The sequence below is a fragment of the Onychomys torridus genome, chromosome 12 (genome assembly GCF_903995425.1).
Source record: "Onychomys torridus chromosome 12, mOncTor1.1, whole genome shotgun sequence".
NCBI classification, from domain to species: Eukaryota; Metazoa; Chordata; class Mammalia; order Rodentia; family Cricetidae; genus Onychomys; species Onychomys torridus.
In genome coordinates this window covers 21,295,621-22,449,053 of record NC_050454.1, presented here as the reverse complement: position 1 = coordinate 22,449,053, position 1,153,433 = coordinate 21,295,621, and the positions used below count along the sequence as shown (strand labels likewise).

General features: G+C 38.8%; 2 protein-coding genes across 3 annotated transcripts; one reads left to right on the top strand and one right to left on the bottom strand.

Moving 5' to 3' along the window:
* Nucleotides 1–331,586: 331,586 nt before the first annotated feature.
* On the top strand, nt 331,587–428,009 carry Gap43 (growth associated protein 43). Its single transcript, XM_036203670.1, has 3 exons — nt 331,587–331,760; nt 380,729–381,296; nt 427,331–428,009. Exons 1-3 carry the CDS (start codon nt 331,731–331,733, stop codon nt 427,414–427,416), a joined length of 684 nt encoding a protein of 227 aa, XP_036059563.1. The 5' UTR covers nt 331,587–331,730; the 3' UTR covers nt 427,417–428,009.
* Nucleotides 428,010–514,416: 86,407 nt separating this feature from the next.
* LOC118593783 (limbic system associated membrane protein) lies at nt 514,417–1,135,797 on the bottom strand. 2 transcript variants are annotated; one of them, XM_036203315.1, is made up of 9 exons: nt 1,135,141–1,135,797; nt 800,400–800,632; nt 732,319–732,444; nt 557,925–558,059; nt 546,138–546,258; nt 545,498–545,646; nt 538,967–539,002; nt 520,454–520,486; nt 514,417–514,514 (listed from the first exon to the last, which is right to left on the bottom strand). In XM_036203315.1, the coding sequence occupies exons 1-9, from the start codon at nt 1,135,293–1,135,295 to the stop codon at nt 514,417–514,419; spliced, it is 1,086 nt and encodes a 361-aa protein (XP_036059208.1). In that variant the 5' UTR covers nt 1,135,296–1,135,797. The 2 variants fall into 2 exon arrangements, with proteins under 2 accessions (XP_036059208.1, XP_036059209.1); XM_036203316.1 differs by lacking the exons at nt 520,454–520,486; nt 538,967–539,002 and having other exon boundaries at nt 1,135,141–1,135,796.
* Between the last annotated feature and the right edge of the window lie 17,636 nt (nt 1,135,798–1,153,433).

Below are 1,153,433 nucleotides of genomic sequence, written 5' to 3'. Positions count from 1 at the left end.
CAAATAAAATGGAGCCATTCTTTATAATTATTTTTTAATTTTGTTCCAGTATAGGCACAAGGGAATAAAGGCACTGAGCAGCAGAGAAGAAATGATACAGTGCTTGTGACAAGTTAGGCCTGGGGGAGTCCTTAGGAGGCCCACAATGTAAGATATCAACCTTAATCAACAGAGACAATTGCACACACAGTTTGGTTATGTGTTCTATTCCTTTTTAACTTAAACAAAGCATCATGTACATTGGACATGCATGGGTGGGAGTGATGCTGGTGGTAGAGTGGGCTGAAGAGGACAATGATAGATGATGTTTTCTGTATTGCTTTTTATGCCATAAACAGTCTAATGGGCCAGTGGTAGGTCTGCTTGCTTACAGCTATGCTTTTTCTAGTGGGCTGATATAGCATATATGCTCTATTGTTTTGGTAAACAAGAAACAAAATAAACAGGAATACAGTGCTTTCATTTTGTAGTATCTAAAGAAATAGTAATGAGTGCTATAACATAATATTGCCTTTGGGCATGGAGTGCTGCTGAATTTTACCATATTTCAGATGTGTAGAAAGGATGGAAATAATATTGCACTGTGAGAGAAAGATTCTTCTGCAGGTGGTAAACATATGCTTTAATGTTCTCCTGCATTCCTCAACCTCTATATTAATGTTTCCAGTTTCTATTGTGATGTCGGTGTTGAACTATAAAACATCTCACCCTGTGACTGTGATTTAGAGAAGCTGTCTTTGCTGACTAGTTCCCCTCTTTTTAATGTTTTATCATTTTAGTGTTTGGTTCTCTCTTTCTGCCAGAACAAACATTTTCCCCAGGATCTACTGAAGATAAAGATTATATCATAAATCAAATCATAAAGTAGTTACAATTTCAAGTTCATTTTCATTTAAATGTACAAGTTAAACAACCAATTTGAATACCAAGTCATCCCTTTCACAAGTGAGGTGGGCATGAAGGAATTTGAAAGTTGACATAGTAAAGATCTGATTCCATTGATTGGCAATGCTTACCAGAGAGGAGGAAATAGTTTTAATCAATGGCTTGATAGAAGTCTACTCAATAGATGTGGATGGGGAGGGGGTGTCTTGCAAAGAACGCTCAGATCTCATTGCATTTATTTTGCCCAAGGAAAACCTTGTTTCCCAGACAGACTTTGGTAAGAAAAGCAGCAGTAAGCACAAGGCAGGAAGGTGTCCATTCTGTGCTGGCTTCAGGTAATTCTTTTCTCTGGACTCATTTTCTCCAAATCTAACCTTACTGTTGCCTGGAAAGTATTCTCTTATTTTTATTTCTGAGAGATGCAAACTAACTCTTTCGTTCATCTGATGGCTATTCTTGGTTGTCAACTTGACTACACATGGAATTAACTAAAATCCCAAAATGGAGGGCATATCAGTGAGGGATTTTCTTTTTTCTTTTCTTTTCTTTTTTCTTTCTTTTTTTTTTCTTTTTTTTTTTTTTTTGCTTAATTTGAAGTGGGAAGATCCACTTCTAATTGGGATCTTGAGTTGAGAAAACATACCTTTAATTGGGCCACATTCTGCTGTCTATATAAGGACATAGAAGAAGGAAGCTTTTGCTTTTACCTGCTTGCATTCATTCACTGGCATTAGGATCTACTTCTTTTGGATTCCATCTTGTCTACTGAAGACCAGCTGAGATATTCAGCTTGGCAGACTGAGCAAATAATGGATTCTTGAACTTTCTGCTCACAGCCAGCCATTGTTGGATTAGTTAGACCACAGTCTGTAAGTCATTCTAATAAATCCCATTTGTGTATGAGACAGAGACAGAGAGAGAAAGGTGGGGGAGGGAAGGAGGGAGGGAGGGAAGGAGGGAGGGAGAGAGAAAGAGAGAGAGAGAGAAAGAGAGAGAGAGAGAGAGAGAGAGAGAGAGAGAGAGAGAAAGATTCATTCTATAAGCTCTGTTACTCTGGAGAACCCTGACTAATACAGTTCACAAGTATGATAAAGGGAGGATTGTTGAGTTGAAGTGATATACACACATGTTTACAATGAGGAATTTCATATTAACCAAGCCTGGTGTAAAGTTCTGACTTTTCTACTTTTAAACTATAAAACGTAAGGCCAAATGATTAATCTTTTGTACCTATAGGATATATGGGGTTGAAGAGATGAATCAGCAGTTAAGAGCGTCTACTACTCTTGGAAGAATTCAGTTCACAGCACCCATGTCAGGGAACTCACAATCACTTGTAACTCCATCTCCAAGGGATCTCTTCTGGCCTCTGTGGGCACTCCCACACATTTGGCATTCACCCAAAATGAACATAAATAAAAGTAATTTTAAAATCATGAAAAGATAGAAAGATATAATAGCAGAGCCTTTCTTATGGCCTTATTGAGAGGCTTAAATGAGATAAGAATGCAATGTGATGGATACGGAGAAATTTATTCAGTAAATGTCAACAAACTTTAAAATGTTAATTGAAATAATTTTGTATGAAATCCATATAATTATTTCTTTCAGAAAGACCCCTGGTTGTCTGGCTTGCTTCTAATTGATTTGTTCTAATGAGAGTTTGAAAAGACATGAGGGTATGGAGGTGAAGAGATGAACATTGCTAAACAACACAGATGCTAATGTAACCAGCAGCCTCTAAAGAGACCTGGATATCCCTCCTTTGGAAAATACTACATTCAAAAAGGCCCATTTTGCTCTGCTCTGGGAAGATGAATGTGCTGTTTTTCGGCAGACCTGGCTGGGTGCTTTGTGTTCCAAGGTTAGCTCAGCCCCTCTTTCCCTGTCTCTGCAGGCCTGTCATTGTTTGATTCATAACTCAATATTAAGCACAGATGAGGGAGGAGTGGATGGGGGGTTTCTTTCATGTGACACAAAGTAACTGGGATCAGGGCTTTTCTAAAGAAGCATTAATTACCCTTGTCAGTCTAACCCTGTACAAATTTTATTTCAACTAAGGATCATGCTATTTCACTGGCATTTGGTGACTGTGCAATGAAGGGTTTGTCATTTATCCATGGGGAGAATGCATTCAGAGTCTTTTATGATTTATGTTTTTTCTTCTCTCTGTTGAAACTGGCATGGTATCTACTAATAATAGGTCTACAATTCTGGAACGTGACACAAGAGGAAGGCTATTAGTCACAAGACAACAATGCTTGTGTGTAAGTGCCTGTGTTTTCAGACTTCCAAATTCATTGCCTCTCTTACCTTGGTTTTTCTTCCCACTCTCTACTTACCGATAGTGGAAATCAATGGGATATAAAAATTAGAAGGAGCCAAGAGGTTGCATACTGTTTTGCAAGGAACACTTGTGTGTGACTAAAACTTGTTGGATGCTCTGAGTATTGTCTCTTCCATGAGGATATTCTACCGCTATGTGTCCCTCAAAAGGTCAACTTGTAGAAAGCATGGTAGTAATAGAAATAATCCCCATGTAAAAGTATCTGGTAGAATGCTCTCATCATTCTGTTGACAAAGCTCCATTTTCTTGGTTTAAGATTTGTAGAGTTGCCATTCCTTATCCTGGTACAGCTGTGTGGTACATTTCCTTTCTGGTCTTTTTTTATGATGTCTTAGTGGTTCTCTCATTAAAAATTTTGAAACATTTTCTCTTTATATATGCACAGATAATATTATTTACCTTCAAAAAGAACAGTTTAAAACTATAGATTATGAAACAAAACAAAACAAGAGGAGAAAGTTAATTATATACACTGGTATCACCTTTAGGCTCTAACACATCTGTCTCCAGAAATGAATTCACACTGTGTGCTCCTCTAGACCACTTGCTATTGCTATACCTTTCTTAAGATTTTCTTGGCCTTTTATTATCAGGGTATGTCTCCAAAGTGCAATCAATTGGCTGCTTCAAAATTAACTTGCCATCTAATTGCCACAAGAGATGGCGGGTGACTGTCTCCTTCTTCATATTTCCTCCATCTACCAAAATCAGTTCTCCACACTGGACTGCCACTGCCACTTTGGGGCATCCCAACAAAGCATCATTTATTTTAAACAGAGAATAGCCCTTAAAGTGTAAATGCCATTGGGAGTAAATATAGAACTTTACTCATTATCTTCTTGAATTCTTTTCAGCTTGAACTCCAGGTAAAGGAAAGTTGATGAGGATAATAATGGTTGACACACAGCATTCATTCAGTACTTTGAGGGAAATGTTTCTTCTGCTATATCCAGTGTTTCATGGTATCGATTTCATAGTTCCTGTCTCTGGTCCCCTTTGATATTGTGCCTTTACCTCTTGTATAGCTGTCTGGTATCCATGCTGTACTTAATGATGAGAGTTATCCTAAGACTGAAGATGTTCTCTGTTGGAAACCTTCTGATTAGTCTTTCAGAATATTTGTTTATAATGTCATGTTTTACTACCATGTTATAGGAGTGACACTCTTTAAAAGTTTATTTTAACCCATTTGACAATAACTTTCTTATTCATCTGTTTAAATATGGTACCTCATCTTCTCCTGTGAGTAATGCTGACAGCCTTGTAGCATTACATCATAGTTCCTCTAGACCCCATGTTTCCATCCATTCATTGAAACCATACTGGGCAAGTAGACTAGGCCCAGCTATAATTTTTAATCATAAGTAGGCAAATTTTCATAAAGCTTCACATACTATGGTATTACACATGTGTTTTGTGTAGATTCTGGATTTCTGCACATATTATATCCTAGTAAGTACCTGAGTTTTTGTATTTGAGTGTTTTCTTAAATTTTTAAATTAACTATGTTCTATCCCTTCCTGCTCTTGCCTCTCTCCATTTCCACCTTTTGTTCTTCCATTTCTTGTTGAATGAGTACTTACTAAGTTCCTACTATGTATCCAGCACATTTCTAATCATCATGCAATGTACATATCATTAAAAAATTTTCCATCCAAAGTTTATGTTATATAGACTTAGAAAGTATAGAAAACTATATTATTGCTTGAAGACCATCACTGTTTGTTTTTGTAAGAAAATATGCAGACCATAACCTAGAATTTCAAATATTTAGAAAATTTAAATAGGAAAGCCATCATTAGATTTGATCAGGAAAAATTGCAAACTTTTTGGCCTTATTAGAGATCAGTTGAGTTTTAGTCTAATTTTATAAAACACTAATGACCACGAAGATGGTTATAATTATATGCATTTTGTGACTATTCTATGCTAGTCCATTAAGGGGGAGCTTTAATGTGGGTAGCATCATCAAACTCTGTCTGGAAACCAGAGTTAATGTCCTTTTCTAGACAAAAGTAAAACATATGCGAGAAATCCGGACAAAATGGGTCTTTCTCCTGGTTGGCCTGGGGAGTCTGGAGAGAACCTCTAAAGTTGGTACTTGATGTGATGTTCTTCAAAGCTAGAGAGGCATCAAATTTCCTCAATTACAAGCTACATGAAACTCACACATAGATAAAGAAGGGTGTGTTCAAACAGTAATACTCTTAGTGATAGGGAATTCACTTTGGATAAGTGCTACCAAAATAAAGGATCATGAAAATGTGTTGAGTGAAAGAAGCTAGCTACAAAACACTGTGTACTGTATGGTCCTACATGCTTCAAATAGGCAGAATAGGCAAAGTTTGAAAAATAAAATTGGTTAGTGCTTGTGTAGAGCTGAATATAGTGTGTGTGTGTGTGTGTGTGTGTGTGTGTGTGTGTGTGTGTGTTTGTATGTGTTTGTGTATGTGTGTGTCGACTCATATATGATATGGGAATGAAAAAGGCCCTGAGATTATGATATGATATATGTCACAGCAGAATGTCTGGTACAAGGCAGCTACTTTATCATTTTAGAGTGTTACTATTATGTTTATCTAGTACATTATAGAATCACTCAATATAACTGTTAGGACTTTTGTTTGGAATAGGGAATAACTGATGTAACCATAAGTGGCTTTACCTTAGGCTCTGTTGAGTCTAAAAAACAAACCCCATTCTTGTCTTGGTCATTTTCTTTTATACTTGCAAAACATACATTTTTATAAAACAAGACTTTGACATGACAGGACCTTTTTAAATATACTGTTTAAAGAAAAAGTTGACAACTACAGATATGAAGTTAAAAATTAACAGCTATGTGGATTAAAAGCAACTAAATTTGGTTATTTTAAGAGAAAGAATGGTCAGTATAAAAACCAGAAGCAAGACTTTACTTGGGTAATGTAATCGGTAAGAATATGTTTGTGTGCTGGTGACATGACTTAGGAGGTAAAAGCCTGTCTCACAAGTGTGAGAACCTGAGTTTGATCCCCAGAACCTATAGTGGAAACCAACTCCTGAAACTGATCTCCACACATGTGCAGTGGCATATATGCACCTATATTCACACACACATGTAAACATATAGGATAATAATGAATATAATATTAAAATGTATATACATATATTTGTGTAGATGGAGAGAATTTGGGGCTTAAAGATTTAGAGTAAAAGATAGAGAATGAGAAGTTAACAATAATGGGGAAAAGGAAAGTCAGATGTACCCCAATATTCTGAATCTCAAAAATGTATCACATTTATAGAAATGACTTATTAATTTAAACTGAAAACCACACACATTTGAAATAAGCATAGTTTTTAAAACCTTGATGTTTTTCAAAGGGGAAGAAATATCTCTACTTAGAATTTATTTTTTACTATTATTACTCTATTTAGTATATTTGTGTGTGTGTGTGTGTGTGTGTGTGTGTGTGTGTGTGTGTGTGTGTGTTTATATGTGTGTGTAGGTCTGTAACATGAATCTTAAAAGGTTTTATTAATGAAAACAAATTGGGGCCAGGTATTGGGGTGAACACTGAAAGATCAGAGAAACAGAACAAGCCACAGCCACTTCACCTTGCCAGTTCCTCAGCTGATTTCATTTCTTCAAACTGGAAGCCTCTGTGTCCTCATCCGAATGGATCTCAGCTGAACTGCTGCTCAAAAGCCTAAAAGCTTAACAGACTCTAGTTCCTAGTTTTCATGCCTTATATACCTTTCTGCCTCCAGCCATCACTTCCTGGAATTAAAGGTACGAGTTACCATGCCTGGGTGTGGCCTTGAACTCACAGAGATCTGATGGACCTCTGCCTCTCAAATGATTGGATTAAAGGTATATGTGCCACCATTTTCTGGCCTCTATGTCTGTCTAGTGGCTGTTCTGTTCTCTGACCCCCAGATAAGTTTATTGGGGTGCATAATATAAGCCAAATTTCCTCTTTTTTTGTTAAATAAAAAATTATAACTAATGAGAAAAAGTATATACAATAAGTATATACAATATATACAGTCAAGAATTACATTAACAATGTCTAGTCCATTAACATTTGACAAAGTCAGACAAAAAATTTCATTACTTATCCTGTTTAAAACAAGTAGTTCCTTTTTAAAAGTGAATTTGATAATGTATCTTTTATTTTATCATATCCATATTCTCTCTTTTTTTCTTTTCTGAGTAGATTTGAAAAAATATACCTTTTATCCTATCATTTCTATATCTTCCCTTATTTCTTTTCAGAGTAGATTTAATAATCTACCCTTTTATTCTATTATCAATATCTGTTTTTCAGAGTAGATTCAATAACCTACCTCTTATCTATATCCTTATTTTTTCTTTTTCTCTTTTTTAAAAACAAGAACCCTGAGTCTAATCTCCTTTGTTTAGGTTTTTTTCTGACCATTAACAATTAACAACCATCATAAACAATGACAATATCCATAACTCATTAAAGGACCAAAACCCACCCAATCTCACCTCTTGGGAATGTGAGCATCATTTTCTTAAAATTACTTCCTGCTTTCCAGGGGTAAAGACATCTTTAGGGGATCTTGAAAAGAAAATTTTGGGGTTAATTGTCAAGTCCTGGGAGAGTTAGCTGTATCATTTGTCCAGTTTCTGCATAATGGGAAAGTGCAGGGCTGTCTCAAGTCCTTGCTGGAGTAGTCTGTAAATCTAGATCATCTCAGCTAGCCATCTGGAAATTGTCCTGATCAGTTGTAGTCCAAAGCTGATCTTTGGGTGGTTTTAGTCAGCTTAATGGCTTTATCATACTTCATATGGAATCGTTATGTGGGATCCCATCCCACGTTTGGAAGACTTCAAAGTCTCTGTTAGTTGTGGTCATAGTTCACTACGGAATTATTTTTTGTGTGCCTCCTCTGTGGCTTGGAGAAATCTTAATTGTATCTGTGGCAGAATCATGTCCATAGCCAGTCCCACGTTTGCAATACAACAGATTTCATTCTTCTTCACCAAGATATTCTTTGATTTCAAATCTCTGTGAGCAATAGCTGGCTTTCTTTGTTTACCAACAATCTCCATGTGAAGATGGGCAAGACAGCTTGCCATAGACAGACACTGTAACAGTGTGTCTATTCCAGTAATCAAAACAGGATCCATACTCACGGTAATCCCACACCAGTCGAGGCTGAGTCCATGTGCCATTGTCTTTGCCATCTGCTGCTATAAATCCTAGGATGTTTTCATGGCATAACATCACAGTCTGATAAGTCTACGCCTTTTGGAACCGTAAATGTTCTTCCCTACAAGAGAATATCTTCACAGCAACTTCTTCTCCCTGCCACTTGCCTCGCCAAACTTCTTCAAACTGACTTTTGTCAATGCTTTCTTGTTACACGATGGTCCTGGCAATTGTTCTCTGAACAAGCAGTAGTAAACCATCCCTGGTAACAGAGTCACTGCTGCTGTCAACACGATGAGATGCAGCTGGCAACTCAGAGCAGCAGCCACCACCTCCATGGTCCCCCCTTGCCACAGCTTCTCCTCAACAAGCCTGCTAGGCTTGCCTCAAACTCAGGATCCCCCTGTTTCTGCCTCCTTCAGCAAATCCTACCAGCATGTGCCATCACAACAGGCGTTCAGCTCAGCTCAGCCCTGAGCTAGGGACTGCAAGGCCACAGGCAAGTGACCTTTTCGTAATTTGTAACCCGACAAGTTGGGTGCCAGATGGAACATGCATCTTAAAAGGTCTTATTAATAAAAACAAACCCCGTCGTCAAGTATTGGGGTGAATGCTGAAAGATCAGAGAAGCAGAACAAGCCTCAGCTAACCTCACCTCGCCAACTTCTCAGCCGATCCTGCTTCCTCAAACTGGATGACTCTGGGTCCTCAACTGAATGAGTCTCAGCTGAACTGCTGCTCAAAAGCCTAAAAGCTTAAAAAGCCTTTAGTTCCTGGTCCTCACACCTTCTGCTTTCTGCCATCACTTCCTGGGATTAAAGGCATGTGTCACCATGCCTGGCTATTTCCAGTGTGGCCTTGAACTCACAGAGATCTGGATGGATCTCTGCCTCTCAAGTGATTGGATTAAAGGTGTGTGTGCCACCCTTTTTTTGGCCTCTATGTCTATTTAGTGGCTGTTCTGTTCTCTGACTCCCAGATAAGTTTATTGGGGTGCATAATATATCAACCACATAGGTCAGATAACAATTTGTGGGAGGTGGGACTCTTCTTCCAATGTGTAGGTTCCAGGGATAGAATTCAGGTTGTCAGGGCTGATAGTACATGACCCTACCCACTGACCCAGTCTTTTTCCCAATTAATTTTATGATGAACTGCAGATAATAGGGAGTATGTTAAGAGGTCTGATCTCTCAGGCTCTGGTACAGTAGTTCAACAGTTAAAAGCACTGGAAGCTCTTCCAGAAGACCTGGGTTAGATCCCCAGGCACCCTCATGGCACTGTAACTCCAGTAATAGGGGACTTGATGTCATCTTTAACTTTGAGGGTACTGCATGCATGGTGTGCAAACATACATGTAGCCAAAACTCCACACACAGAAAATGTAAAATAGCAAAATGATTTTTTAAAATTTGTAAAAGAGGATTGATCTCTATTTGCTGGATTAGGAGTAATCCAGATTTCTTTTTAAGTGAAGATAGAGCCTGGAGAGGCAGAAGAAGTCCAATGCAGGAAGCAGAAAGATGTGCTACACACAGACACCTGAGGTGGTCATTGCTGTGGACAGCAGCTCTCCTAAACTTACTTATAGAGTGGGCAGTCCCCAAACTATCTGTTTGCACAGTTGCCACCAGATGGATCATCCAACCACTTCTACTTTCCATTACCCAACATGTCTAATAAATATTCAGCATTTAGCACATGCAAACTACACTTGTTGTACCTCCCTAACAGCCACTAATGAGGACATTAGCTTTCAATTAACTATATAAAGCTTTGGTTTTGGGCTAGGACATTCATTCAGCACAGGCATCAATTTGTAGATCATTAGAGGACATTAGTTGGTTGCTAGACGACCACATGTCCTAGCAGATTTTAGGCTGAGCTCCAGTGATAAGCAAGGACCAGACATTTCAGTGCCTAAATTGTCTTAGCATCTCTTCCACCTGAACTATTGCTACAACCATCCAGGGTTCTGGAAGAAGAGAATTGACGGGAGCAGTTGCTAAATTTAAATGATGCAATGTTAGATGAAAGTAAGAAAATGGAGAGTGCCTACCTGAAATGCGGAGGAAGAAATGCTAGGACAGGCTGATCATTACAGACTGTCACAGGCTGGTGACAGTCTCAGCCAAATTTGCCAGGATGATGTCCACAAAAGGCAGATGTATTTGCTTATTGAACATTTACAGCTTTGTTTTTTTATGTTTTTAACATGTACTAAAGTTGTGTGAGAATTTTACAATTGTTTTAATAAATTTTCTTGAAGAAATATGATTTACAAAGATTTTCCATACATTTATTTTGCTTCATTGTGCAGACATCTGCTGTGGATATCGCTCTGTGTAAATAAAGTTCTGATCGGCCAGTGGCCAAGGAAGTATAGGCGGGACAAGAGAGAAGAGAATTCTGGGAAGTAGAAGGTTGGAGGGAGAAACACCGCCAGCCGCCGCCATGAGAAGCAACATGTAAAGACACTGGTAAGCCACACGCCATGTGGCAAAGTATAGATTAACAGAAATGGGTTAATTTAAGATAGAAAAGGTAGATAACAAGCAGCCTGCCACGGCCATACAGTTTATAAGCAATATAAGTTTCTGTGTGCTTTCTTGGTTGGGTCTGAGCGACTGTGGGACTGGCGGGTAAGAGAGATTTGTTCTGACTCTGGGACAGGTAGGAAAACTCTAGCTACAGACATCGCCATAAATGTGTCCGCTTTATTGTAATGAAAGCAACATGAGATGTAAGATTGTAATATCATTATTACTTTACAAAGACATTTTTTTTTTTACCTTGGTGACTTGGCTAAATATTCATGTAAGCAAATCTTATTAAATAAATCTTTCAGGTCAGGAAAAACAGTGATAAGACATAGTTGACAGCTCCGGAATGGACAAATTTTCAGGTTTGTGTTTTTTTGTGACATTTGACAGTGCAGTACTAATCATGATTGGTCTCTGAGATTTCTACATGGCCTGTATTATACCCATTCCATGAAGCAAGGCATAAATCAGTCTCTCCTTTTTCTATTGTTTTGAGTTGAGTAACAGTCTTTCAAAACTCACCTGTTGAATTTTAACATCTGGTCCCTGGAGAATGTGGCCATATTAAGAAACAAACAAAAAGAAAAAAAAAGAAAAAAAGAAAGAAGTGATGTCTGACAGAATATTACTGCAACTGCTGGCATCATAATTACAAGGGCATGGCGTAGTCCATGTCATAAGAACATATTTGTGGTTTATTCTGCAGAATGAATATGCTTATATTTTTCAGAAGCATGTCAATGTATACTCACTGCTGATGTGTTTACCATTCTAGAGGCAGGAGGGCCTGGTGTAATGGAGCTGATAAATTAGGTGGACTATTCTCATGCAATAACCAACTTTATTCAGAGCTTCAGACAATTTATCCTCTGGGGATTAGGAAGATCACCTGAGTAAAGTATCCATGGGTGTTTGTAAAAAAAAAAAAAAAAAAAAAAAAAAAAGAAACAAAGTTGATGATATCATGAGCTAATAGGACTCCATGAAATAGCATGGTAGGCTTTCATCCAATATTACTGCTGTCTTTATGAGAATGAAGATTCTGGACAACAATATGCAATGATTTGAATGCCACTTGAGGAAGAGAGAGATGAAGGTAATGTTTCTATGAACCAAAGCATGGCAAAGGTTGATAACAATTGTCAGAACTAGGCAAGAGGCATTGAGAGATTGTCTTCATAGATCTCAGGAGGCAAGAACCCTGGCACCACTACAGGCTTGTGTTTCTAGCCTCCAGATCTGTCAGATAAGAGATTCTGCAGTTGAAGTTACCTAGTGTGGTAGGATGTAATGGTAACACTCGTAACAGGAAAGTGAGCAAATTCACATCTTTTTCTGAGGCAGATAAATTTCCCAGGTGCCATGCACAGACTGCTTCTGACCATGCAACACTTTCAAAATATTGAGTTAGAATCAATAGGCTCAGATGTTCCTATGAATTCATTTGTGTCACCATCAATAATACTGTCCTTATGGCTGATCTATATCAAATTCATTCCAGCAAGTGATTCTCGATGATATCAAAGGAGGCACCTCCTCTATTCATTTTCAAAAGCATATGTCAGCACTTCTGAAAATCTACACTGATCTCTTTCCAATAGCTCCTACTTCAAGGGGAGGGCCCGATAAAAGCCTACCTAGTGAGGTTTGTCATTGACCTGGACATTGACCTGTATTTTTCAGGTATAATTCAAAGCATCTTCAGTCCATTAGAGAAAGGCGAAAGGCTCATTGGCAATTAAAAGTTCCAAGACACTGAGAATCCCCAGTGGTCCTATGTAGGTGAGTGATGAACAGTCACTGGACTGGGAAAGGACAGTGTGTCAGAAAGATGTTCACATTCGAATCAAGGCCCTGGTGATCTCAGTTGTTGTTGCTGTATTTCCAGAAGGACCTGGCCCCTTTGCAGTGGTTTCCTGGACCCGATTCATGGGATTCATGGAAACCTTTGCTGGATATATAAATAAATAGAAATGGGTCTCAAGAGGTAGGCTCTGGGTTTCTCCTATACTACAGTTGATCCTATAAGAGCCTTGGATTAGATGTTATTACTGGCCACAGTTCCCACACTTTTTATCAATTCACAAAATGAGATCCCTGATGATGTCTACAAACTAACTCTTTCCTTACTGTGGGCTTGACTTTATGTGGTATCACATTGTACTTCATTCCTCAAAATACATTATAACACACCAGGATTAGTGGTCCATTTGATAAGATACTACTGACTAATGGGTTTAGTCAGTTGTGATAAAAAATATTTTGTTTGCACATCGATTCAAAATTTCGTGGACAGATAAACTACAGTAGACATTGAGGAGCACTGCTTTATTGTTTGCTGCATTTCAGATTTATTTAATCTCCCTTGAAAGTACTCTGGAACCTCTTCAGTTTATGTCAACAATTAACCACTAATCATTACCATCTGTGTATTTGTAGACCAGATTATACCTATATTATGTCTGTCTGTCTGTCTATCTGTCTTTCTCTGTCTCCCTCCCTCCTACACTTTTATCTCTCTCCCTCCTTTTCTCCCCACCCAAGGTCAGGCGTTTTTTTTTGGTTTTTCTTCTTCTACAGAAAGGGTGTGATTATTCAAGATGCATCTTGTTGTTTCCTCTTCTGATGTAGACAGCTGGAATCCTTTTAATTCCCTTCCTTGTCATGAATAATAGTGCCCTGTCATTTGAAGGCCAGAGAGTGACTATCCTAGATTTATAGATTTATGGGAAGAGAAAGGTCAGGTTGTTTTTGCCTTTGAACACAACAGAGATGGCACTAATGATTTATCATCAATAGATGTCTTTAGCCTTGTTTACCTGGTGGTCAGGATTAGTTGCTATGTCTGTCTAGCTAATACATTCTCTTTTAGGACCTGTAGAGTTTGAATCAGGATTTAGCCTGAGGCTGCGGGTGGGGAAGATTACGGCCTGGATTAAAGCCACAACAGGTGATGCTAGAAATCATGACCTTGGTGTTATCTCCCTTGCTACTGATCTATTGCAGAGCAAGATGACAATGTTTAGTGATGATGTATTGTATTCTTGGAAGGGGCAAAGAGAGAAGCTATTAAGTGCTTTCATATAAATGCTGGTAGCAATGAAATTATGTATGTGTTAATGAATTCGATTAGCACAATGGTTTTCAACCTGTGTGTCACAACCCCTTTGGGGGGTCAAATGACCCTTTCACAGGGGTTGCATATCAGATATTTACATTATGATTATAACAGCAGCAAAATTATAGTTATGAAGTAGCAATTAAAATAATTTTATGGTTGGGGGGGTCATCATAACATGAGGAACTGTAGTAAAGGGTAACAGCATTAGGAACGTTGAGAAGCACTGGATTAACAGATCCGATTGTGTACATACTTCAAAGCATTGTGCTGTACATGACTGATGCCTGCAGTGTTATCCATCAGTTGAAAAGAGAAAATAGAAACATGGAGAGACAGAACACTGTGATTCTCTGAGTCAGACACACCTGTATCGGAACCCCATGTGTAATTCTGACAAGCTGTGTGGACCTGGAAGACTGATTCCAACTCTTGGTAACTACATTTCCTCTGATTTAGACAGAGGTGAGTAATCATCCCTTCCTCCCACATTTTCTTTTGTGCATCGTGGGAGACAACATATGTTTGATAAGATAATACATTAGAGAGTGCCTGCAACAATGCCTGGCACCATGCAAGTGTTCAACTGCTGGTCTCTTTTCTTCTTTACATGCAAATCAGGAAATGTTCCCTCTGACTCACACAGCTCTGCTTGCAAAACACTGCCCCCTTTAAATCCGAAGCACATGGACAAATACAAATCCAATTTGAACAAATCTGCATGTTCTTTTAAAAATCAGAAAAAATAACCTTCTCCTTTATGGAAAGTTAAATGGCTCAGCCTGGAGGACCCATTGTTTTTCAGCCATTGTCTGATTGTTACAGTGTGATCTGAAAGAGAGGTGAGTGTTTTGCTGAAATACAAATATGGATGCTCTGAATACATGAATAATGCATAGCCAGTTCCTACCTGTCTGCCAGAAAGACGTGTCCTTTTTGAGATGGGGATTCGGGAAATAATCAGAAGATATAGGCACTGATAATGAGCGAACTCAGTTCAATTGTGTGTGTGCCCCTGTATCTGGGTACCATGTATGTTCGATTTAGTTGATCTTTTACATTTTCTTTGTTAACAAAATAGATCATCTCATAGGTAGTAAGGCATCCATGATGGTGTTTGTATATCTTGTTTATATCTCCCTTCTGGATTTAGGAAGAAAGTCTTCAAGGACTTTGTGGGTTTCAGTCACTCCTCTCACCTTGCATAGTGCTAGCCACACAGGAGGTCAATCCTGGTTGATTAGGATTGAATGAGTCAGAGCACACAAGTCTGACCAAGAAGAAAAGAGCAGGATGACTCACTAAGGAGTTCTGAGGGACTGGAATTGAATGGACAAGTAGGAGGATGAGAAAAGAGACTTCCCATGTGGGTGACAACCGCTCTGGGGGTGAGTGACCCAGACCCATGAGAATCCAACAAGCTATGCCTGAGACCAGAGCCAAAAAAGATGGCATTTTATATTGCCCTATGAAGCTGACAGCTATCTAATTGTACTGTGTAGCTCATAGCAGCCTACTTCCAATCTTTATGAAGATGCCAATTTACCAATGGAATCCTCTGAAAAATCTTATTTAAAAGCCATTACAACCAACCCTAACCAATATTCACCACATTAGCTGTTCTTTCCAGCACCTACCATCATTCAGTAAACAGTAAGTCACTTATACTTCCTTTGTGGTGCCGACTGAAGATTCCAGAACTTCTTCTCACTGTTTTAACTCCAATCCTAGACCATTGTCTGGGACTCAGCAGCTGCCAAGGAACATTTGTGGAGAGCCAGGTGATGGAGGAAATGGATGGATGTGGGGGTCTACTGCATCCCCCCTGTTGTGCTATGCGATGGTGTGGATGTAAAGGCAATTAAGCCCACTCCCTGCCTTCAGAGTGATTGTTACAGCAGACAGAGAAAGCAAGGGCCTCTAGAGACTGTGGTTGTTCTACTGCTGAGAGTCTTGTAGGGTAACAGGAAAGAGAGACTTTTAACAATGACTGGGAGAGGGCACAAGGACTCAGTTTTCCTTGGATGAGTGAGGTTTCAGCTTCTATATAGGTAGAATTAACTAGATGTTAAAGAAAGAAGGGTCTCCACCTAGTCACAGAAGCCTTAGACATGCAGAGCTTTACCTGAGGCATTAAACATAGTGATCAATTAATTACAGATATCAAGCCAATGGTATATATATTCCTATCATGCAAGTCTCACAGGCAATAAGCAATAAGACACTGGCCATCAGAGCTGTGATAGTGTTATCATCTAAGGCCATACCGCTCTGACCACACCCAATCTCATTTGATCTTAGAAACTAAGCAGGATCAGGCCTGGTTAGTACTTGAGGGGGAGAGCTGTGCTAGTGTGATAGCTTCCAAAGCTGGATATTTAAGATTTTTAGATGAATCCCCAGATTGGAAATTAAGGCAAAGTTTACATGGCAATAAAAACAACGAAATAATAATAAAAGGGAAGAAAAAAAGAAAAGAGACAAGAACAACAAAGAAACTGACCTGGAATTGCAGTTCCCTTCCTGAAAAAGACATTAGAAATTTTTACACATGCTTCTATGGAGATTACCTACTTATGTTAGATGAAGAACACAGATACTATGTAAAGACAGTCAAGATATCAGCTATGCAGGAAAAAAAGGTATTTACTAGCACCTATAATGTACTGAGTGGTTGACTGGCTGCTGAGATCCCATTTTTAAGCTTTCAGAAATCTTATGAGCTATTCAATAAATATCTACTATTTTAAAATAAATTATAAAAGACTGTCATAGACTAAATGTTTCGATTTCTCTAGTTTCATATGTTGATGCCTAATCTCCAGGGAAAAGTGTTGGAGATGGGCCTTTGGGAAGTAAACACATCATGAAGGTAGAGCCAACAAGAACTCGTTGGGGACCTTACTATGATTCCTCCATGTGCAGCACAGCTAGAAGGCACTATACTATGTATGACCTTGAAAGAGGGTTTCATTTGATATCAGCTCTTCTAGTGCCTTGATCATGGGCTTCCTGGCATTCATAGCTGTGAGAAATAAATTTCTGCTGCTCACAAACTACCCTGTCCTTCATATTTTTGTTTCAAGACTGAACAGACCAGGACATCTTTGAACAAATTAGATTAAGTAAAGGTGCTTTTGCTTTTGAGAAAAATCTACATTTTTTTTTTAATTGAACAGTGGGAATACTATGCATATTATTATTGTTTACCCTTCTTAAAACTTCTTAGTGCTATTGAGTTGGTAGCTTAGACATCAGCCATGGCAGTACTGTTTGCAGTATGAAGCCAATACAAATACTTAGAATTGTCTTCCAGTTGTCCTTGCTATGAGGTATGGGCACATGTCCTAGGGATGTGCCACTTAGAAACCTGCTCTGGCAGGGTGGGTAGAACATGGAAGAAGGACACAGAAAGCAAAGGGCAGTGGGGTTTCTGTCTCTGTGGTAGCTTCTGTGTCCCCTGTGCTGTGGAGCTGCTCTGCGCAAGTGCAAAGGAGCTGATGGACAAATCTGGCTCTTGTTCCCACCAATCACTCTCAGCCTGAATCCAGCCTGCAAGCTTTTGCAGACCCTACGGCCTTCATTTTACCATCAATCTAGCTTTGGCTTGAACTACTTAGACAGGTTCTGAGGTCTGAAACAATGGGAGCGGGCTTAATTCAGCAGCCATTTTCTATTTTAGCATGCAAAACTGATTTTAGACTTGGTCATGGTGTAAATACATAATTATATGGCACTCATAATAACTATTATTGATTTATTTGTGTATTCATGATGTTCAAAAGTGACCAATGACCCATTACTACTAATATTTAATACTTATTCTTTCCTATTTTATTGTACTGTATATTTTATACATTATATATTTCATAATATATACCTCATATTTTACGAGCATTTTTATTTTAGTTCTCACTGTTTATACTGCAGTGCATTACCTAGATTAGTAGTCTTGGTTACATATATTTAACAAATATTTCTGCATTTGTTTTTCTAAAAAATAACTGAATTAACTTCTTAACTGAGACATAAATTGCATGAAGACTTTCTTTGAATCAGTTTCTTTGAAAACTATGATAAGATGGTTTCTAATGGAGGATATGATGTTCTAGAATGAATATGGTCTTTATACTTTATTATTCATCAAGTTAATCAAGGATTCTTAAATATCTGTCAGTTTCAGGACAGGACTTGCATGTAAGTGCTGGACATATGGAAGTGAGTAGTTTGGATCATTCTTTATTGTAGACATTTGAAGGAGTCTGGCTTTTACATTGTTTGAAGTGGGAGCCCCTGCATTTAATTGGAATCATCTTACAAAGGGGATAATGCTTTTCCTAGGAGCCACAGGTTGCCAAATGAAAAGCCAGGTACCAGGTGTGGTACCCCCATCAAGTCATTGGTCAGGATATTCCAGAGATACTCCAAGCTATTCCCACTGTTCTTCATTAATCACCAGAATTCAATGGTTAGACCCTATTGCTGAAGACATCACATTGGTCATTGGACATGGAAAAATCAAGTTAGTGTTGTATAGTAGGACAGGACCAAAGGGTCAAGGAAATTGGCTCATACCAGTTGCCAAGGCATGTACATAACGTACTCCTAATGAGCCAACCTGGAGTCTGCCTGAGGGCCTAGCAACAAGAGCTGTCAGAGTTCCTAGTCACTGTCAGAAGTCCTGGTCACTGTCAGAGTTCCTGATTGTACCCAGCCAACAAGGAACAACCACACAGACTGGGTGCTGGGAGGAGGTTATATAAGGCCTTCCCTGTTATTAAATAAATGAGTTTGTTATTTGCCTTCAACAAACTCCTGGTGTCTGTGCTGTTGATGCCACACCTTCTCACCCCATCCCACAAGGGGGCCATTAGAATCCAAGCAACAGTACTGACCAGTAAGCTTCCTCCATGCTGGCTAGCTTTTATAGTACAGGAACATGTTACGTAGCTGCTGGAAGGAAAGTTATCATTAGTCTTACCTGTGAACTACACTACTATACACTGTGAACAGTATGACAAGATGTACTAGAATGCACTAGGGGTGCAAATGTTATGGGGGTAACCAATCATTTTTTGATTGGATTTAAAAACCACTTTGCAGGAGGAAATACATGCCCTGTACTATAAATCTAGCCAAGGATTCATGGTTGGGGAGCTCACAGGTCCCAGAGGTAAATATACTCCTCCTAGTCTGATAAATGGACATAGTGTCAAACTGCCCTCTAAATTCATATCTCTGTGCCCATAGATCTGTGCAACTGTTCTCAGTCCTCATGAGAAGTTGTGGTGGTTAATGCTGAAAATCACAGCTGATCAAAGGGCAGAGAATACGTGTCAGTGGAGTGGTCAGCCACAAATAAGACATTGGGACAAATATACCTCTCCTCAAGTCTCAGGGAGCATCATGGAAGAGGGTATGGCAAGGCTGTAAAAGGCAGAGGTCAGAGAGGACTGCAGAGAAACAGTCTCTTTTAGACATGACAGGACTGCAACAGTCACGAATTTACAGCAACTATGGTTACCTGCACAAGATCGAGAGAACCAACATTTTAGTACATAGGGGCAGAGAGTCTCATGAGGCTCCACTATTAACTGAAGAAGTATTGAAAGTTGGTGGCTTCTGGAATAGGGAGAGTCAGTTTTCTTTAAAAGCTGTGGTCCTATTCAGACAATCATATTCCAGGGCATGGTCGCACATCCACATGTAAAACCAGAAGCAAAATTTGAGCTTTGTGGATGTGGTGGTTTGAATGACAATGGCCCCTGTAAGCTCATAGGGAATGGCATCATTAGGAGGTGTGACATTTTTAGAGGAAGTGCGTCACTGGGGGCGGGCTTTGAGGTTTCAAATGCTCAAGCCAGGCCCAGTGTCTCTCTCTCTTCCTGCTGTGATTATACAGCTGATCTAGATGTAGAACTTTAAAAAAAAAACATATTTATTCATTAAAATTTTTTTCATTTTACATACCAACCCCAGTTCCCCCTCTTTCCTCTTCTCCTGCCTCCTCACCTCCCTCCCACTCTACCCCCATCCTCAGAGTGGGTAAGGCTTCCCATGGTAGTCAACAAAGTCTGGCATATCAAGTTGAAGGAGAGCCTAGCCCCTCCCCATTTGTATCAAGGCTGAGCAAGGGATCCCACCACAGGGAATGGGCTCCAAAAAGCCAGTTCATGTACCTGGGATAAGTCCTGGTCCTGCTGCCAGGGACCCCACAAACAGATCAAGCCATACAACTGTAACTTTTGGCTCCTTCTCCAGCACCATGTAAGCTGTAAGCTAGTCCCAATTAAATGTTTTCCTTTTTAAGAATTGCAGTGGTAATGGTATTTCTTCACAGCAATAGAAACTTTAAGATAGTGGGTTGTAAAACAAAACAAAACAAAACAAAACAAAACAAAACAAAACAAAACAGGAATACATGAAGGTCGGAGGAAGGTAGAGAGGATCTGAGAGGAGTTAAGGAGGGGGAAAACATGATACAAATACATTCTATGAAATTGTCAAATAATTAATAAAACATTATATTAAGATTTGTTACTTGACAAATGTTTAAAAATATAAAACTTTTAAAAGATATTACTCTAACTTTTAATGTTCATAATATTGTCTTGGAACCAAGAGCATAGACATCTGGATCATTTTAGATATGGACATTCTCAAGCATCACCTCAGATCTATTAAATCCAAATATACCTTTGATAAGCTCCCAACATGCCTGGTATTTATTATATAGTTAAAGAGATAGCAATCCACTCATTCAAAGGAGGTAAATAAAGAGATAAATTGAAAACAGTTAAAAGGCCTTTAGCATATTCCTTTGCTCAATGCTGTGTGCACTACAGAAATATTAATGGATATGGAGAGAAGCAAAGGAGGATATGGGTTATAAGATAAAGGGTAACCCAAGAATGGCATCATGAGTCTTGGTCAAGGTGGAAAGATGGAATTTTCATTAACTAAATTAGGTAAGAAAAGAAGTGGAACATTGTATTAGGCTTTCAAAGCTTCCAATGCAACTTTGGGAGGAGAGTTCATTGTTTCAGACGTTTTAGTTGGTCATGATTATGACATCCTGGGCTAGGGTAGAGCAGCTCCTGTCACTGTATTCAAGAAGGGAGAGAATGCTTGCACTGACAGGCTTTTTCTCCTTTTAGCCTACTTGGTCCCTTGGGCTATCAGATGACACTGCTCACATTCAATGAAGGTCTCACTGTGAATCCTCTCTGCAAGCACCCTCACAGTAATACTCAGAGCAGAGATAGACTAATCCTCTAAGCACTTTTCAGTCCAATCAAGTTTACCACTAGCATTAACTGTTGTGGTGAGTTGATTGAGAAATTTGCTTCATAGGCTCATGTATTTGAACACCCGAATCCAAAATTAGTGGTGCTGTTTGGGAAGACGATGGAACCTTAGTGGAGCCTTGCTGGTTGAAGCACATCACTGGGGTAGACTTAGAGGGTTTATAGTCTCGCCTTAACCCCTGTTACTACTCTCTGTTCCTTTGTATACACAAAAATACAGTCAATTCCTGTTTCTGGTGTCATGATTTTGATCGTTGCCATCCCTTCCTCATTATGATGGACTCTATCCCTTGAAACCCTAAGCTAAAAGAAACCCTTTCTTCCTAAATTTTCTTTTGGTGTTTTATCACAGCAATGTAAAAGTAACTGATGCAACCATCATAGGTTTAGGTGGTCAAATGATGATTTAGACTCATGTGGTTAAGAAATGTTAACCTGGAAGGTGGTATTAGATATTTACATTTAAATTGGTGACTTTTGGGTAAGTTATATTGTACTTCATAATAGTTCATCCAATCAATTGAAAGCCCCAATCAGAAGACTTTATCCCCTGGCCTGGTGACACATGCCTTTAATACCAGCACTTGGAAGGCAGAGGCAGGTAGATCTCTGTGAATCTGAGGCCAGCCTGTTATTTGTAGTGAGTTCCAGGACATCTAGGGCTATGTAGAGAGACCCTGTCTTAAAAGAAAGAAGTAAAACAAACAAGCAAGCAAACAAACACTTTCTGGAAAAGAAGGGATTCTGTAGCATTATCCCTGTGGCTCGTGTTGCCCTCTTTGCTCTCCTGGGTCTCTGAGCTGTCAGTCATACTGCATTGGCTTTCTTGCTCAAGCTGCTGGCCCACACTATAGATTTGAACTTGTCAGCTTCCAATATGTGTAAGCCAACTCTTTATTCTTATTTGTTCTGTCATTTTGTAAAACTTGGACTAACTTAAGATGTGAAATCACTATTTAGGTCAGAGTTTTGGAATAGATCTAGTATGAAGATGCAAAATTGAGAAATAGCATATTACTCAAACTTAAAGTCATCAGATCACACAAAATCACTAAGAATGTGAAGTAGTGAAGCTCAAAGATCTAGCCTCTGGGGTCCTTCTATAGTAAGAGTTCTGAGTGAAAAACAACAAAAACAAAAGCAAAAACTGAAAAGAGCAAAAGCTTGTAGAAAGGACCATACAAGAAGGAGAAAAACTGTAACATGGCAATGGTGGTAGCCTAGAAGCCAGGATAAGTGCTGCTACAAAGAAATAATAATAAATGTATCTAATGCTGTTAGTAATTCAGGTCAGATGGAAGTGGAGAGTTGGATCTAACATGGTGGTGCTCTCAGATGACCTTGACACGTGTAATGGCCATAGAGATGGGGGTTTGAAAACCTGACTAGAATTAATTAGGGGAGAATGTGAGGCAAATAATTAAATAATTAAAACAGTTAAATCTGTGGGTATGTGAGTATTAATTTTTAAAAAGTAGATCACTTTATAGTACTTTTATGTGTACAAGAAAGATCAAACAATTACATTTCCGTGCTCCTCTCACTCCCTGCAGGTTCCCCTATTATTAACTTCTTGAATTAGGGTAGCTCATTTTTTTTTTACAATTGGTGAGTGAATATTGATACACTGTTATGGCTCATTTATTACAATTGGTGAGTGAACATTGATACACTATTATTAACTAAACATTAGGGTTCATTTTTAATTTTATACACTTCTGTGGGGTTTGACAAATCTATGATGTCATACATTCCTTGTTACAGTTAAAATTTGGAATCATAGATCATTGATTACTAACTATGTAACCTTAAGCAAATAATGTAGCTTGAGTTTCTAAATTGTTATGGTTAAATAAGATAACATAGATGAAAATCCTGGGATAAATACTGGCAAGTATTAAATGTTAATTCTACACCAGTTTCTCTTGAATAGAAGCCATGAGATGTGGCTAAATAAACTGAAAATTTTGTTAACTTAAATGTTACTTGGTTAATGTACTGAAAAAAAAGTTAAGACACATGCCTTTTTACTACCATAATCATTAGTATTAGGTCCAGAAGACTCTGTTGGCTCAGGGTGATAAAAAATGCCAAATCATTAATTGATCTCTATGTTGGTTCTACAAGAAAAATGGCTACATTGTCACAGACAACACATCTCAGCGATCCTGGCCCTTCATCTCTCAGCCTAAACAGGTCTCCGACCCAGATTTCAGGCTTCCCTGTAGCCAGAAGTTTTTCTGTGTCCCATCTTGTCCACAGCCACTCAGACCCAAGTAAACATACTGAGGCTTATATTTAGTTAAGGCTTACCATCAACTAGCTCTTACACTTAAACTCAGCCCATTTCTGTTAGTCTATATGTTGCCACGTGTTCTGTGGCTTTACCTGTGTACCATTACATGCTGCTCCCTGAATGGCGGACTGGCATCTCCTGACTCAGCCTTCCTGCCTTCCCACAATTCTCCTTGTTTGCTTATCCCACCTATACTTCCTGCCTGGCTACTGGCCAATCAGCATTTTATTTATCAATCAATCAGAGCAACATATTCGCAGCGTACAGAGTGATATCCACAGCAATTCCCAGTTCAACCTCATCCTCAGGAGAGAAATTACAACTGCTGCAAGGATCTTGAAGGGCAAATATTCCTAGTAAAAGCCATCTCAACGTAGTTTCTGGAAGAAAAAGTTTAAGATTTCATGAGAGGTTAACTAGATAATGTTAAAGATCCATTCAACTTGGTGCTTGTACAAAATTTTTAAAACTTGGTAAAATAACAAGATTCTGGCCAAAGGACTATATTGATGAGGAAGAAACATAATTGACTGTTAAAGTCAATATATTTGAAAACTTGACACTTTGACTGATGTGATGTAGCAGAAGAAAGGCAAATCTTGCTGCAGCCTCTCATAAAAGGAAGTTTGTGATTTGCTTGGCTTGGTTCTAGCAGTTGTAACAATCATTTGTTTCATAGATTCAAAACCTACTGTAAGAGAGGCATGGTGGCTATGTCTGTTGTCAGACCAAAAGTAAGTATTCAAAGTCCAGTTTGGTGAAGGATTGAGTCTATTGGACTTGGACTGGCTTACAGGAGCATGGGTTAGGGCTTTTTCACAGCAGCATCTTACACCACAATAGCTGTATTGAAATGGGAGAAAAGCAGGAACCCAGGGAACAGCCGATGCTTTCTTGCTTCTAGTGGTTTTAAAACTTAGGATGCCAGAAACTCACAATCACACAAAACTTCCACTGAGTCAGTGGCTCTAGGTTGTTGCTTTACAGATTTGAAGAGTAAATATCATGGATCAAGGGGAAAGTGAATTTTCGTAAATAATTTATTATTAATTCATCAGTAGGAGCTTTTGATTCATAGATGGGAAATGAAGGGCAAGCGTACTTTCTTGTGGGATATCACCAAGGGTCTCTATCTGGGGGTTAATAAGATGTTTTTAGGCTGAGGAATGGGGAAGGAATCAGATGTCTATGTGCCTCTTGTGCCATAATTTGTAGCTTATAGGAAGTGCTCACATACTCTGTGTAAAAGGAAAATGATAACAAGAAATCAGATCAGGTACCACAGGCCCCTCTGCCATTTCTGACCTCTAGCTGGGACAGAACTAAGGTCATCAACAGATTCTGGTCAAGGATATGAACCAGAGCATGTCACTTTAAAGCTCTCTGTCCCTAATATTGCCTGACCAATTCTTCTGTTCTCATCTGCATCCCCACAATGTCCCCACCCATCATGGATGACAACCTCATGGAAACTCCATCACAACTCCCAGTTTCAGTTACCCCTTTGCTTGCTCATATACACTAATATCTTAGAAGATTATTTGCTGTTGTTGGGGTACAAAAAAGGCTAGAATCCTTGGTGAGGGTCCTTCTACTATGGCATGTCAACAGTTCTGTTACAATTATTGTTGACCTTGCTAGCTCTGTATCATTCTGCTTATTCATGGTTGTGGCTGCAGAGCCAAGGTTATCTCTGCTCTGAGATGGTAATAGATGTATATGTTATGTCTAAAGAAAAAGCCATACTACAGCAACTGAAGTTTGAGTACTCTGGTGTAGAGGTGGGAGGATTACAGGAATTTGCAGACTAGCCTAATCTATTTAAATCAAACTCTGACTCAATATCATAGATAGGTGATAGATAGATAGACAGGCAGATAGAAAGATGGATAGATAGATAAATGGGGAAAAAAGAAAGAAAACAATTGTACTAGTTACTTTTCTCTTGCTGTGATAAAATATCTTGACCAACACAATTTAAGGAAGAAAGAATTTATTTGACTTAGAGTTTCAGAGGGAGTGGGGTACATGGTAGCAGGAGTGGGAAGCTGGGAATCACATCCTCATCAACAGACAGGAGGTAGAGAGGGAACTGGAAATGGACAAGGCTGTGAACACTTAAAGCCCATTCTCAGTGATGGAGCTTCCTCCACTGTTGTGGAATATTAATTTAAGATGTGTTACATTTGTTTATGCTGTGGAATATTTGTTTAATGATGCAAAGATGTGTTACATTTGTTTGATTAAATAAAGTTAACCCAGGGTCAGGAGGCTGAGTCAGCAACTAGCTGACAGGAAGTGGTAGGGAGTAACTATGTGTAGCTAGGTTTCTTAAGTAGGGGCTCAACAGAAGGATGCCCTGATTTTCAGGGAGACACAGCTTGGAGCAAAGGTTAGCTACTTGCTATTCAGCCTCTCTGAGCAAGCATAATTTCACTTCAACCTTTGAATCCTGAGTTCTATAGAGGGATAGAGATCTAGATAACAATCCCTTTAGTGCCTTGATAGAGCCAGTGCCTGAGGTAACAGAATTCCCACCTGGCTGGGTCCAGTGTGGCAGAACAGCTACTGGTAGGTTGCAGAGCTGCAGTTGCTGATTAGGATGGCAGTTGCTGAATTTCTTGAAAAACAACACTCCATCAAATCAATGCTACCTCCCCAAACAGTGCCACTAACTGGGGACCAAATACTCAAATATCTGAGCCTATGGGGAACATTCATTCAAACCACCACATCAACAAAAACAACAGCAACAAAAATAAATATCATTTTCAGGAATTTTAGTTTGTGGAATGATGTAGCTAATGACTAGACTGGGTTTAGCTGGGTTGGTTCTACTCATTAAGAATCTAGAAATGGGCATAGGTGAAAATGAAAAGTCACTTTGGATTTAAAGCTGATGTCTGATTGTGGTAGTGAGGTCTAAATTTGACAAATCCTGGCAGGGAGCATTATCAACTAAGAGTGACTATGCCAGCAAACATGGGATTAAGAGCTCATAATGGGATATTATCTAACCTTCAGATGGAATATTTCAGGTCAACATAGGCTCAGTAGCAGCAAGACTGGGGAGATTCAGACACAAGGAAGAAGGATAGAGTGGACACGGGGGTCATGGATATAGGGATTTCAGACTGAAAACTAGGGGATTTAGGGAAAGATCATCCACATCAAAGGCAAAAGAAGTCAGAAAAATCAAGTCCTTTGTAATATCAAAGGCAAGGTAGGATGTCCTGACTGCATTAGGCTTAATTTTCACTGATGACCCAGATTTACAGCAGTTGATGCTTAATGGTCCTTCCCTCCTATTATGACCTGCAATTGCCAGAAGAAGCCACACTTGTGTGAAAAATTCTATAAGGTTGATCAATTGACTATGGAGATCTTGAATGTTACAGGTAAGAAGCCAAAATTGTCTTGGGCTAAACTTGGCCCTCAAAACAGCCATTTATTGCCTATCTCTGTGTGATCCGACATCCTTGGGTCTGTTAGGCAAATCCTTTTGGAATGAGCAAATAGCAGTCTAGCTTCTACCAGCCCTTAAACTAAGAATGTATCCAGATAGCATCTGAGGCCCGTGACAAATTTATGTGCTTTGCTGTAATCTGCTTGTTGACATTTCTACCAATGTTTTTGAAAAAATGCTTTGATGTATAACCTTTATTTTGTTACTATAAAAACATCATAAAACTGTTGCCACATTGGAGTATAATATTAAGGTAACCTGAATCTCTGTCCTTGGCTGTGGTCACTCATATGTGGCTCTAGAATGAACTCTCACTCTCTTATCCCTTTTGAGGTGAGAGCTGGTTTTTTTTTTTTTATCAATATGAACCTAGTTAATATTGCTTATTACATAGACTGACTTATACAAAACTTAAATGTATTTAAATTTTTTATATCACTATTTTAAGTGGATAACATTTCACTATAAAAAGATAACTATAACTATTTTTAGGTGATGAAGGGTAAATCTCACCATATAGCCCAATTTGGCTTCTAATTCATAGTCTTCTTTCTTTTTGGACTCCTGAATTCTGGGGCTACAGGTATATGCTATACAACCATCTTCTGACAGAACTTTAATAGAGACAAGACAATGTTATTAAGCTGTGTATTGAAGCATGCACTTTTGGGAGACTCTGGTATTGGTATCCACCACCCCTTTATTAAATATGAGATGACCTTGGTTTCAGATCACTAATAAACACTAGTAACAAGTGGAAAATGGAAAAGGCAAGGTAATTTCTTTCATTGCCATTTAATGTTATTTACTGTCTGGTTTAGGTAAAGTATGAAAATTTCTCATATTCCACTCAAGATCATCTCATGTTCCTCACAAAATTCATCTTACACATCACATTTTGAGAGATGCTACTCTATAACAAAACCTGGGACCATGATTTCTATATTTTTTAAATCACTGTATTATTGGATGTATACGGGTGTTTTGGCTGCATGTGTGTCTGTATACCATGTGTGTGCAGTATCTGGAGATCAGAAGAGGGTGGCAGATCCCTCAGAATGGAAGTTACAGATGAGATTGTGGGATCTCCAAGGACAGAAGTTACAGAAGTTGTGAGGTACTGTGTAGCTGCTGGGGACTGAATCCTAGTCCTCTGCAAGGGTATCAAGTGCTCTTAATAGCTGAGCTATCTCTCCACACACACCCATAATTTTTCTAGATATTTTTGTGTAAACCATTGATGTATGAATGAATTATAGTTACTCTGTATTAAATTTAAAATTAAAAAACACATGAAATGTCAAGTTCATTCCCCTTCAAATGATTATTGTGACAGTTCTCTTAAAATGTTTACCCATGAAATAATAGTGGGAAAAGGTATTTACCTAACTTAATGAGAAAATTAGACAAAAATTTAAACATTTTAAAAACTTACAAATGTTTGCCCTTGGACCTATTTGTTGTTGACATTTTTTAATTGGTCCACATAAGTTTTGGACATCATTGTTTAGACTTTTAATTTTCAAAATCTGTGGATTATCTGCTTATTTTTATGTTTCCTTTGAGCATTGAGATCATCTAACCAGGGACTTCAGAAGAACACTCACTTATCTATGAGACTCCCTCCTGGGGAATGAGGAGACTCATGTGTGGTAGTGACATCAGGGTTTGATGGGCACCTCTAGTGGGATTTCAGGTTCCTAGGTCTTGAAACAAGGAATGAGAGACACTTAGGTAGTGGAAAGAAAAGTGAGAGAATTTATTAAGAAAGAACAAATTTCTAATAGAGGGAGCAGGGTAAACCAGGGAAACATGTTTAGAATCTCAAAGGGCCATGCTGTAAAAGGTTGGGGGCTTTTATGCTGCAGACTTTGGACTCTTTTGCATAGCAAGGGCTTTTCTGTCCATGCTTTTTCTGTTACATATAAATTTACATGAATTTATATTTCAATCATTAATTGTCTCAAGCATCTTAAATTTCCATCCAATGGGGTATATTTTTGCTATTGTGAGTCATAGGTCACTTTTAGACACTCTGGTTGCCACTGTCCTGTGTATTAATGGCTCCAGCCAGTTCTCATGGATCTTGATCTAGGAATTTCCAACCTTCCTCTTTGTCAACAGGTTCTTTTAGATGCTAATTTTACTGTCATCTTTAAAACTCTTCTGGACCCCACTCCCCACACTACTACCTTCCTCTGTAACTTCATTGTCTTCAGGGAATTCTTCAAGGGGATTGTTACATACCTGCACTAGTACTGAATTCAGGGCATTTTGCAGGATAGGCAAGCACTCTATTGACTGAGGATGTTCCCAGCCTGACATCCATTGCTTTAAATGACTCTGATGCCTTAGACTTTAGTCTTGGGTCACATGGCATCCTAGAGACAGAGATCCTGTGAGCAGAAATAATTTTTTTTTAAATAAAAAGCCACTTAGATTCTTCAAATTATAATCTCATGATTACTAAAGCTACAATACATGTTTAATTTAGGAATTAAAATAGAAATCCAAAGACAGAAAGTGAGGTAATGCCAACTGTGTACTGGCATTGGCATTGGCATGCTTTCATGTGTGTTGGCATGGAGGGAGTTGTAATACACCCATCTTGTTCTTTAGTCTGGGGGTGCCGCTGTTGCTGCCTCATCCATTCCTGGCTTTCTTTCCTTTCCTTTCTTTCTTTTTTCTATGAGAGTAACTAAAATTCCATCAGTTGATCAAATAACAATTTTTAAACTGTGTTTTTCCTTTTTTCATGGACTTTCATGATTATTTCTGGTTATTATTATTTGCTATTTTCTATTTATTTTTGGTTTGATATTTTTATTCTCTTTCTAAATTCAGGGGGCAGAATCTTTCTAAGATAAGTCATTAAAGCTGTATTCATTTTCTTTTCTCTAAGTGTAGAACTAACTTGTCCCTGTACTATAAATATTTTTATTTTCTCTATGTTATGGTGGGTTTTTAAAAATATTTTATAAATCTTCTCTAGGTGGGGGCTAGACCAGTTAATGTTTCATTTGTTATCATACTTGATAATATCAGAATTGCCATTTGAGACTTTTTAAAAAAAGAAATATATTAGCAGAATTCATAGGCTATATATTTCACTCTTTTAAGCACACAATTCAATATTTCTTTTAGTGATTTCATAGTGTTTAACAACCACCACAATAGCCAATTTATGTTATTTTCATTAGCACTAGAGAAATTCGATTATCCTTAGCAATCATTCCCTAAGACCCTTGTGTACTCCCAGGATCCTATGGCCACTAATCTACATTTTTTCTCTATAGCTTTGTGTGTTTTTAATATGGTATATAAGTGGAATCAAATATCATAATATTGTGAGCAACTTCTTTTACATACCATAATATTTCCAATGTTCATCTATGTGACAGTATATTTAAAATATTTTATTTCTTTATTATTGAACAATATTTCTAAGAACACACTATGTATTCTCCATCCATCCATCAGTTAATGGACATCTGGATTATTTCTATTTCATTTTAGATATTACAGATGATGTTCTAAGAATATTTTCATACAAGTTTTTAGATGGACAAATATTTTATTCTTGAGTGCATGTGTAGGAGTGGAATAACTCCTGGGTGATAACTTCCATGTTCCACTTTTTGAGAACTGCAAAATTGCTTCCCAGGACAATTGTACCATTTTATAAGTCCAATGGGCACCATGTGTCTTTTGCATGCATTGTGTACTTTTGTATTGAGATCCCCTATTTATCAAGCTGAGGCAGGATGACAAGGCAGGGAAATTGTGGGGACATGGGAAGGGAAAGGAGTCCTTCATCCCGGAGTCTGATTAAGGCTTGGGTCAATCAAAGCAAAATCCTCAATACAGTGAACAATATTTTATGTGAAGGCTGCTAACATAGAAATTATAGTCCTCTCATATATAGATATTATTTATTAAGATAACAATGAACCAGACTTAGGGCCTGAATATATATGACATTGGGTCTCATTCCTTTCTCAGATATCCCCTGAGAATCTCACACAAAACTCTTGACTTTTCAGTGAAGACATCTTGCCTTCCTTATCTCTGTGTGTGAAGGTTTTACCTTATCAATAGTAATCATGACAGACATCCTCAGGAACCTCATTCAGGTTTCTTCCCAACCCTTTAAAGATAGCAACTTCAATCACTACCAACATTATGTAAGTGACAACTGTAAACACTCACAAAGTCTACAAAAACAACAAACTGGAACTTTCCATTGAGTTCATGTTCACCCTTGGATGAGAAACCTATACTTACATACCTACTCTGCTTCATAAACTGGTCTAATTTTGAAATTGTTTTCTGTGGTAAAGCCGATTGCCAGTTTGACTTCAGTCAAGGTCCCTAAATGTCAGAGGTCTGCTCAGGACACTGAAGATGACACTGTGGAGCTGTGTCCTGTCTTCTGTCTCTGCCCTCTAAATACTGACAAAGTCACTGTCAGCATCGCATTTCAAAATCTTATTTTAATGTGTGTGTGTGTGTGTGTGTGTGTGTGTGTGTGTGTGTGTGTGAGAGAGAGAGAGAGAGAGACAGAGAGACAGAGACAGAGACAGAGACAGAGAGACAGAGACAGAGAGACAGAGAGACAGAGACAGAGAGAGAGACAGAGAGAGAGACACAGAGAGACACAGAGAGAGACAGAGAGACAGAGAGAGAGTGAGCTCTTTTAAACTCTTTGTTTACTAAATCTTAATTCTGGGTCCACTCAGCTATTTCTTATTGCCTTTTTTTGTCCCCCTAATAAGGATCCAAACTTTGTTACTTTAAAAGTTTCATTTATTCTTAGCACTGAAATATGAACTTATTTATGTCATGCATTCTAGCAACTCTGGGATCTGAGCTTATTTTCCTGAGCATTTTTTTTTTTTTTAAGTTTCATACTAGGATTTCAAGTGCCTGTGCCTTGGTGTTTGATAGCTGATGTTTCTGCTTTTCACTTTATCTTTGTTGTCTCAAGTGTGACTGACCAGGAATCATGTGCATAGCTTGGTGTTCGGCTGACAGTCTATGAGGGGTTTAGGGAGTATATGCAAAGTTAGCTGCTGTGGGATGTTCTGTATGTTAAATGTGTTGCTCTGATTGGTTAAAATAAATAAAGTGCTGATTGGCCAGTAGCCAGGCAGGAAGGATAGGGTAGGTGGGACAAGGAGGAGGAGAAAGGGAGGAAGTGGAAGGCTGGAGAGAGACGCTGCCAGCCACTGCTATAACAAGGAAAATGTGAGGTACAGGTAAGCCACGAGCCACGTGGCAAAGTATAGACTAATAGAAATGGATTAATTAAAGATAGAAGAACTAGATAACAAAAAGCCTGCCACGGCCATACAGTTTGTAAGCAATATATATTTCTGTGTGTTTACTTGGTTGGGTGTGAGTGTCTATGGGCCTGGCAGGTGAGAGAGATTTGTCCTGACTCTGGGCCAGGTAGGAAAACTCTAACTACCGTTAGCTAGCTCTCCCTTTAATCCATTGGGCACCCTGTCCGTCCTCTTTTCTACTTGTCCAGAGATCAGTGAAATGCTTGCCTCGCCCTTCTACAAGCCTCACGTTCACAGTCTCTTTGTTTTGTCCCTGGCTGAGCCACTGCTTGCCTAAAATGGAAACGCAGCCTCTGGTTTGGAGAGCCGCAGTGTGTGTGCGGTTGTATTTTTCTTCCTTTTCAGTGTTTTCTGCTTACAGGCAGTGGCTCACACGTTTTTGCCTTCTGGCCTAAATGGAACCAATTTCCTCTCTCAAAAGGTGATCATTTCTCTAGCCAGCTCCAAAATGATGACACTGATGTACTTTCTGAAAGAGCTTGGAGGAATGGTTTTACATGAATAAATAGATGGGAATTCTTCATAACAACTCTCTCTAAATCAGATTTCTTGCCAGTGGTAAATTTTCTTTGCCTTCAAACAATGGTATTAGAGATGATTTTGTTAAATTTCATAGGTTTTTTTTTTTGGTAAGAAATTTCAAGATCCAATTAAGGTAGCCAGAATTTGTCTGTTCATACCCTTGTGCTCCGTTATCCTATAGAGCAATGCCCATCCTTACAGTTAGCATCTCTCTCTGGAGCCCTGCTCCAGCTCAGCCATCACACAGCAGCTTCAGATCAAAGAAGAACCGAAAGTGCAAGAGGGAAGAGAACACCTCTCTCTGTCTCTCTCCAAGTAGCCCTCAGCTTATTGAGCAAATTTGAACTTGTATTTCATTGACTGGACATTAATCACATGCTCACAGGTAGATGCTAGGATGGGAGATGCTTTGTCTGGTGTAGGTTGTATCTGGTCTCTCTGACTGAAGAAAAAGTTGATGCTTACATAGTGAAGAGCAATGGATGCATGGATGCAATCTGCTTCTCAGCCTAGACTTAACTCTCACAGCTCCTTCTGGAAACACCTCCTCTGATTTCCCTCAACTTTGAAAAATAACTGTCTTTATTTTTGTAGAATCCATTTGCTGTTTAATCACATTCTTCTTTTCTTGCTGTCTTTTTTTTTTTTTTAAACCTAGTTATTTAATAAGCTGTTAGAGTACAAGAGTGATTTCGGTTCCTCAGTGTATGTATCTAAGGTGGCATCTGACCTACCAGGTGTACATGTCACCATGAACACTTCAGTCAGTCGTTTCTCTAGATTATCCAGAATGAGTGAAGAGGCAAAATAGCAGCTCTCAGGGATACAGAGGCAAATCTCAGCTCTTTCTGTGCCATGGTTTTCCTAGAACTGACCTGCTTTCTACTCCTTAAAATCGCCTCCCAGTTCATACATCCATGCATGCCTTTGGTAACTGTCTCCAGGAATATTTTTTTCATGTGAAATTTCCTTTCAAGCATGATTTTGTGGGGTTCCTGGCCAACAAATAACTTTCACAGGACTATCGACAATTCTCTGTAAAGCATCTCCAGCAGATGTATACACCATCAACTAATTTCTGGAGAAAAAAACACTACCAGGACAGACCAACAAATCTTGATTCCATAGTATCTTTTTCTTTTTTAATTAACTCCCCAAATCTCATTGAAAGTCAGGATGAAATCTGAGAATCCTAAAAACTTTAGACAGAACTTCTTGGACTCTCCAACCCAGCAAGAGTTAACATTTCTCCTCAGGATGTATTTTGAAAATGAAAATGAAAATTAAGGAGTGGGTCTTTGTCCAGTACTTGAAGGCCTGTTCCAGCCTGAAAGGAAGAGAATCCCAACATGTATTTTTTAGAGGTCTTGGCTATTTCTTAGAAGTTCTATGAAGACTTTAACTTAATTTCCCTGGAGATTTTAGTTCATGACTTTATTTCACCATGACCTTGACAGGTTCATATTTTAACACGGAAACTCCTTTTTTTCCTAGTAATCCTTTAAAAAAATGAAGACAAACCAGGATAAAACATTAAAGACCCCCTTAGAATCAGGAAGAAAGACTGTATGTATTTAACACACAAATTTCTGTATACATACACACACAGAGACACACATACACACACATGCACTCACAGAGAGAGACACATACACACAGACACACACACAAACACACACAGACACAAAGAGACACACACAAATACATACATGCACATACAGACACACACACACACAAATACACACTTGCACACACACAGACACACACAGAGATACACACAGAGACACACATACATGTACACACAGAGACACATACAGAACACTTCACTACTTAATCTATAATATATATATTCGAAATATCAGACAATAGTTTTTGATGATTTGGACTCTGGGATGAAAGAATACAAAACAAATTTGAAATAAACACATTCTTAAAACTTTCAGGTTTTAGTTCCCTCATTTACAAAAGCGAAAGAGTTGGACTAGCATATCCAAGAAGGTTGTTTCCACTCCATAGTTTTATGGTTCTTCAGAACCAGCTGATTTGAATGGACACAGTAGGCAGACATCATACCAGGTAGTATGCAATTCTTGACACCCTCAGTGAAATTTTCTTGTCTTAGCTAACATACTCATATCAAATGCTGATTACACTATACTTCCTACTCCTCCCTGCCCCTCACAAATCCAGGTTGTTGCAAATTACCTTCCTAAGGTTTAGACTATGGTTTGGCTGAATTCTTAGTGACTCATTGGAATGCTGTATCATTACCTCATTTCGTTCATTGCTCTTTAATCAGGTGCTTCTATGGGATGGCAGTCTCTAGAATGTAAAAAGCAAATTGTTAGTCAGAGCAGGAAGTGGGAAAAATAGGTGCAATGTGCTTAGCTCTGCCAACAATAGAGAAAAATATTATAGTCAGGGTTCTGGGAAGCACTGAGCACTACCACGACCAGGGGAGAATTACCACCTCTTCTTCATGACTACATCATCACTTGCTTTCATTCTCAATACACACACACACACACACACACACACACACACACACACACACATATACTGCAATAACCATGTCAATACTCTCTCCCTCGGGTCTTTAAGACATTCTTGCTTTCTGATCATTGCCTTCTGCTTGCATTGATCTCACTCTTCTCTTCCTACTCTCTCAAAAGAATATCGAGATTTTCTTTTTTAATTAAAAAAAAAAAAAGACAAGAAACCTTAACTGGCTTTACTTCTACTTGTGCCTGCCCCTCTCACAGATTACAAATTGTTGGAAGTGGTGCAGCCTGACGAAGAAAGCCTGTAGACTTGTCTGCAGCAATTTCCTCCAGCTGAAACACTCCCTCTGGGAAGGAGGAGAGAGGCTCCGGAGTCTTGTAAAGTAAATAAATGTTGAAAGTCTGGAAAAGCTTCAGCAAGACGCACGAGGCCCTTTACCAATACCACCTAGGTTAGAGAAGCTTAAACAGTTGCTAAGGAGAGCCTCTTTCCAAATGGCCAGTCTGCCTGTGGGAGAATTCCCAATGTGTGGAGCTGTTTGCATGTCCTGCAGCAAGCTCCACGGATGCTGCTTTGGTGATCTGTTACCCAGGCAGGGGTGGACTTTTGGGTGATGCAGCTGTCTTTGAGTCATCTGTGCTCCTAGAGGTATTTTCCCATCCATACTCCTGTAAGTGACCCCCAAAGAAACCCATTGGTTCACATAACATACTCCATTTTCATTTATAAACATATTTCTGCCAACTCTTCCTAGTGTGTACTGAGCACCATACTAAAAGTTTCTTAAGCACCTAGCAGATACTGAGCACCATACTAAAAGTTTCTGAAGCACCCAGTGGGTACTGAGCACCATACTAAAAGTTTCTTAAGCCCCTAGCGGGTACTGAGCACCATGGCTGCTGAAGAAAAACAGGAAGGCTCTCCTAAAGGTTCATTTTTTAGTAATCACTGGGCTTAAACTGACTGACAAGCAATATATAACACCAGAGGTGAACTGTATTATTCAGGGTTCTCCCAAGAAACAGAGACAATGGAATAGATAGAGGATATTTTTATAAGATTTAGAAGTCCCAGAATATACTATCAGCAATCTCGAGACTCAGGAGAGCCAGCACCATCACTCAGGCCCAGAAACTGGGTGACCCAGCATCAAGCACAGGAGAAGGATGGATAATGCAGCTAAGGGGAAAGAACCTTGTAGCTGGAGTTTTCTCTAGTCCTGCCCAGCACCACGGACCCTGCAACCACTTATAAAATAACCATTCAGAAACTTATATTAATTAAACTGCTGGGCCATTAGCTCAGGCCTACCACTGACTAGCTCTTACACTTAACTCAGCCCATTTCTGTTAATCTATGTTGCCATGTATTCCGTGGCTTTACCTGTTGCCTTTACAAGTTGCTCCCCGGACGGCAGGCTGGCATCTCCCCTAGGCTTCCACCTCCCAGCCTCTTTTCTCTGTTTGTCCTGCCTATCCTATACTTCCTGCCTGGCTACTGGTCAATCAGAGTTGTTTTTTTTTTTTTTTTAAATCAATCAATCATAACAACGTATATTCACAACATACAGGACATCCCACAGCAGAACCCTCTCTCCTCCACCTTTGTTTCAGTTTCTCAGGTCCTTGTGTATACAAAGATGCCTGCCAACATTGCTGAAGATGATGTTCCTTACTCAGAATCTAATTCAAAGGCTCAACTCTTCTAGAAATGCCTTCACAGTCACACCCAAGAAGAAAGCTTTATTTTCTGTCTGGGCATCTCCTAGCTCAATCAGAGTCCAGGAGAGATGACATGTTGTCTAGTTCTACATCAGCTTGGCACAACCTATAGTCATCTGAGAGGAAAGAACCTCAATTAAGGAAATACTCCCTCTCTTTTTTCTTTTTAAGACAGGCTTTCTCTGTGTAGCCCTGGCTGTCCTGGAACTCACTCTGTAGACCAAGCTGGAATTGAACTCAGGGATCCACCTGCTGCTGCCTGCTGCCAGAGTGCTGGGATTAGAGGTGCACACCACCACTGCCCAGCCTAACATTTTCTTAACTAGTGATTAACATGGAAGAGCATAGTCCATTGTGGGTCATGCCACCCCCAGACTGGTGGTCCTGGGTTCTATAAGAAAGCAGGCTGCACAAGCCATGAGGAGCAAGCCAATAAGCAGCCCCCATCCATGGCCTCTGAATCAGCTCCTGCCTCCAGGTTCCTGCCCTGTTTGATTTTCTGTCTTGTCTTCCTTTGATGATGAGCAGTGACATGGAAGTATAAGCCAAATAAGATCTTTGCTCCTCAGCTTTCTTTGGGTCATGGTGTTTCACCACAGCAAGTAGAACCTTAGCTAAGACAGATAAGGATGATATGACCAAAATAGTCAAGGAAAAAGTTACTAAATGAGAGCACTATACTTAACACAGTATCTTTCCAAATGAAAAGGAAATAAAGACATCCTCAGACAATGAAAATTTGAGGGGGTTCAGGCTATACCCCCACTGTAAGATTGCTAGAAGGAGTTATTCAAGATGAAACAAATGGACACTGTTTAAAGATAAATTATAAAATTTACTGGTAAGGTTAATACATATAGCTGTCTCTTGGTGTATATGGGGGTTTTCTAGCACCCCTGAAAAACAAAATCCAAGAATGTTTGTGAATCCATCATACAAAAATGACATATACTTTGCATCTAACCTATGCATATCCTTCTATATAATTTAAATCATCTCTAGATTTCATATACTGTCTATTATAATGTGAATATTATATAAATAGTTGTTGTACACTATTATTTAGATAATAATGACAAAAAGAGTTTTCCTTGGTGTTTACATAGTATTTTGGAACATGTCCTATCTGTTATTGGTTGAACCTACAAATATCAAGCATCGATATAAAGAGCTAGCTATACTCAGAGGCAGAATTCTCTAAGACCTAAATCAATGATGATATGTAGATCATTTTAAACTATATCATAAAGGCCAAATGCACCAGACATAATTAAAATAATAATCAAAGGAGAAGAGCAATTTTTGCACATATATTAGCTAAATTAAAGTTAAAGATGGCAAAACACACAAATCTGGCATTACACAATACAAAGGGGGTCAATTCATTAAGATGATAGACTAGTTGGAAATACTTACACACTCAGCTCTAGCTAATTAATTAAATTAGAAATAAACTCCAATAAAATCCAGAAATAAACTATAACTACAGAGCCTGAATTTAATACCTCCTCTCAACAGTGGAAAGACCATCCATACAAAAATTCAAGAGCTAAATAATGAACTTGAAGCATACTTTAAGCCAAATGGACCCTACGGATATAATGTAGAACATTCCATCCAACTGCAACAGAAAATAATATCTTGTCAAGCACCTACAGAGCACTCTTTAGGATAGATAACATGTTAGTTCACAAAATAATCATTAAATTCAATAAGATTCAAATGATATTAAGTATCTTTCTCTGATCACAAAGATGTGAAACTAAAAGGTAGTGGCAGGGAACACATTGGAAGTTTTATAAATGTGGAAATTAAACAGCACACACTCCCAAACCACCAGTGAGTCAAATTAAAACTCAACGGGGAAGTAAAAAATATCATTAGACAAATGAAAATGAAAATGCAACATAGCAATACAGGACACAGCACAAAGTATCCTAGAAGGGATAATTGGGTACATTAAGAGACAAGAATGGCTTCAAATAAACACTCTAGCTGTACAACCCAGAAACTAGGAAGGCAAACAAACTACAGCTGGAGGTGGAGAACAGAGAAAATAATAATGATTAAAGAGAAACAAATGAAGCAGAAAATAGGAACTAGAAAAAATGTGCAAAACAGATTTGACATTTTTCAAAAGAAGGAAACTGAGAAACTTAGATGGATGAAAAATACAGATGTTTGAAATAAAATTATAAACTAAAGGGAAAGTATCACAATTGACAACGTGTATAAAAAAGGTACTATTGTCAACAAATACACTCCAGGAAGTATCATCTATAAGAAATGGATACATTCCTAGAAATGGACAACTCACCAAGCAGAAATCTTAAACAGAAAATATGAATACAGACCCAAATATTAGTAAGTAATTAGATGGAATAAGCAACAATAGTTAATAATAATAATAATAATAATAATAATAATAATAATAATATAATGATAGTATATCTGAAAAGAAAGTCTAGGTTCACAATGTTTCACTGGTGAGTTCTGCCAACCATTTAAAAACCTAATTCTTATCCATATCAAACCCTTCCAAAAACTTGAAGAAAAGAAACTATTTCACAGTGCTTTCACTAAAAGGCAAAGGAAGACATTAAAACCAAAGTTACAGACCAGTATTCTTAGTAAATATGGAATGCATGCAGAATGTTCTTAGTGTTCAGCATGACAGGCTGATGGTAGATCGTAAGCAGACACCATCTACCTCAGAGATGAAAGAATAGTTCCACATATGCCAGTCAATAAACATGGTGCAGCTCTTTAACGCAATGGAAAAGCCATATGATCATAAAAGCAAGAAAACCAATCAACAAAATTCAACATCCTCTCATAACAAAAACTCTGATGGAGACTGCACCTCCACACACTAAAGGCTGAAAGGCTGTATATGGTGAGCCCACAGCTAGTAATCACACTCTTGTGAAAAGCAGAAAGCTTTCCCTCTACAGTCAGGAACCACTGATTCTAGTCAATATGGTTCTGATAATCACAGCCAGAGCAATTGGGAAAAGAGCAACTAAAAAAAGGATCAAATAGGAAAAGTGGGATGGGGACTTAGCGTGCTAGAGGAGAATTTGACTAGAAAATGCCTGGCCCTGAATTTTATCCCCAACACTGAAAACAAAATAAATGGACAAAAAGTACTAAGTAAAATTGTCTCTCTTTAGAACAATGTGGTATGGGATATAAATAACCTTGAAACCCCACCTCAAACACTGTAAGAATGAATAAATTCAGTAAATGTGTAGACTAAAATAATCAACATTTACAATCAGGCACATGTCTATGTACTAACAATAACTACCTTACAATGGAATAAAGAAAATAACCCCATTAATAGTAGTGTGAAAAAAGATAAAATGTTTTGTGAAAAACTGAATCAAATTAATTTTGAATGAAATTTATTTATTGAAAAGTATAACATTGATGAAAGAAAGTAAATAATACACAAATCAATGGGAAGGTGTTTTATGTTCAGGAATTAGATGAATATTGTTAAAATATCCAGTGTACCCAAAATAAACTGTAAATTCCACATAATTTCTAAGGAAATTCCAGGGGCATTTTGCACGGTATAGAAAAAAAAATCCCAGTATTCATTAAAATTCTTGGTAGCCATAGAAATCTTGAGGAAAATAACACAACTAGAGCCTCGTTAACCTAAAACCACATTACAAAGCTATAATGATTAAAACATCATGGTATGAGTACAGATGACCAATGGAGCAGAATTGAGATGACACAAATAAACCCACCATTTTATGATCAACTAATATTTGACACAAGCTCCAGGAATACACAGTATAGAGCAGATAATCTCTCCAGCAAGTGGTGCTGGGAAAACTGGGATATCCACATGCAAAACAATGAAATTGGATCCCTGTGCTACACATTCATAAAAATTAAACCAGTTTAAAGGCTTAAAGCTGTAGTGGGTAGCCATTCCAGCTTTGACCTGGAAGTTCTAACCCCCATTGAGGCTTCGGTAATGGTCACACCTACAAGCCAGGCTGAGAAAGGATGCTGAAGACCAGAGATTTGGATGTGCAGGCTCTCTTGGTTCCTGGACCCTGGACACTGGACTTAGACCGAGCAGAGTTCTCCAGAGAACACCTGAACACCTCCGGACTGCGCCATACCTTTCCCAGACCCTGTTACTTATCCCTTCACTTGTAAGTTACCCCACAAAATAAACCTCCCTTTTAACTACGTGGAGTGGCCTTAATAATCTCACCAATATATAAAGCAAAAGTCCCGATACCATACAACTCCTAGAAGAAAACCAGAAGGAAGCTTCTGAACTTTGATTTTGGCAGTGGTAGTTTTAATTTTGGATTTTACAAAATAAAATTTACTACAACAGAAGCTCAGACAACAAATGCAAAAATAAGCCATCAAGGCCCTTGCTCTGGTTAGAGTTACTATTGCTGTGATGAAACACTATGACCAAAATCAACTTGGGGAGGCAACAGTTTATTTGGCTATCACTTCTACATCAAAGTCCATTATGGAAGGAGGTCGGGACAGGAACTCAAACAGGGCAGGAACCTGGAGGCAGGAGCTGATACAGAGGCCACGGCAGAGTGCTGCTTACTGGCTTTCTCTTCATGGCTTGCTCAGCCTGCTTTCTCATAGAACCCAAGGCCAGGGATGGGACCACCCAAAGTGGGCTGGGTTCTCCTCCATTAATCACTAATTAAGAAGATACCCTACAGGCTTGCCTGCACCCTGATCTTATGAAGGCGTTTTCTTCATTGAGTTTCCCCTCCCTAAGATGACTTTAGCTTGTGTCATATTGACATAAAACTATCCAGCACAGCCCTGAAAACAAAAAGTTTCTGCACTAAAACACACACACACACACACACACACACACACACACACACACACACAGACAGAGAGAGAGAGAGAGAGAGAGAGAGAGAGACAGACAGACAGACTGACAGAGACAGAGAGAGAGACAGAGACACAGAGACAGAGAGACAGACACAGAGACAGAGAGAGAAATGCAAAAGAATAATCAGTGGAGTAGGTGAAAATAATTGCGTGCTGCACATCTGATAAGGGACGAGTATTTGTGATGGATAATTCTGAATGTTAACCTGACTAGATTAAAGGCACACCTAAAGGGTTTAGTGAAATAGACAGTGAGTTTGATGATTGTGATGATGTGGCTAGACACAATTAGATCACAAGGGCTATGACCTCCTCCGTGGATTCGTCTTTAAAGATATAATATGATGGCATTTTTGAGAACTGATGGGAGATAGGACTTCATCAGGAGAAGGAGGCCACCAGTGGTGTGTCCTTGGAGCTGTAATTCAGTCCCCTGCTGTGTTCCCTTTCTCTTTGCTTCCTCTCTGACCTGAGCCATAGAATCTGCCACCATGATACCCTGTCTACCTACATAGGGCCAAGCAACCGTGGATCTGGAAGTCTCTGGATCCATGAGCCAAAATAAATATTTCCTCACTTTAAGTTGTTCTTTCTGGTATTTTGTTCATGGTGACATAAAGTAATGTATCAAACCCTCGTGCTGCACACTTGAAATGCATAACATTTTATTTGCCCATTGTACCTTATTAAAACTGGAAAAGAAAGGCGTGGGGTGGGGGAGGGCACAAGAGGGACTACGGCATTATCAAGAACAGTCCTGAGAACTCAAAGAACTCCGGTTACTCTGATGATGTTCTTTTCTACTTTCCAATTACTTGTGAATTGTTCCCTTGCCCATTGAACTTTTTAAAGTAAGCTGATGAAAATTTTGGTTTCAAGTGAGTTCTATGATGAGCTTGATTAGCCTCAAAACACAAAGAGAAAGGTGAATGGATGTGATGGTAACCTGTGTGTGAGCAGGGAGAGAATTAAGCCAGGAGGAAGATTTAAATAAAAAGCAATGTGTGGGAGTCTTGCTACACGATTTTTGGTGTATGAAACTCAGGGAGACATGTAAGTCAAGGTTCTGTTATCAGTGGAAACTGGAATTATACCTGGAGCCTAGAAAGATGTGGTACCCTCACATACCAGGCTGTAATTTGGCTAACTAGTGAAAGAATGAAAGAAATTGAATTTGTATAATTCACTGTTCCAAATGATACCAGTTAAAGCTAAATGCAGTCTTAGGTGGATACCGTATATAATGTAGCTAGCTCACACATTCTTCACTCTAAAGATCAGATTTCTGTATAACATGACTATCATGTCAGTATTCTACAGTATTAGTACCTCAGATACACTGTGTGTTAATCTTCTGAATCCTAATATTGTGTTGTTTGTGGCATCCTACTGCTGAACCAAATTTAGCTTGTGTTGAAGACAGCATTCTGATTTAGTCAACAAGGCTTGAGAAATCCATAAAACCTATATTCTATAGCATCTGAGCCAATCTCTGTGTTATCAAAACCTTGAAGAATATAAACAAACAAACAAATGAATAAATAAGTAAGTAAAAGAGGTAGAGATGTTTGAATTAAAAAAAGAATTTGTATTTAAATTGTTTTTAGGTAAAATATCATATTGGGGAATATATATTTTTTTAAATGAACACAAAGAGAAGGGAAAACGAATCTATTGAGGAGGTGTATAAAGAATGAAACAGCGTTAATCACTCTTTGTCTATTATCTCCCCATATTCTTCCCTAGTGCGGCTAGCTATTTAAGCTTCCCATTTTATTGCATTACCTCAGTTTCCTTTTCTGTTTTCTTTTCTCTCTCATCACCCCCCCCCCCGACTTGTTCTTCTCTTTCATTGTTTTGTTTTGCGATACAGGATTTAAATATTTTAGTGTAATGAATAAAAGGAATGGATATATATATATATATATATGGCTTAGAATATCTTGGAAATATGTCAAATAAATTGTACTGTTCATTTCAGTTTAATTCTTTTCTGCAATAATTATGTATGTAGTGCCTACATTCAGAGTCTTATATTAAGAACTAGGGACAAAAAGAGGAATATAACATTTTGTATTTAAAAAAATTGTATTCCAGCACATTTAATTCCGAAGTTTATTGACTGCTTTCTTTTGCTGGAGAGAATTGGAATATTTTCATTTGTATGCTTTTCATCTAATGTTTTCTGAAGCTTCTGGAACAGCATTTGAGGATTAAATAATGACGGTCTAGCTAGGATAATGGCCACTTTTCTCTTGCTTGGAACAGGAAGTCTTCCTCAGAGGAACTCTTGATATGCCTAGCACAACCTTGGCATTTCAAATTATAGCATGATGGCATAATTAAACTCTATCCTCCTGCAATCAAGAACAGAAAGATAAGATTATGTCAGCCAAGTCTTCCCTTCTTGTCCTTATTGTAACTATCCTTCTCCTCAACATTCCACATTAAGGGACCAAGTACGGAAGCTCAGGGTAGATTTTCTGTGTTTGTTACTCTCCACTGTGCTAGGGTGAGGTGGTCATGGTGGAAGTGGTCCACAGATGTGGTCATGATGTTGATAGTGGTCATCAGAAATTTCTAGCTCAAACATTATTTCCTCAGCCTCTTTCTTCTTTACCCTTCTCTCTTTTTAAGCACTGTTGACTGTCTTTTGCAAGAGAGGCACCATGCTATAGTAGTGTTCCCCCTGGGAACAAATATCTCAAGGGCTTCCAGAGCATCTGAAAGCATACCACTGAAAAAAATTATGTAAGTTAGCATATTATCTGTTCATTTCCACATATCAGTTTTAAGTTCATTTTAAGTCAGTGTCAAATATAAACTTTGTTTAAGGAGTCCAAGACTGGCAGAAAATACTGACAGTCTCATCCTCTCAACACTTTTGAGCTTTTGTAATGTATCCTCATATTTCCTTTCTTATTACATTTATTTATTATTAGTAATTTAATTTCTCTCTCTCTGTGTATGTGTGTGTGTGTGTATGTGTGTGTGTGTGTGTGTGTGTGTGTGTGTGTGTATGTGTGTGTGTGTGTGTATGTGTGTGTGTGTTGCACCATATGTGTGGAGGCCTGAGGACAACTTGTTGGATAGAACTTAGTTGTTTAGGCCTCAAAGCAAGCACCACTACCTGATGAGCCATTTTATTGTCTCCAGTTAGCTCTGTATGTCTAACATAGCCAAAAGCTGCTACAGTTTCTTCCCTCCACATTTATTGTTTTCATTAGCTATTGATCTAGCACTTTGGAAGTCAAGTCTGCATCTCTGTCTCTCTCTCTGTCTCTCTGTCTCTCTGTCTCTCTCTCTCTCATTTGTATTCTTTTTGAGAATTTCATATATTAATATTGTATTTATGTCATTTCTATCCCTCCCTCCCCCCTTTTCACTCCTGCTGTGCTCCCCCATCCCTCTTAACTCTGTGGTCTCTTTTCTAATCATCATTGCTATGTTGAAGTGATTAAAGTCACTCCATTTTGTCCTGACTCCATTTTGTGTTTGCATAGACACTTCTCAGCCCTCTACCCCTCCAACAGCAACACATTTGGGATTTCTACAACCCTGACCATGGTCAAGATGTTTTAAACAAAATAATTAATGTTTATACAAACAAATTAAAACAACTGAAGGAGTAAGTCAGAATTAACTGTCATATCATGTCTAAAATAACTCCTATGTTCTGTCAAAACAAATGATGAAAGGTTACTCCAACCTTTGTTTAACACTGATGTAATTGTGTGGTTTTCCTGGTGTATATCTTTAAAAATATTGTACCCCTGAGCTTCAGCACCAAGAGACTATGAGGTATGAGCCTACTGAAGGTTGCTGACCAAAATCAAAGGACTCATACTCTTAACTGGCTTAATCAGTGTTGTTGACTGTGTCTTTATCTAGTGGAATTTTTATAGCATATATAAGCTTATATGCCTTAGTCAGAGTTACTATTACTGTGATCAAATGTACCAAAAACAATTTGGGGAGGGAAGGGTTTATTTGGCTTATGTTTCCATATCACTGTTCATCATTGAAGGAAGTCAGGGCAGCAACCCTAGCAGGGAGGGAACATGGAGGCAGGAGCTGATTGAGAAGTGCTGTTTAATGGGTTTCTCAGCCTGCTTTCTTACAGCACCCAGGAGCACCAGCATAGGGGTGTCAGCACTCACAGTGGACTGAACTTTTCCCCATCAATAATTAAGAAAATGCCCTACAGACTTGCCTACAGGCAGATCTTGTGGAGGCAATTTCTTGATGGAGACAGACTCCTCTCTAATGACTCTAGTTTGTGTGAAGTTGACATAAAACCTAGCCAGAACAATATGTATGTATATAAACACATGCACCATCTACTGAGTCTATTTAGCATTTCTCATATGTAGATTATTTTAGGGCTGACCACTTGAAATTGGATAATGTATCATGGGGGGCTCTTCTCTAGAAAAAACTGATTCTTTTGCTCTCAGAGGTGAATGACAGCTTGCAGCTCTTCTTCTAGGGGTGAGGCCTTGTGAGATGCCCATCCCCCCAAGTCCACATTTCTACTCTCTTTCACTTCAATCTTCCTAGTTATGTGTTGGGTCAAGATGTAAATCTGTAACAGTGGAGCCTGAGGAAAGGTCTGCTGGGAAATGTGTTAGACACAAGTCTCTCAGCCTACATTAGCATTTTAGTCATTGTTATTTCAAACAGATATCTACTAGTATATCGCTGTGCCCCTGTGGAGTACCTTAAGTAACCTGCTCAGTGGTTCTGGAGTTGCACTCGAAGTGGCACAGAATGAGCTCCCAATGATGACCCCTGACTAGTGCAGGAACAGGAGCCAGGAGACAAATTACCTCCTTTGCCTTGACTGACAGATCCAAAGGTCAAACTACCTGGTATTTTAGCTACCCAAATGAAATAGTTACAGATGCTCACGGTGGCAAACAACATAGTATTGTATTGACTTTCCTTCCCTTCTATTTCACTTATCTTATTCTTGTTTGGAAGGAGCCTGGTGGAAGATCCATCTCAACTCCCCTCCCCTATCTCTTTCCCTAAACCCACCCCTTCAAAGCCCGCCAAACACAGCTCCTCCCTCAGAGAGGCTCAAGACCACTCCCACAGGATACATAAGTGGCATCCTAGAGAACAGACACGTGATTTTCCAGTCTCTCATTCTCATCTCCTATTACCTGGGAATGTTTTATCCATTAAACTGGGGCCTTTTTCTAATTCTGTCTGACTTGGTCTGATTTGGATTGCTGTGTCGGTAAAGAAGCTTACCAAGGTGGAAAAAAACTTATCAATTCTCTCTCTCCCATTCCCATATTAACTACTCCTTTGAAGGCTGTGTTTTTGGGCAAACACCATCTACTACAGATGTTTGTGGAGAAATGATTGTCTCAGTTTCATTTGCATTTCTCTTGCTGTGATAAATTACCCAAACATAAAGAAACTTGGGGGTAAACACATTTATTTTAGTTTGCAATGCCAGGTTGCAGTCCATCAAAACAGGATAGTGTGTGTGTGTGTGTGTGTGTGTGTGTGTGTGTGTGTGTGAGAGAGAGAGAGAGAGAGAGAGAGAGAGAGAGAGAGAGAGAGAGAGAGAGAGAGATTCTTATACTTAACTTTCTTCTTTTTTTGTTTTCTAAAGAGAAAGAGAAAAAAGGGGTGTGGTGTTGGGTATATGGGTATGTGGGGAAGATCTTGGAGGAGTTGTGGGAGGGAAAAACATGATCATAATGTATTATATGAAAAATTTTATTTTCAATAATATATAGTGAATATACACACATATGCGCATTCACACGCGCACGCGCGCGTGTGCACACATACACACATACAAAATCTCAAACAAATAAAAAACCAGGTATGGCAAGGTAGCAGGAACTTGAAGCAGCTCATCACATCACATCCACAGTTGGGAGCAGAAGGCTGTGAATGCACGCAGGCTCAGTGTTCAGGTAGCTTCACTATCCTTATCCAATCCAGGTCCCTAAAAAGGGGAATGCGGCTCTCTACTTTGAGGTCCTGAGTCTTCCCTGGTTCATTTAGGCCATCAACACTCCCCCACAGACACACCCACGGACCAACCTGATCAAGACAACTCCTCATTTCACTTTCTAGGTGACTCAAGGTTGTGTCAAGTGAACAATTAAAACCAAGCATACCACATACAAGGCAAAAGTCTGCTCCCTTTGGTTTCTTTCAGATACTGAATTGGAGACATGGCAGCTGGAGCTGTAAAAAGAGAGGCCAGAGAATTACAGTCAAGGAATCCACCAGAAATCAGGAGAGAGGGGTCTGGAATGACAAACCTGCCCTATTAACCAATGCTACAACTGTCTTCTTCTGGATTTCTAGTTCTGTGATGTCAGAGTGCTATCAATTTGCTGCTCTCCAGGAGTTTCTGATTGCAGTGAACGAATCCAGAACCACCTTGTGTTCTGCCTTAGCTTTTTGCCTCCCTGGTGTGGATGGGAAACGACTTTCTCTCATATCCTAACCTTTGCACAAAACTGTTTCTGCTGCTTGCAATTGCTTTCTGTTTCCTTCCTCTGCTTGCTCTTCTTATGTATTTTATTCTCATTCTTCCCTCAAGACTTAACTTAAATTCCACATTTGGTTTGGATAGGCTGCTCCTCTTTGCTAGCTTAAAACCTTCCTCTGAGTGCTTAAAACATTATCACCATCTGCTATTTGTCTTTCCATCTCCTCAGTAGACGTTAACACTACTGAAGATAGGAATTCTTTTAGTCCCTGATTGATTTTTTTTTTCTTGAGACAGTGTTTCTCTGTGCAGGTTTGGTGTCTGTCCTGGATCTCGCTCTGTAGACCAGGCTGGCCTCGAACTCACAGAGATCCATCCACCTGGCTCTGCCTCCTGAATGCTGAGATTAAAGGCATGCACCACCGCTGCCTGGCTCCCCTGATTGATTTTATATTCACTCAAAAATTGGGTGTAATTATTATGGGTGTGGGTGCTGCTATGATAATGATAAGATGAGCAGATCACAGATTGGATGCAAGGTCAAGGTCAGTTGACCTACCACTCCTACTTCAAAGAAAACAAAAAGAGACTACATATGGACCGTAAAGAGACTTTACTGTGTGAAAATAATGAAGACACTGTAGAAAATGAATAAGATTGAGTTATTTTTGATTTTTCCAAGCAAAGGAATAAATTTGTCTTTCAATTTTTTTTTTCATACCAGGTACTGGCAAAGAAGCCTTAAGAGTCACATTTCCTTGACACTTACTGAACTTTTAAAGTGTCCTTTGTTGCCTAGTTGAACAGATACATGGATAGATACTGTTAATCATCTTGGACCCATGGGATGGCTCAGCAGGTGAAGGTGCCTGCGCCAAGCCTGTCCACCTCTTGATACTCTTCTCTGACGTTGGTCACGGCACCAGAACAGTAACACATACTCTACAGCAGGGATCCTCAACCTTCCTAATGCTGTGACCCTTTAATACAGCTCCTCATATTGTGGTGACTAACAACCAAACAATTATTTTTGTTGCTACTTCACAATGTAATTTTGCTACTGTTATGAATTGTAATGTAAATGTCTGTGTTTTCCAGTGGTCTTAGATGACTATTGCTGAAATCATTAAGGTCACTCCACATAGTTAAAAGGGAGGTTTATTTTGTGAGGTAACTTACAAGTGAAGGGATAGGTAACAGGGTCTGGGAAAGGTGTGGCTCAGTCCGGCGGTGTTCTCTGGAGAACTCTGCTAGGTCTAGCTCCAGCGTCCAGGGTCCAGGAACCAAGAGAGCTAGCCCAACTGGATCTCAGGTCTTCAGGGTCCTCTCTCGGCCCTGTCTTGTAGGCGTGACCATTACTGAAGCCTCAATGGGGTTGGAACTTCCAGATCAAAGCTGGAATGGCTCCCCACTACAGATGACCCCTGTGAAAAGGTTGTTTGACCTCAAAGGGGGTCTCAATGAACATGTTGAGAAACATTGCTTTACATTCTTCTCTATGATGCTGTGGCTAGGGTCATCCAGCCAATACTGATGTTTCTCCTGCCTGCTCCGTGAGCTCTGCTAACAGAACACTAAAGGGGGGGATTAGAAGGGAAGAGAAAGGACAGGGCTATGCTCTTCCCATTGGTTGTCTCTTCCTGGTCCTGCCACACCAGTAATAGAATGGCTCTTTGTTACAGCAACAGCTGGTTCTAATAGCAGCTTATTTTGTTTCCTATTTCTTTCATAATACTATCAACTCCTCTTCCTCATAGATCTCCACATCTACTGTGTCTTCACCCATCTGGGACCTTCCTCTAAGTCCCTAAGACACTGGTACCAGCCAGGCTCCATGCCTTCCTCTGACTTCTGTGTTTGGGTTTTAAAATTCATAACTGTACTCATTCTGCAATTGGCATCTCTTTGTTATTTCAATTGTCTCTTATTTCCAAACTTTCATTCCATTTTCTTGTTCAAATTAGTATGTGTGAAGCATAAAAGGTCTTTGAACTGGAGCAGTGTAAATGTGAAACTTGCGGCTATTCTCAGTTTCTGGTTGCTAGGTTAAACGATCATTCTATCATTACATGGGCACCAGTTTGGGTGTGTTCTTACTGAAAGAGGAGGCAGCCATTTAGCTCTTACACATCCAAAGTCATCCACAACCTCCACAGACAGAAGAAAATTAGACAATATGGCAAGTGGGTGGATACTGGTAGAACATGGACCAGAAGATTTTTAATGATCTGGTATTAGAAGTGATTCTGGGAGATGGAGAGATGGGTCAGAGGTTAAGAGTTTATACTGTTCTTCCAGAGGATCCATGTTCAGTTCCTAGCACCACATTGGGAACTTACAACCAACTGTAACCCCAGCTCCAGGGTGATCAAATGTCTCTGGCCTCCACAGGCACACTGCCTACCCTTCCACACACATACATAAAAATGATTAAATAATTCTTTAAAAGAAGCAGTTCCAGAACATAAGAGGAACCCACACTCACTTCAGTCCCCAAAAGGAATATTGAAGAGGTAAATGAGGTTAGGGTTTGAGAGAAGTTTCATTTGCAACCAAGCTTGCTAAAGATTATCCCTGTCCTTGATCTGTCTGTCCAGAGAAAAAGATTTCTGGTCTCAGATATACAGAAGCAAAGCTATATGGCACCCCCATATACGGTTTGTTTCTTATAGTTTGGGAAAGGAGAGGTAGTAGAGTTAGAAAGTAAGATTAAAATGAGATGAAGAACTCCCCAGGTAGAACTGACTTATCAAGTGTCTTTCTGACCTCCATACTAGTTCATCCCCCCCCCCCTCTCTCATCACTATCTACTGTTATGAAGAGACACTGTGATCAAGGGAACTCTTCTAAGAGAAAGCATTTAACTGAAGACTTGTTTACAGTTTCAGAAGGTTAGTCCATTATTATTATGGCTGGGAGCATGTCAGAATACTGATCAGTCCACTGGAACAGTAGCTGATAGCTACATCCTGATCCATAGGCAGAGAGAGAGAGAGAGAGAGAGAGAGAGAGAGAGAGAGAGAGAGAGAGAGAGAGAACAGTCCTAGGTTTGCCATGGGGTTTTGAAACTTCACAGCCCACACCCAGTGACACACTTTCTCCAACAAGGCCATACCTCCTAGTTCTTCTAATCCTTCTCAAATAATGCCACTCCCTGGTGACTAAACCTTCAAATATATGAGCCTATGGGAACCATTCTTATTCAAACAACCTTTCTCCCTCTCCCTCCTTTCCCCCTCCCCTACAAAAAAACCTGAAATCTTTTTTCACTATTTATAACAAAATAAATTGCAAATGAAACCCAAATCTCAAAAGAAAATACAAAGCCAAAGGTATTAGAATAAGGGCTTATTTCTAAAATATTATTAGAGCTTAGATGAATTAAATAATATAAATAAAACCTAGTGGCTCTGTTGGAAAGAAGAATGTTTGACTACATGCAAATTAAAACTCCTGAGTGAGACGATACATCAAATACTTTAAAAACAAAACCACAAATGGAAACACATATTGGCAACATTTGGGGAAGAGAGCTGATTTCCTTTGTAAGATGTTGTATCAAATCAGGAGGGAAAGGACCAATGACCTGTAGAAAAGGGAACTGAACATAAGCAACATCCGACATACAACTACAAACAGCTGAGGTATGAAATAATTCTTAACTGACTTCTATCCAATAAATTGCTAATTAAAATGTTACTGAGTTATCCTCTCATATTGTTATAGAGTTAGATATAACTCCATGAAGAGAGTGGAGAAAAGAAGATGGCGTATGAAGATACTAAATGGTACATTTAAAACATACAAACAAACAATAAACAGAAAAACAGGTGCGACATGAGTGTGCCTTTGTAGAGAAGTCTCATCTAGGTAAAAATGGGTAGGCCCTTTACCATAATTATCCATTGGTTGATGCACTCTAGACTCAAGAGCTGGGACAAACCTTAGAAACTGCAGGCTGTCAGTTCAACCCATCCTTTATAGCTGGCAAGTTCTCTCTCAAAGGGTTCAGAAGGGTAAGCTAATATAATACCTTTGTAAGCAATGACAATCCATACATGTGCACATGCTGTAGATATATGTATGCTGTGAATGTGTTGCTCTGATTGGTTAATAAATGAAGTGATGATTGGCCAGTAGTCAGGCAGGAAGTATAAGCAGGACAAAGGGAGAGGAGAATTCTGGGAACAGGAAGGCTGAGTGAGGAGATGCTGCCTGCCGCCGCCACCATGAGATGCAAGATGTAAAGTACCGGTAAGCCACAAGACATGTGGCAACTTATAGATGAATAGAAATGGGTTAATTTAAGATATAGGAACTAGATAGCAAGAAGCCTGAGCCATTAGGCCAAACAATTTAAATAATATAAGCATCTGTGTGTTTATTTGGGTCTGAGTGGCTGTGTGCCCTGCGGGACTGGAGATAACTCCAGCTACATGCACACATGTGCAGAAACATTCAGACAAAAACACAAACCATGGGTGACTGTACTGTTTTGAGTAGTAGGATTTGTGAGTGGACATTTCTATTTTTGCATATGTGTATATGAAGTGTACACACACATGTATGGTGAGATCACATGGGTGTGAAGATGTGCAAGTGTGTGTAAGCCAGAGGTTGACACTGGGTGTCCTTAATAACCATGTACTTGATATACTGAGGTAGGGTCTCTTGCTGAACCAGGAATTTTGATTTGGCTAGTCTTGATAGCCAGCTTAATCCTGAGATGCTCTGTTTCCACTTCCTGGATGCTGGGATACAGATTACAGTCAGGATGACAGGCTGGTTGGCTCTTTTGTGGGTGCTAGAATTTGAATTCTACTCGTCATACTTTCTCCACTGGGTTGTCTCTCTAACCTCCAATACTACTTTTTTACAATATGCTACTGTACAGTAGAAATACTTTAGCAGGTGCATGCATTACTATCTAACTACCATTAAAAGTAGTTGATGAATTCAGTAGTAATTTTCAGGTGGTACTAAGCCTTCTCCTTTCAGAGGTCATGTCTGTCATGTTCAGAGTTACTTAACCTTTCACCTATTCAGAGATCTTATCTGCTTTTGCTGCCTAGGTTTCCTTCTTCTGCCATATCCTAACCATCATAATTATCCTGTGTTATTTTATCGACAATAATTACTGAAATTAGGAATTTTGACCTATTTGTTTACAAATTTACCTCTTGTCTTTTCTCACTATGAAATCCAACTCCAAGTGAGCAAGACTTAGTACCTTGCTATCATTGTATTCCTACCAATAGAGTTTCTGGTGCATAGTAAATGCTCAGTAAATATTTGTTGGGTGATCGAATGAATTGTAAATAACATTAAAAAGGACTAGAGCTACATATTGACCCATTTTGCTTAGAACACAAATTGAGTTTCTCCAGCTTAGATACTTGGCTTCTGTAGTAGTATTTGCTCTGTCCATGACCTTGGGCTATAAGGCCCAAAGGATGCAGTGCTTCCTGACGATGTATGTGACCTCTTAAAAGGAGAGGGAGAAGGGTCACATGGCCCTTCTCCCTGCTTCCTGCCTGCAAGGTTGATTCGCTCCTGGTCAGATCAGAGAACAATGTCAGCTGTCTACTCTGTTCCATATTGGTGAGTGTTTTTCCTCAATTTATGTCTTAACAAGTCCCTATTACCCATTAAATAGACGCATGCAGAATGATCATAATAGGCTTCATTCTCTTTTCTTTGTTCAATACAATGCATAGTTAGTGACTACTTTATAGAAGACCTATCATGTAAATGATAGTAAAATAATGTTTATGCTGTCCTCATGGAGATTACAATTAATTGGAAGGAACAGAAACATGGGTCTTGACTAGCCAGCCCACTATTGGCTGAGGAGTCACTCAATCAGGAGAGGTCAAGTTAGTGCAAGGGAAGTAGTGATGTTGTTTTGATAGCTGGTGGGGTGCAGGGAGTTCCTGCTCCCCCATACTGAAAGACAGGCTCTTGGGAACCACCTTCACCTCCTAACTACTGGGATATACCCACACACAGAGAGGAATCTTGCATGTTATCTGTCTTCTGCTGGGTTTTCTCTGCCATATGGTTTCTATGGCTCCCCTGAAGCTCTAATGCATGGAGGGACTGCTGCCATAAAAGCCAGCTGGCTCGTGGGCCCCATTTTCTCACCTCCTTTCTGCCAACCCTGTTTCAGAGAGCTGGGCCTGGTTCCCACTTTATTCAGCCTTATCTCAGAGTGCATTCCCCTGAACACAATCATCCTTAGAATGGGAGAAGAAGGGATGCAATCAGGATGGAGCATTTCTCTAATAATCTTTGGATCTTAGGCCTGGAAACTTTTACTAACAGTGACTCATCTCTTTGAGTTAATGCATTACCCTCTATTGGTATTCTAATGTCTCTGATGATAAAGAGGGCACATTAAAATATTAATGTAATAAAGAAGGAGAAAGCAAAAATTTAAAATCTCAGTGTGAAAATGTGAATCCAGTACTAGAGTGCTGCTTTTGGGTTATAGATGATCAGGAATGAAGGGGCTGCTATGTGTGTATGTGTGTGTCCAGTCTTATTTTTGCAGGATAGAGACAGTGGTCCCCCAGAAAGTGAAGTGGTTTGACTGTAGTCATGATCAAGTTTCCTGAAGCCCACCTACCTTTGGAAGTGAAGGAAGAGCCTATCAAGTGTTAAGTGGACATCCTCAGGGAGGCTGTCAGCATGCTGGGTCACCAAGCACTTAGGTTAGACTCAGGAAGACCATGTTTCTGATTCCTCTTTTCACTCTGGTAGGGATTAAAGATCCTTGGTTCTGGTTAGAGCAATATGGACTTGTTTCTTGTTTTACTATTGGGCATGAAACAATGTATCTTTGAGTAGCAGTTTATGCATTCCTAAGAGACAGATGGCAAAAGTATCTGCTTCATAGAATTATAAAGATTAATTTAAAGTAGTAAAGCACAAAGCAAAATCCTTGGCTCATGTTGGGAACTTGATAAACACTGGCTATATAAAGTGGAGTTATTAAAGAAAATTTTTTCCTACCAAATGCTGTTGTAAATGGCTCTTCTGATGCCTGAAATACTGGACCAGCCAGCATCCTCTCAGCCCTACTTTCCTCTTCATTTAAGTTTTCAATCTTCAAAATGAACTTGACAATTCCTTTAACCTACCTTCTTCCCAAGCACAAGTTACTTGAAAATATAAGACAATTAATCTTAGATAAGACACTGAGTCCTGGGGTATCTTCAAGTCCTAATACTTTTGGAGAGTATGAAAGAGGTAGAGAGGATGCATGCAGGTGAAACGTTAGGGCTTTGTGATCCTCCACATGATTGCTGACCTGTTTCTTTTGACATGGCCTGGGTTTCCATTGGCTGGAATACAGCAGGAGTTAGAACCTGAGCCTTTGAAGACCACAGTGTTTCTTTGCGTGTTTAACCTGAGATTTGGAGAACTTACAGGGTGGTGCTAACATGCTGTCTAGCTCTTCTATTCTTAAAGGCTAAAGAGATTTGCCAAGTTTTCCTTCCTGTTTTGCTCCTGCAGCAGATACAGGCTGGAAACTTATGTCAAAAAGCTGAGGAAGTCATAGGACCTAGTGATAGAGATACTACTATTGCTTAGCTAAATGTACATAATTTGCCCATCAAACAATCTTCTAAATAATTATGTTTATGTCCATAGATTAGTGGTTCTATCAACTTTGTACAGAGAAGCTTCCATTGGTTGTGGGCAGTGATTAATGCAGAGACTCATAGCTGGTCAAAATGTTGAGAATCAGTTAATTTGAGCACTTAGCCTGAAGTGGGACGTCTGTAGCACCTCATCCAATGCTCACGGGACATCATGAAAAGGGGACAAAAGGAGTGAGATCCAGAGGAAGCTGTATGGAACTCTGCCTTCTGGGGACAGCATGAAAATGTCACTCATGAGGTCACAGCAGCTGATTACCTGCAGAAGACCTGCACAAGGCTGGACCCACAAAAGATCCCATCAGGGACTGGGAAAAGGCTCTGGAGTCCCCAGTCCTTCCTGAGGAGTTACTGGCTACTAATGGTTGGCAGGGGAACAGGAGACATTTTATTTAGTGGAGTGGCTACTAGTACATTTCCTATACTATAAATACCCCATCACCCGTCATTATGTAAGTATCTCTATTTAAAAATCATTGAATCACTACAATAAGCAAAAGACATGAAAGGAGAAGGGGAGTTGCTGGGAAGAGAAGAGGGGCTAGTGTCAACTATTATTGTGTCAAATAGATCCTAATTAAATTCTTTAAATAAAAAACAAATCTATGTCCTCAGAGAAAAAAGCAGTTGTTGGCAGCCAGGTTAAGGCAAAATGCCATGATAAACTATCCATATGATGTTTTTTTCCTAGCCCTTTAGTCCACTCCTAACAGCATAAAACTTTCTGAAGATCCATGGAATCATCTGGAAAGTCTAGAATGCAAATTTCTTAGCTCTGCCCATAAAGAGTAAAATATGGTAGATTCAGAGTAGAGCCTTAACATAAGAATTTCTAATGAGCTCCAATGTGTAATTTTGCATTAGAGTAATTTGTACCAGATGGAACTATATATACTGAGCTACTGGCACATACATCAAGGTGTCAGTTACAAAGTTAACAAAACCCATCTCTCTTTTGTATTTTTAATTCTGTTTTGGTGCAAACATCTCATTTTCCCTCAGTTGAGATATGATTTCAGTGCTTAAAAAGATGAATAGGACAGATCCAGAGAATTTACAAAGTAGCTTCTATTGTTACAAGATCATGAGTGAGGGCCAGAGAATGGCTCAGTGGGTAAAATGCTTGCTGCCAAACCCAGTGATTTGTGTTCTGTCCCTGGGACTCACATGGTGGAAGGAGAAAACTTAGTCCTGCAAGTTGTTCTGTGAACTACTACACATGGGCTATGGCGCGCGTGTACACACACACACACAAATAAATGAATAAAAACAAACAAAATACACTTCACGACATTCTCAAAGAATAAATCAAAACACTGAAGCTGTAATAAAAAATTTAAAATATGATAAGCGAAAAAGGTCCAAATGCTATTAACTTTCAGAAACAATAAGAAAGTAGAAATAAAAGGCACACACATATTCAAATAACTGTAAAAGCGAACACAGAAACCAAAGACCTTGGTATAATATTGAATATGGCTATGTAGACTAGAAGCAATAGTGAAGGGAAGGGTAATATTTTTGTTTATCTTTTGAAATATTCTGACTCTTTTTTTTTTTTTTTTTTTTTTGCCAGAGCTGAGGATCGAATCCAGGACCTTGCGCTTGCTAGGCAAACGCTCTACCACTGAGCTAAATCCCCAACCCCCTGACTCTTAAACTATATTAATATTTTAATATTCTGAAAATAACATAAATTTGACAAGTGTAAATTAGAATTGAGTACAAGTGGAAATGTTTGAGTTGAGCTTTAGGTTCAAGGTAATAAATGAACATTAAGAATACAATTGAGAAAAACACTGGGAACTGTATGCCATCGTTGGGGGGCTATTTTCTAAAGACAAATCCTTGGTTGGGAGTGACATCATTGGAGGCCATTTCTGTGTTTTACAAAAGTGAACAAAGAAGCAAATATGTGGGTATTTTATAGAACGGAGTTTTCATTGTAGGAGAGGCAAATGTGAGAAGGGGAAGGAGAAGTACTCTATTATATTGGATTTTAATGGAAGGAACCAGTATGAACTCCTGACTTCATCAGAACATACATTTACTTGTTGGTTATAATGAAAGGCATGAAAGAGATTGTTATACCCAGTAGCAAGGAATGCCCTTGTCATCCTTACCCTGATTTCTGACTACCAACTCCCATTTGAAGGAATGAAGACTTGATGAAAAACTGGTGTAGTTGGAGAACTCTCCAGGTGCCACCAAGCCCTGTTAGTCCAACAAGCCACTTGTAAAATAAACACACAGACATTTATATTATTTAAACTGCTTGGCCATTAGCTCAGGCCTACCATTGTCTAGCTCTTACTCTTATATTTAGCCCATTTCTATTAATCTATCCTTTGCCATGTGGCTTGTGGCTTACCAGTACCTTATCTTTTTTTTGTCATGGCGGCAGCTGGCAGTGTTTTCCTGCCCCAGCCTTCCACTTCCCAGAATTCTCTTCTCTCTTGTCCCACCTATACTTTGTGCCTGGCCATTGGCCAAACAGCATTTTATTTACACAGAGCAATATACACAGCAAACTGGTTTGTGATAATGAAGAGCACCAAAAAGCAAAAATGTGCTCTAATATTTATTAAAAAATTATATTTAAAAACAAAGAAAAACCACACATCCAGAAGCTAAGTTGAAGGAGGGATTTCTACTGGCTAAATTTGGGACAGCTGGGGTGTCAACATAAACAGCTATGAGAATCAACTACAAGCCATTTATTGTTCAAAATGCAAGCTCACAATGATACCAACACTACTGGAAATGAACAGGGAGAAGAAAGATAAGTTCATCTCTACAGAGAATCATAAAAGCAGAAATAATGGGAAATTATAATTTTCTAGGTCTGTGGATCAAAATTACAATAATTGATTCAAGCAAGTTATCAAAGCATGCTAAAATTATTGAATAAAATATTGGTCTTTGGCTAGGGAAGAGCTCATGGTACAGTGCTTACTGAGATGCATGAGGCCCAGATTCAATATCAGCACTGCACAAAACAAGTCTTTAGAATTATCCACTTTAAAAAATATTTATTGTTTTAGAGAAAGGATATACCACATTTGCAATAGAGATATCAGGCATCATTACTTAAACCACATGATTAAATTTACAATTGTCACATTTGACAAATGAATAACACATGCCTTCTGCCGATATACGAGGAAGGACATAATGTCTTGCTGAAAATGTTTAATTATATTTTAGTTACAATGAAGTAATGAAATAAATTCTAACTGACAAGTAGTTTGAAAAAAAAAGTGTTCTTTAAAAAATAAAAATAAAGCCTAAGACACCATTTAAAAAGGTACTCAAGGGACAAGGCATGTAAATATGCAGAATTCTTGACTGGTCCTAGATTCTTAAAACGTCATCAGAAGACATTGTTTGGACAACTTGGACAATTAATCAAGGAAAATATGTCATAGAAGAATATATATTACAGCTACCATTTTCTGAAAATGATAACTCTGTGACTTAATATAAGAGAATGACCCTTTTCTCATGAAATCTATACCATAATGTTTAGGGATGAAGAATTTTGATTTTTGTCATTTAATAGTTCAACGTAAAGACAGAAGAAAAAGGAAAATGTATCTGACAAAATAAAACTACTGAATCTAAGTAAATAGTAGCATGTGTTTGTGTTACTACTGTTGCAACATTTTGGGTGTTTGAAATTTTTCAAAATAAGAAATATGGGCTTCAGGGTATTGTTGGTTACAATCTGTATTATTACTAGACTACTGAGTTAGACAGGTGCCTGTTAATAGCTATATTGCTCAATTACTTTCTGTCCCTACGGTTGGCTGTACCCCTTCCCCCACACCTCACCAGGCTGTGCTTGCACAGGTTCTGTAGGAGAGGATTTCGGTGAGTGTTCTCTGTCTTACCATTGCCACGGGATGTTCCCCACTTGAAGCACATCTCCAGAGAGCTAACAGCCAACAGAGTATTATTGCTATCCTGGGATAAGATCATCTTATTTATTTATTTTTTTATGATAGTAATTTGTTACACCAGTTTGTCACGTGTCTGCTGCTTCCTTGTTAATCCAATAATCTATATGAGAAAAGCAATTTGACTTACCTCCTTCCCATCTGCCGCCCATCATCCAATCTATATCTTAACTATCAGTGATTTATTAGTGGCATCTGTGCATCTCTGGCCCATTGGCAGCGCCCTCCCCCCTTTTCAGGCTCCTACTTGGGTACACTCCCTGAGTGTTTTAGAAAGCAAACTCGACATGGTGATGGAAAGCCACAGAAGGAACGACAAACTGAATGCAGTTCCAGTGGTGGCTCATGTCAAACAATGAAAATGTATGCATATGCAGGTGCTAAGAAGGTCCATATCAGACCTAGTCTTAAGATATGTTTAAAATGGGGTATTTTTCATCACAAACTTGATTTCCTTGGCAGGTTGGAATTAGTTATTGGCTCCAGTGTCTCAGTTCAGTGGTGCACTTCTCTCCCGAAACTCCTGGATGCCCATTCACGTGAACAGAAGGCAGCGCATGAGCCCTGGACCACGGTTTCTTTCCTGCAGAGACCAAAGAGTAGGCATCTAAGGGGAAGATGTGCCGGAGCTGATTGAAGAAGGGACCCTGTCTTAAAAAGTGTGAGCCTTATTCTCTGCCCATCAGAGTATTGTCTATGGTTGCTGAGCTTCCCTTTTCTCAAGTCACCCTGGCCTATTCAGAAAAAAAAAAAAAATGGCTCTAGGATGACACTCCCAGAGGAGGACTCTAACGGTTTAGGCCAGGGAGAAAATAATGTGTATAACAGTCCCTGGCTGTCTTCCGTGAACTAAACCCGACTTTCACTTAGATTTCACCTGTAGAAACTTGCTGCACATGACCAACACACAAAACTGGTAATGAATGAAGCATGAATGTGGGTAGACATGCAGGACCCACCCCTTAAAGAGTCTATGGACAGCTTCTGGCAAATAGGAGTCTATATTGGATAGTGGTTAAATCACTGACTAAATTTCAGCTTTGACTGGACAATTTCCCATTTCTCTGCACTATACCAAATTTATCTGTTTTCTTCATGTCTCAGCTGTTTCATTAACATAGGACTGCTGTTGCCCCTCATGGCAATAATAACCATTCAACTGTTCATTGTTTTCATTTTCCATTTCTCATTCCATGTGCTCTGAGTTTTAGTTCCATATTTATATGCTCATTTCCATAAGCAACATTCTTTTTTTTTTTAATGTCCTAGGAGTCCTAAGATCTTCTCTTGCTTTGAGTTGGCCTTTATATGGCTTGTTTGGCTGTTTCAAAACTTAATATCCCATAGTAATTCCCCTGTCATCATGCCAGATAGTGACTCTCCAATCCCCACTGAGTAAGTGACACATGAATGATGGTAAGATGAGCTGATGATACACTCAAGAGTGGCTTCTAGAGCTTCTGGGTCTTAATGGATAGAAAGCGAAGATAAACAATCATTCTAGTTCTGCCATTCACTCTCCATCACTTTCATTCCAAGAACCACCGTAGGCTGTCATCTTGTCAGTACTTTAGAAATGTGCTGTGGGAGGCAATAGTTCTGAACTCATGCAGTCCAGTTTTGAAGTGGCTACAGGTTGTGATTTTTGCACAGCAGTTAGTGTAAGTAGTTCGTACTCATGAACTTAATGCCAATTGTCTAAGGGTGGGAATTATCCGGCTCCTTTCCTTCTCCCCTTGTGGTTTCGGCATAGTGCGTTGTATTCAGAAGGTGCTCAATAAAAGCTCGAGAAATTTTGTGATTACTGTTTTACATTTTTTTGCTATGATTTCTTTTCCTTGAGTCATTTTCTTCCAGAACTCTGCATTATGAAACCCTTTCTTCTGTCCAAGAGTTGCATTTCTTCATAAAGAAATCATCTCCCTCCATCTTTGCTTAATTAACAGCCTCTTCCAACACTTTTCCCCTTCTGACAGTTTCCCACTATTGTCTGTTTGCAGCTTTTCACAATTGAGAAACTGAGTAGACATGCTAATGAGTGCCTGGTGTGTGGGAAGAGCACCTCGGATTTCTCCTGGACTGGCCAGGCAGCCTGTTCCTACTTAATCTTTCTAAAATAAGCTTTATTTGGCAGCCAGGGGCTGGGTTATTTGCAGTTTCACTCTGTGGAGGAAGTTCTTGCTTGCACTAGTTATCTGTGTTTCTATTTAGGCACAAACAAACACCCTCATGCTCCAAAATGCCTCCTGTCTACACCACACATTAAATGCCAGAGGCAACCTTGCTCATGAACTTGTCCAAATGACTGGGAACCAGATTACATTACAAGCTTTTTCTATTAATCAGCTAACATAGTAAGATCACTTGCTTTTTTCTGGTCTGTCTCCATTTCTTTCTAGATGGTTCTCAGTTGTCTTCTAAGTATCAAGAGACGTTGTGTCATGGAATAGATTGTGGTCCTTGTGATTGTCTTTAGAATTATGGCTGAGATGGAATATTTCCATTTGGGAATATCGAGCACTTTGCCATTGTTTATCTAGTCTTCCAAGAAGCTTTGAGAAAATGATATTGACAGCCAAGGAAGGTTACAGGGGTGTCTGAATTTCCCTGTGTCTAGGATGACAGTCTGCAGCACTGATCTGAGATTCTCATTCTGAGTCATGTATTTCAACAGAGTAGGAGGAATTCAAGCTAGTTAATCCGCCTTCGATATGTTTTGCAGCTGTTAGGACTTCGTGACCTTTACACAAAGACACAGAGAATCTCACTGATCAGAGAGCAAGCTGGAGGGGACAGGTTGGAGGCCTGGAGAGATAGCAGGCTTTGAACAAGATGCAAGGTGGTTGCCAGATGTCTTGTTGATGTGGCCAGTGTCTCAGTGAGCAAGAAATCCTTTAGTTTCCCAGTCTATCTTAGGAATATTCTTTTTCCATGGAACTTCGGAGGTGGATGTCTGATAGGAGAGATGGGATGAACTCCTTGTCTGTGTGTAATTTTTGAAACCTAACTACCTTGTTCATTAAAAATGATGAGAACTTGTAGAGCAAGCTGGAACTGTGGGGTTCCTGTGAACTTAGCATGTGAGAACATAAAGATCACATCTATGTTACTCTTCCCTGGAGAAGGAAGGAATGATGGAAAGACCACATTGCACATGTTCATATACTGCCTTTTGGCCAGGGTAGTCTCATTCCAAAGGAAGAGAGAAAGCTTTGTGTACAAGAATACTTGCCATCTTAAGTAGTTTCATCCATATATATAAGAATGGTGCTAATTCCCCACTGAATCTAATTACTGTTATGAGATATATTCAACATGAAGAAGGCACCAATTTCATTTATATGTTCTAGGAGCTGTGGACTTCCTCATTGTCTCAGAATACTGCATCCCATTTCTTTCCTGAATTCTATCCCACAGCTCAGTTATACCCCTCCCTGCTATACTGAATAACTATTCAGGCTAAATCCTGGTGAGTGATGGGCAGGTGCTCATCATTTGCCTCAGCTACAGGAGTTCTTTTTTTTTTTTTTTCTTTATTATTATGTGTTTTAAATTTTATACATCAGCCATGGGTTCCCCGTCCTCCCCCCTCCCCCTCCCACTCCCACCTTCCCCCTAGCCCCTCCCCTCCATTCCCATGTCCTCCAGGATCAAGGCACCCCTGGGGATTCATTTAAACCTGGTGGATTCAGTACAGGCAGGTCCTGTCACCTCCTTCCAGACTGAGCAAAGTGTCCCTGTATAAGCCCAAGGTTTCAAACAGCCAGCTCATGCACTAAGGACAGACCCTGGTCCCACAGACTGGGTGCCTCCCAAACAGATCAAGCTATTCAGTTGTCTCGCTTATCCAGAGGGCCTGATCCAGCTGGGGGCTCCACAGCCTTTGGTTCATAATTCATGTGCTTCCATTCATTTGGCTATTTGTCCCTGTGCTTTTTGCAATCTTGGATTCAACAATTCACGCTCTTGCAGACCCTCCTCTTTCTCAACAGTTGGACACCTGGAGCTCCACCTAGGTCCTGGCTGAGGATCTCTGCATCCTCTTCCATCAGTTATTGGATGAGAGTTCCAAGACGACTGTTAGGGTGTTTAGCCATCTGATCACCGGACTAGGTCAGATCAGGCTTTCTCTCAACCATTGCCAGCAGTCTACAGAGGATATATCATTGTGGATTTCTGGGGACCTCTCGAGCACTCTGCCTATTCCTGTTCTCATGTGGTCTTCATTTATCATGGTCTGTTATTCCTCATTCTCCCTTTCTGTTCTTGATCCAGCTGGGATCTCAGGAGATCCCCTAAGCTTTCTTTTCCTCAAATCTTGCCCTTCATTACTCCCACTGTTGTCCAGGTTGTTCATTGTAGATCTCATCCATTTCTCTATGTTCGTATCAGCTTTGTTTTACTAGCCAGAACCTGGAAACAACCTAGATGCCCTTCAACTGAAGAATGGATTAAGAAAATATGGTACATATACACAATGGAGTACTACTCAACAGAGAAAAACAATGACAGCATGAGGTTTGCAGGAAAATGGATGGATCTAGAAAAAAAATCATCCTGAGTAAGGTAACCCAGACTCAGAAGGACAAACACGTTATGTACTCACTCATAGGAGGATACTAGATGTAAAACAAAGATGATAGACTGCTACACAACTCCAGGGAGGCTACCTAGAAAACGGGACCCTAGGAAAGACCCAAGGATCACCCAATGATAGAGGAGTTCTTTGTTGAGTAAGCCAACAGGAAAAGTGACTCAGAGCTGGAGAAGTCGAAACTGTATGCTGATTTAATCAGAATAATTAGTCAAGCCTGGTAATCAGCAGGTGACCCAATAATTTGGACTTAGAAAACAAACAAGATATCAAATAGAGTAGGCTGATGTTTCTAAGAGGAACACATCCCTCTATACTGAAGGAGACCATCCTTGCTAGAAATAGCAGGCTATTTTGATTTCTTTGTATTACATGTTGATTTTACTCACAGACTATGAAACTAGATACAGATGGTTGACTCAATAAGTAGCCCTGTATGTCTATGATGCAGGCTAATTTGTAGAAAATATGGAGGGAGAAAACTTGAGAATACATATCAGACCAGCTAAGAGTTGATATTTACACATCGACCAATGAAAGGACCAATGAAAGCGTGAATGTTCTGGCTCTGGTACTGCCAACAATAATGCCAGGGTAGAAATACCAACAAATGCCTCCTCTCTTTTGATATCCCCTTAGCTTTGGCCCAGATTCTCTATGATCTGTTATCTAAACAAGTATTCAGCCATGTGTGGTTTCTCCTTGACAGCATCCTTTGGGGTCTTTTTAGAAATGCATCTTTCTACTCTGAATGTACTGAATAAGACACTCAGAGTGCAAATTCTCTAAAAGTGGCTCAGCAGGTCCTTCAGATGACTTTGATGTGTGCCAATCAAGGTCTACAACTCTGATACCATGGCTGTGTTTTGCAGACCAGCAGCAAGGAATCCTTCACAATCCAGAATCTCCAGGCCTTTCCCCACAGCCTGCATTTCCACCAGATTCCAGGGATTTGTAGTCCCTCTAAAGTTTCAGTGGCACTAGACTATGTCCTCCTTCATAGACCAGCTTGGTTTATATCCCACCTACCTGCCAGAACTTCAGCTCTTATTAAAGTCCCCTTAGTACTACTACCAGTAGCTTCAAATCATGACCATCAATGGCTGTTTCCTCACCAGCCCTCACATCTTGTTCCATGCTTTACCACATTTCACACAGGTACTCATTCTTCCCTTTGGATATAACATTTTTGTGAAAACACTGAATATTGCTTCTCTGGCTCTTTCATAGATGCTTTCCCCTCTTTGAACATTATTAAATGTTAGTAACAGTCCTCAACACTGCCCAGGATTCTGTCCTCACCTCATAGTTCTCAATTTGTATATTCTTCCTTGGTCCGTTTAGCTCGTACATTGCTGACCTCTAAATTTATGTCATTCTCTGCTAACTAATTATGAGACATTTAGAAATATCTGGCAAGCACTGTAAACTAAACATTCAAGAAATTCAACTTAGCATCATTCCACCCTCAACTTCCTCTTACTTTTATGGTTTTTTCATTGAGTTAGTGTATACCCAATCTTGACAGTTGCAATTTACCCCTATTCATTTTTTAAATGTTTTTATTTTTAAAAGTAGCTTACAAAGTAACAAGGTTTCCACATGGCATTTCACAATACTCCATTTTTTTGGATTTCCCTTGCCACCTCATCTCTCTGTCTCCTTTTTTTAGTTGTTACCTTTGTCTCAGTATTCACTTTTCTATTTAGTTCTATTGTGGGGAAGACAGTAGAACTTGAAGACACTTTTTACACGCCCCCCCCCCGATTCATGGTCTCTGTAGTTTCCTGGGTTTCACCCATATTTACTACCACACAGGTATACATATTTAACAGTATAATTGTAGAGAGAATATAGAATTTTTGGCTTTCTGAGCCAGGATTATTTTGCTTCATAGATCCATCCAGTTTTTTGCAAATTTCAATTTTCTTTGTGGTTGAATAAAATTCCATTGTATGTATGTCATACATTATCCATCCATCTGATGGACATCTAGGTTGATTCCATGTTCTAGCAATAGTAAAATAAGCAGTGATACACAGATGTACAAGGATCGCTGTGGTAGGATGTAGAGTATTTTGAGTATAGTTGGGTCATACTGTAATTCTATTTCTAGTGTTTGAGACTACTCCACACTCATTTCCATAGTGACTGCACCAGTTTTGCTCCCATTAGGAGTAAATAAGGATTATTTCCCCACATCCTCACCAACATTTGCTTTCTTGATGGTGGCCATTCTGAATGGAATAGGATGAAATCTGAAAATAGTTTTAATTTGCATTTCTTTAATGACTACAGATGTTTGACACTTTAAAAATATGTATTGGCCGTTTATATTTCCTTTGGGAAATGTCTGTTTAGTTCATTTATTAGCTAATTTATTGATTACCAAGTGGAATGGTATGAATGAGATTGTCCCCATAGGCTCATATACTTACATGTTTAGTCCAGAGCTCATGTGCTGTTTGGGAAGAATTAGTAGATGTGGCCATGTTGAAGGAGGTGTGTCACTAGGGGTGGGCTTTGAGGTTTCTAAAGCCTGCACCAGACCCAGTGCCCAGTGTAAGCTCTCAGTTCCATGCCTGCTCTAGTGTGTGTGCCGCCATGTTTCCTTCTATGTTGATAACAGAATAATCCTCTGAAATTGTGAACAAGCCCCCAGTTAAATGCTATCTTTTATCAGAATTGACTTGTTGATGGTGTCTTCTTAGGCAATAGAACAATAACTAAGATACCAGTTATATTTTGTGGGTTTTTTTTCTTTTTTCTTTTTTGCAAATCTTTGTATTTCTGGACATTAACTGCTTATCTGAAGTATAGCTGGCAAAGATTTTTCTCCTGTTTTGTACACAGTCTATTCACTATGTTGATAGATTCTTTTCCTGTGAAGAAGATTTTTTTAGTTTCATGTAATTCCATTTGTCAGTTCTTGGGGCTATTTCCTGTGCAGTTGGAGTTTTTTTTTAGAAATGTCATGCCTATATTTACAATCTGAAGTGTTTCCCCTATGCTTTTTTTTTTTAAAGCAATTTCAACATTTTTAATTTATTTTTTAAGGTGCATTTTTATTTAGTGTATGTGGTGTGTGTGTGTGTGTGTGTGTGTGTGTGTGTGTGTGTGTGTGTATGTGTGCATACACCTGCCATGTAAGTGCAGTCAGATCCCCTGGAGCTGGAGTTACAGGCAATTGTGAGTTGCCTGATACGGATGCTGAGAACTGATGCAGGTTCTCTAGAAGAGTAGTATGTGCTTTTAATCACTGAGCAACCCATTTCTAAATTTACATCTATGTTCCAGACTCAATTTGAATTGATTTTTGTGCAGGGGGTGAACATATGAATATAATTTTATTATTCTGAAGGTAAATATCCAGTTTTCCAGCACCATTTATTAAAAAGGCTGCCCCCCGCCCCCAGTGTATGGTTTTGACACTTGCATTAAGAATTAGTGCACTCAGAGATGTGGGTTTATCTCTCTGCCTTCGATCATTTTCTGATGCTGCCTATGTCTACTTTTGTGCCTGCTCCATTCAGTCTTTATCATCATCTCTCTAGCATAGTATGAGGTGAGGTAATGTGACACTTTCTATGTGTTCTTCCTGCTTGAAATTTCTTTGGCTGTCTGTGGCTTTGGGGTAAGGAGGTTGGCATATGTACATTAAGGTTTTGTGATTTAAAAAAATCAGTTCTGCAAAGAATGTCATTGGAATTTTGATGAGGATTGCATCGAATCTGTAGATTGGTTTTGGGAGCTTAGCCATTTTCACAATGTTAATTCAGCCAATCCAGGAGCATTGACAGTTTTTCCATTAGGTAGCTCCCTCTTCAATTTATTTCTTCAGTATCTTAAAGTTTTCTTTCACCTTTTTGGTTGGATTTTTTCCCTAGATACCTTAGTTTTGGGGGTTATCAAGAAGGGAGTATTTCTCCTGATTTCCTTCTCTGCAAAATCGTTTTTTGGTTCCTACAAAACATACTGGTTTTAATATGCTGATTTTGTATTCTGCTACTTTATTGAAAGTGTTTATCAGATCTAGATGGCTTTTAGTGGAATCCATGGGGTCTTTGAAGTACATAATCATGTCATCTGCAAATTGAAATAGTTTAATGTCTTCCAATTATCATCCCTTTTATATCTCTCTCTTGTTTTATTGTTCTAGCTAAGACTGCAAGCACTATATTGAATAACAGCAAACAGGGTGAATGCCCTTGTTCAGTCTCAGATTTTAATATAAATAGCTTGTTTTTCTTCATTTAGCATAATATTGGCTATATGTGTTTCATCTATAGCCTTTATTATGTTGAAGTTTGTTCTACCTATTTCCAGATTCTTCGGGGCTGTTACCATGAAGGTGCATTAAACTTTGTCCAATGTCTTGTTTTTTTTTTTTTTGTTCTTTTTTTTTGTCAATTTCTGTCATTAAGTCTATTAATATGTGTCTTAGTTAGGGTTTTGACTGCTTCAAGGAACACCATGACCAAAAAGCAAGTTTGGGAGGAAAGGGTTTATTTGGCTTACACTTTAATACCACTGTTTAACATTGTAGGAAGTCAGGACGTGAACTCAAACAGGGCAGGAACCTGGAGACAGGAGCTGATGCAGAGGCTGTGGAGGGGTGCTGATTACTGGTTTGCTTCTTATAGAACCCAGGACCACCAGCCGAGGGATGGCACCACCCACCATGGGCTGGGCCCTCTTCTATTGATCATTAATTCAGAACGTGTCTTACAGTTAGATCTCATGGAGGCATTTCCTCAACTGAAGCTCCTTCCTCTCTGATGACTCTAGCCTGTGTCAAGTTGATCCACAAAACTGGTCAGTACAATATGTATTATATTTATTGATTTGTGAATGTTGAACTAACTTTGAATTCTTGGGATGAAACCAACTTGAGCATAATGTATGATCTTCTTAATGAGATATTGAATTTGTTTTGTGTTTTGCATCTATATTCATTAGGAAGGTTGATCTGTAGGTTTTTGTTGTTATTGTTGTCTTTATCCAGCTTTGGTATGGGGTTAGTCTGGTTTTGGGGAATGAGCATGGCAGTGTTCCTTCCTTTTCTATTTTATGGAGCAGTTTGAGCTCTAGTATCAGACCTTTCTTAACAATATGGTAGAATTTGACCATAACTCTATCCAGCCCTGGGTTTTTCTTTGTGTGAAGACTTTTGATTAAATTCAGTGTCATGTTTGTTATGGGTCTGTTTAGGTTTTTTATTTCTCTGGCATTAATCTCAGTAGGTCATGCATGCATGGAAATTTATCCATTTCTTCAGGGTTTTCCAACTTGTTAGAATATACATTTTCAAAGTATTCCTTGATGAGCCTCTGGACTTTGCTGGAATCTGTTCTAACAACTCCCTTTTTGCCTCCAATTTTCTGTATTGTTCTTTAAGTTCTATTTTGTTAGCTTCTGCTTTGAACTTTATTATTTCTTACTACCTGATACATTTGGATTTTGCTTTTCCTTGGTGTTCTTTTTAAAACTTATTTACTAATTATCATGATGATGATGATGATGATGGTGATGATGATGATGATGTGTGTGTGTGTGTGTGTGTGTGTGTGTTTGTATGTGTGTGTATGTGTGTGTGTGTGTGTGTGTGTGTGTGTGTGTGTGTGTGTGTATGATAATGGGTGTCTGGGCACATAGGCCACAGTGCATATGTGGGGTCAGAAGACATCTCTGTAGAATCCATTCTCTTCTTCCCACTTCATGTAGGATTTGGAGATTGGACTCAGGTTGCCAGGCTTGCCTGACAAGTACCTTCACTTGCTGAACTCCCTTTGGACCACTGTTGGTTTCCTAAAGCTTTGAGTCACACCAGTAAGTTATTTATTTCCGGTATCTCCGATTTTTCTAATGTGAACACTCACAGCTATAAACTTTGCCTTTGTTACTTTGGGTTTCGGCAGGCTATCCTATGCTTTCATTTTCACTTGATTCTAGGATGCTTTTAAACTTCCCTATCCTGGTTTCTTCAATGACTCTTTTCATCTAGAAGCTTTTTGTTCATTCAAGCATTTGCATATTTTCTGAGGTTAGCTTTGCTATTAGTTTTATTAATTTCAATTTTATTCCACTGTGGTGTGACCTGGTGCTGGGAATTATTTTTAATTAAAAAAAATTATTAAGGCTTGTTTTGTGACCTATAAGGTGGGCAAAGTCAGAGAAGCTTCTGTATACTTCTGAGAAGAATATATATTTCCTATCTGTTGGGGGAAATATCCAGACATCTGTGAAGTCCAATTGATGTATAATGTAGTTTAACTGGTTTCTTTGCTGCTTCTTTAATTGGAAGACTTATATAGATAGAAGAGTTTGATACTGAAGTCGCTCATCTAGTATAGTGTCTGAACTTATGTGGTATTTATGCCTGCTGGTGTTTGTTTCATGAAATTAGGGGCCTCATATTTGGTGCATAGACATTTTATATTAAGTATGTCCTCTTGATGAATTGTTCCTTTTATCAATAACTAGTAACCCTCTCTATCTTTCCTAGCTAGTTTTGTGTTAAAGTCTATTTTATAAGAAATGACAATTTCTATGCCAGCTTGTTTTAGATTCTTCTTGCTTGATAGTTTGATTTGCAACCTTTGATTTCTGGATATCTTCCCTAGATATGTGAGTTTTCTGGAAACAATAGATAGTAGTTGAATCTTGTTTTCTTTTCTTTCTTTCTTTCTTTTTTCCCAAGACAAGGTTTCTCTGTGTAGTTTTGGTGCCTGTCCTGGATTTCACTCTATAGACCAGGCTGGCCTTGAACTCACAGAGATCTGCCTGGCTCTGCCTCTTGTTTTTCAACCAAGTACATTTGTTTGTGTCTTTTAATTGGTGAGTTAAGATCATTTGCATTCAAGATTATGATGAAAAAGGATTTACTCTTATTTATTATTTGATTGTTTATTGTTGGTTAATTGGTATTTTTAAAATCTCCTGATAGTGTTGGATGTTTGCTGATTTTCTGTGTATACATGATTGTTTTTTTCTGTTTTCCCTGTTCTGTATCTGTCATTTTTTACATGTTCTCCTGTGTGAAACCATCTCTTTTCTTCTGTGTATACTGTTTTCATGAGAATTTCCTACTCTGCTGGCTGAACTATCATGAATTGACTTAACTGTGTTTATCTTGAAATACCCTCATTTCTCCATCTCTTTTAATAGACCATTTAGATGCATATAGCAATTTTGGTTGACAATCATTCACTTGCAAAGCTTGGAATATACCATTCCTTTCTTTGTTGGTTTTTAGGGTCCAACACAAGGGATTGAATATTAGTTTGATGTTTTTGGCTCTGTATGTTAGTAGTAATTTTTCTCTTAAGTTTTTAGTATTGTTTCCTTTGCTTTGTATTTGTGGCCCCTCTGAAAGGGTTGTTTGATCCCCCAAAGGGGTTGCAACACACAGGTTGAGAAATACTGAGCTAGAGCCACATGGGAAGAGGGAGTCAATTGAGAAAAATCTCCATCAGATTGATCTATAGGAAAGTCTGTCTGGTATTTCCTTGATGAATAATTGATGTTGGAGGTTCCAGCTCACTGTGGGCAGGGCCACATCTAGCTATGTGGCCCTGGGTGGTTTAAGTAAGCAGGCCAAGCAAGCCAACAACCAACTTTCCTCTGTGGCTTCTGTGTCAGTTCCTGATTCTAGGTTTCCTGTGTTGATCTCCTATCCTTATTCCCTTCCATGATGGATTATAAACCATAAATTGAAACAATTCTTTTTCTTCCCAACTTGCTTTTTTGGTCATGGTGTTTTCTCACAACAATTGAAACCTAAGGCACTTCCATTCCTGACATTTGTTCTTCTGCTTGGTCTTCTTTGCTGTGCTTTCAACTGTGTAATTTATTTAGTTGATTGAATGATTCCTTTGTTTCTGGAATTTCTATTTCTTTTTCAGTTCCTCTACTTCCTTGATGAAATTTTCTTCCATGATTTAAGATCTTTTCTCAAAGATACCAATTCTATCCTCTACTTTGGTTAACAAAAAAGAAAAGGGGAAGTGCTGTGGATATTCCACTGTATAAATAAAATGCCGATTGGCCAGTAGCCAGGCAGGAAGTAAAGGTGGGACAAGCAGAGAAGAGGACTGTGGGAGGTAAAAGGCTGAGGAAGGGACACCGCCAGCCGCCGCCATGAAAAGCAACATGTAAAGACACTGGTAAGCCACAAGCCATGTGGCAAAATATAGACTAACAGAAATGGGTTAATTTAAGATAGAAGAAGTAGATAACAAGAAGCCTGCCACAGCCATACAGTTTCTAAATAATGTAAGTTTCTGTGTGTTTACTTGGTTGGTTCTGAGTGTCTATGGGCCTGGCGGGTGGCAGAGATTTGTCCTGACTGTGGGCCAGGCAGGAAAACTCTAACTACAAACTGCTTTAGGTTTCTATGCTATGACGAAACACCATGACCAAAAGCAACCTGGGGAACAAAGGGTTGATTTCAGCTTACCATTTGACAGCATAGTTTATCACTGAGGGAAGTCAGGGCAGGAAATTACATAGGGCAGGAACCTGAAGGCAGGAGCTGACACCAAGGCCATGGAGGATCACTACTTAATGGCTTGCTCCTCATGGCTTGTTCTACCTGCTTTCCTGTGCCATCCAAGGATGGCACTGCCCACATTGGGTGGGTGGGGGCCTTTTACACTAATAATTAATCAATAAAATGTCTTATATAATTGTCCACAGGCTAGTCTTGTGGAGAAACTTTCTCAGTGAAGATCTCTTCCACCCAGATATATCTAGGATTGTGTTACACTTCTTGTTTATGAGTTGAATTGACTTTGTAAGTTTCCTTTCTATATCTGAGTTAAATACCATGTCCATATTGAGTTTGACTCTGTGCTCATACCTAAATGGGACATCTATATCACACCTCTCCCCAACAAGGCTCAGAGGACTTCTTTGAAGAGACGGCAGAAAGATTGTAAGAACTACAGATGATGAATGACTATAAGGAAAGAGTGTTCTCTGGACATGACAGGGCAGTTGCACATAGGGAGTCACAGCTGGTGTGACAGCATGCACAAGATCTGCACAAGCTCAAGCCAGACATAGTTCCAGAGTAGATGCAGGTTGGTGGATTCCACCACTACCCAAGGAGCTCTTAGTAACTGGCAGCCACTGGAAGAGGGAGAATAGGTTTTCTTTAAGAGTGTGACCCTTGGTAGGTCTACCACCACCAAGAGTATTTGGGAATCACAAACTAGACCTGATGAGTTAAAAAAAGAGAGAGAATACATGAAATTGGGTAGATCTGGGAGGAGTTGGGATGAATCTGATCAAAATTGGTTGTGGGAAATTTTCAAAACATTAATAAAAGTATGATTTCAAAAGAGTTAGACTCTGAAATCTTTTCCTGGATGTTCTGCTATCTCATTATCTTTATTGTCTTGTGTGAAGAGGCTACCAGCTTAGGAGGTTGTCATAGTGTAGTGTTGTCTAATTGTCTCTGTTTTGTGTGTGTTTTTGCTGTGTTTTGTACATCTGTTGGGACGTATGTATGTTTTCATTTGTAGCTTTACCCTTTTCCCACTCTTTGTTTTATTTTAAGGATGTCTTTCTGGTAAGTCGACTTCATTTGGATTTATGTTCAGGGAAGATTGATGTAGTAACAACTATGGTGGTTTGACAGGGGAAGATAAAGTGCTCTTGTCTTGTGTTCCCTATCAGGTTTGGAGATAGCAGTTCTTGGATCCTTGTTGGAGAAAACATAGTATAGTTACATAGTGAAATGAAGAGTGGACATGGAGTGCAGTAAGAAGGGACAGAGTGACAGTGTGGAGGGAAATATATGATTAGAGGTATAAGAAGAAGATAAAAATATTGTATATTAGGTTCAAAGGAGGGAAAAGGCCAGACACTGGAAAATTTCCAACAAGATACTAGTTGTAACATATCAGTTAAGCAATTAGGATATAAGTGTACAGTGCTGGAGAGGATTGCTCAGTGGTTAACTACACTCATTGATCTTGCAGATGACCCAGGTTTTTGTTTCCAATACCCACATAATGTCCCAGGACCATTCATAACTCCATTTCCAAAGGATTTGATGCCATATTTTGACCTATGAGGGCACCAGGCACAAAAGATTCTTACATATGAAGTAAATGAACTATATCTACAATAAATAAAAATACAAGTATACATACTAACAAAAAATAAAAATATGAAAATTTAAAGTGGTTCAAATTTTGAAACAAGATATTTTGTATATGAAGAGAGGAAAGTAAAACCAGTTCCAGGAGTAAGTTCCCTCCTTTGGAGATGGCCTTAAACCCAGTAAGAAAGGCGCTGGTTGTTCTTATGGCATTCAAGCCACTGTTCATCAGTGGGCATATTTTGCCAGGCCAGTAATTACTGTAGCTTGCAGAGTTCACAACTGAGTGATTACAGTTGATTACTTTCCTCTCACAGCAGCCTGAATAGCAAGCACATTCTGGTTCCATGAAAGCTAGCCAGTAGGGAGGAAGCTTCCAGGTCAGTACTAGATTGATTTCTCTATGTCCTGTGACTCAGATTTAAGTCTTACTATGTAGGAAGTACTCAAATCTGATATTATAAACCTCAACATGAACACATGGCTAGAAGAGTCCACTGACTCTAAGGAAGAGTCTGCTAGCATTATTTTGCCTAATGAACATAATAACAAAATGTCTCTACTTATTTTTATACCCATAGATTAATGTGACTATCAACCTTCGTCAGAGAACGTTCTTCTTGCAGTGTGTGCTGGTTAATTTTATGTCAACTTGACACAAGCTAGAGTTATCTGAAAGGAGGGGACCTCAATTGAGAAAATGCTGCCATAAGATCCAGTTGTAGGGCATTTTCTTTTTTTGGTTTTTTTTTTTTGGGCAGGGGGAGGGGACAGGATTTCTCTGTGTAGCTTTGGAGCCTGGAACTCACTCTATATCCCAGGCTGGCTTCAAACTCACAGAGATCTGCCTGCCTCTGCCTCCTGAGTGCTGGGCGTACTCCACCACTGCCTGGCTAGGGTTTTTTCTTTATTAGTGATTGATGGTGGAAGATCTGGCTCATTGTGGGTGGGGCCATCCCAGGGATGGTGGTCCTGGGTTGTAGAAGAAAGCAGGCTGAGCAAGCCATGGGGAACAAGCCAGTAAGCAGCACCCTTCCATGGCCTCTGCATCAGGTCCTGTCTCCAGGTTCCTGCCCTGTTTGAGTTCCTGTCCTGACTTCATACAATGTTAAACAGTGGTATTGAAGTGTAAGCCAAATAAACCTCCTACTGTGTCTCCTTCAGTTGTTTGGCCATGGTGTTTCATCACAGCAATAGTAACCCTAAGACACAGTGGTCAGAAATTGAGAGAGACTCAGATCTGGTCAAGTGCAGAGAAGAAGTGATTGTGAATTGCTTATCCATGAATGGGACATCTTGATTACAGTCCCTTTCCCCAAGTATCAAGGAGTATTGTGGAGAAGAGAGAGGAAAGACTGTAGGAGCCAGAGGTTTCAGAGCACTGCTGAGAAACACTGTTTTCTGGATATGGCAGGACCAGTGTACACATGGGCTCAGCGGCTGTTGTTGCCTGTATATGACATTCGCAAGATCAAGCTGGTCAAAATTCCATCTTTAATGGGTTAGAGCTTGCAAAGCCCCACTCCCACTTAGGAAGCTGTTAGAAGATGGTGGTTGATGTGGGCAGGTGAGTCAGTTTTCTTCAGGGATGTGGCCCCTAGTAGATTACCCATGATCAAGTGAATGGCCCTACACTCACGCACATATTGGCAACACTAAATAGTCTCAGTGGGTTCAAAATGTTTATGAAGTAGGGAAGGAGATGTGTGTATAGTGGGAGGGTGTTGGAAAGAATTGGAGGCATGGGGGTGGATATTTAAAAACATGTACACATGCATACCCATGTATTTTTCAAAGATATTGAATTTGATATTTTCAAAGAGTAAAGATTAAAATATGCAAAAGAAAGTAAAAATAAAAATTAAACACTAAAAACTATGTAAATACAAATAAATAGTAAACTAAAATTGATATATTCAATAAACTAAAACTGGTATCACATTCTCAGCCAATGCTTCCTCCTGACCGAGAACCAAGACCATGTGTAGATCAGTTCTGTTCTTGGAACACTGCATCTAGTTCTGTAGTAAACTTCCTGCGACCCACATAGTATTCTTTCTTTATTCCCAATGGTGAATGTTAGTTGCCATCTAGTATTTACTTTCCTGCTTCAAAAGATGTCAACGTGTGTATTCTAGGACTTAGGATAAACCCTGCATTTCACAATTTACCTTACAACCAGGGCTATCTGGGCATTGTGCCACAATTTCTTCTCAGATAAAACAATCAGTCTTGGAGGGGAGCTCCTTAAGACTCAAGATAATCTTTTTGAGACTGTGTCTCATGGTATCATTTTGGCTGTTCTGGAACTCAGTATGTAGACCAGGCTAGCTCCGAACTTACAGATATCCATCCACCTCTGTCTCTCAAATGCTGAGATTAAAGGCATGCACCACCAAGCCTGGCATAAGACTCGATACTAAAAGAGGGTTCAGAAAGTAAACAGTCCAAAAGCTTCAGGGAGTCCACAAAACTGACCAGATGTGCTAGACACCTCCCTCTTCAAGCTTATATAAAAACAAGAACTACAGGGATATTTTCAGACAGGCTGAACTGCCTGGAAGAGGCAGAAACCAGCAAAGCTGCCTAGGAGAGGCAGAGACCAGCTGGGCTGCCTGGAAGAGGCTCAGACCAACTGAGCTAGCTGCCTGGAAAAGACACGGGTTGAGCTGCCTGTGGGCTGTGCAGTGTGCTCCAGATTGCCAGCTTTTGTGAGCTCGTCACCTGTGCTAGCTCTTGGTGTTGTAGCATCTTCAAGCCATTTCTGTTCCTGTGAATCACCCTGCATCCATATTCCTGTAAGGAACCCCAATAAAATCCACTGGTTCACCAACTTGGATTTTTGTGGTATCCTAACTTTAGTTCGTGGTCAGTTCTCTTTCTAGGGTGAATAGACATCTGTTCATGTCTCCTCAGGAACAGTGTCAGATCAACACTGGGGAAATGTAGGTGCAAGCCTTGAAGGAAGGTTCTCTAAAATCCCGAGCATACCCCATTCTTTCCCTTCCTTTATCCTTCTGCCTGTATCATAAGGGCATGGACCTGACTTTAGCATGATGTAATTCAGGAGCTGGAAGTCCACACCAGGGTAGCACAGTGAAGAGGTAGCAGGAGTTGTATCCCTCTGAGAGGAAAGCCAGTATTTAACTGACTCCTGTGTTGTGTGAAAGAAGTAAAACTTCCTTCTCACAATTATTTCAGGTCTTCTGTTCTCACAGTTGCACTTAATCTAAGATATGAAACCCATGTCTAATTATCGCTAAGACTTACTGATTTTACCTCAAAATATGTTTGGCTAAAAGAGAAATTTGAAAAAAAAAAAAGTCTAGCTTTACACATCTTAATTGGCTTTTAATTGAAATTTTAAAATTGGGCAGCAGTCTGGGCCAAAAATGGTTTCAGATGCTCCACCCTGCCACATGGACAGATTATATTTATAGCCAGAGAAGAGGAAATGACATATGGAAAGTGGAAGTGAGGTACTGAGATAGTTTGATTGGTTAAAGTTGAACGTTAGCCTTATTTGAACCTGATTTGAACAGTTGGCTGCCTGTGGTTGGCTGAAGGTTGGCTAATTTGATTGGCGGAGTTTCAGGTAATTGGTATAAGAATACCTCACAGTCTGCTAACACACAAAGTTAGCTTATAGTTCATTATGTACGGAGAAATATTTAGGACAAATTTGTCTAAGGAGGTAACTCTACACCAAATGAAACTCATTTAACAGTCCCAAATATGTCTCCTCTCCTCCACACGTTATCATCTAGCTCTCATTTAGAACCTTTGAAAGCATGAAAGTATTTCCTAGCTGCTGTTCAAGTCTCTAGTTGTATATCCTGTGAGTTCATCCTCTACTAGATGAATAGTCTAATTAAAAACAAACAAAAAGCCTTTCATCTCGCCACTCCTTTGCTTATAAATTCTTTCCCAAAGCACAGCTTTCTAGTTCATTTCCTATGGATTCCTTGTGCTCATTACACTGCCTGGACTGGTGAAGCATCTTCTAATTTCCAGATTAATTTTCACAGATTGAGATTGCTAACTTTGTTTTGGAATGTGTTATATTGCTTCTGTTCAGGGGGCACACAACTGAAAGTTTTAATCTATTAGTCCAATTTTAAAAGATCATTTCGGTTGTATAATACATGCACCAGAAATTAAGACTGTGTAGCACAAGTTTAGGTATGCTAATTTGGTATTTAGAATTTTATACTTGTACTAGTCTGTATACAATTTGTATGTACACTTAAAAGCCTATTTTGAAAAGTAAAAAAAAAAAATTAAGTAGTTTAGTTTTATTTTTACTCATTGATAGATCTCTTCCCATAAGAGTACTGGGCTTGGGAGACCAGCTGTCTAGTCTAATTTCATTTTTGTATGTTCCCAACTGAAGCAAGATTGATCTTTATCTCCTTTTACTATATTACTATCTCTATAACAATATATTGTTTGTTATGTGTCTGTCCTTCTAGTCCATAAGAATCTCTATAAACTTTCTATATATCTAATGCATCTTTTAAAATTACTGTCACCTACAGTTTGAATACTATTAATATAGCCACCGATTCAATCCATATTTGTTGGATGTCTGTTGTATACTAGCCTTGTTCTAGATCCTGAAGACTGAGCAGTGATTTTATCAAAGTTCCTGCCTTGATGTAGCTTATATATCAGGGAGGAAAACAGAAGATGGACAAGCAGAAAGTATAAATAAAGTGTTAAGTATGATAAGTTCAATGAATGACAGTATTTTATTGCTGTCTTGAGGGAGTATCTTGCTGTGTAATTTTTAACACCCTAGAACTCACTATATAGCCGTGGTTGGCTTCTAACTCAGGACAATCCTCCTAACTAAGCCTTCTGGGTTCTGGGGTTACAGGAGTGAGTCATCACACCCAGCAAAGAAGGAAAATGTTGAATTGATAGAATTTGAAACAGACCTAAGTTTAACAGTAGTCTTACACATGTTAACACATTTTGATATATTAAACAACAGTGTGGTATTGGTGAAATTATTAAGGCCACTCCACGTAGTTAAAAGGGAGGTTTATTTAGTGGCGTAACTTACAAATGAAGGGATAGGTAGGTTGCAGGGTCTGAGAAAGGTATGGTGCAATCCAGCAGTGTTCTCTGGAGAACTCTGCTTGGTCTACCTCTAGCATCCAGGGTTCTGGAACCAGAGAGGCCTCTCCTTTCGATCCTGGGTCTTCAGCATCCTCTCTCAGCCCCAAAGCCTCAATGGGAGTTGGAACTTCCAGGCCAACGCTGGAATGGCCACCCACTACAGTGTGGATCTGTGTATGTACCTAAACATACACACATAAATTGACTGTACACACACACACACACACACACACACACACACACACACACACACACTCTTATCTACTCTCTTCTCAGGAGCTAGGAATCCTTACCAGTACAATCAACTTCTTGAAGGGATAGGTAGGTTTGTGAAGCAGCTTTCCTTCTTTGTCCTGTTGCTTTACTCTTCTATTAGCACACGGCTATTGTATTCTGCAATTGCCTACACAAATCACCATTTGTTTGGCACTTTCTGTATTCTGTTGCCTAAGAAATCCCTCTTATGTGCCTCCTGTACCTGCTCCTCTCATTTTTGTGCTCAACTTAACCCTGCATGCAAATCTTCTTCCTATAAAATACTGCCAGCCTCCTTATCTGGTTCAGCTCTGACCTCTGAACATCTGTCCTGTGTTTTGGCTATGCATGAAGAAGAGCATTCTTTTGATTGTAATTCCTTTTGTCTCTAAACTTCCTTCAAAAATTCCATGAGTGATTTGGAATTTTCTTCCAGGACACCATTTCTCTCCCAAGCTTCCAGTGAAAACAAGTCACTTTTCACCCCCTTCTCTTTCAGGGCTAGTGAAAGAGGTCCTTTTATCTTTGCTTCCCTGTGGTCTCTTCCAGTCTACTCTCCTATGGTACCATCTTCACTAAGGTGTTTCAGTTGGATTATGTTATTTTCTTTCCTTCCTTATTATAAAATCTACTCTAGAAAACAGTAAAACTTCCTTTCTACCCATAAATCTGAGAAGTGATTCTAATTATCTTTTTCTTTGTTTGTTGGAGGAAGGTTAATTATATTGCTTGTGATTTAGTCCTTTGCAAGATTTTGCTATCCATGTGATCGAGATTTTTATAATAAATACCTTGGTCCTTTAATTTCTTCAACTCTTGTTTTCTTATGAAATGGCTGTATGCTTAGACTCTTGATACCCAGCTTCCAATTCTGATTCTATCCTTCTTTGGATTTCATTCTCATAAATTGTTCTTTGTCTCTATTAATTCCAGGTCTTCAACTTTTCTCCTAACTATAAACTCTAGCCTCATTCATATGTCTCCTCTCTTTCATCTTTATATTGGATGGTTGACGGTCTCAGTAATGTAGTATGTACCATTATAAAATCTCTGTGTTTTTGCCTCTGTACTGTACCTAATTATCTTTACTCTATTTTCTAACCAACCAACCAACCAACCAACCAACCAACCAACCAACCAACCAACCAACCAACCTTCAACAGACTTCGTCACCTTGAATATGTATTGTACCACCCCCTAATTCCATTTCTTAGTAGAAGGTATGATTTTCTTCTCTGTCAAATCCTAGTCCTAGACTCTTGACTCAGAATATTGTCACAGTGTCACAGGGAAAGCAATGACTTCTTCCTCAGCCCCACAACAACTTGTTTAAGCTCCCTGTACCTTAGCTTTTACATTAACTTCCTACCTAGCCCCATAGCCATGTGTCTAAGCTCTCTGTACCTTGGACTTTCACTGTCCATGGGAAAGAAAAACATTTCCCACAGTGTTGATATGAGAGCAAAGTAAAATACAAGCACATCTTGTCCAGTGATAAAGCAGACAGTAAATAAGTATTTTCCTAGTGTTGTGTTAAGAACACTCACCCAACTTCACACTTCCATGTGGGCTGTCCAGCTCCTGCAGCCTTGTGTATGTATGTGCTTATACATGCTCCTGTAAGCTGTAGTCAAGCTTCCCTCCACTGTTACGTAACAAATCTCAATACCTTTCTTACTTTGGGCCTCACATGTGTCTAGATTGCATCTGATACCTTCAATGTCCTTGTTCGTTGCAAAGTTTCAACTCTCGATTTTTGTGAAAAAGTTTCTCTCCCTCTTCTTATCGCTCTTGTGTTCTTCTTTTTTGGGGGGAGTAGGTGGGTTCTGTTTCCTCTTTAGATCATTCCTTGCTGTTTTTTTTATTTCTACACATTTTGGCTTTTGAATTTTCTGTTCCTCCTCAGGGCCACTGCTCTCACCTCTCAAATGATTGCTTTCACTCAACTGCTCCCAATACCTAGTCCTAGGTTTCCAGCACTCATTTTAATCTGCATGCCTGTGTTGATCAAATTGTTGTCCCTATGAAAAATTACCAATAAGAAATTGACTTGGGGGGGCTGGAGAGATGGCTCATCATTTAAGAGGTTAAGATCTCATACTATTCTTGCAAAGGACCCAAGTTTGACTTACAGTACCCGTATCAGGAGACTCACAATCGCTTGTAACTCCAACTTCCGGGAACCTAGCCACTTCATCTGTACTCACGTGCAGAGTCACTCACGTGCAGAGTCACATTTGCACATGAATTGAAAGTAAAAATAATTTTTTTTTTTTTTTTGGTTAAGAAATCAACTTAATGAAGGAAATTTATTTTTGGCTCAAGACTTCAGAGACCTTTTATTATACTATGAAAACTTTTTTCTTTTTTTATTATTAAGAAATTTTCTATTCATTTTACATACCAATCACAGATCCCCCTCTCTTCCCTCCTCCTGCCCGCCCCCAGCCTTCCCCCCAACCCATCTGCCATTCTTTAACAATAATTTTTTATGTATCCTTTCTGTGCCTTAGATACACATTGTGAGGGCTGGAGAGTTGACTCAGCACTTAAGGCTTGTTGCTCTATCAGAAGACTCAAGTTCATGACTCCAGTTCCAGGAGACCTAGTGACCTCTTCTGCATCCATGAGCATATACAGCTCTCCCCAATACACACCATTAAAAAAAATCCTATAAGAAGAAATATATTCCTAGATAGCTTCTCATCCCCCACCTACTTCCCAATTTACAATAGTTACACATAGAGATTTCCCAACTCAAGAGCTCCTGTTGCTTCACATTGCCACGCAGCATCATGGGTTAATAGGGTCCTGATCTACGTATCACTATTTTATTTATTACTGCTTTCCTCCTAATGACCTGCATTTCAACCAGGCTGGAGTCCTTCCCAAAACATGCTTCACACCTTTCTGCTTCCTTTGAGGCATTGTGGTGTCCCTTTAGACAGCAATGGCTTCTGGTGTTGCCTCCCTGTCTTGAAGTCCCACTGTACTTCAAGCCTTCTTTATGTTTTTTTATCAGTACCTATCCCAACTCCCAATATTAAGAAACTTCTATTCAAATAAGAAGTTTGATTTAGCAAAGAAGAAACAAATTATCACTTGTTCAACTTTTTTTCTATAAATATAGTTGAGTACAATATAGACCCTTTAATAGGGAAGTCATGAAAACAGTCTATATTAACAAAAAGCTAAGTAGCTGACCAAGAGTGGAGAACAGTCACAGTAAAACATGAAGAGGACATATTTGGGATTTATTTTCCACAGGAATTGTCATGGCAACAAAATTTTAAAAATAATAAAACCGTAGCTTGAGTTGGTAAGCTGTAGGGGTTGAGTTTAGCATTATAGTCATTTCCTGGACCTTCTAATTTCCTTTCCTGATACTGTGATAAGGTATTCTAAAAAAAGCAACTTTATTCTGGCTTACAGTTTAAGGCACAGGAAAGTTAGGGGAGCAAGAGCTTCAAACAGTTGGTCCAAGTCAAGAAACAGAGACCAATGAGTGCATGCTGGTGATCAGTTCCCCTGTTTGATATAGTCCAGGATTCCAGCCAGGGAATGGTGCCACCCACAGTGGGTAAGTCTCTTCACCTCAATTAACCATAATCAAGAAGACAATGCTCTACAGGTTCTCCAAAGGTTTTCTCCTAAAATAGTGCTAGAGTCTGTTAACATGTAACACTAACCATCATACTGGATAAGCTACAAAAGTACAAACCTTTGAGGTCCCTGATAGAAATATACATACACTAAATAACCACATTTCATTTGTTTGACCTTTGATGAATTCAGTAGTGTGTGTGTGTGTGTGTGTGTGTGTGTGTGTGTGTGTGTGTGTGTGTGATATCTGTGCCTGTGTCATTCTTATTTTCAATGTTCCCTTTAGAAGGTCTCCCCACCCCCTTACTCCTAAGTAGCATGTGCCTGTCATATTAGTAACACTTTTTTAAACTTCATCTTCATAGTGTTTCCAGGATTGACCTGCATTGTTGCATGATGATAGCACATACATAAATATTGGCTAAATGAATTAAAATGTCAAAAAGTATTTTTTTTTCTGACATATAAAACTTCGCTGATTGGTAGCCTTTAGATTTTAAACATGTTTTTGCTCATTTTGGACATATGATTTTAAAGCATTCTATTCTTGTCTGTATATCGTCTTTGACAGATGCACCGATCTACTATTTTTCTTACCCTTTTCCTGCCTATTTTATAAGATAATATGGCTTAAAATTTCCCCAGAAGTGAAAATGGATTGTAACCCAGACTTTTGTTGCTTTTTCTTTCCTTTTAATTCATGGTCATTCTTGTTCCAAACTGGTCCTCGTTGACCTACTCAGAATCATTACTGGGAACCAGAAGATGGCATGTAATTGAATTGGTATCGCTGCTGTCACCATCAATTTGTGCAGGAAAAAAGGCTGAGGAAACACAAAGGCAGAACCTGTAATTGAATTTGGTTACTCCAAAGGTAAAACACAGTAGCAATTTTCAGAGAGCATGGCAGGTCAGTTGGTGAATGGGGTGGAGATGAGTGAGATAGATTGTCCATAAGTTGGGAAGGGGATTATGAAAGCTGAACAGATGGACTTTGGATAACAGAGTGCTCAGAAGTCACTAACACTGTAACTTTCTCAAGGTCAACTCTTCTCTCTAGATATTCAAGTACAGTGAACAGTGAATTAAGAAACAAGTAGGAGATAGTAGTGGGTTCTAGTTCTAATTTCTCCAGTAAATATGAACTAATAAGAAAATTATTTAATTCCTCTTGACCATATTTATCTTACTCTTAAGATTGGGACAGTAATGAAATACTTTTTTTTTCTCTCAAGCCTCTAAGAGGACAAAATGATGTATCTTTGTTTTTATATAGTGTGTCACTGTATGAGATATTCAGAAGTTAATCCTATTATTATTCTATGATCAAAGCCTCATCCCAGCAATGACTAATTATTTTGGTTAGCTTCTTTATTCATTGCAGAAAGCATACTACAGAGAGTTGTCTATCTCACATTATATTTATTTAGCTTTCAACCTCCTATAAATATGCATTATCATAGCCGGGAATTTACCAATCCAAAGCCAGGAATATGAAAGTGACATCTGATAAGGGTCCTTACATTTTAGCATTTATCTAGCCATAGAGAAGGATGATGTTTGCTTGGATAATGTTATATCAATCTTATTTATTTGTTCTGTTTTCAGTACTCTGATTTTTGTGGCACTGTTCATTTAAATACTAATTCTAAGGAGATCACATGACAAGAGTATACCTCATAGATAAGATCCACATTCTTCCCTTTGTACCCAGAGTTTTTCTTCTGCACCATTTTTGTTTCTCCACATCTTGTTTCGTTTCATGATATTCTGAAGTCCTTTTAATGCTTTAATCCTGGTCTGAGTCATTTAACAGGAACACTGAATTGGTTAAAACATATTCCTTTCAAATAGTCTCACAAGCTGTTGGAAGGTTATCAGTGCTCACAGACTTCAGCTCATTTTATTTTGGGTCATCTCTTTCTTACTCTCAGAGGTATTAGGAACTGTAAACTAAAAATTTGAGGTTCCAATGAGAGTCTGAAATCTGTTGTCTTTCAAGGGCGATGTTTTCCTAGTTACTTCCCTGTTGCTGTGATGAGACACCATGACCAAGGCAGCTTATAAAAGAAAGCATTGAGTTGGGGGCTGGCTTACAGTTTCAGAGGGTGAATTTTTGACTGTCATTGTGGGGAGCACACCAGCAGGCCGGCAGTCATGGTGCTGGAGAAGTAGCTGAGAGTTTACATTTGATCTATAGGCATGAGGCAGAAAAAGAGAGATTCAGGATGGGGTGGGCTTTTGAAACCTCAATGTCCACTCCTAGAGACACACCTCCTCCAACAAGAACTCATCTTCTAATCCTTCAAAAACAGTTCCACCAACTGGGAACCAAACATTCAAATATATGAGCCTATGGGACTATCCTCATTCAACCCAACACAAGGTCACCTGTAACACAGCACTTAAGCCTCAGATTTATACCTCTGTCTGACAATAATTATCAGTAGCATTCCATTTAAGCAAAACATTAAAGTTGTTTTAATTTGGATAACAAAAAAACAGGACCACCATAATAAAGGCAATGTTTCCAAAGTACCTTCTAGCTCTCCAAACTGCTGTGAGAGCAAGAAGTGACTTTGGAGTCATTTGAACCTCTCCCGTTACACTGAGGAACAGCTGAAGTAGTTCTGATCAGCCAAAAACTTTAGTGTTGCCAGAACTGGCTCTGTAAACTGAATGAACCAAATTATGCCTCTAACTTTCGAGCATTTAGTTCTAAAATTATAATGTTAACCTGGAATCTAGTCTCTCTTTCTTTAGTTGATGTTAATTTTCTAATTACAGACTTATACATAAGCTTTAAAAATTGAAATACTTGAATTCTATCATGTAAAGGTAAACTGCCCTCATAAGTGTAAAATAATGATAAAGGCAATATTCAACATACTTACCATATATTTAGGACTTCATTAAGTACTTTTCTGTGTGTATATGTACACCGAGGATCTGTGATAGTTTGAGTGTAATTGGTCCTCATACTCTTATAGGGAATGGAACTGTTAGAAGTGTGGCTTTACTGGAGTAGGTATGGCCTTGTTGGAGCAAGCATGCCACTGTGGGGGTGGGCCTTGAGGTTTCCTATGGTCAGGATACTGCCCAGTATCTTAGTCAACTTCCTATTGCTTGCAAGCCGAGATGTAGCCAGCACAGGTCTGCCTGCATACCACCATGCTCCCTGGCATAATGATAATGGACTGAACCTTGGACACTGTAAGCGAGCCACCCCAATTAAATGTTTTTACTTTATAAGAGTTGCCATAGTCATGGTGTCTCTTCACAGCTATAAAAACCATAACTAAGACAGAATCTAAAGAGAGTTGCCTTACAGAAGAGTTTCCACAATCTTTCTAAAAGTAACAGGAGTCATTCTGGGTGGTCCAGAGGCAGATGACCCTTTACACTGATTTTTCTGGGAATCGTTCTGTTTAGTAGTACATGAATTGAAATAATGTGAGGGTGGATGTTGTTGTTGTTCTCATTTAACAGGAACACTGAATTGGTTAAAACATATTCCTTTCAAATAGTCTCACAAGCTGTTGGAAGGTTATCAGTGCTCACAGACTTCAGCTCATTTTATTTTGCCCCCCCCCCTAACTCCCAAATAAATCACATATGGAGGCTTATTCTTAATTATAAATGTCCGGCCTTAGCTTAGCTTGTTTCTAGCCAGCTTTCCTTAACTTTAAATTATTCCATCTGTCTTGGGCCTTGGGCCTTTTAGCTTTCTCTATTTCTTTATACCTTTATTTCTTACTCCATTGCTGATTGTGTAGTTGGGTTGCTGGCCCCTGATGTTCTTGTTCCCTGTCTATTTTTTCTTCTCCCAGATTTCTCCTTCTATTTCTTCTCTCTGCCTGTCAGCCCCATCTATCCTTTCTCCTGCCTTGCTATGGCCGTTTTAGACAGGCACAACAGCACAGCTTCCCAAGTTAAACAAAGGCAACATAAACACAAGTAACACACCTTGAAATACTGTTCCCCAACAGGCAGCTTTGCTTCCCCTTTTTGTTGCTCTCTGTCTTTTCGTCAGAACCTGTCAGTTGATTCTACAATATTTTCTATTTTGACCAATTCAGCATGTTAGGAATTACCTGGTAGTTGTACTGTGACTCTTGGACTGGAACACTAATGGTCCTTTTTAGCTTGGATGGCTGTATTTAATTGCAGTGATATGTTTGGACAGATCAATGGTGACAGGAAGCAGATGCCCTGAAAGCCCTCACTTCTCAGGTTGAGCTAGCTTGGTGGTCAAAGTCACCATTATGCGTAGACCTCGGTTTGGAAACCTAAAGCATGGGTCTACAATGGGACTTTGGGATTTCTGCTACAAGGAAACCAATGCATTCAAACTGATTAAAAAGTTTACATAATTAGCTTTTCCCACTCATTAATGTGATAGAATGGAAACAAAGTAGGGGGAATGGACATCATAGTACTACCATATTTGTTTTAGTTCCTACAGGGAGTCTTCTGAAGTCCTTGGAAGCATTTGAAAGAATGTAAAGGGCTACTCAAAAGTTAGGCATATTTGAGTTTATTATACCTTCTTTGTAGTATTTACATAGATATTGTGGATATTCAGGTATTTTATCCTGCCTAAGTCAAATGAGATCCATAGTTTATGCCATTTGGTCCTATTGGGCCAGTATAATTCCAGTGTACCTTATAGTATTAAAACCTCCTGGAGAGAAGCTCTTTAACACAAGGTGTTCCCAAAATAATCAGATACACATCTGATCTAATGTAAAAAAAACAAAACAAAAAATGTCTCTCCAGCTTAATAATCAAGTGATACCCTTTAATTCTTTATCAAACAACAATTCAGATGTAAATTATCTCTAAATTGTTTCTCACCTTAAAGGCAGGCTTCTTGATAATTTTCCATTACTTCTCTCTCATCATCTGATTTTCTCATTTCTAATGTTGATACATTCCCATAGGGTGCCTGGCCTCTGTTACCTCTGCTATATTTTAGGCTCATCTGTGTTCCAATCTTCACCTTCAGGGCCCATTGCCAATTCTCTTCTGCTATTATCTTTTGAACTCCTCAGAGTTGGGTTATTAATCCTAACAATAAAAAAAATACTTTTCAGACATAGCACATTTCTGGGAACATCACAAAAATCAAAATAACGAGGCTGATGACATTTTTTCTGATTATTCATTTCTTCCTGAGTTGGATTTTATATCCTGTTTAATGAAGGCAGCAATAGCAACATCAGTGGAAGGTGGAGGTGTTTGTAAGAAAAAAAAAATCACAGTGCATAGGATTATCCCAGCTCTCCTAGCCATTCTGCTAATCAAGTCAGTGATGCAAGCTTCAGGTTTTCCCAGAAGACCCCTCTCTCCATAATGACAGTGAATACATTTGATGCTTCTTACCATGCCCTAGATCCCTGACCCCTTATCCCTTTAAACAGTCACTGCTGCTAAAAAGAACCCCAATGACCTAGTGGCATTTAGCTTTCGCTGAGTACCACCCCCACCCCCACTTGCTTGCCATTGAATTGCAAATCTGGGCATGCCTCAGTGAAAGCACTTCAATTTCTCTTCTGCATCTTCTCTCCCCTCCCCCTCAGGGACAGCAAAAGCCCCAAGGACATACAGTCAGCCTCAGCAAGGCCGTGCCTCTGATCAGATTAACTCCATATTTAATGAGACATGTGGTGAACAACCAGCTGCACTCCATCCCGTTGCACTCAAGGAAGGACCAATGGGTCTGGAAGGCCCTTATTTGGAAGAGTTGGGACCATGTCTGGTACTTCGGAACCTGTTTCTCTGGCCTGAAGGAGTCTTTGCAGATATCAGTGAATTAGGCTTAAAACCTAAGAAAAAACCTGAGCATTCTTACCTACAGGAGATGACAGAGTTAGGGATTTATAAATTTTTGGATTAAGCATTCAGCACTAACAAAACATTTCTTTTGATGTAAGGTTATATTCTTTCTGTGTCTTAGGGCTTCTGGCTTCCTTTCCTAGTATGTAAAGTGTGAAGACAAGAAAAGACAATACTTAAAAAAATTGGTTTATTTGATTTCATGTGTGTGAGCGCTTGTCTATATGTATGTATGTGTATTATGTGCACACCTGGTGCCTGCAGAGGCCAGAGGAGGGCGTCTGATCTGGAACTGTGGGTTACAGAAGGTTGTGCCCACAGATGGTTGCTAGGATGTGGACCCAGTCTTCTGTAAGAACAGCAGGTGCCCTTAACCTCTGAACTATCTCTCTAGCACCAAGACAAGCTAATTGTGAAAGATGCTCTCTGTTCAGACTCCCTTGGGAGTCTCAGGACCTGGAAGCCTTCAGTGGAACAAGATACTGAGAGTTGGGAGGAGACCACTACAGGTCGGTTATGTTTATTGACTTCTTCATGCATTTGGCAAACTTTCAGAGTGCTCACTAGATGTCGGCACTCTGGTGAGTAAGGACAGTGGCTGACTGCAAAGAGTTCATCCACATGGGAAGGAAGATAATGGCTCATCATAATTCACTGTGGTCACAACATAATCAAGATCCATCCACACAGAGTATTATGGGTTTACAGAGTAGAGACTAGCAGATCTATTTCAGGAAAAAGATGGCCATGATGTGTGTACAGGCTAAGAAGAACAAAAAGCTCTGCTTTATCTTTCTGAATCTTCCTTGCTAATCACTTTGGCTTTTGTTTACTCTGCATCTTAACCAAGGATCTGAACTAGGGTAATTTTTTTTATAACTATAAGGTAGATAATTCATAGAAATTACTTGAAATACTTAGTGCTTGGTTTTTTGTTTGGTTTGTTTTGTTTTTGTTGTTCGAGATGGGGCTTCTCTGTGTAACACCCCTGGCTGTCCTGGAACTCACAGTCACCTGTGACTGCCTACTGAGTGCTGGGATTACAGGTGTGTGCCACCACTGCCAGACTTTATTTTACCGTTTAAGAACAGTAGAGTCCTAGATAAGAATCTGTTGAATCTACCTTGAGATATTTCTCAATCCAAATATGTCATCAAAAGTATAGTTGGACTCAGCCAAACCAATGTATCTAGTTATATATCTTAATGAAGAAAAGAAAACCAGAACTCTTTTAAAGTATTAATACCACACATTCTTTTGAAGATGAGCCAAAAACCAGGGTAGCCTTCATCTCTGCTGATGGTAGGAGAGCTCTATATTCATCCCCAGGTATAGCCCTAGGCCTCTACATTATCTCAGATAGTGTGATTGTATAATAGAAAAAGAATATTTCATTAGCCAAGATACCTGAGAATTGGTTTCAGCTCTGACGTTAACTAACAAAGTTAGTTAGTTAAACTATTTAAACTGAGAATATTTTCTATTAGATGATGTAGTTGGATGACATATTCCCTAAGTTTTCTTTTGGCTCAGAGAGTCTTTGTTCCTCAGTAAGTCACCCCAAGGGTGTAGAGTGGTTGGCAAGAGAGTTTAAACGTATCAAAATAAGTATGAGAGTATGTTCTGGGGTGGCTTCTCTGGGCAGCCTCCTCTGGCAGAGGATTTATCAAGCAGACTATTTATAAGGGAATGTTCCAGACATTGGAACATAAGCACAGGAAGGAGATGAAGCAGGAATGATCAGAAGGCAATTGAATCTATGATTGCATCAATGGAAAATAGATCTTTCCAAGCTGCACTGAGTTGGGAGAGGGGACAGTGTCCTGGTGCCTTTCTGCCCCACCATCACTGCATACACACAGGCTGTGATGAGTGGTTTTCTTTAGCTGTGGTGATACTCACAGGAGGCTGACAATAAGGACTTTCTACCAATAGAACACACTGGTAGTTGAAAGAGTAAGTTTTTCAGTCCTGAGGTGGGTTATGAGTGTCCACTCTGGGGGGGGGGTGTCTATGAACTTCCACATACTGTGAGTACTAGACAAATGTGTGTGAGAATACCTAATACCTTTCCACGCTCAGTAAATGCTAATCTATCCATTCTTCCATCCATCCATCCACCCATCTGCACCCCCACCCATCCATCCATTTATTACTCTTTTTTTCTTTTCAAAGTTCATAGAACTGAGTTGTCATCTCTCTTACAAGAAATAAAAAGTCCTTCTTTAAAGTACGTTGAATTTATTAAGAACCTCCCATTCTGAAGCTGTTGCAAAGCTCTGATTATTTACCAACAACAATAGTGAACAGCAGTTGAATATTGCTGTGCAGTTTATGGTGTGTTTAAATATTTACTCATCACAACTAACTTGTACTTTACAATCTACATGCCAGGATATGTGGAACCAGGAAGCCAGTTACTTGCCTGAAGACACAGAGGCAGCAGGATGAAATGAACATCAGACTTTGAATTCAGTCCTGTTGATTACTAGTCCAGGTCCTGTTGTATCAAGCCAGCAGGATCTCAGGGGCAATTGACGCAGGCATCCAGTAGCTGGCTTTGTTAGAACAGTACTGACTGGGTGGGACTGGGAACCCCTGGGTATTCTCATAGTGTTTCAGACCTCAGCAGCTCACATAAGCCTCTGTACTATCAATTGACCTATGGGACTTTTAATTTTATGCATAGAGGTTTTTTGTTTTTTGTTTTTTTTTTTTCCCCAGATACTTTTGGGGGATTTATTGGAACAGGAGAAAAAAATTCCCAGGAAAAGAATGCAATGTGTCAGTGTGCTATAGGTCACTGCTTCTTAAACATTAATTTGCACTTTTATCTTTTAGAGGTCTATTTAAGACAAGGAATGATTCAGCAGGCCTGGGGTGGGTGCTGAGAACTGCCATTTTCAATAAGTGGCCAAATGATGTTGATCCTGTGTTCTCATGAACGGGTCCCCACTGCTCCCATGGGAGAAACCCTTGATCTTTCACAAAGGAAGTACATGATTAGTCCCAGCTCTGCAGGCTAGTTGGAACCAAGAATCTGAAAGAAATTAGTTGGAAGAAACAGGTCACTGTAGTGGCAGTTTCTCTCCTCTTCTTCCTTTTCCCAACTTTCATCCTATGTAACTGAGGAAGCCATAGTGACAAGCCGGGGAGGGAGGGAGTGGGATAAAATAAAAAGAAAGCTTGTTAGGCAATGTTTTTGTGTGTGGTCAGAACAAACCTTGCTGTGGGTTTAGGAGGCACTGGTTTGGAACCTGTTCCTACTTTTCACAGGGTCATCCATTTTGTAAACGAGCAGAAGTCAGATGGATGAAACCTGCAGATGTCAGAGGGAAAGATGCTGCAGACTGTCTGTCACCCAGAGGAAAGGGAACCCTTGGGGTTAGAAGCCCTGAGGAAAGCCCTGTGGTCCCATTAACCAGATCGGGCTGATGGACAGTGGCTGAGTATTTACACAGCAGAGTGACCCTCCCCTTCATCCCTAGGGTACTACTTTCCTCCTTGATGGTGTTTGTACTGTAGCATGTGGCTTCATTTCCTGGCTTCTCCAGTTAGTGGAGAGAGTGGCTGGAAACATGATTTTTGAAGTGTTTTCCCTGCTAAAACATTCCAATTGCTTTCTTCTATAAGAGATGAAATATTTTCTGAGTTTTTACCGTACGGTTTCTCTCTGAGCAGGAGAAGGAGGGGGCAAGGAATCTGCTTCAGTCAGGAATATTCTTGAGAGGGACAGGAGGTGGGGGAGGGGTTCTTTTTCCTACATAGCATGTTCTTTGAAAGCAATGCAAAGAAATATGAAAACCCAGCTCTGCTCACTAGATAGCCACCAATGAGGTGATGTGAATGGAATACCTTAAATAGGGAAGACCAAAGCCGAGTGAGGTATTCTGTTCAGGGAATGTGTTGTCTGTGTTGTCTCTATTCCTGCTTCCAGGTGGTAGAGTTGAGGTGGGCGGAGTGGATGCTGGCAGCCATTGTCTGTGTGTGTGTGTGTGTGTGTGTGTGTGTGTGTGTGTGTGTGAGTGAGAGAGAGAGAGAGAGAGAGAGAGAGAGAGAGAGAGAGAGAGAGGGTGGGGGAGAAGAGCAGTGGTTGTGCCTTTTTGAGACCATGTGCCTCTGGAGACTTGGGGGGAGAACTGAGTTCAGGCTCTGGCGCCAGCTTTCCAGAGGGAAATCAGAAGCATGGTAATTAGACATCTCCCCCATCAGGCAAATGGAGAAGGAGTTTACTTTACCTACATGCCAGCCTGCAGCGATGAAAACCAGGAGGGAACAGCAGGATCCACCTGCCAGCCCAGCCCACAACTCCCCTGTGAGAAGCGGCCATCTGACTGTGCCACAAATGCTGTTGACTTGAGCATCCGGGTTCTTTTTCATGAAATTTCCCCCCACTTGTTTGAATGATTTATTACACAGAATCACATTCAAGCCTTCTGAGAAAATGGCACAGCATGAGGCGGGGAACTAGAAAGAAATAGGGATGTGTGATTTCACTTACAGGAAATCTCCATGGAGCTAGAAATAACTAAAATTTAGAATAGCCTGTTTTGCAAGAGCATGCATAGTTTTTTTTTTTTTTCTGATTTGCATATGTTTTTCTATTGAGTTCTGCAGCAGGCCTTAAGCCAGGCACTGCAATGGCTGTTTCATATATGTTAGGACCTCAAGACCAAGAGTGAAAGAATCTGGCCATCCCAGGGTCACATAATTTGTAAGCTGCAGATTTAGAACTCAATTAAAGGTGCTTCCACTGATCTTCAAAATTGATCGATTGCTATCTTTCTTATTGCACTGTACCTTCTTTGGGGCCTGTTTTACTATTACCTGTAGACTATAGACTTCAGTCCCATTTGCAGTTTAGGGCCATACCCTTGGCTATTATATTCTTTCTGACTTAACTAAAGACCAGAACTTCCCTATTTCATTCTGACAGAGCATAAAAGGGACAGAAGTCACCATGCCTGACTTTCTACCTACTGTGATTTTAGGTAGCCATGGGTATATTTGCTTTGCACTGGTGCTCTGAGGACAATCCCAGGAACCATATTCTGAACGCAGCAAGTGGGAGGCACTAGAAGAAAATAGATAATTAGCATGATAATTAGACACACTGCAATAATATTCTGGCCTTACTAGGGATTACTTAATCTGTTGAGATTTCATTTTACCCATTCTACAATAGGGATACTAATATCTCTCAGTTACTGTGACAGTTAAGGAATCCTTATGAAGTAAGTCCATAGTGTGTCTAGTTCTATAATGTTGAATGAATGTTCTTTATTTACAGTAGGACCTTTGAAAGAAAGTTTGACTTTGAATGACTTGCAAAATTCAAAGTAATTTTAGTACAAGTCAACTAAAATTCCAGTGCTGGGATTGTATAGGGCTAGGAAATCCCACAAAACTGTAAGCCTTTTCAAGGTCAAAGCTATGTTTCTAGTATTCACAGTTATAAGATTTTTTTGGGGACAGTGTTCTCTAGATGCTACTTGCCCATGATAAGATGGAAGGGGAGTGTATGTGTATATAGAGAAGATGAGAAGATGAAGATGTGCTCTTTCTTTGACCAACCCAAGGCCCTTGGGGGTCCTTCTTTAGAGCTTTGCCTTTGGAACCCAATTCTCTTCTTTCCCTAGACTTTTCCTGAGTGACACTGTCTCCGGTCACTGTCTTTTCAACTCTCACTTTTGTGGTTTGAATGAAGAATGTCACCCATAGTCTTGGTCTTTTGAACACTTGGTCTCCAGTTAGTGGTGCTTTTTGGAGAGGTTTAGATGCTGCAACTTTACTAGAGGAAGTACATCACTGGGAATGGGCTTTGAGATGAAAAATCTTGCACTACTTTTCTTCACTTTCTTTGTTTCATGTTTGCAGTCAAGGATGTGAATTCTCACCTTACTGTTCCTGTCACCATGCCTGCCAGTAGTTGCTATGCCTCATCCCTCTGAGACTGTAAGCCAAAACAAACTCCTTCTTATCAAAGTTGCCATGGTGATGGTACTTTATCATAGCATAGACAAGTAACTAATAAACTTAAGATCATGGTATTGGTTATAATGAACTGGTTTACTGGAGATGTGAGAAACTACCCATACAATAAGAGAAAAAATATTTTAAATGATTATCTATGAAGATTAAATTCTAACCTTTTTTTTTTTTTTTTTTTACAAACTGCTCTGAAATTCTCAGTCCATCCCCTTCTATTGATTATCCATTGAGTCCACCTTCTTGCTAGTTTCATCCTATGTTTCTTATTATACTAACCCCAAATTCAGAGGATTCTCCATGGTCATTAACTGATGTACCATTGGCCTGGAAGGCTTTATTATTAGTTTCACTGAAACTCTCTTTTTCAAACTCTTTCTAAAGAACTCTCTCATCTTTTATAAACTGTACTTTGAGAATCCCATTTCTTAATTGGAGAAAACAAAGAGGCTCTATGGTTAGACTATGATAAGAATTGAGACCATAAGACCCCTGAAGATCTCCTTCCTTTCACGGTATTAGTATGATGGTTTTTCTAATGGTCAGATCCACCTAGATACATTGGTGCAGAGGGGAGTTATGGCAAAGTGCTATGTGAAGGCTGTTGAGAGCCTATTTCACACAGAAATAGGTTTCCAGATATGCAATTGAAGGTGCCTTGTGGTTACTGTTTATTATTATTGGGATCTAAGGTCCTAAATTAAAAATAGTGTGAACCAGATGAATCTATAATCATATACTAACTTTGTTACCAGATCTAGGATCTTAGGACATATTTCAATTTCCTCGTATTTTAAAATGCAAATATGTTACACAATGTATATGATTGTGATGTACAACAAAATTCATGGCTATGAAGTATTTCTTACAGCCTTGTATATATTGGATTGCAATATGTGGCGCTGCTAATCAATTTAGCATTTGGAGGCTATTTCTCCATGAATTTCTTACTAAAATGTTTAGATGCTTCCCTCCTAAGAGGATAATGCCCTGGATTTATCAGCTTAACCAGTTTTTGGCATGGAAAAGTTAGGGTCCAAGGACTTGGAAAGAGAAGAAAGGACATTAAGGGGAGGAGGACTTGAGAAAGAGATAGAAGGAGCAGGTAAGTCCAGTCTAGGTAGAGACTTGCAGATAGGTAGGCAGAAGGTAGCAAAATCGCTGGGGAAGCCTGATGATCTGTGACCCCACTGAAAGGGGTGATAAAACCCAGAGACTGCAGTGGAAATAGAAGTCAGTTGCTAAGACTGGATCAGCTATGCCTGTGATCTTAGTGCCAAGGACTGTTACAGTTCAGGTCTCAGAGCTCCCAGCTATGGAGTGAACCTTCATCCCTGCAGCACTTCATGAAGGCATCTAAATACCTCTGTTTGTCTCATGCCTCTAGCCACAGCAGAAGGGGCTTAGGTTAGAGAGAGGTTGGTCATTTTATAAATAAGGTTGTTGAGACACACATCAAAGCAAAGGACTAAGTATGATCTTCTAGTTCATTAGCCTGTTGTTCATTTGTGGGAGATTGATTTTGGTAGGTTTAATATTGAGCCAGCTTCAAATCCCTTTTATGTTTCATTCTGATTGAGCCAAACTATTATGTGTTTTATCTATTTAGCATCTGGGACTGTAAGATTATCTCAGGAAACCTTTGCATCCCAAGTCAAGATTGAAGAAAGTGAAATGTTTGGAGTTTTGTTTGCTCTTGTGTAGTGGGTAGCCATTCCAACCTTGGCCTGGGAGTTCCAACACCCATTGAGGCTTCAGTAATGGTCACGCCTATAAGGTGGGGCTGAGGGCAGATGCTGAAGACCCAGGATCGAGAGGAGAGGCCTCTCTTGGTTCCAGGACCCTGGACACTGGAGGTAGACCGAGCAGAGTTCTCCAGAGAACACCGCCGGACTGTGCCATACCTTTCCCAGATCCTGCAACCTATCCCTTCATTTGTAAGCTACCCCACAAAATAAACCTCCCTTTTAACCACATGGAGTGGCCTTAATAATTTCACCCATACTCTTGTGATGGTTAATCATGATAGTAAAAAATGGCAGGCTATAGAGTCACCTAGGAGACATACCTGTGGGCACATACATGAGGGTGTTTCCACAGAGATGTAACTGAGGAGACATTACCTTAAATAATGGAGTCATCATCCTGGTCCAGGGCTTTGGACTAAGGAAAAAAAAGAAAGCCTCAGAACTCATCTCTTGCTGCTTCCCAACTGTGGACACAGTGTGAACACTTCCTTCATCCTGATCCTTACCCTGTTATGTCTTCCCCAGCATAATGCATTGTATTCTCAATCTATTAGCCAATATGAATCCTCCTTCTTTCCTGAGTTGCTCCCCCCCACCCCTCAGCTTTTTTTTTTCTTTCCATAATGAGGTAGAAGAAAGCTATCCTACTGGAAATGTTGATCCTCTGCTGCTACATGATTGTGTTTTAGTAACCAAACCTGGATTGCTTGTTGCTGGAAGCCCTTTGTTCCCAATCCATTCATCTACTAAAGATATGAAGATTCCAACTAAAGACCATTAAAACTTCTCAGAGATTACCTTAAGTAAAGATACTTATGGTTTAATGGTAGCGTGTGTGGGATTCATCCTAGAGACTGACTACAGAAATTCCTTCTGTCCCTCATCCCTCCCATAAGTCAAAGTAAACATATCAGGATTCTTTGCAGTTTTAGGTCCCAGTGAACAATTCATGGGTGAATTTACTATGCTGGAACTCTAGTTCCTTCTTGAATTGGACCTGCAAACAAATTAATCCACCCATGAAACTAAACAGGAAGTTGTAACACCTGCTGTGTTGCCTCGTTTTTGATGCTCCAAATATTATGAGCTAAAAAAAAAAAAATTAAAAACCCAAAACTGCTGTGGGATAATGCTTTTGTACATTGGTTTAATGAAATGCTGAATGGCCAGTAGCCAGGCAGGAAGTATAGGCAGGATAAGCAGACACGGAGAATTCTGGGAAGAGGAAGGCTGAGTCAGGAGATGCCAGTCCACCATCCAGGGAACAGCATGTACTGGCACACAGGTAAAGCCACAGAGCATGTGGAAACATATAGATTAACGGATATGGGCTGAGTTTAAGTGTAAAAGCTAGTCAGTGTTAGGCCTGAGCTAGTGGCCAAGCGGTTTTAATTAATATAAGCCTGTGTGTGTTTACTTGGGTCTGAGCAGCTGTGGACCATGGGGCCATGGGAGCTGGATAGGACCAGGAAAACTTTCAGCTACACAAAATAATAACTCAGTTTCAGAAGAAACACCAAGAACACTCTGAAGGATGCAAGGGTCGCCTGGAAACCCTGAACACAGCAGGAGCAATGTCCAGATGCATTACAGCTGTGTGGAGTTTTCTTGTTGCTGCTCTTATTATTCTTATTTGGATTACAACATTGATTTAATTCTATTTTTAATGATGTGCAGGGAATGGCTTAAAAACAGTGTCTATCACATGTAATTAAGGGGAAAAGGCAATTGTAAAAAGGTATCTGATCAAGGAGCTCAGAGACATAACCTTGTCTGCTGGACAAGCAAGTAGAAGCCACAAAGGCATAATTGGAAATATTAGGATTTTGCTAACAGTTTATGCTTTCATTTAGTGAGCAATTAGAGGTATTTTTATATTTAATTCTTGCCACTCTATTACGAAGTGTGTTTGGAGGTTTCATTATTTATATTAAAAATATGTGTAAACATAGAGCGTTATTCTAAATATTACAAGTGAGAAAGCTCATATTTGAGCTCAAAGCCTATTCTTTTCTTAAAAATTGGCTCATAAGAAAATACGGGCAGTGGTGGCACACACCTTTAATCCCAGCACTCGGGAGGCAGAGCCTAGCGGATCTTTGTGAGTTTGAGGCCAGCCTGGTCTACAGAGTGAGATCCAGGAAAGGCACAAAGCTACACAGAGAAGCCCTGTCTCAAAAAAACCAAACCAAACCAAACCAAAACAAAACAAAACAAAACCAAAAAACCAAAAACCAAACCCCAAAAAAACCCCAAAAAACAAAAAAACAAACAAACAAAAAACCCAAAAACAAAAAAAGAAAATACGTATTTAACCTTAAAGAAGGAAGTAAAATAAGACCAAAATGACGTAAAATATAAAGTACCAATTTGGTTTCAAGGGCACAAAGACTGTACTCCTTTGTTCTTTGGGCTGTTATTTCATTCATTCATTTATTTATTGAGAATTTCATATATGAGTATGTATATTTACATGAGTATACTGTATTTACATCATTTCTCTCCTTCCTCTTCTCCCTCCAAGTCCTTCCATGTCCCCCAGTTCTCTCAAATTCATGACTTCTTATGCTTTAATTATTATTGTTAACACACACACACACACACACACACACACACACACACACACACTTACAGATACAGTCTGCCAATTCCCTTTAGTGTTGCTCTTACATACATGTGTTAAGGGAGGACTGACCACTTGAGACTGGAGATTCTATCAGGGGTTCTTATCCCAGCAGAAGATGGATTCTCTCTGTCTCAGTAGCCATGATCTGCCTTCAGCTTTTCATCAAGGGGTGGGGTTGTGTAAGATATGTCCTCATCCACCTTGGCATGTCAATTGGAATTGTCCTTGTTCAAGTCTTGTTTGGGAAACCTTATGGTGTGGCTTTCCTGTCATATATGGAAGATACTATCTCGCATCGCATGTCCTGGTTCTCTGGCTCTTAACTTTTCCCCACCCTCTCTTCCATGAAGTTCCCTCAGCTTTAGGTGCACAGGTTAAGTTGTACATTTAGCCATTAGGGCAGGACACCCCACGGTCAATTGTTCGCTGCATTTTAACCAGTCATGGATTTCTGAAATGTTCTTCCTTTTCTGTAGAGACATCTCTTGTTTCTTGTAATTGTACTGTCTCCTTCCTTTTTTTGCTTACTTTTTATTCCATGCACAGATCAATGTTGTTTTGTTATTAACTATGCATTCTAATTACCCATTCAGCATCCATTCTAATTATTCATTCAACATCCATCTTCTTGCCAGGAATTACAAGAGATGCAACAACTCAGAAGGCCAAGTACTGTTCTTGAGGAGCTTATAGCCTGTTTGGGGAAATAACTGTGATAAAAAGCACAGCGGAAAAGGTGCCAAAAGGGAAGTAGGCATCTTGGCTTCTCCATTTCTCATTTCCACAGATAATCAATAATCCTACTTTGTATTTTGCTTCTACCTGTCTTCCAAGGAAACCAAATGCCCTGCATATATTACCTTGTAAACACTCTCCAAAGCAGAAAAGCCTCATATTTGAATTATAAAAACCCATCAGCTTGTAGCATGTGCAGCCAGTCCCACATGCTCTCTCATGCCTTCATTGGCACACGGCATTGAAATTCAGATTGATCATCTAAAGTAAATGACACCAGCACTGGAGTCACACACCTTATTTTTATTTAGATCTTTCTGAGCACGCACCCCAACTTTTCATTTACAGACTATGTATTGATAATCCAGTCACTGGGCCAGCAATGGGAAAGAAAAAAAATGAAGCAATATTTATCCCACTTGGTCAGCAGGAAAAAAATCATAAAGGCAAATTTTGGGACTCTTGGAATGTTGAGTTATATGAAGACTGACTGTGCAGGCATGGTGCCGATTGCCTGACCCTCAGATTTTATTTACCTATTTGTTTGGGCCTCTTATGTTCTCATTTGATATCTTTCCACCTTAGAAAGGTCGTACTTCCTTCTGTGTAGCACTTTATCGCTCAAATTTCCTTATAGTTAGAGGATTTGGGACTCAGATGTGACTTGGACATGGTAGTGAGACTGTAATGAGCTGGAATTCAGCCACAGATTGTTTTCTGAAGCTCATGTCGTTAACAGCTCTGAAAGAGCTTTAAGGAAGCCACATGGAGATTGAGGCTGGATGTCTGAGGAGACTGGACAATCATCAATAAAGAAGACAGGAGTGGAGGAGCACCAAGGTTTAAGATGAAGCTGTGCCTTGTGTGTGATGTGACGGAAGTCTAACTCAGGTGATCAGAAACCAGATCTGGGGGCAGCATAGACAATCCAGCAGTCTTGGTCTAAGGACACCCGGAGACTTCTTTAGGGGATCTGATTTGCTTTCCCCACCGTTTAGCTCCAGGGTTCTCTCTCTCTCTGCCCTCCAATGAGACCAACTCTTCCCATGACATTAATCTCTTGACTACTAACTATCTCACAGTTTTATCATTGGTAAGGGAAAGCACAAAGTTCTTCATAAATCTCAGTTAAAAATATCCCAGATAGAATCTTATGGTTGGTTTTGCTCATATTTTGTTCTTTGATTTTTTTGTTATAGTCCTGGGGATCAAATGAATGACCTCAGCAAGCCTTCTGCCATAGAGCTACATCTCCAGCCTTATGTTCTATGTATTTTATTCATCTTGGTGCAAGAATGTTTTGATTGGAATATCACCCCAATGTCCCAAATAATGGTAGGGAGAGAATTGTTTCCTTTCCTGTGAAAAAGGATAGATGTAAGTTGAACCATCAATAATTACAAACCAGAAACTGGATTGTGTTATGGGATATCTTTCTGTATGCTGTGAATATATGTTGTTCTGATTGGTTGATAAATAAAGATGATTGGCTAGTAGCCAGACAGGAAGTATAGGTGGGCAAACAGATGAGGAGAATTCTGGGAAGAAGAAGAGCAGACTCAGGAGTTGCCAGCCAGACACAGAGGAAGCAAGATGACAAGGCAGAGCTGAAAAAAGGTACCAAGCCACATGACTAAACATAAATAAGAATTATGGGTTAATTTAAGTGTAAGAGTTAGTAATAAGTCAGAGCTAATGGCTAAGCAGTTATAATTAATATAAGCTTCTGAGGAATTATTTTATAAGTGGGCCACAGGACTGCAAGGGCCTGGTGGGACCAGAGAAAACTTTCCAGCTACAGGATTGATCATCAGAACAACAGATATGAGAAACATACCATGCATGAAAAGTGTACCTTCAAGTAGGGTGTTTTATTTTATTTTTTTATTATATGACTTCCTGCTGAGCCAAAAGCTAAGGCAAACCAACCCACCCAACATCTATGAAATTATAGAACCAAGAATTCTTCAACCGTATGTTCTTCCTGTTGCTTCTTGTCATCCAAATACACTATTCTTCCTGTAGTTATTTCTTTTTGTTTGTTTATCTGTTTGCCATTGGTTTTAATTTAAGTTATTTTCATGTAATACATTTTGGTCATGCTTTCCCCTCTCCAATGTCTCCCTGATACCACCTACCTCCTTACCTTCCCAACTTTACGTTCTCTCTCAAAAGGAAAAAAACCATAAAAATAGAAACAAAATAAAAACAACACGAACAAGAACCACCCCTTCACACAAACCACACAAATGAAAACCAAATCAAACAAACAAAAGACCAGTAGGACAAAAAACAAAGCAAAGCAGAATGAAATAAATAGTGTTAAAAAAAAAATACCATTGAGTTTATTTTGTGTTGTCCCAACTATTCCTGGGCACGAGGCCTGCCCTGGAATGTGGTTGATATAACCAGTGATATTCCACTGGAGAAAACTAATTTTCCCTTTGGCAAAAGGTATCAACTTCCCACTCTCAGTGCTGGGATCCTGTCTGGTTGGGACTTGTGCAGGTCTTTTGTGTGCTACCACAGTCTTTTGAGTTCATGTGTGCATCAGTCCTATTGTGTTTGGAACATACTGTTTACTTGCTGTCATCCATCACCTCTGACTTTTACAATCTTTCTGTCTCTTCTTCTGCAAAGATCCATGAGCCTTGAGAGGAAGTGTTTGATGAATAAATCCTACGTAGGACTGAGTACTCCAAAGTCTCTCATTCTCTACATGTTGTCCAGTAGATTCCTATGTTAATTACTGTCTGCTGCAAGAAGCAACTTTTCTGATGTTGGTGAAGCAAGACACTAATCTATGGGAATAGCAATAAGTCACTGGAGTAATTTTATTGATGTGTTCTTTTAGTGGGATAATAGTATTATATTTTTCTCTAGGTCAATTAATGACCTATCTAGTCTTAGGCTCCAGATCACTTTAGCAATGTCAGGTATGGATTACATCTCATAGAGGACTAGATAGAATGGGGGAGGGGAGGGGAAGGTAGAGTAGGGAATACAAGGAAGAATAACTAACATTAGCACCTTTTGAAAAGTTCATATGGAAACTTATTCCTGTAGAAACTTACACACACACACACACACACACACACACACACACACACACCAGTGAATGTGTGGTAGCTTAAATAGAGTTGCTTCATAAAGGGGAGAGAATTAACCCACTAATGTCATAGGCTACTAAATTAAAACACAATTACTAGTAATTGGTTAAATAATTTAGAATTGTTAGGTCAGTGGGGTCCCATACACCCCATCCAAACATTGCTGGCTATGATTAACACCATTGATTTCCTTGTATAACTTGATGGGAAGACCCTATCGCTGAAGCTATCATATACTTGAGTCATAGAACATGGAGAAATCTATCTGATACTAAACTGGAAGCTTCATTGCTGTTGGCTAACATTCCTCGTGCTGGAAGATTCTATGCATACTCCTGAAGGAGAAAGGTAATTTTCTATTTTACTCAGCTATGAACAATGGTACTTATAATAATGATTTGTCTAGCAAGATATAATCAATAGCACAATAATGGCATGAAGTAACTGATCTTTTTTTTTTTATTGGATTTAATGTGTACTCCATGAGATAGAAGCCATACCCAAGACTGTCAATGTGATCAAGAACCCGAGGCTAGAGGAATCATGAGCCCTAGGAGAAAACCTACCACTATTCTGATAAATGAACATAGTGATAAAATGACTCCTCATGACATTGTTATATCAACAAATCAGTGTATCCCTCATCTCTCATCGGAGCAGCTTCTTTTTGCTATAGGTAGCAATTAGCACAGAAACGTACAACCAGTCAATGTGCAGAGAAGAAGAGACTTTAGAATGCTTGCTTGTAAATGAGAGTTTATATTACACCCCTCCCTTCAATGCTCAGAGGTCTATACAGAAGAGGGAACAGAAATAATATAAAAGAAGGATGTAAGATGGATGATGTGGTGGTTTGAATGTATTTGACCCCCTATAAGCTCATAGGGAGTGGCACTTTTGGGAGAAATGGCCTTGTTGAGAAGGCTGGATGACATATGCCTTTAATCCAGACCTTGATGCTGGAGGGCACATCTTTAATTTAGGCCACACCTTCTGTTGGAAGCGTGTCACTCTGGGGGTGGCCACTGAGATCTTTTTCTCAAACTTCATTCAGTGTGACAGTCAGTCAACTTACTGTTACCTCTGTGTCAAGATGTCAGACTCAGCTCCAGCACCACATCTGCCTGCACACCACCATACTCCCCATCCTGATAAGGGACTAAACCTCTAAAACTGCAAGCAAGTCACCTTAATTAAATGTTTTTATTTATAAGAGTTGCCATGGTCATGGGCATGTCTCTTCACAGTAATAAAAATCCCTAACTAAGACAGAGGATTGTTAGGAAACAGTGTAGACACTATAGGGCAGAGGCACATATGAATTCACAGAGACATGACAGCATACACAAAATCCACACAAGCTCAAGCTATTCCAAGTCCCTATATGATGGAGGGTAGGGTAGGTAGACATGAAGTCCTACACCTAGCTGAAGGCCTATTGGCTTTTTTTGGAGCCAGTAGAAGGAAAGTCTGTTTTATTCAGTGGAATGATGCTTGGTATATTGACTACACTCCAGGGCAGAACCAATGCCTAGGGATAGTCAACTAACACAAACTGGACATTATGCTTTTTTAATAAATTAATTTATTTATCCATTTATTTTTATAGAGCTAATTTGGAGATGAGTGGGTAGTGGGGTCTGGAAGGATCTGGCAGGGGTTGGTGGAGGGGATGAATAGGCTTAAAATACATTGTATGAACTCTCAAAGAATAAACAAAACCAGTTTTTTAAATGTATAGATCAGCATATCAGCTCCTCCCAAGAACATCTAGATATGACATGTTTTTAATGCTCCTTTTCTGCTCTTTCAAGTTAGTAAATCTGAGGCAGGTTTGTAGACAATACCTCCAGTTGACTCTGTGACCCAGAGCCACAGCTTTAGGACATTTGCATAGCCAAGTAGTTGCAGCTGAAAGGTAAGGAGATCCTCCCTGGGGAATTAGAGCCCCCTACTCTAAAGAATCAGGGATTGGATGACTGATGGTAATCTGTTATCACTTGCTGCACTGAGGGGATTCCCAGAATTTATTAACTCTACAGATTTTTAAATATATGATAATATTAGCAAACCAGAATGCATTGATTATCGCCATATTTTTATATTGCTTGTGTAAAAAGTAAACCATTGGCCAATACAGATGTCACTAAGTTAAAATCAGAGTAGGCAGGGAGGCAGGCACATGTTTCTTTATAGGGGTTTGGGGAGAATAGATTTTTTGGATTTTCACATTTTCCAGAGCCCACTTTAAAGCTAGAGCACTTAAAGCTAGTAACAGTATGTCTCAGTGACTCTTCTGTAGTTACAGCTCCTCCAATCATAGCCAAAGAAAGCTCTTCAATGTAACAGGAATCTTAAAGGTCTTATTAATAAAATCAAACCTGAGGTCAGGTATTGGGGTAAATGCTGGAAGGTCAGAGAAGCAGAACAAACCACAGCTATCTCACCTCACCAGTTCCTCAGCTGGTCTTGTTTCCTCAGATTGGATGCCTCTGAGTCCTCATCCAGAATGGCTCTCAGCTGAACTGCTGCTCCAAAGTTTAAAAGCTTATCCAGCCATATGCTTAACTAATTAAATGCTTAACTCACTTAGTTCCTGGTCCTCAGGCTTTATATACCTTTCTCTTTCTGCCCCCACTCCCTGGGATTAAAGGTTGGGTTTCTGGGATTAAAGGCATGGGTCACCATGCTTAGCTGTTTCTAAAGTGGCCTTGAATTCAGAGATCTGGCTAGCTCTGCCTCCCAAGTGCTGGGATTAAAGGTGTGCACCACCACCCCAACTTCTGTTATGGCTTACTCTTCCCATTTTCTAGCCACCATTTTTGGCTTTGTTCTAGTGGCTGTCTGTTCTCTGACCCCAGATATGTTTATTTCGGGGAACACACAATATTTCAGGGAACACAATACCCACCACATTTCCCCTGTTTTTGTCTAAAATTAAAAAAGGTTGTAACTAATACAAGAAAAACTATCCAATAAATATATGCAATATATACAGTCAAGAATTACATTAACAATGTCTAGTCATTAACATTTGACAAATTCAGATTAAAAACTCCATTATATATATTAACAATATCCAGTCCAGTAACATTTGATAAACTCAGACAAAAAAAAATTTCATTACTTATGCTATTCAAAACAAATAGTTCCTTTTTTAAAAAGTAGATTGCATAATCTCCCTTTTTATCTTATCATATCCATATTCTCTCTTTTCATAATAGATTCAAAAATCTATGTTTTGTCATCTTTCTCTTTCTCTTTTTAGAGTAGATTCAATGATCTACCCATTTATCCTATTATTTCTTTATCTTTCTTCTCAGAGTAGATTCAGTGATCTACCTCATATCTATATTCTCCTTTTTCTTTCTTTTTTTTTTTTTAAACCTCAGCTCTATTTTTGGGTTAATTGTCAAGTCCTGTATCATTTGTCCAGCCGCTGCATAATGAGAAAGTGCAGGGCTTGTTTCAAGTCCTTGTTCAAGTAGTCTGTCAGGCTGGATCATCTCAGCCAGTCATCTCAAAATTGTCCTGAGCAGTTTGTAGTCCAAAGTCAATCTTTCTGCGGTACTAATGGCTTTACCATAGTCCACATGAATTCATCTTTGTTGGGTCCTGTCATCCTTTTGAAGATTTCAAAGTTGCTGTTAGGCATGATCATGGTTCCCTGAAGACTTTCTTTTCTTTTTTGTGTTTTGGAGCAATCACAGTCTGATAAATGTCTGTCTCTGGGAACCATGAATATTTTTCCCTAGAAGAGAAAATCTTCACAGCAATTTCTCCCCACCATTTGTCTTGCCAAATATTTCCAAACTGACCTTTGCCGATGCTTTCTTGTAACATGATGGTCCTGGCAATTCTTCTCTGAACAACCATCAGTAAACACTTCATCCAAGGTAGCAGCATTACCACAGTCACCAGCATGATGAGAAGAAGCCAGCAACTGGGAGCAGCAGTCACCGTCTCCATAGTTTCACCACTGTTTGTGGCTCAGTCCAGGTCGAAGCTTCTCTTTAGCAAGCTTCCTAGGCCGCCGGCCTCAACTCGGGATCCTTCTGCCTCTGCCTTCTTCAGTAGATCCTACGGGCATGGGCCACCAGAGCCAGCCGAGTGTAGCTTGGGCCTGAGCTAGGGCTCACAAGGCCACACGCAAGAGGCTTTTTCATGAATTCGTACCACGAACATTGGGCGCCAGAAGTAGCATGAATCTTAAAGGTACTTGTTAATAAAATCAAACCTGAGGCCAGTTACTGGGGTGATTGCTGGAAGATCAGAGACACAGAACAAGCCACAGCTATCTCACCTTGCTAGTTAGTTCCTCAGGTGATCCTTTTTCCTCAGGCTGGAAGCTTCTGAGTCCTCCTCCATATGAATCTCAGCTGAACTGTGTTGCTCCAAAGCCTGAACGCTTATCTAGCCAAATGCTTAACTAACTAAATGCTTAACTCACTTAGTTCCTAGTCCTCACGCCTTATATACCTTCTCTTTCTGCCCTGACTCCCTGGGATTAAAGGTTGGGTTTCTGGGATTAAAGGCATGGGTCACCATGCTTAGCTGTTTCTAAAGTGGCCTTGAACTCAGAGATGCCGCTAGCTCTGCCTCCCAAGTGCTGGGATTAAAGGCGTGCACCACCACCCCAACTTCTGTTATGGCTTACTCTCCCATCTTCTAGCCACCATTTTTGGCTTTGTTCTAGTGGCTGCCTGTTCTCTGACCCCAGATATGTTTATTTCGGGGAATACACAATATTTCAGGGAACACAATACTCACCACACTTCAATTGTTAGGACCATAGATCCTGAACTTAGTAGATTTTTCAAAGTCTCCTTTTTATATTTAAGGAACCATATTCCCAGAACCTTAGACTTAGGATACAGACATTTTGGACAGCACTGGCTCTGCCTACAACAGCATAAATGGAAGGCTGGAATGCAGGACCTTCAGTATGAAAAGTGGAAAAGTCTTGGGTAAAACCAGGAAAAGGTCGTCCCTTAATTGGAGAGCAGGGTACAGAGAAGATTGACACTACTGAGATGGAGGTCACATCATGTGGCGTTGAGAGACCCTGAGGCCAGTCTGCATGTCTGTGCAGAAGTGATGAGGAGGCAGATCTGCATTCCTTAGTGGACTAGTCCATGATTTTGTGTGACCTGGCTCAAATTTTCTCATTTCCTTGCTATGGCAAGGCCTCTCAGTTGTAGACCTTTTTCTCATGGTGAGGATAACCACACTAATTTATTGCTAATCACTAACCATGGGTAATTTATTGTTACTTATAAAATGCCACATTAACTACCACTCTCATTGAGTTATCAAGTTCTGATAGTAGCAAAAACAAATCACGACATTAATTGTCTGAATCTGGCTCTCTGTGTGTGATCAGCATGCAACCAGGGCCTTGCTGCGTCCTAAAGAGAAATGGTGAGACACAGTCACAGGAAGGCAGGCTGTAGTACAAGCTCTTGCAGGGAAGCAATGTTCCATGAGTATTTTACTGTATGTAGTATATATTAAGAGCACATTTCTCCCGTGTAAATATCTAGCTGTCTCTTAGTTCTAGTGTCTATTTAGATGAGATTCTCCCAAACTGAATTCCCTTTACTATAAAAAGCTGGAAATGGAAGCATAACCTATTAATTATGCAGCTGAAGTTTTGGGATGCAATGTCCAATCAGTTTTTATCCCTCTGTTTATAGTGACCAGATGGAATTTAAGTTGAGTAAGGTTTTGGCTTTTATGAGGTGATAAGTAACAGACTCTGTTAGGGCCCAACTGTTCCTCTGTCAGGAAGATAGCACTACTATTTGGGCAAAGATAGATACTGAGAATTCAAATCCAAATTCCTTCTTACTTTTGTTCCTTAGAGGCATTTTAATTTTTCCTACCTTATTTTCTTATCTTTAAAACTATATATTAATACCTAATATTTATTATGAAGATTACCTAACAACATATATTAAGTTCTAAGTATCTGACACCCCCAGGGTCATGCACAGATGGATAGCAGTTATTAATATCATTAGTTAATGATGTTAGATATTTCCAATAAAGGACTTGTCAAAATGCTTTAGCAATACTGTAACTATTTACACTCTTTCCAAAGCTGTCTATCGAACAAGTTCTCTGTATTGTGTCAAGTTAAGGCTGAGAATGCTGGCAATAAAAATGAGCAACCCCCATCCTCCAGGAATTCATGGGCTCCCTGTAGAGATGTGCTCTCTTGAGCTGGAAACCAAGCTGGTGATATTTGGGGGAGCAGAGGATATGTGCACTCGGGAAGCAGTGTGAGTTGAACTAAGGCACAGATGTGCAATGAGTCTGATGTGAGCTGGGAGCTGTTCTCATTTGGTGTTGTGGTGGCACTGTCTCCTAGGAATTGATCAGAGCAGAGAATGGCGACACCAGTGGGAGCCAGCAAGACCTTCCGTGTTAGTATAAAGAAGGTAGAACTTATCTGTGAATGGTGAGGGTCCACTGAGATTTTTAAGTAAGAGTCATCTGATGCCATTGATTCATTTTAAATATTAGCCTACTCACAATATGAATAACAGTTTGAAGGAAGTCATGCTAAAATTGGGCAAATGACTACTAGTCATCGTATGTATAAAAAAAGGAAACTGACTGAGTTATCTTGTGAGAATTTAGTTGAGGAACTACCTACAGAGTGAATGTGCACAGAGATAAAGGACTCATGAATTCTACTAAGGCAATTGGGAAGCAATTTTGGTCTTGGAGGATTAAGAAATAATGACAAGAGGGGCTATATGAAGAGAGGACCCTGATAGGAGCTACAGTTTTTCTTAGTATCAGAACTAAACTCTGAGGATTTAATTCTTGAACTGCTTCTGGTAGAAACTAAGGAATAAGAGAAACAAGAGGGAAAAGAACAATGCATATGTACCACCACTTCATGTCTGGTGGGAGAACCCTGCTTTGTGATGTGCTAGGAGTGAGCAGGAGTCAGAAGCATGGTACCAGCCCTCAGATACCTGTCACTCACACTATCTGATTTTCATCTTGGTCATCGATGAAGAGTGGGAAGGACATGCTTCAGGAGGTAGAGATAAGAAAGTGTAGTATTTGTGACATAGTATGCAAATCTAAGGTAAGAGTCCTAGGGACATTATAACATGTTGAATCTGATTGTGTGGGAAATGAATTCAGAACTGAGGTCACATATGGAGACTAGTGTTAGTTCCTCTGGAGTCTAGGTTGATTTTCTATCCTAACGTCAGACTCTGAACCAATTCCTAGACACTATTTGCTATATTTTTTCAGATGAAGAAAAAGTATGATCCTAATTATTAATTTGTATGATGATAAAGATAATAGAGAAATTAAGAAATATCCTTGTACTTTAAACTAGGTATAGCACCCAGATGATGACATAGTAGGTACAAATTACTATGGCTACTGTATTTTTTTAAAAAGTCAATATGCATGACATTGAATCTCTGTGACAGTGTAGGTTCTGTTGGCCAGCGACTTCACGGTTACCCAGTGCTATTTGAAACCTACGAGCTATTGAATGAAAAGCAGTCTTCTGAAAATGATTTAAAAATCTAGGTCTTCTCATTGCCGTTTGGTGTGTTCTTCAACATTTCTCTTGACATCTGGGCTATAGAGAAGCTCTTCATGTGATGATAACATCTGTCAGGTCAGGGTAGTCCAGGGAAGTGCCTGTCTTAGCATATGACTCCATTGTGATCAACTCGGGTTACTTCCAGTGGCAGCAGGAAATGCTGGTAACCTTGGCAACACTGGTAGCCCTTCCCACCTCCTTTTAATTGAAACAGCTGTTGCTAGGATACAGTCTAACATACAAAAAATAGGGGAAAAAAGATTGAGAGAAAGAGAATGAGGGTTGAGAGAATGAACAAAGAAATCAGAAGTCTTGAAAGAATAAGGAAGGGATGTGAAGTGGAAACAGCAAGTGGTCAGAGAAGGGCAGACTTACTGGTACAAGGCTGCTGCTGTGTTGTAAAAGTTAGTAAGCATGGCGGTGGGAGTAGAAGCAGAATGTTAATTTCTAGCTTACTAAAAATTAATAATTCATACTTCATTTTGATTTTGAGTTTTCTCAAGTAAGCTACTTATCTTTAATGTATCTTCACACTGCCTTGGAAAGGAAATGTTCATTAGCTTTCTTTCCCTTATTTTTAATCAACTCTCAACCCCCATCACTGCTCTTCCTTCTCTTGCCTCATTTTTTCCCACTATAGCCAGAAAAATAGCATATGTACAGAGACTATCACTATATTAAAATTCTGCGACTGTTCCTCTGTCAAAAGGGCATGGGAAGAGTTTCCCTGGTGTCTAGGAGAAGTCATGACCCTGTCATCCACACTTCTGCCCTCACACTCTTTTTCCCTCATCCATGCATATGCCTGGATATTGGGTAAAGATGAATCGTTTAAGCAGCAGACATTCTCTGAGTTCAGGGGAAAGGTTATGATTGTTTTGGACAATGGTAGCTTTTGTTTGGCAGGAGAGTCATACCATGCAAGACTAACAAATCATAAGAACTGGCAGTTCTGTGGACGCATACTCTCTCATCAGGGGTGTGGATGGGAATAAATCTGAGCATGTTCCCTATTTCCAGAAAACAAATGTGTTCCCCAAGACAGAGTTCTAAAGCAATGTGTGGTTTTGAGAATGTTGAACAACTTGCAACCGTTTATGAGATTTTGTGTGTTTGTTTGCCATGGTTTCTCTAGCACCTAGAACATTGAAAGCATGGTGGGTACTCAGTGTTGATGGATGAATGGGGGTGGGAGAAAAATAAAACAGCCTACTCTGCCTTTCTGGACAATAGTTACCTCACTATTTCTAACCTTAGTGTTAACAGGTGCCTAGATCATAGCCTTAAAGGCTTGTTTCATTATCAGAGCATTCTCTTCTCACTACAGTGATGGATTCAAGGATAAGTATGACAGAGTCAAAGTGGTAAAACTAATTTCAGGCAAGAAATGTCTCATTTTTCTTACTTTCTTCCAATTGAATGTGAATGAGTAATTTTTTTGTTTGTTTTTTCTTTTTGTAGCCATTTATGAGCATGGCAGCCTAAGGATGAATTAATTCTAATGAAGTAGATCAGAGAAAGGAGAACTCTTACTTTCTTTCCCAATGACTATGCCCAAGACCCTTCAAAGTCACAAAATTTGGGACAAATACATTTAAGGACAAGAGGGACCTTCATTACCCGTACTTCGTACTGTACTGGAGCCACAGGTGCACAGATATTTGGAGATGCCCCTTTCCCAGTGCAGAATATGAGATATCATTTTTCTACCTGAAAATTGCTTCTGTATTTCTGCTTACCAAGTTTCTGAAGAACTAACTAACTAGCTAACTAGGTAACTAACTAACTAACTAACTAACCAACCAATCAACCCTCATCTATGTTTGCTTCTTCTAGTAGATTCCATCTGTAAAGACTTGGCCTGAATGCTAGAGATTTGACTGAGGGAGAGCCTTCTTTCTAGTCCACCATTATTTCTCACCCACATATCTGCTTCTAAACTCTTTAGATATTTTGTCCAATGTTTGTTTGTAAGAAAATCTCTTCTACTGGGCTGGGGAGATGAGCTATTGGGCAAAGTGCTTGAAATATAAGCATGAGGGCAAGGGTTCAGATCCCAAGCATCCATGTAAATGCTTGGTGGATGTGATGGTCTTCAGATCCCAGACAACAGGGGGCAGAAGCAGCAGGTCTCTGGAGCAAAATGGATAGATAGAGCATCTGAATCACTGAGTTCTAGTTCAAATGAGAGACCCAGCCCTTTTTTGGCTTCAGTAACATTGGTGTTTCCCAATTTTCTTTAGAATTTCAACTTCGTTCCTTTTGTGGGATTATCAAACCTAAAACAAAGTTTTCACATAACCCCACCTGTCTGTTTACAGGATTAGAACAATCTCATCATTTAGATTCTGACTCATTTATTACTTCTTCTAAAAGGCTTCCTTTAGCCTCCTTAGTTTGGGTCAGCTTTGAGCATTCCAGAGACCCTTTGCCATATTACCCTGGTTTTTTTTTTTTTGTTGTTGTTGTTTGTTTGTTTGTTTTTCAGTGTATATCATTGACTGAAATCTTATTTATCTATGATGTATCTACTCCCCATTCCAACTATATTACTTAACATATTCAGTCTTTTAGTGTATATGAAGGAAGTAACTAGTGCTTAGGTATGTGCCTGATAGAAATTAGAGGCATAAAAATATTAAGCTATGTCTCTTTAGATGATTATACAAAGCAAACAGTATAGCCAAAGCCATAGAATGTTAGCAATAAATGATCTCTCCTGTATTAATTCTATTTTTTGCTGTGATAAAACACCATGACCAAAACAGACATATAGAAAAAAAAAAGTTTATTTTGGCTTTATGGTTCTACAGAGAGAGTCCACAATGATAGGTATCTTAGTCAGGATTTCTATTGCTGTGAAGAGATATAATGACCATGGCAACTCCCATAAGGAAAACACTTCATTGAGGTGGCTCCTTATAGTTTCAGAGGTTCAGTCCATTATCATCATGGCAGGGAGCAAAGCAGTGTGCAGACAGACATGATGCTAGCTACATCTTGATCAGAAGGCAACAAGAAGTGGACTGTGACACTGGGTAGTATAGGGAACCCCAAAGCCCACCCCCACAGTGGCATACTACCTCCAACAAGGCCACAACTCCTAATAGTGCCACTGCCCATGAGATTATGGGGGCCAGTTACACAGCAGAGAAAGCAGAGTAGCAGATGACCAGAACAGGAAGCTGAGAGATCACATTTCCATCCATATCTGGGAAACAGAGAGCCAACTGGAAATGAGAAAAGATTGTGAACCCTCAAAGCTTGCCCCAGTGACATCCTCCTTCAAGCAAGGCTAAAAATTCTATAATCTCCTCAGAGAGCACCTCCAACTGGGGACTAAGTATTCAAATACGTGAGCTTTGTGTGTGTGTGGGGGGGAGCAATTCTCATTTAACTATCATATGTCTCAGTTCCTAGGTCCTGGTTGAACCCTATCTAAGACTCTTACACATTTGTATGACTCCAGTAAGTTTGGCTGTGGATAGCTTCTTGTGTTTATTCTTGATTTTCACTTGCAAAAGAGATACTGTTTTCTTCAATTTTTGTGTTTGTGTATCTAAATGTAGTGTCAAGTAAACCCATAGACTGGGGGAACTAACCACTGTGCTGTCAGTCAGAAAAGAGAAAAGTAAGCTGTACTGAATATGGCTTGGTGGTTAGTCTAGAGTAATGTTAGGCACCTGTGACTACAGCAAGGCCAGTGCCTCCAGAGAAGTGGATGAGAGAGGAGGATGAGAGAGCAGGACTGAGGGGGAGATTAAATGGGTAAACACAGAGGAAAGCAGGCAAAGGCAGCTGTTTCAAGAACATTTTCTATTGAAGGAAGAAAAAAATGATACAGCTTTTGGAAGAAGGTTAGGATTCAACCAGTCCTCTTGATGCATTGGGTTGGAGGTGTCTCAACCAGTTTTGAATGTGAAATGGAATGACTTAGCCTGAGCCTTCTAATGACTGTTCTCCTAATGACTTGAAGGGCTTGAGTGTGCAAAAGCAGCTAGGGACTGTCTGCAACAACATTCTAGTCCTAAGATCTGAATCTCAATAGTGTGGTCCAGTAAGTCATGACATTTTGGTCAGTTTCTGCCAAACCCTTGCAAAATTTGGTTCTAAAGAATTCAGCTCTCAGTTGAGTTGTCTCTCTAAAGCTGTTGATGCAGCACAAGCTTTAGTGACTAGTAAAAGGAGGAAGCTTCCCTGGGTGATTTCAAAACAACAAACAAACAAGGCAAAATTAAATTTATTCTAATCTTGCTACAAGTAGAAAAACAAAACAGAAAAGAAGGATGACCAAAACCAAGATACCCCTGCTGAAGCAGTCCATCTATTTCCCCTTTTCATTTACCATTACTTTAGAAGAAAAAGAATTGACCTTTCTTTTTATTAGGGAGATGGACGCTTTAGGCACTTTAAAAAACTGATGAAATTGGTCTCAGGCTAGGACTAAATATAATACTTGTAAAAGGATATAGACTAAGTTTTAATAGTTCTGAAGGCTAAAAGAATAAAACATTTTATTGATTGTCAGCAAGCTTTTCCCTCTACAGTAGAAATGAGAATTAACTTGGAGGTAGATTATCATTGTTTTTGGAATTGTTTAACTTGTTTTGCTGCTGCTAGTGGTGTTTAGGAGAATGTGAACATTTTATTTGTCTGGGGAAGATCTGACTGGAGCCATGCCTCAGACTGAAGTGGTTAAGTATTCTGTAGAGCATGCTTTAGTGAACTCTATGGATGATTTCCTTTGGAGAAATGCTTTCTGTTGCTTTTCTAAATCCAACTTTAGACTTCTCCGTGCCTACACATTATTAGATTTTCTCAGAGAATTGCAAGCACTTTCCCTTCAATAGTTGCTTGGGAGAACAGGAGGACTAGAGAGAGGTATTTATGATCTGAAACTGGAAAATATAGATTGTGTTTTTCACCTAAGGCATGACCTTTTCTATAGGAGCTTCATCTATGATTTTGTCTAAGACTAAACTCCAGACAAGAAACATATTGTTAGATTGGTGATACTTTCTATTGGGGGAAATGGAGTTGGATTTTATCCTTAAAATTAAAAGAATAATCCCCGACCCTCTGCCAAAAAGAATGGACATACATTTTTTTTTTCAGCCATCATAAGGAAAAAGCAAATCTAAAATTGGAGTGAGGATTGAGAAAGGGGGCTGTGGAATTACATGAGAAACCAGTTTTTTCCTATTTCTAAGGAATCCCTTGACCATAAACTGGCGAGATTTAAATTCGAGGGAGACAGTTAGCTGGCCCAGACATACAAACTTAACCAAATGTTGGGTAGAGACACACTGTGCCGGGTATAGGTGTTAGGCTCCAGCATCAATCGTATATGTAACAATTTCTGGCCTCTCTAGGATCTTCTAGGCTTTCCACCAGGTCTTGTTAAAACTTACAACCTGGTCTCAGCTCTACTTCAGGGAAAAGCATGATAGGGAAGCAGTAGAAGGAAGTTATCTTTTGCTTTAAAAAAAGGTACTGAGTAGCTACTGTTTGTGGAATTCTCCTAAGAAACAACTGGCAAAGTCCATTGCCATCACCTTATATGCACATTACTTCTTTGATTATTCATTCATTCATCCATCCATTCACTCATTCACCCTATTAAATAATTTCATTTCTTAGAGCCCATGCTCCATGAGCTAAGTACTGTAGAAACTAAGTAGAATAGGGTGAGAGAGTTTGAGTAAACAGCCTTTAAAACATGATCTTAAAGCAGAGATCTAGAGGAAATGAGAAAGCCAGCCATAGTGAGGGAGGAACAATTGCTGTGACCCTGAAATAAGGCCATTGTCACTTATGTCTTGGTTTGTGATTATACAAAATACCACATTTGCTTTAAAGATAAAGAAATACATTTTTCCTAATTTTGAGCCTGAAAGTCTTAAGTAGAAGAACTGGCAGCATCAGTGTCTGGGGAAACCTCTCTTTTCCCAGGATGGCACCATATTGGTGAGTCCTCCAGAGAAGATAGATATCACATCCAAACATGGAAACCAAAGTGCTTGACTGTGTCTCCTGGGTCCTTTCATGAATTCATTAACATCATTTATAAGGATTTTACTGTAACTGTTTAGTCAGCTTCTAAAGGCCTTACCTCTTTATGCCTTTACAATGGGGTTCTAAGTTCTAACCTATGAATTTTGGAATGTCATATACACTAAGCCATAGTCCTTTGTTTGAGGAATATCAAAGAGCTGAAAATGAGTGGCACAGAGAAATGGCTCATCAGTTAAGAGTACTGACTGCTCAGTTCCATTCTCAGCATCTTCAGGGCAGGTCCCAACCATATGTAACTCCCAAGGGACCTGCACCCTCTTCTGCCCACCTTGGGCACTGTACACATATGGTATATACACTTACATACATGCAGACAAAAACACTCATACACATAAAAACAAGACATTAAGGAAAAAAATTAAAGAATTGAAAAGAACAAAAACCAAGAGAAGTACAGCCTTGTAAGACAGGTCAGGCTTCTGGCAGATGTTCCCTGATCAAGATAGGAGGGCTATTTTACCAAGTGACATAACCTAACTTAGGCAGTGGAAAGTGGACTGGAGGGAATACGGGAGAGCCAGGATGCCATTGCATACATTTTGTAACAACCTAGATGAGGTCTGGCTTTATGCCATTCTTTCATTTTCAGCCCGCATTCATTCTATTTCTCTTCACCTCCAAACCGGTACACTCGTTAGTGTTAATGTTCTTCTTATCTGCTTCCATCAGCAACAGCAGCCTCCTTCCACATACTAGATGCTCAATATAGTGTTATTAAAAGGAATATGAATAAATCTGGCTATGGGGAAAGGTAGTGTGGTCTCCAGGTGGTTGTTAACTTAGAGCAGATGGTCTTTGGCAGTCTACCTTCAATCACTAACACAGGCATGTCCTTTGCAGTGGAGAAATCTGCACATAAGACCAGACAGGAAAAAAAAAGCTTTCTAGTGATAAGAATATGCAGTCTAGGAAACATCTGACCTACAAAATGCTGATTTAGAGTAAACTCCTTTTACTTCAACATGGAACAAACATCCATTGACAGTAATGAGGTATATGTTTGTATGTGTGTGCCTGTGTGTATGTATGTTATGACATCTCTCTTCTTCACTTTCTTAGTGCTAGTATGTTCTTTATTTTATGTAACTGTGATAGCAATAGATGACAGTTGCTATTAGTCAATATACTTAGAGAAATAAATTGGAGTCACACCATATTGATCACTGAAATGATTTTGGCCTCACTGTCCTTCTAGTCTATTGCTACGCAAATAGGAACTACCTCTTTCATAGAATACCAGAGAAAAAGGAGCTAAACATCACAGTGTGGTGACCTGGGCCCATTGACTGGTGGCCCTAAGATTCTGAATGGGTGCTCAACACCAACAGGAAAGAGGCCATGGTTATGATGTCTCCTGAAGTCCCCATATTGTTTGGATTTGTGTGATAGGAATGAAGAATAGATTTTGAAGTAATAAATGCAATGCAAATGATTATTTCACTTTGCATAAGTGTGTGCAATAAAGACTCAGTCTTGAGAAACTGTTCCCTGGACAGATTGTGAGCTCCCTGCAGAAAATCTCTCAGCTCTGCTACAGGGGTTGGAATAGTAACTACAGCTTGCTGAGTACTTACATGCTGGGCTAGACACTTAACCTCAGATTAACAAAAATGTGACCATCTTCAGAAGAAACAGGTTTTCATGGACACTAGGAATCTTTTACAAAGGTTCATCTAATTGAGAAAGTGGGATTTCAAATCATCCTGGTCTGGCTCCTTATTCTTTGCTCCCTGATCATACTGTCTCAGAGTTCAACCAAGTCAGAGGCAGGACTTGTAAGATTAAAAATGATTCCATAAGAAGACCTGGAGAGAAAATTAGTCTAGCCACCTCTCTTGAAGGATTCAAGAATCCTTAGGTAGGGCCTAGACAGTGAATGTGTCAACTATATTGGAGCTGACCTTCATGTGTCATTTGCAATGATATTTATACTTAAGTTAACTTCATAGTCCCGTGACTTCCTCATGACTCTTTTACCATCCTTTGTGGCTTCCTAGTTAGAGGAAACTCTTGAGTGGGGAATTGCTTATTCTTACTCTACTGTTTGCTAGTTTCTTATTTGGGTCACCCAGGTAAACACATGTCTATCAATCCTTGATGTCCTCTGAGAGCTGGGTTAAAGGTGAAAGGAGCAGTACCCATGTGTGGTGTTTCTCAAAGCCTGAGGTTTCACCCCCTCACATCAGCATGATATAAAGAACTGCTTAGCCAAAAATTTACCTCTTGGGTCCCTCCCCAGATCCACTGGACTAGAATATTTTAAGATGAACTCAAAATTTGAACATTCAATAATCTTTCTAGAAAATTATGATCAGTTATGTTGTCTTTAATACTGGGCTCTTGAGATGGAGGGAATCTCGACTCACAATGTTACTAGTTTGTCCTGATGTACTGCAAACAGAAAGCAGGATTTAAAAAAAACCTGAGTACTAAGGGGCAGTGTGGTGACTTCCTTTTTATTAAGGATTATTTTTACTTTTGCTCAAGCTTGCCGGTGATGTTTTTATTTAGTCAGCTTTGCTTTCAATCTGGGACCTTTGTTTTAGCAAATAGACAAGTCTTTCAATTTGATAGCTGTGAAGCTCATACCCCTCTTCCTCCCCATCTCCCTGGGCCAACTAACGTCTTTTTGGTCCCTCCCTCCACTCCATAGTATCAAATAAATGTCCTCTTTCCAATCTAGGCTGTAGCCAAAGCTTCATTTTGAACATGTATTATATATTTGGGATTCCAGAGCTTCTTCTCCATCTGCCCTTCCTCTAACAGTATTTATATAGAATAGGCTGAAAGAAATCAGGAAACAGAGGACTGTTCCAACCCGGGAGAGGGGGGCTGCTGGTTAACACTGGCAGCTCATTAGCTCATGTGGAGATGAAACTGACAATAATCCACTTCCTCCACAGAGGCAAGCACATGGCTTCCTTCACCCCAAGGCTGACCTCGGAGTCCAGGTGCAGGCCTACAGCACCTCATCATTCTGTCGTGACTGCATCTGTCATAGCCTCCACTGTAAACCTTATAATGTCAACTTTTTCTCCACACCTGGGGCTCGTCCCTGAGCAACGATCTCAGAAAAACAGTCCTGGAGTTCCTTTTATCTGTTACAAGATTATCCTTATATGTCAAGTGTCCCTTTCTTTTCCCAGGAGGCAATGAGTTTAATGTCCACAGAGCCCAATGACATAAAGAGTTTACGGGTCTGGTCCGAATTGAATGTCCTGGCTCATCCTGCTGTGGCACCTTAGCCAATGATCTTATAGGTCACCCTTCAGTTTTTCAGATATGAGTGACAAATAGCAACCCAATGCACACTCCCTCTCAGCACACATGAACACTTATTTTGTGGGCATTTTTAAAGGACAGTAATAATATTGGGGTTGTCATTTCTGAACTAATCCTTTGGTTTGCCTGGGAACAATACTGAGATTGTTTAGTATTCCACATAAAGGTTTTTGATTTCCAGAGCTTAGATGGTACACCTGGTCTTTTCATCCTCTGTAGCTCAGAGAGCACTCATGCTGTTTCTAAAAATGCCAGAGAAGCAAAATCTTCCCCAGCATTACAGCAATAAGGAAGTTTTTTGATAAATAAAGTTATTCTTGTGCTACAATATATTCTGATCATGGTTTTCCCTCCCTCCTCTGGTGAAAACAGAAAATGAATAATTAAAATATAGATTCATATCTATACTTTAATCCATGATGTCCTAAATTAATCTAAGATTATCTGTCTCTCTTCTCCCTCTCTCTCTCCTTTCTTTCCTTTTATTCATTTCATTTGTTCATTCATTTATGCTAACATTTATATTCAGCAGTGCCTATTTTGCATTAGGCACCAAGCAAAGTGCTTGGCTCTGCACTAAGCAGGGCCGAATTGATCCCCATCACATAACACTTGAGTTCCTTGAATGCTATTTTTGCTTATCTCAGGAGTGAATATTCACACATCATTCCCTGAGTTGAGGCTCTCAGGCACACACAGGTGCCACAAAACTGAGTCATTGGGAAATGATGCTTGACAGGTTCCAGGTGGAGATTCTTGATGTCGTATTTAAACTTTACTTTACATCTCCCAGAACTGATCCGTTTCCCTAGGATTTTTTTTAAGTTTCCAACTCCCTTGGAACCCAACTCACAGCAAAATTACTTTTTTTCCTAATTTCGTACCACTGTTCAGTCAAATTGAGGAGAATATATGTTGTTTGGAGCTCAGCATCTCTTAATTTACTATTCTGAGAAGTTGCCATTGTTTGTTAGAAAACTATTGGCCCAGTTGTGATACACACACTTTCACATGACAGCAATACCTTGCAAAGCAATGATATTCTTTAAAGAAAAATGGGTTGAGGAGCCTTTTTATGGCAACAATTGAAATAGACTATTTTATATATGGTCTAACTATAATCATTTGATGTTTTTATAATATAGTCATTGATTTGTTGGTTCATTCATTGATTGTATATTTACTGAACTATGCATCAAGTACACAAGTTAACAAGGTAGATTCTGTCTGCTTGTAGTCTAGTTAGAAAGGGAAAAGGAGCTTCATACATTGGGATAAGTATCCATATATGGCCAACTGGAAATATTTTTAGAAACTAAGCATATAATTATGTGTCATTAAAGGGATATTTTTTGATGGCACAAAGAAACATTAAAGATATACAGCATGAAGAAATATGAAACAAAATATACTCCCTAACAACAGCCATAAAGCCACTGGAAATATATATGTCACAACATGAATAGTAATTACTACTAAGTGATGGAATTATAAATTAGATTCAATTTTCCTTGTTTTGGAAAGGTTTCTTCTCTCATTCAGTAATGGCCAATAGGAATAGAATGCAAAGTGGGTGCTAGATAAACTTTTTCTACGAGTTACATTTTGTAAAGTAAAAAGGAGAAATTAATTGCTATTTTATTTGACTCCATATATCCAATGCATTGTCTTAGCATACGTTTTTATTTCATCCAGTTGCCATGACAAAACACAAGGGCATCGTGAAGGAACAAAGGGTTTATTTCATTTTACACTTCCAGGCTACAGTCCACCATTGAGGGAAGTCAGGGCCGGAATTCAACAGGAGCTCACTCACAGACAAGGAAGTGAAGCAGAAGCCATGGAAGAATGCTGCTCTCCGGCTCTTTCACTGGGCTCCTGTTTAGATAACTTTTAACCTAGGAATATCACCCGCCTACATTTAGTTGATAATGTGATGCTCCACAAACATGCCTACAGGCCAATTTGATTAAAGCAATTCCTCAATGGAGGCTTTCCTCTTAGATATCTCTAGGCTGTATCAACTTAACAAAGCTAACTAGGGCAGCATATAAACAACATAACTTTTGTTAATGAGATATTTACATTATATTTCAATACTAGGCCTTTAAATTAAGGTGCACATTTTTAAGTAAGTATATATTTAATTCAGAGAAGCTGCATTTTGTGTGTGTGTGTGTGTGTGTGTGTGTGTGTGTGTGTGTGTGTGTTATGACATATGTGGGTATACATGCCTGTGAACACAGGAAGAGGCCAAAGGAAGATGTTGAATTCTCTGCTTTAGCATGTTCTGCCCCAGTCTCTTAAGACTCAGTGAACTTGAAGCTTGCTGTTTTGCTCAGCTGGCTGGGGTCTTCTGTCTCTGCGTGCCAAGACTGGAGTTATTGGCATATATGTCCTTGTCTTATTTTTTAGGAGGGTCCTGGGTATTTAAAGTCATGTCCTCACACTTGTCCAGCAAGTTCTCTTATTCACTGAGCCATCTTCTCCTCCATGTTTGTTTTTTTTCTGCTCCAACCTTGGTGATGCTGGAGAAATGAACCCAGTGCTGGTATGCTAGCCAAGCACTCTGTGTACCAGCCCACAAGGTACATTTTAGGGGCTCAGTAACTTCAAATGCCCAATGACTTTTCTACCACATTGCAATAGAGATTTTGTATATTCTGTGATGAGGTTTCATTCTTACTCTTGTGAGAAAAACACACAGAAATTAAAAGCCAAGAAATCTGTTGGGGATGCAAAGGGCGAACAAAATGACAGGTGCATCATGTATGTAGTAGGAAGAGAGGTAATATTTGTTTGGACAGCTGTTTAGAGATTAGCTAAAGTGGAGCTTGAAAGATGAATATGCTTTGATGAGAAGATACAAGATAAAAAGAGTGGCAAGTCTAAGAGATGTTTTTTTCCAGCCTATGGAGAACAGATCAAGGTACTTGGGGGCAGTGGTGGAGTAGAGCTAGTTTGGGGAACATGTGATAGTTATATATGTCCAGAAAGTTGGGAGAGTGATTACAGGAGTAATGTTTCATAAGCTCATGTGTGACAGATATCTAAGGACTCCGTTAGCTACAACGGAATTTGGACTTTATAGAAAGCCACTGTAGAACATGAAAATTATATGGTCACACACACACACACACACACACAAGACTATACAAGATAAAAGTGGGAGCAAGGAAACCCCGATGCTAAGGTCACAGAAAAAAATGTTTGTAAGACATTTTGGAGGTGGGTAGCATGTTAGTGTTGAGAAGACATTTTTCTTAGAAGGAAATAATGAGGCTAATCCTCAAGTTTTAGAAAGTCAGCATTGAAATGGGAGTTTGGAGCTGGCCATAGTGCCTAGGAGGAAAGTGAAATGTCATTCACTAAAATAGAAGGCCATGGAAGCAATGGAAACTTAGGGAAAGCTAATGAATTTGAATTTATAGTCAGTGAAGCTGGGGTGCTCATTTGGCATCTAGGTGGATGTAATCAAGAAAAAGTTTATGCAAAGAGTCAGAAATCTGATTTCCAGTCTACTTTCATTCCCTCACATGCCATCTACAATATCCAGTTATCTTTTCCCTTTTCTTCTTTAAATTCTCCTTTAGCCATTCACTTTTAAGTTTCTATTCATTATTACTAATAGTAATAATAAGTAGAATCTATTGAAAGCTTATAGTATGACAAGTTTTATTTAACTACTTTGTATGAATCTTCATATTCATTCCTTGTAACCCTCATGGGAAGGTATACCAGATGTGGAAATTTGGGTTCAGAGTACTAAATAATTAGGCCAAGACCTTTTCTCTATTATATGTGGAGCTCAAACACCCTCAACTCAACCCAAGTGATCCAACTTCCTGGTGACTCTCAACTTGATTTCATGCATTGGATAATTCTGTATCAATATGTTTTCTCTGAAATCCAGATTTATATGTCATGGTGCTTATTGGGTATTGCTACCTTTGGAGGTTAGATACCTTTATCATCAAAACCTCCATTTGATCCGATAACTCCTCAGACATCTTGTTTGACATTCATATCCCTCTTACATTCTACATTTGAGGGTATTGAACTTCCTACAGCTAAGCAAAAACCCATGCTTAATGGATTTGTTGAGAGCCAGCTTGATCCAAGCCTCCCTCAGAGATCCTGATGAAAGAACAAAGGGAACCTAGTTTTATATCCTTGTTCAGAGGCAATCTTGACAAAATCTGGTCTGGAGCTTGGGCCAGGACCTCAAAAGAGCTAAAGTTTGAGTCCCAGTGAACTTGGCTTTCCCCCATGAAAAGACTGGAGTTATCAGCCCCAAGGCTGATAAGCACTCAGTTTCTGTTACACACTCGTGATTCCCATGTTCCCATTGTGCAATATTGCTTGATCAGCTTCCTGCTGATTTTGTCCTGTTGTATGATGATGTTTTGCTAACTCTGTCCCATTTTTCTCTCTGGTAAATAATATATAAGATTTGTAGTAAACTTGCTTGGCATAAGACATAGCTTGCGCAAGACCTTCTTCTTTAGGAGTCTGACATTGAAGAACAGCCTTCTGGTCTGGGCCAGATCTCATGGTATCTCACATAGTTCAGTCTTTGAGAACAACACACATATACACAATTGCAAGGACTGTTCACTGTTTGAAAGCTTTTCCCTCCACCAAAGTACCACACAACACACAACAGAGATGCACCTCTATTCCACAAGCTGCCTGTATCCTATGGCTGAACACTGCAATGATTCAGGCCTCCTACCTCTGGCTTCAGAGCTTCTCTCATAGGTTGGCTGGATTAATCATCTGTCAGAAGTACATTTCCCTTCAGCTTTTCCCTTTTCCTATCCTGTTCCCTTACACTCTGACAAGTATTTTCTTATATCCATGACTCAGATTAAAATCCTTTCCATAAATATATATTCAAATCTTTACCTCACAGTCTGTTTTGTTGAGAAGGCTGTTCTAAGAGCATTAACACCAGAGTAGTTCTAGGAAGCAGCTCTGGCAGGTGATTTGGAGTCATTCCTTAGCTGCCTGGCAGTTACAGGTGCTAGATGAGATTTTTATGGCCAGTGGGTGTACTGCTGCATGGCACAAATTGCATCTCTCATCAGTAGCACAGGGATTGTACTAACCGTTGAGAGATTGTAGAAAAGGAGGAGGTGGTATAAAGATCATGGGTTCAGATGGCTTTGGCTGTGTGCTGTTATAACCTTCGAGAAAAATAATGAGAGAGTGGGAATAATTAACCTAACATTTAGGACAAGCTGTGAGACCCAAAGAGCTTGTGGGTAGAGAGGCTCAGGACTAATCCTAGAACACATTTTTAAGTGTAGCAGAGTTTCATAGGTGATGGATATGCAAACCCCAATAAATCTGCTTCACTGAGATCTGGCTTTAACTGGGAAAGCATGAGGTTCTAGTGCTTGGAGTACTTCATCTAAGTTGATGCATTTGGAAACAAACATGTTTTTTGAGGCAGTATCACATACTAGGCCAGGTTATCTTGAAACTTATTATGTAGCCCAAGCTTGCCTTTCCAATGTGCAGTGATTATAGGCATTATGCTATACTATTGAAAATCTTGAACCCTTGATTTCCTCTGAGTCAGAGAAGGACCCTATTCATTCCTGCTAAAGCTATCATTTCCCTTTGGATTACAATATTCTAATATAACACGGACCCTCTCTTCTTTTATTTTCTCCAACCCCTTCTGATTTCCACTTTCCTCCTGACCAAATTAATGGCTCAAAAAGTTCACAGAAATACTCACACTGGAAGAGACGTACCGTGTAAAGAAGAATACTTTCCTCCTAGCCACATTTCACTCAAGGATCCACAGGTATTCATTTACTGGCTGGTACAGAATGTACTGATGGGAGGGAAGGGCATACATGAGGAAGTACGTGTTGGCTGTCCTCTGTAGGCCAGGAGAGCAGCAATATACTCTTACAGAACAGAGAATCCTGGTAGAAACAAAGAAGAAGCCAAAACAACAAGTACCCAGTGGTAGTTTTTTACTATTGAAGGCAAAGTGGTCACAATTATAAGTGGTCTGCTGGTTTGAATGAGAAACGTCCCCTATAGGCTTTTGAACAGGAATACTTGGTTGTGAACTGGTTGTACTTTTGGGGATGGATACAGAACCTTTTGGACGTAGAACCTTGCTGGAGGAAGTGAGCTACTGGGGTCAGACTTTGAGATTTTATAACCTGGTCTCATTTACTGTTCTGTTTGCTTCCTGTAGTTAGACCTTGACTTCCTGTATGCAGACCTCTGCTTCCTGTATGCAGACCTCTGCTTCCTGTATGCAGATCTCTGCTTCCTGATATAGACCTCTGCTTATTGTACACAGACATTTATCCTGTAAGCAGATCTCTGTTTCCTTACTATGGCTGGCCTCCCCATTCCTGCTGCCATGCTGTTTTTGATATGATGGACTGTAAACTAAATAAACACTTGTCTCTTCTAAGTTGCTTTTGGCCATGGTATGTTACCACAGCAACAGGAAAGTAACTAATACTGTGACTAATCTGAGTAATAGCCAGAAAGGTCTGACTCACGCTGGTCCGTGGAGATGAATTAAGAGAGAATCTAAAGGGAACCATCAAAGATATTCTTGATCAGTCTGTTCAAATCAGTTAAAGATAAGATAATCATAATTTTAAGAGCATTTATCTTGAGGTAAAAAAATCCCTTATCCAGTTTCAAGAAGTGGAGTCAGTTGTTAATTTTAGATTTCACAGTTTATTAGCTAAGTTAGGTACCCAAGTAAAAGAAACATATAACCTCGTGTTAAATGTTTGTTAAGTACAGGCACTTGGTTCTTCCCCAAGTAATCTCTAACTAGTGATTATACCATGGGTAAGAGAATACATAATCATTTTGACTACTGTTCAAAAAGTCTAAATTGACAATGATTCCTAGGGACATGCAGTGGGCATCTATGAGAGTCAATTAGTAATTGGAACCACTCCCTTTTACCGGGGGCTCACCAAGTTCATGGAGTCAGTAGGTGACCCTTTACTAGTCATCAGATATAAAATCAGAGTGAGTCTATTTATGTACTTGGTAGACTCTTATATTTGCTCATTAGTCACTGAACCATCAAATCCCTCTTCTGACTGAATGATGAGACTGCCCTCAATCCCTTAGAGAAACCTGATGGATCCACTGGGGTGTTCACTGAATCATTCACTTCTATCGCCAACATAGTTTCTAGAACAAGTGGTAGTACTCTGCTCAAAACAGTGAAGCAATGAACCTATTTACAACTGCTGTGCTACTCCAACAACTGTTAGAGCTGATTAACAGCCCCAGATGCATTAAGCTGGAAACTCAGATCTTCCCCCATCATTTTCAAGCAGATATATCTGTATCAGTGAATACACTCTGAGACATACTGTAGCATGTTCTTGCCTTGAACTGTTTTAACTTTCCTGCTCTTTGTCACAATATAGTCCCCAAAGAGCGTAGATGCTTGTTTAGATTATTTTTCTTCCTTTTTGCATATGGGGGAAGTGAAACCAGGGCCTTATAGAAGATAGGCAGTACTCTGTCACTGAGGTACCCCCCTAACCTCCATCTCTTTCTTGTTTTTCTTTCTGAAGAAGATGACTGTGATGGTTAATCAAACTGGATAAGGAAGAAATTTGAAGTACTTTGGGAGCCTTGGTAAAATATTCATACTTCAATGAATGGAAGATAAATGTCATGATCATTCAGGGCTGTGGCTGTAGTTCTAAAGAATATAATTATTTTGAGCATGTCTGGACATTCTTTCTGAACAAAAGAAGAGATTATTGCATTTTACATTTACCACTTTTAGGGCCTCCGTGGTTTCTGAGAACAGCATATTTCATGCTTGGCACAGGCTACAACCCATGCCCCAAGCAACAGAGAAGATGACTAACTTTAATTAAAACTCAGAATAAGAAAAGTTTCTGCAGTATGTCTGGGGCATATGGTCTTGAAGAATGAATGTATGTATGATGTGAAAAGATGTCTGCAGGTTTTGGAAAACCCCAATAGGCAAATTACAATGTGAACTCTTAAGATTCTCAAGCAAGGCAGTATCATCTATAGGAGAGAGCTAGAGTCCAACATAATTATTGGTAAGTATTCTGGCTGTGTTACTGGGAATTGACAGAGAAAAATATCACGATCAATTGACCATGCATCAAAAAATTGCCCATGTGAGCTGAGCCATCTGATACATCAAGTTATAAGGTTGGGTTGAACCAAAAGCAATTCATTGTGAAATGGAAGGGCTATATGTGGGCTTGTGGATGGGCAGAGCAAGAAGGCACACATGGGTGACAGTTGTTGCAGGCCTCCATGATAGTTGTTATGTTACATGGCTCCTCTCTCAGCTCATTCTTAGGACCACATAAGGAACCTTCTTATTAGATGACAAAAGGGATGGAGGACAAGACTGGTTCATACATGAGTTGTCTCTGTACATGGCTATAAGCTGAGAAAGCACTGCTATGGTTCTCTAGTCCCATATACTCCAAATGAATAGTGTCAGGAGATCACAGCTGTTTCTCCTTTTTGCAAAATAACGAGAATTGTTGGAGGTAAGAAAAAAAAAAAAGGAAATACAGGAAGTTTCCTACTGTTCAGATGATGTTTAAATGTCATTGTAGTTCATGATAATGCCCACTGGAGATTGTTCATCAAGGAAGGGACACTAAATAGCTAAGTACAAAATGACTCAACCAGCTGATGTCACCCAGCTTCTGTCATCGGTCACCACAGTGTCGGCATAATGGATACATTACATTAAAACCCAAAGATGACTCAATGGCATTGGTCCTCACTAACAAGCTATTGATGCCACCTACATTCAGATGGGTCCAGTTGTCCCCCAACCTCCCAGGACTTGTCACTATCCCACGCATAAGTCCCCTCTAGAAATTGCCTTATAGACACACAGACTTTTCCATCTGACAATAACACACATAATTACTGAGTCTTGGATACAATTTCATCCTTCAAGGACACCAAACATTATCCTGGAAATGGTAGTGATTCACCTTGGCTGGGAAAAACACCTATTCTGGTACCAATTTCCGTTTCCTTGCTGCTGGGTCTCATCCATCACCACAATCAGAAGGTCTCACAGAACATCTACTGATACCATACACTCAAAACAATTCAATATATGCACAAACGTTTGTTTCTGACAGTGCTTAGTATCTATATGACTTCATAGAGATAGCCCCAGGAATCACTCTAAAGGAAGATTAGAAACCAAGATGGAAATGTTGGAACATAAATACAGAAGCACAGTAGGAAAAAGGGAGGAATTGCAAAGACAGAGAGAAAGATGGGCCAGAGATGAGAAACTATTCCTTTAAGCAGGAGGGGATGTCAAGCTGCTCTGGCATCTCAGGTAGCAATATGTTTCACTGTGGAGTCCTCTTCTTACTATGCCTCTTTCATCACATCAAACATCTTTTTGAAAGAGTATGTGGCCTTTTGACTTTATATATATTTAACTCTGTTGAATATTGGGACACTTAGGTTCCTTTCCTTCTCTTGAGAATGTTGAGTTGGAAAACATGATAAATGGAGAGTTAACTATTGGAAGGGGTCTGAGACTACACAGTCACCCAGCAGGTTGAGCCTAGGCAGGGAGAGCAGGGGCCATGACAGATTTAAATTCACTAAGATAAATAAACAATGACTGTTATATGTAAGACCAAAGTGAAGCAAGTGGTTTGGAAAGAAGACTGAAGAGGAAAGGCAGTTCGGTGGTCCAGTGTGAGATACATTTGTACAGTAGATGAGAAAGTCAGCAGCGAGAGAGAGGCTCCCTGAAGCTGCTCTCTCCCAGCCCCAGATGATGTCTTAGTTGTTAGAGTATATAGTCCTCTTCTCTGCGTAAACTGAATGAGATGTTTAGCAAACAGAAGAACATGTGAAACAGAAGCTTGCCAGGTAAAACTCATGTTTTCTATTTTAAAAATATTTTAATTTTTTGAGGTATAATATCATTGCATCATTTCCCCCTTCCCTTTTATCCCTCTAAAACCCTCCCCTGTACACAACCTTGCTCTCTTTTAAATTTATGGCCCTTTGATCTTTAATTGTTAATATGTGTATGCAAATAAAACCTGTATTTATATACATATGTGTTGTAGAATATTATTTTAAAGTGTGTTGGTTTTGTTTATGTTGCATTTGTTTGACTCTGTGAAGCTGTGGTACTGTGCCTGTCTAAAACACCTGATGGACTAATAAAGAACTGAATGGCCAATAACAAGACAAGAGAAATGATAGGCAGGGATAACAGGCAGAGAGAACATATAGAAGGAGAAATCTGGGAGGAGAAAAAAAGAAATAGCCATAGAAGGAGGAGGACTCCAGGGGCCAGCCATGCAGCTACACAGCAAGCCATAGAGTAAGAGTAAGATTTATAGAAGTAAGAGAACAGGAAACACCCAGAGGCAAAAGGTAGATGGGTAATTTTAAATTAAGAAAATTTTAAGTTAAGAAAAGCTGGCTAGAAACAAGCCAAGCTAAGGCTAAGCATTCATAATTAAGAATAAGCCTCCATGAGTGATTTATTTGGGAGCTGGGTGGTGGGCCCCCAAAACAGTAAAAAACAACAACACATATGTAAAATGTAAGACAAAATAAACTTTTCTTCCTTTAAAGCTTTTTAAACTCAAGCAGTCTGTCACAGCAATGGAAAGCCAATATCTGAGAATTCTCAGCCTGTTCTTAATATCCTTCCCTATTAATCTCAGAACTCCAGAAATATAAATATAACCTGGCCAGTCTGTTTACTGTATAATGTTACTTGTATGTGTCTGTTTCCAGGGTTTGCTCCTAACATAGTGATCTTCTGCCCAGGCCTTCTTTAGATACCTTCACTGGGATGAGGAGAGTCAAATGTTCCCCAAGATGTGAACCTGTACTACGTTTTATCATTTCTATTATTAAAGTGATTCCCATGAACTGATCATTTGGATATTGCCAATTTATCAATTTTTTTTCATTCAATGCTTACTATATATCTTATAAGTTCTCTTATTTTCATAAGTATGGCCAAGTTTCTTTTGAACTCTATCATACTTATCTAAAACAAGTAGAAATGGGCCATAAGAGTTAGGGTTGACTCTAACAGGTGATTGACAACTTATTCCTCTTTGGGATCTTACAATAGAATATTTCCAACTCAGTACTGTGTCAATCAGGTTTTAGCCTACTACACCGAATTAATACATTTAGTTAGGTGGTTTTAGAATATTGGCTTGTAGGGGCTTGCTTCACAAATCTGAGATTAGTAGGGCAGGGTATGTATCAAGAGCAAGCTTAGAATACTCAGATATAGGTCTTCCATCACTGTGACAAACTGCTTGAAGTTAAAAAGCTTTAAAGAAATAAAAAGTTTATTTTGTCTTACAATTTCAGAGGTCCCAGTCCATGGTCAGTAAGCCCTATTGCTTTGGGCCTGTGATAAGGTACCATATTATGGCAGGAGTATATGGAGGAGCAGAGCTACTCACCTCATGGTGGCCAGAAAGCAGAGATACAGAGGGGATAGAGTCTCAACATCTACTCAAGGCACATTCCAATGACCTAAATCCCTCTTACTATGTCTTACCTCTAAAGCATCTATCACTATCAAGTAGTTCCATGGCTGATGTCAAGGTTTTAGTACATGAGACACTGGGGACCCATTTTACCATAGCAAGACAGAAGCTATTGTTTATTGGTAGAATGTCTATATCAGAGAAGCTTTATCTCAGTGCTTTTGGTCTGGCTTATGATCTTTTATCTACCCTGAGTGTATAAGAAAATATCCATTATATTTCTGCAGTCAACTTATCATATGTTTCAATCATATAAGCAAGGTTCTATTAGTGTTAAGATGGATAATGAGGGACTACGGCCCAGACAATTTGATACATCAAAAGATCAATAAAAGCACCATGGAAGAGGGCTACTATACAAATCCAGAATGGAGTTATGAAAAGCAATAGCAATTAATTTTATTTCTCTAAGTTTCAGTTTTCTCTGAGAGAAGTAGACAAATTGAATTTGGCTAATTTTATAATTTGATGGATGTTTATTTGTTCTTATGCCAGTCACACATTATACTAGCCACTTGCATTCATTTCATCAGTAAATACTATGATTTTGTCTTCACTTGAGTCCTGCTATTGCTTAGTTTTCCCTACTGTTGCACATACATATGTTGTCCCATGAATGTCTTTAATAGTCCTTAACTGACTGCTCTGTCTCCTTCAGTTTCCAGTACAGGCTAATCTCCACATTTTAGCTATTGCCATATTTCTACAACTCAAGAGAGATCATACTCCTCATCCGATTAAGAGTTTTCTTATTAGTGTCAGTAAAATCTAAGTTCTTTTTTTTATGAATTGTGCATTTGTCCGTGACCAGAGCTGTGTCCATCACCCCTGGCATTCTCCTTTGCTCTCTTTTGGTATCAGAGGCTTCCTCACATTTGCTCTGTTACCAAAGCCTACTCCTGTACAGGGCTTTTGCATAAGTTATTCTGTGTGTCTAATATAAAAAGAAATTACCGATGAGATGACTCATCATGGAAAGATGCTTGCTTCCAAGACTGATTCTGGGATCTACACTGTGGGAGGAGAGAGTGGAATTCGTCAAGTCTTTTTCTGACCATGCTGCACATGCTACAGCTTACCCACCCTCTTCTCTCTCTCTCTCTCTCTCTCTCTCTCTCTCTCTCTCTCTCTCTCTCTCTCTCCCTCTCTCTCTCACACACACACACAAAAATAAGTACATGAATATAGTTTTTGAGAAAAAAACAAATTTACTCCATTTCCCCATTGCTTTCATGCCTCAGTTCAGTTATCACCTTCTCACTGGAATCTTTTTGCTATCTGTCAATCAGCACCTTTTGCTATTTATTTATCATTATGCCATTTCTCCTTTCCTGCTCTCTTCTCCTTTGCCCCATCACTTCCTTACACAAAAAGCACTTACTTAATATTGTGTCCCCCCATTTGACAAGAGAGCTGTTTGCTGTAGTGCTTAAAACACAACCTAAGATGCAATTGGAATTAAAAGATATTTGTTGAATGGATGAAAGGTAAATAGTATCTACTTCTGTGAAACTAAAAAACAAGCAAACAAAAACAAAAACAACAAAAAGCAGATTCCATATCCCTCCTTTGAGTGTTATACAATGCTTTTGTGTTGAGGGAAAAAATATCCTTTTCTATATCAAATTTGGCAAGGAATTCTGTCTGCTTTTTTCTTTCTTGAATGGAATTGTGCTGTCATTTCTCCCATGGCCATTCATTGAACGGGTGTTTCTATGGTTACCATGTTATTCTAGTCAGAATCCTGTTGAGGAGAAACCTGAATTTGGTATCTCAGGAAGTCAAGATTCCCTTGACATCCTATAAAGATACCAATGAATTTCCACAAATCAGCTTCCTGCTTTATTCAGTAAATTAGTTGGGGAGATGGATTGGAAGACATCTTTGGGGTTCAACTCCAGAGTTTAAAAAAAAATGCATCACAGGAAATAAATAAAATGAGTTACCAATATGTTTGTTTGGCAGTGATGGTCCCAGTGAAATCAATCCAATCTTTCTTTGCCTGCCACCAAGGGGGCCCTGACATTCTAAGTGTCACCATGCCCTCATTGTTACAACTAATCATTCTGTAGATTCTGTATGCTGCCTGTTCTTCCTGTTTTATTCTGGGAGCAGAAATACAATTTCAGATGAATATACTTCTCCAGTCTAATTTGTGAGTTCACCCGAGGAAGCAAATGAACTCTACCTAATGATTGCTATTCAATGGGGACATCAGGAACTGGCTGAGCTACAGCCCAAAGCAGCTAGCCACATAACTTAGAAACATGCCTTTCTCCATATGCACAATTTCTACATGCCTAGAGAATCACTAAGAAGACAAAATTTTATTCTCACCCATTTTCTTTTTGTGTCCCTTCTGTGATCCTGTCTGATATTTATTCCATTTGTCTCTAATCAGGCTTCTATTACTCATAATCTGCCCAGTGCAAACCATATGCAGGTGCGTCTTTATTGAATTATAAAAATGTAGAAGTACTCCTGTAACTATGCAGGTATCTCTATGTAATCTTTAGAATAAGGAATATTGCTGAATTCAAATTAATTTGCATATGTATGATGCAAATAAGAGGAATCTTTTATGCACAATGCCACCTCTATAAGGCACTCAAAGTCAGGGTCAACATAATCTGCAAAATGCTATTTTGCTTTTGTTGTAGTCTTTTCAAAATATGTCATGGAGAATTATATTTTAGGTCTTACAGCAATATATACATTCCCTGTGCCTTATACTCTGTTTTCTAGCTTCCTTCTGCAGGCAATCACTGTTGGCCCAAATGATTTTCAGTACATATCAACCTTGAGATAATAAAGCTTTCATTCACTTACATGCCCCCCCCCAGATATATGCATATGTTATATGTCATATACTCTGCTAGGAATGATAACTGGTTTCCCTCTCTTCATTCCTCCCAATGTCCCCTCCCACCTCTCTTCTCCTCATATCTATCTGTCCTTCGTTTCTCTTCAGAAAAGTGCAGGCCTCCCAGGTTATCACCCAAACTCGGCATGCACCTCAGTGCAGTAAGATTAGGCACAAACCATCATATCAAGGCTGGATGAGACAACTAAGTAGGAAGAAAGGGGTCCTGAGAGAAAACAAAGGGAGTCAGAGACACCCCCACTCATACTGTTAGGAGTCCTGCAAGAACCTCAAACTAAACAACCACAGCATGTATGCAGAGGACCAAGTGCAGATCTGTGCAGGCTTGGAGATTGCCCCCTCAGTCTCTGTGAGCCCCTATGAGCTCTGCTTAGTTGATTCTGTGGGCTGTGTTCTCCTGGTATCCTCAACCCCTCTGGCTCCTACAATTCTTTCTCCCCATCTTTCACATGGCCCCTGGAGCTCCAACTAATCTTTGTTTGTGGGTCTCTGCATCTGCTCTCATCAGTTGCCAAAGGAAGCCTCTCTGTTGACGACTGGGCAAGGCACTGATCATAATAACGAAGTATCACTAGGAATCATTGGTTTTACTCTAGGTGCCCATGCCTCACACTACCTGGATGTCCAGGAACTGGAAGATGGATAGCCCATTGGTGTCAAATCATAAGAGCAACAAACATAATTCAATACCCTAAAGTAACAGAAACAATGGTGTAACAATCATATCATCAGACTAGATGTTGTTAATTCCCTGAAACAAGTAATAGCATAGACACAAAGTCATTGCTGATCTCTCTGGATAACTCTATTCCCCATTTACTTGGTGACTAGCCTCATTGACTCCTCATCATTAAAGTTTTTCCTATGCTACCTTTCCAAATTTAAAATAACCTAAAGCATGATTCCAACCGTGCTTACAATCTCCTCTTTTGCAGAAGTATTTTATAACCAAATTGCTCTGTCTGGCTGGCATAGTTCATTAGCTTCCTGACTAAGATCTATACCTTGTTCTGGGTCTGTCTCTGCACTAAGTACCTGCTACTTCAGAAATAATACATAAAAATTGGTGGTGACTGCTTGAGTGTTCATGGTCTACCCACTGGATTCTAAAACATGCCTTTCATTTTTGTCTCCTAGAGAAAATGGCAAATATTTATCAGAGTAATTGAAAAAGTTAGTGTGGCAGTTTCTAACCAACTTTTTTCTAAAGGTTGAATAAGAGTGGATAGAATCAATGGTTAGATGATGGAATTTCCTGGTTCTGGAGAGACAGGAAAATACAACATCTTATGGAGGCTAAAGGACATTGCAGTGCAGTTGTTCAGATCCTTATTCAATCAAATATGGATGAAAGGAAATTTTCATCTAATAATAATTCACCTAATAAAATGGACTGAGTCATACACAGTTGGCTCTGAGGCAGATCTTTTTCTGAATGTGACTAGGGAGAAACATTTGTGATTTCTGTCAGCCAAAAATGGCATCAGACTTCCAATTCCTATGAGGAGCTCAACTAATTTATTTCTCTGATACTGAAACGAAAATGCTAAAGTACTACAGGGCTCATGGCTGAGTCCCCTGTGGCTTGGCACTCTGACAATAGGAACTGCAACAAGATCTCACAAGATAGTCTGAGGAAGGCTCAACATACACTTTGATCATCATATGCATTGGCTTTGATGTTATTTTTAATTCACTATGAGTTCTTCACTATTGATTAGAGTACTATATAAGGCTATAACTATGGATTCTGAGATAATAACATATACACACTTTAGCTGGTTTGGGAAAGATTTATTTTAATTTGTGAGTGTGTATGTATGTGTGTGTTTGTGCCATGTGTGTGGGTATCCATGGGGCCAGAAGAGGCTGTCAAATTCTCTGGAGCTGGAGTGACTGGTGGTTGTGAGCTGTGCACCATGGAGCTAAGAATGGAACTTGGTCCTCTGGAAGAGCAGTAGTGACCTCTGGAAGTGACCTCTCTAGACCCCATATTCAAAGCTTGATTAGGTCTCAGAGACTTACATCTAAGGCTTGTTTATTGGAAGATTACAGAATCCTGGGATGAATCTTACTGGAAATAAGAAAGGACATTGGGGACACGTCCTCGAAGACAATATCACAAACCCAGAAGTCCTCCTTTTCTCTCTTTTTGTTTACACTAGAATTCTTCCTTCTTCTATTTTTTTCCCTTTTTCTGGGTACCTGAGTACTTACAATCTAAACTCCATTATGCTTATATTTATTCAGTCTCATAATTTAAACAACTAGATCCTTTACCTCAGGTATTTGTTGCAGCAACAGTAAGTTGACTGCTACAATAGACACGTACTCAGAAAGCTAAATGTTCAAACTTATAGAAATAAAATTTAAGTTATAAAATACATTAGACACACACTCATTTGTTTCTAAATGAATGTTTGACATCAAACATTCAAACATCATTTAACTTTCAACTTTTTCTCAAATTCATTTTATTCAGCCTCATTCCAGTAAGCATTGTTTACACTGGAATTCTTCCTTGTATTTTTTTTTATTATTATATTTGTGTTTTAATTTTATACATCAGCCATAGGCTCCCCTGTCCTCCCCTCTCCCACCCCCCCCCCCACATTCTCCCCATCTCCTCCCCTCCATTCCCATCTCCTCCAGGGATGACTCCCCTGGGGATTCATTTAAACCTGGTGGATCAGTACAGGCAGGTCCAGTCCCCTCCTTCCAGGCTGAGCAAAGTGTCCCTGTGTAAGCCCAAGGTTCCAAACAGCCAGCTCATGCACTAAGGACAGGTCCCGGTCCCACAGCCTGGATGCCTCCCAAGCAGTTCAAGCTATTCAGTTGTCTCACTTATCCAGAGGGCCAGATACATATGGGGGCTCCACAGCCTTTGGTTCATAATTCATGTGCTTCCATTCGTTTGGCTATTTGTCCCTGTGCTTTTTCCAATCTTGGTCTCAACAATTCACGATCTTACAGTCCCTCCTCTTTCTTGACAATTGGACACCTGGACCTCCACCTGGGGCCTGGCTGAGGATCTCTGCATCCACTTCCATCAGTTATTGGATGAGAGTTCCAGCACGACTGTTAGGGTGTTTGGCCATCTGATCACCAGACTAGATCAGATCAGGCTTTCTCTCGACCATTGCCAGCAGTCTACAGAGGATGTGTCATTGTGGATTTCTGGGGACATCTCCAGTACTCTGCCTATTCCTGTTCTCATGTGGTCTTCATTTATCATGGTCTGTTATTCCTCGTTCTCCCTTTCTGTTCTTGATCCAGCTGGGATCTCCTGCTCCTGTAAGCTTTCTTTCCCTCAAACCTTGCCCTTCATTACTCCCACTGTTGTCTAGGTTGTTCATGTAGATCTCATCCATTTCTCTGTCATTGTGTGATCCCTGTGTCTTCCCTAGGGTCCTGTTTTCTAGGTAGCCTCCCTGGAGTTGTGTAGCAGTCTAGTCATCTTTGTTTTACATCTAGTATCCTCCTATGAGTGAGTACATACCATGTTTGTCTTTCTGAGTCTGGGTTACCTCACTCAGGATGATTTTTTTTCTAGATCCATCCATTTGCCTGCAAACCTCATGATGTCATTGTTTTTCTCTGTTGAGTAGTACTCCATTGTGTATATGTACCACATTTTCTTTATCCATTCTTCAGTTGAAGGGCATCTAGGTTGTTTCCAGGTTCTGGCTGTTACAAACAATGCTGATATGAACACAGCTGAGCAAATGCCCTTGTGGTAAGATTGAGCATTCCTTGAGTATATGCCCATGAGTGCTATAGCTGGGACTTGGGGGATATGGATTCCCAGTTTTCTAAGGAAGTGCCATATTGATTTCCAAAGTGGCTGTACAAGCTTGCATTCCCACCAGCAGTGAAAGAGAGTTCCCCTTGCTCCACATTCTCTCCAGCATAAGCCGTCTTCTGTGTTTTTGATCTTAGCCACACTGACAGATGTAAGGTGGTATCTCAGAGTCGTTTTGATTTGCATTTCCTGGATAATTAGGGATGTTGAACAATTCCTTAAATGTCTTTCTGCTATTTGAACTTCCTCTGTTGAGAATTCTCTGTTTAGTACTATAGCCCATTTCTTAAGTGATCTTGAGTGCCAATGCATTCAAGACTACTTCCTACTTTCTCTTCTATCAGGTTCATAGTAATTAGATTTATGTTGAGATCTTTGATCCACATGGACTTAAGTTTTGTTCATGGTGACAGATATGGATCTATTTGCAGCCTTCTATACATTGACATCCAGTTATGCCAGCACCATTTGTTGAAGATGCTTTCTTTTTTCCATTGTATATTTTTGGCTTCTTTGTCAAAAATTGTTTGTTCATAGGTGTGCGGGTTAATGTCAGGGTCTTCAATTCAATTCCATTGGTCCACATGTCAGTTTTTATGCCAGTACCAAGCTGTTTTTATTACAGTAGCTCTATAGTAGAGCTTGAGGTCGGGGATTGTGATGCCTCCAGAGATTGTTTTATTGTACATGATTATTTTTGCTATCCTGGATTTTTTATTTTTCCATATGAAGTTGAGTATTATTCCTTCCAGCTCTGTGAAGAATTGTGTTGGTAATTTGATGGGGATTGCGTTGAATCTGTAGATTGCTTTTGGTATGATCGCCATTTTTACTATGTTAATCCTGCCTATCCATGAGCATGGGAGATCTTTCCATTTTCTGACATCTTCTTCAATTTGTTTTTTCAGGGACTTAAGTTCTTGTCATATAGGTCCTTCACATGCTTAGTTAGAGTAACCCCAAGGTACTTTATATCATTTATGGTTATTGTAAAGTGTGATGAATCTCTTATTTGCTTCTCAGCCTGTTTGTCTATTGTGTATAGGAGGGCTACTGATTTTTTTGAGTTGATCTTGTATCCTGCTATGTTGTTGAAGGTTTTTCTTAGTTGTATCAGTTCCTTGGTTGAATCTTTGGGGTCACTCATGTATACTATCATGTCATCTGCAAATAGGGAAAGCTTGACTTCTTCCTTTCCAATTTGGATCCCCTTAATCTCCTTATGTTGTCTTATAGCTCTGGCTGGAACTTCAAGTACTATATTGAATAAGTATGGGGAGAGGGGACAGCCTTGCCTTGTTCCTCATTTTAGTGGTATTGTTTTGAGTTTCTCTCCATTTAATTTGATGTTGGCTGTTGGCTTGCTGTAGATTGCATTTATTATGTTTAGGTATGTTCCCTGTATTCCTGATTGCTCCAAGACTTTATCATGAAGGGGTGTTAGATTTTGTCAAATGCCTTTTCTACATCTAATGAGATGATCATGTGTTTTTTTTCTTTGAGTTTGTTTATATGGTGTATTACATTGACAGACTTTCGTATGTTGAACCACTCTTGTATCCCTGGGATGAAGCCTACTTGATCATGGTGGATAATTTTTTTGATGTATTCTTGGAGCCTGTTTGGCAGCATTTTATTGAGTATTTTTGCATCAATGTTCATGAGGGAGATTGGTCTGTAGTTCTCTTTCTTTGTTGCATCATTGTTTGGTTTAGGAATCAGGGTAATTGTAGCCTCATAGAAGGAGTTTGGTAATATTCCTTCTGCTTCTATTGTGTGGAACAATTTAAAGAGTATTGGTATTAAGTCTTCTTTGAAGATCTGATAGAATTGTGTACTGAAACCATCTGGACCTGGGCTTTTTTTGGTTGGGAGACATTTAATGACTGATTCTATTTCCTTAGGGGTTATTGGACTATTTAAATGGTTTATCTGGTCTTGATTTAACTTAGGTATGTGGTACTTATTCAGAAAATTATCCATTTCTTTTAGATTTTCCAGTTTTGTGGGGTAGAGGTTTTTGAAGTTTGACCTGATGATTCTCTGGACTTCCTCATTGTCTGCTGTTATGTCCCCCTTTTCATTTCTGATTTTGTTAATTTGGATGCTCTCTCTCTGTCTTTTGGTTAGTTTGGATAAGGGCTTGTCTATCTTGTTGATCTTATCAAAGAACCAACTCTTCGTTTCATTAGTCCTTTGTATTGTTCTCTTTATTTCTATTTTATTGATTTCTGCTCTCAATTTGATAATTTCCTAGCGTCTCTTCCTCCTGGGAAACTTTGCTTCTTCCTGTTCAAGGGCTTTCAGGTGTGCTGTCAAGCCACTAGTGTGAGATTTCTCCAGCTTCTTTATATGGGCATTTAGTCCTATGAATTTCCCTCTTAGCACTGGTTTCATAGTGTTTTATAAGTTTGGGTATGTGGTGTATTCATTTTCATTGATCTCTAGGAAGTCTTTAATTTCTTTCTTTATTTCTTCCTTAACCCATTGGTGATTCAGTTGAGCATTATTCAGTTTCCATGAGACTGTAGGATCTCTGTAGTTTTTTCTGTTGTTGAAATCTAACTTTAAACCATGGTGGTCCGACAGAACACAGTGGGTTATTCCAATTGTTTTGTATCTGTTGAGATTTGCTTTGTGGCCAAGTATGTGGTCGATTTTAGAGAAGGTTCCATGGGGTGCTGAGAAGAAGGTATTTTTTTTTTTTTTTTTTTGGTTCGGGTGGAATGTTCTGTAGATATCGATTAAGTTCATTTGAGCCATAACATCAGTTAAGACCATTATGTCTCTGTTAAGTTTCAATTTGGCCGATCTGTCCAGAGGTGAAAGTGGGGTGTTGAAGTCTCCCATTATTAATGTGTGGGGTTTTATATGTGATTTAGGCTTTAGTAATGTTTCTTTTACATATGTGGGTGCCCTTGTGTTTGGGGCATAAATGTTCAGAATTGAGACTTCATCTTGGTGGATCTTTCCTGTGATGAGTATATAATGTCCTTAATCATCTCTTTTGATTGATTTTAGTTTGAAGTCTATTTTGCTGGATATTAGGATGGCTACACCAGCTCGCTTCTTAAGACCATTTGATTGGAAAGTCTTTTCCCAGCCTTTTATTCTTAGGAGGTGTCTGTCTTTGAATTTGAGGTGTGTTTCTTTTATGCAGCAGAAATATGGATCTTGTTTTCATATCCATTCTGTTAGTCTGTGTTTTTTTATAGGTGAATTTAGTCCATTAATATTAAGGGATATTAATGACCAGTGATTGTTCGGTCCTGTTATTATTTTTATTTTTTGGTGGTTGTGTGTGTGTACTTCTCTTCTTTGGGGTTTACTGCTGTGGTGTTATCTATTGCCTGTGTTTTCATGGGTGTATCTGCCTTCCTTAGGTTGGAATTTTCCGTGTAGTGCTTTCTGTAGGGCTGGGTTTGTGGATAAGTATTGTTTAAATCTGGTTTTGTCTTGGAAGGTCTTGTTCACTCCATCTATGATGATTGAAAGTTTTGCTGGGTATATTAGTCTAGGCTGGCATCCATGGTCTCTTAGTGTCTGCATTATATCTGTCCAGGTCCTTCTTGCTTTCAAAGTCTCCATTGAGAAATCGGGTGTTATTCTGATGAGTTTGCCTTTATAAGTCACTTGGCCTTTTTCCTTTGCTGCCCTTAATATTCTTTCTTTATTCTGTACATTTAGTTGTTTAATTATTATGTTTTGAGGGGACTTTTTTGGGGGGTCTAGTCTGTTTGGTGTTCTATAGGCTTCTTGTATCTTCATAGGCATTTCCTTCTTTAAGTTGGGAACGTTTTCTTCTATGATCTTGTTAAATATATTTTCTGTGCCTTTGAGTTGGTATTCTTCTCCTTCCTCTATCCCTATTATTTGTAGGTTTGGTCTTTTCATGGTGTCCCAAATTTCTTGGACATTTTGGGTCATGACTTTGTTGGTTTTAGTGTTTTCTTTGACTGATGAATCTATTTCTTCTAACATATCTTCAACACCAGAGATCCTCTCTTCCATCTCTTGCATTCTGTTGGTTATACTTGCATCTGAAGTTCTTGTTCATTTCCTCAGATTTTCTATTTCCAGCATTCCTTCTGCTAGTGTCTTCTTCATTTTTTCTATTTCCCTCTTCAGGTCTTGGACTGTTTCCCTTGCTTTTTCATGATTTTCTTTCAGGGACTTATTGTTTTCTTCTGCTTTAATTGCCCTTTCCTCTAGTTTTTTATAGCGTTCTTCCCATATTTTGTTTGTCTGTTCCTCCACTTTCTTTTTGCTTTCTTCTATATAAGGCTGTAGCCTCTTCATGATGTTACTTATAAGGTTGTTTTCTTCTTCTTCCATTCCATGATGTTCAGGTCTAGCTGTTGGAGAAGGGCTAGGTTCTGGTGATGCTGTATTGCTCTTTATTTTGTTGTATGTACTTCTGCCTTGACGTCTGTCCATCTCCTCTTGGGTTCATTCTTGGTCTTATCAGTGTACTTGGTCCAGAAAGAGCTGACAGATTTAGGGAGCCTCTCTCTGGTCAAGATGGAAGCTCTGGGCCTGATGGGAGCTCTGGTCCAGATGAGAGTGCTGGCTGGATTGGAGCTAGGGGGCTGGACCCTGCATCTCAGGAAGTCCCTGGAGTCTCCTTATCTTGTCCAGATGGGAACTCTGCTTGTCCAGATGGGAGTTCTGGGACAGGATGGAAGCTCTGGTCCAGATGGGAGTTCCAGGGAGGATGGGAGCTGGGGGCTGGTCTCTGATTCTCCGGAAGTGGCTGGGGGCTCGGACAAATGGGTATGGGGGCAGGGTGTGGAGACTGCAGTGTCTGCCTGCAGTCTTGGAAAAGGGGAGCCTTCCTGCAGGGCCTGATGAATGGCTGGAAACTGGGGCCATGTTGGGCAGGTCCTCCTGGGATGGCTGGTGCCTAGGGGTGGGACCCAGATGTGGTTGCCTCTCTGACTACAGCTCCAGGCACTCACCTCTGGTCCAGATGGGAGTTCCAGGCAGGATGGAAGCTGGGGGCTGGTTTCTAAGTCTCAGGATGTGGCTGGGGTCTCTGGCAGATGGGTGTGGGGGCAGGGTGTGGAGGTTGTAGGGTTCACCAGAGGGTCTTGGAGAGGGGGAACCTTCTGGCAGGTCTTTCCCAGAGCGGCCCTTGTATTTTTTTCCTATTTTTGGATATTTGACTATACTTATCATCTAAACTCCATGTATGCTTACATCTGTACAGTATCCCCCATAATTTGACCAAACAGATGAACACATAAATACTATAAATAGATAAAATTTATTTTCCAAATTATATCAAATCACATTCAAATTTGAGGTTTTCTATATTGATTTAGGAATTTAAAAGTTAAAATCTTACTCTATTATTTCTAGTTTATAGATAGAATTTGTGTAAAGTGAATAGAACTTAGATCTACAGACATACAGCAATAATGCTATGGAACTTTGTGAATGTAGGTATAGTGAGGCAATATTTAGACTGCTTATAATACTAGGCTTTCTGTGCAACATTTGAAGTTGGTTCAAGAGCACACACCTGCTACCTGTGTGTTACTAAATGTTTACTTTCTACTATGATGTGAGCTGTTGTATGGTATGAGTACGAGCTACAGGTTACAGTACAAAAAGCAAATACCGCAAAGATCAGCCTTCAAAACAGGATGTGCTCCAAACTTGGGATTGTTTATGCTTTAACATCCTGCTACTGGATTACTATAGGCTGGTTGTGATCCCTGAATGCTTTGATATTCTCATTCAGTTTATGGGTAATTGAGGATTCACAGTGGAATACTGCAATCATTCCCAAATAAAAAACAAGTGTGATAACTTCTTAGGTTGAGAACAGCCATCAGGTAAACAAGAAGAGTTCAGTTAATAGCTTCCATATCAATAGAAACAGCCCAATGCAGAGATGCAATAGAAGAGGAGGTATGGCAATGGTTACATTTGGCAAAAATCAGTCCCAAACAATTTTCTCTGTTCAGCTAAACAGCTGTGCAGTCTGTGTTAGTGACATTTGGTTGAATTTACTTTGTTTGAACTTGACTCAAACTATTCCAATTTTTAAAAGTTTTGTGTGTGGAGGGGTGTTTTGCCTTCATGTATGTGCTCTGCACCGCTTTTATGCCTGGTGCCCACATAGGCTAGAAGAAGGCATTGGGTTTCCTGGAACTGGAGTTTCAGATGATGGTGAGCTACCAAATGGGTGCTGGAAGCTAAACCTGGGTCCCTTGGAAAAACAGCTAGTGCTCTTAACTGCTGAGCTATCTCTCTAGCTCCAACAGGGGCTTAAGAAAAGAACTTTACAAGTGAAGTTTGAGGAAGCACATAAAAGATAACTTCAATGAAGCTATCCAGTTTTTGTGTTTACTAATACCTATCTTCTAAAAACAAAACCAAACAAACAAACAAACAAAACCCTAGAACTCATTTTTACATTTCAGTAATTCTCACTACCTGCTAATTTAATACTTTTGTTTGGGAGCCTAGCCAAAGGCCAATATATATTAAATATGTCAAATTTGTATAGTGTTGTAAATTAGAAGTTTATTACTATCAGGGTTCTGTAATGTGGTTAATTTTTAAAATAGTACCTGTGGCTGATCCTATCCAATAATGGGATACTGGCCAACAATTCCTTTGTAACTCTACAATGTCCATGGCCTGGAGAACATTCCAGGATTCCCAGGACACATGAAATGTAATTTAATCTTATTGTTATCTCCTAGAAAGTTCTTGAGATTTTTCATTTATTAAACCAATGTTATTGAGCATGGGCCCCTGAGCATACCCCTGCTGAACAAAGTGTAGGGTTCCTTGCCTTCCTTGAACATCCACTCCAGCAGGAATTCGAAGGAAATTGGCTTTTACAAACTTCCCAGAACTGACTGGAACATGCAGTGGGCCCACTCAGGATTCTCACCCAAGTTCAATAATCTACAAAACAGCTAATCCAAATTCCAATTTAGAACCTATTTTCCTGGAGTGTAGGATTGTCTAGAGTTTTGGAAGCTTGTCTTATGATGAGGCCTCAATGTGGAGGACAAAGTACCATTTCCTCTTCTTGTTGCTCATGCAATTTCAGTTAAGTGGATCTTGCTGTGAGGTTGCTCATCCCACATAAGATAAAGAGCAACAGAACAGCAAAACCAGGAACAAAACAACCATTTTCTTTCTAGTTAGTTCTCAGTATAATACGAGGATTCTGCTAAGATTTTGTCTTTACCATCTATGATTTTAGAAACCACTGGTTTTGGCTCTTAGCATGGCCCAATTCTACTCAGACTGTGAGACTTGGAAAACTATAAAAAGATGTGAGTAGGAATCACAGTGACACAATGTCTTTGTTCAGTCTCTGCCCTAGAGCCGACCATTGGCTGAAGGCCTCTGGTAAATGAGACTTGGCAGGTGTTTCTATGTAAAAATGAAGTAGGGCTTCAGTCTAGATTCTTTTAACAATAACTCTAAATTCAATTTGCAGACCATCTTCATTATGCATATTGATAGAAGATATTTCTTTAAAATTTTGTTTTATTTTAATATTCAGCAGAACAGATTGTCAAAGGACTGAGATTTTAAAGTGATTTAAAATTGTCTCTTAGAAACACCTGAGAATTGTATAAACTTTAAGGCAAAAGTTTCCTTTTGTTCTGAATATCTTACATTTAATAATCTGATCTCTAGTAAATATGAAAACTGACATATTGAGAAAGACTAGAAACAGCTTGAGATGAAGTTGTGAGCAATTTTGCTCCATGGACGATGATGACAAGATAAAGTCCACCACTAACAGCTGATGAATCTACCTAATTGTCTACAAATAAGCAAGGGTGGGTCAACTGTGACCCAAGTAAATTCTAAAGAAGTGGGGGACTGTGTGACAACCCCATAAGTTAGAGTTACTTGGCAAGAAGATTTTTGACACACTGGGGCTATGGGGACACTGGAAAGAATTTGTAAAGGGTGGGAATGTCCAAGTTTTTATGTATAGTATAACCATTACTCTGATCCATAACTTGAAATATGCTTGCTGCAGACATTTAAATTATAGATGGATTAACAGTATTACCACTCCTCAGTCAAAAGTCTGCCTGCCCTCAAGGCCCAGAGCACCACTCAGCTGATGACCTCAACAGGCAAAGCTTTCTGTTGGATGGGGCTTTGCAGAGTTTTTTATTCAGTGTGTGTGTGTGTGTGTGTGTGTGTGTGTGTGTGTGTGTGTGTGTGTGTGTGTGTGTGTGTGTGTGTCTGTCTGTCTGACAGCTAGCTACCCCAAGTCTCTCTGTGGCTGCTCAGTCCTTTCTCTATTAGTGCCTTCTCTTTGGGGGTTTGGAAGATAGCTGTTTCCATGACTGTGCAAGAAATCAGCCTGTAATGACCTTCTGTAGAAGCAGGAACTGTGCTCCTGTGGCCAAGCAATTATACCACAGGCTAGACAGGGCAACTCATATTAGCTGTGGTGGGAAGTCCAGGAAGCAGCATGATAAATCTTTATGATGAGTCCTGATGGTTGGACAGAAGGGAAAGAGACCCCTAACCCTACCCCAATTTTCTTTTTCATTTGCCTCCTGATACTATCTTCTGAATAACATTAAAAGTAAGCAGACTATAAATATTGCACAAGCTCCCAATACTAAAAGCTGATAAAGTTTATTGTACTTATAAAATAAATAGAGGGGAATGCTTTCACTTTCCTCTTTACAGGTCTGTGGGGAGATCCTAGGTATAATTTATTGCTTCAATTTAAAAAATGTAGCCTCCCTCCATACATGCTCTTCTCTCTCTCTCTCTCTCTCTCTCTCTCTCTCTCTCTCTCTCTCTCTCTCTCTCCTCCAGTATCTTATGTCCCAAGCAAAAGTACATGTGAATATGCTCCCTTAGATATTGTCAAGACTTTGCTTCGGACTCTAATTTGGATTGTAATTCCTTGTTTCTCTAGCACTCCTTTAGTGAACATAGTAACCATTCTGTCACTGTATATAAACTTCCTCCTATTTTGTTCTGTTCTGCAGCGCTTGCCAGTGTAGCATTTCCATTATAAACATTTAAAATGGACATTGGGCTGCAACTGCATATGTAAAATTCCTTCTAGGAATGCATGTACAGACTTTGTCATTATTGAATGTTGAAGCTTCTTCTGAGTGCATGAGGTACAGGATCTGAATGTCAAATACTCCCCAAATGCAGAGATAGGATGAGGAGGCCAAGGTAACTGGGCCTACATATGATCGTTTTTATTATTTTATACTGCTTATAGGTTCTGGAAACTAAGTTTTATCGGAGATAAAAATGACATGGACTGTGGGCCTCATCTGGTGTGACAGCTCTTTCATTTACACTATCATGGTTCTACTCTTTTTGAGGTGCTGTATTTTGAAAGCAAGTTTGGACTTGAATTACCACCTTGTATTTTTGGAATCAATATGCTTGTAAACACTTCCTTTAGTTAATACACTCTGTATAATATAAGGCAGAGGCAATGGTAGTGTATTAGTTTAAGGATGAGATAAAACAGTAATATTGAGTTATTTCATCATTAGTGGCCAACTTAAAAACCATACCATCCAAGAATTCCACTTAAAGATTATAGAAGGTAAGCCTTGCCAGGAGACACATAAAGTGTAGATATGTCTTTAACAAGGCCTGCTATAAGAAGGTTATTTATACTCATACATAAGAGGGCATGCTACAAAAGGATGCATACTGTTTTAGACCATTAAGAAAGCACCTTTCTAATCATTGTTTACATAACAATAATAGATATTTATTAGGGCTTACTATGGTACAGGAGTTCAGATACATTAAAGTATTGTTTATCCCTTAAGTTTTATAATAAAACTGAAAAAACTATTTGTGTCAAGTTAGAGAAGAGAAATGTTATATTCAAGCAAGTAAAGTAATAGCCTCAAATGAGGGATTTAAAACCTGTGTCTTCTGTAGTTCGTGCTGATGCTTTAACCAAGTGTAGTTTTGAAAGATCTGAGTTAGTAGGTTTGAACGGTCAGATGATCTGAGTCACCATGCAGTCATGTCTATGATTTTTTAAAAAAGATACATGGAACCTCAAACTTTCATCTTTTGATTTTGCTACAGTAAAAGATACTTGCATAACACCTGGCCACATTTGATCTTTCACTCCAAAGGTACTACAGGGGCTAGGTATATGGCTTGGCGACCAAAGTCCTTTACATGGACATTCAACAATCTGGGTTCAGATATCTTGCACATACATGATAAGGTGGGTACAGCTTCACACATCTGTAGTGCCAGTTCCAGAGAAACAGAGACAAGAGGATCCCCAGAGCCCCCTGGTTGACCAGTCTAGCTGAATTGGTGAGCTCCAGGTTCGATTGGAGACCCTGTTTTTTAAAATAATAAGATGGAGAATGATAGAATAAGATACTTAATGTTAATCTCTGGCTTCCACACACAAGTGCATACATGCCCATGCACCTCCCACACGTGCACAAACACACATATGCATACACCACACTCATACAAATTAAAAAGGTATCTTACAAAAGAAGTGAGATAAATAGGAAGCATTTAGGCAAATAGGCTGGAGTCTCAGAACAAGAAGAATTGATGACATCACTCTCAGGTCAAGACCAGAGATCCGAAGATCTGGGAGTTCCTGGTGTAAGTCATCACTTTTGGAAACTCTCACAGACACACCCAAAGATGCTGTGTCTATCTTCTAGGCATTTTTTTAATCCACTTAAACTGATACCTAAAAGGAAACACCATTGTGTCCCTGCTTCATGTATTTTGGGCTGTTTTCTACTCTTTGTATACAGAACCATCTTTTTCTATTGTCTAATAGATTTTCTTAGCAGTAATAAATATCTTTATGTAAAAACTAGGTTAGTTCCCTTCTCATAGAAGTGTTTAACTAATTTCATTCACTTATGTCATCATGTTGGAACAGATGTAGTTCCAAAGTCAGGTTATGAAAATGGACTTTAAAGAACAGGTTTAGTTATACAGAGGAATTAATAAGATAGAACAGAGAATTCCTACACAGCCTGTACTTGTCTCTGATATTAACATTGCATGGCATTAGTATGATGCACATTGGTCAAATCAGCTAGCAGACATTGATAGATGGTTATTCACTGAGATCCACCTTTACTCTTCTGTCCTCATATTTTTACCAAATGTCTTTTGCTATCCTGTGATCTCCTCCATCTCAGCACCTCAGTCCTCATGGCTCCCTGGACTCCCATTGACTGTGACAATTTCTCATTTCTGATCACCTTGACAGGTCTGAAAACCGAACAAGTGTTCGACAGGATTCTCTGCTACTGGAATTTTGGGTTTTCTTGGTTAGACAGAGTTTATGAATCTTTAAGAGAAAATGCTAAGCCGAAGAATGCCATTTTGATCACATCATATCAAAGGTGTCTATAGAAAAGAGATCAATCATGGCTGATCCTCACCTTACCCTGAGGAGTGTTTTCGGGTTTGTCTGTCATCAGGTCCCTCCGTGCTTCCTGTCAGCCTGCTTCCTGTCATCAGGACTCATCACTAGATAGCAAGGATTAGTAATTCCCCTCCTTGGGGATAGAAGAGCAACATAAATAACTAGGAATTCTTCTGCAAATATCATCTTATTTGATGTCATTTATCATTTATTCAAATGTTGGCATTAGTATAGGATTACAGACATTTGCTTGATATTTTGTGTCATAGTTTCTAACTACCTTGATTTTGCCCTCAGATTGCTCTGCCTTTGGATGTTGACCTTTGACTTGGTTACCGAATCTTTTTTGAAACAACTTATTGATAGAATAATTATTTTATTTAATTATTTTTACTGGATTTTTTTTAAGTCACTGCCTTAATCTTTTAATACACTTTCTTGATATTGTAGGACAACCCAAGACTTATGTTGTATATTTTGTGCCTTGGGACAAGACAACATTTTCTCCAGATAGCCCTAAATGGTACTAAGGTCTATGTGAGTGCTGTTACTCATTGCTACCAGGATGCTGTTGTTTCTTGTTTCTGTCACTGACATAGCAAAGAAGTATATATATATATATATATATATATATATATATATATATATATATATATATATACTCGCAGGTATGCACATATCAATAAATGTTTCTCTACTGAGAAGATCTGTGTCTTTATTAAGCTGCACAGAGTTCACACCAATGTCTGTGGTTCTGATTTATTACTATGTGAATCAATCTTGCCTCCTCCTGTGCATCTGTAAATTCACACTCCAACAGTAAAACACCTGGTTCCTACCAACGGCCATCTGCTATATATACAATGTTTTCTGAATCGTTAATCCAGATGCCCATGAAAACAGGACTTCTGTGTAGTCCCTTTTGCCACATCAATTACCTTTTAATTCCTATAGAACTTAAAAAAATTTTTTAAACTATTTTCACTGATATGTAAAAATTCATATATTAATATAATAACACGATGTTTCAATACATGTATGTATTGTGTCATGTTTTGACCAGATTAAACTCAACTATCTCTGCAAACATTCACCTTTCCTTTATGGTAAAACCTTTCAAAACCCTTTCTTCTTGCTTTTTCAGATGTACTGTACAAGATCGCTATCTCTGATTCTGTACACTGCCCTCAGCCCTTTACACATTTGTCCTCAGGTCCTTACACACTTGTTTTGCAGATAAGTGTTCCTGTCATAGTCAGCCTTCCTTTATGGGAGACTACAATTTTTCTGAATAGTTTTAAACTTTTCAAAATAATAACTCTATTTTGTGAAGTTACATGGGTTTTTAGAAAAGACATAGTGTTTGTTATATAGGATAATTTAATTTCTGTAAACATCTTTGGTTTACTCAGTCAGTCTTTTCCCTTTTGCCAAAGTGTCTATTAATCAACAATGTTCCTCTTGCCTATTGTTTTTGCCTTTCCCACAATGATATGTGTAGAATTGTGAAGTATGCAACATTCTCAAACTGCCTGTTTTCAGTTAGCCATATGAGTTTAAGGTTCATGCAGATATTTTGGTATTGTGGTATATTGCTTGTTTTTATTGCTCCATAATATTCCATTGTATAACTGTATCATAGTTTTCTTTTTTGTTAATTCATCACTTGAAAGACACCTTGCTTACTCCTGTTCTTTGGAACTTAGGAATAAAGTTGATATATATACCTATATGAATATAAGTTTTCAAATCAGTTAGGTAAATACATAAGGTTGTAATTGCTGGATCTTATGGTAAGAGTAACTTTGTGAAAAACTACCAAAGAGGCTGGACCACTTATTTTCCCTTCAGCAATGACTCATATTTCTTGCTCTACATACTTGCTACCATCGTGTTGTGTTTGGGTTATATTCAAATATGTAAATAAGGGTTCCTCTTTATTGTTTAAATTTATAATTCTCAAGTGATACATGATGTTGAGCCTCTTTTCATATGCATATTTTCTATCTCTTGATCACTGAAGAAATATTTGTCAAGTCTTTTGTGAATTTCAGTTCTTTCCTTATTGTTATGTATTATAATTAGAATCTATATTTTGGATACAAAGCATATACCAGCTGTGTATTTTATGAGTATTTATCCAAATCTGTCACCTTTTAGATTAATTCTCTTAATAATGTGTTATTGATATATTGTGCATCCCAATAAACTTATCTGGGTGTCAGAGAACAGAACAGCCACTATATTAAACATAGGTTTAGGCAGTGGTAGCAAACTCCTTTAATCCTAGCATTCTGGAGGCAGATATCCATCTGGATGTCTATGAGTTCAAAGCCACACTGGAAACAGCCAGGCATGATGACACAAGCTTTTAATCCCAGGAAATGATGGCAGAAAGCAGAAGGGTATATAAGGCATGAGGATTAGGAACTAGAGCCTTTTTTAAGCTTTTAGCTTTTAGCAGAAGTTCAGTTGAGATCCATTCGAATAAGGACTCAGAAGCTTTCAGTCTGAGGAAACAAGATCAACTGAGGAATTGGCAAGGTGAGGTTGGATGTGACTTGTTCTGTTTCTCTGATCTTTTAGCGTTCACCTCAATAGCAGGCTCCGGGTTTGTTTTTATTAATAAGACCTTTGAAGATTTGTGCTACATAGGGCTGGGCGGTGGTGGTACACACCTTTAATCCCAGCACTCGGGAGGCAGAGGCAGGTGGATCTCTGTGAATTCGAGGCCAGCCTGGTCTACAGAGTGAGTTCAAGGAAAGGCACAAAGATATACAGAGAAACTGTCTCAAAACAACAACAACAACAACAACAACAAAACAAACAAACAAACAAACAAAGATTTGTGCTATAATAATGTCCTTTACAAAACAGATTTAAATTTTAATAAAATCCAGTTTAAAAAAATACTTTCCCTAGTTTCATTGTGTGTGCATGTGTGTATGTGCCTACATATCATGTGCCACATCATATTTGTGGAGGTCAGAGGACAACTTGTAGGAGTCAGTTTTCTTCTCTCATCTAAGTACTAGGCCCAGAACTCAGCTTGTTAGGCTCATAGCAAGTGCTTTTGCTCACTGAGGCATCTCATTAGTCTGTGTATTCATTAATGAATCTCGGCTTTGGTACATTATTTACAGTTCATTATTAAACTCAGTGTCTCCTAGAATTTTTCTCTATATTTTCCAGAAATTCTAGACTTGTGTACTTTGTATTGAATATATTGTACATGTTGAATTCCATACAAACTGAAGCATATGTGCATAGATAGCTACAAAATAGCTTGCAGACAATTTAATTTGGATTGCATTGGATGGATGTGTGAATAGAGAAGAATTTGTATCTTACCAATACTGTCTTTTATCTGTAAAGATTCAATCTCTTTCCTACCTGCAAATCTCCATTGGTTTCTTTCGTCAGAATTCTATAGTTTTCTACATGGAACTATGCATTTATTTCACTAGATTTATACTTTGAAAATTGCAACCTTTTCCTCTTTGTGTGTATAGTTGTGTGATGTATGTGTTTGTTGGCATGTATGTGGCCTCAATTGTGTGTGCATGCATATAATGGAAGAAGGTTGAAACTGGATATCTTCACCCTGTATATTAAGACAGGGTTTCTTACTTGAGCCCAGAAACAACCAGTTCAGCTAGGCTGACTAGCTGGGTTGTTCTGGGGATCCTCTGTCTCTACCTCTCCTGCTTGCTCTGGGATTATAGCCACTACCCCCTGGCATTTATGAGGGCAACAGGGATCTGAACCCTGATCCTCACACTTGTATAACAACTAGTTTACCTGATAAGCCAGCCATCCACTACCACATTGCATCTTTTATTTTTTTATTTATTTATTTATTTATTTATTTATTTATTTATTTATATTTATTTATTTATTGGTCTGTTTTAAGTGATATTGTGTTGTATTGTTAATTTTAAATTCCAATCGTGTGTTGATGGCTTATTTTCATTTTCATTTGTTTCAAAGTGTATTTTTCGTTTCATTTGAGATTTCTTCTTTCATTTAATTGTCATGTATATGTGTTGTCAAACCTACAAACATTTTGGAATTTTCCAACCTCCTTTCTGTAACTGATTTCTATGTTGATTCAGTTTGGGTTAGAGAAGAACATACTTTGTATGGTTGCTATTATTTTAACCATATCAGGGTGTGTCTTGAGGGCCAGAATGTGGTCTATCATGATGAATTTCCCATGAGATCTTAAGTACAATGTTTATTCTGTGGCTAGATAGAGACTTCCATAAATGTCAGTGAGATCAAGTTGACTGATGGTGTTGTTTGGGTGAACTCTCTCCTTACTGATTTTCTGCCAGCTTGACCTAACAATGACTGTAAAAAGGGTGTTGACACTCCAGCTGGAACAATGGATTTCTCTTCATCTCCTTGTTCTTTTAGGGTTTGCCTCTTGTATTTTGATGCTCAACTGTGTACCCTTCATGACTGTTATGTCTTTTGGGAGAGCTGACCTTTTCATGGTTGTCATGTCCGCAATAACTTTCCTTTTCCTGAAGCCCTTTTTGTCTAAAATTAATAGAGCTACTCTCACTTCCTTGTATTTTTCTGAGCAGTTTTATTTAAGACTTCTTTGTGGTGTCTTAATTGAGAGTAAGTTTGTTATTCAGAATATGCAGTTAAAAGCTAATTTTCATCGTTGCCGTCTGTTTTCACACACTCTATCCATTAATAAATTCAGACTGATACTTGCTGTGCTTGTACAGTCCATCCTTGGAGTTCCTATTGGTTTCTTTTGTTTTCTTTCTCTATTGTTTCCCTTCTCTGAGCGTAACTGGGTATTTTATATGATTTATTTTCTTTTTCCTCTGAACATAGAAACTGCACAAATCATATTTTAGTATTTGCATTTAAGTTTGAAATATACATTTACAAGATTCTAAATAGGCCTTTAAACACCACCCTAATGCTTCACAGGCACACTTTTCGCAGTGTGTTATCACTTCTTCCTTCTAACCTTTACAAAATTTATTCTCTATTCATTTCATGTGCTTTAGTCACTCAGTACATTGTTGTTACTGGTACTTTCAAGAGTCATCAATTAGATTTGCCAAGAACAAGGAAGAGCAAACTTCTATTATACCTTGATTTCATCTCCGGTTCTCTTCTTTTCTCTGGGTAGATCCAGGTTTCTGACCTATAGCATTCTTCTCTCCCCCAAAGAACTTCTCGAAACATTTTATTTAAATTGTTTGTGGCTAGGGATCAAACCCAGAGCACAAACCCAGAGCAGGTAAGTGCCCTATAAAGCCCTCGACACTCCTCACAATTTACACAGTGCTACTTTACCAGCTGTGAATTGTCTCCCTTTTTACTGACTGAAAATACCTTCATTTTCCATTCTTTATATACTTCCCTGGGATAACAAATTCCAGGTCTGTCATTCATTTGTTTCTAACACTTTTAATACATTCCATTCTCCTATTGCTTACATGGTCTCTGATGAGATGTCTTTGGCAATTTGTTTTTTACTATTTTTTAGAATTCACATATTTTTTTTTTCTGGTATACTAGCCTGTTCTTGCATGGTGTCTACTTTTTCATTAAAAATCTCAGTATACTAGTTAATCACACATGTTTTAAGTTGCCTGTCTGTTATTTCCAGTTCTGGGTGATATCTGAGTCTGGTTGTGATGCTTTCACTCTGGCTGTGTTTTAATTTGCCCTTCCTGTTTTGTGTATTTCTTGTTTGTTTTGTATTTGTTGCTCTTGATAGGGTTTCCCTGTGTATCCCTGGCTGTCCTGGAATTTGCACTGTAGAACAAACTGGCCTTGAACTCAGAGATCCCTGTGCTTCTGTCTCTGAGAGTGCTGGGATCAAAGGCGTGCGATATGTGACCACCCCCCCCCTCGCCCCCAGCTTGTGTGGTTTTGTCTTGTGTGTTTTTTAAATTATTATTCTCTCATATATTACATCCTGACCACAGTTTCCCCTCCCCATTCTCTTCCCAGTACCTCTCCCCTACTTCCCTTCATGCAGTAGACCACTCCTTTTCTGTTTACTTACTGAAGAGAACAGGTTTCCTAGGGATATCAAGCAAACATAGCATAACACATTACAATAAGACTAGGCACATATCCTTGTATCAAGGCTGAATGAGGCAACCAAGTAGGAGGAAAAGGGCCCACAAAATGAGCAAAAGAGTCAGAGACACCCCACTCCCACTGTTAGGAGTCCCACAAGCTATACAACCATAACATATATGCAAAGGACCTAGGTCAGACAGGCTCCATGATTGTTGGTTCAGTTTTTGTGAGGCCCTATGAGCCCTGGTTAGTTGATTCTGTGGGCTGTGTTCTTTTTTTTTTTTTTCTTTTAAATTGTAAGCCAGACAAAATATATTGAGAAATTTGGCTGTGATAAAGTTTGCCTTGAAACATCATTTTTTTTTGATATGTCTGTTTAAAAAAAAAATCTATTTTCAGTCTTCAGTCTTTTCTTTGTTTTAAGACTAGGAAAAACAACATTTCAGCTCTTTTCAGGGATTCATCTAATATACCAGTAAGGAGTCTGATGTTAACAAGTGTTTACTGAAACACAATTTTAAAGTAATATGCAATTATGTTCATGATTTTACAATGACAAATATTGTATAAGCACAAAGATTAAGAAGTAAAAAAGCCCATCAGCCACTGTTTTCTCTTCCAACTGTTGCTTTAGTCTTTAAAATATGATTCTAATATAGTTCTATAGCATTATATAAATGCTTCTTTGAATTCTTACTCTTTCAATTAGCAAATGTCTGTTACATGCTTATTAATTATCAGTGTTCCTCCAGATGCTTGGAGTATGGCAGTGGACAAAACAAAGGTACTGACTTGGCAGATCATGTAGATAAAGATAATAACCACAAGTAAATTAATAAATAATGTGTAGCAGAAAGTTACACTGCTAATGAAAAATTTAAGGCTAGGAAGGTCAAGAAAGACTTTATTCTTTATACTTTCATTCTTTTAAAATTTCTTTTCAATTATTCAGGTACTATATATCATTATATTCTGGTGGCTTAAATATTATTAAGCTTAGCTTAATACTATTGAAATATTTCCTAGATATTATTAAACTACTGTGGTCCTCTTACTGTTTGGTTTGTTTCCTAGTCAACAGCCTACCATGTGTCAGACACTTTTCTATATGCTAAGGACTGAGAGATGGTGCTATATGCCTCGAAGTATTGGTAGATGTCAATATTCAGATAATCTCAGATAGAAGTTACCCGATATTTGTCTGTTCTACAATACTCAGGTATTGATTTCAGTTGTTCTTTTATTATAGCCTCTATTTTTAATCCTATGTGAATTTCAGTTTCCTCTCTGAGATTACGTGTTCTTTCCTTCCCAAAGAAGAAACCAAAAAGAATTGTAATGTATCCGTAGAGTATACGAGCAGACATGTAACTAAATTATTTTTAATCTAGATGAATTGGAACAAATATTTACCCTGCTAAAGGACAAAACCACTCCATCCCAATAGTGCCCTTTGTTGTGGGAATCAATGTGATTTATTTTATGCAGTCTGCACTTACTGTTCCTCTTGTCTTACAGATTAGCTTTGTCAAGAGTTTTCTTGAGAATAGGACTCTTGGAAGAAACTTTAATCTCACATAGAAGACCAGTTTGAACAAGTGCTTTAAAAGGATTAGATTAATTTAGTCAGAACAGCATTTAACATTAAACAAGGAGGGAGGCAAACCTACCCCCATCTAAAATAAAATAATATAGCGTTGAGAAAAACACTAAATAAGCAAAATACATGCTCTATTACTTCTAAAATCCTACTGGATATGTTTTGAATAAGAACAATATACAACTTTTAAAATCATGAGAGCCAACAATGTTGCCAAATATTTTGGAAAATAACTGAACAGTTGATAATGGCACTCAACATTCTCTAGTCTAAAAGTGATAAAAGTCGGGGGATAGACAACAAACACAGAAGGCATTTCACCAAAGAAAGTTACACAAAATAAGTAATGGAACCAGAATTTGTATTATGATTAGCCACTATGGAAATGAAAATTTAAACCATGAGACATCACTACATACCTATCAGAATATAGATACATCAGAACAGATATATATATATATATATATATATATATATATATATATATATATATATATATATATATGTATTTGTGTGTGAGTGTAGTGAGAGAAAATGTGTATAAGGCTTGGAAATTATAGATTACTAACTAATTACCAGTAAAAATACAAAACAATACAGTCACTGAATTTTGAAGTTTCTTAAAAGTACTGTGTAATTACCATGTGACCCACAAATTGCACCCCCAGGCATTAATCCCAGAGAAATAAAACTGTTTATATAAAACCTTAATACTACTGATTATTGGAGCTTTTGTTGATAACAGCCCAAATTGTAAACAATCCAGATAGTGAATGATAAACAAACTGCAGTATCCATGCCACCAGATACCTCTCAACAATAGGAAGGAATGGAAATTTTTTGTACTTAACTCCATCATTGTCAATATCCTAGCACAATCATGGAATCAGCTCTCTTTTTCTCTAACCTTCTAAAATGTTAAGTAAACACAGTCTTATAATGTTGGTGTCTTATGTGTTCTAAATTCCCAGTTGAAATATGCTTATCTTGAGCAGACCCTAGAGTTTCAGGTGATACAGAGCGCTGAGCTCTTGGGATGTAGTCAAGCCATGCTTCAGCAAATCAGGAGGGGATTTCTCTCAGCAGCCCTTCTTTGTTTCTCAGGAGGAGCGATGATCTGCAATCACAACAGCTTCCACTCAGCTCCTTTTACTTCCTCACAGCTCTACAGCACCTGACTCCTTGAAGTTCTTTTTTTTTTTTTCTTTTGTCTTCTGTGATACACTAATATTTTGATTCCTCTGCTTCATTTATTTTTATCATCTGTTATTTAATGCTAAATATAAATGTAACTTACATATTTCATCTAAAGCCGGGGAGATGGCTTAGTTGATAAAGTGCTTGCTGGCTAAGCATGAAGACCCAAGATAGATCACCAGCACACAGGTAAAATGCTGGGCATATCAGTGAGGACCTATAACCCCAGTTCTAGGTCAGGGGAGGGGTAGAACTATCTCTGGGGATTGCTAGGCAACTAGTTAGGCAATCAATGAGTTCTAGATTCAGTGAGTAATAGAGGAAGATACCTGACATTGATCCCTGACTGTCACACATATTCACATGCATCGCAACATATACGTCATGCATTGTAAATATATAAATAAATGTTTTATAAGCCTTTTTCTTTTTTTTTCCCACCTGCATTAGCATATTGCTGAGCCTTAAAATAGCTTTTAGATGGTTCCTAATTTTGTTTTAGCTAGGCTAAATTTTTTTTTTTTTTGAGACAGTATTACGCTGTGTAATTTTGGTGCCTGTCCTAGATCTCGCTCTGTAGACCAGGCTGGCCTCGAACTCACAGAGATCCACCTGGCTCTGCCTCCTGAGTGCTGGGATTAAAAGTGTGTGCTACTGCTGCTAAGCTAAATTTGATGAGCAATGCTATCTTAATTTGTCTGAGGCCCTTCCAAACAGTTCTCCAAGTAGAGCACATCATCTTTTCTCATCTGGTTCCTGAGTATCATCCTTGTTTTGTATTCCCTATGTTTTATAAGGGCCCCACCAATACCAATAATATATACTCTATAGACTCAGTTTTGATAATAACCAAGAAAATTTCAAAATTTACCCAAGGAAGGTAGCACACTAGAAAGGGCCTCTCCTTAGGTAGCATCATCTCTAACCTCTATGCATTATGTTGGCTCACGTTTGGTCAATGTCACAACAGCTGACTGCATTTCAGGTCAGCTGGATGAGAGATTTTACACTCTGATCTGCGGTTGCTATACTTGGGTCATTTCCTGAAGAATCCACTTACATATTCTGATACAATCATATGAGACAACCTTTGACCAATAGAAAATAAGAAACTGAGACCTTAAGTAAAATTCACACTGATTTGACCCATCAAATGGGTGTTTCTGAAACCTCTTCTGCACGGAGTCTCCAGCAGGATTGGATCAACCCCCAGTTTTAATCACCACAATTCCCTCAGCAATGCTTCCTTGAACTGGCATTTCCCCTTTCTTCTTTCAGTAGTCTCATAATCCAGTTAAGATTTATTTTAAAAACATACTGCATGATTCTAAACCTTTTTTTCAGACTTCTGTTTTTAAAGGGAAGATAAAACTCAGAATCGACACCTGAAATGCCAGGGTAAGTTATTTGAATTTCGTTCCTGGGAAATGAAAAGTTGTTGAAAATTTAGTAGCTCTAATGTAGCAGGATCAATATATTTCAGAGATTAAGATAAACTGAATAGTGGTTTTTACTAATTCAGGGAGCATGAAGAGAATCCAGAGCATTGAATTAAAAACTGGGCACTGTACTAGGATATTGTGTCAGACTTCAGATGATCTGATATTTTGTGCATTTGGATGGTCAACAACATGATTGTATGACTTTATATCTGGGTATTAGAGGTTGAGTTGTGTTCCCACCCCCTCCCAGGTTCACATGTTGATGTCATGACCATTAGTATCTTGGAATGTGACCTTAATTTGGGAATGGAGTCATTGACTGTGTATTTATTTAAAATGATGCTCTATTAGTGTAGGGTTGGCCCCTAATTCGTATGATTGTTTTCCTGGAAAGAAAATGGATGTAGATGTACACAGGGTGATCACCATGTGAAGAGGAAAAGCAGAGCTTAGAGTAATGCTTAGAGTAATGTTAGTACCAATCTATTACAACCTTGACTTTCAGCTTCTAAACTCCTGACCCTTAAGACAGTAAATTTCTATATTTTAAGCCATCTGGTCCATGGTAGTCTGATACAACAGCCCAGGATACTAACATACTGAAATGGGTAACTAGAAATCCTTAATACAAGAATTTACTGAGGCAGAGAGGAATAGTGGAAACACACGGTGCTTCACGATTTGGGCATATTTGGCTCATTGAAAGAGATATATAAGGGACATGAGTGTAAATTGGGATTTTTGTGTGATGGGGTGAGAAACATGGTCCCCATTAATTGAGTTGGAAAGCAGGGCATTATGTGAAAAGGACAGAACTTGTCTTCTGCATGTGACTAATGAATCTGTACTTGAAAAGCATGCTCTCTCTAAAGCCTTAGGTGCAGAGAGGAACCAATTAGGCAAATTGAGTGAAATTCAGATAAGGAATTTATGAGAATGGAAGACTGGCTTTGAGAAAAGATGAAAGGAAAGAAATGTACTTAGCTAGACTAAGTGATGGATTAAGTGGAACTTGACGATAAGGGATACATGTTTTAAAGAGGCAGCATCAAAGAGGAAACAAAGTGATACAAAGAGAAAGATGCAAGCACTATACTAATTTGACTCTTATAAACAGGAAAATATACTAGTAATCCACCCTTGAGGAAGCATTTCTAACAAGATAACAAATACAGAAGTCACAAAATGAGTAAGTTAAATTCCAAATGTTTTAAAATTTGAAACAAATTTTAAGTGTGCATTAAAAGCAAAAAGAAATACAAATGAGAAAAAGTGTATCTATGACTGGAATACAGTTAACAAATAGCATTTATCAAGTAATCTTATTAGTAAAAACTTCAGGATATTTAATTTTAAGTTAGGAAATTTATAGGAAATGTTAATTCATTAAGGTAGACAAATAGTTGAAAAGATGCTTCAAGTAACTATTTCTCAAATCATGTAAATTCACATTGTATTTTCCTTGTTTTGAGACCTGAAATGTTGATCATCACGCAGTAAAACTGATACTCTTGTATTTTAGTGAGGGAATTAAAAATATATAGCTTCTTTTAATATAATTTTAAAATTATTTTCAAAAATTTAAATGTGCTTATGCTTTATTTCAGCCAAACAACTTGTAGAAAGTTATTCTATAAAACCTCTCAAGAGTTCATGGAGGAATGAGTAGCATGATGCTTCCTGAGTAGTTATTTGGGATGTGAAAAATTAGAAACAGCCTAAGTGTCTCTATTAATAAAGAAATATCTAAAAAAGTAATAGCAAATGATACATAATTATGAAGACAAGAATGAATACTGTAAAGTTGTTTTATATATAATTGGTATGATCTAAAAAAACACATGTGACTTTTTTTTTAAAGTGTAAAAAATTATCAACAAGGTATTGGTAATAAGCAAATAGATATAAAGATGGGCATTAAAAAATCTTCCTACTATTTACCACAGGTAGGTGAGGATGAGAATAATTTTTATTTCATTTTGAACATACACGAGTCATTTGAAATACATTCAGTGTGAATGAATTTCCTTTATGACCATAGCTTTTCAAAAAAGGATAAATAAATACTAATTAAGGGAGAGAAAATCAAAGATATTCCATGACTCTTGTTGAGAAAATAGGAGAACCATCTAAAAACATGTCCAGTGTGAGATGCCCAAGTGCCGATGTCCTTATAAGCTAGTATTTTATTCTTCAAGATCAGTAAACTCAAGAAGAAATTTTACCTCGATAAAGTCATTCCAATATATCTTTAGATATTATGGATTTAAGTTTAGAGTTTCATTGAAAAACTTATGATGCAAATAAATTTTATTTTCTCCAGCGTGCATGCTTGAGTTAGATGCTGAAAAGCAAGATGAAGGAGGAGAATCACTTGCAAGCTTACATTACAAAGTGATGAGTATATTTATACCAATAAAGCATTCCTTCCTAAATTCAATACTGATGATAGGTGAAATAATATCTTACTTTATTTTTTAAAAGACAAATCATGTATACAAAAGGTATTTTTAGGTAAGACTATTCCCTGAAAAAAAAAATCAATATATTTCAGACCTTCCATTTTATATCTTCAGGATAAAGCCATATTGTATGTGGATGAGCTGTTGTCTAAGTGTATCTAACACTTACCCTCTTCTCCTTGACTCCTGGTGACCTGCTCTTTTCTTCCTTGCTTCAGGCAGCAACAGGTCACCAAGATTTATGCTGTCATAGCAACCCACACTGTGGTCACAGCAGTTAGTTATGGATTAAGACAATCAGATTCTTAGATTCAGCCAGGCGGTGGTGGCGCGCCATCAATCCCAGCACTCAGGAGGCAGAGCCAGAAGGATCTCTGTGAGTTTGAGGCCAGCCTGGGCTACAGAGTGAGTTCCAGGAAAGGCACAAAGCTATACAGAGAAACCCTGTCTTGAAAAACAAACAAACAAAAAATCTTAGATTCAATCCTGCCAAAAAAGTGTGACATGGAGAGTGACGTCAAAGTGATTTATTAGAAAATGTGACCAAGGGAAAAAAATGTAGTTGAAAGCTGAGGAGGAAGGGAGGCAATTGATTCAGAGAAGGAGATCCATGTGAAAGTACCGTGGGAGGGAGCGTCCTATGAAGGGAACCGTGATGGGAGACCTCCCACCCACCCAGGGTTCAAAAGCTCTCTGGAAGTGCTTACCATAGAGTTGTACTTTATTGCAGCAACTGAATATCAAGTGATATCAGAAAAAAAAAAAAAGAAAAGAAAGAGCACACCAATAGGGCTAGAAGAAAGAGAGCTATGTGCTTTGAAGGCCCACCTCTCAGAGGAGTCCCACAGGATAACAAGAATTGTGACAAATTATGGATGTTGCCAAGCTAGAAAGCCCCTTAGGGTCCGGTCTCTGCACAGTACATATTCAAATTCCAAGTGCCGGAAGAAAAGCAGGTATTCAGGATCGATCACATGATTTGTGCTAAAGGATTAGGTACTGTGATTTTTTTTTATCAGAGAACGCAGGAAAATCTACTGATGTCCACATCCTCTAATGCCAACCTATGGCCAACCAACCTTGGGGAGTCCTCCCTAAAGCTTGCGTTGTCCTCCAGCTATATTCACTTTTTGCTGAACCCATACTTTGGGCTCATTCTGATAGGAGGGTTCTGAATGCTGTGCAGGCTACCATTTACCTGAGCAAGGCAGCTGAGGGACTGTTTCCACACCTGTCTGTTATTGTTTAAAGGACACCTGCCAGGAACAGATTTCCAGGCATTTTTAGACATCTGTAAGTGTATCCAAGCTGGTTCCAGCTGCCTGAGGGCAAGTCCTCCAACAAAGAGATGTAGGAGCTTATTGTGATGAATGACAGCTCACAGTGACAGTCAAGCCTAGAAGATGGACCTGGGCCTGAGGGGGTGCAGGTGAAGGGCTGACAGCATCTGTTATGTCACCCAACCTGGGATGGTGTATCCTCAACCAAAAATAGAGAATGGCCTTTCTTGAGATGAGTAAACAGACCTGGAGCCAGATTGCCCACCATGTGGAGAAGAGCTTAACGTGGTGGCTGAGGATGACATTTGCACACAGGGAAAAGTCAGCAGAAGATAGACCTCTAAAAGTCACACACAGGGAAGCGTCAGCCTGTTGACTATGATTCTGGTTCCCCTTGAAGCCATTGGCTCTGACCTCTCTCTTTTGTTTTCAGTCAATATGAATATTGCCTCCCTTCCCTGTGTATTTGCATCTGCTGGCTCAGTTTAGCTTTGTGATTTGTAACCACTCGACAAGGTCTTGACTCTGTAAAATAGGCTATTTTTATTATGTAAGGAACCTAATAGACCATGGGAACCCGATTCAAAGATGTTTGAAGGTCAATTTTATTTCCCTTTGAAGGTAGGAGTGGGGATTCATAAGCCTGGTCTGTCTATTTTCTAACCAAGATTTTGGAAAACTACAACCAGATCCATCATCCCTACATTTTCCACCAACCACCTCTTCCAGTCTATTTTTATAAGATCTTTTTTTTATCAACAGTTACATCTTAAAATTAATTAGTGATTAGGAAGTTCAAATTTCAGTGTTCATAAATATGCCTTTTAACTTCATGAATACAATGTATGTGGAAGTTTTTCTCTCTTTTATCTACACACCTTCACAATACCCTCAATTTTGTCTTTTGACCAACATAACCTGAAATATTTATAATCTTGACCTTTTCCAAAAGTGTTTGCCAATCCTAATCCTTGAAAACAGTAAGAGAATAAAACAGATTTCTGAGAGAAAAAACTGTCTTATCATTATTTCTAACAATCTTGTATAATATTGTGTGCAAATCATGTTAAAAAATTAAACATTCCATCTGGATAGAAATACATAGGTGGATGAACTGGAAAACATGATGCCACTCAGTAGGAGGGGTGAGTAATGGCGGTGAATGATAATCACTAAGTAGACCACTGCAATGAGTGTCTGAAATCTGTTAATGCTAGTATCTGCTTGCCTGGCAGAGAATAGTATACAATGAACCTCCTTTTTGTGATTAAGTTGAAAGGACCTATTTGTCTATTGAAAACATACATAAGTTATACAAATCTAAGATTCTGACATTTCAAAAGCCAATTAGCAAACATCTACATAGCATTTTTGAGAGGCTCATACCCCAGTAGGCATAGACTTTTACCATGATCATCAGGGGACATTTTGATCAGATAATGCAGGGATTGGGGTTATTTAAGCAAAAATTTTTAAAAAAATTAGAGAATTGTGATCTTGAACTCTGAAACCCTAGAAGACCTTGAGCCTATGTATGTCACTCTGTTGGGTGAGTATTCTGAGAACTGTGCATTAAAGTAAGGTGGAAAATAGTTACCTTTCAGGGGTAGAAAAGGGTCCTGAAAGATATGTAGAAGATACAATGGAGTTTTGTTTCATTTCACATTTTCATCACAGGACTAGACCTTGCTGTCTAAATACATTTGGAAAAGCAACGATATATTTTTACTAAGGTTAATGTTGGAGATAGTTTAACTGACAAGGAGTGTTACAAAACAAAGATCTGTCATATGAATTTCAGTGGTTAAATCATGTCTTCTCTTATGATACTACTTGAAACTAGTAACCATTCCTGAAGCATCACTGCTGGATTGTGTTTTCAAGGAGAATCTCTTGTCCATGTGCAGGAGAAGACAGAGGCCAAGTTAATGATGAAGATCCAAAACCACACAGTGATTTGCTTCCCTGTAGACTCCCCCAGGAGGTGCTCTTTTGGATCCACACTGAGAAAGAACCCTAGAGTTGGACTTCCTTTGGCTTAGAAACTTATTATTCACAAGCCTTAGCTGGAAGAATTTATTGAGTCTTAAATTGAAGTTTCTAATTTGAGGATTCTGTGGAGTTTGGTCAACGCATGTATATTAAGCACCACTAATGCTCCTGTCACTCTACCTGGACATGACTTCAGGTAAATGGGGGGAGAGAGCCTGCCCCTGTGATACCATCAATCGGCCTGATAACATTTACCTGTTTGACTTGCTTATCTGTAGCAGGTCATTACATCCAGCTCAGATTGTGTTCAGTCTCCAGAGCATGACTGTTATAATGTTCATTCCCACAAGGAATGATCCATCAAATAAAGACACCATGAAGTTGGGTTCAGCATGGTGAAGGAAGATACACTGAGAATACTAACAGCTAATGTTACTGAGCACTCATTATGGGGTTAGTTCTATGCTAAGTGGTTCACATGCATTATTCTGTGTGTTCATCCAACCCTAAGTGATAGTTCATGTATTTTTCTCATTTTTAATATGAGGAAATAGGAGTCTAGAGTGGCTAAGTCTCTTTTCCTAAATCACCTCAAAGTGGATGTCAAAACAGGGCTAATAACCCTTACTCAGGCTGAGTTTTTGACCAACGGGATATAGAAACCCCTATAAAAATCACTGATTATTGTCAGCACTAGTTGATTATCAGTAGGCACTAACTAGGCAAAGCACATAAAAGGAAAGGCCACAAACCAGAGATGCAGAACCACAGTAAGCATCGGAGAAGTACTATATTCACAATGAACAGTCTTTTTGAACAGAGGTGATCACCCACATGGAAGAATCATAAAAACCAAGATTAGGTTAATGGTGCATGCAGAAAGTCTTGAATGTTCTTAATGCAGCACATGCTGAAGTTTCATAGTTATTCACCTTGAGTCATGGTTTGTAGAATGGATTTGAGTTGTTTGAGTAGGCTGGCTTTGGGTGATAGAGTTTAGTGGAGATGTAGAATGCATGCATCAGCCAGCATTTTCTAGAGAAACAGAACCAACAGTAGATAGATTGGTTAGGCACATGGATAGAATATAGATAGGTAGGTAGATATCGATGGATAGATAGATAGATCATAGATACAAAGACAGACAGACAGATAGAGACTGATTACTGGCATATCTAACTATGGATGCTGAGAAGTGCCATGATTTGCTTTCTGCAAAGGAGAAACTTCAAATCAAATGAAAGAAATCCAGGTCCATTTCAAAGTTCTGAAGTCAGGGGAACCAATCCTAAGTCCTAGGGCCAAGAACAAGGAGTACTAATAACAGGAGAAGATGAATGTTGTAGTTAAAAGACTGAGAAAATCCACTTTCCTCCATCATCATATGGTATATATGGTATATTTAGAACTTCAACAGATTTAATGATGTTCACCTATCTTGATGAGTGTGGTCTTATTTGTTCAAACTAAGATTAAATTTACCAGCTACATGATAAGCTATAGTCCCTACTAAGTAACACACACACACACACACACACACACACACACACACACACACACAGCCATAGCAACGTAGCAAGAGGGAGAAGAGAAGAAGAGGAAGTAATCAACTAAATTTTGAGTACACAGAAATACTAAGATGCTGGTTACTGGTTATCAATGTAACTATGCTCTGTGGCCAATTTGAATATTTGAAATTTGATAGTAGAGTCTGGGTGAACATCATTGGGGATGGTGAGGTGACCAAATAAATGATTGAATAAATGATCAAAGAAGAGCAGAAGCCTAAAAGTTTAGCCTTTACAGAAACCCACAGTTAGATGGCAGAAGGAGGGAGAAGAGGCAGCCATAAAACAAAATAACCCTTTACTACAGTGTTAGAGCTAAAGAGAGCAGTGTTGTGGAGCCAAGAGAAGCCTGGGGATGAAGGGCCTGATGCTGGACAGTGCTGATAACATATGGAGGTCAGAGGAAGGATTTACTGAACTGAGGTTGCTGGTAAGAAAGAAATTGTTGACCATGAAAGGGCAGGGCGGAGCTCAGGGACCACTCACCCAGAATGTCTGGATAGTTAACATGGGTCCACACCTTAAGGATATGGCAACCAAAGGAGAGAACTTGATGTGTTTTAGTAACACACACTCCTTATTCATATTTCAAAACAATGGGGACATGAGATTCATCTGAGAGGATTTCACTTCCCAGCAATAATTTCGGGAACTTTCTCATCTTTTGTGGAAGGTAAACTGCTTGTAGAAATGTGTCTTTTTACTACCACAAACTGAAATGTACAACTCCTTCAGTTGCCTCTCCATCAGCATTAACTTTACATTTTCCTTAACATGTCATCCTTCTGTGCTGACGGGAAGATGAGAAGGAAACATGCTAATTGACGGAAATAAAAGTGGAATTTCTAAGGCTGCCTATCTACATCGTTTCTCTGCTGCCTTTTCATGGGTAACAGAGTGTCTAATGTTCAGGGACAAGATGATTCAGACCACAGGGTGCCTGCCAGCTCTCTAGAGGGCAGAAACCCACATTTGCATGCATATAAATGAGGCCAGAAATAGGTTGCGAGATAAAAAATGGAGCAGTGTGCTAGAGCTCTGCACTGTGTAAAGGGACCTGGACTCCCCTGATGAAGGGGAGATTTGGACACTGGATAGGTGGAGTACATAATGGCTTTAGAAAAGAGCTATTCAGTGGCATGATATATTTTCCCAGTGTGCTATGCCAAGGCAGTGCGTTGTATAATTGTGTAAAGTATGAGAGCCGGTAGTTCCTTTCCTCTCCCCTTCCAAAATGCTTAGGCTTGCAGAAGGAAAATTTGGCATCCGTTTCTATTCATTTCAAAGGATGAAAGAAAAGGCCAATGTAGAGATGTATTGATCTTTGGAAAGGTCAGGTGCAGATTCATAGGTTAAGGTGCTACTTCTGAACAGTTAAGATGCAATGTGAAGGGATGATCCTGGGGGGGAAAAACAAAACAAAACAAAACAAAAGAATATTCCATGCATGCAGTCAACAACAGTTTGTAACCCTTTTTTAATAAAAGTAACACAGTATTGTATATGTATCTATCCATGGATATATGCATCTGTATACATATATCTAAATATGTGTACATATATGTAGAACATTATCATTATTAACTTTAAAATAGAAGTTAATTCCAGAAAATAAATTCAGTAACTGTAAAAATTGGAAATATATTTGTTTCTCTATGTAGCCTTGGCTGTCCTGGAACGAGCTCTGTAGACCAGGCTGACCTCGAACTCACAAAGATCCGCCTGCCCCTGCCTCCTGAAGGCTGGGATTAAAAGGAGTGTGTTACCATCGCCCAGCCAGATGTCTCTTTTTATATGTGAAGGAATGGCCACATTTCAGAGGGTGGCCCCAGAGTCATAGTGACTCTGAATACCACTTTAGAAGTTGGCTACAACTGGTTCCTTCTGTTGGTTTCCTCTTTGATCTGTCACTCTTTGTACTTTGTCTATGCCTACATGGGAATAATACATAACTCCCATACTCCCTGCATAAGACTTACTATGTAGCCCATAACTCTGTAAGTACTTTCCTTGAACAATGCCTAGGGCTCTAGAAGAAGGATATTTTCTCCAGTACATCAACCTTGAATCACCTCCTCTGAAATGAACTAAATCCATTAGCATGGTGCATACTGTCTCAATACTAGCATCCTTGGTAAAAATGTGTGTCTCTTTTTTATGTGACTACACAGCACCTGGTTCTTCCTAAAATGGTTACATGCTGACCACAAACTTCTGAAGAATTAAATATCCATATGCCACATGTATGTAATTATATTTTTGCCATTTTAAAAAAATGAACATTACAATTTCCATGAGCATAAATAACCTGCTCTCTCTTAGATGACTCCCACAAGGTACAACAAACATGTTCTTTTTATCTTTGTGCAGGGCCAATCTAACACAGTACATCTCTCAAACAACTTCTGAAAAGACAATTGGATGCATATATAACAGTCTATTCAGCATATTCTGCATATTTATATATGTATCTATGTTTTATAGCTGAATTCTTCCTTGGCCACTGAGCTAGTACAATAGCCTTGCACTTTGTGTTATTGGCTAGTGAAGTTAACACATTGTTCTACAAATGCCATTCATACATGAGGCCTCTTTTTTGGTGTCCATATGCAATTTTTTTTTTTTTTTTAGCTGAGGACAGAACCCAAGGCCTTGCACTTGCTAGGCAAGTGCTCTACCACTGAGCTAAATCCCCAAACCCATATGCAAATTTTTATATGATGTCTTCTTGACCCTGGCCTTTCTTCTTGCCATTACTTTATCTTCTGGGCTACAGTTTGGGACTCTTCTAGACTGCAGAACCTCTGCCCTTCCTGAGCTGACACACTTAATCGTCACAGTGTCACACAATGAATTGTCACAGTGTCACACAATGAATTGTCATCACACAGACTGAAGCAGTCCTAGCCATCTTAAGATATCATCAAGAACTAATAGAGGACAACAAGCAATTTGAATTGTTAGAACATTAACCACAGGAAGCGTGCCACAGATTCTGTGAAATTCCAGAAGGTTGACCAATAGTTGTGTGTTGCCAAGAGCTGTAAGAAACACTGGGAAATCCTGGAATGACAGAAAAGTGGCAGCTTTCAAAGAAGGGTAAAGAGCACTTTGCTTCAAAGGGACTAAGTTATGGCGATGGACTCTTATTCTACTTTGTTTTGTGCTATCAAAGTGCTCCAAGCTCCATCAACGCTATCCCCTTCTATACAGAGTATGTGTCTAGAGTAGATACAAAGTATGGACTGCCAAGCAAAGACAGCCCAGCATTTGGTTTTCATACAAAAATGTTTTATTAGAACATAAAGCGTCTTAGGGTTTTTTTGGGGGGAGGGTGCTTTTCTGTTATAGCAATGGAGGTTGGAATTATGGCAACTTGGTTCATAAAGTGTATAGGATTTACCATCTGGCCTTTCATTCTAAAAGTTCACCAGTCCTTAGGGCACAAATAAGTGTTAAATGAATGTTTTACTAAAGAAACTATAGGCAAGCAGCTTAACTCAGTTTCAGGGTGCGACTAGAAATTCAAGATTCGCTGTACCTTACTTAAAATGTCTTAGTGTTATGGAGGATCTTAAGGCCAACTCCCAGCTAACCAGCATGCAGGCTGGACATTGACTTTCTGCTTCATGGAGAGGCTGAGCTGATGAGACTGAAAACCATAGACACTTAGCTGAGGGACTCATTTGTCCACTAGGAGAAATAAGAAAGCAGCTGACTTATTTATAAATAAGTATAATTGAGACACCAAGGGACGCCACAGACACTTCTGCTGAAGTCTACATGTTCATGGCCTGGTACTCTTCAGCTTTAATTCCTAAGAAAGCAGAAACCTCACTTTGTATCTAGAGTTGTAATCTTTCCTTAGGGTAGCCATGTGCTGGACAATACTGTGTCTTGATGCTGGGCAGTGACAAAGAATCACAGCTTCCACCAGCTAAGCAGTCACAAAGATAAGCAACTCCATAGCACAGTGCTGATAAACACAGTGTTTAAAGGTATTGTAAGGGTATGTTGACTTATGATATTGGGATGTTTACTCATCCTAAGATTAGGAGCATTACACATACACACACACACACACACACACACACACACACACACACACACACACGGTTTACACCTAAGATACTTTTCAATATATTAATTTGATTTTAGGAGAGAAAGAGAATTTCCTTTGAAAATAGTTATAAATTGACTCATTTTATTTATATGAGTTTTCCATGTTTTTAAATTATTCACTGTATATGATTCCATGTTAAATAATAACATTTCATACAGGTGTCTATTGTACATTGATTATATATTCACTCAACTCTCCTTGTTCACCATTCCTGCTCCTGTTAGTCCCTTTTCTTCCCTTATAACACTTTCATTTTAATGCCAATATACAAACACGATTTCATTTACCTATTTAAAAATCTAAGAACTATACTGAGAGAAAACATAATATTTGGCTTTCTGAGACTGGCATAATTAACTTAAAGTCATTATCTTTAGTTGTATCAGTTATCCTGTGAATGATATAACTTCATTGTCTACGACAATGAAAATATATATTCTTTATTGATTTCTTTGTGGCTGAACACCTAGGTTGTTTCTGTAACTTCACTGTTCATAGTGTCATATAAAAAGTGCCATGCTAGTATTTCTGTGACAGGTTGTCTTGGAGCCCTGTGGGTGAAGACCTAAGAGTGTCAGCAATGTGACAATCTATAAATTAATGAGCATTTCTTAGTGGGAAGGTAAATAATTCGCAAAGAAAGAAGTTTAAAAAGAAAGAAAACACAGCTCCTGAACCATTGAATAAAACCCATGATGTCTAAAATATGCAGTCCCTTTTAAAGGTCAGTCACTACCTTTATTTCCTAATTCTGTTCACTTTTATTATGTTCTTTACTGAGTTTTCACTTATCCAGGGTGTATCTTTGCATTTTAGATCTCACTTCAAAATAGACCAGTTTTCTTCCATATGCTAATTGAAGTAGAAAATTCTAACATAGTTAAGGAAGAGAAAAAGCAACAAAACAAAACAAAACAAAAAACCACCACCAACAAAAATCCCAAATAATGTTTTATGAAAAGATCCTCTAAGTCATATGCCACTGTCTTGGATGAGTACCTTTAAGATGTAGTATTTGCCTCGTGTATTAGTCAGGCTTCTCTGGAGTCACAGAACTTATGGAATGAATCTATATATAGCTCTATCTCTATCTATCTATCTGTCTATCTGTCTGTCTGTCTGTCTGTCTGTCTGTCTGTTTACACATGTATGTATGCATATATGTGTGTGTATGTATGTATGCATGTATGTATATGGGATTTATTGGAATGGTTTATAGGCCACCGTCCAGCTAATCCAACAATGGCTAGCTGTGAACAGAAAGTCCAGGAATCTAGTAGTTACTTAGTCCCACAAGGCTGGATATCTCAGCTGGTCTTCTGCATATGCTGAAATCCTGAAGAAGTAAGCACCAATACCAGTGAAGGAATAGATGTACTAGCAAGATGAGGGCAAGCAGGCAAAGGGCAAAATATTCTTTCTTTTATGTCCCTGTATAAACTTTCAGCAGAAGATATGGCCCAGATTAAACATGTGTCTTTTCCTTCCTTGAGATTTGGATTAAGGTCTATGTTTCCCCCACCTCAAGATCTGGATCAAAGGTGTGTATCTTCCTACCTCAAAGGTCCAGACTAGAAGTGGATTGACCTACTTTAAACCAAGTAGAAAATCTTTCACAGGTGTGTCCTCCATTTCCGGATCACAGTTCATTCTAGATACAGTCAAGTTGACAACCAAGAATAGCCAGCACACCTCACAAATAGCAATTCTGACATAGTTACTGTCATAACTCAGAAGATGGAACAAAACCAGTGATGCTAGTTGTCACTGAGTAAACACAGAATTTTACTAGACTTGGGCCTTAGGTTGTCTTCTGTGTTTAATCCAGCCAAGTTTCAAGTTGGTTTTTGTTATCAGAGTTGTAAATACGGTTGTTGCCTACACTGAGCGCACAGTGGAGTAGGTGGCTGCCTGTCTTTATCTGTGACTCTAAGTCCAATAGAAGTCAATGTACTGACTATTTTTGGATGAAAAAGTTTTTGGCTCTCTATATTAATATTTGCCTTCTAGGATGGAAAGATGGAAAGCAAATATCTTATGAAACACTAATGATTCTTCTGTTAGCAGACAGAGAGTCTCCAGAAGAATTTGTTTTGTCTGGGTTAGACAATAAAAATGTCTGAAAATTATACACTATTTGATTCAGGTGTAGTAACTGGCTATAATATTGAGAAAATTCTATGGGTAAATTGAGATAATATAAACATCACAAAATATTGATTCCATGAATAATTATTGTTCTCACTTATGTGCTAAGTTCTCAGAACGTGAAAGTGAGCAAGACTCTCAATGGAAGATTTCACCTAGTGAGAAGAGAATTAACAATTGAATAACATAATGGCCAAGTAAGATAAATGTCAAGAAGAGCAATTTGTTGTAATATTAATAATAAAGGAGTGCAGGGATGCCCCTTTGGGTGGGTTAGTTCCATAAGACCTTTCTGAGAAAATGAGATTAAGGAAGATCCAGTCCTGAGAAAGGTGGGCATGGACAAGCAGTCCTGGCTGAATGAAATGCATATATGTAGAAGTCCCGAGAGGTGTCAAGGCACTAAAAGAAACCCAAGGTCTTTTGAACCTTGTGATCAAAAGCAAGAGAAATAAAAGATGAAGGGGTATAGCTTGAGCCAGGTGGTAGAGAACCTTCTAGAGTACAAGGCCATGAGTTGTCAGGCATAAGGGTATGTGTTCTCTGGTTTATATCTTCAGAAGATAACTCCTGATTCTACTAGCATGTAATATGAATGAGTAGTCACATAGAAGCAAAAATGGCAAGAAGCTGCTGTGTGTCAAGTGAACACTGTTGGGGTTTTACAGTAGGTGGAAAAGATACAAAGTGTAGAAGCAAGCAATGCTCAGATTAGAAATAGGATTATGATGTATGTAGAAGGAAGCAGAAAGTGTCAAGTGTTTTTAATGTCTGAGTGATCCCCTACAGAAATAGTCGTGTGTGTGTGTGTGTGGTGTGTGTGAAGATGGGGTTTCTCATTATGCAATATTTTCCTCTATTGTTACTGTTTTTCTCTTGTTTTTAATAAATAGCTTTGTATTTTGTTAAAGATAGAAGCTCCCTGTTCTATTAATTTACTTTTTTATCTAAGGGAAGACAGTTTGACTTTGTGAGTATATTGATTTGGGGTTTTATTATGCTTGGAACTTCTTAACTTGTTTAATTACACCATGCCATTAAATAGAGATGCCACATTATGTTTGAATGAAGTGAATGTTTCATTCATAGTAGTTGGCATGCATCTGATCTGCCACTTCAGAAAACTACTCAGATATCTTATATCTATTACTATCTTTTCTATAAGTACATCATATGTTTTATTATTGTAATCTTCATTCCTGTGTTTCACATTCTCTGGTAAAACTACCTGGTCAGATACAACTTTATAATGGCACTTTCTACATCTTTGTCTACCCATTTGCAGAATAGATATATAGTAATACGATAAAAAGATTCATAAACTATGTCAGTACAGACTCTACCATATTTTCTTGTTCAGATGTTAGAAAAATTTTGCTCAAAGACTTTGCCATAATATTTGCATCAATTTGAAATTTTGTTTAAGGTATGTACTTGGAGGTATTAATAATAAAGGTTCTGAAGCATATGTTATTTGAGTAAGTATAAAATATTCAGAGTGCTTGTGCATATTATCTCTGATTCTCTGTCTTCGGGAAGATTTTTCTGCCTAACACAGTCCTCAATATAGTATAGGTTTTTTCCAGATGTTCATGAAATGAGTCAGTGGTTTTCTCTTGTTAGTTATTACACAGGGATATTTACTGGGCATTTCTTTGTGCTGACACTAATACTGTAAAAGGCTTTCTCATCTAAAAAAGGTTAGGCATAGAAACACAGTGTAGTATATCTACTTAATGGAATACTATTCTTTAATAAAAGAAATAATGTACAAAGAACTTCTAAAACTCAACAACAAAGCAAGCAATGTAGTTTAAAAATGGGCAAAGAACTAAAGCAGAAATTTTTCTAAAGAAAATACCTAGATAACTAATAAGTGCATGAAAAGATGGCTGACATCACTAACTATTGGAAAAAGCAAAATGAGATACAGTCTTATGTACATTAGGATGGGTATTATCAAATAACATGGAGTAATATTGGCAAAGACATAGAGAAAGTGTACATACATTTTTGGAAAAAAAATGTAAAATGTTGAAGCCATTGTGAAGACCAGTTTGATAGTTCTTTAAAAATTAAAAATAGAGTGATCTTAAAACTCATTCTTCTCTGCCCTGAAGTTTACATGAAGGCTGGAGGGGATAAGCACTTTGTTTCTCATCTTCATAGGGTAAGAAATAATTTTGTTTTCACTTCTCAGCTTTTTCCTACTCTGTTGAGACTTGGTAAAAAGAATAGAAACTTTCCCAACAGCTGAGCTTCAAATTTTAATGAGAAAAAGATGATAAACAGGCAAACACACACACACACACACACACACACACACACACACACACACACACACACATATGTCAGTGCTGCTCTCAACCTCTGTCAGGGAAGGGTGTTTTACTGTTGTTTGTTTTGTTTTTACAGTGGATAGCAGTCAGTGAAGAGATGAAACTGGTCAAAGTGTTGGGAATAACTCAGTGTTTAGTTCTCACCCATAAATCAGACATCTATATTAACTTCCTCGAGACTTGGGTAAGAGCACCAAAGGGTGAGTGGGAAAAATGTAAAAAACAGAGGACAGGGAGGATTGTTCTGAAATTCTGTCTTTTGGACATGGCATGGTCACAGTACTGATGAATTCATAGCAGTTATGGTTGCCTGCAAGACTGTACTGGATCAATGCCTGCACTGATGGAGAAAGGACCCAAAAGGCTTTGCTACAGATGAAGATATATTGGAAACTGATGGCCACTGTGGAGGAGAGACACTTATCTTGGGAATGTGGTCACTGGCAGTTACTCATGTTCATGCATGTAGTGCTAATTGGACTCAGTATGCTATAATGAAAAGAAAAAAAAAAGGATGTGAAGGCAGAAGAGGAATGTGTTGAGGGATCAAAGGAAGAGGATGGAAAGTGTTAGGTTGATTTGGTCAAGATACATTGTACATAGCTATGAAGCTGTCAAAGAATAAATAAAATATTAATTGAAAAAATACAGTGAATTAGCAAAGAAGAAGGAGGAGGAGGAAGAGGAGGAGAAGAAGAAGAAGAAGAAGAAGAAGAAGGAGGAGGAGGAGGAGGAGAGGAGGAGGAGGAGGAGAAGAAGAAGAAGAAGAAGAAGAAGAAGAAGAAGAAGAAGGAAGAAGAAGAAGAAGAAGAGAAATAAAAAGACACAATCTGGAGAGATAGTGAACCCTTTTTCTTTGCAAAAATATCTTTCCATTATTGGCCAGAGTGCCACAGCTATTGCTTGACATATTGAACATAAGGATCATAGTGATACAATGACATCAGCAGAACTAGGACCAAGTCCATTAAATTACACACTGGAGAGGGTAAGAGAGTGAGATTGAAAACCAGAAATCAAAGACCAGAAAAATTAAAGGCAAATCTTAGTAAATATGTTATCTCACAACTTGCTAGTTCATTAAAATACAATGTCTTTCCACCCAGATGATTTTAAAACATTAAGTACTTCCTCCTTCTTATTTCATATTATCACCATCTTCCATGTTTTCAGCTTACATTTTGAGGATATCACTCTTTATTAACGCATTTCCCCATGAGTCCTCTTCATTTAGAAATAGATTCCCCCTTCAGCTCTCTTTTTCCATAAGCATCTTTTCCAACTCCGCCTTTCAAAGCTAGATCCACATGAGGAATTATTTCATAGACCCTCCTTATAACTGACAGGCCATCACTTCTGTGTTACACCCTGACTTCTCTCTCCAAGGTTGTTTGTGTTGTCAACCTCAGAAAGAAGGATGTGATTACTCTGTGGAGCTCCATGGGGCAGAATGAAGATTAATAGTTGGAAATAAGAGGAAGAAAAATTGTATCAGTTTGTGGAGGCCCTTTCTAATAACTATAATGACATGGCAATCCCTGGAAGTGTCCAGGTAGGAGCTGCCCATTTGTCATTGCTACTAGCAAAAGGATGCTGGCACTACAGTGTCATAGCAGAGGACTTAGTCTTCTCAGGTCCCTCCCAGCTCTATGAGTCCATCATTCAGAGAGGATATTTTTCTCATTTTTTTTTCATTCCCAAAATCTGAGCAAAAGGACCAAAATCTAAAAATAAGAAAATAAAAATAAAACCTCTTTAATAACTTCTAAGTGATCCCCTTACCCAGCCCTTCATGCACTTTGCACTTTGCAATATTAGACATTAGTGCTTCTACAGTTCCCTGTGATGATGGATCCTAGAAATGTCTTTAAGTCTCATTTTTATTTTCTACTTTAAAAATACTTAAGACAAATTGGCATAAAAAATAAAGGACCACATTGGTGTTAAAAGAGACTAAAGAAAATCTTATATCACTATAATTTCTCATCCATTTTTTCTCATGTACCATCACATCAAGTTGAAATTCAATTTCTTATCTCTACAACCCTGTTGAAAATTTACATTGGTGTGTTAAAGGCTTTTCTAGATTTAGACGGAGTATATTCCTGCACCCCCCTCTCCTTTTTCAGCTTCTAGAAGTCATCTGTTTTTCTTTCCCTTTTGAAAATTTTCTGCTAGGCTCACTATCTTAACAGAAACTCTGTTCTAGACAGCTTTTTTTTTTTTTTTTAAATTCTGTGTGATTAAATTCTCAACCTGATTTTAACATGGAATAGCAAGAAGACTGAAAATTCTTCCCACACAGTATAAAATGCAGAGTAAGACTGAAACATTTTGAGATTGGCTACCTTTGAGAGAAGCATTTTTTCTGTGCTGACCTAAAGTAGATGTAAAGGTTTCAAAGGTGGAAATTATATGTGCTTGCAAAGATTTAATGCATGGTGTGAGGGAGCCTATATGACCTAGGTAATCCTATGAGCTGCAGGGTGGGAGTGTGCTTGCTCACACAGTGTCAAAATGACCTCAGTTTGTTCATTAGCCACAATAGGACTGCTCTGGATGTTAAACACTAACCTCATAAGGTTTTCATAGCTGATGTCACATCTAGATTGTTATTGCTAGGTCATCCTTTGTGGAATCATTCATGCCCTTTGCCAGCTTAGTCATTCCAGGACAAAGGACATCAGCCATGCAAAATACCAATACAGTAACAGGTACACTGAAGGCATTCAAGACAAATAAATCCTTCCCTTCTCTCCTCCACAACTAACTCACTATCTTTCTATTTTGCTTAAGCTCTTCAGCAATAAGCATGAGGTGAAATAGAAATGACACTCTTGCCATTTCCATTCTTTTGAGGTGGAAATATGAATTGAGCCTTTCTTGGTAGGTTTATGCCACACTATCTGTTCAAATGCAAGGGCCGTCAGAGGGGCTCATAACACAACAAAACACAACACACACAATGCCATATCAGCCCTTTATATGGTTTTATTAAGTCATTAAACCTTCAGCAAATCTGCTCAGGCTATTTGCATATTTTTTCAGCTGTTTTCTTTCCCAAGAGTCAAATGTACATTCCTCTATTCCCTTAATGTTTCTGTTAAATAAAAAGGCAGTGAGCATGCACACAGAACTTTCCATCATCACTATATATACATGGTCTTACCTACCTACTTCTAACAAAGATTTTCTTACATATTTTATACCTCTGGTATTCAGCATGTTAATTCATTTCCAAGGCTACTTATTTGACTAAAGTTAAAAAAAAACATGAGAAAAGAGTTGTGATTTCTATGTGTGTCTTAGACAAGGCAGGGAGGTTGAAAACTACTAAACTAGTTTTGAAAGGGGCTGGCACCAAACTGCATGCTAACGCCTCACAAGATCCAGCCACACATTATATCTCCAGTCCTTGATTACAAACCTACGGAAGCTTGTCTCCTACTTCCCCCTTTCCTAACAGCCAGATGACTTGAAAGTTAATGGAGTCAAGTGGGAAATGGCTAAATTGTCTCAAGGGATGAATAAGTGGTGCCCCTTTCTTTAATCTACTGGTATAATGTTGATCATTTTGAAATGATATAGATTTAAAAAAAACAAGTATAGTAAATATTCAAATCAGAAAACACCACAATGAACTGCTGTGAAATAATGCTTTTGTTTAATAAAACGCTGATAGGCCAGTAGCCAGACAGGAAGTATAGGTGGGATAACCAGACAAGGAGAATGCTGGGAACAGGAAGGCTGAGTCAGCAGTCGCCAGCCAGACATAGAGGAAGCAACATGTGAAGGCAGAACAGAGAAAAGGTACCGAGCCATGCTGCTTAACATAAATAAGAATTATGGGTTAGTTTAAGTGTAAGAGATAGTCAGTAACAAGCCTGAGTAAACGGCCAAGCAGTTTTAGCTCATAAAAGTTTCTGAGTGATTATTTTATAAGCGGCTGTGGGGTCTGTGGGTCTGGGCAGGACCAGAGAAAACTTCAGCTACAATGAACCAAAATAAGAAATGGAAAGTAGTTACTGTTTCAGGAGGGGAGAGGAATCGTGACTTCTCTGTCCAGCTGGCACTTGGACACACTGGCACCTTTCATTGTTTGATCTTGGTTACTACACGTACATGTACATTGAAGATCAGAAGGACAGGGACCAGACGGTCAAGGATGTGGAGCAGTGACAGAAACCCACATCTTCTACTCCAGCCCCATGATCTGGTGATTGCTTTTGAAAGTTAAGCACTGGGAGTCTAGAGCCCACAAGAACTTCTAGAAACTTCTTTATTTTGAAATTTCATTTTGCTTCTATCTATTTTTTCTTCTGATCTTTCTCCACGTTTATAACATCCTCATACAGTTATCGCCTCTTTTGTAGAGATGCCCTACCCAGGTAGCCTGCCACAAACTACCAATATGCAAAAGCTGCTAATGACCTCTTATTTCTAGAGTTAATTATAAATAAAACTCAGGTCTCAGAGACAAGACTTTTCACTAACTCATTCATTTACACTAATGTATATTGCATTATCAAAACTGGATTGAACCAGTTTCTGAGATTATTTTAAGTTTTTCTCCTTTCAAATATAATTAAAATATATTTACAACATTCTTCCTCTCCTCCTCCTTCCAACCCTTCTCACGTCTCTCCTCCTATTCCTTTTCAAATTCATGCTCTCTTTTCTTGAATTATTATTGATACATAATAAATACATAAATGTAACCTGCTGAGTCAGTCTGTTTAGTTGCTCTTATGTACACGGTTTCAAGGCTGACCACTTGCTATTGGATAACCATTTAGGGGACTTATCCTTGGGAAAGACTAAGAAGTTGTCAAGTGCCCATAGCTGTTCATCCAGGTGTGGGGCCCTGTGAGACTTCCCTCGCCCACATTAAATTGTCACTTGTAGTTTTTAACCCAACTGAAACACTGTTTAGAAGTCTGAGTGTCCTGCAGATATTGGAGTGAAGATTTTCACAGGGTTTTGACCTCCCCCCTACCCCTACTCCTCCTTCTATAACAAACCATCGATTGACCAAGCTTTGCTTCATCTAACTACCATTTTGAGCTCTTGTAAAATTCTGCATTTCATGCAGCTCAGTGATGTAGAGGGAAGGTACATCATGGAATGCATAAATCAAAATGTGCATCAGGTTTTCTTTTCTATAGGCTTACAATTTACTCACATGCCTCAGCTTTTAGAGATGGCAAGGACTCTACCAGCCACTGTTTAGTAGACAGTATTTATGCTCACTAAAAAAAAAAAAGCCCCAAATGAAAAAAAAAATAATCTATACAGTTTAACAGTTAAATAACCAGAACCATTATCTTTTTACTTCTATATCTTGCTCCACAAATGTCATATTATCCTTTCATTCATTAAATGTGTATTTTTTTTTATAGTGAGCATCACACACATATGCTGTGGAATGAGCTGGATTTAAGGTATCTTCAAAAAAAAAAACAAATTGTCTTGACAGTGCTCTGCATATATTTCAGCTTTAACTAATGCATAATAGATTGATGAAATCCGATTTTACTTTACTTTTAAGAAGTGAATTCCTGTATCTCTGCAGTATATGTCTAATGGGCTCTTTTCATGGTGAACCAGGCTCAGGGTTATATTTGGTGTGTGTTTCAATCTTGGTTTAGCAGTCACTTGTGCATAGAAAATGAGCATGGAAGCCAGGATGCACTATTCATACTCATTACTAGAATATATTAATGTATAGCAAGATATTCAAATAAATCCCTTTAAACTCATTGTTTAGCTGGAATCCCTAAAGGTCAGGCCAAAACAAAACAAGCATTTTACCAATTTATTCTGAAGTGAGATGATTCATCAAGGAGGCTTGGTGAATAGTTAGTTTTGTGACTGTTAACCAATCATATAAAGGGAGACACAGGGGTCCAGGGGAAGAAAGGGGGAAATTTGAGAAATGATTTCCTAAGAGATATTCATATAATGCAAATCCAGACTCCTTACCCTGCCCAATATGGAACATGGAACTTATACCACACTTTACAGGCACAGGCATGAGGACTTCACTGGGACCCATCAGAATTTGCATCATTTTCATGTAGTGTGAAAGAGTAACTTACATTTGATGTGTACTAGAGAACTAAGCAAGGGGCTCTGTCCATAGCTGCTTGTTCCTGCAATAAGAACAGGCCAATTGATGGCATCATCTGCATGTCTCCATATTGGTAGGTCCAACATACAAGGATATTTTTCATGGCCCTGAAGGGACTCCCTACAAGAACCTGCTCATGGCTGCCTTTTATGTTACTTGTGGGAATTGCCTTGTAAGCTAATCAAAGGAAAAAGGATGGACTTGGAAGGACATATTTGTGCTGTCAAGGTAACTTCAAGTGGGAGATCTTCAACAGCTAAGTGGAAGGTATGTGGGGGGTCAGTCCACAGTATGCCTCACAGATGGAATCAGTAGTACCACAGCTGGACAAAACCAAGGGCAGATGATGAGGAAGACAGTAAAGTAACATCTTTCTATATAATCACACAGGGACACAGACACACACACCCACACACACACACACACACACACACACACACACACACACACGTGTGCACACATGCATGCACACACATACACATGTGCACACATATACACACATGCATGCACATGCACACACACACAGCATAGACACAAATACACATATATATGTTTCCACCCCCAGAGGATCATCTACAGATAATACCATTTTATTTTATTTATTTATTTTGAGGCAGGCTTTCAGAAACCCAAGGCTGATTCTCCTGCCCCAGCCTCTTAAGTGCTCAAATTATCAGTGTTGCCACTATGCCTGGTTATATAATGACAATTTAGATCATTAGACATAAAGTATAGTGAGAAAGAAATGAATTTGATAAGGCACAGATGTCTTAGAAAACTTGTAATTTAATACAAGAAAATCAGGGCAATTAATTAGAAAAATGAATAAAACAATCGTTCTTCCACTTTCATCATAAATATTTGGTTTATTTTTTAAATTGAAAACATACTTTAAGTATTTAGTAATAGGAATATAATAAATATAATTTAATTGGGACATTCCTGCTAATCAAAAATCTTGGCCCAAATCAGAATTCTTAATGTCTGTTTATTTGCTAAACATTATAGAAATAGTATGCAGTAGATTTTTAACAGGAGTTCTATTGGCTGACAAACTCTGGTTTGTGGACAGGAAAACATTTACATGGGTATCTGTGTTGATATCCTCAGAAGAAGCCAAAAGAGAAGAGGATGTGAAAAATGTTTGGAAAAGGTCAGATGCAGCATGCTCCAGGTGTGCTCTTGTAGCATTTTTTACAATGTCTGTTCTGTAGTGGCACAAGAACACCGTCCCTTCTCAGAGACAATTGCCCTAAATGTTCTAAACATTTAAGTGATTCCTTTGCCTCTAAGAGTTTTGTGATTCAGCTGTTACTTAATTGGGATACTCAATTCAACTATGTTTGACTAGTCCTTATTCACTGGATGGGCCATTTTTAGACTCACCCTAAATTTGTGCCATGCATTTTAGCCTACTTATCGAGGGTTACCATAGTAGGATTTTTAAGACTGGATAATGATTCAAATCATTTTATTACTATAGTTGTATTAGTTACTTTTCTCATTGATTTGACAAAATACCTAGTGAAAGCAACTCAAGGAAAGGAGGATAAATTTTGGCTCACATTTTGAGGGCACAGTCCATACAAACATGGAGCATGAGGTCACATTGCATCTGCAGTCACGGAATAGAGAGTTAGACATGCTTTGTTCTCAGCTCTCTATCTCCTTATTCAGTGCCTTGACTTCAGCCTACAAGAAGTGCCACTCACATTAACAGTGAATCTTTTCTTCCCAGTTGAACCTTTCTGGAAACATTGTAGACATCTCCAGCAGTGTGTTTCCTCCATGATTCTAAGTCTCCACAGTTGATAACGAAAACTAACCATCACAAGAATCTTACTATCTAATTTCTTGAGTTCTTTATATATTCTGGATATCAGCCCTCTGTCAGATGTGGGGTTGGTGAAGATCTTTTTTCATTCTGTAGGCTGTCATTTTGTCTTTTTGACCATGTCCTTTGCCCTGCAAAAGCTTCTCTGTTTCAAGATGTCCCATTTATTAATTGTTTCTCTCAGTGTCTGTGCTACTGGTGTTATATTTAGGAAGTGATCTTTGGTGCCAATGCATTCAAGACTACTTCCTACTTTCTTTTCTATTAGGTTCAGAGTAACTGGATTTATGTTGAAGTCTTTGGTCCCCTTGGACTTAAGTTTGTGCACAGTGACAGATATGGCCCTATTTGCAGTCTTCTGCATGTTAATATCCAGTTATACCAGCACCATTTGTTGAAGATGCTTTTTTTTTTCCATTGTACAATTTTGGCTTCTTTGTCAAAAATTAAATGTTCATAGGTGTTTGGATTAATGTCAGGGTCTTCAGCTTGGGTCCATTGGTCCACATGTCGGTTTTTATGCCAATACCAAGCTGTTTTTATTACTGTAGCTCTATAGTAGAGCTTGAGGTCGGGGATTGTGATGCCTCCAGAGGATGTTTTATTGTATAGGATTCTTTTGCCTATCCTGGGTTTTTTGTTTTTCCATATGAAGTTGAGTATTGTTCTTTCCAGGTCTCTGAAGAATTGTGTTGGTGGGGCTGGAGAGATGGCTCAGAGGTTAAGAGCACTGACTGCTCTTCCAGAGGTCCTTAGTTCAATTCCCAGCAACCACATGGTACTGTGGATATCGCTCTGTATAAATAAAATGCTGTTTGACCAGTGGCCAGGCAGGAAGTATAGATGGGACAAGAGAGAAGAGAATTCTGGGAGGTGGAAGGCTGGGACAGAGAGACGCTGCCAGCCACCACCATGGCAAGGAAGATGAAAGGTACAGGTAAAGCCACGAACCAAGTGGTAAAGTATAGACTAATAGAAATGGATTAATTTAAGATAGAAGAAGCCGGGCAGTGGTGGCGGTGCAAGCCTTTAATCCCAGCACTTGGGAGGCAGAGCCAGGCGGATCTTTGAGAGTTCGAGGCCAGCCTGGGCTACTAAGTGAGTTCCAGGAAAAAGGCACAAAACTACACAGAGAAACTCTGTCTTGAAAAACAAAAAATAAAAAACAACAACAACAAAAGATGGAACTAGATAACAAGAAGCCTGCCACGGCCATACAGTTTATAAGTAATATAAGCATCCGAATGATTATTTTATACATGGCTTGTGGGACCGCAGGGCCTTAGTGGCACCTGGACAGAAGATCTCCAACTACAACATGGTGGCTCACAACCATCTGTAATGAAATCTGGCACCCTCTTCTGTAGTAATAATAAAAAAATAAATCTTAAAAATTAAAGGGGTTGGGGATTTAGCTCAGTGGTAGAGTGCTTGCTTAGCAAGCGCAAGGCCCTGTGTTCAATTCTCAGCTCAAAAAAAAAAAAAGAGAAAGAGAGAGAGATTGCCTATGCTGGGCTTTGGTGGCGCATGCAGAGGCAGGCAGATCTTTGTGAGTTTGAGACCAGCCTGGTCTCCAAAGCAAGTTCCAGGAAAGGGGCAAAGCTACACAGAGAAACCTTGTCTCGAAAAACCAAAAAAAAAAAACAAACAAAAAAAAAAATTGTGTTGGTATTTTGATGGGGATTGCATTGAATCTGTAGATTGCTTTTGGTAAGATTGACATTTTTACTATGTTAATCCTGCCTATCCATGAGTATGGGAGATCTTTCCATTTTCTTACGTCTTCAGTTTCTTTTTTCAGGGACTTAAAGTTCTTGTCATACAGGTCCTTTGCTTGCCTAGTTAGAGTTATCCCAAGGTATTTTATATCGTTTGTGGGTATTGTAAAAGGTGATATATCTCTGATTTCCTTCTCAGCCTGTTTGTCAAAACAGCTAATTCTAATTTGTTATTTGGATTTAGGTTTGAGTTACATGTATTTCAGTAAGAATAGTTCACTGTAGAATCGATAATTTATCAATTATTAAGTTAGACTTGAGAGTTTACCACCATCTGTGAAAGTGTTTTCCAAACATTTGATAATTTAAGTAGTGCCAGAGAAGACAAAGTATTGTCATGTATTCTCTGTGCACTGTCTGATGATATACAGACATACAAATGAGAAACTATCACCAGAACTGAGTCTCATGTTCATTTAAGGAGTTCTGCAAATTAAATATTCAGACATCATTATAAGTGAACAAATAGCTGAAAGAATCACTCAAGTGATGAAATGCTAGAAAATTTATGGGTCACTAAACACATGACTGTTGGCTTATCACTGATCACTGCCCTTATACAGGATTCTTGCACAGTGCAAGAAGAGGGCATTGCATTCAATGAGGTTAGGAAGGAGAAGCTAGGTGTAACTATATGAGACTTAGCTGAAAAATTCAAACTCTATTTGAAAAGACAGCCCCAAATGATAGTCCAAGAGGTATAGTGAAAACTGCGAAAGTATTCAAACAATCTAAATATTCTTTGCAGGGGGAAACTATTTAGTATTCCCCATAGATGATGAGGTTGAGTTCCATCTCTATGCTTTCAAACCTGCATCATAACTTTTTGATAATTAATCTTGGCTCTCTTAATTTAGATATCTTGGCAGCATGTCAGCATAGGGCAATCTAAGTGATGAAATGCACATTTGAATACATTAACTACGAATTTATGTGTTATTGAGAACATTCTATTCTGAAATACAAGACATTTTTCCTTTGGATATTGCACAGAAGCATCCGGAAAAATGTGCTTAATGTAAGAGGAGAAATCATTTGGCAGGGTGGGGTGAAGATGGTCAACAAAATCAGGCTTTCTAACCTTGTGGATTTTGGGTTAATAAGTTAGGGCTAAGATTTTGAAGCATGCTACTGGAAAGAACTGGTAAGAACCCCCAGAGATGGAAGGTAAGTACCTATTGCTGAAGACATCATGCACTTCAGACACAGAGGGCTCTTAGCTGAAACTGACAATGTCTCTTCCCTGAAGACTAGCCAAAGTGCCATACAGGCTTTCAAAAGAGGGAGGCAACTAGCAGTCCTACCAAGCTATGATACTCATGAACCCCATCAATGATCAGCATAGCACAATAACCCTAAAGGTGAATACCTTGGTGGTAATCAACATCTCTCTAATTGGGCTTAGGATTCACTCAACAAGAGGAAGACCATGCCTGGTACTGGAAACTTAGCTTTCTGCCCAGGGCTAGTTAAGTCATGGATATTGGAGAAGAACATTCAACCAACATTTACTGAAGAACCACAATCCCAAACTATGTTCTAAATACCCATCCTTATACCCACAGGTAAGTGTAGTCCTCATGCCTCATCAAGAAAGTTTCTCTTTGCAACAGACAAGGAACATCACAGAAAACTACAGCTAATAAAAATCTTGAGTTGTAAAGCCCAGTTTCAAGGGATACATCTAAAAAAACAACTCCTGTACCTAAGGCCCAGGGAACATTGCAGAGATGGGGTTGGAGAGACTGTAAGGATCAGGGAGTTTGCTGTAAGACTTTGTCTCCTAGTAATAACAGATGGTACACTCATAAAGTCTCACTGACAAGGCTGTCTAAACATGACCTGAATGAGGATAACAAAACCTTCATGCCAAAGTGGACAGGGAGAGCCCAGGAGGCTACAACTGGACAGAAAGAACTATAGAACTATGGGCCACTAATGAATGCTGAGAATAGGAGAAATAGTCTTACCCAGGGAAGAGTGTAACAACTGGTTATCAAATAGCAAATGGTCAGCCCTGAAAATATACAAGTAACATTATACAGGCTGATCAAGTTATATTTAGGAATATGTATGTGTATACACATACATCTATACATGCAGTAGCAATTAATGACTAAAGAGGCCATGAATTTGAAAGAGTGCAAGGAAGGGTACCTGGAAAGGTTTAGAGGGAGGAAAGAGAAGGGGAAAATGGTGTGACTATAGAATAATCTCAAAAATGAAAGAAATACTTAAGAAAATAAACAAAACAAAAATTAGAAGGCTTTTTAAAAAGGGATGGGTAACAAGGTATTGGTGGTGGTGTTACTGTGGTAGAGTGGATGGGACTGGTGCCTATAGTCAAGGATTTTAGTTCGTTATTCTGCTAATGAATTCAAATCAAACAGCACTTTCTTTCTTGTCTCCAACTGTTCCATCATTCATCACAAGAGGGGACAAGAGACAGGGTCTCCTGTACCCTAAGTTATCATATGTAGCTGACGATGGTCTTGGACTTCTGGTGACCTTGGACTTCCAATGGCATGGACTTCTGATCCTTCTGCTTATACTATCCAAGTGCTGGGATTACAGGCACTCATTATCAAGACCAATTTATGATATGTTGCGGATTGAACTGATTTGTACCTGCTAGGTACATGCTCTACCAATTGAGCTGAGGTCTTGCACTCAGTTTTACTCCCTCTTTGTACTTACTTATCTTTTTTTTTTTTTTTTAATTATCTCTATTGCTGGGCGGTGGTGGCTCATGCCTTTAGTCCCAGCACTTGGGAGACAGAGGCAGGTGGATCTCTGTGAGTTCAAGGCCAGCCTGGTCTACAGAGCAAGATCCAGGAAAGGCGCAAAGCTACACAGAGAAACCCTGTCTCAAAAAACAAAAAACAAAAACGAAAACAAAATCTCTATCTAGTATTATTTATGCATTATGAAATAGCATAATGTTGCTTTATGACATATTCTATTGTAATGGGAGTGAGTATTTTACTTTAGTGCAAAGGAATCTGGAGGTTCAACCTATAATTGGATTAAATAAATTGCAGTTACACAGTAGTCTGTCTACCAAGTATCTCCTCTGAGCTTTGCAAGCCAAAGCTCCAGTCACAGCCCTATCCCCTTCTCTATTCCCTCATTAAGAGACCCTTTTATAACCCAATTTAAATAGAATTTCTGCCTGGTGGTGGTGGTGCACAACTTTAATGCCAGCACTCGAGAGACAGAGCCAGGTAGATCTCTGTGGTTTCAAGGCCAACCTGGTCTACTACACAGAGAAACCCTGTCTCAAAAAAACAAAATAAAAAATTTGGGTGGGGCGTAGAGAAATGTCCCAGCAGTTAAGAACACTGGCTTCTCTTTCAGAGGTCCTGAGTTCAATATTCAGTACCTACATGGTGTTTCACAGCCATCTGTAACTATAGTCTCATGATATCAGATGACCTCTTCCAATGTGCAAATAAATGTACATGCAGACAAAACATGCATATAAATAAAATAAACAAATCTTACAAAACAGCATTTCCAACATTTCTGTACTTTGTATTAAGAGATTTGAGAAATTATGTTTCAAGCAAGGGAGATGGCACAATGAATAAAGTACTTTCTGTGCAAGCATGAGAACCTGAGTTCAAATCCCCAGCACCCACATAAAATCTGGGCAGGCATGGCTGCCTACTGACACTCTCAGCTCTCAGGAGGTAGAGATAGGAAGTTTCCTAGGCAAACTCTCCACATAGATTAGCTTAGCCCAGTGAGCTCTGGGCTCAGGAAGAGACCTTGCCTCCAGTAAATAAAGTGGACGGTGATGAATGAAGATCTGACAGAAACCACTGGCCTCCACCCAGACATGTGCACACATGTGAAAACAATCACACACATCCAATGTGTGTATTTGCCACATGCACATACACATGCACGTAAGGTGAAGAGAAAAATGACCTTTCAAAATATACATAACTGTCACATAGTATTTTAAATGTAAAAATAATGTTATCTAGTTCATCTCTGTAAATATCAAATGAGAAAAGAAATCTCTGACACTAATGGGGTGATCCCAGTGTCAGCCCATATAGTTCTCTTGTCATTGATAGACTTGTCACATAGTGTTAACTTGAACACATCTTAGTAATGACTAGAGAAGAATTCACCCACATTATACTGGAACAAGATTTTCAGGCATGTGGTATCAAATCAGACAGTCTGGTATTCGGGATTTTTATCAAGTAAAAGAAGCTGAAGACCAGATGTGAATAGCTATTACTTAATTGTTAAAATCAGGTTTACTCATTGTCATGGTGGCTTGCTTTGTGAGTAGACTCCCAAATTTATGAATCATTAATCACTAAGAATAGGGTTAAAATGTTTTTCTAATATTTCCATGTGCTTGTTTCCTCCAGTCTGGCAATAAAGGGAGGAACTGGGTAGATGAAAATACATACTGCTTGGTGGGGGGGAGTAATGACTGAGCTTGGGGCATTTTCCCTCATCCCCTTTCCATATCACACTTGAGGAGGGTGGATTAAAAAACAAAACAAAACAAACAAACAAACAAACAAAAAACAACTCCTCAAATCTTTCTTTCCTTTTCTTTCTTATGGCTTCCATTTTCTACCATCCCAGGCACCTGGCTGCCATTTCCTAAATGCCAGTGTGATTAACGAGTGCCAGAGATAGCAGATGGATAGGTAAGTTTCCCCTGCCTGACTCTTCTATTAGCCAGTAGGATTTCTTGTTATTTCCCATAATACTCCATTCAGCTGATCACTAAACAGTTAGATACATTTGGTATTTGTTCAATACAAAGATCTGCATCCGAGAATACCCAGGACTCAGCTGAAAACATCATTTGTGAATTTGTTTATTAATCTCACTTAAACCTCAACCAAAAAAATACTTCTGAGTCCCACATGTGACAGACTGCCTTCACAGCTCATCTGGGTTTTGTTCCCAGACCTACTGGACCCTCACCAGACAATGTGAAACTTTACAATAGGTCTTTCCTAACACTGATATGAAAATTGGCTTCATTATGCTGTAGACTGTGGTAAATTCCTACTGGGTTTATAAAGAAATCTGTGCTTCCATTTGAGCAGAGTCCTGAATTGTGGCGGGCATGCTCCCTGGAGCAGCTCCCATTATTCAGGGACTATTTTCCGGTCAGAAACCAGTGGTGTCTTGAGATTGTTCTTTTCTTCCCGTGGCAATGTGTCCTTTGGTCATTTTGCTTCTCTCTAGCGCCCAGCATGTGGCCACGGCAAAATGAGTAAAAATCAATTCTATTTTGGTGGTTGTGGGTAATAAAATAAGCTATTGTGATGATGGAGGGACATGGAAGTTCCCGGCTGTAATGAGGTTTATGGATTATCTTTGCCTTGGTGAGCAAGACTCACCTTTCAGCTGTGGGGAGCTGCTAAGATGTCTATGAGGGAAAAAATCTGGCTTTATAAATTTGTTTTGCTATCACCTTGACTGGTCATTTTTCTTTAATCATAAAAATAGTGGTAATAAAAGCCCAAGCGTGATATGTAGGTATGAAATAAGAACAAAACGTTCCCTTTCCTACTATTCTGCTCCCAAGGAGTAACCAAGGAGAAATATCCCTGGTTTGGGATATTTCTATTTTTATATTTCTAGTTAATAGTCTCTATTGATAGCAATAATTTTTTTATATCTCAATCAGTAACCAAAGAATTCAGCCCACAAATGCTACCCTGTTCCTCCTTTTAATGTTTTATATTAATTTTAGTATTTTAGCTCTTTCATTCTACTTTTACAATTTTAAACAGTATATTTTAAACAGATACCTTAAATACTTTTGAATATATGTTTGATATGTATATATATATATATATATATATGTGTGTGTGTGTGTGTGTGTGTGTGTGTGTGTGTGTGTGTGTGTATATGTAATAACCACTGGTAAACTGCCAGCTTATATCTATTGTAGGTTATTTTTGACTCTGTACCATGTAAAGTAAATAATGATTATTTATTACTTAGTTATACTTCATTTATGGAGTTTATCTTCAAAAAATCAAAGTGAAACAAATTTTAGAAGTATTTAATGTAATTCATGGTGAATGGACCTATGTAGAAGCTAATGTTCTTCTTGTATCATAAATAAAACCTTCTGATGAACATCTCTAGTGAAATGTTCAAAATCATGCTTTATTTTTATTTGCTTTGTAAATATGTATAAAAATACTCTTTAGTACCTTCATATATAGTATATATTAAAAGTTTTGGCATTTTGTGGATTTTATATTGTTGAAAGAATAATAGTTTCACTTAATCCCCAAATTATTTATAGCCTGTAACAGGGAGCCATTTTCTTCTTGAGAACATTGTTTCTCAGTGGCTTCTAACTACTTGCTCTGACGTTGCTTAACCCACTTTGTGGATTTATTTCTTTGTAGTTTTGTCTCCATTTTCTCCTTCTCCCTTAAGTAGTTTAATTCCACGGTTCTAGAAACCCCTACACTCTTCTTTCTTGGATTTTCTTTCAGTTTTTACTGCTTTCCCCAGAAATACTATATTTTTCCAGAAATAGTGGATCAAAGAGTAGGAGCATTTGCATGCCTGAAAACATAGTCCCTCCCTTCCCCCAACACCCCACTCCCCTATAATGCTGACATTTGGGCTAGGTATAGGATCATGTGTTTATATTGAGTGTATGTAGGGGTGCATACCTAGATACCCATGTGTACAAGCTTTATAGCTTTTTCTGTATTGTCTCTTGATGTCTTAAGTGTTGGACTAGAAGTTGATGACAGTTTGCTCATGACTTTTGTTAACAGTTCCCTCTTCTCTTTTGTTTGCAAAAGTTTGGAAAATACTTTTCCTCCATCTTTGAAATTTGAATTTTTTTATTCACTTTATTCCACATTGCCCCAGCACTGAATATGAAGACTTAGATCCATTTTAGTTCTAAATGATGACATGTTACATTGATTTAAATTTTATTCTTCTCTTTCACATTTCTTTTTTGCAAAATATGCACTTACTGTGCTGCATAATCTCCAGCGACTTCTTCACTTTGAACTTTGCTGTGGTATTTTATGCCACTTTATATATTCTTATAAAATCTTAAGAAAAAAGTTTCAATTCTACTGTAGCCCACTTCTTAGTCTATTATCTGTTGCAATGAGAAAATGCCCAAGGCTAGGTAACTTATACACAAACAAGGTTTATTTGCTTACAGGTCTTTATATCTAAGACCATGTATTGTCACCTGCTTGGCGTCTGTGAGGACCTTGTGGCATATGTATCATGTGATGAGAGTGCATATAAAGAGAACATGTTTGTGAGAAATGGAGGGGAGAGTTTATAACAGCTTACTCTTTTGTAACCAATTCAGTCAGTCCTGAGAGGTCTAACTTGTAAGACCTAACAGTCTCGAGAAACACATGAATCCACCTGCTGTGGTTTGGAAGAAAATGGCCCCCAAAGAGAGTGGCATTATTAGGAGGTGTGCCCTTGTTGGAGTAGGTGTGGTCTTATTGGAGGAAGTGTATCACTGTAGAGGCAGGCTTTGAGGTCTCATATGTGCTCAAGCCACTTCCAGTGAGTCTATTCACTTCTTGTTGCCTGCGGATCAAAGATGTAGAATTCTCAGCTCCTGCACCATGTCTGTCTATACACATCACCATGTCTCACCATGATGATAATGAACTAAAGCTCTGAAAATGTAAGCCACCCTCAATCAAATGCTTTCCTTTGTAAGAGTTGCCGTGGTCATGGTGTCTCTTAACAGCAATAGAAACACTAACATACCACTCAGAACAACTGCACATCTCTGAAGCAGCTTGCAATAAGCTCCAGCTCCTAAAAATTCCATCACACTGGAGACCAAGCATCCAGATGTCATCCTTTGCTGGACATACCATGCCTTAGACCTTTGCTTAATTTTTTTAAAAAGACAACTATACTTTAAATCTCCCAAAACTCTTTCTTATAGACTGATTGAAATAGCAATATATTTATCTTTTACAATTAGTAACTATACGGATCTCTCTGAATACATTAAATATTTTGAAATTTTGAATCACTCTCCTGCTCCTTCTATTTTGGTAGTTTGGTATAGCTGTTTTTTTTTTGTTTGTTTGTTTGTTTGTTTGTTTTTTCTCAAATTCTAAATCTCATCAACTCTAATATATCATTCTTCTGGATAGTAAGATTTTTAATAATTTTAGAATCAAAGTGTGCCAATGAATTAATAGTACTGCACACTATAATTGAAATACATTCTTCTCAAATGGCATGTAAAATAGTATGTTCTATGATAGATATCACTTTTGTTATAATCAGACAAATTAATTGGCAACCTATGGTTGGATATTTTATTCATGCATGTTTTGTTACCTACTCTTGGTTTCTATACAGATATTTAGGTTCCCTCCCCTGGGGATTTGAGCTGTTGATAGTGGGTTTTGATCAACAAGCTTCAGTTTGGGTTGTACAAGTAGAGAAAGCATAAGGGTAGATTAAGAAATGTTTACTCTAGAATGTGAGACAAAAAAAGCCTGGCCATTCATTTTTAAATGCAGCTTTTTAGTCTAACAATAAGTGATTCTCCTATACGCTGGGGCAGGGGTTAGAAATCAGACATTAATTATTATTATTATTCTCTAGGATGCTTGCCATCTGGACTTTTTCCTTACTCCCTGTGATGATTCATCTTGTCAATGAGACGGGATTTAGAAAAACTTAGGAATGTTTTGTATGATCACTTATAAGGGTATTTCCAGAAAGGTTTAAGCAGGAGTGGGAAAACCAACTTGAATGTGAGTAGCACCGTTCAGTGGGTCTGGGTCCCCAACTGATAAAAAGGAAAAGCATAGCCCCAAAATTAATCTCTCCCTCCTTCCTGACTGTGTATACAATGTGACCGGCTGCTTCACACTGCTGCCCTGGTCTTCCCCACCAGAAGCCAAATTTCTTCCTGCCTGCCTCCCTCCCTCCCTCCCTGCCTCCCTCTCTCCCTTCCTCTCTTCCTTCCGATATTTTGTCCCATCAACAAGAACAGTAAACACACTTCTCATTCTTGAGTCTACCCCAAATAATCGTTTTTGGATTTTTTTAATTCAACCAGATCTCCCACCACTGCAACAGCATTTTCCTGTACTATTTTGACTCATGTTGTCCACTTGGATTTACTGATCAGTATGATCAGAATGACCTGTGCTCCTTCTTCAGTTCGCTTAGATCAGTAGTTAGCAAACTTGCCTGTACACATTGCAATCATCACGAGAGCTTCAAACACTGACCTCTGTATCTCTCTTCCAGGATTTTTTTCCTGGGCTGGCTAAATCTAAACTGAGGCAAAGTTTGAAGGCTATCAGCCTAGAGCAGCCCTGAAATTGAAAACATCAAGAGGAAGCAGGATACAGTATTGATTGCAAGTCTGTAGCCAAATAGCCTGAGTTTATTTCCCAGGTTTTTCACTTAATATTCTGTGACTACAGGCAGTTGCATTTCTCTGTGCATCACATTTAAATTGTTGCTGCAACTCTGGTTTACCTGCAATTTGGGGAAACCACCAATTGGGCTGTAACTGTAATAATAATAATAGTCAATGAGAGGAGGCTATAGATTTAATAAATCAATATTAATACTTACACCATATATCAGCTACTAGCATGATCCTTATCTCTTAAAACCTTAGACTCTTACTCTTCAAAATTCTGAACCTTTTGTTTTCTCAGTCCATCCACAGCTTTCTTCATTTTCATAAATATCCTAGAATGTACAGTCCATATTCTTCGAAGCATCCTGGAGATTTTAATCCTGTTGTTTTTCTGAAAATACAGCCATCCATTAACTCATCCTTTTTTCCCCTCTATTCTTCAGACTGTTGAACATGGTTGAGAAAAGTGGTGTCATTAACCAGTGTTTCATACCTAGTACTATAGAGGAAGGCAGAATTACCCTAATGACACTATTTTTTCACATGCTTTTGGTGGATTATTACATGGCACACAGATTCACTCAAACCTCCTCTCTTTCTACAACCTACGTGTGTTGGGGCTCTTTTCCATCTTAGCAAGTGTCTTTGTCTTCCATTTCATAACAAAGACTCTAAACAATTGACGCTATCGGTTTGTGCTCTCAGCCTTTCTGTTCCTTCTAGACCCAAAGTGCAGGCATACCTTCTGCTCAAAAAGAATGTATTCTCTCCCTCTCTCTATTCCTCTTCACCTCTCTCTTTCCTCTGTGTTTTCACATTCCTTCACCTGGATGGTTTTTCACCTTAATTTAGAAGCATGTTTAAGCCTCACATGGAGAAATCATCCTCTCTGCTGTTAACTCTGGCCTTTCACCTCACAGCTGGACTACTTATTCAAGGAACAGGGTACACTCATCTCCTTCCTTACCTGAGTTTCTCTCTCTTTGTTTCACTGAAATTAAATAACTCTGTCAGGAGCCAATAAAGTTATATGATGACATAACTTCCAAATTTATTGATTTTTTCCAAGTTTTCTCTTATTGGGCTTGTGTATAGCAATGGAAACAATGTATATTTTCCCATCAAATGGTCTTCTCCTGTGTCTTCTGAAACATTATTCTCCTTTACTTCTTCCTCTTGAGTGTTCCATTTCAGAATTCCCTGTCGTTTATTTATTTGCCTTCTTTTTTATTTTTTTAATAATTTAATTTAATTGTACATATCAGCCATGGGTTCCCCTGTCCTCCCCCCTCCCGCCCCTGCCTTCCCCATTGACCATCCCCCATTCCCATCTCCTCCAGGGCAAAGACTCCCCTGGGGATTCAGCTCAACTTGGTAGATTCAGTCCAGGCAGGTCTAGTCCCCTCCTTCCAGGCTGAGCAAAGTGTCCCCGCATAAGCCCCAGGTTCCAAACAGCCAGCTCATGTACTAAGGACAGGTCTGGGTCCCACTGCCTGAGTGCCTCCCAAACAGTTCAAGCTACTCAACTGTGTCACTTATCCAAAGGGCCTGATCCAGTTGGGGGCTCCTCAGCTCACATAGTTAATGTGTTTCCATTAGTTTGGCTACTTGTCCCTGTGCTTTTCCCAATCTTGGTCTCAAGGATTCTTGCTCACACAATCCCTCCTCTTTCTCAACAATTGGACTCCTGGAGCTCCACCTGGGGCCTGGCCGAGGATCTCTGCATCCACTTCCATCAGTTATTAGATGAGAGTTCTAGCATGACAGTTAGGGTGTTTGGCCATTTGATTACCAGACTAGGTCAGATCAGGCTTTCTCTTGACCATTGCCAGTAGTCTACAGTGGATGTATCATTGTGGATTTCTGGGGACTTCTCTAGCACTCTGCCTATTCCTGTTCTCATGTGGTCATCATTTATCATGGTCTGTTATTCTTTGTTCTCCCTTTCTGTTCTTGATCCAGCTGGGATCTCCTGCTCCCCTAAGCTCTCTTTCCCTAGAACCTTGCCCTTCATTACTCCCACTGTCATCCAGGTTGTTCATGTAGATCTCATCCATTTCTCTGTCATTGGGTGATCCCTGTGTCTTTCCTAGGGTCCCGTTTTCTAGGTAGCCTCCCTGGAGTTGTGTAGCAGTCTAGTCATCTTCGTTTTACATCTAGTATCCTCATATAAGTGAGTACATACCATGTTTGTCTTTCTGAGTCTGGGTTACCTCACTCAGGATGATTTTTTCTAGATCCATCCATTTGCCTGCAAACCTCATGATGTCATTGTTTTTCTCTGTTGAGTAGTACTCTATTGTGTATATGCACCACATTTTCTTTATCCATTCTTCAGTTGAAGGGCATCTAGGTTGTTTCCAGATTCTGGCAATTACAAACAATGCTGATATGAACACAGCTGAGCAAATGCCCTTGTGGTATGATTGAGCATTCCTTGGGTATATGCCCAAGAGTGCTATAGCTGGGACTTGGGGGAGATGGATTCCCAATTTTCTAAGGAAGTGCCATATTGATTTCCAAAGTGGCTGTACAAACTTGCATTCCCACCAGCAGTGGAGGAGATTTCCCCTGCTCTACATCCTCTCCAGCATAAGCTGTCTTCTGTCACCATGCACAAAACTTAAGTCCAAGTGGATCCAAGACCTCAACATAAATCCAGTTACTCTGAACCTGATAGAAGAGAAAGTAGGAAGTAGTCTTGAATGCATTGGCATAGGAGATCACTTCCTAAATATAACACCAGTAGCACGGACACTGAGAGAAACAATCAATCAATGGGACCTGTTGAAACTGAGAAGCTTTTGTAGAGCAAAGGACATGGTCAACAAGACAAAGCAACAGCCTACAGAATGGGAAAAGGTCTTCACCAACCCCACATCTGACAGAGGGCTGATATCCAGAATATATAAAGAACTCCAGAAATTAGACATCAAAATGCCCAACAAGAAATTAAGAAATGGGCTATAGAACTAAACAGAGAATTCTCAACAGAGGAAGCTCAAATGGCTGAAAGACATTTAAGGAATTTCTCAACATCCCTAATTATCCGGGAAATGCAAATCAAAAGGACTCTGAGATACCACCTTACACCTGTCAGAATGGCTAAGATTTGCTTATTTGCTATTGGTGTGCCACAGCATATGGACTTTACTTTCTAACTGTGGATGTCTCCTCTAATGCATTCTTTACAGTAACTGCTGTGGATAAATCATGTCTACAGCCTCAAACTTGCCCTAACTCTTTATTTGTTTAGATACAACTGACTAACAGGACTTTTCTATCTGGAAGTTCTGAGCAATTTCTGAAATTGAGTTCTTTTTCCCTCACTTCTATATTGTCTTCCTTTAAGTATTATTGAATTGTCATAGTAATTAATAAACAGCTATTAAGTACCTTCTAAGACTAAGTTCCAGAATCACTCTTTACATCATTCCTGCTTTCACTTCACACACTAGAGAGGTTTCTGCATCCAGTTGGTTCTGTGGCCATTTTCATCTGTTCCCTGGCCCATCACTTATCTCCAGTACTGCTATGTAATCTCAGTTTGTAGATGCTACTGTCTTGAACTGATTTTCCTCACTTCTTCCAAACCTTCTTTCATTGGGGAATTTCCCCCTAGACTTATGTAAAAGGAAATGGATGCTGGATTGCTCTACAATTCATGGTGCACTTATTTTGCTATGTCATGTAAACCATTATGAGGAGCGATGTGGATGTGGCCTGATGTGAGGAAAGAGTGAGACCAGTTCTATTAGCTATTCTGAAGTTACAGCCCATCCTGCCCTGGAGAAAAAAAAATCAAGCTACATTTCCACACACTGATTGGACTGTGTAACTTCAATTTGAAGCCATGAAGCTTGCTGTTACCAAAGAACAATAAAAAGACATCCAAGTTTCAAAAGATCACAAATCCAAATGTATCACTTTCATTTCTAGTAAGAAGAATTATGGCTCTAAAGGTATATCCCAGGCCAGCATGACTGTCACCTGGAACTCATCAGGAGCACAGATTCTTGGGTCCTTCTCCAGATGTGTGGATTTGCTGAATCAGAGATCTGATGGTCAGATGCCGATGATGCATTGGATGACTCACTCTGGGCAGTTCTCATGCAGGTGATAGTTGGAGAACTGGCCTAGATTCATATCTCCCATATAGTGGTATCAGGGAATTGTTTGTCAAAAATAAGAATAAATACTGATACAAAATATAAAAGAGCTAGATAGCTATAAAAGACAATGTGAAAATTTCTTGGAAACTTGTTAAAATCAGAATTATTTCCAGATAGTCACTCTTCCTGCTAGAGCAATTTTTGGGTTGCCTGTATCTTGGGGCCTGAGTCCCTGGCTAGTCATTAAGAGTAGGCTTCCCTTTCCATCTACATTGAGTGCTTTTCATTCCACAGTCTTCCAAAGCAGCCATGGCTCCAAAATCAGTCCCTGGAGACTAACTAGAGAATTTGCAAGGAGGTTGGCTTGAGGATAGGAGCAGAAAATTATGAATATTCTAATTAAACACAGGCAACATTGATGACAATGTAAATACATGGGTCTGGCTATGACTTTTGCTATGGCCCATATGTGGCATATATGAAATATCACCAATGAGCACTTCCTTCCACATCACTCTTTGTGTGTGTGTGTGTGTGTGTGTGTGTGTGTGTGTTTGAGACAGTTTCTCTGTGTAGCTTTGTGCCTTTCCTGGATCTCGCTTTGTAGACCAGGATGGCCTCGAACTCACAAAGATCTGCCTGGCTCTGTCTCCCGAGTGCTGGGATTAAAGGCATGCGCCACCAACGCCCGGCTACACGTAGATTGTGTGTGTGTGTGTGTGTGTGTGTGTGTGTGTGTGTGTGTGTGTAGCTGAGGATCGAACCCAGGGCCTTGCTAGACAAGCACTCTACCACTAAGCTAAATCCCCAACCCCTCCACATCACTCTTGATTCTGTATGGGACTCTATGGCCAACAATGAGGTTTAGAAGAATAGAAAGAAGCCATCCTCACCCACTTGGAGTGGCATGGTAAGCTGCAATCTATGATTCAGGGTAGAAAATGGCTGGCACCATGATGTCTGTATTAGAATTCACAATGAGTGTGTTTCTTGTGATTAGTATACCATCAGAGTAGTGATGCTGATGTGATCTTTAGAAAGTTCCCTAGACAATTGACTCTAACTGGTTTCTTTAAGAGGACCATGAAACAAAACCTAGCCTCTTCATCTGGCTTTCTCATAATATTATGACCTCATTTCTAAAGGGATAGGCCTCAACACTGGGTGAAATAGTAAATATAGTTGGGGAGATGGGTTCTATTTTCAATTAAAAGTGCCTCTAACTGTTGCTCTTACCAAAAAAAAAAAAAAAAAAAAAAAAATCCCTTCTGCATCTGAGGGATATAATTGTGGGGAATTGAGGTTTGGAGGGAAACTTTTTCTAGTGCTGGTAAAGCAGATAAGCCTTGACTAGAGTGAGTCATTGCAACCTTAGAAGACACCAGGCTTAGGAGGCTGGGAAGTGCTGGGGGCAAATGATATGTGACAGAGCCCTTAGGTGTCCAGTTGCAGAGGTTGGGGTTGTAAGAATCTCCATACTTGCTAGCATCAGATTTCATTATTAATGACTACAATTTGCTGCACAAGTCTTTGCACAAGAAGGAAATGGAGCTATGGGTAGGTGATCTGCCTCCATGTCTGTGAAGTTATTGAGAATGCAGGTGCATATATCCCAATGCTGGAGAACCAATTCAGAGAATACCTTCCAGGGAAGCTTTAAGAAGAAGTGGTTACTGACAGCCACGTGGTACCATGTAGGCTGGGTTTCTCACTGAATTTTCCATCCTCAACTCTGCTAAAAATGGAACACTTTCCTTGACTCTGATGAATGTCAGCCAGGGTAGGGGAAAAAAGAAGGAAATGTAACTATATCCTGAAAAACAAAATTACGCGCCCACTTTACCATGGGAACTAGTGTGAAAGAAGATTATCACAATAGCAGAAAACTTCAAACACAAATTTATGGGGTTTCCAGAAGTCAACTGCTGTGATAGCTGCTGATGTCAGTGGAGCCCATGCCCCACAAGGATAGAATGTGCTTAGCCTATTATCACTGGTCTAGACAAGAACAGTCATAATGAGACAGTGGAAAGAAAGGTCCAGTGTCCCATAAGTCTTTCATGGACAACTTCAGAGGGAGTCTTTCAAGTTTAAATGTTTCTCAGCATTATACTGAGGCCTCTCAGCGGAAGGGACAGGGCTGGCACCAGGAAATGCATTTTGTTATCAGGTATTGGACTACCAGTGATCATTGTTTGAACATTGTTTATGGACAATATGTATCCTGGAGGTAAATTTCCCTAGATCAGAAATAGGTAATTCTTAGGACAGATTATCTTCTTTTGTCCCCCCACCTTTCTGGTGTGTGTGTGCATATATGTGTGAGTGTGGTATATAATATTAGTGATTTCACCCAAGGCTTTGTACATGCTGGACAATGCTCTACCACTGAGCTATATCCCCAGTTCTTTCACTTTTAATTTGACAAAAGATTTCCCTAAACTGTCCAGGCTGGCCTTTATCTCATGTTATAGAAAAGGCTAGCCTTGGACATGATATCCTCTAGGCTCTACCTCTCAAGTAGTTTGGGTCACAGACCTTATCCACCAGGCCTGGCTGGACTGGAATTGCTCAAAATGAAAATAGCTAGTGGTCAGTTATGAAAGTTATCAAGTTAGTAATAGCCAAAATCAAAAGCAAGTATGGAGTCCCTTTGTGAATTGGAAATAAGTATGACTTGTTTAAAATTATATGCCTACTCTAAAAGGAGTGTACCAACTGGAGGCCTTCTTTGTTTTCCTTCTTCACAGTCAATCCTTCGATGGCTACAGGGAATTCAAATAGAACACTATGATGTTCTATTTATTTTCAGAGTCTGTGCCTTGGTTATTGATAAGTCAATAAGACTATAAAATGAGAGCTGGTAAGATGGCTCAGCAGGTAAAGGCACTTGCCATGATGCTTGACAACCCAACTTTGATACTCAGAACCCACATGATGGAGAAAGTCATGTCATCTTCTGACCTCAACACATATGTCATGGCATACCCATTTCCCCACAAAATAAGTAAATAAAAATCCAATTAAAAAATAATACAAATAATTTTTTTGAAAAAGAAAATGAAGTGAAGTAAAAAAAAAACAATTGGAGAATGGAAATTTAAACTAAGAGTAACATTTTCTGAATGTTACTGAAATACAGACTATAGAATTCATTCAGGAGGAGAACACAGCGATTTGATGACCCCGACTGTTTGGATCTGGAACTTTTGTCACATTGTGTGAAGGATCAAAAGGGGAAGATGATAAGTTTCCAAGCATTGGCATACTCCTGAATGGGTGCATTCCTTTTGTGTTCCTCGCCATAGTGCTGAGTAGAAAAAGCAGTTCTGAGACCAGATGCTCTGATTCTCAACTCACAGTCTTCAGATCTGCCAAACAAAAACCTATGCAAGGTATATAAGGTTCCCTAAAATTGAAACCTTGAGAATGTCTGTGGTTTCAGCTTCCAACAAATCTGTAGTTTCCTAAATGTGCACAGACCATGGGGAGAACAAAGTACAAAGGTTTGCATAACAAAGTCTATAATCTGAATTAAAATTTCTGAAAAATCTATACAAATCCTGTCCTCCATCCCCAGACAGAACAGTTAATAGCATTCAGCCATTTGAATCCCTTGTACAAGAACCAGGCCATTCTCCTAGGTATCTACAATCTATAGTCTGAAGTGTCCATGAAGCATCCAATAAACATGGAATGAATAAATTACTGAATAAAAAAGTAGGAGCCCCAAACACAACAAATATGATTTCTTTACCAGGAGAATTTTGTAGAGCAAGGCTAGCGCTGATAATTAAATATAGAAAGTTTGCCCCCTTGTCTCCTCAACAGCCTGCCACAAATTCTACCTCAGATGAATAGTTTTTTCTTTGTTTTGCATCGAATATCTATAGCTATATATAAAGTGAACGCCTGGTGAGGGGGCGGAGGATGGTGTTCACTCTTATTTAGTGGAATGTGAATATGTCAGAATCACAGAAAATAGAAAGAAGGAGGTTTATGCAAAGCTGTCAGTTTCCATGCCTGCGTTTAAAATCTGAGATGGTGCCGAGATGGTTCAAACTTATTATTCACATCCATTTTATCATATCAAATATGATCATTAGCAAACAGTGTTTGAATGGTAGCTATTTCCTGACTGACAATAGCCATCCGGTGGTGCCCACTTCCCCATATGCTTGGGACTGATAGAATTCTGATAGTCTGAAAAACAGTGGGAGGAAGGAAGTAATTAAAACTGAAGGGGAAGCTGCAGCATGGGATAGACACCATCTTTATCTCACACCAGAATATCCCTATCCCTATTCTTTTGAAATGTATGGGTGGGGCAGTCACACTATTTTTAAGCCTATTTTATATTCTCAAGTTAGCAAACAGTCATCCCCACAGGATTTGTCAGGAAACCCTGAGGGTGGGCACTGGTGTTTAAAATAAGCTTAAACTGTAGATTAAGAAAACAGGAAGATGTTAGGTCTGAATACTACAAGTGTTGAGGAAACTGGGAAGGCAGGCAGTGCAAAACTGAGTTCTGTATCCCAACCTTGCAGTAAGTTACCTGCTTCCTACCATCCCAAGCAATACCTCCTTGTCAGCACCAAATCCCCTAACTTTGTCTGGTAGGAGGGCATAGAAAGTGGGAGGAGGCCTGACCTCAGAATTTCTGAGTGCTGCAGAATATTCTTGGGCAGCAGCATTGATTAGGAAAAGGGAGAAAAAGAAGGTGCTAGGCAGCAATTTGTGAGCCTTGAAATGTCAAAGCAAGATGCCTTTCAATTACATTGTGTGTGCGGTGTGGTGTGGTGTGGTGTGTGTGTGTGTGTGTGTGTGTGTGTGTGTGTGTATGTGTGTGTGTTGTAGTGTGTTGTGTGCTGCAGTCATCTTATTGCTTTCACACAGGGTCTCTCACTGACTTAGGAACTCCTGCTAGGTTGGCAGGCCAGGAACCACTGAAGATCTGCTGGTCTCCATCCCCCAATGCTGTGGTACACTCACTCATGCCCAGTGTTTACTATGAGTGCTGGGGATTCGAACTCAGGTCCACCTGCATGAACAGCAAACATTCCAACTCTGAGCCATCATATCAGCCCCTAAAGTTATAATTTTAATGTGAGGACCAGCCAGTTATAAGAAGTGATTTGTTCATTAAAATTCTTGTCCTGTTCTTTCATCAACGTTTGGTTAGCGTTACAGTTGCCTCTGTGTTTGGGGAGAGGGTAGGATAACTTACAACCAGTGTGATAGTGGGCAGAAGAGATGATACAGTCTTCAGGATTCAGTGGTGTTCTTTTCTTTGTGCACAGAAAGAGTAGACAGAGATCTAATGCTATAGAAGGAAGGTGCCCTAAGGCAATGTCTGGGTCCTTATAGAAACCAATCATATAGAGTCCTACTACTCCTCACAGCCATTTGGGTTTTATAGCTTTCTGTACAGCTACTGGGATTTTGGAGTTTACAGAAGAGATGTAGCTACTGCTTCCAACTCTTTCACAAATATGACTCAGATGATCCCATGTACCAAGTTCTTGAATGCTCTCTGTCATTCTTGAAGCATCTTCCTGACATTGCCCCTTTTTTTCGGGGCATGCAGCCAATCTATTCATTCAGAATGTCAAAAACACACTTGTGGTTAGAATAGTAATGACATTTAAATAGCTAAGGGATCAACAAAGGTTTTTTTTTTTTTTTTTTTCCTGAGAATAGGTAAAAGAATTGAAGGAGCACAATGAACAATGTGTTTGGTTATTATGACACCTTTTCCCCAATGATACATACCTGTAATTTTAATTAAATTTCCAAGGTCCAAGTTCATGCAGCCCTCATTTTTGTTCTTGAAAATACTTGGAATTAATTAGAATAATGTGGCAATTTAAATAGCTTTGAACTCTCGATCTAGAGCTGGGATGTTGGGATGAGGTATTAATACATAGACAAGTAATGCATCTCTGAACATCTAGAGTATAAACTGGGAATTGAACACTGGATAAGGGCTAGAGAACAAATAACTTAGCCATTCCTGGGAAGAATTTATTCATATTTTGTTGTTTATTTGATTTTCAGTAGTTTGGCTGTTTTTCTTTTGTTTGTCGGTCTGTTTGTTTTGGTGGTATTAGGAACTGAACTGAGGGCTTTATATAGGCTAAGCCAGCACCCAGCCCATGAGCTACACACCCAGCCTCTTTTTTCTTTTTCTTTTGAGATGAAGTCTTACTCAGGCTGGACTCTCACTCCTGTAGCCTTAGCAAACATTGACTTGTGATTGCCTTGTATCAGCCTTCCCGTGTCAGGATGACAGGGCTGCCTCATCAAGTCCCACTGCAGATGTGAATGTTTAGTGACACAGCCCTCTCATTTACCTGGTAATGAACTAGGACTCTGAACCCCAGTCTAAGGCAAGAGCCACCTCTACAAGACTAATGGTCTCCCGGATACGTTCTGGCTGTTGCTTGCTGTCAATCTACCTTTGCTCTTGTCTCTACCCAAGGATGAAAGAGAGACCCTCTCTTCAACAAAGATGATCTTCTGCCTTCCACATTTTCTCACACTTCTTCTGTCTGTGTGGTAACCCTGGTTATGCAGCAATCCATTTAAGGATAAGACTGCTTAGGCATGCTGGGTGAAAGAAATAGGTGAACTTGTGTATACAGCTGAGTGCTGAGCCCCAGGAACACAGTCAGCTATATGATGGCCAGTGGCTGGTAGAAAGAAAGGAATTCTGTCTATTCATCTCTGCCTGAGGTAACTGGTGAACTATTAGAGTCAGAGAAACACATTTTTGGAGCTTCTGCAACTTCTGATTTTCAGGGATATCCTCCTGATTTTTCTGAATGACACATAGGCCATGTTAGCCATCACAGGCAATTGCTAAATCATACCTTTGACTTGCTCCTCTCCCTTCCTTTGATAGCTGTTATTTAAACTTGACTTCCCATAAGGACACTTCCATTCCTCATGCACATACACTGGTCTCCTGTTTCTAGCAGATTTCCCATCAACTTCTCTCCATTCAGAGTGATGTTGTATACTAGTTCCACCAACAAGATTGAAGGGAGACCCCTTACTGACAGTTTAAGATAAAAATTTACCAAAAAAACCCAAAACCAAAACCAAAACCAAAAACCCATACTACTCACCTTAAATTACATCATTACTAGCAAGTATATTCTTTTCCCTGTAAATCTTTTGGCTTTTATTTATACTTACTTATTTATTAGCTTGTTTGTTTATTCATTAATGTTGACATTGAACTTAACTGTGTGTTGTACATGAGCTAATGGAATGCAAACACATTCTACCACCTTTTAGAAATATTGGGAAACATTTGAAAGATGCTGTCAATTATTTTTGTTAGTTTTTCTTGACGTCAACAGGGTACAATTCGAACAGAGATTCTTGTCACTGTTCTACCTAGGAATTAAAAAGACACCTGGAGTGGAGCCAAGTGGAAACAAGCAGAGACACAGCATCTGCAGCCATCACTTTGTTGTGTTGTCTGGTGCCACTAAGAGTCTAGTTTGTTTTTGAAAGCAGCAAAGCTGATAGAATACCACTCAGTCATGAAGGCTAGAGTAGATTTTGTGAATGAGAGGTAAACCTCATTGGGTCAACCTCACAGTGTGTCGGTTGTTACAACTCTATTTACCCAGATATAATAGTCCTTTCCCTTTGTTCAAAACCCTAGGAGACTCAGGAGTCCCTGAAACAGGACTGTGATGATGTAGAGGAGGAAGAGTTTGCATCCAGGTTGAGACTGCCAGGAACCAGCCTGAGACCTTTGCAAAGAGCCAAGACAGTGGTGAACACCCACCATCCATATTTTCAACAACTCAGCACCTCACAAGTGCAGTATTTTTCATGTATACTCCATACAGCCACAGGGATAAGCCTGGCTTCTTCTTTCTTCTTTATCCTAACTGTACCCCCAGCAGATTAGCACCCTAGCAGCATAATTTATAAGGAGCAAGGTCCTTTTAAAGACTGCCCCTGCAATCTGAAGATGCTCCTGCATGTGACCTCTGTGTTCTCTGAGAAACATCTTTAATTCTTTAGTTCTTACTCAAAGCCTTTGAACTATTCCTTCTCTAAACAGAGGTTAAACAGAGGTCAACCTTTCTACCTGCTTTATGCTAGCCCCTGCTCTTACTTAATTATACTGGGAGGGTTTAATCCTAGCTTAGCGTAGCTTTTATTTATTTGAAGGGGGATATCTGCTTTTTTTAAAAAAAACTCTTTCTCTTTCCTTACTCTTCTTTTTAAACTTTCTCCTTTATATTCACCCAATTACTAGTAAACTATGCCATTTAACTACCAAAAGGCAGTTTTCCACATATCCCTTGTATTCTGGAATATTTTGAGAACATAGAACTTGAGATCTTTTTGCTCTCTAGTCTTCCTTTCAAGAACACTGTTTGTAGTCAACAGCCTTGGAAAATAGAAGCAGTGCTTGCCTCTAGAGCAAAGGGTGAGTTTCTTCTTGTCCCTTAGAACAATGATGATGTCTTTCTCTGGGGCAAAGATTGGTCAAGTTTGCTTTCAGCTTACTACAGAAAGCTGAGGTTTCCTAAGTTCAGTGTTCCTTAGATGTGACAAAACCCAACGTGTCCACCCTACAGCATATCTCTATGCCTACCCACTTCATCCTAGAAATCTTAGAAGACACAGAGAGCTGTCATGGACATGAATCTTGTGCTACCTGCTGTTCTGTGGGTAATAACTGTCTCTCTGACAGACTCTTAAGTTTCTGCCAGCCTCTATAAAATAAGCCCTTGCATTTTTAACAACACATGACATATTTTTATCTCCTGTAAGTTATAATTAGTCATAAACTGATATCTATAAGTACACATGTTTATATTTATCATATATCTTTTTAAAACATGGTTGTAAACCAATATATCATTAGGACACACCATCACTATAAATTCCTTGCACAATAAAAAGCTGTTGAATGACTGAATGGGTTTAAAATTGTAAAAAGGATTATATACTATCTGCTATAAATGTTCAATAGTTTTATACTTGTAGTTGCTGCCAATATACTCAGTAGATGAGTTGACTTCAGGTGTCCAAACCAGCAACCTAAATCTCATCACTACCTCCCAGAGTTGAATGTACTGGTTTGACAAGAACAGACAAAAACATCTCATTCTTGCCTGCCCAAGGTTAGAGAGCAGGCCTTTCACTCTGTAGCCATCTTGGACACACTCTCATGTACAGCTCCATTAACAATGAATCTTAGATACCTTGTTGAACAGTATGTGTGTGTGTGTGTGTGCGTGCGCGTGCGCGCATGCGCGCGCGCACACACACACACACACACACACCACACACACACACACACACACACACACACACACACACACACACACACCTATTTTCAAGGAAGAACTAGGCCTTTAAACTTTAACCATACAATATTAAAAAATTAATTAAAAAATACTAAATGAAAGCTAGGTGTGGTGATGTATGCCTTAATCCCACATTCTGGAGGCAGTGGCATGATGATCTCTGTGAGTTTGTGGCCAGCCTGGTCTACATAGTGAATTCCAGACCAGCCAAAGCTGTGTAATGAGACCCTATCTCAAAAATTAAAAAAAAATTAAATGATGGAGTTCAATTAAAAATTAAAGAATCCCCGAGAGTGTGAGGCTATACAACATCAATATTAATATTCTCACCTGGTTTAGGAGTCTCATACACCTTCATTTTAATTCCTCCTGGCTTCTTAGTCCTGGTTTTTGCCATACTAATGGAGTAACCCTCTTTGTCTCTCTTCTGATACCATACTTTAGTTTCTCCTACTAGCCTTTTGTTGCTCTTGGCTTGGTTTAATTGCTCCTAGAATGCCATTCTGGGCATTTTATTTTTGTGCTGTGCTTTTCCTGGTGCTGACCTTACAAGGTTTATACCTATTTGACTCTAGTACAGTCTAGGCCAGCAGTTCTCAACTTTCCAAATGCTGTAACTCTTTAATACACTTCCTCACATGGTGACCACCAACCATAAAATTATCTTCATTGCTACCTCATAATTGTAATTTTGCTACTGTTATGGATTACAATGTAAATAGGTTTGGAGATAAAGGTTTGCCAAAGGAGTTGAGACCCACAGGCTGAGAAACACTGGTCTATGAAATGGCACCTGTGTTTCTAAATAGACTTTTCTATGGCTTTGATGTGAAACATGGTTGTGAAGTCCAGTTCTAAGATTTTCTACTACTCTACCAATTCTGAATTAAAATGCATTATGCAAATTTATAAATATAGTCTATTGGTAGTGTTTGTCCTATTAGTTTCTCTCCATGTTAACCTAAATTCTTCCCTATGGCTGCTTCTAGGAGAATAGAAGAAATCCAGCTAAGACCATATTAACACCATAATTTCAAAGCTAGAGCTAGAATCCAGGTATTTGGGGTCTCTATGGGTGGGTTTTAGATAAGCTAACCAGGTATGGACAAGTATAGTTATCCTTTAGTAAAACCTGCATCCATACTAGACTCATAGAGAAGAAAAGGGAGGGGAAGAGAGAATAGTACACATGGATGACAGGAAAAAGGCTGAGAGTTGCCATGGTAGCCTCACCCCCCTATGGAAACTAAGCTCTGCCTTGCCTGGCAGTGGAAGATGAACACCCTTTTCTGTGAGTCTCAGCAGAGGCAGTGGGTAGTTTTAGATTAATGATATACCTTGTTCCAGGGTCATAGCTGCAGCGTTGGGCCCCCTTTACTTATTCAGACAGTAGTACATCCCTGCTGAGTGTGACAAGCCATCCAGGGATGGTGATGCTTAAGCACAAGAAACCAACTGCTTTCTAAAAATAGGTAATCACAAATCAACCTCGTTCAACACATCCAACATTTTACCTGCAAACCAGAGCATTTGAATTATAGTCATTTTACAATAGCTGAATTTACATTTCAGTTGCTTTTAGGAGATAGCTATAAAACCAGAGAACGGAGCATTAGACAATGGTGTTGGTTGGCCTTCAGAGTGTCAGCTAGAGGGACCCTTCCATTTTTAAGTTGCTGGTTGAGTGCTGTGTGGACTGAGTGCATTCAGGGATCTCCACCTTCAAGTTACTGTAACTTGAGATCTGTGGTGGGGTGGTGGTGGTGGTGGTGGTATGTATGATTAAGTGGTTAACTGGTTTGGCTAATTAATTTGTAAAACACATATTGGAAGTCTATTATGCACTAGTTACTACACAAAATGATAAGGGTATGGGGATAAATAGTAAGAAAAAAAACCACCATTTCTGCAAGTTTCTGATAGAGGAGTCCTGAAGTGACAATTTCAAAACACGATGATAAATATTGTAGCCATCACTGAGGAAGTGTATACTTACCGAATATCTATACAGGCAAGCAGTGACTGAAGTAAAGAGAAAAGAGTTGATATATTAGCTCATTTTCGAAAGATCTAGTAAGAATTTGTCAGCTGTAAAATATTACAGAGTTTATCATGGAGCAGAAGTTATACAGGCTAGAAATATTAGGCAGTGTGTTACCAGTGATACAATTCAGAATATACATTAGAAGGAGGGTGTGTGTGTGTGTGTGTGTGTGTGTGTGTGTGTGTGTGTGTGTTTGTGTGTTAGAAACCTTTCAAATACTAAGAAGTGGCTGTGTTCAAGAAACTTTGGGAACGTTGGTATAATTGCAAAGAAGGTAACCAGTGAAGGTGTGACGTATGTTCTACTATACTCATAGATTGGTGCCTTGTCCAGTCGACATTAGAGAGGCTTCCTCTGGCAGCAGATGGAGGCAGTTGCAGAGACCCACAGCAGGACATTATGCAGGGAGAGTTTAAATTGGAGGCCTCTATTGGGTCCTTCTCTTCAGAGATGGGGAATCCTGCAGAAGAGGAGGAGGAGGAGGGTTGGAGCTGGAAGAGATGGAGTCAGAGGGGTTGGAGAACACCAGAAAAACATGGGCCACCAAAACAGCTAAGCAGAGCTCATAGGGGGTCATAGAGACTGAAGTGGCAAGCACGGGGTCTGCACCAGATCCTCTGAAAATATATTATGGCTGTGAGCTTGGTGTTTTTGTGGGACTCCTCACAGTGGGAGCAGGTGTATCTCTGAGTCTTGCCTGCTCGTAGGATCAGGTACTTGAGTGGAGTTGTCATTTACTAAAATAGAATTAGAAGTGAGTTCATTTGAATAAGATGAATTTCAAAAGCTTGTGGAACATCTGGGAAAGATGGGTAGCTGATAGTTACTTTTCCTTGCCTTCTTTTGTATGTATGTATGTAAGTTCAGGTACATGCAGCTACATTCATGTTGAGGGGGGTATATATGCATATGTACATGTACATATAGAGGTCAAAGGTCCACCTTAGGTGTTACACCTTAGGACCATTTCATCTTGTATTTTTTTGTGACAGAGTCTCTCATTGGGACCTGGGGCTAAAGAATGGGTTTGCTTGGCTGTCCAGGGTGCACAGAGATTCTTCTGTTTCTGCTCTGGGATTATAATTGTTCCACCTTGCCCAGCTTTTTACCGAGGTGCTAGGTCCTCTTGCTTATATAGAAGTTACTTTACTGAGGTCTCTCTCCTCAGTTACCTCTCTCCTTTTCTTTTTCCTTCTTTTGCTTCATTGTCCTCAGAGTTGAATCCAGGACCCTGTGCAGGCTAAGCAATTCTTATACCAGTCAGCTATATTGCAACCTACCTAGTGATAGTTCCATTCTTCAGTCAAACCTCGAAAAGGGACACAGACTAAAGACATAAATTTGGGACTTATGGCTAGAAATGGAGTAGTAGATCACAGCTTTCAGGCAATAAATTGGTACAACAGTCTATATTGGTGCTTCTTAAGCCTTAGCATATACACAGCTTGCCACGACTTGAATTTTAAATATTTCCCTGTAGAGTATGTGCTTGAACACTTGGCTACTACATGATAGCCCTGACTTGGGAGTTTATCAGATCTTTGGTGTCTGTGATCTGCCTGGATATACAACTCTGGCAACAGGCTTTGACCCTTACATCACATGACATTTGTATGAGCCTCTGGTGCCTGTCCAAGCTTTCTGCTTTCCGACGCAGCAAAATATGAACAAAATATGCAAAAATCTCTTTCCACCAAGTACTGTGCCTCTGCAACAGTCATCCTTTCTCCACTGTGAAATATAGACTATGGTCTAAAACTGTGACTGGAAACAAATCTCTCTCCTTTTAAGTGGCCTCTGTCATGTATTCTGTCTGAGCAACAAGAAAACTAACACACAAAGCACCTGGAAAACCTGTTAAAAATAAAGTTTGATTCACTAGATCTGCTGATATTCATCATTTTTAGCATGATTCCAAGCTATCTTGCCTAACAAGTCCCTATAAAACATCAATGGGCAATTGGTGTGGTGGTTTGTATGTTTGAAAACTTGGTCCCCAGTTGGTGGAACTGATTGGGAAGGATTAAGAGGTGTGGCCTTGCTAGAGGAGGTGTGTCACTGGGGGTGAGCTTTGAGATTTCAAAACACCACATCATTCCCAGTTCACTCTCTATCTCAGTGCCTTGTGCTTGTAGATCAATATGTTAAGCTCTCACCTACGGCTCCAACACCATGCCTGCCTGCCTGCCTGCCTGCCTGCCTGCCTGCCTCCCTGACACTGCGGTCCCTACTCTGGTACTGGAACTGTTACCCTCTGGAACAATGAGCCTCAAATGAAATGATTTAAAAACAAATAGACTTTTTTTGGTCATGCTGTTGTATCACAGCAATAGAAACATAACTAAGACACATAGGTAGATGAAAGACGCTCACAGAGTAGTAGTCAGAGAGGTCAAAAGGGCACAGTGGCTAAATGGGGAAGGGGAGGAAGAAATGTTATCTTGGCATCAAAGGAAGAAAGTTTCATAGAAGGAAATGTTCAGAAGGTCAGAGGATGCTTGCAAGAAGAGTAGGAACTGACTGGTAAATGTCATCTGAGATTGGCAATTTGAAGGCAATATTGAACTTTGGCATGACAGTTTGTGCCAAGAAGAGGACAGACACAAATTGTAGAGGGGAGATAAGTAAATGGCAGCTTAAGAGATAGAGATAGTTTGGACTACTTTTTGTAAACAAAACAAAGCAAAAATTGTCTGTCCTGGAAAAAAGACAGATCCAGTGATAAGAAAGACAAAAAGTTGACAAAGTGGCACCGATTTTTAAAGATAGAAAAAACATGAAATTTGTGGTAGGTAGAATAATTCCCAAAGGCACTTAGCAGGTATAATTAAATTGAGATTTGAGATGGAGATGTTGCTCTGTGCTACCTAGATGTGCAGCGTGGAAACAGAAGTCTTTAAAAGAAAGCAATTGGGACAGGGTCAGAGAAGAAGATGTGACAACAGAGACTGGAGTAAGTGATGCTTTTGCTCATTAGGGTGACAAGAGGGTTGAGAGTCAAAGTATGTAGGTGTACTCCAGTATCTGGAAAAGGCTAGGAGGGGATTTTTGTCTTAAAGCATCTTGAAGGAACACAGCACCACAGATACCATGGCTCCAATCCAGTGAGACCTCTGACATCCTGAAGAACTTTAAAATAATAAAGTTGTTGTTGCAGAATATTTGTTTATACTGTGTAAAGCTATGTCACTGTGATTGGTTTAATACAGAACTGAATGGCCAATAGCTAGGCAGGAGAGAATAGGCAGGACTTCCCGGGAGAGAGGGGAACTCGAGATGAATCTAGGTGCAAGAGAGATGCCAGAGAGACACTGAGGACTTACAGTACAGAGGAGAGATAATCAAGTCACGTGGCAGACGTAGATTAATAGAAACAGGTTAACTGAAGTTATAAGAGCTAGTTGGAAATAAGCCTAAGCTAAAAGCCAAGCTTCCATAAATAATAATAACTCTCCATGTCATTATTTCGGGTTTGGTGGTCCAAGAAAACCTGACAAGAATGTCCAACTACAAGTTGTATTGTTTTTAACAAATAAATGTTTGTTCATCTGCTGCAGCTATAGTAGAGAAAAACAAAACCATCTTTGAGTATGCCAAAAGACAGAATTGCAGGAAAGGAGGAAGTGGCACCTTCTCCTTACTCACAATAAGACTATGGCTCACACCTCTGTCAGTAAAATCTAAGAGAAAAGCATAACAATTGTATTTAACCAAAGTTGCATGGCACACTCAGGCTTTCCAAAGTGAAGACCCAAAGTTCCAGAGCAAACTATTTCAGTGGACACAGAAATGTGATTGAAAGGTAAAAGGTCATGAGCTGCTAACAATAAACTGTGGGAAAGCCAGCAAAGTTTGTAGAGACTCTTACTGAACCTGCAGGTCTAGGGCAGAACCCCTTTGGAAAAGGGCTTTAAGGACCCCCCCCCCACACACACACACACCTTCCCAGGAGAGGTCGGTTGTGACAGGATCATGCTTCAGCAAAAGAAGTCTTTGAGAGTGACTGTTAAGGTGCCATTTTGGGGGGATGTGTATTCTGCACTTGACAGAGCCAAATGTGGATAAAGATGTCTCTCAGTCAGGAAAAGGGGTAACACAGTTCTGGAGATACAAGGAGTTTTCTCCATGCCTTCCATTGGGTGAGGAGGCTATAGAGAAGATAACTGCACTAGACTCTCATGTCCACCTCTGTCTGTGACATGGGAGTCATGTACAGCTTACATGAAGAGAAAATGGAATAGCCTGTAGCAAAGCATTGGTTCTCTTGTTCATTTTAAATGCTTTCAAGAAGAATGCTTTGCTTTTATGGGAAGTGTGGTAGGGGCTTCTTTGTAACTAAAGACATCCCTAAACGATTTCCATATTAAACTGAGCTCTGCTGGATACTGATGGATTGGGGATCAGGGACCTTGACCTTGAGATTTCTTGGAAGGTTCCAAGGTCTCCTCTGAGCTATTCTTAAGCTGAAATAAAAATTGATAGAGAATCTGGTCGCTTAGCCCCCTTTTATCTTATTCCTCGTTACCTAAATTCTCTCCTTTCCTCATCAGGTGCACATTAATCAGGAGACCTTTTTTCTTGCAGCTCCCTAAGGCCCTGTCTCACCTATAAGAGAGAACCTGGCTCCAGGATGCAGGAGACTGTTCTGGTTTCCATGGAGACCCTGTTTGATGTCAATGGCGGCTCCAGGAGGGAGGGGAACCAGGGTGTTTGTTTTTAAAGGATGGAGAGTTGGGGGAAGGAGGAGGGATAGGAAAAGGGAGGAAAGGGGATGAGGAGGTTGATCCTGCCTGTGTTCCAGGATTCAACAGGAGAACAGAAAAGTTCAGCTGGATTATTCAATCTCCTTGCACTTACAGGAGTACAAAAACGTGGTGGGGGAGGTGGGGTGAGGATGGTGACTGAAGGCTGTTTATTTCGCCTGTGAGAAACACCCTGCAAAGGCCCATTTCTGATATCAGGATGTAGGGGACTGAATTACTTAGGCAGCTGGGAGTCCCTGTCCTTGTGGGTGGCTCCTTCCTAAGCGGCTTGAGAGTTCTCCCTTTTCCCCAAGTCAATCTTAAAGGCTCCCACTGATGAAGTCTCTCTTTCCTTCCCCACACCTTCCCCCACAGGGTAACTAAATACAAACCCTGGCAAAATGCTTTCCAAAGCTTTGGGGCTCCGGATTAACTGCTATTTATTTAGCCTAGCCGAGTCTCTAGTAAGAGAAAAGGGGCAGGTTGGGGGAGGAAGTCAAGCAGAATACATGCTAAAATTAAATTGCAGGAGGATTCAGATGACGTCAGCTTGGATAAAGGTCTGACCCAGTGAATGTTAAATGTGGCTGAGTGACTAAATCCTCTGAGAGAATCAGTGGCAGAGACCTCTATGAAAGGACCGTGCCTCTTGTTTAAAATATTAAGCATGTGGCTCAGCTGATCTCCGGCTGCAACTCCCAGGGCGCTGGTGGAATCTCAGCTTTCTGCTATAATCACTTGAACATTACTTACTGCCCTAGATAACTGTGGTCGGTCACGTGAGGCTTACACCAAAAAAGGAAGTCTGAAGAAAAGAAAGAAAGCAAGCCATCACAAGCTACCAGTGTGTCTGCCTGACTTAGGGATGAAAACCAAGTCAGTTAATAAACACTTTCTGAGGTGTTCTGCAGCCTGAATGTGGTAAAGGAGAGAGATTTTTTTTTCCTTCAAGGTACCCATACTCTGATGGGGACAGTGACAATTCATAAATGTCCAGAAGAGCTGGATAGCAGGCATTAATGATATAGGAACTCCAAGGAAGTTAATAATAATAATAATAATAATAATAATAATAATAATAATAATGAATAGCAATTTATGTAGGTGCCTTGGAGTTTCTTGAAAGACACAGAAGACAGAGAAAGGGCTAGAGAAGGCATAGAATATACTGTTATCACATTTCCTGCTTGATATAAAATGCCTATTGTATATTTTAAAATAGTTTTCCAGGAGACATTTTGAACTGATTTTCTTAACACTTTTTTCTCTTATTTTTCCAGTTGAATATATTGGCCACATGTTGGTTTTAGGGGTTTAAGTTGTAATTATCTTGAAAAAAGTCTAGAAGATAAAGTTATACAAAAGAATGATTTAAAGTAAGAATCCATGCTTGGTTCCCAGCACCCACACTGGATGGCTCATAACAGCCTACAACGTTAGCACAAAAATACACAAGAATATTTTGACATCCTTGGAAAATAAAGCGTGTGTTCAAGATGAGGAAGAACCACGGGAGTATAGAAGACTTTGTAGACTTCTGGGAACTTCAGCAACAACACTGAAATATAAAACCATCTGTGCTGGTGAGAACTTGTCTCTAGAGTAGTGCAGGAGTGAGGAGGTGAGTCCAGAGTGCAATGGAAAAATCTTTTCCAATGCCTGTCATGTGTGGTCTGAGCTGAATTCATGCCATGCAGTCATCAGCCTTCTAGATTTTGTTGCAGAATTAGGGAAAGTTTTGGAATAAGTTAAAGTATGTGGAAGGCAACAGCTAATTTTTGGCTTTAGTTTAGGTGGAAATATCTGAAGGAAAAGGAATTAGAGGAAGGCAATTATTTCTAGAAACATAAGAAAAGAAAGTCCCATATGTTCAGATTAGCCATGGCTTCTGTGTCACTAAAATGTTGGTTTGGTTTGGTTTTCAGCCCTGTTTGCTAAGGGGCATACCTAAAATAAAAACCTCTCCCAAGAGTTTTGGCAGTGTAGCTGAATAGTAACAATTCTAGATGAAAAACTCAAAAAAGCACAGAATACCTAGAGTCAACTCATTTTAATTGTTTTGATTTTTTCATTCTTAGTTACATGGCTGACTGCAGATTCTTTGGACTTCCAATTTGCTTTTTTCAGGCCATGCTGGGCAAGTTTCTAAATCATGGATCTGGTATCCTAATCTCAAGTAGACACCTCCACTCATTTGCCCCAATAAACTTGAATGTTCTTACATAGTTGTTTTGGTTTTTTTTTTTTTTTTTTTTTGTCCTAACAGTTAATATTCTGTGATGGTTTCTTGAAAAGTGTATAACTGTGAGTGACTAATTGACATCATTAGTAGAAGAAGCAGAGGAGACAAAACAACAAACAAACAAACAAAAACAAAAAACAAACAAACAAAAACCATAAAGGAGACAATGAGTTCCAAATAATAGAAAGATGGAGAATAAAACTAAAAAGGAAAGAAGAAGGGGAAGGGAAGAGTGAAATAGATCAGAGCACCTGCTTTCTAGACAGTGACCTGCCATTGATGACTTCTAGCTTTTAGACAGGATTTTTCAGAGTCAGAAGGGATCTGATGACCCTCCTGGAGTGGTACCTCCAGTCCATCTTCTCATTCATAGACAACAAAGCAAGAACTAAGAGCACACCAAAGTTGACTAGAGATGATGCCAGCCTTAGGGTCAGGCTTCTGACTGCTGCCCCAGTGGTAACTTCACTATATCAATTTCTCTTCAGGAATGGTTGACTGAATCCAGAGTTCCTTTGGACTTTAAATACCTTTCCATTTTCCACTTAGCAGTATGTTTACATTTGCTTTGTTTCTTTCTAGTTTATCAAGTGTTTTAGCTTACTTAATACTTGTACCAATTCTGAGAAAAGTAAATATCAACTCTAAAATGGCCCACGTGGGACACACCTAATTTTGATTTAGGATATGTTTTCCCCACAAGTGTGTACCAGTTTTCATGTGCAAGTACTGTGGTGAATGAAAAGTGAAAAATTATGTTGTTCTTACTCTTCCTTATTATACATCAAAGAACTCATTGTGTTTTTGAAAATTAAAACCTCATGCCAGCAAGATAGCTCAGGGGTAAAGATGCTTGTCTATGAACCTGATGACCTAAGTTCAATCCCTCATGCCCACATAGTGGAAGCAGAGAAGCAAGTTGTCATATGATTTCTACATGTAAACTGTGGCACAGGCATGGCATCCCCCAGACACACAAAATAAATACATACAATGAAGAATATTTTAAAGAAAATAGGAAGGAAATGGACAACCTGGCAGTAAAGACAAGCAAAAAAAAAAAAAAAAAAAAAAAAAAAAAAAAAAAAAAAAGGCAGTCGTAGTATGGAAACAAAAAATAATTGTAAGGTTAGTCGATCCATGATGGCTGAATTTTTACTGTTTTAGTCCCTTAGCACAGAATGACACTCTCTCCAGTTGCTTTTGTAAGGATTATCCTTGGTACTGCAAGAAAGTTCTCTTGGAAGCTGATGAATTGGGTTCCCAGAAGAAGACCTGAGTCTGATGTTGGGGAAAGGAGTAGCACCTCTTGGCTATGAACTCACATTCAGAGGCTCAACCACTCCAGGCAGGATAGTTTCAATCACTCTGCCATCCAGTCATTGCTGACACATCTTGGCAGCTGGCCTGCCCCTAATGGAATGTGTCCTGCAGCTGGGAATTAGGTCATCAGTAATTCACTAATAGCATTTTATGAGCTGGGCTCTGACACAAAAGAGTGATCTGGACTTACTAACAGGAGCTTTCCTTGATGTGAAGAGAAGAAAGAAGTTGATACCACTGTGAACAATCAGACTCCATTTCTGGGAAGCAATGAAAAAGGCTCAGAAACATGGGTATTTCTTCAGCCTCTCCCTGTTATTGGGATAGTTATGTGATCTTGGGCAAGTCAATGCTTGTTTCTGGACTTCAGTTCCTCCACGGTTTGATCAGACTTTAACCTTGTATGGAGGACTCAGGATTTGTTAGATCTTTTCATTGATGGTGTTCTAGAAAGGAAGAAGATGGTAGGCCCCTTTTCTGTCTCAAGCATACTCAGACAAGGAAAGCCCTGCTTTATATAGTCAGCTAACTTGTCTGGTATAAGTATTCTCAATATGGCTGATTTCTGGTGACCAGTGGTATAACAACTAATGATGAAAATTTCTGAAAAATGGCAATTTGGCTTGGATGAGCTTGTCTGAGCTACCTCATATGTGTAAGTGAATAAGGCTCTATATGTACATACAGTGCTACATTCCCCACATACTACTTGATCTCTCTCTGTGTGTGTGTGTGTGTGTGTGTGTGTGTGTGTGTGTGTGTGTTCTTTGATTCTACTCCACACACCACATCTTAAAGTCTCCTTAGGAGTACATGGAGAATTCTCCCTAAAAAGTGTCCATCCTAGGGGTTGGGGATTTAGCTCAGTGGTAGAGTGCTCGCCTAGCAAGCGCAAGGCCCTGGGTTTGATCCCCAGCTCAAAAAAAAAAAAAAAAAAAAAAGTGTCCATCCTTACATAGTTGTTCTTGACCGGAATTCCCATTTTTGCCGTCACCGTACTGACTACTCCCAGGATGTTTAAGAAGCAACTGGACTCCAGTTTTCTTCTGATCTGTAGGACTCCACAACTTTCCTGTTAGAAAACCCAATATATCTCTCATGGGTTATTCAGAGGATCCACTGTTAAACAGGGCCTACAAGTTAAAAACAAATCTTTACAGATATCTTTTTACGTTTTTACTGATGTGAGAGAAAAATCTCCAAGACCTGTAACTTCAGTGTATAAAAGTTGGAATGGTTAGTGCTGAAGTCAATACCTGGAGTGATGATGGAGAAAATAATGAACTAGATTTGGATCATCCTCTCAGGTAAACAAGGTAAAAAAAAAAGCATTTACTATATAGACTGAGCCCACACTCCAAGCTACTGTGAAACCCAAGAGCAGGTATGAGCTGTGATACAGTCTTCAACTTAAACTTGGGAAGATAAGCTTAACATGCACAGATTAATGAAAATCAGTCAAAACATTTTACAATTAAGTGTTTAATGATGTGACACAAATTATAAATGAAATAGTTCAGAGAAAGTAGTCATTTGAATCAAGGCTTGTCCAAGCTAATACAATGACAGCATTATGGCGTAGAAGATGCCCTTGATGTTAGGGCTGTGTTTCCATCATCAGGTAAGACACAGGACAAGTTCTTCCCTGGAGAATAGCACTTAGAACTGCACATGTGGAAATGAATAGGATAGTATAGGAAAAGAAAGCAGGAAAAGTGAAGAGAGAAATGCACCTGCTGTCCTGAAACCAGGTCATAGTGTTTGCAAATGGTAGAGGGAGAATGAGATGTCATACACAAATGGTCAGATCACAGATGACAATACAACCGTGACCTACAATTCCCACAGCCCACCATCCTAGGATCTAAAGCCATAGCCCTGGCAGCGATCACCCAAGAACATTCAGAACTTGGTTTAACAACTGCCTTCCTCTTTAAATTGCTCTTCTTGTGCCCATCCTCATTGCTCTCAACCCAGGACCAATGAAGAAAAGGCAGATAGACTCCCCAAACCAGTCGTAAATGATGCCATACCACTGATTATGATGCACCTATCTTCCCAAGAGCATGCCCTCCAGGCAGAACATACCTGAAACCTTCTCTTCCTTTTATGCTAGCTTTATATTTCCTTGGCCTACCTTTGAGTCCCTGCCAAACGTGAGTGATGGTTGGATCCCTTGCTTTTTAGCTTATTGTGAGTAAATTGCTGTTTGTTCTCATCAGAGTGGTCTTTATTTAATTCTGTAGTGGAAAGGGAGAAAACCTTTGTGGTTCTGTTTGTTTCTTGTTGCATGACTACACACACACACACACACACACACACACACACACACACGATGGTTTCTTTCATATTCCTTCCTTTCCTTATTCCTCCCACATTCTACACCCCAAAAGGACTTTTTGGCTTTTCTACCAATCTTTGTAGAAAGCACATACTGACAGATATCTGGTCCCCTAAATCCAGAGTTGGAAGTGCTGTTAACTGCTGAACATCTCTATAATCCCCTAACCTTTCTTTTTTCCCTTTTCTTAGCAAAAGGTCCTTTGCTGAGAAAAGTCTACAACAAAAGTCTCAAGTTTTAAAGTATTTGGCCTAACATTTACTAAGTAACAATTAATGATCTCATAGTATATTTAACATATCTAAAATGGATAATCACATGGTTTCTGACCAACACAGAGTAACTGCACTACTATCATGTTTGGTGATAGATATTTGTGATCAAAATTAAAAAACACAGCTCATTTAAATAGCCATTGCTACATGCTTTCACACAAATCAGGGATTCTATTGGATCTATTTAAAATTCTGAAAATAATTCATTTCCATCTGTTGGTAACACACCTTGGATGATGACATAATAATTTTGTTATCTCTTTACCGGTTCTTGGAGTCTTTTACATTGTGCTCAGAAAGCCTAAGGGAAATTCTTTTTTTGCCTTTACAGGCAGAAATGGATCATTTTAGGTATTTAGAGGAACTTGATACCCTACCTAATTTGTACTAATGGGTACAAAAGTTGGCAGACAGCTGGCAATGAGACTTTATGATTGAACAGCCTTTTCCCCATAGTCATCACATGAAATGATCAAAGAGATGGAGACAGAAAGAACAGGCAGGTTTGGTATGGCTGTGCTGAAATTCTACATGTTTTCTCATTCAGTCTCTTGGACCTGATTTGTAGACTTAGACATACATTTTCCTAGCTCGTTCTTAAGTGATGATGTTCTCTCTCTCTTTACATATCACTTTGAGCATTACCCTCATTGTACTTTACTTCCAGTAGCTTATGAATCTCCCAATCACTCTTGGAACGGTATAACATTGGAAGTCATCTCTTGGAGGTTACTCTGTTTTATAGCATCTATGATCTTGATAAATGCAACCCTAGGAGTCGGGCCTCTCCCACTAAGGAAAATTCTCTTCCTATTGAAGTTACTTCACTCAGTCATCAATTGCCATACATCTGTAAGATACATTTTGGGACACATTGATAAAGTCAGCTAAGTATTCTGTAACAAATAAATCAAATTGCACAATGTTTCCATGCAAAATATGTTTATTAACTATTCACCCAACAAGCCACTTATTACTATCCTTTCCTAGCATATGGCTTTTTCCACCTAGCAGTGAGGAACCCAGATTTCTTCTATGTTGTGGCTCTTCCATTCTCTAAGAAGTGATTCTCAGCCTTCCTAATGCTGTCTGTGATTCTTTAATGCAATTCCTCCTGTTGTGGTGACCCCCAAACATAAAATTATTTTTATTGTTACTTCATAACTAATTTTGTTCCTGGTATGAGTTATAATGTAAATATATGATATACAGGATATCTGATATGAGACCCCTTCAAAAGGTCATTCAAAGGGGTTGCAACCCACAGTTTGAGAACCACTGCTCTAAGTGGGTTTCAGAATATGGATGGTAGATAATATGGAATACTGTTTCTAAACTGAAAGTATCCTAAACCAAATGGTATGTTGCATACCTGTAATCCTAGCACTCAGAGGTCTAAGGAGAATAACTGGAAGTTCATGTGTTTGAGGCCAGCCTGGCTTCATGAGACCCTAAAAGCAATGACAACAACAATATAAACTTCCTTGTCCCTCATATCTCAAATGGCATGTTCACCTTCTGATTGAAGACTAATGCAAAAGAGTCTAAAATTTTAGATCATCTGTGAGCCAAGATCATAGGGAGAAAACCACAAAAAAAAAATCCTAGCCTAGAATTAGCAATCACTACTTCAAGTATGGGTAGATTCTGATCCTTTCTATTCATTAAAAATATTGGGATATAAATGGGGAAGAAGAGAATTGAAGCTGATCTGCGATTTCTCACTTTCTTTAGTTTGTTAGTTAAGAAGAGGACTGGTAATTCCTATTACAATGACCTTAACCTTATCTCTTGGGTGACCTCTTACTGGCTGTTCTCTGATACTATGACAAGGGCTTCAATCAGAAACTCTTTTGGATAAAACCATGTTTGTGAGACAGTTAAAGTGAGACAGCTCGGGGTTTGAGATCAGCTCCACCCCTTAAGCATGATCTAGCCTTAGTGCTTTTAGATTTTCTTAGGCAAGCTTAGGGCTCCACTTCAGTGAATGACAAAATAAGGGTCTAAGAAAATCATCTGTCTCTAGTTCTCCTAATTGTGGACCTGCAGGCCTATCACCTACTTTGAATACTCTGTTGCTGGTCACGGCTCCACTAGCAATGTAACAGAAAAGACATTGATAGGCAGATTCTCTTTCCCTAAGTTCCAAATGATTTCCAGAGCCTAATATGCCTTTGCTCATAAAAGAGAACATTTTGATATTTAAAAGACAATTGGATCAGATGATACAAAAGACAAATATTATGCTGTACTTAGACAAAAATAATTTCCCTTTGTTTCTCATTCCAATAGATTGGATGTAACTCATTTCCTGTATACAAGAAAGAACTTGAATTGTTTCTGTAATGATTTCTTATCCATTCTACACAAACCTTGAGTGTGTCTTATATTTAAGGTATCAGGAACATAAGAGCAAATGATTCAGATATAGTCTTTGTAGGATTTATTTTTTATTAAGTATGTGTGTGGTGGGTTGGGTGGGTGAGTATGTACACATGAGTGCAGACGTTGTCAGAGGGCCGAGGCATCAGATGCCCCTGGGAACTGGAGTTATATGTGGTTGTGAGCTACCTGGTCTGGGTCCTGGAACTTGACCTTGGGTTCTCTGCAAGAGCAGTAAGCTCTTTTATGTGAGTATATCTCACAGTAAGCCATGTCTCCCACCCTTGAATGCAGTCACAACCCTAATAAAATACAAAGACTGTCTTGGGGGTGTGTCTATAAGCTGGAGCTTTAGAGCAGGTCCATCTCTTGTATGTACTCATTACATATATCCTCCTTGCTTTGGATCCCTCCATTGGATAGACTTAGGATGACCCAGAGAACTGTTTCCCTGAGCAAACTGTTTTCCTTCAGTTTTAACTAACCAAGTTTTAACTTAGCAAGCTTCTGAAGTAGTAGACAATATCATTAAATGGAAGCTGTTATTACTGTTAGTATATGCTTTTAGGAAACGGTAGGGGACTGGTCCAGGTGACGATTTTTATTTGCCTTTGTCCTTGAAAAGCTAGCAGGCATCAGTAACTCTCATGTGCTTCTGTTGACCTCTTCAATTCATTTGTCTAAATTCTTACCCTAAGCAGCAGTCACCAGTTGCTTCTGGAGAGGGATGCAATCTGCAGACTGACTTGGGTAAGTGTCACAACAAAGCTCCATCATGACTGAGTTAGTTCATTAGTTTCCTGAGAACGAACATCCACGGCAGACGCAACGACAATGTAGTATGGGAGGAATGCCTGTGGCCTTCATGGAGCATAACAGACACTGTTCCTCACCAGTCCCTCTAAAGACTTCGTAGAACGCAGAAAAGAGAATAAAGGAGCAGAGACTGGAAAATGCTAAGTCTGGCAGATGAAGCTGACTATTTGACTCCTGTTTCGATGTGCTCCATCTTCCCCTGTGTTGTAGCTGCCACTCTCCCTAAACAAAGAGAGGCTTTTACATAAATGATTCATGAGGATTACAATCTCAACATGAAGATGCTATGCAGCTGTCACCAGGGACTGGGTCATTGATCAATCTAAGCCTTTGGTGAGGGTTCTACTGTGGTCAGAGCTGCATGAGGTACTGTAGAAGGAGGTAGGAAAAAATTATAATGCTGTCTTCATCCTCAAAGAAATTTATAACCTCCATGTGGGGACAAGACAAACACATGAAAGTTTGCAGAACTTCAGCTCAAAACTCTTTGCCACCGAGAAGGGCAGTTTAACATCTAGGCTGCCGGGAGGCATCGAGGGGCAGTGGAGGGGCACAGATTTGCAGGTCAGCAGACCTAGATTCACATCTCTCTGGGATTTTTAGTGAATTACAAGACCTTAAGTGGTTTCTTTCATCTCAGTTCCAGAGGTTTCACCCACTAAATGGGAGAAAATGCTTCCTCGTAGAACTGATTGATTGCACAATGACTTAAAATATAGCCACCGCTTGGATGTAGTAGACTCAAAAAATATGTCTGTGTGCTCTATGTTTACATATATGACTGTTCTATGAGAATATCAGAGGTAAGAGTTTTAAAACTGGGCATCTTGTCTTTTATTTGACTTCCAACTTCTTTGACCTTTGCTTGGTATGAAACTTCTTAGTCATCAGGCTTGAAACCTACACACTACCTTGAAACTCCTTTACTTATATATCTAATTTACTTCAAAACTCCATTCATCCCCTTATCTTTCTAATGACCTTTTCTACCCTGGAGTCACGAAAGAGCTATTGGAGTTATGTGTGCTCTCCAATAGTCTGCTGAGAGAATGATCATAACTTTAGTTTACTTGAGTTTTATGAAATAGGGTCTCATGGCCTAGACTGACTTCAAATTCTTCATTTTTCTTCTCCTATTGCCCCAGTACTGGAATTACAGGCATGTGCCAGAGTGCCCAGCAATTTCCATAAATTCTTAAATGGGCCTTTATTAACAAAGTTTTCAGACCCCAGTTATTTTTTTATTTACCTTTCTTCTACCATGGTGCAGCTGTGGGTTTAAAAAACTCATTTGCTACCCAAATACAATCACCTCCAATATAGTTTATCCTTTGTACAACTGCCATAGCTATTTGAAATGTAGATCCAATTAGTTTATATTTCCCAATCAACATTTTTCAACATTTCTCAATATACTGAAGGTGCTTAACTTGGTTTTCTGGACTGCCTTTGGGATTTCCGTATTCTGTTACTCTATCTCAAACTCTGTACTCCAGAAAATCACTTTCTGGCTGGTCTTTGAATAGACTGTAAGAATCCAGTTAGGTCTTTTCGAGAACAGAACATAAGGGAAAAGGAAGAATGCACCAGTAGTATAATGTGCAGACTTTCACAAGATTAATTACAAAGTTTTGTTCCAAGATATACTCCTCCTCATAATAACCTAAATTAGAGAGTAGATGCTGAGCATGAGCCTGGTGTAGATTTTTTAAAATGATAGAGAAGAAAATGTGTCTTTTGTCACCACTATCAGATAGCTAGCCAAAGGAGTTCTTCAGAATCCAAGCTTGCTGAGCAAAGCTCTGCAGCTATCGGCTGTTCCTTGCATTCATTAGCAGGTTTGGGAGTCTGTAGTGGGACATGTTTTTGGTGTCTACTCCATACTGGAGCTGTTCGTTCTCTCTCTCTCTCTCTCTCTCTCTCTCTCTCTCTCTCTCTCTCTCAATCCCTCACCTATTTCAGCTCACAGGAGTGGACTTTCCTGACCTTCAGTGATCTGAAGGTGGGAAAACAGGATCCATTCTGCAGTGATAAAGAACACAGATGATATAATGAAGAGGATCAGAATGGAGGGAGAATGGACAGAGCCTGATGTCTTTGCAGTTCTGTATCTCAGGTTATCTCAGGTCTTCCAGTGTTTTAGTTCCCTTTCTTGCTTACATACTTCTGTCTTTATAGGTCCACACTCTCCCTATGCTCACGTAAACTAAATTGTAGTGGTTTCTTATCCTGACAATTAGTGGGTATAGTGATATTTTATTTGTATTGAAATGTGATTTTATTTGTATGTCAATAAAGTTGCCTTGAGGTCAGAGCAAGCCAGAGCAGAAGCCGAGCAGTAGTGGGGCACGCCCTTAATCCCAGCCCTTGGGAGGCAGAGCTAGGCGGATCTCTGTGTGTTCAAGGACACAGCCAGCATAGCAGACACACGCCTTTAGTTTCAATACCAACCATAGAAGACCTGGAGGTCTGTACAAACAGGCAGTGACGAGGAGGTCATGTGGCTGGGTTACAACCAATGAGGGAGGAGAACAGAAAGTCTTTAAATAGACAGGACGCACAGAAGTAGGTCTCTTGCGGAGAGGAGGAACCGCAGAAGCAGTGAAGGGTAAGGTTTTCTGCTTTGGCTCTGACCTCGTGGTTTTTAACTCTGCAACTGGCTCTGTGTTTCTTATTTAACAAGCAGGATACATCTACAATTGGCGCCCAACGTGGCAAGAATTCATTAAAAAACCGCTTGCCTTGGCAGTGGGTCCGGCTTCCCGCCTGGGCGGGCCTGCCTCCCTAGCTCCGGCTTAGCCCTGGTCTAACCCAGGCCTAGCTCAGCTTAGGACTCAGGCGCTGCAGCTGGAGTTACTTGCTTAAAAAGCCAGTGCTACAAACAACTCAGGCCTGCGGGAGCTACCGCTAAATTGCAGGAGCTACACGCAACTGCAGATAGGCTGCTTTTGGCTGAAACGCCAGCGCACGTGGTCGGTCGGAGCTTAAGGAGGCCAGAGCCCAGGCTCGACTCCACTCAGACCGGAACATTGAAGCGGCTGGATTCAAGATTTTAGCCAGAACTTGGCTACGCTTTCTTGCTTTCTCTCTCTCTCTCTGGATTCCCACCTCGGACGCTAGGTAGCTGTTTGGAAATTCCCTCGGATTTCTACTGTTCTGCGCAGAATTGGTAAGTCATTTATATCAGATATTTTAAAGGAAACTATTTAAAAGAGATTTTTTTCCACATTAAAAAAAAATGGGTTTTATGTGTACATTGGAAGAAAATTGGGCTTTGTTTGAAATTTTAGGCAGTATGGTAATGGAACAACTATATGAGAAGATTAATGTTGATCGAATTATGTACATTATTATTCTTCTTATCCTTATTTTACAATTTAAAAAGACAGTCAATTTAAGTGCCAGGATAAAAATTTTAGAAAAACTTGTTAAACCTGTTAAAATGAATTATAGAGAAATTCAGATTCAGACAGAAGAAATTAACAGTGAAGTTGTTTCAGGATTGGATTATAAGGTTACAGAAAGAAAGCCTGTTTTCACACAATCACCCTTAATTTATCCGGTAACCATACAACAGCAGCCTGGTCAAATGACTACACAAAATATTTGGACTCCAGTTGAAATGTTAGACTTACGAAGGTTTAAGGAGGCAATAGTATCTTATGGCATGCATTCTCCATATGTAAAACAAATGTTAAACTCCTGGTCGACTTATAATAGAATTATACCACAGGACTGGCGGGAGCTGGCACAGGCGGTTCTAGAACCCGGACAGCAGCTCCAGTGGCAAATGTGGTTCAAACAGGAAGCTAAAACCATAGCAAAACAATGTAGTGATAGAGGTATACAAATCTTCCAGGATCAGCTTGTTGGAGAAGGCCAATATGCTGCAGTACAAACACAATGTTTATATGATATGCAAACTCTAATTCTATGTCGAATGGCAGCCATGAATGCATGGGACAGAGTTGAGGAACCAGGGAAGAAAACTGAGTCATTTACAAAGGTTATACAGGGCCCAAAAGAATCTTTCACAGATTTCTTACAAAGATTGACTTCAGCAGTAAAGAGAATGGTCCCAAATTCAGAAGCTAGCCAGATAATAATTGAATCTTTGGCTTTTGAGAATGCAAATGAAGCATGCAAGAGAATAATCAGGCCGTTAAAGGCGAGATCTGCACCCCTGGAAGATTGGATTAGAGACACGGTTAATGTTGAGGCTCATGATCATGATAATATGTGGGTAGGAGAAGCAATTTCAAGAGGTTTGAGGAATGTTAGATGTTTTGGATGTGGAAAGCAAGGACATTTGAAAAGGGACTGTAAACAGGGCACTTCTAGAAACAATGTTTCTTCAAGGAACAATGGCAACAGAATGCCCCTTCCTTCAGGAGTATGTAGAAGGTGTGGTAAGGGAAGACATTGGACCAATGAATGTAGATCAACAAGGGACAGACAAGGTAATACTTTGCCTCAGTCTTTGGGAAACTCCCAGAGGGGCCTCAGGCAGGCCCCTACAGTGAATCCAGTTCAGACTTTTCCTGCAATCGTAGAGGAGGCCCCTACTCAGAGCAGTTAAATGACCAAATGCCTATTGGAATAAACCAGGCTACTCAGAGTAATGGAACAACTGAGACAGAGAGAACAGAAAATTCAGGAGAGACCATAAAGAAAATTTTTTGGCAAACTTCTATAAATGAACAAAGACCACAATTAACAATAAAAATAAATGGTGTTTTGTTGTCTGGTCTGGTAGACACAGGTGCTGATGTTACCATAATTGCACCAGAATTTTGGCATCCATCTTGGCCTCTTCAGGAGGTAAATGTTCAACTGTTAGGAATTGGAACATTATCTCAAGTGAAACAGAGTGCAAGATGGCTCGAATGTATAGGCCCAGAAGGACAGAGAGGCAGATTAAAACCATATGTGGCTAACATAGCCATGAACCTGTGGGGTCGAGACCTGTTACAACAATGGAATACTCAGATTAACATCCCTCCAACCTCAGAAATAAATAATAAACTAGCACATGTTTCTGAGAGAAATATTAGAAGGTATTATTCTAATGAGTGGTCACCAGCCATCCATATTATACAAGAACAGGGCAGAAAAACTGATGATCTTCCAAAGGCACCAACAGCTCTACCTTTAAAATGGTTAACAGACAAGCCTGTATGGGTTCATCAATGGCCTTTAACAACAGAGAAACTCCAGGCTTTAGAAGAGCTGGTAGAAGAACAGTTAAATGCTCAGCATATTGAAGAATCTACTAGCCCATGGAATTCTCCTGTATTTGTTATTAAAAAGAAATCTGGTAAATGGAGAATGGTAACAGACCTTAGAGCGATTAACAAAGTAATTCAGCCAATGGGCTCTCTACAATCTGGAATTCCTTTGCCTACTCTGTTACCTAAAGGATGGCCTCTCATAGTTATTGATTTAAAAGACTGTTTCTTTTCAATACCCCTACAAGAAAAAGACAGAGAAAGATTTGCTTTCACGGTGCCTACTTACAATAATTCTCAACCGGTTAGAAGATTTCAATGGAGAGTCCTCCCACAGGGAATGTTGAATAGTCCAACCCTGTGCCAATATTTTGTACAACAGCCCTTAGAAGTGATACGTAAAAAATTTCCTAAATCTATAATTTATCATTATATGGATGATATTTTACTAGCTGACTCAAGTGCAGATACTTTAGAAAGAATGTTTGAAGAAGTAAAGAAAATATTGCCTGGCTGGGGATTACAAATTGCTCCTGAAAAGATACAAAGAGGAGATTCTATTAATTATTTAGGATATAAAATAGAGCTACAAAAAATTAGACCTCAAAAGGTACAAATTAGGAGAGATCGCCTACAGACTCTTAATGACTTTCAAAGATTATTTGGGGACATTTCTCATCTACGAACTATTGTTGGGGTAAAAAATGATGAACTGAATAATTTGTTCAAAACCTTAGAAGGTGACAAGGACTTAAATAGTCCAAGAGAATTATCACCTGAAGCTGAGAAAGAATTGGCCTTGGTAGAAAAAAAAGTACATGAAGGACATGTAGATCGTATTGATCCAAAGCTGGATTGCATTTTGGTTATTTTACCTTCTAGGCATTCTCCTACAGGAATATTAATGCAGAGAGAAGATATTATATTAGAATGGATATTTTTACCAAATAAACCAAATAAAAAATTAAAAACTTATGTGGAAAAAATCTCTGACTTAATTTTGAAAGGAAAATTGAGACTTCGTCAATTAGCAGGAATAGACCCAGCAGAAATTGTTGTACCTTTAACTAAAGAGGACATTGAAAAATTATGGGCAGAAAGTGAACCTTGGCAAAGAGCTTGCAGTAATTTTTTGGGAGAAATTAACAGCAAATATCCTAAAAGCAATAGAATTGATCTTATAAAGAGAGCTGATTGGATCTTGCCTCGAATTGTACGTGAAAAACCCATATCTGGAGTTCGGACATTTTATACAGATGCCAACAAGCAAGGAAAGGCAGGTTACAAATCAGAAAATTTAAGTAAAGTGGTTCAAAGTCCTTATAATTCAGTTCAAAAATCAGAATTGTATGCTATTCTGTTGGTATTAATGGATTTTTCAGAACCTCTCAATATAGTTACTGACTCTCAGTATGCTGAAAGAGTGGTATTACATATTGAGACTGCAGAATTTATCCCTGATGCTTCAGAATTAACTTCACTATTTATTCAATTACAAGATACAATCAGGGAAAGGAGTCATCCTTTATATATAACTCACATCCGATCCCATACTGGTCTGCCAGGCCCTCTAGCACAAGGTAATGATGAGATTGATAAATTATTGATAGGAAATGTGCTGGAGGCCTCAGAATTTCATAAGAAACATCATGTCAATAGTAAAGGTTTAAAAAAGGATTTTTCCATAACCTGGCAACAAGCCAAGGAAATTGTAAAGAAATGTCCTACTTGTTCCTTCTACAATCAGACACCATTACCAGCAGGATGTAACCCAAAGGGTACTCAGAAGAATGAAATCTGGCAGATGGATGTGTTTCACTTTGCAGAATTTGGAAAATTGAAATATGTACACCATACTATTGATACTTATTCAGGATTTCAATGGGCAACTGCTTTGAGTTCTGAAAAAGCTGATTCTGTAATCACTCATTTGCTAGAAGTTATGGCCATCATGGGTATACCTGCACAAATTAAAACTGACAATGCTCCAGCATATGTCTCTATTAAAATGAAACAGTTTTTTGCTTATTATAATATAAAGCATATTACAGGTATACCACATAATCCTACAGGCCAAGCAGTTATAGAAAGATCCAACAGAACTCTAAAGGACATGATAAATAAACAAAAAGGGGTAACAAAAACCCCCAGAAATAGACTGCACAATGCTCTATTAACTTTGAATTTTCTCAATGCTAATGAGAAAGGAACAACAGCTGCAGAGAGACATTGGTTAATAGAAAAAACAACAGAATTAAATCAGCCTATATACTTCAAGGATGTGCTGACCTCAGAATGGAAACCAGGGCATGTGTTACGTTGGGGACGAGGTTTTGCTTTTGTTTCTGCAGGAGAAGATAAGCTGTGGGTACCATCAAAACTGATAAAGGTTCGATTTGAACAAGAGAGACCTCTTAATTAGAAGAGGTGATAGTTCATCAACCAACATGACCATCCAGTTTAAACTCACTTATACCATTAATACATGCCTTTTCATTTAATCAGATGTAACTTGCCAAAAGGGGACCTCCCCAAAATTAGTCTTGGGGAAGGGTTTTTGTTTTTGTCTTTTAGGAGAATGAAGGCTAAGGAATCTGAAGAACACTGGACAAATGAGACAACTGGAAAAAAAGGACAAATCATCTGTCCCAGGAAAAAGAGTAAAATGGCCTATTGGTATATCATCTACAAAATTTCATAAATCTTTCTAAATGTTTGTTTCTGCTCTTCTCTAAAAAATTAATACTCTTAGTCTTCTTGTAGTCCCAGTTCAATTAAAGCTCCAAGCTGATTTTGGAGTTGGAGAATGGCTCTCTCCTCCTTTAAACTCAAGCATGTTGTTAAAAAGAAAATGAAAACTCCCTGTATCATACCAGAAGAAAGAGCCATCTTCTGACATGGGACAGGAGAAAAACCAAATTAATTAAGGGACTATTCTATTACTAATCTCAATTCTTTGACTCTATTCTGATTCTTTAAACTTTTCTTAAAGTATGAATTTTATATCAGAATTCACAAGATATATATATATATATATTTTAAACTTTGTTGAGATAATAATGGTCATATGAGTACTAATTAATTTAGAGAAAAGGCTTCGATTAGCTGCCTATACATGTCTTTGTGTTCGAGTCTCTTTTCAGTTTTCTGCAGGAAATCACGGCCAGGCCTAACATCAAATGAAATCTCCAGGAAGAAGATGGGGCCCCACAACGACAATTCCACGTGGAAAATAATATCACTAAGCTGACAAACATCATCTACAGATCAGCTTTGGACTACAAAGTGCTTAGAGCAATTCTGAGATGGCTAGCTGAGATGATCCAGTTTCAAAGACTGCTTGAACAAGGACTTGAGATAAACCCTGAACTTTGGCATTATGGATAACAAAGAATATAGTTATCTTTCCTAGAATTTGTCAATTAACCCAAAATTTTTCTTTTCAGAATAAAGATAACTTCGCCCATACCCAGCAGGAAGCAATTTTAAGAATTCGACGCCCACATTCCCAAAGGGGTGGTGTGGGGTGGGTGGTTTTTTGGTCTTTTTATGGGTATTGGGTCTGGGATAGTTTTCATTGTTTAGGAGGGTTGGTTACAAGGTGTTGTTAAGGGTTAGGTAAAGGGCTAGGCAAAAGGTGCTTGTTAAAAAAAAAAAAAAAAAAAAGACAATTACTAGTTTTAAATATTTTACATTCAATTGGATTGTTTTATATTGTATACAAATTATTATTATTGAGATTGAGATTGTTAGAATATACCATATACGTATTTCTAACCTTGTTCGAGATATTGTATTTATACCATTCATTTAACAATGTAATTGTAATTTGCTAATCCTTGAATGTTAGTATTACCAACTATTAGGATATACAGAAATGAAAATTAGTGGTTAGACATTACAATTGAACTTGTAGTCATATTAGGTGTGTTGTCAAGATCAAACAGATATATTTTAGATAGACAGGTCATCTTCAAACCCTTCAGAGATCTACAGAATATGGCATTTAAAATGTTTTAATAACTTAAGAATTTTTCTTTTTGCTATGACTATGAGACATGACGGCTCCTGGCAGTACCAATCTACTTCAGAGAAAATATGGGCATTGAAGAAACTGCATATGGAACTAACTTTCATTGTTGCAAAAGTCAGCCACTGGACAATGAAGTATCCTTGAATCAACTGCTGACAAACAGGACAGACAGGACATGAAACCAAGGACTACCAATTCTTGCCAAAACAAGTATGGTTGTGGCTTTAACAAAAGGCATCTTCTGAAGCCAGGACAATATGGCACTATCCCTGAAGTGAGTGACCTTTACAATCTGTAGAAGGTACCGTGCCCTTTTCTTCAAAGGCAGCTGAACAGGGAGTGGGCCAATGGCTTCTTATATGCAATGGAACAGCAGATGAAACAGTTATTCTTGAGGAATAACTAAGCTCACCTCTCTCAATAGTAGACTGGCGTTTAATAGAGAGATGTGGAGAAGAACAGGATGCCAAGATGAAGCCACATATACACAGCCAAGAAAAATGGACAGCTGAATTGAAAAGACATCAATAATTTCCAGAATTTAAAATCCTGAATCATGACATGACACTAATGGAATTCAGGTGTTTCTGGTACATGGACTGCTCTCACCAAATGTGAGGTCAAACTGTTGACCTTGTATACATCTTAGTTCACAAAAGAGTCTGTCAGATACGCTAAGCCTGTAGGCTGAAGATGATGCCCCAACACTGTGGAGAAACCTCAGGTGACTGTCCAGGCAGCTGGCTGTTTCTGTCAACTCACATTTTTTTTTTTTGGAAGCTGCTTGCATGCACTTCTTGTTTTTATTTTTTATTAGGTAGTATTATTTCCTTCTTGGGTCTCTGAGGGAGTTGAAGATCAGTTAGTTATAGTTATAATTATCTTTGTTAAAGATTTCAGAAAAACTCACTAAGAGCTGTAAGTGTATAAATTTGAAAGACGTTATAAGACAGTTCCGTTAGCTATATAAGTTAGGATAAAAAGTGAATCAGGTACATTCTGGACTTACCAAAATAGGATAGATAATGGAATTATTTTCTCTGAATTTGTCAATTACAAATGGACTAGACATTGTTTAGGTATTTATTGTTTGTATATATGGTATATATAGTTATTGTACTTTTGTATATAGTTTTTCTTATATTAGTTATAACTTTTTCCTTTTTTTCTTTTTATTAAAATAGAAAAGGGGAAATATAGTGATATTTTATTTGTATTGAAATGTGATTTTATTTGTATGTCAATAAAGTTGCCTTGAGGTCAGAGCAAGCCAGAGCAGAAGCCGAGCAGTAGTGGGGCACACCCTTAATCCCAGCCCTTGGGAGGCAGAGCTAGGCGGATCTCTGTGTGTTCAAGGACACAGCCAGCATAGCAGACACACGCCTTTAGTTTCAATACCAACCATAGAAGACCTGGAGGTCTGTACAAACAGGCAGTGACGAGGAGGTCATGTGGCTGGGTTACAACCAATGAGGGAGGAGAACAGAAAGTCTTTAAATAGACAGGACGCACAGAAGTAGGTCTCTTGCGGAGAGGAGGAACCGCAGAAGCAGTGAAGGGTAAGGTTTTCTGCTTTGGCTCTGACCTCGTGGTTTTTAACTCTGCAACTGGCTCTGTGTTTCTTATTTAACAAGCAGGATACATCTACAAGTGGGTCCTAATTAATGTGATAACTCAGTTCCAGATTGAGTCCATTACATCTTCCTTCCTTATCTACCAACTGAGCATCTATTATATGCCAAGCTCTTTTCTGCCAACCTCTATACTGGAGCTTATAAGGATAAGATTATAATGAGATATTCTCTGCTGGACAAAAACACACAGTAAGTAGTTATGTCAATAAATGGAAGGGAAGGAACTGAGTCATTCTAAAAAGGGCATGTTGCCTTAACTAACCTGAGCCAGTGTTTTATCAAGTAAGGAAAAGAAGGATCCTCAGGCAGCAGGGACAGGATGGATGCACAAAGGTTGGAAGCAGATAGAGCATGATGCATCCTGGGATAAGCCAGTAATCTTGCACAGTGCTTGTATGTTAGATATACCCATGCAGAAAGGTGTGAAAAGGATTTGAGGCCTGGATTACATATAGAGAATATCATTTGCTGCACCATTGTCTCTTCATGGGAGTAAAGGAACCATTGAAAATTCTGAGCAGTCACCTTAAGAGTTTACTCACATTAGTTTATAGAAAGAAACTTTGAGCTGCATATTCCAATTTTTTTCAACTAAAATCATGTAAAATAGCACTTGCTATTGAAAGCATTAGAATTCAGATGAAGTGATACCTGTCTTTCAGGAGTATCAGTTTTGATACATTCATAAAATCTGCTCTTCTGTAAAAATTGTTTAATTTATCTCTTTAACACTCTTTCTCTCTAGCTCCTTGTCTCTCCCCTCTCTTCATTCTTCTCTTTCTCTCTTTCCTTTTGTTCACTCCCAACCTCTCTTTTTGGTCATTTTTATCATTCTGCATTTTAATATCTTTCATGATTTATCTCCTAATATAAATCTTTTTCTAATTTACTTTATAGTAATTATCATAATTAAACCTTAATAGTAACTACAAGGAAACCAATTTCATTATACTTAAAATTGATATAAGGCTAGAAGGGATATAAAATATTTGTATGGCAAGTCAGGACCCAAGAGATCTCCAGAAAATAGAGTGATTATTGGACTATAAGAAAATACAGGTAACCATGATGAAATGCTTTCTCACTGAGATTCTACAAATTGGATACACTACAATAATAGAGAAGATGGTCTCAGCAGGGGAGCTTATAGCTATCAGTAAAGTCAATGGAAGTCATCAGCCTGCTGTGGCCTTCCCACATAGCAGCTATAGCCTTAAAAGCTATTGTAGAATATATGATAGCATGTAAGTATATGAAAGTGTAGGCTCTGGCTAAACAAAGCTATATATGGAGAGCCACAGGGATCTATAATTTTACAGAAAAATCTCCCAGACCCTTCAATGTGCATGTATTGATTGCATACTCACATTCAAGCCACTGTACAATGTAAGCTTATGGAAGTCGGGGACCATGACTTCCTTAGTGTACTTTACCACATAGGGACAGACTTCCTGATAGCAGTTGACTGATGAAATGGAATAATCCATAAATGCTGTGATGATTCAAAATCTTCTCAATGATAATTGAGGACAAGCTGTATTGTATTAAAATATTTGGTAATTTTAAATGCAAATTCAAGTTAATGAAAAGAATAATACTGATGTCATCCATCCTGACTTTAAGTCTAGAGCTGACTGTGCAAACCTGAGCCACCCATATCTCAGAATAAAGTGAGCCTGGCACAAAGAACTAGATAATTAAATGTTTAGGCCTCTTCAAAGTCCTGGGAAAGGGGAAGGGAGAAGATATTATATACTTATTCAAATTAGATTTCCTGATTAAAAATATTAACCATAGCATTTGTCAATCTTTAATATCTGTATCTCCAGACTATCTCTTCCTTTTCAGGTTGATGTTAAACACAGCTATCTTTCTGGGACTGTAATTATATGGAGTTCAAATCAGGTTATATTGGGCATGGTGTTTCACATCTTTGATTCCAGCACCAAAATCTGTTAGTTCAAGGCTAGCTTGGTCTGTAGAGCAGATTCCAGACAGCCAGGGTTATGTAGTGAAATCCTGTTTCAAAAAAAGTTAAGATTTTGTTTTAGTTACTTTTCTATCATTGTGATAAGATCCCATGACAAAGGCAACTTACAGAAGAAAGAGTTTAGTGGGGCTGATAATTTCAGAGGGTAAGTTCATGACCATTATGGCAGGGAGCATGGCAGCAGACAGGCATGGCACTGGCAAATATCTGAGAGCTTATAAGTTTTTGAAAGCCCAAAGCCAACCCCTACTAACACACCCCCTCTAATAAGGCCACACCTCTTAATTTTTCCAAACACTTCTACCTATTGGTAATCACGCATTCAAATATATGAGCCTATTGGGGCCATCTTTATAAAAGGCCAAGCTCTTTGAACTTTTTCAAGTTGCAGATATATCTAGTATATTCAGAAAATGGAAATAACAACAGTTTTCCAATGTAGGATTATTATGAAGATGAAGTAGAAAATAAATGTAGGGACCTACAGGGGAAGGAAAGCTTTCCTTTTACCCTCAGAGTTTGATAATAGAGTCTATAAATAGAAAGATCAATGGGGAAAGTTGAAGACTTTTATGGATGAGAAATACAAGTGAACATGAAATGTAAGTGGATATCTGTAAATCTACTGAGATCTAGAAGCATCTATCCCTTCTTTATGAAGGTGAAATGAGGGAGATGTGGGCAACTAGAGGCAAGAAACTTACATGGGGAGTGGCTGATAGTTCTAAATAGCCATGTTAAGAGCTTATTCACAATAGTTCATAGTTGCCAACTTCGGACGGCATAGCATAAACCTTTTCAAGTAGAATCATAAAAAGTAGCTCTTGTTATTGAAAGTCTTCAGATTCAGGTGATATTACGCCTATGTCTTTCCAGAGCAATCAATTTTGATACATGGAAACTGAAGACAAGGATTGGCCTGTGATGAAGCTTGCTGATACTGACCTCCACTCTCTTCCGTGATGAGATTCCTAGAGAAGGACCCTGTGACGATACACTCCTTCTGGAGTATCTGTCCTTAGGCAGGTAAGGGAAAACCAGAGACACCTTCTCTCCTTTGCATTTGCTTTTCTTGCTGAATTTGGAAGTGGTTTTTTTGGTCTTATTTTTGTTTTGTTGAGATGGGTTTTTCTATGTAGCTCAGACTGACTTTGGCCTTGTGAGCCTATGCTTTCTCACCCAGACATGTATCACCACACCTAGCTCACAAGAAGACGTTTATTTGAGGTGACATTCCTTGAATTCTTTCAGACATTTTTTAGTATAGTTCTGGGTGTATTTAATACAGAGTTTAACATGTAGTAGTTGTTCTGTGTTCTGTTTATGGCCTTTGGATCTGTCACTACCTGGTCTCTTTCCTGGCAGTATTTGCAATTATTCAAAAATTGCAGATTTCTAAAATAAAACATGCCTTTATAAGTCACATAATAACCCCCCAGGCCCCATTTCCCAGAAGAATGCATATAAACCTGAATTCTTATTCCAAGGGTTGATTGGTTCTGCTGCTGGGGGTTAGAACTAGGAAAGACCTCCTCCTATCATATCACACTGAGAACCACCACTGCGTTCTTCGGTGTGTATACTTATTGAGTATTATCAACCTCGCAGTGACCTAAGCCCTGAGGATGTAACGATGATATACGTCCTTCGGCAAGCACTCACAAGAGAGTGAAGCAGGTAGAGAAGTGTAAATGGATTAAGACGCAAAAGAGTAATGTGGCTAAAGCTGGTGGGTGCCGAGGGGGCTCTCAGATCACTTGGCTCCCTTCGAAATTCTGGGTTCTATGAAAAGACACTACAATCATGGTTTTTAAACAAAATAAACATTACCACATTTGTGTGTCTTGGTCAGCTAGGTCTCACTCACTCAGTACTTCTAACAACACCACATCTTTGGGTCAGAGCTGATTGACATTTATCTATGACTTCTTCACTTTCCACATACTTGTGGGCTTTAATTTGAGAGAGGAAATAGATAAAACAATGGACTCAGGACACAGATTCATTAGCCTTAAACCTGGTTGTACCACTGGCAAGTGATATGGCAGTCACTTATTCGTATTGATTTACTTATCTCTATCAAGACCTCGTATCTCCCAGAGATATTGAAGGGAAGATTATTCCCAAATGATATGATGCCTAGAATGACAAAACATTTTCACACTGAATATTAATTGCTTAGGTCTGTCCATTCTGTCAAATACAATTATACCATTTCCAAATATGCAAATTTATCAGGAAGCAAAGTAACAAAATAATATTGAAAAGAATTTCCTTTGTGTCTGGGTGATTAATACATTTCATTTTTCTGCAGAGAGAGCAAGAGTTTCCTCTCTTGGGTGTATATTCAACCTGTGTGCAGTTTCAGTATTCACATGAGAAAAGTTAGCATTTCTGGAAGTCAGGATCACTAACAATACTGATATTTAGGGGCTGTCATCTTGAGTCCTATGATGAATCACTGAATACACCATATTTATTCATTCATGCATCCATTTGAGAGTGGTACATTGAATTTTCATATGCCAGTTGAAGGCCAGGCACCAACAGTACGTGGTTGAATAAACACTATGTGTAGCATTTAGTGAATGAATGACTATATGAATCTATGAATATTTGTCTCTGCCTCATTGAGGCCCTCTCAGCATAAGAAGGGCAGCCAAACTATTGATAGATGACTCTGAAACCACCAGATAGATGTTTTAACAGAACAATGTTCTAGCTCTCATGGAAGGTGAGACCCTAGCCCTACCCAATACCTGTGCCAGGCCATGCTTCTACTGGCAATATTTAATGGGGCTATTAAAGAATTGCCAACTCAGTCCCCAAACCAATTATGAAAAGTACATTATATCCTGACTCATTTTAAGATTAAACATTTTTTAGTTATTTATAGCTATGTGGTTCAAAATTCAAGAGTCACAAAAGGGTATACATGAAAAGACACTATCTCAGCCTTGACACCCAGTAGTTCAGCTATTTAGCTCTTCCCTTGGTTGGAAAAGCCAATGTTATCAGCATCAACAGTTTAATATATATATATATTTTATAACATAGAAAACTAATGAGTTGTGATCACATTTTCCCACAATTTTGGTATTGCATTATGTAATAGTAATATATATGCTAATCAATATTATTTATGTATATATCAAGAATGTAGATATGTAAGCACACAAACTCTTCAATGTCCACTTTTTCCATAAGTGGTACTACACACACACACACACACACACACACACACTATATATATATATATATATATATATATATATATATAGAGAGAGAGAGAGAGAGAGAGAGAGAGAGAGAGAGAATAATTGGTACTGGGAAATACTTTCTGGAACTCATGTCCCATCATATGCATGCCACTTTCAGTCTCTTGCTACAATAAGATGATTTATTACAAATAGTCCTATACACGTTGTCAGTGACTGTGATTGCAAAGCTAAGAGCAGTGACAGACTATGAGGTGGCACCGCTTTCCAGTTCAGCTGTCAACATATGAGAGTGTTTGTTTCTCTATGCTTGCATTAGCTATTCACTAAGCAGATTGGCTTTGTTAATTTATTATGCCCCAATTGCTTTTAAATTGCTTAATTATGAGACATTTAATTCCATCTATGACCACAGATTCTTTTGAGAAGTTACCAGAATCACCGAGATGTTGTGATAAACTTTTATATCTGATAGAAGGCACAGTGGATGCAATATCACATATTTGATTTGAGAAGCTTCAGAAAGTCTTATAATTTATGTTTAAACAACCACGTTGGGTTTTGATTTAGGCTGACTTTGCATGTCTAGATTCATTTGAGAAATGTGTCATCTTTTTAAAATCAAATGTCCTCAGGAGCATGCCAGCTCACCTTCATTCACACCCTCTTTAATTGTGTGGAGGATGATCTTTTGTTTTTATCATTCAACTCTTACCTATTCCTTGTGTTATAAACTGTACATACTTAGTGTTTTACCATGACACCAAAGCTGTATGTGAGCAGCTGAATCTTCAGTTAACTGGTGAGACATCATCACAATTTAATCCATGAATCAATTGTTTTTTTCTTTCTGATGCTATCAATTGCCTCATATAGCTTGTTTTACACATTTTGTGCTAAAACATCCCATAGCTAGGCCTTCCTGCCATCTGTAGCGGTGCTGTTAAACATCTCCCCATCATCTACGTGTTCAAGACTACATCACAATGGCAGGTGGTAGATTAACATACACAAGACCTCAGATTCCAGTTCCAGGTACACCAAAAAAGAATCAAATAATCCCATGTTCAGTCCTAACAGATATTTCAGCAGCTTTATTCCCTGGAGATATGCCTCTTAGAGTCATCTTGCTCCCTATCCCAGTCATTATTTTTTGCTCCATCCTCTTCAGCTTTTCCTTCCCAGATTCTCTGCAGATTGCTCCTGCCTCTGCCTTCTGTCACCCCTGCCTCCTAAGTTGCTTGTCTTCCTCACTCTACGATTCACCTCCTCTTTCCGTAGAGGGCAGTGTCTAGTGTAGTGTGATGAAAACTTACATTTTTCTCCCACACTTAATGGAGGGATTGTGGTAAACAGTTAACTTAGTAAAGATGCTGGTTTAGCAAAGAAAACTAGTTGGTGAAGAATTCTACACCCAACATGTTTTACTAAAACCATGAATGCCAAGGATTCAATTATCCTGTCTATGTTTGAGAAGAGATCTTTTCTCTATGGTGTGTTTTCCTCTCTAGAAATTCTAACCACCTAGTGTTGTTTTCTCCTTCTCTTTGGAATTTCCATGATGAAAATGCCCCTTTTTAGATTCTTGTGCTGGAGAGCCACTTAACTTGAGACTCTAGTGTTTTGTCTGTGTGCTGGTCCTTTGAGGAACTTTCTCCTTCTCTTATTGATTTTCATTTTCGAATGAAATTTGGAAGTTTTGGGATTTGATGTAATGAAATGGACTTGGATTTATAATGGTTCATCATGATTATCAACTTTGTTAAATTGAGAATAGCCAGGAGGTGAGCAAGAGCTCAGGTCTGAGAGGAGGATGACCTTTCCTGAATATGGATGCTGCTATCCCACAGGCTGCAGACAAGCCTGAAGGGACAAAGAAGAAATTCTTAAGTATAATCATTATCTTTTGATGCTTCCTGCCCACCATGATTGGAGTGCTTGCTTTGTTCTATCATATTCTTCTGTCATGGCCCAGTAATAATTCTGAAACCATTAGCCAAAGTAAGTAATTGCTTACCTCTGGTATATTTGTCTGAATAATAAAAGCTCTAACACAAGACACAGTCACACAATTGTCAAAAAAAAAATCAATTCAGTTCTTAAATTTTAGCATGTAGAGGCATCATATCTTATAGTTATATATGGGGTTTCTTCATACCAAAGGTAGGTTAGTGTAAGTTTTAAATATATATGTGTGATTTGCATAGTGATCAAATTAGCTAAGTTAGTCTAAACTGAATCAGAGTTTAGCTCTATCTTTTTCTGTCCATTTAACTGTTTTGAGTGTGTTTCTACACCATGAAGTTGAGATGTTTATGATATTTAATCACGATAACTCAATGAGAAAATGTACATAAAGAACGTGTTACCATGTCAGACATATTGTAAGTACTCAACAAACAATGTGAAATATTATTGATGAGAAGGGGTTCTTGGGAGGAGACTGACAGTGCTCAGACTACTTTGCTCATCCAAATTTGATTACATGGAAAACTGCCATCGGTTTCTATAAATGTCCTCTGTTATTCTGTAAGTTATAAACATTCCACAAAAACAGGCCATTTGTTTGACTGTAGAATAGCATGTCTCAAATTCTTACATCCCAGAAAGCCCATTTCTTTCTGGCCACACTGATAAGGAGTTGAAGAAATTCTTCACCAACTTTTGTGATTTGGTCATGCTATTTAGATCCTTGCTTAACCTGTGAAGGAAGATGGATGACCAAGGAAAGCAAAGAAGATGAATCCAAGCAAGAAGAAAGCAGGGCTGGCAAAGACAGTAGAACAGACAGGGAGAGAACAAAGGCCAAGGGGAAGGAATGAAAGGCTGAGATCAGAAGGAGCCACTGGTGCTGCTTTAGTGCAAAGGTTCTGTCACTGAGATGAGTGGCTTCCACTGCAACAGTCTCAAGAGAGCAGCCTCCCAGGTCAGTATCATTAGAGATGAAATTGAGAAAACTGATAGAGACAGAGGCCAAAATCTGCCAGAGGAGTTTTGGCTGCCAAGGCCATTTCATGCTTCAGCTAAAACTAAGTTGTATAGGAGGCTACTGTCTACTCAGTGGTATGTAATGGTTCCTAGGAAAGCATCTTACTGAAAAGGAAATGTACTCATTTCAGGTCTGTACCACAATTGATGAGTGATAGAGTAAGATCTCCAACTAAACACACAAGCTTATCCTTCTGGGATGTTGAGGGCCATTGGTACCCTGACTCCATCCCATGCTGCTTTTGTCCTGTTCTCTCTAGAGCCAGAGATAAGAGGAATAAAAGACACATGTTAATGGAATGACTTCAGTATCCTGAAGTTGACATTAGCTTATCTGAAAACAAATCAAGTCCCTAAAGTCCTGAACTTCTGCTAAGGGTTACAAGGAAACGTGGTAAACCTAGAATGTTTATAACTGTTTCCTGGACCAGGTTTTTTCCCATTGTTCTGGGATAAAACTCCTAATGCCTCAATATTCCACTTCCCATATCTGTACAGTATTTCCTTCTTCTAGCAGGGTTGTTTAACAAGCTTGGCTCAAATATCCCATGAGAATCTAGCAGAAGCCACAGATTCTCTACCCATAATTTTATTCATGTTGCAATGTTACAGGCTAGTGAGAATTCACCACACATCTGCAGACATCCTCTGCTGAGTTAGATATATAGCCAACATATGAATCATTTGAGAAATGGAAAACTTAGATCCTCACACTTGTGTGGCAAGAGCTTTGCCCACTGAGCCAACTCCACAAAGGGGCAGATTCTTGCTGTGTTACTTCCATTCAAAATCAGGGCTTCTATCACTATTAAGGAACATATGCTAACAATGTGTAAGCTTCCATTCAAGCAAAGTATGCCAAGGTTTAGTAGGTTGTTCTAGAATCGGATGGCACCAGCATGGCCACATTCTCATCTAAAGGAAAAGGAAAGTCAATTCCTTGATTTCCTGGTTTCCATTTCCAACTTTCTAGTACTCCAGCAAATTATTTCTCTGTCTCTGTCTCTGTCTCTCTCTTTCTCTTTACACACACACACACACACACACACACACACACACACACACACACACTTTTGTGTGTAATTTCAGGGGGCTCACAGACACTTACCTCAAATTTAGCCCATGTACCTTGGGTTGAGATTGCCTGAACTAAAGACAGGCATGATAGCCTGAGCCTGTAATCCCTGCAGGAGAATGGAGGCCCACAAATAGAACAAATGGATAGATGCAGGAGAAGCAGAAATTCAAGGCTAGCCTGAATCACATGAGGCATGGTCTCAAAAAAAATAAAATAGAGGTTCCAGATTAAGATTATGATGTTCCTAACCTCTTCAATATTATTTTTCTAAGCAAAGCATTTTACCTATCAGTAGCATTCAGAGCAACAAAGCATTTTACCCATCAGTAGCATTCAAAGCATAGTGTGAGGGTGGATTTGGGGCAAAACAGGTGACTTTATTTCCTATAGTTTTCAGACCTGCAATGTAAGATCTTTCTTTTGTTCCATTTGTCTCTTATCTTAAGGGTGGAGTTGACAAAGTCTGACAGCTCTCAGGAAAAGTTCATAATGATGTCACCTTTTTTTCACATGAGAGATTATTATGTTCCAGAATATTTCTAAAAATCCAAGGTAAAGGATCCGGGGGGTCACTGAGTGCTGACTTCAGCTAGGAGTGGAATGACTTATTGTGGTTTCTATCCCTACTTAATTGAACCTCCATCTCTGTCTTGGGGAAAGTGAGATATTCTACCCTTCACATTTCATCTGAAATTCTATCTCTGCACATTCCTATTTAACCAGAAATTGGTTTCATGTTCATGGTCATCATCATTAGCAGTCCATCTACTATGTTCACCCAGCATCCAGTGGTCCCTTCCTGACCCATTTAGCAATTCACTCCAGAAATACTGTTTGGTGATAGATCACATTCACTGAGCATTGACTCTGTGTTGACCATGGAGCTAAGACTTTTCAAACCCCACCCTTTACAATCTAGTTTCAATTGCTTCTTTGCAGGCATCTGGAGGCAGAATTCTGTTTTGTGAGGGCATGAAACCATCAGGTCATGACTTTATGAGAGGCAATGTGTTTTATTGCCCAAAAGTCACTCTAATTGCCAATGAGATACTTAGTAAGGAAGTAGAGCAAAGGATGAAGGCTAGGCAGCACTTAGATGACAGAATCAGGAAGTATCAGGAGGTAACTTCTTTAATCTGAAATGGGGGGTATTGGAGGCATTACAGAAGGAGATGTGTCAAAAAATTAAACTTGTCTGTGTTCACACGGTGTCAGCCTTAGCAATATGTGTTTTCTCCTCATGTATCCATCTAAATGGGTGCATCTCCCTTGTGGAGAGGCAAGAGGCTCAGAAAGGTCAGTCATGTGGCTAATGTGTGCACAGTTGAGGTTCCAACTAGGCATGACTGTCATCAAAATTAGCTCCTTTCTCACTGCCTCACAATGAAGAAAAGAGGGGGAAAAGGCATATTCCCTGATGGAGCCAGACCTTTATGGAAGAAGAGTGGACAGAGCACAGCAACTGAGGCTGGTGGCCAGAACACAGCATCCAAGGCTGGTGGCCAGAGCACAGCATCCAAGGCTGGTGGTCAGAGCATAGCATCTGAGGCTGATGGCAGAACACAGCATCTGAGACTGATGGACAGAACATACTCTGTTATTCAGACTCCCTAGTTTAGATACCAAGTTGACAAGTGGCTGGTTAAAAGCCTGATGAGAAAATTAAGTGTTGAAAGGTTGAAAAAGCAAGGAGACAAACATTCAGGTTACCAGTTGAAAGACTCCTCTTTCTCTTGGCAGTTTCAGAGCTTACTCCTTTGTATTATATGTTGTACATCATTTGGAACAACTAATAATATTTATTTTTCAAAATGTACTTGAACTTTTTTTTTTTTTTTTTTAGCTCGAGAGTTTAATCACGTCTATCCAAGGAATGCAAGAACCTAAGTAAGCCAGTTTCAAAAAATGTTCTGCCCTTTGCAAATGAAGTCTTTCCAGGGAGGGATACTCTCCCTGTTGTAGATTAATCTTTTAAATCAGAGTGATGAGAAATCATTTTAATTAAGGAATACCCCCAAGTCTTCCCTAACAACTAATTGGCTTGCAAGAAGGAAAAGCTAAAATTGAATGAGGGAAAAAAAAAAGGTTCACACTATTTCTAAAATAGCTTGATATATTTGGAAGTGAGATTTCATGTGTGTGTTCTTGTGTAAATGTAGAATGCCAGAAATCCTGTGTGAGAGAATTTTAACTGTGTTGTGGTTTTCACAATCATCAAATATCAGAGGAAATGTGTGACATAGTTGTAGAAGTTCTGCATCCCATAATATACCACTATGACTGGTTGTGTGCTTCCTTCTGACGGGGTGTGTGGAAGTAAGGATTTCATATTTTAAAGGAAAAAATAAGAAACTACAGCTGCTGTGTTTGCTGATAGAGTAAGGAGGTGGATGGTAGAGTCTTGACTATTTTAGGTCTGTAAGTGTGTAGCTAACTATACTCGAGAAATAATCCCTTGGGATATGGCTGTTTGAGATCGGTGTATGTAGCCTTTTACCTCTTCTGTAGTCTGTGGTGTCGTCTGGAGGTTTGTCCACAAAACAACAGGTAGTGCCTAATGTTAAAAGCTGGAAAGCAGTTACTATGGAAACCATATGCAAATTTAGATCTGTGGTCCACTCTGTGCTGCATATAGGAAAAAAAAATGCTCTAATAGAAATGAAAGAATTGAAATAAGATTCGCATTCATGTCTCCTGAGACTTAAAATATCTGCCAATGTTGGATGATGGTGAATAAGTTATGATTTTTCAACCTCAGATTCCAGTCAAATTTATAAGGATGATGACATTAAGCACATTTCTGAGATGCTTGACATTTTCCTCAACCTCCTAAATTTCCCTTTGTCAGTACATGTCTAAGACAATCTATCTTTGAAGCAGGCAAATTTCTGTAAATGTATGCATAATGGAAATAGTTTAATAAATGCTTATTGTATTTAATTTATAAAATACAAAAATATTAATTTACTCAGGCAAAAGGCTCAGAATTACTCTTTTTGGCCCTGGGTTCTGGGTTGGTCATAACCTCTAACTATTGACCTGGTCTTCAGAGCACTGATTCCCACCCCTAGAGGTGGGGATGGAGTTCATAGTCCCACAGTGGGGAAGAATACATACCCCAAAGATAAGCCAAGTGCTGTTTTAGTAGCAGAGTGGAATCGAAAGGTGATAGCCAATTGCATCTCAGTAGCACACTTCGCCATGATGAGGAAGGATCAGGGTGGGTGTGGTGATATTCAGTGAAACAGTGAAAACAAACTATAACAAATAAAAAAGGTTGCAATAGGCAAACTTCCTCATTCAAGTTATTGAGAAATAGTGACTACTGGTCTTCCCATTTACAGTGCCCAGAATTAAATAAAAGAACTGTCTGGACGAAAGCCACACCTCAGATACATGGGCTCATTCTGCAGGAAAAGTCCAGGAATACAAAAACAGAAGCGAAGAAATTGCAGTGGCTTTGCTATTTCCAGCTTAAGGCACCCACTATTTCTCTAAACATATGTGGTATGTAAAAGAAAAAAAAAAAAAAAAAAGAAAGAAGAAGAAGAAGCAGGAAAAAAAAAACAACCCTCTCTATTTAGATAAATGCCTTTTTTCCCCTGTGACAGGACAAAATACAAGGCTCTTTGCTGTCTTGCCAGTGTTATATGGACAGGGACTATGATACAATTGAAATCATCAGTCACAGCAATAATGGCCGCAGTATCACTTTACATTTACCTAATATGTCTGTTTATAAAGCTTATGTTCTCTATGCAGTGGAGGTAGCATGGGAGAGGATGGAGGGGAAAAAAGTCTGAGTTGTACATGGATTGCTATGGAAACAGGAGCTGACCAATCAGTTGAGAGTATCAGAACATATGCTTCCTCTCCTCCACAGACATGATGAATTGATGTCCGGATGTAACAATCCTTTTGGCTCTGATGCCACTTGTAGTAATAGTTTCTCAGCATCCATTAGAAGATAAATGTCTGTTGTGTTTTGGAAAAAAAAAAATCAGACATGTGAGTTCTTACTCTTGACATTTCCAGCCTTCATGTGCAGGCACATACTGTCTTTCCTTCTTCTGAAACAGTTCCTATATTTTTCACACACTCTCTAAATAGGCCCAGTTCTGACCCTCTAATCCTCACGCAAAACAGCTCACATTTCCTCCCTCTGCCTCACTGTCCTGATCCACCTCAGTCCAACTATTGTGTAGCAATTTCTAGAATGTCAAGAAATAGACAATAAGAGCTAAGCCTCTGCCTGGTTTTAGAGCTTATTAAAACAAAATGGTTGAAAAAAATATGCTGGATTCAGAACAAAAAGCCCAGCCATCATAAAGTCATCTTCATATTCTCTATTGAATTTAGGCAATTAAAAGACCTGCTTGGGGAGAAAATAAAGAAATTTAGAGAACCTTTGAAGGCAGAGTCTGTTATAAACAGGAATACATTCTACTTCACAATCGTCTGCTGGTTGTGAGCTTAGCCCCGTTAATTTGGGAAAGTGTTTGAGTTTCTTTTAAGGTGTGAGCCTTGGATCTGCAGAAGATGTCAGGCACCTTTGGCCTTAAGTGAATTCCTTATGGAGCAAATTTTCTCTGCAAGAGCTTCTGTGAGGAAAAAGGGATATGGGCTCGGATGATAAAGACAAAGCCAGGCCTTCTAGCCTTTGCTACAATTATTGCATGAAAAGATTGAAAGGACCGTCCTTCCACTGGGCAGATTAAACAATATATAATGCCTGCTGACATTTAAACCCATCTCCAGATCACACAGTAAATTCACGAGGATGATTGAACACCTGCCTTAGAACACATAATGTACAACCGATTCACTGGATGACCAATACACTGATTTGATAATACATTGAAGCTCTTACTGTCTGGCCTCACTCAAACTGCAAACTGGTGCCCCTTCCCACCCACCTCCCGTTTTGAGGTAGAGTCTTGTATATCTGGGCTGACCTTGAATTTGCGATGTAGGTGAGAGTATGACCTTGAACTTCTGATTCTTCTGTCTCTATCTCCATAGAGCTGGATCATAGCCAAACCAGTACACCTTGCTTAATGTGGTGTTGACAATGAACTCAGGGCTTAGTATACCTAGAAAAATGCTCTAATAATTTAACTATGTCCTCAGCCTCAAATTGAGGTTTTCAAAGCCCCAATACTTATCTCCATGATCTTTTGGGAGTATTTCTTGGAGCTTGGGGTTTGCTAATGAACAAGAAAGACTTCTTGGGCTCATTGTATATGTATTTTCTGAGGGGAATAACAGTAGGAATCAATACATTAGGCAAACTATATTAGAAAGCAATTGTTCCTGTTGAGATGGTCAGTGTCTTCTAATTATAAAATACTGGGCTTTCTCGGGTTCTTTAGACCTTTTGGTTCAGTTGAACCTACTCCCTTTATTCTCTCATCTTGCAGCCCATAGACAAAGACATGCATTTGAAATGTCTTTAAATATTGACCTTGTACTGGGTATTTGGATCCAAAGGAGCTTGTGGCACAGCTCCTCATGACTTCTTTTCCCCTTCAGCTAGTGCTCTTTTATCTGTACCATAAACAATTGGGTTTGGCTTCTACAATTTCATCCACAGATGATTATCTCTACAATAATTCACTGCTTTAAAAAATATCTAATAAGCATTTACTCTCTTCTAAGAATGTCATGGAGGGTTGGGAATTCAAGAATACATAAGGGATGCATGATGATTACAACAGAGTGGAGAAAGCAAAGATATAGTCAAAGGGAAATGGACAAAAGTGAATACACTAATGATTTCCATGCATGAGTCAAATAAGAAAAGGAAACTAAGAACAGAGGAGACCTAGTGTTGAATGTGACAGTTGAGTAGACTCTCAGAAGAAATGCTTAGAAATCAAGCAGTGAAAAGAAAACAGTCCCATGAGTTTTCAAAAGATGTTCCAGGTGGAGAGGACAACTTGAGCTAAGATGGGAAAATATTGCTGACATTTTTAACTCAATGAAAATGAGCATAGTACACAGTGCTTTGAAACAAGTTCAGAGAGAAGCATAGTAGCAAGACAGTAGGGGGAATGGGTTGGAACTTATAATTAATTCTAGGTATACTTGGAAAGCATTGAATTATTTAAAGCAAGAGATTGATACAACCTGATTTATGTTTTGCTATTACTCTTGCTATTAAGAAGAAAGTAAAATTAACTAAGAGTCTGTTGGTGTACAATGGATGCTAGCAGTTCAGGCAGCTAATGGAAGTGGATGTTAATGGGAGTGGGTTGATGTGCTATGTAGTTATCTGTCAGTATCCACAGGAAAGTTGCTCTAGGAATCCCTGCAGATATCTAAATCTGTGAATGCTCAAGTCCTTCATAAAAATGTTTATAAACTTTTTACATATTTCATATCCTTTAAATAATTTTTATATTGTTTGTGATACTTGATACAACATACATAAATAGTATGCAAATAATTGCATTCTGGGAAAAGGGAACCTTGATTGAGGAATTATCTCCATCAGATTGACCTGTGGTCATCTCTGTCAGGCATTTTCTTGACTGATGATTGGTATGGAGGGCCTAGCCTTCTGTAGGCAGTGCCATCTATGGGGAGGTGGTCCTGGGTTGCATAAGAAAGTTGACCAGAGTGTGAACAGAGGAGCATGCTAGTAAGAAGCATTCCTTCATGGTCTCTGCCCCCAGATTCCTACTTGTCTTTCTCCCCTGTCCTCCTGGCTGTTGGACTGTTGGCTATAAGCTAAATAGATATTTTCCTCCACAAATTGCTTCTGGTCATGATGTTTATCACAGTAACAGAAAAGTAAACTAAACACTGATATGAACATTTCCTCCAATATATGAAGCATAGCATACATAAGTAGAATTGATGTTCCTCTCAGTTTATCTCACTTCCAATGCTATTATTTTAGGTTGAGTTAATGTTGACACTTGTCTACTGAGGGTAGCAGTGTAGATACTGTGTGTAGCACTTTCTTCTCTTGTGACCCTTCTCTCATCCTAATAGCCATAGGCATTCTACACCAGACTGTAGTGGGTAGCCATCCCAGCCTTGGCCTGGAAGTTCCAACCCCCATTGAGGCTTCAGTAATGGTCACGCCCACAAGGCGGGGCTGAGGGAAGAAGCTGGAGACTCAGGATCGAGAGGAGAGGTCTCTTAGTTCTGGGACCCTGTCATGGCCGCAGCTGGCAGTATCTCTCTCCTCAGCCTTCCTGTTCCTTGCCTTCTCCTCTTCCTTGTCCTGCCTACTCTAGCCTTCCTGCCTGGCTACTGGCCAAACAGCACTTTATTTATTTTAACCAATTGGAGCAACACATTTGACATACAGAACATCCCACAGCACTGGACATTGTTAAAATACCTGGATTTCATTCATCTACTCCACCTTAGATCAATCCATCTTATATGTTAAAATTCTGTATCTTTGGTCTAGTTACCAGACTCTTTACTCTCATCTTTTGTCATACAAATAGTCACCTTTGACTCAAAACATAAATTTGATCATCTCTACCTCCTGAAATATTTTCCCTAATACCTATAATTCAAATATACAAACACTACATTGGGATCCTACTTGATTTCTGGCCTTACTGTTTCATCATTCTCTACACATCAAGTTGCTTGTTTCATAATGAATCTCCTGACATTTTTAAAATAAGCTATTAGCGTATATTTTTAACATTTTCTTTGTACAATGTCTAGAATCTTCTTCCTCACTTGCCAAATTCTTATTTGCCTTTTGGGGCCTCATTGAAGGGTTTTCTTCTTCAGATAGCCTTCTTCACTTCTTCACATACTGGGACTTAATGGGTCTCTGTTACCATCACTCTCTGCTGCAGCAGTGACTGCATTTTATACTCATGTATCCATGTGTTGTTTATCTAATTAGATCTTCATCTGAGAGTGTGGCCATGGGACCAGAAGTATTAGAATCTTCTAATATTGTATTTAAAATGTGGATCCCTGCTTACTCCTGTAATGTCTGAATCAGAGTGTCTTTTAGTGAATCCTGAGAAGCTTGATTTTAGCTCACCTCAAGTAATTTTTGTAAGTACTAAACTTCAAGAATCATTGAAGCAAGGTATCAGCCCCTTGAGGCAAGATCCTATTGCACTTTTCTGTTATCTCCACCTATTAATACACAGACCATGCTCAACATACTTTTTTTTAATAGATAGTGATTTCAAACTAACATATATTATTTATCTAACATACCATTATTCACCCAACACATAATTAACTTTGATTAGTACTGTGTTATTAGCAAGTTTCTAACAGTTTGATATTTCACACATGCTGTGTGGAGAATTTAAGAACATGATACAGCATTTCAAAGGGAAAATTAGACTTTCATTCCTTCACACAATCTTTTAAAAAGAGAAAAAATAAAAATAAAAGCAAAGGAAAAGCATTTTCTGAATTAGCAAAGAGATGTATCAGCAATAAAGAACTTTTTAAATACTAGAAATACTTCAAAACACAACCCCAGAAAATTTTCTGGGGGTTAAACCTTCCCCAGAAACAGTGTCACATATAGTCAGGAGTGCTGTTGCATTCACATGGTGTCTCTCTTGTTTTATTCTGACTCAATGGGTGCTCATGTGGGCATGCTCTGTGTCTCTTTAATGCTACTTTTCCTTTATTCATCATTTCTTACTAAAAGTGATGACCTATATATTTTAAAAATAAAAGTGCTTCCTTTCTCTGGAATTGTCTTGGCTTGGCCTAATTCTGTAACCAGATTTTTGCTTTCATCTTTATGTCCAGCCCAGTTCCATGCCTCTGCTACCCCCCCTCACCCATTCTGCTAAAGGCCCCTGTCATCACTGTCCACCATGACTAATTAGCTGGATTCCTGAGTTGCTCAGAGAGCCTATGGAAGGTAGAGGCTGCAGGAAAAGTCCTAGTGACAGAAACTAGGGAATAGAAACCTCAGGAAAAAAAAAGACTATGGCCACATATGCTAACTATGCTTTAGAGCATTATGGCCCAGTGGTTAAGGAAGTCTAAAGCAACAGTAAAGGAGGGAGGAAAGGAGGGAGGGAGGGAGGGAGAAAGAGAGAGAGAGAGAGAGAGAGAGAGAGAGAGAGAGAGAGAGATCGAGAGATCTCACTAACTTGGAAATTCACTTTCCAGGCCATTGCATTAGAATCATTCAAATATCTACACAGGGTAAACTACACAATAGTCACTAAAAGTACAAATACATTTTGTCTTTCAGGACTAAAAATACCCAGGGGTCCATATTCTATTTGCACAAGAAAATAGGATAAAAATCTAAACTAAATCTTCAGGAAAATGGTCCTCCAACTCTCTAACATCCTTCCCTCTCCTGCCATAGTATATTGGATCTTTATGAGGCAAGTTCTTCCCGCTTTCTTCCAACCCACAAAGGTTAAAGTTAGGGAGACAAAGTATTCATGTCCTTGGACAATCCAAATAATCAAGTTTCAAGGCCAATCAAAGAATCTGTAGAGAGGCTCTTATTGAGAACACCACCTGTCCAGAACCTTTTCTTTAGCAGCACAACTTAGCTTCACTAATAGCACTAAATCATTTCAAGTGTGAAAATCATCAAGGAAGGAGGGAAGAGAATCTACTAGACTCTCATGTGTTAAATATTCTTACTTTACATGTTACTCATATATTATAATATAGATAATATATATTATTCTCCAATTTATGTAGAATAAAGTAAGACTCAAATATATGTTGGACACACAGGTATTTCTTGGCTGGAAGGACAAAACATAGTTATTAGTGATTACTGATAAAGTCTGATATAAGTTGACATAATTGCCTGATAGATAATTGATTGATTATAGTTGACTGCATTTTCTTAAACTAAATTCTCATGTGATCCCATTTTTCATTAGTTCTGGCTCCTATTTTTAAATGAAGGGATTGTTCTAATAGTTTCTTAGCCAAGGCTTGGTCACCTGATTCTATTCTAAAGCCATTCTGGGGAAAGATTTTTTAAATGGACAATCACTTGGGTAGATTACTATCAGCAATTAAAAACATCTGGACTACCAGATGGCCAGTTCTCCTTTTATTATAATCAATTTCATTAGATCAATGACCCAAGAATCTTCTTGCAAACACACTTAGGGATGAGATTTCCTTTGAACTATATGTTCATAATAGGCAGGATTCTGTAATCTAATGGAACCAATAGACTGTATATGTGTTATAAAAGGGGATTTATTGGGTTAACTTACATGATAGGGCTGGTTAGTTCAACAATGACTGTCTGCATGTTGGAGAGGCAGATAGCCCAGTAGCTGCTCAGTCTAGAAAGCATGCTGTAGCAGCCATTCATCTGGCATCAGAAACCTGGGAGCTCCCCTGAGCAGCACCAGTATTCAACCTACCTCAGAAGGATGAAGAGGCTGGAGTCAGATGCCAGTAGAGGGTGGCAGAAGCAGCAGTAGTTGCACTCAGTGCAAAAAGAAAAAGAAAAAGAAAAACAAAAAGAAAAAGCTACCTTTTTCTCAGAACTTTTCCTAGCTAGGCCACTCATTGGAAGGTACTGCCTACTTTGAGGGTGCATTATCCTTTTTCAGTTAATTCTCTCTGAAAATTTCTCATAGACACATCCAAGACATGTCTCTGGATGATTCCAAATACTGTCAAATTGATAATCAAAATTAACCACCACAATGTTATCCACAAATGTAAACATGACTCTTGTACTTCATTTGACAAATACTTACCGGGTCTCTCTCACTTTAGCAATGAATATACAAGAATAAACAAAAGGAAGAAATCCCAGATCTCATATGACTTACATTTGGTGAGGAAATAATACTCAAAATGATAATAAATAGTCCACAAAAGCTGGTTCAGTGGTTAAAGCACTGGCCACATGAGCAGAGGAGGCACAAGTCATAATGTAGAGCTCTGGGTTTGAGAGCTCTTGTCTGTATGAATAAAGAGGAAGAGAATGGATGATTCCTAATGTCAGTCTCAGGCCTACACACACACACACACACACACACACACACACACACACACACACACCCCACATACACATTAAACAAATGGAAAAATAAAAAGAAACAATAATGAGCAATAGTTTATATAATTAGAAACACCAGGAAATAGAAACTGACAACAGGATGATAGTTGTTGAAAGGGTGAGAGAAGGTCTAGGATGGTGAAACCCTGCACAGGAATAGAAAGCTTCCCGAAAGCTTCAGGTTGTTGAATGAGAACCTTAACATCAGGAGTTGACTACCTCCTAGAAGATTTGTTATTCAGGAAGCACTCCCTCCCCTTAAGGCTGCAAAACAAGATGAACAATTGTGACTGCTGTGGTTTTCCCACCAGAACTAGATGGCAAGAACTATGGTTGAAGAGTTATGCTATGGTCATAAGACATAAATAAATCCAGGTGAATCAGTCTGGAAGCTTCCTACCTGCTAGCTAGCCAAGGTGCTGTGCATACTACTGGGGAAGAGTTGTTATCAACAGTTTTACTCAGATGTGGATCCCTCACACAACACTCGTGCAATAGTGGTGTGTCACTTATGGAGGTAACCAACCACTTTCTGATTTGGATTTGAAACTCATTTCACAGGAAGGAATTCATATCTAGTACTGTCAGCCCAATCAAAACCCCATGGCTAGGTAAGTCATTGGTCCTTGTAGGGAAGTTGAAGTTGCTACTGTTGATTTGCTAAATGGACACAGTATACCATCTAAATAATTATATTTATAATCTTCTGTCTATAGATTCATGTTGCTGTCAGCTTTGGTCAGAAAAGTTTCTTTTAGCTGTTATTAGTAATTATTGCAGAAATTTATAACTGGTCACAGTGCTAAGATAAATGACTATTCAGCCATTAATAAGACATCTGTATTAGCACTTCCAAGGAATAAGGAACATCTCAAAGGAATTAGGGGAGACTCACAAGGGTCCATCCCTCCCTAAGGTTTTATAGACAATTATGATGGGGAGAGGAAGGGAAGGGATCACCATCAGTGATGTAGCCATTGGGAAGGTATTCATGCTCTTGTAAGTAATCTCTAACAGAACTTTCTGAGTCATTAAAAAAGAGTGAAGTGGAACTAGGTGAGAAGAAGAAGGGGATCTGCGGGGATAGGATAGGTAAGTGAGGTAATGGGGGTTGTATAGGATTAAAATTTATTATATTTGTGTATATGTATGTATGTATGTATTTATATGTTTATGGAAAATGTCAGAATGGAACTTATGTATATTGACATATATGTCAATAAAATTATTAAAAATAAAAAAAGGAGCAAGAAAGGTGGGCAGAGGAGATTAAAGATAAGGAGGAAAATACTATTGTTAGCTAGAAGGAAAATTATTCTTGTTCCATGCAGAGAAAACAAATAGCACAAAGGCATTCAAGTGAACTCTGCTACAAAGCTGGAGGAATAGTTGAGTGGAGCAATGTGGAAAATAGAAAGTCAGAGGAAGCCAGGGGTCTTGAAGATACTGTAAACCCCCTTTTATTATTTGGAATGAAAGGAGAAGCAATTGTAGGATTTTAAGCAGGGTGATAGGACTGGACTTCTATTTAGGTGTTGTGAAAGAAACATGTTGGGAAAATTGCTGAAGCAGGGAGGTCAGAGCAATCTGTTCAGGCTGCCACAACAAAATACCAATACTGCAAAGGCTTACAAATGACAGAAATCGGTTTCTCCAAGCTCTTGAGACAGGAAAAACTAAGATAAAGACACAAGTATATTGGTGTCTTGTGAGAACCCGCATCTAGATGCCAAGTCAGCCATCTTCCCTCTTACATGGTGGAGGACACAAAGCCCTCTCTGGAGGTCCTGGAGAGCTAATCCCATGTGGTCTGAGTTTAAGAGATGAAGATAAGTACCCCCAGGGAAGCAGGACCAAGTGAAGTGTCTGTGCTGCATGAAAAATCTCCCAAGACTCATTCTTGAATTAGTCTTGATACTGACACCATGCTTTGGTTTTTGTTTTAAGATATGCGGAACAACATTTTTGTAAGCTAATAGGAATGAATAATGGTTGATCCTCTAGTACTGGGGGAAACTGTTTGGGTAACATAAAATTGGGAGGTTGACCTTAAAACCACAGACTATGGAGAAAAAAAAAGAGAAAGGCAGAGATGATTGACATGGGCTTTTCACCATCTGGTGAAAAGAATGGGATACAGTGATACCTTAATGGAAGCTTGAAGAAACTCTATCCTCATTATTCCTGGGGTTTGTCAGTAAACTGGAAGGAAGGTCATAAAATGAGCCTGATGAAAGAGGACGGTGATAGAGGCTTTAGGAAGAGAAGGTAGAGGACATACACTATGTAGATGATGCTTGGCTTGGAGTTGTCTGATTTATGGCTCTGAAGAGGTGGTTTGATCAGACTATGTCCAGAGAATGCCCTAAGTGTGTTTCTGAAGGCAGGGCTCTGCAGAGATGGAGGTGATGGCAACAGCAGTCTGAGCAGGCACCACCTGAGACTTCAAAAGTGTCAAGGAACCCAGATGAATGACTTAGGGTCATCTGTGTGGACATTTACATAGTACAGCATTGCTATTGAAGTGATGTCCAAGATCCAGCAGTACTCTAAGAACCAAAATCTGTGAGAAACATGTTTTAGAAGTTAACTTGGATGGGAGAATTAATGCTATGATTCCATTTGGTGGTTTATTTAACTTGTAACTCTGTAGCTAAAATTTTCTCCAGTTCTGCCCAGACCTGTAACTGCTCAGACCCAAATAAACACACAGAGGCTTATATTAATTACAAACTGTGTGGCCCAATGGCTCAGGCTTCTTGCTAGCTAGATCTTACATCTACATCTTAAATTAACCCGTTTCTATAATCTATAACTTGCCACATGGCTCATGGCTGACTGGTGTCTTTACATCTTGCTTTTCATGGCAGTGGATGGCAGTATCTCCTGACTCAGTCTTCCTCTTCCCACAGTTCTCCTCTTTGCTTGTCCCACCTATACTATACTTACTGCCTGGCTCCCAGCCAATCAGCATTTTATTTATCAACCAAATCAGAGCAACACATTCACAGCACACAGAGTGATATCCACAGCATAAGTCTAAAACTGTTTTGAAACTTTTGAGGCACATTTGGATTTTACTTCTTTATTTTCTTTCTTTCTTTTTTTTTTTTTGTTATGGTTCCTGTTTCCTATATCCTGTTTACATGCCTCTCTTGAATTCTCTGTTTCTCCATATCTTGCTATTACTTTATTTTTCAAGACAGTGTTTCTCTGTGTAGCTTTGGATCCTATCCTGGAACTCATTCTTTAGCCCAGGCTGGCCTTGAACTCAGAGATCCATCTGCCTCTGCCTCCCAAATGCTGGGATTAGAGGTGTGTGTCATCACCACTCAGCTTATTTTTCTTTTCTGCTTTTTAACTGTCTTTCTCAATGCTCTAAAGTTCTCTTTGCACCCCCCACTCCATAACTGCCCTGTCAAATATCTCAAGATTCACTTCACTCTCATGAGAGAGTAAAGATCTTGTTACGGCCACAAGTAGAAAGATGGAAGGGGGTTGAAAAATGAAGAGAGAGAGGAAAACAAGCGAGCATATCTAATTTGTATTGTCTCCTAAAGTCAGTTTTACTAAACTATTCACCAAACATACTTTTGACAGAAGCATGGTGTATTTGCATTTTAGATGCTGTTTAAAGTTGCACACGTGAGTCTCAGTAGCCAAGCATTACCTGAATAGATACAAAATGCTCTGTGATGTGTGCAAATGGGTAGAGGAAATTTGATTACATATTCTGAAAATGTACTCAGAGCTTCTAAAATGGACGCCTTTCCTCAGAATAGCAACAATAATCATGATTACTGTGGCATCTACTGCAGTAACAACAAATGAAAAATCAATTCCTTTCATGACTGAATCAAGCTCTTAGACTTTTGCTATAACATAGATGTGCTTAATAATCAGTAAAACCTATTATTATCTACCTTACCAAGCAGAGCACTTGCCAATTAGCATTGAAAAATATTTAGGGTATAGACAGTGACCTTAATTGCAAAACATTATTTTATGAGAAGATAGAGGACATGATCAAGGGACATCCAATAAATATACATTTTAACACTGAGTCTGTGAGGAGTAGATCTTGATAATGGAAATCAAAGATATGTAAAAAAAAAAAGAGAATGTATTTTAAATTGTAATCTACTTTTTAGAGTGATTTTAACTAGGCATTTAAATTAAAGTTTTTCTAGGTCCTAAGACTTTAACTCAGTTAACCTGGTAGTCTTTAGTGCAATATTAAGACAAATTCAAGAGTAATCAGTGAATCTCTCAAGTGGCACTAGAAGGATTTCCTGTTATTTTCTTATAGAAAAACAAAACAAAACAAAACAAAACAAACAAACAACAAAACCTTTATTCTCTGATAATTTTCTGTATAATTTTCTGTTTGTTATATGCATAAATCATTATGGCAACGTCATTAGTTGGATTGTTAATGGCAGCCTTTCTGGGCTTCCTTCTTATATTTCTAGCTATATTCTCAACAGAGCTGACACTACATAGAATTAAATTTTATCAATACCTACTTGTCAGATCTGGATAACTGGATATCACTTGTCTTATTTCAGTAGTATATAATTCCCATCATGGTGCATACGTATTTGTACTCAAGGACTTCTTTCACCAAATATGCGAGAATAAACAAATAAGAATATTTTGTACTCTGGGTGTTGGTGGTGCATGCCTTTAATCCCAGCACTCGGGAGGCAGAGCCAGGTGGATCTCTGTGAGTTCAAGGCCAACCTGGGCTACCAAGTGAGTTCCAGGAAAGGCGCAAAGCTACACAGAGAAACCCTGTCTCAAAAAAACAAAAAACAAAAAACAAAAACAAAAACAAAAAAGAATATTTGGTGAAGGTCATATGCTAATGTGTAGTGATGGGGTCCAGGAACTGTAGACACTTTGCATTGTCTGAGTCCTTGCTGAGAACATGATATTTAGATTTCCTGTGTCTCACCCAGGGTCTGCTTGTAAATGCCCACCCTCACTTAAAGAATCTGCCCTAGGTTAGATGTACTGAATCAGAATCTGCATGTTCATAGGATCCCAGGTGGTTTGTATGCACTTTAGAACTTGAGAAACTTGGATCTATGTTATTTCTTTATAAATGTGGAGAAAGCAATACATAAAAACAATGCAATAGACATTACATCCATTGGTTTATTTAAATGTATTTATGAATACTTTCTCTCTATGCTTTCTGTCCTAGAAATTAGGGACACAACAAGGAATGATTATGACTCTATACATGTAAGGATTACAGTTGCACAAATATTTTTCTAGGGCCCAGAGCTGAATCAGTCAATACAGCGTTTCAAAAGGTGTGAAATGTATTTCTCCTAATATTTATATGCTAGTGCCGTAAGAGCTATGAGAGGTTTACAGATGTGCATAGAGTATATGCAGACAGTTTATGTATAATAGTGAGACTTATTTCCATCCCTTACAATTTGGTTAATGTCAACATGATCAGCTAAGTCAACATGATTTACATTCGTGAGCAATTTGGAAGGAATAGAAATATAATATTATGATATGAATTATGAATAGCATTGCAGTTATGAAAGGGACAGCCCACTCCCTAAAAGACCCACTGAGTTATCCTTCAGGATGAAAATTGTGATCTTTATTGAAATATATGGGGCATTCAAGGTGGACTTCAGGAAGGAAGCAATTCCAAATGGATTATTTAGAAAGGATGAAGGGAGATTTGACTGTTTAGGAGACATTGTGCTTCTTAACAAGGAAAAACATAACATCTGTGAGAAATTATGTGGGGGTATGTCTACTCAATTATCATTTCAAGAGCAACCCAAATGAATAGAAAAGCATTTAAAGCATAGGGGAATAAAATAGAACCAGACCCCACTTCCTAACACAGGCCATGAAAAGCTCTTGCCCACATCTCCAAGTATGGGAAGATCAAGCACAATGGGAAAGCAGAGATAAGATGTAGAGATCAGAGTATCTGGGATTTTATTCACAATACTTTGTAATATTGGTCACTGTAGCCCTCTTCCTTCCCTGGTGAGGAAACAAATTATTGCATCTAATTTTGTTCTGGAAAGTGTATGTAGGTCTCACACAGTGACCTCAACTTCTGTTTTTCCAAGATAGCCACCTTCAAATGTTTTCTCACATACTCTCCTTAAGCACAGCTTTTAAAGTTTGGAACGAGACAAGGGGAATATATATATATATATATTTGTGTCTTCTGTTAGCCTCCTTATCTACATTGTAATTGTCCATTTTGTTGTACTTGGTTCCTATTCTCCTTCACAGACTCTTCTGCTAGCTTTCAGCATCATCCCTTCCACTCTTATTTTATAATGTATGAGTATCTCATAAAAATCATATGTAGTGGGAATGGAGAGATGGCTCAGTGGTTAACAGCACTGGTTGCTCTTTCACAGGACCTGGGTTCAATTCCCCAGCACCCATATGGCAGCTCAAAACTGACTGTAACTCCAGTTCCAGGGGATCTGGCACCCTCACACAGACACACGTGCAGGTAAAACACCAATGCACATAAAATTAAAATAAATAAGTAAAATGATTTTTTAAAATCCTGTGTTTCAAAGGAAGATAATATATGCAATAGGATGAAGGGAAAGCTATCAATGTAGCACATGTTTCTAACTCTGCCTACTTGTTGCCACCTGTGCCTTGAAAGAATTAAGGTCTAAGCATAATTAGATCAACTTCATTCTTTCTCTAGTTCTCTTTTTATGGGGCGGGGAAGTGAAATGATATTTATAGAAGGTCCTCTATAAATGTAACATGAATGGCTGAATTATGATACTGTCTTCAACTACTAATTCATAAAACAAATTTAATCTGTCACTGTAACATGCATAGAGTGATGAAAATATTTTTAGTTGTACAAGTACATTGTAAAGTAAGGTGTATTAAGTACATGTGTACTAACAACTACTATGTATGATGTCAGTCAGAGTCTAGTACTGGAATTTATAGTCCGGTGTCTTGGGACAGCCACCTTGAAGCTACCTAGAAGCTCACTGATGATGCAGACCTACTGACTCAGGATCTGCCTGATTCAAATGTACACAAAAGGTTGAGGAGCACTCATCCTGGGGATTTCCCAGGAATTCCCTCAGCGAACACCATTCTTAGGCCCAGAGATCTGAAAGGGCCTTAATTCCTATAAGCAGGTGAGCCAGTAGTCAGTAAGATGACAGGGAGGCACAGAAAAAGAAGCCCAAGTCAGGTCACCAACGTGTTTCATTATTATGAGGTTTTTCTTCTTATTTATTCCTCTTTCATACACTGCATCCCAACCACAATTTCCCCTCCTTTCACTCCTTCCAGTTCCCTCTCCCCCAGATCCCACTTCCCATGAGAAAAAAGCAGGTCTCCCAGGAATATTAACCAAACACAGAATAACAAGATCCAATAAGACTAGACAGAAACCCTCATATCAAAGCTGGGTGAGGCAACCCAGTAGGAGAAAAAGGTGTCCCAAGAGCAGGCCACAGAGTCAGAGACACCTCCACGCCCACTACTAGGAGTCCCCCAAAAAAACCCAAGCTGAACAATCACAACATATATGCAGAGGACCTATAGCAGATCCATGCGGGCTCTGTGACTGCCATTTCATTTTATCAGTGGTTTGTTTTGGCTTATAATTTCCATTCCAAAACAGTCCACAGAAACTAGAATTTTCTTCTAAAAGGTAGACTGTAAAAATTCTAATCCCCACTCACCTTTCTGAACCCATCTTACCTGAGGATAGGCCACAAGGAAGTCCTCATTCCAAAGGGGTCCTGCCCTGTAACCCAGAAGGAAGGGGCCTTCACAGAGACCAAGAAGAATGCTGTTACAGGCTGGCCTTGCCTGTATCTATGCCAAGTATCTATGCCAAGTCTAGTAGCATAGGGTCATACTTACTTTGGCCATTGTCATGCAGTATATGTGTCGCTCTAACATTCAAGGGGAGGGATGGACAAGGTTTATAGAGCTTCCAAATAGTTGAATATCTGAAGGCTCAGAAGAAGGTAACAATAACTCATCAACATACTGGGAGGGTGATACACTCAAGTTCCCGGGGACAGACGATCCTGTGCTCACAAGCTTCCTGGCCCCGTCTTGTGTTTCTTTTCATCTGGTTGCCTGTTGTTAGCTAGAAAATACCTTTGATTCCATTTACAGTGGTACAAAAGAAAAATATTCCTTTGTAATAAACCAATACACGGAAGAACGGTGTTTCTCCAAGTTCTCTGAGCAGCTCTAGCCAAATAATCAGACTTGAGGGCGTAAAAGATAAAGAACAGGAAAGGGAGAAAAGACACATCCCACTGATACATTTACTTTCATTCCACGGTAAGCATCATTTTTCCATGATAAATGCAACTTTCATGAGAGCCTTGACTGTACAGACTAGAATAAGAATGACAGAGGGGTGGATAGAAGGTCTTGAGAGATATCTCACTAGGTAGCAACACATGGTGTTCAAGCATAAGGACCTGAGTTTCGTTCCTAGCACATGTCAAAAGCCAGACATGGTCACAAGCATGCCTTAACCCCAGTGCTGTCTGGGGTGAAGACAAGAGAATCACTTGGGCTTACTGCCCCCCACCCCCATCTAGTTCCAGGTACAATAAGAGACTCTGTCTCAAGGAAATAAGGCAGAGAGTGCACACATAGGTATGGACACTCTCATATACACATGAGCACACACCTCACAAACATATATCATACACACATACACATACATATATTCACATACAGAAAAAAAAGTAAGTAGAAAATTATTTGAATGGGCACTGACTGTAGACAAATTTCTAAACGGTCTTATTAAATAAAAAAACATGGAACCATATATAGGGGTGAAAGCCTTAGAGATCAGGGAAATAGTGATAGCTACCAATCTTACCTCTCCAGCTCTACAGCTACCAAAAGTGAATTACTTCCTGTCTAACCTGTGCCTTTATTGCCTTGCCTTTCTGCCCTCTCATTGCTCTTTGCCCAGCTACCTCACTTCCTTGTTATTGCCTGTCTGTACAGACCTCCAGGTCTCTATGGTTGGTACTGGTATTTAAGGCATGTGTCACCATGCTTGACTGTTCCCTAGTGTGTCCTTGAACAAACACATAGAGACCCTGCTTGCCACATGATTGGATTAAGGGCGTGCGCTACCACTGCCTGACTTCTATGTTTACTTAAAAATGGTTGGCCTTTTCCCCCTTCATCTCCAGGCATGCTTTATTTATTAACATACAAATAAAATATCACCACATTTCAGCACAAATAAAATATATATCACCACAACTGACCCCAATAGTATGGAAAACAATGATGTAGGTAAGGAGGTAAAGGGAAAATGTATAAGTTATTGGAAAATCTTTTTGAAGTTAGTTGGTCAGAAGTCCTGAAAGTCTAGACTTGCAAGGACTTCTAAAATGGGTCTGAGATCTCAACACCAGGTAGACAGTATTGCATCTTAATTAAATTCGAAGACTGCCAGCTGTATCTCCTACAGAGCTGCTTTTCAGGTTGCGGAAGCCTTGTGTGTAGGTTGTAGTGAGAGAATGGATGAAAGCAAATGTCTGATTGTTTCCTTAAACTCACTAAGGATAGATCAGTGGGGGATTCTGGGTAGGCTGTCAATACCTTCTGATTTCCACATTCATAACCATCCTCAGAGGTGCATGCTACACACTTGCGTACTCTCCTACAAGATTGCTTGTATGATCCTAGACATGGAATCATAGCTAAGCTTTTGAACACTTAACAGTTACAGGTGAACTGAACACATTGCACACACTGGTTTCTGGATGGGAAGAGGGGGCTTTTCTCACACAAAGGGGTTTCTCAGAAGTCCTTTTGTCCTTGACTTAAAATAAAAATAAAATAAAGAAACCACTTCCTGTCCAGGCAGTGGTGGTGCACACCTTAAATCCCAGGCAGAGGCAGGTGGGTCTCTGAGTTCGAGGACAGCCTGGTCTACAGAGCAAATTCTGGAGCAGTCAGGGGTACACAGAGAAACCCTGTCTCTAAACAAGCAAGCAAGCAAACAAACAAACAAAAAACACACCTGGACAAGTACTATACTCTTTAATATATGCATATGTGTATAGAATTTTTCAACCTACTTCCACACAAATATACTTAATTTTAAAATGGGTAGACTGATATTTATGCCGGGCCTAATTCATGTCAGTATTTATGACTTCATTACACTCATTAGCGGCTTCACCAATACCCTGTTTTTTTTTCACTCAGCTTCTTTCTGTGTTTTCTTGGATTGCTTCTCCCTTCTTGAAAGCTCTCTTGCTATTCTAATGTCTGGTATATATACTTGGTAAACAGAGAAGGACTGAAGGCTGAGGTCTATGTAGACAGAATATCTGGTGTAATGGGAGAAAGCTTAGAATTTATAATTAGAAGTCTATTTCAGGTTCCTTCAGAGGACTGCTGTAATTCCTGTCAGGGGTGTCTTGACTGCCTGGAAATTGGATGTCATTGAGGATTTTTTTTGCCCTCTCTTGTTTCCTTGGCAACAGGTTGGTGATGCAGCAGCTGAAATCCACTGTCTCCCTGGAGATGCTGGTGTGGGCAGGTGGCAAACCACTGGTAATGGCTGCTGTGAATACCAAACTCGACTGATTTTTTTTTTCATTTCAGCCCTCACAAGTACATTATAGGAAGGGACCTACATAACAGAAGAAGGGCTTTACACCATACTTATTGACAGAATCATCGGTGAGGGAAGTGTTCTTTGAGCTTTTTTGAAATAGCTTCCCTGTGCACATACCTCTAAACAGGAGTCCTAACATGCACACATTTCACGTAATTATATACAACAATTCTGTGCTAAAGTCCTATCCTGAAAAAAAGTGTTCTGGGTTAATACAAAGTCCGAGAGAAGGGGGAAAGGAGTCAGGGGTCAGCATCCTTTCCTCTGGACTTATGTCAGACATATGGTCATTTTGGGGCAGACATGTTTAACAATCCCTGCCCATGCTTCCAATGATTTTGTGAAACAATTCTTGCCTGCAATTTGCAAAGAAAGCATGCAGGGACCGCAAATACACCTCATCTGTCTGTGTGCTTGCTGTTACACTTAAGAAAGGGGGTAACCAGGAAAAAAAAAGGTGAGCTGGGAAGAAAGAACCAAAATGAAACTGAGGGTACAGATAGGCAGAGCCGCTGAATACAGATGGCATGACAGCTGAGAGACATATGGACCTTACACCAAAGGGTAGAGAGTTCAGACACTCAGGACTCTGTATAAACATGACAACCAGACAATATTCAAGTAATAAAACCAGAAGGAGGTTAGTGCAACAGGTGAGCAGGAGGGCCAGAATCATACAGATTCATTTCAAAGGCATATTTGAAAACAGAGCCATTTTTTAAAAAACATCATTGAATCCAACCATTTGTTGAATTGACATGGAGAATAAATCCATATAAAGGATGACTGTGAATGTATTTCACTTGAAGGATATTAAGAGGCAAAGACAACTAAGACAACATGCCAGCATGAGGGTTGCATTGTCTCTAGATTACAGATAGGCAAGGCTATGGAAAAGAAGACAGGGATGGGGAAATGAGGATGTCACTGCATAGAAGTGCTAGTTATATACTCTCCAAGCAAATAAATCCCTAGTTATAGGCATCTCAACCAAAGAAAATGCAGTCAACACATACTCTCGATCTATAATAATATCATGCCTCATTCTAAGAATCATGGTGAAAACTTATGAATTTTGCATTACCTACATTACCACTTGCAAGTCTTCTGAGTGTCAAGTTCCTTGTGAAGTCCAGAAAAGAAATGCTCAGGTAACTTGGTTTTCATCCTTTTGCTCCTGACAATCTGTTCAAGTACTGAAGAATAAATATCTTGGGGGAAAGACTTTTCTTTGTACAGCATTTTTAAAGAACACACATACACTGACCTCACCTTTTGATCCCCCCATTGACATGAGCAGCACAGCTCGAATAAATCAAAGCGGTTACTTTCCTTGGAGTTAAGGCCAGAATGCAAGATGCCAGAAGAGGAGGAATAAGAAAGGGAGGTGGATCCTCTCATGAATGCAGTAACTGGTTAATAGCACTGGCTTCACAGTGAGGTGGGAGGTGGACCACATTGGAAGAACACAGAAATAAAATAAAGGCAGAGATGCTGGGCTTAATCCAGCTTTTAGTTACCTTGCTCCTGCTCAGCTCTGAACATAGCATGCTAATCATTCAAGGGATGTCTCCCTAAAAGCTAATGATGTGTAACCTATCTCATCGCCCTCCTAGCCTGGTGATACAAAGAGTAGCTAAGGTATCATAACACCAGCTTTTGCAACATGGTCCCCATACATGTGTCAGAAACTTTCCAGTCTTTGTTTTAAACCTGCAGTCACTTTAGATTGTAGGGGTGCCAGAGCCTTGTGAAGAATCACCCTATGTGGAGCTCACTCCACAAAAGGTAATGACTGTCCATGACATACACTAAAGCTGCCCCCCTCCCCCCCCGCGTCCCCCATCACAAGTGTTCATTTCATGGGAATCTGTTCATTCCCCAACATGGTCAGAATTTCTCAAGAGTCACCTTGCAGCATAAGATTGAGATAACTACCCAACAGACAACAGTTGTGTGAGCATGCTTAATTCTGCATGCCGCTCACCCACACTCGTCTCAGTACACTGGAGGAAGGCTGATACGCTTGTTGTCCATCTCCCGAACATAGCCATGTTGCTTCAAATAATTTCTTGCGTTCCCAGCATCACTTTTCTATTTGATTTCTGGAGACAGTAGCTTGACCTAATTTAGGGGCATCCTTTCATAGACAGGCTCTGGCCTATGATTCTGATTACAATAGATATCTTCCCATGATGGTTAATCTTAGTTGCTAGCTTGACAGCAGATATGTGTCTAAGAGACTGGGAAATCTTATTTCTTGGTGGTGTCTTTGAAGACCTTTTTGTGGGGGAGAAGACCCACCTGAATATGGATGGCATCACCCCCTAGGCCGCCCTGGGGAAATGAGAAGAAAAGGAGAAAGCCAGTTGGAGAAGGCATTCTCTTCCTCTGCACTGATTGGTGGGCTGGCGGGATGTGAACTACTCTGTTCTGCCACACCCTCCCCACCATGGTGGCTAAAACCTGTGAAACTGACTCCACACAAATCCTTCACCTTGTAAATTGTTTCTCTCAGGACTTTGGCCACAATGATGAAAAGCTAACTAACCTATCACCTAAAAAGAACAATTGTCTTTTAAATCAAATGAGGGCTCTTTGCTTATTTTAAACTACCTTTTATAAATGTGGCCTGTTTCTGAATTTTTTTTTCCTGTACATCTGTCATTATCTCTTTCACTAATCCAGTGACCTATATGGAGTCTGTTGAAATGGAATCAAATGGGAATCACTCTAGACTCATCTTTGTGGTCAGGTGTGTTTTCACAAAAACCTGAGGCCAGCATCTTGAGATGGTCCTAAGCCTTAGCAGCAGCAGTGTGTGATGACAGAACTTGACATTCATGCCAGCAGAACAGGGCAGAGCCTGTAGGGTGATGAGTCAGGAATTCAAAACTTCTGTGAGACAGTAGAAATGAATTCTGGGCACTCAATCGCAAAGGAAGGACACAGCATAGGTGATGCTTGTGAGCTCAACAGGTCTTGGTGAGAAATCCAGGCAGAAGGCAGGCGTTCACAACCCAAGAGAGGGGCAATCTGAGATGGGGTGAGGAAGCCATCAGTCATTTGGGGTCATAGCAGAGTTGCTCTTCATGGGAAATTCTCAGAGATTTTGGTTAGAAGGAAATCCCTGGGCAAGCACCTCAGAGCAGGCAGGCTTAAGGAGGCCATTCACATGTTTGGAGAGAAAGAAAGAACAGCAGTGGAAGACAGATGAACTCAGTGCCTGTTTGTTGCGCTAAATGAGATACATCACCAAGATCAGACAGCATCCATCTAGAAATGTTTAAGACATTTTGAGGTTATGGCTCTGGGACTCATGTCTAAAACCACCTGTGTGGAAATCATCCTAGTGAGATTATTTTCCCCACTGTTCAAGATCATCTTTACCTCTGGAGGAAAACAATCCACACCCCCAAATAATCTTACAGATCCACCTGGCCTCTTGCAAACTTGTATGTTTCCAATCTCAAAGAAACTCTCTAGGAAGAGATGCTTGCAAATGTGAACTGCAGGGGGTCGATGTGAGCCATATCCAGGAAGCACCTGGGATGTGCACACTGACTTTAGGGTACCTTTCTGCACTACTGCCATAGGTAGCAGAACCCGAGGATACAGAGATGGTGGCAGGGGGATTTAAAGGCAAAAGCAAGGTCATGTGGAAGTGCTTGAGTACAGAGCTTGTCACACGCATAGCTAGATGCTTAGCTCTCTCCCAGGCTTATTAATTTAGATACAACTTGCACCTTCAGCTTCTCTTTTCTAAAGCTCAAGTTAACTTTACACTTGAAATGGGTGGGTGAACACATTCTGTGTGGAAAAGACTCACTCCATGGAGGAAGTGAAAACAAGTGAAAGGCAAGGTATCAATTCAAAGCCAGACCAGTAGTTGGAGAGATGGCTCAGTGGTTTAGAACACTGACTGTTTTTCCAAAGGACCTGGGTTTGACTCCCAGCACCCATGTATCAGCTTTCAGCTGTCTGTATCTCTAGTCCCAGGGGATCCAATATCCTCTTCTGGTCTCTATGGGCACCTGTCACACTTGGGGTGCATTGTCATATATGGAGGCAAAACATCCATACACATAAAAGTAAGTTACAGACAGACCCCCTAAACCTTCCATAAGTAAGGAGAGAGCAGGGTGAAAATGTTAAGGAGTGTTCAGTCTTGGACGTGGAGGAATACTTTAACACATGAAGCAACTTCGATATTTGTGTGTGCCAACTCTCTAATGCTTTTAGTGTGTCTTCCTCCCGTGGAAGACTACATTTGGCCTTGAACCCAATTAGTAATATTTGCTTGTTTTGCTGTTTTTACACTATGTCCAAGCTGACAAACCAACTCAGTTTAAGTTACCTAAAGACATCTTTATTTTTTTCCATTTTATACATTTGTTTATTTATAAGGAGGAGGAGATGTGCATGGCCATGACACACGTGTGGAGGTCATGGGACAACTCACAGGCATTGGTTCTCTCTTTCCAACGTGTGGGTCCCAGGGATTGAACCCTGGTTGGAAGGCTTCACCACAAGTACTTTCTGCCCACTGAATCATCTTGGTGGTCCCCAAAGTTACATCTAAACACAATGTTAAAGAAGTGCAATTTTTCATGAAGCAGGAGATATGCAGAGGATTAATTATTAAATGATACTTTTTCTAAGCCTCAATGAGCTGACATGATTTTCTGATTTATGAGAGAAGAGACTTAACTTTTAAGTCCTTTTGGTCAATAACACCAGAATCCTTAAATACTTCTACACTTACAGAATTGTTAAGGAGGGATGTGTGTGTTGTTCTTCTGAAAAACAAATTCTGCAAAGGGAGTTCTCATCTAAATGCTGATGTTTCTCAGTGAGAAGCCAGGGGTGAATTGTAATGGGATTCCAAGCCAGAGAAATATTGCCTCACAGGCTCCTCAGAGGCCAGGCCAGGATTGAGAGTATATTTATTCTCTCTGTACGGTTTGGACTATATCACACTCACATTGTTTATGTATTGGTGAGTGTTTATGTGAGGGTCTGCATTTGATATATGTGTGTGTGCCCTTGGGGTCTCTATCCAGATCACTTATCTGAGTTCTAGAATGTGGGAAGAACTACAGGCTGGAATCTTAAAAACAGAAATGTTCAAGGAGATAGGTAACTATAGAAAGCCAATGGTAACTCCAGCTATTAAGGAGTCTGAGGCAGCAGGATCACAAGGTTAAGACCTTCCTGGACTGTGAAATAAACTTATCTTGTGTGAGACCCTACATTCAAGTACTTTTAAAAACAAGCAACCACACATACTTACCCCTAGTCTGATCAACAGTTAAGGTCACTAGAAATCCTGCTATGTATGTACCTAAGAAATGAAAATGAAAACAAGGAACTTTGTTCATGAATGCTCACAGCAGCATTATTTGTAACATGCCAAAGTAGAAACAATCTAAGTGTTCAGTAGCTAGTGAACACATAAATAAAATGATCATATTCATGGAATGGAATGAAATTTTGTTATGAAAATTTATCGAGTTCTATACATTCAACAACATGGTTGAGTCATGAAAAATACTATTCTAAATACATTAAACAAAAGGCTACATATAATATGTTTCCACTTGCATAGAAGGCTCAGAATCGGCAGATCTATAAGATAGCAGGTACTAGGAAATATGATGAGGGAACAAACAGGAAATGACTTCACAGGAAGTGGCTTCAGAGGAATTCAGCAATTAAATTGTGACTATGCTTCTGCAACTTGGTTCATATATTGAGAAGAACAAACTGCATAATTTGGACCAGCTAATTGTAGAAATGTGAATTAAATCTTCATTTTTAAAGCATAAGTGGCTCAGAATTTGAGAAATGTACTTGAATTGATACAAACTGCTGTGATGCACTGAGTAGCAGTCTGGGCACTAAAAACAGACCTTCTGGATTCAACCATCAACCCTGCCTTTTAATAGCTATGACAGAGGACAAGTCACTTCACTCTTAATTTTCTAGTCTATAAATAGGGAAAATAATTGTATGCAATTACACTTATTTGTGTGTGCGTGCATGCATGTGTGTGTGTGTGTGTGTGTGTGTGTGTGTGTGTGTGTGTGGTGTGTACAGCATATGTGCAGAAGTCAGAGGACAATTTGTAGGAGCCAAACCTTTCTTCCACCATGAGGCTCTAGGGAATGGAACTCAAGCCATCAAGCTTGGTGGCAGGTGCCTTTACCAATGAGCTACTTCACAGGTCCAGTGAGATATTTTTTAAAAAAAATATTAAACAAATTTATAATACAAGAGCTCTGAACAGTGCTTGACACTTAGATGGCACCATAGGAAACATTTACTATTGGTCTAATTGTCATCTTTACTGAAATGTTACCTTGTTGGTGTCTTAGAACAAGGTCACACTCCAGCACTAGAAAGTGATAATTCTCTTAGAGTTGCTATTGCCACTGGCAGTCATCTTGGCAAACTGCTGACCTCTGGAAAGGTAATAGAATCCGGGGAAGTAGGGCATAACTCCTCATCAAGTCTAGCTCCTTCTGTCTGAGCCATGTGGCTGTTGGCACCAACATTCTGTCAATTATAGACTTAATTGAAAAGCATCCAGTTGATAGAGTTATATTAGCACTCACCTAGACAAAGACCTAGAAACCAAGAGGTGGTTGGCAATGCAGCTTACCAGGGATCTTCTAACAAGACTAGAAATGTGCCCTCGGTGACCTTTGAGCTATGGAAATAGGCACATCTAGAAGCAGTTGTATTTTTGTTATTCTCTTTTTTATTAATGAGCTTCCATGAAAATCCTACAAAATGACGCAGGCTGGACACTCTGTCATAGGAAATGAAGAGGAGAGTGCATGATATTTCCAATGGTATACTACACAGCTTGGCAGCCTCTGGCAGAGAGCCACAGCATCACAAGGCAAGACCAGCAAGAGGTAATAGGTCATTTGATAGATACCAGCAAACCCAAAACACTAATGACAAGGGGAAGAGGCCCAGCATAATAGAGGAACCTGGATGAACACCACTGCCCATCCAGTTGATAAAAGAATAAGGTTATAAGGTGAGGGAATGATATCTACCACCCAAGGAAGAGTGACTTAGGACCATCATGACTGGGGTCTTAGGTTATTGTGACCTAGAGCATGCTTTTAGACTTAATGAGGCTTAATGTTTACTTACTGTGCATCAAACTCCATCACAGCCAAAGTGTTAACTGAGTCTAAAGCATCTCAAATCATTTCTACATCATCATCCACATGAAGAAGCTTCCTGGATACTGTAGGGTCATATCTCCCCAGCAACATCCTGTGTTTCCTTTTATCTGTGTTTCCGTTTTCAGTCCCAAACAATGAGTTATGGGCTCCTTGAATACAAGGATGTGATGTTTTAAAATGTTGTCATCCCTTTTCTTTATTTTTCCCCCTCTTTCCTAGTTAATTTCTGGGTCCTTATTACTTCACCAAACTCTTTATACTTGTGCCAAACACTCAGGAAGTCTCTACTGAACGTGTAAACTATGAGTTGTGGATGATTTGTGTATGAAAATATTATTGATCAGTGTGATGGTTATTTGGACTGTCAACTTGATGAGGTTTAGAATCAGCATGGAAACAATACTCTGGGTATGCCTGTGAGGAATTATCTAGATGAGGTTGGTTGAGATGGGAATATCCACCTTATAAGTGAGGAATACCAATCCATGGGCTGTAGTCCCAGCCTAAATGGAAGGGGGGAGGTAAGGTGAGCATCAGCATTCATTGCTCTGTTTCCTGATTGTGCACATAATGTGACAAGTTGCCTTCTGCCCTTGAGGCCATATGCCTCTGGCATGAAGGACTGTATCCCTGGAATTATAAGCCAAGATAAAAACCCTCCTTCCTTCTGTCCTGAAGTTGCTTCTGTCAGGCATTTTGTACATAGCAACAAGGCAGGTATCTAAAACAGTCAGATCTAGTGAGACCATGGATTTAGTGTGAGATAAAAATCACATGCCTTCGCTCCTTTCCCACCCTCAGATCTACGGTGCTGTCTATTCCAAAGCTCCCATCTCTATCCAGTTCAGCCCTTCCCCTTGTCTCCTCAATTCTCTTACTGTAAGTCATTACTTTGTACCTCCATAGTTCCTTTGTCCTTCTAAGAATCCCTCAGTTACGTTTAGTTGTTAGTTTTGTTTTGTGTTCTTACAAAACATCCCTCCTCATCATTTCCTAACAAACCCAGCACCTTTGTGTGTGTGTGTGTGTGTGTACCTGAGTGTGAAGTTGACGTGTTTGTGCATATGCGTGTACAGGTGTACACATATGAGTTCACACTTGTGGGGGTGTACATACACCAGTGTGAGCATGCTTGTGAAGATCGGAGACACAAGATTGGTGTCTTCCTCAATTTCTATACATCTTACTTTTGAGATAGGGTCTGTCACTGAACCTGTAGCTCATTGATTTACAGAGAGTGGCTAGGAAGGCCCATGGGATTCCCTGTCCCAAACTCCCTAGTGCTGGGGCTAGAGGTGTGTGCCTTTGTGCCCACTCTTTGACACAAGTGCTAGGAACCAAACATAGGTCCTCTTGCTGGCATAACAAGCCCTTCTCTGACTGAGCACGTCCTAGCCCCACCGAGAACCCGTTACCTCTTGCGCTCTTGTGTCTCAGTTCCACTGACTGATTCTTCTTTCATTTAACATCTCAATATAGATGGTTCTAAATCAGACACGTTGATGTCTTCTCCTCTCTTTCTGTTTCTTCTCTCATGGGAAAACTGGGGGTGTAAGCTAGAGAGAACAAAAAGCTTAGCTGGGGCATTTAAGTTAGAAGCTGAACTGGAAAAGGATGATGATGCTCTGATAACAATCTATGATCCAGGGGCTTGGTGAGTGGCAGACACAGAGTAAAGGTTCTTAAGGAACCTTTAATCGGGTTTTAATGCTGAAAAGTAATTGGCAGCATGTCTAAAATGAGTGAGTGCAGGAAGATTGTGTGTCTGGGAGGGCAAGATGTAGCAGACCCAGGGGACAAAGTATTCCCATTAGTTATTTTTCTCTCTAGGGCTACAAAATACAGGAGAAAAGCAAATTAAGAAAGCAGAGAAGGATTTGTTCTGGCTTATAGTCTTACAATACAGCGAGTCACCAGTCACATTGGGGAAGGCATGCCATTAGGAGAGTGAGGTCACAGGTCACATGGTGTCCATGTTCAGGGGACAGAGAGGCAGATGCTGATGCTTTGCTTTCTTTCTCTTTTTATTTAGTTCAGGGCCCTAGCCCACCAGCATGGTGGCACCCACACCCAGGTGTCTGTCTTCCTCAGTTAAGTCTTTCTGGAAATGGCCCTCATGGTCTGATCCAGAGGTATGTTTCCATGGTGATTTTAAATTCCATCACATTTACAATGTCTGTAATCCCAGCCCCCAAATAAACACAAACAGCTAGATGAAACAGCAAAGTCTGGGTTCAGTGAGACAGCTGCTGCAGAAACTAAGGTTGAAAGCAATTGAGAAGGACATTTGATGTTGTCCTCTGGCCTCTACACACACGTGTACTGGCACATACAGGCATGCGCGCGCACACACACACACACACACACACACACACACACACACACACACACAGAGAAAGAGAAAGAGGCACACACATATTTGTCTGGGTCCCTGTGCTGAACATCAACTGGACAGAAGCTAAAGTTATTTTAGAAGAGGTAGTCTCAGCTGAAGCTGAGAAAATGTCCTGCCTTGTGGTCAAGCCTTGAGCGCCACTTTCTTGATCGATGATTGATGTGGGAGGACCAGCTCACTGTGAGTGGTGCCACCACCCTTGGGATGGTGGTCCTGGGTTCTATAAGAAAGTAAGGCTGAGCAAGGAGGAAGCCAGTAAGCAGCACTCCTCCAGGGCTTCTGCATCAGCTCCTTCCTGCAGGTTCCTGCCCTGTTTGAGTTCCTGCGTTGACAGCCTTTGATGATGAACAGTGATATGGAAGTGTAAGCCAAATAAACCCTTTCCTCTCCAACTTGCTTTTAGTCATGTTGTTTCAGCATAGGAATTGAAACCCTAAGAGAGTCCCAGATATGTCATTTATCATGTGTGTAATAGAAAGAACTTAAACCAGGCGGTGGTGGCACATGCCTGTAATCCCAGCACTCGAGAGGCAGAGGCAGGTAGATCTCTGTGAGTTCGAGGCCAGCCTGGTCTACAGAGCTAGTCCAGAACAGACTCCAAAGCTACAGAGAGAAACCCTGTCTCAGAAAAAAAATTACTAAAGCTCCTTGAGCTGACATTTTTTTGTCTAATCTATAAAATGAAAACTAATATCTCACTGGCAATAATAATATTTAAGTCAAATATTGGGCAATAAATTGATTTATGGCAAAAAAAATGAAAGGGTGTAAGCCACAAAACACAATGGCTATCTGGAAGAATTTAGGTTTAGCTTTTCAAAAGGCTAGATGACTACATCTAACATTCTATAATAACTACTTGCCAATAACCTGGAAGAAACTGAGGATGAAAAATCCACCAAGTCATCCAAAGAAATCTAAGAGCTGTATAGTTACATTGTTCTGCTTTATAGTGTCTCAAATGTTGTATAGTTTCCTTAACAGGAGATGGAGAAACCATAAAACATTCATCAACTTATCCAAGTCACAGAGACCAATAGTATGCCTTGCTGAGAACCATATTTCCTAACTTATAACCATCTCTGGAGTCCTCCACTGTATTACAGAGCTTCTCTTATTGTTAAAACGAGGCGTCTTCCTAGCCAAAACACCTCACTATCCTCAAGTTCCTACTTATTTTGTTGTTGTTATTTTTGCTTTGTTCAAACTTTAATAATTTCATTTAATGGAACCAGAATATTTGATCCCCAACTCATCTTTTCTGCCCCAGATGTTTTGCTCAAAGTATACTTTGTTTGACCCTGCATTGGAAACTACCATTTCTTTCTTCTAAAAATAAACAAAAATCAAGGTGAAATAACAGAAAACTTCTCAGGCTTCAGCCCCACTGTGGCCTGAAGGGTGATGGAAGGTGGTAGCTGGACGCTGGCAGAGGGTGCTCTTCAGAGCTTCCTTGTCCTGCATGAATGGAGACCTCAGTGTGTGATTTCACCCACAAGACTGGAAATTTATTTCCTCCACTTTTTATACTACTCCTCTAACCTGGACAACAGGCAGAAAACACATTTTCATCTTCTCTTCCTGACCGTCTTTATTCCAACAGCAACTGTTCCCACAACCTACCCCTCAATTAAGCAGACCATCACAAGACAGTAGCCGCACTGACCCAGGCCAGTCAAGGAAAGAATATAGAGAGATTTTCCTGGACCCACAGTGGCAAGAAGATATGTCAGAGATTTATAAGAGACCTTGGGTTCTATTCCTGACCAGGTCTCATTAAGCCCTCTCTCCTGTGATTACTGAAGTTAGCTCTTGATGTGTTTGACAGCATGAGTCAAGACATAGACTAACCTCTAACTGTTATGTTCACATCCTGGGGCTAGAATTGCCCTTGATTCATTTTCGTATCTCTTATATCTATCTTAGTGTCCTGCAGATAGGAGAACACATGGTCCTGTTGTGTGTTTAATTTATTAGGATATAACTCATAGCATACCTACAAAATACAGTTGTGCTGTTCTAATAAGTTTTGAAGGAAAAGAGGGCTTCCCAAGACATCCAGCAGCTAGACTGTCAAAACCAGTGTTATTCTTTCAGGCAAGAATGTGTATTGAGATCCCCTCCCCAGTCTCATTTTTTGCTTGCTTGTTGGTGTTTTGTTGATTTTTTTTCTTTTTTTTTTGAGGAGCACTCTTGCTGCACATGTCATACTGATCTCAAATTCACTACAGAAACATACTATTTAAAATGTCAACTTCCCAGTATATAATCACCTGAGGGAAGTCTCAAGGTTGGTGAGTGAATATCTCAGTGGACTATTAGCTGATGTAGGAAAACTTGTCACATTCCTTAAACAGAATGTCCTGAACTACAGAGGAGAGGAGAAAGGTGGATGAAAGGGAGAAAGTAGTTGTGTGGTGTTGGTACATTCATCTCTCTCAGCTCTTGATTATGGATATAATACTTTAAGATGCTACCTTGACTTCTCAGCCATAATAGACGGGAATTATAAACTCAAGTATACCTTTCTTCCTATGGGGAGTAGATGAAGTCCTGAGTGAATGGGTATTGCTGACATAAGCATGGCCATATATAAGACCCCCAGTGTTTCAGACCCATGGAATGACAAAGCTTTCCTTGAGCCAGGTTTAGGGGAATGGATATTGACAGTATATGCAATAACTATCAACCATAGCTTTCTCCTCCAGAATGACTGCAGCCTAAGATCCCTCCCTAAGCAGGGAGTGTATTAGCTAACCTGTTTCCTTCTTTAGCTGTGTATAAAAAACAAGCTGGAGTTCCTGGCTGCTGGTGCATCTCCAGCTCAGTGCAAGGCCTATCTGGTTCCAGTTTTGCCTTCCTTACACCTATCATTTCTTCATTCCCCAATGCTCCAGTCAAGTCAAGTCAAAGCTGTGCAGAACATTGCACCTTCCCTAAACTGCTTTTGGTCTGGATTTTTTGGGGGGGTGGGGGTTGGAAACAAGATTTCTCTGTATAACAGCCCTGGCTGTCCTGGAACTCATTCTGTAGACCAGGCTGGCCTTAAACTCACAGAAATCTGCCTGCTTCTGCCTCGCGAGTGCTGGGATTAAAGGTGTGTGCCACCACCGGCCGGCTCTGGTCTGGATGTTGTTTCATAGCAATAGACATGAAGCTAGGATAGTAACCTAGGCTAGCCTTGAACTCATAATCCTCCTGCCTTGCCTCCTGAGTGTTGGAATCATGCTTGTTGATATGCTTAGAAAGGAATTTTCTTTCTTTTCCTAAAAATTCTGATGCCAATAAAACTACAAATGTTCTTGAAACTAATAAGTACTTAATAATAATAATTGTTTTATTTACCATAAACTTTTTATGGTTCCATGTTATGCTAGTTATATCATGTGACTTTTATTATTTGCTAATTTTTAAACTCCTTTGAAAGAAGAACCAATATGAGCTTCATTTTATAGCTAAAGAAAACAGAAGTTAAAAAAGTTCATACTGACCAAAGTCTGTGGAATCTAGCCTTCACTTGTTAGACTGTAGCAAGAATTTTCCATTTCTTGTCACAGGGATAAGAAAAGCCAGCATCTATATACTCTCCAGAATGGAGAGGATGCTTGAATCAAACCAAAAGTATTATTAACAGGTAAGTGTTTGCAGCACTTGGAGAAACAGGTGAAGCAGGAGTCCAGGACAATATGCTGTGCTCTTCAGAATTCTACTGTAAACCATCCTCAAAAGAGGAGTTTATATTAACTAGGCTATCTATGGGTATTTTTCTTCTACTGCCTCTCTCCAAAGACTTAGGGTGCTACTTTGTGTTTGACTTGTCTGTCTTCAAAGCATTTTCTTTGCTGTAGAAGAAAGCAAAGAGGTCCTTAACAGTTTCCAATAAAAAATGTTTTCACATAATGATGAAGCAATATTGAAATTTGTAATGATATGTGGGGTGGAAAGAAAAGCATTGATGGTGAATGCATTTTCTTTTAGAATTTTTGAAGTGTGTGTCTAGTATGTGTAACACCTAAGATCTTTGATTTTTTAAAAAATATTTTCAAGTAGCCCTCTTAACACCAGTGTAATTTAGATATTTAGATAGCAATAGAAACCCCCAGGCTTCCTTCCCATGGGAGATGAATGGATTTAGACAACCACAGATGGTTAAAAGGGACAATTGTCACTTCAAGTAGGCAGCTAGAATTTTATCTTGAGTGTTCTTCCAAGAGGAAATAAAAACAAGAAAAATGCTTAGGGTTAAGACTCCATAGGAGAATAAGAATATATGGCCCCAAATTTTCTATGGATTTAGTTTGAAAAGTAGATGAAGAAACTTCTCCATCTTCCCATCTCCTGCTGAACCATCAATATATTCTGGAAACCTCACATATCAATGGTTCCCCATAGTGGCACTATTTGGAAATCTAGAAGTTCCAGGTTATCATGCTTTGCCCATGGTCTGATAAACCTCTGACATTCACATGCTTCATACTCTTGAATCGATGGCTAATCATTGCTCACAGAGACCTGGAGACATCCCTTCTCTGAACTGGAAAAGAACCCTGCTTTGGAATATTGTGAAGGTAATAGGTCTACCTGCCCTTGTTCCCAACTTGTTGTTTAACACACACACACACACACACACACACACACACACACACACACACTGCAGATCAAATGATAGTTTGTTTTTAGGAGAAAGAGGTTTATTTTAGCTCAAAATTATAGGTTATAGTCCATCATTTTGGGGACGTCAAGGCAAAAACTTCAAACAATAGCTATACACATCATATCTACAATCAAGAGCAGAGAGAAAGTAGTACATAGCTTCTTACTTGATTGATTGATTGTACTCAGATCAATTCCTCCACTCTCATGCAGTTCAGAAGCCCCTTTCACCTAGGGAATGATGCCACCCACAGTGGGATGGGTCTTTCCACATCAATTAGATTAATTAAGTCAATACTCCATATAAAAAGCTGCCGACCAACCCAATGTACAAAATTCATCATTGAGCAAGTTATAGTTCTTAACTTCTCCATCACTAAAATAAACACATATTGATTACCCCTATGATAAAGGCTAGGGAAAGAAAAGCATATAAAATAAGTTGAACAATACATTTTGAACATGGTCTCCACATGTTCTTTAGAATTATCAAACATCTAGAATAATCAAACATCTATGGTTTGCCAACTGGTTTCCTGTGTTGTGTAACCTAACAGGGCTTGTGATATAAATGTAAAGAATCTGTTTCTCAAAGTACCCACAGATTCTTACCTCACTTTTCTAGGGTGCTTATCAAAAATTACCAAGTCTCAGGATGTATTCTATAATACAACAGAACTGTAACCCCCGAGTTACAGCACATTTGTATCCTGCTTTTAATAAGCTCCCTCGGTGATTTTTATGCACAATGAAATTTAAGATCTATTTCTCTGGACTTTAAGACCTCCAAGATAAGAATGAAAATATGTTTGTCACCATAGCCCTGCCCGTTTTAAGTATAATAACTGGCCATATGATACTGGTTGAGTAAACAAAGGCATAAAGAGAAATGATTCTGCTTTGATCCTGTTTGTAGCATATCTTCATAATCAAGGGCCTTGGTGGCCTGTGTGCGGAATGAGTAAAGAAAGCTTTAAGCTATGCCTCCTGATGGGAAAGGAGCTTTTCTGTATCAAAAATGCCCCTTTCAAAATGATCCAGAAGGACTTTTAAGAAAAGCCCCTTGGGAGCTAATTAAGAAGCCAGAGGCAGACAGTTGGCTGAATTAGATCATTGGTAAACCACTGAACTCAAAGACAGAAATTGCAGACCTGGAATCGCCCTGAAAACCCCAAGGCAGAGCGTGTATAGGCTGATAGCAGAAGTCAGATTAGAGATCATAGTCAGTAAACAAGCAGGTAGTGGGGCTCAGGCACTCATGTGTCTAGTCTATGGGAAGCATTAAGCTTCTAGAGGCAAATAGGAATATGAGACACTTCTGAGTCTTTTGAACCATGGTTAGAGGGGTTGGGGGATATGGGAGTAGTAGGGGGACGCCAATGGAGCAGAAATGCCTGAGCAGTAAAGTGTAAAACTCAACCCAGTTGGTGACCTGGTTTTAAAAAGATGATTTTTTTTTTTTTAAACACAGTTTGTGGGTTTCATCCATTGAAACAAACACCTGAGGCTTCTTCAGGGCAAGATGGAAATAATCCTCCCTGAAGAGGTAATTGTCATAAATTGCTTCTTATGATGAACATATAATTACGTTTTTGTTCTAATGCACTTTGTTTAAGTCATGTTGTAGCGTAGCCCCTGGTGAATGGTGTTCCATGCTGTTTTCCTACAATCTTTCTGCGTTTTAGTACTGTACAAAAAATTCTTTTCCAGCTTAGGTAGAGCTTTTAGACTAACCAACTGAGCAAGAAAAACGTGGGAGATGCTCCCAAGGGTTAGTCGTGTGGCTGTTGAAAGTTTACCGATGAGTTGTGCAGATGGCAGGGGACCCATGATGGTGATGTGGCGCCTATTGCTTCATCCAGAGCTGCACATGCCATCCTGGGAGGCTAGCCAGAGTGGAGTGATGTAATGGCTCTGAAACAAATGAGGGAATTCCTGTTCCAGTCTCCTTCCCCGACACACTCATGGATCATTCTTGACCTCGGTCCTCTAAACCCTCGACAGCATGCATGAAAGAAACCCTAGAAAGTGACAGGGAATCCCCAGAACTCCTTTAAGAGGCAAACCTTCTGGTCCAGCCTTGCAGAAACCTTACAGATGACAGTTGAAGCCTGCCAAACAAATCCCTCTTAGAAGAAAGGGCAATTAAAAAGTTAAAAGGGAAATGGGTAAGCCTTAATCATGAAAGACAGAGGATCTCTTCTGCTTTCTTTAAAATGTTAGACATCTTTGTTGTTGTGTCTTGGCTTCGGTGTCCTCAGGACTAGAATCACTAAGATAAGAGTGAGTCGCTGGGAACCTATTACACTCAGTGAAGCCCTGAACCAAGACTGCTGGGTTTGTACTCAGTTCTCCCTTTGAGTTTACCTACTGCTCAAAATGTTGGCTCCATCTTCTGAGGCTCTTAGGATTCACAGCTCTCCTAGAGATATGAGAGTGGGAGATAACGAATCAGAAAATGAGTTTGGAGAGCTGGCGACCAGCATCTGCAAGACCCTTGAACACCTAGGGCAAATTCCTAATTCTCACTCCTGTTTTATATAACTTAAGAAAGATTTCCTGCTGAATCACATGCACTTATACATAGGAGAAAAGTATGGGAACGTTATGCAAGGAATGCACAAAGAAAAATATTCACTTGAGATACAGACATGACATTCACCCCAACCTTTAGATAACTTTTCATTAGCTGACACTATTGAATATCAGTCACTGGTCTCTACATTTCCCAAGAATTCTCTCATCCCATCTTTACAATGACCTTTTGTTGTAGGTCTTCCTTTGGGACACTCCCTTTCTTTCACATATGAGAAGATAGGACTAGGAAGGTCAATTAAACTCCTAAGAGTGCAAACCCAGGAAGCAGCAGAGGCAGGATTTGTCCCAGGCTGTCAGAGACAGAACTGGGGATCCTAATGAATTAAAATACTGTGCTATCTTCAAAATGGGAACTGTGAGTCATAGTCACAGGCAAAATATCCTTGTATTTAGTATCATTAGGTTTTCTGACTGAGAACAATATGTTATACCTACTAAAATTTAGACACATGAGAAAATATACAAAAACCAGCATGCTCCTTGTACTAACAGGTCCTCTTCAAACTCAACCACCAAGGGATGGAAGACCCAGTGGTGATTTCTTTTCATCTATCAAATATCAATAAGGGACAGGGTGAAAAACATCCTTCACCTTCTATGATTAAAATAGCTTCAGTGGTAGATTACTTGCTTGCCATGCATGCATAGGTTTAATCTCTAATTCTGCAAAATAAGAATGAAAATTAAAATATAGGCTTTGATTCAGTTTATCTCCTAAACTTTTATTACAGCCTACTGAAAATGAAAGAGTATATAGTCTAGATAACAAGAGAATAAATAAATCAAATTTGTTCATGATATTATTCAACATTTTCCTTAAATCATTTTAATGATTCTGCATGAAGTCATAATGATAAGAGTTTTGGGGCAGATTGCTTATTTTCTTGATTTGCAGAAAGAATATTTTTACATTTTGATGATATTCTACACTGGTGGCTGCCTTATAATCATTGTGAGCAATTAATGTGGAATTCTTTACTTTCCTTCCACCCTATAAGAAGCCACCATTAAAAATTTGATACATGTTAGATTTTAACATAGAAGAAATGTTGTTGCATTTTTGTTTTATTTTTGTTTTTGTTTTTCGAGACAGGGTTTCTCTGTGTAGCTTTGGAGCCTGCCCTGGAACTCACTCTGTAGCCCAGGCTGGCCACAAACTCACAGAGATCCACCTGCCTCTGCCTCCCGAGCACTGGAATTAAACATAGAAAAATGTTGCTGCATTTTATATTTGTGTTAAGATTTAGAATATTATGTCTTCCTTTTAAACATTTGGTTTGCCCAGCCTAGCCCTTAGTCATAACAGAAGAATTACTGAAGAGCTCTTAAAATTTGTGTTTTAAAACTATACTTGTAAGCTGTATTTTAACTACCATTTCTAGGAACGGACTGAGCCTTATTCTAGAGCCAATGCAGAGAAAATTCAAGGTGAGTTTAAGCTGTGATTCAAAGCAAGGAAGTAGCCGACAAAATGATCAAGACCTGTTTAAAGGACACAGTGCTCAACACAAAAAGACTAGCTTACTAATCACGTAACAACTTATAGTGATAGTATTGTAGTGCTTTATTATAATATTTGAATAAAGAGGCAACAGGTTCATTATTAATAATAAGGAAATTATAAGAAAGGGCATAATATAATAGAATGTTGCCTCCAAAGTGTATTGTATGAAAAAAATATTCAATTTAGAAATCATTGTTAAATAGTCATAATGATTGGGTAAGAATCATTATGGGATGTTTTCATAGCTGGTGGAAGTTTGATGAGAAAATTTTTCTTGTCAATATGAATGGGAGAATAGTAACTTCACACTGGACCAACTAGACATACAGTGTTTCAACCAAGTGACCAGCATTAATGTCAGCAGTAGTGCCACAGCCTGGCATTTGGCGTCTCTTGATGTAACCCATGTGGAAAGATCCACTTCTATACTATTCCTAATGGGAATTTGCCAACTGCCAGGGATCCTGGATAAATATCAGGATAACTCCAAACACTTCACCTATACTGAAAATATCACCGTCAAGGGAGAGAGTTAATACTGTTCCAGGTTAAAGGACAAAAGCATGATTTGTAACCTAATGGACTATGTTATCCTGGATTGTATTCTGAGTTAGGTATGGGGCAGGGAGTGGGTGCCATAATGAACAATAATGGGATAATTGGTGGTGTTGGCTAATAAACCTTATAAAAGATAATAATACTGAATACATGTCATATTGAATTAAAAAACAGTACTATATTTATGCATGAGTGTATTCTTATTCTCAGGAAATACTGAAGCACTGGAAAGTAAGAGGCACAGATTTCATAAGCTCTTTTTAAATGGCTTGGAATAATTATGTATCATAGGGAGAAGCAGATAGGTAGGTATGAAATATGTTGGCAAATCTGTATTTGGAAAACATAGAAGTTGCTTTTATTATGATTAGTCATTTTCTATAAATTTGAAACTATGATAAAATAAGTTTAAGATCTTTACAACTATTGTTATTCACACTGAAGGGATGTGTGTGTGTGTGTGTGTGTGTGTGTGTGTGTGTGTGTGTGTGTGTGTGTGTGTGTGACCCCACATGCACCTGTGCATGCCTACTCATGTAGAATTCAGAGGTCCATACAAGTATGTTCCTTTAACCCTCTCCACTGTATTTCTTGAGACAGGGTCTCTCACTGAACCTGGAATGAGCCACTTTGCTGGCTAGAAAGCTCCTGGTAACTACCTGTTTGTTTACCCAGAGCAGAGATTACATGCATACATTTTAGCATCTGGCCTTTTTTATTCTATATGAATGCTGGGGATGAAACAGCCATATGTATTTTAATTTGGTTGGTTGGTTTGGTTTGGTTTGGTTTTGGGTTTTTCTTTTCTTCTCTTTTTTTTAAAATTTTTTTTTCGAGACAAGGTTTCTCTCTGTAGCTTTGGAGCCTGTCCTGGGACTTGCTTTGTAGACCAGGCTGGCCTTGAATTCACAGAGATCCAGCTTACTCTGCTTCCCAAGTGCCGGGACTAAAGGCATGCACCACCACCACCTAGCTGGTTTTGGGTTTTTTGAGACAGGGTTTCTCTGTGTAGCTCTGGCTGTCCTAGAACTCATTCTGTAGACCAGGTTGGCCTTGAATTCACAGAGGACCACCTGCCTCTGCCTCTCAAATACTGGGATTAAGAATGTGCACCACCACACCCAGCTTTGAGTGTGTTTTTTATTTGTTTCTTTGTGGTGCTAGGAGTTGGCATTGAGTCAATAGACCAAGTGCATTTTAAAGAGCTCTTTACTACTTTTCTACATTCCCAGCCCCTTTGAATGTAATCCTTTTTTTTAAAAAATGTATTCTTTATATGTGTGTATGTAGATAGGTGTTCAACTGTGTGCACACGGAAGCCAGGGTATGTCAGTGTGCTAACTCCTCTCCCTCACTCACTTGAGACAAGGTCTTTCACTGAACTAGAGAAAGGCTAGCAGCCATTGGGCCTCAACCATCCTCTTGTATCTGTCCACCCTAGCCCTGAGGCTATAGATACACATGGCCATGCCTGGATCTTTATTAGTGTTGGAGATGATAGCTCATATCCTCACACTTGTGCAGCAAGTATCCTTGCCAACTGAGCAATCTCCTTGATCTTCGAATATGTTTTTAAAAGCTATTTTTAATGGTTTTGTCAATGTGTCTTTAATAGAGGACAAGCTGGAAATAAATCATTAATAAACACACTATTTATGGGTTGATATGCAACCTTACATTTCAGAAGACATTTTATTTGAGACAGCATCTCAAGTGTGTCCAAGTGACCTCAATTTCAGACTTGTGATAGAGACAAGGATGTCCCTGACCTTCTGATTCTCCCAATTGTTGGGATTACAAGGGTACTAGGATGTTGTGCATGCTAAGCAAGCACTCTAGCAACTGAGATATATTTTGTCCCCCTCAGAGAAGATTTCTGTGTAAAGGACTCACTAGATTTAAAAAAAAAAAAGTCTGTTTGGAAGGAGGCTTTTACAGAGGACATTGGAATCTTACAGCTTGTTTTAATAACATGTTATAGAATTAGAAGCCAAAATAGAACCATTTTGAAATGTAAAGAGTCAACAGAAGAGCTGAATAGAATATGGCATGGATTCTGGGAAAAATGGAGTGAGCTCCCTGTAGAGGCCTTCGATGGCAAGCCAACACTCTGAAAAGCAGAAACTGAGTGTGAATCTTGGAATGTTTTATCTAAGGAAGGTTTCTAGGTGGATTAAATTAAACATGCATTTGCAGCAGTTGAGAGTTCTATATTGGCTACAAGCAGGGAGCAAGAGTGACATGGGCATGAAGAGCCAGGGGACAGGAAGAGAAACTCAAAACATACTTTGTTAATAAAAAATATCAAAATTATTTGACATATTATATACAGACATGAACACATATAAAAAAGAGTTACATATTTATTGTAGTCAGAAGGTTTCTCCAGTCCCACCTGGCCCTCACTCCCACAGCCACTTATAAAATAATTACTCAGAGGCTTATATTATTTGCCAATTGCACAGCATATGGCAGGCTTCTTGCTAGCTAGCTCTTATAACTTAAATTAATCCAGTTCTATTAATCTATGTTTTACCTTGTGTTCCATGGCTTACCGGTTTGCTGGCATGTTGTTCCTTGGGTAGCAAGCTCTGCCTCTCCTTTCTCTTCCTGTCTATCTGCTTGGATTTCTGCCTGCCTCTAAGATGCCTTACCATAGGCCAATGCAACTTTATTTATCAACCAATCAGAGCAACACATATTCATAGCATACAGAAAGACATCTCACAGCAGTTTATATCTTATTATAGCACATATTTACACTCTTTTGTTACTTACTTGTTTATATTCCTTCAAATAGCCTACCTAGCTTGAATACTTCCTCCTGATGAACCACTTAACTCTGCTTTCAATGTACAGTTCAACATTGGCTTTGTAGGCTCTCAACTCAAGATGACTCTGATCATGGTCCATAAAGTCATATAAAGACATCGTCAAATAAGAGAAAGTACATTAATATGCAAATTTCAAGTGGTATTCTTTGGAATCCAATTTTATAGAAGACAGTTGCAGCTGGTGTAATTACCTTTGCCTATCAAGTTATTCTGTGGATCTGAGATGTTGAGTACAACTCCAGCTCATTTATTAGGGTGTCTTAAAGCTATTCCAGAGAATTTCAAGGCATCTTGGTGGTGTACATGTATAGTAACCAGCCCAGATGGAAGGTGGCAAGGTCTGTGCTCTTCCAAAACTTGCCCTCACATTGGCTAGGTCATTGGCAGCTACTGCTGATGGACAAGATCCTCCATGCTCTGTTCAGTGCACATCTCAGGACCACACTCACCATCAGTCAGATCTTGTAAGGCAAATGCTAATTTCAGAAGATTTCTCTCTCACTAGTCAGTGATTATGACTGGTATCCGTGGAGACTGTGAAGAAACTAACTTTCTTGTTTTCAACAAGTGTCTAAGTTGTAGAAATGTGTCCCCTTTCTACTGTCTTGGTAAAGTTGAACTAGTGTTCTGACTTGAGTGTCACGAGATAGGAATGCCAAGGTAGAGCAGGCAAGGTGATTTAGTTGGTAAGAGTGCTTGCCCTATGAACCCACATCAGAAGAAGATAACTAACTCCTGACTCCCAAAAGTTATCCAGGACCTCTTCATGTATGCTGCATGCCCCCACACTCACACATTACACACACACACACACACACACACACACACACACATACACAAAGAGCATTGATAAATTTTTATTAATTTATTTGAGAATTTCACCCTGTATTTTGATCATAATCACTCTCAAAGTCTCTCCTTAATTCCTCTCAGACATATATCCCCTTCTTAGCTCCCAACTTCATGTCCTCTTTAAACAAAAACAAAAACATTGATTCCAGTTTTTGCTGCTGGTACATTCCTGGCTTCAGGACCATTCATTGGAATGTGGTCAGCCTAATAGGATCCACACCCTGAAAGGAAACTGACTCTCTCTATATAAAATTAATTAATTAAAAGAGTCTTGTACAACCAGAAACCACCAACTGTTCATAAGTCCTTAGTTAGGGGTTGAATTCATGAAACTTCCCACTCCATGCTCGGATACTGAGTGGCTTGATCTTATGCAGGTATTGTGCAGTACAGAGGTCCTAAAGACACTGTTTTGTTCCCATCCTCCCTTGTCTCTGGCCATTACCATTTTCTACCTCATCTTCCTTGATGGTCTCTGAGCCTGAGGGAGTGTGATAAAGATGTCTCAACTTTGGCTGAGCACTCCACTAATGCTTATTCTTCTCTGTACCTTAACCAGCTGTGAAATTCTGTATTGTATGTTGTCTGTTGCACAAACAGAACAAACAAAAAACAAAACTTTTCTCTGATGAGGTCTGAGAGTGACTTAAATCCAATCAGAAATTGATTAGTTACTGCCATCTCATTCATTACACTATAGTACCTATGGGCATATCTGGCCACATTGGTCCTTATTGCAGTTCACAGAATTCAAAGCTAGGTAAGACCAATGATCACTTTTTACTCCAGCAGCCTAGCTAGCGCCCTCTGGTATTAGGAGAGCCAGCTAGCAGGGATGAAGCTTTTAGTTAGTACCAACTTGACTATGCAATCCTGTGACCAATGTCTGCTGTGTTTTTAGCAATAGTGTCTTACCACCAAGTCCATGTAGACAAACAATTGCAATGGTAATAGCTTGTGTTGTTTTGGAGATCTTTGAGACATTTCTGTCCAACAACTTAAGGGGAGATATCCCATACCTGGGGCTAGGATTTTTATTTGGCAACCTATGGGTTCTGAGAAGAGCATAATTTTATTTGTAAAATGGCTGAAGTTCAACTCTTCTATATGAATATATATGTAAATAATAAAATATATTTCCAAATACCTTTGGTATTTGTCATCAACCAACTGCCTCCTCAGTGCCTACCTTCCCATCTCTTTCCTTACTTAAACTTCTCTCCCCATTACCCCCTGCTTCCCTCTTTCATAATAAGAAAATAAAATGTAAAAGAATGCCAAGATAATTGGTAGAATAATGAGGCTGACCTTGGCATAAGCATTCATTAGGCCTGGATGAGAAAGCCCCAAATCATCAACCCATTAAGTAGTTATTAAGTCCTAAGTGTGTAGACATCATGCACTATCTGTTCCAGGAAAAACACAACTGAATAAATTTTTTGTTTTTTGTTTTTTTGTTGTTGTTTTTGTTTTTTTTTGTTCTCTTGCCTGTCAACTCCATCTGGGAAGGTAATATATTCACAGGGATAGCTATCACACAGTCCATCAATGGGAGAGGGAGAGAGGGAGGGGGAGAAGTGAGGACAGTGAGCCATCTCTTTTTGCTATACAGCTCTAGAACCACACCCATTGTTAAAGGAATGCAGAAAACCTGGATGAAACCATTTCCCAAAACACAGACTTGAGAACCTCAAGTTCTGCTCCATCTCAGGTTTCCTATTTTTCTGATGTGAATGGGAAAACTCCTGGCCTGAGTTCTTAATGCAAATGTGGAGCAGAGGAAACAATGTGGGACAAGCTTGGAGAATGAGGTCTCATTAATTACAGCTATGACACTTGATCCTTCACTCACTGAATTTTCTAATTGTTAAAATGAGGAAATTATTACATGCCTTGCATCTTATACCTGATGGGTTGATTAGAAGACTCATGTGATCCCATGTGAAAGTACTTTGAAAATAATTAAGTGCAATAAAATTATAGAGGGTTATTAATTGTGACTCACATAGATTAAATACTTATGTGCTGGGTATTGTGCAAACATTTTACATTCCCTTAGCTCAGTCAATGCTTTTGCAACATTTATAGATAGATACATATGATCCTTCACATTTTAGAGAGAGAAAAACAGGTTTACAGTGATCATCTGCCTCAGTGTTGTTCCCAAGAGAGATTTCAGTTCGGATCAACCCTGTTGACCCACAGTGCTTGCCTGCTTCGTTTCACCAGCTCTGCTACTGTAGGAGATACCAAACATGTATGTGGCCAGTGTCTATAGATGGGCTGCACATCTGATAATTTTCCCAATGGCGTCCTCATGCAAGCTTGGAGTACACATGAGGTTTAAACCAAGTCCTTTGCTGGTGAAAGAAGAAATGCAAAGTCTTGGAGGAGAAAAAACATTTCTAAGGAGACTCAAAGATCCCTCTGCCTCATGTATGCACAGGCACGTACGCTTCAGCCCTGGGTATTTAACCAAACTAATTTGAAACTAATATTCACAGCTTGCTACAATGGCCTTGATTAATCTGTTAGCTGGCCGTGGTAACAAGCTGAGGAATTATTAGTTCAACTGCTCTTTTCCTGCCCAGGAGTCCAGTGAGTCTGCCTTGCTTTGACCTCACTGTCATGGGTTTGCTGAAGCACCCAAATCAAGAAACCAAACACTTTAGGACAAATATTTGAGGCTGGACCAAAAGAAGTGAGGAGATCGCAGCTGACGTTGGGAAGCGTGTGTGTGTGTGTGTGTGTGTGTGTGTGTGTGTGTGTGTGTGTGTGTTCATTTGCTACTATAACTCCATAATTTCCTGGTAAAAGCCTTATACTGAGAGCAAGATACACAATGATATTTAAGAATAGAGCCTGACCCCTGACCCCCCACTTCCACAGAGCATGACCAAGTGGAAGCAAAAGGAGAGAACAGAGAGAAGGTGACAGCTGGGGAGAGGCTTTATATTTGCTATTGGAGTGAACCTGTACCAGCTTCGAAGGGCACTGGGTGACACCAAGCTTTCCCTACACAATGCTTCCTCTTTGTCACCTGTGACTTCTGTTCCCCTTCAGTCTTTATGAGGAACTAGCAACCTGCTAAATTGTGTGTGGGCTGTAGAAGCAGATGCTAGAGGATCTCATCACTATGCAAAGCTTGAAGCACTCTGGGTTCTCTCCAACATCCTGGAATCCCCCTCCTTGTAAACGTACCCTGGAGCCTAGTGCCCAAACCATGCCAGTCACTCAACACCCAACATCTTATTTAGTCCCTGGAAAACTCTTACAAATGAAATAAATGTTACTGCTCCATTTTTAAGGAAATTACAGAAGTTGCAGTGGGTCATGCAGATCCACAGAAATGATGTAAGTTAGGTCTCCACTTGTCCAGTTCTGGAGCTGGGGACCTAGTTCTAGCTCTCACAATTGGACTTCCATATATTGGGTGTATTTCAAGGCTAGCAGGAGGACTTTGGCTTTAGTCGTCTCAGGATGGGAGCTTTTCTGTATCTCCTGTGTGCTATACACATGAAGAATGGTCATCATTGCTTTCTTTCAGTTTCTTTACCCCAATCATTACCTCTCTGCATTCCATGTTCACCTCTTACTTTCCCTCTTAGTTTTTCTGATTCTCTCATCACCCTACTGAGCAATGACTTCCCACACATGATAGGAACTTGGTCATTTGACTCTCCCCTAAAGAATTGTATTGTAAGAGAAAGTAGAATAAGACACTGATAGAAATGTACCAACCCTTTAAGTAAGAGTAGATCACTGTGTTTTCTAAAGGGGAGAAAATGATATTTCAGGGACCATAGGCCCGGATCCTGGCACAGACCAGTGAATGTAAGAATTCACTAACATTATAACTAAGCTCAGAGGAACATGTGTAGATTTCTGGTTCTACAGGAGACTGGTCCAAATAACGCTACATGAGGCTTCAGAAAGAGGAATCCTCCCGAATCCCGAGAAACAAACAACTTCTTGCATCACTGAGACCCAGGCCAGGGATGCTTTGTCCCAGGAAAGGTGGCAAAGCAGAGCACAGGGTCTTCCGGGCAATGTCATCTCGTGCTCAGGTGTGACCTCTGTCTGGCACATGTCACCCAGTCCATGGTGGCTTCCAAAGATCCACAAGCTTGGGATTTCTGTAGTTCTCAAACAAGCAGATCCTCGACTATGAGCCTTGTGGTGATAAGGAAACATCCTTTCTGACCTCCCATTTTGAGTATAGAAATGCAGACTGCAACAGATCTGCAGGGGGCGGGGGGAGCTAGAGAACATCACCATGGTAACGTCTTTTCCCAGCATCATTTTTCTCCCGACCAAGCCCATTTCTGAAGCAATCTTTTCTAGAGCTACAGCCCTGTAAAGAAAGGGCCATGCATTTGCAAACCCCTCATGTATCATACTCAAGCGATCTCTCCTTTCCCCTTCAATTCATAAACCTCTTCTGTGAATCTGGGTGTTTATTTACTCTTCTGTTAGGCAGAGGCTTCTTCGTTTCCTTTTCACTAACCAATTGCCCTGCTTTCAGCCCTGACGAGAGTGTAACAAACTGTTAGGGTTTGGATTTTTAATTGTTTTTCTCTTGTTATGATTTCAGAGCCTACCTATGCCTGACACATAGTAGGTGCTTAGTTAATATTCATTTAATGAGGAAATTTGAGAAATGAGGAATGAATACAAAGGTTTATATGGAAGTAGGCAGCTTTAGTATGTTCAGATACCCATCAGCATGTGGCCTGATGTTACTAGAGAGAAACTGTACTGACTGGTTTTGTGTGTCAACTTGATACAAGCTAGAGTCATCAGAGAGAAAGGATCCTCAGTAGAGGAAATGCCTCCATGAGATCCAACTTTAAGACATTTTCTCAATTAGTTATCAATGAGTGACAGCCGAGTCCATTGTGGGTGGTGCCATCCCTGGGCTGGTGGTCCTGGGTTCTCTAAGAAAGCAGGCTGAACAAGTCATGTGAAACAAGTCAGTAAGCAGCTCCTCTACATGACCTCTGCATCAGTTCCTGTTTCCAGAATCCTGTCCTGTTTGAGTTTCTGTCCTTACTTCCTGTGGTGATGAATAGTGTGGTGGTTTGGATAGGAATGGCCTTCATAGACTCATGTGTTTGAGTGTTTGGCCCATAGGGAGTGGCATTATTAGGAGGGACGGCCTTATTGGAGTAGATATGGCCTTGTTGGAGGAAATGTGTCACTGTGGGGGTGGGTCTTCAGGTCTTATACGTTCAAGCTACACTTAGTGTGGCACACAGTCTCCTGCTGCCTGAGGATCAAGAAGTAAAACTCTCAACTCCTTCTCCAGCACCATGTCTACCTGCATGTTGTCATGCTTCTCACCATGACAATAATAGACTAAACTTCTGAAACTGTGAACCAGCCCCAGTTAAATGCTTTCCTTGATGAGTTGCCATGGTCATGCTGTCTCTTCACAGCAATAAAAATGTAAGACAAACAGAAATGTGGATGTGAAAGCCGAATGAACTCTTTCCTCCCCAACTTGCTTTTTGGTTGTTGTGTTTTGTACCAGCAATAGAAACCCTGACAAAAACAACAACTGAATTCCTACTCTTTGACTATACATTGGATTATAACTGCAGCCTGTTCCTTACTAACATCAAAGAAAAGGGAAGCATTACCCTACCTATGAGGTCAATGTTCTCATCCTCAAACTTTTCATTTCTTTTTTGAGACCAGTTTCTCTGTGTAGCCCTGGCTACCCAGGAACTTTCTCTGTCAACCAGGCTGGCCTCAAACTCATAGAGATTTGCCTGCTTCTGCCTCCCAAGTGCTGGGATTAAAGGTGTGAAATGAACTACCATGGCCTGGCTAATCCTTAGACTTTTAACCCAGATCTTATTTATTACATTGTTGTGGTTAATATAGATTCTCTGCTTGCTAGCACCTGGACTCAACTAAGAAAATACCTCTGGGCAGGTCTGTGAGGATATTTCCCAGACTGGGCAGCATCTTCTGGCAGAGGACAAATAGAAAGACTTCTGAGAGGAAAACAGGCTGCTCTTGCCTGCCCACTTTTTTTGTTTTATTTAGTTTGTGTTTTGAGACAAGGTCTCACTGTATAGCTCTGGCTGTCCTCGAACTCACTATCTAGACCAGGCTAGCCTTGAACTCACAGAGATCCTCCTGCCTCTGCCTTCTTGCACTTTGCTGATTATTGTATGTAATCTATTGCTGCTACTGCTGCTGCAATTAGTATTAAAGTTACCTGAATCTCACAGCTCATTCTCCTTTATTTTAACATGATGTTGCTATCCTAATTTTAATCATGTGAACATTCGAATCTGAGTATGGTTTTGTGCATGTAAGCACAATGCCTATAGAATCCAGAAGAGGCCTTTAGGTCCTCTGGAGAAGGACTTCCAGCTGGCTATGAGCTGCCTAACATGGGTTTTGGGAAACAAACCCAGATTCTCTGTGAGAGTAGATGTTCTTAACCCCTGTTCTGTCAACTCAGTCCTCTGTCTTTCCTTTCAAAAGGGTGGTTCTTGAACTTACACAGGGAAGCAAACATGACCACTTGTTTAAGTTGCAACAATCCTGAAGTGGTGAAATTTGGATAAGGAGCATATGCAAATTTTCTTTAGTACTCACACACCTTTTCTGTGAGTTTTAAACTCTCAAAATAAAAAATAGATGGAAAACATGCAGGTTTCTGTGTTCAAAGCTCAAAAGCACTGGTGCAGTTAGTCTTAGGGAAGTGCTTCAAGTAACTTTTACATATGTTATAAATGGATCCAGTTTTGAAAAGCTTGCAGAAGACTTCAAAACCATTGTTATAGACATGAATCTGGAATAAAGAGATGCATAGCAAGGAGAGGGTATAGCAGATGCTAATTTGCATAAGCTGTACATCCTAGTTAGGTTTTCTATGGCTGTGAAGAGACACCATAACCTCAGCAACTCTTATAATAGAAAACATTTAATTGTGGTGGCTTGCTTATAGTTCAGAGGTTCAGTCCATTAACATCATAGCAGGACATGGCAGCATGCGGATCAGACATAGTGCTAGAGAAGGAGCTGAGAGTTCTTACATCTTGACTCACAGGTAACAGGAAGTGGTCTGAGACACTGGGTATGGTTTGAGTGTACATGAGACCTTAAAGCCCACCTCTGAAGTGACACACTTCCTCCAATAAGGCCACACCCACTCCAACAAAGCCACACCTCATAGTAGTGCCACTTTGTGGTGATATAGTGTGTACCCTAATAAACCTGCCTGAGGATCAGACGACAGAGCCAGCCACTAAATTAGACATAGAGGTCAGGTAGTAGTGGCACCCAACCTTAATCCTATCACTTGGGAGGCAGAGATCTGACTGGATCTCTGTGAGTTCAAGGCCACACTGGAAACAAAGTCAGGCAGTGGTGGCACACATCTTTAATCCAAGGAAGTGATGTCTGGGCAAAAAAAGGTATATAAGGCATGAGGAAACAGGAACTCATTCTCTTTAGGCTGAGGATTTCATAGAAGTAAGAACTGGTAGCTGGCTGTTCTGCTTCTCAGATCTTTCAGCTTCCACCCTGATATCTGGCTCTGGGCTTTTTATTGAAAGACCATTTAAGATTTGAACAACACTACTCCCTTTGGGGTTCATTTTCTTTCAATCCACCACATTGTGGGTAGAGCGATGCCAGTTCACAACCATCTAAAGTGGGTAATAAGACAGGTGAATAATACTCTGCTAAAGCCTCTCAAGGAATTACCTTTCAGCTTGGCTTGGGCTTCGAAAGGCCGATGCCATCTTGAAATAGCAAAATGTATAGCTGTCAGGTGGAAGTCTGCATGGGCCTTCTTTTCATTTCAGAGACTCTCATTCATACAGATGACCTTAATTGTCGAAGTCTTTGCCACAGTGTTAGGCTTATGCCTCTCTTTCCTGCAATCAAGTAACTATTCACAAATAATTGATTTCACAAAATTATCAGAACAGGGAACAAGCAAAGCAGACTGTCATAAGCAGCCCATGTTTCATGTGGGTAATTACTGAGGACTTCCTCTTCTCAGAATGTCAATGTCACCAGAAGAGTCTCCTTAGGAAAAGGAACAGGAACAATAAAGATAATGAACAAGGAAATTTAAGGTAGGAAGAAATCTCATAGAATCCAGGAGAGAGCTACAGAAGGCCTAAGAGCAATAGGCACATCAATTAAACAGAAGCTTTGGAGTTTAATCCTGAACTGAGATATATTTCCAAAGATGGGTGTGTCTCTATATTGTCAAATGATTGGTTGAAAAATAAAAACATGAAACAAATTATGGTTATTCTGCCTAGATCTCTCTTTATGTCTTTGATATTTCTCTCTATTGTACACTATGTATACCTTTTTTTTTGCCAGATTCCACAGGCTAGCCCTCAAAATAAAAAGAAACAAAATGATATATGTTTCATGGTGATGACTATGCAAGATAGACGGGCCATAAGGAGCCCACTTTTATATATTCAGCTCTTGAGCAGTTCCTTCACATACAAATACGAATGAGCTAATGAAGGGTTAGCAAGCATGACCACAGCCGTAATTGCCACTGTTGGTAACCTGGAAAATAGAAATTATAGCCATGAGTCTGAAAATGTCTCTAAAGAGACTCCCAGGCAGAATACTAATGCGACAACCTCTGTCTTAGGGTTTCTACTGCTATAAAACACCACTATCCAAACCAAGTTGGAGAGGAAAGGATTAATTTGCTTATGCTTCCACAACATAGTCCATCATAAAACGTCAGGGGAGGAACTCGAGGTAGGAATTTAAATGCAAGATTTGGATCAGAAGCTATGGAGGAACCTGGCTTACTGGATCATTTCTCCTAGCTCACTCAGCTTGCCTTCTTACATAATCCAGAACCACCTGCTCAGGGATGGTACCATACACAGTGGATTGGGCCTTCCCACGTTGGTCATTAATCAAGACAATACGTCCACAGACCAATCTTATAAATAGCATTTTCTCAATTAAAATTCCCTCTTCCAAGGTATATCTAGGTTTGTGTCAAGTTGACTAAGACCACCAGTCACAATGTGTTCTAAGTCACCTTTGACAAGATTTTGAAGAAAAGTAGGGAGAAACTGAAGAGATTTGCAGATCAGTTTTCAACCTCCATTTGGAGGAAATATTTCCAGCTGAGAATGTTCTGGTTTACACAATATGACTGTTTCTCATTTCCAGTGTCTCCAGCTGGCAAAACATTCTTAAGAAAAACACAATCCCACTATACTATTCAAGGAAAATGAAGTTGCCTCTGATTCATCCCCACACTGTTCTGAGGAATGCTACATCAATGTTGTTTGAAGTTGGAGGTTTGCAAACTATAGTCTTTGAGGCGTATTTGGCCAGTTACTTGTTTTTGAGTAAAGTTTTATTGAAACACTGCCATACACATTTGTTTACATACTGTCTATGACTGCTTTTACAGTACAGTCACAGAGGCCATATGACTCACAGTTATCTGTTTTTACACAGTCTTCATAGAAACTATTTGGTGGCCCCATGTTAAGCAGGTTACTCTAGCAATAGTTTGTTGTGTAGAAGATAAGTGAGAACAGCATTTAGAGAGAGAAGTATAATTTTTTACTTACACTGAGTGAATGCTAAAACAAAAGAGAAATATGAGAGAAGGAAAGTAAAGACAGAAGAGAAGGAAAATGGCTAGAGATGGCGATGGGGTATCAGGAAGAGATTTGATGGGAAGAATAGAATGAGGGGGTGAGAAGCAGCTACTAGGTCTTCTGTAGAGTGGATATGTGGTCATGGTGATTAAACTGTGTCATTTCTGGCTAGTAGCTATGTTGTCCTGTTTTTTGTCTTGCATATGGTCAGGGTTGATTTGCTACAGTCAATGAAAGGAACAGTGCCATTTTTATAAAACATTCATTTTCCCCACATTTGAGCCTCAGAACTATGCTGTTGCTGTTGTTTTTAAGTGTGCAATGTGTTTCATTAAAATGCTAATGACTCTAAACTACCTTCAGTTAGTAACAGTCACATGGTATTTCTGGCCAGAGATGCAAACAGAAATCACTGGTGAAATTTTACAGAAAATCTTCTAAAGAAAAGACAGACAGGTGGCTCTTTACTCTCTTTTGTCATTTCCCCTTTTCTCCTGTCTGCAACATGAATACAATTTTCGTAATTATTATGGTCATTGTACAATAGCAATGATGGAAGCAGTGTGCTGAGGATGAGGCACAATGTGAATGTAGGTTTATATGATAGCTTTTGGATGGCTGTGTCAACCTTGGGTATCAAGTTGCATATCTCAAACAAAACAATAATGTTGTGGGCATATATACATCTAAATGAATCATAATTAGTATGTATGTATTGCACATACTATTATTACATATGTAATCTTTGTCTTTTCTAAGTTTTCTCAGAAGTCAATATGGTAGAAATTTAAAACAGCTAGTCACATGACATCTACAGGCAAGTGCAGGAAGAGAATAGATGCATGCATACCTACTCTTGCTCAGCGCACTTACACAGTCCAGGATTCCCTGCTGAGGCAATGGTGTCACCCATAATGGGAGGGTCTTTTCACCTCAGCCAATGGAATAAAGGCAATCCCCTACAGTCATGCACACATGCTGACCTGATCTAGACCACAATTCATTGAGATTCTCTTGCTAAGTGATCCTAGACTATGTCAAAAATTGACAGTTCATGTGAAACATCACATAACCCCTGCATTGATAAGTGAGGAGGGATAAATGCATTCTTCTGATATTTTGACTTTAGGGAGTGAGATTTATAAACTAAACTTAATTACTGGAAAATTATATCAGAGATTAAGCTAATGCATCCTAAATTGGCCCTAAATTACACTTTCCTTGTAATCTGCTTGGGATAGTCAGAAGATTTTTCATATTGGAGTACAGAAAGTACTATGGTACAATGAATCAAGAATCTTGCACCTATTTTGCCTTTACAAAAATCTGTAAATTGACTGACTTCTGTAAGTACTTTCAAACTAATCTTTTCCCTCTAGGACAGTGGTTCTCAACCTTCCTAATGTTGTGACCCTTTAATAAAATTCCTTGTGTTTTGGTGACCCCCAACCATAAAATAATTTCATTGCTACTTCATAACTGTAATTTTGCTACTGTTATGAGTTATTTTTATTAAGAATTTTTTTATTCATTTTACACACCAATCACTGATCTCCCTGTCCCCTCCTCCCTCCCCTCCAGCTCCCTCCCCCACCAGCTCCCTCCCCCCACCAGCTCACTCCCCATTCCCTCTTACAAGAAGGTAAGGTTTCCCATGGGGAGTTAGCAGGGCCAGGTACATTCAGTAGAGGCAGGTCCAAGCCCCTCCCCCTGCCTCAAGGCTGTGAGAGGCGTCCCACCATAGGTAGTGGGCTCCAAAAACCCAGCTCATGAACCAGGGATGGATTCTGATCCTACTGCCAGTGGGTTCCTTAAGCGGATCAAGCTACACAACTATTTCACTTATGCAGAGGGCCTAGTCCAGTCCTGATATTCACAAAAGGGGTTGTGATTCACAGATTGAGAACTGCTACTCTAGGATATTTTCTCTGAAGCCAACCAGTTTCTAATTCTCTAGCATCAGCTTGCTAATGAACAGTTCAAGGCAATTTAAATATCCACTATCTGTAGCTTGCCCCAAACTTACAGGCTAGGAGCTCTGCTCCATCCTACTTCAGATATGCCAGTTCCAAGTCTCCAGGACCACCTGCTCTACTGACCTTGTAGTTCTCACAGCTCCCTGATACAGCATAGTAATTTGCTAGAATGAGTCAGTGAAGCTAAGGAAAATACTTCCCTTGTGTTTACTACACTATTGTACAAGACAGAGTTAAGGAGCAGCCAAATAGAAGGCTTGGATAAGGTATGGGGAGACAGAGGGTTGGTGATATGTGCCTCCTCTGACCATGCTAAATGTCTAGCAAGTGAATGTTTTTAGCGACTGCATGCTTTCCACAACCCCTTGTTAGTGAGCTACAGTAGCTAACCTCAGCTCTCCCTTTCAGAGCTCAGGAGGTTGGGCAGAGAGTTTCCAGTCTCTACTTGCAGGCTTCATGTTACTGATGAAGAGCCCTCATCATTAGACTCCCTAAGAGCTACAGCTTTTGTTATCCCATTTAAATAAACTCATCTGTGCTTAAAGAAGCTCGTTAGGCATCACAAAAGCCACTCCCACCAGACAAGAAATAAAATTCCAAGGGTTTTAAGGGGTTTTGTGTCAGAGACTGGATGAAGTCCAAAGGAGTTCTTTTCTAAAAAACTAATTTTTATTTATTCTTGACATATACAGACATGCACAGCATTTGACGTATTTGACATTGTGTACCTCCTCAGGCCCCCTCTACTTCACAGAAGTAAAAGTATGTCTGGGATACAAATATGGCCAAGATTCTGTGGCTAGGGATCTCAGAGGCCATGAAGTGAACCTATTCCCAATATTTTGATAAATAGAAATATATCAAACTGTCTTCTTAATATATATCTCTCTACCCTCAGATCAATTCCATTTTCAGTCCTTATCAGAGAAGCATCATTTGGGCATAGATGGCCAAAGTGCAGAGAACAAAGTGGGGTCTAGGATAGATTCTAAGAGCCAGAGGATAGGGAGGGCTGGGGCAAATATCATTTTAACAACATCTCATTCCCCATTTCCTTTTCTCCATCTAGAGACCATAGAAATAACAAATACATGAAATCCACATTTCTCCAGATGGGAATAAGAAGTGTATTAACTTCTGTATAAAATTATCAGCTCATAAGCCTCAAAAGGGAAGCAGTGGCAAGCAATTTTAAACTGTGGAGTTGACTATGCTAGATGATGTTTCCATCACACATTCTCCAGAAAATTCAAGATTCTCTTAGGCAGATGAGAAACATTTCATATGAAGGAAAGTACAAAGACGTTTTAACCTGGGTGGACTACCCTTAGCGAAGTAGGTTCCTTCAGCAATAGATGACTTGAAATTAGATAATCTGTTTATGGAGTTCTTATCAACCTTGCTATTTTTGGCACCTTTGAACACTTCATGCCATGGTAGACACTGCAGCCTTTCTGCCTCTTCTATTAGATAAGGACATTAATAGTCCTTTTAGATTATGGAGATGACTCTTCAGGTTAACGTCTAAGGATCAGAAGAAATTTGCACATGAGGCAAAAGTCTAAGTCAGCTAGGCTAGGAATTCTATTTTCTAGAAAAAACAAGCCAGATGCAGGCCAGGCCTTTGAAGATGAAAGGTTTTCAGAGAATGACATTTGCTAAGTCTTCCTCCATAGAGCTGTCCTGATCAGGGCCAGGGTCTTCCTGAAATGCTTCCCTATGTGCACAGAGTTGCCCACTCCTTGGGCTGTTTTGCCTAGAAATTTATCTCTCTTATTTTGAGCACCCAAATAGCAACTGTTTGACTTAACCTTTAACACACATTGATATATCCATTACAATCCTTATAATTAGTCCCTTGATCCAATTGGTTGCCCATGCCATGAACTTATCTACTATCAAGTCGTGTGGCTCAGCATAGGGCAAATGCATGCTATATCTGTAGCCTAGTTACTGCAGGGAGGGGCCTACTAGTACTCTGCAAAATTCTGCTGCCAGAAAACCAAATGCACTGAGGCACACTGGTGCATACACAGAGAAGCAAGGCAACACTTAAGTATTGGTGGCTTTTTAAAAAGTTATTTAGGGAAAAACATGATTCTGACCCTTTTTCTTTATAAATAAAGTTATGTTATTAATATGAAACATTCTCTTCAATTTTAAGTTTTTAGGTGTTAGCAAGATGTTGTAGAATTCATTCCCCAGGACCTGCATGTACTAAGCCATGGAGTCTGTTCTAATAATTTTATTAAAGAAATCAGCAAACGAAATTATTTCCTCCCCAATACACACACACACAAACACACACACACATACACACACACACACACACACACACACACACACACACACTGACTATTCATTTATCAAAGCATCAACTTCTAGCTAAACAGTGTTTTATAGACCAAGCCCAGGAAAAAACACAAAGCACTGGCCAGACATTGGAATGGAACTACTCTAAAAAGACACAGTTAAGTAGATTTTAAGTGGAGAATGATAGACAGGTCTGTCTGCAAGATGCGAGCATGACATGTCCAGAATAAATGTTCTTAATATTTGCATATGGATTATAGTCAATCTAAAAATATATATGCATGTGCATGCCTGTGTTCAGCATATACTTACATAAACGTGAAAAATTCCATCTGCATTTGTTAAACCTTTGCTTATATGTAAAATAATTTACACTAGCATTTGCTTTTGAGGAAAAGTAAGGCAAACTGGAAGGCTTACATAAATATGACAGAGAAAGCTAACGCACAGAAGAAAATATGTTTTCTAATTTTGCAACATACTTGTGTAAGTCTCTGAAATGAACAATGAGCTCAAAATGAAGACTAATGGCTTTATAGATCTGTTGCTAATAATGTAAATTAAGAAAATCAAAGTAGTTAGAAGCTTACAGCAATGAGCAAGCCTAGAGATAACAACAGGAAAATTGAGTGTTTCTAGGCAATCAGAAGAGGGAAAAAAAAACCAAAACCAAACAAAACAAAACAAAACAAAAAAAACCCAAAAACGAATCATGAAATGCATAGAAACTGAAACCAGTGTGTATTTGGCAATTGTGTGTGTGTTTGCTTCACAGAACTGATCAAACCTAACACTGCCAATTTGTTTTGGTTTGTTTCCTGCCTCATAATGGATGGATACCGAGAAGTTGATTGTATCATTGTTCAGTTGGCTGGATTTGGTCATTAAGATAGATGAAATGATTGGATCAAGTGTCCCATGGTCTGATGATCTTTCTCACTTTAATAACATTAATATCGATTATAGAAAGATCTGACCACCATGAATTCTCTTCCTCTTCAGTTGATCTACTATTATATAATTTATACATTGTTCTAGTGGCTATTTTCATGTTATCTCTGTTTACAAAATAGTCTCAGAGAAATAGGTTGTGGCTTAAGAAAATCTAAACTTAACACAGATCAACAACATAACTATAGTAACACACACAAATCTGTAAACAATTTGAAAGTAATAAATTCATGAACATCACCTACCACTGAGATGCTGTTTTGAAAAGGCTACAAGATAAACTTTTCCTATAGGATTATCAAATTAAGTTTTTGATTCCTGACAGAATTTCTCCCATAATCCACCCCCAGCGTCCAGGTCAAAAATTTAAACATCAATTGGATTCTAGCAACTGCAGAATATAGTGATATAGTGCCCTACCTCCACATGGCATTCATAGTGGTACAAGCCACCAGCCTTACCCTGTCTCCTGCCATGGAAGAATGTTCAGTGAGGGTGGGAAATAAATCTGCAGCCCTGGACCTGAGGTCTCAAAGTTTAGCTCTGGCTGATGAACTTTCTTCATGTTTTATGGCTATCTTTTGCTGTTCTTCAGAACCAAATACTGAAATTCCAGGGTGAACCTTGGATGCCTGGGGAGCCAGTGCCTTAGTTCTGCCCTAATCCTTGATCTGTCTGTGTTTGCATTTGCCTAACTTCTTCTGTCTTGATTATAACCAATCATCCTGAGACAGGTCTCTCTCTCTATGCTCAGAGTGACAGGCTCTATTGCAGTACATTTGGCCAGCCCCTGGGCCCCACCTGGCACCTGTCACTCCACCCCAGGAGACAGAGCCTTGCCCAAACTCAGCCTTCTGTCAGGGCTTCTGCAGCATATGGGCACATCCCCTAGAACCATGACCACCACCTGCCTGGCTCCCAAGGGCTCACCCACTGCTGTGCCCTGTCCTTCCACGTTGCACCTAATGCTCAAGATTGCCTGACCATGCTTGTGTTTTTTCTGTGCCCCTGCCCTCTCCTGAACTATCTCTCCACTATCATTTCCATGGCTCTTGGCCCACTACTCCAGTTTATCCAATACTAATGTTTCTCACGCAAAACCAACCTAGGCCTAGATCTAGCAGAGGAAACATCTGAGTAAGGGCAAGGAAACTAGAATTGTTAGCATTGTCTCAGTGGTGGATTCAATAATGCTGGGACCCTAAAGGCTTAGCCCTGTAATCCTAACTAGCCATTTTGACTTTCTGTATCTGTTATCTGAACTGTAAAATGAAGGGTGTTAGAGCATGATACCCCAAGCTCCCTTTAGTCATAATTTCCCTTGACTGCACAAAAAACTTGAGGCTTTGGCTTAGAGGTGTGAAGACCTTGTAAACTGAGGATGCAAACAGTTGGTTAGAAATGTTTGCACCAGGGTGACACAAAAGTCAATGTTCTGCCTTCCAGTTTCGTTCTACTTAGTTTTACATTCTTAATCTGGGAGGGGAAGTAGGCAGCATGCTGATGATATACATTTACTTTAAAATTTGTACTCACAGCTATATTGAATTTTTAGTTATTTAAGACAGAATGATACACATATAGGTAAAAAGGTTAGGAAGGTAAGTAGAAAAAAATTAGAATATTGGTTCCAAAAATATCAATGAGCGTATTAAAGAAGAAAAATGATTCAACTCAGGTGTTTCTTAGGCCTGGAAAGACTGCAGAAATCATGTGCAAACTATCCAGGAACAACTTTGGTAAAAAATTTAGTTAAGAAAGCAATGGAGTAAAATAAATTAATGGTCAACACTATTAGAAAATACAGAACAGTGGTTAGGTGGAGAAATGATCTAGCTCTCTATAAAGAAGATGGGAGCTGCTTTTGAAATCTCCTTCACTCTTTATACACACACACACACACACACACACACACACACACACACACACACACACGAAAAATAGACAGAAACAGAGAGAGAGAGGCAAAGAGACAAGAGACTAGCTTTTCCAGTCTCCTGTTGTCTACCTTGGCTGTTCAGCTCAACTCAGTTCTGTGAGTTCTGACAGGATTTTATGAAAGCTGTTAGTTTCAAAGAAAAGAAAGCATTCATACATAGCACCTGACAATACCTGGAACCATAGCAGCCTTTATATCACCAGAGGCATCACACCCATAGGACTGGGTTGTAAGAAACAAAAAGAACCAACACAAATAAAAACATTAACAAGGACCAAGTAGATGAAAAAAGAGAGTCTGAGTCCCTAATGATGCTGTCCATGAAATGAAATTGATAAATGCAATATTACCCACTTGCACACTTTTATTATATAATCAAGTTTAGCTCATCTATTAAGACATCATTAGTTGTGTTTAGTTCCTTATAACTCTATAACATTTGTAGGCATACCCCCTGGTTTTCTACACATATGCACATTGAAATTACTTTACCCACCAATGAGAAGCCTTCTGTAATTGAAAGAATATTTATACTTATAGAGGTAGAGAGCTACACTTAGGCAAATTTAATTTGTATTTTTCAAAAATTGAAAGTAAAGAAATGGCTCACTGGGTAAATGTGCTTGCTGTACAAGCATAACTATCAGATTTCAAAGCCTACTCAAGTAAAACTCTAGAAGATCTGATGGCACCATTCAGAATCCCAGCACTCTCACCTGGATCTGGGAGGTAAAGACAGGAGAATGGACAAAGATCAGCTCAGGGAGCCATCTACAGCAGCAAGGGAGAGAGACCTGCCTCAACAACATAGAAGGTGAGAATTGACTCCTCAGAATTATCCTCCAGTATCTCTCTCCTTCTCTCCCTCTCTCCATGCATGCACAAGCAAATGCGTGCACACATACACACACACACACACACACACACACACACACACACACACAGAGAGAGAGAGAGAGAGAGAGAGAGAGAGAGAGAGAGAGAGAGAGAGAGAGAGAGAGTGTAAATAAACGAACAAACATTTAGACATGAAATACAAGAAATTGAGTGTCATCCATTTAATGAAGGTTTATTAAGTCACGTAACTATGCTCCAGGCCCTGTTCTGGGAAACTGGAGACATGAAGATAAGTAAGACTCAATTCCTTCCCTTAAACCTGATGGTTTCTCAGTTTCTGTACTGAGAAGTGGTGGAAACAGGTGGGTGAATAAGCACTGTCACTAGCAATGTGGTAAGAAGTGCCTGTGTGAGAAAGAATAACAACACATAAGACCAGGTGACCTGAGGAGAGTGGTCACAGCAGAGTCAATTTCGGCTGTTATTTGGAAGAATAAGAATTCGATCACTAAACAATGAAGGAATCATCCAGTGAATTGAAGCCACTGTACACAAAGGCATGGAGATAATGAAAGTGTCGATGTCTGGGAAGAGGGCAGAAATTAGATGTACAGAGCTGATACTGGAGAGAGAGGTAGGCAAGCTGCGTAGGGATGAGATATTTGAGTGATTTCCTGCAATAAAATGAGTTGCTGTGGGTCTTGAAAGAGAGAATGACCATGATCAGGGAGGTCTGCTTAAAAAGATGGTTCTGTCTCTAAGTAGGAGAAGATTGAAGTGAGAGGCTGTACCAGGGAAAGTAGTTAGTATTAGTAGTAGTATTCTTTAAAAACCTGCTTTGCTTGACTATCCTATTCTCTTATGTTCTCATCCCCCAGTAATCAAATTGGTGAATATCCAAACTTTCATCTTAGAGCTGAGATCCAGAAGTCCAGTAGAAGAGAGAGAAGAGGGATTCTATGAGCAAGGGGCTATAAGATCAGCTTTGGACTACAAAGTGCTTAGAGCAATTCTGAGATGGCAAGCTGAGATGATCCACTTTCAAAGACTACTTGAATAAGGACTTGAGATAAACCCTGATCTTTGACATTATGGAAAACAAAGAATATAGTTACCTTTCCTAGAATTTGTCAATTAACCCAAAATTTTTCTTTTCAGAATAAAGATAACTTCGCCATACCCAGCAGGAAGCAATTTTAAGAATACGACTCCCACATTCCCAAAGGGGTGGTGTTCGGTGGGTGGTTTTTTGGTCTTTTTATGGGTTTTGGATCTGGGATAGTTTTCATTGTTTAAGAGGGTTGGTTACAAGTTGTTAAGGGTTAGGAAAAGGGCTAGGCAAAAGGTGCTTGTTAAAAAAAAAAAGACAATTACTAGTTTTAAATACTTTACATTGGATTGGATTGTTTTATATTGTATACAAATTATTATTATTATTGAGATTGAGATTGTTAGAATATGCCATATACATATTTCTAATCTTGCTCGAGATATTTATTGTATTTATACCATTCATTTAACAATATAATGCAATTTGCTAATCCTTGAATGTTAGGATTACCAACTATTAGGATATATAGAAATGAAAGTTAGTTGTTAGACATTACAATTGAACTTGTAGTCATATTAGATGTGTTTTCAAGATCAAACAGATATATTTTAGATAGACAGGTCATCTTCAAACCCTTCAGAGATCTACAGAATATGGCATTTAAAATGTTTTAATAACTTAGGAATTTTTCTTTTTTGCTATGACTATGAGAGATGTCGGCTCCTGGCAGTACCAATCTACTTCAGAGAAAATATGGGCATTGAAGAAACTGCATATGGAGTTAACTTTCATTGTGGCAAAAGTTAGCCACTGGACAACAAAGTATCCTCGAATCAACTGCTGACAAATAGGACAGACAGGAAACCAAGGACTACCGATTCTTGCCAAAACAAGTGTGGTTGTGGCTTTAACAAAAGGCATCTTCTGAAGCCAGGACAATATGGCACAATCCCTGGATTGAGTGGCCTTTGCAATTTGTAAAAGGTACCGTGCCCTTCGAAGGCAACTGAACAGCGAGTGGGCCGATGGCTTCTGATGTGCAATGGAACAGCAGATGAAACAGTTATTCTTGAAGAATAACTAAGCTCACCCCTCTCAATAGTAGACTGGCATTTAATGGAGGGATGCGGAGAAGAACTGGATGCTGAGATGAAGCCACATATACACAGCCAAGAAAAATGGACAGCTGAATTGAAAAAACATCAATAATTTCCAGAATTTAAAATCCTGAATCACGACATGACACTAATGGAATTCAGGTGTTTCTGGTACATGGACTGCTCTCACCAAATGTGAGGTCAAACTGTTGACCTTATACACATCCTAGTTCTCAAAAGAGTATGCTAAGCCTATAGGTTGAAGATGATGCCCTAACACTGCAGAGAAACCTCAGGTGACTGTCCAGGCAGCTGGCTGTTTCTGTCAACTCACATTTTTTTTTTTTTTTTTGGAAGCTGCTTGCATGCATTTCTTGTTTTTTATTTTTATTTTTTAGGTAGTATTATTTCCTTCTTGGGTCTCTGAGGGAGTTGAAGTTCAGTTAGTTATAGTTATAATTATCTTTGTTAAGGATTTCAGAAAAAATTCACTAAGTGCTGTAAGTGTATAAATTTGAAAGATGTTATAAGACAGTTCCATTAGCAATGTAAGTTAGGATAAAAAGTGAATCAGGTACATTCTGGACTTACCAAAATAGGATAGATAATGGAATTATTTTCTCTGAATTTGTCAAATGCAAATGGACAGGACATTGTTTAGGTATTTATTGTTTGTATATATGGTATATATAGTTATTGTACTTTTGTATATAGTTTTTCTTATATTAGTTATAACTTTTTCCTTTTTTTCTTTTTATTAAAATAGAAAAAGGGGAAATATAGTGATATTTTATTTGTATTGAAATGTGATTTTATTTGTATGTTAATAAAGTTGCCTTGAGGTCAGAGCAAGCCAGAGCAGAAACTGGGCGGTAGTGGTGCACGCCTTTAATCCCAGCACTTGGGAGGCAGAGCTAGGTAGATCATCTCTGTGTCTTCAAGGACACAGCCAGAAAGGCAGACAAGCGCCTTTAATCTCAATAGCAACCATAGAAGACCTGGAGGTCTGTACAAACAGGCAGTGACAAGGAGGTCACGTGGCTGGGTTTACAACCAATGAGAAAACAGAACAGAAAATCTATAAAAAAGATAGGACACACAGAGGTAGCTCTCTGGCGGAGAGGAAGAACAGAAGAAGCAGTGAAGGGTAAGGCTTTCGGCTCTTGCTCTAACCTCGTGGTTTTTAATTCTGCAATTGGTTCTGTGTTTCCTATTTAACAAGCTGGTTATATCTACAAGGGGCATCAAGATTATGATGGAGAAACTTACAGACAACCAAACCAAACTAGTTGGAACTCATGAACTTTAGACCAACATCTGTGAAGCGACTGGACTAGGCCCTCTGCATGAGCAAGACAGTTGTATAGCTTAATTTGCTCAAAGGGCCCCCTGCCAGTAGGATAAGGATCCATCCCTGGTGCATGAGCTGGCTTTTTGGAACCCACTACCTATGGTGGGACACCTCTCATAGCCTTGGGGCAAGGGGAGGGGCTTAGACCTACCTCTACTGAATGTACCTGGCTCTGCTGACTCCCCATGGGAAGACTTACCTTCTTATAGGAGGGGATTGGGAAGTGGGTTGGGGAGGGGAGGCTAGAGGGGCAGGAGAAGGGAAGAAGGGTATCTGTGATTGGTATGTAAAATGAATAAAAAATTTCTTAATAAAAAAAAACCTGCTTTGCAATAAGAACTATAAGTCTTGACATTTAAAGAATTTCATGACTTAGTAACTGGAGGTAAAGAAAAATAAAGAGATTTTGGGGATGTTTTGGCCTGAGCAAGTGGGCAGGTGGTGGCCCTCTATACCAGGATAGGAGTTACAGGAAGAGGTGCATATTGTGGCAAGAGGATTCAGGGGGAAGATAAGATGTTCATTTTGAGAGAACGAATCATGAATATGGAGAACTGCATTTGAAGCAGGATTCCAATAATGTCTGGGCTGAAAATAGAGGTTTCAGAGTCATACACAAAGCTGCGGTGGTGGTACAATTGTGGGCACTGCTGAAAGGACCCAAGCAAGTGGTAGCAGAAAGAGAAGCCTGATGAGAAGGAGCAGGCATTCCGAGCTGGAAATCAAAATGAGAAGCTAGATGTCACTGAAACAAAGACACCAGGGAAGTAAAGGAAAATGAAATCCAACAAGACTAGTGAGTGTAAAAGCTGCAGAGAACACTTGAAAGGTAAGAAATGAAAAGGTGTGTGTGTGTGTGTGTGTGTGTGAGAGAGAGAGAGAGAGAGAGAGAGAGAGAGAGAGACTATGAAATTCCCAGTGACTTAATTGCACTCACTAATTCAATGAAAGAAAAAAACAAATTGCTGTGAGCTGAGGTTCGAAAAACAGTAAGTAAAGATGGCAAGCAGAGTGGGCACAATGAGATAGATAATTGGGGTTGAAGGAGAGAGTGTTTTTTTTTGTTTTTGTTTTTGTTTTTTTTTTTTTTTTAATAAAGAGGTGGAAGAGGCTACAGTGTTCTTAGAAGATGAGGCTAAATGTTTAGTTGAGAGAAAAAGGTGTCATTGTGCCAGGGAATAGAAGAACCAGGGTCTCTGTGGAATGAAAGGATGCTTTTCCAATTGTGGAGGAGAAGCCTCTGCCTCGAGTTGGCCAGGTCCTGATGCTGCTGAACAGGAAGGTGGCAAATGAGCAAGTGGCTGAAGTCTCTGGATGAATACATTTACTTTGCAAGTGGGAACAAGGTCATGGTGTTAGTCTTCTGTGGAGAAATAACAGAGGGCAGATTTCCCTCTGGTAAGGCCAACGAGCGGAGAAAACTTGAAATGTGAAGTCTTTCTCATAGAAGAAGAAAAAAGAATAGAAAAGCAGGGGTGCCAAGCACTGCTTTGATGCTGTGTTTCTAAGGGAAAGCTGGGGGTGTAGACAAAGAAGTTAATAGACAAAGCAGAGGGACAGTTGGTGGATCCTGGGGGCAAGGGACCAGTTCTGCAGAGGGGTAGTATAATCCTCTTCTCTGGCATGAAGTGGTAGTGACAGTTTCTAGACTTAGTCTCACACTTTATTAATGAAATCTCAAGAGTAACAAGGACAAGGTAGAGAAATTTGGAGTGGGTACTGAGTTAATTGAGCAGACAAATATTTTGGTGATGAATGTTCTAGCCCTTGTATGGAGAGAGTATTCTATTTTCATGGCCATCAATACTGTCCTTGGCTCTGTCTTAACAGATTTTTTTTTCTTATAAGAATAAAAACTGCTTCCTTCATCAGATATAGGGATAACCCGGAGCTAGAAAGGACAGAAATGACAGAGATGTGTGATGACAGAATTGGGATCTGAGGAGTTATTGACAAGGTGAAATAATACGTTGAGTTTACACGATGAAAATAGAACACAATGCATATATAATATTTTACTCAAGTGAAAGAAAAAAATCAAACAGATCTTAACAATAGGAGCAGAGACGATCAGGGTTGTAGAAAGGACACTTTGTTTTGCAGTGTGTCGTGTCAAAATACAGATTGTAGCACACTGGTGCTATTCTAGACATGGCTGTATGAACTTCTGTGAACCAACTGTTAAGTTTTCAGTAATCTGAAGGCCAATGTTAAATGCAGTCATAATTAAAAACTGAATTGTAAAAAGTAAAAATTAACAATATATTAAAATGAGTACTAATTACATCCAATTCTAATGTTTTACCTATGCCCTTTTTGTGAAACAGGCTCTCATTGTACTTTTGAAATAGGGAAATGCTACAAATATACATGTCCATCCCTGACAGCCAGTTGTTAACTATTTACTAGTATTAAGTGTGTTGATGGGACACATGCAGAAAACTCCCTGGTACACACAGACATACCCACACATACACACATATGTACATAAACACTATAAGTTCTTACAGTTCTCAGATATGTGCATTGAAATGTAGAACTTAAACTTATAATGATGATTTGTTAACTCTTCCAATCAAATTCATTCTCACTTCAAATATTATTTATGGATGCTACATTTAAAAAGTCAGAAATAGGGGCTAGATGAGTAACTCAGTGGTTAAGGACACTTATTGTTCTTGCAGAGGACCCAATTTTGGTTCCCAGCACCCATGATAGGCAGCCCACAACAACCTGGGACTCCAGCTTCAGGGTTGTCTGACCTCTGACCTCTGAGGGCACCTGCACTCATGTGCACATCCTCTCACTCAGAAACACACATACATGCAATTAACAATAAAGAAGGGTAATCAATAAGTAGTATAGTGTCTTGGAAAGCAATAGAAAAGCATCTCAGAGTCACATCCAGTGAGCTCTAAAGGGGCATGCCATGAAGAAGACTTAGGGTATTTTGGCTGTATGAAAACAATTACTGAAAATAATATGTGGAATAGATTTATTCTTAGTGGTCAGAAGTTCTGCAAACAAGACTCACAGGATAACTACATGGTTAGGCAAATATCCCAACAATAATCCAAAGTTAAAGATGAAAAACTTTGGAAGTAACATGTTTTCTTTAGTATAAGATATTTTAACCTTTAACAGTGTCCAGTAGGGAGATGTAACAGCATCTTATAGATGATGCTGTCTGACCTGGAATCTTTGAAGTTAAGCAGCATGCAAGGTAGGCCTGGAGGCATGCAGCAGGGACCAATTTCTGTGAAGCTAATTATTTCATGGCTGATTAAAAGGGAGCCCACGTCCTCATTGTCATTCAGACCATTAAACACATCCATTTTGATGGAAGCCTAGAAGATGACAATTTACTAACATTAGGCAAGGAGACTCCTAATATAGCCAATATCAGGAATGAGATAGATAAAACTTCAATGAGAGCTCCCTGAGTTTAAAAAAATGACAATAAAACTTTGGAGAGATTAGTTGGCAGTAGGGAGATAAACAAGGTGACATTTTTGAACTTTAGTTAGAATAATCTAGTCTTCCAATGCTTCAAATAAGCTAAAGAAAATGGCTTAAAAAGTCTAAGCTAAAGCTAATACACCACTTTCTATAATCATCATTTTAATGTGCATTTGAAAGATTATGTTGTGAGTGGATATGTAGAGGAGCTGCAGACAGCTTTCAAGAATTAATGCTTGATAATTTTGTCTTGGAAATACAGAAGGGTATCTTTGTCAACAAATAGTTTTAAGATGCCTGAATGGTTGACATATTTTGATGGAACTTTAAGGAAGTTTGGTATTTTGAGATGAAGAGAGGAGTAAAGACTTGCCTCTAAAGACCTTGGATGCACAGAACTAAAAACCATCAAAAGAACTGTGAAAAAAAAGAGACAAGTAGGTACTAGAACCATTTTAAAGAAAAACCAAGCAGGCAGTAATGGGAACATTTACCCCAGTGCCTTAAAAGAAAAAGATGGAGAAGTTTGAGGAAATTCTGTGGGCAGAGCCCAGTGGCTACCTGGGGTGTGCTTCATATGCTTTCTAGGAAGGATCTTGTTGTTAAGGGAAAGGGGAGGCTTAGCTTTCAAGCATGAAAGGGTGAAGGATGCTAAGAACTGATAGGATGGTGTTAAGTTGGGACAAGGGTACAAGTAGAAAAATAAGCCAAAAGACCACACAATTCCCTCTGGATGAGGCTGAAATGTGGTGAAGCTTTAAGTCAAGACATGCAAAAATGTGAAGTTATGAAGGTGAAAGTTCATGTGTGATATAGCTACAAATTGTATGCTACATACACTACCCCAAAACTGTCCCAATAATAGAATATTTTAGAAGAACGTGTCAAAGTAAATGAAGAATCAGCCAGGTGGTGGTGGCACACACCTTTAAGCCCAGCACTTGGGAGGCAGAGGCAGGCAGATCTCTGTGAGTTCGAGGCCAGCCTGGGCTACAGAGTGAGTTTCAGGAAAGGCACAAAGCTACACAGAGAAACCCTGTCTCAAAAAAACAAAAAAACAAAAAACAAAACAAACAAACAAACAAACAAAAAAAAGAAGGGAATGAAGAATCATCAGGTTGGATGTCCTGGGGCTGGACAGCAGATATAGGTGATGGGTTTAGGAATATGGTCTCTAAACAAGGACACCCTTTCCCATGGGATGGCAGCTGACATTTAATGGAACCCAAATGAGGAGCTTTGTATTGGGAACCCAACAAGAAGACTGTAGGTTATTATTTCTCCAGGCTGTATGAATTCTAGAAGGAAGTATAGAATGAGACACATTTGGAGAATGGTGTCTATTGTAGATTGAAACACCTGGGTGTCCTGAACATTCAGCATGTCAGCATTTGAAATTTAGACCAACCATTCTATCTTTCTCTTTTCTTTTTCATTTATTCCTTTTCTCCATTCTCTGTCTCTGTCTCTGTCTCTCTCCCTCCTCTCTCCATCTCTCCTTTTCTTGGGCTCAGCAGAGGGATCATTAAATATAAACTTTGCTGTGAAGACCTGAGGTCTGGGGCTTGGATCCCAGAAGCCATTCATAAAGACAGAAGCTGGTATGGTAGCTTCCTGTAATCCCAGAGACAGGCACTCCAGGCAAACTGGTTAGCTCAAGGGTCAGAAAGAAATCCTACATAGATAAATAAGCATAACTGATGAAGACACCAAATGTCAATTTTGGGCCTCCCCACATATGTACACACATGTGTACTCATACATATGCTAACATGCTTACAAGCCTGTATGCATACTACACACAGGCACATACATTATTTGTTAATGATTTAATGGCTCTACATTCTGTCCAGAAGACAGAAGCAGATCAATTGGTTAGCTAACACAGTTTGAGCTTTGGAGCTCTTTACTTGAGTGGGACATGGTTCACATTCTTGTGTGTTTGTATAAAACTTGAAATAGTGAAATATTTTAATAGCAGTTGGTTAAACTTTCTGTTTCCACTTTACAATGTTTTCCTTTACAATATTTCCCCTTATGTAAGTTTTACATTGAATGACTGCAGACAATTTTGGGAACCAGAACTACAGTATTGCACGTAGATTGGGTTTAACAAGATATATTCATGTTGCTTCTGGGGACATCTATGTACCTTTAAGTTATTGCCAGTGTTCCTGGAATGGAAATGGTTTGAAGAAATACACTGTGACAACTCACTGGGCATCCCAGCCAGAAGCAAAGGACCAAATGCTGAACGACACTATAAACATGTTCTACATCACCTGGCACATGCACCATGGTTAAGATGATAAGCAAAGCTTGGCATGTCTGACTCGAGAGGCTGTTCTCTTGGGAATTCATCCTACGCCCTGCTGTGTAAAATGTTAATTGGAAGAGTCCATTCTCACTAAAATAGATCAAAATCAAAGTTCCTTCCATCAAGAATTACTCTGATAATGTCATTCATATACACAATATCAATCTATCATACACATTTTTCTCATTTGATAGTAATCATTTAAAATAGAATTTCCCAGGATCCATGTGCTTTTGTATAACTGCTAGTGCCCTACACAGCAAAATACATTACTGTGGGTCAGTGAGATGGCTCAGTGGGTAAAGGTGCTTGCTGCCTAAGCTGACAACCTGGTTTTGATTACCCAGACCCATGTGGTAGAAGGAGACAACAAGACTTTCAAAAGTTATTATCTAACCCATGATCACACACATGCACACACACACACACACACACACACACACACACACACACACACACACACATACACACACGCACACATGCACGCATGTACGTACATACACATGCACACACCAATGTACACACAAAGTAAATTAATAAATGTGATAAAATGTAAAAAAGAATCTCTATATGGGACTCACATGTGTCATGCCCCATCTCAATAATAATAAATAAACTGTGTGGAATAAAACTACATATCTTTCCATTCTCTTAAAAATTCTTTTGCAGCTGGATGGTAGTGGCACATGCCTTTAATCTCAGCACTCTGGAGGCAGAAGAAAGGAATCTCTAAGTTTGTGGCCAGCATGGTCTACAGAGCAAGTTCCAGGATAGCCAGGGCTGCACAGAAAAACTTTATCTTGAAAAACCAAACAAAACACACACACACACACACACACACACACTCACACACAAATTTCTTTTGCATAGTCAATGTCATACAAAGAAGCCATCAGATTATAAACCTTAAAATGTAGGCATACAGTACAGACATATACTAGCAGTTATAAAATATTATATTTTCAATGTTGTCATTATTAACCACCCCAACACATAAAACTGATCTTTTATAACGACTCATTTCACTCTTGATTTTTTTCTGTTTTGTTATTGTTGCTTTGTTCTTTTTTTATTTTATTTTTAAGGGGTAATAATAATATATAATATGATATTTTAAGATAAAACAAAAACTAACACATTAGAACTGGACAAATAAGTAAACAGAAGGAAAAGAGCCCAAGAAAAGGAACAAGAAACAGATATAGATACAGAGATCCACTTGTTTGAATGCTTAGGAATCCCATAAAACACAAAACAAGTCATACTGTATGCAAATTACATATATAAAAAGAGAGGAAAAATTAAAAATAAAAATACATGATAAAACAAAATGAAATAAAAAATAAAAACTAACTGGTAAAAAATAAATTAAAATAAGCCCTGACATTACATTGTGAGACAGAATACCTCCAAAATGCCATTGAGTTCTACTGCTGGGCATGCAGCCTACTCATAAGAGTAGTTTGTTTCTCCAGTAAAAATATTCATTTACAAGTGATTATCAACTGGAGATAGCTTCTGGGTTAGGGATGGAGGCATGTGCCCACTTCTTTCAGCTCTAAGATCCCAATCTGGTGCTGGCCGGTGCTTCCTCTGTGTATGCTTCCTCTGTCTCTATGAATTCATGTGTGCATCAATCATGCTGATTTGGAGGGCCTTGCTTCTTTGGTGTCCTCCATCCTCTCTGGCTCTTACACTCTTTCTTCCTCCTCTTCTACAGGTTCCCTGAGCCCTGAGGGGAGGGGTTTGGTGGAGACATCCCTTTTAGAACTCAGCATTCCAAGATCTTTCATTCTCTGCATATTGTGTAGCTGTGAATCTCTGTATTTGTTCCCATCTGCTGCAGGAGGAAGCTTCTTTGATGATGGCTGATCAAGGCCCTGATCTATGAATATAACAAAATGTCATTAGGAGGCATTTTATTGCTACTTTTCATTTTTTTTTATTATATTTGCGTTTTACACATCAGCCATGGGTTCCCCTGTCCTCCCCCCTCCCGCTTCCCCACCTTCCCCCCAGGCCCTGCCCTCCATTCCCATCTCCTTCAGGGCCAAGACTCCCCTGGGGATTCAATTCACCCTGGTGGATTCAGTACAGACAGGTCCAGTCCCTCCTTCCAGGCTGAGCAAAGTGTCCCTGTGTAAGGCCAAGGTTCCAAACAGACAGCTCATGCACTAAGGATAGGTCCGGATCCTACTGTCCGGGCGCCTCCCAAACAGTTCAAGCTATTCAGTTGTCTCACTTATCTAGAGGGCCTGATCCAGTTGGGGGCTCCACAGCTTTTGGTTCATAATTCATGTGCTTCCATTCGTTTGGCTATTTGTCCCTGTGCTTTTCCAATCTTGGTCTCAACAATTCACACTCTTACAGTCCCTCCTCTTTCTCCACAACTGGACTCCTGGAGCTCCACCTGGGGCCTGGCTGAGGATCTCTGCATCCACTTCCATCAGTTATTAGATGAGAGTGCCAGCATGACCATTAGGGTGTTTGGCCATCTGATCACCAGACTAGGTCAGATCAGGCTTTCTCTCGACCATTACCAGTAGTCTACAGTGGATGTATCATTGTGGATTTCTGGGGACTTCTCTAGCACTCTGCCTATTCCTGTTCTCATGTGGTCCTCATTTATCATGGTCTGTTATTCCTTGTTCTCCCTTTCTGTTCCTGACCCAGCTGGGATCTCCTGCTCCCCTAAGCTCTCTTTCCCTAGAACCTTGCCCTTCATTACTCCCACTGTCATCCAGGTTGTTCATGTAGATCTCATCCATTTCTCTGTCATTGGGCAATCCCTGTGTCTTTCCTAGGGTCCCGTTTTCTAGGTAGCCTCCATGGAGTTGTGTAGCAGTTTAGTCATCTTTGTTTTACATCTAGTATCCTACTGTGAGTGAGCACATACCATGTTTGTCTTTCTGAGTCTGGGTTACCTCACTCAGGATGATTTTTTTTCTAGATCCATCCATTTGCCTGTAAACTTCATGATGTCAGAATGGCTAAGATCAAAAACACAGAAGACAGCTTATGCTGGAGAGGATGTGGAGCAAGGGAAACTCTCCTCCATTGCTGGTGGGAATGCAAGCTTGTACAGCCACTTTGGAAATCAATATGGTGCTTCCTTAGAAAACTGAGAATCCATATCCCCCAAGACCCAGCTATAGCACTCTTGGGCATATACCCAAGGAATGCTCAATAATACCACAAGGGCATTTGCTCAGCTGTGTTCATATCAGCATTGTTTGTAATAGCCAGAACCTGGAAACATCCTAGATGCCCTTCAATGGAAGAATGGATAAAGAAAATATGGTAGTCCAGGAGTCCAATTATGGAGAAAGAGGAGGGACTGTAAGAGTGTGAATTGTTGAGAACAAGATTGGAAAAGCACAGGGACAAATAGCCAAATGAATGGAAGCACATGAATTATAAACCAAAGGCTGTGGAGCCCCCAACTGGATCAGGCCCTCTGGATAAGTGAGACAATTGAATAGCTTGAACTGTTTGGGAGGCACCCAGGCTGTGGGACCAGGACCTATCCTTAGTGCATGAGCTGGCTATTTGGAACCTTGAGCTTACACAGGGACACTTTGTTCAGCCTGGAAGGAGGGGACTGGACCTGCCTATACTAAATCCACCAGGTTTAAATGAATCTTCAAGGGAGTCTTTGCCCTGGAGGAGATGCGATGGGGGGAAGGTGAGGGTGGGGGCACGAGGGAGAAGGACGGGGGAACCCATGGCTGATGTGTAAAATTAAAACACAAATATAATAAATTTTAAAAAAGGAAAAAAAAAAGAAAATATGGTACATATACACAATGGAGTACTACTCATCAGAGAAAAACAATGACATCATGATGTTTGCCGGCAAATGGATGGATTTATTTTGTTTTTGAGTTGAGGTCTCATGTGTCCTGGGCTGGCCTCACACTTGCTGTGTGGCCTAGGATAAACTTGAACTTTAGATCTCCCTGCCTCTATCTTCCCAATAAATTAAATACAGGTGTATGCCATTATGTTGAGTCTATATTGTGGTGCAGATAAAAACCTGGGTTTTCATGCATGCTAAGCAGGAGTTCTACAAACTGAGCTACATTCCAATCCTTATTTAATTCATATTTGTGGATATGTGTGCATCTTCCTGTATATATTCTACATATGAACATGTGTGCACATACATGTGAAGGCCAAAGGACAACCTTGGGTGCTGATCCACAGGAGCTGTCCACTTTCTTTAGAGATAGGGTCTCTCATCTTCCTAAGACTCACAGAGATTCAGCTAGAATGGTTTGTAAACCCCAGGAATTCTCCTTTTCCACCTTCCCAGCCCTGGGATTATATTCTTGCAAGGCTATACCAGGCTTTTTATGTGATTTCTCAGGGTCAAACTCAAATCTTTTTGCTTTTATGACAAGCACATTGCTAACTGTCCTATCTCTCTAGCCCCCCATATTATTGTTGTTATCATTTTTAAAAAGCTGACCAAATTATAAAAGCTTGAGGTCCAATGAAATCCATGTATATTCCCAGAAATACCCAGAAGAAATCTGAAACCCAAGACACTGTGTTTGGTTTCTGGAAATGTGCATTCCAGGCAAAGCATAAAGAGGTAAACAGCCCTTTCCCTTATAGAATGGATAATAGAAAAGAGGTCCAGGAAGAAGCTCAGTGGTTAGCTCAGTGATGAGTCAAGAAAAGCTGATTTCAGCCTCTAGGGTGTGCAGATGATGCAGGCTGGTGTCATCTCCAGGAACCTTTCTACTTGGGCTGCTTGATACACTCATAGATCACTAAGTCACATCTGTTCACCAGCGTGGCAAGCTAAACCCTATTTTACAAGCTATGTGCCTTTCCTCTTTCCTTCCAGTGCTAAATGACTACCTGTCTAAGATCTCCTTTCATGGGGGGAGGGAATATTGTCTGATCAGTGATTCAGATGGCCTTCAGGGTATGTTGGAATGGGGCAAGAGGCATCTGGTAAGATCTAAGGCACAGCTGGAATGGTAGACAAATATTACAGGGTCTTAAAAATCATACAGTTTCTGGCTTCAGAAATCTCATCTGACCACAAGAAGCATGATGAATCCTGGCAATGGGGCCATACTAAGATGGTATCAGCCTAATTAATAGGGTGACATCATATCACAGAGGCAAGCCTCACCCTGGAACAGATGTAACCATGTCTTCCTGGAAGCCTTTGGCAGGTTCTGTTCAGCAGCAGTATGCTAGGCCAGTGATCCAGGTCTAGCTATGTGCCAGCCCCTGGGCCAGGTCCTAGAAATATAAAGATGAAGAAGGGAAGGCCCTTGCAAACAATAAATAATAAAGTTTATGCTTGAATGTGGAAAGTAAAAGGCAAATCTTGAAATGGTAATGATAAAAATGCTCTGCGGTGGGACCCAGAGCAAGCAAAGGGAGCCTATTCTAAGAGTTCAGTGACAGCTCTTCAAAGAAGTTTACTATATATCTGATTAATGATGATTCAAATTTAAATCCCATATAATATTTTTTTTTCAAGAATAGCCTAACAAATTTAAAGAAAATCACATGTTCAATGAACATGTTTTTATTGTTATTTTAAAGTATAGAATGGGAAAAATAAAAGACATGGCTGGAACAGTGAAAGGAGCTTAGGAATCCGAGTTTGGCTTTTGTTCCTCAGACTATTCATCAAGAGTGATCCAAAGATATCTGCATGGGAATTATCTCAGTGTACCATAACAGTGCAGATTTGAAAGTTTAGCACATGCATATGAAGGTCAACTATTTGTTAAAGATGTCCAAAGAATTCATATTCTAACAAATTCCTCAGAAAATTCTTAATGTGCATTGAAAGGTTGAGAGTAACTCCCATGGACATCCACAAAGGGATTTTAAGAAGAACATCAGAAGATTGTCACTTTTAAAATATATTTCTTTTAAATATTTAGTTTTTAATTTTAATATTATTATCTGTGTGTGCATATATGTACATTTAAATGTATGCCACATGTGTGCAACCAGAAGAGTGTTAGATCCCCAGGGAACCAAATGTGGGTCCTCTGGAAGAGCAAGAAGACTCTTTGCAGCTGTGCTGTCTCTCTAGCCTCCATGATTATCATTTTAGATAGAAACAATTAGGTAAAACATGAAAGGTGGAGATAAGAAGTGGGTGAATATAAAAGTAGCAAAGCTAGTTAGGATGTTACTGCATTACTCTTCTCAAGAGGTGATGGTGGGCTAAGCCAGAGGAATTGGATGAGGAAAAAAAAAAAAGGAATATTTGGGAAAAACTTTCAGAAATAAAGAAGACCAGCTTATTGGAGACACACCATCTCATAGAGCAGCCTGAATGAAGGATGTTATTCCCAGTGGATTTTCTGTAGCGGGTAGAGGAGGAGGTTCTGATTCCTGCAGCTGTTGAATGTGATCCTCTTTCTTAATGATTATCAGAAAGTAGTGAACAGTCAAAGAGAAGAGGAACAGAGGCAGTAGTACCTTGAAACAAGTAAATAGAAGAAAAGGAAAGGAGTCTAGAAGCTGGAAGATGTCCAAAGCAACCAGATCCAGATTCTGCTGAAGACTGAAGTTGAGAAAAGAGGAAAGGACGTTTGGGGAGCTGCCACCCTCCCATCTACTCTTGTACAGAAGGACAGGAAATTACCCCCAAGGTTTTCCTTGTGAAAAGGATTCAAGACTATGACTGTAGTCTTTCAAAGTTGCTATTTCTCCAAGGTATATGAGGAGCTAGATGGAATAAGATCTCCAATATAGCACAGAAACTATTCCCTGGACAATATGGCTGACACAATAGGGTATAAAACATGCAAAGGTGTAATTGTCAGGAAAGGCAGGGGCAGGAAAAACACCAGCTAAACCTACACTGTGAGTGAAAAAGATCAGCAAGATCCTTATGGGTGATGGAAGAGAGGAGAGGAGTCTTGGGATGCAATGGAGAAATTGGATTCAAATCCATGAACTGAAATATATAGGTAGTGTCCTACTAGGTGTGGCCCTGCTGAGCAAGGTGCAGGAAAGGTAATGAAGACTTGAAAGATGAAAACAAGAAGAATAGGGAAGCCATGGCAATGTGGGGAAATGCATGATATTTGAGATTCCTGGAGTCCTGGATGATGAAGTGGTATGTATACTTTCAGAATTTAAGAGAGTTGAATCAGCAGTGAACTTGTTGTTGATGTCAATGGAAGGTATTTTGGTGACTGAATGGTGAAAACATATCTGTACAATTTGGATGAATCCAGGATCTTGGATCCGGAAGAACAAGCTTGATTTAAGAACTAGAGTCATCTCCATGATCCTTACATGAGCTGCAAATGTGCAATTAAACATATTTAAACATCAGTCTCAACAGCTCTTTGACACTAAGACTCTTAGATGAATTTTGATAAGATATGTTGAAGGATCCCTTTTTGATTTTGTGGGTTGTTGATATTACATAAAAGTCTTTTAAAAAGAGTTTCTATCATTCCATAGATTAGCTATAGATACTTATAAAATCTCACCTACATATATTTAGCTAGTCTTTGAGGAACAATGAATCCTATTGGTTGGAGTATTAAGGCAACTCCACATAGTTAAAAGGGAGGTTTATTTTGTGGGGTAACTTACAAGTAAAGGGATAGGTTACAGGGTCTTGGAAAGGTGTAGCACAGTCCAGCAGTGTTCTCTGGAAAACTGCTCCGTCTACATCCAGCGTCCAGGAACCAAGAGAGCTGGCAGATCCAAATCTCTTAAGAGCTCCTGTCTCAGCCCCGCCTTGTAGGCATGACAGTTACCAAAGCCTCAGTGGGGGTAGTACTTCCAGGTCAAAGCTGGAACAGCTGCCCACCACAGAGTTGGCTGAGTTTATTAATGACATTTTGAGAAGACAAACTCAAGAACACTCTCTTAAGTGTTTGTGAGGATTCTCTTAGCTCCGAGTTTGCCACTGCTCTCTTTATCCTGTCCCCCCTTTTCTTGATCCTATCTTCAAGTACTTGAGCCCTGAACAATTTCCAAAGTTTATTCTTTGGCCCTCTGGTTTCTACAGCACATTGTAGCTCAAAATTTGATCGACTAACCCTTCATAGAAAACATTTCTGAGTCGGGTTTGTTATAATCTGATTCTGTGTGCCATGTGATTATTTCAATGCCTCCATGAGATGCAAACTTCGAAACTTCCTCCATCATCATCTCCCTTACCAAGTTACCTCCCTGTGCCTGTTCACATCTGATTATTTGTGTTCTTCCTTTGACTCAATGTCTAGACAGCTTTCACTTCTTTTACTTTTCTCTCCCCCTTAGATATTCTCCTGTGAGATCAATATTGCAGTGTATGCAAAGTATAAAATGTGTAACAGCTGGAACATACTAGGCACATAACAAGTGACAGTTCATTTTTTCTACCACCATTCCTCCCAGATCCACATGCTTCTCATTGGCCTCACTGAACTTTCTCTTCATTCCAGATTACAGGATATCACCACAGGCATTCTCCAAGATGCTACTATTCCAAGACTTAACTCTAACTCTTTCTAATAAGAATTGACTGTATCTCTCAAAAAGCTATGTCCAAATCTTAATTTCTATTACCAAGGACCATGACATTATTTTTATGAAGGAATGCTTTTGTTGACATAATTGAGAACCTCAAGAGAAGATCATTCTTGATTTAGGTTGAACTCTCAATTCAGAAATAGGTATACTGTACGAGAAAACTGAGACACACAGAAGGGAAGGCCACGTGATGAAGGTATGCAGCTTCAGATCAAACAATGCCAAAGGTTGACCCCATCCACTAGAAGCTTGGAAGAGAGTAGAGAAAGGAGAATGGATTATTCTTCAATGCCTCCAAGAGATGCATGTCCTCAAGTACTTTGATTTAGGATTTCTGGGCTAAAGAAATTTGAGAGAATACATTTTTGGAAATTTGTTATGGCAGGCTTAGGAAGCTAATGTATTCTCTTTGTTTGATATTTTTAAAATAAAATTTATTTCTTAACTGATATAGAAAAAACTTGCACCGGGCTGCAGGCACATTCCTTTAATCCCAGCACTTGGGAGGCAGAGCCAAGTGGATCTCTGTGAGTTCGAGGCCAGCCTGGTCTACAGAGCAAGATCCAGGACAGGCACCAAAACTACATAGAGAAACCCTGTCTCAAAAAACCAAAAAAAAAAAAAAAAAAAAAAGAAAGAAAAAAATTGCATGGGGAACCATGGAATATTTTAACAGATGTATACATTGTGTAGTGTTTGTTCAGTTCTTCCTTTTTGAACTATTTCTTATTCCTTCATTGTGAAAATTGTAATTCTTTTTTTCTGGCCTTTTGAAATGTACAGTATACAGTATAGTATTGTTTTCTTGAGTCACTTTATTGTAGGTGTATTGCTCTAGCATCAAAAGTCATTGCTTAAACTTTCCTTAACCCCCACTCCCAGCCTCTGATAACCACCATTGTACTCTCAGTTTCTATGAGACCAATATTTATCAGATTTATCAGACCCTAGATAAGAATGTGCCTATGTACTAGTTGTCTCTCTGTGCCTGATCAGAATTTTTATATGTGTGTGTGTGTGTGTGTGTGTGTGTGTGTGTGTGTGTTTGTGTATGTGTGTGTGTGATCTGTATGTATATAGGCCCATGTCCTGGAGGTCTTGTGGAGATCAGAGGTCAACTTTGAAGAATCAGTTCTCTCCTTCTACCTATTCTTCTTTCTGCTATGCTATATATTCCAGAAAACCTGCAGGCTTCCAGAGTCTCTACTTCCTGTCTGTCTGCAGGAGTAACAGGGTTATAGATGTGCATGCCACCATACCCAGATCTTTAAAACTAGATTCTGGGGATCAAACTCAAGTATACAGACTTGTTTGGCAAGTGCTTTTACCTGTTCAGTCACCTCCTGGGCTGGTTAGTTGACTCCTTAAGACACCTGGATTCAGCCTACCCTTCCAGACTTGTCATTACTACTACTACTACTACTACTACTACTACTACTACTACTACTACTACTACTACTATTACTACTACTACTACTACTACTACTACTACTACTACTACTGTAGATTGACAGCTTCTCAATCATGCAGTCACCATCTGTGTTTTGTCTTTTCTAATATCTGTCTCCTTTGACTTAGATAGGGTTTCTCTTGCTGTAATGAAACACAATGACCAAAAGATAAGGAGGAAGGGGTTTATTTGGCTTACACTTCCACATTATAGTTCATCTTTGAAGGAGGTCAGGATAGGAACTCAAATAAGGCAGAATCTTGAAGGGCAGGAGCTGATGCAGAGGCCATGGAGGAGTGCTGCTTAACTGGTTTGCTCATTATGGCTTGCTCAGCCAGCTTTCTCATAGAACCCATGACTACCAGCCCAGGGATAGCACTATCCACAATGGGTTGGACCCTTGCCTTTCAATCACCAATTAAGAAAAAGCCCTAAGGCTGGATTTTATGAAGCATTTTCTCTCAATTGAGACTCTCTAGGTTTCAGATGACTCTAGGTTGTGTTAAGTTGACATAAAATTAACCAGAACAACCTCTCTTAGACTCATTATGTCTTCTCTCATTGTTCAAATTCTAATCATACAAGGCAAAGCCAATCCTAGCCCACACTGCTTATTTCCTATTCTGATTGTTTATAGCACACATTTGACATTTAACTAAGTCTTGTTTGAATAACATTTGTTTTGCCTTTTACATGTGTATGAATCTCCTTGGAGGGAGTGTGCTTTTTACAACTTCCAAAATGTGAATGACATAGATGAAGTCAGCTATGGCTAAATTGTATTGTGTACCTCACCATTCATATGTGAACACTTAACAGGTAGCACTTCACAATAAATGTATTCTGGTATGGGGCCTTTAAAAAGATAATGAATTTAAAGGGAGGTCTTAGGAATCCCTAATCCAATCTGATTAGCATCCTTATCAGAGAGAAGATTTGACTCTCAAAGAAGCAGCAAGAGGGTAGCCATGTGCAAATCCAGGAAATCACTTGAAACAGACACCTCCCTATGACTCCCAGAGAAAACCAAGTGTGTTAGCAACTTGACCTTGGATTTCCAACCTCCAGAACTGTATGAAGGCTACATTTTTTAAGCCACCTCAGTACTTTGTTATAAAGGTCCTAGTAAGCTAACACTGAAGGTAAAGGGTGTAAGACTAACAGTTTAGAAGCATGGAAGGAAAAAGACCAATGTGTTTTCCATGGTGACACTCTCTTCTCTTAAATATTAGCCTTATTTCTCAACTGTTTGGCAGGGTCTTTTCCTTACTGCCCCCTACCCCCCAGCCTTTGGTAATCACCATTGTACTTGAAGTTTCTAGGAGATCAGTATTTATCAGGTCCACATATGAGTGAGCATATGTACTCTGTTTTCCTGGGCCTGACTTATTTTAATGATCCCTAGTTTCATCTACGTGGTTACAAATGACAGTATTTCATTCTTGTACATTAGCCAAATCTTAAAAAAAAAAAAAAAAAATGTATTCAACAGTATCTCTCTCTCTCTCTCTCTCTCTCTCTCTCTCTCTCTCTCTCTCTCTCTCTCTCTCTCTGTGTGTGTGTGTGTGTGTGTGTGTGTGTGTGAGCGCAACCTCATAGATGCCAAGGAACTACTTGGTTTACTATGAAAATAGAATTTTAATGCAAAGATGAAAGAGATCTGAGAGTGGAACTGGAATCTAGTTTCCTAACCCCCTCTTCTTCCAGAGTTCAGAAATTGGTCATTTTATGAATTAATTGGCTAGCCTAGAACTTATCATTATAAGCCGTGAGATTCAAAGCCATACATAGGCTAAGAATGGTGATAAGGGAATAAAAAACAGGGTAGTAACCTAGAAAAGGATGAGGATAACCACCCTGGATGTTATTTTCTTATTATGTGTGCTCATATATGCTTCGTTGTTGTTTTGTTTGTTGCTCATTTGTTTTGATTTTGGTTTTGTTTGTTACTCGTTTGGTCTAACGTCAGATCAAAGTGTGTGTTTTCTTGTTCTGTTTCCTTCCTTCCTCATTCATTTGCCAGCCCACCAACTTCCATGGCTTAGATGGGCGGCTGGGAAGATGTCTTGGAATTGGTTCCATAGTTTTCAAACTCAGTTTCCAATCCCAAGTTCCCTTTTGGGGATGTAACTTTTAGAGGCTCTTTGGTAATATGTAGCATTCCTGTCCAGAGAAAGGCATTCAAAACAATGAGGATTCTGCACACTGAAGCAAGAGGGTGGTGATTAAAGACCCATCATTTGGTTAGAAATGTACCAAGGGCTATCTGAGTGAAAATATCAGTTTGTTCTTCATGGCTTTTGAATAAGGGTTGGACTTAATGCTCATTTCAACACAGAATCTACATAGGTTAACCACTAAGAACCAGAAGCAATGATGCACATGCCCATTGTGTGATGATGTAGCTTAGTTGCTGAAAAGGGTTTAGAGTCTAGGTTATCTCCTATTAGCTGGGTGAGCTAGTCAAAGATCCTAATTTCTCTCAGTCTTTGAATCCCATCAAAATGAGATACAGGCTGTCTCCATGCCCCTGAAAATCAGACAAAAATAAGTCATAGAAGCTGATGAGGAAGCCAATGGCACAATTTTGGTTTAACATACCCATTTACAAAGTTCATCCATACCCACGTCTGATTTTGTATCTCCCTTGTTATGACGGCATGATGCCTCGTTGTTTCTCAAGTTCCTTCCCATAAATAAAACAGAAAAGGAAACATAAAGGGAGGGCTGAGGTGGTGAAGTATATGAAAAGAGAAAGAAAATTATTTTATCACTTGAGTAATAAACCTTTTTTAATGGGTGAAAATCTGTTTCTTCTCCTCTGCTCCCAGCTCCACTGGCTCTGCTTCCTTCCTCCTCGGGTGCTTTCCACCACTGGAAGGGTGATCCTAATCCAGAACTTTAATGCCTACATTAGAAGTCATTTCTCATATTCTCTACCTTCTTCTATCCCTTACATCCATGAAAGCTACTTTTGAAGACTCAGCTCTGACAGGGATTATCACAAAATTCAAAGAATATTATAACCAGAATGTGTCTCCCTTTTAAGAGAAAGTCATAAAATAGGAAAACTGAGAAACAAACTGAGTGGAGAACAGACCAAGGGGCTTGGGTCTAAAGCAGGTCGTTCTCAGAGAGAACCCCTAGGGATAATTTCTAACCATCATCGCCGATATCATCATCACCGATATCATCATCACCTCTGGTCACCTTTCTGAGATGGTCCATCTTAAGAGGCATGTCCCTTGGTGCACTAAGTATCTATGGCGTTCAGCAGTACTGAAACATAAATGATAAACTGTCTGGCTGCTCTGTTGAACAAGTTTATGTCTAGAAGGGATACGGAACAATAGGAGCTATTTAATTAGAGGTGCTTGTCCTCAATAATGAACAATAAGGAATAATTTGGGAAGTTCTTTGAAGTAGTCACTTAGACATGTCATCAACATTTCAGAAAAGTTGTTGCCTGTGAAACTACCATTCCTTGAGAGAGGCTTCCATGTTCCTTGTGTGCATTGCATCTCATCCTATAGCATGTTGGCAAGACTGACATTATTAGTCCCATTTTACAGATATAAAGGGCTCTTCAATCCATACAATACTAAATCTCTACAATTTGCATACTATAAGCCGGCAAGTTACATATCACACACACACACACACACACACACACACAAATTAAAGAAGGCATCAGAAGGAGCTGATGCAGACTTCATGTATGCTTCTTTCCTCAAGACAGGACTTACTTGTATCCATTGTGCTCAAATTGTAAAATATCACTGTCAATGTCACACAAACCTGTCACTCACATATACTCAGCTTTTCTGGTAAAATTAGAAGGAATTGCAGTTGTCAAATAAGCTTGTGTGCATAAAATCACCCACTATGTGATTTTGGATACGGATGCTAATTCCTAGACAATAGTTCTTTCCACATTCAAATGCTTAGAATGCTTAAGTGCTGTGTGTGTGTGTGTGTGTGTGTGTGTGTGTGTGAAGATTGTGTATTGAAGCATAGATGACATACGTTTGTGCATATCTAAGCTCATTATATGTATGCATTTAGGTTACATAAATAAAAACAGTATTTTTGAGGAAACTGAACCTCCACGATTACCAACTGCACATAAAAATCTAAATGGCATCTATAACTTATGTATCTCTAGCTCCTCCTCACATGTTTGCTCTTGTGGTACTGGGAAAGAAGAGAGTTAGGAAAGAGACACAAGCATTCCTCAGGCCTCACTTCCCTAAAACATGTTCCATCCATCTCTCCAACTGTCTGAAATAGCCTTCTCTGCCCCCACCCCATAGCTCTCCCAATGTAGTGCGAGAGTCGGTGGGTAATTGGGTCCAGATTGGAGGTGTTTAAATATTCATGAGGTTGGCAGGGGACTGGGAGGGGGCGACTGTCTAGAATGGGGGTAGGGGCTACGGGAAGTGATTAGTCACGGAAAGCTAGTGAACATTTCTGAGAAAGGGACTCAGAGAGAGGGAAGAAAAAGAGAGATTGGGTGGGGAGTGAAGGAGAGAGAAGAGGGGAGAGAAAAGAGAGGAGGAGGGAGGGACGGAAGGGAGGGAGGGAGAGAGAGAGAGAGAGAGAGAGAGAGAGAGAGAGAGAGAGAGAGAGAGAGAGAAGCAGAGCATGTGCGTTGAGCAATAGCTGTGGACCTTACAGTTGCTGCTAACTGCCCTGGTGTGTGCGAGGGAGAGAGAGAGGGAGAGAGAGAGGGAGGGAGGGAGGGAGGGAGAGAGAGCGCGCTAGCGCGAGAGAGCGAGTGAGCAAGCGAGCAGAAAAGAGGTGGAGGGGGGGATAAGGAAGAGAGGAGGAAAGGAGAGAAGGCAGGAAGAAGGCAGGGGAAGATACCACCATGCTGTGCTGTATGAGAAGAACCAAACAGGTAGAGCTAAAGATTTTTTTTTTTTTACTTCTTGCTGTTGTGAAATTACCAGAGTACATTATTTCCTTGTAAAAGGCAGGGGGAAAAATTATTTAAAAAAACTGCTTCTGCCCTGGCGTGGTGCTCTGGTCTTCTTAGCATATGGTAACTGATGGTTGCATCCCAGCTTTATTCTTTTCTGTCTTTCATGCTCCGGTTTTGGAATGCTGATACTAATTAGGGTGAGGGTAGAGAAATATGCCGGCTTGGCTAGAAATACGATTCCCTCTCGCCTATTAGTAAGTGCATAGCGGCTAGGTCTCTGGATTTGAGGGTGTGGATGTAGAAAGGGGTGTGGGGACAATGTGGGCTCTATGTGCGAGATAAGAAAGCGGCCCTTTATATTATTTGTGAAAAGCGTGGTTTGAGAGAATTATAATCACAGTTGAACCTTGCCTGTTCTGTGGATCAATTTTTCTCACATGTGCTGCGGAAGATACCTGATTTCAAGCTCGCAGGAGCTTTAAAGGGGAGCAGGTAAATGTGGAAAAGCATGCGAAGGTTTTCTTTATTTATTTAATGAATTAATGAAACTAATTTGGAAGATTTTTTATTTTTAAAGAGAGCCTTAAGACAACGGGGGTTAGCGGAAAACTGACTGTGCCTAGGGGGAAAATCCCCTTCCTAAAATGAGAGGCGGATTGTGCGCCAGCTGGTCCGGGAAGAGGGTGGACCACGCCCCTACGAGCTTAGAGCTCAGACGGGATGGGAAAGGCAAGCCGGTATTACCTGTTGGAAACCGGGGCTTTTCTCCTTCCCCCTTCCCGTGAGTCTTTCCTTACATTCGCAGTGACCAGAGGTGTGTTAATATCCCGGAGGATAAGCATGGTGACTCATGTTCATCAGGATGAGGGACGCCTCTGAGACAAGCTAGAATCCTAAGCTCCCCTCCCCCAATGCCTAGATCTCCCCCCCCACACACACACACACTTCATTTCAAATTGCTCACTTATTTCTTGAAAGACGTTTTTGAAACTTAATTTGGGTGAGGGTGGAGAGAGGCAAGAGGCATGGTATTCTGCAGTAACCCACAGCGCAGCAACACTCACCAAACGCAGCCTTCAAACATCCCTAGGAGCACGTTTGAGTGATTTTTGGAGAAGGTTAAGAAGAAGTGGGTGTGGGGTCTGAGTGTCTGTGTGCTTGTGTGCCTGTGGTGGGGAGGGGTGGGGTGGCAGTAGTGGTTGAAGAACCCCTCTGCAAACTGATTGCCTTGGGGTGGGGTGCAAGAGAGGAGGAGGATTTGGTATTATTCTTGTGCAGGTATTAGAAACTGGGCAATGTGTTAAACACTCCCTGAATCCAAAGGGGTGGAGGAGAGTGCCTGCCGAGGAAACAGCCATTCAGCCTGGCCACATGGAGCCAGCGCCCTGGATGGAGGGGTGGGGAGTAGGGATGAAGAAGGTAGAGGAAAAGAGGTATAAGCAGAATGTCCAACTAACAAACAAACAAATAAATGTAGATACTTGGTTGTGAAGGGGTGCATGGAGAAAAGTCTTCCAAGGCGGGGCAGGAGGTGCTGCTGGGCTGTATTCCTCCAGCTGCTCTTGGTTGCAGAAACTGCTACTTCCATGGGAACATTTGTAAAACATTTAGTCCTATGTCTTCCTTCATTTTAATATATAAATGTAACAGATACAGGTGCCAGGGTTAAACACACCCTAAAAAAAAAAAAAAAAAAAAAAAAAGGAAAGAAAAAAAAAAAGGCGTTATGATGACTACACTGGCCCACTGGTGAAATAAAATTTAAGAAGGTAGAGCCTTAAGAAAACCAATTCTATTCATTTTAAAGGCTTGATTTTTTTTGAGTGGGGGGGGGGTGTACTGGCTGACAGCTTGTTCCCACCCTATTTTGTGCATGGGAGTATGGGAGTATCCATACATCTCCTTCAGCCAAGGGAACCAAGCATGGTTTTTAGACAGGGAATTGGGGCTAACGGAATTCCCTCCCCAATTGAGGACAGCTGCTTTCACTGGCTCCATCTCACTGACAGCCTGGAGTACTCACTCTTCTGCTATGCAGAGTGATGAAGATGGAATTTGTGTTTAGGGACTTGTAGGAATTTGTATGTAAATGTGTATAGCACACGCATACTTCCCATGCAGCCACCATGCATGGGCTCTGTACGGATTCCACATGCCTGCCTGTGTGATAGTATCACCGCTGCCAAGGGGGAAATGGAATGTATAGAAACGGTCCTTTTTGCCCACACATTTTATAAATAGGTTCCTGGGCATGAAATGGTTATGTGCCCTATGTAATAGTGTTATGTCTCATTTGCATAAGTTAGTATTTAAGATATCATTAAACCAGACAGAAGGAAATGGTATCTTCAGGGTGTGGGCTCATATTACACTGACTGACATTTCTATAGTATGGATACTTAAGTCTCATGCAGGTTTTCCTCTTGTGGGTGGAAATGATCCTCTCTCACTCCAGGGAGAATCTAAGCATTTCATTTCTTCTTCTGGAAGGTGTTTATCATCCTAGTTCTTTGCAGGGTCTAAAACAAGGGTACAAACCTGCAAAGGTCTAACTCTGCCACACCCATGAAATCCAGTAGCAATGTGGGAGGGGATCTGGAGGGCTTGCACTTCCTCCCTCTTCCACTTGAGCAGTGCAAGCAAGCAGCCTTAGATATTTCTAAGTTGTAATACATTGTCAGTGGGTGAGGAGAACATGTAAATGATCTCTATTAGCCATTACTTACCACAGTAGATTATTAAAGCAGAAAGAAGAGAATGAGAGAGACAGGAGAGAGAGAGAGAGAGAGAGAGAGAGAGAGAGAGAGAGAGAGAGAGAGAGCTACAAGGGAGTAGGCAAAGGAGGATTAAAATAAAAGAATAAAAGAATCCTGGAGATTTTATTGGCTCATGATTTTCAAATATCTTGGGGCTTACTTTAAATAGCTCAATTACCATGCATATTGCAGACGATTAAAAACTTGCAAGGTGTCACAGTCTACAGAGCAAGAAAACTATGAGGTGTTTCCTTTGTTTAAAAATTATGACTTTATTTTGTAGCTGAAGCGTAAAAATTACTTTTCAAGCAAGCAGACCAGGGCCCTCAACCTTTACCCTTGGAGTCTATGCCTTTCCTCCAGTATGACAAATAAGTCTTATCTTTGAAAGACTGATCCATGCTTTAGAATTCCAGCCTTGCTGTTCCCTCCCCCTAAGAACAACTGGAGGTGTGGAAGGGTACAGTTCTGCTGCTGGGTGGGAGAACATTCTTTCTAGTAAGAAATTGGATTCCTGCTCAGTCTCTCTGAGCCACACCCAGTGTCATCCAGGGATTTAGTCAATTGATTCAACAGAGGCCTTCAACTTAATATAATTGAAGCTGTTCATTTTTTTTAAATCATGGTATCTTCTACATATTTCCAAAATTAAACAGAAGATATTATTTAAAAGGATTTCTTCCCCCCAACCCTTTCCAAGTCATCTGAACTCGCAGAGAACCTTCCATAGTTTGTGGTGAATTTAGAAATGTGTTCACTTCTGATTATTAAGGTTATACTATGGCACATGTACAATGATTTGTGATCCTTCATGCTGAGAGAGTCCTCTGAATGTCACCCTGGTCCCTGCCCACTCTACTCCTGTGAGCTATGCTGAGGCAACTGGAGTAAGAAAACACAGGGTTAATTTTCCTTCTTGCTGAGCTGGTGAAACTGCAGTAACCTCCTTTGATGTGGCAATGTAAAGGGCAGAACTCCTGCTCACCAAAAGGAAGGGTGGCCCAGGGTCTTCAGCTTCTGTCATAGAGAAATTACTAGTGGCATGCCTGGGGCAGAATTAATCCATAGACTTCAGAGTTTTACTTGGTCCCATAGGGAAGGGGTGGGGGCTTTCAGGCAATAATGCAGCTATGTGTTAACTCATTGTATTCCCACTCCACCCCATCTCTCCCCGACACTGGTCATATTGACTTAAAGACACATCTAAAATCTTCCTCTACGAATAGCTTAAGAAATGCCTCTCAATAGAAGCCTCTAATAGAGTTCATCAAGAGAAGGTACAGGATTTAACTCCTTCACTTCTCTGTTAGTTCTAAGAGTGTAGCACTTGTAAAAAGAGTGGATGATGACACCAGTGTCTTGTCTTTTGAATTTTGAAGTGTAGACAGTCTGTCTCGGTGCCACTGATTAGAAATCATTATAGAAGTCTCTGGAGAACACTGTGCTATGAGTCCCTGGTTTCTACCATTTGTACACTCAGTGACTTTGAATGGATCACATCATTTAGGGTGTGTTTCTCCATGTCATGGGGATGGAAGAATAAGCCATCCAATCAAAGAACTAAACAGCCCCATCCCATTTACCTTAAAGGGTTTTATAACAATTTTCTCTATTCTGGACAGGGCAGCCATTTCTCTCCCCACCCCACCCCCACAACTGTCAGAACATTATGTTGTCCTTTTCAATAGAGATGTTACTTTTGGTCACACTGAGTGCTCTGTCTGGATTCTTGATCTCTCTTCTGTGTTTTCTCCAGATCCCCACCCACTCCTGCTCCATTCCCTTGAGATTTCCTCAGTTTGTGTTGCATTAGCTGGTTTCCCTGTGATCAGTTGATGTGCCTTGTCTCCTCCATTTTAGAGTCTCCTGACTCAGCAACCCCATCTCTACAGTGCTCCAACTCACTCTCTTTTTAGAACAAAGTTCCCAACACCATTCCATGCTCATGCTCTTCTCTGTCATTCATTGTTCACTATTCTGCCTGGTTTAAAGAGACCTCTGTTGCCATGATTCCACTGGCAAAGGGTACCATTGCAGGTGAGTCATACCTGGTTTAAAGAGGCCTCTATTCCCCTGATTCCACTGACATAGGCTACCAGATCTGGGGAATCATTAGTCTACATCTTGCTTGTTTTCCATTGCTCTGTCTTCTCATTGTCCTTCCTTGATAGTTCTTCCAATCCCCTTTTTCCTCAAGCAGGACCTTTTAAAGTTCTCCCCAGCCACCCAAGGCCAATTACTTCCCATCTGTAATCTTGGTTCATTTTTTGCTGTCATACCATTCATTAATCCCAGATGAATGTATCCAATGCAGAGCTTCAGTCGGGTGTCCTCTGTTTTGGACCACCCTTGGCCTTCCGACTCCATTGCTCTAGCACTACCAATCCAGCTCCAGAGTTCCAGAAACCAAGGGTGTGTCCCAAATGTGGCCCTTCATTTCAACTCCTATATTCAGTTACAGAATCTTTTGACTGTAGCTGAGAACACTTTGAACACACTCTTTGCTTTTTACCACTTACCTGTTGGTATAAATAACCTGGCCCAGTCCTTTCATTATCTTTCATCTGGTCAAAGGCAATAGCAGTCTATATGGACCCTCATGCCACATGCTTTCTCTTTTCATTCTCCTTGCAAACAACAGAGAAACTGTCTTTACCTGATGTAAATATGGTCACACTGTTTTCCTCATTAAAGTTCTACGATGTCTCCCAGATGTCTACAAACCATTAAACAACCCTTCAGGATGCATGGCATGATCTAGTATTGCCTATCTTCATGGGGCCATCTTTAAATACTTCCTCCTTCTCATGCCTCAGTCTTTTGCTCACTTTACACATTTTCTTTAGCCTGGAAAATTTCCATTTCCCTCACAAGAGGTAGCTCTTTAAACTCATTCTTTCATTAATGAAGTTTCTTCTACTGTTGTTATAACCAAATTGCATTTTGAACTATCTCCATTACTAGAGTATGTCCAATAGTTGTACACTATGAGCTTCTTGTAAAAAAAATGATAAAATTGTATACTCTGTCTCTCCTTACTGATTATCATACTGTATGGTTCATAGGTGAATAATTTGAATTATGAATGATCTGCTTGGCTAAACACATATGGAACCAGATGTTCAGTCTTGTCACACTTGTGGCATATTTAAATGGGTAGAAACACTAGTAGATTTTAAAGAAGCTATTGGTATGAAATTTTAAAGTGGAATTAATTCATCCTCATTGACTATTGTTAAAAACTTATGGATGTGGCAACTGTCTGTTTTTCATGCAAGCAGGCACAGAATTAGCCCATTTTGTACACTGCATTTCTCCAAACATAGCTGGAACTATCTGGAGACTTCCTTTCCATATCCACCACCCCTAACAACCAACACACCAGTCATCCCATCGTCAGAGGTGAAGAATCCCAGTCTAGATTTAGCTACTAAATTCTTGCAGCTCCATGTGGCCTTTCCTGGGAGCCTGGTGACCTCATGATCTTTGCTTTGTCCCACAACTATCGCTTAAAGACTTCATGTCGATCTTTTGCTGCTCACAGCTGATTTAGTTACTTGGCATGCAGTGTTAGCCTGTATTGAAGACTATATGATCAATAATTAATTTTATTTACATTTGAACTTTTTCTTTTTCCCTGAAGTATCTGAATAATAATATCTATCAACATACATCTCTTGTGCGGAGCTGAAGGGAGGGTGATTAGCAAGTAAGCTCTTAAACTTGTGTTAAACATACATTAATCAGATCATTTGAATCTTTGCCAGTTTTGAATAGACTTCATGTTTTGGGGTCTTCATGTAAGCCTAGGTGTCCAGTATGGAGGAGATTGCAACCATGTATTTCTATGACTTCAAGTGCTGTATTCCCACTAACTTTGAGAAAAGAAGCAAGATAAAAATATTTGTAGGTGAAGTTTGTGTTTCACTGCCGAAGTTAGATGGTATTTCTCAAACCTAATGTTCTTGTCCTATACCCTACTTAATGCTGTACACATCTCTGGCTTGGGGTTTTCTTATCCTTTTATCCTCCTATCCAATGCAAGTGAAGTTTTCCAGGTTAGTACACCAGTTTCTACTAGTGTTTGGATTTTGAGGCTATGGGAAGAGGATGTTAAGAAAAAGTGTATCTTGTCCAACTTTCCAATAGGTGTTTTAGGCAAATCAGGCACTTTAAGGTATACCTAGCATGGAGTGGACTCTCAATACGTATTTACTTGCAAGACTCATCATGATGGAACCCAAGAAGAGATGTTTTGAAACCAAGACCATCCTTGTGTACCTATTCAGAGCCCACCGGGGATTCCACTCAGTGCTATTTGTCTTTCCAACAGGATGGCTGTGATGGAAGTTAAAATTCCTGTCTTATTTGCTTAGAGTGGCATACTTACAGCCATTTGGGGTTCAGTGTGGGACTGTGAATTTTCACATTTCCATTCCTTAATTATTTACAGATCTTGCTTTCTTAGATGTTGTTTGTTTAATGTCCTGTTCCATGTCTTTGTAGTGGAATAAATCCCTCCCCTGGGTTCTAGACCTGGCTCTGCCAATTGCTTGTCCTGTGATCATAGGTAAGTAACTGAATTTCTCTGAGCCTCAGTTTGCTCATCTGTATTATGGGCATAATAAAAAGCCTCCAACTCCTGACTCACTTTCTTTACTAGGTTGGTATGAGGCTCAAATAAAGTGATGAAAAATTAAAAAAAATATTTTGTACACAATGCCTTTTTGATCCTTCTTAAAGTGTTCATGGTGCTACACAAACAAGAAGTACCATTGCTGTCTGCATTGAAAATATGCATTCTCAATATTCCCTCTTCTATTCTCTACTAAGTAATGTTAGCCACACTGATGGATGAGAGCATAGCATATCTTTATCATTATCATGTCCTTTGAAAACTTGAGTGACAGAACTCAGATAAGCACACACTTACATTGTCCTTTGTTCCAACATGTCAGGAACATGGGAAATATCCACTATTTTCCTCTCTCTCTCTCTCTCTCTCTCTCTCTCTCTTTGCCTTCGCAATCCAATTTCATCTCTGTTTGCTAAGTCTGCTGCTTGCCTCCACTCCCTCACCCTGCACTTCACCTCCAAACTGGCTTCTGATGATTTTCATACATGCTGTGCTCACATCTATCACATGAGGGCCCAGTCAGGCAGAAGAAGGTAGAGGGAAGGTAGGGCCACTCTGGAGCCTGAAAACAGAGCTACAGCCTGTTGGGAAGCCCAGCGGATTATTACCTGGTACCATTTCCATAGCAGTTTCAGAGCTCCTCAGTGCACCACTGATAAACCTCAATCAGGAGAGTATGGAATCCTGAATCTTTTAAAACTCAACTCTGAATGCCGTAAGTAATCTCCTAAGTCACCAGATCTCTGCAAAGGACATCACAGTTCCCTTGGGTCCATGGTTAGGACTGGGATAAGTTACCTTTTTAACACAACAAAAATTTCACACAAAGCAAAGGAATTCTGTAGTACCCACCCGACAAGAAAATGAGTTTTATGTGCATAGAAAGTATTTGGAATTATTTAAAAATACAACAATCAGATCATGTTAGTGCAAAAATTCTGTCTTTCCTACAAACCAAACATCTAAGATAGGAAAACCAGCATCACACATTTTACAAAAACTAGTTTTACATAAAGGATCCCATAAAGCCTTTTAATAGAAAGTATGCTAATGATTCCTAGGAATAAACTGCTGGTTTGAAGAAAAAATAATTATATTTATAGTTTGCTAATGATCAATATCATCTTTAATCTCTCTCTAGTCTCTACTGTTATTTATGAGTTTCTGGATTAGGTATGAATATCAAAATTGTACTTTAAGTGTACATGAAAATAATCCATTGGAAGGAACCTAAAGATCCTATGAGTTAAAAAAAAAAAATCCAAGCCTAAAGCAACCAGGGCAGATGTGGGAATTTTAATAGCAGAAACTCACTTACGAGAGCTCGCCATTGGGGTTTTCATCAAAAACAGTTCAGTTCCTAACATCCCAGCTTCTTTTCCTTTTTTATAAAGGATAGAGAGAAAAGAAATTAAAGAAGGAATAGCAGGGGGAGGGGGAAGAAAGAGAAAGGGAGTGAGGGGGAGAGAGACAGAGACAGACAGACAGACAGACAGACAGACAGACAGACAGACAATAGAGAAAAAGTACTTCATTGGTCTTGCTTGGATCAATGACTGCCATTTGGACAATTCTCTCTGATAGTAAGAAAACCTAGGTCACATAGTTTCAAGAAGCCCACACCTATAAATCTAAGAAGAGTCAATGCTGAGAAATAGACCCTGCATGTATTTCCACATACCTGTCATAGGGCAGTTACCCCAGTCTGGAAGAATTTGCCTCAGCTGTACTGGGTCACTACATTTTTGGGGGAGTTGTTTTTCAGTTTTTTTGTTTGTTTGTTTCATGTATTCATACTAGCTCCTTCTCTGCTGCTGTGATGCAGTCCCCTGCCAAGAAGCAACTTAGGGATAAAAGGGAAGGCATGATGTCAGTCAGGGAAAGCCTGGTGACAGGAACAGAAGGCTGGCTGCTCACATTTGCATCCACACACAAGAAGCAAAGAGAGAAATGGGGAAGGCTATTGACCCCGAGACTCCCTGTGAGGGACTTCTTCCAGCAAGATCCCACTTCTTAGAGATTCCACAATGTCCTCAAACAACACCAATTAGGGACCAAGTATTAAAACCATGAGTCTACGGGAAACATTTCTCATTCACACCCCCACAATATGCTTAGTATTAGTAGAGTTCTAAGAGAAAGCAGTTATCTCACAGATTACTGATGTTTATACACCCAATGAAGGTCAGAGCCAGTCTCTATCCCTAGAGATGACCACCATTGGATTTCCACTGCTTCTGGAAGCCTCTACCTAACAGGTACCTTGGTTCTGAGAGGAATCCTGGTTGCTGTACATTCTTGCTAACTGGGCATGACATAGTTTTGTTCTCACTCTTCTTGTTTAGTTTATAGAATCAGTTTCTGCCCAAAGATTGGGCAATCATGGGTATCAAACAGATCTTCTCAATTTATACCAGAGAAGCGCTACTCCTTCATATTAGTCATCTCGTTTTGAATGTTCTTGAATTAATTCCAGCAATCATCACCATATTTATCTATTTTTAGCAAATTGGCACTTTCTAAAATATTGAGCTGTTGTCTCCATATGCACTAGTTTGCTCTAAATGTAGAAAGTTGGTAATTAGCCTCACATCCATTATTTGTAATTCCTGTTCCAATAACTATTCAAACTGTTGTTTTTAAATGGAAATTGGAAAAACCCTAATATCTTCCCATTAATGACTGCATAAGAGAGCTAGGTGAGGCAAAGACAAAAATAAGTGGCATGAACTTCAAAGGTTGAGCAAACTCAGGAATTGGCTGCTTTTAAAAGTGACTTTAAGAACATCTTAGCATAACTAGCCTAGGAACTAAGGTTTTACTCATCTTGCATATATATAATACATGTATATATCACATGTATATATCATGTATATATATATATATGAAAAAGGTGAGCCAGTAAAAAAAAAACAAAACTTTCTTTCATGTGAGCTTTTCATATATTAAAAATGTTTTTCCTTTTATTTGTCTTATCTCAGAATATGCCAGTCAACATTGTATTTTTCCCATATGAAGTCTCTGACATTTCTATTCTTGGTGATATTTTTTTAATCTACCAGCACATTCCTGGGTTCCCAGGTCTTAACTGCTTATTTTTCTTATCTTATGAAGCCACAACCTCCTTTGCTGAATGCTATTTCTAGTGTCTCTCATACCTGTTCATCTAATCTTCTGAAAATCTCTCTAGGTGAGTGTCCAGAAGAGGGCCTGGTCATAGATTTCCAAGGCCCTAATGCCCACAACAATCTATAATGAATTAGCCTCTTCTCAGTGCATTAAGATGAGTGACAGTTACATACCATCCTCAGAGAGAAGAAAGTACTTTTTGTGTTATGCGGTTCAAACAAGAAACAAGTGATAAAAGTAACAGTCACCAAGACTCCTTGTTTTCATTACTCTGTGTGCTTACTATCTGCTACTTAATTTTGCATTTAATTTACCTTTCTCCCAGAATTCCAATAGTTTTCTTTTGTTTAGAGAGTTAATTACAATTTAATTATATGTGATTTTTTTCATTGTTCCTCAGAATTTGATAACTATCCAGTAGTCTTCTTTTCTCTTCTACTGAGGCTTTCATTAACCTGGCTTGTGAATTTAAACAAATTTAGTTTATATGAGTTATTATCTCCTTTCAAGGAAAATGAAAAATTTGAACAAAGTTGATTCCAAGGCTTCTGAAATTAAAGAATATATCTTCTGTCAAAAAAAAGTTAACCTTTTCTCAGACACCCTGTCTCACTGCACTTAGTATAAACTTAGGTACCAGTTGTCCTTTATTCCTTCTCATTGTCACTATCATTGCTTCAGAAAACCTTTCCCCCATAGGTTAGTCTCTTCCAACCCTCCTACTCTGAACAGAGAGTTTCCTCACTTGCAATGGCTTTACCTACTCTCCTGGTTCTTTACACCACATCCCTCCTCAGCTCTCCTGCAGTGTGTGGGAAATAACTCTTACCATCCCTCAAGCAGAACCTTGCCTAATATCCACATGTGTTTATTTGTACATGGTTCTCATAACTGGTTTACAAATTCTTTGAGGTTAAATATCCAGTTCATCATCTGACTCAAAAAACATTTCTTGAAATATTGATTTATATATACACTGTGATGAACTCTGAGTTAGACTTGAAGATATTGCACAAGACAACAGAAGTTCCAGTAGAGCCTCCGGAAGAGAAATAAGACTATCTTGCTTGACCTCTTTAGCATATTCAAAATTATGGTCAATGCCTCCCTTCTAGAACCTATTTTTTTTTCTTGGCTTCCATAATATACATTTCTGCTAGAATTTTCCTCTGTTGTTTTTGTTTGAATATTGCCTATTAACTTCACATTGGCAGTGGCTTCTTCTTCTTCTTCTTCTTCTTCTTCTTCTTCTTCTTCTTCTTCTTCTTCTTCTTCTTCTTCTTCTTCTTCCTTTTCCTCCTCCTCCTCCTCTTCTTCTTCTTCTTTTTCTTCATCTTCTTCCTTTTCCTCCTCCTCCTCCTCCTCCTCTTCTTCTTCTTCTTCTTCCTTCTCCTCCTCCTCCTCCTCCTCCTCCTCCTCCTCCTCCTCCTCTTCTTCTTCTTCTTCTTCTTCTTCTTCTTCTTCTTCTTCTTCTTCTTCTTCTTTTTCCTCCTCCTCCTCCCTCCTCCTCCTCCTCCTCCTCTTCTTCTTCTTCTTCTTCTTCTTCTTCCTTTTCCTCCTCCTCCTCCTCCTCCTCCTCCTCCTCCTCCTCCTCTTCTTCTTCTTCTTCTTCTTCTTCTGCTGCTGCTGCTGCTGCTAAAAACTTGGTGTTACCAAGGCTTTTGTCATTATTATGACTTAATGTAGGACACATGAACGATGTCATCCATGGCTGCACTGCTCATGTGGGTTAGTGAGTTTCAGCCTGGAGAATTCTACGCTCTCCAGCCAAACTTACTTTCTTGAAGTTTGCATATAATTGTCTCTTGGAATAAGTCTTGATCTCTTAATTAAGTCCCTTTCTCATCTAGTCATATAATTCATAAACTGGACACTTGAGTCTCCTCCCACTTATCATACTTTCATGATTGGATGCTTGTGAATTACCCCCAGTTTCCATGAAAACAGCAACAAATGAACAAAAAACCTATTCTACTCTCATTTACTCAACTTCCTGCCCCGCTAACTGTCTTCCTTCTGTCTGCCATTCTTTCTGGGCATCTCTAAGGCAATCATCTATGGTAGAAACCAGAAACACAGGCTGCCTTTTAGTTTCCCCTTTTCTACTCTCCATACATCAAAAGTAATCCTTTCAGAAGCCAGAGTTGTCTATTCAAAAGTGCCTCTCAAAGTGTGTGTCTCTGAGAGGTTTCCTCTCTACCTACAAGCAAAAAACCAAACTCACAATTACTAAGGCCTTTGAACTGCTCCAAATCCAGACCTTCTCTTCTCTGACTTCTCAGATTCATTTTCCTGTTGGTCACTGAATCTTCAGACTTCCTTTTGATTTATACAACACAGCAAATGTGGCTTCTCTCCAAGTTGTTTTCATGTGTTGTTCCCTGGGCCAAGAATTCTCTTTCCATTCTTTACTGAAAAGGTTATTTTCATCTAAACAATGTGAGTTACTTCTAACACTCCACAGTTCTTCTTTCTTTAAGATTGCTCACAATCTGAATTAGAAGGAATTTGTTAACTGACTTGCTCCTACTCATCTCTTCAAACTCCCAAGCCATCAAGTTTTCATCTCAGACTTCATTGCAATTCTGTGATCTCAAAGGATGACCTACATAATTCCACCATTTCCTTCTTCATTCCTAAACACTATTTTTTTTTCTGATTAGAATCCTTCTTCTACTCTTTACCCACATAACACAGTTCTGGCTACTCAAGTGTGATTGTCCTCTCTCTGTTTCCTGTATGCTACTTTAACACCCAGCCCACTTCATTATATGCGTACTCACCACCATGTCTTTCTGAACTAGGAGGTCCTTTAGGGCAGGAGTTGTGCTCCATTTGCTGGCCATGTATAGCTTTAGTTCAATTACAGGTAGGCTAGCTGTGAACAGCCCATACAAATGAACAAACATTCGTGTTTAATGAGTACTACGTGGTGGCAAAATTTGGTTAGGACTAAGACAAAAGTTGCCAACCTCCCACTGATCAATCATAGACACTGCCCAATTCTGGCACCGTTCATAATAGGGCACCTAATAGATATCTCACACAGAGCTAGGACCACACAGTCCTGGATTTCATCCAAGTAGTGCCAGCTGGCTGTTTCAGCAAATAACAGTCACCATTTTGTAGAGAGATTCTTTCTTGTAATCAGACATACAGTAATACTGAAGCTATCAACCATTATCTTGCTACAGATGCATAGTGACTTTAAGTGTACAGCTTTGTTTTCTCAGCCAAAAATTCTGTCTCCTAAATCAAGTCCAAAACTTTCTGCCCATTCATATGGAATCTAAAACTATTAAGTTTGGTATTGCTGCTACAGGATTACTGATTCAAATTTCTGTTTATTATATGACCTACACACACACACACACACACACACACACACACACACACACACACACTTTCTTGACCCCAGTCTTTAATTAGAATAATTATGTACAACAGTGCTTAGTTACTGTTGTTTTTCCTGGCCTTCATCTACTGTGGAGGCATCTCTCTGATACTGCTATACTCATTTCCAAACTCATAACACAAATGAAGATACTAATAGATTTCACTGGAGATGGGTAAGTTTGGACACATTAATGGCTAAGAGGTGATGACTTCAACATTCAATATCTTACACACTGTGATAAGATTTCGGGGAAGTGGGACCAAGCTTCTTCATGGAATTCTGATGAAGAGGAATATTCCCTTTTATTTGTAAAAATCACTTCTGTGAATCACAAAGAGGGATGAATGGCCCATGAATATTTGGAAATTAGGTCATTCTTTTAACTAAAAAGCTAGTTGACATAGAGAACAAATCTTTTGGGTTTTTTTTGAAAGATTTTATTAATTACATATACAGTGTTCTGCCTGCACATATGCCTGTAGGCCATAAGAGAACAACACATCTCATTATTGATGATTGTAAGCCACCGTGTGGTTGCTGGGAATTGAACTCAGGACCTCCAAAAGAGGTCCTGTGCTCTTAATCTCTGAGCCATCTCTCCAGCCCATTTCTATTGTACTTTTGGCTGCACAAGAAACTAATACTTGTTAAGAATTATCCCCCCCAGGAAACAATAGTGGAAATTTTAAACCAATAACTATAAAATTAGAAAGCTCCAAACCAACAGCTTTTGGAATATATTGCACATGGAAGTCAAATTTGGCAAGAACCAAAAAAATATCATTTTCCTGTTCAGAGAGCAAATGATTACAAGAGACACAATAGAAAGGTGACTTAAGTCTATGAGTCACCATTCTGAGTTGTGAATTTTTATTTTGGTAATTGTGTGGGAGGCCAGAAGATGCTTGAGTAGTTTGGGTTACTGGGAAAGTGGATTAGCGTTCAACATTAAACAATTTTGTTTATTTATTTTTTGTGAGGTATTGTAAAAAGTTAAACAAACCAGTCATGGATAAAACCACAAAGACCTGCTTACAGAAGAAAGGCTTATTTTTTCCATCTCATTGATTGATACTACATGCCTCCACTTCCAGTCTTCACAGGTCATACCTTTAGGTAACTTTGACAACATTATCTTTTGATGGAATATAAAGCTACACCAAATTGGACTCCTCAGTTGATGTTTGCTTTGATTGGCATACCACAGGGTCAGGCCACAGTAGATGCTCAGTTAGTTATACCAATAGTCATGTGATGCCCCAGGAATGGCTAACGAATCAGTTATTTCAGTTAAATCACACTTACGCTGAATTCTGTGGAACTAATAAGGATCCCAGTAGTGTTTTAGCAGGTCTGTGTGGATACAAGAAAGCTAGAGCTAAAATTAGGGAATGACAATTATTTCCAGGCTCATTTCTTACAAATAAACTATTACTACCTCCTAGTCTTGAAGCTGATGAAATTTCCTGAACTGAAATACTTGTCCTCCCCTCTGTGCAACCTGGTGCTACATCCAACCATTCTATTGAAATGTCACCCATTATATTAAATCACTTCGGACACTTCCACTCTCCCTGTTTGCTGCTCCATGAACACTATGGTGGCCTCCATTGCAATTTCTTCTGATGTTGTTTTATCTCTTTTTCTCTACAAAACATATATTATAAACACATACATAGAGCATGCATGTGTATCTATGTTTATATAAAATATTTACCCTTGTGTGTGGGTGTGTGCACAAGTTTGTATACACGTCTATGTGTGCATGTGCATGTGCATGTGTATTCACATGAAGGTGGAGGAGAGTGGTCAAGGTCTGGTGTCTTTTTAGATTACATTCCACATCATTTTTAAGTTGTGATTCGTTTTTGTATTCTTTAACAGTTTCCTACATGTAGAGGATCACCCCCCTAACCTCTTTCTCCTATCTCTCCCACTGAAACGCTTCTTTCTCCCTTACAAGTCCTGTAGGGTTTCTCACTAAACTTAGAACTCACCAATTGGCAAGAGGCTGGCCAGCAAGCCCTGTGAATTCTCTTGTCTCTCTTCCTACACTGGGCTTACAAGCACATGAATTATCTATCACACCCAGTTTTTACAGGGGTGCTAGGGATCTGAACTGGTACTCATGCTTGCACAGCAAACAGTTTACTGATTAATTTTCCCAGCCCTTAGCATTTATATTTTCATGTGTAATATAATTATTGTTTTTTTTTTTCCTGGAGCTGAGGACCAAACCCAGGGCTTTGTGCTTGCTAGGCAAGCACTCTACCACTGAGCTAAATCCCCAACCCCTGATTATTGTTTCTTTAGAAATATCTCAAGCCCCATTTCTAAATTTCCATCTTTAGACTATATAGGTCACTGAACAATGCACACACACACTAGGTCTACTCTTAAAGCCACCTACTAATATTTTATTAAATCTTTTAAAGATTAGCAACCTCATTTTCTGTATAGCTAAAGGTAATTACTGCCATTGATTAATAGAACAGAAAAGAGACTGGGGATTAGTAGTTATTTTAAATTATTATTTTTTTTTGCCAACTTTACTTTTTGACTTAGGAGAAATATTGCTAAGACATCAAACATATTATTTGATTAAGATATGCTGTTTTGGATAAAGCAAAGTTTGGTGGTCCAGTAATCTATTTAAGCAACCCCATCCCATCACTTCTGGGGCCCTCAGATGAAGCCTAGAGGATGGAGGTTTTGAAACACTGATGTATGAACAATCTTCCATGGAGCTGATGTTGGGATGTTCAGTGCTTGAGGTTCTTCATATTGGAGAGGGTCAAACTGGAATTTTTTTCTTGTATCAGTCTTGATCCTTTGAAGGAGATAGAATAAGGTCATGTGACAGATCTTTGGATGCTCATATCTTTGCACTTTTAAAACATAACGCAGACTTTATGTGGTCCATTAACTGGTTCTTTTACAAATGGTGACCACAAGTCATTTTGCTGCTTTTTGCTTTTTGCCTCTGGTTTCCATGTTAGTCTTTTTTTTTTTTTTTAAAGATTTTATTTTCTGAAGACAACATTTTCCTCAAATATCATAAAAGTATATTTTATTCATTTAATATGAATTTATTAATCATCTACTCTGAGTCCATGATTACACCAAGTACATAAAATACAGAAATAATATTCATTTAAAAAAGAAAACAGTTTTTATATGTGTGTCAACTTGAAAGCTTGTGTTCTGTACTATCTTCTAATTGTTTTTTATTAATCTAAGGTACTATCTCCATAATTATTCCAGGATATTTTCTAGCATAGAAATAATAGACTCATGTTTTTTCTTGTAAAGTTGGATTTCTAGAGGTCTAGAGGGTGAATTTTGTGAGCAAAATGACATTCATAGGTCTAAAGATTTAAATAGTACAGTTCTTGAAGATTTCAATGATTAAATAAGTATACACACACACACATACATACATACACACACACACACACACACACACACATTTTAAAACCTAACTAGCATGTAGTAAACACTTAATTTTAGCTATTGCTTATTTTTGTTGATGCTACTACTGACAGGTCCATGTTAAGAGAATCACACATCTAGGTATCTTTTTATACGGATTCAGAAGGCCAGTTTCTGGATTTAGGGTTATGTATGTGTATATATATGTACATATATGTGTTGTATGGAGTTCAGTGGACACATAATTGGTTAACAAAGGAAAGAGATATGAATGCTACTGAATTGTATACATTCTGGGATTTCAGCACTCTTTAGGACTGAATGTATTGGTTGTTGGAGTCTGGAAATCAGAGGTATAATTAGCAAATCACACAGGTGTGGCCAATATGAAAGAAGACTGAGCCTTCCTCAACTCAGGCTGCAGAGGCTAACCACTGCTAGGAAGCTATGCATGGACACGACTAGATTCACCCACTTTTACCCACTTCGAACCTTCAGTCAATTATGCAAAGATGCAATGCAAATTACAAGTTATCCTCAGTGGTTTTGCCACACAGGTCCTGTGGCTGTGCCACTGATGGGCCCATGTCCTATCCAGTTGACCTCTCCTTCATTATGTTCCCCCAGACCACTTTATTTTGGTTCCTGTCTGTGTTTCAAACCTATTTTTCTGGCCTTCCCATCAATAACATGAACTCAAGTATTATCCTAATCCAAGCCAGGTTGTATTGTCTGCACAAGAATCTCACAGGTACAACATTATGCCTAGAAATCAGGCCAGAAGTAATAACATTTTTTACCTAGTTGATTTTGATAGTGTTGGGGCTTTGCTTCTGGGTGCTCCCTCTATTTGAAAGGCTTGTTTATGACATATATTCACAATTGCCTCCCTTACTACCTTGAACTCTTAGCTGTTCAATCTCCTCAAAGAAACTTCTCATTACCTTATGTAAAACAACACACACCATGCAACCCTCACCTTTTCCTGTTCACACACTTTCATCTTCACTTCTAGCCATGGTTTCAACCTCCGGTGCTAATTTATTATAATCTGCACACCCAGTGGGATGCGAACTGCACGCAGGTTCCATGACTCTGCTGGTGACATATATTTGCTGTAACCTACAACAGCCCCTGACATATCAGAGTTATTTAAGAAATGTGTAGTTAAGGCTGAAATGCACACACTTAAATTCTTCTGGGATATAATAATAATCAGCTAAGAAATGCAATCACTAGAGAATCCATTCCACCTCTTCCCTTGTCATTCCTGATTTTCATCCCTTCATCTTGACCAACAGCATCTCAGACGTTTCAGTCCAGCTGTCAGCACAAGATGTACAATCAAGTGAATCTCCAAAGAGGAATGAAAGAAAACTTTGGTTCTGCCTACTGCTCTAAAACATCTATTTATTTCTTCTTTTACATCTTAATTTGTTTAAATATTTGGGGAGGGTTTTCCTGCTGTGATAAATCTGTACTCATTAAATTGTCCAATGTGACTGTATTATTTATTTATTTATTGCAGGCACTGCTGGGGAGCTGCTTGCTTTTGCCACTGGCACCATCTGGCTTTGACTGATTATTGCATTTTTACCTGATAGTCTCTGGGCAGGACTATCAGGGTGATGAATGGGCAAAAGAAGGAGGAAGTCAGATTGAGGTTGAGGAAGGTTAACGAACCAACCTGGGGCAGTGAGTCTGACACCAGGAGGCATCCTAAGCACTAAGATAAACCTGTGTCCCATTGGCATTCTGGGTTAGTCTTCAAAGAGTGACTGTGGCAACATACTCAAGATAAAACTAACAAGATCTTCTAGAACAGATTTAAGTTTCAAAGCAAAGAGACAAACCTAAAATTTGTCTTGCAGGACATTTTCAAACACTCTGAGAGATGTGGAAGAACGGAAGGGGAGAGTGGAACTGGGTAGAACTAGAACAGAGGCAGGCATAGTTCCTGGGGCTGTAACAATGTAACCTCACACCACTTGATGTGCTGGGCTTCCCAAAGCCTGATCTCTACCAAACCTTTCATTTGAGGTGGAAGTTGGGGGGTGGCTCTGTTAATGTGGGGTGTGTTCAGCATGTCTGAGTCCATCTCATGGACTTGTTGTGGCAGGGAAGCTACAGGAGCTATTTAATCTTTCATCTTTCCCTGGAGAGAGAAATACCTTTAAAGTATATGTGTATTTAGCCCCAATATACCCCAGTATATTAATACTTCCATTGATCTCTAAGTTAGAAAGGATTTTAGAAGCTATGTTATCTTTGAATCATTCATTTATTCATTAGGAAATGTTTATTAAGTATCCAGGATAAAGGATGCCAACTAAAGCCATGCTATTGAAACAGTTAGATACAGGGATAAGAACAGTGTCTGAATGTAAGTGCTAAAGAGTTAACTGTTGTTGTTGTTGTTGTTGTTGTTAATAATAGTGGCTGTACTTTTGCTTTTTGGAATAGGGTTGTAACCCAATGGGGCCTTAAATGAACAAATTCTCCTGCCTCTACTGCTCCAGTGCTGGGGTTACAAATTCTTGCTTTATTTCTTGAATTTCATTCTCCCTGGATGTTTTCTGAGCTCAGGCAGAGATGGACCAATGCAAGGCTATATGTTTATAATATATGTGTAATATAACTTATGCCACAAATAACAATTCTCAAAGCCTCTCCATGCATCTCAGAATGCTTGTCCTTGGTATTAAATGAATCCTAAATAAGTTAATTTATTTTTATTTATACAGTAAAATCCAAGCTTTAAAGTAAAGCTGAAATGCTAAAATGAAATTCTTCATGTGGACAATGCTTATAAATATCTCCAGGAAGATATTGCTTGAAGCCTTAAAGCACTGACCTTAGAAGGACTTAAGGCATTATAAAGTCATAAAATAGAAAATATGATGCACACAAAAATGAAAACTATGGAATTTAGATACTTGAGAGATTTATATCTTAGGTGTACAGTAAAGGTTAATTTTCATTAATCAGCAGTTTGATTTTAATAGTAATTGGTAAAAAGAAATATTAGACTAATTTTCAAACTTTTAAATACACCACTACAAAAGCCTATTGGATTATGCCTTCTTATAGGATTATTCTTAAATCATGACCTAAGAGTTTCCTGTTATTCTCTCACTGCCAGGATCCAGAAACTTGGTGCCAAGGGTAAGTCAGCCTTGGATAAACAGATTGGCTGGCCTGGGCCACCAATCTGTCCCATGTTTGTGACCTATAAAGGTTTTTCCTGCAGGCAGTTCTGCTTGTGTTAACTGTGTGTGCATAGTGGAAACTTCCCAAGCTGTCATTTCCCAGGTTTGTTTTGCTTATACAGCTAGTTACTACTGCCCTGTCCCTTGCCCTCTCTGCCTCCTTGTCCCCCTCTTCCTCCTCACTCTCTTTCCTGTTATCCTTTTGAATTCAATAAAGGCTTAATGAAGGTGTACCATTTGGTCAAAGGTTAGAATACAAAGACCCCAAGATTGTAACACTTAAGTTTCACTGTGTTTGTTGTATAGAGGGACTGGGGTGGTTGTTACAGGTGGCCAAAGGAAAAGCAAGTGTCTAGTATTCTATAGTAAACATAACCTTCAGAAACACTTGCAGGGCCCTAAGTTAGTAGGCAGCCAACTCTTATAGACATAACATACTTAGGACTGAACCCCAATACAAGAGAATTCCCAGTTGAGACTCATTTGTAAGTAGGCACCACATATTAACGCATCAAAACCTTCTTACCCTGTTTTGCTTATTAACCACCAGCTTGTGTTCTCTAATCTCTTATAGTGAATCTGAGTCTATTAAATGCCTCAGGCATATTTTGATGGAGACAGTAGAGTAAAATACCCATTTTCCCGGAAGGTGGATTCTATCCTACCAATGATCATGCCAAACCCTAAACCTCACCTATTGAAATTCTAACCCTTAATGTGATGATCACCCATTGTGTAAGAGCCAGAATGCAAATCTTCTCCAAACACTAACTCTGTCAGCTCTGTAATCCTGGACATCCCAGTCTCCAGAACTCAGAAACAAAATTCTGTTGTTTATAAGCAATCCAGCCTCTGTTATTTTGTTATAGCAGTGTAGACTCAGGAACAGGGCTGATATTTAGTAAATGTTTACAAACTAAGACTATCATTCAAGAAAATAACAAAACAAAGCTGTTGATTAAACCAGGGCTTCTTGGTTTTTTTTTTCACTCATGATCCTATTCACCTAGGAAATTTTTACATGATCCCAGTATATAGTTATATAAAATGAATATACAAATAAAACATTCACGGATAATAATTCATAAATATATTTAAATAAAATTAATATGCATATTACTTCATCATTTATTAAAGACAAAAGCAAATCTTTATATTAATTAGATGACTATTTATGCTCATTTATTTTTATAGAAATAATTGAACCTTTGGTGAATATTTTATGTAGTAGGATATAGACTGTTCAGAGCTTTTCAGTGATGTTCAATATTTTGATGATTTTTTTTAGTGATGATCAATTTCAGAATTGCCAGTGCTGAAAATACCAGTTCACAAATATGTATACAACATGGTAGAAGGATGGCACAGGCCATTTCAGAATTGTTTGAAATTCTATCTCAATTCCAAGCCAAAATTCACTGAATGACTTTCGATAAAACTCAAGTCAGCCACTCAAACAGCAGGGCTTAAAGTCAGATATTCTAAAATAATACAGCCCTGAAATACACCAATTCAACACTTTCATGATGAGGATTATAGGACAATAAGAAAATGTTCCATCTTTGTTTTCTGTAATTAAATCTATATATTTGGTAAGAGTAGGGAATTTTCTATACATAGTAAAAAACATTGCCATTCATAATATAAGACCATCTCCAGCAATCCTAGCTGAGGTGCTATAGTTAGTGTGTGGTGTGAAGCAGTGTACAGTGCAGTGTCTTTAGAACCAAGGCTCCAGTGAAGTCATGGGATGCAACACTGGTGAGAAATGGCTAGAAACACCTTGGATTTATTACACATTTGATTTTGAACTAGTCACTAACTTGGGGCTGTTGAATGTTCATAAACCCTTTTCTGTTACCGATTTTTTTTTTATTCCCACTTTACAATGGTAGGGTCCAACCTATAGTGTAAGAAGTTTAACTTTTAAGAAGAGAGGCATTATGAGAACCCAGGGAGGGTTCCTTGGAGGAGGCAAGGGAACCTGTGAGCTCTAAAGATAAGGAAACCAGGATGGTTCTCAGGAGGCAGAGGAGTTTTATGAGATGACATGCAGTGCTCTCACAGAAGCTTGAGGGACCATCCTGCAAACTGTGAGGAGTGGTAGTAAGGACTAGTCCATAGAAACGAGTGTGTAGGCTGTGACCTAACCCAAACCATTTTGTGTTATATAGTAAGAAATGTGTGCTTTCAGCTAAAGGGCTGACACAAGAAGTACTTGAGGCAGCTTGTGCATACCAGATTGCACAGGAGCACGGGAAGACATATTCAGAGTTTATTTTAAAAACACATACATATGAGGAAATGACACCTTCAACTAGAATTCTCCAAGTTGAAATCTAAATGTAAAGCTAGTTGGAGAACCTTGAGGGAAAAATGAGCCATTTTCAGTTCTTATGTAGAGAAAAGTCTCTGCTAATGTACATAGTCTGTGACCTTTCTGAACTGGCTGGCCAGTTGGTATGGTGTACAGGAGCTCTCCTTACTTTAAGCAATTACCACAGGACCTTCTGAAGATCTGTCTTTTAGTTTGTTTCACCTTTATTAGATTGAGATTCTGATACAACATATTTTGACCATATTCACATATTAACCCACATCCTCCAACTCTGCCCAGATCAACCTCATTCCTGTGCTCACTCAACTTTATATCATCTTTTTAGAAACCCGTCAAATTCAGTTTGTGCTGCCAATATACTGTTGGTGTGTGGCCAACTGCTGGAGTGTGGTAGACTTATCAGAGGACATTAAAGAAAACTAACTTTTTCCCCCTCTCTCAGTAGCATGAAATCCTACTCTACCTAAGCAGCTACGGGATTTCATGCCCACTTCCTCCCTCCATGCTTAGATATGTCTGGCTTGATACGTCTGGCATAGATTTGTGTTGCCACAGCCACTGTGAATTCATGTATCCAACTTCCCTGTTGTGTCCAGAAGTCGATGTTTTCTTGAGGTCATCCTTTGCCTCGGGTTCTTACAATCTTTCTGCCCACTTTTCCAAAATGATCCCTGAGCCTTGAGAGAAGGGACATGAGATACTGATTGATATCTCACTTAGGGACGAGTATTCCAAAGTCTCTTATTCTCTGTACCCTAGCCAATTGTGGATATCTGTGTTAATTGCCATCTGTTGCAAAAAGAAGCTTCTCCAATCAGGGTTGAGAGATTTAGGTCTAACTATAAGTGGTTGGGAGTTGGTATAATACTATGCCCATTTAGCAGAGTAGTTCCTCCCAATGGCCTATGACCTGTCTAGCCATAGGTTAAAAATATAGATTTTATCTTGTAGAGTGTGTCTTAAATCTAATCAGAAAGTGATTTATTACTGTCATGACATTCCTACCACTGTTGTTTAAGGGAACATCTCTTGACCAGTTGGTCATTATTGTAGCTCACAGGGTTTTACAGCTGGGTAAGATTGATAATCACTATTCTCATCATGTAGTATGCATACAAAACTAGCCGGTAAGAAGGAAGCTTTCAGCTTTATTTCTCCATGTTCTTTGTCTCAGGGATGTAGTGTTTTCAGCAATCGGGTCTTACTGTCAAGTTCTAGCATGAAACAGGAGCAGTGGCAATAGCTTAGAGAATGTAGGGGACTATGGGATCTCACTGGCCATCAACTCCAAAAAAGGTGACTCATTCCTTCCTGGTACCTGGCTTTTTGTCGTTGTTGTTGTTGTCAGCTTACTGTGTCATCTTTTTGTAGGGGAGCTCCATTTACAATCTATACATGTGCATACACACACACACACACACACACACACATACACACACACACACACACACACACACACACACACACACACACACACACACACACACACACACGTTTCTGCAATTGTAGGCTTTCAAGTAACTTTTACGAAAGATCTTTGGTGTTAGTAATCTCTTCTTGTACTTTCTTTGTCTTAGGTTTTAGGCTGCTATTTCCAAGCCCCAACCATGCTTGCTGCTCCTGAATTCTTCAGTATACTCCATTGGATATTCTGTCTTAGCCTCTGAGATAGGGAACTATCTGCCTATGGGGCTGTTCTGCTCTCTAACCTTGGGCACTATCTAGTATTACCTCTTCAAACCCATTGAACCTTTAAGTGGAGCCAATTTCCCTAATTTTCTCTGGGATGGATAGAAAAATTAGTATGATTTCTAGCTTAGACTTGCAGAGTGGAAGTATTTTTGGCAGGAATGATAAACATGAAGGGAAAAGTTCAGTTGATAAAGAATACTTAAAAACAAAACAAAACAAAAAACTAAACAAATAGAAAACAAAACCAACTTTCCCAGCATGCTCAGCATGAGTGAAACTTCAAGAGAAGTGTTTACTTGGAGAATTTGAGCTGGAGGCAGGGGACAGGGAGCAAATGACTCCAGGAGCGACTGAGAGACTTCTTAACTTCAGTTGATAGAGACTTACACACAAGCCTAGAGAAAGACTTACTTACCCCCCTTCCCATCAATGGAAAAATGCTTTATTGAAAGAAACAGAAAGAGGAGTCAGCAAAAGAACTGGCATGTGGAATCAGAGATGCCAGTGAGCAGAACGCTGCCTTGAACCCAAGTGATCAAGAAGGGTGAAAGTGGAGAACCAGCCACTGGATATATGAATAAGGAGGCCATTGATAGCCTCTGAGTGTACAATGCAATAAGTGCAGAGGAAGAAAGGCAGACTGAGGAGTTCAGAAGGTGACTGGACTAGAAGGAATGCACGCACACGGACAGGACACGTCTGGACATTTGCTGTTTGTTCAGCTGTAGTCCTCACAGCATATCACAGACTCCATGACTGATGGACAGTAGATATTTATTTCTCACTGTTTGGGCATCTAGGAATCCCACAATCAAGACACCAGGAAGTCACGTGTCTAGGGAGGGCCTTCTTCCTTTCTGTTGCCATCCTGTTGCTGTCTGTGTTCCCAAAGTGGAGGACAAAGAGGAATAAACTCATGCAAACTTTTTTTTAAAGAGTACTAATTCCATTCATGCAGGCTGGACCTTCATGACTTGATTATCTTCCAACAGTTCCATCCATTAATGCTATGTAGGAGATTCAATCTCAACATGAATTTAGAGAAGACAAAAGCATTCCAACCACAGCAATGTTAAATGGAAGAAGAGGAGTGAGACCACAGTAAGAGTTTTGCTTTAAACCCATCTGATCTGAGCACCTAAGAACCAGCCCCTGTTGCCAAGAGACTCCCAAAAGAGGCAAATAGATCCAAAAATGCACAGAGTATAATTTATTGGAGAATTGCAGATAGAAACATTGTCTTGGGAGACAGCAAGAAGAGGTAAATGCTCATGATTTGTGTTGAAAATAGGAGACTTGTATAGTCAGGACAAAAGTGATTTCATCCAAGCTGGAGTCTATCTGAGTCATCTTAAGCTCATATTAAGGACATGACACATTCCTGTCACTGATAAGTCCAGGTTAATCTTTAAATTCCACATGCCACTCCAGATGCTTGGTTTATAGTACACTGGGAAACATTCTTTCTGTCTCTCTCTGTCCCTGTGTTTCTCTCTCTCTCTCTCTCTCTCTCTCTCTCTCTCTCTCTCTCTCTCTGTGTGTGTGTGTGTGTGTGTGTGTGTGTGTGTGTATGTATGTATGTATGTATGTATGTATGTGCCTGTGTTTATTAACTAGGATTGTCATAGAGCAATCAGGATTTAGATGGGATGGCCATGTTGGGCTGAATCTATACAAGGATGCTATTTTTCAAGCCAGGAGGAGACACATGTTAGAGGAGTTTGGAGATTGAAAAAGAGAAGGAATCCTGGAAGACTGAATAGGGAGTCAGCATAGCATGAGAGGGATAGGTTAAAACACTTAGATTTCCAGAGGGCTCCTTGTGGAGAAATGAGATGAGCTGGAAATGGAGAGGAAGTAGAGAAGAGTGAGAAAGCACTGATTTGGGAAGGTGTACGTTCTGGGACCCCATCAAAAGTCTGAGCCTCATCGTTTTTCTGATGGAGCACATTCAGAATGAAGATGGGGAAACAAAATCCTTCAGGAGGACTTCCTGAGTGAAGACAGCTAAGCAGCACTTCCCTGTGTATTTTGTGGATGACTTGAGCTGACATCTTCCAGAGAAGCATTAGTTCTTCAGACCATTCTTACGCAGCAAATCCAGGAGTGGATTTTGCTGGGAGGTGGAGCTATTTGAAAGCTTTGACCAGTTTGTGAACATAACAGGAAGATACATGGTCTTCTGGCTGCAGAGAGTTTCCTCTTCACAACCCTCACAGTGGACTAGAACTCCTCCAAGTGTATGTTAGCATGGTTCTATGTTAGGTCCATCATATCTGAGAATTCATTAATGTTCATCTGTAACTAAAACAAGAACCTTGGTATTGGTCGAACACATACATGAAGTCCATGATTTCATATATATGTTATTCTACTGAATTGCCTCCCAGTCTACTAAGAACTTACATCACATTGACATCTGAAGTCCCATTTTTTTTTTCTATAGCCTTCTGGAATCCACCATTTTTCTCCAAACCTTATCTTTTCCTTTGCATCCCCTTATTGAATTTCTTCCAGCCTCTGTGATGACTCTATGAAATTTCTAAATCACACATTTATATTAACCATGCCACATACTTATTTCTGAGTGCCTGATGCCTTGTGTCTCTTACCTCTTTAATTTTATTTATACCATACCTAAATGATGTCTATTTTGAAGACATCTCTACAAATTTTTCTTCCCAACTCCTATACACTTTTCAGGAAATGATTTTTTTTTTTTTTTTAAAGAAGATATTTCGACTAAGTTGCTAATAGTTTGTAATGATCTCTCTCCTGGTAAATTTTGAAAGCACTGACAGATCATGAAAAAGTTAGTAGATACAAAGGTTTAATATTGGTTTGGACCACCATCTTGGGACCAAAGGGCAGCTAGTAAATTGATAGGGGCAATTCTCTAACTTACCGCCAATAGAAGTCCCTATGTAACTTTATACACCTCCGTTCTGTTTGGTTTTTCAACATCTCTCAAAGAGACAGTTACCAGCCAAAACATTATGAGGTAAATTGAAGGATCTCATCAGATTAAATTAGCTAGATCTCCAGTGTGAAGCAGGCTAAGCTAAAAACCTGAGACTGGATGTCTATATCTCACCTGGGAGCACAAGGAACCCTAGGGAGCATCCATTTGCTTATATCTGTTTGCTTGTTTGTTTTTTAATCAAAAAATATTTATTCTCTGTGTCTTTCACATCATGCATCTCAATCCCACCCATCTCCCGTCCCCTCTCATCTGCCCTCTACCCCTGTAACCCCTCCCCAAATAAAACAAAATAAAATTTAAGAGAAAAGAAAACCAAATATAAGAAAATGGATGCTCCCTGAGTTTACTCTTCTCCCAGGTGAGGTATAGAAATCCAGTCTTGGGTTTTTAGCTCAGCCTGGGGGTTTACTGCGTGACTCACTGTGTCACACTGCAGCTTCCCGGTTTTTTCAACAAAGTGTGGAGCAGCTTTTCAGTCTCAACAGACAGAAAAATGAAGACTGGCTTGTGTTCCCACGTTGTGTTTTGAATCATTGATTTACTAACTAACCTCTGGCTCTCCAATGCTTGTTTCTTCCTGGCCTGTGTTTACAGGTTCTCAGCAAGCACTAAAGGGTTGGGAAGGACTTGACTGCCTCATTCAAATCTCTCATTCAGAGGTCCCCTGTCTTGTTGCTAATCTTGGTTGTAAATTCGGTTTTCTAATCTTGTCTCTGGGCCTTATCTTTGAGGCTCCTGCTCTGTATTGGCCTTAGAGTCTGGGTAATTTCATCCCAATGTAAATATTGCTATCTGGACAAATGTAACATTTTGCCTTGTTTGTGTTTAATGGCTTTTCCCACGAAAAGCAGACCCAGTACTGACTTTTTAAATAGTATTAGTGCTTTTAAAAATGAATGCTAATTTTTTTAAATATGTGGACCACCATTAGAAAGGAAATATTGGCTATCTTCTCCCCCTGTCCATTCTCCTCACACCAAATCCACCCTGTACAGGCACTTGGGCATGACTTTAGTGACCCATCTTTCTGTTAGAGGTAGAAAACTTAGTGTAATGGATTCTCATAGGTCAGAAGTTTTCTATCTTGGTGTATAATCTTACACATTTCACCCACTCATTGTTTTCATTTTAACTTACCAATTCGCCACTATGTGTATAAAGCACAATTCATTGGTGCTTAGTAAAGTGTTAAGTAATTCAAGAATTGAACTAATGTGTTCATTTTCAGTATGACCTTAAGCAAGTCACACACACACACACACACACACACACACACACACACACACACACACGGCTGCAGGAGATGAAACAGAAAAGTACATGGGTTTAACTGGAAAGTTCTTCTCTGGAGAAAGATACTTAAGCAATATAAACTATCTTTAGTAAAGAGCCTGGCTCTTCCTGGAAGATCCTAGGAAATGATGAGCAAGTCCAACACTACTGTCACATTCTTCTCTTACAGCCTGGCTTTTAAAAGCTCTATTTTACTTGAACATTATATTCCTGAGTCAAAAGAGTGCTTCAACAAAATCTGCTTTCCTGGGGGCAAAATTAATCTTACCCAGAAAGGGTTTCAGAAAGGGAGATACTGCTGAACACTGACAAAAGATATTTTTTCCCTCCAGCAGAAATTGCTCAAATTGCTTGAGAAAGAAACACAATATGATGTTTATCCATGTTTACAGATGTTTAAGCAATGCCCCCTTCACAGGGTCATGTGACTACAAACAGCATCATGGTAATTATATCTGCTGCTGCAAAAAACAGATGTGTAAATTGGTGGTTTCTTGAGGGAAAATAATGCCAAGTCCACTTTCCAGAAATGGACACAGTGCAGTGCAGTGCAGCTGTGACATATTGTGTGGAGTTTTCTTCAGAGCTGGAATGTGCCTACACTTGGAGAATATGAAAATTCAGAGGGATGTTCAGCAGGAAAATCTGGGGAGAACTAGAAAATGACTCTGGTGAATTGAGGAATTTAAATTTTTCTGCTGATGTTGGACAAAACTCAGTATTCAAAGGGGATGGTGGCCATTTTGTTTCTGAAGTTTCTCAGGCAAGAAGTACAGTGTGTACTGGGTAGAGAGGAGTAGAATTAGGAGCCTCTCTAGCCACGTGGAACTGTGAGTGAGTGGGTTGTAGATGTAAACAAGACTTCAATGAGGTCTAATTGTATCAGAATAATCAAACTTTCCTGTGAATGACAGATTGTTCTTAAATTCAGTGACGGGTCTGGCAGGGAGGGACTTGAGAGCTAGAGTCGGCTGGCTCCTTATTTCTTTCATACACCTCTATCACCACAGAGATAGAATGAGATGACAGTGCTTCTACCATTGAATTTATTGTCTCATAGTGACTTTCCCCAGGATGCATGCTGATGTGAATATACAGTAGTCAAGATTATCCTGAAAAATCAAATCAGAGGAGATTATTCCATTAGACTAGTTTACTAAAAAGGTCTGTTATTGCAGATTATATCTCCACCACCCTCACTATCTCTCTGCATAAATCTCATTTTGCTCTTAAAGGGTGACAAGCAGTCTGTGAGAATGTTGCATGATGATCTAGCATGTGCCTGAAGGATGGAAATTATCTATATTTCCCTACGTACTGAAACTTTGTAGAAGACTAATAGGTAGCCTATAACTTAGTAGATGTGATAAAACAGTCAAAGTTAATTTGCATTTATATTGGATATTATTTTCAAGGAAATTATGCAACAGGAGCCTTGCTCCTGGGGCAGGAAAGCATAATCTGCTCTTTTCAGGCCACACTCCTCAGCTTTTATGAGCCCATACTCACTACACAGAAGGACCACAATATGTCTCTATGATTGAAATGTAGCAGAGGAAGGAGCTTGTCCACTAATCTGTATTTTTCAGGCCCAGAATGGAAAGATAATAAATTGAGACTTGCCAAATGCCTTAGGCTAAAGCATGCCTTTGACACTAATGATCTAATTCAGTTATCTACTTTGTCCCAAATTTAGCTTTCTCATTCTCTGTGGCCTGGGATCTCATGGGGGAGGAGGGGGAAAGAGGAGGACATTGGAGATGAAGAGAGGTAACCAGCCTCAGCTCTGTCACTGTGTGATTTAGTCTGTAAGCTTGTTTCGAAGACCAGGTGTGAGAACATGGCATTCTGGTATTTTTTTTTTTAATTGGAATTTAGAGTAGGGATTATTGGTCATTTTGTAGAAATAGCTACTAATGCTGGGTATCCATTGGAAGGAATGGGATAAAGTAGAAAATTCTGAGTTGATCAATATAGCCATTTTCAATCCATTCATAAAGAATATTTTAAAACAAAAGTGTGGCTCAGGTGACAGCCAGCCTTCAGTGTAATCTATGGATCACTTACTGCAATTCACCAGGATGCCTATCAAAAATGCATCTGGCACTTCTCATCAGACTCCTCCCCTCAGTATCCTTAGAGGTGACTGAATGAATCTGTGTTTATAATCATAGTAGTTGGCAGATACATGCATTGAAAGTTGTGAACCCCTGATCTAGATGGAAGAGCTCTTTTCCTGCTAATCTAAATTCTGGTTGGGAGAAAATCATGTAATTGCCCTAAACTTCAACTTTGTAACAACGATATCTTCCATTATCCAGAAAGCAAAGGTACCTTGGTAGAACAGCCTCTTAGGGAACAGCCTCTTAGAATAGAAGCCATTCTCACTGACTAAATCTCAAAAGTAACAATAGTCAAACTTGAAACTTAGAACACCTTCCCTGCTGTAATAACACAAGATGGTGTTAAAATCTCTACGTCTGTATATAAAACTTCAAGTTGATCCAAAATGGAGCTGAAAAGCTGTACATATCTTGGGGAAACAGGAGAAAATAACATGACGGGGTTATGAAGATAAAGCTGTTTTAAAACTTATTTTTAAAGCATATTTATAGCATAGATGAAGTATACACAACAATGGTTTCATTATTATTGCATTTTCATTGATGTATGTAATGTATTCTGGTCATGCTCACCTCTTCTTCCTTTCCCACTTCCCTTTTCTAATCCCTCTATCACTTCTGATAATCTACTTTGTTTTCCTAACTAGTTCCCCTTCTGATTTCATGTCTCTGGGTGTGTGTGTGTGTGTGTGTGTGTGTGTGTACCAAGTATACTAATTAGTTTCATTAGGGTTGTTTATAGGATCATGGGTACCTTACCAATGATCACTTCACCACAGAAAATTCTCTCTCTCTCTCTCTCTCTCTCTCTCTCTCCCTCCTCTCTCATCAACCATTAACTTCATATAAATCATCAGTTAGAAATCCAAGCCCATGAGTGTTTCCTCTAACCGTGACAGGGTCTTCATGTGTCTAATCTTGACCAGGTAATCATAGCTACTGAGCATTGAGAGTGCCAAAGCCATGTTCTGCTGGAAGACAGAATAATGCGTTTATACTTGATTTCATTGGGGAAAGGATGTATGCATAAAACCACATATACACGCCTCTCCATTCTGATCTGGGTGGTATGCTAGCCTACTCAATGCTAGGAACCTTTGTGTCAAAATGAGATTCTCAAGAGCAATGCAGGAGGGCCAAAAAGGAAATTCAAAGGAACTTTCTTGCTGCTTGGTTAAATGGTAGAAGAAACTGTTGGGTGAGGAGAGAGAAAATAGAGAAGAGATATAATATTAGTGGGTACCTGAGAAAGTGATGCATTGAAGTGTAAGTACAGGAGAAGAGAGTCAGCCTAAAGAGAAAGAGTTGTTATATGGTCATCCTCAGGCAGATAAAGGAACATTGGGTAAGGGATTTTTCTGCTACCCATAATTACTACAGAATGCTGAAATTGATCCAGAACAGCTAGGGTATTGGCCAGTTCATTGTAAGGAAGAGAGGGGAATCCAAATTGCTTAATGACTCACTCATTACTTCCACAAGTGTTTATAGACTGTCCCCTAAGGCCCACAAACCGTACAAGGAACTGATATTAAAATGAAAAAAAAAATGGGACAAGTCCCTGACTTCAGTCAACTTGACAGCCAAGAAAGAGAGTCCCCCATGGGTGCTAAGAAGCTAATTCATCTGGGTGAGTTAATGGTCTTCCTGTGTGGTGAAGTTCAGGCTTAGTCCCCTTTTTTTTCTGTTTCATGGTTTTCGCCAGGGAAAACTGAAAGACCACCAATCCCCTTTCTCCAGTATTCTGCCTATATTTTGGGTGGTATACCACAGGGATGTACTTGGAAATCCTGGCATCGAGAACTGTCTCCTAGACTCCCACCATCCAGTCTTCAATCTCCTCAGAAGAAATGTAACTGCCTTCAATGCCATTCCTTAAAACGTTTATCATGGTTCGGAGACTGGTGTCAGTCTTATTAACCAAAAATTTTTATCACCAAATTCTCCATTCCTATCATTTACAGTTTAGCTGTTTCTTATGTGTTGAACTTTTTTCTTTTCCATAATTCGGCCTAATAACAATGGACCTCTTTTGGAAGTAGAGAAGTAATGGGCAGCACCAACCTGAGAAAAACTATGGGCACTCAGACAAGTAATCAGCTAAGCACACTGCATGCTGGTTTGGATTCAGGGACATCCTGAAGCTCATCCTCTCACCCCTAACATACAAAACACGAATAAAGTAAGGAACTGACAAAATCGTGGGCTTTGGGGAGTGGAGGAGGGGGCTGAAGGCAGCTTGCTTTTTTCCTAAGCAATGCTGGTTTTGACTGGCCTCTCTCTGCAGTTTCCGCTCTCCCTTGGACACATTGATTTTTGGCTTCCTTTCCGTGCTTTGGTTTCTTAGCCCTGCTCCCTACATTTTGACATCTGTTTCCTTTGGTCATCCCTGCTTTGCTCTTCATTTTCTCTCTTCCACGATGGGTCCCTGGCTCCTTTCGGGTGATCTCATTGCTTTGTTTCTCTGTGCGCATCTCCCTGGGGCCCCCACCTCTCAGCTTGTGGAGGAGCTGAGGGCGTGGCATGACGCTCTGGGGTCTTATGGACCCCAAGGCGTGGCAACAGACAGCTCACTGCTTGCATGCCCCACCAGCACACCCTTAGTGCCACTCAGAGGTGCGCCTGCAACCAGGGAAGCCTCTCCTCCAACTCTGCAAAGATCCGCAGAGGCTTATTGCTCTCTTGGAGCACTAGGGAATTCTTGTGTAGGAAATAATTGCTTCTTTCCTAGGCTTGGCTTGGAGAACAAAAGCTTGAGCCTATGCCCCAGACCTCTTAGAAGAGCAGTGAGGGCCCATGAGCAGGGTCCCTCCTTAGCCTGCCTTAGTCAGCCTGATTACACACTGCTTATGCAGACAGAGACCTGGGTAGTGTCAAGGTTACACAGCGGGTGAAAAAGAATGGGAAGAGCTAGCTGGGTCAATTGGAAGCCTGTTTCTCCATTTTTCCCCCTGCCTCAGAGGCAGCAAAGGGTACATTAGCATCCCTTATGCTATGTTCACCTTTTCCTTCAGCGGGGCAAGGGCTGGATGGTTTCTTTACATCAGCAGGATCATACTTTTGCAAACTAAGTAGGAATCCCTTGTCATGGAGGATGTCACAGGAGAGAAGGCCAGCCAAGGCAAAAACCAGACTCCATTTGAAAACAATGGCCCTTTATAATTAGTATTCTTTTAAGTTTCTTTAGGTTTCTTGATGAACTGCACATAAATCTTTCTTTCCTTCTTTCTTTTTTTCTTTCTTTTTTTTTAAACTTGGGAGGGCAGTAAATGAAACTTGTAGAAAGAAGTGAAATTACTGTAGATGTTGCCAAATTTAGATGTTGTGAGATTTCCTCTTAGCCCCGGAACTCCTGGCACCAGTGTCTTCCATTCATTCAGTGACATGAATGAATTCCGGACACTGGCAATGGGATGGGCTTTGTCATGGGCTGTCCGTGACTCACAAGTGGAGAAAGAGTGAAAAGTCAGGCAGCTAGCTTCCGTGGGTTTCCACCTAGGAGGTGGTGGCTGTGAAAGAACTTGGGTCATGCAAAAGCTGCTGTACAGAAAGATGCCACTACGCTGGCCAGCAGGATGCTGATTGGAGCTAGAATTGTCTTTCCCTGCTTTCAGACCTCTTTTTCTTGCTTAAATGGGTTGAAATCAATGGTGGCAGAGAAAAATAGGGATTTGCATATCTTCTTCATTTTTAGCAACCTGCCTCTCTTTCTCCAATCAGCTTGCACTCATTCTTCACATTCACTCTCAATGTGGCTTTTGAATGGTATCTAAGGCATTCCTTTCGAATCTTCGCCTCCTGTATCACAGAGACTTTGAGGAAGTTATAGCTTTCTACTGACTGATGAATGGTGTGGTATCAGCCTTTGAAGAGAGCTGGTATCAAGGTGTTATCAGTTGGTGTTTACAGGATGGTAGTGTTCATTCTACGAAGAGATGATTCATTTACCACCTCACAGGTACTATGGTAAAGGAACCCTGCACTGTAGAGGGTTAGGCTTCAGACCACAGATGCCACAGTGGGTTTTTCCCTTTTTGGCTTGGTTCTCTTTCAGAAATGGCATATCTTTTGTTTACATAACTACATAAAAACAACATACAAATGTGCAGTTGTGTAGATGAATGTCGATACATATAATAATGATGTGATAAATTCAGTGACAGTAGAGGACAAAGTCTAGGGAGGAGACCCAGTCCATACTAGATTCTAGGGTTAAATCACCCAACTTCTCAGGTGCTTCCTTTCCTGGGGAAATAAAAAATCAGAAAAAAAAATACACATAAGCATTTGCTGATAGAATTTTGATGCTTGGAATGTTTGACTCTTCAGATAGACGAACTAAACTCACTGAAGTATAAAGACTTTTGCAGGTCTTGGAATGGGAGGGTCAAGTAGACAGCTCTGAACTCATGTTTAATGATTCTGGTCTTTTACAGCCCTCCGCCTCCTCCTCTTTCTCCTCTTTCCCTTCCTTCCTTCCTTCCTTCCTTCCTTCCTTCCTTCCTTCCTCCTCCTCCTCCTCCTCCTCCTCCTCCTCCTCCTCCTCCTCCTCATTTCTCTAAATCCAATAAATAGACAACCTCTGAAAACATCTTTCCATTAGAGTGCTATTCAGAAGGAACTGTGAATTTCCCAGAACAGTTATGCTGAGTATGGGTGATGCAGCCAGTACTGTTCGAATTAATGTGCCTCGGTGTGTTAAGATGTAGATCCTGATGCAATAAGCCCAGGCCAGGTAATAGTCTGCACTGAGAGTGGTTAGCACCAGCTGCCCTCAGTGGGGCAGCTGCTGCTAGTCCTTGTGAGCAGCACCAACCTGTAGCCCACCTTTCCTCTTAGCTTTTTCTTAGCACAGATGCAGCAGCCCTGGGGATTTAAGAAGCCGTTTATGTTCCTGTTGCCAGGTCACTGCCTCCTTCACTAATGTGGATACTTTTCACTGCCTGTCCTCAGCCAGGCTGGAAATTGTTAGAAATCATCTCCAGAGGCAGGTGTCTTGAGCTAAAGGGTGTGATCTTTTGTCTAGTGACTTAGCACCATTTAACTTGGTTCCACAAACCTTTCACACATAAGCAATTTGCTCAACTCTGATGGCAAAAGGAATGACTTGTTATATGGCACCAATGTCCTCTGGCTGTCACTCATTTCTTTCCTTCTGGGAGTGCAGCTGGGTGCTGCTTGCTCACAGGCCGGGCCCTTCCACTGGGTCTGGGCATGTGTCTTTGTGCGTTTTCTCACCATTCATTCCTTTCTGTACTTCCTCATGTGATATTACCTTAGTTACTACATGTCCAGGTGCAGTTGTGTATGATATAAGAAATAACTGGGCAAAGGCTCTCCTAAGGCAGGCAGACTTCAGTGTTGCCCATTTCTCAGTTCTCTGAAGCTTGCTTACCTCCAAAGTGCCTTTGCCATAGCCCTGTAGATTGTCCTGTGGGTTCATTTTCAGTCTCTCCTATCATAATGTACTTTCTGGATTAAAAAAATCAAGAGGTATGCCACATCATGGTGTCTATTTCCCAGGCATTATTAAGACGTTAGTATGTAAAACAGTGAGAGATGTTGAGCTCCAGAGTCAGGCAGCAAGGCAGCCAAATCTTAGCTCTTCTGTTCATTAAGTATAGAGCCTCCCTAAGCATTAATTTTCTCATTGGAAAATAAGACTACTGAACTCATATATTATGATTATAATAATGCCTACTCCATGCAAATAAGAATTTCCATGCAAAGCCTTAGTTCAGTGTCTGACACGGTGATCAATGATTGCCAAACCTTATTATCAACATTATTATTATAACAGTTTTCCTTCCCTCTGAGAATTTACAGAGTAGTGGAGTATTGGGGAGGAAGGTACATGAGTCACTTTAGCTTTAAAACAAAACAAATACAGCTGGAAATGCAGTGGGGAATTAACATAAAGTTAATAGTCTATTCCACAAGTGGGCAAAATGGTGAGCAAAATGAGAGTAGCTTTTATATTTTTAAATGGTCGTAAGAAACCCAAATTGATAAAAATATGTTATGACTCCTTGGTATTATCTAGAATGCAAACTTTTCCAGTCCATAAATAATTTCATTAGAACATAGGCATACTCTTTTATTAGGCATTACCCATGAGCTATTTCACACTATTGTGACAGAGTTGAGTAGTAGAGATAGAGACCATAGGGCTCAGAATTTTTTAACTTTTATTTGTAATTTGACCCTTTGCAGAATAAAGATGCTAACTCCTGATCACACATCTGAGCCAAACTAGAAAGTCTCTAGCCAAGGAGCTGGGGGTTGGGATGAGTCATGAAGGACATGAAGATCTTCAGCTGACATACAAAACAGAGACCCTGAGGAGAGCCACACTGTCAATGAGCACACAGACCTTGGCTAGAGAGGGTCATATGAAGAGTGTGAGGGTTTCTTTGGCTGAAGTTCAGTTCACACTTAGAAGACTAGGTTGACTCCAAATTCCAGAGCAATGCATATCTTCTTAGCTTGAAAAACAATGCACATAACTTAATTTATTTTGAGGTTGGGAGGAGAAGCACACTATGATAAAGACACCATTCTATTTTCACTTAATATGAATTGAGTGGCAGACAGACTAAGAAAAAGAGCTTCTTAGATTGAGTATTATAGTGGCAACAACCAGTGTCAGTTTTAAAGCTGAAAATATGGAAATAATGTGCTCAGGCATATTTGCTAATGGAAAAGAAATCTTCATCCAGATTTCCCTTGCACTTCCCCCCGCCCCCTGCAGCTAACCCCGATAGCTCCCTGATTCATCACAATGATTCAAAATGTGTGCTCTATGTTTCTGGGCTATTTCTGTACCAGATCACTATCACTCTGTTGAAACCATTTATCAAGGGCTGGTTTTATCAAGTGGTTTTTGTTCACTCAGTTCTGTGTCTGTGAGTTTGGTTGGGGGACAATGTAGATAATTACTTTAGCTAGGAACCATCATATTGCCTCAGTCTTAGCGTGAGTTACTGAAGATCCATGGGAGTCTTTTTTCAGTCCTCTTATTTCTCAAGCTGTGACACAAAAACAGGAGGAAGAATTAGCTTGTGATGAATAAATCAGAATTTGGGGAAGAGTGGTAGCAGCCTTTCTCCTTGACTAAAATGCTAGAAGGGTCTTCAGGCTTTCCATGTGTATCAGTTTGTACAGCCCCTCCCTCATTTTCCCCACTTGGTGATGCACCAAATTGAAAGAAAAGTAGCTTTTGTTAACCCAAATATGCCAGAATCAGGCAATACCTCCCTGTTTAACCTGGTTTAGTTTAACTGTTTAGCTCAAAGAATGAGTTATCATGACATCCTTGGGAAAGCCACAAGAATTCACTCAGATGTTGTGAATTTTATTTAAGAATTTCAAAACAGAAAGGAGGAGACTGCCTCTTCATAGGTACATAGCTTTAAAGCATGCAGTGTTCTCTGCTTGTAGGGACCACGAAGTGGAAAGGGTTATAATGGTTTCCATCACAATAACAGCCACTAAAACAGGTAAAGCATTCCTTCAGAGAGCTAGATGTGATAGCATTGGGAAGCTAATCAGAGCTGGTTCCCTATGTATGTATTTCCCTGTCTGCCTCACAACAATTGTGGCAGTTGTGGAGAAAAGAGAAATAGTTGGTGCAAGGAAAAGGCAATATTTAATTCAGAAACTTGGACTGCAATTAAATTCTCAGACTCAGGAATAAATGGCAGAACCTACCTTTTTTTTTTTTTTTTCCTGTAAGAATTCACCAGGGTAACTCTAGTTAACCCACTTACTTTTCTCATTTAATTAAATAACCATAATTCCTGATCTAAACCCCCACCCCTTTCTCACCTCTTCCCTCAGATTGCTTCCTCTGCTCCCTGATAATTTCTCTCTGCAGCTTTCAAAATTAAACAGGAAAGCTGACCTCAGAGCTGTTCTCAGCATTTCAAGTGTGAATCTTTCCCATCAAAATCTTCACAAGGAAAACGAGTCGCATCATCACTGAGGTGACAAGGTCATGATGCCACAGCTCCTGCTTTGAAGATTTCTTTCTTTCTTTTTTTTTTTTTTCTATTGGAAAGAGATTTTTGAAAGGGGGAGATGAAACCAGGGTGACAGTTCTGATGATTCTTTTAGAAACTGACCAGTGTCACCAGACACTGGCTGTGACAACACCCTATTCTGAACCGTCTGAACCGTACTGCTCCCTACCCACCTCCCCCCCCGGGATGTTTGAGAGGGAAATCTGCAGAGATGAGAGATGCCCAGTTCTCACTTTGGCTTCCCAAACTACCTAACTTTCTGGAGATATTTCACCTCCAGGTATCATCCAAGCATTTCGTTTCACATCCTAGCTCTGCTGTTTGCTGGTGTGTGATTCTGAGCAAGTTAGTGAGTGCCATTGCACCTGAGTCCCTCTGTTATAAAATAATAGTATCTATTATAGCACTGGTGCTTGAGTTACATGGTTATTGTATAAAATATATTCACTAAACATGTTTGGCACACATATGAATAAATAAAAACATAATGAAGCATTTAGGATAATGTCTAAGATGTAAAACTATTTTTTGATTGGTTGTTAACATTACACATACAATCATTATCCTCAATATTAGTTTTTGATAAGAGCACATGTTGTTTTTAACAGTATTTCGCCTTGAGAATTTTTATTCCTTTCTGTGAAGGAATGAAAAGCATAAGATGTTTATTGGAGAACTCACCTATTTTCTGGTGTCTGTATTGTCCTGTTCCATGGTTTCTATAGGTACTACATATTTCCAGAATTGGAGCTGATATCACGATTGCTATATACTCAATGATACTTTCTGTCTACTATTAAATAACTGGCATGACTTTGGTAGGTGTGAAAATTATATGAGATTATAACCGTGTATATATAAGATCCATCCTACTAGCTATGGACCTATTTATTTATTTCACATATTTATTTCTTATTTTGGAAAAGTGATAGCAGATTCATTCACTCTACATCACTGGGATTCTTTGAGAAACAATGTTTTTAAGTTTAAAATACTGCACAATGAATCATACACCAATTCAAAACACTGTCTTCCCCCACCCCCAAATAGTATTTTGAATTTCCTTTTCATCACCTGCCAAATAGATTTCATAATAACATGCACTCTGGTTGTAGATACCATGTACCCTTTCTAGATGAGGTACATGGCATTTGGGTATTATTAATTTGCCCATGGGGGTGTGTTGAATGAAGTTGAATTATCTGAAATTAAAATGATTCTTTCTCATAGGAACAAACATTCACCAACTAATCCCCCATAAAGTGTGTGGCATTTGCATTTGTAACTTTTAATCAGCTATGGTTATTACCAGTCACAAATGCACAGTAGTTTTCAGAACCAGCTCAGGCAGTCATTCAGACAGACAAGGGATGTAAGTGGATCAGTTGGACATCATAAAAAATAGTAACAAAATGGGAATTTTTGTGAGGTCAAATAAAGGTCATATATTTTGAAAATGAATAGATTTCATCATTACTTCTGGACAGGTAGAGATTTGGAGGAAAAGTAAAGTTGGAGAGGAAGAAAAAGGAAGCAGTTAGTGTGTGTCAGGTGGGAAATGAGTGGGACTCTTATTCAACCTTGGCAGTGTAAACACATCTCTCTCTTCCCAGGGATAGGAAAGAAATGAGCTTCATATTGTGGCATTTGCAGACAGTGTACTGCTTATACCTTTGAAGATAGATAGCTCAGCGGTACAGGGGAGTTGAGGAGTGCCCTCAGCCCACCCTCATCTCTGGATGGGCATGCCAACAAGCAAGGTGATAAATAAGGTCTAGTGGCCAAACCATCTTTGATATTTATAATTGACAGGTCTTAATTTAGTCTCCTGATGAGGTAAACATTGCACTGAGGGGGATGATACTGATGATGTCAGTGATTTTTTTTTTCTAATTTGTTTTTTTTTTTTTTTTGAGGTAGGGATTCATGTAGCCCAGGATGACCTTCAACTCAATGTCAAGCTGAGGTTGGCCTAGAACTTTCAATTTCCCTGCCTCTGATGTGCTAAGATCACAGGCATATGCTACCATGCCTGGTAAATGAAAGTGATTATGAGAAGAAATTTAGCAGTTACCCATTCTGAGCATATTCAATATGTCAGGGACTGTGTTAAATGGTGTCCATACATGAACTTGTTCGATTATCACAGCACAATGGGATAGTCCTTTCATCCTTCCACCCCACAGGTAAGGAACCTGAGATGGACCTGCCCAAGGTAGTGAGAGGTTAAGTCTGCAGTAGGAAAGGATTTCAGACCTTCATTTGTAACTCATAGCCCGTGCTCTATATAATCAGGAAATGTTGACTTCCTGCATTTTATTTTTCAAAAAAAGCACTGGACCAAATGGGACCAAGAATAGGCTGTGTCATTTAGAATCTGGGCCACACAGCTTCCTTCCATTTTCTAAATGTTGGGGTTCTGAATCAGGCAGCATCATGTGCTCGTCACATGGCCATAATAAAGACTGAATTGAAATATTGCATGTATATACTGTTTTCTCATTACACACGAAAAGGGATAGAGAGAAAGCATTGCTGGAGAGTGACTTGATGAGGATCTCCAGGATACCCAGACAGCTGGCTGAGTGCTGAAAGTCTGTACAGTCTGTGTTCAGCAACACAAAGGAATATATGTCACTTAAAAACCACCAATAAGTATTTTCTAAGGAGCAGTGATGTGCTGACACTCTTCTAACTGCTGTGATACTGAAGGTGTATGAAACTGAGAAGGTTCCATTCTCAGGGGTTTGTGGTTGAAAGAGTTTACTTAATAGTAGAATGCAGGCACATGCCAGTTGAGAAGGAAATGAAGTATAAATCAATTAGTAGTTGCTATTTTGTGTAGTAAAAGAATACAGTAGAAAAAAAATAAATGTCTGTTTCATTATATCTTGTGTTCTTGAATGTTTAATTAAAGGAATATTTTCAGTGTCTGACAGGGAAGATGTTTGTTTAATGTTAAATTCTACAAGCCAGGGGCTTCCTTCTTGCTGGACAGATCTGACCATCTTCTCCAGAAGACTTGAATGTTGTTCATTCTTGGGCCTTTTCCCTGGGAAGGATTCACCTACAGTGGTGGTCCAGGGGGATGTCTGGGCTACTCATCTATCTTTTCCTTACATATGACTACTCTTTCCTTTATACCCCAGTTGTCACCAGCTCTATTAGTTACTTTTCTGTTGCTGTGATGAAAATACCATGACCAAAGCAACCCACAGAAGAGTTTACCTTAACTTATGGCTCCAGATGGATCAGAATCTATCTTGATGGGGAAGCATGACAATAGGTAGCAGGTGTGGCAGAGGGAACTGGAAGCTGAAGACCACACCTTCACCAGGAAGCATAAAACAAGAAGCAAACCATAAGCAACAGGAGACTCTAACCTTTTGATGATGTCCTTCCTCCAAGAAGGCTCCATACCTAACCCTCTCCAGATAGTGCCACCAACTAAGGACCAAGAAGAATCCTAATAGACTCTATGGTTAGTCTTTCCACCTTTTGATTGGCCTGATAGGGAGTTTCTCTCTCTTCCATCTCACTGACCTTTAAAGAAATAGTGACCTCTGAGAGCCTAAATGTGCCTGTCAGTGGCTTTGATCTTTGATTCAATCAGGCAACCTATTTTCATATCTGCCATATCCATAAGAGTTTAGTTAATTTCTGTCTAGCATGTGCCCAGTGAAATGGCTAGCATAAATACATGCCTTTTTCTTAAGCCTAGATTCTTCCCAACTCAAGTTTAAAAGGGTGGGGGAACATCAACCCACTTCAGGCCTTCAGAAATACATGAACTAGGTATCAGTAGAGGGAGAGAGATATTCTGTTATAATCTTCTTCAAATATCTTCAGAAATTTCACTGATATAGAAGAGGTAGATATTGGAAACATTATTTTATTGTTAAGACTTGCTAACCCATGGATGATGTGAGTTGCCCATGGCTTGGCTAACTCGAAGTGCGGCTTCTTGTGCTAGCATCAGTAATGGCACACTTGCAGTCTTGTAACTTCTCTTTGTTGAACTCCCCTCCCTCATCTCTATGCTGAGAGATGCTCCTGAACTTCATCACCGGGAAAAGAAGGTTTTTCACAAAGTTGGCAAAAGGAAACCCTGCCATTGTTTTTCTATCATATTTCTGAAATGACATTATTTGGAATGTTAAATGTTTGTTTTATTTTTTAAAGTTGTACTATATTTTTAGCTTGTGTGCATAGGTGCACATGGAGGTCAAAGGACAACTTTTGGGAGTCAATTCTCACCTTCTACCCTGTGGGTTCCTGGGACTCAAGCTCAGGACGTTAGTCTCTGTACCAAGTGCCTTTACTTGCTGAGGCTAAATCACCACCTCTCTAGGAAAAGATGTTGGAATTTTTAGTTCATCAAACAAATATTAATCGATCACCTGCCATGTCCTGATTCCTGCATCAGTTTAAAAACTTGGAACCCAGCAGCAAATATATTCAAGTTCTTTCTCATAGGCTAAGCTTCTCTGCTAGAAAGCATAACTATTTATTTAGTGGGGTTTTAAACCCTTTAAAACATGCTAGTTAATATTGTTAAGGAAGTAGGTGAAAAGTACATGCTAAATAATATATGAACTATACCAGAGACCTATTTTTAAATCACTAGCTATTAGCTGATAGTTTAATAGTAATGTTATATAGAATCTCCCTTATTTCGTTCCTATTCTGACAAGGTCGTTTTTCGTTTTCTCATTGATTCTGCAGTGGCAGCAATATGCTGCTCCCTTCCTTAAGGAGAAACAGAAGTGCTCTCACCACTGCTCTGCCAGGATTTCCAGAATCCCTCTTTGTTCACACATTCCCTTGGGAAATTACTCGGTCATGAAAGTATCTCACTTGGCCTGTAACTACGGAAGGATTTTGACTAGACCCTGAGTCAGAGCTGAATCAAGTTATGACAGTTGTTGGAAAAGGCTTAAGGGGTTCATTGCTTCTACCTACATGCTCTTTCCTTTTCACCTTGGGAAAATCCTCAAGCCAAGAAAGCATAGTGTGGGAGGAACCTTGTGCGCTCCAGCTGAACTATTCTCCTCTACATCTGCCCAGAAAAATGCAAAGACATTTCATCTAAGGAAGCAGAGGAGGCTCATCCATCCCTCTTTCTCATTTAGAAGGGGGCACTTCAATATAATTCTGAATTTCTTTTTCTTTCGAGACAGGGTTTCTCTGTGTAGCTTTGTGCCTTTCCTGGAACTCGCTCTGTAGACCAGGCTGGCCTCGAACTCACAGAGATCTGCCTACCTCTGCCTCCCGAGTGCTGGGATTAAAGGCGTGAGCCACCACCGCCCTGCTAATTCTGGATTCTTAACTACATTTAAAGCAAATATAGAGGCACTAGTGTAAACTGGTTTGCTACTTGCATAGTTTTCCTAAGGTATGTTGATAAAGTATCAATTATGATCACAAGTAGAATAAAACTTCATTAAAATAAATATTTAATAAGAATAGAATGGATCATAGGTAGGTGTTTGCTAAATTTCAGATGTGTGTATTAATATTTTACTCCAGTTATTTTATAGGCCACATCAGATTTTTTTTTCCATACGCACAAAAACTCTACTGTGTTAGAGGAAACATTGTTTAGCACATCTTTTGCCCTTTGGTTATGTTTCTTAAAAATGACTTTTGCTCAGTCAAATCAGTCATATTTTAGGTTGCCAAAGATGTTCTCAGCTTCTTGGATTCTTTTCTTTTGCTGTGATAAAACACCCTCACAAAAGCAACATAAGTTAGAAGGGGTTTATCTCTACTTACAGTGCAAAGGTATAATCTATCATGGTAGGGAAGTTAAGCTACAGGAGCTTGAAGCAGCTGATTATGGTATTCTCCACAAATAGGAGGAAGAGAGATAAAGGTATTTGTTCAGCTTATTTTATCTTTTATATTCAGCTAGGCAAGGACCCAACCAAAGAAATGATCCACCCATTTGTAGGCTAGATCTCCTACCTCTGTTATCTTCATAAACATAATCCCTCACTGGCATGCACAATGACTAAACAATCACTCAGAGGTGTTCTTGGGGGCTGGTATCTTTGATTCCAGATGCTGTCAAGTTGACAATTAACACTAACCCATCACAATTCCACCCTTTGCCAATTTGATTCTCAGGTACATCACCTCTAAGCCATATCCACTATCCTTGTTCCCTTAGACAACTAATCATCTTATAGTACAAAAATACATCCACTTGAACTTTAAAATCTCTATAGTCTTTAATAATTCCAATACCCTCTAAAAGTCCCAAGACTCACCTGAGACCTAATACAATTTCTTAACTGAGAGTGCCTATTAAAACAAACACACAAGCAAACAGACAAAAAACAAGTTACATGCTTCCATACTTCTAACATATAATGTCTAATAGCACAGAGTAAACAGACATTATTCCAGAATGCAAGAATCATAATTAGAAAGAACTGCCACACAATAATGGCTTTTAAAGTATTTAAAAATCAGTCATATCTCAGAGAAAAAATGAAAAGTTAAAATAGTATTTGTAGTTGACAGAAGTATGCAGCATACCAAAGCTATGCTTTGTTTGGAGGATTGAATGTTCTCATGATAATTGTAAAACCTTAACTGCACTGAGGTATCCCAGAAAAATGCATGTTATTTTTACTTCTGAACCTTGGGCACTTATGAAACCTTGCATCCATCTCCTTGCTGGTGTGTGTGTGCTTAGCATAGATACATAGTGACAGTGTTAATACGATGTTTCATTGAGTGTTGGCTACAAGAAACTTCAAGCAATCCTAGGTTTCTAATGCAATAAACTTGAACTTGAGGATGAGTGCACTTGGTGAAGGAACTTAGTCCAAACATAGACTGGACTACTGACTCACGCTATGGATGAGGCAAGTTGATTTTTTCTGAGTAGTTGTTTTCTAGATTGATTTCTGGTTCCTCAGGAGTCAAGTGTCCTTAGTTCTGGTTGGAAACTAAAAGCAATGGAAATAGCCTGTGATTTTTGGGAACTTGGGTATGGGAGGGGTGGGCTTTTCTGAGCCTCTCTGATTAATAGCTTATAGTGAAGTATCTCATTCCTGGCACTGAGATTTTCATTTAATAACTCACGTTTTATAGGGGAAGCATTGTCCACCCATGTAGGAGTTCAAACACCATTTTAAAAAATTGTATATTTTTGATTAGGTTACAAAGCAGGGGGCTTCCATAATGGTTTTTATGTATCCTTAGTTATGGTTTACTCACTTCCTCCTGTTTTCCATTTTTTTTAATATTTGTGTATTTTAATGGGACATGGTAGCTTGAGTCACTGGAGGGCCTCTTCTGCATGTAAGCCTAATATGAAATAACTGGTTTGTTTATCTACAGAAGGAGTAGTATTTTTTATTGAAGAACCACTTGGCAGCAGCACCTCCATGCAGATGTCCTATCATATAAGCTAGTGCCTCATTCAGAAAATCCACAATCGAGTACAATAAATAACATCTTGTCTTTACTCTGTGCTCCATTCACAACTGTTAATTTTACAGAATTATGATTTCATCTCTGAGCGGAGGGCTCCTGGCAGGGGCAGATGCTCTGGTGCCCCAGATTGTGCTGTGTGTGTCCCAGTAGGAGCCCTCAAGAGCAGCAGGATGGCAGGAAGGAGGTGATGCCTCCAATAGCGAAGCAGTTGCAGCGTGGCTCTGGGAGGAGGCAGGAAAGGGGAGGATGGGCCTTGTCAAAGTACTGTCACTTCTCTTTCCATCTGTATAGAATCATATGCGTGATTAACCAAGGGAAAAGAAGAGCTTGCCTTGAATCTTATGGAAAATATTGTTGATCTTGATTTTCCACTCACATGTATCTTATTTTAAAAGATACCTTTGTGTATCCACTAAGATGATGATTGACCTAAGCAATGACAGGTCCATACATTGGTCCGAAGAATGTCGAACAGGACCACATCATGATTAGCTGGATCTGGGTCACTGGGTTTGGTCTGGTATGACAGGTGAAAAAGCATACTGTGTGTCGACTGCTGTGGCTTACTTCCTAAACTAAAGCAAAGGGCCAAGCCAAAGCCAAGGGCAGATTAGGACCAAGCATGGGACACAGTACACAATAAACTATTTTATTAATTTTTTGAGAACAAGTTGCTATACTGCTTACTGCTATAACTCACAACCCCTAGAGTAGGACTCACAAATGTGAGCAAAAGCTAGATGCTCTAAGGTTAGCCATTGTATTCATGAACTCATCTACACAAGATCTGCACATGATTGGGTCACTCAACATTTCATTTCCAATGAAGAGTGCCTATGAGACCACTCCTTCCTCTGGGTCTGTGGGCTGTTAACAGTTGCTGGCAGGGGGTGTGGGTGTCATTTCTTCAGTGATATAGCTCTGATAGCTTGCCTGTGCTCCAGCAAGTAATTTCCCACCCATGTTCATGCAAGCAACTCTAAACTCAGTGGATCAGTGGATCACATATAAAAAAGAGGATATGAAATCAGCATTATGGTTTCTTGGGAAGAAGTGTTTTGGCCAAAGAAAGAAGGGGCAGATGATAGATAGATAGATAGATAGATAGATAGATAGATAGATAGGAGAAAAGTGGAGGGTTGTGAAAATGAGTAAAATTCATTATATAAGTGAATAGAACTATCAAAACCAAAAATATGTAAATATATATGAAGAAATATATATATATAAAGGTAAAGCCAGGGCACCATGGTGAGTATCAGTATTATGCAGAATTTTGTGTCCTTGCCTATTCATTTCTTTCCATGACTATACCTTTTGCTCCTACCTTTTGATTGAATTTCCAAATAGAAAAAGGTCATTAGTTGCACATGTAAAACCATAAATGTTATTGCCAAAAGGTATTTCATGTCTGTACTACTAGGATACTTTATTTATGATAATAAATAAATACTAATTTTAGGTTTAAATTACTTTGGGGATATGTTTGGGACTTAGTAAATTTGGACCATTTTTAAAAACAATCAAAACAAATTTTCTCACCTTTTAAAACTCAATGATTATTACTATTTTCTATAATCCAGTTTTGGAGGCCTGGTATGCTTATTGAGATAGCATTGAGATAGTTAAACAGTTGGTCACCAGCATCATGTTTCATCACATTCTGAATTGCTCAAAGTCCTAGAAGTCGTGTATATTTTGCATAAATCCCTGATGGAATTTACTGTTGAAATATTTAGCATGCTCTTTTCCTTGAGTATATTAATTTTCTGATCGTGCTTGTAAGCTTAGGGGAGAGAGATGGATAGGTTGTTGCATAATATTTCTTAAATCTTTAAGATTTAGTCCTCAGAAATCCTGAGAACCGAATATCTTTGAGAGCCCTTTTATGGAAACCTAAGGCAAATGTGATTTGAGTCACCAAGCTACATCTAAAACAAGGCTTGTTTCAATTGCTCTGTAGCATAACATTGACTTGAGGAAAAAAATATATATCTGAGCTAACTATCATTAGTAATTTTGTTTGTTTGTTTACTTTTTGTTCTTTAAAGTGAGGGTGTGTGTTTCTCACATCATAGCCTAGGCTAGCCTAGAATTCATTATGGCTGCCCTTGAACTTGCTGTAGTCTTCTTACCTCAGCTTCTTGAATTCTTCAATTGTAGTACTTCTCTGGGACATCCTACTAATATGTATGATTCTTGGAGGTCAGAGGACAGTAATATTTGGTTAGTAATTCAACTCTGTAATCCCTGAACAGGGAGGCTGGGAAGGAAGGAGCTCATGCTCTAGGCCAGGCAGGGTTACACAGCAAAATCTTATCTCCAAGGAGTGGCCGGAGAAGAGCCTCTGAGGATTAATTTGAATTTCTCTTAACCCCACCCCGGTGAAGTACTTAGCCCAGAGTGAACCACTCAATAGCTCTTCAATGTCTAGATTTGAGAACACGCTCTGAGCTTTCCTTTTTGTCCCTCTTATGTCCACAAAGGTCGAAAAGAATGATGAGGACCAAAAGATTGAACAAGATGGTGTCAAACCGGAAGACAAGGCTCATAAGGCTGCGACCAAAATTCAGGCTAGCTTCCGTGGACACATAACAAGGAAAAAGCTCAAAGGCGAGAAGGGTGATGCACCAGCTGCTGAGGCCGAGGCAAACGAGAAGAAGGATGATGCTCCCGTTGCTGATGGTGTGGAGAAGAAGGAGGGAGACGGCTCTGCTACTACTGATGCAGCCCCAGCCACCAGCCCCAAGGCTGATGAGCCCAGCAAGGCAGGAGATGCACCTTCTGAGGAGAAGAAAGGTGAGGGGGATGCGGCCCCCTCAGACGAGAAGGCCGGCTCAGCTGAGGCAGAAAGTACCGCTAAAGCTACCACTGATAACTCGCCGTCCTCCAAGGCAGAAGATGGCCCTGCCAAAGAGGAGCCTAAACAAGCCGATGTGCCTGCTGCTGCCACTGATGCTGCTGACACCACCCCTGCTGCAGAGGACGCTGCCACCAAGGCAGCCCAGCCTCCAACGGAGACTGCAGAAAGCAGCCAAGCTGAGGAAGAGAAAGGTGAGCACTGTAGCAACGGTGGGGTCATGGGCGGGATGCATCAGGGATGTTAAGCCTAGTGCCAGACCACCTGCACCATCCAGGGAGAACTGTCTAGACAACTGTCTGGAAATCACCAAAGTTATACTGAATTTCCCCAAATCTACAAGCCCGAGAGAAAATCGAGAAAGAATTACATGGCAGCCAGTACTGGAGAGTTCAGACAATTATCTTAATTGGATTGATACAAACAGTCAAGCTTGATAATCCCAGTTAAAAGAAAATGTGCTGTATGCTGATAGACTTAGTTTAATAAGTAATTACGGAGACTACATTTATTTCATGGGTGGGAATTAGCTAATGTGATTATTTGGCTTTAGGAAGAGCCTCCTATAAATACAGCCAACTCTTTATTGATTATCTAGTGTGTGAATTTCCAGCAACAAAAATATAATCTCAGCCTTCCTTTCCCTATCACACAAAGTGTTTCTGGGCATTCCACCCACCACCAATTGGTGACTAGTATGTGTTTATATGTGTATGCTCTGGAGAATGTTAGCTATGACACTAATTGGGGTCAGACACAATTAGGAAAATAAGTCTGTTGATGTTGCCAAAAACAAAGGGGAAAAAAACCCAATACATAAATTATCATTTTATTATCAAACCCACTACTCTCATATGCATAACTAATTGAGAGTTGACTGTGAATATGAAAAGGTACTGGATTCTCTTCAGCTTGGAGCTATAGCATGGAAGTTGGAGTGTTTTTTATTATGACAGCCCAAAGAGCCTGCACAGAGTTGGAATAGAACATCCTAAGAGTAGGATAAATGTAATAACAGACTTTTGCCCTGGGAGCTGGTCCTGTCCCTCCCTCCAGCATATCCACAATGATGATGTCTCCAAAGTCTTTCGATAATCTGGTGTAACCAAGAATACCTTTTATGTTGCCTTCATCACTGTGATTATTATGCAAGAAAAACAATTTAAGGTAAGAAAGATTTATTTTGTTGCACAGCTTCAGATGTTTTAGTCCATGATGGGCTTGCTCTGTTGCCATGGGCCTATGGTAAGGCAGGATATTATGGCTGCAAGAGTGTATGGCAGAGAAAAGTTGTGTACCTCGTGGTATCTAGGAAGAAAGAGATGGTATATATGTATATATATATGTGTGTGTGTATGTATATATTATATATGATAGATTGATAGATCTTTTAGAGATAGATAGATAGATAGATGAGATATATTCTTCTAAAGCAAATGCATATTTTCTTCAACTAGATCTCACCTTTCTTAACCCTACCATCAGTTAAAGTCTATTTTGCATCAATCATTGGAAAAACTATTGATTAGACAAAGACTTCTGAATCTGACCCTCTCTGAAATCCCTCTCATGGATACACACTGAGGTGTACCTTGATGATCTCCTAGGTGACTCTCAAATTTACAATCAAGATTAACCATTGTACCTTTCAACCTAAAGGTCTTTAGACATAAAGTTACTTCTGGACTAATTTAACTGGGTTGGCTTGCCCGTTTAGAACTTTATCTATTTATCCCACAGACTAAGGGTCTAAATTTGGGACAGACCACTGTCTTGAGAAAGTTCATGAGACTAGACTACAGACTAAACCAGGAATGTTAAAACATCTGGCCTTCAGACTGAGAAAAAAAAATCATTGAACATTTGCCTAGATACTAAATCATGGTAGATGATTATTCTGTAGTTTCTCAGGCCTGTTTTTTTTTTTTTCATTTTAGCCCCCACATTCTGTAAATCTCTACAGCATAATAATTACCATAGTTACCAGCATGCTCTCACATTCCAGCTCCAAATAAATCATGATTCTTTCTACCACTGACTTATTTTCTCAGTAACAACAAGGTATGTGACTAAGGCATTGGTTTCATATTATTCAACAAAATTGTCTTGATTCCTTTTCTTTCATCTTATAGTTTAAGCCTCAGATAAGAAGTCTGGGAACCACTTTGCAGATATCTAGAGTGTCATTCTGTAACTCTTGGAAGCCAATCATGCTTTTCAAGCCTATGACATGTTTGACATTTTTTAAACAGAATTTTTAAAGTTTGGGGAATAGACACAAACACACACACACACACACACACACACACACACACACACACATCACACACATATATATACTTATTTGGTTTGGTTTTATAGAAAGAATTTGTTGAATCAATAAAAAATCTAATATATATTTTAAGAATAGGCAAAGAATTCCATTTATTGTTTTTAAGTTTTGATCATTCCAAATGACTGATTATAGTGTTTTAATATTCAATAAATGTTACATATTAGAAGACCAGAAATTGACTAGATTTAATTTATATTTAATATTTTTTACCTGCCTATAGAGTCCTCTTATAACTTTACAGATTTTAATCATTTATTTAATTTAAAACGTGTTTAGTCACTGAATGTGGATAGAGATCATTCTCTGTCTTCAGTTTTATAAAATCCAGATTAAAAACATCTGAACTAAGGAGACTGTATAATGTACATTGAAAGGTTATTGGGAATGTAGATGAAGTTCAACATGGAGGTAGTCCAGGAGGCAGTAGATGATGTATTTGGTTCTCTCAGGTCATATGTTTTAAACTGAGATTTCTGAAGTTTGGAGAATAGACACAAAGACGTGGTATAGCTTTAGGTCTATTGTGTCTTAGCTTTGGACTGATACTTTTATCTTTGTTAGATTCTGAAATGCAGCTTGTAGCTTTTCTGGCCAGAATTCTATCAGCCTCCTTGTTGAGTGTGACAAGCACAAATTATTCAGTCATGGTGAATCTCATGGAATCACAGAAACTAAAGGTGACAAGGAGATGTATCATATGATATCAGTCCCAAATTCTCAGAGGCTCTACCGCATGTTCCCCACCCCCATCATTGAGTTTCATTCTAATCCTGGTTAAAATAACAGAGTATTTTCAATCTGACCATACTATTTGGAAATGGACAGCTACCAGGGGTGGTTGAAGAGTTCATGGCTGCTCAATGAGGCATGAAGAGATAAGCTAGCTATGTACAGTAGAGGCAGGGCTCAAACAAATCCTAGGGGATAATCTAAGAAAATAAGATACACATTTTCAAATAAATTCTGATCAAGGCTTTAATACATATGGAAATTATTTGCAAACTATGAAGATATTACTTACCTATGCCTTTTGCTATTTATAGCTTTGTTATTGGTGAGTACCACTTGCAGTGATAATAATTTCTTTTCTTGTTTTTCTTAGTTTCCCAACTATATATTCCTTCTTCTGTTTGCACACACTCAACACTCAGTGTACCTTTGACTACTTTGTAGGAAGACAATTTTGTTAGAGGAAATAGGATGTTGGAACACCTGTAGGACACTCCCTCCTTCGTTCATGAAAGGGAGAACCTCCAAGTCTTCTTTAATCATACTGTCCTCAAAGTTTCCTGCTGAGTAGTCAGCATGCACATTGGCTTTCAATGATGGAGTTCTTTGCTTGTGTCCCTTACCTCTAGTGCTGCTGGTGGATTTTCCTCAAAGAGGACTCCAAAAATTCTGTTGATATGGTATTAGCAATGTTACCCACGTAGGAGTCTATCGACCAGTGATTTGACTGGGTGGTTGACATAGAGCATGTGGCATAAGCAATAGGAAATATAATTATGAGTCACCTAAGTATTCTGGGTATTGATTCAGTTAAATTTTATTTATTTATTCTAATTTAAAAATTATATTTCCTTATTTGTTAAGTGAGTATTGGGGGTTGCCATATACACATGGAGGTCTAAGGGCTATGTTCAGAAGCCAGTTCTCTCCTTCCACCATGTAGGTCATGGGGATCAATTCAGGTCAGCAGGCTTGGTGGCGGGTGACTATACCCACTGAGCCATTTCATCAGTCTTATATTTTATTTTAGTGTCATTACATCTTTCAAAGTGGGATTATCAACACTGATCAGGGAAACAGGAAAGTTTACATTTGCAATTCTCTGCTGAAGAGAAAATTTAACTTACTGCCTTTATAGCTCTTGCCTTCTCTTTTATCTTTCCCCATCTTAATTTCATCCTTACTTTCTTTATTTACTTCCATTTAGAATAGCTTCTGATGTTGTAGAAATCCATTTCACACAGATTTGTAAGATATACTTCTTTGATATCAGGGTATTCTCATTTGTTAGTGAAAGTTTGATGAAATCCAGTGAAATATTCACATTAATAATCTCAACTGAATCATGTCAATGGGTATGGAATACTTCTATTTGCAATGTTCTTTAGGACAAAACAAACAAATAAACAAAAAAAAACTGGTGTTTCAGTGGCCCAGATGCAACTTAATTTATGCCATTAAAAAGCTTTGCATCAGACATCTACCAGTAGCTAAATTATGAGCAAACAAAACAGATGAAGATTGATAATTTCTTAAGATAATTATGTGTAAGAAAATGAAACACCCAGCCTACACTTACAGATTTAGAGAGATTCTTTATTCTTTTCTTTTTTAGTCCCATCCCACTCTTTAGCTCGCTAAAGGACAAGCCAGTTTCATCAGGCTGTGTGTTAAGAGTGGAATTTCCCTTGGGTATTCATGCTTGTTTGGCAGAGTGCCTCAGAAGAGGTTTAGAATTAAAATGTGGCTTCAACCACTTCCCAGATTTATATACAACTCATAAAGACTGAAATTTTGAATTGTGAAAGTCCATAAATGTTGTTTATAAAACATGGGCACCCTGTCAGCTTACTCAGTGGAACACAGCTTAAATACTGTTGATTATTAAGCTTTTATGGAACACTTTTATATTGCTAGAGTAATCATTTTTATTGGCTTTACTTGACAACAATCCACTCACATTTGTTAATATTTTCTTTTCTATTTTTACAGTCTAAAGGCAAAGTAAAAAGATATTCTGCCCACAGACAGAGTCACTGACTGACAATGGAGGGTCACACTGATAGGTCTCCCAATCTATCTTTGCACAGCCATGTGGTTTTTAAAGCTAAAATGTGAACCTCATCTCTCTCTCTCTCTCTCTCTCTCTCTCTCTCTCTCTCTCTCTGTCTGTCTCAAATCTTAGTAGTTGTGCTAAACTCTGATTGTTCTTTTGAAGTCCCAACTAGAACATTTCTGGGGCATGCTCTGTTCTGCATACCTCTAAGGTAGGCAGGGGGAAAGTATACTGGAATGAAGAGATGGAAGGTCTGGTCTCAACAGTACACAGCATTTAATAAACAATTGATTAATAGCCAGTCCCTATGTTAAATGCTGCATGGTAAGTATCTCATTGAGTCACTGTAACCATTCTGTGTTATAAATTAATGCTATTTCCTTTCCCCCTTTACAGGAGAGAAATGTGAAGTTCAGAGATTGAGGTTCTTAATTTTTTTCTTATTATTTTTCTTTTTATTTATTCTTATCTCATGCATTGCATCCCTACCATAGACTCTACTCCCTCCACTCCTCCAAGCTCTTCCTGCCACTTCCCCTCTCCCCTAGATTTACTGGTCCCCCATTTCATTTTAAAAAAGAGTAGGCATCTAGCAAGCATCAAGCCAGAAAGCCTGACCCTTACACACTGAACCCTTCCATACACTCAGGCACATGCTATTCTGGAACAAAAAGAGAAGAAAGATGGCCAAGGACTCAAATATCTTGGCTAACATCACAATATCTCCCTTATTTGAGTGCTCCATAGTGTTTTTGGGAATTATCAATCATCACACTTATAGAGAGGCATCCAGTAACACTCATAATCCTGATCAATTCCCTATCAAGCTCCATCACCCCAGAATTATGAGAATTAGTAAACTAATTTTGATCCTAAGGTCTGTATTCAACAGAAGTGCCCCACTTGTTAGAACCTGGTAAGTTACAAAGATCAGTTGAAACTGTTCAGAACAGAAGTATTGCAGGTATCATCACATATGCTGGGAAAAAGTGAGAATTACAAATTGAAAATTTCAGGTATTTCTTGGCCACAGCAGGCCACTTTACAATTAGGATGTGTCCAGCCTAAATTTGGCTTCTCTGAATCAGATCCTTTTCAGATACCCATTTAAACTACACCTCTCCCCCTAGTAAGTATGTTTGCAAAGGATCCATTACAGAACTTTCTAGAAAACACAAATTGGAGTATGATTTCTATTTCTGTAGTTCCAAAGGAAGTAGACAAACAAGAAGATGAAGAAGTAAACTTCAGAATCAAGAAATACATTGTGGAGGCCTTTTATATCTTCTTTCATTGTTCATGTAAAATTATCACTCTCATTTAATTTAAAAAAAGCTAACAAGCAGAAAGGCATGCATATCAGTGCCTTAATTTTAGAATTATTATATTATGCTTAGTACTGAAAATAGAATATATAATAAAATATATAATCTAGAATAGTTTTCAGGTATAAATAGGCATTTGTAAAATATTTTGACATGTGTACACATACACACACACACAATCTCCAAAGTATTTTGAAGAGAAACGTGAGCAGTAAGCATTACACTGAGAGTTCATTTAGCTAATCATGGAGAGAAAGCAGAGCACTCAGTCTAATATAGTAGAAAGCCCTGATTGCTCAGCCTTCACTTTGCTCTCACAGCCATAGCTCAATTACATGCTGAATGCTTCCTAGAGCTCAACATGACTGGAAAGAAAGAAGGAAACAGTGGAGCTGCTTCAAGCTCTAATAACTGAGCTTAAAGACATCTCAAGATACGATGGCTTACAGCATAAATAAAGATGTAGAAAAGGCATGAAAGCATGTGTAACTTTTTTATCTCATTTGAGTTTTCCATGTTGAGAAATTGAGTAATTCAGGCAATCAGAACTTCTAATTCATATCATTAAAAAAAGGTTTTCATTTTAGCCTTCTGCAAAATTCCAGACATTGATTTCACAGCAACAAATCTTAGGTTTTTAAGCAAATATTTATTTGGAGATTGCTTAAAAGAACATTTACACGTTGTCTTCTTATGAATAGCAACATGTCTGAAATAGATCCATCTTATAGGCTACACTTGGTGCAGTCTCTCAATGTTCTTAGTGTAATAGATGGCATAACACCTCAAATTATTAGATGAGTTCTTAATCAGCTTTCACTGATATTTCAGGCTAGCTGTTCTGTACTTTAAGCTTAGTTTTGGTATCTGTAAAATGTATTTGACTAGATTTTCTCTGCTTTCTGTGGTGGTATTGTGTTCCCCACAATATTGTACATTCTAATAAATTTATCTGGGGTCAGAGAAGAGACAACCACTAGAACAAAGCTAAAAATGGTGGCTAGAAAATGAGTCAGAGCAAGCCATAGCAGAAGCTGGGCGGTTGGTGGTGCACGCCTTTAATCCCAGCACTTGGGAGGTAGAGCTAGTGGGATCTCTGAGTTCAAGGCCACTTTAGAAACAGCTAGGCTTGGTGACACACACCTTTAATCCCAGAAATCCAGCCTTTAATCCCAGGGAGTGACAGCAGAAAGTAGAAAGATATATAAGGCATGAAGACCAGAAACTAGAAGCATTTGGCTGGTTAAGCATTTGGCTGGTTAAACTTTTAGGCTTTGGAGCAGCACAGTTCAGCTGAGATTCATTTGGATGAGAACTCAGAAGCTTGCAGTCTGAGGAAACAAGACCAGCTGAGGAACTGGTGAGGTGAGGAAGCTGTGGCTTGTTCTGTGTCTCTGATCTTCCAGCATTCACCCAAATAACTGGCCTCAGGCTTGATTTTATTAATAAGAACCCTTTAAGATTCATACTATAGCTTTCTAAAAAAGCAAATGGTAGACCAAAGGGACACATTTAAAGTGTGGGCAAATGCTGTTTTCCCCAAGTATGGCCACTTTCCTGTTGTCCCTTGTTATCTACTAGGCAGAACATACGGAGAAAGAAGTTAAGAAGGGAGAATTAGATAGAAGAGTTGATTGGATTAAAGGGAAAGAATCAAGGAAGCCAGTTCTAAGAAATTTTGCAGTCATACTTGAGGTTCAACAAACAGCAAAAAATGGAAGGCACTTTTAACTCTATATTATACTTGAAATTAGAAATAAAGACTTGGAAGTGATGATTCCCAATAAAGCTAAACTCCTACCTTATAGTCCTCCTAACCCAGAATCTTTGATAGAAAACTATAATTATCTTGACCATATTTTGTTGTCAATAGTTTCCTTTCCTCCTAGACTTAATTCATTATTTATGTAACATTATATCCACTTTATTCATTAAGTAATTATAATGGTTTTTATTGTCAGCTTGATTGGATTTATAATCACTAGTAGATTGGTGAGGTATACATTTAGGTATATCTCTGAGGGTGACTTGAGAGTGGAAGGGAGGAAGAAAGCATCCTATTGGTGGGGCCTGGAAGGAAGAAAAGGAATAAGCTGGAAAAGCCATCTTATCGCAGGCATTCCATTCTTTCTCCTTCCTGTCTACCATGAAGCAAACTCCTCTGCTACATACTCCAACTATCACAATATATAACCAGTGACTACGGAATGGACCATTAGAAATTGGGAGCCAAAAAGCCAAAGTTGTTTCTGTTGGGTGTTTTGGCCACAGTAAAGACACAAGTAACACAGTCAGTGAAATGTTAAGCAATTGCCATAACTTGGAGGGTTGGATTCTGTCTTAAATAGAGAAATTTAACATTTTTCACATCATCAAATATCTGATGAGCTTTGGAATGTTTTGTAGGCAGATAAGACACATTATATGGAAAGATTCAATGTAATTTTCTTCTCTGCAATAGACCGGTTAATCATTGGTGAAATTGGCTTATAGTCTTCAGTATTTGCAATTAGGCATTATTAAACATCTATGGAAAAGATAGCAGAGATAATAAATAATATATGTGATTGCTCAACAATTCTCAAACCTGTTTTCAGTTTTCATGCCATAAATTAAGACTGTTTCAGAGAAACTTTTTTTGTTTTGTTTTGTTTTTTTGAGACAGGGTTTCTCTGTGTAGCTTTGCGCCTTTTCCCTGGAACTCACTTGGTAGCCCAGGCTGGCCTCGAACTCTTAGAGATCTGCCTGGCTCTGCCTCCCGAGTGCTGGGATTAAAGGCATGTGCCACCACCGCCTGGCTGAGATTTTTTTTTGCCGTCCCATCCCATTCTATTTGGGAGAAAAACTCAAGTACTTATATTCAGGTAGAAAAACATAATAAAGAAGGCTCTTTGCCCTTTATTATAAATTATGTTCACTGTAAGGGATCCTTATAGATGGTACATGAACAGTGAAATCATTTCTGAAAGTTAGCCTTTCCTACCCCAGTACAAATTTTTTTAATCAGGAAGAGAAACCAAATGGTACCCCCTAAAATCACCCCATATTGATACATGATGAATATGTGTTTCAGAAAAACTGGAGATGAACATTTTTATAGTCAGCAAACACTGTTCTTTTTGATGTGTGGTATGAACAAGTGAAGAATATAATTTGAATATGCTTCAGTTCTCATGTCTGTGGTATATCCTTCTGCCAACAAACAAACACACACACACACACACACACACACACACACACACACACACACACACACAATCTAAGGAAAGACCTGCTTAGGAAAGGAAAGAATTTAGGCTGTCAGAAAATCTGGAAGAACAATGAATGTATCACACTCTTTCTTCTGCTCTTTAGCCCGTAAGGAGTGCCAATAGTTCCAGGACCAGTTTTCTGTTTCTTTGAGAGCAATGATATTTTTTTTCTTCTTTCTTCCTCTTGAATCTACAATGGAAATGCAACCCAAAACTAAGACTATGCAATTTCTGAATTACAAATATTCATTTAGTTATATCTCTGTGTGGGTGCCTATAGAAGCTGGAGGATCTCAAGCTGGGCTTGAGTTAGTGGTGGTTGTCAGTTGACCAATGTGTGTGCTGGGAATTGAACTTGGATTCTCTGCAAAAGCAATATATGCTTTCAACCACGAAGTCATGTCTGTGGCTCTATTTACAAAATACATAGAATCTGAAAATGAAAACTTGGCTTAGGCTAATTAGAGAAAACTTCCTAGGAGGTCTTGATATAAGTTGCTTCACCTGTCTCAAAGAACAATAGGTATCTAATAAAAAGGAATAGTGTTCATTAAAAAAACAAACAAACAAACAAAAACACACCTGAGAAGCTCTACTTTTCATTCAAATTATTTGAAAAAAATGCAAATATTTAAATTTAAGCCCTATTTCAGCAGTGGGCAGTTAAAATTAACCCTCAGTGGGAAAGCTGATTGTGGACTCTGCATCTTTACTAGTGGTTTGGTTGGAACAGGCCGACAATATAGATTTGGTGAATTAGTCAGAATGAATGAATGACACTATATAGTAGGGGAAGTCCTAAGCTGCCCCAGGAGACTGGTTTGTAACTTCCAAACTTGGCCAATTCTTTGATTCTCTGAGTGTGAGTTTATCTTTTCATAAAGCAAAAACATCGGGCAGAGGATCACAAGATCATTAGTGAAAGATCTTGGTAATGGCCGTGTTAAGATGTGCTCCTGTTTTGTATGCACATTCTAAATAACAAATGGTTATTGACTATTGTTTATTTAAAATATCTACAGTGCCATGAATCTTTCCACTAATTTGGAATCAGAATACAAGCACTCCCTGGGAAGCATTGCTGTTATTTGGAGCCATACGTCCTCTCTGTGGTGGCCAAAATTTAAACCATTTGGGCTTCCTAGACTGAGGGAGGCACTTTGCATTATGTTTAGAAACATATTGAGAACTGGAGGAAAAGCAGAGCTGCTCTGTTTTGAAGCAGGTGATTAATTTCATGCCAGCCCCATGAGTGACCTGTGGGTGACTCTTGCCAGTGTGTAACAGGCACACCCAGAGAAGAAATAACCTGCCAGGTGTCTTGGCTCAGTTCCCTCTTCTGACACATCTCAGTAATCTTTGTAAGGTGTGTGAGAGTCTACTGACCCTTCTGCTGCCCCACCATGGGATGAATGGTTTAATGCCTTCTCAAACAAGGAGTGTTGGGACAGAGAGGTGAAAACAGGGTTTCCCACTCCTGCTGTCTGTTCTCCTTTCCCACAGCCCTACAGACAGAATTTGTGCACAGCCTGTGTGAACTCCTTTAGACAACAAAACAGAAGAGAGTGGACGATCAAATAGGTTCCTCCACACACATGAAATGCAACTTGTCATAACTCTGATGCAGTCAGCAAAACAAACTACAGTCAAAAAGGCTATTCTAATTTAAAGGGCTGAGCAGCCCGGAGTTTACACAGTTTGATTGCATCATTCTCCTATTGGTAGGACCACAGCCTTCTATGAGAAAAAGCAGTAATGAAAGAGTTTTATTTCTCATCTTCCTGCCCCTCTAATACTGATACGTTAACTAAAGAAACTTTAGAAAAGAAACCCAGAGCTCTGGAAAGGCTCATTCACCCCATTGGGGAAGTAGATGGACAGTCAGTGATGCACTGCTTTCTATAGTGCATTGATGGTGGTCTGGATTTGAGGTCATTGCAATTTGAGGTCATTACAGATCACTTGAAAAACTGAGGAGAGACTTTCTGAAAACCAAGCTAAAACCAGTTTTATTTGTTGTGTCAGAATACCATTTAACAAAGGAAAAAGAATGTTTCTTGTGGCCAAGATTAAGCTGGAACTTGGGTTATGTGCCTCTCTCTACAAGAGTCTTTTCCACAGAATTCACCTGAAGAATGAGTTGGAATGAGCTATGATGAAGTTTTGAGGTATGCAAGGATAATATTTTTCTGTATTTTCTGTCTGTATTCATTTTAGGCATGTTTAGTCATTTGGTTATGGATACATTATGACCACACACACACACACACGCACACACACACACACACACACACACACACACACAAGGATGGAGGTAAGAGAAAATGAAGGAAAGTAAGGAAAAAATGAGTAGAAAAGAGCTTTGGAAATGCCTCTGTCAGTAAAGTGCTTGCCAAGCAAGCATGAGGACCTAAGTTCAGACCCTTAGAACTGAGTGGAAAACCAGGCAGTGGCTTGTGCCTATCACCCTAGTAATGATAAGGTAGGATACAGGAGGATGCCTGGAGCTCACTTGTCCAGCCAGTCTTGCCAAATGGTGAGCTCAGGGAGAGACCCTGTTTCAAAACATAAGATGGCGAGCAACATAGGAAGATGGACATCTGGCCTCCACATTCACATGCACACACATGTGCATGAACATGAACACTCATATGTCACACACACAGAAACCCAAGGAAGTCAAAATATTCCTGGTGATATTATCCATACCTCTAATTACATGCTGATCAGCTGGCTTCCCAAAGCACTAAACTCAACATTTTAGAATTTGCCTAGTTCCGTTGTCTAAATACACCCATTGTGGCCTATTTCAGGCTCCCGATGTGTTATCACTGCATACACGTTGGGAAGAGGCGTCAGAGAGCTCCAGCACAAGCTCAAATCAGTGTATTTTAACAAGTTAATTAATTTTACTTGGAGTAACTCTAAAGCACTACAATGGCAATTATCAAGTCTGAGCATTTCAGTGTTGGAGCACATACAGATCCATTTATAAAACCATATACTTACGTATATGAGCCTGTGACATCACGAGGACTTACTGTAACATTTTCAGGTATCAGCTGAGTGCGGTGAACTTCTTAAAATGGTAAGGATAAAGGCAATGCTGAGAACTGCACCTGATATTAACTAGAAAACTGATTGCTCCCGAATTCGTAAACGTGTGGTCCTCTGAAGTGTGGGCTGAGGGTGGTGTAATGGCTCAGCCAGTAGGCACTTGTCTCCAAGCCTGGTGACTTGAGCTCAAGTCCCAGGGCCCACATGGTGTGTAGCAGGAATCTTTAAAAGTTCTTATTAATAAAAATCAAACCTGAGGGCAGTTATTGGGGTGGATGCTGGAAGATCAGAGAGACAGAACTAGTCACCACTACCTCACCTCGCCAGTTCCTCAGCTGGTCTTATTTCCTCAGACTGGAAGCTTCTGAGTCCTCATCCCAAAGGCCATCAGCTGAACTGCTGCTCGAAAGCCTGAATGCTTAACCAGCCAAATGCTTAACCAGCCAAATGCTTAACCAGCTAAATGCTGCTAGTTTCTGTTCTTCACACCTTATATATATTTCTCTTTCTATCACTCCCTGGGATTAAAGGCGTGTGTCTCCATGCTGGCTGCATCCTTGAACAGACAGAGATCTGCCTAGCTCTGCCTCCCAAGTGCTGGGATTAAAGGCCACCACCGCCCAGCTTCTGCTATGGCTTGCTCTGACCCATTTTGTAGCCACCATTTGTGGCTCTGTATCTAGTGGCTGTCTGTTCTCTGACCCCCAGATAAATTTATTAGTGTGCACAATATTTTGGGGAACACAATACCACCACAATGGTGGAAGGAGAAAACCAACTCCTGCAAATTGTCCTCTGAACCTCCAGTTGCATACAGTGGCATGTGCATGCTGTCTCCTGCCTTCTCCAGATGAATGTATGTCCAATTTTTAAAGTGTTATCTTAGTTATATATTTTGAACAAATTATAAGGCTTTTAATTTTTTTTTGAGATAAATTCCGGGTCCACATGCACATGGAACTGTTACTATTGCTCACCTTTCTGACTTCAACACTAATTTCTTTTCCTCACACTAATTTCAGTGCTAGGAAGAACATTGAGAAGTAACGTATTTAAAGAGGGAGGGATGAGATTAGTGAACAATAAGAGCAGACTTTTTTTTTTTTCCAATTTGCTAGCGTAGGCACCAAATGGCACTACTGTGGTTGAAGATTGTAGGGGAAATGGAGTTATTTGGAGAACACTGAAAGCTCTTTGACTGTGTCTCTGTCCCTCCTGCCCAAGAGGATCACTTTTCAGCTCTAAACTGCATGTTGTAAATCACAAATTTGAGGAGATTCTTTTCTACTATCCGTCCATGTGACCAGAGGAAAAATGGCCATGTCCTTTGATCCCCACCTTCAACATAAGTATGGATAATCATAGTCATGCTGGTGCTTTAGACCATGTGCATTATTTACTGGATTGACAGAAAATGTGACCTTTTTAAAGTCCTACTTTTTGTTTGTTGATCTGGGTCACACCTAAACATTGCATTGGGTTAGATAGGGTAAAATTTCAACAATATTAAGACCATGCAAAATATACTTAATAAATACTTTAGAAACACTTTATTCTCTAAAACTTTGTGTTGAAGTTCTAAACCCGTACATGACTATATTACTGGAGTCCTAGGGCCCAGTGGAGAAGAACCTCAGAGGGGTACTTTTTTGAGAACTGGGCTATTTGGCAGAGGCAGGGGTCAATAGTCAGAGGTCACAGTTTTCACCAGCATACAATCTCCTGTGCAACACACCTGTCCTCAGATATTTCTAGATCTTGGCAGAACTTTGAAAAAACTGTTTTGTTTTGTTTTTCCAAGACAGGGTTTCTCTACATAGCTCTAGCTGTCCTGGAGCTTGCTCTGTAGACCAGGCTGGCCTCACACTCAGAGATCCTCTTGCTTCTGCTGGTATTAAAGGCATGCACCACTACCACCTGGCCAGAACTTTGAAATTTTAACCAGTAGTAATTAACAATTGTCATTCTGAACTTAAGGATGTTTTCTAAAGATGCTTGATTTGGTATAGCTAAGTTCAACCAAAAATTCAGAACTCATTCTTTTCATGTAGCCATCAACTCTGTACTTGGGTTGAAGTGTGTATTTTCCAAGCAGATAGTCTTGCTAGACACCCTATAAAAATTGTTTGCATTTCAAGAATTTGCTTATAATGTTATTCATAAGCCATTGAATTTTAGGTGAGTGACCAAGTATTATTATCTAAAAGCAACAATTTCTATGGCTGCTGAGTTTTTAGGAAAGCAAACTGAGGATGCAACAGTGTATTTTCTATTCTAACTTGCAATAGAAAGGTATGAACAAAAAATTCTTTTAGAGGTTATCCTACTAAAGAAATGTATCTATGTAACTTTGAAACATCAACAAAAATTGGATTTATATAAATTGAAAGCTGTGAATAGGTTTTAACTATCAAAAAAAAAATCCCTAACCTTTGTTCTACTGTTCATCTCTAACAGATGATAGCTTGTTTGCATGTCTGCTTAAAAAGATGCCCCAAAGGGAGACATTTGTGGACTATGGCACCAATTCCTATTTAACTCCAGGGATTGACATCCTAAATATCATATTAGTAAGTCACATCACAGCATGGCAAACCCCAGCTGGGTAAAGGAGAAGCTTCAATAATTATAGGCGTTAGCTCTGAGGTGCTTTGGCTTCTGATAATTGCTTTATTAACTTTCATTTTTATCATACTTATTTGTTTGTATGTATATGCATGTGTGTTGCAGGGTATGAAGGGGTACACTCATGGAGACCAGAAGAACTCCTTCCATCCTTTGGTTCTTGGAGATCGAACTTAGGTCCTCAGACCTGGTAACAAGTGCCTTTAACCCATTGAGGCACCTTGTCGGCCCAAGCTTCTTTTGATTTCCAGAAGACTGTTCTGAAGACCACTCATCCAAAGCTCCATATTTATACTTTTCCAAATCCATACCCTTCAGAAAGTCTTCTGGTGCTTATCTTGGCAGCTGGAATGAATTTGACATTATTGCTTTTGCCTACAGGACCTCTCCGTGGCTGACTTCTGTTTATCTCTCTGATCTTGTGTCCTTTGGAACCTACCTTCTTTACTCTTTTCTAGCCACACTCTCTTTCTCAATAGCTCTAATGGGTTCAGCTTATTTCTGTTGGTGGCTTTTGCACTTGCTTTCTCTTAGCTGGTCTAGCTCTTATCATTTAAGCCTCCACTCGAATGTCACTTGCTGTGAGAGGACTTCCCCGACCTTCGTTCTGAGTAGGAGCATACCTGCCCACCTCATAGTTCTACCACATCAACCTGTTCAGTTTGTCTAGAGCATCCTTGTTTAGAGCATCTTTGTGTCTAACATGATGATATCACTGTTTGATACCTTTGTTTTGTTTCTACATCATTAGACTTTTCAATCCTTGAATGCAGTGACAACATCCTTTCCCACAACACTCTGTATCCTAGTGCTGAGAGCTCAACACATAGGAGGTTTTCAGCAAACACTCACTGATTGATTAATGTCCTACATGGAGAGATTTATTTTCATAAAGAGCTTGCAAAGGAAAGAACTATATCAGTTTTCAAATTTGAAGGCCTCCCCACTTAAAAAAAAGAGACTGCATTTTCCCAACTAAAGTATCTATATTGCTTGCAACTCACTCCTTTAAGTGTTATGAATCATCTATTTCCTTTACATGACCTATTTCTGAATATCCACACCCTCAGTCTGAATTCTTTAGCATCTGATTCCAGCCAATCCCAGCTAACCCAACCAAGCGTCACCATTTACTTTCTTCCTCAGGAGGAAGAGAGGAGGGGAAAACTTCAATATCCTCTGAGTTTAAATATTAGCTACTTTCATATTTAATACATTGCAGATCCCAAGTCAAGTTCCAGAAACAAGTTTTACCTAGGACACCTCATGAAGGAATAGTCTTAGAACTTGTCAAGTAGGCCTGTATTCTATTCCAGGCATCTCTCTGCATAGCTTTAATGATTTGTCCAACCCCCAGACTCTTCATTTATAGCATGAAAATATGACAGCTACCTCTATACATTTATTGTATTTAATAAGGTACCATATCTACTGACATGCATGTTAAGCATATCCTAATTCATCCCTTTCTTCTGATAATATATGAAATCATTTCTCATCCTATTCTTCTCTTGCCACATGGAGAACTTCTAAGCAGATCTTCATACTAGAGAAAGTAAAAACAATGATTGTCATCTTTTTTTATAGAGAAATAAAATATTTGCTCGTTTGGAGGATGAGTGAGGCGAGGTTGCATTAAATACATGTATAAAATTGTCAAAGAACATTTAATTTCAAGTAAAGGTTAGTAGAAGGTGCTATTTTATCCAGTAAATAGTAGATGACATTTACAAAGTGATGTATTTTAAATGATGTAAAGGACTCCTTTTATAAAAGAAAAATGTGTTATGCAACAGTTGTTGCATCAGTAGACAGAGCATTGCAACAGCTGTAGGTCTAGGTAAATCTCGTCTTTGGCTGTGACAAAGGAGGAAGATCATGGGTCCTGGCATTGAACCTGAAGCACAGACATGGTCCCTAAGGAGCTCTGTCAATAGCTCAGTGTGGGTTTCATCATTGTGAAATGGCCTCATTGATGAACCCAGTTAGCATTAAATGGACTGCATGTAAAATATCTACAATATGTTTTATTAAACAAATAGCAAGTGTTTAATAGAAACTGATTTCTTTTTGTCCTGATTTTGTTTTTCATCTGAAGTTCTTGGAATACTTACTTTTTCTTCCTTGGCACTCACCCCCTGACTTTATAAAGGAAATTATTGTGCAACTATGACTTAATTTGTTATGGTCAGCTAGAAAGACAATGACATGCTATGTCTTTTGGGACTCAGAGGCTATTCTATTTGGCCTACTTTGTAGCTCAGCAACATTACCAAGTACTTACGTTATCAGTAATGATTGAGCCTGGAAGTTAGCCAAGGCCACCAGGTAGTGATGGTAGGATTAATTTAGGCTTCCTATAATTGGTCCCTCAGAAACTGCAATCTAGGGATTTGATAGAAAGAGTTAGGAACTCTTAAGAGAAATGGCTTGTGCTCTTTCTAGGTAGATAGCGGTATAATGATTTCATCTTGGATTTTAATCTTATAGGCTTACACATAGAGGAAAAGTTAGATATCACCTTGACCTAAGAGTGGAGGGTTTCAGGAGAGTCTTTTCATCTCCTGAAATTGTTTGTAACATGTTTTACTGTGTGTGCATATGGATGATATTCTTGTCTTTCATCAGTTACTCAGCTGGGACCATGTCTCAAAAATGTTCAACCCACTGCACTTGAACAGGACAGGCTGTGCATGTGTGTATTCTAATGAAAAGTGATGTGTCTTGTAGGATACACCTTGAATGGTCACATAATGAGTTAGGATCAGAGTAGAGGAGACAAGCTATCCAAGCAGCACATTCCATTTTCACTCAGATAATTTTCATTTGCTAGTGGGTATAATTTGCACAGAGCTCTAGGCATGATGAAGGATACAGGTGTATAAAACTGGAAAAAAAAATGCTGTCATTCAAGGTACAGTCGGGTCGGAAGCAAAGTAAACTTCTTTAAAAGAAGCATGCAAACAAAACACAAAATTATTCCAGGGCCAGTCAAGAGCAACATACAAGTATGTGCTTGGCTGAAAACTGCAGAGGATCAGTTCAGATGCCATGGTGGTGGGTGATATCTGAATAAAAGAAATGAACATAATTAGGGATCATGGGTGTAGCGACAGGGAGGAGAAGGTGAGCGTGTTGGACCCTAAAATATTCAGATCTAAAGTGAGTGGGGGTTTAAAATAAAGAATGGTAGATATTTTTACTATGTAAAAAATAGAATATCCATCTAATATCATACTATGTAGTAGAGTTAATGGTCTTAGATATAAGATAAGACCTTATCTGATGCAAAGCATAATCCGCTCTTGCAATGCATTTCACAATTCATTTTAGTTCATCGACTCACATTTCAGTGAACAGTACTTCTAGATTTAGTTTTTGATAACCTTATGAAGGGCTGAAAAATAAAATTAACTTCAGAAAGGCTTCAAAGTAGGACCTTGTCACAGTAAATCGTTCTGACCCCTTCTCAGGGCTGTGTGCTTTGCTTGGAGTCCCTGCTGGTCTGCGGGCCTCACATTTGGGAACAGTATTACGCTGTTGCCCTCTGCTGGGACAATACGGGAAATTCACCAGGAAACAATGGTGCCCAGGCCTTTTCCATTCAGGAACTGTTGGTGATCCTGAGTCCACAGATTCATTTAGTGCTATTTACAGGCCTCCCAGTCAGGTAGGCTTGGCATAATGCCTGTATTCATTAACTAAAAGGAGTAATTGGATTTTTACTGCAAGTATGTTGTCAGCTAATTTTAAAAGTAGATCAGAAATTGGTCCCGCTTTGTCTTTGGCTTGAGCACCGGGCGCTCCTTTCAGGGAGCACTGTATTTGATTCACCATGGGTGGTGACCATCTTGCCACCAGAATAAACTAGGGCGGGGCTCCGAAGTCATTTTTAAATCCTGTTCGATTATTTTATTTTTAATGGTGAGGAAAGCACATTGATATTCATGACTGATTGTCCTGTCTCAAATAATCGAATTAATGCCTTGGTGTTAAATTAGATTTAGAGTGTCTTCTTTGGTGTTCGGTTAGTTCCCTGCTCAGCTGATTTTGTTTTTTGTTTTCTGTAGAGGTGAAAAATCATTCACTGTAATTAAGAAAGGGGTGGGGTGAGTGCTGAGAAAGAAAGCTAGAGAGGGGGGGAGCTATGAATTATCATGTGTGCAAATTGGCGACAAACTTCTGAAAGAAAACGGTGCGAGCTGGATGAGGTAAGAGAAAGAGGATGAATTGGAATGGTGCATTCTAACGCCCCGTTTTTATTTTTATTGAAGGATCAATAATATGTACTCGATGGTCTGCCTCCGGTTTCCATAACAACCTGTCTCATTGAAAGACGGCAGGCTCCGCAAATCTCCAATTATCAGCCTTCCAGGGCTTATTAACGGAGCCGAGGATCCCAGTGAGGCAGGCAGCTCATTGTTGGCACGTGCCTGGTGGGCTGGCGAGAGGGTGGGAGCAGAGTAAAGTGGAGCTGTGTGGCGAGACTGCAGCCATTTGTTCCCTGTCGCTACTGGGGGGTGCGGCCACTCAGAAGGCTTGAGCGCATCTTCTGAAGCCCCAAGGGGCTGTGCTGATGTAGCAAGCAGCTCAGAAATAGAGGACGGAGACCTCCTTTCCAGCTCCACACAAGCAGGCATCTGTATGAATATAGTGCATACTCCATATGTCTATTGAACTCCTGTAATTAATTGAGGATTCCTCACAAAAAAATGGTGACTCTGTTTCCAGTACTACCCCAAAACTTAATTAAAATGAAAAACCAATCTAATGCATATCTGACAGCTTCGAGCTGCTAGTCTTTGGTCTGGCATTCATTTTTATCAGGTCCTTACATAAAGTCCATTGAAAGAGCAATATAAAGCAGGCTTGGTGGCACACACCTTTAATCCTAGCATTCTGGAGGCAGAGATAGGTGGAACTCTGAGTTGGAGGCCGGCCTGGTCTACAGAGCAAATTCCAAGGTAGCTAGAGCTGCACAGAGAAACCCTGTCTCAAAAACAAAACGAAACAGAAAAGCAGTGGGTGGGGGAAGAGGGAGCAAATATAACACTGATGAAAAATATAGATTATATATGCATTTGTTCTAGACTAACTGCTAAATTCTGTATATGCATGAAGCCTCACCAGCTCTGTGATGAGGGCTAGTGTTTCTTTTCATAGATACAGAAGTAAGTAATAGATGACTTCATGGGCTGTGAGTGTAAATGCATCAGGGTCTTGGTTTGTTCCCTCTACATAATCATCAGGTTGATACTTTTCTTTTTCCTTTATTTTAACTTATATTAAGATAAAAAAACCAACACAGTTGTGTAATCCAATGCAATTAAGGAAATGGTTATTCTAATGTTTGATTAATAATTGTTACCTGTGTCATTATTGTTTCCAATTGGGGGAGGTTTGTATATAATAAAATACATACAACATTAGAAATAGAGAAATCATGGTCATAAAATGCTTCAGGGGCATTATACAAATGTCAATTTTTATTGGAAGGCCACAGTGCTAATTGATAAAGACTTCTGTATGACAGAAAGCCACATGAACTGACTTTGGAGCCTGGAAATGTCTGCCTTAGCCTTTTGAACAGTCTTTCACAAACCACCACGGAAATTCAAACTGATTAGGAAAGAAATCTTTTGAGATCTTTCAAAAATAAAGAAATCTGAGAAAATAAAAACCTCAAACTCATTAACTATTCAGAATTGCTAGACTGCCTTAAAAAAAAAACCTGAACATCCCATTAAGCAGAAGAGTGGAAAATGGCATGCCCTCTTGCGACTCAACCCACAGCTGTCATAAAGCATTATGAAAATAGACCAGCCTTGGCATTATTTTCATGAAAATTACACAAAGAATGTTTATTATTTTGAATTCTAGGACTTAGAACAGAACTTGATAGCAAAGTTGTCTTTTCAAGAATGAAGTGACAGTCTCATTTACTCCTTAGCCACTGATGTGCCTCACACAGCACAACAACCCTCTAGGGTAGGGTTTATCACTGAGGAAGCTGAGGTGTAGACAGGTTGCATGAGGTGAAGGTATCACATTTAGGAAGTGATAGATTCCAGATTCACACACAAAATCTGGCTCTTGAGTCTTATGCTCTCACAGGGTTGGTTGTCTATGTTCAGACTCCGGGTTACTTCGTTAGGTTTTCTCTTGATTCCTAATGACCATACCCACCTTTCCAGCTTCCACTGAAAGAACTTTGTCACAAATGCCTACCATAGTGGGGAACCCAATAGACACTTTTACGTTCTCACCTTCTTGACCCAGCATTTCATAGTTAACTTCCATTATAATTTAGTTTCCTCTCTGTTTTGGTGATAAAACTGACCAAAAGCAACTTGGAGAAGGACAGGGTTTAGTGCACTTTACAAATCACAGTCCATCATTGAGAAATGACATACCAGGATCTCAGTCAAGGACCTTGATGGAAGAAGTGAAGCAGAGACCATAGACGAACATTGCTTACTGGGATTCTCCAAGCTCACATCCAGCTACCTTTCTTATACTTTTCTTATACCCTTTACCTGCCCAGGGATGGCACTAGCTACATTGGGTGCCCCACCATCAATTAACTCAAGAAAATGCTACACAGATTTGCCTACAGGTCAGTCTGACACAGATATTTCCTCAACTGAGGGTCCCTCCTCTTAGATGTCGATGTCTCTGGTTTGTGTTAAAGTTAATAAAAGCCAACCAGCACAGTGCTTTTTACTTAGTCCTATATTCCAGCTTTTACAAAATTTCCTGTGGTGATACTTTATTTGTGCTGAAATGTGGTGATATTTTATTTTTGTTGTAATAAAGCTTGCCTGGAGATCAGAGGAAATAGCAAGCCATTTTAAGTGAACAAAGAAGTCAGGCAACGGTAGCATATGCCCTTAATCCTATCACTTGGCAGGCAGGATTTCTGTGTGTTCAAGGCCACACTGGAAATAGAGCCAGGTGAGATGGCACATGCCCTAAATTCCAAAACTACTTAACCATGGAGGTATGGAGGTCTGTACGGACAAGATAGGAAGTTACAGAGGTGGACAGAAAGAGGAAGTGATGTAGCTGGGCAGAGAGACCAAATCAGATGGCAGAACAGCAAGGCATATAGGCATGGGTAGACAGGAAGTAACTGGCATTTGGAAGCTGGAGAGTTGGTGAGATAAGGTTAACTGTGGCTTTCCCTACTTCCCTGATCTCTCTAAGGCTTTCACCCCTATATCTGGCTCTGTGTTTTTTATTTAATAAGACCATTTAGAAATTCATCTACATTTTCCATCCCAGTGTTTTCTGGGTTCATGGAATTATAGATATCTCTCTCTCTCTCTCTCTCTCTCTCTCTCTCTCTCTCTCTCTCTCTCTCTCTCTCTCCCAGTTTTTGAGACAGGGTTTCTCTGTGTAGCTTTGCGCCTTTCCTGGAATTTGCTTTGGAGACCAGGCTGGCTTCACACTCACAGCCTGCCTCTGCCTGCTGAGTGCTGGGATTAAAGGTGTGCACCACCACCACCCGGTGATAGAAGTCTCTTAAAGGGTTGAACTGTACTTAAAGCTATATAATATACTATATATTTTAATTATTTATTTGCAATATAAGGTCCATGAAGACAGGGTATTCTTTGTTTTAGTATTGTTTTGTACATTGCTATATTCCTAGCAAGTAGAACATGTAGTAACATTATAGAAGACATGTTTTTACTCTGTGACTGAAGAAATCATCTATATGGCAATATGACAGGCACTTCTTTGGTTGTGATCACTTAAAGGAAAATGAAGTAGCCAGATCAGTTCTGATAGATGGCAAAGAAAAGATGCTCACTTTTCATAAGTCTTTCCCTAGTGACCATTAAGGTGCTTCTTCTCTTTACCTAGATAGATTCTCCCCCAGCTTCCTTTGCTTATGTAGACTCTTTGATAATTCATATCGTACATGTAATAGTCTCCTAGTAACTGACAGCCCTCAGCAGGGTATGGAGCCAAGGCATTTGATCCTTTGACCTTGCTTCCCAGTCCCTCTCTGTGTGGGAGACTAGCTATGGGTGGGGCACATTGTCTCATTCTCCTGAGGAAAAGACTATATAAAGGGCAGAGAACAATTTTAGCCAATGTTTGGTTTAAGTGTAAAATGTCCCCAGCAGCTCATGTGTTTGAACAGTTGGTCGCAAGCTGGTGGAATCTCTAGGAAGTAGAGCCTTTCTAGAAGTGGGTCACAGGGATGGGCTTGAAATTTTGTAGCCCACCACAATTTTCTGCACACTCTCTGCTTCCTGATTATGATACAAGGTGAACAGGCCCTCTTACACTCCTGCCACGGTGCATTCTTCACTGTGATGCACTGTATAATTTCAAACTCTAAGCCAGGACAAATTCTTTCTCCCCTAAGTTGCTTCTTATCAGATATGTAGTCACAACAACAAGAAAAGGAAATAATACATGAGCCCTGCTTAATCCCAACCACTGGGAATTCTACTCTGACTTAAAATAGATGGTAAAACTCACATTTGCATGGGAGTGAGCTCTTTCTCTCATGTTGAATCAGCAAATCAAAGCCATGGAAAATTTTGTGTCTACAAAGTCTCAGTGGATTAAAATTTTCTATGTCATAAGTTATGATTAACTTAGCACTTACCCAGCAATGGTTCTGTTTTAGTATGCTGGATCTTCTTATATGCTGATTATAGCTCAATATGATTTAAATATTTCTTTAGTGGGTCCACTATATGAAAATATATGGAATATATATATATATATATATATATATATATATATACATATATATATATATATATATTTGAATTAAAGAAGCATGGAATCATAAATAAAGAAATTTGTAAGCATGTACACACCCATGAGTGCACATACATGCACACATATGCATTCAGGCCACTCTTTTCGTTTCAAGTTATGTCTTAATTACTGTAAGAATGGTTTGGGTGCACAATTCCATAACGGCACAGAAATTACAGCAGGCCGGCCCCATTCATAGCAACATGAGCATATGGCCTAGGTTATTCATATCATGGGGGCTAGTAAACAGAGAGAGCAGAACAGGTACTACAGGCCAGCTCCTCTCTAACAGTCAAAACAAGGAAGGCTCCACCTCCTCAAGCTTCTTTAGTCTCCTAACATAGTATTACTATCTGGGAAACAACTATTCAAGATGTGAACCTAGGAGGGTGTTTCTAATTCAAACCCTAAGATTGGTCATAATCTAAGGATTAGGTTCCATGTCATCTATTAGCACTGTTCATTTGAAAAACAGTTGTGATCTAAAACATGCCGGTAAACTCAGTAGCTCTTCCTTTGCATTTTGACTGTGGGTTTGGAATGGTACCTGCAAAATGTCTGAACACCAAGGCCAACAATAAACCTTGCGTGTGTGACTGTGTGTGAACTTTGGTGAGAAAGGACTGTGGAAAAGGTTTAGGTGCTGTTGCATTTAGAAAGTGAAATGAAGGAATGTAGCTAGGAAGTGAATTGGGGGCAGAATGGGTGATGGGTGAGGCAGGGGTGAGAGTATCAGTGCAACCAGAAGAAAATCCAATCCAAAAGGAAGTTGTGGTTAGAAAGGACCAGGATGCCAGGAATCAGCCATAAAGCTCCAGAATTCCAATGATGGGAGACTGTATGCAAATAAGAGAGCACAATTGCGTTGTGTGCTTTTTTTTGACCTAAATTGGTAAAGTATCTTTCCTTACTCAATTCTCAGCATAGCCACTATCACCCCCTTTTACTGAAACTGCTGACCAACCCCTACATATTAAATGAGTAAGTGGGAAGAGCACAAAGGTGGGGAGAAGGGATAAGAGAGTTGCGATTAACATTTACTGGTGAGTATTTGGAAATGTGGTGGCCGTTCTTGGGGATTTCCTACTCCCAAGTCTTGGGTTGGTTCTCCATTGAGTCTGTTTACCATGCAAAGCATTGGCTCACTGAAGAAGTACTTTGGCACTGGCAGGAGGTTAATGGGAATATAATCATTCTGGCTCAGCTATTCATCTCTAGCAACCTGTGTCCTGACACCTGCTGGTTACAGTAGATTTATAGCTTGTCACTGTGAGTAAGGTGTTTGAGAGAAACTGTAACAGGGTTAATGCTACCCTTTCACAAAACACTTTTGTTTTGTCTTATTGTGTCCCATGTTATTCTAACACCCTCCATGCCATCTATCTCAACCTCTCTCTGTCTCCCCCCACCACCAAGCTTCCACCAGATCTCCAGAGAATCATTACTACTTAGCCCATCAGCCAAAGTTAGTGGGTTCCCATGGCAACCAGGCAGCTGGTGTCTAGACACTAAGAGAGAAGCTTTGCAATTGAACTGCAAATCTAGATTCTAACACACCCCCTCCTCTATTCCCTCCTCCTCTTTCCTCTCATTTCCCTTTTATTTACAACAGGCATTAGTGCCAACACTGGATGAAGTTTCCTTTTGACAGACCATTAAGGGAAGGAGGGGTAAGAGAGAGAGGGTGAGAAACCCAAATGTACTATCTTGTCATATCAGTTCAGTAAAAGGACAACCAAGTTGACAGACTCTGATCGCGCCTGCTCTTTTTTTCTCTCACGAAAGATTTTATTTAATTAAAATATTTTAAATTAGAAAACAGTGCCACTAGTCCACTAGGAGTCATAAGCATCTTTAAAAGCCAATAAAAGCATTTTCAGGGTAAGGCTTCAGCTAATACACTGGGGTAAAGCAGAATTTTTCACGGGCACCAGGTGATCAATATAATTTCTCTTTCTATGTGGCTCAGGGGAATTGCATGTCTTTGGTATTATAGGGAAATACAAGAAAGGACTTTAAGTGACACCTCATATCTATAAAAGTCAAGTTGAAATCTTCTTTATTTCTCTTGAGGAAGAGAAAATCTGTTTTTAACAACCAGGTCTAGTCTGGTTCTTATAGGTCTTTTTTAGAGTTCTCCTGTGTATATAAAAATTTTACAGAGCAAAAAATTAGGCAAAGGCACTTTTTATAAGACAGCTAGGATCATATCTGAATATAATCTAAGTATAAACATTGCCCAAACTACAAAATGGCCATCCGTATCCTTAGTCTGGCCATATAAACAATTACGTTTTTCTAGATATTTGTTGAGGTAAAATTGCCCATCCATGACATGATCTCAATGCACAGTGTATTCTGTTTTCCAATTCATCTCCAGTTCACCAAACACAAACTCAAATAAATAATTTCTGATTCTTCTGGGATGTCTCATGGTTCCCTGTGGTGTGGTGTGTGTTTTCACAGTTACAACCTGTCAATAAACCCAGCTACATTTAGCTACATGTAAGCTCCTGACAGTCTTTGAATAGGAGGTGTCGATGCCCCATAGAATTTCTCTTTTCCCTTAAATAAAAAGTATTTTTTCTCATACATGTGATTGTTTTTATGTGATATGTGACTTTTATTGTACTTCATTTTTTTAAAATGTACCTCACTAATTCAGAGATTATCTTCAAAAATCTTAACAAAAAAACCTAATGGAGAAAAACAGAATTAGGGCTGGGGAAATGACTCAGTGGATAAAAAGAAATTGAAGACCTGAGGTCATATTTCCAGAATCAAACCAGACATAGACATTTTTATCTGTTATATCTGAGCTCCTATGGTAGATGAAATGCAGAATCGACAGACTCCAGCAATTTACACGATAGTTTGGTTTATGCAGTGGCAGACAATGAGAGACCCAGTCTCAAAGCAAGTGGGAGGCAAGAATTGACATCCGAGGCTATCCTGTGACTTCATGTGTGCACTGTGACACATGTTGTCTGTCTGTCTGTCTGTCTGTCTGTCTGTCTCTCTCTCTCTCTCTCTCACACACACACACATACACACACACAGATTACAATGAAACACAATTCACTAAATTGATATTTTTTTCCTTTATAATTTTTCCATTTTTAGCTCAACAAGTCTAGATGACAACTCAGGGCAGTGTAGCTTCAGAGCTTCCTCCTGGACTCTTTAAGTGGGAGCTGGCAGCAATACTTAAGCTGTGTGGCTCTGACAGACAGCTGCATCTGAACCTTTTACAGCAAAATTATCATTTTCAAATTCAGTGCATTCTCATTTAGCTCTGAAGGCGAATTATGCCCCAAGTTTCAGGTTCTAAAGTTTCAAAGAATTAGTTTAGTTGGGGTATTGGTCATCTCTTTTCTCTTTTAGGTTATCATCTATCAGCTTTAAGCAAGTTCTTTTAGCTACTTGAGAGTAGAAAGGCATATGATGATGTAATTACATTAGTTCAGGTAATAGTGTTTTCTCCACCACCCTCTACAGTGACAGCTGGATGTCTTACCATGTGTCTATGGAAGCCTCACCAAGGAAGGTAGCATATGTCCTTTAGACTGAGTTCTGTCCCTGACTTTGGAATGTTCTTACTCCTAGGTTAAGGTTGTTGAAAGAATGCTTCTCATAATTATCCCAATATTGAATCAACTTGTGCCAACCGATAGTTTGGAAACTCTTGTACTAACTGTACTTTTGGTTAGTTTGCATTACATTGGGCCCTATATCATTCATCTCTTTTTAAAATTCCAGCTGATTTGAGACTCAAACCCAGCCTTACTGTCGTCCATACTCACAGAGCCAGAAATACTATTGTTCTTAAACACATGATTAGAGAGACTCTGTGCTTACTGATAGATTTCTATAGTTTAGCTCTGATCTCTCTGAGCTGGCCTCTTCCTAATTACCATGTTCCAGCAATCTCTGCTGCTTATTTCCTGACTCTAGGACTATTTCCATAACCATGTACTTCAGATAGTTCGTTTACTATCTTCCACCCATCACCTGGGTTCATGGCCAAACAGTAGCTGTGTGGTTGATCTCTGTTCCTTTCGAATGTGACATGCCTTTATAACAATTTTATCAGTACTTTCAAATTTCATATTCACAGCCTCAGGAATGCAGGTGTGTCAGAGAAAAAAGAATGAAGAGATGTTGTTACATAGTCACTATTTAACTTAGGATTTTAACTTAGATCACTGAGAGATGATAAGGCCAGTCTGGTTATATTTATAGAGACATTGGCCGGGTGATGTTTAGTATAGTTTAAAATACAGGACTGAAGTTAGCAGACAAGTTAAGTATATGGAAACATATTAGACAACAGAATCTAGAATTTGGCAAATATGATTCAAAGATAGTTTTGTGATAAAGAAGGCAATGTGCTTACAATACTGTTTAAAGATTAAGAATATGATGATTGAAATGATGAGATGGCCCAGCAGATAAAGGTACTTGCCTCCAAACCAGATGACCTGAATTAGGTCCCCAGAACTCACATAGGGGAAGAAGAGAATGGATTCCTTCAATTAGTTCACTGATCTCCCCTGAGATACCTTGGCATGTGAGCATGTATGCTTGTACATATCCACAATAAATAAATAAATATAATTAAATATTATAAGGTGATAGCATGCATTTAACAGTTCACATTAAGGTCATTAGAGAAATGAATCTTTGAAACGGTCTGCAAAAATAATGTGAAGCTGAACCTTGGGTTATAATCATATTAGGGGCAAAGAAAGGAAGTCTGGCTCTACAGGGGCAGAAATAAATCCATAGCCTATTCTTAATAAAAGATATGAAAGAAAACTAGTAGTGTAAGAAGTCAAAACCAAAATGTGGCAATAACCTAAGAGATATTTTTAGTAGGTTATAGCAATTGGAATCCCATGGCTGGCATCACAGTATCTTGGTTTTCTCTAAGAGTGCTGTAGGCAGGAACAGATTGGTCATTGGTGAGGTGATTTACAGTTGGGGTTGTTTTAAAATAAGAGAAATTTCATTCAGCTGAGCAAGATTTGTTTTCCATGTGTCCAGCTTATTTCAAAGGGACAAACAATACCTAGTCTCAGCTAAACATTTTATAGACAAAGAATGCTGATTTAGAGGCTCCATGTCTGGTCCGGTCTTGTCAGTAGTTTAGACACAGGGGGAAAGGTCAATGTCTGGCATTGTTACAGGTAAACAAGAGTGGCATACCAGAGTCTTATGGGAATCTTGATTGTGAGAACAGCAAATTATTTGAAGAGATTCTTTGTGGTAAGCCACTTCCTGGAGTACAAAAGGATAGGGGTGCTCAGGAAGCAAAATTATGGGAGAGTTTCTTAACTATTGCTGTTTTCTCCATCATAAATCTCAGATAAAGGTTAATATTCAAAAGAAAGAACAAACATTCAAAGAAAGGTCTGGAACAATGGTACCATGATAATAAGGGTAACTGAGGTTAAAAACTGAGGTTTATGGTCTACAGTGTAATTGTTCTGTTTTGTTTTGGTGAATTCAAGATAGAAACAAAAGGAAGGAGAGGTGAAGAAAAGATATACAGTTAGTAGTTCTTTTCTTGCATGAAAATTATTGCTTGGAGATGAAAGGAATAAATAGGTTAGTACACATCACCAAGACGGAGGTTACCCTAAACTTTATGAAAGGCATTGGATAGAAGAGAGTTTATTAATTTATTCATTCTGTGTCATTCCAGCAGACAGACTGCATAAAGCTTACAGTGGTGGATTTCTATGGTATATCAGGATAATTTACACTCAAAGTTCTGGAAGTAGAGAGTGTCTGTCTCTGGAAGTGTCACTGTGGATACCTGCAACAGATTGGGGTTGTGGGAGGGTCTCTAAGACCCCTTTTAACACTAAGGTGCTGTTGGTACATACCCTGATCCATTTCAAATAATTTTGAAAGAAGAACTTGAAAAATGGAAGAGATAGGAGATAGTTTCCACATACACTATGTCCTAGAGAATGACCTCATTGGAGAGTAAAAACACTGGGTAGAGAAACAGAGAAGGGTGACTTTCTTCTTTTTTCTTTCTTTCTTTTTTTGACAGTCTCCAACTCATGGTGGTCCTTCTCCATTAGCTCCTCTAGTTATAGGATTACAGATATGAGCCACCATGCCCAGCTCAAAGGATGAATTTTCAAATTGCACTTTATTTTTTTTTTAATTATAACAGCATTTATTGAGTATGTATTTCATGTCTGACACAGTATGGAAACTTGGAATGGAATAATAAACAACACAGACATGCTTGCTTCCCCTTGTGCAAGACCTACAAAACTGCTAAAAAAAAAAAATTAAAGAACTACAACTTGTAATTGATGGAACAGAAGAAATGGACAAAAGGCTGGAGTTGCAGGGTCAGTGGATGATGCAGGATATATTCTGGATTTGGTGGTTAGAGAAAGCCTTTTCAAATGAGAAACGTGAGTAAAAAGGCACATCATCTTACAGTAGACAGATACCTCATACAAAGGTTCCAGAAGAGGCAAAAGATTGAGTTTGACAGAGCCACCAAAAGAATTCTCTATAAGGAAGTACATGAAACATAAGGAGGATGAAAAAGTAGACAGTGTTTATACTATTGGGTGAACAGAATTTAGATTTAGGTTCTAGGCCTGACTTAGGGTTTTCAGCAAGAATATGACAAGATGCAACTCACCAGCTACATTTGAGGGTTATATTAGGTAGGGGTATTGTCTACATGTCCCTAGGGTTGTGAGAACTCCACAGTTGATTCCCACTCTACACTGGCCCTCCTTTTTCCACCCACTATGGTCACTAATAGTGAATGAGAAGATCCCTGTCTTTCTGATGGGGATGTTAAGAGCATAGCTGGTGGCACTCCGACTGTTCTACCTTCCATATGAAGCAGTTTGGTTAGGCCATAAACACTCAGTGGCACTGCCTTCAAATTGCACATTTAAATAATGGGTCTATGATTCTATCCTGGATAAAATTCAGACGGCAAGAATCCTTATTTTGCTGATTATTCTCCTAATGTTCCCAAATAGCCAAAGCCATAACATTCTGTCACAGTATATAAGAGAAGAACTTTGAGATTGTGGCCAAAAGGAGAAAAAAAAAAAAACAGTGCGAACACTAATATTACTTTTCCAATACAGTTCTGATTGTGTTCCAGTGAATGCCATTGATTCCTAAAGCAATTCTTTTGCTCAAAGGCAGCACCATAATTTAACAAGCCCCAGGAAACCAAAGCATACAATAAGTACAAAATGAATTGTGCCAGTAAGAGATGGGATTGCATCTATTTACCCACGTGTAAGCTTATAATACAAACGCCTTTTATGGGGTTTGCTTGTTACAATAATGTTTTTTAAATTAACTTCAAAATTGGGTTAAACCTTCACAGTTGGTTTTTTAACGTTCTGCCACCACCAGAATCTGGAGGGGGTGGTTGATAGAGGAATGGTATTCACTTTTATTTCCTTCTTTGCAGGACATAAAAATGATCTCTTATGGATTTATAGCTATGACAGCATCTGTAATAATTTCATCCACTTCTGGTCTCTAACTATCCAGTAATTTATTATTTAATCTACAAAATGTATCATAATCAGTTGTTACTCTTCAGCCTAATGAATGCCTTTAGAGGTCCCTAATTTTTGCTCTTTCTGTGTGGGATTTCCACTTCATCTCCTTTCAATCTGAACACAACATCGAAACTTTACAAAGCAATAATTCTCAGTTCTGGTTCTGTGAGACTCCAGAGAGTCTAAGATTACTTTTGATAGCTCTTATTAACTTATATTGTATGTCAGAAAGGAAAATGGGAATGGAGAAAGAGAAAGATGGAGGAAGTACATACACAGAACATGTAGGACTTCAAGCGAGAGGTATAAAATAAAATCAGTGCTAGAATGCACTTGTCCATGAGGATGGCAAAGAGCACTATGGTCTCCTGAAAGGATCCCAGAATTCTGATTTGTTGTGTGACTTTAGGTAAAGCACAGAACCTCTGTCTTCCATTACTCTCTTAGAGAAGGAGGGGCTGAGATGAGATCATCTAAAGGGCTCCCCCAGCTTTCACTAATTACATGAACAATTTACTGTAATTTTATGAATCATCACAAGCCAAGTCTGTGATAATATATACAGACTTAGGATTTTTTGTCCTGAATTATGTAGTTCAGCCATTTGCATTGATAAAATTAGCAAGACAACTGCCAAGTTTCTAGTTTGCTTTGTGCTGTGTAGACACAGCCATAAGGGAAAATTACACAACAAGGATAAATAATTGTCTGCCTAATCTCAAGTTCTACCCAAACAAATCACAGCAAGTCATGGCAAGAAACTCGCTGATTGCTATCCATGGGTGCTGTGTTCCCAACTTACAGGTTTACATCTCACCCAGACAATGGGTATTCACAAGCGGGAGAGGCTTTTAGGCAACTGTAACAAGATTGGTGTCACACTCCTAGAACTGGAGTCATGCCCAGCTTTAATCTCTGAATGTCAGCCCCAGAATCAGATAACCAGATCATAAAATATGATATCAGATTGTAGGATTTAGAAAACCCTGAGGTGTTTGTTTTTTTTTTTTTTTTTTTTTTTGCTTTTAAGGATGAATGTTGAAATTATCAACTTTGTAGTCAGCCATGTTAGTTGACTCAATATATTTGAAAATATTATTGTGGATCAATAGAGGCTCTTTTAAACAAAAGTCATTACAACCTGAGAGATAGCTCATCAATTTTCTCTAAGTCAGACTCGAGACACCAATCACAAGAGGAGGCTTTCAAGTCAGTTCCAGCTGAAGGGCCTTTGGGTCCTCCTTTTGAAGTGCATAGTGTCTTCAGGAATAGGGACTAACCTTCCATTCTGAGAGTCAGCCAAGGCCCTTAGCCTGTCATGTTTTGGGACTCTCTAGCTAGTGATTCAAAAGGGGTTTTTCACGCCTGGTGTTGGGTTTGGTTAGAACAGACGACTTTGGCTCTTGGAAGGAACATTGTTAGCTCAGATGTATTATAGGGTTTTTGTTTTTCAGGTAGGTAGTTAATAACATGATTCCTTGTGACTTTTCAGACATCCTTACTATTTCAAATATAAGGGAAACAAACAAACAAACAAACATATCACTAGATAAGTTCTTGGGTGACTCTTTAAAATGCCACACAAAGCTCATATATAATTCAATTGAAGAAAAATTTTGATAAAGGAAGACAAGAGAGTATATTGATAAAAATGGCCAATAAGCTTGCTTATCCTATTAAATTTCTCTTAGTATTAAGCCTAATAAACGATACCAAATACATTACATCTATGAGGTTTGTTGTGGGGTTGTCTTTTGTTGTTTTTTGGAAGGGAGGTAGTCTTTACTTGGCTCACAGTTTGAGGAAATGATCTGTAATGATGGTCAGGGAATGGTATCTGATTTTTTTTTTTCTGGTTGCAACTTCCTCCAAAGTATGTCAGGGAGAATTGTAGGAAAACATTTTTCGTTGGGGATTTAGCTCAGTGGTAGAGCGCTCGCCTAGCAAGCACAAGGCCCTGGGTTTGATCCTCAGCTCAAAAAAAAAAAAAAAAAAAAAGGAAAACAAACATTTTTCAGGTTGAGGAGGAGAAAATGAAGTGCCAATTTCTGTCATGTTTGATAAAAGTTTCCAAGGAATTATGACTTTTATTTATTTATTTTTTTTGGCCTGGGAAGTCATTTGAGAAGACAGCCACTTCCTTCCCTGGCCTGGCAATTTTACGTGCAGACTCTGGTAGGATTTAGTACTTGGGAAGGTAAAGAAACCATTGAGTATGGTGCATGAGTGAGAAGAACAGCCACATCAAGGAAGTCCTCTCTGGGGCTCCCTTCCTCAGCTTATTCTTGCTCACAGATGACCACAAGACTTCCTAGAAATTAATATAGCTGGAAAAAAACCTCACTCAATGTGATTATTTTTAAAGCTTAAACAATGAATTCTTAAAGTATAGAATTCTATTACTATGACTGAATAAAGGATTTATTTTTTTCCCTTAAAATTGTCTGTGATAACCTGACCTCTAGAAACATCACCATTCCCAATGTAACTTGTCCATTGGGTGCTAAGAACAAGTGGCAGTTTGGACCCTGCTCATTCAGCGTGAGTGCTCATGTTTTCTACAAACAGAGCTAAGGCCAAGAATAAAGCTTTTTCATTTGAAGTCAACCTGTACAAAGTTTATGTAGGAAGTAGGTTTTCCTGGTATGTAAGCTGAGGCTTCAGCAGGGATGTCATTAACTTTTGTATAGTTCTGCTCAGCAGCCTTCATTCTGGTCTTGAACATCTGACTTTTCATTTTGCTGCCTTGCCTGTTTGGCTAGTGATCCATCTTTGCCTTTGAAATCATTTCTGGACCTTGGCCCCAACTTCAAAGCTTTGTTTTCAAAGAACTCTATATGTTTTTCATCCTATAAGCAAAGCCTAATAGGGCATATATTTCTTCCCTTTTGCTAGAATACTTGAAGAAAGTTTCTCCAAGATTGGGTGAGTATTCAGTAGTGAGGAAGAGGGAGAAGACAACTCCTTTATTAGTCATCCCTGTGAGCCAGGAAGTGATACTCTGTTAGTTTCATTTTCTTCATTTGATTTTCAGTTGTATTCATGTCTGTAAATTTATTATTCCTGATTTATAAAAATATGAAAAAGCATGGAATGTAAATATTGAGTTGTTTTATCCCAAGATCCTATATACAATACTTGGCAAACACTGGACAATGTTCTCTTTCAGAGAGAGCACATGACTAAAACATGAAGTGCATTGTGAAGGACTTTAATCAACACATTTAGTTCTTATAACAACCCCGTGAGAGAGGTACCAATATTACTGCCAATTACAGATAAGGAAAGAAGCTACAAGAGGTTAAGTAAGTTACCCAAAGCTATAGCAAAATTTCACAGCAGGGGATTAGTGCAGTCTGGCTCAAGGATTATCCCATAACCACTGCTCTAGGCCATTTAAGAATAGTTATGCTTAAAAAAAAATTCTTGCATATCTCAATAACTGTTAGTAAAATTAATAGTTATAAAAATTAAAATTAGCAAGGAAATGGAGGATGTCTTCCATGGCCGTGAACTCTGTTTTATTGGGAATCATTTTGTAACCCCAATTTGAAAGTTGTAGTTTCATGATAGGTCCCTGTCTGAGGTTATTGAAGTTTTATTTGCATTTAAAAAGCATTTGTGGATTTTCTTCTATTTTTATCATTAGCAGTATTTTGTGAGCATAGATATTAAGCATGATGCTAGGACTTGGAGACAATACAGATGCAAGCTATTTTTAAGGCATGTTTTAAAGATTAAGATCCATAAGCTAATCAAATTTTTAAAAAGTCCTGCCTTTGTGGAGTATAAATTTATGTAACTATATCCCTGAGGAAAAAAAGACTTCAGCTTATGATCAGCAGAAGACTTAAAAAGACACCGCAAACCAGCATATAATGCAAGGACTACAGTTTCCACATGAAAGAAAGAGTGATTAATTCTCCCTAAAGCAGTTTAGAAATGGGAAACACAGTTGAGCCGGGTTATGAGAGTTGGTGAGAATAAATTCAAATGACTCAACTTTGAGTATTTTCTGTATACATTAAATAAAGTACCAGCCTTCCAATCACACCAATTCTTGGTGAAAAGGATAGCTTTAGATCAGAGCCTGAGAACAGAATTTTTGTGTAAATAAAGTATTAGTGGTACCCTCTAAGGAAATAATTAGTAATTGAAGAGAGTAGGGCCGAAGAAGATGGGCAAAGATGAAAGTTGAGAAGTGTGGTCTTGTCTCATCCCTCAAAGAACTCTGAAACAGAGAATGCACCACAACACAAAAGTAGGGGACCCAGAGAGACAGGACCCTTCTGGTACCTGAAATAGAGGTGACTCCCAGTTTGCATCAATAGGTCAAGGAGGCAGGTGTGGGTTGTGACCAGCCAAACTTGCAGCAACTGAGAGATGGGAGTCAGGGCCTGGTAAGGTAAGTTTTGCACAGATCACAAAAAGCATGGTTACAATGTACAATAACCCCCTGACAGGTACAGGTAAGGATCCAGAGATGAAGAGTATATTTGAATAGCAAATGAGGGAAAACATTGAGTTTTCTTTCTTTTTTTTTTATATGGCAAGCTATTTACAAAATCAAAATTAGGTATGTGTTTTACTCATTCTCAAAAGAATATTAAAGTGTATGTATGTAAGTGTGTGTGTGTGTGTGTGTGTGTGTGTGTGTGTGTGTGTGTTATTCTCCTGTTATTTTTTTTAAAGAAATTTTAAGGTGGTAAGGCAAACTTGGCCAATATTACAGTGATCACTTGCAGTCTGCTTAGAGCAAACTGAATAGGACCTGCAATGCTAAGAGATGCTAAGAGAGCAAAGGCGGAACTTACTTAGGCTTCTAGAAGTCTCTGATGAAGCTTGGACATGTTCACCTCTCTTGTCAGATGGGAGCTTTAACTTTTAGTAAGATAGGTAAGTCTACACACACACACACACACACACACACACACACACACACACAAACAAACACACAAGAGATACAATTAAAATCATTTAATTTTATAAATTTATTGCATCTTATGCCAGAAATTACTGACAGCTACTAGACAAGTCATGTCAGTTTTAATTGTCATTCTTTCTGCATGTCAATAATAGGAGGAGATGGGATATTGACTTTTTTGCTGATTATGTGGGCTAACTGTAGAGACAAAGTTTAAGAAGTTTCTACAACAAGTTGACCCTTCCTTCTTTGGCTCCTATCTTTAATTTTTGGGTCTATTTTCCTTTCAAATAGAAAAACCAGATTTTCTTTCACTGACTAGAAAGCCTGTATTCCCTACTAGCTTCTATAGCAATGACTTCACTTGGGTAATAATCTTCCTTTTACAAGTGTCGACTTTTGTGTGTATAGCTCTTCACAAGACACATATCATTTTTCAGCCAGAGATACAGAAGTGTTATGAGGGAGTCTCATTTTATCTAGAAAAGTAAAGCGAAAAAATAGGTTTTTTTTCTTTCTTTGGGAAATTATTGTTCTTTATTCTGTCTTAGAATGAGAATTACAGAATCCACAAGTTAAATTAAAGTCGAAGAAACTTTAAACCCCTTGTTGGTTAAATATTCAATAGACTACATGCAGTCCCCTTTTCGTTTTGTGAAGTATTATAAAATACCTTTTTGCAACTACCACACAATCTTCGTGAGGTGGAGCAGGAAAATTGTCCATATTGTTGTTTCTAGATTAGAAAACTGAAGCAAAGAAGGGGAATATAATTTGTCTGAGCTTGTACAACTAGTTGGTGGAAGAGTCGGGATAAATGGTAGAGTTGCTTAGTTGTAAAACTCGCAGAGTAATAGAGAACATGTGGATGTTGTGTTTTGGGTATCACTAAGACCCCAAGGCAGCTGCCTCTGACATTTCTTCTTAATTAAATTATTTGTTATTATTTGAAAAATGTAAGTGAATAATGGATTGCTTTCTCTCTCCAAGGCTCAGAAAACAAGGGACAGAGGTGAAGGCGTGATTTAGATCATTACCTTGACATAAAAAACTATGTGTACAGGCTCAGCATTTTAATATAATTTAAAATATGAAACAAAGTGACGACAAAGGAAAATTTGGGTCCCAGTGACAACCTAAAGCCAGCTTAGGCTCCAGATTGACATCTGGTGTACAGCTCAAGAAAAAGACCATGTGAATCACAAAAAGGGCCATATGTGAGTAAGCTGCTAAGTACTCCTTATTGCTTTCCTCTGAGCTTTTGAGGTTACGATGATGCTTAATATTCAAGAAAGATGAAAATAAAACGGGACAGGGAAGTGCACCCTAGCCCAGTGGTGATTGGTAGAATAATTGTGGGCACGGCCCCAGGATGATAGCAGATTCTATTTAATCAATGTTGACAAGGCTGGGGAGAGCTGGGCAGATCCCAAGAGGTAATGTTTTACTCGGAAATCCACTCAACCTAATTTCAGTAATGTAGGGCTGTGGAGGGACCTGGAGAAGAGCCAAGAAACGGGGCCATTAGAGCTCCATGTGGGCGACGGCAGCTGGGAACACCGCCATCCCTCCCTCAGCACTGAAACCAGACTGCCTGGATGGGCACGCCAGCAGCCGCTGCTGCATATGGTCTTGGTGTTTGCTCGTCAACAGAAGGAAGGCACAGACATACTATTCTCACCCTTTCGAGGAAATGAATGAAAACCATCAAAGGCAAGAACTGCTTCCAGATTCGCTCTCAGCAAGGATAGGAGAGTTAGGTCGATATCGAACTTGAAGGACCATGGTGAAATTGTTCACTCAAATCTCCTTTGAAGTTTTGTCATTTGTTGACTATTGTGCAAATGGACACAGAATATTTTTACATATTTATTGTTCTTTTTTTTTTTTTTTAAGAATGGTAGTCACTGAGTTCAGCTAAGTGGCAGAGCACTTGCCTAGCATGCTTAGTATGTACAACGCTCTGGGTTCAATAACCAGCACAGGAAAAAGTGATGTGGGGAGAGAATGGTAGCCATGGGTCACATAATGTAGAAAAACCTACAAAGGGCTTCCATTTTTCTAAATGTATGAGATTGTTCAAGAACAATCGACTTCGCAAGTTCAAGAGAAATGATGGTGAATTCTGCCACGTTATTTTTTCTCTTTACCCCTTTCTTCTATGAGCAACACCTCATTCTAGAAACTACTAGCATATACAATCCCAGAAGATAGACACTCTGGATTTGTGTTTCATTGTAATCACTGTCTACTTCTAACTCATAGAACAATATGTAGCTCAGTTCTTTCATCAGATACGTTAAGGAATGGATCAACAAATTTTCCTTCATTTTGAAGTGTCATTCAGCTTTGACACATGAATAATATATGACTTTATTGTCTATGATACTGGTTTTCTCTTTTTAAGTTAACACATAAATATATGATAGAAAAGCAAGATTTTGCAAAGCCTAAAATGCTGCCGAGGCAAGTTACAACTATTTGTTAAATATTAAAATCATCTGTCTAAGTTGTCTCAATATTCTTTTTATAGTTAGGTGACATTCATGTGACTTAGATGATGGCATAAAGGGAGTAGATTAAATGTTTTTTTAAAGTTCCTACCTTAAGCTTCTTCTGTGGATATAATTGTTTACTCTTGAAAATGAGACAATGTCTCTTAATTATAGCACATAAATATTTTTTTCTTCTGAATGCAAGCCACTAAAACACATTTCTAGTCCTCATAAGGGGACCACATTTTGGGAGCTGATTTTGATGTGATAAAGAACAACTTGGGAACATATCATCTGTCCACATGATTCCCGCCCCCCCCCCCCACATACACACACGTTTATATGTATGTGTTGCCAAAGTATTTTAGCTTGCCTGATTTAAAAAAAAATACTGAAATTGGGTGGCCTTTCAGAAACAAAAATTTTCTTCTTACTCTTTTGGCAGCTGATAAATCCAAAATCAAGCTTACAATTAAATCACTTTGTCAAGTGAGGGCCTGATGTCTTAAAGATTCTACATCCTCACTGTGTCTTCATATAACAGAAGGAACCAGTGAGTGAGTGCTCAATGGTCCATTTTTTGTTTTTAAAGAATTATTTATTATTTATACAGTGTTCTGCCTGTATGCATCCGTGCAGACCAGGAGAGGGCACCAGATCTCATTACGGATGGTTGTGAGCCACCATGTGTTTGCTGGGAATTGAACTCAAGACCTCTGGAAGAGCAGCCAATGCTTTTAACCTCTGAGCTATTTCTCCAGCCCCTCAATGGTCCATTTTTAAAGAACTTTCTTCCAAGTCACATGTGCTCCCTCCTCATGGTCTAATCATTGGCTAAATACTCCATCTCTTATTATTCACACCAAGGATCAAGATTTCTGTGTATGAATTTGCAAGAATACAAACATCCAGACCATAGTGCTATGATGCTTTTTCCTATACTATCTTAACCAAAACATCAATATTAGTATTAATTTTCTGTGCTTAATGTGATTAAAAGTAGCATCCAGAGCTAAATGACTAAGAAAAATTGTGCTCTACTATTTAACTTACAGGATTTCTTCTTTTCTTCAGTATCCCATGTCAGACTCACTCTGCCAGCTCTGAGCCCTGTTGCCTCTGCTCCCTTGTTTGATGTCACTGGGCACTGAAAATGTGACTTTAGTCCTTTAGCTTCTTCAGCCTCTTAAGTAACAACTGTTGCAGAGGGAGAATGATGTTGTACATGAGAAATGTAGTTATTTATGCTAACTGGACTGTGGTTTTGGAGTGACCAGCTGGCCTCAGCCATTCATGTCTTTCACACTCACCACCATGATCAAAGTTTTTTTGTTCTTTGTTTTTTTTTGTGGGGGGGGGGTTGTTGTTATTGTTTTTGCTTAAAATATCAAAGATTACATAGTAACTCATCTCTAGCATTTGCAAAGTACATAATTAGCAACAGAATGTGCCAAAGCTAGCTTTTGTATTACCAGACACTAATGAGCCATTTTGAGCCATTTTTAGCAAGTCCAACTTCTAAATTTTATTGACACTGTGACTATGTAACTGTGGACTTGTGTCATTGTTCCCACTGAGTCCATCCATACTGGTTGGGCTAAGGGGAGAGCAGAGGATATGATATCACGTGGAAGGCTTAAACATGTCTGTGACAGGCTGAGGTAAGCTGCCACTTACCATCCATGTCTACAACTTTATATAAATTACTTAGTCTTTTGCGTCAGATTCCCCAGATGTAACATAAAGTGGTTAGAGTAGCTGCAAGGATGGAAATGAAACAATACAAATCTACTTACAACTGTTCTGAGCATTGACAACAGCTTAGAAGTATTGGTATAAGCAAAATACCTTACACAAAGGGTCAGCACTCCATAATTTAGAGCTATTTCCAGGCTTCAACGCTGAAGAAAACACAAAATTGTAGATCTACAACTGCATGGCCAGTGTGATTTATTATCTGTAAGACTTGTTTATGGTTGGCATCAGTGCTGATGAAAACCCATTAATCAACCAGAGATGTTCTTTCTTGCATACGGGTTCAAATGGACCTACTCTAAATCACAGACATCCTAACAAATTCCCTTCTACTTGATCTTAAAATCCTTCACAGGCTGCATTTATTGTCCATAAAAGTAGATACTTTTAGAGCAGGTATAACCCTACATCGGACTATGGTTTCTTTAATTTGTATGTATAGTTTTCTTTAGTAATAGTATGGGTTCTTCATCTTAGCTGGCCTCACTTTGTAGTTGTTAGCGATGAAGAGACTGGCATTTTCCAGTGTTTCTTCCTTCCAAGCTTGCTTGCTTTCTCCCTCCTCTCCTTTCTTCTCTTCTCTTCTCTTCCTTCCTTCCTTCCTTCCTTCCTTCCTTCCTTCCTTCCTTCCTTTCCTCTTTTTTCTTTCCTTTCCTTCCTTCCTTCTTTTCTTTTCTTTTTTCTTTTTTTTATTATTATTATATTTGTGTTTTAATTTTACACATCAGCCATGGGTTCCCCTGTTCTCTCCCCTCCCGCCCCCACCCCCACCTTCTCCCCAGCCCCTCCCCTCCATTCCCATCCCCTCCAGGGCCAAGACTCCCCTGGGGATTCATTTAAACCTGGTGGATTCAGTACAGGCAGGTCCTGTCCCCTCCTTCCAGGCTGAGCAAAGTGTCCCTGTGTAAGCCCAAGGTTCCAAACAGCCAGCTCATGCACTAAGGACAGGTCTTGGTCCCACAGCCTGGATGCTTCCCAAACAGTTCAAGCTATTCAATTGTCTCACTTATCCAGAGGGCCTGATCCAGCTGGGGGCTCCATAGCCTTTGGCTCATAATTCATGTGCTTCCATTCGTTTGGCTATTTGTCCCTGTGCTTTTTCCAATCTTGGGCTCAACAATTCACACTCTTACACTCCCTCCTCTTTCTTGACAATTGGACACTTGGAGCTCCACTCTTCCTTTCTTATTTATTTATTTTGCATAATTTATTGGAGGCCTATCAAAACTTCACTGAACACCCTGACTTGATACATATTACTTTCATGAAGCAGTCAGCTCATCATCTCAAATGAAAATGACCATTCTGCTCAATGTTCAGACAGAAAAGTTACTCATGTTTCATGCAAAGTAAGGTAGATACAGAATTGACTAATTGATTGACATTTCATTTGAATCTCATCAATGGTCATTTTTTGGTATTTACACTCAGGAGCCTTAAAAAAAATCTTAGTTTTATAGGGAAGCAAAAACTTCTAGACTCTAGATACTGGTTTTCTGTTGCTGGCTCTGCAGCTGGGGTCCTGATGTCTCTGATCCTAGGGGCAGGGGGTCAGAAGATGCAGAGTCAACAACACAGATTCTGGGTGTTGCAAGCAAACTCTCCTTTATTAAACAAAGGGCTGAGGTTTTTATGTATGTGGATTTTTGGCGGGTTCTGCTCCTAGCTACTGTGGCATTTCTTGGTTGGCTCTGGCGCTGCTCATCATCCTTTCCAGTTTGGAGTTTATGGGTCAGGTTTCCTCTGACCAGAGTGCTCTCTGCGCATGTCACAGCTCTTTATTTGCTTAAAGTGTGGCCCAGTGCTTTTGGCCTTACCCACCTCAGTTTTCCAGTGCTCAGTTTTAAAACAGGTATTCCCCTGGCCTCTGCAGCTCAAGCTTGTTACTCTGATATAAAACAAGTAGGAGACATGAGCTTTAGTCCTGGCTTAGCTCTCAGCAAACCATATGAGTTAAGGAACATCTCTTTCTGTACTTCAATTTCCTTACCTAAGAAATGAAGATACTTATTCATTGTTTCACTCAAAACTCATTGAGGGCTTTTCCTGTATTATTTGTGCTCAACACTAGGGATTCAAAATGGAACACAAGTAGACATTGTTGCCCCTAAGGAATTTATATCATTGATCACAGTCTATAGCTATAAATATTTCTTTGTGTTAAATAAATGTGATGAAAGATTTCAATTTGGATGGGATATTTATTATTGTTTCCACTGTCTCCCCAACATGGAAGAATATTTACCATACTGCAGATGTTTATCACATCAGTTAAGTAAATATATATATATATATATATATAAATTTGAATCATCAGTGGAAAATTTGTAGGTCTCAAAGCTGTCTTAATAGAAAACTGTCAACAATGACTTTGTGTCAGAATAAACAACTTTTTGCAAGTTTTCATCTTTGTACTAGGCCCAGGCAAAGACTGTCAGGAGAAAATGTTAGGACTGAAGAAGGTTTAACCTGGTTCCACCTCAACAAAGAACAGAAGCATCTCTGCTTTTCAGAATCAATGGGAGTCTTTGACTTCTGTTTATTCTCTTAGAATTTCCTACCTTCATATTCCACAAGCAAAAAATCCTTTTCATTTTACCCAGCATACAACCTCTTTTCTCTTGAGTTTCATAATTTCCCCCAAATCATATATATTGTAGTTCCCAAAGTTTTATTTCAGTAGGAGAGATTTGAAGTGTTCTCCTACTTCAACAACTGACCTTCCATTTGCTGCTGGGTCATTTGAATCCTGCTTCTGTAGTTTTAAAAGGGCTCTAAAATTACTTTGTAGAGCCAATAAAGATATTAAACTACCTTTGGCATACTCTTAATATCCAAAGGTATTTGGCTCCACATGAATTCTCTACATTGCTACACAAGAACCTCGGTGACCTAAGTCATTGTAATCTTTTCTCCTGGATTACACCTAAAGTTTATAATCCTTGAGGAATTCTGGAATAATCAATATTATTTTGACAAGATTGAGTTAATTTTATCCAAAAACATGGATTGAGACAATGTTTCTCCAAGTTAATAGTTGTCACTTGGGAAGCTGTCTGGTTGGAGACTCTGTCTAAGTAACCACGGTGTTGCAGAAGTAACTCACACTGAATTGTGAGTCCTGCAAGCCAGTAAGACTTTAAAGCTTCAGGTAGAAGTGAGCCATTATAAGATGAAATTATTGCTCATAGCTGCTTACATTATTTACCAGATAAGAATGGCTCGATTATAGAAACCATGTACATTTTCAAGGATATTTTTTAGATATACTTACAAAGAAGGATTTCCAAAGGTATGTCTGATAGTGGTGGTCATATTTAAATGTAAATATCCAGCTATAAATGAATGCCAGTCTATGTGTGAGGGACTTGAAAGACACATACATTTTTTATAATTCTTCTAATGGCCTGCTAAATGGGGTCCATTTTGCTAACCTCAGCATCTCCTTCCAATAACAACCCATTTTATTTAACATTGCTCATTGAATCTCCCTAAAGCAATTTTTTTCCTTTGGTGTTTTCAAAGCCTACCCATTGCCTTCTGATTAAATACAAATCTGCCAGGCTAGTAAGATCCCACTGGCTCCCCCTTATCTGTCTAAGGAAAACTGGCTGTAAGTAGGTATTAAGAGAGGAAAGCAATAATAAAAGCTACATTTTAAAGGTCATAGGTGTTTTCAACACCAGAAAGTGTTGAGGAAACATGCTAGCACAGTAGGCTTGGGGATTCTGGACTTACGTTGGCTTATAAAATTGACTCATGATTGGCACCTGTGAAGAGTTCTCACAATCCCCTATTTGATAAGAGTGATAACAGAGTGTAAACAGGGTACTTTATGTTGATTATCTGTTTTCCTTCTGGGAGCCTAGCTTTAGTTCATGCTAAGCAGCGGGCACCTATGTGTCCAACCCCCAGTGCATATCTGAACTTGTAGGCTTGAGTGGGCATCCCTAATACATGCTGTCTTACATGTGTTCTCACAATTCATGGTTGGAAAAATTAAGCGTATCCTTCACACTCCATGGGGAAAAGACTCACAGTTCCTGTGTCTGTTCTCCCATTTTGGCCCCAGGTAGTCTTCCCCTCCCCTACTTATTTTGTTTTGTGTCCTTCCACTATCATAAATTACAGCTATGGAGAAGGCTGTTTTCTGAGTCCATAAGGTCTCTGAAAAATCACTGGACTTAGGGGTGGTCTTGGTATGGGCCATAAGATATGCCATTAGTTGGCACCAAGTAATTTTAGGGACAATGGATTCTATGTAGATAGGCTGGCATATTAGTAAAATGTCTGACAGCACATAATCAGTTGAAGGAGTTATCTAGGGAAAGCTTTGGAGTTGGGGGAATTAACCTTCATAAAGATAAAGCTACCTTGTTAAGCAAAGCAATGCTCACTTCGTGAGTCTGTGTATTCCCTTGGAATGCACCTAGCTGTAAGAAACTGTGAACCATCACAGTGCTTTAAATTGGTTGGTTGTTTAGCTCCCTCAATGAGAAAGATGATGGAAAGGTGTTCAAGTGTGGTATACTCCATGTAATGATGAATTTTCTTTCTGTTCCACCATATTTACTGTACAAATTGTGTCTTTGTGGTCATAAGATAGATGTTACAATTCCAGATTTTTTTTTTGGTGCTCCCTGTATGGGGAAAAGGAAGCCACAAAGGGAATCTTCCTCTTCCTAATCAAACTGCAGTTTTTAGTGGCCTCTGCTGGCTCCAATAGAGGGTTAATATTCATGTAATTTATTTTCCAAACTTCACATTGTTAGAACTAAATGGTAATATAACCTGGAACAGATGCTCAGTGAGCCATATGAATTATCTGCCAGAATTATTCTGACACTAAGCAACAGAAAGACAGGTTATTGTGGGTGCCTCGATTTTGAGGCTAAATGGTGAAAAACCACAGTGATGGGCAGGAGATATGGGCCAGTGGGTGAAGGTGCTCATCACCAAGTCAGACAATCTGAATTCAATCCCAGGAACCCACACAGTGGGAGGAGAGAACTGACTCTTCCTGCAAGTAGTCCTCTGACCTAAACAACACACACACACACACACACACACACACACACACACACACACACACACACACACAAGAAATGTAATATCTACCGAGTGACAATTTGTCCTCCACTTCCTTATGTATTACTGAGCAGCTTCTGGTCTGGGAAATTGTATCACTGGGATATTAATCATCACATTATCGCAATCTCTGATGTAATGGCTTGAAAAGAAGTGATGCACTGTACCATTGAACACATTCATGAGACAAAATACTAACCCTCCTCTCCCACCCCCCATCTTGTTTCCTTCCTCAGATGCTGTAGATGAAGCCAAACCTAAGGAAAGTGCCCGACAGGATGAGGGTAAAGAAGACCCCGAGGCTGACCAAGAACATGCCTGAACTTTAAGAAATGGCTTTCCATGTTGCTCCCACCTGAACCCTGTCTCTCCCTCCCTTTCTCTGCTCCACTCTGAAGTTTCCTCTCCTGTCCCGCTCACGCGTGTGAGCCTGTCCTCTCCTACCTACTAGACCCCTCTCTCTCTGTGTGGCAAACATTTAAAAAAAAAAAAAAGCAGGAAAGATCCCAAGTCCAACAGTGTGGCTTAAACATTTTGTTTCTTGGTGTTGTTATGGCGAGTTTTTGGTAATGATGATGCAGTCATCTTGGGAAATTCTTGCACTGTACCCTAGTTTTTTGATCTGGTGCGTGTGGCCCTGTGGGAGTCCACTTTCCTCTCTATTCTCTCTCTGTTCCAAGTGTGTGTGTGCGTGCAATGTTCCGTTCTGAGGAGTCCAAAATATTAAGTGAATTCAAAACCACTGCTGTTTCCTCATTTTCAATGTGATGGAATGAACAAAAAGGATAAAAAAAAATCAAAAACCTGGTTTGTTTTAAAAAATAAATAAATAAAGCAAATGTGCCAATTAGCGTAACTTGAGGCTGTGAGGCTCCTTTTTCAATCTGAATATTAATAAATCATGAGAGTAATCAAGTTGTGTCTCTGAGTTTCTTTTCCACATCCCTTTCGTCGTTCTGTTCCATCATCCTGGACTCACACAGTTCATCTTCTCCCAGAGCTCTTATACTGCCACCAACAGCCTTGATGATGGAAGCACCGGCCCTGGCCAGGACCAATGGCTGCAATCCTGCTGGGACAGTTGGGTACCACAGAAGCTCAAAAGCTTGCTAGGGGTACTGTGACAAAAAAACCACAGTCGGCATGACTTAAGCAACAGACGTTCATCATCTCACAGTAGTGAAAATTAGAGGTCTGAAATCAAGATGTTGGCAGTATTGATTCTCTCTGAGGCCAATTAAAATGGTGTGTTGCAGGCTCCTCACCATGGCTTAGTCTAGATGGCTATCTTTCCCCTGCATTTCTTCAGGTCTTCCCTCTGTGCATGTCTTAGTGTCCAAGTTTTTCTCATATTGGAGGGAGTAGAGGTGAGGCCTCCAACACAGGAATTTGTGGGAGAGGCACAAAGTTTAGTCCATAGAAGTTCTAAGGTTTACTCTTACTAAAATAACTTCAAGCACGTTCATGATCCAGAAGTTTGGTTTATTGGAAGGAAGGTGCTCTAGGTTTCACTAGGTTAAATATCACAGAGATGCTCATATCTCTTGGAAACTTTAAGGCTTTTGTTTAGATGATTTATTTTAACATGAATATTGAAACATTCTGTTCTATCTTTTTCCCCCCTCAGATTATGAATGTCTATCTCCACACAAGGCAGGTAAATAGTTATAACCATTGAACCAGCTGATACTGATATGTGAGGAAAGGTATACCTTACAGGGAGGAGCCTGAGGCAGTTCAGTTAGTAATGTCCTTGATACTAGGCATGAGGACCTGTTTGATCCAACAAACCTACTTTAAAGGCTTTAAAGAATCTAAGGAAGGTGGGGCTTGTTTGTAATTTCAGTTCTGGGGAAGCAAAGAGAAGTGGATCTCTGGGGCCCACTCACTGGACAGCCTAGCCTAATTGGCAAGTCCCAGCTTCTACTGAGAGATTCTGTCTCGGCAAACAGGGTGGATGATACTTGAGGGACAATACCAGAGGTTTACCTGGGACCTTTGCCTATGTGCCCATCCAGTTACACACAGAAAGAAAGAAGGAAGGAAGGAAGGAAGGAAGGAAGGAAGGAAGGAAGGAAGGAAGGAAGGGAAGAAGGAGAAGAGAAAGGAAGGAAAGGAAAGGAAAGAAAGAAAGAAAGAAAGAAAGAAAGAAAGAAAGAAAGAAAGATTTATTCTCTCATAAAATTTATTCTTTATGAATGAGTGTGCAACTTTTACTAAACTGATATTACACATTTTCAAATTTCCTTCGAGTTTTAATTTTCTACATGCCTCTGTTACTTGATGCAAATTTATACAAATCCAATAGCCATAGGATTTTTTCAAGGACAGACATTGTCAAAGAATTCCTTTCTGCCCCTATGCTCATCTACACCCAGAGTTTTTAAATTGGGAGGAGAAAACTAAGATAAAGATAAAGATCTCAAAGTGGGAATGATCATGGATTTAAATAAAAATCATTTTAAGAGATGCAACCTATACTTTGGCAACTCTGATCAACTCCATGAGGCAACTAAATGCTTCAGAGAAACCTGATGCCACATGGAACTTGAGTCCCATGTGAGCCAAAGGAGATCCTCACTTGGCTACTGACACTAAGTGAAACTTCCATTGGCAGAAACTACTACAAAGAAAAAGACCATAAACTATCACACCACATATTAAAAAGATTTGAATGTTTGACTTTGCTTTGAATTGATGTTGTTTGTGGGAAAGGCATTAAAGCAAGTGCTTGGAGTGCACTCTCAATCATTATCTCACTCAGAGCATCAACCTTCATAAAATATTAGGAAGGTCATTCTTAAATTAGATCCACCTCTCATTGAGTGACCAGGAAGCTACTTTCTGCTCTAGGATTTTCTTTACCTCACTTTTTTTTTTTCAGTAGGATTAATGTTTTAACCTATCCCCCCTCCCCAATCTATACTTCAGATCAACATTGCTACAACTTTGGACATAGAACTTCTTTATTCATTCCAAATGTTTACTATCAAACCCACTGCAAGTATTTATAGGGGTTTTGAAAATTCATATTAATATACATAGGTGTTTAGTTGTTTTTCACCTTTCTGTTAAAATTGGAATTTTCGTCTTTCTTATGGTTATCTATTTACATTTTCCTCATAAAGTCTTGGCTTCTTAGTAGAATTTTAAAACTGAGGAAGGCACATTAGAGCCTGACAGTAATCTTAGAGACATATGGGAGAAAATTAGCCTGCACTTTGATACGAAATCATTCACTTACACTAATACATTATATTTGGAAGTTGGGGTAAGGAAGTCATGGACCACTGAGGACACAGAAATATACATTCTGAATTATAAAGCAACATAAGCTGTTTACACTATGATATCTACTTTACACTATTTTGAAAAGTAAAAACTAGATTCAAGATAAGTCTAAAAGTCCTCAGCAAGGGAAGGTGATTCCTTCTAAGGGTAAGACAACCATAGGCACCAGACCCATTGGCCCATTCATAGTATAACCATGGCTTTCTCTGTAGGAAATAAGTTCTTTTGACCAAGCTGCATTATCTGAGTCTACAATGTACACCAAGGATGTGCCTGGGCCTCTTTGATGACAAAGGACTTCCTGAAATAGAGCTTGTCAGCTCTGTAGACATACTCCCAGTTTGCTGACCCTCTAACATGGTCAACATTCTCTACCTGATGGCTCAGTTCAGAAGTCTAGATCCTACTTTACTTTACATAGCATTGAATTCACATAGTGGCCAACAGAGGGAGGTGAGGATACAACTTGCATGTGTTGTCCCGGCTAACCCTGCACTTTCCTTAGACAGTTGGACCAATCTAGGCAGACTTCTACAGTTATCCCTTCCTCTTTCCAAGTCATCCAACAAATGAGGACAGGATAATTAAACCCCTCTCTAAACATATCACCTTATAGGCACTTGGAAATCTCCAAAAAAAAAAAAAAAAAATGCATTGTTATCAACAATGGCCAGCCCTGTGAAATGCTGTGCAATAGAAAAACCAACTGCATGAATGATTTCCACACATCATTATTAAGTTCACCACAAGTTCCATTAACCTTTTAAAAAATCTTATTATGTACCATCTGTTGTCATGGAAACATAGCTTCTGTTCACCTGACTATAAAAATAACTTAATTGGTGACCTTTCTAGTGAAATGTTAGTTAATGAGGGTAGTATTATACATGCAGGCTTCTTTAATTTCAAATAGGACTCTTGCTTAACTTTATTCCCTACAGGGTTAAACCTACAGACCAAGCCCATGCCTCTCATGTATCTATCCTTATAGAACTATAACTTTGTTATTCCTTACTTTAAAAAAAATCACAGTCACCAGGAATGTAGACAAGACTACAACTGTGAGAATGGTTAGTGTTAAGGCACCTAGGACATTTTCAGTGTATGTTTTCCAATAGGTTGGTTGCCTGGTTAGTTTTCTTATAGATGTGTGTGTGTGTGTGTGTGTGTGTGTGTGTGTGTGTGTGTGTGTGTGTGTGTGTGTGTGTGTGTGTGTGTGTGTGTGTGTGTGTGTGTGTGTATGAGATGATTGGCAATCAGAGAGGGTATTATGTCCCAGATGGTACCATTCTACAAACATATCAGGGAATTGCAGTATCTCTAGATGGGAAGGAATGTTGTTGGTGATTAATGGCAAGGTGCAGAAGACTAGGATGTGGAACCACACAGTGTTCTTCTAAGATGTTTTCCTGTTTGAGAGATGGTCTCCTGTACAACAGGCTGGCCTTGAACTTGCTACTTACCCAAGGATGACCTTGAATTTTAGATTCTCCAGCCTCTACTTTCCAAATGTGCTTTGTGTATCCCAGGGAAGCACTGGCTCAAGTGAGCTACACTCTGGCTTTCTCCTAAGAGTCTTAAAACAGTTCTGTTGCTTAGTTACTCAGACAACACTTTTCTTTGTAGGAAGATAGACAGTATTTGGCAAAGTAAGGTATAAATAATCCACAGTTTACCATCCCGACTGAGTGATGCTGACATTTAGAGATCTAGCCTTAATACAGTGGGTCTGCTTAGCCGCCTTTGCCAGTGGCTGTAGTGTGTGTGTGTGTGTGTGTGTGTGTGTGTGTGTGTGTGTGTGTATGTGTATGCATGTGGGTGTTGTGAGTGTATGTGTGTGTATGTATATGTGTGCGTAAGTATGTATGTGTATGTATGTGTTTGTATGTGTGTATGTATGTGTGTTTGTGTCTGTATATGTGTGTATGTATGTGTGTGTTATGTGTATATGTATGTGTGTGTTATATGTGTGTATGTATATGTGTGTGTACATATACATACCATTTTTCTTTTTGCTGTGACAGACTATTTGGCAGAAGCAAGTTAAGTGGGAAGGGGATGTTTTTTGGGTTTTTTTGTTTGTTTCACAGTTTAGACCAGTGTTTCTCAGCCTTCCTAATACAGCTCTTCATGTTATGGTGACCCCCAACCATAAAGTTCTTTTCATTGATACTTCATAACTGTAGTTTTGCTGCTGTTATGAACACAGTGTAAAGGTCTGTGTTTCCTAATGGTCCTAGGTGATCCCCATAGGTTGAGAACCACTGGTTTAGAGGGGACAGTATACCTTACAGGGAAGGCATGGAGACTGGAGTGGATTGTTTCCTGGGGCTTGAGTTGCTGTGCAACCCTACCTTCTCACACATTGGAGAGCAGGAACCAGAGACCTTAGTCCAGAAGCACAGCTGACCAATAATCCTCAAGGCCACCCCCAGTGACCTGCATCAGCCAGCTAGTACCAAGTCCCTAAAGTTCCAAATACTCCCCAAACGGTGCCATCAGCTGGAAACCAAATGTGCAAACTCATAACCCAGTGGAGACATTTCAAACTTAAGGCATGATACCATAAAATATCCATGTTTACATGGACTATTTATTCCTCTGTATACAGAGATATCTGTAAGGACACCTATAATAACAATGAGCTCACACTACATTTATTTTGTAAGCTGACTTAGGTGTTCCACAGGAAATTGTAGGACTCTTTCATGTAGGCAAGTGCACATTTACAACCATGTTGTAAATTTAGTTATTGCACTATGTTTTATGATATTTAATAAGAGAATTTGCTTGATCTGATCCATAAAAATGAAAAAAAAATTGAGTCACAGGACATGAATTCTTACTGGCTTTTGATATAGTTCCCCTATTAAAGATGGAGGTCTTTGTTGTGACTTCTTTGTGACTGCAGAGCTCTACTGAAGGCTAAGCTGATAGGACAAATATCCAATCTAGTACACAATTGTCAGAGAACTGTCCCTTATTTTGAACTGAGTGGGGAAGTTATAAAAAGCTCCACCATCAAATCCAAACTATCCATTAACACCTTGTGTTGCTCAATCTATTGACTCAGTCTGTTGTCAGCTTCACAAATCTCTCTGCTTGTGTGCATGAGGATCAATTACTTTACCAGACTGAGAAGGGGACTAAATGGGGGTGGGGGAAGGCAGACTCCACTGTACAATAATGAAGAATCATAAAAAGCAACAAACAGCACCTTATCTTTGTAGACAAATTTCTAAACAGTCTTATTAAATAAGAAACACAGTGCCAAATACAGAGGTATAAGCCATAGAGATCAGAGCAATAGCCACCAACTAACCTTAGCTTACCACCTCACTGTCTCTTCCCAAGAGAACTTCCTATCTAACCTGTGCCTTTATTGCATTCCTGTTCTGCCTTCTCATTGGCTTTAAGCCCAGCCACATTACTTCCTCATCACCGTCTGTCTATGCAGACCTCGAGGTCTCTATGGTTGGTACTGGGATTAAAGGCATGTGTCACCAGCTTGGCTGTGTCCTTGAACACACAGAGACTCTGCCTGCCATGTGATCAGATTAAGGGTGTGTGCTACCACCACCTGATTTCTGTTTATGGCTATGATCTTTGATCTCCAGGCAAACTTTATTAACATACAAATAAAAAAAATTTTAGCACAAATAAAATATCACCACATATCTTTGTTTTTTTAAAGTTTTTTTTTTATTTTATAGACAGTTCTGTGTTATTTTCATGAAAACATGACATTCAAATAATTATGTTTACTACTTTTGATGACAAATCTACACCTTTTGGTCTTGAGGCAAACACCCAACTTGTTTCATCGTTTTGTAGTTCTATTTAATTGTGTGTATATGCATGGGGGCATGAAAGTGAGTAGAGGTGCCTATGGAAGCCAGAGGCATCAGATTTATCTGAAGGTGGAATTATAGGTGGTTGTCAGCTATCTGGCAGGGGTTCTGGCAACTGATCTCAGGTCCTCTGCAAGAGTAGTGGGTGCTCCTAACTACTGAGCCATCTCTTCAGTCTCTCCCCTTCCAACTTGTTTTATCTAAACCACTATCCTCTTTCTTCAAAAATGATAGAATTATTGGTTTCCTTATAGTATGGTTTGAGTGTCCCAAGGGTCTATTGTATGTAAAAGGGTGTCGCTTCCATATAGGTACTGCTGGGGGTGGGTGGGTGATGGAGTCTCCCAAGTTTGGGGCCTAGTCAATGTCCACAAGTTCCTTGTGGACCTGATTTAGTGCCTTTGCAAAGACCATTGATTGCTGTGGGATGTTCTGTATGCTGTGAATGTGTTGCTTTGATTGGTTGATAAATAAAAAGCTGGTTGGCCGGTAGCCAGGCAGGAAGTATAGGTGGGATAAACAGACAAGGAGAATTCTGGGAAAGGAAGGCTGAGTCAGTAGATGCCAGCCTGCCGTCCAGGGAGCAGCATGTAACAGCACACAGGTAAAGCCACAGAACACGTGGAAACATATAGATGAACAGAAATGGGCTGAGTTTAAATGTAAGAGCCAGTGAGTGGTAGGCCTGAGCTAATGGCCAAGCAGTTTTAATTAATATACTCTTCTGAGTGATTATTTTATAAGTGGCTGCAGGGTCTATCAGCTACAGTTGATAGTTCTCATTTTATCCTTTGAGTTCTGGCCAGTGTGTTATGAAAAGAATAAACCTGACCCATCAAGCATATTCCACTCTAGGTTCCAAATGTAATCACTTGCTTGTTACTACACAGGCTCCTACTGTAGCTGTATGGATCATGATGTGATGTGGCCAAGGACCTTCACTATAGAGCCACTTAGGCTTTCTGCCTCCAAAACTATGAACTAATAAATCTCCCTTCATAATAACTTGTCTCAGATATTTTGTGGTAGGGATGAAAATATGACTAACATAAAAGATAACCATTTTCTTACAGTTATTAGGCACCTGTAGTTATGTGTTAGTAATACCCAAGACTTGTAAGGCTTTAAAGCCAATGAGGATCTTTGGATCTATCAGTACTTTGGAATTAAATGTTTAATTTTCCTAGAGATTTAATAAGATAACTTTAAGATGTTTTCCTGATTTCCAATGAAGATATTACTATGGGATGGAGGTTTGCATACCCTCATAATTCATATGCTGAAATCTAATGCTTGATGTGATACTGTTTGGGGGAGGGGCTTTGGGAGGCAAATAGGTCATAGGGATGGAGCCTTCTTAGTAGGATTAGTACCATTGTTAAATTGTTGCTAAAGAGTTACAGAGAACCTCTCCCTCTCTCTTTCCCTTCCCTCCCTTCCTCCCTCCCTCTCTCTCTTTCTCTTTGCTTAAGATACTTGGGATTATGTCTGTCACACATAGCTTAAAATATTCTTGACCCCTTGACTCTACATAAGCCTGTTTTTTGCTTACCCCAACCCCAGTAGCTGGGTGATTCTGCTTAACCTATTCTGGTCTTTTGCCTCTAGACATGTTCATTTCATGAAATAAACATGAATTGTTATCTATAATATGTCCTCAGCTCCCTCATACAGGTCAATAGTTATTTTAAATATTTCATCTACAAACTGACATCAGACACCCAAGGAAGGAATAGTTGGCATTAACAGCTAAGGTTGCAGGTGAAGAGTTACCAGGAACCTGATTTTCATCCCCAGACATTTAGTGAAAATCACAAAATACATTTTAAGCTTAGAGAAACAGGATAGTGAATGCAATCTATTTTTGAAATCATAGGTGTCTCCTTCAAAAGCCTAACATGAATTTACATCAGAACAGCATATGGTTTGAAAGTAATTATACATTTTAACAAACATGAATCCATTTCTATTAGCAAACTTATGTTGAACAAATATTTTTAAATATTTGCTGTAGATATGTACTGTTGTGATACAATAGAGTGGGTGTTTAACAAATTAAAATTAGTATAGTTTCATTGCCTACAGAAGAAAGAATTATTCTGTCTATATACATATAGATACATAGATATGTTGCTCATATACACAGCTGCACATATAATATATATGTATATAAAAATTTCATATGATGAAGAAATACAAGACAATAAAAATAAATGAAAACAAAATTAAAAGATAACATTGATGCCTTACGTTAATAGCAATAACACAGAGCCAGTTGTCACTTGTTTCCATTATGGATACAAGTGATGGAGCCCAAATCCATAATTTTACCAGGATAGCTCGTAAAATGGGCATCAGTAGGCATCTGGACACCATCAAGACCTTCTCTGGAAAAGGCTTTCATCATATTCTCAAATAGGAAAAAAAATATCCAATTTTGTTGTCTTCTCTCTGCTCTGCTTGCATTTTCCCCAGCAGTCTTTGGAAGTACTACATTGAAAAGTCATGCTGTGTGTTACACAACCCAAGTTCCTACCTACTACTTCAAAACCATAATCAGGGCAACTCAAAAGGGTTCACCTCTTAGTTTTGAAGATATTACTATGGGATAGATGTTTGCATCCCTTCATAATTCATATGCTGAAGCCTAATGCCCAATGTGATAGTTTTTGGAGGAGGGCTAAATTAATTTTTAAGATTTATTTTACCTTTGAATATATCAGTGTATGGGTATGTGGACATGAGTGCAGGTGCCTCCAGAAGCCAGAGGCATTGGATACCTCCGGAGTTGGAGCTCTAGGTGGTTGTGAGCTATTTGGGCTGGGTGATAGGAACCAAACTGGGGTCCTCTGGAAGAGCAGTATGCACCTTTAACCAGTGAGTCATTTCTCCATTCTCTGCATGGTCAATTTTTGTTTGATGATTATTCTGTGAGATACTAAAGGTTGTTACAGGTTCAATAAAAAAATGACTTGATTCCACAAAAATGTGCTGAACAGCTGTACAGTCCTAGACACAGGAGATAACAAGATAAATAAGGTATGAAGACTAGACAGTGCAAGGTTATGATGGCTCCTGCAGGGGAATAAACAGAGACAGGGGCAAGGAACTGTGCAGCTGGTAAGGATAGCCCCTGGGGAAGGCAAAGTCAGGAGAGCTTTTCAGGTAAAGTAGGAAAATGATGCTCCATCCCTCCAGGTCTAAAGATGTACAAGAGCCTGCTTTGAGTAGAAAGGGCACAGGGTCGGGGATAATGTCTAGAGACAAGCACAAAAGGATATGTGGCTTTTTTACAGAGAAAGCTAGAAAAAAAATGTTGGAGATAGCTGTAAAAAAATTTAGAAGATCCAAAAGGACTTTGGGATAGTGCATAGCCAGTGATATTCAAGGAATCTGCTCTAAAAATTTCTCTAGAATAATACAGGTGATATGAAGGAGAAAATTGGAAACATGGAGGAGTCTTTAATTGGGGAAATGGGAAGAAGGACAATACAGAAGGAGAGAAAGGAAGGATAAATAACACTCAGGATGCTTGGAAAAGACATAAATAATAATTATTTTATGGCATAGCCATATCTAAACAGAATGGCAAAAGTAATAAAGCCAGCATAGTTGCTTGACAAGGATCCAACAAAGCTGAGCCACATGATGGCTGCCATGCCATCTTTGGTTTTCATCTCCATCTGTTGCATACTTGGGAGACTTTTAATACTTGCACAGTTTGGGGATATTGGATTGATGGAAAATTTCTTATGAACCATTTATGCCTTCTCCCAGAAATACTGCTTCTAAGCTTCCCCAGGAAAGTCCTGAACATATCACCCCTCCAGCTTTAAGGGAGATATCCTTATCTACTTGAAGGTCTTCCTTATACCTTGGAGGCAGTAACACATACACAAAGAAGCAAGAGGTCTCCTTATGAGGCTAGGAGATATTTTTGAAACATTAGTCCCCATACTTACTCAGGAACAAGATAGTCAAAGCAAAATAAACTTAAAAAAGTCAACAAAATTTAATGGGCTAGAGGAGTTGGCCACAGTTCAGATTGCTCAGGCGATTATGTGACATATACAGCAACAAAGTTAGATTAGCTAAGGTTACTTCTGCCCTACACAGAGACTTATATTGATGAGCAAAGTATGAAGTGGGAAGATGATATAAAAAAAAGGAGATTTCAGAACCTCCCTTTCTTAGAAAAGTTAGCACATGCAGAGCCTCTGTAGTGTTATATGACCAAGGAACAACAGAATGCCAGTATTAGATATGTAAACAAATTCTATAAAAAATATAAACATTGTATTATGCCAGAATTTGAATAATAACTGCAGCAATTTTGGCCTGAGGATTTTTCTTGGGCATTCTGACCATTAAGAGTGACTTAAAGGTCACTCCTTGGGACATGGTAATATGCCTGGGCTGGCCTGAAGATTTTGTTTTGGTCTGATGTCCTTGAAGCAATCAAAGCTACCAGAGGCAGGCTGTCAGATGCCTCTAGATTCTTAAAAATTGAGTTGTGGGTTAATGAGTAAAACTGATAACTCTGTTCATCAATGATGTCAAAACTTGAGGGAAAATGGTTGGAAATGGTAACTCTGTTCTGTCATAAATGATGACTAAAAGATGAGCAAGAGGAAGTGAAATACATATCCCAAAACAAAAACGTTTTGATCTATGTTTTGGAACAACATGGATCTATCCCTGCTTACTAAATGTTGTATAAATAAAAAAGCACTCTGGATATTACTCAGTCAGGCTGCCTGGCTTACTCTTTTCCCACTGACTCCTTACCTCCTCTGCTAGGACCCGTCCACAGCTAGGCATGGCTCCCGGCAATTTTATATTTACCAAAATTCACATGTAACCTATGTAAGTGTATATGTACACATATGTACATATTTAAATGAAGTTAAATGACTTAGAGTGATAGTATTCTATCCAAAACCCATAGACTAACAAAAATCCCAGTACCAGGAATGAGAAACCTTCTTTCAAATTGTTGGTCAGGCAAATCAAGAGACTCATGAAACAATATAGGTTATTGCTATTGCTCTTAGTTGGCTTCCAGATGCTGAAGGTAAGTCCTAAGTGCTGAAGACACCACACACCTTGGACATAAGATGCAGAGGGTTTGAGCTGGAACTGATCCAAAAGTCCTCCTCACTGAGGACTATCTTTCACAGTACCAGAAGGTGATATGCAAGCTTCTAACGTATAAAGAAATCAATAGTGCTACTCACTTGTGACACTTTCTTTGCCACTGTTCTATTGCTGTGAAGAGACACCATGAGCAAGGCAACTCTTACAAAAGAAAGCATTTAATTGGGGATTTGCTTAAACTTTCAGAGGTTAGTCCATTATCATCATGGCAGGGAACATGGCAGTCCATAGGCAGACATGGTACTGGAGAAATAACTGAAAATTCTATATCTTGATCCCTAGGCAGAGAGAGAGGGGAGAGAGAGAGAGAGAGAGAGAGAGAGAGAGAGAGAGAGAGAGAGGCTGAGACTCTATGCTTGATATGGACTTTTCCAACCTCAAAGTCCATTCCCAGTGAACACTTCCTCCAACAAGGCTACACCTCCTAATCACTGTAATCCTTTCAAACAGTTCCACTTCCTGGTTATTAATAATTAAATACATGAGCCTACTATGTGGGCCATTCTTATTCAAACTACCAACCACCACAGATACCAACCACAATAATGATCAGCATGGTAAGATATCCCAAAAAGTGCAATAGTGTTGCTTATATCTTAGAGGTAACCTAAGGCTCTCTAATAGACTCATGGCTTACTTAACAAGAGGAAATAATGTTTGGCACTGTAAATGTAGCCAACTACACTTGGCTAGACAGATCGTGGGTCTTAGAGGAGAACCTATTACCACCACCTTTCCAAAACAATATAATTCCTAGCTTGCATTCCAAGTACTTATCCTTATACCCATAGATAAATGTAGCTCTCACCTCTAATCAAAGAAGATTCTTTTTGCAGCAGTAGGAGACCATGACAGAAAACCATAACTTGTAAAAATACATAGAACAACTAACCATAGGCTGCCCAGCTCAAGTGATCCACCTACAACACAACTCCTGCACCTAGTGCTCATGGAGTATCACAGAAAAGAGGATCAGAAAGATTTGTAAGAGCTAGAAGGTCAGGAAGCCTGCTGTGAGATCACACTTTTTATCTATGACTGAGAAGTAGCACCTGTGAAACCTCAACATCATGTGTACTAACAAAGGCCTCCCGAGTAATTCCAGTACCTGTTGACATCCCAGTACAGATGTGTGGAATAGCATGGGGTCCCACTCATAGATGAAGAGCTACAGCAATTAACAACTACTGAAGGAGGGAAAGCTAGTCTTCCCAGGGATGAGGCCATGATTGCTTATCCCACACCAGTGGGCAGCCCTAGAAACATACAACATGCAGGTCACACACAGAGGCCTCAACAGATCATGTTTACATGTTTATCTATGTGCATGTGTGTGTGTGTGTGTGTGTGTGTGTGTGTGTGTGTGTGTGTGTACACACACATATATACATACATATATATATATATATACACATATATACTTATGTGATTATACATTATATAATATTTCATATATCCTACACATTATGTGTGTGTGTGTGTGTGTGTGTGTGTGTGTGTGTGTGTATAAATCAACAATGATTCAAGAGAGGGAAACCTTGGAGTTAGCAAGGAGTGTCAGTGGAGGGGGGGTGGACATAGGAAGGGTAGGAGGGAGGTGAGAGAGTTGGGAAATGTTGTAATCATATTTTAATTAAATTTAAAATGTAACATAAATAAGACAAGAAGTTGGGAACACAGGGAGAAGTGGTGAGGTGAATAGATCTAGGAGGAGTTTGGGGGGTGGGAAATGGGGGATGAATATGATCAAAATACATTGTATGAAATTCACAAGGAATTAATAAAAATACTATATTAAAAAGATTTATCTAGAATAGATTTCAAAGGGCTCATAAACTTGGATTTTTATGTGAAATTTATCATTTCCTCTTCAGGTAGAACCAAAACTCAATAATGCCAGCAATCTCAGTGACTGTCATCAAAAGTAATCAAGTATTGTCATTTCATATTATGGTTGCAGATACCTTGACATGATATGTATGCTGTTTAAAATTACAATAGGTGCGAGATCTATTGCCTAATCTTGTCATTTGATGGGTTAAAACAGAAGCACGCCGATAAGTGTTTCATCACAGTAACTATTTCACAAAAGTGTGCTTGCCTTATGTCTGTGTGCATGTCACCTTCTATTTTAAAATAACGTTCTGAGAACAGTGCATATGCCTTCTCAACTGTAAACGACCCTACACTTTCAAAGGTTGAGAGCCCTGGGTTAGCGATATTTCAGAGACAGCATTTGTGGTTTGGGAAGAACACTGGCACAATGATGAGTGAAAAGCTGTGTCAATGGAAAATTTAATTAGGAGGCATTGTGGAATGAACAGAAGCACGGACAGTAAGAGTTGAGAAGAAAGCTAGGCAGAGAAGTGGGAACAGGGGTAGTGAGTTTGGAAACTAGGAGGCTCTAAGTCCTAAAGGGGGTAAATGTGATCAGAAAAAGAAAAAAAAAAAACTGGGCTGTGGACCTGGGAAATGATGCGTATAGGGTGGAGTGGGGCAGCATGTAACTAAAAGAGGACAGACCAAGTCCGCTGGTCACTGTACTCTTCATAAGGAGACTGTCTTTCCTTAGAGAAGAGGAAGTCACTTCAGCTCTCCAAAAATGGAGGCAGAGTGGTTTTACTCATCTTGTAGAAAAGAACTCATTGCATAAAGAGAGTATCAAAGAAGAAATTTGAAGTCAGAAGCCAACCACAGGATGATGCTGGAGGCTCTCACAGGAGATAGTGGTGGAGAGGGAAGAAGGAAATTCAATAGAAGGTGATGGGTGACTTTCTGTGTCAGTTATGGTGCACAGTAATTGCTCATTATTTTTCTGGGTGTTTCTATTGGAGTGCTTTAGATGAGATTAATATTTAAATCAGTGGGTTTTAGTGAAGCAGATTGTTCTCTGCCATGATCTGGATGCCCCAATGCGTTGACAGGGTAGTCCTCAGTATAGAAATTTTAAAGCATGGAGACCTTAGGAAATGGATCTGGGGTTGGGGAGGTAGCTCAAGAGGTTAAGTGCTTGCCATACAATCATGAGAACTTAAGTTCAGAAGCAAGCCATGCACTTCAGTGCCCACCTATAATCCCTTCACTAGAAAAATGGGCTCTCTAGACAGCCAGTCTAGTTGAATTGTTAAGATCCATGTTTAGAGACAGATTCAAAATATTAAGATGGAAAGTAATTGAAGAAGACACTCGATATGAATCTCTGGCTTCCACAGGTACACACACACACACACACACACACACACACACACACACACACACACATGCATGCACATACATTCACACAAAGAAGTAGATCCTGGCAGATGCCATTGAAATCATTGGCCTAAGAAAGGATTGTGTACTGCCAAGGGCCTCAGTTAGTTCCTGAGTGAGCTGACATAACTAATGGGCCCCTGTCTTTTCCCTCTGGCTTCCTGTCTTGCCCAGTGTGATCACTCACCATGGGTGAGTTCTCATATGAGTCTTTATCATGATACCATCTACCATGAGCTCCTCACACAGGACTACACTGTACCTGCTTTCTTGGCCCCACCATTGTTTGGGGGGTTTGTTTTTGTTTTTTTCCTCTAAACATGTCTTTATGCTTTTTTTGCAATCTGGATAGGCTAAGGATTTGCCTTACTTTTTAGGCTTTGCTTCTCTTTTAATTATAAATACTTATAGTATTTATAGTCTTATAGTTGTGTATCTTTTTGCCTTTTCTAAGTAGTCAACAGAAGCTAAGGACACTATGAGCTACTTTTTTGTTTCTCTGACCAAATTACTTGACAGAACCAGCTGGGAGAAGCTTACTTTGCCTCAGGACTTCTGAGAAATCTTTATCCACTGTGGTGGCTAAGGCAGGAAAGATCATGGCAGTTCTGGTGATGGAAACATGAGGTAGCAGCCTATCTACAGAATATCAGAAAAAAAAAAACAAAAAAAAAACAAACAAAAAAACAAAAAAACTAGCCAGCCAGACTGAAAACAGGGCTGGATAAAATCCTAGACCCAGTCCTGGTCACTTGTTTCCTCCATCAGCTGCATCTCCTAAAGTCTCCACATGCTTTAAAACCATCCCACAAGCTAGATCAAACTGAGAGGCCTTAGAGGACATTTCAGATTCAAACCACAACACCGCAAACCCCACGTGTATTCTTAGATAGTTCTTCCACCAAATATCCAGTTTTATCCATCTCAAACTCCAGACTCCACAAAGCTTTAGGCTACAGACATAATTCAGTCAAGCTCTCTTGTCACTTTATAAGAAACATTGCCATCTTTCCAGTTTCAGAAGCACATTCTGATTTCTACCCGAGATTTCATCAGACTGGATTCAAATTTTCTTGTTTGTTTTTCCCAAGACAGGGTTCCTCTGTGTAGCTTTGGAGCCTGACTCCATAGATCAGGCTGGCTTCGAACTCACAGAGATCCACCTGCTTCTGCCTTCTGAGTGCTGGGACTGAAGGTTTTCACCACCACCACCCCACTTGGATTTAAAATTTTTATTTTTCACTATGTGTATGCCTTTGTATCTGTGTTTGGGATATGTGGACAAGTGTGCTTGAGCCTACAGAGGCCAGATTCTGTGGTGCTGGAGTTAATAGGTGGCAGGGAACTTTCTGAGTGCTGGGAATCAAACTTGGGGTGTCAATAAGAACAGTACATGCTCTGAACTACTGAGTCACCTGTCCTGCCAATATTCTGAGCACGACAATTTAGGTAGTCTCAAAGCTCTCTTTCAACTCCTTTCTTCTGAGTTCTTACCAGAACTGCCCCTTATTATTATACTTTTATTAGCATGTAATTTGAAGTTCTTCCAGAGTCTACACACTCTGGAACATCAAATCTATCTCTACAGTTTACATATCTTTTATAATAGCACCTGATTTCTGGTGCCAATTTCTGTTTTGTTCATTTGGGTTGCTGAAGAAAAATACTTTAGACTGGATAATTTGTAATCAGCATAAATTTATTACAGTTCAGAGAGCAGGAAAATTCAGAAGTAGTAATCAGAAAAAAACACAAGAAAATGTATTTTTATTTTATTTTATTTTATATTTTAGAAAAGAGTATTTAATGGGGAAAAGATGATCATTGCACTAAAATGATAATTTACTTTCTCCACATATAGACTACAGTAGTAAACTGCACTGTACTGTTAAATAAGCTTTGCCAAATATATTCACCTTCCCAGCCATCACTACAAGTCTGATATAGGAGATTTCATTTGGTTCATTTGGTTTTTGATCCCTTCCTAACCTACCGACAAGTAGGAAGACTCCATCTCTCTCTGAACATGAATTGTCTCTTACAGATTATTATTATTTTGAATAGAGAAGTCCTATATGTTTTCTTTTTCTTCTGACTTCTTTTAAGCACTGTGGTATTGAAGTTCATGTTGCTCAATATAATAGTTAGTTCTTATCTTCCCATTGCTAGTGATATTCTATTATCCTATCATATGGAGATTCACCAAAATATTTTTATCCACTTACATGTTGTTAGATTTGGGGTTATTTCCAGGTTGAGAAGATTCTGAATTAAATTCTTACCAACAGTTGTGTGCAGATCTCCATGTTGGCACATGTTTCATGTTTGTGTTTTCTGTGAGTAAGAATGAAGTTCCTGGATCATAGAGAAAAGTAAATATTTAATATTAAAGGTAGTGTTGAACTATTTCCCAAAGAGAGTGTACTCTCTTTCTTTCTTATCAACAGAGGAGAATTTTTCTTGTTCTGGACTCTCCCTCCTCAGCTCTTTGATGTATGTCTTCATAACTTTAGATATTTTAGTGGATGTAGGGTAGTTTATTGACTTTATTTTAATCTGCTTGTCACTGTTGATTAATGATTTAAAAAACTCCAGAAATACATGTCAAGAAAAACAGACCAGTTAATTTTAATGCTTCTTCAGGACACAAAGAATCTAAACCATAGGGAATATTTTGGGGAAAGGAGCAGGTTTTACTATCTCACTTCAGAATTTATTACAGGACTAGAGTAATTAAAACAGAGTGGTGTGGGATATCGATGAGCCAAAACAGTGTGTTTAGAGGCAGACCAATAAGCCCAATTGATTTTTGCTAAAGGACTAAACTTAAGTCAATGGGAAAAGCATAATTATTTCAATAAATGTTGCTAAAGTAGTTAGACAACCATAAGAAAGAAAATAAATTTTAGCCCTTGCATAGTACAATATACAAAATTTGATCCCAATTGAATCACATTAAATGGAAACAACAAGACTACAGAACCTGTAAAAGTTAGGGGGAAATTTTTGCAAATTTGGAACAGACTGTTTATTACACAGAGCATACAATCATGATTTTAAAAAAGAAAAAGTGATAAATTTAATTTCATCACAGACTTAAAGCTGATAGAGAGCTTGTCTAGCATGTCCAGGACATTTGACATAGAAGAATTTTCAAAGATGAATCTCATTTTATAATTGTTAACATATAAACAGTGGCCAATTAGGAATTTAAGAGATATGTGCATATATTACATTCTGTACATTTATATGTATTATATTTGTTCTGCATAATGGGCAGAAAGATAGATAGAATATAAATAGATGATAGATAGATAAATAGATAGATAGCACTGCAGTCTCCACACACTGCCCCCACACCCATTTGCGCGAGACTCCAGCCAATTCCTGAAACTCAGAGACCAACCCTCAGCTCCTGTCTGCCCTGGAACTCTCATCTGGACCAGAGGTGAGTGCCTGGGGTTATAGTCAGAGAGGCAACTGCCCCTGGGTCCCACCGCTGGACACAGACCATCCCGGGAGGACCTGACCAACTTGGCCCCAGTTTCCGGCCAATTGGTGGGCCCTGCAGGAAGGCTCCCCTTTTCCAAGACTGCCAGCAGACCCTGAGTCTCCACACCCTGCCCCCACACCCATCTGCTGGAGACCCCAGCCAATTCCTGAGAATCAGAGACCAGCCCCAAGCTTCCATCCTGCCCTGGAACTCACATCTGGACCAGAGACCAGAGGAACTCACATCTGGACAAGAGGAGCTCCCATCTGGACAAAATAAGGAGACCCCAGGGACTTCCTGAGACTCAGAGTCCAGCCCCCCAGCTCCTATCCGGCCAGCACTCTCATCTGGACCAGCGCTCCCATCTGGCCCAGAGCTTCCATATGGACCAGAGAGAGGCTCCCTAAATCTGTCAGCTCTCTCTGGACCAAGTACACTGATAAGACCAAAAATGAACCCAAGAGGAGATGGGCAGACGTCAAGGCAGAACTACATACAATAAAATAAAGAGCAATACAGCATCATCAGAACCTAGCTCTTCTCCAACAGCTAGACCTGAACATCACAGAATGGAAGAAGAAGAAGAAGAAGAAGAAGAAGAAGAAGAAGAAGAAGAAGAAGAAGAAGAAGAAGAAGAAGAAAACAACCTTATAAGTAACATCATGAAGAGGCTAAAGCCTTATATAGAAGAAATCAAAAATAAAGTAGAGGAACAGGCAAACAAAAAATGGGAAGAATGCTATAAAAAACTAGAGGAAAGGACAATTAAAGCAGAAGAAAACAATAAATCCTTGAAAGAAAATCATGAAAAAGCAAGGGAGACAATCCAAGACCTGAAGAGGGAAATAGAAAAAATGAAGACGACAGTAGCAGAAGGAATGCTGGAAATAGAAAATCTGAGTAAACAAACAGGAACTTCAGATGCAAGTATAACCAACAAAATGCAAGAGATGGAAGAGAGGATCTCTGGTGTTGAAGATACATTAGGAGAATAGATTCATCAGTCAAAGAAATAACTAAAACCAACAAAGTCATGACCCAAAATGTCCAAGAAATTTGGGACACCATGAAGAGACCAAACCTACGAATAATAGGGATAGAGGAAGGAGAAGAATACCAACTCAAAAGGCACAGAAAATATATTTAACAAGATCATAGAAGAAAACTTTCCCAACTTAAAGAAGGAAATGCCTATGAAGATAAAAGAAGCCTATAGAATACCAAACAGACTAGATCCCCAAAAAAAGTCCCCTCGCCACATAATAATTAAACAACTAAACGTACAGAATAAAGAAAGACTATTAAGGGCAGCAAAGGAAAAAGGCCAAGTGACTTATAAAGGCAAACCCATCAGAATAACACCCGGTTTCTTGATGGAGACTTTGAAAACCAGAAGGACCTGGACAGATATAATGCAGACACTAAGAGACCATGGATGCCAGCCTAGACTAGTATACCAAGCAAAACTTTCAATCATCATAGATGGAGTGAACAAGACCTTCCAAGACAAAACCAGATTTAAACAATACTTAGCCACAAACCCAGCCCTACAGAAAGCACTAGAAGGAAAATTCTAACCTAAGGAAGTCAAATACACCCATGAAAACACAGGCAATAGATAACACCACAGCAGTAAACCCCAAAGAAGAGAAGTACACACACACTACCACCAAAAAATAAAAATAACAACAGGAATGAACAATCACTGGTCATTAATATCCCTTAATATCAATGGACTTAATTCACCTAGACACAGACTAACAGAATGGATACGAAAACAGGACCCGTCTTTCTGCTACATACAAAAAACATACCTCAAATTCAAAGACAGACACCTCCTAAGAATAAAAGGCTGGGAAAAGACTTTCCAATCAAATGGTCTTAAGAAGCAAGCTGGTGTAGCCATCCTAATATCCAGCAAAATAGACTTCAAACTAAAATCAATCAAAAGAGATGATGAAGGACATTATATACTCATCACAGGAAAGGTCCACCAAGATGAAGTCTCAATTCTGAACATTTATGCCCCAAACACAAGGGCACCCACATATGTAAAAGAAACATTACTAAAGCCTAAATCACATATAAAACCCCACACATTAATAATGGGAGACTTCAACACCCCACTTTCACCTCTGGACAGATTGGCCAAAGTGAAACTTAACAGAGACATAATGGTCTTAACTGATGTTATGGCTCAAATGGACTTAATCGATATCTACAGAACATTCCACCCGAACAAAAAAAAAAATACCTTCTTCTCAGCACCCCATGGAACCTTCTCTAAAATCGACCACATACTTGGCCACAAAGCAAATTTCAACAGATACAAAACAACTGGAATAACCTCCTGTGTTTTATCAGACCACCATGGTTTAAAGTTAGATTTCAACAACAGAAAAAACTACAGAAATCCTACAATCTCATGGAAACTGAATAATGCTCAACTGAATCACCAATGGGTTAAGGAAGAAATAAAGAAAGAAATTAAAGACTTCCTAGAGATCAATGAAAATGAATACACCACATACCCAAACTTATGGGATACTATGAAAGCAGTGCTAAGAGGGAAATTCATAGCACTGAATGCCCACATAAAGAAGCTGGAGAAATCTAATGCTAGTGACTTGACAGCACACTTGAAAGCCCTTGAACAGGAAGAAGCAAAGTCTCCCAGAAGGAACAGATGCCAGGAAATTATCAAATTGAGAGCTGAAATCAATAAAATAGAAATAAAGAGAACAATACAAGGATTAATGAAACAAAGAGTTGGTTCTTTGAGAAGATCAACAAGATAGACTCCAAGAACACATCAAAACAATTATCCACCATGATCAAGTAGGCTTCATTCCAGGGATGACAGGGTGGTTCAACATACAAAAGTCCGTCAATGCAATACACCATATAAACAAACTCAAAGAAAAAAACCACATGATCATCTCACTAAATGCAGAAAAGGTATTTGACAAAATCCAACACTCCTTCATGATAAAGGTCTTGGAGCGATCAGGAATACAGGGAACATACCTAAACATAATAAAGGCAATCTACAGCAAGCTAACAGCCAACATCAAATTAAATGGAGAGAAACTCAAAGCAATACCACTAAAATCAGGAACAAGGCAAGGCTGTCCCTTCTCCCCATACTTATTCAATATAGTACTTGACGTTCTAGCCAGAGCTATAAGACAACGTAAGGAGATTAAGGGGATCCAAATTGGAAAGGAAGAAGTCAAGCTCTCCCTATTTGCAGATGACATGATAGTATACATGAGTGACCCCAAAAATTCAACCAAGGAAGTGATACAGCTAATAAAATCCTTCAGCAGCATTGCAGGATACAAGATCAACTAAAAAAAAATCATTAGCCCTCCTATATTCAATAGACAAACAGGCTGAGAAGGAAATCAGAGATACATCACCCTTTACAATAGCCACAAATAATATAAAATACCTTGGGGTTACTCTAACTAAGCATGTGAAGGACCTATATGACAAGAACTTTAAGTCCTTGAAAAAAGAAATTGAAGAAGATGTCAGAAAATGGAAAGATCTCCCATGCTCATTGATAGGCAGGATTAACATAGTAAAAATGGCAATCTTACCAAAAGCACTCTACAGATTCAACGCAATCCCCATCAAATTACCAACACAATTCTTCACAGATCTGGAAAGAATAATACTCAACGTCATATGGAAAAACAAAAAAACCCAGGATAGCCAAAAGAATCCTATACAATAAAACAACCTCTGGAGGCATCACAATCCCCGACATCAAGCTCTACTATAGAGCTACTGTAATAAAAACAGCTTGGTATTGGCATAAAAACTGACATGTGGATGAATGGAATAAAATTGAAGACCCTGACATTAACCCGCACACCTATGAACATATAATTTTTGACAAAGAAGCCAAAAATGTACAATGGAAAAAAGAAAGCATCTTCAACAAATGGTGCTGGCAAAACTGGATGTCAATGTGTAGAAGGCTGCAAATAGATCCATATCTGTCACCATGCACAAAACTTAAGTCTGAGTGGATCAAAGACCTCAACATAAATCCTGATAGAAGAGAAAGTAGGAAGTACTCTTGAACGTATTGGCACTGGAGATCACTTTCTAAATATAATACCAGTAGCACAGACACTGAGAGAAACAATTAATCAATGGGACCTGTTGAAACTGAGAAGCTTTTGTAGAGCAAAGGACACGGTTAACAAGACAAAGCGACAGCCTACAGAATGGGAAAAGGTCTTCACCAACCCCACATCTGACAGAGGGCTGATATCCAGAATATATAAAGAACTCAAGAAATTAGACATCAAAATGCCCAACAGTCCAATTAAGAAATGGGCTATAGAACTAAACAGAGAATTCTCCACAGAGGAAGTTCAAATGGCTGAAAGACATTTAAGGAATTGCTCAACATCCCTAATTATCCGGGAAATGCAAATCAAAATGACTCTGAGGTACCACCTTACACCTGTCAGAGTGGCTAAGATCAAAAACACAGAAGACAGCTTATGCTGGAAAGGATGTGGAGCAAGGGGAACTCTCCTCCACTGCTGGTGGGAATGCAAGCTTGTACAGCCACTTTGGAAATCAATATGGTGCTTCCTTAGAAAATTGGCAATCCATCTCCCCCAAGACCCAGGTACAGCACTCTTGGGCATATACCCAAGGAATGCTCAATCATACCTCAAGGGCATTTGCTCAGCTATGTTCGTATCAGCTTTGTTTGTAATAGCCAGAACCTGAAAACAACTTAGATGCCCTTCAACTGAAGAATGGATAAAGAAAATATGGTACATATACACAATGGAGTACTACTCAGCAGAGAAAAACAATGACATCATGAGGTTTGCAAGCAAATGGATGGATGTAGAAAAAAATCATCCTGAGTGAGGTAACCCAGACTCAGAAAGACAAACATGATATGTACTCACTCATAGGAGAATACTAGATGTAAAACAAAGATGACTAGACTGCTACTCACAACTCCAGGGAGGCTACCTAGAAAACGGGACCCTAGGAAAGACCCAGAGATCACCCAATGACAGAGAAATGGATGAGATCTACATGAACAACCTGGACGACAATGGGAGTAATGAACGGCAAGATTTGAGGGAAAGAAAGCTTAGGGGAGCAGGAGATACCAGCTGGATCAAGAACAGAAAGAGAGAACGAGGAATAACAGACCATGATAAATGAAGACCACATGAGAACAGGAATAGGCAGAGTGCTAGAGAGATCCCCAGAAATCCACAATGATACATCCTCTGTAGACTGCTGGCAATGGTTGAGAGAAAGCCTGATCTGACCTAGTCTGGTGATCAGATGACTAAACACTCTAACAGTCGTCTTGGAACTCTCATCCAATAACTGATGGAAGTGGATGCAGAGATCCTCAGCCAGGCCCCAGGTAGAGCCCCAGGTGTCCAACTGTTGAGAAAGAGGAGGGACTGCAAGAGCGTGAATTGTTGAATCCAAGATTGCAAAAAGCACAGGGACAAATAGCCAAACGAATGGAAGCACATGAATTATGAACCAACGGCTGAGGAGCCCCCAGCTAGATCAGGCCCTCTGGATAAGTGAGACAATTGAATAGCTTGATCTGTTTGGGAGGCACCCAGTCTGTGGGACCAGGATCTGTCTTTAGTGCATGAGCTGGCTGTTTGGAACCTTGGGCTTACACAGGGATACTGCTCAGTCTGGAAGGAGGGGACAGGACCTGCCTGTACTGAATCCACCAGGTTTAAATGAATCCCCAGGGGTGTCTTGTTCCTGGAGGAGATGGGAATGGAGGGGAGGAGCTGAGGAGAAGATGGGGGTGGGGGCAGGAGGGGGGAGGACAGGGGAACCCATGGCTGATGTGTAAAATTAAAACACAAATATAGTAATAAAAAAGAAAAAAATAGATAGATAGATAGATAGATAGATAGATAGATAGATAGATAGATAGATAGATAAATGAGTGCTTTGCATAGGTAGGGGTCATCTCTCCACTGTTCAAATCTTCACTGTTTTGATGCACAGTTGCTCCACAAATATTTCTCAGATATATTACAGTGTGCCAGCTTTTGATCATTGTGTGTGGTATGTGTGTGTGTGTGTGTGTGTGTGTGTGTGTGTGTGTGTGTGTGTGTGTACTCAGAATTGGCATTGGTCCTCACTGTTCGAGTCTTATTTATTTATTTTTTTGTTAGTTTTCAATCAATGAGACAGGTACCTGAGGTAAATGACCTAAAAAGAAGCAGGCTTTTATTGGTTCCTGGTTTCAAAATTTTCAGTTTTTGCTCAATTGGCTCCATTACTTTGGGGCCTGTGTTGAGGCAGAAAAACATCATGGTCAGTGATGCATAGCTGAACAAAACTGTTTGCTTTACCACAGGCAGAAGGAAAAGAGACACAGGAAAAGGGATGAGGTTCAGGCTCTCATTCAAGGGTAAATCCTCAACAACTGACTCTCATTCACTAAGCCCACTTCTTAAAGGTTCCAACTTTTCCCAACAATACTGCAAGCTGGAGATCAATACTCTATATGAACTCTTGGGGAACATGTCAGCTCCAAGCTCAAGGGCATCTTCTATTGAACAAGATTTCAAGGCTGGGCAGTGATGGTGCACGACTTTAATCCCAGAACTCAGGAGGCAGAGGCAGGAGGATCTCTGTGAGTTCGAGGCCAGCTGGTCTCCAAAGCAAGTTGCAGGAAAGGTGCAAAGCTACACAGAGAAACCCTGTCTCGAAAAACAAAAAACAAAAAAAAAATATTTCAAACATCCTCAGTCTAGTGCAAAGGTTTATTGTAACCACTCAATAGTATAAACACATGTGTTATAAAGCATGGGTAAATATAACCCTCCTTATAAAATGATACTGTTGACCACTATGTCTTTGAAATTCCGCTAAGTTATCCTTAATATTGACTTAGATCCTAACTCAGAAGACTCTCAAATTGTGAAAAGTCAATAACAACTTGAATGATGTATCACTGGACAAAATTTCCAGATAATATCTAATCGTACGATCTTTAGTTTACACATTATCATGATTTAAAAATTGATCAGCTACCCATAGGTTTCCAATGGTGCTTACTTTTTAGAAATCTATTTTTAGAAATCTGGTTGGATCATTGAGAAAATGAAAATTGATTTAAAAATATAAACAAAAATCTCTTTTTGCATTTCTGTAAGGAGCAGAAAAGAAGAGAATATCCTGAGGCAACATAGTTAGAAGTTGGGTCCTTCTCCTAGTATTCCATGTTCAGCCTTACCTTCTGAAATAATCACATTGTCCCTTTGTGGTGATTTGAATAATATTGGCCCCCACAGATTCATATGTTTGATGCTTGGCCCATAGTGAGTGGCCCTATTAGGAGGTGGGGCCTCATTGGAGTAGGTGTGGCCTTTTTAGAGGAAATATGTCATTGTGGAGGTGGGCTTTGAGGTCTTATATGTCCAAGCTACACCCAGTGTGAGACACAGTCTTCTTCGGCTGTCTGCAGATCAAGATAGAGTACTCTCAGTTCTGTGTTTGCCTGCATGCTACCATGTTCTGACATGATGACAATGGACTAAACCTCTGAAACTAAGCCAGCCCCAATAAATGTTTTCCTTTATGAGTTGCCATGGTAGTGAGAGTCTTTCTCTGCCCTTGAGCCAGCTCCAAAATCATGACACAGAGACTTATTATTAATTATGAAAGCTCAGACAATAGCTTAGCTCTTATAACTCAAATTAACCCATTTATATGAATGTACAGGCTGCCACATGGCTCACGGTTTGTTACCTCATCTTCTACATGTCATGCTTTCTATGTGTCTCCTTGGGACTCCACCCTTCTTCTTCCCAGCATCCTCTCTGCCCTGAAAGTCCTAGCTCTTGGCCATTCAGCTTTTGTTGTTATTGTTGTTCATCACAGTGCCATATCTTTACACAGTGCAATTGAATATCTTACAACATTGTAGTCATGGTGTCTCCTCACAGCAACAGGGACCCTAACTAAGACACCCTTCTTTCTCACTTGCTGGCACAAGGCAAAAAGAAAGCTTCTAGTTGTGGAAGCCAGCTTGATGAGAAAACATGTTGCTTTCCCCTCTCAGTACTGACTTTAGCTCTGTAGTTAATGAGGAAACATTGGTGTGGGAGCTTGGGATGGGATTAGATAACTCGAGGCTGGGTCAGGCTGCCACCTGGATCCACTGGTCAAAGATAAAAGACAGAAGCAACAAACTGCAGCAACAAAATATTATCATAGTAGCATGAACAGTGTATGCACTGCATACTTGTCAAACCCTGGAAAGGCAACTCAATGCCTGGGGAGTGTCTGAAAGGATTCTCCATGGAGGTGACATTTAGCTGGAGCCTTTGAAAGATGAGCCAATATTTGCCATGCAGAAATCAATTCAGTCTAAGTAGTAATAAATGGAGCTTAAAGAGGCAAACAGCCAAGCTGTTTATCTATGTCATGTATCCCTGCAATCACACATTCCCATCCATCTTCCATGACACTGGCATCCTGTATGTCTCAGACTCAACCCAGCAGCCATTTCCTCTCTCTCCCTCCACTCCCCCTGCCAGTCTATCACCAAATTCTGATAAACTCTTCTTTGCATTTTTTCTCAAAAAGAAAGGAAGGAAGAAAGGAGGAAGCTAGAGGAGGTGGGGGGAATGCAGGTATCTATGAAGGGTGTCCTCTAAGGAAACTATTAAGATCATATTAATACAATCTTAACTCTTAGGAAGCTTATAATTTATTTGAGAGTGAAAACCTTGAAATGGTTATAAGACAATGGTATGAGGTACATTCAGGTTATAAGTTGTAGATGTAAGTTGATGAGCTATATATATCAGATCACAACTGGGTGAAGTTAACTGCAATAGACTAGCTGGTAAAAGTCACCCTTAAAATATGAGACTTGTGAGCAAATAATTGTTTTGAAGCATTACATTTGAAAATATTTCACCAAATAGAAATTGTGTATTATGCATGCCAACTAATTAATCCTTACCTACATTTCCCAAGACTCAACCAAAGGCCATGGTTTCTGAGGAGTAGCTCAAACCCTTTCCCCGCCCCCCATCTATTTTCTCAATGCTCTTATATGTACCTTACTCTGGCATTTCACTTTTGTGTTAGCGCACCATGATATTATAAGCACCCATTTCATTTCTTGCCTCCCCTACTATGACCCCAAACATAGAAGTCTTGTGGATTTCTTGTTTGTTTGTTTTTACACAGGTAGCATCTAGGACTATGGCTGAGAATTAAGTAGGCATGCAAAAATATTTGCCAATAGAATTTTTCCATGACTTAGAGAATTCTACTGAGAATTCGGAAGAATACAGATTAACTGATTCTAAAACACCTTGGTCACTCCCAATGCTGTCTCTGCCTTTAAGGAGTGTATACAAGGATGAAATCATTAAGAGAAAATAGTTCTAGAGTTTTCTACTCCATGACTAACACAATCACAAAGAGACACCCAGCTGAACTGATAATGAAAAACATGGATAGTCTGACACTCAAAAGTGATTCTTATATTTTGTAAAGGTGTGCTGACAAAACAGAGCACAGAGGCATATTTCCTGGCCAACCCAGAGAGCAGAAGGTACTGACCATCACATGTCAGCTGACTCAACTGCTCCTGACAGTGCACAAACCCTTAATAACGGTTTCTAGCCTGCCTGGTGCACATGCAGTTTTAAAAGCCCTGTGTCCCCCAGGACCATTAGGAGGAAGATTCATCCACCACAAGATCTGTGTTTGTTGACTAGACCCATTGGCTGATTGACACTGGCCCTGCCAGGACTGGCTACTGGCCTGACAGATGCGGCAGGTGGAGTTGTGAGAATGTTTCAATAAAGGCAGGAAAAATGTGAAAGAGGGACACATCACAGTAAGATATGTTTAATAAGTGACTGACTTGTGTTCTGAGAGGTGACTGTACAACGTCAGCAGTGAGAACTACAGATTCAGACAACCTCTTGGGAACCTTCAGCTCAGGAGTTGGGGGGCAAGGGTGGGGGAAGTGGGGCAGACAATTCCAAACACCACCTAGAGGTTCAGCTGGGAACTTGACCTCACTCCTCTCATTCCAGATCCTGCCCAAAGAAAGCCTGCCAAGCAGAAGCTCCTTCCCTGGCGCTCCTCAAGATCCACCTACAGGGTATTTAAGGTCAGGTTCATAGACTTTCCAGGTGGTTTCTCCTCTTCCTCTGAGAGCACTCAGGGATGCTTTGCTCATTAAATCTGGACTTCTAATTTGGCTTGATTCGGCTTAATGCATTGGCAGTTTCCCACTGCTGGGGGATTTTTCATAATACTTATCACAACCCACACAGGAGACCAGACTCTAGCCAGGATTCTCAGTCTAGACAGGGTCCTGACTTTAGCCACTACAGTCATTGACAGCCTCTACCCCCCATGATGCAAGGACACTGGGGGCCTGAAAAGAAATGACTAACAGAGATGGCTGGGGAGGAAGTTTGAAATATTTTTGTGGTGAGGAACATTTTATTTTGTATGTGCCTGCTTTGCGCTGAAACCACCCTAGTACCTCTGAACATTTCATTATTCAGCCTCTATTTCCATTTACTGAAGAGTTGTTGGGGTCTAATGCAGTCCCTTGGCTTTTGGCTTTGAAATATTCATGGGCCTTTAGCAGTTTCTATCATGCTCACCTTCTCCCCCATTAGGGAGGAAACCTTGGAGGAAACAGAGGCGAGGCGCCAACATAGCAGTGTTTATTTCTAGCTAGCCGAATACTCATCCCCCATGGAGCATGTCTACTCACCCCGACCTGAACAAAGGAACTGTGCAAAGGGAGAGGTCTGGGGAAAGAGATTTCACCATATTTTCTCGGTTTTATTCCCTTACTCCCTTAGATGAGAGTCTAAATGCTAAGAAGGACAATGAGAAATTGCTCCGTGGAGGGACTTGGGGAAGGGCAACTACTGAGACTGTAGAATTAACTACATTCACACTTTTCAAAACAGCACTTTCTCATTGCTACCTTTGGGGCCCCATTCCACCTGCAGACTGCTCTCATGGTTCTTTGCTCTGTGTGTTCCAGCTATCCCTTCTCAATCATGTAGTAATAACAATCTCATAGCAACACATCAGACCCTGAGCACGTCTAAAGATAAGCTCGTGGGTAATTGGGTTCTAATTCACTAAAATGAAAACTGTGTGTGTGCATATATAAACCAATAGTAAATCCCTCATATAAAATGGTATAGTACCTGCATATTATCTGTGCACACATCTGTTACTTACAAAGTCAAATACAGTGTAAATTCTATGTAAATATTTATATACCATGCTGTTCAGAAAACAACAAGAATGGAATGAATATCTATACTTGAGATTTTCTGTTCTTCTTATGATTTATTTATTTTTATTTTATGTGCATTTGTATTTTGCCTGCATGTATTTCTGTGTAAAGGTTTAAGAGCCCTTGGAACTGGTGATACAGACATTTGTGAACTGCCATGTGGATGCTGGGAACTGAACCTGGGTCCTCTGGAAGAAGAGCAGCCAGTGATCTTAACTGATGAGCCATCTCTGAGCCCCCCTCAAATCATCTTTTCTAAATATTTTTACTCTGAGGTTATTTGAACTTACAGATATGAAACCCATGCATATGGGGGACCAACTTCTACTTAGCAAATTTCACAATCGTGATTTATTCACTGTGGGTCTCTGCCAAGAATAGTCTGTTTCTCCCAATAACTCCATTTTCTGAGTACCTACTATGTGCCAGACACTATAATACATTTCTGAAACCAACATAATCATCTCTAAAAAAAAGAAAAGCTGAAAGAAAGCAAATCAGCTTATTTCATTTTTTTTATGAATACATGGATGTAGCTTCATTTGAGGTGATGACTAACACATTTTTGTGAAGAGAAAAAGCATAAGATGGCAGAAGTGCATACAGTAAGTGACTTAGCTGAATGATTAAGTGTGGAATTCTACAAATTGTATGTCTGGAACACTCAAAGTTATGACTCCTGAGAAATAAAAGAATAAGATTAATTCAATGCCCACTGCTCATTGTGTCCTACAGATTATTTTATCTAATCTCTTGACAATCATTTCTAAATGGCACACAATTTTCAGAAGGTGAAGCTAAGAATCCAAATGCCTTGAGAAATTGTTCAAGGTCCTACATGATAGCAAAGGAATCTCATCTTCTTACCTGGGTCTTATTATTTCATGTGTGCATCTTATGGAGAAGGTCAACCACTCTTCTGGGTAAAAATGTCTCCAATAATTTTTGGAGTTTCATGTGTCTGTATATTTACTAAAGCAAACCATTTACTCTTTTTGAATCTCATTTCACAAAACTTAGATACTTCTAATATTCTACTTACAAAGTTAAATAATAAACATGGAACTATTTTGTGAATTATAAGATATTATTTAAATGTGGGTGTAAAGTGAATTGGTTTCATGGTTTTATATTAGCATAAGCAAACATTCATAGTTTAGGGAGTAGGTACAAATTTATTAAGGCAAAACTCTCTCTGATTCCAAAGCCCAACTCTTTCCCTCTTTTGACTATCATTCTGAAGGAAGTTTGAAAGCTCTCAACTTTAATATTGTTTTAAAGAACCAATGAACAAAACATTTGTATTTATTTTTTAAATTTTTGGTTAGCTCAGAAAGAAACAGTTTTCACTGTAACATTTCCATACAAACATACTTTGGAAGTATGTCATTAAGTTATATTGATTAGAAAAATGAACAGAATGGAAATATTTTTTGGATACCATTGAATAATCTCAATTAGATGAATGAGTTAAAAAAAAAAATAAGAAAATAAGCCAAATAAAATAGATAGGAATTGTTCCTTGTCTGCTTATGTGAATACTATGTTTTGCAACTGGATGATAACATTAAATGGAAGGATTACTACAGGGATCTATTATACTTGTCATCCCTCTGCTGCTGTGAGAAACACGATGATGAAGAGAACCAGGGAAGAAACGGTATGTTCCATCTTACACTTTACAGTCATCAGCAAGGGGAAGCAAACAGCAACTCAGGCAGACTACTGAAGCAGAGATCATGGAGAAACACTGTTGACTAGCTTGCTTCCTCTGCCTAATACTCAGCCCGTATTCTTTTACAATCCAGGACCACCCATATTGGACTGGGTCCTCTCACATCAATTAGCAATGAAGAAAAACCTCACACCTTGGCCAACCTGATGGAGGCAATCCCTCAACTGAGGTTCCCTCTTCCCAGGTGTGGCAAGTTAAAATAAAAATTGGCCGTCATGGATATAAACAGTGAAAGCACTCCATAAAACTTAGACATACAATAAGCAAGAAGAATAAGAAATGAATATTTAAAGAAAGTAGAATTAGGGATTAATTCTGAATTTTTTTTAGGCCATAAAATTTGTCTTCCTTTTCCTGGGGATGTTTCCATTTAATACACTGAAAAAAATGTTTGTATTAGGTATTTCAATTGTCTCTAAGGACAAAACAACTGACATTTGCAATTTCCACTTGTCATATCTCTCTGTTCCACTTGCTGCTCTTGCTCACTGTAAACCTAGGTGAGAGCAGTGAGCAATAACTATGCTAAAACCTGGATGCTACCGTGTCTCAAAATTTCCCCCACCAAAACAAACTAGTCCATTAATTTAAATTCCAGCCTAGTTTCTAGGACATAGGCAGAACGCAGCCAGCTTATTGTCAGCAAAGCAACACAAATAGCCTCTAGGAGAGTTCTCAACAATGTCTCTCTTCTCTCCTGAAACCTCATGAGTTAGTCCTATGCTGTCTACATTAATAGTAACATTCAAATCATCCAAGCACCCCTCGCTGTGACCCACTAAGCCCTTCTTACAGAATTCTCCAGTTTATTTAGCCCAAAGTGTTAATCCCACAGATAGAAGGAGAAAGATTACCATCCCAGATCATAATGGCCAAATTAATAAAAGAAAGTTTTATATTCCTGTACACTGCTGCCTCCCCCTAAAGCAGAGGTCAAGAGATGAGCATTGGAAATGGGTGAGGTAAATGTTTTTATAGGTCAGAAATAAGGGGTTTCCAAAGCGGGGATTTGAAGACAAATAGTTAGGGTTACAGAAGTAGAACGTAAGTATAACAAGTTGGTCATAACAACCTCATGTGCAACAAAGACTGGTCGCAAGGTAGTTATAACAAGGCAGTCATAACACAGGTGGTTATAAGCTTTTGAAACAAAAGCATAGTTGCTGTTTCCTGGAACAGGCAGAACCATTTGTAGTTAAGGTTACAAGTAGTTCATAGCCAGGTCCTTGAGAAACAGATTTAGTCATAAACAGGAATAAATCTAGTTTGTCTTTACTATAAGATGGCTTTCAAGGCAGGCTAGTTTATCAGAAGCTTCAAACTTTTTCACATATTCTGGAAAACCAATTCAGAAGTCCTAAGAGCCAAATGGGCAAGTATATCATAGCACTGCCCCACTCTCCATATGAATGTTATTTTTTTTTTCATTGCTGTAAAGAAAAAAAAAACAGAAAAAGTAATTTAAGCAATGGAGGATTTAATTTAGCTCACAGCTGTCTGTCATGGTGAGAGAGGCACCCACAGCAGGGCTATAAGGAAGCAGCTCATGTTGTATCCACAGTCAGGAAGCAAAGAGAGCATGCCTGTGTTCTGCTTGCTATCTCCTGGACACTGTCAGTTTGGGACCCTAGCTCACGTCACGGGAAGGTGCTGCCCACATTTAGGGTGGGTTAAACCTCTTTGGAAGTGCTCTTGTAGACATCCCCCAAATTGTATCTCCCAGGGAACTCCTAGTGCTGTCAAATTGACAAAAAAGCTTCACTATCATGATAGTAAAATAATAGACATTACTATTCACTAAATGTGTATTTATGAATAACCACAGCTGCAATTTGTTAAGTTCTTGTCATGTTTCCAGCGCTTTTCTAATTTATTCATTTTCTCCTGAGTAATAGGAAGTAGAGGAGCACACAAAGGCATGGAGTGATTATGTACTTTGTCCATGGTTACTTAGCTAAAGGCAGAAACAGATACCAGACTCAGGAAATCCGTCTCCCCATCACATTGTATGCAGCTTCTCACACTATGTTCTTGGCCACAGTAGAAGCCCAGAAAAACAAACTCAGTCTCTGTAGGGGGCCGATATCAAATTACTACAGAATTACTGAGCAAAAGATGTGAAATAAATACAAAAGGTCACAAAAGGGTTTTTCACCATTCTCTGTAACAGAACTTCTAAGGCAGGAAAATGAAAATTGACATTAAGCTTCAAAATGAGCTCTGATTTAATCTGAAAGTCCATTTGGCTCAGTTGCCCTGATATGCTGGAGAGAAAGTATTGGCAGAAGTATCAAGGCAACTCCACCCAGTTAAAAGGGATGTTTATTTTGTGGTGTAACTTACAAGTAAAGGGATAGGTTACAGGGTCCATGAGAAGTGAAATGCAGTCCAGTGGTGTTCTCTGGAGAACTCTGCTCAGTCTACCTCCAGCATCCAGGATCCAGGAACCAAGAGAGCCAGCACATCAGGATCTCATGTCTTAAGGGCGCTTCTCTCAGCCCTGTGTAGGCATGACAGGTCCCGGAAGCCTCAATGGGGGTAGTACTTCCAGGTAAAAGCTGGAACAGCTCCCCACTACAAGATAGTTTTTCCTGGCCACATAAGAATAGATCCTTTCTCCTCAGCTCTGTCAAGAATGTGTGAGGCCTCTGCTTCCACCGTTGAGACCAGAGAAGCAAGTTGGATCATGGCTTAGCAAATTAAATGGATTGACACACAACCAGAATCCCTCCCATCCTTACCCCATTTTATCAAAGTTAACTCTCCTTGCAGGGCATTTTATACATAGCAGAGCTCTACAAAATCACCCTAGCATGTGTAGAGGGTTGGTAATCTTCCTTTCAACTTCAATTAACTAGATCACCAGGCAATTTCTTCCCAAAGGTTAGATGAATCTAATCCCCAGTTTTCCAGCTCTAAAGTCTGGACGGGGCTGGAAGGATGCATTGAACAACAACTGTGTATTCCCTGCTGTGTCAGAATCTGATCAAATAAATCAGGATTAGAGTCCAAAGACAGCTGTGAGATCTAAATGAAACCATTTCTTGAATGCTGTCTTCTTTCATAAAACAGTTTCATCTCACATAATCAGCACATTTACGCTGCTAATATACCCTCATTGCCAAACTGTAATGACCTCATTGTCTGCTGTTCCTTTAGGTTGAAACATTTATCTGCAAAGTGTACCTGAATTCTGTTTGTATACATCATTAGCAACTATTTTAGCATCCTCTCTCTCAGCCCCCTCCAGCCTTTTGCTTCCAGGAATATGTAGATAATGCTACATTACATTATTGTAGAGATGACAGGATAATTTGTGTTAAAATGCTTTCTTTTTAAATGTATGTCTCAATGTAGCAATGTGCTTATTGCAAAAGAAAAAAAGATAAAAAGATACAGCTACAGTTCTTGACTCCCTCTCACATTCAAATCCGTTTAGCACCACCCTTGGCCCCCTGCCGCCATTTATGGATTCAGTCTCTTTCCCAACCTAAGAACCTGGATTGGTTTTCTACTTTCTTTGGCCTATCAAATGTGGCAGAAGAGATGATACATCTTACAGGGGTTTGTGTTCTCTATTGCTCTGCCATCTTCTCCCTGAGTCATCCTGGACTGGTTTGTTAAAGGAATGCAGGGGAAACATGGAAAAGAATCAAGGTGGTCCTAAACCGTGAACTTGTCTGTCAACAGTCAGCCAACCTCCAGTATGTGAGAGACTAGCGCCAGCTTCCACAGAGCCAGCATCTGTGTGACTACACCTGGATGAGTAGAGCCCACCGAGAGCAGAAAGACTTTCCACAAAATCCTGAGCCCTAATAAATGGATTTTGTTTTAAAATATTAAAAGTTGAGTGATTAATTGTGAACAATGGATCATACTGGTGGAGACCAATGGGTAGGGCCTAAACTTCTGCAATGCCAAAATAGTCTAACCTGCTCATATTCTCTCCCTTTGTCCCTCTCTCCTCCAGAATTTTTGGGCAGGGGGGCGTTTGGAGGGCAATGTGTAAACCTAGTGCAGTGGAAACTTCCTGGAACTTACGAGAGTGAGCCTAATGAGGACTCCTAGTTATAGAGGGACTGGGACACTAACCCAGCCACAAAACATTCAGCCTCCAACCTGTCCTGCCTGCAAGATGTGCTGGAGCAAAGGTAGCTCAGAGCTGAAGGGAGTGGCCATCCAATGACTGATCTAACTTGAAGCAACTTTGTGTTTTCACACAGTTGTGGTTGATATATTGTGTACCCCAATAAACTTATCTGGGGGTCAAAGAACAGAACAGCCATAATAATAAACATAGAGGTTAGGCAGTGTTAGTACACACCTTTAATCCTAGCATTCCAGAGGCAGAGGTCCGTCTGGATCTCTGTGAGTTCAAAGCCACACTGGAAACAGCCAGGCATGTTAACAAGAGCCTTTAATCCCAGGAAGTGACGGCAGAAAACAGAAAGGTATTTAAGGCGTGAGGACCAGGAGCTAGAGGCTGGTTAAGCTTTTAGGCTTTTGAGTAGCAGTTCAGCTGAGATTCATTCTGGATGAGGACTCAGAGGCTTCCAGTTGTAGGAAACAGGATCAGCTGAGGAACTGGCGAGTGAGGTAGCTGTGACTTGTTCTGCCTCTTTGATCTTCCATCATTCACTCCAATAACTGGCATCAGGTTTGATTTTATTAATAAGACCTTCTAACAATTCTTGCTTCACACAGTACATGACCAAACCAACAAAAGAGCATCTTTTCATAACTTCCTTACCATTGGGCTAAAACAAACCAAATGCAGTCAGAGTGTCCTAGGATACTTACACTCTCAAGTTTCTCTAACATATTCACAATAACTGTCAACTTGAAATTCCACTGACAATTAAGTGGACCTTTGAAGTACAGTATATGAACTACAGTAGAATATTATACATGGCCTAGGCAGCATGGTGACTACATTAATGGTATGTGGTAAACTTGAAAATGGAGGAGGGACAAATTGAGGTTACTCACAACAACAACAACAACAAAAATATGGTGGTAATGATATGAGTGAATGCTAATTAAGTCAACTCAGCCATGTGTATATATTTTTAAATGTTATGTAGTATGCAATGAATATAACTTTTTCAATTGCACAACAAATATTTTGAAAATGAAAACAAAATTTGCAAATTTCAAAGTTGGATTTAATGTTTCCATGGTTCAACACATTCATGAAAGGCTTGGCTCTGCACCAAGTGGTCCCTGAGATAGTGTTGGTAATTCTGGATCCTCCCTTGATATTTAAACTGAATCTTCAGTCCTAGTTATTCAGGGTAATGAAAATACATTTGAGTCTCCAGCACACTCTCTTGAATCCTTCTTTCTTTCTGGCTTCTCTTGATTACTTTCCACTTCTGAAAAGATTATTTTTAATTCTTGTCTAGACCTGTCTCTCACCTGCTCCTTTTGGCTAATGTTTCTGGATGTTGGCTTCTCCTCATCCTGTCTAATTTGCCCACCCTCCTCAGTCCTCACCCTCTACTCTTTCTTCTGCCTTCAGAGGATCAAACTACATGCAAGGTTAGTCTCTCCTGAGCTGGAATATGATGGAGCTTGCCCACTATGTACATGGATACTGGTTTTTATGGCTTAGCTGGACTCAACAACAGGACTCAAAGCAAGACTTTGAGGGGGCAGAATTTTGGACACTGACATCTTCTGTCTGGCCCGAATGGAGCCTCTTGCTCTTCCTATATTTATGTCAGAGCAGAGTACTGCTGATCTACTGGGTGATGTCCATGTGGCTTAGCCTATGCTGCTTGCTGGTAGAATCCAGAACTCCTCATGTGAAAGATTTAGGCCCCCTACACTAGGATATTGCATATTTCATTTGGTCCTAGGCACAATTATGCAGTTATATTTATGTGGACTTCTGAGTGTGGATTCACACCCACATTCACACCTTCTTCTGAGGCATGGCTGGGAGGCAGTGAGGTGGAGTGGAGCAGGCACAGGTCAGTTTTCTGATTTATTCATCTTATAAACACACTTATCGACCACCCACACACTCTGGAAAAATGAGCAATATGCGCGGTGATATTTTATTTGTGCTAAAGTGTGATACTTTATTAGTACGTTAATAAATAAAGTTTGCCTGAGATCAGAGGTCATAGGGAGCCATAAACAGAAGTCAGAAGGTGGTGGCACACACCCTTAATCTGATCACAATGTAGGCAGAGTCTCTGTGTGCTCAAGGATACAGCCAAATGTTAATCCCAGTACTAACCATAGAGACCTGGAGGTCTGTACAGACAGGCTGTGATGAGGAAGTGATGTGATAGGCTTAGAGCCAATGAGAAGGCAGAACAGGAAGGCAATAAAGGCGCAGGTTAGACAGGAAAAAGTTTTCTTGGGAAGCTACGGCGAGGTGATAAGCTAAGGTTAGTTGGCGGCTGTTGCCCTGATCTCTATGGCTTGTACCTATTTATTTGGCTCTGTGTTTCTTATTTCATAAGACTGTTTAGAAATCCATCTACAAATATGTCAGTGCCTTTCCAAACTATACTCAATGCCACAAAATCATCTGAATACACCGAGAATCCTCCAGCAACTAGGAGTGCAGTTGCTGCCCACAGATCTTTCTACAGGGCACAGCACTGAAACAGGACAAATGTTCCCTCTCCCTGCCTTCCAGAGACACCTAGTTATGCTAAGGGTGAATCATTAGAACAATTCACCAGACAGCATGTACCCAGCAAGTGGGGAGTGCTGAGCTGAAGACCTCCTTGGCCTGGTCTACTGAGGGCTACCACCCAGGGATAGATACAGTGGCAAATACTTTTTTTTGGCTATATTTCAGGTGGGCATCATTTCTAAGTCATGTTTGCATTGTATGGCTGGACATATCCTCTGATTTTCTAATTAGCACCAAATGTTGAACCATTGTTTTTCCCCATTCTTTCTCTCTAAAACAAAACAACAAAACACCTGTATATAGGGAAACAAATTTTATCTCTGTCATCTCAAGTTCTCAACAAAATTCTGGGAACTGAAGTTTCTAGAATGAAGCCGTATCCATGTGACGGTTTCTATCAGGCTGATTAACTAAAGAAGGCTTTGAGATTGTGGTGAGTTGGGATGTTGCAGACCCAAAGTCAAATCACCTTGGACTCTCTTCAGTTCCTAGAATAGCCATTTGTAGCCCACTTCTCTATTTGACCTAACATCCTGTGACTATGACATAAAGTCTTTTCAAATGCATTAAGTGAGCAGACTGCTAGCTTCCACCGACCAAAAAACGAAGCATGACATTGGGCAATATCTGAAACCCCCAGCAGATTATGTCCTCTTGTTCCTGTGACAGACCTATGGGATGTCTCCATTGATGGAGTTTTTAGGGGAAGATTTTATTTTCATGTGTCTTGCATGTATGTGAACCAGGCACATGCCTAGTGCCATCGGAAGTCAGAAAAGGGTTCTGGATCCCCTGGAATTTAAGATAGCAGCTGCTATTGAACCCACAAGTGAGTTCTGGGAACCTAACTCAGGTTACTGCCAGGCCAGCAAGTACTCTTAACCATTGAGCCACCTCTTCACTTCTCCCAATACATTTTTTTTTTTTAAACTGGAGCTGAGGACCGCACCCAGGGTCTTACACTTGCTAGGCAAATGCTCTACCACTGAGTTACATCCCCATCCCATTCTCCCAATACATTTTTAAAATGGTTGATTAATGAATTTCTATTTTTCTGCTACTTTAAAACTTCTTAAGTTATATATTAAAGATACACACCACCATGTCCAGTTTTTTAAAATTTCATTTTGCTTCATGAGTATGTGTGTTTTGCCTTTATGTCTGTTTACCACATGTGTACATGGTACTTTCAGAGGTCAGAAGAGGGCAATGAGCCATGTGGGTGCTGGGGTTTGAACCTGGGTCCCCTAGAAGAGTAGCCAGGGTTCTTTATTTGTTTTGTTTTGGGGGGTTTTATTTGTTTGTTTGTTTGTTTGAGACAGGGTTTCTCTGTAGCTTTGGTGCCTGTCTTTGATCTTGCTCTGTAGACCAGGCTGGCCTCAAACTCACAGAGATCTGCCTGGCTTTGCCTCCTGAGTGCTGGGATTAAAGGCATGTGCCACCACCACCTGGCAAGGACTCCTAACCACTGGGCTGTCTCTCTGGTCCTGTGGTCACTTATAATTGGCTCAGCAATAAGCATCTCTTACTTTCTTTGAGATAAGTACTATGTTTGTATTTTAAGTCAATACTTCCCCTGTAAAATACCAATGTCAATCTTAGTATTATTTCAAATTCCTCCTTAACATTCACATTCTTATACCATTAAGTGCTTAATTATTACTATTATTTTATAAAATTTTAAAGTGTATGTAGCAAGTCTATAATTCAGTATCTCCATGAATTAGCATTTATTATGTGTCTAAAATCTTTTTATTAATTTTCAAAGCTTGACATTTGGGTTTGAGTCAGGCAGTCTTTGGTTTAAATCTTGTTCAGTTAATGGCCTTAGCCATGTTCCTTTGCCTCCTTCAGCTATAGCTGCTTGTCTGTAAGTCTGTAGGAGGGCTGTAGCTGCTTGTCTGTAAGTCTGTAGGACAGCTGTGGCTGCCTGTCTGTAAGTCTGTAGGACAGCTGTGGCTGCTTGTCTGTAAGTCTGTAGGAGAGCTGTAGCTGCTTGTCTCTAAGTCTGTAGGAGAGCTGTACCATAACTTGGAGTTGCTTCTAGAGTTAAGCTCACCACCTCCTAAAGTCCACTTGGAGCCAACCCCTGCAGGATCCAGGAAACACAGGAGAGAGAACTCTGCTTAGCGTGGCTGGCTTGTGTGGGGGGCAGGGACTGAAACCAAGAGGCAGGGACAGGTGGCATTGGCGTTGATGCTAGAGACACCTGCTAGGGTTTCCTTGAAGCTGAGGCAGTACAGGTATGACTCCTCTGCTCTTCATATCCGAGTATCTTTCTGTCTCAGTGTCTTAGGATCTTGTTGGGCAAGTCCAGAGTTAGGAATGCTAACTCTTGTCACTGTCTTTCATCTCCTCTGACCCCAAAGGGGTCATAATTTTCATAAATGCTTTTGGATGACTGTGCAGAATATAGCAGGTGTATATGCATGCATGCACATATTCATACATACAATGCATGAACGCACACACATATTCATGTTTGTGTACACACATGTATGCACACATATACATATACACACACTCATACACACATACTTATATACACACATGTGCACATGTACACACACCCAAGTACATATACAATACGCACCTAAACTCATAAATATGCACACTTATAAACACATACAATACACATATGTGTATATGCACATGCACATGTACACACATACATGCACACACACCTACACATATGCATGCACACTTTCTCCCTGTCCCACCCACACACTAAGCAGGAAAAATAAGGAAGACGATGGCAGTGTGTAAGAGACTTTCCAGGCCTGTGCAGTTGTGACAAGAGAATCAGATAAGGACAGTACAGTGAGGGCAGGCCAGCTCTTTGACTAGAAAGCAGAAGGACAAGAAAGGCAGCCCCATCTGTCTGTGCAGGACTGACTGAGAAGCTGTCCTGTGCTGAGAAAGCATCCTGACCAGAAGCCTCCAGCCTCCCTCAGCTTTTATTCTTCAAGAATAGATTTGGAGAGCTGTTTACAGCGGAACACAACAAGGCAAGTCTAAACAGCTCAGCCTTGTATGTTCCCTCCCAAGGGGACAAGAAAGCCAGATTCTTAATTAGAAGCAGCAGAGAAGAGACGGTCTTCCTGAAGCGGCTTGGTTGAGGGGTGGACAGACAAAGGCTGGCTGCTGTGGTAGAAAAGCTCCTCACTTCATGAGGCATCTTCTTCCAAATGAAGTTGGTTATGGCATAAGAGATGATTCACTCACCCTGACAAACTGAGGCTTGGGGTTCGAGACCTTCAGGTTAAACAGAAAAGATAAGAAGGTGGGGGAAACCAAGTCCTTGTCCACTGTCTGTGAAGACACAAGTAGACAGAGGGGGGCTGGAACTCTGGTCATCCATTTTCTATTGGGGTAGCCACTGGAAGTCTCATTGATCTCTGAGACACGCTGATCAGAAATTCGATTTCTCGCCCCACTCTATCCAGCATTAGTGCCATGAAATTCCATTAGAACACCCTGGGGGTTCACTGAAAATCATACAAAGGCTTCTAAACTGGCCTGATGTGCATCATCACCTGGAAGTAGGGAAATCGCACAATCAGACTTTCAGCAAAGGACCATGAAAGGCAGCTGTGAGGTCATGCCCTCTTCTTCCTTTGCCAGCAGGAAGGGGGTCACTGAAGGCCAGCAAGACAGATTTTTACTTCCTACTCATAGATAAAATCTCATGATGGGGAGGGGTGCTAGGCATCCTTGTGGAAGAGAAAACATGTAGGAGTCTTAGGAAAAGAATCTTAGGAACTGGTGGAAATCTTAACCACTTGAGACATGCATATGTTCCTAGCAGACTTTTATTTCCTTTCTTTTTATTTACTCTATGTCTTTTACATCATGGGTCTTGATCCCATTCTCTTCCCTGTCCCTTCGAATAGGCCTTCCACCCCTCCACCCCACCCCATAAAATAATGCAAAATTTAATAGAAAAAAGGAAGAGAAAAAAAGGGGGGATTAGAAATCTCATCATGGAAGCTGCAGTGTGACACAATGAGTCATGCAGTAAACCTTTTTGTCCATGCATCTTTACTTGCAAGGGTTCACTGCTGACAGTCATTGGTCTGGTTCGAGGCCTCTGGTTTCTATTACACTATCAATGCTGGGCCCCCACTAGGACTCTTCTTGGATATCCTGTTTTGTCCCTGTGTCATGGAGATCCTGCAGCTTTGAGCCTGTGGGTCAGGTTCCTTCATGTGTGCCAGGAGATCAAAGATGGGGTGGATGTTGGGGTGGGTCAAGTCATAACCTATGGGAGCCCACAACGTTTCCAACTTGTGGTTTGACTCAAGGTCAGAAAGTCAGAGTTTATGTTGCTCTCCAAGGCTACATAATAGGGTCCAAAGGCATGGTTACCAGGTGTCTTATACTTGAAGGCCTAATAACAACATGCTTTGCTGTAGGGCATGGTTACCAGGTGTTTTGAAGGGTCTACACTTGGTTGTACCATCTTTGTGCTTTGATCCTGAAAGGGTGAGGTCTTTTGCCTCTCTACTTGCTAGTCTATTAAAAGCCCATTAGAGATAAACTGGAGGCTGCTGGATATTGACCCAGGATCCTCCTGAAGGTATCTTATGTTGCTGTCTTTTTCTATGCCTATATTTCTATCTATCATTCCCAGTTCCACACTTTCCCATTCAAGGGATCCATCAATAGGTCAGGGCTGAACTCGAACATTGGATCCCAACAATAACCCTGGTTCTAGGCCTGGGCAGCAGCAGGTTGGTCTACCCACCAGTTCTCCTCTGTCCTTCCTACCAGAATGAGCTCTCCAGCGTTTCCTCTGCTATTTCACCTCTTTCAGCAATGAGGGAGGGGTGGGGCCAGTTCTGCTTTCATACCCTCAGGGTTGGCTCTCTCATACCTATACTCTCAGGGTCAGCTTTATTATGTTGCCTAAGTAAGGTATAGAGGCCATTCTCCAGAGTGCTGCAGCTGGTAAGGGGGAAGGTCAGCTCCCTTATCTGTTGCTGCCAGTAAGGGGTTGAAGGGTAAGGGAGGGCATCTCTCCCACACCCACACCACCATATGACAACTGAGTCATAGGGACTGCTTTCCCATGCTTACAACTTTGGGGCTGGCTCACCCATACATCTGCCAACAGTGTGGGTTCTATTGTGTTGCCAAGATGAGATGTAGGACCTGCTCTCCCAAGTGATGCAGTTGGTGGAGGGCAAGGAGAGCTTTCCAGCTCCTGTGACCTCACGGCCAGTTCTCCCATCTGCCTCAGGAGTTGATGGGAGGGGAGAAGGCAACTCTCCCCCACCCATGCTGCCTCAAGACAGATGAGTAATGGGGATAGCTCTCCCGTGCTCACTACTTTGATGCTGACTCACTAGGCCCCAACCAACAAGGTTGGGTCTAATGTGTGGCCCAGGCAAGGTGCAGGTCCTGCTTCCCTGCTCTTGTGACCTCACAGCCAGCTCTCCCACCTGCCTCAGGTGTTGGTGTGTGTGTGTGTGGTGGGGGGGGGTAACATTTTCTCCACCCATGCTACCACATGACAGATGAGAAATGGGGACAGCTCTCTCATGCTCACCACTTTGAGGCTGGGTCACCCACATCTGCTCCAACAGAGCTGGCTTTATTGTGCTGCCCAGGCAAGTTTTAGTGGCCTGCTCTCCAAAGTGTTGCAGCTTGTGGGGGTTAGGAACAGTTGTCTCACTATTACCTCAGGGTCAACTATCCCACCTGCCCTAGAAGTTGATGGGTTGGGGGCAGGGGAAGGGTATCTCTCCCCAGCCCATGCCACCATATGGTCGATGAGGGGTGGGGTTCAGTCTCCCATGTTCACATTCTCAGGGTTGACTATCCTGTGCTCTTGCCAACAGGTCAGCTCTACTGTGCTGCCCAGATGAAGTGTGGGGCTCACTTTCCTGTTTGTTGCACTGGTCAGGGGGTCAGCTCCCTTACTGTCTCTGCTTATTCTAATAGTACCCATATGACTGGTGCTATAAGGTGACAGGTGGGCCTGTGTTTTCTCCTCAGAGCCTGGGTCAGACAGACCCAGACCTGCATTTGGGTCTCCTTGTTCCACCCTGTTCACCATGATGCTTCCTCATTACAAAGAGATCGTTATAGTATCAACTACCTGGCACCATAGGTGCTGGGCAGGCTCCTGGTTGGCACGTTTGATTGAGTTCCTCCCATCCCAGCTGCATGGTATGAGGGTAACTTGGCAGACTTTTGAAAGGGAACTCCTAGATTTCTTTGTATTATGATTGAGGAGATTCAAGTCTGGGAAGAGTGTTCCTCATTCCTATTTTCAGCCTCTGTAGTCTCCTCAGCTTTGGATCTTCTGTATCAATATTTTATCTGACTTTATCTCATAGATTGTCTGCAAGCCCATATCTAGTATCAAAATATAATACTTCTAATTTTTTCCTCTCAGACACAGCTATGGGTGCATCTATGTAGTTCCTTTCTGCTTTTAAACAAGTGTTCATATGTGTAACTTAAGACAAAAAAGATTCATTTACTTACTTATGTGGATGTATGTGTGTCTCTGGGTATTTGCCGCATGTGTGTGTGGGTACCCACAGAGGGGAGGTCAGAAGACATCATCAGAACCCTAGGAGCTCGAGTTACAGGTGGTTTGTGAACCACCTGAGGTAGGTGTTGGGAACCAAACTCTAGTCCTTTGCAAGAATAGCAAGTGCTTTTAACCACTGAGTCATCTACCCAGCTCCCTTTGTATGCAATATGATGTTTATTTATTTCATCTTCTCTCATATAATTCATCCTGATAACACTTTCAGTGCAGTGGTATTGTGTTCCCCAAAATATTGTGTGTTCCCTGAAATAAACTTATCTGGGGTCAGAGAACAGGACAGCCACAATATTAAACATGAGGATAGGCAGTGGTAGCACATGCCTTTAATCCCAGCACTTGGGAGGCAGAACCAGGCGGATCTTTGTGAGTTCAAGGCCACATTGGAAACAACCAGGCCTTTAATCCCAGAAAGCGAGCCTTTAATCCCAGGGAGTAGAGGCAGAAAGAGAAAGACTATATAAGGCATGAAGACCAGAAACTAGAAGCATTTGGCTGGTTCAGCATTTGGCTGGTTAAGCATTCAGGCTTTCAAGCAGCAGTTCAGCTGAGAGCCTGGTGAGTTGATTCTGTGGACCATGTTCTTGTGATGTTCTTGACCCTTCTGGATCCTAAAATGCTTCCCCCCTCTCTTCTTCAAGATCCCCCAAGCTCCACCTAATGTTTGGCTGTGGGTCTCTGAATCTGCTTTCATCAGTTGCTGAATGATCATTCTAGGCTCTGGTCTTTGAGTATAAGAATATCATCATTTCATTGATTTTTTTTCTTTTCTTTTTTCTTTTTCTTTCTTTTTTTTTTTTTTTTTTTTTTTTTTTTGCTGTAGCCAGAAATTTTTCTGTATCCCACCCAATCCACAGCCACTCAGACCCAAGTGTTTAAACACATAGAGGCTTATATTAATTAAAACTGTTTGGCCATCAGCTCAAGCTTACTACTGACTAGCTTTTACACTTAAACTCAGCCCATTTTTGTTCATCTATATGTTGCCACATGTTCTGTGGCTTTACCTGTGTGCCATTACATGCTGGTCCCTGGACAGCACCCTGGTGTCTCCTGACTCAGCCTTCCACTTCCCAGAAATCTCCTTGTATGTTTATCCTGCCTATACTTCCTGCCTGGCTACTGGCCAATCAGCTTTTAATTTATCAGCCAATCAGAGCAACACATTCACAGCATACAGAACAACCCACAACATTTTGCTAGTCATGTTCTGTTCTATCAGAGGTCTCTGGGCTATTCAGCCTCTGGTTCCTCACTATTCAGGCAGTATCAGGTATAGGCTCCCTCTTGTGGCATAGGTCTCAAGTTGGATCAGTCATTCATTAGTTGGCCTCTCTGACACGTTCTACACCACCTTTATCCCTATCCCAGCACATCTTGCAGGCAGGACAAAATGTAGGACAAAGGTTTTGGGACTGAGTTGGTGTCCCAGTCCCTCAACTGGAAGCCTTGCCTCATCTTCTTACCAGAGGATATAACTGCTTCTACCCCTGGAATGGTGTTTGAATCCTTCAATTTCTCCTCTCACTTCCAGCAGCCAGCTTTAAAATTCACATTATTCTGTCCTTACGTTACTGTGAACATCTATGCTGGCCTTGGTGTCTTCAGTCATTCAGTCCTTCAATTCTCCCTGCTGTTGTAGTGATTTTAGGACAATAATGCTTTGTTTAACTTCGCTTAACTTTCCTTTGCTTAAAAGGCTTATAGTATTGGCTTTGAATGGATAAAATTATTTGTCATATAAAATGAAAGGCCTTCAGTCTAATGTGTAAGACCTAAATAGATGCTGAGACAGCACATGATAGAGAGTGAGTCAGAGTGAGTGACAGCAAGAGGGAAGAGAGACAGAGAGGGTCTGTACATGCTGTGTTTCTACAAGGTACATACATCATAGCCATGGTGCCAGCTGGACCTTCCTGTTGTCCTATATATCTCCATGTGATTCAGAAGTTCATGCAGCAGGTCCCCAGCACTACAAGGCAAGCTAGTCTGAGTGAAATTTTGCTTCTTAGTGCTGAACAGTTTCTAGTAAATGTATGCTCCTTAGTGACATCCAGGGCAGCCTCCTCTCCTCTGCCCCTTAGAAAGATCCAGGGCAGCCTCCTCTCCTCTCTGGGACTGAAAGACATATTCCCACCTCTCATACCACCTGTCAGAAAGGATCATAAACTTTCATCTTGTCACTTTAGTTAGCATGTGCTTCAGATGTCATTTTCTTTAATCCACACTTCCACACTTCTCCTCTTCTCAAGGGTAAAACAGCTGTCAGTACTTCTGTACATTGGAAGTGCCGGGAGACTGTCAGTTAACCTCTGACTAACCTTCTACTAAAGAAAAAGGAGAACAGCCCTCTGTCATCCACACTTGGGGCCAAACCAACTCAGTGGACTCAGAGGCACTGGGAATGGGATGGGACACGGAATCAAGCCTTCAGTCTCTGCTTGGTAGTATCTTGTTCCTACATAAACCTCATTCTCTAGTCATTTTAATGATGGAGTTCCAAGACCCCACTGCAGTGGTGCTAATGGCCTGGAGTGGAGCAACCTCCTGCTATCTAATTTCTCTGGGAGGGAACACAGTGTTCCCTGTCTTCCTGTGCCATCCTTCCCAAGCAGATGCACACTGAATCTGCCACCCACAGCCACCTCAGTGCCTCTGCTGGTGCCATTACCGTCCAGTGTGCTCCCGCTTATTGACTACGTCATGCTTCGCATATGACTCACCCCTCAATGAGTCAGTCTGCACTGGCTCAAGCTAAAACCCATATTCTCCCAGATCCTATTTTGTGCTGCAGAACATTTTCATTTTCACCTTTATTTTACATGCTGCTGAAGCCCACTGAATCATGTGAATCAAGTGTCTGGCCGTGACAGCTTTGAAGTTGTATCTTATACATGTTTTGATATTGGTCCTTGTTCTCCTTTATCAGACATTGTCTTAGACTTATTTTCTATCACGAGACAAGATACCTGAGGAAGTGGGCCTTCAGGAGGAATGATTTATCATAGCACATGGTTTCAGAGGCTTTATTGCCTTTAGGCTTGAGTGAGGCAGGAGCACTGTGGCAGAGGGTTGAGGTGGAATGAAACTTCTTACTTTGTGAGGGCCAGAAAATGGGAAGGGGTTGGGGGAGATGAAAGAGTAGTTGCAATATACACTTAAAAGGCACACTCCAACTGAACTTCACCTCCTAATTTCTATCATTTCCCAATAATTTATTCAGTCTCTAAATCCATTAATCTACTAGTACAGTTGGAGTCTTCACAATCTAATCACTTCCCTGAAGCTCATCAGCAGACAGTCATGTTTTTAATAAATGAAACATGCAGGGTCTTTTGGATTTAAATCATTAAAGAGACCGCATAAGATTTCTCACTCCATAATAAATATCATTCTGATTTTGTGACTCCTCTCCACTATAATTTTTAAAAAATTATTAATTTAAATTTCCTGCCTTTTTCAAATTTTTTTCTATAAGCCTTATTAAAAAAATCTCTCTAGGGCCTGGAGACATGGCTGAGCAATCAAAATGTCTTACTGCTCTTCCAAAGGATTCAAGTTAGGCTCCTAGAATCCACATTAGGCAGTTCACAACTGCCTGTAAATCCAGCCTCAAGGAAAACCATAATCATTTCCCCACACCTTCACACAGACACAAATACATACACAACATTAAAAATCAAGTCAGTCTTTAAAAATAGTACTGCTATGGTTTCAGCCTTCATTCTGCTGAAGTTTAGTCACTGGTGCTTAGAGACACTTCAGCCTCAGTGGACCTGCTGGACCCTCTTATTATGAGTTCCTCTTCCTTTCTTCCAGCCATCCTGCTTCTGTAGTCAGGAAATTAAGACATCAGCATACCTAAGTGAACACTTTTCTTCACTGTTCTTGAAGCCCTGTTTTCACTCCATGATCTGGTTATGTGGTCACGGTTCTACTGTTCACTTTTTGTCTTTGGGGAACTTGACCTAACAGATTCAGGGTAACAAGTGCTTATGAGTTATAATAGTGGCAGTGCTTCTCCAGGAAGCTGTCCTGGTATGAGGCCCTATAGATACATAATTTTTTTTTAACTTTTCTTGGAGTCCATGTTAGAGTTCCTTAGTACAATTTTAGCAATTGTACTATGAACCAGTAGCTGAGGAGCCCCCAACTGGATCGGGGCCCTCTGAATAAGTGAGACGGTTGATTAGCTTGAACTGCTTGAGAAGCCCCCAGGCAGTGGGACCAGGACCTGTCCTTGGTGCAGGAGCTATTTGGAGCCTGGGGCCTATGCAGAGACATTTTGCTCAGCCTGGGTGAAGGGAGGAGGGGACTGGACCTGCCTCCACTGAATCTACCAGGCTGAGCTGAATCCCCAGGGGAGTCCTTGCCCTGGAAGAGATGGGGCTGGGGGGTGGGTTGTGAGGAGAGTGAGCGGGGCAGAGGAGGAGGAGGAGGAGGAGGAGGAGGAGGAGGAGGAGGAGGAGGAAGGAGGACGGGAATCTGTGGCAGATATGTAAAATTAAATTGTAAAATTTAAAAAAAGGAAACAATCTCAAGGCAACTTATGTTATCATGATTATAAGTTCTATTTACTTTCCCCATAAAAACTAATAAACTATTGTCAAGAAACCATCTTCAGGGATGTACAAGGCTTGATAGTCATAAGATCTGAATTCTGCCTCCACAGTTATTAGGTCTGTGGCCCCTGTAGGAAAATGGAAAAAACAAAGACATTATCTCCCTAGCACTGCAATAACAATTAGATGGGTGAATCATGTAAGTCAGATTACTAACACATTATAAAACTCAGCTCTATTTATATACTGTATCATTTGAATTATGACCTATTGTTTGCTTCTCTACCACCTCTATCCCTGGGCAGATCTCTGGCTACTGTTTGACTGTCCCCTTGACAGCAGGTGCCCTTATTACGTTTATAGCAACAGAGTATTCTATGGGAGTAAATACGACTTACCTTATGATACCATTCTGGTTAAGACCGGCAAAAAAATAAAATAAAATAAATAATAATAAATAAATAAATAAATAAATAAATAAATAAAGTATCTCCAGTCATCTGGCCCAAAGATTACACCTATTATTTATATATATATATATATAAATTCTATCATTAAAGTAAGAGCCCAAATGATCTTTATTTTTCATGTTTTTACCTAGGGGTAGGATGTGGTGATATTTTATTTGTGCTTTAATAAATAAAGCTTGCCTGGAGATCAGAGGCAAAAGACCAGCCATTAAGTAAACAAACAAGTTAGGCAGCAGTGGTAGCACACACCCTTAATCCTATCACTTAACAGGCAGGAAACAGAGTCAGTTGTGGTGGCACATGCCTTAATTCCAACATTAGTTAACCATGGAGATCTGGAGGGCTGTACAGACAGACAGAAAGTGAAAGAGCTGTGTAGGAAGAAGAAGTAATATAGCTGAATGGAGAGAGAAAATCAGATTGCAGAACAGCAAGGCATCTAGACATGGGTAGACAGGAAGTAACTTGCATTTGGAAGCTGCAGCGTTGGTAAGGTAAGGTTGGCTGGTGCCTTTTTCTATTTCCCTGATCTCTCTAAGGCTTTCACCCCTATATTTGGCTTGGTGTTTTTTGTTTTTTTTTTAATTTAATAAGACCATTTAGAAATTCATCTACAATTGTGCTCCAATGTGGCAAGAATTCATTAAAAAACCACTTGTGAGCTTACAGGGCCCCTGGCTAGGTCTGGTCCCATTACTCAGGCCAGAGCTTGTGGCCAGACTTTCTTTGTCTTTCTTCCTCCTGGTTGGTGATGGACTCTCTCTCTCTGGATTCCCATCTTGGACTGCCACCACTCTAGGTAGCTGCTTTGAAATTCCCTCAGACTTCTACTGTTCTATGCAGTTGAGAGACTTAGTAAGTCAATTAAGATATCTTAAAGGGTGAAATTAGTTAAAAGGGAAGTTTTTTCCCACATTAAAAAAGTGGGAAATATTTTTACCATTGAAGAAATTTGGTCTCTGTTTGATAACACATTAGGCAGTCTGAAAATGGAACAATTAAATGAGAGAATAATTAATGTTGATAAGATATACATAACATCAATTATGAATATTATTTGTTTGATCATTTTTATTTTAGCATTAAAAAGGTTGGTCAATTTAAGTGCCAAGATAAAAGCTTTAGAAAAACCTGTTATAGTGAATCATAGAGAAATTCAGATCCAGACAGAAGAATTTAAAGGTGAAATTATTTCAGAATTGAATTATACAGATACAGAGAGACAGCCTGTTTTCAAACAACAAAACTTAATATATCCGATAACCTTATAGGAACTCCCTGCTCAAGGGAATGTAAAAGCTAATTGGACTCCAGAAATGTTAGATTTAAGGAGATTTAAAGAAGCTATAGTATCATATGGCATGCATTCTCCATTTGTAAAGCAGATGTTAAACTTGTGGTCAACTTGTAATAGAGTTTTCCCTCAGGACTGGAAAAAATTAATTACAGTTGTCCTAGAGTTTGGAGCACAATCACAATGGAGAACTTGGTTTGGTTTAAAGAGGAAACTAAAACAATAGAACAACAATGCAGGACTAGAGGTGTGGGAAATTTCCAGGATCAGCTTCTTGGAGAGGGCAATTATGCTGATATACAAAGACAATGTTTATATGATAACCAAACCCTAATTCCTTGCCACATGGCTGCCATGGTACAAAATTGAGGAAGCAGGGAAGAAAATTGAATCATTTACTTAAGTTGTACAAGTCCTGAAAGAATTGTTCACAGATTTCTTACAAAGGCTGTCTTCAGTAGTAAATAGAATGATACCAAATTCAGAAGCTAAACAGATAATAATTGAATCTTTGGCTTTTCAGAACACATATGCAGCATGCAAAAGGATAATCAGGCCGTTAACAGCCAGATCAGCACCCTTGGAGGACTGGATCAGGGACACAATTAATATTGAGTCTCATGACCATGATGATATGTGGATAAGGGGTGGGGGTTGATATCAAAAGCTTTGAGGAAAAATAATAATGTCAGATGTTTTAGTTGTGGTAAACAAGGTCATTTGAAAAGGGAATGTAAACGGCATTCCTAGAAACAATGTTTATTCAAGGAACAAAGGCAACCAAATGCTCCTCCCTTCTGGATTATGCAGAAGATGTGGTAAGGGTAAACATTGCACCAATGAATGTAGATCAGCAAAGGACAGACAAGGTAATTCTTTGCCTCTGCTGTCTGAAAACTCCCTGAGGGGTCTCATGCAGGCCCCCAGCAAATTCAGTCCAGACTTTTCCTGCCATCATGAAGAAACCCCTTCTCAGAGCAATTAAATAACCAAAGCTTTCACCCCGATGTTTGGCTCTATGTTTTTTATTTAATAAGAACCTTTAGAAATTCATCTACAGTAGGATAATGAGCAGGGGCTCCTCTCTTCTATTCTGTCAATTAAAATTCCCACCAGGGATCTAGCAGAAGTGAGTGGTAGATATGGCTGCTAAAATTCTTCTTTGCTAAGGTGTTAACAAGGAAGAGTGAGACTGGAATGGGGACAGTGCCCAAGGAAGGTCTTTTATGTTCAGGTGTTGCTCTGTACAGATAGGGCATTGGTTTATGAATACTCCACAGATGCTAAAACCTGTGGATTATATAATGTACAACTTGCATAAAACCTATACAAGCCTTCCCTAGATACTTTAAACCATCCCTAGACTACATATACTACCCAGTATAATATACATGCTATGTTAATAGCTACTATATTTTTTATGGAATAACATAATAAATTATCATTGTACGTTCAATTTTGATACAATTGTTTTTCAATAATTGAAATTATTACTAGTTGAATACATGGATATAGAATCCACACCTATGAAAGGCTGCTTGTATATGTGTGTTTCTGTAAGTACATATATATATAATATATAATATATTATATACATATATAAATAACACATTTGTGTGCATGTGTGCATACATGCTTCTCTCTTTCTGTCTCTCTCTCTGTGTGTGTGTGTGTATGTGTGTATGTGTGTGTGTGTGTGATATATTGGCTCTGAAAAATGATGACTAATAAGGTAAGGATGAAGGAGGAAAGACTGAATAGTGAATATCAAAAGCTGCCTTACATGAACTATTGTTGGAGAAATAACCTCTGAGAAATAAATGTTCTAATGTGATTAATACCAGGAATGAGGCTCTGTGGTTAGGAGAAAGTATTCTGAGGTTTATTCTTCACCCTAAGGATTTTTAAGGAAACCTGCAGAGGCCCTAAGATCACTGAATTGCAGTTCCTTTTTGGCTTTAAATGCTTGGTTGTAGCGTTTGGGAAGGTATATGGGAAGGTATATTGACACTTGCTCTCCTGTACATAGATGCCCAATGAATACTGATGGTCTACTGAAGGAAGTCTAAGGAGGCTAGGTGGAATACAAAAACCATGCATGTATCTTGTCCCTTTACTATGGCAGTGAAGGTCCAGGATTGCATGGTTGCAGATCTAGGATACACCATCTCTTCGAGTGCAGAGATGAGATTGAGGCAGAACACACACCTTGTCAGAGTTTACATTTTCATGAAAGGAAGTAAGAAATAAACAAAGAAAGCATTAGCTGAAGAAAATTTCAGATTATGAAATAAAATAGGTTCATCTGCTAGTCAAAAGGTAGTCAAGAAGGGAGGCTTCGGCTACGGTGTTTGATCTAAGACTCTTGGGGGAATTCATACATATGTTATAGGCTGCTTTGCAGTGAAGTGTAAATGTTAAGGAAAAGAAACATATAATGAAGTTGAGAATTTCATTAACTAGGTATTTCTTGTAGGAAAATTATCCAAAGATGCTGAATGTATCAGGAGTCTGAGTTGCCTCTCTACTCACACAATGGAGAAGGAATGGGTATTTGGAGAAGTTGTGTCCTGCAGCCTTCCTGGCCTCTCAGTACAAATGGGACAGAAGTCCTGGAGGTGGCCTGCAACAGGGAGACTTAGAACAAAGGTAGTCCAACCCAGTGACCAGGAAACATGGGAAATGGAGCAGTGTGGTGAGAGGAGGCAGTTCTGAATTGGAATTAGAAAGGAACAATATTTAAAGACAGATCTGCACTGAGAAATTAGAGGATTAAGAAGAACACAGAGAATTTTTGAGAGGGTCCTATGAGTTGAATGGTATAAAATTAGCAAGGGCGTATGCCTAGTTTTGCCTGGTTTACCATTGGCATTGTATCTATTGGCTTAATACGATATTTTTAAATTTAATATTTTGAGGATTCCATACATGGATGTGTATTTCTATTATTTCCACTCCTCCTTCTCCCCACTCCAGATCCTCCTATGGAGCCCTTCAGTACCCCCTGCTCTCTCTCTCTCTCTCTCTCTCTCTCTCTCTCTCTCTCTCACTCACACACACACACACACACACACACACACACACACACACACACACAGAATGAGCCCATTTAGTGTTGCTTGCATGTATATGTATTTAAGGCTGGCTACTTAGGATTGATTTCAGGAGAGCTGACCTGGGAGAAAACTGATTCTCCTTCTCTCAGCAGCCATTACTTGCCGATAGCTCTTCATCTAGGCATGGGACTTTCTAAGACCTCCTCTATCGAGCTGGCATGTCTTGTTTAGACAACCACATTGTTGTTGAGATTTCATGAGTGCAACTTCCCTGTCATGTCTAGACAACAGCATCTCACAGCAGGCCTCCTGCTCTTCTGGCTCTTACAATCTTAACAATCTCTCTTCCATGATTTTAAAAGGAAAAAAAAAACATCTCTCTTTCAAAAGCATTCAAGCTTGGACAGTGGATAATTAGGTTATATTGCTATATAAAATCACTCAGTTGCCTATATATAATACATAGTAACGTACCAGTATTTGGTTCTATAAACCTGGACAGGATCCCATGGTTGGGGAGGTCATAGGCCTGAGGGGAAAGCTCACTACTATTATCTTTGCTAAGTTGGCATTGTATCAAACTGCCTTCTATATATTTATCTTTATACCCATAGATTAGTGCAGCTCTCATGGCCTCAGCAGACTGGACAGTGCTTAATACAGAAACTCACAGTGGGTCAAAGTGCAGAGAATATGTGTCTACAGTGTGCTCAGCCATGAATTCCTCCTTCTGTTAAGGTTAAGGAAACACCCAAGGATTACACCAATCACAGGTTTGGGAGGACTGGGTGAAGCATTGCCTTCTGGGCATGACAGGACCTTTGCATTCCCAAACTCACAACTGTGGCTGCTGGCACAAGACCTTCACAAAATTAAACCCAGGGAGATGCCAGCGCAGATTAGAGAGGGACTCATGAGACTTCACCCTGAGATGAGCAGCTGTTGGTATATGGTAGATAGTTATCTTTAGGTCATGTGTCCCATGGTGAGTGTCCATACTTCAGAATGGGCTTATACTGATGTGCCTATGAGCAGTGCTGACTGGACTTGGTTAATTTTTTTAAGAAGACATAAAGTTGTGAGGGATATACTGGGAGGTCTAGGAGTTGAAGGAAGGAACGGGGGTAGAGATGATCAAATAAATTGTAGAAATAAATACATGGAATTTTCAAAGAAAATTTTAATGTGGTATGTTTAAAATGCACAGTAATTTATTTTCAAGGTGTGTGGAGTTAAACACATGGTTCCTTTTGATCACCACTGTGTGTAAGACTGGACTGTTTGTGACCTCTAGTTATATATGGAAATAAATAAAAGCATCTGCTGTAGCTTTTGAAACTGGAATTTGTCCATGTGTATTTGAGTTTTACAGAAATAGTCTATGATCTGCCTGCAGGGGAGTAAAGGTGAAGCAGGTCTAGACATAAACACAGGTGTTTGCACAGGAAGCTGAGAGCTGTTTGTGCATGAGAAAGTGTATGTCTTTGGCTTTAGGAATCTTATGTTAGAAAGAACTGAAGTTTGCTCAACTTAACTTAGGCAAATCTAGTTTTATTATATTTAAATAATATAAGATCAGGAAGGAACAGATACTTCTTCTGGCATACATATACATTTAGAAATATACTTTTACCTACTATATTTTTGACATAGTACAGTGTGTGTGTGTGGTTCATGCAGTGTGTGTGTGTGTGTGTGTGTGTGTGTGTGTGTGTGTGTGTGTGTGGTGTGTCCATGTTCCCACTGTGTATAGTGTGTATGCAGTGTGTGTATGTGTGTGCATTTGTGAATGCAATGTGTGCATGTATGAAGTGTGTGCGTTGAGTTTCTGTACCTAGATATTAATGTGTGTATAAGTGATGTTGTGTGGATGTGTGTTGGAAGTGAGGTCTACTGAGATGAATGTGTCTATAATTATTGGAAAGTGTCACTAGAAACACTGCTAACAATAATTCAGCATCTTCCATGAGTTATTGAACTCTATGAGACATTTAATATTGTACTATCTAATCACATAAAGCCACACAGTAAGCACATTAATATTTATTTCATAATGCAACAATTGGCTTACTAACTTTAAGTAATGCATCTAAGTTCATGTCTAAATGCAAATCTGAACTTAGGTAAACTTATTCTTCCCCAAAGCTGGGTAAGAATCTTCAATATAAAGTAACTATAAGATAATGATATGGTGAGCCAAGAAATATAGACATTCAGAGAACAGAACAGATTATAGAACACAGAAATTATTTTAAAATACTCAATAAATGAATTTTATTAAGTGCCAGGTACTGTATTAAAATGTAATTTTTTTTCACTCATTTCATCCTCATAACTACTCATTCACAAGGTATATACTATTCTCATTTAGGGGATGATAATAATAACAATAATAATAAAATGAAACAGGTAGTTTGCACAGGTCTTACAAATAATGAACACTAGACTGAGATCTAAACTACAGACAACTAGCTATAGAAGATGAGATCTGAAAAACAAACCAAGGCTGAAAAGTTGGCTCCATGGTTCTTGCTGCTAAGCCTGATAAACTGAGTTCAACCTCCAGAAGCCATGTGACAGAAAGAGAAAACCAACTCCTGCAAGTTGTCATCTAACTTCCACACACATACATGCCTTGGGAAGCATGTGCACATACACACACACACACACACACACACACACACACACACACACACACACACACACTAAACTAATAAAAAAATTTTAAAGCTTCTCCCATATTCCTTATCTGGATTACTCTAATGATAATGTCTAATATAACTACAGTACACTCAGTAAGACATGAAAACATGTAATTGGAAAAATATTATTAATTATATTATAGTCTTTCTTAGAATATGAGCACTTTTTTTTTCCCCCCGCTATTTCCCCCTTTCTGGTCCAAAGTCAAATCTATATCCCATGATGCATTTGGCTGTTGTTTCTCCTTGATCTCAAGTAATCTGTGATAAATTCTCTTCTTTTCATAAACTTGACACTCCAGAAGAACATTAGTCATTTATTATGTAAACTGTCTCAAATTTGATCTGCTGGTGGTTTGACATGATTAGATAATGGATATGTATTTTGGGCATGAATAACAGAAGAGTGATTTTGTGTATACTTCTGACTAAACCTTTATGTTTTCCCAAATTAAATATTAAATCTCTTAATGCCTAATATGATGATATTTGCAGATGAAGCCTTTGTGGGGTGATCCTATCAAATGGGATTAGTGCTTCAGAGAGACCCAAAGAACCTGCCTTATCCTACTTTCTGTGAGGACACAGTGAAAAGACAGCTGTCTATGAGCCAGGAAGCAGATCATCATGGTTGTCTATGAACCAGCAAGCTGATCATAGACTTGGAATATATTAGCACTTTCACCTCTGACTTTATGGACTCTAAATTTGTGAGAAATGAACTTTCTTCTTCTTCTTCTTCTTCTTCTTCTTCTTCTTCTTCTTCTTCTTCTTCTTCTTCTTCTTCTTCTTCTCCTCCTCCTCCTCCTCCTCCTCCTCCTCCTCCTCCTCCTTCTTCTTCTTCTTTTTCTTTTTCTTCTTCTCCTCCTCCTCCTCCTCCTCCTCCTCCTCCTCCTCCTCCTCCTCCTCCTCCTCCTCCTTCTTCTTCTTCTTCTTCTTCTTCTTCTTCTTTTTACAAGACAGGGTTTCTCTGTGTAGTTTATCTTGCTCTCTAGACCAGACTGACCTCGAACTCACAGAGATCTGTCTGCCTCTGCCTCCTGAGTGCTGGAATTAAAGGCATGCGCCACCACCGCTTGGATGAGAAATGAACTTCTATAATGTAAGTTACCTTGCTCATGTGTGGAGGCCCACAGAGACTCCATAGTGTGGCCTTATTCCATCTTGATTCAAGGTCAGAGAGTCTGAGCTTCTTTTGCCCTACAAGGCTGCATAATAGGCTGTTTTGACCAAAGGCATGGTAATCAGGTGTCTTATACTTCAAGGCCTAATTATAGGATGCTTTGGTGTATGTTGTGGCTACCAGATGTTTTGAGAATTAAGGAAGTGTTTACATCTGTCTGTACTTTGTTCTTTGAACCATGGTGTCCTTGAGAAGGGGAGCTCTTTTGCCTCTCCTCTTGCTGGTATATAAAAAATCCTTTAAGAATAAACTTGGAGCAACTGTAGTATTGACTAAGAGCCCTCCCAAACCTATTTTGTACCTCCATCTTTTTCCTTTACATCTATTTCTCTATTTTTCATATCTATTATTTCTCAATCCACACTCTCCTATATCAAGGACTGTCCAAAGGCCACGCTGGACTTGGCACTCATGACATTTTGTTTTGACATCCTGATGAAACTAAGACAATATTCTTCAGTGTATTCAGGAAGTACAATACATCATTGTATCTCATCTCTGCTGAGATCACCCTTGAACACTGGCTGGCATCCTTGGGTGTCTCTACTGTATAATTATTATTGTATTTATTGATAATAACTTAATGGGTATATGAATATCATCTGTTACTCTAAACAATGAATCTGCTAATAACCTCTTCTATACTTACCCCAGTTAGATTTTTTTATTGAGTAGTTTAGGGATGGCTGCATATGACCTGAAACAAAGTCTAGATTTAATTTCACTATTATGTTTGTTTGTTTTGTTTTGAGACAGAGTCTCTTGAGGCCAGGCTGGCCTCAAACCAACCATGTAGCCAAATATGATCATGACTCCCTTATCCTCATCCTAATCCTTCTGTTCCCACCTCTGGAGTGCTGGGATGACAGGCATGTGCTACCATGCCTAGCTCTTAGGAAAGGAATGAGGGAGAAGAGTTCTCCTGGGTAAAGGAACAGAATGAGTAAATGTCAGAGGTCTAGATGTAGCAACTACATTAAGTGAGGTTGGCTGTGTTTGGGTGTGTGAAAAGTGAGGCTAAAAGACCCAAGGGCAGAGCTCTCCATATGTTGTCTGCTGAAAAGGTATTGTTTTTCTAGTAACACATGTCCCTCAGCTTCTGTGCAATTGTGGAGGTAAAAGTCATGCTTTAGGGTCTATATCTCCATCTGTAAAAAGGCATTTGTGCTGACTAGGGTTTTTGTTGTTGTTTTTCAGTTTTTTGAGACATAGTTTCTCTGTGTACCTTTGGTACCTTTCCTGGAACTCACTCTGTAGCCCAGGCTGGCCTCGAACTCACAGAGATCTGCCTGCCTCTGCCTCCTATGTGCTGGGATTAAAGGCACGCACCACCCACTGCCTTTGTACTGACTAGTTAGTTTTATGTCAACTTGACACAAGCTAGAATTATCTGAAAAGAGAGAATCTCAATTGAGAAAATGCCCACATAAGATCCATATGGAGGTTATTTTCTTAATTAGTGATTGATGTAGGGAGCAGCCCATTGTGAGTGATGCCATGCTTGGGCTGGTGGTCCTGGATTCTATAAGAAAGCAGCCTGAGCAAGCCAATAAGCTGCACCTCTCCATGCCCTCTGAATCAGCTCTTGCCTCCATGCTCCTGTCCTGACTTCCTTTGATGATAAACTGTGATGTGAAATCAATTGAACCCTTCCTTCCCCATGTTTCTTTGGTCATGTGTTTCATCTCAGCAATGGTCACCCTAGCTAGACAACTTTTGTTGCTAAAGCTTCCTTTCTTTTCATGGTTATGTGCAGAGGCAACACTGATTTTTTTTAACACACTAGATAATGTAGAGGACATCAAATTTTATAGCTCAATGGTTTTCAAAAATTGATTCCATAAAGCCACTTTTTCTTTTTCATTTACAAAGTATTCATTATAATCCAAGCTTCCTGAGGTGGGACCAAAAACATGACTGATCTTCCCTCTTCCCAGTTCCCATCAGTTCTATATCAAAACTATGGAAACCTAAGAAGGAAATTGAGAACCATGGCTCAGATTTGCAGTGGGTAGCCATTTTAGTTTTGACCTGGAAGTTCCAACCCCTTTGAGGCTTTGGTAATGGTCACGCCTACAAGGTGGGGCTGAGAGAGGACTTTGAAGACCCGAGTTCCTGATGCTGGGTCTATCTTGGTTCCAGGACCCTGGACGCTAGAGGGAGACCAAGCAGAGTTCTCAGACAACACCACAGAACTGTGCCACACCTTTCCCAGACCTTGCAACCTACCTATCCCTTTATTTGTAAGTTACACCATTAAATGAACCTCCCTTTGAACTACATGGAGTGGCCTTAATAATTTCACCAATATAAAATTGAAATGGTTTCATGCAAGGGGGGTGTTACAGGATTATAAGTTAGGATTCAGATAGTTTATGGAGTAGCTTGACATCATGAGGCTCAATAAAAATAAAGGCCAGAGACAAGCTCCCTCTTGTATTATGAATTTAAATAAGGCTAGGTTGCTAAAGAAACCATATACTGTGGTCACAGGACATGGAGAAATCAAGTTGGTACTTACCAGAAAGTCTCCTCCCTACTGGATAGCTATCATAGGACCAGGAGATGCTATATAGGCTACTAAGGAAAAGTTTGTCAAAAGTCTTACTCATCTCTGAACCTTGTGAACTATAATAGTGATAAACGTGGCAAAATATGCCCATGCCAATAGTGGCACAGATGTTATGGAGGTAACCAACTGCTTTCATTAAATGTTTAAGGCCTGTTCCCCAGGAAGAAATACATGCCTTGTATTGTTAATCTGACCAGGAACCCTTGGTTGAGAATGAACATCTTCAGTCCCAACAAATACTAAACATAATTCACCTAAGTTGTTCAAATCCCCACCACAATTTCAAGAAAGGTAGATGGGCCAGCTCTTCCTTTTGACCCTCAATGGGCAGCCTTTAGGGTTTGGAGGATGAATATTCTCTGGTCCAGAGAATGTGTTTGGAGGGAACACTTGGTGAAGGTTTTAAGGTGTAAGCCTTCAGTGTAAGAGCTACAAGAGGGGTGATTCCAATGGCAAACTGGTCCTTGCTAAACCCCAAAGTAATGGAAGTAGCCACAATTCTGACACTTTTCAAAAAATCATAACTCAGTCTTTAGGTCATTTTTCCAAACTGGAATTATATCTGTTGTCTCATTATTTATTAGAATGTACTTATGTCAAAAGGACATTTGTCTGTCTGTCTGTCCATGTGTGCATGTGTGTAGAGGCAGTAGGGGGGGAGTGGAATGTGCTTGCAGTCTCCCCTTTGCTGTGGATATAGCTCTGTGAAAATAAAGTTCTGATTGGCCAGTAGCCAGGCAGGAAGTATAGGCAGGACAAGAGAGAAGAGAATTCTGGGAGGTGGAAGGCTCAGTGGAGAGAGACTGCCAGCCAGCCACCATGACTAGGAGGATGTAAGGTACTGGTAAGCCACGAGCCACATGGCAAAATATAGATTAATAGAAATGGGCTAAATATAAGAGTAAGAGCTAGACAATGGTAGGCCTGAGCTAATGGCCAAGCAGTTTAAATAATATAAATGTGTGTTTATTTTACAAATGGGCTGTTGGACTAACAGGGCTTGGTGGGGGTGTGTGGCTGGAGAGAAAGTCTCCAACTACAAACGGTGCCCTGGATGATGGAGGTAGACCAAGCAGAGTTCTCCAAAGAACACCACCAGACTGTGCCATACCTTTCCCAGACCCTGCAACCTATCCCTTCATTTGTAAGTTACCCCACAAAATAAACCTTCCTTTTAACTACATGGAGTGGCCTTAAAAATTTAACCAATATCTGGTGCACAACATGGGGCAAGAGTTTCCACCTAAAACCTGAGAAAAAAGATTCTAAAACGGAGCTAAAAACAGTTTCCAAGTTGTCTCTCTCAAGTTAACGGCAGCCTGCCGGTTTGAGCTACTATGGTGAGTTCCTGGTGTGTGCTTCTGACCTGCAGTGTGATGGAAATGAGGAGTCTACAAGCTGCACTTTACTCTGCTGCGTGGTGGATTTAGCCTTTGCTAGTTTAAAAAAAAAAAATGGTTTCTGGGCTATGCACTGCTTTGATAGAACTGCTTCTGATAGTTGATGGTACACATGGCTCCAGACCCAAAGCTGGCGGTAAACTATACCACCGCCATGTTGGAAAGTTGAGGTGGGTGGAGCCAGCAGCCAGAGCAGTGTTTCAGTCTTACAAAGATGGATATTACACAGAGAATCTGGTTTGTGTTGTCTTTGGGATTTTTAACTGCAGAAAAAGATTTGATCGTAAAAGCTGTTGAGTTAAACAAATATGTAAATTTTAAAGGTACCTTGACTTCAAAATTTGGATATAAGGATATGTTGCCTTGGAAAAGAGTCTCTGCTTTTGTTTCCATAGAAAGCCAGAGGCTGTGGATTTGTTTCCAGATTAAGATACATCATGTTTGATCAGCCAAGATCACCTGAAAGGTCTCTGATGACACCATGGCCCAGATGATCTAACATCCAAAATGGTTTCAAGGCAACTGGCTCCATAATCCTAAAATTTTATTTGTGTGCCCATAAGATACAGAGCCCCACTCCAGCAGGAAGAAGTAAGAGAAACTACAACCAATTTCCCAAAATTATCAAGCTGGCTTTGGAGATGGAATCGGCTCACTCCTCTAAACACAGACATATTGCTAAAAGAAAAGGTTAAGAGATTATTGTGCCCCAAATCAGAAGAGCCCTCTGGTGTGGGACACACACAAAAAAAAAAAACCCAATTTTTTTTTAAAACAGGTTGATTATAAATGCGATCTCTTTCTAAAGAAGAAAAAGGGATATGATATTGATATAATAGAATGAAAGAGTAGACTAATGAACTTACTTTTAAAGAACAACAACTTGTTTAAAATGTCTTACATTGGTATAGATTTTAGTCTATTGATACAAACTTAAAGTTAATTTTGTTATACTGTTTATATATTTCTACTCTTGTTTGAGGTATTATGTTTATACAACTCATTTAAATTGTAATGGATAATTAAGAAATACAGATCAATTAGTCTTCTATGATAGTCAAACTTATAGTCATGTTAACTTTTCTAGGTATACATAGATATATTTGAGATAGACAGGTAATCTTTAAACACTTCAAAGGTCTACAGAATATGGCATTTAAAATATTTTTAAAATTTAGACTTTCTTGACAGTGAGACATGTCTGCTCCTGGCAACACCGATTTACTTCAGAGAGGTGGATGGGCATTGAAGACACTTCATATCTTATCTTCACCTTGGCAAAAATAGCCATTTGGACAAGAAACTGTTCTTGCCTGGACTGCTTGATTGACTGGAGATGCAGGACCCATAGAAAGGTGACCACTAAACTTTGCTTGACAAAATGGTCCTTCAGATTCCTGCTTTGCAGAGGAAATTGCCAGACATTCTACAGGACACTGAGAAAATTGATCAAGAGACTCTAGCCCTGTGGGCTGAAGACAAATGCCCCAACTTTACAAAGGAACATTAGGTGACTGTCCAGGCTGCCAGCTGTCTCTGTCTACTCTTGCAAGACTCCTGAAAAATGTTTGCATCCTTCTCCCAGTTCTCAAGTAATATTATATCCTTCTGAGGTCTTTCATATGGTTGAAGACTAGATAGTTATAATTTCCTCAGTTATGATAAAAGATAAGTTAGATATAAAACCTTAGACTCACAAATATAAGATAGATAGGTTATCTTCTTTAATATTGTAACTGTAATTCTTGCTTGATAATTGTTTTGTTATATGTAATTGTACTGTGTAAAAGTTAAAACCTTCCTTAAAAAAAAAAGGGGCAAGTGCTGTGGATATCACTTTGTGTAAATAAAGTCCTGATTGGCCAGTGGCCAGGCAGGAAGTATAGGCAGGACAAGAGAGAAGAGAATTCTGGGAGGTGGAAGGCTGGGTGGAGAGAGACTGCCAGCCAGCCACCATGACAAGGAGGATGTAAGGTACTGGTAAGCCATGAGCCATGTGCCAAAGTATAGATTAACAGAAATCGGTTAATTTAAGATAGAAGAAGTAGATAACAAGAAGCCTGCCACGGCCATACAGTTTCTAAACAATGTAAGTTTCTGTTTGTTTACTTGGTTGGTTCTGAGTGTCTATGGGCCTGGCGGGTGAGAGAGATTTGTCCTGACTGTGGGCCAGGCAGGAAAACTCTAACAACACCCTTCTCTTTTATTTTTGCTTTGTATTATTCTGCATTATATACATTATATATATACATATATATATATATATATATAACTAGGCTATGTGTTAAGAGTTCAGATGTAGAGAAAGATTATTGATCCATTATTCTTCTTTAATCTCTTTTCATTGATTATGTCCAATCAAATACAATTTATTTGTATAATTGTAACATCAAGGATTAACCTCTCAAAATATTTAAAAATAAAGAGTGTCTTCTGGGGATGTTACTTAGAAGCACTCAGAATAATCCAGAGTTTGACATACCATCATAGGCTTTCCTACAATACAGCCTCTAACAAAACCAGGCTTTCCTGATTCCCTGTATCTTAGTTGAGTTGCTGTTGCTGTGAAGAAACACCATGACCAAAGCAACTTGAGGAGGAAAGAGTTTATTTGGCTTACACTTTCTGATCATAGTCCATCATCAGAGGAAGTCAGAAATCAGGAACTCAAGCAGATCCTGGAACTGGGAGGCAGGATCTCATGTAGAGACCATAGAGAGGTGCTGCTTACTGGCTTGATCCCCATGTCTTGTTCAGCCTGCCTTCTTATAGAACTCAGGACTATCAGCCCAGGGATTGAACCACCACAAAGGGCTGTGGCCTCTACCATCAATCACTAATTATGAAAATGCCCTACAAAGCTTGCCAACAGTCTGATCTTATGGAGGCATTTGCTTTATTGAGGTTCCCTTCTTTCAGATGACTTTGGCTTGTTTCAAGTTGACATGAAACTATCCAGCACACCTTGGTAATAAGATTGTTTACCTTTATACCAATAAGGCAGGGAAGCATCAGAATCAGCATGGTATGTATGACTAGGAGGACTTAAAGGGTTTCCTTTAAGCACCTAAGTCCTTGTGAGATTATCTAAAACCAAGAAGCACATCAGTGTATCTAAGACTGGACATCAAGGGTGTTTTCCCCATCAAGGAGCAAAAATCACTCTGGAAGTGTTAAAGTCACAAGCACAAGGTCAGAAGACTAAACAAATATGAAGCTTTTATGTAGTAAAAAGTTAAAAATAAAATAAATAGACTTATCATTTAATCAGTAGTCTCTAAAGTAGGGTATGAACAAGATCCTTCAGAAGAGTATAAGAAAAACTATTTGCAGCCATTTAAAGGCTTATTATTTGCACATATCATATTTTAATTATATATTAGCATAAAATATAAATATATTTCTTAGAAATAAATATACATGTCAACTGATACATGCCACATTTATCATTTTTCCCCCTGCCCAGATTGGTTGCATGGTCTGGAGACTGCTAGAATTGAAATCTCCATGAATGGCTACTAGAATACTTATTTTGGTGAACACTTCTCTTTTGGGGCTTCAGCCAGTTCAGACTTTGGCTCCCTCACATAGACTTGGTCTTGTAGCATATTACCTTATTTAGCATACTGGACATTCAAAATGTTTACTTTACCTAAATGTTTATTAATATGAACACTAGGAGGCAGATCAGACCTTGGTCATATATTTATGTGTTTAAATGAAAAAAAAAAAACAACAACAAACAAACAAAAAACTATGAAACAAGAGATCTGTGATCACCAGCCACTACAAGGATAGGACCAGGTTCTTAGAACCACTCACTAGGGTACACATTGCTTTGGAATCACTGTTAGAGGCAGCCATCTTCCTGTATCTACTGCACTATATTGCAAGTGCCTCCAGCCCTGAAACTGAGATATGTAGGTCCTTTCCATGTGGTACACCACTGTGTTCATTAGATGGTTAGTGATTGTTGAATTGCTGAGCTTGGAAGTCAGAGGACTTATGTCAACTCTGAGTTGTTAAGAATAGAAGGCAGAGCTCAGGGCCTGTGTTTGGGGTCAGGGGAGTTGGGAAGGGCTTCAAGAGAAGGGAAAGGTGGCGATATTTTCAGGAGTATCCTTTTAGTGTCTCTTTTAGACAAGTCACTGCATCTAAAAGCCTTTGTTCTTGTCTACACAAGGGTGTGCTGCAACTAAGTGTTAGAGCTGGAATTTAAATTCATGATTTTCTGAATAGCATCCTGCTTCCTCTTATAAATTCACTCATGTGGGATTATTAAATTTCTTACAAACTTGAGCTGTATACAGCTCTGAAGGGGTGTCAATTGGCTTTGACATGAGTGAGTTCTGATTTTTCAGCTCAATTGTATTCTGCTGGATTTTGTAAAACATATATTTGGTCATCTGGCACACATTTTTGAGCATTTATCATATTCAAAAAGGACTGTTATGTGCCTTGGTGGCACACCAATGAACAGAACATATCCTTTCTGCCTGTCTAGCAGAGAAGAAATCATAAATTGGTAATAAATCTGTATTTTTTCATAATCTTAAGTGAATTTAAAAAAGATGGCTTCATAAGGCTGTTCAGCTGCTTTGTCTCATGGAGGTAGTCAGTGATGGCCTTTCAGAGCCAGCCTTGCAAAGAGCTGTAATACAATAAACACAAAGACTTTCAGGTTGGAAGAATTTGGAAAGGACAACAATGTCAAGGAGTTGAATAGAACCATCAGTCAAAAGAGAGTGAAGTCAGAGACGGAGACGCTGATGATGGGAAGCTTGTCTTCTGCAGACCTCTACTTGCATTTGAAGAAGCATTAGGACTCAGGACCAGAGAGACATCTCTGGCTTTGAAGCCAGGCATGGGGCCACAGCTTCCCGTCTCTCTACAAAATCTCAGGTTTATGATTCTAGGTGCTTTGCCTATTAAAATCTCCCTGACATGTAAGATGACATCTAGTTTTTCACCATGTTGCCCTAGAGATTAGAACTGGGGCAAAGGGGAGCTGGGGTGTTATTTGTGTAAATAAATAATAATCTACTCTGAAACCTCAAGATGGCATGGAGTGGAATATTAATGAGTGCAAATGGTAGAAATGTTATGCAGAGACCAATTCAATTTTTTTTTTTTAACTACAATTCTGAATGCCATTTGGAGAGGAGACTTAGAAGCGGGAAGCCAGAAGCAGGAAACCAGTTAGTAAGCTACGGCAGGTCAGGTTGGTGCAATGGAGGTAGCAGTACCCCTCCCAACATTCAAGGTCTATTCTGGTGATAGAGTTGAGAATTGATGGGATGGCAGAAAGAGAAGTTAAAGTTGACACTGATTCTTGGCTTGAGGAACTGGATGAACGATGGTTCACTCTCAAAGATAAATGTGTCTAGAAAGACGTGAAGGTGATGAAGAATTAGACTGAGAACAGAGTAAAATCTGAGTTCTTCGGCTGGCAATGGATCTTAGTAGGGTGATTAGCCATCATGTGTGAGGCCCTGGGCTTGAAAGCCAGCACTACATAAAACTGGGTGTGATGGCACATGCCTACAATCTTAGCACTGGGAGGCAGAGACAGGGAGAGTGGAAGTTCAAGTCACCCTTGGCTCTGCAGTGACTCCCGACTTGGATGCATGGATTTGCTCTCAAAGAATGAACAAGTAAGACACTATAGTTCCCAACAGACAAACCACTGATTTTCAACCCATTAAACACCGAACAATAGCATGCTCAGCAATATGAAAACAAGTTATCTGTCACAGTCCTCTTATATTTGTTATTGAAACCAGAGCATTGGGAATGAGTTTTTTTGTTTGTTTGTTGTTTATTTTAAGGACTTGAAGTTGCTTTTCTGTGTCTGCCTTGTAGAAAGACTCCTGGTTTCTTTGGAAAGATCTGAGTTATGTGGCTCTGCTTGGCTGGCCCATCCTCTCCTCCAAATGCCTTACTCTTATATCACCTCCTTCTTGATCATTTTCTATTCCAGAAAACTTGGGGGTTCAGTTGAAAGGCCTTGTTTTCCTCTATATTATTAAAGAATAAGTTTCTGCTACCTCATTTATGAGTCTTTTATGTGTATTTCTAGGAAAGAGAACCATAATAAGCATTAGAATGGGAAGATGCTGTCTCACACTCTTTCAAATTTCCAACTAAATTCTGCCAGTTGTCACCATCACCATCATCTGGATTCTGGCACAGAATTCTCAACTGCATTTAGTAGACTTACCTCTCTCAAATTTCTTCCAATCTCCAATCAGGTCCTCTCAGTCTTGGCTTGTGATTTTAAGTTTTGCAGACTTCTCCTCCATTTGATTTCTTTTCTGCTTCCCCATGTTGCTATGTGGACCGAAGTGTCATGGCATTATCAGGGAGAGCAGGATTTTGATTTGTTCTAATTACCAATAATATCTACTTTGGCCATTTGATTCAGGTCATATCTTACAGAAAAAGACTATCTAGTACACAATTCCTATTTTTTTAAAAGCTGGTCTTTTGGGGGAAAAAAAAGCTAGTCTCTGACCTGAAGTACTCAAACCTGTACCACATACTAGTTGTGTAATCATGATCTTTGCATCTACGCTAAGTGATATTCTCCTAAGCTACCAAAGGAAGATGATAATTGTGCCCATTTTATCAGGCTGTTACAAGAATCAAATTTAACATAAAAAGCCCTCTGGTTAATTTTGGTATGTGGTATTTTCTGTTGATTTGCATGATTTTTACAATAAAATTTTTATTTTATAATAAAGTTTATAAGTTTTTTTTAATAGAAGATTTCTGTATATGTTGCTGCTACAGAGTTTTGGACACTGAAACAAAATGAGACTTCCTAATTTGTGTAAATAAAATCAAACGTAAGTTTGTTTTTCACACATAAGCTTAGTCATGTTTCAGGGTCTCTTTCTTCTCCTGTAGGCTCATGAGTCCCAAGGAGGAGAGGATATCCCCAGAGGTTGACTTCTGTAGGTGGTTCTACGTTTCTTCCTGACCAAGCTGGTAAGCTGCCTTGCCTTGCTGTTACACTCCTTCCTGGGACGTTCACCCCAACAGCCATATCCGTGGCCTCAAGTAACACAGTAGTACTCCATTTCCTGATGTTTAAGATATCTCCCACCCAGGAATGCACCCTTTCACCAGCTTTTCTTCCCATTCTAAGTCCAACTCAGCCCTCTTCACCCTTAGACTATTGTAAGCCTCCTCTTCTCTGGTACCTCATCCCTGTGTCTCTTGGGTTCATAGAAGCTCAGTGATTTCCAGACCCAGTATGTGACAGGGTTGAGCAAGGTGAAAAGCCATCCTCTGAGAAGGCTATGCAAAAGACACAGCATCCCAGCAGTCCTGCAGTGGCTAGGGAACCACTTCCTCCATTCCAGGGTAGCCACGGTCCTTCAGCTCCCATCCATGACCACTCCTTAAGAAGCAATGTCTGCAGACATTCCACTTCCTCAGGGAAAGCTGTACATGTGGACAGCCACACCCAAATTCCCTTAAAAGCATACTGTTAGCAGAGGGGAAATCCTGCCCCAAAGCAGCCTAATAATTCTAACCCTTTCAGAGCTAATAAATAAATAATTAAATAAACGAAGAGCCATCTGCTCCTCTAGAACGAGAATCATCAAGCTTAGTTAACCTCTTCGAATGGAAAAGGCCTATGTGTATTCTCACAACTTAAAAAAAGCCAAGGGAAGCAGATGCAGTTAATTTCTTGAGTAACATTACCTCCTCCTATTAATGTTGATGATCATGATTTTATTACCTATCTTGTAAAAGCAGTGCACACCTGCCTCATAGAGGGCAATAAAAGCTTGCTATTACCACATCATCATCATTGTGGTCATCCTCTCCATCCTCTTTTAGAATATATTAGAGGGATCAGAATCCCAGCGGGGATCCAGACCCCGGCAGTGTGCTTGCCCAGGGTGTGTGTGTGTGTGTGTGTGTGTGTGTGTGTGTGTGTGTGTGTGTGTGTGTCTTCAACCAGAGAGAATCCTCAGGTTGGCAGAAGCGTTACTGCCACCTGCTGCTGAGTTGAGCCTAGCGCCATTTTCAGGAGACAACCACAGGGGAACAATGTTAATCAACATCTCCCTACAACATGCCTGTAAATCTGTGGGCTACCTCTAATCGTGCCTGTTACCCAAAAGGCCAAACATGTTGCCGTTTAGACTTGCGGTGACCTGGACACAGGGATAAACTGGTACAGCTACCCGGGAAGGGGATTGATGTGTTCACCGCTGACAGGACGCGTCCGCGCCCACCGTGGGAGCGTCTGGGAAGGGCTGGGCAGGGAAGCAGAAGGGACCTTTCTAGGCTGCCGGGCTTCAAGGGGATCCCCTAGTAAGGATTCTTGCTGTTCTGCTCAGAACAGCACGACTCCCTCCCTCCTTTGTCTCTGGAAAAGATCTATCAAGTATTGGCCAGGGGTAGACTTCACCCCTCCCGCATTCATCGGCGCTCATCTGCTTCTGCGCCGCGCCCATCCGTGGACATCTAGGATGCAGGCTGAATCCTTACGCGGCTGTCAGCTGCTGTGATGGGTGACGCCCGCCAAGTGAGCAGCTGCGGGCGCCCGCCCTTCCTGCACTTCCTGCAGTGCTGGACCACAGTGCGGGCCCGCTGGCGCGCACCTCTGCCCCCTTGTGGCAGGTGCAAGCATCGCTGCTTTGCAAACACCACCGCCCACCGGCACCCAGGGCCGAGAGACTTGGGTGGTTTTTGTTTGTTTGTTTGTTTTGCTTTTTGGAGGGGTGGGGGTCTCCACGCATTTCCTGGGATCAGAAAATGGGTTTCCAGGTTCACGCAGCACTTCCTAATGAAGGAGGTGTGTCTCTGTGTGTGTGTGTGGGGGGGGGTGTTTACTGAAAGAAGAGGATGAGAAGGACTGTAAAAACATGATGTTTGCGGTGACAGAATAATGGCGAGGAACGAAAGGAAGAGGAAAAATGAAAGATATTTAGAAGGGAGAGAGGCAAAGCGACAGTGATGAGAGACTGGAGTGACAGCAGAGGATGCGGGAAGAATATGAGAAGCAACAGTTTGATAGGAAAGGGAGGCGGCTTCCGCATGAGAGAGGGGAGGGTGTGACATCTAGGAGAGGTAAAATTCTCATTTTGGTGAAGTGAACCCTGTGAACATTTCAATATACCTCTCTCCTGGTGTGCATCCCATTTTGTTTGGCAGCTGATGAAAATGAGTTTCCGTCATCCTCTCTTGTATCCCACATCACTGAGATCATTAGAGGCAGAAACAATTACACCATCCATTCCCTGTGCCCGACAGAACCCTCAGTGCATGCTGGCTTATTAACTCCAGCCTTGCCTAGCCGCCATCAGCCACATCTGCTTTTTTTTTTTTTTTTTTTTTTTTTTCTGATTCATGTTTCATGCACACGAACTCTCTCCCCCTTGGCTAACCTCTAAGGACTCACTGGTCCTTAGGGAAGTAGAACCGTAGCTGCAGAGAGTCCAATTGCATGTGTCAAATACTTTTCCAAGGCTACTGACACTTATTTGTCAACCAGACAAGTGAAAGCTAATCTGTAAAAGCCACCACCGGAAACCACAAAAGCGGCTTCTTTTAAGTCACATCTGTCACTCCTAGCTCATCTTTTTTTTTTTTTTTTTGTCATTTCCAAAACAACAAAAGGAAAGAGATTTTGCCTGGTCTGTGTTGGCCTGATCTCCATGCAAGCTGTAAAAAGGTTGAAAAGAATTTTCTAGACACCAGCCTTGTTCCCACTATTTTGCCAACACTACTGAATTTGATTCCAGAATTGGAGAGGAAGGTCACATTTCAAAAGCCTGGACAGGATGATAAAAACTGTTTTGGCAGGAGATTAATCATTGCAGATGGGTGTGGGCCGTGATGCCCAAACTCATTTACTATAACAAATGGTTTCATGAAAATGTTTTGGTCAATACAGCTTATTTTTACCACATTGAGGGCTGGTTGCAGGGGTGGGGTGGGCATCTCCTGAGTCAGCATTATCTAGATTCATTCAGAGGCAACTCTCAGGAAGTGAACCTCATTCTGAAGATGAAAATTCAGCTCGGAGAAAAGCCAATTTTCTTTGTGGTCAATGGAGTGTGATGCAGAAAAGCATCAGGAATGGAAAAAAAAAAAAACTTTGGTAATCTCAAAATAAAAAAAAGAGGGGGACTGAAAGTAATCAAGGTATCTCAGTTTCTCTTGAGGTTTCTGTCTTTTCTGGCTGGCGGCTACAACTTTCATGATGTGTGTGCTCCTGAAGTTTCTTTTGTACAAGTGCATTTCTTATGTCTCTTTGTCTTTTCCTCTTGTTTAAGGACATCAGACAGTTTTTCTCTTACTATCAAATCTCCGGGGACTGGAGTTACAGATGGTTGAGATCTGGCACTATGTGGTTGCGCTAGGAACCGAAGCTGAGTCCTCTGGACAGCAGCTGGTGCTCTTATCCTTTGAGCCCATGCTTAGAGCTTCCTCCTCAGTTCCCTCTTTGGAGGATGTACTTCTTACCTCCAGATGCAGTTATAAGCATTCAAAGGTACACACATTTAGACATATTTTTGACATATAAATCATAAGGGGGCACGACCTAGTTCATATTGCTCTCCAGTCATCATCACATGGGTTACTGAGCATTCTCTTTCCAGATGCCATAAGGGCAGAGAAGTCTGCAGTAGAAGAAAACTCATGTTAGACCCAGAAGACCCAGTAGATCTATGCTTCCACTAGGCAGCTGGCTGTGTGGCCACAAATAAGAATTTTCTGACTCTTGGTCCCCTTAGTTGGGAAAAGAGACTGCTACTGTGCCACCACGAATTGTCAACAACAGTAACTGTGCCTGGGAGCGCAAGATAGCGAAAGTCATTGTGTAGGCCCCTGTGCAGCTTCACTGTGTAGTGTTTTCACAGTTGATCTTCCAAGTGGTAGCTTTTCCTTGTGCTTACGGTCAGTATAGTATCTGTAAGCAACATGTGGGGGTTGATAGATGTACATTTAGGTTCCATTCATTGTTTTTGCTGTTACAGCCGAGTAGCACAGACTAATGTAATGTTTTGGCTCCTTTTTCTGGAGGATGAGAGTTGAAGATGGAGTAGTTGCTGGTATCTGACATTAAACTATTGACTCCATCCTTGAGACATACTCACCACAGTATGGGGCCTATTTTACATGTTGTTTAGGAGTTAGGTTGCCAAACTATGTTCTAAGGGCAACATATTCAAGTCATTGTGTGGGGGAGGATAAAGTCCTGCCTGAGTGAATGTGCATTGTTGACATGGGCACAGCCATGTGGTAGATCTCAATGTCTCTGTCCCATGGAAATGGGTCTCCCCCCAAGTGAGGCTCAAAATAGCAAAGCCTTCCTCTGGTACAAGTAGGGGTGTTTATGACTTACTTATTCATATGTGCCAAACCTTACAACTTCAGATTCTTCCTCCTTACAGGCTGAGAATGCTCCCCTACAGAGCACTCCCGGTGAGGCAAGCTAAGCTCTTCTTCTTGTGCTGTCCTGAGTAAATGTGCCCAGTTTCCAGTCTGTGCCGTAGATGCCCTCAGTCAGAGAGAGCCCAGCCCATTTATCCCAGCTTCCCTGTGGGTGGCTCAGTGCTGTCTTCCGTGTCTGTGATTTTTTCATTCCCACCTCCTCCAAGTCAGGTTTCCAGGACCAAAGAGTGCAGAATACTTCAAATAATAGCATTTCCTTTGGTTCATAGAACTCCCGAAACCAATACATACAATGTGTGAGGGGGTTCCAGTAGAAGGCCACATATCCTACAGTGACACACAGTGACACAAATTGGACTTCATGGTTTTAAAAACAAATAAAAAGGACACAAAGTTGGGTAGGTAGAGAAAGGGGGATTCGATCTCAGACAAATTGGAGGAGGGGATGAACATAATTGAAATTCTGGAAGAACCAATCAAACTGAAAAAAACAAAGGTTATAGCTATTCTCAACATTTTAAATTCATTGCTGTCAATTTATTCCTTGCCTGTTTCTATGTACCTTAACCTCCAAATAGAGTACAGCTCTGCTCCTGAATACACTTTGTGGTATTTCTTTTCTGGTGGAAAGCAACTGGACTAACATGTTGCCTGGTCCCCAGGTATCCCCCACCTGGAGATTGGAAGATGAATGAGCAAATGGTTGGATAGCACAGTGCCTGGAATCTGTGTAGTCATATCTCTCAAGACTTTTTCCACAACTCCCACTGAGGGACCCTTTCTCTGAGGCACCTTTTCAAGCTCAGGTTCCCACAAGCTACCGTGTTTCTACCCCACTGTGCAATTGTAAGTGGAGGGTTACACTGTTCTCATCACTATACCCCCATGCCTGTCTGGGTTTGGTTGCGTTGTTACTCATGTGATAATATTGTAGGGTGTTTCTTTTTCCAAAATGGATGATGCATTTAGCAAATGTTATAGATACAGGAGGTTTTAAGTGGGACTAAATGCGGCAATTAATGCTAATGAGTCTGCTGTTAGCGTGTAATATTCTTGCTGTTATAAAAGCACGCACCACTGAACGTGGAACCTCCGTTTGTTCAACAGATGCCGATCTTAATGGCCACATTCTTTTTCCCATGGATAAGTTAGCTTTAGTTAAATGTACCATTAAAAATAACCATGTGAAATGTTAATGGAAACTCTCACTATAACCACCGGGCATTTTTATTTTAACCTCTGCTTCATTATTCCATATTTTCAAAAGGTCTTTGTGAAGGTGAGGAATATGTTTTTCATGTAGTGATTCAAATCAGAAAGATGATGTGTCTCACCGTGCACAGGCCTGTGCTATCAACACGAATCCTGTTTGGAGGCTTGTTTTCCTTTTTTTCCTCTCCTGTGCAATCAGGGTGTGAGACAGAATTGCTAAATTGGGATTCTTGGTTGTTCAGCTACTCAATAGTAGCATTATTCTATCATCCATTGTGATTAAGGGAGGAAAATGCCAAGATGTTGTTACACAGAACAAGAAATCTTCATCTTCTAGAACAAGAGGCCTGGCTTAGACTTAAGCCATCTCTGGACAATGAAATTTGTAAAACAGGATTGATGTATAGCAAGACCTGAGTGTCTTTCTGGGTTGTATCAGTCATTACATTCAGGACACAGTCCGAAAGCTATACGATATGGGTGCAGGGTAAGAGTGACGAAAGTCTCCAGAGCTCACCTGGCTTGGTGAAAAGTCTCCATGGGGCTGGAGAGATGGCTCAGGGGCTGGAGAGATGGCTCAGACATTAAGGGTACTGACTGCTCTTCCAGAGGACTCTGCTTCAATTCCCAGCACCCACATGGCAACTCACAACTGTCTGTAACTCCAGTTCCAGGGGATCTGACACCCTTACACAGACATATATGCAGGCCAAACACCAATGCACACAAAAATTAAAATAAATCATAAAAAAAAACAAAGAGTCTCCAGACACCACTGTAGCTGGCTGGGTCCAAGGAATAGGAAAGTGGTAAAAGTGAAGAAAGATTGGCTAGATCTGGAGTGTATGTTTACAAGGCAGTCTTTTTTCCTCCCTCCCTCCTGACCTCCTTTCCTCTCTTCCTATTTCCTTTTTGAGATGTGGTATTGCTTAGCCTAGGTTGGCCTCAAAGTCACTCTACATCAAACTCCTAATCCTTCTGCCTCCACTTCCCTAGGCTAGAATTGCAGGTCTGTACTGACAAAGTTGGCTTAAAAGGAGCCTTTTCAAGTAAGTGCATGACCCAACTATTTTTGTATGGAGGCAATGTCCCCATCTAGAAAGGATTCTTAGTCTTCTTGATTATGAGATTTTTATTTTGTTTGTTTCCTTCTGTTTAATAATTTGCTCAAATATTATCCAAAGTCTCTACAGTCTCCTGATATAATATAGAACCTAAGGGTGTTTTTTTTTATTAAGAATTAAAAATGAATCTCCATAGTGTGGATTATGTCAATTGTCTAAAAGCCAAAAGATAATGAGAACAGAAAGGTCTGTTAGTAGTCCAAGGATCTAGAGACTAATTTGCTACTGTGGCAATCTCTGGGTAGAATCCATGTTGTGGTGACTGAGACTGTGCTGCATCTGTATGATAGTGTCATGTGACTCACACAGGAGCTGCCCAGGGCTGGAACCTCAGTTTTTCTTTATCTAACGTGTTCTTCATTACCAGATCTCCAGGCAGGTTTACTCCTGGTATCTGTGTGTCCTCATATAATTGTCTTCTTTGGTTAGACAGAAACTCAGAGGTTGTTAGTTTGTTTTTATTTGTTTTGAGAAATAGAAGCCTTTTATTATATGGTCAGTGAATTTCCTAGCTATATGGGCATGGGGGATGGGCAAGGGTAAGGAGAGAAGACACAGAATAATGCAAAATGAAGAGAAAATAGCTACATTTTACTCCACCTTTAGAGAAAAATAAATAAATGTCATGATTTCCCAAACTCAAGAACTGGTCAGCAATACCTTCTGGAGAAAGGATGGGTCTGTGAGAGTGGCCAGGTGAGGTGACTTCTTGCAATGTGTGTCCCAGGACACCATTCCTGGTTCTGAGACCTTCATCAGTTTGGTATCTTTTGACTAGGACAAAGCTTTGACTAGTTTAAGGGACAAAAGTAAATAATTTAAGAATCAAAGTGGAGAGAAAGCCTTGGGCTATTCATGTTGACTGGTTATTGGCTTCCATGTTTTCCATGTGCTCTGTGTGTGAGGGAAGGGTCCACTATTTGTGTCATAGACTTGGATTCAGAAATCTCCTATAGTGATAATGTGATGGTGGCTGATGGAAAAATTCATTGTATAGGATCCGGCTATGTTGGAAGAACTGACCAATTCTTAGTTTTATTTTGACAAGTTTTGGTAAGCCCAAACTATGGATTGAGCACCAGGCTAGGTGTAAGAAGATTACAAAGGTGAGGAAGACCACACCTTCCTTAGACTGGAGTCACAGACTCACCTAAATCAAAGTTTTCAAAGACTGTGTTAAACATTCTTAAAACAGGTAGATGTAAAGAGAGTGGAAAAAGGATAAATCACAGAATTTCTTCTGGGCTTATAGTAATCACAGAGATTCAAGAAGGTGTTAGCTTTCAAACCCTGAAGCTTCTGTGGATTAATGGAAACAAAACTTCAGTATTGTAGAATATTATTTTAAGCTGTGTTACTTTTGTTTATATTGTATTTGTTTAACTCTGTGAAGCTGTGTTACTGTGCCTGTCTAGAACACCAGATGGTCTAGTAAAAAGCTGAGCAGACAACAGTGAGGCAAGAGAAAGGATAGGCAGGGCTGGAAGGCAGACAGAATTAATAGAAAGAGAAATCTGGAGGAGAAAGGACATAGCTTGAGAAGGAGGAGCACATCAGAGACCAGCCATCCAGCTACATAGCAAGTCATGGAGTAAGAGTAAGACTAACAGAAGTGAGAGAATAGGAAATGACCAGAGGCAAAAGGTAGATGGGTTATTTTAAATTTAAGAAAAGCTGACAAGAAACAAGCCAAGCTAAGGCCAGGCATTCATAATTAAGAATAAGCCTCTGTGTGTGATTTATTTGGGAGCTTGGTGGCAGGCCCCCCAAAGAGTAAAAATCCCCACCAACACTTCAGGTCATCTGAGAACGACTCCAGATGACTTTTTATAAAAATGGGTAATACAAAGTAAATATTGTTGGCTGAATCCTGTCCTCAGGTCCCGGATTCCTTAGGATTTCCCAAGGAACAATCATTCTTTTCCATGTTACTGATGTTGGCCTCATTGGAGCACACCTGATGATAGCTCATCTGGAGGATGGCCATGTTAGAAATCTCAGCTTGGAACTGTGATATTTAAGCCACTTAGTGTTTTATATCAGCCTGACCTCTTGATCATAGAAAGGAGTTGGAGGTTACATTCTAGCATGTGTCCAATGAGCAATCTACCACGACTATGTGATGAACTCTCAGAAGAACAACAACAATAAATAAATTTTGAACAGTCAAACTCAGTTGACCTTCTGTGGTTAAAAATATGTCCATGTGCTAAGAGAGCAATGTCTCTCACTGCATGAGCATAATCAGTGACTCCTCATATGCAGGAACTCATCCACTAGACCTCCCTTTGACTGGTTCTCTGTGTACTCTTTTGTAATAATAAGATCCAGAGCCAAGGCTTTCCTGAGTCCTTCAAATCATTCTTTTGTACTACTGAGCCTGGATTACTCGTCCCCATTGTGATGTGTAGTCAGCTGATCACAGCAAAAGGCTATCACATCATCACAATCTTATTGCTGGTACAAAGAAGTGTGATAAACACACTGTAGAATGACATTTTCTGATCCTTAGCTATTCATTTATTTGTTTTGTTTGTTTGTTTGTTTATTTGAGACAGTGTTTCTCTGTGTAGCCCTGGCTGTCATGGAACTCACTCTGTAGACCAAATTGGCCTTGAACTCAATGATCTACCTGCCTCTGCCTCCTGAGTGCTGGGATTAAAGGCGTGTGTCACCACCACCCAGCTCAGTTTCTTCCTTCCTTCCTTCCTTCCTTCCTTCCTTTCCATTTTTAATGAAATTCAAATATGTAGAAATTGGTTCTCTCTGCTGTCTCCTTGAACCACAGGGCAGAAGAAAAAAAATTGCTTCTTCTATTTCATTTTATGGGAGCTAAGCATAAGAACTCACTCCTTCACTCCTCCATGAAGGAGCCAAGTTATGACCAGATCTCTGGTTCTCTTGAATGTGTTTTAGACCTGACTGGACTGCTAAGGATAAACTATGGACCCTCTTGGTCATTTTTGAGAAACTATTAATTAGCCACCCTCAGTTTCGTCAATTTTGAGCTACTTAGTTCTTCTTTTTCTCTTTCTAACTTCTGTCTGTCCTAAGTGATACTAAAGGATTCTGTGAAGTTTCTGGGACTATTTCGTGATGCCATCTTTGAGCAAGAGTGGAGAGCATACTGTATTTTCATAGGTAGAAAGAATAGGCAGCTTTGGGAGGAAACTTAGGGTCTCATTCAAGCTACCCCTTAAGAACAACTCCAGAAATAGAGACATTAAGGACAGGACATGAGGTCCTCTAGGTGTCTCACCCCAAAGACCATTCAAGTTCTCACTCAGGAGCTGCTCAGTGCCTCCTTCCTCTGCAGCTTCCCACTGGTTAATTTGCTCACATTTTTCTTATTATCCCTAAATGAAGACAGAGGAAAACAAAATATCAAGGAGTCTCTTTGCTTTTTCTTAGGGGAAGACAATTATGGTAAATAGCACATTCTGCAGAGGAAGCACTGTCCGAAAGCCTTGCAGCAATTTTCCAGTATTTTTTTCTGCCTCCCCCTGCTTGGTGTTTGCTATCATTGGCTTCATTTCCTGAGCTAGTCACTAAAACCTTCCAGAAACAGGGCCGCCAACCCCAAGATCACTTGGACTCACGTCAACCAAGACACATCTCCTTTTCACATTTATTTCATTTTGTTTTAAGATCACAGAAGAGCAGAGCATTCATACGTGTAAAGTAACAGAAGAAAGAACCAGAATTTAAATACATTTAAAAAGGAAAAAAAAAAGGTTTTTTAATTTTAATTTTTTTTTTACACACATTGCGCTTTTTACTTTCCTTCACAGAGCTAGTATTCAGGGAAAAAATATCCACCCAATAAACCAAAACAAAATAACTTGAGCAACAAAACAAAAAAATGGCCATGTGTTTGTATCATCAAGGGAAGATCAGTTCATGTCTACAGGGCTGGAAAAAGGAATATATTTTATATATATATTTATATTTATATAACACTGTTAATGAGGAGACTTCTAACCAAGAACAGGATTTATACAACCTTTAGGAGAGCAATGGAAAAGGAGGGGTGAAGCAAGGCTGGGGAGAAGAGGCAGGTCTCCATCCCTCCCCCTTGTTATTTCCTCCCTCCAGCCTCCCCCGTCCCAGCAAATACTTAGGGAGCAGAACTTGGCCAAAGTTCACCAGGATGAGCCATGTTCATTCTCTGGTGAAGAGCAAAGACTTAGGTAAGTGGGTTGGTTCCAAGAGGCTCCCGACAGATGGCGGGATGGCGGGGACAGCTGTGGCACGCCAGGAAGCTAGCTCCGTGGGTTTTCTTCGTTTGCAAGAAGCAGATATTTACTGTGCCTGGATTTACACAGGGAAGGGTTTGTATCGGGAAGAAGGTAGCTGTAGGGTGGACTCATGAGCACCATCCAAAAAGCTGTGCCTTGGAAACAAGGATGGAACTGGGGAGGTGTTCGGTGGGTGGGTCTCTCTCCCACTTACAGAGGGTCCTGAGTACAGTAAGCCCACTGAACATCCTCATCTAAAGTGACGCTAACGCTGGAAGTGATGAATAAACTCTGCTCTTCAGTGTCCAGGAGACCCCTATTCCTTGTGCTCTTTGGGGAGATTCACAAAAAGGTGACTGGACGGGTGCTAGGCTGAATGTTGAAGACAGAGTGGGACGAACAAGTGGACCTGCGTTGAGTCTGCCCAGTACTTGGCCCAACAGAACAACCCCTTGTATACTGTCCCAAACAACTGTTCTTGCTTGACTTCCCTTTCTGGAAACTTAACTTTCACATTCCGTTTTAGCTTCTACAACTCTCTCTCCCTTCAACCGTGCCTCCTCGTAGGCTTTTGTGTCCTATTTCTTACCTATCTGTTGTAAAACTGTACCAGTCTGAGCTGTTAAAAAAAAATGAGGCCTGTCTATGCACTTGCTTAATCCATAGCCTATTAGTCAAGTTTCAGGAAACTTCTGTAAGAAACCCCTTCCCTTGCCTGTTTCTTACAAAACAGCTTTTGAACTTGCTTGGGACCAGCCAAGAATTTCCAGTGACACCCATTTACCATAATGAAGCACTTGGCCCAGGATGAGAGAAAGCCGATGTTTCCTCTCACACACACAACTTCCTCATTTGTTGCTTACATAATGCCCAATCTGGCCATTTTCCTTCCTATGAAAGGCTATTGGGCTACAGTTCAACAGTCACATTTCCCAATATCATGAACAAGGAAGCCATCTCAGCTAGTTTGGTGCCTTCACTTTAATATGAAAATGTCCTTCCTCTGTCTGCATCTCTAGGAAATTTTGCTCTGAAGAGAAATATGGAATCAGTCCAGAGACTCTGTGTTCTAGAAGATGCTATGTGGTGGAGGATGGTTTTGAGAGGAAACCAGAGACCAGCAAATGGCTTTGCTTGGTCCTCATGTGGGTGGCAATACTTAATGAATTTTTAATTCATATTCAGAATCAGAGTTTAGGGGTAGAAGAGGCTAATGGAATGTCATTTAAATTCTTTACCTTTGGAATGAGAAAATTAAAAACTTGTGGATGTGAAATAACTTGCCAATGTCAACATCACATGGCTTTTGGTGTGGCGAGACCCAGAGCAACAACCCAATTTTCCTGACTCCTATTACACCTTTCACTTTGCAGAGGCCTTGGGTGGACGAATGGAAGCCTCCCATCAACGTGACCCAAATTTCCCTCTAGAATAATCTTGTCAGACACTCATATAATCTCTTTGATGACTTTCTCAGTTGTTTTGATTAGAGGAATGGTGTGCAGGACATTGTGTTAAGTGAGTAGGCACTTCAGAAAGGCTAGGGTAAAACCTGTGGGTGACACTCCCCATTCAGATGACTCTGTGCCTTCTTTATAACCCATAGGCATGTAGATACATGGGGCTACCAGAGAATATAAAACAATCAGGGAGCTTCAGCAAGATATTTCTCTGGGATATAATGTACTTCTTACATCACATAATTTATTCAATTTAGGATGACAAAGTTTTATGCGTGTGGTTAAGTGTAAAGCAGACAAAAAAAGGGTGGGGGGAGTGTATGATATCTTGTTCATATAATTATTTGTGAATCTGGTGGAGTTATTTAACTAAAAATACAATAAAACATATATTAGCTGACAAGAAATCAGTGACCTGAGGCACAGGAGTCCTTCACACCCTGTTCCTCCATCTTCCAATTTGCCTAGGGTTGGTTGGGTCAGGCTGAGAAATCTTCAGTGAGGCAGAAGGAGCTAAGGAAAACCATTTGTACTTGGCTGGAACTGCCTCTAAGGGTTCTGGGTGTCTGCTGCCTTTGGCTAAGGCAACCATGTTTGGAACTTCAGTTTTTCGTCTTGACGTTTGACCTATAAAAAGCTTTGGTTTTTCTTCTTATTATTTGACTTCTTTTTCTTTAAGATTTATAGGTTTATCTGAACTTGGGCTCTGCATGAAAAATGAGGTTTACATAGTTTATATTATGTATATAAACTAGTGATTTACATTGATTTACACATGATTGGTGCCTAATTTATTAATCAGCACGGTATGCAAATGTGCTGACGAGAAATCAGGATTTTAAAATAAGTTTTCCACAATATCCATAAACATTTCGTTGGAGTGAATGCTAAACCTAATCCTAATATTAACACTGGCAGCCTTGCCAAAGAGGGAAGTGCTATACATTGTGGTCAAAACCAAATTCTTTCTTGAGGTTCAGTTGGTGACATTTGAACAGCATAGCTCAATGCAAAGGGGAATAGTTTACTTTTTATTCCCACTGGTATGCACGTAAATGTGAACTTCATTTTGCCTTTAGTGAGATGTTTACAGATATGATGTTAACCATAATGGGGAATTTACATCACAGACAGACTAAGTCTCTAGAGGAGAAACATTTTAAACACTTAAGCGAGAAAGAGACTTCCTGAAGTAGATTGGTGTTTCTTAACTTGGGGTCTATCTCACAATTTTTTATGGTATGTTTATTTGTCTTCAGAATTTTAATAGCCTTTTAGGTCAGATATAACATTGCACTTATATTTTTATAAAAACTGGCAGTTTTCAGGGGAACCAGGACTTAATCCACACTGAGAATTTGTTAAGAATGAAGAAAAACATGATGACATAGTTAATCCTATAACATGGGTGTCATAGACAAATTTCTTTTAACCAAATAATAACAAGGTGGACAAAAGGGGACCTGTGTCTTTCCAAATGAATCACAGCTCTTTTTTTTTTTTCTTAAATAAACCAAATTCAATACCTCTCTTCCTTTTAAATTTAAACCAGTATTCTAAATTGTTCTTATAATACATACATTATTGTAAATATATCATTTGTAAAAGATAAGATTTAAAACAATACATACACATATATATTATTTTGCACAAAAAATCCAAAGCCTATAAAGAAAAAGATGAAAAATTTGGGGAGACTAGCCAATAGAAGCCGTCACATTGTAGTGAGCCCCCAGAGGACCCTGTGACTATGGACTGAGCAGTAAGAACTCAAAACAGTTTCATGCTGAGGAGTTTAGTTTCTGTAGGCAGAGGAGGTAAAGTCCATCTTTGGAGGAGAAACACGCTTTTGCTTCTGTCCTCCAAGAACGTGAAAATCACGAGTATTGTTACGAGGTCTCTTTGAATAGCCCCAGTTATCTATGAAGTTAAAGGAAAAACATGTCCATGGTAAGGGGACAAAATGTCTGTCTGACTTGGAAGAGAAGGCAAGGGCCACAGGGAAAGTCCTTCTGAACAGAAAACCCATCTAATTTCCCATAAGCTGTCATTCTTTTTGGACAAGGCCATTTTGCAAGAACAATGTTCCTTCTTCTAGGCAAAGTCATTTGGATCAACAACTACACAGAGAACAGACAATTTTGCAATTGTTGAACTCAGGCTAGTTCTCCTTCTTTGAGGCCTGCCCTGGGTCAAGGTCATTTCTACTTTTTAAGAATGAAATCTGAGGCTAAAGATTTTGTTTTATGAATGGTGTAAGTTTACTTTTTGTACAAAGCATATGAAATATATGAGTGGTCCCAATTAATTGAATCATTCCACTCCTTATTACCTATTATTTCCTGTCACGTTTTTGTTTTTTCATTACCACCAAATGAGATCTTTGGAGAGATTTATAGCAATGTGATGCATTTTTTTTTTCTGTTAAATATATGGCATCTTGGTATAGATCCTCTGGCCCTATCTTGCTTCAAAGAATATTGTCCTTAGTTCTCCATATGACTTAGCAATATTCTCACACCTATGTGGTATATGAGACCCAGGTTTTTCCATAGGAAAGAGAGATTTTTAAAAATCTCAGACCCTGCTGGAGATATGGGTAAACATCACATTTTAAAAGTATCTTTAGCTGTTTATTCTATGGCCCATTATAATAAACCAACATAACAAATGGTATAGATATGATCAGGAATTCTTTCCAAAGGAGAGACTCCTCCCACAAAACCAAGAGTTTGTCCTTATAATAGGATGGGGACACTGTAGACCAGGTATATGGTTAAAGCCTGTGATATGTCACAGGTATCTATTTATGAAACTAATACTAAACTGAATTAACTCCTTTCTTTCTTCTTTCTATCTAGACTATCATGCCTACTTCTAAGATTTTACTTAAGGATGTGGATGCCTCTTTGACATGGGAAATATGTATCCTTCAATTCTTGTGCAAAGAGGGCCAGATTGCTAGAGAAATCCTTGATTGCCAATATATCATATGTTCCCTATGTTGTAATAGCTATGTTCTTGGATAAGAATTAATATTCTGTCTCTTGATCTTCCACAAATCCTCCTACCCATCCTAGGCCCTGTCTGCCCTCTGTTTCATGTCACAACTGCAAAAACATGAAGAAAAGATGTGACAGGTTTATAAACTAAATGACGTAATTCCTTAGAAGAAATTTTAAATACTGCTCAAATTCTTTTCACTCTTTCTTCATCCCTTTCTCCTTCCCTCCTTTTCTCCTTCCCTTCCTTCCTTCTTTCCCTTCATTTTGTATCATGTGACAGCCATTTAAAAGGTTAAAATGATGAGCTACTATATTTGGCTCAGTGAGATAACACATTATGGCCTCAACAATAATCCTCCATCCTTTCCTAAGGTGAATTACTTTGGATACCTCTATAATCTAAGGGAAAGTGGTAGCTGGTTTCCTACCAAAGATGCCCATGTGCAGAGGCAGCCTTTCCTGGAACACCTCCCCTAGGAAAACACTCTTAGTAATGTAATAGTGCTGAGCTTGGGGATGCTCACACAACTTCTGTCCAAATTCATCACAAGTTGCTCAGATCGTATGGTTAAGCAATTAGCTCAGGTTTCGTTGTTAGTGTCAAGGAGAATCTCACAGATGTAAGTCTAAAGAGAGTAGAGAAGGTGAATGCAATCTGCATCCTAGTGGCCTGGCTTTTGGATTCTGAGTAGCCTCCACAGGCAATGGTGCCACACACCTCATCAGTGGAGCAGGAACTTAATGAAGCATTAGTCTAGAACTCAGGGATGATAATCCACAAAGGAGAACACAGCCTGGAATTCCTATTTTGTGATGGTCAGGACTTCCTTTGCATTAGAGGTTTGGCAACCTCTACAGAAGGGACCTGGGCATCTATCTACTTTTCATGTCTCACTCACAATCTTTTATCTGAAAGAGACAAGAATATCAGCTTAAGGGAATTATGGGGCAAATGCAGCGTTATCTGGAGATTAGTGAGAGGACAAAGCAGGTCTGCATAGGCTCTCCATCAGCTCCTCTTTACCTTGGGAGTTACCACTCAGAGGCTTTCTTGTTTCTGGAGACCTGCTCAATACATGTTGCTCATTTCTGCAATGGGGCTCAGCCTATATAAAGTTAGGAAACTTATGAATCCCCCAGGCTTGTAAAATAAGAGTGAAATCATAAACCGTCTTCTTTCTCCTAGGTCATGTCATCCAGGCCACGGATCTGTTCCCTGTCTGCTCACCCCATTGATAGTAGGCACTTTCATTTACAGTGATATTCTGAGTGACTCCTGACTGGGTTTTGAAAATGAGACTAGGAGAGTTATGGGGTCCTGCCCACAGAAGGAGCACAGCTTGGTTTGAATGCGCACTGATGTCATGTGACAGCCATGAATGGGGGAAGAATTCTGCTCCTTGCCTCCCAGCCAGCCATCTCCCCCAGCAACTTGTTACAGCCGCATCTCACAATTACAATGCAGGACAGTGTCTACGGCACAATGAGTCTATGTACACATGGACCATTCCATTGGCATGCTTTAGAGAGAGAGACACATACACGCTCACACACATGTACACCTACGTGAGAGCGAGAGACTTGAGCACACGCGCACAGTGAAGAAAATGAAAATGGTACTTCCTAGCATTTGCGGCGAGACTAGCGTTCTGGGTTGCTGGGGTCAAGAGAGATGGGGGTAGAGAAAAAGGGAAGGTTTGGAAGGGTGTGCTGGGGACAGAACACACTGGAGGGAAAGGGGATGTTCTCAAAAGTTAGAGAGATGCTGGAGGCAGCGGAGCCAGAGAAAGGCTCTACAGAGGTTCCCTTTGATAGATGGATTCCAAAATGGCTACACATCAGCTCAAATGAAAAACAGAATAAAAAGATTATGGGAAATATGAACACCAAAGGCAAGACTTTCTCTTTCCCCACAGATGAAAATGGATAAAGGAAGGGTAAACTATGTGTGGGGGAGTTAATATCCATCTGGTACTTCTTGAATAGTCTCACTTGTACAACATCAGATGTCTTTAGCACGATGGAGTCTTTTTACACAGCAGTCATTTGCTTAGAAGATAGACACATATTCTGGTAGAGATTTTCCCACCCTAAATTATACTCAGTTTTTTATTGATGGATCTTAAAAGTGTTTTTAGTGTTGTATTTTCTTCATTTTCATATTCCCCCCTTCGTTTATAAACACACAAACTTGTGAAATAAGTCTCCCCCCTTTTGCTCTCTCTCTCTCTCTCTGTTTCTGTGTGACGCATTTTTGTGTGTTTTTGTAATTATTTTTAAATTTTTATTCTATTAACATTTGCTGAGAAGGCAGAGCAGGGATGCTGCCAGCAGCCACAGTGGTACGGCCAGACTGATGGATCCATTGATTCCTCTCACCGACCCGGGTCCTGCAGAGTAAAAGAGACAGAGACACAGGATAAGCACCTTCTGCCAGTTCCACTTGACAGCTGAATAAAGCTCGAAACAGACGCAAGGCATGGCCAGGTACCGATGTCTAGGTGTCCGCGCTCATGATGGCTCCCATCTTTTAAGTCCCATCCTCCCTGAGGTGTGTGAAGGTGCCTTGTTTATTTTCACTGTGAAATGGCTCCTGCTTGAGAAGCTGCTACCCACACTCTCCACATGATTACTGTGAAGCCACTACTGATTAAGGTTCCAAGCGCTGTGTGGCTCCTCCAGGAGCCCAATACAGACAGGCTCTCCCTGGAGACCCATCAGAGCAGCTCCACCATCTCAGATGAGATCAGTCATCCGTCTCTGCCTCCTTTTTTCACAGGGAAGAGGCAGGATGATTTATTCTTTAACATGGGACAACTATCACAAAGTAGCGTTTATGCATGGATGGTACTTTAGCAACACAACAAACAAACACCCTAGAGTCTTAGGAAGAAGCAGAGCTCAACCTGCCCAAAGTTATCACTTTAGAAATCAAGCAAAGAAGCAAACACAAAGAAAACCAACCCAACTGGCAAGGCTCAGGAGCAGGTTCAAACCCTGGGCAATTGAAAATGGACCTGACCTGGTACTGATCCTGCAATGTCATTCTGGGTCACTCGCATTGCCAATGGGAACAGAATGTGGGGGGTGTGAGATCGGGTCTGAGCGGACAGCTGGGTGAGAGGAGACAGTTGAGGGTCGGTCTGTGTGGGGATGGCATGAGTAATACTGAGGCGGGACGTGTAGGTCTGACTTAGAGCTCATCACACACGCTTCTTTTTTTTTTTTTTTTTTTTTTTTGAGCTGAGGATCGAACCCAGGGCCTTGTGCTTGCTAGGCAAGCACTCTACCACTGAGGCGCTCTACCACTGAGCTAAATCCCCACCCCACCCCACCCTCACTTCTAATCCCATTTCCCCCTTCTGCATAATGTGGCCATATTTCATTGAAATAAAAAAAAAATTAAGAAAACTTTTTTTTTTTTTCCACTGAAGAGACTTTGGTTTTAAGGCTACTTACTTAGAGGATGATACTCAAAATAGAAACTGACGTGACTATAATGATGGGTCACTTTGAAATTTTATGGGTACATCAGCAAGGTCTGTGTGAGTGAGTGTGCATGTGTGTGTAAAGCTGATGGTGTGCCTCTGTAGTGGAAACATCTTCTGGTACATAACTTTTCACCAAACTATTTTAAATGTATAAGATTTCAGGGCATGTAACAAGGAAAAATACTGAATTCGAGAATAGACTCCCAATCTATGTTCTATGTGAACAGCAAAAAAAACCAATAATGAGAATAAACTATAACCAATAAAGAGCTGTACAGCACCACAATGGATTGTGATGCCGGCTTTGTAAACAGAACTATAAATATAAATGCACAACTGTGTGCTTACTATAATAAAACCTGTTTTCCAGTGGATTATCAAAGGATCAGAGAAATTACATCTCTGGTACCCATTTCCACATCTTATCAGGAGGGAGGCAGAATATATAACTTTGTGTCTAACTCTAGAGGGCTTGCTATCACCATACGGTGAAAACCAGCAGTCGGTGTTTTAGTCAAATGTTTGGTGAGTGGAATTCAGACTGGTTAAAACAATGGTTAGCCTAGACGAAAGGTACAAGAAGATGGAGACGGTATATAAAAAAGAAAGAAAGAAAGAAAAGAGAGTCTGATATTTTGGCTAGAGCACCGCAGAATATTGCTTAATATGAAAATATGAGCATATGCAAACTTTGAGCCCTTCAATTATGCAAAATGAGCTTTGTCTAGTATAAAGCCATGGAAACAGAATCAGAAAGTTAAGTATCCATCAACTCTGATCAAACAGCTCATTCTGTGATTTCCTGAATGTCTATGATATCATATTAACAGGAGACACTCTGACTACCTTCAGGTTCAATCTCATGAGGGTGGAAATTCAAAGCACCTGTAGTGATTGTTCACCAGCCTCTGGTGTCCAAGTGTGTTGATACTTCTGCTGTGTCTGCTCTGACCTCCTTCTGTCCTCTGCTGAGCTTTCTGGATGCTTGGCACTATCAACCTCCAGGGCTCCTGTCCTGGTAGCAAGTGTCCTTCTGGGATCTATTTAGTGGCTATCTCTATGTTAGGCATATGCACTCCCTGGCACATTTTGTCCATATTAATGTATCAATAAGGCTTTCAGAATAGAGAAAAGCTATACAGAAATTAAGGTCTTATATGTCAAAATGATTTCTGTTTTGTTCTAGTGAAATGGATTCTCAGGAAAAAAATAAGAGCACAATTTGCTCTTTTTGGGTCTCATTTTAGTGCCAGGACAGGTTTCATTGTCGTTCTGACATCTTAGAAGCTAGTAATATCTATAGACTGCTATGAAAATTGGTCTTATTGTTTTATTCAAATGGTAGGAAATATTTAAGACAACAAGCATTCTATTATCAAAAAGCATAATGTGTACTCCCAGCAAGCTAGATAAACATGTGAAAGTCAACATTCTTATTAATGCACTTGTGTGCCTAACTACATGTTATCTACAGTTACATATAGGTAAGTTTATATGCTGTATAGATACTATCTATACATGTATGATAGCTGTATATATTATTGGTCTTTTGAAATGCATAATACAAAATTAACTTTCACATGCTATTCTGTGTCATAATAGGAATTTGAACTATGCATGTCAGTAATTTTTAATTGTATTCCTGGTAGTCTTATTACACATCTGAAATGCATTGTATACATCTAGTAAAGATACCTTTGTCTCTATCAATTATTATTTATAAGTTTTCTCATGAAGCTATTTAATGTGCTTACATGGCTTACTCTTGTCATAATTGATTTTTGAGAGTAAATAAACAGAATTGAGGAAAACTGTAAATGGGTAACAGTTGGGGAATTATCACAACTTAGGTATGCAATTATAGATGCATATGACTACATAGGAGACTACTCCAGTTAATTTCTAGTTCAGGGAAGAATAATCCACAAAATCATTAATTGTGTTTTAGTTATGAAATTCTGCTTATTTGTTGATATGCAAATGATAAATTTCAGTTCCTGTGCCAGATGGCCATGCTCAGCAACCGCTTTCATATACTGACAGATATAATGAAAGCACCAGTTTGAAAACATGACTTAGCCTTATGAATAGATAGGCAAGTAGGAATTCAAAAGCTTGTTACATGATTTTCATATCACAGACAACAGTCACACCATGACAGTTAACCATATTCTATATGGTATGTGTGGAACTTGGTAAATATTCAGTATAGTATTCACAATGCAGAAATTTTGCTTTCAGAAACAAATGAAATACCAACCCATATCAAAGATGTTTATGAATTGGATCAGGCTTAAGGAAAAAACAAACAGTTTTATTTATTTATTGTGTGTGTATGTCTATGCATGTTTGCATGCCATGGAGTGTCTCTCCTCCACCCACGTGGGTTCCAGGGACAAACTCAGACCCTTGGGCTTGGCAGCAGGTGACTTTACCCACAGAGCCACCAAGCTGTATTGACTTGGGGCTTTTAGGTTTACTAGTAAAAGGCAAAATCCATCTGCAGCAAAATAATAAATCATAAGTCACCATTCTCAAGGTTGTCACTCAGGTGAACGGAGACTGTATCAAGGTATGATAAGAGACTGTACAAGGTAAGACTATATGAATACTAGAGTGCACCTTTGTTGTGACCATGTTTATAAAAGCACAAAACCTGTAATTCACTGTAAACATTTATTAAATAGCCTAAATTGAAGAATTTTTGGAGGCAAGATTATCTGCTGCTGATCTGATGTAGGATTCTGAGCTCATCCTTTTGCCTTTCTTCAAACATCTATTTTGAAGAGGCTTTTAATTCCCAGACCAATGGTGTTTCATTTTTCCATTGTGACTGGATTTATTCAAAGTCGTCTTTAACTACATTGGCAGAGATCGCCGGCTGTCCATTTTAGCCAGTAAGAAATCAGAGTCAGTCTTAGTTTGTTTCCATTATACAGAAGGAGAAAAAATATTTTTTGGAATTGCCGAAGGCTGATGGAATAACTAAAAACAAAGCAAAAATCTAAACAATTTATGAAAACAGTGCTGGATAACGGAGGTCAATAATCCAGCGAATCTCCAAACACAAGTTCTGTGCGTTCTAACGGGGCTGGGCAAGCCTCTGGTGGCGTGGGAAGCCATGTTGAATGCCAAGTGCGATAACTTTGACTCTGGTGCCATCTGCTGTCCACTTACTGCTAGTACAGTTTCCTCCGTGTGGAGTGAAGCCTATAATCCCCAGGACTGGAGCAGATGAGAGGAGAGATAATATTGGTTTTGAATACTGTACCTTAAATGCAGGCTCTTCCTGCACTTACTCTCTTTCTTTACCTTCTAGAAAGTGAGATTTTGGTCAGATGAAACTGTCTTATAATACAGTTAGAAGCAACACGTTTTTCTGCTAAAAGCGGGTGTGGCGGTGCCCAATTGCAGTCCAGTACTTGGGAAGGGGAAGCAGGAGGACAAGAAGCTTATGACTAGCTTGGTACATATGAGTTTAAGGCCAGCCTGGCATACATTAGACCCCCAAATCAAAAAAAGGAAAAAAAGAAAAAGAAAAAGAGAAAGAAAAGAAAAAGGAAAACCAAAGTAAAACAAACAAACCAGAAAACAATATCAAGTACTTTTACACACCATTTATGGAAAAACTTAGTTACCACTTATAGTCACACTGATACCTTATCATGGTGACATTTGAATTAAAAAAAAAAAAAACAACCTATGCCTTATATTATCATCCACATTAAAGTCCTAAGGTTTCACATGTGCTGCTAGGCAAGTTACTGGATCATTTGTAATCATATTGGGAAGAGAAAAAGGGCTAAAGAAGTTATTAACATTTTATGCCTTCTTGCTTCAAAGAGTTCTGTCTTAAGAGGACGTTCTGGGTATCTCTTATATGCTCGATAATGATGATGTGCAAGGACAGGCCACCAGCAGGGTACTGGTCTAAGCAGCCACAAAACCTCTCTGGCTTTTGGATGCTGGAGGACACAAATCCCCCAAAGAATTGGTTTTAACTCTTGGGGATGATCATGGTTGTCTTGTCCCTTTTGTGACTCAGAAAGAAAACTATTTTCATAAGAGACAACTCACTATCAAGTTGATGACCACACGGACCACAGCTTCCTTTGTGTTTGCCTGGGGATACACACTGTGGGGTTGATCTAGTATATGGAGAAGGTGGGCAAGTCAGACGCCATTCTGCTTGCATCTTTAGGGCCCATTGAAGGAAGCTCTGACAGGCGTGCCCTGTTCTTGTAAAGATAAGTATGTGGACTGTGTGTACATGGAAACCATGAAATAGCGTTTTTTTCAGGGAACCGGCTGAGCTACAGCAAGTGAGATGTTAAGGAGTAGAGAAAATTGAGGCAGAGTGGAAATGTTAACTGTCTCCACGCTTCATCTCATCAATCACTGCTTATCGGTTATGCCGATGTAGGTGTCAGAGCCGGCAGTGTGTTTACCTGAATAGTCAACAAGCAACTGTAAAACCCTGAGAGCTCTGCCACGGGGTAGTGGCCATTCTACTAAGTGATTTCTGTGGGATTAACCAAGGACACTTAAGATGAAGCACATAACGGATGGGAGAGCGGGCAAGAGGGAGCAGAGTAACTCCCTTCATCCCAGGGATTTAAAGTTAAGTCACTGTCAAAAGCACTACCAGAGGCTATGGGTCAGGTGGACGGTTCTTTGTTAACAAAGTTCACAATTTGGGAAAAATATTGCCAACTGTGTTACTGAAGTTTCTAATCATAAATCACAACACTAAATCAAACTCAAGTGCATATGATCACAATATATTGCTGTGGAATCGTAACTAATGTCTAGAAGATACATATAAACAGGAGTCATACCTTTTTGCTTGAAGTGCACGGTGGTACCAATTTCTAAAAAAGAAACATTTAGCAAAACAAATAAAAAAAATAAAAATCTTTATCAAGTGAGAATTAAACATGATGGTGGTTTGTCAGTCTCCACTACAGGAGAATGTGAGGAAGGTAGGGTGGGGACAGGGCAGTGGGAGACAGAGACTGAGCGAGAGGAGAGTGGGAAGAGACTATTCATAGACTAAATGAGCAATTAGTAGTCACAGAAAGTGAATGGCAACTACGGATACCCCATGTTTCCTGCTGTGCATGTAGACAAGCACAAGGACTCCTGCATGGAGTGTGAATGCCGTCTTGACTGCACTGGATGTGACCATAGAATGTGTCTGACCCCCAGCCCTCCCCTGCCATTCTGCCCCCATTCACCTTAATTGACCCTTATATCTAAATCACTCCTTATCTAACGGGCAAGTCCACTCCAGCCCCAAGCTTCACAGTTGTTGTGTCCTCTACTAAAAAGGTTCTCCCCACGCCTCTACTGTTCGCCCAGTCACTCCAGTCCCATTGCTGTAGAAAGCTCACCAACACAAGTGATGCCGCCCTATCACTTTCCCAAAGCTAGTACTGGTTCCTTCACTGAGCATCAGTCTAAGCAGCACTTAGCCCCTCCCAGCATGACGTCACACATTTACTCACTTGCTGAAGCTTTATCTCCTCACTAGAATACATGCCTCCCAAGGGCATCCACAGTGCATGGCTCATTAACCATGAAGTCCAGCACTAGCGCAGAGCATGAGCTCTAGAAAGTTTCAGAAAACACCTGTTGCATGTATTAATAATACATGTCAAGGTTGAACAAGATCAGGTTGGTTAAATGTCTGGATTTCTCTTTTAAGTGTCTTTGCGAAATCATTCAAAAGACTCTTGTACCTTTGGAAGTAAATGTGTATAATTTCTCTAGGATATCATTTTCTATTTCAGGGACAAGCAAGTGATTGATTAGATATGGAAGCCCACACTGGTTGTGAGATCAAGTTTGTTTGCTGGTTTATTTTTCCTCTGTGGCCATCAGAACGCAGACCTGCTTTCCTGAGTAACAACGCAGCTAGCAGAAAATGTAAAATGGCTGATGCCTTCAGCCACAGAGAGCATTTGGTACACAGCATCTGTCATCTTATAGTCCTGCTTCTAATTTATTCTCAGGGTTTTTTTTTTTTTTTTTTTTTTTTTTTTTTTTGTGGCCTTCAGGGTAAAAACACAATCCACAGCTTGATATCTGTGGTTCTCCTTGCCACCCTCCCTGTCTAGTTTCATAAACATCCATCACCTCACCAGCTTTCCTTTATGTTCTCTGGAACCACACGTCCTCCCCCAGGATCCTGTGGTATCTGTAGCAGGGTCTCTATTACCCTTCAGAATGGGGCTGTCACTTCCAGAGAGGAGCCTTTCTTGGTCTCCTTGAGGACATCCAGTCTTTTATTTTCCTCCCACACTCATCTCTGTCTTAATTTCCAAAGGGTCTGTCAGATGCTTTGATTAAGGCCCGTCATCCTCCCTGGGATCATGAAGTCTGGGGCTGTGTCTCTTACTACTTACTACTATGGTCCAGCACATGACAGTCACTCTGAATGCACAACATTCCAAAACAGAAGATTTAGAGTTGCTGAAACAGGAGACAGATAAACACAGGTTTCAAATGCTTCTGACCCAGAAAAACAGGGAACCCAATTTAGTACACAAGGCTCAAGCTCTTTGAAACAAGGCCTGAAAAGTCACCAAGGTTCAGGAGAACATACTAATCTCCTCCCTTGCCGATTTTTCATCGGTCTACTCAAAGTAGTCACAAGGAGAAGCCCTCAAACACTGTAACATTTTCTGGCATCATTATGACAGTTATAAAGAAGAGCATGATTATCGCTGTGTGTTGGAGCCTGCCAAGGTTTCCTACTGGCTTTATCCAGCAGGGCTGCATAAGAGGATGATTGGGCCACGGGCCTGGGTACCAGGTGTGTGGAAGGTTCTACATTTGGCTGTATCTAGCAAGGGGGAGGTCTTTTGCCCCTACCCTTGGCATTGTTATAAAAAACCCTTTTGAATAAAGTACTGGGCTGGTGGGTTTTGACCCAGGCCCTCTTGAGGCTATCCTGTGTTTCCATCTTTCCTCTCAGCATCTAGGTCTTTCTTTCTATCTAATACTCCTTACCTCTCCCTACTCTAGAGTAGGTCATAAAAGTGGAGACTGGTCCCCCACACCAGTGTCTGAAGCATATAAATGATTGGCTGTGGCTCATCACTAGCGAAACTAATACCAGCCAGCCTGTCCCTGAGTTTGTAGGGAAGACGGTTTCCCTGAACTGGTTAGTTCCGTAGGGAATGACTGTTCTCTTGTGCTTTGATGGCTGGTGTTATTAACAACGCACTTTTGAGAATACCCAGAGACACCAGTGCTTCCCAGACCCTTTTATATGTGAAGAACACTATCTGTAAACAGTCCAGTTAACAACTGTATGTTCATCTAAAAGCATGGACTACCTTTCTTCCTAGGAGCTGATGCCAATCACCCAACAAGTTCTAGACCCCTGAGGGGACCATCTTCAAAGGAAGAATTGTGGGGTTTTCTTTTAAAATCTGGTCTATAGGCCTTGTGTCTCTGCTTAAGCTAGGAAATGCATCTTAACTTTTCAATACCCCAGTTTTAGCTTTTGAACATGAGTTTAATGAAGCTGGCACTCGCAAATCTGTTCCCCGGATTAGATCATCACTTAGTGTGCTATCCTTGTGCCCAGTACACAATTGAATAAGTGTTTGTTGTTACCATTTTGTCGTGAAATCCTTCTCCAGAGAATTATCGATACAATTCTGTAGTGAAAGAAAGCTACCCTGATCAAAATGTCATGGAAATGTGTGGGTTAACAATATGACGAGCAAAACATTAGTGGACCCTAGCATATGAAAAGCAGATAGGAAGGGGGCTAATTAGGCAATATATTCTTTAAGATGCAACTGGCAATATGCTCACAGGAACCAGCCACTAATACAGGCTTGGGTGAGAAGCTATGTGTTTTGAATGAATATGTTGGGGCAACAATTCTCCCCTATTTTTCGATTAAAAAGAGAGAGTTTCAAGAAATATTTTGAAACACTACCAAATACTTTACTCTATGAAGCAACTATGTAAAAATGCTTGAGTGTGTATATAATAGTGCTTGAAGTGTTTTTAAAAGACCAGCTAAATGTCCTGTTACATTTTAGATACTCCTTCCTATTCGGGCAATACGTTGATTTCCTTGTGAAAGAGTAAATATCTTTAAACTAACTTCTAATTTTCTCTATGAAAATGGAGTAGACTTGTGATTTTTGTGAACTATTCCCTTCTCATTCTCTTCTGGAACAGAGCAGTCTCTGAGGAAGAACACTGGATGGTTTTGAGCTTGTTTGAAAACTTGGTTATGTGCTGACATCTTGTGGTCACACCAGGACATGTTCTTAGGTGCGGTCGGAAGGCATCCTTTCTGTCCACCAGGTGGCAACAGTGAGAGAAATAACGTAGCTTCCCTGTTGTTGGAGCTCCAGGGAAATCATTACAGACAATCTTTTAAACTCGGTCACAATGCCTGGAAAACATCCTCTCCTCTAGTGAAATGTGCTCTTGTGTTCTTGACCATAGCTGCATTGCAAGGGATACGGTACCCGGAAGGATTCTCTGAACACATACTCGTGAGAATGTACCCGTAGCCTCTGAACCTTTACGTCTGTCCTGAAATTTCTCCCTACATATTGATCTTGCTTTTAAAAATATACTAAACAAGCTAGCAGAGAGGTTCGGGTTAGAAGTCTAAACAGAGACACCTGAGTAAGGCAACGGACAAAACTCGGGGGCGGGGGGAGGTTCTAGTACCAAGAACGAGTTGTTAAATGCTGATTTCTTTACTCCTAAGAACATGTTGTCAGATGCTGACTTCTCAACTCCTAAGGAGATGGCAGAAGGAACAGAACTTAACCCTAAGAAAGGCGAGTGCTTGGAAAGTTTTGTTTATGCCGATTATGCATAAAAAGTCTTTGGCTTTTCACTTTCAGATTCTTTATAAGCTGCTACATTAGAAAATACTGCTCCATCAAAAACACTGAAGAGACTCTCTGGGCATGGACAAACGTTGTCCTCTTGTTTACCACGTCCTCAAGCTGCTATTTCTCAAGCACCAAGTTCAGTATGCCGGCATGTTTACTAAACACCTTTCACCCCAGTGCACGAATGAGCTAGTAAATGACTCGCTTAAGACCTTAGGGGCCAGCCCAGCTAAGGACACAGAAAGTGTAGCATCAGAATCACTATGTCTCCAACCCTAAGCGAGAGCATCACTGGGAGTTTAGTCATTTTAGGAGCCTTATCAAGAGGTCCGACGGTTTTCTCTAATATTCTGGAAAGTAGAAAATGTTCTGCACCAAGCTTTATCTTAAAAAAATCTTCATGGCCCATAAACTGACGCCTTTCAAAATAGAAACGTAGGTGACAGGTCAGAAAGCATATTCTTCATTTTACCTCTGTGCTTTCACTCTGCGGTCTCTTTCTTCCTCTCTTCCTCTGTATTCTTTCTCCCTCTCCTCATCTATCCTTTCTTTCCCCCCCTCATCTCTTCTCCTAACGTGAGTACTTGGAACTATTTCACTAGAAACTCGTTTCCATTAGAGAACTTTCTTGTCATCTTAGCGAACTTTTGTGCCTTATCAGATACAGAAAGTACTGCTCCTTGTGCTTCTTTTGAGTTCCATGGTGGGAGCGGAGGGTGGTGGGCAGTGGGGGTAGGGGGTGATGGGCAGTGATGATATAGAGAGACTTTAAGGATTAGAAGCAGCATCGCCTAGTTTGGCTCTTGAGCACAGCCTCTGCTCCACAGCTCACCAGCATGCCTCCATCTCCAGTTACATGGAGGGGTCCTGGGGCAGTATCGGGGTTGACACCGTGTGCACAGTTGTTCTAAATCCAGGGTATCTGTTTGAACATAAGTATCTCATTTGTTACCTGGTGCAGACATATTTGAATAAGAGAATAGTTAGTCCTTATCTATGACACAACTCCTTCTGTGACATTAGTGTTCTGTTTACTGCAGGTTTGAAAATAATACATCCGTAGCTGACTTCATATAGTTAATGTCCTTTTTTTTTTTTTTTTTTTTTTTTTCTGGGTCAGAGTTAATAATTTTCTGGATAGAGCATCCACAATGGGTAGAAATTTTGTCTTCCAGTTACTTGAAAGTTGTACTTAAGAGATGTTGTTTAAATCACTAAGATGGTCAATGATAAAAGAAAAGGCCCTGGTGGTTGGAGGGTGGAGGGAGTGGGGGTGGGGAATGGGGGGTGAGGGGTGGCTCCAACCTTTACTCTCCTTCCCTTGCTGACACTGAGGCCTCGGAGCATAACATTTACAAGGTACCTCTGTAGAAATTGGTGGGGTTTTGTTCTCTGACATTTTGTGTGTACCGAGGTTTAGAAAAATAAAACCTTTATTATTATAGTGGCTTAAAAGAGGGACATTTTTATTAATTCAATTTTGAAAGCCACGGTTTGGAAGTTATTAGTTTCTTCCTCATGGGCTTCTCCGCTCTCCTCAGAGGCTTTGGGGATTAGCAGCTTTCTACCTCCAAGTATGATTATTTTTCCTTTCGTCAAAGAAAAAGATATGCCCTGTGATTCCTATTTGTACTCCTAGAGCTTTTGATTTCTTCCATGTATGATATTCAATTTGTATAAATCTTAGTGCCTAATATTTCTAGAATATTGGTTTCTGCGAATCATCAGGAATCACCCCGGGTCTAGGCAAGAGAGAATAAGGCAAATCATAAAGTGACCCGAACCTCAGCCTTGAGGTTCCCCGTCACTGTCATTGTTTATTTACATTATTGCAGAGATGGGATCCGATCCTAGGTCTCACACAGGCCAGACAAGCACCCAACTTCTGAGCTCCACCCTCAGCCTGAGGCTGTGTGAGGGCCCGGGTTATAAGAGGATTGCTGTTTCCGTGACTAAGAACCAGTATCGAAACAGCTGAGAAGTCCCACCATGTCATCAACATTTGGGGACGGAAGTCAACATCACTTAGCAAGACGCTGGACAAAATGGAATCCCACATTTTCTTTTGAGTACCTCAGAGGGCTTTGCTCTGTATAGTTGACAGTCAGCAGAAAAGGTCTGCAGCTGGCTAGAAGCAGGGATAATGATGCAAACTCACCAAAATATTGTAATCCTAGACACAATGAGTGAATCAATAGACGTGGACCAAAGTTTAAATGGACATAATTTGATATAAAATATGAACAAAAATCTCATCAGTTGGTCCATCAAACCTCCACAAACCAAAGGTTCTATGATGAAGAGAATGCAAAAAGAGCCTTCAAAAGAGGGAGATGATTGTATTAATTTAGTTTACTTTTTAAAATACAGAAGAAATAAGACTCCATGGGGGAAATACCATTACTTCAGGATAGAGGGAATACGTAGGTATTCTTAAACCTGAATGAGAGTCCTGGAGGTAACACAGAAGAAACCTTTTGTAAGACAAGCTTTATGCCTAAGACTTGGAAGATCCTATGAACACACCATGGCAGAAGGGCTAGACAGCACTGAGTCTGCTTCTCACCTACCTCTGCTCTAACCTTGAGCAAGACACAGACGTTTCCCAGCCTTGGAGAACATGGAAAATAGGGAAGATTCTAAAGCATGTGAACAATACGAGTATTTAAATAAGATATTCATTTATATCATATCAATGATATCATCTCTGAGGAAATAGATTGTATATGATCTTCATTTTTCTTTTTTGTAGTTCAAGGATTTTAAAAATCTTGTCATGAGGACATATTGCCTTTATTTTCAAAACAGAAAACAAATCATGCACTTAAAAATATTTGAAGGGTAGTATGGAAACAATATAGTAAGTAGAAGCTTCCTAAAATATATACATACATGAAGGTGATCTAAATGAAATCACCAAATAATGGGGGAGACAGAGCCCAAGCTGATCATCTCTTATCCACAAATAAAACTTTCAGTACTGGGAATGTCTAACACCTAATTGTTTGCCAAAGGGGCTCCATGGAACTGCCAAACAACCTAGGCTGTTGCAGAGACTCTGAGTTGCTCTGCACAAACTGATGACATAAGGTTCCATTGTTGAAGTCAGCACCTGAACAATTCATAACACGGAAAAGTCAGGCTGGTGCCTACACTGAGCCTTTACCCCTATAGGCTGGCATCTTCGGTACAGGAAAGTACTCCGTATATTACCAAAGGAGAAACATAAACACCAACCCGGTTACATTATAATGGTGTCCTGTCTGCTAAAAAACTAGTACAATGGCAGCACAAAGCTTGTGAGAGTGACCAACCAATGTCTGCCTTGACTTACGACCCACGCAACAAGATGGAACCCATCCCCAGCATTGCTTGGGTGACCAGGAACCTGAAACTAGACAGCCCAGGGATGTCAGGTAAAACAAAATACTACTATTCTATTAACAGCACAGCAACAAAATGACTCCTAATGACATTCTGCTGTACTCATAGTTCAGTGCCTTGCACAACCATCATCACAGAAGCTTCCTCCTGCAGTAGATGGGAACAAATACAGAGACCCATAGCCAGACACTTTGCAGAAAGTGAGAGACCTTGGAACTTGTAGCCCTAAATGGGATGTCTCCATCAAATCCCTCTCCTTGGGGATCAGAGACCCCTACAGAAGGGGAGGAGAGAAGGGGAGGGGCAAGGAGTGTAAGAGGTAGAGGAGACGGAGAACTCTAAGCACGCAAGGCCCTCTAAAATCAGTGGGATCGATGTACACATGACTTCACAGAGACTGAGGCAGCATGCACAGGAAGTTTATTGGGAAGCACTCTCAATATCGGGATGAGAGAAAGGACTAAAGGAGGAAGTGGAATTGGACAGAGAAAGGAGCCCAGCTCTGTGAAGAACCCTAGGCCCAAATCATGTTGTCTGGTATGGTGGGAAGGGGGTCTTTATTCATCCTATTCTCACACCAGTTAGTCACCGGTTCCAGCTGCTGTGCCTGGCTGAGGGCAATGCATAAGGAGCACCTCAGCTGAGAGCCATCAGCTGCCAATACTTCAAGCAGAAGGAAAAAGACACGCTCCAGGCTTGGAGGAATAATCCCGGCCAGGTACCATTCACAACCAATGGTAGGCTGTGCTCTCAGCTAGTGTCTTTCCATGGGCTAGGACAGCTGGTAAAGAAAGTGGCCCCCAGAATCCTGAGTGCCCAACAATCTCCTCTGGTAACTCCAGGGGCAGTTCTGATGGGCCTTCGAAGGAAGGTTCTGATTGGCTTGAGTCATGGGCTCACCCCTAATATGCTTCTCTGATTGTTCAAGTCTGGATTATACATTTTAAAACTGTATTATTTTGTATATATTATGCACACTCCTTTTTAAATTCAGGCATTATGATAATAATCTCAAGTACTTGGAGTGCTTTGATGATTGTAACCATCGCCTAAAACAACATCTAGAATGTGTTCCTTCTCCCAAAGTTACCTCTTGGCTGTGCACTTGAGAAGAGTAAGTTTTAATTTCTACAATTTTAATTGCTCCTGGACATAAACATGTTACATACTAAAAAATTATATCTAGGAAAAATTTAAAAGTTTTTTTTTTGTTGTTGTCTGCTTACTTGGCACCTGGTTGGCAATATTTTAAGGCTACTGCATGCGTCCCCTACAAGTTTAGTTGGTGGGTATCACACAATGAGCCAGAAGAGAAGTCAGCACGGTTGAACTCTAATTTCTCTAAGGATCATGGCTTCCCAGTGTGAAGTGGGAGGGCAATAGAAGAGGCTTGTGCAGAGTGATGGACACTTCAGACCACAAGCTGAATGTCCTGGCGACTCTTCCTAGAAAGGATCTGACTGCCATAGGCTCTGCCCCGTGGATGGTTACAGAAAAGACGGTCTCATTAAGCACTCACAGTATGAACAGACTGCTTCAGTAAGTCTCCTACATCAAGGCTGCTTTTTCAAACCCTGAGGGTTCCTTACTCACCCTGGTAGGTTTAATTTTTAATAATCAATGAACTAAAGTGTTCCAGAATGCCCGTAGGCTTAAGTTTAATAAAGAGTTCTCCGGGGTCTGTAATGTAGAAAAAGTACGTATAAGATCAGAATACTCAAAAAGCAAGTACACTTGGCACAGTTGTCAGTGAGAGGCCCCTGGCCCGGCAGGCAGCTTCTATCCTCGTCCCTAGAATGTTCCAAATTGCACCTATGAGTGCCATCTTGATCCTTAGCCTCAGTTAACTGCCACATAACTACCCAACCCAAACCCACTTTAGTTACTAAAGCAGAAAGTAGAGTCTAACATCTGTGTCTTAAAATACACATATTCTGTATATCTTAATGATTTTTGCCCCTTCATATATTTGAATTGTTAAAAAAGGGATTAAATGCAAAGGTTTGATATATCTCTAGAGGTTTTTCTTTTTTCTTTTCCTTGCTTCTTTTTGGTTTTACTCCGTGCTTTCTATTCCTAAGGTCTAAATTGTGAATTCCAGAATCATTTAAACATACATTTTAGATTCAAAATCCTGAGGGATTCAATGCAATCTTTAATCCATGTAATGTGAGTTTTCATTTTGTATGTTTCAAATTCAAAAACATTTGAATGCCATGAAACGAATATGTAACTGGCCTGTGGAATTTGAATGCAGAGAGAATACGTGAATCTGTGAGATTTCCTAGGGTTTAAAAGCTCCTGAAAATAAGAAGATAAGGGATTTAAAAATGTTGGTGTGCTCTGAGGTCCCAGTGTCTGCTTCTGTGGAGCTAAACATCACTGTGTGGGCCTTGGTAAGGGAAATTATGCCTCTGGCACTTTTTGGTGACTTTCTTCCTTGATCTCCAGGACACCTTAGTCACAAGGTTTCTGTTTCTACAACGCCTTCTGTATACTCCTGTTACAACTGACCCCAAGTGTAGCATCCATCCAAGCTCTTCCTAAACTAAAAACAGGGCTATTTCCTTACAACCTGACCATTCCTACAACTAACACCAGAGCCTACCACAAACTCGGATAGAAGGCTGTAAGTTTCCTGCAGTTGCTCAGGCAGTAGAATCAGTACACCCTAGACAATTAACCTTGGACAGTGTTGCTACCATAGAGCACATAGTATCCACGCTTGCCTGGCCAGCCCAATGTGATCTTTCTCATAACAAAGCACAAATATCTACTGTTTCTTTTGTAACCTCTCCCTCTCTCCCTCCCTCCCTCCCTCCCTCCCTCCCTCTCTCCCTCCCTCCCTGTCTCCCTCCCTCCCTGTCTCCCTCCCTCCCTCCCTCCCTCCCTCCCTCACTCCCTCTCTTCCTCCCTCCCTTCCTTCCTCCCTCTCAGTCCCTTCCTTTCTCCCTCTTCCTTCCTCTTGTCTTCTCTCCTTGCCAAATACAAAAGAACAGAAGTAAGAAATTTAGGGAAAATGCTCCCCCCCCCTTAGATGTTGAGAATCAAATGAGCTTTATATTGAATACATATCACCGAGGCTCTTCCTAGATTCTAGACTTCTGTGTGTGATGGGTTACTCTGCTCCTCAAATTCCTCTCCCCCTTTTACTATCCATCTTCCCTCTCCCAGGGAAAGGATTCTTGTTCTACTGACCTAAGCACCCAGTTCTGTTTTCCTCAGCACCTTGCAGGTGGCCTAACATGGTACTTAACAAAGCTGACTTGGTTGCTTAATCATCTACACCATAGACTTTTCCTTGATGTCTGTAAACCTTCCTTGTGTAGGCACTGTGCCTGGCTTGCTCTGCACACTTACCCCCAAAGACCCAGCTCAGAACACATTCTAGGATAACATCTTTTTGAGCAAATCAATGGTATCTTCATAATAATGTTCATGGCCAAATTAACTTATTTGAGCCAAAAATGAGTTTTGATTGACAGTTTTCAATGCATGTTCTTTCTTATGTTCCTAGTGAGTAGGTAGTATAAGGAAGAGAAAACATGAACTCTAAAGGAAACACTACAAAGCAAAAGCCAGAGCAAGTGGGGAGCAATGAGAAGTCCAGAGTTGGGGAGTCAGAATGTGAGCTTTGAGCCTCCAGGGAATCACTGTCTCTTTTCCAGTTACCCTCAGAAACATTCAATGGCAAACTTACCTGTGTTCTGGAACTCTGGGGAGATAATTTGAAAGTTCCCCCCCAAGTTACAGGAGCTTGTGAATCAACAACAAAGTGCAAGTTATTGCTGAGAGTCTGCTCCCCAAACACTCCCTGCTTCCGAGTAATGAGAAAGCAAACCAAAAATGGTAATTTAAAAAACCATTGTCCATGGTCAAACAGGTTTTCAACATAGAACATGGCTGGGGACATTTGGAGCTGTGTGAGCAAGAGCACATGGGATAGCTAGAATGAACATCCTAGGTACTGCTCTCTTCAACTGCCTTTAATAGCTCTGCCCTCCCTGTCCCCGCCGCCACTCCTGCTGAAAGGATGCTATGCTTGGCCCAGTGTCCTCTTGGGTAGTGGCAGAAGTCATGCTGGAAATGCAAGGTCTCTAAGGTGGACAGATAAGCAAGAAACTTCCCTATGACTTATAGTCAAGATATCATATTGGTGGTGTTCTGTAGGTGTCCAGTGTGCCTACATGTCACAGACATGTGGGGAGTGTTTTCTTCCCGTGTTAGTGAAAAGCAGAGTAGTATAGTACACAATGGCAAGCTCGGCTCCCCGGTGTCCAATTAGTAAGCAAGATAAATGCTCCTAAGGTCTCCCCTCCCCCCAATTCATGGTGGATATAAGCTGACAATTCTCAGCGGAGTCCCAGTGAGCAGTGGGCTGACTCCCCTCATACATCTGGCACATATGAACACCTTAAATTGGAATTCCATTCTCATTAGTTCATGCTGTGTTCTGACTTGGCAGGTGTGTTTGCTCACAGCAGTATGCAAGGGGAGATGTAAGGGGCGTGCTTTACCTTTCGTTTTCTCCATCAAAGTGCTTGTTTAATTTAATATCTACAAATAAGTTAGGATGATGAAAGAGCATCGTGAGGAAAGAGGGACCGTGTAAGGAAGTTGTTACTAAGGTTAATTTGTATCCCACCTCTTTAGAAATTGCTGTTTCCTTCAGACAGATTCTACAGTGGCTCTCTGGTGTTTGCATGACAGTAACCCATGTTTAGAAGTGATGGCTATTACTTTCCAAACTTCTAGTTTTGTTCTGTTTGAAGGGAATCCTAGAGTCTATGTATAGGTTAATGCAAGATTAACCTGAACAAAATGTAGAGAAAAAGAAAATCAAGAAATACATATACAAGAATAAGAATTGCAAGTAACAGAGGAAGAGGGAACCAAGGAGCAGACTGAAGATAAGGTTTATATTCAGGAGACTATGGTATGACATTTGTCAAGGTCTGGGAACACACTGATGCCTTAGTGCTTGGAGGAGTATGTAATATATCCTGTCTGGGTAGAGGGAAGCTGAAGATTAAACCAAAGACTCATCACATGCTAGACAAGCACTCTATCACTGAGCTACTTGCTCATTCCTCTCCCTCCCCCTTCAGTGCTTTCTTTAAGGACTCTACCTCCATACCGTGTCCAGGAACCTAGAGACAAGCTCCTAAAGAGAGCATCTACTCCAGCTCTGCCTGCAATGCCTCTCACAGTACTTTCATGTTAAATAGCATGTGGGGAACACTAAGGAGAATTCTGCTGGGGTGCACTCTAAAGACCAGAGGAGTCCATGCCAGCCTTTTCTGTCCATTCAGGAACCCAGTCTTCTTAGCCTGTGTAAGCCAACATTCTCCACTGCAAATCTTATTGAGCTCTTCATAGGCAGCTTTATTCCTTTTAATTAAAAAGACAAGACTGCCAATTACTTAAACTTAATCCCCAAATGTAATTGTTACTTTGAAAGATTCTTTTTCCATAAAGCTCATACAAGAGTAATATTTCCATCAAATTAAAATTTAGTGGAAGCTTGGATTTTCCAAAAAAAAATTATATATATTCATTTTCAAATCCCAGCTGGCTCTAGAAAAGAAATCAAAATAGCACAACTAGGCATAAGGAAAGGGAAGAGATCAGGAAAGGCTGGCTGGAGTCCGCAGATCCACACTAGAGGAATAAGAAAAGATGAGAGAAAAAAGTCCCAGCACTCAGGATTTCCCTGCCTGGAAATGCATGCTGTAGGGCTTTTAGCCATTTAGCTTGAAGCTAAATGTAAATCCAGAGAGAAATAACACTGCAAAGCTGCTGTTGGACATTTCAGTAATGTGGTGGGTAAATTTCATGTTGATTTGTGTTAGCAGATTTTAACAAGAATGGTTTAGGAAACAAATCAAGCAAAGAGTAGAAAGGTGGAGAGAGGTAAGACATGAACATGAGGATAAGACCTCACCTGTTACAGTTGGGTCTAAACCATTCCATGGCATTCAGTCTCTTACTGATGCCACGTGAAATAATGGTATGGCTGGTGTAGTCTCTCACAAGTGAGGAAAATCAACAGGAAGACTGTTGCTCACTATTTGAAGGAGCTATAGGAGAATGTGTACATACTGAACCTTAGTTGTTTTCTTGTGTGTTAACTGCGGCCAGTGTTAGTTCTGTGAGTTTGGTATGTCATGGCTGTATAAGTCTTCTCAGAGGAAATAAGACTCTTATTTCTGTCAGCCAATAGACAGGGAGAGATGTGTTTTAAAACTTAAAACTCCCTAGACATGATCTATCTCTTTGACTGTGACAAATGACACATTCTTTGGCTTGTTGACTTTGGAATACCATGATGAGGTTATGTGCATGATAACTGTCATTGAGAAGGGCCATACAGCAGAGAAGGGTGCTGTTTTGAGGCTCCTCTTCAAGATGTTTAATCTGGTATGAGTGAAAACTAAGGCAAAATCTTTTTCCTTTTCTCTTGGCCTTGAAATAGTTTTATTTTAAACATCTTAGCAGGGTGGGCATGGAAAACATGCTTGGGATTCACAATCATCAAACTATAAGGAAGCCACACACAAGTCATGTGTACCTACTGCTTGTGTCCACATGACATGAACGTACCTCTCAGGAGAGTGGTTTTAAAAACCACAGGAAGGGTGTGCAACTGAATATGGTTATTTGAAATTCAATATGCTTTCTTTCTAGCATTCTTCTTCATATAGTATTTAAAATACCACTTTGAGCTTGTAGGCATGAAAAATACAATTTCTTTCCCATTTCACAGTTGGAAAAACTGAATTACAGAGAACAATGCTAGTAATTACCCGTAATTAATAGAGGTGTATATGCAAATTAGTCTGAATAAGTGTGTGAAATTAGATGTAGTGATGCTAGACAGCTCTGTTTCTGTGTTTTTTAAATGCTTTCATGTAAATCTCTGTGTTAGTCAGGCATACAAATATGACTTTCCAAAAATGTATGGATAATAAAGTGACTATTATGTATGTATGTATTGTAGTGTGTAAAACAAATTAGATGAATCATTGCAACTTGTTAAATAGGTGCATATCTAATGAGCATTATGAATGCATACATAATGTTGGTTAGTAATGCATTATATAGATTGATATATGGCCTAGATTTAGCATGAGGTAGAGTGGATTTGGGTATACTTGGGTCATTAAAATGTGGGAAGTATTAATTTCTGATGATTGTGGGTGTTAGTAAAGATAGTACATACAAAAGACCTTAGAAGGAATTGGTAAATGAGAAACACACTAAACACATTACATATTATTGTTATTCTTTATATTACCAGTGCTGCAGCAGATGAACCTGTTAGATTTACGAGTTAATAGGGGCATCTTTTCCTTGATTTCCAGCATGATATATTCAGAAAATAAATGAAAACATGAGGTTTATCCAGGCATTTCTACAGCATGGGATATATGCAGGGTTTTTTTTTTTCCCTCCCATTTTCTTTTCCATTCTCTTTGAGCCCATTTGAAGATTTGAAGAACCCATTCCTGGGAAATTCAGGTAGGGGCAAATGTATCTCTTTCTATACCATAGGTGGAGTCTGGCTGTTTAGATGCCAGGTCTACCCATAAGGACACCAGTCTCCTTTGGGACAAAAGCAAAGTAGAGCAACTTCAAATTTGTGTAAACCTGGTTTGTTTGCAGGTTGGATTGTACTTTTTTTAAAACTTTAAATTTGGGGAGTTTGTTTTGTTTTCAGAGTGAGCTTTTTGATAGCCATATTAATCATGCAAACCCAGCCATGTACAATATGTTTTATCAATAGAAAAACAGGGACTGAATGGCAAGCAGCTGTGAACAAACCCAGTGCGATGCCTGAACCTGGAAGATAATCTCAACATTTCCCAGATCTACTTGCCGCATGGGGTTAGTGATGGGAAAGGCTGTTCACTTGGGATAAACAATCAGATGGGAGACAAACAAATGAGACACAGTCATTCCTGTCCCCCCCCCAAAAAAAAAAATTATAATCTAGGCAGTGATTGGAGAAGGGTGGGCTGATAAAGCCCAGAGAGCCACATGCTCAAGGGAAATTTTGCTTAGAAGCTGTAAAGACAAAACAACGGTGGTTGTCCTTGGCCTACCTTCTTGATTTTAACTTTTTAATACTGTTTTCATGGCCTCAGACTGAACCTGTGCTTCTTAGGGCTAGGGCATCTTCCAGCACAAGTTGGCTGAAGGGAGACACCACAAATGCCCAGGTTCACAGAAGCCCTTGGAAATGGCTCGAGCCAAACAGAGTGAGAAAAATTACCTCAGAATTTTAGAGCTGACTCTTCCATCATTTTACAATTCAGTGGGTTTTCTGCAGTGATATAGTTGAGGTATTTATGCAAATACATGCAACTCAGGACTTACTTCAGAATGAATAAATCTAAATTAAAGTTATTGGGAAAATCCAACTACCAGAAACAAATCAAGGAAGACCACCACTTATTTTCCATATGTATATATATATATACATATATATATATATATATATATATATATAAATTAACAATTACCATCCTAATTGATATATCTGTATATTAACTAGGGAACAGGTAAGCACCCTGCTTTTGTTGTTTTGTTTCATGTTTGACCTAGAGGTAAGGGCATTGGAAAATTTCTATTTGGCCACAGGAAATAGACATCCGTATACTGGTATCACTGCAGGCGTGGCAATGCATTCCCAGATGACCTGAGGGCCACTGGTGGTTAGGGACATTAGAGGATGAGAGGGGTGACCCTGTGATGTGAGGCACTAAAGAAGAAGCCATTGTAAGGAAAAGTGTTTCTGCTGGATTACAGTTAGGGGATGAGGTTCTCCTTTCTATTGAAAAGGGCAGACAACGGCCTTTGTGACTTTCAAAGCATCTTGAGGAAATCAACTGGTCTAACATCCTTCAGGCCATTTGCCTCAAACAACAAACAGAAGACTTAGCTAACACTTTGGGGATGGAAACTAAGAGTCCAAGTAAATGAGGACAATATATAATAGTTAATTAAATAAGAGAAACACACACAGTAGTGGTGACCATGGTAAGACATGCTTTTAGAGGTGTTTGTAGACTGAATTGTCCCTCTACAGGCCTAGGCAGTCTGTCATTGTCTTTTCTTTCCATGGGGAAGTGCATTTCATGCAGGAGGCCCTCTTGACTGGAAAGAGAAGGAGAAAGTGATTGGGTCCCTATGAAGGTGGTGTCCTTGTAAAAGACAGGCAACTTAAGAGAACCGGAAATTCTCCAGTGACCTCTCACACCAGCTATCCCACGTCTCCATGAACAGCTTTTCAATCCCTGCTAGCAGAAGCCAAACATATTAGTAGAAGATGAACTATATTCTCTAAGCACTATCTAAGAAAGCTAACTACAGTCTACATACAACGCAAAATCAAATGAGGGTCATTCTCCAATCAACAGTTCAGTGTGTGGGAAGCCAATTCCATAAAATTCAACAATGTCAGTCCCTCAGTGAGACTAGTGTTCGGCAGCTGTCCTTCTCTGAACAGCGTCTAGCGTCACTTTGTTCACCCGCAAGGCATGATCAGATAAATATTTGAGTTTTCGGCTGCAGAACCGCTGTCACAGAGACACTCAGAGTCATCCTGATACTGTGTAAAGCTTATCTTGGACAGGGCATGACCCCTTTGTAAATGTAATCCACTGGGTCACGTGTGTGTGTGTGTGTGTGTGTGTGTGTGTGTGTGTGTGTGTGTGTATTTTCCTTATCAAGATACATTTGCAAGATGCCAACATGATAAAATGGTGTCAATCTCTGTGGCAACACTAGAAGCTAAATGTCTTAAAATAATTGTGGCATGTCAGGAATTCAAGATGGAATATTTTCCACAAATGCTGCACTTCATGTCAAGTCTGAAAACCAGGCATACTTTAACAGTTTTATTTTTAGTGGCCAGGGTAAGGAACAGATTTCATTAATACTTTAGGGAGGTGATTTTGTTCTAAGTTTTATACCAAAATAGTCTAGACTGTTCTTAAAATTTATTAAGCTGTCTTGTCAGCCCTAGAAACCTTCTACTACTCATTGTAAATACAATTAAAGCAAGTTTGCAATATATGTGAATGCATACATATGCAAAGCATTGCATTATTGACACTCTAAAGATATCCTGCTCTGAATTTCAGGTTGGACAAGTTAATGAAACACGATCCATCTTCAAATTTACGAAACAGTAGCTTTCTTCCTATAATTCTGAGCACACTTTCCTTACAGTGTGTATGATAGTCTTATTTAATTGGATTTATTTTTTTTTCCACACTAGGCCCTGCATGGCCTAGTTTCTTTCTTTCTTTCTTTCTTTCTTTTTTTTTTTTTTTCTCACGTCTTTGAGTGTTATTTGCGAATCACTTTTCTGGGATTTAATTTCAATGGTAGGTTGGTTTCATTTCAATTTTTTTGTATTATTTTAATTTTATTTGCCAATTTGCCTTTAAATACCCTTAAGCTAGAAAGTTGTGGCTGTGACTTTGCATCTAAATGTGATGTAGGAGGCAGAATTTAATTTGGATGTGTAGAGAGTTTTTGAAAAGAATACAGAGTGACTATTTTATAAACGGTTATTTGTGCTTTCAAAGGCATATATGTTTAAAAGGTAAAACACACAAGTTGGCCAAGAGGTTAGGAAATACAGTATTGTGTAATTGTGTTGTATTTCGTCTTTGGGAAATACATTTTACAAGCAGCACCAATGACTATAGGTTCAGAGCCTATAAACATTTGTGTTTGGGGTGGCCAGTAGGATCTTTAATGTGCGCTTTGTGGGTGAGAGAGCCACAGCACACAGGCAGCTGTGTCCCCAATGAGGCAGTTCTTAGAGACCTATAATAAATACAGATTGAAAATACATTATTCTCTGTCTATCTAACAGATTGACTTGATGTTAAGTCAGTGGCACACCTGTTACTCTCAATAGATTGTCTTATTTTGCAGTGTTTAGGGGGAAAAGGTAACTTCTAACAAATGTGAATTCTGAGAATGTGGTTTCCTCCTCTTTTGTGTGTTTTGCATATTGTATGTTGGAGAATGACCCAGGAACAGAACTACGGTGATGAAAATCATACTGACCTTGAATGGGGTGGGGGACTGTGGGTAAAACACGCTCTGAAGGGGAAAAATGGTAAACATCATGGAGTGTTTAAATACACACGCATTCTCAAGGTTAATTGCTCAAACAATCACAGAACAGGAATTTCTATGCCTATAGAATCTTATCTCCCATGTGGTATTTATTTGTTCTTCCTGCTTAATATCAAAGACAAATATCAATGAAATTATAAATATAATCCCCCCATTTTTTTTAGCAAGAGTAGGGAGCCAATACCAGTGTTAACCCTCCATATAGGGCCCTCTCCTCCGCTAGAAAACCCAATACTGAGATGGCGAGATGCCATCTTTTTAGGGAGAGGGAGTAGAACAGATTACAGAAGTTATGAAATCTTCCTTGGTCCCGTTCTTGTCTTTGGCTCATGACAGATGGAACAATGGCAGCTATCAGCTATCTTCCTCACTGTATAGCTTTTTGCCAGCTTTGTCCAAGCATCTGGGAAACTTATTTTGGGAAACACTAACTCAACTTTTCTCTATTGGGTTTTATTTACATAATAGTAATGTCAGAGGAAGAAGGCTCCCTGGTAATACGTTTCTTGGAACGATAAAGGTCTATCTTTATCCATCTCTTAACCCTATTCCTTGCTATAATTCAATCTCCTCTGAAATTTGATTAACCAGTCAAACTTTGATGATATATCCTGTTAAGTAATAGCAAGTATTTTTATTGGAACACTGGGGTCTAAAGTATGTGAGTCTCTCACTTGCACGGCCCTACAATTGGGCTTCTTCCTGTGAATTAAATATACTGATGGGATTTGGATTTTAGCATATCTTCCACATTTCTCATTAATATTCTAGGTTTGACCCTAAACCCTCCCAGAGGCTTTTTCAGCAAAGTGGACGAATGTGGTAGAGACAGGGCTCACTACTTGTCAACTCCTAACTCTATAGTGAAACACAATTAGTGTACCTTTCCGCATCATTCTTTCTAGATGTTCATTGAAATAACGACACATGTCAAATGAAAAATCAATCAAAACCAAAGCACAGAGAGATAAGCACATTCAAGGTGGGTCTGCCTTCCATCTTGTACTGTACGGTCAGCAAGGAAAAGCTGTCTTATCCTGGTCTCCAGGTCCTCCACATCTGGCCATTGAGAAAAGTTCCAGGCAATTTATACAGTGTGCTTGCTCTCTAGCTTGGCTGAAAGTTGCAGGTTAAATATGAAAACTTCCTCCATGCATTAAGACATAGCAGGTCAATAATCTTCAGAGAACAATCGTGTCTTGGTTATACAAGTGCCAAGTAGAAAAACAAAATGATTTAAACCTTCACTGTGTATTTGCTACTTAGTTTCCAGCTTCGAAAATAAATAGCTTTCAGAATTTATGTAGCAGTTGGAGATCACTGTCCCATACTATACTCTCTCTGCTGTATTTTATTTTATTATTACTATTATTATTCAGAGTGTTTAAGTGACTTAGGTTAACATTTTGCCATCACACTGTTCACAGCTGGATCAATGCACTCTGCCCTGATTTTCACAAGAGCATTTATGTTGCTAAACCACACTACCTTCTCTCCATTGCCTTTACAACTGCTTCCCAGCTTGGGATCACCATCTTAGCGCCACCATGTTCTCATCATTTTAGGCTTATCACAGCTCATTAGTTAGTCTTGCTTCTTCATTATATCCCATTGGCTTATCTGTCCTTAGATGCTTTCTCATTCCTGATTTTTTTTAAACCTTCATTCTTCCCATTATCATCCCTACTAGTGTTTTAAAGTCTACAGCAGGATTTATGGACTCCCCTAAGAGTGAGCTGAACAGTGAAGTAGATACCATAGGAAAAAAGAAAAAAAAAGAAAATTTCAAACTCTTGATTTCCCAAAACAGAAAGGGCAGGCATCTTGATGCTTTGTGTTTCAACCTTGGATTTGGATGTTCAAGGTCAAAGTAGTTCAGCAGCTGAGTGGGAGATCTTAGGGACAGATTGCACTGTTGACACTAGAAGGTCAGGCTGTGGCTTTTTGCACGGTCCTTAACTCTGGACTTTGCTATTCTGCTGTCTGACTCTGCTGGGTATCACAAGAAAAGCCTAAATGGGTCCTAATGTTTCACATGGAAGCTCTGTGAATTGACTGCACCAGAAAAACAAAAGCTGGAATGGAGGAGAAGGTGTTTATATCAAAGGAATTTGCTAGCTCAGATTTTATTTTATTATGAATATTACACATATCTTCCTGGAACTCAGCTCTTTTAATGCCTGTTTTTGAAATAAAAAGTAATCCACATGCCCATTTGCTTCCTTGTGTCCCCACAGAGAGTCCTTGAAGGAGTTAGTGTCTATTTTTTTAATACTGTGTGGGGTTAGAGCTCAATCATAGCATGTTTTATTATGAGGCATGAGAATCTGGTGAAGGATTCCTAAGTATTAACTACTTCCAAAAAGTGGTGTGCCTTCAACACCAAACTCCTAAAATAGTAACTTAGAATGTTTTCTGAAGAATCAGGGGTGACCCTCATTATGAAGATTCCTGTAGGACTGCTTGGGCAGTCTAAAAAAATCTAGTCAATTAAAAGTTTATAAGTTAACAATCACTTTAAAAGTAAAAAGTAAAATGAAAAAGTACCCCCTGAACAATGGTGCATAATGGGCCAGCATAGATGTCTTTGTATTTTTATCCTTTTATCTTCAATGGTCTTGATATCTTAACACTCCTCATATTTCTCTGGATTGATCAACAGAACTTTCCTTTAATGGGGAAACAAACCACTCATCTGGAATAAGTGAGTGAGAAACTCAACATTTTAAAGATTCAAGTCCTTTGTCTAGGGATCAGTGGACCCAGGCCAATGGGAGTTAGGGGGATATAAGGGTGGGAGATGGAAGAAGAAGGGCTTTTCACTGTGAAGGGAAAGAACAGTGATGGGCTAGAAGAAAGTCTTTGTCATGTGAAGAGGAAGAAATTAGATGTTTCTTCTGCTCCACACCACAAGCTGGAGCTCCTGACATACATTTTTGTCTATATAAATAAATAATGTGTTGGTCTAGAAACTGGCCTCTGGAAACGTCAGGCTCAAACTGAAATCTCAAACTCTGCTTGTATACCACTTTGTTTCACTAACTTTGTCATTGCTGTGCAGTAGGGGACCATGAGAACATAGTGAGACTATTCTGATTGTTAAATGCCAAACATGTGAAGCAAGCACTTTACATAAGTCTCACTTGGGAAGAAGTAACAACACACAAACCATTGCCTTTATTTTCCCTGCCTGTCTGTTCTGCTAATGGAAACCTAAGGGAAGCACAGAGACAAGGTACAGCCGTTGTCATCTTAAGGGTAAATCTCAGTTACCACTGTAAGAACATTGAGATGGTTATGTTCCGTGTATAGACTATGAATCTTCTCATGGCATCAAAAGACATTCAAATCTTCACCAATGGCATGAACAATGCTCTGTCTGAACGGACTAAGGAGCTGAATTCTAGCCCGTACCCATTGTGCCACTGTGTTCACACATTTAGAAAAAATGTGAAACGTACCACTTAGTTCAGGCATGAAGAAAACATCTAAAAGGTATTATCCAAATAGATACACTAAAGCAGTCTTTGGCAGGATACTAGAATATGCAAAGAATGAGAACAAATAAAAGAGAAATGTTTCCACTAGCTTAGAGAGAAAGTATTATAAATACAATGTATTCTCGCACTGTCATTCAGTTATTTTGACCCCTCTGGGGAGGTGAATAGAGAGTGGAGGAGTGTTCATATATCTGTTGTTGAGGACAAGGGATGGCAAATTGACCCTGCAAAAGTCAGCATGTCACTGCGGTGGACGGGGCAGGAAATGTGCTGACCCACCATCAAGGATAAATAATCATGAACTAGGGGACTCTGGCTCTAGGTCTCTACCTGCTGCTGCCTCTGGCTCGCAGCAGCACACCAGCTGCTGCATCAGCTCTGGCCTAGCTTGGTCAGCAGAGCACCCCGCTGCCCACACAATGCTTCTGTCAGAGCCTCTGGCTACAGAGACCCCTCCTGACACTGGTGGGTGGAGAAAAAACAGCCATCGCCTTACAGGGGCCCTTCCTTCCGTTCCCGTTTAATCTCCTTGATTTTGAATTGAAGAATGGGCAATCTACTTACACACACTCCTTGTTCCTTTCCTTTCTTTCCTTCTCCTTTATTCACTCACCCCTTCCTTTTTACTTTGCCTTCTCCCTCCCCCTCTCTTTCTTATTTTGCTTATTTTTAGGCCCATGCAAACCAGGCTACAATAAAGCCCCATCTTCAAGGTTCTAGCTATGCAGGTTGTAAGGACATGCTTCCTGAACCTAACAGATGGAATTGGGCTGGGCAGGAAGGCACGTTGTTCTTATTGCAAAAGACATACAACTTCCCCCGCTTGAAGTTCATAACTGGGCTTAGGTCTAAGACACAGAGTTGTTGATTGCCTAGTTTTCTACAACCTCAATAGCTCCTTTCACTTCAAAGCCTAATGAATTTTCATTGGTTTTCAGTAAGTACACAACCTCTCAACTTTATCATTGTGGGGAAGCAATCCAAAACCAAGGTGAAGGTATATACTGTATATACATGTTGCTAAATGCAAAACTGGTACTTATGCATGATGCTGTGAAGGGACCACTGGGAAGATGGCCACCACTGGTTATAGCACTGTATACTTCATAATTGAAGATGATGTCCCCCAAATCATGAAAGTCTTTATGACATGAAATATTTGATCAATCCCATGATCCTCAGTTTAAAACCTGATACTCTCCAAGAGTCTTGATATTTCTTAATTTTACCGTGTTATAAGTCCTTTTAGGGATCATTGGAATGTGACATTTCCTTTTCCTTTTCACTAGTTCTTCAAGTGTCTCCACTATCTCTGACTCACTCCTTGCTCTGCCTCTCTGCTGTGAGTATTCTCTCCTCAATGTTTCCTTCTCGGACTTAAGGCAATGTTTTATTTGTTACTCAAACTGTACAAGCAGTGTGCTTTTCTTATTCTCTGTGGGATGGGAAGGAAATCTGTCTTAATGTGATGTGTAATTGTTCATTTTTCTAAATAACCTTGTTGTTACATTTTCTACTTTTTAATCTCTAAACTTTTTTGTTAAGTGTATGATGTTCTTCTACTTGGGCAGGTCCCCTTAAATTTGTTAGAATCTTAGATTGATCATTGCAGCTGGGGTCTGCCTATACCTGTGGATTTCCTTATATAGGGGAGGAATGAGATAACTACATTTCTTCACTCACAGCTCCCTAAGTGTCTGGTGCATATTGATGTCTGCAGTTGGAGCAAAGAATATTTACATTTAGTCTCTAGAGACAAGCAAACAGGGTATGAGTTTTTACCTTCACCCTGATGTATCATTTGATCTGTATCTCATCAAACTACCACAGACTAAAGCCAGGGGGAGTTAGTTAAGAACAAGAGAGTTAAGGTCATGTTTAAGGTAGTTTGTGGTTGCTGTTTTTCAAAAGTGATGTGAGATCTTCAGCAGTTTTCAAAAAGCTTTAATACTATCTTTCAAGAGAACTCTCACTTAAATTGATTTTTCTTCCCAGAATCTTTTTTTTCCTTGAAGGCTCATCTAAATTGAATACAACAAGATGAAGACATCTTTCCTAGCTATAGTATTTTTTTTTTCCCAATTGAGCACATATAGAGGGGGGGGGGAAGCTTTTAGTTGTTTGTTATTTAAAAGTAAAAATAAAACTTTTAGAGTGTTTTCTATTTAACATAAGTGAATTTTGTGGCAAAGAAGGCTAACCATTTACCTTACTTATTTTGATAAATGAAGAGTACATGTTCCATATATTATCATCTCTCTGTGATCCCCTTCAGCAAACTCTGCCTCTCAGGGACATTTGAATCTGGAATTATGGCTACCTGACCCACAAGGCTGTGGAATTAGAGACCTGACTGAACATGCTGCCTGTGATCATGACTCCACGGTGGGAGTCTCTTAACATCTTTACCTTTGAAAAAAAACGATTCTTTCTCAGCCATCTATAGGGTCTTCTCTGCTCTTCAGAAATATCCCCTTTCCTACTTTTCTACCTCTGCAGCCAATGGTGTACCAGGAAAGTAAAGTCCTTGCTGTCATAGCATCCTGCAGCCTCCTCTCCTTCAGGTCATTCACTCTACCCTTCTTCTGTGCTCGTAAAATCACTTTATTTTTTCCAGCCTCTCCTTCTCCTAGGACTTCATCCACTCTCACGGAGTATTTCTTTTCCCAGTAACTCTCCTACTGGCATATTCTAACAGCCATCCATTTCCTGGCCCTTAAATCATCTCAGCTTCTTAAAGAGGCCACCACAAAAGAAATATACAAGAGAATACAGAAAAGAGTTCTCCCCCTTTGTAAATCTTGTTGTTCACAGAGACCGAGAGCATCCATTCTTGTATCAGTGAAACTATTCTTATTTTTGGCTAGGTTTACTTTTAAGAAATGAGGGATGGTTTTCAAGTCAATGTGAGGGAGCCCTGTAATTTACACCAAGTCGGGCTCTGTTTTGGCATACTTACTGAAAAGAACTAGGCTGGCATTGGTGACGCCCAGCTTGTTGGCAGCCACGCAGGTATAGTTGCCATAGTGCTCCTCAGTGACATTGGTCACCGTCAGGGAGGACTGACCCTCCGTGCTTTTAATCTCAAGGCCATTTGCACTGTTTATCCTAAAAGCAACAAATAGAAGAGTTAAAAGGGATAGGGATGAAGGGCGTAGTTTAGTGGTTTCTTCTTCTTTTCTCTGGAGTTTTTTTTTTTAAAAAGAGGAGAGGCAGTAGAAGCCTGTTACCTTTCCTCAGTTACTCATTATAGTCACATAATTTCTATTATCAGAACTGATATCCATCATAGAGAAGACATAGTAGCAATGGCTGAGTACCATTAAAATTAAGTTTCTGCTACAATCAAGAAAGATATATAGGTGGAAATTATCAACTGGACCCTATTCCTCACTGTTTAAATTTATCCGAGTGCTTTTGGGTTTAGCCTAAGGGCTATGATCCCCAAGGGATGTAATAAAGGAGATGTTGAAAAGGAATTATTTTCAACAATTATTATGGTGAGCAAAAATTACAGATGACTGAGGTCTTGCCATTAGGATCTGGGAGACTTTGAGATTATGATTTGCAGCTTGGGGCACAGAAGGTTTGGTACATACCTGGTGTCATCTCGGTACCACTCAAAGTCAGGTGCAGGCACTGCCGAGGCCTCACATTTGAGGGAAGCTTGTCGTCCTGTGGTGGCTTCATTGCTCTTGGACTCCGTGATAGTGGGTGGATCTGTAGTAAGGGCAGATAGAAAGGTTTATTATGTGAGAGGCAGAGGATGCTCCAGGGACAAAGGGCTGCAGTGGGAGAATCTTTAGGAAGAACAGGTATACAGGTTGACATGAGATCTGGAGGGGGCTCTGGAATTGTTACCCTGGGTAGAATTAGAAGAGGTATCTGGTTGGAGAAAGACAGGAAAGCAATTATGTGAAAGCATCGTTGACATGCCTCATGATCAATTAAATGGGACTCGTCACCAGCAAGCTAAAGTAAAGTGATAAATGACAGATGGAAAGGAGCGTCGGCTTATAAAATGAAACACTTTATATAATAGCATTTTATAGGAATGAAACCTCCTCCTCAATCATTCCGATTGCTGTTTATATTATTTGTGATTTTTTTTTTTCAGGAAGTGGTGAAGCCAAAGGATATGTTTTTAAGATTTATTTTTTAATTATGTGTATATATGCATGTCTGTGTGTGGGTATGTATATATGAATTGAGTGCTGGAACCGATAGAGGGTACTGGAAATTCTGAAGTGGAGTTATAGGTAGCTGTGACATGGATGCTTGGAAACTGAGCCCAGGGTATCTCCAAGAGCAGTGCATTTACTTAGTCATTGGGAAAATACATCATTTGGCCACTTTCTTTTTCTCATTGTTATTATTACTACAGGTAGAGATGGCTTTGAGGAGTCTGATGAAGATAAGAAGGTTAAACCACTCTCAACCAAATACTTTGCCATATGTTTTCAAAGCACTCCAGAAACTAAAAAGGAAGAAAGCTACCCTGGGTCATTTTTTATCTTTGCCCCTATGTTCTCCCTTCTGGTACTATGTATGACCCAAGCAAATTTGGCTTTTATATATAAGTTACAATATGATGTGCCTCAGAGGGCACAGAAGACCTGCTTGCCATCAATCCTTCACTCACTTGCCATTAGATATGGATTTGTATTTTTTTTTGCCTTTGACTAGGACTAATAAAACTATAATTAACTTGAGATGAAGTTAAAAAAACAAAACCAAAAAAACAAACAAACAACCAACAACAACAACAAAAACCCAGGGGTTGGAGATTTAGCTCAGTGGTAGAGCACTTGTGTAGCAAGCACAAGGCCCTGGGTTCGATCCTCAGCTCAAACAAACAAACAAACAAACAACCCTTATCTGATAGTCTAATTTGCCATGGTTCTCAAAATAGTCCTACTAAACTGAGACAAGACAAGATGAGAGATATGACCTCCTGGGTCCAGTGATGTGTTTTGTCTGTGTAAATCTTGAGAAAAAGATTTTTTTTTTCCAGATCAGTCAGTAAAGCTCTTACCCTTTAAATACGAGCACCCTGAGTTTGATTCCAAGTGCCCGGAGGAAAATGCACACCTAGCATGAGCTCATGATCCAGCCCCACTGATGAGTTCCAGGCCTATTAGAGGAATCTAATGACATTCCTAAAGTTGTCCTTAGGCCCCCATGTATATATACACACCTGCACCTGCATGCGCGCACATGCACACACGTACACACACACACACACACACACACACACCCCACAAATAAGAGAAACAGATACACAGAGACAGAAACAGAAAGAGACACACAAAAAGAGAAATTTTCAAGCCAAAGTTTATTCTCCAGGAAATGGTTACTTAGCTGTGTGCTGTGGTGGTATTGTGTTCCCCAAAATATTGTGCATGCTAATAAACTTATCTGGGGTCAGAGAACAGGACAGCCACAAAATTAAACATAGAGGATAGGCAGTGGTAGCACACGCCTTTAATCCTAGCATTCTAGAGGCAGAGATCTACCCGGATCTCAGTGTGTTCAAGGATACAGCCAAGCATGGTGACTCACGCTTTTAATCCCAGGGAGTGATGGCAGAAAGCAGAAAGATATATAAGGCGTGAGGACCAGAAACAAGCAGTATTTGGCTGGTTAAGCTTTTGTCTGGTTAAGCATTCAAGCTTTCAGCAACAGTTCAGCTGATATTCATTCTGGATGAGGACTGAGACGCTTCCAGTCTGAGGAAACAGGATCAGCTGAGAAACTGTCAAGACTCTTTAAGATTCTTGCTACAGTGTGCATGGAGAAAAAAACGAGCCCAATCACCAATCAATCTGCTTGGCTTTGGTGGAGGAAAAAGTTAATTCATAAAATAAACTTTGTCCTACATGACTCATTTGAATATCTGGGCTATATTATTTCCGATTTTCTTCTATAGTTTTGGGAATCATTTTTAAAGTTCTGTCTACAGGAACACTGAGTGTGAGTTAGAATCATGTACAAAAGATCAGGCCAGCATGCAGTTTCCTCCCATCTCATTTTACCTTCAGTTTGGATTTTTTTTTCCACTTTCAGAAAGAAAAGAGTAAGAAGACACTTGGATAATGGTGTCAAACAGTATGCAAACAAACAGGCCAGGGCATTGTTTTGTTGGTGTTGTTTTTCTTTAGACTTAGCTACTTGGGCTGGAGAGATGGCTCAGCTGCTTTTCGAGAGTTCCTGAGTTCAATTCCCAGGATCTACATGGTGGCTCACAGCCATCTGTAGTGAGATCTGGTACCCTCTTCTGGTCTGCAAGTATACATGCAGGCAGAATACCATATGGATAATAAATAAATTAATTAATTAAAAAAAGACTTAGCTACTCATTTTCTTATAGGCACAAAATGAGAAGATGATATATTGAAAAAAAACTAAACAGAGGAACAACAACAAAACCCTGAACTGAAAGGAGGGGTCCTGGGACATAGTTTTAGTGTGGTTTTGTGGAGCTCTCTTTATACTCTACCACCAGGGTCATGGATCATTACTTATATTACTTTATACTTTAAAAGTACTTAGCAATTCTTCCAGCCCATTCTTCAAAACTGGACTGCTTTAGAAGTCAGGAGTAAAAAGTCTGAAGCCTCAGTTTTGAGCCTAGTCTTAGCCAGCACTGTGCTTTGTAGAACCATCAAGGTGAGTTTAAGCCCTCCACTCCCTCCTTTGTCTTTTCAAGTTTCCGTTAAAAAGTCTTTCTATGATTGGCTACATAGGTCATCATTAGTTCAAAGGATAACGCATGAATTGGATGTATTTGTGCTGATGGTACATCTAATGGTAAAGGGATGGGGTTGTGGGGTATTTGTATACTGTGTGATGGTGTACTGCTGTGGTTGGTGAAATAAAAAGCTGAATGGCCAATAGGTACGTAACAGGTATAGGCCGGAGTTCTTGGCAGAGAGAGGAAGTAGGAGGAGGAATCTAAGCAATCGAGGGAGATTTTAGGAGACACAGAGAGGAAACAGGAGGTTCAAGATGGCAGTGAGGTAATAACATGTAATAGAGTGTAGGCTAATGTAAATGAGTTAATTTAAGTTATAAGAGCTAGTTCAGGACAGGTCTAAGTCTAAATCTAGGCTGAGTTTTCATAATCAATAAGAAGTTCCCATGTCAATATTTGGAAGCTCCCTGGCAGGACAGAAAAAGATTCATTACAGGATGGAATATAAAATCAAGGAGGTTATAAGCTTAGATTTAAATTCGATACACTACAGCTCAAATTGAGGCTTGGCCCCTCAGTGTTCTCCCTTATTAGAGAGTTTAATGCTTTGTCCAGAGTCACACTGCTTCAATTTCCTCATCAATGAGGCACTGAACTAGCAGCAGGGGAGGCCCATTTGGGAGCTGATGAAAGGATTTAGAAATATTCTCCACCAAGTTTATGACAAAAGTATGTGAAGAAGAGAACAGATTTGGAATATACAGGGCCCCAGAAATGATCACCTAGAAAGGGTCTAGATGTAAAGGGGAAGGAAGAAAGGAATAGAAGGTTTTGTTGTTGTTGTTGTTGTTGTTGGGGATAAAGAGATGTCATCCATCAAAATAAGGTACACAAACAGTGGTAGAAAATGGCTCAGTGAGTTGAGTTTGATGCAAATGTCCAAGGATCTGAGATTGGACCCATTTGAAAAGTTGAGCATGTTGGTGCATGTCTGGAATGCCAGAATTGGGTGGGGGCAGATAGATAGATAGATCACTGGCCGGTCAGCCCAGCCAATTTGTGGACTCCATGTTCAGTGAGAAACCCTGTCTCAAACAACAAACAGACAAACAAAACAAAACAGAAAAATAAAAAAGAAGAACAAAAACAAAACAAAAACCCAAAACTCAATAAGGTACAGAATCATAGAGGAAGACATCTGAAGTGGATCTCTGTCCCTCACACATATGCACACACACAAGTACCTATATACATGTGGACATATGCACACACATGAACACTTACATATACATGCATCACACACACACACACAGACACACGCACACACACACGCACACACACACACAGACACACACACACACACACACACACACACACACACACACACACACACACACGAGTAAATGAATTAATAAGGCAGAGATGGCCAACAGTGAAATTACTCAGTACATTTAATTGTGCATCCTCACTTATTTTCATCATTTTTATGTTCCTCAGGCACCCTCATGAGTTCACAGTTTGTAGCACAATGGTCCACAGATGTTGGTGGGAAAGACAATTTTGATTCTGATTCTACAGTTTGTTTAATTATTCAACATTGGAAAATGAACCTTAAGATATGTTTGTTTCTGTAGCTACATGGACATAATTGACAAATCCTTAGGAGGCTTCTTTACTCTGCCATTTACACACCCAAGGAAAAACCACACCTTCATATTCTACCGCCAGCACCCGCATGAGCACCCACACCAGCACCACCAGCATCCCCAGCACCACCAGCATCCCCAGCACCAGTACCAGCAGAACCAGCACCACCAGCATCCCCAGCACCAGCACCAGCTGTAGCTCCAGCACCAGCACCAGCACCAGCACCAGCACCAGCACCAACAGCTCCAGCTCCAGCACCAGCATCCCCAGCACCACCAGCACCAGCATTACTGGACACACTCAGAGCTGTAGTGTTTTAATAAGATATTACTGTGGTGCATTCCTTCAAATCTCTCTGCCATTGCACCAGGGTCACAGATCCCAGATGCATAGTTTTGCAGAACATTCCTTGCTCTGACTGTTTAAGTCCATGTAGTTATTTAATGTACCTATTAATTGGTGCCTATTACTTAGGGGATAATGTTTGTTTGTTGGCTTGTTTTTCTGATTAAAAAAAAAATTGGAAACACACTGGTCTTGTTTGCCTCATCTTTTCTCTTTGTCCCTTTTGTTTTTTGTCTGTCTTTGTTTTGGAGACAGTGTCTTACTATGTTGCTTGTACTGTCCTTGGATATGGACCCTTCTGTTTTAAGAGAATAGCTCTGAGGCTCATAGGCCTGTGCCACTATAGCCAGCTAGTCCTCTTTGTCCTGTAAGAATTTAGCTTTTGGCCAGGGAGCTGGGGGCTTCTGTCTCTCAAAGCCGGATCTGGAATCTTCCTTCCTATTATCTTATAGGCAGACATCCCAGCCCAGGGCACCTGGTGTGTGTGTATGCATGAGTGTGCACTGCGTGCATGTGTGCATGTGTGTGTGTGTGTGTGTGTGTGTGTGTGTCTGTGTGCATGTGTCTAGTTGAATATGCTAAGATACTACTTCTATTTTTGACCTCTAATATGCAACCATTTGTATCTTTCATATTCATCCTTATTTCTGAATTTTTTTGGCACAGGGACAGGTAAGCAACAAACTGTTCATTCATCCATTAGAGGCCTTAGCAAGGAAGGAAGCTGGCTGGGAATAGGTTAAGTGCATTATTCAGAAAAAAAGTGACTCTGGCCAATCACTAAGTCCAACCAATTGCTTCCTTCTTTTAAAACCCAGCAAGTTCCCTTTTCCAAAGTCAATTCAAAGCTACTGATAAGGAGTACAAAAGCTTATTCCCCCTATTGTTTCCCAAATGACATCGTAGACCAGGTCTTCTTCCATGGCTTATGGGAATGGGCATTTCAAAGTTCATTTGGAATGGATTCTGTATAGGTGAGACTAAGAAGTACTGTAGTGCATTACATTGTAGCCTACCTAATATAGTTAAAATAATGCTGTCCTTGCTCAGAAGATGGTTATAGTAAAGATGGAGTTCTTGCAAATGCTGCACGGACAGATTCATTGTTACTCTTCATGAGATGTCGGAGGAGCTGACAGTTGTCAAATGACTCCTCCAGTTCTTATTACTTCAAACTTCCAGGTCCTGGAAACAATGATCACCGCTTTCTGATTCTTACATCACTGATAACAAGATTCTTCCCACCAGAATGGCAATATAAGGATAGCAGTAGCTTAGGGGGAAAAAAGCTCTCATTCATTTAATCTTTCTAATATTGGAGGGAAGTGCACAAAGCCATAAATTTTAAATAAAGGGTATAATTTATAAACAATATATATATATATATGCATTGTTTTAGATGTTAGATACCCTCATTCAACCAAATGATAGCTCTAAGAGTTGGGCACTAGTTAGAAAACAGGAAAGCAGATTTGTAGAGGGTTAGTAACTTGTTCAAATTCATGTGACCAGTATTTGCCGAAGTGTGGATTCAGATCCAGGTCAATCATGTTCTGTACCTCTCTGATCTGTTTTATTTGTTTGAATAAGTTTTTTCATTTTATTTTTAGATTTATGTATTTTATGTGCATGGACATAAACATGTGTGTCTGTGCACCACTCGAATGCCTGGTGCCCTTGGAGGTCAGAAGAGAGCATCAGATCCACTGTAAGTGCAGTTATAGGAGGTAGTAAGCTTTCATGGCCCTGTGAGTACTGGGAACCAAACCCAGGTTCTCTGCAAGAACAATAAGTTCTCTTAACCACTGAGCCATCTCTTCAGTCCTAGGAATAGACTCTTATGAAAGAAAAATATTATTTAAGTGAGCACAAAAAGTAAATGTTGTAGATTTCTGTTTGCTGAAAAAATGGCATGACATAGATTATATACATCATAGTTGCTTTATTTCTACATTAGGAGTCAAAAGAGGTAGGTTTGATTTCCACTGTTACCATAGACACCTCTTTCCGTAGCCACTTGCTTATAAATGCAGATGATGACAACTTCCTACATTGTACACAGGTGTAAAGCAAATACATAAAATCACATGTTAAGAGCACGTTTAACACCCAGAGTGCTTACATTAATTGCCTTTACCACTATTACTTTCTTGTGTGTGGACAAAAAGTTACTGTGTTAGACCTAGGAGTCTTAAGTCTGCCATTCACAAGTTCTTTGACTTTGTGTTAGAGAATTCTTACTCTCCATGTCTATGTGAGAGGCAGGGAGGAGAGAACATGTAACTGGAGAGTTGAGGGGTAGGGACGACGTGATGGAGAATCTGGGAGAGGAGAATAACTATGATTAAGTATATTCTATGAAATTCTTGAAAAATAAGTGAAAATTTTATTTGGAAAAAGTAAGATCAGCACAGAGACTGGTTAGGTGTTGACACAAATAACTAGAGAAAATCTCCCTCTACACTGAAATGTTATTTTCCTAAAATTTTCTCATCAGATGACTTGCATTAACGTACTGTAGAATCTGGTGAAAATACACATTTAGGTGCTAGAGAGATTGCTCAGTGATTACATATGCTTGCTGCTCTCCTGGAGAATCCAAGTTTGGCTTTCAGTAGCCACTTGGCAACTTAAAATTGTCTGTAACTCCAGATCCTGGGGATCCCATGACTTCTTTTGGCCTTTGTAGGTACCCATACACATGTGTATACCCAACAGGTGTCTTCAATCCTGTTTGCCTATCATTCAGTAACTTCCTTCTGTTTTCTCTAAATCAACACATATCATGTATAAGAGCTGTGGAAATACCCATGTCTCATGTTCCCTGCTATTTGTCTAGGGTGAGACAGTTAGTTTTACATGCAGAGTTGGGTGAAAGGCAGATGAAGAGGAAAGAGAAATTGCAAAAGTTGATGATGTGAACCACTCAGAAAGAACTATGGGCAGATGGTGGGGACATTAGCTTGTCAATAGGGGAGGGGAAAGAATGAGATCTAGGAGCAGCCTTCCAACAGCCTGTGTTTACTGAACATTTACTATATGACAGATATTATCCTAGGGATTTGTAAATGCATAATGGAGGCTGCAACAGAGACCATGTACCTAGAACCTATAAAGAAAAGATAGTGTGTCTCTCTGGTTGATATCTGAAAGAAATCTGTGGCTACATAAGACACAGAAAATCAAAAGTCGTGTCCATTGCATAAATTCCACCAAGCTTATATAATGACAAAGATTTCTGAGCCAATGACTTAGCTTTCTATAGGTGCCAGGACCTCCTACCACTTAGAAAATGGATTTTGCATGTAATACAGCTATGTGCAATGATATAGACCTACCATAGAGGCAAGCTATCTAAGAGAAATAAAAAGGAGAGGCTACAGAATCTGCTGTGAGCTCAACGGGTGAAACTGTTATGTTTCCCTTCCTTACTGTGCTAGCCTTTATGTGTCCTGCAACAAACATCTGTTGGTAACCGAGTAAATGAATCAATGAGTGGCAATGGGAACGTTATCGGTGCTAAGATGGCTTTTTTTAGTGGTATCCAGGGTATGTTCATTATGATAATCTCTCCCACCAGTAGTTTTCTTAGCCATCCTGATTGCCTGACCTAATCCTGAAGCCTCTGGTTTGGAACGGAAGAGACCTCAAGTTAAAGAAAAGAAGGAAGGTTCAGATGAAGTGACAAAGTGCTCCTGGATATTTCTCTATCGAAATATCCAGAAGATATAAACTCAGTTCTTTAATTCAATCCCTGAAACCTCCTCTATTTACACAATGCAACTATGTTTGGGTACCATGCTTATCTGAACAGGATTTCTGGTGTGATGATTGATTTTATATAAATAAATGTACTTTATGAAGTTTGGATGAAAAAGGTGATGGCAGAGGAATTTTTCTCCCTGATGTGTAGCCAGCATCATTTATTTCTGGAGTTTGGAAAAATATTATGAGGGAGTTTCATTTTGAGTTTTCTATCTATACCTTCAGTTAACATTTGCTGGATAGTTTTACAGGGCCAGGCACATTCTTGTTCATCTTGCTTGGAGCACATCGGGTGTTTAATTGAACTCAACGTGTCCATGTAATCTGTTCCAAGTTACTTTTTGAGAATCTGTAGGCTCTGTCCATATTCAGTGATTCACTCATCACTGGCAAAAGCTCATATTTTCATAACATTTTTCTTGAAAATGATCAGAATTTTTCCCATTCTCAATTATACTTTGAGGACAGTAAAGAGAGAGCAATGTCAGACTAATTGCTTCAATAATAACAGGACCCTGGCGGCTGGCTTTGATCTTGGAAACCATCTACAATCCAGACCACTTTGATGTTTCATACAATGGAAGCATAAATATTTTCTATTTACTACATGATTGGACTTTCAGAAACCTAATTAAGTTGAAGGTCAATTAAGAGAAAATGAAATCTTGACTCCAAAAGTCAGAGAAGAGGTGGCAGATGATAGCATGGCTATGTGTGCACAAAAGAAGTTAACTAACCTAATTATAAACTTATATAAACACCCAGAGAAATTGCCTTTCATGTGAAAAAAGGACCTAAAGCATTTTATAACATTGAGATCATTAATGTGTCTTTGAAACACACCCAGTACTGCAAAAGAATAGTAATACTGGCATTTCAAAACTCTATTACTAAAAAACTGGAGACAGCCAGGGATAAAAGCACTTCACAGCTCATCAAATGCAGCCCCTTGCTCTTCAAAATGAGACCATAAATGTGTAGTTCAGTGTTGTGTCTATTGGTTTCCCCTAGGTCCACTTCGAAGTCTTCACTGCCCATTTCAGAAAGCTGAAAGGTTGTCTGGACTGGGCCCTGGGGACCTGGGCATTCCAGCACAGGCTGAACCACCTTAAGCACGATTTCTGAAATCTCTAAAGCTCAGTTCCAAATATCCACAGCAAGACTATAGATGCTTATCTCCTTGGATTACCCTGAGATTAAATAACATGCTTAAATCCCTAAACGGAAGCTGTGTGGAGCATTATAGATAATTGGAATGCCTCCTCCTCCTCTTCTTTGGAAAGTTTGGGCTTTGGAATCAAACAGACCTGAGGCTAAATCCCTTTGCTTTTTGTGTTGCTTTGGGTAGGTGATTTCCTGAACTCTGACTTCCTTTTCAATTTTTCTTTTTTCTTCATGGGGTTTCAAGACAGGGTTTCTCTGTATCCTTGGCTTTCCTGGAATTTGCTCTGTAGACCAGGTTGGCCTCAAACTCAGAGATCCGCCTGCCTCTGCCTCCTCAGTGCTGGGATTAAAGGTGAGCACCACCACTGCCCAGCCTCAGGCTTTGATTTCTTTTTCTTTCTTTCTTTCTTTCTTTTTTTTTTTTTTTTTTTTTTTTTTTTTTGGTTTTTCAAGACAGGGTTTCTCTGTGTAGCATTGCGCCTTTCCTGGAACTCAGTTGGTAGCCCAGGCTGGCCTCGAACTCACAGAGATCCACCTGGCTCTGCCTCCCAAGTGCTGGGATTAAAGGCGTGTGCTAGGCAGGCTTCGATTTCTTAAGTTTTAAACTGGAGTTGATTCTGTGTACTTTGTCAGGGTTGATAGAAATTAGAGAGCATTTATACTGGCTCTGGCACAGAAGTGACAACATGAAAGACTTAACGTGAGAAAATATAATTCATCATGGCCTAACACACACTTCAGAAGTGGGATAAATAATTTATGTATGCATGCATTGGTGTGTGTGTGTGTGTGTGTGTGTGTGTGTGTGTGTGTGTGTGTGTGTGCATAGATGGATATAGGTGTGTATAAAGTGTATGAATGTGGTGATACACATCACACACATTCACACAGATGATAGATAGATTGATACAGATATGTAGATAGAAAAATAGACAGAGACTGAGACAGAGAATGAAAGACATGTCAAGATATCTCTCTATCCTGTCATTAGCCACAATTATGTGGTGTAGAAACTTGAATTTGAATGCTACAGAAGGACACTGCTAATTGAGTAACATAAACAAAGTTTCAATTCCTTTGCTGGGTGACACACATCTTATAGATCCCCTCTTACTCCCTCCTTCCACTTTGAACTACATCTAAGGAGCCTTTCATCTGACAAGTTCAAAGTACGCCCACTTACCTATGCATCTTAGTGAAATCTTCATTTCTAATGCCCAGGCTTTAGGAGAAATAGATAACCAAAATTAACTTATCAGGCATCCCTTTTAGCCATCAGGGACACACAGTATCTGACCAAATGAGCTTGAATTTGTTCCCAAGGCCAATTAGTTAAATAGCAGAGGATAAAATATAATCTCGAGGCTATTCTCTTCTGACAAACAATGCATGAAGATAAAAATTCCAGCTAAAGTAGATAGGGATTGCTGCCTTTCCCAAAGTAATATGACCTTGGTTTCCACAGGCTCTATGACAGTGACTACCAGAAATTCAAGTGGTGTCTGATCATGTTTTCTTAATTTCACAGTCTGAATAAAAGACAGAGACTATTGTGAAATATATCACTGGTTATATTTAGAATCAGAAAAGTGGATTTATCAAATTCAAAGGCCAAGTCTCGCCCTTGAAAGTGTCCAGTATATAAATGTGCATCCCTGACCAGAAGAACACCTGCTTGAAATGCTATGAGCTTTCGGTAATGGAATCTGTGGATCTCCCTGGAAGTGGCGGTGTGCCCTGGGCCTGGAACACCTGCTGCTTTTGTACTCACAGTTCACAGTGACCTTGACTTGTTTGACATCCGCAGAGGAGACCTCGTTGGCAGCCTTGCACTCGTATTTGCCTGACTGCTCCCTAGTGATGCCTAGGATCTCCAGATATTCTTCTTCTCCTTCAAATTCTCTTCCTGAAAAAGAAAACAAAAAACAGACAATTAAATGATTTTTTACAAGTCTAAAATATGCTGCAGATTGCTTCTCCCCATCCCCTCTTTTTTTAAAGCAATAAATCATCACAGCTTTTCATTAATTTGACAACATGCTTTGTCTGAGGTCAAATTCTACAGACACAGGCCTCAAGATAAAGTTTGTTCTGAACATGATTAAGTGGTAAGTGTTTTGAGGGAAAACAGAGGATCTGGGAAATGGGAGCTGGAAGAGAATGAAGCCAAACAAGGTCATGATGTCAGGTTAAGTCCCTAAAAACCGAAAACCCCTGACTCTGTCCTTTGGGGACTCTGGGGACCACATATGTCCCTTTTCAATGTGATAACAAGAAGACAAGAGGCCAGAGTACTCAAACATTCATATATGTCAATCTTTGATCAAGTATTTGGAACAAGGTAGGGGCAGGATGCAGCATGAAGCACCAGAAATATGTATGAAGCACTGTTATCATCTTTACACTACTAGGCATGCTCTTACATAAAAATAGCTATTAGAAAATGAGTAGCTTGTGACAAATGCCAGTCTTCTGATGTATGTGGATCTTGCTTTCAATAACAATCATATGCCAGGACTAGAAAGATGGTTCAGTAGTAGAGAGAGCTTGCTGGTCTTCCACAGCCCTCAAGTTCAATTACCAGCATATCAAGCAGCTCACACCATCTATGACTCTGGTTCCCAGGAACTCAATGCCCTCTTCTGGATTCTGTAGGCACTCACAGCAGGCAAGCGTGCTCACACACACACACACACACACACACACACACACACACACACATACACACACACACATACATACACACACACACACACACACACACACACACACCCTTTAAAAATAGAGCTAAATTTAGTCTGTAAGACTAAACCCTGTGCTAATCCTTATCTTGAAGCTATGCTGTATTTGTTTTATATTACCATCCAGGCTTTCAAGCTATGGGTAGATACATGAGAACATGAGGCTGATGGTGTGTTTGGTGATAGACTGTGGTACCAAGTCTGGGCGTAGGGAACTACACATCACAGGATTAACAGTTGGAATTTGAGGCAGGGAGGCCCCATTTTGGAACAATTTACACAATTGAATGCTTTTGTTTTCCTAAAGAAAAACTAGATAGAAAGTCTTTTAAACTCTCATATGGAACCTAACTGATTAAATGAACTTTTTTTTCTGAATAGATTGAAAGAAGAAAAAAGTGTGGTGGGGTGGACATTAAAGTGGAAAGAGAAGGTGGACAAGGAGATTGGGCAAGAGAAAGAGCTTAGCTAGCGCTTAGACAGAAAGGTCTGTGGACTTCAACTTTAATTAAATTCTACGTCCCTCACCTGCCCAAATTCAAAACTCCATTGCCCATTGGGTTAGCACAGAGCAGCTGGGAAGGGTGTTGAAACAGTCTTGCCCCCATGATGGAATCTTGCTCCCCGTCATGCTACACTAAATGGTACCAATTAATGGCTGTGCTCAAATGCCACAAGCTGTTCCTTTCCTGAAAATCCCCTAATGGCCAACTCAACATAACATCCAGCCGGCATGGACATGAGTTCATTGTTTCGATATGTCAACCAAGCTTCAAGCCTGCTAACTAGACTCCCAGCAGAACACGGGACCTCTTTGATAGCATTCTATCACATAACTCTCGGGAACACTGGAAGTGTCAAATCCCTGCCAACCATCAAGCTTTGAGAAAACTATTCCAAACAGGGAATAGGCTGTAATGATAAAAGATTATTTAGTTTGGACTTAGTGAATACTGGATAGGACATGTTTGTAATGAAAATGCTGCAACATTGCTCTAAGATATATCTTGGGATATTATTTCCAAATGGTTAATTCACACCTATGTTTTCCCTTCCCCACCTTCAAGCATGTAGTCAGGCAGGAATTTATATTCCATATGTAGAATGTATGAGAGGTCACTTGATTGGGCCAAAGAGTAATGATAGATTACAACAGGAAGTTGCTGTGGAATGGTCCTTCTGTACACCGTGAAAATGTGTTGTTCTCAATGTTATTAAAAAGCTAAGTGTCCAATAGCTAGGCAGGACTTTCAGGGCAGAGAGAATGCTGAGAGGACAAAGGACAGAGTCTTGGGAGTTTCAAGCAGATACAGAGGGAAACAAGATGAACACGCCATGTTGAAAGAAGATATTGCCACATGGCAGAAGGTAGATAAGAAATATGGATTAATTTAAAATGTAAGTGTTAGCTAGTAACAAGCCTGAGCTATTGGCTGAACATTTATAACTAATAACAAGCCTTTAAGTGGTTATTTGGGAAAGGCTGCCTGGGCACAGAGAAACTGTGCCTATAAGAAGTGTTAAAGATGACTACAAGGGCTTTCAGATTTCTCCACCAGCCCTCTTCAAAACCCACAAATCTTATTCTTATTTTTTTCATTATTAAGAAATTTTTATTCATTTTACATACCAATCACAGATCCCTCTCTTCCCTCCCCCCACAACCCACTCCCCATTCCTTCCTACAAGAAAGTAAGGCCTTCCATAGGGAGTCAACAGTGCCTGGTACATTCATTTAGGCAGGTTCAAGCCCCTGCCATAGCCCATAGGTAATGGGCTCCAAAAAAGCCAGCTCATGCACCAGGGATGGATCCTAATCCTACTGTCAGGGGGCCCCTTAAGTAGACCAAGCTACACAACTTTCTGGCTTATGCAGAGGGCCTAGCCCAGTCCCATGGAGGCTCCACAGGTGTTGGTCTAAATTTCATGACTATGAACTAGTTTGGTTTGGTTGACTCTGTAGGTTTCCCTATCATGATCTTGATGCCCCTTGCTCACAGAATCCCTCTTCTCTATCTTCAACTGGACTTCTAGACAAATCTTTTTCTTAAGTGAGTATGGAATCTTCAATAGGAGAATGAGAATTGGTACAGGCTTGAGAATGCCTGAAACACTGCATTCTTTTCAATTCCCACAACATGTCAAGAAATAGGAGGAGGAGTATGGATCCCCTCCTCACATTTTATTTTTTTAAAGAAATAAGTCTGTTGTGGGAGAAAGATACATTGGTCAATATTCACTCAGGCTTTGCTAGTTTGGGAAGAGGGAACCTCTGAGGGTAAATATTCAAAGAATGAAAGAAAATAAAGCCATGCTTATTGGATTTGGGGTTTGGGATTCTTATACACCAATGCACACGTTAATTAATCTAATTTTTTTCCTGAAAAGTACGCAATAAAGCAAATCTCCATCATATAAACTTTCAGTCTCATGTCTGTAAAAGAACTTTCCCAATATTACTTGAGAAGGATAGGGGCATTTTCTTTCCATGATAATACATATGAGGGAGGCAGATTTCCTTTATTCTCCCATGATAGCCTCCTCCACTCTAGTGCTACCTCTTTTTCCAGAATATAACACCTGGCCAGAGTCTCATTAGAGTGAAGAAGTTCTGGTAGGATAAAGTACATGACTTTCCCTCATTCAATGGGCCTGATAATCATTTACAATATTGGATAAGACCTCTGTATGCACCTTGTCTTTTGCCCTTTCCTTTCTTCTGGATCCTCTTGCAAAAATGCAGGCATTTTTGGCATTCTTGCTATTATATTCTGTCTAAGCCCACAAGAGGGTTACCTGTAAGGCATTATATCTATGACTTCACTTGAGAATTTCTCATTAGTTCAGAGTAGTAGGACAGCAAGCACAGGTCTTCTATTGCTAGAAATCCAAAGTTCCAGATTTTAAACCTCTTGGGATGTTTCTTACTCATAGCATCCCCATGAACTTGCATGAGGTTTGCCATTGAGATAGCTTGATACAGGTTTAATAGTTGGCCCTTCCATAATTTGAATGTTGAAACTTAACTTACAACGTGTTGCAATTTGGAAGTACAGTCTTAGGGAGATGATAAGAGCATGGGAATGGGCCCCATAATGATACAACAGCAAATAGTTTTCTATGAGTGAGTAAATGAGCCCTCACTAGACAATGTATATGCGGGCATGCTGATCTTGGAATCTCCAACCTCTAGAACTGTGAGAAACAAGCCCCTGTTGTTTGTAAGCCACCTATAGTTTTTGTTGTTGTTTTGTTTTTTATTATAGCTGTCCTGATGGGCTGGGGCACAGTTGATCAGCATTAAGCAAGAGAAGCAGGTACTAGAGGTAGTTACAACACCTCATATAGCTTAAGAGAATGGAACCAAGTATGGAAGCCATCATAAAAATCCATTCCTTTTTAATTATCCTAATAGAGTACCATTTTGCTGTGGGCAGAGTGTATTGCTGTTAAAGGCTGGATAGGGGCATTGCTTGTTATGTCCCAGGGATGTAAATGCTATGTGGAGTGCTTGCTTCAGCAACCAGCTGAACTCCTGCAGACACAGTGGTGACAAGATGCTTTTCCTTTTGTCTCAGCAGCTGCAATTCTTTGTTTTAAAGCATGCAATTGTGAACCAGAAAATGCTGAAGTGCAACTCCTAGTCTCTGGTGCTTTTCCTTTCACTCAGTGTGTGTCTGCCCACAGAGGCATGGGTTCTCTCAGTCACACCATCCAGCTGCTGGCCACTCAAGGGCTCCGTCACCATTTCCCATCCTTTCAAAAACTTCTCAGGTCCAGAAAGTGACCCATAACCTGCCATTTAAGTTGTCTGGAGAACTTGCCCAATAACCACAATTTAGATCATTCCCTTATTCCAATTTGTTATCGTCTGCCCTGTACAAACTTTGCTTAAAATGCTAATTTCAACATTTTTGTATTTTAAACATCTCAACCACTTTGCTCACTCTGATGGGTGTTATGTTTATTCTGGTGTTCAGTGTTTAGTTTAAATTACCCTTTGCTTAGTGTAATTTTGTGTCTTCTGGCAATAATTCAGCTATAGGCCAAATAATGTTCTGTCTTCTTCAGAATCCCTACCTTTCACACATTGCACTCAATTATCATGTTCCCCTTTAGTCTCTGTTTTTTCAAGTTGTGCATTATTAGTTATTTTAATATGTCTTCGTGAGTAGGAAAGAAGAGCCCAGCACTAATAGCAAGAAGGAAGCAACCTCTTTGGTGTTTCCCACTGTGGAAGTGAAGCATCTAGAAATAACACCTATTAGAGTATACAGATGCTATGCTGAGGACGATATCTGCTTTGGTGAAATTGAGTTTACAAGGTCAACTAGTCCTTATAAGCAAGCAGTTATTTGCAACTAAATATACTTTCATGGAGCTGCTCATCTTCTCTCTCTCTCTCTCTCTCTCTCTCTCTCTCTCTCTCTCTCTCTCTTTCTTCTCCCTCCTCCTTTCTTCTCCATTTTCTTACTCTTTCTCCTCCTTCCACAAATATGGGGATAGAGACAGACAGACAGACAGAGACAGAGAGACACAGAAGAGAGAGAGAAAAAGAGAGAGAGACACAAAAATGAGAAGAGAGAAAGGGACAGAGAGAGAGCAACACAGAGATGAGACACAGGAAGAGACACAGGACAGAGAGAGAGAGAGAGAGAGAGAGACAGAGAGAGAGAGAGACAGAGAGACAGAGAGAGACAGAGACAGAGAGAGATTGGAAGAGTTATTAAATCAAACCCTAATATGAAAATGCACTAGTCCTCTAATATTTACTCAGTAAATGCAGTAGGCTATTCTTAATTTTTTCCCTAGGATATGACAACTTCTGCGACATAAAACAGTTCATTTTAAAGGTCATCTACTTTATAACTCATTAAGAGATCTGTAATTCTTTTTCCTTTACTTGAGATTCAAGAAGTGCAATTCATGAAACTTGATAAATGTTAGTGTTTTGTGGGTTTAACAATGCAGAATTCAGAGGACTCGTGTCTGTTTAGAAATAAATAAATCATTTTTTTTTTCTGTGCTCCAAGAAGAGTTTCAAAGCAACTTAGCAGATCAATCTTTCCTTAAGGGAAAATGTGTTTGAAATGGCATTCCCTTTACTCACCTAAATTTGAATACTTATGTATAAATGGTTGTAAACACATTAGCTATAAATACAAGCATACATAGAGTTTAATGAAAGGCAAAGAACGAAAATTTATCTTGCAGGGTATGTGTGTATGTGTGTTTTATGAGTCTGTGTTTTGAGATGAGAGTAAAGACAGCAGAGGCCAGCTATGAACTTATACACACACACACAAGAAAAAGTATCACAAATCAATGATGCCAATTGAAGTTTCCTGGGTGAACTTCAACTGCTGTAACAAGTATCTGTTCAAGTATCTGTTCTTATGGTCCCTTTTGTGATATATATATATTCCTGGGGACATGCCTATGTATTCCTGTTTTTGCTCCTTCTCTACATTTCTACACAGCACATTCTACACACACAAAAAGAAATGTTAAGAAAAGGAAGAGGGAAAGAACACAATAAATCAACAGAATGCCTGCACTGGGGTTTTGATTATATCTCCAGTGTGTTTCTCTCCGTATGCTTTGAAGTTTTTGTTACTCGGTTTCATATTCCATCTGAGAGACCCTTTGGTATTTGACAATGTTGCTATCCTAAGGTGGAAGCCACTTCTCACCCACACTTTCAACTTGGAAAGGGAGGGAGCAGTGAGTGACTGACAGAAGCAGCAATCACAAGTGAATAAGAAATAGGGTGGCACACTGAAGAAAATGGAGAAAAACCAGCAACCCTTGTGGAAAGGATACATTCAAGATGATTCTGAGGAGGTGTTGGGCAGACAGATTAAAGAAGAATGAGCTTTCTTGAGAGGCATTTGACCATTGAGATGTTTGAATTGTGTGGACAGGAAGGGGTGGGCTACTCTGATAGAACTAATGTTTCTTATTTGAATAGCAAAACACAACAGTGAAGTATGTAAATTGGCTCCATGCTTTTGGCATTCCCCAAGAGTGTAGTCAGAAACCAGTGACAAGTATGAAGCCAGGAGACAGTCACAACTGGCTTTGTCTCAGTGAATGAGTGTGGGCCAAATAAGAACACCCCAGCTTTTTTCCTCTGGCATCCAAAGAGATCAAATTCATTCCTATTTGTATTTTTGCTTCCTCACACAATATCAGCTAGCTGACATTGTTTAAGCTCAGCATCCCAGATGGGGCCACCATCCACACATCCTTTCCAGTCCGGGATTTGGAAATTCTGTACTGTATGCGCACTAGTATACTTACATTGGTACTTGGTGATAGAATAAAATCAAGATCATCTATATTTAGCTCTCCATGGGATTTATTTTGAGAATTGCTATGGTTATGCTGTGTACTCCACATTGTGCATTATGCTCTGTAGGAGTAGCTGATACTGTCCGATGTACCTGTCAGGGGGCAGCAAAATGTTGGAACCTATTGAAAGTTCATGAAATAGTGCAGATTTGAGGCAGAGGTTTAAGTAAGTGCAGTTCAGAAGACTTCACACAAAGGCTGCACAGTTAGCTAGGATATGACAAGATACTGTTAGCAAAGTCTAAACTAGAAAGCCCCAAGCTGAGGCTGAAACTGGCTGGAGCCACTGGCACAGATACAGAGGCATTCTAGAGAGTCTGAAGGTGCCCTGCAACTCATTATAACACTGAAATCCACACCCCTAGATGGAGATCTAATACGCCAGTGAGGACTAAGGATGTAGGTCAGTGGTAGAACATGTTTAAGGCCTTGTATTGAATCTCCAGCACAGTCCAAAAGAAAAAGAGATACTGATATTTTGGGGCTGGAGAGATGAGTCAAAAACTTTTGTAGAGGACCTGAGTTCAGTTACTAGCATCCATGGTGGAACAGTCACAATTACCTGTCATTCCAGCTTCAAGTAATCCAACACCCTTTTCTGGCCTTTGTGGGTACCTGCATCCATGTGTGAGTATAAGCATGCATGCATTTGTACATAAACACACACACACACACACACACACACACACACACACACACTTCAAAATAAATTAAATCTTAAATCAAAGATGCTAATGAGACATAGGATGCATAAAACTGTATGTAGCACTACATATAACGTACAACATGTACAAGAAAGATAGAGCTATGAAAATTATACCCCAAAGCCCATGTATGTGGCACAAAGCTCTGTCTTTGTGCAGTGGGCACTGTAGAACTGTAAACCCTTTCTTCTCCTTCTCAGGTCTGGTTCCTTCTTGGGAAGTGTATTTTTCCCCTTACATAGTCTCTCACTTTATTTGCTACTCTCCATTTTTCTCTGTCTAATTTTTTTATTTTGAAACTCCTCCCTCAAGGTGCTTATTGAACCCAGATAGCAGAACAGTTGTTGAAAGAGATACTACTCAATACTTGCTTCAGAATGCACTGCTACTGTAATGAGTGGTAATATTCAAGATATCTTACATCAAGTAAGATGGTAACCTTAACATCACTTTCAGATGTGGGATACAGGTTTAGAGTGGGAATGGAAGTTACCCAAGTTTATAATGTAAGAAAGAGCTGACGTTTGAACCAGATCTGTGGGGTTCTGAAGCTCTGAGAATTGAGAATAACATTCTTTTATCATTTATTGTTTATCACATTATCTTGCTGAGGGAAGCTAGAGCTTACTTAGTTCATAGTTTCCTGAAATCTCGTGAAGTTCTTCCTCTAGTGTATAAAACAAGGGGGTGAGTTCGGGGACTGGGAGCTAGCAAAGCAATGGAATTCTGCTCCAGACACACAGGGAAACACACAGCCCTCTCCCGTACACTTCACTTAACCTCTTTACTGTGAGAACCAAACAAAGCAGTAACTGTGAAAAATGGCATTTGAAAATTTGGCCTCGCTCATCTATTTTTAGAAGTTCCCCCATTAATGTTAGAAACCACTGGCACATGAAAATGCCAGCACTAAGCAAAGGAGCCCTGGGAGCCTCAAGCAATGGATTTACCAATGGCATGGAGTTTCCAGGGCAAATGTGCTTTCTGGGAGTCCACAGAAAGACAGGAGAGTTAGCTGGGCAAACACAAAGGCAGTGTCTTAAAATGGAGATCCTCTCTTAAGAGAAAGGGGGACCTCGATGAGACAACATTCACAGGTATGAGGGATAGCATGAATTCTGCTTTGCTTTATTAGAGCATCCACCTATGATAATTTAATCCTTCTGTACACACAGGGTTCCTCCCTTCTTCCCTGACCTCTTCTCTCTTCCATCCTTTTCTCTCCCCTCCTCTCCCCCTTTCCTTTCCCTTCTGTCCCTTTCCCTCCCTCCTTCTCTCCCTCCCTCCCTTCCTCCTTCCTTCATTCCCTCCTTCCTTTTTCCTCTCCTTATTTTATTCTAGAGAAACATCGTTTATAAATGTAAAAATCTTCTAACTCTCATAATACTCCGTTCATCTAAAGTCCTTTACATATCAACATCATTTTTTCTCTTTGTGTGTGTGACTTTTATATGTGTGTGAGTGTGAGTATATGTGTGCACATGAGCACATTTATGCTTGCAGGGACCAGAGGTTGACATCAGGCATCTTCTTCAATCACTCTCCACTTTATATATTGAGACATGGTCTCTAATTTGAACCCAGAACTGGGTTATTTGTCTAGTTCAGCAAGCTCTATGGATTTTTGGTCCACTTTCTGAATGCTAGGTTTACAAGCCGGCTGCCAGGACCACCTGGGATTGGTGTGGGTGGTGGGGGTTCCAAACTCTGGTCCTCATACTTGTAGGCCACATCCACAACTTTCTAACCTCATTTATTTTTGCTGTTTGTTTCTTGGCACTGTGATCTCTATGAAAGTGAAGGGCTGTTTCTTCAGAGATGTCAAAAAAAGTCCCTATCATCATTATTGAGTTGATAGTGGCTACTGCTTACGGTACCATGGTGAGCATAATGCTAAGGTGGAATCTGGGTCTAAAGAGAGAACGTGGAAATATCACCTACAAGGGCAGAAAATAAGAATTCGGGCCACATACTTCAATCCTAACTTGCTTAAGTAGTTACTATAGCTCATTTGGGTCCCCCCCCCCAAACATGAAGAAATGTATTCTACTTGGTGTTTGTTGGAAGCTGTCTTAATTAGGGTTTCTATTGTTGTGAAGAAACACAATGACCATGACAACTCCTATAATGAAAACATTTAATTGGGGCTGGCTTACAGTTTCAGAGGTTTAGTCCATTATCATCTTGGCAGGGAGCATGACTGTATTCAGGCAGACATGGTGCTGGAAAAAGAGCTGAGGGTTCTACATCTGGATCTGCAGGCAGCAGGAAGTGAATGCCACAATGGGCATGGCTTGAGCTTCTGAGACCTCAAAGCCTACTCCATAGTGACACATCTCCTAAAAAGGGCCACACCTCCTAATAGTACCACTCCCTGTGGATCTAGGGGTCATTTTTATTCAAACCACCACAGAAGCTAATAACGTCCTGGGTACAGATGCAGTTGGCATCACTTGGGAAATAAAGCAAGGATGCTTATTGTGGGTTGGAATGTTTCATATCATTAATGTGGTGGTTGGTATTGGTAGGTCTTATGTCTTCTTGGGACATCTTATGGAGTGGAGTATTTTCCATGGGTGCTTGACCATCTTGAGTTGCTGTGAGGTTCTGGATAAATGTAGATTTAAATGCTTAGTTTATGAACCATGACAACTGAAACCAGTGGAAAAGGGGATTCATAGCCCCTGTCTGATGGATCATAGCTGTGATGGATGTGGTTTGAGTAAGCCCCTCAAGGATTCGTGTGTTAGAGAATTTGGTACCCAGTGTATAGACATTAAGTAGTGGAAACTGTAAGAGATGTGGTTTAGCTGGAAGTAACTGGGTTGTTGGAGCACTGTCTGTGAAATAAATGCTTACAGTATCCTGGTTAGTATTTTAGGTTAGTATTTTAAGGAATATTGGTATAAGAGAGCAAGCTTAGCTCCCTCTTTTTTTATCACATGAACTCCCTTTTGTACATGTTTTCCCATGATGCTATATACCAACTATGGCCTGATATAATCAGGGAGGTTTTGCAAGAGGCATTGAAGTGTTGTTTGAATTTTGTTCCCCCAAACAGTGGAAAATGGGACTAATACAAACTTTATAACATAAAGCAATTTCATTTCACTCTCCTACCTCAGCTTCATCATTAAGAATGCAGGGCAGAAGAAGCAAATAGTTAAAACTGAATAAAAAGGAAAAAAAAATCCTCAGAAGAGTCCTTCAGGAATACAATAGTCGTGAGAATTCCTGCGGATGCTGACTGTGTGCAAGATTGCTTTGTAATGGGAGGGGGGGGTGGTGAGGCGAAGATTTGAATGGCTGGACAGAGGCAGCAACAACCAAGATCTTTTACCATTGTCATCAAAACTGCAGGGGCAATACTCGACCTGTTATTAGCGATTCTGCCACGGCTGAGGATTAAATATCAAGAGAGATGAGAGCAGCAGTTGCTGTTTTCAAGAGTCACATAAATCAATTGGCATTTTGTAAGTGAGTGTGTTAAGCCCAGCAGGGCAGCTGCACTGTGGACGCTCAGCAAGGTGGAGTCCTGGAGCTGCCTAAGAAGCCTTTGAAATGTAATTAAAGCAAAGCAAAGCATGGCCACCCACTCTGGCCCCTCCATTCTTTCTTTACAGTTCCAGATGCTGAAATGCCTCATTTGGGTTCACCCTTAAATTCCAATTCCTTTTTGGGGATGGGCTCATTGCTGAACGAGGTGTTCGATCGAGTTTAGAGAACTATTCTTGCTTATCATCAATACATAGACAATGAAAAGTAGAGATGAAGGTGGGGAGCAGAGCAGAAAGGAAAATGTGTAAGCATGGACTAAGAGATGCTTTTGTGATATTTCCAGTTAACACAAAGTGGATGCCTTTCGTAAGGCTCAGGGATGACTGTAACAATGAGGGGTCTGGCAATTGGTGTCTTCATTTTATACCAAAAATGTAGAAGCTGGGGGTTGTCTTAACTAGCAATATTCATTTTGGGTTGCAGGCTTCTTACTGGCACCCTTCAATCTCTTCCTGGGATTTTTAAACCTTTCTGTGCAGCAGGTGGATCACAGTTGGGGAGGAGCCTCACAAGGAGCACACCTCTAAGCCAAGTAAGTGGGAGCATGGAGGAGAGCTCCTGCCTGCTCTTCAAAGCAATTGATCACCCAGGATGGTCCAAGGCACTCAGGAAGGCTATGAGGCCACTGGGCCAAAGCCTAATAGGAAAACAGCAGTGATTTGTCTCCACTGCTATTTATGTTTCAAGTGCTGGACAGGCTGTCAATGCAAGTGGGGTTGCTATATTTACCGCCTTTTAGATTACCGCTACAGTCTCAGGCTTGACAAGTCACTTCATTTACAAAGCATAGCGTGGGGGTATTTCTTCTCTTTCTTTTTAAATAAAAACAAAGGGAGGAAAAGGCCACTGGAGGTTTCAATGGTTGACATGAAGGAAGTGCACAAGACGGTCTCAGCCTGACACATGGATAGTGGAGGAAGGTGGCTGCCCTTACAAGCTTCGCTCTAATTAAATTGGCACAGGAGGAAGGAGCCAATGCTGACATTCCCACTCCTCTATGGGCTGCATGATGTTTTACTGAGGTAGAGGGATAGTGTGGGAATCTGTTGGATTTCATACGTAAAGGCCATTATAAACCACAGACTGCCAACTAGGAACAAACTATACCTACTGTGTTGATACTTCACCCTACCTCTAATTCCTTTTCTGAGGCCTTTAAATACTGAAAACATATAACTATAAACAGAACGAAGAAATGAACTACCTAGTGGGTAAGGGCATAGAGATGTGTCAACATGAAATGTTGAATGAGATTAACAATTCAAAATAGAATGCTTTAGAATAAAAAGGCCTGAATAGTTAGGTGTGGATTTGAAAGTTGTTTGTGGAAGGACATCAGCAGAGTTTCCTAGCATGAGCAGCCATCAACAAATATCCACTACTGCCAAGCACCTGCCAATCCATGAATCAGGAAGTGTAAGACACAGAGAAAGACACCATCTACAGCTCTCTTGGAAGATGCATTCTATTCTGGGGAGATGCAATCAAATGGCTCAGGAATGACTGGTGTGGTGACTCATATCTGTAATCCCGGCACATCTGTAATGCCCTGGATGGTTGAGGAAGGAGGATCACCACAGATTAGAGACCAGCTACACCCAGTGACCAGGATAGTTTGGGTTAAAGAGTGAGACCCTGTCTCAAAAACAAAACATCAGAGGAATAGAAAACAAAGGAAATGGACTAAAAGCTTTGAGAAAAATAATTGAATTATAATAGTTTTAAGACTGTATCATATTTTAAATGCTTCTATTTACAACTTAAACTCTTGTCTGATTCTCCCTTTCTTTTTTCTGTTCTGTATTATTTTTTATGTCTTTCATTTATTCCAGTGTCTATATGTGACCATTTTAATTTTCTTACTTTATAATACATTTTGGTTGCGGATATGAGAAATTACTTCTCAGCATTTCCCCGATCATCTCCACATGTTTATTATTTTATTAGTAAAAAACAAATATTGAAGAAGGTAATATCTAAGTAAGGCATGAAATAAAAAGCCCTAAAAATAAATTTATTACTTGATCACATAAAATATAAAATTTTCTCCATAGTGTAAAACATCAAGAAATATACAAATGATAGGATAAAGAAGAGATTTATGGTATATATGATGTAATGGAATCACATTACTTATGTAGCTGAAATTTTAACCCCACAAGAGTGGCTTGACATTTTGGGAAAGTGTTTGACCATATCTACTCAAGCTACACATGTGCTTGTGTACCAGTGGTTCCAAAGCTGTGCAGTGATGTTCAGAGAACCAGGAGCACCTACATTCTTAGGAGAGTACATAACCTGCTTTACACCCAAATAATGAGACAGCACACCATAAAAATAACATCTGTAAAAGCAGCAGGAATAGTTCCTCAAACATGTCTTGTGAAAGAAATAAAATGCAATCTGACAGTCATCATATGAAAATTATATACAGGACAATTAATCACTTTTGTAGAGTATTATTTTAAGATGTGTTACATTTGTTTTTGCTGTGGAACATTTGTTTAATGATGCAAATATGTTATATTCTTTCATATTGCATTTGTTTAACTCTGTGAAGCTGTGTTACTTTGCCTGTTTAAAATACCTGATTGGTCTAATAAGGAGCTGAGCAGCCAATAGCTTGGAAGGAAAGGATAGGTGGGGCTGGAAGGCAGAGACAATAAATGGGAGGAGAAATCTGGGATAACAGATCAAGGAGCAAGAGAAGAAGGAGAGGAGACATCTGGGGCAGCCATCCAGCTACACAGCAAGCGATAGTGTAAGAAGTAAAGAAAGGTATACAGAATAGAGAAAGGTAAAAGCCCAGAGGCAAAAGGTAGGTGGGATAACTTGCAAAAGGTAGGTGGGATAACTTAAGAAAAGCTGGTTAAAACCAAATCAAGCTATGACTGGGTATTCATAGGAAAGAATAAGTCTTTGTGCATATTTATTTGGGAGCTGGTTGGCTGGCCCCCAAAATAGCCAAAAGAACAAAGAGAGAAAAAACACACCTACAAATCTCTATTTTTCTAGGCATGTAGTTGGCAAAGACGTGAAGCAAGATAAGGAAAGAATCATTACAAAGTATTTACCATTGTCATGCCTTGTGTTTACTAAGTGCTTACTAGGTGTTCTTGTTTGTACAGGTTAGTTCATGTACAATTTAATTTATGTAATATGTAACACTGTGCTACCTAGTTCTAATAATTGTATATGGATAGTGGAATATTTCATATAATATATCCCTTACACTTACAAATTCATGTGCATACGGAAACAAATCTCTTCATATCCATAATTTTTGCCACACTTGCTTATACGTGAAGGCTGATGAAGTAGTGCTGTCAGCAGCCTTCCTTCTGGACCAGGGAGCTGTTAGTGACAGAAGCTGGTGTCTAGAAACTTTCTTAATGCTTAGGGCCATCTTTTTGTGCTACCCCATGCCGCTCACATTTTTAGCATGGGCCATGTAAGACTCTTATAGTAAAGCACTTTAAAAACTGGAATTGATTTTTAAAATTTTAGTACAGGAAAGCCTTACTCTCACTGTGGCTGTAATCTAAAGGTAAGTTTAGAAAGAAAAAGAAAGAAAGAAAGAAAGAAAGAAAGAAAGAAAGAAAGAAAGAAAGAAGGAAGGAAGGAAGGAAGGAAGGAAAGAAAAGAAAGAAAGAAAGAAAAGGAGGGAGGGAGGGAGGGAGGGAAGGAGGGAAGGAGGGAGGGAGGGAGGGGGGAAGAAGGAAAGAAGGAAGGAAGGAAGGAAGGAAGGAAGGAAGGAAGGAAGGAAGGAAGGAAGGAAGGAAAAATTTCAGAGATTTCTGGCATAAAGGAAGACAAATTAATAGGCAAATAAAACAGCAATCTCAATGACAGGATATAGTAGCAAAACAAAAACAAAACACAAAAAAGCCCCAACAACAAAAAACCAGTATTACATGAAACAAGACCAATTTTTATTTCCACAGTTAAGTAGACAGGAAGAGGTTTCAGTGTGTGCCTTATATATGAACACTCTGTAACTTAACTCATCCACTGTCTAGCCATAGATAGGAAGGAGCCATAGCTGCAATCTGCATCCACCCAAGCAGTGAGAGTCGAGTTTGGCTGACTGTGAGAAGCTCTTTCTCCACTCTGAGAGGGGGGTCTGGATCTTGAAGGTGGCAATGCTTGTATGAACACTCACCTGAATTTCTCTACCTATTCCTCACTTCATAGCAACATTTTGCAAAGTTCTTGCTACTGATCAGCAAATTTCACTTGTTTCCCCAGCAAGGGCTAAAACATGAACTTCACTCATCATCTCATGTCAGGGTCACTATCACCTTCTCTACAAGTTTTGTATCTCTATCAGCAATTAGTAGCTGAATAAATAGCCTTAGGCAGAAATCTCTGAGCCTGCTGCTATGATGCCCCTTTCAACCTGAATATTTTGAGGAAGAGCCAACCTAAGTTTCCTTAATGATCCAAATGTTAATTCTTATAGGAAATGGAAGGAAGTGTGAGCAGGCGATAGATATAACTCACTCTTGCCCTAATTCATTTTTTATTTTCTATTCCCTCAGCCCCAGAAAAACTCAGTATATCACATGACTTATTCGGAACTTCTGAACTTTCCTATTGGCATAGTACCTCCACTTACAACAGGTCATGCTGATAGGCATGAATCACAACATTGTTTCCTCATACATATACAATCAATAGAGTCTATATGGAGACCTTTATAGATGGAGAGAGCAGGTGATAACTAATACCTGCCATAGAAACATACTGGGCTCATGATTTTTCCTTATTATATAGCATTACAACCAAGCACTTAAATGCACTCAAACATTTATTTATATCAAAGGAAAATGCTTCTGTGTGACATCTCAGCCCTGTGCTAAATTCATTTCATCTCAGTCTGGGTAGCTGACCAGTCGGTCTTCCAGAAAGTTTGCAGCTTCATCTTGTATCCTGTACCTATCATGGGGGACCTCATTGCAGCCACGCAAAGTAAGTGTTCAAACATTCCAATGATAATGCGTTTCAATCTAGAGCCAGTTAGATGCTTGTTTAAGACAGTTGATAATTGCAAAGCCTATCTCTTCAGATACTGCTCTCCATTTATTTAAGAGTCTCTGGGTTCTATCCCAAGGATCACGTACATAGAATGCAAGCCATTTGGATCATAATTATTTCAGCACTTCCTAGAAATGGCTTCACTGAAGTGAGACCATAGCTTCTCTATAAGGACGATGAAAAACATTACCCTTTTGAACACATTTTCTATGAATTTCATAAACTTCTGTCCAGTATCTTTTCTAGTGCCTTATTTAGTAGCTCGTATTAAAAGACTACTTCAGATGATTCAAAAAAGACATGAAATGACTCTTCAAATGGTATTTCTAAACTATAATTAATTCTTTAGATTAAAAATAGCTATTCAAATTTTTTTCATGTGCGTTCACTTTAGAGAAACTATGTAGGTGTATTGCCCAGATTGCAAGCACGTGGTCTGCATATCTCAGGTTCCTGTCAGCATATTTTCCAGTGTTTCCCAAAGTGGTCCATGAACCACCTAGGGAATCTCATCTATAGTTGCTTCTGCATGGACATTATTGGCCCCTTCACAGATGTACTCAGAGTCTCTGGGGGTGGGCGTAGAATCCTTGGGATTTGAATTGTCAAGGTGACACTCAGGTACCATCTGTTTGATCTTGGTGTCTGACATCTAGATTAGCATTTGGATCTGGGCTTTTTTTCCCTCCTAAGAGTCAGATGGTCCTGGGCTCAGGAATCAATCTTCTGTTGTTGTTGTTGTTTTTTGGGATTTTTTTAGGTCAGGAATTTGAAGGAGAAAAAATTATGAGAGAAACTCATCTTTTTTGTTGAATTCAATTCTCTTTCCTGAACTAATAATTCAGTCTCCATTTGTTTGGTACAACTTTGTAACTCACAGACTGCTGCCACATGTTCATTTATTTATGAAGTTATTTTTGTTCTTTCTTGGCAAATGAAGAAAGTAAAGTTCAGGAAAGAAGGAACTTTCTGAATGTCACAAAGATAGAAAGGAGTTTTAAAATCCACTACACAATGTTGTCAACATCTTAGATCTGTTTTTATAATTGATTTCCTTCTTGCTTCCCTGTTCTAGGTATTAGGCTCTTGACAAAATCCAGCTGTGTTCTGTCCTGCCTGGAACTCAAAACACATCTGGTTCTCACATCTTTTTGTGCTCCATTATATGTAAGTTTCAACCCAGGATTACCTTTGACGGATAGATATGCTGTAAGCAAACTTAGAAAATGACAGAGATAGCTGCTGGCCTTCTCAGCTTCTGGAAGATCTTCTAAGAGCAAATTAATTTGCAAACAGATAAGAGTTTCAAGATTTCTTTAGACCACGTTATATAGGATTCAGAGCTGACCCATCTGCACCCAGTACTCCCAATATATGGTTACAGGGATTACCTGTGGCCAGCTCAGGCTGCAGGAGGCAAAGCAGAAGCTGTCTGTGTGGAGAGACTTGACAGATTGCCAGGCAGGATAAATTGCCTCACAGATATCAATCTTTAAAGCTTAATTATTTTCCCATTAAGACCCCTTTTGCAATGCAAATATTAATGCAAGTGGTTGTACCTTTTATCAGCAATGTCTTAATTCTCAATTAACAGCTAAGGGATTTCTCGGCCTGCAGGCAATCAGGATGGGTACTTGTGGAATGGGTTCTGGGGAACTGGGAAGAGTAGAATGGAAAAAGAGACCCTGCTGGCAGGAAGGGAAGGTCACAGATTCAGATATCACATTTTAAACAACTTATATTAGTGTTTGGGGTAACCTAAGAAAATCATTCTCTCCAATGAGATATGATGTGAAATTGTAAGCAGGTATATTGTACATAATGTATGCAGATGTCTATATCACATACCACACACATATAAGCCTTGCAATCAGTGTAAGGCACAGTAAAAGTTTCTGGGTTCATTTGAGGTATGCTGGGTAGATTTTTAAACTTGCTGATACAGAGGTTGATGAGGACAATAATGACCCAGTTTCTCAGACAATAATTGGGAAATTTCCAAGCAGGAGGTCTTGGAATACATTGAATGAATTGCCAGACTTTCAAATCTTCTCATTCTTTGCTTCCTTGTATAGTAATTTAAAATACACCGGTTTCCTGAAGGTTGAATGTAATTATATCAATAGTTCGACATCATATGCTTACGCAGTTTCAGGTTCCTGGTCAAAGCTTTAGTTTCAGGGTGAATGAAGTTAAGCACCTTAAATCATCCCTTTTTAGTAGATGGCATTACCTCAAGGGCAAGTTAGCAGCCCCCTCAGGCAACAGTGTCTGACCTGATGTGTGGAGGGGCAAGAGTGATCACTGGAAGGATTCGAAGACAGGGCAGGGATAGCACGAGGTACTGAAGCAAAGGAGGTCATAGGATGGAGCAAGGGATGATGCAGGAGAATGAGTCAAATCATACCACAGGGAGGAAAGATAGCTGAAAGAAAATACTCTGACCCAGAGTCACATATCTCTCCAGCAAGTATCTGGACCAAGAACACAAGCCTGAGAAATTTGCTTGGGTTGCTGATCCTAAACTGTATTCACAGAAATACTTCATTTTGACAAGCCATGCAATACTCATCCTAACAAGTGGTCATCTGATGTTCTACACTGAGGAGAATATGTGACAGATAAGCTAAAGATTTCATTCGCTGGATACACGAAAGTTTCAGCTTCACATAGGTTTGGACAATACAATAAGCTTCAGTTCTTTTTTAAAGACTTGGAGATGCTAAACATGTTTGGGGGGAATTTAAAAACTGATACTAATGGTCCTGATACACAGTTCCAAATAGCATAAGGTTTTTAGATCTAGGAGTGAGCAACTTATAAAGGTTTTTATGCACATCAGAGACCATGAATATGCTTCCTTCTCATGCTCAATGCCTATCTGATGCTGTGTCTATCTGCGGAAAGACTATGTGCTATCAAAGACAAAGGCTACTTGCCCTTGCTATGGAGATGGTGTGTTTGGCTACATATTAATCCCATATGTGTAAAATGTGCTCAGGCAAGGGTGATAAAAAGTATACAACAAAATTTAGGTTGGAGAGGCAAGTAATTATTCAATATTGTAAGAGAAAGATGTTTTTTTATAGAGATGAAGATAATAAATTTGATAGAAATTTAAAATGAGACTGGAGGGCCAGCTACATGTCTCAGGAGGTAAAGGCATTAATGCTAAGCTGAAGGGCTTGAGTTCCTTCTCCAGTGCTTACATGGTGAAAAGAGGGAACCACTTCCATTATTTATCCTCTGACCTAGATATAAGTGACATGACATGGGCATGTGTATGTACACACACACATACACACACACACAAAAACAAATAAATAAAGGTAAAATAAATGTAATAAGTAAACAAATAAGATCTGATTGAAGAAAACTTTTAAAGTAATTTTAATCAAAATGTACAGATTGCATCTCCTTTTTCCTATTTAAAGATTTTTTATTGTTTCATAATTGTGTACCTAATATGTAATGTACTTTGAATTATTTACTTCCCTATTACCCTCTTTCATCCTTCTATTAAACTTCTTCCCTATAAATACCCCTTAAGTCTCCATTTTCTGAAAAAAGATACCACTAGATTTCCAAGATTTCAAACAAGGATAAAGATTTCCAGAATAGGACAAGTGGTAGATATAATAGAAGATAAAGAAATTTGACTATGTCATTTTGTGTTTAGCCTACATTGAATTATTAGATTTTTAATTCATGGGAAAAAATGGTGCAAGTACCAAAAACTTAAGATTATACAGAATTTTACCCCCTGCCAGAAGTCAAGAAAAGAGTACCAATATTCCATTTCTGCTGTTAATATTTACTTTTAGGAAGAACAGTATTCCTTTCCCCATAGTTTGACAAATACTTAAAGAGATTCCAGTAGGACAAACCAAAACAATTTCTCTCCAGGCATAAACCTAAATTACACAATTTAGAGAGATATAAAGTGCATGGCCACTGCTGATAGCTGCCACTGTCCAAAGATCAATAACTATCAGGAAAAAGCCAAATACTGTTGGATCACCCAATATTCTTTATAAAAAGTTGGACACACAGCCATGCACCACACGCGCGCACACACACACACACACACACACACAGAGAGAGAGAGAGGGGGGGGGGTGTTGAAGATCTCTACTAGTTATTTAAGTTGAAAAAAGCATAATAAAGAATTTAATATTTAATTTGGAGCCCTGAAAGACAAACAAACATACATACATATATATATACCTTTCTAATATGTGGGTCCTACCTTCTTGTTTTCAGATTTGTGAGTTTCATTTGGAGTTTCTGCAGAGCCCAGGGAGGTAGAAAGAGGTCAAAGAGGGAGGAGGCCTTGTAGGAGAGGAATATGTCAGGTGGAAGGGTTTGACGGTAGTGGAGGTCTTGCATGGGGAGAGGGAGTGAGAGAAAAAGGTGGAGGCAGGGCTAAGCAAAACTAAGGATGTACGGAAAGGCCACATGGAAATCTATTGCTTTGTAAGCTAATTACAATTTTTAAATTTTTGAGTAGATTTTGAGTGGGAGTGCCCTATATGGTGGCTCATGCTGTTTCTAGAAGCTACATATAATTTTAGAAAATTCCCAGTGCCAAATTTGTGATGATACTTATCCACTTTTGGCCAGGGTAGGCCTAGAGACCCACTCCCCAAACAATATAAACTATTCCATTGCTCTCTGCAACCCACCCGAATTAGATGGCAATGCCATATCACTGAGGACACCATACATTTTCATTTCAGAGCATAGAGAAATGGAGCTAGAACTGAGCCGAAAGCTTGCTCCTTGTTAGCTAACTTTCATAATGTCCAAAAGTGCTACGGAAGCTGATGAGGGAACAAAGTCATAAATGGTTTCACCCAGAGGTGAACCCTGAATAACTACCTGTCAAGTAAAGATGTGCCCTCTAGTACAATTGGAGATCATCAAGGAGAATGTTCTAAAGGTACAACTACCCTTATGTGAAAATGTCCTTATGCAACACAATACCATGTATACTGAACACATATAATTAAAACTTTTCAATATCACAATAAAAAAGAATTTAATTTGGTAACAATTTTATGTCCCATGTTGGCAAGATAGACCAACAATATGGAATAATGCAATGCTCAAAAGTGAAGAAGATGCAACTCTTTGGAAACTATTACAACAATAAAGTTTAATTAGTAATGACTTTAGTTTGTTCTGCTTTTAAAATTAAAAATTCATTTCTTTTATGTCTATGGCTCCTTTGTCTGCATGTACATCTGTCTACCACATATGTGCATGGTGCCCACGGACACCAGAAGAGGTCATCAGAGCCCCTGGAACAGGAGTTACAGACAGTTGTGAGATAACATTAAGGTGCTGGAAATAAAATTCTGGAATCCTTTGAAAGAGCAACCAGTGTTCTTAGGCATTGAGTCATCTTTCCAGCTATTGCTCTTACTGTCAATATTAATTACTCTTAGGAGCTCTACTTCCCTATTTTGAATATGATGAACAGAACCCAGACTTTTCCTCACCTATTCCTCCCTGTAATGCTAAAAATAGTACCGAGCATCCAGCACATTCTGGCATGTGCTTTACCATTGAGCTCTATCCCCAGCCATTGATATGTATTATGAATAAAAACCTAGGATTTGTTTGCCAAACATAATTAGAAGAACACACACACACACACACACACACACACACACACATACTCACACTTACTGAGATCGCTATTTATTCTTTTCAAAATTTATGTTTGAACTTGAATAGAGCTTCAAAGGAGGGATGGACAATCTGTCCCATGTGTAAATTTTACTTGTTGCCTGATAGTACACAGCTCAGAGCTAATCATGGGCTTTACATTTACAAATGACTAGAAATCACAAGAGGAGTATTATATGAAATGAAACAAAATTTAGATTCCAGCATTATTAAACACTTATAAGGACACATGCTTGAGCATTTACTTAGCTGTTTTCTGCCTCTGTGAGATCCTAGCTGCAAGAGATTCTATGGCCAACAAAGCTGTTTGTTTCTAGTGTATGCTATACAGAAAATGTTTGCTTTTCTCTTCCGTAGAGAGACACATAGGAACACAAGTCTAATGAACTGTATTCCTTTCAGCTGTTGTATTTTCCAGTGTTTAAACTCAGGAATATAGTAAACGATATAAAAAGAACAGTTCAGAAGTAATGTTCTATTAGCTCAGCTTGCTACAGTTTGAAATAAGTGCTGTCTCAACGCCCCTCTGTTCATTTCTATTTTTAAATCATGATACATACTTTTCTAAATCTGTGGGTCCAAAGCTACAAAGCCCAGCTAGGGAATTTCATGCACTGATGCTGCTCGGGTCTAGATGCAGAATCCCTAGGGCCACGGTTGGTGGTGAATCCTGAGAACTTCCATGTTACCACTCCAGTGGGGATTCTCCCCGCCATGATCTCCACTAGAGCTTCACAAGGCCAGACTAGTCCTTTGCTCCCCTTGCCTTGCCTTCCAAACCAGCCATGCTTTAAAGAAGTCTTTCAAAGTCCTGGCTGTGGGCATGAACTGAACTGTTTCATCTTGCATCCCCAGACTTTCTGGGGAAGAGATCGCTTCACTTGCTGTAGAGTGGAGTTATTCTCAGGAGAAACACCGTCAAAGTTAGAATCAGACTAACAGCTTTACACTTGCTTCTTTCTAAAGCAGCCGAAAAGACCCCAGGCATTTCCTTTGCCTGCTGGAGAACCAGTGATCACACGCCTGCGAGGTACGCAGGGCTTTGGGTTCCCACAGCAGAAAAAGGCCATTATATGAAATCACACACAAATGGCCAACACAATGGGCAAGGAACACGCAAGAGTCAGTCACTGAACTTTCAAATTAAGAAACTAGAAATTATATTTCTAGTAGTTGAAATGTTTTTCCCTCTGAGAACAGTATTAGCCCACATTCATAGTATACTTCTTCCTTATATTTGCTGCCCAGGAGTTCCTAAAATTGATGGACTGGAGAAGAAATGATGTGGCATTCTCAATGAGACTGACAGCTTGACCTAGCTTAGACCTGAAAGTCCATTTCTGTGCTTATCAGTTGTAGTATATTCTATACTCACAGGTTTTTGAAATAAGGTCGTTGATCCACTGTGAATTGATTTTTGTGCACAGTGAGATATGGATTTAATTTAACTCTTATGAAGGTGGATATCCACTTTAGCCTGCACCATTTGTTGAACAGGTTTCCCCATACCCACCCACTCCATGTATACGCTTGATGCCTTTGTTAAACTTAGGTAGCCGTTGATGTGTGGGGGTCATTCTTGGGTCCTCTATTAAGTTCCATTGCTTTACATGTCTTTTTTGGTGCCAGTTCTACACTGTTTTTGTAATGAAGGTCTGAAGTATCATTTGTAATTAGGTAATGTGACACTTCCCAGGACTGGATAGATTCAATGCTGAATTCTACCAAACTTTCAAGAAATCTCTGAAACCAAACACTTCTCAAACTATCCCACAAAAGAGAGAGAGAGAGAGAGAGAGAGAGAGAGAGAGAGACAGAGAGAGAGAGAGAGACAGAGAGAGAGACAGAGACAGAGACAGAGAGACAGAGACAGATACAGGGAGAGACAGAGAGAGAGGGAGGTTACATTTATCCTATGAAGCTAGAATTATGTTGATGCTAAAACTTAATAAAGCTGTTACAAAGAAAAACAAAACATAGACTAATTTCCCAGATGAATATAGATCCAAAAATTCTCAACAAATTACATGCAAACTGAATTCAAGTGCCCATGGAGATGATCATGTATCACTACCAGGTTGGTTTCATCACAGAATGTAAAGCTAGTTGGACATGTTAAATCATGAATGTGGTACAGTAAATTAATAGGATTAAGAATAGAAATCACATGGTCATTTCAAAAGACGCAGAATAACCTGAAGATGTTTTTCAGAAGATGAAGTAAGAAAATAACCAATTTGTACAAGTTGTCCTCTGACCTCTACATATGTGCTGTGGCATGGGAATGCCTTCACACACGGACTTGTGGGCACACACACAGACACAGTCACACACATATAAATAAATGTAATAAAACCTTTGGGAAAAGGGTGGAGAAAAGCATTTGACTAAGTTCAGCATGCTTTAATGATGTAAGTCTTAAAAATAAAACTAGGAATAAATGGAACACCCTCAACATAATGAAATCTATAGGTAGATATAATGTAATATTTTCATTGTTGAAATTTGTCTTTTGATATTGGAATACAGTCTTAGCAAATATATATAGGTTTTAATGTTTGTAAAAATATGTATCATTTTAACATTCATGTCTCATGTTTTTTCTTAAAAACTTACTACTTATTATTTATTTTATATTTATTTTATCCTATGGAAATGGATTTAGGGGGAAAAAAAACAAATTTCAGCCACTTTTCTTTTGGTTCAAAATGGGTCTTAAAGGACTGGAAACTACTCATAGCACCAGCAATGCATTTAGACTTGTAACCAGTAACAAATATACAAAGCAGTGGCGCTCCAAGAGCTTTCAAAAAGGAGAGCAGAACCTTAAACATGAGGAGCACAGTGGCAGGCTACCAGAATTTGACAACGATCAATTGAAAGCAATTGTTTTCTTAAAACCAGAGGAGAAGGTGCCAAAGAACTCAATGTGGACCATTTAATGGTTGTTCAGCATTAGAAGCAGATTGAATATGTTAAGAGCTGGATGAGTGAGTGACCATTGAGCTGACTAAATGCTTTAAAAAATTGTCCTTTTGAGCTGTTACCCTCTCCTATCTATGCAGCAACAAGCTGTTCCTTGAGCAGACTGTTACATGCTATGGCTTGTAAATCACAATTGGAGATGACCTCCTCAGTGGTTGGACTGAGATAGTTCTCCAAAGCATGTCCCAAAGCCAAACTTACACAGAGGTCCTGGTCACTGTTTGGTGCCCTGCTGCCACTATGATTCTGTACAGCTTTCTGAACTCTAGTGAAGCCATTACATCTGAAAAATATGCTCAGCAAATTGATGAGAAGCACCAAAATATGCAACCTGCAGGTGATACTGGTCAACAGAACAGGCCCAATTCTTTTCTATAATAATGTCAATGTACATATACTACAACCAATAATTTCAAAGTTAAATAAACTGTGATTTAAAGTTTTGCCTTATCAACCATATTCATCTGAACTTTTGCCAATGGATTGCCATTATGATTTCCATGGAAAAGCTTTCCAAGGGTTGGTCAGATCAAGAAGCATTTTTATTCTATAGGAATATAAAACTTATTTCATATTAGCAACAATGTCTTGGTTGTAATCATTTCTATCCTGATTAGTAAAGATGTGTTTGAGTGTCATTACAGTGATTTAAAATGAAGACTCTGAAGCCACAATTCCTTTTGCACAAATCATATATATCTATATCTATATCTATATCTATATCTCTCTATATATATAATAGCTATAGCCAACATTATATAGTAAATGATGAAAGATTGAGAGCATTTACAGCATTTACTCTTTAATCTGAGGGAGACAAAGATATCTACTTTCAAATTATAGGACTAGCCTTCAACATAATACTCAAAGTCTCAGCTAGACCAACAGTACAAGAGAAAAATATAAAAGGGGTAGAAACTGGAAAGGAAGAAATTAAACCACCCCTATTTTCAGAGGAGATGATTCTATACTTTGAAAACCTTTTGGGTTCTACAAGAACATTTTAAAATTTGATAGACACTTTCAGTAAAGTTGAAGGATTTTAAATGTACAAGAAGAAATACCTTTTATATATACCAAATAATGAACTTGTTTAGAATGAAACTAGGAAATCATTCCATTCACAACAGCTTAAAAATACCTGGGGATAAACCTAAGCAGTAGGTAAAAGATCTTTACAATAAATACTTTAAGATATGAAAAAAATAACTGAAGAAGTAAACCAATGATGGAAAGATATTCCATGCCCCCGGGTTGGCTGAATTTATATAGCAAATGGCTATTCTACTAAAAGCCCTGTGTAGATTCAATGCAATTTCTACCAGAATTCTAATGACAATCTTCACAAAACAAGAAAAAAAAGATCCTAAAAAGTAAATGGAAACACAAAAGGCACAGATGGCCAAAGCATCCTAAGGAGGATGGAGACTATGTGAGGCATCACTGGGTGAATCCATATTGGGAGCTTATTGTGAACCAGAGATGTGATAACAATTCCACACATACTCTTTTGCCCAATTCACAAGACATAAAATGTCTTCCTACCCTTTTACACAAATACAGCTATTTATAGATGTAGTTGAGACACAGGGATCTGTACTAATTTTATAAGCTCAGAAAGCTAGTAAGTGGCTCAGTTGGGAACTGAATTCTACTGTGTCTATTGGCAAAACCTGATTCCTTCCATCAAGTGCTAGGGGTCCAATTTAGGGCCTTGCACATCCCAAGAGCACACTTCTCTGTCACTAAATTGAATCTCCAGCTTCAGTTCATGTGTTTTTTGTTTTTTTTTTTTCTAATAGCAAGAGCAGAAGTCCTATCTCAGAAACGGCAAAAAAAAAAAAAAAAAAAAAGAAAGAGAAAAAGAAAAAGATCAGAATGAGGGAAAGTATGTGGTGCAATATAGAAAAATAAAAGGATTAGAGAAATTAGAGAGGGTATAACAAATTGTAAACAATTTGGTGACTGGATTAGAAACCTTTTTCATATAGCAGAAGTTCATAAAATTTATTTTCATAGTCATGTCTCAGTTTTGGCCATTTTATTTTACTATCTTTTTTTTTTTTTTTTTTAAATAAAATAATCAAGTCTTCCTAATTGTGCCGGCTAGTTTTCTGTCAACTTGACACAAGCTAGATACCGGGGACTATGGGAGTCCAGCCCCTTGACAGTCCCCTCCCAGGCAGGGCCCGGGAAGAATCTACAACCAGCTGATAATTAATCTTTGATGAAAAGGAATGAATCTATGTACACGAAACTCTAGTCCATACACTTTATTATTCTGTGATAGTTTTCTCTCTACACAGCTTCTATTCTGCTCTCATGTCTAGCTCCTTTCATGCCTGATTTCTCTCTATATTTATCTACTGTCCCCTCTAGGTTCTATCTTCATTCCTTCATCTAGTTCTGTCCCTTCTAGGTTCTCATCCATCTAGTTCTTTCCCCTATCAGCTCCTCTCCCATCTCCTCTCTCATCTGGCTCCTCCTCATTTTGTTTTTCCCCATCTGGCTCTTCCTCATCTTGCATCTCATTCCTCTAGTACTCTCTTCTAGCCCTTCAATCTAGTTCTTCCCCATCTCAGTTTGTTCCTCTCGAGTTCTTACCCATCTAGTTCTTCGATTCTCTTTTCTCTTCTCTGTCCCATGCCCTGGAAATCCTGGTATAAAAAGGGAGGGTCCGAGCTAAATTGTGTAAAGCTATTACTTAATGTCCACCTGACCTAGGCGGTGTCTGCTTATGGAATTTAAGTCAGGAAACTTGCACATGGGCTGTTATCACTGTTATCTTCGGAAGTTGGGAGCCCACCTGGGCGGTGTTTCCTGTAGTCCTTGAAACTGGCTAAGGGAGATATCTGATTCCAGAGAAAGCCTTTCCTGAGGCTCATCTCCAAATACCTGGAATGTGTATGTCCAGAGTGATCAGTCCACACTGTTAGCCCTTCTTAGGGAAAAGTCAATTGGGAAAACTATGAAGGCACATATGATTTTCATAACAGAATACAGCTGATATATGACAAGCCAAGTAACACCAAAAACTCCTTGGGATTTGGCTTCCCCTGGAGGAATTCCCTGATTCCTCCAGGTAGTGACTTTGCCATAACCAGCTGAGTTCTTAGGATGTATGCCTGTGGCCTGCAGCAGCTAGAGTCATCAGAGAGGAGGAAGCCACAATTGAGAAAATGCCTCTATAACATCAGGGTACATGAAAGCCTGCAGGACATTGTCTTAGTAATTGATGTGGGAGCACCCAGTCCACTGTGGGTGGTACCATTCCTGGGCTGGTGGTCCTGGGTTCTATAAGAAGGCAGACTGAGCAAGTCATGAGGAGCAGTTCAGTAAGCAGCACCCATCCAAAGCCTCTGCATCAGCTCCTGTCTCCATGTTCCTGCTCCATTTGTGTTCCTGTCGTTATTTCGTAAATGATGGACTACAATATAAATCGAATAACCTCTTCCCCCGTCAAGCTGCTTTTGGTCGTAGTATGGCACCCACTAATAAAAACCCTTACTAAGACACTGGTATTAGAGCAATGGTTCTCAATCTGTGGGTCCCGTCACCTCAAGGGGTCCCCTAGCAGATATCCTGCATATCAGATATTTGCACCATCATTATAACTGTAGCGAAATTGCAGTTTTGAAGTAGCAATGAAATAATTTTATGGTTGGGAGGGTCACTACAACATGACGAACTGGGTAACTACATTAAGTCTCTTGGAACTGGATTTGGAAACCCCAGGTGCTGTTTGTCACCAAATTTGGGAAAGTCACTAAAATCTCTCAAATTCACTTTTCTCATCAGTAAAATAGAAGATCTATAACACTTGTCATGGTGACTTCTAAGGTTACTAAGGAGTTCAAAAGAGGAAATCTATGCAAATACTAAGCACCATATAAGTAAATGCACACAGTTAAATTTAATAGCTCTCTTGTGTTGGGCTGCTGGAAACTCTCCAGCATGCTTCCCCTTGTCCTCTCTGTAGATTAACCTAGGACTTGACCTTCCATTTAGGAAGCACCCCGTGAAGGTACATGCCTGTGTAGGAGATGACCTCTACCCTTTTGCAGGATGCCAGAGTCCCTAGGCACTTAGAGATACTTTATTCTCGAAGTTTCTATAGTTTTGAAGGTTTGTTTGTCTCAGCTGGAGTCTTTCCATGATATTTACTGCATATTTAAATTGCATCAAGCTTTAAAGATTGTTTATGTGTATTGTAAAATTTTGATTTACTTTGTTTGATGTGATGGAGTTAGAGCTTTATGACTTCAGTGCAAACAGAACCTTTTCTACAGGAAGATTCCTCTGTCTGTGATCCTTCAACATAATGTTAAAGAACCTGCCCAAACCCTCTCCTTTATGAAATCTTGAGATTCTCCCTTTCTCCTGCATCCTTTCCTAACCATGTCTTGAAACCACCTGTATTTTATTTTATTTTTGAGGTTATAATTTAATCATGACATTTCTTCCGTCCGTTTACCCCCTCCAAAGCCTCCAGTATCCCCATCTGTATTTTCAATTTCCAAATTCTTTTTGGTCTCTATAGTCCTTAAATGCTTTGGTGTGATTGTAGCCTAGATTACATAGTCTTATACATATTGCACATATTCCCACCTTCCCAGTTAAACAAAGAGATTCATGAGGTCAGTGTTGAAGGTTTATTTGGGTGTAAGAACCCCCTGCCAGGCACTCCTTATACAATCAACTCAGTACCTATGGTTTGTCTACGTGATAACTGAGCACATGGTAGTGAACAAACCAGGCCATTTTTGCTTCCATGGGGCTTGTATCAGAAGCTTGTATATATGTGATTGCCTAAGCATCAGTTACAACTCTGACTGGAGCTGAGAACACAAGACAGTTGGTATCAAAAAGAGATTTTAACCTGGCTGCCATGTAGGAAGGGATCACCTGATTAAAAGCCACTGACATTGAAGTCTGAGGGATAAATAGTTCTTTATTGGATAAGGACTTTCCAGCACACAGTAGACACTTTAACGAGACCAAATTGTGTTTAATAAGATTGCTATTTTAAATTTAAAACTTTCTACACTTATCATTCTCATATCAAGCTCTATGAGGGAATATTGTGAGGACTTTTTCTTCTTTCTTTTTTTTTTCAGAAAAGATTCAAGAAGATTTGAGCAGTGAGTGGAAGGAAACAAATACTCTGCTGCTTGTACACCAGATCACAACCTATTCCAGAGTTCTTCTTCCAACATTGTTCTCCAAAGAGGTGCTGTAGTTGCTCCTTTCCAAAAGAGGAAGCCAGCCAATTCACTTCAGCCTAACATTCGTATTTACGTCATTTTGCACTTCTTAAATAAGATTTGTTTACACCTTCACTTATCCCAGTGCTGAAATCTCTAATTGAGTGAGATACTAGAGCCGGGGTTTGATAAGCTGTTACACATTTCATGTTCCCAGATGCGGTAGGTTATCAAAATTGCTGCACTGTAGCCCTGCCCCTATAAATAGAAACCTATTACTTCAGGGTACAGAATAATAACGTTAGTATCCCAAATAGCCTGTCACATAGTAGATACTCAATAAATGATGACTTTGTAATGATGAATCTCAAATGGCTTTTTTTGATGAGCCCTGTTATCATGACTGAATATTCATTTTGAGGGGTCATTTCCAGGTCTAGAGATTTGATCAAAGAATAAAAGTAAAGCTGGCCAGATTACATAGCTTTTCCTTGTTGTTCTGACCTACTTAAGCATCATTTCCTGAGTTTTTTACTTGAAAAACCCAAACCAAGCTTTCTGCCTGCATTAAGGGAAGGTATAATTCCATTCTACATAAAACAAACTTCTAAAAATACAAATGTGTTTTTATAGCTGGATGAAAGAAACTTTACAAAGTGTAACCCTGGGTGGACTTTAAAAAACAATATTTTCCTGCTGAAGCTTAGAAACAATATCATAATGCAGTCAGAAGCGTAGCAGCTGGCTGATGGCATATTTATATAAAGGCAAAAATCCTTCCCTCACTTCCCCAAACAGGTAATTGATATTTTTCCTTGCATTTAAATTCTTAGAGCACTAAGGAATTCCTTTCTGTTCCCAGATATAATGAGAGCTCTGTGTGCAGCATTTGCCGCTGTAGCTAATTTTTTATGCTAATCATTCATATGGTTATCTGCATTTCAACATCCCTACTGCTCCAGATCTTCTGCATGAATTATCTACATTAGCCCTACAGAGGATTTCAAACTTAGGAATGCCTCAAGGTCCTCACTCACTTAGGCTAACAGAAATTTCCCTGATAAAGAGAGCTAATTAATTGTTTTTGAGGCAACAACCAATACCCATGGTCTGTTTAGGGTTCCTTAACATTCCCTCGATGGGGCTTTCATTTCTTACAACGATTTGTACACACCAGCCATCCATACACGTGGACACACCAGCCAGTGCCACCAGGGCTTAAGTGTGCGTTGGTGGTAATGTTGAGCTCTAAAGGGCAGCAGATGGCAAATGCTGCTGCTGCAGTGAGTCCCTGTTGTTTCGCTCCTTTACCCCTTTGCTCTGTTGATTTACTTTGGTTGCAGTCCTGCCACATTGTCCGTCTTCTGGATGAAGACCCTTCCCATCATAACCACATCTATCCTATACTTGCTTCCTGTTTCCTTCTTAACTCCGCTGTGAGCCTGCATCTGTGGGGAAACCCATGTCTGGGTTCTGCAGCGCCACGTAAATCCATAGATTGTGATTCTGAGAAGGAATGCAAGATTCTCCAACCATCGGGACAGCAAATTTAATGGATTTTTCTTCTTCCAGTTTTTCCTCATTAGAACTGTCCACACTGTCTTCTCCCAGCTCACCCTTCCATTCTGGAAGCTTTCCAGCAATAAGCAGAAGGAGGCAGTCGGAGAAAGGTTAGGCAAACACAACAATATTACTGGAATAAGTAACATATTGCTCATTAAACATTTAAAATCAACAGTTGCTCGCACGATCTGCCAATATTTTGGGAAATGCCAGTTTTACTGCTAGGTGCCACTTGGCTTGAGCTGTTTAATTCATGATTTGTGAACTGACATCCAGAATAACAAAACCGTATTCCAGTTAGAATTTTGCCATCAAGAGGGAAGCTGAAATATCACAACACAAAGCTCCCTAACTGTTTCCTCTCCTTCCTGCCTCCTTCCCTCCCTCCTACTCCCATGCCTCTGCCTTCATTCCAGAAACAAATGGATGTGTTAAAACAGTGAAATGTGTTTGTAAAAGATAAATAGTTTATCTTAAATATACTGTTGTAGTGTCAAACCAAGTCTCAAATACATGTACATATTTTATTCACAGACATAACATTTCAAAACGAGTAGACATTTTTTTCTTTTCTCAACATTTATACATGAATGCAATGCTCATAAAAAATAAAAAAACAGAATGACAGTGTAGCTCAGATCTTATCAGCATTATGTGCTGATATCATCAGGAACATGAGCCCAGCTTGTAATATTTTGCTTCATAAAAAGCATTATTTCCTGACTGGTAACAGAGGGAAGTCTATATATATATATATATATATATATATATATATATATATATATATATATATATATATATATATATATATATATATATATATATATATATATTTAAACACACCTCTTTGCTGTCACAAATGTGTGCTGTGCTGGTTAATGATTCTAATGATTTGTGCATGCTCTTTCTATGAACTTCAATCAAAGGAATTTTTGTTGTTGTTGTTGTTGTTGTTAGAAGCATCAGTAACTGTGCCAGGTGCTATTCTGCTTTGAGGAGATGGTTGTGAAAAATAAAAAAAAATATGGTTCCCATCATCCCATCTTAAGACACATGGACAACTACTGGAGAGTTGCCGAGCAATACAGAGGATGATGTGCAGGAGCAGCATTACAGAAGGTGTTTTGATTTTCTACCCCCCCAACACAGCATTCTGGATGCAATGGGAAAGGAGGCATGCCATCAGGTCAGTGGTCCTACCTCCTTGACCTATATGAGAGACATGATGGTTCTACAGCACAGATGAAGCCAATGCTGATGTTGAAATGATGATTTGTAATATCCACAAGGTTGAAGACAGGTAGTCAGGACTTAGAAGGAAGTTCTCACAGGGGAGTGAGAATCTTAAGGATTGTCCTCTGAGATGTGTAGTGCATCTCATCATGAAGATGTCAAGACAGAAGGGGGAAAAAGAAAGACAATGGAAGACACTTTGAGCTAAGTCTTCTTTGTTAAAGAGATAAAACATTACAGTATTAAAAAAAAAACCCACATGATGATGTGTTTCTGCTCCGAGTATAAATATGACCATCAAGGGAGATGCAGAAGAATGCATCTGCCTTAGTTGCAGTGAAAACAAACAAAGAATTTCCTGATGCTTAGAGAATACATGACCATAGAAAACTAATGATGATACAAGGGTAGCATATGTTGTCAATTCCATACTTGCAGATTATTTAGGAATGGACTTGCATGTGTGGTGGCTAAAAAGATTTTGAATCTGACTGCTTTTGGTGAATTATGGTGTCAATTTGAATAGTCCAGATTGTTTCTTCCAAAGAGTTGGCACTTGCACCATCTGCAAGGTGAATATATGCCCTACTCTGCAGTACCCATGTCTTAACATTTTGATGAAAGTTACATGACAGCAAATTTATGGTAGTCCCTGCACTATCACTTTCATGCTTTAGGGCTGCTAGTTCATTCAAGTTTGCATCATTATTACCAATCCTAGGGCTTACAGAGGACAAATTTTATGATCCAAGAAGTACATGTCCAGCCAGGCAGGTAAGTGGACTCAGATTTATTATGAAGATCATGCTCCTTACCCTTTCTGTCACCTGAGACACAGACCCACACTTGTGTGCATTTAGCAAAACCAAAGGAAATCATCAATTTGAAAATATTCTAGCCACTGGATGCTTGGACCATCATAAATAAAAAAAAAAAGAAATGTAAAGATAAGCTCATCTTTATGCTTCAAAGTATTTTATTTATTACTGCCTGATGGAAAAACTAGGAACTCTGAGATTTGTGTATTTACTTAGAGCTTTTACATCTTTATGGTATCACTAATAAGTAAAAACTTGATATTAGAAAGTAGGATGAGAATATGTAATCATTCCCTCACCATTTAATACACGTTATAGGTGTCTATTATAACACTCTCTGCTAAGTGTAGGCTATACAGGTGGAGGCCAGGGTTCTTGCTTTTCTGGGATCTACATCTGACTGACAATCCTAAGGCTAGAGAGCAATTCCTAGACAACTGAAACTTGACTGACTGGGAAGGTGAATGGGTACAATTTTCCTTCCCAAAGTAAGCCTAGATTTCAATGCTAAAGGCCATAGACCATGAGTGTTGGGTGCCACAGGTACAGTCCTTTCTCGTTTTTCCATAAAGAAAAATTTAAGGCAACTCCTATAACCATATTTAAAACCCTTAATGTGATGAGCTCTGATGCTGCATGGGTATCTGTGATTTCTCCAGAGGCTGTTTCTATGTCACTAGTCTCTGTGGAGTGTGATTGATCCAAGGGGAAAATGACGTGGGGTAGACTAATAAAATCTTCCCTTTGCAAGTGTGGAATTTAAATGGAGATCCAGGAATGAAATGAATTTCTCTAATGGTATCATGCTACAGAGAAAAATCCCCCAACCTCTCCTGCTCAAGAGTTGCCCTATTTTTGCCTCTAAGGATGTTGTTCAGTTTTCTTCCTTCAAATCTGTGATTGACTCTTGCACATTTTCCATAATTTTTCTGCGTGGTCTCATGTTAGGTCACTTAGTGTTTGTTGTTTGCAACCAAGGGACATTAGCCAAGATAAATATTTGACAAGTAACGTTTTCTCCTGTGATGGTTTTGAGAATAACTTCAATATCTCAGAGTCTCTGATTGTAATTCCCTTTTTGGTACAAGGGCTGCAGTGAAAATTGTATTTTGACTCACCCAAACTTTCACATCTTTGAGGAAAACTCTAAGATCAGGATTATGATTAAAAATTACACAGTCACTTATTAGCAGATGGAGACTATTTAAATGAGTTATTATGGTTGAACCTGACTTCCTAATATACAGTGCCTATAAACATTGTTATTATGCCATATGTTATTATGTCAAATCAGGTTGACAGCTCATTATAATAATGAAGTATAAACATTTGAAATCTGCCGTCTTAAGGCAAGGATCAGAGTATCCAGCATACCATCTCCAGTGAGGTTCTGTCATTCTCACACCTAAGTAAATAATCATTATTTGAACTGCCAGCATTTCATAATCTTGCTAGTTGCAATAACTGCATACCTATGTTCAGATCAAGACTTACACACAAGACAATTATTCTTTCCAAGACTAGGCATTCTCAAAACTTTTCTAGACTGAATAAGGGAAAATCAGCATTTAATCCTGCAATGCTAAATTCCAAAGCATTATTTATGTGGTTTTATGATCCCTAGAGTTCTTACGTCTACCAGTTGCTGCTGGAAACCAGGAGGCAACTAGCAAGAGCATGTGGATATATCGATTAGATGAAAGATTCTCTGGAGCTAAAGTATATTAGTACATATTGGGGTTAGAAAATGAAGCAACTCAAGGGCATAAACAGTGTGAAGGTAAGGAAGTAAGAGAATAGAAGAAAGATGAATGGAAGAAATGAGTGAGTGGGAACAAAGAATAATAATCAATAGTAGTGTGTATAAAGGAGGAGTGTTGTTACACAAGCCTGACAACCTGAGTTTGATATCCAGAAATCATGTAAAGGTGGAAAGAGAATCAACTCCAGAAAGATTTCCTCTGTCTCCATACAGTTGCACATGTTCTCTAGCCTGTGAATCATGCACACAACAATAATAATATATGAAATTATCTATATATACATAAACATATATATGTGTGTGTATATATATATATATATATATATATATATATATATATATATATATATATATATATCCACATACAAAGGAGCTCTGTCATTGTGAATTTTAGATGCTTTTTCTGAAACTTTGTCCTTGGCTTGGGACAGTTCTCCTTCTGATGTGAACGTAATTTGATCGAGCCATGGTTGGCACATACCAGTGATCAGACTGAATGTGTGAGTCCTCTGTGAACTGCAAAGGGGTCTGCAGTGTAGATAATGTAGGCAGTGTTTATAGGCACTGTATATAAGAAAGTCAGGTTCAAAGAATAGTAGACTAGATGTTGAAGCAAGCACCAAATCTGCCTCTAGGGCTCTTTCAAAATCTTATATCTAAATCCAGTGTGGTGTGGTAGCACTCTCTGCTGTTTAAAAGTCATCTGAAGATTCCAGTCATGAATGTAATCCACTTTGATCATATATCAAACTCTCTCTTATCCCCCAATTCCAAAAGAACCCCTTGTTCCCAGAAAGTCCCCTTTCTACTTTGATGGTTTGTTGTTATTGTTTGGTTTTTTTTTTTGTGACCTAATGAGGGTAAGTAGGGTTGCTTGCATTAACAAAGCTGAGGTGGTCATTTGCTGGATCATGGGCAAGTGCTTATTTGCTATTATAGTTGCTTTTCATACAAAATAATGACAGGGAACTATATATTCAATAAAAAGAAACACTAGAAAAGTACATGAGGATTGGCACACATGGCCAAAGGTAAGATTTATTTTTAAGATTCATAGCAGGAGAGAATAGACTGAGTGAGTGTAATCAAACAAATGAGGAACCTAACATTAATAAGTCCAAATGGCTAAGAGTCTAAGTTAATTTCTTAAAATTTGCTTTGATGATAATAATTACTGTGTGATTATAATATAATTAAGAACTTGCAAAAATAGTCTAGAAAAAGCAGAGAATGGAGTAATTGGAAAATCTGGACATTTACAAGTAAGTGATTCTGAGTCGGTGATGCCAACAACTTACGGGAAAGTCAGATGTCTCACTGACCAAATTTGATCTTGGCGGAGGTATGAAAATCAGGAAGAGTTTGATGCAGATCTAACAGATGTAGTAATAGTGGGTGGATGGAACTAATCCTTATGATGGGCAAAGAGAGCGACTGGCAGAAGGACTGAGGCAATTTTCAGAAGGAGCATACATCCTTCGAGAATAATCCTCAACAAAGCAGTGATACAATAAGTGATGCCACCTTTGACAGATTTGTAGTGGAAAACTTAAGCAAATAAAAAGCAATGCAGGGCAACTGACATAGTTTGGTTTCCATAAATATGAAAGAGATGTTGAAAATAATAATACAATCTGAAGCTATTACTATTGGTTTAGCAATTAATAAAGACTGGCTGTAGTGACCCATCGTTCACTTCTGAACGCCTTAGTGGAGGTGGTTGTAACTTTCTCACCATATGAGAGATGAATCTGAAAATGTTGGGGCTGGCACTAGATTTAAAGATATATGCAAATGTAAGTGAACAGAAAATAATTCAAAGATTGGAAGCATATTTACAAATGTGAGTAGAAAAATATCTAAAATAAAGTTGAGCTTGAAAAAAAAAAGGAACATGCTTTTCACATGAGATCAATCTGATAGGTGCCCATATCCACCAAAAAGACAAACTTAAGAGATAAACCATACTGAAAAGGGACACGCAGGAATAATGATAATAAACACAAGCATATTATTTTTAAAATATTTTTACATTTATATATTTATTTTGGAGCCTGGACATACATATGCCATAGAATACATGTGGAGGGCAGAGGACAATACATGCGAGTTTGTGCTCTCCTTTTACTATGTCAGTTTTCAAGAGTGTACTCAGTCAGCCAGGCTTGGCATCAAACACCTTTATCTGCTAAGCAATCTCACAGGTCCAACAAGCATATTCTTAAAAGAGGAAAATATGACTTGACACTGGTATGTGCAAAATACTAAGCAAGACACTTGCAGAAGTGAACACATTGGGTACACATAATTTAATTAAATATTATTATACCTCAGATTTTAAAATTGAGAAACTATAGAAGGGTGGAGAAACTGTAAGAATTGTGCAAACTAATTCAGCAAACATTTAAATTTGACACATGCAGTGTGCAAGACAATGGTCTTGGTATCTAAGAAGAAACATTGCAAAATTTGCACTTGCCTGTTACTGTCTTCCAGTGTTTTTTTCCTTCTTTCAGAATAATTTATATATAGAAGAATTAAGAGTTGTAGATATATATCTTTATTAGTTTTTGACAATTGGCACAAGCTAGAGTCATCTGAGAAAAGGTATTCTCAATTGAGAAAATGCCTTCATAATACTGGCCTAGAGGCAAGACTGTGGAGCATTTTCTTCATTGATTATTGATATGGAAGGGTCCAACCTACTGTGGGCAATGCCAACCTGGAAAGGTGGTCCTAGGGTGTATAACAAAGAAGACTGAACAAGCCAAAGGGGGCAAGCCAGTAAGCATTGTTTCTTCATGGACTCATGGACTCTGCTTCAGTTCCTGCCTCCAGGTTCCTGCCTTTAGCTCCTGTCCTGACTTCCCTTCATGATGGACTACAACTGCAAAGTGAAGTAAAACCTTGTTCCCCATAGTTGTCTTTGGTCACTGTGTTTTATCACAGCACCAGTGAACAAACTAAGATAATACAATGACTGTGGAATGGAGAGTGGAGCAAGCAGACATCCAAAGCTAGCTGTGATCTTACGATATCTTTAAGGGCTTGGGAGATGTGGTCTCAATTCCTTTCTATATTTTTATAAGACTTTCACAGCTTTTATTACTTTAGGAAAACTAGGAGACCAGCAGGAATCTCAGCTACGTTGTCCAAGGTTATATTGACTAATGAAAGTACCCAAAAGGGACAGATTAAAGGCTTACTAATATCTCTAGGTGTGAACAGCTGGTCAGAATTCAGAAAAAAAAACAAACAAACAAACAAACTGGTGCTGTAATTAAAAGTGGTCAGTTTGGAGGATAAATAGGTATTTCATGGACATAACTATCTACTATCATTGCAAGGCATTATTTATCTGAGTAAATGTATTTCCACCCAAACAGAGCACTGGAAGCAACCTAGAAAAGCAAGGCCTTCATTAGAAACCATGATCTCTCATCTTGCAGCTTCCAGGGACCAGCAAGAACCCCAGTTGTCCTGAAGGTCCTGAACACTTTGTTGTCCTCTCAAACTTGGTAACCAGTGTGAGTTTGCCAAGCATCCCATAAAGGGAAACTCCAGGTTATCTACAATAGGGCTTTGTCCCTATAAGCTTTGAATGGAAAAATATGTTTATTTAGGTATTTGACACGATTTATTTCTCTTCCAGAAATAGGTTCACAGACACATATGTTGTGGAATATTATTTTAAGATATGTTACATCTGTTTATGCTGATGAACATTTGTTCAAAGATGCAAAGATTGTTGCATTCTTTCATGTTGCATTTGTTTAACTCTGTGAAGTTGTGTTACGTTGCCTGTCTCAAACACCTGATTGGTCTAACAGAGAACTGAACAGCTAATAGTGAGGCAGGAGAAAATATAGGCAGGGCTGGCAGGTAGAGAGAATAAATACAAGGAGAAAAAGAGAGAAAAGAGACCAAGAAACGAGAAAAAGAGGAGGAGGAAAACACAAGGGGCCAGCCAGTCAGCAAGCCACAGAGTAAGAAGTAATAGAATATATACAGAAATAGAGAAAGGTAAAAGCCTAGAGGCAAAAGATAGACAGGATAATTTAAGTTAAGAAAAGCTGACTAGAATCAAGCCAAGCTGAGGCCCAGCATTCATAAGAAAGAATACAACTCAGTGTGTGATTTATTTGGGAACTGGCTGGCGGGCTCCCAAAGAAAAAAGAGCAAAAGAGTGGAAAACAACCAACAACACACATATAAATGCTTCAACGCAACAGGCGTTAGAGCATCTTTCAGCCTCCTCATATTAATGCATTGAATTAACGATCACATCCTGTAAATATTCAAACATCTATTCTCAGTGTCTACATGTACTTCATTGTGCATCAATTTACACCTACCACTGGACTGATGGCCCAACCTTGAGCATCTGTACTTCAAATGACAACATGCACCACTTGAAATAAGAAGATAGAAACATGCCATTTGCAAGTAATTGCAGTTCAGAAATTCAACTCTAAACTTCTCCCTTTTATCCTTTGACTTAGAATACCAATAATGTTTTTTTTTTTTTAATTGCCAGGATTTTCCCTAAACAAAATGGCTCACACTATGTTTCATTCTGACCTTTAGTGCCCATAGCTAATACAGTCCTAATCCCTCTTACAGTGGCTGTCAGAAACAACGTGAGAGAACGGAGCTGGCTGCATAGATTAAAACCACACTTTTACAAAGTCACTCCCTTGTGACTTAAGAGGAGATGGAGCAATTATTTCTAAAGGTGGGGTATCACTTGAAGGTTAACAATATGCTAACTTCTTTTCCATATTTTGGCAATCACAAACTATTCGTAGATAATAAGTCAAATGCCCTTGTTCAAATGGTTGAATGTTTCATCGCTGTCTATGTAAATAAAGTTCAGCAATAATGCTCCCCTGAATAAATGTTTTGCCTTAATTATTTTTTAAAATCCATTCTTCTGTGACAGAAACCTAATATGAAATGTCATGCCAGCATCAGCAAAAATTAACATATAAGGATTTTATATGTTCTTGATATTAGAACAACAGGTTTTCTTTGAACCATCTTGGCCTTTAAACATAGCACAAAGGAATAGTCTATAGAAATGAGAATAACCTTCATAAAAACTAAAATAATTTTTTATCAGGTTGTCAGCAGACTCAATTAGGTTTTAAGTCACTCTTAATACTTTCTAATATTAAACAGATTACAGTGAGACTCACTGATGACCAAAACAGTGAGTGTATGGGAGTTATTTTCTTGTTTTCCCATTAATATATTGGTTGTATAGTTTTTTATTTATGCAATCATTAAAAGCATAAGAATAGCCTATGTTGTTTACCTCAGAATAAAGAAATAGAGATGAACTTAGTTTAATACATAGCAAAATATGAAGTTGAGACCATGTTAAAGTTAATGCATCATGCAGGATAGAACAATGGCTCTCAGAAGAGTCTGTTATCCATGATTTTATTTAACTTAGATGTTGTTGCTCTTTTAGTTTCACATTAAGTAGAACAGCCATATTAAATTAATTAATTTACATACATTTAAATAGTCTCATGATCTATGGTTAGTTTTGAATGGTGGGAACATGTATGGGCTATTTTCTGGTTTTTGATTTTACAGTGATGGGCAAATAAGACCTTACTATTATTAAATGAATTGCTAATTCAGCAATGATTTGGTATCTATGCATACTCACTGTATATGTCTATATCTGCCCACACATAGATGGTACTGCATATATATTACACATGGTATAGATGTATATGTGTGTGCATGAGTGTATGTACCTAGGATTGCCATATCATCAATGTTTTGAAACATGAAGTGGGCAGAAAACAGGCAGGATTTCAGAGCAAGTCACATAGTGAAGATGTGTGAAATCTCAAACTTTGTTTCTTAATCACAAGTTCACTTTACCTGGCTCCAGTGAATAGATGATGCTCGCAGACCACAGAGTAAAGTATTCATTGGTATTTCTGAAGCAATAACCTTGTGGTAGCATTTTCTCTCCAATCTAAAATATTAACCTACTTAATGAACAGTCGTGATAGGCACAGCTTCCATATCTCAAGGCTTTTCACATCTCATGGGGGTAATAACTGAGACATCCAAGCCTGTGGATCAGAATTTTCTAGTGTTATTTTTTTCTGTACAGCTGTAACCATCTAAAGAAAGGGGGTTACAGTGAGATAAAACAGACTGACTGGCTTTTTTCATTAGTTCTGAAAATTTTATCTTAGAGGAAAAGACAGCTTAGACTCATGGTTTATAAGCTGACTATGTGAAACTCAAAGAAAATCATGTCAGAGTAGAAATTAGAGTGGTGACGACCAGGCAGTTTTCTGTATTAAAGGCTTTCTACCTGTCCTTATTGAGATCGGAAAGAATAAATATGAAATACATAACCAGCACTCTTAATTAATAAGCTCCCACTAATTCATCATTACCTTTTCCTCCATACTGTGATTTTATTCACAGAGCCCTAATGCATTTCAACTTAGCTGGCCAGGCTCCCGCCATTTGTCACAAGAAGGACATTTCAGTTTCTGAATTCTAGGCTCCAGACTACACATACGTGAAACTGATCTGATTCCCAAACTACAGCCTTGAGACATGTCTATCTGATATGCAGAGTAGCACCAACACAAAGCTGAGTCTTGCCTGTATCAGCTAAGACACAGCTAAGTCAACCCCATTGGCAGAGGTGTGGGCGAGCCAGCCTGGAGATTGTGAGCATGAAGAGCTTTCCCCATTACTCACCTGCCATGTGGTGGCATAAGCAGGAGAGAGATCTGCCCTCCCCGCCCCCATCAACACCCAAGGCAGGGGGAAGAGCCTGGCCCTGTGGTGGTAAGAGTGGGAGAGCTGTTCCTGTCCCTCATCTGCTGCAGCACTCGGGGATATTCCTTCTCATGGCTGTGGATCTCCTTTCCAACAATTTCCCCTCCTACATTTCAGGGTGTGTGTGTGTGTGTGTGTGTAGGGTGTATGTGTGTACAGGGTGTGTGTGTGTAGGGTGTATGTGTGTACAGGGTGTGTGTGTCCCACTGAGTTCAATTAGGATTCTTTACATGACCATAGGATGGGTAGGGGGTTATTTATTGGAGTTTGGACTACAGACCAGTGGCTACACTACCTAAAAAATTTACTCCCCATAACCATTTTTTGTAGATAGGTCCTCTGTGAAGGATGGGTCCCCCCAAGTCCCTTCCTTTTATTTTAAAGGTGAAAAGTCAGACCATTTGGTTGAACTTAGGCTAGTAACTGACTCATTAGAAAGCAAAGGCATGCAGTTTCAAATGTTCACTGAGAAAACATTCCTATCTGTGAGAGTGTTTATGTAGCTACTTAAAAACGTGATTGTAGAAAGCAGCACAAAAATCATTATTCTATTATCTCCTCATAAGTTGTGCAATACCACAGCAAGATAGAAAAAAGTAAAAGCTCTTAAGTGCAATTAATTATCTTGTCATTGACGTAAGAGTAGTAAGAACTCTTTTGCTTCATACATCACTGTTTATATATCCCCATCCCCTTTTGGCTTTGTTTATTCCCATCTATTTTTAAACCTAACTTTTGTTTAGAATATAGTCAATTACCTCTGGAATGCTTCTTTGCTACTCTGTAAAACATCTGACCTCACATCATGCTTTGTCCTCTGTTATAAATCATCTGTCCTGTTGTTTAGAGTTGGAAGTTTCCTGACTTATCTCTCAAATCAACATCTAAACACATTGAAAAGACAGGCAGGGAATCTGCTCAAACTGACCCCAGTCCACTCCAAAATACTTGCCACAATTTCTCTCATGGCCAGATCTCACCACTGACTGCTCAGTGTCCTGAAATTCAAAACCTTTCTTATTGGTATCTTGAAAAATCCACATAAAAACACATGGATAGAACAGATTCCAGCCTATTCTAGTTTCTCCACAGCTCCTTCCTTCTCTAGTACCCTGACCTCAGACTGCTTGGATGTAGGATAAGTGTGAAAAGTCAAAGTCGGGTGGCAGAGACTGCATAGGATGGAATGCTTATTTATTCTAAACCTGTAACTAAAAGGAATGGATTGTGAGGAATAAGAAATCTCTGCTGTATAGCAGCCTTCTGAATCCTCCAAATCTTAGTTCCACTCAAGGCTAGCTAAAGAAAATAGACCACAGAGAATAGATAGGGAGAGAAAGAAAGGTAACAAAGATGTACCATGCTTTCTTTATCCGTCTGTTGAACTGCTAGCTCCCAGAGTATTCTCCTATCCCTTAAATCAGTGGTTCTCAACCTTCCTAATGCTGTGACCCTTTAATATAGTTCCTCATGTTGTGGTGACCCCCAACCATAAAATTATTTTCACTTCTACTTCATAACTGTAATTTCGCTATTGTTATGAATTGTAATGTAAATATCTGATATGCAAGATGTTTGATAAGCAACCCCTGTGAAAGGGTTGTTCAACCCCAAAGGGATCATAACTGATAGGTTGAGAACTGTTGCCTTAAACAATCTCACAGCATGCCTGTTCCAGGCAAGCAGGAACTTAGGCTCTTTCACACCTTTTCTGGGTATAGTGGGCTGAAACTGAAAGGCTGAGCCCGAGAATAGGCAAGGCTTTTATGTCAAAAACTGAAATGCAATTAATTAGCCATCAGCAATACTATTTTGAAGTTAAATGTAAAAATCAGAAATGAACAATCTACATAATATAAATACACTTAATTCAGGGTGTTGTAATTGGTGAATTTGCATAGTTCTGTATGTTTGTAGGCATGATGTATGCATGCCACACAATGAAACTTTGAATCTGGAGTTCAAAATTGAGCTGTAGTTAAGTAAAGGCTTCAGAATTTAAGATGGAGTCAAATTATAAGGTCTATGGGTAGGTTTAATGCAGGCAAACTTGGTATTTCTAAATGAATAGGTCACTGTATTAAATCTCAGAGAACCTGTTTTTCAGCATGCTGCTTTAGCTCCTAGTTAGAATTAACTTATACATGGAAAAGGGGGCATTGGCCTATCAGTGAAATGGGCTTTGTGAAACCAACAGAGCAAAACCAGGCAATGGCCTTGGAGATTAATATTCTCTAACTCTATGATGATCATGTAAGAATAATTTACTTCCTCACTAAACCAGAGCTCCATAAGCAATATGGCCCTGGTAATTCTGTCTTGGCATGTCTACCAGATTGCTGCCTAAGACACACTCCTTACATATATATAAATATATATATATATATATATATATTATATAAAAAAATGAACCTTATATGAAGGAAACCTGGGCATAAGCTGTCATTACTACTACTGCAATGCGAAAAACAGACAAATCTTAGGAACAGTGGAAGGGATGATTTTAAGCACTCCCTCAGAGCTGGCAGGAACATTTTCTTTTGCATCTCTCACATTTGTTATTGTTTGCAGGCACACTGCTCACCTTGTACTTGTTTATGTAAGCAAATAAAAAGCTCAATAAACAATATATCCCTTCATACTGTACAGCAGTAAACTTCCATTTTAATGAGATTTAGATTCAGTGCAGCAATTTTGATATCTCTTCATGTTGTTTAAAATAAGATTCTACTTGAATTCCTAAATCTCACAAAGCATCCATAACTCTACATATGGGCTCCATACAGAAAATGTTAATGTACTGTCCCTAGGATAGTTTTCAGACTAGTTCTTCTTGTGTATAAGGTATTGAAACATTAGCCAGCTAAATTCATCAATCACCTAATGGACAGTAGTTATATAACTACATAGCAATTTAGCGAGAACGATTCTTTCAAAACTGTCTACAAAACAATATGGCATTAGTAGTTCAGGATAGGCATCTCCTCTGAATGTCAAGAGTTTGAGATATAGAAAGCCACATTTTCACTTTTCAAGTTAAGGGTAAAATGGCCTCACGCCAAGTGGAGGGTGAACTTACATGGAAGGGAACTTTGTCTTAAGATATCTCACTTCCTGTCTTCTATTTCCCCTCTGATTTCCCAAACACACCATCTCCTATTCTTTCCTGTTTAAATTTTCACTTGTCCCTGGAATTTTTTACAGAGAATAAAATTAGAAAAATGAAAATGAAACCTCAAGAAAAGATTAAGCCATCCACTTTTGACATACTCCCATGTTAGTAATAGTTAAGGTTCTATTTATACCACTCCAGAAGGGCCTCTACATGGAAGGCATTCCTCACACCCAATTTGTAGCACTGTAATGATGAAAGGTCAAGTAGCCTCAGTTTTTTAATTATTTCAATGACTGGAGTGAGTGCCAGGATAAAGAGAACTGAGCTTTCCAGTCCCCCACCATTAGTATCCCAGTTGAGTATTCTGTAAAAACGCCATTTTGTTTTAAAAATGTGTGCCTTGCAATGAAAGCACTTGTGAGAGACACAGTTATAAATGAAGTGGGTATTTTGAAGGCAAAAGGGACATGTTCACTACAGTGAAAATTATTCAACATCTAGACCTTCTGTATATATTCTTCTCACAATAATAGTTTAGCCCTAATGATACCACCACGTTGTGTGTGGTGGAGTGCAGACTGGGAACTAGAGGCAGATTGCAATGGATTCCCAATTGCAGTGACATAGTGGCAGGAAAGGTGGCAGTATTCCCCCTTGTCTTTCTCCATAGTCATTGCTAGGGAACTTTGTAGGCACATCTAACCTCTGACTTTGGGCTCAGCTAGATGTTTTCTGTAAGAGATGCGAGTAAATATCTGATATGCAAGATATCTGATATGAGACCACTGTGAAAGGGTCGTTTGACCCCCAGAGGGGTTGCAACCCACAGGTTGAGAACTGCTGCCCTATGCTTAATGCTGAATGTCAATGTGTTTTTTTTTTGTTGTTGTTGTTGTTGTTACATGGCAGTGTAATAAAGTTTAAACTTTAGAGCCCCTTTCTTGCTGTTGCCCCTTTTCAGGCTCCCGAGAGATCCATTAGTTAGCTATTTGTTCATATATTTTATAAAACAATGTAAAATATCTTATACACATTCCTTTTGTGAAGTTAGAAGGGAAACTTTACTATATTATTCAAGAAATATTTAAATAGAAAAGCTTGTCAGATTTACACAAAATATGAAAATCAACCAAGATAACTTTTGACTCCCCATTTAAATGAGAAAAATGACCATTAGGTAATAAATGGATAGCTCAGAATACTCTCTGGGCAAGAGAATTTTGAGTTCCCTTAGACCTTCCAGCTCATAAAGAAGAGAATCTTAGTAAAGATTTCCTTTGTTCCAAATTGACAGCAGTTTTATAGATCTGCATGATACTGTCCGTAACAGTTGTGACAAAAAGCTTTTCAGTTAATATTAAAACAATTTTTGAACAACTGTTTTAGAGGAATAAGTGAACTTTCCCCCCCATTTGTTGTACAGAAAATACTACAAATGTGTAGTCCTCTGGGGAAACAATCCAAATAATATTTAACCAAGAAAAGTAAGAAACATAAGAAATTGGATATATATCAGGCAGTTAATTCACACAATGACAATGACATTTCTGTGGTTTCATGTTTATATGCCAGTATGGATCTCTTTTAAAATTTATGTCTCTGTCTCTCTGTCTCTGTCTCTCTCTCTCTCTCCATCTCCCTCATTTCTCTTTCTTCTTTCCTTTCTCTCTTCCCTTTTGGGAGATTGAACTCACAGCCGTCTGCTGTGGGTGCTAGGCAAGCATTTTACCCTTAAGTTATATCTCTAGTGTATCAATTTCCATATTTACTCTAACTGTAAATTGACTTTCATAACCAGTTTGTATGCTTCTTTCTCTCTTTTTCTAGAGGCTTCTAATGAAATGTCAGGTTATACAGAACACACACATTCATGCCAGCGTTCACCATGTGAATGTTGCCTCTGTGTTCCTCAACTGTTAGTAGGTTAGGTAGTTCCATCACTTCAAATTACCACCAGTTTTCTGTTTGCCTCTGACTCATGCCACAAGGTAGGCATCTGTTGTGAGATAATTCTTTTGTACACAGTGAAGACGTGTTTCTGCCAATGCATCTTCTGATTGGTTTAATAAAGAACTGAATGGCCAGTAGCTACGCAGGAGAGGATAGGTGGGAGTCCTGAAGAGAGAGAGGAACTCAGAGAAAGAATCTGAGAGGTAGGGGATTCACCAATAAGATGCAGAGCAAGTTTGGATATAAGGAAGTAGGGAGAGGTGATAAGACACATGGAAGAATGTAGATTAATATATGGAAGAATGTAGATTAATATAAATGGGTTAATTTATGTTGTAAGAGCTAGCTGGGGACAAACCTAAGCTAAGGCCAAGCTTTCATAATTAATAAAAAGTCTCCATGTCATTACTTGGAAACTGGCAATCCAGAGAAAATCCGACTATATTTGGCACCCCATGTTGGACACAAAACTAAGTCTCTATCATTCTATTTACCAATAAAGAATCAGGAATCAGATGATGGGTGAAACCTGCTAGCCCAGAGAGATGGAGAAGCAACAAGCTGACATTCCTTTTTGGCCAGAGACCCAGCAACAGAGTGTCTCTCCAGCCATCCAAACCAAAAAGATTGTGAAACTCTAAGTCCCTCCCTACTCCTTCCTGTGTGTCTCTCTATCAGACCCCCTGGTTTCTCTGCACTCTCTATGGTTAATTCCAGTCAGCTAGGTGCTGGCTCCTCTCCCTGATCCAAGGCTGATTTTATTAATACAGTCTTGGACTTCACAATATGGTCAAATATCCCAAAGCAGGCATCTTTTCCTTCTTCTACATCTCCATTATGTGTTGTCCTTTTTCTTCTTCTTTATGCAGTTCTGTTCTGTGACATAATTTAATTAATGAAATTGTCACAGATAACTCTTATTGCAGTAGCTCTGCCCAAGGTTTTAGCTTATTTCTCTTCTAGTCAAATAGAAAACAGACTTGGAGCAAGACTGCCCATATCTCTGGCACATCTATTAGAACCCTAATATTTCTCACACACTACAGTTCCTGGACAAACGCTCCCTTCTGCTCCCATTTTGTCTATATTTATGTGCAGTAGCTAAGGGTAACAGTAAGATGCTGCAAAATGGAGAATGTGCTGACACAACACAAGTCTGGCTGAGGCTCTCAGTGCTTTCTGAGTAAAGGAGAACCCTCAGATTGAAATTCTGTATGGAGAGACAGAAAAATGAGCCCATTTTACTCTTTCTATTTTCATGCTAGAATTTGGGAAATCAGAAAATACAATTAAGTGAAAAGGAACGAGTTTTTCTTTTTCTTTCTTTCTTTCTTTTTTTTTTTTTTTGGTGGACCATCTTATTTAAAACCACTGTCTTCTGTTTGAGGACCACTGGCTCAGCATTCAGACTTAATTCACTGCTCATGAAAAATGAAAAGCACTGAGACTTATTTTTTTCCCCTAGGAGGGTTCAGGAAAAAAAATCATGCCATAGAAAGGAGGATTAATTTGCCTGTAATGAAACTGACACACAAGAAAAATTTAAAATCAATCTCATGCTTAAAAGCAGTACAATGCTGCTGGTGCCTCCATATTTTCTCACTCTTCCCACTGCTAGCTTGTTACAAGTGAACGCATCTTATGCATATTACCCACAAATCTCCCCTCTATTTAAATTTAAAAAAGAAACATTGGATTTCTAATCAATCTATTTGCAACTTAGCTGTCAAAATTCACAAAGGCACTTTGATTTCCTTTCATTATTTTCAAGAGAACCAAATGCAGATGCAAAGAAGAGAGAGGGGAGAAACACAAAATAAGGGTTAATAAACATCCAAAAACTCAGAGAAGTATATAAAAGAGGCAAAGTGGTGTTTATTCACAGCCTATCAAGTAATCTGTGTTATGCTTTTTTCCCACTGACAATTACTGGAATCATCAGGTGTGAACGCCAGCTTTTAGCCTTTATCCAATTTTCCTTTGAGACTTTGTTCTGTTTCAGTAGCCATGGCTCTTGTCATCAGAGCACTCCAGTCTTTGTATGTGAGTTATGAAGTTCTGATGCTTGGTAGAAGCATTACGGAGGACTTCAATGGATATTGCTTTGGTCTTGTTAGCCAGTGCTTTTCCACTGACAGTCAAGAGACCAACTATCCACCATGAGACCAGGAAGATAAGGCTACTAAGCTTCAGGAACTGGGTAAAAAGGTCTGTTTGAAATGACTGAATCTCCTTGGCTACACAAATTGGCTGACCATGAGAACCTACCAAATACAAATACAGTTTCTAGGTTTAGTAAATAGAGAGGTAGAGGTAGGCTTGGAGCTCAGATCAATAACAAAATTTCTGGGTTAATAGTTCTTAGCCAGGTGGTGGTGGCACATGCCTTTAATCCCAGCACTCCGGATATCAAAACAGGCTGGTGGATCTCTGTGAGTTGGATGTCAGCCTGGTCTACAGAATGAAATCCAGGACAGGCACCAAAACTACACAGAGAAACCCTGTCTCGATAGAAAAAAAAAAAAAAGAAAAAAGAAAAAAATTTTCTTTCTTTGGAGTGTATCTAGAGCAGATACATTCCTCTTGATAGATAGGTGGAATGTGGAGTGAGTAGCATAAGGAAGGATGCATTATTTGATGTATAAGAGTATGTGACAAATTTGTACATTTCTTTCAGTATACTTACTGTTGGCAGAATGCAAGATGTATCTGAAAGACTATCTACACATCTGGAAGTCTAGCAATTATTTGTTCAGGAGAGTCAGTTTTTTGTTTGGGTTTTAATAGCTAAATGGTTTCCTCTGAGTAAAGACATTTAACATTTTAATAGCTTTGGATAGGATTTTTCATGAATAGATCACATATATATTATTGCTGTTCAAAAATATAATAATTTCCATTGATTCTGCTTCTTTCCATGAAGAGCCATGTCATTATCATAAACATCTGTTATTGCAACATACCAGCATATTTAAAATTAAAGAATCTGTTGGACTATTCACGTTTTTGCTCAATGTCTCTAAATGATTGTGAGAATTTGTTGACATCTCTTTTTCTTGTAATACTATCTTCTTCATAATCAGAATATTAATTATTGTCCTTACTTTTTCCTATTTTTTTCAAAGAAATTCTTTCCCCTTTTTATTTGCTTCTCCTTGTCTGCTAAGATTTAAAGGCAAAAAACCCCCAAAGTATTAAATCTAGTTTTCAGGACTGTATAAATTTAACATAAAGTGGCTCATGTTAAGATTCTCACAGAGTCTCTGATAAAGGAAGCACATTAGTAGCTAAATCAAAGGCCTTAAACTGTCAAAATAGTTGTCACCCAAGAGTTCCACTGAAATTTACTGCTACCTAGTTCTAGGAAGGAACTATTATAAGGTGGCTGATGCCCAGGTAGGTAGGTAAAAAGGTGCAGTATCCCCTGAGATAATTAGTATTACAGTAGAGAAAAATGGAATTTATGCCTGTAACGGAAGTATCTGGGCAGAATAGATAGTCTACCTGGGCTGTCAGGAGCAGCACAGAGAGATCATCTAGTCTACCTTTCACTGGTTTCTATGATCAGTACCATTCAATAGTGTGGATGATCCATATACCATCTGTGGGAAGGGAGGACCTTGCCTGCAGCTTACCTCATTTTCTTAAGTTGTTTATATACAAGACAGCTGCCATTATAATTCCATAGAGTTCATGTCCCATGACATTAAATAGAAACATTCCAGTTTATGGAACAAAACCTTGGATTTCTATGGATATTCAAGTGTAGGATGTATGCCCCTTAAACATGGTTTCCCAAGCTACTTTCTATCACTGATACTTCTGGATTTATGTGTGGGAGGGCCTCTGGCACTCTGGAAACTCCTCCCAAAGGAGGCTTGACCTTGGGGTTGGACTCCCCATCTTTTTGTTTTGTTTTGTTTGTTGGAGATACTGTTTCACTCTTTAGCCCATGCTTGGCCCTGAACTCACTATATGAACTATGATGGCCTTAAATACATGATAATCATCCTACTTCAGTCTCCCAAGTGGTGGGGTTGCAAGTGGGCATCACTACACCTAGCTTCTATGTGTTTTTATTGCCAATTCCTGCTTTTTGTCAGTGTGAGTGGATAAATACAGACCTGGGCACTTAGATGTCCAGGGTAGGATAAGGAGGGGCTAAAAACTTCATACAACTCCAAGTCTGAACTTTGCACTCTTACTGAAGACTCTAGATCAGGAAGGTCTGGGTTGCAGTATATGTGTGAATGTGATGAGATGAGCGAGGACCTTCCAGCTTGCTGGCTCTTATTAAAGCTGATCATTTGTCCCTTCCTTTGCCCATTAGTGTTTTGTCTATAATTTTCTGTACAGCAAATTTGGAGGTAGGAAGGCAGAATGGCATGCGTCTCACTAAATCTCACCTGGAAATCTTATTGTTCTTGGAGGATTATGGTAATGAGATTACGTAAAAGAAAGGTTGACACACAGTAGGCCCTCCTTTAGTTATTTACTTCTCCCTGCTCACTGTGAAAAGAAATGGGGAGGGAGGAAATGGTGGACGTGGTCAATCATAGTGTTCTGCCTAATAAGAAAGGTGGGAAGAATAACTAATAAATGATTGTGAGGACCTGCAAAGATAAAGTCTATAGAAATGCAAAATAATAATCTCTGGGAAGCAGTGACATTGGTTGAATATAAAGAAGACAGCTTTTATTCCCATACAAATATCTTGGTCACCATCAGCTTCAGTGGAGAAGAAAACAGAGAAGGGTATATGACAGATTAATCATTGTTTAGTTAAAAATAGAATATGTTTTAAGAATGTCTGGACTTTCTTTGAAAGGAAAAAGATGAACACTGCCTGCTAGAACAGATTCAGAAGTGCCTCTGGCAAAAATCACTGGCTTTCCCACCTCCAGTCTCTCTTGTTAATTAAATTGAGAGGACAAATTTGATGTTTGAGGGGAATGATGTCAGGAGGCCAGGCTGACAGGCAAAGTGCCACTTCGTGTAGGAGTAGTTTCTGAGCTCCAGCCAGCTTAGCCTTCCATTCTGAATGCAACTCCAACTCTAGATCTCCATAATAATACTCCTGAGGAAGTCCCCTGAGTTTAATAAGCTCCAGGACAAGGAGGGCTATCCACTTAAGTGCTCACACTTTTGTAGGTTTTAGTATTTCCACATATTTTGGATAATGATAATCCTATGCAAGAAATAGTTCCTATGGGAAAAATAAACTGTATAAACACTGGACTGAAAAGGCTTAATAGATTATTTTTCAATAATATCTTTATTTTGTATATATATATATTCCTGAACTCTTCAAAATGTCAATATGTTGTATGAATTTCCAGAAGATAAAGCATTGTGATCTCCACATTCATTTGACCTTTCACTGTTTTACATCGTGTTTGGCAGATCACAATACAGCTGTGCTTTGGGAAATGCTGTTCTAGATTCACTCATTTATTTTATTTTTTATTTTTGGTTTTTCGAGACAAGGTTTCTCTGTGTAGCTTTGTTCCTTTCCTGGAACTCACTCTGTAGACCAGGCTGGCCTCAAACTCACAGAGATCCTCCTGCCTCTGCCTCCCGAGTGCTGGGATTAAAGGTGTGCGCCACCACTGCCAGGCTATTTTATTTTCTTAAACTTGGCCTTCTTAGGATTTTCTAGTGAGAGCTGAATCTCTAGAAGATGGGGAAGCAGAACTTTAGGCTTCAGTTAAAATCAGGAAAAGTTGTTTATTTTAGTGGCAATGTATGAGTCTCTGAATTTGTCCCAGGGTGCATGTAGACACACACATACAGACACTCAGAGGGAATATTATTGAGCTTAATAAGATATAATTGATTCACTAATCAAACTCATTTTTTTTGTCAACTTGATGCAAACTAGAGTCACCTGGAAAGAGAAAACCTCAATGAAGGAATTGCCCTTGTTGGATTGTCCTATAGGCCTATGAGTAGGCATTTTCTTGATTAATGGTTAACGTGGGAGGCCTCAGCCCACTATGGGCAGTTCCATCCCAGGATGGATAGTTGGTCTTGAGTTGTGTAAGTAAGCAAGCTGAGCAAGCCATGGAGAATATGCCAGTAGGCAGCTGTCTTCCACGCTTCTGGCCTCTGCTTCTATTTCTGTTTCTATCCAGACTTTCCTCAATGATGAACTATAATTGGGATTTGTAATCCCAATGAGCCCTTTCCTTCCCAAATTGCTTTTGGTCATGGAGCTTACCACAGCAACAGAGAAGAAAACTAGATGCTAATGGTCACCGTGCCTCACCCAAACCAGGCAGACCTCGGTGGAAAACTGGAAGGCACGAGGGTAAAGCCCCATGCTCCCATGTTTGATGATTCAAGTGAATCTGGAGTGGTGTGCAACCACTTAGTGTGAAGGTAGAGAAGACAAAAACTAATGGTTGATCAATTCTTTAAGCCACTATGAGCAAATGATCTGTAACAGTCAAAGGGTGACTAGGTAAAGACCATCTTAACTGCCTCAAGGAGCAAGCCCCTGTTATGCTCCCGAGGACACTGCAGTGTAAATGTGGGGAAAACAGTTCTGTATCCAGAACCCCCAAAGAGATAATTGTGCTGAAATCATGGAAAAGGGTAGAGGAGCATCATTTTAATATGTTAAACACATACACACAGCTAAGGCAGCCAATCTGAAATAGAAGCAGATGCGTTCAGGGTATAAAAGATAACAATTTTAGCTAGCTTGGGCTCTTTTCAAATAGGTTTTTTTTTTTTTTTTTTCTTTTTCTCAACAGTGAGAGCTTTCTGAGAAGCGCATTTATATAGGTACAAAGCATGCATCTCTGTGGCAGCCAGAGTCCTTATTTGCATCAGATTTTCTTGAGCACCTGTTTGTTTCTGAGAGCACTGCCTCACTAGGAAGTGTTCCAGAAGAGGAATTACATAAAGAAAGGATGCCTTGCTTTGCAAAGAAGAGGCAGGACAGAGCATTCACAATCCCTATAAATCACTGAATCTGCTTTCCATGGTGAGTAAGAGAAAGGGACTTTGGAAATTATTATTATGAGAGTTGTGAGCACCCTTGTTACAAACAACTGCCTGGTGCCTATTTTTATTCCATGTCCTTGCAAAGACAATTCAAATCCAATAAACGATGTCTGCTACTGTCCTAATAACTCAATCCTTTGAAGCTACTAGACCTTACGTGTCATATTGCTAGGTAATCTAAATGTGGTGCTGTTTTATTTTGTCAATTAGAATGCTTTTAGAAGTCCAGTGGGCTATCCATTGCTCAGCCAGGTGATTACAATGTCTTTGTATCCATCTCTATATATAGTCCAAACATTAACTTTGTACAGTCAGCAACAATCTAGATTCCTAAATATCAGAAGGGGATGTGGCATCTGGCTGGAGCTTAAATTGTGCTTACTGTTGACAATAGAACTCTAAAAATGGCATTGGAGTCTATATTTATTCACATTCAGTTTATTTCAGAGTGACAGACCCAGTTTCTAGATGGAAAGATGATGTTCCTGGTGACCATTAGGAGTGGCTTGCTTTCTTTAGACATGACACAGAGGGTCAAGACTTTGCCTCTGTGGATTATAATTTTTTTCATCCTTGAAGTGCTCCAAGCAATGAAAAAATGTCTGTATATGGAATTACAGTTACCATTTAACCCGAGAATGCTTGGTTCTTTCTTCCTTCCTAAACTCCATAGAGTGGAGTTTCAGTGTGGTTTGAGACCTCAACAATGCTACTTCCTAAGGCCATATTCTACAAGTGAAGATACTGAGGAAGAGCAAGCACAGCATTCCTGAGCTCAAATGGCTCTCTCACATGGCAGCTGGATTTCCCCAGAGACTCTGACACCCAGAGCTTGAAAGACTAGGAGACCCAGGCTTGTCTACAGTTGCTATCAATTGGCGCTATGATAGCATGGGAGAGTGAGAAGGGATACAAACAAAAGGAGAGAGGATGGTTGCCCCACTTGCTTGATTCTTGACTTTTGTCTTCAGTATCAAAGAGGAAGCAAACAGCAAAAGAATGATGATGAACTGGAGAAAAACATCCTCTTTCAAATGCCAGAGTAGGCTATGGTCCCAGCATCCTGCATTAGGATTAATACAGATGCTTTGTGCGTATGGTGATAGATTCTACATTTTAAAATGTCTGGAGCCAAGTGCATTTCTTTTTTATTTTGGGAAGCATTCTTCTTTGCTCAAGAAATTTGCTTTCTTCTCTCAATCTAAACAAGACAAACATAAATAAACACCACCTTCCTCCCTACTCAAACCTATTTTCCCTGCCTTCCTCTATTCATCATGACTTCAGTTAGGAGGAGGAGCAGCTTTAGATGAATTTATAAACAGTCTTATTAAATAAGAAACACATAGCAAAGTACAGAGGTATAAGATGTAAAGATCAGAGCAATAGTCGCCAACTAATCTTAGCTCACCACCTCGCCATAGCTTCCCAAGAGAACTTCTTCTTGTTTACCTGTGCCTTTATTGCCTTGCTGTTCTGCCTTCTCATTGGCTCTAAGCCCAGCCACCTCACTTCCTCATCACTGCCTGTCTATACTGACCTCCAGGTCTCTATGGTTGGTACTAAGATTAAAGGCATGTGTTAGCACACTTGGCTTTATCCTTGAACACACAGAGACTCTGCCTGCCATGTGATTGGATTAAGGGCATGTGCCGCCACCGCCTGACTTCTGTTTATGGCTCGCTATGACCTCTGATCTCCAGGCAAACTTTATTTATTAACATACAAAAAAAATATCACATTTCAGCACAAATAAAATATCACCACAGGCGGTCTCCTCTCCATACGCAGAGACACTGGATTATAGGCACTTTCTCAGCCTAGCTTCTCTATCACCAGCAACATTGGGGGTTTGAGAGCTTGGGCTTTACCTGTCAGTAACTACAGCCAAGAACAACTTGCATAATTACCACCTTTTGGCAATTTAGAAGCAAAACACTTAATGGGGAAGCATATGAGGAAGCAGTGTATATAATAATATACTCCTGCAGGTTTCAAAGGGAGCCCTTGGCTCCTTCTTCTGTAATTCCACCTCCATAACTTACGCAGTAATTACTCCCTCTGTGTGGATGCCTCCCTAGGTCTTCACTGAGTTACACACACCAGCGTTTGAAAAGCAACACTTAAAGCCCAAATTTACATTGCCTTCCCACCAGCATATTCCCTGAACTTCCTGCCTTAAGCTGTATATTTAAGTTCAATCAGTAAACTAAGTGACAGTATCTTTAAATCTATCTTTTTTGGTTTTCAATCTTTTTGGTTTTCAAAGGTGGGGAATGACTATGTAGCCCAGGTTGGCCCTGAATTCATAATTCTTTCTCTGCCTATCTAGGACTATCTACCTTGACTAGCCCTAGATTTTCAATATTCATATTAGCTCTAATTACACACACACACACACACACACACACACACACACACACACACCCCTTTATTCTTCTAATATTACTATGACTTTATATAAATATTTTTCCTTAGATGAGATGAAATTTAATTAATGAACCTATATAAAATAACCATGTTTCTCAAATGGAGAATAAACATTATCTTTTTTTGAATCACAAATTGACTATATTTAAGAACAAAAAAGCAATTTCAACAAGATTGGTATCTATACACTACAATCTCTGGCCAAATGCAATTAAATTACAAATCAGTAACAAAATTTAACTAGAAAAAAAAAAACAAAACTATCCATTAAGAAACTCTAAACACTGAATAGGAAGAAATAACATAACAAGAAGCAATATGTTTTTTTTTTTTTTAAATCTATAAACCATCAGGAGTTTCAGTTAAAATAATTCTTAGTGGGAAAGCTGTATCATAAAATAATTTTATGATTAAATAAATACGAAAGTTGAGCTCAGCATGTGTTTTTAGACATTATAAAGATGAACAACTTATAAAAGGTATACAGTATGATTTCTTTCCTTCCAGACTTATAGATAAGAGGGAAATAATAAAATTGAGAGCTGTGGGCCTGCAAGATGGCACGTGCTGGCAAGCCTGATGTCCTGGGGTTCCATTCCCTGAACTCACACAGTGGAAGGAGCCAATTGACTCCTACAAGTTGACTTCTGACCTTTATGTGTGTTCTAGCTCACAAGTATCTACACACGTACACACAGTAAATAAATGTAAAATAGATAGATAGATAGATAGATAGATAGATAGATAGACAGATAGACAGATAGATAGATACAAAAAACCAAAAGCAAGAGCTCATTTTGGGGGAAGGCTGGAGGAGGAACAGTGGGAATCAATAGGAAAAACATAAAATTAAAAGTTTGTTCCAAAGTACTTAACAATGATACAGAAAAGAGGAGAACGGGATTTTAGGAATAAAAATGGATAGAAGACAGTAGACACTCCTCAAATTGTACAGGTGAGGCATTACCATGTATATTTTAGGGATAATTTTTTTGCAAATTAGAAATGTGTAATGGGTAGCCATTCCAGCTTTGATCTGGAAGTTCCAACCCCCATTGAGTCTTTGGTAACTGCCACGCCTATAAGGCAGGGCCAAGAGAGGACCCTGAAGACCCCAGATCCAGATACACTGGCTCTCTTGGTTCCTGGACTCTGGACGCTGGAGGTAGACTAAGCAGAGTTCTCCAGAGAACACCGCCGGACTGCGTCATATCTTTGCCAGACCCTGCAACCTATCCCTTCACTTGTAAGTTACCCCACAAAATAAACCTCCCTTTTAACTACGTGGAGGGGCCTTAATAATTGCACCAATAGAAATGTTTGTGTTGCTTTTTTTAAAAAAAAAATCACATGAAACTTCCAATTTTCTTAACAATATAATTTAGAGGAACTGATTATAAAGAAATACTGTATTTGTACTTTTATAGCCATACTACTGGTAGCAATAGAAAAAAAATAGAATTCTAGCATAGATGAAAGAAAAATTCTGCATATCTGGATTGCTAAGAAAATTAAGAAGAACATAGTTAAAATGTACTATATGCCAGCCTGGTTTACAAAGCCAGTTCCAGGACCGCCAGAGTGGATTGATATACAGAGAAACCCTGCCTCGAAAAGCCAAAATAAAACATAAATTAATTCATTTTTAAAAAGCGCTACGTGCCCTCTGCACTTATAAATGTAGAGACCGTGTCGCAGTCAGGCTTTTGAGATGACTTAAAGCTCAGAGCTGCCTCCTCACCTTCGCCTCTCTCCCTCACCCCTCGGCAGCTCTCCCACTCACTCCCCCTGTGGTTCTATTAAAAGGCAACTCTGTGCCAGTCCTTCACATTCACTCTGAAAACGTTTCCTCACCTCCTGTAACAGCGTCAGCACCTTTCCTAGCCCGCCCCCTCACTCATCTCATCTCCTTCCCGCCTCTACAACTTCATCCCTCCTCACTCCCCAACATGCCATGGTGACACTTGGACTAGAAGAGCTGCCATGGTCTATGGCTTCCCAATCTGGCCTTGCAAAACTAGATTTAGTTGTTTCTCCCTCTGGATCTTTACTAAACGTTTGCCAAACCTCCTTTGTAGTACTTACAGTGCACCACTGAATTCAGATTATTATAGATGTCTGTCTTTCTTATGGTAATACAAACTCCTTAGGGAATCTGTCTGTGGCTGTGAGCTCCTCCCTCTCCCTACCCGTTCTGGATACATGTCTGTCATATTCTACTTCAAGGTATTTCATGGACAAAATGTTTTTTTTATCACTTGACTGATAAGCACATTATCATTTAGAGTCCTATCTCTGTAAGGAAATAATTTCTAGGTTATTTAGAAATGTCAAAGTTGTACTTATGGGATACAAATCATTTACAGGTTTGGTTCTGTCTTTATTAGTTACTGAAAGCTTCTCACACATTTGGAATATTGTAGGCAGTAAAAGCATCTCATGTCTACCCCAGGTCTTTCTAAAGACAGGAGCTCACAGCTGAGCTACTATAATGTGCCAAGGACACTGTGAAGTTTTCTTTGAGTGCACATACACATAGCATCCAGAAAATAAATCAATGTTTTCCTTCCCTCCCTGCTGTGTTCCATTTCACAACACAGTCCTGTCATTATAAGCCCCCCCAAACATACCTGTCCACTTTTTCATCTGTGAACAACATAACACTGATTTCAATTAAGTTCCAAAATGGATACCTCAGAGTCTTCCCTATAATTTTTAATATTTTGGCTTTAATATAGATTCATCATTTGCTGTTGAGTCAGTAACATCAAACCATGAAAGAGCTTTGAGGCTTATTAAAGTCATAGGCTGCTTAGCTGAACAAGGCATATTTGGGGACATATATTGTAGGAAACATAGACTTGAATTAGGAAAGCCATTTATTTACAATAGCAGTGAGACCCAGCATTTGACCCTGGCAGAAAATGGTTGTAGAATATTATTTTTAAATGTGTTATACTTGTTTATGTTGTGGAACATTGGTTTAATGATGCAAAGATGTGTTGCATTCTTTTATGTTGCATTTGTTTAACTCTGTGAAGCTGTGTTACTTTGCCTGTCTAAAACACCTGATGAATTGCCAATAGTGAGGCAGGAGAAAGGATGAGTGGGGCTGGCAGGCAGGGAGAATACATAGAAGAAGTCTGGGAGGAGCAAGAGAAGAGAAGAGGACTCAAGGAGCAGCCACCCAGCTACATAGCCAGCAATGGAGTAAGAAAGAAAGATATACAGAAATATAAAAAGGTAAAAGCCCAGATAGAATAATTTGTAGTTAAGGAAAGCTGACAAGAAACAGCCAAGCTAATAAGCTTCCGTGTAATCTATTTGGGAGCTGGGTGGCGGGCTCCCCAAACAAAAACAACCAACAACAGAGGATATCAGTATGCATATCTTCCTCACTGCATCAACATCTGCAAGTCCCATAAATCAGGGCATCTCCTGCTAGCCTGATCCTCAGGGGCATCTCCTGTTCCAGAATGTCAGGGACACAAGAGCTTCAGGGCACTTTCTGGCAGTGAGAAATTACTGGATGCTCTTATTTTTGCATGATTTTTGTGAGATGGGCAGGATGAGGTACTTGGTAGGTAGTACAATGCCAAGGTCAGGAAGCTAGGACAGAACTGCAAACAGCAAACACGACTTTTGGCATTCAGGCTGTTCATCTGACCAGTGGACCCTGGAAACAGGTGCTGGAACCTTATGGAAAGCAATTAGAGTTCCCATTCCAGACTACATACTTTTGCCAATGTCAAAAAGAAGAAAGAAGAGATGAGGTCACTTGCCTGGGGAATTTCCCACTGTGGTTCTCTCCTTCAAAATTATGCCAGAAATACCTTCTGTGATATGGAGTTCTGCCACTTGTAACATGTGTCACTTTGTCTTTGGGAAAGCAGAGGTAACTAAGAGAAGCTACTTTGATTCATACCATTCCATCTATACAAAAACAGCATTTATTAAGCATGGTCTGAGATTAAACTTGATTTCCCTTCAGTTTTGTTTTGTTTTTGCATATGAGTCTCAGGGAAAATGATACTCCTCTGGAGAGCAAAGGACTTAAAAGAAGCAGATGTTGCTTGAGCATTAGGCGTTGTTACAAGAGCAATCTTTTTATTAGTTGTTATCATAGTTATCACAACACCTAGCCTTCTGTAGACTTGACTTCAAAGAGCAGGTAGTTCCCAGCTCTAATCCAAAGGGAGAGCAGTGCAGTAGAGCAGACAGAACACGAGCTGTATATCCAGGAGCAGGTTCCTACCACCATCAAAGCTTTAATTTATTTCTCTGTAGAGTAGAGCTTATAGCTTTGTTTGCTAAAGGCTTTAAATAAATTACTATGTCTAAAGAATCTGGCACAGTTTTTGGCACACAGCAGGTGCCCATTGTACATTCAGTCCTATTTCATACGCTGAAGATACGCTTCCTTGGAAAACTCCAAGATGAGACATTGTCCAATAAACAGGAATTACAAATTAAACCAAACTAGGGGCAGCTAATTATATCTTTGCTGGTCTGATTTCAGAGAATGAACAAAGTAATATTGGGGAATTCTTGGTGAAGTTCTACAGAGACAATCCAGTTAAGATGGTTTTTTAAAAAAAGACAATCTTAGTAATGTAATGTTAGCAAGCTATCAATATAATTTGAACATGAAAAATAAACTTTATTCCTTTTGAAGGCACACAAGGCAGTTGCATTGCCCATGTGGATGGGCAATTCTAACACACTAGTTTCCTAGTTAGCCTCAAAGCTTATCACTTGCTGCCAATCTGTCACTTTACCCCCCTCAAACAAGTTCTTGTCTAGTGTCCGACATTTTCTCTAACTTTCTTCTCTGAATTTCCTTACTTACTGTTGAGGTTTGAGTGTTTCTCTCTTCCTGAAATTCATATCTTAAAATCTAATCTAATGCTGTAATAATAAGAGATGGAGCCTTGAGGAAGTGATAAGCCCTCATGAATGTCATTAATAAAAGAGGCCCAAGGGAGCAGAGAACACTTGTCCCTTTCCACCCTGTCAGGATGTAACAGGAAGACTGGTCTATAAAACAGAGAGTGAGCTTATAATAGATACAAGATCTGCTGGCAACTTGGTCTTAGGCTTCCCCTACTCTAGTGTTGTGAGAAATAAATTTCTGTTGTTTATAAATTGCTCAGTCTAAGGTATTTTGTTATATCAGCTGGAGAAAACTGAAATAGCCATTTTCTGACTTTTAAGTCTCTCTCAATATTACTGCAGGCTACTTTCCCCAGTTAGGCCTGTCTGATTTCACAAGATAGAAAGTTCATGTTGGAACACAGTAATATAAGTAAAAAGTAGACCCCAAACACCCGAGAACTGGTTTGCGAATATACTGTAAACTCAACAGTAAAAGCTTTCAAGTGAAATGGCATGTAATCAAAGCAAAATCATAGATCCTGTGTAAATCATATTGTTGAAGAGAAGAAAAGCATAAATATAAGGTATGTCTGTAAAGATATGAGTTTATTTTGGGGCTTCTCAAGGCTTCTCCTGAAAATACCTTGATATTAGTCAACTTCCAAATAGAATGCCCTCCCATTGCATATGGCCTTTCATGTTGAAAGAATGGTAATGGTCTGCATTGAAGTAAGAGGAAGAAGAGAGTTTTAAAAAATACTTTGTTAAGAAAAAGACTGCTTGGGCTGGAGAGATGGCTCAGAGGTTAAGAGCACTGAGTGCTATTACAGAGGTCCTGAGTTCAATTTCCAGCAACCACATGGTGACTCACAACCATCTGTAATGAGATCTGATGCCCTCTTTTGTGTACATAATAAATAAATAAATAAATAAATAAATAAATAAATAAATAAATAAAAAATCTTTTTTTAAAAAGAAAGAAAGAAAGAAGAAGACTGCTTAAGTAATATTCAAAAGTTATCTTGGCATCTAGCTGAAAGAGTTTAGCTCATCCCATATCTCACACAGTGATGCAATAACATAAGTTTACTCAGTTGTAGACTCGCCCTCTTTGTCTTGCTCCTGGGCTATTGCCAGTAGGTCTGGGTACCTGCTAGGCTCCGGGCAAAACTCACCTTGGTATTTCACAGAGGCTAGAGTAGACTCTTGTTCAGATACCCTAGAAGCCCGACTCTGAAGTTACGTAGAGCCTGACCTTTTCCCCGTGATTTTTCAGATATGCAGGCTCTGATGTTTATATAGAACATGTTTCTACTGTGATCAGAGAACACTAGAAGCATGGGGGGGGGGGCACAAGAGGTAGCATTATTATTCTGGTTGCTCTTAACAGCGTATCTTTTAGTGTAAAGAAGTACTATTTTTGAATCATCCTAGATACCAAATTTGCAGGAAATCAGAATCTGTGTCAAGGCCTTCACTGTTTCCCTTCTGTAGCCTCTGTCTCTATCACAGCTTCTTCTTCAACCTCTGCAGTGATGGATGCTGCCCTAGGCACTACATCCTTCCTGCCCTAGGTCAAGAGTGACATATGTTGTTGTAGTTCACTCTTGTGGATTCCCAATCTAGGCATTCTTCATGATTGGCTTGTAGTTAATGGTCTTCTTAATGCATTTAATCCATACAAGTTTTGTCTTTTTTTTTTTTCCCTAAGTCTAAACTTGGGCTCGAATTCTGAATATAACTATATCCCTATGTCATTTCTATGTCTCAGCTCCCTTGCCCAAACTGCCTGCTCAGGTTTATTATCTGCCCAGAAATGGGGAGTAGCCTCTCTTAAAAGGGAGACTCTGTGTCCCACTCCTGCTTAACATTGATCACCTTCTAGCCATCTCACATATCCAAACTTCTGATGCCAATTGCAGTCTAAAATGCTGAGCACATAATGTTCTGATGTACGGCTGCTTGTCCAGCCACCACATTTAAAATAGTGGGCAAATTGGGTTCACTGAGTCTGGACAATCTCACCAATAGTTCTTCCATGTTCGTCTCTTTCATGGGAGGTGAATTAGAGTAAGAGCTACTTGGAAGACCTCCAAATGAATGGCAAGTGCCTCACGATATCTGTTTCTTCCCTGGGCATCCTTATCTATTCAGCCTACATTAGCACTCCTCTGTTCTTCTGCACTAATATACTATTACCATTCTCTCTCCACTTTTTACACATCTTGATTTGGTAACTTGTCTTTCTAGGTATTGACTTAGTCTGGTGGTTTCTAGTTCCCTAAGTCTTTTTAAATAATGCATCACAAAATAGTCAGTGTCATTCAATAGTTTGAAATCTTTGCCCTATTTGATTTTTAAGGGATGGTGACATGGGATGAAGCTTCAAATGCTCCCTGCAGTTCTACATTCCATCTAAATGCCACAATCCGGGAAAGTGGTAAGATCAACACACTCTAGGAAGAAGCTTACTTTACTTGCAAGATATTGTTCTAGTCTGATCCTCACTTTTTATGAAGTTTGCAGAACCCATGCTTTAGTCTTCCAAAAGATGAACATAAGTGTATTTGTCTCGTTTGCATCCATGCTGGAGTTAGTCACTTTTTACCTTCTATGGCTCTTCTAAATCCATGATAAATCTAGTTTCTTTGTTTTATTAAAACCAATCTTTTCCATATTACATGATCTTTATCTTAACTGATCTTTATAATAACAGCAAGAACATAAAAAACATTTTTATTACTCTCTGTTTGTAGTAGAGGGCATAGAATATTAAAGGAATGAAGTAAAATGCCCAAATTTCTCCAGACAGGAGGAAGTAAAACACAAGAATTTCATAATGTTCTCTTTTGTTCTCCCTCCTTCAAACCTTCTTACTCCAGTCCATGTGGGAAACATTTACACACAGTCTTATCACTAGGGTTGTGCAATATGGATTGAATGGCTTGTAGTAAATGTAAAATTCCTTAACATTTTATATTTTCTAAAAAAGTTTTCTTAATATTTTATAGTTTCTAAAAAATATAACTTGAATTGCCCCAACTTCAGTGTGTTTAATGAAAACAATGTCTCTTTAGTCTACTGTGTCTTTTTTGAATTTATTGGTGTTTTAAATTTTCGAGATAATTTAAAACACAGATTCATTTACACTTGGTAGAAACAATAGAAATCTCTCCATACTATTTAGTTAGTTGTCCCTAATGGCAACATCTTGTTAAACTCTAGTAGGAAAGTCAGGAAAATGATATATATATAGAGAGAGAGTAAAGATGGAGAATTTCCTCATCATGGGATCCTGCTTTTATACCAACCCGATCAGTTCACATTATTTCTTTTGCCCTTGAAACCATCGAGCTGATCTAAAAGAAGTTTTTTTTTTTTCTTTTTAAAAACAAATTCCCATATGTGTGTATTTGGGGAATGTGTAGGTTGCTTGAGGGGTTCATGCTACCTTGCCTAGTCTTATCTCCAACTCCTCAATGAAAATGATCCACTTGCCTCAGCCCCCCAAAGGAACAGAGATTATGCATGCATAAATATCTTAGTACACAGTCCTAATATGTTCTTCATTTCCATGATTTTTGTCCTTTTAAGAATACCATATAAACAGAATTGAACAGCATGAAAATTTTAGTGTTGGCTTGTGTTTTTTTTTTCCATTCAACGTAAGTCATGAAGAATCATCCAGCTTACCCCATGTATCAGTCATCTAGTCATTAATGAATGAAACTCTGTTGAATGGATGTGTCACTGTATATTCATTCATTGAAGGATAGTTGTGTTATTTCTGCTCTTCCACAATTACAAATAAAGCTTCACAGACACTTGCCTGTGGGTTTTTCACTGAGTATAACTCTCATTTTTTTCTAGAATAAATGTCTAAGAACATGATTGTTGGAACTTACACGTATTTCTTGAAGTGAGTGCCAAACACTTTTCCGGGGTGGCTGCATCACTTTCCATCCCCTCCAATAATTTACTAGTAGCATAATTTCACCACATATCTGCCATTATTTGGTGTTGTGTCATATTTCCGTTTAGCCATTTTGATGAGTGCACACTAACATCTTATTGTTGCTCTAATTTACATTTCTTAAATCACTAGTGATGAAAAACACTTCGACACTTTTTTTTTCCTCAATGAAATCTGGGTATCCTTGTCACTGAAATGTTTATTCATTTATTTTTCTACTGTTCAGATTGGATTCTATGTTTCTACTTTACTGTTGAGTTATAGAAGCCTTTGTGTAGCTGCATTTATTTTAGAGACTGATTCTAATTTACAGTTTCTCTGTCTGTATCTTGTCTCTGCTTCTGTTTTACAGGAGACTTTGCAAGACATAATTTTTTTTTTTATTTCAATGAAACTTCCTTTATTGATCCCCTCCCGCCCGCCCCCGTATGGATAATGCTTTTGGAATTAACTTTAAGAACTCAAGGCCTGACCTTATATCATGACGATAGTTGTTTAAAACTGGTTTATAGTTTTTCTTTTTACATTTAATTCTGCGATCCATTTTGAGTTACTTTTCATATAAAGTGTCAGACCCATATTGATGTTCTTTTTCTTCTTATTGCCTATGCATTTGTAACTGCTATTAATCTCTTTGACATCAGCCCAGCCCAACTGGGCAGGGCAGGGACTTGCTGCTTCATCACACATGCGCAGTCCTGGATCCTCCCCGCCCCCCCATGCACTACACCAATACTGGTGGATATTCCACTGGCCAGAGGCTGGGAGAAGCTCCAGTTTTCACACAGCCTTTTCCAACTTCGCCTTGGCAGTGTGCTTTGATGTCTCCCAGCATTCTTGGAGTATAGAAGTCAGTCTAGGGTTCATACAGCCCCTTATTGGCACAGGTCACTCGGAAGCCAGTTTGTAGGCAGTGTAATCCATGTATTTGGCTGCGGTGTGGTGGTTGCTGTCTAAACACTGTGCTCTTGCTACTGTGCTTCTTATTCTTCCGGCTGTTGAGAAGATGCTTTCCACACGGCTTTTTTTATGGTTGGCCTTCTGAGATTGCTGTCTTCTCCAGCTCCAAGTCTTAGATAAACAACCCAACAACACAAGTTGCAGGGAACTCAGACCGTCCACCTCATCCCCAAGTTCCTACAGAGTCTGCTCTTTGCTCCAACCAATGGAGAATCCTTTTCTTTTCTTTGTTATGTTTCTCAAGTCATATGCAGGATTTGAGATGCCTACTGTATCTTAGACACACGGAGTTTCACCCAATTTCATTTTTTTAAAAGTACAACTTGGTCTAAAAAATATATCGTGTTTATTCTGGCAAGCAAGCAATGCTATCTAAACATGCTTTTCAGAGCCCACAGCACCAGGCTGTAGGGAGGACACATGCTTCAGTGAACTATAGGATATTCATGTTGATTTAAAGAGGAAAGAAACAACCTCCATCCTTATGAATTGTGTAATCTGCCCCCTAGTGGAGAGAATATATGGCATTTTCATTTCCCTCTGATGTCGCTGGGTTTTAGACTTGCAGCAACTAGGTTTCTGTTATGTTTTTCTGTGCCAACGAGTTGGCTGTATTGCCGTGTCCTGCTTCCAGGACCTGGTGACAACACCACATCTTTTCCGACCTGCAGGCGTCTGCTTCTGTCAGTCTAAAGTATTTACTGAATGGCCCCAGGGGAGAGCCTTGTGTGGAGTGCTTAGCAGGCTAGCAGCAGCCAGGGAACTCACAGCCCTCAGCCTCCCCAGGGCAAGGACGGTGAGTGAACTGAAGGACACACAGGTGTTCCAGATTTTAAAATGTCTCCCTTCCACAAGGCTATTTGAAGCTTGGTGTGAGTATTGTATTAATAAAAGAAACCCAAGTAACACACAAACTGTCCTTTCAATTGACGAGGAATCCCTTTTTGGAATGAAATAAAAACAGTAATACATAATGTATGGGGACTCTGCCACAAAATGCCTGCTTCACAGAGAGGCTTTTTGACAAGACAGGGCCTATGCAGTACAAGTCACAGGCTGAGATTTGTTTCATGTCACACTAAGCCACAACCTCGTTTGGAACTCTGTCCAGACTTTGAGAAGACAGTATCCATGAGAACTAAAATTTCTAAATCCAGAGTCACAATGCCCCCAAGAAAAGACCTATAGAGAGACCAGAAGGTAATTCAGCCTAGTAAAGTGTCTAAGACAAACATTTCACTGGCCATTCAACAAATATAAGAGAGTGACCATGTGTGTGTGTTTGTGTGTGTGTTTGTGTGTGTGTGTGTGTGTGTGTGTGTGTGTGTGTGTGTGTTTGGGGGGTACATGGTGTATGTGTGTGCATGGTGTGTCTGTGTGTATGTGTTTATGTACAAGACAGAAGACAATGTTGGGTGTTATTCCTTGGGAGCTGTCCACCTTGATGTGAGACAGTCTCTGGGGCCTGTAGCTCACCTAGTAGTCTAGGACAACTGGCCAGAGAGCCGCAGGGATCCTCCTGTCTCCATCAGTTCCCAACTCCCCAGCTCTGGAATTATAAGCATGTGCTACTGATTACTTACTAGCTTGGTCTTTAAAGTGGGCTCTGAATATAGGAGGGCTATTGATTTTTTTTTAGTTGATCTTGTATCCTGCAAACAGGCTGAAAAAGAAATCAGAGATACATCATCCATTACAATAGCCACAGATGATATAAAATACCTTGGGGTAACTTTAACTAAGCAAGTGAAGGACCTATGAGACAAGAACTTTAAGTCCCTGAAAAAAGAAATTGAAGAAGATGTCAGAAAATGGAAAGATCTCCCATGCTCATGGATAGGCAGGATTAACATAGTAAAAATGGGGATCTTACCAAAAGCAATCTACAGATTCAATGAAATCCCCATCAAAATACCAACACAATTCTTCACAGACCTGGAAAGAATAATACTCAACTTCATATGGAAAAACAAAAAACCCAGGATAGCCAAAAGAATCCTGTACAATAAAACAACCTGTGGAGGCATCACAATCCCCGACCTCAAGCTCTACTATAGAGCTACTTTAATAAAAACCGCTTGGTACTGGCATAAAAACCAACATGTGGACCACTAAAGACCCTGACAGTAATCAGCACACCTATGAACATATAATTTTTTACAAAGAAGCCAAAACTGTACAATGGAAAAAAGAAAGCATCTTCAACAAATGGTGCTGGCATAACTGGATGTCAACATGTAGAAGGCTGGAAATAGATCCATATCTGTCACCGTGCACTAAACTTAAGTCCAAGTGGATCAGAGACCTCAACATAAATCCAATTACTCTGAACCTGATAGAAGAGAAAGTAGGAAGTGGTCTTGAACGCATTGGCATAGCTCACTTCCTAAATATATAATCAATAGCACAGACACTGAGAGAAACAATCAATCAATGGGACCTGTTGAAAATGAGAAGCTTTTGTAGAGCAAAAGACATGGTCAACAAGACAAAGTGACAGCCTACAGGATGGGAAAAGGTCGTCACCAACCCCACATCTGACAGAGGGCTGATATCCAGAATATATAAAGAACTCAAGAAATTGAGTTCAAAATGCCCAACAGTTCAATTAAGAAATGGGCTATAGAACTAAACAGAGAATTCTCAACAGAGGAAGCTTAAATGAAAGACATTTAAGGAATTGTTCAACATCCCTAATTATCCGGGAAATGCAAAGCAAAATGACTCTGAGATACCACCTTACCCCTGTCAGAATGGCTAAGATCAAAAACACTGAAGACAGCTTTTGCTGGAGAGGATGTGGAACAAGGAGAACTCTCTTCCACTGCTGGTGGGAATGCAAGCTTGTACAGCCACTTTGGAAATCAGTATGGCACTTCCTTAGAAAACTGGGAATCCATCTCCCCCAAGACCCAGCTATAGCACTCTTGGGCATATACCCAAGGAATGCTCAATCATACCACAAGGGCATTTGCTCAGCTATGTTCATATCGGCATTGTTTGTAATAGCCAGAACCTGGAAACAATGTAGATGCCCTTCAACTGAAGAATGGATAAAGAAAATGTGGTACATATACACAATGGAGTACTACTAAGCAGAGAAAAACAATGGCATCATGAGGTTTGCAGGCAAATGGATGGATCTAGAAAAAAATCATCCTGAGTGAGGTAACCCAGACTCAGAAAGACAAACATGGTATGTTCTCACTCATAGGATGATACTAGATGTAAAACAAAGATGACTAGACTGCTACACAACTCCAGGGAGGCTACCTACAAAACAGGACCCTAAGCAAGACACAGGGATTGCCCAATGACAGAGAAATGGATGAGATCTACATGAACAACCTGGACATGAATGGGGGTAATGAAGGACAAGGTTCGAGGGAAAGAGAGCTTAGGGGAGCAGGAGATCCCAGCTGGATCAAGAACAGAAAGGGAGAACAAGGAATAACAGACCATGATAAATGAAGACCACATGAGAATAGGAAGAAGCAAAGTGCTAGAGAGGTCCCCAGAAATCATACCTCCACTGTAGACTACTGACAGTGGTCGAGAGAAAGCCTGAACTGACATAGTCTGGTGATTGGATGGCCAAACACCCTAATTGTCATGCTAGAACTCTCATTCCATAATTGATGGAAGTGGATGCAGAGATCCTAGGCCAGGCCCTATATGGAGCTCCAGGAGTCCAATTGTAGAGAAAAAGGAGGGATTGTAAGAGCGAGAATTGTTGAGACCATGACTGGAAAAAGCACAGGGGCAAATAGCCAAACTAATGGAAACACATGAACTATGAACCAAAAGCTGTGGAGCCCCCAACTGGATCAGGCCCTCTGGATAAGTGGGACAATTGAATAGCTTGAACTGTTTGGGAGGCACCGAGGCAGTGGGACCCGGACTTGTCCTTAGTGCATTAGCTGGATTTTGGAACCTGGGGCTTATTGGGGGACACTTTGCTCAGCCTGGAAGGAGGAGACTGGACCTGCCTGGACTGAATCTATCAGGTTGAGCTGAATCCCCAGGGGATTCTTTGCCCTGGAGGAGATGGGAATGGGGGGAGGGGCTGGGGGGAAGGCGGGGGGGGGGGGGCGCGGGAGGGGGGAGGAAAGGGGAACCCATGGCTGGTATGTGAAATTAAATTAAATTTAAAAAAAGAGACAAAAAAAATAAAATATAAATAAAGTGATAAATAAAGTGGGCTCTGGAGACTGAACCCTGGTCCTCATGCTTGCAAGGCAGGCGCCTTATTGACTGGGCTAAGTCTAAGAGTGACTTTCATTTCTTTATTTACTTATTGATTGTTTAGATGACATTTCTAAAGACTTTGAAGACACATCCACAGAGACCATTTCCTTGATGTAACGTTAGTCATGCTCCTCTGTGTTTAGCCTAATTCCCTCCAAGACTCCTCTATATAACCCGGTTTCAGCAAAAACATATCCTGATGAGTCAATTTAGTAAATGTTTCAGAACCTCCCATTTCTGATTAAATTTCAGATTCTTTGTCCTTCTAGCCTTGATGTCTGATCACTTCTGTCTGGGAAACTCCATTTCCCAAAATTCCAAAAGGCAGAGGAACAGATGTCTACGTTGGTGTCTGTTAGCATACCAAAGTACATGCTGGCCTGCAGACTCTCTCAGTATCACAAGTACCTGTTACACATTTCAAAAATCCACACTAGCATCCTAGGTCTTCTGGCCCCCTCCCCTCCCCTAGCCTCCCTCCAACTCATGGACTTTCCTCCCCAAGCTACAAATTATTCTTATAATCCTACTATTTCAGCTATGCTCTCTCCCTGTCTTCCTTTGTCTCTATCCCTTCTCCCCTCTGTCTGCTCCCCTGTATTCTCTTCCCACCCGCTCTGTCCTCGGCTTCTGCTTCTCTCATGGCCAGGTCCAGTGTGCTTGCTGTGTTCCGTCTATCTACTTCGTTCTCTCTCTGCTCTGGACCCTTCTGGTACCTCTGACTCTTACCTCTCTCACATTTACAGAAAGAAAAAACAAAGAACAAAAAACAAAAAACAAAACAAACAAACAATTAACCACACCAAGGAGCAAAGGTCATGTTATCAGTTTATACTTTGGCCTGCTTGCAGAAAGAAACACCTACCAATTACCATCTCCTCTTTGCAATTTTCCACCCATCTACCTGTCCCTCCATCTCTTGCAAGCTAACCTTGACTATAAATCTCCACTTCTCTCCTAATTTGCAAGTATTTTACCACTTTTTTATAAGTGGCACAATAAGGACTTTTGTTTTTAATAGGACCTAAATCTGCAGGACCAGAGAGGAAGCTTCTTTTCTCCTTCCCATCTTTGTTGGACTTCTTGCTTTACCTTTAAGAGTTGAGACACTAAGGAGACACACACCTTCACACAGGCAGGCAGAAGCAGTGCTCACTGATACCCCTAGATCTGTCCCTTTTAGGTCCTATTGTGCCAAGAAGAATGGGGAGGCAAGTCCTAGGGCCCATAGATGTCTGAGGCCTCTTCCCTCATGTGAACCTCTTGTGATTCTTCTGCACTGTTGGGAAGATGAGATCTGGAAGAACCTTTTTTAAAACTGAAAGGACTTCGTCCTGAGTTAGACTCCAAAGTCAGAGAATAATCACTTTGAAAGGGGCAGAGAAGGGTAAGGAAAGAAGGTGGGGACTATTTGCCTTTTATTTACCAGGAAGGCAGAAGGCCTTGAAAGGCTGGAGCCTGCTGTGATATAGAAATGGACTGAAAGAGATGTCTTCCCACCCTTTCCGTGCTGAGAGTTACATAAGCTGCTGAGGAATTGGGCCACCCTTCAGCGCTCTTTAGTTTTCTTTAACTGAGCCTCAAAGGCCCCAGTGAAGTTTGACATTCCTAACTTGGCTAAGACAACTGCCTTGCTATCAAATATGCCTAACTCAGCTCTCTTATATTGGGCAATGTCTTGTTGATGACTGAAGTGATAAATTTAGAAGTGGAGAAATGAGATGGGGTTTCTATAGTGTCTGTCTGCTGAGTTGTAAAAGGTTTTGCTGACTATAGAATTTTGCTGCTTGAAGAGACCTCAGAGATCAAGGAGGTCAACTCCTCCCTCGTTTTATAAGTGTGGGGAAAGGATCTTTGAGTCTTGAAGCAATGTGATTGAGATCCCCTCCTAGTGGCGGGGGGCAGATTGCAAATCTCTTGTTCCCCCTTCCATCCCCTTCTTTCTTAGCTTTACTTGCAGCAGCCTTTTCTGTTGTCTTTGGAAGGTTCTGCAAATGAAAACGCATAAACCAGATGCAACGCTTAGAATATTAAGGTTCCATGGGTCTAGAAGCAAGGGTGGCCAACATAAAGGTCACCAGAAATGCCTTCATGAAGACATTCCTGTCGTTTCTAAGTCATTCTCGTTTGGCAGAATACACATGGGACTTTGTTACTTTCTAAATAAATAAGCCACATCAAGTATAATGTTAAATTCCAGTGTAGAACATTCATGTTTAAGACCTAACACCAATCATCCAACAGTGAAGTCAGTATAACCATGCACAGGAGCTCATAGAAGAAGCTGGCTCCGCTGCAGGTGTATCTCCAGCCTGCCTCATTTCTGTGAAGTTCATGGCTTAACCCAATAGATTGTGAATGGTGGAAGAATTAAGAATGAAGGAAGAAAGGAATCAACCAGAGCCTCTGTAGCCAAAACATACACTGAATATTTATTTATAGATGCAATAGAACACAGAAGTAAATAGATCTGAAATATACAATAAGCAATCAGAAACGGAACTTTCTATCACATCTTTCACATTTCAGCTCTTCAGTCTCGAGGGTAATTTCCCATTATCCAACAGTTCTTATCTATCTTATAGATAACACAAATCCAGAAAACAAAGAACCATTCAATTATTTTCAGTCTTGGTCTTTCAGATGTGCCACATAGTTGGGCAGTGGTAGCACACACTTTTAAGCCAAGCACTTGGGAGGCAGAGGCAAGTGGATCTTTCAGTTTAGGGCCAGCCTCTGTAGAGCGAGTTCTAGGACAGGAAGGGGCTACATAGAGAAACCTGTCTGGAAAAACTACAAAACCAAAGCAAAAAAATTAAGAATAATTTCTTTTGGTAATCTGTTTTCATTTACACTGACTTTTTCATTCATTTGTTCACTGAAAATCTTGACTTTGTGCAGTGATACATTTTTCTGAGAATATCTTTTGATTCCCCTAAAGACTTAATTTTTGGCAGACCTCACAGCAAAGTCTGGCCAATAATCCTTATTTTTTCATATAATATATTTTGATATTTTACCCCTCCCCCAAATCTTCCCAGAAGCTCCCCACCTCATTCTTTCCTCTTTTTATCTCCAAAAACAAACCAAAATATAATCCCCTTGAGATCACTTAAGACTATATATTTAGCCTGCAAGCCTACTACGTACTCAGCCTGTTCAAGTTTAATCTACCTTTAATAGGACAATGCAAAGGACCTTCCTTGCCTTGGATTTCCCATATAATCAGCTTTTGCAACCTAATCAACTTTATAGCTTAATCTTAAGTGATGTACTTTTCCATGCCACTAACTCACCATAATGTATGCGTGTTTATACATTTGTGTTGTGTTAACAATTTGCTGAAAGCATACAACAGGGTCATAAGATACCTTAAAACAAATATCTGTCATAACTGTTTGAAGCAATATGGGTATAGCTTGATCATACCTGCTCGTGGGTCAGTTGCAGTTAGTAAAGTAGCCTCTTTCCTTGTAAAATCTCTGTTACATATTTCTGTGAAGTAGCCCTCATTCCTTCCCTATGCCATGTTTCCTGTGCTATTCAGTAAATGCAGAGTGAAGCCCTTTGATGGAGGCAGGCAGACACAGGGACCGATGAAGATTCAGTCACAGACTGATCAGATAAGTAACAGGAAAAGATCTGATGGAAACAACAAACAGACTACAAGCAGACCAGTAACCAACCGCAAAGTATAGACAGACAGGAAGTACAGGCTATAGACAGACAGGAGAGAAGTGGAGAGCTGAAATTTGGGCTCATTCTTGGTAATCACTACACAAAGTCAGGATTTTCAATGAAGGGATGAATGGGAAAAAAATCAGTTGTAAAAGAAAACTGATTACTAATTCATCTAAAAGGAAGTGCTTTGCTTTCATTCTTTAACACAACACTGACACATGATAAGGTTCTCTAAGGTTATCTCTACTTCGTTAACTGGTACACATTGAAAACTACCTTTCCAGTGATTACGAACTATGGAAACTTGGAAGCAATTAGGAAATGGTTATATGTAACTTCTTTTGTTTCTTGGACACTAATCTAATGAAGCACACTGTTTTCGTGCTGAAGAAAGAGAAAGTAAATTAACAAAGTGCTGTCACTTGCCCATAGTTAGAAATTACATCGAAGTCTGTCTGACTACCTTCAAAATAGTACACATACTATGTATATGCCTTTATACACCTGGAGGCCTGGGGATGGTGGGGGCGAAGGCTAGAAAGTAAACGACTATGTTAGCCTTAGAAAAGATAGTCTTGCTTTTCTATGAATGAAATCTGCCGTGTGTATTTTATTAAAAGCTCCAAGTAACAGACCAACAGTTCTTCAAAATACCAAGTAAGGGAACAAGGGCCTCTGCTAATGATTTCCTGAAACTTGCCTGGGGCCTGCAGCTGGGAAGAGGAAAATGATTGCATCCCAAGGCACAGAGTGACTTACTGCAGATGGTGTTGGTTATTTCTTAGGCTGAGAAACTTACCGGAAAAATAAAATATTAAGGTGAGCATTGAAGGAAGGCATTAAAAAAATACTTGATAGCCTTGGGCAAACCACAGACCCTTGTTTCCATACTTCTGACTTGCAACCAACTGTTACCCCCTTTTTTTAAAACCACTTTAGATGATTGTTTATTACTTGTCTTTGTTCCTACATTGTTTCTGCCTTCTGAAATAAGTCAAATCCTTCAATGCAGAGATCACAGGCTCTCCGAAGAAATTGGACCCATCTCTCAGTCATTTTTTTCTTTATTACATTCCCAGAAGTGGTTCCCAAGCATTGTTATTACCACCTCATCTTTCTTCCTGAATCTGGTAAAACGTATTTCCCTTTACGTTTTTCTATTCTAAAGAAATGGATAACCCATATATCTCTTTGTTTTGGACCATTTTTTAAGGTCACTGTATTTCATGTATTTTCCTCCATGTTTATTTCATTGCTCTATAGTTTGGATTTTAAAGGTTCCAGAAGTCTATAAGTTGAGGGCTTGGTCCTTAGCCTCTGGCACTGTTAGTAGCTGGTTAAATCTTTTGGTGGTAGGGACAAATGGAAGGAAATTATGCCATTAGTGGTGTGAGAGTAAAGAAGATATTGGGGCTTTGGCTTTTTCTCTCCTCTCTTGGTTTGCCTGATAATTGAAGTTAGCAACACTATGGTTTCATACACCTACCATAATAATCTATGCCTCCATAGGCCTGAAGGAACAGGACAAGCGACCATGGATTGAGGCAATGAGCTAAAATAAGACTTTCCATTCCACAGGCTTATTATTTCTGGTATTTTCACAACAATGGAAAGCTAATGAACACACTCCTCATTGCATCGTTCTTCCGCATTAATGAATACTTTTTTCAAGTTCATCAAAACCACTAAATATCTAAATGTTCACTTTAGAGGAAAATAGCTCTCCCAGGAGAAAGAGAGATTAATTTGTTGACTCAGAGACTTAAAATGGAACAAAATTTTATTCATTTTTACTACTTTCACAATTTGCCTAGGAAATTATAAAATACTGTTTGCTTTATTAAATACAGTACATTAACCTGGTAAATATGCTAATGAATGAAAAGCTGCTGCTTCAGCAACTTCCTTGAATATAAAAATTACCTCTGTTCATCAAATAGATTTTAATTATATATTATTATTTCCTGAAAGCACCTCCTGTTCCAAATGGAAGCAATCTTCAGAATTGGAGTCCTCATCTGTGGGAATCATGGACCATCACCAGAGACCTACACCATGGCTCTGGGCAGCAGCCAGACTCAACTTCACATTTCTATCTGTTGACCTCTTTAGCTCATTCATCTTTTCGGTCAGTGGTCACTGACTATTAGCAGCGGACAAAGACATTTTATTACTTGAGTGCCACTGAGACCCCAGGTCCAGGGGTGGGTTCTTAAATGAGGAGATTACTAGCTCATGTCTAGGATAAGATCATGTTATTCCCAGTAATGCTAAGGTTACAGATTATTCTTCCTGGCCATGGCAGAAAACAGCTAAGTGTAATCAAGTGCTCAAAGATTTCTCCCAAAGCTGAGAAATAAATGATGTTATCTGGTACGATATTAAAGGTTTTCTGTAATAACACGTCCAGATTCAATCATTCAAGCAATACTATGAAATCATGATAACTTCTTAGATAAGCCTGTTAAGTTTTGAAAGGGAACAGGCTTTTTATGTCCTCTCTGGCTGAGACTCCTGCCTGATACACTTCCCACAGTCTCCTGAGTGATGAGAGGTGCCGAGACCACTTCCACAGCCAGCTCAATCATTCTGGTTCTAACTGTGGCTTTGGCAGGGATGATCTGCTGCTCTCAGTGACTCCTTGGCTCAAAGTAAACCCCTAGGTAGCTTCGTGTTTAAATTACGTACAAGATGCTTAAAGACAGAGTTTTGTCCTTTTGTAGTAGTCGTAGCTCAAATATTATGCTCCTAAATACCTCTACAAGACCAGGGGATGAGTTGAATTAGCCAAAGTAGATAACATTTATGTAGTCATTTCTACATACACAGGACTGGGCTCTGCTCTTTACAATGCATCAAGCCATTTAATCTAAAATAGTTCAGTGACGTAGAGGCTAAATGATTGTCTGAGGCTATATGATTGACAGAAGGAAAACCTACGTCCAATGGACTCACACCTCTAATCTTAGCACTATCTACAGTGTCTGTTTAGATACAGGGAGAGGTGAATAATCTGCTATACGAGAGAGGTGTTGCTGGCCCACTTCCTGCAGCACAGAACACACCAGACTTGAAGAATTCTCCCCCTCCCTTTGTCCTACTGGATGGTGGCTTGTCAATAGGACATTCTAAATTTAGCTTCCTGAATTTAGAAATTAAACACCAACACAATCCACTTGGTGTCTATACACCTGGGTTTGTTTAGCCCCAAGGGAGAAGTTGCAGGTGACCTTTCTTTCTTACACTTGCTAGATTTATAAGAACACAGTCTATGGTTAAGGCATCTCAGCCACAGCAGCTGAGAGAGAAAGGAGGAGCCTGGACTTGCCTCACAAGAGGGCCAGAGTTCTGGGGCAAAGGCTTTGTATCCCCCTGTGAGTTTACAGGGCTAGTGGACTTTGTGTATGCATGGGTGAATACATGTGAGTGTATTTGTGAATGGGAGTGGATAGATGTTTGGGAGGTAAGTGTTGTCCTTTTATTATTGTTGCTGCCTTCTAAGCCATGGCTGTCTGAATCAGCAACTGCAACTCTGCCACCAGCTTCCGGTAGGTCCACAAGGGTCACAGCCGCAGGGAACTCATTCCCTCAGGCTCTGACTCCTGCATAGCTATGATGGGAGCTTAACTAAATCTCCGTCCATCTAAAGAACTCAAGAGTCAAAGGTTAAGGTGGAATTCTGCTCTTCAGAGAGGCTGAGTAGCAAGTAGCTCACCTCCTCTCTTTGTTTTCCACTAAATGCTTGCGTCATTAAACAAATGGTCCAGAGCACAAACAAAAGTAACAGGTCTTAAAAGAATATTCGACAACAGGTGAGACGTGAGCATTGGTTGTCTTATTTATTTGTTCTGGTGTCTGGAAGTGACACACAAGTTGTGGTGTGTTTCTCCTATCCTTTGTTTTCTATAGAAACTTTGTTTCGCAAAAGGACTGAAGGGCTGGCTGGGATATGGACAGAAGTTGGTTTAGTCTCTGGAGAAATAAAATCTGGGATTAAAAATTGAGTGTAATATAATCATTTATTTAATAAAAGGGGGATTTCTTTTTATGTCTTTAAAGGATTATCTATCATAGCTGGCATGGGTGGTGGTACACACCTTTAATCCCAGCACTCAAGAGGCAGAGTCAGGTGGATCTCTGTGAGTTCAAGGCCAGCCTGGTCTACAGAGAGAGATCCAGGACAGAAACTAAAACTACACAGAGAAACTCTGTCTCAGAAAAAAAAAAAAAAAAAAAAAAAAAAGATTATCCATCATCTATGTATCTCTGTGGTGATATTGTGACCCCCAATATATTGTGCACCCTCATAAACTTTTGGGGGTCAGAGAACAGAACAGCCATTATATTAAACATAGGTTTAGGCAGTGGTAGCACACACCTTTAATCCTAGCATTCTGGAGGCAGAGATCTGCCTGGATCTCTGAGAGTTCAAAGCCACACTGGAAACAGCCAGGCATGGTGACACATGCCTTTAATCCCAGGAAGTGATGGCAGGAATCACAAAGGTATATAAGACGTGAGGACCAGGAGCTAGAGCCTTGTTAAGCTTTGAGGCTTATAGCAGCAGTTCAGCTGAGACCCATTCAGATGAAGACTCAAAGTCTGAGGAAACAAGACCAGCTGAGAAGTTATCGAGGTGAGGTTAGCCGTGGCTTGTTCTGCTTCTCTGATCTTTCAGTGCTCACCCCAATATCTGGCTCCTGAGTTTTTTTAATTAATGAGACCATTTAATATTCGTGCTACATATTTCTCTACCTATGTCTATCATCGGTCCATCTGTCCACAAACATATGTACACACACACACACACACACACACACACACACACACACACATTCACATATACTTGAGCTTACTTCAATCTAAAGATGAATAATTGTTGATAAATGTAACCCCTTTAAAGGGGTATTTTCATGATTTTCTGATTATCTTTTTAAAGTCATCCTATGAAAAAATAGCATATGATCTAAAGTAATAGTTCTTAAGACTAAATGGATTTATATCCCAGTTTTCAACATTTGCTCTTTGTGAGAACAGGTTAAAACACAGCTTTAACCTCAGGACATTTGTTTGCAAAATTATAGATAGTGTTAAGTTATTTCTTGCATTAGGATAATGACCATTATCAATGAGGTTAAAAAACATGTGATGTGATGTCATTCTCTTTTCAAACTTGAGTTTATAAACAATATTTTAACCACAAATGTGCTGCGTGGCACTTCTCTGACAAGACTCCCCCTTGCATGACTGAAACCCTATATCTGTTGAAAGCTACTCCTAGTCTTTATTTCCACCATCCTTGGCAATATAAGTTATATGTTTTATTTTCTATGAATTAGACTACTTTAGATACTTCAAATAAGTAGAATAATTCAGCATTTGTCCTTCTGTGCTCATTTTATTTCACTTAGCACAATATCTTCAAGGTCTAACCAGCTTGCATCATAATAGAATTTCCGCTTTTTTCTATGATCAAATAATATCCGCTACATTTTCCTTATTACCAGTGGGCATTTTTGCCGTATCTTCCTCCTGAGTATCAGAAATAATATTACAATAAACATGGGGGAATAAATATTTCTTAGTGGGTCTGCTTTCAACTCTTCATACAGATATTCACAAGTAGGATTACTTGACTCTATCACAGTTTTATTTAAAAACATTTAAAGAAACTTTTTATTATTTTCCATATTGCTGGACCACTTTATCTATCCACCAACAGTATATGAGTTCCAATTTATCCACATCCTTTCTAATATTGTTTTCTGTTCTTTTAAAACATGAAGATCATTTGTGTTCTCCTGCTGATTAGTGATATTGTACATATACTTGTTAGCTGTTGGTGTCCCTTCCTTAGAGAAATGTCTGTTCAAGTTCCTTGGTCACTTCAGATCAACTTATTTAGATTTTCCTGTTGAGTTTAACAGTCTTAAATATGCTAATACTAGTTTTGCAATCAAACATGTGACCTATTCTGAATAATGTTCCATGTGCACTTCAAGAGAACACATAATACTCTGTTACTACTTGTGGTTGGAAAGTCTTGTATTTGAAGTATGGTATTGCCCAGGTCATCTCTATGGATCTTCTTTCTTTCTTTTTTTTTTTTTTTTCGAGACAGGGTTTCGCTGTGTAGCTTTGTGCCTTTTTCCTGGAACTCACTTGGTAGCCCAGGCTGGCCTCGAACTCACAGAGATTGGATCTTTTTTCTATAAGTAGGGTATAGACACCCCTATTATTATGGTGTTGTAGACCTCTCTCTCCAGTTGTGTTAGTCTGTTTTATACATTTTGGTGTTGTGATAATGGAGCTTGTTTATTTATAACTGTTATGTGTTGCTATTACAGGACACTTTTTATCATTATATATGGTATTCCCTATATTTCTTATTTTAAGATATATTTACATAGAATATCTTTTTTAGTCCTTTCATAGTTTCAGCTCCATGTCTTCAAAAACATATATCTCAGTGAATCTCTTTCAGCTAGCATATACTTGGGTCTTATTACAATTTGTGCTCATCTGAGCAAGCGTGTGTGAAGTGAGTTTCATTCAATAACATTTACAGAAGTCATTCATAGTAAAAGACAAACACTTGTGAAATGTTTTGTCCTCTACCTCCATTGTCCCTCTTTTTTTTTTGTCTCTTCTTGTCTTCCTCTGTATTTTGTCAATTTTATAGTCTACTTTTCTCATTTTATTTTCATACCTTCTAGAAGTGTTTTCTTAGTAGTTACTATGGAGCTTACATAAACTATCTTATAACAATCTGTTTTATGCTCATAACAGTTTGACTTTAATTATGAAAACCTATGCACTCTTTCACACACTGTGTTATTAATATCACAAGTTACCTTATCCTGTGTATCAATTAACATATTTTTATAATTACTTTTGTACCTTTTCCTTTTCACTTCTATACTAGAATTTTAAAAAATGATTTATGTGCTGAGATTATAAGGTTAGATTATTTTGTTATTTACCATATTTGTTCTTTTACTGGTAAGATTTGCATGCTCTTGTTTTTATTTAGTAGTTCACTTCAACTTGAATGGTTCTGTTTAGCTGTTATTATAGGAAAACAGTCAAAATACCTGTGCTTGGCCAGGCAGTGGTGGTGCATGCCTATAATCCCAGCACTGGTGAGGCAGAGGCTGGGGAATCTCTGTGAGTTCGAGGCCAGCCTGGTCTACACAGCTAGTCCAGGATAGGCTCCAAAGCTACAGAGAATCCCTGTCTCGAAAAACAAAAACAAAAACAAACAAACAAAATACCTGTACTTGAAGTTAATATGGGAGGAGAATTATTTCTCCTTATTTTTTTGAAGGGTAACTTGGCTGGATATAGTATTACATTTTTAGATTGTCTTTCTGCCTGGTATGGGTTTTCCTTCCTTTCCTACCCAGTGAATGAATTTCTTAGAAATCTAAATCAATTCTGAATGTCACTGTCATTGTTAGTGACCATAGAGGAGAAAAATGCCTCTTTAAGAGAGTCATGGTCTCCTTTTTCTCATTTTTACAGAGGAGCTCATCAAAATTACATTACAATAGTGTTAAAGACTATGTGACTCCAAACTTTCTACAGGAGAGTAATTCTATCTCAAATGGTCTTTTCTGTTCAGGTTGTCTGGATTTTTTTTTTTTTTTTTTTTTTTGATTATTGTCCAGCACCTAGCAAGGTGACCAGCTTGAAGTCCTCATGAAATGTTTATAAATTGAATTATGGAGAGCAGCCCTGCTGCTTAATCTGAATTTCTAGGAATTTGATCCAAGAAAGCATGCTAAAATGTGCTGTTGTTGTGTATTTCTTAGTCTGTTCTGGTCTTGACTAGAATTTTTATTTGGAATGAAGTGGTAAATTTCTTGGCTTTGTTATATCATCTGGTAGCATCCCTTTAATGACCTTGGACTCCTGCATGGCTGCTATCTCATCTTTATTTGGTTCAAACTTCAAACACACACACACACACACACACACACACACACACACGTTTTCTACTTTTCCTTGGATTCTCCTATATTGTTTTTATGTGTGTCTTTCATTGAATTTGACAGGTGCTCTAGGGCATGTCTCTTAAGCCTGTAGGATTGCAGGGAACACATAACATGTTGGGGAGAATGCTGGATTGGGAAAGTACTTACAGATGGCTAAAATGTTGTCTTCATATTTACCAGGGGAGAAAGCATCTTATTATAGGTGTTTGGTCATTTAGAGATAGAGAAGACTTTGCCTTGTAGGTTTGTGTGGGAGAAAGTTAGAGATTACCCCAACTTAGGCTGACACATAGGAAAAATATTATCCTTCAGAATTTTTAATAGTTTTTTTGTATGGTTTAATGGGGAAATAAAATATTTTCAAAACACATTAGAAAGTCTATTTAAATAGTAGCTAGGCAAATTAATGTTAACCAGAAACTATTTTTATTTTATTTGTAGTAATTAAAATACTTAGAAGATTGTGGCATCTTACTTCCATCTTCATAGCACATCGTGCTTAGATCCAGGCTAAGAAAGCTGAATATTGCCAGGCTTTGTTCTGACCTTTTTCTCTTCATGTTCCTTAATCTGAGATACAAATCCCATAGGACCATTAGGATATCCCTTCTCATCATCTGTCTACCCTACAGCCTGCTAGTCCATACTCAAAGAAGAGGGACCCAACCAAAATCCCTGACTGAAACATTCCTAGACACTTCTTCTCTGTGTTTCTGTTCTAGTTCACTCTTTGGAAGGAGAGTCATGGCCTGTGCCTGTGTATTCATGAGTCCTGAGAAGAAGAAAATAATGACAGTGATCTGTGGAGAGTGTGTCTACTGTTTGGATACTTGGCTTGGGTTACCAAGTGTGAAAAGAGGAGAGTGATTAACTTGAATGAAAGTCAAAATTCAGCTAGCAACATTGCACTACATTCTGGTACCAAGCTTGGATGTATCTGATCATTCTAAATTAAAACTTGGCTTCTATGCCCTTCTGATGATTGATTTTGTAAGCTAGAAGACAAATTTTTTTGGCTGGATCTATAGCACACACACACACACACACACACACACACACACACACACACATATATATATATATATATATATATATATATATATATATATAAAATCTCATTTTCACTTTTGCACAAAGGGCTCAGCTTACCATGATAGGTAGTAAGTATTAAGAAAAAGAGTATGTTTGCTTCAATAATTGCAACATGTGTAGCCATAAAAGTATTTGGAAATGATAGATCAGATTCATTCCAAGAAATTTTGGAGTGTAGCTAATGTGAACTAACCCTGAAACACACTGGAAGTTTTTTTTAATTAAATGCTCAGTTACTGTTTCATCTATCTAAAATTCCATTTTATTGTAAAAGTAGAACTGCGCTGATATAGTGTTCAAGTTAATTGGGTCAATCAACATTTTTCTGAGTAATATATTTTTATGAATGGATAGAAGATATTGATGCCCCTATTGCAGAAAAATAGGAAGAGGATTGGCCAAATCAATAAAATGTGCTTTGTGAGACAAATCACTTGTGTTATATCATTCTATCTGGAGAGAACTTTAGGTCCAAAAGGTAAAGAATACTGAACAACATAAATGAATTTACATATAATACCGTTTGCACAGATAATACAGGAAAGCATCACAGTACATCACAGAGTTCATTAGAAAGACATAATTGTTGTGGGTCTCTGTTAATTACTGTCATTGTGTTTTACTTGAAAGAGAGAGAAAAGAGATCATGAAGGGTTGAATAGGTAGAAGCAAGGATATAGGAAGATCTTGAATTGGGGAAAAGAATATGATCAAATACAGTCTATAAAATTTTAAAAAAGGGGCTGGAGAGATGGCTTAGTGCTTAAGAGAACAGGCTCCTCTTTCAGAGGTCCTGAGTTCAATTCACAGCAACTATATGGGGGTCACAACATCTACAGGTGTCCATGCAGATAGAACACTCATATCAAATAAATAAACAAATCCTTCAAATTTTTTAAATAAAAAATAAATTGATTCCAAAGAAACAAATTGTAAGAAAGCACTCTGAATTATCCTGTGCAATGCATATGGGAGCGTGTGGAAAATAGGTGTCTGTCGATTAGAAGATGCTGTCTCCATTGTTGTAAGGGGGCATTTGCTTGTGCTACTCTTGGGGACTTAAGAAGTAATGTAACACTTAGAGCACTTGTGGGTAAGAATTACTGGGATGGAGAAAGGTCTGATACCACAAAAGCACTAAGGGAATTCATTTGACTAAGCACCATTCTCAAACACTTGAATGATTAAATTGGGTTGAACTCCATCTTCTACAGGAATTCCAAAGATCAGAAATCCATGGTTTTGGACCAATATATACTTAAACAAGGTTGTGGCATTGAAAGTATGCTTACAAAGCTTCACAAGGTCAGTGAAAATGGTTGGGAGGCAGAAAAGTGATCTCTTCACATGTAGATCACTACTTCAGTGGTTCACAAACCTCAGTGAAAGTCTCTTGAAGCTTTTAAGCAAACAAACCTCCTTGGCTTGCATTACCTAGGCATGGGGAAATCTTGAGATCCTTTGAGGGTCTAATCCAATTCTTAGAATGTTCCACAGGGATGCTGGCATAAATCAGGAGTTGAAAGTACCATCACTCCTGTGAATAAAATCTTGGCAAATGCTGAACGCATTTTAGTTTTTTGATTAAGGATCTTTGAACTTACTAAAACATGTCTCTCTAGACTTTTGAAAGTTTTTCCTCCCTCACTTACCTCCTATCTTAAGTAGCTCTATTTCCTGTCTCTTCTTGTCTTCTTCTCTCTTTTCCCTTATCAGAGATTCTGTGTATGCATCTGTCTGTTTGTGTCTTGGGAACTAAAAACAGCTTCCACAACAGAGACTTCTATTATTCCTGACTACATATCCAACTTAGAATGATGCCTGAGAATTCATGAATGATCAGCACATGTTTGTTACATTAACAAATAGACAAATGTGTGAATGATGACTTGTTGGTTGAGTTATTTGAATGACAGATTGGATAGTTCTGGCTCCCCTCCCTGCTTAAATGGGTAAGATGTTCAAACTCAGGTTTTTGTTTTTGTTTTTGTTTTCTGGACATTTTGGGAGAAATCACATAGCATATAGAGGATTGATTTCAAATGTTTTAGCCAGCCAAAACGATGATAAAGGGGGTGGTAAGAAGATAGTGAGGAGAGGGTTGGCATAAAAGATATCAGACTTCAAACGGAGCTAGAAAGCAATGGAGTGAAACAGCCTGCTGAGAATCCAGCTATGGCAGTTGATGCCTTAAAATATTCACCATGGTCTGAAACAACAGATGTGCATTGGGGGATATGTGAGAGCATTTGTAGTCTGCTTCTTTCTGTCTCTTTCTCCTCCTACCTGCCTCTCACACAGGGCAATATGCCACCTGGCCATCCACGCCCACACAGCCCTATTTTTTTTTTTTTCTGAAGAGACAACCAGACCTGCCCTTACCTGACAATGCTTATATATTATTTTTTGTCTGCTAGAGAGAACTTGTGTTCCACCATCTCTTCACTCCTTGGCCTCACTTGTCTCTTCCCTGTTTCTACTGTCTTTGCTCACTGTGCTTTAGCCCAGGACTTTGCAGTGGTTGTAACACTGCCAGGAAAATACTCTTCCAGAAGGCCCCTCACTTTTTCCTGTTCTGTGTCAATGACTAGCTCCAATCTCACCCTCTCAAAGACTCTGGCTTTGATGAAAGGAGAAAGCAAACATGTAGTAGGGATAACAGGTGATAATGGTGAATATGACAATAATACATTCTACACATGTATAAGAGTATCAAAAATCATGAATAAAATAAATTGAAGTATAGCAATCACATTCTTTGTAGATGCTCCTAAGACTGTAATATTAGTTATGCTTTCCACTTTTTCATGTAGTTGTTATTTGATTTATATTCATTTATATTGTGTTTATTATATTCATTTCTTGTTATCTGTTTTCCTGAAATACTTCTTCCAAGTACAATGTTTAGGGATACACTGAAGATTCTTTGTTTGGAATCACATTCTCATGTCCAGGAAAGTACCTACTATTTATAGTACAGGCTAATTCAATATTCACAACAAAACAATATGAATGAACTCAAAATTAAATAAAGCCAGGGAAAATTCGTTAAGTACCTTTGATTCCAATAAGAGATCTTGTGGCCCTTTTGCCCAGTTCTCTTTCACGTCCATTGATGTTTGCTTCTCTTATTGAACAATTAATTCAGTGAGTACTTCGTTAATGCTCAGGGCATATATAACACTTCATCTGAGCTCTTGAAGGTAGCTGAAGCAATACAAGACTTGAAGTAGCTTAAGCAGAGTACGGAACAGAAGACACTGATGGACTGTCTTCTGAAAAACTGTGACTTAGGAAAAGGGCTTTCACTGAACAAAATACACATGAAACGGAAGAGCCACAATTGCTTAGTAGAAATACAGAAAAGATGGATATCTCTAAAATGTTTAGAGATTGACAGGATTTGTTTAAATTGTGTCCAAATGGGAAGAGCTAGGTGGGAAGTGCTGTAGAGTCATGAAGAGAATCGGTAAGAGAAAGGTCAAAATACAAACTCTAAAGGAACCCTGACCCAAGGGTTTAGGCTACACTTGGTGACCATGGCTTATAGGACAATGAAGAGAAATGAGGAGAGTATGTGGCTTATGACAGAATGTCTAGGGACTTTCTCTTGAGGTGTTAATGACAAAGGGAGGAAATAAGAACAAGTGTTTACAGGGCAGAAGACCAGTGTCGTGAATAGAAGGGTGGTAACATATATTTTGTTTTGTATTTGACATACCGTCTTAGGGGTGAGTTTGCAGAATTTTTCTTTTACTTATTTTTTTTTAAATTTTTCTTTCTTGCACTTAAAAATACCTATTTAGTTTTATTTGTGTGTGAACCTGCCTCAGTTTATTTGCACTATGTGTGGGGCAGGTGTCTACAGAGGTCAGAAGAGGGCATCAAATTCAATGGAAACAAAGTTATAGGCAGTAATGAATAACACAGTGTGGGTGCTGGAGACCACACCCAGTCTTCTATAAAAGCATTAAATGCTCTTAACCACTGAGCCATCTCGTCAAACCTAGTATGTGTGTACGTATGTGTGTACGTGGTATGTGAGTTGAAAATGGATAGTTTAAATAGTTCTTAGATGTAATATTTTGTGGGAGTTCAGGACGTTTCTTTTCCTTTTTTTTTTTTTTTTTTTAAGGCAGACTCTCACTGCCTTGGAATTCCCTGTGATTTAGCTGACTCTTAACTATAAATAGATAAAGGGTGTCCAAGAGCCTACCATGAAAATATCTTACTCCTCTAGTAGGGCAAATAGAGAAATAAATATAATCAATTAATTTAGGAATGAAGATTAGAAACAAGACAGAATAGTCAAAAACAAAATAAAATTAAGCAGACAAACAAACACAGATCCATAATTGCAAAGAACCAGCATGGCACATAGGATCTATAAGGATGAGATAAATATATGTGTGCAGGAAAAATTTAAGAGGTCACATAGGACTCTATTTGTGACATTGTCCCAATCCTCAATCTTCGTATAGGTGGTATTGGAACAAGCTATGTATTCTGTATAGAGTAAAATGAGGAGAAAAATGAAGAATTCCCTCTTTCAGTTTCATGGCTTCTCTGAATAGCATAAAGCCCTATATTTATCAAGTAAGCAGATAAAAATACACACAGAGCTAGGGGCAGAGGAGGGTTTATATAAGGTCATGACAAAGTCAAGTAATTGGTTGTTCTGCAGAAGTCTACCCATTAATCAGCTTTTTCACATTAGACAACTATATTTCATGTGGTAAGTAGATTATGCAACTCCCCTTCCTTATACATGATGTAAAGTTCTTAATTATTTACAAGTAAAGTAAGATAGTGAAGGCATAGAAAAGCTCCCTCTGAAATACATAGAGTTTTTTTTCTAATTAAGCAACAATAAACTTTAGGTAACATGAAAGGCTGTAAGTGAATAGTTTCTGCCTTCTATTCTGGACTCTGTGAAGTTCTACTGTTTTTACATCTTTGGTAATTAAATAGAGTCCTATTACAAGGCCATCTAAGAGCACCAACATTCCAAGAAAGAACAGTGTCTAATATAACTGTCATCATAACTGCTTATAATTTGGAGCTATTGTTTGACCATATTTTTTTTTCCTGAATGTCTCGTAAGATAGGTTTTGTTAAATATAGGGACCTTTTAGCACTTAGAAATGAGAACAGAAAAGGGCTAACCATATAACTAGTGTTGTAGAGAGGGAATCTAATTAGTTTCATTCACTCTGCAGCTTGGTCTGAAGTTGTGTGTGGGTAAAACAGTGATCCTTTCTGTAGCAAGTCTTTCTCTGTACTGCCAGCTCCCAAAAAATGATATGGAGACTTATTATTAATTATGAAAGCTTGGCCTTCCTTATCTTATGCTTGTCCTACCAGCTTTTATAACTTAAATTAGCCCATTTATTTTTATCTACATTCTGTCACGTGGCTTCTTACGCCATCTCTCCTGCTCATACTGCTTCCTCTGCATCTGGCTGGTGACCTGCCTTTCTTCTTTCTTCCTGCCTAGCTATTGGCCATTCAGCTCTTTATTGAACCAGTCACAGTGACACATTTTCACACAGTACAAAGGAATATTCTGTGACACCTTACTGGGGATACTGGAACTGCAGGAGTAATCATGTGGCTACAATGTAGCTATTTTCCTACTGGTGGGGAGGTGTGTTTATTTGCTTGTTACTGTATCTTAGTAAGTATATGGCTAAGTGAAATCAGATTGGGAAACAATAAGTAAAAAAGAAAGAAGTAAGTGAAGGAAAAGCCCAGTCCAAATGGGACTAGCACTCACCATCCTTACTTCTTAACTTTGGTTCACCTTACAGTTTATAATCCAAGTATACCATGAGGACGTGTGCATCTTTAGGTTTGAACAGCTTTGAAGTGAGGCCAAGGATTTCTTTAGTGACCTACATGCTTGCTAATTCTTGCATTTTCCACTTTGAGAGATGAGAAGGGATTAATGGAGACTTCTATCTTAGGAAGTTTCTCCACCTAATGCGGGGTGATATCATAGGACTTTGCCTTTGGCATGTTTCATGAAGGTCACCAGGGCCTCTCTGTATCTGTATACAAGATGAGAAGCTAAGCTTAACACTTATAATAGCATATCCTGTCAGGATTTGTGTGAGCTGTCATAGTTTATAAAAACAAGAACAATTCATAGGAATTGGATACGAAGAAATAGTCTTAAATCGAAGTCAGTCCTAGATTCCTTAATGAATGCTTTTGTTCTTGGAGGCAATGTGGTAAGGTCATTGTTGACTGCAGGTGATGAGCAACCCAGTTGGGTGTTTATTCTAAATATATCACTGCCAGGATCACCCTTGGCAGCACCCTGCTTTCTCCTTCCACTTGGGATTCCCTACCAGATGGGGAGAGAGCTCATTACTACCCGGGAGTGGAGAATTGATGCTAACACCCACAGCAGCAGCTCAGTCAACCCTTCATTACTCTTCCTTCTGCCCAAACTCCCAGTAGCCTCTGGTGAAAACCTGGGCCATGGCACACGGCAAATCCCAAGGCCCCTCACTAATGCTTCACTCTTCTCAGAGGTCATGACTAAGGGGAACAAGACTTTCTTTGGCTGCCCCCAGCTGAGTGACCTGCTTTCTCAGCAGCACGATTTCTCTAATGAGATTATTTCACAAAGAGAAGAATGAAATCAAAGTGGTTCTGATGCTCTGAGGTACAAGGTCAGTCTGCAGGTAAAAAGGAGCCCTTAAGACCACATAGGGTCCTGTTGAGAGCCTATGCCACCTTTGCCAGATCTCTTTATAACAACTCATCTTTAAAATTGTAGAAGGATGTCTTATTCAAATACTAGGATGGATTTAAAGACAGACGGATGGAGCATCTAGCGTATTTGTATTTTGAACACTTTAATCATTTTACACATGCATTCCTGTATCAACCATTGTATGCATATTCCCTACACATGACACAATATCACGGGGTAAACGATTACATCTCCAAGTTTATTAAAGAGCTGAAGCTAAGCAACGTTGATCAATTTGTCCCCAAACTGAGTGCTAGCAAGTAGCACAGTGGAGGCTTTCCCCCAGCTTTGTCTCCAAAATACTAAAGCTCGGACACAGATATATCAAGTAATAGATGCCTACATCAAAGTTCAGTATTTCAGGGGCTATAAAGGCAAACAGAATAGTCTGGAGCTTTAAGCAGTTTCCAATATAGTAGTTGAGACAGACATAATCTTATATTACAGAAAGACAATATGGAGGAGAATGTGAAAATCTGTTACTCTTAAAACAGGGCTCTCTGGGAAATTCTTTGATGATACTATGGTGGCGTTAGGGTGATAATGAGTAACTATACTTTATTCCATTATTTTAAACCTGGTGACAAATTTTGAGAAAAGTATGATTATTTCTATGTTGTATATAATGAAATTGTATCTCAAAACTACTGAAAAATATGGGAGAAAGGAAACTTTTTGGGCCTGGGGCTTCTGAGCACAGTGTTAATACTCTTAACTTTTACAAAATACTAATTGAGAAGCAAGGGAAACCTTGATAAGGAAAATGTGATTCAGCTGGGCATGTGTGAATATATTTTTTCCTAAGAAAAGGTTTTGCCAGGAAATGGGTGAAGGTGATTCCAAGCAGCAGGAAACATTGTGCATCAAAAAAGATGTAGGATAGGATAACAAGATGGCGTCTAGAATAACTAAGTAGTTCTTTATGGACAGAATAGAGAAAGCTTGTGGCTAAAGCTAAGGACTAAACAATGAACACATAGGTCTTGTTTTGCATTCCTAGTATAATAAATTAAAAATAGGAAGTCCACATAGACAGAAGGTTGTAAACACAGGCTGGTGCGAAGTGTACCATTGCTTAATCTTCTCCAGACCTGTTCCATGATAATATATAATAGTTAGACTCATTCAGTTAAAAATATCTTCCAGGTCACCCATGGAAACCAGGAAAGTAAAAAGGAACCAAGGCGTTGGGGAGGGAGCAATGGAGGAATGGTGATTTTGAAGGGGGGAAATGGGAAAATATGGGGGAGCCTTTAATTCAGGAGGGAAGTCAAGACAGAAAGAAAGGGAGAGAGGTCAAATAACAGTTAGGATGTCTGAAAAAAGTCATACGGGATCATTTATTTAAAATGACATATAATACATGTGTCTATGTATGTATTTATGTACATATGTAGTATGAATAAAAATTTCCCATCTTAGCAGGCTATTTTTCCCCCAAGAGCCAAGAACAGTCTAACAAAATACTCAATGCCACATAGGAAAATTATTATAATTATTTGTCAGGGTTGTCCAAGAGATTTCCCCAAACATTATAGGCCATTGCTGTTATTTTTGGTTGCCTCCCAGATGTTGAAGGTAAGTCCCTGTTGTTGAAGATACCATGTGCTTGAGATACAGAACCTAGAGTATCTGAGCTGAGGACTAGCTTTCATGGTACCAGAAGAATGCAAGCTTCCAAGATAGGGAAGCAATCACTAGTCCTACTCAGCTATGAAGCCTATGACCAGCATGACACCATAACCATAAGAGTGTAATAGTACATATTGCACATAGCTTGGCATTAATAGCGCTCTAATTGCTTAAGGCTCACTCAACAAGAGGAAAATTATGCCTTTTACTGGATACTTAGCTATCTAGGGGTGTGAGGTCATAGATCTTGGAGAACCTACAATTACCACTTCATTACACCAGTATAATTCCCAATTGCATTCTAGGTATGTCCTTGTACCCACAGATTAGCATAGTTCTTATCCTATACCAAAGGAGTTTCTCTTTGCAACAGATTAAACCATTAGAAAAAACACAATCCATCAAAAGGCAGAGAAAAAATGATCTTGTGTTTCCCAACTCTAACTAATAAACATACAACACAGCTCCTGCACTTAAAGTCAAGGAGCACAAATGAGAAATAGAAACTTGTAAAAGCCAGAGGATCAGGAAGTCTGGTGTGAGAATGAGTCTCCCAGAATTGTCAGAGAAGCTACATACACCATGAAGTCTCAACAATATGGCTGCCTAAAAGGGAATGTAATTGCATCTCCAGTGGATTTGGGGCCTGTTCCACAATAGGGAATCCATACCTGTTATTAAGTACATTTTAAGGGACACCATAGGCCCTGGATAAGGAGGTGATGAATCTACTAAAGAAGGGAGGTGAAACACAGTAAACCCTTTAACCGCAGCTGATAACAACTTAAGTGTTGAGTTCTTTGAATGCATTCCTCAAAATTAATGAGTCAGAAACAGTATTCAAGATAATAATTTTAAGAGGGAACATCAAGAGGGAACTAAGTCTTGAGGGCCATGGCACTGTGAATGGATAAAAGTCACTATTGTAGAAACAGGCTCTTTATCATGAAAGGTGATCTGTCATAAATATGAGTTTGATTCTGACCTGTGTTTGTTTACACTCTCACCCTCTGACTTCTATTAAACAATGGTGCGACATAAAAATCCTGTCAAAATGTTGGCCCTTGACTGTGGGCCTAGCTTCCAGATCTGTAAGAAATAAACTTCTTTTGATGATAGTCATTCTGTTCTATGGTATTATAGCAATATAAAATGGATATTGTTACTTGACTGGGAAGTATCCTGTATAGGCTCAGGTGTTTAGTCCCCGGCTGGTACTGCTGTTTGGGGATGTTGTGAGAGCTTTAGGAGGTAGAGTCTATCTGGAGAAAGCTGGTCTTTGCACTTTTCAGTTAGTCCCAACATTTTTTAGTGTTTTTTAAAAATTTATTTTAATTAATTAATTATTTTTCCCAGCCCAATCACAGTCTCCTTTCTTTCCTGCCTCTCCTCCCAGGCCCTCCTCCACAACCTTCCCTCCCTTCCAGGCCTCCTCCTCCTCCTTTCTTTCTATTAATGCTCTGCTACCTCAGTGTGGATGCAATGTGACCCACTAATCTCTTGCTCCTCCCATAAGCCTTTCCTGCCTGCTTCAGTGTTCAGCATCAAAGACTGTGTCCCTCTGACACTATAAGCCAAAATAAACCTCCTTTTCTCTTGAGTTCCTTTTGTCAGGCAATTTTATCATATTCATGAGAAAGCAACCAAGGCAAAAGGGGAGAGGGGGAGATGAAGTTGGCGGAGGACTGAGCAAAGTAAGAGGAAGCAGATAAGGACAAATGGAGTGCAGAACTCACAAGTTGGAGTGTTTTAAGTCTAGGGTGGTGATCAAAGATTCTTCCATGGTCAATATAAGTATGGAGTCTGCTAGGAAGGCAAGTGAAAACTACTAAAGGTTGTCATAGGGCAGCAACAGCAGCAGAGGACAGGACCATTAGAACCTAGAGACAGAAGGTTCAAAAGACTGGCTGGAACTCTACATTGCTTGTTCAGGTAAGTAATAATCAATAGTGTTTATACAAATCATGGTGCAGATGAAGAGATTATACAGAAAAGGATCGACAGACTCTTTGAACTTATAAAACCCAGGGAGCAAAGACGAAAATGTAATCAAGATAAGACTGGACTAGTAGCTTTACTAAGAAGGAAAGAAGAGCTACCAGTCATGATGATACTAAGGTTATATAGATGCCATTCATATAACATGTTCAGCAAGTAGTAAAAGTCAGTTCTGATTCCACAGCAGTCTACTTGGTGATGCAGTGTATAGTGAGATTACTGCCACAAGCCTGAAGGCATGGCTATTCAAGGGACAGACAGAGGAACAACTATAAACAGTAGCAGTGGGAACAAGAAAGTTGTGTCAAAGCTGCATCAGTTAGGCTGAGCCACTAGGTGTTGGTAATCATGTAGGGAGGAAATTGTAAGAACATTTGGGCAAAAAGTCAGTATGTAGAATTAATGTGGGCCAGGGAAGCAGAGGCAGTGAGTGTAATTGACTGATTTCACAATGTTGCCAGAGAAATCAAAGGAGAAAGATGGAGTAATGGGTTGAAGGAAGCCTTTTACTGCAGTAAACAATTCTATCAATGCCTTTGGATATGACTTTTCAGTTCAAAAGTAAGTATTTATTTACCTTAACATAAATTTCTCCAAAATGTTTTCCTTGAGTGTATGGTTTATACTGTGTTTTAAAAGTCACATTGCACTCAACAAAGGTCATGTGCAGAACATAAATATACCATACTTTATTTGAGTTCTTAGAGCATGAGAAATTGGATACTGTATTGTGGAAGACAGAGGCACTAGATAAGCTAATGGTTTGAGCAAACAGACTATGTGTTTTTATATTAAGCTGAAAAGTTTCTTTCTTGCATGCCCACATTGCTTATACTTGTGTAAAAATGTGTAGGTAATGGCTCTGGGTTTGTTACTAATTATTTTTGAAGCATGGGACAAAGTATTTGATTTCTGTGGGTCTCAGTGATGTATTTTAAGCACAAAGGTTAGTGACTGGATAATCTCTTGGTCATATTATAGTTCGAAAATGCTATATTTGTTCCTTGCTTTAGATATATTTGGAGGAATGTTTTGGAATTACTGTGTGGATATGCTTGGCAGGAAGAGAACATTGGTAAAGATTTAAGAAAAAAATTCAAGAACTATGAACTGAACTATTTATTTGGGGAGGAGGGAAAGACATGAATGAGATCCAATACATAATGTATATCCATTTATAAAAAATATAGAATTTCTGACATTCTTATATATAATTTGGGAAAGACAATTTGATAAATAAAATACAGATAAACAATATTTTATGTGGTTATATTATGCTCCCAGATATGAGTTTTCTTTTAATTCACTATGGGAGGCATGGAGGTTCTTGTGCTAATAGATAAGAACTAGGACAGACAGAAATGTTAAATACATGGGACTGTCTCTTCAAGGGGAAAGATATATAACCTGTTTTCTTCTAAGAAGGCTGGGAGTGGGTGTGGTTAATAGCCTGGTGACTTTTGCAGTCTGTAGTCACAGCAGATCCTCCAACAGACCCTTATCATGAGTTGTTTTTCTCAGTCAACCCATAGAATCTATATTTATGGAGGATGTTACATGTAATTGACAAAGAGTTTCAATGCGGTCATGTCTTATGGTTTGTCTTGCACATGAAGTTAAGTTAATTATCCACCAGGAATTTTTTTTAAAACAAATTATGCTGCACTTAAATATGCCTAAAATAAACTACTTGGGGTCAGTTTCTTGAAGTTTGAACCAACACCAGCTACTGAGTTGTGCTGAGCCATACTACCTTCTTGCCTCCTGTGCAGAGTTACTTTTCTGCCTATGGTGATTGCAGAGACCCCCACAGTTTACTGAGTAAGTATCCCAGTAGTAGTCCTAATAATTTTGACAGTCATTACCTGTATTCTATTACCTCTTGGGAAGTCGGAAGAGAGGAGGAAGGGAGAAGTGAAGCTTATTTGATGCAGGATGTTTTATGCCATGCTCCTTTTCAGATGGAAGAAATGGCTGACCCTGAAGGGGAGGCATGAACTGGAGTATGGAGGGCCTATGGGGATGCCTTCTTTGCCTTCAGAATGCTGTGGGATAATAAGCCACTTGAAAAGTTAGTGGAAAGAACCACAGACTATGGGAAACTGCTGTCTTGTCATGTGGTCCTCAAGAACAGTGGGCAGTGTATATGAGTGTACTGGTTAAAGTAGGATGGACATGCATCGTGTGTGGATTGCTCTGCTACTTTCTATTGAGTTTTTCCCTTTTTCCACTGTCCCTGGAAAACAGCTCTAGAAGTCCTTGTTTGTGGAAGTTGGTTGGGTTATTGCCAGTTAATTTCTGATTTCAAGAAACATCTCTATACTTACTCCATTTGCTCTGAGAAGACACCCCCAACTCAGTGTAACAGGATGCAGGTATATCTTTGGGGGAGTAGGAAAGGAAGAGACAACAATTTTTCACATCATGACACTTTCAAGAAATAGCAATGTTTTAGTATCTGTAAAAGCAGCAAGGTGTCATGACACTTCTGGGCTGTAAATAGCACTCTTTCAGAACTGGGAACTTAATTTGAGGTGTCCTGCCCATCTCCCCCTCTTCCTTCCCACCACACATGCTCTCATGCCTGTCCTAGGCAATCCTGTCAGCTGTGACTTTGTGCTCTGACCAAACTTTCACTACTTTCGTATTAAATTGGATTTGAACTTGGGTCTCAATTCAAGTCAGTTCAATTAACATTTGTTGAACACCCACAAGTCAAGGTCCATAACCTTCACTGTAAGTCACACCCAGACCTTTCTCAACAAGCAAACTGAGCTGGAAGTCTGAGAGAACCCTTCATTCCTCTAACTCTTCCAGGGCCTTTTGGCGTTTTGTTGCTTAAAACACCTTAGGATTGTGCTAGCAATTCAGAGATATTTGATAGCCAAGATGGCTAAAAAAAATGGGTTTCACTTAGACCTTTATTCAGTTTGGCCAAATGGGTCCTGTCAAAGATTTGATAGGTCATATTTAAACTGTGAAGTCATAACCAGCATGGACAAAATTTTAGTTTATTGCTACTAGCCCCTCAGAGATTCAAAATAAAGTATATACTCAGAATCTTTCATGCATTCACTAGTTTGGTTTGTATTTTTCCAAATTACTATTTGCTAATCCATTCTGGAAGGGTTGGGTGTTGCAGAAAGAAATCTAAATTGGCCTCCTGGTGATCAGAATAGTCTGGCCTAAGTAGCTGATGCCACATGAGTTCCTTACTTTAGTAAGAATGATCCTCTGTCACATACTTGGCAAGTTTAATGTTCAACGACACATTTGTCATTAACATACAATTCTTATAAGCAATGAGATCACTAGGGGTATAAACTGTCTTTGCTTTATCTATGGAAATGCATTTAAAATGGTCTGCTGGCTGGGACAGTGGCTTTAATAATATTTTCATAATAGTAATATTATTGGAAAAACAATGACATTTTCCAGATTATTGCTATTGGTCATGGAGATAAGAGGCATGGCCACTATCTCTTAAGTTTGACAAAGTCCTTGGCAGAGACTAGGTGGGATGTTAGAAGATGATCTTTGCTCTATTTTCTTGGGGAACTGATGAAGACATTGCTTTTTCTAACAGTTAAGGAGGAAAAGAGAGACTTGGGTGCCAAGGTAAAGCAGCAATCAAGATCATTAGCATTAGGATCCAGAGGGGATACATGGACTAAGGAAAAAGTCATGCCCCAAATTATATTTTTTCAATCTGTTCATTAAAAACATATTCTGAGTCCTTAGCACATTCTGAGCATAACTCTAAATGTTGGAGACACATATCCCTGAGCACAGAGCATAGCTATCACACTAAGGTCAGTTGAATTATAGAAAATCAGACTCTATGAAGGGGAGGTTGGGGAAATGTCCAAACTACACTTCAGTCACCTCAGAACTTCAAGATGAAGTTCATAGTTGGTCAAACTCACAGACTGAATTCAATAGTTCAGTTCATTTGATTTTTTTCACTTTCATCCAATAATGAGTCATAATTAATTAAAGACGTCATTAAAATACTGTTTTTTCAGAATGTTTTAGATCATGAAAGTTTTATTTAACTTAAAAAAGTATTTTTAACCATCTATCATGTATCTATTTCTCTTTGTATTCATCTATCTATGTTCTATCTACTTATTTACTAATTAATTTTATGGTTCTGTACATAAAAAGTTGTTTTTCAAGGAAAAACTAGCATTTTATCTACTAGCTAATTATTAGTGGTACTTAGTATTGTCTTTTGAAATTTCAAGCACAATGATTAAAAACATAAAATTTTACATATATTGTTCATAAAACTTGAAATATAGCAATATAAAATTGTAATGTGTTCCTTTTTATAGTTTTAAAATATTGTATTTAACCTCTTAATTGCCCTTATTTTTGGACATTCTTGCTTAACAAATACTCTTCCTTTGTTAAGGTACATGTCCACAATATTCTGAATGATATTGTAATATTGCATATCTGCCCATTTATTCTGTGTTGAAATTGTTTGACAACCATGATCTGGCTGTGCTTGCAAGGGTAAATATCTTTCTTACAGTGGTGCTATTATTTATAATTATTATAAACTATGCTACTTAGACTCCTGGAATAAATGTGTAAAAATGGTTTCTACATATATGACACTTATTCTTTGAAAATGTTTATTAAGTGAAATATAGGTAAAAGGTAGTGTTCTATTAAACATGGACAACTATAAAAATTAAAAGTTACTAAAAGTAAAGAAAATACTGTATTTAATTAGTCTACAAAGGTCTTAAGTCTCCCAAGCCAAAAAAATATTAAGATAATTAATACGGGAATAATTTGTGGGAGAAAAGTGAACTAGAACTCTAACAAGGAAATGCAGACTCAAAAAAAAAAAAAATTACCCTGTTTCACAGTTAAGAACTGGTACTATGAACACACTTATTCATATACATTGAAAGACATTGAAATGTCTGTGAAACACTTTGAAAACAATTTCCACAATTACCAACTTTTTAATAATTAAGCATTTAGGTCTTCTGCTGCATTTTTTTCTAGGAGTTCCTTGGTAATGAGTGACTGCCAAATGATCTGACAAAACCTCAAGGATCTATATTTAACATAGAAGACCTGTTGAATAATTATAAGCAGTGTTTCAGCTCACATAGCATGGGGGTCCTTTGGTATAATTGAGTTATTCCTGAATGACATGAGTTTTAATTACACAAAGTTTTAGGAAAGAGTGCTCTTACCTAAAATTCAAGCACAAAGACACATCCCATACAAAACTGTAGCCATGCAAAAAAGCTTATTAAGCACCACTATGTCCATATAAAATCATTAGAGGTGGGTTTCTTTAGATTAATAGTTGCAGTAATATAAAACTTCCAGATTAAGTTAAATGGAAAGTCATTCTCTAAACTGGAAAATACCTACCTCCTATGTCTGCATCTCCCATAGGAGACACTGAATAGATAGATCCCTTTGTCACAATGGCTAATTTTTTCTCAGATATTTAGTATCAAGAGGTCAAATAACCAACAACAGCAACACATTCTATGAACACAGAACTAAATAATTTTCATTCAGTCTGTCTCTTCGGCTTTCAGATGCCTGGACTATGACGTGGGACATTCAGGAACTGAATTCCAAAGGGAAGACACATTAAATATGGGTCACAGATGACCTGGTATCTGTTACAAGATTAGTTTTAGTAAAGGACTAGTGTTCTTCCATAAATGATGAAGGTTCTCAGAAATAACGTGAATTTAGCATTCATGGGCTTTCCATGAAGCTCCAGTATTGGTTCCTCACCTTAAGAAACACAGAAATGTAAAAGTAAGAAGTAAATAAGACACATGAAATGGAGATAGAAAAACAAGACTTGGCAGACCCTGCGACCTAGGGCTGTAAGCCTTTTACGGCATTAAATGGCTTCCCTTCACTTTGAAACCAGGTTTGTGTGTTACAGCCCCACTGAATAAGTCACTCCCCCCCCCCCTCCATGGAACAAGAAAAACTCATTCCAGAAATCAATGCCAAAGGGCTGCTATTTTCTTGTTTTCTAAGATATTAGTGGCTTCAGATGTTATGTATAACACATTTCATGTTTATTTTTTTCTATGGTAGAAAACAAGAATTCAGTTCATTATTTCACATCTGAACATCCAGCAGAATAACTGATAATTTCCCACATCATATGTCTTGTTCCTCTTGTCAAAATCTGGTGAACCATATAAGTGGGGTTTGTTTCTGGGTTCTTTATTGTTTCATTGCTTTATATGTTTTTTTAAAATATTATTATCATGTTGTTCTGATTATTTTAGCTTTGCCACATAGTTTGAAGTCAGAGAGTGTGATGTCTCCAGGTTTGTTCTTTCTTTGAGACTATTTTTGTTACTCAGGTTTTACTGAGGTTCCATATTTTCAAATTATACTTCTTAACTGATACATAAGAGCATAAATATTGTAGATGTTAGTGGGACAACATAATGTCTGGATATATATAATGATATTTAAGGGATGTCAAACATATCTATTTCCTCAGATATTTACCATCTCTTTCAGTGACAACTTTCTGTTTCTGTACATGAAAGAAAGGAAACAATTAACAAAATGAGCAATAATTTATGAAAAAGAGAGCAAATATTTGCAAACCATGTACATTATAATTAATTAAATGCTCAAACTATATGATAAACTCATTGCTATTATAGCAAGAGGTGGCAAATAACCTCCATCATTTTTCTGACAAGGATGTTAAACAGCCAACAGGTGTAGGAAGCATGATCAATATCACCAACCACCAAGGAAATGTAAATTAAATGTACTATCATCTTCTTAAAGTGATGACTACCTTCAAAATGACAAGAGATGAGTGTTGGAAAATGCGTGGAGAAAAGAAAACTTTTTCCATTGCTGGTGGGCAATGAAGATGGTAGAGCCATTGTAGGAAAATTAAGGGATCCTCAGAACAGAGCGACTAAACACATAATTACCATGTGATGCAGGAATCCTACCTTTCAGTCCATTTCCAGAGGAAAAATTAAAGTCTTACCTTTAAAAAAATAGTTGTACCTCTGTCCATTGTACCCTGTTTTGCACTAGCTAAGATGTGGAAACAACTGAAATGCCCATTAGCAAATGCATTGGTAATGAACAGGTAGTATACATACACAGTGAGCTATTTAGCCATGAAGTAGAGGAGATCCTGACATTTGAGATGGCATGAATGAAACTGGAGGATGCTATACTATGTAATCCAGCTACCACAAGAAAATGACTTCATCATCTAATTGATACATAGAATTTAGGCAAACTCAAACTCATAGAATCAGAATGGAATAGTGGTCAGAGGCCAAGGGGAGAGAAAAGAGGAAGGCAACTGAGTACAAACTTTGAGATGGAGAGGGTCTAAGGATTTAATTTGTGTTCGGGTAATTTAGTTTGACTGGTGATGGATCTGCTAGGTAATTGAACTATGATAACCCTTGCACACTGTATACATATGTCAAATTACCGCAAAGCACACCTTGAATATAGATGAGTGCTGCTATGTAAGTATTTTAACATACTATTTTTGTTCCATTGTACTTATTTTGTAATAACTTGATATACTTTCATGGAATTCTACTAAGATGAAAACCCAACATTTGTCGATATGATGCAGAAAGGAGCTGTAGGTGCAAACTCTGAAGAGACAGGAATAGAAGGAGGGGTTGAAAAGTAAAATAAAATGCCTTGCAAATAAATTTAGCATCTCTTTTAAGTACCATCATAAATGCTATCTGGCTTCAGTGTATCTCCATTGCTTTCTTCTTTATCTGATAACCAGTCTCACCACCATGGGTTAGAATTCTATCAATATTCAAATTCAAAAGGTATCTACTTATAAAAACTTTGTCATCAAAGACGGATGGTGAGGATTAAGTCAGATTCTCCTCTATATGTTGATAATTGTCTCATGTGGCTACACAGCCAGTGTGGGGGAGAGAATATGGACATTAATAAGAGAGAACAACAGAGAATGGGTTTTATTCATTCTCCTATACACAGACTTGAACTTCTGCTCATCCCCAAATTATCATGTTCAAATTATATGATACATTCACCCACATTTCCAGTAAGAGGTACCAAATAGCCAGGTTATTTGCTGGCCATCTTTCCTAGCCTCAAGGTTTAAGGACTATGATGAAAGAAGGGGAGAGAAGACTATAAGAGCCAGAGGTCAGAGAGGGCTGCTACAAAACAGTGTCTTCTGGACATGACAGGGCTCCTAACCTCACAGCAGCTATTTATAGAAGGCCTGCACAGGGTTAATCCAGTCAATGCTCTAGGCTGAAGTGCAAGGGGTTCATGAGACAACACCTCTACCTGGGGAGTTACAGTCATTCAATGTCTTCTATGGCAGGGAGAGTCAGTTTTCTTTAATAGTGTGGTTTGTAGTTGATCCACCCTCCTTCAGTGGTATGACTACATGCATAAATATAAAGGTAGCATACATTGGAGGCCAGGAGGTAGAAAAAAAGAACTGGCTGTTAGGAGGTAAAGAGATAGGGATGGATATGGGAGGACTGGGGGATGAATGAAAGTCAATGCTCTCTAACTACATTGTATGAAACCATCAAAGAAAAGAAATGAAATTATTTTAAATAGCCAGAATAAATTAAATGAAGATATTTGAACAGTCATATTTGTTTTCCCATTCACATCTTTAACATTTTGCCTCATTTAACAAGCATGAGCATGATGCGTCTATCATCTCAAGCTTTTAAGATTGATTTATTTTTATTTTATGTGTATTTGTGCATTGCTTACACAGAGAGCTGTGCATCAGTGTGTGCAGTGCCTTCAGAGTGCAGAAGAGGGAGCCAGATTCCCCTGGTACTGAAGTTAAGGATGGTTGTGAGTGGTCATGTGAGTTCTGGGAATTGAAGCTGGATCCTCCAGAAGGGCAGTCAGCCCTTTTAACCACCGAGTCATCTCTCCAGCCCTGTCATCTCAGGCTTCATTTTGCATGCAAAACCATGACAGTGCTAACTTTAAAAAAAATGCCTGCTCCTACTCTCCATTTCTAGAACTGCTGTTTCTATAGGTTTGTGGTAAAGCCCAGAGGCATTTGTATAGCTTTTCAGAAAGTTTCCATATGAAAGCTCTCCTGACCATGTTTTATAGAACACATTTAGGAAACCAGGTAAAGATCTTTATTAAGTGTTCAGGTTTATGTTAAAGGTCAAAAATAGTGCCAAACTTGATGGGACACACCTGCACTCAGGCAGTTGAGACAGGAAGATCATGAGTTTAAGGCTCATCTGGGCTACACACACCCTATCTAAATACTGATAAATAAAAATGAAATTTAATCACACTTGCAGCCGCAGTTTTGAGAGACTGCCCATACATAAGCGCTTTATTAGTACTTTATGAGATTGCTTTCAGAGTTCATGGAAAGGAGAGGAGCACAGACTCAGAATGATAGACACAGCTTTAAAAAAGTACTCAGAAAACTGAGTATAAATAACAATAAACTAAGCAGATCTGAGAGCAAGGAAAGAACATCTAAGGTTCCAGGGATTTGTTTGTTCAAAATGAGCACTTAAAGATGAGCATATGGGGTGGGGGCCCTAACAGAGGAAGGTCAAATAGAACATGGGGAATGAGGTCCTGTGTCCTACGTGTAGTGTGCAGGTGAGCAAGGTGGTCAAAGACCCTGACCCTTGTCAAGACTATTTGAAAGAGTTTGGGAGGCCAACTAGGCTAAGACTCAGCTCGTAGGTCTCTTCCCGTCTTTTCTGATCTAGTCATTTCTCTTCAGAACCCTTCCTCTGGCATGACTCTGCCTGGATCCTCATTGTCGGGACCTCTCCTAGGAAGTGTGATCTAGAAGTTGCTCTCACTTTTCTCCCTCTCAATTGCAGATTTTGTTCTCCACTTAGAGAAGAAATTGGATGCTTATTTCAGAACTGTTATGGATTCAACTGACTCTGTTTCCTAGAGTCAGTAAGAGGTACCCTAACACATGACTGGCCAAATGTCTGCTTTTGACTCCCTTTAATCTTAACTTCCTTCACCCCCTACACCAGACATTTTCCCTAGCTGATACACTTGTGTGTCCTGAATAAGTCTTAAGGGCTGCAAGAATATACTATAGATTCAGCTGTGTATTAAAGCTAAACCTTGACCGGCCAAGGGTCCTGTTAAGAGGCAAGCCATTTATTATGAATATTTGGTTCTATCCAGCCTTTAATATTCCAGCTGTCTTCTACTGTGAAATTTCTGCATGCTCAAATATTTTCAGACCTGAGGAACTTCTAGGTAACTTCCCTGCTGGAGCCAGTACTTGATAAAGACAAGCTGGCAGGAGACACATAGCTTTGTTTCTTGTGCAAATGAAGTTCAGACCATCCCCTAGACCAGGCCTCAGGCTCTCCAGAGCAACTGACTGAGAACAAAAGAGGTTTTTACATATCAAGGTGAGAGGTAGAATAACGTTCCTGAGGAGGCAAAAACTGGCGTGCTCCGGGAAAGAAAGGGCAGGTGTTTTCTGTAGAAAAAGACAGAATGGAATGGCGAGAGAGAGGAGTGAGAGAGAAGAGAGGATGACAGAAGTTCCATAGAGGCTAAGCAGATATCATCGAGTAGAGTTTTCTGAGTGCCAGGAGTAGAGAGCAGCAGAGATGGAGAAAGGATACAGAGAACCAAGATGAGGCTGGAAGCATAGGAGTTTAGTCCTTAGCAGGACTATCAACTGGGGAGCTGGACAGAACTGTAGTTATGGAGACAGGATTTCATCCCAGAGAAACAAAGTAGACGGATATAGAGCTTGGTTTATCTAGTGTTATTCCTACCTTAAATGCTTGAAGGAGCTATAGCTGTATTGATAGAATTTTGTCTTAAAGGAAACAAGTTAATGGACGTAAGAACATAGTGTACATAGATTTTTTTTTTTTCCCTGAGATATCCCACACCAGATGTAGCTCAAGCCCCTGGACCCTGGGTGCTCCATAATAAACTCTTCCCACTGTAGACATAGGGGCATAGATGGAGACCCACATTCCCTTCTCCTTGCCTGTCCTTCTACCGCCTCTAGGGAGCTTTTGGTAGAATCTAGGGCTGTGTGTAGCTCTTAGAAGATACCACTTTACCAAGACTGGCTATATCAGTTCTTAAATCCTCAGGGAAATTCCCAACTGCTTCTATCTGTTTCTCTTTCTCCCTAAGGGAAAATAGGTTTCCTAGTAACTGTCTTATTTTGGAACAGAATGCCAGAAGCTGTCCTGGTGGCTTATGTTCCAGGGACTCCTTAAGAAATTGCTGCATAACCAACCTCACAGATTGAGAGTGCAGCATTAAACCAATCATTAATACAGTTTGCTCACAGTACTTAATGAGAGTGATGGCTGGTGGCAGGGATACATTTTCTGATGCTATACTGTCATCAGGGGCCCTTTGGGGTATAAGCCACAGCTAGCAGAAACTTTGGAATCTTGCTGCCCTCTTCTCAGTAGGAATGTCCTTGTTCCTTCCGCTGTGGAGATGAAGCGCTGAGGTGAAGTATTAGCTCCCATTGAAAGTGAAAGCCTATCGACCCCAGGCAATTAAAGACAATCTCTTTGGATGCCTGCATCGTTATCAATAACTTGACAGTTTTGTCTCTTTGAAACTCAGCCTCATGTTTCAAGCTGAACCATGGGTAATTGCCAATTCAGAACTTAAAAGGGAACTTCATCGGCTAAGTATTGATTGAGCTCCTTTAGACTCCACCCTCTTAAGAGTTACATTGTTACTGGTGGAAACAAACAAACAAAAAATGTTGAGTTTGAAAGCCTGTCATTTCCAAAATGTTATTAACTACCTTGTTAGGAGTTCTTAAAACTAAAGCAATGCTTTATAAAATATTCCAGTTATGAATTGTAATAGGGGTGTGTGTGTGTGTGTGTGTGTGTGTGTGTGTGTGTGTGTGTGTTGTTAGCTATCATTATTTCCATTTTAAAAGTAAAGAACTTGAGACCCAGAGAGTTATGTTATTGTTCAAGGTCACATATAACATTGTAAAGTTGCAGTCAGAATTTGAATCCAGGGGGCTGAAGAGATGGCTCAGAGCTTAAGAGCACTTGCTGCTCTTCCAGAGGTCCTGAATTCAATTCTCAACAACCACATGGTGGCTTAAAACCATCTGTAATGAGATCTGGTACCCTCTACTGGCATGCAGAACATGGTATACATAATATTCATATATATACATATATGTATATATATGTATGAATACATATATAATGTATACAGTAAATGCATTACATTCATACACACACATACAAACACACACATGAATTTGGATACAGGACTTATCCACAACCACAACTCAATTGTTATAGGATAGCTTTTCTGTGGTTGACTGAAGCAGTTCCCATTCCTTTCCACTGTGTCCTTCCTCAGAGTATTTGTGCTCTCTCAGTAGGCTCCTATGGGCATCCTCTACCTTCTCCAGATCTGCCTAGCAGAAGTGAATAGTGTTTCAAGACTGATCTTAAATGTTATTTTCCTCCTACTTTCCTCTTGTCTATACTATTTCTAGTCAGAAATGGATTCCAAATGTTTCTTGATTTTGCAGATGATTTGTGTGTTATATAGAGGCATATTAGTCTACATGGAAGCTATTTTGCATCTTGCTGTTAGCACACACGGAATTGATGAAGAGCAATCCCATGGGCCGTCACCCATTTGTAAGTATTCTCCAAATCCCCCCTTGCAACACATGTGACTCTTACATTATTTTGCATTCTCTACTTGATTACCCAGTATAAATTCTCAACTTGTGGTTTATGTAAATCCCTAAAAGACTTTATCAATGTTTGCCATATGGTGGGCTTCAGCAAATATCTATGAAATGCAATTTGCTGGAAACATTTCTGGATTAATCTGGGTCAGAGCTCAGAGTAAGAACTTGTCCACATTAGGAATCCACATATGGGGAGCTCAGCTCAGGGGTCTCTGTCTCCCTTGTGATGACTCAGGGCTGTGCCATGAATTTCCAGGCTCTACAAAGGTCCCGCTGTTGTAAAGAGTGGTGGATGACAGGCAGGAGAAAGTAAATTGTCAAAGGTGGTACAATGGTGAAGTCCCAGAGCTACTGAACTGTGATTCAGACCACCTCCACACTGGTGCAATATTCTTCTTACTACATCATGCTGACACCTGCAGAGCAACTGGTGACATTTAAAATATCTTGCCATCAATTTTTCTTGTCCTGGAGTCCAACAAATTTTCCCTTGTAATGTAACTGGAAACTTTAGAACAAATCAGACTCCAAGTTTGTGAAATAAAGTTTCTTGTCAGATTTTTAAAAGCAGTTTCCAGGTTTTAATGCCCATCAACTGATGAATCAATAATATATATATTATATATAATAGAGTATTATTTAGCAGATAAGAAAACTGAAGTTATGAAATTTGAAGGTAAAGATGGAGATGGGAACAGTAATTCTGAGTGAGATAACCTAGACTCAGAAAGACAAACTGCATGTTTTCATTCACTTGTGGATGTTAGCTTTGAATCTGCAGATATGTGTGTTTCACTAGGAATATCTACAGGGGGCAGGGAATTAGTAAGGGGTCATGGGGGCATTCAAGGGACAAGAGACAGAATTAAGTAGTATAAAGAGTTAAAGCAAGAGCCTGCAGGCAGGCTTGCCCCCCCCCCAGCCCTATCAGACCCTGTGATCTCTAAACTCCCTTCCACCCCCAAACCCACCTATCCCCCAAGAGTACAGCTGCTTCCTGAGACAAGGATTCTGCCAGCTCCTAAGTGTTGGAAGCAGATACAGAGATCCACAACCAAACACCAGGCAGAGCTCCAGGAGTCTGGTTGAAGAGAAGGAAGAGAGATTCTATGAGCAGGTGGGGGTGTGTCAAATCATGATGGTGAAACATAGGGAGACAACCAAACCAAACTCATGGAAACTCACAGACTTAAGACCAACAGCTGTGGAGCCTGCATGGGACCAGACTAGGCCCTCTGCATACAAGAGATAGTTGTGTAGCTTGGTTTGTTTAAGGGGTCCCTGGAAGTGGAAACAGGATTTATCCCTGGTGCATGAGCTGGCTTCCTGGAGCCCATTCCCTATAGTGAGACACTTTCCTCAGCTTTGATGCAGTGGGGAGGGGCTTGGTCCTTTCTCTGAATGTACTAGGCTTTGTTGACTCCTCAGCCCTTACCCTTTTGGAGGAGAGATAGATGAGGGGTTAGGGGAGGGAGGAGGCTGTGGGGGAGCAGAAGGAGGGATGAGAGGGGGATCTGTTGTTGGTATGTAAGATGAATAAAAAATTTTAAATAAAAAAAAGAATTAAAGCAAGAATAATGAAACAGGACAGTTAAACTGGGGTGGGGATGGGATGGAATGTAGTTAGAGTTTTTCTGCCTGGCCCAGTCAGGACAAATCTCTCTTACCCACCAGTCCCACAGTCGCTCAAACCCGACCAAGAAAGCACACAGAAACTTACATTGTTTAGAAACTGTATGGCCGTGGCAGGCTTCTTGTTATCTACTTCTTCTATCTTAAATTAACCCATTTCTGTTAGTCTATACTTTGCCACATGGCTTGTGGCTTACCAGTGTCTTTACATGTTGCTTTTCATGGCGTTGGCTGGTGGTGTCTCTCCCCAACCTTCTACTTCCCAGAATTCTCTTCTCTCTTGTCTCGCCTATACTTCCTACCTGGCCACTGGCCAATCAGAACTTTATTTACACAGAGCAATATCCACAGCAATGGAAGGGGTAAAGGAGAGAAAATTATGAGGGATATATAGCACTAAAACCTTCTTTAGAATGTCACATGGAAATGTACTAATGTAGATATTTCCTAAAATACATACACATACATATAAAAAGTATAAATGGAGTTACCCTATAACAGGGAACAATACTCCTACTAGTCCCAGGCTAACAAACAGCCCAGTGCCAGGAATAGGCTACTTATTTGCAGTTATTGGTCAGTGGTGTCCCTTAGACATGCCTCAAACATTATAGGCTATTCCCATTGCTCTTGGTTACCCTTCAAAATGTGACAGTGAAATTGCTATTTCTGAAGATGCCACCATACTTGAATCATAAAACATGGGGAAATCAAACTAGTATTGGCCTGGAAGCTTCAGCCCCACCAGCAAGCTATCATAGGGCTAGAAGGTCCTATGTGCAAGATGGGAGGAGAAAAATAGTCATCTGTTGTATCCAGCTGTGAACCGTGGGAGCTACAATAATGACTGGCTTGGTGAGGACACACCTGCTGAGGCAATAGTGGCGTAAATACCATGGGGATAACCAACCACTTTCTGCATTGATTTACATCACATTTCAAAGGAAGAAGATGATACCTGGTGCCATTACTGGGTACCAAGAACATGTGACTAGACAGGTCATCAGCCCCATGGGAGAACCTACTGTTATTCTGCTAAAACATTTCTAGTGGCTTAACTTTGTACCTATATATTAAAGCAACCCTTAATTCTCACCAGAGAACCTTTTCTTTAATCAGTAGATGACACAACACAGAGATCAGCCAAGAAGTAGAAAACAAGATATTACAGAATGCTCAGCCCTGAACAGGACATTTATATCAGCTCAAAGCTCAGAGATCTCTGTGGAAGACGAGGAGGAAATATTGTAGGAGGTAAACAAAATAAATGACTCCCAGGAAGCAATGTTTTCTAGACACAGCAGGGCAAGTGTATGTATGAAGTCCTAGCACAGAAACTCCATAGGCTCAGACCAGACAAACATCCCAGCATGGAAAGTAAGGATGGACACAAAGTCCCACTTCAGAGAGCTGATAGGCATTGGGAGAAGCAGAGTCATTTTTCACTAAGGATGTGCCCCCTGGTGGGTTAACTACCCTCCCCTGAATGTCACAAGTTCACATGTAGAAGGGCAGCACTAACCGTATTTAGTGAGTTTAAAGCAAAAGAGGACATAAATATGGGTGGTGGGGAAAAGTAGTGGGTCTAGGAGGAGTTGGGGGAAGGGATAGGTAATACATTGAAATGCATTGTATGAAATTCTAAAAGAAGGGATACAAAATGAAAGGAACAAAATAAAGCCATTTCCCATTTAATGGAGTCTTTGCTATCACATTAACTCTGCTCAGTTAGGTCCCTCTCAATTATTCACAGTTGAATCATCAAAAGCAAATTTTACTTTTGAGTTCTTATTGATATTATTGCATGCCCAATTCAGTAAATCTCTGATAAGGTAACTTTAATGTACCTGTCTTCTGAAGTTTTAAAATATAAGTTTTAAGGAAAGATTGTTTTATTGTCAAACTCTTAAGCACAACTTAGTGATTTCTGACTGTCAATTCTTAATGTTCTTACCTCAAAAATTAGGTATCTGAGGTGTTAATCAGCATAATTTAGCTGCCACAATGTACAAGTATAAAAATACCATATTTTATAGCATAACTAAACACAACTAAAGATTTTTGTTTTTAATTTGAAAAGAAAGACTTTGAAACTTTTTTACAGAAAATAACCAGTACATCTGGGCTTGGGGGTGGGGCAAGATCCCATAAGCTTTTGTTAATCCACAGTATGTGGCCAAGAGTCAGCAAAAGTAACAATTCTAGCACCAGACCATGAGGGGACATGATCCTGGAAGCTGAACAAACTTTCCCAGAAGGCATATCTCCATTTCCAAGATGCCAAGAAATAGAGCAGCAAACAGCTGCTAAAAGATTGAAGAAGCTGAGCAGAGATTCCACTGTCCTTATGCTAGGGAATAGAAATGAGAATGAACCTTGCTAAGGAGCTCGGCTAACTGGCCCCTGAAATAAAGGTGAATTAAAAAAAAAACCAAACAAACAAAAAAAAAACTAAGGCTAGAAGCACTTATTGAGTAAAGAGAAAAAGATAGTAAGGAGGCCATACAAATGTCTTACACTCATGTTGGATACTAATATAGGAAACAATGCTATATAAAGAGAGATTTCCTGGCTGGTGACCAAAATATCAAATGACACATTAAGATTGTGTCAAAGATTGCTTAAACACCAGGACACAAACAGAATAAAATTTTTTTTAAAAGTTATAGCATTCAAACATTAAGCCAAGAAAGCTCACATGGCTAAAAACAAAATATGGCAGAGGTTATCAGAAATAAAAAAGTTTTCCTTAATAGAAGAAAAAAAAATAAACAGAAGACATACCATTCTGGAGTATATAATTATACAGCCTCAAAATATTTAAAGCAGAAATCATCTAATTCCAAGTGAGAAATAGAAAAGTTAACAATCATAGTAGAATCATATATATATCTTGGAAAATTATAACTATCTAGTCTTCAACTACATCAAAGACCTAATATTACCTAAGTAAACAGGAAGAGCATTGTAAGCAACTTCCAAAAATCTAGGAATGACAGAGACAGCTGCCTGCCTGGATAGTCGTCTGCATGTTGGGGCATCATCTTCGGCCTACAGGCTTAGCATATCTGACAGACTCCATTGTGAAGAAGGATGCACACAAGGCCTACAGCTCAACCTCACACTTGGTTCTAGTATTCCATGTACCAGATAAACCTTAATCCCACCAGAGTCCGGTCATGATTCAGGATTTTAAATTCTGGAAGCTGCTGGTGTTTTTGGAATTCAGCTGCCTATTCTTCTCAGCTTGTGGGTAGCTTCATCTCCTTTATTAAATGCCAGTCTGTTCCACTGCACACCGGAAGTCACCAGTCCATTGCCCACTCAATTGCCTCTGGAAGAAGGAGCACTCTTTTTGTTTTTTTGCAAAAGCTAAATCTCTGTGGAGATTCAACGTGGGGCAAGAGTTTCCACCTAAAACCTGAGAAAGCTTTTTTTTTTTTTTAAGCATACTAAAATGGAGCTAAAAACAGCTTCCTAGTTGTCTTTCTCAGGCCAGCCACAGCCTGTGGGTTTGAGCTATAGTATGGTGGGTTTGTGGTGTGTGGGCTTGACCTACGGCATGGCTGTGGACCACCCCCCCCCAACATAGAAAAGCTCAAAATAAGTTACAAATGACACAACACTTACAAGTAAGTATGGGTCAAAGAGAAGGAAAAAACATACTACAGTGGAAATTGGGACTATTTTAAATACTATAACAATAAAAATACACGCGAAAATTTGAAAAGCAAGTTGACATTACTGCTGGAAGTCCATTTATATAATTTTTCAAGTATTTATGCTTTAATTTATGTGTCTGTGTATGCCTACGTTAGTTGATGTGCACTATGTGCATATGGGTGCCCAGAAAGGCTGGAACAGTGCCTAGGACTGGTGTTCCAGGTGGTTTGAGCAGCAACTGAAGCAGAGTTCTCTCTGAGAACAGTAAGTGCTCTTCACTGCTGAGCCATACCTCCAAGAATCCCAATTTATATTTTTGAATAAGTATATTTTTAAGGTCTAGAATTCAATAGTATGACTTCAATTTCAAGAAATTATGAAATGATATTGAGTATTAAAATAATAAAAGCAAAGGTATACATGCTATAAAGAATGTAAGCCCTAATGTCATTTCCACTGAAAAAAATTAAACACTAATAAAATAAAATATAATGATAAACTCCATGTAATGTAGTTATCAAAGATACACCTTTCATAATTTTTAATATCAGGAATGAATGGTTATAAAATACTATAGAATTTAGTGGCATTAATAATGTGGTAACCTGATATTGTAGACAATTTTTAGCAAATTAATTTAAATCGCAAATGAAAATAAGTATTTTGGAAAAAAAATTACTAGACAGGAAATGTCAAAAAGAATTTAGATAAAATTAACCTAACATCTCTTTAAGAAACTTAAAACCTAATTAAAATCTTCCTATGAAGTTTAAAGTATGTATTTATAAAGGGAATAGCTATCATTTCTAATATCATACTGGAATTCTCAGATAATGTGATAAGGAAGAAAAACCTAAAACAGTCATTAGTAAAAGATTGAATAAAGCTTTAATAAAATACATCCATGATACTCAGTGAAAGATGTGGAAACTAAAGCATACATATTATGCGACCATATTTCTAGTAAAAAAAAAAAAACCCTCTGGATGTATTCATATATACCTATAATCCCAGAACTTAGAAAGTTGGGGCAATATGATTGTTGTGAGCTTAAGGGCAGCTGGGTCTACACAACAAGTTCCATGCCAGCATGGGAAACCAACTAAAAAGCAAGCAAACAAAAAATTGAATGGGTTCCCAACTAGCTTTACTCCTACTGACTAGCATTCATGGAATGGAACACTGTATGGTACCAGAGGAGAAAAGTAATCATTAATATAACCAACCTACAAATCCTGCAACACCTCCACCAGTGTCCTGACAGCAAGATAATGGTGCACTAGTGGCACAAATGTTATGAGTAACTAAACACATTTTGATTGTATGTAAGGCCCATTCATGAGAGGGAACTCCACCTGACATTGTTAAAGCTGCCAAGAACCTGAGACTTAGATAAGTCATTGGCCCTGGATGGAAAACTACTATGGTTATTCTGCTAGAGGAACATAGAAATAAAATAACTTCATATTGCTGTATCCATAGATCAGTACATCACACAACCCTCATCAGAGAAGCTTCTTGCAGTAAATGATAAGTAACACAGAGACCCACAACTGGACAATGTATAGAGAGTGGGAGACTTGAGCACTGAGCTGTTGGGATACCTTTATCCAACTCCTTCCCTCAGTGTTCAGGGATCTGTGCCGAAGAGGAGGCAGATAGACTGTAAGAGTCAGAGGCTGCAGACAACTCCAAGAAACCAGCTTCTTCAGACACACTGGGGCAGATAGATACACACATGAACTCACGGAGACTCTGAAAGCATGAACAAGACCTATGCAAGCCCAAACCAGACAAAGTCCTGGCACAGAGATGGGGAACTGGATACAAAGTCCCACCCCTTACCAATAATCTATTTGTAATTGATACCTCCTGAGAAAGGGAAAATCAATTTTCTTTAACAGAGTTAAACTGGGGATATCAATGACACTTCAGAGTAGTCCCCATGCTCTGAAACAGCCAGCACAAACTGAACTTCATGGTTTTCTGTGCTTTTTGTTTTTTCTTTTTGTTTGTATTTTCTATTTTGCTGTTTTTTATTTTTTTTTTAAATTGATGTTCTTCTTTGTGTGTTTTTGAGAGATAGGAAGAAAGAGCAAGGTGTTGGGTAGGGATGCTTTGAGAGGAGTAGGAGGAAAAAGTATAATCAAAATATCTTATAAAATTAGTAAAAAACAAAACAAATAAACAAGCAAAAACAAAAATAAGAGAAAAACAAATAAGCGAACTTGACAAAGTAAAATCCTAATTCTGGTGAGGCGTTGTCAGAGGTGATGCTGGGCATGAGGGGGACATCTGCGTTTCTGGGAATATTTTATTTATTGTCATGGGAAGTCAAATGACAGTATTTTAGTTTCTAGAAAGTTATCAATATACTTAAAATTTTCTATCTGTACTATATGTGCTGTGTAATTCACTATAAATTTTCACAAAATAAGTTTTTAAACTATTGCCTTCTGATCCACACCTAATGAAGGCCTAGATTCAAGGTGACAACTTAACCAGTATAGGTGGAACAGGTCTGTGAATAAACTGGTTGAAGTGGAAAAAAGAACTTCCAATGAGATAACCTCATGGAGAACCATGTTAGTTATGTTTCTATATTCCTGTCATGTGACAACTTACCTAGCCTTTCTCAAATGGGAACTAGATGGTAGGAAGGTCGTTTTCTGGAGTGTCCATTTGGAAGAGTGTGAATGGTAAAGTATAGAAAGTAACCTTCATTTAGGTTCTATGGCTAGAACCTTTAAGCTGTTCAAAAAAGGGTGATATTTATTTTATCAGGAATATGCATGTGAAATAGAGCTAATGTTACAACCAGGTAGTCCAGCACAGGAACATCACAATCTCTTATAAATGAGATCATTCTTTACCCCTTTAACATTCAGGGCCCTAGTGGAAAAAAAGTGTAAACTACCAGATATGACGACGGATGCATTGTCATATTACAGAGATAGGTTATCAACTGGTGATGCCTCTCATTTAATCTCCATGTTATTTCTACCTCCCTTCTTCCTTCCCTATTCAAGTAGTTCTGCTGTCCTTGCAGGTGGTATAAGGATGACTAGGGTCCAATTACAGAAGTGAATAGGTGGCAGCAAGACATATAAATACTCAAACCAAAACATTAGATTCAGAGCTAAGAGAAATTACTGCACTATTAAAGATCATAGCTGAATGTTTATTGTATTCTATCTTTATGCAAGGTGGTTTAATATTTAATGCAACCTCACAAGAATAATATGCAAAAGACCATTAGCCCCATGTTACAGATAATGGAACTCCACTTTATGGGATTGAAATAACTTGACCAAAATCACAGAAACACTTGGTAATTGCTAGGTATGCGAGTTTTCTTGCACTCATTAATATAGTGGAAAAAATTGACTTATAGAGAGGACAGACTGACTTTGGCTCTTGGTTTCAGGTTTCATCTCAGGATCACATGGCCCTGTTTTCTTTGGCTCTGTGCTGAAGCAAAACACCGCAATAAGGAGTGTGTAATAGAGGGAAAATGCTCATCTGCAAGTGGCCAGGAAGCAGAGAGAGAGAACAGGGCTGGGGACTCAGTATTTCCTTCTAGGGTATGCCCTGATCTCAGAACCAATTTTCTTCCTCTAGGTCTTACCTCTTCATGGTTACAGCATCTCTCCATAGTGCCCAGACAGACAACCATGCCTTCAACATGCCATCTTGGCAGATGTGTGAGCTCTGAACTATAACAAGTAGAACTAGGATTTGAGTTTCCTTCAGGCTGTCTCAGAACCTCTTCTCAGCCAGGATGTCTCACCCACTTTCCAGCAGGGCTGGTCATAGACCATGTTCCCTTTTTGCTTTGAGATCATCTCCCTGAATTGTTGCCCATTTATAAATCGTGCACAACTGTTTGCTTTATACATATTTTGGAGAAACAGTACAACCAATATAATTGGTGGGTTTGTTTTTCATTCCAAATCTTTGTTCTGAGCTGTTTGCACATCGCAGCCATGGATAGAATGAATCAGACCAACCCTGAGTATCAAAATCCACTTGTCAAACAGCATTAATTAGGTGAAATATAATCTCTCTTTCTACACACACACACACACACACACACACACACACACACACACACTTATAATGAGCCAAATAAAAATTCTTTTGGGAAAAGTCATTTCAGATTTTCTCCCATACTCCCTTCCCTCATCTTCTTCCTCATCAGGATATGTCAGTCCACAACCTACTGAACAAAAGGCTAGTATTAGGAGTTGCCATAAATTTGATATAAAGAGGTTAAAGGGATAAAGTGAGTTGGAACACTCAAATGTCCTACAAGTCATTGCAGATCCCCGTTCCCCATGTAGTGATCCTCCTCCGCCACATTCTGCTTTAAGCACATTGTCCTGATTTCTACTTCTTTAGTTCTTCATTGCATTGTGGCCTTTAATACTCCTGACCTCTCTACCTGAGCTGCCCTTGCCCAGTATTTGCAGAGGTGGTTTGTTCTTCCCTTCCTGATGCCCTATCACATGTCTCCTTTTGTGAAAGGCTGTCCCTGACCTCCTGAGACTAAGCAAAGAGCCCTATACTTTGTTCATATCTCATATTATCTTAGTTATCATACTTCTTCTGGTCAAATATAATAGTCTAATATTGTGTTCATTTCCATTGTTGACTATTTCTTGCTTTATCCCCTAATCGTTCTTTCTGATTTCTCACTGGCATGTTATATTCATAAGTACTTGGTGGATGTTTATTGAAGGTTTATTTCATTTATTTGCTTTATTTCTCAGCCTGCCTACTTGAAGAGACTTTCCTCCATCCATCTTTGGCATCTAGGCTGCAATGGGCAGATGGTCTGAGACCACAGATCTACTGGGAAGATTCACATTGAGTCTGTTGTTTGCTGAACCATAGTGTCTACTGTCTCACTCTCAGGAATTTCTCCATTCAGCTCTGTGAGATCTTGCTGGTGGAATGGTGTTGACCTGCCTGTTTATTCTATGGCCAGGTACAGGACTGCTACAGGAAGCGTGAACAATCTGTACTCAATGTAAAACTATATCATTTTCTGTTTTGTTTTTTAGCAAGATGACAGCGAACTTTAAATGGATCTGGTAAATAGAGAGAGAAGGAATAGTGGGAAAACAGAGGTCTCTGGCACATCCTCTTGGACCTGTTAGTTGCTGCATAGGGATAGAGCTGATATGTACTAAAGCTAAGCTCCTTCAATGCTGAGGCCAAATATAGATGAGAATAAAAGGGCAATCTGTTTAAAAGCCAACATACAATTTAAAGATTAATGAAAACATATTCTCTTTTCAGGAACCTTTCATTAATGAGATAACACTTTTACCATAGTCTTTGATCAACAAGGAAGATACTGGCCCAGCCTTCTAAAATAGCTTCACAATTATTTCCTCCTCGCTATATCAGTTCTTGTTGCCAGACTGGCTTCTGTTGATTCTGGACCCCACAGGCTGACTAAGTCTGAGTAACTGGTGCCAGGCCTTCTGTATATGCCTGGCATCACATTGATCACATTTCTCCTTCTTCATGTTTTGCTGTTTCATCTTGCAACCTGGTGGCAAACTTTGACCTTGCATCCAATCCTTATAATCTGAATAGGATTTTTTAAAAAATGTCTTTAAATTTATGATCTGTTTACCCATGTTCTTGGTTCAGTCTTGATAACCCCTTTACTGAAATATTTTAATATACCATGTTCATGTCTCACCAAATTGCAGTGGCATCCAATTTCTAAGTTCCTTTATAAAATATATTAATCCTCTACTATACAGAGACTTTATGTGAAGTTCAATGGATACAGCTATATACAAACTTTGCATAGTACTTGATCTCTGAAGATTTAGAGGTGTGTGCAAGACACAGATATTTAAACAAGGCACTCTATTAATTCCTAATGAGAAAAAAAGAGGGATACTAGTTAGCAGGTAACTGTGTGTGTGTGTGTGTGTGTGTGTGTGTGTGTGTGTGTGTGTGTATACATGTGCTCACTTCATTATAACTTTTAGATTAAATATTATGTAGCTGATATCTGAACCATAAGAAGGATTGAGCCACATACTGGTTAAGGGCGACATCTGTCCAGTTGTTCTTCTGGCACTACATTGTACTTGTGTGACTGTTCAGGAACTCATGAGGCTTTGAAGTGACCTGCATTGTAATCTCTAACACGAATGCTACCAGTCCTGAGAAGGTCTGTGGTTTTCTGCCAGGTATTTGGGCAGGTAAACCAGTGAGGTCTCTGACGTACTGATTAGGCTAGTCTCATATACTCTTTTCATAACTTTTATAGTATGCTGGGAATGGAGCTCACAGTAGAGAACTTGCCAAATGTATATGACAAGGCCCTACATTTTGATACCCATATTTGCCCCCAAGCACAGAAAAAAAATTAGAATTTTCACATAAAATGCAAGTCACCACCAAAGATAAGCAATCAAACAGGCTCCCAATGGTGTCCCTGTTCAACCTCAGGCTACTCAACACCTACTGTCCTGTTTGATTAGAGCTGGTAAGAAGCAGTTGAGGGCTTTGCCATGATCAGTTCCCATTTAGCTGTGGTAGGATGCTTACAATCAGCCTAGACAGAAGACAGCTGGGCTGTCTGAGATCAGTGGTTTGGAGCCCATACTGCACACACCCAATTCTGCTTCTGTGTTTCTGGCTTTAAGATCACCAATCTTCAGCCCTGATTTCCCTACAGGATTCTTGAGAAAGAAGCCATCCTACTGTTCTGCTCCTGCTTTGGCCTTTCCAGACATAAAGCCTACATGTTTGTTTATTTTGAGATTGGGTCTCACTGCATAGCTCTGACTGGTCTGGAATTTCCTATGTAGAACAAACTGCTCTCATACTCATAGAGAATCATCTGCCTCTGCCTCTCTAGTCCTTGGATTAAGGGCATGCACCATGACCCGGCTTCAAAGCCTACTTGTTTTGGGAAGGTCCACTTTAAATTTACCTCCAACAGTCAGTAAGATTAAAGCCTTGGAGCCATCTTTGAAGTTGTGATTTGTATAAGAGTAAGACCAATTTGTGGTATTTTCTGAAATACATGTGTCTTATTTGGGTATGTTTGGTTTTGTTGTATTTTATTTTATTATTATTCTTTAGATATCTGTTGGTTTTCTAACTAGAGATAGAGAAAGGGTGTGGATTTGGATGGGAGGGGAGGTGGGGAGGATCTCAAGAGGAACCAGGGGAGGGGAAATTTTTTATCAGAATATATTGTTCAAAACATATATTTTCTATAAAATAAAATTAGAACAAAAAGAAAACATATCTTTAAAATGACAACAGAAAGAAAGATATGTTGACCATTTTTTGAGAATAACTTTCAAAAATAATATAATCTTCTGACAGAGCGTTATTGTCTACTACCTCCATATCACTTCTATGTTTTGTCTAGCACGCTCAGCTTCTGTTACCTGGGAATGAGGTAACAGAAGAAGAGCACTTCTCTGGTCCTTGAATGGGAAAGGTTAGGACAAAGTTGACCCTTTCCAGAATGTAGTAATAACCATTCTGGACCTGTCCTAGTTTTGAAATGAACATACTTACATTTTATTTATTAATACAGATATATGTGTATACATACATATTTAAATTTATTTTGTGGAGAATTTGAGGACTGATAAATATATTCTAGGGTTGTAAAGTACTTTTCCTGATCATTTTTTAATAGTAGAAAAGTTATGCAACCAACTTTGATGAAAGAAATGATTATTTCTAAGCAGCATGATGTTAATTTGAACAAACGTAAATACAAGTTCAATCTTACAACTATACTGCAAATGACTAAGACCAGGGGTTATTTCTTAATGGCAGTTGAGAATTTTTTAAACCCTGACGGCAGACATTTAAAAGTTTTATTTGTGAAACTCCCCACTGATGCTGTCTATGGCTCTCTTCACTTTGCTCAGACATTGTAAACCTCGGGAAAGAAGTGAGGAGGAAATGGAGGGCAAGCTGAGGTTGATATAACTTCCCTGGAGGTCAGCCAGCAAGCCAGGGGGAAGGATGGAATTAGAACTCACAGCCCTCAATTTTCCAGGCTGTTGCCTAGCCCACTGAACCCCACTGCCTCTGACTCAGTGTATTAATAGAGGCTCTGGAACACAGATTGTTTGAACATATGGCAGAGAGGATGAGAAGATAATATTCTGTGGCAGATTCGTTTCTGCAGACGGGTGACTGGGAAGGCTGTTTTTCTGCACAGGATTCAGCAAGTGAAGCGTTAAACGCATTTTCTTATTTTTGTCTCCAAATGATACAGCTTTTCCCCTTGAGTGAGATCAATTTCTGGACGTTCTTATTGTCAGGGGAAGCTGGTGGAAGTGAGGCCAAGGGTGCAGGCCTCCCCATAGGCTGTGGAGAGGAATAAATAAGGCCCACTCACAGCACCCTGCCGAGCACCTGGAGGGTGCCTAATGACTGGCCAGTTCCACTCCTTTAGCACATAACACCTGTGGTTGGCACAAGGATTCAGAAATTGGCTCCTGATCTAGACTCTCTGTGGCTCCTTAGCAAGAATGTATAATGTGGTACACATTTAATATGCCCTAGTTATTTCTTTCATTGCTATCACTAGATGCCACTAAGAATCAAGTCCAAGGGCTTCAGATAGTGCTCTGTGGGAAAAATGTGAAGTTTACTGTTAGATTATTTCTTGTAAGAAAGACAGCACATAGGGCTTGTAAAAAGGAAAAGGAAATCAGAACATGTGGGGCAGTGGTCAATGTACCCAAGACACAGAGGCTGGAAGTGCAAGGACTTTAGGTATGGTGTAAGACTAGTGTTTTCCAAGCAAGAGGCAATACAAGGTTCAGGGTTCATTTTCTTTTACCTCGTGTTGTATATTTGGCATTATAATGGTCTTCACTGTAAGATGTGTTTGGAAAATAGGGAGGTTTGTAAATAAAAGATAGCTTTAAAACCCTGGTTTAAGAATGGCTGATGTATACAACAAAAGGAAGCAGTCCAGAACATGAGTATTCACTGTGCACAGAATAGAGTTTTGCATCTCTCTCACTCAGTGACCAAGAGCCTGATGGGCCTTAGTTTATGCATCTTGGATGGGAAGTTAATAGTGGCATCCACCCTCCCAGACTTGTGATGAGGCTTAATCAGCTAATGCAGGGAAGTGCTTTTCATTTGCACTGGTAGATGGTAGGCACTCACCAAAGGGAGCTGTGGTTATAAAGCTGTCAGTACAATTATTGGCTATGGTTATTATATCTATTCTAAAAATTGTGCTAGGATTTCAATGGTGAGACCTCCGTGCAAGAAAAGAAAGAACACGTAATGTTCTGGTGGCAAAGGAGGGGAGTGGGCAGGCCAGATGTTCTTTCAGGTCATGGGTCATGCTGATTGGCTGAACATGCCCTATATCAAACTTAGGTCTGTGTTCATTTTGTTATGAGATAGACCAAATCCCTCCCCCAAGTTTATCATTTAAAGGCCTAACCTTAGAATGTGACTATGTTTTGGAACATGCTATTTCAAGAGTAGTAAAGTTAAGATGAAGTGAGAATAGACCTGTATCCAACATAACTGCTACCATCATCTGAGAGAATGTGGCCTCAGATGCCTACAAAAGGAAAGAGATGTTGGGGGAAAGAAGGCATTTAAAAGCAAATGCGAAAGGACCAGAGAAAGCTTAGCATCCAAATCAGTGGTGACATTTTTCTAGTCTTGAAAAAGCCCAGTGTGTGGTACTTTGCCATCACGGTGCTAGGAAAGCCTGGAGAATTCACAATTTAGCTTACCAGCTTTTGTTTACCCACGAGAGCCGAAGCCTGGCATTGCCCTGGAATTCAAGTCACACTTCTCCCTCCTATGCAATGCTTTGGCATTTGCTGAGCTCTCTCAGGCAGGCCCCCAAATCAGAGCTTTTATTTTCTCAGCTGACATATTTCAGGCAGCGCTTCCTGGGTGCTGTGCCCACTCCTCTCTTTTTGGAGGGATTGTAATGGCATCTCCAGCACATTGCCTCCATTGCCTTTCAGCTGCCCCTACAGACTGTTGGATTCTAAACCTCCAGAAAAAAAAAAAAAAGAAGCTTATCAATCAGCTTCTTATGAGGCAAAATATTACCTGCCAAAATAATATCCCTGGAGCATTCTGAAATAAACTGTTAAGGAAAGAGAAATACAAACAACATGGAAGGCCCTTCCTGCCTGCCTTCCTTCCTTCCTTCCTTCCTTCCTTCCTTCCTTCCTTCCTTCCCTCCTTCCTTTCTTTCTTCTTTTTAAATCTAGTCCACCCAAAATGAAGCAGCTATCCAAGAAAGCTCCTCTAGTAGCTGTCAGGTCAGTGACTTTGACGAACTGGTGTCAATTACCTGAGCTGGGCAATATCTCCCCAGCTGTGGCCCTCCTACCAGCCAACCTTGACTGCTCTGTGCAAGCCACATTAAACCTGTCTGCCATCCATCCCGGGGTCTCCTTTGCCACAGCAGCTTAACATGATGCAGGAGCTAGCATCACCAAGAGGCAAATGCTATTTTCCAGGGACCAGAATGCTGAGAGGTGAGTGGGGTGGAGAAAAGCGAGATATAGACCATTAAGCAGCAGGGTTTTCTCATAAGATCGTCTCATATTATCATTTCTATGTAGATGTGTTTTCCAACCTTCTAAAGTCAGAGGAGGCAGAAGATAAAGGGGAAAGCACCAAATCAGAGCCAGCAGGCCACCTTCCTCCAAACTGGACAACTTGGAGGATATGACTAATTCTCAGCTTTTGCTTTGTAACTCCTTAGGGTGGGTTTGAAGCTTCCTTTAAGAAATCAAGAAATTAAAATTAAAGCACACACACACACACACACACACACACACACACACACATATACACACACGAAAGCACAAGTTGTGTTTTTACTTTTTGACTCTCAGAAAATTCCAGCTTGAAGCAAATTCACAGTTTGTGTCCCCGCTGGGACAGTTAATCAAGTCCCACCCCCACCTTCATGCTGTCCATTGGCTGGGGCCTGGGGCCCTGGAAATAGGACCAGAAGAAACTCGGTAAGTGAACCCCATGAAACAGTTCCCCAACAAATATCGCAGGCGAAAGAGAAAACCTTACTTTCTGAAGATCATCCCCTCCCTTCCTGGGGGCTAGCTTTCCGGACTGATTAAGGATGTGGGCAGCTGTGGATCTGGTTGGGCTTCTAGGAATAGATGCTGAACTCCCATTTGAAATGCCCCCCTCCTGCTGTTCTTAAGTAGCACTGACAACAATAATAGGTATTTATACCAAGAGAGTCCTTCAGAACCTTTATTAAATCCTTTCAAATATACTCCCTACTTCCATCCAGCAAAGATAATACGCTTTGTGACAAGCACCTGGGAGAGACGACTGCACAGCTTTTGGCCACTGGAACCACCTGTTCTCTAAAATAACTCCCTTTATTCGTGTCTAGACTGTGACAGATGCCCAGAAAAGACATTGGCTTGCAATGTTTTATGGCCCAGCAAAAACGGTCACAATGTTTTTAAGAAGTCTTCTATACTGGGCAAAGAGACCTTAAGGATCAACTTGTTCAGCCACAGAATTGACAGTTGTGTTAGAATTGCAATCAAGTGGCCACAGCATTTTAGTGTGAAATCCTAAGATGCAGAATTATCCCTCTCATTTAAAACCATGTTTTCCCTTTATAAGCTAAATAAAGATATTTTCCCCCAGTTCCATTTAACCTTCCTCTTTCCCCCAAAGCAATGAGAATAACTGTGGATTCTGCAGAACATGGCAGTGTTAGTAGAGTAACATTTTCTTCTTGTCTTATTACAACATTTGGGATGACTCTCTAATGCTTCAACATGGCATAGTGAAGACAGCTCTGACCTTGGCATAAAAAGATCCAAGCCAGAATCCCAGCTTGGTCAATTACTACCTTGTAAATTGGGAGACCTATCAATCTCAAGATCCACCCGAAAGATGGGAATAAAATTGTGTTTCCCTAAGAGGCTTGTGAGAGAGATAAAGAAGATGCAATGTGTGAAAAGAATTCATAAGTGGTAAATTGCTACACCCATATAAATTGTTTATTCACTTTTTAACTTTAGGGTTACTCCTTAGAAAATTGTCTCAAAGTGGGTAGAAAAGGGAAAGGGGCAAGAGCATGGTAAATTAATGAGATCCATAGGACTTTGCCTTTGTACAGTAGAGGGGGCCCCCAGTCCTTCGGATTTCAGCATATTGATATGTGGTAACTTAATATGCAAATGACAGGCCTCAGAGGGCACCCAGACTCCACATGTGCCAATTAATCAAAGGAAACAGTCTCATCCTCTAATTCCACTAATTAGAGGATCATCCACAAGCTACTAGGTTTCTAAGCTACTGAGGTCTAATAAATTTGCAATAAATTATGAGTAATACAGTAGTCAGGGACTAAATTACTGCTAAGCAATAGATAGGAGGAGAGCTCTGTGTATCTACTATTTTTTCCATCTTAAAAATATTGAACATCTTGATTATAATCTAATGATTTTTTTCTACCTAAAATCATAAAGTGTTATTGAAAGTAATTAAGGAAGACACACACCCAGATGAAAACTTGACCATGATCATAAATAAGAATACCTCATTACACAAATACCAGTTCTTCTCAAATTATTCAATTTATTTGATGTGACTTTCCCCTGTGCCACCAAACTTGACAAACCAGTTTTCAAATTTATTTGTGAGACCAAGAGGCCTAGAATAACTAAAACTCTCTGATATAAAACAGTAAGATGTAAACAAGAGACTTGATTTATTTCACAAGTTTACATATAAGTATCAGGAAGGTATATGCTAACATATACAGAGAACATATAAGTTGACTTAGAATCAGTTAACCAGTTCCAGAAACAGATGTCTACATGTCAGGGACCTTCTAAATGACACAGCTGGCACTTCAGATAAATTGGTAAAGATCAAATTATAATAACGATGTGGAGACTACTAGCTTTAGTTTTCCAGAGAGAAACAAATGAAATTGTAGTCATAATACAGAAAAGTCAAGTACTGGTACTACCCATTAAAATATACATATGCAAGGGAAAAATTGAAAACCTTTAGAAAAAAAGTTGTCGAAAACTATTGTAACCATGAGACAAAAAAGGATTTCTTAAATAGCATAATAGCATGTGCAAAGTTTAAATCACAATGAAAAAACTTAACAAAATTGAAAACACAGAAATTTCAACAACCCCATTTTGTCCATCTTTGAGGTAGGTATTTTTATATAGTCTAGTCTCATCCAACTCCATAGCTCAAGCAATTCCTCTCTGAACTACAAGATGGAAATATAAGCCAAGTAAATCCTGTCTTCTCCATGCTACTTTTCATCAGAACTTTTTCTTTTTTTTTTAAATCACAGTAATAGAAACCTAAGACACAATGTAGTAAAATTGTTATGTGCATCTCTTTGGCCAGCTGAAAGGTGAATATACTAGCCAGAGGTCAACAAACCATTTGGGACCTTGAGGACAAAAGTTGTACATATTCAATGACCTCTAAAATAGAAAGAATGTGAGTCTCTAACCGTGTGGGTGGGTGGCCATCTATAAACTGTGCTATTTAGACTTCTTGAACTTGAAATAGGCATATGTAGTCATCTTATGTAATATGTAAACTGTTATGACTCCAGCTTTGATGCCCACAAAGACCTATCCTAATCTTACCCAATACACCCTCATTATGAAAATATTTCAAAAAGTTAGAGAGATATTCTCTGATCTGCCAATTTTGTCTTCTAGTATATGCTTACATATATACTAAAGCACTCATGAAAACATAGTTGTAATACCATGTCCTTAAAATATCCCAAAAGTTCATAGGTGGATAAATGCTCTTATTACCTGAACTACTAATCTTAACTTTAATCTTGAAAGAATCCATAAGCTTGACATAGTCCACAAGTGTGCTGAATAAATTTCCAATTGGTAATTCTAAACAATGTATTATTTGGAGATATGTGTACATATTAAATTTATAAGCAATAGTAACACAATACTAACCCCCAATTTAAGGATAATTATCTGTAGTGGAGAAATGGGGAGAAACTGCAATCAGGGAGACCACAGTGTAAGCTTCAAAGAGATCAGTAAGGCTCTCTTTTTCTAATAGTAAGTGCTATGGATAAGAATAGTCATTTTCTTAATTTCATGCTTAACTCTCATGAATATTTTAGATATTATTTTGAATGTGTGAAAAATTTTACAATTACTTCAGGAAAATGAGCAGACAGGGGAAAGCGGTGCCTGGGAGTTTCTCGGTGAAGTAAATGCATCTCTGGGACATACAGGAGTTTAACGCTGACATTTATACTTTAGCATAATTTATACAGCAGAATACTTCTTTCTCTGATTTTAAATATGTGAGCAATTTTCAAGAAATTGGCAAGGTTGCACATTACTACATAAAAGAGGTCCATCCTAAGCTCCTGCCGGTAATCAGCAGCATTAGAACGGCCTGCATCCCTGCTCCGACTTTACTACCTACCATCTTCTCGCTGCAGATGTCCTGGGTGCATGGGACCCTGGTTTAAATACACAATTTCTACACAAGGTCTTGTCTTGTAGACTCATGCCTTCACCTGGTCAATCCACTTTGGATGGTTCTAGAAACTTTAAAAGGCAGCTGGAGAAGAGAGGTTAAGCCCTTGGTTCAAAAAAGCATAGACTGACCCTTCTGAAGCTGTATTCCAACCGAAAAACAAAACCTCTGATCTCTTTAAGATGTCTGTAAGAGTCAGAGAAAGCTAACAAATATGTATCATTATCTCAGTCCTCAACCACACAGTGAGGTGGACATCACATTAGTCTGTTGTAAAAGCTCAGAACCAGGGCTCAGCACTCAAGTTCTCATAGTTAGGAAATGGCTGTCATTGCCTAGGTTCCAATGCAAACCTGTTGTACATTATACTGGCTTTTCTCTTGGCTTGATTTCATGTATGACTATTTAGACTGTCTCTGTTCAGTTGTAGGAATGGGGCACCATGACTTCTCCAAAGCAATGCTGACAGGGATGATTTAAAAGAGTAACTGAAAGGAAGAAAAGAGTGGATTTATACAACTGATGCCTATGGTACTTCTGAGAGGGTGGAAGATACGGCACAGAAAAAAGATGCAGGACATACCGAAAAATTGAGGGTAAAATGATCAAAAAGGTAAGACAAATTAAAACCAGGAGAGTAGGCAGAAAGGAGAAAGAGAGAGAGAGAGGAAGGGAGGAAGGAAGGAAGGAAAGAAAGAAAGAAAGAAAGAAAGAAAGAAAGAAAGAAAGAAAGAAAGAAAGAAAGAGAGATCAGGGTGGCGCATGCCTTTAATCCCAGTACTCAGGAGGCAGAGGCAGGCAGATCTCTGTGAGTTCCAGGCCAGCCTGGGCTACCAAGTGAGTTCCAGGAAAGGCACCAAAACTACACAGAGAAACCCTTTCTCAAAAAAAAACAAAAAATAAAAAATAAATAAATAAATAAATAATAAATAAAAAGAAAAAAGAAAAAAAAAACAGAAAATAATAAGGCCATCCTAAAAAAAAAAAATATTTTTGTCCCCAGAGGTCTCCTTCCTCACTTTGGAATAGGTGTTTCATCTTATGAAATTAGTTGGATAAATAGGAAGAAAAGGTTGAAAAGTAATTTGAAGTCCACAGAGCAAATGCTAAGGCAGATTATTTTTTCCTTGTAAGCCTTTCATCCAGGAAGCTTTAAGGTCTCATGGTTTGGGCAGTGACTATAACAGCCATGATAATAACTGCCTAGCTGGTGTTCACCTGTTGGTTGAATATATGTACTCATAATTTTGCAAAGATAATATTATCAAGATCACCTATTAATTTGAGTGAATCCATTTGTTAGTCTACAAACGTAAAGGCTTCATTCTGTCCTTGGACCTTAGTGTATTTGGGGCTGCCTGCTTGGACATGCCTGCAAACAAAGTACTTTTAGGCCAGTTCTTGATCTGAGGTCTGTATATATGAATATTTTAGCTGTGCATTTGAATGTATATATCACAGATATATGTAGACATTTCCATGGGGTGTGAAAACACAGATCCGTAGGGTGGGAACATGACACTTTGTGCTCACAAAATTTCTTTAAAAATAGAGTATTTACCTACTTATTAAGGGAGATAATTTTGGTACTGTTGGTTATCAGGTAGTGAAGGTGGGAGAATTCTTTCTCTGAATTCAATGATGTAGGTGTGGTCACAAGACGTATTATCTATGTGCATTATGTATTTTATGGTAATCTCCATGCATTATAATTCATTTAATCCTTTTTCATTTTAATGACATGTTATGAATGTTGAAGATGAGAGAGAGAGGGAAGGAGACAGAGTACAGAGAACATTTCATTTAGCTTGCTAAGGCACACCAGGCCCAGAAAATTCAAGTACCTATTCAGATCAGTGGGATTCAGGAGAATGAATCCTGTTGATAGTGTATGGGAGGGCAGAGGGAAGCTGTAGAACAGTGAATCTGAAACTACAAAAAAAACTTTTTTAGTCGTCTTTTGAAAAGTTCAAAGTTGTCTTGGTATAACTAGTGGGGAATATATTATGATGAAAAGTGCCTGTGAATGTTTTTGTTTGTTTTCTCAAAAACTGCACAATGAAAAGAGAGGTCAAAACAAGATAGCAAGTTTATAAATTAGTGGTCTGAATAACTATTGTTGGAACTTCCTAATAAAACTCTAAATGGGCTTTGTGTTATCTTCAAAAGCCCTCAAGGGGAATATTTTCGTCTTTGTTTTCAAGATACTCAAAGGATTCTGCCTTTTATATGAAAACTAGCCCCTTTATTTCTGATGCACTGATTGACCTGGTACTACTGAAGTTGTGAAGCCACTTCTGGCTTAAGTCTCGTTCTCCTAATTACTGTTATTTCTTTTCTTCTCAACTTCAGTGTTATGCTCGAGAGTATCTTGTTAGTTCTCTTCTACACTTTTGGTCACTCAGACACTTAATTAACTTGTCCACTATCGTTTGTTACGGTTATTAACACCTTGGAGATTGCCATTATTCATTATGTTTGTAATTGATCAATTTGATCGCAAGCTGCTTAAGAGGAAGTTTCATAACACATCATATGCTAAGCAATCAATAAATATTCAAATGACAATAGATGCTGGCAAGGATGTGGGGCAAGAGGACTCATACATTGCTATGGGAATTTAAATGGGTGCTGCCATTATATCAGTGTGAAGTTTTCTCAAATAACAACAAAAATGGAAATACTCCATGACCATACCACTCCTGTGCATATACCAGGACTCTAGGGCAACACATCATGGAGATACTTGCATATCTACACTTACTGTTGCACTGTTGTTCACAATAACTTGTTGTTCACAAGAATTGTAGAAGAATGGGTAAAGCAAATGTGGTCCATATATACAATGACATTTTACTCAGCTGTAAAGAAAAAGCAAGGCATGACAATTGTAGGAAAACGAGTCTAACTAGTGATCATTTAATTAAGTAAAATAAGTGAGACTCAAAAGACAAATACTGCATGATTGTGCACGTATGTGGACTTTAGTTTTGGGTGTGCATGTATGTGTGTATGTGTTATGAAAGGGGTTCATGAGACTGGGAAAGGAATTTTAGGTAAGGGTAAGAGAGGAATAAAAGTATAATGGAATACATGTGTCATGAAAACAAAAGCAGGGCCATCCGGGAGTAGAGAAAAGCAATGGGCAGGAAAGCATTCAGGTGTAGGAGAGGACAGTGGGGGGGGGGCAGGCATAAGAATAGAGTAAAATCCTATATGTGTATAAAATCCCATAATGAAAACTATTATTTTGTGTGCTAACTTAAATACATAGTAAATTAATATTGTTCAATAAAGGGTGAGAAAATAAAATGCTAGCATTGGTTTACCAGAAATGGGTATTCTTCAAAGGTGCATCCCATTTCCATATCCTATCACTACATTTGTGAAAGCATAATTTCCTGAAATACTATGGCTCCGAAACAATATATGTCATAAATTCTATGCATCCAGCAGATAAAGATTAATTAAATAACTTTACAAATATATATTTCATTCAACTTAGGACACTACTCAGAAAGCTCTCCCAGTGGGAAGACATCAATGATTTATGACTATAATTAATGACTTAACTTCTCATTATTTGAACAAACCTTTAAATTTTCATTTAATGATTACAATTAAGTTAATAAAGAAGATTCAGAGAATTTCCAAAAATCATATTAACAACATTCAGCATACCTAAAGAAACTGTAGGTTAAGAGAAAAAAAAAAGAGAAAAAGAAAAAAAAAAGATAAAATTAAGTCAGACTACTCAGAGAACTTGCAAAAGTAAATCATTTGACTCTAAAAAGACAATGCTGTAAACAAAAAAGTTATAGCTGCCACTCAAAGGAGAGTGCAGGGAGCACTGAGCTAGAGCTGCCACTCAAAGGAGAGTGGAGGGGGCACTAAGCTAGAGCTGCCACTCAAAGGAGAGTGCAGGGAGCACAGAGCTAGAGCTGCCAGGCTAGCAGAGCAGTCCACCAAATCCAAGGGATTTTTTTTTCCTTGCATGTACATTTTACTTAAATGAAGGAACTAAGCAAACAACATTTTTATGAGCATCTAATGTGTCATTATTAATTTTTCCCTAATATTACGACTTCAAAGAAACCAGGGGTCAGGTTGTTTATCTGAAAGAACAACAGCATTTAAAGTATTTGGATTGGGTTGAGGGCTTGGCTGGGCTGTTTATCTCCCATGCATACAGATGCACACACATACACATAATTAAAAACAAACCTTTAGATGTGGATTAAGATTTGAAACAATGGCTTTGATACTGCACAAATATAGAAAGCTTTGCTATTTATAGTACTTCACGAAACCACGCACATCAGCATGTTTACTGGTGTAAGTTTGAAAACAGTAGATGCGGGTAATTGTGAAGGTTCAGCATGGAAATGCTGATGGCTCGCTTCATTTTGAATTATATGTTATTGTCTGCTGGAACCCTCAACTAAACACTCATAGAGAACAGTGGGAAAAGAGAACATCGTTGGTAAAGAGAATAGAATGAATAAATGAATTGAGACAGGCAGAAGGCCGCATTATAGTCTGAATGTAGCATTAGATCTTTGAAAGAGAGAGAAGGGAGCTATGTCTGGAAATGTGGGACATCAGCAGATGGTGCAGGGTGTTAAACGTTATTTTAAGGAGTTTGGATCTTATTCAATGGATAATAAAAAGCAATTAAACATTTTGGAGTAGTAGAATGACATGATTTAAATTGTACTTTAGAAAGATTAATTTGGCAGCAATCTATAAAGACAGATTAGGGATGAGAAGGGGTAGACTCGGGAAGTCCTTCCAGGAGAACAATGCTACATACGAAGGAACAATGATGTCTTGAATTAGACTGGTAGTGAAGGTAAAAAGGATACTGATAACTTCAGGTTTGATATATGTTTTGTGGATAGATTTGGTAAAATTTGATAATGAAAGATATTAAGGGACCAGAAATAAATAAATAAAAGCTGTTTGGAGAGGTTACAGCCTGGACATCTCAAAGCATTCCTGAGCCATTAGGAATTTTGCCCGTGGGTTATGGGATCTGTTTAGGATACTTTGTTATCTGAGATACAATCATGAGAGACATCTAGGGATTTTGTGGGAAGATATTGTAAATACAGGTTGGAACTGGTGAGTGAGGTTGGTGTTAGCATTTCCTGATTTATATTGAAGCCTGAAGTAGAGGATGAAAGCAAAACTCTGTAGGAAGCTTGCAGCTTGAAAACAAAGTGGGAACTGAAGTCAGCCAGAGGATGATGTTCTCTGACAAGTCTGCTATTGGGCATCTCCATCAGTTCTAGGTAAGGCTTAGCTTGAGCTCAAATGTGTTTTGGAAAGCTTGAAGAGGGGGCTGGAATGTTCTAGCTGATATGGCAGAAGGAGGGAGGAAGAAACCAAGATACATGGGATCTATAACTTTGGAGGGAAAAAGTGTGCCAGTCCTATAATAACCAATATGAAATGTCTACCAGATAACCAAAAAGTATTAGTTACAAGCATCTCCTAGCAGAAGTGGGAGTTCAGTTGATATTAGAAAATATGGCTGTGATGGCTCTGTGGCTTTTTTTAAAAGCACCCTCAGACCTAAGAATATAAATAGAAGTTAGACAGTGGCTGCTTCCAGAGTAAGGGTTTAGAACATAGTTTCTTCATACATCCTTGGAACACGCATCCAGGAGAGACAAATAAATCTTTGTTCCTTAAAGATCTCAGAATAAAATGGACAGTGGAAGCCTTTTGAATGGGAAGACTTCACGAATAATCATTCTGATCACAACGCACCTGGTTTCTCTAGACAGGGGACAGAAATAATTCTTTCTAATGATGGTGTATCTCTTGTCAATACGAATACCTCATCATACAGCAGGTGTTTAATAAATTTAAACGTGTATTAAAAATATGAAAGTTTTTTTGATGAGGCTTATGGTTTTGTTGCTTAAAAATGCCTTTGATAACTAACATACTTGTCTGACTACTTTCCTTATGTCGTCTATTAAGTTAAATTCATGTACACTTAGTTTAATTGTTTTCTGTTCTTTCATCTTTCAACAAGGTTTACAATGTGTTCTTTATTGATTAGAATATGTATCATAAGCCCCATTAGATTTTTGAAAGTTTATCCAAAGTTTGGAAAAGGGTAGGGCATATAGGAAAATATTTTTGTTTGAATCCTTGACATCCCCTTCCTAGTTAAAAATGATCCCTTCATTTAAATTGTATTTTTTTACCAATTAGTTTCATAAAATTATGAATTCTTCTATTAAATTAGCTGTTGAGATATTTTTGATAGTTTTACATTTTTCCATAGTTCTTTGAACTTATAAAAAGCCAAAGCTCTGATATATTTTTTCTTCTGTATAAAAGAAAAATAAGCCCATAGTGATTTCTAGTTTGGAGTTAGCTTGTTCATTAGTCTCTGGAAAGAAAATAGTCTTAATTTCTAAGTACTCTGGGCCTATAGCTAGTCGGACACGCTGATAGTTTATTTTCAGAGTCCCTTCAATTCTGTTTTTATAGAATCATAATGGACCACTTTGAAAATAGCAGGTTGGCTTATGGGGCTCCTGTCATCTTGCATAATTATTGAGATCTTTGGGTTATTATCGTTTGATATTCAACCACCTCTGTTTTCCATTTAAAGGAGACCTTAGTCCTGTGACTTCAGAAAGGACAAACCCCAAGGTCCCAGCTGCCTCCCCTTTTATCCCCAATCTATCTCATCTCACTCACCTCCTAAGGCCACATAGCTTTTGCTGTTCTCTGTTGCATGAAGTGGCCTTTATGCTTCAGAAAATTTAAAGGTCATTTTCCTTTCTTTGAAATCTCACTACATTCTGTTACTTACAGTGTCAGTTCCAGTAAAAGCAAACAGAGAGGTGAATTGTTATTTCGCCAGTGATAACCAGAGCTGTGAGGAGTATGTCTAAGAGGCTTTTTTCAACCTGAGGTCATAGTTCTTTGGTCCCAGGCTGAGCTCTCTTTTCATTTAAACGCCATAAACTATAGCCCCACAACAGCATGGCCTTCCTGGTGTGAAATGCGTGTTGCACCATAAGAAACTGTTGTATTATGGAAAATGCATCTTAAAAAAAAAAAAAAGCAAGCCTGAGGGCCAAATAGAATGCAAAGTAGATAGGAATTTTGAGGTGCCCTGCCCTCCAAAACTGATTCTCAGAAAGATGGTAGGAAGCTTATGCCCACTAAGGAGTCAAATTCCTTCTGAAACAATTCATTAGATGTTTATACAAACCTGGGCCTTTTGCAATATAAACAAAGCAATAGGTATTATTATAAATTCATTTTTTGGGGGGGTTGATTTTGCTTTTTTCCATCATTGACTGTGTAGTCTTATAAAATAATTATAAATATTCTAAAGCCACAAAATACCTTTCCCAACTCTATTAACCCTTCAATTTATTGTGGAATTGCTCTCTATGCATTATTTTATGATCTTATTACATATCTCATTGCTCCCTTTCATCTATTCTCTAACATTAGCCAGTTACTAGACATATAATGAATACTGATTGGATCATATCTATGCAATATCATGATATGAATTATGATTGGCTATTCGCTCAGAAGCAGGAAGGTCACCTGAATTGTGTTGTACCAGTCTTACTTTTTGTTGTTGTTGTTGTTGTTGCTGTGATAAAATATGCTGACTGAAGCCATTTAAGGAACGAAGGATTTATTTTGGCTTACAAATGGAGGTTGGAGGGTATCACGGTAGTGGAGATGGGTGGCAGGGTGGCAGGAGTTTGAAACAGCTGGTCACATTGCATCTACAGTTAAGATTTCCCCTTTTCATGAAGTCTGGGACCCTATCTTAGGGAATGGTGTTTCTTGGTATGGTAGATCTGTCTCTCCTTTCTTTCTTTCTTTCTTTCTTTCTTTTTTGAGACAGTTTCTCTGTGTAGCTTTGGAGGCTGTCCTGGATCTCACTCTGTAGCCCAGGCTGGCCTCGAACTCACAGAGATCCGCCTGCCTCTGTCTCCCGAGTGCTGGGATTAAAGGCATGTGCCACCACTACCACCACCACCACCAGGCTGATCTTTCTACTGCAATTAACCTAATCAAGATAATCCCTTGCAGGTATGTGAAGAGGCTGACCTAATCTGAACAATTCCTCTTAGGTTTGCCTGGAGATCACATCTGGTTGACAATGTTAACAACCACAGTGTCTTAGTCAATATTGTCCTGAGTTCTTTTGCTTCTCTACCACCACCTGACAGACTATAGACTTGACTACTGCTTTCTGAGAGCTGTCCTAAATCATGCCACACACATTTAAAAAAATGCAGATTTGAATGATAAGAAACCTTCTCTGTCCCATTTCTTCTTCCAGTGTTCAAGACAGAAATCCATCTATGAAAATTATCTTTTTCTTTCTGTGGTACCTTTCTCTGCATAGCCTCACAAGAAAACTCCAGCTTCTATGAAGAAGCTCATAGATGTGACTAGGTATGTACTGGTGCTGATAAACTGAGCCCTTGGCAGCATGAAAGTACTAATTAATTACAGGTCCAACACGCACACTTTAATCATTTGTGCCGTAAAAGCTAACTTGGAGAATCAGCACTGCCATTTTTCACACTGGAAGGAAGGGGAGACAGTAAAGAAAGAACCTTTTTCAGACAGGAAATCAGGAAGGCAAGTGCAGGAACTATGGATGATGTGACTCCGGTTCAGGAACTGTTTGATAACTTCTCACTTCCTAGTCTACATTCTGAGCACCCACTCATCTGGATTTCTGTGATTAGCCTCCATTGATTTGACACTTCATCTCATAGAACAGAGATTATTAAATACCTACTCACTTATCTTAAATAAAATGTGATGTAAATTCTCCAAATCGTTCACAGTTATTTCTTGTGACGAGGCTGAGGCTACACTCAACAGTAAGATCCCGAATGTCCTCAGTGTCCACTCCATCCTCACTCTGACTGGGTTCTCAGGTAAAGGCCCCTCCCATGGTGCTTGTTCTTGTCTGTCTTTGCTGTGATTCTCTCTGCGGTTCAGTTCTGACCTCTCCCCCACCTCCCATCTGAGCATGTAAAGCTTCCCCAGCCTCTTCAATTACCAGCAGTACTGATTGTATTTCTCCTTTTATTATCTCCCTCACTGTCACAGCCAGGGCTTTTTTTTTTTCCTTTCTTCCTCCAGATTTTTTACTTTTAACAGAGGATACTCTGTTTATCTGCTTGCCACTGTCTGTGCTGGCTTTAGCCTCCCCACCTGCCCCCCAAGCCCACAGTGTGCACACTGTTATCTCTTTTCTCTGTCTTAACCAATCATTGCCCACAGAGACTCTTTTTTTTTTTTTTTTTAAATCCAGCCATTCTGCAAAAAGCATGAATAGTTTGCCAAAGAGGTCAGTTGAGATTTTATATGAAAGTGATGCATGCAAATTCAAACTTTTCTATATTCCACTCCGTCTTTGATGCCTCCACCAATATAAAATTACAATTTTAAAAAGCCCAAAATTAAAAGCTGCCTTTTTCAGACACCAAAAGGAAAATGTAGTGGCTCACAACAGAAAAATCTCAACATCCGTGTGGCATTTAGCAGCATTGATGAAGAAATGAATGACTAAGTTATGAAGTGCATTCTGATTTGAGGTTTTCTGCTCTGCAGCAATAAGGTTTCTGATAACTACGAGTGTAGTCAGTCACTAGTCACACAGAGCACTGCCCATAGGAATTTTTTCCAGGAGAAAAAAAAAAAATTAGTACCCTACATCTACAGCAAGATACACAGGGAGAAAATGGAACACATGAAAAGGCAGAACTTGGCAAGACCAGCCAATTATTAAATTATAAATGGCTCCTCAAATTGGATTTTCAGAGATAAGTACTAGATAGGCAAAAAATGTCAGACTTTGGATGTGTGCAAGGGTAAAGCCGGAACATGCTGTGTGTCTGCACTAAGGCGACAATGTTAAATGCAGGCAGTGGGGAACTAAGGGTGGTGTTGAGATAGAAGTGACATATAGCAGGGCTGTGTTATAGAACAAACGCTTGACAGCAGTGTGGAAAACAGAGTGGAGGAATGTCAGACAGGAGACAGGGAGCCCAACTAGGAGGTGCTAGCAACAAGCTAGATGAAGTGGGAGACATAGGAATCCCTAAGGCGAACTCCAACACTTCAAGGGTCATATACAGCACAAGCTTAGAGACATTTGGGCAGGGGGCACCAAATAAATGGGAAGAGTATGGGATGGACAGGGACAGGTCTTGTGGGCAAGAAGGTGCCTGCTATTTACAAAAAAAAAAAAAAAAGATTCAGGAGTAAGAGTGGATATGAATGAGAAATAGTTGTTTGGTTTTTGGCATGTTAAATGCAGGATTGTTTGGGGAATTATACATTTCTTTCTTTCTCTCTCTCTCTCTCTCTCTCTCTCTCTCTCTCTCTCTCTCTCCCTTCCTCCCTCCCTCCCTCCCTCCCTCCCTCCCTGCTTCCTTCCCTCTCCCCGTGTGTGTGTGTGTGTGTGTGTGTGTGTGTGTGTGTGTCTGTGTGTGTCTGTGTGTCTGTGTGTGTGTGATTTTAGATGTCAACCCACGATACAGTTATGAGCCAGCTGTCTTATTAAATGAGACCATCCTAGCAGAAGAGCTACAGTATGAAAGACCATTTACTTTTGTGTGTCTTGCAGCAGCTAAGCACTTCGAGTCCACACTGTAGATAAGGAGATTAAGGACATATGTGGGCACCACTGAAAGGAAGAAGGGGCCTTGTCCAAACACTCCTGTGTTCACTTATGCATTCAATAGTAGTTTTGTATGATTCCTGCTAAGCACTTAGTGACTTATGGACACTGGATGCAACACCTAGAGTAATGGAAAGTAATTTCTTGTCTAGCTCTCCCGAAGAGTAAATACTGTCAGGATGCATGACAGCATGATTGGCAAAGTGATGCACGTGTTGCGGTGGCAGCTCCTTGACTGAATGGGTGAGGCTTCTGTCCAGGTTTGGGAGAAGGTGTGGATTACAGTCAAGTGAGAAGAGTGCCTCCCAGGAGAGTGGTATCCTGAGTGGAGTCTTGAGCACACGTGGGAAGTGGTGAGAACAGGTCCATGTAGACTAGGCTTGGAGCATACAGGCTCTCATAAGCAACACGGAGGGAGTAAGTTTTGTCTCAGTTTCAGCTGCCAGAGAGTTTTGATTCACAGATGATTCTGGTCACTTGGAAGAATGTTGGGTTATAGAGATTCTGAAAACATGAAGTGTAAAATTTAGGGCTTATTGTGATAGCCACTGTTGAATGTCTCAGGTAACAAAATATCAGTACCAGGAACAGAATGCTGATGTAATAACACTGTCCAAGATGGAACTAGTTTAGCAGTCAGTTGATGAGCTACTGAAAGGTTAGTAGCCATTTAAGAACTAGATGTACCTCCAAGATAGGAAGCCACAAAATATAGCTGGACATTACTTAATGGTGAGACACTTGCTGAGAAATATGTTGTTAGGTGCACAAGTCACTGTGAGAACATGGATAGAAAGTATGTTCTAAGACTGACACAGACATGACACTAGAAAATACAGTCTTTCATTGACTGAAAAAATGGCTTCTGGTGCACGACTGTGTTTGGTAAATGTTTCACTTGTGCATCTCTTTGCTGTGATGGGTTGTCTTTGTGACCAGTCTCAAAGATGGCTCCAGAGATGCTGTGTTCTGGTACTTACACTTTACAGCCATGTGTGCTAGGGTTGGTGTGCATGACCAAACAGTATGCAGAAATGATGGCATGGGACTTTCAGGCTATGCTGGCTTAAGGCCTCCCACAGCATCTGGCTTTATGTGGTCCTCATGATCATGCAGCAAGAGATGTACCCACTGATCCCTCTCCCTGTCTCTACCTTTCATTTTATTTAGAGCAAAGCTCTGAAGAAGCCTTGCTGTGAGTGGCTCCATAGAAAGGCTCCGTTGGAGAAAAGTCAGAGATTCCCACCAAGCTTCTAACCTACTACAACTCCTGGGTAAACTTGGAAGTAGAGTCTCCAGGTCTGGTCAGTTCTTCTGACTTAGTAGTCTCAGCTGTTCCACTATAACCTCATGAAGGCTCTGACAAAGAATTACCCAGGTGTCCTGGAGCTGGCAGACACTTAGAGGTAACACGTGCTCCTGATTAAGCTGCTCACTTCTTGATCAGTCTGTCACTCAGCAGTATGTAGCTAACTAATAGATGAGCAAGGGAGGTGATGGACAAATTTGGGATTAGAAACCAAAGTAAATAATATTCAGAAATTTGGGGCTTTGGAAGGTATAAAAGCCAACTGCTTCTTGATTCCAAACCGTAACAGATGGGCTTTTAAAAGACTAAAAGTGACAAAGAATCAATAAAACCTGTTCATTAATTAAAGAACTCAGGGAAAAGATCATGTTATTGGTAGGGGCCTGCACAGCAAGCATTAAGCTGGTTGGAAAGGTGATGCAGGGTTTAGGAAGCAAAGGATGTAAAACACACTTGAGAACAATTCCCCAAAGGAACACTGAGCAGAGTTAAGGATACCTGCCCACTGATTACCAGCAAATGCATCAGTCTATTGAAAAGCTGAGGGAGAGAGATTCCCAAATACTGTGACCTCAACCTAAAACCATGAGTGTTGGGGAGGGGATATAAGTTTTTAATTTTTATCTCACGGAAAAATTATATAAAAATTTAAATTTAAATTCTTTTACATTTTTTGAGAATTTTGTACATCAGAACTAAATTTATATCATTTCCACCTTACCTATCTCCCATTTAACACATACCGTACTGAGTCCACCTTGTTCATATGCACAAGTGCTTATGACTAACTACTTAGGATAACACCAAGGTAATCATCGTTAGATAAAACTGATTCTCTCTCTCACCACTGATTGCCTGTAGTTCTTTTTTAAAGGTTTATTCATGTTTATTTATCATTTATTTTTATTTAAAAAATTTTATTCATTTTACATACCAACCACAGATTCCCCCCTTTTCCCTCCTCCCTCCCCACTGCCTCCCCTGCTCCCAACCCATCCCTCATTCCCTCCTCTGAGAAGGTAAGGCTTCCCACTTGCTCAACTATGTTCATAGCAGCATTATTCATAACAGACAGAACCTGGAAACAACCTAAATGCCCCTCAACCAAAGAATGGATAAAGAAAATGTGGCACATATACACAATGGAGTACTACTCAGAAGTAAAAAACAATGACATCATGAAATTTGCAGGCAAATGTATGGAACTAGAAAATATCATTATGAGTGAGGTAACCCAGACTCAGAAGGACAAATGTGGTATGTACTCACTCATAAGTGGATACCAGATGTAAAGCAAAGGATAACCAGACTTCAACTCACAGCTCCAAAGAAGCTAGCTAGAAAGGAGGACCCTACGAGGGACACATGGATTGTCCTGGGAAGGGGAAATAGATGAGATAACCTATATCTCTTTATATAGAGGAAAAACCTCATGAAAATTTCCCCATATATATTGGCATTTTGGCTGCTAGTGTCATTATGCATGTTTTATTTGAGCCACCATACTGCAGAAATTTCACTAGTACAGCTTCTCTGGAATGGCTAGAAGACTCTGTCTCGCAGTAGGTATCCTGTTCCCTTGGCTCTTATATCTTTTCACTGTTGTATTTTGCAATTTTACCTGAGCCTTTGGTGCAGGGTTGTGTTATAGATGCACCCCACAGCCAACTTATTTTCTCTGCATTTTACCAGCTATGGATCTTTGTAATGACCTCTATCTGCCACAAAAAGAAGCTTCTTTGATGAAGGTTATAATGCATTGCACTTCTCTGTGGGTATAAGGATAAGTATTTATAATACAGTTACAAATTATTTTAGTTTAGGAAAATGGCAGAAATGGATTTTCCTTTAGGTTCTATGAACTCTCTAACCATGGGTAGTTAGATAGGTTTATAGAACCAGCCATGAATTCCATCTAATTATGCAGGACTTATTTCCAATTACAAAGCTGTTGATTAGTTCGAAGATAATAGTGATACTATTGAACCATTGGGGATATCTTTTCAGGCCACATATACGTGTGTGTGTGTGTGTGTGTGTGTGTGTGTGTGTGTGTGTGTGTGTGTGTGTGTTAGTTATTTGAGATGAATTTTTATCTATATGCATAGGTGCATGTTTGTGTGGGTGTATGCCAGATGTATGAAGGGGCCCATGAAGTCTAGAAAAGGCATCCAACTCCTTGGATCTAGAGTTAAAAGCAGCTGTGAGCTGTCCAATATGGATCCTGGGAACCAAACTTAGGTCCTCTGGAAGACAAGGAAGCACTCTTACCTGCTGAGCCATCTTTCCAGCCCCTCGATATATATTTTTGTAACTCTTGGAAACATTATGAGAAAACAATGAAGCAAAGATCTATAGCTCTGAAAGAAGTATATTTACAAGTTCCCACTTCAGATATAATGAAGGAATGGTAAGTAAGTGATAAGCTCTATTCCCCAGAGGTAAGAACAACTCAAAGATAAAATGGGCAAGAACATAAAATCAAAAACTGACACCAATCATATCTTACCATTAGATTAAAGGGGGATCTTTTATAAAGAGCATAAAAATCTTGGAATTGTTTTGAACCAGGATGAATATGTACCTCCCATTCATCCTTTTGGCCAGTGAAATAGTCTACTTAATAACTCCATGTATATTCTAAAAGTATTGTTAGATGTGTGTGAGGTGTGAGGTGGACAACTCATTCTTTTGCCTTTTAATATATTGAACTGGTGGTTGGGAGAAGGGTACACTTGGCCTTCATGGGTAAGAGCTGTGCATTTTTGGGGGTGACTGTGGAATCTGAAATACTTCCAGTTATTATGATTCTTCCTTTGGGAAGAAAGCAATACTATTCCACTAGAAAAGAGTATGTGGTTCTCTGGAGGCCATCTGGATGACTACAGTAGAGAACGTGTTTTGTTTTTCCAGTATACCAGTTCATGTTCTTCCCAAGCAGAAGCAAGACCCCCTTTCTTGAGATCTTGGTTTCCTCTGCCATGAGATCAGATGACAAGAATGAGTTCTGTATAGTGTACTGTGAGTATAAATGGATCTTTGTTTGCACGCGAGGTAGCTATAAGAATGCAATCATTGACCTTTCCCTCCTTAACTCTGTGTGTTTTTAGACCTTGAAGCTACATGGTAGAGAAGAGTTATAATCTTAAGCAATTAAGATTATGACATTGTGGTAGGTTTTATATATGTATACATACACATATATAGAGAGTATAGAATGAATATGTATATATATGCACATATATAGAGAGTATAGGATGAGTGTATACACACATATACATATTCATACATACATACATACATACATACATATAATGGGATTTATTAGAATGGCTTACTAGGCAAAAAATGACTGTCTACCAATGGAAGTTCCAAGAACCTAGTAGTTGTTAGTCTGAGAGGCTAGATTTCTCAGCTGACCTTCAGTATATTTCAGAATCCTGAACAAGTAGGCTCTAATGCCAGTGAAGGAATGGATTGGTCAGCAAGATCAAGAAGAGGCAGAAAGAGCAAAACTTCCTTCTTCTATGTCCCTTATATAGGCTGTCACCAGAAGCTGTGGTCCAGGTAAAGGTGGATATTCTCACCTCAAAAGATCTGGATTAAAAGTGGATCTTTCCAGTTAAAATGATTTAATTAAGAAAAAAAAAAAACCCTACGTGAATACCTAGCTACTTGGATTCTAGTGAATTCCATATGCAGTCAAGTTGACAACCAAGAACAGCCATCACAAGTCCAGCCCTTGTCAAAATGACACACAATCCTATCTCCTTAGTCATGCTTAATTTCCAAATGAAAACAATAGTCAGGTTGTAATTATGCCCAACATGATACAGCAAGCTCACAAAGAATCACATTTTTGTCAGGCCAGCTGCTTCAGGAGGGTGGGGAACATGGTAATGCCAGTGGATTCCATGATTGTGGGCCCACTGTCACACCACTTTGTCTATAAAGTGAATTCCCTGGTCATAAGCAATATTTTGTGGAATAACAGTATGGCAGGTAAGGTGTTGTTTAAGTCCACAGGTGACTGTTTTGGTACATTACATGCAGGAAAGGTAAATCTATAACCAGAATAACTATCTACTCCAGTAAGGATAAAGCATTGGTTCATTCAACAGAGGTAGTGGTCCAATGTAGTCAACCTGCCACCAGGTCACTGGCTGGTCACCCTGGGAAATGGAGCCATATCTGGGAACATCCTTTGCCCATTTAGAGAGCTCTATCCACATACTTCTTCCTCAGATGTCTCTCACCAATTTACCAATTATGTTTTTCCAAGTCCCTGATCATACATCCAATCTATTGGCTACAGCCCATGACCAGTGAATGACCATACATCTGGCCATTGCTCCTTCCAAACAAAATGTATGATCATGTGCACTGTCCAAAAAATTCTGCCTACTGTGAAGATTTCCCTTCACCAGTGTCTCTCAGGGTTTTCCCAGAAAAAGATTGCAATGCTTCAGCTGTTCACTTTTGGGTAGTGCTTGCATAATGTGCAGAACCATCAGTAAACCAGGCCCTAGTCTTCTCTTCCTCAGTCAGCCAATCATAGGGAACACCCCATGAGGCTATCAGTGAATGTTTGGCAGCAGATGGCATAATACCAGGAGTAGAAACCATAAGCATTTAGCAACTCTTTCATGTAACTTGTTTGTGCCTTCAGAACCTGCTCAGGTCCAATTACAAATAGACCACTTCCATTTGATAATAGATTGCACCATGCATGTCCTACTTTATGGTTTCGTGGGTCAGATAACACCCAGCTCATGATGGATAGCTCAGATCACATGGTAACTTAGTGGCCCATTGTCACTTAGTCCCCTTTGCAAGGGGAGAGGTTTGGGCTCAACAAAATCTATTGCATTTAATTTGCCCTACTGAGCAGCAGTACCTTCATCGCTAAGGTCTAGAACAAGGGAAAGAATGACAATAAAACACCTCAAATGTGCTGGTGCCTCTCTTACAGTTTGCATCTTAGAGGATTAGTTGAAGGGCATGTCTTCTGGGCCTTCTCATTGTGGGAGATTAGGTTTTATACAGTGTACCCACTTTTACATTTCAATTTCAGTGATCCTTAAAGTCCCTTCATCAACACTAACCAAGGGATATCAAACATCTCTAACTCCTTTTCAGTAGGCCATCTTCAGGTAAATGCTTCAACCAACTATTCAAACAAACTGTTGACATGTTATTTAGTTGTGCAAGATTCCATATTAAACCTAGAATCTCCACTCAGTGGTTCCATATTAATAAACTTACCCTGATCCAGTTTTATATTCCTTCCACCAGTATCCCATATTCTTAAAATCCTTTCACACACATATTCCCCAGATTTCTGCTTGAATGGATTAGAAAACTCGTTGAGCTATTAGTAATGTAGTGCACCTCCTTGTGGACTAACTTTCTATCTCCCCTCTAGGAGCCCGATTAGACTTTAGTCTGGTTATAGTTCTAGAGGCAACTATTGGGGTGCCACAAGGGACATCTGTTTTGTCTGGCTTGGCATCTTCTTCAAGGAAAGTCATTGCTGGTTTAGCAGACAATGAGAAATTAATTTCCTCAGTCAAAGGTGGAAAAAAGCAGTATTTCAGGCAGTGGGAAGCAGAAGCACATCTTTTGCTGAGGGTGAAGAGACTATTTCCTCAGGTGGGATAAACCCTTGGGAATATAAGGGTTCAAAGATCTTAGCCTCAATAGCATCCTCCCACACATTCCCATTCCAAGTTATTGGATCCCATTCTTTACCAATTCATGTCTTCACTTTAACCATTGACACCCTTTAAAGCTGGGATGTGAATTTTCTTTGTAATTCAGCCAACCTTATAATGAGGGCTTTGGTTTAATTTCCACAACTTGAGCTCTGTGTCTGTGGGAGAGAAGATTCCTTTCCAGGTCACACATTGAAAACTTTAGACTATTTATGTGTGTCCGGAGCATGTCAATTTTATCACTGAATTCATTGTTGTGCTTCGCTGTATTCTGAGATGCTTGAAGCTGGCTAATTTTATCACAGAGCACTTTCTTTTCCTTTGTCATTTTATCCAGAAATGCTAGGAGCAACCAAATAGCATCATCATTTTCTTTATTTTTTCACAAATTGTCAAATGTTTTTTACATACAGAGTTATCAAATCCATTGCCTCTAATCAAATGCGCTTCTCTTCTTAAGTTTGTAAAATAGTTATACCATGGACTTTCTATACTTTCTGAGCTTCTAGGAGAGGCTTCAGTAAATGTAGGTGTTGGGAAATTGGAAAGCCTATCCTTGATACCTAAAAAAATCCATTCTTATATTTCTATTGCTTTAGAACCATTTCTGGCACCAAAATCTGTATTAGTCAGGTTTCTCTAAAAGAGCAGTATACATGTATATGTATTTATATAATTTATATAAAGTATAAATGAAGGGGGTTTATTAGAATGGCTTGCAGGCTGTGGTTCAGCTAGTTCAACAGTGGCCGTTTACCAAAGGTATAAGAAAGCAGTTCTGCCCATGATGCTGGAGGCCTCAGTTGATCTTCAGTATATACCAGAATTCCGAAGAAGTAGGCTTCAGTGTCAATGAAGGAAGAGACTTGCCAGTGAGATCAAGAGCAAATCAGCAAAGACTGAAAGCTTCTGTCTTCCATGTCCTTTATATAGTCTGTCACCAGAAGGTGTGGCCCATATTAAAGGCAAATCTTCCCACCTCAAGTGATCTGGATTAAAGTTGGGTCTTCCTACTTCAAAATATTTAATTAAGAAAACAATTCCTGCACTGGTGTGCCTAGCTATTTAATTTTTAGTTAATTCCAGATGTTGACAACCAAGAATACCCATCACACCCTCAGACAGAACATAATTCTAAAGCCTAGACAGCTACAACATTAAACATATATTGATTTTTTAGGATGTTTTTCTAATCACTAACATTTTTATTAGTAAAAGAATACTTTATTGATCAATGTGGCTCATATTTTTAAAAAAATATTTTGTTTTATTTTAATTACGTGTATATGTGTAAGTGTAGGGGTGTTGTGCACACTTGAGTGAGGGTACCAACAAAGTCAAGATGTCTGATCCCTTGGGGCTGGAGTTAGAGGTGATTGTGAATCACCTAACATGGATCCTGGGAGCTGAACTCAGGTCATCTGCAAGTATAGTAGTACAGTATACACTCTTAATCACCAAACTATTCTGTTCCTGGCTAATAATTTCTAAACCATGCATTTGCAACTGTTTTTGCACATTTCTTAGAAATAATCTTCATTATTTTCATTCACATCATCATTTTTCTCTTTGCTGTTGTCATGATTGTGTTAAAATGTACTTGGAGTCAGTTAAAACTCATTCTTCAGAAGGTTTTGACTCCCTTTGCTTTGCTGTTTCCCTCTCTCACCAACACAAAATGTAGCTTTTCTCTAAATGAGGAGCTCAGCAGTATCAAATATTGATACTTCATTTCTTAAAGGGCATCCAGTTTTTCTATTAAATGAGTTGTCAAGGGATGAGAGTATAGTTCAAGATATGTGGTAAATAGAATCAAAGAAAGTGAAAGAGACTCTCAAGGAGAGAAGAAAAGGAAATATAGGAGCAGTAAAGAGCTTAGGCTCAGGGAACAAAGCTGGGAAAATAGATACTATGTTTCAGGTGATGTTATCTTTTCTCTTTCAAGGAAACATCAGCCACCATGGCCATCTTTTGTATTCTCTCATGTAACGCTCTAGAACAGCAGTTCTCAACCTGTGGGTTGCAACCCCTTTACCAACCCTCTAGCTCTAAAAATATTTACATCATGATTTATAACAGTGGCAAAATTACAACTGTGAAGTAGCAATGAACATAATTTTATGGTCGGGGGTTACCACAGCCTGAGAACTGTATGAAAGAGACAGCGTTAGGAAGGTTGAGAGCCACTACTGTAGATAGAAGATACCCCTTTTCCAAGAAGACCTAGGTAGTCAGGCAAATATTAGAATTAAATAGTACTTCAGTTTGCACTAATGACAAAGCTTTATACTACAGAGGAAGTTTGGCAGTGGACGGTTCATTAGGATGATGTGACTGTTAACTTTCCAAAGAATAAGTAAGGCTCCATTGAATTCTTTGACAATCTGCAACAGTAGAAAAATATCCTATCAAGAAATTGGATTCATATGATCTGTCTCCTTTGTCTTGCTGAGGGATAAAAGAAGTGTTACTGTTATCTAGAGTTCCTTGCTGCAGTCTGGTACATCTTTGTTGTTGGTAATCCAAGCATATTTTATAAGGTCTTTCAGTGTGTGTATTTCAAAGAGGGAACTGTTGTCCTTTTGGCAAAGAACTTCATCATCAGAGTTTTTTTTCTTTAATCTTGAGATGACGAATAGACCGGAGGGAAGCAGCACATTTTATAGTCCTTTTAAACCATTACTTCTAGTCATGATAGATGAATCAAAAGAGCACATTGATGCTGGTGACTTGATAGAGAGCAAGTTGGAATGACTCAGAATAAATCCACAGTCCTCTCAGAGTTACCCAGTACTGCTAATGATCAAATGGAATGTCTCTTGTGAAGAGATGGCTGCAATGTAAAAGGAGAAAACATGTGGTGCAAGCTACCATTAGGGTTAAGAGCAGGAAAGGCTCCTGCACTGAGTGTGTTCATATGTTGAACATGAGAGACTCAGGTGATGATCAAGAGAACCCAAGTCTTCAATAGCCTGCACTTCACTGCAATGGGTTGAGAAACATTCCCTCATTGATGCCTCCTTGAAATGTAATCTAGTCAGTAAGACAGAAATCTCCCTGCACTTGAGTCTTATTTGTCATAATTATACATCTTTAGGGCTTCATAACGACCAATTTAATCACTTTGCTGTTTGGAGGGCTATAACAGCCAATCATGATAATAGGTTTGGTATTTGGTGGGAACCATTTAGGCCCAAGAGCTCTTACCCTGAGCCCCTTGATGCTACTTGACAGGCAGCTTCTGATGAGCACCCATCACAAAACCTTTGGCAAAAGGCTCATTTCTTTCCTATAAATTCTGTGACCTAGCAGTAGGCATCTTAGCTCACACACAAGGTCAACATGTAAGAGCTTTTTATGAACATGAATATTCTATCCTTAGTCATCGACACAACAGTCCGAATACACCAATCAGCTCCTATTGCCTCAGGAATTCTGAATGTAGGTAGGTTCTAATTGATGGCTGCTGATGCACCAGCATGTCCAAAACTAGCTCTGCTGTTCTCATTGAGTGGTTCTGGGAAACTTTCCAGCTCTATCTACCTAAAACACCATTTTTCTATCATCAACTGTATTGCCAATAATTTGTCACACTCACATTATGAGGAACAATGAAAATCAGAGAGCATTAGTTTTCGAACGTTACTGGACAGGAGGATCACAGGAAGTATGTGCTTTTAAATGGAGATTCCTGGAGCTTATCCCCAAAGGCTCCTATTTATTATGTCATGGGAGGGGCCTAGGAAATGGCATTTTACAAGCACCCCAGTGATTTTGACACAAGTAGCTCTGGATCAAATTCTGAGAAAACTATACAAGTGCAATTACTGGTAGTTTGATGACTATACATAAAGATATCCCAGTAGTCTATTAAATGCATTGATAAATGGATTTCTTATTATTTCCTTTTCCTGCCTATGCCTCCATTTCCTCTAAATAATCACTTTTTAAAGACAAATTGTTAATGAATATTTGAGCATATAACAATCATTTTCAATAATGAAGAATGTAGCACTTATTGTATAACATAATTTTAAAACTGAAGTAGACTGAAGTAGATTTTGGAATACTTTGCCAGGGCTATGGCTCATAATACAGTAGTTTGAACAAGATATGTGAACTCAAATATATAGAGAGTACTTCTTAACACATGTTACAAAACCTTTGGTAAAATGATGTATTAAAAAAATCCTAATCTGTGAACTAGTATAATAAACAGAGCTTGAAATTAGTTACCACATAAGATAAATTTTCTTCAAAATGACTTTAGGTTTTGGTCACCTGATCTTCTAATCCACAGTATTCTCATCTTTAAAAGAATGATAGCAATATACATCCTATGTTACCCTATAAAGGCATCTTTTATATTATACATGTGCACATACATATATGGCTTACTCAAAGTACTTGACCAAGAACAGCTTCATATCTTCATTATAATCATCAGAGGGTTAGGAAAAATGTTAACATAGATATATACAAATATGAATATATACAAGTATATATGAAAAGTGATGTGTAGCATTTGGCCACTTTCCTAAACCTGACTTCTCAACTTCTAGTGGGAAAATCATAGTAAACTAAATAAGAGAGCAATTTAAAGACAGGCCAGGTGTCACTCTGAAAACAGCAATGTGACATTGCATTGCAGGTGGTTAAGTGTGCCAAGGCTGATTCATAGTCAGCAATATTGATGTAAAATTAGACAGCAGGCCAAAGTCCATGCCATGCTTCAGGGTGAAGCAGAGTATCTGGAGGGTCTGCTTTACTATACCCATGATTGTTCTTGCACAAATCAGCTGGACTTTTCCTCCTCACATATATCCCAGTGTACTGTTCCGAAAGGAGGTCAGGTGGACAACATGGCCAGGAATCATGTTAGTAGCCTCCAGTATAGTCTGAAAAAATGTGCACCGCACACAATCTTGTGATGCTATATTTCGCAAAATATTTTTGTTGAAGAAGGTTATTTTTGTTGTTGTTGTTGTTTATTCCAGAGTAAATGTCCAAGCTCTCAGTTCCAACTCTGCCCCACAATCAGCCTCATGTGACACAGAGTGGCACAAATCAAGACTGCCTTTACAATGACAATTACAGGCCAAGAGGTAAGGGGCAGAAGTTGGAGGTGATGCGATGGTTCCACCCCTGCCGCCCTCCACAGGGTCAGAGCCAGTTTTGAACTTGTGGCTCTGTCCTGTTTGTCTTGTTGCCTGTAGTCCATGTTTGGGCTCCACAAGTGAGCAGGATGATGTATGGCATATGCACCTTAAGTTGTCATTGCTAACCTGAAGATGTCAATGACTCTGTTTGATCATTTGCAGTAGCCCAGTAAAATCTCCTCTATCATGAAATTCAGTGTAAAAATGGAATTCATTTAACTTTTTTTCTCAGAAACAAACGTATTCTGTGTACTGATGGTTCTCTTCATTTGTAGAAACAAGGAGATGATGGTGATCTAGTTCACAGAGATGATTAATGGTAAGGATAGAGGAAATTCAAACCAAAGCGGGAAAACTGTCTTGAGAAAGGTGATTGAGAAGTTAATTGAAATGACACCTAATACATGGATCTGTTGCTCTAACAAATGCCATCTCAAAAGCAGTATCTTCCATCAGGTTCTGTCCCCCTGTCCATCCTCTCCCTTGCCCCTAATTAGAACATTGAGGGCTTTTTCTCTTCTCTGTCTGATGCTGGGTGTATGGGTAGTGTTGATTTCCCTTTCATTTGATTTTATGTTTCTAAAGGTTGATATTACCAGTGGACACCTCTGCCTCATCTTGATTCAATGCTTTACTTCTAAGGTAGGCATAATTCTATATTTTCCACATACACAGTAAGTTGTTATTCCCATTGTAAGTGAGTCCTGTGACTATACAGTACAGTGATTCTTGGGACAAGGTGTTAAACATAAAAGAAAAGTAGCTAAGAACAAGTGTCCTAACTTTTCCCATTTACTACTGTGATCTCTAATGGAACCCAGTATTCAATCCCAATGTCCTCTAATGGAAAATGCTTTTAGAAAAGTCCATTTTTGTTCTTCATTCCTACTACTGTGTTACATGTGTTGGTGGCCCTCTTCTCATCTATATTTAGTGCATCTATGAGAACAAATTTAGTATTCCATAAAGAAACCAGTTCTTCAAAAACGCTTCAAATTGTCTGTTTTATATTTCTGACTATCTGGATAAAGTCAAGATAATCTTAACATTTAATGATTAAGTTGATAAAGTGCACATATCCCTCTTTTGAAATTTGTACAGAAAGTTCTGAGTCATTATGGTTAATGTTAATTTGGTTTGTTTCACTTTTATGATTATTCCCTCTATGTTCCTAAAGGAACTTTTTTTTTTTCATTATAAAATGAACATATCCTTTTTTTGCCCTATTCTTTGAAAATTATGAGAGTTGTGGTATGGTGTGTTTTTCTTGAAAAACAATGTAATGTGGGAAAAAACAAGATATTGTATTAAATATAAAATAGTAATATTGCTTTTATGTCTTTATTGGCCTACTCCTTTCTCTCTGGCTATCCACATGCAATATTGTTTTTTTCATCCTGACAAATGAATTGAGGCATGAAGGTATATTTATCTCAGCAAACACGTTACACTGAAAGGAGTGATGTTGTATAGCACCAGTATGTACTCTTAGGGAACATAAGAAGCTGCCTTCCGCATTGGAACCCTGTTTTGAGATGATAAAAATTAATGGGTCAAATCATAGACCTTTCTCATGGTAGACTTTGGGACAAAGGCAATTTGACAGCTTTTCCTCAACATGAGGATTAAGATTTGACCTTTGTATGTAACTGGCGGCAATGCAGAATTGCCTCAGTGATGAAGGTGAGGAGATGGACTTCCTGGACAGGTAGATGATATCACTTACCCAGGTCTCCTGCTCTAAGTGGTCATGGATGCAAGGAAATAGAGAAAAAGGAGCCAGTTTCAGCATATGAACCATTCTTGCTGGCCATTCTTGAGTCTACTGTCTGTATGTTGTGAGCAGTGGCTAAAAGAGGAGTCAAGATAAGGACATCACCGCCACCTTTAAAAAGTGAGGAGCCACACTAAAGGAGTTATTATGGTGAAGTGACCACCATCCTCCAAAAACATGGCTTTTCTCCGAAGCCTACAGGGTATGTGGAGCTTATGGCTATACAATTATTTACTTATAAAATAAATGTTACTTTGCCTTTTGTGATGGCATTCACCTTCTCCTAATATTTTCTTATATTTTTAATATTGTTTGTAACTGGTATATCATGCAGTTGATTAATGATTAGAGTGTTCATGTTTAGGGACTGAATGGTAGCCCCCTTCCAGAGGGAGTAAGTCATTAGTGGAATGTCTTGAGGTTTTGGTGAATAAGAGAGACAATTTAACTGTAATCTCATTAATATAAATTTCTCACTTTGAGAAGTGTGTGATTTACACTAGGATTGAACAAGAAATTTGACTAGAGGTGATCTTTGCCTTTATTTCCCCTAGTTTAGTAGTTCTAAAGGAATTTACTGCCAATTTCAGCAATTATCTTTGCATACTATATATGTGGAGACTGAGTTGGTGACAGGTGCTTGATTGGGAGGCTCTGGGGTGATGGCTTACTAGAGAATAGCCTTATTTCATATTCCTCTCGAACAGATGTACCAGATTTGATATGGCTATGAGGGTGTGGATGACCGGGCATCCCATATTTTCATAAGCAAATAAGAACAAAGTTTTAGGAAAGTATTTCTAGAAGCCTCCTTATACTGCACATCTACCGTTTTTGCTCTCACTTGTTGCTGGCTGTTTCTTCCACATAGAATTAGTTAAGAACTTTTACATAAACCTCCTTTTAAAGATAAGGACACATGACTGTTCCATACTCAGGGACATTGATCTTAATTGTGTGTGTGTGTGTGTGTGTGTGTGTATGTGCATGCGCGTGCACGCAATGCTATTGTTCCTGTCAATAACAGGTAATTAAAGATAAACATGATCGATAGCCTTGTGTCTTCCAGTGCTCCATCACACCGCTTCTCTGTCTTCTTATCCTGAGTGACTGTACTGATCCCAGCATGTCTTTTTTCCTTTTGTTTAATCTAGTGTCCATCCTCTCCCATGGCATTCAGGATCTAGTTTATTGCTTTTCCTGTGGAAGAAGTGACATGGATAGAATTTGCTGCTGCTGCTGCTGTTGAGAATCATTTCGTACCACAGACCACAGTACCTTTTCTGATAAAGAAATATCATATTCTAGATATAGAGTTTATGCTTTTTCTCTAAAGACATGAATAATCACCAGAGAAAGTGTAGTTTGAAACACAATATGAGACAAACAAATACCCAGGATTAATTGAATATGATTACCACCCAATTAGTTAAAGTAATACTATAAAAAAATTGAAATCAAAGCAACTTATCTATGAAAGTCAGTTTAAAAAACCACAGTGGAATTTGTGATCTGAATTATTGGTAAAGTGTATTCATTACTGATTGAAGTGATACACCTAATAGTACCAATGAAGTTACTTTGGGTATCCAGAACAGAGTATGATAATTAGATTTGCTGGTGACAATCAACTGAATCAATCACTATCACAAAACCACAGAAGAGTAGTAACAGCAATCACACATCAAATCCCTATAAAATGTTAGGAATTATTGATAGAATAATACCTAAAGAAAAAGATTCTACTTCTAAACTAAAATGTGCAAATAATCACCCTGCCATTTTTTAATTCAAGATGCTTCCAGAGTCTTGTTTTGTTTGGTCTATTCTAACAATAGTTTTGAGTTCCTTTTCTTAGTAAAAGATTTCAACAATAAAGTAGATCTACTAAGACTGCGTATAACAGGGACAATTGTATTTTCTCATACATTGAAGACAAGTTATCAATTCAAGATGGAAACTACGTGGTACGTTAGCCCTTGGATGAAAACAATCTAAGGTTTTGGTAGACTATGATTTCACAGCCACTGGCATGGCTTTGGAGAAAAACTAAATCCTCATAAAACTCATTATTTGAGGTTAAATTAATGTAATTTGTGCTTATCACTTATTCATTTCTCATTTTACTGATATTTGCTCAGGAAAGGTCGTTTACCCCCCTCTCCTCAAAGTCCCATTCAATTTAAAGAAAAAAACCACATCTATTCAATATCATGATGCAGATAGCTTGGATAATGCTGCAGGCTACCACAGCATCCTGCTTCTAACATGGAGCCCTGCTTTTATCTACAATTGTGTTGGCCTGCTCCCATATCTATACATGTCCTGTGGGGATGCAGTTAGGTCATACCCCTGCCTAGGTATTCCTACCTAATCCTTTGTGTTTCCATAGAGATGAAATCAAACCAGGATTCCCGGCCTTTCTCACTGCAGGACAGAAGGGAAGTGGATAGTCTGACAAGAACATTGTACAGCCTGAGGAATGAGCATGACTCATCCCCTGAGAGTCACATGGTTAACCCCGTGGGAATCACATGGGACTGTGTATAGAAATCACAAGGGAATGCATTAAAATGCAAACTAGTAGACTCTGTATCCAAGAGATTGTGTTTTAGTAACTCTGAGCTAAGGGTTAAAATCTACATTTGAACACTTGATTCCATTGTTGTTCATCCATTTAATAATTAACTTAATTTATATCTGAGGCAAGAATACAGCATGGTCACCCTTCTCTAATACAGCAGTATCACTAAGGGGGTGACTATAAATAGGATGGGTAAAGCATTCTCTCATGCGATTATGGGAGGTGCATTCTTCTGTAAGGCTACAGCTAGAGAGGTCATAAACTAGCACACAATCAACTTCCAAACAGTAATGTAAGGAAATAAAATAGCCCAGTGGAGGAGGAGTGCTCAAGACTGAATGAAGGTGACCAGGGGCAGCTTTCTTTACGATATTTGAACTGAGGCGTTAATAATGAAAATGAGATATGTCCATATGTACATGCATGGTTCGGTGTGTGTTTATCTAGTGGGTTGTGCCACATGAAACTTATAGCACAGAAAGCAAAGAGGATGTAGCAAGACTAAGGCCTCGAGATAGGTAGGGGCTTTGTGATGCTGAGTAATACCAAGCAGAATGGTGCAGCTACAGAAGAGCTTTCCTATAGTGGGACTCTGAACATAATGTTTGTATGCCAGGGGTTTTCCAAAACACTTCAGGATTTCAACAGTGTTCTTGGCCTCACCGCATTAGATGTTGTATGTATATCCCAATTATAACATTTGAAAATGTCCCTTTCAATGAAATATCATCCTTCATTGGGAGCCACTTAATTGTAACAAAGAGAGAAAAAGACAAAGATGATACAAGAAGTAGGCAAAACTAGAGAGTAGATAAATTACCTTGTTCCCAAATTATCCCTGGAGCTTTTCTGGTGAGATGCTGGAAGCCATTATGGAGTGTTAATTGGCTTTGGAGAATGCTATGGAGTCTTTCTGAAAAGTGCTGTGATAGATGGGTCTGGGGCCGAGGGGATGGAAAGGAGAAGCTGGGATGCCTGTTGGTAGATGACTGAAGCACTACAGCCAAGAGTGTGAGAAAGTAAGATCAAAGTATTTTTAGCAGCAAGAATTATCATGACACAAAGGATTCAGCAAATGCAATGGAGGGTGCCCTGACAAGACTCACCCACCTCCTAGATGACATTACAAGAAACAAAGTTTCTTGGTGCTTCCTATTCAGAATATGGCATGGACAACCAGCATTGTCCTCATCTGGGAGCATAACCCTCCATCCCACATTCCCAATGAGGCTGAACTGCAATCTGCTCTTTAGTGACATGTCCAGCTGTCTGCTCTGCATATAAAAGTTTAAGAAATATAAGCCTAGGTTGTTTTGTATTTTACCTTGAAGGAACTGGATGTTTTGGAAGGAAGTGTGTTCTATCCTTCATCCTACAGATAATCGGAGAGAGAGAACTGGAACCTTCTTTCTCTTATTCCCCCAACTCAGTTTCCTCTCCAACAGACTGCTTGCAAAGATAACACATTTCTCCTGTTAGAGTCCTTAATTACATAGCTAGGGATTGCCACTTTGTCCTTTAATTCTCATAGGATAAGGAAAAGTCACCCTTCAAAAAAAGTAAAGATTGACATTCCTCCAAGGAAGAAGAACGGAAGACCCCTGGTATCAATTTAAAGCAAAGGCACATTTAAAATCCAATTTCCAAGCGTTGTGGCTGCCGCTCATGGTGCTGGCACTGTTTCTCAGCTCGGTGTGTTAGCACTGAAATACAAAACAAATCCCTTCAACAGTGATGCCAGAATTAGGGTATGGGAAATAGTGATGAGGCTTTGAGATCATCCCCTGCTCAGAGGGCTGTTCGAAGGCTTATTCGGTGACAGAAATCTTCCACATCACAGGTGGCAGGATCTGAAATGTGCATGTTTACGGGTTATAGGATTTTTGCCCCATTGTAAAGAAAATTTGGAAAACTAAGCAGCAGTCCATGTCCGAGTCTTTCCTTTTATCAGTCTCTGGCTAGCTCAGACTTGCTGCTTTCTCACTCCTCAGGGTTGTGGACCATTCATCAATTTCTCTTTGCCTTCACACTCAAAGCACCAAGTCCCCTTGGCAGCTCCAACAGGTAGCTCATACACTGTGCTTACCCCGATATGTGGACCTCATCACATCATAAACAAGAGAGGCTGATTTGTGGACAAGTTCATGAAGAAGCAAAGTGATCCAAACCTGCAACTTTTTGGACAAGATTAGCCATGTTGCTCTCAGCCCTGGAAGTGCCAGGCCAGTCTGGAATTTGGTAAACTGCTTCTGCCAAAAGGTGCTCCCAATTCATGGCCTTAGCAGATTGAGAGAGGGCAGATAAACCATGCATTGTTATGAGCCCAGTGGTTTGCTGGCAGAAGCACCCCAGGCTCATGCAGGAGGAGGATGCTGAATGTCTGTTCTGGGCTGGATGCTCAGTAGGGGACTGGCCCCAGAAGTCACACAGCTTTGGTCACAGCACAGCTGTTGTCTGCCCTTAGCAGGTTCCTGACAGGAACTTGTGGAGTTTTCTGTGTTTCTCCTGTGCAAGGGGAGCCAAGTGAGTGCGTGTGTGTGTGTGTGTGTGTGTGTGTGTGTGTGTGTGTGTGTGTGTATTCATGAGTGTGATGGAAAGAGGGAAAGAGATAGCAAAGAATAAAGAAGACACATGATATTGAATTCTAAACTTATATATTTATACAAATTAGAGGGAAGCTGGGAGGATTTTTGTGGCATGTTCCCAGTTGGTGCTAGGGTCTTTTGATTCATCACTTCTTTCCTCTGAAAATGACCTTCATTTTCAATCTCGGCTAAGCACAATAATTTGTGACTTCTAAAATCCTTGGTGACCCCAAAGTCCTATGTTAAAAACCATATCTCATGGGGACCATTTCACCTAATTTACTCTATACCTTCAAGATGGAAGAATTGCCCAGCGGTGGTAGTGCAAGCCTTTAATCCCAGCACTTGGGAGGCAAAGCCAGGCGGATCTCTGTGAGTTCGGGGCCAGCCTGGGCTACCAAGTGAGTTCCAGGAAAGGCTCAAAGCTACCCAGAGAAACCCTGTCTCAAACCCCCACCTCCCCCAAAAGAAAGAATTATCCTTAATGCTTTTGTTTTCTCCGTGAAGAAGCTTGAGAGATGAAGGTTCAGAAAAATTTCCCACATACCCTGCCAGGCAGTGTGTGGGTATGGTGGTAGTGGTGGTGGTGGTGGTGGTGGTGGTGGTGGTGTGTGTGTTGGATTCAGGATTCTATCCTAGTTTGTGGGATTCTGAAATGATCCTGTATCAGCATGCAAGTTCCTTCAGTGCTGATATCCATGCCATCAAGTGTTTGGTTAGTGAGTCAACACAACATGCATATTGAGAGCTGATGGTTAAGACACTGTCAACTACCCATTCATTTTTGGCATTCTTGATGCAGACCTGGCTCTAGACCTATTCTAGTTGATTTGGTGTAGTTATATATAGTGTAAGGGTAGGGGGGTGTAAAAGGAGATGATGCCTCTTTTCTCGAGGAACTTGGATTCTGTCAGGTGTTGGAAAAAACCGATGTATCTCTACAAGTTTAACATGCTAATGTTAAGGACATGCTCACCAACTGGTGCTAAAAACAAGAGCTTACCTAGCCCTGTGTTGGTGGAGACCACTGGTGGTGTCTTTTCTTGGCTCAGTATTTAGGAGTCTCACTTAACAGCAACCCTGAGACCTCTTTTTTATGGCTCATGCTTTATTTCTCTATGAAATTTCAAGATGAATATCCGAAGTGGGTAAATCTTAATTCTGGAGCAAGTATGTAGCTTTCCCAAAGTTGTAGTTTGACAGGCACAACCTTGGCAGTGCCCCACAGTAAGTGATGTTTTTTTTACTATATATCACCTGAAAATAATATTACTAGTGGTACTTCTGGCTGCAGTGGTATGATGATAATTGATGTTACCCACAATTGCCCCCAAAGCAGTGTCATTTCTTGAGGGCATCTTGGAACATAAAATATCAAAGGATAAAAAAAAAATTCTAAAAGGAAAGAAATGAAAGCCTTTTTTTTGGGGGGGTGGTATATTTTTCATTACATTTGATCACAATACAATGCTTTGAATATCAATCATCAAACATCAATAATAAAGTGTGCTAACATCATTATTCAGACACCTCAGAGCTCTGCTATTCCTAATTCCTTCCAAATTAGCCACTCTATACAGGCATGCTCACTAACTTTTTGTTTCTACCTAAAAAGCTCAAGCCGATTTTGAGTAACTGTCTAGCAATGATCCAAGGAGTTAGTCAGTGTATTAGTTTGATGTTGCTGTAACAGATCACCATAAAGTATTGTATTATTTTAATATGAGTTATTATCTTACAACTCTAGAGGTTAAACAGTTCAAAGGGGCTCTTGTTGACTAAGGTCAAACCTTAGGTCATTTTGGAGGCTTCAAGAGAGCATATCTTTTCCAGCTTCAGAGAGTTGCCCTCTGTCTTGGCTTTGACCATTCTCTGTAGGATCTCTAAAACTCTTTGCTGACAATACTTCCACTTCTCATCTTCGTCCTTGATATGGCCATCTTGTGTATTTCTGATATAGACCTTTACAATTTTTTTTAAGCTTTATTCACCGAATCTAGAATGACTTTTTCATCTAAAGAATTCATCTACTTCCCATATCTGTAGAAATATTCACCTATTCTAGGAACTAGATGGTAGACATCTCTAGGGGAGCTATTGCCTTGTTTATCACATTCTCCTCACCAGTAGCTTTTCAATAGAGTTCTCCATCTCTCTCTTTTCTCTTTGACTTTGATTATTTTGAAACTATATCCTCTTGGTGGACAAGGTGATGCTGAAATATAAATGGTGGAACTCAATGAAGTCTAAGGAATAATGCCTATATGGGGTTCTAATTGATTCCATCAGATCATCACCTTGTCCCTGACAACCCAGAAGGGCACTGTATGGCTTGCTAACACTTATGTCCAAAGTGAGGCATTGCCAGACGTCTGTTTTTCAGAGGTTTGACTTACAGATTAGAAGAATGTGGAGTAAGGCTATGAACAGAAAGTAAATACTAGAGAATATTCTCCTGATGTCAAACATTAGAAAACTCAGAAGGTTAGGCCAAAGAAATGAGCCAGTAGGGCAGGATGAACAAAATGCTGGAGGCCATCTGACAGGCCTCCAAATGTGCTGATGTGGCCACCTTCCCAGACACACCAGGTTCCTTCACATGCTCCTTATGCACTGTTGAAGGAGCAGAAGGGCGAGCATGAGAGAAAGGCATGACTCAAGTTGTGGGAGCGAGCCTGCCCACGGGGTACAGGTTCCAGCTGTGAGGAGGAAACATCCAGATGGGAAGGAAGTAGCTTCAGGTTGAGCCAGAGCCCAGTCCTGTTTCTCAGCTCTCGCAAATGTCCTCTCTGCCAACTGTTTGCCCTCTGCTCATTTTGTAAGCGTGCCCCTGGGTTATGTTGAATTTTTTCTTGTATTACATATTTTGGGGCTGCACATACATTTCTCTTGGAAAAACCATTAGGATTTAAATAGGACACTTGGCATATATAGCACAAACAACCCTGGAAGCAGCAAGGTCTATCAATTACTGTGTTCACGGTTGGTGATGACAAAGACAAATTTTCTTATAATTAAAGCCCCGAGGTGACGGAAATGTCATCATTAACAGTGCTTATTTTTGGTTCTTCTCACAGGCATGGCTACTTGTAGACTAGTGCTTTTACATATAGATCGCACATTTTTTTCTTTTGGAAATTTTAATGCACCACCAGCAATAAGAACTACATTTATTGAGAGCTTACAAGAATAGGTAAGATGGAACATGTTTCATAAACACTACATCTTTAATTCACACAGCAGTAATGAGGAAGTCTTATTATGACCCTGCTATAGCATGTTAATTGGAAGTCATATCTTCATGGCTATACAAAGAGTAAATCAGACCAAATTTTTTTGAGATAAGTTCTCACTCTAGTAGTTGAGGCTGGTCTGCAACTCCCTATGTAGCACATGCTGTATTCATATTAATGATGTTTCTCCCTCAGCCTCTTGAGTGGTAGGATTATAGGTGGGTACTGCTATCCCTTGCTAGCAAACCCTATCTGAAACTTACTTTCTTACTTTGTTTTTTTGTTTGTTTGGTTGTTGTTTTTTTTTTTTTAGCTGAGGATCAAACCCAGGGCCTTGTGCTTGCCAGGCAAGTGCTCTACCACTAAGCTAAATCCCCAACCCTACTTTGTAATCTCATCCATAATGCATAATTCTTCCATACATAACAAAATCACTTTTGCCACAACAAATAAACTCAAGGAATTACACGGTACACATAGTGTCTTGCACAGATTATTCCATAATAAAGTCTTGGTCTAATTGTATTGGGTTTCCTATGACAATATTTGTATCCCAGCTGCCCTTTGAAAAGTCACATGATTTTGTTCCATTCATCTCATTATACACATAACTTCCTTCACTGCAGAGCAAATCATAAACTATTCAATAGTGCCTCTTAAAACAGTTTGTTCGCATTCTTAACCACTGGACTGTTAACATATTCACTGAGGAGGGTCTTAGCAGAGATAAAAAAAATCAGATTTCTACATAGACTCTAGGTGCAATGATTGTCATATAAATAACAGAAAGGGAATATATAGACCCTCAGTAACAGAGACACAGTGGAAAAGGCCAATAAAGCAGAAACTTGAAGTAGGACATCATATGCTAAGGAAAGTCATGAGCTATGGAAACCTGGAAGAGGCGAGGAAGGATTCTTTCCTAGGAGTCAGAATGTGGCCCTTCTAAACTCTTGTTCATGGACTTCTGTCCTCAAGAGAACACAGTTTTTACTGTTTTGCTCATAAGTCTCTGGTAGTTTTTTTGGGAAGTTCTAAGATGCCTATGTGCATGTTATTCTGGTAGAACAAATATCAAAATAATTTGACAAACATTGTTAGGGAAAACTGGGTGATTGATCACAGCAATTAGTTCTTGGGATGCAGTTTTGGACTTTAGTGTCTCAGGAATCTAAACTGAGGAATTGTATGTCATTACAGTATTTATCTTGAAAAATGAAAATGTCCATTTGGCATTCAAGGTTTCAGTATACTGCGCAGCATGATCCCAAAGGGTTTCCTTTCAAGCTCAGGAATAGAATGGACACTGGGAATTACTGTGCTTTCACAGTGAAACATTCAACCAATGCCAACAAATATTGCCCCATAATTGAAGATTCATCATTCTTATGATTTGAGAAACACATGTTCATCGAAGTTATGAAATTAATATCTAATACATATGTCATCCAAGCAAATGTATGTACAAGTGTGTGGTATATATTTATGTACCTATCTTTATACTATTTATTGTATATTTGTCTTTTACATTTTGAGATAGGGGCTCACTATGTCCCCCTGGCTGGCCTGTAACGCACAGATATCCGCCTGCCTCTGCCTCCCACATGCTAAAACTAAAGGCTTGTGCTACCACACCTGGTTGTATACATTTCTTGTAAAAGATCAACAAGGAGAAAAAATGTACCTAGAGTATCTACTGCGACATGGTGGTTTTACTCTGTCAAACCCAGAGATTATCCTTGGCATTGCTCTCTGGCCATGGTATGAACTCATAGTTGGTTGTTGCTAGAACTCTGAGCTTGGCTTGGGACTAAGTTGCAAATTTTTGAAAAAATATCTCTGGGGTAGTTGACGTCTATCTCCTACAGAAATCAGGCATTGTGTATACACAGCACTTTGGAAAGTATGGCATTCCATCATGGTAAGAGCAGTTGAAGGCATTGCAGTTATTTGAATGGTGCCAGTAATAGTGGCAATGGTTCTGGTGATGATAGGTACTACAATGATGGGAGAGCTTGTCCAAATCTCCCACAGGTCTCCCATAGAAAAAAGAAACCCCAGAGAAGGGGAAATGGGTCTTCAATGTATCTCAAATTGAGAATCTGTTTGAATTCTGAATGATCCTTTGTTAGAAAAACTGAGGTTACAATAGATTTTCAGGATCTGCTAAAACACCTCTTACTCTCCATCCTTATGAAGGTCAGGTCAGAATTGAGATGCAGTTCTTACAGATTGTCTGTGGTAGCAGCCCTTTATCACCAGTCACCCTGTCTCACACAGCATGATAGAATAAGATTATGAGTATCCCTGCTGCCAGACATTTCCTTGGCAGAACCATGCCGTTGAAAAGGAACAGAGAGTAGTGAAGATTCACATACATTCTCAAAAGCTTAGCAGCATTGCATAGCGGCTCAGCAGAGCTTCAGATCTACTCTGACACACAGCAGCTGAGTCAGCCTGCTGTGGAGAGCTTAGAATGCTGAATGTTCCTGGGGGAATTATCTCCTCTTGCAATAATCAGTAACAGCATTGCCAACAGGAAAAAAGCCATAGCTATTTACACACATGCAAAAACAATTTTTTTCTTTTAGCTTTGGCCATGGTATGTTGCAGGGATAACTCAATGTGTTTTGGGTTCTTTGAAATGAGGAGTCATTTCTGATTAGCCTTATTGATAGGACAGCTGGACTTTGGGAAGGCGACAAGCAATGGGGTAAGTCCCTTTCCCATTTAGTTCCCTCACTAAGACTATTTGGAACTTAAAAGAAGATTTTTCTCTAGAATATATATTCAGTCTCAAGGAAGCATGACATTGTGAATCTGTGAACCCAAGCTCAGAGAGAGCCAGATGAGCAAAAGGATAAAGTAGTCATCTCCACCAAAACAGGTATTTGTCATGAACTGAAGATGTTCTTACCAAGTTACTATGTTGAATCACTAACCCCCAGTGGGATAGCACTAAGAGGCAGGGCCTTTTGTAGATAAGTCCATGAGGGTGAGGACCTTGTAGAAGAATCACTGCCCTTTTAAAAAGAGACATCACAGACTTTGTCCTTTGTTTACTGTCTCTGCATTTACAAAACAGTAGTCATGAGGCTCCTTGTCAGCAAAATTACTCTTACCAAAATCCAAGCATGCACACAATTGATCAAGGATTTCTACTGTCTACAACTATAAAGGAAATTAGTGACTGTTTAAACCCCCAGTCTATGGTGTTTTATTAAGGTAGTCTTCTTCTGGACAGCCTCCAACATTCTAAACTGCTTAAACTGAGTGTTGCATACTTTTGTGTCTATATCAACCAACCTCAAGTGACAGGCCACTAAGTCCTCAATTCCATCTGTCATCGTTGGAACGATTTTTGTTACAAGGTACAATTTAGAAATATGTTATCTTAAAGTTACAAACAGGTTTACTATTTTAGGAGGTAAGGAAGGGTGGGGTAATAATAATCACAATTTTCTTACTTGGCTTTCTCTGCTATCCGTTACCAACAGCAGAAAGTCTTAATGACCAGGACACACACACACACACACACACACACACACACACACACACACACACACACACACACAATGTTTTAAAAAGAATGATGTCATTCAAAGACTGACATTTCAGGTTTTATTACTGGAATACCTTGAAGAATTAGATCTGATTTGCATTGATATTTGCAAGTTGAATTATTAAAGGGTTTTTTTTTTTTTTGTACTCTCTTTCCTTCATCAGATTTTAACACTTCAATCCACAGAAGATAAAGTCACAGTTTATCAACAGTGTGACTCCCCACAGCCTCCTATGCTTTTGAATTGTTGACCAACTGAGAAAAATACCTGATTAGAGTCTTGGGTGATAAAAGGAATGTCAGAGTCACGCAAAAGTGGCAAGAAGTTTCTTTTTCTTCTCTCTCTCTCTCTCTCCCTCTCCCTCTCCCTCTCCCTCTCTCTCTCTCTCTCTCCTCCTCCTCCCTCCCTCCCTCCCTCCCTCTCTCAAGCAAAGGAGGTTGTTTCTCACTACTTCTCAAATGACACTTGTTGGTTTTATTGGCATGTCTTTTGTGTGCAGTTGTGACCCCATCTGTGTCACCTATTGAGATTTTGAGATTTCTCGGTTTTATTGGGATGAATTGTAGCTTCAATGTATTGGGAGACTTGCAAATGAATATGCCAAGAGAATGATGAGGATTTCAGAAATGCGTGCACATTTTAAGTGATATGTTAGCATCAAACATCATTAGAATGTAGATAGGAAAAGACAAAGTGGGAAATTCTATGCAGTGTTACTTCCAAACCTCCTCATCTAAGGTGATAGAAATCCAAAGGCAAGAAATATGACAGTGAATTAACATAGCAAGTAGTTTTATACACATGTGTGTGTGTGTGCTGTGTATGAGTGCACAGAGTCACTGAAACAGAAGAATCACAAATGTTCCTATACTCACTCACTGCTTGGTAGAGACAGCTCATGACCCTGACTATATCAAAAAAGGTGCCAGGCGGTGGTGGTGCATGCCTTTAATCCCAGCACTCGGGAGGCAGAGCCAGGCAGATCTCTGTGAGTTCGAGGCCAGCCTGGGCTACCAAGTGAGTTCCAGGAAAGGCGCAAAGCTACACAGAGAAACCCTATCTCAAAAAAACAAAACAAACAAACAAACAAACAAAAAAGTGTCTTGTCTTTAGAGGTAGGCCCTTCCAAGTATATCACACACTGAAATCACCTGGGAAGCTTATTAACGGTCACAATGTTGGGCCCCACTCCTAGAGTTTCTGATTTAGGTGAGTCTGGAGTGGGGGTCTAATAATACACATTTCAAACATGTTCCTCCATGCCACTGGTGCTGTTGTTTTGGGGACTGTCCTGTTAAGAATTTTGCTGTAGGTTTTGAGAGACTCTGGTTTCACTCCTTGATTCATCAGTTGGGATGAATGGGAATCAATACCTTGAGGTCAATTTTCACCCTCTAATCAGATGACTACAACAATTTCTATCTATTATTTTCTCTGTAGCATCTATAATGATGGAACAGCAAAGAGTAGTTGAGTAATGCTTTATCATTACCGAATCACCTTGATAAGGATTATCACACTTGGGGTAACAGCAGAATCTTGATAGGTGAACTCTGTTATTCATAATTTGCTGCTGAGACATGGTCCTTCTTAAGCTCTCTCCTCCACCCATGAAACAAATTATGGATAACAGGTGCTTGAACTTGGCCTTTCAGAATTCACATTCTGTACCTTCTCTACAAAATCATGTTCTTTTCACTCTTTACTATTTATGGAGAACTTTCCAGTTTTCAGACTCCTTTCATATTCATTATCTTATTTGATCCCGCCAAGCACCAGTGTGAGGCAGGCAGGTCACATGTTACTTTCTACGTTTAGCAGATAAAGCTATTATAAAAGATGATGAGAAAAGTGGCTACTGTCATTCAGACTGCATTTCCTCATGCAGTAGACTAATTTTTTCCTGCAATATTTAGCAGCAGCATCTAATGTGGCAAGGAGGAGAATGCCGGAGGACAATAGCCACAGTGACAAATGCTAAGTCGGCACAGTATTGCATCCCACCCCAACCTTTATTCTCCTCTTTTTCCAGGAGGCAAAGAAGTAAAGATCCAGTTAGGATCCTCTCTGGTAGGAAAGTGAGGACAGGTTGTTAATTTCTGCAGTTTAAGCTCTAAGGAAATAGCTTTCTCTGAATCTGAAGATTCCTTTCCTCTAGCCCAGGGCTTTAGAAAGTTAAATATGCATTCAAACCACTTGGGGCTTTCCATGGACTGCAGCTTCAGATCAAGATGGTCTGTGCTGAGACCCAATATTACTGTATTTCTACCAAGCTCCATGGTGATGTCAATTCTAATGACCAGCAGCCAACACTAATAGGCAGGAATAATACTATTTCTCAAAAACTACATTTTTTAATATTCTTATATGCTATCCAGTGTCCCAGTTGAAACAAAAAGTTAAAAACAAGAGACATTTTAATAATACTGAGTTAATTCTATGTGTGTCCTGAGACTTACTAGGTGTCCCTTTTACTGGTCTATTCATATAGGCTGAGACCTTCTAACCTCCTTTGTCTTGAGATTCTGAATGATGCTGATGAAGTGGGTTTGCCTTTGCAGTATTCTTTCTATAGATACAGAATTTCAGGCCTCAGATCAGGTACACTTCACCTGAATCCACATTTTAATCATTTTTTTGAGATATATTTTCCAAAACATTCAAGTTCCAGACACTTTTCTTCCAGTCTTATGGCACTCCTGTGTTTGAGCTCATCATTCTGGTCACCTGACCATCACCCCATTCACAAGAGCTTCACTCCCACAGGGCCCTAGATCTCAACAAGAAGTACCATGGAGGAGGCAGTTCGGTAGGTCCACTCTAGGAAATTTTGATTATCAGCTGGTTGAGGGCTGGAAGTGCCCTCTACCCCATCTTCAATGTAGTACAGTTCAACGGAGTGACAGTGTTAACATCTTTGGTGACAGAGAAAAAGGTCCTTTCTTGGCCATAAAAACCTAAGGGAGAAATCTCACACTGCCAAAAGGGAAGAAATGTTCTGTATTTTAAATATCTATCTGACACATTGTAGCAAAACTATAGTGGGGGCGGGGAGCTGTTTTTGTATCTCAACTTTGAGTGGGTAATGTTCTGATGTATCTCATAGTAAGTGCTTCACTTATTCACCTTACAGATACTAATTGAGCATACTTATTATTCCTGTTAAACCAGATTTCATAATGGGAAGTGAGGACATGAAATGCTTGCTTTCATGAGGAAAACAGAAAACGAAAAGACAAACAAATGCTTAAGATAATTACTGAATAAGATAATTGCTGGGGAGCAAAGTAACAATCAACTGATCACAAAAGAGTGATAAGTAATATCAAAAGGTAAGAATGGGTATTTCAGAGCACTTTCCCCAGCCAACAGTGTAATGATGCAAGTCAGATCAGCATGTATTCACACATGTGAGTGACTCAAGTTGAAAAGAATACAGATAGAATAAAAGGCAGAGAACTTCCATGATATTTCCAAAGTTGTTTCAGCAAGAAATTAGTGAAACTATTAGTTTGGGTAGTTTTGTAATTCCTGTATATCATTTGTAGTTTAATTTGTGTCTGCCTACACTTTAGTTATTTGTCACTATTATGCAGTGTCTTGAGAAAAGTTATATGGGTAACGGAGGATAGCTTGCAGACATTTCAAGACCTTGCAAAGGAAGGTGAGTGAGATGGCTAGCGGGGAAAAGTTCTTGCCACTAAGATGGTGACCTGAATTTTAGACCCGAAACTCTGATGGAAAGAGAGAAACAACCTTGACAAGCTGTCCTCTGGCTTCTACATGCATGCCATGGCATGTACACACACACACACACACACACACACACACACACACACACACACACACACACACACGGTGATTGTTAAAAATGTCTTACAAACTAAAAAAATATGAATAATCAAATGGATGAAATTTTTATGAATTGTATGACACTATGTTCCTGGACAGAGTCGTATTGAAATGTTTCCAACTTGTGCTGGCAAAAGGGTACTATATGTGGAGTGGGCATTTGTGCTTCAAGTAGTAGACTGAAGGCCAAACAGGAAATATTCTTAAATGTAAGTTCTACAGTTTGCTGCATAAATTCTAATGATTTGAGATTTAGAGGTACAAGAATTGGTTGGACAAGGGCTTTAACGCTTTCCTAAGTGGTTTGAGCTTTATTCCAAAGGCCCTGGGATATTGGATATCAAGCAGGAATATTGGCTTGCGTATTTTATATTGAGAAACAGTAGTAGGGAGTCCAATCGGAAAACTGATGAATGCAGGTGAGAGAAAATGTTGGTTGAACTGTAGCATGATGGTGATGGGAAAAGATGAAATGACTCAGTTAATAATGAAAATAAAAAAAAAAAACAGTATGGGAAATGAAGTCTTGCTGTGGCAGAAGAAGAAAAATGAGATAGGATCCCTCTCATCTTTCTAGCTTAGATAGTGTTTACCTTGTTATAAACCCTTTAAAAATATTACACTATTCATTTAGTATTTTGAGGAGCATGGGCATGGAAATCAGAAAAACCCTCATGGGACTCTGTTCGCCTCTGTCATGTGGATCACATAGACAATTTCAGGTCACTAGGTTTGATAGACATACCTTTACCCACTGAGCCATCTTACTGTCCCCGTGACCATCTCTTACCACTAATTCTTTGGCCCTTACGCTTCTGAATTCTGTAGGTTCGATTGATTCCTCAGAACTGAGAGGAAAGTATATACCAGTATATAAATACAACATTTTTATTGAGCTCCATTGTGGAAGTTTGAATGTAATAAGCCCCCATAATCTCATAGGGAGATAGAATCACTATTAAGAGATGTGGCTGTGTTGGAGGAAGTGTGTCACCGTGGGGGTGGACTCTGAAATTTCCAACGCTCAGGATACTGCCAAGTGTCTTAGTCTCGACTTCCTGTTTCCTATAAAGTGAAGGACACTCAGCCCAGCATCATGTCTGCCAGCATACTTCCCTGCTCCCCACCATGATGATAAGGGATGGAACCCCTGAAACTGTAAGCAAATCACCTTCAATTAAATGTTTTTCTTTATAAGAGTTTTTAGGATCATGGTGTCTCCACAGCAATAAAAACTCATTTTTTTTCACTAATCTGCCTTTCTGAGTGAGTATGTATGTCTGTGACCATGTATGATAATATAATATATAATTTTTTATTTATTGTATATAATATATAATAATATATATGTATATATAGTATTACATGATGGTGAATTTACAAGTAAAGGCTTAAAATTTATGGTATAATTTTTCTTTTGCCTTTTTAGAGACAGAAACAGAATATTAAAAAGCAAGATCAAATTGAGTGCTTTCAAATTGAGAGATTTAGGCATGAAAAGTAGCATGACCAGAAACTATTAACATCATGTTTCACATAAAGACCTTCATCCAAATTCCTGCAGGTATTATTATGCCAGGCCCTGGGATGGGCCATGTTGTAGGCCTAAGATAGGCTTTCTTCCTCTGTTTTCTCAGACAGGTACTATTCATTTGTGAATCTCAGCATAATATCCCCTCAGGGGACTTTTGCTGGCGCTGCAGATTTTGCTATATGGCCCTGTTTTATGGTCTTACTGAATGCCATAATTTTCTTTTATAATGTATGAATCTAATTAAAGGGTTATTCATGCAATTATTAGTTTAATGCTCTGCTCTCTTGTTGAACTATAAGCTCCATTTGTTCAGGGACCATGTCTGTCTTACACTTCAATGTGTCTTTTTACAGAGTAAGCACTCTAGAAATAACTCTGACCAAATGAACAATTTGCGTATGAGAGAGCAAGATGAATTTGAACACAATTCTGTATTAATGGATGACAAATTTGAAACCAATATTCCAGTTAGAAACTAAAAAAAACCCACATTTTTTATTTTGTTCTTTTAAAGGAAATAATAATTACAAATAACTCAAGGCACAAAGGAAAGCAATTTACAGAACATGTTGCATCCCTATTTTGCTCTGGGTTATCAGTGTGGAGTTAGCAGCCTTTACTGGGAAAGTTCATAGATTTGACTCTTCTACATCCATATGCTACCAGTGTCCACTCAGCGGACCTTTGGGAGATACATAGGACAACAGTACAGAGAAATAATTTTATAAAATATGAACCACAGATCACACATGTTCTCTGTGCTAAACATGAGGTCAAACTAAACTAACATATATCTTAATATTTTAATATCTTAAAAGGTCAGATGATAGGCACTAAGAGCAACTTCTGGAGTCTGACTTAATGACTTGAGTTCAACAACAGGTTTTTTCCAAACCCATGTAGCAAAATGTTTCTTAAGTAGGATTTCTATTCTCTCTGGTGGTGCCAAACTTCACTTCTAGCTGGTCAGGAAAATTACATGGTACCTCCTGAGCTGGTCTCAGCCTAAAGGTGAAATCCTCAGCATAGGGTTTTGAATTTTTCAGGGAGAAAAAGGTACCAAGGTTGTGAAAACCTTTGTAGAGGCAAAATGCACACAAACTTCGCAAAACTGAGCACTCTTGACACCACATGTGGCACATTTGAGAGAAAGGATTCCCCACGACTGCCAGGAGAAAGATTCAGAAGTAGAGTTCTATGATGATGGAAGCAGCATTGATCAAGAAGGAAAATCAAACATGCCATAGAAAATACATGTTGCAGTGCATTAAACGTCTGGGAACCACAGGGTTATGGAAGTCTGACTTAATTAAGGAGGAAAAAATAGGTCGTATTTAAGAACCACATATGTGACACTCATTTTGACAATATAAAATAACTAAAAATGAGAACAATTTAGGAAATCAGAATTATAAAATTCAAGTGAGGTGTTTTGAGGTTTTGAATATATGGAAAGTTTATGATACTTTCAGTTTCTCTCTTTAAAAATGTTTGCAGGAGGCTTGGGGGGAAAAACCCCTCAGGGATCAAAAGAACGAAAAACTAGATAATCTAACCCCCCAAAAAAAAGTCAAGCAAAAAACAAAACAAAACAAACAAACCTGAATTAAGATACTGTTTTTTTTTATACAATTATACCATTCATTTTTCCTCCCTTGTTCTCTTTCTGTGACATCAAATGACACATAATTAGACATTTATGATTCTCCCCATGGCACTTTCCTTTTTCAGGTCTCTGTGTCCCCTGTGGGGTCTAGCTAATCACAGGTACATCCCCTTGCAGTCACACACTGTACTGTGAAAGGCCCAATTAATAATTGAACAAAGCTATCTGGATTTTCAATGTCACGTGACAATGATTTGCAGGCAGCTCCACTGTCATACGGGGAGCAAGTCTCTTCCTTGAGTGTCTACAAGAAAGGTAGCACTGGATTGGCTGAAAAGATCACTCTTTTCTAAATTCTGAAAGAAACACACACACACACACACACACACACACACACACACACACACACAAAACCTCATTTATTTTATAAAAGAGGAAACAAATCAAGTTCCCACACCTGTCACTAGGAATATGACTTTGGTCAAGTGATTATTTGGTTATTATTGGGCTTGTGTGGGAGATGAAAAAGTAGGCTTGGGAAGTTATGTCCATTATAAGGGGAAGAGTGTCTGCTGTTAAGTATGCAAATGCATCAAGGGGTTGTTCTGAGTATACTAGTATATAATTTGGTCCAGAGAGAAAGCCTGCATATATAACTATAGATAGGCAAAGAAGGAACCTGACACAGGAAACATACAAAGCCTATGGACCATGTGTGAGTTTAGTAAATCTTTGTTTATGTCTCTTGCTATGGTCTTAAGCAGAGGTGCATACATTTTAATCTAAGGGGCAAACATTAACATATTTTAAGCTTTGTGAGCTAAGTACTTTTGTTGCTGTTACCAAAGTATGCAATTTTAGATCAAATGCAAAAAATTTATGTATCTCCACTTAAATTTGAAGTTTATACATTTGCTCTGTATTTAAAAATCAGAATTCCTTTGATTACCTGCAACCATTCAGAGTTTTGAATCACTATGCCTGGCAGTCAGTAAGTATATGAGTGGGGCACTATGCCTGGCAGTCAGTAAGTATATGAGTGGGGCAGATAGAATTGAGTCCTCAGGCTATAATGTGCTGACCCTTGGTTTTGAGTATTGAGAATCATTGTGAGTTCATCAAATTTTTGTAGTTGGGTTTGAAGTCTCTAGTGTTCTAGTGGTACATGAAAATACTGTCTTTACTTTGCAAGATGTCACTGTTTTGTTTTACTTAAATCATTACAGAAACCATGCTCGTCAGGGTTCAAGACAGATGTTTATTATTACATAGAAGTTTACTTGGTTTTAGTCATATAGACCTATGTATGCTAACAAACTAGCAAAGATCATGAAGATTTGTTTCTGTCTCAGAATCTTTACAAATTTAAGGACTAAAATGGAGTATTTTGAGGCTCTAGGAAACAAATTTATTTTTCCCCAAAATCCTATTTACTACTCAAAATGTACAAGAAGAAAGTCTTTCTATTAATGACTCCTTATTGATCATATCAGGAATATAAACTTATTTGTTAAGTCCTACATTTTTCATTTTTTAATCTTCCACATTGCCCCTTAAATGACATTGAAAGATTAATAAAATATTTGTATAAATTTAATTACAAAAGGTCAGACAAATTAAAACTAATGGTATGAAAACAGAAGTATAGTTTGTATATGAATTTAAGGCCATAAGCACCTTAAGTGGAGTGTTTAAAATCAATTTATTAATCTGTAATTTATATATAATATAATTTGTGTTCTTAATATATTGGTCATAAATTGGGCAGTAAGTCTACCAACAGTCAATATAATGAGATCACAATAATTTCTGTAAGATCTCTGGGTTTATCTGCAAGAAAAAAAAAACATTGCTTTGGAATAGGCAAGTAGAGAAAATTTTTTTATTGAAAATATAGATTGAAATTTCTGAAAGAGGCCTTTCAGAGTGAAATTATGGAAGGATTTAAATAAATTTTCAATAATATTACAATAAACATAATGGTTTTAGGTGCTGACTTTGTCAAAATATTTAAATACAGGACATTGTTTAATACTAAATCACCAGTAGGTAAAAACAGCAATATTATCTTTGGGCCCAGGTAGGTAGAGTAGATTTGGGTCTAATGTGAGGCTTGCAGGAATAAAAGTACTCTGAAGAATTAATTTATCTCTAGACAAAGATGTATGACATCTATAAGACCATGTGTCATATGACCATCCATGTGTTCTTACTATGTGAGGTGCAAAATGAGTATGTAAGGAAATGAATTTGATATTGATTTTCCTAAATAAGTACCTAATGTGATGCTCTTATATAATATTAATAAATTATGGGATGCACTCACAAATACGCATGGGTTTGGAGTAACATTTTCTTAAGAGAATAGAGATTTCTAATAGAAAATATTTGTCTAAATGGAAGGGCATTTTACAAAGTTGGCCCAAACTTTCCCTGGGAATTAATTTGGATTATGATGCTAAATGGAGGCTCCCTATTATCTTACCACAAGAAAGAAGATATGTTTAGAAACACTAGAATCAAATATTACCCTGGTCTTCAGGATGGGTATCAGTGTATACCCAGTCTTATGTGTGTTTACTGGTATTCATTCCAAAGCCAGTTACTTTGGAAATTAAGCATCTAGATACTTTTATAGAGAAATTATAAGAGACTCCCAGACATAAGCCAGTTAAAAGCTGAGGTTCTTTACTAGCATAAGTGATTTTTAAAGAATAATCTATGTGTAATTTGATCAATAATTGACTTGGTAGACCTTTTTGGAATAATCAAATAGCAAGTACTGTTATACATAGATTGTAAACACATAGTTCTGTATATAAGAAAACATAATTCGAATAGGACAGGAGAATACAACTGATTAATCCTGAATTATCTGTTAAAATGCTTAAATATGTTCACATACCACAGTAGCCATTGGACCTAGTAAAGATGAGTTTAGTACGAAGGGGGAAAGGAAGGGTACAGAAGGCATTCTTGGCAAGTCATATTTATGAATTTAACTGAATTGGTGTCATTAGCTGGATCCAATACTCCCAATGCCTGTTTAATGCCTGGCAACCATCACAGAGCTAGATGCCAAGACCAGGAATTTAGGAATCAAATAAATATTTGTTTCTACTTTTTTCGCTTAGTATCACCACAAAGGAGTAAACTATGGTCCAAAATGACTTTAAAATGTGGTGTGAAATAATTTATACAAAGCATTTCTCAAAGACATTGAACCACCAAAATACTATACATTTTAGATATATGCTATATTTTTACACGTTATTTAAAAATGTTTTAATTGAAATATAATTATATCATTTTCCCTCCTCTCATTCCTCCCTTCAGCCCCCCATATCCTTCTGCCTTCAAATTGATGGACTTTTGTCTTTCATTATTCCCTGTTGCATGCATGCATACATATATATATACACACACACATACATACATACACACACATATATATGCATTTATGCATTATTTAATGTTATTATAGTTGTTCCCTTGAGAGTTAATCTATTTTGAGAGACAACTTCATGTATCAATATTTATACATAGATTAGGTAGGAAGTAGATAGGTGAAAGATAGATATAGATACAAATATTACTAAGTTACATAAAGAGGTGAACACATCAGCAAAACCTCTGGAACACCTAAAGAATAATTATACTGCAGTTTTCTGAGTTTCAATAAAAAGATGCATGTTTTCCATTTTGATGCAACAGAATCTTAGATATTAAGTGGCATCTTAGAATCTAGCCAGTTGCTTACCAGTTGGTGTAAGGTGTCTCCAGGTGATAACAGGTTCAGGGCGGCCATTGGCCATGCAGACCAGGGTTACATTGCTGCCCTCATTCACAGTGACATCTGAGGAGATGTTGGAGATCTTTGGTGGAACTGTAAATAGAAGGAAATCAGATATATAATCATGGCAATAAGCAAACTGTTGCTGTGATCTAAAAGTGAAGTTGGTACACTTCAGACTGTATTAGTAAATTTGAAATTTCACACCAAGTAACCAGGATACTTTTAATTTGCACACACTTGCTATTTCCTCTCCAAATCTCTCTAGAGTTCTTAAAACATCTATAAGGTGAAAATACATACCACTATGGCAATCTGAGTGCTGTAGGAAGTACTTAAGATATGTATAATGAAAATGTGTTAGCCCCTTTCTGGTAAGGACAAGCCTTACTTAAATATTAGAGGTATGCACATTTTTAATATTTTTACACTGAATTTCTATACCACTATCACTTGAATTTCTCATTTTATACATAACAAAGAATATAATGCAGCCTCCAAATGCAAAGGAAAGCTAATCGATATTTATTGCTAAGTCATAGCATTGTGTTAGTAAGATGTGGTACCACATATAAAATTCATAAGATAATCAATGAACTAGAATGCTTCTAACATATAATTTTCTATATATGCTATATACTAAATATACGTAACAGATTAGATGATATAAACTGAATTAATGGGTACTGTGTTAAGTAAATAGACATTATAAACACACTATAGCATTATTTTTAATACTGCCATTATTAATACTACTAGCAACTGAATGATAAGCTAACTTTAATTAAACATGTATTATATCTGCCATGATGCATTGTGTACTTAAGAAATATTAATTCCATCACTTCATACAATAAAGATAGGGCATTCTATGAAGATTTTATCTACAGGTAAGAAACCGAGGCACAGATAAGAATAAGGAAAACTAGAAAAGGCATTTGAATCCCAGCAGAGTCCCCTCTTAAACACTTCTTGAACAGAATTTCATCTTCACAATCCAGTCAACCAGATGGCTGAAAATGACAGAAATTACTTTTTGGTGATGTGAAAAATGAGTCCCCAAGGGCAAGCAGTACTGCTGCCTGGCTTCCTTCATTAGTGTTCAGGGTGGCAACATTAGATCCCACTCTGGTAGGCTTCATTGGGGAGTGTGGGAAGTGAATTACTCACAAATTTCATCTCTGAGGCTACACGCTGATTACAAATAGCCAAGCTTAGGGTTGACTGTGACTCTCCTTTTTTTTTTTCTTCTCTTTTTAAATGCAGCTGCCTCTGTGGCAGCCATGAAAGTGTATTTCTGAGGGAGGGGAACAAGCAAACCTGAAAGAGCTCAATAATGAAAGAGTCTTGTTCCTTGTCACTTGTCCTACCCATTACAGACACTGTGTTCCTGCCTAGCGGGGACATTTTCTGCTTAAAGAAACAACTACCTGATGGCCTTGAGGAGACATCAATGGTACTTTGGGAAGCAGCCATGAGACAGAAGCTGATGGAGGGCCTTTATGACCTTAGCATGCTTCTGACAATGACATGTTACAGCGACTCTGGATAGAAAGTGGTGACTCACTGCTGGCAGTAGACTACAGATGATTCCCATGTTTAGCAGTCTTTCTTGAGTTTCTCTTCCTTCTTTAGCTTCTGGTGTTAAAGGGTATTTTCCTGGATTCATACAGTGACTTGCAATATGTTCTCCCCAGAATCTTAGGGCAAGAACATGGAAGGTCATACCCAATTTAAAAAGAGGATCACGAGGAATAAAGAAGAACATGATAATGGCTTGTCAAAGGTGAGTCCACCAAGAACTATGGCTGGGCTCACAATTCAGAGTTTACATCAATAACTAGACCTGGGCTTACATCTCAGAGTTCCCAAATGCTTTATCATTTTTTTTTTGTTTGTTTAATCCACATAGTTCTTCATTTTCATCTGAGGAAGCCAGTGTTCTGAATGCCTCCAAGTGAGATACAAACAATCAATGACAGTATGCCAATGAACACAGTGTAATTGCTATAAGCACCTCCTCAACTAACCCAAGATTATAACAGGAGGCTCTGGAGCAATTAACAGATCCCAGCTAAGCTCCATTCTAGTTACATGTAAATTGCGACAGAGTGTAAGACATGTATGTAAGTTGTTTAACCAAATGTAAGGGAATCAATCTATTATATGAAAGAATACAAATTTAAAAAACCCAGAAAATCCATCATTAAGTTTTTAATAAGTGCATCATTATTATCAGATAATATTACTATAATATAATTCCTTTTTAATGCATATATTATATATATGAATATAAATTATATACATATATATGAAGCTATATTAAGGACTTTGCATTCGTCCTATTTAAGTCATTTGGACAAATATATGTAACGCTAATGAGTAAATTTAGAGTAATTGTAATTATATTTTAGTCATCAAATCATACTGACTCTCATGATTAAGATGAGTCAACTCATGTCTGCGATGCCAGGGTTAGGATGCCTCAACATTTGTACTGAGCAGGGAGAAATGGGTCACATTGTATTGCTGTGCTCTTCTTGAATTTCAGTCTCTTCCTGTGAGCCTCACCTCATTGATTTTCCTATTTTGTATCAGGGCCATCCCATAAGAATGTACATGTGATATTATAAGATTTTATTCTCCAAAGAAATTACTCTTACTAACTTTCAAACTCAATATCTAAAATTTCTCCAGGAATTGTATGATGCTACATCATCATCCTCGCCTCATTAGCACATCAATCTTTTAAACATAATGTGCATTCTTGCATCAAAAAACCTCTCCAATGAAGCTCTCCAAAGCCCATGTTGTTTCTAGGTCTACTGGCAATTTTTGTTGTAATGCTACCTTTTATTCTGGAATATCTAATTTATTGCTCCTAGCCTCTTTCTTTCAGAACTTTCTATTCTTGGCTTCCAGGACACCAAACTAAACTGACTTTCTTCCTACATTTTTGGTCATGTTAATTTTGGGGCTTATCTTATCTTGTTTCTTAAAGACCTGTATTTACAGGTTTAGCTGTTTTTCTGTTTATCCCGCCCCTTTGCCCATTTGAGTGACTTACACTGGTTGTGGCTTCAGAAGCTAAAACTCTTATCATCGATGACTTCATATCATTATCTTCAGCCCAGATTCCTCCTAATATTTTTACTCCCACATTTCTGACTGACTAGTTCATATCTCCATTGCATGCCTCATAAATATGTTATAGTTCCATCTATTTTCTCATGAAATACTTGTGTTTTATTATCTTAGTGAATGTTATCATTATGAAAAGATGTTTTGAGTTTATTTGTTGTTGTTTTGTTTTGTTTTGGCCTGGGCAGTAATATTAGCATAAAAGAGGTAACCAAAACCAAATAAAAAAACACCACCACCATTCTTTCATAACTCCCACACAGACAAATCCATGTTTTAAATATCTCCCCAATTCATTCAGCACTTCCTTTCCTTACTCCACTCTGCCTTGTTTCAGACACCAACATTTCCTTTTCTCTTCTTCCTCCTTTTCCTATCTTTTTTGGGGGGTGGGGATTACAAGGGGCTTGAACTATTGAGAATGAATTAAATCTGGCCTCTAGCCTTCTCCCTATACTTACTACCATACAGTTTCCACACTAGAGCAAAATTACTGTAAACTATAAGTGAGCATAATATCCCTCGGTTAATATGGCCTTTAAGATTAGATCCCACTGTCTTACCATGGTTCAGAGCTCATTCAGATCATTTCTTGCTTATCTCTACAGCTACAGTTCCTTCTTTCTTTGCATTGCATCTTCCAAAGTACAACTCAAATGAAACAACTTGTGGGTCCTGGAAAGTGCATCCTTAACTCCCACGTGCAGAGGAATATTATTTTAAGGTATGTTACTTTTGTTTATGTTGCATTTGTTTAACTCTGTGAAGCTGTGGTACTGTGCCTGTCTAAAACACCTGATGGTCTAATAAAGAACTGAATGGCCAATGGCAATGTAGGAGAAAGGTTAGGCAGGGCTGGAAGGCAGAGGGTATAAATAGAAGGAGAAATCCAGCAAGGGAGAATTGAAAAGGAGCCAGAGAAGAGGAGGATATCAGGGGCCAGCCATCCAGCTACACAATCAGCAATGGAGTACGAATAAGATTTACAGAAGTAAGAGAATGGGAAAAGCTCAGATGCAAAAGGTAGATGGGATAATTTAAAGTTAAGGAAAGCTGTCTAGAAACAAAACCAAGCTAAGGCTGGGCATTCATAATCAAGAATAAGCCTCTGTGTATGATTTATTTGGAAGCTAGGTGGCAGGCCCCACAAAAGAGCCTAAAAAAAAAAAAAAAAAAAAAAAACCCAACACAACCCACACATTTATCATCTGGTATTTCTGCACAGAGTGATCTTGTTGGAGGTTTTTGTGTCGGTAACCCATCTTAGCTTGAGCTTCAGCTGGTGACCCTGTCTCCTGACTTTTATTCTGGAAGAGTTTGCTGTCATCCTCAACCTTCGTTCACACACACACACACACACACACACACACACACACACACACACACACACACCTGCCCAGCCTGTAAAGTCCTGTTGGGTAAAAGACAGGCTTTTATGTTGTCACAGACTCAGTGAGAGCCACAACTTTGCTTCTCCAATAGACCTCTGACTTACAACATTTAGATGACTTTCCTGGTAACTTTATTCAGTTTTAAGAGATAGGTGGCAAGTTTTCTTAACCACTGAATGCTGATACTTGGAATAAGGTAGATGCCTCAACCCTCAACCAATGTTTGGAAAAACAAAACCAAGAACCTCAGTTGTATACCTATTCTTCAGACTTAAACACGTCTCACTGACCTTTTCCCCCCTGTCACAAAAAAACCAAGCGTCTATTTTGCCCACAACGATGTGGCTTTTAGCAGTATTTCTCCAGCTATCTCTCTAGCCATCTATTTCACCACTGACTTTTATGACAATTGGTTTTCATACTGAGGACAGTTGTTTCGCTCATTGATATGGATCTCACCTTGTCCTCTCTCTAAGGCTCTGACAGCATGTACACCATGCTTGGCTGACATCTTTGACTCTTCATGAATAAAACCACTTCTCCATGGCAGACCAGTGTGTGTGTTCTGAACATAGGAAGCAGAAGGACTCAGTGTCTGAGTTCCTCACCAGAGGTTTTCTAAGTCTTAACTTCCTCTGTGCATTTCTTTTTTTCTTTTTTTCTTTTCCTGTGAGGAATCATATCCGTGTGAGGTCTGTATATGAGTCTCTCTATGAGAGACACAATAACTTTCCTAATCAGAGGGTTTACTAGTTTATTCCTAGATTTCTGTAACAGCTCATGAAATTCAAATTGAGAACATCATCAGTACCATCAAGGTGGCAATCCCAAGGATTCATTCTATTTCCTGCTAAAAACTTTATGCAAATTCTGGAAAGTAAAACATCTGTCATATTATTATCGCTGATTCACATATGTGGACACGGGAGATACAATAGGTTAAAAAATCACATAACTAATGAAAACAAACCAAAACTAATGTTTTCTAAAATGATTCTTCTTCTAGACCACATTTATTTCTATAAAAGTGAAGAAACATTGTGTTTTTGCTTTCTCTTAATCCTCAGAAGGTATGACTATCTAGGAAGTACAGTTTAGCATGATAAATTTATTTGTACTAGCAAATATAAATTAATTTTCAAAGTCATTGGAACATTGATTTATGCTCAATTCTTGAGTCATCCTACAAGTCTGAATGGTTTGTTTTCTCTGAGGGCCACCGAATAGCAGTCCTCTTTCATAAGATATTAGTGAGATTTATTATCTTTTCCGACATGCAACACCATCATCCATTTGTTTAATGTTTTCAACCTATTCAGTTTCAGTGATATCCCCAATTTGTCTGTATTATTTTGTTTTCTTAGTGACTAATGGGAGCTACTTAGCCTGAAAGGAACTGACCTTTTGTGTCTTGGTGCAATTTACCCTAATTTATGCGCTGACTGTTAATTTTGTTTGTCATTTTCTTGTAGATGTTTAATATTCCTTGACTTTATAGGTACACATTTTTCTTTTATTGTCTCTTCTGTTTTGTGTATGTACACACAAACCTTTTCCAAAATAAGATTAGTTAAATACTTCTTGCTAATTTTTTTCTTTCAATTATTTACTTTTATATTGAAGTCCTTAAAATATCTAAAAATTTATGTATGGTATGAGAAATAATAAAAATATCCCTATGCCTTAAATATTAGCTAATTCTATCAATACTATTAAGTGAACGAGTCAAAATGCAAAACCTATCTTTGTTTTCACAATTCTCCCACAAAGTGCTATAAACCAGCTAGACTAGTCTTTCTGGGAAACATACTAAGTATAAACCTTACTCACCATGGCAACTTTGTTAAAACACTTTAAAACATGCTGTTAATCTTTTATGTACCTCATAATTATGAACTGTATTAACACACTTCATTATTATGTGATAATTTAAAAATAAGAACTATTTTCACTGATGACATTCTTTTACTGAAATGGTTTGATGGCTAGATGATAGATCAATCAATAGATAGATAGACAGACAGACAAATAGATAGATAGCCAATGATAGATATTTAAATTCTGTGTTAAAGCAATGTACATTTTTACTATTCACTAAAAGTTAATTGGTTTTTAAATAATGCTAAGATATAGGTAAACTTATGTATACCCATTCCTTTTGCTGTGCAATGAACCAGCATCTAACAAGATTATTATGTAACCAGTCTTGTCTGCCACCAGGTTTTTAATGAAACTCCTCTTATGTCTTTTCTCTTGCCTCTGTGGACATCAACTTTTGTGGGTCCAGAGGTGACTTATACTTTATGCAGTTAAGAAACTCATTCCATTTCCTTTTTATGTTTTGTTTTATTTAATGTCTCAGATGGACCTGGTTGTTCTGGCTTGAGAACCTGTCTACTTGGTAAGCTAAGACAGGAGAACCAAGGCCTGCTTTGTCTATAGAGTTCAAAGCCACCCTGGAAATTTAGCAAAACCCTGTCTCAAAATAAGAATGCTGGGTACAGCCCAGTACTAGACATCTACCTAGCATGTGCAAATGTAGAAGAGTATCCAGAACCTCTTTCTTGTGATAAGGTACATTTGTTTTCTTTTGGGGAGACCACTGATCACATAAATCCCTTGTTGACTTAGGAATTTCAGTCCTTTGGACACATGGCTTCTGGAACATCTAGATTTTCTTGCCTTGAAACATGGTTCTTATTAGAAATGACCCAAGAGAGGATATAAATGGCTTGAACTGTGGCAACCTATCAATAATCTGCTAATTCTAATCTTCTACTCTCTGTATGCTTTTCCATGTCTATATCTTTCTATAGTAGATAACACACCTTTTTTTTTTTTCCATCTCTGTACCATGTCATTGCTTTTGCACATAGGATAGCAATATCTAGCTCTCAAGCAGAGTTGTGAGAGCTGCCAGCACACCTGGCCTCACCTGTACTTCTGGGTTTGCTACTGCCATAAGAAAAGGCTCAGCTAAGCCTCTTGAATTGCAAGAGAAAAAGCGACAGCTGAAAGAACTGCAAAAGTGGGAGGAGTCCTCATTAAACATGATTTTCAAATAAGCAGTAAATACCCCTTAAAATATAATTTCATTTCAAATATTGTGTGGGACATAATTATACTAAATATATTTGTTGTTTATCTCAATTTTAGTAGGTTATCTTCTATTTTATTTTGTCCATTAAATCTGGTGAGGCAAGGAACAAAGCTTTGTGGTGTTTTGAATAAAAATGGTCCCCATACTCATAGGAAGTGGCATCGGAGAGATGTGGCCTTTTTGGAGTAGGCGTGGTTTTGTTGGAAGAAGCAGGTCAGTGGCGGGTAGGCTTTGAGGTCCTAGAAGCTCAAGCCAGGCCCAGTAGCTTACTCTCTCTTCCTGCTGCCTGTTGATCCAGATGCAGAACTCTCAGCTCCTTCTGCAGCACCATATCTGCCTGCATGCTTCCATGCTTCCAGCCATGACAATAATGGACTAAACCTCTGAAACTGTATGCCAGCACCAATGAAATGTTTTCCTTATTAAGAGTTGCAGTGGTCATGACATCTTTTTATAGCAATATAAAGCCCAACTAAGACAAGCCACATAATAAAATCCAGCCTACATGAGCTGAATGGCACATGCATGAGAAATCAAGGATAACTCTTGTTCATGCTTCTAAATGCTCTAGTTATTTGCTCTGCAGAAATAGTTATGACACACCACAAAAGGTCTACCACTCGTTTTCACTAGTTCCTGCAATTCTGGATCTCTAGAGATGCTTCACCCCTGCTTTCCAAGATAAGGATTTAATGTCTTATATTTGAGTGTATGATTTAACAACATCCACATTCTCCACCATTAATTACCCTCTTCTTACATCAAATTAGCCAGTTAGTTTCCATTGCTTAATGGAAACTTAATTTTTACAAAATGAAGAATGGTCATGAGTGCAAAGTTTCAACATTGGACTTTCCATCAGCCTTTCATTCTTCTCTGTTAGTAAATGTTGCTTTAAAATAACTTAAGGCCTGTGAAACCATCTAATCTATCTGTGAATGGCTTGATCCCACCCCACTTCCGCTCAGCCTTGGGTGATGCCTCATGAACAGGACAATGAACCAAGGGAAAATAATTCCAGTATAGGACCAAGAGTGGTCAAATGGCCCATTTCCACAATCTCAAATAATTTGTTTTTATTACTTGTATAAAATGTAAAATACTATGCTTTCCTTATTGTGACAATTTTTGCTTTGTTTTTCAGACAGGGTCTCATGTACCCCAGGCTGGCCTCAAATTCAGTACATGCCTAGTACATGCCTAGGAAGATGAATTTGGACTCCTGGTCCCCCTGCTTACACCACGACACCTGGCTTTTTTTTTTTTTTTTTATCAGTGCTGAGGATTGAACTCAGAACCTTGGCACATACTAGGAAAGTGCTCTGCCATAGAGCTTTTCCCAGCTCTCAAAATCTCAATCCTCGTAGAACTGGTTTTATTTATTTCTATGAATTTAAAGTTAAACTATGGTGCATGTATTATGATGAGGTGGTGAGCAGTAAAATAAATGCCTACCAGGACTCAGGAGCTGACCCAAGAGCATCATGAATCCTGAGCCAGTTTGGTGAAGTAATTAGGCACTATCTGGAAAACCCAAACAACAACAAGAAACAGAACGTCTTCTCAGCTCCTTAGTGTCCAAGTTTTCTTAGATATAGACAGAGATAAAATGAACTGCATCATTGGTGTATGTAACTATAAAAGAACTGGGTCCAGAAGCATATGGGGTGCTTTTTGAGCAGCGTTCAACTTTAGTAAATATGATCCCTAAAGTCAACAACAGAATACAAATATACAAGTAACACACAAATGCCATCTTGTGAAACATCAAACTTCCATCCAGCTTGGCATTTTGCTTCTGAGAATGCCACAAAAATGTGTTTTGCTACATGATGTAGGAGTTTCCAGGACGGATGACAGGATAGAAAAATCCAGCACAGTGTGTTCAACGGAGCACCAGGGGACTGTCATCTCACCCTGTTTGGAAGCTCATTCACAGTGTGACAAATTTATATCTTGTGTTTGCTTTTGAATCCTCAATGAACAGATTAATATCATGTTATTTAATCTCTCTGAGACTTTGTTTCATTTTCTAGCTATTGGAGTAATGGACAAGCTTGATACTAGGCAACATTATAGAAATGATAGTCAGGTCAAATAAAAGAAATACTGGGGAGACCCATAAACTTTAAAAAAAATTCTCTAAGTGTAACTATTATTTATTATTTGCTAAAACAAACTAGTGAAACAGTGTAATTACATGATGAAATATTCCCTGCACTTCATGCTGGTAGCATTCTATTTATAGTGTTTTTGAATTTTGGTATGTGGCATTTTATATTAGATTCTAATAGTACCAAAAATCATAAGTGATTGTTATCATACAAAATTAATGTTTAATACTGGCATTAGCAATAAATCACCCTAAAGGTAGGTATTGAGTTCTTCTATAATACTGGGCCAATACATTCTGCCCTTTAGTCAGTGTCTTTGTATTTTGTGCCTATAATAAAATATGACTACAATGTGAACATTTACAGCCATGAGCTAAATAAGTTCCACTAAGATGTTTAGAAACAATTAACTCTTGGGCTTCCAAGAGAAGTTCTCCAGATGGAATTTTGCTACCATTATATGTTTGTAATAGTCTTGGTAAAATATAGGTCTTCTGTAATTTGTTGTTGTAAAGAACAGATGTTGCCAGCTGTTTTGAAGCTGTGATTTGGGTCTCTGACATGTTAGGCCCTGTAGTAGAGTAAAACAACTGGCAGGGATGATCTCTTCCTACAGGTGTTGCTCTTCACTCCTGTTGAGCCCATCTATTAAACAAGAGACTTCAGCCTCTGAAGTGGGCTCTGTAGGAACAAGATTCCAAATAGGCACATTTCTTGGTGACTAGAGAAGGTTTGGAAGCCACAGGTCCCTTCAGTGTCAGGGTAAGCAGAATAGGAAAAAGTTCACTACAACTATCAATGCAGCTCTTTATACATGCAATGATCCAAACAACATAATGGAGGCAGAATGATGTCATTTGGAACAGCAGGTATAAAATGTATGTAAAAACCCAAACAGTGCTAGATGTGATACCAAACAAAGCAGGTATGTGTGAATGTTGGAAAGTCAGAAAACTTGGAGTGAGCCTGCATATAAATATCATACATTCAATATCAGAAAGATGGCTCCATGGGTAAAGGTGCTTGCTTCCACGTCTTAAGACCTGAGTTTGATTCCCCAGGACTCACATCATCTTCCATAAGTTTTTCTTTGATTTCCATAGGAACATTGTGCAATACATGAGTTTCCCTACTTCCCTATATAAGTAAGTAAAAATATATTAAGAAAAGTTTTGAATGATACAAGCAAGTATGGGGTTGTTTATATTATCCTGCCGATGGCTACCTTCCAAGACAACACAAACAATTACAAAGAAAAAGAATAAAAATACTCATCCTGTTTTAATCCAACATGAGAAGTTTCTACCTAAAAGTGCCTGAAGCTTCCCTTAGCACAGTCCCTCAAGATTTGGCTGACATTTTCCTTTGCTGGCCAAAGGTTTGTGTGCTCATAAGACTTACTCTTTGGTGCCTTTGAGTCCTATGTTATCATTATCACATTCTTGAGTGGTCCTCTGAGTTCCTGGAACTACCCCAGGCTGTCAGATTTACAATACAATGGTCTTCAGAAACACAGACATTTACTACCATCAAAAAGAACAGTTAATTTGGGTTAGACTATTCTAAATGCCGCAAAGACAGTAGCCACTGAACAAAGAAATGTTATGCAACCCCCTACTCCTGTACCACTGGGCAATGGATGCTTTCTTATGGTAATGCATATGCTATGGATAGTTGAATACCAAAAGTCTATGTTAAGTCTATCTAAAAAGAAAGTATATTAAATGATAGTATCCACCCCCCCATTTTTATTAAATGTTCAGAGTGACTCTGTAATCCAAATGTGTGGGCTGCTTTAAAAGAGGACAAAGTTTCCCGATGCCAGCAGTGGCATTTGTGACCAGCTGAGGCTGTCCATTATTGCCGCTTCAGCAATAGATACACTCTCTGTGGGATGTCAAGTGGCTGCTTCTCTGGACGGGTCATTGCCTTGCTAAATAAGTGCAAATGGTACTATTCTGACTCTGCTCACTGAGGCTTCCTTTCCTTAGCAACTCAGCAGCTTCTTCAGCTGCTCCTATTCCCAGATTCTTAGTCCAGCTGTTTGGTATTTGTTTTGTTAATCTGGATAAGCTTCCAGATGTTGATGGAAAGGAGGCAACTGCTATCTTCCCTTTATAGCCTCGAAATATCTTTTTCACTTCTCATACTTACAAAATAGGGTTTTGATAATGTCCAAACAGAGCAGATGGTTCTATTTGGCAGGTAGCAGAGTATGGAGCAGAGGGAAGCTCAAAAATATTAGGTTACCTCGGGTAGGTGACAAATAGCAACTGGGTGAATTCCAAGTACTGGAAGTGAGCTGCACCCTAAGACTTTACCAGAGAAAATAGAATTGTTTCTTTCCCTGTTTGTATATTCCAAAGCTTATGCTTTTCTCTACTGAGGGGGTTGTTAGTTATAACTCTTAGAGTAGATAAAACTTCTGCTTGTGTTCCTTGAAGCTACTAAAACTCACCCTATCCACTAGCTAAGTCTTTAAAAATTTAGCGCTCCACCATGACATAAATGTAGAGGCTACAAATTATTTCATGGAAAACCAAAATAGTCTTTTCTCTGTTGCATTATTGTTTTTTTTTTTAAATCAAATGTAAAAAATATTACCTAAGCCTTACTGTTATGAGTATTTTAGCCATGAAAGGTTTGTTATGAATGAGAAGTTCTTGACATAAAAAGCAGAAAATATTTTAAGGCCAAGAGAAATAATGCGTAAATGTAGAAGTACAAGGGTTCAGAGATAATGTCTTGCACACTATACTTAATGACAATGCAAACCAAGGTCACACTGAGCAAGGACAAAATGGAAAAGGATTGCAATATGCATAAACAGCAGGAAGAGGAACAAAGTGTAAGATGATGATGAAGAGCAGTCCCTTGTATTGACTTTACAGAGTGCCATAATAGTTACTCTCACATTTCCTTTATTCTATGTGTCTTGTACATCAAGTATCTTGATCTCATTCATTTCCACATCCCTTCACATCCACCCTCCTTTCTCCACCTTTCCAAATAAAACAAAATTTAAGAGGAAAGAAATAAAAAGAGAAAAAAAATTAAAAACCTCTTCATGGGAACTGCAGTGTGACACAGTGAGTCATGGTATGTTTACTTGCAAGTGTTTATTGCAAAGAGTCATTGGCCTGCTTCGATGCCTAGGGTCTCATTTTGTCTGTCATGTGGTGATGTGGGAGGGTGAGAGATGCTCCCCCTCACTCTCACGTTTTCAAGGTGACTTACTAGTTATCTCATTTCATTTTATCTTGGGAATTAGAAAAATGGGAGATAACTATGGTATTTGTATCAACTCCTTAAGCTTAATAATTTCCTGGCCATGTGCTTTCCTACTTGATTAAAGTATGTGGTATTCTTTGTGTGGAAGAAGGAGCTAGACTGTAGTAGACATAGGGGGACTAAAAGATGAGTAGAATACAATGATGGTTATAAAAGTTGATTCCTAACCCTGCTCACTAGGGCCCAGGAGAGAGAATATTTAGAAAAAGATTGGAGTGAGTGGGAGGTTTTAGAATTGTTTTCTTTGCATTGTTTCTGTTCAAAGCTTGCCACAAGCCATTTTTGACAGAACATGGCACATTCATATTATTTTCTTCTAAACTAACAGTTACCATCATGAATTAATTCATTCTAATTATAATTTTTCCAAAATTATTCCTAGTGGGGAAAAAATAAAGTAGTTGTTGCAAAGGTTAAATATAGCTTGGAGAGTAGACATTTTTTGAAATTCTAAATAGGTTGAAGAATTCCAGGGAGGTAAATAAGGTTGGGAAGGGTTTGGAGGTTAAAAAAATAGCATCAAAACTGAAAACCTGGGATTAATAAATTTGAGTTAAACTTCCTCCTGCGAGGCTTTGCTTGATGAGGCAAATTACTGTTCAAGAGAGAAAGAAGACAAAGTAATTGAAAAGTGGCAGGAAATATAATAATAATAATAAATAATAATAGTAATAATAATAATGATAACAATAACAAAAATAATAATTCATAATAACACTGTGCTAGGTAACATTACATTATATAGTTTACAAACCAGGGATGTCTATTCCTTGTTTGGTCCCTACCTTAACTCTGGTGTTGATAATCCTTTGTGCTCATTCATTGGTTGGGGAACTGAGGCTCACCAGGGTGGTTATTCTGTGGACCAATGTCATGAAGCCATAGTGTGAAATTATTCAATAAATTTCCAGTATTATATAATAAAGAACTTGGTTGTCTGGTTTGGAGGCACTTTTCTAAGTAACATTGATAACATTCATATCTATAGCCAGAAAAGCTTAAGCAATTTTCCAGTGGAAAACGGATCTTCTTACCCAAGCCTATTTGCCACCTGTACCAAGTTTCCTTTCCCTGTTTGTCTATGATGAAGTAGGAGTCCTTGCCGGTCCCCCAACCTCTTCCTGAAACTCATAAGCAGGATATAAGTGTGTGAGAGGGAGCACACCATCTCTGCTTCAACCCATGAATATCAAATGGGGTGAATCTCTCATTAATCTTGAGCTAAATGTAAAGTTAGACATGGAGGGGCCTTGGGTCCCACCTGTTTGCTCAGAGCCCTAGGCATGTTATGGAGAAAATGTCAAAGATTCCTCTTCTTGTGCTTCTGCGCCCTGCTGTGATGTTTTATTCAAAGCACCATGTCCTTAGGAAACAAACACTGCCTATCAAAATCTTGCCCACCTGGCTCCCAGGCTCACACATAAACATGCACAACACCTGTGTTTCGGAGAGTTGATCAATTCTCACAAAAAAAGGAGCCTCCTGGTAACACACTGTGGGGCCAGAGCACTTCAGCAAATGATCTGTGAGGCAGCCTGACCCTCTGTGACTGTGTTTGTATCCATCTCACTGTGCTTCGCTTATGTAACATGATGTGTGCACTGACCCTTTGTGCGAGAGATGGTTTTAACTTCTACTGGCACTCAGGGCTCATGTTGGAAAAAGATTTGACTGTGGGAAAGGTAAGGGGTGGGGAACCCTGCAAGCAGATGCCTCTGCCATAGGTCAGAATCAGCAGACCTTCTGGGAAGGAGCAGGAGTATCTCTTGCTAGACTCTGTCTCCTTCACTCTGTATTAGGTACTGCCCTAGTGGTCAGTCAGGTAGTAGCTTTTCAACCATAGGTCTCAACTGGAAATCTGCAAAACATGAAAGGAGGGTTCCTGTTTGTGGACTGAGATGGGAAGAGAGCCAGACACTTTTCCAGTCTGTCCATCATCTCTGTCCTATAACAAGCATAGGGGGAAGAAGCAAAACAGGGATCCAGGAAGAGGCAATCTAGGATGGTAGGTACTGGCACAGCCAGCCCCTGGGTCTTCCTCACTTTGTCTGAACAAAGGTACCTGGCAGAATGGCTTCTCCATAAGCCACAGACTGAGCCAGAGACACACTGCAGCAGCTAGCAGGACACTTGTGCTTTTCTCCATTCCAGCAGCTCCAGATGGACTGAGAACCAAGCCTGGTGGCTGTCCAGAATATTCTGTATTTTCAGCCCATGTCTCTTTCTTTACAACCCATGGGGAAAGGGCAATCCACTCCATCTGTCTAGCACTCTATTTCTTCATGCAGTGGCCTCAGAAGTAGGCTACACTTCTCCTCTGGAAAATACCAGGCTGTGAGAGATGTGGTTGCTGAGAGCACTTGACTTCCACAAGTCAAACTTCCTGGCACTGATCATACTAGCAGCTATAGACAGTTCCTAACATGGTAAACCTTCCCATAGCCTGTGTGATGAAAGATTACTGAATCTTCAGCACCATAGGTAAGATTATATGGAAAGAGAGTCAGGGCTTCTTGTGACTGCCTTGCTCTCCTAGCCTTTTGCTAATGTTTTCTTCTCTTAATTATACAGCCATCACTTTCTCCTCCTGGTGAAATACTCCAAGTGGCTCAGCTTGAAAGGAGATTTTTAGATGTTTGCTCTAATGATTAAAGGCTGACAGAAAATAATAGCAGCCTTTCCCCCTGTTATGCAAATTAAATGTGTGCTCATAGTAGCCAAGGCTTACGTTTCAAAGAAAATCTCCAACATATTTAATGTATATACAGTATTATCAAAGAAATGCTACAGAATGTAATACTCAGTCAGCCCATTTGTACCTTTTCATGAGGTTGTACACCATGATGCTGTGCCTTATGCTGGCCCCTCTGACAGCTTCCTGAGTTTCAGGTTTCAGCTATGAGCCAGCTGGTGCCATCCATTTAAGGAAAAACAGCTATCTAAGTGAGCAAGATTCTAATCAGCAAATCTAATTACAAAGTAGAGTAAATTATTATAAATGTTGTTCAAAGTGTCCTAAAACATTGTACAGAAGAAAACTTGTCAGCCAAACAGGAATATGCTTTGCTGATGACATTATTTGGAATCAAGACATTCACATTTGTAAATGTCATGTTTTATGACTGTCCCTGACACCTAAATCCAGGACTCACACATTAAAACTTTTACATCCTCTCTCTTTCATCCAATCAGATTATTAAAGTGGTTCACAATATATCTTAGTTCATGTATCCTCATGGGGAAAATAGGGACATTTCACTTGTACTAGACTTACAAGAACATTAACGAGCTCCACTGACATGGTAATGGGTGAGAAAAGAGAGATGCAGCATTTCCCATGGGTGCATATAATTTCCAAATGGAGTCCTATCTTTTCCCATTTAATACCCTCTATTAAAATGTTTCAAATGCCTCGCATTGTCCAAAGCAATGCATAAGCAAAGATAAACACATTAACATTTTATCCTTGGCTCCCAAGCTAGCTGTCTGCTTGGGTATTTCTTACATTGGTCTTGTTTGTTCTCTGTGAATTATGGACCCCATCCTTTCGTCCATCTGCTTCCTGGAGGGATTAATGTGTGGGCTGTTAACTTTGAAGGCACTTTAGAATGGTTTTCTCAACTTTTCATCTATTATGTTCTTGGAGGCTGAGGGAAGGGCTGTTATACCTAGGGAATATCCATGCACTTTCCCACATTTTCTAGTTCCTTGGAATGACTTTGAGGTCATAAATTTGGGTTCTGTCCAGTACAATGTTGGGGAAAATGAGGCAAGTTACTAGGAAAAGTGCTCACATTCCTGTAGCCCTGTCCTAGCTAGTCATCCAACCGTGATGCATGTATGTTTCAAGAGGCACAGCTGCTATATCATCAAAGGTTGGTTGACCTGGCCTGAACTTCACAAGGCAGGCAAACTCAGTAGTATCTGCAGTGGCAGCTACCAGTAATGACTCTGACAGGAACACCATTAAAAAGCAAACTGTACAACTTTTACATACAGGCACATCTGTCTAAAGATTGGAAACTGGATTTGATGTTTTCTAATGGTCTCTGGTGTTTTGAGATAATGACCATTGCACGAAAACCCTCTTCCTTCATTGCACTTTTTGATTGGCAAGTCACGAATGACTGTAAGATTCACATTCCAGTTTGTTTCCCCATTTTTTAATGTTCTGATGAATTATAGTTCCCAGTCAATATTGAACATCAACTATAAGAGACATAGGTATTTATCCTGTTCTCTGAGGGCTAAAGACACAACTCAAAGATACCTTGCCTTCTTGGTCTAATGCAGTATGCCACTTTTGTCTTTGCTATTTGTCACAAGTTACCCACCCACACAGCTGTCCTGACTCTCTGTCTTCTTTTTCAGGACCTTGAAGGACCTATTTTCATATCCTTAATCATGTAAGTAAAGTATCCTAGAAATTCAACATTCCCACATTTGAGTTTAATAATTGTGTATGTGATGCCTGATATGAAAGCAAGTTCCCTGGAAAATCCTGGATAAGATAGTATAAAATAATATTGTTTGAATTAGCGAGGTAACATGTCTTATCAAGAGCACCACAACCTATATTTGCACCTGTGGAGATTATGAAACTGTGTGGGATATTCCTAGAAATTGCCTGAGGGAACACTATACTGAGCATGCTGATTTTATTCTCCAGCACTCTAACCAAATTCCTCTGCAGCTTTGCTGGTAAACACTGCAGCTGCTGGGGGCAAAAATGAGTCTCACATTATATTTTTGGCTGTCCTTGGTATCTTTCGTACCTGCAGGATTTTATGTCTCTCGCTGTGTCCCCACTAGAAGAGGAGAACAAAGCCTCAGGAATTATTTAAGGAAAGTATGTTGCATAATGAACACAGAGCCTCAAGACCTCTGCACTGATCATTCTTATGAAGGTGCAAAATTGTACTTTACTAGAACAACGTTTCCAACATGGCTTGCGTATATTCTCAGCCTTCCCATAGTGAAACAGTTCTATATGAGGCTTTTTATAGGTCTCCTTATTACATAATCACTTCTTCATAAAAATATCAAACAAACAAACAAACAAACAAACAAATGAATAAATAAAAGAAGGAAGGAAGTTCATGGAACATATTTCTAGTATGAGAATTATTTTCAAGGCCAACTGGGGAAACTTTCTAGAAAATAGTGTGATAATGTGTGTCTCTGAAGAGAACATAAGACCTGACCCATATAAGCACACAGTGTTATCTATGGGCAGCTCCATTTACCAGTGCAAGGCATCAGAAGACCTAGATTCTGAGCCCTCGATTCCTCTGACTTTGTAGGACTGCTTTTTATTAGAAATCTCCATATTCCAGGGCATTCACCATTTAAAAGAATATGTGTATAGCAGGTGGCAATTTTCTAGTTCTAGGATAAACGACTTAGAGAAGGTATAATGGTTCTATATGTGTGAAAATGGGTTCCCTTTGTTATTATTTATTAAATTAGCACACTAAGTATCGGACTTCATTGCCATACTTTCTTACCCATGTGTTAAAATGCTTTCCTTTTCTTCTTTACGTCCCCCCATTGTCCTAACCCACTGACTCCTGACCTCTATGGCTGCCCCACTATTTCTAGTCCCCTTTATCCTCCAAACAGTTTCCACTTCTGGTCATATCACGTGTATTCCATTGCTCTCTTCTTCACATTCTCCTGTAAGAATATAAAATTTGCCTTACAGTGGATAGCAGTACAGCCTAGGCAGAAGGTCTTGAGTATATTAGAAGAGATAATCAAGTTGAGCATAAAAATAAATAGATACATAAGGCAATATAGTAAAGTAAAGGGATGTATTTCAGCTTACAGTTCCAGCTTACAGTTCTCCCTTGTGGGAAAGTTAAGGAAGGCGCTTCAAAGAGTCATACCACATTCATAGTCAAGATCAGAGAGAACTGGATGTATAATTGCTCATTTGGTCGATTGCTTGCTTGTGCCCAGGGCAATTTCTCCACTCCAATACACTTCTGGGCCCTCTACCCAAGAAATAGTGTCACCCAAGGTGGGCTGGGTATTTAATTAGAACAACCATCCGTAGACATGCCCACAAATCAATTCTCTGCTGACAATCCCTCATTGAGACTCCTTTTCCAGGTGGTTCTAGGTTGTGGTGAATTGACAAAGCTTACCATCAATGGGTGCAGGCACACACACACACACACACACACACACACACACACACACACAGAGATATAAATGCATATATATATATATGTATATATATATATATATATATATATATATATATACAAACATATATGCATATGTATGTATATATGGGGGCGAGAGCAAGTGCATGAAGAAAAGTTACATAATATTTTTGTTGTTGTTGTTTAGTCTCTTATAATGATGCAGTAAAATTAGAAGTCAATGGCTGTATCATGGCTGGTTTTATGTGTCAACTTGATACAATCTAGAGTCATCAGAGAAGACAGAGCCTCCACTGAAGGAATAACTCTATGAGATCCAGCTGCAAGGCATTTTTTCTCAATTAGTGATCAAAGAGGGAGGGCCCAGCCCATGATGGGTGGTACCATCCCTGGGATGGTGGTCTTGGGTACTATAAAAGAAAAAAAAAGCTGAGCAAGCCATGGTAAGCAAGCCAGTAAGCTGCACCTGCCATGGCTCCTGCCTGCAGGATCTACCTCTGAGTTCCTGTCCTGACTTCCTTCTTTGAACAGTGACATGGAACTGTAAGTAAAATAAACCTTATCCTCACCAACTTGTTTTTAGGTCTTGGTGTTTTGTCACAGAAATAGTAACCCTAACTAAGACAATTTGGTGCCATAATAGTGGAATATTGCTGTGACAGACCTGGCCATGTTTTTGGGAAAAATTATGGAAGGACTTTGGAACTTAGGGCTAGAGAAGCCATTGAGTCTTGGGATCTCAGTGTGATGTTCTGTGGGAATTTGGGAGATAAGAATGTTAAGGGAAGTGCAGAGGATGGAGGCTCTTGTAAAGTTGCAAAAGGAAGTTGTAAAGACTAGCAGGATCATTTTCTATTTTGCTTTAATATATTGTCATTCTAGTTTGCAGCATCTGAAGAATCAACTGTGATTAGCAATACACCAGAACTACTGAAGTATAACATTTGCTTTACTAGGATACTTGATGCTAGTTGGCAGGAACTGAGAATTTAGAGGTGATTAAGAAGAAACCAGCATTGTTGAGGTGAAATCTTCTGGGAAGTGTTTTCTGAGAGTCAGCACACAGAAGGTGTGTTCTAGAGGTGGCTAAGGTTGTACCACACACTGGAAGCTGAGCTTGGGAGTGTAAGACCCATGTGCTACTGGTTTTGAAGGCATGAAGGGGTCATGGAGAGCTGAGGCTTGGTACTGTGAGAGGCCAGCAGAGGACTTTGGTGAAGGTGGCCTCAGTGGTTGTTGACTGAAGGGGTCATGCAGAGAAGTTGAGGTTTGGCATCATAAAGAGAGCCCATGAGAGGATATTGGTGAAAGTGCACCCTAATTGCAACAGAAGAATCCAGTATCTTAGAGATGCCAGTACCATGGGATATCCACCAAGAAGAGCTATAGGAGTGGAGTAGGGCCAACTGGAGCCTAGAAGACAAGCTATGTGTGCTACAGAGGACAAAGCTGGAGAAGTGACTCCTCAGAGGAGCCCAGAAGACCAAGAGTGAATCCCAGATAATTGGATATTGAATTATTTATATTGTTGGAGTTTGGGTGTATTTAGTTCAGATTGTGACTGTGCTATGTTATTTATTTTTTTGATGTGAGATCTTGGGGATGAATAAGAAAGGAAAGGATGTGGCTTAATAGTGATGTGTTTATGTGTCAAGTTGACAAGGGATCGGTTATGCTGGCTAGTCTTACGTCAACTAGATACACAAACTAGAGGTATCTGAAAAGAGGCAATAAACTGTTTCCTCTCAACTGTTTCCTTTTTGGTCATGGTGTTTTGTAGAAGCAATAGTAACTTAATTCAGAGAACTACATGTGTCAGAGAGGGGGACTAATCTGTAGAATATATAAAGAGCTGCAAAGATTAAATACTGTTACTCCAAATCACTTGATCACAAATGGGCCATTGATCTTGAACAGACCAGATGGTTCTTAAAGGAAGAAAATCAAATGGACAATAAATTTCTGCAAAAGTGTTCAGCATCCTTAGCCATTAGGGAAATGCAAATTAAAACTGCTTTGAAATTGTGTTCCACTCAATCCAGAATAGCAATCATCAGGAATATATGTTTTGGCATTTTTTTCCAAAGGCACAAAAGGAAAACAAAATCATTATGATTGTATGGTGATTGATTGACTTTTATGTCAGGCTCATAGAATATGTTCTTTGATTGTTCAGTTGTATTTGGCCTACCATATATCATAATAGCAACTTGGGACTTAGAAACGAAACACACACACACACACACACACACACACACACACACACACACACACATACACACGAGAGAGAGAGAGAGAGAGAGAGAGAGAGAGAGAGAGAGAGAGAGAGAGAGAACAGAGAGATTCCTGTATTATAAGATTTTATCAAACTCCAGTAGCATAAGCTTATTCTATTGAGAAGAAAACTTAAGAAATTAGCTGGCCTGAGCTAGACCACAGGGTCCTGTAGTTGTTTTGCTAATATATGTTCATAAATGTAAGAAGGCTCTAGCATAAAATCTGTGCGCATGATAAGTATTTTGTGCAAAGGATTAACTCTGACACATGTGAATCAAGCAGTGTATACATACAGTGTATAATTTAGTCAGTAGACACTGGGCTTTAGAACTGGTCTTGAATCCTGGATTCCTATTTCACTAGGCATTTAATTTTCATTTTGAGGTAGGCAAGCATAGAGATAGTTTTGCAACCTGGGACTCTACTTGCTTTGGGCTATACACACACCTCTCTCCTAACAATGTACCTAGGCACCTAGGACCCTTACCTACCTTGAGCTGCATGTATATTCCCCTTCAAGCTATGAAATAATTTGCCTGGGTCCATGCAAAGTAAGACAAATTCTTCTCTCAGTGAACCTGTAGGGGAATTTTTTTTTTTATTTACCATCTTATGCCTGTGCATAATTGTGTGTGCATATGATTAAAATCAGATGCATTATGGAAATGCACAGGAAAGCAAGGCTTATATAATCCAAGACTGTTGAAAAGACTGGAAAGTTACACACACTATGGCTTTTAGCTACTACCTCTTCTTTCTCTTGGACCCCATGAAAGGAAGCCCCAAGCAATAATCACTGTCTGGATGACTCTAACTCAAATGGTATGCTGCTCACAGGATATTTTTCACTTTCTTTTTAAATAATACTTTTGCTGCTTTGCCACTTGTGTGTGGCTTTTCAATTCTTTAATCAAGACCCCAAGAATCTACCCTCTCAATCAAGACAAGCCCTCTGGTAACAAACTGATTTGATTTTCTTACACACCAAATGCAAAAATTAACTTCATTACATTTTGGAAATATTACACAAGGTATTCATATAAAATTATTAACATGATGCCCCATATATAGGAAGCATTATCCAAATTGTGACTACCTTGTAACAATGACCCTGAATTAGGATTGTGAGAAAAAGATATTTAAAATATTTTTTTCCTGGAAGAAATGGAGAAACTAAAACGCACAAATGAATGAATCAGTGAAGGTCAGAGGAAACATCTTTGTAAATAACTTTTTGAGAGGTAACAGGTGACCAACTTTTGTTAGCTTTTATTTCAGACACCTCTGTAGAGTAGCCTGAAGCTTTTAAGTTGTATTTATGTTGCACTGGGGGAGTGTGTTGGATGTTTTTTTTTTTTTTTTTTTTTTTTTTTTTTTCTATTTGTAATTCATGTGCTCTCTTGTGAGTTGAGCCTGGTTTCCCTTCTCTCAGATATATGTTGCAGTTTCTTAAGCACTTCCATCTTTAATTGAAGGCTATTCGCTGGCTAAGCTTAAAGATAGCAGAGCAAGTCAGAAATGCAAAGGGAGAGTAAAGCAGAATAAAGCTGTTGCTCAAATGTCTCTCATTTTCTCCCTATCATAAAACTAAAGACTGAGATCTTCCCTTAGACTAAGCAAGGGCTACAGATGATTGGCAAACCACAATGAGTAATTTTTCTTTTTGTACAATTAAAATAGCCATCTTTGCAGCAGCATTAGAATGTTATGTACAGCTTTTACTTAAGGTTTTCAAAGAGAGGGAAGAAAGAGCCACATGTGATACAGTCCCAAGGTCTTTCTTTCTTCCTTGGCAGCATTTGAGGGAACCTCTATATTTAAATGTATAGAGGTGTTTTCAAAGAAGAACCAGGCATGGAGAATCAGAAGTCTGTAACTGGAAGCGTCATTGGGGGCTGAGAAATATAAGCTATAATGAAAGCTCAGCAATGCTATGTGTTGAAATAATTAAATCTTTTGGAAAGTATCAAACTAGGTGTTTTTATATAATCAAATCTACATTTGTCATTTGGGATTTTTTTTTTTTTTTTATGGAGTGATGTTTCTTTCCCCTGTTTATATGATGAAAACAGAAACATGATGATCATTCATTAGCAAACGTTTTGCATATGGGAAAAATATATAGCAGCTAAGACTTGGCTTTTAACATTTCATTCTTTAAAGGAGGACTTCTTACAGAAGCTGCTATTTCTTGTCTGTGAGTAGGCCTAAATGCATTAATTCGCACCTCCATCATGTGTTCATAGCACAGAGAGTTCTCTCCCTTGGTGACTAGGCTCCAGTGGCTGTGTTTCATGGAGATGCCATGCACCATCTTGAAAAGCTGGCTCATTTCCCAGTGACACTGGGATTTGGAGGAAGGGCTACAGCCCCTTAAAACTTCACTCCCCTTATGAATATTATTGTCTCTATTTATTTTAAAATGAGTGGGAAAGAGTGGGAATAAAAGGCATGCGCAGAAGCCTCTATCTTCAAGTCCTGCTGGTTTGGGCATCACAAAAAGAGGCACAGGAAAGCCTTTGAGAGTTTGGAGCATGCTGTGTGAGAGAGATAAAAGTAGAAACAGCAAATTGGCTGCAATGCGAATGGCAGGTGCATTTGTTCACTGGAGGCAAGTTGGCAATTTAGTTTTCAATGGCCAGCTTGTCTCTCTAAGGTTCACCTTTCAAAGTCTTCCCTTTAGTCCTCAACTTGCGTTAGCAAAGTCCTGTCTCTTCTGGAGTGCTTATGCTCCAGGTAACAGCCACTCTTTTCCCTGATTCTTTTTTTAGGAATTTTTTTAGTCCTAGTATTTTAAAAAGATTATTGGAGGTAGAATTACAAAGCAGCAAAAAGGAAAGCTTGCTACATGGTAAAATGACATCCTCAAAGAGAAAGGCATTGCTGTATGTATGTATGGCTTTGTTCCACCTAGATAAACAGAGTTGAAAAGAAGGAAGTTCTTAGGTAAAATAGTGTGACTCTGACCTCACGCCAGCATTTCCATAGATGGGACAGAATCCAGCCTTCTCCCACAACAGACACATTATCCTGATAAGAACTGAAAAGACACAGATCACTGGAGAAGAATTCAGAATGGAAAGGCTGATGAGACCAATCTGTCTTCATTGAAGGGAGATGGAGGGACGTGATAGGTGTCCAACTTCCTGTCTTAGATAAGCAAGGAAAAATGACTGTTAGTGAGGCACAGCTCGGCTGGACATAAAAGAAGAAAAAGTCATTTCCTTGCTACGTAAAATATTTGTAACTTTGAGATGCATATACTCTTCATGATCTACATGCCAACCCTTATTTATTTTGGTGACCTAACATTCTTATCCTATTGGTCAATATTTTTTTTCTTCTGTACTTAGCAATTAAACATAAAGTGATGACATCCATCAAAATAAAATAATGTCAGTGCCTATCCAAACATCTTTGTTGTTCATGCAGTTGATCATCATAAGACTCTCTGTGTTCACTTCATTTTGGACTCTAAAAGGTCTAGAACATGTTTTGAAGGCCTCATCTAACCGATAGGATGACAAATTGATCTTGGGAGATGATCAAAGGAAGGGTGTGTAACACATAAGCGATTTCTGAATTGCATAGTTTCTGACTAATGAAAGTCAATTTATCAAATATTTTCAAGGTTCAGTTAAAGACTGATGAAACACTTCTGATCTCAGGGAAGTCTCCCCTCCCATAGGAAATCAAAGGTTCCTGGGCTTAGGCTGATGAATGTGATCAATAGCCAAATGCAGTCATTTAAAAAAATAAACAAGTGAATGGAACCCCTTGTGACTCCTTGCATAGTGGAGTGGGATGAAAAATAGGTGTTTCAGTTTTGAAGTGACAATTGAGAATACAAGAGAGGTAACAGATCATAAAGCACTACACAATAGAAATGGTGGTAGAAGCCACTGTTTGATAGCCTCTTAGTAGTCTATAGCCACAGTTCTCCTGGTGTCATCTTATTTTAATTCAACAGAAGGGAGAAAAGACACACACACACACACACACACACACACACACACACACACACCATCAGGTGTCACGAAAGTTTATAAATACCTCTCTAGATGTTTTAAAGAAATACTTCAATCTATGCAACAACCTGTTTGGAAACTTTGTGAGTATGCAGTCATTTTCTCTGTGGTTATTGCCTTGAGATATACATGATGGTTTAATATGTGCTTCTTTTTCTTACATAATTTCTCTTAACATAGAGCCCAACATGCTGCTACAGTACACAATGTATACCCACATTATACATTGCATTTACATTGAAGTTAATTGCACATTTTGCTTATGGGTAGTGCTAAGTGGTGAAGAAGACCTTTACTGAAAAGCCTACCTGCTGTTCCGAAGCATGCATGAAACTGTCACATTGTTTTTTCGTTCCTACTGTGATAAGATGTGATGTGTACAAGAATATCTAATGTTTGTTGTGAGGTTATAATTTCGCATGTTAATTCATTTCATATGCTTTATGATGGTAGGAAATGTATGCCATCAGTATATACAGTTTATAGAGGAGAAAGTAGCCTGGACTACATTTCATCTCACTTAATTCCCTTTACACTTAACCTCTACTCTATTTTTTGTTTTTATTATTTAAATTTATTTAAAAATTGAGAGTTTTCCATGTGTACACAGTATTTACATAATTTCCACCCCTACTTCTCTCCCTTCCAATTGCCCACTCTTAAATCTTAAATGTATCATCTCTTCTTTAATTATTATTGTTACGTACACTTACACATATGCACTCTCTCTCTCTCTCTCTCTCTCTCTCTCTCTCTCTCTCTTTCACACACACACACACACACACACACACACACACACACACACACACAGCTGGAAATAAAAATTAATATCCAGTATATACAAAGAGCTAAAAGAATAAATGACCCAATTAAAAATGGGCTACAGATCTGAACAAAGAGTTCTCAAAGGAAGAAATAAAAGTGGCTAATATATATCTTAAACTGTTTTCTTATCAATCAGGGAAATGCACATTTAAAGTACTTTGGCCTTTTATCTTACTCCAGTCAGAATGGTCAAGACCAAGGAAACATTGGGTAGCATATGCTAGGCACCCTTTTCTTTAGCCACATTTGCCAGTGTATTAAGAGGTCAGAATAAACTAACCTGGTGCCAGTGAGATAACTCAAGAGGTGAAGGCTTGATGACCTATGATTATCCATGGAGTCCTACATAGAAAGAGAGATCCTGCAAATTTATCCCCTAACATCTAAACATGTGCCTTGGCACTGCTATTGGTGCACATAGTATACATACACATTAAGTACACGTTTTAGAAAAAAATTCGGAATATCTGGTAGCATGCTATCTTTCATTTGTCCCCTCTGAATGTGTCTTAAACAGGCATGCTTGGTTGCAAAAGATAACAATACTGAACAAGGAGGATGTTCTCTCTTCTTAATTTATAAATTGCATTTATTGTTGTAGCATGTATGTATGATGTCTGTATTTTAGCATGCCTGCTTGATGAACACACACATAGGCCTGGGTGCACTAGAACTGTCCTTGTTCAGAAACTGCTGCCCTAAAGTGCTGCGTTGATCAATGAAAGAAGGACACTGTGATCTACCAGGCTCCAGGGAGATTGAAATGGCCTGACCTGTCCTTCTGAAGCACAGCTGCAGCTCACACAATAGAGCTTTTGACCCTAAAGTCTAATTACTCATGTGTTTTTGGTCCAAAAATAAAATTAACTATTGAGTCAAGTTTTTAACAGCAAATAGAATCTTAAACTCTTGAAACGCTGTTTTACTTAATTAAAGGGTGGTAAAGAACAGTCTTATTTATTACCTTTACTTTTAAAAATATATTAAACATTTAAATATTAATGTAAAAATATATTAAAATTAGACAGAAATTTATCTCTAGCCACTTCATTATTTTTTGAAAAACAAAAACAATCAATTATCTTATTATGAAAAACAAAACAATTAAAAACTTTTCTAAGATACTGCTGTGCAACAGTGTCTTCCTGGATTAAAACATTCTATGCTGCAGTAAGGCCTTATGCAGGAAGGTAAACAACTCAAAATAGCTTCAGGAAGTTCTCAGGAAGGAAGATAAGTAACTCAAAATAGCTTTAGGAAGTCCCTGAAACTGACTAGAGTCACTAGGTCCCTCCCTGCTAGAGTAAGCAATTAAAGGTTGAGAGCATCCCTCAGATAGATGGAATCTGTGTTACCAAGAAGACTCTCAGAGGAGAAAAGCTGCAAAGAAGAATTATAGCAGACCAGCTGCTGGGAAGAAGCAGTAACCAGCTGAGCTGCCTGGAAGAGGTGAAGACCAGTTGAGGCACCTGAAAAGGACACTCTCCAGCATGTTAAGCTGCCCGCAGGCTGTGCAGTGTGTTCCAGGTACCCAGCTTTGTGAGCTGTCACCCATGCTAGGGTGGGCTTTGGTGATGCAGCTGTCTTTGTGTCATTTCTGATCCTGTAAGTGACCTCTCACCCATATTCCTGTAAGTAACCCCAATACAACTCATTGATTCACCAACTTGGTCTTTAGTGGTATTGTACATTGGTCTGTCCTATGTTCCCTATCTGGGGTGAGCAGACTTGTGTGTTTCATCTACTTAGGAAAAAGATATGCAACAGTTACATGCTTGCATGCAAGGTTCAAAGGAAGGCATTCTGTTTACATTCTGTGTAGTTGGAACGTTTCTCTGGTCCCACCAGGCCCCTGCAGTTGCGTGGCCTACTTATAAAATAATCTCTCAGAAGTTTAATATTATTTATAACTGCTCAGCCACTAACTCAGGCTTATTACTAATTAGCTGTTATACCTAAATTAACCCATAATTCTTAGTTATGTTTAGCCATGTGGCTTGGTACCTTTTCTCAATTCTGCTTTGTCATCTTGCCTCCTCTGTGTCTGGCTGGAGACTCCTGACTCAGCCTTCCTCTTCCCAGAATTCCCCTAGTCTGTTTGCCCCACTTATACTTCCTGCCTGGCTACTGGCCAATCAGCATTTCATTTATCAACCAATCAGAGCAACACACATTCAGAGCATACAGAACAGCATCCCACAGCAATTCTGTATTGTGGAATGTGGCATAGGGGGAAGACTCTGGTAGGAGCAATTAGAACTATTATATAAGTCAGCAATGGCAAAAGACACAGAAAAATTGCTTCGGAGTCCCTTCTCCTTGCAGAAGTAGCAACAACACTATTTATGTGACTTAGAATGAATGGCACCTTAGTACAAGGTGCCAGAATGCCACTTCCTGGGCATAAAAACAACATCACAGTGTGAAGTGCTATCCAACAAAACTTACCAGGAATACCACTATGCCAGCTTGCTGTAAAGCAGACCTACCAGCAGCACCTGGCCTGTTGTGTTCAAAGGACTCTGTGTATGTGGGAGGAAGATGGGAAACATCCATTCTTAATGTGCTTGTGCTTATGTATGCAAAAGTTCCTCAGCTCTTCTTCCCTGAGCCCTCTTTACCAGCATAAGTGGGAGGTAACATTATTATTCTCCTTTTAATGAAAGTATTAGCAAGAGAGAATGTACAGGTAGATGGACAGACAGAATGCACTCAGGGAGATTGTTCTGGGTTGATTACCTGCCAGTGTGTTGCATATGGAGAGAACTGCTGCTTTCCTTTCTAGATGGAGAGCAATGGGAATAATAGTATGTAAATTGATATGGGGAGAGTTTTGAAAGCTCAGCATTCCTTCTCCTTGCCCAGAGACTTCACCTCGCCTTATTAACTATTCTAACAACCCTGCCTTATTTTTTTTGTTTGTGTAATTCTTGTTTCCTCCCATTTAGCACATAGAAAAAAGCATTAGTAACACTCTTGATTTTAAATGAACCCTATTAATATTCGTCTCTGCAAGGGACTCTGGAATAATTTTGATAAATGTGGCCATGAAGCTGCTCTGACAGAGCTGAGTGTGATGTTTGTGTGTTCATAGGGAACTTCTTCATGCCTAAAAGGGGGGACAGACTGAAACGGGGAGCCTGACAGGTCTCTATTTCTGATCGAGCTAGCAGCCTAAAATATAAATGTGACTGTACGGAAGAAACAACAACAAAAAGCTAATGCAAATGAAACAAGTCAGCCATCATTAGGCGGCTAAAACAAATCACAGTAGTTTGAGATTAGAAGCCTATTCACATATGACAATCATCAGCTGTCAAAGTCCCAGTTGGCCAGACCTAGAAGGCTACCCAGGAGGGTATTAGGAACAAATCTGTGTGTGTAGGAGGAGGCCAAGTAGCTTTGTGGAGACACTTTCATTTTTCTCTGTGTCTCCTATCTCCCCCTGGCCGTGGAAGTTGCCCCTGAAAGACTACATGCCTTATAGTGATGATTAAATTTCTAGAATGAAAAGAAGAGGGGTAAAAAGGCTGCCATTTCTAAAAAGGCTTTATAGTAAAAGTCTGAAGCTCTTCAAAATAGGATCATTCCATATACATGGGTTGCCCGAGGTGGGCCTCATGAAGGGTGTTAGCTGTAAAATGGAATACATAAATAAGCAATGTGGTATTGAAGGGTTATAAGCAGCATAAAGACAGTGATTCTGAGAGTTCAAAAGCATCTTCTACTCTAAGCAAGATAAAATGTGAATATGGACACACAAAATGGAAGAGAATCAGATTAACTTTTTACAGCTCTCTCTAAATATTGCATTTTATTCTCTCTGGCATTCTCTTATTAATTTCTGTTATGAGTGCTGGACCAGTTTGCAGAATGAGAATTCATTTCCTCGCCACAGCGAGTGTCTTTGAAGAGGAGGAAGCGGGTCAGGAGGGAAAATGGGGACAAGGGTAGCATTTGGCAGCATGGTGGTCATAACTTGAGAATAAATGGAAAATATGGGGAAAAGGACAGAAAAAGGAGCATCAACCCACAAAAATTCTCAGGGAGATTTTTCTTGGATGGGAGTAAGAAAACCTAGAACAAAAGAGTAGATTTCTTCATGAACTGGATATTATTCCAGTATTTCTGAGAAAATGAATGGAAAGGTTGGTGTTTATACAGCTATCATATACTGTAGAAATGGGCTAATTTTAAGAGTATTTTATTTAGTCACCACTATGACATTTATATTATTATTTATACCTGTTTTGCACAAAAAAACCTTAAGATTGAAAGAGAGATTATACTTTGGGGTAGACAGCAACTTTCTTAAGGCAAAGAGTCAGTTTCTGGTTCAGGGTTCATCGAGACTGGCACAGCCTACAATTTGAAATGCCATGTCTCAGACTTCAGAGCTCCTTACTCGACTTGCTCACACTGCATTTGATTTGGACCTTCTTTTAGAAGATGGGAGAGAGAATAGCAAGCCCTTTGCATGGGCTACAGTATGCTGTAGTCACTCTACAGCTATGCAACTGCCTTTCTTTTGCTAAAATGTCATATGAAACAAGTCTGTTAGCACAAATTCCCTTCAAATTTTAAGCACACACCAAGTGATTTTTTTTTAAACTGACATGACTTTTATTCTGGACTCCATTGCCTTTATAATGAGGCAGCCCTCTTTCTAACTGGGTTGCTGGAAATGCATCTGGTAGAGACATCTGCATCTGGTGGTCCAATCATGACACATTAAGCACCAAGGTAGATTGCCTGGAAGTAGAAATTATGGAGTCAGGAAGCTCAGATTGGACTCTATAACTTCACCTTTGGCTAAAAGAACAGAAAAATGTATATCTCAAATAGCCTATGGAGTAATTGTTCTTGTACAGAACTCCCTTCGAATTAATTCGGACACCACAGCTAATTTTTGCTCAGACATCTGTTAGCACACATTAGTGGGTGTCGTTAGGTGGGGAGGCAAAGATTAAAGGGGGACAGATCTCAAAATCCCTGGCTGAGGTTGGAGATAGTGGAGATATGAAAACAGACAGAGGCAGCCAGTGACCAGCAGCATCAACTACTTCTTCAGGACCAACCCTGGAAAGAAATTGTAATGGCTGGGGAGTTGTTGCATTTGTGCATGACTGTCTGGTCTTTTCATGCATTTATCCAAATAATCAGTGTTTCCAGAGTTTACAAGGGAAAAAGGGAGTGATCCAGATAGCAACAGAGCCCCCACACACTTGAAATAAAGACGAACCTTAGCAAGGCCCCATTTTATCCTCTTCCATATCGCATTCCTTGCTCTATTGTAGGCAACACTCAGCGGTGATTCCAGGGGCTCACTCACACAACTGTCAGGCAGTTGATCAAATGGCTAGTTAGGTCGCAGTTGTTCAGATAATCTCCCTTTGCAAATGTCTGAGAAATAACTCCAGTTTTATTTATTATTTCTTATGTAGCTCTGCTCAGATATTTAACAAATGTTGGAAGGCAGTTCCTGTCCTTCGGGACATGTTTTTCAGTTGAGCAAGTCAGAAAAATCATCTGATGCCCTCAAGGAAATCCACCACTAGCAGGTCTGTACTGATGACTATTCTCCCAAGGAATACATTGAGAAGATTATGGTCCTTTCTCAGAAGCTGTACAATGCTATGCATTGCAAATGAGTTGGAGAAAGGAAAAGCTGTGTGTTTGTCCAAAACAAGAAAATCCTGCACCCAGGCAAATATTTCTATAGGAAAAACAGACTTAATTTTTTCATCATGGCTTCTACCTTCCTTTATAAAATATGCTTCTAATCCTATCACTCATCATCTAAAATGTTTAGCTACTCTAGTCTTCAGGGTGAAGTCAAACATCCTTCTCAGGGGATTCAAAGCCTGTAATTCTGTTCTCAATTGACTATTCAGGCCTGATCTTGGTGGTTCTTCTGTTCTGTTTGAAACTGATGACATGCTTTGTCCTGAACACCCCAAGCATTGTGGTACCCTTGGATATTTTCCTTTTGTTCTTTTTGCCTTGCCACAGAGGTACAATTTATTCTACAAAGCCTACCCCATGTCTTCTCCTCATTGAAACCCTTCACATTCCAAGCAATTAGTATGTGTGTGGGGTATGTATGTGTATGTGTGTGTGTGTGTGTGTGTGTGTGTGTGTGTGTGTGTGTGTGTATGTTGTTGTTGTTGTTGTTCATATCCCCCGGTTGTTACTGAATAGTTTAACTTTTTGTTTACATTTCTGTGCCCCATTTTTCTTCTATCATCTTCCATGCATGGTGAGTTATTACAAAGGTATACACTAAGGTATCTTTGTACTTCTGAAATCTGACCTAGCAATTGGCATTTGGCAAACTCTTGATAATGGCTACAGAAGGCTGAATTTATGAATGATGTTGCTGAATACAAGTGTCTTGACAGCCATGGTGAGGTGACTCACTGTGAGAAAATAGTATCAATGACAGCACTTCCTGATGATTATGCTTCTTTCAGCCCTTTGGTGCACCTGACAAATGCATACATCTTGAAGTCTCTGTCACTTGTGCTCCTTCTTTACAGAACTTGGCGAAGAGTCAACAAACACAATGTCCCAGAATGTGACCGATCTGCTCAGGAATGGGTGTTTTGTATAGCACAATTGTTGAGGCCTAAGCAATGGTGAATCATACCCGGGACCTTGAAAACTGCTCAATGAGAGTAAGGTCACCATGCATAATGCTTAGAGCACCACCTCTCTCTGAATAGCGTGATTTAATTGTAGCTTATGAATTAGAAACATCAGAAGAAATAGGATACAAACCAAGTCATTTTGCTTAAATTATGAGTAAAATGAACAAATATGAATCTACTTACAAGCTATTTTGACATCTTCACTGAAAAGGGAGAGAAAAGTATCAAATCAAAGTGTTTATTTAGCACCTAGTATATGTTAAAATATGTGACTTCTTTCATATTTTTTTTAACAAAGCATTGTCATCCTTCCCAGTTTAAGGTGGTAACTGAGGTTTAGCGGGACTTAAATTATCCGATCATAGGCTTAGCTTAGCAGTGCAGCACCAGAATGAAATCTCAAGGCCACACCCCATTATGTTACACAATAATTTTATGCTGCTTTATCCACTGTGAAATAAAGCAACACATGAAATAGAAAAGATACACAAATAAATAATAAACGGGGCCACGGGTACAATCAGGGAGGAACACATGACCTGTAGTGCAGGGATGAATTCAGTGAGGTCTCTACTGGGCCTACTTTATTAGGGATTGGTATTCTAGAAACAGCCCAGTACAGAACCCTTTCCTGTGTATTCACAGGCCATCATGAAGAGACAGTAGGTCCCGTGTCTGAGTGAGAAATGACTTAAATGCTCTTGTGGAGTTCAGAGCCAGGAGTGTCCATCTCTCCTAGCATTAATGGAATTGACCAGGCTTTGGTGTCCCTGCTTGTGCCTGACAGAATCAGAAGGTGTCAATGTTAGGTATCTGAGAATAGCTTTTGTCTACCTAGGTGGCTGTTAGTAGAATTTATGGACCATAAAGTTTGATTCAGGGGCAGCCTATGGCAAAACTACAAAACAGGCAGTTCATCTTCAGCAGCCTCTATATTCTTAAGCATTCCTTTCTTTCCAGTGGCCATTAGTTGTGAAGAAAAGTACCCAACTCCTTTAGTAATTTAGAGGAAGTTATTGGGTAGCATCTACAACCTGTCTTCCACATCTTCAACCAACAATATGCATTTGTCTTTTAAACTCTGTTTTAAGGCCTAGGGCTGCTGGGTTGTTGTAGCATAGGTTGCAGTAGGGTGCTTAGATGACAGGGTGTTGCCACTGACAACCACTCACCAAATTGCTCTCTTGACTTTTCTTTTGTTAAATCTATAAGGGAGGTCTTTAATTGTCTTATTCATGACTCAACTTATATCTTTTGGGATCTGTTAACCATATCTTTATGATGAGGAAAGTTCTAGGTGCATAAATATTAACTGCCAGCATTCGAAAAAAATTGATAAATTCCATTTTTTTCACATGACAATCTATTGTACATACATTTTCACTGATTGCTGAAGGAAATAGTAATGTTGTTAGACTCCCCCCCTCTCTCTCCTCTCTCTCTCTCTCTCTCTCTCTCTCTCTCTCTCTATATATATATATATATATATATATATATATATATATATATATATATATGCTAAAGGCTTTGTTCATTTACTCTATTTAATAGGGCAAAAAGCCTCTGTCTCTTTAATGAAGGTGAAAAGTTACATGAAGCCCAGTGGTTATTTATTTATTTATTTATTTATTTTGCTGGATGCCCTCCGTTTGCACATGATACCACCTAGCTTCAGATGCTCCTGTATTGTGCCTTGGAGGTTGTTCATGTGAACTTTGTGAGTGCCAGGTTTACCTCTTAGGTTTCAGTTGAGGTCAATTACAGAAGAACATTGCTGAAAGATCTGAAATGGGTGGAGTATAAACTGCAGGCTTTATTTTCCCTGGTTCCCACTCCATAGCAGCTCCATGTACTTCCCCTTACCCACTTCAGACCTAGAGGTATTAACAGCTTCTTCGTGGTATTAGCCTCAGGACACCCTACTGTCCCCTGTGATTTTCTTACCCACTGCTTCCTGTCCAAATGTTTTTTTTTTTTTAATTCTATTAAATTCCTTTGAAATTATCCAATTTAAGTTTGCCATCTGTTTCCTACAGGGACTCTGACTGATAAAGCCCTATAGCTCTGATTTACCTTTATTCTGAATCCTAAATATGATTCTTGAAGAAGTTGGGAGGGGGACACAACATTGAGTCAGAGGGTCTAAAATGAGTGTTTTAGCCTAGAAAAAAAAATCACCAGGAAACTGCATGAGTTTCCTATGCCAAAAACTGGCTGTTATGCTGTGGCTTACATTCCCCTACTAAAACATACTTTCCAGCCAAGGTTTTAATAGCAAAATAAAAGGTTTGGAGTCAGCATTCCTCTCCCCAGGCCAAGGGCATATTTCCCAGTTACTTCTAAATGACTTCTTTTTTAAAAGATCCAAAATATGAGTTGCTGTGAAATACTGCATTCTTTCCAACAATCATAAAATTCATTTGTATCAGCAGTGTGATCAATGATATCCTGTGAAAGATAAATTTTGTTTTATAATTGCATAGAGTAGAACTCACTAATATCCAGCATGCCAGGATGATTCCCAGGAGCAATTCTAGAAACCATGAAAGTGTTAAAAAATAGAAAATGAAATGCTGTTGTTATGAAGGTGTCTTGGTGCCTCCCTCCAGCAGAAACTTGGTGGCTGTAGCAGTATTGGTCACATTAAGGAGGCCTAATTTACTCTCCAGAATGATTGGAATCTGCAATTAGCAAAGAAACCCTTTAAGAAAGAATAAAGAAAGAAGCTGAAGAGCTTGGATGCCTGGCACAGCCAAGGGTTCTGAACCACCCAGGCCAGTCCAGGAACAGCAAGGAGAGTGACGGTGACCTCCCTTGTCAGGTGTTAGCCTCCCATACATTTGGCACCCAAAACAGGGGTTTAAAATAGCCCTCCAGCAGGTTCCATGTGACTTGTCACTGGACCCAGACAGCACAAAAGGGCTGATTAGTGAGGCAAAAAAGAGGAACTTCTCCTGAGATGACTTCCAAAAACTGTTTCTTGCAGCATAAATCTCCCTTTGGAAATGCACAACTAGCAGGAAAAGGCAGCAGCATTCTCCCCTGCAAGTAGCCAAATTTTGCTCAGAAATCCCTTTCTACATGTTTTTATTTGTTTGATTCATTTTTTTTTCAGTAGATCACCTCCAAGCTCTCTGGGGGTGATACCAGGAAGTGAGAACTCAAGGACACCCTGTCCTCAGTCATCACTCACATCTTCTTTCCCACTGGCTTCAGGTGGTAGATAGATGCCTGTCCCCCTCTGGACAGAAATTAGACCATTTTGAGCAATGGTTTCTTGACCAGCTCCCACTGCCCAAGCAGTCACAGGAATATCACTTCCAGTTTGAGTGCCTACACGGAAAATGGTATAGCTTTATTTGTGTTAGGAGGGCCAGTAGTGGGTACCAGCAATCCCTGATTGCTGATTATCCAGCAGCCTTAGACCAGAGGGAGAGTCAGTTCCTTTCCTGTAAGGCAGGTAATAAAGGCAGAAAAACCTGTCAAATCACCAACCTACTTCTTTGCATCCACTGTGATTCTTTGAATGCTGAATGAAGCAAAGAGATGGGTGAGGATGAGAAAATGAAGAATGTTGAACACAGTAAGATTTAGAAGAAGGCAGACATGCCCAATCTGGACCTTAGGACTTGTTGCCTCTGGGCTGGTCACTGATGGAGTCCTTTTGCATTGTCTCACCCTGCTGTGCAGAGCAGAACAATAGTGAATGGACCACATAGACAGCACGTGATCATAAAGCAGAATTCTCCATGTTTAAAGTCAAAAATGGAGGAAGCCGAGGAAGAAGTAGAAGATATGGAGACGAGAAGAAAAAGAGAAGACGAGAAGGAGTAGCTACAGAAAGAAACAATAAAGTGAGCAGGAAGACAAATACTCCAGTGGAGAAAAAGATATAAAAGATATAAGGGAAAATCAGCAGGATAAACATTGCTTGTTTTAATTTATATATATATATATATATATATATATATATATATATATATATATACACACACATATATATATGTATATATATATATTATTCTACTCAACTTTTACAAATAAATATTTGTCTTAAATCTTTAGGATTGGCACACACACACACACACACACACACACACACACACACACACGCCGTGAAGATTGTTGCTTCCAAGATCTCTTGGCTGGTCCCTGTCAGACAATGTTCCATCAAGGCCAAGAAATTCAAAGTTAAAAAAAAATGATGGAATAAAACTACAAGATGTTCTTGTGTTTGGCCTAGATTAAAAAGACATTGCTTACTTGCTTACTTGCTAGCTCTGAGTTTCTAGGCACTTTGGGCTCAATTACCCGGGAAAGTTATTTGGGAAAGGGCCTGAGCTCAAGCATTCCAGGAGCAATGAGAATGAGTCAGTGTGATGTTGTTCAAGGTGCTCATGTTCTCCTAAACCGATTTCACATCTCATTGCATTGCTGGATGAAATTGGATTGTGCATGCTCTCTGGTCACTCTAACCTGGTGCACAGAATCAACCCTTTCTGAAGCACAACTCAGTTTTATTGACAGAAACCAGGGAAACAAAGAAGTGAAAAGGCTGGAAGTGAAATTGGGGTAAAACATCTCTATTTACAAGTCAGCCCAGCTTCAAGGTGGTGAACCAGAAAGGAAAGTGTCCACTCTTAAGTGCGTGGCACTGCCAATCATCTGTCTTATTGTCACCAAAAGTAGAAATTCTCAATTTGCACCTGAAATATTGATCTCTGTTGTATCGAGGACTCTATGTTCCGGTACTAGTTCTGAAGCCCTGACTGTCCAGGTCAACTTCAGTTCAGTCAGATCATAATTAGAGGATCTAGGCTCAATGCAACATGAAGACAAATGTGTGATTATTCATGATTTGACTCAATAATGTTCAAAGAGGAATAAGACAATTGAAACACAATGAAATGACAATACTGTGGAAAATAGACAGCAGAGGTTTAAGGAACCAGGGCTCATTTGTAGGTGGATGTGGGTGAGAATCTCCCCAAGGATATAGCATTATATTAAATAGGAGAGGTGAGTGAGGTAGATGCAGATGCTCTACAGTAAATGTGAAGATGGAATGCTAGGTTGAAGAAAACCCTGTGGAATGGTTCTTGGGATTATCTCATGAATATTTTCAACATGGAGACATGATTCTGGCTGCCATAGACAGACTTACATCAACGAGCAGAGTATGGAAGCAGAGGTGAGGGGAATGGTAGGTTCTGAACATGGGCTCCTATGGGTCCTTCCTTTTTTTTCCCACTGGCCTTGTTCATAGTCTTTTATTGGTGAAATCAAGGTAATCAAGAAAGAAGGCTTCAGTTAGGACCACCTCAAGTACCTGCATACTCAAACCTCTTATATTACTTCTGATTAACCATAAATAAGGATTTGGCCAGGCGGTGGTGCCTTTAATCCCAGCACTCGAGAAGCAGAGGCAGGCGGATCTCTGTGAGTTCGAGGCCAGCCTGGTCTCCAAAGCGAGTTCCAGGAAAGGCGCGCAAAGCTACACAGAGAAACCCTGTCTCGAAAAACCAAAAAAAAAAAAAAAAAAAAAAAAAAAGTGAATTATAAAGATTTGAAGAAATTACTGTCCAGTATAAAGACTTCATTGTGGTATCTGGAGGAACCCTGAAGGAACACTGATCCCAGGAACCTTCACTTTAAGAATGGCTTTGTTTATTGACCTTTTAACCAGTAAAGTACAGTTGAAATAAAAAAGAATGTCAAATAAGTCAATTAGGTACAATGAAATCTTATGTTGGTGTCTCTAGCCACACATGTATGTATTTTATCTTTGTGTGGAGTTATCTTTTGGGCTTTATCTGCCTGCTATCATTTAAAAATAATTGTACTCTACAGATTGTACTGTCTGTCATGCAACTTGACCTTATCTGGTCACATGATACATAGTAACCAAGCAGAGACCTAGTCTCCTTAGAAAGAAAGAGGACTTGATGAATGAACAAGCATGTGACCCAAACAATCTTTGTGTTCAAAAGACTGATATGACTGGCAAAAGAAAAAGAATGAAGACTGGGGTCAAGAATGACGCTTTCCTTTTGAGATCACAAACCAATGCCATCTGAAGTGTTCAGGGCTGCGTGTCTCATTGCCTGTAGCCTGATGGAGAATGGGCTAACAGACAAGAGCCTGGATGAAAACAGAGAGAACTTGGGGTATCCTTTGAATATCTGTTACAACAAGGACTAAAGTTAAACTATTGCTGTGTTTTTCAATTACTTGAGCTGTGTTTTCCCTTTCTATTTAAACAATCCTGTGCTAAACATTTACCACTTGCTGACTCATTTTCAAAGATAAAAGATGCTGACTTGTGTTTGGAATTTTAAAGTTTAGTCCCAAACTCTGTGTGTGTGTGTGTGTGTGTGTGTGTGTGTGTGTGTGTGTGTGTGTGTGTCTGTGTACATCTGCAACATATCTGAACATGTACACACACACACACACACACACACACACACACACACATATGAGTTAGATTTAATAGAATATATTTGCAAGAGCATCTTGCATGCATGGGTTATACCTATGCCTTTCATGTATGTTGTAGCAGGAGTATTTGAGACTAATTGGCAGTTATAGTGAACCCAAAATGGGTGTTGTGGTGCAATGGGCAGAATGTATTAAAGAAATAGAAAGTTTTAAAAAATAAAATCTTTAAAGAGGAAGTAAAAGTAATATAAAAATAAGCCACATAAAGATGGATATTACACAGAGAATCTGGATTGTGTTGTCTTTGGGCTATTTAAAGACATTTTATTGTAAAGGCTGCTCAGTTAAACCATATAAATATATAAGGTATCTGGACTTCAAAGTTTATGTCTGCTGTGGATATTGCTCTGTATAAATAAAATGCCGTTTGGCCAGTGACCAGGCAGGAAGTATAGGCGGGACAAGAGAGAAGACAATTCTGGGAAGTAAAGGCTAAGGAGAGAGACACTACCAGCCGCTGCCATGAGAAGCAACATGTAAAGACACTGGTAAGCCGCAAGCCATGTGGCAAAGTATAGATTAATAGAAATGGGCTAAATATAAGAGTAAGAGCTAGACAATGGTAGGCCTGAGCTAATGGCCAAGCAGTTTAAATAATATGAATGTCTGTGTGTTTATTTTATAAGTGGGCTGTAGGACTTCAGGGGTTTGGTGGGACTGGGAGAGAAACTCTTTAACTACATATGTCTAAAGGATATGTTACTTTGGAAAAGGGGTTCTGCTTTTGTTTCCACAGAAGATGAGAACCTGGGGATCAGGATCACTTCAGGCTAATATAGTTTGATCAAGAAGACCCGCTGAGAGGCTCAGGTGATCCAACATCCAAAAACAGCTTCAAAGCAACTGGTTCAGAGAATACAGACTCCAGTCAGGACTTGACCATAATTCTTAATTTTCTCAGGGTCCCCATTAGATTGCCAACACCCTCTTACAGCAGGAAGTAGTATGAGAAACTACGGCCAAATTCCCAAATTATTGTTTATGAATGTTTATTTTTATTTAAAGCAGGTTGATTAAAAATGCAATCTTGTTCTAAAGAAGAAAAGGGGTTCATATAGGATGAAAGGGCAGATTAATGAACCTACTTTAAAGAACTGCAACTTGCTTAAAATATTTTACATTGCTCTGGAGTTTAGTTTATTGATACAAATTTAAAGTTAATTTTGTTTATTGTATGTATATTTCTACTCTTGTTTAAGGTGTTATATTTGTACATCTCAGTTAAAATTGTAATGTATAATTAAGAAATACAGATTAATTATTAGTTATCTATGATAATCAAACTTATAGTCATATTAGTTAAGTTTTCTAGGTATACATAGATGTATTTCAAATAAGCTATTGGTAATCTTCAAACACTTCGAAGACTTACAGAATGTGGCATTTAAAATGTTTTAAAAACTTAGACTTTCTGGACAGTGAGACTTGTCTGCTCCTGGCAACACCAATTTACTTCAAAGAGAAAGATGGGCACTGAAGATACTCTATATGGAATTTATCTTCTTCTTGGCAAAAATAGCCATTTGGGCAAGAAACTGTTCTTTCCTGGACTGCTTGACAAAATATTGTATAAAATGGACATGTAGGGCCCATAGAAAGGTAGCCACTGAATTTTGCAAGACAAAATGGTCCCTCATGTTTCTGCTTTGCAGAAGAGACTGCCAGATATTCAATAGGACACACAGAGAAGTGATTGAAAAACTGAAGACCTATAGGCTAAAGATAGATACCCCAACATTGCAGATGAACTTTAGGTGGCTGTCTAGGCAGCCAGCTGTCTCTGTCATTCTAGATTTTTGGAAGTTGCTTACAATGCACTTCCTATTTACTTAGGTAATATATCCTTCTGGGGTCTTTGATGTAGTTGAAGACTAGACAGTTATTATAATTTTCCTTGGTTGTGATAAAAGATAAATCAGATATGAAACTTTAGACTCACAAATACAGCATAGATAGAATATTTTCTTTAATTTTACAACATACAAATAGACTAGATATTTTAATTGTAATTCTTGCTTGATAACTGTTTTGTTATATGTAATTTCAATAGTTAAAATTAAAACCTTCCTTTTGTTTAGACAGAAAGGGGGAAGTAATGGGGGAATGTCTTTTTGTATGCTGCCAATATGTGTTGCTCTGATAGGTTGATAAATAAAGCCTTTTGGCCCATGGCAAGGCAGCTTAGAGGCAAGCATGAGATTCAAAGAGAGAGACAGGAAGAAGGAGAGGAGATGCCCCTGAGCTGCCCAAGGAGCAACATGTAATGGGACGCAGGTAAAGCCACAGAACTTGTGGTGATACATAGATTAATAGTTATAGGCTAATTTAAGATATAAGAGCTATCTGGCAAAAGCTTGAGCCATAGGCCATCCAGTTCATAATTAATATAAGCCTGTATGTGTGTTTATTTGGGACCAAGTGGCTACAGGACATAGGTGGGAGAGATTCCAAAGGATCAGAGAAAACTTCTGGCTACATAATCTAATGGCCATTAAGGGGAGCACAGTGGGCTGAATGAGCTACAATGAGCATGGTATAGTTTTAATATCCATTTAGGAGTAAAGGTAGCTCTATTTGGGGTGTAAAATGGTGGAAGTTTGGGTTCTAGCTTTTGTTTTGTTTTGTTTTGTTTTGTTTTGTCTTTCGAGACAGGGTTTCTCTGTGTAGCTTTGTGCCTTTCCTGGAACTCACTCTGTAGCCCACCCAGGCTGGCCTCGAATTTACAGAGGTCCGCCTGGCTCTGCCTCCTGAGTGCTGGGATTAAAGGCGTGTGCTACCACCACCCAGCTGGGTTCTAGCTTTAATTCTGTCACATTAGCTCCTTTTTAGTACCCAGTTCTCTCCTTTATAAAGTGAGGGGACCAGAACAATGGTTTACACACTCTGATTATTTCTGAATGTTTCATGGCACAATTTGATGCATAGAATTTAAATGGGGTTAACACTGCCATGCTCCTGTGTATTTTTAAGCCATGTGTCTCAGTCTGTCCATTTCATTTTCTGAGCTCGGATGTCAGCTTTCAACCGAAGGATTTTTGCAGTGCAAAATCTGGGGGAATCACCTTCAAACTACTGGACTTGAGTATTTCTGAGTACTTTCTGATTTTTAAAAGATCTTGAGGTTAAATCTCAAAAGTTTTGTTGTTGTTGTTGTTGTTGTTTTTGGATATAAGATAATTTACAGAAAATTGCCTTCTCTGTGATTGCTTTTGGTTGATCACAACTGAACATTAAGAACCTTTGCCTTTCTGACTTACTTTGCATAAAACTATAAAATAGATTGGGAGTTCAAGTTAATTCATTAGATACCCCTACTCAGAACCCTTAAGGAATAGAGTATACACAGAGCAACTGCTATCACTGTGGCAGAGACCGTGTTAAAGACTGGCGACATAGGTCTTCATCTTGCACACTAGTAAAACAATAAAGCTTAGATTAATGTTCTTCACAATGCAACAATGTTGTTTAATGTTTGTTTGTATTCTTGTTATCTTTTCCAATAAACAATGTTTCTGTGCCTGTGCTGTCCCAGACAGCATGACAGGTCCTTGTGACATAAAAGGGGCCATGACATGTCACATATTTAGTTAAGAACAGATACACACTTAAACATGGGACAGCAGCAAGCCACAAATGGTGATGTCCAAAGCATTGCAGAGAGTAGAAAGTGATCTAGGAACTGGTTAGTTGATGTTTCCAATGATTTAAGTTTCATCCTAAAATCTAATTTTTCATCTTGGTGAGTAAGAGAGGTGAATTGTATTTTATTAGGGCCTTTTAAGCACACTGTAGAGATAAGTTGTGGAAGCCTTTGACTTACCCAACTCTCCAGCCATTCATAATTTTGAATGAATTAAAGGAAGAAAAATACAATTAGGAAGATATGTGTTCTTTTATCTCTGCTCCATTTGTAACCCTCTTGTGGGTGTGCTTATCAAATTGGAAGGGCTGTGAGAAAAAGATATCTCGCTCTTGAGAATTTTGAAGATGACATAATTATCACCTTTGTTCTATTTTCCTGAGCTATCTCTATGTCCTCCAGTATTTCCCGCATCAAACAGCACTGCACCTGGGAAAAGTTGCAGCACCATGCCCCAGAGAGGTCACGAGCTGGGACTTCTTCACCAGACAGAGCTGGTGTCTGTGAGCATAAAGCAGTTTTTTTTTTCTTTTTTCCTGAAATCGTGCTTAGACAACTTCAAGGTCTTGTACACGCAATTAGCTGAACAGATGTAAATGAGGTCTTTTAACGAGGTGTCTGGATTTCCATCAGCTGACTTGGCTGAATCTCAGCTTTAACTATGAAAAATTACTCCAGCTCTCGCTAATGAAATAACCTCTGACCCTGGCATGTGGGTGCTTATGCAACTCACCCAGAAGGATGAGAAGGTGTACCCACTGATCCAGCCCAGCATACAGTCTTGTAGGAACACTGGCTGGTTTGCCACCACCACTTGAAGTTCTCCCAGAGTCCCCCAGTTCCTGGCTGAGCACAGCCAGTGTGTGACAAATGCTGTCCAGCAATGTTTACTGGCAGAAAATGCAGCCTGCTGCAGAGGACTGTGGGAGAAGGCAAATGCCCTGTTTGGGTTTTCCTTTTGCTCTCTTTGCTCTTTCCCTTTCTCCCACCCTCCCTTAAACTCTGCCTCATACCCTTTATTGTCTTTCACTTTTCCCTCTCCCCTCCTCCACCTGCATGAACACAATAGTGTGCTTCATTTCTAAGGGACCTGTAATGACAAACAAATAAAAAGTGGATCACGGATCTTTCTCCTTATTTCACTTAAAATCTAAGTATAGAGTAAAGAGAAAACATATATGCAAGCAACGTTATATACACAGAACAGGTTATATTTAGGAATATATATATGCAATAGCAATTGGTGAAAAAAAGAGACCATGAGTTTGAAGGATAGTGGGGGAGGGGTATATAGGAGAGTTTGGAGGGAGGAAAGGGAAGGGAGAAATGTTTAATTATAGTTTAATCTAAAAAATGAAAATAAAATTTAGAAAGAGAAGGAAATAGTGAACTTTACTGGTTAAGTGCTCACAGTTTCAAAATTTAAATGATGGGCTCTCTACAAAAGGAGAGATTTACTAAAAATGAAAATAAAAAATTCAACAACAAATTCCTTTCAAATTCTTATGCTGAAAAGGTACAGAATAGTTGTGTATGAGAAATATCAAGTTAGAAGTCTGCTTTTCGGTAGACAGAACTATAGCCTGAGATGTGTGGCTGTTCAGCCTTAAGTTTCCAGGGAAATGTAAACATATGAAATAGACTCAGAGACCAGGAAAAGCCTGGGCACTTAACATCACATATTATATATTTCTTTTCATAGTACTAACCATACTTAGCAATTATTTTTGAGGCTGGGTCTCACTATGTAGCCAGACTATCCTTGTACTTATGATCCTCTTGTCTGGACAATAAAGTCATAACTATCAATAACTTGGAATATTAATATTTCTATCTTGCAACCAAGCAAACAGAAGCTCTTCTGTATTTTGTAGAGTTTGTATTTGGTAGAGTGAGAGCGAGAGTAAATCCTGCCTTTCTGCTCCAAGGCTATGTTCTTTCAAGCATGTCACACGGGACAACTTTGTTCAGGTTATTTAGTTGAATAAGATTTAAAATAAAAGTTAGGCAATTCACTATGAAAAGCTACACCAGTGTATTTTCTTCAGAAACTGGAAGAGCAGGCTGCTATGACCAGGCCTTAGTTACCCTATACATCGGATGCTCTTATGATATGGCTTCACCTGACGTGACCAAAGTCAGGCTGGATGGGACAATAAGTACATCTTTAATCATCCTCACTTTGCTCAGGTCTTTGCTGAAATGACATTAGAGTTGAACAACAATACTATTAGAACTGCGGGGACCTCTCATCCCCTTCCTTCTTTTTTTTCCCCTCCACACACCATCATCATCAGATATATCATGTATTATTTCCTTGCTTATCTTCCTTATTGACACCTTATCTAAGTTCCATGAGGGGACAAGTTTGATTCTTTGTTTCTGTTCAATGCATTTCCACGTGGCTTGTGAAAGATGCTAAATCAATGGATGTTTTCATCTTTACTACATTTAGGCAGCTGGGCATAAGTTGAAAGAGTTCAAGAATATTGTGCCAGAACATATACTGCATACATTACTAATTTTATTTGTTCTTGTGAGGTGATGTGCCAAGGTGAAATGGTCTATTGAGGCCAAAACTGGACTGGATATGATAGTAAGGAGGATTTACCTACATTAAAAAGATAATATTATGTTCATAATGTATTTATAGAATTAAAACTAAGTGCAAATATGGTAATGAGATGAATTGGCTTCCTAATCTGATTGTTGCTCTCATTTTTCCTCATGAAATTTGCAGAGAACCTTCCAGCAGGCTTTGTATATGACTGACAATTAATGAACAGATGATTTTTTCAGTCAATAGTAACAAAAGAGAAACATGATAACAAAGCTACATTATAAAGTATGTTAAAATAGAACATGAACCATGAAGTCAGTGATGTCTCATCTTAAGTGCATGTATAACCTAGGTGTTATATGAATCATACATTGTGTGTGCAAGTGAGTGTTTGTGCTTATGTGCATAACGTCTAAGCTCTGAAATCATTCTAGAACTCTTGTGTCCGAGACTTGTGCATTTCTGTGATTTTTCAGAACTCTTGATGAGCATGCCACATATTTATTCTGCCTCTCTCTCTCTTTTTTCTTTCGGCCTCTGTCCACTCCATCATCTCATGTAGGTCTACGCTGATTCATTCCATATTTGTCAACTATTCACTTTCTGTGTATGTTCATCTGGTGGGTCAATAGGTACTAACTTATCTTCTTGTTTGTTGATTCACTTCTGTCTGTGTCTGGCCTGTTGATAAGTCATCAAGTTCAGCCTTTATCGTAAGGCTCCATTCTATTTCTCCATGGCTCTTTTTAAGTCTCTGCCCCTTTCTTGGGTTTCCTTACCTCACTGTACATGTGGCTGGCCTGTTCCGCTAAGTTCCTTCACATATTTATGGTTTTATTTGAGTCTTCTCTTAAATTTCTCTTACCTGTGCCATTTCTAGTTCATTTTCACCTGGCTATGGTACCTCTGCAAATATGTATTTTTCTTGATGCATAAGCAATTTTATGCTAGCATGATATTGTTTGCATGCTAAAAGCTGTGCATGACAGAATAACAGAAACAAACATAGTGCATTTGTACCAAGACAAAAGCCAATCTTATTCAGTTCTGGCATGCTGATCTGAATCTACCATGTAATTGATGTAACTCTAGGTTGCTTTAATTCCTGCCATACACCACTCAGTATAGATTTCCTGGTAGTCGACACTGCCCTGATTTCAGTGCCAGTTCTAGAAGACAAGAGGTGCCTCGTTTTTAATTCTCTGCCTGTATTCATGTGAGAATCAACCTCGGTAGTGTAGGAAGTGGACCTCAGTTCATCGCATTTTTTAGTTATGTGCATGACCACTAATTTATACTCAGTGCTCAACTCAAAGAAGAGGTAGTCTCAGTTTTCCCTCTCTTCTACCTCCTTTAGACCTAGACTCATTATATAAATGTATTTTTTATGTTTTGGAAAATTTTAGTTTAGAAAGAACACATTTCTATTTTATCAATGTAAATTATTGTCTAAATTATTTCTAAAACTTATTTTTAGAATTGGCAACTGAGACTTCATTACCTTGGTACCCATAAAATATTTATTCATAATGCCTTCTTCAGATATTAATAATTTAAATGTGTTATTAAGTTGGGTAACACATTGTTCAGTAAAGAAACAAAACAAACACCAATTTTTAAGACTAAAAATTATTTTCTTGATATTCATAAACTTATCAGTAAATGAGTAGTTCTCCACAGAGAGAAGAAATCATAACATTGGAAGATCAATATTCCATTCAAATAGCATCAACTAGTCTGAAGAATAATACTTAATTTGAATCTACATTCAATTTTTATATTGTTTGTAATCTCATTTTGTTATTATCAATTGTATCCATAAAGGTGTGTGTGTGTGTGTGTGTGTGTGTGTGTGTGTGTGTGCATGTACACACTTGAACTCACACCTGTGCATATATGTCTACACATAGCCACCTTGAATTCAGAGAGTGAGCTTTGCTGTCTAATTTAATCATACACTAAATCTAGATAACTGTTTATGGTGCGTTGATCTCTAGATTTGACAAATCTCATTAAGCATTTACAACCAAAATTGCTGCACAGTTTCTAGTACTCTTTCTGAATTAGACAGTAAAATTCTTGAGGTACTTTAGCAATTAAGCTGTTGGAACACACTAAAGAAATTAAATGCACAAAATATAGTCTAACTCTTTTCTTTTTTCAAATTGTATAATACTATGTATTTTCATCCATTGTCAAAGGCAACATGATTCATATGTTTTAAAAGAATTGTCCCATCAGTCCTGAGGGAAAATTAATGGAAATTATCGTACATCCATGTACACAGAAGACAGAAAACATGAAAACATAACAAATAAATTAGTGGAAAACATTATCTGAAAACAAAAACAGGAATGTTTAATTGTGAAAGACATTTATCAACAAAAAAATTGCTAAAATTAAAATGTGTTTTGATGGATTGCTGTTCTTGGTGGTTTTATTGAGCATGGCCCCATAAGTTTATGTATTTGAATGCTTGGTCTTCAGATTGTGGAACTGCTTGGAAAGTATTAGGAGGTGTGGCCTTCTTGGAGGAAGTGTGTCACTTGGGGTGGGCTTTGTGTTTGATTGACTCCCAGTGCTCTATTCCTGCCTTGATGTGGATGTGAAGATATGAACTCCCAGCTGTTCCTTCTCTCAGTCATCACAGACTCTGACCCCCTTCAGCCATAAGCCACAGCAAACACTGCCTTTTATAAGTTGCCTTGGCCATGGTGATTTATCATAGCAATAGAAAAATAACTGAAACATTATGTATTTAAAATTGTCGCCGGGCGGTGGTGGTGCATGCCTTTAATCCCAGCAGAGGGAGGCGGATCTCTGTGAGTTTGAGGCCAGCCTGGTCTCCAAAGTGAGTTCCAGGAAAGGAGCAAAGCTACACAGAGAAACCCTGTCTTGAAAAACAAAAACAACAAAAAAAATTGTCAACTTTTTAATCGTGATAAAATACAGTGATTGTTAGGAATTAGTGTCAAATAAATACTAATTAGGGAGTGGAAAATTAAAGCATTACTGTCAATTTGTTGGGGGGAAAACATTTGTTTACATGTAGACCTTTCTTCAAGTCATGTCTGCTTCAAAAAAACATACAAACACCTTTCTCTTCAAAAAAACCATGATATTCTAACAAACTGTTATTTATAATCTACTTTGTGTACAATAAACTGTTTTACTCCAGATACATTTCAAAACATCTTCAATATAGTATAATTTACTTTCTTTTTTCTGTATCTTTGGCAAATTCTTGTTAGATGTAATAAATGAGTGGTGAGGAGAGCAGGGGATTACTGGATCAGCCATACCCCCCCCCCCCTGCCGGGGTCCTTGGTCTCAGTAGAAGAGGTTTCTAATGGAAATCAGTGACGTAGTAAAGCAAACCTGATTAATAATTCCTAAAGGCATGATCTCATCCTTTTCCATGCTGTGAGCAAAGAGTTTTTTCTACATAAGATAACTATGAAAACTTAGAAACATAGCAAAAATTTATAAAGTTTTTCCCTATGGAGAATTAAGATAATGAATTATAAAATATATTTTTTCTTGGCGTGAAAAAAATCATCGGGGAAAAGTTCAGATATCATTAACATGATTTTAAGCAAATCAAAAGAAAAAAAACTGAAAGTAATAATATCTAACACCAAATGAATGCTCAGCCAGGCTATGGAGCATGGAGTCTAGATATGGTACTTTATCCTAAATGTACACACTGCTATAAGATTGATGCTTTCATGTGCTGTTTATGGAAAAGAAAACTTAAGCACAGAAGATGGCCTGGTATACACTGAAGCACAAGTCACATGAGTCAACTTTGAATATAATTTACATAGTCTACCTTAAGCTCCTCAAGCCACAGTATTCTATGCATTAAGACCAGTTTTGTCATCATGTCATAAACATTAAAAACTAAATAAAAATAAAAAAGACCAGTTTTGTGATTGTGAAGTTCTACTTTTAAAGGATATATCATGTGCAAATTGTTCTATCAGATCGACATTTACCTGATACTTAAAAATCTGGTTCAATAGGGACATTTCATCAGATATTACTGAGAAGACCGTGTCAAAGGATGGCCTCTACGTACTTGGGCATATCATTTGGTTGTTTGCAACACACAAAGCAGCTTAAGGTTCTGTGGCTAGCTGATCATTCAGACGAGATGAGAAGTATGGTAAAAACCAGATCAGAACCAAACCCTTGCCAACTATACTAAGAAATAGGTAATTATAACTTTCTGATGATGAGATTGATTATCTTTGTGATAGTTATAATCTCCTGAGTATAATATTCAAAGGCACGTCACTAATTTTTCATACTACTCAGTCTTGTTTTCAATGTTGGATAAATATTAACAATGGCTATGGGCTGGAGAGATGGCTTAGAGGTTAAGAGCACTGACTGCTCTTCCAGAGGTCCTGAGTTCAATTCCCAGCAACCACATCGAGTCTCACAACCATCTCTAGTGAGGTCTGGTGCTCTCTTCTGGCCTGCATGCATACATGCAGACAGAATACTGTATACATAATAAATAAATCTTTACAAACAGATTTTAAACTAGCTTGGTTACTGGGACTCAATTGTTTAAAAAAACAAAAACAAAAATTGGTTATTATTTGATATAATTGTCTAGTCAAAAATGCCTTCTTAATGAACTGTAATGTGTAGATCGTTGGAAGGACACAGTAATTAATTGGGTTCTAGTTGGATAAACACATTCTATCCATGGCCATTACACTTATCCAGTTCTGTAAGTACACCCTAGATTTGTTATTATCAAATCACCTATCTATCCATTTCTGAAGTTTTTAAATTATACCATAAAGACCATAGTACCTAATATCACATGTCTCATAGGTATGCAGGGCACAAACCTAGGAAGTATTTTGTCAAGGCATCATCTCCAGATGCCTATTTCACTACTACCTCAAAATAAATATACCCCAGGGAACTGCTTTGCTACACTGCATTTTTAATCTTGTGTGTCCAGGGAAGTAGTATACAAACAAAACAAAAATTCTGGGATGAAGTATACTTCAGTTGCTATCATGCACTGGTGTGTATCACTTTTGTAAATATGGGTGAGCTATTTATTATCTGTCTTTATTGTTTCCTCTATAAAATGGATGATAATATTCATCTTAAAGGTTTTGTGCAAAGCTATTATATAATGAATACATTGAATGTCTGGTATACAAAAGAATGCCTTAGTTTGCTCAGTTGAAAATAATTCCCTAGACTGTAGCTTATAAAGAACAGACACTTGCTTCTCCCAGGTCTGGAGGCTGACATGTTTAAGATCACAGTTCTGGCATGTTTGGAATCTGTTGAGAACCTCTTCCTGGCACACAGTGGGGAACTTGCACTGTGTCCTTACACGGTGGAAGGAATAATGAACTGTCTGGGGCTTCTTTTATGATGGTCCTAATTCCATTATTAAGGACTGAGTCTGACCATCTTCTCAAGATTCTAAGTACTAAGACACTGGGGATTTGAGTTTAGAGTGATGCAAACATTCACCCTATAGTAAGAGCAGTTCCATGGCACCATGGCAGAAGTGCCACAGGAGAAACTGTTTAAATGCTTCACCATTCTTCAGACAGAATGTAAATATTTTTGCCAAATTAATCTAGGTTTAACCTGTTGGAAAGATGCTGTATTCAGTTTACTCATTAGAATTCTGGTCTGATTAGCCTTTTAATGATATAGCTCTTTTCAAAATTGCTTCTGAAAACTTTCTACTCTGGAGAGTAAGAGATGATTCAGCTGTTAAGAGCACATATTGCTCTTTCAGAGGACCTGGTCAGGTTTCCATGACCCACATGAGGGCTCATAACCATCCATGACTCAAGTTATGGGGGACCTGATGCTCTCTTCAGCCGTCTGCAGGCACAATGCATTACATATATTAATACACATATTTACATACATACATACAGGCAAATGCTCAGACACATAAAATAAATACATCTTTGAAAAAGAAAGAAAACATCTAATTTCACATTATCTTTTCACCAATCACCCCACTCATCATTTTCAAAGTTAGCACCTTCAAGTCACTTTGTTATTTTTACTGTCACAGGGAATGATGACCTAGATTCCCAGTTACCTCAAAAGTCCTTATGTGACACACCTGCCCTAAAATATTTCCTCCTAACCATGTTCTCTCTCTCTCTCTCTCTCTCTCTCTCTCTGTTTTTCTGAGACTATTTTATTTCAACATATTCATTGCTTATCAAATTTCTAATCCTTCAAGATTGACTTTTTTGCTCCACCAAGCCTCTTTGTTTTTCTGTTCAATAAATATTCCATAGGCAATCTTTCCAAAAATTGTGGAATTCTCACCTGTCCCAGGATCTCTGGTATACTGATGCTTAGAATGAATCACTGCAGCTGAGATTATCTGTTTGAGTTAGTAGAGTGATTTCTACTTCCCCCCAACATCAATGGCTCCCTTAACTGTGCCAACCACACAGTTCTCATTTCAAGGCTTCAAATTGACTAACTCTGTCTATTTAATGTCTTTCTTTCTATCCTTTTGAGATGCCAAAACCCAGGATCCTGGTACCCTCCTCGAGAGAATACAATGTGTCTGTCTCAAATGGTAGCCTGTGGGTACAGATGATTCAAAAACATTAAGGAAGATGATGAAAATGGAGACAAAATATGGCATTACTGGCTAACCTGAAAATCACAAAAAAAAACTACAATATTCATTTTACCCAAATCAGTTCTACCATCCCATGCCCAGAGGCACTCAAGCAGCAAGCTTATACACACTGCTGTGAATGTAGACCTCATACAGCAGCCGAGGTATATAAATATGCAAATCAGAGATGTATACAGAAACAGCCTTCCAATCGGGAACACCAGCTGTCACAGGCAGCAAAATCACTATGAGGACTTGGCATTGGTGAATTGGCAAATACCCCCTGGTTATTGCTGTCCCATCAATCATGTGCCATTTGGCAGGGCAGCATTCTTGAACAGGCGTTCTCTTCCTTTTAGCTCAGGGAAAGAACTTTCTCTAAGGTGATGAAATAAGCTGCTATGAAATTTGATCCAAGTATCTGATATAGGGAGTTATTGATCATATCTAGATGTAAAAATTGTGTATCTTTCCATTATTTGGAAGAAATTACACTGTCTACAAATAAAACCAAAGCATCAAGCTAAGGTTTTGTCTGTCCTCACTGAAGAGCTATTGGGAAAGATGTGGCTGAGATATGGATGGCAAGCAATGTGCAGAATGTAGTGGTTTGTTAATTTATTTGGTAAAGACTGTTGAAGACCATCGATCCTTAAGTTATCACCCATGAGTATGAAGCAGAAATGGAATGGGGAGGAGGAAAAAGATAGGGTACCCCAATGTCTACTCCAACTCTACTTTATCAGGAGGATGAATACAAATTTCGCTTTTCCACAGTCAACAAAGGAATGGTTTACAGGCATCAAGGCATTCAGAGAGAAGTAAATGTGTCACTGATTTTAAATAGCAGTGTTATCCAGCAGAGAGCAGATCAATGGAAGTTGCATAGGTTTTCAGATGCTTCGGGATATTAAAGAACAGTTCCATTTCCCCCCTCCATAAACCATTCCATCCAAAAGAATGATTTAAAATGAGCCATAAATCATTATCAACTCAATAACCAATCAGCACTCAGCATCGTTCTGTCCCCCCTCCTCCCCTTTCCTCTTCCTTGGAACAATCTGCAGTGTGTTCATTTTTTGCTAGCTTCTAGGTCTGCCTGGAACAGCTCTTCTCACTGGCTATGTGGTAAAAAAAATAATAAGTTTTCTTTCAGATTTAATAGAAAAAATTCTAGTAGAGACCACTCAAATAGTCTTTAGAAAATTTAAAGTACCCAGTGATTATTAGTTTGATGATGCTCATTACATTCTCGAAAATGAGTTGATAATCCTCACTGCTGTTTCAAAACAGAGTGAACATGTATGGATAATTACAGAGATGTGCTCTATGCATACAAAGACAGAAGCTTAAAGAATCACAATAAATTAAGACTAAGCTTTTCTTCAACAATCTCTAAGGCATTTCTGAGGTCCTGCCTGTTTTGTGAGCCTGGATAATGTCTCACAAAATATCAACACTCATCCATTACCAAGTATCTTTTGACTTTACATTTTACTTGTGGACTGTGATACTGTGTGTGTGTGTGTGTGTGTGTGTGTGTGTGTGTGTGTGTGTGTGTGTGCTCATGCAGATGTACTTGCCTTTTTCTTGCATGCTCATATATGGGCCAAAAGTAAGCTCCCCAGCCCCTCACCCCAGCCTCCAACCCCCACCCACATACTTTGAGACAGTGTTTCTCTGAATAGCCCCAGCTGTTCTGGAACTCACTCTGTAGACTGTAGACCAGGCTGGACTTGAACTCAGAGATCTGCTTGCCTCTGCTTCCCAAGTGCTGGGATTTAAAGCATGTACCACCACCCAGCTCTGGTATTTATTTTTTTATTGCTCTCCATCTTATTTTTGAAACAGAGTCTATCACTGAACCTGGAACTGACAGCTTTAGCAAAACTGATGGGTGAGCAATCACCCAGAATCTGTATGTCTCCGCCCCTCCCACCTCAGTGTTGAAGTTACAGGTGCTAATAACTATGTCAGGCTCTCATATGTTAGGGATATTAGGAAACCAAGTTCAGATCCTTATGATTGTGCAGGCCGAATTCTATCCATTGAGCCATCTCCTCAGCCCTGATACCATCTTTAGATTTAGCAATTACTGGATGAAGACTCTATGGTGACAGGTAGGGTATTCATCAATCTGATTACTGGAGTGAGCCAATTCAGGCACCCTCTCCACTATTGATAGTAGTCTAAGCTGGGTTCATCCTTGTGGATTTCTGGGAACTTTCCTAGCACCTGGTTTCTCCCTATCCCCAGAATGTCTCCCTCTATCATGGTGTCTCTTTCATTGCTCTCTCACTCCATCCCTGTTCCAGCTAGATAATTTCATCACCCTTTATGTTCTCACCCACACTTTTTGCCCTCCATTACCCGCCCTCCACACACACACATACACTCCCAGTTTGCTCATGTAGATCTCATCTATTTCTCCTTTGCTGGGCTATCTATGTGTCTCTCTTAGGGTCCCTCCTTGTTAGCTAGCTTCTCTGGAGTTGTGGGTTGTTGTCTGGTTATCATTTGCTGCATATCTAGTATCTAATTATGGGTGAGTACAAACCATGTTTATCCTTCTGAGTCTGGGTTACCTCTCTAAAGATGATATTTTTTAGTTCCATCCATTTGCCTGCAAATTTCCTATCATTGTTTTTTTTTTTTTTTTTTCTGTTGAGTAATACTCCATTGTGTATATGTGCCACATTTTCTTTATCCATTCTTCAGTTGAGGGGCATCTAGATTGTTTCCAGGTTCCGGCTATTATGAATAATGCTGCTATGAATATAGTTGAGCATCCAGGAATCCAGTTGAAGAGAGAGAAGAGGGAGTCTATGAGCAAGGGGCATCAAGATCCTGATGAGAAAACCTACAGAGACAACAAAACCAGACTAATGGGAACTCATGAACTTTAGACCAAGGGCTGTGGAGCCTCCATTGGACTGGATTAGGCCCTTGGCATAAGTGAAGACAGTTGTATAGCTTGATCTGCCTGCTTAATGTACCCCTGGCAGTAGGATCAGGATCCATCCCTTGTGCATGAGCTAGTTTTTTGGAGCCCACTATCTATAGTGGGATACCTTGCAAGGGGAGGGACTTGGACCTGCCTCAACTAAATATACCAGGTTCTGCTGGCTCCCCATGGAAGGTTTTACCTTGTCAGAGGAGGGAAAGGAGAACAGGTTGGGGGGGTAGGCTGAGGGGTGGGAGGAGGGAAGATCTGTGGTTGGTATGTAAAAATGAATAAAAATTTTCTTAATACAATTAATTATTTTTTTTTGCTGTTTGAGAATTTCACAAATGCATATAATGTGTTTTATACAAATCTATTCCTCATTCCTAACATTCACACTTCTTCCCTACCTCTTCCACTAGATTCTTCCTACAAATTTTATGTGCATTTTTAAAAAATCCACTAAGTCCACTTCATGGTGGCTTTTAAGTGCATGGGTGCAGGACAATATCCAGGCATGGGTAGCATCTTGGAGGGTGTATCCCTGAAGAAATTTGACTGTTTCTCCTGCAATAGTGAGTAACATCTTTTAAGAGAGTTAAATATACTTGTTGTGTTATAAAAGGCAGGACTTGATTTTAGACAATAGGGGTAAGCAAGCCATGGGAGAGATGCTGCTTCATACAAAGCATGTCTAAAATTCCAGTGAATCCTGTCTTTATGAATGAATGATATTTAATTGTTTGTAAAGGCCACAGTTTTTTTACTTACTCATCCATGGATCACCTAGGCTGATTCTGAGTTCTAGCTGTTGTGAGTAGTGCTGCACTAGACATGGAAGTGAAGGCCTGTCTTTGTCATGATGAGCTTAATTCTTTTGGATATATATTCAGAAGGCATATTGCTGTTTCATACGGCATTTCTATCTTCAGTATTTCAAAGGACCTCCATACTGTTCTCCATAATGATTGGTCTAATTTACAACCCCACCAACAATGTATATGGAAGAGTTTCTTTTTTCTGTACATGGTTTTTCACTTGTGGACACTAAATTAAGTTAGCCTGATCATAGACGATTACTGGAGGTTGGGAAGAGTACAAAGGAAGGAAGTCCAGCCAAAGGGAGATTGAATGGTATTTCTGCATGCTTCATACATGTGTTGAAATTTCACTGAACTCACTAGTGTTCATCATTAAAGCATGTTAATAAAAATAAAAATGATTCATATAACACTCCAATAGAAACCTATGTTATTCCCTGTGTAAATCCTTCAGTCAATTTTTATCACAGTTTGAATCCCCACATACTCTGGAGAAAACTAAAAGCAAATGGAAACAAACCCTTAGCATGCAGCTAAGATCTGCATAGCTTGGCATGCCCCCTTTTCTCTCATCTGTCTTGTACCCATGTGCCTGCTCATTGCCAGGTCCTTTCCACACATTCAACTTCTGCCAGGCTCTACTTTTTCGCACTCCATTGCTGGCTAGCTCTATTTTCACACTTTCTGGGGGAGCATTTCTTTATTTGGGACCTGATGTATGCACATATGCGGGAAGGAATGGAGAAATAATATATTGGGGGTGGGGATCACCAAGAGTCTCATTACTCTATCACTATGTGAACATTCAAGAAATTGAAGACAAAGAATCCTGATAATCAATAGCTAGCTGTATTTCACTAATATGTAGAAACTGATAATATAGAATACAAAGAAGGCATAAGTAGGCTGGGAAAGTGGTTTAGTTGGTAGGATGCTTGCCTAGCCTGCATAACCACATAAACTGAGCATGGTGCTGATGCTAATAATTCCAGCTCCCAGGAGGTAGAAGAAGGAGGGTGAGGGTTCAAGGTCACCTTAGCTGCATAGAAAGTATGAGGACAGCCTGTGGGATGCATGCCATCTTGCTTTAACAAAAAAGCAAAATCAAAGGATAACATTGTTTTTTAAACTGGGAAAGAGCTAATGAAGACAAACTAGAGAATGTAAGAAAGCATAGTTTACAAAAATATGTTCGCTGATTTTAAGTCCGATAGATCAAATGGACAACTTAGAAATAACCCCATTTTCAGGAGGGTGTTATATCAGTATCAGAAATAAGAATATAAGAGAAAAAGAAATGAGATGCTTAAAAACAAAAGTGGCTTTTGACTTGAGCCCAATAAGTAATAGAGTTGTTGGATTAGCATGCATTAAGTTAGTGTAGGCTAGCATTCAGAAAAATGGGGCTAAGGGTGCCTGGCAATGGAGAGTGATGGTACAGTTAGTGATAACACCATCCATGAGCACAATCTAGAAAGGAAGAGAAACATAGCTGCTGAAGATCACACACCTAACCGAGAGCCAGTTGACCTAGTTAGAGAGGTTGAAGCAGCATTTGGATAGGAAATAATTTCAGGAAATAAAGGGGAAAGAAGTTCCAAGGAAAGGGGAATTGTTAACTGTGCTCAAAGAGTCCAAAGAGAATGATCAAGACAGGCTCATTAAAACAGGGAGACAGTGAGAAACTGCAAATAAGAAATATAAAAAAAGAAAGTAAAGACTATGAGAAAGACTAAGAAAAGTTGTGTTAGGCAACTGGACATGGTCAAGGGATATAAATGAAGAGAGGTAAAGAAACTGAGGAGTCTTAACCTAGGTTGTCTTGACTAGAGTGTTCAGTGATGTTATAGAGTCCCATTTCCTGTCAACATTTAATAGTCTTTGGATTAGAAAAGGAAGAGTATTGCAGAAATCCCTCACAGATAGCACATAGGGAAGTAAAACAGAATAACACCAGATAACCTTGACCTTAGGTATCAGTAAGGGAGCCACTGACATTCAGACTATGGGCTGTAGACAGGCAAATAAAGCCAGCTCATGATTAAGGAGGCATCCCTAATGTCCTGATTTAAATTTCGATGTTTAGTAAAATTTGAAATTATTTGCAATGATTTCTTACTCTGTAATTTTACTTGAGCTGAGGTTGACAAAATCTTAACAACGGTGGACCCGTCTTCATTCCTCCTCCCCAAAACTTTGCACAGAGTATGCCGCATGCACGCACAGTATTACCTTACTATCTCTCCTTTGAAATGAAGCATGCCTTAATAACTTCAGGCTTGAATCGCTAACTTAATCACTTTAGGACAGACAATTTTATATTTGTTTCCTCCAAGGAAAAAGGTCAAAGACTGTAAATGATTTGTGAAAGAAGGATGGACCACAGACGAAGAAAAACAAAAGGGTTAGTAAATGAGAAAAGAGCCAGAAAGATAATTTACCTTTGCATTTTTTTCTGAAAGGTTCTCCTTTAAAAAATCATGAATTTATTATTTAAACTGTTTCATTTATCTATTTTCTATATATCAGAAACTGGATCATATGAAGTTTTACTTAATAAAGACAGTATTACAAAAGACATTATAAGTAGCATGAATCTTAAAATGTCTTATTAATAAAAACAAACCTGGAGGCAGGTATTGGGGTGAATGGTGGAAAATCAGAGAGGCAGAACAGGCCATAGCCACCTCACCTTGCCAATTCCTCAGCTGATCCTGTTTCTTCAGACTGGATGCCTCTCAGCTGAACTGTGCTGCTCAAAAGCTTAAAAGCTTAACCAGGCTCTAGTTCCTGGTCCTCACACCGGAAATACCTTTCTGCCTCCTGTTATTACTTCCTGGGATTAAAGGTATGTGTCACCCCTGCTTGGCTGTTTCCAGTGTGGCCTTGAACTCACAGAGTTCCAGGTGGATCTCTGCCTCTGGAATGAGAGGATTAAAGGCGTATACTACCATTGTCTAACCTCTATGTTTAATATTGTGGCTGTTCTGTTCTCTGACTGCAGATAAGTTTATTAGAGTGCACAATATTTTGGGGAACACAATACCACTACATTTCCAATTTTTTTTGTCTAAAATTAAAAAAGCATATAACTAATACAAGAAAAACTATATCCAATAAGTACATATATTTAATAACTTTTTTTGTCCAAAATCGTGATTACCAGTAGCTGTTGAGCTGTGTAGCTCAGAGCTTTTATTTGGAAGAAGAAGAAAACCTCATTGGTCATGTGATGTTTGTGTCGTCATGAAGTCATCTCAGCTCACATCACTGGGAAGGCCATGTAACAGAAGTATGACCATACATCTCAGAAGGGTATGGGTGCCGCTGAGTTTGAAGTTGCAATGCTATAGCTCTCAGCACACCAAGCTGCCCCTAGATCTAGGCCACAGCAAAGCCTCTGTGACGAGGCCATTTCCAATGATACCTACCAGTGTGGGTACCATGGCTTATTTCAGTTCATTCTCTTTAGGGGGAGATATTCCTGTCAATCATGTCAATTAATGATTCTGAAATCTTAGAAGATGGGTCTCAAACCTGTCCAAGTTTTGAGGAAAGCTATTTTATTTCATATTTTACATTGTATGAGAATTTTTATATTCCAATAATATTGACCAAGGGTGTCATTTTCAAATATAAGGAAGGGGTCTGGATGATAGGTAGACTTTATAATGTCCATACTAATAGTATTTCCTGCAAAATAAACCCCAGTGACATTCTTCAGTTTGTTATTTTGAATATTTAGAGCACTTTCCACAATTATCTTTAAACAGTTTTGATGAGCATATTGGTGATGACCACTTCACACATAAATCCTGTTTTGCATGTCATGTTTTTTATTTCTTTTCTTTTCTTTTCTTTTTTTTTACACATTTGTAGAAGAGGAATTACTGGGTCAAGTGGTAGAAATGTATTTTAAAACTTTGATAGACATGTCTTCTTTACCCTAGGAAAGTTTCCACTAATTTACACTCTCAACAGGGAGATATAAATGTGTCTGTTTCCCCACTGTCTTGCCATTTCTGCCTATGCTCATTTTGTTAACTTCTTCTTAGTGTCATCAGCTTAGAAAGCATGTATTTCTGTTTTACTTTGCATGCCTTTGATTATTATTGGATTTGAATGGCTTTCAGTTAGTGATCTTCATGTGTTCTTTTATAAAGTCTATGCCCTCTACACTTAGCTCTCTACATTTTTGGGAAGGAACAAAATTAGTAAGTTGAATGATACCACATGATTTTGTTACTTATTTATATTGTCTCATTTTCTCCTTTGTTAATGCAATAAATTTTATGAGTATGTTTATTTATAATGGATTAGTTTGAAAAACTGCTTTATTGAACTATGCTTAATAATAGTACAAATTTTTATTTAGCAATCTTAAAAATTCTTAACTAATATTTTTTTGAATTTTGCAATAATTTTGATTTTATGGAAAAGTTACAAGACCAATGCAAAGAACTCCCACATACTCTAACTCCAAGCTTTATCAATTTCCTGTTCTTTTTTTTTTCTTAACCAAATGTCTATTACATCTCACATATATGTCACATCTCTACTGTTGTGGGATCATCTTTTTATACCCTTTCTTAATCTTTTTAATAAAAAGTTGAATGGCCAATAGCTAGGCAGGAGAGGACAGGAAGGACTTCTGGAGAGAGATAAGATCTCTGGAAGGAATCTGAGACATGGCGTTCACCAGTGAGTCCTCAAGCAAATGAGACATACAGTGTGGAGAATAGATAATGAGCCATGTGGTTGAATATAGATTAATCTAAATGGGTTAACTTAAGTTTTAAGAGCTTGTTGGAAAAAAGCTAAGGTCAAGCTTTTATAGTTAATAAGACATTTCGGGGTAGTTATTTGGGAGCTGGTGCTCTAAAGAAAGTTCTTCATTCTTGCTATAGAATATGATTCACTGTGCTTAATATTTTCTGATTAGACTTGCACTTTGGAAGCATCATCACAAAGTGAGGCTCTTTTCTACTCAATGCCTTCTGTCTTTTGGCATGTGACACCAATTTGTATCATTTCTGGTACTGTTAACTTTGATCACTTGATTAATATATCAACTGGTTTTCAATTTTATTCTTTTATCCTTCTGTGGGTAACATTTTGTGGGTAGCTATTTTGAGATTGTGTACAATTTTGATTCTTCAACATTCTCCCTCCAGTTTTAGAATCCTTGATATTTTTATGCCTGAATTAATTATTTTTACGAGGATTTCCAAATGACATTTATCATATCCCAGCATTACTTCTACATTTATTATTAGTCAGCATTGCAAGAGGGTAATTTGTAATCTCTAGTTATTAACTATTATCAGTATTGTAACATCTGAAATCGTTTACTTTGCTATCAAATCATCAGAAGCCCCATTCAAGCTGCCTCCTGGATATGTTTGCATGCATTGGTATTCTTTTAGTACTTTCTTACTTTCTTGTTCACCAGATGTTCCAGGCTCATATTGTTGTTTCCCTGCTCCATCCTTATCTTTTCCTTTTAGCAACCCATGGCCCTTGTGGTGGATAATTATACTTTCAATACACCATCAGGATGCTAGGTACTAGGTAATGGTCGTTGGTACTGGAGTGTTAATGCTCTATGGCCTCCCCTTCATCTCTGTCTCTGACTCTTTATGTCTGTCTCATAGTCATGAATACATACAAACTACTTTAGTTTCATTCAGGGACCATTGTCTTCATTTCACTATTCTCAGGGTTACATCTCTCTTTTCCCACAGTGGAAAACTGGGTGTCATTGTACCTATTTGTTGATTTTCCCTCTTAGTTTTCATGAGTTTCTGTCTAAACAACATTGGACTTACCACTAAGATAGTTTATTACAGGGACACTGAGCTCTTCAGTGATGGTTCCCCTCTTGAGACCCTGATCACATGGGCTCTGACTCAGTCTGAGCTGCTTTCTGACTAGGCTATCTATGTTCTGCTTCATAGATTTTGACTAAAACAGAAGAAAGGAAAGAGCCTTGTTGGGTTTTGCATATTTAATTTGCTTGTTACTTAAGCAAACCTAGGACAAGAACAATTTTATCATCTATCATTCTAAAGATCATTAAAAGGAAATACTACTCTTTAGATGCAAAGTGGTTCAATAAAATCACCTATATTTACTGAACTCATATGCACATAAACATTTTTAGTCTTTATATATGAATATGTGAATTCAAAATGTTGTCTTCAATGTTTCTTAAGAGATCAAGTTTTATTTTTATTTTTTTCAAGGAAACTTCTTCATGTGAATTTTAAGATTCCTTGCACAGACAGCTCTTCTGCTACTATCGTTGTAACTTATTTTGTCTTATTTTCAAGAAGGGCAAATATAGTTTGGATTAGTATGCAGATGTAAAATGTTTATTTAGCTTAATGAGAAATAGGGGAGATTCAAATAAATGCAGGAGGCTTGAAAATACTAAGTAAATGTAAGCAGATTGGATAGGCCTGGAAAAAAAATACTGAATGAAAACTACATGAAATCACAGCCTCAACAACTTTCTTCTTTTTCTTCTTTTTTTTTTTCACTTTTCTCCTCCACACTAGCTTTCTGGTTGTTGACTTGCATAGTGACTCACTAACACAATTATGAGCCTGTTGTCTTAGGTGGTGGTGGCACACACCTTTAATCTCAGCACTTAGGAGGCAGAGGCTAGCAGAAATAGGTGAGTTCAAAACCAGCCTGATCTATGGAGCAAACACCAAGTCATCCAGGGTTACACAGGGAAATCCTGTCTAGAAAAACCACACACACACACACACACACACACACACACACACACACACACACACACACACAGTTAAACTAAAAAGTCAGAAAATTGGTCTAAAAACTTTAGCATACAGAATACAAATAATTATCACAGTGAATCATTAAGAATCCTAATAATCAATACCATTAAATATAAAAGCAAATCAAACCAATAAAGATTTCAAAGTCTTGTTTTATTAAAATTCTCTAAAAATCAAAGAGCTATGGGCTAAATTCAATTATAGTGCATGTGTGCAACTTGTCTGAAGTTGACTAAGCCATGGTATTCTGAGAAGATTATCAATGCAGCATAATGTTTACTAAGGAAAGGAGGAAGAATGGGAGACAGGGAGGAAGAAAGAAGTAACAAAAGACAGATGAAAGAGACTGAGAGAAAAACCACAGTACTTCCTCAAGGCTCTGTAATGGGTTTTGGTCAGCAGCAGGGATGTTTAAAAGCGCCAACTGTAAGACAGGCTTCTTAAAATTCAAATCGTAGAAATGAGCTTCAGACTATTGTTCGTAAGAAAAGCAATACATTTAGAGTTTCTTTTCTAAGTCCATACGAGTACTCTAGAATTTATGAGTAAAGGAAATGTGGCTTTTTATCAGCAGGGGTAGAAAATCAAACATTTTGGTCTCACAATGTGTTTCACTCTCAATATTTTTCACAATAATATTACTTTAATTGAGGCAATTATACAATAAACTTCCTGCCAACAATGTGTACATACCCACCTGCCATGGGTGTGATTAGAATCATGGTGGCAAGAGAAATTTCAAATTCTAATTTATATTATAGTAAGATTTATTGATCTATTTGAACATTTTAACACTCAAAACTGTTTTATTAAGAATATCCAATTTTAGTATTTTCAGATTAGGCTGCTTGTTTGTAATGTTAACTAAAATAGAATAGCATAAAAAGAGTCAAAGATTGAGCATTGGAAATAGCCACTCTGGCATTGATATCAATCTAAGATTCATGCAGTGCTAATAAATTGAAAATGAAAGGGTAGTTATAATGTATGGTAAATTGGTATTTAAAAATAATATTCACATTTACAAAATATTATTGTCATTATTTATATTCAAAGACGCATGAGATTTCTAAACAAATACCCCATTTTTGAAGCTGTTGTTCTCATAGATAAAACAACTCAATTCATCAATGTACTCAGGTTTACTTTTAGTTTTTTCTATTACAATCCTTAAGTACTTATTCTGCAAACTTTTAGACCTAACTTGATGTGTCACACAGGAATGAACTGGCAGGCGGCAGTAAATCTCTGCCATTGAGTAGATTCACAGAAGAGTAGTTCTTGGTTTGTGTGCATCTGAATGGCCAGCAATGACAATGAACTTGCAGGTGTTCACCCACCCCAGAGATTTTGATCCCATTGTTCTGGATGTAGCTCTCAGGTAAGAGCACTTTGACAAGTATAATAAACATGAAGGTTGAGTTTACTGCAAATTGTGCAATAGTCATAACTAGAGATGAATAATGCCACCTTAGTGCATGTACTTCCAATAGCAGTATGTTCAGAAGACCAAGAAACCATAGAAGAGTAACTTTCAGAGAAAAAATTATACATTAGTAGCAGAAAATTTTTTTATTAATATTTACCTCCTTATTTTATTGATATTAAAAATCATATGTTCTTAATCTTTGATCCTGGACTCTATAAAGTATCAGGCACAGAAAACAAATATTAGGCTTTACATAGGGGCCTCTGAATTTATTAAGCAAAATGCATGTTAAAATTTGGGTATCCTTGGCTCCCTCAGAGAGAATATATATTAGCAAATAATAACAAGTGACCTCAAAGGTCAGTGCTGACTTATGCCTTTGCTGAGGCAAGGCATTATCCTGTATACTATATGAGGAAGCTCTGTGTAACTGCCATTTAGACAAAGATAGTTTACTGAAACACATAGAATACTTTTTCAACACAGGATATTTTATATGGAAAGATCTTCATAAACAAATAAACTTTTTTTGCTGTGAGAAATAGACAACAAATTAAGAGAGAAGTGCTGAAGATATTGAAAAACAGCTAGTATGGCAGGAATGTGTGAAAATCAAATAGAGATAGATAGATGGATAGATAGATAGATAGATAGATAGATACAGAGATACACAGATACAGAGATACAGAGATATAGAGATAATATATATGCAGCGACAGAGATAGAAATGGATAAATGGCTTCCAGTAAAAATAATATATAGGAAAAATAAGACATTATAAATACTACCCTATATATAAAGTTGAAAGTTTTGAAGAATAGATCAGTGTATCACAATTGTTTAGATACCTGGAAACAGACAGTTTGGAAAGACAGACTGTCTTTCTAGGGTGCTGTATGTAGGCAGCCTTCAAGATCCTAGAAGGCTATGTCATTTAAATAATTCAGCATTGATTTGTCTGTCTAGTGTTCAAGATGACTCTTTGGAATATTTGCAGACACAGCCATCTGAAATTAGTTGAATCCATGAAGCATTATTCATTACTTCCACATACACTTATATTATATAATTTGGAGGGGGCACTTGCTCTTTATGTTTCTGGATTACAGAGGGAACATGAGCACCACATTGTAATTTATAAATACATTTTTCCAGACATTATCTGGATCTACCCAACCAGAAATGCTGGGGAGTTTTTAACCAATTTAAACTTTAATAAATCATATAAGCATTAAAGGTACAAACTGAATTTACTCAATTATCTCCATATAATTATATTATCTCTATATCTCTATACATAGGAAAGAATGTAAAGAATGCTTAGGATCTTCCAGAAACCCCTCTGTATGATTCAGATTCAAGAAAGAAACAATCCCTCCTCCACTTGTGTTTTAGTGCAAGCTTTTTTTTTCTCTCCTCTTTCAAGGCAATGTGGTTAAGATGGAAATACGATAATACTTGGAACGAACATAAATTTGCTTCATACCCTATTATAAGGTAATGGGAAGCCTTGGGCAGGTTTGCTGTTGACATTGGAGTTAAACTTTTGTTCATAATAAAGTTATTCATGTCTACTTACAAGTAATATTCAAATTACATGAGACAGTGAATAAACAGCACTTGGCCATTAACAGGCTCTTTCCTGTTTTCTTAATACTAATTCAAACTTAATTTCATTTGCACTGAGTTCTGGTTCTAAAAATGTGTCTTCATGATTTTAATTTGAGAGAACACAGACAAATGGATTTGTGTGTGTATGTGTGTGTGTGTGGGAGAACTTTGAAGATTTGGTGGTAAGAACTTAGGCCTGAATATAAATCTTTAAAATAGTTATTCTTAAAGTCATTAAAAAATATTTTAATCTGATAGAAATGTTCACAAATCTGATTCCATTCAGTATTTGCTTGTCACTCAGAAATTTCACAGCCTCTCTAGTGACCCTGAGCATGTAACTTGCACTGAATGATTCTGTTTCTTCATTTTGAAACCAGGCCTTCTGATGTTCAGATTGTCAAGTGTATTTTGTTGAGAACTGTACACAATACCTATTTTGGTCTCTAGAAACTTTCTAATGATCATAAAGGCAAGGAAGTTACTCAAAGTGTATAGTAATGTCACAATCAAGCACTTTTTTGAAGAATGATCTATTATTCAGAAATATGTAGGTAAAACCAGGATTGGCGATTAGGTAAGATTTGTTCTAAAAGTTCTTTAGTATTAATAGACTAGTTTATTCTTTCCTATGCCATTGAATCAAGTAGAAATTCTGTATTTTTAGAAAGGTGTGTCTGTCTGTCTGTGAGGGCTTGTTTGTATTTTATAGGAGTTACCAAAGTTACAAATCGACATAGTCATATCTCTCTAGATATATTTACACATTAAATGGGTTTCTTGAGTTCCCAACCCTTGTATGTCTTGTTCTTTGGCTCAAGTACTCTCCACTAATCTACAAGTAAACATGCTCCTATTTGGAATTTTGTTAACCATAGGAATGACTTTTCCAAGGAATAAAACAAAGCTGTCAGCCATTGCAGAAGGGCCATCACAGAAGTCACATGATTGAAACACCCTTGTACCATGTACACTCTGATATGTTTTGTCTCAGTTTTAGTTTATTATTGGGAAGATCTGGAAAAGTAATGTTTTAAATGTTGCAATAACCAGTTTCTTAACACATTAATAGTAGCTACAGTCTAACTTTGCCACACCACTGACTGCATTTGGAATACTGACAGGAACCCTAAGACCATGTTTAATTTGCATAAAAGTATAAATCAAAAATACAGAAATACAGCTCCAATATTTGTCAGTGATTAGATCTTTCCTGATAGATAGATGGAAACTGCTAGAGATTTGATTTTTCTTGTAATGAAATTGTGTAAGTAATCAGCTTTGTTTTCAAGGGAAAGGAGACCCAAGGAAGCCACCCTATATGGGCACATGTGTATGTTATTTAAGGTATTCAGTCCCGGAAAACCATGACTCAGGTGTGCCTCAGGGAAACTGTAGTAGAAACAAATTTTCTCCTATGACATCACAGAACCTGATCATTAGTCCAGCTTACAATAATTTATTAAATAAAGATATAAGCTGTAAAGAAAGGCAACTAGATGAGAAGGAACCAAGGCTCCCAGGAATTTTTAATTTTCTAAAAATCTTTTACTAGCACATAATCAAATAATAATGGTCTTTAGGGAAAAGACAGATTTTAAAAAAGATTTCTTAAATTCTGCAAAGTATTTAAAAAAGTAAAAAAAAAACTTCTGGCTGGGCGGTGGTGGTGCATGCCTATAATCCCAGCACTTGGGAGGCAGAAGCAGGTGGATCTCTGTGAGTTTGAGGCCAGCCTGGGCTACAGAGTGAGTTCCAGGACAGGCTCTGAAGCTACACAAAGAAACTCTGACTCAGGGGGAAAAACAAAACAAAACAAAACAGAACTTCTTAAGAATTTAAACATTGTGTACACTTATGTTAAGATAGCTGTGGCTTTGGTGCATGTTTTCCTAATCAAAGCTAGAAAAAAACAAAAAACAAAAAACAAAAACAAAAACACCACCAGCAATGGACACATGGATCTTCTCAGTTCTTTCTTTTCAAATCAACCATCTAGTAGAAAAATATATACTATAGTACAATTTTTTTTCAGAAAGAACTGTGCAAATGTCTTGCCTATCACAGCCACTCTCCATGGCTCACTCTCTTATTCCACTCTTCTCTTACCTTGCACGATCAAGTAAACTTGGGAGGTCTTGGGCTCATGCTGTGTCTGAACCGAGCATGTGTAGGATCCCTCATCATAGACATCCACCTTCTGGATTCGGAGGCTGTATTCCAGAGAATGGCGTTTCTCCAGCTCAACCCGAGGATCCAGGGACCACTTGTCATGTCCAGCGAAGATGATGCCAGAGCGGTTCAACCAGGCCACTTTCGAGTTCTTGTCTTCTACCACACATCTACCAAAGCAGAATAAGTCTGTTAGTGCCTCACCATTTCTGTTTTCATACTCTGCATGATGGGACTCAACAAGACCAATCAAGACAAGTAATTACAGGCATAATACATCACCCTCATGATATTTCTGAAAGTGCTAAGTACTTTCACCATTTCCTTTAAGATCCAACCACCACCCATTGTGTGAATGTTATTATATTACATTTGATTCAGCAATAAACAACTGGAATGTGAGTTACATGACCTAGTTAAGTTAAATGGTGATTGACTTCCCATTAGCTTATCTTCTTCATGTTTAGGAAAAGGTCATTTGTATAAAACTCCATCTGCTTAAGTATTTTGAGAATCATACAATTGATACTGTGGCACTTTTGCTACATTTCATACTGTGTTTATTTTTTCATAAGCATGACCTTCAGTCCTGTGAGTTATGCTTCATATTTAGAAGAATTACACTAGACTTCAGAATTCACTTGTGACCCTGAAGCACTTGGAATGCCCATTGCCTAGGAAGAGAAACGTGTGTATGCGTGTATGTTCAAGTGTGAGTAGATGTATCAAGAAAGTCAAAGGAAAATATCATCTGGTTTAGGTTCTATTCTACCTGCTGAGAGCAATAGGCTGCTTGATGGAGAGATAGTTTGCTATCAGCACTACTGGTCATATTAAACAAACAATGTTTCATAAGAGATGAAGTAAACAGATTTATACTCATATTCCAAGGAAGATAAATGATAAGTGCTAGTATCAATGGCAAGATGTGTGTGCAGGTGTGTGTGTGTGTGTGTGTGTGTGTGTGTTTATGAAAAAGAGGGTTGAATTACTTTACTTTCCTTGAATTTTATGTTTAAATAGTTGAGCTAGGAAAGAAAAGAAAAACAAAACAAAACAAAAGAAAAAAACACTTTCTCTATATATCCCTATGGCAAGATGTATATCTGCCCTACAGGAAGAGGAACCCAAGTTCTTGTTCACAGCTGTAGAGCCAGCTGCTCAACACTCTAGGGCACAATAGAAGGATAGAAATTCCCAGTACCTTGACAGGAGAACAATTAAAACAACATATTCCCCTGTATTTTCTGAGTCAAATCAAATGCAAGTCTCCTCTAGGCTGGAAAAATAGGCTACCCACACCCATGCATAGGGAGGAAGCATGAGGAACCTATGCACTGTCCAAACCTGGCTCTAGAGGCCATACCACAACTCTCATAACAAGAAGAAAAGTTCTGTCTTTAATATACCCTAGCTACAGTGCAAAGCCTTTCCTGCCCTTTTACATTTAGGTAAATGGTATGTTTTTTTTTTAAGAGTGAAAACTTGGGCACTTCCCTGACCCCCTTGCCAAGAAAACAGCCCCCTCTGACACCAGTGAAAACATAAGCACACCCTTAGTATGGCTGTTTCTCAGAAAATTGGAAATCAATCTTCCTCAAGACCCAGCTATACCACTCTTGGGCAAATACCCAAGGAATGCTCAATCCTACCACAAGGGCACATGTTCAACTATGTTCATAGCAGCATTATTTGTAATAGCAAGAACCTGGAAAAAACCTAGATGCCCCTCAACTGAAGAATGGAAAAGTAAATGTGGTACATATACACAGTAGAGTAATACTCAGCAGAGAAAAACAATGATATCATGAGGTTTGCAGGCAAATGGATGGAACTAGAAAATATCATCCTTAGTGAGGTAACCCAGATTCAGACAGACAAACATGGCATGTACTCACTCATAAGTGGATACTAGATGTAAAGCAAAAGATAACCAGACTGCAACCCACAGCTCTAGGGAGGCTAGCTAGTAAGGAGGACCCTAGGAAGGACCCATGGATAGCCCAATGATGGAGAAATGGATGAGATCTACAGGAGCAAACTGGGGGTGAGGGGAGGGTAATGGGGGGGGGGGATGAGCGCTTAGGGGACCAGGAGGTTTGAGCTGGAACTGGAACAGAATGGGAGAACAAGGAAAGAGATGCCATGATAAATGAAGACACCACAGGAATAGGGAGAAACAGGGCTGGCGGGGGGTTCCCAGGAATCCACAGGGATGACTCCACTATAGACTACTGGCAATGGTCAAGAGGGTGCCTGAGCTGGAATACTTTGATGATCAGATGGCTGAATACCCTCCCTGACTGTCATCATGGAGCCCTCATCCAGTGACTGATGGAGACATATGCAGAGATCCATGGCTGGGTCTCAGACGGAGCTCCAGAAGTCCAGTCAGTGGGGAAAGGAGAGATTCTGTGAGCAAGGGATATCAAGACTATGACTGGGAAAAGTACAGAGATAACTAGCCAAACTAGTGGAAATGCATGAAATGCCAACCAATAGCTGAGGAGCTCCCATGGTACTGAACTGGGCCCTCTGGATAGGTGAGACAGCAGTTTGGCTTGAACTATATAGGGGGCCCTCAGGCAGTGGGATCAGAACCTGTCCCTCGTGTGTGAGCTGGCTTTTTGGAACCTAGTGCCTATGATGGGACACTTTGCGCAGCCTTGGTGCAGGAAGGAGTGGCTTGGACCTGCCTCAACTGAATGTACCAGGCTCTGCTGACTCCCCATGAGAGACCTTGCTTTGGAGAAGGTGGGAAGGGGGGTGCCTTGGGGGGAAAGGCTGGGGGGCAGGAGGAGGAAGGATAGGGGAATCGGTGGTTGGTATGTAAAATGAATAGAAAATTTCTTAATAAAAATATTTATATAAAAAATGAAGTCCAATGTAATGAAATGGAGATCTGAAAAACAAAACAAAACAAAACAAAACAAAACAAAGAGTGAAAACTTGGCACCTTGGATGCTAGGATGCACAGGTCATATGTTTCTTCTTTCCCTGTTTGTTTCCACAAACATAGATCATTTTAGGTACTAGGTGTTATTTCCATCTACCAAGATGTGTTTCTCAGTCACACAGATATTGTTGGGGATAATTACACATGTTTGGTAATTTTGGGCTACTCTACAATGAGCATGACTCTTATTTCATGGACATGACTGCTGCTCCCTTCCAGACTTTGCTTTTTCTATTTCTTTGTCATCAATTCTCTGCTCAGAATAGCATCAAAAGCACTTTTCAATTTAGGGTGATTTAGAATTAAGTAATAATGTGTTGTTTGCACCATTAAAGAATTACAGTGTGTAGACATTGATTTTTGTGTTTTTATTTATTTGAGAGGATGAAAATGAACCTGTGTAAATGTATTTTAAATCCCCAAGTGTATGTCCCTTTTATTTTTGTCATATGTATAACTCAAAATAACAATAAGCAGACTTACTGTATAATAGAGAAGTACTCTAATTGTCCTTTAGTCCCAAGAATGACCATGATATGTCTATCATATTGCAAAGATAAATAGAATGTTGTGAGCCAAGCCACAATGGGTACATCTACAACAAAATTCCTGCACCTAAGCCAGGCAGTGTTAGCACACATCTTTAATCCCAGTACTCAGGAGGCAGAGGCAGGCAGATCTCTGTGAATTCAAGGCCAGCCTGGTCTACAAAGTGAGTTCCAGGATAGGATCCAAAGCTACACAGAGAAACCCTGTCTCAAACAAACAAACAAACAAAAAATCCTGCACCTAAGTTGTAGAGAACATTGTTGAAGAGACAGCAGATGGAGTTAAGAGCCAAAAGTCCAGGAAGTCCATGAGATTGTGCCTCCTAGCAATAACAAGGAAACCACTCCCATAATACTTCAACAATATGACAACCTAACTATAATACCTCAATAACTCTGCTTTGCAAGCAGAATCTGAACAATGACAATATCAATAGACATGCTAACAAGGAAGTGGGGAATCCCATTGGGTCCTACACTGAAACAGAGAACTACAGGCAGCTAATGATAGCTTAAATAAGGCAAATTAGCTTCTTCCAAGGAAGAACCTCCAATTGGTTATCCAGGACAAATGTCTTGTACTAAATTGATATAAACCAGGCCCTACTAAAAGGACTCAGCAAGCTGTATTTATATATTTATGAATTTATATATATGAAATAATAATAAACAAAAGAAAATGTCAATTTAAAATGGAACTGGAGGTTTATGAAGAGTTGGAAGGAAGGGATGTGGGAAGAGTTGGAGGAAAGAAAAGGAAGGTAGAAGTGATACAATTATATTTCAATTTAAAAATTTTTAATAAATAAAAAGCAAATAGACCTGAATTCGTTCATTTTATATGTATGTATATTGTTTATCACTTAATAAATACAAATTTTGGGTTACTCATCTGGACATTTAACAAAGAAATTCTAGAATGCAATAGGCATTTTGGAAATGCTTTCTATGTCAACTAGCACATTCATAAAGGCAAACAACAGTCTATTGCTGCTATGTTCCAGCCCCACATGCCAAGCCCTACCAAACCTACAAATAAATTAGGCCAATTTTTTTACCAGCATAAGTGTAGAAATGCTATGTCAGGTCTTTAGGATCTTTTGGCATTTTAGCAATTTTTCTCCATGGAAAAGTTAAAAATCACACACATCATTATTCCAAATTATCTTCGGAAAGTATTCCGATCTCTCTTACCTAAAGAAGCAGTTGATTATTTCAGCAGAACTGCCAGACTCATAAAAATGCACTGACTGCAACAATGTGTTACGTGAAGCTTTGTCATGACAATCTACATAACATCTTACTTTAGTTTGGGCTTCATCCTTCTTTACTTTTCAAATTTATCTATTACTTGCAAACAAGTGAAAGGTGTGTTAAAATCCTATCACATATTTTACTGGTTCACCAGATTATTTGAACAATAAACACAAGGAAACAAAACAGTTTTATATATGTATATATATATATATATATATTGACTTGCTGAATCTTTAAAGTTTCATTTTATGTAGTCAAAAGATTCCAAGTAAATGCATTCTTTATAGACCAGAAAACAATCCCTCCACAACGGGATGACAATTTTCTAACAAAAAAACTGAGCAAATGTTCTTCTAGAACTAATTCATTTTTTAATTTAAAAAATCTTGAGATGAGGTGATAACTAACTTAAATTATAAACTGTACACATAAGAAAAAGATGCTAAAAGCCCAAGTATTCATTCTAATTTGCATAACTCTAGGTCTATTAAAGGAACCAGTCACTGAATAATCACATACTACCTGGCTATGCAGAAATGAGAATCCTGGTACAATTGCATATCCATCATTCACTGAGTTGACACCAAGTATCATGGGTTTGCATCGAGGAACAAGGTTGGCTTAACTGTCTTAGGCAGGGTTGTGGAGTGAGTTAAGACTCTGGAGCTGTACCACCATATTGTGATTACAATAAATTAGTACCATTTAAATGTTCTTTGCATACAGGACAATGTTGTAGTTCAGAGAATATGCTTAATGACTTTATATCCCAAATCCCAAATCAGCCCAGATTAAACAGAAAGTGCGGGAACTATTTTAAAAATCTGTTCCTTCATGTATTTCTCAATTTAATGGGATTTTTTTTTAATCAATGAGCTCATGATATTGCAAATAATTCTGGGGTTGAGAAAGACTGTATGAATAAAAAGAGAGAAAAAAGAACAATCAGGTCAGGAATAGATGAGGGTTAGAGATTGTCCTTACACTTAGATGGGATTTGTGGCTGGAAGCTGAGGCCATAAGATTTTGCTTCTCTAGGAAAGCTTTTTAAGTCAGTATCCAGTCCTTTTCATTGGGTCCCACTTACAACATCCTCATACTCAACAATGGACTCAAGTTATTTTAAATCATATGTTTACTAGAGACAGCGACCTTATAATTCACTAAAGAACCTTAGTGATTTAATGTAAACACCATCTACTCAGTAGATACTTTCAGAATTGTCAAATAAGTACTCTGAATTTAACTTACTATTTAACTTACTATTAGGCCAACTATCAAATCTCTATTGGTTATATAATTTTTGAAGAAATAATTAACATCATTTAGCATGAAAAATTAAAATTTCAAGGTAACATTATAGACTATTGAATATTATATTAAATGAATTTCAGGGAAGGTCACTGAGATAGATGGCTAAGTGGGTAAAGGCACTTGTGCTTCAAGCCTGTTGGCCTGAGTTCAATCCCCTGAAACTATATACATGAAGAAAGAGAAAACACATTCCACAAAAGTTGTCCTCAGCCTTCCACATATGTACAGTAGCATTTATATACCCTATATCATATACATTAGAAACACACACACACACACACACACACACACACACACACACACTAAAATTCAATTATTATTTTAAAGTTTAAAAAGAAAACAGATAAATTCACATTAATTATTCATTATTCTATATTAGTTATTTTTGTTGCCCTGATGAAACTTCATGACCAAGAGTGACTTATGGAAGAAAGTATTTATTTTGGATATGAGTCCATAGAGAGAGCCCATAACATTTCAACCACACACAGATAGCAGAGATGGTAAACTATAGGAAGGATAGGCTATAAATTCTTAAAATCCATCCCTTGTGCCTGACTTCCTCTTGCAAGGCTTCACCTCCTAAACATCCCATAACCTCCTCAAACAACCTGGGGACCAAGTGTTCATACATGAGCCTATGTGGGACCCACCACAAGTAAGAAAGATCATTTATGGAAAAAAAATCTGTATTGCATGTAAACAGATTGAAAAAAAGACAAAAGTACCAGTGTTGAGTAGGTTGCCTTCTGCAAAAATCACAAACTCTTAAACAGTAGCTGGGTTACCTACCTTAAGTATAAAACTATGGTTTTTTAAATCAGCATTTTATGTATAATGATTAATGCATCTGAATCTATAAAAATGTCATAAGAATTCAATATATTCATAAAACTCTGGAGTACTGGGTCTCTGCCAGTACTTTATGCTAGATATGTTAGGCACAGTTACATGGATGGGTACACTGGCAATTCCATTTATGTTATAGAAAGTTAGTGATTATACTTATAAACAACAAATGTAACTGGAAACAAAGGAAATGTTCAACCCAGTCTGCACTAGTATATAAACAAATTTGCTGGCAAGATTTTCATCATGTAAATGATACATTCCAATCAGACTAAACTGTTTAGTTGTTACTAAGCACATCATTGCATATTTTAAAATTATTATTAGCTAAAAATTTTCCATCTTAGCATTTGTATTTGTCTAACCATAATATTATACATTTTCCATTCCTTATTGGAGGACTAGAATCTGGTATTTATTTATTTATTTAAGGCAAGGGTAAAAATACATAAATATTATTTAGTCTGTGGTCTATTTTTATGGATGCTTTTTATATTTCAATACTGAGAGACATTGTCACTGGATGAGTAGGTACTTTGTTTCTTAAGTAGATGCAATTTGTGCCCATAGGTGACATTGGTAATCTGTGGAGACAGTTTTTGTTACAACTGAGAAGGGACTCTTTGTGGCTGGTATATTGAGGGAAGACATCAGGTGTAGGTGTGTTGATAAACATACTTCAATACACAGAGCAATAACCACACAAAAGGGTAGGTCCTACACAGAATATAGACAGGAGCAAGTGGGAAGAACCTGAATTAGGTCTTTAACTTTGGTTCAAATACCTAGAATTATTTTACTGTTTCTGTTTTCTATTTTTGTTATTTTATTGGGATGTATTCATTGTAACACAGTAATGGATTTCATAAAGATATTTTCATACATTCTGTACTTGTATCACATTTCCCCCTACTACTTCCCTATTTTTCCCTCTTTCCTTTCCTGCAGCTCTGCTTTATTCTCCCCCTCATTTAAAGAAGACAGTCTACCATATTCATGGCATATACACATGCTATATGTGTCTCTATAAAATCTAGGGTTCACAAATGAAAGAAAATGTGTGATATTTGTTTTTCTGAATCTCGTTTATATCACTTAATGGGACAGTCTCTACTTGCATCCATTTCTTTGACAACATAACTTTTTGTGGCTGAACAAAATGCCATTATGTATCTAATTAGATATACCACTTTCTTTATCCATTAATCTATTGACAGATGTCTATACTCATTCCATAACTTGCTATTGCAATTGTGCTGCAACAAACATGGATGTTCTTATATCTATGTGATATGCTGACATAAAGCCTTTCATATAAATACCTAAGAAATGCCTGACTGGGTTATATAGGAGTTGTCTTTTGAGCTTTTTAGGCCCCTCCATATCCATATGTATTTCAGACTAATTTGCATTCTTAACGACAGTGTATAAGAATTCCCTTTTTCGAAAAGACAGCAGAAGCAGTGAAGGGTAAGATTCTCAGTTATTGCTCTGACCTCTTGGTTTTTAACTCTGCAACTGGCTCTGTGTTTCTTATTTAACAAGACGGATACATCTACAATTGGTGCCCAACATGGCAAGAATTCATTAGAAAAAACTGCTTGGCTTGGCAGTGGGTCCAGCTTCCCGCCTGGGCGGCCCGGCTCCCTAGCTAGGGCCAAGCTCCAGCCTAAATCAGGCCTACCTCAGTTTAGGACTCAGGCTCAACCTACCTTAGCTACAAGCAGTTACCACCATAGCTGGAGTTACTTGCTTAAAAAGCGGGCTCTACACCTGCCCAACTTGGCCCCAGTTTCCAGCCATTCTTCAGGCCCTGCAGGAAGGCTCCCCTTTTCCAAGACTGCAGGCAGATCCTGCCCCCACACCCATTTGCCCAAGACCCCAGCCACTTCCTGAGAATCAGAGACCAAGCCCCAGCTTCCATCCAGCCCAGGAACTCCCACCTGGACCAGAGGTGAGTGCCTGGGGTAAGACCCAGAGAGGCCTGCACCTGGGTCACAGCCCTGGGCACCAGCGACTCCGGAGAAGACCTGCCCAACTGGACCCCAGGTTCTGGCCATAGGGCAGGAACCCCCATCCCCACCGGAAGGTTCCCCATCTCCAATACCCTTTGGTGAACCCTAAAACCTCCATGCCCTACCCCACACCCATTTGCCAGAGACCCCAGCCACTTCCTGAGACATAGAAACCAGCCCCCAGCTTCCATCCTGCCCCAGAACTCCCATCTGGACCAGAGGTGAGTGCCTGGGGTTGTAGTCAGAGAGGCAACCACCTCTGGGTCCCACCCTTGGGCACCAGCCAACCCCGGAGGACCTGCCCAACTTGGACCCAGTTTCCAGCCATTCTTCAGGCCCTTCGGGAAGGCTCCCCTTTTCCAAGACTGCAGGCAGATCCTGCAGTCTCCACACCCTGCCCCCACACCCATTTGCCCAAGACCCCAGCCACTTCCAGAGACTCAGAGATCAGCCCCCAGCTCCCAACCACCCCAGAACTCCCATCTGGACCAAAGAGCTCCCAGCTACCATCCTGTCCCAGAACTCCCATCTGGATAAGAGGAGCTCCCATTTGGACAAGATAAGGAGACCCCAGGGACTTCCTGGGACTCAGAGACCAGACCCCCAGCTCCTATCCAAACAGCACTCTCATCTGGACCAGAGCTCCCATCTGGACCAGAGAGAGGCTCCCTAAATCTATCAGCTCAGTCTGGACCAAGTACACTGATAAGACCAAGAACTAATCTACAAGGAGATGGGCAGACGTCAAGGCAGAAGTACATACAATAAAATAAAGAGCAATACAGCATCACCAGAACCTAGCCCTTCTCCAACAGCTAGACCTGAACATCATGGAATGGAAGGAGAAGAAGAAGAAGAAGAAGAAGAAGAAGAAGAAGAAGAAGAAGAAGAAGAAGAAGAAGAAGAAAACAACCTTATAAGTAACACCATGAAGAGGCTAGAGCTTTATATAGAAGAAATCAAAAATAAAGTGGAGGAACAGATAAACAAAAAATGGGAAGAAAGCTATAAAAAACTAGAGGAAAGGACAATTAAAGCAGAAGAAAACAATAAGTCCCTGAAAGAAAATCATGAAAAAGCAAGGGAAACAGTCCAAGACCTGAAGAGAGAAATAGAAAAAATGAAGAAGACACTAGCAGAAGGAATGCTGGAAATAGAAAATCTGAGTAAACAAACAGGAACTTCAGATGCAAGTATAACCAACAGAATACAAGAGATGGAACAGAGGATCTCTGATGTTGAAGATAGATTAGAAGAAATAGATTCCTCAGTCAAAGAAAACACTAAAACCAACAAAGTCATGACACACAATGTCCAAGAAATTTGGGACACCATGAAAAGACCAAACCTACGAATAATAGGGATAGAGGAAGGAGAATACCAACTCAATGGCACAGAAAATATATTTAACAAGATCATAGAAGAAAACTTCCCCAACTTTAAGAACGAAATGCCTATGAAGATACAAGAAGCCTATAGAACACCAAACAGACTAGACCCCCCCAAAAAGCCCCTTCACCACATAATAATTAAACAACCAAATGTTCAGAATAAAGAAAGAATATTAAGGGCAACAAAGGAAAAAGGACAAGTGACTTATAAAGGCAAACCCATCAGAATAACACCCGATTTCTCAATGGAGACTTTGAAAGCAAGAAGGACATGGAAAATATAATGCAGACACTAAGAGACCATGGATGCCAGCCTAGACTAATATACCCAGCAAAACTTTCAATTATCATAGATGGAGTGAACAAGACCTTCTAAGACAAAACCAGATTTAAACAATACTTATCCACAAACCCAGCCCTACAGAAAGCACTAGAAGGAAAATTCCAACCTAAGGAAGGCAGATACACCCATGAAAACACAGGCAATAGATAACACCACAGCACTAAACCCCAAAGAAGAGAAGTACACACACACACACACACACACTACTATAAAAACCTAAAAATAATAACAGGAATGAACAATCACTGGTCATTAATATCCCTTAATATCAATGGACTTAATTCACCTATAAAAAGACACAGACTAACAGAATGGATACGAAAACAGGACCCATCTTTCTGCTGCATATAAGAAACACACCTCAAATTTAAAGATAGACACCTCCTAAGAATAAAACACTGGGAAAAGACTTTCCAATCAAATGGTCTTAAGAAGCAAGCTGGTGTAGCCATCCTAATATCCAGCAAAATAGACTTCAAACTAAAATCAATCAAAAGAGATGATAAAGGACATTACATACTAATCACTGGAAAGATCCACCAAATGAAGTCTCAATTCTGAACATTTATGCCCCAAACACAAGGGCACCCACATATGTAAAAGAAACATTACTAAAGCTTAAATCACATATAAAACCTCACACATTAATAGTGGGAGACTTCAACACCCCACTTTCACCTCTGGACAGATTGGCCAAATTAAAACATAGCAGAGACATAATGGTCTTAACTGATGTTATGGCTCAAGTGGACTTAATTGATATCTACAGAACATTCCTCCTGAACAAAAAAGAAGATACCTTCTTCTCAGCACCCCATGGAACCTTCTCTAAAATTGACCACATACTTGGCCACAAAGCAAATCTCAACTGATACAAAACAATTGGAATAACCTCCTGTGTTTTATCAGACCACCATGGTTTAAAGTTAGATTTCAACAACAACAAAAAACCTATAGAAATCCTACATTCTCATGGAAACCTAATAATGCTCAAATGAATCACCAATGGGTTAAGGAAGAAATAAAGAAAGAATTTAAAGACTTCCTAGAGATCTATGAAAATGAATATGCCAAATACCCAAACTTATGGGACACTCTGAAAGCAGTGCTAAGAGGGAAATTTATAGCACTAAATGCCCACATAAAGAAGCTGGAGAAATCTCATGCTAGTGACTTGACAGCACACCTGAAAGCCCTTGCACAGGAAGAAGCAAAGTCTCCCAGGAGGAACAGATGCCAGGAAATTATCAAATAGAGAGCTGAAATCAATAAAATAGAAATAAAGAGAACAATACAAAGTATTAATGAAACAAAGAGTTAGTTCTTTGAGAAGATCAACAAGATAGACAAGCCCTTATCCAAACTAACCAAAAGACAGAGGGAGAGCATCCAAATTAACAAAATCAGAAATGAAAAGGGGGACATAGCAACAGACAATGAGGAAATCCAGAGAATCATCAGGTCATACTTCAAAAACCACTACTCCACAAAACTGGAAAATCTAAAAGAAATGGATAGTTTTCTGGATAGGTACCACATACCTAAGTTAAATCAAGACCAGCTAAACCATTTTAATAACCCCTAAGGAAATAGAATCAGTCATTAAAAGTCTCCCAACCAAAAAAAACCCAGGACCAGATGGTTTCACTGCAGAATTCTACCAGATCTTCAAAGAAGACTTAATACCAATACTCTTTAAATTGTTCCACACAATAGAAGCAGAAGGAATATTATCAAACTCCTTCTATGAGGCTACAATTACCTTGATTCCTAAACCAAACAAAGATGCAACAAAGAAAGAGAACTACAGACCGATCTCCCTCATGAACATAGATGCAAAAATACTCAATAAAATACTGGCAAACAGACTCCAAGAACACATCAAAACAATTATCCAACATGATCAAGTAGGCTTCATCCCAGGGATGCAAGGGTGGTTCAACATACAAAAGTCCGTCAATTGAATACACCATATAAACAAACTCAAAGAAAAAAACCACACGATCATCTCACTAGATGCAGAAAAGGCGTTTGACAAATCCAACACCCTTCATGATAAAGGTCTTGTAGTGATCAGGAATATAGGGAACATACCTAAACATAATGAAGGCAACCTACAGCAAGCCAACAGCCAACATCAAATTAAATGGAGAGAAACACTAAAATCAGGAACAAGGCAAGGCTGTCCCCTCTCTCCCTACTTATTCAATATAGTACTTGAAGTTCTAGCCAGAGCTATAAGACAACATAAAGAGATTAAGGGGATACAAATTGGAAAGGAGGAAGTCAAGCTCTCCCTATTTGCAGATGACATGATAGTATACATGAGTGACCCCAAAAATTCAACCAAGGAAGTTATACAGCTAATGAAAACCTTTAGCAACATAGCAGGATACAAGATCAACTCAAAAAAAAAAAAAATCAGTAGCCCTCCTATATACAATAGACAAACAGGCTGAGAAGGAAATCAGAGATACATCACCCTTTACAATAGCCACAAATGATATAAAATACCTTGGGGTTACTCTAACAAAGCATGTGAAGGACCTATATGACAAGAACTTTAAGTCCCTAAAAAAAGAAATTGAAGAAGATGTCAGAAAATGGAAAGATCTCCCATGCTCATGGATAGGCAGGATTAACATAGTAAAAATGGTGATCTTACCAAAAGCAATCTGCAGATTCAACGCAATCCCCATCAAATTACCAACACAATTCTTCACTGATCTGGAAGGAATAATACTCAACTTCATATGGAAAAACAAAAAAACCCAGGATAGCCAAAAGAATCCTGCACAATAAAACAACCTCTGGAGGCATTATGATCCCTGATCTCAAGCTCTACTATAGAGCTACCATACTAAAAACAGCTTGGTATTGGCATAAAAACCGACATGTGGACGAATGGAATCGAATTGAAAACCCTGACATTCACCTGCACACCTATGAACATATAATTTTTGACAAAGAAGCCAAAAATGTACAATGGAAAAAAGAAAGCATCTTCAACAAATGCTGCTGCCATAACTGGATGTCAATGTGTAGAAGGCTGCAAATAGATCCATATCTGTCACCGTGCACAAAACTTAAGTCCAAGTGGATCAAAGACCTCAACATAAACCCAGTTACTCTGAACCTGATAGAAGAGGAAGTAGAAAGTACTCTTGAACATATTGGCACCAGAGATCACTTTCTAAATATAACACCAGTAGCACAGACACTGAGAGAAACAATCAATCAATGAGACCTGTTTTAACTGAGAAGCTTTTGTAGAGCTAAGGACATGGTCAACAAGACAAAGCAACAGCCTACAGAATTGGAAAAGGTCTTCACCAACCCAACATCTGACAGAGGGCAGTTATCCAGAATATATAAAGAACTCAAGAAATTAGACATCAAAATGCCCAACAGTCCAATTAAGAAATGGGCTATAGAACTAAACAGAGAGTTCTCCACAGAGGAAGTTCAAATGGCAGAAAGACATTTAAGGAATTGTTCAACATCCCTAATTATCCGGGAAATGCAAATCAAAACGACTCTGAGATACCACCTTACACCTGTCAGAATGGCTAAGATCAAAAACACAGAAGAGAGCTTATGCTGGAAAGGATGTGGAGCAAGCCGAACTCTCCTCCACTGCTGGATGCAAGCTTTTACAGCCACTTTGGAAATCAATATGGCACTTCCTTAGAAAATTGGGAAGCAGTCTCCTCCAAGACCCAGCTGTAGCACTCTTGGGCATATACCCAAGGAATGCTCAATCATACCACAATGGCATTTGCTCAGCTATGTTCATATCAGCATTGTTTGTAATAGCCAGAACCTGGAAACAACGTCGATGCCCTTCAACTGAAGAATGGATAAAGAAAATGTGGTACATATACACAATGGAGTACTACTCAGCAGAGAAAAACAATGACATCATGAGGTTTGCAGGCAAATGGATGGATATAGAAAAAAAAAATCATCCTGAGTGAGGTAACCCAGACTCAGAAGGACAAGCATGTTATGGACTCACTCATAGGAGGATACTAGATGTAAAACAAAGATGACTAGATTGCTACACAACTCCAGGGAGGCTACCTAGAAAACAGGACCCTAGGAAAGACACAGGGATCCCACAATGATAGAGAAATGGATGAGATCTACATGAACAACCTGGACGACAGTGGGAGTATTGAAGGGCAAGGATTGAGGGAAAGAAAGCTTAGGGGAGCAAGAGATCCCAGCTGGATGAAGAACAGAAAGGGAGAACACAGAATAACAGACCATGATAAATGAAGACCACATGAGAACAGGAATAGGCAGAGTGCTGGAGAGGTCCCCAGAAATCCACAATGATATATCCTCTGTAGACTGCTGGCAATGGTTGAGAGAAAGCCTGATCTCACCTAGTCTGGTGATCAGATGGCCAAATACCCTAACAGTAGTGCTGAAACCCCCATCCAATAACTGATGGAAGTGGATGCAGAGATCCTCAGCCAGGCCCCAGGTGGAGCTCCAGGAGTCCAACTGTCGAGAAAGAGGAGGGACTGTAAGAGCATGAATTGTTGAGACCAAGATTGGAAAAAGCACAGGGACAAATAGCCAAATGAATGGAAGCACATGAATTATGAAACAAAGGCTGTGGAGCCCCCAGGTAGATCAGGCCCTCTGGATAAGTGAGACAGTTGAATAGCTTGAACTGTTTGGGAGACGTCCAGGCTGTGGGACCGGGACCTGTCCTTAGTGCTTGAGCTGGCTGTTTGGAACATTGGGCTTACACAGGGACACTTTGCTCAGCTTGGAAGGAGAGGACTGGACCTGCCTGTACTAAATCCACCAGGTTTAAATGAATCCCCAGGGGAGTCTTGGCCCTGGAGGAGATGGGAATAGAGGGGAGAGGATGAGGGGAAGGTTGGGGCGGGGGCGGGAGGGGGGAGTTCAGGGGAACCCATGGCTGATGTGTAAAATTAAAACAAATATAATAATAATAATAATAATAATAATAATAATAATAATAATAAATAGGAGCAAAATCATCAGAATTAATGCTAGAAAAAACAAAAACAAAAGCAAACAAGAATTCCCTTTTTCTTCATCAGCAATTGATTTTATTACTCATTAAGGATACATATACATATATTAATATATAATATAAATATATAATATATAAATAAATATGTATTTCTTTCATGAGTAATAAATTTTTTATATATTTACATATCTTTTGGAAAGATGCAAGATGTGAATTGAAAAGAAGTTTTAAGAATGTGTTCTCCCTTTATTTTGATGCTGTTAATATTGTAACTTCAATCCTACAAATAAAGCCCTCAATGAATCAGCAAAACTACCATAAAATCATTTTACTCTGGAAGGAAAGATAATTGGTCTGGGAAGTGATGCTATATATTACCAACATTAAAAGCATAGAATCAGGATGATTTCAAGCAGAAGATGGAATAGACTGTCATGAAAATATCCCAGACTATTCTGACTCAGAAGTCCTTAGTCTGTTTTTACCACATTATTTTAAGAATAATGAATTCTAAGAACTATGCAAACACATTTTAAAAATACCCAGTTAGATAACTACTAAATTCAAGAATTTTATAATTGTTAATCATTTTGGTTTGGCTTCATTACCATTTTATAACATTAGACTCAGAAATTAGAAAAGGAACTCTGAATTTGACTGTTGACCATTAGAAACCCTCACTGACCTTTACTGCAAGAACGTTCACCTCGCTAGCTAGCTTGCTTCCAGATTTGCTTTGTGGTGGAGGTGGTGGAGGAGGAGGATGTTAGAGTTTAACAGTAATGTAATTCTTACTTAACTTATACACATTAGTTGCTTTTTTTTTTCATACAACAATACAACATGCTTAATGGACAACAGTATCAAGCAAGCATACTTTCCCAGGCACTGGGAAACTAAAAACATCCACAAGATCCAGGTTATTGTAGTTATTGTACTGATTGTTTTATTTCAGTGGGATGGACCCAAACTCCCAAAGCTCTGAGCTATGCCTCTTATAACATCTAATTTACTTATAATGTTTGAATATCAAGATTTTTTTTAAAAAAATACCATATTGTGATATTACAAATCAGAAAAAAACGGAGCAGGATTTTTTTTTTAGAAAAACAGAGGTTTGGAGATGTCAGTGAATGTCCAATCTGTAGGCTGACTTTAGGCGTAGGAGCAGGTGGGGCTGGAGAGAGGGCTACTATGTTTAACGTCAGTCCACTGCTCTTGCAGAGGACCCAAGTTTGGTTCCTAGCACCCACACTGGCAGGCCCTTAATAGCCTGTAACTCCAGCTTCAGCTTGATATAACTGCTCTGGCTTCCTCAAGTACCTGCATTCATGTATACATACATGTACAGACAAAGAAACATACACACAAATAAGAATAAAAAGATGGACATTTTTTTTTTAAAAAAGCATAGCCCCTGGCCAAGGCATCCCATATCATTGATGAGCCCTGGTGTCATTCTTTGGCAGCTCAGGGGCAATGACTTCCTCCTTAGATGCTTTGTATCAGTAAATGAACAATGCATTAAGAGTACTTAGTGTGCTTTGAAGTAGCTTAACACTTCTTATTCCTTTATTGTTCTTTAACTTGATCTTGAAGATTCCCTCTGTAGTAACGCAATACCAAGCAACTTGGAATATTGTGATTTGCCTAGTCCTTGTTGACTGACAGACAACTTCGCAAAAACCTTTTAGGGACTTGTTCTACCCTGTTTCTTCTTCCATATTTCCTCTAGTTAGCAACATTACCCTTAAAAACAATACAATTTAAATTGAAAAAAAAAAGTCTTTGATGTCACCTATGCAACACTTTTTTTTTTTTTTCTGTTGCCAAGATAAAGCACCATGACTAAGTCAATTTAGAGAAGGAAGGGTTTATTTGGGGCTTATGGTTCTCAAGGTATGGTTCTCAAGGTTCAAGAGTCTATTACAACCATGATGGGAAAACCTTGCAGCAAGCCACAACTATAGCAGCAGGAAGAGCTGAGAGCTCACATCTTGAACCCCAGATATGAAGCAGAGAAGTCAAACTGCACAAGTCTTTATAAGGTTCCAAACCTGCTCCCAGTGACATACTTCCACCAACAAGGCCACACCTCCTAGGCTTCCCCATATAGGGCTACCAACTCGGAATCAAACATTTAATTGCTAGTGACAATGGGGATGTCTCATTCAAACTACCACAGTGTAAAGGGATCTTTTTGATTGCTTGTGACTGGGTAGCTCAGGCATTAAATGTTTCCCAATCTCTGTCCAGTCCAATGTGTTCTATAAATGGCAAACCTAAAATAATAGATTTCCTCTAGGACAGCGGGGATAGAGGATGACAGCTGGCTCATGCTGTGGCTTGTGGTCTGCAGAGATCTGTGGGCACAGCTGGGGCTCCTCCTGGGCTAGACGAAGCTCACCCTGTGTGTTGTATGTCCTTGGAACTCCCATGTTGTATGAACAAGGCCCATGCCTTCCTACAGAGTGAGTGCTAGTTATACTGTGACCAAAGCAGCAAGGCTCTCCAATCCTTCCCTCTTCTTTGAACTACAGACTCTCCTTCTAGCCCCATAGTTTAGAGAATACAAACAAAAAATTCAAATCTTGCTTTGGTTTTGATTCTTCTCCCTACATGTCTCTGTTCTTCATTAAAATAAAAATTCTTTCACCTAGAATGAGAAAAATCAAACTTGCCTAAGTTGTATAGTTAAAAGAACAAAATGAGTCTTGGGATCTGCCTCTGATGTGTACTTAAAATCTTCATGCACTGTGCAATTAAAAACAATTCCACAGCTCTTTGAAGAAAATTCTGTTACCTTATGAGTCATTACAAAATAAATATCAAAAAATATGCTAAGTTCTAAAAGGAAAAATAATGAGGTCTATACCATGTAGGCTTACTCTTTATCTCATCCCAGCAGTAAGGAGAAAGAACAGTGCTTACAATAAATTATGAGGCACATTGGATGAGCATTCTGATGGATGAGGCATGGCTGTAAAGTCAGAAGACTGTTCTCCATAACTCTCACTTGAAAACCCAACCCCTTACTTTATAGTCTTATCATGTCCAGCATTATGCAAATACTGCCATTGGAGCTGAACCACATTATAATATGAGTCATCATTGCATTACATGCATTTAGATACAATTCAGATCAAATTGTGCCAAGACATGACAATTAATAGATACAGCATGCATGCCATTATAGAGTTAGCACATAGAAAAAAAAGTATGCAAATAAATGACTTAGGAATGAGACAGCCTATCAAGCCTACAGTATGGAAAGAGCCCTTCTCTCTCCTTCGCCTTCACAGGTAGAGGTAAAAGAGATAAAAAATAAAGGCAGAAAATTTAAAGAGCCAAAGAAGTCTTTACTTTTAACAATACATTTTGTGGATACATGTGTGAAATAGGGGACTCCAGCTGCTGCAGCCTGGTGGAGATATCATCAAACAGATCCATCATAGGTGAAGGAAATGTAGTGCTCCCCTCCCCCAGCTGTCAGGAAGCTGATAGATCGCTGACGAATGCATATAAATCACAAGGCCTCCTTGCACATGGAGAATAGTAATCATAAGGATTTGTCTGGCTTCCGTGTTGATTTTCTAACACTTACTTTCCCTTCCACCTCAACTTCTGCATTTCCTGTCTCCAAATTATTCTTTTTTTCCTCAGTATTATTTTGCAACGGACAGTGATCCAAGAAGGTCTTGATCATGGAGCAACAATCTATTTTTGTGTATGTGTTTTCCCCTTTCATCATGTTTTTTTTTTTTCCTCCCCAACATGCCTTTTTTCCCCCTCATCTAAACCTTTTGCTGAAAGCCTGTCACTTCTGAACAGATCAACAAGCAGGTCGTGAATAGGAGTTGGAGCCAGGCGATCAAAAGGAGCTTTAGAAGTTACTGAAAGAGTTGGGATAAAAGCAAGGACAGGTGAGTTTGAATGAAAGCCCATTTGAGAGAACTCTTGTAATGAACTCATCCTGCTTAAGGGGCAGAATAACAGAAGCAACTCCAATGTCCAAGAGCATAAAGCACTGACCCTGGTAGGGTGATGGAGGTGAAGAGAGACTCCTTGCATCTGGATTTGACAGTGAGAGGAAGTCAGAGGCCACTGACTCTTGTGTTACATCCACCAAATAATCTACCTCTCAAATATCAGAGTAGTCTGAATTCAAGAGAGAGCTGTGGGTGTTCAAGGTGATGGTCCACAAAGAAGCCCTATGACTCAAAAGAACTACCTTTTAAGTCTGAGGGCACTTATATCCCAACTCTGACTCTGTTGGTCCATGCTGGCAGAAGGGCATCTTCTCTCCCAGTGACTCTCTAATAGGGTTGTTTAATGAGAAGATAGAAGCAAGTAGAATCAGTGTAGTATTGTTTGCCAACCTTCCTCTCTTCTGGGTTAATATCACTGTAGTCAACACTTCATCTGGCACCAAGAACTCTTTAGAAATCTAGTATGTTCTCAGCTGCATAAGTTATGTTTGACCAATCAATAATGCCCATTCTTCCTCAAGAGCAAGTCACATCTGTTAGACTCTATGAAGACCACTCTCAGAAGGATGTTGTAATCCACTATTCACCAAATCCAATAGCCTGGAGCATCTATCCTATCTTATGTCTCCAAAGCTTTTACCAGATATCCTTAATTTCCTGTTCTCCACCTGACTTTCTCATATTTCTCAATTTCGACTCTTGTCTCCTCTTTATCCAAATGTACAATGCTCTTGTCTCAGGGTTGTACTTTTCTTCTTTTCAGGCTTCATGGAGTATATTAATATTTTAATAGTCTTTTGCCTTTGTTAGCATTGAGGCTTATACTACACTTCATCTGATTGGAATCTAAAGCATGGATGGCCACCAGCTGCTTCAAGTTCCTAACTGAAGGCACCTTGATGTTAAGCGTTTGAGCTGAAGCTTGTGTTCTGCTCCCCTCTCCTTCTAAATTGCAAACTGAACTTCCAGTTAATAGAGCCTTAATTTATCTCTGAATGTAATTTAATAGGCATGGAGTTATTTTTCTTCCTTGTTCTCTGTCATATCACATCGAATGTTATTTAATATTTTTTTCTTTCTAACACTGACCTCTGCATTCCATTGTTCTTTTAATATTGATGAGGCCCTTGGCATTTTTTTCTAACACCACTACAGAGCTTTTACAGATGGTGTTCTAGCCTATGGCACAGCATCCTCGTCTCACAACTACTGTATCATCTTTTGTACGAAAGGGACATATATAAGTTTGACCATATAATCCTCTTGTTTCAATATTTCTCATCCTTTTTATCTACTAAAGTTGAAATAACTCAGTCAAACTTAAATCTGCCTGTTCCATTAGCCTGGGACCTCAGTATTATCCTCTTGACTTGATTTGAACTTTATTTTTTTCTTAGTCATTTATATTGAGGTTTACATGTATGAGTACTATATTCGCCATACAACCAGCACCTTAGCATAAAGTCATATGCTACATGAGACCAGTTACATCTAAATGCTCCCATCAAACTCATCCTTGGTTCTGCCATATCCTCATCAACAACAGACAAAAGAATAATTCTATCAAATTCCAAGTTAGAGAACCAATGATTTGTAATGGAATTACTTGCCTAAGGTGTTACTTATAGAAGTATCAGTGACTTCAACTTAACTGCATCATTGTGAAAGTTCCAGTGCATCATTGATTAATAGCTCATGGAAGCTATACCATAGAGACTCCTATATTCTTCCTGTTGGAGGAAGTAACTAATACTGTTCATCAAGATATATCCCAATGATACCAGTCCTTGGTTTGGAGGATATAGGGACACATACTTTTAATTTCAATACTCAAGAAGCAGAGGCAGGCCAATCTCTTTGAGTTTGAAACTAGCCTGGTTTACAAAATAAGTTCCAGGTTAGTCAGGGTTACATAGTGAGGCCCTGCTTTAAAAACAAGAAATAAATGACCTAACAGAAATCTTAGGAATGTTAATGTATAATGCTTTAGTCAAAACTAGAGTATCTAGTTTCTTATATGTGTTAGTTACTACATATGTTTATTCTGTCTTCAGACTAAGACCATATACATGTTTTTAAAAGATTTGGTTTCTTTTAATTATATGTGTACACACACACACACACACACACACACACACACACACACACACACATTTGTTTGTAGCTGCCTATGGAGACCAGAGGCATCAGATCCTCTGAAACTGGAGTTCCAGGAGTTGTGAACTACAAATTATAGGTGCTGGGATCTGAACTTGGGTTCTCTGTAAGAGAAGCAAGCATTCTTAACTGCTGAGCCATCTCTCCAGCCTTATATCATATGTTTTTCTTAATATTTTTCTGTACCACCCTCCATTTCTTATTTTTTTGTACAGTTCTTTGTTTCAGGGCATGATCAGGATAAGAAAATGTCTTATTTATGTGACTTTTGCACCCCTTGTTTATGCAGTATATGCCTCTTCTTAATCCTTATGAAGATTCTGCTACCTGGAAAACCACATAGTCTGCCATATGTTTCCCCATGAAACTAAATCTCTATGACACTACACAGTTAAGTCACTGGTCATAATCTCCTTGCTCTAGTGTATTCATGTAAGAGTTATTTGAGTGCTAAAATATCCTCCAAATGGAACAGCCAGACAACTTAATGGGCAATGGCACTTACTTTGCAAGCTTGGCAACCTGAGCTTGATCCATAGAATCTACACATAGATGAAGTAAGGAAGTATACCCATAGTGTTGTCTCCTCACCTCTACAAGTGCTCCAGAGAGCAGGCATGTACCATTCACATATTACACACACACACACACACACACACACACACACACACACAGACAGAGAGAGAGAGAGAGAGAGAGAGAGAGAGAGAGAGAGAGAGAGAGAGAGAGTTGAAAACCTTGTAGGTACTCAGTAGAATAGTGCCTAAAAATAAAAGTAATTTCAAAACTACTATTTCCTATGGATCAGTCTACCTCTGCAGACTCAAAACTTGAAAGTTTACTGAAGGTAAGAAAATCAGACTGTCCTGGGAAGTTACAACCAGGAATAAGAAGTCAGAGAATATATTCGCTCATTAGATATATTCTTTCTCTTAAGGAGCCCCAGTTGAATTTTGTTCTCTATCACTGAATTCTAGAGAGACCTCTATTCCCCACCTCCAGAATTGAGTGTTACCACTGGCCAGAGAGTCTAGTCTCTAAGTTTCAAACCCTGTTGGCTGTTTTTACCTACTATTTTCTCCTAATTATCAGCTCTTAGCAACAAAATGTTCAGAGGAACATAAAGCAAGATCAAAAGATACATATTCAATGCAAAACAGCTCATCCTATTAGCCCCAAGCAACAAATAGTGCAGAACAGTCTCTATTGTATAGTAAAGGATGTTTCTGGGAGCTTGATGTTGTTAGATGAAAATCTGCTTAAGGCTATGCTTTAAAAAAAAAAAGTCCAGCAAGCCAATAACAAAAGCAGAACAGACATTCATTTTATGTTTTTCTCAGCTGCTCACAGTCTTTGTCCATGTGGAGAAAATCTAATATTATGCCAAGATGCTCAGAGGAGATTAACAACTTTTCATTAGATGCTAACTCCTTCTATCATATTATTTTCCCCCTTAAACACCAATTTTTAAATAACACAAAGGAGTGGAACAGGACAGAGACACTGTATAGAAAACAGTATGTTTATTTTAGGGCGACCCTTTGCAAACTACCCACCAGTGAACTCTCCCACATTTCATGAAAATGGGGAAATGGAACGAACTCTATTACATTATTCCAAAGTCTGTAGTGCCAGGATGTATCATGAACAGGGCATACATGTGCTCAGCCATCCGCACAATGGAGGGCACAAGAGCCAGCTGTGTACTAAATGCCTTTTGAAAGTTTGACTGGCATGTGAGATACTTCGTATGATGAAGGCATTTGTAGGGCCTGTGGGAGGTGTCTTTTTCTTTCTTTAACCTCTGACTTAGGGAAAAAAAAAAAAAAAAAGAGCTGGACCACAGCTGGTGATATGCAGCCCAGGATAAAGGAACAAGTGTTGCCAGCCAATCCTTTGAGAAGGTTCCAGAAACAGTGCAGCTCAATGCAAAGGACTGATGGTTACAAAGACCTCCCAGGCCCGGCGCAGTCTGTTCACTGCCAGGCACCATCACTGTCAATAGAAACTGGTTTGTACTCAACTACAAAACACTGGCTCTGAGCTGATCTGTAGCCACGCAAGCATTGCCATTGAGAAGTGGAAGCACAAGAAACTAACTACTTTTCCTTTGATCAATAGGAAGTCTTACTCCCATCGACAGGTGCCTGACAGGCGATACTTCCTAATACTAATGGGTTTGTGGATTTCCACTGACACACAAATTAATTCTTCATTTTCAGAGATGACTTTATGATGCTTCAAAGGTCTGTTTAGAATCACTTAATAAATAGTAATTTCAAAATATCCCTACTTGAGTATCCTCAGGCCTCTGCAATGTGACAGCCTTGGTCATCTTACCAGTTCCTTTTCTGGTTTTTCCTCCCAACTTCATCTGTTAACGCTCAATTTTTGTCATAGGTTGGGAAAAAATTAGCTCATTATATAGCATACATTTGAAGGCTGTTTCCTTTCTGTTTCATTAATCCTGCTAATTTATCAATTAATTCAGCTAATGACATTTACTCCCTTTACTCCTCTGATAAGAGTTTCCTAAGGAAAGCACTGTATTGGGTGGCTGTTTTTAAAAGGGCTTCCAGCAGAGTTACAATGGTCTCTCTAATGGACTTGGGCACAAAATCAAGACGACTCTCCAGCTGCATGTGAAAGCCACTGTGCCTCAGCTCCCCAGACTGAATTTACAGAAGTAGAGGTTCAGAGATGTACATGAGGGTTCAGATAGACAAGGCATCTCCTCCTTGAAGACATGAGTGATAATTACTCAGTGGAATTCACCTGGATATAAGCCATGTGCTTTTGATGAGGGCTGCCTTCTTTAGGAGTAAGACTTAGCTGAATAATTGAACCAAGTTATATCTAATCTAGAATGCTGAATAGTTGTGGCAGAGAAATTGGCGTTCTTTTAAAAATACAAACAAACAAGAACTACTTTTGATTAGAATAGCCAAGCTCAGCAGCGGGATTTCTATTAGAAGTGTGGTTATCTTGGTGACCCAGCTAAGCAGTACCAACTACTTCTTCAATCATAACATGCAGTCTTCATGTCTAACCTGATGAGAACACATGTGTGATGGTGATTAGTATGATGAGAGAGAACAGATTTCAGCTAAGCTCCACAGTCAGCACACAGGATCAGTGGCTGCATGCATATTAAGTGCACATAGCCAGCTCACACACCCTAACCTTAGAACTCAGGGTTGTGGAGAAGGTAAGTGGACTTCCTTATTACTATAACAAGAAAACTAAAAAGATACCTAGGAATCAAAATGACTCAATCTGAAGAAGCCATTTTAGCAACGAAATGTGACAATCTGTGCAAATTATATGCTTTCATAGATGGGTTTTATGACCCACGATTCAACCTTAACCTAAAGTTTTTTGTTGCAAAAGAAGCAGACTAGGGCATTTGTAATGAGGGAGGCAGGATCTGGGAGAAGCCTAAAGGGAGAGTTGGGATCTCCTGAGAATTTGTAGTAATTAATCAAGGAAGGAAGGAAAGGTTTGCTATGGAAAGAGAACAATTAGGGGAATTAATGACCTATCTCCTCAGGGGAAGTTCTCAAATCCCTGGGTACCTAGAGTTGAAATGACTTTTAGCCTTGACATATGAAATGAGTCTCGATATTATTGATGTGTCTCTAAACCTTCTGTGGTTCTGAGCGAATTATCTTAAGTACCACTGAGTTCCAACTTCTGGAATTCTAGAATCCAATTTTCCCCCTAATATAGTCAAACAAATAGACAAAAACTGAAATTTTGCATCACAGTCATGTCTGAGGTTTTGATTGTGTGACACAATGTTGTCAGTTATGACATTGACTTTGGAGAAGAGAGCAATGGAGTTATAAAAATTACAAAAATAAAAAGTCCCTTCAAATATTTTAAGTAAGGTTAAATTTTCTGTGGGGCCACTCTCATAGCTATGCAAAATGTAAAAAAAAAAAAAAAAAAAAAAAAAAAAAAGTAGCATAGATGAATATAAAGCAAAGAGAAAAAACAGTATAGACAAATTGATTACATACCAAGAGGGGAGAGAGAGACTGCAGAACAGATGTCAGTGAATCAGATTAAAAAAAAAACTGATATGAAATTCAAAGATCTCTAATGCACGCCCAAAATGTTTATATAATAGAAGAACAGGGGTGCTAACATTCAAAAATCATGTGCCTCCCTTCACCTAAGGCAACTCTTCCTCCCACCCTTTACATGGGAAATTTGCCACCATTTTCTTCATTGCTATAACATAACATTTGCTCTCCATAAAGAAATTGAGAAAAATATGGACAAACTCTGGTATTGTATTAACAATGTTTATCTCTGATGATTCCCATTTAAACCCGTACTCACAGTCATACTTGATTTCATTGGAATTATAGCAGCATTTAAATTTGTATACATCTGAGCTTTGCTTTTAAAGTGACTGTATTTAAAGAATGCTTTAATTATAGAATAATATAAGTTTTCTCTTACCTATTTATCATTTACTCTTAAAGGCATTCACATAAAAATAGTAATTTAGAACAATCCGTACAAATTGGTGCTTAGTGTGCCACAGGTTAGGCTGGACTTCGACATCTAGTTACATTCAAACCTCAGCTGGAGAGTTCTCAGCTGATTCTCTCTTATCATGACTCTGTACTCAACTGGCTCAAAAACAATCTTCCCTGCTTGACTATATTTCCAAGGTACATTTGTAATTCCTGTGTAAGAACTCAGAATGGATGGGATTTAACAGGTAAGCATAGACAAAAGACGTTCATATCTAGGAACAGAACATATCAGAAAGACCCCAGCATCTTCCCATAGTAGAACACACCCATCCCTACCCTTCCTCCAAGCTTTCCTGCCTGTCAGCTTCCCAGACTCCCTCCCTTTCTTTACTTTGAAGCATTGCTCAGTCCTGAACACGCTTTTTATTTCTGTGACCTGGATATTACCATTTGTATAATTGTCTGGTGCCCTATGTTTTTGAACATTATGTATCACAAAGTCCTCTGTGGCAGGTTACTTTTGGGAAGCCTGGTCTGGGAGTAATGCCCAGAACAATCCAGGGCAATGCCTTTGTAAGAAAGAAGAGAGAGAAGGAAATTTTTATTCTTTTTGAGCATGAGCATGGGTTTGTTCATTATATTATCTCTTATTTCATAAAATATTTGCACTCCAGAAAAGTACTTTTTTTCTGGTGCCTTGGGGACTGGTATTAGAAAACTAGAGATCCTTGGGTGTAATAAAATCCTGAGATGTAATAAAATCAGACACTTAAAGAAAGCCATAGTACAACTCTTTACACTAGCATAGTTAAGAAAAATAGTAACTTTGCTTTTATAAAACACTAAAAATAATTCTCTTAACATTTATAATCTTGTGATACCCACCAAATAAATCTCAGAATGAAAATTCTGAAAGTGGACCCCTTGGGTAGATTTTAGACTATAATAAGCTTGCCTATACTGTGGATCATTCCTCTGCGTGGGTCATAAAGTTGGGAGATTCGCATTCCTTGTCTATTCGGTTTAGTTATTATGTCAGCAGGATGAAGAGTCCCCTACATTTTATTATGTTTTCATTTTATTTTATGCCATTGGGTTAACAGTCAAGTGTCTCAGCTCACAGTATCTAGGATAACTTGTAAATGTAGATGCTTTTCAATAGTATTTTATGAACTGGAAGGAAGTGTTTTGCTTATTATTCATCTCTTTGTAACTGGATGTTTTGTGGGATTTGGAAAACACTTTATGTGGAACTTGTTAATCTAACTCAGATATAAAATGATGAAGTGAAAAGTAAATGTGCTTTGCATTTAGGGACCATGGTGCCTTCCTAGAACAAGTTAATACCTTCAGATTGAATGCATAAGATTAATATGCTTATTTTTATAAAGCCCAGTATTTATTGGGAGTCTTCTACTCCAGATATTGCTAAAATACATTTATGAGTTGTCAGATTTCCTTCTCATGGTAGTTTATGTAAAAGAAGTCTCCATTTTCTAAATGAGTGAAGTGAGTAGAGAGAATGATTACATTGTTTCTCAGCACCTCCATTGGTGACTTCAGCTTCCACATTTTTGTGTGTTGAATGAGTTTCACTCATTCACTTGTTTAGAACTTTCAAAACTGTTTTATACTCTGTCTCTCTGTTTTCCCCTGTGCTTGCTCATTTTAGAGGAAAAGTAGTTTGTGGGGAACAAAATTCCAGGTGTGCTGATCCTTTATCTTCTCAGAAAGTTCCTCAGAGTTACAGTCATCACCTGAGGCTTGGTTTTCCTCACCCTTTACCCATCCCAGACACACTTACAAAGAGGAATTGGTGAGTGCTCATTGGGTTTCATACCAATAAAACTAGGAAGCCCAGTCAGAACTCAAATAAAACTGCAAATTCAATTTAACTTTTATTTATTTATTTTTACATTACAGTCAACTTTCACACTCATCCATTGTAAAATTTGTATTTTCAGCATTAAGAATGGATTGTCATCCAGAGCCATCACGCAGATCAGTGCTTTTCAAAATTTTTATGTGCATTCAAATATCTTAGAGGCCTCTTAAAATACAGGTTCTTATTCAGTAACTCTGGGTGGAGCTGAGACTGCTGATCAGTCTGTGAATTTTTACACTGAAATGTTTAGTCATGCCTTTATAGAACGATATTTTCTGGTGTTGTAAAATGCCATTTCATATTGTATTTCGGTTTCAGAAGTACTGTTTACATAAAAAAAAAATCAAAATCAGGTGTGGATTGCCAAGGAATGAGTTGTTCCAGAGAAAGGAAGGACTAGGTTCTCAGGGTAATGCATCATTAAGGTATGGGATGAAATGCTAGTTTACAAGCAGCTATAAAAATACCCATATATGTGTATGTGCGCATACTATTGTCCTGGTTTGAATGAGAATGGCTCCCACAACCACAGGCTCATACACTGGAACTCTTGGTCCTAGTTGGTGAAACAGTTTTGGGAAGGATTCAGAGGCGTGGCCTTGTTAAAGGAGGAGTGATCTTCTTGGAGGAGGTATGCTGCTAGGGGTGGGTTTGAGATTTTAAAATCCCATATACCAAGTCCAGTTTCTGTCTCTGTCTTTGTCTCTCTGTGTTTCTGTGTCTCTGTCAATCCTTCCACCCCACTGTCACTCTCTCTGTCTCCAAATTCCAGGTAAGATATAAGCTGTCAGCTACTGTTCCAGTGCCACACTTGGATGCCTGTTGCCATGCTCCCCGCTGCTATGATTGTCATGGACTCGCCTGCTGAAATGTAAGCAACACCCCCTCCCGGTTAAATGCTTTCTTTTATATGTTGTTTAGGTCATGATGTTTCTTCACAGCAATAGAAAACTAAGACGGCTATAGTGTGTGTGTATATGTGTATATGTGTGTGTGTACACACACACACATATACACACACACACACACACACAAACACATTGGATCAGTTCGTTAAAAAAAAGAAGAAAATCTTTTCCTTCATGGAAATAGTTAATCATGATGCTTTAATACAGAGTAACTATTAATTATTTCAAATGCATGTTTCTATTTTAATCTTGTGATATTTAATGTTAAAGATTTATGGAAAATCTTTGAAATCACTACAATATCAAACATATATTTAAATCATTTCTATCATGTATTAATTGTGTCTGATAATAATTATAATAGCTTATGTGTACATATAACATACTTTGATAATACCTGCCCTAGACCAACTATCTTCTTTTATTTCTTTCTCTTCCCTACTAGTATTTTCTATTTTATTTCATAATTAGTTTAATTTTACATATCAGCCACAGCCATGGATTCTCCTGTCCTCCCTCCTCCCACCCCCCAGCCTTCCCCCTACTACTCCCCCAGTTCCCACCTCCTCCAAGGCAAGGTCTCCCCTGGGGATTCAGCTCGGCCTGGTAGATTCAGTGGAGGCAGCTCTTCACCTACTAGTCTTTTTGCTCCAGCATTCCACATACTCAATTACACATGTGGTAATTGTTTCAGTCTCTTTTATTTTGTACAACATGCTCACCTCTGGTTCCATTCATTTTCTGCATTGTTCTGCATTGTAGTTGAAAAAAACAAGCTCATTGTGCATACATGTGTATTTCTTTATCCATTCATTCACTGAAGAATAATTAGGCTCGTTACATGACTTAGCTGTTGTGAACAATGCTACAAAAAACCATGAGTATGAAGATATGTATATGCTGACTTACATTTTGTTGTGTATGCACCCAGGTGCGGTGCACTTAAATCAAATGGGACTTTTTTCTTTTCTTGCCTGCCTGCCCTCCCTCCCTCCCTCCCTCCCTCTTTTTTTCCTTCCTTCCTTCCTTCCTTCCTTCCTTCCTTCCTTCCTTCCTTCCTTCCTTCCTTCCTATAGAACATGCTGATTTCCATGATGACTACACTGATTAACATTCCAACCAACATATATGGTCCCTCTTCTCTGCATACTCATTAACCTGTTTTTTCCCCCTTGATAATAGCTATTCTGACTGGAGTGAGACAGAATCTTAATTGCATTTTAATTCATATTTCTACTTTTATCTATATCCTGTTAAGTCAAAAGATTATCTGTGTATCAGCCCTAAATGAGATGTCTCTATCAAATCCTTTGCCTCTGAGCTTAGGGAACCCCACAGAAGAAGAGACAGAAAGAGTGTAAGATCCAGAGGGAATGGAGGACATCAGGAGAACAAGGCCCTCTAAATCAACATGAGCAAAGCTCATATGAATTCATAAGACTTAGGAAGCATGTACAGGGCCTGTACAGGTCTGCACCAGGTCCACTGTGTATATACTGTAGCTTTCAGATTAGTGTTTTTATGGAATTCCTGATTGTGTAAATGAATGGGCTCTGATTCTTGTGCTTTCTCTTGGACTCTTTTCCTTCCATTGGTTTCTCTGGTCCAACTCCAATATATTAGTTTTTGGTTTATCATATAATATTATATTACAATTCCTTAGAAGCCTGTTTATTTTCTAATGAGAGAGAGAAAGGGAGTAGATCCTGATTTGGGCAGGGGGATGTCGAAGAACTGGGAAAAGAGGGGAAGAAGAAGAAAGCATAATCAGTATTATGTGAGGAAAAATATATTTTTCAATAAAAAGGGAAAAAATTATCTATGTAGAAATGGCTGCTCATTACATGATGATATGCATACATGTAAGTATTTATATAAACTATGTACTGTTATTTCTACCAAACTTATTTAAGATGGCTTAATTATGCATGCAATTAATATTTATTAAAATATGCAAAGAAATCAAGAAAATGGAAAATCATCATAGGATGAAATGGAAAAAATATTGAGATTAGTATATAAAATATATGGCATGATTTCTGCAGCTAATGGCAAAGATTTTATAAATATAGCTCTGAGCAGTCAGTACAGAGATAAAGGCATACTCATTTACATAAGTCACTAAGGCTAAAAAGACAATTTCTTCAGTTTACAAAAAGGAAGCCATACAATGTTCCATATGATGTTTTCAAGGACAATCTTACAGTAATAGTCTTATCAGGCAATTCAGATAATGTAAATTTATTCAGACACAAATGTAGCTGCTGCTGATAGAGAGATAAAGAGGCATACATTTTTCCCAGTGAGCTCAGAGTCCTAGGGATAGACATATGTTGTTAAAGAATTTCAAAGAAGAGGGATTGAAACAGTAATATAAAGAACAGCGAGGGGGTCAAATGAGGAAGAAGTCCTTCAGCCAGAGGCAAATGAGGAGGTTAGGGAACAGGTTGCTTTCTGAAGTAGGGAGTAAAATAGTGACTGACCAAGAATTGTATTGTTACAAATAATACACATTTCAATCTCAGTGTGTTTTGCTTGGTGGCTGATAAGAGAAATGGAGGAAGGAAGGAAAGGGTGAGAAAAAGAAAAGAAGGCAGGAGGGCGGGAGGGCAGGGGGGCAGGAGGGCAGGGGGGCAGGAGGGCAGGAGGGCAGGAGGGCAGGAGGGCAGGGGAGCGGGAGGGCAGGAGGGCAGGGGAGCAGGAGGGAGGACTAGGAAGTTCCCACAGCTGTGTGGAACCCAGTCTCTGGGATAATACAATTCTGAAATGAAGATGAATCATAGCAGCAGCTTTGGAGCGCTGGTGTTCTTTCCTTACAGTAGACATCAGAGCAGTGGATCTCAACCTTCCTAACGCTGTGATCCTTTAAAACAGTTCCTTGTGCTGTGGCGACCCTCAGCCACACAACTACTTTCGTTGTTACTTCATTACTGTAATTTTGCTGCTGTTATGAATCATAACATAAATATTTGTTTTCTGATGGTCTTAGGTAACCTTTGTGAAAGAGTCATCTGACCCCCAGAGAGGTCATAACCCACAGGTTGAGAATGACTGCCTTAGAGAAAGAAGCTTCAGGTGCTGATGCGATGGCAGCCTATAGAGCAAAATTCAAAATTCACGGAAGTCTAGCCCCAGGTGTTAAGGGGGGCACATATGCTTCAGTTCCTAGATATCTTTTGTTATACAATTAATACTGTTTAGCTTCTGTGTAGAAAAAGCACACACACACACACATACACACACACACACACATATATATGCAAAGTATGAACTTGGATTCAGCAGTTTACAAATATCACAGAACTTTAAAACTTCTCCATAAACCCTACCTAAAACATACAAAATATGTTTAATGAATTCATTAAGCTATCATCATAAACCGGGCCTAGGAGCCATTTAGATATTCTTGCTAAGTCTCTCTAATTCTATGCTCCTCAGGCGACCTTGTGAATATAGAATCCCCATAGTTTTAAGTGGATGGCAGACATCTTGAACCCCATTTTTGGAACCCCAGAATAATAACAATCCACCGGGGCAGTACCCAAGACTAGAGGTGAAGAGGTCACAATATCTTGAATTTTCTTAACACTAATCATGTTTTCTTTGTGGGCACTCTTCTCCTTACTTGAACTCCGTGGCATTTCCATGGACCTTTTAACCCAATAATACTTGCCTACCACAAGACCTAAAGCTAGAATCTGAAATCGTGCGGTGTTGCTCAGTTTTAAAGTCTCAGTGCACACAAAACAAGCATAGATCAATTGTAGAAATACTAGGACTTGCAATAAGTTTGCAACTTTCCTGGTCCTCTGAAAACAGACAACCATGAACCTCTCAGGTCAAGAAAAAGTGCTTATTCCTGAGCTGGCTCCTGGGAGTGAATAGGTTATTTATTTTTTTTTATTTTTTTTAGAGCTGAGGATCGAACCCAGGGCTTTGTGCTTGCTAGGCAAGCGCTCTACCACTGAGCTAAATTCCCAACCCCTTTTTTAAAAATTTTTTTAGTTAATATAATTTTGTTTTATCTAAACTTTCTTAAAGACTGTTTAAAAGAAATAATAATTTCTCCCACATTTGGAAGAAAAGCTTGCCAAAGGGTTTTCATCTACCACAGAGCTCTGAAGAACTTACAGACTGTGGCTCACATTTAGTTAGATGTTACAGGCATGATTCTTTAGGCAGCATAATTACCAACAGAATGCAGTGAAGCCTGTCATAAGGGTTACAAAATTGCAGCATGGATAGGTTAAGTCATTCGCTTACAGTGCCTCAGCTAGCATGAGTTAAAGCCAAGGCTGACAGGGTCGCAGCAGAGTCTGTTACTCAGTATTCCACCATGCTCCTTCCCAGATGCAGTCTGAAGACAGAAGTGCAGCATCAAAATATTAGAAACAAGATAAATGTGGGTGCAGCTATGAAAAGAGGACACATAGTATTGCAGTCAATAGAACACTATTCTGTCACTGGAATGTAGATCGTAAGAATGAATTTAGTGAGCTGGTAAAATATTCAAAATATATTGCCGAATAAAAAACCAAATACACTCTAGTAAAACCCATTTACCCATACATACACAGAGAATTACACACATACACACAAATAAAGGATACACATCCAAATGTTAATGATCCTGGTAATTACCAAGTCCTATTTAAGTAGGTACTTTGCGTTTATCTTCTCAGCACTCCTCTGATCTTTACACAGCTGTTTCCCTTTCTTTTCAGATCTCAGTCTAAATGTCACCTTATCAAGAAGGTCTTTCCTGACCTCCTGTCTGAAATAGACACTCAGCAACTCCTTTTATGTTCTTGTATGGTACTTATTACACCTCAACATTTATCATCATCATCATCATCATCATCATCATCGTCATCATCATCATCATCATCTGTGAGTACATTTTGTGGGTGTTTTTAATTTTCTGGCATCTTGGCAAGTGAGATCACTGATTGTAAAGATTCTATCCAGTATGGTCCTTTTTAACTCCAGGGACAGAGCGTTGTATGGACAACTTATAAATATTTACTGAGTAAAACTAGTAGATGAGTGATAAATGAGTATCTCAATGATGCAATATACATGTAAAATTTGTGGTTTCAAAACAGTGAGCCTCAAGTACAGGAAATCAGAAGAGGCCCAGGACTTCGTCTCTGCTCAGCCCTCACATTTGCAGTACAATTCTGAGCCACGAGATGCAAACATGGGAGGAATGCGGGGCTGCTCTCTGCCATCAGAGGGCTATGTCTAGTGGATTTGAGAGAGTGTACCACAAACAAGTGGAATAAGGCCCAAGACAAACAAGGAAGACCGATTTTTCCTGAGATTCTTTCTAATCATAGGAAGCCAAAATGGTTCATTTATTTTTAAAAGTGAAAAAGTAATTCTAGTGGAAAAATAATAATAGGAAAACAGAGACAAATCTTTGCAACTTCTCCTTGTCTTCTCTGAACAGTTATAAAAATCTATAGTCAGGGTAGAGTCAGCTGTCTTCTCCTTGGGGCACCAATGATCATCATCACAGTTCGATGTTTAAGGCAAACCCTGCCCTGAATGTCCCTCCAGTCATGAGTTACAGATGAACCATTTCTTTTCATGAGAGATGCAGCTTTTCTTTGTATATATTCTGAATTTCACTCACACATTTGACAATGCATGATGCAAGAAATGAAAAGGAAACTCTAATTTTTCCAACTTAAAAATTCTTTTTATAAGCTTTTTACAAGTGTGTATTGTATACTGAACCTACTCCTCCTCACACTCTTTACCCTACATCTTCACAGCCCCTTTCCCTCCTGCTGGTTCTCCTTTGACACTGATACAAGCTTCTGTACATCAAATGAAACAGCTGAGGAGGGAAGAAATAGTGTCCAAAATGAGTGAAAGCATTTTCCAGGTACTCATCTGACAGAATTAAGTTCAAGATCATACAAAGAAGTCATTTTATTATTATTATTTTTTTTAGTTGCAAGAAATCAAACAAATCAGTGAATGCATGGTCTAATGAAGTGGGCAGAATATGCTCAAAAGATGCAGCACAACTGACTAATAAACATAGGAAATGCTCATTGTCACTAGTTTAAAAATGCAAACCATAACTACCTTGATATTCCACCTTACTGCAGAAAGAATGTCAGTTATTAAGAAAATAGTAGCAACACATGTTGGAGATGTGGATAAAAGAGAATGTTAGATACTGCTGAAAGAACTATAAACTAGTCCAGTCAATATAGAAGTCAGTATGGAAGTTACTAAAAACATCTACAAATAGATGCAATATCTGACCTGTACCATTTCTGAGTATCAAAGGGATGTCAAATAGATATATTACAGATACCTTTCACACCAATGTTTATTGCAGTGAGGTTCTCAACTGTTCTGACATCACAGCAATAGGCAAAGCTTCGTTCCATAGGAAAATTGATGTGGAAGAAAAATGAAAGACAAAGAATAAGTGTTAACTGACTATAGACCTTGAAGGAAGGTCATCCAGCTTTAATTCCTATACCTTACTTGCTTCTGCAATAAAAACCCCACACTCAAAAGTAAGTTGCCTGGTGGTGGTTCAAGAAACCTTTAATCCTGGAACTTGGGAGGCAGAGACCAGTGGATCTTTGTGAGTTCAAGGCCAGCCTGGCCTACAGAGCAAGTTCCAGGGCAGCCAGGGCTACACAGAGAAACCCTTCCAAAAACAAACAACAAAACAAAATGAAAGTGCCTACTTTACCTTTCTATTGCTGTGATAAAACACCAGGCAACTTATAAAATAAATCACTTAATTTGGTTCCCTGTTTCAGAGGTTTAGAGCCTATACCTAGAGCTCACATCTTAATCTATAACCACAAGAAAGAGAAAGAACTCTGGGAATCTCATGGGTCTTTCAAAACTTCAAAGGCTGCTCCCAGTGACTCATCTTCTCCAACAAGGCCATACCCTCTAATCTTTCCCAAACAGATCTACCAATTGGAGACCATATATTCAAATATTTAAAGGTATGAGGCATATTCAGACAATCATATTCTACTGCCTGCCACACATAAGCTCATGGCCGTATCATAACATGAAATGCACTTAACTTCAAAAATTTCCATACTCTTTCATAGTTCAAAGTCTCTTCTGAGACTGAAGGTAATTTCTTAATTGTAAACCATTTTAAATAAAAAAGCAAATCATGTACTTCCAACATACAATGGCTAGTGAGGAATCACTGGATTAAAGCAAGATGAAAACCCAGCAGGGAAAACTTTAACAGCTGAAGCTCCATGTTGGAAGTCAGAGGGCTTAGATGGCCGCATCCTTCTGGCATTACTTCCTGCAACATTCTTTTCCCTCTTGGGCTGGTTTCATTCCATGTTTGTTGTGATCCTTACCAGATGTTTCATGGCTCTGACATTGCCAGTGTCTCAGAGTCTCCAACACAATCTAGCCTCATACAATGCTCTCTCAGTACCTCCATGCAAGGACTCTCTTGCCATACACCAGGCCTCAGTAGTTCTCCTAAACCATGGAGCAGATTATACAACCTTTTTACTTATATATCTTTTATGACTCTGAAAGCCAGAATCACATGGATGACACTGACAAGTTTGTTTACCAACTTTGGGGAAAATCTCAGCACTCTTGAATCATATTCATAGCAGCTTTGATTTTGTTGTTGTGATTGTTGCCTTTTAGACACAGACAATTCCATGGACTTTTCTTTTTTTACAAATAGGACACTCAGCTAGGTGGGATCCTGTGGGAACCTCTCTCTTTATTTCTGTTTCAGATTTATCTTCTCTTTAATATTATCTTCTCCTTTAGCAAAACTTTGGCTCTAATCTTAAATTTCCTGGCATTCTTTTTGAATTTTAACTGTGTGATTGGTATTTCCTTATATCTGACATGATGTTTTTTCATTGTAGACATGTATAACAATGACTTTTAATAACCACCCAACAGAGTCAACATTAGGCTGTCTACCAAAGAAATTAGCCCATTACTCCTAAATTTAGTCTCAGGAAAATTCTTAGGACAAGGGCGGAAATCAGCCACATACTTTACCAAAACACTACAAGAATGACCTCTAGCCCAGTTGCTAATATTGTTCCCTCTGAAACCTCATGATTTGGCCCTCCACAGTTCATATCACTCTACTGTTTTCCAAGCTCCTAGTAGGATGGCCCACTAAGCCCTACTTACAGTATTCAGCTGCTTTTATTGTCCAAAGTCTTTTTCTGAATGTTAAAACATATTTTATTGTGCATAACACATGGCTATCATATGTTCCAAATTATAGTGTAAATTATATATGGTGGTAAAATGTATGAAGAACATGTCTGTCCTATAGTGATTTTTAATCAAAGAAGGGTAACTGAAAAACTGGTATGTGGGGTGAGTAGAAAATTTCTTAATAAAGAAAAATAAATAAATAAAAAACATTGTCTGAAGTCTCATTTTTTTTTTTTTTTTTTTTTTTTTTTTTTAGAGCTGAGGACTGAACCCAGGGCCTTGAGCTTGCTAGGCAAGTGCTTTACCACTGCGCTAAATCCCCAGTTCCTGTCCAAAGTCTTAAAGTCTTCTACATAACTCCTGAAAGACAGTATAATCTGTCCTTACAGAAATAGCCTACTCCCTGGTACCAACTTCTATGTTAGTCATTTTTCTATTGCTGTTGTAAAACACTATAACCAAGGCAACTTATAAAATTAAACATTTTATTTGACTTAGAGTTTCACAGGGTTAGGGGTGCATGATGGTGGAGTAGAGGAACCGACATCTTCATTCACTTATCCCCCCCTATTCTCTTAGATTATAGTTTTATCAAAATTGTAAAAATTGATCCCCGGGCCTTGTACATAGGCAAGCACTCTACAGCCATTGGATTATATTTTTATTTAAAACAAACTAATGTTCCCTGTTTTCTTTTAATTCTGTATTTATACTAAGTTAGATATAGTTAAATATTAGAGGGGGGAAAATCTCTCTAACTAGTATGTCAGTCCAGTCCCTATGGTAGTTTGAAGGGTTCACTGCTTGGTAGTATTGTTGAGTCTTTTTCTTTCCCAGTAGCATAAAACAAACCTTCTGACACTATGTTAGATAGCTACTAGGTATAAATATTCCAGGTCTATATTAGCTTTATTTCTCTAAATGCTATGATTCAGGTATGTGATGTCTCCAGCAAAAGAGTTATCAAGTTCTAGAGGGCAACCAGGAACAAAGCAATGGCAATAACCTGTAGTTCATGGGTAGTCTATGGCACCGTAATGCAGGTGAATTTTATAAAAACGTATTATATGAGTGTGTGAAATTCTCAATATAAACAGGGAGCAAAGAAAAATCTCTAAAAACAGCATTATCTACTTTAAAGCTTTGCTAATACAATAGAGAGAATTGAGTTCATGCAAGTCATCTTTGGAATGGAGCCTAGAATCTTTGCCTTCAGTACTGTGCAAAAGTACTATAAATGCTCAGGTGACCTCATTCATTGGATTCCAGATGAAATAACGTGTGATTTACAGAAGCAAGTCTCTAGAAAAATACAAGAAAATAGTTTTGGAACAGAATGCTGTATGCTTTCCTCACCACTAATACACACAATCAGGTGATAAAATACATTTATTCAAAAAGTTATGAGACTGCAGCTTTGGAGCAAGGTGTTCCTCACTACTTAATGAGGTGGACCTGCTAGGCATAAGATCAACAAATATGATGATTTTTTATATGTCTAGTTAAAGTCAATACATAAATACATGTGCTAAAAATTGCAAAAATAAATAAATAAATAAATAAATAATAAAAAGAGGCCGCGAATTTGAAAGGGAGCAAGTAGGATTTGGAGGGAGAAATGGATGATGAAATTATAATCTCAAAACTAATATAAAATAAACCAATTTTCTTGTCTAGTATGAACAATGGACTCTTTAACACTGTTCATCTATGCATAAATTTGTGAAATACATCTCTAAGTTGAATGAAGAAAGATCCTCAAAAATTGTAAAACTTTATTCATTAAAACTTTCTCCATTTGAACAGAAGTCCTACGACATCCCTATCTTCACAGGACAAAAACACTGTCATGTCTCACTCCTGACAATGTCTGAGTGCTGTGAAGACTTCTGAGCTGTTCAAGGCACATGCTATGTCATCACATTAAGTTTTGAGTGATCCAGTCTTTGGGAAATTATTCAGTGTCTGGTCTTTGTTGCAAATCATGCAAAGTGTGCTTGCATTAAATAATTTGGGATAAACTAAATCTAAGTATGTTTCCTTAGCATTTAAGAATTTTAAACTTGTTAAAATTGGAGATATTTTACAGGCTGATTTTTACCACCCACCATATTTATAAAAGTAAATTACAGTTGAGAACACATTTCTGGCCATGAGTGGTTTAAAAGAAGAAGATGAAAATGCAAGGATGTGGGAAAACATTCTTTAGTACGTTTTACCATTGCAGAGAACATGGGGATAAGATCCAATTTTATTTAATTGGATGTATGAAACTGTTTATAGCAGTCACTGACCTGTGTAGGAATGAATTTTATCATACCTATATATCCAATAAAGAAAACACAGGGTTAGAATTAGACTGATAAGAAACAGTCATTTTATACTTTCAAGGTTATTGTTTTCCTTTGAAAACTCTGCCTTGAATCTTGCTTATTAGAGAACCAACTGGCTTTTGTTCTGGGGCTGACAAATCAGACAGTGGTATCTAGATGGATGCAAAAAACCTGGGATTTGGAAGAAAGATGGGTTAGGAAAGAATTCCCTCCCTCCTGGCTTTGCTTCAGGGTCTCTAACTTCCTAATGACCTCTGAGTCAGTTTGATGTGCCCCGATGTGTGTGGTATCCCAGCCTCTGTTATAGGTTGTAAGACAGTTACAAGCTCATTTATATATCTAAAGTCATCTCTAGACTGTCAGCACTTAATCTAGATTCAACAAAAAGAAAATAAGGGTCAGGTATTACTGTTTTCTTTCCTCCCAACGTTAATGAGAGACCAGATTTGAGGATATTTATTGGCCTTCTTTATATCACTTTTCCTTTTCTCTTTATAGTTTCCTTTATTCCCTTGGAGTCTGTATTCATGTCTTATAGTCCATCCTTCCTAGTTAAGAGTTCTCCTTTATTTCTAGTCTTTTCCACCACTTTTCCCCCCCTTTTTTTAAAACACACTCCCAACCCTTGTCTTTGATTTCCCCAACCTAAATGCCAGAAACTCAGCATAAATTAGTCTTCTGTGGATCACTTTTGTTTGTTGTCCTAGTTCAGATGAAGAAACAACGAAACAATGGAGGAGCACTTTATACACTAGCTGCCAATTTTATTCTAACCTCAGTTTACAACTACTACTCACAATGGACTTTCCAAACTAGGGCAGTTCAATAAACAAATCAAGAAAAGAAAAGACTTGGCTGGCTGTATTTGATGGCATTTTTTTAAATAATGAAAGCCAGGAAATGCTTACAATTACTAAGTAGAAAGATAGCACAATCAGGGAATTTGATCTATGATTATACCTGAGTTCATTGATTTTTCATGGTAAACAATCTGCACTCTTACAGTAAGGGGTATGCATGTATAGAGAAAAAGCAGACATTGTGATATAAATGTTGTGTCTTTATTTCCATGCTGTGACATTTGCTAGCCTTTTGCAGGTAGGATACTTCTGCAGTTCTCAACCATGAAGCAAGAGCTATTTTTTCTTTGGGAGTTTACAGCATGCATTTGGCCTTCAAATATATTGATCCAAAGTTTCTAAACTTTTGTTTACCAGAAAAAGAAAAATCAGGACAAAAATGGTAAAGTTCAAATAGATGGCACACACATCTGAAATTCAGCCTTGTTCAACAATGTGTTAACTAAACCTGAATCTCAGCTACTTATGCATGAGACAGGCTCAGCTGTGTCAGCCAGAGTGTAGCTGGGTAGGGAGAGTTGAGGGTATCTAAGACAAGTTCCTCTCAAAAGTACTATCAGTGTGGCATGCCCAAGCACGTCACTTGCTGAATGTCTTTTGGAAAGAGATTTGCAACAGAAAGTAGCTCCATTGGTTATATTGTTTGTTTAACACCATAGCCAGAGTCAGGCATCCATACTTCTTAATTACAGACATGAGTAGAAGTTTTGTCCCATAAAGAGTCAATAATCTAACTGAGGGGATAATGTAAACATTCCTAGATGTATATTATTTGTGCATGATATTCTTCTGATTCTTAAATTGCTTTTTTGCTTAAATATTTAAAGCATTTTGCAAAATAGGAATCTAGTTAGAATAGAAATTCTGGTTTTGTTCCTAACCATTTATTTCCATCACTTTCTTGGGTATTTAGATTTGTTAACTGGGGTTTATTTATGGGCAGAACCCCAAATAGTATAGGATCATTGCCAAAATTTATGGAGGTTTTTTGTTTGTTTAAATTGCCACATAAAAGTTCTTATTTGGACACTGAACATGTATGTTAACTGACATGGTGGCTTGCCATTTTTGGAAATGTTTTCTGTGGTTAATTTCATCCAGTGGCACATGCGTACCTTGATGGAGACAAATGGATTTACTCTTCCCAACACTCTGCATTGGCAAATGTCACTTTAGATAAGATTCTGCTAACACCCGCTTCTCCTGGAGTAAAGGCATACTGAGTCAAGTGAAGATATACCCAACATGTGGGAAGGAAGGCAGGAGGAAGAAAAGAACACAAATCCAAATTAATACTATCAGGTTACATTTACACATTTTTAATCATTTTCAAGACATGTGCAAATTCACAGGTACAAAAAAAAATACCATCACATTTAAAAATAAAAGTTGAGAAAGAAAGTTCCTTTGAGATATACCTCATCATTCAGTGGAAATAAGTGTCTCTAGAAACAAAACAGAGTTTTCTTCTTTCAGCAAGTGTTTTATTTTTTCCCTGTCTTTCTTTTTTCTTTTTCTCTTCTTTTTTTACTTTTCTTTTCTTTTCTAGTATTTGTAGATTTTCTTACAGAAAGATTAGCTCATGAGGCAGAGACTAGTATGAACTTTTAATTTTTGTTTTTCATGACGGAGATGCTTTTTATAATGGGACATTTCTATATTTTTTGCTTTTACTCATTATGCAAATTTATTTAATTAAATACACTTGCTCTAAAACATTTTTGAAAATTAGCTTCACCCATCACACTGCTTACATCTCTGATTTTCTAGTCTTCACTGCTAGATGTTTGTTAGGTTTTCCAAGTCTTAATTTTATCCCACTGTCCCAGCTGGCCAAATGAGGTGATTCCAGTTTGGGGTTAGTTTCATTTCAGTTTGAATTTCTGGTGAAGTTGACTGTCATCATTCTCTCATTTATCCAAGTAATATTTCAGGAAGGTTTTCTGTATTTCTGAGTGAGGACATAATTGTTGAAATATTATAAGGGTGTGTAAAAAAACATTTTATTGATTGAATAGATGCAAAATTTAATCCTCTTTTAGGACCCAGTTTTGCTTCATCTATGAAAACATTTAAGAGCTTTAGAGAATGTGACCAGTTTCACATAGGTACATAGAAATAGAATTCAAATACTCATATTTCAGACTTTAATAGCCATCCATTTTCTTCCCTCAATGGTATTCCTGGAAATTGTAGAGGTGGTTTCTCCCTTTACTCTTAGTGTACAAAGACACACCCTTCCCCATCTAAAGGTCAAATGTATATACACATCCCCATTCCCCAATCCACAGGTCAAGTGTACATAGACATCTCCACTTTAATCTACACAGCAATTGCATGTAGACATCCTCCACCTCAATCAACAGGTAAGAGGTTCATTCTACTTGTTCATACCATTCAGCCTCAGAGTAAAAGTTCTCATGTCAATGAATCCATGTTTGCATTGTGGCAAGTGTTACATAATAAAATGAACAAAATATGTTATTGAAAAAAGATTGTCATTGGCATGATTTTTGTCTTCCCTATCACTGGAATCATTTGACACATCTTTTCCACTATTTTATATGTAAACGTGGAAAAGAAGCAGACAGCATCCCTTTTCAACTAAGACAAAAAGATAACAGAAGAACACAGAACAGAGGGAGATCTTTACTTCTCACTTTCATATCACTTCTGTAAAAAAAAAAAAAAAGAACATTAAAACATGTCACTAATATTTCTACTCAATGTCATTCATGTCACCTGTGTTAACTAAAAAACTTCCAGCAATACGACAACATCCTGGGTATTTGTCAAATATAGATGTTCAGGCTACTGAAAAATGTGGTCAGAAGTAGATTGGATTTGGTAGGTTCATTGATATACATGCTATAGCAAAAGCTGGTAAGGCCATGTTACTATACTTATGTTGATTGACACTATCCCAAAAAATATAAGAAAATGTGAATTCATGGATCTTAATATTTGGCAGTGAGGAGTGTTGATGAAAACATATCCCACACTATGCAGGGCTTTTATATAACAGACTAAGCACACAATACAATTAGACATATTGAATATTCTTTTAAATTCACAGCAGCCTGTGCCAAAGCTCTTTGTAAATCATGCACACAAAAGTGGTATTGCAGTGCACTTCATAGAACATCTTCGGGCTGAAGAAGACAAATATGAGGGGTTCTGATTAAATATTTGCTCAGAAAATACCCTCTGATAATATACTGCCAATTCTCTACCTTGGGTAAATAGCATCCTTCTCTCCCAAGGTAAGTAGGTAGGTCTTTGCTATATTAGATTTTATTTACAAGAAAGAACTCTGGTCACAAAACACACAGCAGTATGTGAAGGGTTTGGCCCAGATTACTGCAAAGCATTGTCAGTGTGACCTTTGGCAAGGACCCAGTAGAAAAGCAATTTCTCCAAAGAAAACCAGCATCTCTTTCCTTTCAGTCCTGTTAGCAAGATGTGCTGTTGGTGGGACAGAGTCTGCTTCCAGCATCCATACACAAGTTACATCATTTCACAGTTCCTTTGGAAAGATGAATGCCAGGTGGGTATGTGCACAGTTGTGAACAAAACGTTTCCATGGAAATGCTACTTATCTTACCTGCATGACCTTGTGTTGTGTTCAACCCTTCTGGGACATGTCATCTATTTCTGAAGGTCAGCTAGCAGAAACTAAATCCTTAGGAAATGCTCTGGACTATCCATTCTGTGTGTTCCTCTGGAGAGTGACTAGGGCTGTGCCACCAATCCTACTTTCAATATTCATTGTATTCTAGATACCGATTCCAGAAACACCAGCCCAATATTCTTTTATAGCAGAGTCCAAACATAAAGACTGCAAGCTCTCCCAAGCATACAGGGAACATGTTCAGTAGTTTCAAGGACAATATTTTAAGGAGACAAATGCTCTGGGTAATTGTGCTGAAAACTGCTTTCTAGTCCATTTCATGGCTGCTCTACCTAGCTAACTCTCTCTCTCCTCTCACTTCATATATCTGCCACTGCTTTCCCTTATCCATCATCACTTTTTTTTCTCCTTCTATATCCCCTGGGATCCTCTATAAGGCCATACAACTGATCAAGAGACTTAGTATCTGGTGGAGGACTGGAACAGCAGGGTGAAGCTTGTCAAATCTCAACTGGACCTGTACAGATGTTGGTACCAAAATATCTTCTACCATCTTACTTGTCATTTCAAACAGAGCTATTAATTATGTATATGTTCTTAAAAACATAGCTAACATTATTTTAGGGATCCATTATATAGCTTGATTAGAATAGTGAAAACCCTATTTTTCTTGGAATTTAGATTTTACTTACAATAGCATTGTTGAATGAAACTAGAGCACATTTCTAGCAAATGATGAAGTCCAACATGTGGTATCCAAGGTGAGCTCTCTGCCCAATTAGGACACTCCTATCTTTTTATTCTCTTATAAATTGTTTCTGTTTCTTAGAGGTTAAAAAAATGCGTTGAAATGAGCCAGAACATAGTCCAAAAGCCAGAACACTACTTAGAATAAAATACTGGGGCTGATTTGAATAGTTTTGTTTCAAGGTAAATAAAAAAAGGAATTCTTATTTGTTTCAAGTGTTAAGTGTCTCAGTCTTTCTTACCTATCATATCTATAAGACATATTTTCATATAAGATGTGCTGGGCTTCTGGCTAGTATAATCATTCTGTCCCCCTTTTTCCCAGCTACTTTCCCTGAGCCTGAGATGTGGGGGTTGAATCACATGTATGCCGATTATGTTTGGGCAGCACACATTTACTCATTCTCTGTATTTTGACCAGTGTGGCATCTCTGTAATATTCTGTAATTGCTATGAAAAGAAGTTTCTTGGACAGGTAGTGAAAGCAATATTTAACTTTAGATATAAGGATAAGTGTTTAGAAGACAGAATTTATATTGGTTAAGGAAACTAGCTATATTAAGTTCTCCTCTAGAGTCTGTGACCTCTCCAGGCAAGGGTAGCTGTCAACCTTTACAGTATTAGGAATGAATTACCTCTTATTGAATGGGTCTTAGGTCCAATTAGGAAGTTATTGGTTACCTCCAAGGTAAAAGTGCCACTACTGCACCACTGAGGATATCTTGCCGCTCTGGACATTATTGTGGTTCACAGGCTTTACAAATTGTAGGACTACTGATTGCTTTTCTCCCTTAGCAGCTTGCATAACACCTTCCAGTACCATGAGTCCCAATTTTCAGTGAGGAGGCTTCCAATTAAGTATTACAATTGCAGAGGATGCTAATACAGAGCAAGATAGAGGAAAGGGGGAGAAATAACACTTAGGATTTTTTAAAAGACCATAGAGAAATATATTTTTTCATAAGCTTGCTTAAAATACATGTGTGCTCATATACATGGGCAGCTAGACAGACAGAGCTAAAATAGAGTTATGCCACAAGGGTGACAATGCTCTCCCCAACAACCATAGATTATTTAACAAGAACTGAAACATGGAAAACCTCCCTTTAAGTGGTTGGTCAGATGAGTCCTAGAGACCCCCAAAATAACATAGGCTATTGCTGCTACCCTTGATTGCCTCCCAGAACTTGAAGGTAAGATTGTATTGCTGAAGGCCAGCATTTTCTTTTTTTCTCCTTTTTTATTTATTATATTTGTGTTTTAATTTTACACATCAGCCATAGTTCTCCTGTCCTCCCCGCTCCCGCCCCTGCCCTCCATTCCCATCTCCTCCAGGGCCAAGACTCCCCTGGGGATTCAATTCAACCTGGTAATTTTGTAAGATTTTGTAAGGTAAGATTGTATTGCTGAAGGCCAGCATTTTCTTAAAGAAATGATTTCAAGACAGTCTTTATTTTCCTTTTTAAAAACTATTCATTTTGAAAACCCATCAGCACACTGTATTCCAAAATACATCCCACCCCTACTCAGTAATCTCATTTCCCTACCCTCTCTGGTCCACATTTATGTAACTCACTGTAAACTATAACTAGTCTTTTCTATCCAGAGGTCAGAATCATTGTTTAGCAAAGAAAAATCAGACAGTAAAACTCCCTTTACTACCAAGTCTGAACACTATCCAAAACTATGCAATGTGTCTAGTATGGAATCTAAGCTCACAACATTACCCATAAAACCCTTGCATGATCTTGTTTCTGATTGGCTCTGAAACCTCATTTTCCGACAATCCATCTGCTTCCCCATCAGCCCCAAACATGGCACTGGTCATTTTACGGCACTACTGTCTCTCTCTGAGCTTTGAGACAGCAGATTCCTTTGCCAAAAAGGTTTGCCATCCACTCTCTTTGTATTTACATCTCTTGGTCTTTCTTACTTCGGACTACATTGGACTCTGGCTTCTCCATAATCATTCGAACGCACATTGCCCTGCTTCAGTTCTTTCTTCACTCGAAAGCAGGAAGATGGGTACTTCTGCTTCACCTTGTTCCTGAGATGATTGAACAGGGAACACGTTGCCCTTGTTCTTCCCTGCTTTCTTAGAAAAACAGAAAGCCACTCAACAGACATTTGATGAGTTAAGGTCTAAACCCTGTGAAATTATACTTTCCTGGGCATACCCATTGATATTTGTTGCTGAAAATTGGCTGGGTTCTCAATAACTGTATGAGTACTGAGTACTGTTGATAGGCCGTTAATGGTTCTGAGGCACTACACTCACATGGAAAGCAATTAGAATACACACTACCAATGTGAATTTTCCGTTTGGTCTATATAACAACTTTGAGGGGGAGGTGTTTTTATGTTAATAAGCATTTGTGGCTTAGAGAACTAAAACTAAGAGAAACTAAATTTATTTATGAAGCGCTCATCTTCTAGTAGCTGAGGGAACTTTCCAATCTAACTGATGGTACAATCAACGCATTTAATCTGGCAGGCTTCACCGTCTGCTTACCTTACGTTATCAGCCAGTCATATACATGCAACTAGAAGTGAAAAATCTTAACACTAATATCCTTAAGATAACACTCACAGAACACATTGTATCTAAGGCATTGTCTGTGCTAATTTTTCAAATCAGTGAAAATATGCCAGTCTTTTGTTGTACAGATGAGAAATCTCAGCTCAAAGAAGTCAGGTGGGGTTTGAACCTAACTTGGTCTGACTTGGAGTTGAACTATTTAATGACTGTGAGATAGTATTTCCCTCACCCAGTAAATGATGGGATCATGTGTCAAGTCACAGATGACAGAAACCAGCAGTGTGGGTCTCTGCTACAAGCTGGGTGCAGTCCTCTTGAATGGCCAGTACATTCATCTTGGTCAAATGACAGATGTATTGTGTCTTTAACTATGGAAAACAGGAATCACTGTGCTGGCTGACCACCAACTCTCTGTCAAGAGAGGAAAAACAACCAGAAGCCCAGTCTTTCATTATTGCATTAGCAGCACCTCCTTCATTTATTTTATAAGCAATAAACTGTGCTTGTCTGGTGTTTCATTTAGGAAGTTTCAGATGAGATTGAAGATAATGCATCCTATAATTTCTCATCCTTCCCTGTTCCACAGGCCCAGGCAGACTGATTTCAGGGTGAAAGTTGCACTCTCTTGATTGATGAGACTAATAAAGTGACTTTATTGTGATATGAATAGCCTTAAAAATGTCCTAGAGAGTCAATATTGGTGTTTGATAGCCTTACACAAGCAAGGTCCTTGTCTTGAGGAGCACTAAAGCTTAATGAGTTATGTTTTTGAAAAAGTTTGTCATTGAGTTTGGGTACTGATTTGTGGTATTACACAATGGCAAGATCCACATTAATGACACGGATGGAGAAAACTATTTTAAAACTACCCATTTCTTTCAGACATCTACTATATCATTTTTTATACCTCTAGACATGAAGATTTGGGCAAGGGAATAGGACATGTGAAGAACAATTTGCAGTCTCTTGCTTAACCAGACCAACAAGCATGTCCTTACCCTCACTTGGCTATAGTGTAATAGTATAGATTCTTCTTAGAAGGTGAGAGTGTGCTTTCAAGAAAGCTAACAAAGTATTAGAACTCTGATATCGCAAAGACCCTGGGTTAGACTTTGATTGTTGAATTAAACCTATCACTGTTGAGTATTAGGAATGTCATAAATCAAAGGTAATGGCACCTGAGAAGCACAATTGTTGTAGATCTTTGATTCTCTTCACCTTACGTCCTTGAAGTATCAAAGGTCACTTCAATCTCTTACTTTGCATTTATGTCTCTTTTCTGGCGACTTTCACTTTTAGGTGGATAATCTCTTCTTGTTGACTTACATGCATTTATGGTATTCTCAATGTGTGTTTGTGTGTGTGTGTGTGTGTGTGTGTGTGTGTGTGTGTGCTTGTCCTTCATATGCCTCTTTATATGTCTTTCTTAATAGAAGACTACCTATGAAGTAGGATCAGAGTTTTATGATCAAGACAGATTTACTAGCTTGCTAGTTTCTTGGGACCATTTATAACAAATGACTACAAACTTGGTTGTTTAATCAACAGAAATTTTACAAAGATCTTGATGACAGCAATGCAAAATTAAAGGTATTGACAAGGCTCTGAACATCCTAAGGATGAACCTTTCCTATGTCTGCCTGATAGTAGTAACTGATAATCCTTGGTGTTTCTTCAGTTCCTGGTGAATACATTCCTCCAATTCCCGATTCTTTTTCCTGAGTGTCTGCCTGTCCCCCTCCTCATTATCATCCTTTCTTCTTCTTCTTCTTCTTCTTCTTCTTCTTCTTCTTCTTCTTCTTCTTCTTCTTCTTCTTCTTCTTCTTCTTCTTCTCCTCCTCCTCCTCCTCCTCCTCCTCCTCCTTCTTCTTCCTTCTCCTCCTCCTGCTTCTCCTCCTCCTCTTCCTCCTCCTCCTTCTTCTCCTTTGTCCTTGCCTAATCTAAAAGTATCTTTTCTTGAGATCCCTATCTTAATTATAGCAGAATAAAAATGTTTTTTTTAAAGGTTACATTCTGATAGTCTGATTAGTTGGTTCCATTTGGGGAGGAGAGGGGAGTTGTTATCACATCACTATATCCTTTTTATAGATGTTCAATGTGATCAACTCAAATATATTGAGGGTATTCTATTAAAAAGAATATAATGATATTGTTACTATAATATCAGAACTCTAAATCTTTAGTTACGTGAAATCCAAAAAGCTACACATCAGAGGAAATTTTCCCTTCCAAAGAGGTGATATATGATGCCAGAGGCCATTGGAAAATAGTCTAAGTTGACAAAAATAAATAAATAAAAAATAAAAAATAAAAAAATAAATCAAGTTTTAAAGTGATTTTTTTCTGACAGCCTTAACTAATTAATTTATTGTAATATCATTGGTTAATCTTATTAGAATCAGAAACTTCAAATAAGTATATAATGATATCTATTCTACAGGAGAGACCATTGTGTTTTGTGTTAGGATGATCAAGCTGACTCTACCCTAGATGAGGATGCCCTTATCAAAGGATAAGGAAACCCATAAAAGCAGAAGTCTATATTTTTTGTCTGTTGGCTATGAATATAAACATATTCTCTCAGCCCTTTTCAAATAAGGAACCAAGATAAAACTAGGAAAAATATTCTCAGAGCAAAAGCCTTAGAAAACAGAGTCTGACCATTTTAATAAAGGAATTGGCTATAGAGAGCAGTGCCTTGCACAGGAATTACCCAGGGATCTTGTTAAAAAGCAGATTCACTGCAGTAGTTCACTAGTAGGTCCTGAGATGCCATAACTTTAACAAGGCTTCAAGTGATGACAAGGACCACACTTTGAGTAGCAAAAGTGTAGAGGATCAGCAGGGCTGAAAAATAATTACTAAGTCAGACAGGTTAAAGATTTCATGGCTTTTAGTTATTCAGTATTCACTGGGCTCCTACTGTACCACTCACTGAGGCAAATACAAACACAGACATCCTCCAGGTTGCTCTTAGTCACTTGTGGATTTGTTGTTATAGCACTAAAAATCAATCTTCCATTTCAAACAGTATTTGGGACATGATGTTAATGTGATATTTTATAAATAGGAAAAATGTCAATATTTATAAATAGGAAATAGGTCAATAATCTGCCTTTAGCCATTTTTTTTCTATAAATTGATGGAACTGTAGAACCTTTCAGCAGGCAGAGTACCATTCTTCTCTAGAGCTGTTCTTTCAGAAATGTCATTGCTATTCAACTCTTTCTGGGATTCTAGGGCAAACAATCAGAGCATCATCCTGACTTTTAGTAGACAGAGTGATGAGCCAAGTTTGCTCATGAAAGGAAAGCAAAATACTCCAACTAAACATATTTGATTTAAAGATAAATCCATAGGCTTATGTTGTTTAATTTATTTAATTTCATGCATTGCCACAGTAATTTTCTGGAATAATAACTTTAAGTGCTGAAGTTTTACTTAACCCTCTTTCCCCTGTTCCTCCTCCCTTTTTTCCTCATACAGTTTCTCCTCCTGCCCTCCTTCACATTCTTTCATTTTGGGTTGGGTTAAATTTGAGGAATTCTGAAGCAGATGGTAGCCAAGGAAATTTATTCATGATTGTTGCTGAGTCATTTTCAATGAGACTCTGCTAGAGACTGCACAGATTATTATGACAGTGATCCAGATGTTCACAGTTACTAGAAAAGCATATGGAACATTCTATACAACATGTATATATTATATCCATTATTAGGAGACTCTTTAAAGTGCTGGTAAACAAGGAGTCTGCTATACATCATTGGATTTGGATAGCTTCCTGGTGTTTTCCAGACCTGAAGATGAAATTGTTTTTGTTTGATTGGGTTTTTGTTTGTATGTTTTTTAAGTTAAAATTACATTTACCGAGTAAATTGTCACAAAAGAGCTACAATTTTAAACCATAACAAGCAGGGTCCCTACTATTAATGAACAATTTGAATGGGGGACTGCTCACCTCCAAAATTACTTGACTGGAAGCATCTAAAACCACAAAATATCCAAGAGGGTATGGGCATGAATATTTAGCAATGAATTAGAAGACCAAGGGTTATGAGGCCAACACAGGTGGAGTCTTCATTACATAAAACCAACAAAGATGACTGTTTTTTCAGTGCCCAAATCATATCTCATGGAATAAAGACTAAGTCCTGTCTGAAAATTCTCTTGTGTATCTCTTCTCCCCAAAGAAGACAGTGTGCTGAAATGTTTGGATTTGCTATATCATCAATGATCAAATGAGCTAGCTGGTTGCCAAACAGAAGCTGCAGGGTCTAAATACACTACAGTCTTGCTGAAGTGATTCATCGCCACTGCGCAGGCTTTTGTTCTCTTGGTTAAAGGATATTCAAATCAATAGATTGCAGTGCATACAGGGCCTATTTTTAGACCCATAACACTTTTCATGGTTCTTGTCTTGGAGAATGGAAAAGACAGAGCAAGAGACAGCAAACATGTTTTCTGTTCTCCTGGTCCTGCCTCCACTGACTCATTTCACTAAACATAGGTGGACATCATCTCTAATGACAGTTTCTGTGGGGATACATTATCTTGCCTGTGGTTTTTTTAGACTCCTTTTACACAAAGCAAAAGGGCTTGGTAGCAGAGGGTGCTTTCATCAGTCTAAAATATTCACAAGATTCCTTCAAGTTCCTGTCATTTACAAATGCATGTGTAGAAAGAGTGCAGGAAGGGAGACAATGGATCTGTGAACATCAGGATGGAATTCTTGGAATGAGAATTGATCTCAGGTCACAAACTCTTCAAGTCTCATGGGATAGAGGAAAGAACTTTTGCAGGTCTCCTCCTTAATTACACTTGTTAAATAAATGTGTGCTGTTTAATCTCTTAGAGATTGATTCATGTGACATGGGCTTCCATCAACCTTAGGAAAAGCCTAGTGCAATAACTTGAACACACCACCAGGTGACAGTGTTTCTAAAATTAATCTGATTCCACAGGACTCTGACTTGTTTTTGTATTTGGGACCACATTTTCACAGAGAGGTGAAAGGACAATCACATGATTGCTGTTAAACAGTAAATCAAGCGATTAGCTCAATTCCTTCTCATGATTACAATTATCCAGAAGTGATGAGATCACACACCAAAGTACCAGAGGAGGAAGCTTAATCACATTCTGAATCAGCAAGAATTACTATCCAGATCATCATAGGAAAGTGGTTAAGCAGTTTGTTAGAAATGCCTCGGAAATTCTGGATAAGCTATGTAGAATCAGATCAAGGTGGAAACACAATAACTATTTCTGCAAGATCACATCAGGAAACAACACTGAGGTTTGAGTGAAATCATAGCAAAATTCAAAGGCATATGTTAAGTAATACAGAAGAAATAAGTATTTGAGACTACATTGCCAAAGTCATCACAAATTTAATTAAGTAGTACTATAGAAGAGAAAGTAATAAACTGTAAGGAAATTCTGGTTATTTAAAGGGAGAACCAGAAGCAAAGGAGAGGGTAAAGAAACATGATCAGTGATTTTCTCCATAGGCTCTGGGTTTGATGGGTAAAAGGGAGTTGGTTACCAGAACTTCAATGGAGCTGTCATAAAATGGCTTAAGTTCTATTCATTTCTACTCAAAGTATCTCATTTGTATTGACTGCCGAGGTGACAGAGACTTTATCATATTATATGAAAAGCTATTTAGAGTCAGTGGCAGTGCTGAAATTCAGATCCCCTGATTATAATCAGAGCTGTTCTCATTATGCACAATGCCACTATGTTCTACTACCTTTATTTGGGGCAGGTGGAAGAGAGATAGATGCTTTGCAGAGGGCTAGGAGAAAGGTAACAACAACAACAACTACAACAACAACAAGAGAACACACACACACACACACACACACACACACACACACACACACAGGAAAATGAGCATTAGTAAATACAGGTGAAAGTGTAACTCGTGTAAGAAAAAGAAGCAACAGAGCCTCAGCTCTATTCCATTTCTCTTCCTCTCCCCCATTTCTCTCGCATTGGCTCCTCTTCTTTACTCTGGTCCTCTCAAGTTGAGGAAAGAAGAGTCCTAGCAGCACTGAATGACTGGGGCACTACAGCACTGCACCTGGGAGTCCTCCTATGGAGGTCAACCCGGTTTCTATGAGACTTCTGTCAGTGCACTTCCATCTGATTATCCTGGACACAGTGTCGGAGACACTAAGGCTGGCTTGTAAAAGATCGGGAGTTGGAATGGCCTTTCTGAGTTGTGCAGCCTGTAGGTAAGGGAGACATTTTACACTTCACCAGTCACTGGGAGGAGAAGGTACTAAGGGGAAGGATATAACTTGACAAGTGGCTGTGTATTGTGGGAAGTAATTCTCAGAGAGTGAATCAGTTGAAAGTGAGTAGTCGTGAATTCACTTAAAGACTTGGGAATGTGTACATCATCCTAAAAGGAATGGGCAGTGCTTTATAACACCTAGTACTGTGACCTGGATATGCTCAGCAAGGCAAATACTTTCACTGCTATGGTAACATGTGATCTGGCAATGGCTGATTCTGGTTTTTTTTTAGGGGGGGGATTTAAATACTCAAGAGCATAGATACTAATAATTATAGGTACATCCATCCATTTAGACACTGCTGATCTCAGTACAAGGCTGAAGATTTACTTTATGTCTATTTATACAAATCTCAATTAGCATGCAGTGAGTAAATACCATTCCAGGAAGGTTCTACTTTGGCAGATCCAGAAATTAAATGTAGACTTTAGGTTCATAAAAATCATTTTCTTGAGCCTTTGATCTGATGTCCTTGTTCTCTTTGTTTCAGCCTAAATGACACCAGTCTGTGCTTTGTAACTCTAAAAACATAAAGGTCAAGCTATCCAACAAAAATCCATCCCATGTCCTGGCAGAGTCAGCCAGAGATTAGTTGCTCCCCTCAATATATATTCCAGTCTGAGGGCCATGTTGAACAGTGATACAATAGAATAAAACCACCAGGTTTTATTAAATGGCATTCAATCCAGATGTTGTTCTTTTATCAAAGCAACTTGAAAGCAACATAGGTTATGGGCTGTTACATTATGATGATGTTACATTACCATGTGTTTATGGTGTGTATCCTCCATCCCACAATTCAGACGTCTCTGGAAAGGGGTTATCTGATGAGACCATTATTTCATTTAGTGCCAAAAGTTTAACATTATATAATTATGGTTCCTGAGGCTCACGTGTTGCTTGTACAGTATTGGTGGTGTTTAGGCATTGAGACCAGAGTGCATGCTTATGCTCCCCATCCTTTGTATCTTCTTCAATAATCTGTAAACTCTGGGTAGGCCTGGCCCTTACCTGATTATATTTTCTAAATAGCACAGAAATAATTCCTAGTTTTGTCTGAAATCAATTTGATCATTTTTTTTTTCTTAAGTCAGTTTTCAGGTGCATGCTTTTATAGTTCTAGCTTTATTCTTTGTTTTAATGACTGCTCCTTTTTTACCTTTCAGGGTTATCTTTCTTTCTGTTTTTTATCTTTTTTATTTGATCAAGAACTGCATAGAATTTTCTATTTTATTAGCTCTTGAAAAGAACTATCTCTGAACCTCACTGATCTTGTCTATAACTTCCTCCTTCATTTTACTAAGTTGATGCATTAACACCATTCCTCCATGTGCAACTTTCAGAATTTAATATGTACTACATCAACTTTCACCCTCACTTCCTTAAAGCATATGTATTCATAATACAGGGCAAACTTTCTACAAAAATCACTTTAGCTGAATCTTAAAACATTTGGTATATAGTATTCTCTCAAAGTTCTAAATATACTGGAACTTTTACGATGAACTCTTTCTGCTCTGCTGCATTACTTACTCAATGATACACTTTCTAGCTTCCTTGAATATCAAATTTGAAAATGGAGAAATCACCACATTGTTATCAGAAATGCTTTTGATGCTTTTTTATGTATTTAGAATGAATTTTTCATGCTTCAAAAGAGTATATGCTTAGAGGAGAGGGAGATCATAGCTGGATCAAAAACAGAGAGGGAGAACAAGGAAAGGGAGACCATGATAAATGAAGACCCCGTGGGAATAGGAAGAAGCAAATTGTTAGAGAGGTCCCCAGAAATCCACAAAGATACCTTCACAATAGACTACTGGCAATGGTCGAGAGAAAGCCTGAACTGACCTACTCTGATGATCAGATGGCCAAACACCCTGACTGTCGTGGTAGAACTCTCATCAAATGACTGATGGAAGCAGATGCAGAGATCCACACCAGGCCCCAGGTAGAGCTCTGGGAGAACAATCAGAGAGAAAGAGGAGGAATTGTATGAGTGAGAGATGTTGAGACTATGAATGGAAAAAGCATAGGGACAAATAGACAAACTAGTGGAAACACATGACCTATAAACCAACAGCTGAAGAGCCCCCATGGAACTGGATCAGGCCCTCTGGATAAGTGAGACATTTGATTAGCTTGAACTGTTTGGGAGGCCCCCAGGCAGTGGGACCTTGACCTGTCCTTAGTGAATGAGCTGGCTTTTTGGAGCCTGGGGCCTATGCTGGGACACTTTGCTCAGCCTGGGTGAAGGGAGGAGGCCACTGGACCTGCCTCCACTGAATCTACCAGGCTGAGCTGAATCCCTAGGGGAGTCCTTACTCTGGAAGAGATGGGAATGGAGGGTGGATTGTTTTGGGGGGGTTCGGGAGGACAGGGGAATCCATGGCTGATATGTAAAATTAAATTAAATTTATAATAATAATAATAATAATAATAATAATAATAAAGAGTATATGCATTTTCCAGTTTTTTTGGGTGGGGCTCTATGTATGCCCATCCTTAAGGAATAGTGCATTGAATCTCCCACTATGTTCGTATTTGCTAATTATTTTTATCAATTTGGTCACATTTGTTTGTAAATAACATGAAGTTTTCTCTTGGCTAGATACAATTCAATGTTTATTATATATACAAAATCTATTTTATCAGGATACTATTTTGTCTCAGCTTGTTTTATTCTCTCTTTGTTGTTGTTCACTGTTTTGTTTTAAAAATTTCTATACTATATTTACATGGTTGAAAAATACATACATTTATTCACACACTCAAATTCACAAGTCCAGTGGAACTAGTTTTGTATGTCAACAGTATAGTTAGGTATATAGGTGAAGAAAATAGTTACTATGTCATCAAGTTGAAGATAGTGGTCCACTGTACTTTACTCTGTATTGTTGCTAAGTCTCTTTCCATTACATCAATGTTTCTTATTATGTAGTTTCTTCTTTTGACTAGTTATTTTTCAGATAATGTCCTTTTCTTGGGTGTCCTTCAGTTTCAGCACAAGGTAGCATGGCGCAACCATACTTTCATCCATTCTGCATGGACTTTGGATATTAATAATTAAAAACTTTTTTGTGTATTATTCTTTGAATATTTAATCTTTTCCTCATTTTTTCCTTTTTTTTTTCCCCCAGGGTGTGGTGCTAAAAGTCCTATTAGATTAGTTCGGGGATTTTTTATTCAAGACTCTCCATTGAAAAACTGAAGGATAGGGATTCAGGATGGACACACACACACACACACACACACACACACACACACACACACAGAGGTTTTTAGAAACTTGTTCACATTCTTGATGGTTCTGGCAAGTATGAAATTTGCAGAGCAAACCACTAGCTAGATATTCCAACAGGTAGTCATCTTCCAGCCATGAATCCAAAAGCAAACTGTAGAAAAAAGCAAAATTCTTCTATTTCTGGGTTTACTCCTTCAATTAACTCAAGGCCTAAATTACTTGGAGGAGGCCCAAACACATCATTGAAGGTAATTCAGTAAATCTCAGTAAAAATCCAGTGATTTTGATGTTAATCATATCTGAAAAACACCTTAAGGCAGAATACACACAGGTACTTAAAGAAGTTGGGTATAATAGACTAGCAGAATTGACACCACAAAACCAATAATCATGGGTTCAGTACTTTACGGAGATGCCATGAAACCAGCAATCATACGTTTTCTCTTTTATAAAATATATAAAATATTGAACTAGTAAATAATCAATATTTAACATTTTGTATGTTGAATTTTGTTTTGCTGAATTCTGGATGATTTTCTCAGATGTACATTCCAGTTCATTATTTCTACTTTCAACTCTTTTATGTAAGTGGCAATTTACTCTATGCATTGTCTTTTAAAAAAATGTGTTATCCTTTAAAAATTGTAATAACTACTTTATGAAGCATTATTTCAATGTCTCTTCTATCATAATCATCAAAACTTTTTTTTTTATTTCTCCTTTGTCTCTAATTTTTACTATCAAATTAATCTGGTCTGAATTTAGGTTCAAATTTTCACAAAGTAAGTATTTTATTCCCCTGAGGTGTTATGATTATTTTTAAAATCTGGTTAAGCAGATTCATTTTCATAGGCAGCAGACTGTTTGAGTCTTAGCTTTGTCCATTACGACTCTTACTGCTTCCTTATTTGGATCATCTTATAAAGCCCTCAATATGAGAACCCTCAGAGTCTACAGCAATCCCTTGTCATATCATGGCCTCAGCTCAACTTTTTCTCAAATTTTGAGGGCTGTCCTTATTCTCCTAAAAGAAGATTCAGATATACTTTTTCCTCTAAAATTATTTTCCATATAATATATTTTTCATCTCCCCCAACTCTTCTCAGAACCTCCCACCTCCCTACCCACCCAACTTTTTGTCCTCTTTCTCTAACAACAGCAACTCCCCCCCCCCCAAAAAAAAAAAAACAAAAAAAGCAAAAACTAATAAGACAAAAAAATGCCAAAATGAAGCAAAAAGCTCCCCTCAAAAACAATCAAACAGATAAAAACTCTGGAGCTTGTTTTCTAGTGACCAAACTACTTGTGGACATTGGCCCTGCCCAAGAGTTTGTGTAGTTGATATACCCAGTGACACACTACTGGAGAAAACTCATTTTCCTTTGCAGGTATTAATTGCGAAAGCTTCTTGGCTACAGGTGGTACCCCATTGTCCACTTCCCCATCTTAGTGCTGAGACACCTGGTTTGAACCTGGTCTTTTGAATACTGTCACAATTTCTGTGACTTCCTATGTGCATCAGTCCTGTTTTGTCTGGAAGACGATGTTTCTTTGGATTCATTTCTCACCTCTGTTTCTTTCTATCTGTCTGCTTCCTCTTCTGCATAGATTCCTGAGACTTGAAGGGAGGGGTATTTTGCACATACAAAAACAATGGAATTTCCTGTTCCTTGAGATACTCAAGAAGCTGAAACACTACATATTTGAAGTGTTGTTGGCCTTATGAATCATAAGAAATGCCTACATGTGATTCATCACTCAGTTCTTACCAAACAAGATTCTAGAGTTTCATTGTTTATAACAATTTAATCTGATCAATGTCTCATTTAATTTTAACTTAAGCTTTCTTTTTTAAAATTACATTTTAATATAACTCAAATATATCTTTATTTGAATTCGAATTGTGTCAACCCAACACACATTTTTTTGTTGTTGTTTTTTTACATGTGCTGAAAGGTTAAGCTGAACCTGAGTTTATTTTTCCAGTCTTATGTCTACCTCTGCTCTTAACATGCATATAGGTCACCAGACACATATGTACACACAGGCAAGGACAAAGAAAAAATTTTCCAGGGATCTTATCTTTTCCAAGATGCTATTCCACTTATTTTTGATCTATATCATATCAGAGTCTATATTCTCAAATGCTTTGTTACCCATCTGTTAGGTTTGTACATTAGTACTGGGGGTTTCTGACCATGTACTCTAAACCACTGCAGTTGGGAAAAAGATCTTGTTGATACTGGAAGTTGTTTCCAGTCCTTTACCACTCATTTTGAACTTGAAGAAGCAAATTGCTTGAATTTGATATTTGTCTAAAATAATTTCTATAGTACAAAATAAATGTTATGTAATTAATCATTACTAGTAAAAACAATGGAATAATCAATTTGTGTTGTAATGATGTACAATAGAACTATATTTATTTAAAGTATATTTATAGATCAAAAGATAAATTTCAACAATGCTAAAATCACAATTACCTTTGCACAAAGTTAGTACACTGTGTACACTTGATTCTTCTAATCAATAGCTTTGTAGATGAAGAGAAGTATGAGTTCTCTCTGACCTATCTAAATGTGTGGAGACTCTGACTTGAGGCACATTGATTATCACATTCTCTTCTGACAATTTAGCAATAGTTCCATAATATTTCAGGAATTTTTGACAGGTTCTATCTGATGGGAAGAGGCATTTGTTTCCTTACTGTTTTAAAAAAATCCTCATTCTTCCTATCTTAAATCTTCTAATCAATTAATCTTGAACTTCCAAAAATTTAACATATGTCTGTAGATTTTATTCAGGTGTGGGGCACATTTCTCCTGGCCTCAGTTAATTGGATTCACAAAAGATAGGAGATTTTACTATTTCTATATATTTTGAGCACCATCTTTTCCTATCAGAATATTTTTTTCTTTTTTTCTTTTTTCTTTTTTTCTTTGAGCTGAGGATCAAACCCAGGGCCTTGTGCTTGCCAGGCAAGCACTCTACTACTGAGCTAAATCCCTAACCCCAATATTTTTTTCTTTAGCTCAATAATAATTTCAACTCCTCTTCTGTTTGCCTTCAGAACAAAGCAGACCTCCCAGGGGTATCAACCAAACATGGTACAAATTACAATAAGGATAGGGACAGAGGAGAAGTGTGTGTGTGTGGGGGGGGCTGGAAGGAGGGGAGCAAAAGGAAACTGTAGTCTGTATATAATATAAGAAAAAAAATTAATTTAAAAAATAAAAAATATATATAAATAAAAAAGTAATAATTTCAAATTTGGAAAAAGGCACGTCTAGCTCTGCCTTCTTTATTCTTTTATTTAATTTGACTGCAGCCAATCAATATATAATTTTCCATTTTCAGAAAAATTTTTCACAGAGCTTATCTAATTCTGGTTTTCCAAACTTCCAAGTTTTATTCTGGGGTAGTCTGCTATTTTTAAATACATTTATTTTATCATATCCAATATTTGTCTACATAATATGCATGTTTTCTTTGTTTATCAGAGATGGTTAGAATCTGTCCCCTCTGGTCTTATTTTTTTTTAAGCACTAATAAAGTTGTGTTTGGTTTACTGAGTGTTCTCACAAATCATTTACATCTTTTTAAGTGGAACAAAAAAAATCACATTTTAGATAAATTGCAATGTTTTTGCATAATATATATATATATATATGGTATGCATATGTTTGGGGGATAAATGTTTGGGGGTATGTGGTTAGCACATCGATGTGCATTTATAGTCCAGAGTATGATGTTGAACATCTTTTATCATTCTCTCCCTTATATTAATGAGGCATGCACTTGAACCCAGGACCTAACAATTGAGCTACTCAAACTAACCAGTTTGTTCTGGAATCCTCTGTCTTTGCTTACCAAGTGCCAGCCTACCTGGGGATTTGAACTCCAGCCCCCATGGTTGCTCAGCAAATGATCTATCTCCCCAACCATGATTCCGATTATCTTTCAAGTAAATGAAGTGTTCTGATATACACAAAAAAGTGTTCTTCCTTCTCCTGTTATTTAAGCAAAATCCTACACATTGCTACCTTTAATGGTCATTGGTCATATTACCTCAGTAGCTACATCCAATTCCAAATAACAGAATTTGTTTTGGGGTACAAACCACTGATCAAGTAAACAGATACAGAGCCCTTAATAAACTCCAGGCTGTTTCTAACCCTGTGGGATATTCATGGATATATAAGTCCTAGAGAGTTAATGACACCAGAAGCTAATGACAAGCCATCCAGCATCATTGTTCCATGTAATCTCAAAGACTAAATTTACTTGCCTCTTAAAAATGCATCTGTCAGAGCAATTTAACATGTGATGGGTAAACAGAGAGGGGTCTATTCCAGACTCAGAAAAAACCACGTAACAGCCTCGGACAATAGCTCCCACTATGTTTCCAAAGAATGTACAGCAAACTACTGATTTTGGACAACAGCACCTACTCTGCTATCTGAAATCTCAGCAGTCAATGGAGAAAATGGCAAGGCTATGAAAAGACTAGTTATAATGAAGGTCCCACTGCCATGCTGGGGCACAGGCACAGAGTAAATGATTACATAAGATCATCTATTCAGCCCTTGAGGAGTGGTTGTTAATGCTCTCAGTCCAGCCTTCCACGAGACACCAATTATATGTGCAGCTAGCAGCTTGGGTACTGTTTGTTGGTTTAGGGAGTGGGCTCATGTGCAGAGCTGTGGTGAACACAGGACAGCATGGGGCTGATGCACTCCCTCTGCAGATTCCAGGAGCTCCTTCAGTGGAGTCGGATTTTCAGAGGGAAGGAAAGAGGAAACAGCAAAGGGAAGAAAGAGAACTAGAGAACAGAGTGGGTTAGGAGTGGGGCCTGCCTTCTGCCTTTGCTATCCTTAACAGGAAATTACAACAAATCCAGAAGGCTTGCCCTGTGACTAAAGAAGCATTTGTTCCCGACCATTAAACCTGGCTTGCTCACCAGAAGGATTTTATAGTTCCTTTGACCATGCTGAAAATTTGAGGATGGAGATAATCCCTTTCACTCTTTTTTTTTTTTTTTTTTTTTTTTTTTTGGTCTGCAAAACTGTTTTAGAGATTGAACCTTGGGCAAAGAGGACTAATGCACATTTTCCTCTGTCTCAATGGGTATTCAGCAGATTTCAGATCTAAACAAGTTCTACTAAGTTGTTGCCTATTTTCTGATCTGGGGGAAGAGGGCTGGGCTGTTCAGTGTTATCTGAGAGGTGCCAGCTGTTGCTGCTGCAGACAGCATTCAATGGTTCATTTATCTGAATATGTACTGTTACTTGGCAAGTCTCAGGAAGGAGACTTTGTTGTAATGGTGATGCACTTATTTTTGATGGGACTCTTGAATAAATATCCTTTAAAAAGAGCGCCCTGAGCTCTGAGTGACTGAGAGCATTTTTTTTTTCCTATATATACAAACCTGAATAGCTAAGAGACGTATGGACATTCCCTGCCCCCATATTCACATCTCTTTATATATACATACATATATCTATATACACATACATGTAGGTGTATTTGTGCATACATGCATGTTGTTGTAACAGCAAGCATCCTCCTAAATCTAATATTGATTATTTATTAGGTAAGTAAAAAGCAATAACTACATTCATTAACTTGATTGCAATTAACATGTGTAATTATTAGATGACTAATAAAATACTGAAAATGTACAAGGCTGATTTAAAAGTATACAGACTTCATCAAAGCCATTTAGTATGTTCTAATTAGTAAATTACACTCTTCTGACCTCATGAGTGTGTGAGATTTTTCACACATTTGCTTTACACAGCAGGGGCCTGAGTTTACACATCACTTCCATTTAAACTAGCATAAGAAATCAAGGCTTCCAATTTATTTAAGTAAACAAATCATTTTTGCTTTAATTTCTAGAGTATAAACAGATCTCTAATTCATAAAATTGTTAATCACTTTTCCTTATAATAGATCCTAACTATTGTTAAACCTTTGGCTTTAATGTCTGCACCTGTTGATTTAACCATCCCTAGACATTTGATTTAACAAAACCCTTTAAAGCTTCTGAATGGAAAGACTCTCTGAGGGTGACAGAGCAGCGTTTTTAATATGAATGAACATTTTAGATGAAACCCTTCAAACAGCAAGTACATGGTATCAGACTGCAACTTGAGAATTGTGTTTCTATTACCAATAAAAACCATCGACTAAAGAATGTCTACAGATGGAGAAGAGGAGTTGAAGACTTCATGGACTAAGAGCCAGGGAAAGGAGACTGATAATAAGCGATGGGCAGGAACAGAACTCAGAAGTACTAGAAATTGAAAGGAACAATATATATTTCTCTAGCTAAAGGGCTGGGAAATATCCTCAGAGAGGCAATTTAAGTTTGACATAAGACTGGTTGAGTCAAGTTTAAAAGCACAAAAGAAAAATATATAATGGTATAATAAAAACTCATTTGAGAAGAAGAGAAATATGCTGAATAGTTTAAAATCTAAATTACAAAGTATATAAAGAAAAATAATTTTACTTCTTAGGCATATGGAAAGCAAACTACCTTGGGCCAATGGCATTTGCAGGTAGAATTCAACTGGATCTGTTTTAGGGATAGGATGAGAATCTCAGGCATGGAGGGGCCTTAGCCATGGCCTAGTTTCTGCCTTTAATTACTATTTCTAGAAAGATTTACCACAGCCCATTTTTCAGTCCGATGATTCCCAAATCCTCTTTTACAGCAAGCAAAGGGAGACATAAAGAATACAGAGCTGAAATTCAACATCATTACCATAACAAAATTTTATAGTTTAGTGAGGTAGAATTTACATCACATTAGACCATCAGCAGCTGCTGTGTTTACAAAGGAGCTAAGTTATTTGTCTCCATATGAGTAGATGGGGAGAGTAAAGTAGAAAGGAGTTTCCAGGGCAGTGGGATGGGTGGCTGTGAACTGAGTAAGAGATAAATTCAGTTTTTCATGAATGTCTAGGATTATTGACATTTGAAGCTAACATAATAATATATTCCAAGGCCTAGAGAGCTGAGAGAATTGCTGTGGATAGGGACCAAGTGTTATTCATTACAAAGCTGAATAAGAAAGTCCATTGGCCTCTTTAAAAAAATACTTCTTAAATACGAAAGTATTCATTATGCTTAATCTGTGTATTAACTCTCTTCACTGAAGTTGCTTGAATTTAGAGAGGGGTGGGAACAGGGAAGAGATAAGTAAATCTGAATTTTCTATGGATGGAACACATAATACTTGACCCATCCTGGAATTCCCCTGTGAATATCAAACCATCAACTGTTTAGGACAAAAAAAAGTCTTTCAACTTGCTATCATTACAGACTGAATGCAAACAGAACTGCGTTTGCCTTCTCAGACCACCCACTGCCTACTACTTGCTCCTAGGTACATGGGCAAGATAACAGCTGCAGCTTCCTTTACAAGTTAGCCACTAGAAAATGGCACATGAGTCTACCAAAATAAGCAACGCACTGAGGAAGCACAAAATAATAAGAATATTTACTTATAGTACATATTCACTATTTTCTACTTTCCTTTCAATTTATTTGACCTGTATGGCCTGGCCTCAGGCCTATCTACCTGACCCACCCTGTAGAGTCTAGAGTACCATTTTAATCAGTTCTTTCTTGCGAAGCATTAGTTCCTAGCTTTAAATCTGGTCTATCATAAACTCTTGGGCCAAAAGTTATTTGATTTTGTAATAAAAATTCTAAATGCCTAGGTATTTGGACATTATTTTCATTTTCTGAACTCACGGGACATGTTGGGTAAGCAAGAAATACAATTTGAGAGTTTCCTGTGTGCCAGGCACCCTTCTAGATGCTCTCTATGTATGAATAGTTCTTAACATTCTATGGTTTAGCCAAAATTGCTGCTCCCTTTCTAAAAAAAATATCAAATGTTTTAAAGCTAAAACATGTGTACAGAAATTCTTGTAGCTAATAACCAATGGGATTGGTACATCCCAAGTATTCTGCCTTCAATCTATCCTTTTCATCTTAGTACTACATTGCCTCAACCACTTTGCTATATTACACTTCAGTTATATTCATTCTACCTGATATTATTTAGACAGGCTCTCGACTGGGTCATTGCTCAGATCCTTCATTCCAATGATGAGTTGCTCAACAAATATTTAATGAGCAACATTTATGTCTCAGGCTTATTATTATAGCTCACTGCATATACAGGAGGGGTAATCATGGGGTTGATGGCATTATGTGATAATTGAAATTGATGGGAGAGTGGGGGGCGGTCTATCAAGTTCAATATCCTCATTTAACAAACAAGAAAATGAGTCACCAAAATAAAATTCATTTAAAATTTATACACTTGTCCAAAGCTATAAATAAATCATTGAAAAGGCAACACTTAATAATATTGATATTTTTTAAAGCTGTCTTATCTTTTTATGAAGAATCTGTATTAGTAAGGCATTAGTGAGCAGTTTGAACTGAAAAGTAAAGTATTCGTTCAAAAACTAAACAAGGACATAGGAGCAAGTTTGTAGTATAAGGCTTGCCTAACATGCCTGGATGATGCGTCACCAACAATTAATTCATTAGAATAAACAAAACAAAATTTCAAAGTTTGGAACCACCCTCTGGGAGTGCCATTTAAAAATGTTTGGAGGTTTGCCTTCTTGTTCTGCTCATGTCCCTGCAAAGCAGAAGGCCCCCTGTTAACTTTCAGCAACTCTAGCCCATTTTAGTGATGCTCACATCATGCCTACATGGCTTAGCTAATGACTCAATCCAGCCATAGGAAAATGAGAGAGATTTCATTCTTGGGAGTGCAGAACCACAGGGGTCCTCCCGAATAATGGCTCTAAATTATGCCACATGCTATGGAGAGCTTGCTTTTTTTCTCAGAAAAGATGACTTATCAAGCTGTGCTACCTCTTCACTAAATTGACTAGGCAGAAGAATGCAACAAGGATGAAAATAGCTTTGGTGCTGGAAAGGGACATGCACATCTGCAGGAGTGGTTCCAGTGATTACAGGGGAGAGAAGAAATTGGATCAACCTGGAATCCCCAATTGTCCAATTTTCCTGAACACTTGAGTGCATTTTCAACTTCAGTGCAGGAGTATGACCTATTACTTTGTGATTTTTGCATAGAATTAAGGTTATATACAAAGCTGGTGGTGGATTTAATCCAGAATAATAAACACCTTTATAGGATAGCAACTTAGTGGATAGCCATTGTATTATTTAAAGGAATATCAGAAGTGGAACTTTTACATTATCTGTTTAGCTCGGAAGACTTGTTTTAGGGACAAAACAGCTTCCCACCTAGAAACGCCTTAATACAGTCTTTTGAAATTCCTTTAAATATTAGTTTTAACTCTTGCTTCTAAAATCAAGCATAAATGACAATATCTACAACAATTACCTGCTGCAACAACATTAGGTTATCTAATGATATCTTGTATGTTTGCTATGTGAACAAGAGAAAATAAAGAAAAACAAGATAAATTTCAATTTAAACTGTTCTAAACATTTGGATTTAGAGTATTATTGAACCCAACTAGGCCATTAACATTCCATTGGACTACACATTCTGAGACTATATTTTCCTGACATACAAAAATAGTAATGCTACAAATATATCTCAAATAGAAAATCTTGTACCAATAACCTACAAAGTCATCAGCAGCTCATGAGTTTATTTGACCCTCGTTGCCTCATAGAATACCCAGAAGAGAAGCAACCCAATGATTTACCTGAGGATTTATGCAGGGAGTTATTGCGACTTAGTCTTAATAAAGTAGCATGCAAGAGCAAGGATACAGAACGATGACAATGATGGACATTGTCAGGATAATTGTCAATCAAAATCCTATACTAGCTTATCTTGAAGATTCAATCATGCCCATTATGCTATGCGATACACTGTACCTTGTCTAATTAGCAATGCATTTTAATAACAATGATTGAAATATAAAAAGCATTCTTGCATTCTTTATCTTAAGCAAACCGTTCATTGCTAAAATCAGTAGCCTGATTTTTAATATATATTCTCAGTACCAGTTCTCCAACAATTACAGTTAAAAATATCCTATCAAAACTCAGAAAGAATGTTCTCACCACTTAAACTTCTCATAGCTTCCTATTGGTTGAGGTTAATGAATGTACTGAGATCCACAATGCCTTACTGTTCTAGGATCTATGTTGCTGCCCCTTACTGGCTGTCCTCACTCCATCATACTCGGGCCCAATAGGTTCACTCACTTTTAAATATAATTTATTGCCTCCTGCACAAGGCATTGGCACATATCCTCTGCTTCCTGCTCCTTTTTACTTAGCTATACACATCCTCAACACATTCTTCAAAGTACCAAAGTATACCCATAGCAGAAATGCAAGACTGTCCTTAAGGACTCTGAAGAGAAAAAAAAAAAGAAAAAAGAAAAAAAGAACAGGGCTTTGATTTCTGCCTTCTTTATCTGAACTTCAAAGTAAATCGTGATTTAAAAATATTGAAATATCTCTTAGTATGAGTATATGCAACCAATTTATATACAAATATATGCATAGTTAGTCTGTTATACAGAAATGTTTGCAGCCCACTGCCTCCAATCTCAGCTTAACTGTCACTTCTTTATAAATGTATTTCTTTATCAATCAGAAGAAGACAAAAGCACACTGTTGACCCTCAGAGTACCACACACTTCTGTGAAGCATTATGGAAGTTATAATTTCACTTTCATTTCTGAAGCTCATTGATTGACATATTCACAATCACTAGACTCCCATGAGGACAGACATTGAAATTCTATTTTTATCACCCTTTTACTCATAATGCTTAACATGTTGTCTAGCTTATAATAAATTCTTGATAAATATTTGATTACTATAGAAGTATATATGTATATATATAATCTTTGGAAACATATATATGTACATACACACACACACACACACACAATTCAAGATTTAAAAAAAATCCTCTCTAAATGGAGACCTGCATCCCCCCCCCCCAATACTCTGTCTATTTTTCCACCTCCTTATCCATTGTTTGTCAACTATCTTTGTGTCATATGTCTATTTGCTACAGACTTGTCAGGACAGAGCGCAAGCATCAGCTGGGCCCATGATGCCCAAAGTAATTGCAAAACTGTTTGCTGTAAAACAGATTAAGAGGCCCTACTCAGCAAGCATTGAGCCAAGTTCTTCCCTGGTCGCTTCAGGAACATGTGGCAGGGCTCCATAATGTGATGGATAACATATGAAGTGCAGAGGGCTGCCCATATGCTGCTGCAATTTTCCAGTACAGGATGTGCTCTTTGGACTTAATAATGGTGATTTAGGACACTGGTGAAAATTCCAGGTCTCTTTAGGTCTCATTCAGAATACAGAGGCAGGGGATGGAAAAGCTATAATCCCACACGGCAGGAAAGAACATTTAAGAAGGGAAAAGAGACTTTCACAACTGAGTTGTACTCGAGCTGATCAGCTCTGTGTGTAGTACTTGTCACAGAAAGGAACAGCTGTCAGTGCTGAAATCTTAAGAGCTGAATGTAGAAACTGACACAAATTGCTTTGGATTTGAGGTGAGATTGGAGGAAGGATGCTGAATATTCCTTTTGGAAACATACTGATATACACAATCAATAATGAGCATGTAAAAAGTTCACTGGGGACCCAGGAAGGATGTGATGATGATCAACAGAACACGTGAGAGGATGCCTGGGTGATATTGGCAGGAGGCATGATGTCATGGGGCTACTGCTACCAAAGATTATGAGTTAAGTCCAGATTTTTGGGTAGAAAACAAATTAGGCATGGTGGTAAATTCCAAAGTGATATAAGCAAACTAGACATTTTTGAATGAGAGACTAGTATGATAAAGCAAGCCATAAGAAGGATGTAACCTAGGAAGAGGAAGGTGCTGGAAGAATGTGTTTTGTTGTCTCAAGCAGCCAAATGTGATGTGTGGAAGACAAGCAGGTGGAGAATTTAGGAATCCCAAGGAGTCTTTGCGAGCAGGGCTGCAACTTGTGCAAAGATGTTCCATACACATGGAACACTAGGTTAAAAAGCAGGGACTTCTGATGACTGGGCAGGCAGACACAGAGAAGGGAAAATGTCAACCACTGCAGGTTCTCAATCGCACCCAGTTTATTGATTTGTAAGTCTTTCAGTTTATTAGAACAGCATGGAAAACTTTCTGTCTACTCCCAGACACAAGAGACAAGCTGATCCTGTGACAGGGCAAGGTGTCAACACACAATACAAAATGGTCATTCTGTGGTACAGGGCAAATGTGTACAAGAAGGTGAAGTAAATTTCTAAGTCTTTCTTTAGCCCCCAAACTGTGAGTCTATCATTATTTATAGCATAGAGTGACAATAATAGTCAAAGAACTGAAGGGCTTCACTGAAGATTTGAAGAGCTTCATGATTTATGAGATGTTTATTGGAAATTTTATTGATACATATCACCAACAGTGAAACCTGTTCCCTCGAGTGCTCCCATCCATGTTAGGTACTATATTCTCTGGGGTTTGCCAGTGTTGCTGCTGTTCTCAAACAAACAAACAAACAAACAACAAAAAAAAAAAACAACGAGAGAGAAAAGTTCTTCCTAGTCACTTCAACCAAACAACTTAGCTGTTAAATAATAATTACATCAATTAATTCTCAAAAACATGTCTTGGAAAAATGTAAAAGGAAGAAAGAATAACAAAAGAAAAACGAACAAAGAAAGAACTGTTTTAAGTAAAATACAGTTAGTCACACTTCGATGATTGGTGTGTGAGTGAGTATTGGAGGTAAAGCTGTGTTCTTTGATATATCCTCCAGCATCACTGCACAGAAAGATCGTTTGAGAGATTTGTTACCATGCACATTCGAAGGCCACACCCCAGAAATCCTGATTTAGTAGGTCTTGAATGAGGGCAGAAATCTGCATACTTAATAAGAAGGACCAGATCTACAACTACATTGACAAAAGTATCTTCACTGTGCTCCATACCATGTTCTGTGCTGATGGAAGCTCTGTGTAGAGTTGTGCTTAATATGGTAGTCACTAACCACATCCAACTATGGTGCACTAAAAAGCAGCACCTTCAAATAAAGAATTAAGTTTCTCATATAATCTCATTTCAATTAGGTCTGAATTATCACATGTGGCTAATGGCTGTGATCTTAGAGAGTTCACTGAAGAATACACTTTTGGGGGGGGGGGGGGGCGGGCAGTGAAGAAGGCCAACATTTTCTTCTGTACTGCATCATCACAATGAAGAAAGGACTACTGTGCTAATCTCAGTAAGAGTAGCAGGAACCATTTCTGCAGGATGTTTCCATTTCATCAACAAATGCTGACTGCCAAGAAACTCACAACAGAAGAAAATGAGTTTCCAAATTGTCTCATAGTTAGAGTTAATGACAAAATAAATAAATAAATGAAAAGTTTCTAAGGCAAAGCACAGAAACATGGAGTGTCCATTCACCAAAAGGATATGACACAGCAGATCTTTTATGTAGTAGGATTCTCATGGTCAGAGTGAGCAGGAATGTGAAGTCTTATTTCTCTTGGATCCGTTTTGAGGTTTTGAGGGACATTTAGATGGCAAAAGTAGAAAATGTACACACACACAAAGACACACATATAGACAGACTAAATAGATGAAGATTGGCAGGCGAGGGTTGGGAATTGTGGATTTGGACAGAGGAGTGAGAGTGCATAATCATGTCAGAAAAGAAAATGAAGGGGAAGTAGGGCAGAAAGGAAAGAATGTTAATGGATCTGCCACCTCCTTTGCCCATAGAGACAAAGGGTCTCTCTGCGCATTCACATTAGCATTTTGGCATATGAAAATGAATTCAAGTGCAGTCTACAATAAATTACAGCTCTCCCAACTAACATCTTAGACAACCTCATGTGGCTGGTAATAAGTGGTCTAAGAGAATTGTTTTAGACTTTCTATGATTGGCTGTGCACATGTCTTGTGCATGGATTTGTACTGGCAATGCTCCATGACCTGTGCAGCTTGGAGTTGCCTGAGTCCTTGGAGAACCTCCTTGGAACACTGGCCCTGACTAGATGGAGGGATTCTGGAGACAACAACTTTAAATCTTTCCTTAATGATATTAGGGAATAGAGCTTGCTCAGTAGGCTCATAACTTTGTTCTTTAAAACTTACTTTGTAATCAGAGTTGAAAAAACATTCCTTATTAGGAAGTTAAAAGGATTTTCTATGTAATATACCTCAGTTTATAAACCTTTGTAAGCTCCAATTTTTAGATTGACAGAATTTTCTTGATTTAAACAACAACAACAACAACAACAACAACAACAACAAAAAACCAAAAAACAAAACAACAACAAAAAACGGCAGCTCATACCCCTGAAGTCTTATAAGATATCAGCAAGATATCTGGAATTAAAAATTTGACTTTTCTAATGCCTAATCCCAGGCACACTTGACAATACCACACTACTCAACATTGTAATGCCGTGTTTGTAGAGTATTTCTTTTTTTCTTTTTTTTTAAAGATTTATTTATTTATTATGTGTACAGCAAGTATGTCTGCAGGCCAGAAGAGGGCACCAGATCTTATTACAGATGGTTGTGAGCCACCATGTGGTTGCTGGGAATTGAACTCAGGACCTCCAGATGAGCAGTCAGTGCTCTTAACCTCTGAGCCATCTCTCCAGCCCCTGTAGAGTATTTCTTAAGAGGGATTTACCAACTTAATTCAAAAGAAATAAAGTGATTGGCATCTTCTGACTTCTGCAGCTACTTTTGCACATACAGCTTCATAGTCCTGCCTCTGCATGTGCACCCATGAGGGCATATCTGTCATTTCAAGGCTGTAATTCTACTGGACTTGCAACCTTTGATAAAGCCATATGACCTCTGATTCTAATAGAAATTCAAGGCTTAGTTACTTTCTGGTGCTTCCAGGACAGAATCCACTAGATCTGCTCTGGACTGCTTGTCACTCTACATTGTTTGCTATTGTTAGACTCTCCGGACCCTTTAGAAACAATAGATAACTAGAAGTTTCTGTGTCTCTAAAGGACAAACAATAACAACCAAAAGAGATGGGTATTTGAGAAAATGGGCCAGACACATGAAAAGGTGAAGCCTGAAGTCAGTTAAAGATGTATGTTTCCCGGTCTTTAAGGAGAATTTACATTTGGAGAGACTCATATATGCATCATGGGAGTCTTTGAGAGCTAGACAGATTTAGAGCTGAGGTTAAAGTTTGTTAGGAAGGGTTACCAAGTTTTATCTTCTGTTTTGAAATTGTGCTTGTTAAGCTGTATATTTTGAATAATGGGTGTGCCTATATTTGCATGAAAGTTAGGTAATGGTGTGACCCAACTACACATCATGCTACTTAAATACCCATGTTTACTTACTGGAAATACTGTTTATGAAAAACATTTGATTTCCAGAGTCAGGTTATGTAGCACTCACTGATGCCCTATCATAATGGATAGGGCAACAGAGTGTTCTTCTGGCTTTCCAAAGCCCAGTCATTCTCCTTTCCTTTGACTCCTGATTCAATTCCTTTTTCTTGCAAAGATTAAGCTACCATTGATGACCAATAGCAAGTGTGAAGATGAAGACCTGAGTGTAGTGAAGATATTTTTATAAGTAATCTCATCTCTTTTGAAATTGATATGGAGTATCTCTTTGTATCACATCTTTTTTCTTGTCACTTTAGAAACTTGAGTGAACATGAAGAATTTTATGTTCTCAAGTCGGGTTTTGCGAGAGCAATAACCACAAGCAGCAACTGAGTCAGTATATAGTTTTAGAGGATCAGGCAGTAGCTGCTTGAGGTATCAGGGAGGTCCTGTAAGATGTTAATCAATTCTTTATCAGCCTATCTGCCTCTCTGAGCCTGATTTCTCATGTGTCACTTTGTAAAAGATCCCATGTAACTCTATGTTCTCAGACAGTAGATGCAAACTCTCACTGAATCCACCTTCTATTCCATCCACTGATCAACCAATGCTTCATTTAGGCACAATGTCAGCATATCATAGCAGGTGATGGTCCTTGCTTGAAACGCTGCACACATAGTAGGGAACCAAGTCCAGCCTCCTTCTCCCTTTGCCTGGGGCAGGTGCTGGTCTCAGCTGCTGGCCAGGTTCATCTGCATTCACTCCTGGCCTCTCCCCAGCTAGAGCTCAGCTCCACAATGCAGTTGTGCCCCATCATTACAGCTTGCTCTCCTTGTGTTAAATCAATAGTTTATGACATGTACAAGGGAAAGCTGTAAATTTAATTTTGTCCCCTGCAGTGCAATTCCTATCTTGTTTTCTGGCAACATAATGAATGTGTTTGCCCTCCAGACCCCCCACCCAGTGGAGCAATTGAAGGATAAAGAAAGAAAATAGCAAAGCAGAATTAGATAGATGGATTAAAACTGTATTAATCAGAAACTCAACTAAAGAGAGGCAGATGCCATTTATATATGTATGTTATTCTTCCAGAAATAGGCTAGAGAAGAGATGATAATTGAAAAAATTGGGGGAGGGGTTCTTTATATGCACTTATCAAATTAAGAGTAGTTTAGATAGATCATGTTTAATTTTAATGGAAATACGAACATTGCAGGCTGGTCTTAGTGGACTGGTAATATTCTACCCCAGGAGTCTCATCTGCTGTCATCCCTCCCCTTCCTCTTATGGTATGAATATACCAAGGTTTCGGCACTAAGAGCTTCATTGCTAATCCATAGACTGTCTTTTTCATGCCCTGAGCATGACTGATTTCTTTTCAGTTTTGAGTGTTCAGTTCCCCTCCTAACTGAATCAGGTTCTTTTTATCCATTTAGCTTTGTTATTTAATTTCTTTAACTTCTATTATCACCTCAAGACATTTAGTGAGAATGTATTTGTATGTGTGGTATGTATACATATGTATTTTCATGTTTGTTTCCCCATTGAAAGGAAGTTTGGTGAAGGCAAGAAATTATCTTTACACTCTGTTTCACTTCATAGACAATCACATGCCATTACTTAATGGCATGTTAAAAGAATGAATGAATGAACGCTGTATTGAGCTGGTACTAACCCCTCAGGCACAGATAAACAAATAAACATTCAGCAGCCTACACTGTTGGAAAAATATCCCAATTTATGTTGTTACAGATACCCTCTACATGGGACCTACTACATGCTAGGATTTTTACTTCATGTTTGCATTCTGACAAACTTTAACTTTTCAAAGATTTGGGAAGCACGTACTGTCATTATCCATACTTTCTGGGTGAAGAAACCAAGGAACACAGACATTGAGTGACTTGTCCATGTTTACAACATTAAACATGTGGAACTTGGTATTGGACTTGGCAATCCAGCTCTAGCCTGTGCTCTTAGAAAACAGGCTGTAGCAACACTTGTAGGTCCTGAGCAGCTGAAAATATTCAGCAAAAATAAGATATCACTATGACATGGGTCTGCAAGTGTCTGTGTGTGTGTGTGTGTGTGTGTGTGTGTGTACAAATCATCTGGTTATAACTTCACTGGACCCAGGACTCTAAGAAATACCAGAAAACAAACAAACAAAAATGATTGATTATATTTGAAGTCCACCATTAGAGCCCCATTCCTAACATTAGCATTGAGTCTATTAGTACAGAGCTTGGCAATTTTTAAAAAAGACTTATTTATTTTTATTTTATGTGTATGAGTGTTTGCCCACATGTATGCATGACAGAAGAGAGTTTTGGATCTCCTGGAGCTGGATTTACAGAGGGTTATGGTTCATGTAGGTACTGGGAACCAAATATGGGCCCTCTACAAGAGCAGCAAATGTTCTTAGCTGCTGAGCCATCTTGCCAGTCCCAGAACTTAAGCGATTTATGTAACTGCATTGCTCATGAAGGCAGGCATAGTTCTTCATAATTTTACTTGGACTAAAAAGTTACTAGATAAATCTACTATTAAGAAGGAATGGAGAAAAACCTGTGTGCCTGTATAAACATATGGAGGTAAATAGAAATGAGAAAGGATCCATGATCTTCAGAAGTGTGTATGGTTTTTGCACTTCTACATGTTTCTCTACTTGTCTAAATATCCACCTCCTCATGCAACCTTCCAGTAAAAGCCTCCTTTGGACTCATAACTGTTCAAGTTCAGTAAGTACAGGATATAGTCAGTGACCAAGGCAGATTCTGTGCATTACCCCTATGGAGATACACCCTGGGGTATTATGTGCTTAGTATTCACTAGCCTGTATCCCTGCATATGATGTAGTTAGAAAAGGCCAATTCCTAAAAATGGGAGAGAGAAATCTATGTCTGAATGTGAAGACCAAATACAGATCAGGGAAAGAGAAACAGCCATCAGAACAGGGAACACTAGGCTGTGGATGAAGGATGAGTATGAGGAAGAGAATCAAACATAAAACCAGGAGATGGAAGCATGGTACCTGAGAAGGCAAAATCAAAGGAGTGCCAACATTACCTCAGTTGCCCCAGCATGCTGAGTCCACACTCCTAGGAGATGAAGGACTGATCCCCTGCAAGCCTTTTGAAGAAGTATTTCACATACATTGTCTGACATAAGATGTTCTGATTGCTCCTTTTTCAAAGAACTACAAAGAACTTCTCTATCAGCTCATCACTACTGTGTTTGTTTTGGGGAAGACTCCCTGAAAGCTTTCATTTCTTTATTGGCCCATGAGTCTGCCAGGCATGAGACAATATCCCTGGAGGATCATCCCCTAGTGCCATGGTGGGAGGCAGGGCTGTGGCTGCATTTCCTGAGAATCAAAGAACCTTCATTTACATTTGAAACGAGAGAGGAAAAAACACCATCATTTCATTGTCAGTTATGTTCCAATCAATCCACCCCCTCACTGTCACTGCCAAGATGCCCTTTGATAGAAATTCATTGCAGAGATAAGATGTAAAATTTTAATGAGATTATTTTGATGTTTACAACCTCTAAGAATGTCCCCCAAAAAGTCTTGTGGAGAAAACATTTCCTTCTGCTGTTCTCTGCACACATCTGATCCCTGAGCATTTATTTAACTTAGTGAGTTCCAGCACAGATTGATCATTGATTGGAGTACCCCTGAGCTTTGTACCATGTGCTTGCTCTGTAGTGTGTGTTGACAGGGGCATGGCAGCTTCAATGACCTGGACACCTCCCTCACTGATGCCTGTGATTCCACCATTAGGGACTAATGCGTGGGGAGATCAAGGAGCCACTGTGGATTAGATAAGACATCAGTAGGTACAGTTTCTTAATTTAATTATCCCAAACTAGGACTATGACCCATTAAGAAGCTTTACACACTCAGTGTAATTGTACACTCTTCCTGCTATTCTTTACAAAAATGGACATTATTTTTGAGAACCCAGGGAGAGAACCTTTACACTAATTCATTGATGAAATAGCTTTATTTCTTATACTTAGATTTGGAATAAGGAGATAAGCAAAAAGGAGAAAGAAGGCAAGAACCACTAAAACCTAAATTAATTTTTCTCTAAACTGCCTTTAGTGAATGTAGCCATGAAATTATTATTCTTAAAGACCTGTTTTATTTATTTTTTTCAGTTTATATCCTTAACAGAAAACAAGATAGGACAGACAAGCTTAGACAAGGGCTGAATTCAAGGGCTATGTTAAAGTAAGTTTTAAATGCATGGTCCCTTCTCTACACATCCTTCTGCCTTGCCTCCCAGTATGAAGAATGGGTCAAAGGACAGCCCTCTGTTCTTATGACTATGCTGGAGAAGTATGGGGCTTCATCATATCAAGAGAACAATTCCATTCCTGGAAGAGAAAACCACTGATGTCTGAGAGGAATACCTTCCAAAACCTAAATCATTTCCTACAAACTTCTTGTCATTTTAAGACATATCCCCAAACAACTCTATTTCCTAAAAGCTGTTTCATTCTCTGTAGGAGTAGTAGGACCACTGAAGTGTCAGCTGAACAGATTTTTAAAATCTAATTTATTTTTCTCCCCATGCATGCCATTGATTACTGTCAGTGGGTTTCGTGAAACTACACTCATCCATTTTTAATATCAACCATTCAGCCAACTTTCAAAACAAATGTATGTGAGTATAAGGAAAGCTTGTGTTTCCTGTTTTGGGCTGTGAACATTGACAATATTATAGTAAATCCCAGCCCATAGATACTGATAATTGAGGTGATTAAATCTCGTCTATGAGAAATCACAGTCAGGAGGTCAGCTCTCCTGATAATATTTAATTCACGTGTTGTATCTGTGCACTTTGACATTGTGTTAAGATGTTGAAAATTCGATGAATTAATAAGACAAAGTAGCAGAAGCATCTGTACATTAAACATAGATATAACTAAGACTCAATTTAGAACATTTACCAATCTGAATAAAATAAATAAATAAATAAATAAATAAATAAATAAATAATAAAAAATAAAATGGAGCAGAGAAGTCAAAATGTTAACTATCAATTACCTTGGTTTAAATTGATTAGAATATTTCAACCAGATGTAGAATCACTTTTAATTGACCATTGGGAGAAACTACACGTTTATAAGAAAACTATTGTTTTAAGTAAACACTCCAGTCTGGTCACCTCAGTCCAATGTTATTACTTTTATGTCACTAACAATACCTCATTGTTTGCACCACAAATAAATACCAATTGACTGGAAAGTAGATAAGCCTTACCTGATGCTTTTATTTTTTATTTATGAGTTTGACTAGAAAAATATTTTTTGTCAGCAAGTACTAATATTACTATTATTATTGCACATATGCTTGTGTCCCTGGATGACAATAAAATAGGACGTTCACTTACTTTCAGAGTCAACTCTGACCCTTAAGATACCACCTCTGGGATCTTCTATTCTCAAAGGAATCATATCCCAAGGGTCTCTAATAAAGGGAGGTTACAAAAAAGGTGCTGTCTCTTAGATGGTACTATATGGAACAGTTGGAGAAGAAAGAAAAAAAATCTGTATGCAATAGTTTCCTCAGTGTTTCTCCAGAGTTCAACACAGTACATTGTACTTCTTCAAAATCTGACTGATGGATAAAGGGTAAAGGGAACAGTAATGCAGAAAAACTTTCATAAATAATAAAATTAACTATTTTACTACCCATTAGTTTTGACTTATGCACAGTCACAAAGCCAACAATACAATGAAAATGAATTATTTTGTTGTATTCTTCCCTGTTCTCCAGTGAGCATCACTTGACATGCTACAACATGTCAATTATGGTGCATATGCTTGGGTAGAGAATTGTGACTAAAGACAGTATCTTTCTAGCCATGTCGTCACTAAAGTTGAAAGTCAATAAGTTCACAATCTTCCACAATTTGACAGAATAAAGGATAAAATTATATCCAGGAGCATTGTTAGGAAGTGAAATTGATGTTTCGCAAATTTTACTACTTAAAGGCTTTCTATTTCTATTCTATTATCTAGTTAAAAGAACTTAAGGTTTGCTTCCTTATGTTTTAGTTCATCATCATTGTCTCTGGTATCTCCTAGATGTAAGAATATCCATAGGTACTAAATCTACATGTATCTGAAATCTGTTACTGTGATTTCCCAAACAAGTGGTTTTGTTGTTGTTGTTGTTTTACTTTTAACTTGAGATAAAGAATAGAAAATGCAGTAAGGATGAAGACAACTTCAAATCTAGGCTTAGCTGCAATCGAAAGCTTCCCATAAAGATGGTAGCTATATGGTTGAGAGGATCTGGGACAGAAATGTAAGCACCTGGTTGCTCTCAATCATTCTCTCAAGAAGGATTGCTTCCCATATCATTAGTGTTATCAATGTTGTGTATCATGATTCGAGCTTTGCTCAATAACCTCAATACAATGAGAACTGGTTTACTTTCAATAGCACTGCTGAATGAAGTGTTTCATGTCCCTCTTGTAGGCAGAAAATAGAACCAAGTTTCCATATCCACAGTGTCAACTGAAAAAAAAAGTAAGGAAAATGGTGGCAAGGATAGAAAAGACGATACCACCAATAAAACACTCAACAAAATGTAAAGAGTACTGTCCACAAACTTCTCACAAGTCTTCAGATCACATATTCCAGTGCTTATGAATCTTATGTGGCCTCAAAAGCCAGGTTACAGCACTTTATGTTGGGAATCTTGACAAGGCTTAGATTATCATATTATATAGTTCTAGAGAGTTGGGTAAAGAAAAGGTCATCAATAAATATTGAAAGAATAAAAGAAAAACAGAAAAAAATCAAAGAGAGAGCTAGTTTGGCCATTTGTGACACAAGAATGGATCTTTTCTAATGGAGGAAAAGTAGAAAAATCTCACTATCTTTATGTTAATTGTTCATCCCAAATTTTACTGCAACACAATGTAATATATATCATGTAAGAATTGTATTAGCATCAGTATGAAATGGTGAAACTTACTGATGAATAATAAATAAACCAAGTACTCAAAGTAAGTAGGAGATACTGGTTTCTAGGAAAAATATTCAAGAGAAAAATGGAATAGGAATACTATGTACAGTACTATAAAGATCATACATTTTAAGACTGGAAAGTAGTACATGATTAATAAAGAGTGTTGCAGATCGAAACCTACTTTTTTTTTTTTTTTTTTTTTTTTTTTTTTAAACAGAGAAGGTTTCAGGTTAGCCTGGGCTACTTATTGAAATCTTGATTCAAAAATAAATAAAGAAGAAAATAAAGGAAGACAAAAAATAAAAGTGAGAGACATAGCTTAGCAATAGTGCACTTGCTGGCATATGTTAGACCCTGGGTTTGAGACCCAGAGCACCAGAAACAAGGTAAAATTGAAGGTATTAGGGGGTGTTTTCTTCAGGACCAAGGTCTATATGCCATTTAACAAGCCAGTGCCTCTTATCCAGGGCTCCTTTAAAAGTCACCTCCCTTCCTCATATTTTGTTTCTATTGTTCTTTTCCTTTCCAAGTCTCAGTCTGTAGGATTTTACCAAAGGACCATTAACCACCTAATATGTTATGAGATGTTCTTTCCCAGAAACTCTCTACAAGAGGTCTTGCCATTATTACTTAAGTAAGGGATAAGAAGTATACTAACTCTCCTGGAAGGTTTTTGTTTTATTTATTTATTTTTTTAATCAATATCATTTCATGAGGAATCATAGAAAGTGGTTTTTAAACCAGATTTTTCTCATGGTATATACAGGATTACTGTTAAAATATTGAAAATTTTAATTTACTTAAAATCCTTAATTAGTAGTTACTATATGACTGATGGAGCCCTAGTTATTTGGAGATTAAGTTAATCAATACAATATTGGTTTTGGCTTGTGAAGGTATATAAATGCAGTGGGATGAGCACACTTTTATCACTACATTTGAGGATATATTGTAGAATGGGTTGAGTTCTATAAAGAAGATGCTACATGTAAACCAATGACAGTCTTGGATGTCGGAATAAAAGTTTAGAATTTAAATGTGAAACTTGGGAAGTACTGAATTCAAAATAAGTACATGATCTTTCTTTGAGGGTGATCATTTTGGCAGTCCTTTTTTATGCATGTATATGTGTGTATAAACAAGTATGAATATACAAATGGGAGACATGCATAAGTAGGAACATCTTTTATTTTATATGCTTACAAGTATGCATATACATTCAGAAGAGGAAGAGATTTAAGTCAGGCAGATCAGATGGGGGCAATACAAATGTAGGACTAATCTTCCAAACCAGGGATGTACTGGAAATAGTAGAAAAGACAAGATGGATCAGAGAGAGGGAACTATGAATGAGAATATGGGAAAATATAGATGACAGGCTGGTGATAGATGTGTCTTAGTTATTGTTGTTCACTGTGAAGCGACACCATGACCAAAGAAACTTTTAGAAAAAAGCATTTAATGGGGTCTTGCTCATAGTTTCAGAGTGTTAGTCCATGACTATCACAGTGTGGAGCATGGTGGCAGACAGGCATGCCCCTAGAGCAGTAGCAGAGAGCTCACATCTGATCTGCAGGTTGCAGGCAGAGAGATTCATTCAAACTCCCCAGAGATACTACTTGTACAACAAGGTCACACCTCCTAATCCTTCCTAAATAGTCTACCTACTGGGAACCAAACATTCAAATATTTGAGCCAATAGGAAGAAGGCATTCTCATTCAAATCACAATATATTTTTCTCTCCTGAAGTTGTCTATCAGTGGGAAACTTTGGGGGAACAAAGTAAGCAATGTCTTATTTCTTGTAAGTTTCTTTATCCCAACTTTCAAAATGGATAAGAAAAGTAAACATATTTTTAAATTAAATAAATAGTAAGGCTTGATGACAATGCTATACCCCAGAAAGATTTGTAATCCTAGTTTAATCTTCCCGTTGTTCATCAGAGCTAAGATATAAAATCAACCTGATTGTATATAAATGTATAAATGGATAAGGAAATGTCATACTTAAAGGAATACTGTTCAGCTCTAAAAAGAATGAAATCCTGTCATTTATGACAACATTATGTTAAGTGAATAAGCCAGAAACACAAAGAGTATCATTACATGGTATTTTTGATAAGTGAAATTCAAAAGGTTTATTTTACAGAAGCAAACAATAGAGTAGTGGTAATAAAAGGCTGTGGAATTTGAGGAAAATGGATGGGGAGTTGGCTGCCAGAATTATATTTAGGTTGAATAAATTTAAGAGTTCCATTCCATAGCATAGTAACTACAGCTAGTGATTTATTTTATCCTGGAAAAATATATTAAGAAAGTTACTAAATGCTTTTACCACAAAAATGACAACTGTATGAAGTATTCATCTATTAATTACCTAGATTTAAGCATTCTGCATGTATATATTTACTAGAAATGTGGTACTCATAAAAATACATAACATTTATTTTCTAGTTCCAAAAATAAAGAAAAAATTAAATCCTACTGAAAATAATAAAAGATGAGAGAGAATTATACAGATCGTATTATGATACACTAAGTTCATCATCATTGTGGTGGAGATGTGAGCACTTTTGGCAACCAATAGCTTTATGGGATAATTATATTTGTAGACATAAAAACTACAGTTTTTCTGACTCATACTTTTGGTCTATAAATAGTGCAAACAACAAAGCTACACAGAGAAATCCTATCTCAAAAAACCAAAAAAAAAAAAAAATAGTGTAAACAACTAGCATAATTAAAGACACAATTTTGTAACTGCTATTATAAAATTCCTTTAAAGATTTGAAAAGCGAGTGATAGTTTCAGTATGGTTTCAGGGCTGTTTTTAAACTGTCACCCTTTACAATGATTACATTTTGCTCTTAATAGTTGCCTCCTTAAGAAGCATGGAGATCAGCTGATACGGTTCATAGAAACATGAAAAATTAGTTCAGATGAGTCATCACATAAGCACTGCTAAATGTCAACAGAGAATAGTTCAAGATAATGTTAATAAGTAATTCTTCTAATAATGTTTCCCATTGTTTTAAATTTGTATTATTTTATTTAATTTTTAAAAATTTCATATTTGAACAGTATATTTACATCCTCCTCTTCACCTTGCTTCTTTCTACTTCCCCCTAGGTCCTCCCCTGCTCCTCAAAGTCATGGTCTATTATTCTTTAATTATCATTGTTTTACACACACACAAATATATATAATTATTAATATATAATTTATTAATACAATTATCTGGATCATTTTAGTGTTGCTTTCATGTGTGTGTGTGTGTGTGTGTGTGTGTGTGTGTGTGTGTGTGTGTGCAGAGCTAGACTTGGGACTGGATCACTTGTCAACATGCTGGTCTTTGGAATAGATTGATTTTCCCTCCTTTGGCAACCATTAATTATCTTTGCAGCTCCTTGTCCACAGATGGGGCTTTGTGAGATTTGCCCTATCTCTGTTGTTATATCAATTCATGTTGCCATTTTTCAGGTCTTATCTAGACAAATATATTGTTGAGATTTCAAAAGTGTAAGTTCCTCATCATATTTATAGGAAATACAATCTTGCGGCCCATACCCTGGTTCTCTGGCTCTTACAATTTTCTGTTCTCTTTTCTTCAGTGTTCCCTGAGCCTTTGGAAACATGGTGTATGAATGAATCAACTAGGGATAGGTTCTTCACAGCCAGTTGTTCTCTGCCTTTTGATTAGTTGTGTCTTTCTATAATGGTCTCAATCTGCTACACAAGAAGTGTCTATGATGAGGGAACAAAGCAACAAACCCTTAACCTGTGGGCATAAGGATACCTCTACCTCTTTAGAATGAAGTTAAAACTGAACTGATGTAGGGAAATGACAGTAGTAGGCGTTTCTCTAGGATCCTTGGCCTCACCAACCACAGGAAGTGGGACAGATTCAGTTTTTCAGTCTTGAATTCTCTCCTCTGGAGAGAGCAAGAGAGCCTTAAGTCCAATTGGATAGTTTGGTTGCTCTCAAGATTATCAGTATCTTGACTGCACTTTTCAGAATGCTTTGCCTTTCTAGTCATTGTTGTGGTTATAGCTGGTTATGACTGTTGATTGCTTTTCTCCATTGGTAGCTTGCATAACTCCTTCTATTATGCAAGCTCATCCTCAGGGGCAGTCTTCCAGAGCAATTCCAAGTCATTTCCTCCAAGTCCTTTGTCTAGAGGGTGTGGTATCTTCAGCAATGGGGGGGGGGGGTGTCTTACTTTCAATTTCCAATAGACTACCAAGGGCTGTGCTGGTTCATTTTTTGTTTGTGTCTTTTTTGGACTCCTCTAACCAAAGCAACTCAAGCATTGTCACCCTAAGTGGTGAGATTATATATATGTATATGTGTACACATATATATATATCTTTCCCTCTCCCTCTGTGATATTCCTCCTCTCTTCTCCCCAAGCTCCCCCCATCTTTTTTTTTTCATGCTGCCTATTTATGTAGAAATTTTCTAGTTACTCTGCTTTTCCAGGTTATAGCTTATTAATATAAACTGCCCTGGCTTGAGACATAATATTTAGACATTTTGACCCTTCCTTGGCTCAAATTGTGCTAATGCAATAACAAATACAGATTTCCATGCCCAAGTAAACAGTATTATTTAATACATAAGTCTCAGTTTGCAGCACCACATGGATGCTGCTGCTCTGCTTTGAACACCTAAAAATGAAACACAAAACCAACCTCATAACACATGTAATTCTGTGTCTGTAGTTTTAATGAACTTTTCTCATCTTGGCTGATGGTACTACCCCAAAAGCCAAAAGCCAAAAACAAAAACAAAAACAAAAACAAAAAAAACCCCAAAAAACAACAACAAAAAAAACTAACAAAATCTCTAAATCAGATATGAGAAGTACTTTTTTTGTGTTGTTAACCAAAGCTATCCAAAAAAGACTTCTCAAACATACACTCTATTGCAGCTGTTTTTGGTTGTCCATGAGTAGAAAGTAAGTCCTTATCGCCAAAGACACCATGCACTCCAGAAACAGAACCCAGAGATCCCTGAGCTTTAGCTAACCTGAATGTTTCCTCCCTTAGTACTAGTTTTCATGGCACCAGAAAGTACCACATGAGCTTCCAAAGGAGGAAGGCATCCAAAAGTCCTATCAAGATATAGCATCTATAATTATTATTTTTAAGTATCTCATGGAAAGTTGTCTTTTATGAGTTAGGATTCTAAAAGACACTTGACTTCTCCAAAAATGAGTGTTAGAAATCCTTTTATGGTGAGGATGTTGGTACAACTGATGTATATCAGTACAACTGATATTGAAGCATGAAAACACGAAGACCCTCCAACACACTCAACATCCCTTGGCCTTTATGTTTTCCTAATGCACTAACAGGTAGATTATTTTTATAAACACAACAATAGACTAGAGAAAACTGCCATTCATGTTCTAACACTTGACTTCCCCACCATAACCACTCTAACCCTAGACTGCCACTCCTTAACTAGCAGATGTGTATCTGATTTCCTGAGAAGGGGGTTTTAAGATTTAAATCCTACCACAGATATTTTTTGAATAAAAATCCATGTCATCTATTTCCTTCTTTGGGACCTATGTTTTTGTAAGTTTCCCCAGGTGACTGTATTTCAATCTACAGATGATTGCATTTAGGAATCACTGTTGTGGAGCAATACTGAAAGCAAATTTAGAGATGAAAAGATAAGTGTTTTATTAAAAATGAATAGAACATGTTGTGTTTCAGCTTCACTGGGGATTTAACTAGCCCGATCTGTGCAGGTAGGTCCCCAAAGTGTTACGTTTGAAAAGTTACTTTAAATTAAAGGAACTGGAAATCATCCTGCCATGGAAATAACTTTGAATCTAAGAACATCCATGAAACCCATATAACAAACAATGCACTAAATGAGCAATACTGACTCAGTTTTAGTCAAGGACTTTTTCATAAAGTATTCTCTATTGGTGGGTAGCCATTCCTTTCTAGAAATAAAGTATTTCATTCTTTTTATTAATAGAACATTCCACTTTATTAAAGATGTTGGACTCTGATTGTTTTAGACAGGCACAATGAATCTAGTACTAAATAAAGCAGAAAAAGAGTAGCTTTCATGAAATAAAGTATCATAAATACTATGCTGGAATGTTAGGGAGACAATGATGGAGGATATCTAATTTTGGTAGGGCATTGTGTATATATGAGAAAAGAAGGAGTAGGAGAAATATTCAAGAGAATAATAAACTATCTGGAGAAAATATTTCTCCTATCACCTATCAATCCATCTATCCATTGATCCATTTATCCATCCATCCACGCTTCTAGCTATCTTCTATTTATCTATCTACCTTGTTTTTTACTTATTTATTTTTACATTTTGAAATGGTGTCTTGCTATACTTCCCAAGCTAGCCCCAAACTCGTGGAGTGTCCTCCTGCCTCAGGTCCCTGAGGAGCTAACATTATAAATAAATGCCTCTGTTCCTGAATGTAATGTCATATTTTGAACAGAACGAGAATTAGTCAGGAGTGATGTGGCTTTCTGTTGCTGTTGGTTACCTTCTTTTAGTAGAAATGCCTGAGTCTCCCACCACATCTATTGGCTTGTTGATGTCCATTTTGTATACTTTAACAACAAATTGCTTTTCATGGATTTATGTTTTACACTAGGCACAATGCTATGTACTGATAATTCAGAGATAACTTCGGACTTTCTCATCACAATGACTATTGTAAACATAGCAAGAGCTGTTGGTAAGCAGAATTCATATGATAAGGTCTAGTGAAGGTCCACTTATTAGGTGGTGCATATCTACAGCTGCATAAAATGTAACATATATCTCTCTTGAGATACTGATTATCCTCCAGATTATACTGAGGGACCTGTGGCTACCATCTTAATCGGCATTAACAGTTGACATAGCCGGGCGGTGGTGGCACATGCCTTTAATCCCAGAATTTAGGAGGCAGAGGCAGGCAAATCTCTGTGAGTTCGAAGCCAGCCTAGTCTACAGAGCAAGACATCTATACAGAGAAACTATACAGAGAAACCCTGTCTCAAAAACAAAAAACAAACAAACAAAAAAACCCAAAAACAAAAATGAAAAAAAAAAGAAAAGAAAAAGACAGTTGACATGGGAAACTATGTATGTGACTTCTGGTAATGGGGTGTTTAAATTGCACCAATAAAATAAAAGGCAGAATGATTCCCTCGTTAAGGAGATGCCTCAAATTTGAGAGTGAAGAAACAAAATAAGGTTACATCACACAGCTTTGGCAGCAACTTTTGGTGGAAAGTCTGTTATGATTAGTGCATGGAAAAACAGCCTGAGATTTTTCAACATATATTTACATGTAACGATGACCCTGAGAGAAAATTTTAAATTGAGGAGACTATTTGAAAAAGAATCAATACCCAAGGTGTTAGGACAGAGGCCTGGCTTGGTGAGTGAGCATGTACAGAGTGTGCAATGAGATCAAATTGAACCTGTGCATCAATCCTAACATTCTGGTTGGAGATATTAGAATCCAAGTTTCCTTATTTTTAAATTAGTGATATTGGAAGTTTTCCCTTCATCGGACAGAATGAAAGAAATCGTAAGAAAAATACATAGTGAAATATAGGGAGCATCTTGATGAACAAGTAGAGACACTTCTGGGATGAAGAGGAAAAGACAAGCAGTGTCTGGGCCGATGTGACATGTGTTGCTGAGCCCCATAAATGCTTTCTTTTTTGTACTGAGAACTGACCTGAGGTCTCTGAGAATTCTAGGCAATAACTCCACCAATGAGGCTCATTGGTGTTCTTTTGGTGTGCATGGGAGCCATTCTGTATGCAGTTGTAGGATGCCATTTTTTTAGAATAAACATGTAGTAGAATATGGAAGCATTTATGAAACTGGTGTTCATGGATGATTATAAGCCTCTGAAACATCTCTTCCTAAAAAACCATTGTCCTAATTCCAGCAGCAGCAGTAAGAACAACTACACTTATCTAATGTCTTTCAAGTAACTTAAACTTTACCAAAATATTTTACTACTACTAATTTCTCAGACATGAACATTGATGCACAAAGAGATGAGAAAATTGATAGATCTAAGTGAATGGAAGGCAAGGATATGAACCCTGACCGCCAACCACAGGGCTTGCATTCTTGGTAGCTGTGCTAAACTTAATCTCATCTCCACAGAGAGTACAAATGTGTAGGTTCAGGATAGAAATGGCATAACTAGAAACCTGGACAGAGTAAGTAAGAAAGAAGTGGTCAGTGATAACCCAGATACCTTGAACTAAAATAACTAGTGAGTATCTTTTTAAAAATACCCAACTTGGGACCAACTAGAATGTTCAGTAAGTAAAGGCACTTTCCATGCAAGCTAGGTGGGCCTAAATTCTATGCTCAGAATAGGGCCAGAAGAAGAGAATTGACTTCACGAAATTACCCCCCTCCCTGGCCTATACACTCCTACTTATATATTTGTGGCATGTATGCCCTCATAACCCCGTTCTTTCTTTCTTTCTTTCTTCCTTCCTTCCTTCCTTCCTTCCTTCCTTCCTTCCTTTCTCTCTTTTCTTCCTCCCTTCATCCCTTCCTTCCTTCATCCCTTCCCCCCACCCCACACAATTAATAAAATAAAAATATTAAAAATACAAAATAAGAAGTAATTGCATTTTTTCTTTATTATATACTAGTATTTTTATATTTGTGTGATATTGTGTTTCAGGCTCAACTACAGGTGAATAATATAGTTAAAAAGATAGAGTACCTGAAAGCCTCAGAAGAAGAGAGAAGACAAAGGTAAAGCCTTGTATAGTTGAATCAATAGACTTGTAGTTTTTAAATCTCTCCCCTTTTTTAGTTATTCATATTACTAAGGATATCATCTTTTAATCATAAAACCTTGTAATAGGCTAATCTATCTATCTATCTATCTATCTATCTATCTATCTATCTATCTATCTATCTATCCATCCATCCATCCATCTATCTACCTACCTATCTATCTATTCTCTATCTCCTAATTTAATTATCTATCTTTAAGCAATTAAAATTTTGGTTTTTAAATTTTTATTTTATTTCTTTATTTCTTAATCATGTTTAGTGTGCATTTATATGTGTGTGAATTTATGTGTCATGCTGCAACTAGAGGCCAGAAGACAGTTTGCAAAAGTCAGTTCTTTCCTTCTACCATGTGGGTCCTGGGGATTGAACCCAAATTGTCTGGTTTGGCAGCCAGTGGCTTTATCTACTGAGCAATCTCACCAGTCCTCATCTATCTTTAGTCTGTCAAATATCTATTATAATGTCATATATTCTATATTTATTACACTATGAAAACATATCATCTTCTTGTATTTGGTATGATATTCCATCACTTAAAGTGCAATATAAATCATCACCTCATTTATATTGCATAGTATAATTAAAAGCTGAACATCGGCAAAGAGGTCATGGTAACCTGAAGACATATATAATCTCGTTTGTTAGTAGAGTCTTCGCCATCTTCACTAAATAGTATGTTAGAAGGTTTCCAGTGTGTGTTATCTGATCTCCTCATATTTCCTCCCACACCCTAGAGAATTAGGACCTTCCTAGCAACAGAAATGAAATCCTGAGCCAGTAGACAATGTTCTCCTTTTGCCAACATACCAAAGAATCAATTGTGAGAGGATGTGGTTTTCAACCTCACACTAAAGTTTGTGCACTCACATATATTTCTACTTACCATGAAACAGCCTCCTCAGAGACACATACATATTGTATTATGCTCTTCATACATTTTAGCACCCTCCACATTTAGAATAAAAAGCACGACAAATTAAAAATCTACTATGCCAAGTAGACAGTTTAAACTCTGTCCAAAATAAATGACCTTTTCCAGACTTTCTGAGATGCCTCAAAATGTTCTATGGAATTCTTGTTAGCAAGTGGCATACCAGACAAGATCATCCATCAGGGTTGGCTCCCCACTCAGCTTTCTACCAACCAAATATGAGTCCCAGGCTTTCTGTGGTGTGATTGGATGGGACTCTGTCCTTCTTGAGATTATTCTCCACTTTCTGAAGTTCTAGTTTGTTCATGGAAACAAGATCTGAGCTGCCTTGTGTATACTCCTCAGTTCCACTGTGACTGTGTCCAATACACTTATGGTATACTGAAATCAAAGTCAGTGACTATAACTAGGAAACAACATTTAATAACTTCCTGGTCCCCTTTAACAGTTGTGCTAATCCCTTAGATTTCCCATATTGGGTCTTGCCTGTCCCTTCACAAGAAATGATACCTTGACTTTGCTTCCTTCCACTTATTCCCATTGAGGCATCAGTCCATGGTCTGGAAAAGGATGACAACATTGGGAAAATTGTATTAGTTCTTCTTGCTTTTAGACTTCCACAGCCTGGATGCTTCCCAAACAGTTCAAGCTATTCAATTGTCTCACTTATCCAGAGGGCCTGCTCCAGCTGGGGGCTCCACAGGCCCTGGCTCATAATTCATGTGCTTCCATTTGTTTGGTTATTTTATTTGTCCCTGTGCTTTTTCCACTGTTGGTCTCAACAATTCTCGCTCATACAATCCCTTCTCTTTCTCACCAATTGGACTCCTGGAACTCCACCTGGGGCCTGGCTGAGGATCTCTGTATCCACTTCCATCAACCATTGGATGAGAGTTCTAACAGGGTGTTTGGCCATCCAATCACCAGACTAGGTCAGTTTGGACTCTCTCTTGACCATTGCCAGCAGTCTACAGAGGGTGATGTATCATTGTGGATTTCTGGGGGCCTCTCTAGCATTTTGCTTCTTCCTATTCTCATGTGGTCTTCATTTATCATGGTCTGTTATTCCTTGTTCTCCCTTTCTGCTCTAGATCCAGATGGTATCTCCTGCTCCCCTAAGCTCTCCTGCTCCCTTGAACCTTGCCCTTTATTACCCCCACTCATGTCCAGGTTGTTCATGTAGATCTCATCCATTTCTCTGTCATTGGGCGATCCCAGTGTCTTTCTTAGGGTCCTGTTTTGTAGGTAGCCTCCCTGGAGTTGTGAGTAGCAGTCTAGTCATCTTTGTTTTACATCTAGTATCCTCCTATGAGTGAGTGCATACCATGTTTGTCTTTTTGAGTCTGGGTACTAAGAGCACAAGACATACAATTTGTATTGGGCCAATCATTTTGCTGTTGCTACCATTATGCTTTCTTTCCTATTTTAAACTATCAGTTTCATAATGACACATTAAAATATTTACAAGTCTCATTTTCCAAAGATTAAAAAAAGAGAATGTTTTTAATTTATTAATTTATCAGTAATGGGACAAAACCTAGACTTCCATCCATATCAGACAAACAATTTACCTCTTAGCCACCTCCTAAACCTCTTTTTTTTTTTTCATGTATTTCTTATATTGAGATGTCATCTCCTTAGGATTTCACGTAAGCTATGAATCCATTTTGCAGTCCTGGTAGGCCTCAACTTTTTCAACACATTGAGTTTTAGGGAATATGGGCCTGGACTATCTGGTCAGTTTGAGAAAGTGGTAAAAATGGAGGATTCCTAAATAGTTTCATCTTAAATTATTCCCCTATAACTGAAACTATGCTACTTTTAAACCTAGAAGAAGTTTGTAAGCATTTATAGAATACTCTTTATTAATACCAGTATGCATGTGGACGGCCAGTGACTTTGGCATTCATCACTTGATTATTGTGTGACATTGCTGCTGTGAGATTTAAAATTTATTCAATTAAGAAAGTCAATACTTATTTAACCTCTGTGATTTTTCATTTTCCTCCTAAAAACACTGTCCGTCAAATGTTTTTTTCTTTTTCATTTTTTAAAATTCTCTAATGAATTTTGTCTGTTGATATGCAAAGCTTCTGTTGGTTTCCATCAGAATGAGCTCCCTGATTGAGAAGCATGTCCAGAAGTACATTTGAGAACCATTTATGAGTCCAAAAGAAATTTGGCTTGGCTACTGCTGGCCCTGGTTGATTAATACTTTCCCATCTTTCCAACAAAAGACTCTTTGAGTTTGAAGTTTATTTAGACGGTTTGTCTTACGTTCCTCGGCTTCCTCTATTTCATTCTCAGAATATATTTATCCTCAATTTCCAGTGAGATATTTTAAATGTTCCCAGATTTTTGGGGTTTATTTAACTTTGTATATTTTCCCTTTAATTTTTCTCAATTTCCTCATTTTGGCACAATTTCTTTTCCTGGAGTTCACTGTCTGTGTGAGAGTTTTTTTCGCTTCTTCCCCACCCCTTTCTTGTGAATTCTTTGACTTTTTTTCCTTAACACATTTACACATAGCCCCAGCATCAGCTCTGGTTCAAAGCCAAGGATCATTTCCAAAAATTTCCTTTTCACTTTAGTTCTAAACACCTGCCATAGATTGTAGCCACAAGTCCTCTGCAAATTTCATCACTTCTTTTTTCTCTCTAGCTTCATGCTTAGATACTCCTTGCAAGGGACACATTGTCCTTTATTCACAGAGATACTTTGTTTCAGAACCAAGTCATTACATTGGAGAGGTGATATAAATTCCATCCTCAAGGGCACTTTTTCCTATGTGTGCATTTACACATAGACACGTTAAGGGTTTTCTATGTTTTCTGAGGTACTTGCTCTGTTTTCATTTATACTGCCTATGTACTCGGCTTCAAATCTCTCTTATACATGTTTATGTATTCTGCAAGCTCTACAAATTACACTCTATCTAGTGCCTTTCCTCCTTAATACCACCTAGTTTTAAAAACAGCTATTTCAACCAATGCTTAACAGATGTTGAACGCGGCGCAGTGCTTTAAAGCATTCTAATTATCTGTTGTCATTGTTTAGCAGTAAATGAATGCTCAAGAGTTTTTATATACTGTAGTGGCAGAAAAAGGGTTCCAAGAGACAATTATTTCCTAGTCCTTTCTTATTTCATAACCAATGCTATCATATTCTGTTGAAAATGGGGGGAGTTGGGGTGAAGACAAAGAAGAGAGACGAAGAAAAAAAAAACTCTCTAGTTTCTCCTTAAAAAAAAAAAAAAAGTAATGATTTTTCTCCTGGAAGGAAATCAAAGGCAGTATGAATGTCTGCCCCTTTAAAACATGGAAGCTGATTTTTTTTTTAATGCCAGGCACTTTTATCCTTGTAGCTTAAAGGCAAGGAATGAATGAAATGTGAGAAATGAAGGACATGTGACAGCATCAAAGAAGCCAAGCAAATCTGAGGAGTGTATGCCTGGGTATGTCAGGCCAGGGTGGGCCTTTTTAGGCAGGCCATTAAGGCAATCTGGATGCCAGATGAGGTCTTTATAAAAGGGCAGAAAAGAGGTAGAAAGTCTTTTTGATGTTTCAAAGAAACCTCCCTTTTATGCCCCTTCCCTTTTTTGCTCCATCATCTTGTCCTAGCCAATGCCATCCCACTTACCAAAACCATCTGGAGAAATGTTTTATGTTTTAGGGCATTTGGATCTTGGCCTGATCATGATCCTGAGAGATACGGAGACCATTTTTACTTTCTGCTGTTGGAAAAAAAAAAAAAGATGGGGTATTGCTGGGAAGAATTGGTTGAAGTCTCTAGGACATTTTGAGAGGCAGTGGTTAATCAGAGTAGAATTAATCAACTCCTATTTACCCAATCAAGATAAGGATTATTTCTTGAATAGACTTAATTACCTCACATTGGCACCATTAGGGCATCATGACAAATCCCCTCATTTTATAATGAGGAGAGTAAGCTTCAAGGACTCACAATTAGTTCAATGAAATTAGAGGCCTGCCATCCGTTTTTCCACTCTGCTTCTTGCACTATATAATCTCTCCCTGTACTTACACAAGCCTCAAATTACCAGCTCCACTTCTGTTTCCCTTCCCTTGTCCTTGCAGCCCAGCCTCCTGTCTGTAGAAAGTATTTGGCCAGGAGCATCTGTATCCGTTGCACGTATCTCAGGGTGTGCATGCCCATGGCTTTAAACAGTATAGAACGATCTGCAAGAGCACTTCTCCTGGTGATAGAAGAAGCAGAGTAAGGAAAAGGTCAGGTGTAAGTAATGAATACATCCTCTGGAAAAATAGGAGCCACAACAGAGGGTGTGTAATGCTCCTACTATGACCTCTCATCTGTTCCTGGCCTTTCTCAGTTGACGGTGCGATTGTTTAGTCCTGTAGGTTTGCATCAACTACTTACTCACTTTACCTTTGCATGGTGTACTTGGCATGTAAGTCATAGCAAGCTAGCTTACTGGCAGCTTAGAGGAATCCAAAGCAAGTTAGACTGGATGAAGAGGAAAACCACAGATCTCTAGGAATTGAGCCCTAGCTGTCACTATAACTCCTCTGCAACTTCTGGCTGACTACAGAGAGAGACATGGCCCTCCAGAATTAGACAATGTGAAGATACTAGACTCTGGGACTTTGAAACTGCCTTTATAAGGAAGTAAGGAAAGAAAAGAAAAGAAGAACAAAACCAGGACCCTTTCCTTCCTCCTTTGCCTGGTATACACTTCCTACACTCTTTCTTCATTGCAGGCATCTTTCTGTAGTTTACAATGCCAACAGTGTGTTTCTCAGAGTATCAAAGCCTCTTGGAATATGAAGCATCTGTATACTCCCTCTTCCTTACCTCCTATGAGAAAAATTTCCTAATAGGTATTATCCTTTAACTATCCAGTTACTGCATTCAAACTTAGCGGTTCTCAATCTGTGAGTTGTGACCCTTTGGGGGTCTTATATCAGATATCCTGCATATCAGTGATTTATATTATGATTAATAACACTAACAACATTATAGTTGTGAAGTAGCAGCAAAATAATTTTATAGTCAGAAGTCCACACAACACTGGGGACTCTATTAAAGAGTCACATCATTGGGAAATTTGAGAACCCCTGCTCTAACTTGCCCATAGCGTCTTTTCCTTCTAGTATACAGTTCTTCCTAATACCCACACAGAGAATATGTGTTAGCTAGCCAGATGATTTGACACGGTTCTCAAAGGCATACTCATAACTTGGCACACAGTTTTCCATGCAAATCACCCTGACATAAAAAAGTTTTTTTGGCATTCCTTGCTGATCTCAATCAAGTATAATGGCTCCGTGTCCTTAAGTGCCCTCTCTCCCTGAGCACTTGCAAGTAGAACTTCTCTACCTCATTTTGCTGTGATATTATTGACATGATGAAGAGCATACATGAAAAAGCTCTTGACTGAGAACGATTTGCTACCTGTCAGGTTTATGCCCTTCCTGGCAAACCCTCCAGGAACAGTTAAATATAAAACTATCATGGACAGCTCAATTGATTATCACTCTAATATAATACCCAACAACATATTTGGGAATGCTTAGAATCTGTGTGCTTTCAAGAAAAAATCCCAGGGGAGTCATTGCTCTGTTAATTCTCAATGCTTCTCCTTCCTTGGCTTAAAAGACTCCAGGGATTGAAACTGATTTTCACAGCAGCTGCCAAACCTTCTCTATCCCCCTGACTTTAAAAGTTTATCTCTAATTTGTCTGTGGTCTGAAATACAGTCTCTTTATTGGTTCCTAAGTCCATTTTTAACCCTGATAAATGTACATAAATTCCTTTTATTCCAATTTTTGGGATATGTTGCAAGTCTTCCTGGGAAACATGGGGTTAAAGTAAAAAAAATCAGCATGTATTTCCTGAAGTTCTAGACTATTCAATGTATAGGGAATTGAACTGTAAATGAGGAACAATGTATTCTCTTTAGAGATTTCCATTCTTATAGGGAAAAAACTGTATATACTAAACAGATGTTACAATAGTAAGTGCAGAGTGTAAAATGCATGGAGAACTGGAATTCTTGGATTATTTGAAGTTCAATATTTTTCTAGAGTTGGATAACATTTTTTGAATTCTTCTTTTCATGGTTGTTGATTAACTATATATTTTATTCATTAATTCAATAATAATTTCTGAGCACCTATACCTACCATGTGTCAAATTTATCTTAGGTGCTGGGTATATGAAATGACTACCAACAAATCCTTTGGCTTCTATTCTAGTTTAGAAATGGATAATTAGCAGACAAACATGCTTACAGATCATGTAAGTGCTATGAATAAAAATAGAATAGCCAGTGCAGGTGTTTCTGAGAAGATGGCATTTCCATGGAAGCCTAAACAAAGGAAGGTGAGAGAGCTAAAAGGGAGCCTAGATGCAGAATTCTTCACATATGGATGAGCAGAGGCAACATTTCTGAGATGCGAAGTATGTTGTCATTCTGAGGATCTGCTGTGTAGACATCATCAAACCTCTCAACTAACCACAGTGGGAGTATTTAAGCCATGGAAATTGGCAAATGCTATCAGCCAGGGCATCTTTCCTGGGTCTGGGCAACGTTTGAAAAATCCTGTCTGAGCAATGCCACACATCCCAGAGAAAAAGCCTATTCCTGGGGCCTCCAAAACCCAAGGTTCCAGAGAAGGTCTTCAACAAAAATAGAAAATAATAGAAAATGGAGAGCCACACAGAACCTTATCATGTGGCTGCGGTGCCAAGGATCTTCAGAAGCTGTGCAGGTCAAGAACAGGCAGCACACTTAGAGAAGATGCATTTTGATATAAGGTTGTTAATGCTGTAAGTTGTTTTGAAGAGAGTCAGGACCCTACTTTCTTTCTTTTTTCCTTCCTTCCTTCCCTTCTTCCTTCCCTCCTTCCTTTCTTTCTTTTTTAATATTGATTAGGGAAATACCAATCAGTTGGATAGAAACCATAGCGAGAGTAAAAGTCCAGGATTGAATGTTGCAGTGTAAATAGTTGCATAATTAGTGCATTGAGAGCAAAGAAACTAAAGCATGGTTTTGTGAGATGAAGCCACGTTGTAGTTTAGGAAAAGGAGCAAAAATATCACAAGTTATCCTCTAAAGTCATCATCTGATTATTTGAGATTTTTTTGTTTGTTTGTTTTGAGACAGGGTTTCTCTGTGTAGCCCTGGCTGTGCTGGAACTCACTCTGTAGACCAGGATGGCAGATCAATGGATCTGCCTGCCTCTGCCTCTTGAGTGCCGCTGTTAAAGGCCCAGCCATAACGGCCTGGCCAGGATTTTTGTAATCAATACACAACTCTAGCTTCCCTTTGTTACTTTGTTTGCTGTATGTACTGTGTAACTGCTAAGGAAGGAGTCTGGCCTATACAGACAGATGGCAAAAGAGAAGCTAGACAAAGACCTGAAAGTGTTATTTTATAATTTGAAAATACCAAGGAATAGATTTTAAATAAAATATTTTAGTAAAATGTATAGTATATTGTGATCATCCCCATCCCCATCCTCCCTAAGTCGTCACTCACCCACTCCTCCATACCTTATTTTGCTCGCTCGCTCTCTCTCTTTGGAATAAATCAAAGCAAAACAGGCCAACAAAACACCAAACAAACTAAAATAAAAAAGAAAGAAAGAACACAAGTAAAACATAGAGGGAGAGAGAGAGAGAGAGAGAAGGAAAAATTTGTTTTCTTCAGTGGCATTTCACTGGATATATTAATCATACTTAACGGTAGGCCCCTTTCCTAGCAATAGGTAGCTAATACAAAATGAACTTAATATTTTTGTAAACTTTTTGTCTCATATTGGTTTGTTTGGGCAATTTTTCATCTTATTGGTTCTTTGCTTGTATATTATGAAATATTGTTATTTTAATAAGTAGTGTGGGAATAAAACACTAATTGGATTTGTTCATATATATGTGTGTATATATGTGTTCATACATATATGTATATATATACACACATGTATACAGTGTGTGTATGCATGTATATGTGCTTGTGTGTGTGTAAAAACACAATGTTGTACAATAAACATCTAGTTGTATTTGTCAATATAAAAAAGTAATATTAAAAAAAAAAAAAAACAGTAAAAAACCAGACATCAAGATGAGCCTCACGCACAGTATTGAAGAAAACACATAGAAACGTGATGTCTCTGTACAAGCAGTTTCTTATAAATCTGCTGATGATCTCCCCACCTCAATTCCAAATTGTGGAATGGTACAACTGACAAACAAGTGATTCAATCGCTACATATGATACTAAATTATGAGTCTATACATCTATGGAAAGACCAATGTATCTTCACTTCCCCCACTTTTCCTTACTTCTTTCTCTTTTCTTCTTTCCTTCCTTCCTTCCTTCCTTCTTTCTTTCCTTCCTTCCTTCCTTCCTTCCTTCCTTTCTTTCTTTCTTTCTTTCTTTCTTTCTTTCTTTCTTTCTTTCTTTTTCTTTTTAATTGTAGGTGAACCAGAGATTAAAACATTCAAGTTATAAATAATTACATCCTATTGAGAAGAGTGATGGAGTTCTATCCTCTGAAGGACTTACCAAGCCCTGGAAATGTAGAGTCAACACTTAAGACTTTTCTTTATTATCATTTTCTCTAACACTATGAGTTTCCAAGCTTGTTCCCAAAGAGAGATAAACAAACAGCGTGTACCTGATTTTTAATGGAAATAAACACAACTGGCTCATTCATTCCCTGCAACACTGGTTTCTTGTTTCCCAACCAGTGGGATACAGTGAAAATGGTAGGCATCATGGGCAGCAGCCAACTACAGGAAATGTAACATTTTCTACTCCTCTGGGTGGAGATTTGCAATAATGGGATTATATTATTTTGCCAACAGTACTTCCTGAGAATTTCAAATATTCTTTCAAATGATGTTTAAAAAAAGTAACAACCTGATATGCCTTTAAAGGCATATAAGTTTCATGTTCTGCAATCTAAGGCAGCTTTTTTTTAGAACAATACAATAAAATAAACAAGACTTAAAACGCTATTGTTTATTTAAAAATACAAGTCAAAAGCATGGATACACAGAGGGGTTTTTTTGTTGTTGTTGTTTGATACAGACCAATAATAACTTGTTACTATGCCTGATAATCTAAGTTTAATGTCAAAACTCATAAGGCAGAGGGAGAATCTCTCAAATTGTCCTCTGACCTGCATATTCCCTCTGTGGCATGTGCAGATAGACATGTATGCATGTACATAAATAAATAATAAATAAACAAGATAATTAAAGCTTCTGTAAAATGAATTTTTAAAAAGTCTAGGAAATTCTGATGAAGTGAACCAAGGACTGCCCATCGAGAAACAGTGATAAAAGATCTACAGAAGGGGATGAAGAAGTCAATAGATTCCTGATGTTGAAGGAAGTATTTGTTGCATGACTTGGTAGGAGTGAATATTTTTCTTGGGATTCCCAGATGAGAATGGAGAGACAAGACAGTTTGGTGGGCTGAAAGCTCTACTCATACTTTGGATCTCATGGCATTGATATTAATTCAGAAATGAACCCTGGGAAACAGGAATCCAATCTGTTGATTTCCTGGCATGGATTATTTAATTATAAATCTGTGTTTTGTTTTGTTTTTTTTCTGCAACTAATCAATGACTTATGTTAAGAACTTAAAGAGAACTCTAGTATGAGCACAGTAAAGAATGATATGGCAGCTTCTCAAAAGGTCAGAGTAGAACCAGAATCTTACTGGGGAATGCTACCATAGGTATATAATGAAAAGGAATAAATCGGCATACAGAAGACACATCAGCACATAAGCGTTCTTTGCAGCAGTAGTCATAGTGGTCAGCTTGTACAATTAACCAAGTATGATGCCTATCAACAAACTAATAAAGAAAAGGCGTCAAATACACACAATATTGTACAGAAGAAGGAATACTATTATTTGCAGTGAAATGGATGGAACCTGAGGACATTTTTTAAGCGGTGTCAGACAGAACAGTATGGGTAAATATCACATTATCTCTCCTACCTGTAGATTAAAAAGAAATGCTTACCTGAATGTAAATATTGATTACTAGAGGTAAGGGTGGTTTTCATAAAGGAAGTCTACATTTGATCAATCCATGTTTTTGTACATTCAGAAATTCCATGCTGACATACATTAATACTCACAATTAGCACATATTAAGAAAAGTAAAATGAAAATGGGTTTTCTATGTCTCCACACTTTCTGAACTTTAAAACTCTTACAATGATTGAATAATGAATGTTAAATATATAGAAATCACATCCAAGTACTTTTTTGATCCTTATCCTTATTATTGGGGTCAAGGACTAGATTCTGTATTACTTCCACAAACATTAACCCAATGTAAGATCCCCAGTAAATTATATAAGAGTCAAAGGCCTCAGTTTCTCCATCTATATTTTTAAGGACAAAAATATCTGCCTAAATTTAGAACTATAATGAGATAATAGGGCAGGAGCAATTCTTTTTTTTTTTAATGTGGGTTTTTTTTATTTATTATTATGTGTTTTAATTTTATACATCCGCCATGGGTTCCCCTGTCCTCCCCCCTCCCGCACCCACCTCCACCTTCCCCCCAGCCCCTCCCTTCCATTCCCATGTCCTCCAGGACCAAGACACCCCTGGGGACTCATTTAAACCTGGTAGATTCAGTACAGGCAGGTCCCCTCCTTCCAGGCTGAGCATGTGTCCCTGTGTAAACCCAAGGTTCCAAACAGCCAGCTCATGCACCAAGGACAGGTCCTGGTCCCACAGCCTGGGAGCCTCCCAAACAGATCAAGCTATTCAATTGTCTCACTTATCCAGAGGGCCTGATCCAGCTGGGGAATCCACAGCCATTGGTTCATAATTCATGTGCTTCCATTCGTTTGGCTATTTGTCCCTGTGCTTTTTGCAATCTTGGATTCAACAATTCACGTTCTTGCAGTCCCTCCTCCTTCTCGACAGTTGGACACCTGGAGCTCCACCTGGGGCCTGGCTGAAGATCTCTGCATCCACTTCCATCAGTTATTGGATGAGAGTTCCAAGACGACTGCTAGGGTGTTTAGTCATTTGATCACCAGACTAGGTCAGATCAGGCCCTCCCTCGACCACTGCCAGCAGTCTACAGAGGATATATCATTGTGGATTTCTGGGGACCTCTCGAGAACTCTGCCTATTCCTGTTCTCATGTGGTCTTCGTTTATCATGGTCTGTTATTCCTCATTCTCCCTTTCTGTTCTTGATCCAGCTGGGATCACCTGGTCCCCTAAACTTTCTTTACCTCAAATCTTGCCCTTCATTACTACCACTGTTGTCTATGTTGTTCATGTAGATCTCATCCATTTCTCTGTCATTGGGTGATCCCTGGTCTTACCAAAAGCAATCTACAGATTCAACGCAATTCCCATCAAATTACCAACACAATTCTTCACAGACCTGGAAAGAATAATACTCAACTTCATATGGAAAAACAAAAAACCCAGGATAGCCAAAAGAATCCTGTACAATAAAACAACCTCTGGAGGCATCATGATCCCCGACCAACTTCAAGCTCTACTATAGAGCTACCATAATAAAAACAGCTTGGTACTGGCAATTCTTAAAAGTAGCTTAAAATAGTCTATTATAACAAGGTACTGTTTTATTGTCAATAAAACATTAGCATGTCTTGGTGATTGCTGATCGGTGTGAGTGCATGCCATTGTGCTGAGAATCAGTACAGCAATTCATGCAGCAAACAAGGGCTTGCATGAATGCTTTGATTGTTCCTCTTCCTGAGAGGTGGCTTGAGAACAACTTCATGCTGTACAAGTGACATTGGAGTAAACACAAGATGTGGACGGAAGCTGAACAGAATCAGGGGTATAAGAAGTTATCAGCAGCCATCAGCTCTACACCCCAAAACTCCATCAGCTTTAGTCCCTAAGTCTCTACCAGCTCAGTGAGCCACCCTTTCTTCCTATTCTCACTTCCCACGTGTTTCCCTGCCTTTCTCAAAGGGTTGGAGGGATGTGATTAGTGAGAATGAGTTGGATGAAGTGAAGTCCTATGAAAATATACTTATTAAATGGCATCTAGAAAGACAGAAAACTGAAGTCCTAGGAGAGATGAGTCAACTAACAAAGGTAAATGGATACTTTGTTCAGTCCTCCAGTTCATTTCTGCTGGACCGTTGGTGGTGGTTAGTATTATGTTATCCTCTCCTGGCATCCAGTGACTTTTCTTATGAAGCAATCAGGGTATTGGACCCCATGATCTCCAAGGACCTTATCAGCTCTGCAAGGCTGGTTGATGAACAGCAAACTGTCCAGGCTGAAGAGTAAATTTCCAGGCTAATTTCCGTTACCTGGTAAATGTAATTGGATTATACTGGTACCGGAGGTGTTTCAACTACCACTTAATTAGATAACTTTTCTTCAATATGCTAAACACAGCACTGTGCCAGAGCAATCACATGACAGATAAAGCGTTTCTTATGCAATTAAAAATGAGGAGGAGGGTGGTAAGGTTCCTTATTGGTATAGTGTTTCACTGATAAGTGCTCACTGAAACTGGGAGGTGAGTAGGCACATTTCTCACAGCTTTCAAACAAGAGTTCTGAATTTGCAATTATTAGCCTTGTTCAATGTAGAACAGAGACAGTGAGGCCTCTCTGTTTCTACAAAAACAAAACAACAAAACAAAAGTAAAACAATTCCTGATTGTCTCCATCTCTCCTGTTTCCCAGGTAGCCAGATAATTTGAATGTTGGGAGGCCCTTCCTCAAAGTTCCCATCTGTGGGGTTACTTGGCATAACAGACGTGACACATAAACCTTGGCATTGGTTCCTGGTGGAGATATTAAATCATTTACTCTAGAAAAAGTCTGGTAGCAGGTTATTTTGTGCACGTGTGTCTTGTCATTTCTTAGAGTCAAATGAAATGTTCTAAAGACTTGGTGAATCTTGTAACAAAGGTATATTTGTTTATATAACAAACAAGCAAAAATATAGTGTTGACTTATCAGCCAGCTACTATACTGGACAACATTTTGACTCAACTGGGGTTTGGGACTCACTCAAGTTGATATAACAAACAGAACCTGGAGAAAAATGAAAAACTTGTCCCTAGAATGCAGGAAAAGATGCCTAACCTTTCTTACTCCCGCTCCCACACCACCTAAGCAAACACAGTAATGAGGTGGATTCACCTTTGAAATGAATGAAATGCCGCAGCCCTGCCATGCAGCTCAGTGGTACCCTGTTCTCTTCATTGTCCTGTTCAATCCCAGTCCTGTTGAATGCCTTTTAAATCATGCCATTTCAGGCAGAAGCTGAACTTCTGCTACCTGATACAGGGTTAACTTTAACAGATTGTTCTAAAACTTGAGGAGTTGAAACAGTCTCCCCTCAGAAGGCAAAGGGAAGCTAGGTAAACCACAGCACGATAGGCAGAAGTGTTGAAAGCGAGACCTGTCAGGGTGAGAAAATAATACTCATGGGGAATGAATAGAAGACCATTCTGCATAAACTGGGATAGAGCAAAACTGAAGTGGCAAAATGTGAATGGGTCAGACGTGAGATCTAGAAGCAAATGCAGAGAAAAGTCTAATACAACAGCAGAGACAAGCAGAGTAGACCTATGTTTTCCACTTACCCTTTGGATCTCAAAGAGCAGTGCTAATGAAGGACATTCTTAAATGGCATCATTCCCTCCATGGCCTCACCTTAGACTTCAGTAATATTGCTGTTATTCCTCAAGACACAGGTTTGGGATGGTGAAAAGGTCATTGTGAAGGTTATCAGAGGATTTAGTTCTCAGAATTAAAGTAACTTAGGGAAATAATTCAATAGATCTGAGGGGCTATAAATGCCCACACTGGTCCCTAACCCATTACTCCATGAGACCATGCCTCCTTCCTCCCATTCCCTTCCAAACCCTAGCAGAGCATAATGGAACAGGTTTCTCTCCCAGCTTCCCTACCCCAAGCTGGATTCATTCAGTGAGAAGCACTTTCTTAAGATCAGAGGACAATCAACAAAGAGCTAGTGCCTTTATCTGTCTTTTCCTCAGCTGGTCACTGTCTCCATCCTAGGTACATGTGTTCTACAGATTGGTGTCTGCTCCAACCACCCAGGCCCCTCCCATGGTCTCTCCAGCTAAACCTCATCATTGAGTTACCTCGATGCCCTCTGACAGGACTGGCATCTTAAAATAGTCTATTTAGTAAATTGTTTTTGTAGCCAGATGGTGGTGGCGCACACTTTTAATCCCATCACTCAGGAGACAGAGGAAGGAGGATCTCAGTGAGTTTGAGGACAGCCTGGTCTACAAAGAAAGTGCCAGTATTGTTACCCAGAGAAACTCTGTCTCAAAAAAAAAGTTTTTGGTTGATTCTACTTAAAACTCTGTGTGAATTTTGCTTTCTTATTTTTGGGGGGTTTTTAGTATTTAAATCTAGTTTAGTATTTATGGTTAAACAATTGCTACATTAATATTAATTAATATACCACAAATGTAATTAGATTAAGTGGCTCGTACATACAATCTACTGTCTCTAAGTAGTTTTATTAATTTTTTCCAAAATTAATGTGATAATACATCAACATCTGCATAGTTTACCAAAATAACTCCCATCTGGAACATGAGCAAGCAGCTAAATAAATTCACAGGAAGATGGTTAAAATAATTCACCATCTTATGGTGCCTAGTTATTGCTCAGAAAAGGTGGGACCTCTAAAATAAATCAATGAACTTTGAAAGATTAGAGGAGCAAGACATTTTAGCAAAAAGGGTGTTTTTTTCTTGTTTGTTTGCTTATTTCTTTGTTTTCAAAAAGAACATGAAATTGGGTGGGAAGGGGCAGTTTATAGATGAGCTAAGGGAAGGAAAAGAATTTGATCAAAATAAATTACATGAGGTGTTTTTTTTTTTTTTTTTTTAAGAAAGAAAATTTGACAAGTTCTAAGGAAAACTCTTTCTGTAAAGAAGTGTTTCTCGAAGTAATATCTGTAGATGAGCTGTGTCAGAATCACCCATGCAGCTTGTGACACCAATGCTCATCACTAATCAGGATCTGGTTATTTAGAATCTCTGGGATATTGTTTTCAAGAACCCGTTTTCTAAACACACTATTATTTTATGTGAATTAAGTTTTGAGGGGCACTGCACTAAACAGGAATGTAGAATACCTTCAGTTATTAGGAATAGTGGAGCCAAGAAATGTTTTTAAGATTTGGAACATAGCAGAATCATAAAGGTCAGTTCTCCATGTCCCCCCCCCAAAAAAAAAAGACAATTGAAGGAAGATATGTCAAGAAATGTCAGTTATGCTTTTTTTTTTCATATCCTTGGCTAAATTTTGGTTAGATTTTGACTGAGAGCACTAAGAATTGCTCAAGGGGAGCCATTTCAATGCTTATATTGATAATATGAGCTTTAAGTTTCATCATCCGGCAACTACCCTCTGGTAAGTCCTCTGTAAATAGTATTAATTATCTCATTCATCTCTTTATATGCAACATCTCACAAAGTGCCTAATATATATTTATTGACAACAATTGAATTGATGAGAATTCTGCTAAACCCATCATTTCATGCAAATTTCCCAGCAATCAGATGGAAACATTCCAGTACTCCCTTTCAAATAGATCATGATAAGGAACATATTGATTTTATTTATTTCCAATAAAATATTAAACTATAATTTTCCCTTCAAGGGATTTTTATTTGAGCTATTTGGAGCTTAGAATAAATTTTAAAAATTAATGAAAAGTGTGTAGAGGGAAAGGAGAAAAATCAGAAAAAATAAAGTAGCAGAGATGTGTTTCCTGTTTGGAAATCTGTCTTAGTATGTGTCAACAAAATGCAAAGCTCCTGCTTACTCTGGGTAAAGTTTGGTCTACCCTTGTGTAAAGGTGTGTGTAGTTTTGTTACCCCTTTGTGTTATGAAGTGCTTTGAAAGAAAATGGGCTCCATAGGTTCATAGGGAGAGGAACTGTTGGGAAGGATGCCCTTGTTGGAGTAGTTGTGGCCTTGTTAGAGGAAGAGTGTCATTAGAGGCAAACATTGAGGTCTTAGATGTTCAAGCCAGGTTCAGTGTCTCTCTCTTTCTGCTGCCTGCTGATGTGGATGTAGAACTCTCAGCTCCTTCTCCAGCACCATGTCTACCTGCACACATCCATGCAATGTGCCATGAGGATAATGAACTAAACCTCTGAAACTGTAAGTTGGCTCCAATTAAACATTTTCCATTATAAGAGTTTCCATGGTCATGGTGTCTGTTCATAGGAATAGAAGAAACCCTAACTAAGACAGATTTTGTTCCCTTTATGAGTTTTTTCCTTCTACCACCCAGTATGAGGCACTCCTTTATTCAATATCTCTTGTCCTCTCTTGAACTTACAGATTCTGTCTGGATAGATTCCTGCTTTGTATTTTAACTTCTGAAAATATCCATTACATTTCACTGACTCACATTCTGCTCTTGCCTTCAATTTAGGGCCGTCCCATGTACATTTTCCAAGTGGTCCATTAAAGGAAAAGGGAAATTAAAGACAAGCCTAAGTTTTTCTTCTAAATATCAAGTACTGTTGAGCAGTAATTTCTGATGAACTGGAGTCAAATGCCAGTCCTAAATCAAAGTCACCTCCCTGCCCTGCCCCACACATCTATGCGCCATTCAGGTTCCACCATCACTCCCTGTTGCTACCCTTCTCTCTGTCCTCTGTCTTCTCTGGATGGGTTTGGCAGGGAAGCGAGAGAACTGTGTGAATGCAGACTAGGCATGGAATTTATAACTTTGTCCTTGTCACTTTTCCTTTGACACATCTCACCTCCAAAACTCAAACAGAGCCAGCTGCTTCAAGATGCAGACAACATCATTTTTCTAAAACTACATTGCCAGGCAATCATAGCTTACAAACTAGTTTGAAGTATACAAACTCACCTTACTCAGCTGGATCAGATAAGTTACAAGTCAGCAGACTCAGCATATTAAGTTGGGGATTGCTGAGAGCTTCCAGGAAGCTTTGCACTGTCTTCTCAATTACACTCTCTGAGCAGGACAGTTGCTTTTGTATCTCAATCATTTGAATTGTTCTTTGTCATTACTCATAAGCTTAATTCTTTCATTTTAATATCAGACCATCTCTTTCAAAGAATTTGCAATAATGAATATGGCCAGCTCTTTGGAAGAACATTGGAAAACTGAGGGCCAAAATGTCAGTATGATCAGATTACAAATGTGCTACCTTAATGGCCAGATACTCAGTCTAGAGGACAAATCCAAAACAAACTACATCATACTACAAGACACACCATTTCCATATACATATAAATAAACAGGTTTTTATGGCAATTAAACTAAAGTATGGAGGGTAAAGTTAATCTCTCCAGTCCAAAAAGGAGGAGGATGGTCATTGCACAAGAAAAAACATTTAGAAATGACATAGCCACACAAAGAAACATGCTCTGGTTCAGGTAAGCAGGAGTCATCCAGGGTGGATGAAGTATAGGGCAGAAATAAAGAAATGGGGAAAGATAACTCTGATAATAAAGATGGAAATGCAATGCTAAAAATGTGTACAGACTTTCTATGCAAGCATTTCTGTGAGACTAAGTTCAGGGAATACAAATAGAAAATTCTACTGTTCATTTGTGCCTGTGGAGACATAAGAAAAGGAAAATAGATTTGGTGTTTGCTTGGGAGATGGGGTCTTGATTCTCTCCAGAAGGTGCTGAATAAGTTAAAAGGGAATGAGAATCTTGGATGGCTGCAAGTCTTCAGGCATCACTGAGGAAACAAGAGAGTTTACTGCTAATTAAGACTGAGAAGTGTTATAGAATATTTGTTTACACTATGTGAAGATTTGTCACCGTGATTGGTTTAATAAAGAGCTGAATGGCCAATAGCTAGACAGCAGAGAATAGGCAGGATTTCTGGGGAGAAAAAGAACTCTGGGAAGAAGATACATGGAAGGATACCAGTGAGATGCAGAGCAAGTTGGATATATTATACAGAGAGAGGTAACCAAACCACTTGGCAGAATGTAGATTAATAGAATCAGGATGATTTGATTTATAAGAGCTAGTTGGGGACAAGCTTAAGCTAAAGGCCAAGCTTTCATAATTAACATTAAATCTCCGTGTCATTATTGGGAAGCTAGTGGTTCCACAAAGGAAAGTCAGGCTAATTGAGAAAGCTTGCTACAGGGAATTTTACAAATACAAATGTTTTTTGGAAGAGATAACAATTAGGTGTATTGTTAGAGAAAAAAAAAATCAAGATTTTTCCTAAGATGTTAGACATCTTTCTGGAAATTTTTATTAGAAAAATTAGAACCCTAAAAAAAGTAATGTTGGGATATTTGATTGTAAATCATCCATCCTTGTTTATAAAGCTATGGAGCAAATGGGGAGCTGAGTAGGAAGGAAGTTGACAAGAAAGTCAGGGCCATGTCTACTTTTAAGTACTGCACAGTTAATTTCTCTCAAACTTCCTAACCCTGTTGTCACATCTTTCTGATGGACTCAGAACACATTGCAGAGATGGGTGTGGTGGTGCTCACCCCTAATTCTAGGCCTTAGGGGGATGAGGCATGAAGATGGCAACTAGGAAGGTAGCTTGGGGAGGTCCTATCCTAGAAAAGGAAAAAAAAATAAGAAAACCAAAAACACACAGTCCTTACAGAGTAGAAGTTTAATGTACACCCACTAGAACAGGTAGTCTTGAAACATATTGGAAGAAAGATAAACTGACAAGAAGATTAAGTGCATGAAATTCTATGTTCTAGTTGAGTAAGATCAAAAGGAGTGCATTAGATTTGACAAATTGTATTTTAACTGGCGGTATTTTTAAAGAAAATGATTTCAGAGGACTTGTGTGAGAATGTGGATCCTTGGTGGATTTATGGTTAGGACAGAACCACTGGCAACATTCGGGAAAATTTGGAAGATTAAGGTAGGTATGATCCACACAGGGTGACTTGAAAGAGAGGAGCTTTATACTTGACATAAAGACTTGCCTGTGAGGGAAATGGCAAGGTATTCAGAAGGAGCCAGAAGTGAACTCTATGGCGATAGATAATTAAGAATGGGGCTACACTTCACACTGGTTAGACTTGTTCATAGCCTTACTTTCCATTATGTACACAATCATGTATACATGCAGCTACATGTCACCTGCTACGTGCATGGCAGATATTTCCTCATCAAGTAATTAGGGATTGAATGATGAACAGTTAATGCTGAGGCAGGAGAGAAGCCAACATTTGCTACCCATACGTTCCATTTGAAGAAGTATCAGGGACAATATTGGGGTTAGAGAATTAAACCTGGCAAGCTATGAAAGGTGCTTTTTCTTTCGATCATGTGCTTACATTGAGGACACTATCATCTCTGTGATGCTCCCAAAGCACAGCAATATAAAATGTGCCTCTCCGAAATTCAGAGCCCAGTGCATTCTGTTGGGTTTCTTGATGACTGGGGATGTTTTAGTGGAAGGGAGCTGTGACATTCTCAATCACTGTGCAGTGCAGTATTATCACAGGCAGAGCCTGGTTTCCTGGCCTTGCTTCTCCTTTAGCTTTGAGACAATCAGCTCATGACCCCAAACAGGAGACACACGGCCCCAGCAGCTTCAAATGTTATTCCTCATGAAGTCACCCAGGCCCCTTTAAAATCCTGTTGGAGGAATTGATTCGGTGGCCTTCTGCAGCTGTGAATCCAACAGGTTAAAGCTACATCTTGTGGAAAGTGTTCATTTATTCTAAATTTACCACCCGCTAATGCCGCGGAGTGACCCCTTGTTCTCTTCAGCAACAGAGGAAAAGCCAGAGAAAGCCTCAGCCCAGCTCAGGTGAGCCCAATACAACAGTGTTTTCCTGTTCTTGTTCTCTTCTATTTGTAGGTAAATAAGCATCCAAGCTCCTGTCTGGGAAACGCAGCCCAAACTCCCACCACCTTGTCAAACTCTTCAAGGGAAACATTATTGCCTTAATTGCTTAAGCCCAATTTGCATAATATGGAGTTCTGACAGCCACAAAAAACAGGGATGCAAAAAGGAGATTAACAAGTGAGGCGCAAGCTCAGCCAGCCCTGTGCAGTTTGAAAATGAGAGCAGGGAAGAATTCATCGGATGGGTGGGTTCGCTGTTGAAGCCGCTCTCAGGCCCTCCTCCCACCCCTCCCTCTCTCCAACCCACCTTCAGGTTTGTTTGTTTTTCATTTGCATGCATTGGCTTCTGTTTGTGCCCTGACTGCTAATTGCCATTCCTACCACAGCTTCCTTCTGGGGCTCTGGTACAGCTCAGGCAGCACCAGCCATAGGGATTTCAAAACAGCCTTGGCTCTTTCCATAGAGTGCGTCCAAACATTCAGGATGTCAGCACTTCTCGGGAAGGCGGAGTGCTATCTTGCTCTTCTTTGTGTTTTTAGTGTCTTTTCCAAAAACCAAATGAATTTCTCATTGGAAGAATCACAGGTAGCCACCTCTTTCCTGTGATTCTCACCAGGACCTTCCTCCATTTGTCTGCCAGAAGGTCTCAAGGCACCCAAACTGAAATGAGCCAGGGAGAGTCTCTTGGAGCACATCAGTGGCTCCCTGTCTATACACTTTAATGATTCTCAATCTGTCAGTTGGGGTCAGTTGCCTATCAGCTATCCTGCATATCTACGTGGTGATTCATAATAGTGGCAAAACTGCAGTTATGCTGTACCAACGAAATAATTTTGTGGTTGAGGGTCACCACAACGTGAGGAACTGTGTTAAAGGGTCACAGCATTAGGAAGATGCTGTCCTGGGGCCTTATTTCTGTAAAAAGGAATTCCTTTTCCTAAAGCACCCATCTAAGAGAGAGCAGTGAATGCTGTGTGGTGGTGCCTTCCACCTTAGCAAAGGGAACTGTCAACATCTACAGACTCTTTTCTTCAACAACTAGACCTACACTCTCCTACATGAAGACTTCTGAGGCCATTGAAAATGGGAACCAAATGCGACTACAGCTTATCCTGAGTGCTCACTTTTGGTCTTTAATTACTTACTGTCAACACCAAAGGCACTTTCTGTTCAATGTTCAGAAAACAATTACTGTTCTATTTGGTGGTACAGACTGGCAAGCTAAGAAACTCACCTCCCCCCCCCCCTCCCAAGGGTTTCAGCGTGTCTCAGGACACTTGGTATTCCATGTCTGCCTTAGAGCCTATCTTTGCAACTTATGTATCAGTTCAGCAAGGACTGCTCTTGTTCCCCACACCTACCATGCCCTTCCATTTGCTTATCCTTGTATATATCCAATACTTACTGAAGAGATACCTACTCTAGAAAGCCTCTCCTATGTTGCTCTGTGTTCTCCTAACTTTTCCTTCCTTCAGCTTCCGAACCTCCAGTCCAGGATAAGTACCATGCAAGTTATACAAGAAGACGATGACACATCCTTTGATTGTTGCTGATGTACATAGACACAATTGATTTTGTGCACTGATTTTTGTATCCAGTGCTTTCCTACAGTATTTTATAGGTTATAATAGTCTACAAATTCTGTAATTTTATGTAAAGCATCACATTTTCTAAAAGAAATAAGAGCCTTATAACTAGCTTTGCAATGTTCAGATCCTCTCTTTCTTTTTCCCACCTTGCTGCCCTTGATTTACAAAGTGATGTTTAAAAATAATAAACAGGTACATCTTTTTGTCAAATGTCCCAAATATTTCATGTAAGCATCTTCCCAATTCCCAAATACCTTCTCTATTTTAAGGTATGTACTAATTTCAAATTCCTGAGGTGCCTTCACATAGAGTTCTCTAATCATTTTGAATGTGGGTGGTGATTTCAGCCAGTAAGGCTGGTGTCTGCAACTACACTATGACGTCAGGATATGTAGAAATGCATATTACAAGTAGGAAAGACTTTGATTCTGAAGAATGAAGATCAAGTTACAGTGGATACGAAAGAACAAGAAAGAGTAAGCTGTCCTTGAGCTCCGTAGAGTTTGATCCTTCATTTCAAATTGAACATATACATCTCAGATTTTGCTTTGTTTTGTTTTTTATTCTGGTTTGAGACTGAGTATATAGCCATGGCTGTCCTGAAACTTTCTGAGTATATCAGGATGACCTTAAACTTCGAGATCTGCCTTCCCCTGCCTCCCAAGTCTTAGGATTACAGGCATATGTCACCATGCTCTGCCAACATTTTTGGGATTAAGAAAATAAGAAAAAGCAATCTATTTAAAAGAAAACTGTTTAATATCCATTTGTCATTTGTGATAATGATGATGATCTGTAAGTATAACTTATGAAAACAAATAAGTAAACATGATTTCTATAGGTGAATGATTGAAGTCAGAAATTGAGTGATCAAAAAGTAGTATCATAAAGGAGATGAAATCAGCTTATCCAAAAGGTAATCAAACTTGTACCTTCACTGCCACATTAATCTCAACAGTCAAAATATATGATGAACCTAAGTGCCCATTAACAGAGGAATGGAGTTGTTTGAAAGGTTTTTTATATACATAGTGGAATACCAGTCAACCTTAAGGGGGAACTAAGTTGAGCATAAAACACCAATATCTCATGTTTTCAGTTACATGAGAGCTTTTACATTTTTTTTGTTTGTTTATTTTGTTGTCATGTCAAAGAAAAAGTGTAAAACAGGGATCATGATAAGCTTGGGAAAATATAGTAGAGGTTCAGAATTGAAACAAGTTTGGAAACCTCTAAAATAGTTACATGGGTGCCATATGATTGTATGTTTTATAGCACAGTAAGGTAACAATGTCACAGCAATCAAATATATATTTTATAAAGAACTGGAAAAGAAGAATTCAAAGCTTTTTAACAAAGACTGCTACATATTTAAGAAAAGGGAAATGCTAGTCACTCAGATTTGATCATTATACTTCATATGCATCTGTATAACTATCACACTGTGCTCTCTAAATACATGTAATTATTACATATACATTAAAGATAAGTATTGGGTCAGAATTTATATCACTTCCAAGATAGCTATGCCATCTTCTTGTCCTTAATAAATAAAATTTGAAGGATGAGAAGCAGCAAGGTGATAGGAGACACAGACTCCATAGGCTCAAACTGTCAGTGTTCTGATTGTGCCTCTGTACACCTAATAGAAGAGAGGAGTCGGGTTACTATCAGCTTCTCCTGGAGATAAAGACTAGGAAAAGAATGCTAAGGAAAGAGGCTTCCCCCCAACCCAGTGACACAGGATTTTATTGCTTGACACAGTTTGTTGAGCAGCCATGAGGCAATTCACAGTCTAGTACTTCTGGAAAATAATGAACCATGTGTGCTGTGATATCAAATAAATGGAGTTGAAATTGAGAGAATGCTTATGACCAGCCAATTGGAAAAAGGCACAAAGTTCAGTCCTAAGTGCAAAAGGAGTCGGGAGTGATGAGAGTTACATACTGGACACATTGTAAAGATGCCACAGGTAGAGGAGGTTTATTGGTTTTCTTTTATGGCAATACTATCATATTCTCTGATGGAGATCAAAATAAAAGGAAATCTCCAATTCTAAACAAAATAGTGCTGGCACTAATTGAGAAAGGAGTCTATGCAGGCTGACATCCTTCTGAGAGCATTCAATTTGCAATTTCACTTTCACCATTTACTCCATTAAGACAGAGATTTAATTTACAGAATCTTGTTTAGGGCCACAGTAAAACTTCAAAGAAACAACAGAAGTGAAAATGAGCTTCAAAGATACCCTTCCGGGTTGATTAGCTACTACAAATGCATATTTAAACATTCAATGACCACCTAACTAATGTTTAAAGCTCATAAAAAAGAACATAAACACAGGTTCCCATGTTGTAAATTAATGTAAGCGCTTGTTCCTTGCAATATACTTCAGTCCACAGGAAGAGTGCAAAGATGTTTGCATGGGCCTGGGTGATGGGTACAGGGTACAGAGACTTCAGGAAAGGGATTCCTTACCTCTTTTCCCCTACACTTGATTCCGTTACTGTAATAAAAGTCTAACCAGCATATAGAATCCATGCACTGTTCATCTTCTCACTAAAGACTAGAATGCTCACTAATGAACAAAAGGACAAAGAAAAATGGAATAAATACAATGGGATATCATTTAGCATTTAATAAATTTAGTCATGTATTTATTAATTATGTGTGTGCACATATGAGTGAAGGCATTTGCAAAGGCCAGAAGAGGGTATCAGATCTCCTGAGTTAGAGTTACAGGTGGTTGTGAGCCATTCTAAGTGGAAACTGGGTACTTATCTCAGGTCCCCTGAGAGAGAAGAGTGTGCTCTTAATCAGTAAGACATCTCTTCAGCTCTCTCATTGAACTACAAGAAAAAGATGTTATAATATGCAGAAACATGAATGAACTGGAAGGATATTTTGATAACTAAAAAACCCAGTTACAAAGTACAAAAACTACATGATGATCCTCATGAAAGAAATATAAAACAATCAAATTCACATAATCAAAGAGATGGACAATGGTGTCATGGGCTGGCACTATGGTGGCATGAGGAGTTACTGATCAAATGATATACAATGTCACTTAAGCAAGGTGAACAATCTGTAGTTATCTGGTGCATTATCCTGCATTTAGATTAATGCAGTTTATGCTTATCAGTTGTCTAAGAAGATTGTGTTCTTACCAGGATAAAATAATTTTTTAAAAAAGAAGATAGTGGAACATTGAAAACTATAAAGTTAAAAAAAAGAAAACTATAAAGTTCATACTGAAAAAAAGGAGGATAAAATTATTGATAAGCGAAGGACAAAGACCATGAGAATATGAATCTGTCCTTTAACTTTCTGTGAAATTTAATGGGAAATTATGAAATCAAATTATTTGCTAGAAACCATCATAATCAACTTGTTTAAGTGGTATTCAAGGTCATAGTCAAAGAGATCATCACAATTCAAAATATAATAATAACTTTGCTCCAGCCACAGTGGAAGAGGATCATTGATACCTCTATGAGAGCCTATATCTTGGCTGAAAACCCAGGAGTCCAGTTATATGTTGTGCCACAGTCCTAGGGTTTTCTATTTAGAATGGATGCTGTAATTTAAAGAATAAAGATGTGCCTTTAGAAAATATGAAGAAGCCAGCAGGGAAGAAGCACCACAGAGTCACCCCCATGCAGTAGAAAGAGTAATGAAAAGAGAAGAAATATTGAATCTCAATAGACTGTGACTAAACAATTTTAAAGTCTTAAAAAAGTTAGAAGGTAATAAAATAACAAAACTCTCCAGGATATATTAATAAAAAGGGAACTTTAAAGTGATTCTCTGGGTTGTCTTTATTTATTTGTCTATCCCTTCATTTAGTAAATGTTTTTAAAAGAACTTGGTACCTACAAGACAATATAGAAGATACATAGGAGATGGATAGATCAAAACTAGGGGACATTATTTTTGTCTTCAAAAGTTTATGAAATGTATTTACCAAAAATGAATAAGAAAACAACTAGTAGACACAGTGTTGAGGGTTGACTCTGGTTAACTGTTGAGATATTTTATAATAATCACTCTTCCCTAGATTTGTAATAGACCATAGGTAGTCACTGGTCACCTGAAGAATACTGTATCTCAGCAATTATGAGTCTAAATGAGATGGAACCTAACAGATTTAACATGCGTGCTAGTGACAGCATGTGTCCACGCTTGCCCAGAAAAATATTGTGCATCTGTTTGCCTTTGGTGCCTTTTTCATAGCTGGTTGCTCTTAGGAAGCAAGAGAGAAAAGGATCACTCTTATCCAGGGATGGAAGCCATTGGCCCAAGATCAAACACACTTTGATGAAGACTGCCTACATTTGAACATTCCCCGAGAGAGAACAGACTTTGACTGCGCATCAGCCTCTTCTGTGATTCTTTGTTTTGATTTTTTTTCCCAGGTACATTGTTACTGACTCCTATCCTGAATTCTGATTCTGCTACCCAGCAGTCCTGTGTCTTTAGAGATGCTTCCTGGAGTGGACTAAGCTAAAGACAATGGGCAGGAACTTTCCTGAGGATGGACAGGAATGTGTAGTAGTCTGGATAAAAGATGAGAGTAGGGATAACTGAGTAGATTATTGCAAAAAAAAAGGGGGGGTTGCTTTTATTTCCATTGTTACCATAAGGTTCCTAAGATAAAAATACCTAAAGGGAAGAAACAGGTTACTCATTTGCTCATTGTTTTAGTTGGTTAAGTCCATCAACAGCCGGCTCCAGGGACAACATATTCCCTTAAAAGGTACATCACCAGTGAGCTACTTCCTTTAGCCAGACACACCTTGTTTCCTCTATTTCTTGAATGCCATCACTTTATGAATCCACAGATTGATTTGCCCACTGGATAAGGTGCAGTCCTCATGATTCAATCAGTCCTCAATAATAGACTCTGTTAACTGGGACCCAGCTTTTAATATGAGTTGGGGAGGGGGATACTTTATATCCACCCCGTAGCAGAGAATATTAAGAAAGCAGTGAAGGGCAAAGCTCATAGATTCTTCCTCAGAAGATTCTTCCTCAGATGAATCTGAAATCCACATCCATAACCTCTCACCAGTTTTTCAGGTGTTATTCATGTAAATGGCAGAGAAATAAGATTCACCTTCTACAACATAGCATCTTTTACATTTCTGTTTGTCATTCTTCCTTTAGTCCTTTTAATTTTCAAGTAAACATCCTTGGGAAATTTTACCCTCACTTCCTGGGACATCCAGGCTCATCTCCATCTTGACTGTTCTGTGTTGGATCTTGTTTAGTTTTACTGAAACTTCTATGCTAAGTCTACTCTGAAGAGAGCAGAGAATAAGAGTGACATTCTACTCTGATAATAAAACATAAAATCAAGATTAGTTTATTTAATTTATTTGGCCATACTGCTTTAGTATATAGAATCAATCACTCTTACACCTTGTAGAGGATGATAAATAAATGCAGAATCCTGAAATTTAAAAAAAAAAAAGTTTTTAAAATGGCATATCATTATATACAAGAAGCAAAGAAGGTAGAGATTCAAAGAAGCTGTTTAGACAAATTAGCAAGCAAGGCAATGAATTGGATGTGAATAGTCAAAAGGAAAAGCACTTGACTAAAATAACTATGAGTTTAAAACAGGAAATTTCAGAAGTGTGGGAGATGAGGTATTAGAAAGGGTGGAAATTATTTCAGTTCTGTTGAAATATTCCCAGCTAGTTTCTGCTTTGCTTGATGGGGAGAGGAGAAAAATGACTTTGGAAGTAGATCGTGCTTAGATGCGAAATGGGACAGGAAGAAGGATGCTGGGTCTTATGTACTGTTCACAGCCATGATGGAGGAAGAACAGATGGTTCAGCGGTTAAGATAAGCACTTAACGTGAGGCTGTTCTCGTGCGAAAGCTTATTCCAAACACCCAAGTTTCTTGAATCTGCAATATGACATTGGAAATATCACAATCAGGAAGCTTTCACATGAGATTTCTGGCACTTCCTGAGGCACTTGTAGTCTCCAAAGACTGTTTTAATTAAGACTTGGGAGATTAATTCTCACTGCTGGTGGCTGTTGTGGTATAAGCCTGCACCTTCACCAAACAGATAAATTCATGCAAGTAATTGAGCCAAAACACTTTAATATCAAGTCTCAAGGATTTATGATTGTTTTCCTCACCAAGTCTGTAGAGCGCAAAAGAACCGTGGTTGATAAAGCAAGAACTGACTGCTCACAAAATAAAGAAACTAAAGTGTTCATGTTATAAAAGACCAACTGGCCATGCTTAATTAAATAGATATGCCTCAAATTCTATCTTGCTGGCTGACTTAGGTCCACATTTGTAGTTTCTGAGTTACTTGTATTTGTTCACACAACAAACATACAAACAGAAACCACATAACACACACAAACATAAACACACACACACACACACACCCTTATTTCTTGTGAAGGCCTACTGTGTTCTGCCCAGACATGAAACTATAGTCCCAGATTTGAGCAGTTTGCAGTCTAGGGGGAGCTAGACTGGACTACAGTGTTCCTTCTTCTTAAAGAGCTACCATGTACGATCATTTCATGTGGTGTTGGATTACGTATTTCATAGGCAAGTATTATGAAGATATGAGTATTTTCAGTTATAACTGCTATTGTTTAAAATGTTAAGACTGTTGAAATTTGGTATTGCAACCTTGGCAATTTTGTTTTTAGGCTCTATACCTCATAGTCTACACCTGAGAGTTTCTGGGATAGGGGGTACAGAGAACCTCAATAGTGCTCTTACCTCAGGCTACAGCCTAGGGGTTCTTCACAGGCTCCTAGTTCAACTCTGGCTCAGTGAATGGTACTTGGAATATCTTTCTGCATGCTGTGAATACATGTGGTTTCCATTGGTTAATAAACAAGCTGCTTTGGCCTATGGCAAGACAGCTTAGATGCAGGCGGGAAATCCAAGGAGAGAGACAAGAAAGAGAAAGGCGGAGTCTAGAGAGATGCCAGGCTGCCATCTTTTCACCACTTTCTGCAGACCACTGCTGCATTCTCATTCTATGGATTTGATTATTTTAGATACTTCATATCATCACACAGTGGTTACTTGTCTATAATTGTCTTGTTTACCTACAGCATAATGTTCGCAAGGTCCATCCATGTTGTCTTATGTTATAGAATCCATTTTTATGGTTATATAGTATTCTACTCTCTCTCTTTTTCTCACTCTCAATATATATATATACATATATACATACACATATATATGTGTATACTCATTATACACATATTATATATATATACTCATTATTTATATATATATATATATATATATATATATATATATATACATACACACATATACTCATTATTCCTTCCTCTGTGGATGAATGATTAGTATACTTCCATATTTTAACTATTGCTATTAATGCTGAAATGAATACAGGAATATGGAAATCTCTTATCTAGATGTTAAGTTATTTTAGATATTATGCAGAAATATATAGCTTGGATCATATGATATGCATAGTTTTAAATGTCTTCTAAGATACCTTTATGCTGATTTCTATTGTGGCTACAACATCTTTCTTGCCACCCACAGAGTATAAGGTACCCTAGTAATAAATCAAAAGTAAGCAAGGAAAACTATATTAGATGAAGTAGCTTCTGCTCAGCATGAGAAGCACTCCCCAGAGTAAAGGGTAGCCTATGAAATGGGAGGAAATACTTGCAGCTATCATGCCTGAGAAGGGGGTAATCTCCAAAGCACATAAGCAACAAGCAATTGGAAACAAAACCATAATACCCCGCTATTTAAAATATACTAAAAAAATAAAATAGTCACTTCTCCACAGAAGACTTAGTGATAACCAACAAGGATGAGAATGTCTAAGGACCACTAGTCATCAGAGAAATGCAAACCCAACTGTGATGAGCTCATCTCTGACCTTTAGAGAGCTGTGACCATATATATACTACAGGAAGCAAGTAGCTGTGAGGATGCAAGGAGAACTACATTTGTTTGAATGAAGTGCCTTTTCATTTTTGCTCATCATCTGCTTGTTTATAGATATGGGTACACATATAAATGCATATTTTAGCATGCATAATAGTACACACATATTTATATAATATATAATAGTGTGCTGTGTATGTATACTCTGAATATTCACACAGAGAAATGAAACTTCTAAAAGGATCGAAAATCCAAAGGAATAGTGATAAGTAGCCGAGAGAGCTAAAACTGGAACAGACGCTGAGAGAGGAAGGTGTGTAATGGAGGACGATTTATCAGCCATTGGAAAAGAGAGTATTGGGGCTCCGGGGCATTTTGTGTTGCCAAGCATTAAGGAGGTGGGCAGGGTGGGACGCTATTTCTCATTCCTATCAGCTGTCCGGATTTGTTGTATTATGGAGCAGCCTTTACAGATTCCCAAGCACCATACCTTTAGGAGTTTCAGGATTTGTATTTATCAAACTGGAACCAAGGAATGAGATAAGGGATTTGGAGGCCACTTATCTACTGCTGTAATCAAGCGGGATGGATGGGAAAACAATTCTGACATAGTCAGAATAAGCAGCCATTCTGTGGTCAAAACAGCATTAAATGGGATTCGAGAAGCATGGCTCCAGTCCCGATTGCGAGACTAAGAAAGGGGAAACGATGAAAATAATCCAAATACTTATTCTCAGCACACGGGCTACTTATTTCGCTGCACTGCTTTGTTTCACCACATCACTTCCCTGTACAAAAGTATAGTCAACCCTATTTTTTAAGCAAGGAAATTGGGACTCTGCAAGTCAACCTTTCCCTCATCAACAAACATGATAAACCGATGAGAGGAGGTTTTAGAACAAAACCAGAGGGATTCCAAATGACAACGCTCCCCCCAACCCCCGCCACGCCAAGATTCTCCTACCTCACAGCCTCCCTAGCTATGCAGGTGACTCAGCTATACACCACCTGCCTGAACTGCCACATGTTTGTATGCAAGATGTAATATCCTGTTTACATCGCTAATTTCCAGACACACATGCGTATGTTCATGCCTGTGTGTGAAGTGGAATGATGCACATCTTATGCAGATCTTTGAAAAGTGAGATATATAACAGAGCTGCGCTACGGAGGTTTTCCTGAAGGTTCCAGGGTTTCATGGCCTCTGTCCCCATTCTGACCCTGGAATGATGGCAGGGAACAAGGAGCTTTGCAGAGAACAGTTTGAAAACCACCATGTGTAGCAGTCTATATTGCTAAGTTTGTGGAGTGTGTGTGTGTGTGTGTGTGTGTGTGTGTGTGTGTGTGTGTGTGTGTGTGTGTGTGTGTGTGTGTGTGTATGTGCGCGCGTGCACGTGTGCATGTATTGTGAAACTAAATGGTGGCAAACACTGCTTTTATTCTTGTGACACTTCTAAAAGACTCCTTTGTCACAGTTCCATAGTGTAGAGACTAATTTAAAAAAAAATCTCTTTGGCACTTGGTCTGTAAGGATGGGCTCCTTCACTGAACTGACCCCCACCACTTCCTGTGGAAGTGCTTCTCTTTCTGAGACTCTAAAGATGAAAATGCAAACTCATTTCCCTGAGTCCTTGTCATGACATGGATCTAACAGACTGTGTGATGTAAGGAGTTACGGTTCTTCTCTGGACTTGATTCCTCCTTTGTCCAAAGAGAGCAATCCTTGAGTTTTCCTTCAGCTTTGACATCATGTGATGCTACTTCCATGTTACGACTTCAAATAAGGAAAACAATTAGATATTCTTGTATCTCTGCAGTGTTGGCATCCTATGGGCTGATAATCACCTGCCATGGATGAAATTGCTTTTTAATAACTACTTATTTGGTGCTTGTTTAAAATTTTTATGTTTCTCCTTCAAGGCAGACATGCATTTCTATATCTAGCTATTTCAATGTGATGTGGTGGAAGGCTTAAATATAATTTTCCATTCTAATTTTGTTGGTCTTGGTGTGAGACCATTAATAAGAGCCATGCTTGTAAACTTTTTCCAGTTAAGAGATGTAAAGCAGGGTATGAAAATGGAAGTGCAGAAAGGCCAGAGAACACCACTTTCCAGAAGACAGACATGGGCCTAGGCTCAGCATAGGAGCTGAAGGTCTCTCTTGCCTCAGATGGTCTTTTTTTTTCCCTCACTTTTCATCTCCAAATTTTAAAAATAGTTCTTAGACATGTGTGAGTTTTCCATAAAAATCCTTTTTTAAATACATCAAGCACACAAAGGGTAAAGTATTCTTATTTAGGATAGCAGACACAACCCAGAATGAACAAACTAAAGAAAGAATTAGCTTGGGGGCATTTAAAATGTTTTACAAATAGTCCAATGTACCAGATCCCAAGGTGAGATGATGCTGTGGAAGGGTAGACCCCTTGGCTAAAATAGTAGCAATTCTAAAATCAAAGTGACATTCATGGTTCTCCTGGCCAAGTAAGGAGAGTGGCATCTGTTTCTGCACCACATACTTAGGGAGCATTGTAGGAGGAGCTGTGTGAAACAATCCAAGGGTAATTTCAAATTATCTACTGTAATCAAATTTAGAACCCATCTAAATATCTAAAATTAGGAGATTCATCTGACATGGCTTATCAAATCATTCACAAACTATGAATTCATTTAAAATTAAAATAGCAAAGAATATGAAAAAGTGTTGAAAATATTTCTATTGCCATTTTATGTGTAGAAACAGATTGCAACGTATGCTTTACTATCGAAACGATGTAAAATGTGTATTCATGTAGACAAGGATTTGAAAGATGTGTGAGCAAACAAACCACAGTTTTTATTAAAAACATGACTCCATGGATGATGCTTTGGAGGACAATAATTAATGCTGACACCATGGTGTGTTTGCTTAATAGTAAAAAGACCCAGGTTCCTTCTTGGCACATTGGTTGACTGTGATAGTTACTGAGGACAGAAGGTTCTTCTTAAGGCTACTGCTGAATCCAGTCCCACAATACTACTACAGCCTGAAGCCTGGCCTTTTGTGCATATAAACTGGATAGAAGATTATGTAACCTTTCATAAATTCTGGATATTTCACAGCTCTAATTCTTCCTCTGGGGGACTATTTTAAAGTAGTCCTTTTCTGGTTTCATAAATTTTCATTTTCAAACTTTTGCCCCCAGTCTCTTGTCTCTTTCTAATGAACTTTCCTTTTTGGAAAAAAAAAAGGAAAGAAATCCTTCCTGAAGTTCCATGCTGTAGAAGTACCTATGGGTATGATTTCCCCATGTGAGTGTGTCAAATTTAATTAGATTGTGCTTTCTGTTACTTAATGACTCAACCGGGCTTACAAGACCAAGATCATAACCTCTCTAGGAGGCTACAGAGGTAGTTATTTTAAGGGATGACTATTCATGTTACCCAGTCATAATTAATGTTACACCATGGCCAGGAAATAATGAAAATAGCAATGCTCACTTAATTAGACCCTTCACCCAAGGATTCACAAGCATTTTATAAAGTTTCCTTACTCAGTCATTTGCATAACACATCTAAGAAACAGGGAATAGTACTAAAGGTCATACTTCTGAGGACATCTTTCCTTTCAATGGGGCATAGAGCAGTCCTCAGTTACTTGACTTCTAACAACTTTTAGCTCATTTGCAGAATCCAGTGGAGTCTCTTAGGGGAGGCCAAGGTACAGTGGGAAAGGCACTCTTATATGTTTGCTTGGAGCCATAATCCCCATGGAGCTTCCAGCAACAATTTCAAGACCATGTTGCAATAACATCTCCAGCTTTGGAAGGATCCTTTTGGTGACATGTGTGCTGTGTGCCTGTTGTACGTGTGTGTGTGTGTGTGTGTGTGTGTGTGTGTGTGTGTGTGTGTGTTCATGTTTATGCAGGCATATTTGTTTCTGTAGTCACATGTGGCTGGTAAAAACTTAGGGATGTCTTTCTCTGTTCATCTTTCCTTTATCTTCTGAGACAAGTTTCTCACACTGAACCTGGATGTTACCAGTTCACCCAGCCAGTGAGTCTCTGGGACCCATCTGTCTTTACCTGTCAGAGTTGAGATTACAGGTGGGGCCACTCTGCCTAGGATTTTATGTTAGTGTTGGTGATCTAAACTCAGATTCTCATGCTTTCACATCAAACTCTTTACTCACTAAGCCAATTCCCCTTCCTTCCTGTAATGATTTCATTTAATATTGCGTACCCAAGATTTTAATAGTATATCTTGCCTATGATAAATGTTTATCATATATATATATATATATATATATATATATATATATGTTAATTTGAACCAATGATATGTAAATTGAGTAGTGAGAACCAACATTTCTTAGACTACAACTTAAAAACATCACCTAGTAAATGGCCCTTGACAAAATTTTGAGCAAATCAGCTCACAGAGTATTTGGGGGCAATATCTGAGAGAAACTGGAACATGGGCCAAGTAGCAGATTAGGTAGTGGCACAAAGGAGGCTTAATTTTCCGAACAGGTGAATATGGTCTTATGTGGAAGAAAGTTATCGGCAAAGATATCTAAGATTCTCTAGATGGGGACATCCGGGGTTAAAGGTGATTTTGAAATCCTATCCTTGGTATCCAGAAAGCAGTGACTCCAAAGCCAGGTAAGCACCAAAACCAATGGAAGCTAAAGGCTGAGGTGAGGATTACGCTGGAATAATAAAAGGAACTCAGGGAGGCATAAGGAGGTGGAAGGGAATGTGAGCATGCTTCTCTACAGCCTTCTAAGTGACACAGAAACTGGCATACTTTGATTTTTCAGGTCTGCCTCAGAGAATGTTGCTTTAAGCCCTTTGGTGTGGCAATTTGTGGCTCTGAGATACCATTAGAGACCTAACAATAGATGACATCAAGGAATGTTGGAATCAGTCCTATTTGTGTTCGATATGAAAATGATATTGAAAAAATATATAATTTTTTAAATTATAGGAGTATTTACATTGCTTTCAATTTCTGCTAGAATATATCATCCAAATTAGAGATTTTATGGCAAAATGATAACTGTTGAACCTAGGAATTTGTTATTTGGACACTTAGTATAGTAGTCTGTACTAAATGTTAAGAAAAATTAAATTCTAGAAATAAATGTTGCTCTTAACTCACTTATATTTCAATATTTGATCCTTTTACCAAAATAACAATTAGTCCTATAAATGTACACTTAATTGCACAAACCATCTTCCAGTGTTCAAAGAAAATTCTCTGACCTTTATAATTCACCCTCATATGATTTATGGCTGGTTAATGTAATCTTGTCACAAGAATGTTCCATGGGTTCTCTCTGTTGGGTTTTCAAAATCCATTTGAAAGCTCTTCACTGTGCTTCCTCAAGTTTCTCTTCATCTCAGGTAAAATCATTGATTTAAACTGTGACTAATCAATAGGTTTCTCAGTAATTTGGGGTCTAATTCTCACCAAACTGGGCAATCTGCTGCACAGAACAATAGTCACCCAGGCTCTACTTCAAACCTCAATCTACTTTTATGGTCCTGGAGTTAGGTGTGAGGCTGTATCATTCTTATGGTTCATGCTCAAGTTTTGAGGTGACAGACAGCTTTGTTTCTCCAGTTCCAAAAAAAGCAGTTTATCTATCCCAGGGGGAGCGAGATCAATGTATAATAAGTTAGCATTTATTCATTTTCTAATTGAAAACTATCCCAACAAATGAAATTCCTTTCTGTTACTTCTGGTTTCCTTTCATGCCACTGAAGGAACAGAACTACTCATTTGTTCTCTCTCAGTAACAAAAGATTTTCTCACAATGTGGCTCTATAACTCCATCTCTCCACCCTGTAAAACCTACCTGTTCAGCACTACCATAGCACTGTAGCCCACAGGAACATGGAACCTAACCTGTCTAATGTCAACAGCAATTGCTATTAGTTTGTCTATATCTTTATATGACCCACATATTTGCAGAATTAGGCGTTAGTTTAATTTCACCATGAGTTACTGCTTTGCCTTTCCTTGTATGATGACATGCCAAAGATGGTGTTTAGAAGGGGCATGGATGGCACTGTTATTTGGGGAGGATTCTTTTTTCAAATATCTCCTGCAATGGATTCTGAAGAACCAGGTCATCCAGACTCACCTTCTTATCAACACACAATACCACTAGACTGCATTTTTCAGTGCTTCCTCCTCCCTCCACTCTGTAGCATACTGAAAGCCATGGAATTTGTTTGTGCAGAAATATGCAACCAACAGTTTGTTTTGTTTCTATCACTATTAAATAAGGAAATTAATGATCTCTTGAGGGTGGCTTTTGATTTCACCTCAATAATCCAAAGTCCTCCCGAAGTAATCCCCTTTACAATTAAATTAGCAGAGTTACTTGTTTAGGATTCATGAGATGACTTATATATAAATATTTTCAAGTGTAGTCTAGATATGTGCTTATAAATTGTACTTACTGGCTTTCTTTATACTGATATTTAGGGAGTGTCTCATCTTACTCATCACTTTCTAGAGATATTTTACCCAGCCACACAATCCCAGGAATATCTTCCAACTACATTTTTATCACAGCACTAACTAGACTATGAATGTGTGTTTTCATAATCTCTGTGAACCCAAACTTACTGCCCATTATTTTCATTGCTATTTTCCCCAGCAGAGTGCCAGAACCATTTCAGAATAAGAAATATTCTATAAATAAACAATTGTAGGATATATATGAAGTCTATATTTACTTTGTCCAAGTGACTTCTCAATATTTTCAGCCTAGCCTACTTTTACTCTCACCTTTCTCTTTCTTTGTAGCCTCCAATTTCCCACTACACCTACTATGCCATCTCTCGCATTTTCTGTCCTCTACTATTGTATTGATTAGCTTCATGGATGACAGCTACCATATATAAGAGGTATCTCTACTTGCTGTAAATAAAAATTATGCATTTGAACAACACATATCGGTTATACATGGGTCTACAACCATTTCAACATATTATTTAAACCAGTTTGTACAAAGTAAGGACAATCTTGTATCTATCTATCTATCTGTCTATCTATCTATCTATCTATCTATCTATCTATCTATCTATCTATTTATGCTTCTTTGTTGTTGTTGTTTACAAACTGTATGGCTGTGGCAGGCCTCCTGTCATCCACCTCCTCTGCCTCAAATCAACCCATTTCTTTTTTTTTAAATGATTTTTTTCTTTATTATTATGTGTTTTAAATTTTATACATCAGCCACGGGTTCCCCTGTCCTCCCCCCTCCTGCCCCCACCCCCAACTTTCCCCCAGCCCCTCCCCTCCATTCCCATGTCCTCTAGGATCAAGGCACCCCTGGGGATTCATTTAAACCTGGTGGATTCAGTACAGGCAGGTCCTGTCACCTCCTTCCAGACTGAGAAAAGTGTCCCTGTGTAAGCCCAAGGTTTCAAACAGCCAGCTCATGCACTAAGGACAGATCCTGGTCCCACAGACTGGGTGCCTCCCAAGCAGATCAAGCTATTCAGTTGTCTCACTTGTCCAGAGGGCCTGATCCAGCTGGGGGCACCACAGCCGTTGGTTCATAATTCATGTACTTCCATTCATTTGGCTATTTGTCCCTGTGCTTTTTGCAATCTTGGATTCAACAATTCACGCTCTTGCAGACCCTCCTCTTTCTCGACAGTTGGACACCTGGAGCTCCACCTGGGGCCTGGCTGAGGATCTCTGCATCCACTTCCATCAGTTATTGGACGAGAGTTCTAGCACGACAGTTACGGTGTTTAGCCATCTGATCACCAGACTAGGTCAGATCAGGCTTTCTCTCGACCATTGCCAGCAGTCCACAGAGGATGTATCATTGTGGATTTTTGGGGACCTCTCCAGCACTCTGCCTATTCCTATTCTCATGTGGTCTTCATTTATCATGGTCTGTTATTCCTCGTTCTCCCTTTCTGTTCTTGATCCAGCTGGGATCTCCTGCTCCCCTAAGCTTTCTTTCCCTCAAATCTTGCCCTTCATTATTCCAACTGTCATCCAGGTTGTTCATGTAGATCTCATCCATTTCTCTGTCATTGGGTGATCCTTGGGTCTTTCTTAGGGTCCTGTTTTCTAGGTAGCGTCCCTGGAGTTGTGTAGCAGTCTAGTCATCTTTGTTTTACATCTAGTATCCTCCTATGAGTGAGTACATACCGTGTTTGTCCTTCTAAATCTGGGTTACCTCACTCAGGATGATTTTTTTCTAGATCCATCCATTTGCCTGCAAACCTCATGATGCCATTGTTTTTCTCTGCTGAGTAGTACTCCATTGTGTATATGTACCATATTTTCTTTATCCATTCTTCAGTTGAAGGGCATCTAGGTTGTTTCCAGGTTATGGTTATTACAAACAAAGCTGATACAAACATAGCTGAGCAAATGCCCTTGTGGAATGATTGAGCATTCCTTGGGTATATGCCCAAGAGTGCTATAGCTGGGTCTTGGGGGAGATGGATTCCCAATTTTCTAAGGAAGCACCATATTGATTTCCAAAGTGACTGTACAAGCTTGCATTCCCACCAGCAGTGGAGGAGAGTTTCCCTTGCTCCACATCCTCTCCAGCATAAGCTGTCTTCTGTGCTTTTGATCTTAGCCATTCTGACAGGTGTAAGGTGGTATCTCAGAGTCATTTTGATTTGCAATTCCCGGATAATTAGGTATGTTGAGCAATTCCTTAAATGTCTTTCAGCCATTTGAACTTCCTCTGTGGAGAATTCTCTGTTTATTTCTATAGCCCATTTCTTAATTGGACTGTTGGGCATTTTGATGTCTAATTTCTTGAGTTCTTTATATATTCTGGATATCAGCCCTCTGTCAGATGTGGGGTTGGTGAAGACCTTTTCCCATTCTGTAGGCTGTCGCTTTGTCTTGTTGACTGTGTCCTTTGCTCTACAAAAGCTTCTCAGTTTCAACAGGTCCTATTGATTGATTGTTTCTCTCAGTGTCTGTGCTACTGCTGTTATAACACCAAATCAACCCATTTCTAATAATCTATACCTTACCATGTGGCTTGCGGCCCACTGGTGTCTTTACATGTGGCTTGTCATGGCGGTCACTGGCAGTGTCTCTCCACCCAGCCCTCCACTTCCCAGAATTCTCTTCTCTCTTGTCCCGCCTATACTTCCTGCCTAGCCACTGCCCAAACAGCATTTCATTTATACAGACACTTCCCCTTTTCTTTTTCTTTTTTTTTTTTCTTTTTTTTTTTTTTAGGAAGGTTTTAACTTTTACACAGTAAAATTACATACAACAAAACAATTATCAAGCAAGATTTACAGTTACTATATCCAGTCTATTTGTTTTGGCAAAATTAAACAAAATATTCCATCTGTCCTATATTTGTGAGTCCAAGGTTTTCATATCTAACCTATCTTTCATCATAACTGAGGAAATTACAACCATCTAGTCTTCAATCACATCAAAGACCTCAGAAGGATACAATACCACCTGTGAACCAGGAGAAGGATGCAAGCAACTTTTTGGAGTCTTGCAGGGCAGACAGAGACAGCTGGCAGCCTGGACAGTCACCTAATGTTCCTTTGTAAAGTTGGGGCATTTGTCTTCAGCCCACAGGGCTAGAGTCTCTTGGTTGTTCCCTTCAGTGTCCTGCAGAATTGTCTGGCAGTCTCCCCTGTGAAGCAGGAACCTGAAGGACCATTTTGTCAAGCAAATTTCAGTGGTCACCTTTCTATGGGTCCTGCATGTCCAGTCCATCAAGCAGTCCAGGCAAGAACAGTTTCCTGCCCAAATGGCCATCTTTGTCAAGGTGAAGACAAACTCCATATGAAGTGTCTTCAATGCCCATCCTCCTCTCTGAAGTAAATTGGCGCTGCCAGGAGCAGACATGTCTCACTGTCCAGAAAGTCTAAATTTTAAAAGTATTTTAAATGCTATATTCTGTAGGTCTTTGAAGTATCTGAAGATTACCTATCTATCTGAAACATCTCTATGTATATCTAGAAGACGTAACTAACATGGCTATGAGTATGACCATCACAGATGACCAATTATTAATCTATTTTTAATTATCCATTACAATTTAAAATGAGTCATACAAACATAACACCTCAAACACGAGTAGAAATATACATACAGTACAACATAGTTAACTTTAAGTTTGTATCAATAGACTAAAATTTACACTAATGCAAAACATTTTAAATGAGTTGATGCTCTTTAGAAGTAAGTTCATTAATCCACCCTTTCATCCTATCATATCTATATCATATCCCCCCTTTATCCTTAGAAAGATATTGCATTTATAATCAACCTGTTTTAAATAAAATAGTGGTTTTTCTCTGTCCCATACCAGAGGGCTCTTCTTAACCCTTTTTTTTTTCCCCAGCAATTAGAGAAGGAGTGAGCCAATTCCATCTCCAAAGCCATCTTGATAATTTGGGAAATTGGGTGTAGATTCTCTTACTACTTCCTGCTGGAGGGGGTGCTGTATCTTATGGGGATACAAAGAAAATTTTAGGATTATGGAGTAGTCCGTGAGGGTAAACCTCTGGGCCAGTTGCCTTGAAACCATTCTGGATGTTGGATCATCTGGGCCATTGTGTCATTGGAGACCTTTCAGGTGGTCTTGGCTGATCAAACCTGATGTATCTTAATCTGGAACAAATCCACAGCCTCTGGCTTTCTGTGGAAACAAAAGCAGAGACTCTTTTCCAAAGCAACATATCCTTATATCCAAATTTTGAAGTCAAGGTACCTTTAAAATTTACATATTTGTTTAACTCAACAGCTTTTATGATCAAATCTTTTTCTGTAGTTAAAAATCCCAAACACAACATAAACCAGATTCTCTGTGTAATATCCATCTATGTGTTTTTTTGTTGTTGTTGTTGTTTTTTGTTTTTGTTTTTTGTTTTTTGGTTTTTTTTCTTATTTTTCGAGACAGGGTTTCTCTGTGTAGCTTTGCGCCTTTCTGGGAACTCACTTGGTAGCCCAGGCTGGCCTTGAACTCACAGAGATCCGCCTGGCTCTGCCTCCCGAGTGCTGGGATTAAAGGTGTTCGCCACCAACGCCCGCCTAATATCCATCTTTGTAAGACTGAAATGCCTCTGAGGCTGCTGGCTCCGCCCACCTCAGCTTCCCAATATGGCAATGGACAGTTTACCACCAGCTCTGGGTCTAGAGCCATGTGTACCATCAACTATCAGAAGCAGTTCTATCAAAGCAGTGCACAGTCCAGAAACTTAAAAAAAAACAAAAACAAAAATAAAAAACAACAACAACAACAACAACAACAACAACAACAACAAAAAAAAAACAAACAAAACAAAAAAAACTAGCAAAGGCTAAATCTACCATGCAGCAGAGTAAAGTGCCACTTGTAGACTCCTCATTCCTGCCACACTGCAGATCAGACGCACATGCCAGGAACCCACCATAGTAGCTCAAACCAGCAGGCTGCTGCTAACTTGAGAGAGACAACTAGGAAGCTGTTTTTAGCTCCATTTTAGAATCTTTTTTCTCAGGTTTTAGGTGGAAATTCTTGCCAACACGTTGGGTGCCATTTGTAGTTAGTGTTTTCCTGCCAGTCAGGACAAATCTCTCTTACCTGCCAGTCCCACAGTCACTCAGACCCAACCAAGAGACTTATATTGTTTACAAACTGTATCGCTGTGGCAGGCTTCTTGTTATCTACTTCTTCTATCTTAAATTAACCCATTTCTAATAATCTATACCTTGCCATGTGGCTTGTGGCTTACTGGTGTCTTTACATGTTGCTTGCCATGGCAGTCACTGGCAGTGTCTCTCCCTTATTTATGCTTTTTGAAAAGATCATATAAGTCAAAGAGAAGACATTTGAAAAACTGTGTTACTTGAAGGGGGAGGAATAGAGGGAAAAAAATCTTTCTTGGTTTCTATAATTTAATTAAAACAAAACTCCTCTTTGTGTACACACTTGATTGCTTTGCTTAAATTCAACAAAATCTTTCTTGAAGAGGTTGTAAAAAAGATGTGATTTTACAGAATCTTCTGAAATTTTGCTTAATAGTACATCAATAATTTCAAAGCTACACAACTCATTCATTATTTTTCAAGGGTATGTCAATGTGGGAAATAACATAAATGTACAATGTCATCACCAATATCATTAGAATTAATACAGTGCCAGCTCTGGAATCTGAGGATTCTGTCTAGATTTCATCACTACTAGCCATGCCTCTTTTGACAAGCATATATTATTTGTATCTTTTCCTTTGTATGTAAAGTGATGGTTAAAATAGGTGTCTAATAAGGAAGCTTAATGGACTTGAACATTGATTATTCTAATCAAGTAAATATATATTTCTATAATCTCAGACAGCATTGCTATACTGTTGACTTCATGGTAGCAGTGGTGATGTTCTTCTTATTAAATGTTAAAATGATTTAGCTAAAGAAGTAGGCCAATTCTAAATATTATTATGCGGAAAACATATCAAATAAATCAAATGGGGGTAACATAAAAAAACAAGTTTAAACTTTTAAAGGCAGATCAGCATTAATCCCCATTTGACTCATGAAAGAAGTAGGAGGCATTAGAGAAAGTAGGTGGTATGTTCAATATTTCATCCAACATTTTCCCCAGGCTCTTTCAAATGATAACTTGAGGAACCTGTTGGGAAACATTCACTCTCCCACTTTCTCCTTCGAAATCAGTGAGCTCACATGGATTTGAAAAAACAAAACAAAACAGTGTAATAGCATTAGACAAATTCCAATCTAAATAATTATCATATTTAATAAAAATTTAAATAAATTCAGCAATTAATTTTCTCTGATTGTTTTTCATTACAGTTTGTGAGCTTTTATGCATGGGAATTTCAGAAAACAAAAGATACCAGGACTTCTCTTGCAAGTGTTGCTTTGGGGAGAATTGTAGTTTCAGTCTACCAAATTAAGATATTCAAGGAACAATGAACAGAAACACTTGCCTTTCTCTCAAATCCCTGAAATAGGAATGTAAGATAAATTTACTTGTTTAGAGAAAACAGAGGAAATCTAGAAGTCATAATGTACTCTAAAAAAAAAAAAAAAAAAAAAAAAAAATTGGCCGGGCTGTGGTGGTGCACGCGTTTAATCCCAGCACTTGAGAGGGAGGCAGGCGGATGTTTGTGAGTTTGAGGCCAGCCTGGTCTACAGAGTGAGATCCAGGAAAGGTGAAAAGCTACACCCTGTCTCAAAAAACAAAACAAAACAAAACAAAAATCAAATTTTAAGAACCATGCAGCTAACAGCTGGAAATTCCTGCTGATTTTTTACATTTAAGGCTGAAGACACTTTGACTATAGTATATTACAGAGTTAAACCTCTGAAGATAAATACCAACAATCAATTGCCAATTATAAAGCATACATTCCCAAACATTATGTATAATCAGACACTTGGAATTGATAACATGTTCTTCCTAAGAATAGCTTTATAATTTGTAGTTAAGTTCATTGATCAGACCACAGACATTTCTGTTATATAAAATCTCTTTGGCATATTGTAGATATACAGGAGTGCTCATTTATTTATTTGTTTATTTATTTATTTATATTTTGGATATTAAATCTCCTTGGGAAAAAAAAAGATTCATGCATGAAAAACTTGGCTGACAAAGTATTCAGAAGTCGATTTCGGGTAAGTTATGGAATCATGAGGTGTCTAACTCCATCTGTAGATTTGTCTATCCTTTGACAAATAAATGTTTGTCATTGTTGGAATAGCAGACATTTTTGGAGATAAAACATAGTTAGAAGAAGTAGATACATAGGAGCATATTTTTAAAGGCTATATCTTACTCTTGGCCTCCTATTCTGTCATTCTCTCTGATTCCTTTAACAGGAATTAAGAAGTTTTGTTCCCCACATGTTCCTCAATAGGACATTTTGCCTCCCCACACACAGGATCAGTAGAGATGGAACCAAATTACCATTGAGTTCTGAATCCATGAGCCAAAGTAAATCTTTTCATGTTATTTTCTCTGGCATTTTGATAGTAATAAAAATAAACAACACACACACACACACACACACACACACACACACACACACACATAGAGAGAGAGAGAGAGAGAAAGAGAGAGAGAGAGAGAGAGAGAGAGAGAGAGAGAGAGAGAGAGAAGAACTGGAGACACAATTATTATGAATGATGGAATGTTTGGTTCAGAAACCTTTGAATACGATTTTAGGAAGTATCAGGAAATGAAGAAGTATGCTAGAGTACCCGGAAAATTTTATGAGCAGAGTAATAGGCAATTTTGCTGTTTAGTTAGAAAACAAGACTGCTGATAAGATCTAAGTAGTAAAGACTGTGTTTGTGAGCTTTCAAACGGAGTTGAGGAATCTATGGATTGAAAATACCTTGCGAATGTGTGGTGAAGAACTTGTATACAGTTTAGATATGCCCCAAGACTGTGTGAAGCTGAATTTAAAAGTGACAGAGAAATTAATCTGGCAGAGGAAAAGTCAATGCAGTATAACACCCATGTGCAACATATCTGTTACCAGCTGCTTTTAGTTAGATTTAAACAGAGAATCGGGAACAAAATCCATAAATATTAAGTTTTTCTAGAAATAGGGTTGGGACACATAACAGTGTGTTTCCTCATGGGATCAATGCCATTAAAAAGAAACCAAATACTTGGCTCTGAAATAGTAGGAAACACCACAAAGGGCATCTTGGTGCCCCTGTTTTACCCATCTGACGTTCAAGGTTATAAAGAAGTAAATTCATTTGAAAGACTTGTTTTTCTTTTTTTTGGAAGAGAGCTTCAGGATAGCCCTTTTGCCCATGGGTACCCAGGAAACAACTTCATACCATGCATAGATGCCCAGACACTCAAAGATTGCCTTGGCCATGGTCCTTGGGGTTGTACATATGATGGGGTAATGTCTTTTTGTATGCTGTGAAAATATGTTACTCTTTAAAAGTGGGTTCCACAATCTATCCTTTTATCCTATCATATCTATATCCTATATATCTTTAGGTGCTGTGGGATGTTTTGCATGCTGTGAAAATATGTTGCTCTGATTGGTTGATAAATAAAGCTGTTTGGCCAATGGTGAGGCAGAATAGGGTTAGGCGGGACATTCGAACTAGAGAGGAGGAAGTTGAAAGGCAGAACAGAGAGTTTGCTTCCAGCCACCACCATGAGAAACAAGTTGTAAGGATACCAGTAAGCCACAAGACATGTGGCAAAGTGTAGATTTATAGAAATGGGTTAATTTAAGATGTAAAATCTAACTAGCAAGAAGTTTGAGCCAATAGGCCATACAGTTCATAATTAATACAAGCCTCTGTGTGTTCATTTGGGTCTGAGTGGCTGTAGGACCTCAAGGACATGGGAGCCGGTTGGGCACAGGAAAACTTTCAGTTACATACGTACTTCTTGAACTGTTGCCCAATTTTAGTGCCCTGCTCTTGATACAGTTTGTGGCAGTAGTGAAAAATTTAAGTATGAGAACATGCGAGCTTCCTCCCAGACTTAAAAGGAAGGGCTAGGGTCAGGATTCCTACAGTTATGCCCTGAGTCTGTGCTATGTGAGGCTGTGAAAGTGAAGCCAAATTGGCAATGAAGGTGCAAGGAAGATAGAGAGCCCAGGTGCAGAAGACAGCTGTGGTCATGAGAGAAACAAGCTCAAGAGAGAGTCCATGTCAACTACACATTATAAATGTAGAGGTGTGGGCCTTCCCAAATCCTTTTGTTGTCATATCACACCATCATGTGCACTGGATATAAAATAGAGAACCATAGCTTTTAATGTTTGTCCTCCTGTGTTTCAGTCTTGTTTGATGCAACCCTGCCTTTCTACTTTTTCTTCCTTCCTTTGGAAAAGGGAATGTTTACTCTATACCATCATCTCTTGATGGGTTTGGACTATTAAGAAATATTGGTCCTGTTGAGATTATAGTGGATGTTACAGTTTGAATTAGAGATGTCTCCCCAAGGCCTATGGAATTAACAGTCAATCCTTAGTGATTGTGGTGTTTTTAAATGTTATGGGACCTATCAGTCAGAGGCTTGTCACTAAAGATAGACTTCTGAGTATTAGTCCAGCCCTGATTCAAGTTCCATTTTCTGTTCCTAGACCCTGATCATGTAGTGAACAAACCATTGTCAATAATCTTGCTAACAGAGCCATGTCACTATGCCAATTCAGCCATAATAGTATCCTCTGAGTACATGAACCCAGATGAATATTTCCTTCCTAAAGTCAGTCTGTCAGGTGTACTGTCATATCAATGAGAAAAGTAACTAGCACAGGAGGTTTTCAAAAATCAATATATACTCAATAATAAAATAAAACTGTGAAATGGATTAAAGAGCACTATTTCTTCTTTGTGTTTCCCATGCTAGGGAAGCATATGGGAAATATGAAAAGATTAGTGATGGGTAGCTGTGGTGGGGATTTTGAAGAAGACAATGCACATCAAATACTCTAGAAATTATTAGCACAATTTTCCTTTTTCCCTAAATAACTTCATATTTATATGTGGTAGAGTTATATTTTCAAAATTGTATTCAAAAACCACAGTGAAAGAGCATTTATTGACTTAAAGGTGTGACAGAGAGGATAACTAAATTGTAGAGAGTGAGGTGAATGTTGAAGAAAGATTATAAATAAGTGTATGAAAATGTTTAGATATACAAGAAAGAAAGGGGTGGAATTGTTTAAGATCATTTGGCAGAAGAATAAAGATGTGTTGTGAAAGACATTGAGCTTGGCTTGTCCTGAGCTTTCTAGTATAAGGTGGCAGGGGTATTTCTTCCTGGCATTTAAGTGGTCAAACACAAACTACAGTAACACAGACATGGGATTGGGCCCATAGAGCTTCTGTTGGGATGTCTCAAGTTCTTATGTAAACTAGCTGTGTCTATGCCTGATTAATTGGCATATTTTTTATTCTGAAGACATTCAATGCTGGCCAGTATCAGGCCATGTGTTTATTTTTAGCTTTGGGTCCTAAGACTGTTTCATAATTAGCAGGGCAAAAATTTAATGGATAGCAAAAAGGACATTTGACACGTAGGATATAAGGGAGTGGTAAGCTACTGCAACTGTTTTCATGTATTTCAAAACCTGTTAGATTTCTTGGTTCTTGTCTGAGAGTGGCTTCTACAGGAAGTCCAGAGAGACTCTATGAATAACCTTTCCTCTGTAATGTAATAGTCCTGTCTCTAGTCCATCGGCTGTGCCACTTTCAATTAAACAGTGGCTCAATCAGTGTGGAGACAGCCTTCATATTGCTACTCCAGAAAGCGTTCTTCTTTGTGACTGAGTCTTTTCCAGCTGTTGAAATATTCACCAATTGCTGCCTCAGCTCCTTGGACAGTGTATGGCTTTCGTACGCCAGTGCATTTACTGTACTAGTAATTAATGCCGTTAGCTTTGTAATTAAAAAAAAAAAACTTTTTGTCTTTATACTCAGGGTGATAATGCTGCAAGTAAAAATTAATTAAAATGAGATGAATTGCCTTCAGTTAAAGGAAACCGAGAGTGAAAGGGAGGGGAGAGGGAGGAGGGACCTGATGAGTCTGCGGCCTTATTAACAAAGTAAACTGAGGGGGTTGGGCTCCTGTTTCTTCTCACTCTCTCTGTTTTGTGTTATCAAACAAGGGTTAATGTAGACAAAAATGAGCAGTTGGTGAAGACATACAGCCAAAGGATACTTCTATTCCCTGTGGCTATGGGTCATTGTAAAGACCACAAACAGCAATGCCCATGTTTATTTAAGCCTCCCTTCCAATGTCCATGTACTTAGTCTGCTTAAGGTAATGAGCTGTGAAATTGGCTCTGATATTATTATTAATTAAATCGACTAAAATTTTTGATAGTCTGATTCCCTACAAGGTCCTGAAAAATTCAGTCACTGATCATAACCGAACTTAAGTGAGACATTTGGACCCTTTGTTCCTTCCAATCTATAGCAGAGGCTACAAGATGTACATTCATTGTGTCATATACTGATATTTCTAAAGTTAGGCTCTAGTTTCTACCTGCATCTTTAAATTAGCGTACTATATGACATCCTACATTTCATAAACAACAGTCAACTGACACATGGGTCAGGATCTCCCAGTATGCCACTTGGAGTCACGTGATTTTTAAAGGCCACAGAAAACAACAAAAAATCCGTTGTCATCAGATAGCTGGCACGTGCCTTTGAAAGGCAAATACTACATTGCATAAAAACACATAGAAGTGAGCAGTTAGATACTCACAGGCTCGGTTCTTCAAGAGAAAGAAGAATCATATTAGAGAAACATTGTAGAATGGGAAAGTTGGAAATGGCTTCATGGGGAGAAAGAATGAAAGGCAGAGGGCAGAGAAAAGGACACAGCTAAGTACGAAAGAATTTTCACTACTTTTTAGAACATATAATCTTTATATAACTTGGTTACTGGTCATGGAGGTGGAAACTACTATATCAGATAAATAATTATATCATTTCTCCAGCAATCTTAAATCTTAACAGTATCTATAAAACTCCCTATTTGGTGTTCTATGGCTTTCATATCATAGAAAGACTACCATGTTATACCACAAGGCTCAAATATTCCTCCGTTATACTTTCAACCATTAAAATATTCCAACAGCTGATAGGAACGGGAATCGTATGTCTCACAGTTCAAAGTTAGGGATCTGGTCCTGGTGCTTGAACTGAGCAAATCTGGCTAAATCACACGAAAGTAGCAATTTTCTGTCTGGGTTTTTTATTGTAGTAGAAGAAGAGAGACGGAAGAGCATCAAACGAACTCTGAAACGCTAAAATTAGTCTTCCAAATTCCACAGCTCTTCCATATTTGGGGGGCCATTTCACTAGCATCACCAGGTAGCTGTTTTCCAAGAAGTCTGCAGTGAGTGTGACCATATGACGCTTTCTTCCCCTTCTGTTCTAAATCCCACAGATTGTAAAATTAGATTCCCTAGATTTAACGACTAAGTTGGCATTCTTTTAGTAGAACCATCTGTACCCACAGTCTCCTCTTATCTATGGTTTCACTTCCTGTGGTTTCAGTTACAAATGGTCAAGCATAGTACACTGGGGCAACACACACCCCTCACTCAATAATCACCCAGGAGTTCCCACACTTCTCAGACCAATTGTTGCAGTGTTGTGCGGTTCCTCTTCAAGTAACTCTGATGTAGTAGTCTAATGCTACATCACAGTGCCCACAGTCTCTACACGCCATCTCATCTCATGCAGGGACTGCATCATCTCACATCATCACAGTACAAGGCATTTTGAGACAGTAATATTGAATTAACTTTTATTAAACTTTATTATTAAAATTCAGATGTATACTCTTATATTACCACAGGTATGTGTAGGTGAAAACACAGTGTGGCTGGCTAGCATTTGGTACACCTGAGGTTTCAAGCACCCATGATACCCTCTGTGAATACAGAGAGGACGTTGTTCTTGTACTATGGCAATTTGCAAAATCCTTCTCACCTAACAGGTACACCGATAGGCACAAGTAATCACCCACTCCCTTCCCTCTTCAGATGGAAAGTCTATGACAGTCAGTTCAACTCTGTAGAGATGTCCCACATGACTTGGGAAGTTCTTGGTTTGGCTGTGTTGTACCTGTTATTTTCAAGCCAGAAAAACCAATCCTAGTTTCTGCTGGTTCATCCTGAGAAGGGGACAGTTTGGGAAACATTTGTTTTTCTTTTTCTCTTTCTTAAGCAGTGGGTAGATTTGCTGCTAGAGGCAAAGAATGGCCTCATATCAAATGAGCACAGGCCTTAAACAAGGAAAAGAGCAGATCAATTGGGTTAAATGAACCTAGCTGGTTTTGATGGATGTCGGATGTGCTTGTGAATGGTTGCTGAACTCAAAACTAGACAGAAGACCGCCTTCCCCTCCCCGTCCCAACTGAAAGCATCCTTGGCTACTTTAGTGAGAAATTAGCAAGCAAGGGAATTTGTTAAACTACCCCCAAAATGTACACCTGATTTCTTGCTGTGTGCCCACAAACTGACATGTTTTGTAGTGCTGACAGAGCTAAAGTACCCAGTCAATTTTTTTTTTCTCTCGTTGCCTTTAATCATTCCTCAGAAGCTTATAGCAAAACAAGCTGCCATTATAAACAACTGAGAACTTGTAGTGAAATGATGTAGCCATATTTTAATTAAGAAATGATGGACTAGATTATACTTATCATATAGGAAAAGGCTGTCTTGAAGTAATGAAGCTGTGTGGGGAAAAGTGAGCCAGAATAGAAGGATAGTAATTTACCAGGTTCAGGTGACTAACAGATATCCTGTGACCTCTATGAATTTCACATTGCAGAACAGTGCTAACGACCACATAGTTTATGTGCTCCTGCCCTCCTCACTCCAGAAGGCAGAACACCATGCTCTGTGAACAGCAAAAAATTCTCCCACTGACTAGCTCAAAGCCTCTCCCCTTAAAGGACAGGGCTTACAATCTGGTGCAGGTAAGGAAGTGCTGACTGGCCTCTGGCACCTGCACAGCTCTTGGCTCCCACACTGGGCTTGGCTGTTAGAAACAAACATAGTAACAGACACCTTGGAGTTGCCCCTCTAAGACATAGTGCAGCTGTGCAAGCACTCTGCCTGCCATAGTTCAGTTCCTTTCTGTTGTGGGTGTTGAATAGGAGCCTTTTCTGGTGCCTTTATAAGTCTGTTCAAAGATTCCAAGGATTGGAGAATACAGACTCATTCATTTTTCATTGTAACTTCTCTTGGGATGTGAATGTTAGGAGAAAGAAGAAAGAATGAAAGAACATACAGAGAGAATAATTCATGAAGTGACCAAATGCTACCTATGAGATAAGAAGGAAGAACTTGGCAAAACAGATCTGTGCTGAAGGACACAGGAGGCTCAGAGACTTCATTTATTCATCTGTTTACCTCTTTTTTTAAATTTACTTCTATAAGAAATACTAATTTCACCATGGGAAAATAATTTGTGTTTAAATTCCACCAGAAAACTAGCATCTCTGCATTAGAATCCTTTAGAGAAGTCTAACTGAAGAGAAAGAAATCTTCATCAGAAAGAGCTAACTGAGCATAAAAACAAGGACTCTGTGGGTCATAAAAGCTAGCATCCTCCCTCATTTGAGTTCTAGTTCTCTGCTATTTAACAGAAATACAAGTACCTGGGTATATTGATGTTGTGAAAGTTCTGTTTTGTTGTTGATGCTCTATTTTCTTCCCCAGAACGTTAAATTATTTTAAATTCTGAAGTGCAATGTACATTCCAAAATTATGATTCACAGAACTTGTGAATTCCTTGGGAAATAAAAGTTAGAATATTTTAATTATACTATTCATTGAGGGAATTTATAGCCCATATATAAAGGGCAACAATGGTTCTGAGAAGCCCTAGGGTGGTAGTTTACATTAGTGTCCATCACCAAGCTGGGTTGTAAACAAATAATTTTTAACACAGAGTTATATGTTTGTACAACAGCCATTCTGATACACAATTTGAGACATGCCTTTCTATTATGCAGAATAATTGAACAACACTCAAATAGACTGACTTTCAAATTCTTGGGCTTTTTGCTGAAGTGTGTCCTTACTGAGTTTAAAAATTACACATGAAGCTTCTGTTCATCAACAGAGGAGTGCATAAAAAACATAGTACACATATGCAATGAAGTGTATTCAGCTATAAGTAAAAATAAAATTATAAAAATTGTAGGAATGTGAATGAATCAGGAAATAATTATACCTAGATAACTTAAACTCAGAAAGACAAATACTGCTATGCTCTGTTTCATATGTAAATCTTAGATATACTGCCAAAGAGACCAGGAGAAGAGGAAGAGAGGTTTAGAGGGAGAGAGAAGTAGAGACAATGGTAGAGTATACAAGACATGAGAGTTGGAAGTACATTACTAGGGGTAGCAGTGTGCAAGAGTTGGGAGGCAACTGGAGAGAAGCAATAGGGAAAGGAGATTAACACAAACTATACAAACACACCTAATAAAATGTGTTGCTTTGAATATTAATAAAAAACAACAAATAGATTTTTAAAAGCATCACACATGTACAGAAAAGAAAGAAAAAGAAAGGGAGGGATAAGGGGAAGGAGTAGAGTGCAGGAATGTGAAAGAATGAGAAATCTTTGCTTCTCAATGAAATTGATGCCAAATACATTAGGAGAAAAGAAAATGTCTCTTAGATACATACCACACGTCACTTGATTCTTTCAGGTGGATTACATGCTATTTCATGTAATAGTGATTACCATAATAACTACTGCAAACAGAATTTTTTTCTAAAAGATATCAGAACAAGCTCTTGATATAGCCTATACTATACTGAGAAAGCAGTATTCCTGTACCATTTCCATGACTTCTATATTCTATTCTTAGGTTCTAGTTAAATCAAGACTGGAGGATGAGTATTGTCTGGATATCTTAATCCTATGACAGAAACTACACAGGAGGAGTCTTAATTTCAGATTCGAGATCTCATTTCTAAACTTCACTCTTCTGTTCATACACATGTGAAAACCCCTAGAAAGTCCTCAGGGTTTTTGTTTGTTTGTTTGTTTGTTTTGTTTTGTTTTTATGATGTATGATGTGTTTTACTAAGATGAGTAATGTGTTTGTGCTTCTTTACTCTCTCTTAATAGTTATCCAAAAGCCACAGGCAAGGTACAAGGGAGGAGTCCTCTCTGACTGCTAACTAGAAAAATAAATAAATAAGTTGAGTTCTTGGGAAACGCTTTTAATCATGCTATTTTTATATACTTAATTATTTTATAGGCATATTTTATTCAGAATTTCATGTTTGAAAATACTATCCTAAATAGACAGTGTGTTGTCCTTAACATGCACAAACCCAAAATGACCTAATTTGTACTTGTCAGAAGATGAGGCAGAGGATTTATTTCTAGTCCAGAAGTGTATAGTGCAAAGGCTAACCTATCTTGTCTTCAATTTCCCTGTTTTGCAGTTCATATTGCATATAAAAGTCAAGGGTATATAAACAGGGAAGGAAAGGATTCTGTAGTTACAGCACCCACACGTGACTAACATTTTGACTCTCACTCTCCCCCACCCAGATTTTCTTACAAAATGTCACCCCTAGGCTCATGTCTCAGAGTGAAGACAGGATAAAATGAGTAAAAAGTGCGTTTTATTTTAGTATGTGTAATTCTTTGTTAAGTAATGGGGAAATAAGATCAACATACAAAACAATAGTAATATGTGGTGAAGGTTTGCTTTGTTTTTTGCTTTTTCTCTCTTCCTTCATTTTTCTCCTTTAATTTTTTTTTTAAATGTCACATGTGAGGACTATATTTATATCATTTTCCCACTTCCTGCCATTGCTTTTGTTCTTTATGTGTCCCTCTCCTTTTTCTCAAGTACATGGCCTCTTATTACAGAATTATAAATGATCCATATGTATAATACACATATATGTGTATAAATATACGTAGATATACCTTTATAAATGAAACCGATGACATAACTTAGTAACACTCAGCCATTTTTTTTAGGGCTGACAACTTAGGATTGTCTAGCCTGTCTGTGACTTGTACCTTGATAGGACTGATTTCCCCTCTTTCAGTAACCATTAGTTGCCCTCTTCTTCTAGGATAAATTCTCCAATCGATGTTGGCTTGTCAATTGGTGTCGTTAAATTTTAATTTTCTCTTAGGAGGCCACATTATTGTGATTTCCTTGTTACAGCTTTCTTTTCATACATACTACATCATCTGGAAACAAATGCCTCATTCTGGTCCTTTGGTGCTTTATAACCTTTCTGCCTCTTCTTTCGTGATGTTTCCTAAACCTTAAGTGTAAGGGTTGCACTATAGTTATATCAACAGGGGCTGGGCAAGCCGCAGTGAGTTCTTCTCTGCATTTGGACCAATTATGGCTTTCTAGAATGCTCTCTTTCTGCTGCAAAAGGAAGCTTCTTTAGGGAGGGATGAAAGCTAAACTTACCTGAGGCCAGAAAGACAAGTAATTAGAATGGAGTTAGAAATTATGCCAGTTGGATGAAGTGGCATAAGTAGGTTCTCTTCTATTATCCCTGGCCTCACCAGCCATGGGTGGTGAACTGTGTTTACAGTACCAGACACGAATTCTGTCCTATTGAGAAATCCTTACCAACCCCTGTGTCAGACATCAGATGTGGGAACTCTCCTTTCAAGTGGGTCAGGGAAGTCCAAGAGAATCACCTAGCTCCAAATAATTTAGGCTCCTGCTCCTACACTTGATTGTCTAACAGAAATTGAAGGTAAGATACTGTACACTTGAGATGGAGACTTAGAGTAATTGAGCTAGAACTGACTTGGGAATGTCATTCCTGAGAACTGGCTCTTATAGAACTGGAAGGAGCCATGCAAGTAGCCAGGAGAGAAAATCAGTCTGTAGTCCTACCCTGGTGTAATACCTAGGAACAACAACAAGGGCCAGCATACTAAGACATCTCCCAATGTACAACAGTGGCACTTACAGTATATTCTGGAGGTAAGCAACAGTCATTTATTTCTTTCTAAGCTGAATTTTTATGGTTGCACACAAGGTAATGAAATGAATATCTGCTACCAAAGAAACTATATGAACCTCACAGCTCTCTTCTGATCCTGAAATACAGAGGGACTATGATCTAGGATACTGCATTCCATTACTGTATTTTCACCAACATTTATTTGTCATCCCCACAAAAATTAGAGGTAATGTTAGCATTATTGCATATAAAAAAATTTTAAAAAACTAACAAAAAATGAAATGAAAAACAGAGTTGGAGAGGACAGTAAGTGAACGGAGATCACATATCTTGTGGATTAAAATGTGGAACCAAGTTAAACAACTATAAAACTCTTGCTCTAATCTGCATAGTTTAACAGCCCACTAACTAAACCAATCTATCAGAGAGAGACATTGTATTGCAGGGACCAGATTTCCAAAGGCCAGTATAAACACATCCCTCAAGCAGGATTTCTAAACATTACAAGTAACTATAAACATGTGAGGCTGAATAAGTCTTCACTGTGTGGGATAATATATACAGTGTAAGACATCTCTGGGTTTCTGCTACGTACATAAGCACATCATCTAGACATTCCCCAGGCAATTAGTATGAACTACCAATGTCGCTACACCTTTCCAACTATTATTCCATGGGGCAAAGTCATCCCATATTGAAACTTTGTCATATGGAAATTAAGGACTTGCTATGACCCCTCCAGCAAACAATCCCAACTTTTATCACCAGGTCTTATTTTCACCATCTTGATTCTCTCCTCCAAAGTGCTTTCTCTCTCAATGAGGCTTTCTCTCTCAAAGAGAAAATAGAAGCTTTCAAATGTACTCCATGTGTTCTGATATTGTCTGTCTTTAACAGGAAATGTGCTCAGTATACAAGTGAAATGACAAAATGACCACTTTGATTAATGTATTTATGTATTTATTTATTTATTTTAAGTCCGAGTACCAAATCACTCTACCAGGAGTCTGAGAGCCTGAGAAAGAGACTGGGCCATGTGCCCTTCTTTCACCATGCATACACTGCATCATCCACCCTACATCCTATGAACAGAAGACATGATACTCTTCTGATGATTTGTAAGGTGTAAGCAGTTCCTACATAGTTCTCCCAATGTAGTTGAGTATAGCTTTTCTTTTAGGAGCTAAGAGAATTAGGCAAGTATTTGTATCACAGCACCTGTAATGGTCTAGGTATAAGATAAAGGGAGTATGTTATAACCTACTTTCTGTGTAGGTTGCTGACATCACTAGAGGACAGTGAAGTGTATATAGTCCTTATTGAGGCAAGTAAAGTGTATATCTTCAGTTCCAGTCAGCACATGTTTCTGAATGTCCATGCACACACACATAGAGTTCTATGTTACTGTGTCAGTAAAACTTGTTTGCTAAACTGTAGAAAACTCCACCAATTTCATGGATCACAAAGTTTTGAAACTACAATTTTAGTTCTAATAAATCCTAGAATATACTATCCAGAATATTTTCTCAAAAAGAAACAACAATAAAAACCAAAGAGATTAGTTATTTGAAAGAGATAGGAATGCTTTTCTTAAACTCTTTTCTTGGTGCATGGTCTTGCTCAAATTATTGACTAAATTCAAGAAAATATATAATATTAAGGAACATTTTGTTTGATTTATTAAGCAAATTAACATGTGATAATCTTGTCTAGTAACTGTTACATTGCTGTGAAGAGACACCATCAGCAATACAACTATGATAAAAAAAGAATTAAATTGGGAGCTTGTTTATAGATTTAAAAGGTTAGTTTATTATCATCATGGTGGGAGGCAGGCAGGCATGTTTCTGGAAAAGCAGCTGAGAGCTGAGCTGCAGGCAACAGATGAAGAGAAAGATTCTGGACCTGGCTTGGGTTTTTGAAGCCCACCCCCTGTGTTTCCTCCAACAAGGCCACACTTAATCCTTCCCAAACAGTTCCATGCCCTGGTGACTAAGCATTTACATAGTCGAGCCTATGGGGGACTTTATCATTCAAATCACCACAATCATACAATTATTTTAAAATTTTAATGGATAAAGCATAACACAATTTTGTAGATATGTAGAGGGTAACAAAAAATTATCTTCCTCTCTTACAATTATGATGAAAAAGTAGGCATGTAATAATCACACAATTCACTCTTCTTGGATACACAATAATTTTTTTCTTTATACATGGTTCCACTATGAAGCCCTAGCTATCCTAGAACTGGGCTATGTTGACTAAATTAGCCTCAAACTCATAGAAATCTGCCTACCTCTAGCTCCTGAGTGCTGAGATCAGTGGTATACATCACCATGATTGGCTAATACAATAATTTTTTAACTCTAAATTTTATCTTTCTAAAGTGTAGATTTTATTTTGCTTGAAAATAAAATATAAATGATACACACATTGATTGGACTATACCAGGGACAATGCTGCTCTGTTGGATGTGTCCTTTTGAACTGTATCATTTGTTTTTAACCTGATACACTTTGTATTCTACTCATTCATGTCTCTGCTATGTAACAGCACTTGTTTGAACATTTACACCAATGCAGCATAAACATAGTTTCTTCTGCATTACTTTTTTGTGAGTATAGAGAATCGTATCTGCACTCATTTACCAAGTGAGAACTGTTAGGCCATATTCCATGCTCTCTTGTATGAAGTTTATGAGCCACAGACTCTCACAGGTGCTCTTCTGTTGGATACACTATAGCTGTAATCACACCCTTCTATTTTTTTTTCCATTTCTGTAATCATGATGTGCATTCACTGAATTGTACATGAACCATTTAGCATCATACAATAAGAATTCTCCATGCTCCTATAAAATCGTCCTCTATGAATGTTATTTTCAGTTGTAAATATTCAGAAAATATTCAGGAACTATGATTCTAAGAACAGGTCAAAAAGTTTCAGAGAAGCAGCTATCCTTTTAACTCTTCCTTGCAACCTAGATGATATGAGCATTTAATTGGCTAAAAATGGTATTTCTCATATAGGCTATTTATCAGATGAAAATATAATGGAAGATAAGTTCTTCTAGGGTTTTCATAAAATGACAGATCTCAGTGAGAAAATTGTTCAGTGGATCCCGAGGCTTGGTAGAGAAGAAATAAAACCTTAGTAGTTAGGACAGTGTTCAAAGCATCAAGGGTGCCATCCACCTTAGAAATATCCTAACAGGGGCCTGGTAAGTAAATATAATACATTATTGATAATGCCAGGTAAACAAATGAAGATATTCACACTAGCTCTTGGTGAAGCAATCTCATTCCTTTTTCTTTCCACAAGAGAATAAAAATCAATATCAGAAGTCCACTTGATGAGCATGAGATGATAATGAATCTAAAGGGGAAGAGCAGTGATGGCAGAGTCAGTACACCCAGTCAGTCACTGATGCTACATTGAATATTCTCAGCCTCATGCCCATAAATATTTGAGCTTCAAGGCATCTGTGAAACTCAAGTTATTGTAATTAAAATATGGTTTTAGGCAAATATTTATTTTTCAGAAGTGAGGAGGCAATGGTTTCATCAGATTCTCATGGGGGCCCATAAAGCAAATACTGTTAAGTATTATTATGCGATGCTAACTGAACAGGAAACCTTATGTCGTCCTTCTAAAGAGTGCTTTCTTTAAACAATCTGCAGACATAAACAGTTCCCTCTCCCTGTGTGTGCACCTGTGTGCAGGGGTACATATGCAAGTGTGTGCATGAACACGCACAAGTCAAGGAAACCCTCTGGTGCTGTTCCGCTCTTCCTTGGAGCTGGCCACCTTTTTGTTTTAGTGATCATGTTTAGACAAGTCTGTCTCTATTACCCTACATCTGAGATTACAAACACACAACTCTATGCCTGAGTTGTTTTTTTTTTTTTTTTTTTTGCATTTCTAATATGAGTTCTTAGGGTTGAAATTATAATCTCCAGGATGCACGCGCGCGCGCGCGCACACACACACACACACACACACACACACACACACACACACCAAAACAAAACACCCCACTTTACTAATGGAGGATCACTCGGCTTTTCTCTGCGCTTTCCCTCCCCTCCCATTTCTTCCTCTTCCTGGCAGCTCTCCCTCTCTATTCTCTCCCCCCTCTCTACTTCTCCCCCTATGCTCTCCCTCCCTTTTCCTCCCTCCCTGTTTCCTCTGCAATACTAAGATTCGAATCCAGGGTCTTGCCCATGTCCACAAATCACTCCACCATGGAGTTAAGTCCTCAACTATATATATATATATATATATTTTCCCCTTCACTTTCCTTCCAGTTTCTTTCAGTCTTCATTTATTTCATACTGAAAACTCTTTAGGGTATACTTTCCTTTCTCTCAAAAGTTGGTAAGTATTAATATAAATAAAGTTACCAACAATGCTGTTATGGATCTAATTATTATTCAGATTGCCTATCCATATTAATAAGTCATTTTCCTGAGCTGTGGAAACATCTACAATTATCCAGTGCTAATCCCTGTGCATCCTCTGTCCTAGGGCCTCATAGAGGAGCTTCCTAATATGTGTTATCAGTTTTGCTATCAAAAAGGGGATTTTCCAAGGGAATGTGTGGAATTTAGAAAGATCCTGGTAAGTAAAGAACAGGAGGATGTGATACCTTGCTTTCAACATTACATATCACTTTCTATACCTTGTAATCTTGGGAACTTTATATGACTATTATAAAAAAAAAGAGTTTTCTCTTTAGAATCAACACAACAACCTGGGTAAGTCTTCCACGGCACACTCAAATATACAGACCGTATATTTTCCTCATGTGTAATTTTGCTCAGTTGTTTATCTCTTTGTAGAATATAGGAGCAGCCTGCTACCAAAATAAACAAGACTAAAAGAGAAAAAATTGTCAAGGAAAAAATATCCAAAAACCTATCACAGACCGAAGGGAAAAATCCAGGTCTCCACAGATGAGTGCTTTTAATTAGGAAGAGGCTGAACAGCAAAAGGCTTATGCTAATAAGCAGGCTCTTTTTAATCAGCTTATTAAAAAGAAACATTTTTTAACAGCCAAAATAGTTTCAAAAAATGGTAATTATTAGAAAAGCATTAGCAGGTTGATGGTGGAGGAAGAAAAGGCTGGGCCTGCACTGAAATTAAAAAGCTTTCTGGCTACTGTAGGCAGGCCCAGTGGTCCTGAAGAAGTGGGGCAGCTTCCTTGTGGGCCTGCTTTGTGGCAGTGCCGTCTATTCTTGCACAAAAGATTGAGTTCCTTTCCAGATCTCCTGCTTTCCCATTATTCCTTCTTTCTTTCTGATTATTTTCCCCTACCATTTCTAACATGTTTTTGTTCCCAAATACGTTTTTCTCTTCCTAGTTTTGTCTCAAGGCCTTTGGCTCTACTCTCTCTCCTGTGATAAATATGCTTTCGATGTCTACAGCTCTCTGTAGCCCAAACATGTTCAACCTATCTAAGTTGAATTTTAACGTGGCAAAAGAAAATATCTTATGGTTGGTTCCTAGAGAGTATTTCTAGTTGTTTTATTCCATCCTGTATTGTAGAAAAATTCTTCTGAATGCTTTTTGAATTCCTTTCCAGTGTGGATTAAAAAAAAAAAAATCAAGATCACATACTATGAAGTAAGATCCTGATTTTATTGAGTTTGTCAAGATTAAGAAAACAGAAATCTCTATGAGCCATCAAGATAAAATGAAATTAATATAGAAACATGGTAAACAGAAAGGAGAAGAAGCCATGAAACCAACCAAGTGATGCTATAAGATAATGGAAATAGTCCAACCAGAAGCAACTCTCCTTTCTACAGGGAGACACAGACGATAGGCCACTGCTTGGATCTACAGGCAAAACCAGAAGCCTCAGTAGGCACATGGAGGTACAGAAGATACACAGCAGCTGCTCAAGACACTTCTGAGTTGAAGAAAAAGGAGGAAGGCCAGCTCTAGAAGTTTCTTGCCTCCAGCCTGCTACCTATTCACAGTGTCTGCCTCTTACCAGGCCCAGCAACAGGTTGATAGAGCGGGGAACTGAACCAAGGCCTCAAGAGGTTATACTGGTGCCACAAAGAGGGGCAGGGACATAAACTGGATTGAGTGAGAGAACCCTGGCACCCAACTTCAGCACATACCAGCAGTTTGACACTGGAAGACAGTAGATTCATGAAAACAAGATTCTAAATCAGAAACATTGACAGACATAGGTACTCACAGAGACTGAGGCAGCATGCACAGGACCTGCACAGACAGATAGGGACCTCCAGCTAAAAAGAGAAGTGGACAAAAGCCCCTGTCCCTAACCTGGAAGCCATCTTCAATTGATAAACACTTGCAAATGAAAGTTTCATTTCCTTCAAAGGGGTCACACTGGGGAAACAAACTACTCTAAGTGTAGGGTGCATGATCAGTAGTAGATGGCCAACAGAAAATGAACTCAGGGGCATCTTTGGAAATCCCTTGTCTTATAATGTGTAGGGATTTTCATTTGAAACATTTATCTTATTTTTATTTATATATTTTTATTCTCTCTCTCTCTCTCTCTCTCTCTCTTTCTTTTACCCTACAGGTCCTTTGAGTATCTATTATAGCTTCTAGTTTAGTATTTTTAATGAGATTCCTGAGTATGTAAAAAGTGGGTCTCTGTTTCTAGTGCCTTCTCTTGTTTTTTTTTTTTCCCTTGTGTTTTTTTTTTTCTTTTTCCAATTCCAATGGGTTAAGCATCTGTATTATCTTACTATATTTTATTTTATTATCATCCCTTAGAAGCTTATTTGCTTTCTAATGAGAGACAAAAGAGGTGGATGTGGATGGAAGGGGTGGGTGTGGCAAAACTGGAAGGAGAAAGGGGAGGGAAAAAAAATTACTGGGGCATATTAGGTGAGAAAAAAAATCCATTTTTAATAAAAGGAAAACAGAGGAAAGAAAGGCAGCAGATCATTATTCCACTTGGCTTTTCCTTCACATCTTTGTCATATGTTGTGTCTCCACCATGGCTAATTAAATAGAAATACCACTTCTAATAGTACAGTCTTCCTATTTTTATTTTACAAGACAGATTTAATCCAACAGATTTTCGTTGGAAGAGCTACAATTATGTAATTCAGGAGTAGGATCTGGACCCTTTTCACTCTCTCTTCTGCCTCAGTGAGAACAGTCCAATTATACCCACTCAAAATTGATAACCAATGGCACTGATTGTGCTGATTGAGCACTGGAAACCAACAGTCCACACAGTGCCAATCTCCAACTTTTATTAGTCACACATTTATCTTTCTATCCTCTCTTTACTAGAAAATAAACTCCAAGAACAAAAAAAAAAAAGGACTTGTTCTCATTTTCTGCTGACAGACACTGGATATTTAATTAATAATTTTGGATAAATGGATAGACAGTGACCCCCTTGCTGCCTTAGATATTAAATGTGCTAGCTGAGTTTTGCTGACTGGCTCATCTTATGCATCTACATCTAGCCTTTAGTTAAGACTCTACCCTGTTTTGCTTGAGACTCTTAGCATGCTCTTTCCTGAGTTATTTTGAATATTCTGATCTCCCAGCCTCCTTCCCGATAAAGCACTTTTTATATTAACATCATATCTATTAGTCAGGGAAAGATGCCTCAGAAGAAATTGACCCTAGCTATGCCAATATCCTTATCATTTATTCTCTAGAACTAGAAAAATAAAACAAAATATTTGTGATAAGCGGTGCAGTATGTGCTTCTGTGGTTATAGCTGACCTGGTATTGCCATACATATAAAACAAATCATAGCATCATATCATTTTATCCACAAAAATCACTATTGTTTCCTTGTTACTCAACAGGTGAAGACCAAATGCCTCAAGAATACAAAGCCTCTCAAAATGGTGACCGTATTTCTCACTCACCTTTTAATTTCTGCCCTTTTCTCTCTATCCTATATTCAGGTCATATTGAAATCCTCACATTTATCCCAACATATCAGACCTTCCCATGATCTTGATTCCTAGTGTGTACCACTCCATGTGCAATAAGTGTTTTTCTTTGCATCATTGGTGAAATTATTATTCTTCCCTAACCAAGTCCAATGTACCCTTTTGTGTCACCTTTCCTATATCCTCTTAATGAAATTAATCTGCCTCCTATATTGGATTGCAATGCTGCCATGTAGTTGGAATTTTTTTTGGGGGTGGGGCACCAACCAGCTCCCAAATATAGACACAGACTTATTAATTATGAATGCTCAGCCTTAACTTAAGCTTGTCGCACTGAACTGTTTATTTTAACCTGTTTCTATTTATCTACATTTTGCCTCAGGGCTTTTTACCTTCCTTTCATTCTGTATTTCCTACTTTGTTGTTTCTTTTATGTCTGTCTGGCCCCTGGCATCTCTTTTTCTTTCTTCCCTTCCAAGCCTATTTACTCTCCCTACTGGGAAGTCCCACCTCTAACTCCTTCCTTGCTATCAGCTGTTCAGCTTTTTATTAGGCCAATCAGGTGCCTTAGACAGACAAGGTAAAAGAGCAACACATCTTTACATAGTTTTAAAAAATGCAACATATCTTTGCATAGTTAAACAAATACTCCCCAACATGACCATATCGCATTTCTTATATGTGTAAGTTCTATGCCTCCCACTGGACTATCAACTCCTGTAGGGAAGAGAAAATACCCTACCTATCATTGTATCTCTATAGCCTAACACTTTAATAGAACAGAATCTGTTGAATGAATGAAAAAACTGATTAGCTAATTCAAACAAACTCGAGAGGCTATAGCCATTTTCCCCATTTGTCGTCTTACTTTCTCAAAGGAAATCAAAACTGTGAGTATTGATTTTAAGGAAAGAGATATTGGAGAAAAGGATGAAAATAGAATGTACTTCAAAAATGATATTCATAGTTTGTCCTCTGGCCTTTTCATTATATTCCTTCTCCCTTCACCCCATGATTCTTTAAATGGGGTGGGGGTAGCAGAAAAGTAGGCCAATTGTAGGTGCCTGTGTTGTAGCTTCACAGGTTCTCATGGAAAAGGCAAATCAAAGGATATTAGAATTAGAAAGAAATGTCAGCAGTAATCTACTCCAAACTGTTCACTTTCCTATTAGGAAAGCCGTATATTAAATAGGCCTGACTTGCCTGCAACTGAACAGTTAATAAATAGCAGGATCTTAATTCAAGTTTTCTAAATAAATGCAGGCCAGTGCTCCTTCAGCACACCATCGTTCTCTTTGACATTTTTGTTAGTTCCTAGACTTAAAACACATTCTTTTTCTTTCTATCATCATTTTTCTTTCTACTTCTTTTCAAATAGTCTACACATGCTTAAATGCAATTGTCTGACATATCACCAACTCAGAGCACTTATGGGAAGGCACAAGGACATAAGTAGATATTAAAAATAGAGTCTGCATCTATAAAATGTTGTTTGATTTAAAATATGAGGAGCACAATAGTATTGCCTGTACCTAACAGAAGCCTACAACACCTAAATGCATGTAATTTAAAACCTCTATACCTTCCTTGCAGAACAATCTTATTTTCATTGTTATGTTTTAATGTGAATGACTATAGCAGGCAAATGCCAGCATTCACAGCCCTCATCCTAGTTTGTCTGAGAAAATTATGCCAAGCGTGCAGTGCCATCTGGTCCTGTAGCGATGCCATCCTTTCATTTCTCAGCTCTGTGATAAACAACCCAACTGCACGTCATTCTCTGAGCTTCACAAGCACCTCAGGGCAATAGAGGAGGGGATGTGTTCCCCACCATGCCATATCTAAAATGATGCATATGGCTGGGCGGGCATGAGAAAGGCAGTTCTTGAACATTTGGGCCAGTGATGAATAGGAAGGCAGCTCTAAACACTCAAAACAACCACAGGACAGAAATATTTTCTCATAATTTGCAAATATCCTGGTAGGAATGATTGTAAGGAGAAAAGATGTAAGAGACAGAGATGGGGATGACAAGTCTCATCTTTCATGATCATGGTCATCTGCCCATTAGTAAATGCTCAAAAGATGGACATATGATTAGAAAATAAAGTGGTACAGTTATAGAGAACAGCATGGTGTTAATAATTTATGGAGAGCTTACGTCCCATTTTCAGTGGGACATAAAAGTGAGGTCATGAAACTCTAGTGTTGATGAGAATGTAAGAGTATTGAGACAATTCTATGGCTGGGAGTGACCATTGCCTAATATTTAAAGTGCTTCTATTATTGTTCCTCACTTTGCGCGCGAGCGTGTGTGTGTGTGTGTGTGTGTGTGTGTGTGTGTGTGTGTGTGTGTGTATGTTGTGTTCAGAAAGCCAGGAATTTTTAGTGTCTATTTATTATACAATTTCTTAGTTTATTAGCAGTAAATTATATAGTAGTCTATATAACAATAAAGTGGCTATTATATAGCATTCATTTTGTCACCTAAGACATGAATAAATAGGTTGAAGAAATATTGAGAAGGTTAATATATCAAGAAATATGTTACTGATACAACAGTGGAAAACTTACAAACATCACAGTGAAGGATACATTAACGTTTTTAGAGATACTTTGAGAAAATTGTGCAAGAAAAGTAGATGATGTATTAGAACTGAGATTGTTTGGTTATTAGGATAAGCTTATGAGGATCCTTGGGGGAATGAGTTCCTGTGGGTAGAAAAAAAAAAAGAAAAACAACAGGGTCAAAGTTGGCTGGAAATGCTTATGACACTCATTCAGTTTTTACTAATTAAAAATCAATCTCTAGTTTTCTTATTCTGTGAAGTGTAGCTAAATTATATAGTTAAACCCAAATTATATTAAAAATATAAAACCTTTTATATCTAAGAGTCTTTGAGGGTCATTGAATCATATAAGAAAGTTGAGTATGGCAGACTCCCTCTCTTGGGTTGTGATGGAACATTCTATACTCTTAGTGGCCTATTGCACAGGATGCATTTTAGCCCACACAGGTCAGCAGAAAAATTGTAGGAGAATAAAAGATGACAGTTGCTTTGGGGGCTTGTTTTCAAGTAATTTTTTGATCATTTGGGTAGCAGCAGTTACCAAATTCTGTACCTGGTCTTGTACTATATTGTACAGAAACAAAAAACGAAGCCATAGATGCCCTTCCCTTGGAAGTTCAAATATAAAAGGGAATGATTTATACACATTCAATCATTTCACACAAGGGATGTCTTCCTCCAGGAGAAACCTACCAAAGCCATTATTTCTAAGTGGCTTCAGAAAGAAAATAGGATACTAGGTATCATAGCCTTGAAGAATGGGTGGGGTGTCAATTGCTAGGAGATGAAAACGGACCTTTCTAAGCAGTATAGTATTTGGAGAAGAATCATGGGGCAGAATAAACCTCTTAGTTCATACACTACCTTTTCTAAATATCACTTTTGACTTAACAGAAAGTTGGGCAAAGAACACATAGCTGAATTCTGTGTACTGACAAATGAGCCTTTTCTACTTGCCAACCATTTTTTGGCCTCCAGCTTTTCCCTGACCCACTAATGCTCCACTGTGGTTCCTTGAAACAAGAAGCAAGGGCAAAGATGCCTGTGCACACATACAAGGGCCAGAACACACACATGTTTTTGTGGTCTTGTTTATTCTTCAACCAGTACAATATCCATTATATCTTAAACTTGATAAAACTGGTACTATCCTATGATTATAGGATCAACTATTTCCGTGTGCCTGTGTATCTGGCATTCTTTTTTACCTTGGTATCCACATGAGGAGACACACTTTCCACCTAATCCTGGAAGTCTTTAGCCCTTTGAAACTAATAGGTTCTTTAATGATCAGGCTTCTGGGCACTATGTACCTAGCAGATTTTACCCCATAAGGCAATCAGTAATTGACCACTTTGGATTGTGTTTAATGAGAGTCATGAACAGGTATAATTCTACAGAATGAGCTTATTGCTAATCTCGTAGACATCACCAGTATCATCACTCTTTCAATGACCTTTACTACTATAATGACTATTTATAATCATTACATATAATTTAATAATTTAATAAGATATACATATTTTTTTATTAAATTCTCTCTTGATCCTAAGAGTAGGCATTGCCATAAATGTCAGTTTATTAACCAGGGACCTGTGATCCGAGAAATAACTGGCTTGCTCAGGAGTTACTTGTCAGCTTAATGGTAGTGCACAAAATACCTGGATGGTCTTATAAATGTCATGCCTTTTGTTGTTAGAGAATTCTGAGTTGTATGGTATAGGATCAGATTCAATAAAGTGAGTAATAGAGTGCTAGGCAACAAAACCATGCTGTGAACTTTGTTCAAGGTCATTCCTTGGCTACCCAAGATACCATGTGAAATCCAGGGTACCCAACATTTTATGTGGCTTTCTGTTGGCACTAACGGGAAGAACTCTAACATTGACTATGCATCTGTTTATACTTCTCCTTTCAGAGGTCTATACCCTGTGCTCTGATCTACATTCTCTCTTAAGTCATCCCTCTATATAAACTACCTATTATACAATAATTTTGTATAGAATTTAAGTATACATTAATTATCAGTAAGAAAGCAATTATTTTTTTACTTATTTTTAAAAAAAGGAGGAAAATGAGGGAAAGAAAGGGGAATAACTTGGTTCCACATGGAAAAACAAAACAAGAAAAAAAAAGCCAAATTTGGTGGGAGAAAATGTTTGGGGAATGACTTAATGGCTTATTCATTCTTTGGCTGGGAATCAACTAAAGGGACTGAAAATTAACTGTCCAAGTGTCCCCATGTTTCCATGGGTTTAATCCCCTTCTTGTCTAGGCATACTGACCCTTTAGTAAGACATCGAGCTTCAAGTAGCAATTTTTCATTTTGCAAAACATGTCCCTGCTGTTTACAACAGATTAGCTAAAACAATAAATGATTGGAATAAATTATTTTTAATTTAAGAGAGAAACATCTGACTTGAACAACAATTTGACTTATGATTTCTCTGTGATGAAATTCTCATCCAAATTTCATAAACTCTGGCATCAGAATTGCAAATTCATCTGCAAATATTAGTGCTGATATTTTGAGGTGGCCATGGTTAATATGAAGAGGGAGAACACATGTCAATAACCAAGCAAATTTCTCTAACAAAATTTGGTGCTGAGGCCAAAGATTCCTAGCTAATATTTTAGTATTCTCCCTGTGAGTTTAGTTACACCAAATGTAGCAGGTATAACTAACACAGATTCCTTAGCAAGGAGAGGTAACAAATGAAGGTATAGGCAAATAAAATAAAAGTTATTGCAGCAAGGGTGATGAATTAGTCTATTTTGCATTACTATATGAAAACAACTGAGGGTAGATGAAATGGATAATGCATTATTTGTGACGAGTGATTCTTAAGGTCCAAGACTGAGACACTGCACTTTGGTGACAACACTCTCACTCTGGAAGAGTTGAGATCATAAGCCACTTCATCACAAGGCAAGAGACAGGGGATGGAATTGTGTATGTATTTCCAGCTTCTTGTCTAAGTCTCAAAAAGCCACCAGTAATTCATTTTGGGGAACACAGTTCTTCTCTGACAATCTATTTAATCTTAATCACCTTGCAAATATCTTGCCTCTAAACATGACAGTCAGATTAAGTTTCCAAGTGTTATATTTCAGAAAAGGGGCATATCAACAGGACTCAGCCCACACAGGATCAGACCATCTGGACTTTTGCTTTTGCTCAGCACTGAAGAGGGAGCTCTTTCAAAGCACTGAAGGTGGCAGAGCATACTGTCCAACCAGCAATAGGTAATTGACACATTTTCGTGGCAGGGGTTCTGGCAAGGCATTTGGACTTCAGACTGAAATAGCATTTAGAACAATCTCAGCCTCCCAATCAAAGATTCCAAAATTTGTAATGATATGAATTTCTTCCTATGGGGAAGAATTGTTTCTTTATGTGGATCAAAATTCTGAATCACTGGCACATATGATACCTTTTCATTTAAATGAATGACAAAGAGTGTTGTCTGCTAAGTCTTCAATCCTCAAAGCTAGGAAACTCGTTCTGCTTCTCCTCCATTTGACCAATAGTGACAAATCACCAGTTGTAGGCTGCCCAAGCAGCCAATGTTTATTAAATGTCTCGCTCAAGCCCAAACCTCATGAATTGTTTAGCATACAAGAGAGACAAAAAGCCAGTATTTCTCCTTGTGTCAGCTCTCATTAGGAACGTCTCTGCTCTTCTTGCTGATGGCTAGAAGTAACATTAACATTCATTGTTCTTAAACACACGGGGGCTTTGGGGGCCTGCATACACAGCCAGTCCTGTGTTACATGCCTACAAATGCATACCCAGTCCAGGAGCACAAAGAGGCAAATGTGGGGACTACACCAATGGTACAGACTGTGGGGCAGGGAAATTGCACCACTGGGCACCATTCAGATAGTCTAGATAAGCAGATGCTAAGAAGAAAGGTTATGAAATCCATTACATGGACAACAAAGGACCTTCCAAACCATTGTTTCAATGCAGACCTAAGAGAACTGCTTTAGGTGCCTAGTGACCTGAAAAACAGTATACTTATCCAGCCTTTGAAATACATACAGATTGTCATTGTCATTTTCTCTCATGATGCCATGGTGATTTATGAGAAAAATAATCAGAAGACACACTACAAAGGTGGTGAGGGTCACTTGTCTTGAACCTATCTAGGGAGTGAATATAAGCTTGTGTTTTCTTCTGATGCTAAGCAACTACACATTTTTCACGAGCAGCCTATATGCTTTCAGAGAATACAGTTAAACATCATAGTTGAGAATAACTGGAGAAAAGTTAACTGCATGAGGTGTGGCCTTAGTAGGCATTGGGCTGTCCATTGCTCTGGTATGTTTTCAGCTGTCTGTCTCTATAAATGTCACCACAAACTTAATGTTAGGGGTTATTTTCCCTGTTTTGTAGCAACTGCCAAGGAGACTGTTTTAAGACAGTTGTCAAAAAATGAGGGGCAGACCAGAGGGTGTGTGATGTACAGGTCCTGCTCAACAAAGAGAAAAGTCTGTTTTGTCTACATACTGACCATCTTAAGGAAAAGACCCCAAATACTGAACCAGTCTGTTGCTTTGCAGAAGTCTTTGATAAATATGACCTTAGGGCAAACTAGCAGTCACAATGCAGTTGCAGCTTCAAAGAGTTCCCAGAGCTATGAGCACAGCTTATGCCCCTGGATTTCCTGACGCTTTCTGTAAAAAAGGAGAACTAGAGATCTCTTGAATAGATTTTTTTTTTCTCAAAGAGGAGAGGTCTAAGAAATTGATACTTTTTACAAATTAAATAAATGTAAAAATGAGACACCCTTCACCATCTGTAAGTGGTGACCAGCCAGCCACACAATGTGATTTGCAGTAGTCAGCTGTCAACCATGGAAATACTGCAAAGCACAGGTGGTATTTTTCATTAGTGACACCCATTCCCAAATAAAGAGTTCTGTGGTGGTTGTAAACATCAGCTAAATTCTCTGGAGAAACACATTTTTTCTAGAACATTGCATATATGTGATGCATAGTGCATGGTTTTATTACTGTTATTTGTCTTTTATCTTTCAAACATTTTTGCAGATGACAGTTCTTAGCAACCCAGAAAAAGACTGCTTTTGCGGTTGAAAATAGAACTAGTTAATTAAGAATAATGAAATGTAATATTTCTCACTTGTTCACCTAGGGGAATCAAATTTGCAAGAGAGCCAACCCAAGTTTCTTGTGCATGTTTATGGACTTCTCATTTGGCCTTTTACAATTGAAACTGGAAGCAGCTCTGCTTCAGTTATGTTAGTACCTTTTAAAAAGGCAGAAAAGGAAGGAAAACTAGAACACAGTGAAATGCAGCAGCAGAGGACAATGACAGGAAAACTGGAGAGTGCTGCATATGTCAGAGAACTAGTTCTTTCTTGAGAGTCCGGGGAAAGCACCCACAGCCTGCAATGCTCTTCTGTGAAGTGCAGTTGTGTTCCCAGATCTGTGTGTTCTGTTTGAATACATTGTGCTTCTTTACATTGCTTCCTTTCCCTGCAATTCTCCAATAGCTCTTCACTTTATGAAGTCTAGTGACACCATTGCATATTCCTCATGGAGAAACTTTTATGTGGTAACCTTCACAGTAATTATTTTTCATATACCCTGAACATCCATGAAATATTTCCCCAGAGATGGGACCCTACTGTATCAGAATGTATACTGAATCCCTTGTATAACTCAAGGTAGTAGAGGGGGAAAGTTACTTGCAGAGTTGAAAACCAAACAAACAAACAAATAAATTTCTACATCTATGTTATAATCTTCAGTCTATTCAGAAGACAGGTTGGTTCATAATTCAAACATTCATTTGTATAGCATGTATACCTGTACTGAATCCCCAGCTCCTTACTTGGTTTTGGAGAAAAAAAACTAATAACTATGACATAAAATGCAACCAAAATAAGAAAGGGGAAAACCTGTGGAAGAAAGAAGAAGAGGAGGGAGGAAGAAGAAGGAAGAGAAAAAGGAGGAAGATGAACAGAAGATAAAAAGCGATGAAGAGAAAAAGAGGAGAAGGCACCTCTGAATTACAAGGTATTGATGACTGTTAGGATATTTCAGGTGTCTTTGACTCTCCTAAGTAACCAGAACCAACTCACTGCATTCACAGTTTTTTCAAAAATAAAAATGTCAAGCTTCACCTATGGCTTTAACCAAACATCTGACATCTGACTACAATTCATCTAGTGGTTGGGCCTCTTTCAAAGTTCCTTTTTTTTTTTTTTAGTGGAAAACCCAAACATTTCCAGAGCTTTATGTAGCTGATGATATAATCTACAGTCCTGACCCTACAAAGACATGTGGTATTACCAAGAACATTGATTATTATGGTATTTATGGAGTAGATTTCTGGAAAGAAAGTTAGTTTTATGTTTCCTCAGACTGGAGGGGTGATGTTGTTTGGACACCAGAAAAACACATGTCTCTTTCATTCTTTGGTCTTCAAGTGTCCTTCCATCTACAATACTGCATGAGACATGAAGCTTCACTTTCTCTCATGTCCATGTCATCTCATAAAATTTCTCTATTCTGGATTTTTGAAGAAAAGGCTTCCCCTTTTCTTGACATTTATTTCAGTATCATGCTAATGTGCTCACATGTCAACTACTGAAGTAGAAAAGCAATGAGAAATGGACTATTCTATTAACTAAAGAAGAAAGTCTAAAAAATGTCATTATACTTTAACAAATAACTTAAGAAAAATGATATTGGCTGTAGGGATGCAAAGGTATGAGTAAAAAGGAGTAGTGCATGATGCTTTTTGCTGAACTTAATGATAACTTTGCCACAGAAGAAAAGTATTGTTCAGAGCAGGCAGGCACAGTGAGAAAGTCCAGGAGCTAGACAGTTTGATGGGTGCCAGCATCTTCAACAGCCATTTTGAAACATGTGTATTTATAGACAATGGGAGTCATAAATTTGCATACCGTCTTCTGACCATTTGAGCACTTAACTTTAACTAGAGAAGTGAAGTAGAAGCCAATTTAATCTCTTTTTTTTCTCATTTTTTAATAGTTTGATGACATAATATTCCACCTACTGCCACAATTTGCTTCCCTTAGTTAAATCCCCAAGGGCTATGCACTAGGATTCCTAAAGCTAGAAGAAGACTCTGGAGAATGAGAGAAAGAGAAGGGCTGAGCCTCTGTGACAATTAGACAGGAAACCTTCTAGGAATCCAAATTAGCTTGGGCTTGAGGGGAAAAATGTATCCTTCCAGGAAATGGAAAGAGGGTATTATTAACATAGTCCAGAAGCAAAACTGCACCTGATGAGAAAGAGGTATTCTCTGAAAGTGTGCTGTGTTTATTTGATTTATATTTTAGGTGACACATTGAGTCATAATGGAAATAGTCAGACACCAATGGGTTGTTTATATTTGACCATTTTCCTCTCCCCCACCCCTTTATTTTTTCTTGCTGGTCTTTCCCTGTTTATCCGATCTAATGCAATAAAATGCGTAATTAATTTCTAAACGCTTCCGTTGAGCGGTGCAATTTGTCAAGTCGAGTTGTTAATAGAATTAAGCTTTTTATCAGCGATTAGCAAAAGAAGGTAAAAAAAATTAATTACTGAATTGTATGCCTCCCTGGTTCAAAGCCAGGTTTTGGATTAAATGTTCGATAAAGGTTTTCTGACACGTTATAAAACATTTAGTAAAAGCTGCTTTCCCCTAGTGCATTTAAAACCTGCCTCTGTGCAAAGCCAACCAACAAGGCAAGAATATTGGGGCAGACCTTTGTGCACAGCCCCGTGCAAAGGCAGAACAGTGCTTTGACAAAATGCTGAGGAATTCACTGGGTTTCTTTACTCTGCCCAAGGGAGGGACATGCTGACCTCACAGGTGTTTTTCATCTTTAATTTTTAATAGTGTGACTTGAGTGAAGTGGAAGAATTGATTGCAGGGAATAACAGAATGGTGCAATGGTGGCATGATTAACATACTACACGATATGCCTTACATGTAATTATATATTACAAAACTGCAAAGGGTAATAGGGAGAGCCTAGCATGTAATGTTAGAAGGCTCCTCAAGATACCCAGTCCTCTCTTGATCTCTCATATGGTTCGCCAGTTTTTCCTTGTCTCAAATCTCCTTTTCTTCCTTTTTTGTTTCTTCTGTACATCCTCGTCACCATGATTTTCTCAGCTTCAAGGAAGAAGAGAGATAATGAAGGAAAGCAGAGGGTCTGAGTCTGGTGACCACTGAGTCATTTCCCAAGAGACACATGCCTCTCTTCTATAGCTGTAGGGATGGGGCCTTATGGGGCTTCCAGGCATTGCACTTGGGAGTAGCAAGCCTTCCCTGTTGATTACATGGGGCCTGTGCTACACTGACATGTCAGCTTCCAAAACCTTGCTGAAGGTACTACTAGGCAGGGCCCCAAGCATGCCTCACAGAAGAAGGCTAGTATTCTTCAAAGAAGGTATATTCTGTGTGGGGACCAAACTGTAAAGTGAGGATTGGAGTTTAGAAGTGATCTGCTATCCTCAAATTCATGTTTCCAGTGCTTTTTACCCTTCTTTCCCCTTTCTGATGAAAGCCAACCATTGATGCTGCAGGGAGCTGTCATAAAATAATGGAATTAGTGCGTTCTTACAAATGGAGCATGTCCAGTCTGTGCGTGTGTACTTATTCCTGAGAATCTTGAGAGGGTAAAGAACGCATTGGAGGCTCCCAAAACACCACACAAAGTAGTCTTTCCATAGTCTATACTTACTCACTTCTATTATTTATTTGTTTGTTTTAGTTTTCTTTCTTTCTTTTGTCTTTTCAGCTTTTCAGTAAATGCACAAGGGCTCTGCTTGTAAGAAGCAGTCAAAGGGTGACAGATGTGTGACTTTCTTATGTCTCAAAATTTTAGTCACCTAGAACAATGGTATCATTGTTTTTTATGTAAAGATTATTGATTTCTTTGCAATATTATCCACTAAATACAAAACTGAAATTAATACATGTATGTATGTATGTATGTATAACCAGCAATGTATCTTTCTCTTGTTGCTTAAATTTAAACTTAAATGTCCACCAGGCAACATTTTAGTCTCTGGTATTTCATTTCCATAGATTCACCAGTCATGGAATCTCTGATGTGTTGTAGCTACTCCATATATCTTGTCAGTAAACACTTACATCAACATTAGATATCGTTTGTATAATTTTTCTTTCACTTCTATTGATTTTCATTGCCTCCTCAGTAAACATGGAAATATACTTTGACTTTCCTTAATGAGTCAGAATGTTGCAGTGCCTCATTAAGTAGGAGTAATATCAATTAACATGCTAAAGTTAATAACCTGTCGATTATCAGGTAAAGTGGGAGTAACTGAAGCTGATCCTCATTGACCCTAAGTTGTCACCCTACTTGCTTTTGACTGATTCTCTGATTCCAGCTGGTTTTCTTGCCCTTTATCCCATTCTCATAAAAGGGTGAAAAATGTGGCATGCTGTGGCCTTCTAAACTAAAAATAATATGGCTGCTTTTCCACAGAATTAATGAAAGCATCTAAGGAGGAATCTATCCTCTCCCAAATTGTTTCCCAGCTCTCATTATAATTATGTTTTAGCCATCTGTATCAGTCTTATTTGAATTTTTACTAGCTTTCAAGCTATCTTTAATTATCTCAGCACCACCAACAACTTATTTAAATATGGAAACTTCTTCCATTTGGCATTTATTTTTAAGTTGGATAAACATATCCAGTTAAATATATTAATGGTCATCTGGGGAGAGATGATGCAATATTTGCTGTACAACTATGAGATCCTGAGTTCAAATCTCCAGTACTCATGTAAAAGTAAAGCATTGTGTACCTTCACCTCAGTGCTAGGGCTGTAAACAAAAACAGAAGCTATCAGGGCCACCCAGCTTCTCTAAACCAGCAAACTCCACGGTCAGGGAGAGACCTTGTCTCTAAAAGGAGTTGTATAGTGATAGAGGAAGATACCAAAATTCAGTACCTGGCTTCCACGCAAGCAGGCACTAGAGAGCATACCCATACAAATATGTACCACACAGAGAATTTTTTAAACTATTAGGAATGGACTAGTATATTTCAGAATTATAATCTGGAAGATTCAAAACAGTGACTTCTACACATTGTTTATTTTAGATCAAATATTTGTAAAATTCTAGAAGAATGTAAACTTTTTGAAACCTGTGCCTTATAATTGTGTATTATAATCAAGAGATACATATGGGAAGGGATAACCAACACTAATGACATTTTTAAAAAGCCATATGGAAATCTACTACTGTATAAACATTCTAATATACAAATACACTTTAAAAAATATAATGGAATTACTCCAGAAGTAAACAACAATGCCTGTATTAGACACCAGAAGATTATAAATAAAAGTCCAATCACATCTTTTGGAGTTGTTGGCCAGAGAGGTCACACAGATTTCCAAACAGTATAGATGATTGCCAGGAGTCTTGATTACCTGCCATCACTTAATAATAAGACCCTCTTCCTGAAAACATTGCATATTTGAATCATAGAACATAGAGAAATCAAGCTGATACTGACTTAGAAGCTTCATTCCTACTGGATAGCTTTCATAGCTAGTGGATTCTATGCAGATTACCAGAAGAGAAACAGAATCCCCAATCTTACACATTGTGAGCTTTTTGAGCTACAACAATGGCAAACCTAACAAGAGATAGCCATTGTTGTAGTAGTGGCAGACATGTTATAGGAGGAACCAGTCACTTTCTTACTAAATTTAAATACTACTCCACAAGTTGAAAGCCATATCTAGTCCTGTTAATAGGGCCAAGAACTTGTGGCTAGACAGATTGGAAGCTCTATGTGAGAACCTACTTCTATTACTCTGTTAAGTGGATATAATATTAAACTGATTCCTAATGACTTTTCATTTTACCCATAGATTAATGCATTGGTCAACACTCATTAGAGAAGCTTTTCATCTTGTCAAGGTGTAAAAAAAAATAGCAGACTGAAGAATTCACAGCCCTAAATGGGATATCTGTATCATTCCCTTCCAAAGCTCAAAGATCACTGCTGAAGAATGGTTGTAAGAGCCATAGATGCTTGATGTTTATAAGGAAACTAGTTTTTTGTTTGTTTTGACAAGCAGGGCATTAAATATATGCATCCACACCAGTTAAAACAACATATACAAGATCTCCCAAGGCTCAGAGCAGACAAAGTTCTATCATGAAGATGGAGGTGAGCACAAAAGAATTATTGGCAATTGATAGCTATGAGAGAGGGAGAATCAGTTTTCTGTAAGGGTGTAGCCCCTGGCTGTAGACTACCCTCCAGTGAAAGCCACATATTTAAGAGTACATGGATCAACAGTATTTGATATAGGAAGAAAAGGACATCAAGTAGAGTAGGGAGGGATGGAAGTGGAGATGCATCTAGAGGAGTTGAGAGATACAGCAAATATAATTCAAATAGATTGCATGAAAATTTCAAAGAATTTATAGCAGAGAGGGTGCTTTCCCTTCCCTTCCCTTCCCTTCCCTTCCCTTCCCTTCCCTTCCCTTTCCTTCCCACTAATCAGATCAGTGAATACCCTGTCATCAGAGAGCCTTCATTCAATAACTGATGGAAGCAGATTCAGAGATCCACAGCCAAGCACCAGGTTGAGCTCCCAGAGTCCAGTTGAAGAGAGAGAAGAGGAATTATATGAGCAAGGGGGGCCAAGACCAAGATGGGGAAACCTACAGAGACAACCAAGCCAAACTAGTGACAACTTTAAGCCAACAGCTGTGGAGCCTCCATGGGGATTGGACTAGGCCCTCTGCATAAGTGAGACAGTTGTGTAGCTTGATTTGCTTAAGGGGTCCCCTGGAAGTAGGATAAGGATCTATCCCTGGTGCATGAGCTGGCTTTTTGGAGCCCACTGCCTATGGTGGGACACCTTGCATAGCCTTGATGCAAGGGGAGGGGCTTTGGCCTGCCTCTACTGAATGGGCCATGTTCTGCTGACTCCCCATGGGAGGTCTTACCTTGTGAGAGGAGGGAATGGGGGGGTGAGTTGGAGGGGCACTAGAGGAGGGAAGAGAGGGGGGTCTGTAGTTGGTATGTAAATTGAATAAAAATTCCTCAATTAAAAAAAGAATCTATAGAAAATGAGAGGTAGTGAAAAATGTGAACTACATTTGGAATCAATGATATGATGAGGGTCAATAAGAAAGCTGTAAGAAAATCTAAGCCCTGTTTCCTGAAGGTAAACATAAGTTGTCTAATTATAAGTAGCATTGTTATTTCTTAGGCTTGTGCACATTTGGAATCTGATCTCTTATTGTAAGTGCAAAAATGCAAAGGGTTCACTCATGAGTACAGAATAGAACAACCAAAGTTGAGTTTCTTTGGAAATTTGGACTCCCCTCCAAACAGACATGGCTATTTCCCTGAAATAAGTGTGTCTTCTCGTTTGTATTGGTCATGGTTATGTGTTGCCAATTTTTCAACAATTAAAAAGAGAATTTCTACTAAAAAGAATTCTGGATTTAGTGAGATATCTTGTCAAGTAAAAGTATTGACTACCAAGAATGATGACTTGAGTGCAGTCCTGGGCATTCCAATGCGGAAGGAGAATCCTGATTCCTACAAGTTCTACTCTGACCTACATATATATGCCACATATGCACATGAACGTGCGTGTGTGCACATACACTCATACACACACACACACACACACACACACACACACACACACACAAACACACATATAAGGAAATGTAAAAGAAAAAAAACAGGCATTCTGATTTTCTAAAGAAATCTCAAATATAACTCAACTGTTCTGTCCAAATTTCACCAAATCTATGAGTGTTTTTGCCTTTTTCTTCCTAATGGCTATGTGTTTGGACCAATAACTATCAGCTTATTGGCCCCAGTATTCTTTCCCATATATTTAGCAATTAAGTCAATAGAAATTTCATCACATTGTTCATTTTCTCTACAATGAATTAATAGCTATCATAAAATACACGTATTTATATAAAAAATAAAAGTTAAAATGCCAACACTATCTTCCCTACTGTATACCTGCCTCAATCAATTTACTAAAATGATTTTACTTATAAGACAATGGATCAGAGTTAATACCACAGGAAATATGATTCCTGTGTTTCAGCATTGTTCTGCCAGTATTGAACAGTATCCAATGGCTTTATTTTGTTGGTGGGGAATTTACACTGGTTAGTTTTTCAGTCCCAATAGTCATTACTGATATGTGGTAGTAGAGATGATGGTACTAGCTTTGAACCTGGGACTTAGGGCCTCCAGCTTCTTGACAAGCACTCTACTGCTGAGCCACTGACCTCAACTATACCCAGCTTGATAGTCCACAAACTAAAGCCTGACATTTCACCAAAGTTTATACTTACAATTGTGGCTTTCAATTACCAGTGTGCTTTCCTATTTTAAACATCATAAATCTGAGATAGGTTTCTTCCTTTCCTTTCAGAAATAGAAGTCTGTATGATAATGACGTGCATGCACCTGGTTTAGAAAGTACAACACACACATGTAGTTGTGGCTCCTCTGTATTGAGCAATGCAGTGGGTTTGCTTGGGACAACACATGCCCACTATGTTGAGTATAAAGGAAACTGGAGAGTGCTGTGGGATGTTCTCTATGCTGTGAATGTGTTGCTCTGATTGGTTAATAAATAAATTACTGATTGGCCAGTAGCCAGGCAGGAAGTATAGGCAGGACAAATAGAGAGGAGAATTCTGGGAACAGGAAGGCTGAGTCAGGAGTCACCAGCCAGACACAGGGAAAGCAAGATGTAAAAATACTGGTAAGCCACAAACCACTTGGCAACTTATAGATTAATAGAAAAGGGTTAATTTAAGATATAAGAACTAGATAGCAAGAAGCCTGCCACGGCCATACAGTTTATAAGTAATATAAGTCTCTGTGTGTTTAATTGGGTCTGAGTGGCTGCGGGAGCCAGGTGGACACAGGAATACTCTAGCTATAGGAGAGTCCTTTCTTTAACAAACACCTTTAATAAAAAGGGAAGCTCAAGTTTTCTGCATTTTAGTTTCTAGCTACCATAATGAGATTTAGCCTCTTAGGTACCATAACTACTTATATTCTCTCTGAGTCTTTTCCCTAAATGTCAAAGTTTTTTTCCTTTCACCCCCTGCAACACATCCTTAGTTTTGTTTTTGTTTTTGCTCTTGCTCTTTCTTTCTTCCTTCCTTCCTTCCTTCCTTCCTTCCTTCCTTCCTTCCTTCCTTCCTTCCTTTATTCCTTCCTTCCTTTCTTTCTCATTTTTCTGTTAGCAATTTCCTAGATAGAAAACTTAACTTAAATTTGCATTTCCAAGATTCAATTTGTTGCCATGCATACAGGGTCAGCTCTCCCAATTTGCACTCAGAAAGATGGGTTTTAGGTGAACTTTGCTCTCTATGAAATACTAATAAATCCCCTTCCTTCAAAGGCTTTCATTAAGAATCATTTTTTAACCTTGTATAGCATATTTAATTTTTCAAAAGGACTTAAACAAACAGATTCACTCTTATTTGATATCTTTTGAGACCACCTTGTAGTTGGAGAGCTTCTCTCCAGGTGCCACCAAGCCCCTGCGGTCGGTCCCACAACACCCATATAAAATAATCACTCAGACGCTTATATTACTTATAAACTGTATGGCCGTGGCAGGCTTCTTGGTATCTAGTTCTTATATCTTAAATTAACCCATTTCTGTTAGTCTATAAGTTGCCATGTGGCTTGTGGCTTACCAGTACCTTACATCTTCCTTGTCATGGTGGCGGCTGGCTGCATCTCTCTGCCCCAGCCTTCCACCTCCCAGAATTCTCTTCTCTCTTGTCCCACCTATACTTCCTGCCTGGCTACTGGCCAAACAGCATTTTATTTATACAGAGCGATATCCACAGCATCACCTAGCCATGGGGAGGAAGCGGAGAGTCCACCTCACCTTGAGATAGGTGGTGAACATTCTGGACATGTAAAGCAGTTTGTACCCAATTAACTTCTAGAAAACATGTGTCAAAGCTTCCAAATTATATTCTGCAAAGTGTAATTATACCTTCTTACCTTTCACATACTCCTCTAATATCTCAGTTTTGTAAATTATTCTTTTGCCTCCTCAGTGTTTACAATTTTGTGATATAGCACTTGTAGATAGTGTCCCTGCTTGCTCCTTGCCTATTTAGTTTCGGAGAACTAAGAGTATTTCATCCTTCAAACCAAGTTGCTGTGGCCTAACATTGTTTGATCAATTGTGTTGTTGGTTTCACCTTTCATTTCCGGTTATCAGTGTGTTTCTGATTCTGTGGCAATCAGACTTGGAAAGGGAGTGCCAGAAAGTGTCTCAGCTTCCTATAAAATTAGCTATCGTCTACACTTTCCCTGTGTGGTGAAAGCATAGTCTGTTTATGAGGTCACGGCTCTTAACCATGTTTATTATCTTAGCATCACATTAAATTATAAGCTTGTCTTTTTGCTGTATGAAAAGTTGTCATTTAATGCCCTTCTCTTCATGGCATCTTTCTACTTTATCTCACTCTTTCTCGTAGCCTTGGACCCCATTGCTATCCAGGCTTGCTTTGCTGAAACTTATCTGTGGCTTGTACCAATTTGTATTTAGGAACAATTATTTATCTAGGAAATTAAAGTAGTGTTAGGCATGCAATACTTCTGGAGAGGATCGTCCGTCTCCAGAAAATTTGTAGCCATCTAAGGACAAGTTCACAGATTCTGACTATCTTGGAAATTGCTTTTTTTTTCCATCTTGGGAACAAGTTTGCATTAATAACTATTTGGACTAAACCCCAAATAGAAACAGTAATGTTTTTCCTTATTTCATTAAACCTGTTTATGTTGGATTCTATATATGTGTATGCATAAATATTTTTCCTTAAATTAAGATATCAGAAACATGTTTTAAAACTCTATGTAGTGAATCTATGGTTACGAAAATAATTTACGAATTCTATAAATACTGAACTTTTTCTCTAATAATATGTCCTCCCCTTACTATTTTGTTTATTATTTCTCTCACATAAAGTCAGAAAGAAGTACTTGTTTACAAACAAGGGCTATTGTTTTAAAGTCAAGGAAATCATGGAATCTCTTCCACTTCCTTTACAAACAGAATCAATAGTTGCCACCTGCTGTGCCTGTTGCAGTTACTGCTGTGGTAGTACTGAATCTGGTACATGACCTGAATATTGAGTAACTGTATTTAGTAAAACTACATATCCCAGAGTTCAACCTTCTAAGAGCTAGTATAGCCTTCTAGAAGCCTTAGGTTTTAAAGAGTGTGTGGTACAAACACTAATGAATATAGCCTCTGGATGCATGGTTCAGTAGTATGTCCCCTCATAAGTGCATCTTTCTGTATTGATGCTTTGTCCTCCTTTTGTTTTAAAAGATGTTCAGCCTGTATATAGGATTCTGAACTTTGGAATTGAAGACATGTGACTCTCCATCCACTCCGGTTTCTGGTGTGGGCCCTAAACATATGGCAAGCACCTTTTGGTTATATGCAAAGCATACCTACTCAACTTGTTTAGACTCTTGCATCTGGAAGTCTCCAATTGCACAGAGAATAAGAGAATACGTCTCAGATCATAAATCATTCAGCACCTTTTGCTACGAAAGCAGAGAAAGAGGTCAAAAGGTTATCATGTGCTTCAGAGGTCCAAGAGGGAAGAAGAGGATATCTGAAAGGGAAGCTGAGATCATCAAAGTCACAGCAAGCACATAACTCACATAACTTGCAACTTTCCATGTTTTAAGCTCTCTATCCCTCCTGAGGCAGGGGCAGTGGTTGAAGACTTTAGGTGGATTCACAGAAACTGGGTGTATATGTGCCAGGTGAGAAGACTCAATGATCTTTTTTATAGGATCTTATAGCAGAGGATTTTAAAAGAAGAAATTCTGTGGTTGGCTCTGTCACTCTTTCCAACCTAATTGGGAATCCTGTGTGCTCTATGATGATCAAGGGGGAGACAGAGAAAGAAAATACATGTTAACATAGGGACACTTGTTTAAATTATAAGGGACAAAGACAAATAGTGCATTTAGTGTAGAAATAGGGATGAGGCCAAAGTGAAGTACATGCATTCAGAATTTTAGGCACTGACTAACTTTCTACAAACTAAGATGAAATTCTTTCTTAGGGCCACTATATATTGGTATAAACAGTGAGTAAAATGTTAAGTATCTTCTTCAATGGTACTAATATGAAAGATGCATCAAGATTGTGCGAACTTATATATTTTTAATTGTGTTTTTAATTAGAACAACAGTTTTACTATTTAAAATACAGATCTAAAAATATGACCTACATTTGTAAGACTTGGGTCAAACAATGATTGTACTCACTACTATTAAGCTGCAAAAATAAAACAAAGCGAAACAAAACAAAACAAAAACAAAAACACTTTTTTGTATCCATTCATTTCTAAGATAATATGGTGGTGTAGTTTTGAGACATGGATTTTTGCTAAAAATTATTGAAATGCTTTTAGCTTCTTTATTGAAAGGGAAAATATGTACACTTAACTGCTTCTCAGGATGAGAGAGAAAAGCATGGCCAAGTTGAGATGATCTCCATGAAAATGAGTGTGTCCTGTGCCAGGCTGGCTGGCAAAGAAGCAAGGTTGAATAGCAGCATGCATTTGGCTGTTACCCCCTACCTCCCTCATTAAAAGTCGAAGGGAAGCATCACCTTTTAATACCAGACTGTCTGCTGGTTCAGCAGAACACTAATGAAGTGTATAAGTTCGGCAGACTAAAGCTGAACACAATAAGCATACCCTCTTCTCTCTCTAGTTTCTTCCTCAATCCAAGTGAGAATCCTAAATATTCACTTGTGTAGAATAGATAGATAAGACAGGTTGCCTTCACATTTTTCTTTAGATTACATTCATTTCCTTTAAAAAATGTGTGTAAATGCATAGTTGCATGTATGGAGCACACATGTTTGTTCAGGACAGTGAGTACACATGTGTGAGGCTTGAGTTTGAAGTCAGGATGTTTGATGTCCTTCATTGTTCTTCTGTCTTACTCTATTTTGACTTCTTTTATGTTTTGAAATTATATTATATCACTTCCCTCCTTCCAACCCTGCCACGTACCCCTCCTCATTCTTTTACCAATTCATGGTCTTTTTTTGTCATTATCCTTTGTTAAATTCATATGTATACACATATATACACATGTAAATTTCTACATACATATTTACAATCTGCTCAGTGTGATGAGACCTCAAACCTAGGCAAAGAGCTACTTTACTTTTTTAAGATGTGGTTACTTAATCAAACCGCTCATCAATCCAGATAGTCTCTCTAGCTAGCTTACTCCAGGGATTCCCTGTTTCATTGTTTCAAGGCTGGAATTACAAGAAGGCTTCCTCACCCACCTAGCATTTACATGGGTTTTAGGGGGCAGAACTCCAGTCCTCTGTGTACTCTGATCCTTTCATGCTAAGAGCTTGAATCACTGAGCCAATTATCTATCCCATTTTGCTTTGCATTCTTAATTGGAGCAATCTTTAGTTCCAAGTTAGGGAATTGTCTAAACTGGATGGTCCAACAAAATTAGGAAAGAAACCACATAACTCACCATGCTAGATCAGGCACTCTGGGACACTCACCAGAGCTAAAGGGATTGATCAACATTTACCCTGTGCTATGAATGCCAAGAATACCAAAGATGGAAAGAATAGAAACTTAAAATAAAAAATATTATGGCAAAAATGGGTGAACATTGGAGTTACCAGCCCAATTCCATTTTCAATACATTTACTTTCTAGGTTTCTATTTAGATTTTTTTCTTTTGCAATACTTTTAGGAGTTTGAAAATAATTCTCTAGCTTCTGTCTGCTGTAGGTTCTTTGTTGCTTCTCTGTGTATTGATTTTCAGTTGAAGATGGTTGTCTGGAGAATGGCTTCCTATTTTAAACTGATTTATAAAGCTGTGCACATCTTATTAAGCATCACCTTTGGATTGTCTTATGACGCTCATTCCATATCCTCTCCATTGGTGTAATACAATTGATGCTGGATGTGCATTTTTTTATTTGCTTGGTTTTTTTTTTTTGTTTTACTTTTTCAAGACATTCTCCAATTGTATGTTCTCTTATTGTCTTATTTCATTTAATTGTGTCTTATTTCATTTAATTGTGTCACTATCTCCCTGGAGTTCACTAAGAGCCTGCAAGATAATAACATAATTATACAAGACAGACTCCACTTACATGCCAATCCCAAGTCTTAAATCTCCATTCAGATCTGACAGTTTTCTAGAATGGCTCACACAACTCAGGCGAATTCTACACTCTCAGTGACCAGATTACTCTGAAATAGGGTTTAACAAAGAAGCAGCCAGAGAAGGGATATTCAGAAGACAACCCACAAGAAAGAAGCATACCAAATTCTGAAGCCTTTCTAGGTGACAAGACCCCTACAGTCTGTGTCTCCAAATGCATGGGACACCCAAATCCACTGGAAGTGCACAGAGATCACATGCCCTCTCCTTGTTGACTGAGCTCTCACACCCTCTCTAGGTGTTATATTGTCAGCTGGTCAGTGTGCTTGCCAACCTCAACCCAGAGACTCTTCAAATCTAAGAGATCAAGATGCTCTCCAGCTCACTAGTGTCTTCCCTGAGGTTCATCTACTAGGCTAGATGTTCCCAACTGTTTAATCATCTGGTCAGCAGTCACTTTCAGAAACTTTAGGGAGCTGAGTCTCAAGTTATCTTCTTGGCAAAATCTTATATGTAATCAAAAGTGCTCATGATGAACCAAACAAACCATTACCATTTCCTAGGAGATTTTAAAGACTTTAGCTCTGTTCCATGGTCAGGGAGGACTAAGACCAAACACTTGTCTGGTATGGTGGTGGTGGTGGTGATGATGGTGGTAGTGTACATGTAGAGGCCAGTGTAGCAGAAATCTTAGATGGTCTTATTAATAACATAAAAACTGAGGCCGGTTATTGGGTGAGTGTTGGAAGATCAGAGAAGCAGAACAAGCCACAGATACATCACCTTGCCAGTTCCTCAGCTGATCCCGTTTCCTCAGACTGGAAGCTTCTGAGTCCTCATCCAAATGGATCTCAGCTGAACTGGGCTGCTCAAAGCCTGAAATCTTAACCTCCCCAAAGCTTCTAGTTCCTGGTTTTCGCGCCTTATGTAACTTTCTGCTTTCTGACATCACTTCCTAGGGATTGAAGGCATGTGTCACCATGCCTGGTTGTTTCCAATGTGGCCTTGGATTTCTGCCTCTGGAATGCTAGGGTTAAAAGCATGTACTACCACTGTCTAACCTCTGTTTACTATTGTGGCTGTTCTGTCTCTGTCCCCAGATAAGTTTATTAGGGTGCACAATATTTGGAGGAACACAATACCACCACAGGCCAGAGGACAATCTTGGATGTTGTTCCACAGGAACTTTCCACTATTCATGCTTGTTTGTTTGATTAATTTTTAGACAGTGTGTCTCTCACTAGATGGAGCTCATCAACTAGTCTGGCTGACTAGCTAATGAACCCCAGGATCTGCATGTTTCTGTCATTACATTCCTGAAATTATAAGCCCATGCTGCCACCATACCTATCTTTTATGTGTAGATTCTAGAAATTGAACTCATGTCCTCATGGTAGCATAGCAATTGCTTTATTGGCTGAGCACTTCCCAGACTCCAAATACCTTTCTTACTCTTTCACAACATAAAAGAGTACATGCTGAGGATCTCCACAATGGTCAACCGCTCTTCTGAGAAAGGTTCTTTTCCAGCAAGGTCAAGGTTGGAGTTTTTAAATTAGAAATTTGGCCCTTGTTTGAAGTGGATATGGTTTCTGGGACAGCGGATGATTTGTCACTATCAGAGCTCAATATGGGACTGCATTTGGTGCTTTATGCCATAATAGGTTTACATCTGTCCTTTTGATGATGTAGTAACTTTTCAAAGCGGCATATAGGAAGCTCATAGCCTACCATCTGCTTCTTTGTCAAAAGAAACCAGACAGCTTATACCCTGCCAGAACATGGCTTGGCTTCATATGCCCTGCTGCTCAGGCCAGAGAAATCAAAATACCTGTGCCAGGGATATGGACTTCTTGAGAATGGCAGGTTCTTCCCCAGTGCCTTGTCTCATACTCACACATGGTGCCTACACTAAAATAGTAAAGAGTGTCCCACAGATGAGAAGAAACATGAGCCTTAGTGCCTTATGCTCCCGATCACTCTCTGAGGATGACAAGAGGTTTCCTGAAATGTTTTTGTGTCAAAATACCAAGACCCCATTTGGGTTTGTAGTCAATTTGTAAGCTGGCTATTTTCTCCCGCTAACCTTTTTGATCTAAACTGGCCCTGTAACATAAATTATACACTATTCCAAAGTATAGGGCCAAATTTATTGGCTCTTCTTTGTCTTTGGAAGCTAAAATTTTTAAAGCTATTTTCCTTAAATAAATACCAGTAAAAATTGAGAGAAGAGTTTTCCCCCTCACTAAACTACTTTGTTTCCTCCCCTTCAAAGTTTGTTGACCATTTTGTCCCCAGGGCCACAATTACTTCAGACTCCCTACTTAGCTTCAACAATGCTATTCCTCTCTAGCTACCCCACACACATCTTTTTCCACCTACAAAGGGAATCTACAGAGAATTACTATTTAATTACCACACCACATGTCTAATGGAAAGCAGGACTTGTGTGTGCTATGCTAATGAGGTATCAGAGATCTAGCAGGCTTTGGTGACAAGGCATGGCTTCCTACCCTACCCTGGTTGTAGATTTTCAGTTGACAGTTAATGATGATGAGGTGGGAATTTATTATGCTTCTTCTGAGCTAAGAACTTTGAGAGAGGGCAGACAGGCCAAGCAAGAGAATTTCTCAGAGAAAATATCACCTGAGCTGAAACCAAGAGACAAAAGATCAGAGTGTTTTATTTACAGGCAGCCTTCAGCCATCAGCCATGAGGACAGAGCAAAAAGTATTCAATAGGGAACTTTAACTATTGTTTCTTTGAGGACCCATGATGGAGGATTGAGATATTGAAAGTGAATTATTGATCAACTGTTTTTATGTATGCCGCTGACTAAACTTCAGTTTATCAGTCCTCTAAGACAGTCCTAAGACTGATACATTGTACAAAAGTAGAATCAAGGTCACAGACCCACACAAAGCAGACAGGGAGGAGAGATGGTGCATGAAAAGAGGGAATATAGGTAAGCATATATAATTGCATCTATCTGTTTTATGAAGAGAAGGTGATAGACAGTAAACAGGAAGTTTAGCAGGAAACAAGGGGGCTGCAACATAATGCTAGCCATCATACTCAACAAGTGCTTCCTTTATGTGCAACAGATGCCCATTAAATCACTTAGACTTGCTACTTGTGTCTTCTATTTGGCTCTTGGTGGCATCCCACCCTAAAGGGGACTATAATAAAATGGATATGGGTCTTGAAAACAAACTATTGGCTTTGAAAAGCAGCTCTTTGGCATAGTACCAGCTGAGAATAAACAAGGCCTTCAATTGAATCTCTAGCAAAGTAACAGAGCAACAAATACCAACTAAAAACAAACAAGCAAACAAAAAACAAAGTGTGGCTAACAGCTACTTTGAAGAAGGGAACCAAAACTAAGGAATTGCAAAACAGCAAATGAAGTGTAAATAAGTACTATATTTATTCCCTGAGCTGGAATATAAGGTTGATAACTACTCCGTCCAGAATACAATGGGTGATTGTTAAAGAACTGTTTGAAGCAACTGGATTTTATCCATGGAAGTGGACTTTTAAGATCTACCACCCTTGGATAAAATAGCAATGGATGCCAAAGAAGCAGCAATGATTTACACAAGTTGACCACAGGCATTTTGGATTCTTAACTTGGCTTCTAAGTGATACATTTTGAAGCAATGTAATTAACAGTGCAAGGAATTTTGTGTTACTGTCCAAGAGTGTACTTGTACAATGTTTTCTGGTGTGCTTCTGCTGTGGTTCACCTAAAGTCAGGAAGAATCACGTTCTCTTTCCCTTTAGGGAATTCTTCACTTATCAGAGGAAGAAGAAACTAAGTTAGTCGTCTTCAGTCCTTCTAGGAATTTTGAGAAAGGTACTAGCATGAAAGTAGACACTCTGTCAACAAACTACTCATGAGGCAAGAAACTTCTGTTTTGTTTTGTTTTTGTTTTTTAAGATTTGTTATAATCATCATCATCATTATTCTCTCTCTCTCTCTCTCTCTCTCTCTCTCTCCTCTCTCTGTTTTATGTGTGTGTGTGTGTGTGTGTGTGTGTGTGTGTGTGTGTGTGTGTGTGTGCACATGCTCGTACATACACACAGGTCCATGGAGTCTAGAAGTTGTGAGCTCAGAATTGAACTCTAATCCTGTGGAAGAGTAACAAGTCCTCTTAACCACTGAACTGCCTCTCCAGCCAGCCCCAATAAATAAAAGCCCTAAGTTATGTAACCTGTACTGCCTATCTCATGATATTTGACCAACTCTAACTAAGTTATCTTTTGTTACTTTTCACACACCTACTTCTTTGCCACCAGGTGTTATCATTTCATATGCATGTGTGTATGGGGTGGTAGAGGAAAGACAGTCACCCACTTGTACTCGTATTAATATCAGGAGAATCCTTTTGAGAAGCAGAGTGGTTGCAGCATCTAGGAATCTATCTCCTGTTTGGCCAGACAAATGTTCATTCTCTTGTTTTAATTTAAATTTTAGGCAAAATTCAGCATACAGTTTAGTGGTTCTGTATTAGTGGTTTTGTCTGTGGGTGCTTGTGCATGTATGTGTGTTTGTGCCCCACATGTGTTCCATATGTGTCTGTGCAAATACATGGAGGCTAGAGGTCCACATTGAGTGTTTTCCTCAGTTTCTCCCCACCTTATTCTTTGAGACATCTTTACCTCTCTTTATTTTCACATCTTAAAAAGCACAAGGCATTTTAATACGTTTCTCAGTAATGACTTCAAGATGAAATAGAGGGATAAGTATTATTTTAACACATAAATTAGATTTCAGTGTTCCCATGTATAAACTGTGCAGTAATCAGCAAGATATGAAAGGGCTTCAAGTCTATTCTTCATTTATACATTGCTGACACTAGGCTCTTTTTAAATGTTAAATACAATTTGCAGCACACATCATGTTTGTTCACATTTACAGTCTATACATTTTTTGAAGGACTTAGAGATATTCTCATAATTGTGACCTATATATTGTCTGTGTACTATAGTGAATAACCCTAATGATTCTTCTATGCATGCTGGCAGAATTTCATATTTTTTAATTCTATATAAGCTAATGTGGGGTTTACTTCATTGTGCAGCCACCATATCAACAAGGTGATCATATAATGAATCATCTAAAACAGAACACTCTAGAGAGAGAAGCAGTGCTATTAATTAGCTACTGTTAATTACTATAGTAAAATACTCAGGTTCAATTCTCTTACACTTTAAGCCTAGGGACCTGCTCGAACATTGAACAAGTACACTTTACATTATGCAATGGACTGGTTCCTGAACAATTGCAGTTAATATCGGTTAAGTTGGTGCAATTAGGTCCAAGATAATGTATTCTGGGAAGTACCAGGGCACTGTAATTGCCTGACCCGACACAAATGTGACTTGCTGTGGGGGCTTTAATCTTTAAGGCATGTTGGAGGGTTCATGGAATGTTTCAGCAGTGGCTTTTACGAAGGCTCTCTGTTTATCCTGGTCAAGCTGCAAACACAGAGTGTCACTTTGCACATGATGCTAATGGCAAACTTAGCCCTTCTGTATGCAGTCAGACATCACCCTTTAATCCTTATAGATAATGAGCAGTGGAAATAAAAAAAAAAATCAGGATGATTTTATCAATGCTGTTCAGGCTGCATTAGTCACAAGCTCTGAGACCTTAAAACAGCTTGCTCACTTTTCTAGATTTTAATTACTTCAAACATAAAACTACAGGATTGGAATCACAGATATCACAGTTTCTTTTCATAGCAAATTTTCTTTAGCTATTTATTAGAATTCTTAAACAGGTAGAAATATAGAGAACACATGTCCATATTAGATTATGAGGCTTCCATGATCCCATGATGACCAAGAAAGGAATTAATGTGAGACTTAAGACAAGACATAGAATTCAGCATTTCTGATGAAGTCCAGAGCTTAATTTTGACATACAAACATAAAGTATCATGCTATTAATCTCATAACACATTTTAACTTAAAATTAATCTCTAATGTATAAATTAGCTGTGTGCCTTCGTCATTGTTCCACAAAACCTCACTTGGAGTAGGGTTTCTTCAGATGACAAGGTCCATTGGATGGTTCTATACCCATGACCACACAGATAGTGCTGGTACAAGTTATGAAGATGAAAAGGGACTTGTCAAGGGGAAGAGGGGGATTGACAATCATCAGAGGATGATAAGAGACAAATGGAGTGAGTGTAATCAGAATGCATTATGTACCCCATGGAATTGTAAATAATAATAATAATAATAATAATAATAATAATAATAAATAAAGACTGCTAGAACCCTAAGTGATTTAGATTCCCCTATTAGTTACTTCCCAATATGGAATTTCTTCAGCTTTAAACTAACAAAAAAGCTGGTCACTGCACTCCACTAGCAGAAGTAAACAAATGGGTACCTTCTCCATTAGAGCCTAGGTTGTAGGCAGAGCATACAAATGCAGCTCACCAAGGGATAATGTGGCAAGTTGCTGAGAGTCTAAAAGGGAAGCTGAAATTCCATTACTGTTCTATGGAAGGGTAATCCAATGACATGTAAATTTATTCTTCCATCCTCTCTATTACTTTCATTTAAGGACTTCTGGAGTAGGACAGCTAGAAGCTAAGTGAAGAGATTAGGAAAGTAGTATGGAGTGTTTATGCAGTCTACCTAACTTGAATGCAGAAAACCTCAGGCTATTCTGCAATTGTGAAAGCAAAAGCAAAATGAGGGATGCAGATTAGATTTTAGATGTGCAAGCCCAGTGGGAGAGGAAATGGATGGGAACCTCTTTGCTCTCCCTGTCTTTGCAAACACTGACCACTGAGTTACAGATGTCTCACTGAGGAGATATCTATGTTCATAAGAAAAACAAGCGAACCTCTTCTGGGTGCATAACCCCGTCTGTTCAGTGAAGAATGTATGGACTGAGACTTATCCAGGGTTCAGATTTTTCAAACTGAGAGGAATTGTTCCGTGTTTGGAGAAAGAAAAAAAGCAGGAACTAAACAAAGTCAATAATATTAGTAAATAGTCTATTGTTGAATAAGATAGTTCTCATTGATAGAAAAGTGACCTTGGATAATCTTAATGCCCTCAGGAGATACTTGTTCCCTGGTTATTCTTTGGTAATGGCTAGAAGGGTTGCTGTTCAGAACAACTCAAGTTGCATGATGTCTACTTGTTAATGGGTAGATTCAATGTCTTGATAAAGAATTGTCCTGATTTGTTTACACTCCATAATTTTGAAAGACAGACTTTAAACTACATCACTATGGTTTTATGGTTTTTGTGTTTCCTTCCATTTAATCTCTTTAACTCAAATGTAGCAGGTTAAACTGTACATCTCCTACATAGGCTTTTATTTCTGAATAATTTTGGGCTCCACGTATTTAGGACATAAAAATATTGTCAACTTTTCTATGTGAGAATCTGCCCTAAATATGTGATTGTATGTGATTACATGTGATCATAAAACAAGTTTTATATAATATTTTTAAATTCCTGAAGCTATAGTTTGCTATGGACTAAATACCTCAGTGATGATATATAATATTTTAAACATTTTTCTAGGTATAGATAACCTTTTGGAGCCAAGTAAATTGTTTCCAGTTCTTGTGACATGCGAATATGTCTTCTTGCACTCTGAAGGTTTGTCTGGTGGTAAGTGCTATCATTAATGTTTAAATACTACTTAAGCTGTCTCTCTGTTCTCCAAAACGTCATGGTACACTCAATAACTGCAAGGAGAGACATGGAGTACTGAAACCCATTTCTACATATCAAATGTGAGTTCACATATGACCTCTTCTAGCAGCCAGACCATTGTCCTCATCAAGCCTATCTCTTAACTCACCCACCTCTGTACTCAGCAGCATGGATAAAGCAACCCTGCTTCCCATTCTAACTTTGGCTGCCAAACTGTTGGCTTTGTATCCTCTGAACAATCATAGACAATATGTATCTTTTATTTATTGCCTAAAAAATGGAGAAAAAGAAAAGGAAGACAAATATTTATGTATGACGCATACTCATCAATAATCTAGAACACCATCTCAAAACTTCAGCCCACATGTCAGTTCATAATTACAGTAAGGAATGTGTGTGTGGGTGGGGGGGTGTGGGTGGGTGTGTGAACCACTTTCTTAGACAATCTATTTTAGAATTTGTAATTACGACCTTCTTCTTTTTCTCCACCTTTCTTCAGAAGAGCGTTGAAGACTCACTGCCTTAGACTTATAGAAATTAGTTGACCATGGCCTTGAAGACTCATCCAGTTGGCCACTAAGATTCCAAATGTTGGATTTTCCTCTTGATTCTGGGGGATATATTTCATTTGCTTCTCTTATTAACCACTACCACCTTGTTATTACTCACCTCAGAAGAGCTTTTTATTTGGATGAAGACAGCTTTGCTTCATATTTGGGATATTATTTTCAAATTCATATTTCTCCTCTTTTGGACTGACTTTGGGCTTCTTCTCAGCATCTCTATATGTTGTACATGTGCCAGAGCTTGGGAGAGATATAGCTTTCCTTGCAATATGATTGAAGATCATTGTCCTATCATGCAGTTTGTACTTCTTTCTTTATTATTATATTACTTCCTCTCTTATTACAATTTATATAACAGAGGAATAAACAAATGATAGGAGCACTCAAAATCTGGGAATAGAAAGGAAATGGTGTTTGTAAAACTTAATTTTCCACGCAGAAAATGGAACCTGACTGAAATTGACACTACCATGTTGCTTTTCTCTGATTTATTTCTGTGTCTATTTTATGCCAAAATATGCATCTGCACAAAATAAACTCCCTTAATACAAGGTAAAATTTCATTAAAACATTTCAAGCACATCCACTAAGTCCACACTAGGTGCTGAGTTGAGGCATTTCCATCTCTCAGGCAACTTCAGCTACAACTTGTAGGAAGCTTAAATGGAGGCACAGAGAGCAGAAGATGTTTGTCACTAGACCCAGTAAAAAGAGTTTGAGGTGAAATTTCCTCTGTTGCTGTTGTTCTTTTAAGTAATTTTCAAATCAAAAGGTTTTGATTGAATTCAGTTAAAAATAAAATCAAGGGGAAAAGGAATTTATCTTGCATGCTGTAGTCTTCTCATTATTGACAAATTAAATGTGCAAAACTCAGTTGATTCACAATTATATGACATAGTCATAAAATAGTAAACCTTTATAATTCATAGGAATTATGTCAAGTAGAGGCAACCAAGAAACTGTTCTCAGGATATGGACTCTTCTTTTTCAATCACTTAAAACATTTGTTGGCTGTCTTAGAAACAAGGGGACAAAGGAATTCTTATTTTCTTTCCTTCTTTAAAATGATATCTGAAATAAATATATATTGTACCTCTTTGTTCATTCTTAAAGAAAAAAATCCAGTGTGTGTGTTTGTTTTGATTGAGTTTATGGAAGAAATGTTATTTAACTAATTATTAAGAATGCCAATTACATATGAAAATAAAACCTAAGCTTGCTATTGGATTTTCCAGGTCTTAAAGAATCTAATTTTTTTAGACTTCATGGATCAATGCAGAAAAACCATCATGGCAGAGTAGCAATCTTTCCAGACTTTTGGAGATGGAATTGTGAAAAATAATCTGTTTTTGATGATAAGGAGTGGATGAGTGAATTATCATTGGCAACAAAGAAACTGCCAGCTTTCCTTGTCTTTCATTCTCTGTTTTTCCATCTCCTTTGTCTTTCCAATTTAGGGCTTAATTCACAAATTAATTTTACTTTTATATTGGGGAAACTGATGGTAGCTATAACAAATGGTAGAATTATTCTGTACTTACTGATAAAACAAACCAGTGAAGGATATTGAAGTTATATAAACTTTCACTTGCTAAACAGCTTTTGATAACATGCATTAGGCTGTGTAAGACAACACTGAAGAAGGATGTAATGGTAGGAAGATTTGCAATGGCCTATTTTCATACTAGAACTATTAGTTTTATGGATTCAATAAGTGGTTTGGATGTCCTTAAGCAAGTATTTCACTTTAAGGATACCTATTGTATAAAGATATTTTATCTTGAGAGACTGTGGTCTACAAAGTAGAAAATCAAATGCATATACCTACTTTGTAATGTCAGGTTGAGTGTATCTCCTAAAGCCTCCAAAAAGATGTCTTGAATAAAGACATTTTCTTTACAATTTGTCAATATATAGGGCTTAAATATTACTTGAAGAGTTTATATGAACCAGGTGGTGGTGGCAAATGCCTTTAATCCCAGCACTTGGGGATGGGGGACAGAGGCAGGTGGATCTCTGTGAATTCGATGTCAGCTTGGCCTACCAAGCAAGTTCCACAACAAGCAAGGCTACACAGAGAAACCCTATCTCAAACCTCCCTGCACCCTCTCTCCCCCCCCCCCCCCCCCCAAAAAAAAGAGAAAGGAAGGAAGGAAGGAAAGAAGAAACAAACATTAGCTCTACAAGTAGGATCATGCTCTAGCAAGGAATTGCTTAAGACAGTACAGGTTAACGTTACTAGTTAGGGGCCATATCCAGACTCAGGCAGTATAATAAGCTTCTTATGTATGTGGTGTTACTCTAGGCAAAAGAATTTCCCAGGCTGACTTTTGTCCTGTAACTTTATTGACATTTTATTTTGACACTATGCATTACTTGCTCTTCTTGTTTCTTTCCATCTGCTAGAGAGTATAGTCACAGCCTGTTTACTCACCTGAACTTGTCAGAGACATAATGGTCACTTGGTACCAAGGCTGCCCCTGATTCTAGGGCGATACTCTGAACACTCAAGGTGAGTCATGTTGAACTCAGTCTGCCATATTCTCAACATATGAAAACAGAAATTAATGTTTGCTGTTAAGTGCATGACAAGGTCCTACATTTTGGACATTTGCGTGATACTGTTTGGTGATGTATATATGTAACTGCAATGCTTAATAATCACTATAATCCTGTTTAATGTTATTTATCTATATGAAATACTGTGCTGACAAAACTGCACGTTTAGAGAGAGGGGCTGAGAGCAATAATCCTATAATAAAAGTGGAGTATATTAAAGATGCAAAGCAATATTACCACAGGTAAAATCCTTGGAGAGTACTGAACGTTTCTCTTATTTATAATTTAGTCCCAGCAGGACGACCCTTCTGTGTGCTGATTATCAGAGCAATTCTAGCTTTGGGGAACAAAAAAAAAGTCACAAACACACTCAGAAGCTGAAATAAGCTTTTCCTTTTGTGTTATTTGAGAGCTATTGTCAGTCTGTGGAACTCTGCAAATTATTCCATTTTAAAATAATTCAGCTTCTAGATTACATATTGTCTATGTTTCCTCTTCCCTGCTCTCTACTAAGGACATTTAAATGAAACTATTAGATGATTTTTTTAACATTTATTCTCCACCTGAAGTTATTATCCTCAATTCATGATATCATACTCATCTGCAAAATAACCAAACAGGAACATAGATTCAGTTGGGGAAAATAAACAAGAATAGAGGGAACTGTGAGACCAAATGAGGAGGAAGAGAGGGCTCTCTGGAGAGACTTGGGCACACTTATGGCTGTTTTCACCTCTAATATACAGATTCAACTTTATCTAAGTTGAATTAGATACCACTTCTCTCTATTATGATATCACTGTGACCATAGATTAAAAATAAATAAATAAAAGGAGAGCCTCTCTTCAGTTGCACCTGTATACCCAGTAAAATTCTGCTCTTTCAGTGACATAGTGATGAATACTTGAGTTGAATGAAATTAAAAGTTAACTAATGAAGCTAGGGTGGGTAGCAGGATTTCAAGTCCAAAGCCAGCCTGGACTATATAGTAAGATTCTATCTCAAAATAAAAATAAATAAAAAATAAAACCCCACATAAACAGAATATATTTTGCTAGACATCAGACAATGTTTAAAGAACAAAAATTAAGCTGGATGAAATATAAATCATTTCATATTCCCCCCCAAACACACACACAAAACCCTCAAAAGCAGCAACTTCTGGAGATAAAAAAGCAACACAAAAATCCTCAATCAAGATGGCTCAGTAGATAAAAGTGTTTGCCTCTAGTTGGAAGACCTGAGAACAGTCCCAGGATCCCACATGCTGGAAGGAGAAAACTGACTCCCATAAGTTGTCCTCTGACCTCTACGTGCATGCCATGGCAAGATAGTGGTCCAAATCTTCAAGATCAAGCCTAGTACAGGAATGTTATTTTGTTTACTCAACAGATATTATTCTGTTTAATAGGTAGTCGATAAATATAATTACATTAAATTAGAGTGGGTATATGTCAGAATGGATGCTTTGTTAATTCATTTATACTAATTTATTAGCCTCAGGGAAAAAGTGTGGTTCATTTAGTCAGCCATCCCCAGCTCCAGGGGCAGGCAGGGAAGACCCCAATCAACTAGCGTTGATTGTTGTAAAATGCATTCTTCAAAATTTTCAACTTTTATGCCAGTTTTTGCATTGCCAGAAGAGGAGTTGTCCTTAGAGCTTCTGTTGCTTTTCCATGTTACCTAAACAGCCTATGGACATGAGTCACTGGAAAGAAGACAGCTTTTACCGATTTTATAAATTCATAATTTTCAAATATAGTGAATATTATGTGTTCCTGGGAAGGAGATATAGAGAAAGAAAGCAACACCAATAGCAGATAGTGAGAGAGCACCCTCCAACAATACATGTTACATTCTAGCCCTTAGTTAGTCACATGCCAGTCCTTACCAGTCATAGGATATGTCCCTTCCAGGGGTGAAATTAGAATCAAAGAAGGGCATTAAAGTGGACTGATCTCCTTCTCACTAAAAGGCCCGACTTCCACCTACTGCTTTCACAGATGGAGGCTGCCCAGTCTACTTCTTTCCTCACATCACACCATGTCTTTAGTTTAGCTGTGGCCTCTGAATAAAGCCAGCTCTAGAAGAGCAGGAACTTCTTTGTAATTGCCTGTTGCCAGCTTAAGATTCACTTCCATGATGGCTTTTGCAAGGCTCAGATCTTGGATAGCTTTATAAATTTTTCATATTTTATAAAGAATTATGTGCTTGCCTCAGGAAATGATATTCTTGGTTATTGTATTTTATTGCTTGTAATTATTGTAGAAATAAAATTATGTTTAATAATACTGTTATGTGTAGATTGCTGACTGAGGAGTCTATATTATCTACTGAATTTTGGAAATCTGTTTTTATATGGTACATGAACATTTAATTTAAAGTGGTAAGCATTTTCCCTAAATGGTTATTGGACTCCACTGTAAATGATTTCTGCATGTACTATGATAGATTAGCTGCACTTAGCCATTTTCCAGTGTCATCTGTGGCAATGAATATGAGGAATGTATTCCAAACATTTACCACTACTTAAAGCCAATCCTGGTTAGGAAATAATTATTCAGAAATGTGAATTTGAACCTAGTATAAAGCCTGAAATACATGCAATCCTTCATTTTTAAAGAAAGAAACGTTGGTGGCATCAAGTCTTGATGGTTTTTATAAACATCTCTGACAAGAATCAGCTGCATAATGAGAACAAAATGGTAGGAAGTATAATGATGAGGATGAATATGTGACAGCGTTTTAACTCTGCACATTTAACCTAAATCACAGTGTCTCCTTCCATGACAACCATGTGTAGGATGCAGGGCCGTTATTACCACTTTCGGAAAATGTTGAGTTCTGAGAAATGATGCATTTCAGTAACAAATGGCCCAGAAATGGACTTGATGGAAACTGGACCCTGGTTTATAAGCCCTTGTCCTATGCCCTCTCTCCCATATTCAAGTGAGAAGAAGGGACATTATCAAGGACTTTGTGATCATAACTTTCAATTAATATGCATCACATTGTTCTCCTTTCCTAAAGGCATTGGCCGTGTGTCAGGGTTCAATTGGCTGAAAAGAAACCCATTGTTAACATCAATTTGCATGGTGCTGGCCAGGAAGGTTTTTAAGTGCTTTCTCACCGGATGATACTTAAGGTTTGAGTCTTCTAAGGTAATTTGCATGGACTTGGAAGTAAACATACTTAAGAAACTGTGGCTCACTTACAGAAGAGGGCAACTGACAGCTTTTGGAGGTCACTGGCTGTTGTTCACTCGTGATTTTGTTGTGTCTATAGTGCTGTTTCCCTTTTTCATAACTCTTCATTGGTCCTCTAGACAATGGAAGGCACCATGATCTATCATCATGGATTTAAGTAGTGAACTGAGAATGAGGGACATGATGTCTCCTGCAAAGCCATGAAGACCAGTAAACTCTGGGAAAGTGTCATTCTTTCTTTTAATTCCTCTTCTTTTTTTTTTTTTTTTTTTTGTTCCTCCCTCATAAAGCCCCACATCCAATGAACAAAAGATGGGAAGAGGAGGGGAGGGGGGAAAGAGAGGGGGATGGAAAAGAAGAAAGAGGAAAAGAAGAAGGGGAGAAAATGGTTACGATTATGAAAGAAAAACCAGTACTTAGAACCTTAAAAGGCATAGGCTTGTAATCTAGGGGATTTCTGAAAGAAAGGAAATATAGGAAATTAAACCCATGGTACTTTGTGGAGGAGAAATTTGAAGAGTTTTGAAGTGAGTAAAAAGGACATTAAAGATGCCTAAAAAATGAGTGAAATAGAGGCAGGTTGGAGGCAAGTTCTGTCTCTTTTGAACTCTTACAGTCTACTTTCTGAGTTTCGCATGGACTGACATCTTGCCTTTTAAGAGAAATCTTTGTTAAGAAAGTTGTTGAGACAGGACATTATCTAGGTATTGATGACTATTACCCATTTTATAATTAGACGAGGAAGAATGGCAGGTATCATAACTGATAAATGCAAACTGAAGTGTTCTGCTTTATCTCTTTAATTGTCACAATCAGACATTATAGTTGGAGTGAGCATTAAAATACCATCTAGGGGGGAAAAAGTATGACAGTGCTTTCTTACAAGAATCTTGTGTGAATAAAAGTGAACACAATAACATTTTGTGAAATATTAAGTGCATTAATTAATATTAATTATATTAATTTTAGTTCTGATACGCATGTAATGACAAGATCCTTACTTTTCTTATTGAAGAGATCATCTTCTAAATCAAAAGCCACTTACTGTAGGGCTGGAGAGACGATTCAGAGCTTGCTGCTCTTCCAGAAAATCTGTTTTGTCCCTAGTGCTCATGGTGGATGATTCACAACCTCCTGTAACTCCAGCTCTAGGGAATCTGAGGTCCTCTTCTGGCCTCTGAGGGTCCTGCACTCACAGGCAAATTTCTCTTAACTCCCTATATAGGCATATACAAGTATTTAAATTTTTTAAATACACATTTTTAAGCCACCAAATGTATCTTTCAAGTAGATGGATTTGGGTAGAAAGTCACAATGGTCTGTCCTTATGAACACCACACTTCACTTAGAAGTTTTGGGGGACTATTATTTCTCAACATTGCCTATAAAATCAGTGCAGGGCTAGTCAATATATGAGAGTTATCCTTATGTCTGGAGGAGTGCCTATCTAAAATGGAAGCATCCCTCTCCCCATTGCAGACTTCACACTCCCCCCACATCAGCATCATGAAGTTTTGCTGCTTCTGTAGAAGGGACACTGGCTAAGCATTTGCCCCTGTGCTGCTGCTCCCTTGTTTATTTTCTGTAAGGAAATCAACGTGCTCTTCACAAACCTCTTCACTGGGTGTCAAAAGTGAAGATAATTTTCATCAATTTCCATGTTCAGAAAATAGTCAGGGCTCCTGCTGGGCGAATTAATTGACTTAGTGACAGTGTGACTTGATGTTACTGGAAAGTGAGGAGGAGATGCAGCAGGAGGGGTTAGAGATACAGGTCAAAGTCACTTTCCCCCAGACCCTGCTTACAAGGTTAGGAATCTACACAGTCTACCTTGAGGAGTTAGCTTCTCAAAATAGCCTTTAGTTTGAGGTATGGAAAAAACAGCCAGTCCTGTGTAATGGCTCATGCCAGTAATCCCAGGATTCAGGGAACAGGCAAGAGGATCAGGATGTCAAGGCCAGTTGTTTGGCTACATAACCAGCTAGGTTTTATGAGACACTTTCTACAAAGAAAAATAAATAAATCAAAATAAATCCAATTATCATAACCGTTAACAGACAAACTCTTCTTTAAAAGTTACTGAATCAACAACATCTGTCAGTACAACACTTCTTTTTTTTCTCTTAGGAAGTTTGTAAAACAACCTCAGAAAAATTATATTATGAAATATAACTTTTATGTAGCATAAGTAAGACAGCAGTGGGTGTTATCTGTTTTCTGTTTAGCTATCCCTCTGTCATCATCTATATCTATTAGCCTATCGAAATCTAATTTAAAATGTACATTCTCTTGTGATGATGCCAGTGATATAAGGTGGTCCAATTTTGTTTCTCCTCTCCTGCTCCAACTTCATCCTCTTCTCTTGAGTTAAAGCTAAGAATATAGAAGAAGGTGGGGAGGGAGGAAGAAAGAATGAAGGAAAACAATCTAGTTGTTGAATAACAATGATCAGTTGTTGAATAACAATGATCATAGAAATGGGGAAAGAGAAGAAAAATGAGTGCCTTCTTTTCCCTGACTGAGGACTTTAGCCTTGGCCAGAAGAGAAGCCTTTGAAAAAAAGGGGAAAAAATAATTAACAGTGCTTCTAGTTTATTTTTTTCATCAAGTCTATTCTTTGTGCTTACACATTCCTTGAGAGTGCATATTGTAAGAATGGGTAGGAATTTTCTGGTCAGGGACAGAGGTGACCTGTCCTACCTGATGTGCAAACTTTAAAGAGGGATCTAGAGAACAAAAATATTATGAATGGTTTGTTCAAAATTAAAAGAAATAGTATTGTTTGTTCAAAAGATGGAGGTTAAATGGAATGTTGTGGAAACTAGAAGCTTCTTCTGTCCTTTGTTTTTCTTGACTGTTATTATATTTTGCTCATTGGGATGCTCTCAACTTAGGAAAGATAGATTTTTTTTTTCTGTTTTTCATTTCTGTTTTTTTTTTTTTTTCCTGAGGAAAGAGAAGGTCAAAGTATGTGAAAACATTTTCATCAGAAGAGCTTTCCAAAATCGAAAATGGGGCAGGTGCGTGGAAAACTGACTGGAGACTCCACAATTCTGAAAATTAGTTATTTCATGCCCTAAATAGCTTCTCTATTGCTGTTTCATCTTCTGGTATAATCTTCTACCTGGGTTCTTTAATTCCCAGTTTTCAGTAATAATTTTGGTAGGTGCTTTTTAAAACATGACTCATGTCAAACATCTATCAGGGTGCTTGGATATGCCTTTGTTCTCTGAAGAAAATTTTGTGGCATGTAATATAGACATTTGGGTGAGGTCAGTAGGACCTCATATTAAGGCTTTCAATATGATTTTCATTCAATAATTTAAAATTAAACTTATCTTCTCCAAAGCTATCACATTATAGATACTGAGGACTACTTCTGAGAAATTCAAACTTTTCCCACCAGTAAAATCTCTGCATTCCTGTATTCCATTCCTGATGCCAGCATAAGGAATTAGCATTAGCACCTTGGTACTAAAGAAAAAAAGGGAAGGAAGGAAGGAAGGAAGGAAGGAAGGAACGAAGGAAGGAAGGAGGGTGGGGAGTATGGAGGAAGGGAAGGAGGAAAGTTAGGTGACCAGGCAGGTAAGCAAGCCTCTGCAGTTAATTTTCTGTCACCTTGATGTGCATCAGACAATCAGCTTATCAGCACATCACTTCTAGCTCAAGAAACCCCCATACAAAGAACCCAAGGGCCTTTTTCTACATCTGAGCATCCCTCCAAAGCAATAAATTCTACCCAGAATTAAAATACTTGCCTTAAAAATGACCATTAAGTCAACATCTAGTCATATGATTATCAGTACTATTTGAAGAAAGTATGACGCAATTTTAAAAGTATAATAAACAACATCAATGAGTAACCAAATGTTCCTTATGCTGTCGTAAAATATGTCACTTAGTGGAGAGCCCAGTAATCTAGTTACTTTCTAAATCAGAAGGTATTAAAGACAGCTAAGTTTAGACTGAATTTCTCCAGCCCTGAGTAGAGGCTCTTTGAAGTTTGAGTTTTGGATTTGGCTCAGCCTTAAACTGACTGAGTAGTTTGGGGAACTTCCCCTAATGCCTTCATGACCACTGAGAGTCATGAGATCTTTTTAAAACCTGATCACATCATTTTCTTGCAGTGACTTTTCCTGGAGTTCAATGTCAGTCCTCTGGCAACCCACACTGAGTGATGGGGTGGAGCTTGGGAGTTGCTGTGTCTGCTCCCTGGAATCCTTGGCCCCCAGACTTTTACATGACTCAGTCTGGATTCTTCAGGACTCTGCTCTCATACAACTCCCTAGGAAATAAGTGACATTTTTAAAGTGTACGATATACATTGCAAAACACACCCTATCCTTAAGCCCTTACACTGAGCCTATTTTCTTCTCTGAATTTATATAAAAAGCCTCACAATAACATTTATGATTTTCTGTTACTAGGATATAAAAGAGTGGCTTTACTTCTGCACATGACATCTCCTGGATCTAACAGCAGGTTAAGTGCACAGTAAGTATTTAGATAGCAACAGACAGTGACACCTAGCTATTATTATTACCCCTCTCTTTCACCCACCCCATCAAACACAAGCAATAGCCACATACCCCTTAAAAAGAAAAAAGCCAGTGCGCTTGTGTGAGTCTATATATAGGAACTTGGAGAATAAGGAGGTTCTGTGTCATCCCAGAGTTGCTCCATTAGGGGAAAGGGTTAGAAAGACACAGTGCTCTTACAGAGGAAAGGAAAACAGGCTCTAGGGTTTACACAAAAGAGGGCAAAGCCTGTGCGGGAGCCAGCAGGGGTCTGAGGTTTGACCCAGAGGGCTTAGCTGTAGAAAGCTCCCTGTGGTTCTCAGCAGTCCTGACCTAACTGAAATTCCAAGAGGAGAAGACCCACATTCCAGGCAATGTCCTTTCCATGTCCTAGGAAACAAGAGCTTTACGGTGCACGTAGAATACACTCTGCAGTCCTGGCAGACGTCCTGCCTTGGGAATGACTTTCTTACTTAAGCCAAGGACCTTGAAATGGAGACCTCACGTGTAAATATGTGCAAATGTTGAACTAAATTTATCCCATAAAATTTTTAGGAAACAACCTTGCCATGGATACAAGCTGTTGAATATATTATCTGCTGGGGTTAACAGGGTTCCCTTCTGCAGAAATAAATAAATTAAGAGAAAGCACTGAGGGGTTGACTACTCCAGATTTGTCTTTAATAACATTCCATTAAAAATGACGGAAAGGCCCAGTACTCACAGTAATTCAGACTCAGAGCAATGCTGTTCCCTTTCAGGCTCATGGCCTTGGATGAGGCTTCTGTGGTTTTAATCACTTGCCAACCTCTCACTCATCATCCCCCCAGCACTTCTCGCTCTCTCTTTTTTTTCCTTTCATATTTTCTGTCAGTGTTTCCATCTATCAGACTATGGCTCATTTACCTTGATTAGCAGAGGAATTGGTAACACATTTTTCTGTTAAGACTAGTGATTTTTAAACATATGTAGAACAAAAGCCACATAAATCATCTGTACCATGGAAAAACAGAAATTGGAATTAAAAATATGGTGTCAAGTTTAGTGTCCAGCTAGACTGGATTAGCACAAGCACCAAATGTGAAACACCAGAGCCACAGGTTTCCTTGATCCTGTTATTTCTCCCTCTATACCACAAGTATTTCCACTGACATTGAAAAAACAAAAACAAAAAACAGACAAAAACCAAAAGCAGTAGTCAGGTTTAAAATGTTTATTAATAAGTTGCTCCCATCAAGACTCCCTCATCTGGGTCTATCTTTGCTCTTCTGGGAAGACTCCAGTCAGTCAATTTTTTCATTTGTTATAAGCACTCCAAGTACTGGATAAAATTTCAATGTTTTTATATATGTATCTCCTTTAAAAGTAACTGCTTAGGATATGTGTATGTCTTTAAAAAGAAAGGGAAGTATGTGTCACCCTCTGAGAGTTGTAGACTCCCATTTTCAGATGTCTTAGTTAGGGTTATTACTGCTGTGAAAAGACACCATGACCATGGCAAACCTTTTAAAGGAAACCATTTCATTAGGTCTGGCTTCAGAGGTTTAGTCTAGTATCGTCATTGCAGGACATGGTGACACGCAAACATGTTGCTGGAGAAGTTGCTGAGAGTTCTACAACTTGATCAGCAGGTAACAGAAGGAAGCTGTGTTTCCCACAGGCCAGATTTGAGCATATGAGACCTCAAAGCCCGCCCCCACAATGACATACCTCCTCCAACAAGGCCACACCCCCTAATAGTGGCCCTAAACATTCACACTTGAGTCTATGTGGGCCATTCCTATTCAAACCACCACAGCACATAACAGGGTGGTTGGAATGGTTCACATTAGGAGGTGTAGTCAGTGCTGCTTAACACTCCTCTCTCCTCTGTGATCCTCTCACCTCGTGCACTGACACCCCAACCCTATAATATAAGAAGATGTCCTGCTCAGTAGGCAGGTTTAATTTATAATTCACACAATCTCTCTCAAAGTGGGTCTAGGACATAATAATAAGCAGGTCTTCTCACAGTAACTGAGTTTCTATGGGTCAGGGAAAGTCAGCTAGTTGTAAACTGTTTATTCCTTTGTGTGTGTTCTCTAGCTGGCTCTCTGGATTGATGGATTTCACACATTCCAGAGACAAAAAGGTAAAGACCTAAAATATTAAGCACACTGAAAGCAAGAACCACTATAGAAATAAACCTGAAATAAAAATGAATGTTGCATAAGGAATAAATTGTAGAGTGCGCCTTGCCTGTCAGATGAAATGGACGGAAAATGAAAGCACTGGTTATTTATCTGACTGTGGCGTTCTCACCAGCAGCTTATCTCAGTGTCCCATCTCCAGTCATTTCATTTCATGCTCCAGCCTCTGTCCTCACAATGCAGATTTCTCTGTCTGCCCTTTCGGAGCTCTTAGTTTGCTGTCAGCCACAAATGTCGATGGACCCCTTCTCCGGCTACGCAAACTTCAAAAACCTCAGCCTTTATGTAACACCCAATCTGCCGGCTTAGGCTCAGGAAGCACACTTCTGAAAATATATTCTGAAAATCACAATATTTCCTCTCCCTTGCTAATAATTTTGTCCTTGAAAGAGAGCAAAGATACTGGTGCCTTCTTGGAAGGGGGAAAGAAAGAGACCATGTAGGATACCATAGCTATGTACAGGAGAAGATACATTTATTTCTAGGAGCAGAAATGGAGTCTGAGGTCCTGGGGGTTTCTTTGCTACCTTTGAGTATAGAGGGGAAATAAAGGGGGTAAAAAAAATTAAAGGAAGCCTTGTTGGAGCTGGTTCATGTTCTCATTGGAAACGTCCTACTCTTTCATATCTTCTGCTTATTCTGTTTTTCTCTCTGCAAAGATTTCTCAATGAAAGGACAGAATGGAGGAGGCATCATTCATAGTAGACAATACAGAATAGTTTTGGAAGAAATGGTAAGCTTCCCTGGTAGACAGTGATCATCCTCCAACCATGCCTGTGACAAGCTGTAGGTGCATAGGCATGTTTGTTGGTGTCTCAGGTGGTCATTCTTGCATAGGTGATTCTTCTCTGGGGACTTATAGGGGGAAGATCTATCACATTTCTAAATTTCAGTTGCAACTCTATGAAGCCAACAGAGAACGTCCCTCTATAACACTGATCTCAACAGCCAAAATAAGAGGATTTCTTGTGATAAAATCCTAAAAACTGTGAGTTTCAGTTTGTCAACTTCTTTTACATGAAGCTGCTATTTTTTTTTTTTTTCTTCTCAAGCTGCTGTGATCTCCTGAGTTTACTGCACAGCAGGATCCATTTTCCTGGCATAAAGCAATGAGAAACTTCTTTTGCTCCCAAACCACCTAGTAGAATGTAGGTCACCAAAGGACCTTGAACAATAGCTGCAGCATTCCATTAAGTGTCCGAGTGTCTGAACATGTCAAGACCAAGAATACAAAACCAAACAGTGAGCCAAGTCACTTGAGAATAAATTAAATGAAATGCAATTCTCTGTGAACATTATACCATTTTACAGGTAGTAAAACCAGAAAACCAGATCTGTGCTTTCCCAGCTTAAAGTCCCAGGGGTTTATTAGAACTTCTTGAAACAACTTATTTTAAAATACAGTGTATCCTTAGAGATGGAAACAGGAGACCTAGTGCCATAATACTTACTTATCTGCCTGGTAGGATTTGAGGAGAGAAACCATGGGTAGTGTCTAATAGTAGCAACAGAAGGGCTAACACGAAAATGAACACACCACTTTATGAAAAGGGAGAAAAAGCAAGTCTGTTACCTCCTTTTGATACGAATAAACATCTTAAAAGTGAGGCTAAGAGCTTTCATTGTCAAATATTTAAAAACTATTACCCATTATCTGTTTCCAGCTACTCATTGCTTTCTGGAACATGGAAGACACAGTTCTTCTTGCCTAAAACCCATTTAATTTAGTTAACCAAATAACCGCTTCTATGTTTAGTTTCAGACAGATATTATTTTTCACGAAAACAGATTATCCAGTAGCATTTATGGGAAACATAGCCATATGAAGACCTTTCAATGCCATGATTGATTCCCCGTGACTTTCTGTACTACTAACTGTAGGTCAACAAAAAAATCCTCTTCAAATCAACGTGGCTCAATGATAAAAAATCCTATAAATGAAACACATCATCTTGTACACATCCAGGGCACATGCTAACAGAAATCTTGATTTATTGTCTCCAAGTCAAATCTCCTTTCTTAAAATATTAAGTGATCAAGCTAAAAACAATAATGGTATTAAAAAGAACTTAACATAATTATCAATTTATTAAAAAGAAGTGAAAATCACTCAGGCTAATTTAAGAAAAGACATTTAGTATATGTTGTAAAGAAACTACTAGATAGAAGCTATGTGTGAACCCAAGCTAATACATAAAGGTCAGCTATGTGAACTATTTTCTCTTCCTGCGCTCTTCTCTCCTCTGTTCTCCTCTCCTCTCCTCTCCTCAACTCTGTCTCTTTATTTCCCTGTCTCTGTGTGTGTCTCTCTCATCTGTTTCCATAACCTGACAGCCCATCCTTTTATAGTTCTTAGAATAGATACAATGGGTACCCACATTATTGATTAATAAATGATTGATTGCCATCTAATGTAGTTTTCTATATCAATAGATCTTACTATCTACAAAGTCTTTTTTTAGGTTTGCAGTACAACTTTCTCTTATAGTCAAAAGGTATCTATTCAGCCAACCTCAGTGACTGTCATATGAAGGAATTGTAAAATCATTTTAGTTCATGACAGACATTGTATGTGCTCTGTCCACTGGCTCTTACTGCAGTGATATGGGTGGGGTATTAATTTTTAGTATTATATTACAATAAAGAGTAAGTAGACACTACAAATTGGAAAATTCCCTCCAACTTTCTTGATGACTATGCAAAATAAACTAGACATAGAATACATTTCTGCCTGCTCTTTGTGCTCCTAAACTCTCTGTGTTGTAGTGAACCACATTTTGTTCTATTGCAATGGTCTAATTAGCAGTGTTTAGGGTTAGCCATTTCTCCCTTTAAAAGTCTCATCTTGTTCTTGGGATCACATCTGCACTCTGACATTTCACTGAAGACATCTCATGTCCTGACTCTGAACTATTCTCATATTCATGTCACCCTTGTATTCAACAAGAAGCTGTTAGACTCAGCCCTGGTCAAGAAGGAGATCATTCAAAGCCTCATGTTTATTTCTTTTTGGGTCAGTCTCAGTGCTAAGTGTGTTCATGTTTAGTTTTTTACTTTAGTTCTACTTACTTAATCTTACACACAAACAATTTAATTACGAATCTGTGCTAATGACTGTTGGTATATAGGAGGAAGTGAACTGAAAAATAGAATTGAAAATAAAGCAGTGACCAGTTTCTATTTTTGAAGACAAGACTAGGTTTTTGAGTATTCTGCCATATGATTTGTCCATGTTTGTAGACTGCATTAAATTTGCTCAAGAGTACTAGCCTAGATTTCAGATATGCTATTTTCAAACTAACCTTGAGCATGAAACTTAGCCTCCTTGGGTTTCAAAATCTTCATCTGAAAAAACTATCTGTCTATCTATCTCTACACACACACACAGACACACACACACACACACACACACACACACACACACACACACATCTAGAGCAAGTTCAATTTGTCATGATGTAAAGCCATCATAGATGACACCTCTTAACTTTGAGTTGGCTTCAACCAGTTTGCTACCACTGGAATTAGACCTACCTTAGACCCAGAAGTTAGGTATCTAACCAAAGGCTCACTTCAAAAATGTAATGGCTTCTTTCTGATTACCTTGATGCCTTTGGAGTTTCTAATGCAGGCCTGGGACCTCCTGCACCCATCGTGGTTTCCAGCAGACTCTGAGGTCTGGGAAACAATTGCCAGAGCTGTGTAGCTGTGATCTCAACACGATGATTTATAGACTTCTCTTCAGAAGTTGCAAGGACTCTAGCTTCTCTCAGAAAGTAGTCCTTGACTCACACCTGAGAACTCCTGGTAGAGTATAAATTGTTATACAACATCTGCCTGGCAACAACTCTGGACTTCTGCTCATTATCCTTCTTCATATTCTCTTCCTCATCCCTCCAAGTTTAAAAGTTTCAAGTTCACCACTCAGCAGTCATTTTCAAAGTGAATCCGGTCATGGGGACTCTAGTCATTTATTTTCTTAAATGGATAAATATATTCCTGGAGAGACTCATAGTTTGTCAGCATTTTAAAACTGCCATTTCTGGAAGCATCATCCTCATAAAGTGACACAACTCACAAAAGACATACAAGAGAATCTATTTTTCTCTCCTGACCTGTGGAGCAGAGAGTTAATTTAAAATTTATCTTTGATAATCTCCCCTACTTACTTTACTTATTTCATTTCTTCAGTTTAGATGGAATGTACACTTTATAATTAAATATAAGTAGGAAATAATATCACACTGACAAAAGCTCCTAATCTCTTCAAGATATTAATAGTCAGTGCATCAAGGCAATTCATCTTTAATCCTGGACCTCACTATGCAACAGCAGCCTATGAAAAGAAAAATAAGGTGATGTTAACAATAACTCCTCAAATGTGACTATGTGCCACAACCTGTGTTCACATAGTGTAAGTAGATCACTAGTACAGGTAAAGTTGTGGTGTATATGACTATGCCCTACCTCAGAAAGCAAGATAAACAGTCCCCACTAGAGAGAAGTAAGTCAGATTTCTTAACACAGACCTGCTACTGTTTAAGCACAGGCTCTTGAGGAATGTGCTTTTTGAGTTGTTCAGAGCTATCAACAGGGCACAGCTCCAAGTACGAGCTGAAGAAACCAGGATTGTTAATCATGTGGGCCCATTTTCCTCAATGGAAGGAAATGAGTGGTGCCCAATGACCTGGAATACTAGAGTGATATGGTCAACCTGGTGATCCTTTGACATACTATTTGGAACCAGCATCCACCTGAACCGCCCCCCCCCCCATACCCTGAGCATTGTTTAGGCCCTAATCCTGAGCTTTGTCTCTCAGTGAATAGAACCCATCCTTATAAAAGTGGTCCTATGTACTTTGCATCCTCCACCAATAGAGTCTATCCTTATGCTTATTACAAGTCCCTCCAATTCGGGTCCTTGTCCTGAGCATGTTATCAGTCAATAGATCTCATTGTTATCCTAAAGGTCACATTTAGATGAATTTCTAAACAGTCTTATTAAATAAGAAACACAGAGCCAAATACAGGGTAATAGCTGAGGAGATCAAAGAAATAGCCTTAACTTACCACCATGTTGGAGCTTTCCCAGAGAGAGAGCTCTTCTTCCTGTGTAAACTGTGCTTTTCTTGCCTTCCTGTCCTGCCTTCTCATTGGCTCTAAGCCCAACCATATCACTTCCTTGCCACTGCCTGTCTATACAGACCTCCAGGTCTCTATGGTTGGTACTGGGGTTAAAGGTGAGTATCACCACGCTTGGCTGTGTCCTTGAACACACAGAGAGTCTGCCTGTCATGTGATTGGATTAAGGACATGGGCTAGCACTGCCAGACTGCTGTTTATGGCTTTGCTATAATCTTTGACTTTATTAACATACAAATAAAATATCACCACAGTCACAGGTGTTTTACTACCTTGCTAGGGAGCTTCTAAAGCTTTGTTGTGACAATTGTCATATGGGAATCGTTTATCAAAGTTCTACTGTATTTAAATGTGGGAGAAAATTAATCCACAGCATCAGACTTAGAAGTGCTGGTTCTAACCAAGTCTAGATGCAGAGAGTTTTTATTCTCACCTCTTCATGGTTGGTTCATTTTCCTGCCAGCTGTGATACCTACTTGTGTGTGTGTGTAGGGGGGGCATTGTGCACAACACAAAAGATTATTGGAGTTTAGAATCTATAGCAGTTTTTACAAATGTAAGATTTTGTTCCTAAACATTAACTTTCTTGGTTTCGGTCCATAGTATAATGCTGAACATGATATCATGAATCCACAAATGATCTTGCTCCAGACTTTCATTGTCCATGGTAAATGTCATAGCCTCTCTGCTGCCCTGAACATAGGGAACCTAAGGACAGAGTAGAGCGACATAAATGTGACACAAGCCAAGGCTATCACACCAGCCTCTCTAAGTCTCTTTTTCCCACCTTAACAAAGAAAACATCTAGTCTTTATTTCCCCTTTTATGTCATGAATGAATATCAGCAATGAGGTCTTCACCTACAGTATTATCACTCTTGTAAGCTCACCATCATTTTCTTCACAGAGTGTGCATTTCTACCTCTGTCTTATTTTTCATGAAGCCACAACACCTCCTTTGGTTGTCTACTCTTACTGGGTCTGCTGCCAGTGTATTTCTTCTTCCAAAGTACTGTATGCTGTCTTCAGACTGTCACCATGTCAGGAAACTAGTTGAAAGATGTAGCTAATAGTTATGTATGAATGCTCCTTCATTTTTACTTATAATGAAGGTTATCAGTAATCCTGAAGATAAATGTTCCAATCTGAGCCCTTTACAAACTATGATGGGCTTTACTAGGATAATAATTTATTTTCTTTCTTTTTTTTTTTTTTTTTACTAAATGACACTTTAGGGTGAGAAACAAACTAGACAGAGAGGGAAAAATCCAAGGGTTCTAATTTAGAAGAAATAGTTTAAAAATAATGTCTATGGTTCATGGAACAACAACAACAAAATACAACCAGTCCAGCAACATGGCTCAGAGAGAAAAGGGCCAACCATGAAGACCTGGGTTCCATGTCTAGAATTTGTGAAGGAATGAGGGAACTGATTCTCAGGTTTCCTCTAACCACCATATGCTTTCCCCAGCACATACACACTTCAGTCTGGCATCTCTCTCTCTCTCTCTCTCTCTCTCTCTCTCTCTCTCTCCTCTCTGTCTCACCCCCCACCTCCACACACTCACATACAGACAAATAATAATGATAACAAATAAAATTGAAAAGAGATTTATATTATGTTGGGCAAAGAAAAATAGGTGACCATCTGAATTGTTATCCATTATGTTGGAAAAATCAATAGATAACATTGCTAAAGTCTTTAAATCCACTCATGTCTATAGAATCATTATAGTGAAATATACTGGACTAATTTGAATAATACTTAATACAAAATGTTGAAAGTGAAGTGAGATTGTTAGAGTGAGTAAGGAAGGTCCATAGTGTTTTCAGTTATGTGGATATGTTATTTTAAATACACACATATACACACCATGAGACACACATTAGGTTTGAGCTAAATACCCTCAGAATATTTAGCTTAGTAACTTCATGAGTGAAGAACTGAATGAATTAGTGAATGATTGAATACATGACAGAATGAAAAAAACATGATCATCATTTGAATCTATACCTCTTACACGAATACCTAACAAAATGTGGGAATCAAGACCCCAAGTTTAGAGTTGGAGTGCAGCCACCAGAATTTGAACATGGCTGTTATTAATCTACACAATTCGTGTGGGCCATTCATATAAAGAATGCTAACTACTTGTGGTTGCATTTCACAAAATCACTCGTTCAGGGAATAACATCATCCCATGTAATTTTGGATTGTGATTTTTACTATAATTATTTCAAATGTTGATTGTTGAGTCTTACTACAGTTGTCTAAAGCATTTGAATATCCTAGGATTCAGAAAGGAGACGCCAAGAAATAATCACTTCTATTTCTGAAAAGTCGTTTTATAGGAAATGAATAAAAAGCATGTGAAAATCAATCTGTGGTAAGGAGAAATTCTTTAACAGACTCTGATAATAAAGAATAAGGACTTTTTTCCTTGGTTACCATAGCGGCAGTGGTTTTAAATGCTATTCATACAGATTTCAGCATTATAGTAATCAGTGTTCCCTATTGTGCTTCAAGGTATTAAAAGTAACACACAATGTTATAAGCTTAGATTGCCATTTAAATTTAAATATTAAGAAATGTTATGAATCAAAGGTTAATTTATATGTTCCTGTGGATAATATCTGATGTGAGATATTATAGGTGCAGCCAGTCCCCATTAATATCAAATAACATAGCCAACCTGTGCTTGACTTTTGAGTCTGTAATGATTGGGGAACAGGGAAGGAGGGTCTTGAGGGCTTGTAAAACTTCAATTTGTGGCCAGTGCAACTTGTAGCATTTATACTGATTACAGACCTTAGCAGGGGTTATTACATTTGCATAGGTCTTCTTGTAGTCTTCTCCCAAGGCACCATGCAAAGTCATTGGCAAGCGGACAGAAAATAATAAACTAATAGAACCAGGTTTGTCTCCTGCTCCTAGGGCTATAAGGATGACCTTTATGGCAAAGAAAAGCAGTTGATGGAATGCTAGAATAGTGAGAATAATAAAACAGAACATGAGGGCCAATGAAATTGCTTAGCAGGGAAAGGCCCTAGCCACCAACCCTGATTACCTGAATTAGATCCCTGAATCCACAGGGTAGGAGGACAGACCTGACTGTCACAAGTGCAAGTGGCCTACGACCTTCATATGTATATCATGCAGCACATATATATAACATATATATTATATAGATAGATATAGATAGATAGATATAGATATAGATGACATGAAATCAAGTCCTTATAGTTGATGGAAAAAGAAAAGTTGACCAGAATTGGTATTTGTTATCTGTCCCTGAGAGTCATACATATAGCTAACACTGAAGGGATTTATTACTGAATAGAAGTGAAGTGAAGGGGAGTGTCCATTCACTGTCTTCCCTTCTCTACCTGGAAGAACTGCCGGTGGAGTAACGCCCTGATGGTCTAACTCTGAGATGGTTATTTTAACACCAGGTGATATTTGCAGATAGACTTCTCCCCATTGAAGAGAACGAAGATATTCTATGTATTTGTTCTCATCTTGAAAAGCATCAACCTACAATTCCAGATAAGCATGTCCATCCTGCTAATCTTTAAATTGGGACCGGTCTCAAAATTTAGACACTAGTAATGACAGAAGCTGATGAGAGGTAGGGAACACACAGAAAGTGCTACCATGTCTGTTAGCCACAATCCTGCAGTTTCTTCTCTATCAGTCATAAAGAAATAACCACTTAGCCATGACAAAGGACAGAACTAGCTACTGCATCTTATTTCCTAATTATATCAGGGCTTGGGAGGATAACAAAAGGATATTATGGAATGGCCTGCTAAATCCTCCAAATAATGTATTTTTAATATACTTCGGTACATAAATGAAACAAGATGGAAAGAATTGTACTACACTCCTAAAGTTTCAGATCCAAGCTCTTCCAGGCCACAGTATTATTTATGTCATTAGAGTAGCACTTAAGGACACTTACATGCATACTTGCTTAAATAAACATGGATGCCACTTGAACATGCAGTTTAGTATAAAGCTTCCATTCCTACTGAGCTCTCAGGACCTATGGCTGTGTACATAGGAGGAACTCAACTGGTCAGGTTACTGTATTGGTGAAATAATTAAGGCCACTCCATGTAGTTAAAAGGGAGGTTTATTTTGTGGGGTAACTTACAAATGAAGGGGTAGGTTGTAGGGTCTGGCAAAGGTATGGCGCAGTCCGGCGGTGTTCTCTGGAGAACTCTGCTCAGTCTAGCTCCTGCGTCCAGAGTCCCAGAACCAAGAGAGAGAGCCCTCCTCTCGATCTTGGGTTTTCGGCTTCCTCCTCCGCCCCGCCTTGTGGGCGTGACCATTACCGAAGCCTCAGTGGGGGTTGGATCTTCCAGGCCAATGCTGGGATGGCTATCCACTACATTACTGAGCACAATATGTCTGACTATGCATGTTATCACTGTGTCCAAAGTATGAAAGGAAGAGCCAAGTCATTTTACAAAGGGCCAGAAATGAGCAGGTCACACTGATGCTATGTAACCTAACTTCCTGTGAGGCTATGGAATTTCAAATGTAAAGAATTGTCGCCTCCACAATGTAGCAGACAAGAAAAAGTTGTACATTTTATAAATTTTAAGTTACCTGGAAAGCTCTCATTTACATAAAAAATATCCTGCAAACTCCACCCTCCACACATGCAAATCTGAGATGAGGAGCCAAACAGCATAGTGTTTTCTTTGACTGAACCAGGAACTGTCTAGAGAGTTCTTCAAGTGTCAAGCATAATCAGAAATAAGAATTTTTAATAAATTCATAAGTTTCTATGGAGGTTACATCTTTGCAGACGATTCTTTAGACAGCATTGTAGAGCATTCAAAGTTAAAGACATCTTTATTCTTCCAGGAAGATCACTGCAATTTGTCACTGTGTAAATCCTGCAACAACTCCCTAGTTCACTGTAAAAGTACCACCATAACAATAAAATCTAACCCCCACCACACACACACGCACACACACACACACACAGGCACACACCACACACACACACTACACACACACACACACACACCACATGCTCACAGGCACACACCACACACACACACTACACACACCACACACATACACATACACCATACACATACCACGCTCAAACAAGACCCCCCCCCACACACACACACACACATACACACACACACACACACACACACACACACACACACACACACACACACACCACATGCTCACAGGCACACACCACACACACACACTACACACACCACACACATACACATACCACGCTCAAACAAGACCCCCCCACACACACACACACACACACACACACACACACACACACACACACACACACACACACACACACACACACACACACACACGCAATCTTAGAGAACTCAAGTGACAAACTTTCTACCAGTCTGGGAAAGACGTAAACTGAAGAGCACACATCTTCAGTACCTTTTTGGGGTTATTTGGGTTTTACTTTGCCTTCTCTTTCTAGGAGTGGAATGTACAGCCAGGAAGCTTTGAAAGAATGGGTTTCTGAACATTGTACAGCACTCTTTCTCTCCATTTTCTGCGAAGTTTACTAGCAAAACAAAGGCTGTAAATATATTTCTTGTGAATTTAGTGAGCAGACTGAATACTACATCTAAATTAAAAATAGGTAAAGACAGACAAGAAATACAATGGATAAAATATGTAAAGGAAAAGAAAACTGTGAAAGTGTAAGACTACAAAAGGCAATCAAACTGTAAGGCCCTAAGGAGCAGGAAGTAAAAAAGAATTATAAATCATCAAACAAATGTAACGAAAATCTTCAGGATATCATTTTGCTCCTATAGTTGAAGATATCATGGGATGGCTCATTGGCATTTGCGTAGGTAATAAATGAAAGCAAAACCCTTAGCAGGCAGGCATCAGAGGTAAGAAATAATTTGTGTCTAGTAAAGAAACCCTTCATGGGGATTTAAAGCAAAACATTGCATTTGATGTAGGATGCTTTTATCTTATGTCTTGAGGAAACAGTGACAATTTTTCTCATACAGGAGCAAGTAGTCGATATGACATTTTCTATTTATTTACATAAAATCTAAATATTAACATTAGATCTGATCATAGATAATTCTATATTTCAGGACTTTACCTTATTATTCATTTCAGGCATTTCCTGAAAAAATGGATATATTAAGTAAAATTGGTAAAAAAGAAAGAAAATATAGAATATAGTATAATGTGAAGATACACTTTTCAAATGGACAAAGTCAGACTCTTCTCTGTGACAGTATGCTTCCTTGCATAGAAGAATAAAATAGCAGAAAATTAACTCTTTCAGGACATGCATCCTTTGTGTCTTGAGAGGGGTGAGAAGTACAACATTTCTGCTTTGCTCATGCTTCCTAATTTCACATTCATTATTTTTCTATTAATCTTTTCTGTGCTGACCAGCCCCCTGTTCCCCTTCCAGCATACACAATTCCATACTCATAATAGTTTCATTCTTTCTTGGCCCACTCTCCTTTATCTTCCTTATTTGTGTCATGTCTGGCAGCAAATAATCTTCCAAACGGCATGCTTCTTCAACAATGCTCCACTGAATGTTCATTTCTCTTTATCATCTACCTAGGTATCTATCTAAAATCCATCTAGCTATCCATTGTGGTTTTGTTGCAGACACAGATACCTCAAATATAATACAACTATTGACTTGCTATCTCTTGGAAGCTAGAGAAGCCTTCTGCCTGATTCTTCTTTTCTGGTTCCAACAGAAATCCCTGCAGAGCCACTGGGCAGAAGGGAGGGACCCTCCTCCTTCTGCTCCCAACTTTGGTTGTCTGCCCAAAATCATGCCCAGTTTTAGCAAATATACCAAGGGCTTAAAACAAGAAGCCTTATATTTCTGGTTCCAGCAGGACTGAACATGTGCTAGTGTTACATGTTAAAAAGTGAAAGAACGGGAGTGAGAAGACTTTCCACTGATTGCTGAGGTTTACTGGAGAATGGATTGCAAAGGCAGAGAGCACAAAGGATCTGGGACATAGTCTGTCAGTAGAAAATGTTTATGTTTAGTGCACTCTTTCCAGTCTGTAAAAGTGCAGTTGTCAATTTGTGGAATTAGTAGAAAAATAACTCTGTAAAATTACTTTCTTATCTATCAATTGAAAGTATACTATATGCATTTTTAAGGACTAATTTCAAGGCAATTTCATTTTATCTTCTATTTTCTTCAATGTTGGAATGAAAGCAACCTTCAAGTCGGGCTTAATTAAGTCTTTACAAATTTTAAATCCACCACAACCCATTGAGAGATAGCAGTTTATTTGTGATTGAGTTAGAGTTTCCTATGCCAGGATTTCAAGGCAATGTGACACTTTGGGGAGGAATCATTTGACTTCCTCTCCCCTTGCCAGACATTCTAAATTCGAAAGAATAGCTGTATCTAAAAGACCAAGATGTTAACTGTTTAATAATCTTTCTTCAGATTTGCAAATCTCAGAACAATTGTTGACCCACAGATCACATCAGAATGCACAACACTGCTCTTCCTCTGCCCCATGCATCACCTTAACTGCTGCAAGGCTTATCAGAAAACTAATGTGTGAATAAAGACTTATAGGAACAGACTCCAGGAGGTCAAGGTTGACTGTGATGTTCTTGCAAAAGAAAAGGAACAGAGACATATGCCCGGGATGATGAAAATGCTGATGGTATACAACCTTTCCTAAACAATGTTTCCTACCTCCCTTTTATTCTTCCTCAATAAAGTGCTTTCAGGGACCCAAGCTTGCCTGAAATGATTGCTTTTAGAGTACAATTGCCATCTCTCTTCTCCGGGTGTTAGCCTTTGAATAAACTTGTGTTCCATCACACCAGTTCCCTTCTCTTGAGTATTGGCATTCAGGCAGTGAGCAGATGGACTGGGGTCCAGTAACAGCAAGGCGCTGTCTCTATTCCTGGAGCTTTCCAACATTAAGCGATGTCTACCCTTATATATAGATATCTTGCAGTTACTTCAAGACTTTTGCAGAAAAGAGTATTGAACATGGAGAAGAATGGAGCCAAACCTTTATTTTTAGCTTGTGAGAGAGCTGTAGAAACTGTGCTGGGGAAATAGCTCAGAGCAGTTCTCCTCAGCAGCAGACAGCAGTGACACCTTTTGTCATCAGCTTCAAGAGATACTGCCCACTTGGTGTCCCCAGGAGAGGACCACCCATAGGCTCTTGAACTGAGCACCAGGAGAAATAGAAGCATAATGGGTGACTGTTAAAGCGTCAGCCAAGAGTGGAGGAGCATCTCTCTGACACACAAAAAGGTCACTGATGTATAATCTGTGACAGGGAGAGCCTACAGGAGACAGCCAGCCCACCCACTGGATATAGGATTGACAGAGAACAAATTCTTGAAAAACTTTTTGAAAACAGTGCCAAAGGACTCTACAGAAGTACACTGGTTCATGGTCGTTCTTTCAATAACCTGTGTTGAAGAGTCCGTACTGACGGGGAGTTGCTATAAACTCAGAAATAGCTCACAGGAATGTCAATCTCATCCATTGTACCGCTGATAAGTAACAGCAGTGCACCTACTTTGAGCTGGTTATGGAGTGTCCATAAATATTTTGAGTATGTATTCCATTTAGAGGGACTACAGTACTTCTGGCCCTCCAGAACTCAAAACTACTAGACACCTGGGCTAGACTTGATTTTGACCCAACCTAAAAACAGGGATTTAGTGACACACACTCTCTGCCCCAGTGGTGGATAGATGTGCTTAAAGTGTGTAGAATGAGGGAGGAGTAGCCATCAGGTCAGGAGAGACAAATGGTCTATGGAAAAACCGCATGTAGCTCATGGAGACTGCTCTGTTTAGTGTACTTCAGGGAACCCAAGCCAGTAGGGAACCAAGAGCTTGCTGCATCTGCAGCCACCGGTCAAGAAAGCACAGAGCATGACAGACCAGGAAAATGACCCACTTCTTGCCGACTCAGATGAAAAGGCTTCACTTAGGCCTAGGGAAAGTGTCTCTAATAAGGTCATCCATTAACTGTGTCGCTGGAGTCTCCCTCAGCAATCCCTCATTCCCTTCCCTCCCCACCTCCCACCCCGAAGCTAGCCATTAAGGCCCCAGGAACCGAGGAAAATGAAGCTGTTGGTCTCAGTAAATATTACTGAGCTCTACAAGAAAACGTAGCCCTGTTATTTAGGCTCCTGTGTTCAAGGCACATTCTGAACGAATCCATTTAGCAGAGAGGTGAAGAAAGCTAGCAGGCTGGCTGTGCAATGGCTCTGGTCCTCCATCCCCCTGCTCTGGCAAAGTCATCATACAGAAAAAGAAAACAAAAAAACAAAACAAACAAATAAACAAAAACAAAGGTTGGATACTTTGCCCTAGGACTTTGAACCTGGAGCACAGAGGACATGAGAAACCATTCAGCTGCCTGGAGGTCACTGAGAGCTGAGGATTTATACTCTACTCTCTCACTCACTTGATGAGTCATTTCAAATTCCAGGATTGGTCTGCCATTGTTTATCACTTAAGTTTGTCTGTGATACTCAAAAGAAAGAAGGACCAATCTAATCTACAGAAATAATATGTTTATTTGGGGAAAATGACAATTCTTTTCAGGCTATCTGTATACAAAAAATGAAAAAGCAAATAACAATGTATTTTAATACCTGTTTATCGAATCAGTTATTTAGAGTACTAATGCACTGTAAAGTCCTGGAACTTAACTTACAGAGCATATTTTTCACATATTGGAAGATTAACATCTTTAATATTTGGAAATGGACAAAAGGAGTTGATAACAAATGTAACCAAGATTGCTTTAGTATAAATATATATTAAGCCAAAAAACATCACCCAAATGAATAAGACCCAAAGTAAAAGTTTTTGAAGGCTGGAGGCTGATTCATCAAATTGTAGCTGAAAATATGACCCTCTGGCAACCAGACTCGTTACTAGTTGCTAATGATAACTGATACTGAACTTGAAAATGATTAACTCAGTATTCTGTGCCTCAAATTAAAAAAAAAAGGAAGAAAGGAAAAGTAAAGGAAGCAGAGTAAAACCAGTAATGGAGACTTAGCATATGTTTATGATGCACTGAAGCAAAAAGGAGGACATTAGGAGTTTATCATAGTAACATTTTTAATGTCTTCCTATCCTTGCAAAAGGTATATTGTTTATAAATTTCCAAGATCATTTCTCCTCAGACTGTGTCTTGAGAAATCTCTTCATCCATATGGATATGGGAGGTAAAGCAAGAAATACTGTGTGTGTGTGTGTGTGTGTGTGTGTGTGTGTGTGTGTGTGTGTGTGCTGGAGAGATAGCTCAACAGTTAACATTTACTGTTCTTCTAAAAGATATGGGTTCAATTCCCAGCACCCACATGGCAGCTATATCTGTCTGTGACTCTAGTTCCAAGGAACACAATACTGTACCCCAGATACACAGGTAGGCAAAACGCCAATGCACACAACAGAAAGAAAGAAAAAAAGAAAGGAAGGAAGGAGGAAAACAAGCAAGCAAGCAGGCTGAGCTAGACATGAGGAGCCAGCCAGTAAGTAGCACTCCTCCAAGATTTTTGCTTCAGTTTCTGCTTCCAGATTCTGCCTTAACTTTCTTTGATGATGGACTTTGATGTAGAAGTATACTCTGAAATAAACCCTGAAAAAAATTCCCTGAGTGTCATATATCTCATTGGGTGAGTCTGCAGATATGTAACTAAGCCCTGTTGCTTATGCACTTATTCATAAAACCCTGTATGAAAAAAACAAAAAAATATAAAATGATGGTTCATAGAAACAGATATTAAGAAAGAAATGTTTTGGATACAAATCCTGCGTGATAGAACTGCCATTCTGACTGTTGGTGACCATCTCCTCCTATATACAGCCCAGTCCCCTAAACAAAAGTGGTTGACACATAGGTAAAACACTGAAGCAATGTCCTTTGTTTAAGAAAAGCACTTGCCTTTCTTTTTGTGATTAAGTAACAAGCAGCCATGTTATTTCCATCAAACTTAGAATTCCTAGAGTGAAGGATTATAAATCAGAATCACATTAAAGGAAGAAACAGCTCATAGGTGGAGTGCTTCCTACACAGGCATGAAGACCTGTGTTCACTAGCACCTAAATAAATGTCAGATGCAGTGGCTTGAATCTGCAGTCCTAGCTCTGGGATAATGAGAAGGACAGATTCCAAGCGCTTACTGGCAGGCTAGCCTAGCTAGACAAGTAGTTAATGGTTCAGAGAAAAACGTGGTGTCAAGATGTAAGTTGGACAATGATAGAAGACATGTAATGTAGACCCCCAGCCTCTTCATATAAGATAAGTGCATTCAGGTGCGCGCGCACACACACACACACACACACACACACACACAGGGAGAGAGATTATGAATCATTTCAATGTGTATTTTATTTGTAAAATACAAGCAAAATGAAAAATTACTATGAAGCATTTTTGCACAAATTTAACACTTTAAATAGCATTGAACTAATCATCTATGTATGGTTTAAGGGAATTCCAAATGGTTGCAAATATTTACATAGAAGAAAGGCACTCTAAAATGGAATCAGCAGCCATTTTAAAAAGCTAAGAATAAGAAAGAAAGAAAGCTGATTGCTGTTTACAAGACTGTGAAGATGGCAGAAATCCAACTCCTTCCACTGCTCAAGGGTTGGTGGACACTACAGCTCAGGTGCCACCTTTGTAACAGACACTGTTTAAGGTCTCCAAATATTAAATCAATACTAATTTAGTGTGGAGACTCTGGCAATCTATCAAGAAGAAAGAACGTGTTCTGAAATGAAGGTCCTGATAATTATGACCCAATTTGTATCAGAAAATGTCCACTTGCTGTGGTTATTACCAGTGACATTCGAAATGTGTTTAGATTGTTTACCACAGATCATTTCCAGAAAACCTTCCTTTCCAAATAAGCATGCCTAGGGTAGCCCTAGGCAGCATTGCATATAAGTAACATTTTTCCCTGTGACTCACAGTCACTTTGTGTGCACGATTATTTTACCTGCTACGTTTTCTATTTCTTGGTTTTCAATCTTCATCATTCTATGCCCCTAAAATAAATTTTCCTGTTGTTATTTATAATAGCAATCACTTCTGTGAACTCTTCCCCACACAGCCTGTCTTATATATAGCTCACCCCATTCTGCTCACTTTCTAAAACACACAAAAAATACATATCACATTGATGCTTATTGAAGTACCTGATATATAGGAAATACTTCATACTTCTTTTTCTAAGAATATTAAATAAGCCTTTTCTATTAAAAATATGACTGGGTATTTTACTTTGTCATAAAAGTCATGGCTTTTAACATGTTTGCTCTGGTAAAACATCATAGTCATTCTAAGCTAGTCGTTTTTATTTTTAAACCATTTGGTAATATCTTTTAAACATGTATAGCAGTTCAGTAGCTAGTTCTGGAATAAAGAATATTTGAATTGATGGATGATCAGATCAAGACTCAATTCTACTCTAGGGTGAAAGCTGACATTTCTGCAGTGCCAATCTAGCAATGTTCCCATCATGAAGGACCAGTGAGGTTAGTCATGGTTTTGTCATCTTCTCAAATCAACATGTTCTTTTTTATTTTGTTAATACATTTATTTATTTGTTTGTTTGTTTGTTTATTTATTTAATATCCTGGCAATAGTTCACCCTCCTTACCCTTTCCCTGCCCCTCCCCTCCTCAGCTCCCACCCCCCAATTAACTCTTCCTCCAGGAAAGGACAGGTCTCAAGACAGGATTTCTTCGTGTAGCATTAGAGCATGTCCTGGGACTCACTCTTTAGGACAGGCTGGCCTCAAAGTAACAAGAGATTTGCCTGATATTAACATGTTTTTCCCCTAATTCAGAGCAACTAGAATGTTAAGCAAAACACATTTTATTTTTATAGGCTATGTTATATTCTAAACCAAATATGTCCTAAGTTTGTTTTTATGTTTCATGAACTCTGGAATCCATACATGTTGGTAAACACTGAGAAATGAGAGAAATAGAGAGGCCTTCTCAATCTTACTCCAATGCCTAACTTCATCCTGAATGAAGGTAAATAGTAGTTGAAATGTCAAGTTATCTCTTACTTGAATTAAGAAAACTATAGAAGCCATACCTCCTGCGGAAGATATTTGGATGAAACTAAGATTTGGGAGAAACTGCCTTATGTCATTAAAGTCTAGAAAATAAGTTAAAGATCTGCTGCATCTTGTTTATTTCAAATTACCAATTGTGAGGTAGGAACTATAAGAAGATGCGCTAACCTTGTCCTAATGAACAGAATGTATGGCTATGGATACATAATTTGTGGCATGTAGGTTTAATGTAAATAATCTTAAGTGAATTACTCTATCATCTCTCTCTCTATCTATCTATCTATCTATCATCTATCTATTTTCTATCTATCTATCTATCTATCTGTCTGTCTGTCTGTCTGTCTGTCTATCTATCTATCTATCATCTATCTACTTACCTACCTAGCTATCTCTTTCATCTTGTTGTTAAATGTCCATTATTTATTAGATGGGAAAATCTAGAAAAACATCAAGGAACATTTAGGAAAAGAATGTTGTTTAACTTCCCTTGAGTTTGAGGACTGGTGAACTAATTATTCTATATTGGTTTTAAAACGTATCAGAGGATACCAAGCAATGCTCCAGTGATTTAAGGGCATCCTCTTGATCTTAATATAGCCTACAGTAAATACTTGTGAAGTATATAGAGAGGTCAATAAAAAGCACGGTGGTCGCTAACCCTGAGAGCAAGTAATCAGTGTGTGTATATTGGCACAGGTAGACCCAGAGCACAGTGGATTTAACAACTGGATGCACATAACACTTTTAATGGTGTGTGATATCTGTGCTATTATCCCTTATATAACAGTGAAATGTAAGTGTGAACTGGTACAAGTGTTGATATAGTCAAAGGAACTGAGAGGATGGCATCACTTAAGTGACATGGCAGGGGGAAAGCCTGTGGAGGAGTATAAAAGGTGTGAGAAGGTATAAAGCCTTTCCACAATGGTCATGAAGAGGTCACAAATGATTCTCATCCTGGTAAATTCAATACTGTTAACGTAATAATAAATAAGTTTGGCTGTGCTAGCTCAACTTTATCTGCTTATTTGGGAGAATGTTCTACGCAGTTCAACAAGGACTCGGGGCTACTTCTTCCTTCTCTGTGCTACATTCTGGGGATCAATAAGATAAACTGGACCCTGAGGGATTTAAGAATTCACTGAGGAAAAGACAGACATGTACAAAATTTAATCCAACATGCTTTCAAGCACAGAGAACTAGGTGAGACATAGGAGAACCAGAGGAAGGTGGAAATAATGATGTGGGCCTTGAGATCAAAAGGGAAGTCTGCAGCTGAGAGCCAGCTGGACATGCAGGCCTGAAGAAGCTGCTCTTCCAAAAGAAACTATGAGGACTGTGTTGGGGCATGGTGCTCAAGAGGAAACAAATGAGGCAGATTTCTTGCAGTTCAAAGGAGAATAAGTGTGAGAGCAGGAATGGCAGGCTACAGAGAAGGAACACATATTCCAATAAGACATGGAAGAATTTCGTAAAGAGAAGGAAAACCAAAATCTTTAAGCAGATGAATGAGGAGGGATATTTGGGGACAGTTTCTCTAGCAGAAGTTAGTGGTGAATTTTGGTGAGATCCTCAGGTATGAAAAAATTCAGCATCTATATTGTGGTAGCCATAGCAACTGCTAGAAACCTAAATTAAGGAGATTGGTTAATGTGTCCTCCATGGATGCAATTCTGATACTTGGTTGGGATGCTCAGAAACACATGAAAGGATGCCATCTCAGTTATTCTTCTTGACAATGTGATAAGACACTTAAAGGAGCAACTTAAAGAAGGGTTTAGTTTGACTTCGGGTCTGAGGGGACACATGGTGGGGATGTATGGTGTGGGTGCATGGTGGGGATGCATGGTGTGGGAGCATGTGGTTTGAGGGTATGGTAGTAGGAAGTGCTCATGTCTGAAAGGATAAAAAAACAGAACAGGGCCAAAAATCAAAGAGAACTGGAACCCTTCACACACACACACACACACACACACACACACACACACACACACACACACAGCTCTGAGCCACTTTAGTATCTCTAGGAACTATCTCCTAATCCCCCATCATTTAATCTGGAATAAAGTACTCCTGGAAACCCCTAATGTGAGCCAATGTGCCTGGAGTCCTAAAAGAATCTGACAAAACCCCAAATGTCTCAATTTATATTTCTATTGTATTATTTCATCCCCTTCAGGTTAAACTAAGTGATTATCTGCAATACAAAAAATGTGATAAAGATAAGAACAAGAGGAGCAGTGGGGGGAGGGAAGGATAAAGGGAATGGGGGAAGGAAGGAGCTCAAACACTAAACACAATGGAAAAATTAATACTTCATAATGTCACACACACACTGTATTTATATATTACCTATGATCATCACAATTTTATATGTATTTCCTAAATATCTGCATGAGAGTTACTTTTAAAATATATATTGAAGATGAATTTATATAACCTAGTTACCATAGCAGAAGAAAATTCATTCCATGAGAAACTGAAGTTAGTTTGAGATGTGAGGTACACACAGAACCTTTCCTAACATGAGAGAAATCTTAAGTTCTCCTGAACAATATTTCTCACATATTGAATTTACTTCTTTGGATCTTTATAATGGCACTTCACCTTTTCTTCAGTTTTTACTCTGTCCAGCATATTCCTAAGCATCTATCTGAGGTTATCAACTCTTTCAGAATAAAGCAGGTATATGTAGAAGGAGACTTATAGATGTCAGATACATAACTGGACCTGGAAGAAATGATGATATGTGAAAGCTGGTACACCTCTTGTCATCAAAAGTGAATGATGGGCCAGCAAGATGGTTCAGTGGGTAAAGACACTTCCCATGCTAGCCTAGAGCCCCTAGTTCCATTACTGGGATCCACTGGAAAGTGAAAGAACCAACCCCATAAAGCTGCCCTCTAAAGTTTACACATGTACCATGACATGCATTCCCACCTCACATACAGGGACACACACCACCACCACCACCACCACCACCACCACCACCACCACTACCACCACCACCACCACCACCACTGCCACCACCAACACCGACCACCACTGCCACCACCACTGCCAATACTACCACCGACAATAATAATGCAAAACATTTTAAAAGATTTTATTTTGAAATGTGGAGGTGGGGTGGGGGTGGGGGGAGTCAGTGATCCTCCTCATGCACTCTATCAGGAGGTAGTGGAGAACAATGGGTCAAAATGCTGTCAGATCAAAACATTTCGAGTTAAGGAGTAGAGACTGTCCATTTTACAATGTTCTACTGGGGATAGTTGTTAACTGAGATACTTAGGGGCTCTGAGGTCAAGGCAGGCTGTATGTGTGTATAGGTGGCTACCTGTGAAAGCTCAATTCTGAGCACACATCTAATGCTTTCGAAATTGTGACTAAAAATAGAGGATGTTTAGTGGGGATACAAACACAAGGTACTGAATGAAAGATTCTCTCTCTCTCACTGGGACTTAGGTAGTCGGGTACTTGTGATAGTAAATGAGACCACCCAAAGTTAGGTCTGTTAGCTCAGAGTCATTCCCAGCTTAGAGGAAGAGGCATCCAGATGATTGTGCTGCCCAGACTCCACAGCTGTAGGGGAAAGAGATGAGCTGAGAATAGATTGTAAAACATAAGTTCTAATATACAATAATAAGATCACCACTTTCTGCATGCCTGTTATTCTATTTTTTGAAAGCAGGCACATTTTGAGTGAAAACAGGTTTTTATGTCACAGCAATAAAGAGGTATAACTATAAAAATATGTGTCATATCAGCAGGCATGTCTCTAAATAGAATGTTTTACCAAGTCTCCCAAGAGGCATCCACGGCCCTTTAAATTACAGGGTATATGAGCTTCCCTGCAGGGCAGCTTGAACTGCAGCTCCTCATCAATTCAGAATGGGAGTGGGAAGTGAACCCTTCAGAAATGAAGGGTGCGTGTTTCCTGCTTTCAGCATTTCTAGGATTTCCCTTTAAGATGGATATCGTCCCCAAGCACAGAAGAAGATGGACAATTGATACAGGTCTATTGGAGTTTAATAATTTTAATTGCCATTTACTTAGTTAGGGAGTATTTTTCTATCTTAACCCAAACCTTCCCATTTGTTTCTGCCAAATTTGACTTAGAGCAAAGCAATCAAAAACTAGCAGGATTTTCTTCAATGGAGAAAACAATGGGAATGGTTTTAGAAGGGCAGACAAAGACCTCTTCAATTTAGACTTGTAAGAATATTTTCAGTTGTTTTAGTATCTTAATTACATTATTCTTAGGTTAATATTATAACCAAATTGCAATCCTTCAGAATACACTACTAGAGGCATAGCCCTTCAGAACAAATAAGTTTGATAGCTCAGTATGTGGACTTATTCTCAGAGGGATCAATCTGAAATAGAATGCAGTTAGTACGTGTTCCTGCCTGCTATGGCAGGGACATCTCAGGGGATTTCTCTTTGGGGTTTGTAAAGAAAGCCCTGATGCACAAAAAAAGGTCACTGTTATTCAAATAGTTTAAAAAATAAATGAATAAGAAAGAAAGAAAGAAAAGAGAGAAGGAAAGATAATATGGAGACAATATTCCTCCATAAAAGGCTAAATAAATTGTAATACATCAATAAAATGGGTTCTTGTACCATAAAAACACCATTTATGGAGAATTTTTAATGAGTTGGGAACAGCTTATGATATACCATAAAAAGAAAAATTAGGTTGTAAAATTAACTCTACAATATCATCATTACTACGTTCTGAAGAGTACAGCTACCAGAAGCTGGCCCTGAACACTTGAACGACGATGGTGTCATTGACTAGGTATTTGGTCTAGAGAAAACGATTTCACAGTTCAGAGCCTCCATATCTCCATTTGTGAAGCACACCTCATGACTCTTTTCAAGTGCTGTTATTATGAGGATGTTTAATACATTAGTAAAATGCCCAAGATGCACTGAACACAATAAATGAAATCATTTGTGTTTGCCTTAAATAACACAAATCTGCTCACAATGTACCCTAAAAACCCTTCTCCCATTAAAATCCACCCATGAGTTCTGAGGTCCCTCCAAGATACACATGGCATGCACACCAAGCGTGAAACCCAACTCTAGACAAAATGAATCAACCCATTTTTGAGGCTCTTACTTGTTTCATAATATTCCTGTGCTGTAGGATGTGAAGCAATGCCCATTTTCTTCCCCATAAGAATGTCATCACATCTTCAATCGATAATTACTTACAAATGAAAATTTAGTTTCCTACAAGTGAGTCTCATTGGGAAACCAACTACTTACAAGGGTAGGCCCCATGCCCATAAGTGGATAATCCAAAGAAAATAAATTCAATAGCATCTTTGAAAGTTCCTTGTCTCATATGTCAGGCTTTTCCTTTCTTGTTTTCAAATTTTATCTCATTTTTTATTTTTATTTTATTTATATATTTTTCTTCGCCTACCATTTTAGCCTGCAAACCCTCTGTATGTATATTACAGCTTCCAGTGTACAGTTTTTATGGGATTCCTGAATGTGTGAACAAGTGGGTTTCTGTTACTTGTGCCTTCTCTTGGGCTCTTTTCCTTCTGTTTGTTTTGCCCAATACTGATGTGTTAGTTTTTGTTTTATCTTATTATATTATATATTTTTTTTATATTGTCCCATAGAAGCTAGTTTATTTTCTTAGGAGAGACAGAAAAGGAATAGAAGCAGATGGAATGCCTTTAAATTCTCCAGATTCCTATTTTCTTTCTTTTGTTGCTTTTCCAAAAATGCAATACATGTCCTGACAGCTGCCACTCTGAAGCTGAGTTTCTGTTGCTGACTATACCCCTCTGACCTCAACAGTGACTTCTTCGCATCTTGGAACAAGTAATGTGGGGCTAACAATACACACTCCACCTCCTGCCCCACAGGGTTATTTTAGGCGTGAGGCATCAAATTAGAGGATAAATGTGAAGGTATTTTTAAAGAGCAGCATACAAATGAGATAGATTCCTTCATTCTTCTGCCTGCGAAGGTTTATTCACTCTGAAGTTCACAGTTAGTAACAGACATTGTACAAATTTACAGTTGCCTATAATTCTTTGTCAAAATTAAGGGCATTCCCTTTGCCTCATTATGTGGAAGAACAGTTGGAAAGATGGATGGAAATATGTCTGAGATTGTTAGAGTTCCCATGGGACACACAGAAAATGAAAGTGTGGTTCACATTAATATTTAAACATACAAACACTTTTCTTTGTTCTATTTATAAAGCATCAATTAGCAATTACATTAGAATGCCCACACAATTCCAATTTTCTTGACAGCAACTTCCTTCCATTTTATAGACACACTGAGCCACAGCTAGGTGAAGTTACTTCAGATTACCAAGAAAGATCTCTTAAGACATGAAAACTACTTTCTATCTCAGAGAACTTTCTGTAATAACAGAAATGTCCAATAACCTACAGGGTTCCATATAACCTACATTGTTCAGTATAGACCCCACTCACTGTGTGTGGCTTTTTAGCATTTGAAATTATAAATTTTAATGTTAATGTAGTTTAATTTAAATGTATTTAAATTTGGAAGTACCCACTGTATTTAACATGAGGATCTTCTTCCACATTCAATCCACATATAAGCTATATTTCTCTCCTTAGCCAAATTAACACTCACAAGAGAATGGTACCTTATTATTTTATAACCTTAAAAAATATGTTTCAGCAACTGCTAGCATTGCCAGTATCTTTTTGCTTTGTGAAGAATACTGTGATCTAAGTTCGATTTAAATTATAGGGAACAGCATCAGAATATGATTGGATAAGTCAAATGTTCACATACTGGTGCCGCTAGACATTTTCCTAGGATATTGCTTTGGCAGACATTGTTGCCTTTGAATTGGTGACCTTCTTCTGCTGGCCAGCATCTACCTAATTGTATCACTTTCTCTTCTTTTAGCCCCCAAACTCATATATAGTATGTACCAGCAAAGGGAATACTTAATCTCATGTCTTGGGATTTGCTTCTCCATAACTCTCAGTCTCAAAACAGTTACCTTACAGCAGCCAGAGAAATGACAGAAAATGAAAAAATATATGCTTCAGCCATTCTGATAAGGAATGATGCAACCTGTCTGGGAGCAGCCATTTCTTCTTACTCTTCAGTCAAGAGCATCTTAAGGTCAGAATGTAAATCGTGTAAAATATCTTTATCTTTTCAAGGCAATTTTTTCTTAACTATATTATAATCAAGGACAAGAGAAGTCACAGTATTCTGGCATTACAAGTCTTTGCAATAGCAAGTGGGAGTGAAGCTTTTAACTACTAAAACTAATGATAGTACTCTGTAGACCCAAGCCAGCCCCTTGGAGGGACTCAGCATCAGTCAAGATGAGTTTGTTTATGTGCCAGTTTGGTATATGGATGATTTTGATATTCATAAAAATGGCAAGCTGACAGTGAGGCATAAGCAACCTTTACCCACTCATCAGCTGTCCAGTTCCAAAATGCTTTGGGCTATTTTGATCCTTTAGGCTTTCTGTATATATAACTTTTCAGATGCAAGCCTTAAAGCTGTCCTGCAAGATTATAGTTATTCTAAAACTGGCCTTTTATGTTATGATTCAGTATTTACTGAGTTATGCAGTTTCTCAATTAAACAAAAATCCCTCCAGACAATTGGGTAGATAATGGATAAGTGCCCAAAGACCTTAAATTAAATGATTTCACAATGTTGAGGTCATTTGGTACAACTTTTTTATTACATACATTGAAAAATTTGAGTCCAGACAAATGAAATAAGTTTTGCTTAGACACTTTTCAAATAGCTTCTAAACAAAATAATACCAATTACTGTATTAAAATGATTATGATAAACTGTTTTTCTGTTCCTGTATATAGTAAGATAATCAAAATGAAGTACCTGGAAGGCAAGGAAATCAATAAATACTGTCAAATTGTATATACCCTAAAACATAAAACCCACTATAATTAGCAAGTTTTAAGAACATTGTTTATAGAATTCATGATCATCATTCTAAAAGAACTGACAATTACTTTTCATGGATGAAATTTCTAAGATCAGTTGAACTTGGAAGTCATCTAGATAACTTCAAACAGCAGTCCCCATCCTTTCTTTCCCTGATTGCAATTATTTAAGCCTTTTCTATATTACTGTGCTCTTAAGGATTAACATCAGTTCTTGAAGTTGGCTGAACTTCAGGATCAATAGAGAATTTCAATTTTTTTTAAACTATAGATTCCTTGGTCCCATTCCAGGGTTCCTTCTTACAGCCAGGGACTCTGTGGTTTACATGAATTCCCCCAAGTGTTTCTGATGCAACATTTGAAAATCAATGTTTGAACTATTCAGTACCAATTTCACAAAGTTAAGAAAGCTTTTTATACATTTAGTTTGCTATCCACTAAAATTTAACTAAGAGATGAAATTTAATTTTATTCATTTTTTTCTTTCATTGTTCAGGTTCACTTCTATTCCTTGATCAATGATCTGTGTGGAGCTATAGAACCAGATGAACAGACACATCTCAGTTTGAATTCTAGCCCTGCAACTGCAAGCTTCATGACCTGGAGGAGATTCTAAAACTTGTGTGAGCCCGGTGTGCATATAATTGTATAGCCTTCAAAGGTTTGTTATAAAATATAAATAAGCTGATGCACTGAGCAGAAGGCCCAAAACACTATGAGTTTTTGGCAAATCTTAACCAGTGTTTGCAGTACAAGAGACAATAGTGTTGACAGTAAAGGCATCAGCAATAGTGTTAGCAGTGGTCATCCTATGAATTCCCTTTCTTTTTACTAAGTAAGACTCAAAAATAATCAATGAAGCCATCTTTTTCAATAATTCAGGAAAAAAATAAGAACCTGAAAAGTAACGAATGCCTGTATGAAGAAAATTTTCGTTTAATTTCCATCTCAGAATTCCAAATAGCAGAAAGCAACAACTGCCATCTATTAATCAATAATACTTTTTAAAGTCCCATTTGTCATTCATATCAATAAGCTTAAAAAAGTAATAGAGACCTGTAGAGTTAAACCCTTGTGCTTCATCTCTCTAATCCCCACCCCCTGTGTGTGCCTCTCTTCAACCCCCCTTAAACAAAACACAACAAAAGAACAATGACAACAAGGCAAAGTTCAGACTGATCATACAGAATGTGCTTAAACACAGGCTGGGAACAGAGAGCAGGTAAGAAAATAAGCCTGATTTTAAAATGCTGATTAGAGTTGTTGGTTTGGGAATGTAAGTGTTCCTGGAGGTTTCTTGGATCTCTATAGAGGCCGTGACTTAAAATGTGACCATTTGTGAATTCTAAAATCCAGTCCCGAAACCCGGAGTCAGCAGCAATGCTTGACATGGCCATGGGTAGCATACTGCCCTCCTCCTACACTCCTCTTGCTTATCCTGGGCTAGTTACTATCTCCCTTTCGTATTTTCATTATCTACTTAATCTTGTCTTCTCTGATTTTTATTGTGCGCAAGCCATGGGGTGGGCTGCAGAATTCCTTCAAATATCTATCTGATAAGAACTGTTTTTCAAGGTGGTAATACTGGAAGGTGGTGCAACCTCTAAGAAGTAAGCCCAAGTGGGAGGTCTTTAGGTCTTGTGTCAAGTGTGTGAAAGGGAAGTGGAATTCCATTTGTGCTCTTTCTCTGTTGGCTTTAAATGTGAGCCCTTGACCAATATGATCTTTAATTATAATATAGCATGGTCCATCACACTTACCAGAACTACACTACATGCTTGTGAATCTTCCTACTAAGTGTTGCCTCACAGACTATGGAAATATATCTCAGCCGAGTACTGGGGTTTCATTCCCAGCATTCACATGGTCTCTCACAATAGTTCATAGCTCCAGATCCAGAGGATCTAATGCTTTCTTCCAGCCTCCATGAGTGCCAGGCATGCAGGTGGTGTACATCTGTGTCTACTGATCAGCACACACACATACACACACACACACACACACACACACACACACACACACACACACACGTACGTAGGTAAAACAGTCATTTATTAATTTTTTAAAAAATAAATGTGTGTTAGCAAGGTGGGGGTAGCACACTGCTTTAATGCTAGCACTCAGGATGCAGAGGCAGGTGGATCTGAGTTTGAAGCCAGCCTGGTCAACATAATTCCAGGACAGCCAGTGGGACATAGTGAGACCCCATCTCAAAACCAAAACAAAAGAAAATAGAACGAATGGATGTTAATAATTATCTCATATGTTTCATTGTGAAAGGAGCTAACCAGATAGGAAGGAATCTGCAATACTTCAGCAATAAAATATCATTAAGGTTTTTTTTAATTATAATTATCTTTAAAAATACATATATAAAGTATCCTTAGAAGTAGGTGTGCCTTTGTGTGTGTATTGATCTGTAGCTACAGATCTAATTACCTGAAGCATGTACTCCACTCATGGCATCAGTCTCAAGCAAACTTTATATCTAAAACATCATCTCCCACATTATTTAGCAGCAAAGGTCTTAGTCAAGACTAAGAGCTCAGTACAAAAAGCAGACCTTCGACTCTTTTGAAGAAAAGCACATTCTGATGAAGACCCCATAGCTACAGATACCTTTGTGTGTTGTTTGAGGTTGTTTTTGTTTGTTTGTTTGTTTTGAGTTTTTTGTTCAATGAGACTATCAGATGCCTTTCTCCACCTTCACCTATCGTGGCCTGGTCTTGGAAGCAGCACTTTTCCATGACTTTGTAACTTGTCCTTTAGTTAATCACCATCACTTTATAACACTCAGCAGTGCTGTGCTGGAATCACATGAAACAAAGTGTGCCCTTCTGCTGATGAAACTTTGCTGTCTGTGGAGATATTTCAACCTGCTGCCTGGATAATTACACGTGTAACTCGCATTAGCCATACAGAGAGAGCTTGCGGTGGTGCCCCCTTCATAGCCACGGGGAGCCCTGCATTGATGTGCTGGCCCCTTGACACCATGGGTCACGGAAGTGGCAGCTACAATAACCCTCTCCCATTCTGTCCTCTCAGTAATCATCTGGTGCTGCCCATGTGTTCCCTCCTTAAAGTGAGGGCAAGAGCCTTTTGGTCCATGGGGCCAGGGCACAGATTGAGGCAGGATGCCACATGGCTTGCAAAAGTCAAGGTTGGTTCACAGAACTCCTAAGGCAAAGGGCCATCAGAAAAGGAGGAAAAACAAGCATTTACTAGACTGTAGACTGTACCAAGTCTTCCAGAAGAGCTATCACGCATGCCATAAAACTTAATTCTCGTAATAGTGGGATTGTTATTTTACACGAGAAGAAATGAAGCACTGAAAGCCCAATTGTAATTGCTTACTCTCAAGCAGATAGTTTGTAACTGACCTAGGACTAGAGGTGGGATTTCCCATGTTTTGATTTGGTGTATTTGAGAACTCAGGCTCTGGCTTCCACATACAGTTGAATATGGATAATTGTGTTAGTTAGCCTGTGAGTTCTCAATTTATAAAACAGTTGTGTCAACATCATAGAATCACTATGAAGAAGAATAAATCATCAACGTTCAAACTTTTTGCACAAAGTCAGAAATATGGTAGCAATTTCCAGAAGTTCCCAGTAGAGTTCACTGGCTAGTGGGAAATGCAGATCCCAAAACAGAACAATCATAACATAGCATGTTAAGTGTTAAAATAAGAATAAAAAAGCAGTGGTGGCATACACCTTTAATCCCAGCACTCAGGAGGCAGAGGCAGGCAGATCTTTGTGAGTTTGAGGCCAGCCTAGTCTACCAAGTGAGATCCAGGAAAAGGTACAAAGCTACACAGAGCAACCGTATCTCAAAAAAAAAAAAAAAAAAGATAATGGGGTGTAAACTCAGAGAAAGATATAATGCACAGTGATTCCTCTCCTATAGAATAGGATGCAAGTCTCCCTTAATAAAAGGAAAGTAAAATTCAAGATGGTATCTATGGAAACAGGGTGTAGCAGTACATAGTTATGGGTTTAACTGGAAACAATGGACCTAGTGGTTCGAGGAACCATTTCCCCCCACTACTGGAAAAGACAAACCCAGTGGTTTGAGGAACCATTTTTTTTTCACTCTAAGCTCTCCTGTATGCTTTTGGAAGCCCTCTGGGGTTGCTGAACTAAGTGTTAAGCTTGACCATTAGTACTGCTGTTTTTAGAACTGTCAGCATTTATATAAAACTTAACTCATCTAAAAATACCATGTACAGTGCCCACGAATAAATCATTTTTTTAAGAAAAAGGAAAAATTACCCCTACAATTCTCAGATATAAAAATGAAGTATCGATTTCTGTGGGTGATATTGTTATTTAACAAGCAATGATGCTGTTTAAATAATACTACTGGTTAAAAATAAAATTGATCCTCAAACAGAATGACTCTCAGTTTCAAACTAAAATGCCCCTTGATTCAATCACCCTAATTTTCTAGGGTTCTCTCTAATACTATGCTATAGGGATCATTATCTACCTGCTAAACTGAATGACTTCAATCTCCCTAAACAGACTTTCAGACATCCAGCCTCCAGAATTTTGTTCAGTGTACCTCTCCATTGATGTTGCTCCTATTCATACCTCAATCTTTCCTTCCACTTAGATTCTCTCCAAATTGGCTTCCAGGACGCCAGAAGACACTTATTCCTTCCCGAAACCTCTTTAAGAAATGAAAGATTTCCTCAACTGTACTAGTGCTCCAGTCTCTTTCACACCATCCTTTCCAAAAGCCCACTCCTCCTTTACTAATTATATTAACTTAATTCAGCTTCACAGGAAGGGCAACTTTTTTTTTTTTTTAAGTAGGCGAAATGGAAGTATCAGTGTTTAAAATGGGAGTGGAGTCAGATGGAAAGGAAACAACTGTTAAGCTCCTTACTCTGTCAGTTTGGTATATTGTCTGAGACAAACTTTATAGTTCTCCATTAGTAACAGAGAATGAAACATAGTAGTATCAGCTTTAAAGAACCTGTGCTTCAAGGGATGATGCATACAAACAGGACCTAGCTACCTATACATGTAAATCTGAATTAATACTATTTTATGATGCTTGCTGAATATTTGGTATGTGTTAAGTACTATTATAAGTATATTATCTACCATCTACCCATTTATCTAGCCTCTCACTGTTTTCCTCTCCATTAATTTAGCAGGTGGATTCTCTTGTTTTCTTCATTTTAAGGGAAGAAAATAGAAGCATGGAGCCATCACTCCATGAGAAAATAAAACTTCAGAAATATGTTGCCAAATACAGTGTCTTTAGTACATAATGGGTAATTAATGTTTGAAATTCCAACTACATGTTCAGAAATTGATCTCATTTCAAGGAAAAGAAAGGAATTCATTCAGATAAAATCCCAAGTGCTCAGACCAAAAAGGATTCAACACCTTGGGCATCTAGGGATGATCAAGGGAGATGTTGATGGAGGATAAAATTTCAACAAAATCCCAGTGTTGAGAATAACGACCATTTATAATGGGAGACCCATTGAGAAATAACCAACAGGAAAAACAATTACACAGAGTCTTTCATTTGCATTGAAGAGTTGGGTTGTGAAACTTCATATGACCAGCGTCCATCACGGGTTCTATTGAAGCAGTGGGTACAGAATTGAAACCAATGACCATCAATCATTACTGCTGGGTAGGATTTTGGGTTATATCACATAACCCTGTATTCTTCACAGTGTTCTCATCTTGGTGTGCTTTTCAGGCTGTTTTAGGAGTCATTTATTATTCATGAAGGTTTTCTATATGCTTTGCAAAGTACCTGGTAAAGAATAAGTGATAATAAATGGATGTTGAATGAATGTATATATGCAGAGAAAGTTGAGAAAAATAGGATGGGGGAGTATTTTAAAAGGCAAAGAAAATAATTGTTCTTATAAAATGTGGTGACAAGTATAGCACTTACTGCCACAAATGGAAGAAAGGACAAGGAAAACTGTGAAAAGTCATTCACATTGGTCATAGGATGTTTGGGTGATTTTTAAGAACATGATTGGTGGATAAGAGCCCAGTGCATCTTGTGTGGTACAAAGGTGATGATGAAGGTGGTATGTATAGCCTATGCATTCTAATTTTAGTCAGTAGCCGAAAAAGGAGTTTGCATGTCAGTGACTAGATCAAGAATTCATTCCTCTTAAGAGTTCAGTGGCCTCTGCATTTAACCTGTCAATACAAATGTCTTCTATAATAAAGCATTCACTCTTATCCATGATAGAGGCAAAGGATGCCAAGTTCTACATGTCCTTTGGATAGCATCTAACACACTAATTGAAATTTGGGGTTTTAGTAGTAGATTGTGTGAACCAGGTATCCTGACATTAAATTATTCATCTGAAGATTCCAAAGCCAGTTACAGATACAGAAAACTGTGCTCCATGGAATCTCCACACCAGAAGAAAGGGGTTAGACAATCTCTGAAATTCTTCTAGGCTAACCTTCTCCAAGTCCACACCATCTCTTCCCACATTTGCCATTCCTCACTCAGAAAAGCTTTGTGCTTCTCCCAGGTGAACTGTCAGCCTGGCCTTTACTGACCACCCTTAGTTCTTAATTGCTTCCATAAAAGATTTCTACTTAAAATTACAAGAAAAGTTAAACAGCAAAAGTAATTAAATATAATGCAGTTAGTCCTTAATGTACACATCTAATTAATGCCAATACTCACGTGAAGGCAAAATACAGAACTCTATGAGATATGTTATATTCTGATATTCTTATGGGCTTCTTTAAATGCTGTCTTTGAAGGCACAGCATTTAGATGATAAGGGTAATTAAATACTGTAAGAGTAGTGATCCATTTGACAGAGGGAATTAAAATTATGAATGACTTCAAATAGAAGCATAGACTCTCAACCTTAATCCTATAATTCTGACACCATCCATATGAAGCAGGGACAAAGAATGGGAAAACAAAAAGGCAAACTTCAGAGAAATCCTTTTGCTGAGGCAAGGTACATTTGTACAGAACATGTTGGGGAGGGAACTAATGCAAATAGTAATTAGCCAGCAGAATTTACGGGTCACAGACCACCTTTATTGAAATCAAAGCATTTGTTTTATATCACAGGAACATAGTTGGTTTATAGGAAATCTATATGCAAATTAAGCCAAATTTACTGTTTCTCTCTCTCTCTCTCTCTCTCTCTCTCTCTCTCTCTATCTATATATATATATATATATATATATATATATATATAATAGCCTGAGAATGTCCTGTAATTTGATAATACCTATTCCCAGATGCAAACAGTGTTTTATCAGTCGTGTCTTTGGTGTGATCATTTTCTGTAGCATCACCTCGATCCTTCATTGAATAGAACCTGATATGGAGCTGATTCTGTGATGTCATTTCCTATTCTACACCTAAAGTCAGTAACAATACAGTTCAGAGGCCTTATGAAACTCAAACATGCAAGCCTGCATACCATGTTGAGGGTCTTGTATCCAACTTGTTGGAATGATTTAAAAAATTCAAAAAATCAAATCATTTTTCATTTAAAAAATATATTAAGAATAATACTGGCTCAAGAGTGTGTACATAAGAAAGAAAACGGATGTGTGTTAAATTCCTCATTTCCCTCTGGATCGGCACCCCTCTAAAGGTCAGCTCACTAGCCTCAGGTTTAATTCCTTTCTTGCTGCTACTGTTCAGAGGTAAATGCTCGCTTTTTATTAAAAATCAAAAGCACAGGCTCTTGTAATCCTCTAGACTCAAAGTTGATTTTTTTTTTTTAATAAAAATGGAAAATTTAGCTCAAAGCAATAGCAGCTAAAATTAGAGAGACTTCAGCAGCTGCTCCCAGGGAAGATGGAAAACCAAACAATAGTTTGTTTTTGTTTTCCTGTGACTATAATTTACACACTACTTTTTTTTTTCTCCTTTAAATTTAAAGACTTCTCAAATATTTGCATATGTCGGCAAAACAATCCTTGTGTAGCCCCTCACCTTCACCCCCAAAATGCTTAGTTATCAGCCTTCCAGGTGAATGTATAAGAACAGGGTTACTCCATTTCTAGTGTCCCAGCTCTGGGGAATAATGATAGTGATTACCATCAGTGAGGCATTAATGCAGAACACCAGTTAAAGTTTCCAGTGATTTTTCTCTTCATATAGTTAAATGTTTACAACCGGCAAAGACCAGAAGTGTTGCCTTGCCATATGGTTGGATGTGTTGCTTAGAAATAGTGATCAGAAATGGTTGGGAACCAAGTATTGCTGTCTATACCATTTTTATTTTTCATTTGACTTGCTTCTCCTCATCCTGTGGCTGCTTCGTTCATTATCTACCTCCCTGAGGTCTTTAAATATCATCCACATTTTCTCTTCTTCCTCCTTATACCAGGAAGCCCCTGGTCCTCACAGAAGCAGCACTAATAATAAAGAGACCAGCATATCACAAGCTGTCGATGAACAGAAAATCTGATCTGAGCTATTATGTTCTCAACATCATTCCTTTTTTCAACTGTCTTCAGTTTCTTTTCAGGCCTTTAGCATCATGATGAGCATCTAGGCCATGAGTTTTCCTGCCAGCATGCTTTGGAGCAAAAGCTTTTCTGCATCGAACTTCTTTTCCATTTTATTAGCTTCTTCTTGTTGTTATCTTTGCAAAGAAGATATTTTAAGACAGAAACCCTTGGAAGAGAAGGGCCCATCACTTCAGTACTTAAAGAATAAGTCATGATTGTTTTGGGGAAATTAATCTATAGTATAGTGCTTTCACATGCTGAGTATTACCCCTGGGAGCTCCTCATCTTGATCTCCCTTACTGTTTGTAACATCTAGGATAAAAGAACTATTAATTTGTTAGTACCAGTGAAATAGTTGAGAAGAATAAATCATCCAGGATGGAACACAAAGACTTTCTGTTTTGTTGTCACTTTTCCTTCTGAGTGACTGCTTCGGGCTCTCTCTTCTCCCTCCCTTCCTCTCTCTATCTCTGTCTCTTTCCCAGCACCCCCTCTCTTCTCTTTCTCTGTCTCTCTCTGTCTCTCTGTCTCTGTCTGTCTGTCTGTCTGTCTGTCTGTCTCTCTGTCTCTCTCTCTCTCTCTCTCTCTCTCTCTCTCTCTCTCTCTCTCTCTCTCACACACACACACACACACACAAAATGGTTCACTCTCTTTGGACTCACAGAGAAAGAAATGCTCTAGATCTCTCATGGTTTTCCAATTGTAACTAACTGGGTAGGGTTTGGACTTTTGGTGAGATAAGATTTGGACTTTTGAGACTATTTCTAATTATTGTCAACGTATTTCTTTGTCCTAAAGTATGTGCTTCATAATTCATTCATTTATGTACCATTTAGTAATGTGCAATTGGTATGTGAAATATTATAGTGACACTGGAAAATAATTTCAGTGGGACATATTATGAACATAATACTAGTTCAAGGAAAGGCAGGGTATTTATAGAACAATAAAAGAGATCTGTAGTTACATTATCCACTGAAGCAGAGCTATGTTGCAAGGGTCTCGACCCATTCAGTTTATAGTATAATCTAATCAACAGAAAGGGTCATGAGAATATTTTCCTTGGGCATACAACTTGGGATAATTAGATACATTCAAGAGGTTTTATACCTTTCTTTGTAATGTCTTATATTATGCATCCAGAACTGAATAAACTGTTGGTGACTTCTGGCATTGTGATTTTATGACCCAATATAAAAATACATCTTATTATATTATATCATTGAAATGGATATAACTACCCCAGTGAGTCGTTATGTGGGAATAAGCCTACATCTTTTACATGAAATCACCTAGGAACATGAAAACATTGTTCCTTGATACAATTTGGGTACTATAGGCAAGTATATTCATTCTTTCACTTAAAAAGAAAGTATCAGTAGGATATGAATTCTTATCTATATGAATACAAGTCACATGCAAACCTTACCCCTTTCGTATTACTATTCAAATTTACTGTATGTTCCACTTGGAAAAAATATTGTTTACCCAGAAAATGTATGCCTTTTAATTGCACATGAAAATTATTTTAAATCAACTAACAGTATTTCAACAGATAGTAATTTTATAAAGATTTATAAGTGAGAAAATCTTGAACTCAAAGTTTGGAGGAATTTGTTAGCCATTTTCTAGGTCATATCTTTCCTATCCAAGCATCCCAATATTTTTTCTTCCTTTTACCCTTCCATCCCTCTCTCACTTCTTTGCTAATGTTCCTCCTGTATTTCTCCATTGTCTCTTCCATCTATGAAAACTGTATTGGATTAATTAAAAGCATAGATAGCAATAATATTTTCCTAAACCACAAACATAACCAGATTCATTAGTGTTGTGAAATGACATTACTCAACTATATGTAGTTGAAAGTATGCTAAGGAACACTATCTTAATTGACAGGCAAGTTTTAACCTGGATATTTGGTACTCATAGTAGCTTTATCAGAAAGAATAAATTCTTTTACATGAATATGATGTTCTAGTGAATCTTGTTTCTTTTTTTTTTCTTTTTGCAGTGGGGAGAGGAATGAAAACAAAGCCTCCCCAAATGGTATGTGAAAGAGCTGAGATATAACTGACAAAAACCCTTAGTCCTTGACCTTTGACACAGGGTCTCTTTATGTATCCAAAGCTGGCCAGCAACTAACTAGGTAGCCTTGAGCTCATAATCTTCGTACTTCAGCTGCTTGAGTGCTGGAATCACAGGGCTGTGCCCACATATGCAATTTTTCATTGCATTTCATACTTTATTTGTAAGATTAAGAATTATTTCAGAGCAGAATGCAAGCAGAGCAGTCACTAGTTAGGATCCATCTGCCATTATTATGACAGCTATTTTCCGTGAGTTGCCAATCCTGAATGTCTACATCTCTTCTTAATTCCAGCTGGACTTTGGATTCTTCTTCCTTCTGTTTTGGCAACTACCTCTACCCTGGCATCAGTTATTTTTCTTGTTCCCGAGATAACATCCCATTTTTTTTTAATCTTCAGCTTCCTAGCTTTTGTATAACCCCAGCTTTGTTGTTTTTGTTGTTGTTCTCAAATGCAGATTCTTATGAGTTTTAATACTTGTTGATTCTCTGCATGCTTCTGTTTCAAAATTCCTTTCATGACTAAAACATTTTGTAGTAATATCTCCAGTAAACGTTCAGAGCAAATGTCCTTTGCCCAGTCTGTCATGTTATGTTAGTTATACCTGAGTGAGTTTATAGGTTGGGTTCTGTTAGTATGTGTTCATTCTAGCATGGTAATATTGGAGTGAGAGCAGTCTGGACAGAAGGAGATGGAGGGCAAAAGCTTCCTAATTTATGTAATTCTTCAGTAAAAGCTTATAGAGGGAGGTGGGTCCAATTTTCCCCCAAATGATCTATATCCATTGTACATTAGTAAGGTAGAAATGGCTAATTGAAATACTATCAATCAACTGAAGGAAGAAAACAATAGCTTTTGCACCATTCCCTGTCTTCAGAGTATATGACCCATATATCTACATACACAGAAGGACATTCTTCCTCCTTAGCAACTATCTTTTCTACCTTCTGTTCAGGATGTAGTTCTCTACCCTATCTTCATAGATCTCTGTGAAAGCAGACTCTTTTCTCATGTAAGGTCTATTCTATCCTTGCCTGTAAGCGGATGCTAATTCTTCTAAGAGGTGTGGAGACTCAATAGCAGACTGTGATTGAGGACTTTGGAAATGTCCACAATATATACTGTCATGTTTTCTCATGTAAAGATCATTCCATTGCCTTTATTCAAAACATCCTCTCAGTTAATTGGATCTCTTCCCTTGTTGTTCATGAAGGTGTAAGAAATGAAGACAAAAAATGATCATTAATCCTTAATCTTGGGCTTAATCTGAATTGTTTTTAAAGATTTGTGAGTGGCTATAGTGTCCAGACTTGTTTCTTTCCTTAGAACACACAGTTCATTCAGAGACTGATTTTCACTGAGGTGTCTGGATCCTTGTGTACTAGTAGAAACCCAGCTTCTACAAGCGACATCTGAGAAATCTCCAAGGAACTGTCTTTTGTTATTTTTGTGCATGTTCATGTCTTTAGAAATTTCAGTGAGAAAGTAACACAATGAATGCTTCTTCCTCAAGGTTCTTTTTTTATTATTATTTCTTATGTCTTCATTTGTTTATTTATTTTGAGGCAAGGTCTTGCCATGTATACCTGGCTAGCCTCAAGCTTGTTATTCTACTGCCCTGATTATCAGATATCCAGGATTATAGACATATGACACTGTGCTTGACATTTTCACATGTTCATTATGAATAAAACAATTTCCTTTGTAGAGGTGGTGCAAAAGTATTTTTCAGGGAGGAAATAACAAATTTGAGGATGTCATGAATGTAATACAGCCTTATAGTCTTCCAATTTCAGCATGTACCTGCTTATAAAACAATGAGATAATACTGTTTCTCATCTCTGAATCCATCTCACATAATTACATACAATATTCATTCATTTTCATAACTAACAAGAACTGTTTGGGTGCCTACTTCTAAAAGGCTGAAATTGTGGATTAGATAGCTAAGGAAGATTCAGAGTGTTACTGTCCTACTCCTGAGATATATACATCTAAGTAGCATGTAATATTTCCAACCAGTCATATCTTCTGTTCTATACTGTTAAACAAAAGAATTTTGTAGAGAACAATTGGTTTCCACTGGGTGTTCTTTGGTTCAGTGTCACCAGGCTCTGTGTGAACAGCATTTTCCCAGAGGTGAGAGAAATTAATTTTTTCTTCAGTAGCTTGTCTTCTAACTAGTCAGTGAACATTAGCCCCATCAAGAACATTTAGCATTTTACAACTAACTACTTTCCTTTCAACTCTCTCTTTAAACAAGCTGTAAAGACGGTTGAATCATTTTTAGATCCTCCTGGGTTAGATTCAGACTCTTATTAGCCTGCTCAAGCCTTCCAGTGCTCTCCTGTAAAGCCTTTCATGCTTGCATTGTATTGCTAAACCTACTTGCTAACATTGTACCAGGTGGTAACTTTTGAAATTTTTATTTTGTGATACTTAAGCCCTTTTATGAAAATCTGACCTAAATACTACAGGGATCACTGTTGTCACATAGCTCAGCTGTTCAAATCATCCCAGTTACAGAGTCTCCATTTCTCCCTTGCTGTTGTCTTTTACTCTGTTTGAATCTCATCTTACTTCCTGTCTTGCATATGTCCCTGTGATTATAAAGTAGATGGCAAGGGAAAAAGGGAAAGTTGCACATTCCTCTTAAAAGCCAGCATGCTTCACATCAAAAAGCTCACCAGATCTTTCAAACCTTGAGATAAAGAAGGTAGAAATCCAAATGTGGGAATGGAGAGATGACTTAATGGTTAAGAACACTTGACTAATCTTCCAGAGGTCCTGAGTTCAATTCCCAGCAACCACATGGTGGTTCACAACCATCTGTAATGGGGCCAGACTCCTCCTGGTGTGTATGAAGACCGAGTACTCATATACATGAGTAAATAAATCTTAAAAAAAAAAGAATTCCAAATCTGAATGCTAATTAAATATAAAAAGGGCAAACAAATATTCTCAATCTCGTATCTTCACCTTCCTCATTTCAGCCATAGAATTGTTTTGTTTTGTTTTTTCTCTGTTCTTTCTGTTTTCTGAATTCATAGCAGGTAATCTGCTGGAAATATGAAAATATTCACAGCTGTTAAGAATACTCTAATGTTTTAATTCTTCCTATTTTTGATGCATATAATATTGTTAATTTTGTTTTGTTTCATCAATATATTATCTGCACAAATATTTTATATTCTTGTCTTCTATCATCTGCATGATTCTTTTATTCTATAGTACTTTCATATCAAAGTTTAAGTTTATACTGGGACTTCATTACAATAAAACTTGAAGATTGAAAGAATCAGAAATCCATTGAATTCTTCTCTAGGTCTCTGTTTCTAGCACTCCTTGAGGCACAATTTTTTTCCAGTTTATTTTATTTTAATTATGTATACTTGAGTGTGAGTATGTGCAAATGAATGCATGTACCTAATGAGAGCAGAAGAGGTTGTAGCTCCTGGAGCTAGAGTAACAGGATGTTGTGAGCTATCCAATATGGATGCTGGGAACCAAACTCAGAGCCTCTGGTTTCCTTCATTGCTAAGCCATCTCTCCAGCCCCCAGGCACATTAAAGTATCTTGAAAATATATGTTCAACAGCCTAGTCAGACAAAGAATACTTTGAAGTGTAGAGCTCAACCTTACTGATGTATTGAGCATCAACCAGAATTCAATCTCAAACACTAACTTAGGTTTTTCCCTAAGAAATGACAAGAATGCCATTTTTATTGTGATGGTGAATGCAGGATGCTCAAGAGGGATGAGAACGAAAATTTTTAAAAATGAAATCCAGAAAATGAATTCTTGTAAATGGTATAGGAAAAAGAGAATTCAGCAAAAGTTTGTATGAAATGCCTTGAGGACAGCAGGGAAGATTCATGATTGACTGCGTCTGATCAAGTTTTACCAGGTCTTCTGTGTTTATTTTGTTTGTTCCTATGTCTGAAGCAATGAGTCCTTTATCTCTCTTCCATTTGCACTTTCCTTCCCAGAGTTTTGGTCTTTCTAATGCTCATTGGCTGAGAACCCAAGGATTGAAGCTCACATCTCTACTCACCCCCATTTCCCAAAGCTAGTGAAGGAATGATGCAATACATCATCCAAACTAAGTGATTCTCCCCTCCCCAATAGCCACTCTCTCCCTCTATATTAAGAATCCAAGCTAAGCTATTATTCTCTGGGTCACAGAGATCTGTCCTACAAGCCTGAGATTGAAGACAGAAAATTGGATCCAAATTTTCCTACTGATTTAAATTAGTAGGCATGTGACAGAATGGTAGAAACACAGAAATGACAAGTATCTTCCTATTGTGATTTCTAAATAGCACATTCCAATCCCAAAATACAAAGGAAACTCAAATTAGAGATTAGCATTAAGATAATATATTTTGGCATTATACACATATGCTTAATCATTAGAATTGTCATGTAAAACGAGAATCCTTTGTTAGCATTTCATATATTGAACAAAGGAGAATCAGTCACAATAAATAAAGAAGGCTAGATTCTAGTGAGAAAACTAGAAAGGTGACAGTGCCATCATTCTTATGCTTTTTCAACAAAAAGGCTGATCAGCACTTTACCACCCCAATATAAAATCGGAAAGGCTAACACTATTTTACATAATCCTTGCTTTAAGGAAAGGTGACTGTTGTTCATCAAAGATGTTCAAGGTTTTTTATTATTAAGATTCTTTCTTTTTCTTTTTTTCTTGAGGATTGTGACTATAGCTCAGTGGTAGAGTGCTTGCCTTACAACTGCAAATGTCTGAGTTCAAGTCCCCAAACCAAAAAAAGGAAAAAGATTTTTCTTTTAAAAATTAGAGTTGGGCAATAAAAGAGAAACCATGATAGAGGGAGACATCATGGGGTTAGGGAGAAACTAGTTTGCTAGAGAAGTTCCCTGGAATCTACAAGGATAACCCAGCTTATACTACTAGCAATAGTGGAGAGGGTGCCTGAACTGCCTTACTCCAGTAATCAGATTGGTGAATACCCTCACTCTCATAACTGATGGAAACAGATCCACAGCCAAGTACCAGGCCAAGCTCTAGGAGTTCAATGGAAGAGAGAGAAGAGGAATTCTATGAGCAAGGGGCATCTAAATCATGATGGGGAAACCTACAGAGACAATTAAACCAAGCTAGTGGGAACTCTTGAAATTTGGATCAACAGCTGTGGAGCCTGCATGGGACTGGACCTCTGCATAATCAAGGCAGTTGTATAGCTTGATCTGCTTAAGGGGCCCTCTGGCAGTAGGGTCAAGATCCATCCCTCCTAGTGCATGAATTGACTTTTTGGAGCCCACACAGCCTTGAGGTGGCCTCAGGGGAGGTGGGGCATGGGCCTACCTCTACTGAATGGACCAGGCTCTGAAGACTCTCCATGACTCTCCATGGGAGGCATTACTTTGTTGTAAGAGGGAATGGAGGGTTGTTGGGGGGAAGACTGGAGAGGCAGGAAGAGGGAAGAGGGGGATCTGTGCTTGGTATGTAAAATGAACAAAAAAAGAAAAAAAAATAGTACCAGGGAAATGGTTCAGTCAGGAAAGTCCTCACTGTCTAAGCATGAGGACTTCAGTTAGAATTCCAGAAATCTCAAAACCAGCTGGCCACAGATAAGTATGCTTTAATCCTGGCACTCAGGAAGAAGAGATTAAAAAGCTCCTTGAGGCTTGCTAGCCAGAAAGCCCAGCTGAATTAGCACCCTCCAGATTCACAGAGACTCTGTCTTGGAAACTAAAGCAGAGAGCACCTAAGAAAGGCACCAAATGTTGATTTCTGTTCTACACACACACACACACATACACACACAGACACACACTCACACACAAAATTAATACATATTGTCTACACTTGAAAACATGAAGTAAACAATTCTTACTATTTAATATAGAAACAACCTGCCACTATCCCACAATATAACATTCTTGACATGTATGGAAATAAAATCAAATGATTTTAGATTTTCAAATCTTTAAGTTCAAACTGCATTGTTATCAAAATAATTTAATAATTATTGATGGTGTAAAATGTCGCAGTTCATAATTGCAGAATAAGGTATTCTTGGTTTAGTAAAACATCTGAACCATGGGGTAGTTTTAAATAATATGCTAAATGTGTAGGTCAATTTTAATACATCTTATAAACCCATCTACTTAAGCAATAATTGGAAACAAATGTTGAGATTAATGAGCTCTGTGCTAAGCTCTGAGTGTACATTTTCTAATTCAGTTCCTACAACAACTGAACTTCATCCATCTCTTGTCCTCACTTTAGGGTTCCAGTAACTAAAATCAGAGTTACCTGAGGCATTTTGCCTCAGAGATGAGACATTAGCATACAAATTAACATAAGATGTCTTTTCAAACTAAGAATTTTTTTAAGAAAGTTGTTTGATTTTGATTCTCTCTCCCCTTGTGACTGTGTGTGTGTGTGTGTGTGTGTGTGTGTGTGTGTGTGTGATTTTAAGATAAAGTCTCATGTAACCCAGGATGTCCTAGAATTCACTCACTAAAAAGTCAAAGATGATCTTGAGCTTCTAGTTTTCCTTCCTCCGAGGGTTCCAGGCATGTGACAATGCACCCAGGGTAATTAGTTCTGGGTTCATTCTTAGGGCCTTATGTGTGCTAGACAAGCATTTAACCAATTGTGCTCCATCGCTAGTGCCTGTGAAAATTGTTAACACCAGATAAGTACAAACCTTAAGCAAACTTATATTGAATTAAAAGAAGTTCCAGATAATACAACCTAACACAGTAGTTGGCAAATACCGATTCCTGAGTGATTACCACTTTCTGTTTCTAGGCTCCTTATAACCCTTCCAAGAGCTTTAACCTAAAGTGCAGTCTTTCACATGATTCTTTGCAATGTTTGTCCTGAGGCACATCACACAGAAGATTCTGGGTGGCCTGCACAATAGGAAGCATCTAGAAAAAGTTTCCACACATGGGTAGCAATCCTATTGGCAAGGTGTCCCATGTAATATTTTGGACATCTGGAAGGTTTTGTTTGTTTGTTTGTTTGGAAGAATTGTGTCTTAAAGAGGCAGGTTTTGATTATATAGTATGGTTGATTGCAACCAATCTTACTTATTGATACAACAGGGGCCCTGTGGCAGCCAGGTGTGCAGTCACTCCTGGAGGTGACTACACACAACTGTAGTGCCAGAGTGGGCTGAAGAGGTCCTTTCTCATGGATAGAAGGACTTGTGACTTTTGTGAGTGATGTTACTCGTCATAGAAGTGTAGAATGTCTCTGCCTTCCTTGAGCTAAAAAGAGCTGTAGGGGCTCTAAAGGGTCACTGTGTATTTTTAATCTCTCCCTTCATTTTTCTCTTGTTTCCTTTCTAGAGCCTGGCATTACAAACTAGGATGCTAAATATACATAGAGAAATAGAAAGCGACCACACTTGCCTAAAGAAAGGCAAAGGTTTTGAGAAAACCTTAAGTATAAAACTCAGAATAATTCTTGACATGGGGACGCTCCACAACAATCATAAAGCCAAATGTAACAGACAAAAATAGTACCATCACCAGCAAAAAGTCTGTAAACCTGGGGAAGGCAGAGAATCTGATAATTTAACATACTACATTGTATGATTCTGAATAAAAACAAAGGAAGGACATGGTGTAGAAGGAAGTACATTCCAAATGAAGAAAAAAGGCTGGATAAAGGTTCTCCAGAAAAACCCAGGAAGCAAATCTACTAAATGAAGACAATAGAATGTGTAAAAGGTGAGGAAGCAATAAAGAGAGATATGAAGAAACTTAGGGAAGTGGTGTAAACGAAGTTAAAATATCAATAAAAATATTAAAAATCACACACACACACACACACACACACACACACACACACACACACACCAAACCACAAAATGCTCAAGTTAGTAATTTTGGTATACATATTTTACCCCACAGCAGGGTGGGGGGGTGAGGGGGAAGTGAAAATCAAATAGTCAACTGGTATCTTTTAGGAATTCTCATTGGTTAGAAAGTAACACAGTACCTCCCCATTGCCTCTCCAGCTGTAGCCAATGGTAACAGTCATTTGAAGAAGCAGTTTTATTATGATGAACATCTATAGTGTACTCTAGGCAGCTTTGTGATTTAGAATGCTTGCTGCCCTAATGACTAATTGATATCAAAGAAGATACTAGCTACTTCATAAAGGTCAACCACTTAATATTATTTCACCTCAAAGGATGCTCTTATTGCCCCTGGGTCTTGTGGAGCAAAGTAACAGGAAAGAGTATGTATGTTGATTAAAAAACAAACAAACAAACAAACAAAAAAAGCAAAAAAAAAACAAAAAAAAAACTTTAGAAGATCCTTTCTAGTTGCCACCACAGGAACAGGAAAAGAATAAGGGAGAGCTTGAGTGTGAGTTAGTTATTAAACAACTATTTATTTGGGTTGTTTCAGTTGATGTGGGTTGTGTTTCAGCCATCTTCATTTTTTATAAAGCTCTTAAAACATTTGGCTGCTATTACATAAAAATTACATTTCTAAAGACCTAGATCACTGGACTGACTCTAAAATCACTAAAGAATGTAGATATAACTGTCTTGTTAAATAAGAAACACAGAGCCAATTGCAGACTAAAAAGCTAAGAAGTCAGAGCAATAGCTGAGAGTTGAAAACCTTACCCTTCACTATAGCGATATTTTATTTGTACTGAAATGTGATTTTTATTTGCATATTAATAAAGTTGCCTTGGGGTCAGAGCAAGCCATAGCAGAAGCTGGGTGGTAGTGGTGCATGCCTTTAATCCCAGCACTTGGGAGGCAGAGCTAGGTAGATCTCTATGTGTTCAAGGATACAGCCAGCATGGCGACACATGCCTTTAATCTTAATACCAACCATAGAAGACCTGAAGTTCTGTACAGACAGGCAGTGACAAGGAGGTCATGTGGTTGGGTTTACAACCAATGAGAAGGCAGAACAGAAAGTCTATAAAAGAGAAAAACATAGGAAGTAGGTCTCTTGTGGAGAGGAAAGACAGAGCAGCAGTGAAGGGTAAGGTTTTCAGCTCTCAGCTATTGCTCTGACCTCTTGGTTTTTAATTCTGCAATTGGCTCTGTGTTTCTTATTTAACAAGACAGTTACATCTACAATTCACTGCTGCTGCTGTCTTTCCTCTCCACCCGAGACCTACTTCCTGTGTCCTGTCTTTTTTTTTTTTTATAGATTTTCTGTTCTGCCTTCTCATTGGTTGTAAACCGAACCACACGACCTCCTTGTCACTGCCTGCCTGTACAGACCTCCAGGTTTTCTATGGTTGGTATTGAGATTAAAAGCATGTGTCCCCATGCTGGCTGTATCATTGAACACCCAGAGATCCGCCTAGCTCTGCCTTCCAAGTGCTGGGATTAAAGGCATGCACCACCAACGCCCAGCTTCTGCTATGGCTTGCTCTGACCCCAAGGCAACTTTATTAACATACAAATAAAATCACATTTCAATACAAATAAAATATCACTATAAGAAAGAAAGAAAGAAAGAAAGAAAGAAAGAAAGAAAGAAAGAAAGAAAGAAAGAAAAAAGAAGGGTTGTTTTTGTATTTCTAGAACTCCATCAGCTTACCTTGACTTATATATGATGGGAGCTGGCTTGCTCTGGTTTGGTCTTGTTATATTTACTAAAAGACATTCAAATTCATTTAGATCATCTCTAATCCTTATTTAGACATAATGATGAACTGTTGAGATTTAAGAGAACTGCTGTCCTGTGAGCACATTTCAATATCCGTTCCTATGGATGATACACAGAAGGGCTCATACCATGGCCTCTCTTTTGAAGTGCATGACAAACTCCTATTGCACTAAAGAGTCTTAATAAAAACCTGGAGTCAGATATTGGGGTAAAAGCTGAAAGATCATAGAGACAAAGGAATGACTCACTAGAGAAACTTCTCACCACTACCATATCCTCAGGTCGAATAGAAGGTGAGATCCTATCTCCACAAATCCTCTGACTGAATGCCTCTGAGTCCTCAGCTGAAAAAGTTCTAGTTCCTGTCTACTCAGGCCTTATCTGGCTTTCTCCACCCAGCTCTTTCACTTCCTTCCTAGTGCTGGGATTAATGGCTTGTGTGCTTCCCAAATACTAGTGGCAAAGGCATGAGATCTCAAGTGCTGGGAATAAAGACCTGTGACTCCCAAGTACTAGAATTAAAGATGTGTGCCACTACTGCCTGGCTCTGTTTCTTAGCTAGACTGAATCAATCTCATGTAGTCCAGAGTTGGCTTTGAATTCACAGAGATCCAGACAAACCTCTGCCTCTCAAGTGCTAGGATTAAAAGTGTGTTCCACCACTGCCTGGCCTTTATGTTTAATCTACTGCCTGGCTCTGTCCTCTGATCCTCAGGCAAGCTTTATCTGAGACATAATATATCACCACAAACTCCTTGCTTAAAATAACTACCAAGAACCTCTAACCCCAAAGCTACAGAAAGCTTTCTCAGTAAATTCCTTATCCTCAAATGTTTTCTTCCTTCCCATTTGGGACATTAGTATACTGTCTTCTCTCCAGGTCATGACCTCAGGTGGTGTGGAATCCTTAACATGAAGACTAGAAACCCAGCAGAAGCAAGAGAACTTTCCTTCCTCCTTGAATTTCATTTTAAGCAATGCCCACTTTTCCTTGGAGGAAACTAATGGCTGTTGGAGCTCCAGAAAGAGTTAATAGATTTTTATCAGGGCTCCTCCAGAGCTGTGACTGCCACCCTCCTCTGGTCCTCCACCTGAGAAAAATGCTGAAGAGAGCTGACAAGGCTCTTTGAAGATGTTTTCTCTACTGTGGTGCTGCTGCAGTGGCACCCTAAAGAGGCAGTTCTGTGAACACATCAAATTATAAATATGCAAATTGAATCACTGGGTGCTACTGGCCCAACCATTTACAGTGGAGTGATAATCAACCAGCAGCTTCAAGCTGGTATGCCCCCCTGTTGTGACAGCTTCAGTAGACTTTGCTTAAAATCCTGTCATCCATTCCTGATGAGATGGGGAAGGAATCTCTCAGAATTCCTTTTGCAAATGAAGAGGTGATGTCTTATAAAAGTGTCCGGTACCCCTTCTAGAAGTTTCCTAGAAAAGACAGGTAGGAAGAATCACCCCCACCCCCAAGCAACTTTAACATTGGGGACCAGGAAGTCTACTAAACTGACTCTTGAGAACAGGTGCAGAGGCCCTTTTAAAATTATTAGCCAGTCCTAAGGACATGCTGAGGTGAGGTACACATTACTAAGAGCTTGATAAGACTATAGAGGCCTTATATTACCATTTTTTCTGTAGGTTATATTGGGGTCCCAGACTGGTGAAATTTTTCTGCTTGCCAGATGACTTGCCACTATGGTTGAAAACCACAGGGAGTGATCCAAACACATAAAAGAAAAAAAAAAAGTTCTTCAAAACACACACCAAAAATTACAAACAAGCAGTACTAATACAACCATCGTAAGTACTGATAAGGATTTTACAACACTGAATTGTGAAGCTTTTTGAACCTATCTGAAAATTGCTTGACACTTTCTCATGGAGCAGTGTGTTACTATATCTCCTCCCTGGTTGACCAGCTGACCAATACAGTACAAAGGAAGTGACAGTATGTGATTTCCAGGGCAAGCCAACAAAAGGACACAGTTTGGGATTGATTCAGAAGGTACTTGCCTTCAGGGTCTGGAGGCACCTGAGAAGTAGTCTGAGGATAGTATACTCCACATGAATCTCCCAGCTGAGATCTGTCTCCAGTGCTGCCAACAACAAGCAGCATCAAATGTCATACATCTAAGTGAGGATGACTGCAATTGTTACCAGTTGCTACCTGTTGAAACATTTTCAGCCCTTACTTTCCTCCCAGGCCAGAGTCTTCTCAGCTGACTTCTTAGATAATATAGAGCAGAAACAAGTCCCTGGCCTAGAGACTAGAGTAGAATAATGTGACTATATTACAGATCCAAATTGTAGACTGGAACATGCAGCATGGCCAGGAAGCCTGCAAGGCTTTAGAGTCTGTGCAAGAATTATAGAATCTGACAGTTCTGGCTTGGTTGCTTAATTATCCCTGTCATTCAATTAAAACCTGTGTGGTGTTAGATAATTTAATGCCCTTATTTCAGAAACTGGTTTTCTAACATAAAAGTAACTAAAAAGTGTTTCTCAAGGTTAGGGCAAAGATTGTAGGAGGAGTGGCTAAGAATATACCTGTAACATACTGAGAACTTTATTGTTACTTTCTTTATTGTTGTTATTGACAATAATATATATATATATATATATATATATATATATATATATATATAATTCCTAAAATATCTCAATGGAAATCAAAGTTATGATATCTTATGCCTGAGGAAATTCAATATAATGCATCCAGATCCTGTCCAGTAACTCTCACTCCGGAAGAGTCTTTTGGAATCTGTTTTTTTTAAACATTTCTTTCCATAGAGGTGATGCTTTTTATTGAAATATTTATTTCAGATCAGTGAACCCAGCATGCACTGAGATGAGGATTCTCCTTTACAGTAGCCATTTATATACTAGTATTAATATGATTAAAAAATACACATCTTGTTTTTAGCCATATTTTCTCTCTGTATATGAAATATTAGAGACCATCTATCATCTATCACATAATCTGTAGCTAATTCTCTATACAAACACAGATACAAGGGTCTACTATAATTAGTACTTTTTTTTTTTTTTTTGGCTTAGTAAATCTTGGAATCCAGAAGTCATTAGGGCAAGTCAGTGTCCTCTAAATCCCTGTATTTAGGCCCCTCAGAAAATGACATGGCAGAAACTCAGCCAATTAGATAGACTCTGTAATTGTCTGTGACTCATTCAACTTAGGAGAGAGGACAGATTCCTGATAAACTCTACGGGCATTGTTATCAGTCCCCTGCAAGAGCAGTTGATGTGATTTCTTGTGTAGCATCTGGAGGAATAAGACAGTAAATGATCCTTTCAGGCATCCAGATGGCCCTAGGTAACTAAGACAATGGCACTTAACCACTTTCAACCCTGAATTCATTTTAATGACAACAAGTCATGCATAGGTAGAATGAATTCTTTATGAAAATATGTAAATATTATCAAACATTCAAGTAAACCCTAAAAAAAGTCACTTGAATTAGTTCAGGTAATTAAAAGTATGAAGGGGTAACTGAACATTGTTGCCAAGTGTGAAAAACTATACCTTCGAGTCCCTTTTCTTGTTAGGAAGCTTTAGTTTAAATTCTGCTAAATCTCTTTAAAATGTGACCTGGAAATGTTATTTTAATGATCTTTTAGAGAAGAAAACAGAGAAAATAATTCATGAGTGAAGTTGCAGGTGGTGGAGGATAGCAGGAACCCACTGAAGCTCTGATGGTATCGCATGAATGGACCCACAGAGGTCCATTGTTGTGATATGAGTTGAACATAACAAAATGAGATTTGTTTTAAAAGAGAAAACCAATACATCTTGAGCAACATAATTCAATGAACAAGAGACTCTAGGAGAGAGCTAATGCTGGGAGGAGACCCCGAGCTGACAGAAGAGGACAAATTAGATATCAGTTTTCAATGTGATATGGCTACCAAAGGGGCTGACGCAGCATTGAACTAAATTCAAAGATCTATTATGTTCACACTGAGCAAAAATAGAGAGAGATGACTATATATTTGACTCTGGTTAAGCTAAAAATATAGCATCAGGCCCCAGAATCTCCAAATGTGTTGAGAAATTGGACAGAATGCAGAGAATGGAGGTAAAATGATAAAGGGAAGAGGCTGATGTGTTTATGAGGAAAGAGGAACAGCAATAAGTACGTGGTGACAAGGTTGGTGATGACACATAGGGCCAGGGCAACACTAAGTCAAAAACTGCTGGGTGTGATTTTCCTCTGAGGAAAGGGCTATATAAAGTAAATAATAGGAAGGGTATGAAAATGCCATAAGAATGCATTTAACCAAGGGCTGGATAGACTAGTGTATATACTTAGTGTTTCAATAACATCCCACTTCAGCCATGCCAGGTATTATTCACCATGTAGATAGAAAGAGCCTGGTGTCATGTAGAGAAAACTGAGTAGTCGCTATGGGAATAAATAAATTTTGTTCACTATCAATTCATTGAACTTTTCTTTGGTATCCTGTTCTTCAGTCAACATTTAATTTCTTTACTCCTGTTTTCAGATCCTGCATGGAATCTTTCATTTTATCTTCTATCTCTAGGAATTCTGTACTTCTAAGTAAAACAGAAGAAAAAGAAGGACTTCCCAGTAGTGGTGGCTTATGCCTTTAATTCCAGCACTCAGGAGGCAGAGGCAGGTGGATCTCTGTGAGTTCGAAGCCAGCCTGGTCTACAGAGTGAGTTCCAGAACAGCTAGGACTGCTTCACAGAGAATCCCTGAAAAAAAAAAAAAAAAAAAGGACTCAAACCAGAATATTCTAAGATGTTAATACATGGGGTGATTTAATGCATTTCTCACATATGTGCATAAGGAAACTTATGGGGGTTTTCTCTTCAGAAAGGTCCTTGCTCAGTAGATGACAAATGTATTTTGATGTGGATCATCCCTGTGGCCCTCTGTTTACATTCCCTAAGCTCTCAGGTAGAAAACGGCATATATTTAGAAATGAGTTTAGCACCATTTGGAGCTGCCAAAACAGCTCCAGAATATTCTTAGAGACATGAACAGGCTCAATTTAATAGATGTTTGGGGTTTTGCATTAAAAGCATTGTGGCATGCTTTATGACATATGAAACTTTGCAAGAGAAAAAATTATGCAGTTACAACAGGCCAAGACATGCTCCAGTGGAAGCATGAATGGAGGAAAAATATAACCTAGTTCCTTCCTAGCTCTAGCATTCTACGACTCTATAACTCAGTGACTGGAGCAGTATTTTCATGATTCAAGAGTCAATATTGATGGATTCCTTCCAAAGTGCCAATGTGAAAAAGAAAGGGAAAGAGGATAAAAAGTTGTCCTTATAATGTTTTAAGTATTTGTAAGACCAGGCAAACACCATTTGGGAGCAGAATGAAGGACAAAGTATGAAAGATAAGCAAACAAAAGGGGTAAATCTTAAAATAAAACAAAACAAACAAACCAAGAATACTTGGAGCATCCATCACTGATCCCTGGAGTGGAAGGGAGCACTAATATGAAATCCCTGCACCTACTGGTGATGTATTTGGAAAGGCAGGATATCTTGCTCAGGGGGAGCCTTAAAGAGTCAGACATCTGCTGTAGTGCAAACACAGTGAAACATAGGTCACCAAAGAGCCCCTAAGTTACAGAAAGGACAGGTTTGTGGCCCTGAAAATAGGCACTGGAAACAGAGGAAAGTCCTCATGCTAGATCGGATAAGCCTGGCCTGGCCTGAAGGGACAGGAGGGGAATGGAAACACAGTATAATAATCACCAATGCCCACTTGTTATTTATATTCTAATAGTAAAGGAAATAGCTTCTTATGTTTCAGGTAATTTCCTAATACAAGTACTTTAATGGAAACAAGATACTACCCACCTGCGGCAGCCAGTTTAGCCAAACAGTCAGTCAAATGCATCATCACATGTAGAAAAATGGCCTGCACTGCTGGCCATAGGCAGTCTTTATGATAGATTCAGGTCACCCAGGTCTACTGATAGTGAGACTCTCTGGTTATAAGTGGCCAAGCATAAGCCCATTTTAACCATGGCTTATAAATTTCTTCAGCTGCAAAGAAGCACACTCTGGGTCAACACAACTACATTAGTTGAAGACAAAATGCAGGCTTCTCAGAAGTACCTGGGCACACTGACACATTGAGCATGCCCATGCTGCTGTCTGCTCAATCATCTGTATACAGATATTCTGCATCCCACCTGAACTTTTTCAAATTACCTGGGTACTTGGTAGTTATTAAATTATAGTGTTTTTGCAGAAATTATGGATACTAGGGATTTAAATATTTTATTGACTAATAAAGGAGAAGATAACATATTTTTGACAAATTTAAGGTAATAGTCATGGGCAATTGATAAGTTCATTGGGTGGCTACTAAAAGCAAGCAAACAAAAAATCAACCGGATCTTTTGATATGTTCTCATTCAAAGCTAGGGAGGTAGATCACAAGAACTGGCTACATATTTTAGGTCTCAAGTGCAGGTTACAATACAAAGTTGAACTCAGCTCTGATTACACACACACACACACACACACACACACACACACACACACACACACACACGAGACTCACAGAAAAATATAACAAAATATTGCATAAGTAAGTAACACAGAATTGTACTACTAGTTATTAATGACTTGTGGAGTAAGGGCAAACAAAAATAACTGAAACTAGCCAGGCAGTAAAATAACTGATGTTTAGGCAAATACAAGCAGAGGAAATAGGGTGCCCAGAACAATCTTGCACCAGGAGTCCAGGCAGACTGGAAAAGACATTTCTAGAATCCTCCAACAGGGCTGTGTGTTTACTACCGTGTCTCCTGCTTCTGGCTTCTTTCACTCTACCTCTTCTAACTGCCACATCTGAAAAACACCTGGTGCCGACACGTGGAAGACCCACTGTCAAGGTTTTTAGTTCTGATTGTCAAGCAAGCTCCACGACAGCCATTTATCCAGACACAATAAGTGTGAAGTGGATCCTATGCATAGTAAGTGACGACAACAACCAGGAGATGCATCATCACCAGTATGTCAAAGAAGAAATTGCAAGGAAAATATGTGTACAGTTTAGCATGCAAGTTCCAAGCCAAATATGCCCAACTCCACTCAAGTAATTTCAATACTTTCATTTAAGCCTTATGACAGGCATTTCTTCAATTTAATTTCTTTTAAGTTATACCAAATGGGTTGTGATCTCTATCCATGTTGGACCATATGACAAATTTTAATTGTGTAACAAATATTTATTTTATTTTTTGGAGCTGAGGATCAAACCTGGGGCCTTGCATTTGCTAGGCAAGCTCTCTACCACTGAGCTAAATCCCCAATCCCAACAAATATTTTTGAGATACACTTTTACAGTGTCTATTATAGCAATTACTGTGGATTAAGCATTATTCATGGTCTTGACGCTCATGGAATATATCCACCTGCTTTGCTTGATGAAGCAAGATGATGCAAAGACAATTAGCACCTAATCTATTTAAATATGGCAGTGGTTTGATTTCTAGTGATTTATAAAAGAAAATATGTGGTTGTATAAAGGATGAGTCCATGTGAAATTCACCCCCTCCAACTATATCAGAATCTATTGTTACAGTAGTTTTAAAACAAGAAAAAAACGAGAAATTAGAATTCTGCATGGTTGGTCCCCCTTGAGATTCAGGGTCACCTGGAGAAATGAGAGAGGTTTGATGCCTACTCCCAGGTTCAAGACTTAGGGTTTGTCAATCTTCTTTTTTTCTGGAAAGGAACAGAGAAGTACTACCACATTTGCATGACAATCACGGGAATGGAGTGTCTCCAGAGAGCCCAAGGAACTGCAAAGTGGATGGATATTTAGTCACATTTATTAACAAAGCATTATTCGCAGGCTCATTGATTAACATCACTTTTATTTTTTCCTTATGGTTTCCTAATAGTGCAATGATGTTTTCCAGAAAGTCTGTGTTCATTGTGCTTTGTGCATCTGTGATACAGTGATTCAAAGAATTTTTAAAAATTGTGCTAATATCTAGTCCAGAGAGACCAAGTGTTCTCTAAAATTAGGCTCATCTTTGTCAGCTGTGGGTTCAGAGACTAAATCTAGAGAGTTGTTATGTCTATGTGACAAAATACAATGAACCAAAGCATTAATCATTGGCCTCTTCTTTAAGATGCTCAGCACTCTAAATGGCCAGATCCCACATCCTACAGCCATTAGTAGTCAGGCCATAACCAACCTGGCAGCTCATTCATGCATTCTGTCTCTCTATCTCCCTCTGTGTCTGTCTGTCTAGCTGTCGTCTCTCATAGAGAGTTCAGAATCCACCTGCATGTTGGCTATTTCACATCCCCTAATTCCTGAGACTAAATTACATGGTATGGAACTTCCCACTCCCTCATGAAAAGATTAAAAGTCACTTATTTTCCTTTGTTCTGGAAAGTTCTTGAAAGCCCTTCACTTATCTGTTATCCTGTCCATAATGACTCTTTCTTACTCTTAATTGCAGATATCACTCGTACTGAAGCTCCTCTTAAAGATTTCAAGGGAGGCCTCTCCTTCCGTTAAGGCCCCATTCATTGTCTCTGAGGCAATGCACTGGCCCCTTTCATGCTTTCTGACCTCAAGGCCTGATCATAGCTCCCTAGGTGACAATGCCCACTTTTCTAAGAAAGTTCATTTCTAAAGGGTAGCATTGTGGCAACTCCTTTTCCAAATTCCTGCCACATTTCTGATGACCAGAGTGGGAGTTTGCTGCTGAAATACTACATTTTTTCAACTTTCCTTGCAGGCTATTAGACTAGGGAAGTAGTCTCTGCCCCTATAAAGGACCTCATTCCATCTCCCCTTGAAGATTTTTTTTTTCCATCTACACTCTTGGGTGACTACATGCTCCCTGTCTGTGAATAAACACGGTCTTGCCTAAGGACAGACCAGGCCTCTCTTTCTTTTCATATTTTGTCTCCCAACTGCTCCATTGAGATCATCTAACACAGAGAAGCAAGCAAAAAACTGTGTTTTGCTTGTCACTCGTGTAACTTTACTATGAGGGCCATACCTGGAGAATAGGCAGACATGGTGAGCCAGGACTCAATTACAGGAAGAAAGCATTTTTTAATGAGATGAGAAAAAAAATTCAAAAGATAGTCTACTAATTACAAGATCTAGCTATAAATTATTAAAATGGATACACAGCCTTAAAAGATTAGTTTCTTCCTACTCAGTCAAAAGTCATGAAAATACACTTGCCTTTGATAGCAAACAACCATATTTTCACAGATAAGCATGTCAAGAAGACGGATGCTACTTTACATTGTTAGATGTGCCTGTTAATGAGATTTTTGAGTTTTATACACATACATATGCCCAATAAGGTTTGTTTTAGTACCTTAAGTTGAGAACATAAGACTGATTCTTAAAGGCTGGTTTTACCTGGATTTGAGAGTAGCTCACTGTAAGTCTTTGAAAAACTAATTCTTAACATTATTTCTCCAATTCTGTCTCATTTATGACTGGATATGACATTTAGCCCTTGTACACCTTTGTCTCAAGCTTTGGATTTGAAGATGACAAAGCAGGTATGTTTGTTGTTACACATCAGGAGGCTATGTCAAAGCCCTCCATCAAAACTTAGAGGAAGTACTTTGACACTGTGTGTTCTGGCCAACTGGGCTGACAAGTTCATCTCTCACCTGATGTCTCATCCCAGTTGGTGCCATAAGGTCTATAAAAGGCCATCAGATGAGTATTTGGATAATAGCCTATCTCTGAGGATCCACTTCCTCTGTGCAGGAGCTCTGCCTTCTTCCTCTAAAGCTCCCTTCTCTAAATCTGAAACCCGTAACTTATGATGAAATGATTACACATAAAACCAATTTCTGAAAGAGCAAGGTGAGTGGGGGCACTGATAGAAGAATTCAGAAATGCACATATTCTAACATACTTACTGCTACATTCTGAACTCAAATGTGCTTGTGTAACATACAAAGTAAAACAAATACATAACAATAATAACCTGAGTCTATTCAGTCTTTGTGAAATAGGCTTTGGTGATGAAGTCAGTCTTTTGCTGTGGTAGAGAACTTGGCTCTTCTTCCCTATCCTAACACATAACAAACATGAAGAAGAATTTCCACAGTTGGTAGGTCAGTCAAATAATTGCTTTGGAAAACAAATATGGGTTCTCTTCAGACTTATGGGCAAATTAATTTCAGTCTCATTTACCATGGTCAGACAGCAACTTAATGTGTACATGGAGAATTGAAAATTGATGTCTAGTGCCTGGAGAATGTTACCACTTGTATCAGGAATTCTTTAAGTTATTCTTCCTTTTCACAGTTTTATTCAGAGTCATATTCCTCCCCCCACTGCTCTCTCTCTCTCTCTCTCTCTGTGTGTATTGACTGTCTGTCTGACTGTTTGTCTCTCTCATTCCATCTTTAGACAATTTTAAATATATTTGATTTCATGGGTTATGAGAGCACTGACCACTCTGCCAAATGACTTAAATTCAGCTTCTAGCTCCTACATGGTAACTCACAACTACTGAATTATCAGTTCTAGGGGGTTTGTCCTTTTGTGTCCTCTGCTTGTACCAGGGTCACATGGTGCAAAGACACACATGAAGGCAGAATACCCAATAAAGTTGAAAAAGAAAATGAAAATATTTTAGAAAATAGTTTTGATAGTTCTATGAAGAGATAAAGTTTATGTCATTTCTCAAAGCTTGGAGTTTGCTATGCTGATGTGTTTGTTAATACAATTTGATCCATGCTAGAATAAACAGCTACAGTTTCACTCTTGCAAATCTCTCATATTGTTTGCTACACAAATTTTTAACTTTGTACCAAACACTGAACCACACATATTCTTGGCAGTATGATTCTTCTTTTCTTCTTATTTTTTTTTTTCTAGACAGGGTTTCTCTGTGTAGCCTTGGCTGTCCTGAAACTCTCTAAATCAACCAGGCAGTGCTTAAATTCATAGAAATCCTCTCAAGTGCTGGGATCAAAGGTGTATACCTTTGTATACCATGTGCAGGAGCAGCATAATTTTACTACCATGAATTCTCCTTTTTCTAACAAGCCAACTACCATTTAGGGATTAAATCATCCTATTCCATGTAAAGGAAAGACTAAGATAATTAGAAACAGTCTTTTAAAAAATCATCTCTGATAGCTATACTTCAGAAATGGGGTTAAAGTTGTGAAATAATCTTTTTGTACACTGTGAAGATGTGTTGCTCTCACTGGTTTAATAAAAAACTAAACAGCCAATAGTTAGGCAGGAAGAGATTAGGCAGGACTTGGGAACAGGGAGAGAGCTCTGGGATGAAGAGAGACAGGGATGGAGTCTCCAGAAGAAGAAGGGTGAGCAATGCCGTGCTGAGGAAAGTTACCAAGCCCATGGTAGAAAGTAGATCAAAAAATATTGGTTAATTTAAGTTGTAAGAGCTAGTTAGTAACAAGCCTAAGTTATCGGTCATGCATCTATAATTAATAATAAGTCCCTGTGGGGTTATTTGGGAGCTGGCTGGCAGAACAGAAAATTCTGCTACAGATTAATATCTAGAATATGTAAAGGACTGAAAAACAAATGGAATCTTCCAATCAGTAATTGTGCTAAGAAACTGAACGGATAGATCTAAAAAAAAGACCTTTAATATTTTAAGACCATTCAACATCTTTAGTCATGCAGAAAATGTAAATTAATACTTCTTTCAGATTCCATTTCATCTTAGTCAGACCCTGTAACTTATAGAAAGCAGATGGCAACAATGATGGTGAAGATGTGGGGAAATAGGAGTTCTTATTTACTGCCAGGGGCATATAAACTAGTACAACCACTGTGGAAATCAGTGTGGAGGCTTCTCAAAGACAATCAAACAAACAAAATAGAACTATCATATGGTTCACCTATACTATTCCTGGACATGTATGCAAAAGACTTCAAGTTCTAGCCTCAGAGATACTTGTCTATTGCTACTCTCTCCACAATAGGCAGGAAATAATCAGCTTATGTGTTCATCAACAACATGAATAGATAAAGGAGGAAAACTGATAAATCTGGAAATTACTATATTAAGTGGATTAACCTAGAATCAGGGACACAAATAATTTAGATTTCATGTATTTGTATATCTGGAGATTAGAGGTCATAAAACTCAGACAACGGGAGGTAAGAGGTCTTATGGAAGGAAGAGAGTAACAGAAAATGTCACATGAAGGCAGAATGGGGGTAAATCCAAGAAAGAAGGGAATCAGCAAGAGGAGGGCTGGGGGTGGGGAGAGCAGTGGGGTATGGGCACTCACATAAAACATACATGAGAACACAATGATGAAATCCATTACTTAGGGCCTTTATTTAAAAATAAACATGTTTACTTTTTGTTTATTATTTGTTTTAGTTTAAATTTGCTTTGTCTTGCTTTTTTTTTTTTTTTTCAGACAAGGTCTCAGTAGGAAGCTGGCTTTAAATTCATGCCCCTTCTGCCTCAACCTCCCAAATGATAAGGTTACAGGCATGTACCACCATGCCAGACCACAATTTTTAATCTCTATAGTCTTGTTGATAAATTAGAGTTTATAGTTGTATGATGACTAGAAACTAGCCTACATTTCCATTTTATGGGGTGCATTGTAACAGGTATTTTCTTCTGGGAAAGTAATATAAAAACACAAATTGTAATCCATAACCACAGCAATAAACACTACTCAAAAGAAGTTCTTTTTAATCCATTACTTCTGAAAAAAATTTTTATTAATAAATGGACAGAAAAGCAGCCAACATTTCCAGAAATGGAAAAAGAGGAATAGAAAAATCCTATGAATTGATCATATCAATATGAACTATAAAACAATTTTGGAAATAAATAAAAAAATAGTTATTATATTTCACAATGTATGTTATCTTCAACAAGTCAGTCCCACTTTGGAGTTCTAATGTCTGACAAAGTAGTCTATAGATGTGTGGGTCTTCTCTTAGCCTGTTAGTATACATAACTCAGGAAAAGTTACCGGAAGTTACTTAAATGTCCTTTGCCTCTGTTATCTTTGCTGTATCCTACTGAGTAAGTATAAAACATGGCTACTGCATAGAACCATTGGGAAAATTAAAAGAATTAATGTATATTAAACACTTAAAAAGGTATAGGTTAAAGATGTTCAATAATCTGGATGTTATTTCTGTACTTTATAAATACACCAGCACATATAGGCAATGTTCAAAGTCTTTGTGTGTTTTTCAATAGAAAATATGTGCCATAGAATGATGTGCTATCAGAACGATGATCATAGGTCAATATAATATGGAATTGGGTTGGGGATTTAGCTCAGTGGTAGAGCATTTGCCTAGCAAGCGCAAGGCTCTGGGTTCGATCCTCAGCTCAAAAAAAAATATATATATATGGAATCGTTCATGTATAATACATTATCCCTGAATTTGGTGCTGGGGAGCCACAACAGGTTTTTCTGTATAATATTCAACATGCTTCATCACTTAGCTGTACATCTAAACTTAGACATGACTAGTCTTTCAGAAGATGAGTCAGAAATAGGACTGTCCCTTTTGTTAGATTAATTAGCATCAAATACAAAAATGCTCCAATAAGTAAATAATATGCATATGAATGTCTATAAACATACTAATTGAAAAATAATTTTAGAGCCTTTAGTTGTCATGTACTATTACATCTTTGAGTATTATACTAAATGAAATGGGAAAAACTCATGGCCTTCATAACATGTGCATTATAGGAGGTGGAGACACATCTACACACACAAAATAATTAGTGAGAAGTTGTGGTGATATTTTGTTTGTGCTGAAATGTGGTGATATTTGATTTGTGCATTAATAAATAAAGCTTGCCTGGAGATCAGGGGGAAAAGGTCAGCCATTTTTAGTAAACAAAGAAGTCAGGCAGTATATGCCCTTAATTCCTTAGTAGGCAGGATCTCTGTGTGTTCAAAGCCACACTAGAGAATAGAGTGGTGACACATGCCTTTAATCCCAGTACCAACCATAGACACCTGGAGGTCTGTACAGACAGACAGACAGACAGTGACAGAGCTGTGTAGGAAGAGGAAGTAAGGTAGCTGGGCTAAGAGCCAATGAGAGTGCAGAAAAGCAAAGCATATAAGCCTGGGTAGATAGGAAGTCACTCTTTTTGGAAGCTGAGGAGTTGGTGAGGTGAGGTTAGCTGGTAGTTTTTCATATTTCCCTGATCTCTCTAAGGCTTTAACCCAAATTTCTGGCTCTGTGTTTATTTATTTATTTATTTATTTATTTATTTATTTATTTATTTATTTATTAAGACAATTTAGAAATTCATCTACAAGAAGTATATCTAAATACACATCTTATTTGACATTTTATGAACAGTACAGGAAAAAAAAGCATATAGTTATATCACCTAGACATACTGAGTTTCTAGTGAGTTATAGTTGGCTTGTTGATCCTAACTTTAATTAGGGTAAAGAAAAGACTCAGTGGGGAGAAAACTATTTGGGCAAGGGCAGAAGGTTAGCTTACCACCTGTTTAGCATGCTTTAGACCCTGGGTCCTGTATCCAACATGGCACATGCATGTACACACACACACACACAGGAGAGAGAGAGAGACAGAGAGAGAGAGATCATTATGTTGATAGATCTGAAGAAATGAACTATATTTATATGTTTTATGACCATGATTACATGTTTGCATATTTCATATTAATATGAAGAACCTAGGAAAAAAACATAGACCAAACCACTATGCATATTAATTTAGAGTGCTTGGGGATTGGGAATACAGTTATCTATGTCAAGGGGTTAACCCAAAGAACAACCCCAGTTTTGGGAAGGAGGGAAAATTTTGCTCCCTCTGCTCTTTGGAATGCTTGAGGGCTTGCTGTAATAATTTGCATCAAAGGAGAAATTTTGGGGTCTGAATTGGGAAAGGAAAATAGATAAACAACTGTCTCACATCTCCAGAGGGTGAGACAATTGTTTAGCTTGAATTGTTTGGGGGGAGGGCGGCAGATAGATCAGGATCTGTCTCTGGTGCATGAGCTGGCTTTTTGGAGCCCAGTGCCTAAGGTGGGACACCTTACACAGCTTTGGTGCAGGGTGGAGAGACTTGGACCTGCCTCAACTGAATGTACCAGGCTCTTCTGACTCGCCAGGGGAGACCTTGCCTTGGAGGAGCTGGGAATGGGGGCTGGTTTGGGCATGAAGGCTGAGTGGGTGGGAAGAGGGAGGTGGGGAGGGAGGATCTGTGGTTGGTATGTAAAATGAATAGAAATTTTCTTAAGAATAATAAAAAATAGAGATAAAATGTGGCCTGGCATCACTGGAATTGGAACAGTGCATCCATCCTCTCCCCAATATCAATGATTTGTTAGAATTTTAACTTTGTTTCTTCCTAGATCCCACTTTTCACTGCAGATACAGTTAAACACAGAAATGATCAAAAGCCAGACATCTGAAGAGAGAAGAAACAGAGTGAGGATACATCAGTTCCTGAATAATGGAGAGATGGCTTCAGCACCTGCCAAGGGAATACAGACAAGGCTGGCCAAGTGTGGCCAAGGATATGGTATGGAAAGGACTCTGAAGAATTTTCCAGAGTCAGCAGAATCAGCTACACACTGCTCCAACCATAGCTCTCACATTATGTGCAGGGTAGCTGGAGTTTTTCTGGTCCTGGCAGTTATGTTCCTTCTCTTGCAAACAAAGCCTGAGTTCACCTGCCTGCACTAGGCAGACTTATGCCAGTAATTACAGAAACATCCTATCAAAAACCACAGAATGAATGTCAATGGCAAACTACCTCAATAAATAAGACCATTGCCCCAGGAGCTGATCAGTGTTCAGCTAGATTGCCACAGAAATGCAAAAGATGTCTCTGCTCTCCAGTAATAAGTTGGTTACAGTTGCTCACACATACTTTGAGAGAATACATATTAAAATCTTGAAATGATCCAGAGACTTCATGAAATGTCTAACTAGAAGCCCATTGGGGTCTAGCACCAGCTAACTCCATTATTTAAGTAGCACAAGGGCAGAAACACGTGAAAATCATCCTCTCTTGGGTAACAGAGTGAGGAATCTTCCATCATCTGTTCCTACAATCACAGAATGTCCAATAGAATTTAAACTAACCCTTCAGACACTGAGGCATAGTTCTTAATTAGTCTTATAGTCTGGTTACATTATTCACTATTTAATTTTTCATTTGTGTAAGTAGAAGAAGCATATACCAATGCTAAATATCATAACTGAAATTCTACTTGCCTTAGAAACACACCCTTACTTACATGGCATCCTAGGGTTAAAGTAAATTGCCAACACACTAGGGACAGTTAACATCCACACATCATTTTGTTAGTATCTGGGCAACGTTAGGTTAATGTAGCAGATATCAAGGGACTTTGTGTGTGCATACAATGAAAGAGCTGGATTACAGAAGGTAACACCCACTGATCATGAGTGAGCACATGGAAGTGTCAACACCCTCCTAACCTGGAGAGAACTGCAGAGGAACTGAAGAGTAGAAACTGGATTTGAAAGCAGAGATCAAAGAAAGGGAAAAGTAGACCAACCCTGCCTACGAAGCTGTGTCTGCTTAGGGACAGCACTCATACTGATGATGCACTGTTAAATAAATCTTTTCTGAAGTTCACTGCTCTAATACAGAAATAGTTTCTGTTAGAGATCCAGTAATAGCTGCAGAGAAAGGGTTGTGCCTTGAAGTAAAACATTCAGAAAACTGGAAGTAATGTCTTTAATCTCTAAAACACGCTTTAATTTTAAATTTTTCTTACAGCAAATGATAAACTGTATCAATGATCATGTTTAATCATGAGCATGGATTGTTTTACTGCATTCTCTAGTAATAGCTTTTTTAGTATCTCATGGTATTTGTGCATAGAACTATTGTCTCAAGATGGGAAATCCAAAACAATGAGCTGTTATATTTTGCCCTTTGCCATTAACTCCTGTATACAGAGATAATGACTTCTTTTTACATGGTTTGGAATTTTATACCCTGTCATGTTGAGATCCTAAATATACTTTACCTCTTGTTAGCTTCATCTAGCTCTCCTGTGCATCTCAGCTTTCTCCATTTGTTCTTGTGTTCCAAGATGAATTCAGAATGATAGTGATCACCTATAGTTTGACCTCTAGTTAATCAGGGTGTTATACCTAAGTTAAAATACAGGGATCACAAGACAGATACAGCTGCAGGCAAACCAAGAAGAAGTGAGGGTTAATAATGTTGTGTGCCTATGAATGTTATTAAGTGATTAAAAGGGTTCAGTGACCTAACAGAAATTTCAGACAAAGATAAATTATATTCATCTACTCTTTCAGTAAATTATTCAAAATGATCAATTAACTCTGAATAGTTCTATGAACAGGAGTCACCATTTGAAATATATAATTATGATACTTGACAATATTTAATTGAGCATCTTTCCTTGGTATCGTTACTTAATTGCTTCATGTGCAGAAGCTTGATTTCTTAACAGGACTCTCCACTCCTTGAAGACAGAGATCATGTTTCCTCACCTAACAGATTTCTTCAGATATCTCATCTTATTCCACTCCATACAGAGGACACATTAATTGAATTGTTACAAATAAATCTTTAAAATTAAACTGAAATCAGGGGGTAGAAATACAGAAGGTTTAGAAAAGAGACAAAATGTGTAGGTGTTGATACAGTGATACCGCGTTAGCTGTCATATAATCCTGTTCCATTCTGCTGTGCAGTGACCATAGGCCTTCCCTTCATATGTGTGCTTTATTCATACAAACACAAAATTGTACATTAGAAGATCCACTTGGCGGCATAATCAAGTGAATGTATTGTATTATTGATTCAGTTAAGGGAATGCTCACGAAAGAGTAATTGTAGGACTTCTAATATTTCTCAACTGCATACTCATTAATTCTTTTAATAAAACTTTTATTCTAAGGCAGTTTCTGAAAAAGAATGGACGGGATTTACAATGCCCTCCATAACACTAGACATCACTGAAGCTTGGACCATTTAAGGCCGAACATTTTCTTTAGTCCCAGCCAGGAAGCATTTGGAGAGCTGATGGTCACTGGAGTGGTCGTCCTACCTGTCCTTTGAATCTTGATCTTAACTCATTGTCCTGCTCCTCTCATGCTTCAAGAATACACCCCTGATTCTTTTCAGGATGATCAGCACTGGATTAAAGTCCAAAGCAGGCATTTCCAAAGTCATCAGGCACTTTTACGCAGGTGCCAGATCTTGCTGATTCCGCCCATCTCTCTGCCTGTGCTCCCACTCAGAACCACCTTCTTAGAAATGCTGATAACCAGGCCAAGCAATTCCATCCTTGGCTGTCTCCTGCACTGTTTGAGCCAAGTATGGCAATTACTGAAAACTGTTGTTCGTCCCATGTGCAGAAACCTAACTCCAGTGGTTGCCCTTTGGCAATGAGGGAGATTTAATATTTCTTTGTTCTTAGGATCATAAAATTTTCAAAATAATAAACTTTTAAAGCTTAGAGGGACTGGAGAAATCCTTTGGGTTTAAAGGTGGCTTGGACACTGCTTGTATATGCAGCGTATTATGTTTGGATGCCACCATAACGTTGCCCCTCCCCAAAAATATCAGGCCTATATATTTCCCACCTCTTAAAGATTTTTCATTTTTGTTTTTGTCTTTTTTAACTGTTTGCTTTGTTTTGATTTGTTTTGCATTTTGAGTCTTGTATCCCAGGGTGTGTTTGAACTCTATGTATAAGTGGAAGATCACATTGAAGTGCTGAGATTACAGGAATGTGCCACCACTCCAGTTTATGTGGTACTTGAGACGGAAGCCAGGACTTTATGCATGTCAGGCAAGTAATCTATAGACTGAACTAGATGCTCAGGCTCTTCCCCATGCACTTTCAAATGTAGTTATAGAACTAAAATAGATGTTGGTGATATCACCATCAATAGTACACTAATTCCTGAAATAAATGTGGAGGAAAGGATTAATTTCAGGGGTCAGAAAAAGGTATATGTGTGTTTGTGTATGTGTGTGTCTGTATGTCTATGCATGCTTTTCATTATATTGTCCAGAGAAAGAAGGAATTATGGGTAGATAACAAATATGTCAATATAAGTGACTGATTCTCTGTTAGGACACACTGATGATGTTTTTTTCTTATATAATAAAACAATTGTCTGATAATAATTCAATTAAACATCTGAGTCTATTAGTTATTGAATCTATAAAATGATATAAACTACATAAAATTCATGCTTCTGCACATATATTTGTTATTTTTATGTGCATAAATACTTTGAAATTTGAGATTTGAGTAATATCTTCAGTAAGGAAAAGCCAGCAGGCAGATTTATATAGTTTGCTTTGCATTTTCATTTAAGATAATTTGCTTTTAGAAAAATAAGCAGTACTGGTAATTAGAAAATACTACCATATAAAATATCTCATTGAAATTTTTTCCATAGGAAATGAATTTTAGATCTAGCAAAACCTGAGGGCTGACATGATTGTTCAGTAAATAAAGGTGCTTGCTACTGAGTCTGATGGCCTGATTCAGTTCTCAGAATCTACATAGTGGAAGGAAAAATCCATTCTAGCTAGTTGGCTGACCTCCACACATGCACTTTGAAGCACACACACACACACACACACACACACACACACACACACACACACACTCATGCATGGACATATAAGCAAGCACATGTGTGTGCAAACACACAAACACATAAATAAATAAAAATTAAAAATAAATAAATGAATAAATAAATAAATACAGATGTTAATTAAACCTGAGAAGGTCAATTTATTTTGCAGCACATTTACCAAATTGCTGCTTAAGATTAGCAAGTGTGACTATCCCACTAATATGCTTTAGAATTAGCATTGAGGGTTATAATTTCACAATAAGAGAAAAATAGTTTACTTTATTAATATCTATGTAATTAAATGAAAACCATGAGTGTAGTTATTGGCAAATAATTCTTTTTGACACATGCCATGTAAAGGAAATTACTAAATTTCCTCTGGCACATATCAATCTTTTGTTAAATTATTGAAGTCTTCATTGAATCAGTCTGTTCATGACCAAAACAGAAAATAGGTTTCCTGAGGAGATAGTTACAAATATCGACAACAGGTAGAATGTGTATGGATAAAAAATAACTAAAGAAGGCTAATCCCAAACCATCTATGTGATAACCCTCATCCCGGAGTGAACTACTTATGTAGCTCACAAGGTTTATCTTGAAAATCTTTTGCATATGTTGCACAGAGTTTAGGTATAGTTTACTATATTGAGCCCAATTATCTTGTTCTAATATAAAACTAATATAAGTAAATAAACAGCAAACCTTGAATACACAATTTAAAAAGAATTTATATGTTTATTTTTCATTGAAAACAACAGAAAGCCAGGTGGTGGGGGAGCACTCAGGAAGCAGAGGCAAGCCAATTTCTAAGTTTGAGGTCAGCCTTATCTACAAAGTGAGTTCCAGAAAAGCTGGGCCTATACAAAGAAACTCTGAAGTGGATACAGAGATCCTCAGCCAGGCCCCAGATGGAGCTCCAGGAGTCCAATTGGTGAGAAATAGAAGGGATTGTCTGAGCGAGAATTGTTGAGACCAAGATTGGAAAAAGCACAGGGACAAATAGCCAAACTAATGGAAACACATGAATTATGAACCCAAAGCTGTGGAGCCCCCAACTGGATCAGGCCTTCTGGATAAGTGAGACAGTTGAATAGCTTGAACTGTTTGGGAGACACCCAGGCAGTGGGACAGGGACCTGTCCTTAGTGCATGAGCTGGCTGTTTGGAACCTGGGGCTTATGTGAGGACACTTTGCTCAGCCTGGAAGGAGGGGTCTGGACCTGCCTGTACTGAATCCACCAGGTTGAGCTGAATCCCCAGGGGAGTTTTAGCCCTGGAGGAGATGGGAATGGGGGGAAGACGGGGGGGGGGCAGAGATGGGAGGGGGGAGGACAGGGGAACCCATGGCTGATATGTAAAATTAAAACACAAATATCCGTATAAAAAATAAAATTTGAAATTAAAAAAAAAAAAGCAAACAAAAATCCAAGTCACTCTTTTGCATGAATAGCCAAGAAGAAAAGAAAAGAAAGGAAGGAAGAAAGGAAAAAAGAAAAACATTATACATGGGTCTAGATAAGGAAAATAGAATAACTGATTTGTTTTATAAAATAGATAATCATAAATTGATAAATATACAACCAATAAAGAGTTGGCTATTCATGTAAAACACCAGGAAGTCCAGGAGCATAGAGGGTCTCCTAAAGGTCCCTCCATAGGTTGTCTGAGCCCCAGTGACTTGTCAGTTTCCATAAGAGTGGTCCAAGTTCAAACTGCTTGGAGAAAGTTATCTAATCTACTTTCTATAATCAGGGGATGGGGGTGGAGGTGGGAGTGAAAGGACAGCTTCTAAGCTGGCAGTCCAAATAGCAATGAGCAGAAACTGAACAAGCAAAACCATGAAGTACAACCCAATGGTAGACCACAAGTCTAAGAGTATCTTGATAGCTCATATCATACTTAATGGGTTTCAAAACTACAACAAAATAAACTGAGACACTGAATTAGGTAGGAATAGAGGTGAACCTATTTATAGATGGGGGTAGGAGAGATGAATGTAATTAAAATACATTGATATTATCAAGCAATTAATAAAATATTTTAAAAATACAATACAGCACAAGAATATACCCTCAGTTTTCTTCAGCATTGGCATTTGATGGACTAGCAAAGTCAGCTCACAAAACTCAAGGAGTTGTTATATAACAATAATCTAAATGTCTTGAAGTTCTAGGTATTGACCTCAACTCACAAGAGTGTGAGACAGAGTGGCACGAATGTCGCCTCTCACATTTCCTAGGAATGGGAGCTTTGTCACTTCAAGTTACATTCAATAAGAACTTTTAAAATTCCTGAAGCTCATTAGGTGTTCTCATTATTAGAATTCAATAGATTTGCCAATGGGAATGTTTTCTTAATGGTGATATTGTTGCTATATTAGATGAAAGGCATTCTATTGTCATACATAACTTTCTATATAAAATGTTATCTAAGTTAAAGTCCTTGTGAAGGGTTAAGCTATATTAATGGCAGGCATTGACAATTTAAATGAAACTTTATTATATATATATATATATATATATATATATATATATATATATATCTGTTGAGAAAATAAATACAGATTTTAATAATATGTTTAGTTAATATTCTTCTTCATTAAAAAGTATTTGTGGATCCATACTTGATGTAAATTAAATTATTTATTATATAGATATTTGATTGTGTTTAAAGATCAGGCTATGGAAATTTTATGTCTTTGCCACATATAAAATTTCTTGGCTATTTTTATCATACTAAAATAAAGGAGGGAAAATATTCTTTCCTTGAAAGGAAGCCTGATTTATTTTTGGCTTTCTAAATGTTATTACTATAAACATCATTTTGAAAAACACATATTAAATGTACTGAGAACAGAAACTATGACAGATATTACTTTGGGGATGAACTGCCTTATAGACTGAGATAAATTTTTACTATATATAAATATATTTACATGGCTATAGACAGCCTTGTTCATGATTGTACTTTAACACAAAGCTACCAGCCCTTTCCTATGTGTATAATACATGTTATTTAATGAAGCAATCAGTTAATTAACATAGACTATTTTCTCATCAATTAGCAAATGCTGAAAAGACAGACTTGTGCACAATACATACTTGAAAAATGTGCAGACAGAATCAAGATGTTGAAAACTTTCAAATGGAGAGCAAGCATAGTATGCTTGCCTCTCTTCACACAGCACTACAGAAGACTTATCTGTACATGATAGTCATCCTGGGAAGGCAGACCACACATGGGTCAGAAGTTTGGCAGCCAGCTGCAAATGCTGCTAACCTATTCGAGCAAGCAGCTTTCTTGGGAACTGGTTATCTGGTTATCCTGGATGGTAAACACTTTAATTGAAGTAAACATTTCCTGTTTGTTTTCCTAGTGAGGTGGAGACAGAGGTTAGATAACTTAAGGCCAACCTCTGACTTCCATCAAAAACATTTCTTTCTACAGCTCAACAAGTTCCCATGTGGTTGAAGGCCACAAATGAAAAACAGGAAGAATCATTATGAGTTGATGGTTTTTCACCCATAGATGGAATCTCTTGGAAGTGATTAGTCACACTCAGTTCCTTTAAATTACTGGTGGTCTAGACCTCTAGTGATAGAACTGGTGCTCACCATCAACCCCATGCTTATTTTTTAAGTGAATCAAAGGTCTCAAACAACATAGGGAATACTTCCAAGGACCAAAGAACCACTGACGTAGGGGTCCCAGTGGAGATGGGAGGGAATATGTGAGAAGTAAGGCCTTTCTTTCCTCACTTACTGGTTCAGGAAAGCAGGAAGGCTAGCAACTAGGAATGCCAGAGTGGTAGAGAAAGCATCTGTTCCTAAGATCTATTCTCTCTGCTGTCTTTTGCCACCATGTCCTATATAGAGGATATTTCTAGGTACAAGTGCCCAGATTTAAAAAAAACAAAACAAAACAAAACAAAAAGACCTATTGGTTTCACCACGTTCTTGAAACTTCTTTATCAGTGCCAGACAGACAGACAGACTGCACACATAGACACACACTCCTCCCATCTCTTCTGGCTCAGCTCCTTTGTATTCATCTGCATTGCTTAGCCTTTGCAATGCTATTGTAAGCAGGGAGAAATCGATTTATTTGGTTTACCATGAGTGTCTGAACTCAACAGATGTTTTATCTGATGTCTGAAACAATAATTCCTTATGCTTCACCTAAAAACACCCAATCCAAATAGTACATTTGAATGAATAGATAAACAACATACTCAATAGTAATTGATCAGATTAATGCTAAGATAATTAAATTCCTTCATTAGAACTATTAAAGTTAAAGGCAAGAAAGTAAACAATAAGATCGTGTATTTGTTGAATTTATGCATATGAAGACTTTAGTTTAGAGAAATCACATTCCTGATCACCTCCAAATCCCCGTTACTATACTATATTGAATCAGAGTCATGGTGCATGTATATACACACACGCGCACACACGCACACATGCACATGCACACACCATGAATGTTATTCCTGTTTCTTTATCTCCCATTGAGTGTGCTTCTTTCTCACCCTGGTTGCTTCTGCTCTCAGTAGGATGTGTTGCCTTCTCTTCTTTACGTTCATTCCTTTTCTTTCCCTTCCTTTTACATTCCAAAAAATCTTCAGCCTACTAGTAAGAGTAATCATTCACAGCTTCTCTTATCATTGTCTTCCCTCACACTCCTTTCAAGTCTAATGACTGTGACTAGGTGCCATCTCTGAACTTGCTGGTCTGCAAGCACAAATGAGCATTCTCTTAACCCCAGGATATGAGTGACAGCTGGGTGAGTGGGAACAAAATTGCTTCTGCTAAATGTCAGTGGGTGGAAAATGTTAGCTGCCTGATAGGTATTTTAAAATGCTGTAATAATATTTCTCATTTAATTAATAGTGTGAGAAGAACATTGGTAAGGCTCAGAGGGATGCCTAGAGAGAACCTGCATAGTCGTGCACAGAGGAGGTGAATGTTCCCTTACAGGGGAAACATGGGCTAAAATACAGTGAGTTCATACTGAAGATAACCTTCAACTGGAAACTACAAAATAATTCCCAAAGAAGGACAGAAGATATCAAGACTCTTCAATAAGCCCACCCCAAAACAATACAGTCTTTATAAATGTAGCCCACATATAGCTGTGTGAATATATGACTTTAAATACAGAAAGAAGGAATGAGAATTTGTTAATAAATATCTATTACAAATAGGAATTGACTAGAATTCAGGAAAAAAGTAAAGGGCTAGCTGCAGAAAGCAGTATTTGGATTTATTTAGTAAAACACTCACAGTGCTGCCTGGATAGAATGTGGCTGCACAGACCTGGATGTGAATTGACTTTACAAGCTTCCTTGGAATGCTGGTGGATTGGAAGGGACTGTATCAGTCAAATGGGCTTCCCAGCCTCGGACCAGAGAGGAAAATTTCTGTAGCCACTTTGGGCTTTTTGAAGAGTTTGCCCTCTACAAGTGTGAGGTGATGATTAGCTGAGTATTTCCTAGATGTTGGATGAAGAGGGTAAGCACATGATGTGATTTCACAACAGCCACAACAACAACACACATCTAGGCTTAGTTGTAAGTTTTCACTCTTTCCAGAACAGGTGGTATTAAAAACAGCAGCAACAACAAAAGCCCCTTAACTAAGAATTTGAGCTCCCTGAAACTGAAGCTTATGTATTGTTTGTTTTTCTGAGCTAGAGATGAAAGTTGGTGGTGGCAGGGTGATTTGTGACTACTACATTGGCACTTTGCATCTAAGGCACATCTCAACCCCAGAAAGTTTATTTTTGATATGTATAAATGAGATGGGAAACATTATTGAACACGTATGAGCAACTTTGTGCCATATGAAATACACAGTTAAATTGTAAAGACCAGTCAGAACAAAGCTATAAACCTAAAATGTAAATGTTTAATCTGAAAGAAATAACTTATGTGCACAAGAGGAAATTGATAGCTAAAAGCAAGGCAAATGTGTGTGTTTGTGTGTCTGTGTGTGTGTCTGTGTCTGTGTGTGTCTGTGTGTATGTGTGAGAGATATGAACATTTTCAGATCACAGCTGTGACAAAATAATGATAAATGGCTGTAATGTCTGCCTGTGAAGACATCACAACCTACCAGACCAGACAAGACCAACAAATGCAGTAAATGGTTTAATACGGGATAAATAAGCAGTCAGAAAAGCCATAATTATAATAACGGTGGCAACTTTAGCCACAATGAAAGTCTTGGAAAGGAGAAGAGTATCACTAGTATTGGACAGGAGGAGAAGCAAGTCCAAGAGCTAGAAAGTAGAGGAATATTGGATTGCTTTCTCAAACTGTTAGAGAAAAGTTAAGATGTTTATGAAGTGTCAGAGGGATCTGGAGAAAAGAGAAAGAGAAATATCATAGAGATACACACATGTAGGAGAAATTGAGGTTTTAGGTGAAAAGGAACATTTCAAACTGATTTGAGATGCTTCCATCAAATCCAATGCAAAAGTCTCATTGCTTATTCATATTTGGAAGGGAGGGATTTTTTAAATTACATTAATTAGTGTAGGTCTTGTGCCCTAAAATTGGGTCCTAATTCTTAAAGAAATATGGAGCAGAGATCATCATGTTAGGTAAAGTTAGCTCAATGCAGATTAGTAAGTATCATATGTTTTACTCATATGTAGAATCTAGTGGGAAAAAAAGAAGCAAGGGAGAGGTAGAGGTATAGAAAGAGGCAGATGAGAAAATTTATAGGGCATGACTGGGGATAATGGCCTAGATTATTTAATCAAAGAATTTGGAAGGTCAAAGTTGTCCTCCTCAACTAAATAGCTACTTCAAGGCCAACCTAAGCTAATGATATCTTGTTTTAAAAATAAGTTAATGAACAAGGGACTAGGCGATAAGTATAGAAGTAAATATGATCTAAAAGCTCTCATGTGCAAGTACAAAAATATTATAATGAAGTCCACTATTTTGTACTTTGTTCGTTAACTAAAATAGTTCACTGAGAATGTACTATAGAAGTTCTCTAAGTCATGTGAACATTCTGCTGGAAGGGTAGAAAAGGTGTTACAGAAATCCAATCCTAAACCAGAGGCTAACAACCACAATGGCAGTCACTCAGCTATGTCTAATTTCTGAATTAATAGAGAGCTGACAGTAGCAAAGGGAAACTTTGGATCGAAATTGTGCCCAATTTTCTTCAATTTCTCTGGCTGTCTAGTAGAAGTTCCTCAAACAAACCTCTGACCCATTGGCATGCTACTCTCCCTGTGTTACGGGAGCAGCTGGCACATAGGCAATGAGGGGCCAATGATTTTAGTAATTTCAAATTACACAAAGAACCAACATTCTGAACAGAAAAAAAAAATCTAAAAATTAAAAAAGTAACATTTCAAAAACAAAGGACTTGCATAGAAATTTCTTCATTGGTATCAGAGTGGCTGATAAGCTCTTGAAAATATGTAAAATACCACCCGTGATAAAAGAAGAGCAAGCAAAACTTCAATAAGATACCACTCATAATTATGATTGTGGCTACTATTTATCAAAAGAAAAGAAAAACATTGTTGGTAAGAATATGACAAGCTGAAACTATTAGTGTGGATCTAAAATAATACAGCTATTGTGGAAAACATAATTCATCAACATTTAAAATAGAATTATCACAAAAAACAGCAAACCCATTTCCAGATACATGCTCAAAATGAATTGAAAGTGTGGTCTCAAAAAGATGCTGGTACATTCACATTCATAGCAGTATGGAGATAACACAAATGTTTATGGACAGATGAACAGATGAGCAAATTATGATACATACACTAATAATATTCTTCTTTACAACAGCAAAGAATTATGATATATGCTACAATGTGGTGAACTTTCAGGGTATTGTGTGACATGAAATAAACTAGTCACAGTAACACAGAATATCTGGCACACTTATGTAGGGTCCTCATTGAATCAGAAGCAGTGCAATAGTTTCAAAGGAAATAGAGACAGAGTCAAGGACAAAGTAAAGTTACTATTTAATTGATAATGCCTTTATTTTTGGGAGCATAAAATATTTATGGAGATGAGCAGTGGTGATGGTTACAGAACACAAGAATACAAGTAACTATACAACTAAAATGGTATAAATTGAAACGATGTTTTAGGCATTTTACCACAGTAAGAAATAAGACTGGAAAACCCTCTCCTACTCCAACCTTCCCTACCCCAAATAACATCTTAGGTACTGTCAGAAGAAGTAATGAGGGAAGATTCCAAGCGCCTTCCATCACATAAAACTGGGCTGTAAGTCTTTTTTTTTAAAGAAACAGAAAATCCAACAGTCTGGGAAAACTAGAAGATTTTTGATTATCAAAGATTCTAAAATGAGATTCTATAGTCAATGTTGAGGTTCTGTGAGGTATTTGACTTCTGGGTTTATTTCTCATATATCATTGCAATTGAGGGGAACCGTTCCAGGTTGAATAGAGTAATGTGGTAAAAGACAACGTCTGCTAACAATCTCAATCTCAGACACAAACCAAACACAAAGTCTATTTTATTAAAACGTCCTCTCCAATGTCCTCCATTTAATGTCCAGTTCAGTATTCTAACGTTAGTATCCAAAGTGAAGGAAAATGTCATCTATACAGTGTTCAAATTACATGGCTGAAAAGGTCAGAAGTAAAAAAATTAAACTGGAATTCATGTACAATCACTCTTTAGAGAAAAAAAATGATTAACGCTTTTCAGCAAACTGACCACTTCTCTATTCTGCTGAGGATAGCAGTGTTTCTATAGTCATTTTGAACTAAGTTATATTCAATTAAAGTGCTATGAAGAAGCTGGGGCTTTTACTTTCGTGTATTAATTATGCACAATTACTTAGAGCATATTTTCCCAAATTACTTTTCTTCTTCCTTTTCCCTCCTCCCAATCCCTTTCCTCTTCCCAAATAGTTCTGCTTTCACGTCTTTCCCCATCCTCTCTCATATTACAAATCAAAAGATGGGGATACTTAGTAGAAAAATCCTTATGGCCATCCTTAGTTCCATTCTTTCTTCCCCCACTGAGGACAATATGCTTTGGTTTTGTCCAGGAAGCTGTGCTTATATTGCATTGAGGAGAGTATCTACATTTTTGCATGGGACACTCTGTTCTCACAAACTACTTTTAAAAACCAGCAGGCACTAGCATGGTGTGTGCATAATGACATTTAACACCTTGCCCTCTACTGCTATGAGTTTTAGTCAGCTTGGTAAGTAGTGCTCTGACATTAAAATCATTGACCAGGGATGAGTTAAGGAACAAAGTGTTAAGTGTTTGACCTCAAGTTAATAATAGAGGTGAAATGAAAGTCTAGTTATTTGTAGCTTGGCTATAAAATTCTGAGTTTTTTTTTTTTTTTTTTTGCATAATTATCCCTGATTTTACAGAATTTGACTTACAAAATACGACAGAGAATGACCAGCAAAAACTTTGTAAAAACACTTACCTTTTGGGGGGTTAAAAGCTACTATAACTGTTAACATATTATTTTTTGTGGCATTCAAATTATATAATCATCCTGCAAAATTTTGTCTAGACTTCTCAACTGATTCTACAATCAAGAGCTAGAAGGTAACAACTCTCCTGACACACAAAAGCCTAAATTTCTGCCACAGAGGTTCTGAGAATGAGAAAGGGATCAATGCACTCCCTAGTAGGCAAGCAAAGAGTTCAATCAAGTTCCAACAAGTCTCCTGGCTGCTTCATAGTCCCTTTAATCTGAATTTCAAAAAGCAGTTGACTGCCTTTTGTAAATATGTCATAGACTTAGCAGAGCTGATATTAGCAATGAGGAAATGTACGTGCAAATTGCTTTGAAGAGCACACGATGATTTTCAAGCTCCAGCTTCTTTGTTTTCTTTCTCTATTATCACTATTATGATCATCATGATCATGAAGTTACTTATAGAAAAAGGTGATGCTATTTCAATCACCACCTGGAAAGAGTAGTCTACACTTGGTTTCTTGCTGAATGTTTATGTTATTATTGCTTGTTGGGATAGTGTTTTTTTCTAAGTCTTCATACTCACAAATAGGCAATTTAAAACTTATTTTGTTTGTTTGCTCATTTGATAAGATAGTGGCTTTTCTGTAGCCTAGGTCAGTGTCAACTTCGTTATCTTCCTGTTTCAATCCCCCAATGATAGGCATCAGCATATATCATCAAAGCAGGAAAGAGTGCTTTTGAAGGATTTTTTTTTAATTAAATGTAGGACATAGGACATGAAAAAAAAGGAAAAATGATATTCTTAGTTCCACTGACTAATGCAAAATCATAACTGAAGTTTACTTCATTTCTAAGATATTTTAAGCCCCTGAATAATTTCGGTATAACTTTAGGCTGTATTTAAACCATTTTTTTCTTTGTTTTCTTTTACTTTTTTTTTTTTTTTACCTTTCTAGAGCTTTATTGGGAGAGAGAGAGAGAGAGAGAGAGAGAGAGAGAGAGAGAGAGAGAGAGACTGACACTGTGTGGAGTGGAGAGAATACAAAAGGAGAGGCAATACGGAAAGATCTTCTTTTAATTATTTAAGAAAAGTATTTTTGTTATTGATAAGCAAATCAACTCTGAATGATATATTTTATTATATAATCTGTGCTATATATTATATTTTATTTATTATATCTATATATAAATTGAACATTATGAAAAATCTTGAATTTAAGTGATGAAATGACATAACCAATGAGCTTATTTTGAATGTTTTAGATTATTACATGAGTCATTGAACTCATGTTAGCATTTTCAAGATTAAAATCCTAAAACATTTTTTATGTACCTGAGTCACTTTTGTATAAAAATACTTCACAAATTTAGACTTTTATGTGAGCTGCTTATCATTTATGACAACTTTCTTTGTAAGATACTAATTATCATGCATATTTTTACTATGTATATAATTAACTTTTTATAATTTTATTTGACTTCAACAATGCAGAAATTTCATTAATATTCAGGGAGTTTTGTTACTAATATAACATGATTGACTCTTTAGAACTTTAAAATAATTAGTTAGAATAATACCTGCCAAAAAAGCTCAGAATGCAAACTATTTGCAAGTTGGAGAGGTACTGTATATAAATGTTGTGTATCTTCTTGGTTCCTTATAAGGAATAATCTTTGAATTCTGAGAACTAGAACCATAATAAGTTAAAACACCCACTGGGTGGATTAATTTTAAACACTTATAATGAGTGTTTTTTTTTAAATCTAATTACCTATTTCTGCAATATAAAACTTTCCATTTTTCATTTTGTTTGAAATGTATGTGGAAAGAGGTTATTTCTTATTATAATCACAATGTATTTCATCTTCTCATGCCCCACTAATGCATGACAAAATGCTGCAAAAGCCAGAAGGCAAATCAAACATACAAATAATTATTCCTTTTACACCTGGATGATAGCCACATGAAGATTTATCTCTGAAATCTTATAACACTGTAAGAAACTAGCATTTAGTATTAGCTCATCCAAAGTAAAGTTATTTCTACATATTATCCAATCTGTCTTTTAGCACTTATTGCTGAGTTTAAATTTTACATTTGACAATAGTATCATTTTTATTAGTTGGTTACTTCTAGGTTAGGTGTTTTTACCCATGCCAAAACAAAACCTAAAGAAAGCTAATGAAAGAGAACACACTTCCAAGACACCCCTCTGGAGTCAATTAGCCCCTATAAATATTTATACCAGCTGTCACTTAATGCCAAGTTAATCTTTCTAACACTTTTATTTTTGCAAATCAGTTCCTTGTCAATTTAAAGTAAAATATATTCTTCAACTATTTTAGGTCCATTGTCAACAGATTTTGTCTCACCTACTGGTATGTCTATGTACTAAGACTGAAAATATTAACTTTTATACAATCTCATCTTTTATTGTTCTGATTCAATATTATTTTCCATTACTCATACAACTTTACTATTGTACTTATTTTCCATACAGTATCTTACATTTTCTTCAAAGTCATATTGCACTCAATTTTATGTTTTTCATATATAAGTTACTCAGTTAAATTATTAAAATACCACTGGTTCCATTTAGAGAATGAATGGGAAGAGGATCAAATTAATTGGAAGAAGTAACTATAGGTAGGAATATATTATGCATGTATATATTATAATATGTTTTAATTAAATTAAGTATATAATTAAAATGGTATAAATTGAAACAATGTTTTAGGCATTTTACCATAGTAAGAAATAAGACTAGAAAACCCTCCCTACTCCAACCTTATCTACCCTAAATAACACCTTAGGTACTGTCAGAAGTAATGATGAAGATTCCAAGAGCCTTCTCTCATATAACTGGCATTTATTTTGGTTCCATGTAGGTTCCACAGCTGTTGGTCTAAAGTTTGTGAGTTCCTTTGAGCTTGGTTCAGTTGTCTCTGTAGATTTCCCCACCAAGGTCTTGAACCCTCTTTTTCCCTCTCTTCGACTAGAATCTTGGACCAGACTAGACCCTCTGCATATGGAAAACATTTGTGTAGCTGGGTTTGTGTGAGGGTCCCCTGGCAGTGTGATCAGGATCTATCACTGCTGCATGAGGGGGCTTTCTGGATCCCGTTACCTAGGTTTGGATACCTTGTTCAGTCCTGATAAAGTGGGGAGGTGCTTGGTCCTGCCTCAACTAAATGTACCAGGCTTAGATGTTCTCCCATGGGAGAACTTAACCAGCTGGAGGAGGGGATGGGGGGGATTGTGGAGGAGCAGGAGGATAGATGATAGGGGGATCTGTGATTGGTATGTAAAATGAATAAAAAGATATGAGACAATAATAAAGCAAAACCAAAAATAAATAAAAAAGAAAAAACCCTGGTGTTTAATAGTTTTTAACAGAAAGGAAATTCAGCAATCTAGGAAAACTAGGAGAGTTTTGATTAACAGAGATTCTAAAATGAGATTCTATACTAAATGTTGTGGTTCTGTGTGGTATCATCTCTTGAGAATCCACAATTCTATCCTCTTATAAACTTAGAGAACCATAACTACATACATACCCCGTGACTCTAGAGACTTACACTAGTGATGTGGGGAGTTTGACTTTAGAAAGACTTTCTCAAAATTTCTGCTGTGTGATGGGTGTGAAGCCAGGTAGAGCTCTCCATTATTCTCCATAACCCTTCAGACTGTGTAGGATTGGCCAGATGTCCACAGAAACTACAAGTTTCATGACTGCTGTTCCACAGCCAGTCATAGCTCCAAGTAGATGGTCAGGTTAGTGTATTTCTCCTGGTGGTTTACATAGCATCCCCCTCCAAAAGATCACATACGATTGAATTATCATTACAGTGTTGACACTAATTTTGGATATTATTATATAGATAAGCAGAGGCACCTGAAGAAATACATGGACAGAACTTACTGATCCCAGTGACATCCTGCTTTATTAGTGAAGAGAAATGAGAGTACCCAAGTACTCTGAACACTCAGAAGTTTACAACAGAAGAATCACAAGTCCGAGCTATCCAGTGAGACCCTACCTCAAAGTAAAAATCAAAACCAACTAACCAAACAAAAACCAAAAAACATTTTGTAGGTTAGTGGAAGAATAATTGAGTTTGTAATTTTTAGTGTATTTGAGAATCCATAAGTAACTACCTCATATATCATTTTATTTAGTCTTTACAAGAATAAGTAATAACTGAATTTAGTCAATATTATATATGTATATATTAGAATATAGTTTAATTAAATTACAGTTATGTTTTATGTTTTGTCAATAAATTAAATGTTAAAAATTCCTAGACTTACAAAATAACTGCTAACTTGTATGTCATGAGACAGTTTAGTGCTAGAAAAAAACTAAGGTAATTATATAAATAAATACCTACTAGCTACAATTACAATGTGTTTGACGTGGAGAACCATCCTACTCATAGGACCACTCATCTACTCCATAGGTTAGATAATCCTGTGAGTTAAGTTGTAGGAATCTGATTCTATAACTTATTTAATTGAACTTCATCAAGTTAATTGCCCTTAGTCAAGTGTACAAGTATAAAGAAGTAATGTCTATTTTGTTCACTATTCTATTAATAGTCACTCAGAACAATAAGAAATGAGTGATTATTTTACTCGTAAGAGCATATGTGTGTATATTCCTCTCCTATGGGGATCACTTTAAAGAAATAATAGTCACTATTAGTCAAAAATGTATTATGAATTTTATTGCTATGTTAACTCTAGATAAATAAAGATGATGACTTTTATGTGAACCAACTATATATATCTTAGTCTCATAAAACAAGCCACTGGAGAAGAAAGTGACTATCTAGAGCAGTCTTCTAAGGAGATGAGAATGAAGGAAAGGGACCAGGACTAGGAGATCAGGAATAGCCATATCAATGGGAATGTAATTAGCTTGAGACATAGAGAGGAGATGATGTGTAATTAAAAATTAAAAAAAAAAAAAAGATGAGGACATATCTGGCATTTGTAAGCAGAGGTCAGAATTTTAAGAGTCATGAGAAAACTCTGCAGAGTCATAAGCATGGAGGTCATCTGACCTGTATTGCTCTAAGATTCAAGTGGATATGCAGAATGGACACAGGAGTTGAGGTAACTAGAAATATTATGTAATAAACTAGTGGATGCAGAGAAAAATATATATCTACATCTGACAGGAGGTAAAATAAGGCATGAATGAGCATAATTAAAAAAAGACATTTTAAACCATGGAAAACTCAGTGCACTATCCTCACAGAATATACTGATATGGAGACAAGAGTGGGGGTGAAAGAGAAACTGAGTCATTAAATAAATCTTAGGTTTCACTAAGATTTATTTTCTGTCCCCTATCTCTTATTTGACCATCTGTACTGTCATATTGTTGATCATTAGTAACTGATGCCATGGAAAGTGAAACAGCAAATAAGGGGAACCATAGAGCTAGGCTTTCACTCTTCCTTGCCCCGTAGATGGAAAGAGACACTAGTTTTATTTTTTAAAATAAGCAAATTTACTCAATCTTTATTTTCCATCTTTTGTTTTCATCAAATCTGTACAAGTGATTTGGATTCAATTTTGATTTAGTAAATCGACTTTGAGTAACATTTGCTTTAAAGGATAAACACAGGCAGAAGAACAATCTTAAGAGAAGGATTATGCTAAAAAATAATGATGCCTGGAAATCGCCTCTTTATAGACAATAGTTTCCTTTTGCTTCCCACAGTGATGTGATGGGTGATGTTGTTCTATATGCTGTGAATGTGTGTTACTGTGATTGGTTGAAAAATAAAGCTGCTTGGCCAATGGTGAGGCAGAATAGGGTTAGGTGGGTCATTTCAACTAGAGAGGAGAAAGGAGAAAGACAGAGCAGAGGAGACACTGCCAGCCACCTCCATGAGAAACAAGATGTAAAGTTACCAGTAAGCCACGAGCCACATGGCAAAGTATAGATTTATAGAAATGGGTTAATTTAAGATATAAGAACTAGCTAGTGAGAAGCCTGAGCCATTAAACCATACCATTTGTAAATAATATAAGCCTTTGTGCGTTTACTTGGGTCTGAGTGGTTGCAGGACCAGGCAGGAAACAGGAATTTTATAAGTGGCTGTGAGACCTTGGTGCCGGGCAAGTACAGGAAGAATTTTAGCTGCAGAGATGCTACAAATACTGATTTTAAAAGGAGGTATTATCTCCTTATTAGGTGGCATATTAATTCTAAACACTGCAATGATAATTTATTAAGTGATATAAAGAAGAAATTTTCTGCAAGAATGACCACATTAAGAAAAGGTCTGGAGGTGGTTGTGTTGTGTTGTATTCTACATAGAAGTGTAAGTTCATTTTTAAGGATTCTAGGGACTGTCTTCTCTTTCCAAATCTAATTTGCTTATGTCATTAAAAGATATAGGTTCCTGCTTGTTGTATGTCCCATCTATCTATCCATAAAAAGATGTTACAATAATGTTGATCTATAGAGATTCAATGGTGTTCTGGACAGAAATATGGAAAAGACATGCAAGAAACAAAATGCAGAATTCCATTATTTTCAAGCAAAGATCACATTCTAACTTGTCCAGGTCCTTAACTCCTACAAGAAAACACATGCAGGAACTGATTTGTTGTTATAAAAGAACTGGCATGAGTTCTCATCTCCTAGTCTTCAGGTTATCATTGAAATGAAACAAAGCCCAAAATGGAGAAGACGTAGCATGAGCTTGGAAACAACGAAGTTAAAGAAAAAAAAAGTATGTAAATACATACTGAATAATGTACAAGTGGTATGGCCAATCTCCCAGTGTGGGGAGAAACAGAAAAAGAAAGCCAGTGGGTTTCAAACTGGCAAAGCATGTTCTCATTCACCAATACCAGGTTTATCCGAGAACTTAAGCCAAATAGCCATGGCAGTAATTAGCTCTAGTACTTTGACAGATCATTATGAGCACATTAGCAGGGCATTAGTGAGAATTACCCATTTTTCACACATCGATTAGATGCCATGGTTGGATCATTACTCTATTGGTAGCTAATAGCAGTATTCTAACTAGCACTGTTTTTCCTTCAGATGAGCTCTAGACCTGTTAACCTCTCACAAAACCACATAAAGTGATTTTGTTAAACTAAATAAGGTACACACGTATTTCAGATTTCAAGGAAGAGATCTATTAATCAAGCAAGAGAAACACTTGGCTCATCTCTGCTCCACAGTGTGCACTAATCTGCCATCTTCCTCTGGCTACAGAAGCATGCCTAGTAGTCTGTTGAATGAAAGGATCACAGCCATATCCTGCAGAGCACTTTCTGCTATTTTCTATTCTCCTACCTTACAGGTCAACTCAGGATGCAGTTACCTCTCAAATTATTACCATTATTCTGAGACATACTCTTAGATTTCATCTACATCAATCTACAGTTCCTTGTCTTGTCGACATACCAGCTGAATTTATTTGTAAAGCAGAATTACCTAAAACATTCCAAAGGCAGAACCCAAACATATACTTAACCACTGCCCACACCCAACCCGACTGCCAGAATGTTTAAAGGCAGCAGTGGGGGATCTGTTTGCCTTAAGCTCACAGGTGAGTCTGATGCCTAATGAGGCTGGTAATATTGCATTCTCAAATATGTACTTTAGGTTCATTAACATATAGCAGAGTGGGGTGATCTACAAAGAGTGGCAAAGTTAACACAGCAGTTGGATTATGCTCAGTATTGATGACAGACAGATGGTGCATTGTTCTCACTACATGTGAACAATCTCAAAATCCTAAGTAGGGAAAAAATACCTGAGGGAGTGTTTTGTGACTTATTTTCTCCCTTTCTTACATATCCCCACCTGTCCACCCACACAGAAAACCCAAGTAGTTTTGAACCACATATTTTATAAGGTATAATTTTTTCACAATATTTTCCTAGTCTAATGAAGTCCATAATAAACACCCAGGGCTAAACTCTACCCTTTATTTTCTCATGTTTGTTTCCAAAAGGCATATGTGAAAACACCAGCAGCTAGACTATGTGAAATGAATTATTGAGGTGATTTTAAGACAAGTAGAGTATGCGTGAGTCAGAATCCAGCTCTTTCATTGTCACAGAAAACTCAAGAAGGAATAATGAAAAGACAAAGCCAAGGAGGCAGAAAGCGTTGGGAAATAGCTTGCTCATATAACTTTCCAAAGGGCCTAAAACTGAAATGAGCAACACAGATTTGGTCATGATACTTCCCATCTTAGGTATTCTGTTTCCACAGTCCTCACATGAAAAAGCTGGTGCAATTCCTTTTAACTCTCTTCAAGCTTCAAAGGGTTGTTGCACTGTGAAGCAACTCAACAGAAAACTAAGAGTAAACATGAGCTGATACCATGGTGTAAGCCTCTCACCAATTGATGTTCTCTCATGACCACTGCGTGAGAACACACATAGAAGTGCAAGAAATTTAGTGTGTCACTGTAGCAGGGCCAAATTGAATCTAAATTCAAAGGAAGTGGCTGTGTAGGGGACTTTTAGGCTACCCAGCTCTGCAGAAATGCTCCCACTCTCTGCTTATCTCTGCAAATTTAAGGACTCTTAAAAAGTTTCAGGTTATGTTTCTCATGATATTCAATGAAACTTATAACTCTTCCTATGATTTATGATATCCTTAATATGGCTGCTGTCTACTTTTTTTGTTTTTTTTTTTTTTTAATTTTATAATTTAATTTAATTTTACAAATCAGCCATGGATTTCCCTGTCTTCCTCCCTCCCCCCCTGCCCCCACCTACCCTCCATTCCCTTTTAATAAACAAAATGTGTGGTTTCATTTGGAGAACCAAGTGCAGCAAGTATTTTTAGAATTAATGAAAGTCTTGGGTCCAGTTTATTGTAATTTTTTTAAATTAACCTATTTTCTTTACTGATTCTTTAGGAATTTCATAACTCTCACCATCCAGTCCCCCCATGTCCTCCTCTCACTCATGCAACACCCCCCAAAAGAAAATTTGTAAAAAGTCAAAACAAAACAAGCAAGGAAACCAACCAAAATAAAACTGAGCAATCAAATACATTGTAATGTTTATATAAAATAATTTGATGCTTTTATAAATATATATTAGTTGAAAATATATAAAATTAGCCCATGAATGGTTATTATTTTTTGACATTAATTAAACTACTACTACAAGCAGCTACTGTTTTTCAACACCTTGAGACAAAGGCTGTGCTAGTGGCCTTCCATGTCTTAACTTATGAAATCGGCGCAAAGCTACACAGAGAAACCCAGTCTGGAAAAACAAACAAACAAAAAACACAAAAAAACTTATTGAAATCATAAGGAAGAAATTTGAGGAGGATTTTACTATTATCTACTTCATTTTACAGATGAGAAAATATACTCTGACCAAGAGTCAAGATAACATAGTAATGAAACCAGTAGAGTCATAACGGAAACTCATTTGAGCTTGAAAACCCTAAGCTTGTTGTACAAAGTAAGTATGAACAACACAGTAGATATTGTGGCCAAGAGGTTAAGCTCATGAACTGTAGTTCATAAGAGTAAGGGGAGTTTATGAGAGGCAGTGTATTGAACACCAAAGATGTTTGAAAAATCCATATTATTTTATAATAATCTATACCATTTTATAAACTTCATAAACATTCTCTTGTGTGTCCATTCTCTCTCTCTCATACACACATTCATGAATGAACATGCATACTCATAAAACAAAATTTAAAAATTTGTATGAAAAATTCTTTCTTTCTTTAATAAATATTATATTTAGCAACAGACTAATTTTCCTGAACTGCAGTTCTGACTTTAAAAAGTAACAACAAACAAACAAAATCTTCACTCTTTATATTAAACTATTATAGGTAAATATTAAAAATACCCCCATCATACTGTTCGGTAATCATTGTGTATTCCCAGAACATCCACACAGCACTAATTCTTTCACTTAGTGCCCCTGCTTGGAATTCTGGCAAAGGAGAGGTGAGAGCCTAAGGTTTGACTACTCCAAAGACATGGGACAAGACAGAGAACTAGTTTGTTTAGGACAAAACACTTAAGTGATATATAGAATGGAGAAGGAAAACAGATCATAGACATTTAGTTAGGAAAGTTGAGATCAATCACATGATGGAGCATGTGAACATCAGGCTAAGGAATCTTTGTTTTCTTTGTAAGTGTGTTTACTTAATGGTTTATAGCAACAAGGTATTGCATCTGTCACAAAACTCACAAGGGCATGGCAGACAGAATGGATGCAGTGTAAAAAGCTGGAAAGAGTACTGAAAGAATAGAAGAATATAGACAGGAAGTGACTAAAATGGGTTACACTATTAATATGGAATCATTAGAATTGGGTAGCTAATTAGATATTTAAGTTTCTAAGTTTAGGTAAAGAAGATCCATTTTATACCTTATACAGAAATGCTGAGCAACTGCTGGTTGACTAAGCACTCCAGGACCAGACTCCAAAAGTTCCATGTATAGATACCTCCTATATAATAGGATATGGTCTTCAAATGCACACTAGATTGGGATCTCATGCCAAGTTATATAAAGAATGGCAAAAGTTGAATGTAAACACACAAAAGCTGACACCATCCAATCCATAAATGGGCTAATGAATGGAGTAGACAGTTTTCAAAAGAAGATATATCAATTGCCAACAAATATCTGAAAAGCTGCTCGCTATTCTTGATTATCAGCTAAATGCAAATTAAAACTGATTTGCACGTCTATCTCATCCCAGTCAGCAGGATGGCTAACATTAAGACAACTAAGATGGCATTTGTCTCTCATATGGAGGTGTGTGTGTGTGTATGTGTGTGTGTGTGTGTGTGTGTGTGTGTGTGTGTGTATCACCAAGCTAAAAAAATAACTACCTTTATGCTCATTACCTGTATTTGATCACAGTTTTAGACTTCACATTATGAGTGAAACTGTGACTATTATACTTAGATAATTTTAATTTTTATTCTCCATGTTCATTTATGCTGTCACAACAGAATTTTCTTCCTCTTTTTCCTCCTCTTCCTCCTCCTCTGTTCTTCTTCTTCTTCTTCTTCTTCTTCTTCTTCTTCTTCTTCTTCTTCTTCTTCTTCTTCTTCTTCTTCTTCTGCTTCTTCTGCTTCTTCTGCTTCTTCATCTCCTTTTTCTTCCCTCTTCTCTCTCTTTCTCTCTCTCTGTGTGTGCAATGTTTATGCATGTGGATGTGGAAGCCAGAGGTCCACATTGGGTGTTATTCTCAGATATTATCCCTCTTGTTTTTTTATAAGATGTAGCCTCTTAATGGAGTGTGAGCCCACAGAGGTTCTTTAGTGAGATCTGAGTTTGCTTTATCCATCAGGGATGCATAAGGGGATGGACTGACCATGTGCATGGTTACCAGGTGTTTGGAAGGGTCTGCACTTGGATATGTGGTATGCTTTGATCTAGTAAGGGGAGGTCTTTTATTCCACTCCTTGACATTTCTATAAAAAGCCCTTTTGAAGAGACAGAGGGGGCCAGTAGATTTTGAACCAGGTCCACCCAAAGCTATCCTGTGTTTCTGTCTGCTCATCTCCACTATCTTTCTATCTACTAATTTGTTATGCCTCTCTGGAACCCTGTAAAAGGTGGGGACAGGTGCTGCCCCCACAACTGGGCCCTGGGATTTCCTGGTTCAGTTAGGCTGACAGGCCAGCAAACTCTGGGAATACAGCTGCCTCCACCTCCTAACACTGAGATTACAAGCATGGGATAGCATGCCTGGCTTTTTCACGTGGGCTCTGGAGTTCAAATCAGGTCCTCATGTTTGCATGGCAAGCACTTTCTCAACTGAGCCATCCCCTAAGAGCCTCCCAACTTTGTTCTTTTCCATAGATGAAAGAAAAATAGGTCTATATATAAAAATACAAAAATTTCAACAGAGAAGAGGCTTTTGCTAATCCCTGTGGAAAATACGGAAAGGTTTTAAATATGTGAGCAGCTAAATGAGAAGGTAAACAACACTGGGATTTCCCAATGGAAATATAAAAATAACACAGCAACTGAGACTGAATACTGACACATTTTATATATATAGTTATAAATGTAGATACAGAAACAGATACAGACTTGATATGTCTGGGTGTCTTGTGAAATGAAAATAAAAAGTAAAAACCAGACACAGGACAAACCCTCCATTGGACTGGTAGCAAGAGGGTAATAGACTCCATTGGATTTTCAAGGAGTGTGTAGGGACATGGGGCATTGTAGGCAAGGAAGGAGTAGGTATGTCATGGGGGCTGCAGGACTGAAGCAGATACTGAAGGAGCCTGAAGAGAACCACTGAAGCTGGCTGGCTAAGAAATTTGGAATTCATCAAGAAGATGCATGCATTGACTCTGTTTTTCAAGATTTTAAGAGACCTTGTGGTTAATTACCCTGGAAATAAAGGTGAAGAAAGAGAGGCTGAGTGTTTCCACATCGCTGTGGATACTCAACTAATTTCCATCTTTTTATAGCTTTTAACAATTTATACTCACAGCTTTATCTACTTTTCAAAGGCACACTGCTCTGCCATTGGCTGGTTCTAACTAACGGACTTTGTACTTTCATACATATTTTAAATGAAAATGTGTGCACTGAGACATACACAGACATCACTGAATGTCAGCAGAAAGCTCTGGAGATAGGATGTGCAAAATATATCTTTATCTCTCTTTTAAAGTGGCCACTCAATAACTGGGGAGGATTTTAATTTTCATTTTCACTGTATTATTTCTCTCTCTGATCCTGACACCCCAATAAACAAAATAAAGGGACTGCAATATTCAAAATCTTCCTTTGAAGATGATGCCAAAGTAATCTGCTGAAAGACAGCTAGAGCTGCTTTTAATGTTCATGGCATGCCCACAGCTCTGCAAGTTCTGAGCACATAATGTAGAAGTAAATCAAGGACAATTGCAGGGAGTGGTGGTAGTTACAGTGGCGGCTTCTTCCCCTTCTTCTTCTTCTTCTTCTTCTTCTTCTTCTTCTTCTTCTTCTTCTTCTTCTTCTTCTTCTTCTTCTTCTCCTTCTCCTCCTCCTCCTCCTCCTCCTCCTTCTTCTAGTTCTTCTTCCTCCTCCTCCTCTCCCTCTTCCTCCTCCTTTCCCTCCTCCTCGTTTTCCTCTTTTGTTTCTTTTAAGAAGAGATGAATCAACAGAAAACTTATTTTGATAAAGTTATAGGAGACAAAACCAGGGAAAAAGGAATCACACCTGAAAATTTGTGGTAGAGAGTCACTAAAGAAGAGCCAAAGAACCAGGAAAGAGATCCAGATTCTCACTGCAGATGTTGCACTTGTGTCTTGGAGGGATATGAAAGGAGTTTATAGCAGTCAGACAGAATACTTAAACTTCTCCCTTGACCTTGGGCCAAGACAATCTGTTTTAACTGGAGGCAAATGTAATCCATTCTATGAACAGATGGCATAGAGGAAAAAAAATGCAAACATAGGCTCTCTAGTGTCCCTTCCAAAATCGAGCCAAGTTCCAGCTGTGGTAGGATAGAGAAGATATGGTACAGATTCTAGTCAGTGTGAGAAAGTTGGGTTAAGACCACACAAGACACTGTCTACTAGGATAATAAACCAATAAGCAGATTCTGCTTGGCCACTGTTGCTGGCCATAATGTTGCTGGATAAATTAACATGGTTGTCACTTTTGTATATTTTATCTTTTAAGTCTCTCAGAACACGTATGATTTCTTCTTGGAAAACAGACCTCTGTACCTATACTTTCTTCCTCTGGTAACAACAAAATGCTGTAGGAATTATGCATTTCATGTTTCTTCTTTGCATTGGACTGCTTGAAAGTCAGGGACTACATTGCTAAATTTGGTCCCATGAATTACTAATGCATGGCAGGATTGCAGAAAAAGGCTTTACAGTAGGAAATCCATTTCTGGACATAAATCAAGGGGAAAACACATATTTGAATGGAGTGCCTCTGAGCTGTCTACTGGTAGCTAATGTCAGCTTTGAACATAATATTAATGTTTTCTGTGTTGGTATTCTCTAATGACTTCTCAGTATAGGCTATGCTGACTGTCAATAAAACTGTTACTAACTATGGGATATTTTTATTAAAAATACTAATATTTTTTAATGTATAGGACTTTCTACACTTTCCAGGAGCTTGTGTTTAATTACCGCAAAAGGACTCTAAGAAAAAAAGAAAAAGAAAATCAATGTCTCTGCTACATCAAAATGTTTTCAAATATACATTTATTTTACATTCAGCAACATTCACTAAAATCAATCAGGTGACAGGCAAAGTTTGAAGGTTTTAGATTTTCCAGCAAAAATAAAAATATAGACATCATAGCAAAGTAAGCAGTGATACAAATAAAAGTTTATAGCCCCTGGAAACCATGTAATGCTAAAGACTAAAGATTTTTTATCATTTTGTAATGAAATGTCACCATATTGCTTTGGTTCAGTTTGGGAAGACCTCACACAAAAAGTAAAATGTGAGTTTGGTTTCAAGGATAGAGCAATGTTGCTAAGTAGTTAAAAGAAAAGTTGAAACATGTAAGTACACTCTAGAAAGATTAGTATGGATGAGGGCAAGAAAGATTTAACTGTATAGTATATTGGAGGACTTATCTCTGTAACAACAGAAGCAGATGAGGGATAGGCAGTGGAAGTGAGCATTATTAAGACACACACACACACACACACACACACACACACACACACACACACTATGCAGTAAGAGGTCTGTGAAGTGCAATGCCTCTGAAGTAGATCTATATATGGTCTATTCAGATGCTCTAGGATCTATTATGATCTATGTTGCCATCCCAGTGATGTTTAGTGAGACCCTTGGCACCTGCAATTATAACAGCTTGGGTCCATAGTTAATGGTCTGCTAAATAACATTGCCTAAAGTTTGGAGCTCTTGAAGAGCTTGAGATTTATATCACCTTTAGAATCTCTATGTGGAACTAAGCCAATGTTATATAGAAAGGAATTTTGCATGGAGTAGGCTCGCACTTGAGTTTCTTCCCTTCTTATAGCTATTTTCCTACACAACCACTAGTTTTTCTAAAATTATTCTTGATAAATCACTTTGACACAATTCATCATTTTGGAGCTATGATTTTTTGAGTGTCCAGGTCAAGATATCCTTTTTACTTATATTTGTGAGCTACTAATGTGTGTCTGTAGAAATAATGTTTTATTTATAGACTAAATATAAAGCCTAGATGAAACTGACTGTTTCTAATTAGCTTTTGGTATATTGCAATGCTGGTGGCATTAAGAATAGATGAGATTATACATCTGTATACTGTGTGAGGCAGTAAGGACGGGAGGCCCTGCTCATCATTTGCATCTGTCTACTGTTTCATGACTGCGTCCTGGTTTGCAACTGATTATATTATATTATTATGGCAGAGAGACTAGTGAATCTGGCCTTCTCTAGTGCTTAATACTTCTTTCACGTATCTAAGGCACCTGTTATGCAAATGTCTTTGTTTTCTTTCCATATTTCCTTTCTATTGGGGAAATGTATTTTAACCTCACATACATCAGGTCAAAGGACAATCAAATAATGGGAAACTTGTTATACTGGCATAATCTGTGTGTGGCAGCAGTATCCCGACTCTCAATACAAGTGCAAGTAAGAAATCTTAACTTCCTCAAACAAGCAAGGCAACAGAATAATTATTTTTATATGAGTACATAATATTAGCCATGGTTATGACATCAAGAGCATCATTCATAGAGGTCATTAAGGCTTTGAAACCTTGCCCTATGGCCTATGTTATTCTGAACCCAGTACATAAAGAGTTCTGGGAATATATCTCTATTCCAAATAAAGTCTCAGTAATATTGTAGCCTAATAAGTTACAACTTGTACCCCAACTCCTAACACACGAGTGCTTCCGTATAACAGAGTCTAGGCAGCTGTAATTTTGACTCATTAAGGCATGACTCAGAGCCGCCCCCTCATTATGCTCACTCTCTAATTACCAGGAATGGACAATTTTAGACAGAAGGGTAAAACACACATTGGGATTTCTGGTGCTTGATATCAAGTGACTTTTTGTTTTGGCCATGACTTTCTTCCTCCACCCCAGCATCTCCAATGTATTAAACTAATGTGCTTTTATTTGCAAAGCTATCACAAGAGGAAGCAATCTCTCAGTAAGTTTTAATATGTAATCTTCCAGCCTCATTCCTTATTCATCCCTCAACCATTAGCTTTTATCAAAGCAGTGTGTGCCAGCATACTTACAGGCACATTTACATGCACTGACAAGGACTTTGTAAAGAGATCTCAGTTCCACCTATTTCTAAAAACTATGGAGAACTGGGCACCAGCTTTCTACCAGGCAGGAAATCTGTTTGTTTGTTTGTTTGTTTTTTATCACTTCTACAGTTCCATTCCTCTTTGTAATCACAATTCCCCTCCATTTCCATTCCTTCTATCATTTTGCTGCCTTCTTTTTCCATTTTCCTTCACTGCTCACCATACATCAAATGTGGAGGCTTGTATATTCATTTCCTTTACCAAAAATAAAGTAAGAACTTCAAAGAGGTAAGAATGATCTCTCCTGTTTTAATAATTAAAGATGAATCCACCGAAAAGCTTCCTCTGCCATCCCCAGTGTTCATATTAGATCAGAAATGGCATTTGTAGCCCCAAAAGAAATATATCAGAGTAGTTCCCACCCTGAAAACGCATGGCACCGAGCCCAGCTCTTCCCTGGAAACAGCATGTTATGAAAGGGTCCATTTCAAAGTAAGTGTAGCAGGAATATGGGAAGTGAGGATTTGATAATGTTTGATAATTCACAATTTAACAGCCAAGGAAAGACGGCTTATTATTAAATGCAAATAAAACGAAATGAAGTCCGGCTGTCTGGGTGCAGATAGAAATGACACAAAGCCCATAAGCCACTCTAGAGATCTTAACTACTAGACAGAGCAGGGCTCTTGGAGCTGCCAGCAAGCACAAATCCCTTCTTTGAAGAGGCTTGCACCCTGCATTATCTCTAGAGAAAGACTCAGATTATACCGTCTGCTTGGAAAAACCAAGGTATGCCTAGAAACAGAGCAAGGACAGCCACTCCATGGAAGAGGAACATGTTTTGATTTTTTAAAAGTATTTTCAAGCTCTTTACTTGGATTGCTGCTTTCTCTTCCTAGAAGATGATTTTACAAGTCAAAGGAAAATGGCTTATTTGCTTGTAAGGTTTAAAGACATCCTGGGTAGAGGAAAAGCACATATACTGCTTATCTAAACCAATAACATGAATATAACTGCTTCAAAATAGTCATAAGCATGAACTTAAGAGCATCATAATAAACGTAATATTTGAGGCAGTTACTGCTTTCCCTATGTCTACTACTATCTGAAAACAGCAAAAGTATTTCAAGCTGTATTAAACTCAATTGTTTTCATTATTCATTAGGCTACAGAGTATAGTGCTCAACATTTCACAGAAAGAGTTAAGGTCAGTTGTACAAAACAATGTGTGTAAGTTATGGTCATTTACTCAAAACTATTCACAAAATATGTTTTCCAATAACTGAAAATTTGCTAGAGACATCTATCTTCAAATTCCATTTCTTTTTGTTCACCTCTGCCCTTGGTGGTATAATTTGAGGTTCCTGTATAGAAATTTTTAGACAGATGAGATGATCCAATTGGCATTTTAAGACTTTTTTATTGTTCTCACTCAGCATCTTTCAAGCTTTGAATTTCTCACTCCTTCATCACTTCTCAAATATAATACATGCTTCATGCAATGCCCCTTCAAATCCTGTCTTCTTAATGGGGTCTTCTTTCAGTGTACACCACTTTTAATGAAGTATCATGACAATTAATTTCCTAATCATTAATTCTGGCACTCACATGCTTTATAGCAATCATTATATTTGTTACTTTAGCATTACTTCCTAAGAGATTCCATACAGATATCCTGTTCATCAAGTGAATTACACATTTGGAGAAGGAAGAGGAAATGGAATACTTTTAGCTCATGTAGGCTCTGACATTCCTGTTCAAACTATCTCAATCCTTGGTTTCTAAACTTGTTTATCCATTGGTCTTCTCAATATCTTCCACTTGAGTATAACAGAGATATCAAACTTCCTACATTCAACAAACAACCTTCAACCTTTGTCTCTCATAATTTCTTGTTGGTTTCTCTTTCTCCATTGTGGGGAGCCTCATTCCTGGAGTTCCTTATGTTAACATAGCTGGGTTCATCTTTCGCCCTCCTCCATGCCACATCTATAATAGGATCATTTTATTTCTATCATCAAAACAGATCTAGAATAAGATCATTCCCTCTAGTAATAGCAGTGTAAACTGCTATACTTTTCCCAAGCCACAGTCACTGTGATATTCTTATAACACCCTCTCCATTGTCTCCTTCCTTTCACTCTGTATCCGTCCATATTAAAAGAGATGCCAGGTGGTTCTTTAAATAAAAAAGAAATACCTGCCATTGCCTTTTTCAAATACCATCAATTGTTATTTATTTCAGATTAGGTGTAAAAGTCTTAGCAGGGTGTTATTCTTAACAGACCTATAAATCTCTATAGCCTCCATTCAGTTCTGTTTTCAAGTGACTCGTCTCCTTCCACCACCACACACTCCACAATAGCCATATTGGACTTCTTTTGGTCTTTGAATTTTCCAATCAAGTTCTTGGCTTTTCAATTTTCACTTGCTACTTTTTTAATCTAGATTTTATCTAAAATGCATGCATTCCCATTTATCTACCTATCTACTTATCTATCTACCTATCTATCTATCTATCTATCTATCTATCTATCTATCTATCTATCTCAAATACTCTCTCTCTCTCTCTCTCTCTCTCTCTCTCTCTCTCTCTCTCCTTTGATAACTTTCTCCCTTCCTACAACTAATTGCTTATTGTTTCTATGGCTGTGTGATTGTCTGTTTCCCTATAGTAGTACGATGCTCTTTTGAGGACAAGAACTTTAGTATGTCTTGCTCACTAATGTGGTGCCTATTGTTAAAATACCAACAGCAAACAAATGGGTGGCCCTTTATTGCTTTAATTATTGAACAAATGATGAGAAGAAAATATATTTAAAAAAAAAAAGATTTATTTTATTTTTATGTGCATTGATTTTTTTTTTCTTGCATGTGTGTCTTTGAGAGAATATCAGGGACCAGATCTTCTGAAACTGGAGTTGCAGAAAGTTGTAATCCATCTTGTCAGTGCTGGAAATTGAACCCGAGTGCAAGTCCTCTAAAAGAGTAGCTGATGGTCTTAACCACTGAGCCATCTCTCCAGCCCTAAAAATATAGTCTTGCTAAGTGAATATAGTTGAAGATTAATAATAAAGACCATTAGAAAGTGTCTTTGGAAGTTCTATATCTCCCTCAAGATTACAGTGACAGAATCCACATAAACTTGAGCCACCAGTTACTTACATAATTTGAGAGAAGGACTGAAATTTCTTTGCCTTGGGCACACATGTGTAAACTTGTTATGATTCTTGTCTTTTACTAGAGTGCTTTATATAGTGTTTTGAATTTTTTCATCGGGTTGACTTCTGTGTGAATACTTAACTTCCAAGCCAGAATTGAATAACTGCCACACAGCTTTCTATATCCAGTGGTATAGCTATGATATGGGATTTTTCTAGTGGAGAAAAACAAGGAAAGATTGTAAACTGTAAATATAAAACAGATAACACAGATATAACATAGCATTATAGTGATATAATGTTATTATCCCGAGTTCCAGGATCCCCTACATGTAACATGGCTTAGTCCATACTACTTGCATAATAAATGCTCAATGAATAAGATATATTAAAATGCATGTGTAAGCAACTACTGAGTGAATTTCCTTTCAGGAAGGTAGAAATGAAGAAAGGAAGATCCTTAGAGATCTGGAAAATGAATGTGAAAAGTGAAATTGTGTGAAACTCACTATAGAATACATTTTAAAAACTATAAAATCTTGCTAAGTTATTAGGACAGATCACAGAGGCCCAGTACTGTAAATGGGCAATGCTGAAGAGTTCACCTCAGCACTGGTAGTATTGAAGTTTGGTCTTTAAGCAGGGAAGGTCACGAAGCAGGTATTGGTTGGCAAACTGTGTGGAGAGTCTTTCTAATCTTGTAATTTCAATGGGATGAATTCATTTTTATCTAAGTGTTTATATTTCATAGAGCAAAAGCCACTAACCAGCAGGGGATGGTTCTACAGATCACCAATGCTGACATCTCATGCACATCTGCCACCACCTAGTTATGCCCAAACTCTGTGATGGGTTCATCTATGCAGAGACTATTGAGAGATTGTAAAGAGTGCTGAATGAGCATTTCTCTGAGTTTGGTGATCAGATGGCAAGAAAAGAAAGAGTAGAGCAATAGAAAGCACAACATTCAAAGTAAATGCTGCATTTTGGTTTAAATTGTCTTTTTTTGTATCATCCCTTATACACATGCTTGCTAATCTACAAAGATGAAAACTCAATGAATACACTCTACAAATTTCAAATAAACTCCTGAATATCTTTTGCTTCCTTCCTATGCTCCAAGGGAAGCTAGCTGGTTAATTCCTTTTGTTGTTGCTTTGTAATACCAGGGTACTGTTTTCAAGCAATATTTTCCTTTTCTCTAACAACTTTAGTCCAACAGATGTGTCAATATGTCAACCACTGACATTGTTAAGAATAAGAAACTGAGTTGTCTTCCATGGCTAACTCAGCCACATCAGCAGCATGTCCATCTACTTCTAATCTTGTCTCTTCCAGGCACTACTCTCTTTGTTGTTTGCTTTTCTTTCTTATAGCACATGTTTTTCTTATTCTACTTTTCATATATTCTTTAATTTTTATTTTAACATTGTTTCATTTTACTGTCTTTAACTATATGTTAATTATATATATGTTAATTGCCATGTATAGACCAATCTTCATATAGTGGCCTATCTCTTTACTCTGATCTTTGTCTACAGATCTCCAAAAGTAGTATCTACCAATGGTATTGATGATATTCTGCTTTAGGTTTGGATTTCCTGGGTGGGCCTTGGTTTTGGTTTGCCGAACTTCTAGAACATGTTCAAATTACAGATTTGCAATAAAGTATCCATCCTGGTCATTTGATATCCACTTGCACTGTGCCACCTGGTAACATGTTAAAGATTCCATTTGAAAGTCAGCTGAGGTGTTGTTCATAGTTTAGCAGATAGAGCATTGGTCTAGCATTTACTAAGCCATAGGATTAATGTCCACACCACATAAAATTAGGTATAATCATGCCTACTTGAAATCTCGGCACTCAAGAGATACAGGCAGGGATCAAAAGTTCAATGTCACATTCACCTACATTCTCAGTTGATGACCAGCTTGGGATTTATGAGGTTCTGTCTCAAAATATTGATAACTATAACACACAGTGGAGATTAATTAAGTAAAACTGATTAAGTAAAAGATGCTGTCAAGGTGTATCCTACATATGGGTTTATTTATTTAATTTTACCATACAATCTCCTTCATTGACTTGATTATCCCTTCTAATACTTCAAGGCTCATGTGTGATCTCTCTCAAGTCACATCTAAGCTGCTCCTTACTTTTCTCTGTGTACAATTAATTTCTCTTTTTTGATTATTGTGGCAACTCATTCTATGCTTATGATTCACTTATTATAAGACCAAGTTAAGGCTACAAGTGTTCAGTCAGATAGCAATATAAAAATATACATATAATCATATATGCACATTTATTAAATTGTCTAAATTTGTTTGTGGTATACTTGATGATCTTTTTGTAATCACAAGCATGGGCTTCACATTTGTGTGTTTTTACTGTCTAGAAGTGTATCTGAGGTATAAGTAATTGATAACTGTTTTTAATAAAAAGAATTAAATCATTTGCTACTCCATGAACCATTTGATTTCATGTCTCCATTGTTCCATATAGCAGGCCAAAATAGAAAATTCAACTCTGTCATTTCTTAATAACATACTTTATTATGCCATTGTAGAAAACATTTGGTGACTCATATCTGAAATACACTGTTCATAGGTAGTATGGTGCTTCAGACAATAAGTATGGATTTGATTTGAGATTTTATGTGTTAGAGCTAGAGATCAAATTTAGGCTAATAGGCATCAGGGAACCTATTCATCAAGATTCCACTTTCATGTCCATTGCCATGAATAATCTGTCTGCATTTAAGAAAGATCTTGACTTCTCTTGAGAACTGGCATACAAGAAATCTGCTGGCTCAGAGCAAACCAAACTTTATGTGGAAGCAAGGCATGTACACATTACTTATGTCACTCATAAAACAAACAGCTTGGCTAAATATTACAGTGATAATCAGCAAGAATATTTCACAGTACAAACAAAAAATCCCAAGATCTTAGTTCAAGCAAAAAATATAATTTTAGTGATGAATATGATAATTATGACCCTGTTTTAGATCACTAATTATCAGTTCTCTATTTAATCACATCAAGCCAAAACCCATGTGTGAGTATACATGCATTTTATAGATTATATAGATATAGATACATGTGTATCTAAATATATATATAGTAAGACTTATACATATCTGAATATATATACATAATTGAGAGAATTGAACCATTCACTGTATGCGTTTAGCCTCAGCTTTTAGATAAACATACTGTGCATAAAACTAGACATTATAAAATCTCATGGGGAATGTGTCTTTTTAGTATTTCCTTTATGTATCTTGCACTCTGTTATAACAAAGTGGACAAATGTGTTACTTTACCTGTACAGTAAGTACACCTTTTTACATGTTATCTGATGGAAAACACTCTTGCCTTTGGGACAGCTTTTCTTCTAATCACCTGTTTCAGAAACTCCAAGTCTCAGATTTTAAGTGCCAGTTACTATATTCCATTCCTCTGATCAGATTAATTAGCACAGATAGTGTACCACATTCAAGCTAAGATAATCAGTATCTTTTAATGTAAGATGAGAAGTAAGACCCTGTCGAGTGGATTTTTAGAGTGAAGAGGAAATTACTAGTAATTGTGCTGTGACAAGCAACTTCTAACCACTGTTTTGGTTGATAAGCAGAGTCTGTCTCTGAACAGAACACACAATGTGAATCGCCAGGTTTCACTGCATCCTGGTGTTGATTTTAATCACAGCCTTAAAGACGTCCTTTTTTGTTTTCCTGAACCTTGCATTTGTTGGGTTTCAACAGCCATCCAGACTATAAAGGAAAGGTAATCTACTTCAAATCCCTTAAATTTAAAGACAAACAAATTGAGAAGTATGGAACTTAAAAAAAAAAAAAGGTTTCTCCAAAGTTTCAAAATTATTAATGAGACAAATAACCCAAGATTTAATCTTCCTTTCTTTAGTATTTATAGTGCATGATAGCTTTCTCTAGTATTTTAAATTGTGATTTTGTTGCTTTATATCATAAACATGTTCATCATGATTCTTAAGAAAATAGGAGTTTTCCTTAAAGAACACATTTTGATAAACTTTTATGTACTTCATAAAATAAAAATTTAGCAATAGCTTCTAGAATCAATAATAAATGAATGGGATTTACTATTCTCTTACTCTAATGAATTCCTATGTAATAACAAAAATGGGTAGGGAAAAAAAGCAATTTCTAAATGTGTACAACAGTGGGTGAATTTTTGTTTAAAAATACTTAACACTTCCAAATATTCATACGTTACATTAATAATGTGCATAGTTGAATTGTTAGGAAACCATCACAGAAACAACCATTCTCTGCAGAAGTAATGAGACTCATTTGAGAAGTGAGGCATTTTATCAAAAGAATAGAAACTTAATAAAGTTATAGTGGCTTAAGATACCTAATAGAGGGGAATTCCTTAAGGATGGATGCCAGCTGCATCTTCATTACTGCTGTCAATCATCAAGAAAACATCATGGATAATGAGCCATGCTTACATAGATAGTAACAGTAGTGGAAACACAGAGAGTTAATTTTGGTAGTGGAAATGAAAAAATGAAACACAACTCTCTAGTATTCATTCAGTGAACAGTTTGTTGGGGAAAGGTGTGTCCACTGGAGAAGACTGAAGAATTTGGGACAATTAAAAGTGATGTTCAGTTCTGAAAAAATGACTATAAATGCATTTAGAGAGCTAGATAAGATACCCACCCCTGTTCATTGAACACTTAAATGATGGTCAAGTTAATCTGGAATATTTTTGCTGTTATTCAAAGCTATTTTTAAAATCCATTTATAAATTTGAAGCAGCCCACACTTAGAGAGCATGCATTAAGCAAGTCATTAGTACAAATATATGATTTAAATAATTCTGTATGCTCTCAAGTATTTATGGATAGAAACACACATGGTGTTTTATTTTACATATTTTCAGGATTGATACAGTAACTATACCACATAAGTGATTAATAAAAATGAAATGAATGTTGTAATATTTAAAGTTTATGTTAAAGTCTTTTACAAGTTAAAAAATAGATGTCTGAAGGATGTGGTGCATACATTTTGTCTTTGCACTTGGGAGGCAGAAGCAGTAGGATCTTCTGAGTTTGGGGCCTGCCTGATCTACATATGGAGTTTCAAGCCAGGACTACATAGTGAGACAATGCTCCTTCCAAAACAATATTTGAAAAAAAAATGCTTTTCTCAATTTTTATTCATATATAAAGATAGAGTAAGAAACAATTAATGGTGAAAGAATTAAATTCATCATTTGTAATATGATTTTGGATAATTATAAGCAAAGGTTGAATAAGAACATTCTATTTGTTCCATGATTATATTGCTTGCATGTTTCAGATTCAGCAGTAAATATAAACTGAGTTAAGTATGTAGTTTCTAGTGATGATCTAAGAGTGAATGCAGGAATTATTTCTATTTTTAAAGCCTCAGAAAATGCTGATTTCTCTCTGCTTTGGGGAGTCTCTAATATGCTAAAAGTATGCTCTGTTGTTACTAGATATCAGTGCTTTGGCTAGGCTGTCACTGCAAACTCCATGAAGTATGTCTGTACCTCCTTGCTTGTCCCTTTCATTGTATCTGACACTGAGTGAATGCACAAAAAGTATGTACAATTAACAGGTGAATGTGTGAGTGGGCAAGTACAGGCTGTATGGCTGCTTGTGGTGGTGGATAGATAAGATAGGTAGATGGAAGGGGGTCAAATAATAATTACTCATCAATTAATTAAGAGAATTTATCAGACAACAAGCCGACACTAAGATTACAATGACAAAAACGTTAAGGTAACAACTACTCCGTATCTCTGTAGAGAAAAACAATAATTCAATTCAGTAAACTAGATGATTTTTCTCTTCTCATTAGTTAGTCTCAGACAGAATGCATGAATCCAGGAAAGGAGAGAAAATAGTGTTTGTTGAAGCAGATAGCAAAAACCATGCTCAAAATATCCTGGAAAAACATGGGCCATATTTCTCTAGATTTTCTTTTTAATTCTTGTCTTTTGCATAGGTATTCAAATGGATGACAATTCTGTTTCCCTTCCTCTAAATAACTAATTTTCTAGAGCCTGTTGCAGGTGTAATAACTGTGATTCAGGACTTCAGATATAGTAACATTGTGCAAAACAATGGGATTTTTTTTTGTAAGAAGTGAATCAATAGGAAGTGGGAATAAAAAGAACACACACACACACACACACACACACACACACACACACACACACAATCATTGAATTCAGAGGCTAGGAGTTTGTATTCAAGCTGACGTGTGTACCAGATAGGCAGTCTAAAAGTAATGTATTTACTTCCTAGAGGTAGGCAGCTAAGAAAAACACAAAGAACAATCATGGATGAATGGTACCAGCTACAATATTTCTGGGACTGGGAAGCTGGAGTAATTTAGCACTCTTAACAACACGGCTGTCTGGGATGCACTTTGGGGGTGTCTCACATCCTATTATGTTACACTATCAAAACTGCAAGAATTGTGAATGCTATGCCATTACCATTTACACAGATAAGCTACTGAATTATTTGTATGGGGAACATGAGCCACTTACTTATGTTGCTGATAAGGAGAGAAGGCAGGTGGGGAGTGTCTGGGAGACAGACAGTTGTGGGGATTTCTCTGTCTGGCTTGCAAAAGTGCCACTCTTTGAGAGGCTATGATTGACTGACACAACGATTGTAACAGCACATCTGCTGTATGAAATGTTCCCCATGTGATAAATAGCTGAAGCTGCACCCTGACTTTAAATGAACAGTAAGTAAAACAACGTGTAAACAACAGAAAGCTAAATTAAATCGAAAGGAACACCATTAGTGACTTTTATGTATATTTAAATTTATAAAGCTTGTAAGAGATACTAGAGATTAATCCCTTTTTATTCTCCTATTCTTGATCAAGCTGTTAGTTAACAATGGAAGAGAAGTGGTTGGGCTATAGCTCAATGGTAAGAATGTTTACTTAATACATTCAAGGGCCTGGGTTTGATCCCTGGTACTGAGGGAATGGAAGAGTAAGACGAGAAAGAAGAACAGAAGGATCGATTCTGATCTTGTGGGAAGAATGTATACATGAACTATAGCAAGAATAAGAAGGAACTAGATGAAACTAGATGAATGGGAAACAAGGAGAGTGGGTTTAGTAGTGGTGAGTGAGCCTAGAACTTTATTTGGTTCAGGGACAAGGATGTTCTCAGTTTTCTGAATTCCTTTAGGTCCAGTTTTCTGGAAATCCAAAAGATGTGTGTGTGTGTGTGTGTGTGTGTGTGTGTGTGTGTGTGTGTGTGTGTAAAAGTAGATGTTATACATATGTGTGTGTGTATATACATATATACACATATATACATATACATACATACATACATACATACAAATATATATTCTCTTGTAGCTCTGGCTAACATCTGAAAATCAACATCTACCAGAAAATGAAAAGGTTAGCAAGGAACACGTAATCCCAATTCTTTTCCGGTTTGAAGGATTACTTATCCAAAGTTTGGAAAACTTGGTATACATTGTATGAAATGGTACAGATTATAAATACCAAGAGTGAATGAATCAGCACACAAAGTGATATCTAAGCACAATTATCTTGTTATGTCTTGAAAATGATGCTGTAATTATGGGCTAAGGATTACACTATGAGTGGCTGGAGAGATGGCTCAGTGCTCTGACTGCTCTTCCCAGTGACCCCTGATTGATTTCCAGCACCCACATGGTGGCTCACAAGTGTCTATAACTTCAGTTTCAGTGGACCTGAAGCCACCTTCTGTTTCCTACAGAAACTGCATGCACATGATGCATATGTCAGTCAAACATCCACACATATAAAATGAAATATTTCCATTAAAATGTTACTATATAAAGCATAGCCAATAATTGATAAGTGGCATCCTGAAGTTGTTAGCAGAGTTGAAGTTGTTGGGATAGCATTGTTCTTTTCCAGGAGGATTAATATTGGGAATTTTTTTTTCATAATAGCTTCCCTTTTAATTATGTTACTCTGAAACTTCTTTCCCCTCATTCTTTTATTGTATATTTGCTTTCCTACTTTCCAAATTTTAATTAATATTTGAATTTAATAACTTTACAACGTTCCAGTTCACTTTGTATCAGTCTCTCATGCTCTGATTAAGAGCAGGGTAGAAATGATGATTATGTCATTATTGTAATGAAGAGTATGACAAATCATGACATTTGTGCTTCTTTTCAAAGGGCTCTGAACCCCCATGTTTCCTTCCCAGAGAACTTTCATGATGATAAGATGTACATGAGCAAACTAAAGGGAAATAAAGTGTCCCTAAAGATTATCAAATAGGGAGGAGGAAAAAATACAACTATAATTTTTTAAATGATCAATCTAAAAAGACACAGAAAGGCAAAAATGCAATGGAAGAAATCATAAGAAAAGGAGGTAGAAAGAGAAACAGACAAGTGAAGGGTCTTTTTAGTAAGACTTAGCAACCTGTCTTTGATTTTCAAAGCATCTGTTGGGAGAGTATGAAGAAAATTTAGGTTTCTGACTTCACTAATTGAATTTTTTTTCTATTTAAATTTCAGGTTCTTTAAGAAGACCAATGTAAAAAACAAACATAGCTAGCCAAGTTTGTCTGGGAAGGGAACGGTCCATCAACTACTCACAATTCTCCTACTTATCTTCCGAGTACTTGTCTATACCAGTACTAGTGATCACTTATGTGTGTCTTCCCAATCATACATACATCAACTATCCAATGCAAAACAGAAACAAGGGAGTATGTAAAAGACTCAAATAAGGCAACTTGGATGAAGAAAAGTAAAGGTAAAGGAAAGTCAAATTTAAATGATCCCTAGTGAAGAGCAACTGATGATATTCAACTGATTGTCAATATCAGTTATTGTAAATCTTCAATCCCATTGCTTCTACATACCAGTAAGCCATTGAAGAACCACTGTGTCGCTCTCACTACCCTAGCGCACACACCACACGATTACATCCCCCTGGTCTTCCTCCCTTCTAGTAGATGTTCATGTCAGAAGAAAGGTCTAAGAATAACTTAAGGATTGGTGCAAAAGTAAATATATGGAGGCAAGCTGGCATCCCAAAAGATCTTGTTCATTGTTCCTGTAGCACAGTGGTCCTCACCCTTCTTAATGCTTCAACATTTTAACACAATTCCTTATGTTGTGGTGACTCCCCCAACCATAAAATTATTTTTGTTGCTACTTCATAATTCTGCTACTGTTATGAACTGTAATGTTCATATGCAGATAGTCTTAGGCAACCCCTATGAAAGGTGCATTTGATCTCCAAAGAGGTCATGACCCACAGTTTGAGAAACATTGCTATAGAATTTTCTAAGGCTGAGACACAAGGATTTCATGCTGGATTTGCCCCATCAAATAACATGATGAATTTGCATGCTGGAGGTGTAATCTAAACATAATAGGTGCTTACTAGCTCTGACCCTCCTAAGTCCAGTGTCAACAGATGGCTTTGTTTTTACTTCCACCCAACTATGACTTCATGAAGCAATGTATCAAATTCCACTGAGAGGCTTCTAGAACAGGAGCTGTTACAAACACAATTAGATCAAAATTTATTCTATTTCATAGAATTTTGAAATATACAACTAAGTGAGCCATGATGGATAAGAAATATTTGTCAAATTCTGATGCATACTTTCTAAGGAATAGCCCTTGAGGTGATAATGGTACAAGCTCTTGTCATACTAGCTCCTATAAAATAATGATAGATAAAACATTGACTCTGGAAAATATGGTCTCAGAAAAAGTTCTTCAAGAAAAAATGTACCTAAAACAACACTTTCAGGGTTGGGAGTTTAGTTGAGTGGTAAAGAACTCACTGAGGAGAAAAGGCCCTCACTTCTGTAAAGAAATAAAAAAAATAACACTTTCTTTCTTTATATGTATCCATATTAAAATTTTATATAATGAGTAAGTATTATTTATAATTGGAAACATGATTCAAAGTTACAATAGTAAATAATGGATGTTACCAGAAGTTAATAAATGGATAAAGGACCCATTTATCAACACTATGTGTTGTCCTACGAATATAAAAAGAGTATTTTCCTCAGGAGAAATTCACCAAAGTAAAGTTTATTTGAAATTTCCAATGTGCAACTACTGACAATGAAATCTGAATGGAGAAATGTATGCAGTAAATTTCAGCTTTAGGCATTTTATTTTGGAAGGCAGCAGAGAGTATTAAAAGTTTTCCAGCCTAGGAACTTAATCACACATAGAAGGCTACTAAAGGTTACATTTAAGTTTAACAAAATGAGAAACATCTAGTCTTGACTGAAGGCACAGTCAAAATAGTCATAACATACTTTTAGTCATCATGCAAGATAAGCTTTATTTTCCTGACCATTTTGGCTCAGAAACATTAGAGAAACTGAACATTATACAACTCATTGAGTGGTCAAGGCTGTCTGACTTCAAAGTCACTGGTCTTTTGCCATACCAAGAGCATAACAACATAAAAGCTTAACAATGAGCTCTTTAGAAATGAGTTAATTTACTGATTTGCAGATACACAAGACTATAAAGCACAAATCCCACTTTAGCTATTCAGAGTAGTGGTTCTCATTCTTCTTAATGTCTCAATCCCTTAATACATTTCCTTATATTGTGGTGACCCCCAACCATAAAATTATTTTCATTGCTATTTCATAACTATAATTTTTCTATTTTATGTATTGTAATTAAATAACTGATATCCAGAAATCTGATATGTGACTCCTGTGAAAGGGTCATTTGACCCCCACAGGTTGAGAACTACAGATACAGAATTTTCCTTGAGAAGAAACTCTCATTAATCGCATGGTCCAGTGCCTCCCTGAATGGACAATAACCAGGAGATACCCACACAAGGTGCTGAGACATCATGCAAAAATGGAAAGAAAAAAAAAAAAAAAAGGATTTGTCCTATCGCACTGCATTCCCAATCTGCACAGGAGAGATCTCTTTGTTTTCTGGTTATCTGGGAGGGATGCTAAAAGCTCTAACGAGTTTTTATAGGTAAAACTATTGCAGTCTCTTGGATGCGAGATGCTTTTAACTACAAAGTATTAGACTATCAACTGGCACTCTTATGAGACATAGGGAAAGCTTAACAACCAGCTGTGTGTTTAAGCATTGTCCCTCTGGGTCCATCAGGTACAATATAAGTCAGGTGTGGGCAAAGCATAGCTTTCAGACCAAATTTGATGCTGTGGCAAGTTGGGATGACATCAACTGTCTTCCCCTTTACTGCTAAGTGACCTCTCAGGGAGATGAAACATCTCTTTATGTAAAGCCTTTCTTCCCCCCTGAGCATCAACATGAAGCTGGTTTGCAAGCTGGGATCTGTAGTTTTCACTCATCACACGTCCCTTTCAAAGATGAAAGTAAAAGTAACCTGTTCAGCTCTATACCAGATGCAGACCTATGGAAATCTGTCCTGGTGACCTGAGGTAGTGGGGCTAGCTGGTGGAGTCACCCCCCTCTATTCTTTCTATAGAAACAGAAGTAGTGTGAACTGCAGAGGTGAGCACTAGATCCACTGTGATGCCGATGACCCCCACAGGCAGAGGCGCTTCTCCTGTCATCCTTTAATTACTCTAGCAATGTGTAAATACTGGGAGACACAACAGAAAATGAGGTAAGTAGAGAGGGGCTGAGCTTATTTAGTTAATAATTAATTACTAAGAATTTTTAACAGTGGGACATTAACTACTTGCCCTTTTAAATGGTAATAAATAGCAGGCATATGTCTAATTAAGAAACTGTAAATGCTTCGGAAAAGCTGAATGGGAGCAGAAAGATGCCTGTTTATGGAGCTAGTGAAGGGAAAGTGAGACTCATTGGCACATTTAAGGCCTGCTCTCTTGGGTAAGTAAGCATCTACTTAGATTCCTAACTCTCTCAGCATCTCTGCAAGGTCATTCGTTCGATAAACTGTTGAAAGGGTGAGGGACTCAGAGTCCTTACATGTTTTGTTTGTTAGTTGTTTTGTCTTGATTTGTCTTTGGTATAGCCCCGTAGTGGGCTTCAGGAAACAGCTTGCTGCTGCTGCCTGGGTTTTCATTATTATAATACAATTTCCATCACATTAAGACGATCTCTGCTGCTTTTGCTAAATGCTTATGTTGCACCTAAATCATAACTCTAAGTCACGGGGTTTCTACGCCTTCTTAACAAGCAATTGTACTGAATAAGAACAGATTTTTTTCATAAGACCATTGATTCTTGTACCTTGTCACTGGCCTTGGTCAAACACTGAAAATACAAGAATATCAATTGGCCAAAAGAAATAGAATTGAAGAAAACCTCCAAAGTTGTATCATCCCAGTGGACTCTGATGAATTTGAAAAACATTGTACTGCAGGATTAATGTTACAGGAAGTTCTTTGAGCCTTCCTCCATTATCTGCAGGAAACCATTCTGAAAGTAAATGTTTACTCATAAAGTCTTTGAAGAATATACACATAGTTCTCCATTTCTTTGCTTTCTTCTGTTTCCAGGTTCAGCTTTGAAACAGTTTTGAACTGCTTATCCTCACCAAAACTTTCCACAACAAAATTGAAGTCACAGAAAATGACATATAATCAGTCAAGTAGATCTTGACTATTATTTGATTCATCTGAAGAATTTTGTGTCAATTGCCATTCATCTTCTCACTCCAGTTCCTCGAGTTGGCTCACCTGCTAGAAGGAAGTGTCTTCTATTCTTCCAGGCTCTGGTCTAATTTGTGCTTTCTCAATATGAACAGTAATCATGTTCTCATAGAGGTTCCCTCTCACAGTGGTGGCACCACCTCTATGGCAAGTCTCTTCTTCCAAGCCTGAGTTGGTTGCTTGTAAGGTCACAGTATTATGGAGACCATTATTACAACAAAGTTGGCTACCTGGGATCTGTTCCCATGGAGTGGCTTGCTTGGCGGGCTTAGCTACATCTTAATTTTTCATAATGATTGTATTACCCAACACCAGAGTAAAGTTGGAATTATATGACATGAAGAGGGAGGTCCAGGTATATATTAAGTTAAAACCATCTTGTCTCTAGGAAGAAGTTTAGGGGATTCTCTCTGCCTGCCTAAAATTCTTTGAGATCATCCAGTTCAAATATTGCTGTTTCCATCAAAAGTTGCCAATGTTTTCTTTACTGATGGCATTTTCTACATCTCTGGTAACTCACTAGAGACCTCTTCCTCCACTATAGCTAATTTTTTTTTTTTTGAGAAACCAAGGCCCTAGATCAAAAAGAGATAGTTTTATAATGAAAACATAAGCTTTCTAGCAATCAAGAATTAAACAAGTGGACGGCAGAAAATTCCTAGTTATAGGTACCTATAGAAGTTACTAACTACCTGGCAATTTGGACTTGGGTCAAAAGAATAATAGGGAGAATCTAAGAGAATTCATTGTTTAATGTCATTATTTAACAATATTATGGTATATCAACTATGCATGCAACACAGGCAGTGAGATACATATCAGAATACAAATCCTCTATTTTATCCTAATAGAAGAGAAAGCAGGCACTTACTATACTGTTGAGTATGAAAGCAAAAATGCACTCCTTCAACTTAATGTGTGTTTACACCTTTTACCTGGCAGAGAAAACTAAATGAACTGAATACTAAAGGGTGATTCACTGTCTGCACTTGACTAGAGCAGTGACTCCCTTAGCATGATTCATGAGACCATCTACATGAGCCTCACCTGAACTTACTAAGAAGACCAATTACAGAGCTCTGCCCAGCACAAGTCCTGCAGCTAACACTGAGGGAGACAAAGTCAGAACCATTGCTCCATCATTTCAGTAAATGTGACTATGCCGTTGAAGCTGAAAAATACTTTTAAAACGAAGTAAATTACAATGACCTGAAATTAATTATGCCATTTGAGGAAAAAGCCTTCATTAGTGGTATTATATGTGTATGCACATATATGCATATAATATCAATATTAGAAATACATAAAATAATTCTTATGTTGTTCAATAAAAGCAGTTAGATTCTCCCATTGGATAAACTAATGAAATATCATTGAAGACCATAGAAACACTTCCATGTATACTGTGCACTTACTGCAGGGACTGTCCCATTCTTTGCTTATCTTATAAACCCTTAAAATATTTCTACCAGACGTGAAATGCTCTCCGTGTGTGTGTGTGTGTGTGTGTGTGTGTGTGTGTGTGTGTGTGTGTGTGTGTGACTGTCTATCTGTCTGTCTGTCTGCTCTCCTGCTTGTCTGTGTCTTCTTTGTGGCTTGCCATGAAGGATGGAAATGATTAACAGCCCGATAGTCATTGAACCCAGTGTTTGCCACCATCATTTAACAGCATTATGCTTTCAGCTGGCTGAGCACCAATGCCCGCCTGTACTCTCTTGGTTCCTGTGCCACATAATGAATAGAATTTTCTCTGAACTGAAGGGTATTGATACAGATTTTTTCACAGAAAAGGACCTGGGTATCAGTGGTAGTCCCAGAAATCCCAGGCATAATATATATAGTGAAAAGTTAACATGAAATAATACCCATCAAAGGAAGCATTTCCTAACAAGGTGCCTGGTAAGCCTCTGAAAGGGACAGGAGAGCTGGAAATGGTCTCTGCTAACCTCCAAGAAAGTATTTTAAAACAGAGGACCCTGTCTTTTGGGCCTCTGCCCTTCTTCCTTTAGACTATATGCATGTCTCATTACAGTTAAGAAATTCAAATGCGATGGGAAAGGAATGACTCAGGAAAGAGAGCTGTGTAATATGTACACATGAAGGACCAGAGAGTAGCCATTCTAAGAACACTCCATCTTAGAGCTGGAAAAAAGGCTTGGTGGTTACAAGCACTGGCTTCCAGAGGATCCAGGTCCAATTCCCATCACCCACAAGGCAACTCACAACCATCTGTAACTTCAGTCCTGTGGGATCCAACATCTTCTCGTATCTAAGGGCACTGCACACACATGGTACACAGGCATACATAGAGGCAAAACACCCATACCCATAAAATTAAAAAAATAAGTAAAAATAAAATTTTAAAATCTTTCACATAGTTTAAAAAACAAGAATACTCCATCTTGGTGCAGTGGTTGAGAGTACAGGCTGCTCTTCCAGAGGACCCAGGTTCAATCTTCAGCACCCACAGGGCAGCTCACAACTGTTTGTAACTCAAGTTCTGGGGGAACTGGCATCCTCACACAGACATGCATGCAGGCAAAACACTCATGCACATAAAGTAAAAATAAATTAATTTATAAAATACTATTAATCTTAAATGGACTATTGCAGTATTAGATCTCAATACAGAAGTTTAATTTGTGAGAATCTACAGTTCTTGGAGGATGAGTTTATGACCTCACCTTGGGGTGACTCACAGAAGGACACAGTGATGGCAGAAATGGGAGAATTCTTCATTACAAGGGAAACATACAATGTAGAGTTTTCATCCCCTCCCCAAATCCTCTTATTCTTAGTAGAAGGTCTCTCAAAATGCTTTCTATCATCTATCTCTCTCTCTCTCTATCTATCTATCTATCTATCTATCTATCTATATGTATATATTAAATCTAACCTGTGTGGTTTACAGTGCAGTTCCTTGGCATATCACTGCCCTCCCCAGCCTGTGCCTTCTACTCATGCTCTCCTCCCTCTTATCCCTCCATCATTAGGCATACAATAAAAATGCAGGTCTGACCTCTAAGAACTTACCTTTCTTGGACTTGAAGCAGATAGAGCAATCCTGCAACCTTGTGCTCCTCTCAGCTCAGAGAGGATCATATTTTGGTTAACCCTCAACTTCATCACAAGAAAAGCTAGCTAGATCCCTTTTGTGTGTCTCAAGGTGATAGAGGGGATTGGAGTCTGGGAGGAATCAAGCTGCTGTCATTGAATCATTTCTTTTTTATATATATATTTGTGTTTTAATTTTATACAGCAGTCATGGGTTCCCCTGTCCTCCCCCCTCCCGCCCCCTCTCTCACCTTCCTCCCAGTCCCTCCCCTCCATTCCCATCTCCTCCAGGGCAAAGACTCCCCTGGGGATTCATTTAAACCTGGTGGATTCAGTACAGACAGGTCCATTTCCCTCCTTCCAGGCTGAGCAAAGTGTACCTGTGTAAGCCCAAGGTTCCAAACAGCCTGCTCATGCACTAAGGACAGGTATGGGTCCCACTCTTGTTGGATAACACAATAATTGAGTTTTATGCTATGGTCACTATTGTGACTCTTTGCAGAGGCACTGTGATTTGACACCCAATATGACCAAGTGGTTGTGGGAGTCTGTTGGAGTCCAGCTCAGATCTGCTCCTACCTCTTGAAAGGGTTCTTGGGGAGGGGAGAGGAATGAGGAAATGATAGATAGAAACATAGATGGAGTCGATAAGAAAGAAGAGACACAGGATAGCTTTGGGAGGTCCTGCGTCAATACCTAGTCACCTTGAGGTTTAGTCAAAAGGACATTTTGTACAACGCCAAGAGGTGAGGCAAAAAACAAACAAACAAACCAAAAAAACCCCTCCCCTTTTCAAGATCAAAGCACAGTTTTCAGCCAAGTGTAGACCCTTCAAAACCCCTGCTAACCACACCCATGGCCAAATCATCCCATTATGCAGCCTTGCTGGGTAAACTAAGCTCAGATTCTCTGACCTTGTGTAAGGTCTTACTAGGAAGCCTCTGTGGGCCTCTGCAAGTGGTCACAACAGCCCACAGCTTTCTCTTGGCCTCTGCTTTCTCTTAGCCAAACTCTCTTAGGCTTCTGCCTCTCATTCTGACTCTGGATCTCTACCTGCTCTCAATCCTAATCCTAACACTAAAAATTAGAACATATCCTCTTTCCTCTGGTTTTTCCTGGCAACAAGCTGACCAAGGCAAGGTACTTTTTGGTCAGAGCTGAACTAGATATTTCTCCTGTATTGTGCATCTTTTTCTCAGAAGGTTTTGGTTTTGTTTTCTTGTTTTGTTTTGTTCTCACTTTCAACTCTTTACTCTAAATAGAAAACCACTTTTCTGCTAGATTTGGAGGTGTTTATAGATTCTAGGATCCAAACACTCTCTCTATTTATTCGAAGTCTTTCATCCCAAACAATGCCTCTCTGTATATAAGTTTGGAGGTCTGTGCAGTAGTTATTATGATCATTTTTTTAAGCAAAGATGATACGGAAAAATGTGTGGTGTCTTTGATTTTGACAGAGAATTTCTTTCTTGCCTACAATGGGCTTTAACTCAGGAGTTAGGGGGTCTGGTGCCCATGGTTACACAAAACTTCTAGGCATGGACTGGAAGTTCAATTTCAAAGAATGAATTTCACAGAAAACGGGATTTTAGAAAGGAGCCTATTATCTATTTGTAGATGGGAACCTAAGAGAAAGAAGACATATCTAATGCATAGCAGAAATGGATCTCCCAAATGTGATACTATCCATCTTGTTTTGCTCAAACCATAAGGTACAGCTCTCAGGCATGGGTGCTGATTGAGGGGATGAACCATAACAAGAAACCAGATCTTCCTCTCAGCCTCCCTGACCTGTGTCTCAGGCAGAACCAAAGACATTTTGGCTTAAACATTTCTAGCATACTTGGCCTTTGACAAGAGTGGAGCTGCAGACATAGCCAGGGGCATTTCTAATGTTTAGCCAAGGAAAAACCATTTTATTTTGGGGTGCCCTACCTTAAACCTGCCTGAACAAAGAGATAAAAACAACAAGCCTGAAATCTTATCCAAGTGAATGGATATGTAGGTAGACTACAAAAAAAAAAAAAAAAAAAAAAAAGTCTCTGTACAAAGTAAAGGCAAGTGTGCCTACTTCACAGGTTTACTAAGAGAGGGCTAGAGACATACAGTCACACAATGACAAAGACTAGTGGGTTGAGTTAAATCTGCTCTTACATAGATCCACTGGCCTCTTACTTTGAGAGCAAGCCACGTGTTACTTAATGCTTTTGAATATGCCTAACATGACAGTCAGGAGCAGAAGGAAGTGTTGTCTTTGGTCCATGACATAGTTTCTTGATTTTCTTGTGCTATCATGGCAAGCAGGCAAAGCCTCAAGTTAGGCATAGAGATGATTTCTGCAGACTGGATGGTGTAGGCATTTGGAACTTTCTGAGGGTAGTATATAAACTCAAGGCATCATAATAAATAATGATAGTGCCTTGCTCTTCATGCTGCATGGCAATGCTGCTGATACTGAATTAACATTGGGCCTGACAAAGAATGCAAATGAGAGAACTCTGGGATGTGTCAACAGGGCTTTGGGCAAAGGACTCAGAGGGAAGCTGCCAGGGGCAAGACAGGTGATATAGTTGGGGACTAGGGTGAAAAGAGCAGGGCTGGGGCAAATGCATTCTGTAATTTTATGAATTTTAAAGTAAAATGTTTATTCTGCTTATATTTTCCTTATAGCAATGACATTCACAAAGATTTCCCTGTATATTCTTGCATCAATTCAAAGGAGAGTTAGAATTCTTATGGGTTTTATTTCCATAGACTTAAAACTTTATTCTTTGAAACTGAGGGATTGTGGGAAGTGGTTTTGAGCCATTTATCTTCAATTTGCATCACCCAAGTACATAATTCTACAAACACTAATTGGGAGGATGGAGAGATGATTTAGCAGTTAAGAGTACTTGCTAATCTTGTGAAGGACCATGGATCATTTTCCAACCTTCACATCTAGCAGTTCAAGACTATTTGTAATTCCAGTTCTAGGGAAATCTGACCCCATCTTCTTGCCTTCATGTGCATCAGGTATTCACATAGTACATATACATTAAGACAAATCACCCACACACGTAAAGTAAAATAAACACTACATGAGCACCTTTGTGCAAGCCATATTCAAGTCCCCTCTCTCTCTCCTATGATATTTTGTCCCAAGACTGAAAAAAGAATATGACATTCATATTCATTGGTATGGTGGTATGGGTAACATACAAATGCTAAGTACAGAAGATTAAAGTACAGTCAAGGGTAGAGTAACCAGGAAAATGAGATCATCAGTTTGTGATACTATACTTGGAGTGAGAATGAGGCCCAGAAGTAAAATTCTGGCTCAGAAATACATGGAGTCAACAAGGGACCAAAGGAATCGAGGAGGGCTTTGGTGAATCTTCTTATTTCCTTTAGCTCATACTATCTACTCACCTGTCCCTGTTCCTCTCTTTGTCCCTTTGGTGACTAATCAACCATCTTTTAAGGGTCAAGACCTAAATTATCCTGTACAAGACACTTCCTTCCATGTCTTTTTGCTTCATCTATTTATGGACTATATCCCATAGCTATTTTGAGATTTATTACCCCCTGAATCCTCTACAAAGGAGGAGGTAAGGTTTTTAAGGTGGGTACCTACCACATGCCTTCTTTGTAGTCTCAACATGTACACACTGTTTGACAGAACAAAAGAGGAAGAAGGAATCATGAAGAGAGAAAAGCAAGGAAGGAGGAAGAGAAACAAGATGAGGAACAATGGTGAAGAATCATTTTACCATCCCTCCTCACACCTTTGTTTTCTTTTCAATTTTAATGATTCAATTTGTTCTAAACTCATACCCCTGTCTCTCTCTCTCTCTCTCTCTCTCTCTCTCTCTCTCTCTCTCACACACACACACACACACACACACACACACACACACACACACATGTGTATCTCTTATTTCCTAAATCTCAAGAGGTGTGTATGTGTGCACATATACATCCACACACATGCGGGTTGGCTAAACAAAAAACTCAGAGGAAAGACATCTTTATTCTAAGCACCATAAACTAAGCCCAGAATATAGTCTTCTTGTACAGCAGATTTTAAAGTAGAAGTAGGCAAGCTGTGTTTTAATTTCCTCCTCATCAGAAGGAAGGAATTGTATTGCACGTTTAAGAGAGATGCTCCCCTGGGCCAGCCCTAGCCATGCAGAAAGCCATTTGGGATGGGGCCAAGGACTTGGGTTGTCTATGCTGGAGGATGGCTAACCAGAGTGAGCAGAGAGATTAATCAGTCCAAGACAACATCTGTCAGGATATTGAGTTTGGCTCTTGTTATCAGCTGCCTGCACTTCAGGGGCCATGTAATATTCAATTTGATTATCTTTCACCTGCAAAGAGTAAGTTTCTCTCTTTGCTTAAAAATCACTGGCACTAGCCGACGAGAAATCGATCTGCTGGAGAAAATGCTGACAAGAAAAAGCAAACCAGAAATAGGACAAGAGGCTGAGAAAGAGAGTTTGGCTTCTATCCTGGCCCTTTTCTTCAAATCAACTGGTTTGGTTTCCTACTCCGTAGAAGACATGGGTCTCTTTGTTTCTCTTGTCAGTCTTGATTATGGTAAATAAATGATGACAGGAGCCAGCACAACTCTTCTGTGTTTCTTAGAGATTCCATTAGTCAAAAGAAAAAAGAAAAGTTTTGCTTTGTGTCTCTAAGTGCTAGTTCTCAGGTCCTGCTGAATTTCCTGTTGGAAGGGTCACACAAAGGCCTTTAGACACCAGAGAGGAAGATGTTGCATGCAACGAAAACCAGGGCAAAGGTTTAAGGTCTAATGACCTGAACTCCCTTCAGTTATTTCTACTGAAACTTTAGAAGTTGGTCATTCTTAAATATTTTTTTCGAAAGTTTGTTTATTCTTTCTGTTTTTGTCTCTCTGTCTCGCTTTCTATTCATTATCTGATTTATACATGGGCATTTTCCTACATAACCATAAATGCGAATGTAAATTTTTATGCCATTCATGGTTATTTTATAGTATCACTCTTCACTCTAGTACTCTGCCATGCTTCCCAGTCCAGTCTTTAGCAGTGACGTACTTAGGTACTTATTTAAGTCTATAGGCTGAAAATTTCACTAGATCATTTCATGCAAATTTAGATTCGAGGGTTTAAAAACACAATTCATCACCTCTCCCTCACTAAACATCCCCCTTTCCTGATTCTTAGTTATTGGAATACTTGAAACTTTAGTAAAATCCCCATATTTCTTTCATGTCCTAACTTCTTACATGTTTCTCCCAAATTTTTCTCATGGCTTTTTACTCATTTTTCAGTAACATACTCATTGCTCTAAATTTATGTCAACAAACACATATGACTGCAGGAATCCTTTAGATGATGACCCTACTCCCAGCTTTTCCTCATCTTCAAACTGTCCCACTAGCTATCACTCTATACATTTGAGTTACTGAGCAATATTGGACTTATAAAATTAGATTCATATAAAAATTTGGTATCCAATATGGCTCACAATTAATCTTTCTCTACTTTGCCAGATCTATTTTGTTTAACTTTGGAGTCTCCAGACATGTCAGGTAGTCTCTATTTTTTTAAATCACCTTGAACTTTTCCAGCTATATTTCTTTGCTCACATTCAATTACATACTGTGTAATTTGTACCAATTCACCTCTCCATTACTAAATGCCCTGCATTCCTGTACACATTCTATAGCTTTCCCCCCAAGTATCTATTCTTCTTTGTAACCACCATGAGCAAATTCTTGGTATATATTGCTGAAGACTCATTACTGGTAACCCTTTTCCTGAAAGTGTTTCCTTTCCTCTCTCATTTTGCTTAGGTAACTCATAAACTTCTCCAAAAAGCATCCAGTGCCTCCTTCTACTGAAGCTTTGCATCTGATAGTGAGCAAATGGGAACATTGTCTAGATCCCGGACTTGTCTGTTCTCTCTGGACTTGTCTGTTCTCTCCAGTTTTGTACAAAGTATATCCCATTCTCTGTCAAGACTCTTTGTTTGACACAGATCACTGAACTCTTTCCAGACAGTATAAAACAATTTTTGATTTCTATAAATATGTATTGAATTAATCAGGTTTTTTTTTTTTTTTTTTTTTTTTTTTTTTTTTTTTTTTTTTGTCTTTTTTTCAAGACAGGGTTTCTCTGTGTAGCTTTGCACCTTTCCTAGAATTCGCTTCCTAGACCAGGCTGGCCTCAAACTCACAAAGATCCACCTGCCTCTGCCTCCCCAGTGCTGGGATTAAAGGCGTGTGCCACCACTGCCTGGCTTCAGTTTTATTTTTATTGGAAGTTATGGTATCTAAATAATTTAATGTGTCTCTATATAATCTGTGGTAGGTTGTGGAGATTTTTAAAATCTTGGTTTTAAACATGCTTGACTTTCCTTTCTACAAAGAGAAAAATTGTAATGCTCTTGGTTTTATGTTTAAAGTATGGTACTTAGAACCCAGGAGAAAAGAAGAATAGAGCAGAATGTATCATGGTAAAATGTGTGAAGGAAAGGAAATCAAAACCAACTAATTTTGGAGAAAAGCAATCATCTTTATAATAAAACTCCCAAAGAGGAATAAGACATTCAAAAGTAGAGCAAAGTAGCAATGTATGTATAACAGCATCCTTTATGAAAATAATTTATACATCAACTTCTTTTGACTTAGAAATTCTATCATTTTCCACAGACTTTTCTCATATAACATGAACAAGTGACTCTATACCTTTTCTCATTAAATCGCAAAGACTCTATCATATTTCTACTTTTAAAAGTTTTGAAGGCTGTATGAAACAAAAAGGGACTCCGTATCTATCCTTATCTACTGAAAAACTATCTATCTTCAGTAGATTCTAGATGATGAGATCATGATTTGTATATGTTTTAGAAGCCAAGAAGTTACTAGACTGCAGACTGTAAAGTGCAGCATCAAATGGCCATGACCGGCCTGAAATCAGTAACGTCGGCGTTCACGGACCATTCTTTTCTATTGAAATGAAGTAATTTAAGAATAAGAAAACTAGGAAGAGTGCCAAATAAATTCTGTAAGGAAATGATGTATGTTCAGCAAATATCAGTGGATTAATTCAACATCCACACTGACAACAAAGGAATTCAGAACACTCCTCATACCATACGCAGGAATTAATCAAAAGTGGATCATAGACCTAAATGTAGAAGCTAAAGCTTCAAAAGTTTCTTTTTTGCCTTATCAATAACTCTTGTAACTTTTCAACAGTAACAAAGTCCCTAAATACTTAAAGTACAATTCACAAGACAAACTTTATGTAGCATATTTCATGACATTAGAGATGTTCGGCTGAAAAGCATAACCAGACTGCAACCCACAGCTCCAGGGAGGCTAGCTAGCAGGGAGGATCCTAGGAGGGGTGCATGGTTCGCCCAGCAAATGAGAAATAGATGAGATCCGCATGAGGAGAATAGGAGTTTCCAGGTGGAACAGGGACAGAGTGGGAGAGCAAGGAAGGAGATATCATGATAAATGAATACATCATGAAAATAGGGAGAAACAGGGTGCTAGGGAAGTTCCCAGGAATCCACAAGGATGACCCTACCTTAAACTACTGGCAATAATCCAGAGGGTGCCTGAACTGGCCTACTTCAGTGATCAGATGGGTGATTACCCTAACTGTCATCATAGAACCTTCCTCCAGTAACACTTGGAAGCAGATGTAGAGATCCACAGCCTGGCATCAGGCCAAACTCCAGGAGTCCAATTGATGAGAGAGAGGAGGGATTCTATAAGCAAGTGGCATTGAGATCATTATGGGAAAATGTACAGAGACGGCCAGCCAAACTAGTGGAAATGCATGAACTGTGGACCAATAGCTGTGGAGCCCCCATGGTACTAGACTAGGCCCTCTGGGTAGGCAAGACAATTGTTTAGTTTGAACTGTTTAGAGGGTTCAGAATCCATCCCTGGTGCATGAGTTGGCTTTTTGGAGCCCAGAGGCTATGTTGGGACACCTTGTAAAACATTGGTACAGGGAGGAGGGACTAGGACCTTCCTCAACTGGATGTACCAGGCTCTGTTGACTCCCCATGGGAGACCATGCCTTAGAGGAGGTGGAAATGGAGGGTGGGTTGGTGGGGAAGGCTGGGAAGTAGGAGGAGGGAGGAGAGGGGTATCTGTGGTTGGTATATAAAATGAATAGAAAATTTCTTAATGATAAAATTGTTCTAATAATAATTAAAAAATAGGGGTTGGGGATTTTGCTCAGTGGTAGAGCGCTTGCCTAACAAGCGCAAGGCCGTAGGTTCGGTCCTCAGCTCTGAAAAAAATAAATAAAAATAAAAAAGAAATGTTGGATTGGGAATATAACTCAGTGGGTAGGGTGCTTGCCTCAGAGGCCTGAGACCCTGGGTCAATTCTCAGCACTGCACTGGATAAGCTGTGGCCTATAATATCAGCACATGAGACATAGAGGCAGGAAGATCTGGAGTTTAAGGTCATTCTTAGCTACATAGAATTTAAGGACATCCTGGGCTAGAAACTCTATCTCAAAAAAAAAAAAAAAATCAACCTTAAAAATTGAAAAAAAAAAATGTTTACACTATGATGCAAACAAGAGAAGGGATACACAAAAAAAACTGGCTCATTATTTTATTTGAACATTTTTTTTTTTGTCTTGCTGGTCTTTTGTTTCTATTAGGGTTATTGATTTTCTGTTTTCATGTTCTTCTCCATCCTTCCTCCTTCTCCTCTTCTTCTTCATTGTTATGCTGGTTTGTTTGTTTGTTTTCTAAAGAGAGAAAGGAAGGCATGGGGTTGGATGGGTGGGTAGATAGATAGGCAGGATCTGAAAGTAAATGGAGGAGGGGAAACTGTGACATCTATTGTGAAAAAAATTTTCAATAAAAACTAAAAAAAAAACAAAACCCAACTACACAATAAGATTTAAAAGAGTATATGAAGCATATATTAGGAACTCTCGAAATCCAAAAATAAGACCAACATCCAAGTCAAAATAGACAAAATAATATGAAGAACATCAAATCAACAAGATGTACACACAGCCAATATGCATAAGAAAGATGGTCAACATTAAGAATTATGTAAGTATAAGTTAAAGCCAAATGAAAGTTACACACTTAACAGCTACAACATGATAGACAGCAATCAGTGTGGACAAAGGCATGGAGAAACTGGAATGGCTGTACAGTGCTATTTTTGAAAATAATATGGTAGTGTATTAGAGAGTAAAAATAAATTTACAGTATAATTCAGAAATTTCAATGCAAAATGTCTACTGAAAATGAATCTTTACATATAAACAATTGACCATAAATGTTCATCACAACTTGGTTCATGACAATCATGAAGTAGATAATGCCCAAATGATCAAGAAGTACTGAACAGTTACACACAAATGGAATACTGTTCAGACATTAAAGGGACCAAACTACTGATATGTGCTATACAACATGGGTAGACCTGAAAAACATTATTCTAAATGGAAGAAACCAGATGTTAAACACTACATATTTTATGATTCTATTAATCATAAAAATGGGTAGGAAAACAAAGATTCATGATTAACTAGGGTCTGGGTGGGAAATGAAGTTTAACTAAAAATGGATTTGAGTGATATCTGTGGAATGGTAAAAATGTCTGAACCTAGGGTGTAATGATGTCTACAAACACTATACTTACTAATATTCATTAAAATGTATATTTTCAGTGTATGAGCCTAATTGTATAGTTTATGCTTCATTATAGCTGTGGGAATAAAAGGGTAAACAGTGATAATCAGCTCGCATGTAAAAACGTTAGGTTTCAGTGTACCTGTACTGGCATCCTTTAGAACCTGGATACTTTATGTAGCTCTACCATAATTCCTATCCATTATCTGTCACTATTTCATTTATGCATTGACATACTTGTGTGTTGTCTTTCTCCTCAGCTTGCATACAAGCCTCATGCGAGCCATTACTTAATTTCTCTTATTGAACATTTTATTTCCACAACTCAGCACACCACAAAACTTGTTTAACCGCCATTGGCCAAATCCACGATTAAATGAGTGAAAAAAGGAACAGGTAAGTGGCCCAGAAAAATAGAAGTCACATTTATTAAGAAAATGAGGTTCAGGTGGCTGCAGAAGTAGAACATAATCTTCCATTTTGACGGACAGGGGGAAAGGGAGCTATGAAAGAATAGTGGTGTTTCCTCTCGATCAGGAAAGTGGAATCCCTTCCCCTGATCAGGCATCAGAGACTGCTATTCCCAGAGAGGGTAAGTTGCCAGAACCGAACACAGCCAACTTCCACCTCTCATTTTCTTTAACCATCCCATTAACAAAGTTGTTTTCTCTAGGGTCTAGATCCAATTAAGAGCAAGGGCAGCAGAGGGGAGAACACTGAGTGAAGCAATGGGAAAGACGTTTGCACACATTCCTCCGGGGGATACAGAAAGCTTTATTGGCATTCCTGCCCCTCCTCCTCGGCTACCCCCCCTCCCCAACCTCTGAAACTTCTTTGCAGAAGGCATCAGGACAAAGAGGCACCCAGCATTCAGCTCAGGAACAGAAAATAAATACACTGGGAATACTCCATGGGCCCTGGCTGAATACAAAGCAGTAATTCAGCCCACAAACTGCAGCCTCAAAGAGAACAGAAAGCCTACACTGAACGGGGCACTGGGAGTGGTGGGGTGGGGAGGTGTTGGAGGGGAGAAGGGGGAGAGAGGGAATCTTCATTGCCGTACAATCCTTCCCTTCTGCCAATATCCCACAGTAACTGTTTCAAGACAGCCATCGATGAAATAACAGGGCAGGGGATGTGGATAGCTGAACCACCTTGCATAATGGGAAGAATAGAGTACAGCCAAATCAGAAGCACATCCTTACATCCTTTTAGAAAATTCAAAGCAAGGATCAACTAATAGGTATAATATCAGGGGGGATGAGTCCAGCCACCCCAGCATTCCAGGAAACAAAGGAGGATGGTGAGTTTGAAACCAGCCTGTACTATATTGAGAGATCTTCTCTCAATAAACTAAAAACAGACGAACGAACAGGGAGTAGAAAAACATGATTAAAAGGGGAAAATAGAAAGAGAAAAAAAAAATAAGCCAACTCTTTTTTTGTTGGTTGGGAATGAATCAGGGTGTGTTTCCTTCATGCCCTGTGGCCCTGTGACTTCAACTATTTTGCTAAAAAGCCTGGGTTTTTATTTCCAGTGTACATTGTAGGGATAATGGGCATGTCCCCATTTGCTTCAGAACCAGGGACTGGTGAGAACTAATTAGGCAATGGATGTGACATCCTGTAGAACTTTGGAGTGCTAGATAAACAGAAAGCTTTTTTTTTTTTTTTTTTTTAAGTAGTTGAACAATGTTGGTGCTGAAAAAACACTAAATCACACACTTCAGTTTTGAGGCTAAGCATGCATGGAAGCAGTTTATAGTTCCTTGGAGAAAGCTTTTCATTTTATTCCAGCTTTTCTAAGCTAGTGATGAAATACTAACTTTCCATTGGTCTAGCTGCTTCAAATGGCAGTTATCCATGGGCAAAGAACAAACTAAAAACTCAAACCAAACCCAATCAAACAGCTTCCCCGAAAACCAGACAACAACAACAACAAAACCCATAAACAAATAAATAAAAGAGTCTGCATGTGCTCTTATTAATGACTGAATGTTTCATATCACTGAGGTTCATAGGCTAGCTCAGACTGCAGCGAAACATGGATAAAACATGAGCTTCAGATCATTTCAGGGCAGAATCACACAAGAAATTTCTACATTTAACATAGACAGGCTTAGTACAGGACAAGAGGGGAGATAGCATGGATTAAATACGTTCTTTGTCAAATAAAATCTACAGTACCTAGTAGTCAAATGCCCTAGAAACAGTACTGGAAAGCCCAGCTTTTTATCCTTTAGATTGATGGAGCTTTGTATGCTGCAAATAAGGCCGGGAGCCAAGTAAATACTCTATACATTTAAAAACGTTAGGGAGTGAGCCATTTTATAATTTCATCTCTCCTGCATGTAGGCTCTTCTTTTTTCTTCCTTTCAACTAGATTAAATACTATAAATCACAGCTCTATTGATAGGAGAGGAGGTATCTCCATTATTGTTGAAAATGTCATCCCCAAGAGACCACCTTCACTAATGAAGGGAAGAAGAATAGTCTGCCAAGACAAATAAATCTCCTACTGGTGTGTGTGTGTGTGTGTGTGTGTGTGTGTGTGTGTGTGTGTGTGTGTGTGTGTAGCAGTGGGCACTGAGATCTGGTGGTCACTCTAGATGTCTGAGTCAGAAAGTTTCTGCCAAGTCATCAACTCTGGGAATGCAATTATCACCCTAAATCAGCATGAAAACTATTTCAAAAGAACAGCTTTCCTTTGATATTTTCATTGCTCCTACAGGTTTCTCCACCCCATTTATCGATGATAAGGGGCAAAGGGTGACACTATAATCAGCCCTTATTTTGGGCATATATGATCCAATGAGAAATCAAGACTTAGTGAAAACAGGCCTTCTCTTGATGGGGTCAAGAGTAGCTACTGGATCACAGAAACATCATTTGTGTTCCCCAGACTTTTATCTCCTTCTCTTTAAAATGCAGAGTATACCATGTGCATGCTAGGAGGAGCACATCAAATTTACATAGACTAAGAAGAGGTTTCTCAAATAAAGTATTTTTGTAGTCTCCAGTCCCTCTTGTCACTCTCATATAGAGGGTTTGAAATGTAGGTGAAGAAATAGAGTCAAAACCCATCAACCACCAGAAACATTCAGGCAGTAAATTGCTGGATTCTGCATGGAAGATGATAAATAAACAAAGAAGTAGATCATAGGAGGGAATGTTCAAACAAGGACAAAATTATGCCTTCTCCAGGGGAGTAAGATTTAGGAATGGAGAAATTAAAGACAAGCCACATCTTGAAAGAACACAAAATCTTAATGTACACATAGGTAGAGATGAGCATGGGGTAACAGGAAATACCACTGACAAAGGAAAGATAATGAAGTTAGGCACTATGGTATATGCTTAAAGTCACAATTACTGTGGAGGGAGACTGAGGCAGAAAAATCATCTGAGCCTAGGAACTCCAGGTCAACATGCCAAGACACTGCCTTGAGAAAAGAGAATGAATACTTGAGAAAGACACTCGAGGTCTCCTGGCTGTGCAGAAACTGAGAATGATGTGACATAGATTTGAGGTCACTTTTAGTTTATTACACAAGGTAAAGAATTACTGAAAAGCTGTGTTCAAAAAAGAAAAGCTCAAATATTCTAAATCTAAAGGGCTACACTCTAACCTTCATCTTCCTCACTGCTGATTGCCAACACTTAGCTCAGAGCCTAGCAAAAATTTGGAACTGAACACGTGGAAATACTGAGATGAGTAACATTGTCATGCACTGGTAAGGATTTTGGATAGAGTGATAGCATTGGGAACAAAATAGCTCTATTACTTAGAGACAGCTCATTCAATTTACCAAGTGTAAAGAAAATATAAGCAAAATAATAGTAATAAAACTGTAAGAGCCCTGTGATGCAACAGGGTAAGCAAAACTGAAGTGTGGCTACACACAGGACTCTCTGTGCCATCTTTGTCCTGAGTCCTGGCCTCAACACCTTCCAGTTCCTGCCTCTGTAGCAACTCAGTGCTGTCCAAAGCACAGGAAAGCTGTATTGCATGCTGAGGGATTATGAGCCCAAGAAGCTACAGTACAAGGGTGTAATTATTATTACTATCTGCCTTGAAGTCAAGAAGTGTGCCAAAGAGCTTGCAAAACAAAAGTCTCCTGGGATGATTTTAATAGCACACAAACTGAAATAGGTTTCCTGTGTTTGTTATGCCTTCTTCTTAGTGCCATGCCTGCCTCCCTAGTCCTTCTGTACCACCATCATGTTTCTCTGAATCATAAAACTCGGCTCTTTCATTAAAATTTCCCATTGTAGCACATCAACCTACAGCATTTTCTCAGTAGCCATCTGAGCCACCATTAGGAATCTACTACTTAGGTTGTTACCTAAATTTTTGTATTGTATAGGTTCCTTGAAGTCCTAGAACAGAATGGGTCCTGTTGGGACTGAATTGTGTATGGTGTGGGTCCTTCATAAAAGTAAATATATTGGTAAATTAAAATTTAAAGATATATAGACAAAGCTTTGAAATGACCAATGCAAGTAAAGAGCCCTAACTCTTAAGCTTAAAATTACCAATGTTTGTAATTTATTTCATGACTACAGTTTCTAGCATAGGTTTAGGCACACATGTCCATGTTAGATTCTATCTGTGGGTAATTTTTTTAAAACACATAATGTCCTCAATTAGGAGGGTATTTCATGATTCCACATAGTTCAGAGTTTTGCATGACCCCAAATCCTGAGTTATACCTCAGTGGGCTACTCAACCTTGATGTTTAGTGGATCTTTACACTCAAGTCTTCCAGTTAAATTTACCTTACCTTCTGCATTTACTCCCATTTCATAGCTCCATCTGTAAGTGTTTCCTATTTTCCCTATGGATGGATTTTTATTTGTGATTTATCATTTATGTAGAACATCCCTTTCTCCATCTCCCTGTCAACCCTCTTCTTCATACTGTACTTTTAAATGAAGGCATCATAGCTTAGTCTAGAAAGGTCTGCAAACTTTTTGATTCTAATGATCTTGATGCCCCACCCTCCTGTTTTGGACAGGGCATCCCAGGCTTGCCTTGAACTCACTATGTAGCACAAGGATAACCTTGAGTTTCTGATCCTCCTGCCTCCCGCCTCCTGCCTCTGTCCAGGATCTTACACATCAGCCATGGGTTTCCCCTGTCCTCCCCCCTCCCGCCTCCCCACCTTCCCCCCAGCCCCTCCCCTCCATTCTCATCTCCTCCAGGGCCAAGATGCCCCTGGGGATTCAATTCAGCCTGGTGGATTCAGTAAAAGCAGGCCCAGTTACCTCCTTCCAGACTGAGCAAAGTGTCCCTGTGTAAGCCCAAGGTTCCAAACAGCCAGCTCATGCACTAAGGACAGGTCCGGGTCCCAGTGCCTGGGTGCCTCCCAAACAGTTCAAGCTATTCAATTGTCTCACTTATCCAAAGGGCCTGATCCAGTGGGGGGCTCCACAGCTTTGGGTTTATAATTCATGTGTTTCCATTAGTTTGACTATTTGTCCCTGTGCTTTTCCAGTCTTGGAAAGACACAGGGATTGCCCAATGACAGAGAAATGGATGAGATCTACATGAACAACCTGGACGACAGTGGGAGTAATGAAGGGCAATGTTCTTTTAATTATAACAGAGATTGCACATATATGGGAAATGGCAGCAAACCATGTTTGAGATATGTTATGTCTCCATATAGCATCTAGGATGCATAAGGATGTTCTGACATAATCCCCAAGCTCTACAGGAGCCCATGGCAGAGGAACTGCAACTTTAGTGTTACAGAACTAATTCTGAATTATTTAAAACTCTGTCAGATAATACTTATGCCTGCTATTACTATCTTTTAATAAGTCCCAGTTTCATTTTTGTGTTTATGTTTTTGCCATTTTGGAATACTCAGCACTTTCCACACAGGTGAATGGGGGTATTTGTGCTTTCCTGAAATCTTGGTATCAGATTCTTGCCTGATTTTCTTCTCTCAAGGTCTCTATCTTTTCATTCTTCTTTTAAACCTCTCACTTTTATTTGACGTTTCTGAAGTTTTTCCAAAACTGTTACCTGAATTCCACTTTATATACTATAAAGTTTCCTGGTTCTGCAAAATCTTGCAAACATGCCTCTGTCTTCATAAATACTGCAAATGATGAGGCAGTAAGCTGAGAACCTGTCAGACCAACAGGAAGAGCCTGATTTCATACTCTGACGGTTGCTGTTTATGAATTTTAGCAGTTGCACTTTTAAACAAATTAAGGTCTCCTTGAAGAATGACATAAAAATAGAAGACGGTGCATATAAAATAAGAGCAAAAATTCTGGCTTTGATGAAAGACTTGGGTTCAAGAGCAGATGGCTACATTATTAACCTAGATATACCGATTCACATTGTTGGTTTGTTGATCTCATTTATGGTGGCAGAGGATATTTAAGTTGTAAGAAGAGAAAAGTCAGAAATTCAAGTTCATTTGCTTCATTATTTCTGGAGAGGAAACTTGCTAGGAAAGTAAAAACTGACACAGCTAAGTGTTGCTCAGTTTAGGACCAGCAGATTTCACAGGAAATGGACTGGGACCTCTGCCATACTTTGTTCCACTCTCATGGAAACTGTCTCTGATAACACTGTGGGACCTGATAAAAGAAAGAACTATATTAAGCATCTGGCAGATGGCTGTGTCCCTACAGATCCAGGGACATAAGAGTTCAAGGTCTAGATCCCTAAGACCTCAGAGAAGAGAGAGCCAAAGTAAACGTGGATTATGAAATGGCTTCATGTTGTACTTGGTTGGGGAATAATAGTCTAAAATCTGTGTTGATCAGGAGGTTGACACAGGGTGAAAATCTGGTCATGAATATTAGGCATCCTGTTCCTATAATTTTCAGATGAGGTGGCAGGAAATTTCAGTGAGAGGTATTGCATAAAATGGGGGGTCATAGTTCAGGGTGAAATTGAGCAAACTTCTCCTAACGCAAGTGGAAGTAGTGGAAGCTATTAGCAGTGGGGTACGGTCAGGGTTTACCTGATTAATCTTCTCTATGTCTGTGAAGCAATGTGAACTATAAAAGTAACTTTGAGATTGTGTGTGTCTTAATATTGTTCTTTGAAGAATGACAAGAGGTCTAAACAGGACTTCAGTTTTAATGAAATGTCAGTATCTGTTGAGAGGTTTGCAAATTCTGCCGAGGGAGAAAAACAATAAGAACAAGAATATCAAAACTTGTTGAAAATTGGTACAGAACCCAAAAATGAAATCCTTCATAACCAAAACTGTTTGTGGGAATGCAAACTTGTACAACCACTGTGGAAAAAAGTATGGAGGTATCTTAGAAAATTGGGAATAAATCTACCTCAAGACCCAGCCATACCACTCTTGGGTATATACTAAAGTAATGCTCAGTCATACCACAAAGATACATGCTAAAATATGTATTTCATAGCAGCACTATTTGTAGTAGCCAGAACCTGGAAACAATCTAGATGCCCGTCAACTGAAGAATGGATTAAGAAAATGTGGTACATATATACAATGGAGTACTACTCAGCAGAGAAAAACAATGACAGCATGAAATTTGCAGGCAAATGGATAGAACTAGAAAATATCATCCTTAGTGAGGTAACCCAAACCCAGAAGGACAAACATGGTATGTACTCACTCATAAGTGGATTCTAGATGTAAAGCAAAGAACAATCAGACTGCAACTCACAGAACCAGGGAGACTATATAGCAGAGGGAACCCTAGGATGATTGTGGCTTATAAGTTTTGGTTTTACTCAATTACTGGGCAAGCCTCAATGAAACATTTCACTATTAGGATAAAAATTTATACTGTATCAGGCTGATAATAGAAAAATAAATTAATTAATTACATAAATAAAAACAAAAAATGTGATAACCAACAAAATTTAAGATTAAATACACACAAAATGAACTAGAATGGAAAGTCAGAACATAGTAGAATTATAGAATGCATATGCCAGAGAAGTCTTGGAAAACTTTCCACTTCAACTGTGTACTATATGAAAGGTTGCTGTTGTTTAGAATGCCTACTCCTGGTCATCTGGCCTCTGCTTTCAATATACAAATAACAAAATTTATTTGTGCTCAAGGAAATCCATTTTATTTGGTAGAAAAGTAACTTAGATTTAATAAAGATAACCAAGACATACATGAGTAGAGTTATAGATCCACCAAATTCATTCCCATAACGTCCTTGAAGGTATGTGTGTGTGTGGGGGGGGGAGATCATTGGATTACTTATATTTTGTAAAATTAGAAACAGAAGCCAGGAATGACTAGTGATTGCCCCACACATTCAAAGCCAAAAGCTTAAAGAATGGTGCATGGGGCTGGGTCTTCTGGAGTGGATGTCCTGCAATTTTCATGATGTCCCTTGACTGTCATCTTTTAAGTTATTCACCTTATGTACTTATTCAACTAAACCGTGTTTTATTTAATTAGAATATCATAAATGCATTTCTTTCTGACTTAAGTGTTTTATTTTCTGGATGAAACACTGTAAAAATCACATACGCAGGACCCCTTTCTTCCACAGAAAGCCACATGTTTGCTCTTGTCCATTTCACCCACATTTATGTAACACTGTGTGAACTAACCCCTCCTGGTCATCTTCTCTTTGCGTCATTCACATCTCCACACCTGTCCTTACACTGTTATTATCCCAATACTGATCGTGGTCAAAGACAGTCTAAATGAGGTTTTTAGCACCATCAGTATTTATGTGTTCAACACTGCAAAGAATTCTGAATCCATAACCTATTCTTGGATCTATAAAAGGAATTTTGTCAAAATCCACATCTTCAAGGTGAATAATGTTTTCCTGATTCACTGGCATGGAGAATTATTTTTTCATTAAGGGAGCCTATTCTCTGTGCTGAAGTATGCCCCAGGGAAACCATTTTGGTTTCTAGCAGTCACTGCTTACTTTTCAAAATAGTGTAAAGTTATATCTTAGTACTTACTTGTTTTCTGATTTTCTTTAGCTGATTTATCATTTAATGTATATTTCCCTTTCATTTATAACTAGGATCATATCAGATACCTATCATAAATACTATGAAGGTAATTTTGTTTTCCACACGTTTTGTTATCAACCACTTCTTCAATTAAACATTTTTAAATATTTTAGTGTCTTTGACATTATGCAGGCATATCTCTCAGCTTAACCTTCTGATATAGTTCTAATAATTTCATTTCTCTAGGATGTACAATTAAAAGGATTTGATGGCCTAATTTTGATATTTTATCTGTCAAAATATAGATATTTAGTTAAAATTCTTCTTCTGGATTTTCACTGGATTCTTCCCCCTCCCTCCTTCAGCAAGCATACTTAATTACAGAACACTAGGTCACTAGATCAACTGTGAGTGAAAGAAAACATTAATTTAGTCTGCACTTGAGATTCAAGTACAAAGGACTGAAAGTGGACCAAACAAAACACCATACAAGTCTCCCTCTTGTAAGGTGGCATTAATATCTGTCCTGTTAGAGAAAATGGAGAAAAACTTTTAGCTTCTATGTTAGTCTTGGGGAACCACACAATAACTCCAATTGGAGAGAAACAAGAAACAAGGAATGTTACTTCTCTTAGAAAATAGATTTAGTGCCTTTTAGAAAAAGGTTTTGAAATAAAACATTAATCAGAACAAATTAAGGCACTTCATATGTGATGCTTATATATTGTTCTCATCCTTGAGATAATCTAAAAATTTTGGTTTACTTCAGTAAAATTCTCCACTACTGGTACATCAGATTAATTAAGTACCTATTAAAATGTGCGGTGACCCAAGTTCATTTCTTTGGTATTGACATTTTATGCTTTTGTATATTTATATAATTATAAATATTTGTAGACATAAATTAAAAATAAAATTAGTATCTTCATTTAAGCACATCCATACAATAGATTATGCATATTCATGACACAAATTGTTTACATCTCATAACAGATTCTGTAAAATAGTCTTATTTTTAGAAGTTTGAGTTGTTTTATTTTTATATGAACTAAGGCATATATAGCTTTTATATTTCATACATAAAGACATTTATAAGATAACTTTGGAGTTTTTTTGGTTTTAGTTTGAGCATATCATTATTCTGCTTATAACAGCATGGATTTCTTCTTCTGATGAACTCAGCTATTTTCAGCCATGTTTCTCTGATTTATCAGATCAAGATCTTTCTTAAGAAGCCAATAAGAATCATACTCATTTTGATGTTTTAGCAAAGAAAACTACTAATACTCCTAAATTTAGTATATTTAATGACTTTCTCAAAACCAAACTTACATCCTTTGTTGTTTATGTAATCTACCATTATATGTCAAGCAGTCCATTGTGGCTGTTATAATCCATTCTTCATATTTTTCAACCATTGTAAGATAGAACAGAGGTTAGACATAGCATCAACAAGACTCACTCCATCTGCTAAATTAATGATTCAGGTGTGTCAAATAAGGTATGCACATTCAAATGTATCAGACTATGCATAAGGTGAGAGTAATCTTCGGCTATGTCAGGCCAAATATCAGGCACAAATTACAACTATTTAAAATGAAAAATTCACAAAATGAGTGGTCTGGTATGCAAGAGTGAGGTTTACCTAAAGGCACTCTAAAAGAAGTCAAGATATCAAGTGTTTTCCTAATCAGTGTTTTGACAGGTAGATACTTGCTATGCCTGGCTTTGCTTAGTGCTCAGCTGCACTACTGTCATGCTCAACTTCTGCACCTTACCATGAATTGTGGGAAAGGGTGGCATGAGTAACACACAGCTTTAGAATAGGTATAATTAACTGTAGACAACACACAGATAATTAATATGGAAATATATGATTGTATATTACAATGGAATAAATAGCAATGTGGCATTTTATAAATTGCTGTGCCAAGTTTCCCCTGAGTTATAAGCATTTCCTCTAGGCTCCTATAAATGATGTCCATCTCCACCATGGAAAAACACACAGGAGGGAATTTTGAGAGTATTACAAAGTTCACTATAGACTTAGTTTTCCGTTTCTCCAGGAAGGAGTAATGAGCTGTAAAATGCAAAACCCGGGTTGGCACCATCATGAAGGAGGAATTTGTAATTTATAAATGAAAGTGATAGTTAGTTACCTTGTCTTGTTCTCCAAGAAATGACAACAAAAGTAGAATGGATTGACGGCACCAGCAGCAACCCCCCCCCCCCCCCCCCCCTAAACCCTGATCTAGACCGTGCATGTCCACAGTCACCACTAGAGGGCGAAATCTCAGCACCACACCTCGGGAGCACACAGTGAGTCTTCACAGGTGGTTCCTCTATCAGAGAAAAGAGCTTGGGGCTGCTGAAACTTTAGGATCTGTACAAACTATGAGTATTTGCTTTTTCAGTTTTTTTCTTTCTTTCTTTTCTTTCCTTTTTTTTTTTTTGAAATCCAGGCTTGGAAAGTAGCTGCTATCAGAAATGTTGAAAGTACTCCTAGAGAAACCCACATATTCATTCTCACCAGCAATTGGAGAATAATTGATATGTGATTTTTTACTTCTATGGCTTCTGCAGTTGCAGACCCATAATTAATCTAATAGTGTTTGAATTCCTACCAAAATATCTTCCTTCAGTCCTGCCTTCTCCTAATTTGTTTCTTCTTTTATAAATCAAAGTCTAGTCCGCTTGATATATGGTGTTACCATCCTTCTCTATTCGGCTTACTAGGCAAATATTTATTTGAGCTTCTGCAGATCCTAGGCTAAATTCTGAGATTAAATGGTAAAGTAGATTAGATGCCTGTCCTGGAGGCAAGGAAGAAATAAACAGAATGTTTTCCCAGAGTATACTAAACGCTAAGCACAAGGCTATCGGTGAAAATAAATAGGACACTTAGCCCACCTAGAGAATTAGAGAGAATTTTCTGAACAAGACAGCAGAATAACAGAGCCCTGAGCCTGGAGGGAGGTATGGGAGGGGTGATCTCGTCTAGAAGCATAATAGGAAAGTGGGAGTGGATAGTAAAGGAAGAGGCTCCAAGAAGAGAGTGTTATAAATGGATGTAGGACCCAATGCTGGGCATGTAATAATGAGCACACCATGAGCTGCAACCATAAGAGGCCCTGAACTGGTGCTGGCAATTGGTGTAGGAAGCTGGTCATAGAGGATTATTCAAGCTAAAAATTTATAGATGAAGAATGACCTTTGTAGAATCTTGTGATATTTGTTAGGCGAGCGCTCTACCACTGAGCTAAATCCCCAAACCTGAATCTGGTGATATTTGTAAACTAGTGTTGGAAAACAACAGACTTGGGATATCAGAAGGAGTACTTGGGTTGATGGTTATCCCACTCTTGTGAAGTCTGGAAGATCTAGGTAGAGAGATATGATCTGGTAAGCTTAACTAAGTAATCAAGAAGCAAGGTCATTTCAAAATGTTATCTTCATCTTCCTGCGCCCCCTCCATAGAGTTGGACAAGGTTCTCTGATCTTCATCTTACAAATAAGAAGTAAAGCCCAGTGCTCTGAAGTTCACTGTCAATCGCCCCAACATTACTACAGACTTTATATAGAGTTTTAGTTCTATGGCCAGAGTCCCCAGGTTTTATAACTTGAGCAAGTCACCTGTCTTGCTAATGGTCCTGGGTTCCAAGACACTCATTCTTGAGGCCTCCATCTATTCAAGTTATGTTCCAAGAACTCTGTTCCTTCTCTAAGCCCTACCAGTCCTGATTGAGTCTTCATAGGGAGATGGCAGATTTCTTGTGACCCTGGAATGTCTCCTCTCTGTGGTTCACTGGAGGGCGTGTTTCATTATTTACCCCATTGTAATTTGCCCTTCCCTTCGCTAACATGTACTCCCTGATTTCACATTGGGCTTTGTAAAAGAGCTTCAAAAACTTTCGTTGTGCATGCCACAGCAAAACCCCAAAGGCTCCTCCATAGAGTGTTTTTTACAGGAATTAAGAAGACTCTATATCCAGTTTGTTCTGGGCCACCAACCATCACAGACATTGCTAGCCTAAAGCAAATTATAAATTACATGTATATATATTATAAGTTTTGAAAAGTAGTATTTACTTAATTCCAATATTTTAACTAACAAACCAATAAGGACTCTAACATGTATAGTAACCTCTGAGCTATGTAATAGACAGCCAATTAAATGAAAGGAAAGACTCAGATCACATCTTTCTGAACCTATCCTAACTGAGTCCCCTGAAACAGAAAGTACAGAATGTAACCAGGCATAAGGCCATGGGTAACAATAAATAAGTAGTAAGTATAACCTTGGGAAAAGACTGGAAGCCAAAGAAGTCTGAGCAATAAACAAAAAGACCAGAGTCATGACGGAAAAGGACTTTCAAATGAGCCCAGGAGATCTTGGGACAGGTCTTGCCAAATACAAGAATGGCTCTAAGAATAGAAACTTGAGGCTACAGTTTGAAGAAAGACAACAATCTTGGCTTAGAGAAATGGTGAGCAAGTGAAAAATGGGTCATTTTAGGGGAAAAAATCCTGGCCTATCCATAACTGGATGGCCTTTCACAAACAAATGCAAAATTTATTTTCAGTGATAAGGTGGAGGAGAGAGGGTGGAGGGAGGAAGAAAAGAAGTAGAAAGAGGAATAGAGAGAAGGAACGTTCACAAGGAAGAAAAGAGGAGGGATATTTTGAGCACAATTTGGGATATATATGTAGACTGATGAAAAGATATATCATGAGTTGCAATGAAAAACAAGAACCTACTTTCTCATCATACTGTATGAGAATAAATGACAGGAGATTTCGGGCTCAAATAGTCACTTATGCTTTTGAGCAACGAACTAAATTTCTCCTCAGTTGCAGTCCTTTAAAATGACAGTGGACTGCCTAATCTCTAAGGCTTTTCCTATTCTAAATGTCTGCGCCTCTCTCCAGCAGTAATTAAGGAAGCCTGGAGTAAAGGGTTTTATTTTGCGAAGGTTAATCACACATTAACTTGAGATCTTGTTTTGATTGCAGGTGACTATAAAACGTGTTCACTCACCCTGTGCTCCAAGTAAGTGATACAATGATATTCCAAGATTCTTGTGACTTGAAAGGACTTAATAAAAAGAGCTGTCAACAAATGAGCAGCTTGGACCATAAAAATAAGAACAAAAGCCATTTTATTAAATTTTCTCATTTTCTAGAAGTTATTTTCTGTTTTAAGTATGACAATAATCTTTAAGAGCTTTTGTTTTATATCATTTTATAGTTGACAAAACACTCTGATGTTCCCTTTTTCATTCAAGTGTTGGAATAGCTTGTTGTGTGCCTGGCAGAGGTCAGTTATCCACATCCAATAGATGAGGCTATTTCTGCATGCTTGACCCTTCTAGCTTCCCAGTAAGCCACCTAAACTTACCACACACTTCATGAAAACAGGAAAAATGTTTACCTATGAAAATAAAGAGTTGTCTATTAATTTAAAGTAAGACTGATCAAAATGTAAAGGCAGGGTGAATTCTACAAATACAGTTGTTTTGCTAATCATATGTTTGTGTGCATAGAAACATGAATCTGAAGCATTGAGCCTGTTTGAATAGATTCTAACTAAGAATGTTTTCCTGTCTGACTCTTCCCCTTTAACTCTCTTAGAGACAGCATTAAAAACAACACTAAAACACTGGCAAAAACAGCCACTTTTAAATCCTGCTAGACTAAACCATAAAGGGAGCACAGGGCGATGGTTTTAAGAAATTGAGCTTTGACACAATTGCAACAGATATTATGTAAATTGGGGCTGCAATAAAGTCACCCTACTATTTTTTTTTCTGTAGTCATGAAATCATATAGTAAAGAGATGCAACTATGGCAATCCAATTGAATTTGAATCTTTTTGGTTGATGGCATATTTCTTAAGCCACACAAGACTAAAATTTTACTACTACATATCTATTAAATGCTGCCATGAATATGGTTTGTAAAAGTGATTTTTTTTCACACACTCATCTGGTGGTTCTCCATTCTGTTTACATAACCGAACCATTAAAACCAAGAAGCAACAAGTTAAAGATAGGCCTTCTTCAAACCAATCCAATAAGAGTTTATGAGTGTCAAAAATCTACAGCTTTGGGGCTGGAGAGATGGCTCAGTGGCTAAGAGCACTGGCTGTTCTTCCAGAGAGAGGGCTTGAGTTTAATTCCCATCACCCACATGGCAGCTCACAACTGTCTGTAACTCAGTTCCAGGGTACCTGACACCATCATGCAGGCAAAACACCAATGCACATAAATTAAAAACAGCTTCAGTGTGTTTCAAAAGCTCTCTGGGTGAAACACATGGCTGTGAGAACTCAAGTCAGGGAGTTTCCAACTTGAGAGTGCTTTGGAAATTCTTGGGGATTTCCTTAAAAATGTAGGACCTCATATAGCCAATTTGGAATCCATTCAGATTCTGTTTGTAACAAGTGACTATGTTATTTCTGGTGCCCACCTGTGGACCACAATGATATGAAAACCTGCAGTCCTTTTCAAACCGCAGCCCACATCTTCATCTTCAATGTCATCTAAGCACTGGGAAAAATGCAGATGGTCAGACTATGCTGCAGGCCAACTGAATCAGACATTCTGGAGGCGGGGCCTCCATGCAAAGTTCTTTCTTATCAGCTCAAATCAGAGGTTCTCAACCTTCCTATTGCTGTGACCCTTTAACATAGTTGTGGTGACCTCGCCCCTGAACATAAAATTATTTCCATTGCTACTTTATTTATTTATTTTGCGACTGTTATGAATCGTATTGTGAATATCTATCTTTGCTAGTGGTCTTGGGTGACCCCTGTGAAAGAGTCATTCGACACACCCCAACACACCTCAAAAAGGGGTTGTGATCTACAAGTTGAGAACCATTGGCTCAATGCTCAAGTGCAAGAAACAGGGTCCTTCTACAAACTGTTACCTAAAGGCTATCTGGCTGCATGTATCTTGGACAGGAGCGAACTTCATTCCTGTTAGCAATTTATAGTTCAACCAACTCCCCTTCTTTACCTATTGTGAGCTTCTGAACCCTGTACAGTAACTAAAATAGACAGTTTCAGCATTTTCAAGCTGAAACTGCAGCTCAAAATAATTCAGAGATTTGCTCAAAGTCATAGTCTACAAGGAGAGATCCAAATTTAGAACCTAGATCTTATGAGTCTTGGGAACTCACAGGCAACACATGCAGAGTACAGGGCCATCCTCTGAAATCAGAAAGTAGTAGCTTGAAGGAATGGTATCTCTAAGGCTCAGGTGATGACATGGAGGAGACCAGCACATTCAGGCCACTTCCTATCAGGTGAGTCCCAGCTGTCTCTACTTGAAGCTAGCAGTGAGCACAACAAAGTGCACTAATCCATTTTGGCCTGAGTTTGCTGTTATGCAGGATCAGCTTTGGGAAATACAAATGCTGAACCCTCACCAATTGCCTGAGGGCATGAATCACCACAGTTGTACAATTCATTTGAAGTCAAAATTACATACACCAGGAAAATTGCCTTCACCTTGCATGGTATGTGTGTGTGTGTGTGTGTGTGTGTGTGTATACACACACACACACACACACACACACACATATACTCATATGTTCAATACTCACAGAAGCACAAGAATTCACGCTTTGCAATTTGTCTCATGAGCTTTGTCTGTTCTGTTTCTTGGGCAATAAATGACAACAAACAGTATAATTCACAGGTGCATAACCATTCATTAGTAAAATGTGTATAAAATGCCATAAGCCAAATGACATATAGTATGTTGAACTCTATTCTTTACAACATATATTTAATGAAGGGTTTTATAGGCAATGGATGGTCCTTAAAGTATTAGTGATAGCCAATAAATTTTGATTACCTTTAGTGACTTAGCTACAGAGAAAGGAAAGCTCATAATTGTTACAGACTCTCACTGTAGGCCCACAAAGTTTGTTTTCAAATAATGAATTATAAGTAGTAAAAAAAAAAAAAAAAAGAATCACATATTGTGCCAGGAGTTTGTTTGAGTGTTGACACTTTCTTAGTGAATGTAGGCGTTCCAGATGCCTTATAGAAGAGGAGTCATGTTTTCTCTTGAATCTGAGCAAGATTTATTACATTTTATTTTCAAATAATCTCATCATTTTTTGTTGTTGTTTCTTTCCTCCCTCTTAGTACAGAAACAAACAGAGAAACAAACACCTAAAATTTAGGAAAACAAAAATTAAGTACTATTCACATTGCCACTTACTTTCATTCAACGTCCCATATACTTATTAGGCATGTTGTCATTTCAATGGGGAAAATATTGTCATCATAAAAATACTATAATATCCCTCAAACGTCAAAGAGGGATGGAATTATAAATACCAGTTCAATATCTCAATTTTAGATTAATTACAATCACATTGCTGGGTAGACCCTACATTTTACCATATGCATCCCTATATTATATCTTCATATGTGTATGCATAGGAATATTGACAAAGAAACTTCATGAGCAGGTACACAATAATGAGCATGTTTTATGCATTCTCTGTAGTTGTTTGAGATCTAGTACCCTATAAATACCTATCCATGCCAATGTTGATAAGATGGTCAGTGTGGCCATTAAAATTTTGTAATTTGAGATATTATTATGGAGTACAACCTATTTTCAATTGTCTGCAATTTATCTAAAAACTTACATGTGTTTCAATCCATCAAGACTAAACAACAGTAGATGTCTGTGGTCAGGGTAAAGGGTTAGTAAGGCAAAGACACAAAATTCTTCTAATGATTGATAGAACTCCTTATTTAAGATGGTAGTACTGGAGTAGTTGGGGATTGTTAACAAACATACAAACAAGCAAATGACACTTGAGGTACAACATGAGTAACACCTCAGAGATACCTATGTGTCACATGCTTTCCTATGCAAAGCAGTCTAAAAGCATATTTAGATTCACTCTGTCTAGAAGGGAACTTCAGGCACTGAATTGCTGCTTCACTACAGACCTGTGGACTACACTTTTTTTGCTTGGCTTTGGATTGGAGTTGGTCTCATCCACTTACATGAGAACTCATCATGTCCTCATATAAGTTTTCATAAAGATCTGGAGTCTCCTCCAAGAAACAACCAGGTTAGGTGTGCATGTGTCAGGCTATATCCTTCAAGTTTGGTCATAATTCTACTGTTTTCATGTTTTTCAAAAAGATAGAAATTATGAAATGTGACTGTAAGATTATCACTTCCTTAACAAAATGCACAGTTGCACCATAGATTATCTTATACAAAAATAATTATCAGTTCCTAAATTTCTACTGAAACTCTGAAACTCTCTTCTATGGAAACAAGAAGGTAAATGTTTTGGAGACACATCAGCTAAGCTCCTGTCATTGGCCTATCAGAACTACAAGCCTCCCTTGTCTCCTCTTACCATTTCAAATTATTCAGGGCCACATACTCACTAAGCAAGGAGGATTTTTCTCTTCTTGCCATCTCACTTTCTCAGTGCCAAACATCTACTGTGGCTGCCAATGAATCAAGTTCTCCTTCCTTTCCTCCCCTGGAAGCTCACACTCCCAGCAAAATGTCACAAATAAAGTGGAAGCATGCCTTTCCCAGGCTAGACTTGTAAACAGAAAGTAACAGCACTATCCTTCACCAGAAAACTGACCCACAAAGCAGACTGGATTAAGTTAAAGAGATTGAGAAGAAGGTTAGCTAAGAAAACAAAGGTAACTCTCTCCATAGTTACTTCTGATAGAGCTCCACCAACCTCAAACATAAAGCCCTGTCTGAGTCAATGAACATAAAAAAGAGGGCATGTTAGGTGAGGTCTGGAGAAGCAAAAGACTCCCTAGGTGACTTATTTTCACACTGTTTGTTTGTTTTCCCTTTCCCTGGGAATAACCTGCACTGCATTTGTTATCTTTTCCCACATCTTCCATTTCCACACTGTAATATCTGATAAAGTATGATACTTAAAAGAACAAAACTCCATTTCTTTTGAGCCATCATCATGCAAAAGCACATATGTATCCTATACAGATATTTATGTAATGAGATTGCTTTTCCTACATGTAGACATCTATGCTTACAGTACATGAAAGTGCCAAAATGCATTTATTCTTCTGATTAACATGTACCTGCTTCTCTGATTCTTAGATACATATACCTTAGGATGCAGGTGGTATTGACTTACAAAGATTTTACAAACTTTTCAATCATTTAAATCAAAAGTTTGATACATTTAGAATATAGACAGTTCTCACCTTTAATTCTGTAATCTAGAAAAAAACACTTATAGGATAAGCATAAACACACAGTTTTGCTGCTAGTAAAGGGTTAATGATGTTAGGGAATACAAATGTCAGCAGCTGAGAAGGCATGCTTGTGTGTTTGCAAAAATATTTTCTGCATTATGTCCAAATCCCTTTGCAAACAGATAAATTACTCTATAAATCACATTACTTCGTGCGGATAAATCACACACATTCAGGTTTACAAAGCTGGAGAGCTACAAGGGGAAGTCTCTGGCTAGGAGGGTATTTGAGAATCATAATCACTCAAAGCTCAGAAAATGAAGAAAGAGGTACCCATACACTATCATGTGCTTACTTTTTACTGTCGAGAACAACATATGTACATACTACACACACACATAACACACACCATACCATACCACACACACTTTCATCTCTAACAAGGCTAGAGATCCCAAAGCAGGACATTCTGTGACAGCCAACCAAATTTATTTCTGAGAAAAGAAAAGAAAACTTTGCTGCTGTCGGCAGCTCTGCCACAGAACTGCTCCCTGATGCCCCGGGGTTTATGCACTATCAGCTCCTTCCACACAGATTAGAGGTTGATTTTCTATGGCATACTGTTTTTTATTGCCACAGCCAGGAATATTATCTAGATAGACAGACCAACACTGGGTCATTATATTTGGAGGAAATGAGATTTTAAAAGATCTCCAAGGAGAATACATTCTTTTTTTCTTCCCCCTTTCTATTATTATCTGACAGAGAGTCAAGTAAAGCTGGGGAGGGGGAAGGTAGAAGAAAAATACAAGAAAGAAGCTATGGGCTTTAAGGAAATATAGTAATGACTAGGTACCATCCAAGTCTCTCTACCTTAGAAGGGTCAAACTCTCAAGGACTTGGGATGCTTTTCCAAATTCCCATCCCAAATCATATTGTAGAGCTTGGCAGACCTGCAGAGGGATAAGACTTTGAAGTCAATAGTCAATTTGTGGTATCTATGTAATGCCAGGTTAAATGCCTTCTCCACCTCTGTGTTTAAGTATTCTATTCTTAAGGGCCTGCCATTAGGCTAGGTCCTTTCTTCCTCCTTCTCTCCATTCTTATGTTGATTTCTATCCACATTCCAAAAAAGCCTCAGTAATCATCCAAAGTTGTAAGATTGATTTATTGCCTACGATGTCAATTCAGAGATCTTTACAGAAAGTCTTCTATCAGAACTACTGTTAGGACAGACTGAGAGCCTTGCTGAGCACCACCACCACCACCACCACCATCACCACCAGACACACACACACACACACACACACACACACACACACACACACACACACAGGAACAAGGAGAATGAAGCTTTGTGTACCACTCTTTGAGAGCCATAACTCAACTACTCTTGTGCCTGAATCGAGGAACCTCAACAAAACTCTAAGTGCAAAGCGCGAACAATTACCACAGCGTGAATACAGCCCATTGCCACTAATGCCATAGATGAAGTTAAGCTTTCTTGACTAGAAAAAACGACGTTCAAAGAAGTGAACAACATTCCACCAGCACCATTGATTCTCCACAGGGACCAGATTCCCTTGGATTTTTTTCCCAGGTCAAGTCCTCAAGTCAAGACAAGGGACACATACACGCACACAAACACACATACACCCCCCCCACCCCCAGCCTCCTGTAATCCCAGGGTAGCTGGAGTTCAAGATCACACACACACACACACACACACACACACACACACACACACACACACTGACACAGACTTCGCAGAAAAGTTGCCCGCAAGCCCTACCTGAGGATGGCCGTGTCCCCCTGCCTCACGGTGATGTTGTCCGTGCCTCGGTTAAAATCCACGCTGCGAACGGGCAGTCCTGTGGGAAGAAGGCAGAGCAGTCTCAGTAGGACCAGCGGCAACTGTTTCCGATCGGGCTGAACTCTCCCGACCATGGTGGCCTCGGCGAGTTGGTCCGCGGTGGACTCCCGAGTGCGCGCTGCTGGCCACGGAGAGGGGCTCTAGCGCGTGGGGCTAGCAGCCACTGCCAAGGCTGCTCGGGCGGGTCCAGCGCGCACTCCCTTCCACTTTGCCTCGCTCTTTCCCTCGCTCAGTCTCTTTCCCCTCTGCGACTTAACAAAGCCCTCAACCAATCCAAGCTGGGGTGCGGGAGAAAGTGAAGGGACAAATTTTCCGAAGGAGGAGTGCAAATGTAAAACGCTAAAACGCTTAATGATGAGGAGGCGACTGTCAACGGCAGGGGTGCTCCCTTGGACTCTCCGTGGCTGGCTGCTCCTCTGCCAGCGTCTGGGCTGAGCTCCTTCCTTCTGTAACCCACTTTCCCAGGCAGCAGGAGAGCCTGCCAGGGAGAGTAAAGAAACAGCCTCCCGCAGCAGCAGCGGCGGCGGCAGCAACCCAGGAGCTCTCTCCCCCCTCCTCCCTTTCCTGTTTCTCCCTCTAGTCCCTGGCGTGTTCTCTCTCTACTCAGCACCTCCCCCCTACCCTGCTGGTTTTCAACAGCCCCGCCGCGTCATCCCCCTCCTCCCTTCCCTCAGCGTGGCCCCTGGCTTTGCACAACTGCCCCCTTCAACAGCAGCCAGCCTCAAGGAAAGCCTGATGCGCCTTTGGGTTGTCAGGACAACAGCTCCATCTGAGGCCAGGCTGATTTTCTTAAGAAGAGGGGATGGGGGCTCAGAGGTACTGTTCGAGGCAGGGGAGAAGGAGGTGGACTGACTCAAGCTAGAAACGGACAAGAGAAAGGGTCCAGGAGAGAAGAGGGAAGGCATGGCACAAAAGAGACACAAACCTTCACGAATGGGGCTACATACACATGGATAGGAAGGCATGAGGCGGAAGGGACCAGCAAGATGAGAAAAAGAGAAGAAACTCTCAGATTGAAAGCCAAAGTTAATTTCATAGTCCTCCTGGCAAATGGCTTTCCATAGTCACGTGGTCTTCACCCGTCCTCCTCTCCTGAAGATTTTAAAAGGTTTATTTTCTCTCCCCACTTCACCCCCCTCCCCCTCTTGGAGCCCCCTCATGAAAGATGGACTGGAGACAATGCTGGTATTGAGTGGTCTGGGGTGTGAATGCTTGGCTTGTCTTTCCTAAGTGCCAGCCTCAGCAGCTGATCCTTGATCCCCAAATCAACCTCACTCTCCAGGAAACCCACAGGCTGACACATGAGTGATGGGATTTGGGATTATAGTTCAAACGGTACATTGCAGTTCTAAATCCACTTGCTTCTCAAAATGTTCCTGTACAAGGAAGTAGATCAGAAAGTTTGTCATTTACAAGGAGATCCAAGTCTACAGACAGCACTCCAGTGAAAGCAGACACTAAACAGGTGTAAATAATCATCACTGGCCAGTCTTGCTCAATGACACAGCCCACCAAGTGGTGAGGTCCATAAGGGCTAACACCTAACTCATTCAAGTGAGAGTTTGAAATACCAGACAGCTCCCTCAGCTCTGGTTGAGGAGATGGAAGATGAAATTGGGTAAGCCAAAGACTTCTCCATCCTGAATATTCTCTCTCTCTCTCTCTCTCTCTCTCTCTCTCTCTCTCTCTTCTCTCCTCCCTCCCTTCTTTCCTCCCTTCCTTCCTGCAATCCATGCATTCACAAGAGTACAAAAGCCAATGTCAAAAAACTACAGAACAAATTGTAGTCATTTTCCTACTGCTGACATTACAAGACTCACATCTCCAACCAAGAGGCGACAAATATTTGCAGGTCCTTGTGCAAGAAGCCAGACAACTATCAAAGGATATGAGAAGAGGAACAAATATTTAGATTCTTTCAGGGTTTGAGTAAGCAAACCACCCTCAGAACCCTACAACACTCTTGGTCTACTTTTGGCTCTTTGGCACCAGCAGAGCCTTTGAATTTGAATCGTTTCCTCTATGATCCTAAGGAAACTTCACAAGGGCAACTGTAAAACTGCAACAAAAACATAGTTCTGAGTCATCACTGTGATCCTTTCATGTCTGTTAGAGGAAATCCCTAATGGGGAGGTTCCATGTGCTCTGTTCCAATTCTGCGCCATTTTTCAGGTCATATATATCTCATGTATACACAAATACACACACACACACACACACACACACACACACACACAATCTATGCTTCTTATTTACATGGTGTCTGAGTCAGGGTTTCTATTGATGTGATAAAAACACCATGGCCAAAGGAACTTGGGTGATGGAAGGCTTTACTTGGATTATACTTCACATCACAGTCCATCATCAAAGGAAGCCAGAGAAGGAATTCAGGGCAGGAACCTGGAAGCAGGAGCTAAAGCTTCTTATGGCTTGCACATCCTGCTTTCTTATACAACTCAGGTCCATCAGCCTAGGGGTGGCACCACCCACAGTGGGCTGGGACCTCCCACACCAAGCAATCATTAATATAGAAAATGCCACACAGAGTTGCCTACAGGACTCTTTGTTAGAGGCATTTTCTCAGTTTAGAATGCCTCTTCTCGGATATGTCTGAGGTTGTGTGAAGCTGATAAAACTAACCAGGGTGCATTGTTAGGTACAGACATTTGCAATATAAAAAATAATAAAAGAAAAAAAAAACTTTGGAATCCTTATCAAATCCCACCAGAGCACAAGCCATAAAGTAGCATTCACAGTGCTGGGATTTGTCTTGTCCCCCAGAATATTCAAAGGATTTTTCTTTTCTGTAGCAACATTTTATCAGTTTAAAGGTAGATGAACTCTTACAGATGTGAGAAAATAAAGACCTTTTGTCTTTGAAGAAAATACTTTACGGTATTGGAATCTGCAGTGTCCCAAATTCAAGGTTTATAAAGTTAATTACTTTCATTTGCATTGTGAGTTCATTTCACATAAATCAAGCTATCCTCTATCAATGGTGATGAGCAGTTCCCAGCCTAAGAAGCCAAGAATGGGCCACCACTGCTGGTTTATGATTTAGCTGTTGAAAGTTGGAGCTCATTTTACTAGTGAAGAAATGGCTAGATAAAGTGGTTAGTTGACTCAAAAGTTCTATGATTCTCACTGTAACTGGAAAAAAATGAGTTTCAGCATGCTAAAGGGGGTGATGTCAAGATGACAGGAAAAAAAGCCCCCTGTCTTGCCATGTACTAACAGGCTGCACCAAGTGTCTTTGTATTCTTAGAAATCAAGGATTTGCTTGCATAGTGACTTAGATGCAGTATATGCTCTCTTGTTGTAAGCTGTTCCTCTAAAGTCAGAAGAAAAAAAAAAACAAAAGAAAGGAAAAAAAGATGTAGTGGACAGAAATTTAGCCATGTTAGATAAATGGTATGGCCCACTGGGGACACAGTGTATTCCTAGATGCTCTGGGGAGAAGGATTAGACTTATCAAGAGTAAATGTAATGCCTCTCTGTCAGTAGACAGGATTTTTGTCTGAAGAAGGGAATGGAATTTTGCAGGCCTAGAGAAGTATGATACAGTGGTAGTATTTATTTGTGAAAGATATTAACACATGACTGTTAACCAATAATTTCAAGCTACTAGCATGAGATGACCTCCTAGGAGGTGTGTGGAGCAAATATAATGTTTGCCGTTCAGTACACAAAAAAATTCACACCAGTAGGAGTAGGAATGTAGAGGTTGTAGTTAATCATTCATATTTGGGATTTGTCTATATTACACTAGTCAAAATCATAATCTGAATCACAATAGAAATAGTTAACCTAATTAAGAGGACAAAATCACAAGTACATATTTGCATAGAAAATATTTTAAAAAGCAATTAAGAGGGTTTTTTTTTTTTAATCTTCATTAAGCTTAGTTTGGTTCTTCAGGCAACTTTGGTTTAAGCTAATTGACTTTCTATGAGCACATAAGGTAAAATACAGTCTTTAAAGAAAGATCCCAATTTAGAAGATCTCTAATGTAGGATGTTCAGCAATTCAGTCTAATTCAACTAGAATTTCAGCCATGATGCTAATTATGTCAGTCAATAACGCAATGGAATTTACATTGAGACAGAACTTCAGTAACTTCTTGCTTCCAATCGTTGGCTTCAAAGGAGAGTTCTATGATTGATGAATATTAGAATGGAGAGATGGCCGACTTTCCCAGCCCACTCATAGGGTGAAAGTCAACATTCACAGAGTAATGTATCCATGGACTTCCCCAGCACAGTGCAGTCTCTAACACCATCCCCTCTTTACTTCTTCATTGAGTCCTGATTTTCTCTCCTTTATAATCTCCTACTTTCTATACATCAATAGAGTGTAAAATTGGGTAATATATCTCATGTTCATTCCCCTCCAAAATACCTTGCTATTAACTCCACTACTACTTTCTTTCCTTGGAAATGTCGAGAAGAAACACATAGATGACTTTCTTAAACATATATAGGCTATTTTTCCAGAATCACTGTGTACATATTTGTGAGAAGCTTGGCAAAAATGAACATCCTTGGGTTATTTGTGAGGTGAGTATGGCTGTTAGCCATAGGAAACAGCCATCATCACCCAAGTAGGATGATGTTAACTACTACTTTGAAATAACATACTGCCTTTCTGAAAGAGGCTTTAGAAGATTCTGGCTCTCTCCAGGGACAAAGGCTGCAAGAAAAACAAAAACTGGCTCACATCTGAGTACCCTAAGAAGCATGAAGGGTTATTCCTGTTTAGCTTTGTAAGGTAATAGGTTCACACAAAATCCAGATGCAGTCTGAAATGAACAACTTATTATTTGGCTACATTGCTGGCATTTTATGCTAAACCTATCTACAACATTATTAATGAACCATTCTACATTTATGCAGTTGTAAGGTCTTAATCATAATAACACCCTGTCTATACTGTGCTTTCATAAGTATAATTAGCATTTCCATGTGAATGAGAAATGCAGAATTGTCAAAAAAAAAAAAAAACCCCTCTCCTCAAGATCCCTGCTATCATATTCTCAATGATTTCAATATAAGTAAGCTATGTTCAGTTTATGCCTATGAGTATGGCATTATCTTGTGACTTGTCATTGGAATCTGGTACCTTTAAATTCAACTTTATTCATATGTGCCTCCCTGTCTTCAAAAGGAAAAACAAAACAAAACACCCAACAAAACAACAACAACAAAAACAGTCAGTCTCATGTCAGTTAAATAATGTCCAGTTTCTTCCCATAGCCCTCCAGTAACAAAGCTTTGCTTTTAGTGTGTGCCATGATTCATTGTTATCAAATCAGTCCTCTGCTTCTACCAACGTAGATTTTGCTCACTTGTTCTATTTTTATAGGCATCAGTGCTTAGATGTGTCCCAGTTTTCACAAGGTCTTAGACATTGTTCATCTGTTACTTGTATCCCTGCATTTCAATTCTGTTCTTCATTACTCATACTCATACCCACACTTACAGTCACTGGCACACTGGCATATCCATCCATGTAACATATCTTTTTATTTCAAAGAATTGTATATATTGGCATTGAGCCCACTCCTCACCCCAAGGTTTTAAGATATGCCACTATGGCCACTATCTACAAGGAGGTAATGCTATCCAAGTGTCGTTGTATCTATATTGCTTCTGCTCTATCAAGATACCAATCACAGAATTGGAAGAACTTTGCAGCATCTGGGAAGACGGCAGAACAGCACCTCCAGAATAGTCAGATGTTAGCATAATGTTAGTACATCAGGATTCAGGAAATTCTCCCCTGTATCAGAGGCTGCTATAGTGCACTGTGTTTCTACATTCAGAAAAAAATAGGTCAACGAATGATGAGGAGTGGAAACAGGATTGCCGGTCCATGCTCCAAAATAAAGTATAAGCTTATGATTCATTCATTCACTCAATGTATGTTCATTTTTATGGTAGTGACTTAGAGAATCAAAGACTCTCATCTCATAGAACTTGCATCCTACACACCAAAATACACATTAAACAAGTAAACATATTTATACCATTTTGCAAATAAAACTGTAGCGAAAAAAGTATGGGTGGCATCGTGTAAATGGGCTACAGATCTAGTAAGGGAAACATACATTAAAAAAAAAAAAAGAACTGTCTTGAAGTTAATCTGAAAACATGAGGAAGTAGACTAGATAATATCAATAAGATCTTTCTAGGTTTTAAAAAAAATGACATATTAAAATGACTAAAATAGGAATGTGTGCATTATATGCCTTTAGCTGAAAGGTGACAATAAACCTGGAGAGAAGCTTATACGCATGTTGCAGTGTTGAGTAGAAAAGAAACGGATGAAATTGAAAATTAAGGAGATATAATAATGAAACAAACCCAAGATTAGGAAGTTAAGATTTATTCTAGTAACATAAATTTGCAGCAAGGGGTTTAAATAATTTGATTGACATTTTACAAAGAGTGTTAAGAATAACATTTGGACCTTGCATTGTCTAAAAATTACAACGGAAATGAAGAATGAAATAGAAGGATGTCTTAGTTCCTTAGTGCACACTTGACAGTGAGATAAAGCAATGATGCAATTGACTAGACTGGCTCAGAATGGGAGGTCCCTCCCCGAGAGTCTGTATTCTGCACTAAGTCATCTCTGTTTTCCTCAGGCAAGCCTTTCTCCCCACTATATTGATTTAACTTTGGTGTTCACCTGTGAAAAGTTATCACTCATCATGGAAAGAAAGAACTGACAGAGAGCCAAGTAGACTGCTATCAGTATCAGCCATACAGAAAAAAATAAGTGTTCCAGTTACTGCTTGCTGGGTATACATGCTGCATATCCTTAATTATGCTTCCTATATGTTGATAGACTATCAGTATAAAAAAAAGATTTTGTTAAAGAATTATAAATGCTTAACATGATGGACAGATGTCATGCAATTGCTAATCTTTACAATTTTGTTTGCATATCATATTTTTCAGGCGATAGCTAACCTGTTAAATTTGAGTGGAATACCTAGATAAATATCTTGAGGCTATAAGTCATGTAAATAAGACTAATATGTTTTCTCCAGAGCTTACTGACAATATTGAGCTGCAGGGCAAGTCTAGTGCTGGGTCATTACATTATCCAAAGAGTCCCAGAAGTGTGCATGCTTCAAAGTATCTTCCTTTCCTTCCTGGCTTAGCATTTACATTCCTGGCTCTCTCCACTTTCAGTAATGAATGTAGAATCATTGCTTAGATGAGAGGAAAGGAGCTCACGAGACTCATCTCAGCAGTCAGTTGCTATATATGAGAACATTCATAAATATTATTAATAAATATGTGAAACCACCATGTAGCAGTTACTGTGCTGAGGTCTAAGCCTTCACTGATACACGAAACTGACAATTGGCCTTAATGTGGTTCTCACAGAGGAATTACATTAAAAGCCCTTCCTTAAGAGAGACAAACGTGATAAACACCTTTAGAGCAGGCCTTTCAAACATGCTCTCCAAAACAAAGAAAGGCCCAAAATGAACCAATACATATGTACAATCCTTTAGTTGGTTATGCCCAGGACCTAAACATAACGAAACACTGACTTCAACTTCAGGAAACCAAAAACTCACAACCAACACAACAGAACTGGGTGAGCACTTGTATGGCAGAGAATAAGGGGTTAGTGAGCAGAGATTGCATCATGAGAGAACAGAAACAAAATGTAATAACTCTAAGCCAGAGTGTTTTTTGGAGATAATGGTATTTCAATATATGCAAGAGGAGAGGAAAATGTAATCATGCCCTTTGCAGAGGCTAGCCATGTTAACCAGCCTGTAATGAAGGATGGAAACCCAGAATGGGACTGAAGTTTTGAGGTCTGGCTAATGAAAGGTTCTGAATGCATTGAAGAATGACTTCCATTTCATTTCTTAGTTATACAGGTTCTTTAAATACTAGAAGGAGACAAACCAGCAGTCACAGTGGTGGACAATACAATGAAGAAACTAGTCACAAGCCTGAATGAAAGTTGTTGAAGTCAGAATTAGAAAGATAAACATTATCAACTATGTACATCTTTTGGTTCCTAAAACATCCTAAGGAGAGAAGGGCTTTGGTCAGATTTTCATCAACTGAGAAGACAAGTTGTAGAAAGAGGTGTAGAGGGGGAGGTCGGGAAAAGTTAAAACGGAAAATAACTGTTTTAAAGCAAGGGTCATTGTGCTTGACAGGCATGTTAATGAGTTTGACCTTCATTCTGTGTGCAGTAGGGAACCATTAAAAACTTTGAGCAAGAGAATGACATAATCAGATCTGTGCTTTATGAAGATAGCTAACTGGCCTTGGAGTGGGAGATATACTGGGACAAGTTAAAGTCAGGAAGGTCCTATTATAAAGTCTCTGAAAGAGCAAAAGTAAGAAATGACAAAAGCAGGCTACAGCACCGTGACAATGGAAAAAAAAAAAAAAAAAAGCAAAAGACTTCAGAAGAATGTCATCTAAAAACTGATGGGAATTGTCAACTAATTGGGTAAGGGAGTAGAAGAAATAGAAAGGGCAAAGGATTTATCTGTCTTCTTTTTTTTTCTTCTTCTTACAGTTTGGCTAATAAAAATTGAAAAGTTGAATTTAAAAACCTACTTTTAGAGGGAATTTGGAAATTCTACTTTTAGAACTCTGGCCTGGCTCCTAAATTGGTATCCAAATAGCTTGCACTTCCAGATGGACGTGATCAAGTCGTCTTAGGAATATGACATTCATTGCAGAAAGGCTGTCTTTAAGATGGGATGATCTAAACTCAGAATGTCTGGTTCCTTCTCCATATTTTTTCTTGTATTATCTCTATTCTGTGTTTGTGTGACTTCAACATGTTTATATAGCACATGAGCAAGATAATTGCCGATAACAAATTTCATTCTGACTTTTAAAAACATATGTCCTGATAATAGCAATTAACTGATTTCACTTGCAAGAAGAAAAATAATCTGAACTTGTCTCCCTCTGCTGGTTATACATTGAGATATCATGGTGCTTATTTAACTAGAATAATAGAAAATTAGGATTCTCCAATAATAATTTGTTTTGTACAGTTATAGGGCTTTACAGTTCACAATGCATGGTGACATACATAATTTCATGTGCTGTCTTTTCTACAGTTTTGTGAGATAAACAGTATAAGTATTATCACCCCAGTTGTCTGGAAATTACTCAGAGACTATAAACCAGTAAGTGCACATATGAAATTAGAAAAAAGTGAACAATGTTGAAGCTAGAAGAGATCCTGGGGAATTATCCTGTTTCCCCTCACCATTTTACAGCTGAAACAAAGAACTTAGATTTGCTTACCTCCTCACCATTTACAGCTGAGATACATAATTCAGAGTTTATATAGCTCCTTAGAAACAGAGAGACTAATATTCCTAGAACTCAACTCCTAAACAGCATTCTTTATATTATACCATACTTCCTGCTTAATAATGCCAGGATATTAATCTTTTGCCCACCTGCCCAGGGATAGCATTGTCCATATTGGTCTGGGCCTTTCACCTATTAGCAATCAATAAAATGCCCCATAGACATGCCTACAGGCCAATCTGGTGGATGTAATTCTTCAACTGAGGTTTCCTCTTTTCAGGTGTATCAAGTTAACAGCTTAACCTAACTGTGTCAAACTTATTATCAAGTGAGCAAACAAAGGAAGGATGAAAACACAAGAAATAGATTATTAGTTGGACAAACACAAAAAGGCAAGCCTTAATCACTCTTTAAATAGACCAGGGATATGTATAGCTTGGGACTCTGAAACTTCAGGTAACATGCAAGTTTCAGAGATACTGGAGTATTGAAGAATGTGTGAACAGAACACTTGGCATGGAATCCCTCATCATATTGCTACCTGGCACTATTTTCTTTTTTTTCTGTAAACATCTTCTACAGGTAATCTTTTATAGATTCCTGGCTATTTGTTCAGCATCATACTCTCCCACATTGTCCAATGCATAATGAATATGCCACTATGTTATAGTAACTTTCTTTTCCTGACACAAAATATTGCTCTTTGGTCAAAAATTACTAAGGTACTTTAAGACCCAAAATTTAAGTATGAAAATTGTCTGCATAATTTTAAATCATAAGTCATAATATCTCCTTGCATAAGGAAGGGACTATCAAATATTTAGAAATAAAATCATACACTGACTATATTAATTTTTTTATCAAAGATTTCATTTATTTTTGAAATTATATGTATCTTTGTGAGTCTCTATATAGGTGTGTGGATATTCATGGAACCAGAAGAGGGTATTAGATATTATGGACCTAAAATTACAGGCAATTGTGAGTTGCCTGTTATGGGTCCTGGGAACTGAACTCTGGTCTTCAGCAAGAGCAACATGCACTCTTAAATACTGAGAGATCTCCCAACTCCTCAAACGTTTTATGAAAGTGTCTTATATAGGTGTCAAGCATCAATTAAGAAGAGAGAAATCATAACTTTTAAATACAACACACACATATAAGCAAATATAGACACTAGAGAAAATTAAAATATATTGATGCTTTCCAATACATATGGTAAATATTTGTAACTCCCACATCCAACAACAATTTGTCACAATTTTCACAGGACTTTTATTTTCTAGCAACTACATTATACTCTACTGTCTCCTGTGGCATTCTCTTTTCTATGTCAAGAAAGCATGACAGAGTATTAATCCTAGGGTGGAATCGGGCTGATGAGTGCCTTTAGCATCCTTTCTGATGTTTGGAAGTAATGGGAGTGAACTGGTATTCGCTGATTAGGAGAGCTCAGTTGGAAGAAAAGCTTTGATCAGGAAATAGCTGACTTAGATGTGAGGACTAGACAGCTTTGAGAATTGGAAAAGTTTGTGAAAGGGTAAGCCAGCAGTGCTGAGAGGACCAGAGGGAAGTGAGCCATCACATGGCTATGGAAAAGGGTGACGTAGCAACTCAGAAAAGAACACGATCAGTCATTTCTACTTGAAGCAGAATGTCCCTATTCATCAACTTATTTCAGATAGTTGTAATACTGACACCCGTTATAATGCTCAGCATGCACATATTACAAGTCGTTAAATTATTTTTCTTGTGATAAATTGAGCACGTTGTTATTAAGAAACAGCACTCTGACCACTTACAACCTGTTTCCAGGTCTACAAATTAAAGACACAAAAGTTTCGGGTTGTGGTGTCATTAGAAATAACACTTTGTTATTTGATTAAACGATAAGAATTTATTGCTCACCCAATCTGTAATTGGTCCTCTGGAAGGGCTGCAGAAATTATCCACTGGAATATCCATGGTAAGATTAATTTGTAACAAGAACTTTTTAACCTTGTTAGGAAAGAAAATCAACATACAGTTTTATGAATGATTTGAATACGGCATGAAATTGTTTGAGATATTATGAAAAGCAAATGCCAAGAAATCCAAACAAATGGACACTTAATGCACATGGCGTATAAAATTAACTTAAGACACAGAGTTACAGAAGAGATTCTTACATTCTCTGGGTGAGAGAAGAGTCTTGGGACAGAAGTCCAGGAAGAGTGGGGCAGTGACAATGAAATGCACCAGTAACTACAGAAATGTCTACCCAATGATGTCTTTACATAAGGAAAACCACCTAGTTCTCCATTCGGACTGAGGTTTTCTGAAAGTTTAGATAGCATCATTGCTACATCTTCACAAAGAAATCATGTAGGAAAGGACTAAAGAATGAAAGGATTGTGCCCTCAGTTGGACACCAGCACCATGGAAAAAGGTTATAGGGAAGAAAAGAAAGTACTGTGATCAAAGATGAGGATTGAGGCAGGTGATTAGAAGGCAATTCCTTTAGACACAGAGGGTGGAGCTGTATTGACGGATGTAAGAACGAGGAAAAGGAAAATCTGAATTTAAGGTCTCAATAAAGATGAAGTCTTGGTTTTCTTAGACAAATATGCAACAAAATAGAGAGACTGGATCACAAATTTTCTCAGTAACCCCAACAAGAGTAATGGAAGCACCATTTCTTAGCAGCTGAGTGGAGAAAGATCATGATTGTACAGGGAGAACCCAAATGAACTGTGTATTAAGCAGATAGAGGACATGAATAGCAGAATGGTGTTGACATTGTGTTTCCAAGAACTCTTTTATCCTTCATCCATGGGTTTCTAGAGATTGGGGTCATCCTTCATAGGCATTGGAGAACTATAAAAGTTGAGGTGGGCCTGGATTGGGAAAAATTCCCTGGCATTGAACTCGCCATGTGGCTAGCAACCTTTGTAAAACAGGAGTGTGTCAGTTAACGGTTTACCTGTGTCAGTCATTTTCCTAGCTATATAAAATTACGAAAAAAAAATGTAAAAAGAGAAATCATATGATCCTTTTACCACTAATACTTGGCTAATATTTATAAGTAAAATATCATTATTCTCTGATGTTCATTCTAAAAAGAAGATGTACACTTTGGAATACACTTAAAATCTACAATGTAAGCTGGGTGGTGGTTGCACAAGCCTTTAATCCCAGCACTGGGGAGGCAGAGCCAGGCAGATCTCTGTGAGTTCGAAAAACCAGAAAAAAATCTACAATGTAAAAAAAATAAATAAATCTACAATGTACCTAAACTTACTGAGAGGCCTTACTCACTAAACTTAGGAGCTTGTCATGGACGTTTCTTCAGTATAACTCTAGATGCTGTGCATCAGGTCCCATTATGTATCATCCTTAAAATCTCAAATACTCCGAACACCCTAGGATATGCTTGCTGAATTTGACTCTTATCCTCCATCCACATTGTCCCAACAGTCTTTTACCTTTCCATATCCCAATCTGCTTAAAAATAGGGCCAGATCATTTAAAAACTCTTTGTATTCTAAAGAACATTTTGAATATCAAATAAGGCTTTAAATAGTTTTTCCAAAGATAAGTAATGAACTATATATAAGAATGTTAGATTTAAATTCAAATATTATAGAAAAATAATTATAAAAGATGGTTATATAAGTATATCTATAATATATTTTAAAAGACAGTTATATATTATATATGTAAATATATATATGGAAGAAGATTTTTAAGAACAGTATCTTATAGTAGAATATAGTGTAGAGAGTCACACAGTAGAAGAGGAAGTGTGTGTGAGTGTGTGTGTGTGTGTGTGTGTGTGTGTGTGTGTCTTCGTTCCAGAGACTGGGAAAATTAAAAGAAGGAGTGATTTTACAAATTGTACTTTAAGCAGGATTTGCCACGTTAGACCAAGAAGACAAGGAAGAGAGAAGAAAGTAGCATCTGGAATGCAGCCGGGCCAGAGAGCATCCCCTTCTCTGTATAGCACAAATGTTTTCATGTTCATTAGTCTTCACTTGACACTTTATAGCTCTCCAGAGAGCTCTTTGGAAGAAAGACGTTATAAATGTCAGTATTAAGATAATAAACATAAAAACAATAATAGATACTCAAGACCTTTAAGTAGAAGGAAGAGGCTGCCTGTATTCATCACTAAGTGGTTTGGATCAATACCAAAGTATGATCAGAACCCTGAGTAAGGAAGGCCTAGGGCACCCCCTGTGTATGCAGTGAGGTAAGAAGCATCCTGATGGCAACAGTCTTCTCTATACCAACTGTGCCCTCCCTGCCTGATGCCAAGCTCCCATAGGTTCTCTGGAAATCTAACACATAATTTCTCTCCCTCTGTTTTTTATTTATTTATTTATTTTCTGTTTTCTGAGACAGGGTTTCTCTGTGTAGCTTTGCGCCTTTCCTGGAACTCACTTTGTAGGCCAGGCTGGCCTCAGACTCACAGAGATCCACCTGCCTCTGCCTCCCGAGTGCTGGGATTAAAGGCATGCCCCACCACTGCCCGGCCCTAACACATACTTTATAAATACACCAAGAGACTTCATATTCCAATGAGTTAGAACATAGGATTTAGTTTTACAGTGTTGTCATTACCAAAAGGCAGATCACAGTGCTTATTTAAGCATGTTTCATTTATTTATTTATTTTTTCTGGTAGCCAAGGAGAATGCAATCTATCCCTTAAAATGTCCTTGTAAGATAGCAATTAATTCATTTTGCTAATACAGTATGAGTTGCTGATATCAGCTAGTCCACATACAAATGAAAAAAAAATTACCTGTGGTAACTAGCATGAATTTATCATTTTAAAGAAATCTTTTAAACATAATAAATCTGTTTATACTTGTGTGTGCATTGTTTGTGTCCACATAGTGTGTGCAAATGCAAGCACCTGTGTGCACAGTCAGAGTCCCAAAGAAGACACTCAGACATCTTAAGTGAGTTTACAGGTATTTGTAGTATGCATGGCTTGTTATAAGGATGCTAGAATACAAATTCCAGTAGTCACAATTTTGCACCAAGCATGCTAAGTCACTGAGCTATCTTTCCAGCCCCCAGGAAACCTTTCGAATCCAACACGAGATAATAATACATCACAAACACACATAGAGAGCCATAGGCAAATAGATGCCTACCACACACTTACTCACACTGAAAAGTGGAGGACCGGATGGCCGGCTGGACACCTACTTGTTCATTTAAATAAAGCCTAATGATGAAAGGGGAAGTGTTTGACTTGCAAAGCCGCTGTTTTGGTTTTGCTCATGCTGCTTTCCACACACAACAGTTGAGGCCCACGAGAACCAAAAATGGAAAGTTTGGGCTCCAAGTCTTGGAGAAATGTTTGTGGGAGGAAGGACGTGTCTGGGAAATCTTTAGTATCACGTATGGTTTCGGAGCTCGTTTTCGTATTTGACAAATGAGGATACTACAGCCATCCAGATATGATCAGGAGATTCACTGTACTCTGACTGTATGCTCAGACAGTCAATTCTCACTGTAACCTGAAACTGGGTGATGTGTATTATGCTGATTCTTTATCAACCCCTCCTTTTGTACAGAGCCAGATGGATAGAGTATTATAATGCTCTATCTGTCACTGTCTCGCTCTCTGCAGTGCCTATTCTTATCTGATACTTAGAGGGAAAGGTGCCCTTAATTTTTATGGAGAAATGTCAAATTGATATCCAAAAGATCTCTGGGTTTCCAAACAGCAAAGAAATTTAGAGTAAAGCATATTAAACATGCAACTAATTTTTTTTCTCTTGGATGTAAATTTAAAATGTTTCCTTCACATGAAGTAAAATACAGAATAGTTTAGACAACTTCTTATGAACTATTCTTGTATCCTCTAAATTATGAGTTTTAGATGAAACAAGTATAATTGTACTTCCCTAATTTTTCACTGAATAGAGCCACAGCCATTACAGAATCCAGATATTTTATTTTACAACTAGAATATTTCAGAGCCTATGATTTTAAAGGTCTCACTCAGGGTCATATAACCAATTGTAATAGAGTCAGGATGAGAAAGCATTTCTTTTCATCTCAATTCAGTACTCTGATTAAACTACACGGACAATCAGGCAAAGCATATGTGCCTCTCTCTCTTTCTGTTTGTAGGTGTGTGTTTGTGTGTACGTGCTTGCTTACTCTGTTCCCTAGGGTAGAACCTTTTTTAATTTATCTCCATTCTCTGCCTCCTCCAACTTTTCTTTCTGCATCACAGGCCAAAATGCACTACCTTGCCTTTGTGCTCTTGCTCAAGCACGCCCCCTCCCCTCTGGCTTCCTGAAAGCAGGACTTGAATTCATTTGGGGAGGACAATTGTCAGACACATAAGAGTTCTTTAGAGATATGATTGTTCATTTCATTGGATTAGATTATAAAATACTTCACAGACTCCTTAAGAATAAGAGCTATGTCCTGCCTCCTTTGAAAGCATGGGGCTAGCACACTACTGGGCAAAAGCCATACATATTTCATGGTAGGTTTTTCATTTATTTTTGTTTGCTTGTTTTAATAGTAGTTTCATGTAATAGAGAAAAGTATAGAAAAATTCCTTTTTATAGTTATTGGTTTCACTAAGAGGTGTATCTCTATTATAGATACCACGTTTTACTTTACTTGAATTGCCACAGAATGTTTAGAACATATAAAACTCTAAAAAATTCAGTGAGATGGTAGGGATCAATATTGTCTTCCAAAGCAGCACTGGTACCTAAATTTTTCACTGTCATATCCTCATCCTCTTGGCATGACATGACCTACTGAAATCTTCTCTCTCCTTATGTGGAAATCACATTTTGCATCACTTATAGCTATCCTGTTAAGGTCATCAGACACAGCCTGGAATTTCAGGACTCATTTTAAATGGGCAATGCTTCAGGTAACATTATATTCAGTAGCCTGAAGGTTTGCTATTTAGGAGCTGTTGTACCATCACATCTTTTCCTATAGGAAAAAATATTATTTAGAAAAAACAAACACAACAATTTCTGGATGTGTGAATGAGATTTGCAGGTGAGCCTAAGTAGGGTCAGTCATCTATTTCAACTCTTTCTCCAGTGGCAGATATTGGAGAATCAGTTAAGCTGAGCTGTATGTCCAGACCTCTGTAGGCAGAACTATGGGGCCTTGTGGAGTGGACCTGTAAAGGATCATCACAGTAGGCTTTGTTTCAGTGCACACATTCCAATCTGCGTTCTCTGCCTTGTTTCTCTTTGTTTTCCTTGCCTTCCTTCAACTTCCAAGTTATTTTCTACTTATTTTTCATTGCTAAACGTTCCTTCCTTTATAGCCTTTCATCTTAAAAAAAAATCAACTATTTCCTTTCTTTCTTTTTCCATTCTTTCTGTGACAATATAACACACAAAAGGAAGAGCTGTATGCCTTTAAAGTAACTAGTATGTATAGTTAAAACATTTTCTAGATTTCTTTGTTGTTCTTAACTTCCTACTTAATTTTGACTTAATCCTCCATAGGAGTACTTGAAGCTAAAAACAGTGCATGAACCGGATGTCTTATTTCCTTATTTTAATAGCTTGTATTGATTCTTTGACAACTTCATACATACTTCAATGCAGCTTGGTTTTATCAATGCTCCAATCCATGTTCAACCCTCCCCTCCTACCCTTGCCAGACACATACCCTCCCACTTTATGTCATCTCTCACTCCCATTCTCCTAATCCACTGAGTTCAGTTTTGTATTGCTTGCTGGGATGTTGGCTAATCTTGAGGGCTTGATCTCCTGCACGTCTGGCACAAATATCCATGGCTGCTCTGAACTCATGAGTTAAATGGGCATGTGATTTCCAGGCCTATCGCTCTCCTTTGAGCTCTGGTTCTTAAATTCTTTTGCATCCCTCTTTTATGGTATTCTTTGAGCATTGGACTGGGGTGGGATTTGATGTAAATGCCCCATTGTGGGATAACTTAACAGTTTTGTGTTCTCAATACTTGGATTAGATTTGAATCAATGCATTAGCTGATGCTCACCACAGAAAGAAGCTTCCTGAGAAAAGACTGAAAGAAGCACTAATCTAAAAGTGTAGCCATAAATATTTAGGAGGTAGTTAAACAATATGTTTATCTAACAGAGTTCTAGTCAATCACCTTGCCAACTTCTAAAGCCATGACTTTTCTAGCCTTAGACTCTGATTGTCTTTATAGCACCAAGTATGAATTTTGTGCTATGGAACATACCTCAAATTCAGTCATAAAGTGGTTGGTTGCCTCTCTAATATTCATGACACTGTTGTACCTATGGGCATGTCTTACTTGACAGGTCAATATTGTAATATTCAGGATTCTTTGCTGAGTAAAACTGTCAATAACTCTTCCCTCATAGTACCCTACATAGCATCTTTTTTCACTATGAAAGCTAGCCAACAGCAGGAAGTTTTCTAGTCAAGTCCAGCTTTATTTTCTCTGCTCTAAAACTGAAATGTCTTCAGCAACTGAATGTTATCATTTGCTTATGGTGGGAAACCAAGATCAGTGGTGATAGCCTGTGTCATTTTCAGGGCCTCTGAGAACTTCTTGATCAATAACTCATAAAGAGGTAGCCCAAGACTTGCACTTAGATATTCATTTAATAACACAGGTGTCCTGGAGTAAGTACCATGTACCAATGCAGTATGCCTATATTCAAACTTCTTTAAAATATGTTTTCAAGATTTATTTTTATTTTTATTTATGTGTATGCCCTCTATTCACAGGTGCCTATAGAGGCCAGAAAAGGTTACTGGATATACTGGAGCTGGAGTTGGAAGCAATTGTGAGCCACGAAATGAGTGCTCTGGAAATCGACCTCTGGTCCTCTGGAATATCAGAACGTTCCTTTAATTGTTGAATCATTTCTCTAGCCCCTACTTAATTTTTTTT

Bases quoted from the DNA above. Each gene is read 5' to 3' on its own strand.
- LOC118593783 (XM_036203315.1), bottom strand. From the start codon at position 1,135,295: ATGGTCGGGAGAGTTCAGCCCGATCGGAAACAGTTGCCGCTGGTCCTA. The intron at 800,633-1,135,140 runs GTAGGGCTTGCG...CTGCTTTGGTAG, and splicing joins GGGGACACGGCCATCCTCAG to ATGTGTGGTAGAAGACAAGA. The intron at 520,487-538,966 runs GTCAGTATGATT...TTTCTTTTTTAG, and splicing joins AGTCCCCCACCCCATTCAAG to AAATTGGTACCACCGTGCAC.
- Gap43 (XM_036203670.1), top strand. From the start codon at position 331,731: ATGCTGTGCTGTATGAGAAGAACCAAACAG. The intron at 331,761-380,728 runs GTAGAGCTAAAG...ATGTCCACAAAG, and splicing joins GTATGAGAAGAACCAAACAG to GTCGAAAAGAATGATGAGGA. The intron at 381,297-427,330 runs GTGAGCACTGTA...TTCCTTCCTCAG, and splicing joins CCAAGCTGAGGAAGAGAAAG to ATGCTGTAGATGAAGCCAAA.